The sequence below is a fragment of the Nycticebus coucang genome, chromosome 9 (assembly GCF_027406575.1).
Source record: "Nycticebus coucang isolate mNycCou1 chromosome 9, mNycCou1.pri, whole genome shotgun sequence".
Lineage (NCBI taxonomy): Eukaryota > Metazoa > Chordata > Mammalia > Primates > Lorisidae > Nycticebus > Nycticebus coucang.
The window spans coordinates 10,986,684-12,089,984 of record NC_069788.1 but is presented as its reverse complement, the minus strand read 5'-3'; the positions used below and the strand labels follow the sequence as shown (position 1 = coordinate 12,089,984).

At 40.9% G+C, this 1,103,301-nt stretch overlaps 9 protein-coding genes and 3 pseudogenes across 15 annotated transcripts; 5 read left to right on the top strand and 7 right to left on the bottom strand.

Moving 5' to 3' along the window:
* Window positions 1-96,152: 96,152 nt before the first annotated feature.
* Window positions 96,153-97,991, bottom strand: LOC128594641 (RNA exonuclease 1 homolog). The gene has a single exon (XM_053603581.1). It carries the CDS (start codon window positions 97,989-97,991, stop codon window positions 96,153-96,155), a length of 1,839 nt encoding a protein of 612 aa, XP_053459556.1.
* Window positions 97,992-212,340: 114,349 nt separating this feature from the next.
* KCNQ5 (potassium voltage-gated channel subfamily Q member 5) lies at window positions 212,341-795,837 on the top strand. 3 transcript variants are annotated; one of them, XM_053602994.1, is made up of 15 exons: window positions 212,341-214,532; window positions 588,391-588,481; window positions 656,311-656,437; window positions 684,659-684,834; window positions 685,425-685,550; window positions 699,841-699,951; window positions 706,587-706,682; window positions 715,099-715,193; window positions 719,495-719,521; window positions 725,645-725,701; window positions 729,144-729,364; window positions 772,212-772,320; window positions 788,652-788,783; window positions 791,387-791,513; window positions 793,206-795,837. In XM_053602994.1, the coding sequence occupies exons 1-15, from the start codon at window positions 214,144-214,146 to the stop codon at window positions 794,163-794,165; spliced, it is 2,844 nt and encodes a 947-aa protein (XP_053458969.1). In that variant the 5' UTR covers window positions 212,341-214,143; the 3' UTR covers window positions 794,166-795,837. The 3 variants fall into 3 exon arrangements, with proteins under 3 accessions (XP_053458969.1, XP_053458970.1, XP_053458971.1); XM_053602995.1 differs by lacking the exon at window positions 725,645-725,701 and having other exon boundaries at window positions 212,342-214,532; XM_053602996.1 differs by lacking the exons at window positions 719,495-719,521; window positions 725,645-725,701 and having other exon boundaries at window positions 212,342-214,532.
* Window positions 606,146-606,502, bottom strand: LOC128594310 (adenosine 5'-monophosphoramidase HINT1-like; annotated as a pseudogene).
* Window positions 693,732-694,832, bottom strand: LOC128593760 (zinc finger CCHC domain-containing protein 9-like; annotated as a pseudogene).
* Window positions 795,838-809,814: 13,977 nt separating the features above from the next.
* LOC128593285 (KH homology domain-containing protein 1-like) lies at window positions 809,815-822,393 on the bottom strand. Of its 4 annotated transcripts, none has more exons than XM_053601170.1 (4): window positions 822,100-822,393; window positions 811,274-812,230; window positions 810,941-811,123; window positions 809,815-810,209 (listed from the first exon to the last, which is right to left on the bottom strand). In XM_053601170.1, exons 2-4 carry the CDS (start codon window positions 811,377-811,379, stop codon window positions 810,010-810,012), a joined length of 489 nt encoding a protein of 162 aa, XP_053457145.1. In that variant the 5' UTR covers window positions 811,380-812,230; window positions 822,100-822,393; the 3' UTR covers window positions 809,815-810,009. The 4 variants fall into 4 exon arrangements, with proteins under 4 accessions (XP_053457145.1, XP_053457147.1, XP_053457148.1 ...); XM_053601172.1 differs by having other exon boundaries at window positions 822,198-822,393; XM_053601173.1 differs by having other exon boundaries at window positions 822,204-822,393.
* Window positions 822,394-899,143: 76,750 nt separating this feature from the next.
* Window positions 899,144-900,560, top strand: KHDC3L (KH domain containing 3 like, subcortical maternal complex member). The gene is made up of 3 exons (XM_053603579.1): window positions 899,144-899,315; window positions 899,442-899,621; window positions 899,890-900,560. The coding sequence occupies exons 1-3, from the start codon at window positions 899,144-899,146 to the stop codon at window positions 900,558-900,560; spliced, it is 1,023 nt and encodes a 340-aa protein (XP_053459554.1).
* Window positions 900,561-917,592: 17,032 nt separating this feature from the next.
* On the bottom strand, window positions 917,593-918,744 carry OOEP (oocyte expressed protein). Its single transcript, XM_053601174.1, has 3 exons — window positions 918,555-918,744; window positions 918,176-918,355; window positions 917,593-917,844 (listed from the first exon to the last, which is right to left on the bottom strand). Exons 1-3 carry the CDS (start codon window positions 918,742-918,744, stop codon window positions 917,741-917,743), a joined length of 474 nt encoding a protein of 157 aa, XP_053457149.1. The 3' UTR covers window positions 917,593-917,740.
* A 28,747-nt stretch (window positions 918,745-947,491) lies between these two features.
* Window positions 947,492-970,892, top strand: DDX43 (DEAD-box helicase 43). The gene is made up of 16 exons (XM_053601168.1): window positions 947,492-947,741; window positions 950,058-950,113; window positions 953,895-954,021; window positions 955,419-955,553; window positions 958,680-958,761; window positions 959,274-959,430; window positions 959,915-960,033; window positions 961,621-961,731; window positions 962,091-962,232; window positions 963,603-963,703; window positions 965,227-965,314; window positions 967,510-967,637; window positions 967,826-967,935; window positions 968,611-968,749; window positions 969,253-969,340; window positions 970,779-970,892. Exons 1-16 carry the CDS (start codon window positions 947,492-947,494, stop codon window positions 970,890-970,892), a joined length of 1,947 nt encoding a protein of 648 aa, XP_053457143.1.
* A 9,308-nt stretch (window positions 970,893-980,200) lies between these two features.
* Window positions 980,201-1,002,842, bottom strand: CGAS (cyclic GMP-AMP synthase). 2 transcript variants are annotated; one of them, XM_053601164.1, is made up of 5 exons: window positions 1,001,520-1,002,842; window positions 996,426-996,645; window positions 992,591-992,833; window positions 984,878-984,980; window positions 980,201-983,268 (listed from the first exon to the last, which is right to left on the bottom strand). In XM_053601164.1, the coding sequence occupies exons 1-5, from the start codon at window positions 1,002,690-1,002,692 to the stop codon at window positions 982,920-982,922; spliced, it is 2,088 nt and encodes a 695-aa protein (XP_053457139.1). In that variant the 5' UTR covers window positions 1,002,693-1,002,842; the 3' UTR covers window positions 980,201-982,919. The 2 variants fall into 2 exon arrangements, with proteins under 2 accessions (XP_053457139.1, XP_053457141.1); XM_053601166.1 differs by having other exon boundaries at window positions 984,878-984,977.
* Window positions 1,002,843-1,013,820: 10,978 nt separating this feature from the next.
* On the top strand, window positions 1,013,821-1,054,742 carry MTO1 (mitochondrial tRNA translation optimization 1). Its single transcript, XM_053601167.1, has 12 exons — window positions 1,013,821-1,014,136; window positions 1,025,822-1,026,021; window positions 1,026,102-1,026,219; window positions 1,033,888-1,034,177; window positions 1,036,716-1,036,828; window positions 1,036,924-1,037,114; window positions 1,037,344-1,037,474; window positions 1,039,218-1,039,422; window positions 1,039,500-1,039,671; window positions 1,041,542-1,041,660; window positions 1,046,646-1,046,806; window positions 1,049,062-1,054,742. Exons 1-12 carry the CDS (start codon window positions 1,013,920-1,013,922, stop codon window positions 1,049,221-1,049,223), a joined length of 2,079 nt encoding a protein of 692 aa, XP_053457142.1. The 5' UTR covers window positions 1,013,821-1,013,919; the 3' UTR covers window positions 1,049,224-1,054,742.
* Window positions 1,054,743-1,073,687: 18,945 nt separating this feature from the next.
* On the bottom strand, window positions 1,073,688-1,077,256 carry EEF1A1 (eukaryotic translation elongation factor 1 alpha 1). The gene is made up of 8 exons (XM_053601169.1): window positions 1,076,999-1,077,256; window positions 1,075,932-1,076,105; window positions 1,075,490-1,075,669; window positions 1,075,098-1,075,394; window positions 1,074,864-1,075,014; window positions 1,074,516-1,074,772; window positions 1,074,198-1,074,432; window positions 1,073,688-1,074,103 (listed from the first exon to the last, which is right to left on the bottom strand). The coding sequence occupies exons 2-8, from the start codon at window positions 1,076,073-1,076,075 to the stop codon at window positions 1,073,979-1,073,981; spliced, it is 1,389 nt and encodes a 462-aa protein (XP_053457144.1). The 5' UTR covers window positions 1,076,076-1,076,105; window positions 1,076,999-1,077,256; the 3' UTR covers window positions 1,073,688-1,073,978.
* A 12,101-nt stretch (window positions 1,077,257-1,089,357) lies between these two features.
* LOC128593288 (ribosomal biogenesis factor-like) lies at window positions 1,089,358-1,090,255 on the top strand (annotated as a pseudogene).
* The last annotated feature ends 13,046 nt before the right edge of the window (window positions 1,090,256-1,103,301 follow it).

The following is a 1,103,301-nucleotide window of genomic DNA, read 5'->3' as shown; positions in this document are numbered from 1 at the left end:
AACAACCAACAACACTTTGTAATATATTTGGATGTCTTTCCTGAAATGCCATGAGTAACTTTGCCTTAAAATGATTGCAAATGCAAGAACAGCTAAGTGTGAATTCCTTGTTGTTTTTGAATTTTGGCTGGGACTCCAAAGCTGATAAAGAAGGGTGTTAATTATCTCTACATTCTAAAAGGAGATGCCAGGGCATCTAGGCAGAACTTGCTGAGGGTAATCTAAAACACAGTCTGGTGACCTTTAACACAGTGCTCTTCAGCCGGAGCACTTACAAAAAGAGGACATTGACTGTGGGAAGACTGAGGGTGAAATTGTCTCTGGGGATATTGCCAGAGTGCAGAGTATCACCCTAAGGGTAAGAAAAGAGTTGATTTTTCCCCCACAACAAGCTCAGTAAGGCCGGCATCCAGAGAGCCACTCACAGTTCAGAATAGGCACTTGCCAAGACTAGAGAAACTGATTACTCATTCCCGAGGGATGTTTGCAAGCTGCAGAAATCTGCAGGCCCCAGGGACTCCCAGTTTTTATAGATAAGCCATGGTTAGTTAGGGTGTGGCACATAAAGTCTGGTGTCTCGCCCTCATCTGGGGAAGTCCGTGGGAGGAAAGTGGTCCATAGTGTCCCTCAAGGCTGGAGAACAGACAGTGCCCACAGTGTGAGGAAGCTTCACTCCTCCTAGGGGTCTGCCTTGAGCTGGTGGATGCATAAAAAATAACTGGTTTTGAACCATGTTGATAAAGACTCCACTCTCTTCTATGGTAAGATATCTTTTCCACAAGGAGACAGTTAAAGGGAAGGGAGGCATGGTTGTAAATGACCAACCAGAGACTGCATCAACTCACCTAGAAATCAGGGCTGCAGGAGGTCCCAAGTGGAAAGCTTCAGAAAGTGCATGTGAATACCCAGTAGTAAATTCCCCCCAAATCAGCACATTTGGTTGGATACCTCCCACACCTAGGTGGGAAACTCATGCTAGATTACAACCTCCTCAGTCCTTCCCTCTTCCTAGGGTTTAAAACAGCCCTGCAGCTGGCAGAAGAAACACAGAAGTTGAGAAATGTGTGGAAATGCAAAAGAAACGGATCATCTGATCACACACCCCTATTCACTGCAGGTTTCTGTGCCTGATTTGGGCCCACATTGGCAGAGAGAGAAGGTAAAATTAGATAAGAGGCTGAAGTTTCCATACTAGACTTATCTTACTCCTTTTTTGGTTACTGTAAACAGAATACCTGAGACTGAGTAGTTAATAAGGAAAAGAGTTTTATTTAGTTCATAGTTCTAATGGCTGGAAAGTTCAAAACTGGTCAGCTGCATCTGCAGAGGGCCTTTAGCTGCTTCAACTCGTGGTAGGAAGCAGAGGAGGGGCCAGCATGTGCAGAGACAGCATGGGAAGAGAAGCAACCACAGACAAAAAGAAACTGAGAAAGCTGGACTCTGTAACAACCTGTTCTCTTGGGAACTAATCCATTCCTGCAAGAGGGAGACCTCATTCTCCCCCTGGGGGAGGCATTATGAGGGATCCACCCCCATGACTCAAACACCTCCCTTTTGGCCCCACCTTTCAAAACTGCCACATAGGGGATCAAATTTCAACAAGACTTTTGGCAGAGACAAGCCAAACCATAGCATGATTGAACTAGACTTTTAAAAAACTTAAAAGATTTTTTAAACATACCAAAATAAAATAATATAGTGAGCTTCCAGGTCCTTATCACCCAGTACAAATGGTTGTCATCTACTTATAAGTTACCCATGCCCTTCTACATACGAAGTTGAAGTAAAACAGCAGTTGGCTACTGTAACCATGGCCCGGTTTGATGTTTGATCCCTGGCAGCTTTCAGGACTCATTAATCCCCCCCTTCCCTTTTTGCCTCACCCAGAAGCCAGTAAGAGAAGCTTGAATGTTTCTGGTGTGAGCATACAAATTCCATAGGTTTTCTGGTCTCTTTTACTGTTGAAGGAAGAATCAATTCCCCAATCAATATTGGTTTGTGTATCAAGACTGATGGTGACAGAGGGAATGAATAGGTTTATTACTCACATAATACAACTTTCTAGGGAGTGCATGGTATGGATACAAGATGTTCTGGAATGGCTTGGGGAAAAACAAGAAACAAGTAGTTCTAGTTTTTACTTTAGTTAGGAGGTGAGGCTCGGGTGAGCTTTATGCAGCTCACTGATTACCTCTCCTCCCCTCAGCACCCCCTCAGGTGTGCATGCTTCCTGTGCTTACACCCCCTCCTAGCTGGCTGAGTCCTCAGGCAGTATAAGAACAGAGAGATGAGAGTTTCTGCAAAGAGCAATTCCTTCCAGCAGAACAGAACCGCACCAGAATGCAGAGGCCAGCGATGGCGTGGCACTCTTCCCAGGATCAGCTCTCATTGGGAACGCTGAATATACATCATAAATTATAGCTCTTTATAGATAAGCTTCTAGGAATATTTTTATCCCCTATTTTCAGTATTTGTTCCTCCCTAACAATAGATGGTAAAGGCCCTAATTGACCCATGGGAAAATTAATTCAGCAAACCATCCAGCAACAGTGTCAAAGGTCTATCTCTGGCTTCTGGACATTCAACTCAACAAACTCATTGCTCTCAGTTCAAAACTTTGGAATTAGCTCATGACCTGAGAAACTATTCAAAGTCTTCATAGGTTTTGAATGGAACACCAAAAAATCTACCAGGGAAAATTGCTTTTTCCCTCTAGATTTTTTTTTTTTTTTCCAGAAATGAGATTAACGTGCCAAAAATATCACAAAGCCTAAATCTCTTAACCTTCAAAACAATTTTCTTCTGGAATTTATCACTTCTCCACTAGTAAGGACCCATTGTGGTGGGTTATAAACAGTGGTGTGCTGAATGAAGCCAGCTTACGAGAACTGATGGCACTCGTATCTCCCCATGAGGATTACAGAGAACATTTTCTAGTTATAACAGGTTATTTTAAGCTGGTAACAATTTAGGTTACATACATAAACTTTTGCTCCCTCTTACATATTTTTGTTTTGATGTTACAATTTACATCTTTTATATTGTGTGTTCCCTAACAAACTGTTGAGGCTATAGTCATATTTAATAGTTTCGTCTTTTAACCTTAAAAGTTAAAGTTTAAGTTTTGTCTTATACTACAGCTGTAAGTCATTTACAGACTGCTGTTATAGTATTAGAGTATTCTGATTTGGGGCTATATATTTACTTTACCATTGAGTTTTATAATTTCATGTTTTCATATTGTTGAGTAGCTACCTTCATCTCAATATGAAGAAATCCTTTCATCATTTCTCATAAGATAGGCCTAGTGGTCATGAATTCCTTCAACTTTGTTTTGGGAATGTCTTTATCATTCCTTCATTTCTGAGGATAGCTTTGCCAGACATCATATTTTTGTGAGGATTACCTTACACCTGACAAATCCCTTACCTCTTGATGCTATCAAGATTCTCTGTCTTTGACTTTTGACAATTTGATTATAATGTGCCTTGGAGTATTCTCTTTGCATTGATCATGCTCGGGATTTGGGGGGGCTGCATTAATCTGGACATCTAGATCCCTCCCGACTCACATAACTTGAAATTAGCCATGGTGTAATCGTTTGTACCCTAGAAAGTGGTAACTGTTACAAGTCAGGGATTTTTATATTATAGAGCCTTTTATTAAAAGTTACCCACATACCTTGAGTTAAGGTAGATGAGGACAAGAACAAACATAGAAATGAAACTTGGGAGATAATATATACACACACACATATATATAGATATATACACACACACATATATATAGATATATACACACACACATATATATAGATATATACACACACACATATATATAGATATATACACACACACATATATATAGATATATACACACACACATATATATAGATATATACACACACACATACACACACACACATATATACACACACATATATAGACAGCAAAACTTTGTATATATATATATTATATATTTAGCAAAAGTGTGTAACTTTTAAAGTGTAATGATTTTAGTCTCATCTCTCTTTCCCTAGTTCTCAGCTGATTTATCTCCTTGCTCTTTTCATATATGAGAAGCTCCAGGTTTGATGCGCTATGTGAGGCAGAATGGATCTAATTTAAGAGCTTGAACTTGGAAGTCAGAATTCTGGCTCTTCCACTTTTTAATTATTTGACCATAGGAAATGTTAGTAAGCTTAAAAATTTCAGTTTTCTTATCAGAAAATGCAGATAATAAGAGTTGTTATTTTGTAAAGTTCTTATGAAAAATAAATAAGATAATGTCTGGCATATATTGGACACCTATTAGATATATTTGTGATGTGAATGCTGTATGAATGAATTTAATGGCATTTTGTCAATGCCTGGCATAAACCAAGTGTTTAATAAATGTTCGGTGGTATAAAATTAATTTTAGTAGCCTAGAATTACCATCAATATTAATGGTTCACTTTCTTAAACCCTTTCACATACATGCCAGTCTCTTAAAATGGTATAAATCAGGATTTAGTTTTGAAAAATTGGCTAATTGTTCTCAGATGAAATAATATACATTTATTTCCTCTCTAACAAAAGTCCGTTTATGACTCAAAACAAGCTGGAGGAGGAGGAGATGCTAGATTGAGGACGGCAGACAAGAACTGGCGTACCCATGGTGGCAGTTTACGGATTCTGTGTGCTGTAGCATATTCTCAAATACTATCCACCAACCATCCCTTCTGTGCCTACAGATTTATATGTCTGACCAGTTCACCTTGAAACATGCTCATTGGAACATTCATGTTTACATTTGAATGTTTTAATTTATCCGAATAATCTGCTTTTGCTTTTATGATGTTCAGTTATCTTAGAGATCTGTAAATAAATTTAAAGAAAGATTTAACTAAAGAATACATTTCAGCCTAAAAATATCCTTTTTTTAATTGAAGGATCTATATATTTCTTTGAATGTCTGTCATATCCAGTATTATGGGTAGATTTATGCCTCTCTGTAAAACTCACTGGGAAGATTAATGGTAGTAATAACAGTTACAGGAAAGAGAGACAATAACAACTATTTTCTTTGGCCAAAAAGGAGGAAAAATAGAAGCAAATTGTAAATGTAACACACTGATAGCCAGCTGTCAGAAGAAGATGTGCTTTCATATACTGGTGGGTATGCAGTAGCTTATAAATCATATTCAGGATAGAAGGAACTTTCATAAGAAGAGTAACCAGAATTAATGGAGGTCTACACAGAATTTTTTGTTGCTTACTCCCCACTACCACCTCTACTTTCTGTTTCTTCCTCATTTCCTGAAAATTGGTACCAATTTCAAGTGTCAGCAAATGAATTGCATGAGCAGTTAACAGCCAGTTTTGCAGAGCGATACCAATCAGTCCAGGTGAATCTCCTCACTATCTTCTTCCCTCCTCCTTAGCAGGCCTGTGGGGAAATGTAGCTCAAATGATAAGTATGTGCTGAACATATCCTTAGACTTCTCTTGGAATAGATTCTACAAAAGTATGAAACATGGTGCCTACTCCCTACAGTCCACACTCTACCTAGAGAATAAAGACTTAGATGCATGCCACGACACCAGGCAATATCACCCTATATATGCTTAACTGCAAGTTGTATACATTTCACCAATTAGTGATATAATCCAGAGGGGAGGGGAAACAATAAGACGAGGCCCTCAGAGTTGAGATAGGATTGAACTAGACCACAAGGAAGGGGAAGTATTTGGATACTCCAGGGCAATAAAGGACTTGGGAATTAGGCCAGAGACAAAGATGCTTGTTACTGGGAAGGCCAGCAGGATTTCTTTTTTATTAAATCATAACTGTGTACATTGATGCATTTATGGGGTTCAGTGTACTGATTTGATATACAATGTGAAATGCTTACATCAAGCTGATTAACACCTCCATCACCTCGCTTATTTATTTGGGCTCTTGAAAGACACCGAGGATGAACAATTTAGTCTAAATCTAGTACTTAGGGTGGGTCTACATTGCAGTGTATCGCCGTGTCTTTATGGGGCTGACAGCTCCTTTCTTCAACAACCAGCTGCTTTTTCTAAAATTGAAATCCCAAAGTGTTGATTTTTCTTGTGACTTCTCTGCATTTAATATAATCTAGTTATATTGCATTTAAATCATTTTTATTTCGACTAGGTACAGGTTTTCAGTAGATGAAAGACAAGCTGCTGGAAATCCTCTCTAGTAAATGTGTCTCATCAAAGATGCTCCTGTGTTTTCTAATTACCACCCAGGTTGCAGGAAAATAAATGATTTTTATTATTATTAACTATTGTTGTGATGATAGGAGGAGGAGGAGGCAGAAGTCTGTGCATTGCTGTGCATGTTTGTACAACTCAGCCTCCTCTGTCCCTGCGTCCCTGTGCTGGGGTCACTGTCACGGTGGCAAGGCATGTGCTCATGAGCCCACACCCTGATAACACTAATGTTCTTGTTGTTGTGATAGATAATGTGCAGGCCAATGTGATGGTAATTTTATGTGTCAGCTTGACTGGACAAAATGATGCCCAGTGAGCTGATAAAATGCCATTTTAGGTGCATCTGTGAGGGCATCACTGGAAGAGACCAGCATTTGAATCAGTAGACTGAGTAAAGGTCTGTCCTCTCCAATGTTGAGTGAGCAATCTCCAATCCACAAGGCCCCCAAATAGAACAAAATGCAGAACAAGGGCAAATTCTTTCTCTCTCCTTGAGCTGGGACATCCATCTTCTCCTCTTCTTAGACGTTGGAGCTCCTGGTTCTGGGGTCTTTGCACTCAGACTGAATTACACCACTGGCTTACACAACCACTGTGGGGTCTCTCAGCCTCTATGTGGACGTAAGCCAATTCTCATAATACATGTCCGTATTTACATCTAAATAAAAAAGAAATCTTCTTTAAGATTTTATGATGTTTTATGTTACCTTTTATGTTCATCATTATAATCATTTTGTTTTAATGTATTTATTTTTAATAAATGCAACAGTAGAGAAACTAATTCCAAATCCCATAGCCACTGTTTCCTGCTGAAATATCCATAAAGGTGACAGTGTATTCCGCTAAAACCAAATTCACAGTCGGTAGGTATCAAGATGCCAAAATATAGGATTGCATTTTTATTGGGCTCTTCAAAGCACTTTTCCTTTACGTCATCAAATCCAGCACACAATTTGCACAAGATAGGAGGGACTTAGAGTTTTTACACTATTACATTCATCCCCAGAAAACCAACAATGGCTAGCCTGGACAGAATGATAGCCAAAAAAAATAAGAAAGTAAATGAAAATAAAATACAATTTTGCAGGTGAGTTTGTTTTTAAAGCCAATTTAACACCACTAGCTTCAGGAAAACTTTATTTTACTTCATCATCAGTGTTCACTAAACAGATGGTAATTAAAGAATTAAGTAGAAACCTAAGAGCATATTAAAGTGGCAACATTTTAAAAGTTTTAAGGCTGTCCAAAATTTCAGCACTTGCCAAATTTATATTTTAATTAACCTCTGTTCAACATATTTTGTTCCTTGGCTTCCTAGTCACAAACTCACATTCTTATGTACTCAGACTGACTCACTCAACTCATCTGTTCAATGTCCATGACCAGACTCTTACAACCTTTAACAGAGTTCTAGAGTGCAAACTAGTATCATTGTTTTAAAATCTTTGGTGGGATATTTGGACCTGACCTTTAGCCACCTTAGCCGTGGTGACAAACAAGTCCCAGTAACAGTAAAGATCTTCCGGTGTCTAGAAGATGAATGGGACCCCGCTCCACGTGTCTTTCCATTTTTATTCAGCCGTTGCTGGCGTGCCTCCCGTACGTCTCTAAGCCACCATCCCAGTCTTCCTCCCATGCTAACGCCACAGGCTTTTACATCCTTGCTCTGTCCATGCTGACATGGACAGAGATTTCTTTCCATCTATATTATTAACCCTGTAGTTCTATATAAAGGAGGCATCGCTATCAGTTTCTAACATCTCTTTCCTTTTATTGCCACTTATGAGGTAACAATGTACACTTTTGTCAGAGTCTATCTCATCCTGGAAATTGTCTTAAAAGGCGGCCATGATTACCCAATTTTCTGAGAGTCTCCTCTGTTCTGTCATTCTTCCTCCCATCACAGAGCCTCCAGAAGAATATGGTCTTCTCGCTCAGGCTTGCCCAGAGAGTCTCCACCATCAAGGAGCTTGCAGTTTTGATTGATTGATTGATGACCGAGTCTCACTCTTGTCACCCTGGGGTTAGTGCCATGGCATCTTCATAGCTCACAGTAACCTCAAATACTTGGCCTCAAGCAATCCTCTTGTCTCAGCCTCCCAAGTACCTGGCACTATACTACAGGTGCCTGCCACAATGCCCACTAGTTTTTTCTATTTTTAGTAGAGACAGGGTTTTGCTTTGCTTGGGCTTGTCTTAAACTCCTGAGCTCAGGCAATTTACCCCTCTCAGCCTCCCACAGTCCCAGGATTGCAGGCATGAGCCACCACACCTGGCCAAGCTTCCAGTTCAATAGGACAGTATCCTTGTGAACCAGTACTTACACTTCAGTGCTGCAAACACAGACGTAAATGGGATGTATGATAGGATCAGAATGTAAGAAAACACTGATTCTGCGATTCTGCCTGAGGGCATCGTAGGAGTGAAGGAGGGGCTTCTCCATAGGAAGAGGAGGCACAGGACACTGAACAGAGAGAGGCATGGGCAAGGCAGGGCAGCCAGACGCACATTTTCTGGGGCTGAAATTCCTACTATATTCAGGTAAGTATTGGAAGATAACACCAAGAAGGAAGAAAAACCAAGATTTTGAAGAGTCTTTTATCCTCAGCTATGGAATTTAGGTTTTATACACTAGTCAATAGGGTCTCCCTGAAATAATTTAAGAAGAGAAATAACACCAACTTTGTATTTCAGAAAAATAACCCCAATGGCAGTGTTAGAAATGTTAGTATCATTTCTGGATATGTTGATTTCATATTTTTCAACAGGAAAACATGGACCAAATGCAGCTGAAAAAGAAATTGTGTTCTTTATAGATTGTATAAAGAACTCAAACAAATCAGCAGGGAAAAAGCAAATCAAACAACCCCATTAAAAAATGGGCAAAAAAAGACATGAGCAGAAGCTTTTAAAAGAAGACAGACTAATGGCCAATAAACATCTGGAAAAGTGCACATCTCTAATCATCAGGGAAATGTAAAACAAAACCACAGTGAGGTATCGCCTAACTCCAGTGACAATGGCTTTTATCAAAAAATCCCAAACTTTGATGCAGAGAAAAAAGAGCAGTTATACACTGTTGGTGGGACTGCAAAATAGTACAGCCTCTATGGAAAGTCACGTGGAGATACATCAAAGAACTAAAAGTAGACCGGCCATTTAATCCAGTAATCCTGCCACTAGGTATTTACCCAATGGGGAAAATAAAGTCCTTTTATCAAAAAGACATATGCACTTTAATGTTCATTACAGCACAATTCACAGTCACAAAGCAGTGGAATCAACCAAAGTACTCATCAAATATCAGTGGATTTGTGACATGAGGTCTATGTGTACCATGGAGTACTGCTCAGGCATAAAAAATGATGAACCAACAACCTGGGTGGAACTGGAGACCATTCTTCTAAGGGAAGTTTTTGCAAGAACGGATAAACATAATATACTCACCATTGAACTGGAACTAATTAATGAACACCCGCGTGCACATGTATCTTTTCCTGTCCGTCCCCCACACGTGAGGGGATGGGCAGGAAAGAATAAATTCGCACCTGTCGGGTACAGTGAATGCTACTGGGTGGTGGGCACACTTATAACTTTGATTCAAATGGTACAAAAGCGATTCATGTAACCAAAACATTTGTACCTCCATAACATTCTGAAATAAAAAAGATTTGCTGCAAAGTGTTCAGTTATCTTACTCCATTAAAGAAATTATTAAACAAGTGAGACTATGACAGAACCAGGAGAACTGCAGAGGTCACGGGCAGTCTACCTAAAGTGATGATATCCATGCACGTCAGTTCTACCAGTCTTGTTTAGTCCATCCCTCTATTCCAAGAAGGAATACTTCAGATTCCCAAGGGAAAAAAGTCCAATTGGCCCATCTTGAACCAATCATTCATGTTTGGAAAATGACTTAGATAACTGAGACAGGGCCAGGAAGGGTCCTGTCTATCAGGGCTGTTAGTGATTTGCTGTAAATTGGACAGCCATCTACTAAAGAGGGTCAGAAGGAAAATTGTTCTACACTAAGGGCAGTCAGGACTAACGGGGGAAGATATACAACATAATCTACGTGTATCTGTTAGTCAGAAGCAACATAACTTGGCAAATGATTGGACATAGAAAGAAATAAAGTAAATCGCAATGGCTCTTGTAGCTTGGAAAATAGGATGATGGCATTACTAGTCACTAATATTAAAAAAAAAAAAAAAGAAGAGAAGTTTTGGAGGCGGAAGAGATTAGTTCCATTTTGACCTTTTATAGTTGAAATGCCTGATGCCTGTGCAGCACAGCCAGGAAGAGATATCCAGTGGAGTGCTGTGTTCTGATTTGGGAACTCAAGAGAGGTATAAACTGTGGATGCCATTACTGCATCCGCACCTCTGGAAACCACAGACGAGGGTGATATCACCCAGAGAACCCACGTTGAGGAAGAGGAGGAACAAACCTGGGAGTTACAAACAGTAGCTCATGACATGAGGAAGGCAAGTAAGAAGAAGGAGATTAAGGTATTATTGGATGTGTTATGTGTCAATTGTTGGTGATAATCTGAGCAAAGGGATGGCATAGTGTGGTAAACAGATGGTGGCATGGGATTGAACAAATTAGAGACTACAAAGAAGAAATGGTGAATATAGACTGGGCGTGGTGGCTCACACCTTTAATCTTAGCACTCTGGAAGGCCAAGGTCGGAGGATTAGTTGAGCGCAGGAGTTCAAGACCAGCCTAAGAAAGAGTGAGATCCTATATCAACTAAAAATAGAAAAAAAACTAGCCAGGTCAGTTGTGGTGGCCTCCTGTTGTCCTAACTACTTGGGAGGCTGAGGCAGGAGGATCACTTGAACCCAGGAGTTTGAGGTCACTGTGAGCTGTGATGATGCCACAGCACTCTAGCCTGGGCAATGGAGCAAGACTCTGTCTTTAAGAAAAATAAAAAGAAATGGTGAACATAGGATAGTATTATTCTTTCAAGAAGTTTGTCCAAGGACAGAGATAGAATAGATTATATTACACTTGTTTGTTTATGTTTCTTGTGACAAAAACAATATATACTAAGTTTGGAAGATATAGAAGATTACAAAAAAACATATATTATAGACTCTAACAATGGCTCAGAAGAAATGGACATGAGTATTTTTTATTAGCAGAGTGAGAGACAAAAACTAAAAAAGAAAAGAATAGCACATCTTTGGGGAAACCAAGAAGATTGCTTTCGAAAGAAAGAAAACACCTGTTCCTGTGAAAGGGGAAGTAAGGAAGAAGGAAGCTGCAGGAGCTTGTTAGTTCCTTTTCACTAGGAAGTAGGAGACAAGGCCGTCTGCCAAGAGGGATGGGGTAGGGGACTTGAGCTAAAGTAGGTGTGGAGTTGAAGAGAGTGGTGGGAAGTGGGAAAGTGATCTTTCCAAGAATTCAAGGCAATGTGAACAGCTCAGCTGACGTTGGAAATCATACATTTGTAGGAACTCCAACCTGAAAAGTTTTGAGACTTCTTTTTAATCTTTAGCGATTTTCCAAGTCTTCATGCAGAGGAAGAAAAGGTAGGCAGACTGTGGCGTTACATATCAGGGCAGAAGCGTAAGAAAGACTTTGAGTCATTTTAGGAAAGACTAGTTGAAATGGTTTGACCATTGTATTCGAGCCATAAAGGGAAGCAGAGAAACCAGCAAGGAATTGATCAGCTGAAATTACAGAGAGCAAATCAAAGAGGTAGAGGTCTTGGCTAATAAAAGAGCAAGTTTAATGGAAGTGAGTAAGTAGAGGAAGAGGAAGGTGTGGTTGTGAAAGAGAACATCAAAATTATTGTTTTTAATTTAACATTTCAGAGAAATATTGATTTAAAAGAAGATGAGAATAATTTGATTTAAAATATCATGATACTGAGTTTCATCTCCAGAATGGTTTATTTCCTTTCTAAATTACCTTCCTCCAAGGCTATGGCAGGGGTTGGGAAAGAGATGATGATTGAGCCGGTTATTAAAATCCTCAAAGTGTGTTCATCAGTAACACGAAGAACACTGTTTGTGACCAGTGAGTAGTAGAGGTACATGATGTGATTCCAGACTAATTCTCTGATTTTTAGAGAAATGTGGGAAACCACCAATGTCAAAATGGCAATAGAGAATTGCATGAATGTCTTTAGAATGCTTTTACATATTTAGGAGTGGGGCAGGGGAAAACACAATTAACCTGTCTTGTTTATACCTTAGTTTTTATAACTCAGACATTTCATTTTCTAATGGTCCATTCAACTTGCGAACAATAGAGTAATAAGTAATAAGAAAACATCTTCTTAAATTTAAATATGAGGCTAGTAGAAGGCCTACTATCAAATGAGAAAACGGATATATGGTAGGAAAATAGGGAGTCATCTTATTTGTCAACAGAAAATGTATCTGCTATCTTAGTGCTAAAATTTTATGTTAGAGATAGAAAAATATTCTTAAAACTCTGGAAGAATTACGACTTAAGAATGCTCTACATTTCCAAATGACTTAGAGTAAGAGAGTATATAAAAAGAAAAGAGAAAAAAAGAGAGAAAATGAAAGAAGAAAAAAAGAAATAACTTTCAGAAACTATTCATAAGAGCAAGTGGCTTTCCACCTCCATCAAGATAGCGTTTTAGTGGCTACTTCCTTTGCCGTGTTTAGGAGATGCAATTGGGGGCAGGAGCAATGATAAAATGCTTGGCTATTAAAGGTGACAATTATTAAAGGCCCCAAAAAAACTTTGCTAGCAGATCTTTTCACTCAGAGAAGGTTTAACTGATGTTTATATTTATGGATGGCTAGATTTTATTAAAAAAATGTTAAAAATATTAGGGAATCTTGATAAATTATTAAAATATTAGGATGTCACTTTTCGGGAAAAAAATTATTATCAGAAAATGACACGCCAAAATGTAGCAGAGATTGTCTGTGGATTACAGATGACAGGTGCTCTTTTTTTAGTAGCTTCCAAATTCTCTATAAATGAACATCCATAAGCAGTTTGTGAAGGCCAGTCCTTTATTTGTTTTGATTATTAACAATCTGTTATGCTAAATGTACAGTATTCCCATTGTAATCAGAAGAAAGCAATAAATGCTTCTGAAATAAATAATATAAATAACAGGTGAATTATATATGTAGAACATTGTTCTAGGATTAATAGTCAATCCTGCAATACCTGCCAAAGTGTACCCTACCCTTAGGGAGTTTGTAATACTTCGATGGGAAAGAAATACACATTGTCAAGCAAAGAAAAAAATCTATGAAATTTTATGACTTCTTCATCGTAAATACATGGGACTGGATGTTGTCTTTTAGCTACAGTTTTTGAATCCTTACTAAATTCTCTACGAGCACTGATAAACATAAAATTCACACAATCTGATGATTTAACAAACAGATGTATGAGTTAGAGTATTCATTTCAATATAAGTTATCAATTAGTTGCAAAAATTGACGTTATGGAGAACAAAAGTTTCACTCCTTGGGCCGTGGGTGCTGGCATCACCATTTGAGAGATGAGTAGGACCCTCCTCTCCTCGTCTTCTTCCTCCTGTCTTTGCCTTGCTGACACATAATTGAAGACCACCTTTGTCAAACACTGCTCAAAGAGTTTTACTCTATTTATTACCCATGACCACACTAGGAGGTAAGGATTGGTAGTGTCCCTAACTGATAGACAGGGAAACCGAGCCAGCAAAAGAAGGCTGGCCACTTGCCCACAGTGTGACAGCCTGAACGGTAGCCAAGATTTGAATACAGGCAACTGGCCGTGGAGCCCAGATGGTGTGGTCAACCACTACGCTGTCTCAAGTAGGATCGAATTTTTTTTCTCCCATTGTGAGAGATATTATATACTCACTATTAAAAAGTTTTAATGTATAAAAAATTAAAGTTTTTAATATTTGGGTATTTTTCTTCAAATTAAAAAAATAGAAAATATATAAAAAAGAGTTCATGGTTATAACTTTAGTTCTCTCATTGCTCATCATCAAGGCCCAGGTGGTCTCTCCTTCTCTCTCTGGGACTAACTCAACTTGCTATTACCTCCCCGCTTAAATTCCTACAGTATTGAATGTATCACTTAATCTAGCACTGAAGAATTTTGTGGTTTCAAAGACAAGGGGGAACAAATCCATATTTTTCTTTACAACATACACTCATGGGTGCATACACTGTAGCAAAGCACTCTATTTTTCTTGCCATTTGGCAAGACAGAGTACCTCCCAATATTCACTTCCAGCTCTGGGTTCTGACCATCATCTTTAAAACCCTAACCAGTTTAAAAAAAAAAAAAGAAAAAAAAGAAAAAGATTAAAATATTAACCATTGAAAAAAAAAAAAAAACCCTAACCAGTTTAGAACTCTCTCTGAGTTGAAAAGAGGAAGCAGTTCAGGTCCTACAAACACTCACTCGAACACCTGCCTGGAGGAGCTAACCATCCACAGGGCTAACTCACTACAAAATTGGCAAGGGAGCTTCTTTCTGAAAGAAGCTGGAAGACATGCATCTCTTTTTGCCTAGAAATCAATTGTATTAAGACATCAAGAAAGATATCAACTCTTTAGCCTTGACAGTCAGTACCAATCCGAATATTTCAAGCCCTTATTTCATTCTTTCTAGGGGATTTGCTGAAATGCTTTTCCCTGATATGGGCCACCATAATATTACTTTCCTTGAGATATACTTTTAACAATTTGATGTAAGAATCAATATGCGCATGTGCATGTGATTTTGTAAAGGAAAGTGCAAATTCATTAAGCTTTTATTTTTAAAAAGCACTTTCAAAAGTAGCAAACCCTCATTGCTGATTTTGTTGATCCAAGTAATGGCTGGAGGAGAGAATTGACAATGCATTCTATGTCTAGATTAATCCAGATTACAATGGGAGAAGAGCTTTTGATGGAGAGCATGAGAGATGGAGAAGAATGCTCAGAAGTACTCAGCCTGATATGGACTGGGTTTGGGCACAGTGTTAGATAATAGAAAAGAGAAATTTTCAACAGCTTACATGCTTGATTAGAGATTATCAGAGAGAGAGAGGGAAAGAGGCTTTGAAATTATCTTCTCTGTGATACGAATGTAAACCCCTTTTGACACTGGAACAAGCCATTGCAACATAAACTTTTTTTTTCTTTTTTTGAGATAGAGCCTCATGAGTCTCACTATGTTGCCCTTGGTAGAGTGCTGTGACATCACAGCTCACAGCAACCTCAAACTCTTGGGCTTAAGTGTTTCTCTTGCCTCAGCCTCCCAAGTAGCTGGGACTGCAGGTGCCCACCACAGCACCCGGCTATTTTTTTGTCATTGTTGTCATTATTGTTTAGCAGTCCCTGGCCAGGTTCAAACCCACCAGCCCTGGTGGATGGGGCTGGTGCCCTAACCACTGAGTATGGACGCTGAGCCACAAAAGAAACTTTCATTGCTTTTTAGTTTTCCTGGATTTCAGATTTACGTTTCTTTGGCTGTAATAGCATGTTAAAATTGGCTTGAATGCTGCCTGGTTTGGGAAAGTGATACCAAATCATCAACTAAGGTGTCCTCCTACAGATAAGGACTGCTGCTGCACTTCCTCCAGGAAGCAACTTCCCACCCATAAATCTCCCTAAGTGTGGATTTCCACGGCAGATGCAATGGTGGGAAGATCCTAAACAAACATAACAGGTAACACAGAGAGGGGGGCATCCTTCCAGAAGGAAACAGAGCAGAATGCATCAGCCCGGCTTTATCCACAAGCGAGTATTACACGGAAGCTAAAGAACTAGATCCAAAGAAGACTGATGGGTGGAAACTAAAAGCCACTGGGGAGGTGCGGGCTTTTTGGGAAGTGACCAGGTTCTGTTCTGGTACAGTGAGTTCCACTTAATTGCATTTAATTAATCTCAATTCTCTCCTGCTGTCCTGTTGGCACCTCCTATTACTAACAGTTAAATTCCACAATTTTGGGGCTTTGCCCTGGTAAAAAGTAATTAGCTCTTTCCTCTTTTTTTTTTTTTTTGTAGAGACAGAGTTTCACTTTATTGCCCTCGGTAGAGTGCCGTGGCCTCACACAGCTCACAGCAACCTCCAACTCCCGGGCTTAAGCGATTCTCTTGCCTCAGCCTCCCGAGCAGCTGGGACGACAGGCGCCCGCCACAACGCCCGGCTATTTTTTGGTTGCAGTTTGGCCGGGGCTGGGTTTGAACCCGCCACCCTCGGCCTATGGCGCCGGCGCCCTGCTCACTGAGCCACAGGCGCCGCCCTCTTTCCTCTTTTTTTAATACTGAACCACTCAAGTCCCAGCTGACAATGTCAAGTGTCTTTTCTCTGGTGTCCTGTGGTATGAGTACTGGTGTCCAGTAACTCCGCAGGGAGTGGCATCTCAACCTCTAACTCACCTTTTTACTTGCCCATTTTCTCTGTCACAAACCCCTGCATAAAAGAAATCTGTTTATTCAACCTCTGTGGAAAACAATGTGGAGACATGTAAAGACCTAAAGGTGGACTTACCATTTGCTCCATCAATCTCATCCAAAGGAAAGAAAAAAAAACTTATAAAAAAAAGACACTTGCACTTGAGTGTTTATAGCAGCACAATTCCCAGTCGCAAAGAGAACCCAAGTGTCCACCAATACGTACGTGAATGGGTTAATAAAATGTGGTATATGTGTACTATGGAGTATTACTCAGCCATAAAAAAATGGTGATCCAGTATCTTTTGTAACATCCTGGACAGCACGGAGACCATTCTTCTAAGTAATGTATCACAGAATGAAAAAAGAAACACTACATGTACTCGATACTAAATTGGAACAAATTTATCAACACCCATGTGCACATTTGGCGCCTGTGGCTCAGTCGGTAAGGCGCCAGCCCCATATACCAAGGGTGGCGGGTTCAAACCTGGCCCTGGCCAAATTGCAACCAAAAAATAGCTGGGCGTTGTGGTGGGCGCCTGTAGTCCCAGCTGCTCTGGAGGCTGAGGCAGAGAATCGCTTAAGCCCAGGAGTTGGAGGTTGCTGTGAGCTGTATGATGCCACAGCACTCTACCGAGGGCCATAAAGTGAGACTCTGTCTCTACAAAAAAAAAAAAAAAAAACTCAATGGAAATCAAGTATCTGTAAAAGGTAGGAGGGACTGGGTAATTCACACCTATCAGGCACAATGCACACTATCTGGGTGAAGGGCACACTTAAAACTTTGACTCAAACTGTATTAAAGCAAATTATGTAACCAAAACTTGTGTATCCCCATAATATTCTGAAATTTAAAAAAAAAGAAGAAGAAGAAAGAAATCTGTGTCTCTTTCCCACAAGGTAACAAATAATGTCCTGATCTCAAATGAAGAGTAGATTCTTTCATTTCTCCAAATGGGTCCTATAGAATGCTTTTCTAAGCTTAGACAACAGTCAGAATTTTTCCAGAAGATATATAGTTCTGGAAGAGTCCTAGTGAAATTGTCAGAGGTTAGTACTAACAAGAACAGCATCTGGACACAAGACCTTTTCTCAGTGACTCTCAGTACCCTCTGAGAGTAAAAATAAAAGAAATATTTCTAAGAAAGGGAGAAAATAAAATGAAAGTCCTTCCAAAAAAGCACCAGATGGCTGGCAAGATGTGTGGGTACAGAAAACTCACATGCTAAGGGAAACACACCCATCTGGAAATCGAAGACGGAAAACCCCCATAAAGCAGGTCCTCTCTCATAACCAAATCCTAAGACCCAATTTCTCATCTCACACTTCTGATTGAGCTTACCTCTGTTGACAACAGTGTGTTCTTTTAAAAGTGAATTCCATTCTCACCTCAGCATCATTCATATTTGTGGTAAAGCTAAAAGGCTTCACCTTCTGGGTGACATTGTGGAGTATACACTACGCATTATACATCATCTTCTGATTTAAAAAAAAAGAGAGATGTACATTTGAAACTTACTATGGAGACATATGTACACAGAATTGCTGCCCATTGCAATAGCTAGGGAGCAGTGCCGTAGAAGTTGAAAGTTGGTTCAGAAATAGGAAAGAGCTCTATGGCTTCCTTCAGAACATGGTTTCTCAGCCTTGCTACCATTGATATGTTGGACTAGATAATTTTTTTTTTATAAATAGAGTTGGGGATTTGGGGTTTGTTCTGTTGCCTTGTTTAAAATGTGTTTTTAATTGACAAATAATAATTATACATATACATGGGGTGCATAGTGATGTTTCCAAACATACAGCATACAGCGATCAGATCAGGGTAATTATTGTATCCTCTCAAACATCTGTCTTTTTTTGTGGGCTCACAATGTTTAATCTCCTTATTGCTATTTGAAATGATAGAATATGTTATTGTTAACTCAGTGATCCTGCAGTGGTATAGAGCACTAGAACCGCTCCCTCCTATTCAGCTGTAATTTTGGATCCTTTAACAAATCTCTTCCCATCCCTCCCTCTCCCCACTCTTTCCAGCCTCTAGAATCCAAAATTGAATTTATTTTTAGAGCCATTTAGAATGGAAAAACAAGCATCCAATGTACTCGATACTAATATGAAACTAGTAGATGAACAACTACACAGCCACACAAGAGAAAACAAATTAAATCCAATAGAGGGAGAGAGGAGAGAAAAAGAGGGGGAGATGGGGTTTGGTGAGCTCTCACCTAACAGGCACAATGTGGGGGTGTACAGAGGACTGGATGGAGGGCTCGACTACACTGGACTTTTACCTAACAAACGCAAATGATGTAACCTAATTGTTTAAACCCCTATATTCATCTGAAATAAAAAAAGAAGTGAGCAGAAAGTATGAGCATTCCCACATACCATTGTGTCCAATAATTCCTTTTTTTGTTAAGGGAACTATCGCATGTGTTTTAAGATGTTTAGCAGTATCCCTGGCCTCATCTACTGGATGCCAGTAGCATCCCCAGCTGTGACAACCAAAATATCACTGGACATTGCCAAATATCCCCTAGTGGGCAAAATCACCCCTGGTTAAAAGTTATTGTTTCAGGGTTTGGCCTTATCCCTATAGGAAAAATAAAAGGTAAATTCTATCTTTGAATTTCTTAAGGAGCATTGTTTTTTAACCCTGGTTGACTACACAGCAAACCTGGCTAGGAGTTTTATGAGCATTTAATTTTTTTCAGATAAAACCACTAAAAACTCATTATACATGTTTGAGAAAGACAAGACAGTTGAGGGTGGGGGAGGACAGAGCAGGGGAGGGAGCCAGAGGTGCTCCTTAGAAAGATCCACATGGCAGGGATCCAAGGTCTATCTCCAGCCTTACATTTCCCAAAGCTCAACATATTTCAAAGATAAATAATTGATCAGACACAGAGTTTCAATTCTCAGGAAAAAAGCTCAAAAGACATTATTAATTAAATTACATAAAAAATTGTTAATCTGCCATGAGTAACATGGTGGTGAAGAGGACCAAAACCCTTACTAGCTGTATCTATACCGTTTCCTCCAGTATTTTTACTACCTGGAAACTAAATTGCCAGATGGTATTTTGTGAGCTTGGAAGCAAAACAAGGAAAATAGGACTTGTGACCTGATGGTGAAAAGGCCTTAAATTTGCTGAAACTGACATGCCCACCTGCACCTTGGGGTCCTTTCCCCCCAGCCCCGTTCCGTGCAGCCCTGGGGGGAATCACATCTGAATTAGTGCCCCTGCAAGCTAAGGGGCTGAAGTAACATCTAAGAAACAACCTGTTAAAATTTGGATTCAGGAGCTGAAATTCCAGAGATTCTGATTTAATAGGAGTGAGGTGGGGCTCAGTCATCAACATGTTTAACAAGCATCACAAGTGCTTCTAAACCCTGGCCTGGCCCATCAATCCACGAATGGATTAATAAATTGTGGTATATGTACACCATGGAATATTATGCAGCCTTAAAGAAAGATGGAGACTTTACCTCTTTCATGTTTACATGGATGGAGCTGGAACATATTCTTCTTAGTAAAGTATCTCAAGAATGGAAGAAAAAGAATCCAATGTACTCAGCCCTACTATGAAACTAATTTATGGCTTTCACATGAAAACTATAACCCAGTTATAACCCAAGAATAGGGGGAAGGGGGAAAGGGAGGGGAGGGAGGAAGTGGGTGGAGGGAGGGGGATTGGTGGGATTACACCTGCGGTGCATCTTACAAAGGTACATGTGAAACTTAGTAAATGTAGAATGTAAATGTCTTAACACAATAACTAAGAAAATGCCAGGAAGGCTATGTTAACCAGTGTGATGAAAATGTGTCAAACAGTCTATAAAACCAGTGTATGGTGCCCCATGATCGCATTAATGTACACAGCTATGATTTAATAAAAAAATAAATAAATAAATAAAAACCCTGGCCTGTGGTCGCCTCTGCATCCACCTTTCCCCCTCTGTTCACATGGGGCTCTGAGCAGCACTAGTATGGTCCACACAGTTTTTCTCTCATCACATTAACACAGGTTTCAGTACAGCCCCCCAGCCTGAAAACCTCTCCATATCTGTAGGTAATACTAGAGAGGTAGATACTGATTTCCATTTGATCAAAATGTCAGTATATCCCCCTTATTTCCTTATCGGAGATAGAAGGAATAAGGTAGAGACATCACAATGTCAACCCCCAGTAACACCTGCAAGAACTAAAAATATTTCTATTCATAAACTATTGTTGAAGGTAATTGACTTGAGAAGAGGATGTTCCTCTCTTTTAAACAGTCTGAGACGTTGTTGTTGTTGCTGGTCTTAGATCGTTGATTTTAGTGAAATTACCAAACAGGAGAGAAGAATCCTACGTACTGAGTAATAGGCATCCCCGTTTCTCTCCCAGTCCCCCAATTACTAAACTGAATGTCCTGTTCTTCATATGATGGGTCCATCTGTTCATTTTATTCCATAAACATCTATTAAGTATTTATGGGGCAGCTGTGATTTTTCAGTTTTTGAGACACAAAATCTCTGCTCTTGGGTGCACAGTTACAGGATTGGGACTCAGGAAGGAGCAGAGAAATAAACAAAGGGTGCCCTGCTTGCAAAGGAAAGAAAGGACCTGACCCTAATGGGAACAGGTGTGTTGTGGGAGGAGTCGGGGCAGGAAGGCTTCTCAGGGGAGGTTCCACCTGAACTGAATAGAGAAGGTGAGGAGAAGCCCATCAGTTGGAACAAGGAAGAGGACAGAGTGGTGCGAGAGGGCCTGGGAACTCCTGAGGTCTAACTGCTGCTGGTGTGGCTGAAACATGGCGTGGAAAGGGAGATGTGTCTTGGTGGGAGTTAGCAGGGCCGTTCTGCAAAGGCCCTTGAACAAAATGCCAAGTACTTGACAGTGCGGATCAGTGTGAAAATGAGTTCTTAGGTGCTTTTAAGAAAAAGAAAAGACATGAGTAGGTTTATGTTTAAGAGAGATTACCCAGCAGCAAAGTGGGTGTTTCCTGGAGTCAAAGATTCAAGCGGAAGCTGGAAGTCTGGCACGAGGAAGGCGCAGAAAGGAGGATGAAGGCCCACAGGATATCAAGCAGTGTTGGACATCTTGCTACAATTTTGAAACTTGCATGCTTTAAACATGCAAGTGTGCTTTGAAGACTTCTTCCGGCAGAGCTCAGAAGCCAGCTGTATACCAGAGATAGATGATGGTTGAAGTAATTCGCAGTTGTCATGTGTAATTTTTTTAAACCAATTAGTGGAGAATTTATAGGGTTGAAAGAGAGATGGGGGTGGAAGAAAATAATGGAGAAGGAAGAAAAGAAGGTTCAAATAATATAAGGACTTAATAAATTTGAAGAGCATGTTTGTAGTAGTTAGAAAGGAAGTTTTAAAAATCTAGGGAAATAGGCTGCCATAGAGAGTGGAGTATTGAAAATTAACATACAAGAGGTAGAACAATCCTAGTTGACGAATCAATACTGTAAGAAATCCCTTCAATAGACCATCTTTTCAGGACCGTCCTAGTCTTCTGCTCACCCTCTTTCTCTTATCTCTGAAACGACAGCAGACATAATGACAGACCTTGAGTCCATATTGGTGATACTGTGCAGTGTCATTGACCAATCAGGCCAATTTCTCACTCTTAGGGTTCTGACATCAGAATATCAGCCAAATATTGAACTTATTTTCACTGAACTCTGGTGTTGTGGAGCATTACCATGTTAGCCGCGTGCCTCGTTCAAAAGAAAAAAAAATAATTAAAGGAGAAAGAGGGAGAACACAGGATATGCAGAAATAGAAATGAAAACCCTTGTGTCCACAAGAGAGAAAATCAGTGACTTTCCAGTTCTCAGTCCATTTCCTTGGATGTCCTTCCTATAATTTGTTTACCTGAGCTAGTCTCCTACGATAAAATTCTTTAGGAAGAAAAGCTCCATCCACACTGATAAATTAAGCCATTCAAGTCTAAATGAATTTATTCACTCATCAGATTGGTCAAAATGTTACCATTCAATAATAGCTTCTGTGAGGAGGTGGGGTAAATATACCCTCATATGCACTTGGAAAGGAATTTGCATGGCCACCATCTTTTTGAAGGAGAGTTGGGCAATAGCCGTAAACATATTATATGTACGTTACTTTTGATATGGAGATTCCATGTTACATATTCTCAAAAGTAAAGAAAGTTTTCTCTAAGCACAATTCTATCCATTGAAATATTGTTTGCAATAGCAAAAAATATTGGTAACATGGCACATATCCACAAAGGCATGACTGACTAGTCACATTACCACACATATACATAACGTGATACTTGTATGACCAGTCCTCAAATAAAATGCAATAGATCTGTATTTGCTAATATGTAAGAATTCCAAGAGATATTATTGAATGAAAAGGGAAGGTACCAAAGAGTGTGTATACTGCAATCCCATACGTGCATGTTTTATATACGCATACTTAAACGTGCAGATACAGTATTTTCATTGCTTACAGTGAAGAATTTGAATGGACTGTGAGATGGAGGACGAAGGAACTGTTTTCCCAATATATTGCTCCTTTATGCAGTATTCATTTTTTGTAATATATTCATATGTTACTTTTGTTTAAAGAATAAAATGAACTTGATTTTAGGAGCAATTCTAATATGGGTCATTTATATGGTTCATTTATACCAAGGTTACTCAAAGTGCTGGTCTATGACAGGTGCATATGTCACAGGCAAATCAACATATAGTTTCCTTGCAAATGGTCTTTCTATTTAAACATAATGTCAGCTGAACTAAACAGTATACTTAGGGATACAGGTGATTTACATTCCAGGCCAGCTCCTATCCCTCACTGGCCAGCAACAAATAGTTCTCACGTGGTTTCCAAACCACACTTTGAATAACAGTGATTTATACTTTAATATGATGTTAGGACAAATTCTCACTTCTCCCAAGTGTACTTGTATATTAAGGCTAGTTCCTTGCTTTGGCAAATAATAAATTTCAGAAATACGGTTGTTATATTCTTAAAAAACATTTTTTGTTCTTAATGCCCCTGCTCCACACAGGCACTCAGGGACCCAGGCTGACAGAGGCTCTGCCATTTTTTTACAAGTGGTGTTAAGGGTAGCATTGTGTGCCAACATAAGCAAAAGCTAAGACACAATCCCACCTAGATGCAAGGGGCCCTGAGATGTTCAGTTCCTTGCTGAATAGCTCCTTCCTAGCAAAAAGTATATACCAAGGAAGGGGAGATAATCTCATGGCTGTCACCACAGTATATAACTCCTGTTCCACTACTGAAATGTAAAACAATAGAAATGAAATGCACTCTTCTTAAACAACATTGATATAAAAGTGTTATAATTCTAAGCACCAACTTTAAATACACTTTTTGTAATTTTTATTTTTACATATACATGTGTTAATTAGGTTTCCATTTTTTTGCCTTCACAAAATTAAAAAGACTTAAAATATAATAACGATAACAATGTTTAAGATAAGGATTAGAGAATGTAAAGGTCTTAGCAAAATAACTAAGAAAATGCTACAAAAGCTATGTTAACTAATGTGATGAAAATGTGTCAAACGATCTATGAACCAAGTGTATGGTGCCCCACGATCATACTAATGTACACAGCTATGGTTTAATAAAAATAAAAAAAAAGATAAGGATTAGAAACAAAAACCTTGTAAAGAACAAACGAACATAAATATATTCAGAAAAGGAATCAGACAATTGCTACATCTAAATATTAAGCAAGAATAATAATAATAATGCAAAGAAAGTAACATTCAATACACTTTTTTTATATACATGGGTGAATGCCTTCCTTAACAAATTATGAATGGCAGTCAATATTATCAGACTTTATAAAGTACACTTAGCTTGATAAAACAGGACAATATGGTCCTGTTGATATGAGTTTAGAGTTCACTCCCCCAGCATTGTGTTAAACAGGAAAGCCATTTTCGATATTAACTTCTGGTGTCATGGTCTTCATCATCATCCTCTTCTTCCTCTGATTTTAACTTCCGTGGGTCTCAGTTTCTTCATGTAGGAGATAAAGTATCTTTGCCTATCTTGCTTATGATGTCCCACTAACTCCAAAATTATTTTTTGCCTTAGTAAGTGAGTGCTTTTCCTTACGAAAAATACCTTTTGACTTCTCCCATAGAGAATTAACCAAGAATATGCACAAATATTTTATTTATTATCAATTCTTTAAGCACCAGCTTTCACGTAGGTAGAATGAGAAGACTGAGATGACTTTCAGACTCATTTAGGATCTGTGAGGCTGCCACACAGATGATAGATTCGCACTGTCATTTCAATTTAGCCATCTTGTTTCGGCTATTTATTTATTTATTATTGCTACAGATACTCTAGAATCCCAGTTTCCCTTTCCTGGCTATAAAAATCTAAGAGCCAAGTTCACTGCCCAATTGTTGTCATATGCCAAGTGCCATGGCTGAGGAAAGCATCTATTTCCTTTCATATGGATTTTTTCCTCTTTTTTCCTCAAATGCCTTGCTTGGAGGGTTTTAATTTATAGGTGTGAGCAAAATGAAAGACTTAAATTCAACCCATTGTACAACCTTGAATTCCATGCTGATAAATTTTCAGGTTTTTGGTTACAAATTGATCTATACACAGGCAATTGTTTAGTTCCCAGTCTGTTGACAGAAGGCGTGAGCAATGATTTGTTCTCCCTGGTAGGTATCTCTGTCCAAGAACGAAGGAACAATTTTGAGGTACTGGAATGTGAGGAGATGGTTCCATAGAGACCAGCCATGGGGATTCAAAGTGGACAAATCCTTCAGAAACACTGGCCATTTGTGCGAGTATCACTTGTTTAAGTGGAGCTGCTTTGCATAGAGTTCCTTTCTGTTCCTCAAACCTGCAGAGGTTCCCATATTCTATATGCCAGAGGACATCTCTAATGCTGGAAAATATATTTTTATAGTCACTTGGTTCCTTTCTTTCTCAATAGCCTTCTTTCTGGGCTCCAGGATTATGATATGTTCTCGCAAGTCAAAGCAGTTGTGCCCCACAAGTAATCACTGCACAACCTGTGCAACTGTAAACACCTTCCCTGGGGAGAACACCTTCCCTTTGGTTCCTACTTGTAGCTTTGATCAGTCCCAGCACAACTCAGACTCAAAATGTTGAGAAATTTGGTTGTAATGAAGGAAATTCCTAGTGTCCTTCAGGATCACACAACAGAAATATTCATTGAAAATTGTAACCACTCCGTTTTTGAACTACCACTTTCTTATATCTAGTGTAAATTTAGCAACTAAGATGAACTAAAAAATTGTGGTGGTGATTTTTGAGAAACAACTAAGGAAAATAGAGATTAGTCAGCTTAAATAAATTTAAGAATATATTCATGACTGGCATTATTTAAAAAAATTATTGCATAAGTCTATATTAAGTAATAAAAAGTAGAAATGGATTTTAATTTAATCTAGAGAAATTTAGTTTAGACTCCAGGTAAGCTATGGAACAGTCAAGGAAAATGTAAAGATATCAATATGAGTGTTTAAAAAGTTTTAAAATGTGTACATGCATTACCTCCAACACTAACATCAAAAGCTTTACTTTTGAGCTATGATATTCTTTGCTCAGATTTTGAGAACACTTTTATTTATTTGTCTATTTTTACTTGCTGTATTTTAGCTTTAGGAGAAAGAAGCACGTTATCAAAAAAAATCATATTGACAATCTTCAGAGGAAGTTCTAAGGCTGGTAAACATTCACTTTTCTGCCTTATTACATCAAAAGATAAAAGTTAGTGCATGTTATTAAAAATAATGATGTTGCAGTATATGAGAGTCTCAAATACTTACAAAACACTTAATTTTCTTGATTTAGCATTGCTTTTTTAGTCTGGGATAAGAAACATGCATTATTTAGAAATAATCTCAATAGTTAGAGTTTTTAGCTGACTCCTATGACAAATGCAACTTCTGAGCTACCTTCCTTAGAACATAAAAAGCTTATGAATATATTTAAGCAAATAAATAAGACCCACAGCCTCTAATTTGAAACTAGTTTATAGAAAGTCTGATTGGTAAAGGGAGATGAAATACTTCATTACTCCGTCAGATGTATTAGAAATGTTCCCATATGCAGATTTGGTTCTGCGTCAAATTGAAGACTGCCCAATCTTCTAATTTCCAAAGGACGTTCCCAACATTGGAAATTGCTTTCTGAGGAGTTTCCTCCACCTACCCCAGCAAACTGGCTACACAAAGGCCAGCACTCAGCATTCCATCTTACACGAGTCTGTGTTACCAGGCCTGGCCCTCCATCCTGCTTTGTCCTCATCACACTTATCATAGCCTCACAGAGTTTTAACTATTTGTTAATGACCTTTCTTCCTCCAACCAAGAGTGCAAACTTCAGGAGGGCACGGATTGTTGTCTGTTTTGTCTATTGCTCTCACTCTAGCATTCAGAACAGTACAGGATACAGGGAAGCTACTCAATAAATACTTTTTGAATAGATAAATAAATGTAGGTAAATTGTACTAGCGAGTTTTCCTTCATTCAGCTTTATTATATGTCTAGGGAGAAAAAGAAAGTTAGGGGAAGTGATTCAGTTGTTACAGCACTCTGAGTTATTACATTAATGCCAGACTACTTAGAAGCGGCTTTTATTATTTAAAATATCTTGTTTTCCTAAGTATTTGATAGTACGCTGTTTTTTGTTGCATTTTGCCTAATTATTTATCTAGAATAGTAACTGAAAAATCTGAATCCTTAATGTCAAAATTTAATTTCATGTAAAGAAAAAAGTTCTTTTTAAGAGAAGGTCTTGTTCTGTCCCTGGGGCTTGAGTGCAGTGACGTAATCATAGCTCAATATTATCTCAAACTCCTGAGCTTGAGCAATATTCCTGGCTCAGTTTATGGAGTAGTTAGTACTATAGTATTACAGGTGAGTACCACTATGCCCAGCTATTTTTTTTTTTTTTTTGTAGAGATGGTGTCTCACTATAGTGTCCAGACTGTTCTTAAACACCTGGCCTCAAGCAATCTTCCTGTTTCAACTTCCCGAAGTGCTAGGATTACAGATGTGAGCCAACACATCTGGACAAGAAAATATTTTATTCCACTTATCTGTTTAGCAGAGATAAGCCATTCATCACTAGACTGGATACATTCCAAAAAATTAGGATAAAGATTCAAATAAATTTTTCCACAAGACAAAAAAAGAAAAAGAATGTTCGTAAAGTGCAAAGTTCCATTAGATGTTAAAAAGTGAATGAGAAAATAAAATACAACTTATAAGTGTTAAAAACATGAATAATTCTATAAACATTATAAAATGCAGAAAAATAACAAATATTATTAGATATTGCTTAATGTACCTCCTAAAAGTAGTTTTCTATATAACTTTTGGCTAAATATTCTGTGACTGACTTTTTATCTGATGATGATGTTGTAATATGATTTTCTATAGAAAGAAAGAAAATTCCTATAGCACAGCTAATCAAAATTAGTTCTTATTTTTGTGAGTTTGCAAAAGTTTTGTCCAGCTTTTCAACTCATCAAAGATGGAAATAATTTATATTTTCTGTCAAACTTGGGAAAATAACCACCAAGATATTTTGTATTTGAGTTATAAATTTACTCGCCGTTTTTATACTGCTACGAGTTTCTGCCATAAAAACACAAGAATTCTGATCATTTCTACCCTGCAGGTTCCCATTAAAAAGTATATGGTGAATGTATCATTGGGCAGTGTTGTCAACTACATTTCTGCAACAAGGCAACTTTCATTTTGACTTAAGCATCAATTAAAATGAATTCTCCACTTGATATTCGATGCATCTAAAGATTGAAAACATCTTTCCCACAGAGCAGCTTGTGCTACCACTTTTCACATCTTATTTCTCCTCCTCCGCCCCCACACTCCTGGTGCTGGGTATCACAAGGCACATTCAGGTATTGGGACACCCTGTGATCCCACTCCTTCAAGTCACAACACTGAGTGAGTTCTAGCACAGAGAACTTCGGAATGTTCCCGGACGCCATTCTTGAAACCAAAGACTAGCAATGAAGTAACTAGATATTAAAATGATCAGAAGCCAAATAAATACGCTATCATAAACTAATATTAACTGTATCCCCAACTCAACTTCTCAAATCCCAAAATGCCCATACCCCTCCAAAATCTGCCAACATAAACGAATGTACAATGGAGGTAAACTTTTTTTTTTTTAAAGATATGATTTATATTTAAGAATTTTGTAGCCAAGGAAATTGTTCTTTTGTGTGTGTGTGTGTTTCTTTACGTCTTTTTTTTTTTATTAAATCATAGCTGTGTACATTGATATGATCATGGGGCATCATTCACTAGCTTTACAGACCGTTTACCAAGTTTCACATATACCCTTGTAAGACGCACCGCTGGTGTAATCCCACCAATCCCCCTCCCTCTCCCCACCTCCCCCCTCCCTCCCCTCCCTTTCCCCCTTCCCCCTATTCTTAGGTTGTAACTGGGTTATAGCTTTCATGTGCAAACCCTAAACTAGTTTCATAGTAGGTCTGAGTACATTGGGTACTTTTTCTTCCATTCTTGAGATACTTTACTAAGAAGAATATGTTCCAGCTCCATCCATGTAAACATGAAAGAGGTAAAGTCTCCATCTTTCTTTAAGGCTGCATAATATTCCATGGTGTACATATACCACAATTTATTAATACAATGGAGGTAAATTTTTAAGAGAAAGACATAGCAGTCTTAGTTTATTGTGATTACAGTGTCATATTGAGCACATTTTATGAAAACATGTAATCATGTGAACACCTTCAAGGGTCCTGAAACTCTGACCCTAACAGGACCTTCACAATTCGATTCAATAATCCATCCTTCCACCTTGCTGTTCTCCAAAAATATCTGTGTTACTCTTGGTACTTCGCATTTCCATGTAAGTTTAGATTCAACTTGTCTTGCTTCACAGAGGCACACATAGGGATTTGGTTATTTTGGACTTATAATATTAAGTCCTCCAATCCATGTACATAGTATATAGATACATATCTACTTACTCAGTTGCTCAAAATTTGTTATTGCATGTGCTTGAATTCTACAAAGAGGAATTAAAGATCTTTTGTTAATTTTCTTGCTATTTCTATTTTTATGAGTATAAAGAATTTTGTTTTATAAGTATAATTTTCTAATGTGTTGCTGATATAATGGTAACACAGTCATGTATATTTTGTAATTTTGCTACAATCTCTTAAAATTGAAAATGTATCTGTAGATTCAGTTGAATTTTTTCTTTCAAAATTATATAATTTATTAAACAATAAATTTTCTTTCTGATTCTTATAACTCATCTATTTTTTGTTGCATTATGGCAATGGCTAAAATCTTCAGTACTTAAATGAAAAGAAGTGGTGATATTGGAATCCTTTATTTCTGTCTCAAAATATAGCATCAAGTACAATGTTTCCTACAGATATTTTTGGTAGATATTCTTATTCCAACTTGAGGAACATCTTTTTTCTTATTTTTAAAGTTTTTAATTATGAATAAATGAATGTTAAATTTTGTCAGATGCTTTTTCTATAACTTTCAAAATAATATTACAATTTTCCTCTTGAAAATTATATTGACTGATTTTTGAATGTCAAATCAATCTTGACTTCCTGTGATTAACTTAGTCACATATATTACTCCTTTTACATATTGCTTTATTTCTTTGTTAGTTTTTTAAAAAGATTTCTTTTTCCCCATTTGTGTACATTAGTTAGATTGGCCTATAAAATTTTGCTTCCTAGCTTTTAGTATCACTGTATCTACTTTCCTCATAAAGTGTCTTGGAGAGTCTATCCTCTTTTTCTACTAAAAAAATGTTTTGATAAGATTAGAATTATTTCTTCTTTAAATGTTTGGAAAACCTAACTGATAAAGCCATGTGGACTTGGACTTTTCCTTATAGAAAGGTTTCTGATTGTTACCTCTTTAATAGTTGTAGATGAATTATCTAGGTTTTTGTCTTCTTGTGTCAATTTTGAGAAGTTATGTAGATTTTATTTTCTTTCAACAGGACCAACTTTTTCTCTTGTGATTCTGTTACATGATTTGCTTCTGTTTCATGAATTTTTTGGTCTTATCTTCATTGTGCCCTTTCTTTTACTTTTCTTGGCTCAATTTGATCTTCTTTCTATAATTTCTTGAGAAGATCATTTACTTCACCTATTTTCAATATTTATTTTCTAATACATATATTTTAAACAAAAATGTATTCAACATTTGCAAACCTTGTATCTGGTACTGGGTCCATATCCAAAATATATAAGAAATTCAACTCAAAGGCAAGAAAAGAAATAACTCAATTGAAATCTGGGCAAAGAACCTAAGTAGACATTTTTCAAAAGAATACATACATTTGGCTAACAGATACATGAAAAAATACCAAAGTCACTCATCATCAAGGAAATGTAATTAAAACCACAATAAGATAATCACATCACACCTGTTAGCATTTCTATTATCAAAAAGACAAAAGACAGTAAGTGTTGTCAGTGATGTGAAGGAAAGGGAATACTTGAGCACTGTTGCTGGGGTTGTAAATTAATACAGCAATTATAAAACAGTATAGAGATTATCCCCCAAATTCAACATAGAACTATTATATGATCCAACAACCCCATTACTGGGTATATATACCCAGTGAAAATGAAATCATTATCTCAAAGAGATATCTACACCTCCATAATCATTGCGTATTATTCACAGTAGCCAAGACATGAAATCAGCCTAAGTGTCTATCAGTGGAAGAATGGATGAGGAAAATGTGGTATTTATACACAATGGAATGCTATCCAGCTATAAAAAAGACAGAAATCCTGTCATTTATGATAACACGGACAAACCTAGAATCGTGTTAAGTGAAATAAGCCAAATAGAGAAAAACAAATACCACATGAACTCACAAATGAGGCCTAAAAGAGTTGAACTCTCAGGAAAAATGTAGAGTGATATTTAACATGGGCTGGTGCAGGAAGGATGCTGGGAAGATGTTAATCAAAGAATACGAAAGTTTGGTTGAATAGGAATAATAAGTTCAAGAGATGTATTGTACAGAATGGGAACCATAGTCAATAAAAATGTTATATTCTTGAAAATAGCACTAAGAGAGTAGATTTTAAGTGTTCTCATAAAAAATGATAAATCTCTAAATACATATATAAGTTAGATCAATTTAGTCATCCTATCTTGTATATGTAGTTCAAAACACCACGTTGTATAGATAAATATATTCAATAAAAGAAACATGTTTTTAAAATGTTATCTAGGTAATGATTTAGCAGCATATCATCACTTATATTATATTCTTATCATCTATTTGAAATATTGTTTAATCCACTATAGTTTCTTCTTTGAATCAGAAACTGTATATTTAGAGGATTATTTCTTAATTTTCAAGTATGTTGATTTTCCAACTTTTATGGTTGCTTTCCAATTTTAACATAATCGCTTTGTGATTTACAGAAAACATAGTCTGTAACATTTCAATCCTTTAAAAATATTGGGCCATGCTTTATGATCAAATTTTCTGAATATCAGCAGGTAATTAAAAAGACTATGAATTCGGGCGGCGCCTGTGGCTCAAGGAGTAGGGCGCCGGTCCCATATGCCGGAGGTGGCGGGTTCAAACCCAGCCCCGGACAAAAATCACAAAAAAAAAAAAAAAAGACTATGAATCCTACAGTTCTATGAATACAAAAAATGAAATAACTATATCCTCTGCCATGAAAACTATCAAAGCAAAAGGCCTAACCAATTGAAAATCTCTCTTTTTTCCTATGCTCTATATATTCTTAGAGTCTTTTAAAGCAGCTGTTCATGAGATGGAAAAGAAGGAGCCGGTTATGTCTGCATGAAGCTTTTTCAACTCTACTCAGGTGAGGGGCTCATTGCCATGTGGTTATGTCCAATTTTCATTTTATTTTTTTCTCCATGAGCCAAGGAATAGCATATTTTCAAAATTTCAAATGTTAGTAAATAAACAATGCATCTGGGAAAGAAAAGTTTGTTGTCAGGAACTCACACCAACTAATCTATACTGAATAATTACAAATCTGATGCTGTTCCTCAGAAAGTATCAGAAGGTAACATACGAGATCACCATCTTTTTAACCTGGGCGTCTATTTTTAGTTTGATGCTGTTGTACACGGAGCCAGTTTTATTCTAGCATTCTAAGAATCTTTCTTAGGAAAAGTCATTTCTTTCTTTTTTTTTTTTTTTTTCGAGATAGAGTCTCACTATATTACCTGGGGTAGAGTGCCGTGGCATCATAGTTCACAGCAACACCCAACTCCTGGGCTCAAGTGATCCCCTTGCCCCAGCCTGCTGAGTCGCTAGGACTACAGGCACGGCCACAACATCTTGGCTAGTTTTGCGGGGGGTGGGATGGGGGGGTGGGGAGGTTGTTTGTTTGTTTCTTTTTTCTTTTTTAGTATTCTTACTTTAAAATTCTTTTATTAGGAACTATAAGAAACTAAGAGAACTAAGAAAAATATCCTGAGGAATAAATATCAAAGTAGCACATTACATTCTGACGTTTGTCATCAATCTTTATCCGTTCAATAAACATGCAACAAAAAATAGTGTCACATGCTGGATTAAATACTAGGTTGCATTTATAAATAAAACAGTCTGTGTCCTGAAGATAATTACAGTCCAGAGGGAGTATTGGATTCTTCATATAGATTGTTTAATTATTAAATGTGAGCATTTTTTGTAATGACTGCTTTGAGTGTATGAGTAAATTTTATAATCAAATATAAATAACTCCAGGAACATGTCACTTTACTAACAGGGATTTCATCAATTTCCAGGGATCTCCCTATCTCCAAGTTCTCAGTGATGTTTAAGTATGTCCATGAATTAGACTCTATTTTTGCTTATCTTTAATTGCTTGACAGAAGAACAGATTCTGAAGCCTTACTCTGAAGGCCAGAATCTGTAAATGCAGATTTTTGAATAAATGTTCATCTTCCTTGGATGCCATCAGTGCTACTGAGGGAAGTGCTTGGTGTCCACAGCTTGTAATGTTTATGCCAAAATCCCTAAGAAGTTCTGCAATGAATTCACTCTAACTAGATTTATTGTCCCCATTAGCTATGGAGCCTTGTTTGAGGTTCCCAGATTCCTCCTAGTTCTTTCTAGACCTTTGCCAATTAATCCAAGTAATGTCTTTTTTTTTTTTAATTTGTATATGTTGGTGCATATTTTTATTTTTTATTATTTTATTTTTATTATTTTTTTTACATATACATGTTTGTTTGTTTCTTTCTTTGTTTTTAGAGATGGGGGTCTCACTCTTGCTCAGGCTAGTCTCAAACTCCCAACCTCCAGCAATCCCACCCGTCTCATTTTGATTTAATAATATACCTAGAACATAGTGTTGTCAAAATAGTGGGAGTGCTGTACCAAAGAAAACGGGAACCCCCCAAGGCTGAATTTCCAGAAAATTTCATATGTAACTAGAAATGCATAAGACAAGTTACTATCCAGGCCTATCCAGTGCCTGATACTATCCAGGCAATATAAAATAACACTACAAGTCTCCTTTTGAATTTTTTTTTAAGTTGTCCAAGTTCAGATGAGACTTCCTGAAAGTCGCAGCCCCAGTTTTTTATTACATCTTCTATTATTTTGAATGAAAGGGCTTGAACAAAAGCCACTGAGGTTGGCGATAATAATTTCGACGTGAAAACACAGAGGCTGAGGGGAAATGACTATTCTCACCCCTTCTCTTTGCAGCCAAGTGGCCTTGAACAAGGGGCTGAACCTCTGGAGCCTCCATTTCTTCTTCTGTGAAATTAGAGACTCAAACGGACATTGTGAGTATTACCAGATGACAGTCACACGTGCATATTCCCGGATGTCGCCATACAATGTACCTGGTACATTTTGTATGTACGATACTTTGGAGATTTGATTATTTCTATGATTATTATATTAGTATTAGCTCCTGGAGGGAGCCAAACCTGGAACATAGGGGAGGATCTCGCTGGTGATGGGAGGCAAATGGATGGAGGCTTTTAAACACAGGCAAGTCTCCCCTTATAGCCATTTCCCCAAAGCAACTATTTCCTTTTAAATCTTTCAAAATACAAGACGAAGTACTTTTCGCATGACAAGGTCCACTCTAAGACACAAGTGGCTTTTACATGGCAAATAACTGGATAATCACAAGGCCATTCAAAGCCTCCTGTCAGACATTATCCTCTCCTCCCGTGATTCATTTTACTTTGAGTACAGACATCTTGGTGTCATCGTGTGGTCCAGTCCCTTTTAGAAGTCTTTTCAGATGGAAAGGAAAATGGTTTTTCAGGCATTCTCAGACAGGAAAAGCAAAATGCAACTAATTTATTTATGATTCTGTTTTGTTCAACTCAGTATTTTTTTAGATTTGTTCCAGAAAAAAAAAAAAATGACTGTCTTTATCAGAAGGATTTGAGAAGGGAGTACATTGTGAATACCATCAAATAATCCATGGTATTACTCAGGATAAGCCACTCAGCTTGTCTCTCTCTAACATTTCTACCATAGAAAAATAGATAGTAATTGTGAAGTTTCTTCCTGAGGCAAAAAGAGACAGAAATAGACAGAGTTAATACAGGAGTAACAGTAGGTGATATTTACCCATCACTACCTAGGAGCCAAGTACTAGTCCAAGGACTTCAACTGTAATAAGTTTAATCTTTATAACAACAGTATTTGGAGGCTTCTGGAGTTATCCCCATTTTCAGATGAGAACGTAGAGACACAGCAAAGAAAAAGAGTTTCCCTAATATCACAAGATTCATAAGTGGTATATTCAAATCCAGCAGACTGTCTTGAGTCCGCATAGGGTGTACCTTGTTGCTTTCCCAGTGAAATGCCAGGGATTAAGTTCTTATCCCCAACGTTATGACAAAACAATCAGTGTAGGAATTCCTCCATGAAAAGTTGGGTTGGTTTGTTTTAAAATAAGGCATGAGCTTCATCTCTCAGGCGTAGGTGGGTGTATAGTTGTCTTTCTTTTCTGACAGGAAAATCTGGTTCTTGGCACTCATCAGGATACCCAAAGGGTGAGTACCCAAAGGGTATACTCACAGGAGTGATGCAGTCGCTTCCCTGGGGTCCATCCTCTAAGTTCTCAGGTTGTATTTTGTACACCTCCTTTTAAGCATTTTTTAAAGAAGTCTTGGTTCAAAGTGAATCGCCTGCACCTCAGTGTTCCCCACCCACAGAGTTGGAACCTCCGCAAAGCCGGCTGCAGCTGCGCTTTCCAACAGTCCTGCAGGGCTCACCTGCCCAGTGAGCATCCTGCTTTGAGGTTGTTTTACTCAGCGGAGCACAAAGTGCAAACATTTGCAACAAGCCTGCCAAAGCAGGGGAGAATTGAAATTGATGCTGGCATCACTTGAGCGTCTCTTTCTGTTCCATCTCACATTCTGCTGTCAGAGTGATCTCTCCGGAGGATGAGGCAGCTGTATTGATTTCCATTTTCCTACCACAGAAAATGAATGCGCCACCTTCCTTCCAGGCTCCTTGATTGGGTCATTCCCTGACATCTAACTTTGTCTGCATTTCTCTGGCCTGGCTGGACTACTCCCTACCACAATTTTAGGCTCCTTTTCAGATGTTTCACCTTGCTGGCCCATTTTTTTTGTTTTTTTTTGGGACAGAGTCTCACTTTGTCATCCTGGGTAGAGTGCCATAGCATCATAGCTCACAGAAACCTCAGTCCCTTGGGCTCAAGTGATCCTGCTGCCTCATTCTCCCCAGTATCTGGGATTACAGGCACCTGCCACAACACCCAGCTAGTTTTTCTATTATTTATTTTATTATTTTTTTTTTTTTAGTAAAGATGAGGGTCTCACTCTTGCTAAGGCTGGACTTGAACTCCTGAGCTCAAGCAATCCACCTGCCTGGGCTACCAGAGTGCTAGGATTATAGGCATGAGCCACTGCCCCCAGCCACTTGCTCGATTTTTCAATAAACATTTTTAGAGCACCTGCTGTATACCAGGTACTGAGAATGACTTTCTCAGTCTGTCAATTCTTACCCGTGGTTCGAACTTCCTATCCATTGCATTTTTGCCATTCACGTGCTTGGAGTTTTCTGGCACTGACTAGTACTTATGAATTGATACTGTGTCCCCCATTACGTGATAGCTGCTTTTAGGCTTTAGACTTCTATTTACTTCACCATGTGGAGTAGATGCTCAGTGAGCAAAAAAATACTTATTAATAGAGCAACTTCAGTGAAAGCCTTGTCCTCATTAGAACCTCTATCCAACTAAGGTTCTCCAACCTTCGCTTAGGAAGTGAGGATAAATTGTTAAGCAACTAATGAATTGTTGTTGCCATCTGTGCAGATGTAAGTGAGGAACTTGGAGTCACTTTTGCTCTTTAGAAACGTATGGTGTTGACATGTATCTGAGGACAGCGGGGGCTGGATGCAGGCAGAGGAGAGGAATGTACTTTTATCTTACACAACCCTGTCCAAATCCCTGGGGCGTCTACCTTAGTATCTTCTATTAGTACAAAATGTAGTGCAGTTTTGAGCGTTCTGTTAGAACTAGGAATTAACCCAGCTCTTAGAACCTTGCCTTATGCTATACAATGATGCATTCTAAAATTCTTATTTCATGCTAACTCAAACCTAGCACTCACTGGACACATAGTGTTTTCTTCATTAACTTTGCAATATCTCTAGCCACTTCCAGCATATGATCCTAACTGTAAATACTTTGGTGCACTCATTTAATCAAAAGCCCACATTGTTCATTTTACTTTGTAATTCAATTCTAAATGCATCTTGTATGGTGCAATTGTTATGAATTTTCGATTTATTTTTATATCTATTTTTATAGCTGCCACTTCTACAGTGCAGCAAGCTTTTTTCTTTAACTTTAAAAACATCATTTCCGAAAGAAAGCTGTTCTGAAATCTGGCTTTTTCAGCAAACTGAACACCCACACGATGAAGACATAATGACAGAAGTTAGGAGGCGGGAAAGATGCATAAGGTCGCCTTACCTATTTTTTTTTCTTTTTAGAAAATATATAGATGTGTATGCAACAGTGTTTGAGTTTACATAAATTCCCACTTAGAAAATGTTGTTGGTCCCTATTATATGTTCACCGATCCATGGGTTTTGCTATAACCTTATGAATTTTGCGGATAGTTTGCTCCTGTGTGGAAGAATGTGAGTCTGATTGATTCCAAGTTAATTTCTGACTTTTAAGAATAATAGCTTTCTTTTACCTACCTTCTTCCGCCCTATTTTTAGGAATAATATTCTCTTTATTGCTTCATCAAAACCAACCCCAAGCCTTAATAATTAAAATAACAGTAATCACTTGTTATTATTTCTCACTGGTGTCAGAGAAACTGAGCTCAGCTAGCCAACTGTTTGGAGTTTCTTGTTCAGCTGAAGTCAGAGGGTGGTGGCTGGCAGAGCCTTCTAGAAAGCTTTCTCTCCCGCATGGCTGCTGCAGGAACCTCAGCTGGGGCTGACAGCTGAACCCTTTAAGTGGCTGATTGGTGTCCTGGGCTTCCCTCACAGAATGGTGACTTGATTCCAAGGGTAAGTATCCCAAAATAGAGGCAGAGGCAATATTCCCCTGAAAAACCTACCCTCTAAAGTTACATAGCATCTCCTTTACCAAATAAGCACAAACAACCGACCAGGTGTAAGCAGGCGGAGGGTTGCAGGGAAGGGCAAGGAATATGGGAGCTGGGAAAATAGCCCCCTCTGAGTGTGAAGAGTAGCAAGCTTACATTATACGAATGTGTGGGGTGTGAGATCGTTCCTGCCATCTTTGGAAAATAAAATCTTGCACAAGAAGATTGTGTATTATGTACATAGCCATTGCATGGGTATTATACGCAATGGCTAGGGAATTAACAATTTCAATTTAGATGCCAGTGTCAACCTCTTTTCACACCAAATCACACATAGGTGCCTGCAATAGATCAAGTAAAGTACACAGATCTTTGCTTTGCCTATATCGTCTTCAGACTTCTGGATACTCCCTTGTGCAATCTGTGAAAACGAAGAAGAAAAAACTTGCTAATTCATAACCTGTAAACCCCCTCTTTGAACGATGGGTTCTTATCATATCCTTTGGTGAGTCTGAGCTGTTTCCCTGCTACCTATGTGAACTTGAGGGTCCCATGTCTTCCCTGGGCTTCAGTATGGTTAACCTAAGTTAACCTTTTAGCTCTAATGTTCTAGAATTCTGAGTTGTATATTTGCGGGTCTGAAATTCTATTTTCATCTGCTAAATAAACATCCTTGCCAGTGCTACTAGATAATTATTCTAATGAATGTGCATATGTTTATCTTTCTATTTTGAACCCCATGAAAACTATAGAATGAATTCCTACCATGTGCTTCCTCTTCACAAATAAGATAAAAGAATTATGCTTCTACTTAAAGTTGAGTTTATCCAATCACATATATTATTTTTCCGCTCCCTTTTATCTTTGAGTAGTCCATCAAGCCTCAGAAGTTTTCTCATGAAAACAATATTTTTATTTCTTCAACTGGATTTTTTTTTTTTTTTGAGACAAAGTCTCAGTCTGTTGCCCTGGGTTGAGTAACAAGGCATTCGCCTAGCTGGCAGCAACCTAAAACTCTTGGGTTCAAGAGATCCTTCTTGATGCCTCAGTATCCCAAGTAGCTAGAACTACAAGAACCCACCACAATGCCTGGCTAATTTTTCTATTTTTCGTACCGGCAAGGTTTCACTCTTGCTCAGGCTGGTCTTGAACTCCTGAACGCAAGTGATTCTCTCACCTTGGCCTCCCATAGTGTTTAGAGGTATGAGCCATTGTGCCTGGTCCTTTAATAGGCTTATGGGTATCATCTTTCTCTGTCAAAAATGTATCTGTGGTAACATATCATGAAATAAAAACTCTGAATACCATCCAAAGCATGATACTCACTAGGGATCTCATTGTTAGTGTGTGAAATTGTCATGGCACAACACTAACCCTATGGGTTATAAATAAATATGAAACTCAAATCTCCAAAACAGCCACTAAACCTATTTAAACCAATGCCTATCAGAGGTGACAAAACAGTGGTGAACCTTGGTGCCTAAAGCCATTCATCAGTAATATTTCATTATTTAGTTTAGTCAGTCTGAATGAAGTATTTGGCTTAGCACATAAATGGGTAAGATCTGCTCTTTCTGTCAATTGTAATTTCGAGGGTTTAATTCTCACTTGCCATCCAGCGTCTCCTAGGAATTTTTCTCTCTCCTCCAAATTAAGTAGTTCCCCTTATTGAGCTATTGATATTATCAACAAGATGTTTCTCCACTCCTACAATTTTCTTTCACCCGTTTATGATATTGAAATCAACATGTTCTTCTCCCCATCTTCCATACAATAAACAATCCTCTCTCCCAGGTTTTTCTAATTTTATTTCTATGTCTAAATCCAAATTACCGTCTTAGATCAGATCTGCTGGGATGTCTCTGCTTATCCATACGGCTTCACTTACAAGCACATACATTGACACATACTTGACACTGGGGGAAACTGTTCATCCTCCTTTTTTTATTCACTGTGTTTTGGGAGTTCTGTCATCAGCCTTGCTTATGCCTCTGAACTGACTTGTGGGAGCCATGCCAAGAAGGGCTGAGGTGCTCTTCATCCCTGGGTCTCTGGAGGCGGTTGGCCTGTGCCACGGGAGGACACTCCCAATGCAGCCTGTCCTTCTTTGAGCCACCATGACTCATGCTCCTGAGACAGAAAGCCAAAGGATTTGCTGGCATTTCTCTCCATTCCTCATGCGTCCTCACTCACTGTACGCACAACATTTCTAAAGGCAGCTTGCAACTTAGGGCACAAAAGTGACCCACACTGAAAATGCCACTGTGATCGTCACAGCTTGTCATACAAATTAGCATTTGGAAAGTGGTTAGAATCAACACTCTATCAGTGAATTTGTTTACTTAATAATCTCATCCAGAATGTCTGTCCAAGGGAAAGGGGAGAAGGAATGTGGGTGCTCTGACTCCAGCAATATGCCACCTACTGTACAAGAAGACCACCCACCCGAGCGGCCGCAAGCTGCACATTGTCCTTGATGTAGAAGGAAATTGAGACTCCCTTAAACACCACTGAGGCCCTGTAGCTGCTTTTTCCTTTGCTGGAAAAAAATACTTATTGAGCAGGCCATTTCGGGAAACACAGAGTTTCCTCTCTTCTTACCCACCCCTTAAAGCAAAACTGCTGTTTTCAACACACAGAGGAAAAATAAAAAGACTGTAAAAGTCATACAAATCAGTGTTGTTTTTATGCTTCTCTTTTCTCACCCCCAAGAACTACTCCTTTTTTAATGACCAATGGGAATACGTACATGTAACTGGATTAAAACAATTTGTTCTCATTCATAGCATGAGAATATCCTTCTGTTAAAAAAAAAACTATATATATATATATACACATATATATAGTTTACCCAACAAAACATGGTTAAAATAAAAACAAGGAGAGAAAATTAGAGACAAGACATGCACAGCCTACACTGATGCTAATTAAAATTAAAATCAAAGACATACTGGAATAGACTAATAGGTCTGGCTGACAGATTTCTTTATCTTATCATTAGATTCCTAGTGTCAGAAAAACGGAAATAAAAAGGCATTTGGGAACCTGGAGAATTGTCTGGTAATTGTCTCTTCTCATATAAAACAAAACACTGTATTGCCAGCATGTTTGTCTCAGTGTGTGCATATGTGTGTATGTGAGCGCATATATGTGTGTGCATATGTGTGTATGTGTGTGCATGTGTGTATGTGAGTGCATATGTGTGTATGTGTGTATGTGTGTGCACATGTGTGTATGTGAGTGCATATATGTGTGTGCATATATGTGCATGTGTGTACATGAGCACATGTGTGTGTGCATGTGTGTACGTGAGTATATGTGTGTGCATGTGTGTACGTGAGCGCATGTGTGTGTATGTGTGTGTGCATGTGTGTACGTGAGCATGTGTGTGCATGTGTGTGCATGTGTGTATATGAGCGCATGTGTGTGTGTGCATGTGCGTACGTGAGTGCATCTGTGTGTATGTGTGTGCATGTGTGTACGTGAGCGCATGTGTGTACGTGTGTGCATGTGTGTACGTGTGTACATGTGTGTACGTGAGCGCATATGTGTGTATGTGTGTGCATGTGTGTACGTGAGCGCATATGTGTGTGTGCATGTGTGTATGTGTGTGTGTGACATACAGGTGTAGGGGAGGTGAATAGAGCATTAGAATTTTAAAATAATTGAAGTTGAATTGACTTTCTAATGTATCAGATGAGATAAGAATTTCAAAAAACAAATATGGTGTCTCAAGGAATGAGACTCTGAGCATTACCCTCTCGGCTCTGCTGGGTGTTTCTGTGTTGGAAGGATGCACCATGAGGCCCACATGGTCTCCCGTGTGTCACCAACAACGAGATGCCTGGTTCCTCACAGCTACAGGTGTGGACTTGCGGTAGCAGATGAGGGCTGGCTGTGCTGATGACCAGACACACACCACCACACTCCCAGACTCAAGCACACACGACCCTTTATGTCTGCAGGTGGGCTGGGGGTCAAGTACAAATTCACATATGATAAATAGTCATCACAGCCCTTCTTGTCCTCATACTGAGAACACTGTGCAAACTTTACGATTCAGTAAGGAATAATGTTTACTTTGTAAATGTCAAAAATTGCCAAAGTTTGTATTCTTGAATGGGCCAGTATAAGTCTGTATTTCAGCTTAAAAAAAAAAGAGAGAGAAAAGCTTAAAACTAACAGACGTCTCAATATTCTTAGCGTGGTAGATGGAGAGCTTCTTACATAAGGCAATTATATCAAAATGAGAATTCTGGTCACTCGTAATTCAAATTGGATTTGACAAAATTTTATTAAGTAACACTTATTAAATAACTGTATCTTCTGGCCTACGTCTATGAAATGATTTACCAGTTTTTAAGACCCAGTGTCCTCTTTTATGATAGCACATTCAGTCCCTTCAGAGGGTCTGACAGCTAACAGTGAGTCTCCAAAAGGGGCATAAAACTGACACTAGTCTGTCAGCTGAGGTCCATACTCAGGGACTTTCAGCTGACCCTTCAGCCAAAGCTCGTGCTTGCCCATTCTCTTTGGCTATAAATCTTCATACAGATCCACAGATGCTGTTGACTGATCCCTGTGACAATGGCATGATAAGCATCTAACCAGAGTCTCTCCAAGTTTCCAAAGCTGCCAGTCTTTGGGCTGCCAGAGTAATCTCTGGGTTCTCTGAAAAGTTGGGGAAAATGATGTGGCCCTTCCCATCAGCTCAGACTTATTTCCCTAGAGAATAGTTTCTCCCCAGTGTAATTCTTTTTTCTCCAATGACAATGTTTTTCTCCTCCGAGCCAGAAAGTCACTGCAATCTCCATTTCATCTGTGGGCTTGCCCTTACCTACCCCTGCCCAAAACAAGGCAGCTTGGCCTCCCCAAGCTCCTGCACATACACACAAAAAAATACCAATCTTTTACCTCAAATGAACATCTGAATCAAAAGACGTTTCCAGGCCCTAGCTCTTGTGCATAGAAAATAATTAGAAATTTTTAAATTATAGGAGTTCCCCCCCAGATGCATCAAAGTTCCTGACTTAATTAAAGCTAGTTATAAAGTCCCATGCAACTGTCTTCTCAGCATTATCTGTAATACAGGGCCTTGAATGAGCACTTAACACCTATAGCAATGACAGCAGATTTTGAAATGAGGGACGTTTCCTCACTCTACAAATCATGGCCCTTTGCTGTAATGTTCAGAAAGCATCATATTCTGGAAACTCCTGCCCTCCAAGGCCTTGTAGCCTGGAAGAAAAAGGAGATTCACACATAAATAATTCATTTCCAAGAAAATCTGTGAGTAACTATGATTAGCTGAGGAAAGAAAAGTATGACTCTGAGTTTTTAACAATTATTCTCAGAAGAGTGGGTTTTTGACTTGGATCTTGAAAGATGAATGGGGTGTGATAGTCAGCTATGAGGGGGAAGGGCATCTCAGGAGCACTACAGTAACCAGGCGGGTCGAGGGCCTGGGGACAGTAGGATGGAGAGTGAATTGGGAAGAGTACATTAATAATTGCAAAAGGATGATAAGGAAGGACTACTGTGAAAATTAAATGTGGCTAATTGAGAAAATCAAATTACTGAGACACTTGAGCAATTGGCTAAGAGGTTTAAATTTGACCTTCATTTAAGTGATTGGATGTTGAATTTTAGAGCTAAGAAATAACCTGATCAGACTAGGGTTTTAAAAAAACCATAAAAATCTAGAAGCCTAAAAAATAACTGATAAACTTAAAGAAAAGAAAAGGGGCAATGTATTTATTTCAACATTAAAAACAAGGGATCCATGCCGTGGAAACACAGCCTATTTGCAAGCGCCACGTGACACCCAACAATAATGACTATTACTAAGAAATACATACTCATCCCTGCTTAGCTCAAGTTCAAATACCAATTTCTTTGCTTTTTGGGAACAGAGCAAAGATGAATGCTGTGTTGTATGAATGACATAAGGTTAAATGAGTCCTGTCTGGAAACAAACTGCCTTGTTTTAAAGAGTCCGTTTTCTCCAAATGGTCTCATCGTTTATATAATAACAGTCATGAACTGTGTTTGGATGATTCAGTATAAAATGTTTTTAGGTACTATTATCTTGGACCATATTGTGGCAGTCTGGAAATATTTTCAAAACTGGTATTCCTTAGAATCTGGAAATATGTAGTATGCCTGGTGGCCATGAACTGTGAGACCATCTAAAATATCACAAGTGAAATGCGCATTATTCACAGGAACAATGAGGGTAACCATGCTGTAATCAAGCTATCAGTCTTGAATTGAGTTGCTCATTCTCCCTGATGGATTCGTATGCAACTAAGTCAATAGACACAGTAAATAAAGCTAAGACGCCCTTCCCTTAAAATCAAAACCTCAAGGAGGAGGATGAAGAAAGACCTCGGTAGCTGATTTGTTGACAAAGTTTTCCTTTCTTACTGAATTATCAGTGTTCTGCATGACTTTAGAAAGTTTAATTACAATACCTCTTCACCATAGCCAAGTCCCTGCTTATAACCTGTAAATGTAGCCTAGTGGTTAGTTCAAGCAATGCACACTCAGCACTGATATAGCTCAAGAGGTCAAAAGTATTAAAAGTAATTTCTTAATATTCTGCTAGTCCTCAGGGATGTACTGGTGATCTCACACCTTTTTCACAGCAAATGAATATTTTCTCCATATAGCTGCAGTGTTGTATCTCTAGTGCCTTTGTATTACACGGGCTGTATCTAATTGAAAAATCACATTGATAGCAAGGATCAGGGAATTGCACCTGCTTGACTAAATGTGGCCCGCTGCCTATGACCATTTTTAAATGATTGGGAATATGCTGAAAGAAGAAAAATATTCTGCAGATATGTGAATTCCTAATATGAAATTCAAATTTCAGTGTCCATGATAAAGTATTCCTGGAACGTAGTCGCACTCATTGATTTACGTGGCTGCTTTGAGCTACAGCAGCAGAGAGAAGTAGTTGGAGTGAGACCACATGACCCACAAAGGCAAAAAAATATTTACTATCTGGCCCTTTACAGAAAAATTTTGCTGAACCCTGATTTACAGCATTCCTGGAACAAGAAATGAAGAGCCACTTTGTTTTCCTAAAGCCGAGGAGTTTTTTTTAATTATATTTATGTAACGGAGAGCAAAAGTTTCCTTTAACAAGATTTGGATTTGTGTGACAGTCATGCCAGAATTCTCACTACCTGAAAGGATGTGATTTTGAATTATGCAGAAAAACACGGGTGAGTAAGTAAAATAATACATGAAAGAATACAGTGTGGGCCTGAAATCCCTGCAAGGCTTGAGAAAATATACCGAGTTACAGAATGTGTGCCTATTTGCGTTGCTTTCTGGCAGGCGTGTAAAACTGAACTATTTATAGTGCCAGGCAGTGGATAAATGGGTGTTAGCTAAAGAGCTACCTTTGAGAGTAGGGGGAACTGTTCCCTGTAGGGGGAAGGAGCAGAGAAAAGACTACCTTAAATGAACTGGAACAGAAAAAAAAATCAAAGAAAAAGAATATAATACATATTTGTAAATACAGAAGAACATGGCTAATGGCTCAAGTTGAAAGTGCTTTGCTCTAATCAATGCCCATGACCTTAGTGCCCCTCTCGGAGGACAAGGAGCTTAGCCACGGAATGATCACTCTTTCAGTCCTTTGATCTGGTCCTTTAAATCCATTCCAACACACACAAGTGGGGTTTCCAGCGCCCTTTCCAAGGCATTTCTCTTGACAGATCTATGGTATTTCCACTCAAACAATAGCCAATTAACAATCACAGCTCAATTTACAACTCCCCCCCCCGCCCCCCATGGTATAAACAGAAGAGGAGGAAGAGTGTCTGGTTTTGCTCGCTATTCCCTACAAATCAAGAAGACAGAACTAATCTAAATGGTTTTAGCCTCCATGGCAGCTTGAGGTATTTACTGGCATCACAGTACAAATCAAAGGAGCAAATAAAACTGCCCCTGCTGTGACAGGAGACGCAGAGCTCAGAGGGAGCCACACACAGTCCTCCAGCGCCCAGCAGTCCCACGTGGGCTTCTAAAACCTCACAGAGGTCCCAAATGGAGCTTATTTTAACATTCAATACTAAGATTCATCTTTCCCTATTTAAGTCCGAGGAACAGTTCTGTGCATCAGGACTCAGAGCCCCAGATGCGTAGAGAGCGCTTCTGTGCAGTGCAGCTGACATTATAGAGTCAGAGCAAGCTGATGCAGGGCCAGCGGTGGCTTTGAGGCCAGTGTCATATTTACTACTTTGCCACTTTGGTGCAGCCATTGCTGTTTCACGTTTCACCACCATAGAGGTTCTACCTGGTTGTGATTTGGGGCTCTATCTGGTTGTGATTTGATTGCCCCAGTTCATTCCTTCGGTTCCTTGAATTTGAGCAGCTTCTTTAAGAGTCACCTACACTTTTTTTTTTTCCATCTTTTATCTTTGCATTCCGCTTCTTATATCCTGAGTATTGAAAACAGGGAAAGCATTTTCCTTTTGATAAACAAGTAATTTGTTTCTAACTAACTGGGTAGGTTGATTCTGATAGAAGTGATTTGTACATCTACATTTTGGCAGGGTTAATGCTAACATTATTCTAAGGTCTTACTGTAGTTTTCACAGTAGTTTCCAGTAATCGAACAACCAATATACTATAATTTAACAATTCGCTGTTGGTTAGCTTTTTTTTCAAGTGTACCCCCTAAAAGTCTTAATTTTCCACTCACATACTCAGTAAGAGCTTTACTTAAAGCCATTATTTCATTGTGTGAACCACTAACATTTCTAGCAATCTTAGAAAATCGACAATCACCCCTCGAATGTAACGAAGATGAGAGAGAAAGCAATAATAGAAGCTGAGATAAGTGCTGGAGGCCAAAATCGATGAAGAGAACGGAGAACATCATTTGTGTCTGACCCAGAAGTGAGGCGGGAAGTTCAGGGAAGAGAAGGGAAGATTCTGCCTCTACTGGGAGGATTACATGAAATGGAAAAGACAGAGTGTTAGATTGTAGCAATGTCCTTTTAGAAACACTTAACATACAGAGATTTTTTAAAAAATTAACTCATTCGATCACCTTATAAATTCTGAAATAACATCTTATCTAGAATCTATCATTTTAGCAAAAATGTTTAATACTGTGTTGATAGCTAAGAATTAAATTATCTCTGTGGAAAGAGGAAATTCAAGATACTGAAAGAGAGTCATAAAATTTTTTTTTTTTTTTTTTGAGACAGAGCCTCAAGCTGTCATTCTGGGTAGAGTGCCATGGCATCATAGCTCACAGCAACCTCCAGCTCCTGGGCTCAAGCAATTCTCTTGCCTCTACCTCCCAAGTAGATGTGACTACTGGTGCCTGCCACAACGCCCAGCTTTTTTTTGGTTGCAGCTGTCATTTTTATTTGACAGGCCCGGGCTAGATTTGAACCCGCCAGCTCAGGTGTATGTGGCTGGCACCTTAGCTGCTTGAGCTACAGGCGCTGAGGCCATAATAAAAGGGGCTGTGTAATTTTGGACAAGTGATTTAAATATTCCAAATCTTGGCTTTCTTAGCTTTGAAAGCAAAGGTAGAAATACGGACCCTACAGAGTTTGAGTAAATGTGATAACTATATACAAGCTTATCTAAATGAATCAATTTATAAATTGGGGGTCAAATGCATGAAAGTGGCTTCAGTTAGGTATATCTTGGGTTTGATGTCAATACTACTGATATTCATAATGGTTTCTTCAGCACCTGCTATATGTTGGGCCCTCTGCTACATTATTTTCTGAGCTTTATAATAAGTTAGATATTATTATTTTAGTGTATCTCTGACCATGGTCCGTGTTTTCTAGGAACTTGGCTTTTATTTGTTAGGCACACACAGCTTCTTCATCTGCTGTGTTATAGATAAAAGCCTAAACAATGGACTTTTCTTTACCTTTCACAACTGGCTTTAGTGTTACCTGTAACCCCCAGGCTGGGCCTAGGACTCCACCTCTTCTTTTGCAGCAATTTTAATCTTTTGTAAAAATTGGCAAAATTTTTGTAAAAATTACAAAGGTTGTGTGAATTCAGACAATATCAAAAATAAACAAGATAAGATACATAAAGACTTGGGGCAGAAGGTAGAGCGAGGACATATTCTGATTTTTATATATGTAGCATATGACCAAAAAAAGAAGTTATTTGGGAGAAAGGAAACAAGATGAAATTAGATCATGGCCCTGGAGCTGACAGATGTTGATGATGCTGCCCTATTACAGGGAAAGCGTCCTTTTAGAAAGTTATCTCGTCCCCTGTATTTTCTACTTCATGTTTTGTGATCTTAATCCTGTAATTTTCTAGAGGAATGAAACATATTGATGAATGACAGTTGAGGGATATAGCATCTCGGAACAAATGACAAGTAGCAAGTGACATACCCTCCCTGTCCCAAAGTGGGGCTAAGGACACAGCCCCCAAGCCTTGCTTTGCTCATGTGCTGATTTGATGACAGCTCAGGGACACCCACCTGAGTCCGCACCTCCTGTAGCAGGGTTTGTTGTGCAAAGAAATATAGCATGTTGTGCTTTAAACATCACCCCATCACCTCTTAAAGGGGCACAATGAGATTTGGGGGTGGGGCTGGCATAGTAAATTTATAAATGAGAAAATGACTACCAAAACACACATCTTTATTCTTATAAAGATAAATTACAGAGAAATTGCTTGGGCACAATTCTGTCAAATCTGTACAAAGTATATTGCCACAGCTGTTGTCAAGCCACCATTTAAGTAATTAAGACTCATTACAAGAAAATAAAAGCAAGTACCCAAAGTACTCAATTTTATTACGCAGCCAGAAGACGATCTAACACATGCTCACATAGAAAAAAAACTTGATTCTATTCAAGGTTTGAGGAAAAGGAATAAGAAAGGGGGGAAAGAGGGAGGACTGGTGTGCTCCCACTTACAGAGCACAAGGTGGGGTCTGAGCCCAACACTGGGTGCAGGACACGACTACAGGAGCAACTCTACCTAACACATTCAAAAATTGCAACCTGGTTGTTTGTACTCTCACAATAATCTGAAATAAAAAAAAAAAGACTCATTATGACAGTCACGGGCCTTGGCCACTTTTGCCTTTGTGGGCCCTTTTAAAAAAAAGATATTAAAAGGTTATATGTCATGACTGTGTTCACAAAAAACTGACCTTATTAATGTCATATAGTGAAACATTTTATTTGACATAAGAGTTCATTTTTTTCTTCTAATTTTAAAAGAAATACAAAGTATGGCAAGCACTCAGCCCTGCACGTCTCGTACCTACAGAGTAAGCTGGTTTTGACAGACAGTTTACCTTATAAATGATGAATTCTGTGACAACGGTTATAAGTGAAAATGGATTTTCTTTAAACAGCTTTTGTTACATGATAACAAGAAAGTTTTACCACCTTGATAAAAAGAATAGAGAATTTTTCTTCTGTTTCTATGTTTGTAAACCAATTAAATGTTGGAGGAATCACTTTGTCTTTGAATTAAAACCCACCTATGAAATCGTTTGAACCCAATTGTTTAAGAAAGAAAGAGAAACTTTTTCTGTTTCTTTCTTTGTTGCTGGTATATTCCATATTTCTTCTCCTCCGCCAATTTTATCAGGAAATGTATCCATGTGGTTAACTTCTCTATATTTATTAGCCAAGATGTACATAGTATATGCTTCTAAAATGTTTATGTGCTCTCGTTCTTAACATTCACATGCTTTTTCTTTTTCTGTTTTTCTTCATTTTCTGGGCCAGAGTTGACTATTTGAATCATTCTTTCAAGTGAGAAGTTTGAGATTTCTTGATCAATTCTACCATTATGCTCTTTCCCTAATACTCTATTTCCCTTTTCTCCAAGCTTTTTCTGCTTTATGAAAATAGCTTCATGAATTGAATACTTAGATCATTTATTTTTATACTTTTATTCTTTATAACTTAAAATTGAAGTAATTAAAAATGATGTATTTTCTTCTAATTATAGCTTTGGCAATATAGGTTTCTGTATATAGCATTTTCTTCAGTGATTTCTAAAAAGCCTTCACTTTAATTTCCTCACCATCCAAAAATTGTGTAGGAAAATTCTTTTTAAAAAATTCTAGGTGGTTGTTTTGCTTCAGTTAAGGCTTTTTGAAAACTGAAGTTCCATTTTTATTTTTTGCTTTGAAACAGAATACAACTTTTTTCTAGGCTAAGGGTTTTTAAATACTCTGAAGACACTGGAAAATAAGATGCATTCTCTGTATAGTAACAGTCCAATATGGATCTTTTAAATCTACCTTTTAATTGCCCTATTCAGATTCTATAAATCTAAAATGGTTATTCTTTTCCAAATTAATTATTCAAAGAGTAAAAGAAATGTAATTGTAGCTCTCCAGTTCTATATATTTGCCAATATTTCCTTTTAATTATTGTTTTTTTTCCTTATACATCTCGATGTGATACATTCAGTTCATTAAGTTTCACTGAAGTTACATCTTTGTAATGATTTGGGCTCTTTGTTCAGATAGCACAACATGGTTCCATGAGTAATATTTTTTTAACCTACATTATTTTTTTTCTGATGTTTACCTTTGTTTCTTGCTTAGTCTCTATTTACCTATTATCTTTATATGTTATTTGTTAGTAACTTTTTTGGTATATTTCATATGCTTAGCTATTGGTGAACATTAATTTTGAGTCAGTACGAGTGGTTTCATTCAGTTTCTTTGTTTCTTTACTAGAAATATTTGACCCACTCACTTTTTTCTTTGTTAAATCATAACTCTAAATGAGTATTGACTTTTCTGACAATCATTTTGTTCTATCTGGGTTTATTACAGTTTGATTTGCTTTCTCTCTAGGTAATGTTTTATCTTTATTGTTTTGATACATGGACTATTCTTTTTATCTTTTATTTTAGTCTTTCATGTGTTTTGAAAGGTATGCGCTGTCATTGTAGTTTTACTGGTATTTAACCTAGAATTTTTTAAATTTCAGAATATTATGGGGGTACACAAATTTTGGTTACATAATTTGTTTTAATACAAATTGAGTCGAACTTTTAAGTGTGCCCTTCGCCCAAATAATGTGCCTTGTACCCCTTAGGTGTGAATTTAGCCGTCCTCTCCCTCCCCCTACCTCCTTACCCTCCCTCTTGATATTTGTTGAGTTTCACTTCCATATGTGCAACTATTTGGTATTGAGTACATGTGGTATTAGTTTTTCCATTCTTATAATACTTCACTTAGAAGAACGGTCTCTCATTACAAAAGGTACTAGATCACCATTGTTTTTTATGGCTGAGTAATACTCCATGATATACATATACCACATTTTATTAACCCATTTAGGTATTGATGGGCACTTGGATTGTTCTCACATCTCTGTGATTGTGAATTATGCTGCTTTTAACTATCAAGAATGTGTCTTTTTTAAATTGCAGATTAATATGAGGGTACAAATGTTTAGTTGTGCTTTTTTTTATAAATGTCTTTTTCCCCCTTTGGGTGAATACCCAACAGTGGGATTGCTGGACCAAAAGGTAGGTCTACTTTTAGTTCTTTGAGAAATAGCCATACTGTTTTTCTTAAAGGTTGTCTGAAAACCTGCCCTTAGGCCAAGAAGGAGCTGGAATGTCCAGATGAGCTCAGAACATGGAAACTGACTCTTCCTCTCTTTCACACAGCCAGTGGCTTGATAGGATAGTCTTACGTTTTACTGCAACATTCTAGTAGCCTCTTACGGTGCCTCTGCCTCAGTCTTTCCCCGCTTAATCCCGTCTCTCTTGTCATCGAAATTATCTTTCCAAAGCTTTACAATGATTATTAGTCACAACTTTGCCTAAGTGTGTGATATCCCACTGGCAATGATCCTCTGTTCATTTAGAATATTTGGTTGACCATGGAAGTTTATGTTAATTTTATTTTAAAACAATATTTTAAAGTGTTATATATTTTGATTATTGAAATTTTTAGCACCCTCTTAAGTTTTTCACCATCCTAATCCTGGCCCTGGCCAATGAGGTAAAATTCAACCTCTTTGTCAGAAATGACTAGGCCTTTGCAGCTAGTCTAGATTTACCTTTCTCTCTCCCTTATGCTCTTGTTTAAGCTTTCAATATCCCCATAAAGCTAAACAGCTATTGTTTTTTAAGTTTATTTTAAATGAGATATCATGAACATATCATAGATACGTTCTTTAAAAGTAAAAATTAGTCTGTCACAGAGGCTCACACCTGTAAATCCAGCAAGGAGCTAAGGCAGGAGAATTACTAGAAAACCAAGAGTTTGAGACCAGCTTTGGTAACATAATGAGACTCTTATCTCTACAAAAACTTAGAACATAAATTAGCCAGGCTTGGTGGTGCACATCTGTAGTCCTTGGCTACTCAGGAGGCTGAGGTAGGAGGATCACCTAAACCAGAATTTTGAGGTTGTACTGAGATATTTTTGTGCCTCTTATTAAAAAAATTTAAAAAACAGTGAAAGTTGAAAAACAATGTAAAATATCAACAAAATAAAAAGCCAGGATTTTTTTTTTAAAGACAAACAAAATTGACAGACCTTTAACTAGACTAAGAAAAATAGAAAGAAAACCCAAACAAATAAAATCAAAGATTTAAAATAATACATTATGGCTGATACTACCATCGGTGCCTTTGCCAAAAATGAATTGGCAACAAATGTCTAATATTTATCCTATTCTTTTCATCCATCCCTTGCCCAACTCTCAACTTGAAAAGATTAAGACATGCTCAGGTGCTGACTTTCCACAGCAGAACTCCTACCACGTGCCCCCGATGCTATCGGAAGCCAGGATGTCAGGGTCTGGTTACAGTTCTGACTCTTCTACCAATTGAGTGTGTGTCTTGCACAGGTTATTTTCCTTTGGGGAGTTTTCAATTTCCTCACTTGAAAAATTAAAGAGTTTTGTTCAGGTGATTTCTAAGATTTTTTTCCATCTCTGGCAACTTCTTACTTCCTGAACCCTTGAAATCAAGAATGTTTTATCAAAATTGATTGAAATATATATTGGGAGAGTCCCACAGTTACTCTGTATAAGTTGACCTTTTGTGCACATTGAGTAATTAGTATGAGAAAGTATAGTGGCTTCTGGAAGATTAAAATCTTAAAAATTTTTATTGGGTGATGCCTGTGGCTCAGGGAGTAGAGCACCAGCCCCATACGCTGAGAGTGGCCGGTTCAGGCCCTGTCCCCGGCCAAACTGCAACAACAATAAAAAATAAATAAAATTTTGAAAAAATAGGTCGTTAAAAATTTTTTTTTATTACTTAAAAAGCAAAATAAAAACAACAGAAGCTACATCAATCCCATAGAGTTTTTTCCCACATATAAAAACTTAGATAAAAAGTATAGCAGGCCAGATGTGATGGCTCGTGCCTGTAATCCTAGCACTTTGGGAGGCTGAGGCTAGAGGATCACTTGAGGTCCAGAGTGCAAGACAAGCTTGAGCAGAGAGACACCCCTGTCTGTACACAAAAATTGAAAAATTAGCTGGCTATGGTGGTTTGTGTCTGTAATCTCCTCTCCTCGGGAGGATGAGACAGGAGGATTGCTTGAGTCCAGGAGTCAGAGTTTTCAGTGAGCCCAGGTGACAAATTGAGACCCTATCTCAAGAAAAGAAAAAAAATAAATTAAAACCATTTCCATCTATTTTAATTATTGAAGTTGTTGATAAAAAAAATTATTGAAGTTATTGGTTGGTAGATATCACAAACTGTACTTTTGTGTATTCCCTACTGTACTTTCTTTCTACAAATTGTAAAATACATACACAGGAATATTGCGCATCTGTGAGCAGTGTGTACACATCATACATCTTAAGATACCAACTGCTAACTGTGACTTTTAATGCCCTAGTGCCTCTCACAGATCACATCTCCCACCCAGCCTTTGATGTTGATCCCTAACCTGATTTCTGTACTAGTCATTCTCTGGCTTTTCTTTAGTTTTGCATTGGTGTCTATACTAACAATGTAATGTTTAGTTTTGCCTGTTTTCATACTTTATATAAAAGGAATAATCATACCATATACATTCTTCTGTGACTTGCTGTATTCAAATCTTTGTGGAGTGGGTAGCTGTTGGTATTTTGTCCTGAGAAATCACATTCCATGATATCAGTTTACTGCAATTCACTTATCCATTCTCGTGTTATGTTATTTCTGTTTTATGTTTTCCAGTTAACAAACCATAAAAATTCATTTGCCTGTTTCCTGTAACATATATGCAACAATTCCTCTAGCATTTGTGCCTAGAAAAGTGATTTCTGGATCTTAGGGTGTGTACATGTCAACTTTTCTCAGCCAGATTGGTTTAAACAGTAGTTTTTCAAAAATTTAATTGATCTATCATAAACATTTAACATTCTGGAGCATGAAAGAAGGCATAATCTCGTTGGATTGTAAAACCTAGATTTCTGATTGTAAATTAAGCATTAGAAAAGAATAGTGTGCTTAGTTTGTCTCAAATGACTTTAACCAAGATGTTAGTAAAGCCCACAGGAAGAACAGAGCATTGTCCTGAGTTGGGCTACTGAAATAAGGAGAAATGGTAGGTTCATAAGGACTATAAGAAAATCAGCATATTTCTGATGGACAGATAAATGAAGAATTCAGAAAGTTGGAATAAGAAACTATTCTATTCCTAGAAAAATAATTTAGAAAGATGGTCAGGTCCTGGTTTTGCCTATTAATAATTAGATATTTATGTTATTTCAGCCCCCTAGAGTCTCCTGTGAACGCTCTATCAATGAACGTCAGCTCACAATCAGGCAACACCAAAGAAAGAATCCGCACTGACTTTGCCCCAGCTACCCCACACCCCATGCCACACCCTTCCTCCTCCCACTCCACCCGACCAGTACAGACAGTCATTAATTCCAAGAATAACTCTCTACTCAGGCTTTTGATGAAATTCCATGGGGGAGTCACAGTACAGAAGAGAAAATATCTCAGAAGTTTTTCAGGTAATTGGCATCCTAAAAGATATACATATATGTGTATATATAGTTCATGTGCAATTTAAATTAGTACACAATTTAAATTGCACATGAACTTTATGTCCACCTTGTGTGTATCTGTGTGTGTGTATAGCATATGACAATAGAGAGTTCATATTTGTATTATGAATTTATACTTTTTCCAATATAATACTTGGGAATCATTCTTAATGGCCCTCAAAAAAATGGTGTGAATGTCACTCCTCAGCAACTCTTTTCAGCCCACAGGGTATGTCCCTTAGTGGACACTGACAGGCACGTCAAGTGGACAGTCACTCCATGTTGACAACACTCTTGGTGGTCTAAATAAAGAGCACATTGCATCTCACATACCTTGTGAACAGGCAGAAAATGTTGTGATGAGCAAAGGACAAATGCCGTTCACTTCATAAGTTAAACTTTATAGGCTTTTTCTTATCTTTTCTTTTCTTTTTTAACTGGTTACTTTGTTTTTATTGGTTACCATTCAGGGTTTTTAAGCACATACTACATATATGTAATTTATCACCTTTAATAAATTGTCTGATTAAGTAGAAAATTAAGAAGAAATACAATGCCTTAAAAAGAAAAAGGATAAATGCAAATTAAAAACTACAGTGAGATACCATCTTATGAAAAAGACATTAAAAATAAATGCTGGTGAAGATATGGAGAAAGGGGAACACTTGTTCATTTCTGGTGGGAATGTAAATTAGTGCAATCACTATGGATACCGTATAGAAGTTTCTTAACAAACTAAAACCAACTACCAGGTGACCCAGCAATCTTACTGCTGGCTATATATTCAAAAGAAAGGAATTCAGTGACACACCTTTTGGGGGTAAGACACAATTATAAAAGGGACTTTACCTAACAAATGCAATCAGTGTAACCTGGTTTCTTGTACCCAAAATGAATCCCCAACAATAAAAAAAATAATAAAAAAATAAATATATATCTGCACTCCCATGTTTATTGCAGCACTATTCACAACAGCCAAGACATGAAATCAACCCAAGTGTCCAGCAGTGGATGAACAGATAAAAAAATTGTATACATAATGGAATATTATATAGCCACAAAAGAATGAGATTCTGCCATTTGAAATAACATGAATGGAAACAGAATGTGTTATGTGAAATAAGCGGAGCACAGAAAGATACAGCTCACCTCCTGTGTGGATTTTTCATCCTCTTAGTCAATAAATATATAGATTTCAGCTACTATTGAAGAGGTGAGTGAGAGGAAGTTTTATATTAAAAACGCTTTGGGCTCTAATGGTTTGAGAACACTACTGAATAATATATGAGGTATGACAATTAAGTTCAGAAACTAATCCTAGAAAAAGTGCTTCAAAGGGTGGAATAGACCCTAGTGTTGATGAAAAGCTTCCCAAGCTGTGTACTTTGAAGGTGAAAATAGTGATATTCAGCAATGAGGTAGGTAGCACCTTTTCAAGAATAGGTTTGCAAACTTAATTGTCGTCCAACCTTGTACATTTGTATCTCCAACACTATACACACACGTATACATATATTTTATAAAAATTCATAATGCCAAAAAATATACACAACGCCAGAAAGATGGGAGGATATTCAAAATTTTTTTCCTGTAGAAAAGCATCTTTGTGACATCTCTGTGATAACATTCTGAATTGCTAAACAGAATAATTAACATTTCCACTTGAACATCTTATTTGTAAACAGATAAATTAGAAAGTATCATGATTCAACAACATTTCTCATATTACAAAGAAGAACATTGGGCCCCTTTTGGTTGCATCTTTGTAAATCACTAAATACTTAGTGGACAGATCAAAAAGCTTAGTTGATTAAATATGAATCAGAAGATAAATTGAAGCAAAAATTTAACAGTCTCTCTTATCTTGTCTTGCAAATAAAAAGAAATAAGTATCTCTCCTTATTTATGGTTCAGGTTTCAAAAGATTAAGGTCCTTTTTTTTTTCAGGGATACCATACTTTGTTATTAAATACATGTGTAGTCACCGCGCTCCACTGTTCAACATTAGATCCCCAGACTTAATGAATGTATAACTGAAGATTTGCACCCTTGACCAACATCTTCCCGTTTACTTCATCCCTTCCCTCAGCCCTGGGCAATATCCACTCTACTCCCTGCTTCTGTAATTGACTTTTTACAAAAAAATTAAGGTTCATTTGAAAAAATATTTTCCAATTCAGTTTTGTTACTCAGACACAATTTCTTCCAGACCACAGAGTAATTATTAGCAGCCCTGAATATATATGGGGATGCATAAATTTTCTCTTCATTTGAGCATAAATTCCTTGAGTGGAAGAAACTGATCTTTTTTAAGTAGCATAAAAATGACACCTTCTCCATACGACTCAATTTTGTAATTGAACTCTTCAAATAAAAATAAATATAATAAGCATAATTCATCACATGGATAGAACTCAGCATGAGGAGTTCTCTTGCTAACCGCCCCCCAGAGAGTTGTTATGAAAAGTAACTAAACTGACTTCTGTAAGTGTTTTCTATATCAGATAAAATATAAATGACAGTATTTTCATTATTGGCACTAATGAAAATATCGGTGTCTAAATATTTCTACTCTAGAAAAACATGAGATGTATGATTAGTTGATTTTTTTAAAGTAGTGGACAAAAAGCAGAACCTAAGCAAATCACAGAAATCACATTTTTAATTTATGAAACAATCATCACTAAGTGGGGTTTCAGCTTCTTCCTTTAGTGATGCTTGAGAGAGAAAGTTAAATTGAAGAAAAAAATGAAGTAGGTTTACCATACTTGCCACCCACCTCCCACCATGGGTCATTCAATACAGCTCCTTTGGAAATCCAAAATAGACCTTCCATTTCACCCCACCATCCCATTACTAGGCATCTACCCAAAAGAAAAAAAAATCATTTTTGTCATAAGGACATTTGCACTAGATGGTTTATCAATAAATAACATTCTTGAAAGAGTTTGTGTAAATAGTGACTTGGCACCAGGAAAAGGTAAGATTAGAACTAACTCCTGGAATAGGTCTTGGCAACCTCACTGAAATGAGCTCTTCTTTGGTGTGAGCTGATGCTGGAGAGAGTCTGTACAGAACAGTTTATCCTTGGAATTTGCTGTTTATAGGTACTATAGTATACATGCAAATGAACAACCATTTGAGAACATTTAAATTTGCTACTCTCGTAACACAATTATTCCTTGTTTCTGCCCTCCGTGGAAACTTTTCTCTTCCCATATGGAAGCAAAATGTTGTAATGGAAAGGCAGGCAAGTTAATACTTCCGTCTAGCTGTCTGAAGAATGAAGATGGCCTCAGTGGAAGAATTTGGAGTCCCAGGCAAGCTAATAAATGGGATATTTATAAGGTTAGGACTCATAAAGTCTGGACCTTAATCTTAGCAATAATTACTCCAGAGTGTCAGATAGGCAATTTTCTTCAGAGAAGGCAGTTCCCAGATAGTAATTATTTCTCATGTTAAAAGGACAATTGAGGCTCAGCGCCTGTAATTCAGCAGGTAGGGTGCCAGCCACATACACCAGAGCTGGCAGGTTCGAATCCAGCCTGGACCTGCCAAACAACAATGACAACTGCAACCAAAATATAGCCAGGCATTGTGGTGGGCACCTGTAGTCCTAGCTGCTTGGGAGGATGAGGGGAGAGAATCACTTAAACCCAAGAGCTTGAGGTCGCTGTGAGCTGTGATGCCATGGTACTGTCCCCAGGGCCACAGCTTAAGACTATGTCTCAAAAAAATAAAAAAATAAAAATAAATAAAGGGACAATTGAAATCATCTTTCCCTTCTCATACTTCCACCTTGCAACCAGATCCCCTTAGCTACCAGATACTTACCTAGATTAAACTTACTATAGTCTTTCATCTTCTACATTAAATCCATTTCTCTCCCCAAATAAGAGGGTACATCTTCATATATCCAAAAAATCTTGCTCGTGCTTTAAATATATATCATCAATTTACTCATCATAGATTTGATCAGACACACTGCATACCAAAGCTAGCAATGCCTTACTTCTACAATCTGAAAGAGCATGCCCAAGTAAGCAGGATGCTCCTTGTAAGCAGCTAATTCTCCTTGGCATTTGATTTGCTTGAGTTTCAGTTTTGATTGCCTTAAAACAATCACGCAAATTCACTGCAATTTATAATTTGTCTAAATACAATGCCGGGTTGTGCCGTTGCAAGGAGAATATGTGAGAACAAGTCGTGTGGTCCAGTTGAAAGCCCTGAAGTAGGGAATTCTCTAATTAAAATTGGCTCATGTTGTACAGTCCAATAACTCTCATCGAGTGACAAAAACTTTGTTTTTTGGAGAAATGATTCCTAAAGAAGCCATTTTTAAAGAGATAATCCAGCCTGAGGATGAGGAAGGCATGAGGGGCACCATACTAATATCAAATGGCTACTGAACTGATGAATATCTTCACGTCTTCATGGTAGAAATTCAGCCCCCCACTAGAAACTCTTGAAAGCACCTGCATTAGCTCTGTGAGCTACGTAGGAGAGAGGACTCATGAAATAACCACAGGAAAAAGAAATTAAAAGAAATGCAATGGGTCACATAACTGAAAAGGCCCAGGGAGCAAGAATAATTTCAGCTGTGAGTCCATGCAGAGGTCAGTAAACGTCACCAAGGTCCATCTTCTGAGTTGGTGCCTCGTGAGTTCTTCCTTCTTGGGAGCAAGATGCCACAGCCCCTGCAGCCTCATGTCCTTCCACCTCAAATCTAATGGAAAGAGAGCCTATCTGTGCCCTAATTTTCCCAATTGCAACATTCAGTATGTCTGCCAGCCCCCAGTCAATTGCTGTGACCTGTTGAGAACAAGTCTGCACTACACTGTTAGCCTGGGTCTTGGTCACATGCTCCACTCCTGACACTGATGAGTGAGGCCCAACCAGACTAAAGGAAATAGAGTGGAGAAGAACAGAATCATAAACCAAGACTGGAGCCTTTTGCAAGTTTCTGGAAATACAAACCACAATGTTCACTACTCCACGCTCCTGGGACCCGTTACCATCAGCTCATTAGACACAATCTCATCTAGGATTGTTCCCTATATGTCAGGGCTGTTTAGGAAGTCACAGATGTAGGCACAACTTTATAAATCTAATGAAAAATACTCCCTAATACAATAAAAAAATGACAGGGAGTCTCTCTTTGTTGCCCAGGCTGGAGTACAGTGGTCTGATCGTAGCTCATTGTAACTGCAAACTCCTGGGCTTGAGCAATCTTTCCATCTCAGCCTCTGGAGCAGCTAGGACTATAGGCACACACCACAATGCCTGGCCACATTTTTTTATTTTTTGTGAAGACTGGGTTTCAAACTCCTGGCCTCAAGTGATCTTCCCATCTCAGCCTCCCAAAGTGCTGGGATTATAGGCATGAGCCACTGTGCCTACCCTATAATAAACTATTCATAAGATTATTAACTATATTGAATTCCATATTAGCTACTTGTTAAATAGTTTCCACAGAACATGAACAAGGACTTGCAATTTTACTTCAGAGTTCAAATTTTATTTTATCCAATTCTGAGGCAAAGGATAATGTTAGGATAAATAAGTACATTTATATAAGCAAAGTTATTAAACTCTTTCCTCCCTGCTATGAAAGCATTATATGTTGCTGCATTCAATTTCTTCTATTAAAGATCAAAAAAATAGTAAAAGCAAGGATCAATTAAAAACAGTATGAGCTACAGGGAAAAAAGTATATTACTAGGTGTAAATACTCCAAAGTGTATATAAAAACACTATTACATTTAATATCGTACTTACTAGTATTTTTATGACTGAAAAGGACTATGGAGATTCTTTAATCCTAAAAATTCCTAATAAAGGCATTTTCTGGTATACTGTTAGTCACCAAACTCTCCATAAGACAGGACAGCCAGAGAGACATATTCACATTAGCATATTTCTGTGGAATAGATAAATTTAGGGCTGTCATCTCTAAGTTCACATTGGGTTTCCTTTCCTCTAATTGAGATCCCCTTTCTAATCCATTTCTCCAATCCAAGCAACCTCTTAGGGAGGCCAGCCTGACTGTTATTTCTGTGCCTGGTATCGTCAAGGAGGATGTTTCCTGTCCAGTGAGGGCAACAGACATTAATCATTCCATAGGTACATTTGTCAGTACAAACTAGTTTTTTTTGTATAGTTTTTTTTTTATTGTTAAATCATAGTTGTGTACATTAGTGCAATCAAGAGGTACAATGTGCTGGTTTCATATACAATCTGAAATATTCTCATCAAACTGTTCAACGTAGCCTTCATGGTATTTTTTTAGTTATTGTATGTAGACATTTGTATTCTGCCTTTAGTAAGTTTGCCTGTACCCATTCTGAGATGCACCGTAGGTGTGGCCCCACCCATTACACTCCCTCCACCCTCCCTTCCCCTTCCTTGGCTCTTTTCTCATAGTCTTGTGCTATAGTTGGGTTATAGCCTTCATGTGAAAGCTATAATTTAGCTTCATAGTAGAGCTGAGTACATTGGATACTTTTTCTTCCATTCCTGAGATACTTTGCTAAGAAGAATATGTTCCAGCTCCATCCATGTAAACATGAAAGAGGTAAGGCTGTATCTTTCTTTAAGGCTGCATAATATTCCATGGTAGACATGTACCACAATTTGTGGTCCATTCGTGGGTCGATGGGCACTTGGGCTTCTTCCATGACTTAGCAATTATGAATTGGGCTGCAATAAACATTCTGGTACAGATGTCTTTGTTACATTGTGATTTTTGGTCTTCTGGGTATAAACCTAGTAGAGGAATTATAGGATTGAATGACAGCTCTATTTTTAGGTCTCTAAGTATTCTCCAAATGTCCTTCCAGAAGGAATGTATTAGTGTGCATTCCCACCAGCAGTGTAGAAGTGTGCCCTTTTCTCCACATCCATGCCAACATCTCTGGTTTTGGGATTTTGTTATGTGGGCTTCTATTACTGGAGTTAGGTGATATCTCAAAGTAGTTTTCACTTGCATTTCTCTGATGATTAAGGATGATGAGCTTTTTTTCATGTGTTTGTAGATCGTGCATCTGTCTTCTTTAGAGAACTTTCTCTTCAAGTCCCTTGCCCACCCTGAGATGGGATCACGTGCTTTTTTCTTGCTAATATGTTTGAGTTCTCTGTGGATTCTGGTTATTAGACCTTTATCAGAGGTATAATCTGCACATATTTTCTCCCATTCTGAGGGCTGTCTGCTTGCTTTACCTACTATGTTCTTGGCTGTGCAAAAGCTTTTTAGTTTGATCAAGTCCCAGTAGTGTATTTTTGATACTGCTTCAATTGCCTGGGGAGTCCTCCTCATAAAATATTCTCCCAGGCCAATTTCTTCAAGAGTTTTCCCTGCACTTTCTTCAAGTATTTTTATAGTTTCATGTCTGAAGCTTAAATCTTTTATCCAGTGAGAGTCTATCTTAGTTAATGGTGAAAGGTATGGGTCCAGTTTCAATCTTCTACAGGTTGCCAGCCAGTTCACCCAGCACCATTTGTTAAATAGGGAATATTTTCCCCACTGAATGTTTTTAATTGGCTTGTCAAAGATCAAATAAAGGTAAGTAGTTGGATTCATCTCTTGGTTCTCTGTTCTGTTCCAGACATCTACTTCTTTGTTTTTGTGCCAATACCATGCTGTTTGGATCAGTATTGATTTATAGTACAGTAAACTGTAGGAGATGGTTTTCTTTCGTCTGACTGCTTTCAGAATTTTCTCCTTCATATTAACTTTAGTGAAATTGATTATGATGTGTCTGGGGGATGTCTTATTTGGGTTGAGTTGTGCTGGAGTTCTGAAACTGTCTGCTATCTGAATTTCAGAATCTCTTGGCATATCTGGAAAGTTCTCCTTCATAATCTCATGGAGAAGAGACTCTGTGCCTTGTGAGGCCACTTCATCACTTTTGAGGATCCCTATAAGACGAATATTTGTTTTCTTCTAATTATCCCAGAGCTCTCTGAGAGAGTGATCTGTTTTTGCCCTCCATTTCTCTTCCTCTTTGAGAGTCTGGGAGCATTTGAAAGCTTTGTCTTCAATGTCAGAAATCCTTTCTTCTGCTTGCTCCATTCTGTTAACTGAGGGATTCTACTGTGTTTCTCAGATCTTTGAGGGCTGCAACTTCTTGTCTCAATGTGTCAAAATCTTTGGTCATTTGGTCTTTGAATTTGTTGAATTTTTGAGATATCTTTTGGGTTACTGCTTGGAATTCTAATTTGATCTTATTTGCTATCCAGATTCTGAATTCAATTTCTGACATCTTAGCTATTTGTTTGTGCATGGGATCTTGTACTGTGTCCCCCATTGTTCCTTGGGAGAGTTGATCTACTCTGATTATTCATATTGCCAGAGTTTTTCTGTTGATTTCGCCTCATGATTGTTTTTCACCGTTGCCTCTGGCCATCCTCAGAGTCAGGGAGGTGTCTCTCCAAGATTAGACTCCAGCGGGATCACTCTCTTGTTGCTGGATCTTTGTAGGGAGTGACCCTGTGTAGTTCCTCTGGGGCTGCCCCAGCCAGGGAGTTCTGGTTGTGGAAGCAGCTCTGGAGTGTGACACACCCGAATCCAGCAACGGGGTGGGAACTGTAATTAGTTTTATAAAGAAATTTTTCAATGCCCCTGCTGTATTGCCTCAGAGCCTGACCATCCCAGTCCAGAAGTTTAGGAAAGTTGCCTTTGAGCTGAGAACAAGAGAACATCTTGACTGCTATGCCTGACAGTTGCTCATTTGGCACACGAAGAACAAGGCCAGGGAATCACCATGGATGCCAGGCCTTATACACTGCAAGGATTTCAGTCTTCATCTGAAAGTTTAACTTTAACTTTTTAAAATTCATATTAAAATATCCTTAAGCAAATGGTGACATATTTAGATTTGCATTTGAAAAATTACTCTGGCTGTTGTGTAGGGAGGAACGAACAGGAAAATGATGTGAAAACAGTTAGGAAGCTAATAATGGTTTAGGTAAGAGAATGACATGATGGAGGCTTGTCTCGAGTTGCACTGTTGGAGAGGGAAGAGCTAAAAGATATGACAGGTCAAAATTGGGAAGATATATTGGTTATCACCAAGTTTTGTAAGTCATTGAATGCTAGCAATTTTTTTTTTTCAGAGTCCTTTCGGATTTTTCCTAATGAAGAGCAATAAAGACTACTATTTAGTGATGACCACATGTCTTTATTTATCACAATATGTAAATATCTCTAGGAACAATGCTGGCCATACCCTATAGCTTTCTAGTTATCGCAGAAATGCCTTTTGACAGTCAGCCTGAATTTCTAATCTTCTAAATTCAAGTGTCTGGGCTGGATGCAGTGGCTCAGGCCTGTAATCCTATACTCTGCTCAGGCCTAGGGCAGGTGGATTGCTTGAGCTAGAGAGTTGGAGACCAGCCTGAGCAAGAGTGAGATGCCCGACTCTAAAAATGGCTGGGCACTGTGGAGGGTGCCTGTAGTCCCACCAGTCTCAGAAGGCTGAGGCAAGAGGATCATTTGAGCTCAAGAGTTTGAGGTTCCTGTGAGCTATGATGGCACACCACTCTACCCAGGATACCAAAGTGAAAGTCCATCTCAAAAAAAAAAAAAAAAATTAAGTTTCTTTTCTCTTGACTGAACCAGAGATGTTCAAAATGTAAATAGAAAATGTACTTATACACTGTTGGTAGAACTGCAAACTAGTACAACCTTTAAGAAAAACAGTATGGAGATTCCTCAAAGAACTAAAAGTAGACCTACCCCCATTTGATCCAGCAATCCTACTACCGGGTATTTACCCAAGGAGAAAAAAAAAATCATTTTATCAAAAAGTCAAGAAAAGACTGAGAATCTGTTTCAAATTGAAGGTAAAGAAAAAGATGTGGCACCTAAATGCAGCATATTCTGAACTGGATATATATAATATTCAATATTTATATTGAATATAATATTTAATATCATAATATATTGTTTAATATATATTTATATATAATATTAAATATTATATATTAATGAAATATATTTAATTAATTAAAAATATATTTTATTTAATTAGTTCCCTCTGGCCGAGACTTCTGCTGGGAGAGCAGAGGAGCAGGGAACGCTTCATCCATGCTCTATTTCTTGCTGCTGAGTCACAGTCAGGTTATTATGAAACAAAGCCTGTTTTAATAACTGAAACTTGATTTACTCAAATGCACATATCTGACATTACTCACATCCGCATATCAGAAACTAAATTATTTTATCAGACCTCCCCAAATCTATCCCTTACATGTATGCACTATTATGGTCATGGTATATACTGCACTTACTTTAGCAGAACAACCCATTGCTTTACTCCGCACCCGTCCTAACGTCCCCCCACCCTGACAACCCAGCCACAAGTCCTATTGCTCTTCCTCTTAGAACTCTCCCAAATCCAGGCCTTTTATGATTTCATTTTCAGAGCCTCTGTTCACTCCCCTGTCATTTCTAAGCGCATATTGGATATCCCTTCTTCTCACTGGGACCACCTTGGCAATCTGTCCTTCCAATCCAAGCCATTTATTACGAAAACTGTTCTAACCATGTCACTTATGTACCTGACATCCTCATTAGGCTATTTCCTCACTACCCTTAGGATAAAATACTAGCACTTCAGTATAGCAAGTGGGACCCCCAGCTAAATGCTCCTTCCCCTTCCGCTGTGCCATGACACCACCACTCTTCTACCCTGGGACTCCCATCGCAAATGATTCCTGGGTCTGCTGCATGATGGGTTCAGGTCTACACATTTCCTCTCCCTTCTTCCTCCCTCCACTATGAATCTTTTCACCTTTACACTTCAGCTCGAACACTCTTTCTCTGCACAGGATTTCCAATGTCAAGCCCATCTGACATGTCCTCCTGCCATTGTCCTCTGTCACTCTGTATCTAGAGACTCTGAGGTCCGTTTCCTGCAATCATCGCTTCATTTCTCACTCTCTTCCATGCAAACAAACCTTCTGCAGCACAGATTATCTTTTCATTCTACCACAGAAGTGTTCAACATTTATTGAATTAATGTTAACAATTGTAATACTTGAAAACAATTAATCCCTACGACGAACAGTTTACCAAGTTTTGGAGAAATACACACACACATACACACTAAGAAAACAAAATTAAAACAGGGGTGAGAACATTAAAAGGTGTAAACTCCCTATGAGATGTCATAAACACAATATCTTCTAAGTATTTTTTTATAACCAATAGTAAAAGTACATTTCATGTCACACTTTGACATCCAATATATAACAATGGAAATAAAAGTGTTACAAAAACAATCCTCTCCCTTACTATATATGATGCCTTCTGATTTTTTTTTTCTTTTTTTGAGACAGAGTCTCACTATGTCACCCCCCGTCACAGCAACGTCAAATTCTTGGGCTTAAGTGATTCTCATGCCTCAGCCTCCCAAGTAGCTGGGATTACAGGCGTCCACCACAATGCCCAGCTATTTTTGTTGTTGTTGTTGTTGTTGTTGTTGCAGTTGTTGTTGTTTAGCTGGCCCTGGCCAGGGTCAAACCGGCTAGCCTAAGTGTATGTGGCCAGCGCCCTACCCGCTGAGCTGTGGGCACTGCTGCCTTCTGATTTTGTTATAAGTATTTCATTTTTTAAATATCTTTTAACCACTAAACTTGCTTTATGAATTGTTTTGTGGAACACTGGTTTGGTATTTTCACCATGTTCGATTTATAGTGTTCTAATTCACACAAATCCTATAAATAATTAAGCCTATATATGAAAAGTAAGCAATTTTGCTACTTTTTTAGAGCCATTAAAAACTCATTGGGCGGCGCCTGTGGCTCAGTCGGTAGGGTGCCGACCCCATATACCGAGGGTGGCGGGTTCAAACCTGGCCCTGGCCAAACTGCAACCAAAAAATAGCCGGGCGTTGTGGCGGGCGCCTATAGTCCCAGCTACTCGGGAGGCTGAGGCAAGAGAATTGCTTAGCTCCAGGAGTTGGAGGTTGCTGTGAGCTGTGTGATGCCACGGCACTCTACTGAGGACCATAAAGTGAGACTCTGTCTCTACAAAAAAAAAAAAACTCATCAATTTCCTAACTATGTGTTCCTCACTGTCAATGCCACCATTATTTTTTAATGATAACAAATGGCTCGTAATGATCATTTTTGGAGATATTTCACACACCTTGAAATCACTGGGAGCACGTGAGTGACCCTGAAGCAGGTTTTACAACCACTGAACTGGCCGTTTCCCATTTGCTGTCTTTAATGTGCAGTCCAGATATGGAACCCATGTTCCTATTGTAAAAGCATCAGAATGCCCTACTCTACTTCTATTAGGTGTGCTTTCTTTATTTCTTTCTAAATAAAATGCTTTAGTATAAAATACAGTTATGGGATCATTTTCTTGGAATGAACCTAGTAATAGAAATCAGTTCACATACAAAGGAAGAACCATCTCAGAATATTATTTCTTTTCTTTTTTTGTTCCTGGACAACTCTATCAGTATGAATAAATCACATGTAGCTCTCCTATAGCCATGATGTTTGGCACGGAAATTCGTAACGTTTCTTCTTTAATCTTAAGGAGCATATATATATCTGCCAACTTTTATGTTGCCTCATGAAAAGAAATGAAAATATTACACATCGTATGTCAGTACTTCAGTGCCCAGTAAAAGAGAGATTGTCCATTGTTTTCCAAAGTGAAAGAGCAAAAAATTCAGAAAGATAAAGAGATTTTGCCAATGTTTTGTTATTGAAACATTTACATCTCTTAAAAAAGATCTCTTATAGGGAATAAACCAGAAATGAGGATACCGATCATGATATATGCCTTCCTTACTAAAGTTGCGAATACTTTAAGTTGAGATTTTTGAAAAGCACATTTATATAAATAAATGTTTTGTTTTTAAATAATTCATTTTTCAAAACAAGATTTAAGCTACGTTGAGAAATTTGTCAAAATTAAATTTCCGTCCCTACCCTCCTGCTAAGTATAGAAGCACAGCTGCTATGAATCCTAAATTTGAATACACAATTTGTATAAGTGGGACATAGGATGCCATTTCTCAAGTGGATTATGGGGCCCTCTTCACATGCTTCAAGGCCACACATTTCCATCCTACTGTTCAATGCCAATACCAAATCTGAAAGCTGGAAAGTGGAGTGTGGAGGAGGGGTGCTATGAAATATTCATATTAGTAGAAGTATTTTTCTAAATGTATTTAATGAATTGGAGAATTGTTTAAACCAGGAAACATAAAACTATTTATTGCAAATTTTTCATGTTGTTTAATAGACTAGAAAGTGAGGCAGCCCCCACACAGAGAGGGGAGAACTCACAGGGTGAGCTGGACATCCACATGGCGCAGGGCGGAGGGACCTGCAGTTCAATGCAAGATGTTGCTGCCTGAAGTGAGGGGGACATGAGGGTGGTGGCTACAGTGTGGGATGTAGAGGAGAGTTGTGACAATGACCTGGCAAGTGGTGTCAGAGCCAGAGCAGAGCAAGCAGGGCATCATGCAGCGAGACCAGCAGCAGCAGCAGCAGGGAGTGACAATTTGTTAGATACAGAGGATACAATAAAGCAAGAAAATGTTTGGATAGCGGGAGCCAGGCTTCCCATGTGCAGAGAAGGGAAACACAGACAGTGACAGGAAAAAAATGGTAAGAACCTGTGGTGTGGGATTGAAGTTGGAGAGAGTGAACTCACATTTTTCAAAATATTAGAATAGACATATAAATAAACATAGAGGTAAATGTGTGTCTATTGGTTAGGGTTCCTCAGAGAAATGGAACCAAGGCGATTTGTCATAAGAAATTGGCTGGTGTAATTTTGGAGGCTGATGACTTCCAAACTCAGAAGAGCCAATGGTACAGATGCAGTGCAAAGACCAGCAGGCTGGACACTCAAGAAGAAATGCTGCAATTAGAGTTGAAAGTTAAGAAAGACCCCAGCTTGTAGGCAGCTGAGCAGGAGAACCCCCCCCTCCTTTGGGGGGGCGGTCAGCATTTTTGGTCTATTGAGGCCTTCACTGACTGGAAGACTTCCCCCACATTAGGGAGTGCAACCCACTTTCCTCAGTCTACAGGTGCCAAAGTTACTGCCACCCACAAACGCCCTCATGGACACACCCAGAGTAATGTTTGACCAAATATCCAGGCGCCCCTGTCCCAGGCAAGTTGACATATAAAATTAACCATCACAGTGTATGTGTGTGTGTCTAAAATACTTAGCACCAGATCTTGGTTACTGAATATCAATCACCCTTGATAGGAATTTAGCTTCCTGTAGAAATGGCTGAATCCAAAGTGAGGCAGGGAAAGTACAAAATGAGTCTGGAATATTTTATTGTAACATAAAGAGTGCTAAAGAATGATGATAATACGTCAAAAGGGCACAAAAACCAGCTTGAAGAGGACCTCACTGGCCAAATCCAGAATAATTTGAATATCAACATAAGTAGTAATAACAACAGACTGTACAATCAAATAAAATCCATGAGCCCATACTCTCTTAAGTTAATTAACAGAAATTTAATGGGAGTTTGGATATTTACAATATCTCAAAGTATATCACTGCTAAGTATACATTAATAAGAAAAAGAAAAATAGTAACTTTTCAGTGGAGAACTCTGGCAGACACCGTTTTAAACAAGTAATGAACATTAACATTAACAGGACACAGGATGAACCAAATGGTAGACTGGCTGACAAATCCAACGAGGGGAATGGCATATCACTCCTGTGGTATTCCCAGAGAAATTAGATGCATATCCTGAATATAACAACACAAGACAAACTCAAATTAAGGAACATCTACAAAATACCATCAAAAATGTCAAGTTCACAAAGTCAAGGAAAAACTGAGAATCTGTTTCAAATTGAAGGTAAAGAAAAAGATGTGGCACCTAAATGCAGCATATTCTGAACTGGATATATATATATAATATTAAATATTATATATATTACTTATATATAATATTAAATATTATATATATTACTTATATATAATATTAAATGTTCTATATAAATTAAATATGTTATATATATTTATATATAATATTAAATATTATATATTAATTAAATATAAATTTAATTAATTTAATATATTAAATATTAATATTTAATGTATAATTATATTATATATAATTTTTTTACTGTTGGGGATTCATTGAGGGTACAAGAAACTGATTACATGGATTGCATTTGTTAAAAGTCCCTCACAATTGTGTCTTGCCTCCAAAAGGTGTGTCACACACCAAGACCCCACCCTCCTTTCTCCTTCCCTTTCTCTGCTCTTCCTTCCCTCACCCCCTCCCTCCTTCCCTCTCTCTGCTCTTCCTTTCCCCCACCCCCTCCCTCCTTCCCTCTCTCTGCTCTTCCTTTCCCCCATCCCCTCCCTCCTTCCCTCTCTCTGCTATCCCCTTCCCCACATCCTCCTTCCTTCCCTTCCTCTCTACTCTCCCCTTCCCCTCCCTCCCTCCTTCCCTCTCTCTGCTTTTCCTTTCCTCCCATCCTCTCTCTTTCTGTTCACCATTTCCCCCACCCCCCACCATGTACTGAGTCATTAATTGTCCTCATATCAAAATTGAACACATAGGATTCAGTAAGAATCTCCATTTTGGTGATGCTTTACTAAGAATAATGTCTTCCACTTCCATCCAGGTTAATACAAAGAATGTAAAGTCTCCATCTTTTTTTTTTTTTTAATGCTTTTGTTCTTTATTCTTACTTATTCTTTTTTTTTTTTTTTATTGTTGGGGATACATTGAGGGTACAATAAGCCAGGTTACACAGATTGCAATTGTTAGGTAAAGTCCCTCTTGCAATCATGTCTTGCCTCCAGAAAGTGTGATACATACCAAGGCCCCACCCCCCTCCCTCCATCCCTCTTTCTGCTTTTCCTCCCCCCCCATAACCTTAATTGTCATTAATTGTCCTCATATCAAAATGGAGTGCATAGGATTCATGCTTCTCCATTCTTGTGATGCTTTACTAAGAATAATGTCTTCCACTTCCATCCAGGTTAATACGAAGGATATAAAGTCTCCATTTTTTCATAGCTGTATAGTATTCCATGGTATACATATACCACAGCTTGTTAATCCATTCCTGGGTTAGTGGGCATTTAGGCTATTTCCACATTTTGGCACTTGTAAATTGGGCTGCAATAAACAGTCTAGTACAAGTGTCCTTATGATAAAAGGATTTTTTTTCCTTCTGGGTAGATGCCCAGTAATGGGATTGCAGGATCAAATGGGAGGTCTAGCTTGAGTGCTTTGAGGTTTCTCCATACTTCCTTCCAAAAAGGTTGTATTAGTTTGCAGTCCCACTAGAGTCTAAAAGTGTTCCTTTCTCTCCACATCCATACCAGCATCTGGAGTTTGGAGATTTTGTGATGTGGGCCATTCTCGCTGGAGTTAGATAGTATCTCAGGGTGGTTTTGATTTGCATTTCTCTAATAATTAGGGATGGTGAGCATTTTTCATATGTTTGCTAGCCATTGTTCTGTCTTCTTTAGAGAAGGTTCTATTCATGTCTCTTGCCCATTGATACATGGGATTGTTGGCCTTCTTCATGTGGATTAATCTGAGTTCTCTATAGATCCTAGTTATTGAGCTTTGGTCTGATTCAAATTATGCAAATATCCTTTCCCATTGTGTAGGTTGTCTATTTGCTTTGGTTGTTGTCTCCTTAGCTGTATAGAATCTTTTCAGTTTCATTAAGTCCCATTTGTTTATTTTTGGTGTTGCAATTGCCATGGAAATCTTCTTCATAAAGTTTTTCCCCAGGCTAATATCTTCCTGTGTTTTTCCTACGCTTTCTTTGAGGATTTTTATTGTTTCATGCCTTAAATTTAAGTCCTTTATCCATCTTGAATCAATTTTTATGAGTGGAGAAAGGTGTTGGTCCAGTTTCAGTCTTTTACATGTGGATATACATGAACTGAATATTTTTGCTATAAAGGACATTATTGGAATAATTTATAAAATGTAAATTGAGTCTGAGGTTATATGGGAGTAATATCTTTATAATTTCTTGATGTTGATGGTTTGTAGTAATGTAAAGTGATATCTTCTTAAAAGAAATACTCACTAAAGTACTTGAAGGTGATGGGGCATCACAGCATCTTCTTACTCTCACATTCAGGGTGGAAAAGTTCTTTGTTCTGTTTTTGCAACTTTTCTCCATGTTTTAAATATATAAGATATATATATAAGTAATATATATGAATATTTTATTGCATTGGCAATCAGAAATATCACTTGTTTCCTTAAGAATACAGCTTTTGTATATTATCCCCTTAACTTTTATATTTATTTACTTTAGTGTAAAATGGCAGTAATTACTGTATTCTTTATTTTATAAATTACTAACTATGATTTTTTAATCTTAAAAAATTTGGATTTTCATTATACAAAAAGCACCTTATCAAGTAGTGGCACATGACTACATCTAGTCATTGGGAAAACATTCCCGTATTTCTTCCTTAGATAGCTCTCTTTTTAAAGAAACTTTCCCTTTATTATAAACATTCCCTGCCACTTCAGTGAAACAACTTAAGCAATTGATATCTATTTTTGTCATTTAACTCTAAAGACACTTTTCTTGATGTCTTTGCAACGCTGGGTACACTTGGTCTCTCTCTGCCCTCCTGAAACTCCCATTTCACTTGATTCTGTGTTAAGTTTTTGTCATCTTCTTTCTGCCTCTTCAGGAATTCCTTCTTAGTGGTGTTTATAGATTAGGCTCCTTTCGTCCTGATAGCCCCTAAAATATTAAAGCTCCTCTGGGTTCTGATCTCATGTCTCATCTTGTCCCTTATTACACACTTTTCTTGAGTCATCTACTGAAAGTCTCGATCATCACCCATGAGCTGACAGACTTAAATCTCTATTGCATCCAAATACCACTCCCAAGCCCAGACCTGAGCAGCCCACTGCCTAACAAACACATAACCTTCTATCCCTCAGGTATCTTAAAGTGGAAATGTACAAAACTGAATTCATCACCAAATCCCACCTTCCTTTCATTTCCCTCCACAAGGCTTGGTGCTCTTTTTAGATGTGCATATCCTCCTCACGCCCCCTCCACTCCCCACCTCTCCATCTTCATGTCTCCTTGTTCCCTCTCATCAATACCAGGATCTTTGCAGTTCCATGACAAAGTCCTATTTTATCCAGCTTCCAGATGGGAACCCACTGCAGGCCCCATTTCCTTTCTTGTTTTCACCTGGTATGACTGTCAGGCATCACATTTTCCAACAAGGCTCCCCTGGCAGCCCCTCAGAGACTGGGTGTTCCCTCAGAATCCTGTGATTGCCTTTTATTTCTACCAAAGTCTTTATTCTATCTATCTATCTATCTATCTATCTATCTGTCTGTCTGTCTGTCTGTCTATCTATCTATCTATCTATCTATCATCTATCTATCTATCTAGAGTCTCTCTCTGTCACCCTGAGTAGAGTGCCATGGCATCATAGGTCACGGTAACCTCACACTCTTGGGTTCAGGGATTCCCCCTACCTCAGCCTCCCTAGTAGCTAGGACTACAGGTGCCCACCACAACACCCAGGTAGTTTTTCTATTTTTAGTAGAGACAGGGTCTCACTCTTGCTCAGGCTGGTCTCAAACTCCTGAGCTCAAGGGATCCTCCCACCTCAGCTTGTCAGAGTGCTGGGATTACAGGCATGAGCCATCACACCCAGCCTCTACCAGAGACTTTACGGTATAGTATGGCTATTTTCTGTCTCCATCCTCACAATTACAATTAAGTTTAAGAACTTTCAATAGTTTTATGTGACTCAGAATAAAATACCATTTCTTACTCTGGTTCACAAAATGCTTTACTGTCTGACCACTCTCTAAATCATTCACCTCATCCAGTGCCACTCTGCACCGCCCCCAGTATTTCATGTGGTGCTGGTCTTCCCTACAGCCCTCAGACAGCCATGCTCATTCTGTGGATGGCCTGAAGGCCCTGGGCTTTATGTGGCTGGCTCCTTTACATCAATCATAAATCACCTTAAACATCATCTTAGCAAGAAAGGCTTTTGTGATCACCCAATCTACTGTAGCTCTCCATCAATCTCTGCCATTCCATACCTGTTCACTTCTCTCCATAGCACTCACACTGTTGAATATTTTAAATTATTGATTTGTTTATTTTTTTATCTGTGTATCCCAGCGAGAAGGTAAACTACAAGAGAGAATATATCATGTCTGCTTTTTTCTCTGTGTATCCCTAATGCCAAAAAAAAAACACACTTAGAAAATTCATTAAAGGAATGCCTCTACCATGAGACTATAGGTTTCTGGAGGATAGATTCTCTCTTATTAATCTCTGTTTTTGCATTACCATCCTTGGCATATAAAAGTAAGTAACCTTACAACTCATTCAACAGATGTTTATTAAGTTTTCCCTGTATCTGAGGCTGTGCTACAGAGACGAGTGATAAAAATCAGTCCAATAAGAAAAACGCACACTTCATTAGGAAAGACCTCAAATCCCCACGTATGCGATTGCAATTCAATTTTTCCCAGTTGCCCGACCTTCCAGAATCACCATTTGATTTGGTCACATAAAATAACTCAAGCATCTTTGCTCATATTGCTAAGAATTAATTCATCAGGGCATGAGAGTGATTAAGTTTCAAGAGCCACTTGTCACCTCTTTCTCCAAATCCCCACCGGATGCTCCATTCTTGATCTCCTCATGGTCCCTTACCCCCCATAGCTGTTGTCCACTGGAATCCACCCACAAAACAATTTCCCTTCTCTATTCTGCCAAACACAAACCTGTACTGATTTGCAATGCAGATTTGGGTAATTGGGGGGAAATTATGTTTTCGAAAATAAAACAATCTACTATTAACTAGCAGTTCCAAAAGGTCACAGACTTTTCCCAGCAAGAAAGCTCTCATCAGCCTTTTCCCTCCTTAGTCTCCAGCCTGCCACTCTCTGGCTACCCCCCTACCTTCACCTTCAGAGATCTTTCTTCCAGAAAATTCCTATTTTTTATTATCCAGAAAATTACCTTGTTTCCTATTCTCTCTCCTAAATAAGTCCATATTATTTCATTCACAAGGGAACCACTGCTAGATTTTCCTAAACAAAAGAGATATATACTCCCCTTGGTGGGGGAGTGGCCCTATTGAACAGAGCAGAGCTATCATCTCCCTCATTTTAGATAATTGATTTCTGTCAACAGTGCCTAAAATTACATTTAGTAAGTTAAACGCACTCCACAGTTGACTCATTGGAACTGGTTAGACTGAACCTTTAAGTCTTTCACAAAAGTTGCCTTTTAGCTATATTTCTCTCATTCTGAATTTATTTAGTTGGAATTTTGACCAAAGTACAGACATTTATCCCTGTTAAGTTTTATCTTATTATATTTGGCCCATCATTTCAGCCTGTCAAGATCTTTTAGAATCTTGATTCTGGTATGTAATCTATTCACTCTCTCTGCCAATTTCATGTCAGATGTGACTTACTTAAGTATGTTCTCTATCTTCGCATAAGCCACCAAAAATGGCTAATATGCATGTGCTGTTTTGTTACAGAATTCCAAGAGCTAAAGAGAAGAAAATATCTCCAAATGAGACATCTAAGGACAAATCTCTTTAGATTGGGAGTGAAAGTCTTGTGTTCATGCTGTGTCTTTCATTCTTCTTGGTAATTTCTCTACTAATTATTTTGAGGGATGTGGTGAGGGAATGAGGACTGGAATGGGTGAGTGTGTTGGAATGTTTTAATGTGGCAGCCCCAGAGTGACAGTACGGCAAGTGAGAAGTCAAAGACAGAAAACTTAAGGGAGCACTCACTCTCAGGGTCTTGCAAGAACAAGGTGGCATTTGTAGGCTCTGGGAGTTGTTGCCTTCTTAAATTTTGCACCCTCAGCAGGTTTCTCACTTGTCTCATCCTAGCCCAGATGCCATAATGTGGAGGAATGTTTAACTTATATGTGGTGTCTATCTCAGAGTTCACTCCTACTCCATAATGTGGAGGAATGTTTAACTTATATGTGGTGTCTATCTCAGAGTTCACTCCTACTGTCATATCACCGCCTTTCTCACTGTTAGTAGAAACTTCATAGTTAACACTCTAGTAATCTTTGAGCCATGCTTGAATTTGTCCTTAGTTTATTTCTCTAGTAGTCTACAACCAACATCACTTAGAGGAGTTCCCAGCATCAGAAATAATTTAAAGAGGTTTAAACCCCTCTTTTAAAACATAGATTAGAGCATAGATTAAAAGATAGATAGAACATAGATTAAAAATGTCATTTCTGTTATTAATACACTTTGCAACCCACTATGCCATTCACTGTATCTTTTCTTTCCTCTCCTTTCCCCAGTTCCTTGCAATTTAATCCACAATTACCATCACCTCCAAGAAGGCAAGTTCAAAACCAATTCTAGCTTAGTTAGGAGGTGAATTGGAGTCTTTGTGGCAACCTGTGCAGGCACACACAATTAACTTTCTCTGTCCAGACCTGCTCAGCCATGTTTTCTGTGAGTTTATATTGCTGCTCTGCATCTGAACCTCTGTTCCCAGGACTGATGCCTAAGTGATACACAGCCAACAGTTTCCTTTTCTCTTTCTTATGCCCATTGCTGTTACAACTGTGCTGCTGAGTGCCTGTGGAGGTTGTATTCTCTGATACGAAATTATGTGTTGCTTTGCCTATGCTGTTTTTACACAGCCATCTACCTGGTTGAATACACACAAATACTGCCTTGTTTTCTTGTTAAACAGTAGGTATTTCATAGTTATTTGATAAAGGGATGAATGAACTAATGAGAATGAGCAATAGGAAATAGGTATCCACTACCCCATAAGCCATGATTTAATTAACTGAACTGCTAATCTACCTTACCTTGTGTATACACTTGGGAACCAGGGAGATAGCAACTGTGATATCTGGGTGATAAACAGTTACTCCTCACCAACTACAAGCATTTGCAAGATTATATAATTAAATTCAAAGTGTAGTAAATAAATAAAGGGGATTCAGAGAAAAATAATAAGAACGGTTTTATGCATACAAGAATGCATGCACATTTGTACACACACACACACACACGTAAATATCAATTCCAAAGGGCAGCCAGTTCTGGAACAAGCCATATTATTTGCTTCTCTTGCTTGCTCCAGTATCCCCCTTTTCATTATTCAAAAACAAGTAGCTAGATGGAGCTGGGGCTCTCAGAAGTGGCTACTTTCCCACATCGAGGCTTCTACAGAGATTGGGGCTCAAAAATTGCCTCTTAAAAACCTGCAGTGGGCTAGTGGGCTGTGAACTCCCTGCTCACCAGCCCTCCTGGTGCTGCTGCTTGGATGCTCCATCAAAGCAGGGCATGCCCCAAAGCAGAGAGACATTGTGTGTGCTTGAGCACCACATAGGCAACTCAGGAAAGCATGCTTTTACCTGGCACAGTCACGAATTCATCTTCAGTGACTCAGGGATAGGCCCACAGGCCAGATCTTATACCCCCATGTCTTGATCATGTGGCTCTGGGGCACAGAGGACAGATCTGTGAACTAATCTCTGGAGATGAGGGAGCCAAACTGGGGATAACTGAGAGGAGAGTGCAGCATGGACCTGAGCCCCAGTGCAGTGTGGAGCACTCCTTTCCCTATAGGAAGGCTGCTCTTTCCACCTGAGCAGGATGTTAGCAGGGAAACTGCCCCCTGCAGTGCCGTTGCTGGGGTGCTCAGATGGTTTGGACTCCTGCTTGCTGGAAGACACTAGGGGAAGGCTGTAGAGCAGGGAAGGAGGGAGAAGAGCAAAACCTACCTAGTGGTATTCATAGACTAGACTCCTTTCCTCCTGATAGCCCTTAAAATATCAAAGCTTCTCTAAGGTCTGTTCTCATGTCTCATCTCATCCCTTATTACACACTTTTCCTGAGTCATCTTCTTAAAGTCTTGATCATCACCCATGAGCTGACAGACTTAAATTTCTGTTGCATCCAAATGCCACTCCCAAGCACAGACCTGAACAGCCCACTGCCTAACAAACATATCACACTTCTGTCCCTCAGGTCTCTCAAAGTGGAAAAATACAAAACTGAATTCATCACCAAATCCCATCTTTCCTTAATTTCCTTCCACCAGGCATGGTGCTGTTTTTATTCTTCTGGAGAAGTGCATTACCATCTATCCCTTGGCCAAGCAACCAACAAATCCTTTTTTATTTCCTTACTATTTATGAAAATATGCACATGAACTAGAAAACATAGAGGAAATGGACAAATTTCTGGAAACATACAACCTTCCAAGAGTCATCCAGGACAAAATAGAACTCTTGAAGAGACTAATAACAATAAGTAAAATTGAACCAGTAATAATAAAAAAAAAATCCTCCAACAACAAAGCAAGCCCTGTACCAGATGGATTCACGGCCGAATTTTACCAGACCAACAAAGAAGAGCTACTGCCTTTAGTGCAGAAATTATTCCATAATATCAAGGAGAGAATCCTTCCCCAACTCATTCTCTGAGGCCAGTATCACCTTGATACTAAAGCTAGGAAGAGACACAATGAAAAGAGAAAACCACAGACCAAGCTCCTTTCTGAACATAGACACAAAAATACTCAGTAAAATATAAGCAAACCAAATTCAACAACACATCCAAAAATAATCCAACAGGACCAAGTGAGTTTCATCCAAGGGATACAAGAATGGTTCATATGTAAATCAATAAATGTGACTCACCACATAAACAGAAGCAAAATGAAGACCATGTGACCATCTCAATAGATGCAGAACAAGCATTTAATGAAATCCAACACCCTTTCATGATAAAAAAAAAAAACCTTCAACTCACCAGGCACTGATGGAACATATCTCAAAATTATAAAAACCATATATGACAAACACACATCCAACATCATACCGAATGGGGAAAAGTTGAAAGCATTTCCCCTAAGCACTGGAACAAGATAAGAGTGCTCACCATCACCACCTCTCTTCAACAGTGCTGAAGGTCCTAGCCAGAACAATCAGGCAAGAGAAAGAAATAAAGGGTATCCAAAACGGGAAAGAGGCAGATCAACTATCACTTTTAGATGATGATCTGGAAAACCCCAAAGACTCCAGCAAGAGACTCCTGGGATTGATAAATAAATTCAGCAAAGTCTTGGGTTACAAAATCATTATACACAAATCAGAAGGATTCCTATACACCAATAACAGTCAAGCTGAGATTCAAAGGCTCAACACCATTCACAATAAGTAAAAAGAAACTAAAATTCTTAGGAATGCACTTACTCAATAAGGTGAAATATCTCTTCAAAGAGAATTATGAAACACTGAGGAAAGAAATCACAGATTACACAAATAAATGGAAGAATGTATCATGCTCATGGATCAGTAGAAACAGCATTGTTAAAATGTCCATAATACCAAAAGTTATTTACAAATTCAATGCAAGCCCCATAAAAATATCAACATCATATTTCACAGATCTAAAAAAAATAACTCTATGCTTTATTTGGAACTAGAGAAGAACCTGAATAGCCAAAGCAATCTTTTTTTTTTTTTTGAGACAGAGTCTCACTGTGTCGCCTTCGGTACAGTGCCGTGACATCACAGTTCACAGCAACCTCCAGCTCTTGGACTTAAGCGATTCTCTTGCCTTAGCCTCCCAAGTAGCTGGGACTACAGGCACCAGCCCCAATGTCTGGCTATTTTTTTTTTTATAGTTGTCATTTTTTAGCTGGCCTGGTCTGGGTTTGAACCCACCAGCCTGTGTGTATGTGGCTGGCGCCATAACCACTGTGCTATATACGTGAGCCAGCCAAAGCAATCTTAACCAGAAAGAATACATCTGGATGCATTACATCACCATACTGCAAGGTTACATTAACCAAAACACCATGGTACTAGTGTAAAGGTAGAGACCTAGACCAGAACAGAGAACTCAAATTTAAAACCATCCACCTACAGTAAACTGATCTTTGACAAAGCAAACAGTGTACACTTGGGAATAGAAGCTATATTCACTAAATGGTGGTAGGTAAATTAGAAAGCCACATGCAGAAGAATGAAACAGGATCCGTGTCTTTCACCACTCACAAAAGTTAATTTAAGATGGATAAAAGACTTAAATATAAAGCATGAAACCACAAAAATTCTAGAAGAAAATGTGGGAAGAACTCTTCTAGATATTAGTCTAGGCAAAAAATGTATGACTAAGACTCCAAAGGCAACTGCAGTCACAACAAAAATAAATGAATAGGCTTGATTAAATTAAAAAGCTTCTGCACAGATAAGGAAATAATAATCAAGACAGTGAATAGACAACCTACAGAACAGGAGAAAATATTCACCAGCTATATATCAGATAAAGGGCTAATATTCATAATCAAAAAGAACTCAAGCAAATTGGCAAGGAAAACAAACAATGCCATTAAAAACTGGGCAAAGACATGAATAGAAGCTTTTCAAGAGAAGATAGACAGATGGCCAATTAATATATGAAATAATGCTTACTATCACTAACAATCAAGGAAATGCAAATTAAAACCACAATGAAATATCACCTTACCCCTGTTTTATTTTTATTAAAAAGTCCCCAAACAGTACACGTCAGTGAAAAATGCAGAAAGAAAGGAATGCTTATACACTATTGGTGGGACTGCAAATTAGTACAACCTCTACAGACAAGGGTATGGATATGGAAATTTCTCAAAGAACTAAAAATAGACCTACCATTGGATTCAGCAGTCCCACTACTTGGTATCTACCCAAAGCAAAAGAAGTAACTTTATGAAAAAGACACCTTCACTTCAATGTTTATTGCAGCACAATTCACAATTGCAAAGGAGTGGAATCAACCCAAATGCTCATCAGTTCATGAGTGGATTAACAGAATGTGATATATGTATACCGTGATGTACTGCTCAGCCCTTAAAAAAGGGTAAAATTGACTCCTTTTGCAACAATTTGTATGGAATTGGAGACCACTACCCTAACGAATGATCTAAAGAATGGAGAAACAAACACCACATGTAATCCTTATTAAATTGAAACTAACCAATGAGCACACACGTGCGCAGAGGGAAGTACAATTCTTTGGGAATCAAGCAGTAGTAGGGGAAGAAAAGGAGACAGGCAAAAACTTATCCAACGGGTACAATGAGCACCCCCATGCGATGAGAACACTTATAGACATGACTCAAGCATTATAAACATGATCTATGTAACAAAAAAAAATCTGTATTCCTTTAATGTTTTAAAAATGTAGCTACTTTGATTATTAATCAGCTAAATTATGTCCACTTTATGTGAAGAAGATTGTGTCTGTCCTTAACATTTTAAAATTTGACCCAACTAGATTTAAAGGAAATGGTTTTATCTTTGTATTTTTAAATTACCTTGTGATGTTTTCACAAGTCCTAATTTCTGTTTTAGTAACTGTATTTTAGACATTACTGGATATTATTTACCATAGGGACTAGGGATACAGCAGTAAAAACATTCATAATCCCTACCTTTATGGAGTTATAAACTAAAGGGACAAAATTAACCTAGTTAAGGAAACAATGTGGTTAAAGGTACATTCTTAACCATTCTTAATTGTTAATCATTCTTAACCAAAGATTTCCATTAAAATTTTATGATCTCACTATTTAGGAAAAGAAAAGGAGACAGGTCATCAACTGATAAGAGATTTTAGAAAAATTGTGGCATATATAAAAGAGGTGGGAAAGTGGTAACTGGTGAATTAAATCACAGGAAATCTCTAGCCTACAATAAAAGGCTTATTGTCTACATTCATTTGCAAAGAATTTAGCAATACTTGGAGCTAGAATATGCTAGAATCAGTTGAGGAAAAAATTAAGCAAGGGCCTAAAATCAGAAGGGATAACAGAATGTCTGTATTTGGGATAGTTGACTATCCCACACCCATACATCATTCCAATGTCCAAGTTTCTTGGAGCACAGTGGAAAGCAGTCTTCTGTCCTCCGGGCTGGAGGTAGCTTCTCTATAGAAGTTGAAAAGTCCTAGAGAAGATAAATTATTTAAGTTTCCCCAGAAATGAAATATTTCTAATCGTTAAGAAAATGTATCCACAAGACAAGAATAGAAAGCTACAAAAGGAACAATGAGGAAAATCAAGAGAAATTATTATATATGAAATACATTGCTACCAAAAAGTGATCAATGGATTAGAAGATAAAAATAAGCAATATTCCAGAACATACAGAAAAGGAAAAAAACAAACAAACAAGGGGGGGGGGGAAGAGGGCTGAAGATGTTTTGGAAGATGTTACATGGATAGAGAAACGAGTCAAGATGTTCAAACATCTGATTAATAGAATAGAATCTCTAAAGATCAAGAGTATATAAAATTCGATGAGAAAAATTATCAAATAACTAGTTGAAGGTAAATCTCCAGAATTAACAACCTCAAGTCTTTAAACTGAAAGGCTACTCGGTATCAAGAAACATGAATTAAAATAGACCACATCTGGTTCATCATTTCTCAAATTTTAGAGCACAAAATGCATAGACAAGGTTCTCAAATTTTTCTTTCAGAGAGGAAAAGTCACAACATAGAAAACTATAGATATGAGGGGTTTGGGGCTTTTATTTTTTATTTCTATCAGGAACAATGGTTGCTAGACTGGAATCAAGTAATGTCACAGGGGTTCTGAGAGAGCATTATTTTTAGCTTACAGTTCTATATGCAAAAGTTATACCAACTAAGATAATAGAATTTTTAAATATTAAGACAAAGAATCAGGAAAATAACTTTTGCGAACTGGCAAGTGATAGGAAGCTTCCAGATACAAGCTGTGTATCAGGTTTAGAGAAGAACAAGTTCAGGTAGAAGTAGAAAGATAAGAGGATTCGCATGTAACTCTGTATAAAAACAATATACCTAACCGTATGGAATCATTAAATAGATCATGGCCCACTGACGGAACCTGAAAACTGCCATACAAGACATGTCCACAATTCTTATCTCAGGTAATAAAAACAGATTACAACGTAGTAATTTGCAAGTAATATAGCAAATATGAGTATATGTGTGTGTGTGTGTGCACTATAGATCTATGTGCCTTTTCATGCATGAAAAATTCTGGAAGTATGTACCCTACAATTTAAATATCAATAATATTTTTTCTGGAATTATAAGTTCTTTTTTTTAAACGTGAATTTCTCTCTCCCTCTCATGAACACATATTATTTTGTAAAAAAAATACAAAGAAACATTCAGAGGTGGTGGTTGTTGAGATTATTTTTAAGTAGCCTATACACACTGCCTCCACTTACTCTTTTTTCCATTTACTCCTAAGCCCTCTGCAATCTAGTTTCTAGACTTGAGGAATTCTTCTTTAAAATCACTTCTCTGCTAGGAGTCAATCGAAAAGACCAAAAATCACTTTGCAAAAAAAAGATATTTGCACCAGATTATTCATTGCAGCTCAATTCATAATAGCCAAGTCATGGAAGAAGCCCAAGTGCCCATCAACCCATGAATGGATTAATAAATTGTGGTATAGGTATACCATGGAATACTATGCAGCCTTTAAAAAAGATGGAGCCTCTACCTCTTTTATGTTTACATAGAGGGACCTGGAACATATTCTCCTGAGTCAAGTATCTCAAGAATGGAGGAAAAAGTATCCAATGTACTCAGTACTTTTATGGGACCAACTTATATTTACTCACACTTTCTTATGAAAGATAGATCACAACTATAGCCCAGGATGAAGGGGAGAAATGGAGTGGGAAGGGAGGGGAGCGGAACCACACTTATGAGCATGTTGCAAGGGTACAAGTTAAATCTGTCAAGTGTAGAACATAAATGTCTTAACACAATAATCAAGCAAATGAGGCGAAAGCTATGTTGATTGGTTTGATGTAACCACATCAAATTGTATAAAAAATCAACACATTGTACCCCCACATATGCATAAATGTATCTGTGATCTATGTGTATATGACTTAATAAAAAAATAAAATCACTTCCACCAAGGTCACAGATGGCATTCTAGCAAACGGTTGCCTTTCCGTCATCATTATTCAGCCTTCCTATAGTATGTAATTATATTAATCACTCTCCTCTTCTTTAAATTCTCTCTTTTTTTGGCTTCCTTGACCTCACATTCTTCTAGCCTCCTTCCTAACCTTCTGTATCTCTCCTCTTTTCTGAGTTCTCCTCCTCTGTCTTATCCCTCCAAAGTCAGGGTCGCTAGCACTCTGCCCTTAGCTTTTGGCTATTCTCTCTACTCTTTTCCTGAGTAACCCCATGAGCTGAACTATCATCTATATTCTATTGACTCTGCCATCTGTATTTCCAGTTCAGAATTCTTTTGCAGTCTCCTAAGCCTAATGTCAAATCTCAGTCAAATATGTCCACTTGGATATGTGAAACTTGACATATTATCTTTTTCCTTTTCTCGGGAGGTGCAGACCTAATTCACCTGGTTTCTATCTCAGTTTTATATACCTAGTTTCCCAAGTCAAAAATCCCCATTAGAATCCCCCCTTGGATTCATTCTACCTAAGGTCAATGTAACAATGCAACAACCTTTTAATTTCCCCTGGATTTGCTCCTCCACACTGTTTCTACTACAGTTGTTTTTGTGTAGATCTTTCATCAACTCCAGCCTACAGAAATGCTGTAACTTCTAAGTGATCTCCCAGCTCCTAGTCCTGCCCAACTCACCACTCCAACACACATAAGGTGTTCTCATGTTCTTCCTAAACAGCAAATCTTCCCTTTCATTTTCTTGCAAGCGTTTCTCAATGGCCTTTAATAAAAATTGTACCTCATAAGAGGCTTTGTGGTTTAACCCTGTTTATCCAGTCAAGACTCACAATGTTCCCCATTGCCTCCAGGAATCTTGATTTCTCTGTGAACACTTTTCCTCTACTTGAAAAGACCTCTCTCCTCTCCATTCTTCACTTGACTTCTCTTATCTTTCTAGAACCAGCTTGTGTACTTCCTTGAGGAAATCTTCCAGAATTCTTCCAATGTATAATTTTGTTAATTTGTATTTTTTGGCTAGATCATAAAATCTTCATATGATTGTCCACATCTTTAAGTTTCTATTAGGTTGAATCATTTAATTAGTATTTGGGCTTTAAATTGATAAAGTCATATATTTAAAATTTCAGGTAATTGAACTTGATGTGTTCTGTACTTAACACAATACCTGGTACTTAATAAATGCAAGATAACATATTGTTGAAAAAACAAATGGTGTTTTGCATAGAGGTAACTGTAGAAAAAAGTATAGAGATTCTTCAAAGAAGTACGTGTAGATCTACTGTGCAATCCAGCAATCCCATTTCTGGGTATCTACCCAAAGGAAATAAAGACATCTTATCAAAAGACATGTGCATGTGAATGTTTATCACAGCACAGTTTGCAATTGCAAAGATGTGGAATCAATTTAAATGCTCTTCAGTCTGTGAGTAGATAAAGAAAATGTGAGATATATACACATAAACACACACACACACCACGAAGTCCTACTCAGCCATAAAAAGGAACGAAACAATGTCATTTGCAGCAATGTGAAGAGAAGTGGAGACCATTATCCTAAGAGAAGTATCTCAGGAATGGAAAACAAACACCATATTTTCTCACTAATAAGTGGGAGCTAATAGATGATAAAAAGGACATGAGAAACAAGAGAGGAGGGAGGGGAGGAGGGTGAGCGTGGGATAAAACTTACCTGTTGAGTACAATGAACACCACTCCAGTGATGGGCATCTCAAAACCTTCACTTAAGCATTATACAAAACAAAATGTAATTAAACGTTCCATACTCCCTTAATTAGTATTTTGAAGTAAATAAGTAGACTTTACTAAAAAGAGGAGAGAGAGCAATTACTCTTGACGTATGAGTTTGAGATTTATCTACACAGTTTAGTACTCAACAATAAAGGCTTCATAATTATAGTATAAAATTTAAAATTCAGTATTTTAAGATCAGAAACTAAACTATCATCATTTAAGTCAGTGAAGTATATTAAATTAATGATTCCAGCTATACTATTGTTTTTAAACCTCAACCATAAAATCACTCTAAGCCAAGAAAGGAATAATTAGTTAGACCGTGGGACACATGAAAAAAATCAAACAAAAAATGTGTTTAAGTTCTTAATGTGTAAATTAGAGTACTTTTTAAAACATGATCTATATGAAAAGATCTTTTTATATGGAAAGGAGAAATAGATTTGCTATTGAAATTCTGTTTTCTGCCTCCATGTGGTTAATTTTTAGCTAACAGTATGTGGTAAAATCAAGCTTCTTTCCAGGCATTCTTGGCGTATATGAATGTTTAAAAGAAGGCTACCTGCTGAATTGGGAATGAAAAGAATATTGATTGAGCATAGAGAAATCAATTGGACCCTTTAGTGTTTTACATCTGTTTGATTCCTACTAACTTTCAAATTAGTTGACAATTTTTGATCAAATTCCCTGCACTTCAATTTGAAGCATCAGAATTAAGGCCAATCTTAGGCGAAAATTTCCAGTGTGCAAGATGTGTCTTCAGGAAACTCCTAACCTTCAGGTGAGACCAGAACATTTCTTAGGAAAAATCACAAAATAGATTCAGTATATCCAGATACCCCTGTATCTTTATCTTCATTTTTCTTCTTCGTAGTGTCTCTTCTCTTTCCATCATGGGATCAGATGTATTTCTAATCATAAATTTCAAGGTCTTACTCCTGATGTAGAAAATATAAGCATAAATGATAAGAGAAAGATTATGGAAGCAGGTGGATTTCCTCACTAACCAAGAAAGCATTTCAAGTTGCATCTTGGGATATAGTAATGTATCCCTTGTGAAAATGTGGAAAACAAATTTCACCCCTGTGAGCTTCCATTTTGTCATTGAAAAATGGATTAATACGCTACCTACGTTGCACATATGGATATCATGTAAGAAACTGCATATGTATCTCATAGCAGAGTGCCTGAAAGTGTTCAATAACTGTTAGCTGTTGGCGTTATGCAACTGATAATAATTCCCTACTTAAAATCAGAAGCAGAGTTTACACACCCTAACTTTACTAAAGTTCCTTTTAAAAAATTTTTATTTTGAAATAATTATAGATACCCAAGAAGTTGCAAGAAAATTATGCAGAATGGTCCTGTGTACTTTTCATGCAAATCCCCCCAGTGTTAACATCTTACGTAACTATAGTACAATATCAAGTTTGGGAGATTGACATTGGTATAATCCCAAAGTATATGTAGTTTTTGCCAGGTTTGAATTCATTTATTTGTGGGCAGAATTTTGTCACATGTGTAGATTTGTGTAATCATCACAGTAATAGAGATACAGACTATTCCACTACAGGACTGCCCCCATGCCACCCCTCCCTAACCACAATTACACACCTCTTCCCCCCATTCTCCCTTTCCCCCTGCCAAGCACAAATCTGTATCTTTATTTAAGGATGTTGTATAAGTGGAATCACACAGTACATAACCTTTGGAAATTGGCTTCTTAGGTTCAGAGAGATAAATCCAAGTTGTGTGTATAAACATACATGTGATTTGTGCGTGACATGTAAATAAAGCAGTTATTTTAACATTTGTTAGAAAATGTTACTTGTTTCTAATTTTTAGTGACTGCAAACAAATGAGGCTGCTGTGAACATTAGTTTACAGGTTTTTGTGTCAACACAACTTTATTTCTCTGGTATAAATGTTCAGGAGTACATTTATAACATCATAAGATACAGGTGTGTTTCATTTTGTAAGAACACTGCTAAACTAGTTTCCAAAGTAGCTATACCATTTTCCACTCCATTCAGCAATATATAAGAGATGAGGTTCTCTTCATCCTTAGGAGCATTTGGTGTTATTGCTATATTTTATTTTAGCTATTCTGACAGGTGTGTGGTGAGTGATATCTCACTGTGATTCTATCCATTTGATCTCTTCAGAGTCTGAAGTGATACTCCCTATTTTATTCATAACACTGGTAATTTATGTCCTGCCTTTTTTTAAAATTTTGCTAGAGGCTTGTTAATTTTATTGTTCTTTTCAAAAAGTTGGCTTTCTACTTCATTGATTTATTCAATTATTTTTCTCCTTTAAATTTCTTGGAATTTTAACTCTAATTTTATTATGTCCTCCTTATATTTGCTTTTACTTTACTTTGCCCTTCTTTCCTTAGTTAATTAATATTGGGGCTTAGATTATTGATTTCAGACTTCTTCTTCTCTAGCATTTATTACTGGAAATTTCCCTCTCAGCACTGCTTTAGTTGCATCCCACAATTTTTGATACATTTTTTGCCCTTTTCATTCAATTTAGTGTATTTTATTTCCTTTGGGACTTTCTTTTTGACCTACTAATTATTTAGAAGTGCATTGCTTAATTTCTAAGAGTTTAGAAAATTTCCTGTTGTATTTATGTTACTGATTTCTATTTTGATTCTATTGTGAACAAATAACATGCTCTGTATGACTTTAATTCTCTTAAATTTAGTGAAATTTGTTTTGTAAATACCCAAGTTATGACCTATTTTGGTAAATGATCTTTGGTTTCTTGAAGGAGTGTGAATTCTGCGATTGTTGGGTGAAGCGTTCTATAAATACCAATTAGATTCTGTTGTTCAGTGGTATTGTCAAGTTTTTCTATAGGCTTATTAATTTACTTTCTAGTTGATTTATCAATGGTTGAAAATGGGGTGAAGTCCCTAATCAATTATGGATTTGTCTATTTTTTCTTTCAGTACTATTATTTTTGGCTTCATGTATCTTACATCTTTGCTGTATGATGTGTACACATTTAAGATTGCTGTATCTTTTTGGTACACTAAATCTTTTATTATGTAATTGTCTCTGTCCCTGGAAAATTTCTTTGCTACGAAGTATGCTTTACCTGATATTATAGCCATTTATGCTTTATTTTAATTAATGTTTGATATATTTTTCTATCCTTTTACTTTCAATTTACCAACATTGGTTTATTTGAAGTTATTTTCTTATACATAGTTATAGTTTTTAATCCACTTTCCCAACCTCTGTCTTTTAATTGGTATGTTTATATCACTTACATTTAATGTAATTATTGATGGTTCTTTTAAGTGTGTAAGCCTGGCATTTTGTTTTTTGTTTTCTGTTTGTTCTCTCCATTTTTTATTTATCTTCTTTTCTGTCTTCTTGAAAGTTACTTTGGCTATTCATTAAAATTGCATTTTGATTTATCTAAAGTGTTTTTAGTGTACTTATTGTATAGTTTTTACATGCTGCCTGTAGGTAGTAGATTACGCACATATAACTTGTTACATTCTATTGATGTCATGATTTTACCAGTACAGTAAAGTAGAGAAAGCTTACCTCCCTTTGTTCTCCCCCATTTATAATATATTTGACTGAAATATTTTCTCTGTGTATATTATATAAATACATTTTTATAATGTTTCTTGAACCATCAAATATATGTTAGGAAAGTTAAGAGGGAAGAAAAGTTTATTAAATTTTTACTCTAATAATTTTCTCTTTTCTTTTATATTCCAAACTTCCTTCTTTTATTATATCCTTCTATTTACAAAATCTTAAGAATAATAATAACAATTATTCTTTTACTTTAGGTCTGCTGACAATAAATTCTCTTAGTTTTCATTCATCTGAAAATGCCTTATTTCTTCTTTATTCCCTGAGATTATTTTAATTGAATATAGAATTCTGGGTTGACAGTTTTGTTTTTTTCTTTCAGCAGTTGAAAAATATTGTCCCACTTTTTTCTGTCCTCCTGGTGTCTGATGAGAATTCCACTGTCGTTTCAATTATTTTCTCCCATGTGTAAGATGTCATTTGTCTCCTAGGATTTCCTAGAGTTTTTTCTTCATCTTTGCTTTCCAAAAATGTGACTACAACGTGTCTTACTATTGATTTCTTTGTATTTTTCCTGTATGATATTTTCTCATCTTCTTGAATCTATATGGTTATGTCCATTGCCAAATTTGGACAAATTTCATCCACTATTTAAATACTCTTTCAACTGGAATCTTTTTCTTCTCCTCACCTGGGACTCTGATGACCCAAATATTGTCTCTCTTTATAGTTGTAACAGATTCCTGAGGCTCTGTTCATTTTTTTTTCTTCAGATTTTCTGTTTTCCAGATTGAGTTAACTCCATTGTTCTATTTCTTTTGTCCTATGTTCAAATCCAAGTTCCTTACTCTGCCATCTCCTTTTGCTGGTGAGCCTATCTATTAACTTTTTAAATTTCAGTTGCTATATTTTTCAGTTCTAAAATTTCTGTATGTCATGTTTGGGGTTTGGTTGTTGTTGCTGTTGTTGTTGTTGTTTTAACAGGGTCTCACTCTGTCACACAAGCTGGAATGCAGTGGTATCATCATAGCTCATGGCAACCTCAACTCTTGGACTCAAGCAATCCTCCTGCCTCAGTCTCCTGAGTTGATAGAACTACAAGCACACACCATCGCACCTAATTTTTTCTATTTATTGTAGAAATGGGGGTCTTGCTCTTGCTCAGGCTGGTTTGGAACTCCTGGCCTCAAGCAATCATCTCACCTTGGCCTCACAGAGTGATAGGATTATAGGCATGAGCCACCACACCCAGTATATTCAATTCTTTTACATATTTCCTGTCTTTTTCGTTTTTTTGCAGAGTTTTTCTATCTTCTGTGGAGACTTTCTATTTTTTAATTGCTTCAAGTATATTGAAATATTTTTCTAATGGCTACTTAAAAATCCTTGTCCTAGAATTTCAACATTTGTTTCATCTTAATGCTGTCATCCCTGATTGTCTTTTCTCAGGGAGAGGAAGAGGGAGAGAAAAAGTGTAAGTTTTTGTATGAATTCATATTTCATGTGGATATTTTAATTATGAGGTCACGAGAATCTGGCTCTTATTTAAATTATTTGTTTTATCAGGCTCCTTTGACAACATACAGACTTGTTTGATTTGGGAAGAAATAAAAGTTCTTTATAGTCACAAAAGCTTCCCACTCCACCTTCACTGATTCTTTCATGGTGGTGAAGAGAGAAACTTGTTGCAACCTCACAAAAGTAGTTTTAACTCCCTAATCTGACTTCACTATCAAGTGTATGAGTAAATTCACAACTTGGTCCACAGTGTTTGGCTGGTATAGGGAGGAATTCTATGGTCTAAAAGTTTTCTCAGTTGGTGCAGTGGCTCACATCTATAACCCCAGAATTTTAGGAGGCTGAGGCAGGAGGATCTCTTGAGGCCAGAGATTTGAGATTAGCGTGAGTACAATTACCCAACTCTACACTAATTAAAAATCATAGCCAGAGGGACCTGTGGCTCAAGGAGTAGGCGCCAGCCCCATATAACAGAGGTGGTGGGTTCAAACCCCACCCTGGCCAAAAACTGCAAAAAAAAAAAAAAAATCATATCCATTGGTGGTGGTTCATGCCTGCAATTCCAGCTACTTAGTAGGCAGAGGTAAGAAGATCACTTGAGACCAAGAGGACTGCAGTGAGCAATGGATGATCATGCTATCACACTTCAGCCTGAGATGACATACGGAGACCTTGTCTTTTAAAAAAGAAGTGTAAGTTTTCTCGTTTTTAGGCTGTTTCTTTTCTTGTTCCTTGACTTGATAGAGCAGCCTTTTTAAAAATATCCCTAAATATTCTTAACTATCCCTAAATACTAGGGATATTTATTTATTTTGGTCTAGATCCTCTGGCCCAGAACCAGGTCCCTGATTCTCCACCATACTTCTAGGGATAACTGGCAAAAAGAAAACCCAGGAAGCTCACCACGGTAAGAAGCCTAACTAGTCTGCCTTCTCCTCTCCACCTTCCACTTTTCAAATTCTTCCAATGTTTGTTTTTTTTTCAATATACAATGTCTGGGGGTGTTCAACTGTACATAGCAGAAGGAATAGGGATAAGTGCATCTATTCCATCTTGTCCCCAGAACTTGACTGAATTTCTGTCATTATAGTTTCCAATTGCATTTTTCTAATTGCAGAGTCTCATTTTGTCACTATCAGTAGAGGTAGCTCATCTTTTAATGTACATTTGTCATCTATTTATCTTCTTTGGCAAAATGTCCAGTCATATCTTTTACCCATTTGCGTTTTTAAACAATTTTCAAATTTATTTTTACTGTTTAGAGTTTGTTGTATTTCCTAGATACAAGTTCTTTGTCAGATATATATTCTGTGCATATTTACTCCAAGAAAAGTCTGTAACCTGACCATTCATCCTTTCACAGAGCAAAAGTTTTAAATTTTGATGAAGGTAATTTTTTTCAACAGCTTTGAATACTCAGACTATTAAAAAGCTATCCCATAAAAATGCCTTCATTAAACATGTGGCAGAAAGTATTGTTAGAGATGTATATCAGTTCTCAACTAAGAAGGCTCTAGATCATAAAATACTTATTAAGAGATCACTCTCCTAAAAAAGACCACATAGGCTTTGAAACAGGTTATCTGAGACATCCATCCCTAACTAGATGTGTAACCAATTATCTGACTTCTTTGGATCTCAGTTTTTCACATCTGAAAGAAGGATAATAATGAGAACTACCAGATATCATTATTGTAAGATAAAATTTTAAACATATAAATCCTAGCACATAATAAGTACTTTAAAAATGTTAACTACTATTAACATTTTATTCCTATTGTTACAATTGTTATCACTATCACCACCATTGTTGTTGTCATTGCTTCTCAGTCTAACACTTAGTGCTAGACGTGGAGCTTGAGTACCAAGGAACTCCAAATAGTTCTTTGTATAATTGTTCTCTTTAGCAACAACTTAATTTCTTTCATTCTAGTAAAGAATCCATAGAGACGGATCAAATCTTATTAACCTTGCTGATAAGTAATATTCCATATATTGCAGACAACACTTGTTGTCTTGTAGAAACAAGTGTACAGGTACCGAGTTGAGCCATTAAGGGAGTGACCACAAACACAGCATTTCCACAAAACAGTTATTCATGTAGCCTTTTAATCTCAACAATGTCTCATAGATTCTGTTTTCCGGGTTTTAAAGCATATGTGATATTCGTTCCCTTATCATTAACAACTTTTTCTTATTGTAACATAATCAGATAAATAAGTCACATTCATCATAAGTGAAAACCTGAAAAACAAGAAAAGCAGGAAAAAAGAAAAGCATCACATGATCCCACCACCTAAATTCTGAAAATAATATATTTTCTTCTAGTCTTAGTATTTTACAAAGTTTTTAGCACTCTAAGCAGAATTATGACCCAATTTTTTAAAAATATTCTAGTCACACAAGTATTTTCTCATGTTTTTAAACATAGCATTATTAAGATAATTTTAATGGCACTATAATAATCTTTTGTAAAGAAATAAACTAAGCCAAAGTTTAATATTTTCATATAAACACACACATAAACACATACAGACACACACACATAAAATAAGGAATAGTATTAATTCATATCGAAAATTAAAATCAAGGTATGATAGTGTTCATCAGAGCATTCTGGTTTCAGAACTGTGCATTTAAAAAAACATTAAAGGGTGGTGCCTGTAGCTCAAAGGAGTAGGGCGCTGGCCCCATATGCCAGAGGTGGTGGGTTCAAACCCAGCCCTGGCCAAAAACTGCAAAACAAAACAAAAAATTATAAATTATGGTAAGTGAAAAGTATTTCAGCATTGTAATTAGAAGGATAATTCTAAGTGGTCTAGTTGAATATATTTCCACAAGATTATATTAATCAGTAAACTAACTCTTTCGTGAATTATTTCTCCCAATTTTTCTTTAGTTCCCTGTGGTTTTTGAATAAAATGTTGATACAAGAAAGATACTGATCCTTTTGGGGGGTCACATGGACAGGTTATGCTGTGAACTAGGGCATCCAAAAAGAAAACTAGACTCTTAAATCCAACTTTATGCACCTATAAGGCTCTGCCCACCTAATAAAATGTGTTTTGCAATTAACACAATAACACAAAAGTATCATGTATCTTTGAACATATACAATTATGCATTTCTCTTTCCTGTTCTAACTTCTATCAACAATTTAAATCTTTACAGTTTTTTATAACTAAGATATTTAAGACTTCTTTTACAGTTTTTTTAACTAAGATACAATTAAGTCTTTAATTCATCTAGATTTATTCTGATGTGATGTGAGATGCTATAAATACATTTCTTCCTAAGTCACAAGCCAACTGTTAGTGAACCATATAGAAAATAAACCACTGTTTACTTACTCCATTTTAATGTTTTTAAAATTCTTTGCTGAAGTTAAACGAAGAATAAGATATTTTATAAGGTATTTTTCCATTCAAATTCCAGTCTTAATTTTTGCAGTGCATTTTTTAATAATGTAAATGCTCAATAGCCGGGCGCTGTGCAGGCGCCTGTAGTCCCAGCTGCTCGGGAGGCTGAGGCAAGAGAATCGCGTAAGCCCAAGAGTTAGAAGCTGCTGTGAGCCGTGTGACACCACGGCACTCTACCCGAGGGCGGTACAGTGAGACTCTGTCTCTATAAAAAATAAAAATAAAATAAAAATAATGTAAATGCTCTTACCATAATACTCCATTTTTAAATGGTCTTTACTTTTGTGTTAACTTTTCCAGAGAAAATTAAAGTTATTTTTCAGAGATGAAAACATACTTTATTAAAATTTAATTATAAAGGTGTAAAAAATACAAAGTATTCAGTAATTCGTCACTTGTAAGATATTCCAATTTTCCCATCAGGATTGGGCATGCCACCTCACTGATACAAGTTTGTTGTTGTGGGGTTTTTTTGTAATACATACATTTATTCTGTCCCTGCCCAATGGTAGGGAAGAAGATATGGGAGCCCCACAGAGGACCAGACTCTTCAGGAAGACAGTGTCCAAGGCAGCTGACGTCTGGACGGTGTCTGGGGTGTCTGGACGGCAGGACCTGGGGCCTTAGCTAGGCCCATCTGGCTTTTCCCTGGTCCCCCAGGTCCCAGTGCCAGAATAAGTCCAGGTACCGAATTGAGCCATTAAGGAAGTGACCACAAACACACAGCACTTCCACAAAACAGTTTATTACAGGAAAAAGAAAGAAACTATACAATGTGGACGTGCAGAAGGAAGTTACACAGAATGCCCCAAAGAGAAAACAGGTTCCAGAGAGAACAGTCTTTAGGAGCTGACAAAGACTAGGGAGTCTGAGCGCAGACTGCCTTTTATGCTCATCAATTTGTCCCGCCTTTCTCCTGGCAAGATTGGTTGTTCTTGGGATGATTGACAGGTCGGGGGTTATATTCTAAATTACAACATATGTTTAATTAGATGGGGATGAGCTGCAAGTCACTTACAGGTCACTAGGAAACTTTTATAAAGTATGTTCCCACTAGGGAATTCGTAGGTGCAGTTTGGTTCCCTCCCTTAGTCATTTCTTTGCCACCTGTTTACCTTCCACCAGGCATAACAGCCTGGCTTAGTTCTGAAGGTGGCAGAGGTGGAGGTGAGTGGGGCGCGAGTGCTGGAAAGCCAGTGGCCAAAGCAGACCCAGCCCTCCAGAGCTCGCCAGTCCAGGCTCACAGAGCCAGGTGTGGCCCCAGGCCAGGCTTGATTCTGGCTCACATCTACCCCACTATGCAAGTTATCAAGTTTGAATTAAAAATAATAAAAATAGCAATACTAAAAAAAGACATTGCCTGTCTCAAACAAATCCAAACCCCCACCCTGCCCGCGCATTCCACCCCTGCACCACGGAAGCTGTACGTGGGACTGGGACCTAACTGGAGAGCTAAAGGGGGCGGGTGGGGCCAGTCAGGTCAGCAGCCAGCTGTTTCCAGAAAGGACACTGGTCGGGGAGGGGCGGCGGCTGGGGTCAGGGCTTCAGGGTGGGTCTCAGCGTTTTGTTCTCTTGGGCCGCACCAGCGTGTCCCCTTTCTTTCAGGTTTTTTCAACTTGGCAAGGTGGACGGGCTTAGCCATCCAGATATTTTGCAGTTTTGGAAGAGGTCTGGGCTAAAGATGCGCTGGGGCGGCAGGAGAGGTGGGCTGGCGGGACTCACGGGTCTTGGCGTCTTGTCGCGCCTTCCACATCACCAGCTGCATGCAGGCATAGGCATCCTCACCGGAGTTGTGCCCGTTCGCGTTGTCCTGGATGGTCCGTCCAAGGTAGTCGGCCACGAGACTCCTCAGGGAGCGCTTGAAGGGAAGGCCCCTGCGGTGGGGGAAGAGCACGGCTGTGTCCACCACCGCACTGTGGATGACCTTCAGCGCCAGCAGGTCACTCTCCAGGCTGTGTCCAATGAGGATGGTGTCCGCACTGAACATGCGCAGCAGGACAGCCTGAACGTCCCGCAGCGTGACGCTCGTGCTGGCGACGTCGGCCTCCGTCACCCCCGAGAACCTGGTGTTGTAGTCAACGATCTCGTTGTCGGGTTTGATGAAGGTGTCGTAAACCACCTGCATGTCAGTGTTGACCACCGTGACGCGGGTCAGCTCCAGGCCATACGTGGTGTAGGACATCTCACAGTCCAGGGCGTAGATCCCCGGGGGGGCGTCTTCGGGGAGCCCTTTCCGGAAGGTCGTCACGAAGCCCTCCAGGCGCTCCTTCCGGCCGTCCCGCACGTGTCGCTTGGCCACCTGACAGCCGACGGCACCAGCGGGGGCAGAGCAGCAAGCGTACTGGGCCTGCCAGCCGCGGTCCGGTCCAGCCCAGAGCAGCGGCCCCCAGTGATAGTGACACTCGTGCTCGCTGACGCTGCCGCCGCCGCCGGCGAACACCACGTACTCGGAGCCGCAGCGGCAGCAGATCTGGCGCGAAGGGTCCTCGGGCTTCCGCTCGGGGGCAGTGAAAAGGACAGCGCCCCCTGGCCGCTCGGGGTGCGGGAAGGGGTAGCCGTTCTCCTTGAGCTGGGCCTCGGTGAGCAGGTGCTCCTTCAGGCGGCCGTACAGCGCGGCCTGTCCCAGGTCTTCCCCCGAGGGGCTGCCGGGGCAGCTGGGCGAGAAGCTGGTCTTGGCAGCCAACTTGTCCTCCAACACCACCTCGTGAGACACAACTCTCCAGCTGCTGGTTTTGTTGAGCTTGGGCACAGCACTGGGGGCAAGGCCTTGCAGCTTCTCAGGGGTGTTCACGGCCATGTTCAGGTAGATGTTCCTCCTGGGACTGCGGTCGTAGGCCACCTTCTCCTCAGTCAGCACCTTCTCCACCGCCTCCTGGTTGAAGGTACAGAACTTGAGACTCTTCTGCGTGAACAGTTTGGAACAGGACTGCTGGATGACGATGGGGACTTTGCCCTCTCTGGGGATGCTGGGTTTCTGTAAACTCTGTACAGATGGGCTGGGAGCGACCGGTTTGCGGGTGACGGTCTTGGGCACTGCCCCGGACAGAGTGCGTGTCTTCCGCAGCTGCAAACCTTGCTTCTGGCCATAGAAAGCCTGGGTGCTTCTGATCAGGACGGTCCTCTTGGCACCTGTCAGTGGTATGGCCAAGTGGGGTTTGGGGACATGGGTGATCCTCCTCTTGCCAGGCACTGAGCTGTGGACTGCGGAGGGCTTCTCCGCCAGGCTGGGGGCAGCCTGCAGCCAGCTGACTGGGTTCCTCTGCGCCTGATCTACCCCCAGGTAGTTCACTTCCTGGGCAGTCAGGGGATAGGCAGGGGCTACCAGTGGACCCCTCCTTGGCGGCTCCACCCGGCAGAGGATAAATCCCGTGCCCTGGGTGCAGATCTGGGGCGCCGGGAGCAGGCCGCTCTGGGAAAGCTGCCAGAGGGGTGGGCAAGCTCCCTTGCTGGCCACATCCTCAGCTGCAAAATACCCTGGTGGGAACCAGCACGGTGCTGTAGCCCTCAGAGCCATGCTGCCTTGCTCCCTAGGAGGCTGGTCCAACCGTCTCGGGACTTCTGGCCTGAGTGCTAAGGCCGGACGCTGAGCCTTAATATAGCCCTGAAGTGGGTGGGAGTGGGTGGGATTACTCCGCCCCTGACTACATTAGGGAGGAACTTTAATCCAATCTCACTTAACCTAATCTGCTAGATTAGCCTTGGAATCCCCAGGCCCTTGTCCTGGACAGTGTCTGGTGATGAGAGCAGCCAAAGGTCAGAGCTGGGTTCTCTGCTTTTCTCATACTAATCCACCAACACTACACAATGGCCCTACAGCCAACCAGTACTGTCTCTGGGCAGGGAATACTGAGGCTCAGAGAGGTTGGGCGCTTTGCCCAGGCCACACAACATACCCCAAAGCAGGACCTGGGTCCTGCAGCCTGCTGCATGCTAAAGGGCAGGGTAGCTCTGGGCTGTCCCTCTATCTGCACCCTTCCTAGCATCATGGACAATTTGAGGACTGAAGTGGCACTTCCTTTCCAAGACCTGGCAGTGTTAAGCGTGATGAATCTTGAGAAAGTTCACAGAAAACTCATGTTATGAAAACACAATGCATGGATTTCAAAATTATTTTGCATGAAAATTAAGTTGTATTGACTTGTTAATAACACATCGGAACTGGACCTAATTTGAGGCAATAAAAAGGATAATTTGAAAACAGCTCTTGTTATAGCAATGTGAATCCTGTCGAAATTGAAGCAAGAATGAATGCTGAATTTATGGTGAAGCTTGGGTGGAAGAGTAGTAAAATCACTGATGCTTTGCAAAACATTTATGGGGACAATGCCCCCCGCCCCAAAAATCAGCAGTTTACAAATGGATAACTTGTTTGTTTGTTTTGAGACAGAGTCTCACTAGATTACCCTCAGTAGAGTGCTATGGCGTCACAGCTCACAGCAACCTCAAACTCTTGTGAATAAGCAATTCTCTTGCCTCTGCCTCCCATTAGCTGGGAATACAGGCATCCTCCACAACACCCGGATATTTTTTGTTGTCATTGTCTTAGCAGGTTCTAGCCAGGTTCGAACCCACCAGCCCTGGTGCATGTGGCTGATGCCTTACCATTGAGCTACGGGCACTGAGCCTAGATAACTTGTTTTAAGAAAAGAAAAGGCTGCGTGCAGTGACTCACATCTGTAATCTCAGCACTTCGGGAGGCCAAGTTGGGAAGATCAGTCCAGGAGTCTAAGGCTGCAGAGCTGTGGATGAGACAAAAACTTAAAAAAAACAAATAAATAAAAGATGAGACCAATACCATGTGGAAGATAAAGACCACAGAGAGAGACCATCCACATAAACTTTTAAGAAAAATTAATCTTGTTCATGCCCTAATTGAGGAAGATGAAGAGGACCCACAGAGCAGAAATAATAGTCAACACCATAGACATCTCAACTGGTTGGAAATTAATATTGAACAAACTTTCCACTTGATAGGTAGCAAAACCCTTGCATCTAGATCAGCTGCAGACAACAGCAGAGCTTTCGATGGAAATATTAAACAAGTGGGACCAAGATCCCAAAGTGTTTCTTGGAAGAAGTTTAACTGGAGATAGAATCTGGCTTTTCCCAGGATGATTCTAAAGACAAGTCACAAAGGCAGGTGTGGTGCAGTCAAAGAAAAAGCGGAGCACTCCAGAGCAGAGGTCATGCATTTGGGGATGTTTGACATATTTTTCTTGCTGACTTTCTGGAGACCCAAAGACACAGCACCATCTGCTTTTTGAGAAAGTGTTCTGAGAAAGTTGGTGGAGACTTTAACAGGAAAGCACCTGAGAAAGCTTCACCAGAGGATTCTCCTCCTACCCATTCCTCTCCTCACACCAGTGCAATTGGATTTGCAAGAGTTTCAGTGGCAGACTATCAGGCATCCACCTCACAGACATGATTTGGCTCCTGAGTTTGTGTCCTAACATATAAAAACATGGATTTTTCTTCAGTTAATAATGTAACAAAGACTTCACTGATGTGGTCAAGTTCCCAGGACCCTCAGTTATTTATGATTCAAGTTTTCTATTTTTACAGTACACATACTTTGTATAATATCTCTCCTATGTATTTTTCATTAAATTTAATTATAAATATTTCATATTGGTTAGTTTCTCTCATGAATGAGACCTATCTCAAAAAGCTACTCATTAGTTCCAGTTAAGAAGTAACAGTGCCCTATGAGATAAGCCTCCCTAAGACAGAATTGTCTAAGAAGATGATTATTGGTTTTCTCCATTCTGTTTTTGGTTTTCACCAAAATCTTGACTATGCAAATGGGAAAAGGTGTGCCATTTCTGATAGCTCCAGACAATAATACCCAGCAGTACTGTTTAACTTGAAAATACATGAGGCCAATTAATATTTTGAGGATATTTGAACTCTCTACTTTAAGGTATTGTATGTATGTCCATAGAATAATCTTTTTTGGGTATACATGGGTTGTAGCTATCTGTCTCCAAATCTGCCTCAGTAAGAAACTAGTGATGATGCTTAAATAATGTGGCTAAGAGAATAATCTCTCTGCTTGTCCTGCCTATATGCTCTATTTTGCTTGTGGAAGGCTGTTCATTTCTAGGTGCGTATTACAGCCTTAATCTTTGCCTGTAATACATGGCTGTAGCCACAGGATCAGCTACATTATATAATTACTAGTAATTATGACTGCCTAGCCCAATCTACCTTCTGCTTCTAGTCTTTCTGGATTCTTTCAGTTGTGGCTAGGATACTGTAACAATTTGGAGGGCTATGAACAGCAGCTTGGGGAACAGCAGCAGAATGGAGGGACCTCCATTTCTGTGATGCTATAAAACCTTTCTCTGTGGTCCCATAAAACATGCCTATGAAACAGTGACTCAGATTAACATTTGATTATTTTATGTGCAGGATCATGAGGGTAGGACTATAATGGTATAATTTATTGAATAATCTATTGTTGGATAATTATTAAAGTATTTAGTAATCAATCATTGAATAAGCCCTCTTTTCCCTACTGAAATAATAAATAGTGAATACTATATACTGATAAATAATAGGATCTCTTTTGAGGGTTGATATGTATAATTATAACTATCCTTGTACCTACATTTTAAAAGTAAAAATAAATGGGTACATTTAACTTTTAAGATATTTATTTATCCATTTTAGGTTCCTAAGAGACTGAAGTTGGCCTCATTTGTCTCAAGTAGAGACAAGTTCGAGTAGAATTTTTCATGCTAGGACATTTAGCAGGCAACTGCTCATATACCAAGTTTCTCTCTTAGGGTCAGCTGCTACCTTCCCAGTTTATCCAGTTTAGAATAGCCCAGGGGTGGGGAAACTGCTGCCTTACGGCCACATGTAGCCCTCTAGGTTCTTACCTGCAGCCTTTTGACTGAATCCAAATTTTACAGAACAAATCTTTTTATTTTAAAAACAGTTTTGTTCTTCTTTTATACAGTTATTTTTTCTAAATAAACATATTTAAAATAACGAGGAAGAGAGTGGAGCAAGATGGCCAATCAGGAAGACCATCAGGCCAAGCACTCCTGGGGCAACTGAGACATGAGAGGCAGGCAGCCTTTGGACAGGAGATTTTGCCTGGAGCTGTGGCTCAGGGTGCCCTGCGAGGCGGCAGGGTGCTGGTTGCTATATGTGAACTGGGGCAGCGGGGCAGAGATCTGACACGCTAGGCAAGTCTTGCATGGTCCACTGTGAGAGACCCAGGTGGCAGCCACTGCCGGGAACTGAGTAGAGTGGGACTCGAGGAAGCCTTTTTGCAGCTTGTGGTTCTGGGGGAAATGTGTTGGGTGGATTGCCTGGAAAAGTGGGCAAACCTGAACAATATATAGCAGCCAGATTTGAGGGCTAGCAGCTGGAGAGGACTTGCCACTGGTTTGGCAGCGGTAAAGACAGCTGTTCTGGGAAGGTCCTGGCAGCAAGGGGTCAGCCATTATGGCAAGGTGGCAAGAAGGTCGTGAGGCCTGTCCCCTACACAAGCATAGCCATTTTAGTTCTGCCTGCTAGGATTGGTCCTCTAGTCCTGATAGGCCTGGGGACTCCAACACCCCAGGAGAACTGTTGTCTGGGGGCAGAGTAAAACCTGCCTCCAAAGGATTCAGGAGAGATCTGAGTTCTCAACCTGGCAGAACCTGAATGCTGAGGACATAACCAGACTATCACTGTGGACAACTAAGTTGGGTTCTGATCTATGTTCTAGAGAGAGGTTATCAGCTGTGTTGTTCATCCCCTAAAACTACAGCACCACCTGATGTCTCACCACTATAGTGCAATACAAATATATTCCTACTAGTCAGACCCTCCCACCATATTATATATATATATATTTTTTAAATCTATATATAAAAGTTTACTGTCAAAGTTTTTTATTTTGTTCGTTTTTTTCTTTTTTCTTCTTGTATTTTCTCCTTATTTTTTCTTTCATTTATTTGTTACTGAGTTTGCTTATTTTTGGTTATTTAGAGCTTTCTGATAATTTTGCGTTGATGTGTTCTGTTTCTTGCTTATTTTATGGTTGGTTCTTTTCTTAACCTCTATTTTTACTTTCATCAAGAGCAAGAGCTCCTGTCTTTTTTGGTTACAGTATTTTAGCCTCATTAATTCTCTCTCCGTATTTAACTGCAGTACATTCTGTCTTTGGAGAGAGCCTCTTCTGCCTTTCTCAGCTCTGCAACAGCTAAGAGGTCCCCTCCCCTTTTCTTGTCTTTCTCCTTTCGTTCTTTACTCCACTTCCCCCTCTCTCCTCTATTAGATACAACAGTATCTTTAATTTCCTTTATCCTTTCTTATCATAATATTATTATTTGTGTGTGTGTGAGAGAGAGAGAGAGAGAGAGAGAGAGCTGGGGGACACAGCTGTGGCCTGGCAGGTAGGACAGCAGTGATCAGGCTCAAGGGGGCTAAGAGACCTTTCTACCTCTGGCCCTAGGAAAATAGTATTGGCAAAACCACGCTGAAGAATTTTTCTTTTTTTTTTTTTTTCATTCTTAATTTTTCCTTAGTGTTTTTTGTTTCTACCCTGTTCCTTCCCTTCTTAGTTTTAGCAGAGGAAGAGTCTGGCTCTGCTCAGGTAGGTAAGGACCACCAGATTTTGAGGAATCCTCCCAGTCAAGCCCCCTCAAAGCCCTTGAGTTATAAGCATGACCTCAGCACTGTCCTGATCAATTTGTTCCATTATTCTCAGCCTCTCTTCCTGACCTCCTTCTCTCCTGTTCTCCAAATTTTTTTCTCTTTCTTCTTCTGTTATTCCTCATTCCCTTTTTTTCTTTTCTTCTTTTTCTTTTCTTTTATTCTTTCCTTCTCTTTTACTCTTCCTTTCTTTTCTCCCTGTTTCTCCTGCATACTCCTTACATTTCTCCCCATTTTGGTCTCACACTAAGAGGTCTATTCATCACATACATTCTAAGACAAGGTAATCTGAAGCAAATGAGGAACTGAGAAGGAAAAAGATGTACAAAGAGGTGAGCAAGAAGAAAGCACACATGAAACCAACAGAAAAATTCAGGCACCTTGAAAAACTAAAGTAGAGCAACTCTTCCCAGGGCAGCTTTTACAGAAGAATCAACCTATAAATACTTAATGGATCTGACAGAAAGGAAATTCAAAATATGCATGATTAAAACAATAAAGGGAATGCGTGAGAAAATAGAAAGACAGAACCAAAAGTCAGATGAGAGATAGGTAGAATACAGAAAAGATATGGATGAGCTTAAAGAAATGTAGGAAACATTCTTGCTGGGGTTAGATGATATCTCAGGGTGATTTTATTTGCATTTCTCTAATAATTAGGGGTGATGAGAATTTTTGCGTATATTTGTTAGCCATTCATCTGTCTTCTCTAGAGAAGGTTCTATTCATCTCTCTTGCCCATTGATGGAAGTGGAACACATTATTCTTAGCAAAGCATCACAAGAATGGAGAAGCAAGAATTTCATCCCACTCAATTCTGATACGAGCACAATTAATGACCTAGCACACGGTGGGGGTGGGGGAGGGGGAGAGCACAGAGAAGGAAGGGAGAGGAGTGGGGGAAGGCGAGAAAGGAGGGGGCTGGGGGATCACAGTGTGTGGCACACTTTTTGGGGGGTGGGGCACAATTATAAGAGGGTCTCTTTCTAACAAATGCAATCAATGTAACCTGGTTCTTTGTACCCTGAATGAATCCTCAACAATAAAAATAAATAAATAAATAAAATAACAAAGAATAAAACAAGTTTCAAAGAAATAATCCTCCCTGATTGATAGACACAATTAAAACATTAGTAAGTCTTAAGGGCTAAATTGACAGCTGTTACACTCGTGATTAAGTTCTAATTCCACCCCCCCTACTGGTGCCACCACCACACCAAACTGGTTGGTGAGAGTTTATGGGAGTCAAGTACACCAGTCTGTTCTCAACTTTTGACCATGGTGCAATGTGTTTTAATATGAAGTAGAATTTGTGAATAGTTGCACAGCAGGACACTATTTTCTTAAGTCTGTTGGCTGAACACCCCATTGTGTCGAAGAAGACTAAGAGAATGCTAAAGAAAAAAAAAAAGATTTTTTTCATGAAGTTGGAATCACAATATTATCCTGTTTCTGCTAAAGATAAGATGATTCGCTTGCTTTATGATACTGTAATACCAACATCCTAGCTTGAACAACAACAAAATATGAATCTGAAATTTCTGAGAAATAAATTTCCTTACCAAGCCAAGATCAAACTGGCACATTGGAGGAATTATAACACATTTTTAGTTTTACGTCATAAAGTAAGTTTGGACGAAAATACAGAGTATGCTACTAAATTAAAACAAATGTGTTAGATGGAAGTGTTGCATATTTTCTTTTATTCTAATGATCAAGGAATATAAAGCAGAATAGTGTCTCTGAGAATTTTTACTGCAGGGTTATCTAGTCATACCGGGTTGTTTTTCCCCAGAAGGTGGGTAGAAAAGGCGGGTGTAAGTAGATAATTAGCATGCTTACATATGAAAGTCATTGAAGAATGGCAACCAGATTAAGGGGATTATGAAGGAATATAGCTGCTACAATATGTACATCATGAAATTTTTGATTATTTAAAATTAATTAGCCTATTTAAAAATAAGATCTTATTTTAGAGAATAAAGGAATACTAAAAAGCATTCAACAATATAATCTCATAATTGGCAGGATAAATACAATTGTCCCTGGAAATACTGTAGGGATTGGTCCCAGGACCCCTGTGGATACCAAAATACTCAGATGCTCAAGTCCCCTATGTACAGTGGTATAGCCAGTTTCCTTTCCTGCTTGCTTTTCAGATTCCAAGAAGACACATACATTTATTACATCCCCTCAGGCAAGAGAATGAACAATCCTCTCCCGGGGCGAAGCTGAACCACCGTAGAAATGAGACTACAGCTCTAACATTCCAGGATTCCCAGAGAAAAGGTTACTGGTCTCCCATCCCACCTAGGGGCAGAGAACTTCCAATTGTTTCTCTTTCACATACAAACACCTAAGTGTCACTGGACATTAAAGGAAAGCTACCTTCCGTCTTCTGCTGATAAACGCACACATGTAGGAACACACCTGCACATATGTGGCATGTATATACCACACCCTGAAGGTTAACCCAGCTGACACCACCCTGAGGAGTTCTGATTCCCACACTCAACTAACCCATCCTTTCACTACTTAGGTTTTAGATCTCTGGCTTTCCCTGGAATTTCTCAGTGCTTCTGAGTAGAAAAACCACTATTCACTACAATGCTTGTCCAGATGCGTGCCTTTAGATGGCTCCTGAAGCTCAGCTCAGGATGACCACTTATCCAAGTGGGGATAACAGCAACAAAGAGAGAGGAGGGCCACCTTGGGTCCAGCCTGGTGAGCAACTGAAGACAGGTTAATAGAGCACGTTTGTAACGACAGGAATGTTGGGTCAGAACTCAGCTGTCAGGAGCCTTCTCTGTCGTCTCTACAATTATCACAGACTATACTAAATTCTCCTTATCATATATTCCTCAGGATATTTGGGCTTAACACTCAGGGAAAAAAAGAACCTAGACTCTAGAAGAACTGAGACAGAATCCTATCTCCAACTCACCAAAGGGAGTAGGAATCAAAATAAATACGGAGTTAGGCTTGACTTTTCGGTACAAACATCTTAGTCTGAATATAGACATTCTTTTAGTCAGTGGCTGAGGTGACTGGTGACAGAACTGATTTGGGTCTGTAACCTAGACACTGCTGGCGTGGCCTCTCCCCACAAGGAGATGGGGCGTGTTTGGGGCATTAACATCTTACAACCCAAACGGTAAGGTCAACTTCTTCACTGTAATTTCTGGTAAAAGTTCTCTCGAAGTTGACAGAACTGAGTTGAGACCATCTCTGTAGAAGTTTGTAGGGAATTTTGAGAAAACTTACATTTGAGGAAACTGGTTAAAGCCTGTCCATCTCACCAACTTTATTTTCTTGTGTTGAGTGCACATCATGTTTTTTCTAGCAAGGTAACTTTCCACAAAGTGAAATTTATGTTCTGGCTCTTAAAAGGTGAAATGTGAATTAATCCGAAAACGCATTTAAAAACGAAACGAAGACCACTGCGATCGGCAAATAGGCCCAAGTGGAACTGGCTGAGAAGTTAAGAAAATAGACCCTTGGGAGTGCCCCCAGCCTGGGCCACCACTGACCTAAATGGATCGTCCTTTCTGCCAAGGGCGTGGTCGCCTACAAATCGCTGGAGCATCCGCAGTCAGTGCTGGTGGGAGCTGCTGCCCTCCAAGTCCGTCCTCACCATCAGGGAGCGAGACCAGCGCAGAGGCTCAGCTGCGGGGAGCAGGGATGGCGCACGCGCAACACAGTCTGCATACAACAGGTGACAGTCCCGCCCCCAATTTTCCCAACGCTATTGGCACTGCGCTGTGCTCAGCCACCTGAGGGCCAGGTGCAGCTTCTGCCTGCTCCAGGGGTCAGAATTGTATGAGAAGCAGATGTCCCAGCTGAACTCCCAGAAAGAGCATATCTCGCCCTTCCAGCCCCCAGGCCTGTGCTGCCAGACCAGCCCGCACCTGCCGGGACCGCCCGGTCATCTTGTGCGCACATGTAGTCACAGCAACTCGGGAGGCTGAGGCAGGAGGCTCACTTGAACCCATGAATTTGAGGTTGCTGTGAGTTATGATGAGGCCACGGCACTCCATCCTGGGTGACAGAGTGAGACTCTGTCTCACTCCCACAGCTGATTTCTTCTTTTCTTCAAGGGTAGAGAGTTCTAAAATTGTTTCATTTTGCCCGGTGGTGAGGGCTTTTCAACTACTAATGAAACAAACAAATAACGAGCTGATTTAGGTGCTGTGCAGCTAGAAAATATTTACAAAGGAGAATCTAGAGTTCTCACATACAGTACTTTCCCTGGTAGTTTCTTGAGCCTCTTGAGAAAATTACAATGGCAATTATGAAGAGGAAGCTATTAGCCACCAGGGAGTGAGAGAAGAACATTCTGAAATACAACTTCCCGGACGGATTGATTACTAATAGCCTTTAAGTTAGAGTGATATTCAGGATATTTCAGATAAGACTCCTAAAGCCAAAGCTTCTCTTGCACTTCTCACATAAGAGATCTTATGGTCCCTTTATTCCACTAAGCAATCACACTTCATAAGAACCAGACAAGCCTTGGACTCAAAACACGTCCGTCTTAGGAGCCTTGAAAGGCTGTGATGGGAAAGCTCACTCTCCTGGTTTAAGTGTTGTTCAGCTCCTGGAATGACTTATTACTTCATTTTGTGTCTTGCTCAGTATTTATCACTTATTTAGTTGTCTTAATTACTAATAAATGATTTATTTTTTACTTCACTTTGGTTTTTCTTCCCTTATCAGCAGAAGTCTCACGCCCACAGTTGATTTCTTCTTTTCTTCAAGGGTGGAGAGTTCTACAATGGTTTCATTTTGCCTGGTGGTGAGGGCTTTTCAACTACTAATGAAACACTCTTCATAGATTTTAACCTATTGTCACAAAGTGTATAGTAGACAGACTCTTTCTTATTCTGTAAAATTAACTTTATTCTTATGATACAACTTTCAAGATTCAGTTCCAAGTTGAGCACAGCTACAGTTAAAGAATGTTTGGATGGTGTGGGAAGAAGAGCCCCAATACTCTGGCACAGAAAACTCCAAGAGTTTTTCAAATGCTAAAATGTCTACCCATATTTAGAGATACATAATTATGTGTTGCAAATGTTAAAGAAAAGCCTATTTACACTTACAGTCACTAAGTAGATCAAAACTGAGAGAAGAATGATTGCATGAACCAATTTTATGAAAGGGTGTATACTCTTTGTCTTCAAAAAGAGCCTAGGAATTAACCTGTTTTTCAGACTTGTCTCTTGAGAAAGTTCACAGAAATTCAGAATGAGAGGGCTTAAACAGCCCCCCAGGTATAACCACAACCCTGAAAGTTGATCTGTCAGCCAATTTCTAAGCACCTCTAGCAATGGAAAACACTATTTCCAAGATTGACTTTTTCCTGGGATTCCTGGCTTTCCTGTAATAAGTCAGTGCCTTGAAGTATAAACACATCAAATAACTGCGACCCACCCGGGATGCCACCTCCTCATTATGTGTGATTATTCCTCATAGTAAACCAATATCTTTCACCTTAAACTTGGACCCACTGGTTCTAGCTTTGCTCTCTTAAGCAAGACAAAAGAAGTGAATCCATTGTCTGTGTAAAAACACTCTAGCAAAAGACCACCCATGATGTAGCCTCCCTCACGTCTTCATTCTACAAATTAAACATCCCATTCCCCAGTCATGTGATATGGTTTCTAGACCACTAGCTATTCCAAATGCCTCCCTCGAAGCACCCTTCAGGAATCTCAACTGTCATTGAACACATGATTCCTGGTAAGGTCTAATCAACATGAAATCCAGCAAGACCACTTAGACACTTTCCATAAACCTAGCCTAAACCACAGGAGCTTTCTTGGCAGACACATCTGTTCTTTATTCATTGAGCTCACAATCAGCCAAGCCAAATGTCTACCCTGGAATTGTAAAATTTGACTTTTGAACCCAAGCATAGAGCTTTGCCTTGAGACCTCTTACATTTCTTATGTTATAATTATTCTAGTATTCTAGCTTTTTGAAATTATTTTTGATTTCTGCTGCTTTACCCAACATATCAAGTATTCTTTCTTTTTTTAATCTCTAAATCTGATTGATATGCCATTGGTATCTTTTTGCTAAATCCTTTTATTTAAACGGTTGAATGAAACGGTGAAAAATGGATGTCAGTCCAGTAATAGTTTCCATACTTTCGGGTGCACGTTCACTTTGACCCAACTACTCCAGCCTGAACTTCAAAAATAACTATCCCCCTCCACTATTTCCTTTAACTTGGGAAGAAGTAGAAAGATCTATTAACAGTTTGCCAAGTTTCTTTGCAGATATTCTGTAATACCCCCCCAGGTATTCAAAGCCACGCTGACTTACACAATAGTCAGTACAACTGGTATTGGTACTATTTATGAGTAGCTGGACGGATACATTTTGGGATTCTTTTCTGTTCCTACATGTATCATCCCAACTGCCTTATGTTCTGTATAAGAAAGAAGTTCTAGGTATGTTCGTGTGCCTAAACTTGTGTGCCTAAGAAGGTAAAGTTAAATGAATGGGTCCAAGAGGTAGAGAGAATGATGTTGGCTCACTATGAGCAATGATTACAGATCACATGGTGGCAGTGCCCTAAATGGAGGCGAGGTTATATCATGTGTTTATACTTAAAGGTGCTGAGTTATTCCAGGGAAGAAAGATAAAATAGATTCTCAATGCATTTCATCTCAGTGTTATCTCACTGCTAACAACAACCCCATGTCCAGGAAAATGAATGGGTATTCTCATCTCAACCACCATCCTCCTACCATGGTGTCCAGCCCGAGTCCTCAATATCAGCACTGTCTCATACTCCAGACATTCCTTCATCCCCCACACAGATAAACTAAGAACATACAACCCATGTTTAATATTCTCTTAAAAGACGAGCATTTGACTAAGCCAACGTGATATATGCATTATTAAGGTATTTCTGTTAACAATTTAAATATCAAAACACCAATTAATATTTTCATTTTAACAAGGCTCTCTATATCCTTTACATCATGCCAAACAAATAGCCATATTTCTTCACTGTCCTATGTGTAAGTGGCTTCTCCAAAGTAGAATTTATTACTATCTTTATTTTTATTATATATACTAATGATGTATGAATTAAATAGACAACCTTCTCTAGTTTTAATTCAGTGGATAACCTTATCATCTATTTAAAAGGTAACATGAAGAACAAACCTGTTACCCTGCCCGGTTAATAAAGAGCTTTTATCCCAAAGTTGTTTTCATATATGTTTAAAACATTTTATTAAGAACAAAATATCAGGGAGATTTCAAAAGTAATACCAAAAAGCAATTATCTGCAAAAAAAAAAAAAAAAAGTAATAGCTCCAATATAACCAAGGCATTGTAGCAACCAGCCCTGAATGTCAAGTTTCATTACAGAAGATCTTAGACACTGCCACTGAAGCTGCCTCCCATCTTCACATTGAAATGCAATCGAGTTTTTAAAACTGTCATAACAACATCTGTTCCCAAATAACAATTTACCAGATCTCAAATGTTTTGTGATACTTTCCACCCAGTTTAATTGAAATTAAACTAGTTCATATATATGTAAACATATATGCACATTTTTGGGATTGCCTATAAGAAATTTCAGTGAAAACTTTATTAGTCTCTAAAAATTTTATGACAATCCTAGCAAAGTTAACAATGAAAGGTCTTGTTTTCAATGGTATTCAAGTGGTTTGTTTAAAAAAATTATCACTAAAAATGTGTAGAATCAAAGTATAATAAGGAGAGATTTTAGAAGAGATTTTAAAAAGCTATCTTTAACTTTTAACTCTATAGGCTTAAGGCTTAAATCAAAGACAACTGTGAGAGACAATTTCTTTTTTTTTTTGCAGTTTTTGGCCAAGGCTGGGTTTGAACCTACCACCTCTGGCATATGGGGCCAGCGCCCTACTCCTTTGAGTCACAGGTGTCACCCAATTTCATTTTTTTTTTTTTTACAAGGAGACTTACAGAAAAGATTATATGGCCAAGACCTTCCTTTTTTTTTTTTTTTTATTGTTTCTGGTTCAATGAGGGTACAAAGAATTAGGTTACACTGTTTGCATTTGTTAGTAAAGTCTCTCTTATAGTTGTGTCCCCCACCCCAGAGGGGTGCCATACACCGTGACACCCCCACCCACCTCATTCCTCCCCTCTCTCTGCTCCCTCGTTCCCCCACTCCCCACCCTGAAATGATTTGAGTTTTTCTCTTATGAGAATATGTATTAGATCATCTACTGGCTTCATATTAGAATTGAGGACATTGGATTCTTGCTTCTCCATTCTTGTGATACTTTGCTAGGAAGAATATGTTCCAACTTTATCCAGGTTAATACAAAAGATGTAAAGTCTCCATCTTTTTTAATGGCTGAATAGTATCTGTTCCTGCTTTGTAAAACAAACAAAACTCTAGTCATTGACCAAGAATGTTACAGCCCTTATTTTCTGAAACTTCTTTCTGTGATTGTCCTAGCATTGGTAGAGGAAGAACAGTGTCCCTCTACCCTACTGTCACATGTGGGGAAACTTTTTAGGTTAAGTCATGAGCTATCTTTTCTCCAACTCACACTTGCTGGGGATCCCAAAGAGAAGTAGAGAAGAGATTTCTGCAGCCTTTACTTCCCCCCTCCCCATTTTTTTTTTTTTAATTTGTGGAAGGTAAATTAAGCTTGGTTGTAGAGGCTCAGTTGGTCTCAAATCAGCCTTCAAATGTGTTGGACACTCCAGGCTTCACCTTCACAGCTGCTTTAAGCTGGTTGCTCTCTACATTTTGTGGGAAGGCAGCAGAATATAGCACAGATCCTAGAGTCCTATGATACGGATTCAAATTATTCAGTGGTTATGTATTGGTTAACTTGGCAAGCCATGTAAATATTTTAAATCTCAGTTTCCTCATTCTTAAAATAGGGGTTATGATAAAGTTGATGTGCAGAATTGATATTTATTCAGAAGATGTATGAAACTTAACCAGTCTTGAGTGTGTGTAAGCACTTCAGAAATGAGTTTCTTCTTCGTCATCATCATTCTCATTATCTTCATCATCAAGGGAAAGCTCTGCATAGAGTGAGTTGATGCTGTTTGGTGAAATGGGTTTGTTGTTTCTCAGAAGGAGCCAGTGTATATGTCACACATTATTGGTCTAAAACCATTTCTCCACTTCAAATAAGGAAAGGCCTTTGGCTTTTAAGCTATATATGAGTTTTTAACAAATCTTAAATTGACCTTAGTAAAATTGGACTTACTGTTGATCACAATGGATCTGGCTAATGATTTTTAGCAGATATGCAGCCAGGACATCATCGTATTGTGCCAGGTCCTCCGGCAGTTGCAGTTGAGGGAAGATGGGGCCAGCCTGATCTCGTCCCAAGGGCTGAGCGAGATGGTGAGTGTCGACTGCCCAAACAGGAACACACGGAGCCGGGAGTCTGTCCAAGCAGGAACTCAACTTTATTGCGACAAGCAGCCGCTTATATAGTGTGTGTGGAAGGGGAGGGGAAAGGAGGCGGGGACTGAGGTGGTGTGATGGGTGGTAACTGGGTTGGACCAATGGCATGATGCCACATTGGCTGTATCTAGGTAGAGGCAGTTTTAGGCCGGGCCTTGCTGAGTCATTGCTACGCGGAAGTAGCTCGATGGATCTTCTTCACTAGAAGGCCTAGTGAAGGCCTAGTTGCACTAGGCCTCAGGCACATGGCAGGGCCCAACAATTCCCCCTTTTGTTTTTTGTATGGCGGAAAAACATAGTCCCTGTCTTAGGTTGCCTACTCTTGCAGTTTCAGTCTTACCCGTCATGGGGATACAAATGTCAACGGTTTGGTCCCTGTCTTAGGTTGACTGAATGCAGAGTGATCTTACCCGTCTTTGGGTACTATGAAGTAATCCACCATGCAGCCTCTCCATATCCTGTCTTGGGTTGTCCCATTTTTGGGATCTTACCTGTCATCGTTGCTATGGAGGGCGGTTAAGAATAATAGTTAGATTTGTGGTTAATGAGCTGGTGATATCGGACCTTGACCTGATTTTTATTGCCTCTAACCTTTTTAACAGGGTCCAAAGGTGATAACTAACATAAGGGTAAGTAAGGGTCAGGGGAAGAAGGTAGGGTAAAAAACCATGTAGGTCCGTCCTTTCTTTTCTTCTCTTTTCCAGATCTTCTTGGAGTATTTTGATCTTGTTTGGCACGATCCCAGATCTGTTGGCATAAAAGCAGCACTTCTCCTGCAAAAATAAACAGATGCCTCCCTAGATGCTATGAGACTCCGGACAGCGTTGGGATCGTCCATTCTCTTGTCACTGGGGGGGATGAACATCATTAGCATCATCAGCAGGGAAAGCAGTTGCTTCCTCATTGGGGGTTCCTTCTGGGGGGGAAGTAGAAAGACACTTCTCAGGGGCATTAGACCCCCCTGGATAAATTAAGGTTATCCCCTTCTTGTTGGGGCAAGTATTTAAGGTCTCTTGCCGGAACCCAAATGGGTTTTTTCTTGTTTTGAGGGAAAACACATCCAAAAACTCTCCCTGCTGTAAGGAGTGGGTCTGGTCCTTTCCACCCTCCCGTAAGCGGATCTCGCCATTGGACCCAGATGGAGCTATAGGTCACCGATGAAGACCATGCTTTCGAAAGGGAGATAAATGTGGGTCTTCTTTGGAAAAATTTAAGATATTTAGTGTGAATAGAGCCTTTTTCAATTGATCGTGAGGGGGTATAGACTCCCCCTTTTGTTTTTGTAATTGACCCTTAAGGGTTTGATTGAATCTTTCAATGATAGCCTGACCTTGGGGGTTGTATGGTATGCCAGTGGAGTGTGAAATTTTCCATGTTTGTAGGAAATTTGTAAAGGATTTGCTTGTAAAGCAAGGGCCATTGTCAGTTTTAATTTGATCAGGTAGACCAAGGGTAGCGAAACATTGGAGCATATGGCTAATGGCATGTTTAGTTTTTTCTCCAGCATGTGCTGACGCCCAATAGGTGCGGGAGAAGGTGTCAACGGACACTAAAATGTATTTAAGTTTCCCATAAGGGGCATAGTGAGTAACATCTATTTGCCATAGATGATTGGGTCGAAGGCCTTGGGGGTTGGTGCCCGAGGTCTGCAGAGGGGGAACTTGAAGGAAAGGCTGGCATGACTGACAAGTACAAACGATTTTTTTCAGATCCTTAACAGGTATGTGGGGATACTTGTGTTTAAGCCCTCTCCAATTGATATGAGTTAGTTGGTGAAATTGTGTTGCTTCTGTTACTGTATTGCATTGTGGCATGGAGGCTAGCTGATCTGCTAATTTATTGCCTGTAGCTAAAAATCCTGGTAGGTTTTGATGTCCTCTAAGGTGTTGTAAGTAAATTGGATTGGTTCTTTGTTTGAGTAGAGTTCTAACCTGGATCATTAATGGGGATATGGGATTGGAATCTAATTTAATATGAGCCTCTATGAAATTGGGTAGTAGGTTAACTACATAAAAGCTATCTGAAAATATGTTAAAGAGTTCAGGTATGGAATTAAGGGCCATGACAACAGCAAAAAGTTGTTTGAATTGAGCTGATCCTTCAAGCTCATGTAGGATGGATTTTAAGGGGATGGGTTTTTGATCTTGCACTAGGAGAGGATAAATAATAATGGAAGCTCCTAGGCACCCTCCGTCTGTGAAGATGGTGAGGAAGGTGGGATTAGGATGAAGGAGAAAAAGTTGCGGTGGTTTCCAAGTTAGTTTGACAAAGGAGTTCATCCATTTGTAAGGACCGTAGTGACAATCAATTCGACTTGAGAATCCTTCAAGCGCCAGTGCAATTCTATTGTTATTTCTCTGAAGCCAGGAAAAATCTGAGAGTTTATATGGTGTGATGATGGAATGGGGTTCAATGCCAAACAATCTGACTGCTATGTCCCTTCCTTTAACTATGCAGTGGGCAATCTGATTGTTTATGGAATAGACTCTAGGGACTCCTCCCACCAAGAGATGAATCCACTGGATAGGCTCCCCCTTTTGGGCTAAGAGGGAGGTACATAAAGTTTCTCTGGGAAAGAGGTAGAGGATAAGGGGTATGTGGGGATTGAATCTTTTTAAAGAAGCTTGGCTTATGGGTTGTTGAATTTTAGTCAGTATGTGTTGACAATGAGATGGTAATGTTATTTGAGAGGTTAAATCTAGGCCTTTTAGAAGATTAAACAGGGGAATTATGTCCTCAATGGAGATAGGGATCCAAGGTCTTAGCCAATTAATTTCCCCGAGTAATTTCTGCAGCTGGGGCAAACTATAAGTTTCTTGAAGGACCAGTTGGGGCTTAATAGGGGAAACGGTATCTAGGGAGAGGACGGACCCCAAGATTTTAAATGGGGGGATGGTTTGTATCTTTTCAGGAGCTATTTGAAAATTATTCTGGTGGAGGATAGCGAGGCATTCAGTGGTGAGTTCTTGGAGGTTATCTGAATTGTGGCTTCCTAAGATTATATCATCCATATAAATGTAGAATAGTATGTTAGGTCGTGTTAGTAATGAAGTGAAGATGTGTGTCAAATAATATTGACAGATAGGGGGGCTATTAGCCATTCCTTGGGGTAGGACCGTCCACTCAAATCTTAAATCTGGCCCTCGGAAATTGGTTGAAGGTATGGAAAAGGCAAACCTTTCCATATTGTTTGGATGGAAGGGAATAGAAAAAAAACAATCTTTAATGTCTATGACTGTGAGGTGGTAAGCTGTGGGAATTGCAGGAATCCAGGGGAGACCTCTCTGGGGGGTTCCAAGAGGGATCATTCTGTCATTTATTTTTCTGGAGAGTTCCAAGGGCTAGTAGATGGTCTTAAATGCCCTTGGTCTAATTGTTGGTTGACTAACAAATGTAGATGTTGGAGTTTATTTGAAGGGAGAGGCCACTGCTCTACCCATACAGGGTCCCCGGGTGTCCATCGAATTTGGAATATGGGGGGATGAGCAGTGGCCTTTAGAATTGGGGGTGAACCGGGAGTGTTCTTGATTGATTGGTTCGAGGTATGGGTCATCTGGATAATAGTACTGCCTTCTCTGTTTTTGTTGAAGTTGCTTTTCCAGTTTATCTTGGGGGTGATCATCCTGAGAGTTGTTATGGTCGGTGGTGTTAAATGCCTCCGCCTCACCTAAAATGTCTTGACCCAGGAGATTGGTGGTTAGGCCCGGGACCACAAGGGGGCACACTGCCCCATGGTTTCCACTAGGGTCCACCCAGGGGAGCCAGGCGCCCGTCTCCCAGGAGGTAGATTGGCCACCCATGCCTAACAGGGGTGGTCCAGGTATTAGTCGCCAAGATTGGGGTACTTCCTCGTTCCTGATAACTGTGCGGTCTGCCCCAATGTCAATGAGGAATTTGAAGGATTTATCTCCAATTGTAAGGGTTATTTTTGGTCTCATGCCCACAATTAGGGGAATGGCCCAATGAGTTTGTACTGGTCTGCTCCCCTTTATTAACGGGGCTGGGGATAGCCCCGCAGGGAGTTTAAAGGCTCACCTTTGAGATTGAATTTGGATTTGCAATCACGGGCCCAATGAAAGCCTTTTTTACAGCGAGGGCAGGGGGTGCAGGGGCCACTCCCCCCAGTGGGTCAGGGGGGCGTTTGGTTTGGTTAGGACATTCCCACTTGAAGTGGCCCTCTTTACCACACCCGAAACATGTCCGCTTGCCTGCAGTAGGGGCTAATTGAAGGGCATTAATAAGTGTTTGGAGTTCTTCCTGGCGGTCTGCCTGAAGTGCCGAAACCATCGCCCTTGATTGATGACATGTGGAACCAACATCTCGAGTAGCTATGATCCACCTCTCCATCACCTGGTTTCTTAACCCGGAGCAGGCGAGCTCACAATCAGTGGTCATGCCATCCCAGACTAAAGAACGGACAAATCGGTCCTGTAACTCTCCAGCAGGGAACTTTCTTTTTAGGCTTTTTTGGACTCTGTCTATAAAGGTGGAGAGGTCCTCTGTGTGTTTCTGATTGATTCCTGCTATGGGGGATTCAGTGGGGCCCTCATCTAATTTCTTCCATGCAGCTAGCCCACTGGCTCTGACCTGATCTTGGTAAGGAGCAGGAATAGCTGCCTGCTGGAGACCAGTGGAAAACTGATCAGCCGTATCAGAAAGCATGCCATAAGTTATGGGTATGGGAGGTTGGGCACTCTGATTACATTCTCCCCAAACACGGCACTCCTCCTGGAAGTAGGCCATCCACTTAAGGAATGTGGGGCCCAGGAGTACCACTTTGGCTAGTTCTTTCCAGTCTCGGGCTACGCATGCTTGGTGCACTAGCCCTTCAAGTATGGTTTCTGCCCAGGGTGAGTTAGGGCCGTCCTCAGAAACTGCCTTTTTTAGATCTTTGAGATCTTGAGCCTCCCAGGGGTACCAGGCCACTGGGTGATTACCTCCGGGATTAACATTAACCGAAAAAGGTTGGTAGCTCCGCCCTCAGTACCGCTTTCTCCACCACATGGAGGCGGTGCAGAGGGGGCCCAGAAAGGATTAGTTGGAGGATTCCCAAAAGGGTCGAGGGAAGAATAGATAGGTTTGGGTTGACTTGGGGGGCCAGTGAGGTCTGCCGATTCAGGGCTCTGATCTGGGCTCGGTTCTGCTTTGGGACTTTTATTCTCCACTTCTCTCAGGGTTGATGCTCCCTCTGTTTTCTTGGGGGGATGGGAGGGGAAACTGCCCCTTAAGGCAGATACAATAGGGAGTGTCCCAAGCGGGGGAATCTCCCCCCTTTTTATATGTGCTCTTCTGATTAATCTTTCAACCCTATCCCAGGTGTCCCAAAGAGGTTGCTCTCTGGAAGCCAGCAACCTTAAGTAAACATTCCCAGGCTTGAAGGGTCTGACTGTCCGAGAGGTCTAGTCCTCTGCTTTTGAGTAAGATTTTAAGGGATTCCAAAGCAGGGTCAAATTTGGAATTGGACTTCCCCATAATTTACGGGGGTACACTCACCCGCAGATGGATTGGCCCGTCAGCGATCTTCGTGTGGGGAGCCGAGTTCCTCAAATGGGGCACTAATCTGCTGGGTCCTCCAGCAGTCACATTTGAGGGAAGATGGGGGCCAGCCCGATCTCGTCCCAGGGGCTGAGCGGGATGGTGAACATCGACGGCTGAACAGGAACACGTGGCGCCTGTCGAAGCAGGAACTCAACTTTATTGCCACAAGCAGCCGCTTATATAGGGCGTGTGGAAGGGGCGGGGACTGAGGTGGTGTGATGGGTGGTAACAGGGTTGGACCAATGGCATGATGCCATACTGGCTGTATCTAGGTAGAGGTAGTTTCAGGCTGGGCCTTGCTGAGTCATTGCTACGCGGAAGTAGCTGGATGGATCTACTTCTAGTCAAGATCGGGAAGTTGCACTAGGTCCCAGGCACATGGCAGGGCCCAACAGTATTGAGCATCCCATACTATTGCAGTCTTGGCCTGGACTGTGAATTTCCTAAATAGCCATTATTTTGGTTATATGCCATTCAATAAGGTTGGTTGAGAATAAACTATGTGGATCAATCATTTGGGTTTCCTGCCTTGGGCAATCTGTGTTTATAGTACTATGCCACCCTCGGGAATTTTTGATTACAAAAGATTTTCCTATATACAGATTCTGTCAACTTAGTAAAGATGAATTTTGGTACAAAGTCAGATTATCTCAGGGACATATGCAAGAACCTTCACAAGTGCATTTATTAATATTTGATGTACTTAAAAAACCACAGTGAGGGGGAAAGCATCTGTGGTGATGTGAACATATGTGGCAAGTTTGTTCATTGCTTGTTTGAGACTGTTGATCTGTCAATATGTATAATGGGTAATTACTCAACTTGTAAGTGTTAAATCTGAGGGATCTGCTAAGACAGGCAGCATAGTAATATAAAGTAAGCTAGTACCCAATAATAGAGACCATTAAAATGTATAGAGAAAGATGTTCTCAAGGCAGTCAACTTTGCTCAACCAGGAAAGAAATCAGGAATACCAACCGTTTCAGTCAACAATTAAGAATTTTCAAGAGGGCATGAACAATTGACGATGTTATTTCTTTTGGCAAATCCTCCCTGATCTACTTTGATGCTAGTCTTCAAATTTTTTGTGCACTTTGATCAGTTGTACAAAGAAACAGAAAAGGCCACGGAAGTGCATGAGAAGCAGAATGTATAAGATGTGAATGTAAACGTCAAGGAGCCACTCAGGGCTTTTGTTAGGACAGGAACAGTAAGCAGACCTGTGTCTATTTACTGTCACCTTTACTTAACAGAATGTTGACATTGTAACTGGCATGAGGAGTGATCTTGACTGTAAGCTGCCCAGAAGTCTGGCTTTTCAGATCTAAACATAAACACACACCAACAATAAGGGGGGGGGGGGACACCGCCTCTCCACAAGCATTATTATGTAAACTTGGCTTTAGGTTTAGATATTTTTAGAAAAACTTTTGACAGCACTCTATACAATGATCTGTGGTTCATTTTAAGCTTTATATATTGACCTAAAATGTTGCTCCTGTGCAAATGGACTGCAATTATTCTAATAAAATATGTGGCTACTTTTCAAGATGTTCAGTTAAACCAATTACTCATTTAAACTCTTACTGGCTTTTTCCTGTTCACAAGTGGGAGGCATTTGGAAGTCTGTCACTACGGGATGGAGTGGAGAATATATACCCAGGCTGGGTAATGATACTTGGACATCAAGAGATATAAAAGTTTTCAGAAGACTCTCTAGAAGTGGGTACAAGTAGTCGCTCTCCAATTGTTACTACTTGTTTTTCTCTTTTTTTGATATGGATTTTATAGAAGATTGAATATGTAATGACAATTCTCCAGATTGCTATCCCTAACCAAGGGGTGGCAAGAATGCCATGACAACAGCACAAATCAGTGTCATGCTTCCTTCACTTGTAGAGTCCACCGCAGCCCATAGCAGTGCCCTACCTTACGATGACCCTGCTGACCTCTCTTGCCACAATCATAAGCCAGGAAGTGTTCCTACTTCTACTCCCAGCCTCGCAGCTCCTTTCCCATCAGTACTGTTTCTGCCTCCCAGCGGCTAGGATGAGTGGTACTGAGGGGTCCACCCTGAGTCCTTAGCGCAGGGCTCTCTCACTCCTATAGTCCCCATCACTGCATGCCACCCTGCTAACACAGGGCTACACAAATGCCAGGTTATCTTTCTCAAGTGATGGTCAACTTCTTGGCTCACTGTCTGGGCCACCAGTCTGGGGTAGGGCTTGGACTTCACTGCCTCACTAAAGGGGCTGCTTCTGTTTAGTGTTGCTTCAGATGAATTTGCATCTTTCAGAGATTCATTCATCATTCCTCCTCCGCCTCCTCTCACATTTTAGGGTTTGTGCCTCCTCCTTATTGAAGGATATTTCTCAAAATTGACCTCAAAATTTGAAATGGCTCTCTCCCCTCATGCTCCCACCTGGAGATTATTTTCCAATTCAATTACCATGATTTCCTCCTGCAACTCATCAATGTCACAATCTTAACTTTCCTTTGTGTCTTTTAAATTTATTTCTTTCATCAGAAACCTAAATTAGGGGCACAAAAATAGTTGATGTAGCCATCCAGGAATATGACATTATCAAATAGTAGGAAGGGCTGAGAAATGGGAAGGAGGTGGTCCACACAACATCTTCTTTCGAGTTAACAACTAAGGCTCCCCTGCATGCCGGGAAGGGCTGGCTTGTGTCTGCACGGGCCACAGAACCTGTTTCCCCTCCACTCCAGTGTTCTGCTGTGTGACTCAAACTTCATCCAGAAGCTGTGTCACAGAACCTTCTCTTCTGTATTTTAAGTGTGAAGTAACAACTTCTCTTGATCTTGCAGAAGTCTCCAATTGGTATTCTGTGAGTTATTTCTGGTCTGCAAATATGTTTGATTTGCCCCCACAGTGTTGCTTAGTAATCTGAGCTTTAAGGCCTTTAGACAGAGGAGGCATTGTCAGGTTTAATAAGTCTTCCTTCCCTATCATGATGCACTCTGCTGATCTTCCCTTCTCTGCATGATCTGGTTTTAGACTTCTAGAGACTCACATATGTCCTATGAAAATCATAGTTGCCGGTGTTACTACAGAACCACTAATATGTCAGGATAATGCCTGGTACGTAAAAGACACTTAGTAAATATTGAATAGATGAAAAGTTTTATTAGAAAACTATGTATATGGGGGAGGATCTGGTGAAGAAAGAAATGCAAAAATATAAAACCGACTGCAATGATGAACTATGCTGAGATCTGACCACTCGCTAATGAACACAGCAGACACCTCAGATTATGCTATCCCAGCACCAACACTTTTCCGAGCTTCATTTCATTCCTGAGATTTATTCCTTGCCTGAATATCATCATGTTTCTTCTTTTCTGACTCAGTTAAATATCTCTTATTTGGGTTCCCTCAGTACAGAACGGATTGCAGTATACGGTACGTACTATAACAGCTTACTTATTTACCTCAGTTCTTCAGTCTTGAAGACAGGGGCTTCGTCCCATTCATAGCTCTACCTGTAGCACCCATCAAAATACCTAATTGCCTAACGCCAGTAGATAGACTTTCAATTAATATTTGTGGACTGCTGAAATAAACAATTGAGTGACTCAAAGCCTTTCAGGGTTTTTAGGTCCATTGTATTTCTTTGCCTTTTGTATTTTATATCAAAAGAGATGCCATAATCACATCTATAACTAAAAAAATTTTGAAGAGAAAGGTCTAATTTTTTTGTAATAGTTTGAAATTCTCTGTATCACCTCTAAAACTTTGAAAGTGAAGATAAGTATGTGTGTTTGTGAGTGGAAAATAAGGTGGAGGCAGGAAAGAAAACTGACGAGCAAGAGGACTTGAACTTGTGCTTCTGATACTGTAGTTCGTCTCACAGGAATAATATCTCAGCTTCTGCTTGGTGAAATGTGAGGTTCTGTCAAGTGAAAGACAGAACAGAAAACCCCCTCCTTAAATGACAGTTTGCTTTCTTCTGCGAGCATCACCCGGGGATGGGACCTGCATAGGATGACTCCCTTACTCTGAGATATTTCATTGCAGCTTTTAGCTATATATGTTCTGGCAGAAATAATGTCTTACTCCTTAGTGAATTTACCAAAGTAACAGGTCGATAGGAGTGGAAAATTTTTTAACTCTTACGTTTCTTTTTTTCTACTACATTATCAACTTTTTCTCTTGCCTATCTGGGTGGAATAACGCATAGCCCTTAAACTTGAAAAAACTCTGACATCCAATGCCAAAAGCCCTTAATACTCTGCTACTTGCAGCTGGGCCAAGTTGTAGTCTACAGTTTCTCCCCCAAGAAATGTTAGGGCAGACACAAAGATGGCTCAGGGGATCCACTACAACAGCCTTGGCATCTTTAGGTGTGTGGAGGTGCTAAGTAAGAAAATATGGGTATCAAACTACAAAGCCATCAATCAAACCAAGGACAGGTTGACAAAAAAGGTAGAATAAAGGAGGATTCTGCAATATTCTGAGAGGAATAGGATGAGGTCATGAATAAAAGCAGAGGCTATGGCAATGAAGAGGCACTATTGAAGCGACTTCTGCTGTGGGACTAAATTGCTCTCACCGACCACTAATCAAATTTAAGTCTTCATTATCTGTCTTCTGATTGCCAACTCATGAGCTCAGAGATACCTATTGTTTCATGTCAGGGCAATGTTTTGATCAAGAACAAATGTTTTGATCAACATACAAAAAAAATGTTTTGATCAACATACCAAGCAAAGGCCTTCTTTCATTTTAATGTAAGGTCTTTGCTTTCATCTTTCACATGATTCCAGAGAGATAGTTGGGCATCTTCAGATCCTTTCTCAGAGAGTGGAGGGAAAGGTCAATAACTGCTGGATAAGCAGAAACCCCTTTTGTAGGGAGACTGAATTCCTTCTTTTTAGCACGTCTTCTTAATTGCCCAGTCATGATGCCAGTCCCAAGCCCATCCTTTGACTCCTTTAAGACACCCTTATAAACCACTTCATAAGACAGTGGTTTTCTCTGGTTTCCTGGCACTGTAGCTTAGTTCTATATTATTTTCGAACATGATTCCCTTCAAGTTTCTGCCTGCTTTTATCCTACTCCCTTGCCTTCAAATAATTATTTTTAAACAAATTTTTGTATAGAATTTAGAATCGTAATGTGCAGTAAAACACCCCTTATCAAGTGATTCACCATTAACAAAAACCCTATTAGGTCAGCAGAGGGTAAACAGGTGGCAAGAAAGTGACTAAGGGCAGAGAACAGGATCCAAATTTTAGCTAGAAACCCAACTGTGGCCGGTAACTATTCTCTGGGGGAACATACAAAGTGAAGGGTTCCTAGTGACCTTTAACTGACTTGGGGCTTGTTACCATCTAATTAGCAGAGCATGGGTGGGGCTTTCATGAAGGACTCTGGAGAAGAGGCATGCCTAGAAAGGGAAAGTGTTATATAATCAGCCTATTACGTAACCTGTTGTGTAATCTATTATATAACCCGCAAAGGCAGCAAATAGCAACCAGTCCTCCAGGAAAAATGGCAGGACAAACTAGCAAGCAGAGAAATAGCGGCATGAGCTCAGACTTTGGGGTCTTTTTCCACTTGTGGAGGCTGACCCGTCCCTCTCCCCAGAACATATTTTCACTTTGTGTAGCTTCCTTCTTTACTTCGATTCTTTCTTTTATGTGATAAACTGTTTAAGATGTATTTGTGTTTGTGATCCCTGTTGTCAGCTCAATTGGGGACTCGTACACATTCTTCACACTGGGAACCAGGGGATCGGGGAAAATACAGGTGGTCTTAACATCCCTGTTCATTTTAGGACCCTTCTTAAAATTTCTTTAAACATATCAAACAAACTCATTCTACATTTTTTACCTGATCATTCTTATTCTTGAATATTTCGTAGGTCTATTATTTCTTCTTTCTCTTACATTGGCTTTATTCTTTATCTATTTGTGAATGTTTTCTTACTATGGGTTCGTATTTGTTAATGTGTGTGTGTGTATTTGAGGTCTGCATTTAATGTTCTTTCCTGGAAAGATTCAGTTTACTTTTGTTTTACTTTTGGTTTTGGGTTTGTTTGTTTTTGTTAGACGTGGAAAAGGATTCGCCAGTTCAGGATTGCTCTAAACTAATTTTTTTTACTTTTTTGGAAAAAAGAGGGAGTAAGAATTTTGGCCTCAAACCAACATGAGGAGGAGTTTTTTCCACTCCATCTAAGCCCATATCTGTGGGAGGCAAGTTTTCTTTACTTGCCTTGTGGTTCATCTTTTAAGCATGGGTGTTGCTCTTCAGAGAGATTCTATCTTTGTAATAGAGTGTGTAGTCCAAGTTCCTTTTAAATAAGGTTACTAAGCATTATCCCCTGAATCCATCTCACTTTCACCTTCAGCACCACCTGTGGGATCCATTTGTAAGTGACTGAGGAGTGTGGGATGCTCAGAGGAGCCGTGTCTTCAGCCATTACTTACCACACTAAAATTCTGCTTGCCATGATTTTTGTCTTTCAACTTTAAGCTTTCCCTTTAATTCATGGCTAGTTCTATTAGTCATACAGAAAGATGTATTTTTGTAGCCAGCATTTTAAGTGTTTGATAGCTGAAAGATTTTTCAGGATATCTAATAGACAATGTTGTCAGAAAGAGAAGTTTTAAGTAATGATTCTCTTGAGTTCTTTATTTACATTTGCCTTTAATTCAAGTGTTGACAATGTTACGGCAGAAACAATTTGTTGTACTTAGCGGAAAGGGCCCTAGGGGATTTTTTTTTTTTTTCAGTCTAGTGGCTCCTACACTATACATAGTAGAAATTTTATACTATTAATAATACATTTCCATAGTTTCCCAGGCTGATGCTAGATTTTCTTGCTTTCTGTAGTGATAAAATACATTTATCACTTACGCTCATGCTTCTCAAAACTGTTAGTGATATTACCTAATGACAGAGTGGTCTGTCTCAGAAGTTCTTTTGTTTCTAAGAATCCATGAACTCAGAGAGGGTGAGGATCAGAAGAACTTGATTCTACCACTTCACTTAAATGAAGGAAAATGTAAGTGGTCATCTATCCATTTATTCCTCTCAAACAAAATGACAATGAAATTGCTCTTTATAGATGAGAATGTATTCTGTTTAAAGGTTTCCAAAGAAAACCTTTTAAAACTGTGGTTAATAATATTCATCATCTCTGACTCTGGAGCGTCTTCTTCCACATGCATCCTCATACTTGTCCACCTGTCCTACCCCCGCCTAGTGCCTCTCAGTTGCCTCAGTCTTCTTGACTTAAAGAGAAATGCCAAAAATATTGGTAAATATTCAGAAAAGAGTAACAGTCATTTTCTTCACTGTCTCTGGCCAGTAAACTATCAAATTCCCTGGCCATATGCATTTTTTAAAGTAGTTTACTAATATGTCTCTAAGACAAAGACAAAACCGTAAAAATCCAAAATTTTCTTCGCCTGTAAATATCAAAATAACCTTTTATTTCCCCCAAATTGTGTTTGTACATGATTCCAGCTATTAAATCCATCTTCAGTTTACTACCCACTATACAAATTGCTATTATTTTTATCACTTCTCAAAAATCCAATTTTATTATTTTAAATAATGTTAATGGCTTTTTTCCCCCTGAAATCTCAAGAGTATACTCCTCTCAGGATGAGTCAACGTCATCTCTTCCAAACTCAAGAAATATGTATGTATATGCTAATTTTTTTGTTTTATTTTATTTATTTATTTAGTTAGTTTTTTTGCAGTTTTGGCCGGGGCTGGGTTTGAACCTGCCACCTCCGGCATATGGGGCCAGCACCCTACTCCTTTGAGCCACAGGTGCCGCCCAAAATATATATGTATATGTATGTGTGTGTAAAGATATAGATATATAGATTAAATGTAACTATAGATAATAGATATAAAAGGTAGCTTTCATGGAAACCTTCCAGTTGGTGTAAACTGGTGTTACTAAAACATTTAATTCTATGATCAGTTATCAATTTATAAATTTTCCTAAGAAGTTTTTGAAGGTCAGTCAAGGTGAGAACTTAAGGCTTCTGAGCATGATTCTGACCCTGGATATGAGCATGGCCTTGTGGATTTCCTGGCACACACTGGAATTTTTCAAAGTCATTATTCCTCAAAAGCATCTCACCTTTGTTTTCATTCCCAGGCTTTTCCGTGTGTCCCCCACCTAGTATTGTTTGTCTAAGGGGGCATCAGTGGAGCTCATGTGCCTTTGAGTATTTTAAATACTTCCCTCGGCACAGCCATGTTGCTGCTTCTCTACCCTGAAAGAGTTCTGAATTAGAGAAATAAAGACAATTCCTGCACATCAGGCTTTGCTGAGCACCCAGAGAGGTCAAAATACACAACCACAATACTTCAAAAACAAGAGGTCTTGTCTACCCCGTTGGGTCCCAGGGACCTCCACTGCGGATGTGGGTTGTCGTCTTCAAGACCAATGCTGAACTGGGGGACGTGGGGGTGGGTTGAGATTAAGTTAAAATGTCACAGAGATCTTTTGAGATGTGTTTTTTTATTATTATTAAATGCAAATATTTGACTATTTTCCAGCGTTCTGACAAAGTTGATTTTGACAGTTTCTGCTGTGTTTTTCAGTGTCTCACAGGCAGGATGTGTTCTTGAAGTTCTCTACTCCATCATTTTTACTGACGTCATTCCTGCTATGTTCTCTTAACATCCTAACAAATATAAAATGTATTTGATTATAGGGTGGCTCCTGTGGCTCAAAGGAGTAGGATGCCGGCCCCATATGCTGGAGGTGGTGGGTTCAAACCCAGCCCCAGCCAAAACTGCAAAAAAAAAAGATACAAAATGTATTTGATTATATACAGAAAACAAACTAACTTGTGCATTCAGGGGATTTTTATTGTGTACACGCACATGCTACATTCTAAAAACTATCCTAAAAAGGAACATAAAACCATGAAGACACAGCCTGAAATCTGTGCTTCTGGGAAGATGTCAAATGCCAACGCTACTGGGTCAGCTCACTGGGCCTGGGGACCAACACTTACTTTTGTACATAAAGAGTTATTGAACCCTAACCACATCCATTCCTTCACGGATTATCTGAAGGACAATGTCAGAGCTGTGTACTGGCATACCTCATTGTACTGCCCTTTGCTTTATTGCACTTTGTAGGCAATTATGTTTTTTACCAATTGAAGGCTTGTGCCAACCCAGTATTGATGACATTTTTCTAGCCGCACATGCTCACTCTGTGCCTCTGTGTCACATGTTGGTAATTCTTGCTATATTTCAAGCTTTTTCATTGCTATTATATCTGTTATGGTGATCTGTGGTCAATGATCTTTCACGTACCTGTTGTAATTTTGGGAGGGCACCACAAACTGTGCTTCTCTAAGACATCGAACAGAATTGATAAATGTTCTGTGTTCTGCCTGCTTCAACAACTGATCCTTCCACTGTCTCTATCACTCCCCCCGAGACTTCATATTTCCTGAGACACAACAGTATGGAATCAAGCTGATTAATAATCGTATTGCCTCAACATGTTCAAGTGAAAGGAAGAGTCCCGCATCTCCCACTTTAAATCAAGGTTAGATATGAAGAATGCTTAGTGAGGGAGGCTTGGCAAAAGCCAAGACAGGCCAAAAGCTAGGCCTCTTGCACCAAACTGTTATCCGCAGTGAATGCCAAGGAAAATTTCCTAAAGGAAATTTAAAGTGCTTCTCCAGTGAACACACAAGTGATGTGTGATAAGAAAGTGAAATAGCCTTATTATTGATCTGGAGAAAGTTCTGCCCGTTCTCTGTAAACGGAGAACAGAGCCCGGATGACAGCACAACTGTTTCCCTTGTCAATGCATTTGGTCACCTAAGAGCTCTAATAGAGCTGTGCAGATGGTAAATGTTGTTTTCATGCTTGCTAACACAACATTCGTTCTGTAGCCCATGAATCAAGCAGTAATTCTGACTTTAAAATCTTATTTTTTACTAAATACATTTTGTAAGGCTATAACTGCCATAGGATCTTGGCAAGGTAAATTGAAAACCTTCCAAAAGGAATCACCGTTCTAGTTGCTATTAAGAATATTTGTGGGGCGGCGCCTTTGGCTCAGTGAGTAGGGCGCCAGCCCCATATGCCGAGGGTGGCGGGTTCAAACCCAGCCCCGGCCAAACTGCAACAAAAAAATAGCCGGGCGTTGTGGTGGGCGCCTATAGTCCCAGCTGCTCGGGAGGCTGAGGCAGGAGAATTGTGTAAGCCCAAGAGTTGAGCTTGCTGTGAGCTGTGTGACGTCATGGCACTCTACCCGAGGGTGGTACAGTGAGACTCTGTCTCTATAAAAAAAAAAAAAAGAAGAAGAATATTTGTGATTCATGGGGGGAGGTCAAAATAACAACATTAAAAAGAGGTTGGAAGAAGTTGATTCCAACCTCACAGACGACCTTGAAGAGTTCAAGACTTCAGTGGAGGAAGTACTAGAGACGTGTGGGAATGACAAGAGAACCAGAACGAGAGCCTGAAGATGTGACTGGATTGCTGCATTCGCAAAATCAGACTTCAGTGGATGAGGAGTTGCTTCTTTTGGACAACCAGAAGAACTGATTTCTTGAGATGGAGTCTATCGTGGAAAAGACGCTGTGAGCAATGTTGGAATGACTACAAAGGATGTAGAAAATTGCATAAATTTAGTTGATAAAGCAGCAACAAGGTCTGAGGAATCGGCTCCCATTCTGCAAGAATTTCTACCATGGGCAAAATGCTATTAAATGGCAGCACATGCTACAGAGAAAACTTTCTTGAAGAGTCAACAGATGTGGCAAACTTCATTTTTGTCTTATTTTTAAGAATTGTTACAACCACCACAACCTTCAGCAACCACAACCCTGATCAGCCAGCAGCCATCAACGGTGAGAAAACTGCTCCACAGGGAAAAGATTGAGTCCTGGAAGTCTCAGCAGATTGTTAGCATTTTTAGCAAAACAATATTTGTTTGTTTGTTTGTTTATTGTTTCATTGTTTTATTTATTAGAAATAGGCTCTCTGTTGCCCGCTGAAATGCAGTGGCATAGACATAGCTCACTGCAAATGCCCATCATGACCTTGGGTTAAATTTTTTTTTATTTTGTGTGGACACAGGGTGTTGCTGTGATGCACAACCTGGCCTTGAACTGCTGGCTTCAAGCTATCCTTCTGCCCTATGGCTCCCAAAATGTTGAGATCACAGGCATGAGCTGCTGCATCTGGACAACAAAACATTTTTAAAGAAGGTATGTACATTGTTTACTTGGACAAAATGCTATTGTACACTTAATAGACCATGGTAGAGTGTAAACATAACTTTCACATGCACCAAAAAACTAAAAAAATTCATGCGAATCACTTTATTGTGGCATTTGCTTTCTTTTTTTTTTATTAAATCATAACTGTATACATTGATATGATCATGGGGCATCATACACTCACTTCATAGACCATTTGACACATTTCATCACAATGGGCATTTGCTTTCTTGTGGTGGCCTTGAACCAATCCCACAATGTCTCTGAGGTGTGTTTGTATTTCCAACAATGCTAAAAATATTTACCTTTGACCCTTTATGTTTTTACACTCCTGAACTAAGGTATTGATACGAAATTAAAAAAGAAACAATAACCCCATTACATGCAGGGATGTGTAAATGTTATGATTACATTGCATTTTAAATACATAGGAAAGGAAGAATAAATTATTAATGGATACTTCTTTGACCTCAATGTGCCAATAAAAATTAATATAAAAAAAGAATACCATTTGGAAAATATTGATAAATCTACTTTTCAGTTAACTATGTCCACAATTCAACCTTTATGTATGGTTAAAAGACTTTTAATATAATTGGCAGATCACTTTATTATTAAATTATCCATACAATTCTGTCCTGAAAATTACACCCTGATTTTCGGCAATACCATGGCTTTTAATAGCAGCATCAGAGAAGATTTATTCCAAATTTATAAGTTAGTCTTAGGCTAAAGTGAAGAGAATTTACATGCATTTACCCAAAAATTGTATTATACTACACGAAGTACAGTTTTACAAAGTTTATTTTAGAAATTTAACCACCTAAGAGTACAACAGACTTTGACCAATGTACTCGAGCTTAAACATAAGTCCACCCAGAGAGACAAGGGAGCTGGTGGAGATTATCTCGCTGCCCTCAGGAAAGAAAAGAATTTCATACTTATTTGTCACTGACACGACGTATGACAGGCAGTCCATGGTTTGCCTTATCAAAAAGAAGGTGTCACCATTATAATGGGTCTGATGCAGAAGTTGCAGTGAAGAAACTGAGAAATGTAAAAATCATTTTATCTGCAGCTTTCTTCAGCAACACATTTCTTTTCTTTTTCTGTCTTTCAGCAATGAATTGATTGGACACTCACTTTTTCTTGACACTAATTTCTACCATTAGGATTCGCTTTGTAAAATGTTTTACTCTCTGAAAAGATCTCATCTTTTTCCAATTAGACTTTGATTTTGAATCATACATGAGAAAGCACGAGAGAAAAATTGAACATTTTCGTATCCCATGTTTCATGTGATTTTTTAAAAATTTCAGATTAATACTAGGGTCCAAAAGATTGTTTGCATTTCCTAGGCAAAGTTCAAAGTTGCAGGGGGTGTGCTGTGTACCCTTCCACTGTGTACCTTAGGTGGCAACTTACCAATTACCCTCCATCCTCCCCTTCCCTCTTTCCCTCCTCCTCCCTCCCCGACATTTGGATTTATTTGTGTTTTTCTCGTGTGTGTGTGAAGTTGTTTCTCTATTGGTTTCATATTAATATTGAGTACATTGGATATCTTTAACCCACTTCTAATCAAAGTATTTTTCACCTTCTGGGCACAAATATTAGAGATAAATACAATTTCTTACCACTCTAAGAACTAAGACCAACACTAGGCAATTACCTTAGAAAGTGCTCGAACTTGCTCAACTAAAATCTGAAAGCAATTATCATGAAAATATCTGAGCTATATACTGCTACAAGCCTCTGGGAACATAACTGGCTTATAAAAAGGGATAAACTAATATGTTTTGTATTATCTTTCTTGAATCTTGAAGGAATTGCTGATTTGATTATGACAAAACATTTCTGGAGCAAGACTCGAATCATCTATATAAAGCAATATATTCTACACCTCTAAGGACATCCCACTAACTTTCTCTTTTAATGTACCTGAGATTGTCAATTAGCTCAAATTAAATCCAAGATGGACACATCAATTCTCACTGGCTTGAAACATTTCATTAGATATTTTGTTGAGCGTGTTCCCTCTGGAGCTTTTTCTGGTAATTATTAAAGCATGTTTGGGCCTCTGCAGTTGAATCTTCGCCTCTCATGTCTATACTGCTTTCCAATCATCTAAGTGTGATAAAGTTTTAACTGGAAATCACAGGTGGTAAGATTGGCAGAGAAGCCCCAGGAAGCAAGCCAGATGCATCAGACACGTGTATAAAATCAGAAACAAGATACCTCAACCAAGTGGCATTGACAACGTTGGCATAGGAATGCTACTTTTTATGATAGAATATTATTCAGACCGATTTTTGAAAACCTCAATTTAATTGAGCCACACGTGATTTCTAATAATGACATAATTACAAAGGGGTACGGATTTTCAAAAGGTCGTTTCCACAGGATGCTGAAACTATACATGTATATTTGCATAAAGTTTATTTTATGCTTTTGCATTTATCCTACAGCTTTGTGAACAAGAACAGGGGACTCTGTGTTCAGCTCAGCATGAGTCCGTTGCCTCACCCTGCCCGACCTCTCTCTTTCATCAGATTTCATTTGATGTGGAGAGAAAATCTGGCTGAGGAGGGAGACTTACAGAATGTAAGAACGTAACAACAACATCACAAAAATTCTAATGCTGTGGATACAGAGCTTGTAAATGTACTCCAGCATCCAGATAATATCATGATCCTGTATTTGATAGGGAAGGAAAGCTGATCGAAGTTCACCCACACATAAAAGTAGAAATGACAGACATCAAAGAGATGTTCAGACACTCTACTTACTGAAGACCTGGTAAGGGCAGAAAGATTAGAAAGTGAGAGATCAGAGGAAGGGGTATTGATGCTAACCTTAATTTGTGGCTCTGAAATGGAAAGTTGTGAACGATCATATCCATGTGATCAGCATTGCTCATTGAACATGGTGTGATGAGGGGATTACCCTGATACCCAGAACAGTTACAAGAGGGTCAATTTATTTGTTTATCTTTTTTTTTTTTTTTTGAGACAGAGTCTCTCTTTGTCATTCTGGGTAGAGTGCCATGGCGTCACAGCTCACAGGAACCTCAGACTCTTGGGCTTAAGTGATTCTCTTGCCTCAGGTTCCCAAGTAGCTGGCTATTTTTAGAAATAAGGTCTGGCTCTGGTTCAGGCTGGTCTCCAAGTCCTGAGCTCAGGCAATCCACCCACCTCGGCCTCCCAGAGTGCTAGGATTATAGGTGTGAGCGATCATGCCCAGCTAGGTGAGTGAATTTAATGGTATTAACTGAGCTGGACAAAACTCGGAGCTTTTCACCATGCTGTGAAAAGCTAACATTACTGGGTTTTTCTTCCTGGCCTGTGGGAACCAGAATGAGTTGAATCTATTTTGAGCAAAGGAATATGTATCCATCTTTGCAAAAAATACCAGGTTGCATGAACAGAAACTAAACACCATGGAGGGGGGTCAAAAATACTGCAACAGGTCCATTTTTGCAACTATGTTAGCACTGAAAATAACAAATCAGTAGAAAGTGAGAGGGGAACAAAACTTTAGCCCTGTCTTAAAATTACCACACTCTGGGTTGCAGATAAGGAAATGGAGATGTGAAATGGCTCATGAACGTTCTGAAGCAACTGATCTATACAGATCTGACACCCGTGTGCACACACACCTAACACACTCACACACCTTACCCTGAAGTGACTCGGCTTCCACCTTTTCTTTGACAAATAAGCCCTGCGCAAAAGGTCTTATGCAAGCAGCTTTGTTTTCACAAAAACAGCAAGCTAAGCTTGTTAGCACATGTGAAATACATCAAAGAGTCAAATCCCTATGTAAAAAAATGCCTTTAAAATTATCGGAAAGGACGCACACAAGGCCAAGAAGAGGACTAAGTTGAAAGGAGGCGGTGAAAGCAGAAGAATTCGGGTGGCAGGCAGTGGTGTTTGTAGCCTCACTTACAGATAACACCTTCATTTCGGACCACTGGGACACCTTCATGTTCTAGCTGTGAAAATAAAAACTTAACTATAAAAAATAGTCTTAGTAGCTGTAAGTTAATATTAGCATGTTTGCATACCCTTTTTTTCTTTCTCCGGTTTCTATTTTGAAGGTGCTAAGACAACACAGCATTACCATCCCTTCAGTTCTACTTGTGTCATCTTAAAACCTAACTAGTTAACTTTTTGTGATTAAGCCTAGCAAAGTTCAGGTCTTTTCCCTTCCCTCAATTTTTCCCATAATCTTACTTTTTTCTGTCTAACTGATAGAGGACTGTATCACAAACTCCCCAAGAGATACATTTTCTTTCTATGGTACTTCTCACCAAAGCAGGCACCATAGAACAAACAATGACTGTCGATTCAAATTTTCTCTGAAAATTTTACAAACTATCAGGAAACTAAAATATTTATAAAGAGAGTAATAGAATTCCAGACACACAAATACTTTTTTTAAAAAATGTTAGAAACAGATATACCTAAGATAAGAAACCAATACTTTATCTCATTTAAACAATTTAAAATTGAGCACACAAATATAAGTGGGACTTTACGTAACAAATGCAATCAGTGTATCCTCATTCTTTTTTTTTTTTTGCAGTTTTTGGCCGGGGCTGAATTTGAACCCGCTACCTCCGGCATATGGGGCTGGTGCTGTACTCCTTTGAGCCACAGGCGCCGCCCTATCCTGGTTCTTTGTACCCTCAATGAATCCCCAAACAAAACAAAAAAACAAACAAAAAAATTGTCATTAAAAATATGATAAAAAATAAAATAAAATAAAATAGATCATTTTATGGGAAGCAGAGTCAGCCATTGTGGCCAGCTTCTGATGCTGTCGCATTTAGCAAATTTGGGCATGTACTGACTTTCAAATTTTGATAACTTTGATATTTTGGACACATTGTAGATAATTTTTAAATGTGAGGAAGAACATAAAAATGTACTAATAATAATTCTCTAACTCTGTTTTCATTGCCATTATTCCTGGACATCACATTTCTAATCTAATGTGCACAGAAATGTAATAGAAGTCGAGTTTTAAACCTGGAAAAAACTTTTGGAATTTTCTAATTAGCTTCTTTCAGATTAGAAATGAAGAACTAAAAGGCAAAGTTCTTGACTTAAAGTCACTCAGCAAGTTAGTAATGATGTCAGCTGAGGCAAATGGGCCAGGCGACATTTACAGTAGAAGTGTGTTTTCTTATGCAAACAAATTAGAAGAGTAGAATAGCCATGAGAAAGATAGCCATCCCATTTGTTAAATATTTTAAGACACACCTAAGAAAAGCTTGCCTCTACTGTAGAATTTTTTAATATTTGTTTTTCTGTTTAACAAACCCTGCTTTCTCTTAGTTAATATATCCATTATCACTCCATGCTTTCTAATTACGATTCAATTCCTAATATTGTTCCTTAAAGGTAGAGCAGTGTCAGAACAAGTGGACTCCTGCCAATTCTCCAACTATGCCTTTTGTAAACTTCCTATATTTTGCCCTCTTCCTGTTACTAAGTCAAACTTATGAAGTCCCACTGTGTAATTCCATTTCATTTTGTGTTGAAAAGCGCTCTTCCTCCTGCAACCCCATGTACCACTGAAAATTTCAAGTGCTAATAAACAGCATGGATTCCTAAATTTGAAAGCAGACCATCTGTGCACCACACACCTGGGTGCACAGAATGAAGCCTCCCGTCATTGATTTAAAACATGAATATGAATTGGAGAACTCTGGAAAAGCGTCAGCTAATACATTCAAATGTGCTAATAAACTGGGAACTTCACACAGTGCCTGATAGATATTGCTGTAAACTTCCCTTCACTTTTTCTTGTCATCTTTCTTTTATATGGAGGGCTGTCAGATTTAGCAAATTAAAGTACAAGATCTCACCAGCCACAGTGGCTCACACCTGTAATCCTAGCACCCTGGGAGGCGGAGGCAAGTTAACTGCCTAAACTCAGGAGTTCAAAAACAGCCTGAACAAGAGCAAGACCCCATCTCTAAAATAGCTGGGCTTAGTGGCAGGCACCTGTAGTCTCAGCTACCTAGGAGGCTGAGATAAAAGGATCACTTGAGCCCAAGAATTTGAAGTTGCTGTGAGCTATGATGCTACAGCACTCTACCCAGGGCGACAGAGTGAGACCCTGTCAATACATAAATAAATGGACATGATTTCCAGTTAAATTTGAATTTCAGGTATGTCCCCAATATTGTTATTTATCTGAAATTCAAATTTAGCTAGGTGTTCTATATTTTGTCAGACAGCCCAAGTTATATGCAGATATCTCTGAGATATCTCCGAAGATAATACAATCATTTTTATAAATTAATTTATAATTTTCACATATTTTAAGGTGAAGGATATTCAATGAGTAACCATCCTATAAACTTTTCCTTAAGACCTCACATGCAAATTGTCCAGACTTGGTGTACAGGGTAGTCCACTGGTAGACAAATATTTTCTTAAAGGGCCAAATAATAAATATTTTAGGCTTTGCAGGTCATATAGACTCTGTTGCAAAACTATTCAACTCTTCCTCTGTACTGTGAAAGTGATCACAGACAGGGCAACAGATACATAAGTGGGTCTGGCTGTGTTCCAATAAAACTTTATTTATAAAAACAGGTGTCAGGCTCTCTTTGGCCTACAAGTGGCAGTTTTCCAGCTCATGTCACAATTGAACTGGCACTTAGGTGATATTCCAATGGTATTAAATGTAACTTCTTGGAAAGTCAGCACAATCTATTGAATATAACCATATTTCCACAAATCATAAAAAACATCAAGATTGCTAAGAGAAATGAAATCAAGATTTTGCATCAATACTCTGCTTTATCCTTTTGCTATTGAAGGAAAATGATGAATATAAGGTCATTTGTGTTTGAAACATTAATTAGAACTAATTAAATTTAGTACATTGTACTATTACATCATTCATAATACAGGGAGACGCTGTATTAATTTGAGGTATTGCTGTATAATTTTCCATTGAGGTTGTACTAGTTTGCAGTCTCATCGACAGTGTATAAGAGTTCCTTTCTCTCCTCGTCTACACCAACATCTGTTGTTGTGGGACTTTTTAATACAAGCCATTCTCATTGGAGTTAGGTGACGTCTCATTGTGGTTTTGGAATTGCATTTCCCTAATGATTGGTAACGTTGAGCATTTTTTCACAAGTTTGAAAAGTTTCTGTTCATGTCTTTTGTCCACTTTTTAATAGTCATTTTATTTCATTCTAACATGTTTGAGTTCTTTGTAAATTGTTTACCTGTCCTTAACCAGGTGTATAGCATGCAAATCTTTGCTCCCATTCTGTGGGTTGTCTATTTGCTCTTTTGATTGTGCCCTGGGATGTACAGAAGTTCTTTAATTTGGCCAGGTCCATTTATTTATTTTATTATTGCTATGATTGATTTTGGGATCTGCTTCATTATAAAGATCTTCTCTACTTAGGCCGATATATATAAGAGTTTTTCCAACATTTTCTTCTAAATTATTACAGTTTCCTGCCTTAGGTTTACGTCTTTTATCCATTGTGAGTGGTGAGAGGTGCAGATCCAGTTTCAGTCTTTTATGTGTGGCTATCCAGTTCTCCCAGCACCATTTATTGAATAGGGGTTATTTTCCCCAGGGTATATTTTTATCTGTTTGGTCAAAAATTAGATGGGAATATGAGGATGATTTCATCTCTGGATTCTCTATTCTGATCCAGAGGTCAATGTCTCTGTTTTTGTGCCAGGACCACACTGCTTTGTTTACTATAGCCTTCTAGTACATCTTAAAGTCTGGTAACTTAAAGTCTGGTAACCTGCTGCCTCCTGCTTTGTTCTATGTAAGGTTACATTGACTATTCAAGGTCTTTTCTGGTTCCATATAACAAGAATGGAGAAACAAACACATGTACTCAGTAACAAGCTGGAACTAATTGATCAAGTGCACACACAGAAGTAAATCTCAATAAAAATAACACTGGGGGGTGGATACATTCACACCTGTTGGATACAGTGCACACTGTGTAACCAGCACACTGGTAACTTTAACTCGATCTTTACAAAAACAAAGTATGTAAAGGAAACATGTACCCCCTAATATTCTAAAATTTAGGAAAAAAAGGAAAAAAAAGAAATGAGTGGAACTGAAAAAAACTAATAGAAATATGGGGAGGGTAAAGTGTGGGACCACACCTATGGAGCATATTGTGAGGGTACAGGTCAAATCTACCAAGTATAGAACATAAGTGTCTTACCGCAATAGTTAAGTAAATGAGGTGAACACTATATTAATTAGCTTGATATAACCATTCCAAATTGTATTAAATATCAACACCTTGTACCCCACAAATGCATAAATGTATTCATGATCTATGTGTATATGACTTAATAAAAGGGAAAAAAAGAAATATCTAAAATTAAAAATGGTGGTTGGGCCGGGCAATTCAAAGATGGAAAATTTGAAAATGAAAAATAACAGTCAAGAAGGCATCTTGTTACCCAAGGACAGCTGAAAGGCAGACGCATGACAGGATGCGGCTTGCAGGATGAACAGGGACGAGTCTTGAGTAGTGTCTGTGACCCTCGACCGAGCTGTGTAACCAGAGAGGCACCCAGACTGCTTCAAAATGGACGCGGGGAAAGTGAACACAGCACACAGGAAGAGAGACAGAAAGAGCCGGGGCCGGGAAAGGATGAAATGGAATCATGTCTCAGGGAGATGCCTTCCCTGGCAAGACTTGTGGAAACTAGACCCCAGAGATCGGTCTTGTTTGTGATCTCTTGCCAGCAAGGACTTGTTCACAATACAAGGGTTAAGTCAAAGATGACGGGCGCACCTGAGGATGACAGGAACGCATTTTTACAGTGTGTTTTGCTGTCCTGGGGCTGTATTCCAGCAGGAAGAACTCTGGCATACATTTAAAATCAGTCATGCATGTGACATCCAAGGAAGCATTGCGAATAATCCATTGGGACAAATGTTTCACTTGCTAATTTGAGACACAGATAAAGAGAAGCAAAGGCGAACTGAGTGGGGATAAAAATCACTTCAGTACATGAGGGTCTTTTTCCCTTTTCATCAGAATCAAAGCCGGACTAAATCCAACACAACAGTAACTGCAGAAATGACTGAAACGAAGCAAAGAGGTGATCGTCACTGAGTAGGTAGTCCCATGGCGGTGGGAACACACTCTGCACACCGAGAGGGGAAAGGGTGAATGAACAGGGGGTAGACACGAAGCTGTGAGCTCAGAATCATCCTGCAGGGCAGGAAGGTAAGACAGAAGACAGACACGCGGTCGCTGTCAGGAATGACCAACATTCTAGCTTTGCTAGAATTAGCTACTTTGTGAGATGAAATTTTCTCAGCGTTATAATGCATATTTAGAGAAAATAGCCCCAAATAGCTTTAGCTACGGCGTTGTTATCACGAAAATGGAAACTGAGCTACTCCTAACAGGAGAATTTATACACGGATCAAAAGAACTTTAAAAAATCTCCAGCTTCTGTGGAAATTCTTTTTTGTATATGTCACACTAAAATATATAAGGCAGTTTTCATTCTGATTAAGTCCGAGATATCGTCAAAGGAAACATTCATCTTGCTGGAGGTACAATAACTAACTTTTATTGAGCTTTTTAAGCATCAGGCGTGGTGGCAAATGCTTTGATATAAGTTTAATGACAACCTTGAGAAGAAGGGATTGTCAATATCTCTATTTTCACACGGAGAACAATTAGACCTAGAAAGGTTAAGTAGCTTGCTAAGGAACACAGCTAAGAAGTCGCAGTGCAGGGAAGTTACTGCAGCCTGCCTCACCCAGAAGCCTGGGTCTTGATCACAACTCTACACTGAAAGGTTTTCTGCATGCACAGAATGAAATATTTGGTCACTCACCACCTGTGGCAACAGCTAACGTGGCCCTCATGATGTGGCATTTGCACGTGTGTTTTGTGGGTAAAGTTTCCTGTGGTGAGTCAGCAACAATAATCGTCTCACAACACTGTTTCCTGGCTAGAAAAGTTATCTCATTCTTCGTCTCTCACCACACTGATTTCCAGAGTCCATTTTCTTGATTTTTTTTTTCTTTTTGAGACTGAGTCTCACTCTCTGAGTAGAGTGCTGTGGCATCACAGTGAACAGCAACCTCAAACTCTTGGATTCGAATGATTCTCTTGCCTCAGCCTCCCAAGTGGCTGGGATTATAGGTGCCTGCCACAACAGCCAGCTAATTTTAGAGACAAGGGTCTCACTCTTACTCAGGCTGGTCTCCTGAGCTCAGGCAATCCACCCACCTTGGCCTCCCAGAGTGCTAAGATTACAGGTGCGAGCCACAGTGCCCGGCCAGTCTGTTGATCTTGTTGGCTAAGCCAATGTGTCCTTTCTCTCTCTCTCTGCCTCTAGCTTGCGGGGTCCACTCTAGAGGTCCATCCTTTGGTTGTAGATATTCTTAGAAGTTGTTCAATTTCCTGATTGAATTAACCATACTGCAATGATCACTTAGGGCAGTTTTATTCAAAGTATGGCCCCCAAAACAGCATAGCAGAAGCACCCCAGAGCATGATAGAATGGCAGTTTCTTGGGTCCCACCCCAGATTTACAATATCAGTATATTTGGAGTAGAAGCCCATGAGTCTGAATTTTACCCAGATCCCAGGGAGAGTTGCAAACATGTTGCAAACACTTCACAATTTAGAAGATTCATGGCTCTGTACTTGGAGAGCCTTTCAAGACCCACAATTGGTTCTCTGGGGCAGGTATTTCCAGTCTTAGCTGGCTAGAGATTCCCTGGAAAGAGATAGTAGATATTGGCCATAACCGCAGTTGAAAACGTCTCCTCTTCATAGAATGGTAAACAGTATGTTTTTCTTGGAGTGATAGTTCTCAGATTCCCAAAGAAGCCAATGACACAGCAAGCTTTATCCTGGAGACAGACCTGTCCCAGCTCCCTCTGGGTCCCTGACTCTGGGAAGCTTCACTGCACAAAAAGTCTCAATGGTGAGACCCAAAAAACTACAGACCATTCAGTTCAGTATAAGGTGATGGAAATCAGGGTAGCTGAAAGTGCAAGTTAACTGAGAAACTATTATAAAATATCCTCACTCCTGTCTTTCATTCCTTCATTCCTGGATGTCTCAGGAATCACCTTTCCTGAATATTGATTCAATATTTAAGAGATTAATTTTAATTAACTGCCCAGTGCCAGAGTCCTATCCTGTCAAACAAGAGGTTTATAGTCTATTTGAATGGATGCTGTCAGTGCATAAATTATACTCAGGTAGTATAAACAAAGCAAGAAGTTGCAAACCAAATCACCAAATCACCAGTTATTTACATTAGAAGCTCTGTGGAAGCCCCCTCTAAACAGAACCTGATTGTCTCATTTATGAACAAGCCCCAGCAAACAATCCTTGACAAAAAGAAGAAAGTAAATTAAACTTGAGTTTCAATCATCGAGCACCAGGGGGCCTCAGTGCAGATTCCAAGCAGCTCAAATGGTTAAAACTCAATTTTTCAAAAATGGTTAGTATAAATTTCCTTTAACTTTAAAATTAATTTTCTTCCTATTTTTTCATCTTGGACTGAAGATTTAGCCCCACCTGGCTTCACAGCTCACTGCCTCCTTGTCTATCTCCGTCTCTGCCACCCTATCTTTGAAGTTTTTGCATCTCTCTCCCTGTGATCACACAACTTATTTTAGATCTGGCCAGAGTTTCTTTAGAAGGTTTCAATCTGGACTCCTAACACCCAGAATTTAAATTCCTTCTGCATCCAGACAAAGCAGGAAGGAGAGACTTGTAGAGGCAGACGTAACATGAAGGCAGATGTCAACCAATAGTAGGGTAAAGAAAGACGGATGTCAAGCAAATAGGAGAGAAACAAATAAATACATACACAGACAGGTGGCTGCACTGGGAAAATAAAGATCCCATAAAAAGGGTCATGAGACTTTGCAAAATCTACACAAAGGCTTCAACTAACCATGGCCTGGGTGTCCGAACTCAGCACTTAACACTTCATGGTTATCTAAGTCACTTATAAGTAAATGGCTTAATTATTCTTCAACTATGAATGTGCATATTTGTACTTTCAGGTAGAATGGTCATAATCGTTGTTCTATGAAAATTTGAGTTAAATATGTTTTTATTTTCTAACATTCTTTTAACATTGGCAAAATTACTGCATAGACTACATGCAGCTTGTCACAAAGCAAAAGCAAGGAAACTTTGGCAAGTTGGTAGTATAGGAAAAACAGTCCTTAACATAGCTTTCAAAAGCATCTCTCTAGCTAATCGTTAATCTAAACAGAAGCAGATTGTCAAGTGCGCAGCCAGTTGGTCTTCTGAGAGGAACTAGTCATGTACGTCTCCATTTGGACCCTGGTGGGCGTCTACTATCATTTGAGCGCTCTGTAAATATTTCCAATGTCTACTTCATATTTGAAAAATGAGTTATGTAAGTAAACATATATAGAGAGATTTTGTAGAAAATTCAAAAAAATCCCCAGAATGGTGAAAATGTATGTTTGAGCCTAATTATATGGAATCAAAAAAGGCCTATGCCTTGAAATGTTCTTCTAATTGATTTGAAAGCAGAGAAGACATCACTCTGCCACACTCACCCTTCTGTCTCTTGGATGTTCATAAATACAACAATGAAAATTTTGTCTTTTTACAAAAATAATTCATAACAAATTTCCCCATAGAAATTATAAGTTTTATGAATAGGCTGGGATATATCTCAAAATGAATTTGTTTCTTAAATACTAGGATGCTATGCATTTTAGTTGAAATAAATGTATATAAATGCCACCATTTATACTTAAGAAGAGGATAAGAGGATCTACTGTAAGTTTTTTTAAATATGGATTTTTAAAAAGTTAGATTTCTTTCCAGAAGAGTTTTTCTATATTTTCTTCTAGAATTTATATGGTTTGATGCCTTATATTTAAGTATTTAAACCATCCTGAATTTTTTTTTTTTTTTCTGAGACACAGTCTCACTCTGCTATCCTAGGTGGAGTGCCGTGGCATCAGCTCACAACAACCTAAACTCATGGGCTCAAACAATCCTCTTGCTTCAGCCTCCCAAGTAGCTGGGACTACAGGCACCCGCCACAACACCCATCTAGTTTTTCTATTTTTTGTAAAGATGGGGTGTCACTCTTGGTCAGACTGACCTTGAACTCTTGAGTTCAGGTGATCCACCCATCTTGGCCTCCCAGAGTGCTATGATTACTGGTGTGAGCCACCAAGCCCAGCCCTATACATCCTGAATTAATTTTTGTATATGGCAAGAGAGAGTTTTCCTGTTTAATTCTTCTGCATATGTCTATACAATTTTCCCAGCACCATTAATTGAATGGGACATCCTCTCCTCACCATCTGTTTTTGTCTGCTTTGTTGAAGATCAGTTGGTCATAGCTATATGGTTTTATTTCTAGATTCTCTATTGTATTTGAGTGGTCTATATCTCTACTTTTATAACTGTATCATGGTTTTATAAAATTTAAAGTCAATATAATTTGAAGTCAGGTAACATGATGCCTCCATATTTGTTCTTTTTGTTTAAGAATGCTTTGGTTATTTAGGCTCTTTTTTGGTTCCAAATGGAGTTTAAGATTATTTTTTTCTGAATGTGTGAAATAAGACAATGGTATTTTGGTGGGAATTGTGTTTCGTCTATAAATTCCCTTAAGCATAACGGACATTTTAACAACATTGATTCTACCAATCTATGAGCATGAGATATTTTTCTATTTGTGTAGGAAAATTTCTTATAAATAGAGGCCTACACAGAGAATTTATGACTAAGACCCCAAAGACAAATACAACAGCAACAACAACAAAAAAAGTAAATAAATGGTACCTAATAAATTTAAAAGCTTCTACACAGCAAAGAAAGTGATCAACAGAGTAAACACCCAACCTACAGAACGGGGGGAAAGATTTACAAGCTATACATCTGTCAAAGGACTAATATCCAGAATCTACAAAGATCTCAAACAAATCAACAAAAAAAAAACCAACCCATAGAAAAATAGACCAAGGCATGAAGATATTTTTCAAAAGAAGACAGACAAATGGCCAAGAAACAAGTGAAAAAACATTTAACATCACTAATTATTTGAGAAATGAAGAGTTAAACCACAGTGCAATACTACCTTACCCTTGTCAGAATGGCCTTTGTTATTAAAAACTCAAAAGACAACAGATGCTGGCGTGGATGGAAAGGAAAAGGAGTGCTTATACACTGTTGGTGGAAGCACAAACTAATACAACCTCAGAGGGTTGAAAGTAGACCTACCATTTAATCCAGCAATCTCACTGCTGCTTATCTACCCAAAGAAAAAGAAATCATTTTATCAAAAAGACAACTGCACTTAGATGTTTATCAGAGCACAATTCACAATTATAAAGATATGGAATCAACCTAAGTGTCTATCAGTTCATGAGTGGATAAAGAAAATGTGACAAATACGTATATATTAATTTACATATATATGTGTATGTGTACCTATGTGTGTGCATATATATATAAAATATGTGTATACATACACACCCCCATAGAGTACTATTACGCCATAAAAAGGAATGAAATAATGTTGTCTTTTGCAGCAACTTGGATGGAACTGAAGACCATTATCCTAAGTGAAGTATTTCATGAATGGAAAATCAAATACCACATGTTCTCATTAATATGTGAAAGTTAAACAATGGGTACACATGTGCACAAAAAGACATAAAGGACATTGGAAACAAAGAAGGACGAAGGTTGGGAGTGGGTGAGGGATAAAACTTACCTATTGGATACAATGGTCACTGTCCTGTGAGGGGCATCCTGAAAGCCCTGACTTCAGCATTGCATAGTGTCTCCCTTTAGCAAAAACATGCTCAATATTTTTGAAATTTAAAAAAATTAAATTGGGCGGCGCCTGTGGCTCAGTGAGCAGGGCACCGGCCCCATATACCGAGGGTGGCGGGTTCAAACCCAGCCCCAGCCAAACTGCAACAAAAAAATAGCCGGGCGTTGTGGCGGGCGCCTGTAGTTCCAGCTACTCGGGAGACTGAGGCAAGAGAATCGCCTAAGCCCAGGAGCTGGAGGTTTCCGTGAGCTGTGTGATGCCACGGCATTCTACTGAGGGCAATAAAGTGAAACTCAGTCTCTACAAAAAAAAAAATTTTCCTTGGTGCTTTATCAGCATATTTGAAATGATATTAGGTATGGATATAAGCAAGATAAATGGAGATTGGCCAACAATGAGGTAAATTTACAACTTGTTGAATGAACATGTCTAAGACTTAGCACTCATTGGTGAGTGGTGAGATCCAGGGCTCTTCTCAGATCCAGGTAATGAAATAAAAGTAACCTTTACCTATGTAGCAGATTACAGAAGTATAGGAAAATTGGTTAATAAAATGTAGGGTATGAGCAAAATTCTAAATGGTCTTGACCAGCTACAGTGATGGACCAAATCCAACAAAATATATAAAGTTTAATACTTAGGTTTATAAACTGTAGTAAGAAAGTATATGGGAAAAAATGGTAATGATAAGTGAGTTGATCTCTGTCTACATCAATAGAGGTAGAGTGTTCAGAAGGAGTGAAGTGATCATTCTCTACTCTGAACTGGTCAGCTTCTACCTTAGGAAATTTTGGGGTCACATCCAGGTGCCATTCTAAATATATATAACTATTATGTACCCATGACAAATGAAAAGGGAAAAAACACAATGTTGAAGAATACACCCAAGGTAATTTCCTTGAATCAGCCTCATATATGGAATAGAGTATACCTAAACCAGAGAAGACACAGAAGGGACGGAAGATGGGGTATTCTCAATAATGAGTACAATTACTTCAGGAAATCTTATGTGACTGAGCAACTAATTCAATTTGCATATTGTTGTCTGTGATCCAAGACTTTTTCTTCCATGAAGATAATTAAATAGAGGTAGAATGCCACTGTAAAGGAGACTCCAACATTTAATACAGGGTTATGTTAGATTAATTTTAAGTCTTCCAAACATAAAAGTTTGTGTATATGTGCATGTGTCTGTGTGTAACTTTTAATTTATGCACTTTTTAAATGAACATAATTTTTTAAGATTTCTTTAAAAATCTATTAGTGCAATAAATTTTTGATGTAAACTATACCATGAAGGAAAAGTAAAAATGAGAATCGAGACAGGCTAGAGAAGTTCATGTTGAGAAAAAGATTAAAACAAAGAAAAATCAAATATGGTGACCAAGAAGGCCTTACTTACCCTCAACTTTACTAAACTTTAGACAGACTTCTTCCCGACTCTGGCCCTGATCTTTCTTTTCTTATCATATTTACTTTAAAAATATTTTCTGTTGTAAATTCATTCTCTGCTCATTTGAGATGCACATTTTCTCATAGCCTTTCGACAGTTTCATAATCCAAAAATGTCTTTCTCAACAACTTGGTAGCCATCCCACTGAAAAGTAATTATCAAGAAAAATACTGCCCTTAGTTCTCAGTCTCTGGGCAGGGAAGGAGCCTGACATCCTTGGACACCAATTAGCAAACACAGATGGCATAATCATGGAGAAGAACATTTGCAAATTCAGGAAAAAATAGCTTAAAAATAGCACGTCCATTGATCAAAGTCCTCCTATTGCCCTACAGCACTTTTCTACTAGCTCACCCCAGCACTTAAAACCTCTCCTGCCTCTTGTTTTAGCATTAATTAGTTACAGCTGAGGCCTCTCTCCCATATTGCAATAGCCTTCAATGAAAACTTCATTGCCTATTTAACTTTCCCCAGGGCAAATATTTCTTTGACAGTGGTAGGCAAGGTAAGACCCACGGGTAGAAAGCCAGGCAAGGTCTATGCAGATGCCATCATGTTGCAGGCATTTCTTAGTGCCTACTAACAGTCTGTAATTGCAAGGGATATAGTGTTGATAGCCTAGTAGACACAGTAAGGCCTTACCACAAATGACTTTAGCTCATTTGAAAATAAGCAGTGGCTTGAGAGATCTCATAAAGTTCTATGAAAGAATCAAATTTGCATGGTTGATGTTAGATGATGTTAGAAACCAAATGCTCAGGAAGCACCTGTAAAACTCCAGTAACAATAGGAGTAAGGGAAGAATCTTTTTTTTTTTTTAGACAGAGTCTCATTATGTCGCCCTGGCTAGAGTGCTGTAGCATCACAGCTCACAGCAACCTCAGACTCTTGGGCTTAAGTGATTCCCTTGCCTCAGCCTCCCAAGTAGCTGGGACTACAGGCGCCCACCACAACGCCTGGCTGTTTCTTTGTTGTAGTCATCATTGTTGTTTGGCAGGCCCCAGGCTGGTTTGAACCATGTAGCCCCAAGGTGTGTATGTGGCTGGCGCCCTAGCCGCTGAGTTACAGGCGCCAAGCCAGGCAAGAAACATTTGAAACAGCTAATACAGAAGAGTTCATTAACAACCATTAGTAGTAGCAGAGTTGTTGAGCAGGTGACATGAAATAAAAACTGGAAACAATGGCAGACCCTGACTCTCCTCAGCCCTTAATTAGTGTGTGATTACCATAGGGTTCATACACATACACAGATAATGTCTCAAAGAGCTGGAGAAACCAGGGAGGTCGGGTCAGCTGTCTGTTTTAACAATACAAACACTAGTAATGACACTCAATAGTAGATAGTGCTATGCCAAGTGTTTTACACACTTCACATCATTTAATCCTTCCTAAAATCCAATGAAGAAGATTTTCTCCACTTGCCTGATAAGGAAAGTGAAGAAGTTACATAGTCAGCACAAAGTAATATTCATGTTTAAACTAAACTAAAGCTGATTCCAAAACCCATATTCTTTTTTTTTTTTTTTTTTGATACAGAGTCTCAAGCTGTCACCCTGGATAGAGTGCCGTGGCGTCACAGCTGACAGCAACCTCAAACTCTTGGGCTTAAGCGATTCTCTTGCCTCAGCCTGCCTCCCAAGTCACTGGGACTACAGGTGTCCGCCATAATGCCTGACTATGTTTTGGTTGCAGTTGTCATTGTTGTTTAGCTGCCCTGGCTGGGCTCGAACCCATCAGCCTTGGTGCATGTGGCCATTGTTGTAACCACTGTACTACAGAGACCAAGTTCCAAACCCATATTCTTATCTGTGTAATCCAGTGGTCTTCAATTGTAGCTAAACAATAAAATCACGTGGAGTGCTATTTGAACTATCAATGGCTGGTTCCCATCTACAGAAATTCAGAATTAGCTGGTTTGGGGTGAGGCCCAGGCATTAGCATAAAAAAGTAAAAAATAAAACTAACCCTGCTCAAGGTGACTGTGATATGCAGACAATGTCGTGAACTATTGCACTAGTGATTCTGTTGCTTCTCCTACCATTTCTGTGGTAGAAATAAATACCAGCAGAAATCAATACCAGCAGAGACAAGCTGGCTTTTTACCATTTCCTCACCTCTAATTCACCTTAGAAAATAGCGTTCTGATTTCCACACTCACCAGCCACTCAGAATGCAACGTGCTAAGGCTGCCAATTAACCTCTCCACCTGACAAACCCACAATCCTTTTAATACTACACTTGCCCGCATCATTCAACCCTATGATTAGAGCATCATTCTTGAAACCGTCCCTATTTCCCATTTTGTGAAATGTCATGTCTATGAAACTGTCCTGCACTTCCCACTGAGTTTTCTTCCGCGGCTCATCCTTGCAGTTGCCATGTGTTTCTGGGTGTTCCCAAGAGTTCCACCCTTGCCCTTTACTTTCCCCATGCAATATTTGCATTCCTGCAGCGTTATCTCACCCACCTCATTATCAACTACCCGCTGGGAAAAACCAACTCCACATTTCCAATCTCCAGCCTAGTCTCTGTCCTGGGCCTCAGTTCACATATCCAGCTGCCTATTCCACATATCTCCACCTGCTTTATTGTGGACCAAGGGTGCCTGGACCTGGGGGGATTGCAGCCCAAGAGTCGGGGTCTCCCACTTTACGCAGAACCTGTGTAGGGGGCAGAGCTACTATTTACTCATTAGCTTCCTGCTAGAACCAGTACACAATACTGTTTTTTTTTCACTTCAAATATTTAAGTAAAGAAATATAATTTATTTCCCAATTACTTAGCTATACAGAGTCCCACCTTTTCTTCCTTCCTGAGGTCACATTTGTTAAAATATGCTGTTCAATAGAGATAAATTGTTGGCTGCACATTCCAATTTTATGATAAATTAACATTCCTTAATTTTGCTATGTAAGATAATAGTGCTGTGAAAGAAATCACATTATCATTACTTATTTTAGGATTTTATAGAATTATTCTTAACACTCTTGACCCTAGTAATCGTAGTGGTAATAACAGGTAAGCTAATTCTTTAGCGAAACTTTTTCATAGCTCATGTTGCCTATTGTTAGAATGTTCACCTTTAAGTCACTATCCCTAATATATCAGAACCGAAAAACATTATAGCATCCCATCTTTATTTTTACTAGATTATGAATGAGTAATAAAGTTATATAAATTAAGCACCTGGCTCAAAAATTAAAGTCCACATTTATGAGTTATTATCCCGGGAGGTGCTTGCTCAATATTAAGTGATAATTATATGGATGCGTGCATCATTTCATTTATAATAAAGTGTGAGTGCTTTGCAATTTATATTAAGACAGAAATCCAATTAGGAGGTTTGAAAATCTAGTCATTCCGTTATTGAATATATTAACTTTATCATATTAAAATCACATCCCCAGTGTTAAATTTTTAAGTCAATTCCTGCTGTAATTTCCTTTTGCTTACAGGTTAATATGCACAGTATGTGTCCTGGATACAATAATATTCGTGGATTATCCCTTTCTGCTTCATCATTTTCACTATGCTCCCTGTAAGACTTGCTGAAACTTGCCTGTGAACACAGAAACTCTCTAAGATACTCTAATTTTTCATTTCCCACTTGAAGCAAGGTTCTTAACTGAAAATTTTAGGTAAGATGGTTTAAAACTTTAGGTAGTCTAAATTGCGGCAGAAAATTTTGAGTCAAGAGTTGAAATCCACTGCCTTTTGCAATACTAATCTTTTCATGGATAATTAATAGGGAGAAACCCTTAAGTAGCTTTGTGGGTAATTTGCCCCTAGGAATGAAAGTTGATTATGGGATTCAGTTAGGTAGAAAATAGGTGAGTTCATAGCAAAATGGAAACACAACTGATTCGTAAAATAAAATTCCTTCAGATAAAGGTGACTGCCTGATAGGATCCAGTTATATTCTTGAGTAATAGTTTTAGGAAGAAATCAGAATTTCCTGTCATACACAGAAGCCAGTGCTCACTGGGCCTTGTACCGAGTACCAGGGGGTCTGCCAGACACTTTTTCTCCTGCGATCTGTGGGCCACAGAAATGCTGATGGAGACAGAAATACCCCAGTCTGACCTCATAGCTTCTGTCTTTGCTTATCTTGTAGGACCAATCAGCTAAAATTAACGTCTCCCAGGTCCATTCACAGTCTCAGATTTCCCGGTCAGTACACTCTGATGTTATCAACAGTGGAGAATTCCTGCTTTGATATAGAGTTCAAACATTAAAAACAGAAAAAAAGTTACGAATGGAATTTTAAGGGTAAATTCTAGGAGTATTTGTTTCCATGTGCACAGATTAGGATTTTGTAGTCACATGATAATGAGGTAAATTTCCAGAAGATCATCCTATAGCTTTAGTTGAAAGATGTGGAGAGTGATACGCCCACAGTTCATAAAACCAAATACTGAGATTGCTACGGTTATAGTTTTCTCTAAGGAAAGACAGGTATTTGGAGACCTTTGTCAATTAAAATAATGCCAAGAAAGATGAGAGTGCCCTGAACTCAATCTCCGCAGGTCTCCTTCTGGCTAAGCCCCCATCCTAGGTGCAAGCTGCTGGCATTTGGGGAGCAGGTCTGTCAGTCTGTCTAGGTTCCTTCATATTTTGACTGTACATTTCCTCTATGATGGAGATAATGTGATAGTGTGGCTAAATGCTTGAATGAACTTTGAAGTCAGACAGCATGGACTTGAACTTCTTTTATGCCATCTATTAGCTGAGCCACCTCAGGGAGTTTATTTAACCTTTACTAATCTTAAATTTTTCCTAGGTAATAAAGTGGAAATGATAACCCGTAATGGTAAGAGCTGTTGACAAAATCAATTGAGATTCCACCATGTGCAAATAAATTCACACTATGTTTTGCATATAATAAGTACTCAAATAGTAGCATTATTTGATAATTTCTATACATTTTAGGGAGTAATGGAGTTGGGAGAAAAGAGGATGAGCCTTCCTACCTGTCCTGAGGCAGGGGTGGGGAACTTGCAGCCTTAACGCTACATGTGACCTTGCTAGGTCGGTGTGGCCTTTTGACTGAATCTAAATTTTACAGAACAAAAGCTATTATTAATATATTTTTGTTCATGTTTTATATTTTTAATTTTTTTCATTCATTTATTTATTTTTGAGACAGAGTCTCACTCTGTTGCCCTCGGTAGAGTTCCATGGCATCATAGCCCACAGCAACTTCAAACTCTTGGGCACAAGTAATCCTCTTGCCTCAGTCTCCCAAGTAGCTGGGACTATCGGCACCCCCCACTACACCTGGCTATTTTTAGAGATGAGGTCTCCCTCTTGCTCAAGTTGGTCTCAAACTTGTGAGCTCAAGCAATCTACCTGCCTTGGCATTCCAGAGTGCTAGAATTACAGGAGTGAGCCACCACGCCCAGCCTATTTTATTCTTTTAAATGAACGTATTTAAAATACCAAAGAATAGGGCAGTCCCTGTGGCTCAAAGGAGTAGGGCACTGGCCCCATAATACCGGAAGTGGTGAGTTCAAACCCAGCCCCGGCCAAAAAAAAAGGTATTAAATACCAAAGAATAAATTACGTTTTAAAGAAATAATCCTCCCAGGCGGCGCCTGTGGCTCAGTCGGTGAGGCGCCGGCCCCATATACCGAGGGTGGCGGGTTCAAACCCGGCCCCGGCCAAACTGCAACCAAAAATAGCCGGGCGTTGTGGCGGGCGCCTGTAGTCCCAGCTGCTCGGGAGGCTGAGGCAAGAGAATCCCTTAAGCCCAGGAGTTGGAGGTTGCTGTGAGCCGTGTGAGGCCACGGCACTCCACCGAGGGCCATAGAGTGAGACTCTGTCTCTACAAAAAAAAAGAAATAATCCTCCCAGATTTACTGGCACAATTAGAACATTAGTAAGCCATGAGGGCTAAATTGGCAGCTGCTCATGATTTAGTTCTAACTTCCCCCACCTGACTGGTGCCACTACTGCGCGAGGCTGGTTGCTGAGAGTTTATGGGGATTGAGTCTGCCAATCTGGTATCAGGATTTGACAATGATGCACTGTGTTGCTTTGAAGTGAAATTTGTGAATAGTTACACAGCTCAACAGTATTTTTTAATTCTGTCTTCTGAACAACCCATCATATCAAAGACCAAGAGATCGCTGCAGGAAGAAAGCAGACTTTTTAATGAGGATCAAGAATTGCAATATTGGTCTAGTTGCTAAAATAAGATGATTGCTTGCTTTGTGATACTGCAATATCAACATGAAAGAAATCCAGTGCTCATCAGCATTATCACACTCCTAAGGATCACAAATATTTCGAATCAGAGAGAGAGGCATGGAAGGTTGTCTTGCAGAAATTCAAAGATAAAAAGCAAAAGCAAAGACAATTCTTTCAAGCAGAAATGAAACAATTGTAACACTCAGAAGGATCACAAATATTTTAAATTAGAGGAAGAGGCACGAAAGGTTGTATTGTAGAAGGTAAGAAATGAAAAGCAAAAGCAAAGACAGACCTTTCAAGAAGAAATAAGACTTGGAAATAATGCCACGAGTGCAATTTATAAAGTAGCTTATATATTCAGGGATAAGGGGGAAGCCATTCAGTGACATAGAAATTGTGAAAGAGTGAATTGTTGAAGTTGTAGGATGCTTAGATCCTGAGAACATTTCAAAATACAAACAACTGCCTCTTTCAAGGAGAACCATAACTGATCCACAGCATAAATGAGTCTTCAACTTAACAAAACAACTTCATGAAATACTTCAAAAGGAAAATATATATTATTTAATTGCTTTTGGATGAATCAACTGATAATTCTGACTTGGTGCAGGTGTTATACTTCATTGAGATCAGAACAAAAGATTTGTTTTGCTACAAAGAGTTACTTGCTCTGGGCTTTCTTGCAAACAGAATACAAGGTATAGATATCTTGAACAATTTTCAAGATAAATGTTATGAAGTTGGACTGAATTTGGTAAATTTAATAAGTGTACTTATACCAGTGATTCTCGACCTTCCTAATGCCACAAACCTTTAATACAGTTAAAAGGGGTCATGACCCACAGATTGAGAGCCGCTGGTATAGATGATGCACCTTCCATGACAGGAAAACATGAAGGTTTTTTTGCACAGACAAAAATGCATTAGTAAATCCAGATGCTCTCATGTATTTTCATTGTATCTTATGTTCAGCAAAATCTCTGTGACGAAGCTACTACTTTAAGTGACTTTTCTTTGAGACAGAGGCTCACTTTGTCATCCTAGGCAGAGTGCTGTGGCATCACAGCTCACAGCAACCTCAAACTCTTGGGCCTGAACAATCCATCCTCTTGCCTTAGCCTCCTGAGTAACTGGGATTATAGGTGTGTGCTGCTATGCCCAGCTAGTTTTTCTAGCTCAGGCTGGTCTCAAACTCCTGAGCTCAAGGAATCTTCCCACCTCTGCCTCAGAGTGCTAGGATTACAGGTGTGAGCCCTACACCTGGGCTTTAAGTGACATTTTGCAACTAGTTGTAAGTATTAAGTATATTCCTGTAAATGCGACACAGCCTCCTTATTTGGGGAACATGCTAAACTTAAACAATGAGGTATTCAGTATGAATTTGCCATATTATTCTAAAGTGTGTTGGGCGGCACCTGTGGCTCAGTGGTTAGGGTGCAGGCCCCATATACCGAGGGTGGCAGGTTCAAACCCAGCCCCGGCCAAATTGCAACAAAAAATAGCCAGGTGTTGTGGCGGGCGCCTGTAGTCCCAGCTACTCAGGAGGCTGAGGCAGGAGAATCGCCTAAGCCCAGGAGTTGGAGGTTGCTGTGAGCTGTGATGCCACGGTGCTCTACCGAGGGTGATAAAGTAAGTCTCTACAAAAAAAAAAAAAAAAAAAAAATGTGTTGACTATTGAAGGGAAAGATATTAGCCAAAATTTTCCCTTTGCAAGAACAGATATAATAGTTAAATGTTATGAAGAGCAGACTCAGCAATGTGAGGGGCAAAACTACAACAGGGACCTTACCTTACCTAACGAAAGCAGACACGGCAACTTAATCATTTCTACCCGCTTATTCATCTGAAATTTTAAAAAAAGAAAGATTTCTGTAGGAATGTAGCATGTCTGTGTGGTATCATATAAAATTAGGAACAACTTGAGTATTTCTTTTCAGGGTAAAAGTAAATCTATATGTATGATATGTGTCAAAAAATCCAAGCACTTCCAAAAAATCTATCCTTTTACAAAACACTTCTTCTTCAAAAGAAAATTTCTTTTTTTTTCAGGGTAATGAAAAGGGATTTTATTTAGGAAGAAGAAAAAGTTAATAGCAGTTCCAAAGAGAGTTGGAAGTGGGTCCTTCTCACAAAGGAGAGAAGGTGAGAGAGACCAAACGAAATTCCTCATGAACATTTTCTCCGGTTACTGAAGGTCACTGATGAGCAGGATAATATATGCAAATCATTTTAGGAATACGCAGACCTATGTAATAGACCTATGTTATGGAGAATACAATGAAAGTTTCACTAACTTTAAGAATCGAGACATTGCACTCACATTAACATTTCAGCCTCACCTAATTGATACCACCAAGGCACCTAAAGAACTTACAAACAGAATTGATTGTGCTCTCAGCAGATGACATTTTGAAGTCATTATTTGGTGCTAAGAAAAGATCCAATTAAAATATGGAAAAATGCAGTAGAATACCCAGGCCTTCAGCAACATATCCAAAAAATGCTTTCTTGCTCTTCAACCACTTGTGGCTGTGAATCTATATTCTCCTACCCAACCCAAATCAAGATGCTCTTGGTGTTTTATTTCTCAATGACTATGCACAGCAGATTATAAAATACCAGTAAATGGTCATCTCATTCATTGCATGAGATTTTATTTCTCTTAGAAAATAAGAGAAAGATACCTTTAGTCATTAGAGATCATTAACTATAAAAATAGTGATAAAGTGGTTTTCCACTTTTAAGATTCTCAGGACAACAAAATAAGTTAATTCAAATTTCAGTTTACATTTCTAAATTACGTGAGAGATGAAAATTCACGATAATAATAGTCGTGTGAGGTCCATGCCACAGTGACAGCAATTTGAGTATTAATTCACACTTGGTGGGTTAAAAAAACATAGTAATCTGTAGTTATCTTTGGTAAAACTTGTGTTTTAAAAATTATTGGTGATCTTGGCATGTGCTCAAAATAGATCATAGGACTAAATGTAAAACACGAAATTGTAAAACTTCTGGAAGAGAAAATCAGAGAAAATCTAGGTGACCTTGAGGATAGCACTAACTTTTGAGGTACAACACCAAAGGCACTGTCTGTAAAAGAAATAATTGATAAATTGTACTTCCTTAAAATTAAAAGCTCCTACTCTGTGGGGAATAATTTCATGAGAATGAGAAGACAAGCCACAAACTAAGAGAAAATGTTTGCAAAAGACACATCTGCTAACAGATGACTATTCAAAATATACAAAGAACTCTTAAAATTTAACAATAAGAAAACGAACAACCAAATTTTAAAATTGAACAAGAAACATAGAAACCTCACCAAAGTAGCAATACAAGTGGCAAATAAATATAAAAATCAACATTAAAAAATGTTGAACACCATGCAATTAGAGAATTGCACATTAAAACAACAGGGACTGGGAGGCCAAGGTGGGAGGATTGCTTGAGGCCAGGAGTCTGAGATCAGACTGAGAAAGAGCCAGACTCAGTCTCTGCAAAAATTATCTGGGCATAGTGCCACAGGCCTGTAGTCCCAGCAACCTGGGAGGCTGAGGCAGGAGAATCACTTGCGCCCAGAAGTTTGAGGTTACAGTGAGCTACGATGACACCACCGTACTTTAGCTGCGGCAACAGAGTGAGACTCAGTCTCAAAAAAACCAATAGTGAGATATGGCCACCCACTTGTCACAATGGCGAGAAGTCAAAACACTAATAATACCAAATATCAGTGAGGATACGAAGCAGCAGGAGCCCTCCTGCACTGCTGGTAGGGATGCATATTGGCACAGTGACTTTGGGAAAACCTTTGGCAGCTGCTTATGAAACTAAACATATTCTTACCATAAGAACCAGCAATCGCACTCCTTTGTACTTACCTAAATGAACTGAAAACTTATATCCACACAAAAATTTTCACATGGATGTTCACAGCAGCGTTAGTCATAATTGTCAAAACTTGGAAGCAGCCAAGATGTCCCTCAGCAGTAAATGACAAATAAACTTGCCACATCCAGACAGTGAAATACTATTCAACGCTGAAAACAAACGAATTATCAAGCCATGAAAAGACATGGATGAAATTCAAATGCGTATTACTAAGGGGGAGAATCCAGGCTGAAAAGGTGACACGATTTCAACTACATGACATCTAAAAAAGGTCAAAGTTAGGGAGACAATAAAAAGATCAGTGATTGCCAGGGTTTGGATGAGAAGGAGGAATGGCTGGGCAGAGGATGGAGGACGTTTATGGCAGTGAGACTTTTCTGAATTACGCTGAAATGATGAACTTTTGTCATTACACATTTCTCCAAATGCACAGAATTCACAACTCTGAGAGTGAACCCAACATAGACCATGGACTTGAGTGATAAGGGTGTGTCAGTGTAGACTGACTGATAGTGCCAAACGTACCACTGGGATGTGATATGCCAACGGTGGGGACGCTGCGTGTCTAAGGAGGGGGAGCACATGGGAATTCTCTCTACTTGACACTAATTTTTCTGTGAACCTAAAACTTCTCTACCAAAAAGTTACTGACTTTTAAAAATCTTTAAGTAATGTCTGTTATCCTCTGTAGGCTAGAACTTAAAAATTGAAGATATAATTAAACTAGCTGCAGCAAAACTGAAAATAATGGCTTTAGTAGACGGACACAAACCTACTACTTACCAAATAGGAACATGCTGAAATTCATCTTTATTTTCCTCTAAATAGTTTTCGGACTTGGTTATTCATGGATAATGGACAACTGTAAGCTTTCTTTCCATATTTTCATATTTGATGCCAAAACAATTTTAGAATTTTGATGTATTGATAGAATCCCAAGGGAACTCTTTGATCTATGAATGTTTTAACATTGACATTAAAAATATGGCCTTTATGTGCCACAGGTATAAAAGCAGAAGAGGCAGTGTGAGAGAATGGTCAACACCACTCTTCTGCTGCCCAGGGGCTGGTGAGTGCTGCCCCTGATTAAACAGCATCTGTTAGTTGCTACCTCTTTTTACTTTCTTAGGAAATTTCCTTTCTAAGAAAATTCTTGGGAATTTTTCTTAAAGTTAGGTTTTCTTAAAGTTACATTCTAGCATAGTGATCAAAACAAACATATACATATTCTACATTTTTTCTTACATTTAAACAGGTGGACTGAATAGGAAAGAGTATTGATAATACAGGGTGTCCCAAAGGTCGCCCATAAAGTCGCCATACATAGGAAAATGGGAAAGGTAGCTAAATGTACCTTTATTTTTATTTCTATTTTTTTTATTAAATCATAGCTGTGTACATTAATGCAATCATGGGGGCACCATACACTGGTTTTTATATACAATTTGACACATTTTCATCAAACTGGTTAACATAGCCTTCCTGGCATTTTCTTAGTTATTGTGTTAAGACATTTACATTCTACATTTAGTAAGTTTCACATGTACCCTTATAAGATGCACCATTGGTGTGGTCCCACGAATCACCCTCCGTCCACCCATCCTCCCTCTCCCCTATGTACCTTTATTTACAAAATATTCATTACAAAATTTTACAACGTATTCTCTTTGTGTTGGCCACCTCTTCGTAAAATTTTGTGATGCATATTTTGAAAATAAAGGTATATTTAGCTACAATTTCTTATTTTCTCTCTGCATGGCAACTGTATGAGTGATCTTTGGGACACCCCGTGTTTGTGCATAGGACACCTGTTAACATCTTGAGAAACAGCAGCGTTCTGTAGAACAAGATTTGGAAAATTCCGTGCTAGATGATTAAGCCCCTTCAGAATGAAAGGGGAATGTTCTACTGACAAACACCAAGTGAACCAACAGCATCTTCTTTCCTTCTGTCAAACACCGACAATATGTCAACCGTGAAGTTCGCTCAGCCATGTCGCTGTTTTTTCTCTTCTCCCAAGAAATACTGCCAGAAATACTCACTACACAGCATATTCCATAGTATTCCTATATTCCTTCAAAAGCTAATGTGCTCTCTCTACACAAACACCTAGTGGACGTGTGTGTGTGCACATGCTGAGCATGTTATGGTTGGCCGAAATCATCAAAACCTGATCTTGAAGATAGAGAAACTTCAGGAAATTATTAAATTCACAATTCATTACTTCATTGCATTACAGTTGATTGCTGGAGCTCTCAGAATCTCTAACCTGATCAACCAATGACTTGTCCCTCCCTCTAGACACTCGTCCTAGTGGGGATTTTTTTCCCACTTAAAAAATGGGACAAAAACTCTTTAATATCTCTACTTTACTGCAAGTATCATATTTATCTTCATCTGTGTTTTATTTATAATTTGATGAAAATGATTAAATGATGACAGTCTAAAAGCACAAGATTCCATCCACAACTGTTAGTTTCAGAATGAGTTGATGATGGTACCAGGAGCCCATGTGGTACAGCGAACAGCATGGCAACCCCAGAAAGACAGATCACCCATGACGCAGGTTTATTAAAGCTTTCCATCCAGATCCTCTAGTGAGTTGATTTTCTTTGAGCAAAGTTTGCAGTTACTGAAAGATAAGAACTATAAATGTTAATTTCCCACAATGTAGGAATATATTAATCCTCCTTGAACCTATGGTTTTGATACAAATGTGTGCTGTTGATGAAAACAAAAGTTTATATAAAAGTTACCAATTAACAAAAAAGATGCAAATATACACCATGGAAACAAAAGAAATCAATCTAAAATAGATTATGTTTTAAAGTGGAACACTGATTTAGAAAATGGCTTGATCTTCATTTTTTTATCACAGACATTAGACTGGTTCAGTCTTCTTTTTCTTTTTAGACTGGATTGCAGTGGCATGATTCTGGGTAATTCTAACTTTGAACTCCTGGGCTCAAGCAATCCTCCTGGCTTGGGACTATATGGTCCCACCACCACACCCAGCCAATTTATTTTTTAAAGACAGGGTCTTGCTATATCGCCCAGGCTGGTCTCAAAGTTCTGGCATCAAGCTATCCTTCTGCCTTGGCCTCCCAAAAGAGCTGGGATTATAGGCATGATCTGCCACACCCAGCCTAATTCATTCTTTCTGTATGGTTTAGTTATATATTATTGGGTACCTAAGGGTTTAGTCACATAGTATTGGCTATGTAAAGCTATCATAATTTAACAATCCGATCTTACAACAAATACTGGTTTGCTGAAGAAAATCTTGAGGTAGAGAAGAAGAGAATAACTGATAAAAAACTTCTACTTACACTACTTCCGTGGAAATACAGAGAATGAAGGAACAAAGTGAAAGCACAAACAATGTACTTTAGAGACAATCGAATATTTCCTTTGCCATCTTTTGTATAAGTTATCCCTTTTTTTGAAATAAAAATATTACAAACATTGCATTTTATACTTCCAAAGTTAAAATAATTGAATGGTCTCACTCTAAGAATAAAAAAGCAATGGCTGTGATAGCCTGTGTCAGAAGGTATCACACAATTCTTGGAAGAAACGTGATATTATCTGTATGTTTATTTTGAGCATTATCAGTTCTTCTCCCGAGTGGAAAGTACAGTACATGGAACGTGGCAGTTTCCATTGTGCAACTTATTTTCTGACCCTGTCGAGCAATTAAGGAAGACCTCTTCTCGGCTGCTTTGCTAAATGTTCTTAGGGCCATCTGCTGCATGTTTTCAGCTACTGTACGGGGAACTACCCTGGTTAATAGGAGTTTATGAAACTAGAAAGAGCTGACATCATATTCACCAATTTGCAGCGCACGTATGAAAAGAAAACACACTATGAAAGCATTCTTCCGTGGGATATGCTTTGGAAGCTTTGTTAGAAATAGTTAACAGTAATGATTAGGTTTGTGATTCCTACACTAAAATTATATCTTTTCAGTTCATAAGGTCAATGTGTAATTATTTTATCTAAATGATTTAGCATTAGCCTCAGCTCTCCCAAACTGAACCTATTCTTATCTTTCAGCTTGCTCCATAGATAAATAACAAACCCATTATATTTGGAAGCAGTGAAAGCAATTTAATGGCACTACTAAAGTTTATTTGGGGATACTAATATGTTTTTCAATGAAAGGGCCCTTTATTTAAAAGAGCTAAACAATAAACAGGACAGATATATAAAGACATAAAAAATGGGGCTATTAATCTGCAGAGTATCTCCAAAGATCCAGGTTGATAGCTAACTACTATTTAAATAGAGAGAAAAGGCTGTTGTGATTAGATTATTTTGAGGACGGAAAGGAAGCCAGTATCAAATATGCAGCCCTATGACTCTTCAACCAACACTAGTTGGAGACATGGTCAGTAACTCTGAAAACTGACACAGATCAGGTAACCAAGTCCCTTTTATTACTTCTTTAGTTTTTTCTTTTCCTGATAAAGTAATCATTACCATAAGACCTGGTATGTGTTAGGATGGCTGCCAGTCATGACCAGGCTCTTGTGTCTCTGCTGGTTCTAATCTGTCCCTTGCTCTAATTCTGAGAATTCTAAATGGTCAGAAGATTCCAAGAGGTATGTGGCTTAAAGCAACTGTTCAATGGATGCTGCTCCCATTCTCCCCTCACGTGATGTGTTATTCTTTGGATAATTTGCAAGGGGCTTGGGAATTTCAACTAGATTGTCACACTTGCTGTAAAAAGCATGATGAAACATGCTATTCTGAGATAATTACATAGGTTAATCCTTAATAGTCTGGTTTATTACCTAACATATGGGGGTATAAAATGCTAAAGAAGATTGCCTCTTAAATTGGTAGCAACAGTTACTCTGCAGCAATCCCTTGAGCTAGATTTTCTTTTCATTCCTACCTTTCTTTTACCCTATCTTTTTTTTAATTTATGGTAATCTTTTAAAATATTTTTATTTGTTTTATTTCAGAGTAAAATGAGGGTACCAATGATTAGGTTATAATGCTTGCGTTTGTTAGGTCTTTTACCTTATATTTTACAGATCATTCTTATCTGTCAGACAATTAAAATATTCAAGAATCCAAATGCCTGTAGTGTTTTAAGATCATAGCTTTCTAAAAAGTACACAAGCCATTTCCTCAACACTGGAAATGAAGCAGACTGTGTGGTAATGCAAAGCATGTTTAATTATGTATAAAACAAATAATAATTGCAAAATGATAAATTAGAAGCATTAGAGTAAAATACTGCAAGGACAAAGCGATCAAAAGCATTGAAAGCTAGCAAGAAATATATTGCAAGAATACTTAGATTGGCAGAACTCTTGAAAGTATCAGTCATTATTTCTAAAAGCCTGTTGGTTCAATCAAAATCTTCAGGACCAACCAACACCATGAATACAGAAACAATTGCTTCTGAGAGAGCCTCTTTTATTGTTTTACCAAGTATAAAATGTCTAATACCTATCAACAGAAAAATGAAAGGTACTCCTAAGTCCCTCTTGGATTCATGCTTTGTTCAGTGCCTAAAACTTAAACTTCAATTCTGTCTCACAAGAGCACATACTCAGCTTCCCCCTGAGAATTTGCAGGAATGAGTCTTTAGTCCTCAGGAGACAAGTGGCTACACTGTGAGTCTTCAGCAAGGAAGACATTACTTGCCCACTAAAAGATGTTAAAACACTCCCATGCCATGAGTGAAAACATTTGTGTATTTTTTCATATTTTTATTATAGTGAATATTACTTTTAAGATAGCATAATTATTTCAATTTTCTTTATAATTCTTTTTTCCTGATTGTAATAGTCACTCTATTTTTGGTTAAATAAATTAGATGAGATTAATTTTCATCAAATAAGTAGTAGTACAGCCTAGGAAAATATTTTCTGTTTTGTTTATGTTATGGCACTATCCAATCCAATGTAACCACTTAAGTTTAGTATTAAGAAGACACCTATAACAAGCCTTTCAAAATGACAAATTTATGTGCCTAAAAATACAAAGAATGTTTTCAGTGTGAATATGGCCATGAAAATCGGCATTATTCCCCTACTGGAAAACACAAAAAAGAAATAAAAAGAATGAAAACAAAAACCTGAAATCTACACTTTTCGTGAAACTAAGGAACAAATATATTCCAGATTCAAAAATACATTTAAGGCAGCCTAAAAGAAATTTTTTTTATGTTACTATCAACAGCCTAAGAGACTCCTAGTTCTTCTACAACTTCACCGACATTCAGTATGGTCAGTCTTTTTACTTTGAGCTATTCATAGATGTGTAGCTCTATGTTGGTGGGGTCTTAATTTATATTGTTCTAATGATCAGTGATGTTGAACACCTTTTCATATCCTCACTTGCCATTTGAATATTTTTAGTGAAGTGCTTATCAAAAGATGCCATTTTAAAATTGAGTTGCTTTTCTTAGTATTACATATTGTGAATTCAAATTTTGCCAGTTTGATAGTGGGAAGTGGAGGTAGTATTTTTATTTCATTAAGACTTTTACTGGTTCGGACATGGTGGCTCACGCCTATAATCCCAGCCCTCTGGAAGGCCGAGGCAGGTGGACTGCCTGAGCTCAGAGGTTCAAGAGCAGCTTGAGCTGGAGTGAGCCAGGGTGAGACCCCATCTCTACCAAAAAAAAGCCAGGTGTTGTGGTGGGCGCCTGTAGTCGCAGCTACTTGGGAGGCTAAGGGTAAGAGAATCGCTAAAAGAAGAAAATTTAAAAACAAACAAAAAAGCACCTTCAAACCAAAAATAAAAAAAAAAATAGACTTTTCATTGGGTGGCCTGGCATGGTGGCTCATGCCTATAATCCTAGCACTTGGGAGGCTAAAGCAGGTGGATTGCCTGAAGTCACAGGTTGGAGACCAGCCTGAGCCAGAGCAAGACCCCACCTCTAAAAATAGCCAGGTGTTATGGAAGGCACCTGTAGTCCTAACTACTTGGGAGGCTGAGGCAAGACAATCGCCTGAGCCCAAAAGTTTGAGGTTGCTGTGAGCTGTGACGCCATAATGTGAGATTCTGTCTCAAAAAACAAACAAACAAACAAACAAACCTTTGATTGGCATTTCCCTGGTTAAAATGAAATGAAATGAAACACTTTTTATAAAGCTTGTTGGCCTTTTTGGCTCCTTTTAGGGACAAATACCTGTGCATATATTTCACCCATTTTCCTATTAGATTTTCTCTATTAAATTGTAAGAATTCATTTTATTTTATGGATATGAATCCTTTCTCTGTCAGCAAATATCTCCACCCACTCTGTGGCTGATCTTTAATTTTTTATTTATTTATTTATTTATCTGAGACTGAGTCTTACTCTGTTGCCCGTAGAGTGCGGTGGTATCATCACAGTGCACGCAACCTCAAACTCCTGGGCTCACGTGATCTTCTACCTCAACCTCTTGAGTAGCTGGGACTACAGGCTAATTTTTCTATTTTTCGTAGAGATAAGATCTTACTCTTGCTCAGGTTGTCCTCAACCTCCTGATTCCTCGCTTCTGTCTATCCTCCTGCCTCAGCCTCCCAGAGTGCCAATTGTAGGCTTGAGCCACTGCATTCAGCCTTTAGTAATTTTTATAGTACTTTCTCATGAACAAAATTCTTACTTCTAATGTAGCCATATTTATTGATATTTTCCTTTATGATTAGTACTTTTTGTTTTTTTACAAGGGTATAGATGAATCCTAGTAAATGTGGAATGTAAAGGTATTAGCAAAATAACTAAGAAAATGCTATGAAAGCTATGCTAACTAGTGTGATGAAAATGTGTCAAACGATCTATGAACCAAGTGTATGGTGCCCCATGATCATATTAATGTACACAGCTATGATTTAATAAAAAGAAAAAAAAAGAAAAAAAAAAGAAATATTTTCCTTCCTAGATATCAAGAACATAGTAGCCAAACTTACTTCCAAAAACATGATCATCTTGCCTGCCCCATCAATGCCTTATCCACCTACGAAACGGTATGAGGTAGGGGTCCATTTTTATTTTTTTCACATAGAAACTCAATTATTCGAGCACTGTTTATTTTAAAATGTCCTTTTCCACTGTTCTCCACTCTTCCATTCAATGTTTACAGATGCATGACTCTGCTTATACCTACTCTGTCCCATTGTGCTGTCTTAATTATTGTATATGTATTAATGTTACTAAATCCTTATATCTGGTAAAGATGTTTGCTGATGTGTCTCATATTACAAGCTAATATATGCATCATTGCTTTTTATTCACTTATGTGTTTTCCACGTGGAGTCATTTTTATTCACATTAGGTAAGTCCTTATCATTTCTTTTTAGTATAGTTTTGAGGGTGGTGAGTACTGTCAATTCCTTGTTTATACAATGATGTCTTTATCTTCATTGTGGAAGATTGTTTCACTGGTTATCTATCTTAAAAATTGGAATATATTATTCTACTGACCCCTGTTATCCTTAGTTTCTATTACAGAGTTGGTTGTAAATCAAGCTCTGTTCTTTGCAGGCAGTCCACCTTTATTTTTTATTGTGTTTCAGATTTTTTTTTAGGCTGGGCAGGGTTGCTCATGCCTGTACATCAAAGACTCTGGAAGGCTGAGGTGGGTGAATTGCTTGAGCTCATGAGTTTGAGACTAGTCTGAGCAAGAGTGAGACTTTGTCTCTACTAAAAATAAGAAACCAAAGCAAGAGGATCGCTTGAACCCAAGAGTTTGAGGTTCCTGTGAGCTATGATGCTATGGCACTATACCTAGGGTGACAAACGGAGACTGTCATAAAATAAAATAAAATAAAATAAAATCACAGAGGTTTGTCATTAACAAAAGATGACTGTGAATTATTCTGTGATACCTTAGAAGCCAAAACAAATTCCAGTGTTCAAAAGTTTGTGAAATCAGATTCTGCCTTAAAGTGGAGAAGAACTTTCTAACAGTAGTTTAGCAATTGATATCCTATGTGTAGGATGTAAAGGAAGATAAAATGTACTTGCATTTTGAAGAGTCTTAGTTTTAAGTTAAGGTGCTAGAGACGGGCAAGGTAGCTCTCACCTGTAATCCTAGCTCTCTGGAAGGCTGATGCAGGTGGACCGCTTGAGCTCATGACTTCCAGACCAGTCTGAGCAAGAGACCCCCGTCTCTAAATAAAAAAACAAGGCAATAAGATTGCTTGAGTCCAAGAGTTTGAGGTTGCTGTGAACTAACTCCATAACACTCTACCTTGGGCGATGAAGTGAAACTCTGCCTAAAAAAGAAAAAAATTTTTTTTCTCTAAGTATTTTGCGTTTCCACTATCATGAATCCACATGTTTGTTTCATTTTTTTATAATTCAAATTTTATTGACGTAATTGTAGGTTCATATGAGGTTCTAAGAAATAATACAGAGATTTTTTTAAATTTTAATTTTAATTTTTACATATACATGTGTTAAGTAGGTTTCCACGTTTTTTTCCTTCACAAAATTAAAAAGACTTAAAATTTAATAACAGTAACGATGTTTAAGATAAGGATTAGAAACAAAAACCTTGTAAAGAATGAACAAACATAAATACATTCAGAAAAGGAATCAGACAATTGCTACATCGAAATATTAAGCAATAATAATAATAATGCAAAGAAAGTAACATTCACATTGTCAAATAAGAGTATGTCTATTATAGAATGCTTTGACTCTGAGATTCAGTATGGAGTCATCAGTTAACTTCTTAATATTTTTTTAAGTATCAAAAAAAATACAACTAATAATTTATAAATAAAAGTAAAAGATTACTTCAAAAAACAGATCATGCTAAGTCTTATAGACAATAGAAAAAGAAGAAATACATCAAAATTATTCTACTTGATCTGGGTACACCTGATATTAAAGTTGGAGAAAATATATTATTATAAAGGAGAAATGACAAACACATGTCACTTATAAATGAAGATACAATATCCTAAACAACATATCAACATGTTGAGTTAAAAAGTAATGTTTAAGTAATATATTTTGGTCAAAATTAAAACCAATTTATGTGAAAATTAGTCACTATTTTCTTTTCTTTTGTGTACACTTTCCCATTTTCCTCAATGTTAAAATTTTTTAAAACCATAATATACTACCACAACAGAATTTATGCAATCTACTGGTTTTATTCAGATTTCTCTAATTTTACTTATACTTACTTGTGTGCATATAAGTGCATGTGTCTAGTTTTATACAATGTTATCACATGGGTAAGTTTATGTGTTCACTATCCCAGACAAGATAAAAAATAGTTTCAATACAACAAACATCCTTCATTTTGCCCTTTTACAGCTGTATCCACCTGCCTAATGCAGCCTCTTAGTTCTTAGGGACAAAGCACAAAAATCAGTTCCTACTCATGTTATTTTAGACCTTCTTAGTCTGGGTTCTACATCTCTAAGTAGGCCTTTTGCATTTCCAATCTTTCTGTCCCTTCATGCTGCAATCTGAAAATTTTATTCTAATCTATTTTCCAACTCACTAATTTTCTTTTTGGCTATTTCTAGTCAGCTGTTAAATATTTTCACTGAGGTCTTAACTTCAGTTATAAGGATGAAAAGATTCATTTAGTTTTCTTAAAATCAGTGTCATGTTTTCATTATTTTCTGTTTCTTGAGATTGTTGGGGGGGTTTTGTGTGTGTGTTATGTATTTTTAGTTGGTAAGCATAAGTTGTTTTATAATATGTGGCTGTTAATTTCAATATCCAAATTCTTTTTGGATCTCTTTCTACTGTTTATTTTCAAGCAAGGACTTCTTTACTTCTAGTCCACCTTTACTCTGAGAGTATCATTCTTTTCAGACTCTGCAGTTGGGTAGAAATTGATATTTGAAGTCTGTCCTCTTTTCCCAGGAGGCTGACAAAGCCACAGTTCAGTTTCACATCTGTTTTTCTCCAACAGACAAATACCCTCTGTGCAAAAGCAGATTTCAGTTTGGGACTTAACTCTCCGAATTTTCAGTTTATCCTAGATTTGGGCCAAGTAATTCTTCACTATATTTTTGGCACATATATGCTTTTAAGAAATTTTTGAAACATTTAATCTAGCCTTTTTAGTTGTTTTCAGGGTTCTGAGAACTCACTCAATATTATTTTATATTAATATTATTTGAAAGTTTGAATCACAGGAAATAATATAAATTTTGAAATCACACACACACACACACAAACACAGGTTGACTAAGGATTCTAAAGATGCACTTGTGGGAGTAGGAAAATTTGGGAGAATTTTATCACTGCTATCCATGCCATAATACTGTGTAAAATCAGCCTTGCAACCGTGGAGTCTGTGTTTTGTTATTTACTTTTGAGGTTTTAAAAAAGATGTACATTGCCAAAATTTCTTGGCATAAATACAACTAAAACACAGAATGGAGCTTTGGGGTGAAGGAAAACAGATTTATTTTCCATATTACTCACGTAAGTTCGTTTACTACTGGAAATTTCTAAGGGAGTTAAAGTTGAAATAATTTATCAGTTATTTTTTCTTTAATTTTAAAACTGCTTTCAAATTAGAGCAATGATAACTGGTCCTGTTACCTTCTGCGTGTCTGCAGTAGCCCACCGAGCTCTTTAAAGGCCGTGAAGATAGGAGTGAGCGCAGTCCTCCACAAGGAAGCTCATGCCTTGCTCTGCAATTAGTTGAAGGTCGATCTCCACAAGGCAGCAGCAACTTCAAAAAGCAACAGCTAAGTGGATCTTAAATGTAGCTCCTTGGTCAGCAATTACACCTTAATTTATACCTTAAGCAAGAGGTATAAATTATAAGCTGCCTGAAAAGGGTACAACTAAGATAACCCTAATGAGGAAAGATACAAAGACACATAAAATTGAGAGGAAACACCCCAAGAGGACATATTTGACAGAGATATTCTTGCTTAGAATCCTGTAAAATAAACAGCATTTTTTGTTGTTTTTTTGCTACTTTTAGTAGAGACAGGGTCTCACTCTTGCCTAGGCTGGTCTTGAACTCCCGAGCTAAACTAATCCTCCTGCCTTGGCCTCCCAGAGTGCTAGTATCACAGGTGTTAGCCAACCAGCCTGAGATATCATTTTTCATTTATCATACTGGCAAAGATATTCTTTCTTTCTTTTTTTTGAGACAGACTCACTCTGTTGCCCCGCTAGAGTGCTATGGTGTCATAGTTCACAGCAACCTCAAACACTTGGGCTCAAGTAATCCTCTTGCCTCAGCCACCCAAGTAGCTGAGACTACAGGTGTCCACCACTACACCTGGCTAATTTTTCTATTTTTAGTAGAGACAGGGTCTCACTCTTGCTCAGGCTGGTCTTGAACTCCTGAGCTCAAGCAATCCACCTACCTTAGCTTCCCAGAGGGCTAGGATCACAGGCATGAGCCATGGCGCCTGGAGTAAACAGCAATGTTAGGTAGTTAGTAATAGTCACTAAAAAACATTAAGATGTTTTAACATAAAAAGATTTATATAATGTAAATGAAGATAAAAGATGATGAAGAATGTCTATAAGTCAGTCCTATTTTACATTGTCTATAAGTAAATTCCATTTTACCTTAGCTGAGTTATCTACAGACAACAAATTCACTCATATCAAGCTGTGTTTTATCTTCAGGATATTTTAACCCTGTACTTAGAATAATCTTCAGAAGGTCAAGAATAGTAAAGATTTGTGAGCTGTCATTATCCTGTGCTTTAGCTCTTCTCCCCTACCAAAAATGGTTCAGTAAGGTCAGAGGCTTTCTGCACTGAGCAAAGATATTTAAGAAATTACACCAGGTGATTTGTTTGAGCTCTTTGCAGATTCTTGATATTCCTTTGTTGAATGTGCACTTTGTAAATATTTTCTCCCATTCTGTAACTTTTCCATTTACTCTGTTGGTTATTTTCTTTACTGTGCAGAAGCTTTTTAATTTAATTAAGACCCATTGATTTTTTTGTTGTTGTTGCTATATTTGCCTTTGGGGGTCTTACTCATAAATTCTTTTCCGAGACTGATGTTTAGAAGAGTTATTCCTTTTTGCTCCTAGAATTTTTATGGTTTCATGCCTTATACCCAAGTCTTTTATTAATCTTGAATTAATTTTTATATATTCCAAAAGGTAGGGGTCCTATTCCATTCCTCTGCAGTTTTCTGGCACCATTTTTGAATAGGCCTTTCTTTCCCCAGTGTATATTGCTGTCTTTGTCAAAGATTGATTTATTACTGCATTACAAAGTGGACAAAAGACATGGACAGGCTTTTCAAAAGAACGTAGACAAATGGCCAATAAACATGAAAAAACACCATCACTAATCATCAAGGTAATGCAAGTTTAAAACCACAAAGAGACACCTCCTTACCCCTGTCAGAATGGTTGTTAATAAAAAGTAAAAAAAAGACAATAAACGCTGGCATGGGTGCAAACAGAAAGAAGCACTTACACAGTGTTTGTGGGATTTCAAATTAGTACCATCTTTGTGGAAAACAATGTGGAGATTCTTCAGGGAAGTATATGTAGACTTCCCATCCAACACAGCAATCCCACTACTGAGTATGTACCCAAAGGAAAATAAATCATTTTATTAAAAAAAACACCTGCACTTCAATGTTTATTCCAGCACAATTCACAATTGCAAAGATGTCTATCAACCTGAGGGTCCATTAGTTCACGAGAGTAGTGTCATGGAGTACTACTCAGACGTAAAATGAAATGAAAGATTGCCTTTCACAGCAACTTGGGTGGAACTGGAGACCATTACACTAGGTGAAGTATCTCAGGAATGGAAAAAAAACAACAACACTACATGTACTCTCTAATATTTGGGAACTAAACAATAGGTACAAATATGCACAAAAAGATTTAAAAGACATTGAAAACTAAGAAGGGGGAATACGGGAGAGGGTGAAGATAAAAAATTACCCATTGGCTACAGTGATCACTACAGTGGTAACGGACACACTAAAAGCCCCAACTTAAGCTTTATACAAAGTATTCATGTAACAGAAACATTTGTACCTCCTTAATATTTTGATAAATAAATAAGTCATTGTCTTTGGTTTATCTTAAAAGAAATGCTTTCAAAGTTTTCATTAGATACACTGTAGGGCTTTGAATAATATCTTTAATTAGGGAAATTTTTTACCTTCAGTCCTTAGTTTGATAAGAGTTTTAACACATAATGAAGGTTTAATTTTATCAAGTTCTTTATCTGCATCTATTTAGATCATTATACATTTCTCCTTAAGTTGTTAATACAATGTACCCTGTTTCCCCGAAAATAAGACATCCTCTGAAAATAAGACCTACTTACAGGAAAGATAAGACATCCCCTGAAAATAAGACCTAGCGCATCTTTGGGAGCACACCTTAAAATAAGACACTGTCTTATTTTCGGGGAAACAGGGCATTATTAAAACTTATTTTCTGTTAAACCACCTAATATTCCCAAATGATCACACGTTTATCAGAATGTTTAAACAATACTAATCTTTTCTTTAAGATTTTAACATCTATATTCACAAGTTAGTTTGCATAATTTGCATATAATTTTCTTATATTGTCGTTTCAAGTTTTGGAACCAAGGTAGTGAAAGCCATATAAAAATGAGCTATGACTATTTCCTCTGTTTCTACATTCATAGTTTGTGTAGGATTGGAATGAAGTGATATATTAAATGTTTGGTAGACCTTACAAGTAAAATATTTGAGCCATTTGGGGGAAGGTACATAGGAGAAAATACTTTTTTTTTTGGCCAGGGCTGGGTTTGAACCCACCACCTCTGGTATATGGGGCCAGTACCCTACTCCTTTGAGCCACAGGCGCCGCCTCCCAGGAGAAAAGACTTTTAAGTACTAATTCTATTTCCTTAACAGTGAAAACCCTATTCAGCCTTTCCCCCCATTAGTTTTCCTTAAGTTAGATTGACTTGTATTATTACAGAGATTTGTTCATTTTATCTCATATTTTAAATGTACTGGCATAATACTTGAACAATTACTTATTTTAATCTACACAGAATTCCAAGTTCTGTGCCCCCCCCCTTCAGTGCTAATTGCATTTTTCCCTCTTTTTTTTCTCTTGCTCAGTCTTACCAGAGTTTGTAAATTTTAAAATTTATTTCCAATAATTTGTGGCTTTGTTGATTCTTGCTATTGTATGTCTGGTTGCTCTTCTTTATTATTTTTTTTTTTTTGAAATTTCAGATTAATACAAGGGTACTTATGATTAGGTTGCATTGTCTAGCAAGTTGTATTTGAGTCTTGGGCCCAGGAGGTGTGCCATATACATCTACATTGCATTCCTTAAATTTGGTTTAGTATTTTTTCTGCCTTCTATTTTTGAAAGGTGAATTCAGTTTTTTTGTTTTGTTTTGGTTTTTTTTAAGACAGAGTCTCACTATGTTGCCCTTGGTAGAGTGCTGTGACATCATAGCTCACAGTAACCTCAAAGTCTTGGGTTCAAGTGATCCTCTTGCCTCAGCCTCCCATGTAGCTGAGACAACAGGTGCCCACCACAATGCTAAGCTATTTTTAGAGACAAGGTCTCGCTCTTGCTCAGGCTGGTCTTGAACCCTTGAACTCAGGGCAATCCACTCACCTGGATCTCCCAAAGTGTTAGAGAGGAACACATTTATAAGAGGGACTTTGCCTGACCAATTAGTGTAATCTGATTTTTTGTACCCTCTATAAATCCCCAACAATTAAAAAAAAAAAAAAAAAAAGATTACAGGCATGAGCCACCATGCCTGGCCTTGAATTTAGTTTTTTGTTTGAATAAATTTTAAACTCACTCTTTATGAGCCTTTTTCTTTTCTAATGTAATGATGTAAATTTGTAAAGCTTTCTATTTTCTTCTAAGAGCAACTTTAGCTCCATCACGTTTGTGTGATGTTCAGCATTTTCATTACCTTTCTGTTCTCAATACATTCTAATTTTCATTATTATTTCTTCTTCAGCCACTGTGTTTTTTAGAAATTTTACAAAAGGATGGATATTGTCTGATCTTGAAGCTAACTAGGCAGGATCAGGTCTAGTTAGTACTTAGATGGAAGACTGCCTAATTTTGTTGTTAATTACTTCTAAATTAATTTCACTATGGTCAGAGACTATGTTCTATAGGACACCAGTTGTTTGCAGATCAGTGAACCTGGTTTTATGGCACAATTTGTGGTTACTTTTGTAAAAGTTCTAATATTCTTTTTTTGGGGGGGGGTGTGTGGTTTTTTGGCCGGGGCTAGGTTTGAACCCGCCACCTCCGACATATGGGACCAGCGCCCTACTCCTTGAGCCACAGGCGCCGCCCACTTCTAATGTTCTTAAATGGAATGAGTATTTTGCAGTTGATCTATGAGGTTAAACTTATTGTGTCACTCAAATCTTCTGTGCACTCACTGATTTTTATGTGTCTAATTTCCCAGGTACTAGACAAATATGTTAAAATCTCCCACTCTGGTGGTGTATTTGTCTTTTTGTCCTTTTATTGCATACATACATACATACATAGAGACTGTGTTAGTAAGTAGATGTATGCAAATTAGAATTCTTTGATCTTGCTAGTAAATCGAACCTTTTTCCATTTTGTAATTATCCTTTTATCTCTACTAATAATTTTGTCATAAAGTATATTTGGTCTGTATTTACAAAATTATGCCAATAATTTTTGACTATCATCTGTCCAGAATATCTTTGTTCCACCCTTACGTTTTCAATCTGTACATCTCTCTCTCTCTCTTTTTTTTTTTTTTGCAGTTTTTGGCTGGGGCTGGGTTGAACCCGCCACCTCTGGCATATGGGGCCGGCGCCCTGCTCCTTTGAGCCACAGGCGCCACCCCCAACATCTCTTATTTTTTAATCAAGACTGAAAATCCTTGTCTTTTAACCAGTTCGTTAATTCTATTTTTATATTCTTGCAAATAAAATTAGGAAATGTAATAATAATCATATAAAAACTCAGGCTAATTTCCCCAAACATCAATAAGCCACTATAAAACTCATATAATAAGCCACCAAAGATTTCTGTGTTACATAAAGCATTTAAAATCCAAATTATGAAATGATTTAATGCTTTCCTTAATGAGTTGTTCATTGAGGATGTTGTGTCTAGTGTTTTGTGAATATTGGATGCAAAGTACCTTGACTTTCTATGCTTCATAATAAATAAGTACTGTTGTATAACCAAAGAAATCATATGCTAACTGTGGTAGGAATGCTATCTAGATATTAGATAACTGGCAGAAGCAAATATAGAAGCTAAACCCTCAGGAAAATAGCTTTGGTAAGAAACAAGACAGTGTCAGGAAAACAGTTGACACACTTCTGCAAGAACTATAAAACTTCCTTCCTGAACATTCAAACACCTTAGCATTTTGGCTGATAAATACATTGATATATCACAGTTGGTTTTCATTTCAGATGGTAAAGTTTTGATAAAACTCTTGCAAGCCATTATTGCAAAATGTTTAAATACCGAGAGCTCAGGAGAGAGGGCTAGCTCAATTTGAATTTATTTCTTCTTTCCTATTTTTGTGTATTTTATGTCTCTCACCTATCTGCTTCTTTTCTGGTTTGTCATATTTTTTTCTTTAAAAATATTTACTGAATTTTTTTCTTACTCATGTTTTCTTCCACAAATTTGCAAGTTAAACATTCTATTTCTGTTCTTTTATGGGTTGCCTGAACATTTTCAACATATTTATTTAACTTACCAAAATCTGAATGCATAATTTTCACTCCTTTTAACAGGATCTTTCCAAACCTTTAAGTCTGATCACCTCTTCCCAACTTAATATGTAATCATCTGCTATCATAGTTCTACCTTGTTATAAATCCAAAAAGAAGTATTTTTTTTTTTTGAGACAGAGTCTCACTATGTCACCCTCCGTAGAGTGCCATGGCGTCACAGCTCACAGCAACCTCAAACTCTTGGGCTCAGGTGATTCTCTCACTTCAGCCCCCCAAGTAGCTGCAACTACAGGCACCCGCCACAACACCTGGCTATTTTTTGTTGCAGTTGTCATTGTTGGTTAGCTGGCCTGGGCCGAGTTCGAACCTGCCAACTTTGGTGTATGTGGCTGGCATCATAACCACTGTGCTATGGGCACCAAGCCAGAAGTATATTTTGTACATTCAATGTCATTTATATTTTACCCACATATTTCCCACTTTCTTTTTCCTTTAATCATTTTTGCATTTTCCATATGGACATGATTTCATTTTGTCTGAAGTATATCTTTTGAATTGTTTAAAGAGAGTGTCTTTTGACTATAAACTTTTACTTTTTCCTCATCTGACAATAACTTTTATTCTTTTTCATTCTTCAAAATTATTTTTGATAAGTATATGATTCCAGATTGACAGGTATTTTCTCTCATCACGTGGAAAATAGTTCACTGTTTTCAGGCTTCTATTATTGCTGAGAAGTCTATTACTAAGCATACTTTCTCACTGGTAGGTTTTTGTTGTTATTGTTGTTACATAATAGTTGTACATACTTTTAGGGTATATGTAGGTTTTTTGACACATGTATACAATGTGTAATGAACAAACCAGGGCAATGTGGACATCTATAATGCCAAAAATAAATCCCTTCTTTATGTTGGGAACATTCTAATTCCTTTCTTCCAGAAATTCTGAGCTCTACAACAATTTTTTTTAACCACAATGGAATATTAATAAGGCAAGGAATATTACATAGCCATAGAAAAGAATGGTTATATAATAATACTTTACCCTACTATACTAGTAAACACAGATCTTAGCACTTCTATCTAACTGTATCTTTTTAACCTTAACCAACCTGTCTTTTTCCTCTCTCCCCACGCCCCTTTCCATCCTGTTGTAACCCCCAATCTACCTTAAAGTTAGTCTACCCTTTATGAGAACCACATTTTGAGCTTCTGTGTATCAGTGATAACTTAACAGTACTTGTCTGTCTTTGTCTGTCTTATTTTACTTATCATATTGATCTCCAGCTCCACTCATGTCTCTGCCAATGTCAGGATTTCATCCTTTTCTATGGCTATATAATATTTCATTGCTTATATGTATAACATTTATTTTTTAAGTGTTTTAAGGACATATAATACTTACACATATTTGAGAGGTGCATGCAATATTTTGATGCCTTTATACAAGTTTCAATAATCTAATAAGGGTAATTGGGATATCTGTCACCTTAGACATTTTACTTTTACTTTGTACCACTCTTTATATACCCGTTTATCCTCTGATAGACACTTAGGTTGAGATTCTATATCTTAACTATTGTGAATAATGCTGCAATAAACATGTGAGTACAGGTATTCCTTTAACATCCTGATTTCTGGCTGGGTGTGGTGGCTCACACCTGTAATCCTAGCACTCTGGAAGGCCAAGGCAGGTGGATTGCTTGAGCTTGGGAGTTCGAGTCTAGCCTGACCGAGAATGAGATCCCATCTCTACCAAAAATAAGAAAACTAGTGGCACACACCTGTTGTCTCAGCTACCAGCGAGGCTGAGGCAAGAGGATTGTTCAAGCCCAAGAGTTTGAGATTGCTATGAGCTGTGATGCCATAGCACTCTATCTAGGCCAACAGAGTGAGACTCTGTCTCAAAAAATATATATTGATTTCTTTTACTTTGGATATATATCCAGCAGTGAGATTGCTATATATGTATAATATGGTAGTCTGATTATTTTTTGAGGAACCTCCATACTTTTTGCATAGTGGCTGTACTAATTTACATTTCCATCAACAGTGTGCAGACGTTTCTTTTTCTGTGTGTCCTCGCCAGCATTTGTTATTTTTCATCTTTTTGATAAAAGCCATTTGACTTGCGGTGAGCTCACATTTCATTACAGCTTTGATTTGCATTTTTCTGATGATTAGTGACGTTGAGCATTCTTTTCACATACTTATTGGCAATTTGCACATCTCCTTTTGAGAAATATCTATTTGGATTTTTTTGCCCACCCCTTTTTTTTTTTTTTAATCTAACTGTATCTTTGTTTAATTGGGTTATCTGGTTTTTGCTGTTGAGTTGTTTGTGCTCCTTACATATTCAGGCTATTCGTCCCATGTCAGTGGGGTAGCTAGTGAATATCTTCTCACGCAGACGTCCTCAAACTTTTTTAAACAGGGGGCCAATTCACTGTCCCTCAGATCGTTGGAGGGCCGGACTATAGTTTAAAAAAACAAAACTATGAACAAATTCCTATGCACACTGCACATATCTTATTTTGAAGTAAAAAACAAAACGGGAACAAATACAATTCACACGGCCTCATGTGGCTGCAGTTTGAGGACGCCTGGCATGAGGTGTCTCTTCACTCTGTCAGTTATTTTGCTATGCAGAGCTTCTGAGCTGGATGCGATACCACTTGTCTACTTTTCCTTTTGATGATTGCACTTTAAAAGTCTTACTCAAAATATCTCTGTCCAGACCACTGTCCTGAGGTATTCTCCCAGTGTTTTAGTCATTTTGTAGTTTTAGGCCTTAGATTGAAGTCTTTAATTAATTTGTATTGATGTAGTTTTTAAAGATTTTTCACTTAATCTATAACATTCTGCAGTTTAAGTTAGATAAGCAAGGTACGCATTTATTTTTATTTATTCCACTTTAGATTCATAATTTTATAGATTGATGCTTTTCATCAGACTGGCAAATTTCTCAATCAGTTTTTCTCGAAATATTGCCTCTACATCATTCTTTCTCTTCCATTTCTGGGATGTCAATTATTTAAATTAGGTGAGTTTTTTTTCTCTATTCTACTTGTCTCTTTTCTGTCCTATTTCCTCTTTTCTCACTATGCTACATTTTGGGTAAATACTTCCGATCCACCACCTACTTTGCTAATCCTCTCATGATATAGCTAATCATGCATCAAACCATACCATTGTTTCTATTTTTCATTGCTAAATTTCCTACTTTGTTTTCTTTTCAAGTCTTGTTTAATTTTATAGAACCCTGTTGACAAGGTTCTATAAAATTAATTAATTAATTCGAGACAGAGTCTTGCTCTGTCACCCCAGGTAGAGTGCAGTGGTGTTATCATAGTTTACCATAACCTCAGACTCCTGGACTCAAGCAATCCTCCTGTCCCAGCCTCCTGACTAGCGGAGACTGCAGATGTGTGCCACTACACCTAGCTAATTTAAATTTTCTATTTTCTGGGGGGGCGGACCAAGATGGCAGCCGAGTAACAGCTTCCTTGCATCTGGGCACCGTGAGTCTGGGGAGATAGGACTCCAGGCATCTCTGGCTGGTGGGAACTGCCTATCATCACTCCTATGAGGATACAGGGAGTCAGCGAGAGACTTCTGGACCCCAAGAGGAGGACTAAAACAGTGGAAAAACGGCAAGTGGTCGCGTGTGTTCAACCCTTCTAAACCCGCCCACAACTGTAAGTTCAGTAGCAGCGAGACTGCAAACCAGAAAGGCCTTACCTGTGAACTCTTTTGATGTCCTTGGACTTGGCACTGAGTTGAACTGCCTTGGGGAAGGCCTGAGTGGGAGTGCGGAGAACTTTGGCCGTTGTCTAGGGCCCCAGTCTGAGCCGCTGAGCCAGACGGAGCTAATAGTGTTTGGCGGTGGGTCACACGGATCCATTGTCAGTGATCTGCCCCGGCAAGCTCCGCCCTCAGGGTCGCAGAGCTAGAAACGGGTGGGAGCTGGTAACCCAGCAACCAAGTAGCCTAAGGGTGGGGTCTGAGCCGCCTTGCAGCCCTAACCCTCAGGGGCAGAGTGAGACCGGTTTTGGCACACTGAGTAAGTGGATAGCCACTTCAGCAGTGATTCCAGCGAGAAAGCTGGGAAAGCTTCTGCTCAGCAAGTTTACAAGTTCAAAGTGCCTTTTAAGTGGGCTGAAGAGAGATTTAGGGTGTCTACCTGCTGGGGTTTGAGAAATCAGCAGCCTCCAGTCGTATCAGAACTGTGACTAACATCTCATACCCCAAAAGACCACGTGTTGCCCAGACAATATTCAACAACATATACAAACTGCTTTGTTTTTGGTTGTGTATTTTTTTTTCTTTTTTTTTTTGTTTGGTTGGGTTTTTTTGTTTGTTTATTTTGACGTTGTTGATGTTCTTTTGTTTCTTAATTTCAATCTTTTCCATACAGATCCCTTTTTCTTTCTCAATTTTTCTAGTTTAATTATAATTTCCCATTGCTGCCTTTTTTAATAACTACAACTTCATTTTTGCTAGTGTTTCTACCGCTATCACTTGGTTTTTCACCCAATTTTATCGCCATAAAGTTTTCTGTTTGCTTGTTTTAGTTTGATTTATAGCATTTTTGTCTTTCCTCTCTACTTGGTGGAGGTGGGGTACTGTGTCTGACCAGGTTAGCAAAGACCTGCTGACCTCAAGGGAACCACCCAACTGGGCACCCAACCCCCAGAAGGTGGGGTTTTTTAAGGTTGTGTCAAAGTACCCTACTGTACACCTATATTGCCCTGTCTCCCTCTTTCTGTGCCTCTCTTCTTTTTGTCAATATTCCTTATCCCTACCCCCTCTCCTTTCTCTATCTTTCTTTTTTTTCTTATCACTCAGTCCTCCTTTCTTTCATCCCTTTTTTGCTCTTCAACCTTCTCACCTTTCTGGTCCTGTAACCCTTAGTCCACAGGCACAAGAACTTAAAGAGCAAGAGGAAGTGAAAGGAAAATTAGGGCAAGGAAACAGATAAAAGAAATCACTCATGAGGAAGAATCAGCAGAAAACTCCAGGCAACATGAAGAACCAGTGCAGAACAACCCCGCCAAGGGACCATGAGGTAGCTACTGCAGAGGATTCCACCTATACAGAAATGTTAGGAATGACAGAAAGGGAATTTAGAATACACATGTTGAAAACAATGAAAGAAATGATGGAAACAATGAAGGAAACTGCTAATAAAGTGGAAAATAACCAAAAGGAAATTCAAAAACAGAATCAAATCAGAGATGAACGATATGAAGAATATAAAAAGGATATAGCAGAGCTGAAGGAAATGAAACAGTCAATCAGGGAACTTAAAGATGCAATGGAAAGTATCAGCAACAGGTTAGACCATGCAGAAGAAAGAATTTCAGAGGTAGAAGACAAAGTTTTTGAGATAACTCAGATAGTAAAAGAGGCAGAAAAGAAGAGAGAGAAAGCAGAACGTTCACTGTCAGAATTATGGGACTTTATGAAACGTTCCAACATACGAGTTATAGGAATTCCAGAAGGGGAAGAAGAATGCCCCAGAGGAATGGAAGCCATACTAGAGAATATTATAAAAGAAAATTTCCCAAACATCACCAAAGATTCTGACACACTGCTTTCAGAGGGCTATCGGACCCCAGGTCGCCTCAACTCTAACCGAGCTTCTCCAAGACACATTGTGATGAACCTGTCCAAAGTCAAGACAAAAGAAAAGATTCTGCAAGCTGCCAGGAGTAAGCGCCAGTTGACCTACAGGGGCAAATCCATCAGAGTGACCTCAGACTTCTCTAATGAAACTTTCCAAGCAAGAAGACAATGGTCATCTACCTTTAATCTACTTAAACAGAACAATTTTCAGCCCAGAATTCTGTACCCTGCTAAGCTAAGCTTCAAAATTGATGGAGAAATCAAATCATTTACGGATATACAAACATTGAGGAAATTCACCACAACAAGACCAGCTCTACAGGGAATACTTCAACCTGTTCTGCACACTGACCACCACAATGGATCAGCAGCAAAGTAAGAACTCAGAAATCAAAGGACAGAACCTAACCTCCACACTGATGCAAAAGATAAAACTAAGCAATGGACTCTCACAAAATAAGACGAATAGAATACTACCACACTTATCAATTATCTCCATAAATGTTAATGGCTTGAATTCCCCACTGAAGAGACATAGATTGGCTGACTGGATTAAAAAACACAAGCCATCCATTTGCTGTCTGCAAGAAACACACCTGGCTTCAAAAGACAAATTAAAGCTCCGAGTCAAGGGTTGGAAGACAATTTTTCAGGCAAATGGAATTCAGAAGAAAAGAGGAGTTGCAATCTTATTTTCAGATACATGTGGATTTAAAGCAACTAAAGTCAAAAAAGACAAAGATGGTCACTTTATATTGGTCAAGGGAAAACTACAACAAGAAGACATTTCAATTCTAAATATCTATGCACCCAATTTAAATGCTCCCAGATTCTTGAAACAGACCTTACTCAGTCTGAGCAATATGATATCTGATAATACCATCATAACAGGGGACTTTAACACACCTCTTACAGAGCTGGACAGATCCTCTAAACAGAAATTAAACAAAGATATAAGAGATTTAAATGAGACCCTAGAACAATTATGCTTGATAGACGCATATAGAACACTCCACCCCAAAGATAAAGAATATACATTCTTCTCATCACCCCATGGAACATTCTCCAAAATTGATCATATCCTGGGACACAAAACAAATATCAACAGAATCAAAAGAATTGAAATTTTACCTTGTAACTTTTCAGACCATAAGGCACTAAAGGTGGAACTCAACTCTAACAAAAATGCTCGACCCCATCCAAAGGCATGGAAATTAAACAATCTTCTGTTGAATAACAGATGGGTGCAGGAAGAAATCAAACAGGAAATCACTAACTTCCTTAAGCATAACAACAATGAAGACACAAGCTACCAAAACCTGTGGGATACTGCAAAAGCAGTTTTGAGAGGAAAATTCATCGCTTTAGATGCCTACATTCGAAAAACAGACAGAGAGCACATCAACAATCTCACAAGAGATCTTATGGAATTGGAAAAAGAAGAACAATCTAAGCCTAAACTCAGTAGAAGAAAAGAAATCTCCAAAATCAAATCAGAGATCAATGAAATTGAAAACAAAAGAATCATTCAGAAAATTAATGAAACAAGGAGTTGGTTTTTTGAAAAAATAAATAAAATAGATAAACCATTGGCCAGACTAACTAGAAATAGAAAAGTAAAATCTCTAGTAACCTCAATCAGAAATGATAAAGGGGAAATAACAACTGATCCCACAGAGATACAAGAGATCATCTCTGAATACTACCAGAAACTGTATGCCCAGAAATTTGACAATGTGAAGGAAATGGATCAATATTTGGAATCACACCCTCTCCCTAGACTTGGCCAGGAAGAAATAGACCTCCTGAACAGACCAATTTCAAGCACTGAGATCAAAGAAACAATAAAAAATCTTCCAACCAAAAAATGCCCTGGTCCAGATGGCTTCACTCCAGAATTCTATCAAACCTTCAAGGAAGAGCTTATTCCTGTACTGCAGAAATTATTCCAAAAAATTGAGGAAGAAGGAATCTTCCCCAACACATTCTATGAAGCAAACATCACCCTGATACCAAAACCAGGAAAAGACCCAAACAAAAAGGAGAATTTCAGACCAATCTCACTCATGAATATAGATGGAAAAATTCTCAACAAAATCCTAGCCAATAGATTACAGCTTATCATCAAAAAAGTCATTCATCATGATCAAGCAGGCTTCATCCCAGGGATGCAAGGCTGGTTCAACATACGCAAGTCCATAAACGTTATCCACCATATTAACAGAGGCAAAAATAAGGATCACATGATCCTCTCAATAGATGCAGAAAAAGCATTTGATAAAATCCAGCATCCTTTTCTAATTAGAACACTGAAGAGTATAGGCATAGGTGGCACATTTCTAAAACTGATTGAAGCTATCTATGACAAACCCACAGCCAATATTTTACTGAATGGAGTAAAACTGAAAGCTTTTCCTCTTAGAACTGGAACCAGACAAGGTTGTCCTCTGTCACCTTTACTATTCAACATAGTGCTGGAAGTTCTAGCCAATACAATTAGGCAAGACAAGGAAATAAAGGGAATCCAAATGGGAGCAGAGGAGGTCAAACTCTCCCTCTTTGCTGACGACATGATCTTATACTTAGAGAACCCCAAAGACTCAACCACAAGACTCCTAGAAGTCATCAAAAAATACAGTAATGTTTCAGGATATAAAATCAATGTCCACAAGTCAGTAGCCTTTGTATACACCAATAACAGTCAAGATGAGAAGCTAATTAAGGACACAACTCCCTTCACCATAGTTTCAAAGAAAATGAAATACCTAGGAATATACCTAACGAAGGAGGTGAAGGACCTCTATAAAGAAAACTATGAACTCCTCAGAAAGGAAATAGCAGAGGATATTAACAAATGGAAGAACATACCATGCTCATGGATGGGAAGAATCAACATTGTTAAAATGTCTATACTTCCAAAAGCAATCTACCTATTCAATGCCATTCCTATCAAAGTACCTACATCGTACTTTCAAGATTTGGAAAAAATGATTCTGCGTTTTGTATGGAACCGGAAAAAACCCCGTATAGCTAAGGCAGTTCTTAGTAACAAAAATAAAGCTGGGGGCATCAGCATACCAGATTTTAGTCTGTACTACAAAGCCATAGTGCTCAAGACAGCATGGTACTGGCACAAAAACAGAGACATGGACACTTGGAATCGAATTGAACACCAAGAAATGAAACTAACATCTTACAACCACCTAATCTTCGATAAACCAAACAAGAACTTACCTTGGGGGAAAGACTCCCTATTCAATAAATGGTGTTGGGAGAATTGGATGTCTGCGTGTAAAAGACTGAAACTGGACCCACACCTTTCCCCACTCACAAAAATTGATTCAAGATGGATAAAGGACTTAAATTTAAGGCACGAAACAATAAAAATCCTCAAAGAAAGCATAGGAAAAACACTGGAAGATATTGGCCTGGGGGAAGACTTCATGAAGAAGACTGCCATGGCAATTGCAACAACAACAAAAATAAACAAATGGGACTTCATTAAACTGAAAAGCTTCTGTACAGCTAAGGTGACGATAACCAAAGCAAAGAGACAACCCACACAATGGGAAAGGATATTTGCATATTTTCAATCAGACAAAAGCTTGATAACCAGGATCTATAGAGAACTCAAATTAATCCACATGAAAAAAGCCAACAATCCCTTATATCAATGGGCAAGAAACATGAATAGAACTTTCTCTAAAGACGACAGACGAATGGCTAACAAACACATGAAAAAATGTTCATCATCTCTATATATTAGAGAAATGCAAATCAAAACATCCCTGAGATATCATCTAACCCCAGAGAGAATGGCCCACATCACAAAATCTCAAAACTGCAGATGCTGGCGTGGATGTGGAGAGAAGGGAACACTTTTACACTGCTGGTGGGACTGCAAACTAGTACAACCTTTCTGGAAGGAAGTATGGAGAAACCTCAAAGCACTCAACCTAGACCTCCCATTCGATCCTGCAATCCCATTACTGGGCATCTACCCAGAAGGAAAAAAATCCTTTTATCATAAGGACACTTGTACTAGACTGTTTATTGCAGCTCAATTTACAATCGCCAAAATGTGGAAACAGCCTAAATGCCCACCAACCCAGGAATGGATTAACAAGCTGTGGTATATGTATACCATGGAATACTATTCAGCCATTAAAAAAAATGGAGACTTTACATCCTTCGTATTAACCTGGATGGAAGTGGAAGACATTATTCTTAGTAAAGCATCACAAGAATGGAGAAGCATGAATCCTATGTACTCAATCTTGATATGAGGACAATTAATGACAATTAAGGTTATGGGGGGGGGGAAGCAGAAAGAGAGAGGGAGGGAGTGGGGTGGGGCCTTAGTGTGTGTCACACTTTATGGGGGCAAGTCATGATTGCAAGAGGGACTTTACCTAACAATTGCAATCAGTGTAACTGGCTTATTGTACCCTCAATGAATCCCCAACAATAAAAAAAAAAAAAGAAAAAAAAAAAATTTTCTATTTTCTTTTCTTTCTTTTTTTTTTTTTTTTTTTTTTGAGAGAGAGACAGGATCCCACTCTCACTTTTACTCAGCCTGGTCCCTAAGTGATGGCCAAGTGAAGGCCAAGCAATCCTCCTGCCTTGGCCTTTAGAGTAGCTGGGAAAATACGCATGACACCTGGCTAACTTTTCTATTTTTAGTAGAAACAGGGCCTTGCTCTTGTTCAGGCTAATCTCAAACTCTTTAATCCCCTCTTTCTTAAAGGAAATATTTTTAAAATGCTAAGCATAACTATTTTATAGTCTATCCAATAAATCTAATATCTAAAAATTTTACTGGTTTGATCCATTCGCTTAATTTACTCTACTCTGCCAGTGCTCATTTGTGTAGCCCTAATTCCTTGGGTGTTTGATTTTGATGATAAACTCTCACTTATTAGAACTTCATCTGCAAGTATTCCTTGAGTTGTATCTTGATACTACGTAGTATGTTTCCATTTCCTTCCTATAAGTTCATGGCACACCTTTACGATAAAATACTATAATACTAATAGCCTTCTTGAAATATTCAGATGGTATGAATTCAGTCTGAAAATAGTCACGTACTGACGTATTAGGAATTATTAGGAAAGTCCCTCTCCTGTAAACCTAATGCTAAGTTTTGAGACAGGTAGTTTTTCCTGCAATCTTTTTTCTTTTGTTGCTTTAATTAAGGAACATCCTCGAGGTTCTATGCAGGGAGAATCCCCTACGAGAGCCCACCCTGAGAAGTTTTGTCTCCTGCTGCTATCTGCCACTAACCTCGACACACTACGAAAATTACATTTTAAGGTCATCTTAATGTTGGCAAATATCTTCTGGGTGATGGTTCCATTTATCTGTCAGAATTCTCATTTTCATAAGGCTTGGCCTTTGAGGAAGCGTGAATCAAAGTATATTTTCTTCCTTAATGCCAGCAACAGAATGCTAATAGTATGTTTCCTTATTAAGCCAGTCAGTGTGTAAATACATGCTCACGCACACACACACATAGAAAATATCTTCTGACTACCATTCCTTAAAAATAATTATTGAATTGCACATACTGCCTATGTCTGAGGATAACATTATGATACATGTATTTATTCAACAAGTATTTTTGATCACCTATCATTTTTAGTTGGAATTGTTTCCATCTGAGTTGCATCTGAACATATAGGATTCTCTTAAGAAAATCCCCTATGTAGAGTCTGACACCTATCAACACCACATAATGATTTTTCCTTGTCCTGGAAAGCAGACAAAATAAAAATCAGGAGAGGGGAAGGCAAGTTGCCTACCGAGAAACTGCTTGCCCGACCATTCTAGGGAAGGAGAGGTTTCAGACATAAGAGAGGGGGAAAGGAAGAGGGGACACAGCTCAGGTGTAGGTCAGAGAGAGAAGTGTGGCCCTGCTGGGGACCTCATAGAGGAAAACTATGAAGCAGGAAGGAAGAGAATAAAGGTGCTGGTGAGGACAAACCTGGAGAAGCTTGGGGCTCATGGAGGGCTACGGGGAGCCCTGCTCCCTCCCACACTCCTTCAGTGATCAGCAGGCTGACTACCAAGTTACTTGGGAGCTCATCCACAAGCCTGAGCACTGCAGCATCCACAGAACTGTAGGGAGAACTTGCATGATCCCAGAGTGTGGACCTTCCATGCAGGGTTCCTCTCTAAGAGTGACCCTAGAGGCTGGAGAGCTGGCCTTTTCTCCTGTTCAGACTCTTGTCCTTCCCCACCCTCCCCCACCCAGTGCACCCAGGAGAGCAGTTTAAATCCAGTCTGCACTTTCCACAAAGGGCAGGGCCCATGCCTTTCCTCTTGAGGAACTGCAGCGACCTGGGGTGCCCAATCTCAGAGCTTCCTGCCTACCAACACTTCAGACACAGGCCAGTGGGTCAGACACATGGGTCAAGAAGGTTGCTGGGGGACACAGGGTGGAGGTTTGGGAGTTGGACTCAGGAGGCAAGGGAGCCCACATGGGTGACAGGAGAATACTGTCAGGGTCTGAGACGTGGTGATCTGGGGAAGCGCCCATCACCACCACAGGAAAACCATGCTATTGGTCTAAAGAAGGTCCTAGGCAGGGAAGATCCCAGCCCATGGCACCATAGCAACCAAGTGCAATCAGTGCATTCAGACATCTGTTTGCAACCAGACACTGGACTGCCTGGGGGAAAGCAAGAGGGGGAATCTCACTCCCGAAAAACAGTCAGAGAATTGCTGTGCCTTCTCCATGGACAGCCTTCCTGTTCAGAAGAGTCTGCCTTGACCCTCTTCCCAGTGGCTATCCCTAGAGGCCAGGAAAATGAACTTGGGACTCTGTTGAGGCTCAAAGCTGCACTGTCAGACTAGGAAGGGCCCCCAAGCAGGGAAGATCACGGCTCACAGCACCAGAGCAACTGAGTCGGTGCATTCAGGTGCATCCATGTGCAGCCAAACCCCGGAAGGCAAGAAACACAAAAGGGGTGGAGCTCCCTCCTGACAGCTAGCTGGGGAATGGCAGCGCCTTCCGGAGGAACAGGCATCCCCATTTGGAAAGCCCTCCTGGACCCTCCCTCCAGTGGCTCCCCGGAGCCCTGCTGTGGCTTTGCAAAGCCTTCCAGACTCACACATTATAACCACTACCAGCCTCGCTCCTGTACTCACCTCTGCTGTAGTGGCGATCAAGCAGCCCCCTGGGAGCTACAGGGCCCCTCCAAAGCCTGGGGCCTTCAAGTCCTGCCATCTGAGGGACTAGAGCTAATCATGGACAGAAAAGAACATCTCAGCAGTTGGCTCTTTCCTCCACCATTGACAGTGAGAGCTCTATACTCATCACAGCACCTACCAACTCAATTATATATGTGTGGCTGATTCTTACAAGCATCACCCACCATCTCAGAGATTAATCTGGGGCTCCCAATACAATTCACATTGCTGGGATGAGGTAAAGACAGCAAAATAGAAACAACCTGATGGACGCTGCTTTTTAGGAAAGAAACAAAAGTTGCAGGGAATTGGATCTGTTTGGGGTCTACTTTCTCCATAGCAGACCTCTGGGCTGACTGGGGTGATGCTCAGAGCATCTACAGAAAGCTCACTGGAGACCAGGGGCAGCAAAGATCTAGTGCTTGCCTATCTACAGTTTCTGTAACCAATGCCATCCTGATCACTCTGATGCCTGCAGTCAGGTCTGCCTGGGGTCCGCCACCTCCATCAGGCCAGAGAGGGAACAGACATTCACCTGTGCTGTGCCCTGTGACAGGGGCCGTGGATGGAAGAATTAAACAGGACCCCTACCTCTCACCACTCCCAAGAATTAATTCAAGATGGATAAAAGAAAATCTAAGGAATAAAATCATAAGAATTCCAGAGGAAAATGTAGGAAAAACTCTTCTAGATATTAGCCTAGGCAAAGAATGTGTGAATAAGATCCCAATGGCAATAATAGCAACAACAAATATAAATGAATAAGATTTGATTAAATTAAAGAGCATCTGCACAGCAAAAGAAATAGTCAACAGGGTAAAAAGTCAACCTACCAAATGGGAGAAAATATTCACACACTGTGCATTCGGTAAGGAGCGAATCACCGGAATTTATAAGTAACACAAGCACATGAGCAATAAGAAAATAAACCAGAACAGCTTCCTTGCATCTGGGCACCGTGAGTCTGGGGAGATAGGACTCCAGGCATCTCTGGCTGGTGGGATCTGCCTATCATCACCCCTGAGAGGATACAGGGAATCAGCGAGAGACTTCTGGACCCCAAGAGGAGGACTAAAACAGTGGAAAACCGGCAAGTGGTCGCGTGAGTTCAATCCGTCTAAACCCGCCCGCAACTGTAAGTTCAGTAGCAGCGAGACTGCAAACCAGAAAGGCCTTACCTGTGAACTGTTTTGGTGTCTTTGGACTTGGCACTCAGCTGAACTGCCTTGGGGAGAGCCTGAGCGGGAGTGCGGAGAACTTTGGCCTTTGTCTAGGGCCCCAGACTGAGCCGCTGAGCCAGACAGAGCTAATAGTGTTTGGCTCTGGGTCACAAGGCCATTGTGAGCCATCTGCCCCGGCAAGCTCTGCCCTCAGGGTCGCAGAGCCGGAATTGGGTGGGAGCTGGTAACCCAGCAACCAAGTAGCCTAAGGGCGGGGTCTGAGCCACCTTGCAGCCCTAACCCTCGGGGGCAGAGGGAGACCAGTTTTGGCACACAGGGTAAGTGGATAGCCATTTCAGCAGTGATTCCAGTGAGAAGCACTTCCCTGGGAAAGCTTCTGCTCAGCAAGTGAACAAGCGCAAAGTGCCTTTTAAGTGGGCTGAAAAGAGATTTAGGGTGTCTACCTGCTGGGGTTTGAGAAACTAGCAGCCTCCAGTCGTATCAGAACTGTGATTAACATCTCATACCCCAGAAGACCACGTGTTGCCCAGACAATATTCAGTAACATATACATACTGCTTTGTTTTTGGTTGTGTTTTCTTTTTTTTTTTTTGGTTCGGTTGTTTTTTTTGTTTATTTTGATGTTGTTGATTGTTCTTTTGTTTTTTAAGTTCAACCTTTTCCATACAGATCCTTTTTCTTTCTCAATTTTTCTAGTTTAATTATAATTTCCCATAGCTGCCTATTTCAATAATTAGAACTTCATTTTTGTTAGTGTTTCTACCGCTATTATTTGGTTTTTCCAGCCAATTTTATCCCGTAAAGTTTTCTGTTTGCTTGTTTTGGTTTGATTTATAGCATTTTTGTCATTCCTCTCTACTTGGTGGAGGTGGGGTACTGTGTCTGATCAGGTTAGCAAAGACCTGCTGACCTCAAGGGAACCACCCAAGTGGGCACCCCCAGAAGGTGGGTTTTTTTTTTAAGGTTGTATCAAAGTACCCTACTGTACACCTATATTGCTCTGTCTCCCTCTTTCTGTGCCTCTCTTCTTTTTGTCAATATTCCTTATACCCACCCCCTCTCCTTTCTCTATTTTTCTTTTTTTTTTTTTCTTATCACTCGGTCTTCCTTTCTTTCATCCCTTTTTTGCTCTTCAACCTTCTCACCCTTCTGGTCCTGTAACCCTTAGTCCACAGGCATGAGAACTTAAAGAGAAAGAGGAAGTGAAAGGAAAATTAGGGCAAGGAAACAGATAAAAGAAATCACTCATGAGGAAGAATCAGCAGAAAACTCCAGGCAACATGAAGAACCAGTGCAGAACAACCCCGCCAAGGGACCATGAGGTAGCTACTGCAGAGGATTCCACCTATACAGAAATGTTAGGAATGACAGAAAGGGAATTTAGAATACACATGTTGAAAACAATGAAAGAAATGATGGAAACAATGAAGGAAACTGCTAATACAGTGGAAAATAACCAAAAGGAAATTCAAAAACAGAATCAAATCAGAGATGAACGATATGAAGAATATAAAAAGGATATAGCAGAGCTGAAGGAAATGAAACAGTCAATCAGGGAACTTAAAGATGCAATGGAAAGTATCAGCAACAGGTTAGACCATGCAGAAGAAAGAATTTCAGAGGTAGAAGACAAAGTTTTTGAGATAACTCAGATAGTAAAAGAGGCAGAAAAGAAGAGAGAGAAAGCAGAACGTTCACTGTCAGAATTATGGGACTTTATGAAGCGTTCCAACATACGAGTTATAGGAATTCCAGAAGGGGAAGAAGAATGCCCCAGAGGAAAGGAAGCCATACTAGAGAATATTATAAAAGAAAATTTCCCAAACATCACCAAAGATTCTGACACACTGCTTTCAGAGGGCTATCGGACCCCAGGTCGCCTCAACTCTAACCGAGCTTCTCCAAGACACATTGTGATGAACCTGTCCAAAGTCAAGACTAAAGAAAAGATTCTGCAAGCTGCCAGGAGTAAGCGCCAGTTGACCTACAGGGGCAAAACCATCAGAGTGACCGCAGACTTCTCTAATGAAACTTTCCAAGCAAGAAGACAATGGTCATCTACCTTTAATCTACTTAAACAGAACAATTTCCAGCCCAGAATTCTGTACCCTGCTAAGCTAAGCTTCAAAATTGACGGAGAAATCAAATCTTTTACAGATATACAAACATTGAGGAAATTTGCCACAACAAGACCAGCTCTACAGGAAATACTTCAACCTGTTCTGCACACTGACCACCACAATGGATCAGCAGCAAAGTAAGAACTCAGAAATTAAAGGACAGAACCTAACCCCCACACTGATGCAAAAGATAAAACTAAGCAATGGACTCTCACAAAATAAGATGAATAGAATACTACCACACTTATCAATTATCTCAATAAATGTTAATGGCTTGAATTCCCCACTGAAGAGACATAGATTGGTTGACTGGATTAAAAAACACAAGCCATCCATTTGCTGTCTGCAAGAAACACACCTGGCTTCAAAAGACAAATTAAAGCTCTGAGTCAAGGGTTGGAAGACAATTTTTCAGGCAAATGGAATTCAGAAGAAAAGAGGAGTTGCAATCTTATTTTCAGATACATGTGGATTTAAAGCAACTAAAGTCAAAAAAGACAAAGATGGTCACTTTATATTGGTCAAGGGAAAAATACAACAAGAAGACATTTCAATTCTAAATATCTATGCACCCAATTTAAATGCTCCCAGATTCTTGAAACAGACCTTACTCAGTCTGAGCAATATGATATCTGATAATACCATAATAACAGGGGACCTTAACACTCCTCTTACAGAGCTGGACAGATCCTCTAAACACAAATTAAACAAGGATATAAGAGATTTAAATGAGACCCTAGAACAACTCTGCTTGATAGACGCATATACAACACTCCATCCCAAAGATAAAGAGTATACATTCTTCTCATCACCCCATGGAACATTCTCCAAAATTGATCATATCCTGGGACCAAAACAAATATCAACAGAATCAAAAGAATTGAAATTTTACCTGGTATCTTCTCAGACCATAAGGCACTAAAGGTGGAACTCAACTCTAACAAAAATGCTCGACCCCACCCAAAGGCATGGAAATTAAACAATCTTCTGTTGAATAACCAGATGGGTGCAGGAAGAAATAAAACAGGAAATCATTAACTTCCTTGAGCATAACAGTGAAGACACAAGCTACCAAAACCTGTGGGATACTGCAAAAGCAGTTTTGAGAGGAAAATTCATCGCTTTAGATGCCTGCATTCGAAAAACAGAAAGAGAGCACATCAACAATCTCACAAGAGATCTTATGGAATTGGAAAAAGAAGAACAATCTAAGCCTAAACTCAGTAGAAGTAAAGAAATATCCAAAATCAAATCAGAGATCAATGAAATTGAAAACAAAAGAACCATTCAGAAAATTAATGAAACAAGGAGTTGGTTTTTTGAAAAAATAAATAAAATAGATAAACCATTGGCCAGACTAACGAGGAATAGAAAAGTAAAATCTCTAGTAACCTCAATCAGAAATGATAAAGGGAAATAACAACTGATCCCACAGAGATACAAGAGATCATCTCTGAATACTACCAGAAACTCTATGCCCAGAAATTTGACAATGTGAAAGAAATGGATCAATATTTGGAATCACACCCTCTCCCTAGACTCAGCCAGGAAGAAATAGACCTCCTGAACAGACCAATTTCAAGCACTGAGATCAAAGAAACAATAAAAAAGCTTCCAACCAAAAAATGCCCTGGTCCAGATGGCTTCACTCCAGAATTCTATCAAACTTTCAAGGAAGAGCTTATTCCTGTACTGCAGAAATTATTCCAAAAAATTGAGGAAGAAGGAATCTTCCCCAACACATTCTATGAAGCAAACATCACCCTGATACCAAAACCAGGAAAAGACCCAAACAAAAAGGAGAATTTCAGACCAATCTCACTCATGAATATAGATGCAAAAATTCTGAACAAAATCCTAGCCAATAGATTACAGCTTATCATCAAAAAAGTCATTCATCATGATCAAGTAGGCTTCATCTCAGGGATGCAAGGCTGGTTTAACATACGCAAGTCTATAAACGTTATCCACCATATTAACAGAGGCAAAAATAAAGATCACATGATCCTCTCAATAGATGCAGAAAAAGCATTTGATAAAATCCAGCATCCTTTTCTAATTAAAACACTGAAGAGTATAGGCATAGGTGGCACATTTCTAAAACTGATTGAAGCTATCTATGACAAACCCACAGCCAATATTTTACTGAATGGAGTAAAACTGAAAGCTTTTCCTCTTAGAACTGGAATCAGACAAGGTTGTCCTCTGTCACCTTTACTATTCAACGTAGTGCTGGAAGTTCTAGCCAATACAATTAGGCAAGACAAGGAAATAAAGGGAATCCAAATGGGAGCAGAGGAGGTCAAACTCTCCCTCTTTGCTGACGACATGATCTTGTACTTAGAGAACCCCAAAGACTCAACCACAAGACTTTAGAAGTCATCAAAAAATACAGTAATGTTTCAGGACATAAAATCAATGTCCACAAGTCAGTAGCCTTTGTATACACCAATAACAGTCAAGATGAGAAGCTAATTAAGGACACAACTCCCTTCACCATAGTTTCAAAGAAAATGAAATACCTAGGAGTATACCTAACGAAGGAGGTGAAGGACCTCTATAAAGAAAACTATGAAATCCTCAGAAAGGAAATAGCAGATGATATTAACAAATGGAAGAACATACCATGCTCATGGATGGGAAGAATCAACATTGTTAAAATGTGTATACTTCCCAAAGCAATCTACCTATTCAATGCCATTCCTATCAAAATACCAACATCGTACTTTCAAGATTTGGAAAAAATGATTCTGCGTTTTGGGTATGGAACCGGAAAAAAACCCGTATAGCTAAGGCAGTTCTCTGTGACAAAAATAAAGCTGGGGGCATCAGCATACCAGATTTTAGTCTGTACTACAAAGCCATAGTGCTCAAGACAGCATGGTACTGGCACAAAAACAGAGACATAGACACTTGGAATCAAATTGAAAACCAAGAAATGAAACTAACATTTTACAACCACCTAATCTTTGATAAACCAAACAAGAACATACCTTGGGGGAAAGACTCCCTATTCAATAAATGGTGTTGGGAGAACTGGATGTCTACATGTAAAAGACTGAAACTGGACCCACACCTTTCCCCACTCACAAAAATTGATTCAAGATGGATAAAGGACTTAAATTTAAGGCATGAAACAATAAAAATCCTCCAAGAAAGCGTAGGAAAAACACTGGAAGATATTGGCCTGGGGAAAGACTTCATGAAGAAGACTGCCATGGCAATTGCAACAACAACAAAAATAAACAAATGGGACTTCATTAAACTGAAAAGCTTCTGTACAGCTAAGGAGACAATAACCAAAGCAAAGAGACAACCTACACAATGGGAAAGGATATTTGCATATTTTCAGTTAGCAAAAGCTTGATAACTAGGATCTATAGAGAACTCAAATTAATCCACATGAAAAAAGCCAACAATCCCTTATATCAATGGGCAAGAGACATGAATAGAACTTCCTCTAAAGACGACAGACGAATGGCTAACAAACACATGAAAAAATGTTCATCATCTCTACATATTAGAGAAATGCAAATCAAAACAACCCTGAGATATCATCTAACCCCAGTGAGAATGGCCCACATCACAAAATCTCAAAACTGCAGATGCTGGCGTGGATGTGGAGAGAAGGGAACACTTTTACACTCCTGGTGGGACTGCAAACTAGTACAACCTTTCTGGAAGGAAGTATGGAGAAACCTCAAAGCACTCAAGCTAGACCTCCCATTTGATCCTGCAATCCCATTACTGGGCATCTACCCAGAAGGAAAGAAATCCTTTTATCATAAGGACACTTGTACTAGACTGTTTATTGCAGCTCAATTTACAATCGCCAAAATGTGGAAACAGCCTAAATGCCCACCAACCCAGGAATGGATTAACAAGCTGTGGTATATGTATACCATGGAATACTATTCAGCCATTAAAAAAAATGGAGACTTTACATCCTTCGTATTAACCTGGATGGACGTGGAAGACATTATTCTTAGTAAAGCATCACAAGAATGGAGAAGCATGAATCCTATGTACTCAATTTTGATATGAGGACAATTAATGACAATTATGGTTATGGGGGGGGAACAGAAAGAGGGAAGGAGGGAGGTGGGTGGGGCCTTGGTGTGTGTTACACTTTATGGGGGCAAGACATGATTGCAAGAGGGACTTTACCTAACAATTGCAATCAGTGTAACCTGGCTTATTGTACCCTCAATGAATCCCCAACAATAAAGAAAAAAAAGAAAAGAAAAGAAACCACCCTATTGAACAGTGGGCAAAGACATGAACAGAAACTGTTCAAAAGAAGAAAGACAAATAACTGATAAATATATGAAAAAATGTTCAACATCACCTATCACCTAGGAAATGCAAATTAAAGCCACAAGGAAGTATCACCTTACCCCAGTCAGAATGGCTTTTCTTAAAGAATCCAAAAAAACAGACATGTTGGTGTGGATGCAAAGAGAAAGAAGGCCTACACGCTGTTGGTGGGATTGCAAATTGGTACAACCTCTATCTAAAACAGTGTGGAAATTCCTCAAAGAAGTAAAAGTAGACCTACTATTTGTACCACAAATTTCAGTATTGGTTATTTACCCAAAGGAAAAGAAGACTTGAATTTATTCCAGCATAATTTGCAATTGCAAAGAGGTGGAATGTACCCAAATGTTCATGGATTCATGAGTATATTAATAAAATGTGGTATATGTATCCCATGGAGAGCTACTTAATCATAGAAGATCAGTTCATACCTTTTTGATGGTCTGTGTGGAACTAGAGTTCATTCTAAGTCTCATAAGAATTGAAAAATAAACACCACATGTACTCACTATTAAACTGGAACTAATCGATGAGCACACAAGTGGCACAGAGGGAAGTTAAACTCAGAGGTGATCAACCCAGGAGTAGAGGGATAGGGGAAGAGAAAAACTCTACCGATGGGTACTATGAACACTAATTGAGTGGTGGCCACACCTATAGCTGAACTCAAGCGTTAGAAAAGTGACCCTTGTAAGGTAAAACATTTGTACCCCGTTAATATTTTGATATAACAAAAAATAAAAAATAAAATTTGAAATGATATAAAATAAAATACAAAGAGTCTTAGGACTTTCCCCAGAAGATAAAGGCTATGTTAAATCTGTTTGTTTGTTTGCTTATCTTTGAAATTACATTTGTTTGCAATTATGTTTCTATAAAATAATACAGCCAAGCAAGCATTTCAGTGTCCCAAAGGAGATAAGAAATGTGTGTTTGGATGTCACTATGAGCCTACATGTTCTGTTCCTGGAAAAGCAATAAAGGGTACCTGACCATTTGCCATCTTGAAACACTCATTCTGGCTATGGAAACAGGGCTACAAGAAGTGTGCGATGCTCCCTTTGCTCACTTCTAATGTCCAAAGTGTCAATATCAGATGTGGACCCCAAGTCATTGTGTGTTTGAAAAGTTTTACTTCAGGCAAAGAGCTAGAAGCAAAGTATGTCATATTTAGATGTTGGTGAAGGCTTCATTTGTTAAATATGAACGTGTGTATGGAATTTTTGGCAAGTTCTTGGATCTCAATACCTGAAATTTTACTCTCACTGTGACATATTTAAAAATGTTTAAATAAATTAACATATGGGGGGCTGGGTGCAGTGGCTCACACCTGTAATCCTAGCACTCTGGGAGGCCAGGGTGGATGGATTGACTGAGCTCACAGGTTCGAGACTAGCCTGAGCCAGAGCAAGACCTTGTCTCTAAAAATAGTCAGATGTTGTGCTGGGTGCCTATAGTCCCAGCTACTTGGGAGGCTGAGGCAAGAGAGTCCCTTGAGCCCAAGAGTCTGAGGTTGCTGTGAGCTGTGATGCCATACACTCTACCGAAGGTGACATAGTGAGATTCTGTCTCAAAAAATGAAAGAAAAGAAAGAAGGAAAGGAAGGAAAGAAGGAAGGAAGGAAGGAAGGAAGGAAGGAAGGAAGGAAGGAAGGAAGGAAGGAAGGAAGGAAGGAAGGAAGGAAAGGTTCAGTCTAAAAAAAAAAGGCAGACAGCCTCATAATTTGGCAAACTTCAGAATATCTGCAAGCTCTGTGGTAGCTCACAGATACCATGATCACTGAACAGTGTATACACCACCACCACCACAACAACAAATCTAGTATTCTAGTATTACCCATAAATAGCCCTAGAAGTATAGGATGTAACTGTTTCATGTGTGTATTAGTTTTTCGATAAATAATCATTTTGTGGCCACAGTTCCAAGAGACAGATGACATTGGATATGATTCTGCCCTTATACCTTGGAACCCACAGTCTCTAGGATTTGAACTTTTTAAAGGAAAATCCTGAGGACTATTTCCAGTGGATGTTGATCATATTTTCTGACTTATCAGTCAACTTGAGTGCTTTTGCTTTATTTGAGGGATTCCCTGCTGTAGGAGTACCACATCGCCAATACAAAGGCAGAAAAAAATAGAATGTTCCCATTTGAGACTTTGATTCAGAAACAAGCAGCTTACTGAGGGTAGCCACACCAGCCTTCACATGGCTAGACTTATGGAGCAGTGAATTATGAGACCAACTACTAGCCAAATGGGGTATTATGCTATTGACATTTGCAGTGTCATAAGAAAAGTTCCAGCAAATATAATGTCAACTGTGGCATCAATGTTACCAGGTCAACTTGGCATGATTCAGAACATCGTTCACTAGCTCTCCCCTCAATAATGTGTATAACCCAGTATTCTTCAAATAAGCTCTTTTAATTTAATTAATCAGAGAAGCTATTGTTGTTCTCACCTGAGAATCAGGACTACAACAGAAGTCACTGCCAGGAGCACTCACGAGTAATGGAAGACCCAACCACTACAGCCTGGAACCCTTGAGAGATGGCAGTCAGGGGGTTGCATGCCAGATCCATAGACAGTGCACCACCTGAGATCAGAATATTAATGAAAATATCACCTGAAAGTGAGAATATTTGTGTGTGGTAGATCAGATGAAGTCACGTTAAGGCTAGATGGCCTACGGACAGATAGCAGGTGCTGCTTTCCTTTTTTTTTTTTTTTTAACATATGCCACATTTTATTAATTCACTCATGTATTGATGGACATTAGGGTTGTTTCCACATCTTTTGACACTGTGAATAAACATTTGAGTGCAAGACTCTTTCTCATAAAATTTTTTGTTTTTTCCTTTGAGTAAATACCTAGTAGTGGGATTGCTAGATCAATGGAGGTCTACTTTTAGTTCTTTGAGGTATCTCCATAGAATTTCCAATAGGGGTTGTACTAGTTTGCAGTCCCACCAACTATGTCTGAGTGTTCCTTTCCACATCCACACCAGCTTCTGTTGCTTGGGCACTTTTTGATATAAGCCAGTCTCACTGGAGTTAAGTCTGATATCTTAATGTGGTATTAATTTGCATTTCCCTGATGATTAGAGACACGGAGCATTTTTTCATGTGTTTTCGCCCATTAGTCTATCTTTATTTGAAAAGATTCTGTTCATGTCTTCTGCCCATTTTTTAAATGTTTATCTTGTCTTGCTGATTTGCTTGAGTTCTTTATAGATTCAGGTTATCAGCCCTTTATCGGATGAACAGCGTGCAAATATTTTCTCCCATTCTGTAGGTTGTCTATTTGCTCTACTGATTGAGTTTTTGGCTGGGCAGATACTTTTTAATTTGATCACGTCACATTTGTTTATTTCTGTTGTTGCTATGACTACTTTGTGGTCTTCTTCAAAAATTCTTTACCAAGGCCACTATCTATAAGATTTTCCAACATTTTCTTCTAGAATTCTTCTTATAAGTTTAAGTCTATTGTCCACTGTGATTAATTTCTGTGAGTGACAAGAGATGTGGGTCCTGATTCAGTCTTTTACATGTGGCTATCTGGTTTTCCCAGCACCACTTATTGAATAGAGATTCTTTTTCCCAGTGTATGTTTTTGTCTGGTTTGTCAAAGATCAGAGGGGACTATGAGGATGTTTCTTGTGCAGGTTCTCTCCTGTGATCCACAGGTCTGTGTCTCTATTTGTATGCCAGTACCTTGCTGCTTTAATTATGAGAGCCATGTAGTATAGCCTGGTACAGTGATGCTTCCAGATTTGTTCTTATTACATAAGGTTGCACTCATTATTCAGGATCTTTCTGATTCCATAGGAAGCTAGAACTATTTTTTTTAGATCATGCGCAGGCCGGATTGGGGAGGACGCCCGCGTCTCCGCCACCACCCAGGCCCTCGGCCACTTGGCTCGCAGGTGCTACTTTTCAAGGGAGGCGTTCTTCTGCGATTAAAAGGTCTGTAATAAAAACCTCAAAAGTTCCCGGCCCCGGCCAAACTGCAACCAAAAAATAGCTGGGTGTTGTGGCGGGCGCCTGTAGTCCCAGCTACGCGGGAGGCTGAGGCAAGAGAATCGCTTAGGCCCAGGAGTTGGAGGTTGCTGTGAGCTGTGTGAGGCCACGGCACTCTGCTGAGGGCCATAAAGTGAGACTCTGTCTCTACAAAAAAAAAAAGAAAAAAAAAAAACCTCAAAAGTTTATCAAACCATCTTCTAGGAAACCTCAAATAGAAGCTGATGAAAGAAGCGGCTGCCAATCAGTAGCATTAAGACTTAAAAGGTAAAACTCACAGTTCTTTCTCAAGCAGTCATCGTAGGAATTCTCAGCCAATTAACACAAGTTGCCCACTGGCAAAGACCATAGTAGAAATATTAATTATTTTGAAATACTTCAAAGTATTGACCATTAGGTAAAAGGCCAGAGAGATGATAGAAAGGCTTCACATCTTCTGGCATAAGGACTAATGCTATAGAAAAGATCACAGTCTATGTTACAGACACATGGAATTAATTAGAAGCTAATAGACTAACCACAGTAATTATGGCTGGCAATGGGCTGTGACTGTTTAATCCTTAATGCAATCCCGGTGCCAGTGTTTGCATCAGTAAGAATTGGACTACTAAAGTAAAGTGGACATCTTCCTCTAGGTGTGACATTCCTGGGTATGCCACCCTAATTGGAGACAAAAGACTTCCCAAGGCTGGGCTGATGGGCTGCTTGGGAAATTGCACAGGACAAAATAAGAAATTTTGCTCTTCCTGGCTTATTTTTCTGTCTTCTGGTTCTGTCCTGTTTTTTCCTTTCTATTCTTTTCTAAACAAGAGGTTTTATTATGCTTTTTCTATTTCTTGTTTCAACACTTCTACCGGATATATTGAGGGCAGACCAGTTGCATTGAAGTGTCAGGCCCTTGGACTACTAGGAAGTCCATTTAGACCAGATGAAGAGGTGTGTACCTCACACAGAAGTCTCCACGTTGGTATAAATGTAATACTTTCATGATACTTGGGAGGCTTGGGGCATGTTCCTGCACATGAAGAAGAGTTGTACAGATGTTATGTAGTCAAAGGGGTGAACTATAGCAGACTTTACTGGCTGTCGATCTATTCTCCAGTTTTTTCATTAAATGGATCTCAATTATTTTCAACATGTCCAACTAAAATAACTCACTTTCCTTCCCTTAATTTCAGTTATGGTTGGCCATGCAGTCATTCTGGCCAATGAGATATAGATAAAAATTCCTCAGGACACCCTTTCTGGATAAAAGGCAAAGTTCATTTTGCCCTTGAGACTGTCCCTTTATTCCAAGACAAGTTGGCTGACTGAAGCCAGCTTTCCATAGAGGATCCCATCTAGAAGGAGAGTTAAAGGACAGAAATTTAGCAAGTAACCTGGTGGATCAGAGCTGCACCAAGAGAGAAGGTTGAAGAACGCACATCAACCCCGCTGAGGTGAGCTGTGATCCCAAGGATACAAACAAAAGGTACAAAATCCATCACCAAGCGGACGGGAGTCCCCTCCCCCTTGAGAATGGCTCGGAGTGCCCCACAAACAAACAAACAAGCAGAGTTCAAAGGTCCTCCCACTACACTCCACGGGAGAGACCCTCTAAAAACTGGACCTATCTCCCCTACTAGGGTGCAATGGCATTCTCATGCCAGGCATAAAACTGTATAAAACTGTATATATTCTCTAGCTGCAGTTCTGAGCTTCCAGCACTCACCTCCACTCTCACTCTGAGGTCTGGAGGCCTGTCCCCCAGGAGCCCAGATTCTTGGGTGATTTCTTGAGGGGTATGGACAGGGCCTGGACTGCAGCTGGTTAGTGATGATTTTGCAGCACAGGAGTGAGGAGAGGATGATCGGCTGAGAGGGAACCACACTGGACTGGCAGTGCCCCTAGGCACAGAGCAGCAGTCGGTTTTGGCAATAGGGCACACCCCTGGATATTCCGAAGTCACACCCCCTATCTCTCTGGGCAACTAGAGGAGGACAGGCATCTTCTCAGGTGGCAACCACCGTGGAACAGATCTGGGACAGAAACGCAGGCCCTATGAGTAAAGGGTTTGCCTGAGGCAGTACCGGCCTGGGTGGAACGCGGGGACTAGAAGACGCACGCGCAGAGCTGGGAGATTCCCAGGGCAGGGCTGACCAAGAGGACCACTTTACTGAGCCTAAGACGCACCCGGCCCTCAGGGGATCATCAGCCTATAGACAAAGGAAGGCAGGAGACTAGAACTCACAGCTAACTGTGCTGCAAATACAAACCTGCAAGACCAAAGACAGGGCCTGAGGCGCAGGTTCTGGGAACTCAAAGCAGCTTCTCTTCTGGAGGGGAATTTAGCAGGGTCAGAAAAAATTCCCACAAAGTTGTTCTGTTCTGTCAGTAACATCAATCAGGGGCAGGCTGGAACTGAGTGAACACCCCCAGCTTCCATCAAGTGCCCAAGGTTATCAGGCCTCACCTCCCCCTGCTGGATAGAGGCTGAGAGCAGTGGCCTGGCTGAGCAAACATAGATTTCCCTGTGATTCAGGCAGATGCAAACACCTGGAGTATCTGCTCATTGGAGGCAACTGGGTCACAGCCCTGCACGGTTATCAATGACAGGGTGTGACAGAGGTGCAAGGTGGGGAAGGAGGCATCAACCTTCCCAGACTAATCTATTTGCTGGGTGGTTCCTCCTGACTTCACGGAGAACTGGAGCAAGTCATATTTGAGTTGTCAGAAGACCATTACGATCTAGTTGCCAGAGACCTTTTAAACTCTCCCACCTGAGACAGGTGCTGACTGAGACAATTGATTTGGACCTTTTGAACTGAGGCAATTGCCTGAGGACTATCCAAGTGGTGCCCTGGGTGTGTGGTTGTAGGAAGGTTTGATTGTTACCTGTGGGGGTCGGGGTGACTTAATTGCTGGTATTTCTCCACAGCTGAGACTTCAACACAGAGAAACTGTTTCACTAGGTTCGAACAGAGACCAGCTGAAAACAAGACAGAACCACTTAGCCCCACCACACCAAACAGGTCCCCATTTTCTCAGGCCATAGCACTGTATGGGTCCTCGACAAAACTCCAGGGGAAAAATCAAATGGTATAAAATAATCATGGGGTAGAATCAGTGGAAAAACTCTAGTAACATGAATAACCAGAATAGATCAACCCCCCCAAGGAAAGATATGGCAGATGTAACTGAAGATCCCATTCATAAACAGCTGGCCAAGATGTCAGAAATCGAATTCAGACTTTGGATTGCAAACAGATTAATAGAATGGAGGAAAATTCGGAATTAAAAATTCGAGGAGCAATTCAAAAGTTGTCTCAAGAATTTAATGAATTTAAAGACAAAACCACCAAAGATTTTGATGCACTGAAGCAAGAATTTGTAGCCTTCAAAGATCTGAAAAATACAGTGGAATCTCTCAGTAACAGAGTGGAGCAAGCAGAAGAAAGGATTTCTGACACTGAAGACTAAGCTTCTGAACACTCCCAAACTCTCAAAGAGGAAGAGAAATGGAGAACAAAAACAGATCATTCTCTCAGAGAGCTCTGGGATAATTTGAAGAAGGCTAATATCAGCCTCATTGGAATCAATGAAAGTGATAAAGTGGCTTTGCAAGGCACAGAGGCCCTTCTCCATGAAATTATGAAAGAGAATTTTCCTGACATGCCAAGATTTTCTGAAATTCAGATAGCAGACAGTTTCAGAACCCCAGCACAACTCAATCCGCATAAGACATCCCCCAGGCATATCATAATTAACTTCAATAAAGGTAATATGAAGGAGAAAATTCTGAAAGCAGCCAGACCTAAGAAATCCATTACCTACAAAGGGAAGAATATTAGAATGACTGCAGATCTCTCTGCTGAAACTTTTCAAGCCAGAAGAGGGTGGTCATTGACTTTTAATTTCCTAAAACAAAATAACTTTCAACCCCAGATCCTGTATCAAGCTAAACTGAGTTTCATTTATGATGGAGAAATTAAATTCTTTAATGACATTCATATGTTGAAAAACTTTGCCATAACAAAACCAGCTCTTCAGGATATTCTTAGACCTATCATCCATAATGACCAGCTGAAACCTCTACCACAAAAGTAAATTCACTCAGAAACTTTTGATCAAACTCCAAATTCTACAGTGGTGAAAGGATTAAAAATGTCCACTGGACTTTTGAAAAACTCGATACCCAAAATTTTACCAGACTTATCAATATTCTCCATTAATGTGAACAGCTTAAACTGTCCTTAAAGAATCACAGGTTGGCTGACTGGATACAAAAACTCAGGCCAGATATTTCCTGCATACAAGAATTACATCTTACTTTAAAAGATAAATATAGACTCAGGGTGAAAGGATAGTCGTCCATATTTCAGGCAAATGTAATCAGAAAAAAGCAGGTGTTGCAATTCTATTTGCAGACACAATAGCCTTTAAACCAACAAAAGTAAGGAAGAATAAGAATGGTCACTTCATATTTGTTAAGGGTAATACTCAATATGATGAGATTTCAATTATTAATATTTATGCACCCAACCAGAATGCGCCTCAGTTTATAAGAGAAACTCTAACAGACATGAGCAACCTGATTTCCTCCAGATCCATAATAGTCAGAGATATCAACACTCCTTTGGCAGTGTTGGATAAATCCTCCAACAAGAAGCTGAGCAAAGAAATTTTAGATTTAAACCTAACCATCCAACATTTGGATTTAGCAGACATCTACATAACATTTCATCCCAACAAAACTGAATACACATACTTCTCATCAGCCCATGGAACATACTCCAAAATCGATCACATTTTAGGTCACAAGTCTAACCTCAGTATATTTAAAGGAATAGAAATTATTCCTTCCATCTTCTTGGACCACCATGGAATAAAAGTTGAACTCAGTAACAAAGGAATTTGCATATTCATACAAAAACATGGAAGTTAAATAACCTTATGCTGAATGATAGCTGGGTCACAGATGAGATTAAGAAGGAAATTGCCAAATTTTTGGAACAAAACGACAATGAAGACATGAATTATCAGAACCTCTGGGATACCACAAAGGCAGTCCTAAGAGGGAAATTTATAGCACTGCAAGCCTTCCTAAAGAGAATGAAAAGAGAGGAAGTTAATAACTTAATGGGACATCTCAAGCAACTGGAAAAGGAAGAATATTCCAACCCCAAACCCATTAGAAGAAAAGAAATAACCAAAATTAGAGCAGAATTAAATGAAATTGAAAACAAAAGAATTATACAACAGATCAATAAATCAAAAAGTTGGTTTTTTGAAAAGGTCAATAAAATAGATAAACCTTTGGCTAACCTAACCAGGACAAAAAGAGTAAAATCTCTAATTTCATCAATCAGAAATGACAAAGATGAAATAACAACAGACTCCTCAGAATGAATATTACTAAAAACTTTATTATCAGAAATATGAAAATATGAAGGTAATTGAGATATGGAGAACACTTAGACATCTAAAAATAGATCTGCCATTCAAACCTATAATCCCTCTACTGGGCATATACCCAGAAGACCAAAAATCACATCATAACAAAGATATATGTACCAGAATGTTTATTGCAGCCCAATTCATAATTGCTAAGTCATGGAAAAAGCCCAAGTGCCCATCGATGCACGAATGGATTAATAAATTGTGGTATATGTACTACCATGGAATATTATGCAGCCTTAAAGAAAGATGGAGACTTTACCTCTTTCATGTTTACATGGATGGAGCTGGAACATATTCTTCTTAGTAAAGTATCTCAAGAATGGAAGAAAAAGTATCCAATGTACTCAGCCCTACTATGAAACTAATTTATGGCTTTCATATGAAAGCTATAACCCAGTGATAACCTAAGAATAGCGGGAAGGAGGAAAGGGAGGTGAGGGAGGAGGGAGGTGAGTGGAGGGAGGGTGATTGGTGGGATTACACCTGCGGTGCATCTTACAAGGGTACATGTGAAACTTAGTAAATGTAGAATATAAATGTCTTAACACAATAACTAAGAAAATGCCAGGAAGGCTATGTTAACCAGTATGATGAAAATGTGTCAAATGGTCTATAAAACCAGTGTATGGTGCCCCATGATCGCATTAATGTACACAGCTATGATTTAATAAAAAAAAAGGAAAAAAATAAATCAATTCACAATAATTTTAAACCACACCAAAAAAAAAAAAAAAAATAGGGAGAGGGATAATGTCCACCTCATATAGTTGTTGGAGGATTAAATATATAGTAGAACCTCTTTAAGTTGACCACCCAGGGACCTGCAACAAACTGGTGAACACACAGAGGTGGTCAACGTAAGGAACTACATATACTCTACTGATACATACTTGTGGTAGGGAGTGTTGGTCTATGAAAATTAGGTCAACTTAAGGACATTGTCAAGGTAGGCAGGTGTGAGTGTGGAATAGTCCTCTGGGCAGAACAGTGTATTCTTTGCTGTAGGAATTATGCAGGAAGAGGTCCTGAAATACGTATAACCCAGGAATGCTGGAACCAAGATGAAATCCAGAGGTTTAGCTGGGTGAGCAGGCAGGAAGTTAGCACTGCAGAAGCAGGTAAGCCGGTAACAGGACCCCAGTTCCTACTTTGAGGCACAGAAACAAAATTCAATTCCTGAGGGTGACTAAGAAGAAAAAAATGAGCATTTCCCCTTGCAAGGTACCAGCCAGGCAACAGAGAAAGAGAGGTAAGCATAGAAATAGCTGTGATCCATTTATCTGAGTGAATGCCTCTCTGGGCTCATAGGCTTCCCTTCTATTACATCAGTAGATTCCTAGTGGTTTGTATACTTTACTGGGCAATATTTTAAAACATGGATTGTAATTATATTAATTCATATGTATGTGTGTTTAGATATACACTCAGTAAATAAATCATATCCATACACACAAAATCATACTCTCGGATTTATAATATCCAAACTCTGGAGGATTAATTTGGAACATAAATATTATTCTGAATAAATACACTCCTACAGTATAACCACATAAAAAAAAAAAAGTAGTGATAGTTTAAGGACTCACTGAGATACTTCTAACAGAAAAAGTCATAAAAGAAATCCAAAATCTGAGTGGAAGGGCTTTAAAATGGCTTTGCTATCCTAGAACTCCCCTGATAGAAATGTCATCAATGTATTTCTGACTGAAGCCTGAGAAATAACATAGGCTGTTTCAGGGAGGTCAAGGAAGCTCCAGCTATTTTGAATTTTCCCATATGTCTAAGACAGGTCATTTTAGGAATGAAAAATGAAAAAATTCATTCCTTTAAAAATTGAGTTTGAGGGCTCAAAATCTGGGATCCATAAACCCCACGTTTTATGAATAATTTCCATGTGCCTGTGAACCCCAGAAATTGTATGCACAATTATAAAGCATTCTTTATACTTTTTCAAAGGCTTTTAAACAATTCTTAAACCTCTGTAATCCAGAAAAACTTCATAATCATAAATTCACAGATACTCTAGTGATGAATTCAACACCTATTACCAGATGTCAGAAATATCACATATATTTTTGAGTGAAAGTTAGACACCTATTCCTATTTGAATATTGCTTTTGGAAGTTAATAATATCTAAATCTATATATGTCCGGATTTACTCTTAGTTGTATCTAGAAGCTTTAATAAGATAGACATGGATAATGGATAGCCTGATATATTACCAGATGTGGTTGTGTCATTCGCTTTTAAACTTCACAAATAGTCATGTAAAACCACTTATAGAAAAACCAAAGTTTCACTTCTGGGTAACCTCAAAGTTCATTTATAAAAAACAATTTTTTACAAGTTCGTATTTCCAAGATTTTTATGAGTTCGCTAAATTTCAGCTGAAATTTATGAAACAATTATGAAAGATGATGTTTCAGAAAAATGAATCATCTCTTAGGTCCAATTGCAGGCAAAATCACAAGGTGAACTTAAGCTAAATCCTGAAACATGAATATTAGTTGTAGTGGTTATTTATTGAGAACTCACTCTGTGAGTTCATGAGCTATTGATTTTATTCAATACTTTAACACCATGATATGGATATTGTTATCCCCACTTCAAGAAAGAAAGGGAGACAGTGAGATTTAGTAACTCATTCAGTAACCAAAATCTTATAGTTGCTAAGTTTTCTGGAGAAGAACCCGAACATATTTAAAAATACATTTAGATTTTTTTTGTATTTGTTGCTCCATTTTTTATTCTCATCACTCAAAACAATATTGGGTCTTGCGGCCTCCAGTCCTTCCTAATTCACATCAGGAAGTATTTTCTTTCTTAAAGCAATTTTCAACTTTGTCTCTCTTTTTCTCAATATGCTTCAGTCTCACATACAAAATGATATGAAAAACAAAACCAAAAATGCTGAAAACACACCAAGTAACACTCTTTCTCCTTCTCTGTCCTTATATCGTATGTCATCAAAAGTTTACACCAGAGTGACAAAACCCAACTGGGTTCCAGCCTCATTTTCCCACTGTTTTTCAGGACCTTGACCCTCACTCAAATGAACTGCCTTTACTTTCAAGGTTCCTATGCAAGGGCCACTGTCTCCATCAGCATTTTGATCTTAACTCTTTCCATAATCCAGAGCAGCCCAATCAGGGTGCTGCAGACCTCAGGACAGCTATCTCTTTTGTCTGTCATTGGCCTCTTCCTCTTGTCCCAGTGGGCCATGAGTCTTGCCATTTTGTAGCTGATCTGTGATTCAAAAAGACATGCAGTATTATTCTAAGTATCCCAACAAACAGGTTCATTCCTTAGCTCAGTGTTTTCGAAAATTAATTCTGACAGCCTTTCTGTTAATGTAATTTTACCAGAAAACAAATGTGTGTGCAACAGAAAAAAAAAATTTCTTTTTTCTTTCCTTTTATTAAGTCATATACACATAGATCATGAACACACTTATGCCTGTGTGGGATTCCATGTGTTGATTATTTGTACAAATTGGAGTGCTTATATCCAACTAATTATCATAGCTTTGGGAAACTTGTATGCCCCAGTCCTGACCAGCCTGGGGGACTCCAGGTATCTCCTTTAGCTATCAGCAGCACTATCGAAAACTGTGTTAAATATTTAGCAGCTATCAGCTTCTTTTTTTCCCATATACTTCCCCCCCCCATCAGGGGTCCTCAAACTACGGCCCGCGGGCCGCAGGCAGCGGTGTGATTGTATTTGTTCCTGTTTTGTTTTTTTACTTCAAAATAAGATACGTGCAGTGTGCATAGGAATTTGTTCATAGCTTTTTTTTTTTTTTTTTAACTATAGTCTGGCCCTCCAACAGCCTGAGGGACAGTGAACTGGCTCCCTGTTTAAAAAGTTTGAGGACCCCTGCCCCTGACGGTGTCTTATCAGTTCTTCAGCCTTTTCCTGTAACTGAAATCAAATTAAAATGTATATTTTATCCAATATGCTTCTTCCTGCCTGGTAACTAAACATGAAAAAGGCATATTTAGTAAATTATTTTTAAAAAAATATTAGCAATGAAAATATGATGATTTTTGTTTAAAGTACAGAATAAAATCAATACAAGATGTCCAAGTCCTCTCAGACCTCATAATTGACAATGGAACAGTTATCAGTCAAAATTTCAGCTCAGTTATCAAAACACCTGTGCAGACCCAGCCTCAGGACTTGTGAGAGCGTTTGGAAGAGCCTCTGTAGTCTAGGCGCATCAACATCGTGCTTCGTCCTAAACCCAAATCCTCTGCTTTCTATTACCTCTTTCTATTACCTCTCTCCTACCTCAGAATAATTATCTCCACGCCCTTATCTTCAAATTCTTTCTCTTCTTACTCCGATCTTACTTTTATTTCTACAATTCTGCAAGAAAACAGAAACTTCTTAAGACATGACCTCTTTGCTGCAAATTCAAAATTCCCATCTCTTTCTGTCCTTTCTGCCCTGTTGAAGCTACCTTTTGTAGAGTGGCCCTAGTGGTTACTTAGCTTCCTCTATTTCAGTCTTTTGTCTTCCTTTAAGAAAGGAAGTCTTCCTCCCATGTCCCAAATGCTGTGCTCAATAGAATTGGGTCCTCAGTCCTCCCCTTTTTAAACTAGTCTACTTGTTTCTCCAAGTTGATTTGATTTCAAATTTGATATTGATTTCATCCATTACAAATATAGGCAGATAATTCTCAAATTCCAATTCCTAGCTCCTGCCTGAGCTATAGATCTATACATCTAACCCCAGACTTGCCATCTTTGCCGGGCTGTCTCAACAGATACTTGCAACTCAGTGCAAAATTGAGATCAACAGCTTTCCCTTCTCCAGACCTCCTCCCTTCAGTCTTTCCTAATTAAAGGAATGAGTGCATCATCCACTTACATACTCATGCCTGAAGACTGGAAATTAGGTCTAACATCTGCCCACGGATTGGTAGCTCTCACCCATCTCCAGGACAGACACTGCACCATTTTCATCTCTGAATCTCCACGTTTGGAACAACGTGTGCCACTCCTAAGTGCTCCATCCACATCAGGGCTTTTCTGAAAGTGGAAGTAGTAACATGTAGATTTCTTGCTTAATAGTCTTCTATGGCTTTCTGCTCCAGTCTGGATAAACTCCCAAGTCCTTGCCGAGACTTGACTTTAGAGCCCCTGTCTTACTTCTCCTTCCTCCTGCTTATACACCTTCAAAAGCACCTTGAGTTCCCATAGAATCCAGCTACTTGTCATTCTCAAAGCATGATGAGCTCTCAAGGTTTTAGATGTTCTCAAATGTGTTTTCTGCTCTCATATCTTCCCCCAAGTCTAGTTACTCTTCAAGATTTAGCTCATCTACTACAGGGGACCCTCTGTAGTTTCTGTAACATTCTGTGCAAACCTCTGTGAACTCATCATCTTGTTATAATTACTGCTCATTTCTCCATCTCCTCCACTTGTCTATGAATATGATACAAATCAGATCTGTCTTTCATCTCTGCACCACTCTAGCTAGCACGGCAACTGATGAGTAATGATAGCTTGTTGAAGGGATGAATAAGTTTTGAGAGCTTCATAAAATGCTTTCTTAAATTCCCCTTTGACAAATAATGGTAAAATGTCAGTACCACTAGGGGACACAGAATTATAACAGAATTTTTCAGTACGATAGCTCAAAGGAGATGTTTTCCTTTTGTATCAACCTTTTCATAGAGTTTTTTAAATATACGGATCTTAAAAAGATCAAATAACTCCATTCAAATTACTTTCAGAAAGAAGTATTTAATGATGGGCTAAAAGAGAGAGACTAGTCCTGAAATGCTAACATACCAGAAAAATTAAAATCAAGTATAGTCAAATACAATAAATGGGGTTTTTACAAATAAAACTGAAGATAGCATTAGAAAAAAAGATCAAAATGTAAATATGATTTCAATAAATTTATACTGTGAGACTTAGGATTCTTTTTAAAATTTCAGTATGGAAAATATCTGTGCAGAAAAAAAAGATGTATAATAAAGCTATTTCTGTGTTTAGAATAAAATCTCAAATGTTCTCTAAAATAACCAATAGAAACTTCTCAATACCTTTCTTTTACAAAGAGAAACTATCAAGATTGTTAATGCGCAGCAACAGGCTAAGGTTCTTATTTCAAAAGTTGATATACATTGGTAGTTAAACATCTCATTTTTGTTTTTGTGGTTGATTGCTTTGCATCCTAAGTTTGAGTGTCCTGCCTCAACCACTTATCAATTTCAAAAAGTTATTAACTCTTTTGCACCTCGGTTTCTTCCAGTAAAAAATGGGTAAGATTGTAATGTATAGTTAGGAAACCATTGTCACAATCAAGTGAAAAAATTATTGCAAACCACAGTGCCTAGCACATTGTAAACATACACTAAATGATTGCTTTAAGTTTGTTTTGAAAATTATGATAAGCACAATATTTTAGTAATTTCTAAACAAATTAATTTTATTAGCTGCTGGAGATATTTTGGAACCCTTTCCCTATGATTTCTCTGCTCTTCCACCCAACCTCTCCTTATAGTGATAGGCAGTCACACCTAAACCCTTTCTATATCCCTGGGACAGAAGCTGTTTTGAGGAACACCGTCTCATTTGCTGGGGAAGACTAGGCCTAGGATTTCCATTGTGTTAGAACCTTCATGCAGTCTGCCTGGGCTCAGATAATCTTTGATATTGTCCTGGATTTTCTGATTAATTTCTGCTTGTTGGAGAAACGTCTTGAAAAGCTTATATCATATTTTTTAGAGATAAGAATCCTTGATTGATAAGAAATGGTTCATGGCATACACTATACTGATAGATAATAAGAGGAGGTAAATATGTTTACTGAACTATCTGGTTATGATAAGATATCTATGAAATGGCTAGTAGCTGTGCTTTCTGGTGTGTTATGGTCAAATAATATCGAAGGAAAAAGGTGGATGGAGTGACTTAAAGGGCATTCTATTCAGGAGTCAAGAGACTTCATTTCCACCTCCAGGCCTAGAAGGCAAATTGCTGAGTCTTGTGCAAGCCATTGAACAGCAGCCAACCATGGAGGGATTTCTACTGCCCCATCAGCAAGTTTCCTATTTGCTCTAGGGTTTAAGAATTCTATTTATTATTCCAGCTGTGATTAGTCCAGAAACCTCACACTTGATTAAAGTGCATTCCATATCACTGAAGAGAGGCATTTATGTCATTCAGTAGTTCAGAGTCCTGAGTGTTATTTCATGGGAGGGTATGTTGGGGGGGGGGGGAGGTTGGGACAAATGGAAAAATGGGTAGTCACAGAGACAAATGAAAGGGACAGAGTGAACGGACACTGACATTTTGTGAAACTGGTCTAGATCTAATTATTATGCCCTTCTTGTGGGCATGAAAATATTTTTTGTGCCTTTCTAGCACATGAATAGAATTTTTAATATTACTATTTTAATACCTCTCAGAAGAAAAATGTAATGGGATAAGAAACGGTAAAATAGGGCGGCGCCTGTGGCTCAGTGAGCAGGGCGCCGGCCCCATATACCGAGGGTGGCGGGTTCAAGCCCAGCCTCGGCCAAACTGCAACAAAAAAATAGCGGGGCCTTGTGGCGGGCGCCTGTAGTTCCAGCTACTCGGGAGGCTGAGGCAGGAGAATCACCTAAGCCCAGGAGTTGGAGGTTGCTGTGAGCTGTGTGACGCCACGGCACTCTACTGAGGGCAATAAAATGAAACTGTCTCTACAAAAAAAAAAAAAAAAGAAAAAGAAAAGAAAAGAAACGGTAAAATAAAATCTTTCTAGTATCTATGTTCAATTGAAACCACATGCATGTAGATTTCAGAGAACAAGTATCCACGGTCATACATTCAGGCAGACATCTTAGGCTATACAGAGAAGGAATGGATGAAAGCAAACCCTTCTGCAAGGCTGGGGAGATGGGGCAGTCAACTCACATGCTGTACAGAAGCGATAAACATTTGCCTGTACCTCTACTTCTTTGCAATGCTCTGCTGTAATTATTAGGCACAGAATATATACCATGTCATTTTACTCACTGCTCAATATGCCTACCTTCTCTTCTGATACTCAGAGTTTAAAATTTCAGCAAAGCAAACTCATAAAAGGCAGTTTCCTAGCAACATCTGTATTCAAAGGAACAACAAAAACGCTCAATCCCAAACACTTTATTTCCCCCCAAAGTTAATTCTGGTCTTTTCGGGGAAGTTAGTAGGTAGCAAAGAAAGCAAGGTGATTTGTTGGAGAGGTAGGTCCGCGCAGCCTCAGTTGGCCTTTTCTTCCTGGACGTGGAAAGGCGGACTGTTTCGGTCTTTCCCAGGGGTGGCAGGTTGAGTCCTTGATACAACACCGTGGGATGTTTTGTTGGAGATGCGGCTGGCCTGGTGGACAGGAGACTGCACTGAAAGGCCAATTTCTGGGTAGCAACCCTCACAGGAGCCATCAGGTGAGCCCGCACAGGTCCTTTTCTGTGGGCTGTGTGTCTAAATGGAGGTTACTGTAGAAGAAATGATCTCAAAGGTGCTTCCCAGCTCTAAACTGCTACAAATCACAGCATCTGAATTTTTTTAAAAAGAGCCTCATGGCATTAGCTTCATCAAAAATCACAGTTTCACTCGTACTATTGCTGCCCTCCTGAGAAAGCATCACTTGGAAATTAAGCAGCTGGCTCTCTTCCAGGGAACGTGTCCCTGTGCTCCGCCTTCCAGAGATTTCCATTCTGCAAGCCGGGGCCCAGCAGCGCGAGGGAGATGAACGTGACCTTACCTACCCAGCAGTACTAGGAGCCTACAACAAGGAAAACAGCTTGGTGAAGAGGAAGTGGTTTTCATTTTACTGCCTGCAGAAAAGCCAAGATTTTGACGTTTAAAGCGGGCGCGCGAGTCATTTTAAGTTTCTAGATCTTTCACCCTGAAAGTCCCTGCACACAAACTCCGTGGGGAGTCTAAATATAGCAACAGCAAACTCCCTCCGCCTTCAGTCCGGGTCCCGGCGCAGCTCTAGGATTCAAGAGCTTTGCTCTAGGGCGCTTTCTGCATCTGCCACGAATAGCAGGGCACGGAGCAATCTCTCTCGCACCTCCACAAAGCGTGGGCGTGAGTGTATTAGAGAAAAGCGAGAGAGACTCTGGGTGTCGGTGCTCGGCTCCGAGTCACGTGGCCTCGCTGCCAGCTGCACGGAGCTCCCAGCTAGCACCCGCTGCCCAGACGCTGGGGGGCAAGGAGAAAGGGAAGCTGAGTCCTGCTGGTGGCCAGGGGCAGGCGAAAACGCAACCAACAGTGATAACAATAAAAAGTAAAAGGAAAGCATTTAAAAGGGAGTTGTTACTGGAGGCACAAAGCAGACGCCGCAGGCGTGGGAGTATGTGCAGGGGGAAGTTGGTAGAGTATTTATCTCTAAGGGGCGGAGACAGCCCAAAACAGACTTTTGCCTTAGAATTGTTTTAGCCTTAAGCAAGGGAAAGGCGCAAGGCGTCACCACCGTGCTACTGTCTGCTATAGAAGCTTAAAGCTCCCTTCAATTTCACTTGGTGATTTTCTTTCTTATTTGGGGTAAGGCCACTGTATTGACACCCTTTCACTTTCTCCACGCTGAAAGGGTGTTTAACACACCGCTTCTGAAGGCCAGAGGCCACAGCCGGCGACACCGCGGCCTCGCTCCCCGCCGAGGGCACGCAGGCTTCGGGCGGCCGGGGGAAGACTCCGCCGGTGTCCTAGCAACAGGTCTCTAGCCCTGTAAGTTACAGCATCTGGGCTGGCTGGGAACCCCGAGGAGCCCTTGTTCCGGACCCCCCACCCTTCGGGACGCCTCTCCCAGACACTGAGGCCGCACCGCCACTACCGAAGACTTCGCAATGTTTCCACTTTCTGGGACTCAAACGGAAATTTCTTGACGGAGGAAACCGGGTTTTTTCCCACAGACTGTGCGCTGCTGTCAGGCGGAGTCGGGGGCAACTCGCTCACCGCAGAGGAGCCACTTTGGAGTTTCGCGTCCTTCCCACAGCCCAGCCGCGGGCTGGGAAGGATGTCCAGTGACTCGCGGGCGTCTGGTCTGTGGCCGGGATGGAAAGTCACAGTCGGCAGGCTGGAGTGAGGGGCGGGAAGATGCCCGGTCCCCGCCTCGCGGGCTCGCCAGCCGCATCCCTCGGGTTGGCACACTGAGCCGCCTAGGACCCGCGCTGCGCGCGGACGCCGAGCGTCACCGCCCTGAGCCGCAGCCCGCGCTCCCCCTCGGGGGTGGCCAACACCTGGAGGGCAGGGCAGGGCCTTTCCCGCTCACGCCCCTTGCGCAAGGATGGCGGGATCCGGCGCTGCATCGTAGCGGCTGGGGAGCGCAGCGACCTGCGTCTCCAGTTTCTCCAACGGACACCAGGCAGACTTAACCCTCCGGACAGCTCCAGAGCCCCTGGGACAACCAAGCCGAACTCGCGCCTCGGAGAGAGGCTTTGGAGGCCAGTCCTCTGCGGCGGGAGCGGACACCGTCTCGGAGTGGGGAGTGGAGAGAGACGAAAGGCGAGCCTGGGGCTGGGTGTGCGCGCGTGGGAGCGCGCCTCGGAGCGCCCGGCACTCCCCCGCGCAGCCCGGAGGGCACTTTGGGAAGGAGGGAGTGGTAGCCGCGGGAATGCGAATTAGCAAGAAAAATCTAAGTGACGCTCCAGACAGGTCGGGATTTAGAATTCGAAGCTAAAGGCTGCTAGAAATCGGCTGCTAGAAATCTTCCTCTGCCCAGCCCCTCCGTCCCCGCCCCGAAGCCCCTGCGGTCTGCTGTGCCTGCTTCCCCGCCCCGGCTCAGAGGTCGCCGGCCGGCGGGCGCCCCGTCGGCTGCGGGCTTCCTCCCCGACACCCGCCCGCGCGCATGAGGCCGTCGCCCCCGCCGCAGGCTCTGGCGCCCCCCTCGCGGTGCCCGTGATGCCATGCCCCGCCACCACGCGGGAGGAGAGGAGGGCGGCGCCGCCGGGCTGTGGGTGAAGAGCGGCGCGGCCGCGGCGGGCGGGGGGCGCCCGGGCAGCGGCATGAAGGATGTGGAGTCGGGCCGGGGCAGGGTGCTGCTGAACTCGGCAGCCACCAGGGGCGACGGCCTGCTTCTGCTGGGCACCCGCGCGGCTGCGCTCGGCGGCGGCGGAGGCCTGAGGGAGAGCCGCCGGGGCAAGCAGGGGGCCCGGATGAGCCTGCTGGGGAAGCCGCTCTCGTACACCAGTAGCCAGAGCTGCCGGCGCAACGTGAAATACCGGCGGGTGCAGAACTATCTGTACAACGTGCTGGAGAGACCCCGCGGCTGGGCGTTCATCTACCACGCGTTCGTGTGAGTACCCGCGCCCCCGAGTGGCCCCCGCCACGCCCGCTCATGGGGAGTCCTGCGCCTGCCCCCGGGGTGCGCTCCGCGCCCGCGCCTCCGACCCCGCGCGCGCGCACACACGTGCTGGCTTTTATTTCTTTGCACGTGTTTGTGGTCTTCCTCCTGGAGGCTTCCTCCTACCCCAGCCCCACCTCTTCCAGGCTGCAGATTGAACTTTCTCCCTAAGGACGTCCGGTGAACTCCCTGGTGGCTTTGGGCGTCCCGGGGCGGGAGCCAGGCAGACGCGGGACTTAGGCTGCGCGGATAATTGGGAGCAGTTAGGTCCGTAGATACGTAAACTTCAACCGAGCGGGGCTCCCGGGAGCTAGGAAATGCCAAGGGAGCACACGCGCCCGTGTGAGGCTTGAGAGTGTCTTGGAGAGGCTAGGAGGTGAATTGCGGGGTGAAACGTGGTAGAGAGAGGAGACATCGGGGGCCAGGTCCTGAGGGCGGAGCAGGGGAAGCTGCCACTTGGTGGAGAGAGCTGCTAGGGTTTTAGTGCGCCCGGAAACACGCCTCACCACCCCAGCCACCACCAACGGAAAATCTGTTAGTGCTTGTAGCCCTTCCTGCAGCAGAGAAGGTGGTCAAGGTCTAGAAGAGGCGAGTGGGGCGGGTGAAGCGGTGCTCCTGCGCTGCCGGGGCCTGGGCTGGGGCGGGGAGCAGCGGGGAGCCTAGGGTGCGGGAGCGCCGGCCCAGATGCAATCGCAGAAGAGCGAATGGGCCGCCGCAGACAGGGATCAGGCTGTGGGTTAAGTCGGTATTTGTGGCGCTGAGTCAAAGCGTGTGTGCGTTAAGTAAGCCCTCGCCATCTAGCACAGAATGCTTAATGAGAAAATGATTGGAAGCAAATGTTTATTTTTCCCTTAGGCATTTAAAACCTTTCAGTGGCTTTAAAGTTTACTACTGTTTTTCCCACAAAGTCCATTCATTCAGTCTCCTTTTAGAATTAGGTTTATCTGGGCATTTTAAGCCTGTTTTTATGCCATCACGTGTCAAATTATTTTATTCTCCCCTTTCTCCTTACTACTTCTCTCTCTCTCTTTTTAAAATCTGTTTCTTTTTGTTAAAATGAAATGTAGAGACAGCCTTAGGCGATTAGTACAGAAAGTGGAAGGTATTCACCGATTAAGTCCCTTGTTTCCTAGTGAAAAGTTAAGTTTTGAATACGATCTGGATTTCTTTTAGAAATAAGGTGCCATCATACCTCTCCCCAGGGTGGAGGATTGGCATCAACACCAGAAACGGTTTTTGAAATAACATGGAAGAAGGGGCTGGTGAACCTGGAATTTGACCACATAGGAGTCAGGAAATTGGTGGAGTCTACAATCTGTGGGGCTCTGGTGTCTGGAAAATTTTACAGTTTCAGATTGATGTGAACATGTGACATTAGGTAGAATATTCCAGCCAAGCTTCCATTTTACAATGCACATAAAGAGAATGTTGTGTTACATCATTATTACATCAAAAGGTACAGTTTTTATTATTCAGGGATGTAAGATTACATTGTTTTAGATGTGGTTACTATAATAAATGATAGATATACAGAAATGCCATGGGTGCTTGACATATAACTAGTTAATTAATGAACCTGATAAATTATTTTGACTTGTCAGAATATACTAAAAAATATTTAGTAATAATGATGTTCAATTTGGCAGCTAATACGTACTGTATGGATAGCCGTGATTTTTAAAGAAGGGTATTCTCAGAATATTCATACCTTTGGATTTTCAATCTGATGCCATTTGTAGCCTTTTATTTTTAGTAAATTATGCACTGTAGTTTTGGAGAGGGTTAGAGATAATCTTGATTGGCGCACATAAGTGTTCCTGACAGGAATGAGAACTTCTTGCAGTGCGACATTTCTTTTTTAATATGTTGGTGTTAAACAGACTTTTATGGACTTATAGAATTTTTTAAGTTTTGATAAATGATTTTTCCAAAGGTTCAAGTTTGGATACTTCTCTACCACAAGATTTTATCAGTCTACCCGTGTCTTTAGTGGTGGGTAGGAAATAAATTATGTACTTGTCACTATGATGACTCTAATGTGAAGTTTTGCATTATTATGTTTCTGGAATCTGAAACTGTAATGCCTGAGCCAGTAGGTAGGGGCGCTATATCCACGTTAAGACAAAGGGGGAATGGATAGTATCACCTTCTGGAGGATTATGCATATAACTACAGCAGACCCTAGGGAAAGAAGCCATCTTTGGCAATTGTTGCTTGTGATTTTAAAATGAGCTTCAGACTAGCCAAACTTTACACATTACATTAATAAAGCAAAGTTGCTTTGAGCCTTGAGCCGTAAGTCTAACAAGACCATAAGAAAGCAATTTCTAGAGAGGTATAAACTAACTAATTCCCTGCCAGCCTGGGAATCCCCAAATCTTACTTTAATAACAGTTTTTGCAGCACATTAAGGTTCTTGCCAAGAACAAGTGCACTGTGATTAATGAGGTACTTCAGGGATGAATTTACTGAGTCGGCCAGTGTTTTCATTGCCAAGAAACAGGAAAAGTATGTTTAAAGTTATGCTTCAGGTAAAGAAAAATTTCTATTAATTATGCAAAAATAATTGTTATGATGGTACTTTAATGGTATAAAATGTGCTTTCAAGAATAAGCAGCCTAGCCTATTGATTAGATGGCTGGCAAGAGCAAGAAATCACCTACTTCAAATGCTTTCTTCCAATCTTTATAAATTAGTAGAAATTGGGAGATCTGTGTCTTTACTGCTATGTAGGATTTATCAGCTGCTTTTCAATTTACTAAAAGAGCTATTCAAAACACATGAAGTGACATTCCTTTGAACTTTGTCCCTTTTTAATTCCTTCCTTTTAAATGAAAATTTTAGAACACTGGGGGTAGTGGAGGAAGACATGATGGGGTCCCATGTACATCTGCACTAAAGGGGCAAACGTGGCTCTCAGAAATTATATAAGGAAACAACTGTTGCAGATGCACGTGACTCATCCCTTTGCCTAATGTTTCTTTGCCTACTTTAATGCCGTGGGTAGGAATTTATATATGTTTTACACTGAGAAAGAGTCTAGTCTCAGGACCCTGAAGTCATCCTTTCTCTCATATTTACTCCTGCTGGGACACCCAAATTCTTTGTTAGTCTAATTCTAGTCATTAAATTCTTTGTTCACTTTATAAGTATTTTTCAAATAAATTCTCTCCTTTGCTACTTCCGCTATCCCTCTTTCTTTTCTTTTCTTTCTTTCTTTTTTTTTGAGACAGAATCTCGTACTCTGTTTCCCCAGGCTAGAGTGCCTTGGCATCTCATAGCTCATGCAGCCTCAAACTCTAGGGCTCAAGAGATCCTTTCATCTCAGCCTCACGAATAGCTGGGACTATAGGTGCCTGCTACATTGATTGGCTATTTTTTCTATTTTTTGCAGAGACAGGGTCTTACTCTTGCTCAAGCTGGTCTCGAACTCCTGAGCTCAAGCAATCCACCTGCCTCGGCCTCCTAGAGTGCTGGGATTACAGGTGTGAGCCACCAGGCCTGGCCCTGCTCTTTTTTCAGTATCTTTCCATTGGATGATTTCTAAGATTCTCTTGCCTGATCACCTTGCTTCTGTCTTCAGCATTCTAACTCTCTGCTCTGACACCACAGTGTTCTTAAAATGCAAGTTTTATCCTCTCATTCCTTTGCCTAAAATATTTCCATGACTCTCTGTCATCTCCTTATTTACTCACTCATCTATTTATCTATCTATAAATAGTTGTGGATCTAATATGCGCTAATTTTCAAACTAATAAGGCAGGGGGGCCTGCGTTCTTTTTCGTTTGTTTGTTTGTTTTATTAAATCATAGCTGTGTACATTAATGCGATCATGGGGCACCATACACTGGTTTTGTAGACCATTCTTGACAGAAGAGACTCTAGGATGGTATGACTACAAGCTTGTCAGCAAGTGTGAAAACAAAACTATTCATACACTTAACAGAGATAGTTACACATTTGCATGGGAATAGAAAAGGAAGTGGAAGAGACTAGAGCAGAAAGGTCAGAGTAGTCTTCAAAGGGAAAGTGAAGTGTGAGCTCCATTTAGACAAATGGGTAGTTAATTTTCAGATGAGCAAAGGAGGAAGGGATGAACATTTTGATAGAGAAAACAGCTTGAGGGAAGATAGGGAATTGTGAATCAGCAGGGTAATTCTACTACTGTTAAGAATTTGTAGGATGAAATACAGCTGCAAGGAAAGGAGTTCGAGCACAAGGCAAGTGCCTGATCTTGGATGGCCTCAGATCCTGGCCATGGAACCTTTTTTTTTTTTTAAACACGTTTCAACATTAATGAGTATTATTGACAAATGAATGAATGCAGTCTCTCCAGCTCGGGGCAGAATGTTGGAACCTTTTTTTTTTTTTTATCCTGTAGGTAGTAGTGGTCACAGAATGGTGATAGTCAGGAGAATGACATAATCAGATGTAAATTTTCAAAATATCTGCCTTTCCTTGGTTTGGCAAATAAGTCACAAAGTACAAAATAGAGTCAGTGTAAGAAGATGATAGAAATTCTGCAAAAATCCAACTCATTTCTGTGTTCTTTCACCCATAAATTAACTATGTAATTGTGCCTATTGAATATTATTTTCCATGGACTATTCTACAAAGGTGAGAGATGATTGCCTAAGGAATTAAAGCAGTAACTATGGAGATGAGAAGAATTTTATTCAGAGAAATAGTAAGAAGGTAGAATTGGTAGATTGCTTTGAGCAGTCTGATGTGTAGCATGACCAAGATCATTTTGATTTGGGGAATTGAAGTGTTGTTCCCTAGTATGTGGGACAAAAAGTGAAGGGTGCGTGTTCAGGGCAATTCAGATTTGGACATGTTGAGTTTTGATGTTTTTGAGTCATTCCTGTTGGGATCACAAGTGGTGGGAACACAGCAGTGAACCAGGCACAGTCTCTTTACAATGAGTCTTGGATCAGCAGCCAGAATTATTTCTGGCACACAGACAACGCTCGATAAAGTATTTCTGTATTAATGAATGCAGTTACAAATGTGGACTTTAAATGTCTAGGTCTGGTATTAAGATTTGGAACTCTGTCAGTTTCGTGGTAGTTAAAACAATGAATAGACAAAATGAGAAAGTACAGAGAATACACAGGATGAGTGAGGACACTATGGAGGTCGGGGCTCAGGAAACAACATCACCAAGCCTTGGATGGAAGAGTAAGAACCCACAGAAAACCCGGGGGAAACTCTGGCAGAGCACCCCAAAGGCCAAGGGAAAAACCAGGAGACCTTAGTCCATGAAAATCCAAGGAGGGCGTGCATAGGAAGGAGGTTATGGTCAGTTATGTCCAATGGTGCAGAAAGGACTAGAAAAGCTGTGTAAGATATCAAAGGGTTGCTAGCGAAGGGGCCCACTGGTGGATTTGCTGCAGCAGCTTCAGTGGAGTAGTGAAGGTCATGTGTGATTTAAGTGAAGTAATGAAGAATTGAGAAAATGTTCACCGCAGTGTTAAGTTAAACTCCAGATTTCTTCGGGTGGCTCCCAAGAGCCTCATGGCATGGTCTTTGCCCACCATGTCCTCACTGACTCTGTGCATCATTCCCTGTACTTCTCGTCCTTCTGGTCTCATCTGCAGCATGTCCCTCTCACGTGCACCCTGCACCCTACTTCACCTTACTGAGCTGCTCCACTCCTGAGCCTTTCACCATGCCTCGCTCAGGCTGTTTTTGAAGACTCTCCCCACTCTTTGCACTCTGACGGTTCAACTCCTGCTGTTTCTTCAAAATGCAACTCAGGGCATATTTCCAAACAGCTGTCTCCCCTGCCAGGATGACTTAGTGCCCCTTGTCTCAGCTTCCGTGGCACTTTGTGAATGTCAACATAGTGGTGGTTTCCTCACTGAGCGTGAGCTTTCCACCCAGGTTTCCTACTTATCCCTGAATCTCGGGTGTCTAGCAAGGTACCTCACCTTTATAGACCCTCAATAAATGCTTGCTTAGTGAGTAAGTAAATAATATTCTTTAGAAGTCTTTCACAGAGAGTTTCAGAGTGAGGCAAAGCTGAAGGAACTATCAAGTCTTTCCAGTTTTCTTAGAAGATGTTGATGGTTCATTTAAGAGGAGAAGTATAGGGCTAGAAGCAGGAGATGAGTGCTTTGCTCTCGGCCTTGTAATTCATTTTGTGACTTGGAGTAAATCATTTTGCCCGTATGAATTTCTAACTGTGAAATGGGCACAGTAGTATCTGTGATTCATCCTAGGGGGTGGGAGGATACTGTGGGCAGTTTGAAATACTATCATAAAAAGGAAGGATTATTTGAAATAAGAGGAGGTCTGATCTTTTTATCATTTCCCTTCCTCAGCTCTGAGCTGGAAGGTTGCCTTCTAACTAGTTGTTTTAACTTCATCTCTAAATCTCCAAGGCCTCTGGGCCAGTTAGTAGCCAAAATGATCTTTCTAAGACTTAAAAGAACATTTTGCTTCTGCTTTGCCTGGAGAAGGAATCTATTTATTGCCTGTCCGATTCACTCATATATCACCAGCACCCAGAACAGTGTCTGTCATTAGAAGACCCTCCATGCATCCACATTGATTCACTTAGTGACACCCCAGACCTCGAAAATACACTACTGGTTCCCTTGTGGGGGATGGAATTCCAGCTCTTGGCCACCTTCTGTATCAGACCCGCTTAGCTCCACTGAGTTACTTTCATGTATATATTCTGAGTTACATCTGTGTCCTTAGAAATTGGTTTTATAGCCAAATTATTTTTGCTCTTGCATTCCTTGGCGCCTGTGGCTCAGTGAGCAGGGCACCGGCCCCATATACCGAGGGTGACAGGTTCAAACCCGGCCCCGGCCAAACTGCACCCAAAAAATAGCCGGGCGTTGTGGCGGGCGCCTGTAGTCCCAGCTACTCGGGAGGCTGAGGCAGGAGAATCGCCTAGGCCCAGGAGTTGGAGGTTGCTGTGAGCTGTGTGAGGCCAGGGCACTCTACCAAGGGCGATAAAGTGAAACTCTGTCTCTACAAAAAAAAAAAAAAAATCACTGATTTTCTTTTAAGTGTATAGAGGCCTACATAAGATCTGCTTCTTTATACTCTGCTAGTATATAAAATGCTCTGTACCCTTCAAAACAATTTTTAGAAATATAAACAATGCCATAGTAGTTGAGGACTACTGTACAATTAGAAATGATGAAAAGTCTTAAAAAAGTGTTTGTACTGGAAATGTCCTAGCCTAAAATAAAAATAAAAATAAAAAGAACATTTCAAAACAGAATGAAGCCTTGATAAAGGAAGCACTATAAACAAGGGAAATAGCCAGCAGCCTTTTGTTAATTGCTTGCAAAGAAGTAGTGCCAGTTTTAATTTTTAATTGCAAATGGCTATTTTGGCAGCTGAAAACGCCAGCAGAGCGTGTTTTATCCTAGCCCAGTGGTGTGAAACTACTTGAAGCCCAATTGTCGAAGAGCCACAGCTCATAGTTACGTTTAATGATATGTAGATGTTCCCATTTTAATTTCCTTTTCCTTCAACCGTTTTATGAGTGTATTATTTGAGGTTTTATTTGGTTGCAACCTGGGAGACAGATTGGCCACACAACTGCATTTTTTTTCATAATTAGCAAAAAATGGATCATAGCATTTCAGGTGATCTTTTAATCCTTTGCAATTTGTCTGAAGAGTGAATTTCCTCAACATTATTGAAGCCATCAATTTCTTTTTTTTTCTTATTTATTTATTTTTTTTATTGTTGGGGATTCATTGAGGGTACAATAAGCCAGGTTACACTGATCACATTTGTTAGGCAAAGTCCCTCTTGCAATCATGTCTTGCCCCCATAAAGTGTGACACACACCAAGGCCCCACCCCCTCCCTCCGTCCCTCTTTCTGCTTTTTCTGCCCCCCTTAACCTTAATTGTCATTAATTGTCCTCATATCAAAGTTGAGTACATAGGATTCATGCTTCTCCATTCTTGTGATGCTTTACTAAGAATAATGTCTTCCACTTTCATCCAGGTTAATACGAAGGATGTAAAGTCTCCATTTTTTTTTAATAGCTGAATAGTATTCCATGGTATACATATACCATAGCTTGTTAATCCATTCCTGGGTTGGTGGGCATTTAGGCTGTTTCCACATTTTGGCGATTGTAAATTGAACTACAATCCCATTATTGGGCATCTACCCAGAAGAAAAAAATCCTTTTATCATAAGGACACTTGTACTAGACTGTTTATTTGAAGCCATCAATTTCTAAACGTAAAAAGAGTTTAAACTTTTTGAATTATATACATTGGAAAACTATTTGTGCCTAATCATTCCATAGTCAACACAAATACACACACAACATAAGCACACATTGGATCCTTTAGCAAAGAATTTGTGCCCATTTCCTTAGTTTTCCTCCCCTAAAAGTAAAATAAGAAACTTGAATAAAATGTAGTTTAGAAGTAGATCGTTCAATTTACTTTGAGTAATATAGAGATGCCTCATAATTTGAAAGGCAATGACATTTAACTGTATAGTTTTTAAAAATTCAGTTATAATGGTCATTGTTCTCATTGATGGCACCTGTGAGGTAATTCCAGGATCTCTATTGCTTTTTCAGGCAGTGGCAGGATTATCTTTTATAATCATAATTTTATAATTCATTGTTTCTCTTCTTTTCTAGAAGTTAGTGTAGTTTGACATTTAATTAACAGCCATTATATGTACCAGGTAATGTGTTAGATGCTGGTTGTTCCAAAAAAGGGATCATGTGTACTTGACCGTGGGGAAATTCCACTGGGGTATGTAATGAGATTTAGATTCAATTTTCAGCTTCACCTTTAGTGATTTGATAACTAGGCACAAGTTGCTTCTAGTACCATTTTCTTAATCTGTAAAATGGGAATAAAATATTATATCAGCATATTATAGTATTTTATATATGTGTATATATGATATTTATACATAGTATATACCTGTTCACCCTTAGTATAGTGGCTGACTGGAACTGAATAGAAAAATAGAGACAGTATTAGAGGTCTGTCTTTTTTTGTTAAAGGTCTAGGATGTGATCCTGTAGGTGATGGGCAATCTTTGAAGAAGATAGGATTTAGACAGGTAATAATATCATTGGATTTCCATTTTGGATTCATCATTCTACAAGCTCCATGAATAGTAGTTTGAAGGGATAAAACTGGAGGCAGAGGATCAATTTTGAAATTGTTATTCCAACTAGGACTTAGACTGGGGCAATAGCAATGAGGATAGGAGGAAATACAGCAATAAAGTTGACATTAATTAATGAGTGATTGCATGTGGAAGATGAAGAAGGGGGTAGATTTGTGCACAGTGGCACCATCCTGAGAGCGAGGATGCATGTGGAATAATAGGTGGAGGGGGTTATAAAATGAGTTCAGCTTTGGAAATGCTGAACTTTAGTGCCTGTGGAAAGGCTAACTGCATCTGCACAGTGACTCATGGATGCTGCCTTAAAAGACCTCAGACTACAGACAGGAGTTAAAACAGTGAGGAAAGCAAGTGAAGAGGAAGAGTAACGGATCAAGGATGGAAACCTGGAGAATACTGCATTTAAGGGATGAGCAGAGGAAATGGGGAGTGAAATGGAGTAGACGGCAAGACGTGAGGAAACCCTGGACAGGCAGTTGTGGAAAAGAAGGGTGGCAAGAGAGGTTAAAAATACTATGAAATGTAGGGAGTTGTTTCACATGATAAAGACTAAGGAATTACCCTTGGATCTGGCAATGTGAAATTCTTAAGTGATATTTTGACCTCATTAATGTTAACTTTCAGTGAAGTGGTGAGGGCAGAAGCAGATTGCTGTCAGGTGAAAAATGAATCAGAAGTGAAGGGAGGCCAGCATCTTTAGGCCATATGTTCAGCTAGTTTGGCAAGAGTGAAAGGGGGATTGGACACGAGCTAGAAGGAAATACAAGGCTAAGGGGAAGATCAGGAGAGAATACAGTTAAAGGAAAGAAGATTGTTTATCATCAATAACAGTCATTTTAATTATTATGTGCTGGGCATTGTTCTAAGGGCTTTATACACATTAACTCTTTTAACCCTCAGAATAACCCTAAGAAGGTATATTCGTATTATAATCTCCCTTTGACGGACCAGAATACCAAAGTAGAGAGACATTTAGTGACATCCAAGGTCAGTCACTGAATTAATGGCAGAACAGGGCTTTGAATCAAAGCAGGTTGGCTGAGATCCCATAGTCAGTGTATCTTGATGGGGGTGGTACATACGGGGCCCAGGGCCCCCCACATAGGATGGGTGGAGTAATTACAAAAACTACCTTTGGGCCTAAGTATAGATCTTAGCAAGAGTGCATGCACAATAAATGTTTGTGGAATAAATAAATGATAGTTAAAATGCCTTATAACTTAATGTTAGAAAATTACTTATAACTTAATAGTATACATGTTAAGAACTTTCGTTCCATTGCTTTCAAATTCTAATGAGTCTAAGTTCTAATTTTCTCATAAATATTATTTTCCTGATAGTTCTGGCTTATTTTCTTATTTATCTCTCATAGCTTTTATTACTTGGGTCATGTATTTAGTCCTTAATTATATTATTGAATTGTCTTCTACTTGGATTTTTATCTAATTCTTCACAAATAGTTTGTGAGTATCTGAAGAAACTACCCCCTTGTTTTGTACCTCCTATGTAGAGCATCAAGATTTTTACTCCAAAGTTTTAATCAAAATTCACCTAGCTTATTACCACCAATGAGGCTAAATGCAGTAGAACCACTGTAAGTTGACCACCCAAGGGACTGTCATAAACTGGTCAAAATATGGTCAACATAGGGAACTAGGCCTACTGCGTTAATACACATGAGGCAGATGTCTGGTCTGTGAAAATTAGGTCAACTTAAGGAGGTGATCAGTGTAGGGAGGTGGCCAACTATCAAGGTTCTACCTCATTTTAACTTTTTTTCGCAAACAAGAATTTCCTGAAGTTTTTCTAGTTTGAATTGGGTAGCAACTCATACTGATGACCTAAAACATTTCTCATTACAATTTGCTATGAACATTAAATTCCCAATTTATGCTTTCCTTGCAGAATACCTAAGATTCATTACAGAATAGCAGCAGTTGCTCTAAGTTTCATAATGACTGAATGTAGAACACATTTGCTCCAGACTGATTTTACAGTGTTTTTTTCCTCCCTTTAGAATAATAAATACTCATTTTCTTCGCACTAATGTGAATATATTCCATCCCCCCTCCACTCTTCGCTCTCTGCCCTCCTACTGGTACACATTTTTCATGGACATTTTTTCCTTTTCTTTCCCATTTGTCTCATTGTTTTTTCCCTGCAGTTATACGAGTCTTAGTTTTGCTTTTTTTTTTTTTTTCCTCCCTCTTTGTGCTACATTTCTGGAATGGTGTTTCCGTTCATTTCTTTTTACTATGTTGTATAATTTGATTTCCTCCTAAACTGTCTATTCTTAAGAGATACATTGACCCTCTAATTACTCCCTTGCTCTCCAAATGTGGTGACCAAGTGGACTGGGTTACCTCGTTTACATACCACTCTGCAGTAATTAACAGAGGCTTCTAGAGAGATACAAGGTTAGATGCAAGAGAGCAACTCTAGTTAGGCTTAAATAAGGGGGTGAAGCCTTAAAATTGCTCTGAGGTTTTCCATAATCTACCCATTATTTCTGAAATCTGGGAATACTCAGATATTCAGTAATAATTTTTAAAAATGTTAATAAATTTTAATAATTTTTTAAAAATTATGTTTTTTGGTTTTGGAAGTTGACTACTATCTATATAGTTAAGACATTAGAAATTAACTTTTATGCCAGGCAGAATTCTTAACAGAAAGGTACATTTTAAAAATTCCAAGTATGTTTGTAACCTACAAAGAGCAGTTAAATTAAAAATATTTACCACATAGACCAGTGGTTCTCAACCTTCCTAATGCTGCGACCCTTTAATACAGTTCCTCATGTTGTGGTGACCCCCAACCATAAAATTATTTTCATTGCTATTTCATAACTGTAATTTTTGCTATTGTTATGAATCTTAATACCTAATCAAATATCGGATATGCAGGCGACCCTCAAAGAGGTCACGACCCGGTTGAGAACCGCCGACATAGACTGTTAAAATCATTAAGAGTCTCCTCACTCAGTGAGCCAAGAAATAGATCTAGAATTGGGCATTAGAAAGCTTCAATTTCCCCCCACAATTGGGAGGTTAAAGCTTGGCCTGAAAGTGCAAGTCCATGGTGGGCGTACATATGAAATAGAAAACCACCTGTATTTTTTCTGGTTGGAAATTGTTCCAAAAACCTTGCAAGGGCTATTCCATGACCTTTTATAGAGTGAAAATGAAGGTGAGCACCTCAGTTTCTCTAAAGCCTGTTTTCTCTCCTACAGTGAGAAAAAAGTAGATCTAGGAGAAGTGGATAAAGTGGAGTATTTAGAGACAGGGTCTTGGTCTGTCATGCAGGCTGCTGGAGTGCAGTGGTTCAGTCATAGCTTGCTGTAACCCTGAACTCCTGGGCTCAGGTGGTCCTCCTTCCTTGGCCTCTGGAAATACAGGCACATGCCACCATCCCTGGTTAATTTCTTAATTTTTTGTAGAGAGCGGGAAGTGGGTGTCCTTCTTACTGTGTTGCTCACACTGGTCAACTCCTGTCCTCAAGCTGTCTTCTCTCCTTCATCTCCCCCAGTGCTGAGATACAGGCAGGAGTGATTGTGCCTGACCTGTTTCTCAGCTTTCTAATTGGTAAAATTAGGATATAAGTCTTAAAATGTTTGTTCAGTAACCGGACCTCTTGCTATGTGTAGGGCCCTGGGGTAGGAATAAGCAAGCCTTAACATAAATAAGACATAGCCTGTTTGCCCAAGGAATTTTTATCTAGGAGGATATTAGTGTCCTATTTACTGCTGAATGCAGAAACCCTCTTTCTGAATTGACTTAGGATAAAAGCAAAGGTTGGCCTTTCTCCAGCAGCACGTAACTGGTACTCTTACTGAAGGGGTTTATAAGGTAAACTGCGGGATCACCATACATAGAACTGCTGCTGGCCAGTCTCTTGACCTCTTGAGAAGTTCTGGAGCTGGGTGTTCAGCTGCCCGTGCAGGTGGGCATTCTTCACAGGGTGTTCCCACCCAGAGACCCAACATCGGAGTTCCTACTGATCATAGTAATTTCCAAAGAGTAGTAATTAAACTAGTTAAACTAAATGTTCTAGTTAATAAAACATTCTGAGTATGTTTAATTTGCTCCAGAGTAATTTTAAAAATAGAAAAGAAACCAATGCTGCTTTATAATACTTTGTTTGGGGACATTATTTTTTTTTCTTCTCTCTCCAAAATGGCTTAAGAACAATTATATAAACCAAAAGCTTATTGTAAAACAATCAAATGTCTGTTTATATTCAGTATACACTTCGAGCTTCTAATATTGTTAACTTTTTTTTCTAGTGCATGAAAGGAAAATATACCCAGTCCTCCCTGGGGCCTAGAATTTGCTCATTTATTCATTAATTCATTCAATATTTGAATGCGCACCACATACCATGTCCTGGGAACACGTTGAGAACACTTCTTTTCCTTTGTCCAGCTTTGTTTAGGCATGTGGAAAGGCCTTTTCTTCAAAACGCTTGGTGATAAAAATCCTGTAGTTCTACTTTGCGCCATCAAGTGAAAAAGACAGACAGGTTGGATGGCAATGCACACGACTTTTGGGGAACACATGTAGGCTCAGGATCCTGAGACCCAGGGGGTACTTACCTTCCTCATGCAGTCCTTGACAACAGAAGAAGTGACACTTTGTTTGCGGGCAGTGATCTTACCAAGCCTGAACATTCAAATTGGCATCTAAATATTTTTCTCTAGAAGAAAACTGAATAGTTTCCTTTAGGTTCAGAGCCATCAAGGGATAGTGTGAAGGAGATGGTTTAGAATTTTCCCAAAGGAACCAGCTACACTAGTTACACACAGGCCTGTAGTCCTTCCAAAGGTAGGGCAGGAACCTGTGCTGTCATCCTGTGTCACGCTGACTTCTGGACAGCCATTCAGGTCACCAGTTTGGCTGGACCATTCTTCACTAGTCCATTCTTCCTGCTCTCGGTGGCATGGCCTCCGTCACTCCACAGAAACTGGAAATTAGAGTTTCATGGTATCTCAGGAAAGATTCCCTTACATGATCCCAGAGCTTTTGTATCCAGTGTTGGACTTGATGAGTTATTTTACAAATTACTGTTCCCTAAACTAGTTGGATCATGCTGCCCAGAGCTGTTTTCCAGAGCTAGTGGGTATGGAGTTTTATTCCAGGCTTCAGGGCAGGAAGTGGATAATAAAAATAAGTTTATGGAAGGCGCTGAGAGAGGTAGCCTAGACAACCACAAATCAGAACAGTCAAACTCTTACATTGTGCTGAAGAAAACAGAATATTCCTTTAATTGAAGGACAGGAACCATCATTCACATTGTCATTAGTGACACATTGCACTTTTTATCTCCAAAAAATGTTGAAGGCAAATACCTGTTTTTTGTTTTAATTTCTTGTTAATTCAATTCCCTTTCCACGTTGCAACCTTAATATAGTTTTCTAAAGCACATGATAATGTATTTAAAAGACCTGTTTGTAATAAATCTATTATTTGATTTAACACTTTCCTTAAGGGCCCCATCCAAAGTTAGTGGTTCTCTAATCAGCGTCGGGCAGCAGAACAGGAACAGTGTGACAGAGGCCAGTTTTGTAGTGGTCAACCTGGGAATGTGCAGGGAGGGGAACTTCAAAGGGAGAGCCAGACTTCTTAGCCCTCAGTTTGCTTCTGGTTAGCAAAAGACATGAAAGAATCAAAGTTTTCAAGGTTTCAAGGTTTCAAGCTAACCAGTTTGCTTCTGGTTAGCAAAAGACATGAAAGAATCAAAGTTTTCAAGGTTTCAAACAGGTGTGAAGGCAACCGAGCAAGCAGTGCTTAATTCTGTTTTAGGTACAGACAAGACGTACAGACAAGACGTACAAGTGGACATGTGAATTGTATGGGCTTTGGGAGAGAAAGATGGAAGGTCGTCAGTTACCGTGATAAAGATGAGAATGATGATGACGGTAACAGATGTTACCAGAAGAATACAGGGTCAGTGGTTTGGGGAATATTGGTATTTGGACAGGTAAGAGGAGAAAGAAGGATTTGTGAAAGGGACAGAAGAGAAAGGCTCCGACTGTCTAGCACCCACAGGAGACTGAGTTCTGAAGAAAGATTTCAGTGGGGTCAAAGAATTACGGAGAACAGATACGAAGGAATGTGTGTGTGTGTAAAAAGGGGTAACAATGTAGAAAGCCAGGGTGAAGGAGGAGGCGCCGGAACATAGATGAAAATGCAGCCATCTAGGAGCGCACAGTGTCTGTAGAGCCACGTGTCAGGAGAACATCGCATTTCATAGGAAAGGTGATGTCTAGGGAGGAAAAGGCCAGAGCAACCCAGCAAGTAGGCAGCGTGAAAACACAGCAGTCAGCATCTCAAGGGGCACCACACAGGGCAAGGTGGTCGGAAAGGTATACTTTATAAATGGAAGGGGGACTCCAGGAGAGAAAGCGATACTTAGAGAGCCTGGAGGAAAAGCAGGGTCATCTGTTGGAAACCAATCTTGCAGTCTCTGAGCTGGTGATACGTGCAAAGCACTTCTAAAGAGTTTGAGATAAGGCACCAGTGCTTGGAGCGGAGAAGGAGGAGACAGATTAAGTTGCATAATTGACAAATAAATGGGTAAAGAGAAAGAGAAAATGGTAAATTAGAAAGCAGCAGAGTAAAGCTAAACCTTTATTTCTCCAAGCAGCTGGAGGTCTTTATAAATAAAAACGCCCCAGGAAAGGGCCCTCCGAGCGGGAGATTAAAGGAATGGAGAGGAACAAGATCCAGGAGAAAGAGATCTGGGAATATGGTAAACACAAGTTAGGTTGGTAAAAAAAGCCTGGGATGGCCGCCTTGGGAGGTGCGAGAAGGCGGCCTTGCCAGATGAGTAACTTGGTGTCTTGACAACAGTGAAGGCCCCAGGTGCTGATTTGGCAAGGCCTGCGAAGACTACCTGTGTGTGAGATGCTAAGAATTTCTCTCACAGTGGCCTGCAGAAGAAATTTTAAAAAGCAGATGGAGCCATAACCCAAGGCTGGCAACTGTGTAGCCAAAGGGAAAGGGAATGAGAAGTTTTATAGAAGTCACGCACGCTGAGCATGTGTGACCTTGGACAAATTATAAACCTCTCTAAGCACCAGCCATCTGATAAATGTGGAAATAATGAGGCAGAGTGTAAAACTCATTATATAATGACTGGCACAAAAAACATGGTAGTTTTTATACTCTCTAACCAAATATAGTCTTTGAGCCTCTTCAGAAGAGGAAATATTGCAATAATAGGCACATGTAAAAAACATGTGCTCAATGAATAAGCAAGTGAATAAATTAATTAGCATAATGTAACTTTCTTTACAACAGCATGGTATGTGGTGCCAGGATTAGAGCCAGACGTTTCCTGTTGTGCGTGTAAGTTCTCTGAGCTCGGAAGTTAGGAGCTATTTTATCATCTCTTTATTTTGGAATACGTGGATAAAAGCTCATTCTTAAAGCAGGGAACGCGGTTTCGACATGTTGAAGTAACGGGATGACAGAGCTGGAAGGAGCGTCGGTGACCTTCTCTCGCACTGTCCTTTTTCCTAGATGGGAAAGTCGAGGCTGCAGGAATGTTAAGTAACTTGCTCGGGATCAAACACTTGCCCTTGGAGCCAGCACTGGTGGTCTTGCCCTGGTCTGTGTAGAAATGGCTCCAATTGCAGGTCTGTGACCCGCCCCACCTTTGCTACTGAAGGTGTGCTATGATTTTTAGAAAAACAGATACTGATGTTCATTTCAGATGCTATTGTTTGGCCAACTATTCCATGAAGACTATTCTATGAATAAGCCTTTTGACCCAGGTAACCTTTTCACCAGGTACCTTTTCACTCAGGTAACAGAAAATATTTCTCCCTTTTAGAAACTCCTATTAGCCAGTAAAATATATTTCTGTGACTTTATTTTTTATTAAGTCTTTTGTACATAGATCATAAATACAGTTATGCCATTTTCAGTGTGTTGATTATTTGTACAAATTGGAGTGCTTACATCATACTAATCAACATAGCTTTCACCTCATTTACCCAATTATAGCATTTAAATATATTTCTGTGACTTTTTTCTCCTAAAGAAGGTAAATTGGGAAGAAATGGTTTCTTATAGAGTTAGAACATACAGGGACTTGATATTGAAAGGGTCTAATAACTGAATAGATGAAATGAGAAACCAGTGAGCAGTTCGCCTGTTCAGTTGCAGAACTGTGGTTTCTTTCCAGGTCTGGCAAACGTGTGAGAAATATTTCCAGAATTCAAGCCAGTGGGGGCAGGACAGAATATGTATAAATATTATACGAGGAGTCTAAAATCATTATATACTCATGTACACATACACATGCTTTCATTATACTTGGTCAGTTCATCAGGACAAGGCAAATGTATTCATCCAGAAATTAAAATAAGTTCAAACATCTCTACAGTCTTTAAATTTGCCATACGCAACAGGCCTAGCACCCTGTGCCCATCTTCAGCTTTACAAGCACAAAATTGTGGGTGTGTGTGTAAGGTTAAAATCCACTTGAATTTGGCTTTTATCCTCCTGGTTATATGTGATATACTTTTAATTGTTAATACTATCATTAGAAAGATAATTTCATTAATGAATTGTGAGGGGGAAAATAATTTTGGTGGTTGTTTAAATTTGTTGACCCGTAAATGACTATTTTCCGCCTGGCTCCCGTACTTGCACTGTAAGGCTGAACCACACTGTGTGTGCTTATTTGGGCATTTTCTTTTTATCTGAGACGATTCTGAAACAGAAGAGTGACTGGAGAGAGGATCCCCATTTATCTTTATCAACAGCTCTGTATGCCCTGTTACTTCCACAATATCTGAACACCTGCCGAATTCTCCCTTCGTCATTATAACCTCCACACTGATGGTCCTCACTCAGCTACCTCATTCCTTGCTCAGACACAGCTTGGGCAGGGCATGGAAGGAAAGATAGGCTGGATTCCTTTTGGTACGTGGCTATTGCCTTTAACCTTAGGGAAGAGGGTCCTACGAGATAAAAAACACTTTGTCATGAAACAGATTTGTACACACAAACAGAACTGTTTCCACCCACCCTCAGAGAAAGGGACCCTGAGTTGGCCTACAAAGAAAGTCTAACTATTTGACATTTGTTAAATACCCCCAGTGTGGTACGGCTGTCCAGCTACATTTACCTCCCAGATCTATATTCTATGTAGTACAGGTTGAATATCCCTATTCCAAAAATCCAAAATGCTCCCAAATCCAATTTTTTTTGAGCACCAGCAGACATAATGCTCAAAGGAAATGCTCCTTGGAACATTTCAAAGTTTGGGTTTTTGGATTAGGGATGTTTAATGGTAAGTACATGCAGATACTCCAAAATCTGAAAAAAATCCAAATTGGACCAAAGCTTTTCAATAAAGGATACTTGACCTATTGATTAAAGTTTTTTTTTTTTTTTTTTGAGACAGAGTCTCACTGTGTTGCCCTCGGTAGAGTGCTATGCCGTCATAGCTCACAGTAGCCTCAAACTCTTGGGCTTAAGTGATTTTCTTGCCTCAGCCTCCTGAGTAGCTGGGACTACAGGCACCTGCCACACACCCAGCTATTTTTTGTTACAGTTGTCATTTTTGTTCAGCTGGTCTGGGTCGGGTTTGAACCCGCCAGTCTCTATGGCCGACGCCCTACTCACTGATTTACCGGCACTGCCAATTAAAGTTTTTTGATAGCCACAGCTGGTATGTATTTTTTACAGAGACCAGAATTTTCTTTAATGCAGAGATATATGTAGTTTGCTAAGATGTAAGCCCATGAATATTCACTGAAGGATTGTAATTCATTTTAAAAATACAGAAACATAAAACCCTATCATTAGCAACGAGTTAAATCAGTGATGGCAAAACTCTCCAAGGGTAAACTGCATTCTTTGAAAAGAATGAGGCAGATATGTGTGACATAGATGGCATGGTTTTTAAAATGAATTGTTATACGAACAAAATCAAGATATATACGTAGGAAACATATACACCGTATGCAGTGTATGCAGAATACACAGATTTCTACCTTGTAAAGTACATAGCCAGTAAGGTCTTTTTATTCATGGTAGTTCTGTTCTGTAAGGTCGTTGTAAATACTGAATCAGGAACACTGAATCATTACTCCCAGGGGAAATACAGGGTGAGACCCTGGGAAGCTTTGGCCATACTGTTTCATCAGCCAATCAATATATAACCTCGCTTTATGAGTGTTTCTGTTTAAAGACACATCATGTAATATATATTGTTGGTTGATTAACATTGAACTCACGGACAATAACACTGTAATTCATGCCTGAATGAAGCTTCTCCATATGGCATATCTCACCCTGCTTGTGCTGAGGAGGCTTAAATAGCCCCTCCGTCTTGCGCAGTGTTAGCCAGTAGACTCACGTTTTTGGAGCGGTGTGTGCCATGGAAGACTCACATTTTTTGGAGCTCTGTGTGTCTGCAGATGCCTCGATAGTGCTGTTAAGTATTCGCTTTGGGGTTACAATTCAGTTTTGAGTAGGCAAATTTGCAAATATGAAATCTATAAGTAATGAGGATCGGCAATACAAACACACCCCTCCCCATCCCCTGTATCTATATGCATAAAATGGAAAGGTGCTGGAAGGATTAAAGGAACCTGCTTATTGGAGGTTATCTTTGAGGACTCGGACAGTGGGGCAGGAATGAGACAAGTTGCACCTCTGATGGTAACCCTGTCTGCCCTGCATGGCATTTTTACTGTGTACGTCCCACATTCTTTTCTCTGTCCCCGTTCTGCTTCCTCTCCCACCACCGTGTGATCATCCCTATTCTCTCAGCTTGCACATTTTCTGAGGAGCTCTAGGAACAAGGTTTTACTGGAGCCCAACTGATCACAGTGAATACCGACTGAATCAGGCTCTCGAGCAAATTGGTCTATATAATGTTTCAGATGAAGACTATTTTACAGAGGTTCCCCAGGACACTTATAAGTTCCTGGAGCAATTTGTATCATGCAATACAGTATTACCCCATCTCCCAGCATGATCGCGAGGCCTGGACTTTGGGGCACTTCAGGTCTGCACAATACTCTTACTTAAATTCTTACTGCGGGTTGTCAAACTGGGACCTTAATAAGTAGGAAATACACTAATACACGTATATGTGCTGAACAATAATAAGTTAGTCCATGACATATAGTCTGCAAGCTCCCTTCAGTAGGAGTCCGATTTCTGGACTCACTCCTGCTTCCTCATAGATGGGAGAGGAAGAGAAGAGGTGGTGAGTCCCTGGTTGTGGTCCCCACCAGCTTTTGCTGGACACAGTTCTTGAGTCCCACCTTCTCCAAGATGTCCAGACTCAAGAGCACCCACGTTTGGCTTGCTCTTAGCATCCTTGGTTTCTTGGGTTATTTTGAAGCCTTGATATTAACAACTTGTAACTTTAGAAAAGGCAAAAAATTTAATTTAGATACACTGTTTACTTTTTTGCCTGTGTCATAGTGCTCTTTTATTAAAAGAAAAGTCTGAATAGAACCTTCTTAACTCCCTGCAAGGCTTATGTCCTAATTAATGTAGAGATTTACACTCCCTTCACCCAGGTACTTCCTATGATGTGCTATAACCCTGGTTAAAAGCTACATGAAACTAAGCTGACAGTGGGTAAAGAAAAAGATGTATAAGGCATGCCCATATCATCATAACAGGCACGCATTAGTATTAATGGTCTCCCATGGACTGTCACCCTGTGCCCATTATTAGTCTGTAATCTAAATTCATATTTCTGTATAATTGAATTTCTGGCAGTATTAGTCCATCCATCACCCCATCTTTTCTAACTATTGAGAATATTGTCTCTTCAGTGTGTTTGTGTGCATACACACATATATCATCAAGATGTGTGAAAACACCTCTTCGTTTGAAAAAAAAAATCAACAGGCTTATACAGAATAACTTTAGCAACAAATGGTGAGTTTATTTTAAGAATAAATCTTGTAAATATATAGACCTAAAAATAAAAATAGTAAAATTTATCATACGTTTATTTTCCTTACCAAATATGACAGTTACCCACAAGTAGAACAGATTGTAGTTATTGCTAATCTTATGTCTGAAAAACCACAAGCATTTTGGGGAAAAGCGTATGAATATCTATTGGTCCACAAGGTTACTTTTGCCTCTATACAGAGAAGCCTTCAGGAGAACTAAATGGACTAATTCTGATCAATTGGCTTGTGTGTCTTCTGCCAGTCGAGGCTTGCCTGAGTCTGAGGATGCTTTCTGCCTTGGACCAGTTCTGCCATGATTGGTTGAGTGCCACTTCCTATAAGAGTGGATGCTGTAAGGTGATCGTGCTGCCCAAGGGCAAGTGCACAGCCCGGGTGCGTCATCCCATTCACAAATTGTTGTCCACCCATGACTATGAGCACTACAATGTAAGTCACCATCACTTTGCACACTGTGAAAGGGCTTCTTCTTGCTAACTCACCCTGCAAAACTCTCAAATCCACATAACTATCTTATTCTTTTCCTATAGGCAGAGCCATATGCAAACTAAACCATCATCAGAGAGGTGCCTGGGCAAACATAAGCACAGAACAATCAGACTGTGGTCAAGTCTTGTAACTCTGAGTTTTATTATCAATAAAGTTTTATTTATTGTAAGCATCATGCACGTTCATGTATAGTTGTCTATGACTTGGTCTCATGCTATGGTAGCAGAGTTAAGAAATGGCATCATTGACCTAGGACCCCCAACACTGAAAATGTTTACTATTTGTCCAAGCCAGAAAACTATGTTTTATGTCACCTGGCCTTGTCTTGTGGATAGGTGACTTACAGAGACCTGGGAGTAAAGAAATAAACATAGTCATCAGGAGAGTGGAAATGGAAAGGATGCCGTTAATTAGAGTCAGAGTCATGGCAAGTGAAGAGAAGAATCTGGAAGGAACCTGGTCAGAAGGTGGGGGGGAGTAGAAGAGACCTCCGCCCAAAGCCTAGATGCTATGCCAGAGAGGAGGGGGGAGAGCGGAGGGAAGAGATACCTGTGCCTCAAGCGTATGGCCCTGAGGCACAGATTAGCCTGTTCCTCAAGCTCCCCTTGGTTTTTGATCATGTCCTATCTACAGCTATAAGTACCTCTACCCCTCTGTCTGTGGAAAGCAAAGAGCTCTTTTTGCAATTTAAAGAGAAGGACTAAAATAGGCCATTATGTGTTTGACCTCCATGAGGCAAACTTCTTTCCCTTAGTTCTAAGTTCCCATGGGGATGACTCACCTATTAGATCTCGGTATTGATGATAAACATGAATAAGCAAATTTGGGTAGAAAAGTCATTTGATGTAGTAGACAAGAACTGGGTTGATGAAACACTTTAATGTTGACTGCAGTCAAGATATCTCACCCTTTGTGACGGTAAATAACGATTTCCCTTTATTTCATTAGTTCAGCCACTCAGTGACTATGGAAGACCCACTAAGTGTAAAGAACTTGTGCAAAACAGCTTGATGGATGAGTACATGGATCATGTATGTAACAAGAGCTACTCCCAGGAACATAAATAATCTTGTAATAAAAAAATGTCCATGAAGAGAATAATGGATAAATCAGTGGCAGTGTCATCATATAATAAAGTGCCGTGTAGTAGTGGAAAGGAATGAGCTCAACCTATCTGAATCGATACTTCTACATCTAAAACCTAATGTCGAGTCAAAAATAAAGGTGCAAAAACATTTTCTTAGTGTGAGATGAGCTATACAATATTTTAAACCATTGAAACCAATACTTACCTATGGCTTAGACCAGCATAGATAGATAGATAGATATATAATTTTTTGTATAACTTTTTTAATGTTTGCAAGAGGGACTTTACCTAACAAATGCAATCAGTGTAACCTGGCTTATTGTACCCTCAATGAATCCCCAACAATAAAAATAAATAAATATAAAAAAAAATAGAATTGATAGATATAAGGATAGCTTTTAAATCTCGAGAGAAAGAGGGGGAATGGGGTTAAAGGAGGGATATGCAGGAGTTTCAACTGTATCTGCATATTTATATTCTTTTTTTCCCCCATAAAAGGCCAAAGCTTGAGGAAACACAGCAAAATGGGTGACGGATGCGTAGACATTCATTTTATTTTTCTCAGGCACTTTTTCTGTTTGAAATATCTCAGGAGAGAATAAAGAAAAGCCTAGGTGTGTTTATATGGCGACAGGTGTGGGTGGTTACGCTGAGGGCGGGTGTTCAGGATCAGGACTTCATTTCATTGTGTGGTTAGTCATATTAGTCGGCTGAATGAAAATCACTTTGGATAGCGTCAAGGCGCCACTTCGTGTGCTCAGACTGATAAACGAAGCCTGGAGGCGGTTGGGTTTGGGCATGCCCTTGTCCTGCTCGCAGGCGTGCAGCGGCGCGTACATGGACAGCCGCAGAGGGACTCTGAGAACTCTGGTAGCAGATATGCCTGGAATCTCTGGCTGTACTGCGGATGCAAAGCAGATGTTCCAAACACTTTGGGGTCCCAGACCCTTCCAGAATATTAAAGTAAAATAGCTCCCCTACCATTCATCTATGTAACGAGAAACCACTTGCACCCCTAGATGTATTGAAATAAAAAAATTAAAATGTATCACAAAGGAAAAAAAAACAGTGAACCATGTCCTTAAACAAACATGCACACGTTTGCACATGTCAATGATTCCACACATTTCCAGAAGTTCACAGATCATGGAATCCAAGAACTTTGGTTAAGAGACTTAGGTGTAGACACATTACACATTAGGTAAATTTAGTCACAGCTGCCAGTGAAAGAGAGCCAGTGGTGCAGTCCCTGTGAATGGACACAGGACTCTGGAGATGGAGCTACAGGCTCAGTCAAGAGTGCACACAAGCCAGGGAGACGAAGTTCGTTGATTTAGGTGCCCTATTGCTACCATTAGTCTTGGAGCACAAATGACCAAAGTGTACAGAATCTGTCCTTGCACTTACTGTTTTGTAATGGCTCTTGAATGCTTCTTTAAAGAACAGAGCATCTGGGTGGGCATAGACAAATCCTTCAGCTAGTTCTGCCCCTGTGTGCAGTTTTAGGGTGGTGTAATGCTAGAGTGTTACATGTGAGAAGGAGACTCAGTCCGATGACAAGCAAGTTCTTGGCATCAAACCCCAAGCACCAAGGCAGAGTATGACTAAGGAAAGAAAGTTTGAGTAAAAGGTCACAGACAACATGAACTTAACACATTTTTATTCACCAGGTGGCAAAGGAAATGAAATCCCAGAAGTTGGGTTCATTGAATAAATATTGCAGGGACTGACATGCCCAAATGTATTTCACAATTTCTCATTGCAAGTACTGTTTTTTTCTGTTATGTATTTTGATTCATGATTTAAACACACTTAACGACTCTTTTGTAGTATGAAACTCCATTTCCATTCTTAAATGATGTTTATGTAGTCATTGGTTTGAGAACAATTAAAATGCGCTTATGTGAAATATAAACTAAGTATCCTTTTCTGTCTCATTTCTTATAATTTAATCTGCATTAGATCACTCAACTAGTCATTATTATTCTAATAATCTATGCTAACCACGTTCTTTTCCTTGAATTGGTTGACTAGCTAAAGTATATAAAACAGTGATTCATGGACATGCACTTTGAAGTAACCAATATAGGCGCCTGTGGCTCAGTGAGTAGGGCGCCGGCCCCATATACCCAGGGTGGCAGGTTCAAACCCAGCCCCGGCCAAACTGCAACAAAAAAATAGCCAGGCATTGTGGCAGGCGCCTGTAGTCCCAGCTACTCGGGAGGCTGAGGCAAGAGAATCGCGTAAGCCCAAGAGTTAGAGGTTGCGGTGAGCTGTGTGACGTCATGCACTCTACACGAGGGCGGTACAGTGAGACTCTGTCTCTACAAAAAAAAAAAGAAACAACCAATATAAATAGGTACAGGATAGTTATACCCCATTGTAAACAGCCACCTAGACAAATGAAATGCAAAACGAAAAAAGAAGTACTGCAAATATGTTGAAATGTGTAGTTCAAGCCGACTGCCAGAATCGGTCCATATTTATATAGCCATGTAAAAAAACAAGGAAAATAAACTAGAAATTCCAGAATATTTTCAAACTGACATCTTGACACTTTAGTATTTTCCTCTGCCAGGAGAGTAAATGAGTGGTTTGTCCTCTAGGGGAAAAAAATCTATTTAAAAGAGAAAATATTTTAAATTCATACTTGTATAGAAGAAAATAAGAGTAGTTCTTACTAGGAGGGGAAGGGGTGGGATATGTGTGTATGGTAGGGCGCAGGGAAATATATTAGCATAGGGAATTGTTTACTTATAATGAATTGCTTCCTTTTTTGTTCCTCACAAATTATTACCAGTGGGGTAAGCATTGGTAATATGAAGATGGAAGAAATAGTCCTCGCCTTCAAGCAGATTCAGGCCTATGAGAGAAAACTCAGGAAGTGATCAGTGTGGTATCAACTTAGAGATGCAATCAGAATGACACATTCAGTGACTGATCCCACGGGGTATGAAGAAGAGGGTGGTCAGAAGGGGTCAGGCTTAAACTGGGTGGATGAAAGACAAGAGCTCAGCCCATTCAGAGGACAGGTGGGAAGAAACAGGCCAACAGGTCAAGACGGGAGAGAATATTTTGTGAATTATAAATCGCACCTTCTGTGTGGAGGAGAGGGATGAGATGAGATTTATGCCTTCTCCAGATCTTATTTTCATACCTTTTGTTCATGTATTTAATGTAGCTGCTCCCTTTTTGAACTGGGATTGCCTCCTAATCTACTCAATGAAATCCTCAAGAGGAGGAACAGTAATTTATTCATCTCTCTTCCTTAGTGCCTAACATAGGCCTGGTGACTGGTGGGTCCAAAAGGAAGGCTCTTTTAGCTCAACTGAATGAATGAGATGGCAGATGGATGGATGGATGGACGGATACTCTGGAATTAGAAAGAAATGTACTTGAGCTATGACGGCTTCTGTGGAAAAAACAACATAGGAGAAAAAAAATGCAATACATGGGGTGTGGTAGAATGTAAAAATATTTTTACTAGACATACCCTTGGACTTTATGACAAATTAGAAATTATTTCCTCGTATGCCTGGTGCTTCTAAAATTTCACATTCATGCATACACTAGTATACTTGTTAAATTGTTGGACACAAATCCCCCTTGATTTAGAAGTCTATTCTTTTATTGAATTGACAGTTTTTTTAAAAAGTAATTCAAGTTTTCCAATTAAAACACTCTAATTTTGCAGTGTGTAACCTAAATTATGTGAAAATAAACTGCTTAGTTCCCTGGAAATAAAAAATCTTAATTCTGTGAAACTCTTTAAAATGGTATTACATATCAAAGAGAACACCTTTAAACTACTAATGGAGGAAAAATAAAATAGCTCTGGAGACACAAGGAGAGCTAGCAGACAGCTGGAATTTGGGGGAAATGTCTGTGGTATTTGAGTTTATTTTTAAGAGAAAGAAAAATTTTCCAGTAAATTTTATAACACAATAACATTCGAAAAACTTATATTCCGTAAGGGTCTTTATAATGCTGATGTAAAAGTCAGATTATATTTTAATCATGAATTACACATTTCTTTTATGATGCAGGTGAGAGGATAAGAAACCATCTTTTATAGCTTCTTCCATCTCCTTTAATCGCCTCCTCCTCCTGTCTCAATGCTGGAACACGCAATGTATTTTTATTTTTATTTTTCATGGGATCTATGTGTAAACACATCATATGTAAATAAGAACACTTCAAATATTCCCTGGGACCTTGAAAGGAAATCAAACAAAACATTCTGAAATGTGCAGGCGACATTAAAAGTGCTTGAAACAGAAGGGAGGAAAAAAAGAGGCTTTCTAACCTGCGTCTTTTTTAGTGAAGTGTTTCAGAAGATGAAGAAGTTTTAATTATGTGCTTCTTAGCAGAGAGGGATATTAATTCCTATGAATCATTCTCTCCAACTTCCAGTCCTCTCCTTTTTCTCCCCCCATGCTGCCCATCCCCCCTCTTCCTTTTCTCATTCCTCCTTGTCTTCCTATCTCTGCCAGAACAAAAAGCCAAATTTGCTTGGTGGTGATCCCCTAGAATTGAGCAGGACTGAACTAAGAGTCGTTCCTGCTTTGTACTTAGTATTCCCTTCCTTGTCCGACCTGAACATCCTTGGATCCTTTAGACTTTTTCTGATGCATATCACAGCCTGCCTCTCCCTGCAGCCTGGCCAGAGAGATTGCTCAGGGGCCTTTGGAAAAGGGGAAGGGACACTTGCAAATGCCAAAGAGCTGTCCTTCCCTGTTCTGTTGAGCCATGTAGAGAGGCACCGTGGTGGTGAGGAAGGAAGGCTCAATCCAGTCAGAAGACAGAGTTCAACTCAGCCTCCCAAGCTGCTGAGTGATCTTGGACAAGGAAATTTTCAGGTCCCAGTTTCCTCATCTATTAAGTGAGAATGGTTAGAACGGTATCACTGAAGTGTGAAGTGTACTGAGAAATGTTACATAAATGATAGAAAAGACAGGCACCCGGGTGGTGGTGTTGATAGCATCCTGTGATGAATTCCCCATTTCTTTCTTTTTTTTTGAGACAGAGTCTCACTCTGTTGCCCGGGCTACAGTGCCATGGTGTCAGCCCAGCTCACAGCAACCTCAGACTCCTGTGTGTTCAAGTGACACTCCTGCCTCAGCCTCCCGAGTAACTGGGACTACAAGCACCCACTACCATGCCTGGCTAATTTTTTTCCCTATTTTTAGTAGTGATGGGGTCTCACTCTTGCTCAGACTGGTTTCAAAAGCCTGAATTCAAGGGATACTTCTGTCTGAGCCTCCCAGAGTGCTAAGATGACTGGTGCGAGCCACCGTGCAGGATCTGAACTCCCTATTTCAATTGGTACCTTTATTCACAGACAATCCCACGTATTCACTGAGTGTAAGAATCAAAGCAGCAATTGCTTAGTGTAGTTTGTTTATGCCATAAAAAAGATTTTAATTTATTTTAAAAAGGGAGACCTCCCTCTGGGGTTTTCATTGCAATATGTTTCAGCTGCCACATTTTCTGAATTTCCCATGTCTTGAGGCCTTTGGGCTGATGTTTCATAACCAGCCTGCAGGGTGGCGGAATCAGGGGAGCCTGCCATTTACTGCTTGTCTTAGTTATACTGAAAGATTTCTTTTCTTTCCCTACTGCTTCATTTTTTTGCTTTAAAAATCCTCCTTTGTTTGAATAGATTTTTCGTTAGTGTCTGCTTATGTAATTTTAGCTCCACTTCTAATTGTGAAATTTGTTCAGTAGATGTGAATTTTCTTTCAGCACTATTCAGCATGGAGAAGAGAATGGTTAGTACCTAAAAATGCCTTTTTAAATGTTCACTGTATTTTTGTTAATTTTATCAATGACATTATTTTATAGTTGTGGTCATTATACTGCTTATTAAAAATATTTAAAACTACTGCATTAACATCAATCTCTGAATAACATCTGCAAATTGTAGCATTATATGTCAGTGCAATTATATACTAAATACCAATTTATGTTGCCAAATGTGGATATAAAAATAGTTAATTCCACCTCTTCAGGGTGGGACACAATTATAAGAGGGATTTTACCTAACAAATGCAAGCAGCGTAACCTGGTTCTTTGTACCCTCAGTGAATACCCAACAATAAAAAAAAAAAAATATATATATATATATTTGCAATTAATTCTCTTGCTAAGCATACTCATTTATCAAAGTAAGGTAACAGTATCATAATATTTTTTCAAAACAACTACTTCCAGATATTTATTTGAGAAACTGTTCTACAGAAAAATTAAATTATACACATATGTTTAACTCAGTGATAGAAACTTATACAAAGTTGGACATCAGTTTCATATACCATTAGGTACCTTATAGACAATAAATATTTGAAGACTATTTTGTCACCTGTAAAATATAAGTAATTAGCATTTTCTCATTGAGTTTCTTTGAAAATCAATAGAAATAATTCATTCAGAACTTAACCTCGGGTCTAGCCTGTGGTAAGTACTTGAAGAATACTCGATATTATGAATCAGTGACTGCTGTCAACGTAGCCCAGATTAAGGGAGCAGGAACATAATCATAGAAATGATCAACACTTTATTTTTTTCTTGTTTGGGATTCATTGAGGGTGCAAAGGATTAGGTCACACTGATTGCATTTGTTAGATAAATCCCTCTTATAATTGGGTCCCAGCCCCAGGAGGGGTGCCATCCACCATGACCCCCCTTCCACCTGATCAACATTTTAGATAGAGGAAAATAGAAAGTAAATAAACAGAAATGACTTCATTGTGTTGCAGACATGAGATGTAAGATAGGAATAGAAGGAAATTCGGGTTCAGGGGGAGGGAACTTGGCGAATTTGGGAGGATGGGAGAGAAGAGGCGATACTAAGCTGCGTTTGGGATGCCCTGAATTTAAAGTGGTAAAGGTCATTCCGCTGAAGATGTGTGCAGCTATCTCATGGACCGGACTGGAACTTTTATGTTGTTACTGTTCACTTAACTCTTCAAGAAATACTTACTGTGGACCAACCGTGTGCTAGATTTTATGCAAAGGTGAGAAACTCAGGATGGAAATACCTAAATTTTTGAGTCTGTTTTCTAAGGGAACATTAGACATGAGGAACCGTGTGCTAGGCCTGGAGAGTTGGTAAATGGTTACGAACAGGGGAGGAGGAAAGAAGGAAGGACGACATCGCCAAGGAGGTAAAGGAGAGGCTGAAGGTGTGTCAGGAACCTGCGGTGCTGGCAGAGAAGACACCTTCAACATTAGTGGAAATCCAGAAGACTTGCTTTTATGGAAATTGAATATGATTTTTAGAGTTTAGGATCATTCTTGTAAGCTTCAGTGATCGAAAATGAAGATGAGATTATTCTTGGCTATTTACACATAAAAATGATTACATACCTCTACTTATTTTAGTATGAAGTCATAATTTTCATAAAAATGAAGGCACTGAAGCAGTAGTTCGGTGAACAATGAAAAATGTACTTTGCCTAAATCCTAATGAAGAATGCTTGGATGTTTAAAAATGCTTCGTTCTGCAGTTACCTGCACAATTTATAGAAAGAAACATATTTCCAATAAACAGTGGTTAACCTTCTTTTTATTTTTCTGTTTAGTAGTGAGGATCTTTTTTTCTTTTAAGGAACAAAAAAGCCCTGGATGTTTTGCTTCAGCAGCTATGTACAACAAAAGGCAAAAAGGGGGCCAACGTCTTTAGAATGAACTGTGATGAACTTGTAATCTGTATACCTCAACACCCAGTCACCAGAGGAGACCCCAAACGCTGCCAGATTCGGTTGAAACAAACAAGTATGTATTGGCTGCCCATTTTTAAGCACTATGTTAGATTCTACAAACCATAAGGTCACAATCTTCAAGTGTGAGGAGGGGAGACAAGTCCTTCAATAGCCGTGAAAGAAGTCTGTTGATCACTGTGAGACGTTCCTAAAGGAGTTCCCGGGAAGCAGAGAGAGTGAGAATCTGGTTCAAGGTGAGCAAGAAAAGGTTAAATGGAAAAAGTAGAATGAGAGAGGTGTGGACAGTGGAATAAAGAGTGATGTCATGTTCCAGATAGCGGGAAGAACAGAGCAAAGCCGTGGAGCCAAGCGTAGTGCGCCTAGGGAAGTGTTGTCCTGTTGAGTAGTAAGAGATCAGGCTGGAGGGAGAGGTGTGGGGGCATCCTGTGCGCTGTTGTGGGGAAATTCTGATTGATTCAGTAGGCAGTGAGGAGCTATTGATGAATTTTGAGTAGGGGAATGACATTACTGGAGAAGCAATTTAGAAGACTGATATGACAGCAGTGCATCGTATATTCTGGAACGAAGACAGATGAGAATGGGAGAAACTGGCTGGGAACCTATTGTTACAGCTCAGTAATTAATGAAAGTCTGAACGAAGATGAAATGAAAAATAAAGAATCTATACATGGGTCTTCCAAAATGCAGATATTCAGAAGTGTTCTATGTACCAGGGTAGTATTTTAAATTTTCCAGTTTGGCACAGAGGGAGCTGTGGTGTGACCTGGCACAGGTGAGTCTCAGCCGCAGGGCACCGCTCTCGTCTGTACGAATGCTGTCTTCTCATCTTTACGAGGCCACCAATCGGATGCATAAGTAAAATTGGTTGCTGCTTTCACTCTGTTTGCTTTGGACACTCACACAGCCAAATTTCACTGGGGATTCAGGACCACACAACAAAACAGGATGGTGTTACAAACTGATTGCTCCAGGGGTGTTAGAGAAGTTTCTTTCTCTTTCTCTTTTCTTTTTCTTTTTCTTTTTTTTTTAGCAGTTATTTTAAAGTATCTATGAAATTCTACTTGAAATTATAATCTTTGTTTGGATTAATATAAGGGTACATACAATTAGGCTGTATTGTTTTCATTTGCAAGGTAAACTCCGAGCTGAACTGGAGTCTTCCATCCAGGAGGTGGGCGTCCACTTCTACATTGTACCTGCTCGTGGGAGTTTGCCAACCCTCCCCGCCCTTCTCTCCTCCCTACTTCTTAAATTTGTGTTTTTCTCTCATGTGGGCCTGTCGTTGCTCACCTACTAGTTTCAAATCAGTATTGAGTACGCGAGATGCTTGGTTTTCCATTTTTGAGATACTTTACTTAGGAGAGTGTCCTCCAACTCCATCCAAGTAAATACAAAAGATGTGAAGTCTCCCATCTTTCTTTATGGCTGAATAGTATTCCATGGTGTATGTATACCACAGTTAATTAATCCATTCATGGGTTGATGGACATGTGGGTTGTTTCCACATCTTTACAGTTGTGGATTGAGCCTCTAAAAACATTCTAGTGCCAATATCCTTATGATAAAATGATCTTTTTCTCCTGGGTAGATGCCTGGTAATAGGATTGTGAGATCAAATGAGAGGTCTAATTTGAGTTCTTTAAGGATTCTTCGTATTTCTTTCCATAGAGGCCGTATTAGTTTGCATCCCATCAACAGTGTAAGAGTGTTCCCTTCTCTCCACACCCTGGCCAGTGTCTGCAGCTTTGGGACTTTGTGATCTGGGCTATTCTCACTGGTGGTTTCGATTTGCATTTCTTAGAGAGGTTTGTTTTTTCTTTTTTCTTATTATTAAATCATAGCTGTGTAGAGAGGTTTCTTAATTACTTTAGAAAGGCAGCTGCTCTTCTCACCCACTATAACTGGGACATGGTGTGTTTGCCTCTGGGATCAGTCCTCAAATGCATCTCTACCTGGTATCCCAGCAGTAGAAACCTGGTATGTTTGAAAATCTATTTATTTATTTTTCATGAACCTCAGTTTCCTACTCAATAAAGAGAATATTCTTTGAGCAAAGAATATTTCCTTTACTGTTATCTATTTGTTTGTTGTATTTTCACCATTAAAATGCATTTAATTGTAATGAAACTTTTAATACCAGTATCTGTAAAACAAGAGTCTTTTTCAGTTTATCATTTCTAGTCTTGGTTTTGTTGCCCTTTCAACCAACGAAAGGTGAATGTAGTTTTCTTAAGTTATGAATTCAGAAAGCATCATGGACTTAACTTCCTGATTTAGATTCTCAGGGATGGTTTCTCCACCACACCCAAATGCACCCACTGTGAGCCCCTTACTTCTGGCCCTGACACTTTGGCCTGGACTTCATCATTCCCATTGACCTTCACATTTGGGATACATTTGACTTCATCACTAGGCACTTCAAGACATTATTACATAACCTCATAACACAGATTATTGTTGATCAAAATCCCATGAATCAAGGTAGATTTTTAAGCCTAATAAAATGATGGGTTGAGAGAATTCCACCAAACATTCCATATGTTTGGCTTAGCCTCTATGCAGATACCACAATTAATGGTCATATTTTTTAATTGTAAGAGGTCTTAGAAATAGGGTTATGATTTTCAGTATTAAAGAGAGTAACTTTGTTTTCCATTTTTCAAATTTTATCTCCTGATTAAAACTCACCTGTTTGATAAATGAGGACTTTCTCAATGCAATATATTTAAGTACTAAAATGACATCCTCAGACTGAAAGAGGTTATTTTACATTTGAAGGTTTTGGAGTTTGCCTCATAGACTGTTAGTGCCTAAGTGAAGAAATAAGGTCTTGTTCAACTACAGTGTTTCCTAGGAGATGCTCAAGAAGTTTACTCAGAGTTGCAGAATGTGCCAAGACTATAAAAATTATTTCCTGAAAGCCTTTGGAGATAGAAATTCATCGCTTATTTGCAAATGCTGTTATGGTATAGTCACAGCTTACTTTTATGTATTGTCCAACTTGCAGAATTGTTGTAACGTAAGAGAATTTAATGAAGCATGTAAAGCAACATTATGTTTGATATTTCCAAATCTACTTATTCTTAGTTGTTATTCTTACTTTGTGAGTCCTCCAACTTCACTTTTCTTGGAAAGGTCCTCAGTATTTGATTTGTTCAAGCCTCATTAAGATGTAAATGATCACTGAACTTCTCACAACGTTTGCATTTTAATCCACAACTTAGATTCAAGTGAGTCATAAGTCTTCTGTATTCTGGGCATCTGCAGGCTTGGGAGTATGATGGGCAGCTCAGGAAGCTTTACTGGAACTCTGACAGCCATTCCATCTTGTGCTTAGAACATTGATGAAGATTTAATCCACATCCCAAAACATCTGTTTTGAAAGAATAAATATCTAAGCAGGACCTTTGGAAACAAAGTGGGTTTGTAATACAATTAGATATTAATTTTTGTCAACTTTAATAGTAAATTACTTCATTTTTAGTGATTGCAAAGACAGTTTAATTTAAAAAGTAAGAATAGATAGGGCGGCGCCTGTGGCTCAAAGGAGTAGGGTGCCAGCCCCATATGCCAGAGGTGGCGGGTTCAAGCCCAGCCCTGGCCAAAAACTGTTCAAAATCAAGACATGGGAAGGTAGGGTGTCTGATGAGGGCTGTTCTCTGCTTCTAAACAGGTACCTTATTTCTGCATCCCCTGAAGAGGAAACATGCTGTGTCCTCACATGGAAGAAGGAACAAGACGTAAAAAAAAGGGATTATGATGCTCCCTTCAGCCTCTTCTATAAGGTTGCTAAGCCCATTCTTGAAGGCTCTGCCCTCATGACCATATCACCTCCTAAGGGGGCCACCTCCTATTATTATCACATTGATGATTAAGTGTCAAAGTATGAAAATTTGGGGGTCATGTATGGACCATAACATCCTCCCCACCAATCAGCAATTGTGAATTATCTTGGCTCTCACAAACACCATGTCCAGCTGGTAAAGTAACCCTTCCTGGTATCTCTGTAGCCTGCCCCGTCCTCTCCACTCTCTCCACTCCTACCTTGGCAGATACTGTGGTGGCTGCCTGCATTGATTTCTGCTTCTGCTCTTGTCTTCTCTAGTATATTCTCAACACTAAAGCCAGCGTGAAACTTTTATTTTTATTTTATTTTATTTATTTTTTGAGATAAAGACTCACTCTGTAGCCCTGGGTAGAGTGCTGTAGCATCATAGCTCACAGCAACCTCAAACTCTTGGGCTTAGGGATCCCTCTACCTCAGCCTTCCTAGTAGCTGGGACTACAGGGGCCTGGTTAGTTTTTCTGGGTTTTGTAGAGACAGAGTCTTGCTCTTGTTCAAGCTGGTCTCGAACTCCTGAACTCAAGCAATCCATTGCCTTGGCCTTCCAGAGTGCTAGGATTGCAGGTGTGAGCCACCACACTGGCCTCAGGGTGAAACTTTTAGAACCTAAGTCACCTCATATATCTTGTCTGTCTAAAACCTTGGTGTGGTACCACTGAAATATTATGAACATTATTAATAACACCTTAAGTTAATATATCTCAATCACTTAGCTTGAGGTTCACAGTAGAACCTAAAAGTGTCCATACCTATTCTCATTTTATCCTCACCACAACCTCTTATTATTCCTGTTTTATGCTTGAGAAGACTGAGCTGTAGCAAGACTAAATAATTTCTTGGGCTTGCTCAGATAATGAAGTGGCAGAGGCGTGCTTTCAGCTGTAACAGTCAGATTCCAGAGCACAGACACTCAAACACTAAGCTTAACTTTCCCTTTTTTTTTTTGTAACTGCTTAACTTCTTTTTTTTTTTTTTTTATTAAATCATAGCTGTGTACATTGATATGATCATGGGGCATCATTTACTAGCTTCACAGACCATTTGACACGCTTTCATCACACTGGTTAACATAGCCTTCCTGGCATTCTTTCAGTTACTGTACCAAGACACTTAGATTCCACATTTACCAAGTTTCACATATACCCTTGTAAGATGCACCGCTGGTGTAATCCCACCAATCCCCTTCCCTCTACCCACCTTCCCCCTCCCTCCCCTCCCTTTCCCCCTTCCCCCTATTCTTAGGTTGTAACTGGGTTATAGCTTTCATGTGAAAACCCTAAATTAGTTTCATAGTAGGGCTGAGTACATTGGATACTTTTTCTTCCATTCTTGAGATACTTTACTAAGAAGAGTATGTTCCAGCTCAATCCATGTAAACATGAAAGAGGTAAAGTCTCCATCTTTCTTTAAGGTTGCATAATATTCCATGGTGTACATATACCACAGTTTATTAATCCATTCATGGATCGATGGGCACTTGGGCTTTTTCCATGACTTAGCAATTATGAATTGGGCTGCAATAAACATTCTGGTACTAAAATCTTTGTTATGATGTGATTTTTGGTCTTCTGGGTATATGCCCAGTAGAGGAATTACAGGATTGAATGGCAGATCTATTTTTAGATCTCTAATTGTTCTCCATATCTCTTTCCAAAAGGAATGTATTAATTTGCATTCCCACCAGCAGTGCAGAAGTGTTCCCTTTTCTCCACATCCGCGCCAACATCTCTGGTCTTGGGATTTTGTGATACAGGCTAGTCTCACTGGAGTTAGATGATATCTCAAAGTAGTTTTGATTTGCATTTCTCTGATGATTAAAGATGATGAGCATTTTTTCATATGTCTGAAGGCTGCGCGCCTGTCTTCTTCAGAGAAGTTTCTCTTCAAGTCCCTTGCCCAGCCTGTGATGGGACCACTTGTTCTTTTCTTGCTTACACGTTTGAGTTCTCTGTGGATTCTGGTTATTAAACCTTTGTCGGAGACATAACCTGCAAATATCTTCTCCCATTCTGAGGGCTGTTTGCTTGCTTTACTTACTGTGTTCTTGGCTGTGCAGAAGCTTTTTAGTTTGATCAAGTCCCAGTAGTGTATTTTTGAAGCTGCTTCAATTGCCCAGGGGGGTCCTCCTCATAAAATACTCGCCCAGACCGATTTCTTCAAGGGTTTTCCCTGCACTCTCCTCTAGTATTTTATAGTTGTTGGAAACATTGTGTACGTGGTAATTCATTTTTATTCATGAAAAAGCCAATGATACCATGTGCCACATTTTGAAGGGTGACTTTGTGATGCAGCTTCCTGTTTTTGTGAGAAGTAGCTATGAGTATAGTGTAAGTATTACTCTTGACCTTGAGGGGCCTACCAGTGTTTTAGTCTCCTGGAACTATTACTGCTAAGTTATGATGTTTATCTTGCACTTTAGTCCTCACTAAAATTCACTACTGTTTTATTTTTATTTTTTCACCATCATTGTATTTGCAAAGTTATTGTTCACTAAGGTTGTAAGTGAGTATGAGTGGTAAGTGCTATTATCAGAAAATTGCATTAATACATTCTGTTCTCAGTGAGAACTAATAGAAAATAAAATGGATGTCATTGTAGATTTTTAAAAAAATTATTCAATTGAGAAGTGTTATTACATCTTATCAGACTAATAATGATAAGTGGAACTAAAGTTATTATATCCTAAATACTGTCATATAATTAAAGGTGCTATTCAAAATTTATAAGAGACTCATCTTTGTGGGTGACAACATTTTTTAAATCATATGTGATTTTTTTTATGAAGTTGAAGAAAGTATAATTTTAATCCACTACTCAGTCCTAATATTTCTTTTTTTCCAATGTTTTCTAAAGATCTTCATGTCTATATAATTGTCCAAAGGAAACTCATTATGAAATTTAACCCTCTTGTCAGGAACCAAACCACTAACATATTGTTCAATCTTTGTTTTCCTGATGTAAAATTTTGCATGTTTTTATTATTTGTATTTAAAGTATAATACACATTGTGGATTTACTGAATGGAGTATAACATAAAATTGACTTAGCTTTCCATCCTAAAGTATTTCTAAAACTTGGTTAATTTTTCTTTCATTCTACCAAGCAACTTAATGTATTTAGTATGATCACTGTGGTGCAGTTATGTAATCAAAATAATGATAAGTGAAAAATGAATGATTGCCTCAAGGTACTGTTCTTATTTTTTTGTCAACTAGGGCACAGGGTGCCCATATATTTGGGAAAACTTTAGTTGTGTCTGTAAAGTTTATTTCTGGAGATTATCATTTTTTTTCTTTTTTTTCATAAATTTCAGATTAATGTGATCGTACATATGATTAGGTTACTTGTTTGCATTTGTAAGGTAAAGTCTGAGTTTCGGTTGAGTCCTTCACCAAACTTCCTTCCCTTTCCCCCTTCCCTGTTACTGAATTTAATTATTTTATTCTCTTATGTGGGCCTGTGGTTGTTGATGGACTAGTTTCAGTATAGTATTGTGTAAATGGGATGCTTGGTTTTTCATTTTGAGTTACTTTACTCAGGAGAATTTTCTCCAACTCTATCCAGGTAAATACAAAAGATGTAAAGCCACTGTCTTTTTTATAGCTGAATAGTGCTCCATATTATTCATATACCACAATTTATTAATCCATTCATGGATTGATGGGCACTTGGGGTGTTTCCACATGTGTGCAATTGTGAATTGAGCTTCTATAAACATTCAAGTGGAAATGTCTTTATGGTAAAATGATTTGTTTTTGGTTTGGAGTAGATACCTAGTAATGGGATTATGGGATCAAATGGAGGGTCCGCTTTTAGCTCTTTGAAGATTGTCCATACTTCTTTCTAAAAGGGCTGTATTAGTTTGCAATCCTGCGTGCATGAATGCGCCTCTTCCTGTTTACCCCATGCCAGCATCTGCAGCTTTGGGACTTTGTGATGTGAGCTGTTCTCACTGGGATTAGGTAATATCTCAAAAATGGTTTTGATTTGCATTTTGCCGATGATTAGGGATAATAGGTATTTTTTCATGTGTTTGTTGACCATTCCTCGACACTTAAGAAAAGATTAGGTTTTTGTTGTCCAGTGATTAATGTGGTTATTTGCTCTTTTCTTGTTGGTTTGCCTGAGTTCTTTGTAAATTCTTGTTATTAGCCCTTTGTCAGATTGTAATCTGAATGGAAATATCTTCTTCCATTCTAATGGTTATCTGTTTGCTTTCTTGATTATATCCTCAGCTGTGCAGAAGCTTTTTAACTTGATCAAGTCATTTTTATTTATTGTTGCTGCAATTGCCATAAATTCTTTTCCAAGTTCAATGTCATAATGGTTTCCCACCCCTTCTTCTAGCGTTTTTATCATTTCATGCCTTAGAGTTTTTATCCAGAATGAGTTAATTTTTGTAAGTGGTGAAAGGTATGGGTCCCGTTTCAATCTTTAAATGTGGTTATCCAGTTCTCTCATCACCATTAATTAAATAGGGATTTTTTTTCCCAGTGTGTGCCTTTGTTTGGTTCTTTGAAGATCAGGTGATGAGGCTGGTTTCACCTCTAGGTTCTCAATTCTGGTCCATAGATTGATGTCTCTATTTTTATGCCAAAATCATGCTATTTTGACCACTATAAACTTGTGGTATAATCTGATGTCTGGTAAAGTGATGCCTCCTGATTTATTCTTATTTTATAGGATTGTGTTGGCTCATTGGATTTTTTTCTGATTCCATACAAAACAGAATTATTTTTTTCAAGATCTTCAAAGGAAGATTTTGTATTTTAATAGGGATTGCATTAAATCTGTAGATTGCTTTGGGCAGTAGAGACATTTTGACAATGTTGATTCTTCCCAGCCTTGAGCATGGTATGTTCTTTCATTTGTTAATATCTTCTGTATTTCTTTTCTCAGGGTTTCATAGTTCTCTCTGTAGACATCCTTCTCATTCTTTGTTAAGTGTATTCCAAGCTATTTCATTTTCTTTGAAGCTACTGTGAAGGGTATTATGTCTTTGATGTGATTCTCAGCTTGACTGTTATTGGCATATATGAAGTCTATTGATTTGTGGACATTGATTTTATATCACAAGATGTTACTGTATTTTTTTGATCACTTCCAGGAGTCTAATGGTTGAGTCCTTTGGATTTTCTAAGTTTTAGATTGTCAGCAAAGAGTGACAGTTTGACCCCCTCTGTCCCCGTTTGGATACCTTTTATGTTTTCTTACCTGATTGCACTGCCTAGGACTTCCAGCGCTAGGTTGAACAGTAGTGGTGACAGTGGCCAGCCTTGTCTGGTTCCAGTTCTAATTGGAAATGTTTTCTGTTTTTCTCCATTCAGTATGCTATTGGCTGTGGGTTTGTTGTAGATGGTTGTACTATTCTTAAATCGAGAGTTATTTTTGGAAATATATGGGATTACCAATTATCCATGATACCATCAAATTACTCCAGCATAACTAAAAGCATGAGAATGATTTCTTTTCCATAAGAGTCCATTTCTTTACATATGTTTTTCACTCATTCAGCTTTGCTTTTTTTGTATTGGTTTAGGTTTGGTCATGTTCCTAATACTGCCTTATATTTTCAATGACATACGTTGACTCACTAGAGTTAGTGATTAGGTGATCTTGAGATGCATAAAGGTCAGGTTTAAAGACTGTCCTGTCACTTAACTAGTTTTATTAGCTTTCTTACTTGGTCAGCCTCCCTATATTTGTTCTTCATGGACTCACATATGGGAAGCATTTAGCATACAACTTGGTACATAATGGACTATTTTTCTGGATTTATAGAATCTCATCATGGGCTGGAACAATAATTTTTTTTTTAAATAAGATTCTTGAGATGAAGGACTGGATTGCTTCCAAATTATTTGTTTATTTTTAGCCATCACAGCACCTGATAGATAGTGCTGATTCAAAATGAGCTCATGTGATTGAGGTGGGGCCATGCTTATGGTTTCTGTCACATCCCATCTTTTTTTATTGTGTTTGTTTCGTATTTTTATTCTTCTCCTAAACCTCTGTTTGCCATTATCTTACTTCTTATTTCTTCATCTGATATTTTGGTGTTTACCTATTTAGAGAGCAATCTTTGTTATTACTTCTGTTCCTCTCAGTACATATCTTGAAACTTATTTTTTAGTGCCACTAAAAAGAATGAATTCTAATACCATGTAAGCGTATTCACTTTAATCACAATTACATGTCATACTTTTTAATGATCAAAAGTACTAGGTATCAAAAATAGATATTTTGTGTTCTAGGAATAAGAGGAAAAGGAAATAAAATGTTGTTCATTTCTGTGTAGTAAAATGTCCATTCTTTATATTCTTCCTATCCACTCAGAAGTGTGGCGATGATGTGATGACCTAAATAACTTCTGTCTGGAATGTTTTCATTTATTGAAAAGCAGGTGTGGAGCAGCTCCTTGGTAGATAACATTACACTGTGTCTGTGAGAGACAAAAACAAAATTAAAAATTAAGTAATATTCACAAATAATCAAACTGAAGCAGGTAAGTGATCAAAACTCAAGTTACCTCCTGGGAAAGAACTTTTTTTCATACATATAGTACCGAAAGAAAAATTTTTCTGTCACATTTAGAAAGGGCTTATGTTGTCATTTAGAAAATACAACATCGTGGGCAATTTAAGAACTGACTCCACTCTTCATCTTTTTCAGAGATTTTTGTTATTGTTTCATTATGTTTAAACTTTCCTAATTATTAGTAAAAGAAAAATAAAGAAGGCTAACCACAGCTATAGGAGGGTCCTTATCTGAGAAAGACAATCAGTGTAACCTGGTTCTGTGTACCCTCAATGAATCCCCAACAATAAAAAAAAAAAGAAAATAGAAAAAAAAGGCTATTTTTGACAGCTACAAATAAGCATCATGCAAATATGATGACCTAGAATAATGACTAAACTTTCTCTGAGCTTAGAAAGGCATAGAGAGTAGTATCAGTGAGTCTGTGTTACTCTTTTAAAAACTTTCCAAGGTGAACTAACTTTCCAAGGAAACTCAGGCAGCGCCTGTGGCTCAGTGGGTAGGGCGCCGGCCCCATATACCAAGGGTGGCCGGTTCGAACCCAGCCCCAGCCAGCTAAAACAGCAATGGGAATTGTAACAAAAAATAGCCGGGCATTCTGGCAGCCGCTATAGTCCCAGCTACTTGGGAGGCTGAGGCAAGAGAATCGCTTAAGCCCAAGAGTTAGAAGTTGCTATGAGCTGTGACATGACAGCACTCTACCAAGGGTGACAAAGTGTGACTCTGTCTCAAAGAAAAAAAAAAGTTGGACAGCGCCTGTGGCTCAAAGTGGTAGGGTTCCAGCCCCATAAACTGCACAAAAAAAAAAAAAAAAAAAAAAAAAAGTCTTCCAGGAAACTCATGCCTGGTACAACAATAGCCGCCTGATTATTGAAATAGTAATGTTTCTAAGAGGCTTAAAGTTTCATTTTATTAAGATTTGTCAAGGATGTGAAGCATTGCATATTGCAGTTATAATCACACTTGATATTTAGCGTAATTCACGTGAGGGATAGTCTTTTGGGTCAGTAGTTTGAGTATTTTGTCTTATGCCTATAAACGAGGACCCTGAACTCTATAGAGGTTTAGCCCCCCGAATCAGCTCCCTGTCCCTCTGTTCCTGTTCCCCACACCTCGTTCCATGGTTTCTACCATCGTGCTGTCCCATAATCAGCAGTCACTGTTCCAAGAACAGAGGTGATGTTGAACTTGCACAGAAAGGACAGGGCCCTGGAGTGGGAACTGATTTAGGGTGGCGACTCTTTGGCACCTGCAAGGCCAAACAACATTGTTGACTTGGTTTAGGCCTCACTTGTGCCACCCATTTCTTTTCCAGATTTCTCTGGCTTCCCCTAGAAAGGGAATAAAATTCCATGGTCAGTATAATTGGAGGGCCCATCATCACTGCCAAACATGATGTGGTTTCTCTAAGGAATCTTACACCTTATCTAGAATCCATTCTTTGGACACTTTGCATCTGGTTTCACAAGAACTCAGAGGTACCTCATCAGAGGTCTGCCTTACATTATTTTTATTACACCCCAAAGAATGAATTAAGAAAGCCTCTTGAGTTTTTGCCATCCCTGATGTGGTGTAAGAAAACCAAGTAAGGGGCTGGTCTAAAGGAAAGACCCTCTGGAAGATCTGCTGTGGGTTGCAGTGTGCTGTTCAGATGGTGGTGTTCCTGGAAGCGTAGTGTGAGTCCTGGAGGAGGTCGCCATAAAAGCACATGACAATTAATTTTAATTTTTCCCTCATATTACTGTGTAGGCCGTTGGTAAAAGACAACCAAACATACGTTGGGATGGTACTTAACACTTTAAGATTCATGGAAAAACATTTCTCTGATGGGAAAAAAAATGACAAAATGTTTACATTTTTAAAGGTATATAAAGGTACGTGTATTCTCTCTCTCTCTCTCTCTCACACACACACACACCCCTATATGCAGCCACATTTACTGCGAAGCAAATGAACCTTCATGTTTCATTGTCCCTAACTAGGATAGCCCCTTCCAAGGCTCTGAATTTAATTTCCAAATTTATACATGTATTTGTAATTTTGCATTCTGTTATATTTTCTCAAAGAGAGATCTACTTTTGGGTTTAGCTTATGGTCCAATGATAAGTGCTACCTAATTTCTATGTAACTCTAGTCCAATGTGAAGAAACTCTAGGAAGTGTGTGTAAATGGCTATGATTTCCTAAGCAATACACTTTTATCTGTGACACTCATAAGTCAGTGATTGAACTGAAATTTGGGCAAACTTTTGGGTTTAGGGGTTACCTAAACCAATGTTGCTTTAGGGCTGCTTCCCTGTATTTTGAGCCTCTGACTCCCTCCTTCAGCATCTTTGGGCACCTAAAATGTTGACTAAGGCTAAACCAGAGTCCCTAGGACTGATCTGAAAATACACCCACTATTACCTTCATTGCTGCTCAACTTTAAGTTTTAGGATGTCTCACTTTTTTACAATGAAATGAAAATTAAACAAAAGTTATGTTCAGATTTGGGTTTTAAGTAGAAAGATGTAAGTCAAGAGTAAATCTGAAATTGGCATACCATGTCTAAAAGATCCCAAATCTAAGTTCCCAAAGAAAGTATTATTAAGGTTTAGGAAAGTGATCTAAGTCTGGGACTTTCCCACAAAAGAACAGAGCTTTTAAAATGTATACTTCGGTTTTAAGGTCAGACACGATGCTGGCAGGCACTCTGCTCCCCCCACATCTTGCGCCCTCTCGCTCCCTGCTCTCTGCCGCTCCTCCTCTCTCATCTCTTCCCCTTACTGTCTTCTCTCTATTATAAAATAAACTTATACTTTTATATCCTAAATCTCGGCCTAGGGAAATTCTTTTCTCGTCCCACGCACAGCAGGTACTGAGCAACTGAGCTTTTTAAAACCTATCATTTGGTGGCCCGCATGGGGGACTTCAGAAGATCACTTCTTTGCTTCTGCAATTTAAATTTAAAAAAAATAAAGAAAAGTAAATATAAAACTTTCTTTCAAAGTCACCTCTTTTTCACATTTTATGGTGTGAAACACAAAATATGTTCTTGAACATACAGCTTGTGTTAATGAAATATAATTTTAGTACATGTTAGTTGGAAAGCGGTATGAGAGAGGCAGGAAGAAGAAACTGAACTCACGAAATGACAGTTCAAAGAAATAACGTGATCCGTGGCTTCATTTAAGGCCATGACTCAAAGAAAGGTTACTGGAATAATGTAAATGAGATCAATATGAGAGAAATGACACATTACTTAAATCATGGCGCATAAATGATGTTGTAGTAAGTATGATGTTTAATCCTCTATAAAAACAGTTATTGTTATTATTACTATTAAATTCCTTTGTTCTTATTCTCATAAATCTCCTCTACTGAATTGCTAAAAACAGGAAGTGGTTAGACTCATAAATATTTCTTAAGGTATGTTGACTGTGTATTTTAGGATAAAGGCATTGTTTTCAAGGATACAATAGAGCCTTTTAGAATATACAACCAGTACACTTACAAATAAAAATGTAAGATAGTGTTTATATCTGTCGCTATAGCTAAATATTTCCATTTAAGACCGTGATTTGCGGATAAAATCCATTTGTGTGATACGGTGTTTTAAATGAAGTAGTAGAATCTACAGCTCTGTGGTCATGATTTAGAGCCAACCAAGAATTGCCAAGGATTTCTGTAAAGAGAATTAGTAGAATCTTTATAAACCTCTAACTATCTCTGTGGATTATTCATGCTGTAGATTGGCCATTATGTAAGAAACCACTTTCCAAATCAAGACTCATTATGAAGTCATTAGAAGCACAGTAACCCTGCCCAAAGCAATCAAGGTACTTCCTTCCTTTCCATGTAACTATATTTTTCATGGATAGTCCACCTTTTCAATTTCCACTTGTTTACCCTCCTTGGCACAGGTCATCAAGAGCTGCCTGTGTGAGGGTGGTGGTAGCAGGCCAGAAGTTAGGTAACCCACACCCTGTTGTCTGTGAAGTAATATCCCTAAGGGGCCAGATCCTGGTATATGATGTTATGGGTGGTGGCGGGGTGGGGAGGGAGGGCTATTTCTTAACCTAATTGGAATTGCCTTCAAAGTCACTTCCATGAACTACAGGAGACTTTCAGTTACTATTTGGCTTCTGGTCATGATTGAAATTACTCCAAGCCTGTTACCTACCTTGCTAATTACTTTTGGCTTCATATTTATTTCCATAATGTAAAAGAAAACATTTCTAAACTACTTCCATGACTGAGTTCGGCTGTGACAGTACAAAAGCACAAGTATCACGGCTTCTCCACCATTGCACCTTGTCTATGAGGGTGGAAGACTTCCACTCCAAAGATTGGATGAGGCTATTTCCACACTTTTATTTCTTTCTTTCTTTTATTGTTTGGGATTCCTTGGGGGTACAAAGAATCAGCTTACACTAATTGTGGTTGTTAGGTAAAGTCCCTCTTGTAATTGTGTCCCATACTTTAAAAAATAAAATTTATTTTTCAAAAGTGATAATAAATAAAAAAGAGATAGAGGCATATGTTATAACATGATAAAGGACTTTAAGGAGCATAAAAATTATAATTCTAAACTTACATTCATGGGTGGCACCTGTGGCTCAAAGGAGTAGGGCGCCAGCCCCATATACCAAACCCAGCCCCAGCCAAAAACTGCAAAAAAAGAAACCACCAAATAAACAAACTTATATTCACTTTAGCAGTATATAAAAATAAAACAGTGCATAATACAAATAGAGTAAATTTGAATATTGATGTGTGGAGTAGTCGCATCTTTTCCCAACATTATATTATTAGCTGAATAATACCAACACCATAAAACTGAACCATTTAAAAATGAAAGAGGATTTAATATTTTTTTGCCACTTTAGGCTGATAAGGATTTGTCCTTAATTTGAATCAATTTAGATCTGTAAATTTGAACCTCATTATGCCTTTAAAAAAACAACTTAACTTTCTTTTGAATAACTTAAGGTATTATTAACATTATATGTAATAGCTAATGCATAATGAAATTATTCAAAATATTTACGAATTATACTACAAGGTGATATGAAATGCTTTGTATGTATTTATTCAATGTTAACATGAAGATGTGAGAAATAATGTGCTAAAGGAAAATCTTCGTAATTATTTTATCATGAACATTTACACTGAAAATTTACATGAAAAAGTCTAATACGCAACTTATTAGGTGAACACATGTTCATGATATGATGGTGAACTAACTCCTAGGGCTCCAACTAAATAAACAATTCATACGTTATTGTTTCTATCTGTCATAGTTAAGTGTTTCATTGTTTATAAATATACTACAATAAACTTCCCTAAAATATCGGCTATGATCAATCACCAAATTGATCCATTAAATAATTTTTAAAAGGTATGTGCTGCTGTAGTATTAGCAAATACTCATTAAGTAATGACTGAAATACTTTTTAAACAAGGATGTCAGAAATAGCCTCTAGTGAGAAGTGTCTGGGGCTTGCTTCTGTGCCCCCTTGTCCCCACATCGGTTTTTAGTTGCTTTTACTTAGACCAGCGGTTCTCAACCTGTGGGTCGTGACTCCTTTGTAACAATGAAAATACATCGCGGCATTAGGAAGGTTGAGAACCACTGCTATAGCCCATTAGGTTAGCTCAACTCAAAAATTGGATCTCATCAAGAGGAATGGGATAGGCTGCATCTGTCAAATTAAGGCAGCCACCAAAGCTGACGAGCCTGATATGTTTCTGCTCGTTATAAGCCTCCTGTTATACCATGGCTTGGAGAATTGGAGCTTTAGCACTGAAGTTTGGAGGGACACTAGCATTTAGTCCGTAGCATTCCTTCCCTGCCGTCCGCAAACTCTCGCCCTTCTTGCACGCAAAATACATGTATTTCATCTCCACAAGTCTTTACACATTCAAGCATCAACTCTAGGGTCTAAATTCCAGGGTCTCATGTAGATGTCATCTAAGTCAGATGTGACTGAGCTGTGGCAAACACCTCCCCAGCCGTGAACGTTGAAGTCAGGCAAGTTTCGTGCTTCCAAGATACAATGGTGGGACAGGCACGGAATAGACGCTCTCATTGCAACAGGGAAAAGTCAGAAAGAATGAAAGGGTGTTTGGTCCCAAGCAAATCCGAAACCTAAAAACGCAAATTCCATTAGATCTTGAGGATCAAGAATAATTTTGGCTCGATGTTCCACCTTCCAGGGCCCATAGAGGGGCAGGGTCACTGTCGCAGTTCTGCAGGATGGCCCTGCCTCATGGTCTCAGAAACCAAGGAGGAAAGAGCTTTGCCGGCCCCTCACTTGTCATCTTCAGGGCAGTTGATGGGAGTGGCAGCCCTGATGACCTGTGAATTGCCTTCAGTCATTCTCCCCTTTGGTGCTTGTTCACAGCCAAACAGCTCTGGCATCCAGTCTGCACCATCCAAGAAGCCTGACAATCTCCTTCTAGTCCCTCTCACTTTTTCTGTCCCCTTTAGTCCACACTGATAGTGTCACTGCTGGCATAGACCCATTCCTGCCTCTGTTGAACTGGCTGTTTATATTCAGGAATTGTACCCATGATTGTTTATCAAATTGTTCCTCTGAACCCTTAGTGGGTTTTTTATTTATTTTTATTTTTTATTAAATCATATCTGTGTACATTAATGTGATCATGGGGCACAATACCTTGGTTTCATAGACGGTTTGACACATTTTCATCACACTGGTTAACATAGCCTTCCTGGCATTTTCTTAGTTATTGTGCTAAGACATTTACATTCCACATTTACTAAGTTTCACATATACCCTTGTAAGATGCACCGCAGGTGTAATGCCACCAATCTCCCTCTGCCCACCCCCTCTCCCTTTCCCCCTTCCCCCTATTCTTAGGTTGTAACTGGGTTATAGCTTTCATGTGAAAGCCATAAATTAGTTTCATAGTAGGGCTGAGTACATTGGATACTTTTTCTTCCATTCTTGGGATACTTTACTAAGAAGAATATGTTCCAGCTCCATCCATGTAAACATGAAAGAGGTAAAGTCTCCATCTTTCTAAGGCTGCATAATATTCCATGGTATACATATACCACAATTTATTCATCCATTCGTTAGTGGGTTTTGTAGAGTAAACTTTCTCACTTTTTATGATACAGATAAGCTGAGGATTTTCTAAATCTCCAAGTTCTTGTTCCTTTACATTTGAAAATTCCTTCTTCAATTCATCTTTCTCCTCTTAAATTTTACTTTAAGCAGTAAAGGGGACCCATGCTACACCTTTAACACTCTGCTCAGAAATCTCCCTGGCTGAATATCCAATTTTATTGCTCAAAATTTGAACTTTCCATAAAACACTAGAAGACAGTTCAACCAATTCCTTTGCCACTTTATAACAAGGATCACCTTTTAAATTAATTTTTAATAACCTATTCCTCATTTCCTTCTCGGTCCTCGTCAGAATGACCTTTAATATCCATATTTCTGCCAACGTTCAGTTCATGATTATTCGTGTATTCTCTAAGGAGAGGAAAGCTTTCTGTCTGGCTCTTCTTGCTTCTTTCTAAGCCCTCACCTGAGTTGCCTTCTGTGTCTGTATTTCTGTGGACAGCTCCTTCATGGCTATCTCTGTTTTCCTAGCATGCACCTCAAACTCTTCCAGCCCCTCTCCATCATCAATTTCCTAAACCTCTTCAGAACTTTCTGGGTTGTTTTATGTTGTTTTTGTTACAGCAATATCTTATTTTTTATTCCCAAAATCTGTCTCAGTCGTCCTGGACTGCCTTAACACAGTACCTTAACACTGCGTTAAACAACAGGATAAGTAAATTAAACAATGTAAATTTATTTTTCCACAATTCTGAAGGCTAGATGTCCAGATTCAGGTGGCAGCCAGTTCAGTTCCTGGCTTGTGGACTGGACAGCCACCTTCTTGCTGTATGCTTATGTGGCAAGGAGGGAAAGTGTATGAGATGTCTTCTTACATTGCCTATGAGACCATGAATCCTCTGATGTCAGAATCCTTCTCTTATGCCCTTGTTTAACCTCTATTACCTCCATAAAAGCATTATGGAGGGTTGAGGGTTCAACATATGAATTTTAAGGGAACCTAAATGTTCAGTTCTTTTTTTTCTTGAGACAGAGTCTCACTCTGGTACCCTGGAGGGTAGAGTGCCGCAGCGTCAGCCCAGCTCATAGCAGCCTCAAACCCATGGGCAAACCTGTTGGCTCAAGCAATCCTCTTGCCTCAGCCTCACAGATAGCTGGGACTACAGGTGCCCTCTGTAACACCCAGCTAGTTTTTCTATTTTTAGTAGAGATGAGTCTTGCTCTTGCTCAAACTGGTCTCTTAACTCCTGAGTTTAAGCAATCCACCTGCCTCGGCCTCCCAGATTACAGGTGTGAGGGATTGCGCCCAGGAGGGCCTTTACTTTGGAAAAAGTGATCGAGTCACTTGCTTCAAGAAAGAAGGAATGGAGATACTGATGTATCTTAATAGGGAGTCTGTCGTGAGGGCCTGCAGGGTTGTGGAGAAAGCTTAAATGGGTCTTTTGTTTCTCATAGTTACGTTACCAGCATAAAGTCTCAGTGATAGGGACACTCAGGCTTTCACGAACCTTATTCCAAACCACATACCTTTGTGTTTTTTGCCTGAGTCTTGTTTTCTAGAGAGAAAAGATGATGGTAATGAACACATTTATATTCATTCCTTTAAAATGATGCTGCCTCTTGGGCTTAAATTTTCTAATATTATTTATTCAGGAAATAGCACCGATTTTATAAAATATGCAGTAATTTCGCCTTTATATGTAGCAGAGTATGCTAGGAGTATCAACAAGTCATCCTGACGCCAGCTTCCTTGCCGCCTGGTCCATGATGGCAGAGTCACCTGGGCATGTAGGTTCTTGGCAGAAGATATTTGTTCATTGTGGCATGTGCACACTTATATTTACATACATTCATATTAGTAGAGAAATATCTACACATATTGAGCATTTTTTTAACAGAAGAAAGACAAAAGGTCCAGTAGGATTATAGCATATACATGAGTAGACAGCCTTGTATTTTAAAAAATGGAAGTATGAAAATTTTGTGTCAGAAGTCCCAGGGTCTCCTTTAGTTAGTACTTTGTGGCTGTACGTGCTTTGGAAAGTGACATCCTCCTAGGGACTCCGTTTCCTCATCTGAGGAAAATGAAAGCTCTGTCCCCTGCCATACCTATAAATTCGTCACAATCAGATGTCATTATGCTCAAGAAAGGATTTTGTAAAGTGTTATGTATTTCACTCATGATTTCATTACTATAATAGTAGTTATTTTCTAATATTTATCACTTTCAAGTTTCATAATTAAAGATGACAGTACTGTGGCTCAGTGAGTAGGGCGCCCCATATGCCGAGGGTGGCGGGTTCAAACCCAGCCCCGGCCAAACTGCAACAAAAAAATAGCCGGGTGCTGTGGCGGGCACCTGTAGTCCCAGCTACTCGAGAGGCTGAGGCAAGAGAATCACATAAGCCCAAGAGCTGGAGGTTGCTGTGAGCCGTGTGACGCCACGGCACTCTACCAAGGGCAGTCAAGTGAGACTCTGTCTCTACAAAAAATAAAAAGATGACAGAAATCATCTCAAGAGATATCAGTGTTACAGTAAAAAAGTATGTTGGGAGTGACGAGCACTTGTGGAAAGGTTAAATGATTTGTAGCATTGATTACTGGGGAAGAGAGGGCCAAAAGGTCATCCAATAATTGTCTTCCAGCACATGGAACTATTCCAGAGAGTCAACAGTGATGGCTAGAACAGGAAAGCTCATCCTGAGTTATTTAGGATAATGGAAAACCAAATAAATTTCCAGTAGTGAGAATCACTACAGGGTAAAACTGGCATCTGGGGAGATGGTGGAATTCCCTTCTGTGAAGCTGCCTGCTTGGCTGGGGAGGGTCGACCTCCAGCCTTGTCTGGAGTCAGGCCCTGGCATGTCAGAGACCCAGGGCGCCCTGTAACTTTGTACTCCAGGCTTCCCTGTGAATCTAGGCTGCTGGGCCGGTGGGGGAGGAACTTCTTATTTTCCCAGTCACGATTGTTTACGTAACAGAAAAAGAAAGAAACTGTGGAAAACCACTCCCTGAATATAAAATATTATCAAGTGTATTTTCTCTCTGGAAAAATAAAATGTCCAATTTTTATTTTAAAATATTGGAAACAGTTTTATGTAATTGGTAAAATAAAAATGGTAGGATGTCGTCCTTGCCATAGTTATGTTTGTTTAGGTGAGGTGTCAAAGAAGACAAGAAAAGGTGGAGGGTGAGGTGGGTGAGCCGGGAAGAGAGAGAGGGGGGAAAGACAAGGAGCCTGCGGTGCAGCAGGCCGGACGGGCCACGGGGGGCACCTGGAGCAGGAGAGGGAGAGGAAGGACAGGGAAGGGGGTCTGGAGTGGGAGGGTCTGGGATTTAGTGAAGGGCTCACCCCGTTGCTCCTTTAAACTGTAGAAATCGGCATCTTTATTTCTGCCCTCAAAGTTATTAATAGTCAGCTGGTTAACCACTATGGTCAGACACCATAGTGATACCTTCATTTTGGCGCAATCACTTGAGAGGCTCTGTTACCTTTATTTTGGTGCAGTAACTTGAGAGGGCCACCCGAGTGGACACGGGAAATTATTTTCTAGACTCTGGGAACGGTGCCATAGCAGTTTATCCAGATGAAATCATAGCACGTTCTTAAACCAGAAGTTCTCCATCTACTTTAGCTGTATGAAGAGTTTAACGTGAATCAGTTTTTTACTTCTAGAATTCTAGCCTGTCTTGGTACAGTATATTACACTAAAAGCATCTGCACATTGTTTATTTTATTCTAACGAAACATTACCTCACAAGCTGTATTTGAAATTATGCAGTGAATAAGTGTTACTATGATCCTTTTTGGGAAACAGAGAAAGAATTTATCTGTCTGTCTGTCTATCTGGTAACATCTGTCTATCTATTAGCCATTTTTTTCACTTTCTCAAAGCTTTGATAATAATTAGAGCTAAATTTCTTACGTAGATGGATTAGAGAATAGATTTAAGAGTTGCTAATGGAGATTCTTAAAAATGGGAGTAGGTGTGACAAATTGTCTTTTGCTATCAACTAATTTTGAGCTCCTGCTGGGTAGAACAGCTCTATATGTTTTATTGTTCAGTGAGTAAATGTGTGTATGAGCATGGATGCTATTGTATCTTTCTTTAAGTAATATATTGAGATTATTTTGTAGGACGTTTGTTGCTAAATTGCAGGTTAGATTGTTATAATTTATATAAGGCACTGTAGTTCACACTTCAAAAAATCCAGTTTTTTGTTTGTTTGTTTAAAAAGGAAGGTGTGAAACAAGGTTTACTGAGAAGGAGAAGGGTAGGTTTACAGAGTTAAGACAGAGAACGGCCCCCATTGTCACAATAAGGAAAAAGGCCGATTCAGTTGTTTTTGCCTTTTTTTCTTCCTTTGCACAAAACCAACCAACCTACCAACAAACAAAAACTTTACTTTCTCTGTTTGTATTTCCTAGAAGACGTTATATATTGTATCCAGAGACTACTTGATTTCCAAAACTGAGTATCCAGAACAGTTGTAGGGACAATTAAGTCTTTGGCATGAACTTATTTGTTCAGTTATCAAGTTAATTACACTTTCTACTTAAAGAGTTTTGCAAGACCTGTAAAGTTGCCACCTGTTATACATGAAAGTTTGGTTTCTGGGGGGAAACTAGAGATACAGGTCTAAATTGTATTAATTTATCTTGGAATTGTAGTGACACTTTTTGGGCGGTGCCTGTGGCTCAGTCAGTAAGGCGCCAGCCCCATATACCGAGGGTGGCGGGTTCAAACCCGGCCCCGGCCAAACTGCAACCAAAAAAATAGCCGGGCGTTGTGGCCAGCGCCTGTAGTCCCAGCTGCTCGGGAGGCTGAGGCAAGAGAATCGCCTAAGCCCAGGAGTTGGAGGTTGCTGTGAGCTGTGTGAGGCCACGGCACTCTGCCGAGGGCCATAAAGTGGGACTCTGTCTCTACAAAAAAAAAAAATAAATAAAAAAAATCACACTTTTGCGTTCTATTGTGAATGAAAAACCAGTGTTAGAGAGCCATTCATTTCAGTTTTCAATTCCAGCCCCTATGTCATCTTGCAGTCTAGTTTCTTATCCAGACAAACAACAGGCATCTGAGATTAACCATCGGTGGTTCAGATTGACTGGAATGTAGTGAGAACTGCCACTTAGATAATCACTGGGAACTTCTTGGCACGTTCTCCCACCAGCTTTGTGAAGGTACATGGTACCGTCCTCCAGAACCACCCTGGGTGACACTTTACCTTTATAGAATTCATCTTCCTTATTTCATATAGATTCCTTAAAAATAAGCCTTAGGGTTTTATTTTCCTATAGCCTTACACTATTAATTTTTAGGAGGGTTTTCTAGTGATTTATGAGATAGAAGCAGTGGCTTAGAAAAATTGATCCATTTTAGAATTGAGGGAGTAAATCACTGGACGTCTTAACCTAGTTTACTAGACAGTTTTTGTTTTTAATATATATCCAAACTGCATCTCTGACTGATTGCGAAACTCTCACTGCTCCTATGTAACCATTTAAGTAAATTGAGGGGTTTATATCTTCAGAGATACTATTATAGGATCTAATTTCCTTAACTCTTACAAAGACCTTCTGACTTTTCAGTTTCCTAATGAAACATACCGAACCTGTCTTAAACTGAACCGTAACTCCAATTCGGTAAATTCAGTCCCCGTGAAGAGAACTGGTGATTCTCTGCTCTGATCTCGGACACCAAGAGACCTCAGCACCAGCTAGGAACAGAAGTGTGTGGGATGCAGTGTATCCAAAAGAATGGAAAATTGTGTCTCTTTTTCATGGATGGTTCAAGTATCGTTTTTCTCTGTCATGAAGTAATAGAATAAAAGTCTTACCATAAAGTACTTGATTCACTCTGTTATAAACTCAATTTTACTGAGTCAGACTACAGTCAAGGATGATATGAGAAGGGCAATATGTGTTTGTTGCATGGTAAGTCTAAGAAGCAGCAGGATGGTATCTGTGTTCCTCCTTTTTGAAGTGATTTTCAGGAGTAAGCATTCCAAATATTTCTAAATTCAGAAAGGATATAAATATTTTTATATGTGAATGATAACAAACAAGGCTGGTGGCAGAAAGAAATTTTACGACTTATTTCTTTGTATGCAATCATGGCATTAATTGATCAGCATTACTCTTTAAAAATGCTATCACTTTTCTTTTTGTTTATATCTTATTTTTGCTTCCCATAGATCTGACATTGGCTTTACAATCTTGGTATAATCTTTGCTTTACTCGTTTTATCCTGATTCCTTGTGAAACACTGGTTTTTTAAAAGCTCTTTATATGTAGATGACATCAGTGTATCAAGATCTTCTGTTTTATTTTCCCTCGAAAGCCTGCTGTAGAATAACTTAGGACCAAATTGTAGGGGTTCTTGCTGGCCCAACTCCAAAGCCTTGGTTTTGGAAATTAGAGTCGTAAGCTCTTTGGTGCACTTGCTTTTTTGGTTAATACTTTTAAGCCTTAGTTTTGTGTTTGTGGGTGTACATCTGTGTTTCCGTAACAACCTTTGAATTTTTAAGGCTTATCTTCTTGGGACACCAAATCAAATGAGTTCAGGAATTGTGCTCTTAGTTCACTTTGGGTCCCTAACAATGGGTCAGCCGAAAGTTAGATTGTAGGAGTAAACGCCCATACGCCACGCCCTGCTGCTCTCTGGAGCCTCCACTACCCTTTCTCCATGTGACGTGTAGCGAGGTGAGCCGGGGCTTACTCATGTCAGACAGGTCCGTAACCATGGTGAGAAACCCCCAGCCTTTCAGGGGCTGCTCTCTGGAAACATCAGCCCCAGCCTTTGGATTTACAATCATCTGATGAGATTATCTCCAAGAATGGTACGGGTGGGAGGATGGGACAATTGGAATGTTTATATTAGAATGACATAAAGTAACTTTTTTGTGTGTGGGAGGGGTCTGTTGATAAGGATTACCATCACTGTTTGCCAAGTCATTGAAGTTTTAAATGACTTCAACTTACCTTGAAATGCTTTCTGTATGTAAGATCCCGGAGAATAAATGAATCTGGAAGTTTATATAATGCTTGCCTCGCCTTTACTCAGCCTTATCTTGTAATTGAAAAGTGTGCCTGTGTTTTAAATTCTCAGTACAGTGTTCCTCAGGATAAGGTTTTAAGGTTTAGGTAAAGTAAGGTTGTACCTTAGTTTGTGTCTGTGACACCTAGCACCAACCCTAAGGGATTCAAACAATGAGGAATTTATTCTGAATACCTTCCCATGTTCAAAAACAATGAGTACCTAGAAGTTCTTTTAGAATATGCATGATGCTATTGTACCCTCAATGAATCCCCAAGAATAAAAAAAAAAAAAAAAGAACATGCATGATGCTATTGCACCGTAGATCAGATATCAACAAGCAGGTTGAACAAGCAGACTTGTTTGCCTCTTGTCATCTTTCATTACCCTGATGGATACCACATGTTGTTCTTAGGTGATTTTTTTTTTTTTTCGGGTGGCCAATTACTGCCATTATTGTCTGTGACACAGCAGTGCTCAGATAGCAGCTATTCAGCTTATAATCAGATGAACAAGATATTGTGTCTGGCTTTGTTTATGGAAAAAAGATAATTTATGAACTTGTGGTTAGAGGCCTATTAGTAAAAGAATGATTGGTTTCTTAGAATTGTAATTTAAATGTTTGGAAACAGAATTGTCTCACTATAGGACTGAGTTGGTCTGTGACATTGCTTCCGTAGCTGAAGTCCACTGACTCTACCACAATGTCGCCAGAATAAATAATACTATCAAAGGGCGGTAAGCAATGCTAAGAAAAAGATGATGGTGGTGGTAGGGTGATGATATTTGAAGCTCTCCATGTGCCGAGCATCATAATAAACACTTCAAATCCATTATCATGTTAAATTCTCACAACCCTATACCATTATCTTCATTTTACAGAGGGAGAAACTGAGGCCTAGAGAGATCAAAAAACTTTCTCGGGGGCATAAGTAGTCCTCTATTTATCAGGATTCAAATTCAACAGTCTGGCTCCAGGGCTTGTGCTCTTCAATCACCATATTGCTACATGTTACTCTCCTATTAATAAAACTTTGCATTGATGGCATTTCCAAATACATGACATTAAAAATAAAGGAGAAAATAACACTTGTCATGTATGCGTGTGTGTTTTTTTTAATAAAAATTATATTATTGGTGGGCACCTGTAGTCCCAGCTGCTCGGGAGGCTGAGGCAAGAGAATCACTTAAGCCCAGGAGTTGGAGGTTGCTATGAGCTGTGTGAGGCCACGGCACTCTACCGAGGGCCATAAAGTGAGATTCTGTCTCTAAAAAAAAAAAAAAAAAAATTATATTATGTTTTTTGTTAATCTGGAAATTTTCATCGACTTAAGTTGCTAGAAGACCAAATATAAAACTTGGCATTTTCTCAACAAATGTATATGATGCTCTAGTAAGTGTTTAAGGTGGCTTTGGAACAACATTTAATTGATAAAACCTTTTTTATAATTGTGCCCAATTAAGTAATTATTTCTTTCCCCCTTTAGATATGTTCCATATCTGATCTTCTGATTCACCCAAGAAGTCACACAAAGCACTTCTGACTTAATCCCTTTTTGACTCCAGTTTGTTCCAAAAACAAAAAATATGAAGCACTTCTTTTATCCTATTAGGATAATAAATAAAATTAAATAATCATTTAAAGCACTTATCTTTCAACATTTAAAATTGGCAGGAATTTTGTTTATAAAACTATGGAAACTAAGGCGAGATTCATGTCCTAGGATTTCAAAGCTTGTTTCTACAATGAAGTGTCACTCAGGAATTCACCGAACGTCACAAGGTGAGCTCGCAGGGAATGTTTGTTTGGGGAAATGATTGTGATAACAGGCAAGAATTTTCTGGGTAGAAAATTATAGTTGACATACCATATAATTTGCCTGTTGAAAGTATGACAGGCAGTGGGTTTTAATATAATCACAGAGTTGTACAACCACCACCGCTATGTAATTCCAAAATATTTTTATCATACCTCAAAAGAGACCCACGCCCATAAATAACCACTCCCCACTCCCTTCCATCCCCGTAGCCCCCATTCCTGGGCAACTTCCAGTTCACTTTTTGTCTCTGTGACTTTGCCTATTCTGGGCATTTAATATAAATGGAATTATATAATATGTGACCTTTCGTGCCTTTAACTTAGTGTTTTCAAGCTACATCTGTGGTGCAACATGTGTCAATACTTTATTCCTTTTTACTACTAAATACTATTCCCTTGTATAGATATACCACATTTGATTTATCCATTGATCAATTGATAGATATTCAGATTGATGTATTTTGTTCATATTAAAGTATGACAAGTAAGATCTTGAATATTGCTCATGCTTGTTTTTAACTGGTGGACAATAATTAACTCTCTTTTTAAAAAAAAAAATTATTACTTATTATTTATTTATTTATTTATTTTTTATTTATTGCGGTTTTGGCCGGGGCCAGTCTTGAACCCACCACCCCCAGTATATGGGGCTGGCACCCTACTCCTTGAGCCACAAGCACCGCCCAATAATTAACTCTCTTGTCTTGTCTCCCATATTAAGCAAAATCACAGCCTATAACAAGAAAATGTCTTTAGAAAGAAAAACTCTGACTTCTGTTATTCAGACAGAAGTTCTTTAAACCACAAAAATGATTTTCCTCAAATGCCTCAGAAAATTAATACTTGTTTTTCCTTACTTTGCTTAACACTTGGTAGTATAAATTTATGGGCTAGAACTCTTCCCCCAAATTCGGATTAACAAAAATATGAGGAAATATTTCTTTTGAGTTACGTCTAAAAATAATCCATGTGGTATAATGAAACCAAAGTGTAAATCAGAATTATGTTTCCTTATTGTCTTGTTGGGTTATTGCCAGATAACCCAAAAAGAAACCCAACTTTTAATTTATAGTGAGTTTTGTGATCTGATACTTTAAGTGGGTGTCTGGCAAGTGAAAATAGAAGAAGGGGCACTGGATGGCAATTTCTCTCTGCAAATCACAAGCTGCTAGAAATGCCACTTGCTAATTGTGTACCAAAGAGCTTGCGTAAAAAAGTGTGGCTTTGCTGTCAAAGCTTGCTGATCTTGTTCCCTGATCCTGCAAGTCTTAATGCGTGTGAAGTGATGTGTGCGTTTATGCGGGTCTCCTAGAGAGTACACAGGTCCTGCTTGGGTGGGAAATCACAACACAGAGGATGGGAGAAGCCAGTGAGAGGGCTGCCGTGTGCCAGGGATTGCCTGTAACTACTATTGTGATGACAATAATGAGGATGGATGACAGGAGATAAAAGGAGCTTTTTATTTATACTTTCGGTTTCTCAATTCTTCACTAAGTAATTACTCTCTGCTAGGCCCTTTGCATCTACACTTTACCTCTCAACTTTACAATCCCCCAAATAAGTTCTGCAGTTGTCATTTTGCAGCCAAGACAAGTGTGTCACTGAAAGTGAAGTCAGTTTCCTCGTGTCACCAGAATTCAAGTATGTCACTGAAAGTGAAGTCAGTTTCCTCGTGTCACCAGAATTCAAACACAGATCCAAAGGGTCTCTCTTTGAACTAGTCAAAGATGGGTGACAAGTGTTCGATGTGGAAACCTTGAAATGCTACACACTCATAATACTGATGGGAATGTGGCTTACGTGGCCTGAGAGATACAGCCACTGCCTTTATGTACACTGTGCCTTCCGTGCACCTGTTTTGCCTGCTTTTGTTCTGGACCCTACACCTTCATAGTTGCCCCCTTAGGTTTATCCCATTAAATTATCATCATGCTGTGATGTTAGGACATTCAGAGAAGGTGTGGTAGAGTTTTTGTGAGATCAACTGGGAAACCATCCTTTTTCAATACCTTCAGTGCCAACTTCTGACTTATCAGATCTGGAATCACTCTAAAATATTTTAAATTTCCCTGAGTAGTCTCTAAATGTACACAAGCCTCATTCCTGGGTTGCCTTAGAGGATGAAAGGAGTTTTCACCCAAGTGGAACTGGAAACTCCTGGAGTTCCCCAGAACTTGAGAATTTCATCGAGTGTCAAGAGCTAACCTTTGTGTGAGGCCCTTCTAGTCCACTGGTCCAGCTTTCAAGTCTTTGGAGAAAAGAGCCTCAATGGAGTTACCTCTGTATAAAGCCACATCATAAACTACACTCTGATACACCTTGCTTAATGCTTTGCTAGAAGTGCCATCTGCAACACTGAAGGAATTGGGTCATTTCCTCCCATAGTCATGTTGTTTTGGCCAGTTTGGTGTTAATTTAAAACAAAATAAAACAAAACAAAACCACTGCCTTTAGGAACAATACACTTGCTGAAGTCCTTCAGTCACATCCAGCCAAATTTCCCCATTAACATTCCCTGCCTAACCACCAAAAGCATTTGCTCCTGCAGGTCCCGGAAGTGATAATCTTCCAAGTTTCTTACAGCTCTATATTCTCTGATTATTTCCACTTTACAAAATAGCACTTGTGCTTTTTTCTCCATTTGGCCTCACACGTGGAGCCTTCTCACCCCCTGCATCCCATTTCTCTAACCTTCTCCTGCAGTGCTCAGACATCAGGTGCCTGGGCTCATTATTGGCAGTCCAAGTTCTCGGCCACCACTCCCTGCCTTCTTTCAGAGTAGTGCCCTAGACCCCAGAGTTCTCTTCATAGACCCCCACTTTATTCTTCTGGTTACACTTCTGTCTCTGTAAGGAGCTAGGAAAGTCAGCTGTCTACACCGATTTACACTGAGAGTGGACGACGCCGTGTGTTACTTGTTTTACTATGAGGAAGGAGAATTGGGATGGGCTGAGAAGGCACTCATGTACCCCAGTGACCGTCCCATCGTGGGTGGACAGAGTGGTGAGGGTGAAGGGATTGTGGATGAGAAATGCTATTCTGCTTTTCTCTTAATTCCTCCCAAAGAGAAAGGAGAGGCTGTGGTCCCAGCCTCCGGGGGCCTCTTCACCTTTCTGGGTTGAAAGGGAGACTCCGTTGCTAACCCTCTCTGGAGCGTGTGCCCCCTCTAAGGACAGTTCTGTCCTCAAGTCATGTGTGACTCGGAACCTCAGAGTGTCTACTGGAGCTAAATGCAGGTAATGGAAAATGCTGTCCTCAATTCTTCCTGTTTTATTTGGTTTGCTTTTCATTCTACAACCTGTCTGCAAGTGTCTTAATCTCAGTTTTATAAATGGAGAAATTAAAGATAATTAACTCAAGTTCCTACAGATGTTAAGGGTTAAAACTGGTCCTCAAACTAAACTTTACCTGAACCTCAAGACTTTTTGAGGTTTTTCAGAATCCCCCATTTCAGATTCTGCAGTCCTAAGAGGGAAAAATCACCCAAATTTCACCCATTTCCTGGACTTCGGTCTGCAGTGAGAGTGTGAGTTCTTATTAGGTACATACACCTTTTCTAGTGCCTAGCTGGTCTTAATCATGCATAGTTTAGCTGTCTCTTAGGAATGCCATTTGTGGAACTGCTTAGCAACTTAAAGTGGTAACGATGAGTGCAGTGATTATGTCAAAATGTCCAGATTTATATTGTCTTTACAATATAAATGTAATATTGTTAACAACTGTTTTTTCTTTCACACTTCCACATAAATCATTGTTTTGTGTCCTCGTGGAAAATCTTAACTGTGGGAGAGCCTTTAGTATCTTTATTTTACTGATAATTATTCTGAGACTTAGGAGAGTTTATCCACCTGTGCTGTTGTGTCAACACACTGGCCTTCTGATTCCAGATCCTGTAAATAAACTCTGTTCACATATGTATAGTTTCATCACCTGTTATACACATGGTATGATCATGTGGTCTCTACAAAGCAAAGACCATAAGCCCACCTTGGTTCTCCCAGACCTCCTGTTCTGAATGAGCATGATCTCGCCATCCACAGGCACCAAGGTCCTTATTCATTCAACAGCCTTCCTCAGGCCCTGAAGCTTTTGTTTACACCAGCAGAGACCACGTCCCACACCACCCCAACACAGATCTCTGACACACAGGATCCTAGCCACTTGCTAATCTAAAGGCACATCCACATAGTATGGTGAGAGCTATTTTGGTTTCTTCCCCAGTTGTCACTTAAACATTTTGCCTGGAAAAAATCTGTCCACTGTGACTGATAGTAAAAGGATCCCACAAATCTTTGATCAACGTATTTTTGACAGACCTGCCTCTGTTAGTGGGGCATTAATATCAGACTCCTAGGCCCTAATTTTATCATTACACATCATATGCATGTATCAGGATATCATCCTATACCCACCAATATGTACCATTATTATGTGTTTGGAAAGTGTTAGTTTACCAGTTATGAAAATCATCCAAATGTGGATACATTAATTTATACAACAACAAAAACTTGTTAATATGTAAATAATCCTAGCATAAAAATTATGCTCCTGGACATTGCTCTATTCTCCCTTTACTTAATTCTTTAAGCACATTTCCATTGAGCGGCATTTCCTGGAGTACAACATTGTCCCTCCCTCTCTATTGTTTGTTTACATGTCAGGCCAAAACCAAGTACAAATAGAACAAAAAAGAGAGAAAGGCAAAAGAATTGAGGGGAAGGGGCAGAGGGGTCTGTGTTGTGCAGAATGCTTAACTCCAGGAAAACTCTGGTTTGGTTTGTAAGCCCCATTTTATCTATTTTATTAACATGTATTTAAAGGCTGGACTTGGAACTAGAATCATCGTTCAGTGGTTTCGATCTGTGATGACAAAGTCTCTGTGTGCTGTCCGGCTGCTTTGCTCAGAGTAGATTCTCAGTCAAGTGAAACCCTCTGTTTTCCATGGAATCACATTTTTAGTTTGCAGAATGATGTGCATTCCAACACATGCTGGTTTTGTGTCCTTTTCTTTTGAATTTACTATCTATGCACATGACACAAATCACAAGGGGCATCATAGTTAAGAATGAGAAGCCGCCCACCTGCCCCTGCTCCCCAACAGCCAGTTTCCTTCTCAAGCTATAACCACTGTCCTGACATTTTAGGGATCTGTCAGAGACGCCATATGCGTGATAACTATAGATAGATTTTCTTTTTTCATAAATGTTAGCTTATCACACATATAATACTACATCTAATACCACAATGCCTCAGCAGTTCATACGGTGTCACCTCACTTATTTTCAGAGTGCATAGAATTGCATCAGGTGTATATACACCAATTTATTAATATTTAACCTGGCTTCAATTATTTCCAGTATTCTGTTTCCTATTTCAGTGAAAATGCTTATATGAATGTCATTTTACTTGTATGTTAGTATATTCAGGGGGATAATTTCCTATAAGTGTATCTTGTTGGCTTGGGCTGTTGTAACAAAATCCCATAGGCTGGCTGGCGTACACAGTAGACATTTATTTATCACCATTCCATGGCCTCCTCTTCGTGTGTACTTAGAGCAAGCTCTGATATTTCCTTTTCTGATAAGGACGTGAACCCCATTGTGACCTATATGACCTCGTCTAAACCTAATTGCTCCTCAAAGGGCCCACTTCCTAATACCAAAACTTTTTTTTATTAGCGATTAGGGCTTCAACATAGTAGTTTTCCTAGGTTGAAAATTCACTCCATTAAATGGGTTGAATGGTGTGTAAAATTCTGACAGATTTGCTACTGTTCCACATTGGATCCTCCCCATTCCCAGAATAAGAAAAAGCAGGCCCTTGAACCTTGCCAACAACTGTTACCAAATCGTTTTATGTTCTTTCAGCTGATAAGTCAAACTAATAGCTCAGTATAGTTTTAATTTACATTTATTTTGTTACTATGTGAGGCTTAGATCATTTCACCCATATTAGCACTATTCTGAGAGCTAGCAATTCCCAGTATTTGCTCACTTTTCTGTTGGGTGGATGGTTTTTTCTTATTGCTTTGTACATGCACAGGTGCCAAAAAATATATATACAGTTTAAGAAAGGAAAAAAACTATGTTAAATTTGGGAGGCGCCCGTGGCTCAAAGGAGTAGGGCGCCAGCCCCATATGCTGGAGGTGGCGGGTTCAAACCCAGCCCCGGCCAGAAAAAAAAAAACTGCAAAAAAAAATTTTTTTAAACTGTGTTAAATTTGTAATATTGAAATCACGTTTGAGTTTGACTTCTGCAATTACAAGAGGTGCTCAACATGACTTGCATTCATCTTTTATTATCAGTATACATTGAGTATTATAATTTTAATAGTCTTTTTTCCTTTCTTGATATGTGTATACATTTTTTTGGCATCCACAGTATATATTGAAAATTAGTTCTTTGTCTTTGATACAAGCTGTAAGTACAGTTCATCTAGTGTCCTGATTTCTATTAAGGTTTTTTTTTTTTTTTTCATGATGAGTTTTTTTTTTTTTTTTTTTTAAGTTGCTTGTATTTCATTTCCAGGATAAGATGATAAAATACTTTGCCGGTCTGCCTGTCTTTACTTTCGGAACTTTCATGATTTCATTTTTCACTTTTATGTCTTTGATACATTTGGGATTATTATGTTACTCATTATGACATAAGAATCCATTTATTTTGCTTTATTTTTGTTCTTTTAATTATTGTTACAGGTATAATCAATTCTATGTCTGTTTATTTTTTTAGAAAACAAGGTTAATCTATTAAATAAGGATAAAAACCTTTAAAAAGTCACAACGGTGCTAAAATGATACGATTTTGCATGGTTATCTGTTGGTTTTTGTCACTGTAAGGATAATTCGGATTTGGAATGTGTATGCATGTGTGTGTGCGAGCATATGTATGTTTTAATTGCTATAATTAGACTTATTTTAGGCCCATCCTTAATTTATCTATGTAACTCACACAATCTATACATTGTGTTTACGTAATCTACATGGGTTACTTTGAGCAGTCAGAAGTAGCACCAAAACCAAGATTCTGTTGCACCTCTGAGACTTGACCAAATACTTAAAACAGTATTGCTCTTGACTGTGTTTATGTTGACACTGATCACCTGTACCACACACTTGAGTGGAAAATGATTTTCCTTGTTGTATTTCTATTGCATATGTCTTATCTATATTCCCCAGGAAGGTGGCGGGCTCCTTAGGAGGCAGATCATGCCTTATACTTCTATTTTTCAGCAAATGTGTATTAAGTATCTATCATGTTCCAAATACTGACCTAAAGATGAAAGCCCACGATCTCGTGGAGACACAGAGACTCGACAATGATGATACACGTGACAGCCTGATTTACACGGCCCTGAGCCGCCTGATTTGGACCCGGAAGAACACTGGGGAATTTGAGGCAAACAGTGGACATAAAGTTAGTTTAGGAAAGTCTGGAGCAACATTTTATTTCTGTTTATGTTATAAACATTGTGTCTCAAACGGTATATTGATACTTCATTTATTTAGCGTTTTCTAGAAATAAGAAATGAAACACTTTTCCTGAGAATTGAAAAATGTCAGCCTTTATACTGATCGTTTCTTAACTGTTCTAAAGATGGGTCACAGGGTTTTCTTACTCTAACTATCCTCAGCAGAGTTTCACTTTACTTGGGTTTCAAAAATAGCATTCTTTTGTAAAACATCTTTGGAACTCTCTAGGACCTTCCAGGTGACTAGGTTATAAAAATTTACTCTTTTAAGATTTCCGTTCCCAACCTTGTCTAAGTCTAGATTGGGATCCAAGTTTATGTCAGCATTTCTTCACCTCTGTCCCTTTCTCATTTGCTGCCTTTTATTGTGTGTGGTTTGGGGAAACCAATGGAAGAAACCGGTCAGAATTGCGATATATCTACAGGGAGAATTTGCAGGATCCCCGTGACAAGGTGGAGCCTCTTACAAATAAAGGTATAAGCTTTAGTGCCGGAATATGTATAGTCAATTTTGACTATTGCTAGATCTGTTAAAGTTACTGTTTATTTCTCAGCAATGTTCCAAAAGGTTGAAGTTTCTAGGTACATTGACTATGAATAAGCTATGATCATATTAAAATATATATATATATATAAAAGGTTTCCAGAAAATATTTAATGTTACTCTCCAAACCTTTTATTAAAATCCCATCTTATTTATCGGTAGACATTCTTCATTGCATGTATCCATCTTACCCATCTAACTTGTTTGAATGTTCTATAATAATGTAAAATGTCTATAATTGCCAAAAAGCAAGTTTTTAAAAGTTTAAGTCTTTTGGCATGTTGCTTTCTCGTTGTCTCTAAGTTAACCCCCAAAGTATAAGCTCAGTAAAAACTTATTACCTCTGGAAATATTTCCTGTCAAAATAAAGCACGCGTAAAAGTAAAAACAATTTCTGGAGTGAAAAAAGCCTGATAGCTGTGAAAATAATTAAAGAGTTTTGGCTGTTAAAAAATGTCACCTTAGGTCATGAAGCATTTATTGCTCATTCAAACTTCTTACGATTGGGAACTTAATTTACTGATGTTCTATCTCCAGCTAATTTTCAGATTTAAAATAAACTTCACAAAAACGAGAGTCGTCTGGTTAGAAAACAAAATCCGTGCAGCTACTCTGTCATTCTTCAATATGTGGTGCCCATAATGTCAGCAGTGGAACAGAGTGAGAGAGTAGGCACGGGACGGTGTGGGTAATGGACCTTAAGTCACAAATCTAATTCCCCTGGGGATGAAATTGGCCTTCGCACAGGAAACCCAAGACAGAAAAGCTCCAACAAAAGGATGGGACATTCCATACTCAGGGAACATCCCTAAATCCCTAGGCTTCTCATCAAAGGCCATTTGTCCAAGGGGGACTGGGTGAGAGAGAGTCTTGACCTAGAAATTCAAGGAGCATTTGGTGGATGGGGAAGGGGAAGCCCAAGCAGCTTGTGTGCTAACAGAGTAAAATGCGTTTGTGGCATACCACACCGGAAACTCTAGTCCCCTTGGAAAGATAGGTTGCAGAAGTGGCAGACTTCACAGTAGCTGAAAATTAGCGTTCAGCTAAAAGTTGGAAGACTAGAAATACTTGCACTTACAGTGAGTAGGCAAAGGGTAGCCTATCTTGTCCATCATATTAAGTTTTTAAATTATTATTGTTACTGTCATAAAAGTTATGTACAAGGAACCATTACAATTCAATGAAATTGCATGCAGTTTTAAAATAATTTAATTATATCTAGTTTCTCTAGTTAAAAAGAACAATGTTTGTCATGACCCCACATATGGAAGGAAAATGAAAAACAAAACAAGACAAAACAACCCTCTAATAAGTTAGCAGTAATCTGATTTATCTTCTGCTTCAAGAGTTATTTTAGAGTTACTTAAAGAGTACAAAATTAAATTTGTGATATGTGAAGTTCAAGACTTAGCTAGACTGGCTTATAACAGCATGAAAACATACTGTTCCCACCGAATTTGTTGTACAATCCAGCATATTTGCTCTCCCACGTTTATTAGCATAATTTCTCCTCCTTTTCCTCATTTTAAGTTGCTCTCTGTAAATTTTCGACCTGCTTCTGACTCTGTGCTTTGGTTCCCTCTCTTCTCTTTGCCGTCCCTCTCAAATATAGTTTCATGAAAGGAAGATTGGGTTCTGTTTGGGATTGTGGACAGAGTACTAGTAAATGTCTTGTCATCTGTTGTTGAATTTAAACTTAAGGTAAAACATCCGTGTTACCAATCACTAGTCATCTGCCTACAAAAGATTTACCGTGGAAGAGGTGAAGCTCATGAGACGTGGCGTAAATGCTGCTGAGACTACCGTCAGCAACCACTCCTCCAACCACATGCAGAAATGTAACGTGGGGCAGCCCAAGACGCCTAGAATGTGTTGCCAAAAAGCCTAATCGTCTGAAATTTTGATTTCTTAAACCACAACAGTGGACCTGTAGACAGTAGAACCTCTGCAAGTTGACCACCCGAGGGACTGAAACAACCTGTCAGCATGTGAGTGGGGTCCACGTAAGAAACCAGGCTTACTGTACTGAAGCTACCCAGGGTGCAAGTCTGATCTATGAAAATTAGGTCAACGCAAGGAGGTGGTCTGTGTAGGGAGGGGGGTCTGCCATGGAGGTTCTGCTGCAATTCTTTTTATTCTTCATAGGAACGATGCATAAATACTACCTAGAACATATCCATACATTATATACAAATAGGCTTTAAAGAATATAAAAAGAATGATATAATAAAGAATATGCTTATTCCTTATTTTTTCCTTACTAATTTTTTCTTAACAATTGTTCTGTATCAGGGTAATTCAGAAATATCCAGAATCATTAGCTATTTAATCATTCCATTTGTTATCTTAATGTCTGGACTTCAGTGAATGTACTACGACTCTTTTTGCTTTAAGAAAAACATCAATAAAAAAGAAAAGAAAAACATTAAAAAAAAAATAGACAAATTGGCTTTGCTTCCTAGTGTAGGGTCTTAGAAGGTTGAACTCAAATTAAAAATTAGTAAATTCAAAAGGAGTCACAGTTTCAGGTACTTAGCATAATCTATTTGAAGTGACCATTCCCTGCACCTTCCTCTCTTCATTAGACATGCAGCAATTATGAGGCTCCTCTCCACGGCCTCAATAAAGAGATTTCCAGTTGGAATGTATAGTTCTGTTTTCATAAGTACCATTTAGAAACCAATTTATTAACCCTGTGATGTATGAAATTATTTGTGAACAAAAGTGCCAGTGTCGTTAGGAAGATCCAAATGAAAGAGGGTCTTATCTTGAGCAGTTTGCCAGTTTAAGACCTGCCTTTGACAATTGCATTTGACCCGTTAGTCCTATTTTGAGTTACCAGATGAAAATAAGGTTTCCCTTCAAGTGGTGGTTGCCAGGGCAACCGGTACTGACACCAAAAGATGACTACTCTACCCCCTTAGTATAATGCCTACTTTGTGAGCTAAATAAAGCCCTTAATTGTAGAGAAGGAAGTCGTATAAATGTGAAATATCAGGAAAGAAACAGTAACAGGAATATTAGAGGTGTGGGAATAAAAGAATTATTAGCCTTTTTTTGATAACTGCCTGGCATTTTGGACAAACGTCCTCATCTCTCGGGCATGCTGTATTTCCACCTGCCATAGCTAGAAAATTAGCATTATTCGCTGGGGCAAAACTTCCTTTGGTAACAAGAACTTATGCCATTTAGTTCTTAGAGAATTATGAAAAAGTAGAAGTGAGATTTTGATGGAATTGCCCTGGAGAAATATTTGTCAAATTTTGTAACTTAGATTTTTCTCACATAAATATTTTGTGCCATTACAATGTCTTAATACTATTTGGAAACTTGTAGTGGAGAGGGCCAGTTATTTCTAACTCTTTTTCAGTCCTGGATTGTTTTATGAGCATGTTGATTTCATGAGAGAGAATTCATATAGGATGTGTTATAAAACTGTTCATAATTCCTTCAGCCAAATTGTGCTTAATATATCCATTGCTCTGATTGCAAAAAGAGTTTTTAAAAAATTTCTTTATTGTGTCCTAGGCGGTGCTGTTCTTGAAGGGTGAGTTCATCTCTCCTTTCCTGGCAGCTGCTATATGGCAGGTGCTCTGACTGTCTGCAAGGAGCTCACAGACTGATTGGGAAAATCGACATAACATCAAGTCATTATAGATAAATATATGATGAACTATAATCAAGGCATAAACTTGATGTTATAGGAAGAGAAAAAAAGAAATATACTCACTGAAAAAGTCAGATTTAGCTTGCAGGATGAGTTGGGGTTTGTAAGGTATGTGGGGAGCATCTATCTGCCTGCGGCAACCTCCCCTCCTTGGGTGTCAAGGCCCATGCAGCTGGTCTGTTACGTTGCATCTTTTTCTCCTTCCTTTCCACGTGAAGAATGAATTTGTTGATTAAGGAAGATAAATTAGCTAGAAGAAGATTCTCCTTTCTACCATAGGGATTCCAGAATATAGGTTTCTTTAGACAAGATTTTGCAAATACAGCCACATGAACATTTTTAATTTTTTCCAAGATGATGAAAAGAGGAATGGACTCTGTAGGCATGGCTAAAAGTGGCCTTTGCAGGAAAATACCAACCCTGCATTTCAGATGTCCCAGAACTGTCTTGACTCCAAACGAACCCTTTTACCCTGGTAAGAACCTGCTTATCAGACTTTATACCCTGATACTCTTGACCCTGGAATTGTGGTTCATGAAGCACAGACACAGAAGAATGAAGCAGGGCAGCTGAGGAACTGCTGTGATCGGGGCCTGGTTTATGAGATTGGAAAAGTATAGAAAGACACACTTTAGAACATTTTGTGTTCAACCCTAAGAAATTTGGACTTTGTCCTCCAGGCAAGGGGCCAGCACATTTTGCAACAAGAATAGAGGGGGGATCATTTTTTTTTTTTTTTAAGGAGAGTCATTCTAGTAGAAATATAGAGAATGAAATGGGGTTGGGTTTTTAAGAAAGAGACTGAAGTTAGAGGCATAAACTTAGGCGTTACTAACTTATAAATAATGATCCAAGCCATGGGAATGGATGGCAGAACCCAGGGAAGCATATAAAAGAATTCACCTAGGAAGAAGGGAGAAATCTGTGAAGCTGCGTGATTCAAGATGAAGGGGAAGCAAACAGACAAGACTTTGAAGGAGTGTTTATAGAGTTAGAATCGGGAGAGTGTGTTTAAAAGAGAAACGAGGAGGGCGGTCCCTGCGGCTCAAAGGAGTAGGGCGCTGGCCCCATATGCTGGAGGTGGCAGGTTCAAACCCAGCCCTGGCCAGAAACTGCAAAAAGAGAGAGAAAAATAAGGAGATCATTTTGAGGTAGAGGAGATGATAAGCAGTGCCAGATGCTATCAAGGGGTCAGGAGGTGGACTTGGAAAAGCACCACAGATTTGACAACTAGATCTTTGCAGCCTTAGTGCTATCTGGTTCACTTTCTCGTCTTCTTTATTGGGCGGGGGGGGGGGGGGGGAAGCCAACCTGTTAGTAATGGGGTAAAGGGTTCTTTGGGAAGCCCGGAAGAAAAATAGTAGAGTAACAGATTTTCTTTCTTTGGAGGGAAAAAACAGAAAGATTACGGTAAAATGAAACAAATTTTGTGGGAGTCAAGGCGTCCCTAGTCACAGAATTGCAGGTCTGAATTACTGGTGATTTAAATTGTACCACGACAGGCTGAGACTCTACCTAAACTACTCCAGAGAGGTGACTATTTTAATTGCTTGTATAGAATCCTAATTACGAGCTAATAAGAAGAGGTATTAAAACTAGCACCCCACTGATTTAATTTGGAGACAGACATTGATACACGTTATTAGCTATTACTGTTTCTAAGTCTTTTCTTTTAACTCCTCTCACAACCAATGATTTCACAGTTGGTTCTTAGTTTTGAAAGTGGAACTGCTGGAGTAAAGAAAGAAATACACCTTCTGATGTGTTAGTTTCTAAGGCATCAGAATCCCGTGTTTCTCCCCCCACCCCCCCACTGGTTTTTGGAGAGCAACGATTAACTTAAATTTTTAGGTTTAATTTCTTCCTTTGGGCCATTACATATGAATGCCAGCTGCCTTCTGCCAAGCAAAATCTAGGACAGTTCCCTCCACCCCACCCTCTTCTGAGCTGCAGGGTCACGGAGGATGTACTAAGAAATGATACATTTTTGGTCATGTAAAATATGAAGCATCTTTTTTAGTAATTACCCTCTTCTCTGTTTCACAAGGTATCTTTTCCTTGAGAAAAGGTACACAATAAACGTGTCACATCTGTGCCCCTCATGGGGGCCCCCTCAGGGAAGCCCGCTGTGGGTTATGCCCAAGGCAGAAGGACTTGGACTTCAGGTAAACCAGCTGGACACTGGTGGCTTCTGTTATTTTGGTCTGATACAGACACAGATACACCCTTTCTTTGGGTCAGTCCTTTCTTTTCATTGATTGAAAGATGTAGATATGGTGTGTGGCAGAGTTAGCAGAAAAAGTACTGGAGTAGGAAGGCGTCCTGGGCTCTGGTGCTGACTGGGGCTCGTATTAACTCTGTAACAGACTGCCTTTCTGGCTCACTGCAGCTGAGTGTCCTCACCTATAAAATAAAGGTAGTCATGGCACCCTGATGGCCTCATGGAACAGCCGTGAGGACCTGAGGTGGGTGCACCTGGACAAACCACCTGAAGAGGTGTGGTATTGTCATGAAATCAGAAGTATACCTTTCCAACATTGTAGGACAAGAGCTAGTGAGGTATTTGTACACAAAAATGCTTTTTAATACAAAGATTCTGTATCTCTATTTCACGACTTAGAAATTATGTTAATTTCTACCTAAATTCAGTAATAGTTTCATTTCTACTTTTTTTTTTTTTTTTGAGACAGAATCTCACTTTGTCATCCTTGGTAGAGTGCTGTGGCATCATAACTCACAGCAACCTCCAACTCCTGGCCTAAAGCAATTCTCTTGCCTCAGCCTCCCAAGTAGCTGGGACGACAGGCGCCCACCACAACACCCGGCTATTTTTAGAGACGAGGTCTCACTCTGGCTCAGGCTGGTCTCGAACCTTGTGAGATCAGGCAACCCCCTGCCTCGGCCTTCCAAGTGCTGGGATACAGGCGTGAGCTACTGCACATGGCTATTTCTGCTTTTTCACTATAACTTTTTATAAAGCTCATAGAAAAGTGCAGAAAATAATGATACCGTTGTCCCTTCCTCTTGTATAAAATGGTGCCACCATCTTGCCATATTTCCTTCATATTTTCTTATGAAAAACGAAGTTTACAGGTGCTTCTGAAGCCCCTCTTTCAACCCCATTTCCTTCTTTTCCTTTCTGAATATTATCATTACCTTTCAGCTGGTATCTATCTGCCCTGCACATTTATGTTTTTGTACTTTTCTTATACATGAATTTTCCCATAAACTACATATATGTAACACATACACAGTTAGCACATACACATGTTTCAGCCAACACAACAGACCGTGTGCTACATATATACAGTGGTCTCATAAGATTAGGTCATATTTTTACCATACCTTTTCTATGTCGAGATAGGTTAAGAGAGGCACAAATCCCATTGTCTTACAGCCACCTGTAGTACTTAGTATATTCCCACGGTAGTAGCCTAGGAGCAATCGGCTCTCCCATGGAGCCCAGGCGTGTAGGGGATATGCTGTCTAGGTTTATATAAGGAAACTCTATGATGGTCACTCAAATCCTCAAATGGTGCATTTCTCAGAATGTATCTCTGTCATTAAACTATCCATGACTGTGATTATAATATATACATACATATACATTTGTTTGGGGAGGACTAAAACTTATACTTAAATTTTTTTCATTCCGACATAATGTTTTGAGGAGCTGGGTGGGGTGGATCACCTCTCCACACCCTGCTATTCTGGAGGCTGAGACAGACAGATTAATGGAGGTGAAGAGTTCAAGGACGGCCTGAGAAACGTAGAGAGAATCCATCTCTAAAAAGTAGAAAAGAAAGGAAGAATAACAATTTTTTTTAAGTGAGATAAAATAATGTATTGAAGTTTATCCATATTCATACACAAGTTTTTATTTTAACTTGAGAAGAGAATGTGGACTATTATTATAAATTGTTGCTCAGAAGATAAATCTGTACAAATATACAATAGACCAATTTGGAAAGACCAAATAAATTGGAGGGAATGTATAGCCTATGACTCGGCCATTTTATTTCTTTGTGTAATCTTTAGAAACCCTCACACATGTACTCCAAAGGTGTTTGCAGGGTTGTTCATAGAAATGTCTTTAATCGTGACAACATGGAAGTAATCGAAGTGTCCTACACTAAAGAAATGGACAAAGAGCGAATATCAGACAGCAGCTAAAATTGTTCTGTTTTGTTTTTTTGAGCAGAGTCTCCCTCTGTAGCCCTGGCTAGAGTGCAGTGTCATCATCACAGCTTTCTGCAACCTCAAACTGGGCTCAAGAAATCCTCCTGTATCAGCCTTCTAAGTAGCTAGAACCCCAGTCCATGCCACTGTGCCCTAATTTTTTCTGTTTTGTTTTTGAGACAAAGTCTCGCTTTATTATTAGAGTGCTGTGGCTTCATAGTTTGCAGCAACCTCAAACTCTTGGGCTCAAACATCTTCTTGCCTTAGCTTCCTGAGTGCCGGGACTACAGGTGCCCACTATAACCCCTGGCTGTTTTTAGAGATGGAGTTTTGCTCTTGCTCAGGCTGATCTTCAACGCTTGAGCTCAGGTGATCCACCTGCCTTGGCTTCCTAGAGTGCTAGGATTATAGACGTGAGCCACTACCCCGGCCCTTGTTTCTGTTTTTGATAGCAACAGGGTCTCACTCTCACTGACACTGGTCTTGAACTCCTGATCCTGAGGGATCCTCCTACCTTGGGCTCCCAGAGTGTTAGAATTACAGGTATGAGCCACTATGCCCAGCCTAAATAACATTTTAATAAAGTGAACTATGGCAATCTTAAGAAAATTATCAAACTATTACCTACTTAAAAATCTACAAAGAATAGCTAGGCCTTGTGGTGGGTGCCTGTAGTCCCAGCTGCTCGGGAGGCTGAGGCAAGAGAATCACGTAAGCCCAAGAGTTAGAGGTTGTTGTGAGCCGTGTGATGCCACGGCACTCTACCCAAGGGCGGTACAGTGAGACTCTGTCTCTACAAAAAAAAAAAAAAAAATCTACAAAGAATACTTTATAAAATATGGATGTGAAAAAAATTTAAATATTATACACTTTATAAAGCAAGATTTGTTACATAATCTGTTTCTTTTTTAGGTGAATGTATTGGGCTTGTGTTAGATAATTACAGAAGAATAACAAGATGGCTTCAAAGGAGTCACAGCCTTGTAAATAACTAAGATTTATTTTGCAAATTTTCGCCAGTGTTTTTATGTAATGCCGAGTGGCAGCTCCTTATTTATTCTATTAGTGGGTCACAATCAAAAGGTTTTTTTTTTTTTAATTAATTAATTTATTTTTTTATTTTTGGGGATTCATCGAGGGTACAATAAGCCAGGTTACACTGATTGCAATTGTTAGGTGAAGTCCCTCTTGCAATCATGTCTTGCCCCCATAAAGTGTGACACACACCAAGGCCCCCCCGTCCCTCTTTCTGCTTCCCCCCCCATAACCTTAACTGTCATTAATTGTTCTCATATCAAAATTGAGTACATAGGATTCATGCTTCTCCATTCTTGTGATGCTTTACTAAGAATAATGTCTTCCACTTCCATCCAGGTTAATACGAAGGATGTAAAGTCTCCATTTTTTTTTAATGGCTGAATAGTATTCCGTGGTATACATATACCACAGCTTGTTAATCCATTCCTGGGTTGGTGGGCATTTAGGCTGTTTCCACATTTTGGCAATTGTAAATTGAGCTGCAGTAAACAGTCTAGTACAAGTGTCCTTATGATAAAAGGATTTTTTTCCTTCTGGGTAGATGCCCAGTAATGGGATTGCAGGATCAAATGGGAGGTCTAGCTTGAGTGCTTTGAGGTTTCTCCATACTTCCTTCCAGAAAGGTTGTACTAGTTCACAATCAAAAGGTTTTTAAATTAGTGTTATCCAAGGGTTCTCTGCTTTAACAAAATCTGGCATATTAAAAGATGGACTTAATAATATATAACAAATGGGAAATTTTCTAAAATAGAAGTATAGCTGGATTTACAATTGCATAGGAACCCTCACAGTATCTTAAACATGACTCAGTACCCCACATTTATTTTTTCAAAGCTTCAAGAATACATTTTCTACATATATTAAAAAAAAAGGTACATTCACAGTTTGAAAGGCAATAATTTTAGGTCTAAATAGTTATTGACTGCAATACGACATACTAATATTTGTAGTGATGAGCTCTTTAGAAGTCAAGGGGAACTGGGTCTCTACTCACCCTTCCAAAATCTGGCATTTACTTGCAGTCAGTTGTAGCATCATTCTTAACTTTCATGTCCTGCTGTGTTCGTCACTTCAAAGTTGGGTAATATTCTTCTAACTCATTCTATAAAAGTGTAAAGTGATACGTGAGGTGATTGTTAAAGCCAAGCGGGGTTAGTTTTGTGATTTCATTCTACTCAAGAATCATTGAACAACCTTTGCCCTGTAAAATAGCAGTTCAACAATTATTGATTCTGCAGTTTTAATAGAATGTATTGGTTTAAACTGGTCATTCAGAGTGTTTATTTATGTTTTATATCTTACCAATTACATATTTCTAGGTTCCATTTGAATGGTGGAGGTAGCAAGCAGGTTGCAGGAGAGGAGAGAAGGGCCATGTGGAAATCAGAGAACCCAGTAACTCATGGTGGGTCACAACTTTATTTCCGTAGCTGCTTCTGCTGAAAATTGGAATACAAATTCTAGTTTTATTCCTAGAGGAGCCCTTTTCTCTAAACTCTGCAAAGAAAGCAGCTGAGGGTGGTAAAGCAAACTGTGATTCAAGATGAATTCCAGTATCAGAAAACGGAGAAGGAATTAGGATAAAATTCCCTACATGTCTGTGAAAAGTAAACAAGGCAGCAATGACAAAGAAATATTTGATGCTGACAGCAAAGAGAATAAAACGAAATAAATTGAAGTTCTAAGACACGAATGTAGTTGATGCGGTTTTACATTGATGTTTGTTACAATTGGAAACATTTTATTAGTTGTGGGTCTCACCTGTTACATTGTTTTATGAAGGTGCTCCTCCATTTCAGTGTTAATTGAGGTATAATTGACAAATGTATATGTGAGCTTGATTATGGTGCTATCTCATTGTAAACACATATCAAAACATTAAGTGGTGCACCGTTAGTAGAGGTTCTTGATAAAGCAAGATCCCTTAAAAAAAAATTCCCTTTTAAGTGTATTCCTTGATGTTTGCTATTGATTTCTGCACAACGCGTAATCAAGTCAGTATTTTCAGAATAAAGTTATTTTTTATTTTAAAACCAAAATACATAAAGCACCACAAAATTAATATATTCAGTTGTTTTTTTTTTTTTTTGCTTATATTACAACATTGAAAGAATCCAGGCATTATATAAACATGTTGACAAGTGTTTAAATAAAAGAGAATGAAAACTTGGAAATAGACTTATGTTTTTCTAAGGACGTATTATAAATAAAAAGGCAGAATGTAGTTCACAGCACAGCACCATAGTTAGAGAGCATATTGATTTCTTATTGGAAGTGCCAGGAAGTGCCCATCGTAATGCTGTTTGGCTGAAGCTTATAGAGAAGAGTGGCCTGTTGGAAAAACTAGAGGTAAAGGTGTAGATGAATAGTAAAAAATCTAGATTTAGGAATGAAACTAGGTGGGAACTAGGACATTAGATTCAGATTCACTTTTTTTATAGAAAGGGAAGGGTCAAGTTGGGGGAGGAGCAATGAGGAAGGAAGAGGGTAGAGGTGGGGCTGCTCCCACTGAATGGGCCTGGGGAGGGGTGTTTGGCACACCTTTAGTATGTGGGACTTAACCACAAGAGGGACTCCACCTAACAAAATCAGATAAATATTTTGACCTGGTTGTAACCTCACATTAACCTGAAATAAATTTACTTAAAAAAAAAGTAGAGTGGGAAAGGAAACAGTTTGCCCTAGTCTTGGTTGTGGTGTGCAATACTGGTTATCGGAGGACTGCTCAAGTTCAAGTCAGTGATGACCGAAGATGAGGTCAGTGCTTCAATGCTGGCAAACTCATTTAGAGATTCAGAATTTGCTCCAGTGAGCAAAAAGGGATTTAAACAAGTCCTTTATTCATATCAACTGAGTAAGACCTTGCTTAGTTCTTCTCTTGACCTGGGGAATTGATCATTTAGGTCAAATTTTTTTCTTATAGTATGAGAGTTACATTATCCTACTTGGCTGCTTATATCATGAAGTTAATTAGAAGGTTGCCAAATCCACCGCTTCATTGCAAGCTATATAAATATCACAATTGAGTGGGGGAGAGGCGAGGATTGGTGTGCTCCCACCTGTGGGCACAAAGTAAGCGAGGGGATATGGTGCGCTTCTTGGTGTGAGACACAACTACACAGGGACCTTACCTAACAAACGCTAACACTGCAACCTCATATAGTTAGTACCCTCATGTTAATCTGGGAAAAAAATAAAAAATAAATATCACCGGGGGCAAAGGATGGCTGTATTAATCTCAAGAATTTATAATTTGTTCACCTGAAGTTTTATTTAACGTAAGAATCCTTTAGCCGTGTAATTTTTGTTCTTATCCCCTTGGTTTTGTGTAATGTTGAGATGAAATGACTAATTCGAACCTTGGCTAGTTTGAAAATTGAGCATAGTACAGATCAGGCTTACGTACCCTACTTTCTAGTATTAATTACTTACACTATTCAATTAAACTGTGGGCAAAATGGTTAACACTTGCTGAACCGATGTTTCCGGCCTCATTCTTGCCGTGCAACACAGCTTACCTTTCATGCATTCAAAAGTCCTATGTTTTAGCTTCTTATTTTTGTGTTTAGGCATCATTATTACTGTTCCAGTCTTAAATGTGCAGGCAGCTCACACAGCTACCCTGTTTCCCCGAAAATAAGACAGAGTCTTATTTTAAGGTGTGCTCCCAAAGATGCGCTAGGTCTTATTTTCAGGGGACGTCTTATCTTTCCTGTAAGTAGGTCTTATTTTCAGAGGATGTCTTATTTTCGGGGAAACAGGGTAGTAACTGACAAAACTGAGAGGCAAACCTTCTGTCTGGTTTCAGGATGGAGTGTCCGCTTTTAAAACACAGTATCCTATTCTGTGGTTCTTAACCACAGAGCCAATTGCTAGATGTGTCCTAGGCAATTTCCCTCGTAATAGTAAAATCGTACATTAAAAATACTATTGCTTACAAATAACTTTTAAACTTAAATTCTAGCAGGTTAAAGATTATTCTTAAAGCAGCGCCCCATTCAGTCCCCGTGATCCTGCATGCATTCTTGAGAGGCAAAGGAGAGGTGGAGCTGCAGTCAGTCCTCAGGGAACCTTTCACAAAGCACCAGCAGGACGAGGGTCTTCCGTGCCATCCATCACAAGGCCACGTCGAAAGATTCAGAACAGCTGAGCAAAACCCTCGGCAAAACATCTGTGAAAGGTTTTCTAAGTAATGAAAAAGTGTTAATATTACCTAGAATCATCAGATCTCCTGTATGTTTAGGAAAAAAATCAAATCGTTTTCACTCTCTGACATGTGACTACATCGCCGCTAACTGAACAACAGCAACCATGAAATTTCCAAGTGGGACTTTCACAACAGAAATAGCAGGGGACGTTTTCTCTAGCTTGAGTTACTAAAATGACTCTGACAGATTAATAAATTGTATCTAGTCCATCTTTTGTAGGAGAGACTATTTGTTAAATACCAGCTCAAGGTAAAAGAATGTTTAATTATAGCCTTATATGCATGAAGAGTTTTTAAAGTAATCAATTTTTTTTTTTTTACACAGTTGTGCAGAGTTTTCCTGAAACCTCACATAATGTTTTAGGCTTTTTATTCCAACTTCAGATCCTGTGAAATAAACTCCATTTTATCTCAAAAATGTTGCTTTAGACCATTTTCTGTTTTACTTCTGAAAATAGCCAAATACTATTATGATAACAGTTTTGCAAGAAAAACAGTCAAAAATGAATAGCAAATTGGGAAATTTTGTAAATGGGTAGAATTATAAATTCTACAGCTTAGAATTTGTACTGTGCTTCATGCATATGAAAAAAATGTGAGTATTGTGGGCTGGTTTTTAATGTGATCAATAAACTATTACATCATTACTAATGATCAATACTAATATTAATACATGAGTCTTCCTCCTCCTCTCCATCCCTGCCATCAGCATTCACCATTACAGAGAATATTCAACTGAAGGGTTAACTTTTTTTCTATAATACATTAGAATTATAGGAAAAGTCAAAGCAAATACAAACTATTTACTTGGTCTCTCTTATAATTTGTACATATTGTGCTAGAACAAACACCCTTTCAGAGGAAAGTTAACTTTTACGAACAAATAATTTTTCAGTAAAGACACATTATGAGGGTGAGGTTGAGTAAAGATAGAATACAGAAATACTTGTAGCAATATGAAGGGATACTTAGATAAAAGGTAGGAAGCAAATACAATCACCAATTCATGTGGCTCAAGGGAAATAAAAAATAAACACAGGCATGTCTAAGTTATTGGCCAGGAGTAAAGAAGTACAGGTTTCTTTTTTTTTTCTTCTTGAGGAGTATGAAAAGGTTTAGGAAACAGGTAATTTTTGGCAATGATCAAAAAGTATTAGTCCTTGGTATGTTGCAATAAATAGCTAGGTTCAAGTAGAGAAAGGTGTGTTTTCGAATTTCAAGGAACAAAACCTCTTTGTTTGGTTCCCTGTGTCTGTGGAAATACTTGAAGACTCAGCCCGAGGACTCGCAGCACCAGATAAGTCAGGATGTCTTTCTCCCATGTCCTGGGCCTGTGACCCATTGAGGTACAAACATAGGCGCTATTTGTCAAGACTTTGACATTTCCCTAGACTTCACTGCAACTGGAAAGTAAAACCATAGCTTTAGTATGATTTCACTTCATAAAGGTATACTTCTAGAGGGTCCAGTTGAAAAGAAATCATTCGTATTTATTATCATAACATTTGTTCAGCCTTTTTCCTTCCTTAGAATCAGCCTTGATTCTTTTTCAAAATGCTTCCTCCTTCTTCTCCTCCCCATCCCTGCCATCAGTGACCCGCCTTGGGCCCTACTCAGCTCTGTCATTCAAACAGCCTCCTACCTGGATTGTTCCCACTCCATTCCTCCCTCTGCACAGCTGGGAGAGGGGTCTATTTACGATGCAGATCTGTTCATGTTATCCCCCCTACTAGAGCCCTGCAGTGGCTCCCACCAGCAGCAGCAGACAGAGGACAGGCTCTAAGCCCGGTGGACCACACTCTGCTTGGCGGGATCCGTGGTCATCTCCTCTGCTCTACCCTGAGACTCTCAGCTCCACACCGACGACACTGAACTTCTTGCCCCGTCCTGCCCTTCTCAGTGTCTGTGTTTGCCCATGCTGCCACTTAACGCTCCTTCTCTTACCACTTGCTCTAATTACTACTTTTAGAGTCAGCTCCCTCTTCTCTCCACATTGGCAGGACAATGCTAGGCACGTCTCCATTACTGCACTCCCCATGTTGCTTCATGGTTGAGTGTCTGCCTCCCCAGTCAAGAGTTAACTTTTGAGGGGTTGGAACAATGTCACACCATGCCAAACAGAGCCAGGAGGGCTGAAAATAGCTAGTTAAACCATTTCTTAAAAAATATTTTATTTGGCCAGAACCAAGATACACAGACTTAAATTGCTGCAAAGAAGGATTTGCAAAGAATCCAGTTGAGTCTATATACTAACAAATTTAAGTGGTTTTGATGTATGTCAGAGTAGAGATTCCCTCGTTTTTATTTGGTCTGATTTTTAAAAACATTTCCCATTCATTTATCCAGGGCTTTAATTTTCAGCTAAATTGTAAGAATGTCCATGGCCTTGCAAAGGAAGCAATTACCTGGGATAAGGACACTTGATATTTGCTGTTCCTGTGAAATTTGTAAAACTACTCTTTCTAAGAGATTTTCTTTTAAAATAGGTTTTTAGAAAGGAAAAAAATTTGACAAATGGTTTACCGTGACTTCTTTTAAATACTAATATTTTATGCTACATTTTGCATGCTGTAAAAACATGGCCAAAGCACACTTTTCTATGAAAATCTTCTCTTTTTTGTGTGTACAATTATAAATCTTTACAGAAATATTCCTCCCTACATTTATGGGGTGATAGTAGAATCATGTTAAATTTATCTTTTAAAAAAGATTGTTTCCTAAAACCCAAAACACCCACCTGAAATATTCGCAAGTTTATTGGTTAACTCTTTAAATAATACATTCACAACATTCATGTTTTCTTATGTCTTTATAAGCTGCCCTGTTTTTTCTAATTTCCAAGAAATTACCCAGTGAGAACCCCTTAGGATTACAGTCTCACTGTCGCCCAGGCTAGAGAACAGTGATATGATGGTAGCTCATGGCAGCTTTGAACTTGAGCTTAAGCAATCATCCTCCTGCCTCAGCCCCCTGAGTAGCCAGGACTACAGGTGTGCACCACCACGCTTGGCTAATTTTGTTTAATTTTTTATGGAGATGAGGTCTTGATTTGTTGCCCAGGCTAGTCTCAAATTCCTGGCCTCAAGCAAGCCTCCTCCCTTGGCTTCCCCAAGTGCAGGTATTATAGGCATGGGCCACCTTGCCCAACCAATAGTTTCTTTCAGAAAACTGCAGTAATAGCTTTTTTGTTTGTTCGTTTGTTTTTGGCTTAGTATGATACATTCAAGTATTTTTCAAAAACTAAAATCATTTATGGAATGACACATCCCAATAGAAATTTTATAATTTGAAGGGCTCCTTCCTAATAAAAAGGAGATATAATATGAGCTTAAGTGTTTCATATATGTTCTTGCCTTTTCAATTAGTAATCTTGGTTTTTCTGAATAATAATGCTTATTAATGATGCAAGGTTATTTCTATTCATATAAAATGTAAACTTTCCATTTTGCTTAGATCAACTTGTTACAGAATTACATTCTCTAACTAGAAAGCTTTCAATCATGAAATGCTATGATTTGATCTTTACACATCTCTATCCTGTTGCAAATCTCCTTGATACTCCCTAACATACCCTCTCTTTCCCTTTGTCTTTCTCTGCCTCATTAAGTTGATTGCATTGAAAAGATGGTTATAATGCTATTACATTAAGTGTACTTAAGCGTACGAGTTGTTTACAGAGAAGATGTTCCGGTTGTAGATTTTATGATTTTCCCTCCTCCGTGCAGAGATGTAGACATGCTCCTCTGCCCACACAGTAGCTTAGCCCACCCTTCAAGTTATTTCTTCCTTGGCTCTTTGATGGTGTCTTTGCTCCAAATTAACTGAATTAAACTGTCCTTCTCTGGTGATTTCTGTTCTTTTTGGTGTCTCTGCCTTTGCTCCATATATTTCTTCAACCCGATGTGCTGTGCTCAGTTTTTGAGTCCAGATCCCATAAGCATCACTCTCTGTAACCACACAGGCCAGTGGTGATGTTCTTGATACTCTTGCCCTGGGATGTGCTAAATAATTACTTCATCACTTTGGGTCATATAATCATGTTGTGAGTACCAGTACCCGTGATCAGTAGACTCCACCTCCGGTCTGTCCACTATCAGTAAGGCTAAATTAAAGCTAGACTTTATCTTTATATTGAATCTATTTACTGCTGTTCTACCTATTTGGTAAGTATGAATCTCACAAATGCCCTGAATCTCATAAATGTTGCCAAGAGGTAGATGATGGAATTGACTCTTTAAGATAAGAGAAATACTGGTGGCTTCTCCTTGGAGACTTTGCTTTCTTAAAGTAAGAAGGTTTCTGTAGGTGCAGATTGAAATGCTGAAGCATTTTGGTGTAACTGTTCTCAAAAATATATCTAGAAGTTTTACTTTTTTTAGATAAAACATAGCCAATAAGATAATGAAAATGTGGAAAATACAATCTCTCCTCCTGTGGGATTCTCTGGTCTTTTTAAAAATAAGGTAGGGGAGAAATTGTCAAAAAAATGATCAGACCTAGTTTTTAACACAGAAGAGCTGTCAGATTTTATACTTTGATTACTTCAATCTGGGAAATAATTTGTTATATTGTTGATAGGCAATATAAAAAATTTATTTCAAATTCCCTGAAGTAAATTATCAAAATACGTCTACTATAAGATAAAAAAAAATTAGTCTTTTTTGTATTACCGTCTTACTTTAAAAATGAGTTTGTGTGTGAAAATGAAAAGATAAAAAAGAACAGCAAACTGTTAAAATTAGATATTATGTTTGCATAAATTGATTTTATAGTAATAGTTAACAAATGTTTGCTGCATCATGAGCTGGTTAATTTACTCTGGAATTTTGGTTAGATGAAGACACAGAAGTCAGAAATATTAAGCACATAAAAATAGAATTTGGTTAAAATATCACTCAATATGTAGTTACAGTTCCTGTTTTTATAATGAATTGTTGAGTGGATAAAACAGGAACACCTTATCAGCCACTGTAAATCTAGCCAGGATTATCACTGGTATTAAAGCAGAAGCATTAACATACAGTGAGTACAAACTGTGAAATGTAAAAGATGTTTTCCGTATAAGTTAAGCGATTTGGATAAATGCAATAGTTTAATAGAACATTTTGTCACGATTGAAATTTTAAAAATGTCTGTTTTATGGTGACAATCAAAAAGCTGTAATCAATCATCCATTAGAGATTTCTTTATACTTTCTCTTTGCAACACTGGTAGACGCTCAGGATGATGGGACAAGTTACAACTATCAGTCCTCAGAGATTCACAGTGCAGAGAGAATGAACAGACCTGTACTAAATAAATGTAATAGAAATAATATTATAAATGTAATAGAAATAATAACTCTTATGGGGATGTTTGTAGAATGGAGTGAGACCTCACCTGTAAAAGATAGAGATTGGTGTCAAACTCCTGAGCTCAAGCAATGTGCCCGCCTCAGCCTCCCGGAGGAGAACCAATATTGATAAATATGGTTTTCAATGTCAAAGTGGCCTTGCTTTGCTCTTGGCCCTGTTGTGAGTCCTAATGTATTTATTACATTGTCAGAATATATTCATATTTATTCATATCTTTATAACAGAGAAATTTTAGTCCATGTGTAAGTGTATGTATTTACATGTTTTTAATTGGCTTGTGACTATCAATTTGTAACCATTCATTTCTTCTTATTCGCATTCCTATTAAATGAGAAAATATCTTCTTCATTTTAGTCAATTCCTAATGTGGCAACCTAAATTGGTGTCATCAGGATGCCTTCCTAAATACCTGAATTAAAACAAAAGGATATTTTAACCCAAAAGAGAGAAGACTGTGACTACTGCAAATTTTCATAAAAAGAACAGTTTTCTATAGTCATCTACCATCCGTGATTACAAAATGTCATCTTTATCTCTTCACTTCTTGTCAAAAGAACAATACTTAGAATCACATCTAATAATTTTCTGTGCTCATCCATATTCATAAACATGTCGACACCCACACCACCATAATCATTCTACCTGTATTATACTTAACATACTTTTAGGGGAAATGTATTAACTTAATTGTTTCTTGGTTTCCATATTAGGGACAGAGATGTCTGGCTAACATGATCATAAAAACTGGGCGTGTGTGTGCATGTGGGTGTACTCATGTAGATGTGTGCACCACCTGGGGTTTCCAACTGGGAATGGTGGCTACTTCATCCATGGTTTGTAGATTTGCATGCACATTCACAAAGGATCTGCTTTTACCAGTGTTGACCATTTCCATTACTAAATGGGAAATTTTGAATCCCACGAATGCTGCATATCCTACTAGAGATCCAGGGTTTTTTGTTGATTTTTATTTTATTTTATTTTATTTTAGACAGAGTCTCAGCTTGTTGCCCTTGGCAAAGTGCTGTGGCATCACAGCAACCTCAAACTCTTGGGCTCAAGTGATCCACTTACTTCAGCCTTCCGGAGTAGCTGGAACTACAGGGGCCTTCCACAACCCCCCCGCTGTCTTTTAGAGGTGGAGTTTCACTCTAGCTCAGGTTGGAGTCAAACTCCTGAGCTCAAGCAATGTGCCCGCCTCAGCCTCCCAGAGGAGAACCCATATTGATAAATATGGTTTTAAATATCAATGCACCAGGCCTTACTTAAATTAACATAAATCACTATAAATTTGTCTTGGTAATAGGTGTCATCTGTATGGGATGCCTCACCTGTGGGTGTCGTCGAGCTCTGGATTACATGTGTATGTGTGTTTATTTCAGAGTTATTTTACATGATATTATTAAACTTTATATTGAGGTACTGTAGGGAATTAAATGAAGTTTACATTCATTAATTGGAATGAATGTTATTAAAAAGTATTCAAAAACATCCGTTGAGAAAAATTATAGCCAAGATAAAATGCTTAAGTGTTAAGTTTATTCTATGACCCTTAAATCTCTTGGAATTTAAATTATACATTAACCTGATAATAGCTAATTTAGGATGGAATATAACCTTAGATCCCAAGTATAATTTTTATAGGTACGTGTTTAATCATTCATCAGACACAGAACTTTTTAATAGTCAAAAAGTTTGTTTCCATTGGCCCTCCAGAACAAGTGGACGTGTGTTCAGGCTCTCAGATTAACACTGAAGCATTTATGGAACTGGCCAGCATATTCAAGAACCTGACCCTTCTGTGGGCTTCTACCCAAATTCATCTCCAAAACCGTAGTTCTTCCCCCATTTAAGATTTTCACCTTCCCAGCCTGAGGAAGAGCGAAACCTCATCTCTTTTAAAAATACAAAAACTAGTTGGGCATTGAAGGATGCCTGTAGTCCTAGCTACTCAGAGCCTGAGGCAGGAAGATCGCTTGAGCCCAGGAGTTTGGGGTTACTGTGAGCTATGACGCCACAGCACTCTACCCTGGGCAACAGGGTGAGACTCTGTCTCAAAAAAAAAAAAAAAAAAAAGATTTACACCTTCTCTTCTATTTATTTTTTATCAGTCCTAAAGATGCAGTCTCTGCCTTTGCTTATTCACACCAGCTGCTGTTCAACTGCTAATCTGGAGACTGAGACCACTTTTTAGGAAAGTCACATCACCTATTCAAATTCTAGGCACAGTTTTTAAGAAACCTACCCCATACTTAACCACTGGGGGTGCAAAAAAAAAAAAAAGATACATATTTTAAGAGATACTATCTAGTATTACTTTTTGAAGTTGGATTGAATGATGGTAGCAGTGTGTAGTATGACACTTACACCAAAGATGGCATTGATCAAACAAATGTTAGCATCACCAGGAGACAGACTGGACAAAGAATATAGCAGAAGCACGGTTGTTGTTTGAGAAGCAATGACCCTATAGAAGTGGTGAAAAGTACCTGTTAGCAATATAGGACATGTAGATTCAATTATAATGTCTTCTGTTACACTCCAGTGATGTCCTCTTTTGCTCTGGGCTCAGCTTTTTAAGAGTGGGAGCTGTATCTAAGTCTTCTCTTGGGCCCCGTGCAGAACACAAAGCGATACATTACAGTGCTCGTAAGGGCGGCGCCTGTGGCTCAGTGAGTAGGGCGCCGGCCCCATATGCCGAGGGTGGCGGGTTCAAACCCAGCCCCGGCCAAACTGCAACAAAAAAATAGCCGGGCGTTGTGGCGGGCGCCTGTAGTCCCAGCTGCTTGGGAGGCTGAGGCAAGAGAATCGCATAAGCCCAAGAGTTAGAGGTTGCTGTGAACCGTGTGACGCCACGGCACTCTACCCGAGGGCGGTACAGTGAGACTCTGTCTTTACAAAAAAAAAAATAATAATAAAGTGCTCCGTAAATGCCCATTTGTTAAGTAGCTTACAAAGATCATGATGAAATCTATAAGTCGGTGGTTCATCGTCAGTGGCAATTTGGCGTTCCCAGGGGATATATGGAAATGTTTGAAGATGCATTTGGTTATCCCAACTGGGAAGGAGGTTGTACTGGTATCTAATGAGTAGAAGCTGGGGATGCCACTAAACCTTCCACACTGCACAGCCTCACAACAAGAAGTTACCCCTAACCCCCCAAATATCAAGAATGTCAAGGTTATGAAATCTTGCTCTAATGGGTGTTACATATGATGGTAAACAAAGATCTCATATAAATCCTCAAAGAAAAAAAAAAAAAAAAGAAAAGTTTCTCCAGTGATTTAGCCATTAAACATAAATATATATGCAGTTCTGTTCTTTCTACTGTTTATGGAAGATCAAAGAAATGATCCAGAAGTGATTTGAAAACTTAGTTCTTTAAATCTTCATGCAACTATAACATAAATTAAATTAAATGTAAGCTGAATCTACGTTGTAATTATCAAAACAGAGTGGGACCACACTGACCCTTCGGTCGTGGCTATCTTTATTCTTCCTGAGTTTACTCTTTGTGCTATTCTGTAATCTTCACCTGTCTTTATTTATATTACCCCCAATGATAAGGATAGGGTTTTTTTGTTGTTGTTGTTTTCCCATGTATTTGTCGATGCTTAACTTGTAATTACAAGTGAATGATAAAACAGTTGTGAATTTTATTTTTTCCAAACAGTTGCTCATATTAAGACATACTTTTTATAGATTAAGCTATGAAATGGAAATAGGGTAAAGAAAGATTTTGGAAAAAGAAATTTTAGGACTCAAAGGGAAATTGCTAGGTGTTCATAAAGAAATAACATCATTTGGAATTTCACTCTTATGTGAAGAGGAAAAACTTACATTTGAGCTTATTAAACAAAACTCTTTTTCAGTCTTTATGTGAAGAGACAAATCAAAGTAGCAGTAGATGTAGTTTTAGTTTTGGCTCTTGAACTTCTCGATATGAAACTAGGATATTTTGAAAAAGAAAGAACACAATTCTCTAAAAATTTGCAAATATTACATATATAGTCTTTATTAAATTACACCTACTTTTGACAAATTCTAAATGAATAAATAATCTAAATATAATATTGATACTTTTTCCTTCCTTTTAAGATTCTCTAAAAATAAACAGGCATAGGAAACATATCCGTTTTCTGAATAATATTTGGATTTTTTATTGCTTTGTTTTTAAGACATTTAATCCATGCAAAACATCCAAATAATTTGGCCCAGGAATCCCATTTATTAGTGAACTAAAGGACCCTCCAAATAAATAATAATCTGGGATTATACTTGGTCGTTAGAGAAGAAATATTTCTGGAAATAAAAATACCGTTATTTGCTTTCTCCTGTAATTTTCATAGCACTCTGATGGCAGTTTTATGGCTCCTAACAGAGATTTGGCCCAGTAAAGACATGCTTAAACTGAGGGTGTACCCCGCTAAATCAAAATGAATTGTGAAATAGCTAAAAATGTTACTCCTTCTGTTCATGCTCTGAGAATTGTTTCAAGATGTTTTCTGTAAACTTTTACTACTTCTGCCTTTTAAAAAATTCATTCATTTAGCAAATATTTACTAAGAACATTCCATGTACCAGCTACTAGGTCTTAAGTGCTGAGTCAGTGGTGAGCATAGCAGATTCTTTCTATACTGCAGAGCTTACCCTCTGGTGGAGTAAACAGTATGAATCAAATACTGCACAAATGAACACACTCATTAATTTATTCAAAAAAATGTTTACTGAGTGCTCTCTGTGTTCTGGACCTGTGTTAGACTTTTGGAGTACAGTATCTGAACCCTTGAATCTTACATGATAGTAGGCAAATAAAGTAGTAAACAAATAAATAAATAGACATTATTTTGGTGGGTGGTATGAAAAAGAATAAAGCTATGTAAGAGCATAGAAAATTGGGGGGTTTTAAACAGTACTGTTAGACAGGAATGGAGTGAATATAGAGAAGAAGAGGTCAGAGAGGTAGGAGATCTGATGTCATACACAGCAAATGGTGTTGATCATGGCGAACTATGGGAAATGCATTGTAACAAATACCAGGCATTAAAAGAATAGATAACTGGCAGCCTAACCTAAACAGAGGAATCAGAAAGTTTCTATTATTGACTGAATTGTGTCCTTCCAAAATTCAAACCTCATTTAACTCCCAATGTAACCATCAGAAAACAATTAACAAAATGGCACCGATAAATTCTTACCTTTAATAATTACTTTGAATTACATTCAAACACAGTGGTGGCTGACTCAATAAAAAAAGAAAGAAAAAAGCAAGCCTTGACTATATGCTGTGTACAAGAGACTCATTTCACCTTAAAGGTTGCTCAAGAAACTGAAAGTGAAGAGATGAAAAAAAGGTATTCATGCAAATGGGAACAAAATGAGGCAGAGTAACTGTATTTGTTTAGATAAAATAGACTTTAGGCCAAAAACTGTCAAAAGAGACTAAGAAAGTCATTATATAAAGGTGTTGATTCATCAAGAAGATACAATAATCCTTAAATATACATATATACACCCAACGTTAGAGCACCTCAATATACAAAGCAAACATTAAGAGATTTAATGACTGCAACACGAGAATAGTAAAGGATTTCAATGCCCCACTTTCAACCCTGGAGAGATCCCCAGGTAGAAGATCAATAAGGAAGCAAGGAACTTACACTTGCCCTAGACCAAATGAATTTAACGCACATGTACAGAACAGAACATCCCACCCAACAGCAAAAGAGTACACATGCTTCTAAAGTGACCATGAAACATTCTCTAGGATAGATCGTATGTTAGCCCACAAAAAAACTCTTAAATTTAAGAAGCTTGAAATCATACCAAGTATCTTTTTCTGACCCCTGTGATCAGAGACTAGAAATCAGTAATAGGAGGAATCATAGAAAATTAATGAAATGTGGAAATTAATGATTATATTTGGAAATTGGGGCTTTAAAGACGTATCTACATGAGACTATAAGGGTGGGGACCTAATTCAATAAGACTGTTGTCCTCCTTCTAAGAAGTGGAAGAGACACCAAGGATATGTGCACACAGAGAAAAGGCCATCCAAGGACACAGCGAGAAGGTAACCAACCACAAGCGAAGCAGAGAGGCCTCAGGAGAAACCAACCCTGCCACCACCTGGACCTTGGACTTCCCGTCTCCAGAAATGTGGGAAAATAAATTTCTGTTGTTTAAGCCACCCAGCCTGTGGTATTTTGTCATGACATCAACAACAGACTGATAGATAGACATTAACCACTTAGAGCAGAAAGGAAAAACATGTGCAGACTGTACTCTTGAAAACACTTGGTGTGTTTGAGAATCTGAAGGCAGCCTGTTGGCTGAGCTAAGATCAAACATGAGGGTGGAAAAGGGAGAGAGGAGAGAGGCAGAGTGAAGCCACATCGTGTGATGTCTGGTAGGCTTTGTGAAGGATTTTGACCCTCCTCCTAAAGGAACGTCCATGACTAGATTTGCATTTTAAAAAATACCATCTAGCTGTGGAGAACAGGAGTAGGGCAGGAACGATGCAGGGGAACCCATCCAAAGATCCCAAAGAGATGAAAGGGCCTAATTTAGGATGGTGACAGTAGAATTAGAGACAAGTGGATTGATACGTACAGATGAAGTTGACAGGACAAGGCACTCCTACATGTCTGGGTTTTTCAGATGGAAGGAAGGCGATGTCATTTTTTGAGATGGAAAACACTAGACTCAGAATTTTACCCCCAACTTGAAAGTTCCGTTTTAGACATGTTGAATTTGAGATGCTTCTGAAATATCCCAAGTGGAGAACCAGTAAGTGAGTCGATCTGGAGCTCAGAGAACAGATGGAGACTGAAGATATAGAAACTTGGAGGTCAAAAGCATATAGATGGTAATCAAAATCTGCTACAGTGTGAGTTCTCGATAGACAGGGATTGTATCTGCTTTGCTCCGTGCTGTGTCCCAAATGCATGGGACGATGCTGACCATGGAATACATGTTTGTTGGGTAAATGAATAAACAAATGAATGGCAAATGAATAGATTACCTAGTGAGAGAGTTTAACTTGAAAAGAGAAGGAGTCTAGGAAAAAATTGTGAGGAATGCCAACATGGACAGCCTGGGTAGAAGAGAAGGAGCTTACAGAGAAGCAGCAAAGGAACGGTCAGAGAGTGGAAGAAATCAGTGTAGTCTGAGGCTTGAGAAAAGTTCCCTATCCTATGTGATGAGTGGCAAGCCGCAGCAAGCACAGAATATGAACAAACACTTCTATACAGAAAACGTAATGGGCTTTAAAATGGTTCACTCTGTTTGTCACTGCTGTCAATCTTTGAATCTAGTATTTGATTTCTTATGTGTAAAATTTATCTCAGAAAATAGCCCCTTTTTAAAAATGCTGATTGGTCATATTTATTCTTCACCTGACACATCATTTCCTAATATTAAACTTTATTCCATTTCATAGGTTTCAATTGATTTAATAGTAGAATATTAAATCTACTACAGGTATTCTCATTTTTAACATATTGTGATATTTTATTTTTTAATTTTTTTGTGATGTTTTCTTTTTTTATTTCAGGTTAATAGGAGAGTACAATGTGATTAGAGATAATAGCCTCTATCGAAAGCATATTTCTGATACATTCTCAGCATGGGTGGATGTATAATTACATCATCACTCTTTGTATTAAATTATGACCATAATGACAGCTGGGAAAAAAATGTATTCAACTAATAGAACACCAGTAACTTTTCTTGACATGTTCACTTGAAGTATTCTCTGAGGATGAAAGCTCAACCACTTTTTCTTTATTACCTTCTTATATTTCACTCTGTACTCCCCGTGACTTCTGGGTAAGACAGACTTTATTAAAACGTCATGCATAACCACATAATGAGTCATAATTAAGGTTTAGATGAGCAGTAAAAGTGAATTTTATTTTACTACCTATATACGTTGTAAAAATAGACTGATTAAAAGAAAAAAGTGATATTCTGGTAAAGATGATAATTAATTTCCAGTGTTATGACTATAACATGTCTAATCCTACTTACTGTCTTAGATTCTCTGCAGAGTTGTGGGCCTTTAGGGGATGGTTCTTCACACTCATAAAGAACACAGTTATAACTAAATTAGGGTCATAGCTCTCAAGATAAAGATTAAGGATATTCACCAGAAAATCCTGTAGGTCCATCTCATCTGAATGACCTCTTCCTGAGGCAGGTAATCCACTTGACTTCTACATATTATTATTTGCATTAAAAATAACAGGAGAAAAGTCACTAATTAGTCCTTAGTTTCCATCTCAACTGTGGACAGTAAATCATTAGTTTGAGAAATATTTCTCCCTCTCCCTCCCTGATTTTTCTTCCTCCACAAACTTACCCTACTTGAAATTTTATAATATGTTGTTACCCATTTGATTTGGGTCAGTCTTCTCTTGGAAGATATTCTGTGTGAGTATAAAAACAGTGTCTCCTGTTTTCTGTATCCCCAGAACTAAAACTAAGCCAGACGTATTGTAGGTGCTCAGTAATGTGAACAGAATTCACATGTGAACACATGTGTAAAGTCTGATGGCAGGCGGTAGATATGAAAATGTTGGTTGGCCCCACCCTTTGCCCTCGCTCCACCAAAACTTACTAAATGCAGAATACAAATGTCTACATACAGTAACTAAGAAAATGCCATGAAGGCTATGTTGAACAGTTTGATGAGAATATTTCAGATTGTATATGAAACCTGCACATTGTACCCTTTGATTGCACTAATGTACACAGCTATGATTTAACAATAAAAATAAATAAATTAAAAAAAAAAAAGAAAATGTTGGTTGGGTATGCAATTTAGTTGGAGATTCAATTCCTAAATCAAGTTACACATTTGAAATCTAAGCGAACATCTTGGCTTCCTAACATCTCTAGCTGACTTCTCCTGAGCTCCAGCCCCACATCGTGGTTTCTACCCGCAAGTCAAATAGGAACTTTGTACTCAAGGTATCCCAGACATACTTCTCTCCTCTACCCCACTGCACCACACTCCAGTCTTCACATGTACCTCCTCCTATTTAAGCCTTTGTTATCTTTGAGAAAAGCATCATGATCTATCTGTTTGTTTGAGTTACAAGACTTTTCTCTCCCTTCTTCAGATGTACATCCAATCACCAAATTCTATTCATTCTGTTTCTACAGTATCTTTTATATCCACCTTCCAAATCTTCTGTCTTGGTATAAAGGATGAGCTCGTCTTCCCAGCAGTTGTAGTAACCTCCTCAGGAGTTCTGGTACCTCTAGTCTCTCTCTTGTCTAATCAGTGTTTCATATTGTCAGCTAAGATGTGCTAAAATAAGGCAATAATTAATTGATGTGAATATTCATTAACTGACAAGGGTACATTAGTTAAGTTCCTTTTACGTGTCTTTTCTAGACTTAAGGAATAAATGTCCCAAGCCCATGTCATCGACTTGTCTAACAGACAGGCACAGAGACTAGATAGACTTAAGCCACCACCCTTCTCAAAAATCTTCAAAGACTTCTCATTTACAACGGGAAAAGACTTAACCACTTCATGTGATATGCCCAGCCTTTTACGTGTGGATTCTATTTGCTTTGTAAGGTTTTTTTATTACTAAGTCATAATCTCTACCTAATTCCTTATTTGAGATATCAAGTTCATATCAACTGCTATGTCTCTAAGCGGCTCCTAGAGTCCCTGCAATATGTTCTTTAAAGTGACAGGGATGATTAGGTAATGTGTGCAATGCTATAATAGCTGCTGTGCTCTTTTTCTCTGGAGTTCTCAGCCTGTAACAGGCAATGGAGGAACTTCTGATAACCCTTTTGGTAGGAAGCCTCATACCTCATACCCTCCTCGGAGTTCAAAACTGAAATGGATCCTGCACTAAACTGAAATTTTTTTTAAAAAGCCTTCAAAGCACATCTCATGCAATATCCTTAAATACTTTGCTTTCCCTTCTCATTCTGAGATAGCTTGGGAGTAATTGCTTATATACCCTCATGCTTAATATTTTTAATTAATTAATTTATTTTTTTATTAAATCATAGCTGTGTACATTAGTATGATCATGGGGCACCATACACTTGGTTCATAGACTGTTTGTGCTTAATATTATTATGGGTTTACAGAGGGACAAAAAAATAGCTTTTTATGCTAAGTATGGATAGTGGTTGCCTTGGGCATTGTTTGACAGCCGATGTACCTTCACTAATGACCCTCATTCTCGGTTTAATTGTCAACTGATAATATGTCAGAACTTCATATACTGGCTAATTTCCGACAGTTTCTAAATGACAGCGGCTAATGTCAAGGCAGTTCAAAAATAGCAAAAACTCGATTTCCCCTTAATATCCTGAGGATCATATTCCTGGGCACCAGGGAGTCTGGGCAATAAATCGGATGAGTTTTTGCCATCATATTTAGAATAAGCAAATTAATGCTAGAAACAGTTTTCCAACAGGAGATAATAAAGGAAATGGGAAAACAAATGTTACAAAAAAGGGAAAAAAAGCAGTCTCTGAGCGATTAATGTTTTTTTTTTTTTTTGTAAGGTAGATGGGACTTCAACAACATAGGCCAGAGTTTTAAAATGATATATTGGGCTAAATCACATAGTATTTGTTCCTGTTCTTAGTTGTCATTCAGTGAGGGCTCAAATGGATATGTAAATGTTTTAATGCAAAGAAGTGCTTGCCAAATTATTTACTAGTGAATGTTTCTTTCATTGCACCTGAGGTAAGTGAAAGTCGGATTCAACAGGGAGGTCTTTACAGGTTGCACATGGGGGGTTAATCGAGTCCCTGTACCTGCCAGTGAGATCACTGGAGAGCTCACAGAATGGCCACAGACAAGGGTACATTCCTAGGACAATCACGTTCTCCAACCTGTCCCAAGTCCTCTGGCCAAATCCCTCCCTTGGGCATCTGGCTTTCACCTTCCAAACTTTGGCTGCTAAGCACATTTACAGAGCCTTATTCACCTCACGCTCTCAATAAAAATGTTTGCCCTTGATTATTACTAAAGGCTTTCTTGATACAAGGATCAGACAAGATCATGAAGCATAAGGTAAAAATATAAGAATGAACAAGAAAAGCCAATTCTAAACTTGGCTGAAGTCACCTCCTGCCTTCACGTATTTGAGTGTCCTTGGTCCCTCACTAAAATATAAACAAGGCAGATGTATAATTTACTTTGAAATATAGATGCATCTATATTTTTAAGAGAAAAATCATTTAAACAATGATGTTTATAAAATATCATTAAAATAATATTTGACTTTGTATTATGGTATTTTAACAGTAGTTAGATAATCCAATACTATGAAATTCTAATAGCATTTTAATTAGGTTCTTAAAAAGGATAATTATTTCATAAAATCTGAATATGTTAATATAATCTCAGTTTTTATCTCTTAAGAAATCTTATATCTAGGTAAAATAATTTTCCTCCATTTATTATGTCAAAATTCAAAAGTTTATGGTTGATGTTTATGTTATAATTTTTTATTGTTACATGTTAAATTGTCATAATATATTTCAGATTATACTTGAGCACCTATTTCAAGGCAGTAAGAACTGTTGTAGTTTTTTTAGCATAATAAATACAATAAGAGAATATTTTTCTCATTAAACTAGAGTCCACTTGCAGAAATGTGATATTTGTGTGTATCATAGACAAAATAATGCAGCGGATTTCATATTTTAAGTTGTGAGAAATAGATATTTCACACAGAGCACTTTTAGTTCAAATGGTACGCAACAGATCCAGAGATAGCTGATAAAATCATTTTAATACTTTCATACATTAGTTCTAAACTTAAAACTTTTGTACTCTTGGGCAGCACCTGTGGCTCAGTCGGTAGGGTGCCGGCCCCATATGCCGAGGGTGGCAGGTTCAGGCCCGGCCCCGGTCAAACTGCAACCAAAAAATAGCCGGTCGTTGTGGCAGGCGCCTGTGGTCCCAGCTACTCGGGAGGCTGAGGCAGGAGAATCGCTTAAGCCCAGGAGTTGGAGGTTGCTGTGAGCTGTGTGAGGCCACGGCACTCTGCCGAGGGCCATGAAGTGAAACTCTGTCTCTAAAAAAAAAAAAAAAAAACTTTTGTACTCTTACATTTTCCATACTCTCTGTGATCTTTTATTAAATGCAAACATTCTTTATAACAGATGGGTGCCTATTTAAAGAAACTTGGTTACCATATTTATAATAACTCATGGCAATGATTCTAAGAATGTCACCTAATAGCTACACGTTTTCTAAAGCACTTCTAAATTATATTAAAAGATAGAGGAGCCTTAATATCTGGGATTTGGCATAAATAAATCAGATAACAAACCACATATGTCTATTTGGAAGAAAGACCTGAAGTTTAAAGGAAAATGATAGAAAGGATTAGCTGCAGGGAAAAAATCCTAAATTGAATGTAAAGAACCAGATCAAGTCAAACACAGTCAAATCATCCTCTGTTGTAGCCCCTCGGAGGGACAGTTTCCAGTGTTTTTTTAACTTACAATACATCATATCTGTTTGCGGATTGTTTTAATATAGTTATTAAAATTATGTTTCACTTCTAGATGTATGATTTTGGAAAGTTTTCAGCCATATTCTACCTGCCATTTCTTTAGGACATAACGCTTAATAATGAGAGGAAATAAAATGATTCTTTTAGGAATGCATCTTTAAAGGGTAAGAACAAATGACCAAGGTCCAAGAACACATATTATATTAGACAGCAGGAGCTGATCTTAACAACGGTCACCCTAACAAGCTTTCGACTTATCCCAGCTATACTATTCAAAAATATTTTAGAGCTCCTCTTTTGGGTTTGCCTTGTAATCAAGTTATGAACCACATGAAAATTCCTAACACATCACAGGTTTATCTTGTTCTAAACTCAATGTCATTGCCCCCCTAGATTATTCATATTGTGTATCATGAGGGACCCCAAATGATTTTTCACAGTTGCCCAAAATAAAATTTGTCCTTTGAGTTTATTTAAAAGAATATGTCACACTTGTGGAAAAAAAAATTGATTTTGAAATATTTTAAGTACTTATTTATGAGAATGAATGCTTAACTTCACAAAATGACTTTTTCATAAAGGAAAGCAATTATTTGGATTTGTAAGGTATGGTGTTTTCAGTGAGATGTTTTTATCTGTTTATTTATTTATGAATTAACTATCATATTATTAGCCTGAAAAACTATCAGCATCAAAGAAGCATTTAAAAATTTCTTGTCTTATTTTAAGATCGTTGGCTTAGTTGCAGACTCATTTGGCTTTTGCAAAACCAAAAGCAACGGATGAAACCCTATTTAGAGTTTCAATAGAAGCTTTACTTTTTATCAATTAATCTTGGGCACTACATTTGGTGAAGGCTGGGTCTGTAGCCACACAATTAAATTATTTTCATGTTTTTATGATATGAATAAGACCCAGTCTGTTTGGCTCAACTGGTATATGGCTGTGTATAGTTGGTGTTTAATTACTGTTGTTGGATGTTGGTTGGATGTCTTTGGTTGGTTGGATCACTTTGTGATACTAAGGTTTTCTGACACTTGAGATAACTGCTCAACTTTGATAAGACAAGAGAGAAAATTGCACTTTAACCAAAGCAACCTTTAGAGAACAGACCGCAGGGATACTTACTCATAAAGTGATAGACTTCTAGCTCCATGGTAGCCACCGTTTCCCCTTCTCAAAGCAGCAATTTTAATTTATTTATGCATTTGATCAACACAGTGTTTATTAAATACCCAGTGCATGCCAAACTGTGTCCCAAGGATTGGGAAAATAGCAATAAACAAAGCAGAGCTCTCGTGGAGTTTACGTTCTAGTAGGGGAGGGGGTGGTAATGATTCTTGGAGATGCTACAATTTATTTGTGAGAACTGCTTCTGATTGTTGACCAAGTGTGAGTAAGGATCCTCAAGCAGCAGCATCTCACAGGGTAATCGGTGTCACAGTGGGAAGTGCCAGTTACCTAGTTTGAGCACATCCAGGCAACTTGGATTCTCCCCTTGTGTTAGAAATGCCTGCTTACATCAAGGATGACTTAAGGACTGATGGTGCCAGTCAACAATCAGGTGGTGTGTATCTCCAGATAGCTGGGAGCGAGCGTTTTCTGTGTTCCCACCACAACGCGATGATAATGGTTGGAGGTGATGGGCATGCTGGTCACCCTGATCTGAGGTATCAAAACATCACATTCCATCTCGTGAGTTTTTTTAAAATAATTTTTGTTAATAAAAGGAAAATCATTGACCATCTAGATTTCCCAGCAGTTAATTACCCACTAACATATCATGGGAGAACATTCATGCATGTTCTTCAATGTTATGTTAGAAAATAACACACATGAAATATCAGTACAGGGAGACCTATTTGTGGTGCAGTCTTTAATAAAGGCTACGGACTTTGGGGTTCCTGATCTTATTAAGGGGTGATAGGCACAACATGCATTCATAGTTGAGAGTTGTCCTCCGTAAGACTGCCTCTCGATTATTTTTCCCATCCGTCAAACCACAGAAATAAAAATTGAGTGAATACTTTTGCTTATGTACTCATGAATGAGTTTCCACAAAAGCATGAATAATACTCCTAGCACTAAGGAGGCGTTTGAAAAATTGCTTTATTTTTTAAAGGCCATTTGTTTAGTAGACTATTCACTCAGCTTTTACAGTACAGCAGGACCCACGGTCGCTGAAATCTTGTCTTGGAGTCTTCCCCAGTGTGACCTAACATGACTCTTTCTCCCAAACAAATGTTACACTGCCAATCATTAGCTGCGTATCTCCAAGAGGGCAAGGACTGTGTTTGACATGTGGACCCCTGCCACGCTCGGTGGCCACCCCAAAGCGTCTGTGCCTCCTGCATGGAGCACCCTTATGTTTTTAAAAATTGACTTTAGCTAAGACCTTGAAGAATCCTTTTTTCCTCCTTGCCCTGTCTTCCTAAGTATTTGCTTTGAGTGGCTTTCCTGAGAAACGGAGGTCACCCTGGGAGCCAGAGTTTACTTACGCTAAATTCCTTGAGATAGCCGTGCTCGTGCGAGAGTTTCTCCGAGCTGGTTTCTAGGGGAGTATGAACGGTTAACTGTGTTGCAGGCGTGTGCCTCTTCCTTTGCTGGCCTGCCTGCTCTGCTGGCCGGTTTTCCATTAGCAGTTGGTGGCATTAAGCAGCAGCTGCCTTCTCTTTGTCTTGCTTTTCACTTGGAGATTCAGGAGCTAAGCCAGGTCTTGAGACGCTTCCCTTCTGCTGCGTCTTGTACACTGATTTGAAATACTTTCACATATTTGGGGTGCTCAGATAAGGGGGAACAAAAAAAATGACAGTTTCTCCTCACTACCCAGTAGAAGTCCCATTTTAGCATTGCTTCTGCAGGAGCTCGTATTTACCATTGCTCTTTTTGAATCGAAATACAAAACTATTCTAGCTTTGTTTTCTAAAAATAGCTCCTAAGAAATAGTTCAAGCATGGTTGTAAAATGTTGTCAATGGGAAAACTCATACTACTGGGATCTGCGGAGAGGGGGATTTATATTTATATTTAGCACTTACTTCTTAATTCATTCCATAACGGAGCATCTCCTATTTGTTAGAATCCATGAAGCATAAAAAAATAAGACGTAGTTCTCCTTTAGACCAGCAGTCTAAATGGGAGAATTATAATCTTTCCCTGAACCAGCAGGGATCTGAATCCCAGCTCAGATTTTTACACAAGTTTTCTGATGGAAAAAAGTTCTTCTTTCTTCAGGAGTATTTTGAATGACTAATTCAGTGCCTATTGAGGTGGGAGATGTGAGGCGTCCGTTTTCTTTTCATTCTGCTCTCTCCTTCCGAGGATAACCACATTCAGAAGGCCTCTCTCATGGGTTCCTCTGAGAATATCGCAAACTTAATATGGAAAAATACACATGAAACAACATAGTGGTGTTATTAGGATGTGTGACTAGTTTATATTTACTTTGGTTGTATTTGCTTTTTTAAGCCAAATAGCATATATTACTATTATAAAAAATAAAGATTTATTGATTATTATTAAAAAAAAGAAATGATAAAACAACAGAAAAAAAATTTTTAATTAACCAAAGTTCAACTGTATACCAGCAATATCTCAATTTAATTCTCAGAGAAATGGAATTCAGGTGTCCTCAAACTACGGCCTGCGGCCACATGAGGCAGTACAATTGTATTTGTTCCCGTTTTGTTTTTCACTTCAAAATAAGATATGTGCAGTGTGCATAGGAATTTGTTCATAGTTGTTTTTTTTTTTTAAACTATAGTCCGGCCCTCCAACGGTCTGAGGGACAGTGAACTGGCCTCCTGTTTAAAAAGTTTGAGGACCCTTGAATTTTACTGGAGAAAATCCTGGGTATTGAATGTCCAAGCCAAGCCTGGATTCAAAGGCAGGTTTTGTGATTCTGGAGCCTCTCTTTTAAAGCCATAGCTTTGGGGAAATCCTTCCCTGTCAAGGTGGCATCTATTCTTGGCAGGAGTGGCTCCATGGGCCTTTTGTGGGCACCTCTCATAGGTTTCTCTCTCAGCTCTCGCGTGATTCCCTTGCTTCCTCAAACATCTCTTCAGGGATGGGAAGGTGCAATGTTGCTGTCTCGGCACCAGCTCCAGAGCCCTGTAGTGCTGGGCAGATCTCAAGACCTGCCTCTCCCAAGGCACTTCCTCAAGGACCGAAGCCCAGACTCAGGGCCTCCTGGCTTCATACCGTAGATCTGGAGTCTCAGCTCTGATGGAGACACAGAGAATGTGAAGTCGGTGTTAGAGACAGGTCCAACGCCGCGTCTGCTAGGCACTGAAGACAGTGCTCATTTCCATTCTAACATCTGTCCCCTAGAGAAGAACTTCACACATTGTTCTTTCTAGGGATCATGTCAGCTCTTTGTAGTTTTTTTTTTTACACAGAGTCTCAGGCTGTCACCCTGGGTAGAGTGCTGTGGCATCACAGCTCACAGCAGCCTCAAACTCTTGGGCTAAAGCGCTTCTCTTGCCTCAGCCTCCCAAGTAGCTGGGACCACAGGTGCCTGCCACAACACCCGGCTATTTTTTGGTTGCAATTGTCATTGTTGCTTGACAGGTCCGGGCTGGATTTGCCAGCTCTGGTGTATGTGGCTGGCGCCTTAGCCGCTTGAGCCATAGGTGCCGAGCCTCTTTGTCGTCTCCATTGCTTTTTAGTATTGTAAGCGCACAGGTCCCCTCTTGTAGGTTTGCTGCCTTTTTTCTGCCATGGAATGAACAATCAGATTTTAGAATGCTTTTTCATCTCTTATTTAAAATAAGAGATGACAAGACTCCCAGGGGGAGACGTCCTCTATGAATTGGTGCGTTTGCTTACATTTCTGAATCTACCAACGTGATTGTGGTCTGTTCCCAGGAAGTTTTTGCTTATTCCCTGGCTCACACCTGGATCATGTGTTCGTGTTGCTGACTTAGTGGAAGAGTTGATTGGTGGGGCATTTTCCCCCCTGTTTCCACAGATTCTAGTCAGGGGTTGTGCACGTGATTTTCTTTAGCTTCTTTCCTTTTCAGCCATTTTTTCACCCAAAGATATTTCCATAAATATGTAGAATTCCTTCTACAAAGAAACCACGCTCATATCAGTGTGGTGCAAAATGGGACACTTGCCATGGGTCATAATTGTTATATTCATAAAACTCTTAGAAATGTAGAATGACAGGGGATTTTAGATGTTACTTTGCCTGGTCTTCTTATTTCAGATTGAAAAAATGCCGACCATGGAGGTTAAAGGATTTGTTCAAGAGCCCAATGGTAGTGGTCCCAGAACCAGGAGAAGAGCCTAGCTTCTTGCTCTTAGAGTCGTTCCCGTGTCTACACTCATTTCTTCTTCTAAAACCCAATCAGTAATGTCTGTTAAATGACTAGAATTTATATTTAAATTTTATGAGTAGGTAAATTAATCTTTTGTGGGTTAGCATCCTGCAGAGAGCAAAATACAAAATAGAAAATGTATGAATTTAGAAACGAGGCACACAGGGTGGCACCTGTGGCTCAGCGGGTAGGGCGCCGGCCCCATATGCCGAGGGTGGCGGGTTCAAACCCAGCCCCGGCCAAACTGCAACAACAACCAAAAAAAAAAAAAAATAGCCAGGCATTGTGGCAGGCGCCTGTAGTCCCAGCTACTTGGGAGGCTGAGTCAAGAGAATCGCCTAAGCCCAAGGATTTGGAGGTTGCTGTGAGCTGTGTGACTCCACGGCACTCTACCAAGGGCGATCAGGTGAGACTCTGTCTCTACAAAAAAAAAAAAAAAAAGAAAGAAACGAGGCAGACGTAACCAAATGCAAGTTCTGTCATTTTCTGGCTGTGGGATGTTGAAAAAGCTATTTAATCCCTGTGTACCTTAATTTTCTGATCCATAAAATAGAGATTGTAATGCTAAATATGTACTTATCATAACTGTGAAGATTGAATTGATTAATCACATACAGTGCTGAGCGCGGCAGCTGGCCCACAGTGAGACACACAGTTCTCAGATGTCTCCTTCCCCTTTTTCAGAAACAAGTAACTTTTTTCCTTTATGCTTCAAATGGTGATTTTTGTTGCATTTTTATTATTTTAGGTTTGTGATACATTTTACAAACAAATTGGTCTGTAAATAGGTTCAAAACATATGTTTGATGTGTATGTTATGTTTAAACCTGATCTGATTTACCACGCGGATTGGGGAAGGAGTGTAGATTTATTGTAGATTTATGAAGACACTGAAGGGTCATAGCCCAACCTTTCTCAAATCATGATGTTAGACCAGCTGCATTGGAATCATCTGTGGGGAATGTTTACAAAAGAAAGTTCCTGGGCTCCACTGCAGATCCAATAAGTAAGAATCTCCAGTGATGAAGGGGTCTGAAAACGTCTCTAGAATAATAAACTCAAAATGTGATTTTTATGTACTCTAATTTTGAGAACCACTGCTAGCAATGAAGACCTAAAATATTACATTAATCGTGCTGTTTCCCTGTTGAAATAACCTTCAGTAGCTCTCACTAATCTTTAATTTGGCAAGGAAAGTCACATCTCCTACCAGGCTGTGTCAACTTGCCTGTCCTTTCCTGCCGTAGTCTAAAAATGTCCATCTAAGGATGTCCAAGTGCTAGTCCTCAGAATCCGGGGAAATGGCATCTTGTATGGCAAAGTGACGTTATAGATGTGTTTAATTGATGAGTCTGAAGTGGGGAGGTTTTCATGGATTATCCTGGTGGGCCCAGTGTAATTGTGGGGGGCGGTTATTATAGACAAGAGGGTCAGGGTTAGTATATGATGACAGAAGTAAGAGATTGGAAAGATACAAAAAAGGGATCCTGAACCAAGGAAGGAATAACGCCTAGAAGCTAAAAAACTAAAGGCTGCAGAATGTCCCCTCACAGCCTCCAGAAGGAACCAGCCCTGCTTGACTGTAGCACAGTGAGGCTGACTGTGCACTTCTGAGCTCCAGAACTATAAGATAATAGATCCGTGTTCTCGTACCGTGTGTCCAGTTATGTTCTGCCCAGGATTGGTAAGTGTAAAAATCTCTCAGATCAGAACACCTGGGCTTACATCTTGATTCTGCCACACCTACCTTGGAGAAGTTTTTTAAAGTCTGTACATGTCATTGCCTTCACTTACATCCTTTGCATCCAGTTGTGACGTTTAAAGATGGTCCATATAGAAGTGAATTGACGCAGTGGCTGGATCACTAAGACCTCTGCAGGTGTCAGCAGTCCTAATAGGCATTTATCGTTCGGTGATGCTCAGCTTATTGCCCTAAGCAGCGATTCAGACCATGTTGTTTATGTTTTAATATGTTTATATTTCTTTTTTCCTGTTAACTCCTTGAAAGTGAACATAGTGATGAGAATAGCAGAGTGGTACAGTGGAAGGAGTGTGGGATTTCGGCAGACTTTTCTTTCAGTCCTAGCTTCAGAGTGCCAGTGTGTAGAAAGAAAAGAAAGTGAGTTTCTTCATCTTTAAAATGAAAATAATAATGGTACTTATCTCTTAAAATTGATTTTAGGATTAAGTTAGATGATAAAAGTCTTAGCAGAATGTAGCCCATTTTAGAAGTTCAGTACCTATTATGAATGGTAACGGGAACTATAGTATGAATCTTGATATACCTGTTACTTTATATGTAGCAATAATATGAGAAACAGGAGGAAGAATATTGAATAGACATTTAATATTTAATGTCATGATTTACTATCACATGAGTGTTACAGGATGGTTGCAGCAATGCTCTACACCATTGACGTGTTAGGGAAACACATAAAGCTTTACCTACGTTCTTCCCCTTTCCCCTGCCTTCTTCCCTTCATTTCTTCTTTCATTTTACTCTTTCTCCAAACTCATGTGATTATATGAGTAGAATGATATTTTAAGTACTTTGAATATGTGGGATTTTGGGATAATTTTTGCAAAAGGATTCTGTGATTCAATACATGGCCATTCATCATTGCCTACCCTTTACAACCCTTCATGCTATTTTAGTACCGCTGAGAGCTCTCCCATCACAGCTAATTCGAATTCATTTTTCAAATAAGAGTTCATGAGCTACTATGCTAAAATTAAGGTCTATTACATCTTCTGCACTTCCTTTGTCTGTTAACGTTGTAATATGATTTTTAAGTAATTGAGTTTCTTTCGACATGCTTTCTTATTTAGAAACTCGGGCTTATGTGCAAGTCTTTTATCTCTATAGATGTTTACATATATTATAGAGATGTTTTCTCCATGATTATTTTAGAGAGATTTGGAATTGGCCATTTTTATTTAAGCTATATAAAATTGCTCCATATGACCTAGGGAATATGACATAAAAAAGTTAGGAAAGGTTGGTAGTAAATACGACTTTTGTTGTTAGAACCAAGGAAGGGAAAATCTAGCTAATTCCTGTAAGAAAAAGAATAAGTACTCTTGATGTACTATATAGATGCCTCAGAATTCACCTCTTATCATTTAATGATTTTCACATAAAGAATGATTACCTCCTCTTCTTTTTTCTTTCACCTCTTTCCTTCCAAGAAAGATACAATTTTATGCATAATTTAGAGGACTAAGTTTACCTGAAAGGCAACTGGGACTTTCCCCTGTGACTTGTGGGATAGTCTGTTCTTTGTGGATTCTTCCTAGAGTCCAGAGGGGCCATCATCGTGGTGTAGACTCTCCCTGGAAACTCTGCCTGCTAGCCCAGTGCCTTGGAAAATTGTATGTTTTACTCTGAAGGAGGTGTTCTGACTCGGGACTCACACCGCAAGTGGATTTAACACAAGAAATGGAGAATTCATTTGACATTGTAGAAAATATTTGCTCTGTTGAGAGATTTATGCTCTTCGTGCTCCTCCCTGGTCAGCATGTATGAGTGCCGTGGGTGAGGAGGGAGGGTCAGTGTTGAATGAAGCCCATGTTACTTTATAGCCTGAGGGATGTGTGGTTTTACTCATGAATAAACAACAGCTCCTGCTCACACAAAATGTCTGTCTGTGGGTCTCTCTCAGTTAAAAAAGAGGTATTTAAAGTCAAATAGAAAATATATTGTTTAACTTACCGGGGCCCCCAGCACAGACATGTAAGTTATGTTTTGCCTTATAACATGATTGCATTAGAGAAAGGAAACAATATAAACAACGCAACATCATCCACAATAAAATTAACAGCCTATCTTAAAGAGTATGTTAAAAATTAATTTATTACAGATTAAAATAAGGGTGTATTTATGACATAATTTTTTCTCTGTTTTTCCCTCAAATGTGATTTATTTTTAAACATTTCCTAGTAGAGAACCATGGTATCTTTTCAAATAGATGTTTTTAATGCAGTATTACATTATATTATCATCTAATTGGTGACAAAATGACATTGTATGGAAGGATATGAAGTGAAAAGCTACATCTCAATATATTTCTATTTTTCTTCTCTTGTTTTTTATATACATAGTAGTAGGACACTGTAAGTATTGTGCACTGTTCTTTCTTTTACTTAATATATCCTATAGATTTTTTCATACCAGTGCATTAAGAGCTCCCTCATCATTTTTTTTTTTTTTTGAGACAGTCTCACTATGTCGCCCTTGGTAGAGTGCCGGGGGTAAATCTAGTAGAATTTCTAACAATGCTTACCGCCACAGCTCACAGCAACCTCAAACTCTTTGGCTTAAGGAGTTTTCTTGCCTCAGCCTCCCAAGTAGCTGGGACCATAGGCCCCTACCACAATGCCCAGCTATTTATTTGTTGCAGTTGTCATTGTTGTTTAGCTGGCCCAGGCCAGGCTTGAACCCCCCACCTTTGGTGTATGTGGCCAGTGCCCTACTCATGAACTATGAGCATTGAGCCACCCCTCATCATTTTTTAGAGCTGTGTATTATTCCATTTAACAACCATACTGTTATTTATTTAATCCATCCCCACCCAAGGACAGTTAAGTGTTTCTAATGTTTTACTATTACAGATAGTATTGCAATGCATAATATTGTATATATGTCTTTTTACACATGGTTGAATATATTTTTAGGGAAAAATACTTTTATAAAAGTAGAAATGTAGAGTCAAAGGGCTGATGAGTTTTAATTTTGAAAGGAACCGCCAAATTGCCTTTAGTAGAATTTCTAACAATGCTTACCGCCAACAATAATATAGAGGGGCCTTCTTTGTCTACAAGCCTGCCAACAGTGTACTAGCAAGCTTTTGTCATTGGTCAATTCTGATACATTAGTCAAAACCCGTAGTGTGTTAACACCAAGAGTGAACCCTAATGTATGGACTTTGGGTAATAATGATGCCTCAGTGCTGGATCAGTGATTGTAACAATCCATCTTGACAGGAGAAAATGGTACACGTGTAGTGACGGGACGGAGGTGAACACTATACTTTCTGCTCAGTTTTTCTGTGAATCTAAAATTGCTCTAGAAAGTTAAATTTATTTTAAACCAATTTTAAAAAGAAATTAGGGATCAGTCTGAGAATTGTGAGGATGTAACTGTGGGGTAATTATAGAAATCACTTCTCAAGTGGATATTTTCTTGGAGTGAGTCTGCTGAAAATGTGACGATAGTGCTTCATGGAAGGACTGAAGCAACCACCTACAACTTGTGATAGGGGCTCTCAAATAAGACAAAAGGAGAAATGTTCTTGAACTCTACCACCTGCTGTTCTGTCAGCGATCTCTCCACCAATGGCTTATTTTGGTTTCACTCTCCTTCATCTCTGTTGCTTCTGAACATTTTTTATTTCGTACCAGAACTCTGAGCTTTTGCCGCGTCACTAAATTTCATTTTGAAAGCTATTCTTTCTTAGAAATAATACAGAAACCGCTTTTACAAACACAACATTTAAAGAAACTCATAGTCCCAAAATAATTTGTTTCTCTATCGGAGAAGGCAGCATAGCTACAGATGGTCTGTTCAGTGAGCTGAGGGTTTAGTGCCATGGAGCAGTTAATTCCCAAAGTTGCTCTGCTGATTGTGTGATGGGCCTCTGAATAAATCGTTCAGTCTGCTTCATACCCTGTAAATCTATAAAATAATAAAATTGTCTTGTTATTTTAAGAACATTTACAGCATCCTAAGTTTTGGCTATTATATTAGTTATCTGTTGTGGTCAGAAGGTTAGAGAAGAGTGATTTTAATTCTCTGCTCAGGGTCTCACTCAGTTGAAATCAAATGTTGGCCAACAACAAACTGGGGTACTTACTAGAGAAATTGTTTTTCCACATTTTTATTACAGTAATCCCATAATCTTCTCAATAATTTTCAGTCTGTTCCTGGAATAGTGGCATCTGCAAAGAACCTCTGCCATTTTTCCAACCATCTTTGGTTCAAAATATTTTTTGAGTATTTCTTATTTGCCAGTTCAAATAAGAGAAGAAGAAGAGGACCCAATCTCGGGAAATGCATGATCTACCGGGAAGAAGATTGGGGGGAAAATGTTGAGAGGACCAAGCCTGAATCATTTTGAGAAGAAGAAGGAAACTCAGAGTGCCTGCCAGGATCAGTTTATCTTGAGAGAAACTCCCCTGCTAGTGGGTAACTGGAAATTCTCTGCAGATGATAGATTTGCCGTGAGAAACTGTTTTATTGGGAGTCTGAAGCAGTCTACAAAGAGGTCATCTGAGTTGACAAGGGCTGTTATAACACAGGAAGGCCAAAATGAGATTCTCAGAGAAGAATCAAGTCCAACCAGCTGTTTTATGGCAGTGTCTTTAGAGGATCCTGGGGAGAAATCACAAGCAAGGGAAATACTTAGATTTAGCTGTGTCTCTACCCAGCCCACAAGAGAGATAAAATTCTGACCAGACCTTTTATGCTTTGCATATCTACACAAGAATGAGATTTCTGGATCAATGCTAGGTCAAATTTAAGTTCTTTGAGGTATCTGCATACAGCTTTCCCTGGAGGTTGTACTAGTTTGCAGTCCCACCAACAGCATAGAGTTCCTTTCTCTCCAGATATGAGCCAACCTCTGTGCCAGACTCAGTTGTTTTAGGACTTTTTAATATGAGCCATTCTCATTGAAGTTAGGTGAAATATCAATGTAAAAAATTTTTTTTTTTAAAATATGGTCTTGATTTACATTTCCTTAATGATTAGAGACAGAGAATTTTCTCCTATGTTTATTGGTCATTAATATATCTTCATTTGAAAAGTTTTTGTTATGTCTTTTGCCCACTTTTTAATGGGGTTATTTGGTTGTTTCTTGCTGATTTGAGTTATTTCTAGATTCTGGTTATCAGTCCTTTATCAAAAAATATACAGGGTGGCCATAAAGTTCATTTGCAATTTCAAATAGTAGCTATATTTAATTGCACACGAACTTTATGGCCATCTTGTATAGCATGCAGATATTTTCTCACATTCTGTGAGTTGTCTGTTTGCTCTTTAGATTGTGGTCTTGGGCGTGCAGAAGCTTTTTAATTTGACAGGGTTCCATTTACTTATTTTTGTTGTTGCCGTGATTGGTTTGGGGGGTCTTCTTCATGAATTATTTGCCTATGCTGATACACTATAAAGCCTCTTAGTAAGAGGAAACTTACGTTACCCAATGAAGCTAAAGTAGGAATTAAAGAAGTCTTTGGGAATACCTCCAGATCTACGAGGAAGAAAAAAAGTACATTTGCTAAAGCTAATATCTGTTTGTTTGTTTTTTAATAAAGGATATGTCATAAACAAAACAAAACAGGAAATCTCACAGTTGTTAGAGAAGCAGACAAACCTAACTCTGTTATCCCCTAACTCGGAAGCATATATAATCTTTTGTTGTAAATTTTTGGAGTCACTTAATACTAGGTGGTTAAAGAACTCTGCCACATCCCTATATCCCACATACCTCAGGCCCTACCAGTTGAGCCTATATCTGCTACTGGCTCTCAACTGCTTTCATACATCAGGGAAGCAGTTGTAAATATCTTGACTTAGAGAAGCATTCTAGACTTGGTTGCCAACTATTCTAGAGTGGTACAGGGGAGGGGTAGAGACTGTCTCTAGGGGTGGAGTGTTTGTGGAACACTGCTAGTTAGAGGATAGCTTTAGTATCCTTTATTATAATAGGGCATTTGAATATTTATGTAGTGCAATTCAAGGATCACCAAAAAGGTTGTATTTCTCTTTAAAATTAAATGCAGTAAAACTTCTCTTATTTTTTTGTAATGCAATCTTAGAAGTAGTTTTCAAGGTTCAGCAGAGTTGCAGAAGTCCTATTTGATCTACTCACGTATACAATGTTCCTTCCCCTGCTCCTCTTTCTGTTGCTATTTATATCAGCTGTTCTACAGGAGATTAGTTTTCTTCTCAGTATCTGATATAAATAACCACAAATCTCCAAATAGGAGCTGCTGAAGATTTCCAGGTAGTTCAAGGACTGATATCGTGTTATTTGTATTCATGATTTGCCAGTGATATGCTTTTGGTACTAATATTAATGAATACTTTTCATGTAAAAAGTTGTGTCCAATGTCAGGGATGTTTATATTAAAAACTCTGCTGTTTTTAATGCCCAGATAAGTTTGGACACTGCAGAGAGTTTCAGAAACAAGCAGTGGTGGTGGTCTTTTGAGGCCATGTCCGTGAGTTGGAATTTCCCTGAGGGTCAGGTCCAAGTACATGAACATAATGGACTCCAAAGAGTCCACCTGTCTAATTTGCCCCAAGTCTGTTCCGATATCTTTCAGAGTGTGAGCTTCTCCTGGTTTTCATGCCCCCTACACTGTGACCAAAAGACATCTGACATATTCTTGCTTCTTTGAAAAAAAAAAATCAGACAATAAAACTGGAATATAAAACTCCCTTTTTAGGGTGTAAAACCAACCAATAACATTTTTAGCTTGAAATTGTCTATATTAAAAACTACTGAGACTAGCTTCTGCACAAAACTCTTTAAAAAACTTTATCACTTAAATCATTTTAGATGTATCTTGACCTGACGTGCATGCTTGACTTCAGGTAACATAGCAGCAGTCAATAGATGCTTAAAAGATTTAGAAGAGAAGTAGAGGGTTTAACTACATAAATTAAAGCATTAATAAATAAATAGGCTAGAGCTTTGTTTTTCTACTGATAATGAGTCCAAATATGGTTAAATCTAATTAATAAAATCTTTTATAATATAAATAATGTATTTTTTTACTTTTTTTATTATTTTAGTTGCTAACATGTAATTGAATTATGTTAATAGAATTTTAATGGATTTAAGCTATAAGGTTGCCATGCAGCATCATAATTTAAATTTTAAATTTAAACACAAATCCATTCTGTTTTCATTTCACGTTATATAATATAATGGATGACAATAAAAAATAAGGACAATTTTTGGATTCAGTTAATCAGTATCCCTGGTAATGGCCATACCAAGATTATACTACAATAAACATAAGCCCTTTTAAAAATCTAAATCCTATCTTTGCTATTAGGAGAATATTAGATTATCTTCCCTTTATATCTATTACAAGCAACTTATAAGGAAAGAATGCTTGACATGGATTCAGCTTCTTTTTTGTGGTCTTCCCAGATCTGTTGACACTGAAGCTTTAGCTTTCTCTTTGGTGAACTGGGGATTCTACTCTGCCTATGTTATGGAGTAGCAGTAGGTGAAGTGAAAATGAAGTATTGGATATGATATGCTTTTTTTGTCATTGTATTTCTCAGGATAGACTAGGTTTTGCTGTAGTAACAAAAAGAAAAACAAAGCTGTCAATCTCAGTACATATAAAGCTGGTCCATAGGCTGAAGTTTATTTCTCTCTAAGGCTTCGTGTCTCCAGGAGTTTGGTTCCTTATAATCCCCGTGAGACTCAGCCTGATGGAAACTCTGTGTTAGCACGTGCTTCCACAGCCACCAGGTTGGGGGGAAAGATGCAGACAAATGATGCACTTAAAACTTTCTCCCAGAAATGACACCTCTTCATTAGGCAGATCAAATATCAGGGCCACAACTAACTTCACCATGAATGGGGAAGTACAATTCCACCACGTGCCTGTAGGGGGCGAGGAGCTGGTATATCCGAGGTAGGCTCTAATGACTTTTGTAGGTATTTAAATGCAGAATTTAAACACCTATTTATCCTGTGATGAATTTAGTGAAGAAATTATTTTTGCCTTGCAGTGGCAGAGAAGATCGTTATATAACTTTATAATGAGTTATGGATGTGTGTGACCGAGATTTGAGAAAAAAAGATGTTTTTATAGGAAATCAATAAATGGATACTTTTTTTTCACAGCATAGGCACTATTGTGTTTCTCTTATTAAGAACATTAAATTGGTGGAGATAAGTAAGATGATTGAGACATAACAGATAAATATACAGAAAAATGGTAAGGGAGGCAGATGGACAGCAGGTGTGTGACGAATCCTATAGGTAGACTGGGGAAGGTTTGGGGAGAAACATTAGTTACAGACTAGATTCTGAAGGTTCTAGAGAGGAAAGGATGAACTGTAACGTAGAGAAGTGGAATTCAGCACAGAAATTCTGATTTCCAGACTATTCTTAATGAGCACATTTATGTTGTTTTTGCTAAAATATCAGGACCTTTTAATCTAATGACGCAGCTCTCTGGATCTTGGTTTCTCTTGCACTTTGTATTATCACTTTGCCATTTAAAAGTGCAGTTCTGGACCAAATTATAGAAACCATGCTCATTTCTGTGTGTGCAGGAGCTACTTAAAACTGAAAAGATCAATCAGGAAATTGTTGGCTCCTTCATATGTCTTTTGGTCACCTTAAATTATTACTTACTTGAATTGGTCTCTCTGACTTAGCTATTTGTTATAACATCAGATCAATAAAAGTTTAAAAGCCTAAATCAAGTGAGTGTCTATAACTTTTGCCTTCCTTAAGGATTTTCACTCAATAATGGTGCTAATCAAGGCTAGGATCACTTAGGGTATTTGCAACTTTTTATTCTTTCTTCCTCAATTTCAGCACTCATTTACAGGAGCAATAATAACACAGCCATGCTTTCTTTCTCAGTTTATATTTTGGTTTGAGTTAAAGCAGCTTTTTGAGACAAGATTGCTGCCCTTAGGCCAGTCAGAGTGAATTTCTAACCCAGCTTAAAGGAAATAGTAGTATTAGTTTTGAGAGCTGTTGTAACAAATTAAAAAAAATAAACTGAGTGGCTTAAAACAACAGAAGTGCATTCTGTCACGGTTCTGGATGCCCGAAGTTTGAAGGCAAGGTGTGACACAGGGTCATGTTCCCACTGAAAGCTCTGGGGAAGAGGCCTCCCTTGCCTGTGTGGTTCTGGTGGTTCCAGTAATCCTGGACATGCTTTGGCTTGTAGCCATGTTACTCCAATCTCGGTCTTTGTTGTTGCTTGGCTGTTTCCCCTCTATCTCTCCTGTGTCTCTGTCTCCAAATTTCTCTCTCCTTATAAGGATGGCAGTCATTAAGGTTAGGGCTCACCGTAATCCGGGGTGACCTCCTCTTAACCTGATTACATCAACAAAGACTTTTTCCAAAAAAGGGGTCACATTTGCAGGTACACAGGTTTGGATTTCATTTTAGAGGACACAGTTCAACTCACAACAATAGCGTTATTGAAACTTTTCTGTAATTCTCTAGCATTCTATTTGCAGGATTCTGTGAAACACTTCTCCTCCTCGTCCAAAATGATACGCCAGATAGCTAATCTCATCAAGATCAGCCTCTTTCCTTCTGATTGTTTAATTTGCACTAACACTTGGTTCTTTGGTATCCAATTGTTCTCTTTCTTGGGATTTTCTCTGTGTGACTTGTCGAACTTTTACCTTCTTTCAAAAAGCAATGAGAAGCAGTTCAAATGTACCAGAGTAGACACGCTAGGGAGAAAGGGTGAGTCACTATCTCCCTCTCTTTAAGAGGTCTGCTGACAGATACCAATGATAGCTGTCATTCAATCGAATCTGAAGCAATGGCTAAAAACAAGGTTTGTACCACCGTTAATGAAGATACTTACAATCATTTTTTCTCTTTCTCTTCAACAACTGCACTGGGTATACTTACATTTGTATTATAGACGTACAATGTATAAACAATGGCAATGTTTATACCTTTAAAAATCTAAGCAAAATCTAAGAGCATCATTTTTTCTTTCAAAGTTATGTTAGTATAATTTTAAGTATAGGTGTAAGGGGAAAAGTTAGCAAGCCTCATTAAGGACAACAAAGTGAGACCCACCTGCATCCTTTTATATTATACCATATTGCTAATAAACTAATATGTATACCATATAATATATAATAATGTAGTAGTTGCCAAAAATAATGAAACTGCTTGATTCTATCTAGCAGAACTGCATCCTTTTAATTATAGTAACAAAAGATGATATGTTGTAGTATAAATCTTGCCTGGGAAATAAGGGTATGGATTTTGAGGTCTCTTAAGGATTATATTATTTTATCATTCTAATATTTACCTGTGTTTAGTTGAGGGGTTTATAACCTAAGGTCTGGAACTTAGATAGAAAAAATATACATCTTTATTTCTACTGTCTCTTAAGTGATATTTGATACATTTAATTGTGAATGTGAACCACAAGCTGCAGTGGTATTGGCACCGACAGAAATTGTACATTAGTTTTAAATTACATCACATGTATTGAATACATTTCAAATATGTATTTCAAATATGAATTTTTACTCAGTACTACTTCAAAATTATGCTAGCTACTGCTAACATGTTAGACCTGTTGAAAGACCTTGTTATTTAATGTATTAATAAAATTATTTTAGTATTTTGATCACTATTTTTATATACTGTTTTCATTGTAATGTTTTTATGTGTTTTAAAGAGATTATGTCAAAAATGGTTCCTCAGGATTTATGGGACTGCCAAAGTGGGCCATGACACAAGACCACATATTTTTATTTTGACTGCTTTCTGTTTCATGATGGCAGTTTAAAAGATCGTTCAAATGTCAGCATTAACTACTATAATTTTATTTCCTTTTTGTCTGATAGTACATTAATAATATGAATTTTTTATGATACTATGATACCTAACATGGAGCTAAATTATTGAAGATTCAGGGTTATAAGAATGGAAGTACAATGTACACTCCTTGTCCTCAGTGATACTACAGTCTGGTTAGTTTCGTGGCACATGAATTGCCATTGTTTATATCATATCTTAAAATAATTATGTATGTGCTATTTATATAATGCTTTTGAAACATTGTCAGAAGACTTTCTTACATAAGAACGCATTGGACACCTATCGACAGGGTTGTTAAATTGGTAAAATAAGATCATACTAGATTTTTAAATAAAGAGTTTCCCTCAGGCAGTGAGAGATGGAGTAAGAAAATGGAAAGCTCTTCTAAGTTGTAGTTCTGTGAGACTTTCATTCCTATCAGTTTCCTTAAAAAATCCTTCATCAAGCCCAGTGTGATGGTTCACACCTGTAATCCTGGCACTCTGGCCAAGGCTGAGGCAGGTGGATCGCTTGAGCTCAGGAGCTCAAGACCAGCCTGAGCAAAGCAAAGCTCTGTCTCTCCTAAAAATAGAAAAACTATCCAGGTGTGGTGGCCTGCTCCTGTAGTCCCAGCTTCTTGGGAGGCTGAGGCAAGAGGATTGCTTGAGCCCAAGAGTTTGAGGTTGCTGTGAGTTGTAAGGCCACTGTACTCTACCCAGGGTGACAGAGAGAGACTCTGTCTCAAAAAAAAAAAAAAGGTAAAAAAAAAACCCCAAAACAAAAAACTCCTTCATCAGAAAATCTTTAGTCTTTTTCAGTGTCTAATCTATACATTTCCTGAAAGTATAAGATGGCATTAAGTGGGTTGCCTGTGTTGACATGGATAGCTCAGAGAGGGGAGACAGGAGAGGGAATGATGACGTTGGGAGAGGGAAAGTAGCTGTCAGTTATGAACGTCTAGATAGTTGACGTGCAACAGTTTTTGTTTTTCTCCCAATTTATTCCCAAATGCAAACATTCACAAAAACTAGGGGAAAAGGTGCAATTAAGCCGAGACAAACTCAGACTGGCTTTGGTATCAGCTAGTTGGTTGTAACCTTCCTGTCAAGGTACGAGGCCCTTTTTACTCAAAAGGAGTAGTAAGTAGATGGATGGATTGGTAGAGCTTTACTTGGCAGACTGTCCTAAATGAGAACCTTCTATTTTCTTCTTTTCCCCCACCCACTGTATGTTCATGAGAATCCCCCACCCCAGAATTACTGAATCAAAATCTGTATTTCAACAAAATCCTCAAGTGATTTGAATGCACATTAAATTTTAAGAACTACTGATGACTTTGAGTCTGGCTGTAATAACTGAGAAGTGACTGTCAATTCTTATAGCTTGCTCTTTCCTTGTTGCTGTTTCTACCTTCATCAAGACATAGGAGGCCCGGACTAATAACATGCACTTAATAATTAGTTCCGGTGAAATCTTATTAAATCAGTCAAATGTTCCTAAAGAGCTTATAAACAGATTTTCATAACAGAGAGAGCTCAGGGTATGAGAAAAAAAGGTCCCTATTGGTACTACAGACTTAGCAGGCAAGCTCAGTGAATGTAAGTGGAACAAGAAGGCCCAAGTGTTGCATTGAGGCAAATCCTGAGGGAAAAGCAGTGTTATTCCTGCGCCAGGTCTGACATGTTCCCACATGAATGTATTTCATTCAGAAAAAGTCAAGGCTCTAGAATGGCACAGTCTGGTTTTATGAGAAACAGATGTGTCATGGTTCACCCACTCCCTGACCACCTGCGGTTTGCCCATGACTCAACTTTCTTGAATAAAGGGAGTTAACTCTTGGATCCTGAACAAACTCTAAATTACATATTTATTTTCTTCCTCCTCATATTTCTCTTCACTGCTCCTTGCCATGGTAGAACCTTACAATTCAGAGAAGTTTGAAAACACTGCAAAAGGAATTTTCAATACTTCGACGTACATTCATTTAAGGGCAAATTCTTGCTGTGGTATATAGATCAAGATTCTGTTTTCAAATAGAATGCCAGTCTGTCCAGCCAATTAGAAGGAGTTACGTTTGTTTATATTTTGAAGCTACCTGGTTATGAGGCATCTTTACTTACCGCTTAGGTTTTACTTGAGGATAGGAACTATTCTCTTTCAGAAATATGCTCTTAGATGTTACCGGTTAGCCACTTAATTGTCAGCTACTCCTGTTCATTAGAATGATGCAGACAAATTAAAGCCATTAGTATTCCTCAGACTTTAGTTCAGGCAATACCTACTGTGAAACCTCACTCTGAACCACTTAATTGCTCAAAGGGAACCAAAAAGAACAATTTGAACTACATTACATTTTATTTCTCCTGCCATGCTCTGCTTTCCATTCTACAGAAAACGGGCAGGGAAATGGTCCAATCATAGGTAGGTGGATGGAAAAATACAAGGCACCAAATAAATCACATAGGGATAATCACGCCTTGAACAGTCACTGACAATATTTTTTAAAAATATTTTGATTTCCATTTATGCAATCAACTTAGGGTTGTTTTGGCATACCACCAGGCACTGGATTTTTCTTTTATAGAACCTTTTTAATTTATTTCTTCAGAAGCATTATCTAATTAAAAGCAAATGCATAAATTAACATAGCCTTTCAAAGTAGTCCTCACTAGGCAAAATGATAATTACAGTGACAACATTATTTTTTTTAAAAAAAGCAAAAACCTTTAAAACCCATTATTACTTTATTCTGATTTTAATTGAAACGCAGGTAGCATGGAATTTAAGTTCCATGAAATCATGGTCTGTATATCTGGTTTTCAAAATGCTACCCAAACAGCACTTGGCAAATGTTACCGGTTTTTTTATAAATGGGAAAACTTACAGGACAACAGGGCAAACCTGGCCATAACGTGAGTCACTGGTAAACCTTAGGAAGAAACTCCCAAATGCATTTCCTAAAAGAGTGATTTGTGAGTTCAAATGGACTGTATAAATCCAGAGTGAAAAAATGAAGAATCTGTGAAATCTGCCATGCTAAAGCATTCATTCTTTAGAAGTAAAAATTTTCTAGAAACCAATTTCAATGTCATTGTGAGATTTTGTTTTCAGGAAAGAATGTATCTAATTTTAAAACAGGTTTGGAAATGCAAGACTACTTAAAGTTTACCCAGGTAATATAAACCTCAGTGAATTATCGTCTGTTTTGGTATTTATTAATTTTATAAACTTTAAAACCGAATGATGGTGGATTTTGGTGATAGACGGAGCGATGAAAAAGTAATAGGCTTTTTAAAAAGATAGTTTGTTTTTCACATGGCCAAAATAGGATGCTTTTTAAGCCTATTTGATTAAAGAAATCACAATATTAACATTTTAAAAGGTAAGTTATTCGATATAGTTAAATATGGTTCTATTTGATATATTACAATTTCTGAATATACAATTTAATGTTTTGAATTAAATAGATACATAATACAAATGCCTAATTATTGCTCATACATTCTGATTTTGTACCTTATAAACAAAGCTACGGTGATGCTTAAAGAGTGTAATTTTCCCAAAAGGAATCCTTCATTTTGTACCTGGTGATAATATCCTGATAAAGGACTTACATTGTTTAAGCATTCCACTTCCGTTCCTTTGATATATCTAGTTAGTTTCATCAATTCTTGTCATTCTAAAAGATGTATTTCATCAATTCTTGTCATTCTAAAAGATGTATGTTCTGAGCATGCCATTTCCCAGTCATGATGTTTTGGAAGTTTGCTGTAGAGCTGGTACTAGGATGGAAAAAATGGCCAAGATATGATTCCTACCATTAAGAATTCTACAATTTGGCCTAAGGGAAAAAACATGTCCAAAATCAGCTTTAGTCCAAAAAAAAGGGTTATCCAAAATGCTGGTGGGAGAGAGTCATAGAAGGAGAGTGATAGATAGCATTTGAATTGAGTCTTAACAGATAGGAAATGTTTTATTGAAATATCGAAAGGTAACTTCAGGAAGACGGTACAGTGTGAGCCTAGGCATGGACTTGGGAGAGTGCAGGATGAATTTAGGTAATGAATGATCTGGTGTGATTTGGGCTCAGAATAGGAAATATATTAGGAAATACAAGTGTAAACGCAGGTTGAAGTCAGATTTGAGAAAGCTTAAATGATGTGCACCAAAGTTAAGACTATTATTTAGATAATGGGGAAGCAAGAAAAAATGTGAGTTCTTCTGTCATTAGAACACATTCGTGTTGATTATTAAAAAAAAAAAAGAAATGTAGGGCGGCACCTGTGGCTCAGTCGGTAAGGCGCCGGCCCCATATACCGAGGGTGGCGGGTTCAAACCCGGCCCCAGCTGAACTGCAACCAAAAAATAGCCGGGCGTTGTGGTGGGCGCCTGTAGTCCCAGCTACTCGGGAGGCTGAGGCAAGAGAATCACTTACGCCCAGGAGTTGGAGGTTGCTGTGAGTTGTGTGAGGCCACGGCACTCTACCGAGGGCCATAAAGTGAGACTCTGTCTCTAAAAAAAAAAAAAAAAGAAATGTGAAGTAAATTTACATATATGAGGGTTATATGTAAATTTAGTAGAAATTCTAAGTATTTTTTATTTAGAAAAAACACTCAAATAGTTTGGACCACTTGAAATCGCCGCTTTTGAAACCTGACCTCAGTCAAAGGTCATCACTTTCATACAGTTCATCTTAACAATGTATCCTGGAATCAGAAATGTATATTTTACTGTTGACTTTTTATTTGTTTTCCATTGATTTCCTGTTTCTTTGTTCCTTTTTCTCCTTACTTTTGGACTAACGAAATGTATCTATAATTTCATTTTATCTAGATTATTAACCTGTAAGTTGTTCTTCTTTTTAAATATTTTAGGAATTGTTCTAAGATTTACAGTATACATCCTCACCTTATCATGGCCTCCCTTCACCGATAGTGTAAGAGCTTTACAGCACACATCCCATTTATTCCTTCCTGTCCCTTATGATCTTGTTATCATCCGTCTTACTTCTATCTTATAAACTTCACAGTACGTTGTCACTGTGCTTGCTTTAGACAGTTATCGTTAGTAGTAATTAAAAGTAAGAGAAAACTACCTTTTATATACACCTTTATTTCTATCATTTGCAGTACTATTTATTTTTTGATAGACCTCCATATTTCCGTCTGCATATACATTCTGTCTTAAGAAGTTCCTTAAGCTGGACATGGTGGTTCATACCCTTAATGCTAGCAACCTGAAAGGCTGAGGGGGGAGGATCGTTTGAGCCCAGGAGTTGGAGGCTGCAGTGAGCTGTGATCTGTGTTCACGCCACTGCACTCCAGTGCCTGGTGACAGAGCAACACCTCATCTCTTTGAAAGACACATAAATAATACTTTCTTTAATCTTATAGCAAGGGTCTGTTGGCTTCGCCTCTGTCCCCCTGCAGTAGCCAGCCCCCACCTGCATGCCTGTGCCAGCCAGAGACCTCTTAAGTTATCTCTTCCCAATCTTTCTCACGAGCACCTGATGAAAGCCAACAGAAAGAGTTGACGAGCAAGTGTAGACTCCCCTGGATCTGGAGTTCCCAGCTATCTCAAACTAACATTTAACAACTAAGTTCACAAGTTCATCTTAAGAAAGTGCTACATAACTCACTGCTGAATATCACTACAGTCACCTTCAAAGTGCTCCACTTGGGAAGCTACATGCGGACACCAGCACCTAGTCCACCCTTCAAAGCACTTTTCCTGGGATGAGTTCATGAATTTAATTGTCAGACCTCATCGGACAACAACTCTGATGGCCATTCCAGATAAAGAGTTCCAAATTGCTTCGAAGGGTGGAGCAGGCACTAGCTTTGGGACATCGTTTCCCAAGGGGGTACTTGGAAGTTGACCGTGATGAAATTCAGCTGTGACATATGTAACACTTTTTTAGCACTTTTTTTAGGATGAGCTTGTGAACTTAATTGTCCGACCTTGTATTAATCAGTCTATACCTGGCTTTTTCAAATTCGTGAGACTTTTAGCTGTTTTATTCCTACCCATTTTTAGGGAGTGTCCCTCTTTCTCCCACGCTCTGCCATAGATAACATAGTTTGTGCGTCCTTCTTGGGCTTGTGAATGACTCTTTGGAGTTCAGTTTACTTGGCTGCCTTGCATTTTTTCACCCCTTAATGCTCTAATGGGTTCAAGAAAAGCTGTAATTTTGGTACATCTTCTGGCTTTTGTTCATTGTTGGGGGGAGTAATGCTCTTTGTGTCTATTTTTTTTTAAGCATTCACCTACTATGGGAATCTATGTATATTTCTACATTTCTATAAAAATAGAGCTCCTCTCTTCACTCCTTAAACAAATACAGGTGTTAGATAATTTTGAGTTTGAAATGGCTGAAGGCATTTTGGAAATCCATTTTACATTTTAAAATGAAGCCTATAGAGCTCAGAGCTATCTTATAGCATCTTAATTGCTTATTATTCAGAAGATTATGGTTCACTTCTTAGTCATTTGTGTTGTTAGAGATTATTTATCATGACCCCAAAGGATCTATTTCTACTTAAGCATTAAAATCATTTCTCAAAAATCAGTAACTGTGAAAGTGCTATAAATTTGTGGCTTGTATTATTTGAGGTCAAGAATTTGAGACCCCATTTCTACAACAACAACAAAAAAAAAAAAAAAAAGGAAGGAGGGGAAGGAAAAGGAGAGGGGGAAAAAATTAGCCAGCTATGGTGGTATGCACCTGTAATCTCACCTTCTTGAGGCAGGAAGATCATTGAACACAGATATTTGAGGTCGCAGTGAGCTATGGTGAGCTATACCCTGTAATCCAGCCAGGGCAACAGAGTGAGACGCTTGTCTCAAAAAAAAAAAGAAAGAAAGAAAAAAATAGTAACAATAATAATTCCATGATCAAAGTCAGGAGATATTTGGGGGGATGGTATATGATGAAACTAAGCTTGTGATCTGTCTGAACTTTTATATATATTGCATTCTACTTGTTTTAATTCCTATAAATGTTATACATAAGATTAAACCAACTTACAGAATATTCATCTCTGGAACATATTTGCCATTCCTTCTTCATTTGTACTCAAATAATTGACATATGCATACTTGATAAAGGTAAATCCATTTAAAAATGATTAAAACATTATTTTTTAATTTCTTTGAATTTGGACTGCCTACAAAAAAACCCTAAATTTCAGGATTCCTTTAACATTTTTATGTATGATTAAATCAGAACTAAGACAAGCTTCTGCATATTGAAAACTGCCTAGCAAATGTATGAAATGTAATTTGACATTTCAAATATAAAGAGAAATGTTGATGCCTGTGCAGTAATTTCACCTTCATTTATACAAGGATCAAATATTGTGAAGAAATTTAATATAATATATGGATTAATATAAAAAGAGCTTTATGGGCTGTAATAGAGCATTTAAATTGAGTTTTTCACATAGGATGCTCATGTATTAGACCTTCAAAAATGTGAATAGATCTAATCAGAGCAGCAATGAGTGAGACTATCTCGTTTGCCAAGTAAGGCACCCTAGGAAGATGCTATTCCTGTAACATTGCTTAACCAGTGTTCCTTTAAGGCATCCTTAAAGGAAAATATATACACATGTCCCTCAACTTACGACTGGGATTTGTCCAAATAAGCTCATCAGAAGTCAAAAATATTATAAGCTGAAAGTGCATTTAATACGCCTAGCCTTCTAAACATCATTTAGCCTCGCCTACCTTAAACATGCTCAGACACATAATAATAGCCCTCAGTTGGGCAGAATCATCTCAGGCAAAGCCTATTTTATTATGAAATGTTGGATATTTTATGTGATTATTGAGTATTAGACTGAAAGTGAAAAATGGAAGGGCCGTATAGATACCCTAAGTGTGATCTCTGCTGCCTGCGTGTCCCTTCCCCCACCAGCAAAGTCCAAAACACTGTAAGTCAGACCATCGTAAGTCAGGGGCCATCTATATATCCTTTATAATCAGGCTTTTATTATTTTACTTTTTATAATTTCCCACCGTGACAAAACTAATATAATTAGGAAAATAACACTTGATTAAATCCATTTCTGAGAACAGAAGGAAATGAATGATGAAGTACTTTTTGGAATTTGAAGAGTTTAGTATTTGAGTCAGAGTGATGCAAGAAATATTTATTTTCCAGGCAGCCCAGTGGTTGCAGTAGCCTAGTCTCTGCTCTCAAGTGGCTTCCAGTCTGGTAAGGGGATACGGACAGCCACCTGTTAAGTACCAAGAGAGGCATGTGAGACGTTTGGCATTTCCAGAGATCTTCTGAGCGGGCGGGGAGGGGGAGCACTGGAGACAGAGATCCCTGGAGCAGGATGGCGTCGCAGGCAGAAGATAACAAACAGTCCCCTCTTCTCATCCTCATGGTACTGTTTGTAAGTCGATGGCCTCAGAGCCAAGCTCTTCTTATTTTCTGTAAGACACAAAGTTCATGTCCAGTTCACTTTCAATCTTCCCAGTGCTCAATTCCCTCATTTTAAAAAAAATGTATTTTTCTTTCTTTCTTTCTTTTTTTGTCTTTTAGTCCAGAAGGACCTTATCTCTGTGCCTTTTATTTGAGGAACAAGAAGAGGAAAGGGAGAAAGGGGTATAGGGATAAGAGGACGTGGCGCACTGCCCAGGGCAAGGTCAAAAATCAGGGTGATCTCTGACTTGAGTCTGGACCCAAGGCAGCATCATCAGGTGAGAATGGCAGGGTTTTTATGTGTACAAGGTCGAGGGAGATGCCACCTTTCCACTTTGCTACTCATATGGCTGTCTTCGAAAACTGTCATCTTCAACCTGTTTTTATTTTTATGGGTCTTTATCTTTTAGGATTTTAAGACATTTTTGTTAGAAGATTTTAGTAATTCGTGTGAAAAAGCATAGCCAAATCTGTAGCCACAGGTGATCCAGGGGAGAGTTCATGCTCTAATTCAGGGACTAGAAATAAATTTTGTCCTAACTGAATGCAAAATGCTCAGGTTACACAAGCATTTAAGACAGAAAAGCTCTGAAGCCTGCGCTGAGGGCCAGAGTGTGTTAAGAAGCTTTGATGCTGCCAACTAGGACAAGGGTGAGAAGCAGCACAAAATGGAGCAAAATAGTAGAAATGAGATTTACAGCAATTGTCATATATTTATACAGTGCCTATCATCATCGTGGAATGTAGTCATTTGTTTAGATTTTGCATCTTCTAGTACACTTCATTGACATTTTCATTAGTTTACCACTGTAAAAAAAAAAAAAGGAGTAAGTTAAGTGTTTGTAAGAAAAGAGGCATTTTGGGAAACACGTCAAAGCTAAAGTCAAAGGCTCCCTGTGTACTTGTGGCTTCAGATCAGTCTGGCTGTCCAGCACAGAACCAGCCCCGAGCAGCAGCCAGACTGGATGGAATCTGAAACCTTGGAGATGCATGACCTCCTCATTTAAGATTCTCCTCTGGGAATGTGAAGAAATGAGATCTAAACTCAAAGACTCTGATCCATAACTTTTTGGAGCTTTAACTCTAAGGTCAAAAGACGTAAATCTTGGGTGGCACCTGTGGCTCAGTGAGTAAGGCGCCGGCCCCATATACCGAGGGTGGCGGGTTCAAACCCAGCCCCAGCTGAACTGTAACCAAAAAATAGCCGGACATTGTGGCAGGTGCCTGTAGTCCCAGCTGCTCAGGAGGCTGAGGTGGGAGAATCGCTGAAGCCCAAGAGCTAGAGGTTGCTGTGAGTCCTGTGACATCATGGCACTCTACCGAAGGCGGTACGGTGAGACTCTGTCTCTACAAAAAAAAGACATAAATCTTAGCAAATGAGTTTCCTTTTCTCCAAGGCTTCTCTTTCCCACTCCATTTATTAGAAAAAAATGACTATGGCAGAAGAAAGAACGATCAGGTCAAGCTGATCTTGGCTAAGGTTAAAAGGGGACTATATATACATGCAGCTTCTTATAATAGCAGTCTGCCTTTTCCCATTTTTATTCACTTTTCTGTTAAGTAAGGGTCATGCAGCAGAACATTTTGGAATCATGATTTCCAGTAGGGGCAACGCGTTTCCCCTGTACGTCAAAGGAGGCCTGTTTCCTGGGGGTAGGTAACCATGCTCTCCTGTTTACTGACTACTGTTCAGTTTAGGCCCCTTTCTTTCTCAAAATTTCATGGTTTGGATGAAAATATACATGATCACCCTGTTAATGAGTCCCTCCTCTAGAAATGACTCCTCCCCCAAAGGGAAATTAGCTAGCTAAAAGTACCCACGGATGGTATTAAATACTACTGAAAAGTAAACTTTAAATATTTTATAGTCACATTCAAAGAACTAAAGCGTAATAAAAGAAGTCCAAATACATGTGAAGGGATCCAGCTTCACACTCGCACACATGTGCTCTCTCTCACACACGTACTCCAGTCTGTTTTTTAAATTGAAGCGCGTGTGGGCTTTAAAGCTGTAGTAAGAAGAAAAGGAATAAAGTAAATGTGCTGTGCAAATAAAATAGCCCCCACTAAGAGTTTGACGGGGTCGGGAGAAGCATGGCTATCTCTGACCCACACATCCTGGAACACTCAGCTTCTCTCTCCCAGGATGTCACAGAACTTCTCTGATCACGTAATTTCGTATGAAGGAGAAAAAAGAGTCTTCTTAGATGACAAGTTTTCTCGTCACAATGAGGGTGTCCAATTATTGCATTTTATGCTTGGTAACATTTATCAGTACTGAGTCCGGTAACTCACGCTGGTCCAAGAAAGGCTCCAGGTGGAGGAGCAACATTAGCCTTTTAGTGTTTAGCTTTGCTTCTCAGCATGGCAAAGTCTCCCGGGGAAGGTTTTAAGAGCAATTAGAGCTCATAAAAGGACAGACTTGTCAGCACCTGAACAATGTGGAAAAATGGAGCCAGTGACTTGGGGTTTTGGCTTTTGATTTTGAACTGCACCCAAGTTAAAGCTGAATACAATTGGTTTTTCAGAAGTGTCTGTGTGTGTGTGTGCGCGTGCAGTGTGTACATGGGTGAGGGGGTTCATAAACATAGATACGGTTCAGCTTTGGAATAAAAGTGAAAGGCGTTCTTAGTTGCTTTCAAATCCTCTAAAAATAGCCTGAAGTCTCTGCCAAAGCTAATACAGACAGGATTCCCATGGAAACCCTCTGGGCTGAAGGGGCGGGTGTTATTTTTTCACTGGTTATTGGTTAAATGACTCCTACTCATTTTCTATAATGTAGCACTGTATTTATTGTCAAACCGATGAAGCAAACCCTCATGGCACCTGCCTATCTGGGCTACTTATCTAATGGAGAAGGAAGCGCAGCAGAGTCTGTATTTAATAAAAAAAAGTTTCTCGAGGAAATCTTTATAGAAAAAAAGAAATGTGCCACCTTGTTTGCTTTTAGTTTTTGTAACTAGTTTTTTTATTTCCTACTTTGAGTCCACAGTCACAGCCAGATTTTACTATATTATTTGTCCCTTATATATCTGTGTCAAAGTTCTTCTTGTTTACATTTTCTCATTTTGGAGGGGGTCCCTTTTTGGGGATGTATTTGTCAATTCTGGGGAACTAAGAAGAATTAAAGGATATGTGTCAGCCTTGAATTTGACACTGTGATATTAGCCCTTAGAAAATTTCATTTTCTTCAGTTTCAAATGGAAGGCAAAAATTTTTAAAAATACTGAGGGCCCAGAATGATCAAGTTATTTGTCTTTTGTTTTGAAATTATAACCCCTTTAGGGAAAATATTTTAACAAAATGATTAGCTGTTATCACTATCATTTTACAAATACAAAAAAAGAACTTAGATATTTTTGAAGAGTACAATAGAATTATAAAAGGATTTTCCATGTAAGTTTCAAAAGATTAAAATTATAACCAATTTAACAACTAATTGACAGTGATTTTTAAAAATTTGATCACTTTTATTCTTTTGTTTTATTTTCCCCATTAACTTTACTTCTAATAATGATGTTTTCTAAGCCACATTATAAATAATAACCTATGTACATGGTTCTTAATAGCCTATAAAACACTTCCACATAAACCAGACTTAATCATCACAAACATAAAAGTTTATAAAGCATATTTTCATAATTATTCTATGATTATTAAATAGTAAAAATAGTCTTCACATGTTATTTCATTTCCTTATGCCATTAATGTCATTTAACCTATGGTTCTAAAAGATGTTTTTGCATATTTTCTTGCTTAGTGTTCTACATCTTTAAGTGAAGATTTGGAAGGGAATGCAAAACTCTAAAATATGACTGCTCACCAAATATATCATAGAGTTACATCTTAGGATGTTCTTATTCCCAATAATGGCAGCTAGAAACAAAATTTTGATAAGCGGGAGTCCCCCAGATTCCTCATAGCATCTGGAAGTGTCCAGGGCCAGGTGCTGAAAAGGTCTGGTTTTCCTCTCCTCGCCTCGTGGCTGAGAGGCCTGTGTGGAAAAGGTTGTGGGTCCCATACACAACCCTCTTCTCTCTGGAGCTGGGTTGTCTAGTAAACACTTTCCTTCTCAGCCCCACCTGCAGGAGCCCTTCACTATTGCCCAGAGGGAACCCCAGGAGCAGGGCCCAGCCAGTATTAAATATCTTTCATCATTTCATATATGAAAAAAATTTTAAACTACACCAAATGTTTGGAGAGAAGCACAAGATAGGGAATCACAATCAGGAAGTAATGCTTTTGCTGTTTTTACCGTTAACGTCACAGATCGGAATTTGTCAGCGTGTGGTTTTAGTTTTGTGAGAAAACACAGGAGGTAAACAGAGAATGCACGGAGTAAAAACGCCGGGCTTGAAATTTCTCACGCCTGGGTTTGAAACACACAGCTTTGCCACCAACTAGCTAATGACCTTAGAATGCTTTTTTAACAATAAATCTGTTTTTAATTTGGACCCTTCACGCATTTTCATTAAAGACCGTGTAGTTAATAATACGTGACCAGATCATTTATCATTTTAATCAGGCACTGGCTTTCACCCTGGTTAAACAATGTTTGGTACCAAAGGATTTTGAAAACATCAGGACCCAGAGGTGGCAGAGTATGTCCAAAAACGTGATACTGTTGTACTCTACTAGAAAGCCAATTTAGATTGACATCCAGAGTTGGGCTGTGTTTCCTAGGTACTAGAATCAAAACAACCTATTGTCCAAATAAGAGGATACCTCTGTGCTGTGATTAAATAAGTGACACTGTACACTGTTTGCTAGTGTTTGAATAACTAACATTTACTGCTGTGTCTCATGAATTAAGTATATTACATTCACTTTTTTTTTTTTTTTTTTTTGGAGACAGTCTTACTGTATCACCCTCCGTAGAGCACTGTGGCATCACAGCTCACAGCAACCTCAAACTCTCGGGCTTAAGTGATTCTCTTCCCTCAGCCTCCCAAGGAGCTGGGACTACAGGTGCCCACCACAAAGCCTGACTATTTTTTGGTTGTAGTTGTTGTTTGGCAGGCCTGGGCTGGGTTTGAACTCGCCAGCTCCGGTGCATGTGACTGGCACCCTAGCCGCTGAGCTACAGGCGCCGAGCCCATTCACTTCTATTTTAAGTAAATTTTCGTTTTATCTGTTAAATGGCCTTCTCATGGTCACTTGAATGCAATTTAAACATTTGGTTTCATTTTCCCAGCATATTCGAGTAACTGAGTAGTAGAGAACCAGTTTAATAATGTTTCTAGACACCACTCTCATATACACTGGAACATACACAGTTATATTTGTAAGCTACAATCCAGAATCAGATCTGTTTACACATAAGAAGCATAAAAATTTGTTCCACAAATGGTAGATTTTAGTTTTTACCTATAAACTGTGAACAAAAACATACATCATTATATTACAAACATAAAGGTTTAACTTATTTATTTTTCTGAAAAAGCCCTAGTGCCTTGGGCCCTAGGTGTGTCACTCCCCCAGCATGCTCAATAGTACCAACAGACCTTACATTAATTATTTTTTAAACAGGCTTAATAGCCCCACAGACAGGATGGCCTTAAAGGCAGGAGCTATTATAAACACTATCTGTGTAGACATTTGAAAGAAACAGTGTGGGAGTTAAAATTACAGGTTCAAGAACCTATTTTTCGTCTTTCTCCCACACATCTACTCATCTCCTGTCATATTCTTTCCCAAAAGTTTGCAAATTTCCAGTTTCTCAATAAATCCTTCCTTTAAACAGATGTATCAAGTGTCAGTTACAAGTCACGCTTGGTGCCCTTTATTTTCTTATGTCAAGATCCTTCATATCTTGACCCCAAACTCAGAATTCTTATGGTCCTGATGCTTTAGTACTGGAACAAATTATGTTATCAGTGGGAAATTGTTCACGTCTGAGGCTTTTATCCTCAAGGAAGGCCCCAGCTAGTGCTTTCTCTGAATTCCATGGTAATCTAGTTAAGCTTTGACAAGTACAGAGAGGGAAGGCCTGAAAAGGAGGGCCATATGCACAAGAGCAATTTTAATGTTTCATGTTTGCCAAATAAGCTCTTAAGCAGTAATCGTGTGTTGTGGGAAGAAAAGGACATTTGGGGATGAGTTCTGGCTCCACCATTTCCTTGTCCTGCATTCTTGGGAAAGTCAACCTCTTTTTACGTTTGTCTCCACATTAACGTGCAACAACCATGAAAACAATTTTTTGAGTGGCTCCAGAGCTTTTTTTGTAAAATTATTTTGTACACTCTGAGCTACTGTGCAAGCACAAGACAGTATGATTATTATTTTGGTAGTAACTACTTAGAAAAGGGAAAGAAAATCTAAGTAACTCAGTCACTAGAAAGGCTTTATTTGCCAAGCTCATACTCAGAACACTAAGCAAATGTTGTTAATAGGTGACTTCTAATAATGAGGAAACATTCTGCTAGTTTAATGGGAAAATTGGGCCCAATTCTAAACTATACTCATTTGCAAGGACAAAAACAAAAATAAAAACAAACTGTATGATATTCTATCAGAATACATTCCCCTACTCACTAGCTAGAAATCAGTGTTTGGTATCAGATATAAAATTATAGAATATAAACCATTAGATGGAACAAATAAATATTAAGCATGTCCTATGTGCCAACTACTGCGGGAAGTGCGAGGGATACTATTCAAAAAAGAAAAGCACAATTCCTGATCTCTACAGTTTATATTCTGGGATGTGCGTGTGTGTGTGTGAAGCCGGCCAGGGATGGGGAATGAGAGGAATACGATCAGTCACCAATGAATAAGAATAAGAATGAATCAGATCAAGATAAGGATTATTTAGAGAGCTAGAACAGAGTGATGAGTCAGAATGACCAGTGTCTATCCTGAGTGGTCAGGAGAGTCCGTCTGGATGAGGTCATAATTCAGCAGAGGTCTCGGGCATCAGAAACAACCTATCCCTGTGAAGACTGGAATAAGAATCTTCCATACAGAGACACCAGCTAGTACCCTTCAAAAACAGTCCTAAGATGGGGCTTATCTAGACATGCTTGGGGATCAGGATAGCTGGAGCTCACTTGCTAACGTGGAGGTGTGGACTAAAATACACAGAGACAGGCAGGTGGCGGCCCACATCAGCATTCCTATACTACAAGCAAGGAGTTCGCACTGTATTGTAATCATGAAGAGTTGCCACTGACGAGTTTTAAATAGAGAGTGACTGAATCTGATTAGTGTTTATAAAACATACTGCTATTGCTCTATGGAGATTAGAATGTAGGAGGCAAGAGTGGAAACTGTTGGGAGATTATTGAGTTGTCAGACAAGAGGCCATAGCGATTTGAACTAGGATGGCAATAATCAAGATGTGTGTCCACTCATTCATTTCTTTATTCATTCAACAAACGTTTACTAATGGTCTACAATGTGCCAAATCCTGTTTGAAGCATCAGGTCTGCATCAAGCGTCAGAAGCAAAGAACCCACTGTCATCAGCCCGTGTTCAGTGGAGGACCCAGAAAATCAAGGGGAAGGAAGAGTGGGGGGCTGCTTTACGTAGGCTGGTCAGGGAAGACCCCTGTTTAGATCCAAATAAAGGGAAGGAGGAAGCCTTGCAGTTGTCCGGAGGCAGAGGGAGCGCAGGAAGACCCTAGGATGAAACGTGTTAAATATTTTTTAGTTGGAAAATCCAATGTTTGATTCCCTTTCATTGTGTTCCAATGTGGACCATTCCAAATGGTTCACACTGATAAATATTTCACTGCCTGCTTTACTTTTGGAGCTGTGTGTGGGCTTTAGCCATCAATCCTGGCCTTGGAGGAGGAGAGGAAAGCAGTGATCATGTGGGAAAGTCACTCTCCAAATAGCAAGTCTGCTGATCCCTGGCCCTAGCCCAGAACCCCCCAAATACATGCCTTTCTCCAAAATACATGGTACTATGTTTTCCAATTTCTACTCATGTAGTGATCAGCAGAGGATAAGCTTCTGGAGTAAGAAAATGGAGTTAAATGATTATGAAGTAAGATAGAAATACTATGCCATGCCAACACCTGGGTAAGAACAAATGCATATATTCTCAATTTTGCTCATTTTTTCAAAAGCGATTTTAGATTTTTGAAAGCATCATGGGAATAAAATCAGTGATGTCATGTGAAATGCTATTACCCAATAAAAATACAACCTTTAAGATGACAGTTTTGTTTTGGATTGTTTGATAGAATTGTAAAGAATCAAGGTATCATAAAATATGAAGAATGATCTTACTTTTCAATCCTAAGAATCATCTGGTGGAGCTTTTTAAATAAAATAGAAATACCTAAACTCCACCCCAGATCAATTAAATCAGAATCTCTGAAGGAGACCTGAGCAATGATTTTTTTTTTTTTAAGTTCTATAGCTGAATCCTTGTGCAGTGAGGGTTGAGTGACTTTGAGATGATCATTGACAATTTCTTATAGAAATGCACACAACTGTATCATAAGCATGTGTTCTGGTCATTGCAAACTATTACTGACACATGGGAGGGAAAAATAACACAAAAATGCAATTCTCCACCTTCAGAAACTTCCTACTTCATAGATTTGTTTGAAAACAATTTGCAGATGGGTCATTATAAAAGTTTTGAGACAGATTGTATGTGGTTTATTATTTCACTTCCAAGAAATACCGTTGACAGCATCCTTTCTGCTTCCCCTTGCTCAGCTTATCAGTGTTGCCGGGAGGGCTTCATTTGTTTTCATCCACACAGATTTTATATTTCTTGATTTTGTGTATCTCAAAACTTTTATAATAACCCAGGTATAAAGGATAAGAAGTTAAAATGATAAACTTTTCTCTTGGTTTGTCTGAAGATGTGGAAATGGAATAAAAAGTTCAATAGACTTCAGAGATGGCAAAGAACTCAACAGTAATTAATTTGACTTGCTAAGAACTATTTTTAAGTTCTGTGCTAACAGTCGTTTTAACTTCTCTCACACCCTCCTGGAAAGGGCTTGCCTAGCGTAGACCCCAGTGTTAAAACTATGATCAGTAAGAGTAACAGACACCTGTAAATTTGCATACAGACACAAAAGTATGGAAGCCCTCTCAATCCCATCTCAAGCAACAAGTTGGGAAAGCGTAAATGAGAGATATGATTTTAAAATGGTTTGTTAGACTGAAATTTCTTTTAGGGAGAAATACATTCTAGAAAATATTCATTATTATATTAAGAAAAATCATTGTGTTATTAAGGAGCCAAAGATAGAAATAATGGAAAGAAAGGAAAGGGCAGAGACTAAGTAGGGCTAGTGCTCAAGATGATGAGCATCGTAATCTCGGGCGGCATCTCTTGTTTTAGGGATGTTAACGCATCACTAGATGATTGTAAAAAGTTTCAGTGATGATGGTTTGACTAGTTTTAGGTCAGGGGGTTGAAAGGAATAAAATATAACAAAATATAATCTTTGAAAGGTATAAAATATGCAATGACACTATTATAATCTGCAGAACAATCAGATTTATTTTTAAAAACAAGAGTTTATAAGATGACCTAAATCACCTGTTACTAAATCAAGAACATGTTGAGTATGAAATAAATAATTATTTCAAGTAGAAAGGAAACATTATTCATCCGTGTGTGGCAGTTTCATTTTTTTTTCATGTTTTTTGGAGCGCTTTGTTGGGTGTGGACTTAGATCTTACCATTTCTTGTCTGTTGCTAAGATGCATTTGAAACTTTCATGTGAATATCATAAAGTGGAAAAGTTAAAAATGGGTACTTAAGGACTCCTTCCTTTGTGCATACAATCATTAATTCATTATATTAGCCCTGAAAGAGCTTTAGCAAAATAAATATACCACTACAGAAGAGATTCCTTCCTGTATTTATTCATCCCCAAACTTTCGTTGCTCACCAGATTTTCAATGCTCAAACACTGTACGAGCCATTCATACACAGAGATAAGTATGACAGTCTCTCAGCCTAGGGGACCATCAATCTAGAAGGAGAAGGGGGAGAGAAATTATAATCAAAGAATGGCAATAAGTTGAATGGGGATAAAGTGTGAGAAACTGCTTTGGAGTGTGTGTGCAGGTCTGGGTGTGGACTGGAGTAGGGGACTGGAGTCGGGAGGAGTAATAAGGCCAGATCAAAACCTGAGCAGTCATTCAAGGCTCAGACAAGAAGAAAGAGTGTCCATTTATTCTAACTCAAAATAGTAATGAATATATTTTGATTTGCATTAACTTACTTTTTTGAATAAAGGACTTGAAGAACGGGAGGATGTTTAACCTGTTGGGAAACCAAAGTGTTTTTCAGTCATTTAAAAACCAACAGTGCACGAGGGTTAGCTTTTCTGTGTACCCTTGTCGACCCTTGTTGTTGTAGCATTGCAATCTGTGTGGGGTGCTCGCTCACTATGATTTTGACTGGCATTTCCCTGTCAATTGGTGAGGCTGAGCATCTTTTCATATTTAGGTTTTCTTGCCATACACCTACAAAGGGGGTAACTCTGTAACATAATGAATATCTCAAAACACTTAACAATAGTAACTGTTTTATTGTGTGTGTGTGTGTGTGTGTGTGTGTGTGTGTATAGATGCAAACCCCATGCTGTATACATTAAATACCGGGTGGTGCCTATGGCTCAAGGAGTAGGGCGCCAGTCCCATATGCCAGAGGTGGCAGGTTCAAACCCAGCCCCAGCCAAAAACTACAAAATAAATAAATAAATACATTAAATACCAGGATATGTAATAACGGCTTCCAATGGTAATGCAATTTATAAATAAAGGTTTCTTTCGAGTTTTATTCAGAGAGGATTTCTGTAATTTTGGTAGCAGATTTACATGACAGTTTCTGTGAATTGAGAAGCTGGAGAAGTTAATACGGGGAATAAAGGACGGGATCTATGGGTGGGGTACTTATAAATAGGAAACAAGGACTTTGAGAGTCTCTGAACTATGATGTGCAAAAAATGTGTTCTTGTATATTTTTCTGAGAAGATATTCTACAAATTCTAGAATGATTCCTAATTCCAAAAAGTTAAGATCTTTTGCCTGAAAATAAGAATTTATTTTCCATATTACATGATACAGACTTTTCAGTTATTGAGTATCCTTGTTACTGAGTTTGTGAAATATCTTAGACTATGAAATTGAGCCCTAAAGTAGTGAATTCCATATCTTTAGTTATATAGTTAGTGCTGTATGTCTTTTAGAAGACTTACTGCAGAAAATATATTGATGCAAAAGATGATACTAATATAGACCTAAATTTATAACCAGCCGTTGCGGTGGCCTGTGATAACCTACTTTTTAACAAAGTACAATGAGGAGAATCTTAAAGCTAATTATTAAAAAGAATAGTGACGCCAGTTTATAACATTTGTGCATAGTTCATTGTAAACCACAAAGCGATTTTATACGCTAAATAGAGAAATTTCCTTTTTTTTGGTAAAACAAATGGCTTCCTAGAATTGAGAATTGCTTCCTTGAAGGCATGGGTATTTTGACAACATTAACACTGTTAACTTGCAGACTAGCCATCCCTTACCAGCCTCACCCCGTGGCTGTTAGAATTATCTAACGAGGTAAGTAGGCAAGTTGCTGAGCATCTAACTTGTTGCCTAATGCTAACTCCAGACTCCATTAAATCCCACTAGATGTATTGAATGGGTGCACAGCATCCCTACTTTGTTTAACCTGTCAACTGTGGCTTATTGTGTAAGAGAACAATGTTACTTTTAAAAGAAACCTCACTGAACTACAGCATTCAGAAAAAATAACAGTACATCCCCCTCTGACTTGAAAACACTTGAGGAATGATCTGGGAGAGCTTTATCTGAAGAACTCGGAAGCTATAAACCAACCAACCAAACAAACAAACCAAAACCCTTGTCTTTATTAAAAGGACAATGTCTGCCTGCCTACCACATCTAAATTGTGACACTTCCAATATGGATTTCCAGCAGGAAATTTTAAAATTAAACTAAATTGGCAAGGACATCTTTTGTTTCAGTATTATAGATCATCTAAATTCTCGTTGATATAATGTGGCACTTTATAAAACATACACGACTGAATATATCAGTAAATAAAAGTGATGTATAGAAACTATCCGCTGGTCTAAATATTTAAAAATTTAAACTCATATTTGGTTTGAAGCATTCTTTTCATATCTGAAAAAATACATACTTTTAAAAATGGAAACCCTTCTACTTCCCTAAGTACCAAAACATTTGGCAAAATCAATATTAAACTTTCTAAAATGCATTTGGAAGTGCAAAGGACCTAGAATTAGCGAAGGTCTTCTGGTGGCTTTGCATTACCAAATAGAACACCTGGTATAGACCATAGTTGCTGAAAATAAACAGCAATAAATCAATGGAACAGAAGAGAGAGCCCAGATACAGACCCACTCATGCACGTCATCTGTCTGTGACCAAGATGACACTGTGGGGCAGTGAGAAAAGAGGTTTTTTCTCCCCAATAAGAGCTACAAAGTCAAATTGATAGCCTTACGGGGGGAAAAAAATGAATCTTGTCTCTTTCATTACAACATACACAAAAATCAATTCTAGATGAATTGCAAATCTCAGTGTAAAAGTTCTAGAATAGGGGTTAGCAAACTTTCTTCAAGGGCCAGATAGTATTTAATTCAGGCTTTTCAGATCTTTGTTACAACACCTCTCTGCTGGGGTAGCACAAAGCAAGTTGTAAACAATAGATAAGCAAATGAGCCTGTCTGGGTCCAATCAAACTTTAGTTACAAAAAGAAACGGTTGTCAGGCTGGATTTGGCCTGCAGACTATAGTTTTTCAACCGCTTTTGTAGAACATCTTTTTGAATTTGGAATGAACAAAAATTTCTTAACACCAAGAGTGGTATCCGAAAAATAAAATTTCATAAATTAAGTTACATTAAATTTTGAAAATTTATTTATTAAAAGGCACTGTTAAGACTTCCCACCTAGTGGAAGAAGATATTCAAAATACATATATTCAGCAAAGAATTCACATTTAGACTATATAAACACACACACACACCCCCCCATACAGATTGATAAGAAAAGAAAGGCAAACCAACAGATAAAACAAAGTGCAAGAAATTTTGAGGGAAAGTTTCACAAACGGTAATATCCAGATGGGCAATAAATAAATTTAAAGGCTCTCATCCTCCTTAGTTATTAGGAAAATAAGAAATAAAACCTGTGTGGCATGCTTGTATATATTCCCAAATGAAAAAGGCAGGCAATTGTGAAGGGTGCAGAACAAATGGGACCCTTATACTTTGCTGATAAAGTTTAAATGGGCACAAGTCCCCCAAATGGGAAAACTGAGATGATCACAGATGTGTCGTCATAAAGTCTAACAACCCCAGTCTTTGGTATAAAACAACATAAATGTGTCTATATGTTCACTAAAAGACATATATATACCTGAATGTCCATCCTGGCACTTTCCATATTGTCAAACACTGGAAACTGCTCTATGCACATCAGCAGAAGAAATGTGGTGTGGTCACACCATGGATACCATACAGCAGTGAGGACAATCTGTAAGTGCCACGGGGAAATGCCTTGTGATGTGTTCATTCGATATGTATTCACATGCCACAGCAATAAGAGTCATCACAGCTCCATGCCGCAACATGGACCAATGTCTCACCAACGCCAACCCAAAAAATATGAGTGAAAGAAGCCATGCACAGATGGGTACACAACAACAGAATTCCATTTGCAGTTGTATGAAGTTCAAAAACAAAACTTAACCTGTGCTTTTAGAATTGAGGACCATGATTAGGGTGGAGTAGAAAAGACATCAGGACATCTGATGGAAAAGAGCAGGGGTGAGGAGGGTCCTGGAGAGCCAGGAACAGGTTCTACAGCCTTGTTCAGTTTGTGAAAATTAATGGAAATGTACATCTAAGTGTGCTTTTTAATATACCGTGTACTCCACTGTAGTGTTCTGTATAGGGACTTACGTCAGGAGAAGAGAATTAGGTTGGTGTAAGGCTAATGAAGGTGGTGGTCCTTGACTCCCCTCCCTGCTTCATCTTTTGCTGTCCTTTTACTTCCATTTAATGTAAATTTGGTGTTTCAAAAATAACTCAGAACTCACAAGTCCATAGCGATGTGAATAAATTAATAGATGAGAGAAAAGTGATAAATCTACCATGCAGAAGAATTCTAAATTGATGAAGATACCTGCCCTCAGGGAGGTGGAACACACCTCTGCCTTTTAAGGGCTTCCTTTTAAAGAATACAGGTTGGAAAGGAGTAACTTCACAACGGAGAAACCTGACGAGTACTGCCTCAGCCAGGTGATCAAGGCCCACATCGTCACTGGCATATCGTATTGACTATATGTGGCCTTGTCATGGTGTGATGATGAGAGCAGTCTCTCCCCCCAAAATCCCATAACCTCAGTCTAATCATGAGAACATCAGACATTCCCAAATTGAGAGACATTCCACAAAATAGCTCACCAAACTGTCAAGGTCATCAAAAGCAAGGAAAGCCTGACGGGTGTCCAACGTGCAGTCTGTGGGCCACATGATCATTTAAGGCCCTTTTGTTTATTTTTAGCCTTGGATATTGCTAAATTATTCATGAGCTTTTTTGTTTTTGTTTTTGCTCATCAGCTTTCAGTAGTGTTTGTGTTTTTCACACGTAGTCCAAGGCAACTTTTCTTCCCATGGGTGGCAGAGTGAAAAAAAAAAAAAAAAGTTTGGACATCCCTGGAAGGAGCTATGCCATCTAAATTTGATGTGGTATCCTGAAATGGAATTGTGGAACAGACAAGGGATAGTATATAAAAACTAAGGAAATCTGAAAAATTTTGGACTTTAATAATAATAATTTATCAATATTGATTTATTATAACACAGGTACTAATGTAAGATGTTAAAAATAAGGAAAATTTGATACGGGATGTGCTGGAACTCTCTGCACTACCTCTGCACAACTTTTTTTTAATTTTTTTTAATTTTCTTAGGTTTCTTTTTTTGTTGTTGTTCTTGTTGGGGATCCATTGAGGGTACAATAAGCCAGGTTACATTGATTGCATTTGTTAGGTAAAGTCTCTCTTGCAAACATGTCTTGCCCCCAGAAGGTGTGGCACACACACCAAGGCCCCACCTCCCTCCCTCCTTCCCTCTCTCTGCTTTTCCTCCCCCCCACATGACCTTAATTATCGTTAATTGTCCTCATATCAAAATTGAGTACATAGGATTCAAGCTTCTCCATTCTTGTATTGCTTTACCAAGAATAATGTATTCCTCTGCCATCAGGTTAATACAAAGGATGTACAGTCTCCATTTTTTTAAATAGCTGAATAGTATTCCATGGTGTACATATACCACAGCTTGTTAATCCATTCCTAGGTTGGTGGGCATTTAGGTTGTTTCCACATTTTGGCAATTGTAAATTGAGCTGCAATAAACAGTTTAGTACAAGTGTCCTTACGATACAAGGATTTTTTTTCCTTCTGGGTAGATGCCCAGTAATGGGATTGCAGGATCAAATGGGAGGTCTAGCTTGAGTGCTTAGAGGTTTATCCATACTTCCTTCCAGAAAGGTTGAACTAGTTTGCAGTCCCACCAGCAGTGTAAAAGTGTTCCCTTCTCTCCACATCCACGCCAGCATCTGCAGTTTTGAGATTTTGTGATGTGGGCCATTCTCACTGGAGTTAGATGGTATCTCAGGGTGGTTTTGATTTGCATTTCCCTAATAGATAGGGATGATGAACATTTTTTCAAATGTTTGTTAGCCATTCGTCTGTCTTCTTTAGAGAAGGTTCTATTCATGTCTCTTGTCCATTGATATATGGGATTGTTGGCTTTTTTCATGTGGATTAATTTGAGTTCTCTATAGATCCTAGTTATCAAGCTTTTGTCTGATTCAAAACATGCAAATATCCTTTCCCATTGTGTAGGTTGTCTATTTGCTTTGGTTGTTGTCTCCTTAGCTGTACAGAAGCTTTTCAGTTTAATGAAGTCCCATTTGTTTATTTTTGTTGTTGTTGGCATTTGCCATGGCAGTCTGCTTCATGAATTCTTTCCGCAGGCCAATATCTTCCAGTGCTTTTCCTATGCTTTCTTTGAGGATTTTTATTGTTTTATACCTTAAATTTAAGTCCTTTATCCATCTTGAATAAATTTTTGTGAGTGGGGAAAGGTGTGGGTCCGGTTTCAGTCTTTTACACGTGGCTATCCAGTTCTCCCAGCACCATTTATTGAATAGGGAGTCTTTCCCCCAAGGTATGTTCTTGTTTGGTTTATCGAAGATTAGGTGGTTGTAAGATGTTAGTTTCATTTCTTGGTTTTCAATTCGATTCCAAGTGTCTATGTCTCTGTTTTTGTGCCAGTACCATGCTGTCTTGACCACTATGGCTTTGTAGTACAGCCTAAAATCTGGTATGGTGATGCCCCTGGCTTTATTTTATTACTAAGAACTGCCTTAGCTATACGGGTTTTTTTCTGGTTCCATACAAAACGGAGAATCATTTGTTCTAAATCTTGAAAGTACGATGCTGGTATTTTAATAGGAATGGCATTGAATAGGTAGATTCCTTTGGGAAGTATGGACATTTTAACAATGTTGATTCTTCCCATCCATGAGCATGGTATGTTCTTCCATTTGTTAATATCCTCTGCTATTTTCTTTCTGAGGATTTCATAATTTTCTTTATAGAGGTCCTTCACCTCCTTCATTAGGTATATTCCTAAGTACTTCACTTTCTTTGAAACTATGGTGAAGGGAGTTGTGTCCTTAATTAGCTTCTCATCTTGACTGTTATTGGTGTATACAAAGGCTACTGACTTGTGGACATTGATTTTATATCCTGAAACATTACTGTATTTTTTGATGACTTCTAGGAGTCTTGTGGTTGAGTCTTTGGGGTTCTCTAAGTATAAGATCATGTCACCAGCAAAGAGGGAGAGTTTGACCTCCTCTGCTCCCATTTGGATTCCCTTTATTTCCTTGTCTTGCCTAATTGTATTGGCTAGAACTTCCAGCACTATGTTGAATAGTAAAGGTGACAGAGGACAACCTTGTCTGGTTCCAGTTCTAAGAGGAAAAGCTTTCAGTTTTACTTCGTTCAGTAAAATGTTAGCTGTGGGTTTGTCATAGATAGCTTCAATCAATTTTAGAAATGTGCCACCTATGCCTATACTCTTCAGTGTTCTAATTAGAAAAGGATGCTGGATTTTATCAAATGCTTTTTCGGCATCTATTGAGAAGATCATGTGATCTTTATTTTTGCCTCTGTTAATATGGTGGATAACGTTTATGGACTTGCGTATGTTAAACCAGCCTTGCATCCCTGGGATGAAGCCTACTTGATCATGATGAATGACTTTTTTGGTGACAAGCTGTAATCTATTGGCTAGGATTTTTTGAGAATTTTTACATCTATATTCATGAGTGAGATTGGTCTGAAATTCTCCTTTTTGTTTGGGTCTTTTCCTGGTTTTGATATCAGGGTGATGTTTGCTTCATAGAATGTGTTGGGGAAGATTCCTTCCTCCTCAATTTTTTGGAATAATTTCTGCAGTACAGGAATGAGCTCTTCCTGGAAGGTTTGATAGAACTCTGGTGCAAAGCCATCTGGACCAGGGCATTTTTTGATTGGAAGCTTTTTTATTCTTTCTTTAATCTCAGTGCTTGAAATTGGTCTGTTCAGGAGCTCTAATTGTTCCTGGCTAAGTCTAGGGAGATGGTGTGTTTCCAAATATTGATCCATTTCCTTCACATTGTCAAATTTCTGGGCATAGAGTTTCTGGTAGTATTCAGAGATGATCTCTTGTATCTCTGTGGGATCAGTTGTTATTTCCCCTTTATCATTTCTGATTGAGGTTACTAGAGATTTTACTTTTTTATTTCTCTTTAGTCTGGCCAATGGTTTATCTATTTTATTAATTTTTTCAAAAAACCAACTCCTTGTATCATTAATTTTCTGAATGATTCTTTTGTTTTCAATTTCATTGATCTCTGATTTGATTTTGGATATTTCTTTTCTTCTACTGAGTTTAGGCTTAGATTGTTCTTCTTTTTCCAATTCCATCAGATCTCTTGTGAGATTGTTGATGTGCTCTCTTCCTGTTTTTTGAATGTAGGCATCTAAAGCAATGAATTTTCCTCTCAAAACTGCTTTTGCATTGTCCCACAGGTTTTGGTAGCTTGTGTCTTCATTGTTGTTATGCTCAAGGAAGTTAATGATTTCCTGTTTTATTTCTTCCTGCACCCATCTGTTATTCAACAGAAGGTTGTTTAATTTCCATGCCTTTGTATGAGGTCGAATATTTTTGTTAGAGTTGAGTTCCACCTTTAGCGCCTTATGGTCTGAGAAGATACAAGGTAAAATTTCAATTCTTTTGATTCTGTTGATATTTGTTTTGTGTCCCAGTTTATGATCAATTTTGGAGAATGTTCCATGGGGTGATGAGAAGAATGTATATTCTTTGTCTTTGGGATGGAGTGTTCTATATGTGTCTATAAGCACAGTTGTTCTAAGGTCTCATTTAAATCTCTTATATCGTTGTTTAATTTCTGTTTAGAGGATCCCCTTATATTATGGTATTATTGGATATCATATTGCTCATACTGAGTAAGGTCTGTTTCAAAAATCTGGAAGCATTTAAATTGGGTGCATAAATATTTAGAATTGAAACGTCTTCGTGTTGTATTTTTCCCTTGACCAATATAAAGTGACCATATTTGTCTTTTTTTGACTTTTAGTAGCTTTAAATCCACATGTGTCTGAAAATAAGATTGCAACTCGTCTTTTCTTCTGAATTCCATTTGCCTGAAAAATTGTCTTCCAACCCTTGACTCGGAGTTTTAATTTGTCTTTTGAAGCCAGGTGTGAAGCAGACAGCAAATGGATGGCTTGTGTTTTTTAATCCAGTCAGCCAATCTATGTCTCTTCAGTGGGGAATTCAAGCCATTTATTAACATTTATTGAGATAATTGATAAGTGTGGTAGTATTCTATTCATCTTATTTGGTGAGAGTCCATTGCTTAGTTTTATCTTTTGCATCAGTGTGGAGGTTAGGTTCTGTCCTTTAATTTCTGAGTTCTTACTTTGCTGCTGGTCAGTGTGTAGAACAGGTTGAAGCATTTCCTGTAGAGCTGGTCTTGTTGTGGTGAATTTCCTCAATGTTTGTATATCTGTAAATGATTTGATTTCTCCGTCAATTTTAAAGCTTACTTTAGGATACAGAATTCTGGGCTGGAACTTGTTCTGTTTAAGTAGATTAAAGGTAGATTCCCATTGTCTTCTTGCTTGGAAAGTTTCATTAGAGAAGTCTGCAGTCACTCTGATAGATTTGCCCCTGTAGGTCAACTGGCGCTTACTCCTGGCATCTTGCAGAATCTTTTCTTTTGTCTTGACTTTGGATAGGTTCATCACAATTTTCTTGGAGAAGCTTGGTTAGAGTTGAGGCGACCTGGGGTCCGATATCCCTCTGAAAGCAGTGTGTCAGAATCTTTGGTGATATTTGGGAAATTTTCATTTATAATATTCTCTAGTATGGCTTCCATTCCTCTGGGGCATTCTTCTTCCCTTTCTGGGATTCCTATAACTCGTATGTTGGAACGCTTCATAAAGTCCCATAATTCTGGCAGTGAATGTTCTGCTTTCTCTCTCTTCTTTTCTGCCTCTTTTACTATCTGAGTTATCTCAAGAACTTTGTCCTCTATCTCTGAAATTTTTCTTCTGCATGGTCTAACCTGTTGCTGATACTTTCCATTGCATCTTTGAGTTCCCTAATTGACTGCTTCAGTTCCTTCAGCTCCTCTATATCCTTTCTATATTCTTCATATCGTTCATCTCTTATTTGATTCTGTTTTTGGGTTTCCTTTTGGTGATTTTCCACTTTATTAGCAGTTTCCTTCATTGTTTCCATCATTTCCTTCGTTGTTTTCATCATGTGTATTCTAAATTCCCTTTCTGTCATTCCTAACATTTCTTTATAGGTGGAATCATCTGCAGTAGCTACCTCATGGTCCCTTGGCGGGGTTGTTCTGGACTGGTTCTTCATGTTGCCTGGCATTTTCTGCTGATTCTTCTTCATGAGTGATTTCTTTTATCTGTTTCCTTGCCCTAATTTTCCTTTCAGTTTGTCTTGCTCTTTAAATTCCCTTGCCTATGGACTAAGGTTTTGATGAGTCCTTTTGGTACAGGACCAAAAGGATGAGAAGGTTGGAGACCAAGAAGGGATAAAAGAAAGAAAGAAAGAATGAAAAGAAAATAGATGAAGGAGAGGGGGTGGGTAAAAGGGAATATTGACAAAAAGAAGAGAAGCACAGAAAAAGGGACATAGAACAATATAGATGTACAGTAGGATACTTTGACACAACCTTAAAAAACCCCAACCTCTGGGGGTGCTTGGTTGGGTGGTTCCCTTGAGGTCAGCAGCTCTTTGCTAACCTGATCGGACACAGTACCCCACCTCTACCAAGTAGAGAGGAAAGACAAAATTGCTATAAATCAAACCAAAAGAAGCAAGCAGAAAACTTTACAGGATAAAATTGGGTGAAAAACCAAATAATGGGGTAGAAACACTAGCAAAAATGAAGTTCTACTATTGATAAAGGCAGCAATGGGAAATTATATTTAAACTAGAAAAATGGAGAAAGAAAAGAAAGAAAAAAAGAAGAAGAAGAATCTGTACGGAAAAGTTTGAAATTAAAAAACAAAACAAAACAACATCAAAATAAACAACAAACAAACAAAAAACAACCAAAAACAGAGCAGTATATATATCTTGTTGAATATCGTCTGGGTATGAGGTGGTCTTCTGTGGTATGAGATGTTAATCACAAAGGTGATACTCCTGGAGGCCTCCACTGATTTGTCAAACCCCACAGGATAGACATCCTAAATCTCTCTTCAGCCCTCTTAAAAGGCACTTTAAACTTCTAAACTTGCTAAGCAGAAGTTTTCCCAGGAAAGTTCTTGTCGCTGGGATCACTGCTGAAGTGACTATTCACTTACCCAGTGTGCCAAAACCGGTTTCACTCTGCCCCTGAGGGTTATGCTGTAAGGCGGCTCAGTCACTAGGTTACTAGCTCCCACCCGATCCTTGCTCTGCAAGCCTGAAGGCGGAGCTTGCCGGGGCAGTTCTCTCACAATGGCTCCCTGTGGCCCAGAGCCGAACACTATTAGCTCCGTCTGGCTCAGCGGCTCAGTCTGGGGCCCTAGACAACACCCAAAATTCTCTGCACTCCTGCTCAAGCTCTCCCCAAGGCAGTTCAACTGAGTGCAAAATCCAAAAACACCAAAACAGTTCACAGGTAAGGCCTTTCTGGTTTGCAGTCTCGCTGCTACTGTACTTACAGCTGCTGGCGGGATTAGACCCATGGAACACACGCGACCACTTGCCAGTTTTCCACTGTGTTTGTCCTCTTCTGGGGGTCCAGAAGTCTCTGCTGACTCCTCAAAGGGATGATTTTAGGCAGATCCCACCAGCCAGAGATGCCTGACTCCCCAGACTCATGGTGCCCATATGCAGGGAAGCTGTTACTCGGCCGCCATCTTGCTCTCCTGTGCTCGTGTATACAGATTCTTAACTCACAAGGTCCCCAGGACACCCAACACCACCACGAGCGCCATGACAAGAGTCTCTGCACAACTTTTCTACAAACCTAAAATTATTCCAGTATTGCAAATTTATTTAAAATTTAAAAAAAACCCCACATAATGAGTGCTGGGTTATACGTGAACCAGGAGGCATCAAGTTGAACAACAACATCAAGTTGGCAGTAAGAGAAACCAAGGGTAGGAAACAAGGACCAGTTTCATAACCCAGTAGTTGGTTTAAATACAGTAATTATTCTTTGTTTTCTGTACCAGTTTGAATAAATTTCTAGTAATTAAATTCTATGAATGTGAATTACTTCTGTTTGCTCCAGTACGTTCAGGTGAGAGCTCCATGGACAATTACTTACTTGGAGATATTTTAAGTTAAACTTTTTATGTATCAGTCCCCACACAGAGGAGCGCAGTGATGAAATGGGGAATGTTTTTGTTAGTAATTATGGACTATTAAAAATTAACTTTCACTCCATTACACTCTTTCAATAAATATAATAGAAGCATCATAAAATGTTCGAACTAAAAGGGATGTTTAAGAGATTAGTACGGCTCTTTAATTTTATATGAAGTAACTGAGAGCTAGAGGATTCTGGACTTGCCTAGGGTCAGAATGAATTGGGGGGACAGCTGGAGTCCGCTTATTCAGTGGAGTGAGCATTTACTTAGAATTTATTACGTTTCAAGCTCTGTGATAGGTGCGAGAGACATAAAAATGGGTAAGACTTTATCCTTGAGGAGGAGGAGGCAGGAGGAGGGAGAGGGAGGAAGATGGAGGGATGATGTAGAAGTGTGCGTACAGGTTGCCGTGGAAATGAAGGAACGGATCACTTGACACAGACTAGGCCTGGAACAGATATTCGAAGCAAATCTGATGTCGTGGAGGAGGGAGATAAAATAATGGGGTGGGCAAGAAGCCCTGTGCTGTCTGCTGCTTCTGAGGAATGGTGTGAGCAGCAGGGAGCAGGGATTGATTTAACTGGAAATGCTAGATCACCCCGAGGAAGCTGTGCCATTTAATAAGCCGGATCTTTACCCTGTATAAAATGGAAAGTTACTGGAAGGTTCTGAAGTATAATTTTGTCCCTCCAATGGCTTAGAGAAAGATAGATTTGAGAAGGACAAGACAAATGACTGGGAATCCTATCAAAGTCGTTACTGTAGTGCTCAAAGGATGGTTGGTAAAGGGTTGGTCTGGGAAAATGGTAGCAAATATGGAGAAGAGGAATTGGATTCAAGAAATATTTAAGGAAAGTGATTGGTGATGAATTGGTTGGAAGTGGAGCGAAGGGTGCGTGTCGATGAAGGAACTGGCTGAACAATCTTGGGCTGAACCTGTGGTCTGTTCCAAGGAGCACACATTAGCCTTGGGCTCCATTTACACTTTTCTTTTTCTTCTATCCTTCACCCCAGGAAGCAGCTCTGACTTCCAGAAAGTGAAGCAATGTTTGATAAACATTCAACAACAACAACAAAACAAATAAAACAGCCACAAAACTCTTATCCTAGGAGAAGAGAGCCCATCAAAGTGATTTCTTTGAAGAGCTAAGAGAATTTGCATCCACAGCTTTTGTCTTTCCTCCTAGGCTGCAGAAAGACTGCCCTAAATTTCAAATACGTGTATACTCCATAAAGCTTGTGACCTTGAATCTCTGCCCTGGCATCAACCTGTGTTGGGCTTTGGTGGCTGTGGATGATTGCACTGCCTATGAAAGAGAGACTGTAAGAGAAAGGAGAAGTAGTTCACCTTTCCAAAAGCTAAATTTTAAAAGCCCATACAATATTCAGTTAGAAAAATACAAATGGCAGTAGCATGAGTAACTCTGAAGAGGACACTTGTATTAAAGAGTTATAGGTCACGCTAAGAAAAAAAGTCTTGAAAGTGGATGTCATTTCTCAAGGACATTCTCTAGGACGAGAAGATACATGGAAAGGATAGCAGGCCCCATGTGCAAGTCATGTGGTCACCAACATTTCAGCACAGCTCTTCAATAGAAAATTCAGTGATGGAAATATCTTTGGGAGGTCTGTTGTACAGCACGGTGACTCCAGTTCACGACAGTACATTGTATACTTTAAAATTGCTGAGAATAGATCTTAAATGTTCTCACCACACCCCCCAAAAAGAGAAAACTGTATGAGGTGATGGATACGTTCATTAGCTTGATGGTGGTGATAGTTTCGCAATGTATACATACATTGAAACATCATGTTGTATACTGTAGATATCTACTGTTTGTATTTGTCAATCATACCCCCAATAAATCTGGATGAATATGTTTTTTTAGAAAAGAAATCGAACAAAATGGAAATCAACCAGGAAAAGTAGAAGAAAGTGATATCCCAGGGCATAGAAGTTTAGATAGTTCTCAAGACAGAGTGACCAGTTGTATTGAATATAGAAGAGGATGTAGGTGACTTCAGAGAGAAATCACCGGAAGCTGATTGCCTTTCATTGCATTGATGGCTTTGTGGGTGATGAAGAAAAGAATTGGAGATGCCTTTCTAGGACTTTTTGGGGGTGAAACTAAAAGGAGGAAGGCAAGAAAACATCTAGAGGCAGAGGCAAGGGAGACTCTTGTGATCTGTTTAACTGAGATGAGACGTCTGGTGTATTTGTAGGCTACGAGGAAAGATACTAGCTAGAAAGCAGGTGCGTTGATAAGAGAGGCCAGGACGATCAGAGTCATGGACGGAGCAGGGGAGGCGGGGTCAGGGATACTACCCAGAAGAGAGGCTGGCGTTCAACAGTGGAAGGAATATTTCTTTTTCAGACACAGAGGGGAAGAAAGCAAGCCAGCATTAATGAATATGTAGATAAGTCTGCAGGAGTGTGTGTGTGTGTTGGGTCCTCAGAAAGGGTCCTGGGGCTGTAGGGAGATGAAGGAGCTCACACTTAAGGACTTCCACTGTTATTTGTTTATTTATTTGTATCTCTTTTTTCCAGTAGGAGGTCAGGTAATCTGCTCAGGATGAGGTTGAGTTCTGGAAGAGCAGTGAGTATTCGGATAAGGACTGAGGAGAGTAGGCCCGGGAGTTACTGATGACAAAAACAAAAAGATCAAACAGAAGGTATTATAGACAGGAAGACTTTACTTGGGACAGCAACAAGCTCTAGGCTTATACGAATCCGTTTTTCAGGTGTACTCAGCTACCATTACGTTGATAAAGGTATTTGTTAAGTGTCCTTTACTATGTTCTTGGCATTATGCATTGCAAATGTTACATCAACCCCGTAGGTAAGTGTGTTTATTACCCCAGTTATAGGTTAAGTAACTTCTTCAAGGTTGCACAGCTGGTAAAGAGGCAGAGCACAGACCTGTGTGGTTCTAAACCATATGTTATTTACCATATGTTACATATCCTTCCAAGGAAATGAGCTTTAAGAATTGATAAGACATTTTACCTAGCCTCAGGAAACTCCTAATGCACAAAGGAAGGTATGCCAATAAATAATCCCCAGCAACTGGGAGGAATTAATGTGCTCAAAGAGCAGAGAAGAGCCCATTGCTAAGACTTCAGGGGAAGCCTTTTTCAGAAGGTGGCCTTGAGGAAACTTATGGCCTTCCTGGTCCTTAAGTGTGGCCTTTTGACTGAGTCCAAATTTTATTTTATTAAAAGGGTTGCAGCAGAGAAAGATGAAGCTTTTCTTGCCAACTTTGGTCCTTAAAAAAGAATGATCTTGAAATCAGGAGGCCACAGGTGCGGTGATGGTCCTTGACTCCCTCCCTGCTTCATCTTTTGCTGTCCTTTTACTTCTATTTAATGTAAATTTGGTGTTTCAAAAATAACTCAGAACTCACAAGTCCATAGTGATGTGAATAAAGGATAGAATAAATTAATAGATGAGAGAAAAGTGATAAATCTACCATGCAGAAGAATTCTAAATTGATGAAGATACCTGCCCTCATGGAGGTGGAACACACCTCTGCCTTTTAAGGGCTTCCTTTTGAAGAATACAGGTTGGAAAGGAGTAACTTCACAATGGAGAAACCTGACGAGTACTGCCTCAGCCAGGTGATCAAGGCCCACATCGTCACTGGCATATCTTATTGACTATATGTGGCCTTGTCATGGTGTGATGATGAGAGCGGTCTCTCCCCGCAAAATCCCATAACCTCAGTCTAATCATGAGAACATCAGACATTCCCAAATTGAGAGACATTCCACAAAATAGCTCACCAAACTGTCAAGGTCATCAAAAGCAAGGAAAGGCCCACCAATTCCATGGCAATTTGTTATGGCAGCCTCAGGAAATTAGAACAACACCGTTCTTTACTCAAGTTAAATTTCCAGTTGGAGCTGTGTTCTCATATGTTTATAATCGTGTACAGATAAATGCAGGGCTTTTAAGGGAAGAAATCGCTCACAGTTGATGATCTCATGGGCCTGCATCCTTCCTTACCTTTATTGCATTTCACTGCTAATGGCCTGATAGATTAATCGTAGTTGGATTTCCTGGGGGCAAATCTTGTTTTTATCTTCATGTTGATATTGCTACCCACACTTTAAGCATTTTGGTTTACAAAAGCACAATTCTCTTTTAACCCTAGCCTGAAAGTACCATGAAGTTAGGACTTTATAATTAAAACAACAACCTCTATGCATGAAAAAAAATGGATGAAAGTGTTCCAACCTGTTTTCGACTTGATTTTTGCCCTCACCCAGTATTTGACAGTCTGCTTTTATCTAAGACTGGAAATAGCAGGAACTCTTTGCAAAGTGCATGATAAGCCAGGTAGGCAATTGAACACAACGGGAGTCTTTTCACGTCTTATTTGTAACCTTGAGTTTTGAGAACAAGCTGTAGAATTTTAAAGCTAGCCATATAGAATTGATGTAATGAACAGGAGACAAAATCATTTTAATTTCTACCAAAACAGTAGGATTGGCTTTTACTGAACCTTACATCATTGGTCCTCTTGCTGCCAATCAATATGTCCCTGACATTTGTTACCTACATCACAAATGTTTCTGGGATTTTCCATTTTTCACAGCGTAAAGCTGGACACAAATACATGGGAGGTTTTCTAGGGCTGCCTACTCAGACTCGTTAGTCACAGAGACAACTCTGTGTATACGAGTGCGTGTGACACACACCCTCCCACAGTGGCTTCGGAGGGAGGTACAACCTGATAGTAAAGCAGGAGGCCTGGTGCCTGGAGCAGCTCCGCCCAGAGCATCTTCACACCAGCTACCCTGATGCCACACAATGCCGCTCATGTCACACGTTCCCCCAAATGAGAGTATGGTGAGCTGTACACACATGTGGGTACAGAGGTACGTGGGCTCAACACAAAGCATGCACCACAGCCTTATGCAAGTCACTCCTGCGGGGTTTCTGTGGTGGTGGTTTTGGTGAATTAATCATATTAGGACACAGGATGCAGATCGGAAGGTCAGCAATGCAGAGGCTGTTGACCTTCAAGATTCAGCTCAAAGTGTTTCCTCTTCCTAAAGGCCCCTTGCCCTCTCTGTCCACTGCCGCTCATTTTCTTTGATCGTAGCACTTCCTTAGTTTTGTTATTTGTTCCCTTATCTCAGGGGTCTGCTGTCTGTCTCCGGACATTTGCACTCTTGCCTTCCTTAGTCACTGCGTTATCTTCAGAGTCTAACACGGCACCTGTTGCTCATCAAATGTGTGACCAATGAAAGTGTCAATGAAGGCAGCTTAGCTATCCCAGGAGAGAAAAGGAGTGATGGACGAGAGAAAGAAGCAGTGACAGAAGCTTTGGGTGGTTGAAGACAAAGGTTCTTCAGCAGAGTAGAAGCAGGGACTGAGGTAGGGGCCTAAAGTAAAAAATGTTGGGGAACGTTGGGGAGGAGTTGGCTTCAGGGAGGCATTCAGAAGGCTGGCACAAAGAAGTGACGAGTGGTGGACGAAGAAAGGACGGATGAAAGACAAGGTGCAGGGGCAGTTAGTTCCCAAAGGCGGGTCGTTCAGGCAGGTGCACGGGGGGGAACGTAAGCTGAATATTGCTGAAAGTAACCTATAAATTGTGGCAAGTAAATCAGACTAATAAAGGGAACTGCTGAATTTCCTAGCACCATTTTGAAAGGCTTTATATTATAATAAGAGTATCCATTTTGAAATCCATTATTTATTCTTATGTGTGTGCTCCCTGGAAAATGGCATTATAATATAACAGTGGTGTGTGGGGCAATAACAGGCTGGAAAAAAACTAATTTAGACTTTGAAATGAAGGAATTGAATTTCAATCTGCAAGACACATTCAATAAATATTCGGTGAAGTCACCTGTCGGTGGGATGAGTCTTTGCCTGCTCTGTCTACCTGTGATCCCACATGGCTTTATATAGGAAATAAGAAAGGCTTATTTCACCCACAATAACCTAGGTATTTATGCTACATGAAGAAGTTATAAAAAGAAAGCAGAGGATATCATTCTGTTGAAAGAGAAATGGAGAATTGTAGTTACATCAACATTACCCATTGTCACCTAGTTACGTTAGAAAGTTCTGAATAAACAGCTTGAGGGAAAAAGACATTTTCCTTTTCTGAGTTAATATGTCTCTGTGCTGTTGTCTGGGCACTTTTTCAACTTTGCTTTGTTGCCTTGTCTGTTTTTTGGATTGGAGGCTTCTTTTACTTACCTGTGGGGAGGAATGCTTTTCCAACCGGAGCCTGATGGTTTTGCTGGGATGACAAGGCTTGTGTGGGTTTACCACAGAACACAAAAGGCTGTGTAGCCGGTAAAGAACTTAGACGAGTCCTGTAATGCTCAGGGGCTTACCAAATGAGGAGATAAGATCAACGTTCCAACACCGGGAGCTGCCAAACCACCTCTCCTGCCTCTATGTCTCTGGTGGTAATTTCACTCACCCTCCAGTCCTTGACTTATCTGGCCAAGGCTGTGGGCACACATTCAGAAAACGGCTCTGACGGACACTCTCGCCCTTGGGGAGGGCACAATCGAGGTGTGAGAGGGGAGAGGAGGAGGAGGGAGCTGCCTGTGTCCATGACCCTGCTTCTAAACCACCAGTACTGTTCCAGGCCCAGCATTTCTCTTACATACTTTTTCTGGTTTCCAAATTTGATGAGGAAAGAAATGGCAGAGAGAAGGAAAAGAGCAGAGCAAAAAAGATAAGTAGATGAAAGATGGGGTTGAGGGGGAAAGAGGCTTTTATTATAATATTATATAAGTAGGAGTGTACTAATTAAGTTGTATTCACTGCCAGTAATAGAAAATTAGGCTAACAATGGCTTAATTAAATTTATTTTTTTCACACAACAAGAAATCTGGAAGAAGTTAGGCCTCCACAATGTCATCCAGGACAAGGGCCCCCCCTGTCTGGTCTGCACTTCTCTGGGTATCATTCCCATGTCCGTCCTCTCATGGTCACAGGATGGCTGCTCCACCTCCAAACTCACAGCTGCATTCCAGTTGAGTGGGAACTGAATCAAGGGGCCACTAGCAAAGTTTTGCCTTTTTATGGGAAAAGAGCCCCTCTTTCTGGAGTTTCTGCCTATGTCCCTTTATCCAGAACTAAGTCACATGTAACTTTTACCTCAAGAGAGCAGGATAGCTTGGAGATTTATTTTTCTAGTCTTTGCGCTGGAGGCTGGTCCAAAAGAGAGAAAGTGTTGGTAATAGATTTTGAATGAAACACAATGGTCAGGGCCAAATTATCAAATAATCAAAGGAAAACAATGCACCTGAGCACCAAACTACGTAACAAACAGTCAGAACCAGCGAAGGCCGTGTCGCTAGAGTCAACAACCAAAGACAACTGACCAGTTCCAAAATGCTTTAGACGCTCTTGGCTTCTGTTTTCTGGCTCTTAAAATATTTCTACTCTTGCACCAATGAAGACCAATAGGACAAGTATATTTTAGAATTAAAACAGGCAATTTTCTCTCCTGGAATGCTGGAGGAGCCCAGGCTCGGCTGACTGTCCCTGGAACTGTGACTGTGTCCTCTGGTCTGCGAAGTCTCTAGCAGCAAAGATTAGAGGCACAGTGGAGCCAGGATAGTGACTGGAAAGATGACAGACCCAGGCAGTTAGTAAAGAACAGGAGCAAGGCAGAATTTGTGCATTTTTCTCATATCTTTTTCTTCTTTGGCGCCTGGTAACCCTTAGCCTTTAAGTTTAAGCTTAATCTCCACCCCATCCCCTACCCCGCCTTGGAGACGATTTGTACTTCATGCTCTCTCCAGTGATGTGGAAGAGTTGCCCCTCCGGTGTGCATGCATCACAGCTGGTGGGTACTTTTGTCATAGTAACACCCCTCACTCAACAAACCGTTACTTAGAGCCCACCCTATTGCAAGCTCTGCCATAGGTCCAGGGTAGTTCAACTTCGGCACTCCAGAGCAATACTACCCAAGAGATGTAGTTGCACTAATGTGGTCTTATCCACATCAAAAAAGGCAAAGAGAAATGGTAAAATTAACTTTAATAATAATATATTTTCTGGCATGGTGGCTCATGGTTGTAATCCTAGCACTCTGCGAGGCTGTGGCAGGAGGATTGCTTGAGCTCAGAACTTTAAGACCAGCCTGAGCAAGAATGAGATCCCATCTCTACTAAAAATAGAAAAACTAGCCAGGCATTGTGGCAGGTGCCTGCAGGCCCATCTACTCAGGAGGCTGAGGCAGGAGGACCACTGGACCCCAAGAGTTTGAGGTTGCTGTGAGCTATAATGCCATGGCACTCTGCCCAGGGTGACAGAGTGAGACTGTCTCAAAAAAGAAAAAGATATATGCATATTTTTTATTTCAACTAGCATATCAAAATATTATTATTTTTACATGATAATTACTACATATAACTATTAATGAGATATCTGGCATCTTTTTTTCCCCACACCAGGTCTTAAAAATTCAGCATGTAACTTACAGCACGTCTCAGTTCAGGCAGGCCACATTTTCTCCGTGCTCAGTAGCCACGTGTGGTAAGTGGCTGCTATATTAGACAACACGGCTTTAGAGCTTACAGACTATAAATAGGGATTTATTATAGAACTTGTTAATTATGCCTAATAGATGTCTAATATAGAGGGCTCGCAGCACGTGGTAACGGGGAAGCAGGCGCCTGTGAGGAGAGCCAGCTGCTTCTCTCGTCAGCTCCCAAAATGAAGTCATTTATCTTAGTGATTTCACCATTGCCTGGAGTCTAGATCTCAGCCACATGGATTTAGAAAAACTTGATTCATTCAAAGACCTAAAGTTGATTTACTTCAGAATGCTGGCTCCTGACGACAGAATTCTGAAAGGCTGACAACGAGAAGCCCAGTCTGTTTGTGATGGGACGTGTCAGGAGGCCTGGGTAATTACGTCCTCTCCACAGACCAGGGTTGTGGCTCCCCTAGCCTGGGAAGCAAACCCAGCCCCCTCCCCACCTGTTACTGAACAGCCACAAATGCAGAATGGACTTTTCTCTTTAAACAGAGAAAATCGAAAGAAGGACAAAATTTTGTGATGAATGAAAATAGCGCATGCAAAACTCAAATTGTATTGTCTGTAAGTCTATAAATAAAGTTTTATTGGAATATAGCCACATACATTCATTGAAGTATTATCTATAATTGCTTTTGTGCACAACAGCAAAGTGGAGTAGTTACAACAGAGACCAGATGGCCCACGCAGCCTAAAATATTTACTATCTGGCCCATTACAGAAAATGTTTGCCAAACCCATGTTGTATATGTGAATCATTTGAGGAGCTTTAAAGAAGTACAAATATCCAGCACTACCCTCAAGAAATTCAGATTTAATTAGTCTCTTAGTGAGGCCTAAGAATGACAAAAAAAATAAAAAATTCTACTGCTGTAGCCAGTCTATGCAGGAAGCCAAGGACCCAGGAGGTTGTTGGGAGGCATGCACTGGCCGCAAAGTGGGAGGTGACTTGCATGTCCGTCCTCACAGTCAGCCTCTGCCTGCCAGCGCTCAGGCCCCTGGAACCAGCCATGCCAAGGCGCATTCTTCCAAGTCAGCACTCATCTCCGTCTGTGCTCGCCTCTGTGGCTTGCTGTTCCTGCGCTTCCAAACTTACCCAGCCTCGCTGATGATTGACACATTCTTCCTGCCCATTCAACAGTTAATCCCCCCTTATCAGCCCAGGCCCGTTCTGTCTCTCTAACATGATTGTGTTTATGTCTGTTCTGAGTCACTGGGTGCTGCTTTTATAGCTTTCTCCAGACCGATCTAATTTCCCCCCCAAAATATTTTTTGGTTGTCTCAGGGCCTATGCCTCAGATAACGTAGCAATTGCTGCTCTTCTGAAGTATCTTTGCATTTCGAACCTGAAACACCCTAGCCACTACAGTGTTCAGTAAATGGGGTCATTGGTAGTTGAATACAGGAATGGATGAATGAATGGGGAAGAAAAGTTAAAAAAAAAAATAGAGAGGAATTTTGCAGACTAGGTGTTGTGGGTATAGTGAATTTAAAATCAGAATGTCCAGATTCAAATCCTCACTTTGCTACTGTCCCTGGAAAGCCCCATGGGAATATCCCTTTTTCTCTCAGAGAATAAGACTGGATATCTGCAAGGTGGGGAGAGAGGAACACCCGCTTCACAGAATAGCATGACAATGACCTCAAGTACAGTAGCACCTGGTATAATGCCTGACCCCTAACAGCTGCTCAGAGAATAGGAAATTTCCTACCCCTTCCTTCTGCCTAGCTAAGGCTTCCTTTTGCACTTATGGGGTCCTAAATCAGTCATCATTATAAATAGTATTCAGTTTTATTTATGAAATTATTCAGCTGATAGCATTATTAAAGATAATGTGATAAAATATATTTTATTTGAGCATATATTTGTAACTAAATTTAAAATAATTCTAGTAATGAAAATGTATATTAAACTTAGATTTTTTTTTTCTCAAAGACTTTTTAAGTTTTAAGGTGGAATATTGCTTCATTGGAACCCATGTCTCATATTTTACAGACTTTTTAAAAAAAAATGGTCCATTCTAAAAAAAAAAATAGTTTTTATTCTACTTGTTGGTTATAAAATAGTCATAGATACTGAAGGATCAAACATTTCTGAACCGAGCTTCATGTTAGAACCTCCTAAGAAGACGCTTTTGTATCCCAGTGTCCAGCCCCATCCCAGACCACAGCCTAGGCAGAGCCTGGGCAACATCTTTCTTCAAGCATCATGATACCAACATGCAAAGTTGGAAGCCACTAATTTATCTCTTTGTTTAACATGTGAAGGGAGATAAAACCCAGAGATTAAATGATTGGTCCAACACCACTTACCTGAATTAAAACTGAAATTCACATTTTCCACGCCAGGGCAGTGTTTCAGGCTAATCCCAAACCAACAATATTAGGATGTGCTGTTTCCTGGATGCGTATGAAAACGTCGCTATATGGAATGATGCCTAAGTTAAATTTAAATATATGGATATAGAAAGTGTATCAGTGATAGAAGAATTAACTGAGTATTTACCCCCCAAAATCATTTTATTAAAAAGATGCTTTCACTTGGATGTTTATCACAGAACAGTTCACAATTGCAAAGACATTGAATCAACCTAAGTGTCCTTCAGTTCATAAGTGGATAAAGAAAACGTGGGGTGGGGGTGTGTCTGTGCGTGTCTGTATTTAGACACAGATCTACCATGGAATGCTGCTCAACCATCAAAAGGAATGAAATAGTGTTGTTTGTAGCCACTTGGATGGAACTGGAGACCAATATCCTAAGTTAAGCATCTCAGAATGGACTATCAAACACCACATGTAACTACTAAGTGGGAGCCAAGAGATGATCCTCACAGACCCAGAGCTGGGAGGGATGGTGGAAACTAGGAAGGGTGGATGTTGGAGGAGGGTGAGGGATGGGAACTTACCTAATGAGTACAGAGAAGTGCGTGTGTCCTGGTGGGGGAACACAGTAAAAGCCCCGACTTCAGCATTACACAGTGTATCCACGTAACAAAAGCATGTGTAGTCCTTTAATACTTTGAAAAAATTAATGAAGTATACGTTGAATGCACCTTTTAAGTTCAGTTAAGCACACTTTGTGTTCGAAGTGGTGAGTTACCATCAGTAGGTCTGCTTTGTGAGGTAGATATTATCATCCATGTATTTTATTTATCATTTCAAAATATTCAGGGGGTATAAATGTTTTGGGTTACACAGCCTGCTTTTGTAATGTCCTGGTTACAGGTGTGCCCATAACCCGGATAGTGTTTATTTACCCACTAGATAGGCTTTTTGCCCCTTTTCCCTTTCTCTGTATCTCCTGGTTGATTTCTACTGAGTTTTATAATACTTCCTTCTGGCCATAAGCGTGCTCATCAGTTAGTTGCAATTGGATGGTGAGTACGTGTGGTGTTTGTTTTCTGTTCTTGAGAGACTTCACTTAGGAAAACCATCTCCAGTTCCATCCATATTCACATATTTTAAATGCTGAAACTGAGTAGACTTCCATGCGGTCACACAGCTAGTGAGTGGCAAAGTCAGGAAACGAACCCAAATCATGGTATATTTAGTTCTCCCTTCCTTTTCCCTTCCTAAAGGTAGAATCTTGCACAGAGTTAACGTAGTTGTCTATTTTACACTGCACATGAACTTTATGGCCAGCCTGTATTTCTACAGTTCTTTGCCTTTTGTGATTTTTTTTTCTTCTGAAGACATTAGTATCTTTATTGATTTTGGTCCATAACTTAATTAACTGGCAAAAGTTTCTTTATTTTGAAAACTGAAGAAAGATACTTGAAAATGTGAATGTGTAAATTTTATACAATAGACCTGATAGTTAAGAAGGCATCTCAGTAAGATTTTAAAAAGACTAGTTTCCAGTCAAATCCAGTAGGTTGAGGGGTGTCGTTTTGTTTTCTTTTTTGAAGGCTGAGTGTGAAGGACCCAAGGACTCCTTGGATAAGAGCAGTGAGGAGAATGCACTTATGTTTCAGGAAGGGCCATTTCATAATGAACTTGGATAGGTCCCAGTGCAATAGGGAGGGATGCTGCAGTGTTCAAATACAATCTGAACTCAACTTGTCAAGATAAACACTGGACATAACTTGCCTGTCTCTCCAGAATTCATTAAAATGACATTTTAAACATCTAACAGTTTCTTAAAACAATATTGTTGATGCTTAACAAGTTACACTAACAAGTTTTTCTTTATTCTCCCCTGAAGTCTAGTTCTTTTATGCTGTGTAGAATGGCTGTAATCATAAGGCAAACTACCAAAGTCGTGAAAATTCCTCAGCCAACATGATAAGGCCATTGAAGTCCAGCCACAGCCAATGTTGTATGAACTGGATTGCAATGACGGTGAATTCAGTGGCTAACGGAATTTGACATCAAGTTGAAGTACATAATAAACATGCATGTATAGGAAAATAACTTGTACCAATGTTTCTATTTGGGGAAATAATAGTCATTTAGAGAGTTAAGGAAATAAAAAGAATAAAAGAGTATTAAAAAAGAAGACACAAACAGAATTTGTGGATTCAAAGAATCATATTTAATATTTATTTATTCAAGAATTTATTTTTTTAATATCCTTTATATGCCAGGAATTGTTCTAGGTCTGGAGTTAGCCTAGATGACAAGGTAGACAAGGCCTTTGCTCTCAAGGGGTTTGCATGCTAATGGAAGAAAATTGTCAGTAAACAATCAGTAAATCAATAAAGATCATTGTGGCTTTTTATGTGCTTGGGAGAAAATGAACAGGGTGTGGAGAGGAAGAGTAGGGGGTGGTAGGTGAGTATACCTCCTTCCACTGAGAATCAGCAAGCGCTTCTCAGAAGAGGTGACATTTGAGTGAGATCTAAAAGCTAGAAGCTGGAGGAAGGGACCATTATTAGGCAGAGAGAGTGATTTATGTAAATACATGAGATAGCAGCTTTGCATATGTGAGCCATTAAAGAAAGCCAGGGTGCATATGAGCACACGTATGTGTACCCCTCCCCCCCCACACACACACACATACACTGAATGATGAGAAAGTGGGAACATCAACTGAACTAGTATTCAGAAATCAGGATGGATAACTTCCCAGGATGTTGTATTTTGAAATAGCCCGACTTCCCTGTGTCCTAACCTATGCCCTCCTATTATCCTCATCTCGAACACACATCTAACTTGGGAAAAGATCAAAAATGTTGACTTCCAGAAAGGTGCATCATGATCTCTAGTATAGAATGTTATACCAAATGCCTTCTGCCTGTGGGTGGTGGGTGGGTGGCTTTTGTAAATTCAGCTATCTGGAAATTAACTTCCAAAAGACTATACACAGGGAAAGATTCTTAGTCCATTTTGTGCTGTAGTTACAGAATGCCTGAGACTATGTAATTTATAAGGACTGAAATTCCTATTCTTACAGCTATGAAAGCTGGGACTCCAGCTGCATGGTGAGTCATGACACGGTGGAAGGCAGGACAGTGCACACCAGAGAGGGAAGGGGCTGAACTCAGTCTTTATAAAACTTCATTCTTCCAGTAACAGCATTAATCCATTAATCCAGCTCTGCGCTCATGACGTAATCCCCTTGTGAAGGTCCCACCTCTCAACCTTATTTCCGTGGAGATTAAGTTTCCAACATGGGAACTTTGGGGAACACATTCAAACCACAGCCGAAAGCTACTATATTTTCATAGAAAGAAGACTAATATAATGTCTAACTTGAGACTTGCAGAAAATAAACTTCTTTGGATACAATGGATTTAAAATTCTAATTCGACCTTCATTTTTTAATCATAGTGGCAAATCAAATAGTTGCGTAAGTTTGTGGGGTTCGTGATTATGGAGAAAGCTACCATCTTATATGGAAAAGATCTTTAAATATTTGTTTCTTTTCTTTTTAATGTCTCCTTGTATACTCTTTTTCTTTTACTGTGTTCATTTATTTCTTGCAAACACTATTCATGAAACTTGCAACACTTGGGGTGTTGTTGTTTGTTTTTCTTTTTAATTGTTTGGGATTCACGGAGGGTACAAAGAATTAGGTTACATTGATTGCATTTGTTAGTAAAGTCCCTCTTATAATTGTGTCCTGCCCCCAAGAGGTGTGCCAGACACCCGTGACCCCACATGGTTTTGAATTCACATTTTTTGTTGTTTCTGCTTTGGTAGGAGACAATCTATCCATGCCCCTCTTTTTTTTCCTTTTGAAGCACAATAAAACAAATAGTAGACACATCCTTCTGTGATGGTATTTTGGAATCAATGTTGTCTAGGTGTTTTATAAGTACAATAGCTCTTGAATGAAGTAAATCTTCAAATAAGCAGGGACCTTAAAAATGGCTGTATTCTGGTAACCACAGAGTCATGAAATCAGAGCATTTCAATGATGGCTCATGTCTTTTACAATAATGTAGAAATTTTTTTTCAGTTGATTTTGAGATGCATTACAATTCCACCTGCCTCTGGTGTCTTACATGCCTTAAAACTTGTTGCTTCTGTATAATAACTGTGAGAACATAGCTGCAGGGTTCCAATTACTCTAGCGAAGGAACCTTTATTACATTGTCTCCGACTAAGCATGTAATTAATGTCTCTATTTCAAGGCTATTTCAGCAAATTCAAAACCCAGAGAGTATCCATACACATCTAGAGATGGATAGGAGCTCTTGTGATGTGTCCTTGCAGCAGATGATAATGCCAGGGGAATTTTTGGAAGAATATGCAATATGTTATCCTGGGTTGCAAAAAAATGTTATTATAACTATGTGTTCTAAAAATTAAACGTGTCATTCTAAAAAGTTTCAGTGGGAATAGAATCACCCCCATCCAGGAAGATTTTTGTTTTGTTTTGTTTTAATGAGTGAGATGTTTCCAGATTGTCACTGAATCTGTGCAGAGGTCAAAAGTACTAACTACCTGTTTGCTAACCATGGGGCGCTGCATTTTGAGTATCCTGTGGGACATTTATGTAGGTAAAGTCTGTTCGCAATCATCTGAACTTAAACCTATCTCCATTTTGCAAATACACACCTTGCATTGCTGCACTATTTTAATACTCACTAATTTTTCAGAGTGCAACTACTTATATAAATCAAGGCACAATTGCAGTTAGTCTTGTTTCAGAACTTTACCAAGAGTTAGTCTCCCTTTTGAAAAAAAGTACCATTCATGGCAGTACAGCTTGTGACATTTGATTTGCCAATAAAACATGCCCAAATTATCAGACATTTGCAGCAGTGGCAAGGATCCTGTGTTTCACTGCAGCCACCTAACAATTTAATTATATCTTCCAATCAAGTATATTATGCCCAGACATTCACTTATTGAGAAATACATTTTCATTATGAATTACTTTCCTTCTTTCTTTCTTTATATGACAGGGGTTTGTTGGCATTATGTGGTTAGGCACATCATTTTATTTATGAATTTTTTTAGGATATTGGAGGGACGTTTAATTATAATATTTTTAAAAGAGACTGAGGTGAAATAAGTTCAAAAACAATTCTTCTAAAACATAGCGCTTCTCCAAGGCAAATGGTGATGATGTGGTGCATGCACCCGTGCACTTTGGTCCAAAGAAAGGAAAGGCAGGGACGCGCCATGAGAGAATTAGCCTTGATTTCAGCTGCTGTTGTGTCGGGCCCTGTTCCCAGCCGTTCAGATGCGTGATCTCATGTTCCGTGCGCAGTTCTGGGCAAGGCCATGACTGCTTTCGTCCTGCAGCCCCGGAGTGCCACGTTCAGAGCTGACTGCTTGACATTTGGAGAGCAGACACTGAGAGGAAATGAGCAGATGGATATTCTTAACATTGCTGGAGTGTCAGAATTATTTGAAAGTTCTATTAAGTAAGTGGCAGTCTCAGAGCCTGATGTATGGAAGTTAATGAAATTTTCACAAGGAGGTGTTATCATGAAATCTGGCAAAGACCCATGGTATACGTGCACGCACATTCACACACACGTGGGTCCCTGTGCACGCTGGTGCTCCTGCTTCCCATTTATAGCTTTTGGGACACATCAGAAAGTGATAAATGAACATTGAAATGTTACACATATGTTTATATCCACTTTTAGCTATGGGGTTGTTTCAAAAAGTGGTATCTCCAGTGAGCCAAATCCTAGGCATTTAGAAAGTACAAAGAATTTAAAACTCTAAAATGAACTGAAGAGGAAAAGGAGAGAAAACAAAAACCGAAAGGGATAAGCAATTATAAATGGACACAAAATTATGTTTTTTAAGTGCTGCATGAAAAATAAAATATATCGGAACTCATTACTAACCCTTCTTTGTTGGTTGATGATGGTTTTTAAAGACTGGCAAAAGAGGATCTTTCTGATACATAGACATTGACATGACAGTTTTTTTATTTGTTTGTTTGTTTTTGCAGTTTTGGCCAGGGCTGGGTTTGAACCCATCACCTCTGGCATATGGGCTGGCGCCCTACTCCTTTGAGCCACAGGCATCGCCCTGATATGACTGTTTTTTTTTTGTTTTTTTTGTTTTTTTTTTGATTGTTGGGGATTCATTGAGGGAACAATAAGCCAGGTTACACTGATAGCAATTGTTAGGTAAAGTCCCTCTTGCAATCATGTCTTGCCCCCATAAAGTGTGACACACACCAAGGCCCCACCCCCCTCCCTCCGTCCCTCTTTCTGCTTCCCCACCCATAACCTTAATTGTCATTAATTGTCCTCATATCAAAATTGAGTATATAGGATTCATGCTTCTCCATTCTTGTGATGCTTTACTAAGAATAATGTCTTCCACTTCTATCCAGGTTAATACGAAGGATGTAAAGACTCCATTTTTTTTAATAGCTGAATAGTATTCCATGGTATACATATACCACATGACTGTTTTTTTAAATTTCAGATGGATATGAGGGTCCGTGCGATTAGGTCCCATTGCTTGAGGTTGGAAGGTAAAGTCCAGAATATAGTCGTGTCCTCCACTCAGTAATGTGCCGTGTACCCGTATATTGTACCCATTAGGTGGGAACTTACTAAGCCTCCTCCCTCCCTCCCCCTTTCTTTAATTTAACTGAGGTTTTCTCTCATTTGAGTCTGTAGTTATTAATCCACTAGTTTCAACTTAACATTGAGTACATAGGATGCTTGGAATACTATTCAGCCCTAAAAAGATGGATACTTTGTACCTTTCCTATTTACCTGGAAGGATTTGGAGAATAGTCTCCTAAATAAACAAGAGTGCCATGCCATTTTTAAGCTTTGAAGATAACTTCTCTGTATAATATTTCAGAGTTGTCAATTTAAATATGTTATAATTTTGGCTACATGACATTGCTTTCTTTTTTAAAATGCCCGAGTAGAGCTAAAGGATAGTATTCAATCAGGTGCATCTTTATGCAGCTTTTTTTTTCCTGACCAAGGTATCGCCGTGAGAGGGAATGAAACAAGGAAGGGGAGACGGAGTTCAGGAGAGGGGGCACCTGTGCTGAAACGATGACATTCTGCAGTCACTGCAATAAAATGAAGATGACTGGAACTTAAAAAAGCGCTTTCTTAAGTTCCTTTAATTGTGGCTTGCAGAAACACAAGTAAAATTGCTTTAAGTAAACTGAGAATGTGTTCAGTCACCTCACTGAAAAGTCCAACCATATTACTTGCTTCAGCCAGAACCACGTGTAGGGAATCAAGCTTCCTTATTATGTTGGTCTTTCTCTGTATTTTTCCATCTCTTGACCATTTTTGCTTCTTCTGAGTTGATTTCACTCTAAAGTTTGCTCTTGCAGCTTGTTGGTGGACAGAAGCATCACGTCTAAATTATCCTAATCCAAACAAAATGAAACATCCTTTTTTCAAGATTTAAGGAAGGGAACGTGTTGTCTTACGGAATCAATTTGGATCACAGGCCCATGTAGGAAATACTGTTGCCTGGGGATGATGCTGATTGCCAGGCCAAGGTCAAGGTCGTGTCCCTTTAAGGTGGGGATGGGGAGGTGTCAGCTCCACAGGAGAACCAAATGCACTGAGATTGGAGGAGAAGATATTCTGTACCCTCCAACTGCTAGTGGCCCAATCCAGGAGGGAGCAGCCAGAATCAACCAAAATTCATTTTACATACATTACGCTAGCGTAAATTTTAATTATTTTCATCTTCCTGTTGACATGCATAGCTAGGGAATGAAAGAATTTTAGAACTAAAAGAGATTCTATAAATTATGTAATTGAGCACCATCAAATATAAATATTTTGTGAGAATTCACTCAAATTACAAGAGCTAGTTACCTCACAGCAGTTCCAAGTACTAGAGAAGAGGAAGATGAAGTTTACATTAAAATTATATTAAATGTCTGTGTATATCTCAGACATTTTAAGAGTAACTTGTGGACCTGGACTATAGGGATTATTGCCAAAAGTTTACACAAAATTGAAAAACAAATCCTATCTTTTTTCCTTCCCAGCTATGTTATCATTTCCAAAGTTTTTATTATTATAGTAATGTGTAACTCAGTCTCAAATGTTAATTGAAAAGTAATTGACTTATTTCCTTCTTTTTTACATTTTTAGTTCCTGTGATCACTTACTTCTCCTAATTATTACAAATAAGGACAGTTGGTAGTTGGTATGCCCTTTTTGCTAACAGAAAATAAGCATTTCATAAATATATTTGTATGTGTCCAGTTCAGAAAATGTATACCTTTAAAAGGAATCTAATATGAACTTTAAATGGACAGACCCTTACTCCAAATTCTAGTAGCTTGCACTAAATAGAGAATATTTATGAGAAAAGTATTTATCTTTCTAATCACCAATGAGTATGTAAATATTTATATTTGCCTATTATAAGCAAGCCATTATTAAATATAATTTATGGAAGCAGTTACAAAATACTAAATATATTTTGAAAATATATTTTGAGTGCCTTATAGAAAGTTAAGAGAAATTCAACCCCAACGCTAATAATCTCCCATTATCTGAGGTTTTAGCATTGTCACTTTCGAGCACACATTTGAAAATGATGTGACTGTCTGTAATCTCACTCCAGGGCCCTGATAATGATGTGAAGAAGGTGTCTTATTTCAAAGCTAGCCAGGACTTCAGGGAGCCAAAGGAAATTTTGTGTCTGCAACTGGTTTCCTCAAGTCAATAAAGTTGGTGATAATGAGGCCAAGGTCAGGATTCTGATCTCTGGGAGCGCCCTAAGCTCTCTGAACCTGAGTCCAGGGACCATAATACTGTCCCCATCCTTAAGGGGAATAAGATTTGAAGGATATGGATAGAGTAATATAGAGCACACACCCTCGACCCCATAAGCGCCCCTACATAGCATGCTGTCCAGGGCCAGCGGCCAGACTCCTCATTCCAGAGGCAATCACATCATAGGTGGGAATTATAAAATGATGGATATTTTTGCTGACCCATGAAAGCTGATTTAAGGTTTCAATATAATTAGATGTCTTTGTCATATTTAAGACAGTAATATTAAATTTTGCAAGAAATCCTGATTTAGAAAATTTCAAAGGCCAAAAATTGAAATACAAATAGATACTGTAATAGGATTAAAGGGCAAGAACAGCTAATGGTGAATCTGTTCATTGAATATAATGAGATTATTCTCAGGCAGATGAGCCCTTAGCTTAAACAAGAAAATGAGCTCTCCAGAGCACAGATGTCATATTGTAGTTTCTATGAACTCACTGCCTTTATGTTTTGTCGATGTACATTAATTCTGATTTCTTTTTGGAAAACAGAAATATTTGTCATAGTTTCAGCAAAGCTTCATGGAAAAAACTCATTTTTTAATACCTAATTTATCTGTATTAACTCTTCCAGTTAGAACAGCATATCAAATAAAAACTCGTAACACTTCTGAACGACACTATTTTTTGATTTATCAAAATCTTAAGTATAAATACTTTTTGTTATATTTACATTGACAAGTACCCCAATACGCTATCAGAGCTTAGCCACTTGTTAGTCTTTCCTTTAATAGGTTATTATCGTGATAGTATTTAGTTGATTGAGGTTTTAATTATGTAAATGAGATAAATTTCAAATTAAGAAACTTTGTGAGATTTTTATAGAATAGTGACTTATTCCATTAGTTATAACATAAGGTTTATGGTACGAATAAATAATAACAAAACAAAGATCAAATTTTGGTTAGTATTTGGGGCAGGAAGTAAAATCAGTTCATTAAATCATTAGGATGTTATTTATAATTTTGAAACCCTCTATTTTTTACTAGAAGGATGCCTTCTATATCATTATTAGTAATAATCAATATATCAATTATATCAACCAGTTCTTGAGTTCCTAAAATATGAATGTCACCGTGTGTATACTAGTCAATGTAGGGAAACAAATAAATATAAAAATTGTTTATTTAAGAATTTATAGCCTAGAAGGAATGCAAGATATAAAACTTAATAAGCAACTATATGCAGGCGTCCTCAAACTGCAGCCCACAGGCCACATGAGGCGGTGTGGTTGTGTTTGTTCCCATTTTGTTTTTTTACTTCAAAATAAGATATGTGCAGTGTGCATAGGAATTTGTTTATAGTTTTTTTTTTTGCAGTTTTTGGCCAGGGCTGGGTTTGAACCCACCACCTCTGGCATATGGGGCCGGCACCCTACCCCTTTGAGCCACAGACGCTGCCCTATAGTTTTTTTTTTAAACTATAGTCCAGCCCTCCAATGGTCTGAGGGACAATGAACTGGCCCCCTGTTTAAAAAGTTTGAGGACCCAAGCATTTCGTGATACTCATGAGAGATTTGGAGAATGAATGCTCTAATAATTCAAAAACTAATAATTACAGATGGCTTCTGGTTTCCTAGTCTGCTTAAGAGGAATTTCCCTGGCACAAGAAGTAGCTTCATTAATTCAAAACTAATCATAGCTTCTGTGGGGCATGGTGGCTCACGCCTGTAATCCTAGCCCTCTGGGAGGCTGAGGCAGGATGATCCCTCAAGTTCAGGAATTTGAGATCAACCTGAGCAGGAGTTAAAAATAGGAAAAAAAAAGGAAAAATAGAAAAAAATTATCCAGCCCTGGTAGTGGACACCTGTAGGCCCAGTTACATTACTTGGAGGCTGGGGCAGGAGTATCACTTGCGCTCAGGAGTTGGAGGTTGCGGTGAGCTAGGCTGATGCCACAACATGGTAGCTTGGGCAACAAACTGAGACTCTCAGAAAATAAAAAAAAATAATAGTATATACATAGCTTCAACAGAAGAATACACTTGTGAAGTTAATTAAGTTGTATATGCCCTTGTGGATTCATGCAGAAGACAGTCTCTTTATATTTTCCACAGTCTAGTCCAGTAGAATTTTCTTTGAAGTCAAAATGGAGACTCCGGAGTTAGCATTTGAAATGAATATGAGGAAGACAGTCGTTATTGGCATAATAGTCCTTACCTATGACACTGCCCTGGAGTCCCGTTCTCAATTGAGAACAGTAACTGGCTTCTCTGAGCACGTTCCATGTGTCAAACCCCGGGCCAAGAGCTTGTCATCCCTTTTATTCACTTCCAGCAAACTCATAAAATTCTTCCAAGTTGTATAACAGAGACATAGGTGTGTGGCCCCCCACATGACCCTTAGGAAGTATCAAGTCTACTTCAAGAATGTACATTTCTAATTGTATTTATTTATCTTTCTCATATCAAAATGGTCTAATTACTACATCGTAAGGTCATTTAGAATGATTCTATTAAAGCGGGGGGTGGGAGGACAGTTTACTTTGACTACTAGCACCCTGTTGTACACGTTGGATCTGTCCCAATAACCAGACTAATAATTATAAGAGAAAACCTACCCATATTCTTATCCACATGCCAGACTCTCTGTATTACAGTTGAGTTTCAAGGAATGAAGCTACACATTTTTAATGAAGTTTTATTTGACCCCTCCAATGTCTTATGTATCAAAACATGATAGCAAGTTTAGATCACTTAAACATTTTATATGACAAAATAAACAATCTTCTTTTTTACTTAATCAGATGTCAAATTAACCATTGACTTGCTCTATCTCTTAAGCAGGCAAAGCAAAACCCAACCTCATACCATTATTTTTTAAATTTTTTTCTGTTACTTTAGAATATTATGGGAGTACAAATGCTTTGGCTACTTAAATTGCTTTCGTACAGTTTGAGTCAAAGTTATAAGTGTGTCAATCACCCAGATAGTGTACATTCTACCCAATGGGTGTAAATTTAGCAACCTCATTACCGGATAGTTACCCAAAGGAAAAAATGACATTTTATAATAAGGACACTTGTACTCAAATGTTTATAGCAGCACAATTCACAGTTGCAAAGATGTGCCCCGTGAGTGAGTGGATTAATAAAATGTGATCGATGTATATCATACCATTATTTAACTTGAGAATTCTATTTTTGTTGGCTATAGTCTCATTTCAGTAACAAAGATTGCTAAAAACACATATTTCTGAGCATGAGGTTTTTGTGTATTTCTGAATCAAAATAATTGGTTTAGAAAGAGCCTCCAAATACACTTAGGGGGATTAGAACTCATGTCCCACTACTGGGTGACAGTAGAACAGAGGCCCAAACCCAGACCCTGTCAGACACTGTTCCTTCTGTAGCTCAGTCAATTAATTACACTACATGCTGGTCTTATGAGAGCTCGTTTCAGAAAACATCTTCCTCTTTGTAAACTCTTCCTTCAAATAAACAAGCACCTCTGTATTGTACGTAAGGAATTGTAACGTGATCACCGTATTCTAGCGAATGCCCCCATTTCCTTATGATTCTTTCATGGCTCTGTCAATTCTGGACATAATTATGGAGCTTTTCTAAGAGATCAATCCAGTGTAATTGTTCTGGTCTCTAACCGCAGACCTTCCTCTTGAGGCAGCCACAGAGTGGCTGGTCCAGTGTCAGGCCAACCACCATCAATAATTGTCTTGGACATGATCTTCCTATTGTCATGCTCCCGCTGTTCTCTGTGTTTTAGAAGAAACCTCAACTTGGAAGTGAAAAGGGATGTAGAGTATTTCTTTGCATATAAAAATGTATGTAACAGATTCAAGAAAATCTGGGCTGGGAATGATGTTTAATGGGGGAAAGGCGACCACACTGCCTCCTTGCTGAGACCTAAGAGCCACATCTCCCAAAGTTTGTCCTGGGGATTGCCAGGCTTACACATTTCTCCACGGACCTTAAGTCTCATAGGCTTTTTCAGGAATTTATGCTTAATGGTTTCAGTTTCCAAAAGCAGGAGCCAGGGAACCGCTTTGCTCTATAAATTAGTCCTTACGAAATTTCCCTTCAGAATTCTGGAGCTTTGGCCACATTGTATACTTTGTTTTATGTACTTTTGTGGAAAAGAAAAGAGATTCCTACTATGTTCACAAATCATCATCATTAGGAAACATTGGTTTTACTCACTTGATTCTTTGACTAAATACTTACTACCATGATCTTTCTCATCTTTTTTTTTTATTTTCCTAATGCGACTTTTCAGAGATCCTTTAAGAAAGATTCTTCTTTACTCTCAGAAATAATCCTTTTGTTTGTGAGTAATATAAGCTCGATAATCTTCCCTTGAATAACTTTAGTAGCTATAAATAAATGTATTGTAGGGAAGGAATGAAGCAGAGCTCATCATGAAGCTGAGAGACTTGAGTATTAACAAAAACATTTATAAGTCACATTTGTATGACCTTACATGTCATTGTTGTGGCTTTTTCGAGAATTTCTTCACAATATACTTTACTTCTTCCTGGTGCCTGAAATCTGTTGAAAGGAGATAGAGACCAAAAGAGCCCAGACATATCTAGGATTTTACCAGATGTCTCTCTTTGGCGGTCTCACGGCAGTTTTCATGAGGCTAAACATGTTCTGAGCGCCTTTGTAGAAACTGAAGCTCATAACTATGTTTTCTCTTTGATGTGGTATTGACTGCGATCCCCACTGTACAGCATTAATTTCTTAACTACATTTATAACTATAAAAGGGGAGAGAGTGATCATTCCAGACAATTTTTCTAAACCCAGTTGGCACAAGAAATGAAACATGCAAAAATGCAAAATGTGACAAAACCTGCTTCCCATGGGGAAGGGGTTAGTCCTCATCTAAGTAATGCCCTTAAAAATATATTTACTTCCTTATCTGCCTGATTCTAAAAGTAATATACATTTATAGGGGGAAAGTTCAAAAACTAAGAAAAATAAAATAATCCTATTGAGTACCACCACTTTCAGTATGTTGCTATATTTCCTTCTGATTGTTTTAGAATGTATGCGTTTTGCCCCATTTTTAGTCACACTGTGCGTCCTGTTTCTATTCAGTTATCTTTGCATCATAATCATCTATCTGTGTTGTTGAAAATTCTTCATAAAACCTGTTCTTAATGGCTTAGTAATTATCTGTATGGGCAATTTCCCTAGTGCTTAACATTTTGGTTATTTCCAGTTTTTCACAATTATAAATTCTTTAATGTCTGTGCCCACTGAGGCACCTCGTCACCAGGCAAATAAAAACAGCCTGGACACGGGTTGAAGGTAGAAGGCTGCAAGAGGTAGGCTTCCCATAGGTGCAGGGAGAGCCCCGACCAACCTCTGTCGTGGCCTTTTATTGAAGCATTATACAACAGGTGTGGGGGCCCCATGTACTAAAATCACATGCTTAATGGTCACTACATGCTCTTTCCCCATCGGCTCAACTCCCTCCCTGCTGGACTACAAATGTCCAAAGTATAACACCTGCTTGCTAACAAGCAACCGATCTTATCTCATTAATGCATGCAGTTGCTTGAGGACTTGTCTCAGGGCAGCAAAACATCTCCATGCTAACCAGGAGATTGTCTCGCTCCCAACACCTCCCTCAAGAACCGGTGACGGCTCTTACAAGCCTACACACCTTTGTGCTAAAACATCGTGTGTGTATGTGTTTGTGTATGTGTGTGCACATGTACCTCAGATTACTTCCTTGGGATGGTTTTCTAGACAAGGAATTACCGGTTCATAAAGCTTTCTACATACATCTAACAAAATTGATTTGTCAAAGGATTGTAGCAATTTATAATAAACACTGTCACCACTGCTGTTGCTAATGCCTTAAATACAAAATCCACCTGTGCAGCAAGCTATGGTTAGGCTTTCAAGAACTAATTTATATGTGAATTTTTAAAAAGAAAGAATTTATATAAAAGCTCTTTGGTAATGTGAACCGTAGCGGGTATGCTCTTTCACAGTGATGTATTGATATGGAAATGTTAATATTAAAAGAAGCACTAATTAATGGCCAGGTACTGATTATCATTAGGAGATAGACTATTATACGCACAGATATAAGCATTCACAATCTGAAAGAATTTAGTACAGGCTAGTGAGAGATCATACCCACTCTTTTATCTTGTTTGTTGTCATTGTTGTTGGTTTTCTTATTTCATCTTGACGGTTGCGTGACTTTTTAAGTATCTTAAAAAACAAGGAAGACCTTGTGTCTTTTTTCTTCTTTTCTGTTCATCCATAGCCATTGATCATTTTGCACATGCTAATCTTGCCCCTTAAAAGCTTCAGATGGACTTTGAGGAAGACTCTGCAAGGTGCAGGCCAGTGGTTGACATGCAGGGAGCAAATCTGGGACCAGTTTGAGGAAACAGGAGTGGGAACTCAGTACTCAAGTTGAGGCCACGTCACAATAATGGGCAATGTAAGATACAGGTTTAATTCCTATTTATACAGGTACATTGGCCCAATTATCTTGGAATCTTGGGATTTTTAGATAAAGTTTTATTTCTCAGGCAGGGCATCTTAAGAGACCTTGTGAAGTTGTTTGAACATTATGATTCTCTTTTTATTGCCTCATTCAGCTTGTTGCTAATTTTTTTTCTCTCCAGTTCTGGTCCTTAACGGTTTTGCTGAACTGACTCTCACTCCTCATGTTATCTTTTTTGAGGATTAATCATTTTCTTCTTTTTAGTTGTATTTGTTAACCTTCAGTTTTACTTTTCCTTTGTATGAGAGTAATAGCTACAAACAGCATTACAGTTGATTATACCTTTTTTATAAACAATAAACATTTAGTACTGTAAAGCCTTTGTTTCTCTTCTTACTTATATGTGTCTCATTTCTCATGGACATTTGTCAAGAATTCTCTCAACCTGTGTGGTAAGGTGCTTTATTCCAATTATTTATTTATTTGTGTGTGCAACTGTTTATTTCGACTTCATGAAATCATACAGTTCTATTTCTATGCATTGAATTATTTAATCAGTCAGTACATAGTACTGAAATAGTGAAGGTTTTGATAACAAAACCTGGGTTCAATTATTAGCTACATCTTGCTAATCTATATTATATTCACACCATGGCACTTAGTTCATAGTAACTACCCAAAAAATTTTATTTTTAACCTCATCATGTTGACTTAGCATTTACTATGTGTATAGAAATATCATAGATATTTCAAAGGTATAATTGATTTATGCAATAATCATCTTTACTCTGAAGAGGGTTAAAGTCTATTCAATTAGAAATGATAAATTAAGTTGTCATCTACTATCACCATCTCTTCATACTTAGAAATTATTTTTCCATTTCACTTAGTATCAGGTTAGCTCCTATCCTGATTAATTCTGAAATGAAGCCTTGGTTCTCAAGGTTTGGAGTGTATCACAGTCACCTGGAGGAGCTTGTTAAGTAGATGTCCAGGATACACCCCAAATCTCTTAAAATAGTGGGGCTCAGCAAGTGTGAGGTTCATTAGAGCTTACAAACAACTGAGATAAATCTTCATTGTCTAACATTCTTACGTGGGCTGGTGATGTAAGCATCCAACATCCCATTCCTTGTTCTTTAGCCTTCATTAATAATAACTTGGTAAAAGTGACGTCTAAGACCTGAAGGATAAATAATGAAGAGTTGTTCTCTGCACCAGGCTAGGAGAGGATGCGGAAAAGTGTTCTGAGTGGAGGGAAGTGCAAGCGCACAGGCTTATAGAACAAAATAACCTGAGCTGTGTGCTGGCTGGAGGGAGTTCAGCAAGGCTGTTTGTTTTGTTTTGTTTTTGAGACAGGGTCTCACTTTGTCACCCTAGGTAGAGTACCAGGGCATCACAGCTCACAGCAACCTCAAACTCTTGGGCTTAAGTGATTCTCTTGCCTCAGCCTCCTGAGCAGCTGGGTCTATAGGGTGCCCACCACAACGCCCAGCTAATTTTAGAAAAAGGGTCTCACTCTTTCTCAGGCTGGTCTTGAACTCATGAGCTCAAGCAATCCACCCGCCTCGGCCTCCCAGAGTGCTAGGATTACAGGCATGAGCCACCATGCCCACACTAGTCAGGCTGTTTTATGGGAAGGCAAGGAGAAAAGGAAGAAAGCAGCATTGAATAACTCCATATTGTGTTACCAAGGAAGAGTTAGCAGGAAATGGATGTGATCAAATGGCAGCAGTATGGGGAATTGCCCAGGGGCAGAGTAGGGGACAGATGTTGAAGGAGAGTGGTGGCCATATCTGAGCTAGTAGCAAAGGAAATGGTGAGATGTGGACTGATTCGAGTGATTCTTAGGAACAACTGAGGAAGGGGGAGTTGTCAAGTATGCTTTTTGAATATTGTGCTGCAAACAACTAAATGCACGGTTAAGACGGGAAGCATAAAAAGAGGATCCAGCCTGGGAAAAGGGAAGGGACGTAACATAAAGAAGTGGAGCTGAGTTGATTTCTTTTTCTTTGCTCTGGGATATCTAGCTACAGCATCTTCATCAACCGAATCATAACAATCCGTTAAGCTTCCATTTTACAGTGTGAGGTGTAACCATCATCAAAGCCTGTTATATTTAAACCATAAATTTTCTCCTATTTCTTGTGTGACTCATTCTGATGATCCACTGTGTCTATTTAAAGTAAACTGATAAATGAAAAGCCCTTTTTACTTGTCATCTGTATGTCTCATGCCCTAGACACTTTCAAGGAGACTTTCCCAAGCCAAGTAGTCAATGAAGGATGACCTCAAAAGTGACACTACATTTTTTGAGTCACATTCATGTTAGCTAGGTAAAACCTTGCACACAGAGCACATGTAAAAATAAAAACCGCCTTGGGTACTGACCATGTTTGATGTAGATCTGCACAGAGAGCCCTCCCCTACAATTTAATCCGAATAACATGAAGACCAAAGAGCCTTCCGTGAGAGTTGTTCTGCCTGGATAACAGAGGTCTGCTGCTTTCTAAGGCTTCTCCTTACTATCGCTTCTTTATAAAGTTCACAGATGTGCCCTTGATGTGGTCTGGGTATTTTTGTGAACTGCTGGAAAATTTCACTCACACACTAATGGTTCCAATGAACACAAAATACCTCTTTCAGAGCATAGTTGCCAATAAGCAGTATTTTTAGAGGCACATGTCACAGTTTCTGTTTGCCTCTGTTGTGACTGTTAATGGGCCCTGAATGATTAAGAAATAGCCTCTGATAAAAGGCATCACCCCACTGCCCCATTATATATTATACTATAGGCATTAAATGTTTATTGCTCATGGGGCTTGAGCTAACATGTTATTAAGGAAGCCGTGTTCCAGTTAAATCAGCTTCTGGCTCACGTAGCTGTTATTCTCTTGAATATGTTTGTCATTTTCCTGTGTCTAAAAGAGCAGATTGTTCCTTTTGGGTTCTAACAACTGAATGCCCCTTAAGGATAATGTCATATCATTTATGCACGCTTCCACGGCAAAATGTTTTAGGTAGTCTTCCAAATTTTTTGGTAAACTTTGTCACTCACTCTAGGAGACTCTCCCTGTTTTCAATGATTTTTTTCTTCACCTGTTGAGTAAAAGAATTCTTTGCAGAGAAGAGGTGGAAGAGGTAGAGTCCATGAATCTAACTGTAAGAGCTAGTATTCCTATACCGTGATTTCTTGTACATTGCTGGAGCCAGCTGTCCTCTGAGGATTGAAGAGAAGGATTTCTGGTGCCTTGATCAGAGCAGAAATTTACTTTCCTTTCTCCCTATAGGATTAGTGTGAGTATCAGACTTTCTCACCCTCTGGCTCTGCAGGGAAACTTTCTATTTCTCCTGTTGTGTTTGGAAATGAAGGAGGAAATGCTTGCTTCTGAGAACAGTCCCAGCCACTATAAGGTGAATACTAGAAGTCATGACTGACTGTGAGTGGTTAGAGGGGAAAAGTCATTCAGGGGCCATTTTGGCTTTCTGTGAGCATAGCTATAAAAATAAAGTGCCTCTTTGGGCATGCTTAGTCATTACTCAGGGCTTAAAAATGAACACACAAAAAACCCTCTCTGAAACATAAACATGTGCTTTTCATTCCGACATATAGAGTTAACATTATTTTCCGCAGCTACATCTATGAAGGGTTGGTATCTTTTAATCTGTCTATTTTCTAAAACAACACGGTAACCTTTTGTACTGGCTAACCTGGAGTGCTAAGAATACCCCGTGTCTGGTGCTCCTTGGTACAGAGTATTCGCTTGTATAAACTGAAGAGGTTCATTTCCATGTGTTTATACAAAAGTAGGAAAATGTCTGGTTGCCGAAAGCTCAGGCATGGCATCATTGTACATGGCCTTGCTCAGCCACAGATCGGCCCAGGTAGCTCTAAAATGTAGGGGGAGCTGGCAGTTTCCAGGGTCAAAACTTGTGTGCAAAATAAGCTACCACCAACATTGACGTCGAATTTATATAATTTTCTGTGCTTGGTTTGCAGTGGAGGAAAACTCTGTTTTTGGTCAGTTCTGAAAAGTATGTTTCTGGTAGAAAGGAAGAATCATGGAAAGAGATTTTATTTGTTTCTCTTTTTTCCAGAATATTTGCTTGTGCTTCTTGAATCTAAGGAAGTCTAATCAATTCTGAATTCTAGAAAGTAAATCATGAACTCTCATTTGGATGTCATCTGCTACTCACATTCATATGCATGCCCTCTTAGGAGAGGATCATAATTTATTTTCCCCGTGTTTGTGGATAAGTATACTATCAATGATACATGTAAGCATCTCTCTCCTACTGAAAGAGAACACTCTATTCCAACAGCAGTTTTCTTAAAAGAGGCTCCTCAGAATTAATCTTCTCCACTCCCACAGCTTTGTGGCAACAGCAGCTTGTTTCACTGTCCACACGGATTAGGGTTATTGAGGGATGATTCTGCTCCACTAGCCTGAGAGCCTGTGGGTGTGAGCTCCACGTGCCGCTCCTCCTCGGACTCCCTAATGCATACACAAACGCTCTTCCCGTAGGTGCTCAATCATGCTTACTGATAGAGGTCAGATCGAAAAACATTTAATGCAAGGATGCATTGAATGGCAAAACCCCTGTGCATTCCTGTCATGAACTTGGTGCTAACATCATGTACACAGAGGACCTAGGAACTGTCGTGATACAAATTGGTAAGAAAGAGCCAAGGAGCCACTTTGTATGAGGAACATCACTCCTGGCCAGAAATAGAGGCACACGGGCTCATTAACTTTGTGTAGAACAGAGTGAGGTTGATTGGATTGGCTTCAAAGACTAGATCTACTTAGAAGCCACAGTTAGTAGCACACTAAATGCACCCAGTCTTCCTTTCTGACTGTAAGGAAACATGCAAAGGTTTTAGGAACAAGGGAGAGCAAATCACAAAACAAGTGGCAAACCAGAGTTGGCTCTAGTATCTGCTGCCATATAATTACTGGGTCAATGGAGAGGCATTTTAAATCAAAAGCATTATTCATTTTTTTTTATTTAAATGGACTAAATTTTCCTGGGTGATTTATAATCCACTGAGAATTTAATTTAAAAATAGAATTATAGTATAGTATACACTGTTTTGGAAGCATTCCAAGTAAGATGGCTTTCCTGATGAAATTGAGCATTAGTTTTGCTTTTGCTTTTTTATGCCTTACCCAGAGATGCTGTTTATTCCCTGTAAGAGACGATGGTGTTTCATGTACTTGATTTTGCAGTTCACTGTGTTTGTTTCTGTCACCCACCAATGACTAAAGTGAACAGTCTGAGAAATATATATTTAAACCAAACAAAACTTTTTAAAATAGCCTTCTTTTCAGAGATTTATTTCCAGGATTCTCCCTGTGTGAAGGTCTCACCCTCAGGATATGTTAGGCCAACTGGGGAAACATTTCTTTTTTGATTCCTACTTGGGTATAGTTTATTGCTTGGTAACAGTAATATGAGTTTACAGGTTTTCCGTCAGTTTGTTAGCGCGCTGAAAATATCTGGGAATAGAAACATAACAGTTTTTCTCCAAATGAGCCGCTTCCTCTCCTTCCCCACCATTAATAGGCATCACGTTAGCTCACCTCACCTCAAGTACCACCTTCTAATGTGAATATTTTATCCTGTAGTTCCAGCTGCTCAGGAGGCTGAGGGGGGAGGATCACTGGATACTCCAAGGTGTTCATTGGTGACATAGTGACATTTTATAAATAACATAAAAATAAACTGAATGCTTTGTAATTATAGTTGTCCCCCAGTATCTGTGAAGGATTGATTCTACCCCCCGCACACACACACACACACACACACACACACACACACAAATACCAAATGACGCTCAAGTCTCTTCTGTAAAGTGATATAAGATGTAGTATTCACACAGAACTTACACACGGCCTCCCATATACTTTAAATCATCTCTAGATTACTTATAATACCTAACAAGGTAGGTGCTATGTAAACCGTTTTCTACCATTTTCTTATTTGTATTACGGTTCATTGTTGTGACCTTGGATCTTATTTTTTCAAGTATTTTTCATGTCTGGTTAATTGTGTCTGCATGGGTGGATCTTGCAAATACAGAGGGCCCACCCTCTCGTACTCCTTGGATGGGCTGTCAGGAGTAGTCCCTGTGTTAGTGCTACGATATTCTAGACTTGCTGCCACTGCCAATGCTGCGAGCGTTGGTTTGTGCCACTGTCATGAAGAACCTGTGGGGCTAGGCAGGATCAAAGCAGGAAAGAAGGGAGGTAGAGCTGCGGCCAGAACAACAGCAACGCCCAGCACAGAGCCAGGTTTGCGGCTCCTGAGGACAGTAACAGCCCTTTGGAACAAGGAAAAGAATAGAAGGAAAGTATAGGAGTGCAAGACAAAATAATGGTTTTTGTGTTACAAAACAGCTAAAAGAGCAGAAGAGAGTTAGATCTCAGCTGGAAAAGGTAGAGCCATCATATGCCAAGGAGGTGTCCTGTCTACCCTAGAGAAAGAGTGTGGGGAAGGGGAAGCCTCAGAGAAGAGGATGAATTAACGGGACCCCACGCCAGCCCACCAAAGCAGCACAGAGTACAAGTTCACCGGCCATCTGCAGCCAGGCTGCCTGGCTTCCAGTCCTCACTCTGCTGCTTACTAAGTGTCACCCTCAGGAGGTGGTCCAAGCTTACCTAACCCCTGTTTCTTCATCTGTAAAATAAGGGTTATAAAATCATTGCCAACCTCAGAGATTCCTGCGAAGATTACTTAGAAAATGGAACGTACTCTAGCTCACTCCTGCACGAAGCAATGCGTAACAGTGGAAGTTGAGAAGTATTTTTGTGTTGTCTTGTCCATTGCAACTTCATGCACATGCCCTTAAAGTCTAATTTCTTTCTTTTTTTTTTTGTGGTTTTTGGCCGGGGCTGGGTTTGAACCCACCACCTCCGGCATATGGGACCGGCGCCCTACTCCTTGAGCCACAGGCGCCGCCTGTGTGGCTTTCTTCCACCACTAAGGTCTTTGTTTCCCTGTCAAGTCCTTTGCAATAAATTAAGTTTTAAATTTAAATCCAGCTGTTTACTCAGGTGGAACACACTTGAGCAGAGGAGCACAGTCATAGTCTTTCCTTTTTTCATCATGTTAATTGACAAAGGCAGTGAGGACACCACCAATCCAGGCTATGGCGACAAGAGAGGAGTAGCTTAGTTATTTTTGTAGGCATGGCTTTAAATCAGAGTACTCTTACTTAGGGTTTTAAGTAAGAGACAATTTGTCAGAATAGAACACTTAAGAGTGCTAAATAAGAAACAATTTGGCACAATATTCGTAATTTTGCATGAATTCTTACCTTGAATCTTGTCAGCTGAATTTAAAAAACAAACAGCAAACATCAGACAGGGGGGTGCACTGGAGAACTAGACCATGGTCATTGAATCCTAGACTTTGTGATATCCAGTTTTAGAGCATTTTTTGATCATTTATGAATCTACAATGTCCCACCCAGGGCTTGGTGTTCTGGAAGATGCCAAGAAGAATCAGACATGGTTCTTACTCCCAAGGAGCCCGTAGATTCTGGTAGGCACTTTATGACGTGAACCTGAGGACTTTATAATTCAAGAACCTAACACAGGCCAGGTATGTAAGAAGTATGAATCCCTCAATTTTTTTATCCCCAGAATATAGCAAAATGAGGAAGTGTAATAAAAGGTTAAGAGCAGAATTTTATAAGCACCCTAAGAGAGGTATAAAGTTGTATGTGGCAAAAAAAAAAAAAAAAAAAATATATATATATATATGAGAGCTGAGGGAAAGGTGTGGAAGAGCAGGTGCACTAGCCGGGTCTGTGGAAGAGCAGGTGCACTAGCCGGGTCTGTGGAAGAGCAGGTGTACTAGCCGGGTCTGTAGAAGAGCAGGTGTACTAGCTGGGTCTGTAGAAGAGCAGGTGTACTAGCCGGGTCTTCATCCCATGCAGGGTACGTGGCTTTGCAGGCAGAGAGGATGTGAGCTTGGGCAGTGAGGCAGAGACTCAGGAGACGTGAGAGTCGTTATGAATAATTTAGTTGACAAGAGGGAAGAGGTTGAAAAGTACATCAGCTCCAAACCACTCAGGACCCTCAAAGTTAGGCTTAGAAATGTGGACTTGAATCTGTGGGCAAAAAGGGTCCATGGAGGATGTTAAAGCAGAGTAATAGCATGAGTCAGTAGGCTTCAGGAGGATGAGTTAATAAAATGGATCAGCAAATTTTGAACGATGAATCCAGGGGGAATGAGAGTTGAGCCATCTGGAAGTAAGTTTAGAAAGAAGGAGATCCATGAAAAAGGGACTTAGAAGAAAAATTGATATGACTCATTTTAAGCCTGCAAGTGACAGATGATGGTGCCATTAGCAGAGCCGGGCAGTCCCAAAAGAAGAGTTGGTTTGACAGGAAGAGTTTAACTTGGGGCATATTAAGTTGTAGGTGCTGGCAGGACATATAACCCTGAGACTCCTGAAGGAGAATTTCATTTGGGAGATTACTCACATACGGAAGATAATTGAAGCCTTGGAATTACCAAAGGAGAAAGTGCCTAAGAACAGAGGATTAAGGGCATTTCCTTAAGGAGCTCTCCATTTTGCACAGCAACCACATGAAGATGAAATGAGGTGAATGCCTTGGAGTATTGCAGGAGTCACAGGGGGAGAAAGTATCAGAAAGGAAAAATCAGACAAGAACTGTGTGGCTGCGAATGAAGATGAAACCTGAGCAGAGATCTTTAATTTGGAGAACAAGAGGAAACCCTCACCTTGCATGAGAATGGAAGATCAGGCAGTGTTAAATCCAGGCCGTACAAGATCGAGGGGGAAGACATTAGGAGAAAGCAGAAGCAATGAGCAGAGACTTTTTCCAGGACGTTTGGCAGTAAAAGGAAAGAGACCTTTGAATTATCTCAATTCTATGATTCCTTCCAAAGTCACCAACTTTGCTTGACAATTTAAGGCCTAGTAAAATTAAAGTAACTTTGTAAGAACTGGGAGACTTCAACAGACCCATAAACTGAAGAAAGGTTCCAGTGTCCTGTAAGTGAGTGAAACTGACAAGTGGCAGTGGATGGGGCAAGATCCCAAAGCAAGTGGGAAAATACGGAATCAAGGACATAAATTAAGATGTCCTGGTTTTATGAACTCCATGTTAGGTATCCACATTAGTGTATGGATGTGGTCTGGGGAATCCTAGTGGAAGCCCTTTTTTGATCCAGCCATGAGATCACCTGGAGATGTGGCCTGTCTTCCCAAGGACAAATTAATTCTCTCTTTGTTCCCATTGTCTTCCCTTTACCATGGTCTTAGTAGTGTCAGAGAAGTAGCTGAGTCATTGCTGCACAAGAGAGTTCCTCAAGACGAAAGAAGAAACCAGACTGTCAATAGTACATTCAGCAAAAACAGTGAGAAACAGTCCTCCTGAAGCAGTGGTTCTCAACCTTCCTAATGCCACAGCCCTTTAATATAGTTCCTGTTGGTTGCGACCCACAGGTTGAGAACTGCTGACCTAAAACCTTCCTTGCATATAAAAGACGGGAGCCAGTTACCCGTATTTCGCTGATCTGAGAGTACAGAAAGCTTTCTGGGGTATTGTCGAGGACCTGCTAGGATATGTTTATTGCCAGTGTGAGCAAGAATTGCCCAAGACTAAAATGTTAGGGAAGGTAAATGAAAGATCTGCCTATTTCCACAACTAAGAAAGGATATATGAAAGAGTTAATCTTGAAAAAAAATCACATTTAAATGCTACAAATTAATGTGGTTATTATTATTAATACCGTATTATTATCAGCATGGTTAGAAACGATATAAACACACGCTTCCACTTGCTCCTCTGTCAGATCGAGAAGTGGTAGGCGTAAGGCCCAGTTTGTTCTAGTTTAACAGTGATTCAGTTCGTATGAGAAAACGGATCATTGCACATCATTGTATGTTCATTTTGAGTACTTTAACCCAAATATTTATCTATTTTTTTATTTTTATTTTTTTTTTGTAGAGACAGAGTCTCACTTTACCGCCTTCAGTAGAGTGCCATGATGTCATAGGACTCACAGCAACCTCTAGCTCTTGGGCTTCAGCGATTCTCCTGCCTCAGCCTCCCGAGCAGCCAAATATTTATTTTAATGTGTTACTCATCATTAGAATCTTAAAATATGAAACACACATGATGCTACAACACAAGTTCAAAGGCATCTAAAAATGCACTATAAAATGAGGGGTCACACTTCAGAAAATGGATTAAAATGGAACACAAGATGGAGAGATTACCTCTAGGTACAGTCACGGAGCCAAAATTAAAGCTGTAAAGGACCCTAAATGTTCCCGTGGTAGCCTCCTGGTTTTATTATTGGGGGAAACTACAGCCCAAGATGTCCACAAGCACAATTAAATGAATACTTACAGATGAATCAAGAAAACATCCTCAGTAAATCAGTAAGACACATAACACTGCAATAGATTTTATTTTATTTTTTTTTATTAATCAGTTAAATTTTTAAAAAAGATACTTAAGCTCCCGGAGGCGGGTGGATTGCCTGAACTCACAGGTTCAAGGCCAGTGTGTGCCAGAGCGAGGTCCCATCTCTAAAAATGGCTGGGTGTTGTGGCAGGTGCCTGTAGTCCCAGCTGTTTGGGAGGCTAAGACAAAAGGATCCTTTCAGCTCAAGAGTTTGAGGTTGCAGTGAGCTGTGATGCCGTGACACTCTACTGAGGGTGACGAAGTGAGACTCTGTCTCCAAAAAAAAAAAAAAAAAATTAAGCTCACACTGAATGAACCTTAACTTAAAAGCCATGAGATTAGTCCTTTTACGTAAAGAGCTTGAAAAAATTGTGAATAAACATTCACACATACTTACTTAAACTTTTATTAAGTGTGAAAAAATGCTGATTAAAAAAGGAAATTTCATTGAGAAGTCCTATGTTGTCAATGTCAGTGTGGTTTAAAAAATGAACTTGCTTTCTCTATTGATTAAAACCATAAATCTCCTAATTTAATACATTTTATGGCTATTTATGGATGTAAACTACATTGTTGTGAGTATTGTTAAGACATCTTTATAGTTTTTAAAAACCGTTTTCTACATTAATCCTAATATAAGGAGAAACAGCTCAGGAGAGTATTTTTCTGACTGTTATACACGTTAGTTGTGTTTGTGACTAAATAGTCTATGTGACTATTTTAATTATTTGTTTCATGAAAGCTAACATCAGCCAATTTGAAGTTCATAAACATTGCCATTACGATTTAACCAAAATCTATACATTAATTAAACTATAGGTGTTATATTTGCTATGTATTATACAGAAGTACAAATAGGATACCACAGGTTATCTTGACCTTCTTGTGTTAACAAGTATTTTAGAGATGTTTCGAAATTTTTCGTAGCAGAATTAATTAATAATTCCTTAATAGAGAATTATTAGTTATATATTAATTTTAAAACAGTATTTATATTTTAAAATTTTAAATATTTTAAAATAAATTTTTATATTTTTAGTGTTTATATTTGTCATCTTTAATTGTTTAATTCTTAAATAATGATTTAATTGTTTGATAACAGGATTATCCTTGCACCATGTTTTATTTCACAGTAATACTTTAGCTGGATGCATGCAGATGCTTTGTGAGACCTGGGCTGTGAAAAGAGTTAATGAATGTGCCCAGATTCATTATGAGGTGGACAGTTCTTTCATGATTTGAAAAGCTGAGAAGTTAATAAGATGTGCAGTAGATATTGGGAATTCATAGTCATCTGCAATAAAGCTAAAAAAAAATCCTAATTTCTATAAATAACAGTACCAAGAATTTAGAATGAAACCATGTTATTGCATAACTTAATCCCTATTCGTATGCAGTTGAAGGGTCCTTTTTTACAAAATCACTACTAAAATCAAAGCTATTTAGAGTTTCTTCCAAGAATGTTTAAGAGTAAGAATTATCTGATACTCCAAAAGCAACCCACGTAAGGAATATCAACAGTGAATAGTTGGTAGAACCTTGGGGTCCTGCAGATGGGTCCCCTTGCTCCAGAAAGGACTGCTGTCCCTCCGCTCTCGCCTTCCAGTCCAGTGTCTCAGGGACTCTGCCTGACAGGCTGGGTTGAGCCATCACACGTCTTTGGTATACCTCCCTCACTGGAGCGACTTCCCACTTACCGTGTTTCGCCATCTCGGCTTTGGCACAGTGTCTCTTGAGCTTCTCTGAAGGTGACCTAAGCTTCGTGTTGTCTGTCTGTTGCAGTGGCACCTGATTGCCACATCGCCCCACACTTGGTCTGCTCCTTACTCTCTCTGCGCCTCCTCTCTGGTCTCTTCTGCTTTCATTCCTTCCTTTTCCCGTTGCGTCTCAGATCACCTTTTCTGAGGCTTGTGTGGCTGGGTGTTGAACTCCTCCTCCATTTCTCTCACTCTTCAGAGCAGGGGGCCTTGGAGCCCAGTGTACCATCGAAGGCCCACCAGGGACAGACGCTTCCATTTCCTACCACGGTCATTGTGTCTTTGGCCACACCTGTCGACTCCTCTTGTCATACTGTGTGGAATTTTGGGTTGTCCCAGTAGAGGTCCTCATGGTTCCCAAGGGCCAAAATACTTTTATCATCAAGTGGGTAATTGGAGAAACTGGGGCACAGAGAGGTTAAGTCACTGGAACAAGCCAACCAGCTTGTGAGATTTACAGCTGGGATTTAAACACAGAGAGTCAGCATGCCCAGCTATGTGTTTTAAACTGCACCTTTGCAACATGAGGGTGAGCAGACAGGGTGGACTACTGAGGCTTCCACCAACAAACCTAATCGCTCTTCCCACGTCATCAGCAGGCTCTTACTCTTCTATTTTCTAAGTTTAATAGTTGGTGATTTTATGTATAAATTCCAAAGAGTAGATATGTTCTCTAATAAGCAGTCTATTTTGAATATCTCATTTTTCTATAGTAGTGAGAATACAGTATGTTAAAAGTAGAAAGACAGGGTAATGTAAACAGCTATGATCTAATACTAATAAAAAGAAAAAAGTAGAAAGACAGGGTAGGCTCTAGGAAGAGTTCAGAGAAGATAGTAGCTTTTTTCCTCTTCCTGGCATCAAATCAAAGACAGACCCCCCGCAAAAGACAGGCAACCCTTAAGACATCAATGAAATGCATCATTTTCCTCTGGAGTGAGGAACTGCCTCTGATCACAAGGAGAGCCACACATGTGGTGTTTATGGATTTAGGGTTTTGTTTTTTTTTTTTTAGAAGTATTATAAGAACTGTCATTTTCCAAATAGCGTTTTGTACATTCATCTTGTGCTTGCTGGAACATTTTGTGAGTACATTGATAAATTGTCTCGCTGGACTTTGGGCTCGGCTTCTGGAAGCAAAACTGATGTACAGGTGATGACTATGCGTGTTGTGTCTTGGGTACAAGGGCAGAGGGGAAAAAAGCAACAGGTGTCACCAATGGCTGTGTGGCTTCAAAGACTGATGGAACAGGGGGAACGCTGACACAAAGAGATGGATAAAACTGGTAACTGTGAGGGCATGATGCTAAAGATGTGCCCCTGGGGTTGCAGGTGTATTTGGTAAACGGCAGAAGAATATTCAGCATGGTCACCTAACATTCGTGTTCTCTAAGCGATTTGAAATCTCTCCCCAGAAGGTGTTTTCTGCTAAAATTCCTAATCCACACACCCCAACACCTGTCCCCCAAAGAGAGCCGTTCTAAGAAAGGAACCAGCGAGCCATCTAGGGCTCTAAGCTTCTCTCTAACATTTGGGCGCTTAGAGATGTTACCCGTCCTTTTCCTTGAGCTCAACTGCAGCATATAAATGAGACCCAAATGTCCTTGCCTACCTCCCAAATTGTCTTTCATTGAATTTCACGTATTATGTCCTGTCACCATGGAAGACATTCTGAGCTAAATATTCCCTCACAACTGAAATGCCACCACCGTTTATCTCTCCTTCTAAACAGTTGATTGCAGGGAAATTTAAAAACCACATTAGAATTTCCTCTCTAGCTGATAATTTCTGACATGACTCACCTTTCAATTCATGCTTCCATCTCCTGTGCTTCTACTTTTATTGAAAAACAATTATTTCCTACCTGGACTCTTTTACCCTGTCTCATTTCTCGTGTTCTGGGTGTCTCACATCCCCTCCCTGCAGCGCCCTAGGGTTGCTGCCAAAACTGGCCTTGTAGAATTCTGTTTAGTGATTTCTAGTCTTTCTCTCCAGGCTCCTGACCATCCTTCTTACTGCCTACTAACCAGGAACGAGGAATTCGGTTTCTGCACCAGGCTCTCATCACAGACCCTAGTTCATCCCCTGTGCCTCCTCTTTGTGACTCTCCAAAAAGCTATTAATTTCCTGTTAAGTTTTTTCCTTACAGGTCTAGGTTCATAGACCAGCCTCTTTTTTCCCCTTAAAGGATATTTGCGAATCTGCCACCTGCATCCACCCCTGTCTGGCAGCTTGAGAAACGATCAAACCCATGAAAAGACTGAGGATGTTCCTTCTAGGCCTCCTCACCCTATACCAGCAATTTGGGGTTTCCTCATAGGAAACATTACTGTTAAGGTTATTAAGTTTAAAATGTCTGATCTCCTTGGGAACGCTTTACACTGTTGGTGGGACTGCAAACTAATGCAGCCTCTTTGGAAGGAAGTATAGAGAATCCTCAAAGAACTCAAAATAGACCTTCCATTTGATCCTGCAATCCCATTACTACCCAGAAGAAAAAAATAAGTCATTTTATCCTACAGATAATTGTACTAGATTGTTTATCACAGCTCGATTTACAATCGCCAAGATGTGTAGAATCAACCCAAGTGCCCATTAGCTCATGAATGGATTAATAAACTGTGGTATATGTATACCATGGAATACTATTCAGCCATAAAAAGATGTGGAGACTTTACATCTTTTGTATTAACCTGGAGAGAGTTGGAGAACATTCTCCTCAGTCAAGTATCACAAGAATGGAAAAGTAAGAATCCAATGAACTTAATAATATGAAACTAGTAGATGAACTAATACATGCCCACACAAGAGAAAAAACTCAATTTAATTCAAGTTGGGTGGAGGGGAGAGGAGGAGGATTGGTGTGCTCCCACCCAGCAGGCACAATGTAAGGGTGTATGGCACAGCTCCTGGCTGAGGGGTACAACTGTAACCTTGCTTAACCAATGCAAACGTTGTAACCTAATTGTTTATACCCTCAGATTAATCTGAATTAGAAAAAAAAAGTCACATTTCCTTTACTAAGTTTGGCTGTTGATACCTGTGACCTTGCACTTTGACACTTCTGATTTAACTTCTCTGTGAAAGTATGGCCTCCTGGTTTGGTTTGTGATTATCTTTCAAGCATTTTTATGGAGAAATTTTTGTGAAACCCTGTATAAAAATTCATGTTACTTTTGAATAGGCGTTCCATTGTGGACCAGTGCAGGACAGACCATGGAAATGTCACCGATTTGTTTGGGATGGGTGTAACTAATGAACACACAGTACGTTGACGGTTTGAGAGGTCCCATTCTGGTTCTAAATCTTGAAAATGAGTCACCTGGGTCACCTAAGACCAAGGTGGATAATGACGAGCTGAAAGCTGTAGTGGAAGCAAATTCATCTCAGCCTACATGTGAATTAGCAGCGAGGTTAGACGTTACTATTCCAGTATTCCTGGACCATTTGAAATAAACCAGCTAGGCCAAGAAGCTAGGTAGATGGGTTCTGCATGAACTAAACTAGCGTAAGAAGAGACATCATCTCAAAGCTTGCCTTTCTTTGATAAAGGCAAAACATTTCTACAATACCAAGCGTTCAGCACAATGGCTGGATGAACGATTAAGCAGCTAAGGTTGGTCAGTAGAGACAGACCAATCCTCCTCCAAGACCATGATCAACTACAGGTCACACAAACAACCCTGCTCAAACCGCAGAGACTGGACATGGAAACTCTCCGCCATCTACCACACTCACCAGACCTTGCACCAACTGACTACCGCTTCTTCCAGGCTTTGGGCTGCTTCTTGCAAGGAAAAATATGCAATTCTCAACAAGCTGGGGAAAACCCCTTTGGTGATTTCAGCGCCATTGCTCTCCAGGCTTCTTTGCTGCTGGCATAAGCAAGCTACCATGAAGATGGGAAACTGTGCTGGTAGTGCAGGCGCATACTTTGATTAATTGTACACCTTCTTGTTTGAGATAAAATATAAATAAATAATGAACTAAACTTTTGATTCAGAATTGTACATTTCGTACTTAATGACCAAAATATTTCCCAGCCAGCTTCTTCCTCTATATATGATCACTGGGGCGACTGCATGTCTGCAAATTCTCGACTAAACACAAAGGATGTTTATAGGAAACATTTAGGGATTGACAAAGTGATAAAAATTGTAGAATGACATGCATGTTTTTCTTGTTACTTCTTTCAACTCACCTTTCTGTATGTATTATTAGCTAGCTTTGTTCATAAGGACAGTCTATACCACAGTGACCAAGAGTTTAAAAAATCACAAATTATGCTGGTAGGAGAGCTGTCCACAAGATGCATCCACAGAGGATACTTTTTTTTTTAATTGGTTCAAGTTAGAGCATGCCTTCTTGATCTGTGCGTCTGGGGACATTCAGGTGCTACTGTTTCTTTGGTTTTTGTTCTTTTCTTTGTAACTTTTAGAATATAGGTGTGCTGAGCTGATTTTTTTTTTTTAAGTTTTAGGTAGAGACAGGGTCTGTCTGCATGTTCCTTTATTTTATTTTATTTTATATTATTTTTATTTTTATTTTTACTTTTTTAGGCACGGTTTCACTCTTGCTCACCAGGCTGGAGTGCAATGCAGTATTCTCATCATAGCTCACTGCAGCCCTGAACTGGTCTCAAGTAATCCTCCTGCCTCAGCCTCCCAACTATCTGGGAGTATGGGCATGTGACACTGATAACATACTCAGCTATTTTTATACTTTTTAATAGAAACAGAGTCTTGCCCTTGCTCAGGTTGGGCATGAACCCCTGGCTTCAAACAATCCTCCTGCCTCAGCCTTCCAAAGTGCTAAGATGGCAGGCATGAGCCACCACGCCCAGCCATATTATGCATTCTTGAAAGAAATATCTTTTCACATCATTTTTCCTCTTTTGTGCCTGGCAATTATTGGTATTTTTTATTGCCCAGGTAGTGTAAGATCCTGCAAAATTAACCTGCCTTTCAATTTACACAATTACCTACTAGTGTGAAACATTGATTTTACCCTAGAATTGACCAGGTGCTTGCTTTCTAGTCTAATGGTAAGGAACAGAGCTGTGCTGGCCATTAGTAGTGGTTCGGGGGTAGGAAAGGAAGGGTGTCGCTAACAGTTTGATGTATATGATTATGAGCCAAATCCTCCCGCATTTAGCCTCTCTCTCTTTCTCTCACTCATATTTATACTACAATTAATAGTGTTTAGATACAGGAATAGTCATGCTACTTATCTCTAACACAATTCTCTTACCAGTGTGTAGAGTTTCATTGTTTTCAATGTACCCTTTACAGCCATTTTGTCCTTTGATCCTCACAACAACGCTGAGAGGTAAGCAAGAGAGACATAAAATTCCCGTTTTGATGCATTAAGAGACCTCTGCTGGTCCACACCAAGCCCAACTGCCAGATGAACACTGCTTACAGAGCAGGCCAGGTAAAAACAAAAAGCGAAAAAACACATTCACCTTTGCTATGCCCTGACCCCCTTTCCCCTTTTCACCCGCACCTTCAAAAGTTCCATGCCTCAGGCTGTCTTTTTCCCTATCACCCCTTAAAATCTATTCTGCATTTTGGAAAGATGTTTGGAGAACACTTAGAGATCTAAAAATAGATCTGCCATTCAACCCTATAATTCCTCTACTAGGCATATACCCAGAAGACCAAAATCACATCATAGCAAAGATATTTGTACCAGAATGTTTATTGCAGCCCTATTCATAATTGCTAAGTCATGGAAAAAGCCCAAGTGCCCTTCGATCCACGAATGGATTAGTAAATTGTGGTATATGTACACCATGGAATACTATGTAGCCTTAAAGAAAGATGGAGACTTTACCTCTTTCATGTTTATATGGATGGAGCTGGAACATATTCTTCTTAGTAAAGTATCTCAAGAATGGAAGAAAAAGTATCCAATGTACTCAGCCCTACTATGAAACTAATTTATGGCTTTCACATGAAAGCTATAACCCAGTTATAACCCAAGAATAGGGGGAAGGGGGAAAGGGAGGGTGGGGGGAAGATGGGCAGAGGGAGGGTGATTGGTGGGATTACACCTGCGGTGCATCTTACAAGAGTATATGTGAAACTTAGTAAATGTAAAATATAATTGTCTTAACACAATAACTAAGAAAATGCAAGGAAGGCTATGTTAACCAGTGTGATGAAAATGTGTCAAACGGTCTATAAAACCAGTGTATGGTGCCCCATGATCTCATAATGTACATAGCTATGATTTAATAATAAAAAAATCTATTCTGCAAAGAAGATGACACTCCCCCCACCATCCCCAACACTTGCTTTCCTTTTCTGCTTTCTTTTAGTTTTTCCAGAGCACTTATTACTTTTGACTTTCCCATAGCATTAAAGATCTCTCTCAGTCTTTCATTCATTCAGCCCATCCTTAGTGAATGCATCCGATATGCAAGGCATAATGCTAAGAACTGTAGGGAAGATTTTAGATTCATAAGACACACACCCAGAACGCTACACTATGAATTTGCCACATGGACAGTTTAGACAATACCATGGGTGCCACAGGGTTGCAGAAGAAAAAATACTTTCAGCACAAAGGACCAGAGTAGCGTGCAGGCAGGAGGCAGCATCTGAACTAGCAATGAGGGCATTAAATACCAGTAGAAGTTCAGTAAATGGAGGAGAAGGCAAGGGAAAAGATGAATGGAAGTGTACGTGAGGCAGAGTGAATAGATATTTGAGATATGAAAATTTTCAAGTTTATGTGAAATAGAAGGTTTCTCTAATAGACTGGTGGGAACATGAGACTAGGAAGACGTCCTGGTGGACAGATTGTGGGTAATTCTAACTGTGAACTGAGCAATGTTAATTTGTTTATGAACAGGTGAAGTGAACCATTAAGGATGTCTCTAAGAGAGCCGCGTGATTCTAGAGCTCCTTACTAGGGTGGCCCTGGAATGCAACGAGGATTGAGGGGGCTTTGGTGAAGTGGCGTGGGCGTGGTTTCAGGCAAGTCCTGCCTTGTAAAGGAGGAATGTGGGGCTTGCAGAAAAGGAGGACTCAAAGGTAATGAAGGTGTGAATCTTGGCTGTCTGGTGGGATAGCAGGCTTTGATGGAATCAGAAAATCAGGATGAGGATCATCTCAATTTCCTAGAGGTGGTAATAGATCACCCTCCGAGAAACATCAGCAGGTAGCAGAAAAACAGAGAGGACTGGGAGTTGGGAGTGAGTCTGGTCTGAAGACGCACATTTGGGAATCACAAAGAGATGGAAACTGATGAGATGTGCAGCGGACGAGATGTTTGAAAGAAGGAGAGGAGAGAGAATAGCTGAGAACACAATCTTGTTCTTACCCAGATGTTAGTGATCAGCCCTGGTTTTTACTGCCCTCCTTATTTTAGATGACTCTACTCCAGTAGATGTCAACTGAGGGTAATTTTGTTAAAAATAGAGAGGGAAGGTGTGATTCCACTGGCCTCCAAAGGGCGGAGGCCAGGGAAGACCCTGGGCTGTGAAACACAGAAAGCCCCTACAGCAAAGAATTTTCTGGCCCAAATATCAATAGTGCCATGGCTGAGAAACCTTGCTCTGGGTTTGCCAAATGCTAAAAAGAAAATCCCTTCCACCTTTTGTTTTGTCGAACAAACATTATCTCCTAAATGCACTCATCTCCTGCAAGAACTGAAAAATGGAAACACTCTCGAAACCAAATTAGCTTCTCTCCAAGAGTCTCCACCTCTTCCCTTCCCTTTCCCCATAACACTAAATACTCAACATAAAAAGGACAGTTTGGGAGCAAATTATTTTCACAGAAGCAAGCAAGTATTCATTGTTTCCATGTAATTCCAACCATACGCATAGATGGCAAAACCACTGGGAGGGAAACTGGGAGCTCTCGCTTGGTTCTATTTGTTCAGGATGTCCACAGGTGCACGATGCTTTTGATCTTCTCAGCTGGTGCCAATGGCAGCATCGATCCACCCAGGCTGTGGTGTGCCTGGTGCTTCATCACACAGGTTCTACCGATGCTGCACTGGGAAATAAGATGTTATGTTTGGAACTTTTCCTGAGAGATGCCTTGCTTCATTCATTGTGATAACTTTGGGACAATAAATAAATGTGAAAGAGTCAAAATATTCATGAACTCTTTGATAGGTCATTTAACTTCTCTGTGTGACAACAGTTTAGTACAGAATATAAGGGAGGAAATTCTGTGCCATTTCATCCCGATCCAAGTCTCGGTCACACTTGTTATTGATACACATTCCCTAACGTCTCCTTCTCGGTTTCCTCATCTGTAAAGTGAGATTGGTAATGTGTTTACCTCATCGGGCTGTGGGGGGCCGGTTTGGGCTAAGTGCCCAGCACATTAGAATCCACACAGTAAGGCTGGGTGTGCTGACTCACCCCTGTAATCCCAGCACTCTGGGAGGCCAAGGTGAGTGGACTACCTGAGCTCAGGGGTTTAAGACAAGCCTGAGCAAGAGTGAGACCCCATCTCTACTAAAAATAGAAAAACTAGCCAGCCATTGTGGAGGGCACCTATAGCCCCAGCTTCTCGGGAGTCTGAGTCAAGACGATCACTTGAGCCCAGAGTGAGACTCTGTCTCAAAGAAAAAAAAAAAGAAACCACACGGTAATTGTCAGCTTTGACAGTTTTCATGACAATTATGATTAATCAACTAGTTGTGAAAATTAAATGAGAACAGCATCTGGAACATAGTAGGCACGCAACCAAAAGTATTGTCTGAGCTTACTGCTATCGTTAAGAAGATTTATTAAGATAGAAATTTTGTGATTTAAACATGTGATTGGCAACAATTAACAGCTGGAAAAACGCTGAGAATCTGAATATTCCTCACATCCTAAATAAAAATTGTTTGCTACAGCCCAAAAGGTATGAAACCATCACATAATAATAATGTGACATTATTTAGTATTTCGCCAAACCAAACTCTTCATATTTTAGCATATTTTAGACATATATGTGTGTGTATATATGTATCACCCTACATTGTTGTAGTAACTTCTTCCCTTATGAAAGACACAAAAATAAAGCCACTGAATTTTTCTTAGCAGAAAAAAGCAGCTTGCTCACAGGGATTTCATTTTGTAAATATGTGTATGTATATTTAGAGATTCCGCCATGCCAAAAATGTTGATAGAGTCTTAACATTTGTTTAACTTTGATTGTGGGATTGAAAATGATTTTGTTCTCTGCTTTTCTGAATTGTTTGCACTGGAATTAAATTTTTAAATTAAAAATTGGAAAACAGTTTTTTTAATTGACAAATAATTGTACGTATTCATGAGCGCATAGTGATGCTTTGCTACATATAGTTTAAATGGATAGTGATCAGATCACGGTAATTAGCATATCATTTCTTTGTGTTGGGAACATTCACTATTTTCCAACTATTTGAAACGATAAAATATACATATTAAAATATGCCTCTCCCAAATCCAGAGGCATTCTCCAGTGATCTAGAACACTAGAACTTATTTTTTCCTATCTAGCTATCACTTTGTATCATTTTAACAAATATCTCCCTATCCTTCCCAAGAAAACAACCAATTTTTAAAGATGAAACATTGCATGATTTTTCCCTTCAATATTTCTTTTAGAAAAACCTACAAGTCCATCCACAGGAAAATAAATTAGCGTACACATAATAATGGAATAACTTTACAGCATAAAAGGAAGATGTATCTGTATTTGTTGATATCAGTAGATCTCAAAAATAAAAAGTTGAATGAAAGAAGAAAGGTACAAAATAATACGTAAATGTCTAGTAAATCTAGTTAAGAAACATAATGTGATACTGTCAGTGGGTTACAGGTAGAAGTTGCATCTGCTGAAGGGGTTAGGGGAACAGGCTGGGAAGAAAGGGAGAGACCTCAACTTTATCAAAAGTTATCTGGATCTTTCATAAAGCCAGGTAAATACATAAGAAATAAAATGACAAAATGTGAACAATGTGAATTTAGGGGTTGGATACATGAATATCTGTTCCATTATTTTCTGTAATTTTCTGGGGTTTTTTTAAGCTTTAAAAAAAGAAAAAGAAAAGAGTGTTTCATTAAATGAGACTTGAGTGTAGAAAAAAGAATTGAATGGACTGCCAAGTAACTACCCTAAATTAGGATAATTTGCCAAGACCGGTGCTGCTTCCAGTAGGAGGTTCACTATTGAATATTACAGATGCCCGTGTGATTCTGAAGTATGTACCTCTAAATAAAAGTTTGGCTTTGTGAGTGGAGGCTGAACAGTTAATACAGTGGAAGATGCCTGGAAAATCTAGGAATTATTTTTATAATTTGAGAAACCTGATTGTGATTGATTGTAGGTAGCTTGTCAATTGTTTTATGCAAAAATAGTTTCAGATTATAAGCTCTGCTTTGATAGGAAGGCCACAGAACAATTAAATTTTACTTTCTTTACTTAGAGAAACTATAGAATTAGCTGCCTTCTGTCAGACCCTTGCTGGCCTTTCATGTTTTATGTGGAAATAAATGAAATTGTTATATTGCTTGGAAAGCCATAGCAAGGCCTATAATCTTTTCTTAACATGCATGTGTAACTTCCATTAACACATATCCCAAATAATATTCCAACATTGCTATTTTTGTTGTATGGCTCTCACATGGAATGTGGAAGAGTAGCCAGGAATGATTTTTCTTTTGGTTCAAAGTCCCATTTACTTTATACTGTTTCCCAGTTACCCTCTTCTCCCAAAACCTCTGAATTGTTTTCTAGCTCTAATTCTGATAATAATTTTTTTTATAAAGTCGTCATGATATGTTAGTCAACCTCCATTTCAAATGTGTGATATCCCAAACTCAGAAATATGTTCAAATGATTTTTCTTCTTTCCTTTATAAGCAGGGTACAAGGTGAATTTTCTTCAGACACTGTAAGCATAAACTAGATCGAGGATGTTCAGTGTATGCATTTCTTTTTTTTTTTTTTTAAAGATAGAGTCTCAATCTGTCACCCTGAGTGGAGTGTCATGGCACCATAGCTCACAGCAACCTCAAACTCTTGGGCTCCAGTGATCCTCCTGCCTCAGCCTCTTGGGCTTCAGTGATCCTCCTGAGTAACTGAGACTACAGCTCAGCTGGTGTTTGTAAGTTTTAGTAGAGATGGACATCTCACTCTTAATCAGGCTGGTCTCAAACTCCTGAGCTCAACCAGTCCTCCCAGCTCAGTCTCCCAAAGTACTAGGATCATAGGCATGAGACACCATGGCCCAGTGTGTGTAATGATTTGTTTTCTTCTCCATCACTAACCATGATAGCTATTGCTTATACGTGTACATTAAAGTTTTCTTTCCTGCTAATCCAGGGAGCAGCGTCAGAATCTCTCTGAACATGACACTGTCAATTAACCAGAATCTATACCCAAGAAGACCCCTGTGTGCCCTTGCAGCAGATTATTCCAGAAAGCACCACATCAGGCCATGACACAGTGCCCTAGCCGCACTGTGACAGTTTCTGGTAGTGGACTACCTTCACAGGTCTAGACATCAAAATGGGCTAAAACCTTGTGATTCTTAGATCACAAAATGAGAAGCATATTTTGTCATCAATAAAATTTCACTTATGTTTTCATCAGAAGCAGAGTAATGGTATTAATGGTGTGTTATTTATAATAAGACATGGAATAACTTACTATTATGTTTCAGACACTGTGCTAAGTGTACAGTGCTACATGTATTTCCTTATTTTATCTTTGCAACAATTCTACCAAGTAAGTACTAATTCTACAGATGAAAACACTGAGGCGTACAAAGATGAGGTTAGGGTATGGACAAATAACACCTGGAAGTGGCAAAGTTTACTTTCAAAGCAACGGACCATACCCTTACCCCTTCATCACACCCACTGCTGAGCTGGAGCCTGCTCAGACAAACTCACAGCAGCCAACTATTGAATTTTTAGGAATTCTGTAAGCCATCCCTTGAGCATGTCTATTATTAAAAATTACAAAAGTCAAATAAATCACATAAAAAAGGTAATCAACACTAAATCCCCCCCCCAATTATTTACTCTATTTTTGCTATTATATGCATATGGGCATAGGTTATTTAGCCTATCTCATCTTTGTGGTGGAGTGACCATATAATAGTGTATTACTAAGCTTCCCTTCTCAACTGCCTGTTCAGAGACATCTCACTGGTAGCTTGAAATGAGCCACAGTTGGAGAATTCACACCACAGAGTTCGTGTGTGCTGCCAATCAAAGTTTTGATTTATTTCCTTGAGAGCCAATCGTTAAACATTGCCCACTGTTCTTGTTTTTATTTATTTGTTTTGGTATGGCTTCATTAGAGTCTTCATGGATAACATAATTTTAAACGAGACTTGAGATTTTGGTAGATGCCTCTAAATGAGAAGGTGAGAAGAATGGTGAAAGCCTTATTTTTTATCTAGCCAGACTGTAGGCTTAGCTAACAAAGCAGGCCCAATTTTAAAAACAGAAATATTTTCCAGGTGACAAATAGGAATGTAGAAAATGGGGCTCCTGGGCATAAGCTGATGATGATATGACCTTCATGTAAGTATCTGAAATTTGGATTGTATTTATTGGAGCAAAAGTAGAGAATTTATAAATTTAATGGTGTACATATCCGTTTTCATACAAGCATGATAATTTATTTTATGGTCTCCAGCTACTTGCAATGTCTGGGGCCATTCTCCATACCAGATAATATTGTCCATTTTTAAAGGAAAGTTGTGAGGTTTTGAGAACAGGGCCACCCATGCTTTTTAAAAATGCTTTATTTTTCCATTCTCTGCTCTACCTTCTGCCTTTGGATAATGCATTGAAAATGGTAGATGCTGACAAATAAATGAAATGCATCCAGTCATAAGATCCATAGCTCTTTATAAATGTCATATGTTTTCTTTCCTCAAAGTCTTAAAGAATACAGAACTGAGTGGAAAATTTGCATGTTTCTGTTCTCATCCAGAATTATCAAATGTTTCGGTTCACCCCTTATATAAACCTTCAAGTGAATGACTTTGGAGATCAAAAAGAGATAAAATTTTCCAGTTTATAAAATTATGTCATTCTTCATTCATTTGTTCATTCAGCCAACCAATTTTTGATGAAATATGATAATAATATAAGCATAGTTAACTATTAATTGAGTTCTTACTATGTTCTGGGTTCTAACATATACAGATGGCTTGCCAGTTTGAACAATTTCTTGCTCCTGTACAAAGCACACAACTTTATGAGGTATTTGGTAATATTATTCCCATTTAAAAGATGAGGAAACTATTGTTTAGAAAATTCAATTTACTTGTCCAGATGTGAACATGGATATTTGTTTCATAATTTTGAGCTCCTGGTTGCCTAGGACCCAGCTTGTGTATTTAACACCTGCGCTAGGCGCTATGTGGAATGTCAGAAAAACATGTAATATAGTTATGAATTTGAAGACCTTTCAGCTTCATTGGGAAAAAAGACACAGGAATGATTACATAAAATAGGTACAGCGTATGTCTATTGAGCCACAAAAAATACCAAATATAAAAGGCTTAAATGAAGGACTTAGTAATTACCCATTAGTAATACTGGGTTTCCTTTGCCAGCATAAAACATTCATATTATCTATCCTGGCGAAAAAGATCTGAGAAGTCATGTTATATATATTCTTACCTTTAATATTTGGAGAATATACTACAGATTTAATTAATATGACTAAATAGAAACTTGGTAACATATATTATGTACACCAAGATTTTTGATAGTTTTTTCCACCGTTTATTTAACTATCACCAAGTCTCTATCAACGCTCAAGACAGTAGGTGCTTTCCTGTGTACACCCCTATTGACTGAACAATTCCTTTGCTGCTTTTACAGTGTGCTAGAAATTTCTCTCGAAGTAGAGCAAAATTGATCTCTGTATTCCCCAAAGAAAAAAAAAAAGAATCGTATTTTGTAAAAGGAAATCGGTACATGACATCCAATAATCGTTCACAAATATTCTCTACTACCTTTTCTGTGACTAATACATACAAAATATAACTTATTAGCATAGCTTACCAACATTGATCACACATTAGATTGCTTTCGTTTTCATGAATTACGTTTATGTATTCTATATTATATAACCTAAAAGAAACACCAACATTAAAAGCACCCACTGAACAAAAATGTAGGAATAATTTAATTTCACACCACTTTATATCATGGTATTCTCTTTATAAATGTTGTTATATATTATATTTCCTGTATGTCTGTTACAATGTGAAATGAAATGTGGTTTGCACATTTCATATGTAGGATTGCCAAATAATGTTTTGGTGCACTTTTTCTGTAGTAATGAGTCCGGGTATTTAAAGGGACTTTTTACAGATTAATTTTAACTATTTTGTGGTTTTTCAAGCAATAGTTTTAGTTATTTTTCGGAGTATGTATTTGCTTAATAGCCTACACAATGTTTGGTGCAAATGTATAAAACATAGCCTTTCCTCCAGATACTACTTCCATTTGTTTGGAAATTGTTTGAATATAATTTTTAAGAAATTTTTTCTCTGTTGAAATTTTGCATCATTTTATTCATTACAGGCATATTTTGTTTGAACATATTGAGCCTATGTGTATTATAATAGCTGCTTACAAATATTTATATTATAATTCCAAAATTTGGGTCATGTTGGAGTTGACTTCTGTTGGCTGGTTTTCCTCTGGAGAGTGGATCATGTTTTCAGCACTCTTGGTCAAACCATTTTGAATTATGTCCTGAACATTGTGAGGATTATGTTGTGGAGACGCTGGATTCAGTTCTATTACACTAAAGGGTATTGATGTTTTTGCTTGAGTAGGCAATCATTTTGTTAGACTCAAACTGAAAACTGTCTCCCTTACATTGTTGGCAGCTTGGTTTACCGTCCATATTGCTTATTTCATTTATTTTTATTGACAAATTAGAAATTTATATCTCTGTGAGGTACAAGGTAGTGTTTTCATATATGTGTTCAGTATGGAATGATTAAGTCAAGCTCATTAACATATCCATCGCTCCCCCATACTTTTTTTTGATGAGAATATTTGAAATTTATATAATTTTAAAATATGCATTACTAACTGTAGTCACCATGTTATGCAACGGATCTCAAAAGCTTACTCCTCGTATATCTAACTGAATCTTTGCACCCTTTGAAGGACATTTCCCATTCCCCTGCCCTCCCAGGCTCTAGCAAACAACGTCTTACCCTCTCTTTCTCTGAGTTGAATTGTTTTATATTCCATATATAAGTGAGATCATGTAGTAGTTGTCTTTCTGTGCTTGGCTGTTTTCATGTCCTTACGATAAGAACATTTACCATAGTATCCTCCAGGATTATCCATGTCGTCACAAATAACAGAATTTCCTTCATGTAAGGCTAAATTATATTCCGTTGTGTATATATACCACTTTTCTTCCATTCATCCATTGATATACACTTAGGTCTCGGCTATTGTGAACAATCTGCAGGGAACATGGGAGTGTTTGTGCTTGAGTAGGCAATCATTTTGTTTAGACATCTCTTTGACATCCTGATGTCAAATCCTTTGGCTACATACCCAGAAGTGGGATTCTTGGATCATGTAGTAGTTCTATTTTTAGTATTTTAAAGAACCTCCATGTGGTTTTCCATAAAGCTTTTAGTGTGTCTTGCACTTGCATGCTTCAGTGTTTCTACACAAAACTTGGGTTCTCTTTCTCGTGCTTTCTCCTTTATGAAGTTTCCCACGTCACTCTCCGGTGGCTCTTTACCTCTGGTTCCTCCAGCCACCCTCTGGGTAAAACCATGAAAACCTGACACTCAACCCATGCTTGTCACTTGTAAGTATTCACTCCCTTTCAAAATATTCATACTTTTGTTTACTCTCCAAAGGCCCTAGGTAGTTGCTCTTCTGTATTTTGACCAGAATTTATAATTATTTGAAGGAGATTCGGTTAGGAGCTTACTCTTCCATACAACAAATGGAAAGATCTATACTTATTTTATAGAGAAAAACTGCCATTTGCCAGAAACATATTGCAAAAATATATAAATCTATGAAGTCTCTGATTCCGATGGCTCCCTCTAGGGCTAGGCAGTGCAAAACTCTTTTGTGTGCAGCAGCCTTGATGTTGTTTATATGTAGATTATGTAGACTCTGTAGATTATCATAGCACCCAGTTACTTGGATGCATGTAGATTATGTATGTAGATTATCATAGCACCCAGTTACTTGGATGCATGTAGACTATGTATGTAGATTATCATAGCACCCAGTTACTTGGATGCAGTGTGCCATTAAACTCATGAGTGACTGTTTTACATAAGATCTGAGGTTATTTTTTACATCTGTCCCTGGTCCTCACCTAAAGCACCCAGTCTGTTGAGAATTGATCCTGGGCTCAAGTCACTACAAAAAGAGCTTTCTCAATACGCTTTGAGTAATCCATTGCAATGCTTAATGTAAAATTGTCAAGAAAGTCTAACTTACATTTAGCCCACTGCCTCAGTCACTGCCACAATTTGCAAGGCAAATCCTATTCTGTTTATAAAACTATCATAATTTCCATTAGTTATGTAAAAACTATTTTGACTGTGAACCTTTGATGGCAAAGACCAGCCAGGTGCCTCTTACTACTTAACATAGAGTCAGAACTTTCATCTAGTTTGAAAGGACCTTATCAAACTGATCTTAGTTTTCCAACTTTATTTACTGCTAACTTATAAACATACCCCCTTCCTTATTCTGTCATAGATACACCACATCACTCTACATCCAGAACTTTGTTACAAAATGCATAGGAATTGAAAGAAATACCTCTAAATTTCTCTATTCTTTCTTATGTTCATTCCTCCACAAACTAAATGTTAAAGATAATAGTGCTGCGTTTTCTTCCTTGCTGTTGTCAATCACCATAAACCCTTAGCTCTTTCTCTGCCAATATTATACCAAATTATCCCTGAAGAATCACGTATGCATGAAAATGTACCCTCTCTCACTTGGAAATACAATGCTAATTAAACACAGTGTCCCAGTCCTTTCTTAAAAGTTATCAGAACTCTTTTGTCCACTTGCATCAATAAAAGATTAATTTTATACATTAATTTTATACATTTATTATGAAACATTTAAGGAATATTGACATTCAAATCAAATACAGGGTCACACAGGTGTGCCAAAAAGATGATGATGTTATTGATAAATAACTTTTAGAAGCTTTTTGTGGATCTTGGTTGTCAGGGAGTCTTTTATTGGCTATAATGTACATATTGCCTCTTGATGAATACACATAAAGTATAGAAGTAATTTTAATCAAAATTAACTCAAGAGTGGAATAAATAAGAAAATATCACAGGATTAGGAAGTTCTATTAACTGGACATTCACACACATCATAAAGCAAGGATTTATGAGCGATCAGGCTGAAAAGTTTTCAGGTGGAGGAGAGTCAACTCTAAGAAAACCATTTGGAAGTTGATATGATGTGGAAATGAGCATGCCAATGTGTTAACAGCTGTTTGAAATGACTTCCAGAAAGAGACAGAAACACGTTTCTCTCTTAATATGTCTATTTTCCACTGTCCATTCTACTCCATTCTATGCCCCTTTCTTTACGTAGTAGCTAGGAAGTCTTCACTCTGCCTGTAGGACTAAGTACCCACAGCAAAGTTAACAAGAATTGACAACTGTGGTTCCTGAAATGTGTACTGTGTGCGGGCACTGAGACTGAGCTCGGGTATGTGGCCAGACTGTCTGTAAAGGAGTTGTCATAAGTCTCATCTTTCAGAGGAAAAACCTGATGCTTGCAGACATTATATAGTTTATTCAAGGTCACACTGATAGAAATGGCAGAACAGGGATTATAACTCCTACCCATCTAACTCTCAAACTTGAACTTATAACCACTCATGGCACAATGCTTTGGAGGGGAGCAAACAATCTTATCTAAGAAGATCATTCCTGTGAGCACTTTCTACAAAGGTTCAAGTCAAAGATGTGAAAAAAATTTTTGAAAGCTAGAGAGTGCTACAGAGATGTGAAGTATGGTTCTTTTTCTTTGTTTTTTCGCCTTTGTCTCATCACACTTGGTAAATAGATGAGTCACCCTGAAAATGTGCACTTCTCTTCAGTTGATTCAACTATACATCTATTGTATAATGAAACGTGTTCTTTAGTAACTGAAGCCGGTATAAAGCAGTAGCATTACAATAAACCACTGTAATTCAAACTCTACATATCAATCCATATTTGTGTTAGCCTGACTTTCTGTGCTGACTAATGACAGTTCAAAAACATGGGAATGAACTCACAAACCTCGCTCAAGTCTTCACCTTCAAGTGTTGCATAAAGACTAAATTATACTCACAGAAATAAGAAGCCCTCCATAAAAATCCTGCCAAATACCTAATTTAAAAAGTAAAACAAATTGTAATCAATCCTATAGAAATGGCATCCCTAACCTTTCCCCTAAATTACATGAAGGTTGTGACATTTACTAGCCATTGACACAGCTAAATATAAAGAGATTATTTTGTGCCTGCTCCCCCTGCTTTTGCTGACTGACACAACAATTAAGGAAACAAGTTTCCTTTGTAAATTACAGCTCCGTGCAGCTTTGAGTAAGCAGAAAGTGTACGTTAGAAATATTTTTAGCTTGACATGAAACTTTCCAAAGGCTCCTAATTAAGCATTTAAGTCCAAGAAACTATAGTTGCTACTGCCAAAATAACTGGAAAATCATACCTTTGGTGGCATCAATCTTAAACTAAAACTATTGTTTGAAAAACCTTGTGGAAAGTCTTTATTATTCTCTTAAATGAAAGGGTACTTCTGATGTCCACTTCATGAGATGCTCGGGTGCACTGTTTATGCGCAGAGTTAAATACAGTGAATGTATAAACAAATACAAGTGAAAAGAATGACCATAAGCACTGGTCGTTTGTGAGTGGAAAGTAAATCTCCAGTCTCTTGTTCTAATGAACATTCAAGGCAGTGTCACCACCCCGTGGGTCAGACGTGGATTCTCATTGTGAAATGCAGCTATCAGAAACACCAGAAGAGGTCTTCTGAGAACACCGTCTCACTCGTAACTTGATCCGAAACTATTTCATCACCATCGGTGTGTCACATTTCCGAAAGAACAGTAACAGAGTTTTATGCAGACTATTTCTATACCGCCTGGACCTCAAATAGTGTTATAGGAAGGTAACATGCTTTTTACGGTTTAAATGCTAAAAGCTTTCAGATTAAAACATGGGTTGCTTTCATGCGGATGTTCAGAGCTCATAGTATATATGAATTTAAAATAACAGTTATCTAGCTGCTGTTGTCGTAACAAGTCATGTTATGGTGCCCCGTGCAGTTACTAGATAAACCTTCTGTGAATGTGTTTAGAGGATTTAATAGTCACGCAATTTTAAATAAATAAGCATACTAAAATGTTTATTTCACGGTTATTTTTATTTGAATTTATTATTTTTATGATTCAGTTTAATCCCAAATCAGGAGTTTTGGCAGCACAGTGGGTGGCACACAATGGGCTGTCTGTTAAATGTTTACAGGTGACATTTGCAGATTCTTACTATGGGCCCCAGACAGCGCATACCGTTTACTCCCTAAATCCCCCAACACTAATACGATAGCCATTCTACTCAGATGAGGAGACTAAAGGTCACAAAGATTAGGTGGCCTGTCCAGCAGGACACAGTACAAAGTGTCATAAGTTGGATTTGTACTCAACCAGTCCCTCTCTTAATAGTAACAGCAACATTATGTTAATGGATGAATCTTTGTTACATGAACAAAGGAATGAATACTACTACAGCTTAGAGAAAAAACATTCAACTACAATAGAAATGATATGAAACAATGAGACTTGCTTTTACACAAATACATTACATTGGTTTTATATGTATATAATTTCAAAATAAGTCCCTTGGTACACTTTCATCTTATACTAATGTCATCACCATTTGTCAAAACAGTTGTGGGGATATCTTTAAGAATTGACTTTAGAACCGAATTTATAAGCTGTAATCTTATACAACTTAGCCAATGGCTTTATAGTTCCATCACTTTCTTAAAATTTTTTTTTAATTTCAGATTATTTCCAGTCATATTAAAAAAAATTAAAAAAAAATAAATTTCAGATTAATATGAGAGTACAAACAACTAAATCACAATATTTGAATTTGTTAGGTAGAGTCCCCCGGTAGTCATGTCCTGCACCCCTAAAAGTGTGCCATACACCCCTACATTGTGCCCAGTAAGTGGGAACACTCCAGTCCTATCCCTCCCCTTGCTCCTCCTCCCCTCAACTTGAATTGAAATGAGTTTTTCTCCTATGTGGATGTGAATTAGATCATCTGCTGGCTTCATATTGGTATTGTGTACATTGAATATTTGCTTTTCCATTCTTGTGATACTTTACTGAGAAGAATGTGTTTCAACTCCATCCGGGCTAATATAAAAGATGTGCAGTCACCATCGTTTTTATGGTTGAATAGTATTCCATGGTGTGCATATACCACGTTTTTTTTTGTTTGTTTGTTTGTTTTGTTTTTGTAGAGACAGAGTCTCACTGTACCACCCTTGGTAGAGTGCCGTGGCGTCACACGGCTCACAGCAACCTCTAACTCTTGGGCTTCCGTGATTCTCTTGCCTCAGCCTCCCGAGCAGCTGGGACTACAGGCACCCGCCACAATGCCCAGCTATTTTTTTTGTTGTTGTTGCAGTTTGGCCGGGGCTGGGCTCGAACCCGCCACCCTCGGCACATGGGGCCGGCACCCCACTCACTGAGCCACAGGCGCCACCATATACCATGGTTTGTTAATCCATTCCTGAGTTGATGGGCATTTAGGTTGTTTCCATGTCTTGGGGATTGTAAATTGAGCGCAATAAATAGTCTAGTGCAAATGCCATTATGATAAAATGATTCTTTTTATTCTGGGTATATGGCTAGTAGTGGGATTGTGGAGTCAAATGGGAGGTCTAATATGAGTTCTTTGAGGATTTTCCATACTTCTTTCCAAAGAGGCTATATTAATTTGCAGTCCCACCAACAGCATAAAAGTGTTCCCCTCTCGGGCGGCGCCTGTGGCTCAAAGGAGGAGGGCGCCAGCCTCATACACCGGAGGTGGCGGGTTCAAACCCAGGCCCCACCAAAAACTGCAAAAAAAAAAAGTGTTCCCCTCTCTCCACATCTGCAACTTTGGGACTTTTTGATGTGAGCTAACCTTACTGGAATGAGGTGTATCACCTAATTCGAGTTGGTTTTGATTTGCATTTCTCTGATGATTAGAGACAATAAACGTTTTTTACATGTTTGTTAGCTATTTGTCTGTCTTTCTCAGGGAAGGTTCTGTTCAGGTCTCTTGCCCAGTGATAGATGGGAATGGTTAGCTCTTTTTTGTTGTTGTTGATTAATTTGAGTTCTCTATAGATCCGAGTTATCAAGCCTTTGTCAGATTCACAATATGCAAATGTCTTTTCTCTTTCTGAAGGTTGTCTGTTTGCTTTGACTGTTACATCCTTAGTTGTGCAGAAAATTTTCAGTTTAATTAAGTCCCATTTGTTCATTTTTACTGTTGTTGAATTGCCATAGAAGTCTTCTTCCTAAAATCTTTTCCCAGTCCAACATCGTCAAGAGTTTTCTTCCCCATCACTTTTTCATAAACCAGAAGGGATTACCCTGGATGATCATGTACCTTTCTCACCAAATGAGGCTCTGAATCACATTCATCTGTTAAAAGAGTCAAATCCACCCTCGAGGGGTAAAATGTGCTGGCTGTCAAAGTATTCAGAAGGTTCTATTTCAAATTATTATAATCAATTCCAAAAATGTTTTGAGCAATGTATAAACAAATGTATAGTCCACTAAATTAGAAGCTCCAATGAGTATTTATCATATTCTTTTGGATAAATAAGTTGTTTATTTTGGATACCCCCAAACAGGCCTCATTCCTTAAAACCCACGTGTGAAAACCCCAGCCTCATTCCACATCCCTTGCTAGACCCCAGGGGATGGGGTAGAAAGTAAGAAAGTGGAAGCTACTGATGCTTTCCTCGAGAATGTGGAAACGTTGACATCTCTGGGGGGAAAAAAAACATCTCTTGCCCTATAAAAGAGTCTTTTAATGGTGGTGGTGATGACAGAAGGGTAGTCAACAGCAATTTTCCAGAACTGGGCGATTAAAGGATTCTAATGAAGAATTGGCGTTAAGGCAAACCTTAAAAGTCAAAACCTTTGTCTTTTGAACTCCTCATTAGGTCCCTCGTCGGCCTCTATTTCTCTCCCAGGGAGCTTGCTCCCCAGGTCCTCCTCCCATCTCCAGCATTTCAATTCTTGTTCTATGCTGGCTGTCAGGGAAGTCCTAGCTAATAGCAGTTTACCACTATGTTGACAGCCAGCGACTTCTGTTTGCATTATACCTAGAAACGTTCAGAAGGAAAACGCAGCCTAACCCTACCACACAGGAAAGCTTCCGTCCTCTGTACTCACTTCTGATGGAGAATTCCAAACCAAACCATCTCTGAAACTCAATGATGTTGGCAGCTTTCTTGGGAAACCGAATAGCTTAGGAGCTTATGTTAAACTTACCAGTGTTATCAGAATAGTATGTCACCAGCAGTGAATATCTGAAGAGAACTTTGAATTTCTATCATTGTACCTCCATACAGAAAAGCTAGAAAAGACAACTCCCAATAAAAAAAAAAATCTAGTTTTAAAGGAATATCTGAAATTAGTTTAGTCCATGTCCCAGAGGAGGCAAGGGTACTAAAGCTATAGTATTTGCTAAGTAACTGAAAGGCCTGTGGTAGCCCCCTGGCGTAATATCTTCATGTAAACTCTTGTGACAGCCTTTTAATATTGGTAAAGTTTACCCTTGACAAAAAAGTAACATTGATAAACATTGACTAGTGCTGATTCATTAATGACAAATATACTTAAGTTAACTAGATAGAAATTAAAGTTTCCTAGTCCAACATCTTCAAGAATTTTCTTCCCCATCGCTTTTTTATAAACCAGAAGGGATTACCCTGGATGATCATGTACTTTTCTCACCAGATGAGGCTCTGAATCACATTTATCTGTTAAAAGAGTCAAATTCCTAGTGCAATTTGTAATGAAGAGAGGGATATTCTCACCTGGTTTTATAACTGAAATAACTTTGCCAATTCCTAGGAGTCCAAACAAGTCCAAATGGGGAATGGCTAGCAGTCAGCTTATGAAAGCATCATTTTAGCCTTTAGCTATCTGATAGACATGGTTAAGCATATCCGTATGAATCTGTTCCACTGTAACAACTAACTATGCACTGATTGAAAGAAAATAAAAAGAGGGTAGGTCCATTTAACTAGCCATATATTCAAGAGCTTGAAATTTGAATTATTAAATAGAAGTGTCCCCAAAGTCATTATATATTCAGGTAAATGAAGGAGGACCATAGTAATGACCCAAGACAGTGCAGTTAAAATGGAAGATGAAGGCAGATATTTCTGATTCTTCAGAAGGCACTGACTTAAGCAAATTCGAGAAATACGGGTGAGTCGCAAACTAGTGCCCTGAGATCCATGTTGTCATGTGAAAAAGTCATGATGAGGCAAGGTGCTAAATGCCCGTTAAACAGATTCAGGGGAAAGGCTAAAAGATTCCAGCAATTGGAAACATAACAGGGCAGGAATGTTTCTTTCTGTGTGGCCTTCCCTGATTGCAGAGAATCCTGTTCATGAGTACTGCAGCAGCAACGGGAGTCTTCCAGCCATCAACCCTATCGTGTCTTCACTCCCCACTCACTCACGAACCTTCTCTCTCCCCTCTCAAGGACCTTCTCTCTCCCCACTCTGTGGTAGATTTATTTCCAGTAATTCACAAATGGTCCCAAAGTCTCCACCTTCTTGGAATTTTTAATAAATACTCAGAAATAGATCTTAAGCACTCTAACATTTAGAAACATTTTTCTTCATCAGATATACTCCTCATCTAAATATATTAATCTGAGTATGTTTTTGAAGGTGTCAACTTTTTTTTTCAATTTTTTTTTTTTATTAAATCATAGCTGCGTACATTAATGTGATCCTGGGGCACCATACACTAGTTTCATAGACGGTTTGACACATTTTCATCACACTGGTTAACAACATAGCCTTCCTGGCATTTTCTTTTTTTTTGTAGAGACAGAGTCTCACTTTATGGCCCTCGGTAGAGTGCCGTGGCCTCACACAGCTCACAGCAACCTCAAACTCCTGGGCTTAAGCAATTCTCTTGCCTCAGCCTCCTGAGTAGCTGGGACTACAGGCACCCACCACAACGCCCGGCTATTTTTTGGTTGCAGTTTGGCCGGGGCCGGGTTTGAACCAGCCACCCTTGGTATATGGGGCCAGCGCCCTACCGACTGAGCCACAGGCGCCGCCCCCCTGGCATTTTCTTAATTATTGTGCTAAGAAAGGTGTCAACTTTTGCTGGCTTCCTTCTAGTAAGATTAATCAATTCGTGACTTTTTTAAGACAAGACATTTTATAATATTAGGGTTTTTTTTTTTTTACCCAACGAAGGAAATATTTAGAAGGATTTATGAGTTCTAGGAAAGTTTATTGTCATGTAATAGATATGAGGTTGGCTCAGTCTTAGATCAGCCAATTACAGGAAGAACAGAATTACTATCTGGCCCAAATGAAATACAAATCAACATCTGCACTTGAGTTTGAACCTTCCTGAGATGACTGGCGCAGTTGGCACGGTCTACAGTGACATTTATTTTCTAGTAGCTCAAGGTTTGCTTTCTAAGTAAAGGAGAAGCAGAGCTGTGGCCTCTTGGCTAAAGCTCTGATTCAAATCCATCAAATGGTATTTATTGAGATGCTGCTATATCCACAGCATAGGCATTCCGTTCATTTCCTTGTGACTTCCAGCGGACACATCTCAACTCTCTTGTGGGAATCCTAATCTTTCACACTTACCTAGTTCCTGAAGATCCTGTGAAAACTGACAAGTGAGTATTTGTGAAGTAGGAGAAATCCTCAGATGAATGTGTTATGTAAACACGAGAGAATACTGCCATTCCAGGGCATAGCTTCTGGATGGGTGCTCTATGCCTGGGGCCATGTGGCTCTGAGATAGCTGATACAGCAATTATTAATATCTTTTTCTGAGATAGAGTCTCACTCTGTTGGCCTGGGAGTGTCATGGCATCATCATCACTTACAGCAACCTCAAACTCTCAGGCTCAAGTGATCCTTTTGAGTAGTGGGGACTACAGCAGCCTGCTAGGACATCTGGCTAGTTTTTTCTATTTGTTAAGTAGAGGCAGAGTCTCACTCTTGGTCAGGCTGGTCTTAAACTTCTGAGCTCAAGCAATCTACCCACCTTGGCCTCCCAGAGTGCTAGTATTACAGGTGGGAGCCACTGCACCAGCCAGCTGATATGTCAATGTGTCAATTATTAATATGTGTCCCTGACTCATGGCCTAGTGAAAGATAAGGATATGAAGATAAATTATATTTTACATGAACTAAATGTCTCCTAATCTTTTTCATTTCTTTGGGATAAAGTTCCTCAAATCTTGGTGATTCATTATACATAAAAAGAGAGAGAGAAAGAAAGCTTGCTTCTTGACTAACAAATATTCTTGGTGTTGAGGAAGATTCTTGCAGCGATATTTAAGACCCTAAAGTGACTGATTTGAAGCTAGTTTCATATATAACCAGAGGGAATAATTTCTAAAGTTCTATTGGATTTCAAAACAATGTAAGAAATCATCACATTAAAATGATGTGTTATCGTATTAAGGATGATGTTATCACATTTTCAAGTAGTTCAAACATTAGAAAGCAATTCACAGGAAGGTTTCTAATGGATTCACAGAATATCTTGTAAATTTATTTTGTATGTTGTCAGAAACCCTTACTATTTAAACTGTCAACATAATCTGAAATTATCATTTCAACAATACTTTCTGCAAAGTACAGTTTGTGTCTCTTTCAGTGTGTGTCAACAGTTATCGGTATTAATTAGCACTCATTTGTCAGGAACTGAGCTTATTTCCAGCTGTTAATCTGGGACTGATTCAACAAAGAATCTATGTTCTGATGTAGTCTGGCTGCTGGTCCTGCAATTCACAATATGTCATGCAACCCACAGGAATATTTTATTCCCATTCATTTTTTAATACCTAACCTATTATAGTCACGGCTTAAAAGTAATTTATTGAAAAGATTACTTTCTGAAGAAATCAGCATGTAAAAGGCAATATACAAACTCCTACATAAGGTAGATTATCATTTATTTGCGTTTTGATATAGCCATCCGTTTGAGTACCGCCGACTTCTCTCTACCCTCTGTAATCCTTTGAATAAAATCCAAGTTATTCTCTAAACATTGCAGGGTCAAATTAATGCTTCTTTAAAATTATCCATGCTTATTAATAATGTTAAGAATAATTATGATTAGTTTTGAAAAATTATATTTTGCAGAGTTTTCTTGAAAATAACTGAGATTTTTCCAAAATAGTTGTATTTATTCCCAGGTAGATTGATACAGGTAAATTTTACCATACTGATGTAGATGAACAGTGGTAGATACTTTATAGGTAGGTAGATATTCAGATGTTGCATCCCATAGACAAATACACATAGACACAGTATTAGATAATAAACTAGCTCTTCCTATACTTCAGTAAAACCAATTATTAAACAGCACGTTTCACTGTGGCCTTTCTCATGATATTTAAAATAAACTCTTAAACAGTATTGAAGGCACCTAACAATTTAAACATGAGTAAGCAGCATGTTTCATTATATTTATATATATATATATATATATATATTTTTTTTTTTTGTAGAGACAGAGTCTCACTGTACCGCCCTCGGGTAGAGTGCCGTGGCGTCACACGGCTCACAGCAACCTCTAACTCTTGGGCTTACGCAATTCTCTTGCCTCAGCCTCCTGAGCAGCTGGGACTACAGGCGCCCGCCACACACCCGGCTATTTTTTTGTTGCAGTTTGGCCGGGGCTGGGTTTGAACCCGCCACCCTCGGCATATGGGGCCAGCGCCCTATTCACTGAGCCACAGGCGCCACCCATGTTTCATTATATTTATAAAAACATGAAAGTCTGCTTATCCCGGTGGTGTGTTGAAAGTGACTCACACCAACTTGTGAGAATTGGGCATTACATTTTCAAGAACTTCGTGAGCCAGTTATTAAACACACATATCATTAAATAATTATTTATATAAACGTATAATAAATTACATTAAAAACGAGATAAATACTCAAAAATCACCAGTCCCTAATTATATTATCGTCTCTGTTCTTAAAGTTATGAATTATATCTACGTGAGGGTGGTATTACATAATAGTGAGCAACTGTGCATCTCTTTCCAACTTTGCATTCAATGACATCTCATTGGAAGCTTGAAATTAGCCACGATAGAAATATTTATATGACAGAAACTACTACACGTTATAGATTAGAGTAGGTTAGTTTCTTGGAGAGTTAGTTATTAAGCAATTAGTAAGATACCACTGACTTATTGACTAAATAAAGAATTAAATAAATACGTAATTGTCATTTCTTTATATCAATTTATCCTTTTCCTTCTGACAGACTTTAACATGAGGAAAATACAGTATTTTATATTCCAATAAACATTGCATTTCTCTCCCATTCTGTAAAAAGTGCTTTGAGATTTTTGTGATTCAGAGCCCTCGTTTCTAAACTTGAACTTCATATGGGATCTTAGACGACATTGAAAATTATACTTTGTAAAATTACACTTTGTGGGTTAGCAAATAATTTTTGTATCGATCCTTGGGCCAGCCTGGTTGATGTGGGCCAGGTCAACGGCTTGCTTTTGTGTCCAACAGTAAAAATAAAGCTCAGTCAATATCCAGTGAAGGGGAGCAGAGTAACCTTGGGACCCTCAGTCTAAAAGTGACTCGCCAAAGCAAATTCAACAGCAGCGTCCTGTCCAGCCGTAACCCCAAGTCTTCACAATCAGGTTCCATTAAATTTATTTTATAGCATATTATCAGTTTTCTAGTAAACATTTAGAGAAAGATGTAGTTATTAATATATACACTGAAACCTTAAAGTAAAACTGATTTATGACTTAACTGCACACCTTCTAGATGGAATCAATTTGCCTTTTTGTGTATACCACTTCCAACAGGGTCCTTGACAACCCAAACCGTGCCAATACCTACTTTGTAGTAAAGTGTCTGCATGATGATGTTACAATGACCTAATAAATAGCAATACTATAAGAATGCCTTTTTAAACATTAGTATGCAACACTACTTTTAAGCTTTAAGTTGGGATCTAAGTGAATTCTCCTGGAATATAAGACTTTTACAACTTATTAGAAAAGCAAGGGCGGTGTCTGTGGCTCAAAGGAGTGGGGCACCAGCCCCATACACTGGAGGTGGGTGGCAGGTTCAAACCCAGCCCCAGCCAAAATCTGCAAAAAAAAAAAGCATGCTTGTGTCAACTAGCATGCTTTACTCAAAGTAAAGGTATACAAAGGTAAACAAATCATTTATTTACAATATATTGGTATTGAAATTTCAAATGAACCAACTAGTCACATAAAAATACTTATCATCGGGGCGGCGCCTGTGGTAAGGCGCCGGCCCTATATACCGAGGGTGGCGGGTTCAAACCCGGCCCCGGCCAAACTGCAACCAAAAAATAGCCGGTGTTGTGGCGGGCGCCTGTAGTCCCAGCTACTCGGGAGGCTGAGGCAAGAGAATCGCTTAAGCCCAGGAGTTGGAGATTGCTGTGAGCTGTGTGAGGCCAAGGCACTCTACCAAGGGCCATACAGTGAGACTCTGTCTCTACAAAAAAAAAAAATAAATAAAAAATACTTATCATCACATTATAACCACGGACTTGACACATATTTAGACAACACTAAAAATGGAATGATCAGAGTGTTATCTATTGGTGGCAAGACAGCAGATTATGTAGCTTCCATTGATGACAGTATTCCTTTGTCCTATTTGTATGTTAATTTAGTAAAAAAAATTCAATAGTACTATAAAATTATGCCATAGTTTTTTTTTTTAAAGTAATCTGGAAAAGTTTACAACGTGTATCATTAATTCTTAAAAGAGACAATAAGTGTAACTACAGGTTAAAGGATTCTTTCTTTATACTTCAGTCCTTTGAGATGCTGTATTTTCTATTCATCTTTTTGAAAATGTCAAAACATGAAGAAATCCTGTATAAATGACCTGCTAAGAAGTTGGTAACAAATGCTTTCATTTCATTTCTCTTTCCTATTCTCTCCACACACACACTATTAATGCTACATGGGTGATCAGAGCAACAGATTAATTGTATCATGCTGGTGGGGAAGTGTCATTTATGAGTTCACAATTTTCCTATTGTAATTACATGGCCTTGTGGAAGCGAAGACGTAATTATCATTTTCAGCCTCCCCGGCCTCACTGAGCACATGGCTCTTGAGATCGACATTTTGTACCATGGGTAATGACCCTCTCCCTTCATTCCGGGGAACAAGAAGTGCTATACAAGCACTCACTCATCAATGGCCATTGTTTTATTATCAACTATCACACATTAGAAAAGAAACAGCACCAAGCCTCACCCAGTGCAAATTATGACGTTCTCATAAAGCCTCACCAATATTAAACATTCAAATTAAGTTAATGCTTTTGATAGAAAGACATGAAACTATGCCATAATAGAATGAAAAAATTTTTAATCAATTCTAGCATTTTAAACAAAGTTAATTAAAACTATTTGAAATTTCAAAGTTTATTTTTCAGGAACATAAAATCCCTGGTGCAAATTAACCAGATACTAAAAATAAATGCTCCTCAAGTATTCATTAGTTACATTGAATGCATTATTTTACTAAAATACTCAGTTAAAAGAAGCAATTATTAAAGTAAATGGTGATCCAAGTATCACCTGTGTTTCTGTCTACGGGGGTCTGCACACAGACATGCACTAAATATAATTAAAGCAAAAGTAAGTAGGTCTTTATTTTTCAGTACTTAAAAATCCAAGATGAGGAGAGATCTTAACTGTATCCACCACAGTCCATTACGTTTGTAGACAAAGGTAGAATACACAGATTTCATGGTCAAGTCTTTTCAATTATCCAGACAAGACAGCAAGGAAATGATGTTCATATGACTGAATGCAGGTTGGAGAGGCACACAGGTGAAACTTTGGCTGCTATTAGGCTGAGGAGAGAAAGCCCTATTATGGAAACCAAGGGCCCAATTGGAGGTAAGTGGCTTATGAGTCAGGAGCATATTAAGCTGTAGAAATAGTGAGTGCTACCAGCTGAGATACAAAATTCGCCATGCAGATTTCACCCTCTGGTACAGATAAGATTTTAAATTAGATTTCAGCTAAAGGCTTATTTTCTGAAAATCTCAGCTGAAAATGTTGCCTTGAATTTGTCAGTATATCTGAATTTTTCTTGACTTAATTAACCAAGAAGTTGAACATGGGATCCTGTATAAAACGCCTGTGGCTCAAGGAGTAGGGTTGCCGGTCCCATATGCCAGAGGTGGTAGGTTCAAACCTAGCCCCAGCCAAAAACCACAAAAAAAAAAAAAAAAACTATTGTCATTTATATTCATACCTCTCAGAAGAAGTAATAACGAGAGGTTTTGATTCCTGTGAATTAAGGAGAGTATACACTCTGTGTAAATTTGGAATTAAAATTTTTAAATATCTTTATAAGGCACAGCTGCACCCTAGTGGTATTTCTGTTTTGGCCTCATTCTGTTAATGGTTCTGTTGTTTCTATCATTGATTTTTTTTCTCAGCTTCTTCAAGCATTCTGAATGGAGACCTTCTAAGAAGCCAACACTCAGGAGACTGGTTTAATTACAGCCTACCTGGTGTGTATCTCCTCGCTCAGTTTTTGTATTGCAATAATTTTGAGGTTAACAGTGGTATCATTTGGGGGAGCCTTTTGCCTTAAAAGGTTCAAAGATTCTCTGCATGAATTTAGTTAAGGATTTATTTCATAGTTGGGAAATGTATGGTTTGATAAGAATTTAATAATAAAAGGCCAGGCTCAGTGCCTGTAGCTCAAGCGGCTAAGGTGCCAGCCACATACACTGGAGCTGGCAGGGTCGAATCCAGCCCGGGCCCACCAAATAACAATGACAACCAAAAAACAGCTGGGCGTTGTAGTGCATGCCTATAATCCCAGCTACTTAGGAGGCTGAAGCAAAGGAATTGCTTACGCCCAAGAGTTTGAGGTTGCTGTGAGCTGTGATACCACGGCACTCTACTCAGGGTGAAAGCTTGAGACTCTGTCTCAAAAAATAATAATAATATTCATAAAAGGCCAATTATAATTTCATCAAATCCTTGACAGCAATATATATGTGTGTGTGTATTTTAATGAAAATGCTTTTCAATATAATAGAAACGTTGGGAAAAGGAAACATAATATGAACTTTTCTTTGTGACCCCTCCTCATATTGAATCTTCATAAAAACATTAGCCTATTGTGAGAAATTCATCAACAGTTACAGAATCAGAAAATACATGAAATCTGAATATAGTACCAAGCATAACCAAAGAATAATCTTTTCAAAACTCATTTAATGATACAGAAATTTTTGTGTATCAATTAAGTGAATTTGGGTGATGAATATTCTTTTGATCCTAGTTCATGCTTTCCTTGAATTAAACTGACTTTCCAAAAGTTTCTCATAGAAACTTTTAAGATTAGTATGATCAAGTACAGACAATTCTCACTTTGCACAATTTCCGTATACTCAAATTTCAGTTACCAATGTTCAGTCAAGTAACAGCAGGTCCCCAAAAGTAGGTTAGTATATTAACTGAGTAATTGTATGAAGTAGAAACTTCACTATTAGCCTTCAGTTCAGTAGTAACTGAGTAAATAACAGATTCACCTCGTCCGTGGCAGATTCTGGCATTTCTGCCCAGGCCATCGATGACGGGTCTGTCATTCAGTTTGTGCACAGACAGCAAAGAGTACAGTTGTGTTGTTCCTTGTCTCCCGTAGTAAGCCACGTGACATCTCACAAAACTGGGTTATCCAAAGGGAGACTTGTCCAACAAAGTGAAAACGCAGCAAGGAAACAAAAGTGATAACATGGACAGTGACATTTGAATCAGCCAAATGTGTGGAAGAAACAGCTAATGGTGGGAATGTTCACCCTCTTGCCAGAGGACTTTGGTGAAGACAGATCTATTGATATAGGCGTGGAAAGTGTGTATTATGTTATGATAAAAAAAATGACCATGTCCCAGAGAAAGTGACATCAGCAAAAAAATACCACGTGAAAGGAACGCTCAGAGAGATTTCATGTCAGCAAAGTATAAAAGACAAAATATTGGATGTGGCCAAACTTAGAAAGCAGTATGACAGTTTTCCAACCCACAGGACAAAAATGCCTGTTCCACATTATAAGTGTTTCATTGTTCACTGGCCAGGCTGTGTGGCCTCGTTTAAAGGACAGGTCAGTGCCTCCCAGGGAAGAGACCAGTGAGTGATTCGGGGTCACTCACCCACCAGGCTCAGCTGGTACTGCAGGTACTCACAGCAAGAGGAGAGAGAGGGCGCACAAGGTCCAGCCCTTAGCATGCAGTGCGTCCACATCACAGCCAACTCGGGCCCTGGCCGGAGTGCTGCACACACACCTCACTTTTTGTCGCAGTAGAAGTACGCAAGCCCTAACCATTTGTGGGGTCTGAGGGACAGAAAGCTGGGCATGTGTCTGAGGACTATCAGACTTGGAACGGGAAAGATACTCCCTCACAAGAGGACTCTTTAACCCCCAGTAAGGAAATGTTCTGGGCCCAAAGCCACTCTTACATGGCCGCGCAGGGGTGACAGCTTTGCCCCAACAGTTAAGTTACATGATGTTCAAACTATTCTTTAAAAATTAAAGCATTTTTCTTAATGTTTCTAATCTTTGAAGTTATAGTATACTAAGTAAATACTTATTTTACTCTTTTATTCATTTTCCTATATATATTTAAAACTGAAGTGAGACAGTCTTTAATTTTTTCAATTTAAGATTGTTGTAGGGATACATAGAGTTTGGTTATAGGTGTGTTCTTATTCCAGAAAGTATGCGATAGACTCATGCAGCATATCTGTCCGATGGGGATTTACCCGTCCCTTTCTCCCCCTCCGCCCTACCTACCTGTCGTTGAGTTTTATTTCCACATGAACTTATACACATTGGTGCTGAGCAACTAGTTCCAATTGAGTATTGAATACATGTGGTGTTTGTTTTTCCATCTTGAGACACTTCACTTGGGAGAAGGGTCTCCAATTCCATCTAGGTTATGAAAGATACGAGGTCACCACTTTTTATATGGCTGAGTAGTGTTCCATGAAATACATCTACTAAGGTTTGTTAATCCATTCATGAATTGATGGGCACCTAGGTTATTTACATTTCCTCACAATTGTGAGTTTGGGGCCCACAATTGTGACTTTTTGAACATTCAAGTGCAAGTGTCTTTTTTATAAAATGTCTTTTTTTTTTCCTTTGGGTAAATCCCTAGTAGGGGGATTGTGGGATCAAATGTAGGTCTACTTGTAGTTCTTTGAGGAATCTCTGTCAAGGTCATGGATCAGTCATAATTCATTATTGATGAGTAAAATCACTTTGCACGGTTTTCATAGGCAGGCAGTTTTGCAATCCCATCCTGCTATGCAAAGCAAAGACTGGCTGTCTATTCCTGATGTTGGCATCTTCTGCAGGAAGGACAGTTTACCTACAAAACACGTTTACAAGATGAAGCCTTTGCAATTTCTCCAATACTGACCTTGATCTTCTGTCTTAGAATTTAAAGACAGAAGATCAATAGAATTAAAAGATCTCAAAGGGCTTGAAGTGGGCATCTATCCAGTGAAATAATTTGTGTTTATTGCATATTTACAAGTCAGAAGAGAGACAGCAACGGTGATTTTATTGACCCAGGACACTGAGTTGTGACTTGAAATAATCAGAATTCTCTCGGTTCGTGTGAACATCACCCAACCTTGTTATTAACAATTATTTACTCATACCCCACTATGTATACAGGAGATGATACCAAGTCCATGGCATGGACCCCCCTCTCAAAGAGTTGGAAGATTAATTGGAGAATAAAAACATACTCATTCATTCAGTGAACATTTCTTGGACGCCTGCCGTGTAGCAGGCATTGGACAAACTCTTGGGATTCATAAGAAAACAAAACGCACAAAGAACTCTTCCTCATAGAATTTGCATTCCTCAGCAGCAAATAAGAAGAACATAGTTAAGTGGAAAATGGTGTGGATCTAGTAAGGGCTAAAGAGGCTGGGAAAAATCATTGGAGAAAGTAGAATTTGAGCTGAATCATAGCTAGTAGACCTCTATATGGAGTGTACCTTAGAATAAACTTATTCTAAATTTTTCCCATGGCATTTAACTTTAAAATACTGTTTTACTTTGAAAAAAATGCATTTATAAATATAGAGAAAAATTTTGCAGATACTGAGCTGTGCTTTCAACTGTTTCTATATTTTTACTAAAATATGTGCGTGGCAGTGTTGGGAGGGAGGCAGCCATCATGAAGTTCTCTGTACTTTTTAACTGCATGACAGCCTTTGAACAAAATCATTTCTGTTGCATAAATTCTTCCCCTTCAAAGGACATAGATAGATGTTGATGGCCTTGAACTATTCTTTCTCACTTAGGACATTCAACTTCTCTCTCTAGACAGCTGCAAACTTTTGGTATAACTGAGAGAATTCCATTCTGTAGAGAACTACCACTGTTCATCCAAATTTGGTGATTTTTTCCTATATTTACAGAATTTTCTGTCCGCTTTGTCTCCTTTCAAGAAAGACCCACATACTACGTATGTGTTTGTATATGTAGACGTGTCTATTTACATAATGTATATACGCAGCACACAGAGTCATTCATAACCATGAAGTCTGAAATAGTCTTAGCTAATCTCTAAGACTCCGTAGTTCTGAAGTTGAAATATGTATTTAGCCATCAAATGTATTTACAAAGGAACAATCTTAAAATGCACATTTACATTTTTCTTTTTATCACTTCAGTTCCCTTTTCATACCTGCCATCACCACCAACAGCCTTACAAACCACAAATTCTTTGGTCTAAAAAAAAAAAATGCACAGGTTTTTTTTTTCCTATCTCCAAGATAAAATTGACATTCTTTGGCCTGTTCTTGCCTTTTAGTTATTTTTATTCCATGTATTCATAAATAAGTCATTAGAAAATATACTGAAGTAAAGGCCTCAGTGGAGCGCTAAATATAGTAGGTATTTAGTTAGTGACTATAGTATTACCCCATGGCTCTTAGCTGATTGAATCAGTTAGGAGGCTTTTCCTCCAGTAACAGACTGACTAGTGTCCAGTCAGACTTGACTAAACCAATAGTGTTTTATTTTATCATATACCTGGAAGTGCAGAAGCAGAATATATCCAGAATTATCGGTGGCAAGAACCGTGGTCCCACTTCTCTGTGATTCTCTTGTCCCTACCTCACGGTCGCAAGGTGGCTGCAGCAGGTGCAAACACCTGTCCCCACAGAATATGGCTAGCAGAAAGGAGCGAGGGATTTCTCTCTCTGTTTCTTCTTCATCCATCTCTCTCTAGCTTTCCTTTTTTTTTTTTTTTTAATCCATGAAGAAATTCTTTCCTCCCCCAAGTTCCATCAGCCAGAATTGGATTGCATACCCAGGTCCCTCTGCAGAAGAGAAGCACAGAGCAAAATTCAACTTCTGTAGCAGGAGGAGGCTGTGTGGGAAAGCAGAGAGGCATGAAAGAGGCATACTGCCCTTTTCTTTCTCTCTTTCTTTCTTCCTTTCTTCCTTTCCTTCCTTTCTTTCTTTCTTTCTCATTTTTTACACAGACCTTTTTACCAACTATGAGTCTTTAAAAAATAACTAGTATAACTATAGTTTGTATTACCCATTTGTTTCTACTTGAGTAATGACTTTATTGTTTATGCTTATAGTTTATTCTTAGTTTTTGCATCTGTATATCCATAGCAATTTATTTCAACCGTTCTTTTGCATTTGCATGCTGAGATGTGTGTGTTTTTTTTTCTGTCATTTCATACTGTCTTTCAAGAGAAAGATCGCATTTCTTTTTTTTTTTTTTTTTTTTTTTTGTAGAGACAGAGTCTCACTTTATGGCCCTTGGTAGAGTGCCGTGGCCTCACACAGCTCACAGCAACCACCAACTCCTGGGCTTAAGCGATTCTGTTGCCTCAGCCTCCCGAGTAGCTGGGACTACAGGCGTCCGCCACAACGCCCGGCTATTTTTTGGTTTGCAGTTTGGCCGGGGCCGGGTTTGAACCCGTCACCCTCGGTATATGGGGCCGGCGCCTTACCGACTGAGCCACAGGCGCCGCCCGAGAAAGATCGCATTTCTGACACATGTAAATTTTGAGAAGATTTGACCATTTCTTCATTGTGGAACATGAAATAAATATTCATATTTTTCCAAGGCTTTTGAAGGTAGTAACCATCAAAACATGATTATTTTACATTGTTCCTCTCCAGTCTCTGTGTTTATATCTTCAGCTTAATATGTTTTTTGTCCTTTATATTTAATTTTCTATTTTTTTCTTTAAATCTTCTTGTCTTATATCGCATATTTGTCTTTCTTAGGGTATCTTTGTCATGAGCATCTATCGTCTCTGTTTTCAGATCCTTCTTTTCCAAGGTGCTCTCCAGTTCTAAATCTTGACTGTGGTGATGATTTTACAAATCAACACATGTAATACAATTTCACAGTATTTTACATACACATATTCAAAAGAGCATAAAAACTAGTGAAATTCAACTGACATCTATAGCTTAGTTAATTGCTTTGGTACAGTGCCAATTTCTTGATTTTGGTAAAGTGTTAAAGTTATGTATAATGTTACCATTGTGGGAAGCTGTGGGAGGAGCTTTCAGTGCTAGCTTTGTAACCTGGGTGTATCTATATGTATTTCAAAGTAAAAAAAAAAAAAATTATTTAAAGTTCTCTGTTTTTCATCTTTCTTCGTATTAGACCTCTTTCTACTATATATTATGTAAATTTATCCTTTAAAATGATTATATACTCACAGTGTGTGAACCTCCTCCTTAAAAAATTCTAAGCCTCTCTTCTATGATAGTAAAGTTTTATTATAATAGAATTCTAAAATAATAATTAACTTTTCTTTTTAACTACGTATATTCTCCTGTTCCATAATGCTATGAGAAAAAAGTCCTGTCAATGGTATTAAAACATCTGTTGGTATAAATTGCATTTTTTTAAAACATAGTAACAGAAGTTAATCTTACTCCAGTGTGTAGAAGTGGTTGACAAATAGTTTATCACTGCTTTTCCCATGTTACTCATTTTTTTTTGCAATTTCACTACATCACACATGACTTTTTCTGATAAAGAATTTTATCTTTGCTTCTCTTGAAATGCCTTCATTTTCTGTTTTTCTCATATTTAAGCTCTGTTCTATACTTTTTTTTTTTTTTGCAGTTTTTGGCTAGGGCTGGTTTTGAACCCACCACCTCCAGTATGTGGGGCTGGTACACTACTCCTTTGAGCCACAGGCACCACCCTCTGTTCTATACTTTTTTTTTTTTTTTTTGCCTCTTTCATATATTCCTGTTTTTAAATACCTGTTTGTCCTCATAGTCTGTTATTTCCTTATCATTGTGTAATCCTGTTAACCAAAAAAACTTTTTCCCTTTTCGTTGTTTCTGCACTCAATAAGGAATTAACCTTCTTCTCTCCAAGATACAACAGGCCACCGAAGGGAAAACAATGTCCTTTCCTAAAAAACAAAGCCCAGTGGAGAGAAGAGAGACAGGTACAGTAATACAGATACCAGTGGTATGAATAAAAATTGGAAGGATGCGAGGCTCCTAGCGTCAAATATGCCAAGCATGGTGACACTCCCCCAGCTCTGTTGCCCTTTTCTGCTCTGATGAATTTTTTTCTTCCTTTGAATTCTCACCTACAAGGTAGAGGAGCATAGCAAACATCTGACCCTCCAATCCTGCTTAACCTTTATTCTAATTCAAGCATTTCAGCAGGACCTGTTCAAAATGCTCAGTCTTTCTTGAGAGAAAATGTTTTAAAGCCCTGGACTGAGAAGGTGGCGTCCTGGCTCCACCCTTTACTCAGTGAGTGCCTTTGGCTTACTCACTTAATCTTCTCTAAGCTTCGGTTTCCTCATCTGTAAAATAATGGAGGCAATAATATGGAACTGTCTAAGGATGATGCGAGACACCTCACGGAAAGCACTCAGTGCAGTATCAAAAAATTAGCACATGGCATATTTTTTCTTCCTTTCTTAATTATCAGGGTCAGTGACTTTTGAAGAATCAGTTCCTCATTCACTACTATGAGAATTTTAATCAAATGGTATCCATTTTCCCTAGAAAAATCTGTTCATTCCAGAGATGGTTTCTCCTTCAAAAACATGATTGCATTTCCTACACTTTGGGATATGAATTTGATTCATCTGATCTTTATTGCCGTTTTTTCTTTCTCTTAGTGCTGTTCTCACTGCTGTTCATTTAAGGCTCTTGGGTGTATGTGTGCGTGTGTGCGCGTGTGTGTGAGTGTGTGTTGGGGAAATGGAGGGGGAGAAAAGAGATCACACTCTACTCTGAGGACTTTTCTCTTTGATCTTATCCTTTTTTCCATTTCATAGAGATTAGTATTGACGTATGCAAACTGGAAGCTTTAGCTGAATTATCCTGTGGTTATTAGGGTTGAGAGTCCACGTTTTTAGAAAGCAACCTGAGCCCTCCTGTCCAGGTTCCGAAAGTATTCGGGGGCTGATAGGATGAGAAGAGTGGTCAGCGTGCGGTTTGAAACCCTTTGAGGTTGTGAGGAGAACAGAGAAGCCCAGCCAAATGAGGAGACGGCATGTGCCTCATGAATTTTTTCTTATTAATAATGACTCAGGAAGAAAACAGGTGGTTGTAACTGGGCAGACCAGCCAGCAAAATTCCAAATACAGAAGATAAACATCAGAGATCCCTTTAAAAGTTAATTTATAACACAAATAAATTCCCAGCGGTCCAGTAGAACAGTTGAAATACGTAGAAGGAGAACCTGTGAGGTATGTGAGGAGTGAAGGAATGAGGTGTGGGTGTGGCCCTCAGGAGCACAAAGCTTTCCGGGGATGGACTGGCCAAAAGAGAGGATTCCCCAGAATAGCCCTAAGTAAAGGTCAATTGGAAGCATTGCCTTTGAAACGTTTGAAATTCAGTCTGGATTCCTCCTGACCTACTATAAAAGATGCCCTTTGGTGTGTTTTGGGTTGTCTTCATCAAAATTCACATGATTGTAAACAGATGTGAAAGTAAAGTAACAGAGCTTAAGCTTCAGGGCCCCTCACTTAAACTTATATTGTAATTGTAAGTTCTTCTGAAAAAAGGCTCCCCAAATGGAATACATTTCGGGCCCCATAAAACCCAGATCCACCCTCAGCTGTCAAATATAGAAACTCCTTTAAACCAACTCCAGTAACTCATCCCTGTGGGGTCTCTAGCTTCTTGTTTCCACTCTTCTGTCTCCATTTTTTTTTTGTTTGTTTTATTTATTTATTTTTTTTAATTTATTTTTTTTATTAAATCATAACTGTATACAATGATATGATTATGGGGCATCATACACTCACTTCATAAACCATTTGACACATTTTTATCACAGTGGTTAACGTAGCCTTTCCGGCGTTATCTCAGTTACTGTGCCAAAACATTTACATTCTACATTTACCAAGTTTCGCAAATACCCCTGTAATATGCACCACAGTGCCCTCTGCAAAACCTTCTCAGCCCATGCATGGCTTCCCTGCCCTACTCAATCCTTAGGCCTACATGTGGTTCTGGCTGGCAGTGGTGCTAAGTCTGGCTGAGACCCGACGTGAACTTTCAAACCAAGCCCCTGCAGACAACTAGCTGACTGCTGTCCTCTTCCCTAATTCTAAATTTCTTCTGACTGTCCAGCTTGAGTTAGTTGTCACCTTGATCCAATCAGCTGTGGCTGGGCGAACTGGGGAGAGTCCCGTTGTGGGCTGAGTAGACCTGTTTCTTAAAGAGTGAATGGACAGACTCTCTAAAGAGAGACTGAGGAGGCAGCAAATGTCATGTCTAGTGTATTTAGAAAGGAAGTTGACTCAGTGTTTTCAATCTACTAAAGATATACTAATAACCGAACAGGGAGGGGCAGTAGCAAATGACTCGCTTTCTTGTGATGATTCACAAAGTGCTCGGAAGCCACTGTTTTCCTGATGCCTCTTTCTTTACATTTTTTTAGTATTTCCCAGATCTCACAGGAAATAACTTCCAAAAGACTTTTTTTTTTTCTGATTTGCAGAATATCTCATAAGCTCATTCTGGTGTTTTACCACCTTCCCAGTCGAGAGTTTCTTTCCCTCCATTAGGTTAGGGAAATAAAGAAACTAAGCCAACATCATTTATACATCTAAAAATATTATATTTCTTTGTTTTTCTTTAAGCTGAGTACCTTCGCTGTGTTATTCAGAGGAGCGCTTCCGAAAAAAAAGAAAGAAATGGTATTATTTTCTGGAGAACATAGACTAAAACGAGGCAGTTTCTGATAGAGGAAAATTGACTCAGTAGATATTGCTTGTATAAACATACTCTATAAAGGATAGAGAATGCATTTCTTAGCAACCAGGTACACATTAAATGTGTTAGGTGGGAACATCGAAAAGGCATGATCCCAGCCTTCTTGGAAAAATAAGCCTTTTCCTGATCTACTTGTTTTTATCCTCATACTATAGCCACATAGAGACTACAATTTTCCCAGACCCCTACATCTTAGTCCTTGTAAACAAGTTGCCAGATAGCTGAACACAAACTGGGTCAAACAAATCTGTTGTCCAGAAGGCAAGATGTTCCATCCTAACACCATAATCATACTCACTTGGTAAGTAAGTATTTCTTTTATCCAATTATCTTTTCTCAATAATGTATTCCTAAAATTTACATCTCAATTTTGCATATGATTTCACCATTTTATATATATAAGTATATATATAAAACAATCCACTTTATTGAAAAGACACTAGAGGGCTTAGGGAAAGGAAAATTTAGTGCTGTTTATAAGAGCCAGTTAGACAACCATTCTGAAAAATAATAAAAGCTACTTTATAAAAATACCTCATGGGAGGTAAGGGGGGTGTATGGTAAATCCACACATGGCTGGCCAGTTTCTACCCAAGCAATGAAATAAAGAGGTAAACTATTAGTTTCCTTCAGATATAGGCGTTTCTATAACGAACACTATTTATTTATTTTCCTTCCTTTCTTTTCTTTTTTTCTTTTTTGAGGCAGAGTCTCCCTCTATCACCCATGCTGAAAGACAGTGGTGCAATCACAGTTCACTGCATCACTGCAGCCTCCAGCTCCCAGGCTCAACTGATCCTCCCTCACAGCCTCCGAGTAACTAGAACATGCACACCACCATGCCTAGCTAATTTTTTAAATTTTTTGTAAAAATGGGGGTCTCACTATGTTGTCCAGGCTGGTCTTGAACTTCTGGCTTCTCCCACCTTAGCATCCCAGGGTTCTAGGATTACAGACATAAGCCACCATGACTAGCCACAAATATTTCTTTAGAATATATATATTGTTTAATATTTAGGTTATTTATCTACCAAAAAAGTATTTAAAACTGTGGTTAAATATGGATAACACAAAAAATTACAGCTGAAAATACCAACTAAATTTATATTATGCAAGTAGTTATATATTGGAAATATTATATATTATAATATTATATAATATATTGGAAGTATTATATATTGGAAATGAACAGTACAACTCTGAACTTGCTTTTGCTTCCGCTTTCTCCTGAGGGGAACACTGGCTGCCAGGTAGGGGCAGGCTGTGTCTCAGACCACACCCCTCCCCTCCTTCTTGGTGGTGCAGAGGGATTGCTGCCTCCCCTTATACTTAGCTCAGTGTCCAAACGCCAAAGGGTGCCAAAGAAACGTAAACACATTGTAAGGAGAAAAACTATTAAAAATATAATACTCAGCTTAGCTGGGCTCTCTTGGACCCCAGATGGAGAATAGTGTTCCTCTATCAAGGCTGTGACTACGTCAGGGCAGGGATCCACTCCCTGTCCGCTGTCCACCACCTTCAGACCATTTAGAGTTGTCAATTTACAACCATCTTTGGTGCCCTGGCCCCAGCCCCAGCCTCCTCCCTTAGGGCCAAGACACTGCCTGAGATATGGGAGGGACTAGCCCAGACTGCAGCCTGTGGTAGGAGCTGCACCAACTGTACATAGCTTTCAATAAACGTTCTCCTTTTCTGTTCAAATAATAATAATAATACTCAATATTCAACAAAGGTGAATACAAGTCACCTTTGCTGCCATTATAAGAGGTGCACACAGTGGCTACCTTCAGTGTCCAGATGCTTCTGATGACTGCCAACTCCTGCTTGGGTAACTTGACCAAAATGCCTACTTGTATCAAGGTGGTGCACGCTGTTTCCATTTTTTCCCCAAAGTACCTTCAGTGTGGCAGGTTTTCTAGGCTCTCCACATCCTTTCAGGTCCCCGTAAGGAGAAGTCCAGGAGTGTCCAGTCAGGAGAACGTGGGGGAAACTCAGCCGCACCTCTCCATCCCACCCTCATCCTGGCAGATCCTCATCCAGATCAACGTTCCCGTCTCGCTGCATGTAATGATCTCGGGATGAAAACGGTCCACTTTGCTGCTTTAAGAACGCGCCCTATGCTTGTTCTGCTGACCCCGTGTCTCAGGCGAACACTGCTTGGTGGACTCTGCGGCGAGCGTGTGAACCATCCCAGCCCCGCAGCGGGAACGGCGGGAGGCGCCGCTGGACGAGGCCTGCGGGGCGGCCCCTGTGCTCGAGCCCCACGCTCATCCCAAGAGCCCGTGGTCTGCAGGGGTGTTGGGGTTTCTGTTGCATCCTCAGGCCTCCTTTGCTGTCGGCCTTCCACAACCTTCTCAAATTTCAAAAGCCGCTTCAAACTGGTCGTGTGCTCCTCCAAGGACAGGCGTGCTTCCGTCCTTTTCTTTGTTGGACTGTCGCACGGCGCTGCCACCATTGATTTCATTCACGCCATCTTTTGAGTAAACTTCGTACTACACGTTTCTACCATTATTCAATTCAGCTTCAAAAAGTAATACATAGATAACATCACTTAAAATGTGTGTATGTTTTTGGCATCCCCAGTTTCTGGACCCTGCTGTCCGTGTCCTAAGTTCCTCTGTCTCAACATATTCTCCTGTATGACTTTTGACTTCTTTTATTCTGATGCCTCCGTATGCAGGGTTCACTATTGTGTGATAGGCCACCTCCTGTGCTCCCTGGCCCTCTATGCTGCTACTTTGATTTTTATGATCAGTAAAGTGACATTAGGTCATCGGAACTACTCAAGACAGCCACTTAATACTCACATACGGGGTAGCCATAAAGTTTGTGTGCAATTTAAAATTTGCACACGAACTTTATGGTCACCCCGTATAATAAGTTACTAGGTTCTAGGAGACTTACTAACTTCAGGCCAATTCCAAAATACCAAACTCTTTCCCCAGAAGTAATGTTTGTTCACTGAGAAAATCTGGATCAGTACATGGCCTTCATTAAGCCGCTTGTCTTTTCTTTATCTCCTTTTTCCCCCTGGGGTATTAGCCTGATTATTTGCAAAATAATCTGATATTCTCATAAGGTAACATTTGTTAAATATTAAAATGTTAGCAGTAGCCAAAGCTTAAGTGAATTTGATTTTATGAAACCATGCAGAATTTCTTGAAAATGCTAGTTTCTATCATTAATAACATCACTACATAGTTTAATTTCACACACACACACATATACAGGGGTTGCAGTTTTAATTAGAAATATAGGTGCTACAGACTTTCAAAACACATCATTTGAAAGTTTAAACTTGGATTCCTTTCTCATCTATTTATGTCTGTGAATTTTGATTAATAAAATTTTAGCCTCGGGATTTTTTTTATTTCAAATGTTTGCTTCCTTCACTTAGAAAACTGAAAATTTGCCAGGATAATGAGTGGGATGACACTTATTTCATAAACATGGAAAAACTAGAGTCTGAGGAACGACGTCGGGCTTTCCCATCCACATCAACACACGAACATTGCTTTCATTAGCAATTAATAATGTTTCAATGTTTTGGAGACACCCTGTGAGAAATAGTTCATATCTCTTATCTAGTGAGCACTTGCTGAGAACTTTCTACCTTTCAGGACTTTATTACATTAGTGAAATTCCTTCATTTAATCTTGGGAGGCAGATATCATAATTCTCATTTTTCATTTGAGGAGTCTGAAGTATAAAATAGTGAGGTGACTTTGCTGGGATACTTAAAAGTCGTTTGTGGAAATCTGAACCTGAATCCCCAATCCTCCACATTTTCAAGTTCTTTCCTTGCCGCTGTGGTGTCAGTGTCTTTTTTAACGTTCTGCCTATAGACTGCGTTGTCATTCAAATGTGACTATGTTCTAAAAGTCATTGTGAAAATGACTTATCTTAAAAGCCATTGTTGGCAAAAATACAGAAAGTTAACAAGCAAAGTACCTAATAGATACAATCTCCTTTATCCAGCATAATTAAAGGGGCTAAGTGGAATTAGTGGCTTCACGACCAAATATTGAACCCAACTCAGGGTCATAGAATAATGGGCTTGTCAGCACCCTGCTCTCTGTAAGATTCAGTGCATTATCTCTTGGACAGGCTAATCCCTATGCTGAGTTCTTTTGATCATAAGGGATCCTGAACAGGATGTTTTGCCATCCAGAAAACTGGCACTGCCTGGGCGCCAGCTGGAGACATGTCATGAAAACTTGGCCCCAGTTCCAGAGCCAACAGTGTGTTGAAGTTAGGGCATATCATTCACTTAGCTCCTGGCTATAGCTTTACAACTGACAATTAAAGATGACTGATAATGTCATCTATGCATATGTAACCCTCATTCAAGAGGATTCCAAGTCACAATATCAGTGTGCAGCAAAAATTTAAGTCTACTTTTAAGTCCCCCGTATCTCTACTATGAGGCAGTTGGGAAAGAAATATTGCTTTTCTGCAGAGAAAAGTTATTAATTAAAGATCTAAACCTTTTAGTTACTTCTGGAACTAAATTGTCTGTAGCAACTTTCCTGGTAGACAGATAACAAACATTTTATCAAATACGTACTATATCCTGGGAATTTTACATAATATAATCTTAATCATTCCCAAAGTGCTTCAAAATATGTACTACGAAGCCCTTTATGAACAAGAATACTAAGACTCAGATAAATTAGAGTATTTGGCCAGATGTCACACAGTATAAAATGACAGAGTCAGGATTGAAACTGTGTCTGTCTGATTCTGGTATCTGTTTCTGACTTGATTATGTCTCCTTGGAGTTGCTGATTCTGTTTATTTCAGCCATCTCCCTCTAATCCTCCTCTATGAGAATCTTAACCTGAGCCACTGCCCCACCAACCAAAAAAAACAGAGATGATACAACTGGATGGTTGGTAATACAGAGGTACATAAGTCTGTCTCCAAACACTTCACTCAAGCCCTTTAGTTGATTTTAATCCCTGCCACATCATCGGTCAGTTAATTTAAAAGCATGAAGACAGTTTCAGAATTGAGATTGCGCCATGATTTAGCTACACTGACTTCATAATCTCCATCATCAACATGCTCAGTCCTACTCTAGATATAGTTAGAATATCCTTCCCTGACATGGAACACTACGTAAACCTCTGCATGTTTACCACCTCCCTTTTGTCTGCATGAATTCAAATTATTTGATCCCAAAATAGATTTAAATTTTTTTCTGTCTGGGCTTTATGAAATGATTCTAATCAATTACACTCTGGCACTGCTACAATTAATACAAGCATAGATTGCATATTACTTTAATAATTGACTGATAACAGGATTGAGGGAAGACTTGAAACTATGCATGGGAATCAGCATTTGCTTTCTGCAAGGAAATAAGTTACTAAACCTTCATCTAATTAAATACATCACACAAAACCAGCTTAGTCCTAGCTTTCTCAGAGTTGCTCACAGCTCTCTTTATACTCCTTTTGAACAAAAGCGATCTTAAGAAAACACAATGTTGGTTTTGTTTCATTTGATAGTTATTTAAGTTAGAACACCTGATACTTAAATCTCAGCGTCTTTCTTTCTAGCCTCTTACAGCTTTCTTTGGTCTTGGGGTACTTTAAAAGAAACACAGAATGTTTCACAACCAGGGGAATTATAACTCCACTTCGGTGAAACTGACCTGAACTAGCGCAGAGCTTTGTTTAAGGCACACTTGAGGAAAAATATAGATAAATGGAAGCTCCGAAGAGAGCTGACAGGATCGTGAAGTGCTTTAAAAATATTCATGGAGAGGAGTAATTGAAGGAAACTGCGATGTTGAACTCAAAGAAAAGAAATTGTAGAAGAAATGGAGTATCTACTTCCAAATAGAGATTCTTGTGTGGAAGAGCAATTTAGACCTATTATTCCAGATTCCAAGGCACAGACCCACACCCAGTCCATTGACCGACACACAGTCTTGCATGGGCTGTATCCTGCCTATAAGGACACCCGGCCAAGGAGGTAAACGGGGGGCTGAAATTAGTCCACACTCTTGTGCCCAAACAGTGTGGCCAGTATCAGGCTGTGGGATGTGCAGGCTCTTTTATGGAATTGGTCTGTCCAGAGGGGGTGCCAGCTTCTAACTTGCACAAAAGCATTGTGTGGGATCCATAGGCCCTGATTTCAAGTTTATGCACGTATAATAAAAACATTTCTGAGAGCAGAAAGAAGGAGGGAGGGGTGGAGAAAGGAAGAGCAGAGAGAGGGAAGGAGCGAGGGGGTGGGGTCTTGGTGTGTGCCACACCTTTTGGGGGCAAGACGTGATTGTAAGAGGGTCTTATCTAACAAATGCAATCAGTGTAACCTGGTTACTTGTACCCGCAATGAATCCCCAACAATAAAAGATATATATATTCAAAAACAAACAAAAAAACAACATTTTTATAAGTTGTTAGTTTTCATAAGCTAAAAAGGGGTAGGGTGCCAGCCCCATATGCTGGAGGTGGCGGGTTCAAACCCAGTCCCGGCCAAAAGCTGCGAAATAAATAAATAAATAAATTTTGCTTTGTCAAAAACTGGTAGACCTCTAAGGCCCAATAACTTGGATGACCACAAAGTAGAAATTTTATTCTAATCACAATACACAGAGGCATAGTAACTAGAGGAACTCTAGGAACAGACCCAACCTGAGCCTTGATTCCAACATTGGCAGTGTTTGTTTAAAGAGTGGGCCTGGCTGGAATGGGAGGCAACGGATTTGGGCAGGTACTACATTTCATTCAGTGAGTATGTTGATTGGTAACAGGTGCAGCTGGCACCAAGCCCCAGGCAAAGGTAACAGATGCAGCCCAGCCATGGGGAAGACAGGAACCAGGAAGCTCTAAGAAACAGCCAGGCCATAGAGATGGGCCGTTCACAAGTCTGGAGGTAGCTGAGCTCCCAGAGAAAGGTGGTGGTCTAAGGGACCTCAGGACAGCAAGGCAGCTCTCGCTTCCTACGGAAGGTAATGAAAATAGAAATTTAAGTATGAGAAACAATGTCAAGAACCCCTTTCTTGTCAGGACTTAGTCTACAAGTTTAAAAAAATGCTGAGAGTTAGTATTTACCTGCTTTCCCGTAGAGCCAGATTTGTGATGAGACTGAGTCTTCCCAAGTGTCAAACTGGAATTCTTTTGTCCCCTCCCTCTGGGGATCTGAGTTTGGGCAGCCTGACACTGCAGGTGATATCAAATGAGGCTTACCTGAGACCAGGGAACAAGGCCACATGGAGCAGTCAAGTCTTAGCGTTTAGGCTCAATGGTCTTTTAGTGCTTTCCAACTCTTAAGTATTTTGATTCTACATGGACTTGTTTGCACTTTAAGTTTTTCCATTTACTTTAGGTAAATATATAAGTGCTTTTTCCCCTGTAGCATCCTCGCGTAACTTTTACAAGCATAGCACTTGCAAAGACAGAATATTTTGACACAGCCTTTTGATATTCAGTCACTTCAAGATATAAATTATTTTACATAAATTGACAGAGATAGTGTTTTCAAATGTTTTTCACTCCTGTGCCATCCTTCAGGATTGTCTCCATGTGGTAAGTGACACCTGGCGTCAGGTTAAGGTTGGACACAGATTTCCACGAGGCAGGGGGGTGCTGTTCATCAGGGAGGGAACACGGATGATTTTTATGCAAAGAGTTTGATATTGAAGTTGAGAATTTAATAGTTTTCTCTTTAGGGCATAACAAAATATTCCCTTGTCCAAACTGTTGCCTTGAAAGTAGACACCATCAGTACCCTATCAAAATTTCACACGCTCAGACCACAAAGTTTCTGAAGTGCTGTTATTTTGGGTTATCATTCTATTTGACTACTTCTTAAACTGTTAACATTTGGAATCATGGTATAATATTTATGTTGTATCTGAATTCTTGTTTCAACCTACAATGCTGTCAGGATTGCATTTCCATATTTCCATTCTGATGTGCCCTACATGCATGGCAAAAAATAAATAAATCCTTCATCCCCATTAAACTACATCCTAATATTTTAAATGACTCAATTTTTTTTCTATTTTTTTTATTAAGTCATAAGCTGTGTACTTTGATATATTCATGGGGCATCATTCACTAGCTTCACAGACCATTTACCAAGTTTCACATATAACCTTGTAAGATGCACTGCTGGTGTAATCCCACCAATCCCCTTCCCTCTACCCACCTCCCCCATTCCTCCCCTCCCTTTCCCCCTTCCCCCTATTCTTAAGTTGTAACTGGGTTATAGCTTTCGTGTGAAAACCCTAAATTAGTTTCATAGTAGGGCTGAGTACATTGGGTACTTTTTCTTCCATTCTTGAGATACTTTACTAAGAAGAATATGTTCCAGCTCCATCCATGTAAACATGAAAGAGATAAAGCCTCCATCTTTCTTTAAGGCTGCATAATATTCCATGGTGTACATATACCACAATTTATTAATCCATTTGTGGATCAATGGGCACTTGGGCTTCTTCCATGAGTTAGCAATTATGAATTGGGCTGCAATAAACATTCTGGTACAAATATCTTTGTTATGACGTGATTTTTGGTCTTCAGGGTCATATCTTTGAGGGCTGCAAATTCTTGCTTCAGTGTGTCTAAGTCTTTGGTGGTTTTGTCTTTGAATTCCTTAAATTCTTGAGACAACTTTTGAATTTCTCCTCGAATTCCTAATTCCACTTTGTTAATCTTGTCTGTAATCCAAATTCTGAATTCGATTTCTGACATCTCAGCCAGTTGTTTATGAATGGGATCTTGAATTGCATCTGCCATATCTTTCCTTGGGGGGGGTTGATCTATTCTGGTTATTCATATTACCAGAGTTTTTCCACTGATTCCGCCCCATGGTTGTTTTACTCCCTCTGATTTTTTCCCCTGGGGCTTTGTCGAGGGCCTGTACAGTGTTGTGGCCTGAGAAACTGGGGCCCTGTCTGGTGTGGTGGGGCTAAGTGGTTCTGTCTTGTTTTCAGCTGGTTTCTGTTCCAGCCTAGTGAAACAGATACTCTGGATTGAAGTCTCAGCTGTGGAGAAATATCAGCAATTAAGTCACCCCACCCCCCACCGGCAAACAATTGGAAAAGAAAAATCAAACCTTCCTACCACCGTGCACCCAGGTTACCACTTGATTTGTCCTCAGGCGATTGGTTCAGTTAAAAAAGTCCAAATCAGTTGTCTCAGTCTGCACCTGTCTCAGGTGAGAGAGTTTAAGAGGTCTCGGGGAACTGGATCACAGGTGTCTGGTGACTACTCTGGTGTGGCTTGCTCCAGTGCTGCGTGGAGTCAGGAGGAGCCACCCAGCCAATAGATCAGTCTGGGAAGGTTGATTCCTCCTTCCCCACCTTGCACTGCTGTTACACCCAGTCACTGATAGCCCTGCAGTTGGCTGACCCAGTTGCCTGTAGTGAATCGGTACTCGAGGATTTTGCACCTGCCTGAATCACAAGGAAGTCTGCCAGGCCACTGCGCTCTGCCTCTCTCTAGCAGGAGGAGGTGAGGCCTGACAACCTCGGGTGCTAGATGAAGGTGAGGGGTTTTCACTCAGGTCCAGTCTCACCCCTGACTAATGTTACTGACAGAACAGAACAGAACAACTCTGCGTTTCCCCTGCAGAAGAGAAGCTGAATTGAGTTCCAAATCAGCTTGTCTTTGCTCTTGTATTGTCTATAGGCTGACGATCCTCTGAGGGCCAGGTGTGTCTTAGGTTTAGTAAAGCAGACCTCTGGGTCAGCCCCGCCCTGGGAGTTTCCCCGGTTTGCAAGTTGGAGTAGCCTCAGGCAAATCCTATACTCAGAGTCTCTGGTTGCCCAGGGAGACAGGGGGTGTGGCTTCAGAATATTCAGTAGTAAGCTGTATTGCTAGCAAAAGAGGGTTGCTGTTTTATGGCTCAGGCAACCGCTGCTCTGGTGTAGCTCCCCTCTGGCCAACCGTCCTCTCTCGGCTCCCGTACCCCAGAGTGTGCACCGACCGGCTGCAGCCCAGCACTGTCCACACCCCTCGAACAATCACCCAAGAGTCTGGATCCCTGGGGGACAGGCCTCCAGACCTTGGAGTGAGAGCAGAGGGCCAGCGCGGGGAGCCCTTGGAGCCAGGGGCTGCAGGCAGAAAACACACACAGCTCCACACAGTTTTATGCCTGGCCGTACTGTCACCAAAAGACGGCTGTCGCACTGTGCCTCAGGGAACTGCCACTCTGGTGCAGTCCCCTCTCCGCCTACCGACAGGGACTGGCCTCCAGACCCCAGTGTGAGTAAAGGGGAGCGCTGGGAGCTCAGAATTCCAGGTAGAGACTATATACAGTTTATACAGTTTTATGCCTGGCAGGAGGACGCCATGGCACCCTAGTAGGGGAGGTAGGTCCAGTTTTTAGAGGGTCTCTCCCGTGGAGTGTAGTGGGAGGACCTTCAACTCTGCCTGGTTGTTTGTGGGGCACTCTGAGCCGTTCTCATGGGGGAGGGGACTCCCGTCCGCTTGGTGATGGATTTTGTACCTTTTGTTTGTATCCTTGTGGTCGCAGCTCGCCTCAGCGGGGTTAACGTGTGTTCTACAACCTTCTCTCTTAGTGCAGCTCAAATCCACCAGGTTACTTGCTGAATTTTTGTCCTTTAACTCTCCTACTGGACGGGAGTCTCTGTGGAAAGCTGGCTTCAGTCAGCCATCTTGTCTCCTCCCCCGAAATGAGTCAATTTTTAAACCTATTTATCCTAATTCCATTGTCCTGGAAAAAAAGTATATTACTTCTTTGAATAGCCTTTTCTCTAATATATAACCAGATAAAAATTTATACTGCGGGGGAAATAATTATACAACACACAAATAATTCAATAGTACAGATTCCTTCTGACTGTCATCCTAAAACTATAATTTATACTACAGTACATGTGTTATATAGGTTCTTAAAAGTCAAATATATATCACTCTAGAGTTTGACTTCTAATTTTTATTTTTACTATATATTCTACTTCTGAGTCTGTAAAACCTACTAGGAAATTGTGGGGGAAAAATACAATAGATGGCTGGCTTTTCCCTTTTTCTGTTCTAATTCTTTGTAATGCATTTATATTTATGTAGTAAATGATGTGATGGTATGGCTACCAACTCCTTCATCACTTAATCTGTTAAATTAAAAAATGTATTTAGAAATCAATCATAAAAGAAATAACTGAATTGTTAAAGTTAAAAATGTTACTTTAAGTACAACAACCCCACTATAGGAGTAACAAGCAAATTAGACAAAAATATTCTGAATTATACTTGCTGTATTCATCCAAAGAGAGCAGCATTTGACCTAAAATCTAAGCTAAAAGCCACAGTGTTAATTCACTGAACACAGAATAATAAAAGCCAGAGTAGAATCAAAGAAATTTCCCCAAGTTCCATGTAAGGTGCTTTAATTCTGTATGTAAAGTTGCCTCTCCCTCTCCTCTGAGTATCAGTCCAAGGATATTTTCCTTCTAGAAGAATCTGAGATTGGGCAAGCATTTATTGTAACCTCATAATTTTTTTCTACAAAAGATCATTAAAGAGATAAATGTTCATTCTGAGAGTACTTGAGAGGATTTTACCCTGTCCTTCCTCCTGCCAGGATGGGAATCTTTCCTTAAAAACAGAAAACAAATGAAGAGCAACAGGAAAACAAGTAAACCCAGGTCCTCAGGGAAGCAGGCAAACTTCCTGACTGAGTTTCTTCAGGCTCTGCAGCTCCGTACAGCTTTTCAATAAATATTTGATCAATAGATGGATGGATGAATGAACAGACAGGTGGAAAAGAAACTGATTTTAATTTAATAGCCTTAGCCAAAACTATAGCCTCACCAGGTACTTTTATCCCTACCATTTACTTTCCAAAACAAGTACACTCGGCATGTTTCTGAGTCCTCACACTGCTATTAAATTAAATGCTGAGCTTGTAAAACTATTTCTTGTTTTAAATTAAAACAGATTCAGAGTTATCGAAAATAATATCACTATGTTTATCTGCATTCCAGTATATTTGTCATGAGACAGTAAAGATGGCTACTCTGTAGAAAATGGACCGACAAGGTGTGTTTCACATGTGGACATTATCTGTCTTGTAAATCTCAGCAAAAACAAAATGTTGAGAAGTACTACTCTGAAATATTAGTAGTAGCTGGTACTTACCAAATAATTTCCATATGCCAAACATTGTTCCAAGAGCTTTAAATGCATTTGCTCATTTAAACCTCTCAAAAACTCTGCTAGGCAGGTATTGTAATTGCTATTTTATAGGCTAGAGTGGTTAAGTAGACCAAAGGCACACAAGTAGTAGGATTTGAACCCAAGCCATCTAGCTCCAGTGCCTTTGTTTTGCTGCTTTACAATAAACGAATGTTTTAATTTTTTTTTTTTTTTTTGTAGAGACAGAGTCTCACTGTACCGCCCTTGGGTAGAGTGCCGTGGCGTCACACGGCTCACAGCAACCTCTAACTCTTGGGCTTACGCGATTCTAGAATGTTTTAATTCTCTTAATTAATCAGTTATTGATTGATCTTATTTCATTTATTGTTTGAGATTAGTTGAGGGTACAAAGAATTACTTTACACTTATTGCATTTGTCAGAGAAAGTTCCTCCTGTAGCTGAGTCCTGCTGTGCCATACACCGTGAAACCCATCCCCTTCCCTCTCCTCCACATTCCCTTACACTCCCCCCCTTGTACTAGCTCATCTAATTCATATTACGATTCAGTACATTGGATTCTTTCTTTTCTATTCTTACGATGCTTTACTAAGAATGTGTTGGCACTCAATCCAGGTTAATACAAAAGATGTAAAATCTCCATCCTTTTAATGGCTGAGTAGTATTCCATGGTATACATATACCACAGTGAATGTTTTAATTTTTTAATTTGTGCAAAAATAGGGGAGATCTACATTCAAAAAAACTCTAAGGAAATACATTTCATACTACCATCTAAGTACCAGTTACTACTGATATTTCAGAGTAGTACAGAGAAGTATTCAAATTACGTATTGTATGACTAAAATTGAAAAAGAATCTTGAAATTGGTGTTCATATTTCACATCAAATTATTTTTATATAGCATTATTCATAATACAGGTGTCGGAAAACCTGCATATTCCTTGTAGACTTAACCAGGTAGCTCTTCAACTAAAACAAAATCAGAAAGATGTACATGATTTTTCTGCTCTAAAAATGTCTAGAAATGAGAGTGCTGATATTTTTCATAGAGACTACTTGAGCATTTTATATGCTTGTAAGAAAAATTTCCTTTCTAATCTAAACCTTCCTAAAATTAACATATTTTTCCCTTTTTCCCCCAATCAATGAGATCTGATTTTCATTCTCTATAAATATTTTACTATTCTTATTTTCACTTTGGCTTTAATGTTACTAAAGATAATAATGAAATGTACCCATGGAAGTTGATCTTCAAGTTTAATGTTTTTATTTGTGTTTACTTGTGAAATATATTTTTCACACTGAGTACTTGCCACAAAGATGGTGTACCCTTCCTAAAGTATACCATCAATTTCGCAAAATAACTGCAAATCCCACTAACTGAAGCAGTTCTGTGGGTACCTGTACAATACAGGTGAGATTTCATTCAACCATCAAAAATCTTACACTAATACAATCCTCCAACCTTTTATGGACAGGAAGCTAGCAGAAATGCTTACACGGTATTTCTGCTCCAGATATCAGATGTGATTTATTACAGAGCAGAGCAGTCAGCACAATGGTTTTAACTGGCTTCGAAAAGCCTAGCTGTACTTTCTCCTTAATCATTTTAGTAGTAATCTTAGTATTTAATTATATTTCCAGAGAATCTCAGTAGGAGGGGAGTATTTTTAGTACATTGAAAATAATCTAGAGGCCTGCAGGGACCTCCATAAGAGCTGGGCAGCGACCATGATCCGTGCTGCCTGGACCTCCATAAGAGCTGTGCTGTGACCACAATTGGCACCTGCCCGGACCTCCGTAAGAGCTGCACCGTGACCCCCGACATGCGACACGTGGCTGCCGGGCCTCTGCATGCCCTGACCAGGAACTGCGGGAGCCCCGCAACCCCACATCCAACCTCCTATACCATTCCTGCCTCCACACCAGCCCGCTCATCTGGCCAGGGACTCTGGGAGCTGCGTGCCCTCCAGAGCCCTCCCTCCCTCTGCACGGAGCCCTTCTCCTGGCCGGAGACTGCTGGAGCCTTGGGCACTCTGTGCCAAAGTCACTGGGTGCCAGGCACTCCCAGAACCATATTGCTGCACAACCCCCGGCCCTATTGCTGGAATCGGGTGTGTCACACTCCGGAGCTGCTTCCACAACACCTTGGAACACCTTGGCTGGGGCATCCCCAGAGGAGCTACACAGGGTCACTCCCTACAGAGATCCAGCAACAATAGAGTGATCCCACTGGGGTCTAATCTTGGAGAGATACCTCCGCAACCCTGAGGATGGCCAGAGGCAATGGTGAAAAACAATCATGAGGTGAAATCAACAGAAAAACTCTGGCAATATGAATATTCAGAGTAGATCAATGCCCCCGAGGATCAATGGGGCAGACACAGCACAAGATCCTATACACAAATAAGAAGCTGAGATGTCAGAAATCGAATTCAGAATCTGGATAGCAAATAAGATCGAATTAGAATTCCAAGCAGTAACCCAAACGATATCTCAAGAATTCAACAAATTCAAAGACCAAATAACCAAAGATTTTGACACATTGAGACAATAAATTGCAGCCCTCAAAGATCTGACAGAGTAGAATCCCTCAGTAACAGAATGGACCAAGCATAAGAAAGGATTTCTGACATTGAAGACAAAGCTTTTGAACGCTCCCAAACTCTCAAAGAGGAAGAGAAATGGAGGGCAAAAAAAAATTACTTTCTCAGAGAGCTCTAGGATAATTCGAACAAAACCAATATTTGTCTTATAGGGATCCCTGAAAGCGACAAAGTGGCTTCACAAGGCACAGAGTCCTTCTCCATGAGATTATAAAGGAGAACTTTCCAGACATGCCAAGAGATTCTGAAATTCAGATAGCAGACAGTTTCAGAACTCCAGCAGGACTCAACCCAAATAAGACATCCCCCAGACACATCATAATCGATTTCACTAAAGTTAATATGAAGGAGAAAATTCTGAAAGCAGCCAGACGAAAGAAAACCATCACCTACAAGGGCAAGAATATTAGAATAACTGCAGATCTCTCTGCTGAAACCTTTCAAGCTAGAAGAGGATGGTCATCGACTTTTAATCTCCTAAAACAAAATAGCTTTCGATCCAGGATCCTGTACCCAGCTAAACTGAGTCTCATTTATGACAGAGAAATTAATACTTCAATGACATTCACATGTTGAAGAAATTTGCCATAACTAAACCAGCTCTCCAGGACATTCTCAGGCCTATCCTCCATAAAGACCAGCGTAATGCTCCACCATAAAAGTAAACCCACCCAGAAAATTTTGATCAAATTCCAACTTCACAGTTACAAAAGGATTAAAAATGTCCACCGGACTCTCGAAAGGCTTATCAATATCCTCAATTAATGTGAATGGTTTAAATTGACCTCTAAAGAGGCACAGGTTGGCTGACTGGATACAAAAACTCAGGCCAGATATGTGCTGCATACAAGAATCTCATCTTACATTAAAAGACAAATAAAGACTCAAAGTGAAGGGATGGTCACACCAGACAAATGAAAAACAGAAAAAAGCAGGCATTGCAATTCTGTTCACAGACACAGTTGGCTTTAAACCAACCAAAATAAGGAGAGATAAGGATGGACACTTCATATTTGTTAAAGGTAATACTCAATATGATGAGATTTCAATTATTAATATTTATACACCCAACCATAACGCACCTCAGTTTATAAGAGAAACTCTAACAGACATGAGCAACTTGATTTCCTCCAGTTCCATAGTAGTTGGAGATTTTAATACCCCTTTAGCAGTGCTGGATAGATCCTCCAAAAAGAAGCTAAGGAAAGAAAGTTTAGATTTAAACTTAACCATTCAACATCTGGACTTAACAGACATCTACAGAACATTTCATCCCAACAAAACCGAATACACATTCTTCTCAACTGCCAGGGAACATACTCCAAAATTGACTACATCCTAGGCCACAAATCTAACCTCAGCAAATTTAAAAAAATAGAAATTATTCCTTGCATCTTCTCAGACCATCACAAAATAAAAGTTGAACTCAATAACAATAGGAATTTGTATACCCATACAAAAACATGGAAGCTAAACTTATGCTGAAGGATAGATGGGTTATAGACGAGATTCAGAAGGAAATCACCAAATTTTTGGAACAAAACAACAATGAAGACACGAATTATCAGAACCTCTGGGATATTGCAAAGGCAGTTCTAATAGGGAAATTTATAGCACTGCAAGCCTTCCTCAAGAAAATGGAAAAAGAGGAAATTAATAACTTAATGGAACATCTCAAGCAACTGGAGAAGGAAGAACATTCCAACCGCAAAGCCATCAGAAGAAAAGAAATAACCAAAATCAGAGCAGAATTAAATGAAATTAAAAACAAAAGAATTGTACAACAGATCAATAAATCCAAAAGCTGGTTTTTTGAAAAGATCATTAAAATAGATAAACATTTGGCCAACCTAAGCAGGAAAAAAAGAGTAAAATCTCTAATTACATCAATCAGAAATGGTAATGATGAAATAACAACAGACCCCTCAGAAATTCAAAAAATCCTTAACGAATACTACAAGAAACTCTACTCTCAGAAATACAAAAATCTGAAAGAAATTGACCAATACCTAGAAGTACACCACCTACCAAGACTTAGCCAGATGAAGTGGAAATGTTGAACAGGACTATATCAAGTTCTGAAATAGCATCAACTATACAAAATCTCCCTAAAAAGAAAAGCCCAGGACCAGATGCCTTTATGTCAGAATTCTACCAAACCTTCAAAGAAGAGCTAGTACCTATATTACTAAACCTCTTCCAAAATATAGAAAAAGAAGGAATATTACCCAACACATTCTATGAAGCAAACATCACCCTGATCCCCAAATCATGGAAAGACCCAACAAGAAAAGAAAATTATAGACCAATATCACTAATGAATATTGATGCTAAAATACTCAATAAGATCCTAACAAACAGAATCCAACAACACATCAAAAAAATTATACACCACAACCAAGTGGTATTTACCCCAGGGTCTCAAGGCTGGTTCAATATACGTAAATCTATAAATGTAATTCAGCACATAAACAAACTAAAAAATAAGGACCATATGATTCTTTCAATTGATGCAGAAAGCTTATAATAATATCCAGCATCCCTTCATGATCAGAACACTTAAGAAAATTGGTATAGAAGGGACATTTCTTAAACTAATAGAGGCCATCTACAGCAAACCCACAGCCAATATCGTATTGAATGGAGTTAAATTGAAATCATTTCCACTTAGATCAGGAACCAGGCAAGGTTGCCCATTATCTGTCTCCTTTGATCTTTAACATTGTAATGGAAGTTTTAGCCATTGCAATTAGGGAAGGAAAGGCGATCACGGGTATCCACATGGGTTCAGAAGAGATCAAATTTTCACTCTTCGCAGATGATATGATCGTATATCTGGAAAACACTAGGGATTCTACTACAAAACTTTTAGAAGTGATCAAGGAATACAGCAATGTCTCAGGCTACAAAATCAACACCCATAAATCTGTAGCCTTTATATATACACCAACAATAACCAAGCCAAAAAAACAATCAAGGACTCTATTCCTTTCACAGTAGTGCCAAAGAAGATGAAATATTTGGGAGTATATCTAACAAAGGATATTAAATATCTCTAAAAGAGAACTATGAAACTTTAAGAAAAGAAATAGCTGAAGATGTTAACAAATGGAAAAATATACCATGCTCATGGCTGGGAAGAATCAACATTGTTAAAATATCTATACTACACAAAGCAATATATAATTTTAATGCAATTTCTATTAAAGCTCCATTGTCATATTTTAAAGATCTTGGAAAAATAATACTTCGTTTTATATGGAATCAGAAAAAACCTTGAATAGCCAAAACATAACTCAGCAATAAAAACAAAGCAGGAGGAATCATGCTACCAGACCTGAAACTGTACTATAAATGGATAGTGATCAAAACAGTATGGTACTGGCACAAAAACAGAGAAGTAGATGTCTGGAACATAACAGAGAACCAAGAGATGAATCCAGCTGGTTACCGTTATTTGGTCTTTGACAAGCCAATTAAAAACATTCAGTGGGGAAAAGATTCCCTATTTAGCTGGGTGAACTGGCTGGCGATCTGTAAAAGACTGAAAATGGACCCAAACTTTTCACCATTAACTAAGATAAACTCTCACTGGATAAAAGATTTAAACTTAAGACATGAAACTATAAAAATACTTGAAGAAAGTGCAGGGAAAACTCTGAAGGAATCCGCCTGGGTGAATATTTTATGAGGAGGACTCCCCAGGCAATTGAAGCAGTATCAAAAATACATTACTGGGACCTGATCAAACTTAAAAGCTTCTGCACAGCCAAGAACATAGTAAGTAAAGCAAGCAGACAGCCCTCAGAATGGGAGAAAATATTTGCAGGTTATACCTCTGATAAACGTTTAATAACCAGAATCCACAGAGAACTCAGACGTATTAGCAAGAAAAGAACATGTGATCCCGTCTCAGGGTGGGCAAGGGACTTGAAGAGAAACTTCTCTAAAGAAGACATACGCACAATCTACAGACACATGAAATAAAGCTCATCATCTTTTATCATCAGAGAAATGCAAATCGAAACTACTTTGAGATAGCGCCTAACCCCAGTAAGAGTAGCCCACATAACAAAATCCCAAAACCAGAGATGTTGGCGTGGATGTGGAGAAAAGGCACACTTCTACACTGCTGGTGGGAATGCACACAAATACGTTCCTTCTGGAAGGATGTTTGGAGAATACTTAGAGTCCTAAAAACAGACCTGCCATTCAATCCTATAATTCCTTTACTAGGTTTATACCCAGAAGACCAAAAATCACAATATAACAAAGAAATCTGTACCAGAATGTTTATTGCAGCCCAATTCATAATTGCTAAGTCATGGAAGAAGCCCAAGTGACCACCGACCCATGAATGGACTAGTAAATTGTGGTACATGAATACCATGGAATATTCTGCAGTCTTAAAGAAAGATGGAGACTTTACCTCTTTCATGCTTACACGGATGGAGCTGGAATATATTCTTCTTGGCAGGGTATCTCAGGAATGGAAGAAAAAGTATCCAATGTACTCAGCCCTACTGTGAAGCTAAATTATATCTTTCACATGAAGGCTATAACCCAACTGTAGCACAAGACTATGAGGAAAGGGCCAAGGGAGGGGAAGGGAGGGGGGAGGTTAGGGTGGAGGGAGGGTAATGGGGCCACTCTTATGATGCATCTTAGAATAGGTACAGGCGAAGCTTACTAAATGCAGAATACAAATGTCTACATACGATAACTAAGATAATGCCATGAAGGCTACGTTAAACAGTTTGATGAGAATATTTTAGTTTGTATATGAAACCAGCACATTGTACCCCTTGATTGCACTAATGTACACAGCTATGATTTAACAATTAAAAAAAAAATCTAGAAAAACTGTCTTTTTGCTTTTTAAACAATGAGATGGACTAAAATCCCTCAAACCACAGAAATTCTAAGATAACAATTTAATGCTATGCTTATATTTTGAAGTTTTTCCCATATACAATATAGTATATCTGTTACAAAACTTTAATGACAGCAAGTATGTTGATATTATGAGTTCAAAAAAGACTCTCTAAACCATGCGACTGAGTAATATATAGACTCTGAAATATATCTTCTGATTAAAATTCCTCTTACATGCTAAGTAAACCTAAATCTAACTGATATCATATTTAATGTTTTAATTATGACATCCTGTAAGTATTAAAAATCAAAGTTTTAAAGCCAAATAAGAATGCCTCTCCCAGCTTGAAAGGACAAATATTTTTAAAATATAAAAAATAATTGATTGGGCGGTGCCTGTGGCTCAAGGAGTAGGGCGCCTGTCCCATATGCCGGAGGTGGTGGGTTCAAACCCAGCCCCAGCCAAAAAAAAAAAAAAATAATTGATCTTTACTATTTTCAGAGTATGAAAATAGATAAATACCATGGTCTTACTTTTGTGTAAAACACATTATGAATGATTTCATCAAATTCATCAGATAAACTGGAAACAGTTTTGTTTAATTTTTTAGGAAAATTGTATAAAATAAATCCATTCATCTATTTAGAGAAAATACATATGCACTGACTTTCTTAGAGTAAATAAGGAAGCAAAGTTGTAAAATGGGAGGGGAGATATAGTTCTGGGACCTGGGTGGTTTATCCACATAAATATTTACCACAAATGATTTAAGAATCATATAAGGAGATTTTTTTCATAGAAATTTATTTTTACTTCCATCAGTGAAATAACTAAAACCCATACACAAAAGCAGTCTGATGGGGTTGATTAATTTAATGAGAAGAAGAACCAACAGGCCATGTGTCAAATGAATAACAATGAAACAAATAATAGCGATCGTAATCCTACAAGCTATCTTTTCTTTTTTTTTTTGTAGGTTTTTGGCCAGGGCCGGGTTTGAACCCACCACCTCTGGTATATGGGGCCAGCGCCCTACTCCTTTGAGCCACAGACACTGCCCCTACTAGCTATGTCTTATTGAGTACTTGCCCTAAACCAGGCACTGACATTATGAGTCCTCTCCTCATTTTCCAGATGAAGAACAAGAATTCAGTCCCTAGCCCATGTGCTTTATCTGATTATACACTGCCCTGAAATATCTGTATTTAAGTTCACAAAAAATAGCATTAAATGTTTTCATATATACAAAAGGGAAAGATATAGCAGGATTTAAATTCAACTTTTTCTTAAATTATGCTATATACCTTTCTTCCAATAATGTTGCCAGAAATGAAAATACGCTTGAAGCTGGTTTGAAATTGCCTGAAAATCTCATAGCATATTCCCTTTGCTTATCTTTCCTGTTTGAAAATCTTTTGTCTGGTGGAGATGAATTTTATTTTTAGAAGCAGCCTGAAGGCATTTAATACCTTGTTTTATGCATAAGGTGATGATTACAGCGGTTAATGTAACATTGCTCAAAACTCTTTCACAGAAAGTCTTTTATGATATCATCATAGTGAAGTAGGTCAGACAATTCCTGGGCTTTGTTTTGTGCAGAATTTCTCAGATGCTTCGGGATTTCTCCACCAGGGTGATTTGAACGTTTTACCCAATAATATAAATTCTCCATGAATGTCATTGATCATTGAAGAACAACAAATCATCATTCATTTCACTTAGATTTTTGCAACACTACTTTTCTCCATGTTCGAGTTTCTACTGCAGACTTTCCTGGTTTATTTCCACGTTTTATTGGAAACAGCATATTTCATCACCACTTACTATTTTCCTCAAATACGCATTATTTTGTCCAGTTTGCTTGAAAGCACACAACAAATGTCAAGTTGTCACACTGTTTGTTCATCAGCCGTAATGTGTGAGACATCTTGGCAGATGATTCTTCCATTCTTGTTTTGTTATAAATGAAAATGTTTTGTTATATAATTTTAAATAATCATCTTCACAGTTAACTATTTAAACAATGCAAGTCTGTCTCCAATTTATTATTTCTGTTGGTCCCTTGGGTACTATATGCATTTTTATTTGAATCTTTACTCCAGACATACATTCATTGAAAAAATTTTTAAATACTGTGGGTAATATAATCATCACCAATGTACCTGCTGATAGACAAATATTAACTTTTTGTTACAATTATTTTACATTTTAAACAAATTAAATATTTCAGGTAAATTTGAATATCTGCTCCTCACTTCACATTATTTTTTCACTATAAGTGAAATTAATCACTATAAGTAGTGATTACTATCACTACTTATAGTGGTAGTAATATATGTACATAAGTAGTAATATATGTACACGATGTATAGAATTGTTTGTGTTACTTTTCCTTATTCATATTATCAAATTATATTACATGATATAGTTTGTTCTGTACCTTGCTTTTTACTTGACCTACTCAACCACCTTTTTGATATCTTGCGGGAGGTGGCTTTTTTATACAGAAAAGAGTATCTACAGTTAGTTATTTGTTTTTAAATTAATATCCTGTTTAATAGAACTTTAACTTGAAAGCCTAGCTTTTCATAATTTTCAAAGTAAACTTACAAATCTTATTTTTAGAAACTAGCCATTTGTGAATAAATTAAAATATCAGATTTTAATTGCTCTTGAATTAACACTCAATTTCTTTATGCAATTACTAGATTAAAATTCCCTAAATATTTGAAAATATTTCAAGAAAATTTAAGCAATTTCTCTTAAACATTTTATTTTTTTTACATATACATGTGTTTATTAGGTTTCCACTTTTTGCCTTCACAAAATTAAAAAGGCTTAAAATTTAATAACAAGAACAATGTTTAAGATAAGGACTAGAAACAAAAACTTCGTAAAGAATGAACAAAGATAAATACATTCAGAAAAGAAACCAGACGATTGCTGCATCGAAATATTGAGCAATAATAATAATAATACAAAGAAAGTAACATTCACACTGTCAAATAAGAGTATGTCTGTTATAAATGCTTTGACTCTGAGGTTCACTATGGAGTCATCAGTTAACTTCTTATTTTTTTTTTCCAAAGTCTCAAAAAATAGACAACTAATATTTATAAATAAAAGTAAAAAATAATTTCAAAAAACAGATATTGCCAAATCTTATAGACAATAGAAAAAGAAGAAATACTTCAAAATCATTCAACTTAATCTGGATACACCTGATAGTAAAATTGGAGAAAATATATTATTATAAAGTGGAAATTACAAACATATTTCACTTATAAATGAGGATGCAATATCCTAAACAACATATTAACAAGTTGAATTAAAAATTAATGTTTAAGTAATGTACTTTGGTCAAAATTAAATCCAATTTACATGAGAACTAGTCACCATTTTCTTTTCTTTTTCTTCTTTTCCCTTCCCTCACCCCCTCCCTCCTTCTCTGATCTCCCCTTCCCCATGACCCACCATGTCATTAATTATCATTAATTGTCCTAATATCAAAGTTGAATACATAGGATTCATACTTCTCCATTCCTGTGATGCTTCACAGAAATAATGTGTTCCACCTCCATCCAGGTTAGTACAAATGCTGCAAAATCTCCATTTTTTTAATGGCTGAATAATATTCCGTGGTATACATACACCACAGCTTACCAATCCATTCCAGGGTTGAAGGACATTTAAGTTGTTTCCACATTTTAGTGTTTGTAAATTGGGCTGCGATAAACAGCCTAGTACAAGTGTCTTTATAATAAAAGGTTTTTTTTTTTTTTCCTTCTGGATAGATGCCCAGGGATGGGATTGCAGGATCAAACGGGAGGTCTAGGTTGAGTTCCTTGAGGTTTCTCCATACTTCCTTCTAAAAAGGTTGTATTAGTTTGCAGTCCCACCAGCAGAGTAAAAGTGTTCCTTTCTCTCCACATCTGCGCCAGCATCTGCAGTTTTGAGATTTTGTGATATAGGCCATTCTTTTTGGGGTTAGATGATATCTCAGGGTGGTTTTAATTCACATTTCTCTAATAATTAGGGATGATGAACATTTTTTCATGTGTTTGCTAGCCATTCGTCTGTCCTCTTTAGAGAAAATTAATTCTATTCATCTCTCTTCCCCATTGATGTATGGGATTGTTGGCTTTTTCTTGTGGATTAATTAAAGTTCTGTATAGATCCTGGTTATCAAGCTTTTGTCTGATTCAAAATATGCCAATATCCTTTCCCATTGGGTAGGTTGTGTATTTGCTTTGGTTGTTGCCTCCCCGGCTGTACAGAAGCTTTTCAGTTAATTAAATCCCATTTGTTTATTATTGCTGTTGTTGCTATTGCCATGGCAGTCTTCCTCATAAAGTCTTTCCCCAGGCCAATATCTTCCAGTGTTTTTCCTATACTTTCTTTTAGGATTTTTATCATTTCATGCCTTAAATTTAAGTTCTTTATCCATCTTGAATCAGTTTTTGTGAGTGGAGAAAGGTGCGGGTCCAGTTTCAGTCTTTTACATGTGGATATCCAGTTCTCCCAGCACCATTTATTGAATAGGGATTCTTTTCCCCAGTGTATCTTCTTGTTTGGTTTATCGAAGATTAGGTGGCTGTAAGTTATTGGTTTCATTTCCTGGTTATCTATTTGATTCCAAATGTCTGTGTCTCTATTTTTGTGCTAGTACCATGCCGTCTTGACCACTGTGGCCTTGTAATACATCCTGAAATCTGGTATGGTGAAACCCCCGGCTTTGTTTTCGTTACGAAGAACTGCCTTAGCTATACAGGATTTTTTCTGGTTCTGTACAAAATGCAGAATCATTTTTTTTCATGTTTTGAAAGTAGGGTGTTGGTATTTTAATAGGGATGGTGTTGAATTGGTAAATTGCTCTAGGAAGTATAGACATTTTAACAATGTTGATTCTTCCCAGGCATGAGCATGGTATGGTCTTCCATTTGTTAATATCCTCTGCTATTTCCTTTTTTAGGGTTTCATAATTTTCGTTATAGAGGTCCTTCACTTCTTTTGTTAGGTGTATTCCTAAGTATTTCATTTTCTTTGGGGCTACGGTGAAGGGAGTTGTGTCCTTAATTAACCTCTCGTCTTGGCTGTTGTTGGTGTATACAAAGGCAACTGACATGTGAACATTGATTTTATATTCTGAGACATTACTGTATTTTTTGATGACTTCCAAGAGTCTTGTGGTTGAGTCTTTAGGGTTCTCTAAATATAAGATAATATCATCAGCAAAATGGGAGAGTTTGACCCCCTCTGCTCCGATTTGGATGCCCTTTATTTCCTTGTCTTGCCTAGTTGTATTGGGTAGAACTTCCAGCACTATGGTGAATAGTAATGGTGACAGAGGACAGCCTTGTCTGGTTCCAGTTCTAAGAGGAAAAGCTTTCAGTTTTACTCCAATTAGCTGTGGGTTTGTCATAGATAGCTTCAATCAGTTTAAGAAATGTGCCACCTATGCCTATACTCCTCAGTGTTCTAACTAGAAAAGGGTGCTGGATTTTATCAAATGCTTTTTCTGCATCTATTGAGAGGATCATATAGTCTTTGGTTTTGCTTCTGTTGATATGATGAATAACGTTTATGGACTTGGGTATATTAAACCAGCCTTGCATCCCTGGGATGAAACCTATTTGATCATGATGTATGGCTTTTTTGATGATAAGCTGTAATCTATTGGCTAAGATTTTGTTGAGAATTTTTGCATCTGTATACATTAGTGAAATTGGTCTGAAATTCTCCTTTTTTAGTTGTGACTTTCCTGGTTTTGGTATCAGGCTGATGTTTGCTTCGTAGAACATGTTGGGGAAGATTCCTTCCTCCTCAATTTTTTGAAATAATTTCTGCAGTACGGGAATAAGCTCTTCTTTGAAGGTTTGATAGAATTCTGGTGTGAAGCCATCTGGACCAGGGCATTTTTTTGTTGGGAGATTTTTTTATTGTTTCTTTGATCTCAGTACTTGAGATTGGCCTGTTCAGGAGATCTGTTTCATCTGGGCTGAGTCTAGGGAAAGGGTGTCATTCCAAATATTGATCCATTTCCTTCACACTGTCAAATATCTGGGCATAAAGTTTCTTTAGTATTCAGAGATAATCTCTTGTGTCTGTGTGGCATCAGTTGTTATTTCCCATTTATAATTTCTGATTGAGATTACTAGAGATTTTACTTTTTTATTTCTAGTTAGTCTGGCCAAAGGTTTATCTATTTTATTAATTTTTTCAAAAAACCAACTCCTTGTTTCATTAATTTTCTGAATGATTCTTTTGTTTTCAATTTCATTGATCTCTGATTTAATTTTGGATATTTCTTTTCTGCTGGGTTTAGGCTTAGATTGTTTTTCTTTTTCCAATTCCATCAGATGGCTTATGAGTTTGTTGGTGTGCTCTCTGTTTTTCGAATGTAGGCATCTAAAGCCATAAATTTTCCTCTCAGAACCGCTTTTGCTGTATCCCATAGGTTTTGGTAGCTTGTGTCTTCATTGTTGTTATACTCAAGGAAGTTAATGATTTCCTTTTTTATTACTTCCTGCACCCAACTATCATTTAGCATAAGGTTGTTTAACTTCCATGCCTTTGTGTGAGGTTAAGCGTTTTTGTTGGAGTTGAGTTCTACTTTTAGTGCCTTGTGGTCTGAGAAGATGCAAGGTAGAATTTCAGTATTTTTGATTCTGTTGTGTCCTAGGATAAGATCAATTTTGGACAATGTTCCATGGGATGATGAGAAGAATGTATATTCTTTATCTTTGGGATGGAGTATTTCATATACATCTATCAAGCACAGTTGTTCTAGGGTCTCATTTAAATCTCTAATATCTTTGTTTAATTTCTGTTTAGAGGATCTGTGCAGCTCTGGGAGAGGGGTATTGAAGTCCCCTGTTATTATGGTGTTACAGGATATCATACTGCTCAGACTAAGCAAGTCTGTTTCAAGAATCTGGGAGCATTTAAATTTGGTACATAAATATTTAGAATGGAAATGTCTTCTTGTTGTATTTTTCCTTGACCAATATGAAGTGACCATCATTGTCTTGTTTGACTTTAGTTGCTTTAAATCCACATGTATCTGAAAATAAGATTGCAACCCCTCTTTTCTTCTGAATTCTGTTTGCCTGAAAAATTGTCTTCCAACCGTTAACTCTGAGTTTTAATTTTTCTTTTGGCATGAGGTGTGTTTCCTGCAGACAGCAAATAGATGACTTGTGTTTTTTAATCCAATCAGCCAATCTGTGCCTCTTCAGTGGGAAATTCAAGCCATTGACATTTATTGGGATAATTGATAAGTATGGTAGCATTCTATCCATCTTATTTTGTGAAAGTCCATTGTTTAGTTTTGTCTTTTGCATCATTGTGGGAACTAGGTTCTGTCCTTTAACTTCTGGGAGTGTACTTTGCAGAAGGTCCATTGTGATGTCAGTGTGTAGAACGGGTTGAAATATTTCCTGTAAAGCTGGTCTTCTTGTGGCGAATTTCCTCAATGTTTGCATATCAATAAAAGATTTGATTTATCCATCAATTTCAAAGCTTAGCTTAGTGGGATATAGAATTCTAGGCTGGAAATTGTTCTGTTTAAGTAGATTAAAGATAGATTACCATTGTCTTCTGGCTTGAAAAGTTTCATTAGAGAAGTCCATGGTCACCCTGATAGATTTGCCCCTATAGGTTAGTTGGCTCTTACTCCTGGCAGCCTGTAAAATCTTTTCTTTTGTCTTGACTTTAGATAGATTCATCACATGTGCCTTGGAGAAGCTCTCTTTGCGTTGAGGTGACCAGGGGACTGATATCCCTCTGAAAAGAGTATGTCAGAATCTTTGGTGATATTTGGGAAATTTAACTCAGATAGTTAAAGAGGCAGAAAAGACAGAGAAAGCAGAACATTCACTGACAGAATTATGAGACTCCATAAAGCTTTCAAACATACGAGTTATAGGTATCCCAGAAGGGGAAGAAGAATGCCCCAGAGGAATGGAAGCCATTCTAGAGAATATTATAAATGAAAATTTCCCTCTTAAACATTTTTAAAACCACAAATTAGAGAAATCTGTGTTTAGTGCTTCAAATGCTCAGGAAACAGACTTTCAAATACTCCCAAAACCAAAGCCTTCCTAAGCATTCAAACACTAAACGGATGGTTCAATAAAATAAAATAAATCTAAATGGATAGTTCTAATAAATCAGATTGCCTTAAGCATCTAAACATTGATTAGAACGTAGGTTAAATCTTTTTAAGTATTTCAATTAAAATATCATTTATGTCAAATTCCTTTAGCACAAATACAAATGAACAAAACCATTACAAATCTTTACTACATTTGCACTTAATACTAAGCATTTATTTCATTTCTTTAGCATCTCTACCATTCGTCATATGATCAAATGTTAAAATTGTTTGCTATGGAAGCAAAATGACCATCTTATACTGCATGTTTGGTTCATGATTAAGATTAACAGACAATAGAATTAAAATTTTGATAATGTATGCAGATTTGGATTTTAGCCAGAGAATTGAGATTAAAACATAGGAACCTGGGTGATATTTTCTTACATGGCAGAGAGTTGCTGTTGGGATGAGATCTTTCTCACAGTGCTATTTTCTCCTGGGTATGTGGTCCTTAGGGAGAAGTGGTTTCTCACAACCTGTTATATGCATCCTTTAATTGTCACCATCATCTTTTTTTTTTTTTAACTTCTTATACACAACTTTTTACAGCAGCCTCCTGAAAGTTTTACCATATGATTTTTTTCTTATGGGATTGATGCTCATAAAATACGACATACTAGTTCAGTTAAGATGCATTTTTTCTGTAAACAACATTTGAAAAATCTAGATACCTTTACTACCATATATTTCATAAGATTGTCCTAGTTTGCATAATAAATTCATGGTCTTTGACAGGACTCTCTCTTTTTTTTTTTTAATTTAGTGCTCTGATTGTCACGAACAACCCCTGAAGGCATTTTTCCTCCTTTATAGATACCTTTGAAAGCATTCTCACTTTTTAGTAACAACTACCTATTTCAAATACAACTTTATTTTCTCTACCCTGTGACAGGGAATCAATTACTCTTTAAGGAGTCCTGGCTCCTTTTATAGAATATAGAGACCAAAATCTGGGCATCAGGAGTGCACCTCAGATTTTTATTCATGAGTCCTGAGATAGAAATAATGACCTTTTTTCCGGGCTATGTAATAACTAAGCTAGGAAAGACACTTTTTGAAGGTCATGTGAATTCCAGGAGTTTATTTTACCTTTAAATTCAATTTTATTATGGTTTATTAAAGATTTTATTGTTCAAGTATGAAATGTTTTTTTCCTCATGTATTTTCCTTTCAGACTATCATTCTTTCACCCCTCCAAATGTGCCATTTTACTGGGTGTCATATCAAGCTCTATGATTAAATTATGAGAAAGTCTAACCTTTGTATAATTAGATGGGACTTGCTCTGATCCTGTCTCCCTCCCAGCTTCATCTGAGGCTTCTCTTTCTTTACATAAATCATAATTTCACAGTGATTTTTTTAGATAAGCATTATATTTTCAAGGTTTTTCTGTTATACTATATATTTTTACTATCAGAGACAATGCTATGTAAAAAGTGTCCTTGTATATTTCTCTGTCACCATGCGCTAGAGTTTCTCTGGGGTCTAAGAAGGGTAATTATTAGGTTATAGGCTTCACTTTACCAGGTATTGACAAATCACCTTCAAACTGGGTTGACAATTTGCACTCCCACAGGGAGCATATGAGATTTCCCATTTCTCCTCATGCTCACCAATACTTGATACTGTAAACATTTTCATTTTTTTCTACTTCTGATAATAAGAAATGTCCTCTCTTCATTGTTTTTCTTTTCAGTCTTGATTACAAGTGAGATTGAGCATCTTTTCTTTTTCCTTTTTTTTTTTTATTAAATCATAGCTGTGTGCATTTTCATCTGTGTATTTGCCACTTAGGGTTCCTGTTTAGTGAATTTTCTCTCCATGCTTATTTCTCTTTCATATCTTTCTCTTCTTTTAGATGCTGTTATCTATTCTAAATAATTATCATATATGTTAATATATACCATCTCTCAGGTACTTTATTTTTTAGCATTGTGATATGTTTTTATTATAGAGACAATGTGTATTTTTATCTAGCCAATTAATTATTAAGTATTAATTATTTATTAATAAAGTCACTTATTATTTATTTTGTGTTTTGTGTCTTACATACCATATCAAATCTTTTTTTGCCCTGATGTAAGGTAGATACTCTCCTAAGCTTTCAAGATTTTCCAAGTTCCATTTTCACATTTAGGTCTTTAAATCATTTAGTTATTCTTATGTGTGGTACTGAGAAACAAGTCTAATTCATTTTGCATTTATTTCCAGAGGCAATTGTCCCAGTATCACTTTTAGTTCCATTTTCCTCTTTTCTTTAGTGATTTTTAGTGCCTTTTTACCATACACCATGATACAGATGCTTGAGAATGCTTCTGGGCACTATATCCTTTTGCATAGATCTACTTTTCATCAATCCCTGTGACCTCCAACATTCTTTTATTATTTTTAATTTAAAGAGGTTTATTCTGTGCCAAATTTGAGGACCATGACATGGAGCCACCCAAGAAGCTTTGAGCAAGTGGATTTGTGGTGGTGTGGTCCCAGTTTGGTTTATACATTTTGGGGGAGACAAGAATTATGGGTGAAGTCATAAATCAATACATGGAAAACATAAATTGGTTCAGCCCAAAAAAGTGAGACATCCGGAAGGGGCATGCTTACAGGTAATAGGTGAGATTAAAGACTCTGTAGCTGACAATTAGCTGAAAGAGTTAGTCTTTGCCTAAAAGACCAGGAATCAGTGAACAGGAATGATTAAGATAAAGGGTCCATTAATTATAGACCCTTAAAGGAAGAGACTGAGTCGAACAGTGTGTTGTGTATATTGAGGACCTGCAGGTAGGTCTTGCATAGCCTAGAGCATCTCTAAGAAGGGGCAGGGGTGTAATGAGGTGTGTTCGATCTCCTTTCTCAAGGCTAGCAATTCTTGATTACTGTATATTTATAACATTTAGTAGAGCAGCTCTCTCCTCATTTTTTTTTTTTTGTAGTTACCGTGCCTAATCTTGGACCTTACTCTACTATGTGCAACTAAATCACTTTGTCAGCCTGCCCCCTACCAAACAAAGGTTGCTTATGATTAGCTTGGAAAGTGACAGCATTTATAGAAGAATTCGAAATACCTAAATATATTATGTCTTCCTGTCTTAGTTTGAAGAATTTGAAATACCTAAATATATTATGTCTTCCTGGCTTAGTCCTTTTAAGCTGCTATAACAAAATGCCACAAACTGTGTGACTTAACAAACAACAGAAATTCGTTTCTCATAGGTCTGGAGGTTGGAAAGTCAGCAGGTTTGGTGTCCGGGGAATGCCTGCTTTCTGGCTCAGAGATGGCACATTCATGCTGCGTGCTACATGGTGGAAGGGGTGAGGGGTCTCTCTTGGGCCTCTCTTATAAGGGCACTAATTTCATTTATGAGGCTTCACTTCCATAAGCTCCAACTAACTGCACCTGCTAATACCATCACCTTGAGGGTTAGAGTTTCAATATATGAATTGGGAGTGGAGGCGAGTCATTCAGCCCATAGCACTTGCCAGCCATGCGTTTGTCCTATTTTGCCATTCATTCAGGCATTCTGGGAGAAATAACGAAGGTCACAGACACATGAGTGTCGTTATATTGATGCCTGGAAACCTTAAAGGGTTTGTTGCCATGGTGAATAGTGTCTTTTGATTCTACTTCATTTTTCATTTGGCTTTTGCTGCTGTATAGAAACACTGTTGGTTTTTATATTTTATTTGATCCTATATCCTGCAACTTCAATAGATTTTATCTTATCTTGGATTTTACATATAAAGTATGTCAACTTCTTTCTCTACCTTTCTAAAAGTCAGTTTCTTATTGCTTTGACTAGAACCTCTAGTACAAGGTTAAATGGGAGGATTGATAGCTCAAAGGGCAAATGGCAGTAGCAAAAGTATGGACAGTTGGGTCAACTCAAAGTTAGTGGAGCAGAAGGAAATTAAAGCTGTCAATAAGATTATATTTAAAACTATTAACTGTGTTAATCCAGCTGGACAGTGCTGATGAAGGTGATGATAGCCAATTTTATTGACTAAGTATTACTACAGTTCATAAACTACTAAATATTTTATATTTGTATCATATATACACCTTTGGAAAACTGTATGAGGAACATTAACTATTATCATTACCATCTTAGGGATGAGAAAATGATTTCTGGAGAAATTTAGCACCTCACTCATGGTTATATACCTATAATTGATGGGTACAGGACACCAGTTTGGGTATTTTCCATTGGAAAGTCTTAATATTAGACCATTGACTTTAGTTCTTTAATTATATAAAGGATAGAAATAGAGGTAATGGGCTTCCACACTAGTACAAATTATTTTCATCCCATTTTCACTTCTTCCTTAAGTATGCTTCTGGTTATTTTCTCTCGAGTTTTTTTTTTTTAAAAACAGGACAGAAATCCACATGTTTCAGATGTCACTTAAGAAACACTAAACTGCCTACCAATTATGTTCTAAGCATGATGGGACATTCAAAGATAGCTTAACACAGTTCTTCAGAGAAATTTTGGTAAGCCAAAACAGACAAATGAGAACATGACCAACTATAATTTCAGGCAAAATAAAAGAAGTGTTATAAATAAAAGTACAAGAAAAATGCTACTTGGAATAAAAGGGAATAGATTCGATTTCATTTTAAGACTTTTTTCGGTTGGTGAATCTGCGATTCAGGCATTACTTTTAGGCTTTTTGATTGTATATGCACTGGTTAAAAGAGATAAAAAGATAGAATGTAAGTGAGTTTCCCTGGAGGATTGCCCATTCCCTTGATGATTTTTGATGAGCCAAATAGAAAAAATGAGATAGTACACTTTCCCATTAAGTAATAATCTTATGAAATATATGCCACTTTAAAAGCCAAAATATCCTCATTTAAATTTTGAAAGATCTGTGTTATTTCAGATATATTTAATTTCTGAATTTTATTCCTCCTGTACAAAGAGAGCATCATGTTAAATGTGGACGTGGATGGTTCTGAGGTTCATTTGCATAATAGTAGTGCAGAGCAGAGTGCAGAACTCAACTAGGCAATACTCTTCCTAAAAGGCCTGAATTTGCACAAGCAAATCTTGGGGGAAACGTCCTCTAAATACATGAGATGTGACAAATTTTTTTTAAATGCCCCTAAATCCAGAGCAAAGTAAGAATCTATCAGTAGGTGATGTGTTCAGGGAAAGCTAGAGACACCAACATTGTATTAAGAGAATAAGATCATTTCTAATTTGTATTTTTTTCATTATTATGGGTGCACAATAGTAGCACATATTTATAGGATACATGTGATGTTTTGAGATAATGCATACAATTAATCAAATCAAGATAACTGGGGTCACCTCAAGCATGTAACATTTCTTTGTGTTATGACATTCTAACTCCACTCTTTTGGTTATTTTTGTTGTGCTTTCAGACATTGTTCATTACTAACTAATTATGTTTTTATCCTGATTGACTATCGCCACTTTATCTTTCTTAGCCTCTTGTAACCATCATTCTACTCCCAGTCGTCATGAGGACAATTGTTTTAATATTTAGCTCCCTGATATGAGTGAGAACAAGCAAGGTTTGTTTTTCTGCACTTGGTTTATTTCACTTAGCATCATTTTCTCCAGTGCCATCCATGTTGTTGCAAATGATAGAATTTCATTCTTTTCTATGGCTATATAATATTCCATTGTGTGTATATAGCACAGTTTCTTTATTCATTCATCCAGTGATAGGCACTTAGTATGATTCCAAATCTTGGCTGTTGTGAGCAGGGCTGCAATAACATGAAAGTGCAGCTTCTTTTCAATATGCTGATTTTCTTTCTTTTGGATATATACCTAGCAGCAGAATTTCTGGGTCACATGGTAGTTCTATTTTAGTTTTTTTGAGGATCCTCCCTACTGGATTCTGCATAGTAGCTGCACTAACTTACATTCCCATCAACAGTGTACAGGGTTCCCCTTTCTCCACACCCCCACCAGCACTCATTATCGCCTGTCTGTTAGGTAAAAGCCATTTTAACTGGGGTGCAGTAATATGCCATTGTTCTTTGATTTGCATTTCTCTGATGACTAATGACATTGAGCATTTTTTAGGTACTTGCTAGTTATTTGTATGTCTTCTTTTGAGAAATATCTATTCACATCCTTTGCCTATTTTTTTAGTCTACTTATTTGATTTTTTTCCCTTATGAGTGGTTAGAGCTCCTTATACATTCTATTTAAATATATTACTGTACGTTGCCATGTGTAATGCATATGTTTTGCCCAAACTTCTGAGGGAAAAATAAGGATATGCCTTGTATATGGGTAGGACTAATTCCATATCTATATAAATGTTTTTATTCTTTTATTTATCTTTGTGCATTAAAAGTGTAATTGTAGAAAGCAATAACAATATCCATTTGCAGAGGAATTACCTGGAAAATGGTAACTGGGGTTGGTGAACATACAATAGACTTGCAATAAAAGCATTTTTGGCCAACGATCAGTGCTGTATTTCTCTTCACACACTAGGCAGGAGCTAGCAATCTAGCTGATATCTACAAAAATTACTTCAGGACACTCTGTGGAGGAAATCTGAAGAAAAGCTTCTTCGTATGACAAGACAGAAGAAGGCAAAAGAAACCTACACAGTTGCCAGAGGCAGAACAGGAGGTAAAGACAAAGACCACGTAAGACCATCTTTAAAAGAAAAAGATTTCCAAAAGAAAAGATTCCAGGTGGAGTCATTGTTCGTGTGCATGAAAAAAGGTGGGTGAATGAAGAAGGCACGAGAATCTGGTTTAACCACGTCTGGTCATGAAGGCCTGGAGGATTACTTTCAAAAATAGCTTTGCTTGTTTCGGGTCACTTTAAAGCCCAAGTCACACAAAGAGGAAAACCCAACTTGCTGTGATATGTACTGGGCTGACCAGCCAACTTCAGCCTCTTCGTGTGTCAGTAAACAAGCTCTTTAAGGCCCTAATGAAGAAAGAGTGGACATCATGGATGCTGCCAGCTATTAATGATTTAACACCTACAGGCAGAATCAAGAGGGTATCCATCGCCCAGGTTTATGATGGGATCCTAAGATCGTGGAACAATGTCAAGAAGGAAGGGGTTGAGAAATTGTTTAAAAAATGCAACACCAGCGATGCTTTCCGTGGGACAGAGGACAGTGACATTTACTGGGATAAGGAAAGTGACTCTTCAGAAGACATCAGTAATGTAGAAAGTGAAGAATGATGTTGACAGTGACAAAGAGGTCTTGGTCTTCTATGATGAGTAAATATTGTAAGTTTATTTATTTATTTATTTATTGAGGCAGAGTCTCACTCTGTTGCCCTCAGTAGAGTGCTGCAGTGTCAAAGCTCACAGGAACCTCCAGCTCTTGGGCTTAAGTGCTTCTCTTACCTCAGCCTCCCAAGTAGTTGGAACGACAGGTGCCTGCCATAATGCCCAGCTATTTTTTGGTTGTAGTTGTCATTGTTGTTTGGCAGGCCTGGGCTGGATTCGAACCCACCAGCTCTGGTGTATGTGGTCATCACCGTAGTTGCTGAGCCACAGCTGCCAAGCCAATATTATAAGTTTATTAATGGTACATAAAATTTCTTATACCTTTTATGTGTTCTTGTGTTTCGTGGTTATTTGTTTCATGAAATTTCTTGTATCATAATATGTAAAAAATAAATGCTAAAATTCCTTTATGATGCAAAAAAAGTATATATTTTTTATAAAATATAAACAAATAAAAATTTAAATTAAAAAATTGAAAACAAAAGATTTTTTTACTGAAAGTTTGAGAGAAAAACATGAATGCACATTATACACAGGAGCACGTTGTACATGGTGAAATATAGTAATCCTTCCTATATGGATAGTGTGCAAACATTTTCTTCTGTTCTGTGGGTTGTCTCTTCACTTTGTTGGTCATTTCCTTTGCTGTGCAGAAGCTTTTAAGCTTGATGTGGTTTCATTTGTCCAGTTTTTCTCTGGTTGCCTATACTTTAGGGGTAATACTCAAGAATTCCTTGCCCAGACCAATGTCCTAAATCATTTTCCTCCATGTTTTTTTTTTAGTTTTTTCATAGTTTCAGGTCTTACGTTTAAGTCTTTAATCCATTTTGCTTTGATTTTTTATGTGGTAAGAGATAAGGTTCTAGTTTAATTCTTCTGCAATATGGATCTTCCCAGCACCACTTATTGAAAGGTTTCCCCAATGTAAGTTCTTGACACCTTTGTTGAAGATAAGTTCCCCATACATATGTGGATTTATTCGTAGTTCTCTAATCTGTTCTTTGGTCTATGTGTCTGTTTTTATGCCAGTACCATGCTGGTTTGGTTACTACAGCTTTGCAGTATAATTTGAAGTCAGCTGATATGATTCCTCCAGTTTTATTCTTTTTGTTCAGGATAGTTTTGGCTATTATGGGTATTTTGTGGTTCCATATAAATTTCATGATTTTTTTTTCTATTTCTGTGAAGAATAACATGGTATTTTGATGGGTATTGCATTATTACATGAATTGCTTTGGGAAGAAGGGGCATTTTAACAATACTGATCTTTCCAATCCATGAGCCTGGAATATCTTTCCTTTTTTGTGTGCCCTCTTCAATTTCGTTCATCAGTGTTTTATAGTTTTCATTGTAGAAATCATTCACATTTTCAGTTATGTTTGTTTCTAGGTATTTTATTTTATTTGTAGCTACTATAAATGGGATTACTTTCTTGGTTTCCTTTTCAGATTCCTTTCCTTTGGCATATAGAAATGCTATTGGTTTTTCTATTTTGACTTTGTATCTGTTAACTTTACTGAATTTATTTTTATTAGATTTATAGTGTTTTTTGTGGAATCTTTAAGTTTGTCTAGGTACAAGATCATATTGTCTGCAAACAAGGATAATTCATCTTCTTCCTTTCCAATGTGGTTGTCCTTTATTATTTTTTTTTCTTATCTGATTGCTCTAGCTATAACTCCAGTACTATATTGCATAACAGTGGTGAAAGTAGGCATCCTTGTCTTGTTCCAGATCTTAGAAGAAAAGCTTTCAGTTTTTCCCCATTCACTATGATACTGGCTGTGGGGCAGTTGTATATGGCTTTCATGATGTTGAGTCATGTTCCTTGTTTACTCAGTTTTTGTGAGAGTTTTTGTCATGAAGCAATGTTGAATTTTATCAAATGGTTTTTCTTTTTTTTTTTTTATTGTTGGGGATTCATTGAGGGTACAATAAGCCAGGTTACACTGATTGCAATTGTTAGGTAAAGACCCTCTTGCAATAATGTCTTGCCCCCATAAAGTGTGACACACACCAAGGCCCCACCCAGGTCCCTCCTTCCCTCTTTCTGTTCCCCCCCCATAACCATAATTGTCATTAATTGTCCTCATATCAAAATTGAGTACATAGGATTCATGCTTCTCCATTCTTGTGATGCTTTACTAAGAATAATGTCTTCCACGTCCATCCAGGTTAATACGAAGGATGTAAAGTCTCCATTTTTTTTTAATGGCTGAATAGTATTCCATGGTATACATATACCACAGTTTGTTAATCCATTCCTGGGTTGGTGGGCATTTAGGCTGTTTCCACATTTTGGCGATTGTAAATTGAGCTGCAATAAACAGTCTAGTACAAGTGTCCTTATGATAAAAGGATTTCTTTCCTTCTGGGTAGATGCCCAGTAATGGGATTGCAGGATCAAATGGGAGGTCTAGCTTGAGTGCTTTGAGGTTTCTCCATACTTCCTTCCAGAAAGGTTGTACTAGTTTGCAGTCCCACCAGCAGTGTAAAAGTGTTCCCTTCTCTCCACATCCACGCCAGCATCTGCAGTTTTGAGATTTTGTGATGTGGGCCATTCTCACTGGGGTTAGATGATATCTCAGGGTTGTTTTGATTTGCATTTCTCTAATACATAGAGATGATGAACATTTTTTCATGTGTTTGTTAGCCATTCGTCTGTCGTCTTTAGAGAAAGTTCTATTCATGTCTCTTGCCCATTGATATAAGGGATTGTTGGCTTTTTTCATGTGGATTAATTTGAGTTCTCTATAGATCCTAGTTATCAAGCTTTTGTCTGATTGAAAATATGCAAATATCCTTTCCCATTGTGTAGGTTGTCTCTTTGCTTTGGTTATTGTCTCCTTAGCTGCACAGAAGCTTTTCAGTTTAATGAAGTCCCATTCGTTTATTTTTGTTGTTGTTGCAATTGCCATGGCAGTCTTCTTCATGAAGTCTTTCCCCAGGCCAATATCTTCCAGTGTTTTTCCTATGCTTTCTTGGAGGATTTTTATTGTTTCATGCCTTAAGTTTAAGTCCTTTATCCATCTTGAATCTTTTGTGAGTGGGGAAAGGTGTGGGTCCAGTTTCAGTCTTTTACATGTAGACATCCAGTTCTCCCAACACCATTTGTTGAATAGGGTGTCTTTCCCCCAAGGTATGTTCTTGTTTGGTTTATCAAAGATTAGGTGGTTGTAAAATGTTAGTTTCATTTCTTGGTTTTCAATTCGATTCCAAGTGTCTATGTCTCTGTTTTTGTGCCAGTACCATGCTGTCTTGAGCACTATGGCTTTGTAGTACAGACTAAAATCTGGTATGCTGATGCCCCCAGCTTTATTTTTGTTACAGAGAACTGCCTTAGCTATATGGAGTTTTTTCTGGTTCCATACAAAACGCAGAATCATTTTTTCCAAATCTTGAAAGTATGATGTTGGTATTTTGATAGGAATGGCATTGAATAGGTAGATTGCTTTGGGAAGTATAGACATTTTAACAATGTTGATTCTTCCCATCCATGAGCATGGTATGTTCTTCCATTTGTTAATATCCTCTGCTGTTTCCTTTCTGAGGATTTCATAATTTTCTTCATAGAGGTCCTTCACCTCCTTCGTTAGGTATATTCCTAGGTATTTCATTTTCTTTGAGACTCTGGTGAAGGGAGCTGTGTCCTTAATTAGCTTCTCATCTTGACTGTTATTTGTGTACACAAAGGCTACTGACTTGTGGACATTGATTTTATATCCTGAAACATTACTGTATTTTTTGATGACTTCTAGGAGTCTTGTGGTTGAGTCTTTGGGGTTCTCTAAGTATAAGATCATGTCGTCAGCAAAGAGGGAGAGTTTGACCTCCTCTGCTCCCATTTGGATTCCCTTTATTTCCTTGTCTTGCCTAATTGTATTGGCTAGAACTTCCAGCACTACGTTGAATAGTAAAGGTGACAGAGGACAACCTTGTCTGGTTCCAGTTCTAAGAGGAAAAGCTTTCAGTTTTACTCCATTCAGTAAAATATTGGCTGTGGGTTTGTCATAGATAGCTTCAATCAGTTTTAGAAATGTGCCACCTATGCCTATACTCTTCAGTGTTCTAATTAGAAAAGGATGCTGGATTTTATCAAATGCTTTTTCTGCATCTATTGAGAGGATCATGTGATCTTTATTTTTGCCACTGTTAATATGGTGGATAACGTTTATAGACTTGTGTATGTTAAACCAGCCTTCCATCCCTGGGATGAAGCCTACTTGATCATGATGAATGACTTTTTTGATGATAAGCTGTAATCTATTGGCTAGGATTTTGTTGAGAATTTTTGCGTCTATGTTCATGAGTGAGATTGGTCTCAAATTCTCCTTTTTGTTTGGGTCTTTTCCTGGTTTTGGTATCAGGGTGGTGTTTGCTTCATAGAATGTGTTGGGGAAAATTCCTTCTTCCTCACTTTTTTGGAATAATTTCTGCAGAACAGGAATAATCTCTTCCTTGAAGGTTTGATAGAATTCTGGAGTGAAGCCGTCTGGACCAGGGCATTTTTTGGTTGGAAGATTTTTTATTGTTTCTTTGATCTCAGTGCTTGAAATTGGTCTGTTCAGGAGCTCTATTTCTTCCTGGCTGAGTCTAGGGAGAGGGTGTGATTCCAAATATTGATCCATTTCTTTCACATTGTCAAATTTCTGGGCATAGAGTTTCTGGTAGTATTCAGAGATGATCTCTTGTATCTCTGTGGGATCAGTTGTTATTTCCCCTTTATCGTTTCTGATTGAGGTTACTAGAGATTTTACTTTTCTATTCCTCATTAGTCTGGCCAATGGTTTATCTATTTTATTTATTTTTTCAAAAAACCAACTCCTTGTTTCATTAATTTTCTGAATGATTCTTTTGTTTTCAATTTCATTGATCTCTGATTTGATTTTGGATATTTCTTTTCTTCTACTGAGTTTAGGCTTAGATTGTTCTTCTTTTTCCAATTCCATAAGATATCTTGTGAGATTGTTGATGTGCTCTCTTTCTGTTTTTTGAATGTAGGCATCTAAAGCGATGAATTTTCCTCTCAAAACTGCTTTTGCAGTATCCCACAGGTTTTGGTAGCTTGTGTCTTCATTGTTGTTATGCTCAAGGAAGTTAATGATTTCCTGTTTTATTTCATCCTGCACCCATCTGTTATTCAACAGAAGATTGTTTAATTTCCATGCCTTTGGGTGGGGTCGAGCATTTTTGTTAGAGTTGAGTTCCACCTTTAGTGCCTTATGGTCTGAGAAGATACAAGGTAAGATTTCAATTCTTTTGATTCTGTTGATATTTGTTTTGTGTCCCAGGATATGATCAATTTTGGAGAATGTTCCATGGGGTGATGAGAAGAATGTATATTCTTTATCTTTGGGATGGAGTGTTCTATATGCGTCTATCAAGCACAGTTGTTCTAGGGTCTCATTTAAATCTCTTATATCCTTGTTTAATTTCTGTTTAGAGGATCTGTCCAGCTCTGTAAGAGGAGTGTTAAGGTCCCCTCCTGTTATTATGGTATTATCAGATATCATATTGCTCCGACTGAGTAAGGTCTGTTTCAAGAATCTGGGAGCATTTAAATTGGGTGCATAGATATTCAGAATTGAAATGTCTTCTTGTTGTATTTTTCCCTTGACCAATATAAAGTGACCATCTTTGTCTTTTTTGACTTTAGTTGCTTTAAATCCACATGTATCTGAAAATAAGATTGCAACTCCTCTTTTCTTCTGAATTCCATTTGCCTGAAAAATTGTCTTCCAACCCTTGACTCGGAGCTTTAATTTGTCTTTTGAAGCCAGGTGTGTTTCTTGCAGACAGCAAATGGATGGCTTGTGTTTTTTAATCCAGTCAACCAATCTATGTCTCTTCAGTGGGGAATTCAAGCCATTAACATTTATTGAGATAATGGATAAGTGTTGTAGTATTCTATTCGTCTTATTTTGTGAGAGTCCATTGCTTAGTTTTATCTTTTGCATCAGTGTGGAGGTTAGGTTCTGTCCTTTAATTTCTGAGTTCTTACTTTGCTGCTGATCCATTGTGGTGGTCAGTGTGCAGAACAGGTTGAAATATTTCCTGTAGAGCTGGTCTTGTTGTGGCGAATTTCCTCAATGTTTGTATATCCGTAAATGATTTGATTTCTCCATCAATTTTGAAGCTTAGCTTAGCAGGGTACAGAATTCTGAGTTGGAAATTGTTCTGTTTAAGTAGATTAAAGGTAGATGACCATTGTCTTCTTGCTTGGAAAGTTTCATTAGAGAAGTCTGCGGTCACTCTGATGGATTTGCCCCTGTAGGTCAACTGGCGCTTACTCCTGGCAGCTTGCAGAATCTTTTCTTTTGTCTTGAGTTTGGACAGGTTCATCACAATGTGTCTTGGAGAAGCTCGGTTAGAGTTGAGGCGACCTGGGGTCCGATAGCCCTCTGAAAGCAGTGTGTCAGAATCTTTGGTGATATTTGGGAAATTTTCTTTTATAATATTCTCTAGTATGGCTTCCATTCCTCTGGGGCATTCTTCTTCCCCTTCTGGAATTCCTATAACTCGTATGTTGGAACGCTTCATAAAGTCCCATAATTCTGACAGTGAAAGTTCTGCTTTCTCTCTCTTCTTTTCTGCCTCTTTTACTATCTGAGTTATCTCAAAAACTTTGTCTTCTACCTCTGAAATTCTTTCTTCTGCATGGTCTAACCTGTTGCTGATACTTTCCATTGCATCTTTAAGCTCCCTGATTGACTGTTTCATTTCCTTCAGCTCTGCTATATCCTTTTTATATTCTTCATATCGTTCATCTCTGATTTGATTCTGTTTTTGGATTTCCATTTGGTTATTTTCCACTTTATTAGCAGTTTCCTTCATTGTTTCCATCATTTCTTTCATTGTTTTCAACATGTGTATTCTAAATTCCCTTTCTGTCATTCCTAACATTTCTGTATAGGTGGAATCCTCTGCAGTAGCTACGTCATGGTCCCTTGGCAGGGTTGTTCTGGACTGGTTCTTCATGTTGCCTGGAGTTTTCTGCTGATTCTTCCTCATGAGTGATTTCTTTTATCTGTTTCCTTGCCCTAATTTTCCTTTCACTTCCTCTTGCTCTTTAAGTTCTCGTGCCTGTGGACTAAGGGTTACAGGACCAGAAGGGTGAGAAGGTTTAAGAGCAAAAAAGGGATGAAAGAAAGGAGGACCGAGTGATAAGAAAAAAAAAAGAAAAATAGAGAAAGGAGAGGGGCTGGATAAAAGGAATATTGACAAAAAGAAGAGAGGCACAGAAAGAGGGAGACAGAGCAATATAGGTGTACAGTAGGGTACTTTGATACAACCTTAAAAAAAATAAAACACCTTCTGGGGGTGCCGAGTTGGGTGGTTTCCTTGAGGTCAGCAGCTCTTTGCTAACCTGATCAGACACAGTACCCCACCTCCACCAAGTAGAGAGGAAAGACAAAAATGGTATAAATCAAACCAAAACAAGCAAACAGAAAACTTTACAGGATAAAATTGGCTGGAAAAACCAAATAATAGCGGTAGAAACACTAACAAAAATGAAGTTCTAATTATTGAAATAGGCAGCAGTGGGAAATTATTATTAAACTAGAAAAATTGAGAAAGAAAAAGGATCTGTATGGAAAAGGTTGAACTCAAAAAAGAAAACAACAATCCACAACATCAAAATAAACAAAAAAAAAAACAACCAAACCAAAAAAAAAAAAAAAAAAAAAACAAAAACCACAACCAAAAACAAAGCAGTATGTATATGTTATTGAATATTGTCTGGGCAACACGTGGTCTTCTGGGGTATGAGATGTTAATCACAGTTCTGTTACGACTGGAGGCTGCTAGTTTCTCAAACCCCAGCAGGTAGACACCCTAAATCTCTCTTCAGCCCACTTAAAAGGCACTTTGAACTTGTTCACTTAACTGAGCAGAAGCTTTCTCAGGGAAGTGCTTGTCGCTGGAATCACTGCTGAAGTGGCTATCCACTTACCCTGTGTGTCAAAACTGGTCTCCCTCTGCCCCCGAGGGTTAGGGCTGCAAGGCGGCTCAGACCCCTTAGGCTACTTGGTCGCTGGGTTACCAGCTCCCACCCAGTTCCAGCTCTGTGACCCTGAGGGCAGAGCTTGCCAGGGCAGATCGCTCACAATGTCTGCCTGTGACCCAGAGCCAAACCCCATTAGCTCCGTCTGCCTCAGCGGCTCAGACTGGGGCCCTAGACAAAGGCCAAAGTTCTCCGCACTCCCGCTCAGGCTCTCCCCAAGGCAGTTCAGCTGAGTGCCAAGTCCAAAGACACCAAAACAGTTCACAGGTAAGGCCTTTCTGGTTTGCAGTCTCGCTGCTACTGAACTTACAGTTGCGGGCGGGTTTAGACGGATTGAACACACGCGACCACTTGCCGGTTTTCCACTGTTTTAGTCCTCCTCTTGGGGTCCAGAAGTCTCTCGCTGATTCCCTGTATCCTCTCAGGGGTGATGATAGGCAGATCCCACCAGCCAGAGATGCCTGGAGTCCTATATCCCCAGACTCACGGTGCCCAGATGCAAGGAAGCTGTTACTCGGCTGCCATCTTGCTCCGCTGAGACTATCAAATGGTTTTTCAACATCAATTGGAATGATTATATCGTCTTTCTAATTTGTTCTGTTGATATGATGTATCACACTGATTTGTTTTCTTAAAACCATACTTGCATTCTTGGGACAAATCCACTTAAGTGTGATGAGTAATCTTTTTAATGTGTTGTGGAATTTAATTTGTTAATTAATTTTTTGAGGATTTTTCCATCTGTGTTTATCAGAGATACTGGCCTACAATTTTCTTTTGTTGTTGTTCTTGTGTCTTTGTCTTGTTTTGATATGATGGCCATACAGGCCTCTTCATTTCCTCCTTCTTGATTTTTTGGAATCAAGACTAACCTCCCAACTTGAAATAGCCTAAGTAGTTTGACGTTAAATGCTTTGTAGAATTCAGTAGCCATCAAGTCATGGGCTTTCTTTTTGTTTTATGAGAGACTTTATGTCTGCTTCTATCTCATTATTTGCTATTGGTTTTACTCAAATTTTGGATTTCTTCGTGGTGCAGCTTGGTAGGTTGTATGTGTCTAAGACTTTATCCATTTCTTATGTTTTCTTGTTTATTGGCATATAGTTGTTCATGGTAATCTCTAATGATCCTTTGAATTTCTGCGGTATTAGTAAAGTCTCCGTTCTCATTTCTGATTGTATGTATTTGAGTCTTTTTTCTTTTTAGTCTAGCTAAAAGCTTGTTTATTTTTCAAACACACGAACTTTTCATTTTGTCGATCATTTGTAATTTTTTGTTTCAATTTCCTTTATTTCTGCTCTGATCTTTATCATTTATTTTCCTCTTCTAATTTTGGATTTGATTTGTTCTTGTTTTTCTAGTTCTTTAAAATTCATAATTACATTGCTTATTTGAAGTTTTCTTATTTTTTTTTGATAAGAAAAAATACTTATTGTAGGAAACTTTCCTCCTAGTAGTGCTTTCTCTGTATCCCATAGGTTTTGATAAGTTGGGTTTTCATTTTCATTTTCTTTGAGAATTTTTTAAATTTAATTTTTAATTTCCTTCTTCCTCTCTTCATGGTCATTCAGGACCACATTGTTTAATTTCCACCAGTTTGTATAGTTTCCATTGTTCCTCTTATTATTGATTTCTAATTTTATTCTACTGTTGTCAGATAAAATACTTCATATGACGTCAGGTTTTTTGAATGTTTTAAGACTTGTTTTGTGGCCAAACATACGATCTATTCTTGGGAATGATCTATGAGCTGTTGAATGAAACATTTTATAAATATTTATTGGGTCCCTTTGGGTCTATAGTTCAGATTAAGTCCAATGTTTCTTTGTTGATTTTCGGTCTGGATGATCTGTCCAATGCCAAAGGCAGGGTAGTGAGGTCCCCAACCATGTATTGGTGTCTTTCTCTCTCTTTAGTTCTGATAATACTTGGTTTATCTGTCTGGGTGTTCCAGTGATGGGTGCATATACATGTGGAATTGTTATAACCTCTTGCTGAGTTGACCCTGAGAATCAGATTTAAATGCTATAAAATTCTGATTTTTTTCCTTGGCTTGCCTGGTATTCACTTTTCTAAAATTCAATGCTTCTCATATTTGAGGGTTTTAAAGTAATTATGCTCACTTATGGGCCTATTGCTACCATTGTTTTCTTTTGATTAGCACACTTTACACACATTCTAGGGACAGTCTAACTCATTTCTCTGCATTCTGCTGGATTGATATTGATGATGATAAGTCTTTGCAAGAAAATGAAGGAAGTTTGACAACAGCATATACATCATTTTAGGAGGTTTATTGTCTTAATTTGGGGAGTGACTTTTCTTTTTTTCATGTGGGAAAAATAGATCTATATCCCATTTTATTTTCAGCTTGCTTTAGATAGAGAGTTTAATGTGACTAATAAGTTATGACTCATGCATTTGTTGGTCTGTAATTAATGACAGGCCCAAGACCCATCACAAACCCACTCTCTGTGAGATTTCCAGCAGTTGTGAATCTTCTTCCTTCACCACCCCTAAGGTGTGTCTAATAACCGTTGTCTGATAAGAGCTACTAAAAATAAGAACAATATTTATGCTCTGCATTTCTCAAAATGTTTAACAAGCTGGCTTTTCCTCTTAGCACTGTTTTTTGTCTATTTACTTAATCCCACCATTTCTTTCTAGAACAGTTGATCCTCCTGTTCTCAAATGAATGTGTTTTTTCTAGTTATACTGTCTTTGTAAAACAAAGTGAGAAATTATTACATGAAAAATCCAATAAGACTGCTTTTTACTGCTGAGTTCAGACTCTATTAAAAATCCCTGAAGCATTCATTGTTGGATTTTGTAGACTTCTCTTGACAATCAAGAGCCAAAACTTTTAAAAGGGTTTAAGAAAAGAAAGAACAAGAGGAAGGATTCCAATATGAAACAAATACACTTGGAATGGAGCTGACTTAGAAAGAAAGAAGAAATGATCAGCATAGAGCATCTGCAAGCAGTGGTGAGAGGCAACATGAAGGTGTCACATGTGCACAGATTCCAGGGGTGCAAAAGAACCGCGCAGAAAAGCTTCCATTGCAACCCACAGGAAAACCTCATGCTGCAGCTCATCCCCCAGCAGCCAATAGGTGACAATAACAGAAGACCAGTCAGTCACCTGGGCTGCCGTTAAAGATAGAATGCAAAAGGCTGGGACCAACAATGGGGCAGATTACTATGGTCATTGCTCAATGCCTATTAAGAACTGGTGCCCTTAAGGGCACCTACAATATGTCTTCTGCAGTTTCTCAGTATTTATGGGATGAGATAAATCCCTACCACATCAATAGATGCTTGAAGATATGGCTTAGTTTTAAATTCTGATACATGTGGTACAAGTACTGTTTAGATTTCTTGACCAAAATCTTCCACACTATGATTAGAACAGTGTTCTTGCCTGAAAATGCTCACTCTTAATCCAGCATATAAGCTAGAAAATGATAATTCTGATAATACCCTACTTTTTCTGCTGAACTTATGCTCTATTAAAAATTCCTTAATTACTTATCCTTGGATTTTATACACTCCCCTTGAAGTTCAAAGCAAAAAAATTTTAAAGAGTTTAAGGGAAAAAAGCCAAATGAAAAAGAAGAGTCTAATATGAAACAAATACACTTGGGATGGAGCTGACTCAGAAAGAAGTCATGGGAATATTGCAAACCACGGTAAGAGATAATAGCAGAAAGAGAGCATTATCTATGCATAGGAGGTCCATCCTCAGGGATGACCTCCTTACTTTCCTTTTGATATGTGCAAATGAATCTCTGAAAATCTATTGAATCTGTAGCAATGGGAAACAATTACATGAATTCATTAGGAGATATTTAAATTTTTTAAATTTACGACACAGCTGGCATATCATAATTAACACTCCTCTCTTACCACATAGAAGTCACTTCTGTCAACCTCATTTTCCCCATCTGTAAAATGAAATAACAATAAAGGCAAACTCATGAGATAATTGTGAAGAGTTACATGGACAATAAGTACAGAGCACTTGTCAGAACAACTAGACAATGATAAACTAGAAATTATTCAACACATATTAGCTTTTATTATTTTTAACTTATTAGCTTCTCAAGTGCAGGGATCATTTCAGTTTAGACCACCTTTGTACATACACTGACTATCTCATTGCAGGAGTGCATAGTGAATACAGAAATTGAATAATATCCTTGACTGAGTAAGAGTTCCTACCCTCAAGATGGACGAACACAATCAACTAGAAGAGAGAAAATTTAATGGATGTTTACAGCAGAATGTCATTATAAATGAAACATTATAAACATTATAATATGGGAAATTTAGACTATTATAACAGAGATTTTATCTTTCTAAAATTATGATGGAACAAGTACTCTGAAAATCTTTCTTATAGCATCACCTAAAAAAATGCATGAATACACATTCTTCTTAGTAAAGGATCACAAGAATGGAGAAGCAAGAATCCAATGTACTCAGTTCTAATATGAAGCCAGTGGACGATACATAGCCACATAAGAGAAAAATCAGAGCAATTCATGATGGGGGACAGGAGAACAAGGGAGCGGAGAGAGAGGAGGGGGGAGGGCATGAGAGTCATGGTGTAGGGCACATCTCTTGGAGGCAGGACACTGTTATAAGAGGGACTTTACCCAACAAATGCAAACATTGTAACCTAATTCTTTGTTACCCTCACTTAACCTGAAACCATAAAAATAAAGAAAGAAAATTTTAAAAATGCATAGCTGAGCTGACTAGAAAAGGAGAGAGCTCCTCAAAAGCCTAAATTAAAGGGAAGTTCAGAGAGGAGGCATTTGGTGTCTTCCAGGAGCTTCTGCCAGCGCCTGGCGGCTTCTAGCATAGATTCCACATGAATAGGGGGAGTGAGGCAGAGCCTGGGAGCTGGTGAGGACGTATGTCCCAAGTGAGGCAAAAACTGTTTGAGAACAATTGCCACCAATAAATAGTGAAAGAAGAAATGATCAGCGTAGAGCATCTGCAAGCAGCGGCAAGAGGCAACATGAAGGTATCACACGTGCACAGATTCCAGGGGTGCAAAAGAACCGTGCAGAAAAGCTAAAAATAGGGTGGGGGAACCACCTTACAAATGAGAAACTAAAGAAACCAGTCTCCCTTGACCTTGGCTCTCACAGATAACTCTAAGCCACCTCTTACCTGAGTGTGGATTAATGTTCACATTCCTTTGTGTTCCCCCCAAATTTAAGCCCACATCTCACTCAAGGAAAAGAAAATCCTCTCTGGGGGAACACAGCTTACTCCAGGGCACCAAAAACTCTCACCAATAGTAATAAATTCCTAAAGACCATGAGCTAAATGAGTGACAGAATCAGACCATTAAAAAATTGCATATGGGCAGCGCCTGTGGCTCAGTGAGTAGGGCGCCGGCCCCATATGCCGAGGGTGGCGGGTTCAAACCCAGCCTCAGCCAAACTGCAACAACAACAAAAAAATAGCTGGGTGTTGTGGCGGGTGCCTGTAGTCCCAGCTGCTCGGGAGGCTGAGGCAAGAGAATCGCGTAAGCCCAGGAGTTAGAGGTTGCTGTGAGCCGTGTGACGCCACAGCACTCTACCCGAGGGCGGTACAGTGAGACTCTGTCTCTACAAAAAAAAAAAAAAAAATTGCATATATTGTACGAGGTAGTTTCAGAGCATAAAATAGGCAAGTAAAATCTTAAAGAAATAAAAGAGCATTCCACAAATATGAGTGAGGAACAAGGGAACATCAGAGATTCATAGACATCATGCTTGAAAGGAGAATGAATAGAACTTCTTGAAATTACAATGGGGGGGGGCAGTGCGACATTAGATAATAGCATTAAGAATTAGTGGAGTAAAATATAGAGATGAAGAAGTTAGCAAGAATGCAATATAAAGGGGAAAAGGATGAAAAATGTGAAAGAAAGTTTAAAAGTTACATTTAGTCAGAATTCCAAAAAGGATAAAGAATATGGGTAAGATATTCAAACTATTTCAGAACATAACTGTTGGGACCTATCCAGAATTGTCCCAAAGTGGATTAATAAACAAATCTATATACACTATAAACACACCACAGAACACAAATAACTCTCAGGAGAAGCTAGAAAAAAAAGCAGATGACCTAATAAGGAATGACAATTAGACCAACAATTGACTTCTCAACAGCAGCAATGGAATATGGAAAACAGTGAAATAACTATTTTAAGGTTCTGAGAGATGAATTACTTTATGTCTTTGAAGAACAAAGGCAAAACAAATTCATTTCAGCCATTCCAAAAAATAAATATAAAAAACTAAATTTATTACCAAGAAACCCTCACGCATGCATTTTCCTCAAAGATATACTTAAAAAACGCAGATTATCCCAGAAGGGATGCCTTTTCATTCCTCTAAAACCTAAGCTTACACGTCACATAAGCAAAAGAAAATCCCCTCTGGGATTGTCAGTTGCAAGAAATCAAGAGTTCTTATTTTATTCACTAACACTTTCTTGCCTGAAACCCAGAAGGAATGATAAATGTGATCATATAAATGTAAGCAAATAAATGAAAAAAGCTAATTGTCATCGTGTTAAAAGGTACTGAAAAATCAATTGCAAATAAATTGGAGGGGGGGATTATCAGAATAAAAATGTTGCAAGAAAGAAGGAAAACGTCCTCAAAGAAAGAATTGAGTTGAAAGAAAGTAAGATGAGCAAAGAAAAAGTAAAACCTCTGTAAGGAGTAGAACCTCTGTAAGTTGATGGCCCGAGGGACCGTAACAAATTGGTCAACATACGTAGGTGGTCAACATAAGGAACTAGGCAAACTGTACTGATATGTACATGTGGTGCGTGTCTAGTCTGTGACAATTAGTTTAACTTAAGGAGGTGGTCAGTGTAGGAAGGTGGTCAACTATGGAGGTTCTAGGGTATAATTCGAAGACTCATAGACAGAATAAGAAGATAAAAAAATCTAATTAGCTCAGAAAGACTAAAAGGAAAAGATTAGAAAAAGCACAAATGCACTATTAACCTCATAAGTGCAAACTGGCTAAATACTCAAAAAGACAAATATTGACAGGTAATAGGCTTTTAACTAATTATATTTAGGAGAGGCCCACTTACATGCAGGGTACTACGATTGAAAATAAAATTGTGAGAGAACATACACCAAGAAAACCAAGCAGAGGGAAGTTGATATCACTATATTAAAAACAGACAAAATAAAATTTAAGACAAAAATACGTTGGAGATAAATAGGGTTATAAATAAAATAAAATATTAAAATTTGACAAAACTTAATGAAGAAATGGGTGTGTCTTGTGTTATTCACCAAGACTTGGTCCTGAGTCTCGGTGTGCTAAGTAGAGAGTAAGTTAACACATGCCAGGCAGTACAAGGAAGGCTTCTCAGAAAAGGTGATACTTGTCTTGGGACTCGAAGGACCCTGGAAGCTGGCCAGGTAAATAGGGGAGGACTGATAAAGGAAGGTCCGTGCACAGATGCAGAAAACAGCATTTTTGGAGCACTACAAGTACTCGGATCTGAACTCCGTATGAGGAGAAAGTAAGAACTAAAGTAGAAGTTTTATGCACTGTTAGAAAAACTTGGGACAATCACTGACAAACCTTAAGCACGTAAACAGCCACAATCAGTTTTTTAAGTTGGACCAGTAATGCTGGTGACACTGAGCAGAATGGTTTAGAGGGGACCGAGACTGGGTCTATGATAAACCTTATTTCACTCTGGTCTCAGAATCAAGGGATGGTAAAGTAGCATCAACAGCTGTAAAAACAAATGAAGTTCTCCCACGTGACGCAAGCCGCCTGCTCTCTGGATGCCCAGAGCACAGCGGTTTCTGCATCCACCGAGTCTTGGTGAACACCCATCATGGTCAAATATAGCAGTGTCTGGCTTATGACATTTGAGTCATATTTTTTTAAATAAGTGTGCCCATCACACAGGTAGTGTTCAGTGTACCCAGTAAGCAGGTTTTCACCCACTCTCCTTCTACCCTCCATTGACTTCTGTTAACTTTTACTTCTTTTATGCACATGTGTACTCACTGGGTAGTTCCAATTTAATAGCAAGCACACGTGGTGTTTGTGTTCCCATTCTTTAGATACTTCACTTAAGATAATGGTCTCCAGTTCTATCCAAATTGTTGCAAGAGGCATTAACTCATCCTTCTGAATGGTTGAGCAGCCCTCCATGGTATACTTATAACACATTTTGTTAATCCACTCATGAATTGATGGTCATTTGGGTCAACTCCACATCTTTGCAACTGTGAATTATGCTGCAATAAACATTCAAGTGTCTTTGGATAAGATGACTTCTTTTCCTTCAGGCAAATACTTAGTAGTGGGATTGCTGGATCAAATAGTAGGTCACCTGTTAGTATTTTGAGGAATCTCCAAACTGTTTTCCAAGAAGTTGTACTATTTCCAGTTCCACCAACAGCCACCTGATCTTTGACAAAGCATACAATATACACTGGAGAAAATTCCTATTCAGTAAATGGTGCTAGGAAAATTGGATACTCACATGGAAAAGGATGAAACGATACCCATATTCTTTCAATCTCGCCACCTGCAAAAATTAATTCAAATGGGCAAAGGACTTAAATGTAAGGCATGAAACCATAAGAATTCTGGAAGAAAATGTTGGAAAAACTCTTCTAGATATTGGCCTAGGTAAAGAATTATAAAAACAATACCAATGGTGATCACGGCAACAGCAATAATAAATAGATGGAAGTTCATTAAATTAAAAAAGTTTCTGCGTGGCCAAGGAAATATTTAACAGAGCAAATAGACAACCTACAGAATGGGAGAAAATATTTACAAGCTGTACAGCTAATAAAGGACTAATAACCAGAATCTACAAAGAACTCAAGCAAATCAGCAAGAAAAAAAAAAAAATCAAACAACCCTATTAAAAAGTGGGCAAAAGACATGAAAGGAAGCTTTTCAAAGAAAAACAGACAAATGGCCAGTAAACATATGAGAAACTTCTCAGAGTCACTAATCATCAGGGAAATGCAAATTAAAACCACAGTGAAATACCACCTTGCCCCGGTCAGAATGCCCTTTATTAAAAAGTCCAAAAACATTAGATGTTGACATGGATGCAGAGACAAAGGAATGCTCATGTGATATTTATTAAGCAAGCTACTACTGCTGGGCGTACAATTGTATGCATTGCAGAATACAGCAGTGTATACAGCAAGAGAAAAAAGTCTGGGCCTTCCTGGACCTCACATTCTGCATGTGGGTCTGTCTGTATCTGTATCTATCTATAGGGAGATGCAGACAGTAAGCGTAATATGTAAGTAAACTGTGTAAGACATTACGAAGTAATAGATGTTACGGAAAAATAGAAAAGGGTGAGGGAAATAATACCTGAGCAAAGAGATTACAGTCTTAAGTAGGTGATCGTGGAGGGTCTTGTCAAGTAGTCCCTGAACTAGGACTTGAGGGCGGTGAGGAAGTGAGCCATGCTGCTGGGGAAGGGAGAGTATTCCAGGCAGAAGCAACAATACAGGTAAAGACCCTGCGGTGTGATGTGCCTGGTGTGTTGACAGCCAGCAAGGAAGTCACACTGGCTAGAATAGAAGGAGGATGAGGGATAGAACCAAGAGACACTGCCAGAGATGTCACTCTGGGAGGGCAGATTGAATAGGACTTTGAAGCCTTGGAAGCCACCAGAAAGCTTTGAGCAGAGAACTGCTTAACAGCACATAACTCATGCAACTATAGTGTGTTAGGACTGGCCGGAGATGTTTGAGTAGAGACTTGCATTCTCCCTGCACCGTCCTTTCATATCATCTCAGTTATTAAAGATATTAAAGACTTGGGCCACGGCAGAGAAACACACTTGTCTTTACTGAGCATTTACTATGTGCCAAGCACCAAGCGAGGGTCTCAGTTCAGCAGCAAAATCAATGTGTCAGGTTTCAGTGCCAGAAAGAGGTGAACGCACATGGACCGTTACCAAATGGTAAGCTACCATTTAAAAAAAAGTCCCCTACATGAAGAAAAGATAGACATTTAAAATGCTAGATATCCTAATTACCCTTGTTTGATAATAACACATTATATGAATATATCAAAATGTCACATGTACCCCAGAAATATGTACATCTATTATGTACCAAGAAAAAATACAAGGTCTCCAGCCCTAGAGGACATTTTGTAAGGGCACTATGGCTCTTTGCACCCCTGTATGCAGAAACCTTCATGAACAGGTGGGGCGCAAGGCGGAGAGATGTGAATTCCATCAGAGCTGAGTGGTGCTGGGAATGTGCCTGCAGCGGCCTATGTCACAGTACCCTCTGCCCAGGGAAGGCAAGATTATCTGAAGCTGGGTTGTTTTTTAAGCTTTACTGAGATGAAATTGATGCACAAAGCAATGCACACATTTAGTGTATGCATTTTGATGAATTTGGACACGTGTATATACCTGTGATACTTCCACCACCATGAAGGTACTCTGCGTATCAGCCTTTCCCACATTCTCTCTGTTTCCTTTCATGGCTTTGTTCCATTTTGTTGTTTGATTTTATGGTAAGAGTACCTGACATACTTCATGGAATGCAATACCATATTGTTAAGTGTAGGTATTATATTGTACAGCTGGTCTCTAAAACTTACGTGACTTGTATAACTGAAACTGTATATAGGGTTTGTTCAATTCTGTGGCAACTCCCCACAGGAAAGAGCTCTGATGTGGGAGGAAAGGAGTTATAGGTTGCATTCAAGCAAGCCATTGACAGAGTGGCCGGGCTGTGCATGTGTGGCTGTGGCTACTGCTGGGGGCGTGTCAGGAGGGGGTGTGTGCCTGGCTGTCATGAACTGCACTGCACCATTTGAGAGTGAGTAGGATACTGGGGCAAACGAAGGTCAAAATGAGCTTGTGTAGGTCCTCATTCTTGATGTAATTGGATAAAAATCCTTCATGTCTTAACACAAAGTAGATTACGGGTCCTGGGGACAAATTTTGCAAAACTCCCAAATCACGTAAGTACATCTTACCAGAAGACTCTGGAAAAGAATGCTGTATGGCAAGAAGGGAGCAAACTTTCTGGCGTTTGCAGAGAACATATGCCTTTCCTGAGGGAATTCTATTAGTTGGGAGTGAAAAGAACTGTAGCCCAGGATCCACAAAACTCCTAAAGGAAATTAATAAATCATTGTCCACAGTTGTGGAGGAATTTGAGGAAATAAGGAAGGTGCTGAAAGATGAAGGAGAGGCAAATACTATTGTCAGTTTTACTATTTTAGAGAATTTCAACAGTCAGATATTGATCAAAAAAATATTCTAGATGGATTCTATTAATATAATAGATGGGTATATGAGGACTTAGAAAAGCAGGTGTCTTTGGTATCTCGTATGAGTTCACCAAAAATAAATCACACCACACTTAATTCCTTGTTTGATAGATATGCTAGACCCATCACTCTAATATTGCACAATTAAACACAGGTTTCAGTAAAGCCATTGACAAAATCAAACATGAAAGTCTTCAGAAAATGTTCAGTTATTCCATTCTCTACTTGAGTACATACAAATCGTTGGATGAATATAGTCAAGTGTCAATTTAGACATTGGAGAGAAGTATATCAGTATTTGAATGAAGACATTTGGGTAAAGGACCCTTCATATCAAGATAACCTATGATTCCAAGACTCTTTTCTAATAACTATGTTATCATCACTAATCAGGGCTACAAAAGCTTAGGAAAAGATGGTTAATTAAAGTGATTTTACACCATGTCATTGTTCCACGTGACTTCGACATTCTTGTATAATCTAGTTGTTTAAGGAATAAAAATATTATTAAAAATAATAGAGTTGTATAATTTACCCACTGATGTTAGTATCCAACACCCCCACCATCTTGTTTAATCCTGGCCATAGTGAAGAAATACATCAACATATAGGCTTAGTTCTAAAATAGAAAAAAGTAATCCCTGTAATTGAGTGAGACCCTAGGATTCTCTACCATCTGTGCCCCATTCACCTCGAAATCTGGCAGTGTTCTAGATGGCAAAAAGTTTCAATGTCTGGGCAGCGCCTGTGGCTCAGAGGAGTAGGGCGCTGGCCCCATATGCCGGAGGCGGCAGATTCAAACCCAGCCCCAGCCAAAAACTGCAAAAAAAAAAGTTCCAATGTCCACACATTTGCAGATAGGCTTTCAAAAGTTCTCAGTTAAGAAGGATTATCACAAAATTAGCGACACCACTTTATGGGCAACTTAAAGGAGACAAAAGATCATATTTACCTTGTGTAATGCTTTGTCTTTCTTACCAGATTTGGAGCTTGATCTTTACGTAAGATTCTGCTATATCATTTACATTAGCTGTGTATGCACTATCACAGAAAAATGGACAAAGATTTCCCTCATCCCCGAAAAGGGAAACCAGTTAACATTTACTAGGTGTTTGCTAAAAAGAGTACACCTTACTGGAGCCTTCCCTGACAAAGGTCAGAACTCATGTCCACCAGAAGCAGCCCCTGTGTCCAAATGGAAATCCTTTCCACCCCCACTTAGGTTCTTGTTGCTCTAAGTTATTTATGGGAGTCAGGACCATGGATGTTGCTGTCAAATGACTAGTCTAACAGATCTGATATAGGTCAAGTTTGATCAGATAATTTCTAATGCCTCCACTGATCAAAACCCTTAGACAGACATCTGTGATGAAAGTTCACTCAGGTGCTCATGGCAAACAACTATGCCCTTGGCTTAACTACAGGGGTACATCTCTGGCAGATTTGTAGAATTTTATTAAGGGTATCAAACTCTGATGCTCTATGACAAGAGGATTTCCTCCATCAGTCATAAGAGTAGAAATGTCTGGGACCTGTTATTCAGTGGGAAGCAAAACTCCTCCAACTGGAAAGCAATTTGCAGACTGACACTTCAGCAATTTTTATCATGGGTTTGAATGGAACATGCCTTTATAAAACAAAAGACAGTGTATCTTATATCATGTCCTGTCTAGAATTTGAAATGGAACAGCAACAGCAGAAAATACTAGTTTTCTGAGCCTGATCTGTTCAGAATTAAAGGATGGGGGGGGGAGTGCGGGGGGGAGGGTTTCCTCCCATTTAAACAGGGAGAAAGTCTAGTACCCTGAACAAATTCTATTGATTATCATTCACGATTGCTAAGGCTATAAAGGAACCATGTGAACACAGTCCCTGGAAAGTTATATTGGGAAGAATAGACATATGGACATCCCGGGGGGGAGGGGGGCATTTTTTTTCCATTTGCCTAACCCAGAACTTTCCATATTGAGTAAAATTTTCCATCCTTGTGCATCTTCAAAAATGAAAATAACGAATTGTAAAACAGCTTTCTGAGCACAGTGCAAGCAGAGGAGCAGGGTACGGCTGAGTGGCCTGATCGGCCTTGCCGAGGGAGGACTGCTGGGAAGCAGAGTGGGGCCCGCGGAGCTCCCGGGAAGCCGGAGAGCAGCCACAAAGCTGCGGGAGACTTCCCTGTCCTCGGATGCATTGAGGTGAATGCATCAGGCTGCTGTGCTTTTTTTAAAAAGTGCCAATTCCAGGAGATTTTTTGCTTTGTAAAATAAGGCTATCAGAAAAAAAGAGGAGTGGTGGAATGTTTCTTCCCATTGTCGGTGTCTGTGGTAATCGACAGGAAACCTGGCTGTCTTCAACAGAAAGGGTGTGGGAATCCCCAGGAGATCGGAAGAGATGCTTTTGCAAGGAGCCTGAGAGAAAATTCTGGCACATACCCTCCCCAATCTAATCTGTAATGCAATGCTTTAAGAGAGCCAGGCACCACGTTAGAATCCTGTTAACCCAAATATTGCACTGTTTTCTTCTCTTGGTAAACTCTGTGTCTTAGGAGAAAAATGATATCCTCTCTATAAGGAATTTGTTCTCTAGTAATAAGAATAGGTTTACAGGTATTTATCCGTGTTGTTTATGCTACCCAGGTAGACATTTTCAAGGCAGCTCACGAAAGTTAAGTAGGCACCCGTGATCATTCATTCATTTAATAAATTACAATTAAGCAGCTCCCATGTATTGGGCACAGTGCTTGGCACAGCTACAATAAAAATATTGCCTCTACTCTAAACTTCTACTGACTGAAACTGCAACAAAGAGCTTTAGTTTGCCCAGGTCATCCTGGGATTCCAATCCCACAGCTCCTAGAGCAGTAATTCTCAGCCTTCTGATGTTTCAATACTATGTAATTATTAGGTGGTGTGAATCACATCATTTCTAAAAGTACTTGAAGAGCTCGTCTTATAAAAAATTATTTGGTTTAGAGCTTTATGGTAGCTTTCTGGATAGCTAAAAACATTCTCAAATACTGAAATCTAAACAATCACTCTACAAGTGTCTTTTTGGGTCCCTCTAACATTTGTCATGTCTATTAACTCAAATGAGTCAAAGCGATTGTTCTGACACTTGAAATTTTACCTTTAATGTTTCCTAGGAAACATCACTTATACTCACCCCTGCCTCTCTCTTGGGGCCATTTGAAGAGAAAGTAATCTGGAAAGCAGCTGTGAATACACAGAATTACCCAGTGCCTTGACGTTTTCCATTTCTCTTCTGGCGTCCAACTCAATAGCTGTCACTGTTACCTCTGCAGGAACTTGGTTCTTACATGGCAACTTGAGTGGCATTGAGCTTTGCTAGAAGGTCACAACATCTTTGTTAGGATTGATATGCAAATTTTTCCAAGAGATTATGTTTTTATTAAGTTTATTTTATTAAGATTAAGTTTTTATTCTAAAAGCAAGCAAACCTACAAAACAAATTTCTTCCTAAATCAAATATTAGCAGGTGGTGAAAATGAATTACCTGCTAGCTTTTGTCTCAGTTGACAGTTTTTCTGGGATAAGGTTGATTATTTTTGTGATTCCTCATGGAGAAGGTCAGATCTGTTTGATTAAGTGAAAACTAGCATAAGAAGATTGTATAAAAAATATTCATATAAAGTCATTCCTTTTAGAGGCTAAAGAAGATTTGTCTCACCTGGGGGAAATTCAGATACTTTGAGTACCAAAAATCAAGTTTTGAATCCTGGATGAGAATTCCCATATTTTAGAGGAGCAATTAATCTCAAAGAGGAAATAACATGGCCAAGCACTGTGTGTGATCAGAAAAGAATTTGGATTATATCTTCTTAGAAATGAAAGCTCAAACTCTTATGCAATAGGACACAAACCCCTAATTGTCAGTGGTTTCCTTTTAAACAAAGAGGGACTTACAGTGGTTGTCACCTGGGAATCCCATGATAAAACACACACACATAAGCCTCCGTTCCATGCCTTTTGATTCCATAGATTTGAGGTAGAGCTACAGAATCTCCCCCTTTTTTTTAACTTGAGGGTACAAATGTTTAGGTTATGTTGTTTTCATTTCTAAGGTAAAGTTCAAGTTGTAGTTGAGCCCTTCACCCAGGGGGCGTGCTGAACACCCTCACATTGTGCACATTGAGCGAGCTCCCCGCTAATCACCCTCCCTCCACCCGCCTCCCTCTTCCTTCTTCTCCCCTCCTCCTCACTAGACTATACTTGGGTTTTTCTTTCCTGTGGCCGTGTAGTTGATTACATATTGGTTTCATGTTAGTATTGAGTACATCGGATACTTTTCCCCCCCATTCTTGTGATACTTTACTAAGAATGTGTTTCGCCTCTATCCAGGCAAACACAAAAGATGTAAAGTCTCCGTCTTTTCTTAGTGCGGAGTCGTACTCTATATGGTATACATAGATCACAGTTTGTTAATCCATTCACGGGTTGATGGGCACTTGGGTTGATTTCACATCTTGGCAGTTGTGAATTGAGCTGCAGTGAACATTCTAAACATCCTTCTGGTAAAACGATCTTTTTCTCCTAGCAATAGGATTATGAAATCGAATGGAAGGCTGACTTTTAGTTCTTTGAGGATTCTCCATACTTCTTTCCACAGAGGTTGTATTAGTTTGCAATCCCACCAGCAGTGCAAAAGTGTTCCCCTTTTCTCCACATCTATGCCAGCATCTGCAGATTCAGGATTTTGTGATGTGGGCTAATCTCACTGGAGTTAGCTGATATCTCAGAGTGGTTTTGATATGCATTTCTCTGATGATTAGGGATGATAAGCAATTTTTTTATTGTTTGGGATTCATTAAGGGTATAAAGAATTAGATTACACTGATTGCAGTTGTTAGGTAAAGTCCCTCTTGTAATTGTGTCCCTCCCCCAAGAGGTGTGCCATACACCATGACCCCCCCTGGCCTTCCCCCTCCCTCTCCCCCATCCCTCATTCCCCTACCCCACCCCTTGTATTAGATCAGATGATGTGTTTGTCCATTGTCTGTCATCTTCAGAGAAATTTCTGTTCAGGTCTCTGGCCCACTTATAAATGAGCTTGTTTCTTCTTTTCTTGTCGATTAATTTGAGTTCTTTACATTTTTAAGAAGCTCCACAAGTGATTTCTATGCTCATCCTCAGTTGAACCACCACACAACATGCTATTCTAACTTCATCTGGACTGGAAAATGAGAAGAACTCAGCCTATGACATCTGATTAATAATCCAGAAGTGTGCCACGGAGAACATGATTTTTTTTATTAGGATCTTTTGAAGAAGAAAAATATAGTATGCAATGATAAGGATTCCTTAAGAGAGTAGGAAAGTGAGCAGAACCGGGGTTGAGAGGAACATTAACCAATACTGAAATTATTCATTACCATGAACAGTATAATCAGCTCAATTTCCCACCTCTGAGGAATATATATGTATATTTATATTTTTAAAAGCCCACCTTTTAATAGGCATAATGTATTTATTTAATGTTTAATTATATGTATTGAAACCAGTAGTCTTCTAAAGAATAGGGAAAGGACTTTAGGAGCTTTTCTCTTAGATAGAAAATCATCTATATTAATCCTTACAGGGTTTATAAAGTGTTATAGACAAGAAAGTTGTTATATCCACTCCAGAAAATATAGTTACTTGCTAGAACATTCATTGAGAGCTTTTTGATGAATTGGACAAATTATAAACTCCAGAGAGCTGGACATTGCAGGGAAGTAAACTTTTATTTTAAAACAGTGTCAGAATCACAAAACAATATTCTCAATGTGGACAATGGGTTGAATTCCAAAAGTTTATTTCTTAGCAAATCTGTGAAATTATAACAAGGTTATTTATTTGTAAATTATAAAAGCATAGCCAATGAAAGTTTGTAAAGGAAGTCACAATGTAATTGAAATGTCATATAAGTATCTGAAAATTACTGAAAATACGTCTATAATTATTTACAGGTGCCCATGGCGGGCACAAAAGCATTGTTGGAAATGTCAGGCAGAAAGTTACATTTTAACTTCATATATGTGCTGTACTCTAAAGGCGCCCTGAATAGATTATTTACTCAGTAAACTGTACTGATGATGATCTGTATTAAATGTTTAGAGGAAGATTATTGAAGAGACTCAAAAAGAAATGGCTAGAAACCTCAATTAGTAAGCAGCTGAGGAGCTGCTTAGAATGCAGATTCCACCCTGTAATTGCAGAGATTCAGACTCAGAAGGTCAGAAATCGGAAGGTCTGTATTTTTAACAAATACGTAGTAAGAGGCAGTAAAAATTTGTCCACAACTGTTATGCTTTTTACTTGTTGTCCCAGTATAATTTTTAAGGACACCCACTTCCACTCCTGGTGTACTAGTTGTGATGATTAATTATAGCCAACTGACGTTTAGAGTGCCTAGAATTCCCTCAAGTCTCCCAAGTTATAAAAAATGATGCTTCTAGAATTTCGAGGACACACCCACCCCCAGAGTCACTGGTACCTTTGCTGTGCGGTGCTCATGGAGCCATCTCTTAAATGCTCACAGGAAACTCAAGCATTATAGAAACCACTCTGAAAGTAATGTCCCCTGGAATTTTCATGTTGGAGGATTCTCAGAGTCTTGGGGATTTTTCCCCACCAAGTTCTTAATTTTCGTATTCTGGTATTATAGTCATCTTAGGAGTTCATTGCAAGCAAAAGAGAAAGGAAGAATGAGAGAGCCATGGCAGGAAGCAGAATCTATGGGGATAATGATAAGAAGTGGGCAGGGTACGCCCGGAGTAAGAAGAGGAGATGTACAGTGGCCCGCTTTGAGACCCAGGATAATGGGGGAAAGAATTGGAATTACAGAACTTCTGGGATGGGAATTGTTGGGGGGAACGTTATTAAAAATGAGGTTCAGTCATAGAAGAAACTGTTAACTGTTTTTTGGTTAGTTAAGAAAACACATGAAAATATTGTTGTGAATGGTAAAGACGTATGAACCACTGGGGACTCAATAAAATTAGAACCAAGAGAAGAGACAGCAAAACAAAAGGCAAAACAAGGCCAAACAAACCTGCACCTCTAAACAAGGAGAGGAAGCTTAGCAGGTGAGAGCAGGCTGGGGCCGCATCCTGGAAGGAGGACGAAGACGAGGACCACAGCCTGGAAAGGGTGACTTTGCTGGGGGCTGGATTGGGGTGGCACTGTTCTAAAACCATTTCTGAGATTAAATGAACTTGCTGGGAAATACTTTTGTCTTCTAATTGGGGCTGCCTTTCTTCGAAAAAATGAGGCAGCTTCAATCCTGTCTACACTGCCAAGATCCTATCAGTCTTGTCACCACTACTGAACAGCAAAGCAGAAATGTTTTCCTTTAATATTTTATTCATCTTCAATGATAAATTAAAAAGTTCAAGTCCTGCCAATCCACCATTTAGTTTAATATGCATGAAAAGGCTCGGCGTCCGTAGCACAGTGGTTACGGCGCCAGCCAAATACACCGAGGCTGGCAGGTTCAAACCCGGCCCAGCTAAACAACAATGACAACTACAACAAAAAATAGCCGGGCATTGTGGTGGGCGTCTGGAGTCCCAGCTACTTAGGAGGCCGAGGCAAGAGAATCGCTCGCGCCCAAGAGTTTGAGGTTGCTGTGAGCTAAGACGTCATGGCAGTCTACTGAGGGCCACTGGTCCTATAGCACTTTGTTAACTGTTCCCTTCACCATTAAACTATGACATTTATTTTACAAAAAGTAAAATGGGCTATTTGTATATTTCGTTCTAGGCTATCTCTTCCTCCCTGGGTGTGCCTGTCTATTTTATGATGCTGCATTATCATCCTAATCATACTTTATATTTTGATTAAAAATAATCTTTTAAAACAGTCTCTATCTAGTTAAGAATAAGTGATTTTACTTCATTTGGAGAAAAAGTTCTCACCAAACTTCATCTGCAAAATAGGCTAGTTCAGAGTTCTAAGTAATCAAGTGAAGACCTTTCATAGATGTGCGTTTTAGGCACTCTTTTTGTTTTGGAGAAGAATTCCGCCTGAAAGATGTAATGTTCCAAACCCACATCATTAAGAGAATAAAGGCTTACTGGTGGCTTTTCTGTTAATTATTTCTAATCTCCTTTATGCTGTGACACAGACACTGATGGAGGCACAGGCTTTTCTTTTCCTGAGTGATTAGCACATACATTGAACCATGACCAGTAATTCTCATGACCCTTGAAATTGTAATGTATGGTAATATTGCTACAGTGTTATTTTGAGACAAATCTAAATTGCTTTCTCCTAATCTTTCCAGTGACATATCTTGAAAATGCTTAGCTTTTGGGTTAGTTCTACACTACCTAGTTCAGGGGTCCTCAAACTGCAGCCTGCAGGCCACATGAGGTGGTGTGATTGTATTTGTTCCCGTTTTGTTTTTTTACTTCAAAATAAGATATGTGCAGTGTGCGTGCATAGGAATTTGTTCATAGTTTTGTTTTGTTTTGTTTTTTAATTATAGTCCATCCCTCCAATGGTCTGAGGGACAATGAACTGGCCCCCTGTTTAAAAAGTTTGAGGACCTCTGATGGTGAAGGTTGAGTCTTCCTGCTGGAAGAAGAGGTCATCTACTTGATCACTTTCATCTGTGCAGAAGAAGGGTCATAGTCAGAAGTGGTTTCAAGGGTGGTGCCTGTGGCTCAAGGAGTAGGGCACCAGCCCCATGTACCAGAGGTGGCAAGTTCAAACCCGGCCCTGGCCAAAAACTACAACCAAAAAAAAAAAAAGAAAAAAAGAAAGAAAATGGTTTCAAATTCACAGAGCCTCTAGTAGCTAAGCCAAGATGTGAGTCCACATCTCTTGAACCATTTCAATACTCTTTTAACCCTGTCCTCAAAAGTTCCCTCCCTTTCCATGCTGTGATCTCATTGATTCATTGAGGCAGTGTCATAGAAATTCATCATTATTCAGGAGATATATGTGTATTTGCTCATATTGGAAAATAAAAGTACCACACAGTTCAGTCTGAACCAGTAATAGTTATGGGAGTATTGAATAAGGACAGAAGTTTTCTTCCAAAAGTGCCCTCACCAAGTATGTATATGAGTTCAACATTTCTATGATCAGAACATTTGTGTTTTTTATGAATTAAAACCTAAGGGATAATAAACGTTGGCAAGGGTGTGGGGAAAAGGGAACCTCAGTACACTGTTGATGAAAATGTAGATTGATTCAGCCATTGCGGAAAGCAGTATGTGAATCCCTAAGCACATTATAAATAGAGCTGCCGTCTGACCAGCAGTCCCTCTTCTGGGATCTACCCAAAGGATATGAAATCAACACCTCATAAAGAAATATGCACCTCCGTGTTCTGTGCACCATTTTCCACGATACCCAAGATAAGAAAACAACCCAAAATGTCCATTGACAAAAAAGTAGATTAAAAAATGTGTGGTGTGTATATATTTAAAAAATAATTTTTAGCCTTAAAAAAGAAGGAGATTCTGCCATTTGCTGCAACACTGATGGACCTGGAGGATGTTATACTAAGTTAAATACACCAGGCACAGAAAGAAAAGTATTGCATGACGTTGCTTGCGTCTGTGGAATATTAAAAAAAAAAAAAAAGAGCTCAAATATACCAAGCTAGAGAATGAGATAGTGGTTCCTACAAGTGAGGAAGGGAAGGGCCTGGGGAAATGTAGGTCACAGGATACAAAGGATGTGAGATGAACAAACCCAGGGATCCAACGTACAACAGGAGGACTGACATTAATAAAGTTGTATTAGGAATTTTCTGAATAAGATTTTGATTTTATCTGCTCTTGTCATACAAAAAAGTAGCTACCTGAGATGAGAGATATGTCCCTCTGGTTCACTACTGTCTGTATGTTCCTATAACATCATGTCGTAAACCTCAAATACATGATATAATGTGTTTTAAAAAAAAAAAGAATTTGCATTTTGATCTTTATTTTCCCCTAGACATTTAAAAATATGTGAAAAAAATATATACTTTATCCACAGGCAGATTTTCTATATCCATTTAACTATGTCTCCAGAGAACATTTACCAACAGAAGCTAAACATATGGACTTTCTAAAATTAAGAAAACTTTTTTGGAATTTGAAGAGACTTTTGAATAGGGCTGGATGCAACAAGCCATAGTGAATTATTCAGAGACAGGAGATCAAAGGAATAGAGGAAACAATTTTGTGCTGCAGAAGCAAAGCTCCGTAATTGATATGTGATGATATTCAGGATAGTTTAATTTGGTGGCCTGGAAGAGAATCAAGTGAATTGAAGAAATGCGTATAAATATTTCTCTCTTCTCTTTTAAAATGAAAGCAATCTGCTAATTTGAATATGCCACCTGTGCTTTACTCCAATGTTCAACAGTTTCTTTTTATAAATTGAGAAAATGAATCTAATTTCCCAAATATTCCCCCTTCTCTAGAATTAAAAATGTGTGTATAATTTAATACCCTTATGGAATTGAATATCTAAAATGGAAAAATTCTAACACAGACCTTATGAACATCCTTGAGATATTTTAAATCTTCAAGCCATTTTAAAATTGAAACAATAACATTTCAATGGGGAAAATTTCAAACAAAAAGTAAAGCTATAGAAACACAGTCAGATCTTAAATCACTTGAAAGAAAAATGTAGGTGTAAGGGAAAACGTTACAGGGAGTAAGATTTCATGGTTGCAAGAGAAATAGACAAAAACTAATAGTGTTCTGTAGAGAAAATAGCTTCGGGGTAGACAAAAGAGAAATGAGCTGTGGTAGTGTGTGGGATTTTAAAAATAAAACAGAAACAGTTAATATCAGGGGAAGAGCAAGAATTTAAAGAGAAAATTAAGTCAGAGGATAGTATGTAAAGAGTCTGAAACATTTTTCTGGATTAATCTGATGGGAAATTAAACAATAAGCGTAAAATTTTCCAAAATAATAATAATGATTGTTGGCCAACATCAGCTTGTGTCCATGGATAAAGGATAGGACAGGGAACACCGTGGAGCCTGAGGTGGGGAGACAGTCTGCACTGGGGCTCAGGTCCAGACCTGGGGCCCTCAGAACCGTGCTGAGAGCCAGGCAGTTGAAGAGGATATTTTCCGGTCTCCCCAAACTCTTGCCCCCTAACAGAAACCCAGAGTCTTGAAGCAACAGTGTCCCAGGCTAAGCCAAAGGGTCATCCTGCACCTATTTTGGGTTTCTTACGATAAGTAGGTTCAAAGATTTAAGATATCCTCACAGAAGGCCTTCACTTCACTGAATAAAGTAAAATGTGATCAAAGTCTCAAAGCTGCAGATGCTGGCATGGATGTGGAGAGGAGGGAACACTTTTACACTGCTAGAGTATTAAAACTAATACAACCCTTTTAGAAGGAAGTATGGAGAATCCTCAAAGAACTCAAACTAGCCCTCCCGTGTGATCCTGCCATCCCATCACTAGACATCTACCTAGAAGGAAAAAAAATCATTTATCATAAGGACATTTGCACTAGACTGTTTATCGCAGCTCAATTTATAATTGCCAAATAGTGGAAACAACCTAAATGCCCACCAATCCAGAAATGGATTAACAAGCTGTGGTATCCGTATACCATGGAATACTATTCAGCCACTAAAAAAGATGGAGACTTTACATCTTTTGTATTAACCTGGATAGAGGTGGAACACATTCTTCTCAGTAAAGTATCACAAGAATGGAGAAGCAAGAATGCAATGTACTCAATTCTGATATGGAGGCAGGAGATGAGCTAATACAAGGTGGGGTGTAGGGGAATGAGCAAGTGGGGAGGGGGATGGGAGTTACACCTCCCGGGTGTGGGACACAATTACAAGAGGGACTTCACCTAACAACTGCAATCAGTGTGACCTAATTCTTCATACCCTCAATGACTCCCAAACAATATAAAAAAAAAAAAAAAGAGTACAATGTGATCATTGATGAGAACCATCCCAGGTTGTTTCTTACTATTGAATGTGACTGCATTTCTTTAATGTAGAGTTATATCTTCAATAAGAAAATATATGAATCCCTTTGTCAAAGACAACTCCACTTTGGTTTTTTTCTTACTTGAATTGCATGGTCTAATGCAAGCACCTTACTGCCACCAATTTGTGATACACCTTAATTGCCGAAATACTCTTTAACCATAAAGCCAATCTGATTATTATTTATAATGCTAAGTCTGAGAATTTGTTATGATTTTAGATCTCACACATGACAATGCCAATCAAATGATCGAGCTTGGAGCTGGAAAGGGCCTTTAACTGGATTTCTTTTATCCTTCTCATCTTACAGTTTGAGGAAGTAAAGCCATAAAGCTTAAATCTGTTCAGTGTTACAGAGTTAATGACACAGATAGAAACAGAACCATCTGCCATAGCATAGAATGTTTATACTGAATATTCTAAGAATTACATTTTTATTACTGCTGCCTGTAAACTATTCCCTTACCTACCATCCTTCACCTATTTAATAACGTGTAGACATTCATAAATTTAAACCCTTGCATTTATAATGACTCACAGAATGGAGAGGTCCGTGTGTACGTGGGTGTGATAAATCACGGACCACTTTGCACTCCTCCTTCCTCTCCTGTTCCTCACCTCTTGCCTGGACCTCCTTCTCTTCTTACTCAAACGCCCTTGAACTCTAAATTGGGTTGTCTGGAATCTCTGGACGACTTCCGAAGCGAGGAGCTGAAAGAGGATAAAAATGAACATGAGTAACCACTTATATATAAAGTGGTGAGTTGAATGTGACTTGATACTCACTCTGCGAGCAGCACTGAAGCAGGTGCCGAGTTTCACCGGCTTCGTCCCAGCTGACCCCCTCAAGACGCTGTGGGCGGAAGAGACACACAGTGTTAGACACTTGCAAGGAGGAATGGGGAGAGAGGCTGGCGGGAGGAAGCTCCCCACAGGGCCCAGGCCCGTGACTCTAGATGGGGCCATGCTGAGGTTCTGCACAGCTTGGCTAACTATGCTAAGGAGTTTGGAACTTCATCCCGATGAAAGGTTTAAAAAAGGAAAATGACTAGTCTAGATTTATGTTTGGAAAATTCCTTCTGGCTTTAATGTAAGAAACGAACAAAGCATGCAATGGATATAATGTTTGTGATACCCCCACCACGAAATTCGTATTCAAATTCTCATTCCCGGTGGCACGGTATGGCGAGGTGGGGCCCTTGGAAGTACTTGGTCATTCAGGTGCAGCCCTCATGGATGGGAGTAGAGCCCTTCTAAGAAGAGGCTCCCGAGCTCGCTGCTTGCTCTTTCCATCATATTAGGATATAATGAGATACTGGCAATCTGTAACCCAGAAGAGAGCTCTTGCCACCAGGACTCAACCCTTCTGGCTACCTCATCTCAAACTTACAGCCTCCACAACTAGGAGGAATAAGTTTCTGTTGTGTATAACCCAGCACTTTGTGACATTTTGTTGTAGGTGCCCAAACTGACCAAGACAAGCGGAGTTGGGCTAAGTGGTACATTAAGACCAGTGTCTAGAAGGGTACCTTAAAAACAGGAGGTGACAGATGAGTAACTGCTGGGTATGGATGGCAGCTGAGAGACCAGAGAATGCTGTTGCAGAAACCCAGGCAGGAAGGGGTCCTCAGGCTACCAGGTTAGCCGTCATCAAGTCAGTGTCCCATGCAAGTCTCTGACATTGACCCAGAGGGCACAATCGGGATTGTGTCTGAATCCAGAGCAAAGACAAAGCTTTCGATTGTGTTTGTCTAGATAGCACTTCACTTTTAGGGGTTCCTCGTCCTTAAAGATGTTGCCCTCTTTCATCACTGAAGTTGTGCTACTTCTGAGCTGGCAGTTTTGCAGATGGCCTCTTGCTCCATAGGGCTCACTCATTCTTTTTCTGCTTCCTCATTTGGCAGGGCACATTTCTGCTATCATTCTTCACTGTGGGGTTCAAACACGTGCGTTCTCTAATTGCTAACAACCGAGAGAGGAAGAGATCAGAAAACAAACACGCAGGAGTAAGCAGGTACATGCCTGGAGGGTTACTGCAGAGGATTTCTCTTAATTGATGGCATTATCATCCCAAATGTTGACAAGCCAAGCTTGGATAGGGTCCAATATATCACACCTCCTGTCATTCAAACTAGTTAACCGTTTGCGGGAAAGTATGTATTCTGGCAACTCGGGACTGTATGCATATAGGAAAAACATACTGCGTATGTTAATCTATAACTGTATTATAATAACCATGAATTAATTAGATCTATTAACTAAATATATAGATACTTCTGCTAGGAAATAAAGCTTTCCACCTCCTTGTTAACCCAGACTCCTTCTTGTTGAATTTCAGAGGTATTTTTGATTTCCCAGCATTGACAGCCACAGTTTGCCTTTTTGCTGAAATTACTAGTTTGCAGCCTCAGGTAATGCAGAATACTCAGATTTCATCATCATACTAATGTGCGTATAAATTCAACCCATGGGACACTTCAGCTTGGTGACCTTGGTCAAGTTCTCCCGTTTTTCTGAGTCTGACATTCTCCTCTTATAAGTAATATTCACGATCTCAAGAAGTGCTTCAGGGAGCTTAATAGATTGTTTATGTCTTTTAAAAGTCTAACACAATTTCAGACAGTGTTTGATGAGAAGTCGTGGGGAAACAAGATTGGAGGGCAAAGGCGTATGATCTAATGGTAATAAACTAGGGGAACTTGGCAGTGTGTTTGTGCAGACTCTTCTGTGTCCCTATGTCTTCAGAAATAAGGATATTCCTTTCCTCCGGGTGCGTGGAGGGCACTCTGGCATGAAGGTGCCATGGCCAGTGTCATGGGAAAAGGGGGAGAGAGATCTTCCTGCTTCGACTGTTTTGTCAAATGCCCAGCTAATGTATTTGGGTTGGAACTCCTTGAACCCCCTCAATGGAGTCCTTGTACTTGAGGTTCAGAAGCTTGGAGTTATTCACATGGGCATAGCAACTTGGAACAGAGTAACTATGGCATGTGCAGATGGCACTTGGAGAGATTACTCATTCAGTGCAAGCCAGGGAAGAAAGGAATGAGGAACTTGATAAAAGAGGATAATAAAGGTACTAGAGAAAAGCTAGGAAAGATACAGGGACTTGTTTTATTGGTGCATGAAAGGGAAACAGGATGACTTTTAGACTGCAACTATATTTAATGAATTAGATTACTACCAGGAGGGGCTTTGGGGCTGGGGTTACCAGGCTCAGCAGCGGGCTGTCTTTCAGGATGAGTCACCCTTGTGAACTGAACCTCTTCCGTGCTAATTAGGAGAGCTAGGGTGGGAGAGAGAGCTGGTATCACATGTTGGAGGCACTGGCTTTTTCCACTGACACATCTGCTGTGCCACTAAGCTCTCTCTTCCCCATTTTCAATGTGAAAATACAATTGTAAATGTTATCATAGTAAAAGCAGGTAAAAAAAAATAAGTGTCATGAAATAAGAAAATTCCCACAGCTATGATATAAGTAGGATTAAGACCTTAAAGAACTGAAGGGTAAATCTAATTTTTTTTTTTTTTTGTAGAGACAGAGTCTCACTTTATGGCCCTCAGTAGAGTGTCGTGGCATCACACAGCTCACAGCAACCTCCAACTCCTGGGCTTAAGCGATTCTCTTGCCTCAGCCTCCCGAGCAGCTGGGACTACAGGCGCCCGCCACAACGCCCGGCTATTTTTTGGTTGCAGTTTGGCCGGGGCCGGGTTTGAACCCGCCACCCTCGGTATATGGGGCCGGTGCCTTACCGACTGAGCCACAGGCGCCGCCCCTAAATCTAATTTTTTTTTATTAAGACGTATATCCAGTAAGGCTAAATTGTTGGGAGGGTTTCCAGCCATTGGCTGCCCTGAGAGAGCCATTGGGTTCCTCTTTATCCCCAGGCCTCCAGCCTGGGACTTGGGCAGTCACATAGTTACATGCCTGGGGTAGAGGGAAGGACTTTTGGAAGAACGCAAGCTAGGCAAGCCTCCTGGTTAAAGGACACCTGAAGTCCAGATGAAATAAACAGAAGCTGCCTGGCTACGATGCCCTCTCTTCCCCTCTCAGTAGAAAAGGTTGCCTTTTCTATGATTCTGAGTTAAAAAAAGAAAAATATGGGAGAAATTTACAAGAATGATACACAAACCAGAATTAGCACCTATTAATTGAAAAAAAAAAAAAAAAAAGGTAAAGGGGTTGAGTTTACCAGTTAAAAGATGCCAAAAGAAACAACTTAATAATGCAGCTTTTTAGGGAAGAAAAAAAGAAGTTGCAGTGAAAATGGAATCTATTTTTTTTTCCTACTGAGGCAAAATAAGGAGAAGTAATCAGAGTTGGTGCAGGATATATTTAGATTAGACATGAGGAAGGACTTCTCAGTTATAAGGGATGTCTGTTCTAATTATAAAGGGTGTATAGCTTGACTGCTTAAGATACAGCCTGGTTTCAAGGATATTTTGCCTTTTATTTTTGAAAGCTGAAATAACTATTGATTCTTTCTCCTTAGAGTAGAAGGCCCTCATTTTTGCTCCTTTAAAAATAATGTTTAAAGTAAGAAATGTATGTGTCTGTTCTAAGAACTTGACAATGTACAGGAAGCACAACAGACCTTTCCTGTGTGATGCAGGTCCCACCTCTACACACACACACACAAGCACATGGAATAAATTCTAATGCCCCACCTGTACACACACACACACACAAGCACATGGAATAAATTCTACATACTGATGCAGGCCCCATCTGTACACACACATGTAAGCACACGGAATAAATTCTAATTTCCCACCTACACACACACACTCACACAGGCACATGGAATAAATTCTACATACTGATGCAGGCCCTACCTGTACACACACACACAAGCACATGGAATAAGTTCTACATACTGTCGAAGATCTCCAACCATTAGAAAAATGCCAAGTTCACTCATTAAACTTCTGTTTTCACATCTACCCTATGTAATTATTTATGTAAGATCTTGTACTTCACTCCTAAAAATGAATCTGGCTTGAAATATGAGATTCCTAAAATGCATAGATGCTACTAAAAATCATAACCAGCACCAAAATTCTCACCGAAATCAGAATTTATTCAGAAATCTGAGTGTACACAGAGCCCCACACGTGAATTTGCTAACTGAATTCCTCTTACACTGGGGATATTGGGCAGCTTTGGTTTTTATCCCTGGTAGATAATCTTGGGGGATTGAGACATCACTATAGAATTGGCCTTTTAGAGAAAATTCATTTTTTAATGTTAAATTATTAAAACTGAGCTTTTTACACAACTCTAAAAGCTACAGTGACAGTATTGAGTCACTGGTAGTTTCTGTGGCAGCAATTTCTCATTTGATGTCTTTTTCCCACCACTTTATTATTTATACAGGATTAGTAATGGGTCTTAATTCCTAATATGAAGCCAAAGCAATTAGGTTTTCACTTCCAAGATTACATGACCATAACCCAATAACTATCAAACGTTGTGCCTGCCTCGACATATTGAAGATGCAGTTGATATTAGCTAATGCTCTGTTAGACCTTTCAGGGGGGTGGAGCAGCAGAACATCTAAGTGAGCCAGAGAGGAATAAAAAATAATGACTGCTGATAATAAAGAGAAGCAGAATTACTATGAGATGCCAACGCACTGTCCCCTACAAACAATTTTGCAGGTACCACTGCTTCTAAGCACCACCAGAGAGGAAGATTGTGTTTATTTTCAGCTGGATTGTCCCATCTATGGATCTTAGCAGTAAACCACAAATCTGAAAGGGAAAACATTTTCCCTCTTGTCCCTTAACACAGAGGTAGAAGAGAATTCTTCTCCCACAGCTCTCACCCTTAAGTAAACCCAAAGAGTTTTCCCCTGTAACTATAGTCTTCTGCAACATTTGGTTTAACAATTGCTTTTATTCACCAAAAAGATTGGTCTCAATAATTATATGAACAACAGCATATTAAAAAACAGATTGAAAGAATGTTCTAGCTTTATTGAAACTTAACCAATTGGAAGAAAAATGTAACCTCTCTATATCCTCGTTGGTGTGATCTAGGGAGTAGAGCTTCTTAGTAGATAGCTGGTCAGCTTCAGGGCTCATCGAGCGGCTGCAAAGGGAGAAATGAGCAGCAGGGTCATACTGGGCAGGAGCCCTCCCCCCCCAACCTTGCCTCCATGAGGGTGTCTTTCCCAGGCATCTGAGAGTGAGAATTGCCACTCTAAGACAGAGTGGGAAGCTTCCATGGAGGTGGAGAACACTAGTGACCCGGAGGAGGGAACAGGAGGGACTTGCAGTGTAGCTGAACGAGTACAGGGAAAGAACTCACACAGGCGTAAGTTACTGGACCATTTCCCTGATGATCCCTGATGAGGAACAGTGCCTCCAAGAAGTATCTGCAAGTGTCTAAAGTTTCAGCATCTACCATCACTTACAGGGCAATTTGAGAGGCGATATGCTGACCCTGTACTAAAGTCCTGCCCTGCAGAGATGCTTACTACTCCTTCCAACTGGATGTTAATTTCCTTGACCTTCTCCTACACCATGAACGTATTCCCTGGCCATGGGAACGAGGCTTCAGTGTTCTTGTACCTCTATAAGAATGAGCTCTTCGTCTGGGAAGAGGGGCTGGGGACCCAGGCACTGCACAGAGACCTGGTGCAGAAAGAAGGTGGGATGGGGCGGGGCACTCCTCAAAAGCGCCTTGCAGTCGGTCGTAACCTGGGACGCCACTGCGCTGCCTGCCTCCCCCGGCATGTGCTCAGAAATAAATTTGACTGAGGAAATCTTGAGAAAGCTTGAGGCTAGAAAAAAAAGATACCAATATTTAATTCACCCTCGCTTTCCTTTTTATATTGTAAATTTGAAATATTTTAAAAAGAATGACTATCATAAGACAGACATGAAAAAGCTTTTTGTTAAACTGGGAAGATCAAGGACCTGCAGAGAACTTAATCTGGTGCAGATGCTGGGAGATTTCAGAGCTCCATTTCTGTAAGACGTTTGGCCCAGGAAGGAAGGATGTGCCTGGGAAGCCTGTTGCTGGATCTTCCTCTCCCCACCCCTCAACTTACTGTTACTATTACTGGATCAGTTACTGCACCCTGGACGGGCCAGGATTTCTTGGCGTTGGCCCTGTGGACCTGTGGGCAGGGTGATACTTGGCTTGGCTGTGGGGCTGTCCTGTGCATTGTGGGATATCCAGCAGCACCCCACCCTCAGCCCACCAGATGGAATAGCAGCCCCCACCCCTGGGGGGTGACAATGAGAAGTGCCTCCAGATATTGCCAAACGTTCATGGGGAAGGTGTGGGGGCCGGGGGAGAAAACTGTATCCAGTTGAGAATCACTGATGTACCTTAGACTTTCCCAACTGGGTTCCTTATGTCACTTTGCTCCATGAAAAAGCATCCTTTGGGGAACTGCTCTCTCCCCACTTGAAGATTCCCCCTGCACATTAGTATATTACAGTCTCTCAGACCTCCACCTTGACTTTGTTTAAGCTCATGCCAAACCTACTTAAATGTGCGGCTTCCGTGTCTCACTACTCACTACTATCAATCAGTATTTTGTGGAACTCTTTGACCTTGAAACACCTTTCAAGATGGGTTTTGGCTGACAGCGCCTACCTAGTATCATAGACCATTCATGTTATTGTTTTAATGGTTCACATGCTCAAAAGTCTCTGAACAAGAAGGGAACCATTTTTGTGAATGTGTCTCAAGGTCATGAGAGAGAGAAATCTTTACATGAGGAGAGACAAATTTTATTTCTGTCGGGACTTTGAGAATTCTGAGGAGAGTCAGCGGTAGAATTAAAGAGAACTGACCGTAACGTTGTTCATCAGAACTTCCATGGGAACGGGGAGTGCTGGCTGCTCTACATTCCTTTCTGCTCCATAAAATCAAGACAAACTAAACAAATTAATACAGCGAGAGGGAGATAAATGATAGTACCTGGCCTAGATGGCTACCACATAAACTTAGGAGTCTTTTCTATTAACGGCGGACCCTCATTACAATATAATATGTTGGGGGAAAGAACAGCACTCATGAAAACAAGCTCAAGTAAACAAGAGCCACGTATTGAAAAGGCAAGTGAATGATGCCCCATGATCTTATCAATGTACACAGCTATGATTTAATAAAAAAAAAAAAAGAAAGAAAGAAAGACAAGACAAGTCTGAAGCCCAGATTTGTAGAGACCCGTGGCTGGGCACTCTTTCTTCCCTCCTGCCGGCCGCCGACCTCTTCTCCCTCTTCCCATCCTGTTCTCCTCCTTCCCCTTGTCCTCCCTGTCCTGCACAATTTTCTTCTCTTTGTTTCTCTCCATACACAGGCTTCTGTTTCCTGGTGGCTTCCTTCTCCCAACTTCACTTAGCACATGGCTTTGTTCCGCCCCGGGGTTGAGTTTGGTCTTCAGTCTAGTTGGCATTTTCCCACATGGCCCTCGTTCGTGTCCATGACTGTCCAATGGACAAGGTGGCCCTGGATCAGGTCTGAAGCCAGGGGAAGAAAGGTCAGGCACAAAATTACTATAGGCCCACCTCATCTGTCCAGCCTGCAATTTGTAAGGCCAAGGGAACTCTTAAAGACAGAAGTCATGGGTAAAACAGAAACTCCAAAACATTGCTATCACAGCCCACGGCTGTGTACACCTTCCTACAATACCACCGGCATAAGCCAAAATAATGATAATAATAACTAGCATTTGTTGAGTGGTTGAGTGCTAATTACATGTGTCAGACACATTTCTAAATGGTTTTGGTTATTCACTCATTTCATTCTCGAAACACGCCCATGAGGTAGATACAATTATTTGTCCTGTTTTACAGATAAGGAAACAAGACAAGAGAAGTCCAATTCCCAAAATCAAGCAGCTAATAAATGACAAGGCCAGGACTCAAACCTAGGAGTCCGGCTCAGAGCCAGACAAAAGTCATAATAATCAGAATGTAAAAATAAAACTCCACACAATTTAGATGCTGGATTTTGGCAGACTGTCCTGGATGAGCTTATATTTCAGAAAAAGCATCAGCCAATATTTAACCTGCCTGTGGACGTGGATCTTATGTACAGTTTGTGTCTGAATCTCCTTGCCCCACAATAAATGTGTTCTCTGAGAGCTCACTAGTAATTTACTTGGTTTAGAGTTTTCCTGTTGCTTGGAGCCAAGAGGCTAAGCTCAGCAACTGCCCCTCCACCTGGCTGTGTTACCTCTGCTCAGTGATGTGTCCTGTGACACACCACTGCCTTCACCTCCGCTATATAAGGAAAGGGGTCCTGCCTCTCCCCTTACCTCAGGAAGCCTGGCCCCCTGTGTGAGGACAACAAACCTGCCTTCTTTATTGGTGACTCAAAAGAATGATTTGATCCCTTTAAATATAACAGCGCCTTCTGAACCAGGCTGTTGGGATCCACATCCGAGGATATGTGGCCTTGTGCAGATCCCTTCTGTTCCCTGTAACTTGCCCTATTATTCACAGACTAGCCACTAAAGTTACTTCCTGAGACTTCCACCACTTAGTCTTATTTCAGAATCAGGAAACACTAACCTTTACAATTTCCATGACATTTATTACTGCCAAGAAAATGCTCTTTTTTTTGCTACGTTCTACTTTTTTTTTGGGGGGGGGGCTGAGAATAATGGTCCCAATTGCTCACCCCACTCCAACCTGTCTTTTAGAAATATTTTTCCTACTGAATCTTAGATGATCCTTTTTATGTGTGTATTTGGTCTGATTTTTTAAGTGTAGTGATTTTGCTACACACTAAAATTTGGACAGACCAACCACCTTTAACTAGGGAGTCAAGGGCTCTTCTTGCTACCATAGTATTTATCTGGCTTCAACAGAAGTAATCTTAGGTTATACCTTTCAGTATAATGTAATTGTACAATTGTAATGTTTAAAATTTACCTTAAATTTTATTTAAAAATTGTAATGTTTAAAATTTACCTTAAATGTTCTTCCTTATGCATTTTATTAAACTCAACAAACATGAGAAAACATAATGACGTTGCCCTAGTGGACTTAACAGTGAAACAAGCCCTGACATAAAGGAGATTGCCATGTCATGGGACGAGGGGGCGGAGAGGACAACACACTTGAACCAGTGTTAGAGTAAGCAGCCCCAGCTCCATGTCAAGACTGACTTCATAACATAGGGAGTCACGTATTTCAGAAGTCCATGTAACAATGCTACTTGAGTTGAAAGAACAATAATATTTGATTAGAAATGTACATGAAAGCCTGCATTTGGGGGACATGAGCCAGAAATATTTGACATGGGGAATTTCTGGAGAGCCTGAGTGTATAGAAAGTGGCAAAGAGTGAGACAGTGGAGCCAGGAATATCAGACCTTGAATCCTGGCTGGCTGACTATATGACCTCACTTGCCTAAGAGAAATCTATTTAAGTTTCATTTTTCTCCTCAATAAAATGGGGGAAATAAGAATCTTGTTCACTGGGTAGTTGTAAGAATTGTGTAAGTTAATCATGTTAAGTTCTGAAATACTCTCAGTAATAACTACTCACAGTAAGTACTCAAAATCTGTTGGCTAATCTTTTGTCCCAGTCTTGAATTGAACATTTTGACAGAAAATATCCCCGTGGACCAAATCAAAGCCAGGTATCAGTAATTCATAACTCATTGCATCATTGAAGCAAACCTAACTTGACTTTATGACCTAAATATAGCAACTTTGTCAGTTGGATATAAAGAACAATTTTAGCACATACTCACTAAGCTTGAAACTCTTGATACCATAAAAGATGTTCTTCCAAAAGAGGGACGGGGAAGACAGGGGGTCAGAAAAATCCATATGCTTATAGCTTATGAAGCAATGGCAGTGATACTTCACTACCACTTCACCCCCAAGATACCAGAGACACCAGCCCCAGCTCTGTGTGAAGGTTGACTTCACATTTGTGACCATATCTTATGAATAAACTTTATAAGGAATCTAGGCATATAGCAAACTCTCAGTCAATTCTAGTGGACTTATTTTTCTGTCTGTGCTTTAGTTACCTATTATTTAATACTCTACTTTTTTTACACAATCCGTATTCTTTTATTCAATTTTATTTTTTAATTAACAGATAAAATTATATGTATTTATAGTGTACAACATATATATGTATCGATGTATTTATACATTGGAATGACTAAATCAAGATACTGAATATACTTATATAGGCAGTCTCCAAGTTACAAACGTCTGACGGGGCAGGACACAGTTATAAGAGGGACTTTACCTCTTTAACTCTTTACCAAATGCAATCAGTGTAACCTGGTTCTCTGTACCCTCAATGAATCCCAAACAATAACAAAAAAATAAAGTCTGACTGATGCACAACTTGCATTTGCGAATGGAAGCTATTGTAGGTCATAGGTAAATGTACCTGTTCCAACTTACATGCAAAGTCCACTTAAGAACAAGTTGTAAGATAGGTTCTGTAGGTTTATTCTTAAGGGAACTTTGTATGTAAGTTAGAACAGGTACATTTACCTGGTACCTGCAATAGCCTCCACTCATAAGTCTCAGTTGTACATCATTCCCCATCTGTTTCTAACTGAGGGACTTAACTGTAATAGCCTCTGTTTGTAAGTGCAAACTATGTAAATCGAATGTTGGTAACTTGGGGACTGCCTGTGTACAATACATTGTTACTAACCATAGCCACCATGGTATACAGTGTTTTTCAAAATTATGCCACCTGTTTCACATTTTGTACCCTCTGACTAACATCTCCCTGACCACCCTCCCACAGGTCCCTGGTCACCATAATTCTATTGTCTGTTTCCATGTAGTCAACGTTTATTAGATTCCTTATAAAAGTGAGACCATGTGGTGTTCATCTTTCTGTGCATGGCTCGTTTCACAGAGCATAATGTTCCCCAGGTTCATTCATTTCATCACAAATGACTGGAGTTCTTTCTTTTTCAAGGCTGAATAGTATTCCATTATTTCGACATACTGTATTTTCTTTATGCATTCATCCATTCATGGAAACTTGGCCATCATAAATAATAATGCAGTGAACATGAGAGTGTAGATTTTGCTTCAACACACTGATTTCATTTCCTTTAGGTACGTACTGAGAAGTGAAATTGCTGAGATATGGTAGTTCTATGTCGCGAACCAGCGCAGCAAAGGGGAGCAAACCAGAGTGGAATTGGTGGGGAATGAGGAAAATACAGCACAAGAGAAAACACAGAAACACAGGATGGGACCGGGAGGACTGACTGAGCCGATGGCTATAGCTAGTCCCAAAGTGCAAAATCAGCTTATTTTGCAGTATCTTTACAGGGTTGTCCAAGGGGAAGTAGCATAGACAAAACGGGGAAGTAGCATAAACAAAAGACATAGTTTAGGTCTTACAGTACGACAGGAAAATGTAAATGACTTTAACAAAGGCAAATCATCTTGTTCATGGTTTCTACTCAACTTCGTTAACATATGACAAGAAGCAAGAAGGGAAAGATCAGGATGATCCCAGCGTAGTTAACAAAACAAAGGAAAAACTATGTGACTTGGTGCTTACTCCTTAACTTTGTTAGCACATGACAAGGAGAAAGAAGGGAGAGATCTCAAGGATCTCTGCATAGCTAACTAAAGAAAGAAAGGGCTACGTGACTTCTGGCAAATGGAGCAGGAAGAAAGGAAAATGGCTGTTTCGGGAACGGAGGAGAAGCAGCTGGGGGTTCATTCTCTGAATGTTCCCCAGGCTGTGGGGGCTCTGCTGTCTCACAGCCTACTCTCTACATAGTTTTAAATTTTTGAGGAACCTCCATATTGTTCTCCATCATGGCTGTACTAATTTACATTTGCACCAACAGTGTACAAAAAGGGCTCCCTTTTCTGTACATCTTGCAAACTCCTGGTATCCCTTGTTTCATTGGTAATAGCTATCCTAACAGGTAGGAGGTAATAATACAACATGTTTTTAATTTACATTCCCAAAACCATTAGTGATGTTGAGCCATTCTTCACATACCTGGTTAGCCATTTCTATGTCTTGTTTTGAGAAATGTTTTTTCAGATCTTTTGCCCATTTTTCATATTGGGTTGTTTTCTTGCTAGTGAGTTGTTCGAGTTATACAATCTTTAAATAAAAGAGAATTGTAAACATGGTCTTGTCTTTGTGGTTGATACTCAACACAGTCACATCCCTTTCAGGTCAAGATGAGCTTAAAAAAGGCATTAAATGAAAACATTTTGCCAATACTTGATGGGTAACATACGTAAGCTTCAGTTGGGGAGGGTTTTATATTTTGCTCCATTTTCATAACTTTTTCTGAAGAATTTTTAATGTGAAAACAAGTTTTTTCTCCATACTTCCTTCCAGAAAGGTTGTACTAGTTTGCAGTCCCATCAGCAGTGTAAAAGTGTTTCCTTCGGAAGTATGGAGAAACCTCAAAGCACTCAAGCTAGACTTCCCATTTGATCCTGCAATCCCATTACTGGGCATCTACCCAGAAGGAAAAAAATCCTTTTATCATAAGGACACTTGTACTAGACTGTTTATTGCAGCTCAATTTACAATCGCCAAAATGTGGAAACAGCCTAAATGCCCACCAACCCAGGAATGGATTAACAAACTGTGGTATATGTATACCATGGAATACTATTCAGCCATTAAAAAAAATGGAGACTTTACATCCTTCGTATTAATCTGGATGGACGTGGAAGACATTATTCTTAGTAAAGCATCACAAGAATGGAGAAGCATGAATCCTATGTACTCAATTTTGATATGAGGACAATTAATGACAATTAAGGTTATGAGGGGGAAACAGAAAGAGGGAAGGAGGGAGGGGGGTGGGGCCTTGGTGTGTGTCACACTTTATGGGGGCAAGACATGATTGCAAGAGGGACTTTACCTAACAATTGCAATCAGTGTAACCTGGCTTATTGTACCCTCAATGAATCCCCAACAATAAAAAAAAAAAGAAAACAAGTTTTTTCTTCATTTTCATAGCAACTTCCAATGTAGCCGAGGTGGAAACTCATGAAAGATTTTTTTAGTTGCTTAAGCCCGAAGAGCAGATTTCAAAATAACGCATTCAGCTAATCACAGGAATCTATAATAGGAAGCAGAAATAGCAATATTTTCTGTGCAGAAATTAATATTGGAACTGTCAAGTCAGTGATTTTATATAAAAGCCAAAACTGGGGTCACCAAAATCATACTTGAAAGTTTTCACCTCATGTCGAAGATTTAGGGTAGAAGTGGGTCCCCACCTCTATCCTGTCTTTCCAGACCCACAGCCTGATTGTCGCTGACAACACATCTCTGTCTGTGCTGAGCTCAGTGTGTGACTCTGAAATCTGCTCTTCATGCTAAGAGCCTCCCCTCAGGTGGCACAGCCTTGTCTTTCCTTCTAGAGCCTTCTGACCTCCCTCAAAGGTTGACCAACTGTTACCTTGGTTCATCCCCAACTAAAGAACTTTCTAAGATACAGAATTTTTCTTTCTTTCTTTTTTTTTTTTTTGAGAGACAGAGTCTCACCTTATCACCCTTGGTAGAGTGCTGAGGCGTCACAGTTCACAGCAACCTCCAACTCCCTGGGTTTAGGTGATTCTCTTGCCTCAGCCTCCCAAGTAGCTGGGACTACAGGCGCCTACCACAACATCTGGCTATTTTTTTGTTGCAGTTTGGCCAGGGCTGGGTATGAACCCACCACCCTCGGTATATGGGGCTGGCACCCTACTCACTGAGCCACAGGCGCCACCCTTTTTTTTCTTTTTGAAACAGAGTCTCACTATGTCACCCTTGGTAGAGTGCTGTGGTGTCACAGCTCACAGCAATCTCAAACTCTTGGGCTTAAGCAATTCTCTTGCCTCAGCTTCCCAAGTAGCTGGGACTCCAGGCTCCCACCACAATGCCTGGCTATTTTTTGGTTGCAGTTGTCATTGTTGTTTGGCAGGCCCGGGCTGGTTTCGAACCCGCCAGCTCTGGTGTATGTGGCTGGTGCCCTGGCCCCTGAGCTACAGGCCCTGAGCCTGAGATATATAGAGAATTTTTAGTACAGAACCCGGGATGGTTGATCACAAAGGTGAGGAGTGGTGAGGGGACAGTTGGCAAAGGGGCCCTAAATGTCCCTCATCTTTGTTCTTTTTTGCTTGCTGGATTGCATACACCTGTGTTTACCATCTAAGCAAAATTTTTATTCTCTATGTTCCCTAAAGAATTATTCATAGGAAAAAAAAAAGAGGGCTCTTATACTGTTCAGTTCTCAAATTTTATCATTTGAGAGCATGAATGTCTGAATCTATTCTGTCAACCATTTTCTAAAAAAATTTCTAAAATTTATAAACTGTGAAAATGTTGATTTTCATCTGATAATACATAGCAGAAATAGATGGGCCTGCCATTGCAAATTATCTTTTAGTAAAATGTTAGCACCTCATAATAAAGGGAATAATTGAATTAATTGTTCAGAAAGGTGTATAAATAAGTGTGCCCCACATTCTGGATAAGGATGTTCTCCTGTCACTTCTTGTAAACAGGTGAGAAGTGAACAGTGAGTGGTGGGACATCGATGTGTGTGGAGCCTTAGAAATCTAAACACATCCCCAAATGGAGTTCTTCAATCCAAACCTGCTGATTTAGGAAAGCTGTTTATAAAAATCAGTCAGAACAGCCGTCCAGCATCTGAATGATTTGATTAAATGCTTTAGAGCTCAACCAGTTGTTTTGCATCTTGTAATTATGCCTTTAAGAGGCCAACATCATCAGAATAGACCTGCAGGTGATCCCTCATTAGTACATGCAGCCTTTTCTTAGCTGAGCACCCACTATGTGCCCATTGCTATTCTAGGCATGTGCTAAGCAAAAGTCTCAGTGCCTGGCCTCATGGAGTTTATAATACACTGGGGCATATAACAAAAAAAAATAATCCTACAAATATATGATTAGGACTCATGATAAGGGCTTCGAAGGAAAATAGACTCAAAAGCAAGGGGGAAGGGGGCTTTGTTGAAATCTGAAGGTCAGCATCGTCCAGGCAGGGGTGAGGGAGGGTTCTGGGTGGAAAGAACAATCTGTGTGAGAGAGGAGCTTGCTTAGTAGGTCAGAGAACCTGAGAGAGACGCTGTAACTGGAGTCTTGAAGGCAAAGGGATGGTGCTTTTGGGAGTGACAGATGAGCTTTGGGAGCTGAGGCAAAGGCTGTGCGTTTTATATGAAATATAACGAGATACCATTTATGGGTTTTACACTTTGTGGCTTAGATGGGTGGTCTAGTTGATGTTGTATAAAGATTACTCTGTCGAGCTTGACGAAAACAGACATGGGAATGCAAGAAAAATAGCAGGGAGCCAGGAGAGGCTGCACTTAGCAACGTGGTTGCTCCAGGAATAGTTCTCCATGGTTGAGAGGGGCTGCAAGGCGGGAACTGAGTGCAGAGCGCGGGGTCTGCTGGTTCATTCCTTTGCCCTCAGGCACCCACCCTCATTCATCTCAGGACTGCCAGCAAAGATGATAAACTTCTCTGCACCACAGAATTATATTGGTTTGGGACACAGAACTGGCTACAAAAGATTAATTAATATTACTGCGGCAAAAAATTATCAGCTCATGAAAAGCTCCACTGTATTATTTAATAAAAACTAACATGACTACATTGTTTATGGAAAACACCTGTTCACAGTGTCTGCTAAGACATCATTTCTTCCAGTTCTCTCCTCTCTCCCTTGCATTTTATTATGATTTCAAGAAGATGGTGTATTTCTTAACTATAATCATTATTTCTGATCACACAGTCATGTAAACAGTGGTACGTAATGACTCCATAGGCCTCAAATTCTATTAAAATACACTAAGCCGTATCTAAGGGGCTACCAACAACACTAATGTCCCTTAGAATGTTCAATTCAATTCTTTGAAGAAAAAAAGATGCTAACTGTGAAAATTTTAACTCCTTTTCATGTAACATTTTTAAGGGAAAGATAAGAAGACTTGTATTTTTATTAAAAACGTGTAGGGCTGGTGGTGCCTGTGGTTCAAATGAGTAGGGCGCTGGTGGCCCCATATGCCGGAAGTGACGGATTCAAACCCAGCCCCAGCCAAAAAAAAAAAAAAAAAATGTGTAGGGACAAATGATCTGCTCCAACAAGTTTCTCATTACCATGGTGACTTCTTTGTCTTTTAAGTTCAACAAATCACTCTTACTCCTTGATTGATGTATACGTAACCGAGTCAAGACTCAGAGGCTTCATTTAAAAAATAAAAATCAAAGCCTCACAAAACAGTAACAAGAGGAATTAAGTTTTACATAACTAACTTTGGTCCCACGGGGGGGAAAATTTATAGTTGTTTCAGTAATACTTAGTGGTTCTTTATTAGCCATGTGAAAATGCTAAAACTTTTACAACCAGAATTCTGCAGTTTTAATTTGTAGCAAATATTCTTGGACTGAGGCCCACTGAGCTTCTCAAATATTTCAACTATGACAAGCTTAAAAATTTTTTTTAGAAAATATGACTTGTTCATATCTCACTTTGGGAAACTGTTTGATTTGTTTATACTGCGAATCAGAGAAGCAAGTCATCTCTTATTCTATGAGCTGTTTTTGTCATATGCTCTCCTATGCCTTTGGAGAATCCTGAAGATTTTTATAAAGGCAGAATCCTTTCAATCTAGAGAAACAACCAGTTTGCAGATGAGTAAAAAAAAAAGAGAGAGAGAGAAATGAAAAATTGAGATAGAAAGGTAGGAAAATCTGGTTGGTTTTCTACTGTTGGAAAAGAAAATATTTAAAGATCACAATAAAAATAATATGAAGGCCAACTTAATACACTCTCTATTTTTCTTTATCTTACATATTTTATTGCTTCCCTTAATTGAGTTTTCTAAGATTGGAGTGAATTTATCAATTTATGCTCTTTTAACTAAACATGTTGACATTAATTTTCAGTCATTTTCAGGTGACTAAAAGTGGTTTTTTGTGCTCATTTTTACCAGTGATTATTCTGGACTCATAGATCTCTAGACATTATTCCTGATCACAACATGTATTCAACAAACATTGGTTCCCATTCCTGTACCTAAGGCTTTTAAGTATTAAAGGAAGAAAAAAAAATATGACCCTTGAAAAACTTAGTATGAAGAAAAGATATATGATGAAGAAGAAAAAGAGAAAAATTAAATTTTAAAAACATAGATACTGCTTCAGAACTCTTTAATCAACAGAGGCCTCGTCTCTATTAAAACCAGACAGATAAGCTTACCTCAGAAGAAACCGGTGTCTCCAGGTCAGCCTCTTTACCATGTGGCAGGTGCTTGGTACACAACAGATTGTGAAGGTCTTAGTTTCTGTTACTCTGATTTAACTGGCTAAATCAGAAATACAACTTTGCAGTTAGTCAACTATAATGGAGAAATATTTCATTGGGTGTTCATTGAATGGAAAAAATAAATGCTCTAAAATATGTCCACTGGTACGGGAACTATATGCAGTTGGAAGAAATGATTACAAAAATCTCTGAGGAATCTGGAAGATCCCTTACAGTATGCGTCATGATTTCTAAGTGGGTTACTCTTGCATTTAAATCTTTCCCACATAGGAAGAATTCTAGGGATAAAAAATTTTCTATTAGCCTTTTAACCACCCCTCCCATAAAATGTCAAAGGAAGTTCACTTAAATTAATTTTAATATGAGCAATTGTAAGTAGAGGGACCCATATTTTTTGGAACTCTGATAACATGGGAAATTTCATTTTCAAGTAAGTCTTATTTCAGGAAAAGAAATGCCCAGATACATAGAAAGAAAGAAATAGTTATAAAATAGACTCTACTATCTATATTTGTATCTAGGATGAAAATTATTTTTTAGTCTAAATGTTATGGACATTAGATATTAGAATAAATTGCTAGTCCACCCAGCACAGTGCCCTACTCCGCAGGTGCCAATAAGCTTTTGATTTTGTATTCATTGATTTCTTTTGCTCAGTCAACCAAGATTTATTAAACATTCTGTGCCAGGCACTCTCCTAAGCATCAAAGATGTAAAGATAAGTAAGACTTGGACCTTGTAGTCAAAGACTCAGAAAGCATTCCCAGGCCAGCTGCCAGTTCTGAGTCATAATATAGAAGTATAGGATCATCATCACGATTGTATGATTAATCAGTCCTGTAAATGATATTTTAAAACCATAACCTTATAAATCCTGAACCATAACGGAGGTACCTCATGACCCATTGTAAAACCGTAACAGAGTCCTTTAACCATTCAGTGCATTAGAAGTTTGATTTGCAAAATGCGGGGCTGAAGCAAACATCCCTTTTAGAGGATAGAGCTCTGAGTGACCTCCGATCCGATGCCTTGTTGATGGAGATGAAGAGTTGAAAGCTTGCATCAGTTAACCAGGAAGAAGAAAAAATAGTAAAGTTGAGTCAACCAAGATCAACTGGACAGTGTGAACTGCCCACGGCTCCTGTGCCTCCCACAGGCCCGTGAAACGATCGCCAAAAAAATGCACTCTCGGTTGTCTGGGCACAAGGAAATATCTGGCATCATCTCTTATTCATTAAAATCCTAAATATATTAATTAAAAGAACTTGTCTCTTGGAATGACAAATCCAACTCCCCGTGTTTCATCCTGTTTTAAACTGTGAAGTTGTTGATTTATAAACTTGTAGCTGTGCCAAATAGACTACGCAGACCCCATTGGGTTGAACCAGAAATTTAAGAGCATAGAGGAAAATGGCCCAAGACAAGATGATGCAAAATTCAGAATATGAAAAACGTTCATTTTATCCAGGATGATTTTAAAAATATACAATTTGTTAAATATAATTGTTGATGAAATTGATAAAGAATGTCAAAAAAACCATTTGGTGGCTGTTAACATTAAACACTGTCTTATAATGGAAGTTACCAAGGGCAAGGACTATATTTTATTCATTGTTTTACTTAAATGAATTTATGTAACTTCTTTTCCTTTTGCTGTGCCTGTCAATAATTTGTATAAGGTGTCTACCCAGAAAAAAAATATATATATCATTTTACCACAAGGACGTTTGCTATAGAATATTCATTGGAGCTCAATTCACAGTTGCTAAGATGTGGAAACACCCCAAGTGCCCATGGAACCATGAATGGATTAATAAACTGTGGTATATGTATACCACAGAGCACTATTCAGCTGTTTAAAAAAGACGGAGACTTGACATCTTATGTATTTAACCTAAATGGAGTTGAAACACATTCTCCTTAGTAAAGTATCACAAGAATGGAAAAATAAGTTTCTAATGTACTCAATTCTAATATGAAGCCACTAGAAAAATAACTATATGCCCACAGAGAGAAAAACTCAAGTATAGTGTAGTGAGGGGGAGGGGAGAAAAGAGGACTGGAAAAGGGCAGAGGGGATGACTGGCCACCTCATGTGCACAATGTGAGAGTGTTCAGCAGGTCCCCTGGGTGAAGGGCTCAACTACAACTTGAACTTTACCTTAGAAACAAAAACAGTATAACCTAAACATCTACCCTCATATCAATCTGAAATTTTTAAAAAAGAAGTTTAGTGTGGGATTGGATGTGGTGGTCCTAGTAACTGGCAGCTTTCGGTGCTCGAATTATTTTCTTACATTTGGTTCTATGATTCTGTGTTGATCTCATTCTATGAATGATCATTTTTATTTATTTATTTATTTATTTATTTATTTTTGAGACAGAGTCTCACTATGTCCTCCTTGGTAGAGTGCCATGGCATCCCAGCTCACAGCAACCTCAAACTCTTAGGCTCAAGTGATTCTCTTGCCTCAGCCTCCCAAGTAGCTGGGACTACAGGCACCTGCCACAATGCCCAGCTATTTTTTTGTTGTTGAAGTTGTCATTGTTGTTTAGCAGGCCTGGGCCAGGTTCAAACCCGCCACGCTTGGTGTATGTGGCTGGCGCCATAACCACTGTGCTATAGGCACCAAGCCTGAATGATCATTTTTAAAAAACAAGCATGGTTAAATCATCTTTGCAAATAAGAAAAAAATATGAACCTTTGTATCATCATTGTGCAGAACAGGGTTCCTTCTGTGGAGTAGGAACTTCACACATATTTGCCACAGTAAGTATTAATTAACTGGTAAAATATTTCATAAATAAAGAGAAAAGGACACCCACCAATTTATTAAAATATTTTTAAATCAAGTCCAGCTCAGAGAAATAACTGTATTTTATTACATTAAAAATTACAAAAAGGAAGTTCTTTTTAAATATAAAAACCCCATTTCTTAATCCCAGAGAATCTGATCCTTCCTTTGGCTTCTGTGCATTTTAGACAGTCTTGACTTTGTAACTCACATTGAAAACAGACAGAGCATTTGAGCTGTTTTTGCTGTTAACTAAGTAATAAACCAAGAGGCTTTAGCTAATTTTTCGAGGTTCTTAACATAATACAGTTAATCACCTTACTTAAGACATATGGGCATTTTACAAAAAACTTGTGCAAATGGTCCTTGAAATAAGGATAAATAGATCTGATTTATGTTAAACTTTAATTAACCATATGCACTACTGTGTGAAAATGTTCATGCATATGTTGCTTACATTAATTGCTTTCATAAGTTAATTACTGCAACACACTTTGGCTTCTGTTCATTTAAAACTTAACAAATGTTCATACCAGCTGTGGGAAGTGATTGAAGGCAATAAATGAATGAGTAAACCGTTGGTTTACTTGTTTAAATCTGCTATCTCAAGCTGTCCCGTGTCTTAATACATTAGAACAGGGACTTGGGAACCAGTGATCATGCAATTCCTATTTTAGTCTCGTTTAGTCCTACTTATTTAAGTAATAGAGATGGTGGACTTTTACATTCCTTTTCTAGCCTCTGTGCTTTAGTTAATTGGGTCATCATTGATTATGGTTTTCTTCTATTATAGCAATATTCTGTACTTTAATATAATCAGACGTATAACTGGTTCTTGTACAGAAACATATAGACTGTAATGCCTGATGTCCCCTTGTATAGAGCACCTTAATTGATTCCTAAAGTTTGTGTTTAGAGAGATGATTCCTATAGACAAATGGCATTTTGTAAATGGCAGAACTCCTATTTTACTAAAACCAAAGTTTACTTTAACTATATCAGTTCGTCTCCCTGACTTTGTGGAGTGTTAGCCGATGTAATGAGATAATAAGTTACGAAAATATCTCCCGGAAACCTTACTTTTTTGGTAAGAATCAGATTTTTGTTAAGAATCACTTTTGTTAAGAATCAGATTTCTTTTTTTTTTTTTTTTTATTAAATCATATTATGCAGCCTTAAAGAAAGATGGAGACTTTACCTCTTTCATGTTTACATGGATGGAGCTGGAACATATTCTTCTTAGTAAAGTATCCCAAGAATGGAAGAAAAAAATACCCAATGTACACAGCCCTACTATGAAACTAATTTGGGACTCTCACATGAAAGAATCAGATTTCATCACTTTTGTTAAGAATCCGATTTCAGCACTTCTGGTTAAAGATGGTGGGCTGAGCACAGGCATTAGCCTCCGATCCCCTTCTGACAACCCCAAAACAGGAATTTTATACAGAACTTTTTTGAAAACCCTAAATCACTGAGACATAAGAAAGAAAAGGGAGAGCACAAACAAGAACGCTGGAAAGCGTATGGACAAGTGGTAACTGACTTAGCAGAATCTGGAAAGTTAAATCCTGAGTCAGCAGCTGAGAGAGCCAAGAGCGACCTGATTTACGTTGTTGACCAAAAGGCTCAGAACTAGTGGCTCCAGGTACTGAAAGGGGAAGTGAAGGGGGCTGAAACAAAAGCCTTTGCTTCAGAGGCAGTCAGACCCTCCACAGCCCCTCCCCAATTCCATTCAACCCTCCACACTCTGGTAAAAATTGGAAGTGCATTCTCTGAGGAGACTGCAAGAGAGAGCTTCCTGGCTGTGGTCCCAGGGCTAGTTAAGGTAGGAATGGTGAACGGAAAACAGCTCAAATAAAAGTTGATACATTACAGGTAAACACTGCTCCCCCACCTGACTCCCAAAACATTGACAAAGAGGATTACACCCTCCAGGCACTGAAAGAGACTCTTCTCAGGAATCTCTGTAGCCCAAGAGTAAAGGCTGGACTCCATAGAAAGTTGGGGTGGGGAATCACTCATGAAAAGCCCCAACAGGATCGCCTGGCCCTGAAGTCCACCTGCCTCACAGGCCTCTGTCAGCTCATCTGCTCCTCGCTCCTTGGCTCAGCTGAGGATAGAGATTACTTGTGTGTGTGTGGTTTTTGTGAAGACAGGGGAGAGAGTAGCAGGAAGATAGGAAAAAAAAGGAGCTGCATCCTCCCCTTCCTACTAGGAAGTCGGTAGATGATGCCTAAACCTAAGTAACCAAGAAGCAGCAAATTGGTATCTTATTTAGATTTTTTTTTTTTTTTTTTGTAGAGACAGAGTCTCACTTTATGGCCCTCGGTAGAGTGCCGTGGCCTCACACAGCTCACAGCAACCTCCAACTCCTGGGCTTAAGCAATTCTCTTGCCTCAGCCTCCCGAGTAGCTGGGACTACAGGCGCCCGCCACAACGCCCGGCTATATTTAGATTTTTTTTTAATCAGACCTGAAAGCAATCAATTTGAGAGCAGGAAACTACGTGACTTTCTCAATTATATGCATGGGCCAGTTGCAGCGACTCATACCTGTAATCCCAGCAATTTGGGAGTCCAAAGTGGGAGGGTCACTTGAAGCCCAGTGTTCGAGACCAGCCTGGCCAACATCGCAAGACCCTATCTCTAAAAAATTTTTTTTAGTGTTTAGTTAACTGGGCATAGTGGTTTACACCTGAAGTCCTAGAAACTTGGGAGGTGGGGGCAGGAATTGGAGGCTAAAATGAGCTATGATTGTCCCACTGCACACTAGCCTTTGTGACAGAGCAAAGCTTTGTCTCAAAAACCTAATAATAATGGTAATTATATACAGGTGTCAGCTCGACAGAAATAAAAACTAAATTTAAAATTATGGTAGTTGATTACACAGTTCTCATTGTAAAAACAAACTTTAAAAAGAGTAAGAGATACCTGCTATTTTATTTGATCAATTTCCTAAACTTAGTCTTTTATGACTTATTTTCATGGAGATCCTCCTACCCTCATGAGTCTTTGCTATTTTAAGGGCTACCTAGCTGTGGGAATTGTAGGGCCACCCCATCCTACATTATATCAACTGCGGTAGCTTAAAATGTACCTACATCCTGAATAAATATAAATTATATGTGGTATAAAACTAAGAGGGCCTTTAGAATTTTGCTTTTTAAATTATTATTGCTTCAGGGAACTCATCCACTTTATGATCTACTTGTTAGCATTCGATAAATTTTCTGTATTTGATGGTACACTACAACTGTTTTTGAAAATACCTGAAGAAATTAACATGAGCTGATATCTCATGTTACCTTTCTCAATTAAGAATATAAGTTTGCCGATTGACTATTATTTTTATGAAACATTGTGTTGCCTTAAAGCAGGCTTGAACATAAAAAAAAATTCAGCCCTGTTCTTGAGTAATAGTCCTGACGAAAGCTGCAAGACAGAGAAAAAGTCTGAATTTTTAATAAGCCAATATAGTTTGGAAGAATTCTGAATGGAATGTTTATGTTAAAATTTGGGTTTTAATTACATTAGGATTTTACCTTACGGACCCTATAGATGAGAGTCACGGGGAACTATGAAATTATGTTTCCCTGGCTGGAATATTTCATCTCTCTGCCTCAGATTAGTTTCCATCATCTGTTGGCACCTTATGCCTTTGCTTCTCGTGGGATCCTATCTGTAATTCTTACGGGATGAACTCTTACAGCCTGCAGCAGTGGAGGCAGGGTTGGGATCAGATACAGAGGCAGTGTCCTGATTTCTCTGGAGATTTGCACCTTGCTCTGACCAGCCCATGTGAACTCAGTCTCTGCTGTGGGTACTGAATACTGATGTTCTGTCATCTGTCACAGGTAATTCATTCGACCTGATTGTTTCAAATTAGCTCTACTGGTGGTTGCTTATCTTCCACCCTCTAAGCCTAAATCTTGAGTCTTAAAACAAGTAACAATACAGCTTCAAAAATACAATATGTAAATCAATGGCATGGTCTAAGAGTTACGAGTTATCGCTTTCTTTCTTTAAATGGGCTGCATTGTGGTCATGCATTGCTTCCTCAAAATAACAGTAAATGTTCACAGGGGATTTTACAATTTACCTTTTTGTTCACAAACACTATAGTCATTGTTCTAGTTTGGGGGAAGGTCCCTAATCTTACAGAATTTTTTTCTTGAAAGAGGCGATACAAACAATCCACTAGTGAACAAATGAATGTAATTCAACAAATAAACAATAAACGTATACCATCTCCCATTTCTAAAAATTCAGATAGTCATAGTACATAAGGAATAAAACTGGATGCTTTAAGAATAGAAAGCGTCGTAAGTACATAAGTACACCTGTGTGCTGGGATCCAGTTTAATAAAAAACTAAAAAATAAAATAAAGATGGTCTCAGGAGGTATGGAGGTCCTTCTTTAGTTTGGGTGATTGCGTTTATCTGAGAAGGCAATGCTTGAAGGTGAATCAGCAGCTGAGCAAAGATCTGGGGACAGTGCTCCCTCCGTGCGCGGAGCCAGTAGGAAGGGCCTGAGTCAGTCACAGCCACCTGTGACTGACGACGACAATGCAGGAATGGAAATGGAGAGGAGGAGGAGGATGTGGAAGGGGGTGGAAGGAATGATGGAGACGGTGGTGACATGGTAGTGGTGGTGGTGAGACCCTTCTTGTATAAATGAAACAAAAAAATTAAATAAAATGCTGATGGTCACATGATTAGTATATTAAATAGCCTCCCATCCAAAATCTGTAGCGACAGTGAGATGTCAAACCCTGAGGTTTGTCCTTTTGCGGTTGTAACAGAAATGCTCTTAGAGAGTGGGCATGTCTTTACAAAACTCGTTTCAAAACTCTTCTTTAAGCACTTCCCAAACTACAGGAGCTAATGTTATGCAGAAGGGCCCTGAGTGTCTGTGTTGGTGTCAAGCGGCTCTTTCTCTTTTGTCTGGGTTCTGGCGACCTGCACAGCTCAGCTATATTGTTTCACTCCACTGATGGATGCTCATGGACCAACTCTAAAGACTTGATTTAAGCGTCTCTCTTCCTGTCCTTTGCGACACTTACTTTGGTACCACCCAGCCCACTAACTCAGCCTTCAATCCAGTGACCCTCACACTTTACCCATCACCACACTCCTCACTTCCTTCTTTGAACCAGAGTGCTTTCCACGCACCTTCAGGACATGCTGGGACCCTCCCTCTCAGCAAAACTCCGACCTTGACTAACCCTGTAATTGCCCTTCTTCTGTCCGGTGCCTGAGAAGCTACCCATCCTGCAGGAAATCAGATAACCCAGTGACTGATCTACCTTTATTTATTTATTTATTTATTATTGTTGGGGATTCATTGAGGGTACAATAAGCCAGGTTATACTGATTGCATTTTTTAGGTAAAGCCCCCCTTGCAATCTGTCTTGCCCCCAGGAGGTGTGGCACACACCAAGGCCCCGCCCCCTCCCTCCTTCCCCCTCTCTGCTCTTCCCTTCCCCACCCCTCCCTCCTTCTTTCTCTCTCTGCTCTCCCCTTCCCCCACCCCAACCATTACCTTAATTGTCATTAATTGTCCTCATATCAAAATTGAGTACATAGGATTCATGCTTCTCCATTCTTGTGATGCTTTACTAAGAATAATGTCTTCCACGTCCATCCAGGTTAATACGAAGGATGTAAAGTCTCCATTTTTTTTAATGGCTGAATAGTATTCCATGGTATACATATACCACAGTTTGTTAATCCATTCCTGGGTCGGTGGGCATTTAGGCTGTTTCCACATTTTGGCGATTGTAAATTGAGCTGCAATAAACAGTCTAGTATAAGTGTCCTTATGATAAAAGGATTTTTTTCCTTCTGGGTAGATGCCCAGTAATGGGATTGCAGGATCAAATGGGAGGTCTAGCTTGAATGCTTTGAGGTTTCTTCATACTTCCTTCCAGAAAGGTTGAACTAGTTTGCAGTCCCACCAGCAGTGAAAAAGTGTTCCCTTCTCTCCACATCCACACCATCATCTGCAATTTTGAGATTTTTATGATGTGGGCCATTCTCGCTGGGGTTAGATGGTATCTCAGGGTGGTTTTGATTTGCATTTCTCTAATAGACAGGGATGGATGAACATTTTTTCATATGTTTGTTAGCCATTTGTCTGTCTTCTTTAGAGAAGGTTCTATTCATGTCTCTTGCCCATTGATATATGGGATTGTTGGCTTTTTTCATGTGGATTAATTTGAGTTCTCTATAGATACTAGTTATCAAGCTTTTGTCTGATTCAAAATATGAAAATATCCTTTCCCACTGGGTAGGCTGTCTATTTGCTTTGGTTGTTGTCTCCTTAGCTGTACAGAAGCTTTTCAGTTTAATGAAGTCCCATTTGTTTATTTTTGTTGTTGTTGCATTTGCCATGGCAGTCTTCTTCATGAAGTCTTTCCCCGGCCAATATCTTCCAGTGTTTTTCCTATGCTTTCTTGGAGGATTTTTATTGTTTCATGCCTTAAATTTAAGTCCTTTATCCATCTTGAATCAATTTTTGTGGGTGGGGAAAGGTGTGGGTCCAGTTTCAGTCTTTTACATGTGGATATCCAGTTCTCCGAACACCATTTATTGAATAGGGAGTCTTTCCCCCAAGGTATATTCTTGTTTGGTTTATCAAAGATTAGGTGGTTGTAAGATGTTAGTTTCATTTCCTGGTTTTCTATTTGATTCCAAGCGTCTGTGTCTCTATTTTTGTGCCACTACCATGCTGTCTTGACCACTATGGCTTTGTAATACAGCCTATAATCTGGTATGGTGATTCCCCTGGCTTTATTTTTATTACTAAGAACTGCCTTAGCTATACGGGTTTTTTTCCGGTTCCATACAAAACGGAGAATCATTTTCTCCAAATCTTGAAAGTACGATGTTGGTATTTTAATAGGAATGCCATTGAATAGGTAGATTGCTTTGGGAAGTACAGACATTTTAACAATGTTGATTCTTCCCATCCATGAGCATGGTATGTTCTTCCATTTGTTAATATCCTCTGCTATTTCCTTCTGAGGATTTCATAGTTTTCTTTATAGAGGTCCTTCACCTCCTTCATTAGGTATATTCCTAGGTATTTCATTTTCTTTGCAACTATGGTTATGGTGAAGGGAGTCATGTCCTTAATTAGCTTCTCATCTTGACTATTATTGGCATATAAACTGATCTACCTTTAAATTCATGACCACACATCTCAAATGGGTCCTCACTCTCTTGCATATTTCCCAACTCCCAGAGCTCTCTGTCCTCCATACAAGAATAGTCAGCTCCTTTCCACTGCAGCAAATTTTCTCTTCTTTATGAGATTACTTGTTCTTTTTTGCTCCATGATTTGTGTGAGTATTTAAGCATGATCTAATATCTCCCATTAAAGGACGGGGAAAAGCACCTTCTGGTTTCTCTCTCCGATCCGCATCGTTCAGCTTGTGCCTCCCCGTCTCTCTGCTCCCCATCACAGGAAAACGTCACAAATCAGTGGTCTCCTTCCAGTCACACATTCATTCCAATTCATTCCCGTCGAGCTTCCATTCTCACTTTGCCCTGAAACTGCTGTTGCCACATTCCAAGTCCTCACCCTGCCGGTCCAGCAGCATCTCCTGTGCACCCTCTCACTCCTCCTCACAGTGGTGCCCCATGCTGGTGACCAGCCTTCTTGAGCCTTTCCCCTCTTGCTTTCTGAGACCTGCACTCTCCTGGTTTTCTCCATTTTCCTGGAAAACCCCTCCTCAGCCTCCTTGCTGGTTTCTCTTCTCTAATGTGGACTCAGCGCTGGCTTGCTTTACTTTCAGATTTCCCTGAATGGTCGCACTCATTGCTGTATCTTCAAATCCCACCTCTGTGTTGATAACGCCTTTTGGGTTTGCTTCCTGCTCTCTCCCCCAACTCCAGGCACACACAAGAAGCATCTTGAACGTTTTCACTGACTCGTCTGAGCGTCATCTCAAACTTAGCGCAGCCAAAACAGAACTTTGATGTCATTGAAAAGAACATTATTTCTCTTCCACAATCCCTGGCTCGGTGAACTGACACCTTCTTCTCAGTTGCTGACAGCTCTGTGTACAGCATTCCTGATTTTTCTCTTTCTTTCTTTTTTTTTTTTTTTTTTGAGACAGAGCCTCACTTTGTCACCCTCAGTAGAGTTCTGTGGCATCATAGCTCACAGCAACCATAAACTCTTGAGCTCAAATGATTCTCTTGCCTCAGCCTCCCAAGTAGCTGGGGCTATAGGCCCCCACCATGCCTGGGTATTTTTACAGATGGGGACTTGCTCTGGCTTGGGCTGGTTTCAAACCCATGAGCTCAGGCAATCCACCCACCTCAGCCTCATCCAGTCCCTCCGCAAACCCTATCAGTTCTATTTCTAAAATATTTTGCATATTATAGGGGTATTTGCGAAACTTGGTAAATGTAGAATGTAAATGTTTTGGCACAGTAACTGAGATAACGCCGGAAAGGCTATGTTAACCACTGTGATAAAAATGTGTCAAATGGTTTATGAAGTGAGTGTATGATGCCCCATAATCATATCATTGTATACAGTTATGATTTAATAAAAAAATTAAAAAAAAAATATTTTGAATCCGTACATTTTCTTAATCCCGTTCCCTGCCTCCATTGCACACTTTACTAATTTCCGGCTGCCCCAGTCTCTCCGTCCCTCACACACAGTGAACTTGTCCATGCCTCATTCTTTGTACCAGCCAGTTGTACCACAAAGGGGGGCCCCTCGTGTCTTGCTTTCATTAGAACTTTCGTCTCCATTCAAGTCTCAACTCAGAGGTCCCTTCCATAGAAAAGATTTCCCTGACCATTTCATCTAAAATAACCAGCTATGTCTGTCTTATTACTCCTTCCTCTTTTCTTCACTATACCTGTAACTAGCAGAAATCTTTGGTCATAGATTGACTTTCTTGGGGGTCATCTGTCTGCAGACGTGAGGGAAGGAGCTCGTCAGATGCCGTCTGAGCCCTGCAGATTCGTCACAGACACTCAGTAAATATTTATTGTAAAATTAAGAGAGATGGATGAAAGAAAAGTGCAATACTTTAACATTAGCATTGAATTTAACTCAAAGATCAATGTGAGAATTTTTCCTAAAATGAAGGAAGGTGGCGTAGATGTATTAAAATGAATCCAATGCTGTTTTCATGGATACATGTATATAATTTTTCCAGTCTCTTGCAACTGAAATTTACAACTGAGGCAACTATTATATTTCGTATTCCACAATTAAGTCATCTGATTTTTAATTAATGAATCTACTTAATACATTAGAATATAAGCCCTAAAGCAAATTCTTGTCTTTTTTCAAAACCCCCTTCTTGCCTCCCTCTTCTTCACCTTTAATTTCCTTATGTTTCTTAGGCGCTCTAAGCCTTAGTTCTCTCCTCTTAGAACTTGATGACTTCCAGTTTTCAAATTCCCTGATGCCACCTTCACGTCACCATCATACAGATGCGTTCCTCGGGCGTTTGCTTGTCTCTGTAATTTCCCTGCATTTTCATTTGTGCATTTTGCATAATTGAGATAGCACCATGGCTGTGACTGCAACCCCAGCTGTAGGTCCCCAGGGAGCTGAGCGTATAAACAAAATAGCTGCCTCATAAAAACAACTATTCCTATTGATAAATTATACATACAAAGTAAAACTTTATGGTAGCAATTTATAAATAATGCCCTATAAAAAGGAATTATTGCTGTAGGTAAAGAAAACAGGACTAGAAGGTCCTGTGTGATGTTCTATAAGCCCAGGATGATTTCGGCTGCCACTTGAAGCCCATCTCACTTCGAGCAAGGATCTATGTCATCATTTGCTTGAACCAGCATGAGTCTGCCCTGTGGGACAAGATAACAAACCTTCAGATTTGGGCACCAACCACTCTGAAAGGAAGTGACCCTTGCTTCCACGCTAAAAGCATATGCCCATAAACTACAGCACACAGTACCAAAATAAAGATAGGTTGATCAAGTTAAAACATGTTTTAAATGAAGTCATTTTTTTTCCTTTTGTAAGACCTTTATAATTCTTTCCATATCACCTGTTATGTAAAAGTGGCTGGTTCCGCAGCCTCACCCAGAATAAAGGGCGAGATTGAACATTCAGGCTCACAAAGGAGTCCCCAGAAAGCTGTGTGCTCTCAAATCTGCCGAAGGCCAGGAAAAAATGTGTGTTTTTAGAAACCCTAAATACTTGGTTCAGTTCTCCACATTATTAAACATGTGTCAGCCTCATTTTTAAGTAAAACGATTTTTTATTGTACTACATCATGTAAGTTCATTGTTAAAGAGAATGGGAATTTTTATTTAAGTTTTATGTAAAAGTCCAAACATATTCATGTAGACCCCGAGTCTTCTCAATATTCTGTCACCTTCATTTGACCACGAGGGGGTTAATACTGGGTACGTAGTCAGAAGGCATTGTGTTTGTCGCTTGGGGTTAGGAGATTTGAGCGTATCACTCACCCGTTCTGGGTCTGTTTTATCATTTTCAGAAAGTATCATCAGCATCCTGATCTGACCGCACCTCACAAGGTTGTTCCAATGAAATGAGATGATGGCAGATGAAAGTGTGTGATATACACATGAAAAAAAGTCCAATTTTATAAACAGAAAGGGCTGCATCCCTGGTATCCATTAATGAAGAGAGATTGATTTAATAAAGTTTCATTGAGTGCCTACTAAGTGCCAAGCATTTCCTGAAGCACTGGGAGTTCACAAATGAATTGGATAGAAAATAGATTAATGGAGGCGGCACCTGTGACTCAAGGAGTAGGCCGCCGGCCCCCATATACCAGAGGTGGTGGGTTCAACCCTGGCCTGGCCAAAAACTGCAAAAAAAAAAAAAGAAAAGAAAATAGATTAATGGTTGCCTGGGCCTAGGGACAGGAATGGGAGTGAAGGCAGATGAGAGTGAGACTTCTTGAGGTTTTTCGTTTTTTGTATTTTTAGAGACAAGGTCTTGCTTTGTCACCTAGGCTGGAGGGCCGTGGCACTATCATAGCTCACTGCAGCTTTGAACTCCTGGACTCAAGCAATCCTCCTGCTTCAGCCTCCCATGTAGCTGTGGCTACAAGCACAAGCCACCATACCAAGCTCAAGCATGAGACTTCTACTTGGGGTGATAGAAACAACTTAAAATAAGATTATGGTAAAAGTTGTGTAATTCTGTGAATTTCTTAATAATGATGTACTTGCATGTTCAAAACAGGTAAATTTTATGGTATGTACAGTATACCTTGATAAAGCTTTTTAAAAAAATGACATAGTCCCTACTCTCGAGAAGGGGCTTATAGTCTTATGGGAGAAAAGTGAAATGTGAGCAAAAGAATGGTATAGTACACTAGAGAAGTATGGATGTTGTTGGGTCACAGGTGGACATACTGAAACTCCGAATGATATAGATAAACATTAAAATGCTTTTAAAATTAGTGATACTGTTTCAAACCCCAAACAGATTTCATGCTCTATTAAGAAACATAAAATATCTAAAATTTGCAGAAGCTGTTAACTCTTGCAGTGAACGTGGCATGTAGTAGACCAAAGGTTAGGAAACGATGCCTGGTGTGTCTGGAGACATGGCCAGAATTGTCAATTTTGCGTCCATTGAGCATCACAGATCCCTCAGTGCTGTTTGGATCACAGGTGGAAGCTGGCTGAGGATAAATGGCCAAACCTGGTGCACTCAACTGCTTGCACCCAGTCCCTGTGGGACCCTGGCTGGCTGGGATCCTAGGTCATCGCAGAGCGGGCAGAGTAGAGATTGCAGACACCCACAGTGGGTCCCCTCAGAAGGAACGAGTCTGCAGGTTCAGTTCATGCTATTTCCACAGACATTTTTCTGCCTTCAGGAAATGTAAAGGTTACCCTTGCTCCAGTTTTGAAGTTGGATCCCGACTCTTCCAAGCTTCCTATATTTCTAGCAGTTGTCCTAACTTCAAGTCCTGAGCCTCCAAACTTCTTAGAGAAGCATCTCTCCACTAAGTGTCTGGCTCCGGAGCAGGCGCTGGATATTTCTTCTTCTGGCCTGATCTGTACACCTCAAAAAAGAACTCCCTCATCTGTGGTCTCCCACTGATTCATTCATACATTCTTTCATTCACTTAGCAAATATTTATCAGGCCTTGTCATGCCTTAAATTTGATCCAAGCCTGTGCAATGAGACAGCATCTCTGGTCCTAAACCACACAAAGCCATATCCACATCTCCCAGCGGAGCCTCTGTATTTGGCCCCTGGCCACCCCGTGAGCGTGTGTTCCCTTAGCAAAGAACAGGTATTTATTTTCACTTGGATGGAAGATGAGCAAAATGTAAAAATGAGGAGAAAGTGACTGATTTTTGCAGGTTTGTAACTAGAGGTGAAAGCAGCCCAGGAAAGAGGTTTACTCTCCCTCGTGTCTTTCTCTCCAAGTAATTTTAAGCTTTGAAAGAAATATTCATTTTTCCTAAATTGCCTCTCTGGGCCTCAGTTTTCTTTCTCTCTTATAAAACGAAGGTGTTGGATTCCCAACCTCCAAGGCCTCTTTAAGCTTGAACATGCTTTGATACGCTTGAGTCAAAATTCAGCCCCTAGTTTCGCAGGGAGAAGTGAAGGTTTGAAGTAGAGCTAAGTGAGGTGAACTGTGCCCCAAAATAAGACTTAATAATTTTTTTTTTTTTGAGACAGAGTCTCACTATGTCAGCCACAGAGTGCTGTGGCATCACAGCTCACAGCAACCTCAAACTCTTGGGCTTCAGCGATTCTCTTGCCTCAGCCTCCCAAGTAGCTGGGACAACAGGTGCCCGCCACAACACCTGGCTATTTTTGTTGTTGTTGTTGCAGTTACCATTGTTGTTTTTTAACTGGCCCGGGCTGGGTTCGAACCCACCAGCCTTGGTGTATGTGGCCTGCACCGTAACCACTGTGCTATGGGCGCCAAGCCAAGACTTAATGATTTGACCACATCTACCAAGGAAAACATTTTATCAAACTGAATTAGTATGCATTATTATTTGATGGGTATCATTTCAGTCAAATTATTGAAATTTGCTTAGCTCTGATAATCGTTTTATGTGTAGGACAGATGTTGCCTGATCTGGCCTGAATCTTATCTGATGGGGGAGTGTCTCCAAAGCCCTACTTGTACCTGGGCGGGGGGTGATACACGCTGATCATATCACATAGAGGGCCCCTCATATCTTGCTTTTGTTAGAATTGTCTTCTCCATTCAAGCCTCATCTCAGATGTCCCTTCTGTAGAAAATATTTTTTCTCAGATATTCAATGTGGTGCCATAGGGATTCTAAGATGACCTGGAATGATGGCAGTCAGGGCAGAGTCTAGAACAAAAATGACCAGTTTAATTGGCCAAAACGGGAATCACTTCAGCTTTGGTCTGCATCTATGTGCATAAACCTATTTGGCTGATCTCAGGGAAAAAAAATCATTATAATTGTTAATGGAAATTAACCTTTTCAGCGTTTTAGCCTTTTCCTTTGTGGTGCAGTTGGCAGACTTGGCTGGGTTTCACAGGCTGTTTAAACTTACAAGGATGAACTGTTCTGAGCAGAGTTTTCAAAATTAGATAAGCGATTTGTTTTTTATCCTTTTCGTGGAAATTAAGATCACACCATTGCTGCAACTAAAGAGGCAATTCAACATTAAAGAAAGCATAATTTCTTGTCATTTACTATTCAAATACAGTGTGCACTTGTTAATAATACATGCTATTGTCTCACGGTATTATTTTTAATTAAATGTGTGGTTGAACCATTTTTCAAAGGCACTAGCCTTGTATACAGGCACTGAAAGATGATCTGGCCCTTCCTGTGCCGTGTAGAATCTGCAGAAATACATCCTGAACCAGAAGCTATTGTTGAGAAACTGTCACCTCCGGTGGGGAATTAAACATAGAATACGTGCTAATGTCAAATGAAGGCAAAGTGGGTCTCACGGAGGTGAGGTTTATTTTTAGTTACTGATAATTTTTGAAGACTAAATTATAGAATATACCAATCATTTTCTAGTGTGTTCGCTCTTAAAATTAGGCAGCTGGGTTAATAATAGCACATTTTCATTAATAACCTACAGGAACACCTGTACTTATTCATCAAAAGACTTCAAAGTGATATTCCAGTCAAGGGGTATCGAATTATCATTTCAAGATCATTGAATAAAATTTAGGATAGTTTGTTCCTAAGAGTGAGTTAAATACCTTTCAGTATATTCATTGGCAGAGATAAAATGACATGGAGGATTCGGTGCCTGTAGCTCAGTGGTTAGGGAGCTGGCCACATACACTGAGGCTGGCGAGTTCAAACCCAGCCCGGGCCTGCTAAACAGCAATGACAACTGCAACAAAAAAATAGCTGGGCCTTGTGGTGGACGCCTATAGTCCCAGCTACCTGGGAGGCTGAGGCAAGAGAATCACTTAAGCCCAAGAGTTTGAGGTTGCTGTGAGCTGTGATGTCACGGCACTCTACTGTGTCTCCAAAAAGAAAAAAAAGGCATAGAGGTTAAGAGTGCAACATCTGGAGATAGACTGCCTAAGTTCCAGCCTTAGTTTCAATACCTGCTAGCTGTGTGGTCTTGATTCAACTACTTTTCTGTGCATCAGTTTCCTCACCTGTGAAATGGGAATAATAATAATGGTACATCATGATTGCTAACATTTACATAGCTCCTACTTTGCACCAGGCACTGTTCTAAGAAAGCAAGTGAATGAGTGAGAGAGACAGAGAAACAGAGAGAATGATCAATATTATTAATACCTGGTACTATTCTAGAATCCATTATACATTTAATCATCTCTGAGGCAGGTGCTCTACATAGAGGTAAGGAAACTGGGAAACCAAGAAGGCAAACAACTTGCCCAACGAAGTTATCAGAGCCTGAATCTAAATCCATAATGTCCAGCCCCAAAGCCTGTCCTCAAACGCCACACTACAGTGCCTCCTGCACATGTCCACAGCGTCTGTTATTTAATGAGATGATATAGATAAAGAAAGGGCATCACACATTTGTGGTTTCTAGTAAGTTCACATACTAGAGTGTGAAGCGATCAAGATCAATTGTTTTTATATTTAAAAATAAATACATTTCAGGTTATCATTTTTGCAGCGGTAAATATTTGGGGACATTGGTAGGAAAAATAGAGCAAGTCAGTTACAGTGTGAACATCATTTAACAGAAGTTAAATTAAGAAGAGTAATAGTTTTTGTTTTTTGGGGGGTTGGATTTATTTTATTTTTTATTAAATCATAGTTGTGTGCATTAATGCAATTATGGGGTACAATGTGCTGGCTTTATATCCAATTTGAAATACTTTCATCACACTGGTTAACATAGCCTTCACTGCATTTTCTTAGTTATTGTGTTAAGACATTAATATTCTACACTTAGTAGATTTAACATGTACCCTGTAAAATGCACCATAGGTGTGGTCCCACCCAGTACCCTCCCTCCACCCATCCCCCCTCCTTTCCCCTCCCCCTCCTCGTTCCCCTTCATCTTGGGCTGTAGTTGCGTTACAGCTTTCATATGGAAGTGTGGGTGCTTATATATTGGTTTCACAGTAGAGCTGAATTTCTTTTTTTTCTACAAATACTTACTGAACACACATTACATGCCTAGCATTGTTCCTGGACCTGTTTTAAGGCATTTGTCAGAAAACAAGACAGAAAAGGTCCTGTCTCTCCCACAGTTTATGTCCTAGTGAATCATTTTGTCATGAACTCAGCTCAAATTTGTCTTTAACCTTGGAAACAGTGTCACAACTAAAATTAAAATCTTCTGTTGTTAAGTACTTGGGACATTAGCACAGAGATGCCACAGCCCTCCATGGCACTGTCTTTTCCTCACACACTTCAGAAAAGTTCTTCAGAGCAGATCTCCGAAGACCTGCCACCCACCTGTGCCCGTCTGCCTCCCTCCGGCAGCTGGGGGACAGAGCAGCGGCACTCCAGGACCGCTGAGAACTGCGTCCCTAATAAAGCTCTGTCACAAAGGATGCCCTGACCATGGTTTTCTTCCCTGGAACATCAGTGGATGTTTCCCGAGTTCCCATCCTTCTCCTTACTCCGTGGTTAAAGCCATCAGAGTTCTAAAATAGAAGCTGAGCCTTTCACATTCCTGAGAGCAGAATTGGACTCTCCTTAGTCCCTTACGTTGTTTTCTCCTGCTCTTGTCCTTTTAAAGAGAATTTTCGTACTCTGCTACTATCAATATTAGGTGAAATAATTATATTAGTGAAGGTTTTTTTCATATCAGATTATATCCTTTAAATATACAAGGAGAAGGAATTCATCATTAATATGATTTAAGATGCTTTTTTAGTCATTTTATTATTTGATGAGAAAATGGGCTTATAAAAATTTTTATTTTAATTGAAAGAAGATAATTGTATTTATTTGGGGGTAACACCGTAGGCAGACGCTGAGGAATGATTGTATCAAGCTAATGGTGGCATCCGGGCTTCCTCACGCTTCCGTTCCATCTATTCTTAAAAGATTGAAGAGGGAAAAAAGGTACTTATATTGGCCACTCATAAATTTAGCATATTTAATCTCATTTAATTCTCACAACATTCTGAAAGTACGTATATCTAACCCCCATTTAATCAAGTGAAAATTTAGATTTAAGAAAAGCCACGTATCGTATAACTGACCCAAGTTCACAGAGGCAGCAGAGCCAGGACTAGACCTGCTGGGTCCAAAGGTCATGTCCCTCCTATGAAACCACAGCATTTCACCTCATCAGACGTTGTGCAGATGGTCGTAAGACTCTGCTGTTTGAGAGAAACAGTTCTGAAGTCTTTTGTAGAACCTATTGTTAAATGTGTCATATGAATATTAGCATGAAGAACACACTGCCATCTGCCATGTACTTCCTCAAAAAAGCCATTGAATTAGTAGCCACTCACAACCACTTTAAAGCAATTATACTTCTCAGATGAAGGGCTATATTTTAACAAATTATTTCATGATTCCATTAAAAGTAATAAAGATGTTGTAATTGGCATTAGCTGAGCACCTTTCCCTATTCAGTATGACGCACCTTTTAAAGTTATCATCATCATCATGTCATATTCACTACACCCTGTAACTCCTAGCAAAGCAGTGTTTGGACTGGAAAACACAGCTGAGACGCAAGCAAAGCTTACGACTTACTTAATAGTCACAAGCCATTAGTAACTGCCATTGTGAAATGTTATGTTCTATTAACTGCCATTGAAATGTTATGTTCTTATGTACCAGTTCGGAAAATCTTTGTATTCATTTGCAGAAAAAATGGGCAAAAATCAAAAGCCTATAAGTATTTTTGTACAATATTGAATTTGACTGTTCCTTCTTAGAAACCAAACATGCATGTGTTTCTTTTCTACCTCATCATCTATTAAACCCAATAGAAAAAGCAAGGATAGAAAGAAATACGTATGGACTATTTACATACTGGTATAGTGCCGGATCTTGCCATTAACGATATCTTGACTCTAGAACAAATTATGTACAGGAATCTTAAAGTATTTCAAATATATTTATCTCATTTGCAACATATGGAATAGGGAAATTCCTTTCTCTCATTTTCTCTGTATGAAAATAAAGCCCAGCACCTTGAGGTGCACAATGGATTTCGTAACCACAACTAGTTCTTAGTCTCTGAATCTGATGGTCTTCCTGCTGGACAGTTTCACAGTTCTTCATATTCCTAAGCTTTTCACTTTTGGTTTTCCATTAGTGATTATTTTTGCCGTATCCCTAGAAGACTTGACATTCACAGTAGCCTTTGAACCTCAATGTTAACTGGAACTGTATTAGCAAGCTGGCAGGGCCTTGCATGTAGGCTTTTCATGGGTAATATTCAATAATGATGATGTTCAGAGAAAAAAAAAATCTGCTAGTGTCGAAACTAATATATACACTTCGCTTGGTATGCTATTTCTCCTGAGCTGGGAACCTGAGGTCAGGCAGTTTTTAAATTACTCTTTGGATGCTAAGCTGGGAAGGAAAGTTTGGAATATATAAAGTTATCATGATCCAAAAATATTTATTACACTCTATGCTTCATAGAAGAAGGGCAGGGTTTGGACTAGTAAACATAACTGCAATACCAGCAAGACTTTTTTACTTACTTAATAGGTCATGAACCATTTTAACCACCATAAAGATGTTAAGTATGTTCTACTGGCTTGGCCTATCTAAAGGTCAGTGGAACATCTTTAGTGAAACACCAGTGGAAGTGTTAAACGTTTCTCACTCTTAGTATACAGTCTTAATAAATTTAATTGTATCACATCCAGAAACATTACCTGTTTATCTTTCTGTATTTCAAAATGTAAAACAAAAAATAAATGTGATTTGTCTTATGAAGAGGCCTCATGGCCGGCATCTATATCTCTGTCCATAATGGCCATGTTCATTCTGTCAAATATTAAATAATAAGGCCGGACGTGGTGGCTCACGCCTGGAATCCCAGCACTCTGGGAGGCTGAGGCAGGTGGATTACCTGAGCTCACTAGTTTGAGACCAGCCTGAGCAAGAGTGAGACCCCATCTCTAAAATTAGCCAGGTGTTGTGGTGGGTGCCTGTAGTCCAAGCTACTTGGGAGGCTGAGACAAGAAAATCACTTGAGCCCAAGAGTTTGAGGTTGCTGTGAGCTGTGAAGCCACAGCACTCTACTGAGGGTGACAAAATGAAACTCAAAAAAATATATATTAAATAATAAGATTTATTACTACAGCCAAAGAAGTCTTATCTATCTGTAAAGTGACACGAAGATAGTTTATAGTTCATTTTGTTTTATAATAGAATGCTTTTACTGGAATGTTGGCTTCTGTACAATTTAGATACAGTAAAAATATAAACAACCATTAAAAAAAACAAGTTTCATAAAAGTCTTAAGGATCCAATTATACAATGTTACAAAGAGGTACCAGCATGCTGGGGTTTTCCAAAACACCCAAAGTCAATTAATCTAGCACCACATCCATTTAAGAAGCAGTTATCAACTTTTTCTACAAAGTCAAGGTCAAATTTCATGGTGGCCAAACACTTAATTTTAAAATAATTGCTAGACTAAACTTTGATTAACAAGACCACAGATTTGAAGAAAATGCGTTAAGGTTCCTTGAGGTCATTCTTATGATATTAAAAAAAAGAAAGAAAGAAATGTATTGGCTTCACAAAGGGCCAAGACCTTTTAAAACCAGCTGGCTTACAAATTCAACTGACCCGTCGTTACGATACCTCGTGGTTAAGAGCCACAAGAACAACTTGTTCTGAATCTTCTGGCTGACTCTCCACGCACAGCAAGCCCTGAGCAACTTCTGTGATTGACGGAGACACTGTTTTACTGAGTCTTGGCTTCCTTCCTCTAATGGAATGGATCGTTATTATTTTTTCTTTTTATTAGATTTAATTTTTCCTCTCAAGGTATGTATTATGAAAAAAGCGCAAGTGGAGATTGATTGTATACCATCTTTATATACTTAAATCTGCCTCCCCCAGTAATGTGTATTTTCATATTTTTGAAAAATAGTTCCTCAGGTTAGTATCTGTATGTAGGTTACTTGTCATACTAATAGATAAACATATGCCAGCAGTTTGTTTTAGTTTTCTTTAAATAGATTCAGAAAAGGGAATCTGAAAGAGCTTAAGTTTTGTGAAAAGAAGATGAAGATTTTATATATGATGACGTTAATGGTCAATGTTAACAACATTATCTTCTTGAAATTCCACGGGAGAGAATAGAAGCGGATTTATAGACCAAAGGAAATTTTAAACAGCAAACAAATATGCACTATCCTGTTTCTTAAAGCCTCTTCTCTCCCTGCAAAATGTTGTCTTTTTTACTGTTTTCTTTTTTTTACTCTTTTTTGGTTAGTATTGTTATTAGAGCAAAAATCAGAGTAATGTTTCTTGATTATCAATGTTCATATATACATAAGCTCATTCAGAAAACAGCAGACAGACACTTTTTTTTTTAGCTCATTAAAATTAAAGTAGAACTCAGACCCAAAGTCTTTAACCTTCACAAATGGGTAGTCAAGGCTGGATAGCTGAGGTCTGGCTGGCAATTACTATTAATTCTCAACAACATTATACAAATTATCTGCCTGTGCGCTCTCATATGAAATGTGAACAGTGGAAGTTTCATTTCCTCTCCTGGAGCTATCGTGGCTCTTGGCTTTCATAGTGTAGAGCCAAGTGTGCAAAATAGCATCACAAGGGTCAAACAGCATTTCCAACCATGTTAAATGAGCAGACTCTGGGGGACCCCACAGGAGCCACCACAGGTGCGGGATGGAACAGCCTCCCCACTGCAGTGAGGGGCAAGGACAGCTGTAAATATTCTTGCACTTTTGTGTCCCTTTCTTTAAAATAGATTGTGAGATATCAACATCAATCAATGCAATATTTTTCGGGTTCTATACTCCACCTGCATGTTATAGTGTCCATATCGCAAACTTTATGGTAAATTTTTAACTACTTTAGTGTAGCTTTAGAAGTATTCATATCGCACTTATTTTCATGTATACATCAAATAAATATTTTATCATATTCAGTTTTGGCACTTTTGCTCAATGGAATATGAGTGGACCTTTCTGCCATCATCAGTAAAATCATTCTTTCCATTCTTTCTCATAAATCACAGTGGGAATTAAACTAGCTGTTTTTCCCATCCTAGTTAAACACCGAGAGGCAAGAGTAATGTTTCCCTGACTGGTCTCCTCTCCCAATAAACTAAATTTATTTTTTAATGCTTACCAATTTATACCGTATTTAATCATGAAAGAACAAAACTTTTTCCCTTTTTTTCAGAAATGTTTTTCCCCCTCAAATGGCTTCCTAATTAAAACTCTCTTGCACAGTCTTTTTATTCATAACTCTGTAACTTTTTCAAATTCCCAAAAGAGATGCAGAAAATTTGCTTTTGTTCTTTCGGGAGAATAATTAGAAAATGACAGAAATGTCTCCTGAACTATTTTTCAACAAGGATCTTGGTAAGCCTCGTCTCTAAAAATTGGGAATAGATGCTAAGAAAGACTAACAATTGTGTCCTCAAAGACCACTAGAAGTTTCATCCCTTACTGCTTTTCTAAAATCTGTTTTGATAGCAGTTTGTAATAGTAACTGGCAGAGTATTCAATATCATGTCTTCATGACATACCACTAGCAGCCAATCTTGGTAAACAGTCTGATTAAAAGATTATCTGTCACCAGGATTTCATCATCCTCTAGACTGATTCACTTGTTTGGAATCAGGGCACAGTCTGAAGTCACTGAATGGAGTTGATGAGGCTAACATTTCACAAAATAGAAAATAAAAATTGTCGTCTAAAAATCAGGCAGAAAATCCTCCCTGATTATCGCCAACTTGTATGATGCATACAAGATGCAGCTCGACTGGGGGGTAAGACTGTCTGGGGTCCATTCACAACTCCCAGGAGCCGCTCAGCTGTCTCACTGACTCCGTTGGTGTGAGCCAGCTGCCGGACCCTGTTCTCATCTGGGGACAGCGCTGACGAAGATGATTACACCTGCTGCAGCAGTGACCACAGTGACGTGGGCAGTCAGGCCACATCTGCGCCTGTCGGAAGACTGGAGGGAGGGGTAAATTAGAAGGGCTGGCTGGATTGGTAGAACAATTCCCCATCTAGCAAGTTCTGCCTTGAATTCTAAGAATATGTTTTCAGAACTTGAAGGAGGGCTGTATCCTGGAAGGGGGAAACCCAAATTTTGACTCTTTTTGCCTATGATGATGCCATAAGGAGAAGTCATCCCAATGTAACTTCCTGAGCTCTGTAAAAGGTCACGTAAAATCAGGATTCTGATCTAGATTAAAGATTTGACTCCAAGACCTCAGAACAATCTTCTAGCTGCTTACATCTGGGCCAGTTGATTATGTTTCTGAAATTTTAAGCCTGATACTCAGTTCCCTCTGCTTTCTCAAAATTCTAAAAACTTGATGTTGAAAGCTTGAGTCTTTTCACATGCACAGGAAGTGTTCGAACATGCAGCAAGTATGAGCATTCTCCCAGTGACCAGAATTTTCAATGTCCTTGTTCTTTCCAAATCCTCTTTTTTCAAAAAAAAAAAAAAAAATTCTTCCTTAATTTAACCCTTTGCACTTCTCATGTAGAAATCTATGTCCTCTCCAAAGACAGGTAACTTGTCTGTAATTATGAAAATAAAGACCTATGTTCTGTTTTTATTTGGTGATTGTATTTTTGCTTTATTCTAATCCACAACCATTTCCCATAGAACATTCAAAGAACAAATATTCTGTAAGGATGAATGCCATGTATTATGCATGGGGAACGAGGGAAACGTTTAGTTCTTAGTACCTGGCAAAGCCATTCCTTTAGGGTACAATGTACCTCTAGAACTTCTTATTCTTTCTAAATCCAATAAATTGAAAGAAAGATTGAAGGAACTGAATGGAAAAGCAATTAACATTTGCCCAAATACAATGAGGGTCGTGTATTAAAGTTTGAGGGTGTGCAATTAAAGTTTGGCTGATCTAACTCTAGTTGGATAGGAAAGGATGCTTGTGCCTGGCACACTGAAGTCGTGACTTTGGAAAAAATGGCCATGGTAGACTTGCCAAGTGGAAGGAAGGAAGGGTGGATGGTAAAATGAAGCTAAGAGGAAGGATTCAGTGAGACTGGTAAAGTATTGCTAGATGTGGTTAGTTGGTGTGTCACATGATGAAGCCAACTTCACAGTCTTTGTGCAAAGAAAACTTTCCGAGAGAACACACCTGTGCAGGTGCACAGAGCCAACGGGGACCCCCAGGACCCCCTCCCTAGCCCTCTGCCAGCAACTTTTCCGTTCTACACAGGTTAGGTTTTTTTCCACTCCTTTTTGATAAGCCTTGTCTTTTGTACTATTGAAAAAAACTTTTTTTCATGCCTTTATTTTTAATATATCCGTGTCTTTATATTTAAAGGGAGTTTCTTTAGACCACATATAATTAGTTCTTTGTTTTTTATTCAGTCTCATAATCTGTCTTTTAATTGTTCTCTTAAGACAATTCACACTTGACATCATTAGTGATAGTTTCACTAATACCTCCCTTATTTGTGACTATTTTCCATTTTTTCCCACTAAAATTCTGTCTTGAAAGAGGTACCTTTAAAGACTGAATTCCTGAAAAGATTTAGCCTTCTCTTTGAAGTTGTATTTAAGTTTATAAAATATCAGTTCTTTTCAAATAATAAAAATTCTGAATAAATTTTACAGGAAAGTTAATACATTGATTTCTAATTAGATGAATACCTTGATTCTATCAGGAAAAATAAAAGTGATAATAGCTGAGAAATTTTGAAAAGGAAGGGAATAAAGATGTTATATCTCTTCTGAGTATTGCCAGGCTTTTTTTTAATCTTTCTTTTTTAAAATTGATGATTAATATAACTTGAACTTTACCTAACAGATGCAAACAGTGTACCCTAATCATTTGTACCTTCATATTAATCTGAAAAATATTTCTTTGAACAAAGATCTTGCTATGTTACCCAGGTTGATCTCAAACTCCTGGGCTTAATTAATTCTCCTTCCTCATCCTCTGGTGTAGCTGGAGCTATCGGAATGTTCCATCATGCCTGGAAAATAAATTGTTCTAGATATAATGCTAGATTCAATTTAGATCCTTGCCCTGTACACATCTTTTTTTTGTTTGTATGTTTGTTTTTTGAGACAGAGTCTCACTTTGTTACCCTTGGTAGAGTGCTGTGGTGTCATAGCTCACAGCAACCTCAAACACTTGGACTCAAGCGATTCTCTTGCCTCAGCCTCCCAGGTAGCTGGGACTACAGGCACCCACCACAATGCCCAACTATTTTTAGAGACAGGGTCTCACTCTTGCTCAAGCTGGTCTCGAACCTGTGAGCTCAGGCAATCCACTCGCTTCAGCCTCCCATAGTGCTGGGATTACAGGCATGAGCCACTGCGCCCAGCCACTGTACACATCTGTAACAACACAGCTCATAACTTTTCCTTTCTAGACCACAGTGGTCTAGAATATGTCTTGGAAGTGTTTTAAGAAACACCCTGAAGTTTTAGAAAGAAAATATTTTTATAATGGTGTGAAATCACCTTCATAAAATCACAAACTTCACCAAATATTTTCGCCTCCTCCAACAATGCTTAATTTTAAACCTAATCCACTTTCTAAGTTATTTTCTAGCCTAAGCTGAGTTTAGACAGTGGGAAACTCAAAGCAAATTGTCAGATCCCACCTTCTTTGAAATGCCCTTTCTTTGATACTAACTGCTTCCATCCTCAGTGAATTTCTTTTTTTTTTTAATTGTTAAATCATAGCTGTGTACATTAGTGCAAGAAGACAGTTGGAGATAGCAAAGGTGGCGGCCACTTCAGGAGAGTGTTAATGCAGCTACACTCCAGTGGATAAGGAATTAACTTAGTGTAGAATTGCATTCTTGGAAGACTTTTTCAAGACTCATATATGTGTATGTTGATTAAAAAAAAAAATCTCTCACTTCTATTAAATTTAGAATAGGCTATTTCTTACTAATCTATCTCACTATTATTTAAATAAAAAAAAAAGAAGGTCAGTCTGTAGTCAGGGGCAACAGGAATTGAAGTTGAAAGCAGCATATGGCTACAAAGTGTACTTAAAGCCCTTTCCCCAAACAGACTTGGCCCAGTGAGCTGGTTTAAAGGGCTGGTTCCATCTGTGTGTAAAACTGTGTCTGACATCTGTTTAAAAGGAGCACATGACGCTTGAGAAAGAAAGGCCAGTCTGGGGAGTGAACGTGAGGGGATCTGGGAGCCATGATGTGTGTGTGAGTGTGTATGTGTGTACGTGAGTATGTGCGTGTGTGTGTGTGTGTATATATACACATGAAGCTCACACGGCCCACCAGTCCTGTCAGCTGTTAACTACCTTTTTATCTGGATCCTGTCAACTTGAGACTTGTTCTTAGCTCATGGAAAAGGACTCCCCGTGTTTTCTTCCTCCAGATAGGAGATGTCTCTTGGCAGACTTCTTCAAAGGCAGTGAAGTCGGTAGCATCATGGAAATTTGGCAGTGAGCTGAGTAGTGGAGCAGATCTAAACATGAGTGTAGGTTATCTGCTCAGGCAATTGTTCCACTATTTTTCATCCCTTTATTTTAGCAGTTAGCATAACCACTCGCAACCATCGCTCCTAAAGTGAACCTGCTTGTCCGTTCTGATCATTGTGTAGTCTGAGTAACCGTGAAATTTAAAATTTAATTGGATGCATAAACATGGCAAAACGTGAATAAATCATCCAAAGGCTTTCTTAACCGTTCAATTTACACCTCTTCAAAGTTAATGCAAAAAGTCAAATTGAGGCTTTTGATTAAATAAAAAAAATAGAACAACTAGATAACTTTGACGTATTTCATCTCCAGTAATTTTGTCCTTTTGCCTTTTAAATCATTTTTAATTGCTTTGAGTGTTGCCAAAATGCATGCTCAGGTCAATCTATTATAACTATAAGTAGGAGCTTCACGCCTCTGATAAAAAGAAGAGGATATATGTTGTGGGTGATTTAAGCCACCTTGTGTTGGAAGGGTTACTTGGAAAGCATTGCAGATCGATAGAGAAAGAATTAGGACCTGGCTCTTGAATGGTGTCACAGATATTAATGGTCTTAAAATGAATTATTTTATGCTTAGGAAACAGTAAGAGTCACGTAAAAATGGGTCGTCTATGGTTATGTTTTTTAAAGGTACTATACAAAAACATTAGTTCTCAAAATTAATCTTAAAATTTTTTAAGTTCTCAATTCTTTATTCTGTAATGTTACATCACCATTTTACTAAAAGGAAAGAAAAGGGAATGAAACTAATATATTGTCAGCCCATGCTTCATGTCAGATACGTTTAGGGCTTTAGGTTTATGTTGGTTTGGTTTTGTTTTTTTAATTTCAGAATATTAAGGGGTACAAATGTTTTGTTGCAGGGATAGCTTTTGTAATTCTTGAGTCAGGGCTATGCGTGTGCCCATCAGCTGAATAGTGTTTATTGTACCCATAAGCTAGGTTTTTGCCCCTTCCCTCCCCTCCACCTGCTTGATTTCTGATGAACTTTATGTCCCTCTGTGAGCATGTGTGCCTCTCAGTCAGTTAATTGAGGGTTAATGATATTTATTTCTTTTTCCGTTCTTGAGATACTTCACTTAGGTCATGGTCTCCAGTTCCATCCAAACTGCTGCAAAAGGCATTAATTCATCCTCTAGTAATGGCATAGGAATACTCCATGTAGCTAAATGTACTTTTATTTACAAAATATTCATTACAAAACTTTACAAAATATTTGTAAAATATTCTCTATATGTTGACCACATTTTTGTAAAATGTTGCAATGAATACTTTGTAAATGTGTAGTTAGCTACAATTTCCCATTTTCCCCATGTATGGTGACCCCATGGGTGACTTTTAGTACACCTTATAGAGTTCTTGTTAATAAACTTTCCAAAGTTTCCTCAAAAGTCAGCACAGATAAAAGCAGATGTTTGGAGTGCTGGGTGTTCGGGCCCTTTGCAGCAGTGTCGAGGCTCAGCTCTGCCTCCATTTTTTGAGTATGGCCTGAGTGCATCACTTAAATCCCTGGATCTAGGTTTTCTAAGCTTGCAGATGAGTGAGGGTTGACCTAGAACAGATCTCAACCCTGGCTGTTTATAAGTAGGAAGTTTTTTTAAATGTCAACACCTAAGCTTTACTCCTATGGGTTCCAATTTGCTTTTATCTTTGGATAAAGCCTAAACATGCTTATTTTTTAAACACTCTCCAGGATTCTAACATGCAGCCGGAATGGAGAACCAGTAGGCAGGATGATTTCCCTGTTTCCTTCGATTTGAAGCTGATTGTTTTCCATGCAATGCTAATAAGGACAAATTGTTTTTTATTGTTTGGGGTTCATTGAGGGTACAAAGAATGATGTTACACTGATTGCCTTTGTTAGGTGAACTCCCTCTTATAATTGTGTCCTGCCCCACAGGACAGGTGCGCCATGCACTGTGAGCCCCATCCCTGTCCCTCCTCCCCTCTCCCCACTCCCTCCTTCCCCTGCCCCCACCTTGAATTGATTTGAGTTTTCCTCTTATGGGGGTGTGTATTAGATTGTCTACTGGATTCATATTAGAATTGAGTACATTGGATTCTTGCTTCTCCATTCTTGTGATACTTTACTAAGAAGAATGTGTTCTGAGAGCGAAGAGAAGGGGGCTGGGAGAAGGGAAGAGTAGAGAGAGGGAAGAATGGCACAGGGTGGCGGTCACGGTGTGTGACACACCTTTGGAGGGGGGGACACAACATAAGAGGGACTTTACCTAACAAATACAATCATTGTAATCTGGTTCCTTGTACTCTCAATGAATCCCCAACAATAAAAAAAAAAAGAAGAAGAAGAATGTGTTCTACCTCCATCCAGGTTAAAGTCTCCATCTTTTTTAATGGCTGAATGGTATTCCAAGGTACCCATTGGCATGGATGTGGAGAGAAGGGAACACTTTAACACTGCCAGTGGGACTGCAACCTAGTACAACCTTTTTGGAAGGAAGTATGGAGAATCTGCCAAGAACTCAAATTAATGAGGACAGTTTTCAATACCTCAGCTACCCTCTTCCTTAGCAGCAGGAGCTTAAGGCAGGTTCATCCTTATACATGTCACTCTCCTCGTGTCTGTACTATTCATGGACTGGATTCAATAGTATGATTGGCCATTTCCATAGAATACCAGAGGGAAAAAGCCGATAGCTTAAGGGTTTCCCCAGGAAAAGATTCTATTCTTGTTCTCACCTTCCTTTTCCAGGTATATTCAGTGCTTTCCATAAATCATTCTTAAATGCTAAGTCTAGCAAATTGTAAAAAGGAAAAATTCTGATCCCTCTCTCAGGATCACTGCATTACCTTACTAGATTCCTCAGAGCAAATGCTGTGCCTTCTGGACTGATGTGTTCCCACTGCCCAAGGCAGTGACTGTCTGGCACCTAATACATAGTCCCTTTCTTTTCAAATGAATGAAAGGCAGCCAATGGAAGTTTGAGAGCTGTGTAGTGTTATATAAATGAGATTCCCTTATGAAGCCTCAAACTACCTATTGCAAGAGAACAATTCTAAAATAATATCAAAACACATGAGTAATAGCAGTGGTCAATGCTGGGGACATCTCCCCCTGCCCCCAGTTGGGAAGATGTGTGATTGATTTGAAAGCGTTTCAATACCAAGGATAGGGATTGTCCCAAATAACCTGTTTATAATATGTAGTTAATAGAAGCACAGGACTACTGTGGTGTTCAGTTTATAAACACTGTTTCACAATGGTTTTTCATGTGAGGTTTAATATCCTGCCAGTCTGACTCTAAGAAATCCATTCTGCCCTCCCTCCCATCATATCCACAGGCACAAACAAAGCATCCTCCTCTATCAAAAACTGACTCACTTTCTAAGTCCTCACTTTAAAAGTCTGGCTATAAGCTATACAACCCAAGAATTGCCCCTGTATTGAACGATATGGTAAGGAAATTGAGATGATTTTATGTAGATGTATTAAGGTTTAACAAAATATGGAAACCATATGAGAACTCATAGTTGAAGGAGATAATAAGTATGTGTGCAGTGAATGTTGAATAGGACTTACACTAAGGTCAAGAATCAAGGCTCGGCGCCTGTGGCTCAAGCGGCTAAGACGCTAGCCACATACACCTGAGCTGGTGGGTTCGAATCCAGCCTGGGCCCACCAAACAACAATGACGGCTGCAACCAAAAAATAGCCGGGCGTTGTGGCGGGCGCCTGTAGTCCCAGCTACTTGGGAGGCAAAGTCAGGAGAATTGCTTGAGCCCAGGAGTTGGAGGTTGCCGTGAGCTGTGATGCCACAGCACTCTACTCAGGGTGACAGCTTGAGGCTCTGTCTCAAAAAAAAAAAAGAATCAGGTAACAATTCCAGGGACATTCATGGAAGAATTGCCCTAATCAACACTCTAACAGCATGATTTATTTCATTTCCAAAGTGCAATACATCATCTGAACACAGAAAAATGTGGTGACCATCCAGCAGTAGCATATTATGTAGAGATGTTACTGTTCTGTAGCACATCTAGGACCTGTGTCACTAACACCAATGTGCACAAACCTTTATGTGTGACAGCTACTTACAGGCTGCAAAAATGAAGAGCATTCAGAAAGCATTTCCCCTCCCCTATCCCCTAGATACTTCTGAATTAAATCTCCCTACTGAGGGTATTACCAGCCAGCGCATGCTTTTTGCTTTCCCTTTTGAGAATGTGAACTTTAAATCACATTTTTTGCAGGATAAAATGAGTCTAGTAATCTATGGTCTTGTTATCAGGCAGAGCGCACATCAATAAGCAGAATAAAATGCATTCTGTTTTCAGGCTAGGCTTGGGCAGTAATGAGCCTGCAAATGAGAGCTAGAATTCTAAATGTTGTGCCTGGGAATCTTGCCCAGGGCCTTTTTGGCTCTCATTTTTGATGTTTCATATTTGCTGTTTCATTTATGTGCATCAAATTAACACTAACTTTCATATCTGGGCAAGAAAAGGGAGAAAAGTTGCTGAAGTTAAACAACTGCAAGGAACGCTTTAAGGATGTTAGCTCGTGACCATGGCCTCAGGTTTGCTCCTTTTAGGAAACATGCAATTGATTATCTACAAAGACATTCAATACACATCCTTAATTTTAGAAATCATGCTACCAATTAAGGATGCTGTAAAAATATTTTAGAAGACGTAGTTTACTACAGCATACTTGAATCGAAAAAGTAACGCAATATTCTTTAGATATCTAATGTTCTGGGCAGCTGTGAGATTCGGAAATGTTAAGGAAAACAAGCTTCCTTCCTTATAAATAAATCACACTTTCTCATTTCAGACTTTACAGTACAAAGTAATAGTTTTATCATTTTTTTAAATGTTGCTTTGGGGGAAACTCAAATGAAATCGTTGGTGAATAAAAGTTTATTTATATATCCAAGGATCTAGGAGATTCACAATACAATTCAAATCTAATTACAGGAACAACATTCCACAGCACAAAAGTGCCTTGTGTTCCATTTTTTAACTAAACTTTCAGTAATAGCTCTTTTCATTTAACACTCAAAAACAAATACATACAGAGTGATTTTGCACTGCTGAGCATTTTTTAAGACAAGCCAGCCGTGGTGCAGAGTGGAAAGGAACATTTTGATGCCATTTTGTGTGTACTGAGTTTTCATTGGTGACAAGCTGAAATCACAGTGAAAGAAGCTGGATAACACAATCCTTCTATTGCAATCCTTCTATTGCCAGCCTCTCAAATAATGGAAATTACCAACAGAAGACTGAATACTGGGAAGAGAAGGCCCACATTCTTCTATAGACCTTCAGCCAGAGTCATACTAGCACAAATGACCAAGTTCAAATAGTAGATAAGATGACAACCTTTAAACTATTCCTGGTGTCTTTTTGTTGTTGTTGTTGTTGTTGTTATTTCTTTGTTTTTGAGACAGAGTCTCACTCTATTGCTAGACTGCAGTGGTGTCAGGCTACCTCACAGCAGCCTCAAACTCCTAGGCTCAAACAATCCTCCTGCCTCAGCCTCCCAAGTAGCTGGGATTACAGATACCTGCCACAATGTCCAGCTAATTTTTCTACTTTTAGTAGAGTCAGGGTGTCACTTTCGCTCAGGCTGATCTCAAGTCCTGAGCTCGAGGGATCCTCCTGCCTTGGCCTCCCGTAGTGCTGGGATTATAGTCATGAGCAACCAGACTCACCCAAAATTTATAAATTATTTATTTACCAAATAGACTTCTCCATTCTCTTATTTTCTTAGCTTTTTAATATATATTTGAATGTTTGTTTTACTAGTCTATTTCAGTCCCCCCGAATTATTTTTAGGTAGTAATATTATAATGAAACAAAAAAGTAGCTATTCTAAATGGTTAATAATATAATTCACTCCTGAAGCTGATGTAGTTTAATGAAGTAAAAAGTATAAAATATGATGCCGACCCTCGTTCTCTACTCTGGACAAGAGCAATGTAAATGAAAAGTTAGACGACAACCCACAACACATGTTTATAATCACATATCAAACTACATGAGACCACAGGAGGGGCAGGAGACGATTTGGGGGTAAAGTGGAGTGGACTGGGGAAGGAAGGGTTGCTGGACTGAGAGGAGGGCAAAAGTGAACTGGAGGAAGGATGCCCAAATGAGCGTGGAAATGAGGACACCCACCCAAGGACTTGTACACGTGGAGAACAGTGGCTGGTAGAGGGGAATAAAGGGGAACAGAAGGATCAGGTGTGGGTCATGTGAAAGCAGCAGATACCTTGCCTTGGAAAGCAGCAGATACCTCGCTCAGTCCAGGGGCCTCCCGAACAATTCCAGGTTGTTGGGAGGGGAAAGTCAACCAAAAAGAGGAGGAATTTAGAAGCAGAGTGGGACCAATCCAGAAGCAATCTCAGCGTCCAGTTGTGAGGCTGTTGGAACCAGCGCGTGTTGGAGCCAGTCCAGATTCTCTGAACCACCTGCTGTCCCTCTGCAAAGGACTTTTAAGTTTGCGATTATGCAATACCATCTTGCATTCAGAAATTTTCTTACCTATAGATTTATACATATTTTAAAGACACTAACGATTCTTTTTTTCCTCTAAAGCAATGAGATTTTTATCTCACACTTATCAGAGGAAAAATATTTCATCCAAGCTATAATATTTATGCACTAAAACATTATGCATATTTCTTAAGAAAGAAAAGAACAGAAAAAGCCAAGCAGCTAAGTTAATTTACATCTTGACAAAAGAAAAAACGTTGAGTTTATGTGACTAAGGGACTCGCAGACATTTTGGAGTTAGTCCCCTCGGAGGCAGTGACATGAGTTTATCTTCAGCTGTAAAGTAAAATAACGTATTTTAGAAGGGCTCCTTGCCTTTGGCTACTAAAAGCAGAGAGTTATCAAATTAGGGGGAAAGCGTCTTTGCTTCACTCACACAACCCACACATACAGAATTCATACTTGTAAATGGTCTATTTAAAGCTCAGGTAAAAATGTGATTTAACTAATAGACCTTAGCACCTGTTTTTCACTACACAAACCTTAGTGTTGGGCCAGGCGTGGTGGCTCATGCCTGTAATCCTGACGCTCTGGAGGCCAAAGTGGGAGGACTCCTCGAGTTTAGGAGTTCAAGACCAGCTGAGCAAGTGCAAGACCCAGTCTCTGCTAAAAGTAGAAAAACTGTCTGGGTGTTGTGGCTGATGCCATAGTCCTAGCTACTCAGGAGGTTGAGGCAGGAGGATCACTTGAGCAGGAATTTGAGGTTGCTGTAAGCTAGGCTGATGCCTTGGCACTCTAGCCTGGGAAACAGTGAGATTCTGTCTCCAAAAAACAAGACAAAAGCCAAACAAACAAACAAAAACCCTTAGTATTACTAGAATTTAATTTATCATTTATTTTAATTTATGGCTATTCTTACTAAATGCCATAAAAAATGAATTGGCATAACAGGGGTCCTCAAACTACAGCCCGCGGGCCACATGATGCTGTGTGATTATATTTGTTCCCGTTTTGTTTTTGTTTTTTTACTTCAAAATAAGGTATGTGCAGTGTGCATAGGAATTTGTTCATAGTTTTTTTTTTAAACTATAGTCCAGCCCTCCAACGGTCTGACGGACAGTGAACTAGCCCCCTGTTTAAAAAGTTTGAGGACCCCTGATCTAAAATCTAGAAGTATCGTTTAGCAACTGTACGTTGTTTAAATGATGGTGGAAAACATTCATGTCAAAGACGGAGCCTGAAACCTTCATTTCAAATGCTACAGCTATTAATCAATCACAGCTTTTATTTTTGAGAAGTGAGCTTAATGTATTTCTTGACAAGTCAGCCATGATGAGTTCCTGTGCCTCATTTGAGTTCCCACCACATTTTATTGTTTCGGAAAGCGTGGATAGTCACTTAAATGAATCACAACAGTGATGTCTTAGCCACTTTCACATCAGTTCTCAAGTCAGTGAGTTCCTTGGCAGGTTTGTATTTATTTAATCAATGAACTCAGTACTTGTAACTGCGCCCTGGTAGGCTTTTAAATGTAAGCTGTGAAACATTAAAAATTATGGCATCATCTGCATCACTCGTTTGACCCTTGTAATTATGTGTGGATTATTATGAGAATGTTGTCAAATGATTTCTGCTCATCAGTAGTAAGAAAGAAGCTCATCACTCCCAAGTTGCTGGGTGTATTTGCAGGCTCCATAGTTTTTCCTACAGTAAATACTGCTTATTTGTTGATTCTAAAACAAACTACCTCTGTCCGTGGTGAAAATAAGCCTTAGGGTATAATAAGACATTATTCATGTGTGAACTCTAAGAACTTTATTGATTTTTTTTCTTTGCTCTGTGTTGATAAAGTATTCTTTTAAGCTCACATTTTATATGATTTGATAATACGAATACCATTCTTTGCTTTTTAAATATAGGATGCTATGATATTTAGGTATTACATTGACATTTATGTGCAGCTTATACAGAGTTGATCCTCCTTCTTTGTGGATTCCATATTTACAAATTTGCTAACTCACTAAAATTTATGTGTGAAACAAAAATCAATGCTCATGGCACCTTCATGGTCATTTACAGAGCAGCCAAAGATTTTAGTCTCCCCACATGCAGGTTCCCAGCTGAGTTTGAACAAACTGACACTCTTCTTGTTTCAGCTCTCTGTCAAGGGGCCTCAAACTTTTTAAACAGGGGCCAGTTCACTGTCCCTCAGACCGTTGGAGGGCCGGACTGTAGTTTAAAAAAAAAAATGAACAAATTCCTATGCACACTGCACATATCTTATTTTGAAGTAAAAAAACAAAATAGGAACAAATACAATCACACTGCCTCATGTGACCCGTGGGCCGTAGTTTGAGGACCCCTGCACACATTTCCCTTTCAAGGCCAATTTACTGCTGCCTTTTTCTCAGATTTGTGCTTTTTGTTGGTAATCTCACCATTTAAAACAGTCCCCCAAAGTCATGCTGAAATACCGTCTGCTGTTCCAAAGTATAAGAAGGCTTCAGTGTGCCAATATGTACGTGAGATAAGCCTTGTGCAGGCACGAATTCTAGTGCAGTTGGCCACGAGTTCAATGTTGATGAACTAACAACATATATTAAATAAGGTGTCGCTGAACACACATAGAACAAGGTTATACACTGATCAGTTGATGAAACCGGTGTGGCCAGAGACTTGCAGGGACCCAGCCTTGTGTTTTCCCTGGGAGCAATGGTTTGGTGTTTACTAATTCAGCGTTTACAAATAACAGTGACTTTACAGAACATACCTTACAGGAGGCACCTTTGGCAATAAGGAGTTGGGGAAGGGATTAACATCATTGGTTCTCGTTCGTGAGACGCAGGTGAGCAGGAAAGTGTGTACATCACTGGTTAGCAGTCTCCACACCTGTGGCGTAGGCGGCCATGGGATGACTTCTATAAATACCTGGGAGAGAAGTTAGCCAGGGCTTCTCCCTTGGCTCCACTTCTTGTTTGGAAGATGCCCGATCAGCGCTCCCCTACTAAGACTGCTGCTGAGAGATTGCTGCTGAGATGCTCGCTCCTACTAATGTTGACTGTGACTTCTAAGGTGCTTCGGCACCTAAGACCTAAAAGAGACCTACCCCGAGTAAGCTGGTGTGGGGGCCCACGTCCAGACAGTTTAGTGGGCCAGGGCCAGGGCTGGGGCTGAAGATGTACAGTCCCAGCTCGGACAAGGCCCTGGGTTGGGCCAGAGTCATGCAGGCCCCAACAAGTGGCAATGAGGATGGGATAGTGGACGTGGACCAAAAAAGGAAATACTTGGGAGTAGACTTTGGTGGATGTTATAGTATAGAGTTCATAAGATAGGACAGGAACCTTTAACTGCCTTCCCCTATATCTTCCCCCCTTGTCAGCAGGAAGTAGTTTTGGAGATGATGGATGCCCCTGATACCTTACTGGCAGTTAAGAGTTCTGTTTGAAAGGGACGGAATGAGGTAAAAAGAACACTATTAAGGGGGCTGGTGAAGAAACAACAGGGGAGGTGAAGTCTTATAAGAAGGGCAATAAGAAAGAAAAACAAAAAGCTAAGACTTGTGAGTAAAAGAAGCAAGAAAGAGTGAAGTGAAGGAAGCCTTTAGCAATTAAATACTGTAAGTGAAAGAGTGGCGTTGACTGTGGGAATTTTGGTAAGAGTGTTGGAAGTTTGAAATAAGAAGAGAGAATGTAAGAAATTTGTAAGAAGTTCAGTCTGAGAAGTTTGGGATAAGAAATATGAGAGGTGGCAGAGTGGATAGACTGAAGAGGCTCTCACAGCCATTGCAGTACATTGAGGTCCATAGAGACAGCGCCGGGGCAAGTGAGAGCTGGACAGGCACTGGGCGACTGTGCCTCGCTGAGGAAAAGTAACTAAACACGGGCAAAGGAGATCCTAAGAAGCCGGGAGGCAAAATGCCATCATACGCATTCTTTGTGCAAACTTGTGGGGAGGAGCACAAGAAGCTGCACCCAGATGCTTCAGTCAACTTCTCAGAGTTTTCTAAGAAGTGCTCAGAGAGGGGGAAGACCATGTCTGCTAAAGAGAAAGGAAAATCTGAAGATACGGCAGAGGCGGACAAGGCCCGTTATGAAAGAGAAATGAAAACCTATATCCCTCCTAAAGGGGAAACAAAAAGAAGTTCAAGGATCCCAATGCACCCAAGAGGCCTCCTTCGGCCTTTTTCTTGTTCTGTTCTGAGTATCACTCAAAAATCAAAGGAGAACATCCCAGTCAATCCATTGGGGATGTTGCAAAGAAGCTGGGGGAGATGGGGGGTAACACTGCTGCAGATGACAAGCAGCCTGATGAAAAGAAGGCTGCAAAGCTGAAGGAAAAATACGAAAAGGCTATTGCTGCAGACCGAGCTAAAGGAAAGCCTGATGCAGCGAAAAAGGGAGTCGTCAAGGCTGAAAAAAGCAAGAAAAAGAAGGAAGAGGAGGAAGATGAAGATGATGAATAAGTTGGTTCTAGCGCAGTTTTTTTCTTGTCTATAAAGCATTTAACCGCCCTGTATACAACTCACTCCTTTTAAAGAAAAAAATTGAAATGTAAGGCTGTGTTAGATTTGTTTTTAAACTGTGCAGTGTCTTTTTTTGTATAGTTAACACACTACCGAATGTGTCTTTAGATACCCTGTCCTGGTGGTATTTTCAATAGCCACTAACCTTGCCTGGTACAGTCTGGGGGTTGTAAATTGGCATAGAATTTTTTTTTTTTTTTTTTTTTGCGGTTTTTGGCCAGGGCTGGCTTTAAACCCACCACCTCCGGCATATAAGGCCAGCCCCCTACTCCTTTGAGCCACAGGTGCCGCCCTGGCATGAAATGTAAAGCAGGCTCTTGTTGGTGCACAGCACAAATTAGTTATATATGGGGATGGTAGTTTCTTCATATTCAGTTGTCTCTGATGCAGCTTATATGAAATAAGTGTTGTTCTGTTAACTGTAACTGCAAAAAAAAGTTGCAGCTGTTTTGTTGCTATTCTGGATGCTTCTAAGTAAATACAATTTTTTTTTATTTTTTTTTAGCATACTAATAAGTTCAGTATGCGAAGTTTGGGATAAGAAATATGAGATAAGGAGTATGAGGAGTTTGAAGTAAGAAGAAGTTGGCAAGAAGTTTGTAAGAAGCAGACAATGTGTTGTTGGGCTCAGGGGCTAGTGCCCTCAACTGGTTTTGCACGATTCCCCAATGGGACACCAGGGGATAGAGGTCCTATCTGGTGTGTACAAGTTCCTGAAGGGATGCCAGGGGTTAGAGTCCCCACTCATTGTAACCAAGGGATCCTCCGATTATCATAATTCAACTAGCAAGGGCTGCAAGAAAAGTGGGACTTTTGTTTGCTGTTACAATTCATACAGCAAAGGGAACACTCTGCGAGGAAAGCAGGACCTTTGTTCGCCAGTTAACACAATTGACAATAAATGAGATGCAGAAAGTATAAGAGATTTGAGATATAAGAAGTTTGAGAGAAGTAAAAACTATGGGGCGGTGCCTATGGCTCAGTGGGTAGAGTGCCGGCCCCATATACCAAGGGTGGTGAGTTCAAACCTGGCCCAAACTGCAACAAAAAAAATAGCCGGATGTTGTAGCAGGTGCCTGTAGTCCCAGCTACTTGGAAGGCTGAGGCAAGAGAGTCGCCTAAGCCCAAGAGTTTGACGGTGCTGTGAGCTGTGATGCCATAGCACTCTACCAAGGGCGACAGAGTAAGACTCTGCCTCAAAAAAAAAAAAAAAAGAAGAAGTAAAAAGTGTGTGGTTGTGTGCAGGGGTTAGAGTTTCTATTGCTGTGTATGTTGGAAATTGTAAAGAGTGTGGGAGAATGCAGACTAAAAGAAGTAGGAAAAGGCGGTGAAAGCAGTAAGATCTTTGGGGGAGAAAAACGAGATGAAAATAAGAATCGTGACAATCTCAGTTAGAAGAACAGTGGTATGATGCCCTAGTTAATACGCAAAAGGGGAGAATATGTAGGAGGCACCTGTGAGAAGTAAGGCAATAAGGGGTTTGGGGAAGGGATTTAGTATCATTGGCTCTCATTAGACGCAGGGGAACATGAAAGTATGTACGTCATTGGTAAGCAGTCTCCACACCTGTGGTGTAGCCGGCCACAGGATGACTTCTATAAATAGCTTCAGGACAAGTTAGCCCAGGGCTCCTCCTGTGGCTCCACTTCTGGCTCAAATGACACCTGATCAGTGCTCCCCTTCTAAGACTGCAGCTGAGAGATTGCTCCCACTAATATTGACTGTGACTTCTAAGGTGCTTCAGCACCTAAGACCTGAAGGAGACCTACCCTGAGTAAGCTGCCTTGGCAGCCTGAGTCCAGATGGTTGAGTGGCCCAGGGATGGAGACCTAGCATCCTGGCTCCGACGAGGCCCTGGGTCAGGGCTGGAGTCATGGCGATGCAGGCCCCGATAATACCTGCTAGTGCAAATAACTATTTTCTTCTGCTTTTAATCCCTAATGGAAGCCACTTTCTCAACATTTCACCATGAACCACTTTGGCCTGGTTAGGAATGTGAAATGTGCCATCTGAGCAGATATTCTTATCATTTTACTCTTCATTGATCCATAGCATCAAAAACAATTGCAGAAAAAAAGTGACCCTGTGATCTCCAGAGTTATTAACCATCGGATGCTCATATGTCTTATTTTTCAATCCAAGTTTCTGCAGTCAGGCTATCTTGAGGTTCCAATTATTAGGGTTGGTCATCATCATTTTAATTTAATTTTTGGGAAAGACAACTGGGTTAAATACTATAGAATCAAACTGCTTGAGAATTAGCAATGGCTAGCTAAGGACTTTTTGTAAAATAGAGAGTAATCCACTTTGTCTCTATAGAAGGCCTACAGCACACTATCACATGGGGAGTATTATGAACATGAACTTGGAGAGATCTAGAAGTGCATATACACGTCAGCCTATTCGTTTTATGGAAGAAAGATGCCAAACCCCGGGGAGTTGAAGTGCCCACCCACGGCTACATGCTGGGGCTGCTGTCTGGTCCAGTGAGAGTCTTCCCCCCATCAGACCATCCTTCAAAGGAGGTCCTGAGGCCAAGTATGGAGGATGGCATATAGGTATTTTTATTAATTTTGAGATGTCATCTCAAGCCCAACCTGTCTCATGTCTCAAACACATTACTTTTATCTTTCACTAACTTACGTATACTTATGAATAGAAGCCAAACATCCCTAGTTCACTTAGAATCAGAAATTTTATTTTGTCTTTTCATTGTAAAAAAAAGGAAAGCAGTATCTTGCCAGGTACTCTTCTCTTGCATGTAAGCTGAAATCTAAGAATGTATACTCTAGCCTAATGTCCACTGCAACCCATGGCAGGTCTCAGAGCAGAGCAAGGAGAAGGGCGCCGTGGGAGGGGGCGTGTGCTTCGAGGATTTACTCCGTGCAGTCTGTGGTTGAGAGCCCAGGACTTCCTCTGCGACTCAGTAACTGGCACAGGTGCTTGGCAGGGACCAGCAACAGCTGATTTCAATAAAATCCACTCAGTCATGCCTTGAAGACTTGTTGTTTTTGGAGGGAGTTGGAAAAATTAAGGAATGTGTACTGATTTTTTATATATCTTGTAGAATTCGGAGGAAGATATATAAGGACAGATACGCTTAAGATACAATATTTTCTTCTACTGTATTTTACTACATGGAGTAAATTTTCAGCATTGGCCCCCTTGAGCTGTGACAAAAGAGAAAGTCCACAGTTATAAAATTTTCCATTAGACTGTGTTCAACACAGGAAATGAATTTCCATAAACTTAACGATAGGACTCTTAGGGTTTTATTTTCTCCTTTTTATAACCCTCTTTAGGATAGAAACACATTTCTTGCCCTATAAAAATTTTAGTCAATAAATTTTTCAAGTTCTCACAGTGATTTGATAATCGGTCCCCATGCCCTTCTCCGTAATAACTTCTGATCAGTATAGGAAAAGATAATGGCATTACGTAATTTTAAGATGTACATCTAAAACAAAAGAAAACCCTTATTTAATTAAAGGTAAATAAATCAATGAGGAAAATGTATGGTGAAAGCTTTTGGCACATGCTATTTACCACTCAATATATTTTTCATTCCTTTCTTTTTCTGTTCCTTCAACCATATGAAGTAACCAACAGATATTTATTGGGTACTTTGATGATTTCAGAATTATGCTGCACACTGCAAGAGTCTCTAAAGGAATGAAGAGCCTGTCTTCTTCAGAGAGGTTTCTCTTCAAGTCCCTTGCCCACCCTGAGATGGGATCACTTGTTCTTTTCTTACTAATATGTTTGAGTTCTCTGTGGATTCTGGTTATTAAACCTTTGTCAGAGACATAACCTGCAAATATCTTCTCCCTTTCTGAAGGCTATCTGCTTGTGTTATTTACTGTGTTCTTGGCTGTGCAGAAGCTTTTTAGTTTCATCAGGTCCCAGTAGTATATTTTTGATGGTGCTTCAATTGCTCAGGGGGTCCTCCTCATAAAATATTTGCCCAGGCTGATTTCTTCAAGAGTTTTCCCTGCACTCTCTTCTAGTATTTTTATAGTTTCATGTCTGAAGTTTAAATCTTTAATCCAGTGAGCGTCTATCTTAGTTAATGGTGAAAGGTGTGGGTCCAGTTTCAGTCTTCTACAGGTTGCCAGCCAGTTCACCCAGCACCATTTGTTAAATAGGGAATCTTTTCCCCCACTGGATGTTTTTAATTGGCTTGTCAAAAATCAAATAATGGTAAGTAGCTGGGTCCATCTCTTGGTTCTCTATTCTGTTCCAGACATCTACTTCTCTGTTTTTGTGCCAGTACCATGCTGTTTTGATCACTATCGATTTATAGGATAGTCTGAGGTCTGGTAATGCAATTCCTCCTGCTTTGTTTTTATTTCTGAGTAACATCTTGGCTATTCGAGGTTTTTTCTGATTCCACATAAAACGAAGTATTATTTTTTCAAGATCTTTAAAGTCTGACAGTGGAGCTTTAATAGGGATTGCATTAAAATTGTATATTGCTTTGGGTACTATGGACATTTTAACAATGTTGATTCTTCCCAGCCATGAGCATGGTATGTTTTTCCATTTGTTAACATTTTCAGCTATTTCTTTTCTTCGAGTTTCATAGTTCTCTTTATAGAGATCTTTCACGTCCTTTGTTAGATAAATTCCCAAATATTTCATCTTCTTTGGCACTACTGTGAATGGAACAGAGTCCTTGACTGTTTTTTCAGCTTCACTATTGTTGGTATATATAAAAGCTACTGATTTATGAATGTTGATTTTGTAACCTGAGATGCTGCTGTATTCCTTGATCACTTCTAAGAGTTTTGTAGTAGAATCCCTGGTGTTTTCTAGATATACAATCATATCGTCTGCGAAGAGCAAAAGTTTGATCTCTTCTGACCGTATATGGATACCCTTGATCACCTTTTTTCCCCTAATTGTGATGGCTAAAACTTCCATTACAATGTTAAAGAGCAGTAGAGACAATGGGCAACCTTGCCTGGTTCCTGATTTGGGTGGAAATGATTTCAATTTAACTCCATTCAATATGATATTGGCTGTGGGTTTGCTGTAGATGGCCTCTTCAGTTTAAGAAATGGCCCTTCTATACCAATTTTCGTAAGTGTTCTGATCATGAAGGGATGCTGGATATTACCAAAAGCTTTTTCTGCATCAATTGAGTGAATCATATGGTCTTTGTTTTTTAATTTGTTTATGGGCTGAATTATATTTATAAATTTACGTATATTGAACCAGCCTTGAGACCCTGGCATAAAACTGACTTGGTTATGATGTGTAATTTGTTTGATGTGTTGCTGGACTCAGTTTGTTAGGATCTTGTTGAATATTTTTACATCTATACTCATCAGTGATATTGGTCTATAATTTTCTTTTCCTGTTAGGTCTTTTCCTGGTTTGGGGATCAGGGTGATGTTTGCTTCATAGAACGTGTTGGGTAGTCTTCCTTCTTTTTCTATATTTTGGAAATGGTTGAGCAATATAGGTACTAGTTCTTCTTTAAAGGTTTGGTAGAATTCTGACGTGAAGCCATCTGGTCCCAGGCTTTTCTTTTTAGGGAGATTTTGTATGGTTGATGCTATTTCAGAACTTGATATAGGCCTGTTCAACATTTCCACTTGATTCTTACTGTCTTGGAAGATGACATGCTTCCAAGTATTGATCAGTTTCCTTCAGATTTTCATATTTCTGAGAATAAAGTTTCTTGTAATATTCATTAAGGATTTTTTGAATTTCTGAGGAGTCTGTTGTTATTTCATCTTTGATGTTTCTGATAGATGAAATTAGAGATTTTACTCTTTTTTTCCTGGTTATGTTAGCCAAAGGTTTATCTATTTTATTGACCTTTTCTAAAAACCAATGTTTTGATTTATTGATCTGTTGTTTAATTGTTTTGTTTTCAATTTCATTTAATTCTGCTCTAATTTTGGTTATTTCTTTTCTTCCACTGCGTTTGGGGTTGGAATGTTCTTCCTTTTCCAGTTGGTTGAGATGTCCCATTAAGTTGTTAACTTCCTCTCTTTCCGTTCTCTTGAGGAAGGCTTGCAGTGCTATAAATTTCCCTTTTAGGACTGCCTTTGCTGTATTCCAGAGGTTCTGATAATTCGAGTCTTCATTGTCATTTTGTAAAAATTTTTGGTAATTTCCTTCTTAATCTCATCTATGACCCAGCTATCATTCAGCATAAGGTTATTGAACTTCCATGTTTGTGCATGAGTGTGCAGATTCCTGTTGTTACTGAGTTCAACTTTTATTCTATGGTGGTCCGAGAGGATGCAGGGAATAATTTCTATTCCTTTAAATTTACTATAGTTAGACTTGTGACCTAAGATGTGATTGATTTTAGAGTATGTTCCGTGGGCTGTTGAGAAGAATGTGTATTCAGTTTTGTTGGGATGAAATGTTCTGTAGATGTCTGCTAAATCCAAATGTTGGATGGTTAGGTTTAAATCTAAAATTTCATTGCTCAGCTTCTTATTCGAGAATTGATCCAACACTGCCAAAGGAGTGTTGAAATTTCCAACTATTATGGAGCTGGAGGAAATCAAGTTGCTCATGTCTGTTAGAGTTTCTCTTATAAATTGAGGCTCATTCTGGTTGGGTGCATAAATATTAATAATTGAAATCTCATCATATTGAGTATTACCCTGAACAAATATGAAGTGTCCATTCTTTTTTTTAATCTTTTTTTTTTTAATTAAATCATAGCTGTGTACATTAATGCGATCATGGGGCACCATACACTGGTTTTATAGACCGTTTGACACATTTTCATCACACTGGTTTAACACAGCCTTCCTGGTATTTTCTTAGTTATTGTGTTAAGACATTTACATTCTACATTTACTAAGCTTCACATATACCCTTGTAAGATGCACCACAGGTGTAATCCCACCAATCACCCTCCCTTTCCTCCCTTTCCCCCTTCCCCATATTCTTAGGTTATAACTGGGTTATAGCTTTCATGTGAAAGCCATAAATTAGTTTTATAGTAGGGCTGAGTACATTGGATGAAGCGTCCATTCTTATCCGTCCTTACTTTTGTTGGTTTAAAGCCTATTGTATCTGCAAATAGAATTACAACACCTACTTTTTTCTGATTTACATTTGCCTGAAATATGGACAACCATCCCTTCGCCCTGACTCTATATTTATATTTTAAGGTAAGATGAGATTCTTGTATGCAGCAGATATCTGGCCTGAGTTTTTGTATCCAGTCAGGCAACCTGTGCTTCTTTAGAGGACAGTTCAAGCCATTCACATTAATGGAGAATATTGATAAGCCTGGTAAAATTTGGGGTATTGAGTTTTTTGAAAGTCCAGGGGACATTTTTAGTGGAAGTTAGAGTTTGATCAAAAGTTTCAGAGTGAGTTTACTTTTGTGGTAGAGGATTGGGCTGGTCATATGGAATATAGGTTTGAGAATATCCTGAAGAGCTGGTTTAGTTATGGCAAATTTCTTCAACATGTGAATGTCATTAAAGTATTTAATTTCTCTGGTGGCGCCTGTGGCTCAGTGTATAGGGCACCGGCCCCTTATACTGAGGGTGGTGGGTTCAAACTCGGCCCCGGCCAAACTGCAACATCAAAATAGCCGGGCTTTGTGGTGGGCACTGGTAGTCCCAACTACTCAGGAGGCTGAGGCAAGAGAATTACCCTAAGCCTAGGAGTTGGAGGTTGCTGTGAGATGTGACACAACAGCACTCTACCAAGGGCGACAAAATGAGACTCTGTCTCTTAAAAAAAAAAAAAGTATTTAATTTCTCCATCATAAATGAAACTCAGTTTAGCTGGATATAGGATCCTGGGTTGAAAGTTATTTTGTTTTAGGAGATTAAAAGTCGAAAACCACCCTCTTCTAGCTTGAAAGGTTTCAGCAGGGAGATCTGCAATCATTCTAATATTCTTCCCTTTGTAGGTAATGGTTTTCTTACATCTGGCTGCTTTCAGAATTTTCTCCTTCATATTAACTTTAGTGAAGTTAATTATGATGTGCCTGGGGGATGTCTTATTCGGGTTGAGTCATGCTGGGGTTCTGGAGCTGTCTGCTATCTGAATTTCAGAATCTCTTGGCATGTCTGGAAAATGCTCTTTCATAATTTCATGGAGAAGAGCCTCTGTGCCTCGTGAAGCCACTTCATCACTTTCAGGGATTTCTATGAGGCAAATATTAGCTTTCTTTGAGTTATCCCAGAGCTCTCTGAGAGTATGATCCATTTTTGCTCTCTATTTCTCTTCCTCTTTGAGAATTTGGAAGTGTTTAAAGCTTTGTCTTCAATGTCAGAAATCCTTTCTTCTGCTTGCTCCACTCTGTTACTATGGGATTCTAATGTATTTTTCAGATCTTTGAGGGCTGCAAATTCTTATCTCAGTGTGTAAAAATCTTTGGTGATTTTATCTTTAAATTCGTTGAATACTTGAGACAACTTTTGAATTGCTCCTCGAATTTCTAATTCCAACTTTTCCTCCATTCTATTAATCTTGTTTGCAATCCAAATTCTGAATTCAATTTCTGACATCTCGGCCATCTGTTTATGAATGGGATCTTCAGTTATGTCTGCCATATCTTTCCTTGGTGGTGGGAGGGGGTTGATCTACTCTGGTTATTCACGTTACTGGAGTTTTTCCTCTGATTCCACCCCATGATTATTTTACACCATTTGACTAGATGAGCAGATAAAGAGAAGTTGGGTTGGAGGCTCCAGGAGTAATGATTAACCAGCCCTTTGCCCAAAAGCTGGGACTGGTGTCTGTACCTTTTCCCCTGGAGCTTTGCCAAGGACCCGTACAGTGCTATAGCCTGAGAAAATGGGGACCTGCTTGGTGTGGTGGGGCTTATTGGCTCTGTCTTGTTTTCAGCTGGTCTCTGCCCGGCCCTAGTGAATCAGTTACTCTGGTTTGAAGTCTCAGCTGTGAAGAAATAGCAGCAATTAAGTCAACCCGTCCCCCACAGGCAACAATTGGAAAAGGATAATCAAACCTTCCCACAACCACACACCCAGGGTACCACTTTTATAGTTCTCGGGCAATTGGCTCAATTCAAGAGGTCCATATCAATTGTTTCAGTCAGCACCTGTCTCAGGTGGGAGATTTTAAAAGGTCTGTGGCAACTAGATAACAGGGGTCTGCTGACGACTCAAATATGACTTGCTCTGGTGCTCCCTGATGTTAGGAGGATCCACCCAGCAAATAAATTAGTCTTGGAAGGTTGATGCCTCCTTCCCCATCCTGCACCTCTGTCACACCCAGTCACTGATAAGCCCACAGGGCTGTGACCCAGTTGCCTCCAATGAGCAGATTCTCCAGGGGTTCGCACCTGCCTGAATCATAGGGCGATCTATTTCTCCTCAGCCAGGCTGCTGCTCTCTGCCACTGTCCAACAGGGGGAGGTGAGGCCTGACAACCTCGGGTGCTTAATGTTCACTCAGTTCCAGCCCCAGCCCTGATTGATGTTACTGACAGAATGGAACAACTTCGCAGAATTTGTTTCTGTCCCGGCTATATTCCCCTGCAGAAGAGAAGCTGTTTTGTGTTCACAGAACCTGCACCTCAGGCCCTGTCTGTGCTGCTGCCCTGTCTCAGCTGCAGTTTGTATTCGGGCACAGTTTGCTGTCAGTTTCAGCCTCTGCCTGCCCTCCTTTGTCTCAACTAAGGATCCCCTGAGGGCCGGGTGCCTCCCCGGCTCATTAAAGCAGTCCTCTGGGTCAGCCCCGCCCTGGGAATCTGCTGGCTCTGTGCGTGCATATTCTAGTCCCCGTGCTCCACCCAGGCTGGTATCGGAGCAAACCCTTTACTCACAGGTCCTGCGTTTTCGTTCCACCAGTGGCTGCCACCTGAAAAGATGCCCGGCCTCCTCTAGTTGCCCAGAGAGACAGGGGGTATGACTCAGAATATCCAGGGGCAAGCCCTATTGTTGCCGCTGTGGCTGCTGCTCTCTGCCTTGGGGCACAGCCACTCCCGGTGTGGTTCCCTCTCAGCCGACCGTCCTCTCCTCACTCCCGTCCCGCAGAATCAGCACTGACCAGCAGCAGTCCATGCCCTGTCCATACCTCTCGAGAAAATACCCAAGAATCTGGACTCCTGGGGGACAGCCTTCCAGACCTCAGAGTGAGAGTGGAGGGGAGTGCTGGGAGCTCAGAATTGCAGGTAGAGAATATATATAGTTTTATACAGTTTTATGCCTGGCAGGAGAGCGCCATGGCACCCTAGTAGGGGAAGTAGGTCCAGTTTTTAGAGGGTTTCTCCTGTGGGATATAATGGGAGAACTTTTGAACTCTGCTCATTTGTTTGTTGTATGGAGTACTCCAAGCCATTCTCATGGGGGAGGGTACTCCCATCTGCTTGGCAATGGATTTTGTACCTTTTATTCTTGGGGTCGCAGCTCACCTCAGCGTGGTTGATGTGTGTTCTTCAACCTTCTCTCTTGGCGCAGCTCTAATCCGCCAGGTTACTTGCTAAATTTCTGTCCTTTAACTCTCCTGGACAGGAGCCTCTGTGGAAAGCTGGCTTCAGTCAGCCATCTTGCTTCTGCCCTCCAGGAGCTGATCGATAGTTGCACTTTTAAAGAAATAAAAGCATAGTTGAGAAAAGCAGAGCCCTGGGATGAGGCAGGGGAAGCTCAGATTCTGTCTCCCATGTGGTTGACATAGATTATTTGGGGTCAGGGGTGAAGGAATTCAATAATTAGACTTTGACTTTCTAAGTTATATATTTCTGTATCAATTATGTCATTTTATGAGAGTGGCTTCTTAAAATTAGGAGATGTTTTTTAAAATAATAATTAGGAGATACTTTTTTAAAACTTACTAAAGTTTACCTACCAGATTAACTAATGATGTGTATAGCTCTTTACTTCCATAATTATATATATATATGTATGTATTTGTAGATATATATACCCTGTTTCCCCGAAAATAAGATAGTGTCTTATTTTAAGGTGTGCTCCCAAAGATGCGCTAGGTCTTATTTTCAGGGGACGTCTTATCTTTCCTATAAAGTAGGTCTTATTTTTGGAGATTGTCTTATTTTCGGGAAAACATACACATGTATATAAAGTTTACAAACATAAAAAGGTACAAATACAATATCTTGACCAAAAATAATTGAAGCCCCAAGGTCGACCTGCTTTGTACATTTGCACAGCACCTGTTGTTTGTCCATGTCTCAACTGTGGGTGACTTAAGAGATGGGAATAAACAATGTGGTCTCTTACTAAGTTTCCCTTTTGGTGAGTCACCCAATTGGCATGTGATGATTTTATACCTGAAACTAAGCTGAAAATAACCAACTTGAGTTTCCTCATTACAGTTTGGCTTCCGTGAGAACTTTTTGCTTGCTCCTCAGTTTCAATGTGCTCATTTTTTAAAGTATAGATGATTTTAAAAGTGGAAAATTCAGGTATTAATGATTCATAAGCTTCTTATACTCAAAACACAAGATACAGTTTTAATCTGAAAATAGGACCAAGTTTGACAGTAACTGAACTTATAGCCCTCTAGACAAAGGAGGCTTACAAATACCATTGTTGGCTTATAGAGCTGGGTTTGTTTTTTTTTCCTTCGTGTCTTTAAAATATTTAGAATCATGGAGATATACATGAACTTTGAGCTGGGTGTATATAAATGTGTATATATATTATGCTGCTCATATGATACAGGTGTAACATCTAAGGTTGGACCATGGAAAAATTGCTGAAGTTTAGTTGTTTCTGACCTATAATAAAAGCAATTTCCTATGGTTGAACCTAATAGTTCAGCTGTCATTAGTTAGTGGTCTGTTTGCCAATTGTGTTGGAGAGATGAGTCAACTTTCAACCCCTGCATAATCAAATCCTATCTATACAGAGCAGGTACTAGACTTCATTTAACAAATGAAGAAATTGAAAGTGAGAGGAGCTAAGAGATTTTCCCCAAGGGTTCTAAGCTAAGAAATAGTTAAGCTAAAGTAAACACTAGGTATTCTAATGCTTAACCCAGCACCTAGTTCTACCAAATTTCCCTGGAGCTGGGCTAACAGAAGAAAACAATAGCCATCCATTCATTCACTGACACCCCAAATGGGTAGAAAAATTAGTCCCACCATCTACAACATGTGGCCCTCTACTCGTAGTTTATTGGTATAGGTTACTGATTACCATAGTCATATCATATTGACAGTGCTATACACTTTTTAATTAGTAAAAATAAAATTTTTAAATATTGGCATCATTAGAAATCTTTGTACCTTCCTCATCAGTCTTCCTGTGAACCTAAAACTACTCTTAAAAAAAAAAAAAAGTCTTTTAAAACAACAACAAAACCTTGGCATCAACAATACCATAGGGTTTTTTTCCCAAGCATGTAATGTTGGAGAGTTATTCTCAGAAGCATTAAGAAAAGTATGTATGTTTGTATGTATGTACCTTAAAGCATTTGCATTTCTTTGCTGGAGAGAAAGGATTTTCTAGAAATCTTTTAAAAGGATGAGTTATTATGGAAAATAATTTTGAAATGTGAGTACATTAAATTGCTTTGTTTCCCATAGCTGTGTGGCAAGGGAGAGCTGCTCTGAAAAAATTTTAAGCAACTTTTATAGTGATGTGAAGTTGTCTGACACCTGTAACAGATAACAGTACCTGGCTAATCTCCTATTGCTTTTCCTTCAACTATGGTTTTTCCATCAAGCAACATTAAACAGAGAAGGCAAAGATCAAATACTCTTCTGATCAACTGATACTCATTTTATCTAATAAACATTAAAAAATGGGGATAATAAAGAACAGAAATTGTTTTTCTCTTAGTTTTGTCACTTGCGAAAAAGTATTGAGAACATAGATCTGCCAAAGAAATCTCAAACTGTGTAACATCTCTTTGTCTGCATTTATTTGTCCTTTGGTTGTTTTGTATTTAAAGACAAAAAAAAGGAAGGAAAAGAAAAAGAAAGAGAAAACCAGTACTATATATAAATTTTCCCCATGTATTAAATTTATTTTTGAATGTCAACCTTTAAATCTACAATAAATTCTCACTGAAGAGGGCACTCTGGATGGGCCCTTTATCACAAGATTTGAGTAGAAAGAGACATACACTGAAAATCTTTTCGGGGGAAAAATTACCACTGTCTTGACAGATGAGAAGAGCAATCACATTGTTTTGCTCTTTGTAATACTTTAGTTAGCAAACCATGGCCTGTAAATCAAATCTAGCTCACTGCCTGTTTTTATAAATAAAGCTTTATTAGACCTTACACCTATTCATTTATGGTTTATGCCTGCTTTTACACTATAGCTGCATAGCTGAGTAGCTGCAAGAGAGAGCATATGACTCACAAAACCTAAAATATTTACTATCTGGTCCTTTACAGAAAAAGTTTGCCCACCTCTGCCATAAATCTCTTTCTTTCCCTTCCTCTCCTGCAGGTGGCAATAACTAGTGGGGAAAGATGTGGTCTAGAATCCTTTATGGCAAGAAGCAAAAAATAATGCATTTTTTTCCTGGACTGTGCAGGTGATACTTCTGGACCCCCACCAGCCTCTTGCATTTTGAAAAGCCAAAAAATCAGAGACCATTTCTGACTCCTTGATGTAAAAACCTGGCCTTCCTGCCCCTACTCTCTGAATAGAAGCAGAGACATCAGAGTATCCAAAAACAACTGAATTTTTACCAGAGAGGGACAAGTTTATTTAGCACATGTCTGTCAGCTTACTGGTTTAAAAAACTGAGTTATGTTTCTGTTTAAAGATAGTAGAATGGGTCCCCGCGAAAACTGAGACTATAGAGCAAAATATCCCTACTAATAGCACTTTCTACTTTCACATCTCCCATCACCACTTACTGTGTTTTAGTTTCAAATATACACCTGCAACAATACCAGTAAGTTTAAGTAAACATTTCTAGAATTTTCAGGGAAAGATAAAATAACATATTAGCTAGAGCCATATTTTTTTTCCCTTCCTCCTCTCTGCCCCCACCCCCCCAGTGTGTTTCTATTTACATGAAATCACCAACATCAGTGTTTTGGTCACAAAATAAAAAGGAATACATGATGCCAATCTATGTTGCAGTAGCAAAAGAAAAACATACTCTTTTCCTTACTAACTAGACCCTGGAAGAGTCTCTACAGTTTTCAAAGCTGACGGCGAATGTATTTTTGGAAAGAGGAAGTGTGTGTTGTCTCTAGTGTCTGTCTGTTGCTTGCCAACTTTTCTGGTCTATAAAATACTTCAGTGACTGCACACACTGACGCTGGCTTTCAGCTTTCTTTCAATTCTGGTCACTAAGAGCAACAAGTGCCCTTGCAGGTCAGTCCCTAGAGAAATAGCCGTCTTCTATATTCCTTGGGTAAGGACTGTCATGTGTAGTATTTCCAGAGTTGATGGTTATTGCTCTCCGGAGACATCTGTCTGCTGGGTTTATTTTTTCCTCATGTTCTACCACATCATAAAGTCTACTGCCAAGAGTACTTTACTCAGGAAGATTCGTTTTCTGCTGTTTTGGTCACTTCACTACTTTATTTCTGTAGACCAAACGGAGTAGAGAAAATCAGCATTCATTTCCCACTCCTTAGGCTCCATAGCATCACCTGGCTCAATTTGGGTGCATGTTCTTGTTTTGTGACGGGTTGAAGACACTCTCATCACACAAGAAGTGATGGGTCCTCTTGAACATAACTGTAACTAAGAGCTGTACTGAGATTTTCCATGAGATGTGAATGCTCTCAGAAAACATTTGCAAGTTTTTTTAAAACCAATGAATTTTGAATTTGATTACTTTCAATTATCTGTTGAAAAGCAACCAAATCCATAATTGATATTTTTTGTTATCAAATATAATACTTTAAGATGGTTTCATGTTTCCAGGAAAAATAACTTTAAACCAGTTTTTATCTCATTTTACTTCTGCTTTCAATAATAACATTTAAATAAGTATACTCCGGAATTTCTATTTTTCATTTTCAAGTAATATAGTTATCATCATATAGTAATAGAAAATTGCAATGACTACGTCATTATTTGCCTAATACATTTACAGCCTTTTTTATGGAAAAATGATTCAGACCAGACAACTGTTGTCAAACATCTTTTAATATGTTTTCACCCTTTGCCATAGCTCACTTTCTTATATAAACAGACCCTTCCAAACAAAGCATGGAAAGTTTAATCCACATAGATTCGTACTATCAAAACGATTAGACTGCACTATTTTCCACAGTGTCAGCACTGAAATTAATCTCTTGAGAAGATGACTTTAAAAGGACTCACATAGACTTTACAACCATCTCTTCTCCACTCTCACAGATCACTTGTATTTCATTCATGGCTACAATTAGCACTTCCTCTGAGGCAGCTCCTTTGCCGGGTGTGGAGGAACAAAATTTCTGTTCATTAGCATGGCAGCCTAGGTCAGCAGAGTCGTTAGTGGTCATTTTAATGATGACTTGGAATCTCTGCCTGGTGAATTGAAGGGAGGCTCATTCCCAGTACTAACTGCAGCTGAGCAGCTGAGCAGGGCTGCTCCCCATTTAGTTGGGGCAGCTTCAAATAGGAATAGTTTCCTGGGAGCTGGAGTAATGCGGGGTGGGGGGCACTTGAGCACTTCCCTGCACTCATTCAAACCCTACACTTAACATCTCATTCTTCAATGGGTTTGCTAACACCAAGTCAGATTCCCTGAGCACCAAACACCTTGTTTCAGGTTTTCCATTTGTAATTGTCTTTCGTGCTATGTAAGCAGAGATTTTTAGTTGCTAAATTCATTATCATAATTGTTATCCTTGGTATTGAAATCTTATAAAAATAATGTAACAGTTATGTGCCAATTTACATTCCTAGCTCGATTTAGTATTTATTTGTTAAACAGATTCTCATTTGATCCTTACAATAGCTCTAGAGAGGCAATGAGGATGTGGGCTTCTGGCTGTGGCTGCAGGTGGGGGAAGCATTGAGTTCCATTATTACACCACGTTATTAGGTTATACCCTGATACTGTGCAGAAAATAGAAAGCAGTCAGGCCTGCCCAGAGGGGCCACTCTGGAGGAACTGAGGAATTAATGTTCTTATGTGGATCTTTAAAGACGGACAAAGAAGTTTGGATATGACAGCAAGAGAAGGGAGTCTTAAGTTTTAAGACAAGGAATTGGCATGATAAAAGCAGTCCCTTTGGGGAGCAGAGTCTGGAAGGCCTGTGCAGGCTGAATTCCAAATGCACCATGGCTTCAGCTTGATGTGTCACGGGATTTCACTTTTGAAATTCAATAGATGTCATCTTTTTAGTGAGACCTTCCCTGGCCACTCTGTCTAAACTTGGAACTCCTCCCGCTTCTGCATTCTTTCCTTCTTATTTACTGATTTGTTTTCTCCTTAGCAATTATCACTCTTAACCACAGACTTTTATTTATTTACACTGTTTATGGCCCATGTCTCTCACTATAATGCAAACCTGTAAAGGCAGATATGTTTACCTTTTTTATTCATGACTACACCTAGAATGATGCCGGGCACATAGTAGCCCCCTGAATAATACATACTGCATGAATAAATGAATTGATTCGTGCCTCACAAGCCCCTATTCTTGATACTGGAAATAAAGTGGCAGAGATGAGAGACAGGCTCCTGCTTGTGGAGCATTCATTCCAGCAGAGGATTCCAAAATAAATAAACAAATAGGTAATTCCAAATGGTGCTGGTTATGCAGAGAAAAATATAATAGGGTAACAAGAATATAAAATATTAAATAGAATCCTCTCCTGTTGCGTGCATTGACTATATGATAGTAGGAAAGCCTGTTATTGTTTTTCATTTGAAATTCATTATTTTTGAACAATAAACATTGGGTTTTTCAATGTCAGTTATTTTTCCTGCAGTCTTTTTTTTTTCTTCTTCTTCTTTTTTGGAGATAGAGTCTCACTCTGTTGTCCTGAGTAGAGTGAGTGCCATGGTGTAACAGCTCATCACAACCTCAAACTTTTCAACGCCTGGCTAGTTTTCTTTTCTTTTAGTAGAGACAGGGTCTTGCTCTTGCTCAAGCTGGTCTCAAACTCCTGAGTGCAAGGGATCCACCCACTGTGGCCTCCTAGAATGCTGGGATTACAGGTGTGAGCCACCGTGACTGGACAGTTATTTTTCCTATGAAGGACGCAGAAATAGAGCTTGCAGAAGCAAGAACCCAGACCTTGTCCTACTCAGATCATTCAAGATCCATTCAGCCATTAGCTGCGTGTCCCATTTACTGGGATGAAAAGCTTGCTAGGACACAATCCACTCAATTCATTTCAGACCGAGTGAGTGTCTTCAAGAAACTCAGACTTGTAGGCACCCAGAGATGGGGCAACAATTGAGAAATGTCTGGGCCATCCCACCCCAAGGTCTCTTCACCAGGAGGTTATAATCCTTCTAATAAACACCGACTGGAGAGAATAGAATAAGTATATAGTTAAAGGAACATGGTTAGAAATTAGGAAAACTATATTTTAATAACAGTAAGAACAAGAGAGTTGAAACTCTGGACAGAGACCTATCAAAAGAACAAGAGTAAAAGGAAACCAGTCTTGGTTCCGTGCCTGCAGCTCAACAGCTAGGGCACTAGCCACATACACCAGAGCTGGCAGGTTCAAACCCAGCCTGGGCCTGCCAAACAACAATGACAACTGCAAGAAAAAAGCCAGGCATTGTGGCCGGCGCCTGTAGTCCCAGCTACTTGGGAGATTAAGACAAGAGAATTACTTAAACCCAAGAGCTGAAGGTTGCTGTGAGCTATGATGCCACAGCTCTCTATCTGGGACCACAGAGTGAGATTCTGTCTCAAGAAAAAATAAAAAAAAAAAGAAAGAAAGAAACCAATCTTGTTCACCTAGAAATTCATCAAAGAATTCAGATGTCTACTCTATACTTTTAAGTATAAATTAGAAGGCACGTAACTGAGAATTTTTTTTTAATTTTAAAAACTGCAATTGTGGGAGGCACCTGTGGTTCAGTGGGTAGGGCGCCGGCCCCACATACTGAGGGTGGCGGGTTCAAACCCAGCTGTGGCCAAACTGCAATAATAAAAAAAAAAGCCAGGCGTTGTGGGCGGGCGCCTGTAGTCCCAGCTACTCGGGAGGCTGAGGCAAGAGAATCGCGTAAGCCCAGGAATTGGAGGTTTCTGTGAGCTGTGTGACGCCACGGCACTCTACCGAGGGAGATAAAGTGAGACTCTGTCTCTACAAAAAAAAAAAACTACAATTATTAGGAATAATTTCAATAAGCTAAAAACCAGGTAAACCACAGTGTGCTTCCCCCACTCCCCAAAAGTCTTCTTTTCTTAAAAATAAAAAAAGGAATAGAGAAGAAGTAATTCCATTTGTAGTCAATAGTGTTGACTATTTAAATCCTAACAGAGAAATCAGAGCTATTTAAATCCTAACCTGTTCTTTCACTCCCATCCAAAAGCATGATTTTCAAACTAAAAGGGATTTTTTTTTTAACGTGATTAAGAGAAAATGAAAAATATATGATGGGAAAATTGTTTGTCATGAATGGATTCATATTTCTTGGTCTATATTTATGTTGTAAGCCATCAGAGTATTTGTGGATGAAATACAATAACTTCTATTACTAAACTTTAATAAATTTTGAAAAATTTAAATTTCAAATCACCAATGAGAAGAAAATATTCTGAGTGTCAAAAAAGAGTAAAATAGAGCAGCTTTTGTATATTGATAAGTTCAAAACCAGTTCCTAAAAGATCATGTAGAATTAAGCAAATTATCTATAATAAGTTAAAAAAACAAGGATGATTACTAGAAAGTAACAGGTTCAAGAGCAAAAAACATTAAATGATGCTTGCTTCTTGTTTTAATATGTTTGCTAGCTTGCATTATCAAGAGAATAGAGTAGATAAAATGTCTTGATTTCAGCACAGCACTGGAAAGTGTTTTATAATATCCTTGAATAAAGGAAAGAGAAATTCAGGGAGGATGGTGGGACTCTTGGGAGAATATACATGAACCTGATTAGAAACCTCCAGAGAGAAGCCACAGGGTTTGTAAGAAAACCCTGAAGACAAGTGTAAGGACTTGTGAGGGCTCGGGGAGTAATATTTCAATGCTTGGAATAAATGAATCAAGATTAACATAATAATATATAAAAGCAACAGGTATAAAGACTTTTCAGAAAACCAAGTGAGTGAAATCGATTCATTTTAGTTTAACTTAAATTTGAGCTGGTGGAGTCATTTATTCTGTAAAAAGAATACAACCTCTTTATATCCTAACCTATTCTTTCATTTCCATCCAAAAGCATGATTTTCAAACTAAAAAGGATTTTTTTAATGTGATTTAGCGAAAATGAAAAATATACCATAGGTGTATTAATTAGAGTGTATTAATACTCCTATTTCAAGGGAAAAGTAATGATAGACAAAAACACATCTTTGTCACCTTCATATTTAGTTGAATATATCCTGAATACCTTGTATTATGCAGAAATCTTTGAGTCAGCTAACAAAATATACATGGTATAAATGAATAAAAATAAACAAAGGTTTGTCTTTCTACAACACTGAAAACCCCGTTAAGACACAAGCCATGCCTGAGTACAAAGGCTGTAAATATTTATGACAGAGACAATATGGTGAAAGTAAAATAATGATGGAATAGTACAAAGAACTTGGAAATGAAAGTTAATCCATAAACATGTATGCCAGGATTTAGGCCATTACCATGGCTCATAAATGTATCTCTGAGCCTCCTAGCAGCCAAGGCAAGGCAATAAATATGTTAAAATCTCAGTGTCTACAAAAATGAAAACTTTATCATTTCTTTCCAGAAGCAACATAGATGTTTCTTGCAATAAAATCCTGAGAGAAATTTCTCACAGGATGCCTCATTGAGCAAATCCATTGTGATGTACTGAAAAACCCTAAAAGTGTAGTACAGGGGTTCTCAACCTTCCTAATGCCGCAGCCCTTAAATACAGTTCCTGTGGGTCACGACCCACAGGTTGAGAACCTCTGGTATAGTAAGTTGGTTAAATGCTTTTTACTCCTTCTCAAGGAAATAGCAGAAAATCAAACACAATTTCGTGAAAGTAATTACTTGATGGACCAAAGTATTGGGGTCCAAGTACACAGGTTGTCAGTGGTCAGGTTGCTCCAGACCCTGGGGTGTGTGGGAGGAAGGGGAGGAGAAATTAATTCACTGCATGTCCTTGAGACAGACCTTTTTGAAACCAAGCTCTTGCTATTAGCTGGTAGGTGGAAAATTTGAACTTGGATTCTCTGGCAAGAATCACAGTGCAGATATGTTCTGCTGATGACTAAATGCCAGTTCTTTTGCTTACACTAGAGGAGGAGGATGGGTCTGAGTCTCACTGTGAGGGACGCGGTAAAGAACTGGGTCCATGTAAAGAAGAGTGTTCAGGAAAGTGGCAGATCTGGACATCGTTTCATATGCAAGCTAGACCATGAAGTGAGCTCGGTGTGCTGAATCTGAAGACAGGCAAGTCAGGAGGAAAAACCACCTCAGATATTTGTACCTGAAGGACTACCTTAGCAGGGAGGGCGCTCGTGTTCTCTGAGGTCCAGAGCCTGGCCAAGGACCAGCAGCAGAGCTGTCTACAACAAGGCAATGCTACCTTAAAATGCTGGCAGGGTCCGAGGGCTGGAAAGGTTCAAAGAGAAACTGCATAACCATCTTTAAGTGATGTTTCAAAAATAAATCCTGTCCTGAGAAGGAGACAAAATCAGAAAGCCCTCTAGCCGCAGGGCTTCTCTGATGCAGGGTGAGAACCAGGCAGAGTGCGCCTTGTGTCTGTGTTGGCACAGAGTGGTGACTGCTCCCAGGGAGGCATCTGCACCTGCTTGAGGGCTCTCTCGCCTTGTCCTCGCTCATGGCTGTTAACCAGAGTCCTCTAAAGGACTCTGCTGTAAGCAGAAACCACTATATCCCATATACTCTGAGTTCCTCTTAACACCACACACACGGAAAAGACATTTCATTCTTTAAAAACTGTTAGCTGATGACCCCAGTTTGGAAACTTCACAGAGACTACAGTGATAGTATTTATTGGTTAGCGTCTTTTGTGATATTGAAGGCTCACTGCACTGGAAAAGCAGAATCACGCAGGGTTGTAGCCTGATATGCCAAATCACCATTAAAGATACCAAAGGAGTCCTATTTTTGTTGTTTTGCAGTGGAAGCTGAGGTGTGATATGAATAGATTCTGGGTACAAAATGCATTTCTTTCATGGAAACATCATTCATAAAAGACATTTTACTAAGCACTGGGTTTAAAAAGAAAGGTAAATTTAGGATGCTGGGTGAAAAATAATGGCTCCAGCCCTTCCCTCTGAGGAAGAGGTTTTGATTTCATTGTCCTCCGGGCAAGTCCCGTGTCAGCCAGGAGGTCATCTACGGCCCCAGCGCCAGCCTGAGTACTCCAGTTGTCATAATTCATGACATGCTCACGAGGTCTTCCAGCAAATACACTGAAGAGCATACTTTATCAAAGCAATACTTAAAAATGTATGAAAGTCAGAGGCAGGTCTGAATCGCCTTTGGAAGTTATTTCTGAAAAATTGGTTTCTTAAAAGATTCTATATCCCTATGCTGTTAGCATCCCTTATTTTCATCTGAGGATTCCATTCCACTTAAGATATTTAAGATCTCCCCTCTCCCAGTGTTTTCCTAATACCCGACTTACATGGACCATTATACCGTGGAAAGCTTATAGTCTACAAAAATGCTTGCAGAAAGCACTTCTGGGTAGAAATGTGTGGTTTAATTAGCAAAGCGCTCACCGTGGATTTGCCCATTTTATGAGATGTCTGCTCTAAACATCAGCTTTGTCTTGCCTCTCTTCAGCGCTTCCTTCACAATCGTTTGTGAGTACACGTTGTGTGTTTGGGTAACTTATCATGGCTCATTCCACGGAGCTTTTCTGAATGTTTCCTTTGCCCATATTTTAATTCTTGCTAAATGAACCCGTGTTTGATGGGCAAGCTTTGGAGGCTGGACTCATCTATTCCTATAAGCACCCAGGAGATTGCCAAGTCAAGCTTTCTGTCAAATTATATCTGACTAATTGATTCTTATTTAACCCACAAGAAGAGTGGATGATAGTTTTCTTTAGTTGATAGTGAGGCCTTTGAACTGGTAACATTTTTTTCATAGATTCTCTTCTTCTCCTCTTAGAATGTTTGTGTCTTCCAAAGAAGAAATTTTGGATAAAAGATAGAGATCAAAATAAATTTCTGAAGAAACAAAATCCAGATGATTATTTCAGGCAAAATAAATAGCTGTTATAGAACAATTTTGAAGGGATATTCATCTTATGATACTTCAGGGTTAATGTATCAAAGAAAATAAAATCTGCATTTTAAAAGCTCATCATAAGATGTACCAGGGTACGTTGGTGGTAGGTGCCAAATGGGCCATCTTCCTGCGCCCAACCTCTGCCTTTCTAATCTTCAACTACAGGCGTCTTAAGTTTTCATGAGCCATTGGCCCTTCAGCGGTCTGGTGCTAACTATGAACCATTCCTTAAATACTTGTGATTGCAAAAGAAACAAATTATGTTGCAATGTTATCCTCCATATTAAAGTATTAAAGAAGTTTGTGATATGGTAGTATATATCCTTCTTCATTAATACGTTAAAAAATCAATGCCTAGCAGGGGGTCTAATAACTACCATAAAATTGAAATAATGATGAGCAAAATCAACATTCAAGAGGAAACATGGTTTCATCTACAACCGTAAGATGAGATTTTCAAATATTTGTAATTTCTATGAATGAAAAAGAACTGCAAATACAATCATGATTTGTCACCATGGTTAATGAAAAATAAACAAAAAGGCCAAGTACAGTGGCTCACACCTGTAATCCTAGCACTGTGGGAAGACCAGGCGGGAGGATCACTTGAGGTCAGTGATCAGACCAGCCTGAGCAACAGCAAGACACCATCTCTATTAAAAATAGAAAAACTGGGCAGGTATCATGGTGGATACCTGTAGTCCCAGCTACTCAGGAGGCTGAGACAGAAGGATCACTTGAGGGCGGCACCTGTGGCTCAATGAGTAGGGCTCCGGCCCCATATACCAAGGGTGGTGGGTTCAAACTCGGCCCCAATCAAACTGCAACAAAAAATAGCCGGGCATTGTGGTGGGCGCTTGTAGTCCCAGCTACTTGGCAGGCTGAAGCAAAAGAATTGCCTAAGCCCAGGAGTTGGAGGTTGTTGTGAGCTATGACTCCACGGCACTCTACCAAGGGTGATAAAGTAAGACTTTGTCTAAAAAGAAAAAGGATCACTTGAACCCAGGAGTGTGAGGTTGCTATGAGCTAGGCTGATGCCATGGCACTCTAGCCTGGGCAACAGAGTAAGATTCTGTCTCAAAAAAATAATAATAATTAAATTAAATTAAAAACAAACAGAAATTTTCCCCTCATGTTCACAACCCCTAAGTTCTATCCTTAGTCCCTTGGAGCCTACAGACTCCAGATGAAGACATCCTGAGTATACTGATTCTTGCCACTGCTCCCTCTTGTATTCAACCAATAAAGTGATGCAGTGGGGAATGGTCAGTTGTCAGTGCGTGCAGACATGTTTGCAGGACCCTCAGCAGCAGAGATGTCAACCGGGCCACCCACAAACCCCACCAAGGCAGCCTGTCACTGCCAATGAGGCCAGTGTGTGAACATTGTCACCTCAGAGTGGCTCTCTGTGTCAGTTTAGTGCTTTCTCCAGCTGAGAAGTCTGTCTCTGGCAATGCTACCAGGAGCTGATTCACACCAGAATGTGTTCACTGTTCTCCATGATTTCATTCGCCAAGATCAAGAAATGGTTTTCCAATGTTCTTTATGCTTATTTACCAACAGTATACTCCTGGTCTGTACTGTCTTCAGGATGACGTGTTCCATACATTTACTTCCTCTGCAGGGAAAAGTCCTTCAATATCTTCAACTAGAATTTGCGCCCAAGATCTAGGTCCACATTGCCACACAAATGTCTAAAACTAGACATATCATCTTCCCAAATTGAGTTTCTCCATCTGTGTCTTTTGACTTTTCTCCTGACTTGTTAGGAATGTCACCAGTGACCATGTGTTGCATGGATAACTTTTGTTCTGTAATCCGGGAGCAAGTATTTTGCCATATTTATCTTCTGGCCCACTGCCTTTCTCATGCTGTACTCTCCTCTGGAATGTGAGTCTCCAGAAACTTCTGTGGAAACCCAACCCTTCCTTCAAAGACCATCTCAAGCACCACCTTTAAGAAAAACTTCCTTAACTTGCTCCCACTTTTCCCACAGGACAGAACCACTGCCCACTTTCAGCCTCTGCAGCATTTTTCTTGGCGCTCACCTGCCTGTATCTTTCATTATGATCCAAGATGCTCACCTCGCTCACCTCACTTGACTTTTAATTCCTAATGGTAGGGACCGTGTTAATTATCCTTGTACCTCTCGTAGTGCTTGGTGTAGTGTTTTTTACAATAGGTACTTAATACATGTTTTCAACTGAATTTAAATGATTCCAATGCAAAAAAAAAAAAAATGGATTTGCAAAAATAACCTGCCTTCCATTTCTCATGTGTAGCAGAATAAGCAAACTAGTGGGTGTTCACCGACTCTCATTTACTGATTAATTAGTGAATTCTAGTGATGCTGTCTTGCCTTTGGCTTTCACCCACACAGTCTCTTCCTGCCCAACTGTTTTCCTGGCTAACCCTGTCGGGCCCTCAGGGCCCAACCTAGCCAGTGTTTTAGCAAGGAAGTCTCTCCTAGTCCCAGTTCTGACTTCATGGGCAAGCAACATATGCAGTTGCATGGAGCCCCACACTTAGAGAGGGGCCACAGCTGGCTTTATGCTCTGTTGACACCATCTTGAAACCCTTCCTAAGTTTTTAACAAAAGTCCCACTTTTTCATTTTGTGTTGGACTTTACAAACTCAGTAGCCAGTCCCGCCTGATCCCTCCTCTTCTATATGCTCCTGTATGCCTGTATTTTCCCAATCATCGTAATCATCATTCAGAATTTTAATTTTCTATTTATATCTATTTACTTCTCTGTATGCCTCAATAGACTTCTTTAGCCTTAGAGAAGGGATCATATATTTAATCAATATTTACTAATTGGATAAATGGATGAATGGCTGAATAAATGAATGGATAAAGAAACGATACACTAATGGATGTATTGACCCATCCATAACCCCTTGGCAGCCAGAGCAGTGGATATCTTTGGCTCGTAGTCCTCGGATGGACCCCTCTAGCAACAACAAAATGCTGGCACAGAAACTACTCTTGTTAGAAAGGATGATGATATTAGCTCAAAGAAGAGTGGGAAAAGTAGAAGATAAAGAAGAAAGGGTTAAACAACATTTAAATATTAATGAAGAAGGAACTAGCAAAAAGATCTCTTTTGAAAACAAACATAGACTTCATGAATCCACTGTTGGGATGCCCTTGGAAGAAGAGGGTATCTCAGTGATTCAATAACCCCCTGCTCAGTTTTCATAAGGCTTTCTGGTAAGCGTGAACTTGTGGGGGAGGGAATGTCCAAATAATGGCAACTCGCCAGAGGAAAACATCTTTCGCTGTTTATGATGCCTCATTATCTTCCCAAATACCTTAGTGATCCCTGAATTTTACTTTCTCATTAATAGTTAGCAGGTTGGGTGGGTACACTGGGTTCTGACCACTAAATTTACAATATCTAGTCTATCAGGGCCAATTTAAAGTGTAGTCCAAAGTACCCTGAATCATAGGATTCATGAGTCAAGAGTTTGGTAAGTCATTATCAACATCATGTCCTAGTTTGGGTTTTTTTTTTTTCACTAGTAGGCTTCTTCCCCTGGGAGACTTCTATTTGCAATGGCAGCTACTTCCCTCGCAGTTTGAGGAAATAGAGAAGCATCCCCCAAAATCTTCCTGAGCCAAGAACGTTATTGCCATTCCCATCTGTGCAAGCTCATTCAGTGACACTGTGTGGAGACTAACAGACAGTGCTTGGACTGCTACATAGCTTGGATGTGTTACAACATGTTCTTAATTCTTGGTTTTCGTATTTGCAGAATTGGGATAATAATATTTCTACTCCGTAAATTCATGAGGCTAATATGGGAGAATGCATGTCAAGGGGCTTAGCACAATACCTACCTTATAAGAAGCCCTCTCTGGAGGTTACCAATTATTATCAGAACACAGAACATGAGCAGTTATAAACTTACACTCCAGTTCTGTGTTGGGATAGATACAAAGAAAATAATAAGGTGGTATCAGTCATGAGTCAACAAATTTTTTCTCTAAAGGGCCATATAGTAGATATTTCAGTCTTATGGGCCATACTGTCTGTTGCAACTACTCAGTTCTGTAGTTGTAGTAAGAAAGCAGCCATAGACCATGTGTAAATGAATAAGTGTGGCCGGATGTCAATAAAACTTTATTTACACAATAAAAATAAATAAATAAATAAAACTTTGTTTACAAAGGCAGGCATTAAGGGGCAGGATTTGTTTCACAGGTGTGATTAGGCAACCCTGGTCCTTGGGAGCTTTCAGTCAAGTTTAGTAGAATGACTTGTGTAAGACTGTTTAGGGAGAGACAAGAGGATCAGGGACTGACTCCACTGTTCTCAGGAAAACAGCAACTGATATTTTAAGGGTGCTTATTATGAAGTTCCCAGTGATGAGGAAAATAAAAAATATGGCTTAGAGCGAGTAGCATGGGTGGTTTTATTTTGTTATTTTTAATCTTGCATTTCAAGGTAAGTTGCTTCAACTTTGAAACAGAGCCTTCTCTTACATTAGACATTTTCCTTGAGCACTAAGGTCCTCCTTAATCCTGGAAGTTTCTTATTTCTAGGAATAAAAATGTCTGTCAGTTGCCTGGGTAGAAAATGCTCTCTCCTGACTTCTGCTCCCTATCATTATATAGGAATAGACATAGCTGAAGGGTCATTTCTCTAGCAGTTTGGAAAGAAATGAAAAATGCATGGCTAGCAGAGGAAATCAGCCACTTCCTTTTCTATTCTTGCTATTAATATAAAGAAATGACAAATGAGAATCCATGAGCAATATCAGACTCTGAAAATGAGCCAGGGGCTTGGAACAACCAGGTAGAACCCTTGACGGTGTACCGAAGCTGCCAAACAGGAGGCTGAGAGGCAAAGCACGAGCTTCCGGGGTGGGGGCAAGAATACACTTCCTGGGCCTTTCTCAGGGTCTCTGCTCAGAAAAGGAGCTGCACAGGAAATTCACAGATGCTTGGATGGCCACATCTAAACGCAGCATGCCACACATACAGGCCCACAGAGGCAACCTTCTCTCTGTCGATCACGTTGCAAAGGAACCCCCTTTGTTATGTATTTCCTATTGCGTTTTCATATCCAAAATGTCTAGTACCTTCTAGGGTCTTTATAATTTAATCCATTGCCAAGTCTAATGGGTCTGCTGCTTTATTCATTAGAAACAAGTTTACTCTGTAATAATAAGGCAGAGTTCTTATCAGATTTCTCTTTTTTGTTGTTGTTTTACAGTTTTCTCCTTGTCTTTGGTTGCTTGATTTTGTCAGTGTTTTCTACCATCCCCGAGCACACAAAGTTGGCCTCAAGTTGCCTCTTGATTCTGGTAAGTGAAAAAATATGAACAAGAATGTGCATAAAGTTTATATGTGAGTCATGTAAGAACTGCCTACATTTATGCTGTGCATCTTGTCCTACAAAAAGTTCTATGTAAGAGAAAAAAAAAGAGAGTTATGGTGAAACATAAAAGTTTCAAAGATCACTGAAATGTTTGCCCACTGATTGAATCTTTACTCCACACTCAGGAATATATAAAAATATTCAGGATTGCTATTATGTAGCAATATCTTGTGTTATACATACATCATAAACAGAAGGCAGTATTTGGAAGCAGTTGTGAGTATGTTCATCTATGTTAATAAACAAATCATAAGAAGAATTAATATCTATAAGGGCTCTTATTATATCAATAAATGCTTCAAGGTAAAGAGCATTTTCCAAAAACTGCAATTTGTCAGTAGCTAACTGGCCAAGAGCTATGAGCATATGGCACCCCATGAGAAGATCAAGGCGTCTTCTTCGTGTTCTTTTCAATCAATAGACTACTTTATGACTTTTTGCCACTAAGGCAGTTACCTGGTGAACAATTCTGCAGTTTGCTCTGTTTCTATTATAATGTCAATCCTCAACCACAGAGAATTGCTCAATTCACTTTAAAATGAAAAAAAAAAAACCAAGATATTTTAGTCTGAATTATTCTAGGCTTTTTAAGCTCTTGTGCTTCCTATTACAACTGAACTATAGCACCGTATACTCAAATCACATCTGATTGAAAGGTTAGTTCATTTACAACCATTTTGACCCATTCACTTAGTCAAAATTACCAAATTGGACAGTCTCAGAACTGTCTGGGTGAGCTATAGACTGGAACAGCTCATTTTTTTCTGTAAAGCTTCGTGGAATACAGAGGACATGGGCTTGGAGGAGGAGGCAGAAATGGAGTAAGATGGTTTATGTGCCATAAAAAGTGGAGATTGGTTATTTTGTAACGGTAAACACTGAATACGAAAAAAATTGTTATTACCATAAAGGTGGCAACTGAGAGATTTTGACTCAAGGAACCTGAGAGGAGGGCAGATGCTTTTTCTACTTTTGCTTTCAGAGGGCTCGTTTGTACTTGAGGTTACTAATCATCAAGTCTTTCAGTCCAGTAATATTAGGAAGAAATCGTGTTGAAGTCTGGAACAAATCTATCCCAATTTGTTTCCATACAAATTGGGCTCCAGCAATCTATCGCTCATGTCAAGGTTACTGTTTCAAAACCCAAGGTAGAGAGCAGATAACCCAAAGATCTCACCAGGGATTTGTTCCATTTACAAGCTTTCCATGCAGGTAGCAAGTGAGCTTTTAGCTTTGTCTACTGCTTTAATAACAACAGATGATTTGAGCCCAAGGTCTATGGCATAGCTGGCTCTTGGGTCCACACACAAAACTATAGCCATGAATCTTAGATTGAAAATTATAAATCTGATTTGTAGATTTGAGAACATGGAAAAACTGGGTTGACTGCATGACCAATGTTATATGTTAGGAATAACTCAATCGTTAGAGATCCCATAAAAATGTTTCTTTTGTAACCAAGTCAAGAATCCAAAATGCACACTTTCTGGGTGAGGGGCACAACTATTACTTTACTTAAAATATACAAAAGCAAACTATGTAACCCAAACGTGTATACCCCCATATTGTTCTCAAATTTAAAAAAAATTTTAAATGTTAGGTTTACATCCTCCAAATTTCTGAACTATTAATTCAGTCATAGCTAATCAGTTTCTAAATAGTCCAAGAAACCCACATAATTACAAAACCCAACACTGATTAGTATCTTTACTTTAAAAACCTATGAAGTAATGAACGATTGATCAGTTTAGTAACCAGAGTGCATTGGATGTATTTATTTTTTCCCTTGAGTCATTCAGAGAGCATTTTAGTAAGAGAAAAAGTATAGATGTTGTCAGTCTTTGAATTTAGCCAAGTGGAAAGGAGTCCCTCTGTGCAAGTAAGGGCTTGGTTTTGAGCCGTGGGGTTAGTGCTGCAGAAAGATGGTCTTAGAAAGCTGCTACCACAAGGCTTTCGCAAAGGAGAAGGTTTGCTAATTCTGTCTTTGTGCTCTAATGATACGTTGTGAAGGTGTATTCCCAAAACCTAGCTCAAAATATGCAGACACTCACAGAGTTAAGATTTGCCGATGTTATTCTTCACCAGTGCTTTCTCCAAATACTGTAATTTTGTGAACAAAATGAATTCAAGTCTTTGTTTTTCTTCTTTTTCTTTAGTTAGCAATTAATAAATTAGGAAAGCATAAATATTTTAACTGTTTTTCATGGTGAGTTAACAAAGTTTAATCACTTGTAGAATATTGGGAAAAGCCATGGTAAATCTTAATGGTTTAGGGAATCTCTTATTTATTATCTTTTAACATGTATGTTTCAGAGAGTTAATCTGATTTCAAAGTCTATCCTCTGAACATCTAATCGAACAGATTTAATAGAATACAATTCTGACTAGCAGTGTTTTTAGTTACCAAGATGGAGCTTATCTAAAGAATTACCATCCAAAGAAGTAATAGGAATGGATTCTAAAATGTTCACAAAAATTAACTGTGAAGTCTCTTTTGTACACTTTCTATGTATACTTTTGGTTTACAAATATAACACTCAGAGTTATGTATAATTCATACATCATAATTGTGTATTTCTTCATAATTCTGTCCCTTTGGGATTTTTTTAAACGTTTGAAAACATGTGAAGAGATTTCCTATAATCCTATTTCTGTGCAAGTAAAAGGCACCTACCCTTCTCACAGAGAGCCCACTACATGCAAACCTGGCTCTGAGACAGAGCCCTGTGTGACACTCACTTTTTTCCATCAAATTGTTCCCTTGAGGGCACTAGTATTCAGAACAGGCCATTCATTGCCTTGGACATGATGTGCTTCCCTCCTGGAGTCCCCATGGAGACTTTGGCTCTCCATCCCATACCCCAAAGGGAAGGTTGCCTCCTTCCCATCCAGAGTCACTCCCAATTCTACTTGTAAACTTGTAACTTCAAAAAGTTGCCTCCATTACAAACCAAATGAATACCTGTTTTCATTTGGTTGTTTATTCTTTTCAGTTGTGTAAACTGAGGCTTATTTTTATAATCCAATTTCCCTTCTTTGGCTCCCTCTAAGCAGTGGACACAGATGTAAGAATGTGATATAGCTAGGCACTACAAGTTCCAATTCCACTTCTTCCACTTTTTGGCTATTCAACGTGGAAAATCACTACTCTGTACCTTCGTTTTTTCATCTGTTAAAAATGGATAAGAAGACTCTGGGAAGATGGAAGAGTAGGAAGCACCAGGAATCATCTCCCCACCTAGACAACAATTCCACCAGCAGAATATGATGTGACTATTTTAGAACTCTGAAATCTACCGAACGTTTGCAAGTTCCAGGGGAAGACTTGGATGGTACATTGCAGTTAATTTTAGTCATTCTAGAATAAAATGAATAAATATGTTTAAAAATTAGAACATAGGGGAATTTCCAGAAAAAAAGATTTTTTTTGGTCAATTTCAGCTCCTAGCACAGTAGCAACTACCCATCCCCAACTCTCAGCTCCATTGTAGGCATATGCACCCAACTCTCAGCTCCATTGTAGGCATATGCACATGTTCCAGGGGGACCTGAGCACAGCTTGCAGGACCCAAGTAGGCAAACAGGACCCTGTCCTCCAAACTTCAAAGATCTGTCCTCTAACAACTGAATGCTCCTTCTGATCACAGGGGAACAGCCCGAAAGGTGTCAGCCATTATTGTTGTTGTACCTTAGCTCAGTATTGTAAGCACCTCCCTCAAGCTGAAGTGACTTCTATGGGATTTAAACAGTCCTTCCCCACCTTCATTTTTCTTTTTCCCTTTTTTGGAATATAATGCATGAAGATGTCATTATGTGACATCAATAATTGAGAAGGGTAGGGAAGGAGATGGAACACAGTTTTTTTGCATGTCATTGAAGTTAAGCTGGTATCAATTCAAATTAGAATGTTATAACTTTAGGATGTTAATGTAATCCCCATGGTAACCACAAAGAAAATAGCTATAGAATATACACAAAAGGAAATGAAGAAAGAATTTAGACGTTTCACTAAGAAAATCATCTAAACAAAAACGAAGTCAGTAATGCAGGCAATGATGAACAAAAAAGCTACAAGCTATATATAAACACAAATAGCAGAATGACAAAAGTATGTCCCTCCTTATCTCACACTTTAAATGTAAATGGACAAAAGTTTCTAATTAAAAGACAGAGATTGGCAGAATGGATAAAAACGCTTGATTCAACTATGTATATGCTGAGTACAAGAGACTCCCTTTACAGCCAAGGACACAAATACATTGACAGTGAAAGGATGCAAAGGTGTTACACGCAAATAGTAACCAAAATTTCTTCTCAACCTTTTGGCTAAATAGTAACCAAAAGGGAGTAGGTGTGGCTATACTAATACCAACACTAAATAGACTTTAAATTCAAAAAGGTTAAAAGACACAAAGAAGGACATTATGTGTTAATAAGAGGTCAAATACAACAGGAAGATATAACGATTATAAACATTTATATGCCTAATAACAAATCATTAAGATACACAAAGCAAACCTGATAGACTTAAAGGGAGAAATAGACAGTTGTACAATAGTATTGGAGACTTCAATACCCCACTCTCAATAATGTACAGAACAATCAGAGAGAAGATAATAAAACATAAGACATAACACAAATAACACGATGAACAAACCATGTCTAAAAGACATATTTGGAATACTCTACCCAGCAACTACAACACACACATTCTTTTTTTTTTTTTGAGACACTCACCATGTCACCCTCAGTAGAGTGCTATTGCATCACAGCTCACAGCAACCTCAAATTCTTGGGCTCAAGCAATTCTCTTGCCTCAGCCTCCCAAGTAACTGGGACTATAGGTGCTGCCACAACTCCCAGCTATTTTTTCTTTTCTTTTCTTTCTTTTTTTTTTTTTTTTAGAGACAAGGTCTTGCTCTGGCTCAAGCTCTGGTCTCAAACTGGTGAACTCGGGCAATCCACCCACCTCTGCCTCCCATAGTGCTAGGATTATAGGAATAAGCCACCACACCCAGCCCATGCACATTCTTCTTAAGGTGTACATGGGATATTTTTCAAGACAGACCATATGTTCACATACAAATTAAGTCATAATAGAGTTTATTTTTTTAATTAAATCATAGCTGTGTACAATAATGTATTTATGGGGTATAATGTGCCAGTTTTATATACAATTTGAAATACTTACAACAAACTGGTTAACAAAGATGGATATCACACAAAGAATCTTCTTCAGCCATAATGGGATGAAGTTAAAAATCAGTAACAGAGGTAAAACTGGAGTATTCAAATTTGTGGAAAATGAGCAACATACTCTTAAATAACCAATGTATCAAATAAGAGACCACAGGGAAATTAAAAAATACTTAGAGATGTATGGAGACAAAATAAAAAACTACCAAAATTTATAAAACACAATGAAAGCACTGCTAAAAGGGAAATTTATAGCTATAAATGCTCACATTAAAAAACAAGAAAGATCTCAGCCTAACTTTATAACTTAGAGAACTAGAAAAAGAAGAGCAAACTAAACTCGAAGCTAGTAGGAAAAAGAAAATAATAATAAAGATTAGACCATAGATAAATAAAATAGAAAATAGAAAGGCAATAAAGAAAATCAATGAAATCAAGTGTTGGTTCTTGGAGAAAATCAATGAAATTGGCACACCTTTATCTAGATCAGTGGTTCTCAACCTTCCTAATGCCGTGGCTCTTTAATACAGTTCCTGTGGGTCACGACCCACAGGTTGAGAACCACTGATTTAGATGGACTAAGGAAAAAGAGAGAAGACTCAAATCAATAAATTAGAAATGAAAGTGAGGACATTGCTACCAAGTTTACAGAAATAAAAAGGATCTTATATAAGAGAGTACTATGAATAATTTCATGTCAATAAATAGGAAACTAGGTGAAATGGACAAATTCGCACAAACACAAAACCTATTAAGACTAAAAATTTAAAAATCTGCACAGACCTATAACTAGTAAGGAGATTGAATCAGTAATCAGAAATCTCCCAATAAAGAGAAGCCTGGGACCTGATGGCTTCACTGCTAAATTCTAGCAATTTTTCTGAAACTTCAAAAAATTCTAAGAGGAAAGAATACTTCCTAACTGATTCTATGAAACCAGCATCATCTTTATGTCAAAGCCAAAGTCACTACAAAAAAACTAGACCAATATCCTTTACGAACATTTATGTAAAGATTATCAGCCAAGTACTGGCAAACCAAATTTGGCAGCAGAGTAAAAGAATTATACACCATGGGGCGGCGCCTGTGGCTAAGGGCACCGGCCCCATATGCCAGAGGTGGTGGGTTCAAACCCAGCCCCGGCCAAAAACTGCAAAAAAAAGGAATTATACACCATGAACAGATGAGATTTGTTCCTGCAATAGAAGGGTGGTTCAACATACAAAAATAAATCATTAATACCCCACATTAACACAGTGAAGGGGGAAAGGCACATGCTTATCAGAATTGATGAAGAAAAGGTATTTGGTAAGATTCAACACTCTTTCATGATAAAAACACTCAATAATCTAGGACTAGAAGGAAACTAGCTGAACATGATAAAAGCCATGTATGAAAAACCTAGAGCCAATGTCATACTCAATGGTGGAAGACTAAAAGCTTTCCCTCTGAGATCAGGAAGAAGGCAAGGGGGGCTGTTTTGTCACTCCTGTTCAACATACGGTACTGGGAGTGAGCACTTAGGCAAGTAAAAGAAATAAAAAGCATTCAAATAGAGAATGAAGAAGTAAAATTATCTCTGTTCGCAGATGATATGATCGTATATGCAGAAAACCCCGAAGATTTCACCACCAGCAACAATAACAAAAAAAAAAAACTCTTTAAGAAATAGTAAATAAATTTACCAAAGTCGCAGCATACAAAGTCAACACACCAAAATGAGTTGTATTTCTCTACGCTAACAACGAAGAACTTGGAAAAGAAATTATAAAAACAATTAAACAACTCCATTTGTAATTTCTTAATAATTTACTTGCTTAAGAATTAAGCAATGAGAGGGACATTGCCTAACAATTGCAATCAATGTAACCTGGCTTATTGTACCCTCATTGAATCCCCAACAATAAAAAAAAAAAAAAAGAAGAATTAAGCCATGAAGGTCACAAAATATTGCTGAAAGTGAATAAGATGTAAATAAATGGAAACACATCCTATGTTCATGGTTTTGAAGACTTAATTTTGTCAAAATGTCAGTACTATAGATCCTTCTCAAAATGTCAATGATGTTTCTTAGACTATATATGAAATTACAAGGGACCCAAAATTGCTAAAACAATTTTGAAAAAGAAGAACCAAAGCTGGAAGACTCAACAATTTCTGATTATAAAACTTACTACAAAGCTAGAGTAATCAAAATAGTGTGGTACTGACCTAAAGACAGAGATACAGACCAATGGAATAGACTAGGAAATGCAGAAATAAAACCCAGTACATGTGGTCAAATGATTTTTGACAAGGGTGCCAAGACTGTTATTTAATGGGGAAAGTGCAGTCTTTTTAGCAAATAGTGTTGGGAATATTGGATATCCACATGCAAAAAAATGAAGTTGGACCCATACGTAATGCTGTCCACAAAAAGTAACTCAAAATGAATGAAAGACCTAAAGGTAAGAACTAAAACTCTAATATTCTTAGAAGACCTAAAACTATAATATTTTTAGAAGAAAACGTAGGCAAAATCTTTATGACCTTGGATTTAGCAACAATTTTTTGCTCTGACCTCAAAGGTACAAAAGACAGTGGCTCACAGCTGTAATCTTAGCATTCTGGGAGGCTGAGGCAGGTGGATTGCTTGAACTCAGGAGTTGGAGACCAGCCTAAGCAAGAACAAGACCCCTGTCTCTAAAAATAGCTGGGTATTATGGCAGGTGCTGCAAGAGGATTGCATGAGCCCAAGAGTTTGAGGTTGCTGTGAGTTATGACACTACAGCACTCTATTGAGGGCAAACAAAGTGACACTGTGTCACCAAAAAAAAAAAGGCAACACAAGAAAAAAATAGACAAATTCATAAAATTTTTAAAATGTTGTGCTTCAAAAGACAATATAAAGACAGTAAAATCACATCAAATGGGAACAGTGTCTACAAATAATGTATCTGATAAGGGATTAATATCCAGAATATATAGAGGATTCTTAAAACTCAACAACAAATCTGGTTCAAAAATGAGGAAAGGACTTGAATAGACATTCATCCAGAGAAGATATACAAATGGCCAATAAGCACATGAAAAGATGCTCAATATTACTAATCATTAGGGAAGAGCAAATCAAAACTATACTGAGATGCCACTTCACACCCAGTAGGAAAAACTATTATCGAAAAATACAGCAGCTCAGCGCCCTGGTTAGCACAGTGGTTACGGCACCAGCCACATACAACGAGGCCAGTGGGTTCAAACCAGGCCTGGGCCAGCTAAACAACAATAAAAACTACAACAAAAAAATAGCCTGGCATTGTAGTGGGCACCCGTAGTCCCAGCTACTTGGGAGGCTTAGGTAAGAGAATCACTTGAGCCCAAGAGGTTGAGGTTGCTGTGAGCTGTGACACCACAGCACTCTACCAAGGGTGACATAGTGAGACTCTGTCTCAAAATAAATAAATAAATACAGCAAAATAACAAATGTTGGTAAAATTTCTTTTAAATGGTACAGCCACTGTGGTAAACAGTATGTGTATTGACAGAGAGGGAGAGCACAGTAAGGCTTCTTTTCCCTCAAAAAATTAAAATAGAATTACCATACTATCTGAAAGCAGGGTCTCAAAGAGATACTTGTATACCCATGTTCGTAGCAGCATTAACACAGTACATGCAAACAACCCAAGTGTCCTCTGATGGGTGACTGGATAAGCAAAATGCAAATACATACAAAGTAACATTATTCAGCCTTAAAAGAGAAGGAAATTCTGACATGTGCTCTAGCCTGGATTAACTGGAGGGCACTATGCTAAGTGCAACTGAACAGTCGCAAAAATAAAAATACTGTCTGATTCTGCTTCTATGAGATATTTAAAGTAGTCAAAACATCAGAGAGAAAAAGTAGAATATTGGGTACAAGGGGCCAGAGGGATTATTATTTAATAGATATTGATAGTGTTTGTCTTATAGGATGAAAGACATTGTGGAGATGGCTGGTAGTGATGGTGATAACATTATGAATATATTTAATAACACCACTGAATACTTTCAAATGGTTAAGGTGTAAATTTTATGTTAAGTGCATTTTACCACAGTGAAAAAAAAAATTGAGGAAAAAAAAATCTTGAAAAAGTTAAACAAAATTAAAAGTTCCCAGAATATACCCTACTTCATTAAGATTGTGATGAAGTTTAGGTCAGTTCAAGCTCAGAGGGCTGAGCCCAGCATAGAGAAAACCCTGAGAGCTAACAAGTATGATAACCACTGGCTCTTCTATATACAACAGAGGCCTGGTGGGGACACAAGTGGAATATTTGGAAAGGCTTGAGAAACAATTATCTTTGTAAGAGTTTTTTCATCACAACCAAACACTGGGAATCATGGCGGTTTTCTACACAAAGATGTTCATCTAACTAAAAGTGAGTCAATGGTACACGCTCAGTGTGCAGCGTTGCGTTCTTAATAACCACGTATTTCTGGTGACTAATCAAGCATATTTTTATTGTTGTAGCTTTCTGTAAATACATCTGATGGAGGTGCCCATGGCTTTGTACAGCTCTTCTCCCAACGTCTGTAGAGGATCAGGCAGGGATAACTCCAAATCTGACAGAGTTACTCTCTCTGCCATCACTCTGGGGATAAAATGTAGGAACTCCTGATCATATAGAAAGGGGGGTACCTAGATTCCAAGGACACTTAAAGGCTGGTGTTAATTTCCTATATTTTGTAAATTCATCAAAACCAAAAGGGAGTGAGCATTTTTTAAGTACCTTTTTATTAGGCTTGTGATTGCTTTTCTTCAAAACAATAAAAAAACTTGCAGTGTATCCCACACACACACAACTCATTTAACAAATGGCTGGAAAAGCTGTGCAAGACAACACAGCAGGTATAAAAAATAAAAAGCCAAGATTCCAGTCTTGGCCTGGCTGCCTAAAAGCCTGGGCTGTCTTCAGGACTTCCAGCTGTCTCTCCTTCTCTAGCTTCTTTCAAGGCTGACAGGTGTAGCAAGGTGTATGGGCCACCGCCCAATAAGGTGCTTACATCCAAGGCTTCTTTTTATTTTTTATGTTTTAGAGACTCACTTTATCACCACCCGTAGAGTGCCGTGGCCTCACACAGCTCACAGCAACCTCCAACTCCTGGGCTTAGGCGATTCTCCTGCCTCAGCCTCCCGAGTAGCTGGGACCACAGGTGCCCGCCACAACGCCTGGCTATTTTTGGTTGCAGTTTGGCCAGACCTGGTTTCAAACCCATCACCCTACCCACTGAGCCACTGGCGCCGCCCCAAGTTTTCTTTTTAGTTCCACATGTGCCAAGAGATGCTCCGAACTTTTTCTAAGTTTTTTCTTTTTGTTTTTGAGACAGAGTCTCACTGTCGCACTGGATAGAGTGTCATGATGTCATAGCTCACAGCAACCTCAAACTCTAGAACTCATGAAATCCTCTTGCCTCAGACTCCGTAGTAGCTGGGACTTCAAGCACCTGCCACAACACCTGCTTAGTTTTTCTATTTTTATTAGAGGTGGGGGCTCGCTCTTCCTCAAGCTGGTCTCAGACTCCTGAGTTCAAGCAATCCCTGCCTCAGCCTGCCTCAGCCTCCCACAGTGCTAGGATTATAGGTGTGAGCCACCGCACCTGACCTTTAACACTTTTTCCTAGGATAAGTTAATTTCTTTTTAGAAGGAGTTCCCATTACAAAGTTATTACAAATGGATATATCTGTTCAGACCACTAGAAGTTCTTTGTATAAATAATTCAAAAAACTTTTTTGTAAACAAAAAGTAGCCTGACCTATGGCGTAGATAAGAAGGGTAAAATTTTGTCTTCTGGTCTCAGTTCCGTTTGTTCAGGTGAGCATCACGTGGTTGAACTGAGCTTCCATGTCTCCAGGCTGCTCTATGGTGGGGCGTTTCATTTTAGTTTGTTTTGATTTCATAGCCTGAGGTTGTATGTTTTAACATTTTGTTTTCTACCTACTTGAGGAAATATCATTTGGATTTAATTTCCTCTCTATTGAATAACTTTTTGCCTTCCAGATTAAAGTATTTATTTTAGGTCTCTAAATGCAAATTGTTCATCACCTTGAAAACAGGCGACCTCTCCATTTATTGGAAGCAGTGTACATTATTGGCAAAATGTTCATTGAAAGTTGTCATTTCTAAAATTGCCAAGCCATAGGCAGTAAAAGGAATGCCATTGTAGATTTTTAGCAAGATAGAGGCAGTCTCGGTACAGTTGCTCCTATCTCCTCTTTGTGTGTTAGAAGCACTCCAGACCGCAAATGGATTGTGCTAACGTGGCTGGATGCGTGCTTGAACACGTGGCCAAAGGTCCAGGTCTTTCCAAACAGCTGGCCATCTGACACCTCCTGAATAGAACATGCACATATGTGCTGTTTATGCTTCACGTCACCAAGCAAACATGGGTTTACTGCATCCCTGCACAGTGAATCAGTTCCTGAAACGTGTACAAAGCCAATTCAAGCATTATTATATCTTAATAACAAAACCAATTCAAGCACTAATTATATCTTAAATGTACTAGTAGAGTTTACTATTTAAAGGAAAGTTGCAGTGAATCCCTTTGTAAAGTGAACCATCCCCTTGAAAAGTTATTAACAACCACACAATCAATCTGTTCCAGGTTTGTTTTCTTTTTAATGTAGGCACCTGTTGGGGGGTTTCCTTACTACGTAACTATATTCTATCTAACATGGTATTGAAAAGTTAGAGAGATTCTTGCCATTTCCTATCTACTAGTAGAGGATGGGCAAATCAGCCACACACACTTTTACCAGTCCTTGCAAAGCAGAAGGGTTTGCACATGAAACTACAGACTTGACGCAGAGTGAAATCATGTTAGTCTTCACATTTCAAGCTTCTAGTATGAAACATTGTAAGAGAGGATAACAGAGCATGAGGGTAAGAATCCATCGGAGGAGATTAAATGTTCGTTTGTAAAGGAAGTGGCAGAGGATGGGACCTGAGAGTCAGATACAAGGACTGAGAGGTGCCTCTGGAGATGGATCACGTCCCTGTAATTTACTGTCGAAAGCGCTCAGAATATCCCAATGAACGTTGAAGACTGCAGTTTTTTTCCTTTGCTTCTTTTTCATCAAGAAAAATGCAAATAAACTCTAAAATGATTCATAGAGACTAACGACCCTCATCAATCTGCTGACAACTGAAAAGAAAAAGCGGGAGTAGTTATACACCTACACTGAATCTTAACTGAGGGATAATAATATAGTAAGTCAGTTGCCCTGGGAAAAGTATTTCAGACAGTAGAGGAAAGAGTTGTTCAAGTTAAAGATAATGAAATTGTGCCTGAAAAAGACTTGTCTCTCTCTACAATTTCCACGTTTTTGATGCAAGCATCGATGTCTAAGCAAGTGGGTCTGTCTGTACCACAGAACTTCTCCGTGCAATTTTGTTTCAAGACTTGATGAGCAAACAGGCTTAGAACTATCCATAAGTCACACTCAACCAGGTCCACCATGACACTTGGCTCTGGTGTCCTTTCGAGCCCCACAAAGGTACATTCAACTGAAAGAGAATGAGAGGAATAAAGTAGCGTGATAAACTTTACAGGGTTGCTGGAAAATAATAGAATCCGAGGTGGCTGGCAACAGAAAGAAGAACACCCTTGTCTTACTCTCTTTCCATGCCTCGATCACTTCCACCATGTGAAACCTGGGCCAAACACCCTGCCCTCCTGGAACAAACTGTCTCTTTCCTCTAACTTATTCAAGGACTGTCTACTTAACACTGAATATTCTCTCTTGCCCATTTATTAACAAGATTTATGTAGCACCCAATATAGGCCAGATATCCCTTTAGGAGCTGAGGATCCAGCAAGAAGGAAATAGGCAAAATCTTTGTTCTCATGGAGCTCCCGTTTTTGTGGAGAAGACCTACGGTAAATAAATAAGACAATCAATATAGTAAGTATTATAAGTAAAAGGAAAGCAAGGAAAGAGACTAGATAATGGTGGAGTGTTTCGATAGCGTGTTCAGAGCAGTCCACAGAAAGGAGTGGCACCCTAGCAGAGACTTAGAAGCCATGCAGAGATTAGGGTAAAGGACGTTCCAGGAAGGTGGAGCTTCCAGGACAGAAGCTTTGGACAGGGGTCTGCCTGCTGCGCCAAGGAAAAGCAAGACCAGCCCAGGAGGGGAGTGAAGAAAAACAAGACACCAGTTGGACTGTACCTGTCTTGAGAGTAGAATTCAGAGCTGATTTCAGCAACAGCACTCAATATAGTATAAGCAAGTGGCAAATTATCGATAAATATTTGATGAAAAGAGAGTGACCCATTGTTAAGCTCTGCAACATTAATATTGAAATTTTCGTAGTATCATGGATATTGTACCAGAATTCAGAGGAGATGCAGATCCTGACTATAGAAGGGCCTGGGGGCGGAGGGGCGCTGTGGGGTGGAAGCTGTTTAGGAAACTGAGGAAGTGATTCATGTCAGACCCAGAGGAGGCCTGAACCACACAGAGGCCTTGTGACCCGGGAGAGAGAGCTGGAGGGGAACCCAAACCTAAAGTCTTGTGGAATTGGCCTGTGCCTTGCATGCAGTCTGGGAGGGCTTTTCTCCTCCGCACTGAAGTATCTTGCCCGTCTGCCACCACACAGCCCAGGTTACCTCCCCCTGCCACACGCAGTCTGCGTTGTCTGTGGGTTCCCCTTTGCTCACTGCCCCTCTGGTGGGGACCCGCCATCTTGCTCTGACCTGTATACCTGAACTCTGGATTTCCCAGTTGGTCTCTGATCCTGTGGGTTTCTACAGATTTTCAGATATTTTCCCAGTTTCCCTATACCCTCTCTCCTAGATTCTCCAGGCCCAGTCCCTTAACTCACTCAATTTTAACCTAAATATATAGTATATTTGATAGCTATATTCAGCCTCTGTGCTGGGCACTGGGGTCCCAGATATGAGTGAGGCATTTCCTTGCCTGGTAGGAATCCACTGTCCACAGCAGCTTATTATCTATTATCTTTGACTGCCTCCAGAAAAATAAAATCAACTTAAAATTATGGTGAAATGGTAAAATTAGGAGATGAAAGGAAAAAATGGGTTAATTCATCTTTTTTTTTTAAATTCCCACTTTAAGACATTCCACGTGAGAAAAAAAACCTACCTCCAGGCATCTTTTTCTCATGAAGATCACAAATGAAACATCAAGACTATTTTCAGTATATGTCGCTTCTAAGCACGCTTGTCTATTGAATGTTGGTTTGGCCAAAAGCTGGAAGCAACAGGGTGAGTCCCACTGCTCCCCGTGCAGGCACAGCGGTCAGGGGTCATGATTAAGGTGAGAAGACACATCCTGCCTCTGCAAAGTAGATTAGAGAAGAATTTTCCAAGCTGTAAATGGCAGCTTGACAAACAACATTACAGGCCAGATTTGATGAAAATGCTGCAGAACTGGCTTCCTCTGGGGGTATAAATCACAGTGAGTCCACAGAACATTACTGGAAAATGGAGAACAGAAAAGAGACCGTGCAAGTGCTACAGGCCCTTCAGCCTTGGCTGGCTGAAGACTAATTGAAGGACATTCAGGGCTGCAAGATCTCAGCATCCCGGGAAAACCTGGAAAGCCCTCCTCAAGAGGCAACATGGCAGAACAGCCTCAACAAAGAGATGGAGACTCCAGACCACGGCACCCTGCAGGGGAGAGCAGGAGGGTGGCAGGTGAGGGGATGGCACCCCTGCCAGTGCAGGGAGGAGGGAGGACTCACTCTGGTTCTCACTCCCCACCTCTTTTTCCTCCCAACACTTTTTTTCCCCAGCTCTCTCCATTTTGCAAATGAATAAACATTGATCAGGTGAAGTCAAGTACAAATAATATCAAAGGCAACCTTAAAAGTAAGAAGTCTTGTCATAATCTGGGGGGTGGGTGGGTGTTATGCATAAGTAAAGAGGGCTGGTGAGCATTCCTGCTTCTTTGACCTAATGATAATAATGACTGGGCAATGTGTGAGTTAATTACACTTCTAGGAATTTGGAGGCTTTCCTGCCCCAGTCGGTCAAACCTGCTTCTCTCTACCTCCTTTCTGGGTCACTACCTATCTGGTCTTGATCTCACAGCAGAGGAAAACTGCATGCCCAGGATCGCTATAGCCAGGCAGGGCTAGGCATATAAATGGCTGACACAAATGGGCTGTGTCATGAGGTCAGGAAGCTTTTTCAGTTTGTGGAGTCCAGGAAAGAGTCGTGCAGAGCTCCAGGCTGGAGATCAGAAATGTGAAACGTCCAGGCAGGCCCTTCAGAGGCCCAGCACAGTGAGGAGAAAAGTTTCCTTGAGTCACATCTGCAGACTGAAGGATTTTTTTTATGGTTAGCTGTTCCTTGATTCATTGATTCCTTTATTTGCTCCTCAGATAGTCCCTGAGCCCCCGTGAAGTCAGCTGAGAGCCATAGGCACAACACACATTATATGGCAGCTGTACACGCATCCCTGTCTGCGATGATTCTTTGAAATTATTTTCCTAGTTAAATCAGGTGGAGAATTTGGGGAACTATGCAAACACAGTCTGTCTGCTACCTTAGGTTACCTTAAGGCAAATTACCTCATCAGCAATTTACACAGGGTAATAGGGTAAATTTGTAAATAGGGTAATGATGTTAATGAAACCTGGAAATGAGAGATGATTTTTCCCAAATAAAAAAAAGTTATGCCGCTGAGCATAAACACACTGGCCTGGCTGAATGCAGCAAGCCTGAGCAATGAAGTGCTGCTAGATCTACCTTATTTATTTTTTGTTTGATTTTATTTTTTAGAGACAGGATCTTGCTCTATTATCCAGGTTGGAGTGCTGTGGCCAAAGCGTAGCTCACTGCAGGCTTGAACTCTTAAACCCAAGAGATCCACCCGCCTCCCAAGTAGCTAGGACTACAGGTATGCACCACCATACCTGGCTAATTTTTTTTATTCTTTTGTAGAAATGAGAGTCTTGCTATGTTTCACAGACTGGTCTTAAACTCACGGGGTGTGAGCCACTGCAATCCATTTCACCTTTTATTAATTTTGAACACTTGCTCTGCCTTGGAAGTTATTGATGAAGAATCTCCCTAGCCTTTGTGCAGAAGACAGAGTGCCCATATAGTTATGGGCACAAGTGATCCATCTGCAGATTCAGTACATTTGGTGCAAAGCTTTTCTCTAGCTGTAACATGTGATAGGGTGCCATTACCTTCACCTTGGCATAGGTGAAGCCCAGCATTACTGAAGCATTAATTCCCTTATTAGAATTAGACATCTCTTTTTAACTGTATATATATCTCATTAGGATTGGTTTATTGTTTGATCTCTGTCCGAAAAGTTCCAAAGGTTTAGAATGGTTTGCCCTAGTTCTATTTTAATCACAAAACCTGTTTTTTTCGGTGTGAAATCTCACTCAAAACCAGGCTTTTTGGCAATACGTCCATTGCACTGTGGCAGCAAAGCTAGTGTTTAAGTAGGTAGAGTTTGTCTGTTCTGCCTATTCAAAAGCACGCCTCGTATTCTGCTTGATGATCTGATCTTTTCAAGAAAAAGACTCAGCACACAAGCTTTTAAAAACCTCTATCAGATCATGGTTTGGCGTCCTCTTCATCCAATCAAACTTTTCTATTCTCCTTTTATCAAGCTATGTTGAAGACGTCTTAGGCTTTACGAACGTATTTTCAAAAGTTCACATTTCTAAAATTAGCATACATTTTTATACAAGAAGCCTTTAGGCAGTTTAGATTGAAAAATAATGTTCTGTTTTGCAAAAGTTGGAAACAAATTTTAAAACTGTTGCAACAGGGCATACTAGCTATATGTTTTATTAAAAATATAAGATAATCTGACATAATATTTATAAAATTCCTCTTTCACCTTATTTAACTCAAAGTAGTCTGACAACTTCTCAGTATATAAAATCATATCATTTAGATTATTCTATCTTTTCCTATTTTTAACCTAAAGTGCAATTCCACGTCATTTTCAGAATTAAAATGTTCACTTTCATCTTTTGTCTTGAGAGGAAAATACAAACTCTTTTTCCTACTCTTCTCTCACAGCAAAGAACACTCCTGCCATCAGAGTGTGGGGGACTTTCTCCACACACCAAGCAAGCTGTCATTTCTGAAGACAGCAGCAGATCCCACAAGTTGAGGGCTAGTCCACAAGACTGCCCCCACTTTGGACTCCAGTCAGAAATGTCAAGTTGTTTGACTTGTGCTGCTTTTTTTCCTTGCTGCTTTTTTCCCTTTAAACCATGCAACAATGTCTTCTGTTATGTATGAGTTTTTTTAAATTATTCCCTCAGACTCTCCATACACAGGCAAAAATGAGTGTGTTATTTAACGTATTAGAACTTGCAAACGTAATCATTGCCTATAGAAGGGAAAATCATCCCCAAAACATGCTTAAGCAGCAGGTCAGTTGATCTGCTGGCATCCAAGACCATGCAGGTGAACATGATAGACAGATTATCCCGTCTGAACCTTCATTCACCACCATTCCATAACCTTTCTTCAGACCCAGACCAGCTGCGCATTCTTGCTGACAGTCCTGACGAGAATGCTTTCATCGTCTTCTGCTGCAGAAAGCTGGCATATGTGTTTCTAGGGTATCACCAGAAAATGTGTTGGTGCTTGAGGGGAAATGTCATGGAAAGCAAGACACAGGTCATCCGCAAAAATGATTTTGGCTGGGACTTCCTTGCAGCTGATCTTCCCAAAAATCTTGTCTGCAACAGGCCCAGCCAACTGAGCCCTGGCAGTCTCACCTGCCATCCCGGCCTCACTCCGGAGGCGGGCGGGGGAGAAGCTCAGGAGGAGAGAGAACAAGAAGAGTTTGCGGAGGGAGGGAGCATGTGGCCAAGCCCTTACTCCAGCTTCTAATGACTAGTTGTAAGTCAGGGTTCCCATGACCCCTTTCTTGGCTTGGATTAATTTGCTGGAATGGCTCAATGAACTCAGGGAAACAATTCGTTTACTGGTTTATTATAAAGGACATCAGGAAGAGATGCAAAAAGCAAAAGGCCCTGCACGATCTTCCATGCCCTTCTCCGGCACGCTATCCTCACAGAACCTCCCCGTATTCAGCTGTCTGGAAGTTCTCCGAACCCTATCCTTTTGGGGTTTTATGGAGGCTTCATTACATAGGGATGACTGATTAAATCATTGGCCATTGGCAATCAAGCTGGCCTTCACTCCCTTTCCCCTCAGCAGAGATTGGGAGATGGAGCTGGAAGTCCCAACCCTCAAATCCTGGCCTAGTATTTCTGGTGACCAGCCCCCACCCTGAAGCTCCCTAGGGGTAGTCAGCCACCAGGTAACTCAGAGTGTACAAAAGACACATCTCTTTGGAGATCTGAGGATTTTAGAAGTTGTATACCAGGAACCAAGGACAAAGACCCAATGTAATACATGTTTCACTATATCACGTGAACCTTGCCTCTCTTCTCACTTCCTGGCCTTTGCCACATCTCCTAGTGTAACTTCCACACTAATTTCCCTTAAAGGTGACTTCGTATGCACCAGTGCGTGCACACATGTGCACACTCAGTCACATCCTACAAGCCAATGATGCTAAACCACTCAGATTTTCCAAGCACCCTGCCTCTGCACCTTTATAAATAGCATTCCTAGGGCGGCGCCTGTGGCTCAGTCGGTAGGGCGCCGGCCCCATATACCGAGGGTGGCGGGTTCAAACCCGGCCCCGGCCAAACTGCAACCAAAAAATAGCTGGGCGTTGTGGCGGGCGCCTGTAGTCCCAGCTACTCGGGAGGCTGAGGCAAGAGAATCCCTTAAGCCCAGGAGTTGGAGGTTGCTGTGAGCTGTGTGAGGCCACGGCACTCTACCGAGGGCCATAAAGTGAGACTCTGTCTCTACAAAAAAATAAAAATAAAAATAAAATAAAATAAATAGCATTCCTTCTATTTGGAAAGCTCAGTCCTACCACTGCTTTTCATCACTTTGGGAATTCCTACTTCTTAATTCTCAGCTCCTGTCTCCTCTTCTTGAACGTCCTCCCTGAGTTGTTCCATCCCCTTCCTCCGGGGCCCGGGCTCCCCACAGCTCCCTAGCAGTGCATGTTCTGTATGGTTTGGGTTTCCAGGTGAAGGTTTTATTTCTGTTAGACTGAAATCGATGTGAGAATAGGGACTGTCTGTCAGTCATCTTTGTCATTTCCGGAGTGTCTCACAGTGCCCAGTGTGTAGGAAAAGCTCGGAGAATATGAGAATAAACTCACCATCCATTCTAAAAAAAAAAGCCAGTAGTAAAATCCCAACTTTAAGCTCCTGTGTAATTCTGTTTTGTCTTTACAGAATTTGTCACTTTTTGATATTCTCCTGTTTACTTGTTACTTTTTTTCATTATTAGTCTCTAGCATCAGAATATAAGCTACCCAAGAGTGGGTCCTGGATTTCTTGTTCACCACTTTAGCCTCAATGCCAAACACAAAATAGGTATGTAGTGCCTGGAACAAAAGAGATGTGGGATAAAGCTATCAACTGCATAAAGCAGGTGACTGGGTCCAGGTTTGGTTCTCCCATCCTAATACCAAGCTTTTTAATAAATTGGTATATAGTTTCAGTGCCTCCGTGGAGACATCAAAACACTCTGGTTCCAATTAATCTTGTAACTTTACCAGTATTAAATTCCAAAAACAATTTTTTACTCAACTAGAAGAACTAGAAAGATAAGCCTAATTAAGTAATGTGGAATCCAAGCTTCAAAATCTAAAATAAAGTGATTATTCGCTCATTTTTGCCTCTTTTTTTTACCTTCCTCATTTTCTTCTAAGTTTCATTTACCTTCCTGAGTCCAGGATAATCAATCATTTATGTTATTAAAGCAAATACTCTAATCTAATATCAAAGCAGACTGATCATTAACATTAAAGAATAATAGCATAACATGAGTCTGTCGACAACATTAAAAATGAATAAGATCATAGAACACGAATTACTGCCGATGCCTAACCAGTCATTCAGCACTAATATATTTTAATTAAAAAGTCATTTAGTAATAACTAACTCATTCACTAATGATCCCTAAAGGCAGTACACACACACACACACACACACACGCACACACACTAATGTCTCAGAACAGCTTCCTATAACATTGTAGGTCAACTGAGCCTAATAAAACTAATGCAAAGTCATCACTTCTGATCAGACATCACATGATACTTTTTATATTTCACTTTTGACACATATTTTACTTTAAACTATACATTAAACAAGCATTTCTTGAGTACCTACTGTGTTCTGGGCTCAGTTCCTTCACTCATCCCTAATCTCATTCACATTTAAGGGAGAAACCTCAAAGTAAGTAAAATAAGACGCCAACAGAAGGAGTGACTTGTTCTCCCACTGGCAGTTGAAGAAAGTTTCCAGAGGGAAGACATTTGAGCTGAGTCTAGCAGTACAGAGGTCTAGGTCAGTCTGGCTAGTTTTTATGGGGGTCAAGTAGATGAACAGAACATCAGAGGAAGGTTGGAACCAGAGAATAACCTAGTTTTCTAAGTAGAGTCATTTGAATTTCATGCTGTAAGTGATGGAAATTGGAAGGAGGCCTTTGAGTAGCATGATGGGCTGATCAAATTTGGTTTTGAGAAAGAAATTCTGACTACTCCTTGGAGAAAAACTGAGGTGGAACATGAGAAAGAAGAGGGAGTGCTGCATTGCCCAAGAGGTAAACAGAGGACTGGACTAAAACAGAGGCAGAGAAATTGGCGAGGAAGGGCTGATTCAGGACCCATTTCTGGGGCCAACCCAACAAAGGGTAGTGGTTGAGGTGAGAGAAGGCAGGTGACGGAGTCTGGGCTTTCTGTCTTTGGAGAGTGGTCAGATAGTGATGTCCTCAGCCAAAACTAAGAACACAGGGCATTGGACAGGTGAAGAGGAAACGCAGGCTGGTCTTCCACATATGACATTTGGTTCATTTGGGTACCATCAGGAAGTATTGGGAAAATTTATCTATAATCAAGGAGATAAAGAATCTGGATTTGGAGATCATGGGTATATAGAGGAAAAGAAAGAATCCTAAAAGGTGGGAAGTGAAAAAATGGATAGGGGCCCAGAGCCCGTAGCACAGTATTCATGGCGCCAGCCACATACACCAAAGGTGGCAGATTCAAACCCGGCCCGGGGCCAGCTAAAACTGACAGTGACACTGCAACAAAAAATAGCCGGGCATTGTGGCGGGCACCTGTGGTCCCAGCTACTTGGGAGGCTGAGGCAAGAGAATCGCATAAGCCCAAGACTTTGAGGTTGCTGTGAACTGTGACGCCACGGTACTCTACCAAGGGCGACATAGTGAGACTCCATCTCAACAAAAAAAAAAGAAAGAAAGAAAAAATTGAGAGGGAAATAGTATCCACCATTATGATGAGCAAACCCCTCTGAAAACAGACCTGCTGTTAACACTCTTCATCCTTGTGCTATGCCCCAGAACCTTAATTTCAAGCAGCCTTTCCTTTAAAATTTAGACTTGAGACATTTTATTAGGTGCCTTCCCACCCAATAAAACCACTTACAATATCTTTAATCCTAACATTTAACTACTTAGACTATGAATTTATAATAGTCTTCGTAAAAATAAGTCTCGGTGGTTCCAGATGATGGGAGCACAATTGATGATGGGAACCTTCTTCCCTTGGATGAACCTATGGATTAAAATTTCACCAACATGCCTGGCACAGTGGCTCATACCTGTAATCCTAGTATTCAAATTCCTTGAGGTCAGGAGTTTGAGATCAGCCTGAGCAAGAGTGAGACCCCGTCTCTATTAAAAACAGGAAATTAGCCAGGCATAGTAGCAGGTCCCTGTAGTCTTAGCTACATGGGAGGGTGAAGCAGGAGGGTTATTTGAGCCCAGGAGTTTGAGGTTGCTGTGAGCTAGGCTGATACCACAGCATTCTGGCCTGGGCAACAGCATGAGACTGTCTCAGAATGAATAAATGGATAAAATTGCACCAAGGACCCATGATTTCTTCAACAAGCTCACTGAGAATCATTTTTAAGCCTAAATCTAAGATTTAAGAAACAGGAAACTTTAGGATGTTTACAGTCACCTGCTGCTGCCAGTTTTTCTGCAGGACAAAGGGATGGAGTTTTCCAAGAACTAGAGCACCAGAGAAGGCTTAATTTCTTTCATCTTCATAAATGTCCAAGGTTATGTAGGATCAGTGCTTTGCAGGAATATAGCCAATACTCTTTCTCAGCAATCTCTGGGTCAATAAAAATTGCCTCTTAACACATCAGGTAATGTCCTGCCCCTTGAGAGCCGCTCATGTAAGCTGTTGTGAACTGTCAGCAGTCGGGCCTCAGCCATAAGCCTCTGGCATCAGTAATCCTGGCTGAATACCTGAGCAGCAAATATCAATATAGTGGTTCACTCACTGGCACAAGTATCTGCCCTCTAGGCCAGAATTATTTCAAAGGACAAAAATTATGAACCAAGAATAAAAGCCTTAGGAACTTCCCTTGATATATCATCAAGTGGTAGCTGTAGATTTTTTTTTTTTTTAATGTCAAAATTTGGAACTTGCTGGCGATGAGGGCAGAAAGGCAAAAGAGAAGAATTAATTTCTCCAAGACAAAAAAATCCATCTGAAATGAGGGATTACTCTTTCTCTTGACTCAGTATACTCAGAAATACAGAGGGATGAAATGAAATCTCAACATGATTTGACCCTACTCAGAGCCAGAATTCATTTTTATGTTTCTTTCCATTGCCAGGCAACTTTTTTTTAATTATAAGATGGAATTTTCTAACCACTATTGTGACTAGCCACTTTTTATAAGACTGACATCTCAGATGAACAAAAACATTATTCAAGTAGGTTCTCTTTCCAGCAGATAAAATATCACCAAAGCAAATAACCACATTCAACTTGTATGAATCAGGTCGCAGCCTATGGATGCTGAGTGCCTGCTCTGCATGACGACAGCCCTCCCACTACCCTCCTTCCCTCCACCAGTGTCTTTCCTCTACTACAGATTTAAGTGTTTAAGTAATAATATCAGTTATAAGCCATATGCTTTTCTTAAAATCTTGAACACTCAACATTTGGTTGCGAGAAAGGGAAAGATAGTAAGATTTTGCCCTAATCTCATTAGTAACATTCTCACTTTATGGTCACTCCTTTACATGTAGCCCCAAAGTCAGAAAATAAAAGAAATTTGAAGTATCTTCTCCCCAACTTAGGTTTACCTACCCAAAAAAGTAGAAGGTGATCTAATTTTCACTATCTTCATACTATTCCAGAGACATCTGAACCAGACATTTATCAAATTTGGAGAAAACAATGGCAGTTTTACCAAAACTGTTGCAATAGAATTGATGCTCCAGATTTACAGCAAGAAGAATTTGAGCAGTTGGCCATGATCAGCAAGCATTTTGTAGGGTTTTATATTTGACCAACTCATAAATAAAAGCATTTCAAGTGTTGTGAATTTCCATTCAAGCTTATCTTGGGAAGTATATAAAAATAAGACACAAGATGATTCTTCCCATATCTGCTGTTTTTCTTACTGCCAATAAACAATATCCAATCTAACATTGTTTCTTATCACCTCAAAGCTGCCCTTGGAGGCTTGTCAGTTCATGGCCACAGTGAGGAATAGGACTGAGGACTGTGAGTTCGCATTTGGCAGTGAGCAGAATAGTACCCACATGAAGGTTCTGATCATTATGGAAAGTCATCTAGTGAGGATATGATATATTTATATTTTCCAGCTTCTGCTTTTAGCATGTGTCAGGGAATGCCTTGTTCTCAGCTTAGATCCTCATTCCTATTCTCTTGCCTAGAATAGACACACATATGAGTCTTGTCCCAGTTTCCATCTCTGCTCTTTGGATCCTCTGTGGGTGCCCAGCTCCTCTCAGAGACATCTCCCATCTTTACCAAATCCTGATGAGGGATGAAAGCATCTGTGGTGAGAAGGCCCAGAATCCAAGCTGGTTATGCCTGGGCCCTTTGTCATGGAATATACTTTCCCATTTCTCACAAAGTAAAAGCCAAAGTTCTTACACTGCCAGAGAGTGGCCAAGATAGTAGACTAGAAACAGCCTGCACATGGTGCCGTCACAGAGAGGATCAAAAGTGGTCAGTGGATATGCACCCCTGGATCCGTCATCTAAGAGAGAGCCATTAGAAACCAACAGAGAGATGATTGGGGGTTCCTAAAGCAAAGGAGAGGGAAGGGAGGTAACCCGCTTGGTAGGATCAGAGGTACAAAGGGAAGGCACCCAAACCTGGGGAAGGGACAAAGGAGAGGACCCTGAGGCTTCATGCCTCCCCATAGAATTGCAGTCAGAACTGCAGGAGGGCTTCTCCATCTCCGCAGGCTGCTGTACTGATACAAGGAGCTGACTGGAGACTGAAGTGGCATTGCTCTGGGGAGAGGGCACAGCAGGACTCTGCTGATTCATGAACCATGGGAATTGTGGCTGGCACTATTTGAAGGTCCCAGCCCAAGAGCACTGAATCTACCCAGGGATCAGACTATTGCTGCCATCTCCGCATTACCCCTACTGGGTCAGGGAGGCATGGATCCCGTGGGTGGGCCCTCCATGCCCCACTACCACCTGGGCAGAGCAGGGGCCCATGAATGCTGCACCCACTAACACCACATGGGCAGCCCCACCCAGCAACAGCCACTGCAGAAACTGAGCAGAGGAAATGCCTACAGCCCTAGGCACCCACAAGTGGTGTCTGGGTAATGCAGCTGCCAAAACAATTACCAAGGTAACACCGCCACTGACAGATATGGATAGAACATTTACACCACTGTGCACTGACCCCTTGCCACTCCCACTGGACCGGGGTGGAAGGAGCATGGGCCACCATACACTGACAAACCACTGCGGTCAGACCTAGACAAGGTGTACAGTCACGCTGCACACACCCACTGCGTGCTGACCACTTGTGATAACCACAGGGGAAAGGGAAGATGCAAGAGAGCAACAGTTTTAAAGGCTCACAGAGCACATGCCACTCTCCTGCCTGGAGAGTACTGCGCAAGCATGCCAGCCTTTCTTCACTGAGCAACACAGTTCCCAGCAGAGGAGAACAGGTGGGCTGCAAAGCTACTTGTCCTGAGTGAAGAGAAGTTTCAGATGAAAAGGACCCACCATAAGATTGTTGGCAAGATAAAAAAACAAGATGTTTTGGCTTAGCACCTGTAGCACAGTGGTTACGGTGCCAGTCACATACACTGAGGCTGGCGGATTCAAACTCTCCCTGGGCCACCTAAACAACAATGACAACTGCAACAACAACAAAAATCATCGGGTGTTGTGGTGGGCGCCTGTAGTCCCAGCTACTTGGGAGGCTGAGGCAAGAGAATCGCTTAAACCTAAGAGTTTGAGGTTGCCATGAGCTGTGATGCCACAACACTCGGCTGAGTGACATAGGAAGACTTTGTCTCAAAGAAAAAAGGAAAGAAAAAAACAGGATGTTTTGACAGCCCCAAAGGATCACAATAAACAGGAAATTATCAAAATGTCAGGTATGGAATTCAGAATATGGATGACAAGTAACATAAATGGGTTTGATGAGAAATTTGAAAGCCAACAGAAAGAATCCAAAAAAAAAACTTGGTACATAAAATGAAAATTTTCCTAAAGAGAGATAATATAAGAAAAATATTTAAAAAACTTCTAGAAATAAAAAGGAGTCATTTAGGGAATTCCAAAATACAGTAGAAAGTTTTAACATCACTAAACTAATCAGAATGAAGAATTTCCAAGCTGGAAAGGAAGGCTTTGAAATTAACACAGTCAGTAAAAACGTATAAAGAAAAGAATCAAGAAGAATGAACAGTCTCTTCAAGAGATATGAGATCATGTAAGAGAAACAAATATATAATCATAGGTATTTCAGAGGGTAAAGAAGAAAAAGCAACATGCATGGAAAACCTATTTGAAGGAATAATTAAGGAAAATTTCCCTGGAATCTCTAGAGATGTAGACATCTAGATACAAGAAGGTCATCAAACACCTGGAAGATCCATAGTAAATAGTCCTTATTGTGGACAGAATCAAAGTGAAGGATAAAATCCTACTGCTTGATGAAAGCATCACATAACATCCAAAGGAAACCCATCAAACTAATAGCAGACTTCTCAGCAGAAACCTTTTCAAGCCAGAAGAAATTGGTGTCCCATTTTTAGCCTTCTCACACAAAAAAAAACTTAGACAATAATTTTACATACTGCAGAACAAAGGTTCATAAATGAAGGAGAAATAAAATATTTTCCAGGGAATTTGTCACTACTAGACCTAGCCTATAAGAAATGCTTAAAATACTATATATATGGAACAGTACAATCAATACCAACCAAAATAAACACCCAAAAGTTAAAACCTGCAGTTCTTATAAAACAGTAACACAGGGAGAAAACAAATAACACACAGGGAGAAAACAAATAACTCAGTAACAATCAACATGATGAACACAACAGTATCTCACATAACAATACTAACATTGACTATGAACAGTGTTAATGTTCCATTTATATGGCATAAATTGGCCAAATGGATTAAAAAAAATATATATATATATATATATGCTGTCTACAAGAAAACCATCAAACCATTAAAGAATCTCATAGAGTCAACGTAAAATAGAAATAAAATATTCCACCCAGGGCAGCACCTGTGGCTCAGTGAGTAGGGCACCGGCACCATATACCAAGGATGGCAGGTTCAAACTCTGCCCCGGCCAAACTGCAACAAAAAAATAGCCAAGTATCGTGGTGGACGCTTGTAGTCCCAGCAACTCGGAAGGCTGAGGCAACAGAATCACCTAAGCCCAAGAGCTGGAAGTTGCTGTGAGCTGTGACACTACAGTACTCTACTGAGGGTGAAAAAGTGAGACTCTGTCTCTAAAAAAACTAAAAAATAAAAAAAATTCAACACAAAGGAAACTAAAAGTGAACAGAAGTAGCTATTTTCATACCAGATAAAACAGACTTTAAATCAACAATTAAAAAAAGAAGAGACCAAGACAGTCATTATATTATACAATGATAAAAGGAACAATTCAACAGGAAGATATAATAATCCTAAATACAGAATGGCAATAAAGTTTATGAATTTCACTAACTTTTTCACAAACTTTATGGCTATCATATATATATATGCACCTAACACAGGGACCCCCCCCCCAGATTCATAAAACAAAGATGTAGATGTAGGCAAAGAAATAAACAAAAATTCATAAATAGCCAGGGACTTCAGCAAACCACTGATAGAACTGGACAAATCAAGGCAGAAAAATCAACAAAGAAACACTGGACTTAAATGGGACTCTAGAACAAATGTCATTTACAGAACATTGTTCCCCAAAACCACACAATATGCTTTCTTCTCATCAGCACATGGGACATTTTCTGAGATAGATCTTATGTTAGGCCACAAAATAGATCTCAGCAAATTCAGAAAAATCAAAATCATAACATATATCTTCTCAGACCACAGTAGAATACAACCAGAAATCAATTTCAATAGAAACTCTCAAAACTACACAAGCACATAAAAATTAACCTACTGCTGAATAATTTGTGGATAGATGATGAGATAAAGATGGAAATCCAACAATTTTTTTTCTCTTTTATGAGCCGCTTTTATTTATATATTAAAAGTAGAGTGAGTCCATAACATTGGAGGATTTGGGGATAGACACAGTTTTATTTCCCAGTGGACTGTGACTTCTCTGAGAGCTGGGATTATATCTTTTCCATCCTCAGTCCCTGGTAGGCACATGATAGGCTTTCAATAACCCTTGAAGGGAATTTGGACTCAGTATACCAACACTGCTGTATTACCCCCTGCATCTCAGTCAGTGGACCAAAAGAAACAAACATTAACAGCTGTTTCAAAGACAAATTCTTTTTGAAAAATCTAAGAACTATGTGGAACAATAAGCCAGCATTCACTTAGTGGTGAGCTCTATCAACCTTGCAGGAGAAAAATGGGTCTAGATGCCAAAAACCAGGCTGGGAGCCAAGAGGCTGGTTATGGAAAAGTTGTGTCCATCTGTGCTTGCTCTCCCCAGACAGAGGCAGAGTTAATCTGAAAGGAAAGGCTTTGGAGGTGGAGGGAAAATCATCACTTCACTGATCTCAGCAGAATTCTTAGGACCAGAAACCTATTCCTTAGAGAAAGGAAAATTTAGCAGCTGGCCACTCTCTCTTACTTCCCGGGAAGCCACTGGAAAGAGAGGGAGAGAGACAAGCTAAGCATTAGCAGCCATGGTCATATCTTCAAACATACTCATCCTGATCTCCTTATTTTTTTTAATTTATTTATTATTAAATCATAACTGTGTACATTAATGCAATCATGGGGCACCATACACTGGTTTTATAGACCATTTGACATATTTTCATCACACTGGTTAACATAGCCTTCCTGGCATTTTCTTAGTTATTGTGTTAAGACATTTATATTCTACATTTAGTAAGTTTCACATGTACCCTTGTAAGATGCACCACCAACGATTTTTTTAATCGAATGATAAAGATGACACAATCTTCCAAAATCTCTGGGATACAGGAAAAGCAGTGCTAAGAGAGAAGTTCATTGCCTTACATTCCTGCAGAGACAAAAACAGGAAGATCACAAACTGACAACTTAATGTCACACTTCAAGTAACTAGAAAAAGGTGAATAAACCAGACCTGAAGTTGGTAGGTGAAAGAAATTATAATAAAGATCAGAGAAGACTAAAAGAAAGGGAAACCAAAAAATAATGCAAAACATCAACAAAAAAAGTTGATTCTTTGAAAAAATAAACAAAATTAATAGCTAGATTAGCTATAAATAAAAAAGGAATGACTCAAATAAGCTCAATCAGGAAAGAAAAAGGAGACATTCTTGAGATAAGAGCTGACAAGCACTCCTTTAGGCATTAGTGCAAGCATTGCTTAATTGTGCAGGCATTGCCTAACAAAGTCAGGAAGTCTCAAAACTTTGTTTCAAGCTACCCTGATCCAAACAAGATCCAGGCAGGACAAGTTCCAACCAGTTGAAGCTAAGAGGGCAGAGAAACTGACCAGTCCTTGAACTTGCAGCTTTATAATACACTTCATTATAATAAAGATCTCAAAGGAAACCTCCCACTCCTATCATGCACCTGATTCTGTGACATTTCCTGTTTGGCCATATTTAGTCAATAAGAGGGCATCACCCTAATTCCAGGAAATCACTCCCCCTTTCCAAGAAATAACATGAATATTCTTCCCCCTTGTTTAGCCTATAATTTAGCTGTTACATAAATAGAGGAGCTGAAGGAACCATGGAACTGATTCTCTTCTACAAGGAGAACTTGAGTCTACTCTGTCTATGGAGTAGTCTATACTTTCTGAGTAAACTTTGCTTTCACTTTATACTGTACGTTCGCTCCTAAATTCTTTCTTGTGCAATGCCAAGAACCCACTTGGAATTCAATTGATTCATAGCATTGGGAGTCACTTTCTTATGTCATTAAAACTGATAACACAGAAATCAAAAATATCAGCCATGACTCTGTGAGGACTTCTGTGCATACAAACTAGTAAATCATAGGTGAAATGGCTAAATTGTTGGAAACTCACCCCCTTCTAAGCTTGAATCATGAAAAAATAGAAATCATGAACAGACCAATAATAAATAAGTAGCAAGATTGAAACAGTAATATAAAAATCTCCCAGCAACAACAAAAAGCCCCAGATCAGATGGATTCACAGGCAGATTCTATCAGACCTACAAATAAGAATGATACCTATCCCACAAAAACTATTCCATAACATAGAGAAGGAAGAAATCCTCCCTAACTCATTCCATGAAGCCAGTATCACCCTGATACCAAAATCTGAAAAGGACACAATAGAAAAAGAAAACTACAGACCAATACACCTCATGGACATACATGCAAAAATCCACAGCAAAATATGAACAAATGGAATCCAATAGCACATCAAAAAAGTAGTTCACCACAAGAAAGTAGCTTTCATCCCAAGGATGCAAGGATGGTTCAACACATTCAAATCAATAAATGTGAAACACCATGTAAATAGAATTAAAAACAAAAACAATATGACCATCTCAAAGGATGCAGAAGAAGCATTTGATAAAAATTCAGCACCTACCCCTTTATGATAAAAGTCCTTCACAAACTGGACATCAAAGGAAGATGCCTGGGAATAAAAGCCATATATGACAGAGCTGCAGCCAGCATCATACTGAATGGGGAAAAGTTGAAAGCACTCCCCCTAAGAACTGGAACAAGATAAGGATCCCCACTGTAACCACTTCTGTTCAACTTAGTATTGGAAGTCCTAGACAGAATAATCAAGAAAGAAAAAAAAATGAAGCACATCTAAATAAGGAAAAAGAATGTCGGACTATCTGTATGTTGACAACATATAATATCTTCAAAATCCTAAAGACTCTACCAAAAAAAAAAAAAAACCTGTAATTGGTAAATAAATTCAGTAAAGTCTGAGGTTACAAAATTAACATACACAAATCAGTAGTATTTCTATGTACTAATAATAGTCAAAAGTGAGAATCAAATCAAGAACTCATTACCATTTACAATAGCTTCAAAGAAGAGAAAATATCTAAGAATAAATTTAACCAAGGAGGTTAAAGGTCTCTACAAGGAGAACTTCAAAACACTAATGAAAGAAATCATAGATGACCCAAATGGAAAAATGTCTCTTGCTCATTAATTGGAAGAATCCACATAGTTCAAATGTCCATACTTCCTGAAGTGATTTACTGATTCACTCAATTCCCATCAAAATGCCAATATCATGTGTTTGTAGATTGTGCATCTGTCTTCTTTAGAGAAGTTTCTCTTCAAGTCCCTTTCCCACCCTGAGATGGGGTCACGTATTCTTTTCTTCCTAATACGTTTGAGTTCTCTGTGGATTCTGCTTATTAGACTTTTATCGGAGGTATAACCTGCAAATATTTTCTCCCATTCTGAGGGCTGTCTGCTTGCTTTACTTACTATGTTCTTGGCTGTGCAGAAGCTTTTTAGTTTGATCAGGTCCCAGTAGTGTATTTTTGATACTGTTTCAATTGCCTGGGGAGTCCTCCTCATAAAATATTCACCCAGGCCAATTCCTTCAAGAGTTTTCCCTGCACTTTCTTCAACTATTATTATAGTTTCATGTCTTAAGTTTAGAACTTTTATCCAGTGAGAGTCTATCTTAGTTAATGGTGAAAGGTGTGGGTCCAGTTTCAATCTTCTACACGTTGCCAGCCAGTTTACCCAGCACCATTGGTTAAATAGGGAATCATTTCCCCACTGAATGTTTTTAATTGGCTTGAGAAAAGATCAAATAATGCTAAGTAGCTGGATTCATCTCTTGATTCTCTATTCTGTTCCAGACATCTACTTCTCTGCTTTTGTGCCAGTACCAAGCTGTTTTGATCACTATCAATTTATACTACAGTCTCAGGTCTGGTAGCGTGATTCCTCCTGCTTTGTTTTTATTGCTGAGTAATGTTTTGGCTATTCAAGGTTTTTTCTGATTCCATATAAAATGAAATATTATTTTTTCAAGATCTTTAAAATATGACAATGGAGCTTTAATAGGACTTACATTAAAATTATATATTGCTTTGGGTAGTATGGACATTTTAACAATATTGATTCTTCCCAGCCATGAGCAGGGTATGTTTTTCCATCTGTTAACATCTTCAGCTATTTCTTTTCTTAAGGTTTCATAGTTCTCTTTGTAGAGATCTTTCATGTCCTTTGTTAGGTATACTCCCAAATATTTCATCTTCTTTGGCACTACTGTGAAAGGAATAGAGTCCTTGACTGTTTTTTCAGCTTGGTTATTGTTGGTATATATAAAGGCTACAGATTTATGGGTGTTGATTTTGTAGCCTGAGACATTGCTGTATTCCTTGATCACTTCTAAAAGTTTTGTAGTAGAATCCCTAGTGTTTCCCAGATATACGATCATATCATCTGTGAAGAGTGAAAGTTTGATCTCTTGTGACCCTATGTGGATACCCTTGATCGCCTTTTCTTCCCTAATTGCAATGGCTAAAACTTCCATTACAATGTTAAAGAGCAATGGAGACAATGGGAACCTTGCCTGGTTCCTGATCTAAGTGGAAATGATTTCAATTTAACTCCATTCAATATGATATTGGCTGTGGGTTTGCTGTAGATGGCCTCTATTAGTTTAAGAAATGTCCCTTCTATACCAATTTTCTTAAGTGTTCTGATCATGAAGGGATGCTGGATATTATCAAAAGCTTTTTCTGCATCAATTGAAAGAATCATATGGTCCTTATTTTTTAGTTTGTTTATGTGTTGAATTACATTTATAGATTTACATATATTGAACCAGCCTTGAGACCCTGGGATAAATCCCACTTGGTCATGGTGTATAATTTTTTTGATGCGTTGTTGGATTCTGTTTGTTAGGATCTTATTGAGTATTTTAGCATCACTGTTCATTAGTGATATCCTTAATCATCAGAGAAATGCAAATCAAAACTACTTTGAGATACCACCTAACCCCAGTAAGAGTAGCCCACATAACAAAATCCCAAAACTAGAGATGTTGGTGTGGATGTGGAGAAAAGGGCACACTTCTACACTGCTGGTAGGAATGCACACTAATATGTTCCTTCTGGAAGGATGTTTGGAGAATACTTAGAGACCTAAAAATAGACCTGCCATTCGATCCTATAATTCCTTTACTAGGTTTATACCCAGAAGACCAAAAGTCACAATATAACAAAGACATCTGTTCCAGAATGTTTATTGCAGCCCAATTCATAATCGCTAAGTCATGGAAGAAGCCCAAGTGTCCATCCACCCACGAATGGTCTAGCAAATAGTGGTACATGTATACCATGGAATATTATGCAGCCTTAAAGAAAGATGGAGACTTTACCTCTTTCATGTTTAGATGGATGGAGCTGGAACATATTCTTCTTAGCAAAGTATCTCAGGAGTGGAAGAAAAAGTATCCAATGTACTCAGCTCTACTATGAAGCTAAATTATAGCTTTCACATGAAGGCTATAACCCAACTATAGCACAAGACTGTGGGGAAAGGGCCAAGGAAGGGGAAGGGAGGGGGGAGGTTTTGGTGGAGGGAAGATAATGGGTGGGGCCACATCTGCGGTGCATCTTAGAATGGGTACAGGCAAAACTTACTAAATGCAGAATACAAATGTCTACATACAGTAACTAAGGAAATGCCATGAAGGCTACATTGAACAGTTTGATGAGAATATTTCATATTGTATATGAAACCCGCACATTGTACCCCTTGATTGCACTAATGTACACAGCTAGGATTTAACAATAAAAATAAATTAATTAAAAAAATAATAATAATAATAAATAAAAATGAAAAAAATGCCAATATCATTTTTCACAGATCTAGAAAAAAAATCCTAAATTTCACATGGAAAGAAAGCCCAAATAGTCAAAACAATCTTAAGCATAAAAAACAAATACGGAACTGTCATATTACCTGATTTCTACTTACATTCCAAGGCTATAGTAACCAAAACAGCATGGTACTGATATCAAATTAGAGACATACACCAGTGGAACAGAATAGAAAACTCAGAAATAAGGCTGTATAGATACAGCTAACTAGTTTTCAACAAAACAGACAAAAACACACACTTGAGTAAGAATGCCATATTCAATAAATGGTGCTGGGGAAACTGGATAGCCGCATACATAAGAAAGAATCTGGACTCTGTCTCTCACCATATACAAAAATTAACTTAAGATGGACTAAAGACATTACTGTAAGACCTCAAACCATAAAAAATTCTGAAACAAAATATAAAAGAGACTCTTCTGAATGTTGGTCTAGGCAAAGAATTTATGACTAAGCCCCAAAAGCAAATAGTATAGCAACAAAGTAATTTTATACATGGGACTTAATTACACTAAAAGATTTCTTCACTGCAAAAGAAATGATCGACAGAATAGATAAACAACCTATAGAATGGGAAGAAATATTCACAGATTATATATCCAACAAAGAGCTAATGTCTAGAATCTACAAAGAACACAAACAAACCAGCAAGAAAAAAATATTAGTCAAAAAGTTGGCAAAAGACATGAATAAACTTTTTTCAAAAGGAGGTAGACAAATAGCCAATAAACATATAAAAAGTGCGCAACATCACTAATCATCAAGGAAAAATAAATTAAAAACGGAATGAGATACCACCTTGCCCCTGTCAGAATGGCCATGATTTTAAAAAGTCAAAAAAAAAAAAAATAGATGTTGGCATGGATGTGGTAAAAAGGGAATGTTTATACACTGTTGGCATGAATATAAACTAGTACAACCTCTATGAAAAAATAGTATGGAGTCCTCAAAGAACTAAAAGTAGACCTACCACTCTATTCAGCAATCCCACTCCTGGGTGTCTACACAAAGGAAAAGAAGTCACTTTGCACAAAAGACTCCTACACCTGAATGTGTATTACAGCACAATTCACAATGGCAAAGACGCAGAGTCAACTTAAGTGCCTATTAACTGAGGAGGGGCAATGAAAAGGTGACACACATACGATCCTGGAGTACTGCTCAGCCAGAAAAAGAATGAAATAATGTTCTTTGCACAACTTGGATAGAACTGGAGACCATTATCCTAAGTGAAATATTTCAGGAATGGAAAAACAAATGACACATTTTCACTAAACAAAGCATTTATATGGTCATAGAGTGGTGCAATGGACACTGAAAACTAAGAGGGGGAGAGAAGGGAAGGATAAAAATCTACCTGTCAGGTACAACATACACTATTCTGGGGATTTGTACATCAAAAGTCCTGACTCAGGCATTATACAGTTCATCCATGTAACAAAAAACAATTGTATCTCCTCCACATCTGCTGGAAAGGAAAATAAGTGCCGTGAAAGATGGTCCAGTTTGGTCCTCCATTCCCATCTATCCCTCCACTCTACCCAATGCTCCATTCCCATCTATCCCTCCACTCCTACCCAATGCTCCATTCCTCCATTCCCATCTACCCCTCCACTCTACCCAATGCTCCATTCCCATCTATCCCTCTGCTCTTACCCAATGCTCCATTCCCATCTACCCCTCCACTCCTACCCAATGCTCCATTCCTCCATTCCCATCTACCCCTCCACTCCTACCCAATGCTCCATTCCCATCTATCCCTCTGCTCTTACCCAATGCTCCATTCCCATCTACCCCTCCACTCCTACCCAATGCTCCATTCCCATCTATCTCTCCACTCCTACCCAATGCTCTATTCCTCCATTCCCATCTACCCCTCCACTCCTAACCAATGCTCCATTTCCATCTATGCCTCCTCTCTTACCCAATGATCCATTCCCATCTATCCATCCATTCCTCCCCCAATGCTCCATTCCCATCTATCCATCCACTCTTACCCAATGCTCCATTTCCATCTATCCATCCACTCCTACCCAATGCTCCATTCCCATCTATCCCTCTGCTCTTACTCAATGCTCCATTCCCATCTATCCCTCTGCTCTTACCCAATGCTCCATTCCCATCTATCCCTCCACTCTTACCCAATGCTCCATTCCCATCTATCCCTCCACTCCTACCCAATGCTCCATTCTCATCTATCCCTCTGCTCTTACTCAATGCTCCATTCCCATCTATCCCTCTGCTCTTACCCAATGCTCCATTCCCATCTATCCCTCTGCTCTTACCCAATGCTCCATTCCCATCTACCCCTCCACTCCTACGCAATGCTCCATTTCCATCTATCCCTCCACTCCTACCCAATGCTCCATTTCCATCTATGCCTCCTCTCTTACCCAATGCTCCATTCCCATCTATCACTCCACTTCTACCCAGTGTTCTTTAGCCACCCTGCTTGCGTTCTTCCTCATTCACATCTTAGAGCCTCTGCACCAACAGATCCCTCTGCCTGGAAGCCTCTTCCATTAGGTACCTGCCTGACTCACCCCCTTAACAACTTTCCTGACTCTTAACAAAAGCCTATCCTGACTCTCATTCTCCTCTACAGCACTTACCTTTCAACATCCTATAAAATGTAATTTGTTCACTATATTAACTGCGTCCCTCCACAGGAAGCATCAAGTGGGCAGGAATTTTGTTTTTGTTTTGTTTTGTGTTGTTTTATTTTGTTTTACTGCATTCACTTCTGTATCCCCAGCATCTAGAAATGTACCTGGCTCATAGTAAGCACTCAGTAAATATTTAATCAATAGACTTTTTTTGTTTAACTGCTATAAATTTATGTATCAGGCACCATTCTAAGTACTATACAAATATTTATTCACTTATGATAACAACCCTATTAATGATGGGGTTTATCCACATTGTGTTGAAAACTGAGGCACAGAGAGGTGAAGTGATATCATTGCACACCTCACATAAGTGGCAGAAGCTCTCCATGCTCCTAACCTCTGTGCTCTGCTGAACACAAATAAAGGAAACATAGCAGAGTCTTCATTTTCTCCACTTTGTCCCAAGCATCCCACCATCACCAAATTAAAGATCTGATCCCATCAAGTCCCTGTTCTGGCCCACTGTTTCCCTGCACCTTGAATCTTTTTAGGTATTCAGAGACCAATATTAAGGGAAGAGAGGCAAGGAGACGTATACTGGGGTAGGCCTGTCTCTTTTTTTGTGGAGGATCAGAACAGAATATTCAAAGTCAGAGCAAGGAACTAGTGAAGCTAAGGCAGTAGAAATGTATCTCAAAACCCTTGGGTCAGCTATAGACCCTTCTGGTCCAGCTTGTCATGTTTCTGCTAGGCTAGGGGCTGCCTCCAGTCACCACAGGGACCCAGACTTACCTTTGGGACAGACTGACACGTATTTGCATATTTATTCATGCAGCTTGCTGTAGCTTATTGGAATGATTATCCCAAAATTTAAAATGATTGAAAGGGGGTAATTAGAATTTAGGCGAAGACAAATATCTCTTACCAATTTTCCATTGAGTTGATACTTAGGGAATGTCTGCTAACAAACTGTTGCCAAATAAAGATGCTGCTGGGTTTTCTTAAATTAATGAGACAGCCTGATTGTAATTATTCCATTAATTGTTTAAATGCAAATTAGTGCTATTAAGGATCTTGAAGAGTATTTCTTCTTAAATATGCTAAACCTTCCCCCTTGTCCTCTTATTTTTGTTCTTAATTTGCCTAGTAAATCGTCTTTCAATAAATGGGACAAAAATAAGTATCACCCAAACTCTAGTGGAATTATCACAAATTCTGAATTTGTGGCGTGTGAATGGAAGTGATGAGTTGTATTTGCGCTCTTGAAGAAGATACGATTCTGTCGAATCTACAGTTACTATGCAAAGTAGAACAAAATAACAGAATAAACAATTTACAGTCTGATAAAATTCCAATCTTGGGAATATAAAGCTAGTCTTTGAACATTGTACTTTCAGCAACTCTAGATACTCTTTATCATGGCAGGGGTGGGGGTGGGGGAAACCTTGGTTTAATCCAGTTCTGTTTCCTGCCAGCCAAGATATGGGTCTGGGAGGTGGAAGAGCAGCAGGGAAGAGTCTACCTGACTTCCACATCACACCTGCAAAGAGATACCTTAGGCTTCAATCATACCAAGAGGCTATGATGGAAGCAGTGGCACAGGTGGGTATGATGGCATCTTCTCCCTAGAGGCTAAGTAGACAGGCCTAGAAGGTAAGTAAGAATGAAAAAGCAGGTTGCAGGGCAGCACCTGTGGCTCAGTCGGTAAGGCGCCGGCTGAGGGTGGTGGGTTCAAACCCGGCCCCGGCCAAACTGCAACCAAAAAATAGCCGGGCGTTGTGGCGGGCGCCTGTAGTCCCAGCTACTCGGGAGGCTGAGGCAGGAGGATCACTTAAGCCCAGGAGTTGGAGGTTGCTGTGAGCTGTTTGATGCCAAGGCACTCTACTGAGGGCCATAAAGTGAGACTCTGTCTCTACAAAAAAAAACAAACAAAAAAAAAAAAAAAAAGAAAAAGCAGGTTGCAGACAAGAGAGAGGGAAGAACTGTTTCCTTTCAGCTGAGGAAATTTCCCAGAGCCCCCCTCATTTGAAGAAGAGAATCTACCCTGGCGAATTCCTTGTTCCTTTTTCCTCCAGACCAAAGTCCCCTATTCACGCTGAGCCAGGCTGTAACTTTACTTCCAGTGCACCTTGCTCCAGGACTTCCTTTGTCTAAATTTTATAAAAGATCAACCTGACACTACTGTATCACTTTCCATCTCTTCAGGCACCCCACTGCTTAGCAAATGTTAAGAAGTGCACTTTCTCCTTCCAGTGCATTCTTTTCTAGGGCCGACCTTTACTTCTGAAAAGACAGTTACTTTTGCCCAAAGCCTACTTCTAGTTTGTGTCCTGTAAATTCAATCTATGGGTCTATATTTCCATGGCTTTGGTCACTAATTGTGCACAGGATGCTTTTATTTGTCAAAACAGTGGATTGGTACTCTGATCTATCATTCAGCTACTACCGTGTTCTCCAAATCAAGTGTCATGTTGCCAGGTAGGAGGAATAAGTCTACCACCAAATAAAAGAACAGAAGGGCACAACAGGGTTTCATGTTACTGTGACAGCTCAGTTCCTTCCTATACTAAGTGATTTTTCCAAATCAGTCCAAGTGCCGGCAATTCATCCTGCAGACAGAGACCATCACCCATGAGAGCTTGTTTGGCAGGTGTGCATAATGGGTGACAAGCAGGCAGTGATGTGTTAATTAAGATGTGTTGATATGAACAGAGGTGTTTGGCAGCAATAACATTCCAAATACTATTGTGGGCAAATAATGGTGTTGGCCATATGCAAGAAGACCTATCTCTGTCTGAGATAAAGGCTAGTTGTAGCAAGATAAGGCATTTTGTTTCAGCAGGGAACCTTCATTAAAAACAAATGGGGGTCAGAAAGTGGCCTGGTGAATAACACAACAGAAATTATGATACAAACAAAGGATATCTCCAGGTATGGCTTAGATTCAGCTGTCAGGATAATTCACCATTAAAACTGATTGATAAGGGGCGGCACCTGTGGCTCAGTGAGTAGGGCACTGGCCCCATATGCCGAGGGTGGCGGGTTCAAACCCAGCCCTGGCCAAACTGCAACAAAAAAATAGCCGGGCGTTGTGGCGGGCGCCTGTAGTCCCAGCTGCTTGGGAGGCTGAGGCAAGAGAATCGCTTAAGCCCAAGAGTTAGAGGTTGCTGTGAGCTGTGTGACGCCACGGCTCTCTACCCGAGGGCGGTACAGTGAGACTCTGTCTCTACAAAAAAAAAAAAAAAAAAAAAAACTAATTGATAAATATTTGCTATGTTGCCATGTCTTATACTTGGGGATCATAGAAATTGACATTCTGAAACACAGAATTTCTTGTTTAAATCCTCATCTCGGTTTTTCTTAAGCCATTAATTATAGAAGAAATAGTCATTCTTAATTTGTTGTTTAGTGGTTCAAATGAAGAACAAACAGAAGAGTTTGTTAAATTAGTCCCTTCATCTTACTCATTCTAAGAATATACTTGATTTATAGCACGACTGGTCCTGAATGATGTTGATACATGGCTTGAAACAATTAGCGACATAAATAAGTATTCTAGAATCATGACAGATTTCACAAAGGATATACTATGAAGATTCACATGGTTAATAAAATTGAAACTATTAAAATAAATGATCCTACATATCCTTGATTTTTTCTTTGTGATCCAGATATTCAAAATAGCAGAAAACTTTACATTTTTCTTCAATTTAAAAACTGTATGAATGAAATATTGTCACAATGCCATTGACTTATGTACTTTGGGGAAAGTTAACATTTTTATGTTGAACAGAGATTGCACAGAGAGCTAATGTGCACTTTCTATTTCTGGGGGTAATAATAGGATCTTCTGTAGATTTTCATTCTTAGATTTTTGCCTCTCCTGTTTTTCTGCATGAGCGGAGTTGACTGAGTTCCAACATTGAGTATGAATGTTTTTGTGTGAGTGAGTATACAAGTGCATTTACAGTATGCACAGATAGAGATAGATGTGTGTTTTCCTACCTCTCAAAGCTCACCAAAGGCTGTTACATTGCCATAGACTACATTAACACCAGTGACACCTACCATAGAAACAGAGAAAATATCTGATCTTAGCTAATAAAATGTTTTTTGGTGCCTCTAAGAAAAAACAAGGAAAGCAATATTAAGTTTTATATCAAACTATCTCTTGTTTTGCCAGAATATTTAGAAGGAAAGTGAGTCAGGGCGGCACCTATGGCTCAAAGGAATAAGGCACCGGCCCCATGTGCCAGAGGTGGCGGATTCAAACCCAGCCTGGTCAAAAAAAAAAAGAAGAAGAAGAAGAAGAAGGAAAGTGTGTCAGATGACCTGAGGAAGCACGCGAATTTCTCCCAGTAGGGACAGAGGTCTATAAGAAGCCTAGGAATGGATGGAACAATCCAAGATGGTGGCCGAGTAACAGCTTCCCTGCAACAGGGTACGGTGAGTCTGGGGAGATAAGACTCCAGGCATCTCTGGCTGGTGGGATCTGCCTGTAATCATCCCTTTGAGGATACAGGGAGTCATTAAGGGACTTCTGGACCCCAAGAGGAGGACAAAAACAGTGGAAAACTGGCAAGTGGTTGTGTGTGTTTGATCGACATAATCACGCCGGCAGCCGTAAGTACAAGCAGCAGTGAGACTGCAAACCGGAAAGGCCTTACCTGTGAACTGTTCTGGTGTTTTTGGACTTGTCACTCAGTTTAACTGCCTTAGGGAGAGCTTGAGCAGGATTGCAGAGAACTTTGGGCATTGTCTAGGGCCCCAGACTGAGCCACTAATCTGGACGGAGCTAATAGTGTTTTGCTTTGGGCCTCAGGGAGCCATTGTGAGAGATCTGCCCCGGCAAGCTCCACCCTCAGAGTCACAGAGCAAAGATCGGGTGGGAGCTAGTAACTTAGTGACTGAGCAGCCTTACACCCTTAACCCTCAGGGGCAGAGTGAGACTGGTTCTGGCACACTGGTGCCTCGGGATATTGCCCTGGGTAGAGTGCCATGGCGTCACAGCTCATAGCAACCTCAAACTCCTGGGCTTGGCACCACCTGGACCTCCAAAAGAGCTGCACCGCGACCCCCGACCCACAACCACGCCCGCCAGGCCTCTGTATGCCCTGAACAGGAACTGCGGGAGCCACGCAACCCTGCATCCTCCCTCCTGTACCCTCCCTCCCTCCACACCGGCCCACTCGTCTGGCCAGGGACTCTGGTAGTCGCGTGCCCTCCAGAGCCCTCCCTGCCTCTGTGCAGAGTCCTTCTCCTGGACAGAGACTGCTGGAGCCTTGGGCTCTCTGTGCCAAAGTCACTAGGCACCAAGCACTCCCACAGCCATGCGCACCACCTCCCACCCTGTTGCTGGATACGGGTGTGTCACAAACCGGAGCTGCTTCCACAACAAGAACTTGATGGCTGGGGCAGCACCAGAGGAACTACACAGGATCACTCCCTACAAAGATCCAGCAACAATAGAGTGATCCCACTGGGGTCTAATCTTGGAGAGATGCCTCCACAACTCTGAGGACGGCCAGAGGCAATGGTGAAAAACAATCATAAGGTGAAATCAATGGAAAAACTCTGGCAATATGAACAATCAGAGTAGATCAACTCCCCCAAGGATCAGTGGGGAAGACACAGCACAAGATCCCATGCACAAACAAATAGCTGAGATGTCAGAAATCGAATTCAGAATCTGGATAGCAAATAAGATCGAATTAGAATTCCAAGCAGTAACGCAAAAGATATCTCAAGAATTCAATGAATTCAAAGACCAAATGATGAAAGATTTTGACACATTGAGACAAGAAGTTGCAGCCCACAAACATCTGAGAAACACAGTAGATTCCCTCAGTAACAGAATGGAGCAAGCAGAAGAAAGGATTTCTGACATTGAAGACAAGGCTTTTGAATGCTCACAAACTCTCAAAGAGGAAGAGAAATAGAGGGCAAAAACAGATCACTCTCTCAAAGAGCTCTAGGATAATTAAAAAAAAAACAGTATTCGTCTTTTAGGGATCCCCGAAAGTGAAGAAGTGGCTTCACAAGGCACAGAGTCTCTTCTCCATGAGATTATGAAGGAGAACTTTCCAGACATGCCAAGAGATCCTGAAATTCAGATAGCAGACAGTTTCAGAACTCCAGCTTGACTCAAGCCAAACAAGACAGTCCCCAGACACATCATAATCAATTTCACTAAAGTTAATATGAAGGAGAAAATTCTGAAAGCAGCCAGACGAAAGAAAACCATCACCTACTAGGGGAAGAATATCAGAATAACTGCAGATCTCTCTGCTGAAACCTTTCAATGTAGAAGATGATGGTCATTGACTTTTAATCTCCTAAAACAAAATAACTTTCAACCCAGGATCCTGAACCCAGCTAAACTGAGTTTCATTTATGACAGAGAAATTAAATACTTCAATGATATTCACATGTTGAAGAAATTTGCCATAACTAAACCAGCTCTCCAGGATATTCTCAGACCTATCCTCCATATGACCAGCATAATCCTCCACCACAAAAGTAAACCCACCCAGAAAATTTTGATCAAATTCCAACTTCCATAGTAGCAAAAGGATTAAAAATGTCCACCAGACTCTCGAAAGGCTTATCAATATTCTCAATTAATGTGAATGGTTTAAATTGTCCTCTAAAGAGGCACAGGTTGGCGGACTGGATACAAAAACTCAAGCCAGATATCTGCTGCATACAAGAATCACATCTTACATTAAAAGACAAATATAGACTGAAGGTGAAGGGATGGTCATCTATGCTCTAGGCAAATGGAAAGCAGAAAAAAGCAGGCGTTGCAATCCTATTCGCAGATGCAATAGGCTTTAAACAACTGAAATAAGGAAGGATAAGGATGGACACTTCATATTTGTTAAAGGTAATACTCAACATGATGAGATTTCAATCATTAATATTTATGCACCCAACCAGAACACACCTCAATTTATAAGAGAAACTCTAACAGACATAAGCAACTTGATTTCCTCCAGTTCCATAGTAGTTGGAGATTTTAATACCCCTTTAGCAGTGCTGGATAGATCCTCCAAAAAGAAGCTAAGGAAAGAAATTTTAGATTTAAACTGAACCATTCAACATCTGGACTTAACAGACATCTACAGAACATTTCATCCCCAAAAAACTGAATACACATTCTTCTCATCAGCCCACGGAACATACTCCAAAATCGACCACATCCTAGGCCACAAATCGAACCTCAGCAAATTTAAAAAAATAGAAATTATTCCTTGCATCTTCCCAGACCATCATGGAATAAAAGTTGAACTCAATAACAACAGGAACCTGCATACCCATACAAAAACATGGAAGCTAAACAACCTTATGCTGAAGGATACATGGGTTATAGATGAGATTAAGAAGGAAATCACCAAATTTTTGGAACAAAACAACAATCAAGACATGAATTACCAGAAACTCTGAGATACTGCGAAGGCAGTCCTAAGAGGGAAGTTTATAGCACTGCAAGCCTTCCTCAAGAAAACGGAAAGAGAAGAAGTTAATAACTTAATGGAACATCTCAAGCAACTGGAGAAGGAAGAACACTCTAACCCCATTGGAGCAGAATTAAATGAAATTGAAAGCAAAAGAATTATACAACAGATCAATAAATCCAAAAGCTGGTTTTTTGAAAAGATCATTAAAATAGATAAACCTTTGGCCAACCTAACCAGGAAAAAAAAAGAGTAAAATCTCTAATTTCATCAATCAGAAATGGTAACGATGAAATAACAACAGACCCCTCAGAAATTCAAAAAATCCTTAACAGATACTACAAGAAACTCTACTCTCAGAAATATGAAAATCTGAAAGAAATCAACCAATACCTGGAAGTACGCCACCTACCAAGAGTTAGCCAGTATGAAGTGGAAATGTTGAACAGGCCTATATCAACTTCTGAAATAGCATCAACTATACAAAATCTCCCTAAAAGGAAAAGCCGAGGACCAGATGGCTTTACATCAGAATTCTACCAAACCTTTAAAGAAGAACTAGTACCTATATTACTAAACCTCTTCCAAAATATAGAAAAAGAAGGAATGTTGCCCAACACATTCTATGAAGCAAATATCACCCTGATCCCCAAACCAAGGAAAGACCCAACAAGAAAAGAAAATTATAGACCAATATCACTAATGAATATTGATGCTAAAATACTCAAAGATTCTAACAAACAGAAGCCAACAACACATCAAAAAAATTATACACCATGACCAAGTGGAATTTATCCCAGGGTCTCAAGGCTGGTTCAATATACGTAAATCCATAAATGTAATTCAGCACATAAACAAACTAAAAAATAAGGACCATATGATTCTTTCAATTGATGCAGAAAAAGCTTTTGATAATATCCAGCATCCCTTCATGATCAGAACACTTAAGAAAATTAGTATAGAAGGGGCATTTCTTAAACTAATAGAGGCCATCTACAGCAAACCCACAGCCAATATCATATTGAATGGAGTTAAATTGAAATCATTTCCACTTATATCAGGAACCAGGCAAGGTTGCCCATTGTCTCCATTGCTCTTTAAATTGTAATGGAAGTTTTAGCCATTGCAATTAGAGAAGAAAAGGCAATCAAGGGTATCCACATAGGGTCAGAAGAGATCAAACTTTCACTCTTCGCAGATGATATGATCGTATATCTGGGAAACACTAGGGATTCTACTACAAAACTTTTAGAAGTGATCAAGGAATACAGCAATGTCTCAGGCTACAAAATCAACACCCATAAATCTGTAGCCTTTATATATACCAATAATAACCAAGCCGAAAAAACAATAAAGGACTCTATTCCTTTCACAGTAGTGCCAAAGAAGATGAAATATTTGGGAGTATACTTAACAAAGGACATGAAAGATCTCTACAAAGAGAACTATGAAACCTTAAGAAAAGAAATAGCTGAAGATGTTAACAAATGGAAAAACATACCATGCTCATGGCTGGGAAGAATCAACATTGTTTAAATGTCCATATTACCCAAAGCAATATATAATTTTAATGCAATTCCTATCAAAGCTCCATTGTCATATTTTAAAGATCTAAAAAAAAAAAAAAAACTTCATTTTATATGGAATCAGAAAAAACCTCAAATAGCCAAGACATTACTCAGCAATAAAAACACAGCAGGAGGAATCACGCTACCAGACCTCAGACTGTACTATAAATCAAGTGATCAAAACAGCATGGTATTGGCACAAAAACAGAGAAGTAGATGTCTGGAACAGAATAGAGAACCAAGAGATGAATCCAGCTACTTACTGTTATTTGATCTTTGACAAGCCAATTAAAAACATTCAGTGGGGAAAAGATTCCCTATTTAACAAATGGTGCTGGGTGAACTGGCTGGCAACCTGTAGAAGATTGAAACTGGATCCGTAGAAGATTGAAACTGGATCCACACCTTTCACCATTAACTAAGATAGACACTCACTGGATGAAAGATTTAAACTTAAGACATGAAACTATAAAAATACTTGAAGAAAATGCAGGGAAAACTCTTGAAGGAATTGGCCTGGGTGAATATTTTATGAGGAGGACCCCCCCAGGCAATTGAAGCAGCTTCAAAAATATACTACTGGGACCTGTATCAAACTAAAAAGCTTCTGCACAGCCAAGAACATAGTAAGTAAAGCAAGCAGACGGCCCTCAGAATGGGAAAAAACATTTGCAGGTTATACCTCTGATGAAGGTCTAATAACCAGAATCCACAGAGAACTCAAACGTATTAGCAAGAAAAGAACACATGACCCCATCTCAGGGTGGGCAAGGGACTTGAAGAGAAACTTGTCTAAAGAAGACAGATGCAAAATCTATAAACACATGAAAATAAGCGCATCATCCTTAATCATCAGAGAAATGCAAATCAAAACTTCTTTGAGATGTCACCTAACCCCAGTAAGAGTAGCCCACATAACAAAATCCCAAAACCAGAGATGTTGACGTGGATGTGGAGAAAAGGGCACACTTCTACACTGCTGGTGGGAATGCACACTAATATGTTCCTTCTGGAAGGATGTTTGGAGAACACTTAGAGACCTAAAAATAGACCTGCCATTCGATGCTATAATTCCTTTACTAGGTTTGTACCCAGAAGACCAACAATCACAATATAACAAAGACATCTGTACCAGAATGTTTATTGCAGCCCAATTCATAATCGCTAAGTCATGGAAGAAGCCCAAGTGCCCATCGACCCACGAATGGACTAGCAAATAGTGGTACATGTATACCATGGAATATTATGCAGCCTTAAAGAAAGATGGAGACTTTACCTCTTTCATGTTTAGATGGATGGAGCTGGAACATATTCTTCTTAGCAAAGTATCTCAGGAATGGAAGAAAACGTATCCAATGTACTAAGCCCTACTAGGAAGCTAAATTATAGCTTTCACATGAAGGCTATAACCCAACTATAGCACAAGACTATGAGGAAAGGGCCAAGGGAGGGGCAAGGTTAGGGTGGAGGGAGGGTAATGGGTGGGGCCACACCTACGGTGCATCTTAGAATGGGTACAGGCAAAACTTACTAAAGTCAGAATACAAATGTCTTCATACAATAACTAAGAAAATGCTATGAAGGCTACATTGAAAAGTTTGATGAGAATATTTCAGATTGTATATGAAACCAGCACATTGAATCCCTTGATTGCACCAATGTACACAGCTATGATTTAACAATAAAAAAAAAAGAAGCCTAGGAATGTGTAAGAATACCAAATAGTGTCTGATTTCTGCCAGACTCAAACACTACCTTTCCATAGCCATTTCTCATCTGAGAGCCATGATCCCAATGGTTTCAATTCATTGGAGCCATAACCACCCTCTTTACATTCTATCAACCAGCAGGACCTATTCCCCACTAACAGCTAAATGGTAGAGGTTCTCAGAGTTCAAGGCCTTCATCCTCTGCCTTCATCCTCTGCCTTCCTCGTTGCTGAATAATTAAAACACATTGGCTGTTTCTGCTCAGCCATCAGGACCCACTTAGGTTCTACCTTGAAGTTCCACTTCCTGCAAAAACCAAGGCATTTGGACTTCTGCCTTAAATATTATCAACTAAAAAGAATAAATCCTCACCTTTTCTCTTGCCCCAGCCTATCTTCAGAACAATGGTGTAACCATTGGTGAAAAATCTTAGCACACCAGCAGAAAACTAAAAAAAAGAAGAGAAGAGATATCAGATGAAAAAAGAAAATTAGTGCTATAAAGCATAGGAGTGAAATTAGGCAATAGCTTGGATTAATCAAAATAAACCCACACTTGACACCAAGACATCATGCGGTAAAAAGCCATCCCCCTCTCCTTGCAATTAGTGTCAGTATTGCTGAACAGACAGGTCAGAAAAAAATTATAGACCAATTAACTTACTCCAATGTTTCCATCTGTAGCTGGCTCTTTTTTATATATAATTTTGGTATTAGTGAGTTAATAAAACAAACAGTATATTAATTGGTTTTCATTGAACCCAAATCCTCGAACTGAAGGAAACTTCAACACACACTTGGTTAGGGCCTGCCTTAGGTGAGGAGTTAACAGTAGTCTCTCGGACCTGCCACGCAGAACTTAACAGCACTCATTTTGTGAGTTTTCTAGTAGGAATCTTCCCTAAATACCCTGTTTCCCTGAAAATAAGACGTCCTCCGAAAATAAGACCTACTTACAGGAAAGATAAGACGTCCCCTGAAAATAAGTGCATCTTTGGGAGCACACCTTAACATAAGACACTGTCTTATTTTCGGGAAAACAGGGTAGATTACAAACTCCACAAGCCTGGTAGAATACATTGTTCCTCGTTACGTCCTGTACGTTTTTGATATTCAGTATACATTAGTCAAATGAATTCATGAAAAGCAGGACGCCCATAAGTGAAGTAAATATTACAGAGAAGTTAGTTGCTACAGTGCAAACACCCAAAGGAAAAGGGAAGCGGGGGTGGGCGGAAATTCTGGAGTTGAAGTGCTCTCTCAATAGAAGAGCAATTTCTTTGCTCCAGGAAAGAAACACCTTTAAGGCCAGTGATGTAACTGCCCAGTAACAAAAGCTGAATGTTCTGGCCAGGCACAGTGGCTCATGCCTATAATCCTAGCATTCTCGAAGGCAAAGGCAAGAGGATTCCTTAAGCTCAGGAGTTCCAGACCAGCCTGAGCAAGAGCGAGACCCCGTTTCTACTAAAAATAGAAAAATTAGCTGGGTATTGTGATGGGTGCCTGTAGTCCCAGCTACTTGGGAGGCTGAAGCAGGAGGATCACTTGAGCCTTGGAATTTGAGGTTGCTGTGAGCCAGGCTGGTGCCCTGGCATGCTCGCCTGGGCAACAGAGTGAGACTCTATCTCAAAAAATAAATAAATAAATAAAATAGTTTAAAGCTCTGAAAGTTCTCCAAGAGCACATGCACTTCTGACCTGATCCTCAGCCTCTCGGAAGCACAAGAAGCCATCCTAACTCTTGTCTTGGCACAAGTGCACACCTTCACCTACAGAAGAAATATCAGCAACGAGAAAAGATAAGATTTGCTTTCTAGTCAACTTGGCTGATGTGTACCAATTTCTCAAGGCCAGAGATGTCTCTCTTAATTGAAATACATCATTTGTCTGAAGGTCTTTCATTTATATGCTTTAGTTTCTTAGATTCTAATTGTAAATTTTTATAAATTCAAAAAACCCATTGTCCTTCCATGTTTTCATATTATAAAACTAAAAGAATGGCCTGCTTTTCTTTCTGGTAGCAGTATTAGTTTCACATTGTTAGTGATATGATTTAAGGGTGTTCTCACGTAGTTCTTTTTTTTTTCTTTTTTTTTTTTTTTTTGTAGAGACAGAGTTTCACTTTATTGCCCTCGGTAGAGTGCCGTGGCATCAAACAGCTCACAGCAGCCTCCAACTCCTGGGCTTAGGCGATTCTCCTGCCTCAGCCTCCCGAGTAGCTGGGACTACAGGCGCCCGCCACAATGCCCGGCTATTTTTTTGTTGTTGCAGTTTTGGCTGGGGCTGGGTTTGAACCCACCACCCTCGGCATATGGGGCTGGCGCCCTGCTCACTGAGCCACAGGCGCCGCCCTCTCACGTAGTTCTTAAGAGAAAGGAAAGCCTGCAGCTTAATGAGTAATAGACAAATTAGCAATTTGAATCAAATGGAAACTTGGTTTGATCTCATTTATTTTGGAGACTCTTTTGGTGTCCTGATTCAGAGCTTTCAGCTTCAGTTCCAAGTTAAGCTGGTTAATTTGTGATTGTTTTGCAAAATCTCAACAGTATAGATATCTGGGTTCAGTCCAAGGGGCAGCCAGCCATTTTCAATTTTCTCCAACTTGGAGTTTGGGATTCAGAAGTTTGATTCTACCACTGCCTCTCATGTTTCTTAATTTCTTCAATCTTTAAAAGGAACAGGTCTGGTTCCAATCCTTGCTATAGACACGTGTAGCTGCATGCAGACACAATCATATATAAAACTAAAACCAATTAAGGTATAATTAGGTTTGGGATGGGGGAGGCTTATCAACCAAAAAGAACTCAGTGAGCCTGCTTTCTGTTCCTAGGAAGGAAAAAGAAGCGTGTGAGTGAACCCCCACCACATTCATTGCCACCCCAGGCTCCTCACCAAGGAGCACCACCATAGCTTGGTCCCCGGGACAGACTCCACCTACGGCAGGGGAAGGGGAAGGCCTAAGACTTCCTTCACCCTGATGCAGATGTGACTTTTGCAACATATAACAGGTGAACACAGAAGGGGTCATTTGAATGACTGCCTCAAACCAGGCAGGTATTATAGCAACTGACAGCATCCAGCCCCTCCCTGAGTATCAAAAATCACTACAAGAAGGGACAGAAATCCTCACAATGGTATCCCAACTGGTAACTGGGATGCCCAAGGCCACTCTAGGCTGACCGCCTCGGGGTAAACAGGAATGCACTGCTGTTTTGTTCCTGATTCTTACGGTCCTCTCCTTCTTCCCAAGAACAGGGTACCCAATTTCCTCTGGCTCATATGGTCTCAACCTGGAGTCCTAGGTTGATGAAAACCTGCCCTAATCCTTCCTTGATAACAAACATGTGTAAATCAGTCCTTTGGAATGGGGCATTTTCTTTTCTCTTTATTTTTTGAGACAGAATCTCTCTTTGTCACCCTCAGTAGAGTGCCGTGGCATCACAGCTCACAGCAACCTCAAACTCTTGGGCTTAAGTGATTCTCTTGCCTCAGCCTCCCAAGTAGCTGGGCCTACAGGCACCCATCACAGTGCTCCACTATATTTGTGGTTGTAGTTGTCATTGTTGTTTGGCAGGCCCAGGCTGGATTTGAACCCGCCAGCCTCGGTGTATGTGGCTGGCACCCTTAGGTGCGGAGCCAAGGAATGGACATTTTCAAACTCTTCCCTTGCCCGTGCCCTGCTGAAGAACCTCTAGGACAGTGGTTCTCAACCTGTGGGTCGCAACCCCTTTGGGGGTTAAACAACCCTTTCACATGGGTCGCCTAAGACTATCCTGCATATCAGATATTTACATTACAATTCATAACAGTAGCAAAATTACAGTTATGAAGTAGCAACGAAAATAATTTTATGGCTGGGGATCACCACAACATGAGGAACTGTATTAAAGGGTCACGGCATTAGGAAGGTTGAGAACCACTGCTGTAGGATAAATGATCATGGTCACGTAGGTGTGGTTAAGTGAATTACTTTTCAGAGCATGATTTACATACGTTTTAGCAAGTGTGAAAAACTTGAGTAGATAAATCATTTGTAGGGGAATTTCAGGAACTGCTGAGAAGACCTACAGAGGCACTGGCTTCACCAGTGCTGGTCGGATTCATTGACCAACGTCTTCCTAAATCTTCCAGCCAGTGAGGCTGGTCACACTGTCTTTTAAACTATCTCTCGGTGTTTCCCAAGGCAGGAGGCGTCCATGCCTCTTAACACCTTGTTCCAATTTCCCCCATCCCTCCCCACTCCCACTTCTATGTCCCCCTTCTTTCTACCCCAACTCCAGCTGCGTCTGCGAAGCAATTTAGTAAAGTTCCACTTCCATGCAGACATGATTCTGAAAATGTTGATATGTCCTTAACTCTAGATCAAATCAATCCTTTCAATGAAGACATTCAGTCCTTAAAGTTATCTTCCAATGTACTAGTAGTTAATATAATTCCTCAAAAGTAAGGAGAAATTTGAAAGCCAGCTGGATTGATGATGGCATGTGATGCCCTATAAGTAATAGCTAGCATGCATGTTTTCAGAATATTATTCTGCTCTCCAAAGAGACAAAATTGGCTCGGCACCCATAGCACAGTGGTTACCGCGCCAGCCACATACACCGAGGGTGGCATGTTCAAACCCAGCCGGGCTAGCTAAACAACTGCAACAAAAAAATAGCCAGGTGTTGTGGCGGGCATCCATAGTCCAAGCTACTTGGGAAGCTGAGGCAAGAGAATCGCTTAAGCCCCAGAGTTGGAGGTTGCTGTGAGCTGTGACTACACAGCACTCTGCTGAGGGTGAAATAGTAAGACTCTGTCTAAAAAAAAAAAAAAAAGACAAAATTCCAAAAGATGATTTTTTTTTGTGTATTTATTTCCACATTTTGATCTAAATGCAGAGCCATCTCTAGATCTTAATTTCATTTCCTTAATATGCATTTTACTAGAATTTTCCAAATTACAAAGAATTATAACTGCAGTCCTTCTGATTGATGTCTTTCTTTGCAATTTACGACGCAGTTTACGTCACAAATTCTCTCACTGCAGAGATTATGTATGGAAGCATGCCGGCTTGCTAGCCTTATGCTACTATAAGTATATGCACAGCAAAAATAGCTGAGAATTGATATGTCGATATTCTGAATAAAAGCAATAGTTCTAATTTTATATATCTAATTAGCCACAGCTCTTGAAGAATTGGTACAAATGTCACAGGGTTTAAAATGTCAGCATTTCTTCTTCACAAAATATGCTATATGATGGCATAAAACCAGGAAAAACCAATGGTCATAGAAGACAGCTTGTAGATTAGACAAAGGTCATTGTGTTTTAATGAACAGTACTGTTAATTAATGAGGAAACAACTGGAACATGAGCTTTTAGGCATTGTGTATTTCTATGAAAACAATCAGTCTTTAGCTAAACACTCTTTATGTAGCTAAGAAACAAAATAACTGCAAGAACAGATTTTAAACCTCCAAAGATACAACAAAATCATATGCGTCAATGAAATTGCACCACAGTTGTCTGGTGTAACACATGAAGAGGCTTCCTTAATATCTGGAAAAAAGAGTGAGCACTCAAGATTAATATTCTCATTAGATATTTTAGGTAAAATTCAAGTCTAGCTTTACCACTGCCTCTAATGTTCCTTAATTTCCTCCATCATTAAAAGGAATAGTATTACTTTTACCAAAATTCTGTGAGGACAAATAAGGAAACACTATAATTCTTTTAAAACCAGGGATAAAAATAATGTCTTTGGTTTTGCAGAAACTTTCAAAGCCAAGCTACCAGGGGCTTCAATAAAAAAAAAGACAGAACCCTTGTTAATAATACCAGCTTTCCATTCTGTTACAGCTTTTGTCCAAGTAGGTCAGGCATTCCGAATATTATTCACTAATCTCTTTAGTAGCCCTTTGAATAAATAGTGGGAATCTTATTTCAACTAACACCACGTGAGAGAAAATGGCCAGCTTTATCCTGTGTACAGCGGCAAGGACACCAGAAGATGTCCCATGGCTGACCTAGCAAGGATCAGAAGAACCATTCCTAATCTCAATCATTTCCACTGAACGTAGCGGATTTTTATATTTTAAACCCATTTGAAAATAAAACAATGAGTCCCCATTCAAAGGGTGATTTAGCAAGTACTGCTAAGGAGATCAGATCATTCCCTCTGGTTTTTTGTTTGTTTTTGTTTTTGAGACAGAGTTTCACTTTGTCACCCTCTGTAGAGTGCTGTTGTGTCACAGCTCACAGCAACCTCAAAGTCCTGGGCTTAAGCGATTCTCTTGCCTCAGCTTCTCAAGTAGCTGGGACTGTAGGTGCCTGCCACAATGCCCCGCTATTTTTAGAGACAAAGTCTCACTGTAGGTCAAGCTGGTCTCAAACCTGTGAGCTCAAGCAATCCACCTCTCTCAGCCAAAAAAAAATACCAGATCATTCCCCGTCATGTGTCTGCTGCACTGGCTGGATTGCTGGCAATGGCTATTTTTCTTTTAATTTAAATTTTTATTGAGATGTCTTTAGATTCATATGCAGGTATAAGAAATAAAGCAGAGATAGCTTGTTTACACTTTCCCTGGTTTCCCCTAATGGTGACAGTTTGTAGAACTGTAGAATAGTATCACAGCCAGGATCATCATATTGACTCAATTCACAGAGGTTATTCAGATTTCTCCAGTTTTACCTGTACACATTTGTATTTGTGTGTATTTAGCTCTGTGCAATTTATTACGTTTGGTGGCTAGTGGACCTAACACAACAGTTCCATCACCACAAGGATCTTCTAAGTGGCCCCTCTGTGGCCACACTCCCCTCTTCCTCCCCACTGGCCACCTCACCAGCCTCACCCTAGCAACCACTAAGCTTTCCTCCATTTCTAAAATTTTTTTTTCAAGTGTTAATACTGCTTGTTGGTAATTAATGAGATAAGACCATGTGTAACCTCTGACAGTTGACTTTTTCTTTTTCGCTCAGCATAATTCCCTAGCATTCCATCTAAGTCATGTAGCAGAGGTCATGCATTTTTACTGTGGAGTAGCATTCCCTGGGGTTACTGTACCACAGCTTGTTTAACCATCCTGCTGGCAAAAGACTTCTTAGTGTTTGACCATCATGAATAATTCTTCTATGCATATTCACAGACAGGGTTTGGTACAAACGTAAGTCTTCATTTCTCTGATGTGAATGCCCAAGAGTACAATTGCTAAGTTAACATGGTAACTGTATATTTAGCTTTATGAGAAACTATCAAGTATCAAGGCCAAGTGTGGTGGCTTATGTCTTGGGAGCTCAGCACCTTGGGAGGCTCCGCACCTTGTGAGGCTGAAGCAGGAAGATTGCTTCAGGCCGGGAGTTCAAGACCAGTCTTGACAACATAATGAGACTAAAAATCAGCTGGGCATGGTAGCACACACTTGTAGTCTCAGCTGCTTGGGAGAGACTGAGGTAGAAGGCTTACTTGAGCCCAGGAGTTCAAGGGTACAGTGGGCTGCAGTTGCACCACCACACTTCAGCCTAAGCAAAAGGATGAGACTATGTCTCTGTTAAAAAAAAAAAAAAAAGAAAAGGGCAGCACCTGTGGCTCAAGGAGTAGAGTGCCGGTCCCATATGCCGGAGGTGGTGAGTTCAAACCCAGCCCCGGCCAAAAAAAAAAAAAAAAGAAAAGAAAAAAAGAAAGAAAGAAAAGAAAAAGAAGAAAATACCAAACTGTATTTCAGAAGGACTGTACTATTTATACTATTTTACATTCCCACCAGCAATGTTTGAATGATCCAGCTTCTCTGAATCCTCCCAAGCATTTTGTGTTATCACTATTTTTTATTTTAGCCATTCTGATGGCTATATAATGATACCTCATTGTGGTTTAATCAGCATTTCCCTGATGGCTAATGATGTTGAATATCTTTTCATGTGCTAATTTCTCATCTGTATATCCTTTTTGGTATATGTCATCTTTTATGAATATCCTCTTCAAATCTTTTGCCAAATTTGTAATTGAGTATTTTTTAAACTGGAATTTTCAGGTTTCTTTATAGATTTTTAGATACTAGTCCTTTGTCAGATATGTGGTTTACAAATATTTTCTCCCGGTTTACAGTTTTTTGTTTTTGTTTGTTTGTTTTTTGACTTCAGTACGTGGGCTCTCCCAGAGTAAGTTTTTATGTTTGATAGAATTCAGTTTATCAGTTCTGTAACTTGTGCTTTTGATGTCAAGATTAAGAAGTATTTACTTAGCTTAAATACCCCAAAATTTCACATATTTTTTACTAAAATTTGTAAAATTACTTAAACATTATATGCTTAATGTTTAAGCCCATGGGTATAATTAAATGATTTTTTTATACAATGTGATGTATAGACTGAGGTTCTTTTTTTTTTTTTGTCTATGGATGTCCAATTTCTCCAGCAGCATTTGTTGAAAGACAATTCTTTCTCCATTGAATTGCTTTTGCACCTTTAACAATAAATTGCAGATTTGTGGGGTCCAGTTCAGAGGCCTCAGTTCTGTTCCACTCTTTTTTTTATTATTAGTAAATCATAGCTGTGTACATTAATGCGATCATGGGGCACCACACGCTGGTTTTATAGACCATTTGACACATTTTCATCACACTAGTTAACACAGCCTTCCTGGCATTTTCTTAGTTATTGTGTTAAGACATTTACATTGTACATTTACTAAGTTTCACATATACCGTTGTAAGATGCACTGCAGGTGTAATCCCACAAATCACCCTCCCTCCGCCCACATCCTACCTCCCTGACCTCCCTCTCCCCCTTCCCCCATTCTTAGGTTGTAACTGGGTTATGGCTTTCATGTGAAAGCCATACATTAGTTTCATAGTAGGGCTGAGTACATTGGATACTTTTTCTTCCATTCTTGAGATACTTTACTAAGAAGAATATGTTCCAGCTCCATCCATGTAAACATGAAAGAGGTAAAGTCTCCATCTTTCTTTAAGGCTGCGTAATATTCCATGGTGTACATATACCACAATTTATTAATCCATTCATGGATCCATGGGCACTTGGGCTTTTTCCATGACTTAGCTATTATGAATTGGGCTGCAATAAACATCCTGGTACAGATATCTTTGTTATGTTGTGATTGTTAGTCTTCTGGGTATATGCCTAGTAGAGGAATTATAGGATTGAATGGCAGATCTATTTTTAGATCTCTAAGTGTTCTCCAAACATCTTTCCAATAGGAATATATTAATTTGCATTCCCACCAGCAGTGTAGAAGTGTTCCCTTTTCTCCACATCCACGTCAACATCTCTGGTCTTGGGATTTTGTGATATGGGCTAATCTTACTGGAGTTAGATGATATCTCAAAGTAGTTTTGATTTGCAGTTCTCTGATGATTAAGGATGATGAACATTTTTTCATATGTCTGTAGGCCGTGCACCTGTCTTCTTCAAAGAAGTTTCTCTTCAAGTCCTTTACCCAGCCTGTGATGGGATCACTTGTTCTTTTCTTGCATATACGTTTGAGCTCTCTGTGGATTCTAGTTATCAAACCTTTGTGAGAGACATAACCTGCAAATATCGTCTCCCCTTCTGAGGGCTGTTTGCTTGCTTTACTTACTGTGTTCTTGGATGTGCAGAAGCTTTAGTTAGATCAGGTCCCAGTAGTGTATTTTTGAAGCTGCTTCAATTGCCTGGGGGGTCCTCCTCATAAAATACTCACCCAGACCGATTTCTTCAAGGGTTTTCCCTGCACTCTCTTCTAGTATTTTTATAGTTTCATGTCTTAAGTTTAAATCTTTGATCCAGTGAGAGTCTATCTTAGTTAATGGTGAAAGGTGTGGGTCCAGTTTCAGTCTTCTACAGGTTGCCAGCCAGTTCACCCAGCACCATTTGTTAAATAGGGAATCTTTTCCCCACTGAATGTTTTTAATTGGCTTGTCAAAGATCAAATAACGGTAAGTATCTGGATTCATCTCTTGGTTCTCTATTCTGTTCCATACATCTACCTCTCTATTTTTGTGCCAGTACCATGCTGTTTTGATCACTATCGATTTATAGTATAGTCTGAGGTCTGGTAGCGTGATTCCTCCTGTATTGTTTTTATTTCTGAGTAATGTCTTGGCTATTCGAGGTTTTTTCTGATTCTATCAAGATCTTTAATGTATGACAGTGGAGCTTTAATAGGGATTGCATTAAAATTATATATTGCTTTTTGTAGTATGGACATTTTAACAATATTGATTCTTCAAAGCCATGAGCATGGTATGTTTTACCATTTGTTAACATTTTCAGCTGTTTCTTTTCTTGGAGTTTCATAAGTTCTCTTTATAGAGATCTTTCACATCCTTTGTTAGATAAACTCCCAAATATTTCATCTTCTTTGGCACTACTGTGAATGGAATCGAGTCTGTAAATGTTTTTTCAGCTTGACTATTGTTGGTATATATAAAGGCTACCAATTTATGAATGTTGATTTTGTAACCTGAGACGCTGCTGTATTCCTTGATCACTTCTAAGAGCTTTATAATAGAATCCCTGGTGTTTTCCAGATATACAATCATATCATCGGCGAAGAGCGAAAGTTTGATCTCTTCTGACCCTATATGGATACCCTTGATCTCCTTTTCTTCCCTAATTGCGATGGCTCAAACTTCCATTACAATGTTAAAGAGCAGTGGAGACAATGGTCAGCCTTGTCTGGTTCCTGATATGAGTAGAAATGATTTCAATTTAACTCCATTCAATAAGATATTGGCTGTGGGTTTGCCATAGATGGCCTGTATCAGTTTAAGAAATGTCCCTTCTGAGGGAGGGTGGTGGGGCCTTGGTGTGTGTCACACTTTATGGGGCAAGACATGATTGCAAGAAGGACTTTACCTAACAATTGCAATCAGTGTAACCTGGCTTATTGTACCCTCAATGAATCCCCAACAATAAAAAAAAAAAAAGAAATGTCCCTTCTATATCAATTTTCTTAAGTGTTCTGATCATGAAGGGATGCTGGATATTATTAAAAGCTTTTTCTGCATCAATTGAGAGAATAATACGGTCTTCGTTTTTTAATTTGTTTATGTGCTGAATTATACTTATCGATTTACGTATATTGAACCAGCCTTGAGACCCTGGGATAAAACTTGGTCATGATGTATAATTCGTTTGATGTGTTGCTGGATTCTGTTTGTTAGGATCTTGTTGAATATTTTTGCATCTATATTCATTAGTGATATTGGTCTATAATTTTCTTTTCTTGTTGGGTCTTTTCCTGTTTTGGGGATCAAGGGGATGTTTGCTTCATAGAACATGTTGGGTAGCTTCCTTCTTTTTCTATATTTTGGAGCAGGTTGAGTAATATAGGCACTAGTTCCTCTTTAAAAGTTTGGTAGAATTCTGACGTGAAGCCATCTGGTCCCGAGCTTTCCCTTTTAGGGAGATTTTGTATGGTTGATGCTATTTCAGACTTGATATAGGCCTGTTGAACATTTCAACTTGATTATGGCTAAGTCTTGGAAGGTGACATGCTTCCAAGTATTTGTCAATTTCCTTCATATTTTCATATTTATGATAATAAAGTTTTTTGTAATATTCATTCTGAGGAGTCTGTTGTTATTTCGTCTTGGTCATTTCTGGTTGATGAAATTAGAGATTTTACTCTTTTTTTCCTGGTTAGGTTAGCCAAAGGTTTATCTATTTTATTGACCTTTTCAGAAAACCAACTTCTTGATTTATTGATCTGTTGTATACTTCTTTTGTTTTCAATTTCATTTAATTCTGCTCTAATTTTGGTTATTTCTTTTCATCTACTGGGTTTGGGGTTGGAATGTTCTTCCTTTTCCAGTTGCTTGAGATGTCCCATTAAGTTGTTAACTTCCTCTCTTTTCATTCTCTTGAGGAAGGCTTGCAGTGCTATAAATTTCCCTCTTAGGACTGCCTTTGCGGTATCCCAGAGGTTCTGATAATTCGTGTCTTCATTGTCATTTTGTTCCAAAAATTTTTCAGTTTCCTTCTTAATCTCATCTGTGACCCAGCTATCATTCAGCATTAGGTTATGTAACTTCCATGTTTTTGTATGAGTATGCAGATTCCTGTTGTTACTGAGTTCAACTTTTATTCCATGGTGGTCTGGGAGATTTAAGGAATAATTTCTATTCCTTTAAATTTATTGAGGTTAGACTTGTGACCAAAGATGTGATTGATTTTGGAGTATGTTCCATGGGCTAATGAGAAGTATGTGTATTCAGTTTTCTTGGGATGAAATGTTCTGTAGATGTGTGCTAAATCCAAATATTGGATGATTAGGTTTAAATCTAAAATTTCTTTGCTCAGCTTCTTATTGGAGGATCTATCCTACACTGCCAAAGGAGTGTTGAAATCTCCCACTATTATGGAGCTGGAGGAAATCAAGTTGCTCATGTCTTTTAGAGTTTCTCTTATAAATTGAAGCGCATTCTGGTTGAGTGCATAAATATTCATAATTGAACTCTCATCATATTAAGTATTACTCTTAACAAATATGAAGTGAACGTTCTTATCTTTCCTTACTTTTGTTGGTTTAAAGCCTATTGTGTCTGCAAATGGAATTGCAATGCCTGCTTTTTTCTGGCTACCATTTGCCTGAAATATGGACTACCATCCTTTCACCCTGAGTCTATATTTATCTTTTAAGGTAAGATGTGACTCTTGTATGCAGCAAATATCTGGCCTAAGTTTTTGTATCCAATCAGCTAACCTGTGCCTCTTTAAGTTTAATGACAGTTTAAGCCATTCACATTAATGGAGAATATTGATAAGTCTGGTAAAATTTTGGGTATCAAGTTTTTCGAAAGTCCAGTGGACATTTTTAATCCTTTCACCACTGTGGAAGTTGGAGTTTGATCAAAAGTTTCTGAGTGAATTTACTTTTGTGGTAGAGGATTGGGCTGGTCATTATGGAGGATAGGTCTGAGAATATCCTGAAGAGCTGGTTTGGTTGTGGCAAATTTCTTCAACACATGAATGTCATTAAAGTATTTAATTTCTCCATCATAAATGAAACTCAGTTTAGCCAGATACAGGATCCAGGATTGAAAGTTATATTGTTTTTGGAGATTAAAAGTCGATGACCATCCTCTTCTGGCTTGAAAGGTTTCAGCAGAGAGATCTGCAGTCATTGTAATATTATTCCCTTTGTGGGTAATGAATTCCTTACATCTGGCTGCTTTTCAAATTTTCTTTTTCATATTAACACTAGTGAAGTTAATTATGATATGCTTGGGGGATGTCTTATTCTGACTGAGTCGTGCTGGAGTTCTGAAACTGTCTGCTATCTGAATTTCAGAATCTCTTGGCATGTCTGGAAAATTCTCTTTCATAATTTCATGGAGAAGGGCCTCTGTGCCTTGTGAGGCCACTTTATCACTTTCAGGGATTCCAATGAGGCGGATATTAGCCATCTTTGAATTATCCCAGAGCTCTCTGAGAGAATGATATGTTTTTGCTCTCCATTTCTCTTGCTCTTTGAGAGTTTGGGAGCATTCAAAAGCTTTGTCTTCAATGTCAGAAATCCTTTCTTCTTCTTGTTCCACTCTGTTACCGAGGGATTCTACTGTATTTTTCAGATCTTTGAGGGCTGCAAATTCTTGCTTCAGTGCATCAAAGTCTTTGGTGGTTTTGTCTTTAAATTCATTAAATTCTTGAGACAACTTTTGAATTTCTCCTCGAATTTCTAATTCTGACTTTTGAATTGCTCTTCGAATTTCTACTTCCAAATTTTCCTCCATTCTATTAATCTTGTTTGCAATCCAAATTCTGAATTTGATTTCTGACATCTCAGCCAGCTGTTTATGAATGGGATCTTCATTTACATCTGCCATATCTTTCCTTAGTGGGGAGTTGATCTATTCTGGTTATTCATGTTACCAGAGTTTTTCCGCTGATTCCGCCCCATGATTCTTTTACACCAATTGACTTTTCCCCTGGAGCTTTGTTGATGACCCGTATAGTGCTACGGCCTGAGAAACTGGGGACCTATTTGGTGTGGAGGGGCTAAGTGGTTCTGTCTTGTTTTTAACTGGTCTCTGTTTGACCCAAGTGAAACAGTTACTCTGGGTGGAAGTCTCAACTGTGGAGAAATACCAGCAATGAAGTCACCCCGCCCCCCACAGGCAACAATTGGAAAAGGAAAATCAAACCTTCCTACAACCACACACCCCGGGCACCACTTGAATAATTCTCGGGCGATTGGCTCAGTTCAAAAGGTCCAAATCAATTGTCTCAGTCAGCACCTGTCTCAGGTGTGAGAGTTTCAAAGGTCTCTGGGAACTGGATCACAGGGGTCTGGTGACAACTCAAATATGACTTGCTCCGGTGCTCCGTGAAGTCCGGAGGACCCATCCAGCAAATAGAGTAGTCTGGGGAGGTTGATGCCTCCTTCCCTACCTTGCCCCTCTGTCACACTCAGTCACTGAAAGCCCCACAGGGCTGTGACTCAGTTGCCTCCCATGAGCAGATACACCAGGGCTTTGCACCTGCCTGAATCACATCTGCTCAGCCAAGCCACTGCTCTCTGCCTCTATCCAGCAGGGGGTGGTGAGGCCTGACAACCTTGGGCACTTGATGGAGGCTTCGGGGTGTTCACTCAGTTCCAGCCCCACCCCTGATTGATGTTACTGACAGAACAGAACAACTTTGTGGGAATTTGTTTCTGTCCCTGCTAAATTCCTCTGCAGAAGAGAAGCTGTTTTGAGTTCCCAGAACCTGTGCCTCCGGTCCTGTCTTTACTCCTGCATGTTTGTATTCGTAGCATGGTCAGCTCTAGCCTCCTGCCTTCCTTTTATAGGCTAATGATCCCCTGAGGGCCGGGTGTGTCTTAGGCTTAGTAAAGCGGTCCTCTGGGTCAGCCCCGCCCTGGGAATTTCCTGGGTTTGCACATGCGTTTTCTAGTCTCTGCACTCCACCCAGGCGGGTACCACCTCAGGCAAACCCTTTACTACGGGGCCTGTGTTTCCATCCCAGATCTGTTCTGCAGTGGTTGCCTTCTGAGAAGATGCCCAGCCTCCTCTGGTTGCCCAGGGAGACAGGGATTGTGGCTTCGGAATATCCAGGGGTGGGCTGTATTGTTGCCAAAAACGGTTGCTGCTCTGTGCCTCAGCGCACTGCCGCTTCGGTGTGGTTCCCTCTCAACTGACTGTGGTCTCCTCACTCCCATGCCGCAGAATCAGCACTGACCAGCTGCAGTCCAGGCCCTGTCCATACCCCTGGAGAAATCACCCAACAATCTGGACTCCTGGGGAACAGGCCTCCAGTCCTCAGAGTGAGAGTGGAGGGGAGTGCTGGGAGCTCAGAGTTGCAAGTCGAAACACCAAACTCATTGAGACCAAATGAGCAAATGAACAGATAAAAAGGCTACCAGGCACACAAGTGCACAGATGCACAATCAGAAACACACAGACATACAGATAACAACAGCAACAACAACAAAAAAACAACTACAATAAAAATAATGATAATCATAAAATAATTAAGAAAAAAGGGTAAAAAACATATGAACAAAACAAACAAACAAAAAACCCTCTATAAATCTGATGTTAGCACTCTCAGAAACCATAGGAAGGGAAGAAGAGGAAGACAGAAGGGAGAAAAAAAGAGTGGTGTTCATAAAAAAGTTTAAAAAGATGAAAGAAAAGATTAAAAATAGATAAAATAAAAATAAAAAATATATATAAAAAATAATAAAAATTGACAATAGTTCCTCTAAGAAAATGATGAGGAAAAAAAAAGGCACCAACCACAAAAATATTATTCTTGTATATATGTAGAAATATACATCTATGTATATGACATAGGGATCAACTTTTGTAGGAATATATTTATAATCCAATGTACTTTGGACACCAATTGGTGCTGTGAGTGATTCCCAGGCTTATGCCTGATTCACAGTTTATACTGTTACCACGGTAACAACCCTACCTGGCTGATCGCCATTTTGGAGTTTCTATAAAAGTTTTTTTACCTAATTGTTGTGCAACCTCAGCTGCTCTGTTCTAGACGGCACTCCTATCCGACCTCCCAACTCAGTGCAGGAGTGCACGCTTCACAAATCTTTCCATTCTGCTCCCGCATTCTTCTGCAAACTGGCAACTGCAATTGGCTGTGGGGGAGGGTGATGGCAGCTGCCGGGTCCCGCAGGTGCTGCCGGGTCTCGCTGCCGCCATGGCTGTGGCAGGCAAAAACCTTATACTAAGTTTTTGTGGCTCTGGAGTTTTAAGTCCAGCCACCGCCAGTTCACTGCACAGCCTGAACTGCCAGCCCACACCAATATTCCCCACCAGGAATAGTCCAGTCTATTTAATCACTCCTGTTGTTCTTGGGGAAGGTGCCCGCCATTTCGGACAATTCAAAATGTCTGTTTCCCGGGCGGGATCCCTTCCTTTCAATTTTCCATTGGGTTGCTTAGTTCCTTGTGATTCTGAGTAGCTCCCCTTTCGGGTGCCAAACTCTGCTCAGGAATGAATTTCTGTCAATTGGGTTTTGCAAGGAATTGCAAACTGCTGTCCTCCATGAGGGAGGGGCCTGCCGGGCAGCATGGCCAAGCAGGGAAAATCTCTACAACAGAGTCCGTGGTTTTAAATTACATCTCATATACAGCAATCTGCCAATTCGCTGCACGTCTCCAGCTGTCTGTCCACACCAATAATCCATGCAGGGAAAAGGTCCTGACCCCGCTTCCTCTCACCTGATGACTTGGGAGAGGTGGGCTACACGTCTGTCCCATCTGCCATCATGCTCTGCCTCTGCTTTATTCTTTTTTGTCAGGATTGTTTTAGCTATTATAGGGCCTGTACATTTCCATGCAAATTTAAAATAAAGTTTGTTTATATCTTTAAAAGAAAAAACTGCTTCAATTTGGATAGGAAATTCATTGAACCTGCAGAGCAGTTTCGGCATTTTGTAATTTTCAGCTTATATAAACTATACCTGTTTTGCTAAGTGTATATCTAAGTGTTATTTTTTTATTTGGAATGGATGGAAGTAATGTTTTTAATTTTGATTTCCATGTGTTGATTGTCAGTATACAGAAATGTCATTAATTTCTGTGTGTTTATCATATATCCTGCATTCTTACTGAAATCACTTACTAGTTCCAAGAGTGTTTTTGTAAATCATTTGGGGTTTTCTTTGTAGACAATCATGTCATCTGCAAATAGAGACCATTTTATGTTCACTCCGCACTGTATGCCTTTTCTCTTCTCTTATTTGCCTCATTGCCGTGACTATACTCCACAGGTTGAATAAGAGTGGTCACAAAACATCTTGGTTGTTTTCAATTTTGGGAGAAAGCATTCAGTCTTTCATCATTAAGTGTGATGTTAGTGGTAGGTTTTTCATAAATGCTAATTATCAAAGTGAGATGCACACCCTCTATTACTAACTTGCTGAGAGCTTTTATCATAAATGGGTGTTGAATTTTGTCAAATTATTTTTCTATATCAATTAATATGATTATATGATTTTTTCTTCCTTAGCTTGTTGGTATTAATATAATGCATTGTATTAATTGACTTTAAATGTTGAACCATCCTTGCATACCAGGAATAAATCCTATTTGCTTATTGTGTATACTTTTTTGATTTGATTTACTAATATTTTTTGAAATTTTTTTTTTTTTTTAAATTTTTGTATCTGAGTTCATGACAGAGATGGGCTCACGGTTTTTGTTTTGTTTTATTTTGTTTCTGTATTGTCTTTGGTTTTGGTGGCAGGATAATACTGGCGTCATAGAATGAGTCAGGAAGTGTTTTCTCCTACTCTATTTTATGGAAGAAATTGTGTGAAAATTGTATAATTCTTCTTTAAATATTTGGTTGAACTTTCCAGTGAAACCATCTGGCCTGAGTATTTCTTTTTAAATCATGAATTCAATTTATTTATAGGTCATAGGGCTATTTAGACTATCTGTTTCTTTGTGGAGTTTTGGTAGTTCATGGTTTTCAAGGATTTGGTCCATTTCTTCTTTTTTTTTTTTTTTGTAGAGACAGGGGTCTCACTGTGTTGCAAAGCCTCATTTAGAACTCTTGGTCTCAAAAAATCCTCCCATCTCAGCCTCCCAAAGTGCTGGTATTACAGGCATAAGCCATTACATGAGTCCACTCATTTTTTAATAGCTATAGAAGTTTTAGTGATATCTCTAATTACATGACTATTCCTAGTGATTTTTGAATAGCTTGCCAGGGACTTATCAACTTTTTTTTTCAAATCATGTTTTTGTTCCATGGATTTTCTCTATTGTTTTCATGGTTTCAATTTCATTAATTTATGCCCTTTTCTATATTATTCCCTTCTTTCTGCTTTCTTTGGGTTTGTTTTGCTCTTCTTTCTTTCGTCTCTTGAGCTAGGAACTTGTATTATTAATTTGAGAATTTCTCATTTCTAATGTTAAGTGTTTAGTGCTATGAATGTTCCCCTCTGAACTGCTTTTGCTGCCTCTCACATATTTTGATATGTTATATTTTTACTTTCATTCACTTCTATTTGTTTTTTAGTTCTCTTTGAGACTTTTTGTTTGACCAATGGGTGACTGTCAAGTGTGTTGTTTAATTTTCACATGCTTAGAGATTTGCTTGTTGTCCTTCTGTTATTCATTTCTACTTTGGTTCCGTTGTGGTTCCAGAACACACTCAGTATGATTTTATTCTTTTAAACTTTCTGAAGTTTGTTTATGATGACAATATGTCCTATCTTGGTAAATGTTGCATGGATGCTCAGGTGGAAATATGTACTCTGTTGTTATTGGGTGTAATGTTCTATATCTGGCAACTGGATCCTTTAGATTGAATGTGATATTCAAATAGTCTATATATTTGCTTATTTTCTTTCTAGCAGTTTTATTCCAGAGTTCTGGGAGAGGGATGATGAAGTCCCCCAATTTAATTGTGGATTTGCCAATTTCTCCTTTTTCCAGTTTTATTTCATGAATTCTGAGACTCAGCTGTCATTTTTTCCTCTAACTTCTTTTTTTAAAAAAAAAGCAGCAAGCAATACTTCTGAACATTGAACCTTGAGTAAGGAATATATAGGTATAATTTATCCTGCCTCACTGCAACACAGAAATATAGTAGTAACCTTGTTGTAATACCTTACTTAAAAACAACATCCATATATCCATTGGGGTCATCTGTTTCCATGAAAAAGAGAAATAATTACAAGGTAGTGCCTGGGGGCTCAGGCTACACTAAGGATTTTCTTGGGTATTACTTATAATATGATCTTTCACAACTGGAATGTCAAAATTTTTAGCCCCTAAGTAGGTATTAAGGGCAGGGACAAAAAATTAGACCTGTTAGTAAACCTAAGTTGGGCACAGTCACAGCTACATAGGCATTTTAGGCCTCACCATGCTTTCTATAATTGAAAGATGTGTTGGATTAATGATAGATGATTTATCACCTTAGACATCTTAATAAACAAATATAGTCAACTACCCAGATATACCCCCAAAACCAAAACAAAGCCAAAATTAAACAAAACCCTCAGATCTTTAATGACTGTACATTGACCTCAATTTTGGTTACCTACTCATAAAGTCATCTTCAAAGATTTAATCTGTAAGTCATTTTAAGTCACTGTAAATAACAGTAATGGTATTGAATATTTATTTCCCATGATGAGAAATATTTGTGGATTATCTTATACAAAATAACAGAAAGATAAAATGATATATCCCTATGAGGCATTTCAAAAGAGCAGCATGTGATCACATGCTCTAACTAAAGAAACCGACATTTGCCTGAAAATCACAACAAAAATGCCATTTTTGTAAATTTGGTAACAGTTTTTATCTTGGGAGTGGGATGGGAGGGTAGGGAGTAGATTAGACCTTTTACTTTCTATGCTTTATATTTCTGATGTTTTAGTAAAGACTGAGCATCACTTTTAAAATTAAGCAATTATAATAAAAATAAATAACTATTGTTCTCAGTTATAAATGTTGAGTCAACCCTTGTTTAAAAACAAGAAAATGAATTATTTTTTAAAGGAAAATCAGTTTTCATAAACTCAGTGCCTGTCTCCATAGGGACAGCAAGGTGACTGTACTAAGCTTGCTCCAGAGATGCTCCCTTCTTACAAATTCCATTTGGTTTTTCATTCTGAAAATGAATGAGACTGTTTAATGAGCCACTTTAGCTGACCTTTCCCCAGGGTTAACTCACAACTCTTCCTAAACAATCTCGAAATTATTTTGCTGGAGCAGGTGTTGTTTTCTCGGCAGCTCTCACCAAAGGGCAGCATAATAATTAACAAGTTTTGAATCTGGAGGATTCCGGGTCTCATTTCTGGCAAAGGATATATGTGCCATACACACTAATGCTATTTAAACTTAATGTTTACAAGTAGATTTCTACACTGCAACAAAGAACTTCATAAACTTCTAAATATTTGTTTTTCTCTGAAAACAACTTTTGAAGGCTGAGGGATTATAATATCACTCCTTGCAGCAAAATGAAGCTCTGTTTTCTGTAAAACTTGCCATTATCTTTCAGGATCCACTATTTCATTTTAGATATTTCAGATGTAGCTAAAGTCAGCACTGCTCTATAATCCAGATGAGCCAGAACCATTATTCAGCCTGCACATTTAGTATTGAAACTGATTCCTAAATTTGCAAAGCACTAGTGACTTGAAAAGGAATAGTGCTTCCTGATTCCTAGAGAATCAACGTGAGGTTCATATGTTTATTTGATTTGGAGAAGAGGAGATGCTCTTAACTTCAAACATTAACAACTAAATGTTTCAGACAAAATGCCTAAATGTCCAAAAATATTCATAGAGTTTCAAGTGTGGTTTGCTCTAAAATGCTTCCCTCTGACATGTCTTATCTGATATTTTAGGAATTCGTGATGATTGTCGTCTTTGGTTTGGAGTTCATCATTCGAATCTGGTCTGCAGGTTGCTGTTGTCGGTATAGAGGATGGCAAGGAAGACTGAGGTTTGCCCGGAAGCCCTTCTGTGTCATAGGTGAATATCAAAGTCTCAGATACATGGATTGGTGACACCACTTCCTTCTGTTTCTTGTATTCCAACATTTGATTAATATTAAAATCTAACATCCATGGACCAGGACCTCTTTGGGTTTATAAATGTTGACTTTAATTATTTATTTATTCATTCATTCATTTATTTATTTATTTTGAGACAGAGTCTCACTATGTCGCCCTCTGTAGAGCGCGTGGCATCACAGCTCACAGCAACCTCAAACTCTTGGGCTTAAGTGATTCTCTTGCCTCAGCCTCCCAAGTAGCTGGGACTACAGGTGCCACCACAACACCTGGCTATTTTTTGGTTGTAGTTGTCATTGTTGTTCGGCAGCCCTGGGCTGGGTTTGAACCCTCAAGCTCTGGTGTATGTGGCTGACACCCTAGCTGCTGAGCTACAGGTGCTGAGCCATGCTGACTTATTTAATCCTCACCACAACACTATGAGGTAGATATTTTATTATCCCCATTTTTTTAATTTATTTTTATTGTTAAATCATAGCTGTGTACATTAGTGCAATCAAGGGGTACAAGGTGCTGGTTTCATATACAATCTGAAATATTCTCATCAAACTGTTCAACATAGCCTTCAAGGCATTTTCTTAGTTACTGTATGTAGTTATTATCCCCATTTTATAGATGAAGAAACTGAGGCAAAGAGAGGCAAAGTAAGTTGCTAAAAATCATGCAAGGTAATAAGTGATAGAGCTGAGATTTGAGCCAGGTCATCTAACTCTAAAACACTCAAGTTTCATCAATTAAATTATATTGAGATACATGGTTCACCAGCATTGCCCTAATTTAGGGGAGCACTGATTTCACTAAATATTAAAAAAAAAAAAGAACTGGCTCAGCGCCTGTAGCTCAAGCAGCTAAGGTGCCAGCCACACACACCAGAGCTTGTGGGTTCGAATCCAGCCCAGGCCTGCCAAACAGCAATGGCAACTACAACCAAAAAAATAGCAGAGCGCTGTGATAGGTGCCTGTGGTCACAGCTACTTGGGAGGCTGAGATAAGAGAATCACTTAAGCCCAAGAGTTGAAGGTTGCTGTGAGCTGTGATGCCCTGGCACTCTACCCAGGGTGACAGCTTGAGGCTCGGTCTCAGAAAAAAAAAAAAAAAGAAAAAAGAAAACTTTTTATTCTACAACATAATGCCAGGTCACATTGTTAATCAGCTGGAATGGAGGGCACTGTGTTAGTCCTAGTGATGCATATCACAATGCTTCAGGAATTATTAAGAGTATGGGTAACTTAAAGGCATTGGTAACTTTAGACCTAGCAACATGTTCTAGCCTCTGAAATATGAGTCTTCCAACCTCGAATGAATAGCACGTCTCACTAGTTGCTCTGGTATCAAGAGGCCTCCATTCATCTGGTTTCCAGCATGAAATACTACTTCTTAACTCCAGATACCACAGAGCATTCTGGAGATAAGATCATGCCTCTCCCAGCCATATTTTTTAAATCACAAAATTGAAAACTGTCTCCATAAAAGTTGTTATTACTTATTATTATTATCGGACAGCTGACTGGTTTTCTTGCTCTTGGGTCCTCACTTCTTAGGCAGTCATTCAAATGCAAATACGAGATGTTGTTGATAAAACTTCCTTCTTCAATTATTTCCAGGCTGAGAAAGTGGGTTTTTAAATTTACATTTAAATTTAAATTTAGATTGATCTACAATGGGTTTTCCATTATGTTTTAGGAGTCAGGAACTGTTGAGTAATCTGTTTCCTCCCTTACTCCTGTTCCCTGTGGTGGGGGGCAAGGTGGATTCAAGGTGGAGAATGTCTCCCCATCCATGGACATTGTTAAGAAGAATCTTCTATTCCGTATTCGTTTCTCAGTATGCACATTTCAAGTCTCCATTCACGCCACCAGAATTTATAGAAATTTGGCCATGTGTAAGATGCTTATGCTCCAATAGTGATTCTAGTAAAATTCTAAGTTAAATCAATCTTAAAATACCTTGTTTGGCCTTCTGTCCAGCTGTCTCTCCCCTCCAAGAATAGTCTGTACTTCTTCTTAGAAGCTGTTATGCTGATGTGGGGAGGAAAGTAGGTGGTAACTCCCAGCCGTGCTCGTCCTTCCAGCCCCAAGGTATATTAATAAAGGCATTTGATTTTTCTCCCTGGAGACTTTTTTCTCAGAGTGAGTTCTGCTCGAGCAACATTATGAAGGACTGTAACTCGGTATGAATCTACTGCACAACAAGTACTCTCTGTCCCATAAGAGGCCCAAACAAGACAATTCCTAACACAGATGGTTGGCCAAGATTCACTCAACCTCTGCAGGATAAGGTTGCTTCATGGATGACTGCAGGAATGTTTCATTCCAGATTTTAAAACCAATTAAAACTTGGTTATGTTCCAATTCCAGAGGCAGTGCCAACATATCTCTGGCCTCCAAGCTAAAAAGAAAGTTCCCTCCCCGATAGCTGCTGCCTTTTGATAGCTATTTCTAAGTGTGGATACTTCAGCACATCTGAGTCCTTTAATCTTTCCCTTCCCATCTCAGATCCTTGTAGGTCTTGACATAACAAATGAAAAATCTAAAAATAATGGGCCAGGTGTGGTGGCTGACGCTTGTAATCCCAGCACTCTGGAAGGCTGAGGGGGGAGGATAGCTTGAGCTCAGGAGTTCAAGACCAGCCTGAGAAAGAGGGAGAGCCATCTCTATTAAAAATAGAAGGGAGGGAGGGGGATTAATGGGATTACACCTGCAGTGCATCTTACAAGGGTATGTGTGAATCCTAGTAAATGTGGAATGTAAAGATCTTAGCAGAATAACTAAGAAAATGCCACAAAAGCTATGTTAACTAGTGTGATGAAAATGTGTCAAATGGTCTATGAACCAAGTGTATGGTGCCCCATGATCATACTAATGTACATAGCTATGATTTAATAAAAGAATTAATAAATAAATAAATAAATAGAAAACTTAGCCAGGCATTGTGGTGGGCACCTGTAGTCCAGCTAGTTGGGAGGCTGAGTTGGGAGGATGACTTAAACCCAGGAGTCTGAGGTAGCTGTGAGCTAGGCCAATGTGACAGCACTCCAGCGTGGGCAACAGAGAGACTCTGTCTCACTAATAATAACAATAATAATTATGTTACTGTAATCCTACTTGCCTGTGTACCAATCGGTAATGACCTTGCACATGTACTATAACGTGGTTCAGATACAATTACAATTTTGTTTACTCTTTAGGCCTTTTCTTCATCTCGATGTTTTACCTCTAAATAAACTAATTGCCTTAAAAGAAAATTTTATGGATAAACATATAATGACTCCCCACTAGAACAAAGACTAGATTTGGACTTATAGTTAGAATAACTATGCATTTTTTTTCTAGCTGAACTGATATAATAGTGAAACATGTTCAAATGTGGCTTATCAGTATGACGTCAGTAAAATTTTACCTAGACAGAGGGATCCAACACCATCTGTCTGAAGGTAGCAGGCCTGCACCAGATGACTACTAAGACCTATGTGCGCCTGTTTAACAAGTCCATAGAAACGCATGACATCACTGTTAAAATGGTAAAGTGAACCCTGTAGTTCAACCTAATTTACTGTGGAAATTAAAAAAAAAAAAAAAACAGGCTTTTTCATCTGTCCATGGTAAGTGTTCTAAGTAGGAGTTTGAAAATGTAGGTAAAACTTTTCAAGACTCCATATATTTGTAATATTTGATTACTCTGAACATGCAAATATACACACAATGTTAGAAGTCTTGAGCATTCAAAAAAAGAACACAGAAAAGATTGTGGTAGCCTGGTTGTTCCTTCAATGTGGAGAATGCTCTCTGTAAGCACACCAGTGTTATTCTACCCACCTGGAAACAGACTGAAGCTGCTCTGGTGGTCACCTAGGAAGCCTCATGTGGTTTTGAACCCTATCAACTGGGACCCTATTGACAGAGACCTCACAGGCTAATCCCCACCTCCCTTTCTGAACTGCCCACCCCTTTACCCTTGCACTCTAGCCAGAACCAGGAGCTTATTTAAAGCTCATTGATTTCAGATCCAAGAATTATTATAGAGTACATATGGTGTTTGTTTTCCATTCTTGAGATACTTTGCTTAGGATAATGGTCTCCGGTTCTTTCCAAGTTGCTGCAAAAGGCATTCGTTCCTCCTTTTTTATGCCTGAGTAGTGGTCTACAGTATACATATACCACATTTTGTTAATCCACTCATGGATTGATAGGTACTTGGATTGATTCCACATCTTTGCGATTGTGAATTGTGCTGTAATAAACATCCAAGTGCAGTGTCTTTTTGATAAAATGGCTCCTTTCCCATTGGGTAGCTACCCAGTAATGGGACTGCTGGATTGAACAGTAGGTCTGCTTCAGTTCTTTGAGATATCATAATACCATTGTATACTTGTGTTTGGAAAACATTTTAAGCAACTGTAACCTAAGGGAAGAAAAAAAATCTATTTAACTTTTTTTTTAATCAGGTGCTTTCTTTCATTAATACTGTGTATTGATTTATCTCTGCTTGGTTTTGAGAGTCTGCTTGGGAAACCGGGACAATCTTACCTAGAATATAAAGTTCTTCCTCATTTCTATGTATTTATCTCTCTCCTAAGACTCTATCATAATAACATTTCTATGCTTGCAGGCAGTAATTCGTGCCTTTGGAGAGTCAGGTACATTTACCTGGGCTGACTGCTTTATGACTTCTATGCTTTAGACACAGATTACTCACCCAATAACATCAGCATTAAGAATGTGTAAATAACCTCAAAGACTGATTTCATAGTCATTCTTTTTTCTGGATTTCATTAATGACCTACCCAGAAATTGCAAATTGCACCAAAGGCTGATATTCAGATCACAATTACAAGCTTAATGTGTCAGGAAGCTAATGAATTACTTCTAACAGTGGTATTTGAGATTCCTTAGTAAATCTTTCTGAGGACACGTATACCAGACCTGTATTTTTCAGTCTTGCAGTGACTCTCAGTGAAGCAGAAAATTCCAGCCTGTTATTAATGCTGGATCTGTGTTTGATGGTAAATGTAAATTTATTTCTCTTTGTATTTTAACAGTTTCCCTTCAGTAATACTTCAACAACAGGGCCACGGAGGCAAACCACAGCACAAATGTTTCCTCATGAACTGAGCATACATGTCTTTGACATGAGATAAAAGTACCTCAGGAAAATGCCAACAAGTATGGTTTTTTATTAGAAAATAGAACCAGCTTCTTACTTGGCTGAAACAAAATTGCAGACTTTATTAAAATTAACCACATGGCTGAAGCTGCTCTAATATGTCTGTGAGTTCATCTTATTAAAAGGCAGTGCTCGTGTATTCAAACGTTAAATCCTCAACTCCCAAAACTGCCACTGATTCTCAACTAACTTAGAACATCATTTTTCTTCCTCTCTGCCTTCTCCATCTTTTGTTCTAAGAGACTTGGTCTTGAATGGCATCATTTTTCTCTGCCTTTTAATCTCTTGTCTCCCTAAGTAGAAATTATGTTCCCTCGGGTCAGTTCCTGTCAATCACATACTCTTCTGGGATTTCTCTTTATTTCCAAGAATTCAAACTTCTTCAGCACACAGTCCTTCCACATGATTAACTGGACCATCTGAGGATAATTAAAACCTGTAGAATTGATTGATCATGAAACATTAAAACCATTCAATCCCTTTAGTTAATAATTGCTGACATTTCTTGTGAACCACTATATGCTAGGTACTGCCCTAAATGTTATCTTATTGAATCCTGCTTAAGTGCTGCATGTATAATACGCTATTCTCTAGATGAGGGCGTAAGACAAGCCTTAAGAAACTCGCCCTAAGAAAGATGATAAGTGAAAGAGCTAGGGTTTATTTCTCATGATTTCCCTGTAGAAAAATACATTTATCGAACGATGAAGGTTATGCATATTGTTCGTTAGCATTTTAAAATTAAATATAATTGGACCTTGTCTGTTGTCATCAGCTTGTAAAAAAGAACATGATACTTTTATGTCCATCATTAGTAATTCAAGATCTTTGAATGTGAAGCCAGAGTCCAGACTTTACAGAACAACATTAATTGCAGTATCGGCCTTAATCATATCAACTAAATCAGATTACCTGTTGCTGCTCTCTAATCTGAAGGGGAATATGGGGTCAAAAAGACTGATTTGCCTTTTATCAAATTGCCTGTGCTCTTGAGGAATGTTTTTGTGAGATTTCCTGAGTAGTTCCAAATTGCAGACATCCTTGGGGTAAGTAATGTAACTCCCAGGAAAGCCTTCTTATGTTTGTTAACATTAAAAGACTCTTGGAAACTTGGCTAATTGTTTAGTGATTGTTGACCTGGCATACAAACTTGAACTTACAAGATAGCTTGATTAGCTGGTAAGATCTGACCATTCAGAGAATGCCCTTATAGGAAAATAAATGACTGAAGATTATTCCCCACTCCATCTATAAAATTTAGTAGGGTACTGTGATAAGTGGTATTAATATTCTGTACTACTATGTTATGTAAGCAAATTCACTCACAGAGTACTTCTGATGTGCCAAACACAGTCTTAGGTGCAAAAGATGCAAAGATGAATAAAACAGGGCTCCTGCCTTACGAAGACAGTCTCCTGTGCCCTCAAAGTAGGGCAAAATGGAAAGGAAGGACACTAATTATGGTGATACAGAGCAAAGGTGATGGAAATTGAAGTAGCTGTGGAAAGAAGGCTATAGAATGTCGTGGCTGATTGCATGAGACAAAGGGGCAAAAGATCATCACCCCCACCCGGGTTTTCAGGTTATGTTTGTCCGACAAACATTTATACAATTTCTCCCATATCCAAGCATGGGTGTTGGTGCTGGGGAGGCTGTCTTGCACCAAATGGACAAAGTCTTCCTTCTTGTAGAGCTAACATTCCAATGGACAGATAAAAATAATGCACACACCTATTCTTTATCATAAAACAAGATAATATGTACTGATCAGCTGGAGATGAGCATGATGGAGAAAATAATACAGAGGGGGTGGGATCTACCTTAGAGTGGGTGGTCTGAGAAAGTCTTTCTAAGTGGTAGACACTTGAGTTGACCTGAATATTAAAAGGGAGCAAGGCATGAGAAGAGTTAACCACCGGCATTTCCAAGCCAGTGAATAGTAATTGCAAAGATTCTTCAGACCCGATGAGTTTGGCTTGTACATGGGGAAGACAAGATAGGATGGCTGGAGTTCAATGACCAGTGAGTACTGGGGGGAGAGGAAGGGGAGAGTAGAACTTGTGGTAAGGGGATAAGCAGAGGTTACACCCCTGAGACCCACGTAATCCTGAATCAAGGAAGGTCTAGGAGGTTGCTGGCAGGCTTGATATAAATACTGTTTATGTTAAAAACAACAACATTAACCAGGCATCAAAAATTATGGCCCTGGGGTTTTTGGTCATCTATGCCTGTTTGAACTTCATGTAACCAATATACAAATTATTACTCTTTCCAAAAAATGTGAACATGAGTTTATAAGGAAATAATCCTCTGAGTTTCTGTATTTCTGCCCTTAGAAACATGAAATTTCACATTTAAAAAGAAAATGTGTTGTGAGCGATGAGCAACTGGAATTAGGATGCAATGGATAAGTATCAGCCCCATTGATAAGTATCACCAATAAGCAATTCCTAAGAGCCTTATTACCAAAGGATTGCTCCTTGTTCTTAGTTACAATGATTGCAATACAGAATATGTCATTAAAGATTGTTTATTTCTTTTGAAAAAAAAAATCTCCCTATTTGCCTTGAGATGTTATCTGGAGACTATGATGTATAAGAAGCATTAAGCTGTCAGTATGGGGTAAATTTTCAAAGTGGTGCTTAGAACTTGCCAGTATGAGTCCCATTAACTTCAGTGGAAGTCCTGCAGTTAAACGGCTGCACACGCTTTGAGAATGTTCCACGGTGCGTCTCTGCAGTGCTTTCTTTCTTTATTTTTAATAAATACCACAGAGCGACTCAGTGCATGGCTGATTGCAGTATTTAAGAACGTGGATAATGCTCTGTGCAGTAGGAGGCTTTTAAAATTAGATTTTAAAGCTTCATTTCTATTAAGAGTCACAACAACAATATAAATACATCTCTAATTCTCCAAAGAGCACCTTTCTATAAAGGCATTTGGAGCTCACTTAGAATATAGAGCTCATAAAGCAGCACCGTGTCCCTCTGAGACATTGTTTATCTCATTCTATAGATGGAAAAATTGAGGCACCGGGAAGTGGGGGCCTCAGCCCGTAAGTCAGAGTGACGCTGGAAATAGCATGCTGGCCTCCCCATAGCTCAATGCTCTAAATCACTGCCTCTTGTCAGAGTCAAACTTAATTATAGTATAATCCGTTTAATCTACACATAGAAGAATAACTAGGGAGCAGGAAAAATGAATTTATTAACAGACTGGTGGGAGGCCATGTTACACAGATGAGCAACTTTCTTTTCAGGATCCAGATTTCTTTTTAGCATGTTCTGGATGCTGTCGGATGGCATGAAAGAGATTATGTTAATTCCACTAGGCAGAATTGGCAAAAGAATTCTTTATTTTCCTCACTTTGAAACTTCAGTAAAAGCTCCACTTGAAAATCCCTGCAGAACCATCTTTCTTTGTCAGAAATAAACCTGATTTAAAAAAAAAAAAAAGTCATAGGAGGAAAAGTGTGGAATTTCCCTCCTCACCTCTTCTGGATTAAAGGAAAATAATACATTAAGTTAAATGCTCAACTCGGCCTTCCCTAAAATAAAAGATGAATATGCCTTTGCTTCACTTTTTGGCTTTTGAGAACTTTTGCTCTAATTCACCACGGCTGTGTACAGGCTAGTCCATCCATGACTATCTCCTAAATGCACATTAAAGAAAGAACAATAGTTGACGAGCTGTGTATTTAAATAAGAAATCTACCTTTAAAACTGAGAATGACAGGAGGTCAAGAGTTACATCAACAGGAATAAAATTCCATAGATTAAATTATAAATCATTAACTGGGCGTGGTGGTGCACGCCTTGTAGTCCCAGCTACTTGGGAGGCTGAAGCAAGAGGATTTCTTGAGCCCAGGAGTTAGAAGTTGCAGTGAGCTATGGTGATGCCCTCTGTCCTGAGTAACACAATGAGACCTTGTCTCAAAAACAAACATTGTAAGTCATATTTATAATCTGATATAATCTCTGTATAATCGTACTGAAGATGGAAGATTATAATTCCCATTTTATATATTAAAAAATTGAGAATTCATTTGAAAGCCTTGTCAAGAGTCACACAGCATATAAACTAAAGCAGTAGGGGCTGGAGTTTGCTCAGATCAAGTCTTGAGTTCTTTCCATGCTGCCCCATTTTCTCTCTGCATCATTCACGTGCAGCACAAGAACAAATAAACTAGGTGATGAGGTCTGATTCCTGCTCCTAAATCTCCCTTCCCATCAGGAGACATTATCTAAAGTCTAAAAGAAAATGAATGTCAGTATCATTCTTCCAAGAGTCATTTTTCTGAAATCTTTTTTTCAGCTTTTTGCTTTGAAATCACTTTAGACTTAGTTAGAAGTGAATAGCACAGAGTTCCAATGTTTGTGTGTACCCTTCACCCAGCCTCCCCCAATAACATCTCACCTATGCATAAAGCAGTTATCAAAACCAGGAAGTAGATATGAATTCATAACGATTAACTGAACTATAGAACTAATGTGGATTTTGCCCATTTTTACATGCACTCAAATTTTTTATATATACTGCTATGAAATTTGATCACATATATAGGTGCATTTAACCTCCACCACAATCAAGATACAGGACTTTTCTATTACCCTAGAGAAACTTGGGGTGCTATCCTTTGTGTTCTCCCTTTACAGGTGGTCCCTCCAGCCAGCTACTGTTTTCCATAACTATAATTTTGTCATTTTAGTATGCTATATAAATGAAACCATAGTAGTAGTCTTTTGAAATTGGCTTTTTTTCACTCCAGGTCTCACTCTGTCACTCAAGCTGGAGTGCAGTGGCATCATCACAGCTAACTGCAAACTCAGACTCTTGGGCTCAAGCCATCCTCCTGCCTCAGCCTACTGAGTAGCTAAGATCCAGGCATAAGCCACATGCCCAGCTAATTTTTACTATTTTTTTTTTTATTTTAATAGAGACAGAGGTCCCACTCTTGCTCAGGCTGGTCTCAAACTCCTGAGCTCAAGTGATCCTCCTGCCTCAGCCTCCCGGAGTGCTGGGATTATAGGTGGGAACCATTGTGGCTGGCCCAGCATGGTGCTGTTAGGATCCATTCAAGTTGTCACAGGCATCAACAGTTCATTCCTTTTTACTGCTGAATACTATTCCACAATACAGACACACTACAATTTGCTTATCTCTTCATCCACTTACCTATGAGAGCTTACTTGGATTTTTTCTAGATTTGGGCTGCTAATAAAGCAGCTTCTGGGACTATTCATGCACATGTATGAACATAAGTTTTTATTTCTCTAGGGTAAATACCTAGGGGTAGGATTTCTAGGCCGTATGGGAAGTGTTTGGTTATCAGAAACTACCAAACTGTTTTCCAGAGTGTGGCTGTTCCTTTTAAAATGTAGAATGTTTCATGGGCAATGAATTGCATTATGCTGACTTAAATGAGATTTTTTTTTTTTTTTTTGTAGAGACAGAGTCTCACTTTATGGCCCTCGGTAGAGTGCCATGGCATCACACAGCTCACAGCAACCTCCAACTCCTGGGCTTAAGCGATTCTCTTGCCTCAGCCTCCCAAGTAGCTGGGACTACAGGCGCCCGCCACAACGCCCAGCTATTTCTTTTTGGTTGCAGTTCAGCTGGGGCCGGGTTTGAACCCGCCACCCTCGGCATATGGGGCCGGCGCCTCACCAACTGAGCCACAGGCGCCGCCCCTTAAATGAGATTTTTTTTTTTTTTTTTTTTTTTGTAGAGACAGAGTCTCACTTTATGGCCCTCGGTAGAGTGCCGTGGCCTCACACAGCTCACAGCAACCTCCAACTCCTGGGCTTAAGCGATTCTCTTGCCTCAGCCTTCCGGTAGCTAGGACTACAGGCGCCCGCCACAACGCCCGGCTATTTCTTGGTTGCAGTTTGGCCGGGGCCAGGTTTGAACCCGTCACCCTCGGTACATGGGGCCGGCACCCTACCGACCGAGCCACAGGCGCCGCCCCTTAAATGAGATTTTTATTTTCATAGAAAAATGTATGTTTCTATTCTCTTTGTTTTTCTATGAAATTATTTTAATAAGCAGAAGTTGCTAAAATTCGTATTTCACCACTTGGGTCAAGAAACAAATGAAAATATGGCCATTAAGAAGCAGTTCTTCATGCTGTGGTAAATGAATGTAAATTTGATGTTTATGTAGCTGAAGTGTTAAGAGACCAATTAACATAAAAAGCCAATACTGTACACATTCCTCAAGGACCATTTCTTAAATCTAACTTTACTTTGTAGAAAGCCCTTGTTCAAGCAAACTTTACGGAGACCAATACTAATTATTCTTGCCTGCTAAAGGATACAGACAATCATGTTAGCGTCTCAAGCACTACTGCAATGGAATAAAATGTTTTAAATTCCCACTAATACCCACTGGTGGTTCATAGCAAGTTGGGTCCGATATCCATAGTCCTAATGTGTTCTAAAAGAGATCATGTTTTCTTCTTAATGTGACACCTTTCAGAAATCTCCCTATTCTTAAAACAATTCTCTTAAGACTCTACCTTTCCTCCAGAACACTCTTCAATGTCTCCCAGTGAGACTTCCATTGTCACCAACCAAAAAAAAAAAAAATCATTTTCTCAAAAGTTGGTAATAATCCCCTGTTGCCAAATGCACTAATTTCAACTTCATCCTCAATCTGGTTATAAGCAATGTTGGAATAACTAATTATTCGTTTGCAAAAAGATAAAGTCGAATCCATATCTATCTTATATTCCAAGATAGACACCAAATAAATCAGAGATTTAAATTAAATTAAACAAGACCATAAAATACTGGGTAGGAGAAATGAGTAAATTCTCTATAACCTTGGAACCAGAAAGGACTTTCTTATTATAACTAAAAGTACAGGAGTCATAGAAGAAAATATTAATAAATCAGGCTACATAAAATCAAAGGATGCTTCATAGCACACAAAACAACAAACAGAGTCAAAAAGCAAATGTTAAAAAATATTTACAACTCTTATCAGAGACAAAGAGCAAATCACCTTAAAATGTAAGGAGCTCTAGAAATCAAGAAAAATCCAGCAACCCAATAGAATATAAAAGATGAGAAATGGATATGAACAGACAGGTCACAGAATAAGAAGTATATACCAACCTCTTAAATACACTGCCTCACTCATAAAAAAGAAATGCAAATGATAACATTTTCTCACCTATCAGATTGGCAAAAATCTGTAATTTTACCATATACTTCCTGGGTGAGATTGTGAGGAAACAAGCATTCAGATGCCACAGGAGTACAGAATGAGATCGCCCTTAGGAAAGAAGGTCATTGTCTTCCAAAACTACATAAACATTTCTTCACAACCCAGGAATTCTACTTCCTAATAGTTCTACCAATTTATAATAAATATTCATTATAGCTAATATCTGATTAAGCTACACCCACCCAATAAAATAGAGTGAAGAATATCTTTCTGTACAGCTTTAGAAGAATTCCAAGATATGTAAAATAAAAGAAAAAAGAAACATTGAAAACTGCAAAATTTTAAAAACTGGGAGGATAAAACAATGAGAAAAGAACAATAATGTTTTCCCAAAGACAGTGACTGGGGACAAAGTGACTAAACCAGGAGTAAAAGCAGCGTTTCTCATCATATACTTCTTCATATCATTTTAATATTTAAACCACATAAATATATTAACTATTCAAAACTAAATGAAAGGAGCTATTATTGCCTGGCATAGAGTAAGCACAGTTTAAATATTGACTGATTCTGACTGTTACCATTATTTTTGGATAGCAGTATTGGGGTGGGCTGTCTGGTGGATGTGATATGCAGTTGTGCAAAATCTCACAGCCTCGGCACTTTTGTCATTGCAAAGAGGGACCATGTCCATGGTAACTTACCACAGGACTTTTGTGTGAAGGCCCTCAGTTCTAGGCTGAAATAACATAGAGCAGCATCTTTAATTCTCTTAAAACCATATTCTAAAACATGTTAGGTGATTTGCCTTAATTTTCCCTCCATTATATTTCCTTAGTTTTTTTCTTTTTTTTAAGTTTTGTTCTATATCACAAGATAAGTCAATGTCCTTAATTTTAAACTTAGAGTTTTAGCTGACTCTTTTTTTTTTTTTTTTGGAAGCAGTTTTTGGCTGGGGCTGGGTTTGAACTCGCCACCTCCAGCATATGGGGCCAGCACCCCACTCCTTTGAGCCATAGGCACGGCCCTTAGCGGACTCTTTAAAGGATTATTCCATAAGTTAAAATGAAATGACAGCTGTGAAGTGCTTAGCTTAGTGCCTGCTGTGTAATCAATACTTCTTAACTAGTCATAGCACACTAGATCGTAAGAACACATTCAGTGTAACCTCTGTTCAATTCTACACTAGGTAAATACAGTCGGAAAAAAATCATCTACTCAGACCTCTCCGTGTATTTTTGTTGATTATTTTTTACCAAAATGTCTTTAATACATTGTTCCTAGAATTTTTATTATAAAGAAGAATAAATTTTATTTTAAAAGAGAGAGAAAAGGATAAGAAACAAGGCAGGTACTTTTTGAGTCTAGAACTTGTAGATATAATAAATAATTTAAGGGCTGGTCTGTATGGTACCTCACCGATGTTGGGCTAATTAGAGGAAATTTTTAAGCTTTGTTTTAGACAGGTTGTTAATCATGTGTGCTCCTTGTATTTCTCCTGGGGTAACAGTCATCGCCCATAGTCGTGGTCCCTAGACTCAGAGTTTTCTACAAAGTTGATTCAGCCTTGTGTGGACAGAGGGCATCTGTCCTGTCCACATTGCCCATATCTCATCCATGCCCTTTGGGATTATATATATATATCCTAGACATTGCTGGCCACAATGCATGTGTATTGAATAAGTAAAAAGTTCAGAAAATTGCAAGCTTCTAAACATTCATTTGATGAACCCATCACCCCCACTCCCAACCGCATTGCAGCCCCGACCCACAGAAAACATAAAAATGACAAAGTCAGGATGAACGAATGAAGACGGCCATTGTGGCAATTACCCAAGAAATGCAAGGTTAAAAAAATAGCACTTTTACCTCACTTATCAGAAGTTTTCAAAAGAATAATTTCTGCCTACTCTTTTTTGCCTAATTGCTTCTATTCTGTCCTTGGATTTGGTTGCGTGAATGTGATTATTTCGTTAATTGAGTGCTTGCTTTGCGTGTTTATAATGGTAGGCTCTTTTGCAGAAGGCTTGTCTACCCTGTATTGCTTTTACTTGACTTTTTAACTTCTGCCTTTTGTGAAATGTTTTAAATATTTGATTTTAGCCCCTACCACACACTCCAAATCCATGCTTGGAATCTGGAGATCAAAGAACTGTAGCTAATCTTTAGGACGTTTGCCATCATGTGACTTAAGAATCCATCTCTTATCAAGTTTCTGTGGTTTTCTGGAGTATTTACTGTTTGTAACGTCAAAATGTGCACATCTGAAACTGGTTTTGAATTCTGTTTTCTTGATACTTTTCCATATTTAGTTAATGGGAAACTAGCCAGCTTCTGAATGGTATTGAACTCCACCAGGCCGTCTCCAGGTTCTTTATAAAGGAATCTTCAGTTGTATTATCACATGTTTTCAATAAGCCTTGTTTTTGTTCCCCTTTAAACAGAGCATGTCTTATTCAACAAGCTCAGGACTGTAGGAAAGGAATTGATAAGGAAAAGAAAGTCAGTCTGAAGTAGGATTTTTCCTCATGGTGTTAGGATTTGTCATAAGACAAAGTGTTTTGCAGTCTGAACTGCAGCTTCAGGAGTGAGTTATCATGAATTCTAATCCTGTCTCTGGAAGTAATTTCTTGCATTAACTTGTACAAGCCTCTCTGGGACAGTATTTCTTTCCTTTTAAGCACAGATAAAACCAACACACTTTGTAAGGTTCATAAACAATACATAAAAGCAAATATGAAGTTAGGAAGATCTAAAAACTTCCCTTTATCCAGTGCCAATCAGGGCAAATTCTGGGAAGGATTTTATAAATAAAGATGGGAGTTAGGTGTACAATTAAATGTGACCTATTTGATTAATAGTCCACTAAAAATATAGTTAGGTAGAGAGAGAGATGATAGATGGTAGATATATAGATAGATGGATAGACAGACAGATAGACAGATGCATGTAATTGATGAGCAGATGGCACCATGTAGGGCAGGCGTCCTCAAACTACGGCCTGTGGGCCACATGAAGCGGTGTGATTTTATTTGTTCCCGTTTTGTTTTTTACTTCAAAATAAGATATGTGCAGTGTGCATAGGAATTTGTTCATAGTCGTTTTTTTTTTTTTAACTATAGTCCGGCCCTCCAACAGTCTGAAGGACAGTGAATTGGCCCCCTGTTTAAGAAGTTTGAGGACCCCTGATGTAGGGTTTTCAAAATTATAATGACTGTCAGATATTTGTTTATGGCTGTGTTTACTCAAATTCACTCCCTTAAAGCACCAGAAAAGTCCATTTTCACACCCCAGTGTTTATCCCTAAGGATTAGGCAAGTGCCTAAACTGTATCCATTTCTTATTTCCAAAAATATGAAATTGTGTGTTGAAAAAGATTAAGAGAGCTAGGTGAACCAGGTAATTCTCAATGGTCCCCAGATAATACCCGGAATAAATTTCCATCCATAGATGTTCCTTTCTCAGTGACATTTGAGCTCCAGTGCCCTCTCCATCACAAAGTCCAAATAGCACAGTCTATTCAAAGAACTTCCTGAAAATGTCCTTTCAAAACTTTTAGTGGCGGATGATTTTTAATCACAACCTGTGTGTCATCTGACAATAAGTATCAAGTTTCTCAATGAAAAATATCACAATGCCACCAAACGTAACTGGCTGCCAAGATGCTGAGAGTCAACATCATTCAGCTGCTTATAATAAGCACAAAACAGGAGCACTAAAAACTGCATATTATGTTTATACTCTGTGGTAAACCTCTGTGTCATCTGCCCATTGGTGTGTAAACATTCAGATTATGACCCTGAATGAGATATCCACGCATTGGGTTTCATAGTAGGACATTAGGGGATTTCCAGCAGAAGTTTCGACTTTGATCATTCATTGGTAGGAATCCAAATCTTTTTTTAGATCCGTAGTCAAATATTGGTATGGGGTTCTGTTTAGGAAGTGAAACTGCAGTTTTGTCATTTGTTATGTGTGAAAATAGGGTGACAGAAGAAAATCTTAAACATCTGAGGATATCAAAATGCAAATTTACTGCTTCTAAAACCTGTCCTGTACTTTCTATATAAAAGAACGTAATATAAAGCTGCCATGTCATTGGCCTAAACCATGTTCTGAGTCATCCAAAAATACACATGACTTTTCATCCCTCTGATTTTGGAGGACTGCTAGAATTATACCTGGGTAAGATACTCAAGATGCTATAGCGTTACCTTAAAAAGGATGTCAATCATGATGACTTTCAGGGGACAAATGCTTCTTTCCTGTTTTATAAATACAGAAACACAGCTTCCTTACATCCTCCAATCAGTAGCCCACATCTGAAACTAAATGTCTGTCATCACAATGTGAAGCAATTGTTCTAATTGGTTACTGATATTACGGGGCATTTGTTCAGCAGCATAAAAAAAATTTGTTTTCTGACTCTGCATTGCTGTCCTCACCCATCAGCTCCAGCCTCGCTCACTGTCTACAGGTGTATACCGAGCATCTCTAAGTTAACATGACCAGTCGGCTCACTGGGAGGCTGAGGCAGGAGGATCACTTGAGCCCAGAAGGTGAAGGCTGCAGTGAGCTGTGATTGCACCCCTGTACTCCAGCCTGCGTGACAGAGCCAGACCCCATCTCTTAAAAATAAATAATAAACAAATAAGAATTAACAGGGCTGAAAGTGAACTGGCTCATTTCTCATGTAGCCCCAGGAGTATTACCCATCTTGGGAAAGGGTGCTTCATTCACTGGCCTGCTCAGACCAACAACACAGACAGCTGCCTTAGACTCTCGTTTGTCTCACGTTCCTCAATCACTCCTGGAGCAGGTCGTGGCCTCTCCACCTTCACAATGTGTCACCAGTCCAACCTCTTTCACCTCACTGTCTGTAGAACTGTTCTCACCTCTTCTGCGGATCATGGCATTGACTTCCTAGCTGGCCTTCCAGCTTTCTCTCTGGCATCCAGCCCACTCCTGATGTTTCCCAAAGGTAACAAAAATGATCTTATAAAATTCAGACCTGAGTCTGCCCTCTGCCTTCCTGGCTCCTATCACACATTGAAGGACATCGTAAGCTACTCCAAAGCCTCAAAAACCTGGAGCTCCAGATCACTCCACTCCAGCTCACTCAGCTCCCTGCCTCCCTTGAATTCACCACCCACGATCCTGCCTCAAAGTCTTTATTTTTTTGCCTGGAACCTGGTTCCCTGAGATAGGCTCATGGCCACTTCATTTCATTAGGTGTGAGCTTCCTCCAAGAAGCTTTTCCTGACATCCCAACTCAAACAGAACCCCTTGTTACTCTGTGACTCTACCCCCGATCCTGCTTTGTATTTCTCCAGAATATACCTAACATTATATTTGTACTGTTTATTTGTTTAACATTAACCAGTGCCCCCGAGTTACTCCAGAAGCTAAGTTCCATGAGAGCAGAAAACTTATCTGTTTTATTCACTGCTCTATCCCTGAGGCTTAGCTCATGGCAGACAGGCAACAACAACAACAAAAATGTATGTTGAATGAATTAATAGATGAATGAACAAATCACCTTAATGCTTCATTTGAGAAAAATTATTTCCCAAAACACTCCTGCTGACGCTTTATCATTCAACCAATATATAAAAATGAAGATTATACCTCTTAGAATTCCAGAAATTTGGAATGAGAAAGGATCCTTAACGCTTTGCAGTTCGGTCCACCTCATTTTAAATGTATGGAAACCAGCCCTGGAGAGATGTGGTGACAAAGCTAAGTTACTGGCAGCACTGGTAGTTAAGCCAGATGTCATTCAATGATCTTTATGCTTCAGTACTTGAAATCCCTGTTTCTTCCGGGACGTTAGAATTTTGGATATATAAGCAAGTATAGTGAAACCACAAAATTTTAATTCCTACTTGGCTTGCTGCTCTGCTGACAATAAAACATCAGGCATGTGATGTATATACATGGGGCACTAAATAAATTATAAATTCATGCAGAAATCATCCCACATGACAAGACAGGCTGACCTCGCTGTCAGTCTGCTGTCCCATTGGGACAATGTAAAATATAAAAATCTGTTAATTACAAGATTTTTGCTAAATTTTACCTGTATATCAACCATCTGCAAGTCCCCTATGGATTCCCCATTCTTAATAATACTTTACTTCTTGGAATTTCACTTTAAGCCTTTATTGACTGCCTGTTTCCCTGTTTACTAGTCTCTCTGCTAGATAAAAGTTACAAAAAGAGAAGCATGTAATGAAATGTAAGTGCTCTGGAAGCAGATGGGCATGAGTTTGGTTCTTGGCTTCATTTGCTAGCTAAATGACCTTGGGTAAGATCCTGGAGCTTTCTTAGTATCAATTCACCGATCTAGAAAAGGTGGAGAGGTTTATATATATAAACTTTTTTTAGGGTGAGAGTTGGCGTGATAACCAGGCATGCCAAGACAGGGAAGAGCTTTGCATGCATTATCTCATTTGATCCGTGCAGCAGCCCTGGGGGGGAAATGATTCCACCCCCTATTTACAGGAGAGGACTCCAACACAGCAAAATCAACAGGCCCAAGGTCACACGCCAAGGAAAGGACTGAACTAGGAATCCCCGAGCTGTCTCACATGAAGTTCACACTCATAACCTCTGTGGCTCCTTGGAGGGCTGTTTTGGAGAACTAATGAAATAGGGTTTATATACTGAGCACCCTGCATGGCCTTGTACATCAGAGGTGCTCAATAAATGGTGCCCATTTCCCTTCCCTGTTCCCACCACTGACTAAATAAACCACCTTGGCCAATGTGCTAACCTTCCCAGGTCATAGATTTTTATTTTATTTTATTTTTTTAATTTATTTATTTTTATTAAACCATAGCTGTGTACATTAGTATGATCGTGGGGCACCATACACTTGGTTCATAGATCGTTTGACACATTTTCATCACATTAGTTAACATAGCTTTTGTAGCATTTTCTTAGTTATTTTGCTAAAACTTTTACATTCCACATTTACTAGGATTCACATATACCCTTGTAAGATGCACCGCAGGTGTAATCCCATTAATCCCCCTCCTTCCCCCTCCCTCCCCTCCCTTTCCCCAATGTACTCACCCTTATTATGAAACTAATGTAGGACCTTCACATGAAAGCTATAACCCAGTTACAACCTAAGAATAGGGAGAAAGGGGAAATAGATTTTTATTTTAAATGAATAATAGTTTTCTTTCCTTATTATGAAAGCAATACATGGTTATTGGAGATCATTTGGACAAAAGAGACATAGATTTAAAAAAACTAAATTTTACACATAATCTCACCACCTAAAGATAGATAATCACCATTAACAGAAAAGTATATGTGTACTTACAGTATTTATTTTCATATATACTATAAGAATGTATTATCCTTTGGAGGGCAAAATTGGAATCATTCTACATAATCAATTCTTTATATAATGTATTGGAAACACTTTATCTCATTAATATTCTTCTAGAACGTGGTATTTTTTGGTTGCATAGCATCCATAGTAATAATAATAGTAATAAGAAATTAGTTAAAATTTCTTGTGAGTTAGCCCTGCACTGAGATGTTTCACGTTTAATTCTCACCTCTCTGAGAATATTCTTATTATCCTCATTTTACTGTTAAAGAAACTGAGGCAAAGAGAAGTTTAATAACTTGACCCAGGTAACCCAGCTAATAAGAAGCAGAGCCAGAGTTGAATCTCACGCCCATGAGCCCCCCCAGCCCATGCTCAAAAAGGGATGTACCCTTATTAGTTTTAATTACTCTATTTTTGTTAGAAATCTGGATTGGCTCTCATTTTTTTTTATATTAGTAAGAATTTAATAAGCGTGCTGATGCAACTTTGGTTGACATCTGCAGTATTCTAGGATAAATTCCAAGTATTAAAATTGCTAAAACAATAGGTATTCACATTGCTAATAGCTTTGGCATATAATGTCAAATCGTTCTACCCAGAAAAAATGATGCTACTTTATCCTCTCAGAAAGTCTTGAAAGAACATGGTCTTCCCCTCACTGCCAGTATCGTCAATTCATTTATTCAGATTGATAGAATAAAATGGTAACTTACAGCTATTTTAAATTTCAAAACTAGAAATTAATGAAAAAGAACTTTGTATATACTTATTGGTCATTCTTACTTCTTCCTAGGATAAGTTTATATTTATGCCTTCTATCCAGTTTTCTACTAGTATGTTTTCTTGTAAGTTTATATTTACATGGTAAAGATGTTAGCCCTTTGTTCTTCATCAGACATGTTGCAAATTTTTTCCAAGTTTGGTTTTTGCATCTCAAATTGTATGGGTTTTTTTTTAACACACAGAATTTTTAAATGTTGTGTGTTGTGTCCCTCAGTTTCTTCTCACCTGCAAAATGAGGGAGATTTAACTATATTGTTTCTCATACCCTTTAAAATTATAAAATTCTGGTCTATTTGATGAGACTATAACTCATCATGTCTGAACTTCTACCGTACGATAGGTACTGAGCCAGGCACTGAGGTTACAAAGGAAAATAATTACTTCCGCGTGCCACCAGCTTCTTACAGTTTGCTACAGGAGGGACCAGCAAATAAATAGACTACTGTAGAATCATACAGGTCAGACAGGAGCCGGCCACGGATCCCCGGGCACCTGTGAAAGCCGGCCTCCCGGACGGGTGGACGCCTGTGCTGAGTTCCAGAAGCAAAGAGAAGTTGGCCAGACCAGGAAGGAGCAGAAGGAAGGGCTTTCAGGGAGATCAGCAGCATGTTCAATGCCAGACAGCTAAATCTGATCTTTGTTCTTGATGTTGGAAATTTGTTTTGGTTTTGTTTTTTTGTTATGTATCCGAAAAGTAATACAATCACCGTAACATTTTTATCTGGCAATCAAATTCAAAATGGTTTAGAGAAAGAAAAGACAGAGAGTGGAGACCAGGTCAGAGATTTATAGGGATGGCCAAGACAGAGGCAGCATAATCATGACCGAGGAAAGAGACAGGATTAAAGGGAAAGAGAAAATTGGAAGTGTGAGATATTACAGAGGCGGAATCAACTGAACTATCTTGGTGGATGTGAGATGAGAGAGGTAATAAAGAAAAAGATGTCGACTTAGAAATTTAATATATAATCTGTATTAGAACTTTTTAACTTGATAAAATCCACCTGGGAAAATAAATGGGTTTGCAATAATTGGTAATATATTGAAAAGGAATAACATCGAAGGACTCTTAACACTATCAGATGTCTAGTGTCACACTAATTCAGGAATAGGCAATAAAACAGCATGGGATCTAAAAATAGGCTTCTCAAGTATATGGAAACATTTGGAAAATGTCAGACTTTTTCTTTAGATGTTATTGGAAAAACTGACTATCATGTGGCATAAAAAGTAAGATTAGGGCGGTGCCCGTGGCTCAGTGAGCAGGGCGCCGGCCCCATATGCCGAGGGTGGCGGGTTCAAACCCAGCCCCAGCCAAACTGCAACAACAAAAAAAAAAAATAAGATTAGTTCTCTTCTTCACTGCAGAGACAAAAATAAATTCATAAAAGTTAAAGATTGTGTAAGTTAGAGTAATGCTAATTATTATAACATACACATCTCCAAAGTCCAGTAACTTAAAAAAATAGAAGTTTCTTTCTTGTGTGATGGTCCTGTGAAGACCCTGTTCTCGGAGGCCGGGTGCCTGGTAAAGGCTGGGCTCCATGCAGTCCCTGCAGAGCCCAGGCTAGCCAAGGTCCCGCCGCCTTCATTCTGCGGGCGTGCTGAGTCCCAACATGCAGGTGATGCAGAGAGAGGAAGCCACAGGCACAGGTGCCCCCAACCGGGAAACAACACACATCATTCCTACTCACCTTCTGTTAGCTAGAATTAGTCCTCTCCCCCCCACTCAGAGGCCAGGGGACCTGGGTGGGCTTTTTGTAATGGCTGTCACTTCCCAGGAATAATACTGTACCTCAGTAGAGAGGCATGTATGTGCAGGAGAAGGTGGAGAGCTCGCTACCCTTGCCATGCGCACCATTTGGAACAGTAAAAAGTTAACCCATTCACTGAATAAGCATATAAATATGCCAAAATAAAACATAGAAAAACATTTTTGTAATCATTCGATGGACAAAATCATTCTAGACAACTTGACTTTTACTTTTTTTGTTTGTTTGTTTGTTTGTTTGGGGGCGGGGGGTTGAGACAGAGCCTCAAGCTGTCACCCTGGGTAGAGTGCTATGGCATCACAGCTCACAGCAACCTCCAACTCTTGGGCTCAAGTGATTCTTCTGCCTCTGCCTCCCAAGTAGCTGGGACTACAGGCGCCAGCCACAATGCCCAGCTATTTTTTGGTTGCAGCCGTCATTGTTGTTTGGCGGGCCTGGGCTGGATTTGAACCCGCCAGCTCAGGTGTATGTGGCTGGCGCCTTAGCTGCTTGAGCCACAGGCACCGAGCCAGGAGTCTGTTTTTTTAAGGGATGTTTTGCCTTATTGTACTGGCAAAAATTAAAGGCTTATAATATCTCAGGTAGTACCTGAAAATGCTTAGAAAAGTGTCTATCACATAGTAAGCAGTGAATATTAGCTGTTACCATTTTTACTAGCAATTTTTTATTAACAAGAAGAAAAAGAGAAATAAATATTTTCGTATTGTGAGTGAGGATCAGTACCATCATTTTGAGGATACTTTGAAATCTACCACCAACTAAAAATGTGCAAACTATCTTGTCTCTAGGAATTTATCCTTAAAAAGAACACCTACAAAAATTGATGTATAGTGTGGTTCATTTCAGCATCATTTTAATAGCAAAAGTAAAAGTAATCTAAAAATGTATTAAGCAATTGGCTAATTAAATACATTAACTTCCTGCTTTATACATATTTGTATTGTTTTAATATTTTATAACAGCTGCTACTTTTATAACTTTAAAACATAATTTCATTAAAATTGTTCAAAGTTTAGCTTATAGTGAAGCTACTAAAAATAGCTCAAGGAATTGGAACAAAAAAAGATGGTGAGTGAGGATAATATCATTAGGAACGTTGTACTTACTGACTTCTGATTTTCCCAGAGAGACTAAGATAAAGTGAGTTTAAAGGGCAAGAGGGAAATTTATGGTAGTTATCAGGGAAAACTTTCTGAGACTCTAACTCATAATTTACAAACATTTTAAAAGCCTGAAGTCTGCAGTCCATTTCTGGGAGGCAGGCCGTGTCCTCTTTATGGTCTCCCTCTAGAGATGTATCTGTCTTTACAACTACCAGTTCAAAAGTGTTCAAGCATGCTTTGTTTGATCCCATATGATTTAGTTCTTCCCCTTGTGATTTTAAATCAAGTCGAGTAATTCTTTCCAACAGATGCATTACATAGTGTAATTGTGGCAACAGAAAAGCAGCCTGTCAAGTTCAGATGTAGACTGGCCTTGCTTTAACCTAATCCTTGGATTCATGGTAGCGTCACTTTGGATATGAATCTACCTTATAATGAGGGCTTCTTGGTATTTCTGTGACTAATACCTTTTAGACAGGGTCCACGGTGATCAATTCTTATTGATTTTGCTGACTAAATAATACTTGAGCAGCGTTCTTGTGGCACCTAATAATAAGCTCTTTGACAGTGCCTGTGTATCTGAGGTATCATTACAGTATTCATTTCCTTCAAATCTTTGTGGCCACCTCAAATCTCAGCAATCATCTATAAATCCTAAGTGATTCAGTAAGTTTGTGAACCTGCTTCCTAATACCTTGTAAACCTGTATTTCACATCCCCACGGGGCTACTTATAATCAATAACTCTTTCTCCACTACTCGCCAACTTATTTATATCAGTTTCCGTTGAGAAAGGTAGGTTTGAAGCGCTCAGGATTCCGTGCGTTGTCTTCATACAATTTAGAGCTCCTGCGTGTTTATTAGCCGTTCTATTTCTTTCTCCAGCCCCATTTCCTCTTGATGCATCCATAAAAGTGCCATCTGCTTTTTAGCATCGTTTTATTTCTGCTTCACCCTCCCTGCACTTCTCTCCTCCCTGAATGCTTTATGAGATGACAATTTATTCTGGATTTGTTACCCACCTGCTTTCACAGCCTCCCCCTTTCTCTTCCTCCCTCACCCCCTCTCCACCCTGTTTTGTTTTGTTTTTTTTAATCCAAGGTGCACCATAACTCTCAAGGACACAGCTGTGGAGCCACAGCTCGACCACTGATGGATGTTGGGCCTTGGTCACTTGACCCCAACAAGCCTCGATCTCTTCATTTTTAACAGTACTATCTGCTACATAGCATTGTTGCAAGACTGAATAAAATCATGTCCATTAGGCTTTCTCTGCCTTGGCACTATTAACATTTGGGGCTGAGTCATTCTTTGTTCTGGGGGCTGTCCTGGTTGTAGTAGGACGTATAGCAGCAACCCTGGCCCCTACCCCAGATGCCCATAGCAACTCCCTCCTCAGTTATGACAACCAAAAATGTCTCCAGACGTTGCCATATATCTCCTGGGAGGCAAAACTGTCCTCATGCAGAACCACTGATGTACGTGAAGTGGGACTTGACAAATATTTGCAATAGATGGATGGTGAAATGAATAAATGTTCATTTTTAATATGAGTAATCTAATATAGTGCATGACACTTAATTAACTGCTTAATATATGAATGGATAAACAAACGAACCTGAAACCAATGAGCTTCAAGGCCTGTCTGTAGTTTTTAATTTTTTTCTCTCAGCTATTTTTTTATTAAATTATAACTGTGTACATACAATGTGCTAATTTGATATACAGTGTGAACCGCTTCCATCAAACCAATTAACGTAAACATCACCTTTATGCAGCCATCTAAAAAGGTGGAGACTTCACATCTTTTATGTTTACCTGGATGGAGCTGGAACATATTCTTCTTAGTAAAGTATCTCAAGAATGGAAGAAAATGTAGTTTCTTTTCAAATGGGCCCATGTATTTCAAAACATATTTTAGACAATTAGCTAATTGCACAATTTAAACTACTCTCCCACTTTTACATATATTGGCATATACTCTAAATCTTAGGGAATCTGAATTTTTATAAATTTCAGTAGATGACAGCTGTAACTATTATGTTGCAGCAGAATTTACTGCTAAATGTTTAAGTGATCTTTTCATTAACTTAAGAGTATTTTAGGTTGATATCCCAGTTATCAAGCCATTGATGAGTAAGAAAACAAAGCTCAAACTACTTGTAAGCATTTTTATTCTAAGTTCATTTTATAAATATTTGTTGAGTTTCAACCACATTTTAGGTACTTGGGATATATTAGTAGGCAAAACAGTGATCCAGCCCTGTGGAAACTCCTTTCTGTAAAGTAACGAACCACAAAAATAATAAATACATGAATGAAAATAAAAGTAAGGATTACTTATAATGACTAAAATATTAGCCTAGAATATACGCTAGGTGGTGCTGACAGCAGAAATCCAATGGACAGGTGCAACCCAACCAGAAAGGGTTTTGTGACTGCATTCAGCATCCATTATTTGCCATTTGGTTGTTCATCCATGATTTCATTTTCCCGAACTCTGAATTTCTCATCTGATCTGAATTACAATGAGAGTATTAAATAAAATCTATTGTTACCTTTGCGTATTTGGAAACTTAAATATTTAGAGTATTATTCACTGTGTACATAATTTTTGAAATTGTAACAAACCACGAGTGTTACGTTTATTTTCTCTGTTTTCTGTGGTAAACTAACTTCATAGCACACTTTTGTGCTATAGTCTAACAGATGAACAGCTGGTTTTCTTAAAATTAATGCAATGTATGCTTTCCTGTGCCTCACTTTTTCATCTGTAAACAAGATCTATAGAGTACCTAACTCATGAGGTTGTTATATTCCTAGGCATAACTTAATATATATTTTTGTTAAAATGAGACCCCACTGTACATACTGTTTTGCACCTGACTTTTATTCACTTAAATTATGTCTTCGATGTGTGTGTCAACATATTAGTTCCTTTTTTTTTTTTTTTTCTTGTAGAGACAGAGTCTCACTTTATTGCCCTCGGTAGAGTGCCATGGCATCACACAGCTCACAGCAACCTCCAACTCCTGGGCTTAAGCGATTCTCTTGCCTCAGCCTCCCAAGTAGCTGGGACTACAGGTGCCCATCACAACACCTGGCTATTTTTTTGTTGCAGTTCAGCCGGGGCCGGGTTTGAACCCTCTACCCTCGGTATATGGGGCCGGCGCCCTACCCACTGAGCCACAGGCGCTGCCCTATTAGTTCCTTTTTATTTCTAAGAGTTGCCAAGAGTGATAACTCAAGGGTGCATTCGTGGCTCTTGGGGCATGTACCCACCACATCGTGTCTAGATCTGATTGGGAAAAGTCCCATGGCTGACCCTTTGCACTGCCAGCCGCTGACCCTTCTCTCTCTGAGCACTGGCCCCCTCAAGGGGCACCAGCAGTGACTTGGAAGGTCTCCGTCCACAGCAAGAGACCAACCATTCTCAGTGCAGGGAGAAGGCTGAACTGAATGAGGAACACACATTCATACCCCTGTTAATCCTGAGGATAACAGAAACATTACAAATGCAAAACCCTTGAAGTGGAACTCCTCTGTGGCATGGGGACGCCTGGTCATGCACAACCCACTTGGAGCAGGAAGGAAATTGTATTTGAGGATATTAAAGTCAATATAACTTTTAATAAAATTGCCAGAGGAGGGCATTCATCCTCACTTGACTTCTCCCACTTGAAAGCCTCTTTCCATTACATTTACTCTTAGAAGTTTTTTTGTTTGTTTTTGAGACAGAGTCTATGTCACCCTGGGTAGAGTGCCGTAGTGTCACAGCTCACATCAACCTCAACCTCTTGGGCTTAAGCAATTCTCTTGCCTCAGACTCCCAAGTAGCTGGGACAACAGGCGCCCACAACAATGCCTGGCTATTTTTGTTGTTGTTGTTGTTGTTGTTGTTGTTGCAGTTGTCATTGTTTTAGCTGGCTCGTTCAGGTTCAAACCCTCCAGCTCTGGTATATGTGGCTGGCGAGCTACAGACACCAAGCCTACTCTTAGAGTTATTAAGCCCCACTTTATCTTTTCTGTGCTTTCATTAGGTGCTCTCTCTTTTTTTTTTCCTTTTTCTTTTTTTTTTTTTGCTTACAAATGGCAGTTTTTTTAAGCCAAATGTCAACATGTCAAACATTCAATATCCATCCCCGTGCAATGCACAGTGTTTATAATTACACACTCTGTTGTAACCAGTGTAATATTATTTAATGTGCATACTGGACTTACACGTAACTGGTGGGCCAGGTATAAAGAGTACTCTATCCAGAAACATGGACTAAGGTCATCAGCTTAGTGGAGCTCTTTGTTAAACAGTATGCACAGTTGCAGACTACACAGTGTTAGAGAATTTTTGGCATAAAGAAGATAAAAACTTCTTTGGCAAGACAGCAAGAGGCATTATTCCTAGCAGCCCTTCCACATCAGGACAGACGATGATGTCCCTGTCACGTCAGTCTGAAGCCTTGTTGTGGACTGGGGTGCAAGTTCCTTCCTGCAGATAGGAATGCTAATGATTCTTGAGATGCTGTAGAAGGCCACCCCACAGCCCAAAGGCTCGGAGTATTCTGAAGGCCATTGTCCAATTTGCTGAAGGTTAAGTAGCGCGTGCTTCAAAAATGCCTCGGTAAAGCACACACGGGGTCAGTTTACAGGAGCAGACAAGTCCTGCTCTCTACCTTTCCATTCTCCAGTCATCACAGAGCCCAAGGGGCACCAGGTGAGGGAACGGGTCAGGATCTGTTTATTTATGCTCCAAAGAGGTCCCAGGGAACCGTTCAGACATATTGTTTTGAGAAATAAAAAGTCCTAATCATGCTACTTATGGCCATTTCAACCCGTTTCTTTCAGATACCATTGTTCTTATCGCGTCAATAGCAGTTGTTTCTGCAAAAACTCAGGGTAACATTTTCGCCACGTCTGCACTGAGAAGCCTCCGTTTCCTGCAGATCCTCCGCATGGTGCGCATGGACCGCAGGGGCGGCACCTGGAAGTTACTGGGCTCAGTGGTCTATGCTCACAGCAAGGTGAGAGTCACTTTCTGAGTTTTAGAGCAAAAGTTTTGAAACTTTTCCATTGATCGCTGAAACAGTTAATAAATCTGTCACACACAAACATAGTCATTTCAAAAATAGGTTTAAACAATTTGGGGACATGGTATGCAATGGATTATTTAAAAGCCATCATAAATATCCAAGAAGTAGTGGGCCGGGTGCAGTGGCACAGGCCTGTAATCCCAGCACTCTGGAAGGCTGAGGAAGGTGGATCCCTTGAGCTCAGGAGTTCAAGACCAGCCTGAGCAAGAGCGAGATCTTGTCTCTACTAAAAATAGAAACACTAGTCAGGCGTCATGGAAGGCACATGTAGTCCCAGCTACTTGGGAGGCTGAGGCAAGTGCGTCCTTCAGCCCAAGAGTTTGAGGTTGCTGTGAGCTATGATGCCGTGGCAGTCTATTCAGGGTGACAGAGTGAGACTTTGTCTCCAAAAATAAATAAAAAATAAAAATAAAAAAATAAACATCCAAGAAATAGTGAAGAGGATCAAATCATGCAGATTTTTTTTTTCCTTTTTCAAAAATCTTCCACCTCTAAAAATCTCTCATTCTTTTTCTATCTAGGAACTAATCACAGCTTGGTACATAGGATTTTTGGTTCTTATTTTTTCATCTTTCCTTGTCTACCTGGTGGAGAAAGATGCCAACAAGGAGTTTTCTACGTATGCAGATGCTCTCTGGTGGGGCACGGTAAGAATAAAGATCTGTTTGTACTTATTGGTTGTTATGGGGTATTTCTTATGAATACAGTGCAATGGTTCCTATGGATGGTCTCCATAAAAATATTAACTTAGAAAAGGGAGTCATGTGAAAATATACCTTACTTATAATAGTCTAAAGATTTTTCACATCTCTTGGTCCAAGTTCAGTTCTCTGATAAATCATCAGTAGAATTTTTTGAATGCTAAATGATTGGCAAAATAAAAAATACATAGATTTCTCAAATGGCGATTGAAACACTGATATCTGTTTTAACTTCATGGAGCACAGATTTAAATTGCTAATTGTTGCATTGATTTGCCACTCACCAAAAAGTTCATCTGGGGTTAAAAAGAATGGACAGAAGTGGAATGAATGTTAGAAGAGTAAAATCACAACCCAGAAAAATGAAAAAGCAAAGGCTAGTGAGTAACCATCTGTGAGATCAGAGATTATAGACACCTAATTTCAAAATTCTCCACTCAAAAGCTACTCTTTCTTCATAGTGTTATTAAAGAATCCTTCTCCAAACAAGTAAAATCATGATTCTCATACAGATAGAAAATAAACACATGCTAAATATTATATTTAACTCATTCTTTATTTGTCGTTATTAATGAGGAAACCAGTAAGATGTTACAACCAGTTCAAAGGGCTATCTGAAGAAGAAAAGTATTTTAAGGTCTGAAATACTGACATGAATGTGCCATCAGAGGCAAAACTGGCTTCTTCCACAGTGTGGGAGGGAAGTCATTTGAACTTCCACCAGACAGAATTTATTTACATGTCTGTAGACAAGAGCTGTTTTGCATCGCTACCAGTTATCTACAACTTACAGAGTTGTGAAACAGCGCAAAGGCCATGAAAGGGGCAGAGCTGCGTAAAATCAGAATCCAACCCCCTTGGAAGGGTGTGCTCTGAAAAACGCATAGTTTTCCACTGAAGCAAAACTTTCCCCTACATTAAGAATTTATGAAACAGTCATTGGAACTTCTGCCCAAGTAAGAATGTCACAAGATAGGAGAGTGTTTTATGCAATGTATAAATTACATTGGTTTTTACTGACGTTCCAAAGGGTAGTTATGCGAAAATATACAGCCTTTAGAATTGTCTAAAGAATTTGCTTATCTGTTGTATCCAATAAGGCTATGTTCTCTTAGAAATCATCACTTGTATTTCTTGAGTCCTAGATTACCTCCAAAATAAAAATATATCGTTTTCTCAAACTGCAGTTAAAACATTGATCAGCTGTTTCTGTGTTTTGTGGAGTGCAGATTTGTGTTACAGTTGTTGCATGCTTACACTACACATCACAGGCACATCAGCAACACCCAGAACACTCGTCTGCCTGGGACAAGGAAAACTGGTCAGAACTTGGGAGTTGTTGGTTGTGAGCTGGAATAGTATGAATAAAAATCAGAAATGCACTCACCTGAAGATCAGGATGTTTTTCTTCTTAAGTTATCTGAGTCTGTGAGGTAGTGCTGTGGTGTCCAAGCATTTTGTAGTTTAGTGATTTGGTCTCTGACTCCTCTATACTGTTCACGACCATCATGGACATTTGAAAGAAGTGGCATCTGACACGGAGCAGTCATCAACATGCTTGAGATACTTTTTACATGTAGAGAAAACATGGAAATTTATGACTCGTGGTGGGATCCACTGTGTAAACTGAGAAAACAAGAGGCCATTCTTGCCAGTAAGGGGAAGACGTTTTGTCATCCTGGCCTTCAAAGCAATGGTTTGGATTCAGGTTTAGTTTCTGCTTCTCTTGGATAAGGCCAATATATGTAAGTCACGGATGCACTCAGATGCACCTGTCCCCTTGGAGATGCAGCCGTGGTGAGTTCAGCCTGGACGCTCTTTATCCTTCTTTTCACTAGTCTTCCTTTCCCCTCATTCCTAATAAGGACTGCTGGACTGTGTGTTAAACAGTGTGTGGGAAACTCTTAAGATACCTCTCACAGTCACTGCCTTGTTTTGTTACTGTTGTTTTTTGGGTTTGGGTTTTTGCTTTTTTTTTTTTTGCTTCCGTAGATTTTCTTTCTTGAAATTTCAGATCAACGTGGGGATACAAAGAGATTCCATAGTCTGCATTTGTAGGGTTAAAGTTCGATTTGTAGGTGCGTCCCACACTCAGGGAGTGTGCTGTACACCCATACAAAGTCCCTGTTTGGTGGGAATTTACCCACCTCCTTGGTTGTTTTGATCTTGTGTGAGCGTACAGGTGTCAACCTACAATTCCTAGTTTAGTACTGTTTGTTTTTCCATTCTTGTGACGCTCCTCTTAGGATAATGGTCTCCAATTCCATCCAGGTTGTTGCAAAAGATACATAATCTCCATCTTTTTATGGCTGAATATTATTCCGTGATACACATATGCCACCATTCGTTAATCCATTCCTGTATTGAAGGACACTTGGGTTGTTTCCACTCTCTGCAATTGTGAATTGTGCTGCTATGAACATTCCTGTGCAAGTGTCGTCATGGTAGAATTCCTTTTTTTCTTTGGGTAAATACCTCGTAACAGCACTGCAGGATCAAATGGCATGTCTACTGTTAGTTCTTTGAGGAACCTCCATACTGCCTTCCCGAGAAGAGATTTTTCACTTTTTTGCCAAAATAACCCACATAGCAGGTTTTTAAATGTCATATCTATGATTTTCAGGGAGAAAACACATATTCATCGAGTTCCATTTCAGTAGTGTTATTTTGTGTGACATTTAACCTGTACTTACCAGGTTCCTAAATGGCCTAATTATGTTTCTACTTAAAAAAAAAAAAAAAAAAATCTAGTTTTCAACATGAGAGTAAACACTTCTAAAATACCAGACTTCTAAGATTTCTTTTTATTTTTTTATTATCATTATTTTTATTTTTATTTTTAATTTAATTTTTAATTAAAATCAAAACTGTACACATTTATGGGGTACAATATGATGATTTGACACACAGTGTGGAATGCTTAGAACAAACTGATGAACATCTCCATCACCTCACTCACTTTTCGTGGTCAGACATTTAAAATTTACTCTTAGTGATTTTGAAATATACCCTTGCATTTTTTTTTTTTTTTTTTTTTTGTAGAGACAGAGTCTCACTTTATGGCCCTCAGTAGAGTGCCATGGCATCACACAGCTCACAGCAACCTCCAACTCTTGGGCTTAAGCGATTCTCTTGCCTCAGCCTCCCGAGTAGCTGGGACTACAGGCACCCACCACAATGCCCAGCTATTTTTTGGTTGCAGTTCAGCGGAGGCGGGGTTTGAACCCGCCACCCTCAGTATATGGGGTTTTAAAGAAGGTTTTGTTGGTCTAATTAGTCTGCACTGGGTTTGTTGATATTAACTGACTTGCTACTGCAATTGTCTGAAGCCTTTAAAGACACAAAAGGCAAATAAGAGGGCTTGTTATTTCTATTTGTTATAAAAACAACATATGCTCGATCTCTAGTGTGAGATAAAACAAATTTAGATTATTATACCTTTTATTACACATTGATCAAGGCCTCAGTGAAAGCTGGATATTTTTTAGTTAAAATTTTCCATTTTGCGCATAATGGACATCTTAATAACTACGGAAGTATCCAGAATAAATTAAGAAATAAAAGCACCCTGAGTTGCCCGAGTTAGAGTTTTTCTAAGTGGTGGCTTTGGTGGAAAAAAGGAAATCACCTATATTAAAAGAACCCAAAATATCAACATTAAGTTTCAAAATGCAATCTGTGTTTTATGGTCCAGTGTCCCATGGAATTATGAATACTAAATATTTATACTAACCTCCTTTGTTAAAGTGGTGGAGGATGGCCCCCACACCTGCATTTGGAGGGATACCATGGTAGGATCAGGCCTGTGCTCAAAGCCAGTAACAATTTGAAGAGGTTAGTGAATGAGAATAGTTTCATACCAGCGAATAGCAATACCTAGCCCATGGAATCCGTGAGATGACAGATATAAAGGGCCTGGTACCAAGCCCATAGCCAGTGCTCGGCAGAGATGCTGGCTGTCGTTAGTGTGGACATGGCTGTTGTGCATGTAAACATCTTCGTAACAGAAGGAACGAGAGGGAGCTGCTGTGCAGAGCCACTGGAAGAAGAGAAGGGGCTTGGGAGTTGCAGGTTACAATGAACAGATGTTCTGGATCCAGAAGTGGCAACTACAGGAGCTTCGGTGGCAGCAAAAGGGAGAAGGGAGCACACAGAGGGTCTTCTGCTGGCCGGGTGGGGCCAGCAGAAGTTTTCTGTTTAATAGTTTTCCTATTCTTATTTCTCTCCTTTTTAGTTCTAGATTTATTCTGAAATAATTTAAGAATAGGGTTTGCTGGGGTTATTTTCCATTATTATTATTATTATTATCTCTTCTCTTGTTCTTATGTTTCTCCTTTTGATTTGCCTTAGATTTAGTCTGCAGTCACATACCAGGTTTTCCGGAAGTAATTTGGGGGGGGTAATGACCTGTTCTTAAGGGCCAGTTTGTCCTCTTTCTAGTTCCTTCTATTCCTGTCATGAAGATAGTGTTATGGGGTTTTTTTAAAGTAATAATAATGCAGACACACAGCAGCAAAGAGTGTAAGTCTGCTCTTGAGTAAGCAGATGAATACAGACACCACCTGAGACCATGGGCTTGAAATGATTACTTCGGGCATGGAAAAGAATCTTGTATCAGCCCGAATTAGTCTGAGAATTCATGCTGCAAATCCTGCAGTCTTTCTAGAAGCAAACCATATGGAAGTTTCTATGAATATAATGGAGTATACTTTGCACTCAACATGTTGTTCATCCCAAATATATGCCATGAGTTTCATCCCCCTGTAAAATCTAAGAATAAGAAATGGTGTAAATTTATAGAATGAAAAAAGATATCCTCGTCCTTGATGATACCAGTTCCCCTTCAGCAAGTCAACTCTCCTTATACTGAGTTCACCAGTGCAAAATGTTTTCTGCAATATCTTAAAAACTGTTGTTTTCTGACTTAATACTGGTATATTAAATTAATGTTAATTGGCTGAGCAGTGTGGCTGGTGCTTGTAATCCTAGCACTCTGGGGGGCCAAGGCAGGGGGATTGCCTGAGGCTAGGAGTTCAAGACAAGCCTGAGCAAGAGCGAGACCCCATCTTTACAAAAAAAAAAAAAAAAAAAAGAGGAATTCGCTAGGCCCAGGGGTGTCCACCTCTGTAGTCTCAGCTACTCAGGAGGCTGAGGCAGGAGGATCGCTTGAGCCCAGGAGTTTGACGCGACGGTGTGCTGTGATGACACCACCGCACACCAGCCTAGATGACAGAGCACAACTATGTCTCAAAACAAATTTTTTTTTAATTAATTCATTAAACTTAATAATTGTTTCTTACTACAGATACATTCAAGAACATTGCCAGTTGCCAAGCAAAAACTGAGATGCATATAGCCCAGCCACTACCTACCAAAAAATCCTAGCTGCTCTAAGCATCTGTGAGTCCCTTGCCTGCCTTCACAGTGTGCATTTGCAAAACAAATTATCGTAAACCTCTTTGGAGAATTCTTTCCTAAGGAGAGGTCTGCTTCTTCAATAAGTCTTCTTTCACGTGGCTCTAGACACTTTTTCTCAGGGATTATTATTCCATAAGCTTTACGTACATGCTGTTTTGAAAAGAATAGAAGAATTAGAGTCAAGAGACCTGGGTTCTAGCCCAACATTGTAATGTAGTACAGGGATGCCATGATGAGATTTAAGCAATCATTAATATCTCTGTGAAATAGAGATGCAGGGTACAGGCGATTGCACTAATGTACACAGCTATGATTTAACAAGAAAAAAGAGGAAAAAAAAAAAAAAGAAAGAAATAGAGATGCAATATCACCCAAACACAAAATCGCCATGTGTAGGAATGGGGTTTGGGAGTGTAGACGTGCTTGATCAAGCAATAGGCAAGTGTCAGTGTTTACTATTGTTATGTGCTGGACCCCGGTGGGGAAAGGCCATGTGTAACACCAGTGCCCTGAGCTGTCTGCCACAGCAGAACCCAAATTATATGACACCACCACCACAGGTGGTGCTGATGTTTGAAGATGGAAGACCTTTCTGTTCCACTAATTTAAGGTAACCAGATTTTAAAATTGACCTAGACAGAAGAGTAGAAAAGAGAAGGGAAGGAAAGAAAAGAGAATAGAAGGGAGGGAAGGGGAAGGAAGGGTTGACAAACTGCTGGTGTGAATCATCCTTCCTTAAAGGGCCTCCTTATGTGGGAATTATGCTGGGCCGTGGAAATCTACCAACAGTATATTCTTAACTTGTTCACATGAATGAATTAGCCAAACTCATATTCATAATGGTATCTTCAAAATCAGGCTAATAAATATTCGTTAAGTTTATTGCTTGAGGAAATAAGAAAAGATTTATATCTTCTGATCTGGAATTAAGTCTGCTACTAAAAAAAAAAAAAAAAAAAAAATAGCCTAACCAATGTCTAAATTATAATCTGAACAACCTATTTTTTAAAAAGTGAAGAAGGCTTAGATCAGAATTGTCATTTGTTTTGCACTATTATTTGTGATTGCTAAACACACTATGGTACCCCTACTATACCTCAGGTTGTACTACTACAATAAGTACTTTATGCCAACATTTGCAACACAAAGATTTTCAGAAATTCTCCCTTTTCACCTGCATAACTGCAACTGAGCATATGGAACATGAAGGCAAAACTTTCTGAGTCATTCCCATCTGCCAAGTCACCTTCAAGTAAACGGTCTAACCGAAAAGCTGGCACAGACTACCCAGGATTCCTGAGGCTGGATGAGGTCAGGCCAGGGGTGCCGTGGGCTGCCCAGACCCTGGTCAGCTTGTCACACACAGCCTGGGAACGCAGCTGCCGGTTTCCACCTCAGATGCTGGAAACGACAGCATCCTCTTGATTCACAGGAGTACTACTCTGTGCACTGAAAGAAATGTTGGACATTTTTATTTAATTTGTGAATTGTAGTTTGTTTTCTCATGCTATTCAGCCATTAAAAAAAGATGGAGACTTTACATCTTTTATGTTCACCTGGATGGAGTTGGAACACATTCTTCTTAGGAAAGTATCTCAACAATGGGAAAAAAAAGTATCCAATGTTCTCAGTACTACTATGAAACCAATATATAATCACTTACACATTCATATGAGTGATAAAACACAAAGATAGTCGAGCAGGAGGGAGAGGAATGGAACGGGGAGGGCGAGTGGTGAGCAGAGGGAGGGCATCTGGTGGGATCTCACCTAACGTGCACAGTGCAAGGGTACATTTCAAAGCAACTAAGAGTAAATTGTAAATGTCTTACGACAAAAGTAAGTGAGGTGATGGTTGTGTTATTCAGTCTGATTTAAGCATTCCACATTGTAGATCGCATTGTGTCCCATCAATGTAGACAGTTATGGTTCAATTAAAAATTAAATTTAAAAATAAAGAATTCAAAACTTCACAATCCAGCAGAGACTCTACCTAACAAATGCAAACCTTGTTACCTAATTCTTTGTACCCTCAAATTAACCTGAAATGAAAAAAATAATAAAATAGAAGAACAGAACTTCATGACCTTTCCAGTAATTTTATAAATATCATATTCAAAAGTCAATGAGTAGGTATCACGGAAGATATTTTTAAATAAAAATTTCATGTGTCCTGCATATCTGTTACAAGCTCTAGAACTAGGTCAAAACTGGAATTATGACCAATATAATGTGAGGGTGTTCTTTTTTTTTTTTTTTTTCAGAAAAATAAGCAAATAACAAGTGTGTTTTAATCCAATATTTTTAAAATAGAGACTTTATGGCAACTTACAAATAAATATCTACTATAATAATAAATCGATAAGTTGAACCAAGAAAAACAATATATCTAAAAATTCAATTCCAAAAATAAGCAGTATACTTTGTTAGGGGTAGTTTACACTTACGCATAATTTTCTGTTATAAAAGGTGATCGTTACCAAGTATGTGAAGTATATAACCACTTAGATATGTCTAAATTCTGTCTGTTAAAAATATGTTCTTTTAGAGAATTCAATTTAATCTTGTTCTTTTGTCTTCAGGGGGTTTTCTTCAAACAGTGGTAGAAATGCCCTTTGATGAATAGAATGCTGAAAACTGGTTTGGGGTACCCCAGATCTTACTGATATCTACAACATAGCAGCTTGGCTGCAAGGGAAACCAGCTCTAATCAGTGAAGTAGCCCCAGTTTAGGGAGTCGCCATGAGGTGGGAAACACCCTAGTCCTAGTCATTTTCAAAAAATTAACAATTTTAGAAATCATCGTTTGGGGTTTCTGTGGGTTAGGTGCATCCGAAGTCTCTCCATAGTCTGCACTCACTTCCTTTGCCCAGCCACCAACTGTGATCACTCGGTCTGAATTCCAGCTCTCAGGTCAATCTTTCTTAACATGTTCCACAGAGCTACAAAGTTTGCAACTACCACCATCAGCATAGAGGCCTTTAGGATTATCAGGACAAAATCTAGACAGGTGGCTCAATGCCCGTAGCACAGTGGTTACCGAGGCTGGCAGGTTCAAACCCAGCTCGAGCCAGCTAAACAACAATGACAACTGCAACAAAAAAATAGCTGGGCTTTGTGGCGGGCACGTGTAGTCCCAGCTACTTGGGAGGCTGAGGCAAGAGAATTGCTTGAGCCCAAGAGATTGAGGTTGCTGTGAGCTGTGACGCCACAGCACTCTACCAAGGGCAACATAATGAGACTCTGTCTCAAAAAAAAAAAAAATCTAGACAGGTGTTGCATTTCCCCACGAACAAAATATTGTACAAAAGAAAATTCACCAAGAGCTGGGTCTACTTTGTCCTTTCTCTTGGTTATCTCTTGTTCTGTGGTCCCACACCGACAACATATTCCAGTACCCATATCTTGATTTTCAGGAGGGCTGGGCAATCTCCAATTCCACGACCACGTTTTCTATAATGAAAACATACTGTTATCTTTTTAATCATCTTCCTTCTTTTAACTGTCTTTCTTTAAAGCAACTGCAATTCCTTCCCTTACTTTCTGTCTGTTGCTGTCATCTCCCCATTGTGAACCACCTGTGAGTTCTGTCTTAGGTATTCCATGAACCCATTCACATCTTCTTTTCAATTCTCTTTCTCTTCTTTTTGTGTCTTGCTTGGCATACATCATTTTTAAGGGACAGCCTACTGGTTTCAACTCGTTTACACTCTGGCAGGTTTGGGCCTGTTCCCCCAGAGGACCGTGTCCTCCATGAGTTTGCAGACCAGGGTCTCCTGTTATGTGTGGTAAACTCACGCCTACCCGTCATAGATTCCAAAGAAGTACCTTAGCAATTGCACATGAGTCCTTCGGAGCAGTTGAATTCCCAATAAAATGTTGTAAAGGTCAATCTCTCCTATTCTCCTGATTCACTTATACAAGCAAAAAATTAATGCTCACACATGTGCGGGAAATCAAAGTTCACAAAATACTCTTTCCTTTACTTGCCTGTTCAGATAAACATTGTGTTTGTGTTAGAATAGAGCAGAGGCCCTGGAAACTTACTCCCTCCTCGCTGGCTGGCCAGGTGAACTGACACCCCCTGCTCTTATAGCTCTTATAGAACTTGCTACCTGAGGCCTGCCGCATACTTAATGCTCTTTAGAATCCACGGAATTCTCCTGTTAACATTGTTTGAATGCTTGCAAAGAGTCGATGTGTTCATTCCCAAACCTTTTTATGCCAGTTGTATTTGTAATTATAATGGCATGGTTTAATTTTATATTATTGCATAAACTGATGCCATATGGTACAGAAAGGAAGATGGATGGTTTTATGAAAATAGAATGCTTTAGAAAAACTCAATAATGCAAAATACTAAATATACTAAAATACTAAAAAGATTTTAAAATCAGGGGTGAACACACAATTGTATGGGGAAAAGCCCTAAATATCTAGGACTTTGTACTCAGATGACTCACATAAAAGTCAAGGTCATGCCCTGCTTAAAAAAAAAAAAAAAAAAGTAATTTTTCTACTTGGGAGGCTGAGGCAAGAGAATTGCTTAAGCCCAGGAGTTTGAGGTTGCTGTGAGCTGTGATGCCACAGCACTCTGCCAAGGGTGACATAGTGAGACTCTGTCTAAAAAAAAAAGGTAATTTTTAATAAACATTAAAATTAATAAAAATAAATAATGCACTGTGGGTGATGTTTATGCAAAAAGGATGAGACAGGACCCCAGTTGCAGGCTACATCCTTCATTAGAAATGTTGGAAAATGAAAGTACATTTGTATGTTTTATGTTTAAATAAAATATGTAACTTTTATACATATCTATCTCTTTGTTATTATCTGCTTTAGACAAATTTCCGACTAAACAACCAACTAGCCATCAGGGACGTTTCCATTAAGAACGCTTCTCTGTATCTTCTCATACATGAATATATAATATCAGAAAATCATCTCACCTGCAAAGAAGAATGGGGCCCTCTCATAAGAACATTTATTTTACATCGATTCAGCTGTTTTATGGTGCATCTAATTCCTTTGAAGCACATTTGCTATGCAGAGTAAAAGTCTGATGTATTGTGATTCACTTTTAACACTGTATATATTAGAAGAGAATTAAATGCCTTGACTCAGGAAGTATCAAAAATATATTAGTACAAAGAGAACCCATTAACCGACCACACTTTAGTTCTTTCTGTCATCCTCAACCCACCCAATCCCTGTCATCTCCACCCACCCACCTGTATGCATCATGAAGCATCCGCCCGCTTCACCCCAGAAGAACAGAGTCCCCAGGTTTGATTCTAGCACCGTCACCTACTAGGCTCAGCCCTTGTACCCTCATGCCATGTCCCCATGTTGAACTGGCCAGGAACTACGCCATACAGTGATGAAGGCATCTTCACAGGAGGAGATATGCTATTTATTGAATGTTGGATTCCCAGTCTAAAGAGAGTGCTGTTTTCAAGGAGGTACATTATTTATTTGTTTTCCATTATAACAGCACTCTATTACTAGATCTAGTTTTCCGAATCAACTTTGCCTTTTTAAGTTTATTCATCCCCTGTCACTATTTCAAGTATACTGTAATTCATAATCACCCCTTGTCCTTCTGACCAGAGTACAACAAGCTTCTCAATGTAGGAGTGGCTGCAATGCCGTCAGGGTGCTGCTGGGTTCTTGGAAATCTGGAAAGAGTTTTTCCAGAAATGAATCAACTGCCCCATAACCCAATTCAACTGTGAAGTCTACCTGTGACTTTCTCCAAGCCCCTGGAGACATGTGCTCAACCTTTTAAGGTCCTCTGAAACAAGCCGTTGTCCCAGGGTCTCTCCAAGTGCCCTGGAGAGTTGGTGTCTTGGGGCTCTATGTTGACCTGCCTTCTCTAAATCTGAACCTAAATGAAGCTGGCCATTACTGGGTTCAGCCACTGGAAAGACTAGCGGTATTTCTGGAAGGCAGAAATGGTCTTATCATTCAGCACAGGCATGGGAGAATAAGCACCAAGAGCCCTTCTGGGTTTGCCTGCAAGGAATCAGCTGGTAGACATGAGCAGGGCCTTCCAAACACTCAGAAAAGGAAAGCAACATAATGTAACTGTACCATTCTGTGGAGACTCATTGGTACTTCAAGGGCAGCTTGACCTAAAGTCCAGAAAAATCAATTTCTATGTAGGGCTCATCTAAGAATGGTTTGAACAAAGGAAGCTGATCTTTGGCTTAGAAAGTCAGCAGCCAAATCAAACAGATGGGTCCATGTGAATTTCTGGAGAAAACTCACATCTTTTTATTGTAAGCTCACTAGAGACTTTGTAATTTCATGTGTGGCATTACCTTTCTGTTCACATCGTGAAGCCCACTCATCCCCTTTGCATCTACAAAAGTGAAACTAACTGATGGATCTCCAGGCAAGAGATAAAGGAAGCCCCCACAATTTTCTCCTTGCCATAGAGGGGAAAAAACTGCCACCTGGCTGCCAGATCCTTCCCAAGCCTCACCTGGCAACAAAGAGCCCCAAAGCTTTTAAAATAATAAACTGTCGGAGCTCCTTTGAAATCAGAGTGGAAGTTGTCGCATCCAGAGGTTCAGCTGCTGCCTGGTCAAGCCCCTGGCACACAGTGAAACGTGGTCATCCCCGAAGTGCCGAGAGAGGAGAACGCAGAGAGAAGGTGGGCAGAGTCTTTGTCTACCCCGGCAGGACTCCCCAGTCCTGCCATCAGAGCTCACAACATCTGCTCATCCCTGCAGACCACGACTGTAAGAGAAAGGGACCTGTGGCCAGCAAGGGGAGAAAGGCGTACTGATGAATAACAAGGCAGAGATGGAGAAGGTGTGGCGAGACTGTCCGGGAAGTGGGCTGAAGCCCAGTCACACAGGACCCCGCCCGTCAGCCACAGAGAGGAGTGGGGACTTTGCTCTGCGGAACATCGGAAGCCCCTGGAATAGTTTGATCACGGGAGAGGCATGGCATTCCCAGACACTCCCTGGCCTGGCTTTAGCATATCTAGTTAACCTTCTTTTCCACTAAACCTTTACTTTTTTTTTCTTTTATTATAAATAGGCAGAGTTTAGTTGTATACATTTATGGAATACAAAGTGATGCTGTGATTTATGCATACAATGTGGAATAATTAAATCAAGCTAATTAACATATCTATCACCTCAAATACTTGTCATTTTTTGTGGGAAGAGCATTTAAGATTTACTCAGTGATTTTGAAATGTACAATATGCAATTACTATGTTCACCAGGCTGTGCAATAGATCTCAAAAAGACAAAAAAAACCCTCCTCCTCCCGTCGAACTCAGGCTTCATGTCCTTTGGACCTCCTCTGCCCACCCACGCCCCAGCCTCTCGGAACCACCTTCTACTGTCTGCCTCTATGAATTCTGTTCATGTAGATTCCACACAGAAATGGTAACATGTGGTTTTTGCCTTTCTGTGCCTGGCTTATTTCAGATCATCTTATTAGATACAGAAAAATCATATGACCTACTTTCTCGAGAAAAACTTTCAATGAATTGAAGGAATGTGCCCCAATACAAAAAAGACCTTATGCGATAAACCCACAGCTAACATCATACTCCACAATGACCCAAAATGAAACAAGAAGGCCGCCCATGGTCACCATTTCCATTCAGTGTGACATTCACTTGCCAGGGCAGTTAGGCAAGAGAAAGAAATAAAAGGCATCCAAATAGGAAAAGAAGAAATGAAATTAAAAAAAAAAAGAAGAAGAAATGAAATTGTCACTGTTTACTGACCACATGATCTTATTTATAGGAAACCCTAAAAATTCCAGCAAGAAAAAAAAAAAAGTGGCTAGAACTAATAAGCTAATTGAGGAACGTTGCTAGATACCCAATCACACACACAAAAAAGTAGCATTTCTCTACAGTAACAGCAAGATCTCAAAAAAAGAAATCAAGAGAACCATTCCATTTACAAAAGCTACAAAAAATATATACACTGAAAAAACATACGCTGTGCACAAAGAACCACAAAATGTTGATGAAAGAAACCGAAAAAGCCACCAATCTGCAAATCCTCCATGCTTCAGTGCAGAGCAACAACTAAAACGTTACAGAATCTGCCCTATTTGATCTCACTGCCGTGCAGCTGGTCACCTGTTTCCCCTCTCTACACCATCGTCCTCTTTATCATTTCTGCCTCTCAAAATGGCCCTGCCGCAAAGCCCACGTATGATGACATCTTTCCAATAAAGCCTCCTCAAGCCCTCAAACTTGTAATAATCAAATCTGTTCCTTGAATTCCCCTAGCAGGTTATTTGGGCCACCACTATGATACCTGTCTCACCCTAGTTAGTGTTTTAATTATCTGTGTGTGACATGTCTCCCTTCGCAGGCAGTAAATATCTTAGGGCAAGAGCTACATACCTCTCATTTTTACTCCGCTACAAATCATAACGCGTACTTTGTACACACCAGACTTCAGGAAATGCCTGCCAGGGTAATGAAGGCACAGCCTTCATAAATGAGCATAAATTATTGTTTTGTGTACCGATCCAGTCCTAAATCCAGGGTGCTATCATTTTTATCACTGATGGTTATCCCCTTACTTAAATAACTTTTCTTTGAATACATTTAGAAGAGATGGAAAACTGTGTTATAAGGGAGAAACAAGTATGTAGGTTATTCCTTAAACAAAGAGGTTCTGTTATGCGTCATGGAAAATTAAAGCATGGTCATAAAATGAGCCGACAAGACTTGTGGAGTAATGATTTAGTGGAAACGTTGTTTGCCTCCTGTTCATAGGTCCCCACTTTCCTTTCAAGGACTTAAGTTGCACATTCTGTTTGTTTTGTTGTAGATTACATTGACAACTATTGGCTACGGAGACAAAACTCCCCTCACGTGGCTGGGCAGACTGCTGTCCGCAGGCTTCGCCCTCCTGGGTATCTCATTCTTCGCCCTTCCTGCCGTGAGTATCTCCTGCACGGACAAAGCCGTCCACATCAGATCTGGGAGTTTACTAGAGCGAGCGCCCAAAGCCATCCACATCAGGTCTGGGAGGTTTACTAGAGCAAGCGCCCGCACACTGGCATGCTTGGGAGCGTATCTATACTGTTTACAAATGTAATGTTTCTGATCTATTGTTGCCTTTTAAAAATATGTCTATTTTTACAAAACATGGTCTTCCCTTGGAAACACTTAACCCCAGACTTCAGTATCAGGTAGCACTTTAGGACCAAGTCATAACTCAGATGGCATCACCTTGTAGTCCACATGCTACTAATACATGTTAAATATTTGCAGAAATTTTAAGCTGTCTTCTTTTTAGACTAATCCCTTCAATTTGCTTTATAAGGTGCGCTACAGAAAAGACAGATGTGCACAGTAGAGTATTTTTCTCTTTATATTCATTCAAGTGAAAAGCATATGATCTTAAAGGTTGTTGGGGGGGGGGTTATTCTTGTTTTTGGTTTTTGTTTTGAGACAGAGTCCCACTCTGTTGCCCAAGCTAGAATGCCCTGGCATCAGTGTAGCTCACAGCAACGGCAACCTCCTGGGTCTAAGTGATCCTCCTGCCTCAGCCTCCCAAGTAACTGGGACTCCAGCATCAGCCACAACCCCATCTAATTTTTTCTGTTTTTAGTAGAAATGGGCATCTCATGCTTACTCAGGCTGGTCATGAACTCCTGAGCTCAAGAGATCTTCCCGCTTGGGCCTTCCAGAGTGCTAGGATTACAGCCATGAGCCACCCCATCGCACTGACATTAAAGGGTTTAAAAAGTGTTAGACGATTTATTGTTTGTTTCATCATCATTGATTTTTCTTAATGAGCAGTTTCTGCATCTTCTCAGAATAAAGAGCATATTTCTCTTCCCCTAAGCGTCTATTTTCTCTTTATGAATGAGAAGCTTGCCTTTCTAGTCTGTGTATCATCTTGTTTCTCTAAAGGCAGTCAGTCCCAGGGTTACGATTCTCTCCCATCCCCAAGCTCTTACTTTTGTTCACTCTACCTGGGGTGAGAGTTGGGGGGAGTCAATAAAAAGGAGTGTTGAGGTGGTGGCAGGACTCGTGCTTGAGGGAAACAGCTCCCATCTTGGGCAGATACCCTGATTCTGTGTCACCGCCTCTGCCTGGCAGAGACCCCCGAGCTCCTCTCCAGAGGAAGGGAAGGAAGTGGGCACCACAACTGGAGCTCATGGGGTGCCTCCTCTGCCTGTTAGTGAGTGCAGAGGACACTCTTTTTTAATTAAATCATAACTGTGTACATTGATGCATGTATGGGGTTCAGTGTACTGATTTGACATACAGTGTAAAATGCTTACATCAAACTGATTAACACCTCCATCACCTCTTATTTGTCATGGTAAGACAATTACACTCTTAATAGTTGTGAAATGTAGCATTGCATTATGTACATTATTAGGTGAGTTCTCCCCAAATACTCTCCTTCCTCCCAGCCTCTCCCTTCCCCTCCCCTCCTCCTCTTCCCTCCAGAGGACACTCTTGTCCCTTCCCATGGCCACTGCCCAACTCCAGATTGACCAGCTGGTTCTGGTACAGACCATTCAAAACCACAGAAAATAAACTGAACAGACCATGCCTCTGCTCGGGCACTTGACCTCAGCTTGACTTGACAGATTGGCTGGCTTAAACAACAGACATATATTATCTCAAGTTCTGGAGACTAAAATTCTAAAATCAGAGACCTGGCAAGGTTGGTTGCTTCTGAGAACCGGGGGAGCAGGGTGTGTTCCAGCCCTGTCCTTGGCTGTGGACGGCCCCCTTCTTCCTGTGTCTTCACATCATCTGTGTCCAAATGTCCTGTTCTGAGGACACCATCGTATTGCATTAGTGTCCCCAGCCTAATGACATCTTTTAGCTTGATTACAAGAACTCTATCTTCAGTTAAGGTCATATTCTGATGTTCTGGGGATTAGGACACGAGTGTGAATTTTGGAAGCACACAATTCAGCTCAGGGACCCTGAGCGTGTTTCTTCATCAGTATAAGGGAGGAAGAATTATGGAGCCCAGAGAAATTTTGTGAAGACAAAATTAATAACTTAAGTAGTTGTGATGGAGAAGACTCTTAATAAACATTGCTTCGCCTTACCTGTATGAAATCTAGAAATACATGTTTCCTGGGGGGAAATGATGAAGTCAAGCAGAGTCAAAAACATTCTCCTTATACAAGGAGACTGCATCTGGCAGTCCCAACAATCAATAATTAAATTCCACCTGGCTTATTGTACCCTCAATGAATCCCCAACAATAAAAAAAAAAAAAGTTAAAATATTCTATCCTACTCAAAATAATAATAATAATAATAATAATTAAATTCCCCACAGTAAAATACCTTCAAAATGATAAAATGCAGTCTTGGGTTTGTTTTTTTTTCCCCAAAAAACAGTGGCAGAAAATCCTTGCTGCTTTTGTGTTTATATTTACATAGAAGCAGCTACTGAAAAAGCATAGAGCAAATAACCAAGAAAATGCCATGAAGGCTATGTTAACCAGTTTGATGAAGACATTTCAAATTGTATATAAACCCAGCACATTGTACCCCATGATTGCATTAATGTACACAGCTATGATTTAATTAAAAAAAAAAAACCATAGAGCGACATCTAAGATTCAGTGAAAAACTATGAACAGAGACACAGGCAGCCTCCATGTGGATAAACTAGACCATAGTGTACATTCTGTCCTCACAGGAGAGACACCTGACACCTAATTCATAACCTCGCCTTCCCTCGGGGAAATGCTGATAAATGGCCCTTAGAGTTTCACAACTCTTTGAAGACTGTAAACAGCTAACGTAGAGGGGCTAATAGAACAAATGCTACCACAGTGAGAAATGGTGAGAAACTAGCAGCAGGGAGGGAAAAGAGTATCTGTGAGAAGCAGGCAGATCTAAGTGTGAAAACGTGACCCAAGGCCAGTTAGCCTCGGGGTCGGGGCACCTCTGGCAGTTGGCTTCACGCAGCATGGCAAGACCCAGTCCTTAAAATGAAACACGGGACTCTCATGGGGACGTTAAACATTGCCGCCCTGTTAGGTTAAAGGTCGGAGAAAGTAAGTAGTCATTCTTAGAAATGTTTCCAATAAAGTGATTATAATTTTTACATGTGAATTAACTTAATATATGTTGGAAATCTGTGAAATTTGCTTGCATAGAACATTTTCTAACGATGCCAAGAGCCTGGGCGCTGTGGCTCATGCCTATAAGGACTTTGGGAGGCTGAGGCAAGTGGATTGCTTGAGCTCAGGAGTTCAGAACCAGCCTAAGCAAGAGCAAGGCTATGTCTCTAAAAAAGAGCCAGGCATTGTGGTGGGTGCCTACTTGGGAGGCTGAGGCAGGAGGATCACTTGAGCCCAAGAGTTTGAGGTTACTGTGAGCTATGATGCCAAGGCACTCTACCCTGAGTGACAAAGTAAGACTGTGTCTCAAAAAAAAATGCAAAGAAAATAACTTCTACTATGGATCTAAAAGACTAAATGGTCCATAAATTTCTTTTAAAAAACAAAAAATAGAGGCCAAGGTCGGTAGAGCACTTGAGCTCATGAGTTGCAGACCAGCCTGAGCCAGAGTGACACCTTGTCTCTAAAAACTAGCTGGGCGTTGTGACAGCTGCCTCTAGTCCCAGCTACTCAGAAGGCTAAGGCAAGAAGACCGAAGACCCATGACCCAAGATTTTAATGTTGCTATGAGCTATGACACCATGGCACCCTACTGGGGGCAAGAAAGCAACTCTGTCTCAAAAAAAAAAAAAAAAAAAACCATGGTGGCTGGAAATATCATCATGTTCTCGGGACCCACCAGCCAATAGTGTTGTCTGAAATTTAGAACACACTGGATTTTGCTGAGAAAGTAGAAGTGGGTTGTGGGCCTCCCCTGGTTAGGGTTTCTCCCACTCAGGAAACCTGAGAACCAAAGCAGCAAAGAGCCTTTCCTCATCTTACCCTACAGCAGAAGGGTCCTCCTGCGCATCAGAGTCATCCGGGCCACCCTGGCCAAGCTCCACTGTGAGGTCATTTCCCTGGGGCCTGCTCCATCTCTGGGCTAAGGAGCTTACAGAGGCCCTTCAGCTCTTCTTTGTCACCCGGATGAGCAGGTCTTTCCCTGCTATACAGCACTCCCTTCCCTCCTGCAAGATACCACCACTGACAGTATTTTTTTGCTGATGAAGAAATCGAGTATTATTGAGTCATTGCATTTCTTGAGATATACAGCTGGTAAGTCAGTACAGGGAGTAATTTCTGTTTGACCCAAGACATCAGCCATTCAATAAATAAACACTAGTCACCATAATCATAACCAGTATTAACGAATATAATTATTAATATTATAACAGGAGTACCTTTCAGTATAAGCTATTTGCCATGTGTAGGCCGTAAATCAGGCTTTTTTAATCTGGAAGAAAATGAGAGGTGAAAATTTAAAATGTTTACCAAAATTTATTTCCTTTCTACTCAGTATTTATGGAGCACTTTTCTGCATAGTACTAAAACTTAAAGTCTAAAAATTTAAGTCCTGTTACCTTAGATGATAAATGAAAACAAAACTCAATTCCTAAGAATTTGCATCTATTTGTGCTTTGGAAGGCCTGTCTTCATTTCCCAAAGGGGATTTACCTGTGAACCTCAGAGTCACCCAAGTGCTCAAAATGATAACTATTGCTGTTAATTCAGTAGCTGCAGAATCTGACTTATCCTTTATGGGAGGAAATTGTACAAATATAGTTATGTACATATAACACCTATCATAAATATGTGCTAGAAATTATAATGTTTCATGTTTTCTTAACATTTATTCTTCATAAAAATGACTATAAAAGAAAAATCAACTTTTTCTAAATCATCTTAAAGAGCAGAAGAAAAACTAGAAGTTACAAATGACTGGAATCGATCTGAATTTGGAAATGGAGAGCCATTTTCATAAACTCTAAATGGAGGAAAAATTTGTTAAAGTCTACAAACCAGGTCATAGAAACCAGGTTTTTACAAAGCTTAGTCTGTGCGGTCACAGCCCAAGTGAGATAGCGGTCTTAGTGTGAGACAGTCGCTAAAAAAAGAGGGAAGGGAAACAGAACCAATGATGTAATTTCTAATTTCATGGTACAGTCATTTATTTTAATTAATAATGGAGTAGCTCATTGCTCATTAATACCAAATAGTATTATCATATAATTGTGTCTTTTAAACATTATTGCATTACTTATTGTCTGGTTATTGTCACAGATATACTCAGAATTGTGGAATCTCAAGATAAAAAGGAAGGTTAAAGGCTATCTCGAGCCCCAAAGTATCTCAGCCAACTTGTTATCCGGCTGAGACGTAACACCGCCTATAGAGGAAAAACCCACCGCCTCTCCAGGCAGCCTAAACCATCTTTGAGCTACTTGCAAAATATAAAGAGAAGACAAACAACCATACCTTGACTGTGGCAGATACTGACTTAGTGCTTATAAAATGTCCATCCCTAACCTAAAGGTTGGACTCCTTAAAGTTTAATAAAAAGCTAATGATTTATAGCTGGCAAGTACAGTCTACAGACTTGAAAGCAGGAGGCCCCAAGTCCCATGGCAATAGGAGTGCAGAGAAAGCCTGAGACTGGAAGCCAGCCCAACGCTCAGACAAAGCGTCTCAGTTTCACAAATATTAGACCAAAGCAAACTGAAAAGAGAAGGGGACATCAAAGCACCAGAATTTAGGGCGATCACGATGATAAGCAGGAGGGCCAAGCAGCCACACAGCTAATGTAATCACAGGGGAGCACATGGATCTCGCTAACCCCAAAATCCAAACAGGTGAACCAAAACCAAATAGCTAAGGAACGCTGAAAGTGTGAAATTAAAACAGAAAAATCGCATGGTGCCTTTCAATGGCCCATGTGCTTGTCTTTGTTTACAAACAAGCAAATTGGAAAAACGTCCTATAACTTCAAAACTGAGTGTCCATCTCATCTGGTGAGCTGTGTCCCTCTCTCTCGCTTTCCTTTGTCAGCAGTAGAATTACAGCATCAGGATGGACAACGACTGGGCAGGGCTTAAACTCTCCCTCATTTCCATTTCATGAGTGGATAACATAAACTTTCAGAATTTCGTCAAAGTGCAAGAAGTACTCCCGTGTCCACAGAAGTGAGGCTTTAATTCCCAAATTTAAAGCCCAGCTCTGCCCAAAGGCAGCGCTCATGTCCTCTCTTACTCCATCACTGGATAAGACCATTCACTCTAATTTAGGCCTAAAGAAATGTTAGAAAGAATGTCACCCACAAAAGTGTTTTATGATACCCCAAAAGGTATGATGCCTCCTATGATGCCTCCTATGATACCCCAAAAGGTAACAAATGAGGCTGCCTCTTTGATTTCCTATAAAACAGAGGTTGTTATATCTCTTGGCAATCCTGCCCAACAACTTAGCTGATGATAGTACTATAACAGAGATTAAAAACATAGTAATTCTTTTCATAAATAACATGTCTATAGACAGATTACATACTGTGTGTGTTCTCTCAGATTCATTTTAGCGGTTTTTATCCTATTTTTATTATGACAATGCTTTTGAAATTTTTTTTAAGTGCTATTGTTTGGTTTTTGTTCCAGGGCATTCTCGGCTCAGGCTTTGCATTGAAAGTACAAGAACAGCATCGCCAGAAACACTTTGAGAAAAGGAGAAACCCAGCTGCCAACCTCATTCAGGTAAATATTAGCATAATAGGAGGATGGCAAGGTCTGTCTCTGTAAGTGATTGTTGGGTCATTTTCCAGTCTCTGTACCTCATTGCTTGGTAGATGAACATTCCTACCGTTTTGTTCTTGCTTAAAAATGAAGTCAGAACTCAATGTCCAGTCTTGGACTTGGGCAGGTGTTCACCCTCTCCTAAATGGAAAAACGCATCTATTCAGCCAAGGGCATGTGCATTGTTCAGGTTAATTAGCCACGCTGCACAGCCACGCAGAAGGTAGCAGTTGGGTTGCTCCTGGAATGACCTCATATGTATGTCTTATGAATTACTTGGTGGAACATAACTGATCACTATGCAATGGAGCAGAACAAGGCTTTGCTGCTAAAGAACAATACTTGTTTAGAATGTCAAGGGTTAGTAGCTGTGGAAGTGCTCTTAATGCTGTCTATCTAGGGCAATAACTTGAAGCAGGTAGGCTAAGCGCTGTTAGGATCATGGACTACCTCAGAGTTGGAGAATATGAAGCGATGAGCATGTTATTGGAGGCAGCTCGTGATGTATTTACATAGCACTGCATTTCCTCTTCAGTAACTCAGGATTTGCTTCAACAACAAAGAGGATTCTTCTCCTTCGCCAGCCCATATCTTTTGAGAGTAGACCCACGCTCCTCTTCAGGTGAAGATTCACAAAATGTAGTTTTTGCTAGATCTATAATACGGAGTTGGCATTTAATGATGGGCAAGAAATCTGAAGTTTCTTCCCTTCATGCCAGGGAAGTTCTAAACTGAAGAGGCTTGGGGTGTGGCGTCTCATCTTCATGCAGAAGTAACAAGCACAGTATTTTAAATTAGATTGTGAGTTTGAGTGGTTGGGTCAGTAGAAGAACCCCACCGGGACCCCCACCCTTACCTTTATCTACATCTGTGCTGTTTGGCCTCGGACAGAAACAAAGCTTGGGGGTGGGGAGAGCTCAGCTATAAAAGGAGATCTGTTAGTATCTAATCACTATATAAGGATATTAACTTTTAAATCAAGATATTCTGCAACTATTGATGAGAAAATGGACCGTTGGGTGAGTTCCGAGGCCAGCTACTGAGCGTCTCTGTGTTTTATATTTCGAGGTCTTAAAAAAGCACCAAAGAGAAAGTAAACTTTATTCTCTTAAATGAAAAGATCTGTAAGAAGTAGGAGTTTAAGATCTGAGGGCAAAAAATAATCAGTAGAACAAAAACAGGAATCACACAATTCAGGACACCCACAAAATAACCATGAGGCCCAGAATTCAAGGCCTTTAGTGCTTTTTAACTGGTTCTGTGCGTTTCCATACTTTCAATTTTTCTCCTTCCTCTTCTTATTTTTTAATTTCCCTTCACTCTAGAACAATGCTTTCCTAACCTGTGAGTACAGAAAGTTACACCATAGGTTCATTGCATCAATCTGGGCGACAAGCCTTGTCTACCTGTGGAACCAGTGAGTACAGAAAGTTACCCCATAGGTTCACTGCACCGATCTGGGCGACAAGCCTTGTCTACCTGTGGAACCAGTGAAGCATCTTACACAAATGAAACCTCTTAGAATGGCAGCTGTTTTGCTACCAAGTGGTCCCTTTGAAGAATTTCTCACGCAGGTATCAGTTGTGATGACAGAGAGCTGTGCTGCCCAATAACTGCTAGCTGTGTGTAGCTATTTAAATTTAAATTAATTAAAATTAAGAATTCGGTTCATCACCAGCCCTTCTTACTTCTCAAGTGTTCAATAGCTATAAGTGGCTATTGGCTACCATATTGCACAAGACAAATATAGAAAATAACAGCAGGAACATTCCTGATCTAACTGGAGTTACCGTTATCGACTACTAAACTGTGCCAAAGCAATTTCCAGTTGAACCTGAAAATAAATTGCTATTCCTAAGCAAGCCATTGGAGAAAAAGAATTTATATGCCCATCGCCACAGGCCTCCCTCACAGGTAGCCCTTAAAAGGTGGAAGGTGGACAAGAGACCGATTGAACAGTTTTTCTTGCAGGCCTAGAATTTTATTTTGTGGAACTGGGTTATGTAACATATATATTGTGATCACTAATTCAACTTGTACAGACGCAGGTAATGAATGAGTGAAATCACGAATTTTTCTTTTACTTAAAACTCCAACTTATTTGTTGTTCTTAACAAAAAAAGAAAATGCAAGGCTTGAAACATTCGAGAATACCTCTAAAATCTAATCATAGTTTCTTTAATCAAAGTAGAATCTATTTATTTTATTTTATTTTTCGAGACAGAGTCTCACTATGTCGCCCTTGGTGGAGTGCCATGACGTCACAGCTCACAGCAATCTCAAATTCTTGGGCGTAAGCAATTCTCTTGCCTCAGCCTCCCAAGTAGCTGGGACTACAGTTGCCCGCCACAACACCTGGCTATTTTTTATTGCAGTTGTCATTGTTGCTTAGCTGGCCTGGGCCGGGTTCAAACCCGCCATCCTCAGTGTATGTGGCTGGCACTGTAACCACTGTGCTACGGGCACCAAGCCGAATCAACTTACTTTAAAAGGATTGTTCATGATGTTTTGGCTGCATCAGACAGTCCATCTCTCATGGCAGAATTTGAGACCATAGGTTTTGAAGATTTTGTTGCAATGGATGAGAAGGTGCCAACCTATAATGAACCTGACCCAGAAGCTATTTACCAAATTATATTGACAAAAGTACAGACCAGCGTAAAAGTGCGTGAAGCAGCTGAGGAAGTGGAAGAAGCAAGTGAGGATGGCACAGAAATTGCAGAGACTCCGAGAGAAGAGGATGTCAGGCATCTGATGATGCAGTTTGTCATTTGCTGTGGAAAATGCCCCGGTGAGCTGAGTGGTGGAGCCAGGGTTGAGAGTTCTTTCTCCACTTTGTAATAAGAACAAAAACAGACTAAGATTGAAAAAAAAAAGCAATTGCTCTCTCATTAAATGCAATTTATTCATTAAGCATAGACATAATGATGTCATTATTAAATTCTTTTATTGTTCTTCCTTACAGCCTTTACACAGAACTCAGTGCTTTAAGCCCTAGTTACATATTGTAGAAATTTATTTTTCAGGATGTGCTCAGGTGAAAAGCAAAGTCATTTACTAATCCATTCATTTTCTTACTCAATAAACCTGGCAGTTTGCTGAATACGCGCAGCATTGAGGCCGAAAGCAGTCTCATTTGTTTTAAGCCACAGCCACTATCTTCCTAAAAGGGCAGCTGAGATGCCCAAATTGCTTTGTCATTTGGTCACTGAGACAACTAAATTAACCAGCATTTCAGGGTTTTAGGCAAAAGTTTAAAAATCCCAGCAGTTTATAGCAACTTTAGCTGTGTCAATATCTTTGCATGATTCATTTAAATTAACTTTTCATATCAAGTGGAGCAGTCTGGGAAACTCAGTAACGTTTTGAATACCTGCCTAAATGTCACAACTTTTATTAATAATGCCTAAAAGCTGTGAAGTGCTTTTTAGTTTGCAGAGTGCTCCTAATATGTTATATTACTTGATCCTTGAGATGAGCCTAGGAGTAACTAGGACTTGAATCCCTGCTGTGTGATCCGAATCCACCACTCCTTTCAAAAAGGAGAAGTTACATCCTCATGGGACATTCCTGAGCCTTGGGATTAGCACTGAAAGATTTTTCAGAAGTACCACGTTAGGGGGACCTCTAACATGTTTACCTCTGGAGAGATTGGGTGGTTTAGGACAGAGCCAAGATGCTTTAACTAGAAACAGAAACGGGAATTAAGTGAAAGTTTATGAAATAAGCGCTGATAGGGAGACTTTATTTCCTTAAGGGACGAGATTAGAAGATGCTGCTTTGAGGATGTTAATTAGCCCAAAAGGAAGGAAATAACAGTCATATATCGAAACTTTGGTTTCCCTTATCAAAATAACGCAGTCTTTACCAGTTCCCCTAAAGTGAAACCAAGCACCAATAAATTCATGCCGCTTATCCAGAGATTAAACATCTTTTTTAGAGCTTTTTTAGTAAAAACAGACTCAGGAAGAAAAAAATTCTAGATGTGAAAAACCTGACAGTAGGGGGGAAAAAAATAGAAGGACAGATGAAGTTGTGAAAATCTCCCAGAAAGTAGAATAAAAAGATAGAGGAGAAAATAAGACCAAAAAAGCTAAGACAATGAAAGGACCTTTCCAGCAGTTCCAATGTCCAGCTAATAGGGTTACCTCAAATAGAGATGTGGAAACTGGGGACAGGATTTCATCAAAGAAATGTGACATTGAAGTTCTCTGGAACTGGAGGACAGGAGTGGCCACAGTAGAATAGCTGACCAAGTACCCAACACTATAAGCCTAAAAGTTTACACCTAGATGTTCACAGGGACGTAGGAGAACATTTGCAAAAAAGGGAGATCCTATATGCTTTCTGAGCAGGACACGGCCAAATGATCGAGAATCAGGAAAGCATTCCATTTTTCTCATTAGTAACCCTGCAATTTGACAACAGTGAAACAGTACTTTCAAAATGATAGAAAAAAATTATTTCCAACCTAGAATTCTAGGCCAGCCAAACTACTCATCGAGAGTAACACAAAGACATCCTTAGACATACGCGATCGCAAAAATTGACCTACCATTTACCCTTACTCAAAAAGCTGCTTCGATAGAATTGCTTTTCCAAAACAAGGCCACATGTCAAGAGAGAGAGACCTGGTGACCAGGAAGTGAGATCCACGTGGGAAGGAGTGAAGGGGGTCTCTGTGACGCCGAGGAAGGAAACAGCCGCAGGCCTCGAGAACAAAATGGGAAGGAGGCTGAGCACTCCAGGGCAGGATCAGCAAGGAAATGAAAGAATAGAACTGCAAGACTGTGGGACGAGCTTGACTGCAAGAATTTTACAGTTCTGTTGGAAAGCTCAGGAATATATATTCATAATAGGTACATAGAAGCAAATCAAGAAGTTTTAAAGGTATTCAATCTGAATGCTTCAAGCCTTGTGTTTTGCATTCTTTTTTGTTAAGAACAAAAAAAAATCCTGTAGAAAGGATAGCTGTAATACATCACATTGCTGGACTGGGAACAATAGCAACATGGTCATAGGAACGAAAACACTAGCAACCTAACTAAAAATCGTGATCTCAAAATGTTGGCAGGATAAGAGCAAGGGAAGGAGCGTGTCACTGGGCTCCGCCGTTGTCTTTCACGGTAGAAGGTGAATTGACAGTGCCTGAAATTGAAAAATCAAGAAATAAAAACATGAGCGTAACCCTTAAAAATAAGAATCCTTAAAAATAGAAGCAACAACTATCCCAACTGAAGGGATTGTTTCTAGGGGGCAAAAATTAGTGTAAAGAAAGGTGGGGGAAAGGATGGCTGGTTTACACCCTCAATTTGTCAGTACTCTAAAAATTCTGTACCTTGAAATAAGAAACTCCATGTTAATTAGAATTTCAGATGGTCAGCTAAAACTTTCTGGGCCATGTACATGCCATACCTGTGATACTCCACACAATGCAAAATGAATACTCCCTAAAAACTAAATTATTCTGACATTATAATTACGGGTCAACGTTCAAATCTGCTGGAGCAGCGGAAGTCCCTCATGAACGGTGAATTTGGCTCCATTTTGCTTCTTGTTGACTTGTTCTTTGGAGTATAATATATATACACACACATACATACCATGTAAATTAACCATAGGAAATCCCTCTGAGGTGTTATTTTTCTCTTGCCAACCACTATGTGATTTTGGCTTTAAATATAAGAACATCAGCTACTGAATCATATGGATGTGGGCTTGAAGTTCAGCTACTAGAAGCAATTAACTGAGAGAGAGCTAAGGACAGGACAAAGTTACTGGACTATGAGAGCAGTGAAGTGACACTTTCCATTGTCCTGACTGCTAACTCCTATCAGCCCTGTGATCCACGCCGCTCGCACCTTCTGTACCTCTCATTTACAAGGCATTTTAAAGAGTAATCAAGGAAAAGGGAGCTGAGCTGGCAAGACCAATTTGATAGAAAAAGAGCAAGAGGCCAGGTCTCATTATAAAGAAAATCTTCAATTTTCTCAGATTGGCCTCTTTTGCCCCCAGCTCTTTACAACATTAACAGGTAATGTCTTCCTCCCATTTTTGTTGTTGCCTTGTGTTGCATTTTTTTCCACTGGTGTAATGCACAGGCCCATCATGTTCTTCTGGTTCTCCATGAGTCTTGCTTTCAGAATGTCAGTGTTCATGTATACGCGATGCCTTCTATAGAAATTATTTCATGAAGGCAGCCACTCTGCCATCACACATCAGGGGATCCTTGGGCCTCACTGCTACAGATAAAACTACAATAATGAATTCATTGCTTATTCTAGATCACTCTGTAAGTTGTGTGTGTGTGTGTGATATTTGCAGAAACTAACAGTACAAGATGATACAATAATAATTGCTTTATTCACTAATGCCAAGATGCTTAGGTAAAATTTCCACAGATTTACAAGATTAAATCAACATGAGCCGTGTAAGGAAAGCTCTAGGCAAGGAACACTACTTTGATCATTAAAACCTTTCTTTAAAACATAGAAAATCCTACTATATATATATATAGTTTTTTATATCACTTCCTGAAATTTTATCGAAGTATAATTTGTGTGCAGAAAACAGCACATATTTCAGGAAAACTGAGCACTGATTAGGGCTTAGCACACACCCACGTAGAGTATGACCTCCTATATTCTCTTCCTCAATCCCTGTCCCACAAGGATAACCAGTGGGCTGCTTTCTAAGGGCGCAGGTTCATTTTTCCTGTTTTTTATATTTCATGGAAATGTACTGTTTTTGTGTCCTGTTTATCTCATTCAACATTATATAAGGTTCATCCATATGGTTGAGTGTAGAGTGTACCAATGTGATATAGTATTCCATTATGTAAATATGCCACAAGTCATCTGTTTATTCTTCTGTTGATAGATGTTTGGACATTTTCAGATTTATTTTATTAAGAAACCAACAAATAGTACCTATCTTTTGTTGGAATATAAGAATATCTGTTTCATGTACGGGGTGGACAAAAAGTTCATCTGCAATTTGAGATAGTTTAACGCAAACTTTATGGACACCTCGTCTACCTAACAGTGCGTAGCTATCTATATCTTGGAGTATATATGCATATATGTTCAGATTTAGTAGATATTGCCACTTTTCTAAAGTTGTTGTGTCAATTTTTAACATTTATTCAAGGATATTCTCAGGAAAACCAACAGATTAGATCACTTTTTTCTTCATTGTAGATTTTGAAATCATGACTGATGGTTATAGAGTAGGCGTGTGACTCACTTAAGTGGACTTGCCACATGAAATGGAATGCTTTGAGTAATGAATCATAATAAAATTTTTTCTCTGAGGAGATTGGAATCGACACTGGGTCATTTGAGATGTCTGTGGACTCATTACCAAGGAAGAAATTTACCAAAATCTATATGGGAAAGTAAAATTCAGTCTCTCACATGAACAGTTCAGATGGAAGCTTTTCCAACAGCAGTCTTCAAGCAGTCAGCAAAAATCTCAGGGGAGTGATTCTGTGACCAGGAGCCAAGTGATTTGAGATACTGTCTCTACTCCACCAACCTCATTTAAACCTGAGCCTTGTTTATTTGGGCCTTTATTTTCCCATCTACAAAATAAGAGTCGTTAGCTATACTGGATTGTGAGAATCACATACAAACCCTTTGTATTATTTCAGATACAATTATATAAAATAGAGCTTATGTTTTCACATCAAAGAGCTATAAGCATTTTCTCAGATCATGACATTAAATTCTTAGGTGCTTTCCAATTATATTTCTAGAAAATATATTTTTCTCTTGTCTTGTTTTAGTTCTTCTTCTTGTCATTATTGTCTTTGTTTTTAGCATTAAAAGTAGTGCACAGTTCAACTTCAGGTATTTCCCTAATTATTTCATTAATAAGTTACTAACATGCCCTGGTGATCATTGGAGTACTAGTTAACTTACCAGTTGCTTTCTGGAGTTTTCAGTTGTCCTTTGCCTCTATCTTACCAAATACTAAGCAAAAATCCATCCCTGGAAGGACTGTTCATGCTCAGGGATCTTCCCTAACTAGTATCTTAACTATCAATATTTATTGAACCAGTCCGTCATTACTGTCCTTGCTGTGAATAATATAGTATCTTTTCCTAACCAGTTCAAAAGTTGCCTTATGTTATACTTCTTGAAACCTTTGGTTTGGGGTGTGAGTTGTTTTGAAAAGCAATTCTGATGTGGTGGAATATGTTTGACAGTTGGCTGAAAACACCAACGTAGTTTTCCCCCTTGAAGTATTTGTCAGGGCTAAGTATGACAAGCGAAAGCGTTTTAATGTGTGGTAACTGAATGATCTTCCTTTCATTTCGTTCTGTCTCCTGCTCCCTTTTGCTTCTTTTTCATGTCCCCGTTTATGCCACATGCAGTGTGTCTGGCGTAGTTACGCAGCTGATGAGAAATCTGTTTCCATTGCAACCTGGAAGCCGCATTTGAAGGCCTTGCACACCTGCAGCCCTACCAAGTAGGTATCAGTGTGACAGCTGGTGCTGTCGCTGAGTCGTTTCAAGTTTGTTAAACAAACCATATACTCCAAAAGAAAAAAAGTGTCAATTATTGGCTTGTCTTATTCTCTTTTGCTCTCCAAGAGATTCAAACCTGTTTCATAGCAATGCAGTCAGAAAACTAAACCGAATCAACACCATTGCCCACAATCCACAGACTGGGAATAAATAGTAAAAGGATGTAAACTTTTACGGAGATTTGCTTGTACTATTTCTTGCTCATTGTCTAATACCTAAGTGTGTCAATCCCACCAGAATTCTAAAAGCAAGAGCCACAGTTCTTTAGAAAACAAGGACTGTTTTGTTTTCCACCCATCATTTGACCCCGAGAGGAGAATGCTTTGAGCACAATACGTCTCTGCACATTGGAGTGTCTCAAAGATGTTTCCCATCTGGATCCCCTCACAGGATGGACCTCAAGCTTTCCCTTACAGATTACTATCAGTAGCAAAAGAAGAGAAGGAGCAAGCTCGTGATAGGATTATAGTTTATAATGAGATGGTGGGACCGATCAGGTTAAAATTTGAAATTAGCACTCAAAATTTTAAAGTAATATTTCCATTCACACTTTATTGGCCAAAGTAAGTCACCCGCCAGTCTGAACTCACAGGGAATAGAGAAGTGCCATCCTCCCCTGTGCCTAGAAGGAGGGGAGACCCAAAATAATTATAAACAGTCCTGGTGATTACCCCAGTGATCTGTAACTTTACAAACAAAAACAAAAGGCCTTCGTCCCAGAATCCTGGACTCCAGTTCCACTAGCAGAGCACATGTTAAAACATAATCACCATCTAATTAAAGAAGTCCTCGCTGAAATACCAAAGCAAGTCAGTCACGAGGAAGGCTCCTTATGAGTCACCCAGCTTGATTAGAATAGTCAGTTCCTCGGGTTGTTCAAAAGTTATTAAATTGTTCGCCTGACTTAGTGTTTTAGAATTCCAGCTCTTTCTCTTCATAGCCCAGCGAAACTGTAATCCTAACGGCTTTATTGGATTCAAGGCACTTAACTATCGTGACTCAAGAAAACCATCTTGATGTTACTGACCCGGAAGGGATGTGAGCTGGGGAGCCTGGGAGACACATTCACTGCCACTGCCGCCTTGGTGGAGACTGGCGATACCGCAGAATGCACTGCTGGGGAGCAGCAGATCTGTCCCTGACGGACGGGATTTGTTGTGTTGCTTCCCCGGGCCTGAGTTTTCCCGTCCACAAAGAGAAGAACAAGAGAGCTGGGCAAGATGATTTCTCAGCTCTAATGAGCCTGTCTCCTAGAGACTGGTGTCTAAATCTCTGTCAGCACCTGGAACAGAGATTTTCATAGCCCCACCAGAGGATGTTAGGGAAGATAGAACCTTAGCAAGGATAAAAACGAGGATACTGCTGGGTGCAGGTGTGGATTAGAATCCTCTTTTCATTTAGACCTTGAGATGCAGTTGAGTTCCTTTGATTGAATTTTAGACCTTTTCAAAGCTCTGGTATGAATACTACTCTTGTGCATTCTATTCCTTGGGGATATGAATCAAAAACAAGAATGGTACAGAATTATATTCCTCGTCTTGATAAAGTTTGCTAGATAAATGTAAAAGAAGAAGGTGAGTAGGAAAACCTATAGAGGATTCTCAAGTGAAAGACAAGGAAGTCTGTTATCATATGTGATTATTTGCCTCCCACTTACTGCAGTTTGGGGATGAAAAGCCATTCTGAAACCTGGGGGAAAACTAATAATGAGTCAAATCCCCTCAGTAAATCAAGTATTATTTTACTCACCTGATTTCTTTCTTTTCCTCTGATATTTTCCCTGTTATAAGTGGGGGTGAAGGTGGAGGAGGATTTATGCCAATATCTGCATTCATTGTGCCCCACCCTGCCTGTCAGTCTCCCCCCACCCTACCCCCCACAAGCTTGTCCTCCTCTGCTCAGCCCCACTTTCTGAACAGCAGCTACCATCCAGAATGGCACAGCAGCCACTGGTCCATGTAAAGTTCAAGGGCACCTGCTGTCCTAACACCTCTTTCTCTAGAGATGCTTCACTATTTCAAATTATCATGGTTTTTAATCTTTGTGGCTGTTGCTGTTTGCTAAATCAGTGAGGATGTGATGGGAATTATGGACTCTTTCCCAAGGGAAATACTCGATACATAAAATAATCAGAACTTTGCCTATAATGTTGGTGTATTCACAGACTCCCTGAAGCCAGGTTCAGACCCCTTGCTTTAGAAAGCAAGCCTGCTTTCATCAAGGTTGTAGGTCTGTGAGGAGAATAATTCATAATGACTGAGAGGGATGTTCTTAGATGCGTAACTAGCTGGCTTACTGAGGAGTGCAGAGTGAGGTAGGAGGAAGCAGGCAAAAACTACTCTTTATTCACCTGGCCCATCTCCCTACAGCATTCAAAGCCTAAGAAGTTCTGAAGGGAAAGAGCATTCATTCATTCACATAGTCACTCAGAAAGTGTCCACTGAGCCCCTGCTTTGCACAGGCAATGATCCAGGCACTGAGAAGGCAGCAGTCGGAGGAAAAAAACAAGGAGGTTGGAATCTCAGACCTTGGGAAGTATTGTATTCAAAGGATGCTGGGAATAGACACTAAAAATAAACAAAAAGTAAAATGTAGAATAGATGAGATGGAAATAAATGTTAAGGAGAAAAGTAAAATAGGGAAGGAATTCAAGGAGCATCAGGAGCTATAATTTTAAATAGATGGCCAGGGTAGAGACCATGTTATCCCCACCATCCCCAGAATCCCCAGCATCCTCAGCACCCCCAGCATGATGGTGGGGTGAGCATACCCACCATCCCCACCAGCACCAAGGCTGTTGTTACTGAAAAGAGCCAACCCTGTGCTCTTGCACCCCATGATTTTAGAGATACAATGGGAAGCTTCAAGTCCACAGCCTCATCCCAGGGAGTAAGATGGAACAGAAGTCTAATAAATAACCGTGCAAGAGAGACGGTTACAGAGGAAGAGGGAGATTCTGTCCCCACCCAAACCTGCCAGGAATACAACCCAGCAGGTTATGACTTTCTCTTTTCGGGTCTGGATTGTTTCTCACATACATAGGAGAGGTCTTAGCAGTTGTTATTTTAAAGGTTTGTTTTCATAACAGAAGGATTTGTGGAGGAAAATATTTTTCTTGATTTCTTTTCTCAAAGACTGTGAAGTTGTATGTAAAGGATGAAACACGAGTAAATATGCTATTTTAGGGAGTGCATTAGATATTTTGTGAAGCTGTGAGGAAGTACCAAGGTACCATTTGGTACCCTAAGAAGTCATAATTTAGAGATTTTCTAACCCAATGCCTTCAATTGACTCATAAGACAACCAAGACCCACAGCAAAGTGAGGTGCCTGTTCCACAAACACAGCTCCTTTGCAAAGGGCTGTGGACCCACACCACGATGCTTAGGCCTCAATTGGCTAAAAATGAGTTACTAAAAATGTCACCCTATCTGCCTAAGAGCATGGCTTAAAAAGAAAGAGAGGGAAGGAAGGAAGGAAAGGAGGGAGGGCGGGAGGGAAGGAAGGATTACAGTAAGATTAAAGAGTTCCAGGCGGCGCCTGTGGCTCAGTGAGTTGGGCACTGGCCCCATATGCCAAGGGTGGCGGGTTCAAACCCAGCCCCAGACAAACTGCAACCAAAAAATAGCCGGGCGTTGTGGCGGGCGCCTGTAGTCCCAGCTACTCAGGAGGCTGAGGGAAGAGAATCACGTAAGCCCAAGAGTTAGAGGTTGCTGTGAGCCGTGTGACTCCACGGCACTCTACCCGAGGGCTGTACAGAGTTCCAATAGATTTTCTATGGACCTTATTTTTTCTACAGCTCCAGAAATCTGCATAAAGAAGTGACTGAGGTACAGGCCACAGTCACACAGTAATGAATCTAGATTTAGAAACCCACAAGTCTCCCCACAGCACAGGCACACCTACCTTGTAACCAGTGGCATTCTAAGAGTCTTTGCTAATGCCACCAAGATCAGAACTACTTTTTCGTAACTGCGGGTAACTGGCTAATGAAGCGTCTGTGGTTTGGGGTTACATGTGGGCAGTACTGGCTTTGCCAAGCAAATGTCCTCTCACAGGTCTGTACCACAAAGAACATGTTAGAAAGCTGGGTGCATTTCTTCTAAAGAATGTCGCTTTGTGGATCTTGCTTGAAAAGGGTTTCTTGAGGTACTTGATTCCCCAGTCTCCAAGTTGGCCGTCCCGAGTGCTATGAATGTGTTCACAGTTTGTCCTCATTTCTCTCTGTCTGCACGCACCTGAAGGAAAGAACAAGGGGAAGCAGCAAGCAGGTTTGTGATTTCTCTTTTGCTACATGTTTGTTTATAAACCTGATGCCTAACAGATGTTTTAAATGTGTTTCATGTGAGTAAAATCGATCAACAAATACAAGATGATTAAAAGTGACCTTTCACAAGATTGCCTGCAAAGGTTGCTATTTTATTGATTTTTTTTTTTTCTCCCTTGAGAGCATCATGTCTTTCTACAGTTCTCTCCTCCTTTTTTACAATCTTCAGAGCATGGGACATTTGGAATGCGGGGGTGGGATAATTATGGTCTTTGATTATTCCTTGCTAGCACTTCTTTTGAGACAGAGTCTCACTTCATCACCTTGTAGAGTGCCGTGGCATCAGTCCAGCTCACAGCAATCTCGGACTCCTGGGTTCAGCAATCTTCCTGCTTCAGCTTCCCAAGTAGTGAGGACTACCGGCACTGACTAATTTTTTCTATTTTTAGTAAAGATGAAATCTCACTCTTGAGATTTGAGACAAGCTCGGGCTTGTCTCAAACTCCTAAGCTCAACTGATCCTCCTGCCTCAGCCTCTCAGAGTGCTCAGATTACAGATGTGAGCCACCAAGCCCAGCTCCAGACAGAGCATTGCCTAAGTAACGCAGAGTGTCAAAGAGAGGAACTTTTTCCCTCAATGTTACAGGCTCCTGTCCTCCTTTTGGAGCGAAAAAAAATCTTTTTTGTCAAGAGGACACTGTGTACAGGAGATGAAAACCATCTCCCCGTGACATCTCCAGCCTGTGAGGTGCTGAGGTTTTCCCAAGTGATCTCATTTAAAAGAAGAATCCCCCATCCTTTAAGAAGAAGATAGCCCTCCCCAAAATTCTGCAAATAATTATGGTCACTCTTTCGTGTCTTACATGGAAATGCTTTATCAGATTACATAGCCAAGAGTTAGTTAAACTGGTAGGAATAGGAGATGAAATAGGAAATAGGGTACGAAAAAGAACAGCTTGGTATGTGTTAATGTAGCAGGAAGGGTCTGGATTTGGGAGCAAAGCCCTGGAAAACAAATCCACGTGGATCCCAGCGCTGATGGTGTGAGCAATGGCAAAAACAGAGCAGCCGGAGAACCCAGGTGCCTGGAAGGGAAGCAGGGATATGAGTGGTTCCCTGACATTGCCATTTGTTTTAGTAAAAAGGAAATGAATGTATACACCTCCCCGAAGCTGGTCCCTTGGTTGGGGCCACTGAGGGTCCAGGAAGTGTTTTTTTAGCTTTGTACTTTTATAGTAATGACATTAATCATAATATATTTATGCAGTACTGAAACTAGTTTTAAAAGTTCACTGGGCGTCGAGGATACCCATATTCCCATTATGTTCGTGCTTTGAAAGATATAAATCCAAGCCGAGCGCAGTGGCTTACACCTGTAATCTCAGCACTCAGGAGGCCAAGGCCAGGAGGATCACTTGAAGTCAGGAGCTCAAGACTAGCCTGAACAGAAGTGAGACGCGGTCTCTACCAGAAATAGAAATATTTAGCGAAATATTTATCGTGTGCCTGTAGTCCTAGCTACTCAGGAAGCTCAGGCAGGAGAATCGCTTCAGCTCAAAAGGTGGACCTGTGATGTCACCACTGCAGTCTACGTGGGGCAACAGAGTGAGACTCTGTTTGAACAAAAAAGAAAGGATTCACAAATCCAAACACAAATGCATTCCCTTACACCGGGAGATAGATACGGTGGGACTTCCAACATCAGGCGCCCCTCGGACTGGGTAGCCTGCCCAGTGGATAGCATTAAAGACCCTTCTCAATTTGGTGGCTATGGAGCCAAAGTCATCGGCTATTCCTTGGCGCTCTTTCCGCAACATTTTACTTGCCTGAAGAGTTGCTTATCTTCACGTTAGAGATATTTTTGACCAAAGAGAGGTTTTAGTCTTTAAACGTAAAATTCTTTGCATAGATACTGGAAGAGACAAGATGACCAATTTTAACCCATCAGTCCTTTTTCTAGATTCCATGCAGATCCCACACCTATTTTTCTCTTCTGACAACTTTATTTGAATTAACATAACACAAAATAAATCATAGCCATTGTAAGCTGTGTTTTAGTCTCTTTGATGATTTTTAAAAAGCTTTCGTTGACTCAGGAGCCATCCACTTACAAATTATCTTGAAGGGTGATTTCTTTCCAAGTCCTAAGGACAGGGATTATCTATTAACTCACGAGCCATCTGAGAGTAAAATCACCTGCCTTGGTTTCATCCTCCAAAACAAAACTGGTGACACCTAAAAAGACGTTTGTAAAAAAAAAATGGAGGTACTTAGTAAGTGTAACCTTTATGGACTCCTGGGTGAGGGGTCACCGTGGGCTGACAGTGACCCTGCTCCTTTACGGACTCCTGGGTGAGGGGTCATCTTGGACTGACAGTGACCCTGCTCCTTTATGGACTCCTGGATGAGGGGTCACCCTGGGATGACAGTGACCCTGCTCCTTTAATGGACTCCTGGGCGAGGGGTCACCTTGGACTGACAGTGACCCTGCTCCTTTATGGACTCCTGGGTGAGGGGTCACCTTGGACTGACCGTGACCCTGCTCCTTTATGGACTCCTGGATGAGGGGTCACCTTGGACTGACCGTGACCCTGCTCCTTTATGGACTCCTGGGTGAGGGGTCACCTTGGACTGACCGTGACCCTGCTCCTTTATGGACTCCTGGATGAGGGGTCACCTTGGACTGACAGTGACCCTGCTTCTTTATGGGACTCCTGGATGAGGGGTCACCTTGGGCTGACAGTGATCCTGCTCCCAGTGTTAACATGGCAGAAAACAAAGACAAAATTAAAATGCCTCTATTGAGCTTCTACTCACGAGTCCAAAACTGAGCCTCCTAACCAACTGTCACAATTCAAAAAAAATTAACAACCAAATTATCTAAGTTTATGATGTTCATATATATCCAAAATATCTAAGTCCATGCAGCGTGCTCATGGCTAAGGCTGTCAAAGATAACTTACCCACAGGTTTGAATGTGTTCAGAACCATTGAACTGGGTTTATGGTGTAGAGAATCACACAGAAATTTCTTGCTTCTTTGTGGACTTCAGACATTTGGCAAAAGCCACCTGGAAACAGGTGCTCCTCCATGAGTAGGCCTGGACACCTTACTTTGCGTCCTACACACTTAGGTCTCCCATCCCCAAACTATATATTACATTCCCCTGTGGAGAGCTGTGACAAAGGATGTGCTTGGTAAAGAATTCTTGGATAGAGTAATAAAATGCCTCTGACCTCAAGTAATTTATGTGGAGAGAGACAAAACACCAACAAAAATGAGAAAAGAGGAGAAATATTAAAAGAGAGAAAAAGAAAAATTATAAAAATCTTGCAAATAAACTGAAGGAAATAAGTGGAAGTTTCCTTTTTTTTTGTTGAGACAAGAGTGTCACTTTGCTGCCCTTGGAGGGTGCTGTGGCATCACAGCTCACAGCAACCTCAAACTCTTGGGCTCAAGGCAATTCTCTTGCCTCAGCTTCCCAAGTATCTGGGGCTACAGGTGTCCGCCACTACACCCAGCTGATTTTTCTAATTTTAGTAGAGATGGGGTCTCACTCTTGCTCAGGATGGTCTCGAACTCCTGAGCTCAAGCAATCCACCTGCCTCAGCCTCCCAGAAAACTGGAATTACAGGCATGAGCCAGCACCTAGCCTAGAAGCTTCCATTTTAATATTACCTTGGCTTTCACCTTGTTGAGTTCCACAGACAGGATGTTAATACTGCCTACGGAATGCAGAAAGACTATCATAATAGCAATAGCAACTGTACTATCCTAGAAAATAGCAACTTTGTCCTTACCCAAGCAAAATATGCACTCAAAAAAAATGCATCTGAGAGTTATCCCTTAGAGAAGAGCAGATCTGCGTCCAGAATATTGTTAATAAAGGTTTGGCCCCATTTCCAGATGAACCCGTTAACACCTCCCAACTGCAGTCTCCGATTGCCCTTGGGGCCACCAAGTTACTGATGATGATTCAGATAAGCAGAATTAGACAAGCTTCAGCCCCAGGAGGAGCCAACTTTTTTATTGCTCAGATATCTCAGAGCCTGGAATCTCCTAAGTCCTTCCTCATGGTTTTTCTTAGTGTAAAAACTGAGAGGAACCAAGGTTCAGATGGGTTCAGCACAACAGCCAGCACTTGTGTGTGGGTGCCCGGACTCCCATGGAGGGAGGCAACAACCCCGACAGTCCATGCACAGAGAGGCTTTTCATTCCACAGAATGGATTAAGGTGTCAAACACAGTCACGTAATCCTTAATTTCCTTAATTAACTAGGTTCCCTGCTTTGGAATGTTCTTGGTACAAAGAGATTTTGTCTTTCTACACCGAGGTTTAGGGTATGTTTAAACAAAATTTGTCTACTATGTTTTCAGCTAAGGAACAATGTCACATTGTTTGTGACAGATCTAAAGATTTCTTTGAAAATAGAAGCCAGTTGTCTCAAGAGCATTAGTGAAAATACTGTTTCTTTGGTTCTCTTTTGCATGGAGTCGGGTACAAATTCCTGTTAGTCTCAACCGAGTCTGCTTCGTCAACTTGTCTTAAACCCTAAATACAACTTTTTAGCATCATTTAATTACTCATTTTCTTTCCTCTATCTTCCCACTAAAATCGTTCTAATCTCTCATGTGTGGTGATAAACGCGTTTCTCTATTTTATTCTAATTGATCACCCCATTAAGTCATTTTTGCCAATCAGTTTTGTTTTTTTTTTTTAACTGGACAGGTTCTCTCCATTTGGGGGGTAAACTGACATTTTCAGAGAATGGAATTTACCAGTGAGCCCATCTGACCAGATAACCCAATATTGCACCGTGAGGTTCCTATATATAATGCCCTGGCCCTTGGCCAGGTCCTCAGATAGTGGTCAGTTAGCCATCACATTGGTACAAAAGGGCTTTTCCTTCTCTCTACCTAACAAAACCAGATTATACTATCTGAGGTTTGGGGATTGTCTATAAATCTCACTGCCTTTGATTAGCCTGTCTTCTTAATCAACAACAGTTGACGGTATGCCTGCTTCATAGTAAAACTGCCTTAACTGCAGCTTAAAAAGCAGAACTAGAACCTTTCAGACTTCTTAGGAGACTATCTAAAGTTGCTTTAGCAGGCACATGGAAGGTAGAGGTACATGTCTGAAAAGTTAAGGCACAAATGATATTCTTCTACTACATTACAATCTTGTGCTGAGATCTGCTGATACTTCGTCCCAGCCGCTCCTGTGACGTTGGCTTTCTTGGGTTCTGAGGCAGGGTGTAGCTCTTGGGAGAGAACTCTAGAACCCTGGTGGGAAAGATTGTGTGTTCTTGTGTTTCTTCTGCATTTTTTTCTATTATTTGCGTTTTCATTCTTGTGTGTCCAATGAATGACCTGCATGTGTGTTAAACTAAACTCAGCAAAACTAGTTTGATTTTTTTTTCCAGGACAGTCAACTTGTGTCCTTGTTGGCAAAATCTTAGGTTGTTTCAAAAACAATCTTTTCAAAATGGTCTCTCCTTCTGTTCACATTTATTGACAGAGGGAAAAGATTTAGTCTTTTAAAAACACATCATAGGGCTTAAAATAAGAAATGTAATTATTTTTCTTACAAACTAACAACCTAGAATCTTTTCTTCTGCTTTTGTGAAACATGTATCGTATCTGATGATTGGTTATCTGTATGAACTATAACAGCAGATGTTTCATTCCATTTCAAAGCAATTACTGTTACCCTATGTCATTGATTTCTGTAAATATTTATTCTTAAAATTTCTAAAATATTTTATGCCTCCATCATGTATACTATATTGTATTGATATTTATGACAGGGGTCACTGTAGTATAAAATATTTATATTCTTATTTTGATATCAAACACGCTAACACAGACCGCCATCCTTTGTAATTTAGCCTATTTCAAATCTGATTATTTCAGCCATTAAGATCACTGGACCTACACCTGTTTCAAGCAGCACAATTAAACTACCTAGTTGGTACTCACTGCTTGAAAAGTCTGTGTGCTTATACAGTACATGAAAAACAATAAAGCCAAATGGCTTTGTTTTCATAAAAAGAAAGAAAAACTCCCTCAGCACTTTCCTGGTGGGGAAACGCTTGGTGACGTGCTGCTGTTTCCCTCCCTCCTAGTCAGATCTGTAGTAATAAGCAGAAGCTCTTCAGCATTCACACCTCCCGGAAGCAGAGGTACCAGCACCCCGGCTGCTGACATGAGATTTGAGAATGCCAACTAACCTCAGGTGCATGACCAGGTTACACCGCCACCCCCACTCGAGCCCTGTTCAGAGACTTAACTGTTCCTAGAGACTTCTTGAATGAGGTTTCCAACCCGCTTGTCCTCCCCGTTGCTTGTTGCCTGCACTGATTCTCTCCAACCTCCGTTCAAACAGGCAGGGTCCCGCTCAGTATTGGCAGTCAGCCCTCTGGCGCCTCCTTGTGGTTGCGCAACTGCTGAGCTGCTGCGCGCACTGTATTGTTATGGCCCAGTTGCCACATTGTGCCTGAGGCGAGAATTTGCAAAGTGCTTATCCTCTGAAGGGCTAAAACCCTAAGTATAACAATAACTACAGCATTCCAAGCCCTGGAGTACTGCTGCGGATTATGAAATGCCATCCAGTTCCCTGGCAGGGAACATCCAGTGGCAGGCGGCCTGCTGGGCCACGTGTCTGACTCCCTTGCAGAGTGGTTGTGCAGGCTCCCTGAGCAGGGCCTCGGCTGGGGACGTGGGGCTGCACGCTAGGAGAGGTGCTGCAATCAGGGACCGCCGCGATCTTCTAGTGACTTTCTCCCAAGAGACACCCTCTTGTTGGTCTCCTGGGAATAATAATCTTTGGCATTCTTTCTAAAAAACGCTGTTACATAAATCTTCCCCAAAAATCGTGTTTATAGATGTCACCAAAAAAGCTGGAAAATAATGAAAACTTTAAGGTACCAGGGAAGAGTCTATTATTTTTAATCAGGGCGTGTTTTCAATAACAGCCACCCAATCAGTTTAATCATCATCTAATCAAGATGCTCTGTTGATTTTCAAAGGGGAAAAGAAGGAGAAAAACTAATAAAAATGAGGTTTTTTGTAAGAGGACATAAGAATCGATCTTTGCCTTGGAAAAGGAAATTTTGCCTAGTTAAATGTTCTAGATGATGATCTTACTCTATCACATAACTGAAAAGAGAAAGTGAAAACATTATATTACACTCTAATTTAGAGTGTAACATGATGAGTATATTTTACAGCAATTCTTGAGAGTTTTTTAAAATAGTACATACTAGCAAATAGTTTAGTAGGACAGAAGGACAAAAGGGGAAATGGTACCTAGAATTCATTTATATCAATTTTAAGTGCTTTAAATGCACTGAGGTTCAAAGAATATTACTTCTACTCTCCTTTAATTCATAAGGTAATGTCAAAATGTTTCATAAAGATAATTTTTAAAAATATTTTCATGGGAGCAAAGCTTTACTATTTTTTTATTAAACTGTGGTTGATTTAATGCTAATTTTTACTTTTTTGACATTTTTACTTTTTAATAATTGGAACTTTTAAAATATACATATGTAATTTCATCTTGAGTGGTTTTCGGATGTTTTTATCAGTTTCTTGTTTATTTAGTTGGCACAAGATGTATCTTGAAAGTCTGAGAAAGTAATTTGAGATTAATCAAACCCAACCTTTTATAGTAATTGGAAGAAAAATAATAGGTAAGATCAAGTACAGCGAAGATACTTGTAATGATAGCTGTGTCAACGTGAGCCAGTCATTAATCTAAATAAAGGTGCAGACATGAGCATATGCTTCCTGAACCAGAACATCATATTTAAATGATGGAACAGATGTGTTGCAACTAAAAAGAGATTTGAAATTTTTACAATTTTAAAAAAAAAAAAAGCTTGGGAAAAATCGACATTTTGGGCACTATCCCTTTGACGGATTTGTTTAAATACTTGAAAGCTTTTGGATGACATAGGGGATCAAGATGCAGTTTTATGATGTTATTGTTGCTCTTGTTTATTTAATGTGATCTGTTGTTTAATCACACATTTGTCAAGTACAGATAAATTCTTCCGAATGGGGCCATTGTAAAGAACCCTTGAACCCACTTGATCTCATCCCAAAACTGCCCAGCCTGGTTTTGCATGTGCCTTCCCCTTGTTGTGCGGAACTTAGCTGTGTCTGCATTTCAGTGGGTGGGGGCCGGGTGTCTGTTGCATGGTCAACTCGTGTATTGTTTCCAGAACTCTATGATCATGATTTGATTTATTTTCATGTAACCACACATAAAAAGTGGTGCCTTTTTAGAATATCATTTGTTAATCAACTAGGCATGAAAAAATAAATGCTATTGTTTCTTGTTAGCTACAAACACGTATCCACTAAACACATTTGCTGTTGGCATGCTGCAGTTGGGGACAGTGGACTTCGCGGTAAGTGGAAAGATAAGACCTCCACTCCGTCTCCAATAAGCCTTATCCATGAGAACACTCCCTTCATACTCCATAAAGGCTGCAGCATGACCCAGAGTGGTTCCAAGTGACTCCCATCATTTCTTCAGGCCCTGCAGTGTCCTGGGTCTCTTACATTGATCATAGTGTCACCTGCTAATGAGGAGATTTATTTTGAAAACAAACAAAAGGGCACACAAAACTTCTTATAGTTCCTTTGCAACCCACAAAAAGTTCCTTAGTATCATGTTGCAACTTTTACCTCCATGTTAGAGAGGAAGACCCCAAAACCCATGTCTGATTCCAGCTCATCACACCACATCTCCTGATTAGGAAAGTGTGAAGATGGCCTTTGGATTTTGTTGATAGGCTGCCTTTCTCAGCCCACTACAGTTCAATAATAGCCAGCATCAGAGAACAGAATGCCTGAACAAATATAATTTGCCAGTAGCTGCCACAGCAAATCAATAACCTGTTATATAGCAGGAAATTGTGTTAGTGAACATAACATCTCATTCCATTAATCAGTCATCCCATTCATTATGTGTTGGGGCCGTTCTCTCTTGTGTGGTTTTCTGTCTCACAAGAATGAATGTACGCGTAACAGAATGTAAAGTTAAGTCGTGTGTGTTTTATATTACGTATGCAGTGCAAGCAACTGCTATGAGATTGCATGAATTTATGGCTAGCATAATCTTGCCTGGAATAGAAAATGCATGCCGAATGTAGGTCTGTATGTAACTGTCGTCCCTGTTTTCCTGTAGAAATGTTTAGAAATTACAAAGAGATGTGCTCCCAAATTTTTTTTAAAAATCACTTTTTTAAAATCTCAAAACTTAAAATTAATGTGAAAACAGTGCAACTGTTTTTAAAGTGAACTCCAAACCAGTTCTTGGTTAGCTCCAGTGTAATCGTGTACAGATAGCTGGTGTCAGTCCTTTCTGTGATGAATCCAAGCAGGATGTGTGTATACCTATAGCAGGAGATTGACTGCAAACGAATTCAAGCAAAGAGATTTTAAAAAGCTCAGCTTTTCAATATGGGAAGAGTTCAGTGCTATGCTTCCACTGACTGAAGACGTTTTGTTCTCTTGAAATATGTCACTATATACAACTTCCTCAAATTATTTACTCAAGCGAAGTGGAAGAAATTTCTTGAAATGCAATAATCCTGCCTCTGTTCTCCACAGTCAGAAGCTAAGTTTTAAGGAGCGAGTGCGCATGGCTAGCCCGAGAGGCCAGAGTATTAAGAGCCGACAAGCTTCAGTAGGTGACAGGAGGTCCCCAAGCACAGACATCACCGCCGAGGGCAGTCCCACCAAAGTGCAGAAGAGCTGGAGCTTCAACGACAGAACTCGCTTCCGGCCATCTCTGCGCCTCAAAAGTTCCCAGCCCAAACCGGTGATAGACGGTAAGCCCTGCTTTTCCATAACCATTTTTAATTTGGTAGACTGTAGTGAGGGAGATTATGAAGTAATTAATTCTCCATGGTACCACTTGAAGAAGGAAGGAAACGACCGCAGGGAAAGAAATGTTTGTTTGTTTTACTGGAAATGTATTCATTGCCTTGGGCAAATGTACAGAATATAAGTTTACTTTTGGAAACAACGTTGGCAGCTAAGTCTACATTTCAAAGAAGCCAAACAAAATTTTGTTAAGTCTTCATTTCTCCAACAAGGCCCATATCGAGAACAATGGAACTGTCGTTCTGATATATATGTTATGTCTGACCAAGGCCCAAGGTCCAAGGTCCAATAAAAACCAGGGTTCTGTGAGTATCTTACAACACCGTAAGGGTGGTCATTTCTGGTCAACAGTGAAGGTGCTTGTTCCCCCTCCCACATGCTCCATCTACCACTGAATCAAAGACCACTGCCTATCTTCCCTAGAGAGAGTCGCATTGAGTCAAAGTCTTCCAATGATAAGTGAAATTCAAATTCTTCTTCCGAGACGAATTAACCTATTCTCTTTATCACATGATATAGCAAACATTTCCATGCCAACACATTTTTATCAATACATTTTATTGAGTGTCACACAACTGTTAAGTTTGCAAAATAAAACATTTTCTCTTTCATTTACGATTAGCTTGGCTTTCCTTTTGACCATGCCCCTTGGGATCTCTGGGCAAAGGACCAAAATCAAATAGCATCTTCCATTAATGCATAAAAACTGCAAAGGCTATCAGTCCTTCAGCTCTCATGCCCTAGAATAACCTGTATTTTCCCAGGCCCTGAAAGCCTGAGGGATAAATTTACCAACTAGGGGTCATAATCACATTCATCTCAGGCTGCCTGCTGTGGAGTCCCTGGCACCTCGGCCCACAGGCAGCTTCCTCAGAGATCCTTGGGGATACCCCTAACACTCTCAGGTGAACAACACAAGCCCTCCTTTGCTCTTCTCCCTTCTCTGCCACCCCGTGGGTGTTGTGCTTTTCGAGTGGACCCCCCCATGTCTGCTCCTACGCGGCCCCTCCCTGCAGAGCTCGTAGCTTCCATCTCAGTTGTGAGACATGCTGACCCACCTGTTGCCACGCTAAGGTGGGAAGAGCCTCCTCCTCCAATACTGGACACGCCTCCATCAAGCCACTTGCCACATCTGAGTCACTCGTGACACAATTTTGGTGTCCTCTGGTTTCCACACTCTCCTCCTAGGATTTTGGCCAAACGCCCTTGAGCAGCTGAGTCAAGAGTTACCAGAGATGGGACTTTATGTACACTCAGAATAGACTTGCTGAATATAAATGGGTACATCTTTTCTGGAGGGCAATTTGGCAAAATATATCACAAGTGTTTTACATATGCCTAAGCCTAGACACATCCCACCCACCGATTCTATTTCTAGGATATAATCAATAGAATGAAACAATATCGATATTAGAAATTATGCTATAAGTTAAAAAATTATTGACACCGAAAGCTTATCACAAAAGACGCCACTTATATGTGTAAAAGATGTATATAAATTTATGTTTTTATAGCAAAAAGTCTGGAAAGGTCTACAACAACGTATGAACGGTTACCTTTGAGTGGTGAGAGCCACAGCTGTGTTTTCTTTCTTTGTTTTCTTCATCTATATGATCATGTAAAGCTTTTATAATAACAAAGCAAAAGAGATTGTCTGTTTTAAAAAAATTAGCCCTTCTCTTACAAAAAAAAAATGATTAAAGGCCAGGCATGGTGGCTCATGCCTGTAATCTTAGCACTCTGGGAGACCAGCATGGGTGGATTGCCTGAGCTCACAAGTTCGAGACCAGCCTGAACCAGAGCGAGACCCTGTCTCTAAAAATAGCCAGGTATTGTGGTGGGCACCTGTAGTCCCTGCTACTTGGGAGGCTGAGGCAAGAGAATTGCTTAAACCCAGGAGTTTGAGGTTGCTTAAGCTTTGACACCACAGCATTCTACCAAGGTGACAAAGTAAGACTCTACCTCAGAAAAAAAAGAATGATTAAAAAAAATACAGGTGGCACCTGTGGTTCAAAGAAGTAGGGCACACCGGCCCCATATACCAGAGGAGGTGGGTTCAAACCCAGCCCTGGCCAAAAAATAATACATAAAATTATTCCTTCATTTCACACACTGCCCTCTTGCCTCCCCCTACTCCAGGGGCCCTGAAACCTGGACCTCACCAGACTCCTTCTCAGGCTGATTTCCTCTCCAGTGGCAGAAAGAGTGCCTGGACTCGGGGGGTGGGACCAGCCTTCCCTGAGGGCAGATGCAGCTGCCTACTGAGGTCTCACAGCTTCTATTGCAAATAGAGCTTTTACTGGTTTTCTCAGGCTGTCATAGCAAAGTTCCAGGTGCCTGAAACAACAGAAACTTGTTTTTTCACAGTCTGGAAGCTAGAAGTCCAAGATGGAGGTTCCAGCAGGGTCCTTTCCTCTCTGTTTGGCTTGCAGACGGCCGTCTTCTCCCTGTGTCTTCACCTGGCCTTTCCTCCATGCTTGTCTGCGCCCTAATTTCCTCTCTCTATAAGGACACTGGGTGAGGGCCCTTTTTAAAACCCTGTGTCCAAATAGTCACACATTCAGAGGTGCTGGGGGTTAGGACATCAACATATGAATTTTGTAGGATTCGTTGTTACGAGTCCACAACTGAACTCATAACAGAACTCCTGCTCACCCACATCGCCACATCCCTGGTAAGCTGAGATGGTCGATGTCATCAACGCTGGCCCAGGGTTCACACTCTTCTACAAACACATGCATGCCACATCACAGGGGGTCCATATTCTTCTAACATGGGCTTCAGAAAGCAGTCAGCTTCGTGTATAAGGTCTGTACAGTTGCTTGAGTGCCGCGGACCGCCCTGTCGGTGGGCTCCAGTCCGAGGGAAAGCAGGGAGAAGGAACGAGGAAAGTTGAGAGGTCGGCGCAGGAATGACAGTCTGGCACACCACGGGTGAAGTATGCAGCTGTAATTTTACTGTGAAACTTATGCAAGTACTTATACACTTCTGCTCACAGGCAGGGGCGTCATGGGTTACACAAGGGTCATTCTGAATTACTGGGAAAGTTACAAATTTTTTCCTTACGGTTGCAGTTTTGTGTTTAGGTAAGCTCTGATTGTTTTAGATATTTTTAACAATGTAATTACTTTGTCTCTGTTCGTAATTGATAGCAGTTAAAAGCATACCTAAAATAAACAGTACCACTCATGGTTGTGAAATTGTTTTACTCCTAAATCATTGGTATTTACTGTGATGGTATTTATTACTTAAACGTTTTAGTGTCTGACTTATAGGCGGCCCTGAGTCTAGCAGGCTTGTGCCTTATCTTATCCTGTAGTGCGGTGGGTTCAGCTTTGAGAAAGTACATTGTGATTAGTGTCAGAGCACACAGACCTATGCTAAAGAAAAACAAAGTAATAAATTTTAAAGGCTGCCACGGTCGTTCAAGCTCCTGCGGGTGACCTGGCACGTAGAGCACCGTTTCTGATGCCGTTTGTGCAGGGGTCGCTGGGGGCGAAGCTCCGTGGAGCACAAGCCTCCTTACCAGCGTTCTAAAATGCGGACAGCGCCGCCTCACTACGGCTGTGGTGCCGTGGGTGCGGCACTTGAGCACATTGAAATATAAAATTCATAGAACCTGTATTCTGGATATGAAAAATGAATTCTGCCGGGCAGCACCTGTGGCTCAAAGGAGTAGGGCGCCAGCCCCATATACCAGAGGTGGTGGGTTCAAACCCAGCCCCAGCCAAAAAAAGAAAGAAAAATGAAGTCTGCCTATACTGTTTGGCAGAAGGGAAGAGTTTTCCAAAGACTCACTAGAGTCTTCATCATCGTAGTTTTCAGTATCTACAAAGACATCTCAGAGGTCACATGGATACAGAAGTCATATTCTCCATCAAATCACAAATTGGAAAGGTCTCCTATCATCTGATTTCTAGATTATCTCATACAAGTGCATTTTTGTTTTGTTGGAACTCAGTTGATTCTGAGTTCCCCAAGCAACAAGAGGACTGATAGCTGTTCTGTTGAAGTAGCTTTGTGGGCTGCCCACCTGCCGGAGATGGTGGCTCCCAAACTCCTCGTTTAATCCAATGGTCCTGAGTCTATACCTCTAAAGTAACTCAACACTGGGCCTGAGGAAAATGAAGTTCTGTTTTTACAGCGAAAGAAAAAAAAGCAAAGTACTAGTCAAATAAATGCAGACTTCAGTTATACATTTTTATTTATAGTGCCTCCCCAGGTTTTATGTAACTCTAAAATCTACTTACTACCCATAGAAAACGAGGTGTAACACTTGCAGCCAACTGTTAAATATTCCAGGTTGAGTTGCTCCTTCACCTCTGCGACTCTTCTTCTTCGCACGTCTCAGGCAGGTCATTGCCCTCCCCTGCTCAGGGAGAATAGATGAATAGAAGAAAAACTAATGTGAAGTCACATCGACCTTTAAGTTAAATTTGGAAAATAGTGGGCCTGTAACTGAAAAGTAGTATCATAGAGAAACAACAACAACAAAAAAAAAATTAAAGTTAATCTGTAAGTTTTTAATGATTTCCACCAAATTTGATTCCCTTTGCTACACATGGTAGTATTTTTATAATTTCATGACTCTTACAAAATGTTATCAAATATCCACGTTGTTTTACTCTTTTCTATATTGATTCTTTGTTGTTGTTCTTGGGTGTAATGTAACAGTGTAACTTTACACTGTTAAAAGGCACAGTTGTTTCCAAATAGTCCATACTTGTGTGTACTGGAGAAGTGAAAAGTGGCAGGCAGACACAGAAGCCAGAGATGGACAAATAATGAAAGAAAGAAAACGAACTGTAAGGAACCTATGTGATGTTGCCATAGCGAATTGTTTTGGCCAATGCCAATTGTGTTTTTATTTTTTTTTTTACTTTTTTTTTATTGTTAAATCATAGCTGTGTACATTAGTGCAATCGCCTGTACCCATTCTAACATGCACCATAGATGTGGCCCCACCCTTTACCCTCCCTCCACCAAAACCTCCCCCGTCCCTTCCCCTTCCTTGGCCCTTTCCCCATAGTCTTGTGCTATAGTTGGGTTATAGACTTCATGTGAAAGCTATAATTTAGCTTCATAGTAGGGCTGAGTACATTGGATACTTTTTCTTCCATTCTTGAGATACTTTACTAAGAAGAATATGTTCCAGCTCCATCCATGTAAACATGAAAGAGGTAAAGTCTCCATCTTTCTTTAAGGCTGCATAGTATTCCATGGTATACATGTACCACAATTTGCTAACATTTGTGGGTCGATGGGCTCTTGGGCTTCTTCCATGACTTAGCAATTATGAATTGGGCTTCAATAAACATTCTGGTACAGATGTCTTTGTTATATTGTGATTTTTGGTCTTCTGGGTATAAACCTAGTAAAGGAATTGTAGGATCGAATGGCAGGTCTATTTTTAGGTCTCTAAGTGTTCTCCAAACACCCTTCCAGAAGGAACGTATTAGTGGGCATTCCCACCAGCAGTGTAGAAGTGTGCCCTTTCCTCCACATCCACGCCAACATTTCTGGTTTTGGGATTTTGTTATGTAGGCTACTCTTACTGAGGTTAGGTGATATCTCAGAGTAGTTTTGATTTGCATTTCTCTGATGATTAAGGATGATGAGCTTTTTTTCATGTGTTTGCAGATCTTGCGTCGGTCTTCTTTAGAGAAGTTTCTCTTCAAGTCCCTTGCCCACCCTGAGATGGGGTCACGTGTTCTTTTCTTGTTAATATGTTTGAGTTCTCTGTGGATTCTGGTTATTAGACCTTTATCTATTAGGTTTATCTAAGGTATAACCTGAAAATATTTTCTCCCATTCTGAGGGCTTGCTTTACTCACTATGTTCTTGGCTGTGCAGAAGCTTTTTAGTTTGATCACGTCCCAGTAGTGTATTTTTGATACTGCTTCAATTGCCTGGGGAGTCCTCCTCATAAAATATTCACCCAGGCCGATTTCTTCAAGAGTTTTCCCTGCACTTTCTTCAAGTATTTTAATAGTTTCATGTCTTAAGTTTAAATCTTTTATCCAGTGAGAGTCTATCTTAGTTAATGGTGAAAGGTGTGGGTCCAGTTTCAATCTTCTACAGGTTGCCAGCCAGTTTACCCAGCACCATTGGTTAAATAGGGAATCTTTTCCCTACTGAATGTTTTTAATTGGCTTGTCAAAGATCAAATAACGGTAGCTGGATCCATCTCTTGGTTCTCTATTCTGTTCCAGACATCTACTTCTCTGCTTTTGTGCCAGTACCATGCTGTTTTGATCACTATGGATTTATAGTACAGTCTCAGGTCTGGTAGCGTGATTCCTCCTGCTTTGTTTTTATTGCTTAGTAATGTTTTGGCTATTCGAGGTTTTTTCTGATTCCATATAAAACGAAGTATTATTTTTTCAAGATCTTTAAAGTATGACAATGGAGCTTTAATAGGAATTGCATTAAAGTTATATATTGCTTTGGGCAGTATGGACATTTTAACAATGTTGATTCTTCCCAGCCATGAGCATGGTATGTTTTTCCATCTGCTAACATCTTTGGCTATTTCTTTTCTTAGAGTTTCATAGTTCTCTTTGTAGAGATCTTTCACGTCCTTTGTTAGGTATACTCCCAAATATTTCCTCTTCTTTGGCACTACTGTGAAAGGAATAGAGACCTTGACTGTTTGTTCGGCTTGGTTATTGTTGGTATATATAAAGGCTACAGATTTATGGGTGTTGATTTTGTAGCCTGAGACATTGCTATATTCCTTGATCACTTCTAAAAGTTTTGTAGTAGTAAACTTTTAGAAGTGATCAAGGAATACAGCAGCGTCTCAGGTTACAAAATCAACATTCATAAATTGGTAGCCTTTATATATACCAACAACAGTCAAGTTGAAAAAACAGTTAAGGACTCTATCCCATTCACAGTAGTGCCAAAGAAGATGAAATATTTGGGAATTTATCTAACAAAGGATGTGAAAGATCTCTATAAAGAGAACTATGAAACTCTAAGAAAAGAAATAGCTGAAAATATTAACAAATGGAAAAACATACCATGCTCATGGCTGGGAAGAATCAATATTGTTAAAATGTCTATACTACCCAAAGCAATATATAATTTCAATGCAATCCCTATTAAAGCTACACTGTCTTACTTTAAAGATCTTGAAAAAACAATACTTCGTTTTATATGGAATCAGAAAAAAACCTCAGTAGCCAAGACATTACTCAGAAATAAAAACAGAGCAGGAGGAATTACGCTACCAGACCTGAGACTATACTACAAATCAATAGTGATCAAAACAGCATGGTATTGGCACAAAAACAGAGAAGTAGATGTCTGAAACAGAATAGAGAACCAAGAGATGAATCCAGCTACTTACCATTATTTAATCTTTGACAAGCCAATTAAAAACATTCAGTGGGGGGCGGCGCCTGTGGCTCAGTCGGTAAGGCGCCAGCCCCATATACCGAGGGTGGCGGGTTCAAACCCGGCCCCGGCCAAACTGCAACCAAAAAATAGCCGGGCATTGTGGCGGGTGCCTGTAGTCCCAGCTACTCGGGAGGCTGAGGCAGGAGAATCGCCTAGGCCCAGGAGTTGGAGGTTGCTGTGAGCTGTGTGAGGCCACGGCACTCTACCAAGGGCCATAAAGTGAGACTCTGTCTCTACAAAAAAAAAAAAAAACATTCAATGGGGAAAAGATTCCCTATTTAACAAATGGTGCTGGGTGAACTGGCTGGCAATCTGTAGAAGACTGAAAGTGGACCTACACCTCTCACCATTAACTAGGATAGACCCTCACTGGATCAAAGATTTAAACTTAAGACATGAAACTATAAAAATACTAGAGGAGAGTGCAGGGAAAACCCTTGAAGAAATCGGGCTGGGCGAGTATTTTATGAGGAGGACCCCCCGGGCAATTGAAGCAGCTTCAAAAATACACTACTGGGACTTGATCAAACTAAAAAGCTTCTGCACAGCCAAGAACACAGTAAGTAAAGCAAGCAAACAGCCCTCAGAATGGGAAAAGATATTTGCAGGATATATCTCTGACAAAGGTTTAATAACCAGAATCCACACAGAACTCAAACGCATTAGCAAGAATAGAACAAGGAATCCCATCGCAGGCTGGGCAAGGGATTTGAAGAGAAACTTCTCTGAAGAAGACAGGCGCACGGCCTTCAGACATATGAAAAAATGCTCATCATCTTTAATCATCAGAGAAATACAAATCAAAACTACTGTGAGATACCATCTAACTCCAGTGAGACTAGCCTATATCACAAAATCCCAAGACCAGAGATGTTGGTGCGGATGTGGAGAAAAGGGAACACTTTCACACTGCTGGTGGGAATGCAAATTAATACATTCCTTTTGGAAAGAGATATGGAGAATACTTAGAGATCTAAAAATAGATCTGCCATTCAGTCCTGTAATCCCTCTACTGGGCATATACCCAGAAGACCAAAAAGTACATCATAACAAAGATATTTGTACCAGAATGTTTATTGCAGCTCAAGTCATAATTGCTAAGTCATGGAAGAAGCCCAAGTGCCCATCGATCCACAAATGGATTAATAAATTGTGGTATATGTACACCATGGAATATTATGTAGCCTTAAAGAAAGGTGGAGACTTTACCTCTTTCATGTTTACATGGATGGAGCTGGAACATATTCTTCTTAGTAAAGTATCTCAAGAATGGAAGAAAAAGTACCCAATGTACTTAGCCCTACTATGAAACTAATGTAGGGTTTTCACATGAAAGCTATAACCCAGTTACAACCTAAGAATAGGGGGAAGGGGGAAAGGGAGGGGAGGGAGGGGGAAGGTGGGTAGAGGGAAGGGGATTGGTGGGATTACACCAGCGGTGCATCTTACAAGGGTAAATGTGAAACTTGGTAAACGGTCTATAAAGCTAGTGAATGATGCCCCATGATCATATCAATGTACACAGCTATGATTTAATAAAAAAATAAATAAATAAAAATAAAATTTGGAGGGGAAGGAAAAAAAATAAAATAAAGAAATAAAAGTTTTGTAGTAGAATCCCTAGTGTTTTCCAGATATACGATCATATCATCTGCAAACAGTGAAAGTTTGATCTCTTTTGACCCTATGTGGATACCCTTGATCGCCTTTTCTTCTCTACTTGCAATGCCTAAAACTTCCATTACAATGTTAAAGAGCAATGGAGACAATGGGCAACCTTGCCTGGTTCCTGATCTAAGTGGAAATGATTTCAATTTAACTCCATTCAATACGATATTGGCTGTGGGTTTGCTATAGATGGCCTCTATTAGTTTAAGAAATGTCCCTTCTATACCAATTTTCTTAAGTGCTCTGATCATGAAGGGATGCTGGATATTATCAAAAGCTTTTTCTGCATCAATTGAAAGAATCATATGGTCTTTATTTTTAAGTTTGTTTATGTGTTGAATTACATTTATAGATTTACGTATATTGAACTAGCCTTGAGACCCTGGGATAAATCCGACTTGGTCATGGTGTATAATTTTTTTGATGTGTTGTTGGATTCTGTTTGTTAGGATCTTATTGAGGAGTATTTTAGCATCTATATTCATTAGTGATATTGGTCTATAATTTTCTATTCTTGTTGGGTCTTTCCCTGGTTTGGGGATCAAGATGATGTTTGCTTCGTAGAATGTGTTGGGTAATACTCCTTCTTTTTCTATATTTTGGAAGAGGTTTAGTAGTATAGGTACTAGTTCTTCTTTAAATGTTTGGTAGAATTCTGACGTAAAGCCATCTGGTCCTAGGCTTTTCTTTTTAGGGAGATTTTGTATAGTTGATGCTATTTCAGAACTTGATATAGGCCTGTTCAACATTTCCACTTCATTCTGGCTAAGTCTTGGTAGGTGGCGTGCTTCCAGGTATTGGTCGATTTCTTTCAGATTTTCATATTTGTGAGAGTAGAGTTTCTTGTAGTATTCGTTAAGGATTTTTTGAATTTCTGAGGGGTCTGTTGTTATTTCATCATTACCATTTCTGATTGATGAAATTAGAGATTTTACTCTTTTTTTCCTGGTTAGGTTGGCCAAAGGTTTATCTATTTTATTGATCTTTTCAAAAAACCAGCTTTTGGATTTATTGATCTGTTGTATAATTCTTTTGTTTTCAATTTCATTTAATTCTGCTCTGATTTTGGTTATTTCTTTTCTTCTGCTGGGTTTGGGATTGAAGTGTTCTTCTTTCTCCAGTTGCTTGAGATGTTCCATTAAGTTATTGACTTCCTCTCTTTCCGTTTTCTTGAGGAAGGCTTGCAGTGCTATAAATTTCCCTCTTAGGACTGCCTTTGCAGTATCCCAGAGGTTCTGGTAATTCGTGTCTTGATTGTTGTTTTGTTCCAAAAATAGGGTGATTTCCTTCTTAATCTCATCTATAACCCATGTATCCTTCAGCATAAGGTTGTTTAGCTTCCATGTTTTTGTATGGGTATGCAGGTTCCTGTTGTTATTTAGTTCAACTTTTATTCCATGATGGTCTGAGAAGATGCAAGGAATAATTTCTATTTTTTTAAATTTGCTGAGGTTAGATTTGTGGCCTACGATGTGGTCGATTTTGGAGTATGTTCCATGGGCTGATGAGAAGAATGTGTATTCAGTTTTTGGGGGATGAAATGTTCTGTAGATGTCTGTTAAGTCCAGATGTTGAATGGTTCAGTTTAAATCTAAGATTTATTTGCTTAGCTTCTTTTTGGAGGATCTATCCAGGACTGCTAAAGGGGTGTTAAAATCTCCAACTACTATGGAAGTGGAGGAAATTGAGTTGCTCATGTCTGTTAGAGTTTCTCTTATAAATTGAGGTGCGTTGTGGTTGGGTGCATTAATATTAATAATTGAAATCTCATCATATTGAGTATTACCTTTAACAAATGTGAAGTGTCCATCCTTATCCTTTATTATTTTGGTTGGTTTACAGCCTATTGCATCTGCGAACAGGATTGCAACGCCTGCTTTTTTCTGCTTTCCATTTGCCTGGAATATAGATGACCATCCCTTCACCTTGAGTCTATATCTGTCTTTTAATGTAAGATGCGATTCTTGGATGCAGCAGATATCTGGCTTGAGTTTTTGTATCCAGTCCGCCAACCTATGCCTCTTTAGAGGACAATTTAAACCATTCACATTAATTGAGAGTTTTGAGAGTCCAATGGACATTTTTAATCCTTTTGCAACTGTGGAAGTTGGAATTTGATCAAAAATTTTTTGGGTGGGTTTACTTTTGTGGTGGAGAATTACGCTGGTCTTTATGGAGGATAGGTCTAAGAATGTCCTGGAGAGCTGGTTTAGTTGTGGCAAATTTCTTCAACATGTGAATGTCGTTGAAGTATTTAATTTCTCTGTCATAAATGAAGCTCAGTTTAGCTGGGTACAGGATCCTGGGTTGAAAGTTATTTTGTTTTAGGAGATTAAAAGTCGATGACCATCCTCTTCTAGCTTGAAAGGTTTCAGCAGAGAGATCTGCAGTTATTCTGATATTCTTCCCCTTGTAGGTAATGGTTTTCTTTCGTCTGGCTGCTTTCAGAATTTTCTCCTTCATATTAACTTTAGTGAAATTGATTATGATGTGTCTGGGGGGTGTCTTATTTGGGTTGAGTCATGATGGAGTTCTGAAACTGTCTGCTATCTGAATTTCGGAATCTCTTGGCATGTCTGGAAAGTTCTCCTTCATAATCTCATGGAGAAGAGACTCTGTGCCTTGTGAAGCCACTTCGTCACTTTCGGGGATCCCTATAAGACGAATATTGGTTTTCTTCAAATTAACTGAGAGCTCTCTGAGAGAGTGGTCTGTTTTTGCTCCCCATTTCTCTTCTTCTTTGAGGGTTTGGGCGCGTTCAAAAGCTTTGTCTTCAATGTCAGAAATCCTTTCTTCTGCTTGCTCCATTCTGTTACTGAGGGATTCTACTGTGTTTCTCAGATGTTTGAGGGATGCAACTCTTATCTCAATGTGTTGAAATCTTTGGTCATTTGGTCTTTGAATCCGTTGAATTCTTGAGATAACTTTTGGAATTCTAATTTGATCTTATTTGCTATCCAGATCCTGAATTCAATTTCTGACATCTCAGCTATTTGTTTGTGCATGGGGTCTTGTGCTGTTTCTGCCCCATTGGTCCTTGGGGGAGTTGATCTACTCTGATTATTCATATTTCCAGACTTTTTCTGATGATTTCACCTCATGATTGTTTTTCACCGTTGCCTCTGGCTGTCCTCAGAGTTGGGGAGGTGTCTCTCCAAGATTAGACCCCAGCGGGATCACTCTATTGTTGCTGGATCTTTGTAGGGAGTGACCCTGTGTAGTTCCTCTGGGGCTGCTCTAGCTAGGGAGTTCTGGTTGTGGAAGCAGCTCCAGTGTGTGACACACCCGGATCCAGCAACAGGGCTGGGGGTGGTGCGCACGGTTTTGGGAGTGCCAGGTGCCCGGTGACTTTGGAACAGGGAGCCCAAGGCTCCAGCAGTCTCTGGCCAGGAGAAGAGCTCTGCGCAGAGGCAGGGAGGGCTCCAAAGGGCATGCAGCTTCCAGAGTCCCTGTCCAAATGAACAGGCTAGTGTGGAATCTGGGAGGACACAGGAGGGAGGACGCAGGGTTGCGTGGCTCCCGCAGTTCCTGGTCAGGGAATGTGGAGGCCCGGTGGGTGCAGGTCATCAGTCGGGGGTCGCTGCACAGCTTTTATGGAGGTCTGGGCAGTGCCAAGCCCAGGAGTTTGAGGTTGCTATGAGCTGTGACATCACGGCAGTCCACCCAGGGCAGCAGCCCAAGGGTCCAGTGTGTCAAAACCGTCTCACTCTGCCCCTAAGGATTAAGGCTGTAAGGCAGCTCAGTCCCCACCTTTAGGCTGCTCAGTCAGTAGGTTACTTTGACCTGCCCAATCCTCGCTCTGAGACCCTGAGGGCAGAGCTTGCCGGGGCAGTTCTTTCACAATGGCTTCCTGCGCCCAGCTCAGTGGCTCAGTCTGGGGCCCCAGACAATGCCCAAAGTTCTCCACACTCCTGCTCAAGTTCTCCCCAAGGCAGTTCAACTGAGTGCCAAGTCCAAGAACACCAAAACAGTTCACAGGTAAGGCCTTTCCGGTTTGCAGTCTCACTGCTGCTTGTACTTACGGCTGCCGGCATGATTAGGTCAATCGAACACACGCAACCACTTGCCAGTTTTCCACTGTTTTTGTCCTCCTCTTCGGGTCCAGAAGTCCCTTGCTGGCTCCCTGTATCCTCAAAGGGATGATTATAGGCAGATCCCACTGGCCAGAGATGCCTGGAGTCTTGTCTCCCCAGACTCGCTGTTCCCAGTTGCAGGGAAGCTGTTACTCAGCCGCCATCTTTAATCTCTCTCCTCCAATTGTGTTTTTAGCTTATAAATCCTATAATGAGGCATAGAAATGCTCCGTTAGTCAGTCAACAGTGTTAAGCCCCTCTTCATTTAATCTGAGAAATTACCTAGCATAGAAATGATATTTTTATCACAACTACTGTACCTAAGAGCAGTAATAATAATCATGAAACTGATACTTGTTGAATTTTTCTCTGTGGCATGCATCCTTCTAAATTTTTACCGCTCATCTTATTTAATTTTCCCCAAACCTCAATGAAATGGTTTGGTTATTATCCCCATTTTATGGATAAGAAAACAGACTTGAAGCTGGGTAACCAGCCCGGTGCCTAACAGATACAAGCAAAGGCGCCCTCACGCACACCCAGGCAGTGGAATTTCACAGACCCCCCGTAGACGTATTCTAATATGTGTTCTCAGATGTCATACCAATTTCCCTCTAGGCATCTCTTGTTTATTCTCCTCCCCTCCTCCCCACCCCTGCCTTCACTCCTCCACCTTCAATTGCTCAACTTCCCCTTACTGTACAAGCCAGTTGACCTTGCCACTATCCTGTCTTTCTCCCAGCCCCAGCTGCCAAACCTATCAACTACATTATCATCTGCCAGAGCTAGAAGATTAGTCGAATTAGGGAAATGGCCTTTGCGTGACCCTTCTCTGTTTTCGTCAGGTGTCTGAGAAGAGACACAGGATAGCAGCCATACTGGGCTGTGTCTGTTTACCCAGGGACGGAGGAAAATAGCGGGGCCATCTAAGGCCAGTTGCAAGATGCAAAAAGTAGTGTCAGGAGAAGGACAGGTGCCAACAACAGACAAGCAAGTAGAAGGTGGCAGAGTCTCACTGTGTCACCCTCAATACAGTGCCATGGTGTCACAGCTCACAGCAACCTCCAACTCTTGGGCATAAGTAGATTCTCTTGCCTCAGCCTCCCAAGTAGCTGGGAATACAGGTGCCCACCACAACACCCAGCTATTTTTTTGTTGTAGTTGTCATTGCTGTTTAGCAGGCCTGGGCCAGGTTCGAACCCACCAGCCCCATGTATGTGACCGGCGCCTTAACCACTGTGCTACAGGTGCTGAGCCAGGTGTTAGAAAATTCTAATGCTAAAAATTAACTTAGATATTGTAATTTCACACTTTTGATCCTGTGTTTACCACAAAATCGATTTCAAAGTATACACAAATAGTTAAACAGCAAAATGCTATACATATACACATATGTTCCACAATTAAACTATAGTTAAACCAAAATATATATTAAGTAAAATTCTCAAAACCTGTACAAAGCATGTTTTTAAATATTATGCTGTAATCTGTGAACTGTATGGTGTAATCTGTGAACTCACCGTTCTGTAGTGCTAAAGTCCTGTTAGCTCCAGAAATGGTAATAGATCTAAAAAACCTGTCTCCCTTGCATGTATAACCAGCATGTATTAACATTTTTAGCATTGTTTCTGCTTAAGGAGACGATAACATTCCTACTAAGCAATCCCGCAGGGATCATGCTGGCTGCTGTGGAAGGTACATTCTGCTGTTTATGGAAAAGACAGGCACAGCCTGGGTAAAGGAGATGTGCGGGGTTCACCTGGTGGAGTCTGGGTGAGCTAAAGATGTGACTACCTTCTGTGTGGGGTCCCCGAGCCATTCCCCTTGTTCAGGCACTTCTGATACCTCTTCTCTTTACATGGCTCTTCGTATTCCTTTCTTCCCTCACCCAGTGGCAGGAATTTGGCAGAAGATTCAAATACCTAAAGGCAATTTGTAAAACCACATCAAAGAAGGTGCAGCTAAGACAGCTCCCCGGGAGGAGCGCTGGGCTCGGCTTCATTGCTCTGCGATTCTCCTGACTCTTCTCTTGACTCTGCCCACAGTGTGGCCACATCCTTCTCGGGCTGATAGCAAGATGGCTACAGCAGTTGCAGGCATGTTATCCAGATGCAACACTGTCGGAGGCAGACAGAGGAAAATTGTTTATTCACAGCTTATTTTGCAGAATTCTCATGCCTGAAACAATCATTAGCAGGGGGAAAGGGACCCACCATCGTTGACCATCACCAGTCAGGACCCAGCACCTGGATGTGGGACCAGTCTCCCTGATATGCGTGATCAAGTGTGGGGGGTAACTGGATCAATTTGAGGATGTAGCTGTAGGGATCAGATATAGCGAAAGCAACCTACCATAGTGTCTGATACAGCCAAGAAGTCTCTTCCACTTTGGGGTGAGCATAAAGAGGGAGCATGTCCTTAAACGATGCTATCTCCCAGAGATCCCATCCTGATGTCATTTCAGTTCTTCTAACTGTCTGGGCTTTTTAAGCATAGAGGCTAGATTTAGAATTCTCTTTTTATTCTCTCTCTTTCTCTCATTTAATTTGTCACACCATTTCCATGAGACAATGACCATCAAATTGGCCTCACTCTTTGAATTCATTTTTTTTTTTGAGACAGAGTCTCATTATATCACCCTTGGTAGAGTGCAGTGGCGTCACAGCTCACAGCACCTTCAAACTCCTGGGCTTAACCATTTCTCTTGCCTCAGCCTCTCAAGTAGCTGGGACTACAGGTGCCCGCCCCAACACCCAGCTATTTTTTGGTTGTAGTTGTCATTGTTTGGCAGGCCCAGGCTGGATTCAAACCCGCCAGCTCCGGTGTATGTGGCTGGCGCCCCAGCTGCTGAGCTACAGATGCCAAGCCATCACTCCTTGAATTTAGAAAGAAAGAAATGGATAAAGGAACCACTAGCAAAAATAAATGGATCAGTATTTCAGTCCTATAGTTTCTCACATACAATCAGCCCATACCTTTCCTATCACCACCATCATTCTCTTCCTCCCACCCCCTCAGCAGCTTCATGACACCCCACCCCGCAAGCTGTCCCACTTGCTGACTCCTTCTTCCTTTTGAAGTTAATGACTCACCCATTCTCACCTGAAAATAGAAAAAGAATAGAAACATACAACATGAGGTGCTGGAACCCCCAAGTCCTCTTGAAGATAGTTAGCCCCTTCCTATTGTCTTTGACCTCTGTCTGGGCCACAGTCCTACCAGTCTACCTAGCCCTTCTTTTTTTTTGCAGTTTTGGCCGGGCCTGGGTTTGAACCCACCACCTCTAGCATATGAGGCCAACGCCCTCCTCCTTTGAGCCACAGGCGCCACCCCTGCACAGCCCTTCTTTGAGAACACTGGTGAAAAGGAAGCTGTTGAATGTAGTGGTTTTGACAACTATCCTGGACTGAACTAACGGTCTTTTGTATCCATAATGGCATGTTTTTTTCCCAAGCAATATAAATCACAGACCATCAACATTTTATATTTTCATTTATGAACATGGGCTTTGTTCTTGTACTGATCCTCTTTTTAAAGTTCATTTCTCAATGGCATCTTCTTCCCTCCTGTTTTTCTCAGTCTCCTCAGTTGACATTTTTGGTGTTTCCACAAAATGCCAAGCACCACACTGTACTTACGATTTTTTTTTTCCTGACTTTCCATAATGATGGCCCAACTTCAGCCAGACGTCGATTATAATTTTCCACACGATGCTTCCTGGCACTTTCTGAAATGGCCTGATAGTGACTCGGCATTGTGTCAACAGAAATAATTCTTGCTAAGGCAGAATTCTGTTAGGGTTTCCACTTCACCTGTTTGTGTAGATTCCTGGCCTGGGATTCTGACTGAGGAGTGCTCCCCTTCCTGTCGGCTCTATTTGTAAGGAATCCTGAGAGCTTTCTTTAACAACAAGAGCAAAGGGATTTATGGAGAATGGCTGGATCTGAAGTCCAGAGTCACTCTAGACATCTGCTCTCCACATTTCATTCCGTAAGTCAAGGTAATTGTTAGAATAATTCCATGTAAAAGCCTACAACGAGTATTCAACAGAATTCTAAAACACACTCTCAGTTCCTCACTAACGTGTTGGTGAAAACCATTGCCAAAGAAATTGACCCAATTCTAGCCCGAAGGCGTCCTCTTCTTTAGGGGTCCAGGTTCTTCTTGCTGTCAGTCATTTCTTCAGTCAAAGTCCTTTTCTAGTCCCCTCCTCTGTGTCCTGTCCTGTTCTCATCCAAGATCTGCTCCTGTGTTCCAAGGTTCTCATTACTACTTAGTTGAAAGAAAGACTCTCAATCTCTGCTCACAGGTACCAAGTGACTAGGTATTTCTTATATTTCTGAGAAGAGTTGTGTTGTGTTCCATTTAGGCTGCTATGACAAACATACCATAGACTGGGTGTCTTATAAACAAAGAACATTTTTTTCTCACACTTCTGGAGACTGGAAGTCTAAGATGATGGTGTCCCAGATCTGCTGAGGATCCACTTCCAGGAGGTGGAAGGGGCAGAAGGTATCTCTTGGGTGGCTCTTATGAGGGCACTAATCCTCGCCGTGAGGGCTCCACCCTCATGACCTAATCCCCTCCCAAAGGTACCACCTCTTAGTACTATTACCTTGGAGGGTACAGTTTCAATATATAGATGTTGGGAGAACACAACCATTCACATCATAGACTGTTTTTTCCATTGCTTTTTATGAAATGCATATTTGTAGTTTTTTTGTTTGTTTGTGTTTGAGACTGAGTCTCACTCTTTTGCCCAGGCTACAGTACCATGGTGTCAGCCTAGCTTACAAAACCCTCAAATTCTTGGATCTAAGAAATTTTCTTACAAACCTGAGTTTCTATAACCTGCTTTTCTGGACCTATGGAAGTAAATTCCTTAGCTATTAATTCTTATCCTCACTCCAAGTCCAAACTGAGAAATGGAAGGGGAAAAAGGAGGATGGGCTGAGGAATGCCAGGGCCAACTTTTCTGCCCTTCCTGTTTCTTTGACACAGAGAAGAGGGCTGCCCATTGCTTCTTACCTCTCAGAGGTCCCACCCTTCCCTCCCTGTTCACTGTCACCCACAGCCCTGCTGTGCTGAGAAGCATATTCCACCTGTCGTTACAAGGTTTGTGTGTGCGCTCCACTGTGGGTTATGATACATTTGAGTAAACTCTCAACTGGAAGATTACTTCCAGTTCAACTCAGAAAGTATTTGAGGGTGGCTGCTCAGGGCTAGCATTGTCCAGAGCATTTAGCTGGTGGGGAGTAGACATGACAATTACCACCTCAAGGAACTTGCCATTCCTCTCAAAGTCCCCCCACCTCATCCCTGGTCCCCAACACAGTATTGACTGGCACTGGGGGAACAAAAAGCATCGTCCTTACTCTTCAGACATCACTCTTGTCAGAAATAACTCATGGTTGACCTCTGAAATTTTCGCAAAATAAGTGCAGTTAACCATTGCACAAATCCCAGAGTGTAGCCCGTATTTAAGAGAAGCACTTTTCAGCTTTATGGTGATATTTCATTCGTACATCTCAAATTACTTCCTTCAGTGGTACGCTTAGTCGTGTGCCTCACAAAGAGAAACCAATATGACACAATTTTAAAATTATATTTAATCGCTTTCATGGTGTGCTCTACTTGGTAAAGAAGGGAAAAAAAGGGTTAGGTAAAGCTCAGGATCCTTTTTCTGCAACAGATGGAAAGACAAGTTACCCAGGCTCTGCTCCTGCTTCCCGCGGTATGAAACTATCTTCCCTTGTCCTACATTCCTTTCATAGGTATTTTATTGTCAATATCTTAATTCTTCTCAGCTTTTCTTTCCTTGCCATCTTTTTCTCCTGTTGCCACGTGTAACAACAGTTCCTGGACCCCCCAAATATAGAAACTTCAGAGTAGTATTGCTTGGGGAAAATTAATGTCCGTAGCTCCAGTTACAAAGAATCCTTTGCACATGAACCCCCTTAATTTCCCTCTGGTGAGAGATTTATATCTTTCATTAATCTAATGCAGTAGCAACTGGCATACCCCATCATTCTGCTGGAATTGATGACTTGTCATTTCCAACAGTGTTCTGAAACTGTTGCTCCCGTATTTTGTGTTTTGGGTGAAATGTGTCATGACCTCATATCTTACACACATATCAGTTATCTGTCACTGCATCACTGGCACCCACTCTGAGGCTCACTGGCTTAAATCAGCAAGCACTTCCTCAGGCCACACGCCCGTTCTGCAGGTCCTCTGGCTTGGCCGGACTCGCTCACACTCTGCAATGGGCTGCTGCATTGGCTGGGCCGACTGGCTTCAGCGGGTCAGTTGAGATTCCTCTTCTCTGCTTGGTGTGGTCACTCACCCTCTAGCAGGCCAGACTGGCTCACGTGGTGGTGGTGGATTCCTAAGGGTAGTGCAAGCAATGCCTGAACAGCCTCTTGAAGTTCAGCTGCAAACTGTCACAGTGTAATGTCCATGGCCTCTTCTTTATTAACTTAGAACCATTTGCAGAGCACCGTCTGAAGTAAAGTATCTCAATAATGGAAAACCAAGCATCGTATGTACTCAATACTGGATTGAAACTTGCAGATGAACAACTACAGGCCCACGTGAGATAAAAACACAATTAAATGCAAGAGGGGAGTCAGGGAGGGGCTCAGTAAGTTCCAACCTAATGCGTACAACATACAGGTATATGGCACACCTCCTGGGTGAAGGACTCAGTTACAACTTGGACTTTACCTAACAAAGGCAAATGATGTGATGTAATCATATGTATCCTTATATTAATCCAAAATTTTAAAAATGCAAATGACAAGGACAGTCCAAATACAAGAGGTAGGGAAAGAGATTCCACCTCATAAGGGGAGAGGAGCTGCAAGTATTTGACCAGTATTTTAACCTACCATCCCAGTCCCAGTCATTTGTAGGTTATTTGCTTTTAGTGGTTTCTTCTACTTTCTTTTTTTTTGAGGCAGAGTCTCACCTTGTCACCATTGGTCGTGTGCCATGGTGTTCTAGGTCACAGCAACCTCAAACTCTTGGGCTCAAGCCATCCTCTTGCCTCAGCTTCCCAAGTAGCTGGAACTACTGGTTCCCACCATGACATGCTGCCGATTTTTCTAGTTTTAGTAGAGATGGGGGTCTCACTCTTGTTCAGGTTGGTCTCAAACTCCTGAGTTCAAGCAATCCACCCACCTAAGCCTCCCAGAGTCCTAGGATTAACAGGGGTGAGCCACCACACGGGGCCACAATTTTAGTATTTTCAATATGCTGTTGGTTCTGTAAATACACTATTAGTGTCTGATTCATGTTTTTATTTCTCTCTATAGTCTCATGTACTTTCAGAGCCTAAGAAGGCATGGGGAGGGAAGTAGCATTATTAGCACCTAATACCTGCCACGCATTGACTAGGCATTTTCTATCTATTGGTTCATTGAATACCCACATAGCCATTTTGAGCATAAGCAAATGGAGACTTAGAAAATGTAAAAACCTTGCCCACATACATCCATCTAAATGATGCCAAAGTTGGAGTTTGAAATTGCACTTAGGTCTAATTTCAGAAAATTCGTACGTTCTACCATGCTTGCTACTTAGCATGTTTTATACATGTAGTAATTTATGTTGCTAATGAAATAATGAATGAAACTTGCTATAAACCAGCTGTGTTTAGTGTTGGTACAATGATCTATGTCTTCTTTAGTGACTATAGCAAATCTGTGGTATATAAAACCAGTGTATGGTGAAAAAAATTATATAGCAAACCTGTTCAGTGCCCCTTGATCCCTTCGTGTGTAGGTTAAGGTCATGTGCCATTTTCTTTTTTTTTTAACAGCATTTATGTTGCCATATCAAGTTGGGCTGGCCCAAATGATCTTGGGGCTGACACGCTGGAATTTTCTAGCAATCTCACTGCTAGCCAAACAAAAGTTGAAAGTTGAGGAAAAATGTACCAGATCTTGTGGGAGAACAAATTCCAATTGTCTTTCATAAAATGATATTTGCTGTTTCAAAATGGAGAAGCATGAATCCTATGTACTCAATCTTGATATGAGGACAATTAATGACAAGGTTATGGGGGGGGAAGCAGAAAGAGGGATGGAGGGAGGAGGGTCGGGCCTTGGTGTGTGTCACACTTTATGGGGGCAAGACATGATTGCAGGAGGGACTTTACCTAACAATTGCAATCAGTGTAACTGGCTTATTGTACCCTCAATGAATCCCCAACAATAAAAAAAAAAAAAAAAATGATATTTGCTGTTTCTCTTCATGTTAACCACCGATTGTGAAGAAATACGTAATCACTACAAATTCTCATGCTTAACCTTGTGCCTGATTGTTAGCTACGTGACTGGGAATGCGATGAAGTAAATTGTATGTGTGGGAAACACATAACGGAGACATCCCAAGGTACCCATAGGGAACAGGGCGTCCAAGGCAGTGGCAGAAGTTACTGGCCTGTGACGCAAAGCTAGGCATGTGACTGTGACTTTGTCACAGTCACATGCACAGGAACGAGTAAGGGGCACATGCCCTCAGCTGCAAAAGTTGCCATCATATGCACAACTAATTAATCACTTCCCCAGGCAGACATAGCTAAAGCAGATACCAGTTAGACCAATAAACAGCAGGTGTGGAATCACGAATCACGGGTTCCCCGTACTAGACACGTCAACCCGGAACAGCCAGGCCCAGTCTTATCTACACGACTGCACATCCCCATATCCTGCTGCACATGGTAACCAGCGTATCCTGCCACCCATGTTTTATAACTTTTTTCCTGTAACATTTTCTGTACACTTCTTTGTTTGAATCCCAGTTGGAAGCTGCAGTCAGGGTGGCACTGCCACACTCTGACAGTGTCTGGGCCCCCAAAACCCTCAGTTGTACGGTTGCATTGTGCCGAGCATTTCACATTTTCTCTCTGTTGCGCTCACAGAGACCTACAGGTCTGCCCTGCAGGAGGTCGCCTCAAGATCTATCTAGAATTCCCCAACAGCTCACAGACACCTACAGGTCTGCCCTGCAGGAGGTCGCCTCAAGATCTATCTAGAATTCCCCAACAGCTCACAGACACCTACAGGTCTGCCCTGCAGGAGGTCGCCTCAAGATCTATCTAGAATTCCCCAACAGTTCACAGACACCTACAGGTCTGCCCTGCAGGAGGTCGTCTCAAGATCTATCTAGAATTCCCCAACAGCTCACAGAGACCTAGAGCTCTGCTCTGCAGGGGTCGCCTCAAGATCTATCTAGAATTCCCCAACATATTTGATCCAAATAGTAATGCAGATTTGTGGTTTTGCAGTTTGTAGGGCTGTTATCAAGCATGACTGACTGCTTTGATTATGATCAGATGTCTCTGAATATCGTTCAAAAGAAACAGACCTCTTCCCTAGGAAAATAGGATTAAATAAGTTTCTCTTAGTCACATTGATTCAGAATGTCTCCAGTGATGAAAGTACTGTCTGTCTTAGGGTAGACTGGTAAGAGCCATTCATCACTCTCTGCTGGTTTGACCCAGCTCAATTATATTGCTGCTGAGTAAGGAGGCTGTCTGAAGAGGGCGCTCTCAAATGGGGTCAAAGGCTATCTCAGTGACCTGAATGTAGCAGCTGCTTGGCTTTGCCAGGATTACCTTCATCATTTGGTTTGGATAAAAGTTACAAATGCCTTTTGTAGCAGAAGAATGAAAACTTACAAAAATTGGTTTTAGTAACTATAAGTAAAAGAATGTTTTCTCAGGATGGTGCCTGTGGCTCAGTGGGTAGGGCACCAGCCCCATATACCGAGGGTGGCGGGTTCAAACCCAGCCCCAGCCAAACTGCAACAAAAAAAAATAGCCGGGCATTGTGGCGGGCACCTGTAGTCCCAGCTACTCGGGAGGCTGAGGCAAGAGAAACGCCTAAGCCCAGGAGTTGGACGTTACTGTGAGCTGTGAGGCCACAGCACTCTATCAAAGGCGATAAAGTGAAACTCTGTCTCTACAAAAAAAAAAAAATGTTTTCTCAAAACAGTTTTTGAGTTTTATGTTTTTGTTTTATTGAGAAAACTCAGTGCCGTATGTTAAGTTCTCAAGGAATATTTTATAAATTATAGATCGTATTATTTTATATTATTATTATAAATTATAATTCATTATAAATTATAATTAATTTATATATTTTTATATTATATTTACAATAAAGTATAATTTACAATAAAATAAGCATAAATAATCACACACTGTGCATGGTTTTGGACTCAAACAGAACTTGTTTCAAATCCTGATGTCCCCACTAGGTCGAGATGAGACAAGCCACTTAATCTCGCTGCACTTTACTTTAGTTCTCTCTCTTTCCTCTTTCTCTACGCTCTGTAACATAGCAGGAATGATACGTACCCAGCAGGGTTGTGTGACTGATAATGAGACGCAATGAGACACAGTGTATGTGAAATTCTTCTACAATACCCAGCACAGAATAGGTGCTTGATATAGTGCAGGTATTATTGAATTCATTCATGCTAATTTCTTCATTAATTTTAGAAATTCAAGTCCTGGACTTTGTTAATTGCACGTTTTCATCTTCTCTTCTACTACTTGACGGCGATTCCTATGGTGAATGGAAGTTTGAAAGTTATATGCTCATTAGCCGGGCGTTGTGGCGGGCGCCTGTAGTCCCAGCTGCTTGGGAGGCTGAGGCAAGAGAATCGCGTAAGCCCAGGAGTTAGAGGTTGCTGTGAGCCATGTGACGTCATGGCACTCTACCCGAGGGCAGTACAGTGAGACTCTGTCTCTACAAAAAAAAAGAAAGTTATATGCTCATGCAAACCGTGTTCCTTTATTCCTTAGAATGAGTTTTAAGTGTCCTCATGTTGAGTAATTCATATAATCACAGAAAGAATGACATTATCTCTATCAAGCCCCACGGTATTACTATTTGTCAGGGATCATTGCCTTTGTCGAAAATAGCAGAAATGTTTCAGTCACTCTGGGAGAGTGACGTTGGCTTACTATATAACAGCACACTGCGTGACATATGATAGTAGCTTGGTAAATAATTATTTTGAATGAATAATGAAGAGATGATGAACAAATAAATTATTTAATACTTATTCGACAGTCAGTGAAATGAATTTTAGTAACAAAAATTACCTTGTGTTATAAAAAACCCACACACAACATGCATCAGTGAGACATAGGGTGATATTACTAAAAGTGATTTTGCTGACCCACTCGATGCTGAGGTATTCAAGTAATTCAAGTAATTCAATATTCTCAAGTAATATTTAAGAAGAGAGAGAAACTGTTGCTTTCCAGTTGCAATAATTTTTAAAGACTTAAAAACATATTCTCATGTCCCCATTTGAATAAAGATAGTGTGTATAACATATGCAATTAAAAAGGAGAAAGAAAACAGAATTTTTTTTTCTTTTTATCTCGTTGGCAGTTCCTGAGCTGTTATTATGGTGTGGTCAGCAATTTCAGCAGCAGAGAGCATATTAATTATCTTTGAAAACTCTCTAGTGCTTCATATCACCACTCAAAACAGAGAGACTCCTTTTAATTAAGTGTCAGGAACTATTCCACGAAATTTTGCCAGCTTTTCTGCTAGCCAGTGAGGAAGGTTAAATTGGCAGTCCTTAATAGAGAATCTTAGAGAAATTCGTATCATCATTAACATGATTTAAGATGCTGAGGATGCATGAATTATCTGCTCAGTGCTAGTGGGGTCTCTGATTGTTAGAGAAAATACTCAAGTGCAGTAGCATCTTTCATAAGAGACTCCTCACTATTTTTAATATTGCTAATTAGCAACCCTGAGCACAAACACAGTAAAAATCAAGTTTTTCAGATCACAGGAGTATGGGTTGGTCGTTTGGTAAGCACAGTTAGATTACTATTTGATGGAATCTCCCAGCAGCCTAGCTCACTGTGGGTACAGGCACTTTTCACAGTATGTTTTGCCTGCCACAGGAATAACCAACCACGTACCAAAACTTCATGATGAAAGTTGAGATAAAAAAAATTTCAGGACATCACCAAGAGTATGGTTTTTTGAGCGATAAGGAGATGGTGTTCTATCTGATGTGACTGTAGAAAGGTACAGAACTTAAAAGATAAAATAACGATCAGGCCTCTCATTCTCTCCGAATTTATTCCAACTGGCTGTGGAACCTGCCAGCGCTCTCTTACGCCTTAGGACTTGTGTCGAGCAGCCAAAGTGCAAATGTGCCGTTCTCAGCACCTTGTAGGGAAGCATGTGAAAAGAGGGCAAGCAACAAACCTCAGGACAAAATCATTCTTTTTTTTTTTGTAGAGACAGAGTCTCACTTTATGGCCCTCGGTAGAGTGCCGTGGCCTCACACAGCTCACAGCAACCTCCAGTTCCTGGGCTTAGGCGATTCTCTTGCCTCAGCCTCCCGAGCAGCTGGGACTACAGGCGCCTGCCACAACGCCCGGCTATTTTTTTGGTTGCAGTTTGGCCGGGGCCGGGTTTGAACCCCCCACCCTCGGTATATGGGGCTGGCGCCTTACTGACTGAGCCACAGGCGCCGCCCGACAAAATCATTCTTATTCTTTATCTTTTATGTCAAAGAGCAGTGAATGATTTTTTAAAACATCTCAGATAGAATTAGTGATAAAGTTAGTAAAGAAAACACATTGAAAAAGAAGTTTGAGGAACGTGCACCAGACGGGAAAGTCTGTGTCTACTGTGCTTTTCTAGCTATGGCAAAATGTCATGAATGTCAAACGGTTTTGGTTATGATTAGCATAAAATAGATTGAGATGGGAGGTCTGGTGTAAGGTGGGATGGGGTAGGACAGAATATTAGGAAATCCCTAGAATGTATTACAAGGAGTAAGAGCCAGTATGAGTTTTTGAGCCTTTTAGGGTTCTGTCCAAGAGTTTTTGTCTTACCAAATACACATACCTAGCTTTAAAAGTCAACTGATAAAGTTTAACTCAAAATGAATCATGAACTTAACTATATGGCATAAAGCTTTTAGGAAAAAAAACAACAAAAGAAAATCTTTGGAATCTTGAGCGAAGCAAAAAAGTTCTTAAGACTCAATACTAGAAGCAATATCCATTAAAAAAAATACTTGATACAGTGGATCGCATCCAAATTAAAAACTTTTGCTGTGCTAGGAAGATGAAAAGACAGACTGCAAACAGAGAGAAAATACGTACAAATGACATCTGACAAAGACGAGTACCTAGAATAGATAAAGAACTCTCAAAACTCTACCAAAAAAAACCAGCTACATTAGAAGATAGGCGGAAAATATGAATGGATTTCACTGAAGAAGATGCACAGGTGGCAAATAAGTGCATGAAAAGACGTTTAATATCAAAGATAATACCACAAAATGCTGGGGAAGACACAGAGAAGCTGGATCACGGATACACGGCTGGTGGGAATGTGGAATAGTAGAGTGTCTCTGGAAAACAGTTGGATAGTTTCTTGCAAAATCAAACATGCAGTTGCTACATGACCAAGTCATTATATTCTTGGACATTTATCCCAGAGAAATGTATGCTCGTATAAAACTATACATGCATGGTCATCCAAGCTTTATTCATAATAGACAAAAACTGGAAACAAACCAGCTGTCCTTCAGCAGGTGGACAGTTCACACACTGTGGTGCAGATGTGCCCTCGAATTCCACGCAGCAGGGCAGGCAGCCAGGCGGGAGTACTGCGGGGACACACAACCCCTTGGATGAATCCTGAGGGAATTATAATGAGTTAAAAAATGTATCAGCCCCAAAGGTCATAGACTATATTAATCCATTTATATAACATTCTTGAAATGGCAAAATTATAGAAAAGCAGTTCCAATGAGTGGCTGCCAGAAATCATGGTGGGGGGCAGTGAGGGGAGAGACGGACGGGGTGTAGCTCCAAAAGGGCGACACGGGGACTTCTTATGGTGATGGGAAGGACTGCGTCCATGTCGGTCCTGGCTGTGACCTTGCACCACAGAGGGGCACCGTCTCTCTGTACAATGTCTCACAACCACGGGAATCTACAAGTACCTCAAAATGCAAAGTTCAATGTAAGAGCTCCCGTGGTGCAATCGGTTAGCGCCTGGTACTTCTGTGAAAGTTCAATTTAAAATAAGGTAACAAATTAGAAATCAAACCATATAGGTCCTTTAGAACAGAATATGATGGTTTTCTTCCTCAACTCTCCCTTTCTATCTCTAGGCTGTCTTTCTAGAAGCGATTATTTCCTATATTTTGACCTGATTTTTTTTGATACTTCTGTATCTCCATGTTCTTTCCAATAACATGTGCATACTGCAAACTTCTGATTAATCAGTTTTGAACATTATCTATTTACTTCCATTTCTGTTTACTTCCTCTCTGGGAAGTGAAGATTTTGCTCCTTTTTCACTGTTTTCCTTCTGCAGACCCTCCCATCCTTCCAATGTAAGTTACTAAAGTTTTTTGACACCCAAATGTAATGTCTACATTATGCCTAGGTATTGTTTGCACTAAAATTATTTTACTTTTTGCATTTCCTACACTAAGTAAATACCTTGTTTATTGTTGTTTTCATAACTCTTTCCACATCTTCCAATAATCTCTCAGAATTTTCTGCAAAATCAGTTGCATCAGGTGTCCAGGCAATTCCGTTGTGACTTTTCTTGGAGAAATACACCCTGGAAAGCTTCATCCTCTTTTCATCTGACCTGGCTGCTTTCTCGGCCTGCTGCACACCACTGTCTTTTGAATTCCTCTTCATTTTCTTCTAGATGGGATTCCCAGTCTCCAGGATCTCATGTTTTTGTCTGTCTTTATTTGCCTCGTTGTTTCAGAAAGTAAAACTCCAGTATTTTTCCAGGTAAAATATGGTGTGATGGCAGAAGGCGTGATGATGACGGCCGTCCCTGTGCTTTCCCTTGATTCCTACCCGCGCTACCTGGACCAATGTCCCCTCTGCCTAGAGCACAGGGATTTTCTTTCACCATCAGCCGGCTGACGCCTGGTGTGTTTCTCATGTTTTCCGTGCCTGTTCTTCCTCTCTCTTGGTTTACTTTTCCATTTTGATGAAGTACATCCTCTGATGCTTTCCCGGCAAATCTGATCTGCTGTTCTGTCCTTGTTCCATGTACTTAAAGAGTGCATGGAAAGCAATTTTTTTTAAGGCTTGCGTATTTTTTAAAGGCTTGGGGATTTTTTTTTCTTCCATTCTAGAATATATGATTATTTCTTTTGTAATTTTCTCCCTTCGTTTTCTCTGTTCTCTTTATGGAAATCTGTTATTTGGAAGTTGAACTAGCGGACTGGCCATGATTTTCATAGCTTTCCTCTCTTTCCTTTTTTCTTTTTCCTCTACTTTCTAGTTTTGGTTGACTTGATCGCCCAAACCTCTTACTGAGATTTTTCACTCGTGCTATCATTTCTAAGTTTCTAAGTTTCACTCTATTGATTACTGCCTTCGCTATGCAACAAGCTTTTTAACTTCATCAAGTCTCGTTTATTTATTTTTGTTGTTGCTATATTTGCCCTTGGGATCTTAGTCATAAATTCTTTGCCTAGGCCAATGTCCAGAAGAGTCTTTCCTATATTTTCTTCTAGAAATTTTATGATTTTGTGCCTTATATTTAAGTCTTTCATCTATCCTGAATCAAAATTTGTACATAAAGGTGCTGTTCAATTCTTCTGCGTGTGGCTACCTAGTTTTCCAGCATTCTTTGAACAGGGCTGCCCTTCCCCAGACTAAGCCGTAACTGCTTTCTCACAGAGGAGCTGGGTGCAGGGAGCTTTTGTGTCTGGGTTCTCTGATCCATCCCATTGGTCTGTGTCTCTCCCTCTATCAATACCAAGCTGTTATGGTTTGCAGTCTGGTAATGTGATGCCTCCAGATTTGTTCTTTTTGCTTCTGATTGCTTCTTTGGCTATTTGAGCTCTTTTTTGGTTCCAAATGAAGCATTGAATTATTTTTGTCTAAATCTGTGAACTATGACATTGGTATTTCAGTGTGAATTGCATTGGATCTGTAAATCACTGGTTTCCTAACTCTTACTAAGAATTCACTTGTAAGATTTGTACTCCAAATCTTTTAAAATTCAAAACAGAGTAAACAATGGTCATGTGACTGAAATTTCACAATTTGTTCCTACACTACCAACAATATAAAATAGTGGGATAAAAAAAAAATAGTGGGATAAAGCTCACATTTGGAAAAGGACAAAAAAGTAATACATCCAAAATTGACAGATGGGATAACATTATATTTTGCCATAATTATATGTCCGTTAGTGTTACATTGTTCTTAAAGAGAAAAATAAGTCTGGATTGCCTCCTTTGTTATATTAATGTGGACAATATAGTTAACTAGAGAGAGAAAGAGAGAGAGAGATTTCTCTTGCTTTCTGTACCGATGTTAAAATTCTTCCATTATTTACTAATTATAAACTTACAGACTCAAGAATTTGAAGTGGGCCTAAGCTTCTAAACCTTCCGTATGTCATCCCCTATGCTTAGGATACTTACAATAAAAGTAGTTGCTAGATCGCAAAATAAAGTTATAATTTTCAAAATGGTACAAAAGTTACATATATACTGAAATGTAAATGGTTGTGTTCTAATTACTCTGATGTTCTCCCCCGTTTGGGGGGTGCCCTATGCACCTTATAATCCATCTGCTGCAAATTTAGCACCCAGAGATTTCCCACCAAACAAATAGCAAAGAAAAGGAAGATGAATGAGGGTGTGTCGACAGTCCCCTTCAGAGAGTGTCCACACCGTCCCCTTCAGGGAGGGTCCACACCGTCCCTTTCAGGGAGGGTCCACACCGTCCCCTTCAGAGAGTGTCCACACCGTCCCCTTCAGGGAGTGTCCACACCGTCCCCTTCAGGGAGTGTCCACACCGTCCCCTTCAGGGAGTGTCTACACCGTCCCCTTCAGGGAGTGTCCACACCGTCCCCTTCAGGGAGTGTCCACACAGTCCCCTTCAGGGAGGGTCCGTCCCCTTCAGGGAGGGTCCACACCGTCCCCTTCAGAGAGTGTCCACACAGTCCCCTTCAGGGAGGGTCCACACAGTCCCCTTCAGAGAGTGTCCACACCGTCCCCTTCAGGGAGTGTCCACACCGTCCCCTTCAGAGAGTGTCCACACCATCCCCTTCAGGGAGGGTCCACACCGTCCCCTTCAGGGAGTGTCCACACCGTCCACTTCAGGGAGGGTCCACACCGTCCGCTTCAGAGAGGGTCCACACCGTCCGCTTCAGGGAGGGTCCACACAGTCCCCTTCAGAGAGTGTCCACACTGTCCCCTTCAGGGAGGGTCCACACCGTCCCCTTCAGGGAGAGTCCACACTGTCCCCTTCAGGGAGTGTCCACACTGTCCCCTTCAGGGAGGGTCCAGTGGTGATGATGTTTAAACAGCACCTGGAGAAACCATTGATCATTTCGTGTGGCCAGGGTATGGGATGGAAAGGCCATGATAAGATGAGGCTGAACAGGGGCTTCTGAGCTATCAGAACAGAATTCCTTCATGTGCCAATTTGAGATGTTTAACTTTCAATCTGTAGTGAGAAGTTGACTTTGACATTAAACATCAGTTCATGCAGAAGAGACTGGAAGGGAATTGCCAAAATTCAATAGGATTTTCCTCAGAGTGAATTTTTTCCTCATTCTTTATGATTTAATTTCAAATTCAGAGTTTAAAACTTTGTACAATGAGCACGTATTACTATTATTATGAAAGACAAAGTTAAAAACTATTTGAAAGGAGAAATGTCTAGAATAAAAAAATGTATTTATATATTATAATTTTATTTATTTATTTATTTATACCCTGGAGTATTGTTCCTTATTAGTGCCTTGAGGACCTAGTTGTCTCTTGGTGACTTAGCAGCACTAAGCATAGAACAGGAAAAAGGCCCTTACCAAGGACTTAGCTAAATGAAATTATGCTGGGGAGCAGCGCCTGTGGCTCAAAGGAGTAGGGCGCTCACCCCATATGCTGGAGGTGGCAGGTTCAAACCCAGCCCCAGCCAAAAACTGCAGGAAAAAAAAAAATTGTGCAGCAGCAGGGTCCAAGTAGTTACTCTAAACTCTAGTTGAATTAAAGGAATGTTTTTGGATTAGTACATGTCTAAAATGGAACCTCTAAATTTAGGATGATATTTAAGGTGTTGAGAAATGATAGCAGAGGGTGACAGTGATGGAGGGGTAACTAATTGAAATATAACTAGCATCAGAAGGAAGGAACCCTTGGAAAATATATTACTACTTCATGACGGATGTAATAAAATAGATATCACCACCATTAGTAGTAACCATTATAATGTGTGTTCCCCATAGCATCAACAGATAGAATTACTACATGCTTCATTTAAATTCCCTAAATAAAAATGTTTTGTGGACCTTTAGCTCTCACACTGACCCTGTAAAAAGCATATCACATTAGCGGTTGCCTTTAACTTTTGGAACTCTGGGAGATTTTTTTCTTTGCTCCAATTGATTTTCTATTTTTAAAATACTCCATATCAAAGAGCATGTTTTTTAAATAATGGAAAAACTCTTAAATTCCTTAAAGAATTTTAAGGAAATTCAAATAATTCAAAATTTCATGTAGTACTACAGCTAATTTCATTTTTATATCATCTCTTCTAACTTATTTTCTTTTCACATAGTATTATTCATAGTAACAATCAACATAAGTAGTTTTACCTTATAATTTGATTACATACTATAAAATATTTTCATATTATTACATACTTTTAATAATTATCTATATTGTAGCTACATAGTATACTTTCCTTGTCAACTTATATAATTTCTTATAACTTACAATCTCCTACTTTAAAACTTTGAATTTTTATTAATATTTTTCTATAGTAGGCAATAATGTAATAATATAATAAATATTATTGCATTAAGTTACCTTTCTTTTTGAAATTATCTTCCAAAGAAAACTTCTCTGGCATAACATTATAAGATCTCTGATTATGATTTTTTTAATTTTTTATTATTTTAAAAATTTGTTCCAATTTCCATTGTCATCAGTAATGTCAAAGTGTACCAAATCCATCTCTCTCTTCTATATTATTATTATTTTGCAAATTAGATACGAGTTCATACTTTTAATTTACTTTTTTTTATTTCGAGTAAGCATGAAGAGTTACAGTCATTTTTTTTACTAGTAGTCTCTCCTGACTTATTTGTACATTTATATTTTGTATATTTATATTTTGGATTGTGAATCATTTGAGTAAGTGCCTCATGCATTACAGATATTAAGCCTTTTTTATAATTTGCAATTTTTTCCTAATCAAGTGTTTTTTGGTAGTAAAACTTTGTCTCCATGATGAAAGCCATGAACTTCTTATATTGCCTCACTCTTTTTTTTTTTTTTTTCAGTTTTTGGCCAAGGCCGGGTTTGAACCTACCACCTCTGGTATATGGAGCCAGCACCCTACTCCTTGAGCCACAGGCGCCGCCCGCCTCACTCTTTTTTTTTTTTTTAATTAAAAAAAAATTGTATTTACTTAGAAGCATTCAGAATGTTAACAAAATACCTACAACTTTTTTTTTTGCAATTACAGATTGGTATTCAGTTAACAGAACAACACTTATTTCATATAAGCTGCATCAGAGACAACTGAAGATGAAAAAACTACCATCCCCATATATAACTAATTTGTGCTGTGCACCAACAAGAACCTGCTTTAAATTTCCATGCTAATTTACAACCCCCAGACTGTACCAGGCAAGGTTAGTGGCTATTGAAAATACCACCAGGACAGGGTATTTAAAGACACATTTGGTAGTGTGTTAACTATACAAAAAAAGACACTGCACAGTTTAAAACAAATCTAACACAGCCTTACATTTCAATTTTTTTGTTTAAAAGGAGTGAGTTGTGTACAGGGGGGTTAAATGCTTTATAGACAAGAAAAAAACTGTGCTAGAACCAACTTATTCATCATCATCATCTTCATCTTCCTCCTCTTCCTTCTTTTTCTTGCTTTTTTCAGCCTTGACGACGCCCTTTTTCGCTGCATCAGGCTTTCCTTTAGCTCGGTATGCAGCAATATCCTTTTCGTATTTTTCCTTCAGCTTTGCAGCCTTCTTTTCATCAGGCTGCTTGTCATCCGCAGCAGTGTTACCCCACATCTCCCCCAGCTTCTTTGCAACATCACCAATGGATAGGCCGGGATGTTCTCCTTTGATTTTTGGGCGATACTCCGAACAGAACAAGAAAAAGGCCGAAGGAGGCCTCTTGGGTGCATTGGGATCCTTGAACTTCTTTTTTGTTTCCCCTTTAGGAGGGATATAGGTTTTCATTTCTCTTTCATAACAGGCCTTGTCCGCCTCTGCCGTATCTTCAAATCTTCCTTTCTCTTTAGCAGACATGGTCTTCCTCCTCTCTGAGCACTTCTTAGAAAACTCTGAGAAGTTGACTGAAGCATCTGGGTGCTGCTGCTTGTGCTCCTCCCGACAAGTTTGCACAAAGAATGCATAGGATGATATTTTGCCTCTCAGCTTCTTAGGATCTCCTTTGCCCGTATTTAGTTACTTTTCCTCAGCGAGGCAGAGTCGCCCAGTGCCCATCCGGCTCTCACTTGCCCCGGTGCTGTCTCTATGGACCTCAATGTACTGCAATCTAGTGCCTCCCTCTTGAGGAGGACGTTACCATTCCTCTACAGACAAAATAAATGTTTTCTGCTAGTTTTTTTGACAATACAATATTATTTTGATCTATGAAGATGTAAGCTTCTCATGTGTAAGAACAATAGTGACTCATTTAAAAGAGAAAGAGTGCCAAAGCCTGAAAATAGTGGGAGTTTAGAAAACTGCAGGTAGAAAGTAATAACTGGAATTCAGAGGCCTTCACAGTAAATTAAAGATGACTGGAAATACAAATAGATGACTGGAATCATTGGACAAAACCTTATTTCTATATCAACAAGTTGTCAAGGGATTTTTTTTAATTTTTTTCCTTTTTTTCATGATATAGTCATTTTCTTTGTCTTATGAGGCACCTGCATTGTCTCAAACTGCTCCTTTGCAAAGACTATTACTGGGACCAAGGAGAACAGAATGGTGGATTTGGATTAATCAAACACGCCCCTCAGCTCCAGGGATGTCATTTTTTCACCTACAGTCAATGACTATACATTGGTTCTCTCTAGGGAGCTTAAAAAAAAAAAAATTCTGATGCCTATTTCCAGCCTTTAGTTTCTAGTTATTGGTCTCAATGACATCCTGAGTATTGGGATTTTTGAAATGTTCCCCAGATGATTTTAATGTTCAGTCAAGATTGAAACCCACTGTAATTGATTCATCAAGAAATGCAAAAAAGTTATCCAAAAGAAGTCAGTACATCTGCACTCCCGTGTTTATTGCAGCACTATTCACACATAGTCAAAATAAGGAATCAACCTACGTGTCTATCAATGAATGAATGGACAAAGAAAATGTGGTATATATACACAATGGAATAGTATTCAGCCATAAAATAGGATTTAAGGCTCAGTGCCCATAGCACAGTGGTTATGGCACCAACCACATGCACCGAGGGTGGTAGGTTCAAACCCGGCCAGGGCCAGCTAAACAACAGTGACAACTGCAACGAAAAATAGCTGGGTGTTGTGGCAAGCACCTGTAGTCCCAGCTACTTGGGAGGCTGAGGCAAGAGAATCGCTTGAGCCCAAGAGTTTGAGGTTACTATGAGCTGTGACAATACAGCACTCTACCGAGGGTAACATAGTAAGACTGCCCCCCCAAAAAAAGGATTTAAACCTGTCATTTACAGCAACATGGATGAAACTGGAGGTCTCTATATTAAGTGAAATAAACCAGGCCCCGTAAAGCAAATATTATGTGTTCTCATTCATGTGTGGGAGCTAAAGAAGTAGATCTCATGAAGATAGAGAGTACAGTAGACTGGGCTTTACCACGGGGTGTGGGGCAAGGGGGAAATGAAGAGAAGTTGATTAATGAGTAAAATACAATGTTTGATAGAAGAGGTAAGACTTAGTGCTTGAGAGATCATTGGGGTGACTATAGTTTTTACATGATCTATTATATATTTCAAAATACCTATAAGAGAATAATTTGAATAATTCTAGCCTAAAGACAAATATGTAAGGTGATAGATGTCCCAGTTAGACTAGTTTAATCTTTAGAAATTCTTTGAATGTATTAAATGATAACATGTGCCCTCATAATATGTCCACCGATTCTGTATCAAAAAATTAAGTTATTCAAAAAACACAAAAAGAGGCCAGGCACAGTGGCTCACACCTATAATCCTAGCACTCTGGAAGGCCCAGGCAGGTGAATCACCTGAGCTCATGGGTTTGAGACCTGCCTGAGCCAGAGTGAGACCTCGTCTCTAAACAGTAGCCGGGCTTTGGGGCAAGTGTCTGTAGTCCCAATTACTTGGGAGGCTGAAGCAAGAGGATCGCTTGAGCCCAAAAATTTGAAGTTGGTGTGAGCTATGTTGCCACAGCACTCTACTGAGGGCCACAAAGTGAGACTCTGTCTCAAAAAAAAAAAAAGAAAAGAAAAGAGAGAGAGACAGGGAGGGGGGAAGAAGATATGCCATAGGAACTTAAGCTTTGTATCAATTAGCCTATTGTAAAATTGGTTTTGTTTACATCACTTCACTTAAAGTCACAGTTTCCATAAACCTATAGATGACATTAAGTGAGGAGTCACTATATTTATATAGCAAGAAAATGCCATCTTCCCCATTTTTGTGGCTTTGAAGTAGGAGAAAAAATTCCCTCAACCAGTCCTTGCTAATGTATGCCAGTCAAGATAGGTTTCCCTCCCTAACCATCAGAGAAATGCAAATCTAAACCACCTTGGGATATCACCTCACCCCAGTGAGAATAGCCCACATCACAAAGTTCCAAAGCTGCAGATGCCGGTGTGGAGAGGAGGGAACACTTTTACACTGTTGGTGAGATTGCAACTAATACACCTTTATGGAAAGAAGTTTGGAGAATCTCCAAAGAACTCAAATGAGAACTCCCATTTGATCCCATGATTCATACTAATATGAAACCAGCAGACAAACAAATACAAACCCGCACAAAGCGCCTGTAGCTCAAGCGGCTAAGGCACCAGCCACGTACATGGGGGCTGGCAGGTTCAAATCCAGCCCGGGCGCACCAAACAACAATGACAACTATAACTATAAAAAAATAGCTGGGCATTGTGGCGGGCACCTGTAGTCCCAGCCACTTGGGAGGCTGAGGCAAGAGAATCACTTAAACCCAAGAGTTTGAGGTTGCTGTGAGCAGTGATGCCACAGCACTCTACCCAGGGTGACAGCTTGAGACTCTGTTTCAAAAGAAAAAAAAAACACACAAAAGAAAAACACAATTAACTCAAGTAGGAAGCGGAGGAAGGAGGGGGATTTGTGTGCTATCACCTAACAAGCACAATGTAAGGATGTGTGCTCCTGGGTGAGGAGCACAACTGTAACTTGTATGCTACCTAAAAAATGCAAACAATGTAAAAATGAAATAATAAAATAAATGAGTTTGAGGGGGAAAAGTTATATTTCCTATTCATTTGCTCTAACCAAACCTATCACCAAAAATAAGCAGGTGTGGGTGTTTAATTCATGCCTTGAACAATCAGGTTATACAGTCCTACAATAAAACTGCATAGTCAGTCGTTGGAGACTGACCCCCCATCCTCTGTCCAGCCCCATTCCTAAACAGATGGATAGGCTGAGTCTCTTATAGGGGTGCAGGATGTGGGAATGAGGGGTGCAGCATTAGGCTGGGAGTTATCTTGTAATCTGGGATGTTTCCAGTTTCACTTACAGTCAGTTGTAAACATTATGGTTTCAAAATCTGTTTTTGTTTGTTTGTTTATATTAAATCATAACTTTGTACATTAATGCATTTATGGGGTTCGGGGTACTGCTTCGATATACAATGTGAAATGCTTACATTGAACTAAGTAACACATCCATCACAATTATACTCTTTTCTTAATAGATTTGAAATGTACCATTGAATCATGCACATTAGGTGAGGTCCCCCCAAATACCCTCCCTCCTCCTCCACCCCTCCCCTCTCTCTCCTCTTCCCTTCTACTTTCTGGACTATAGTTATGTTTTACCATTTGTATGAATGTATAGGTGATTATATATTGATTTCATAGTAGTATTGAGTACATTGGATTTTTTTTTTCCATTCTTGAGATACTTTACTAAGAAGAATATGTTCCAGCTCCATCCAGGTAAACATAAAAAATGTGACTCCATCTTTTTTATGGCTGCATAGTATTCCATGGTGTACATATACCACAATTTGTTAATCCATTCATTGGTTGATGGACACTTGGGCTGTTTCCATGTCTTGGCAATTATGAATTGGGCTGCAATAAGCATTCTGGTGTAAACGTTTTTGTTGTAAAATAATTTTTGATCATCTGGGTATATACCTAGTAGAGGAATTGCAGGATCGAATGGTAGGTCTACTTTTAGTTCCTTGAGTATTCTCCAAACTTCTTTCCAAAAAGGTCATATTAGCTTGCATTCCCACCAGCAATGAAGAAGTGTTCCCTTGTCTTTGCATCCATGCCAACATCTGTAGTTGTGGGATTTTGCGATGTGGGCTAATCTTACTGGAGTTAGATGATATTTCCAAGTGGTTTTGGTTTGCATTTCTCTGAGGATTAAGGATGATGAACATTTTTTCATGTATTTGTAGGCCATGCGCCTGTCTTCATCAGAGAAGTTTCTGTTCAAGTCTCTTGCCCACATAGAAATGGGGTTATTTGTTCTTTTCTTATTGATTAGTTTGAGTTCTCTGTAGATTCTAGTTATCAGACCTTTGTTGGAAGCATAATCTGCAAAAATCTTCTCCCATTCTGAAAGTTATTTGCTTTACTTACTGTGCTCTTGGCTGTGCAGAAGCTTTTTAGTTTGATCAGATCCCAATAATGTATTTTTGGTGTTGCTTCAATTGCCTGGGGGGCCTTCCTTCTAAAATATTCTCCCAGGCTGATTTCTTCAAATGTTTTCCCTGCACTCTCTTCTAGCACTTTTATTATTTCTCATCTTAAGTTTAAATCTTTTATGCAGTGAGAATCAATTTTTGTTAATGGTGAAAGGTGGGGGTCCAATTTCAGTATTCTACAAGTTGCCAGCCAGTTCACTCAGCACCATTTGTTAAATAGGGAGTGTTCCCCCCACTGAATATTTTTGATAGGCTTGTCAAAGATCAAATGACAATAAGAAGCTGGGTTTATCTCTTAGTTCTCTTTTTCTGTTTCATAAATCTACCTCTCTGTTTTTGTGCCAGTACCATGCTGTTTTGATTGCTATAGGTTTATAGTATAGCCTAAAGTCTGGTAATGTGATACCTCCTGATTTGTTTTTATTTCTGAGTAATGTATTTACTATTTGAGGTTTTTTCTGATTCCTTATAAAACAAAGCACTATTTTTTAAGCTCTTTAAAGTATGACAATGGTGCTTTAATAGGGATTGCATTAAATCTGTAGATTGCTTTGGATAGTATAGACATTTTAACAATGTTGATTCTTCCCAGCCATGAGCATGGTATGTTTTGCCATTTGTTGACATCTTCAGCTATTTCTTTTTTCAGAGTTTCATAGTTCTTTTTATAGAAATCTTTCACATTCTTTGTTAGGTAAATTCCCAGATATTTACTTTTGTGCTTACTGTGACAATACACATCTGCTAAAAAAAATAGTTTTCCATTCATCTCACAATTAAAGGGCCCTGTGTTTTATGCTGTTTAATTGTTCAAACAGAGGCGTTATGAACATAGGCATTACAGGGTCTGTCTTTTAACCTCTCCAGGATTCTCCACTCCACTGAGGTATAAGATAAAACTATGTTAGCCATACTCTCAGTAGGATTCAGATGAGAGAAAGCCTCTATTTTAGAGAACAGCATAAAACACTACTGTGAATTCTTTGCTGAGAATCCTGATAAAGTGTGCTATTTGATATTTCCTTTGGGGGGGCTAATATCTGGGCATCTCACAGCTCCCTCAGCCACCCCCATGGCACCTGACCTCCCCCATAACTCCCATACACCCTCCCCAAAGTTCCAGGGTCTATGTATTTACAAGGCTCCTTTGAGTGTGGACTGGCTCTGCACATGACCTTGGTGACCACCCTGCTCCGGATCAGATCCTCTCGCCGTTGTGGCATCTACCTATGGCAGGTGCACACAGCTCTGTCAAGGAAAATGTAGAGCAGGAAGAGGGAACCCAGATGCCAACAAGAGAGGAAAGAGGAGCATTTATGGAAGGGATCAGAGGTGACATTTGGGGTCGAGCAGCTTCAGAGTCCAACGGCCTGGGTGTAAATTCTGGTTCTGTCACTTACTCTCCACATGTATTTGGGAAGTTTCTTGGCCTTTTGTGCTTCCCTTGCTGTAAAACAATAGGTAATAACAACACATACCTCATAGGGGGGTGGTAGCAATTAAAGTTCTCGACAGGTAATTAGACTTCCCTAAAAAGCTCTTATTACTATTATTATCATTATTATCCCAGAGTGAAGAATTGGAAACCAGGAAGAACAGTTTTCCCAACTGCCATAACAAATTATCACAAATTGGGTGCCTGGAAACAATGGAAATTTACTGTCCCAAAGCTCAGGAGTCCAGAAGTCTGATATGAAAATGTCACTGTGATTGCTTTCTTCCAGAGGCCCTGAGGGAGAAACCAGTCCATGCTTCTCTCCTGGCCTCTTGTGATTTCCAACAGTCCTTGGTGTTCTTGGCTTAGAGAGGCACCACCAGTCTCCACTTCCATCTTTTCTGTGTCCCTGTGTCTTCAACTTTTTGTTCTTGTACAAAGACACCTTCATTGCCTTCAGGGCCCGCCCTAATCCGATAGGATCTCATCTCCAACCCTTATGTTAGCTACATTTGCAAGAGCTTTATTCCAAATAAGTTCATACTCTGATGTTGAAGCTGGACATAAATGTGAGGTGACAGTGTTCATCTGACTGCAGCAACTATGAGCAGGCTGGATTCACATCAGAAGAAACCCCCAACATTCCTGGAAGAATGTCATCTAACCTCAGGCAAGATGTTTGTGGACTAAAAGGGCTGTGTCATGTGGGTGGTCAACAGAGCAAAATGGGTCAGCTACCCTGGAGACCATCACTGAGTTCAAACCAACTGTCTCACATGGAATTAACAATGTACTCACATTTAAAGAGTGACAAACTTCAGACTTCCCTGGAGAAAAGCTGAATGTATCCTCAGAGACAGGCTGTACACATCAGGCAACAGCTTGTAGTAAGCTCTTTGCCCTGTCTCCTGTGACATGTTATGTGTCACTATCTAACCCTGACCGGAGTCCAACACTGAGTGATGCAACGTACATGGCATAGCCTTGGGAGCCTCAAGGGACTGGATTTTAGTATCATGCTCTGCAATTTCCTAGCTCCACTGACCACCTTAGTGGCCTCAGACAAGACACTTACCTTCTTCAAACTTCAATTCCTACATGTCAAAACCACACATAATACCATCAACAACTTGTAGAACTCTCTAAGGATGAGAATCAATACATGCAGAAGCTTCACCCAAGGGCCTGGCATCAGTTTCAGTGAGTGGTTGCTGTTTATCTTAAGCTGTTTGCACTTCTGTAACAGATTACCAAAGACTGGACAATTTGTCAAGAATTGGAATTTATTTCTCACAGGTCTGGAGGCTGAAAATCCAAGGCGAAGGCACCAAGGTTCAATGTCTGACAAGAGCCCAGTCTCTGTTTCCAGGATGGTGCCTTGAAGCTGGGTACTCCAGAGGGGGCAAACATTGTGTTCTCACGTGACAGAAGGCCAAGAGGGCCTCACTACTTCTCTCCAGCCCTTTTATAAAGTTGCTAATTCCATTCATGAGGACTCCATCCTCATGAATTAATCACCTCTTAAAGTCCCTACCTCTTGATACTATCACATTGGCGATTAATTTTCAACATATGAATTTGGGGGGACAAATTCGGCAATGGCACCACTATTGTCATTATTGCGAGGCGGTAGTTTCGTATCTCCCCCTTACTAGGCTTGAGGGCCGGAAGGCCACACGGACCCTGAGGTAGAGCAGTGAAGACCTTCTGTCACGCATCTCCTCACCCCTTCCCTCACCTTCTCCACCCAGCACAAAGCAAATGGGGTAAACACACAGGAAATGTTAACTGCACATTAGCAAATGAACCTCCAACAGTCTTTCAGGATTCTGGCCCCAACCAGGACAGCCCATGACAAAGTCTCTCACTTTCCCAACTTAGCAAGTGTACACCACACAGAGCCAGGCAACACAAAGAAGCACTCGCCGTCTGGGGCTGTCAACAGTGAGAGGCTTGGGCTGTATAAAAAATGGCATTTGGGAGCAACATAACTCATCTGTTTTGAGAGCATTTTTATCACTTTTATTACTGAGGTAACACATGTTCCTTGTGGAAATTTTAGAAAATATAAGCAGGAAAAAATAATGAGGGTTGGGCACGGTGGTTCACACCCGTAATCCTAGCACTCTGGGAGGCTAAGGTGGGTAGAGTGCTTGAGCTCAGGAGTTCGAGACCAGCAAGAGTAAGACCCCATTTCTCCTAAAAGTAGAAAATACTAGCTGGGCATTGTGGTGGGAGCCTGTAGTCCCAGCTACTTGGGAGGCTGTGGCAAGAAGATTTCTTGAGCCCAAGAGTCTGAGGTTGCTGTGAGCTATGATGCCACAGCACTCTACTCAGGGCAAGGAAGTAAGACTCTACCTCAAAAAAAAAAAAAAGACAAACAAAAACAATTAAATCATTCTTAATTTCAGATATATATGTGTAGACATGTTTCTTTAACAATATACTGAGACATTTTCTCAGTCATTAGTCTTCAACATTATTTTTTAAAGCCACCTAATTTTCCCTTATACAAACCATCCAATATTCATTAAACCCATCCCTCATCACGGGAATTTTAACTTGCTTTCAATTAGACACAATCAAATGAATTTATTCCTTGTTAATTTTATAATTTCTTAATAATTTGGTATTTATTTACTATAACCCTGCCTCCTTCTCCAAACATTGCAATTAACCTAAAAGTAAATTTGCTCGGTTTAGGAGGAACTGATTTTCTTATCCTGTTTGAAAATCAGCTTTTGTCTTTGGCTGTATCTTCCTAAGCAAGCTCTCTTTCTGGCCGTCTGCATCCAGTGGCTAATAAGTAGTCAGCATTCTGGAGCCTGACTGCTTAGCTCACTTGTTTGGGGCATAGGGATAATGGGGTCACTGTCATGTGATGCGAACTTGATATACACAGCCCAGTTAGTTACGTGTCCAAAGACTATTTCCCGAGCTCCACACAGCTGTCATTTAAATGCTGGCTGTCAGCTTCCCAGGAACGGGGCAGAAGAGCAGAGAAGAGGTGAATGAACCCAAATCTGTCACCACTACTGCAAAGACAAAGTGTCAAGAGTTGCATCTTCCTCATGGAAAACAGCTCAGAAAAGCATTCATGTTAAATGGCACTAAAGTGGTGACATTGTAGAAAAAGGAGAAAGAATAATATTAGGAAAACAATTGGCAACTGCCTTATACGTGTCTTAGTTTACACACTTAGTCTGTGCTAATCCTGTGGTTCCTGCGGGAGACAAATTCAGCGACATGTTCCAAACTGCTGGTGGTGGTGTTACCTAACCAGCGATTCTCTCTTACAGCTGACACCGCACTTGGCACTGACGATGTGTATGATGAGAAGGGATGCCAGTGTGATGTATCAGTGGAAGACCTCACTCCACCACTTAAAACTGTCATTCGGGCTATCAGGTTGGTGAACATCTTGAACAAAATGACTGAGAGACACTTCTCTGCTTATTTGAATCCCTGTGTTGCTAAGTCCTTTTTTCTGCAGGTAAATATGGAACAACCGTTTGCCCTTTTCCTATGCCTCCCCTTGCCTACTATATGATGAAATGCTTTTTAATGTAAAACTCTACTATGTTCAACACGAAGTCTATTCTGGAATGTGTATGCGTGAAAAGCCAGGCCAAGCCGGAGAGTTTACATGACTACTGACTGATCGTGTGTATTTATTGCTCCTAAGGACTTTTAATTTATTGATGCAATTGGATTTTTTAAATTATTTTGATAACTTCATGCTCCAATCTATGTTTTTACAGTATTTCATACTAAAGAAAAGGCCTTCTAGGTTATCTTAAAGCAGGATGAGTTCAAAAAATGGAAAACGTAAAGTATTTTGCAACGACTTGGTCCTACCCTCCAAAATGTAATTGTCGAAGGCTGATGTTAATCTGCTTTCTCTGCTGAAGGCTGAGGGCTAGGAGAGCATCCAAAGCAACTTAAATTTATATTTCCAAGACCCTCCCCCACACAAAAAAATATTTACAATTTGGACTAAATGAACTGCTGCATGCTTGCCCTGCCCAGTTTAATCCCTTTAAAAGACTTTGCATCTGTCAGGGACTGCTGAGTGACTGTATTTTGGCTCTTTCTCTTACGAAAAAGCCAGAGGAAAGCTTAAAATATCCACACCAATTTAGCTATTCAGATGCCTAGTCTCAAATATCAGTATGATTGATTCCTGGCTTGTATTTTTAGTTGGTCATTTAGCATCATGCTAGACATTGCTTCCTTCTCTGCTTGGGAGTCATTGGGAAAGCAGAAATGAGTTATGAAGATTTTGGTAAACATTTGTGGGGGCAGAGAAAACTCAGAGTATGATGAAGATATGTATACTGCAGAAGATATGTAGACACTCTATATAACAGCAACCCCAGAAGACCCCCATGTGAACTTCAGGACACAAACCCAGTGGGTGGGGAAACCATACCTTCCTATTTGGGCAACTAATCAGATGGTCACTCTATCTCTGGGGAACCTAACAGAGGTGGGTGATGTTTAGGACCAGAAAACCCAGACTACGTAGTAAAATGATGTCTGAAGCCTTCAGGTAAAGGGACAGAGCACATCTAAGTTGCACTGTCGGGTATGACAGTCACTGGCCACTTGAGGCATTTGTATTTAAATGAATTAAAATGAAATACAGGCCGGGCACTGTGGCTCATGACTGCAATCCTAGCACTCTGGGAGGCTGAGGCAGGAGGATCACTTGAGCTCAGGAGTTTGAGACCAGCCTGAGCAAGAGTGAGAACCTATCTCTACTAAAAATGGAAAAATTGGGCAGCACCTGTGGCTCAGTGAGTAGGGTGCTGGCCCCATATACCGAGGGTGGCGGGTTCAAACCCGGCCCTGGCCAAATTGCAACAAAAAATAGCCAGGTGTTGTGGCAGGCGCCTAAGCCCAAGAGCTGGAGGTTACTGTGAGCTGTGACACCACGGCACTCTACCAAGAGTGACAAAATGGGACTCTGTCTCTAAAAAAATAAATAAATAAATAAAAATGGAAAAATTAGCCCTTTTTTTCTTTTTCCATTTTTTTAAACTTTATTCAAATTAATATGAGGGTCTAATATTTAGGTTACATCATTCTCACGTCAGGGTAAAGTCCCACTTGCAGAAGAGCCCATCACCTGTGTTATGTGCACATTAGGTGAGACCCCACCTTATGCCCTCCCTCCTTCTGCCAAACGTCCTCTGCCCTCCCCTCCCAGCCTCCCTCAACCCTTGAACTGGACTATGTTAGTGTTTTATTGTTCTTTTGAACATGTAATTGTTTATATATTGATTTCATACTAGTATGGAGTACATTGGATATTTATGGGAAAATTAGCCTGAGCTAATTAACAAGATATGAAAGCTGGGCACTGTGGCTCATGCCTGTAATCCTAGCACTCTGGGAGGCCAAGGCAGGAGGATCACTTGAGCTCAGGATTTCTGAGACCAGCCTGAGCAAGATCAAGACCCTGTCTCTACTAAAAATAGAAAAGTTAGCCAGGTGTTGTGGTAGGCGCCTGTAGTCCTAGCTACTCAGGAGGCTAAGGCAGAAGGATCATTTGGACTCAGAAGTTTGAGATCGCTGTGAGCTAGGGTGACACCATGGCACTCTAGCCCAGGTGGCAGAATGAGACTGTCTCAAAAACAAAACATTAAAGTGAAATACGATTTAAAATTTAGTTGATCCATCCCACTATCCACACCTCAATGGCCACAGGTGGTCAGTGGCTACGTACTAGACAAAAAAGATACAGAACATTTACCTCATCACAGAAAGTTCTATTGAAGTTCTCTCAATAGAAGAAGTTCTTTCTGGTCTAGAAGTCGCCTTGAAATTCTTTACTACATTGAGTATAACCTTCAAGGACCCTAAAGTAAAGATGGGACAGTTCGGTCCACAGATAAATTTGACTTGCAAAAAGTAAGGAAAATCTTATCTAAAGGAAGCAGATTAAGTTTCTTAAGAGTCATACTTAACCCAATTTGTGTAATCTGCCAAGACCTCCTGAAGCTTTCTGCTTTGGCTTCACAATCTGTAAAAGGAATTGTGAGCTACAAGAAAGAAAATGAAATAGGTTTATTCTGCTAGCCAAGCACTTTAGCAATGGCTTAAGATTCACTTTGTTATACCTTCTTCTTGAACTTGACTGATTTTGGAACTCCTTTGCAGAATTCCCTTGCTTTACAGAATTCTATCTTGGTTCTTATTTTTAACTGAACTTTATTATTTATACATCTGTCCTTTTTGTGGAATTTTGAAGTTTTCTGCTTGCTACTTTGTGACAAGGGGAGGGAGATGTTCTTCCCTATATACTGATTCCGATTAATGCTTTTGTCATCACTCCTAAATTCCATTTAAAATTATTGGATTCGATGAAAAACTAATAGCAACCCTCAATATCTTAGTTGGAAATTTTTCACTCATGGTTGTACTTAACGTCCAAAGATAGATCATTTAAAAACCATCCAATATAATCAGCAGCTCTGAAAAGAAGTATATAGGGATAAGTTTCTAAATTTTATGTAAAAGTAGCCTTTCCCTGAGGAGTTTAATTACATAGATAAGTTGAACATGAATTGCCTGAAAGGATTTTTGTCAGAACATGCCCACCTCTTACCATTCACCTGAAATAGTATTTTGTATGAATGTTACTGATTGCATATGTGTACCATCTGCTCCTCCCTAAAATAGAAACTTTGTTTTGACATTTTCTTTGTTATGTTTTGGTTGTCTGAATATTTCATACGTATATTTGAATATGCCTTTTGTATTCTAATAGCTTTTACAATAATGGTTTTTCTAAGAGCCAAATCAAAATTAAGATGGGCAAAAAATATGTATTCCAGGACCACAGTGAGGTGTCACTTAACTCCAGAGCAGAATGGCTTTTATCAAAAAGTCCCAAACAACAAATGCTGGCATGGATGTAGAGAAATAGGAATACTCTGGTAGGACCGCAAGCTAGTGCAACCACTATGGAAATTAGTACGGAGACACCTCAACGAACTCCAAGTAGGCCTACCATTTGATCCAGCAATCCCATTACTGGGTATTTACCCAAAGGAAAAAAAAGGCATAAGAAAGACATATGCACCATAATGTTTATAGCAACACAGTTCACAATTCACAAAGATGTGGAAACAACCCACATGCCCATCAATACATGAATGAGTTAATAAAAAAACATGGTGTATGTGCACCATGGAATGCTACTGAACCATAAAAAAGTGGTAAACTAATACCTCTTGTATTAACCTGGATGGAATTGGAAGCCATTCTTCTAAGCAAAGTATCACAAGAATGGAAAAACAAACATTATATGTACTCCCCATAAAAAAAAAATTTTTTTTTTTTTTTTTTGCAGTTTTTGGCCAGGGCTGGGTTTGAACCCACCACCTCCGGCTTATGGGGCCGGCACCTTACTCCTCTGAGCCACAGGCGCCGCCTAGCTCCCCATAAAATTAGAACTAATCAATCAACACTAACTTGCACTTGTACAAGTAAAACTTAACAGAAATCAAACAAGTTGGGGGGTGGGGGATGGGTAAATTCACACTTCACAGATGCCATATACAGTTTCTGGGTGATAAACGCACTTATAATTTTGACTCAAATGGTACAAAAGCAATTTATGTAACCAAAACGTATTTTTACCCTATTCATCCTTGTCTTGCAACCAAAACGTTTTTACCCCCAAAATATTCTGAAATAAAATTAAAAATAAATAAGGCATAGATAGCTTGTAAAAAGTGAATTTCACTACAAAGATAACAGTATGAAAAATAGTATCACATTTGCAAAGAGAACAGTAAGAATTCTTATTTTGAGTCATCAATATTTATTAAACATTTGCCACTTCCGAGAAATAATTAAAGACACTCTCTGAACTGGTCTGGATTCTATTACCCAAATGCACTCTGAGACCTTTTTTAAATGAATGATGCCACTTTTTATAGTACATAGTAAACAGTGACTTCTTAGACTATTTCCAAAATTTATCTCTTGCTCAGAAGAAAACTTAATTTTGTGTATTTCCTCCAAAATTATGGTGATTTTTTACAAATATTTTTTCATGGAAGTGCACAAATATTTACTTTTTTTTTTAGAGACAGACTCTCACTCTGTAGAGTGCTGTGGCATCACAGCTCATAGCAACCTCCAGTAGAAAAGAATGTAAATCGCTGTCCTCAACATTCTTTGTTTTTAAAAAAGTTAATTTTGATGAAATATACACAACTAAATTCTTTTTTTCTTTTCTTTTTTTTTTTTTTTTTAGAGACAGAGTTAAATTTACTTTGTCACCCTCGGTAGAGTGCCGTGGCGTCACACAGCTCACAGCAACCTCCAACTCCTGGGCTTAGGCGATTCTCTTGCCTCAGCCTCCCAAGTAGCTGGGACTCCAGATGCCCATCACAACACCTGGCTACTTTTTATTGCAGTTTGCCCAGGGCCAGGTTTGACCCCGCCACCCTCGGTATATGGGGCCAGTGCCCTACTCACTGAGCCACAGGCACCCTAACAAAAACTCTATCTTTTTTTTTTTCCTTTTTTGGGGACAGAGTGTTGCTCTGTTGCCCAGGTAGAGAGCAGTGACATCATCATAGCTCACTGCAACCTCAGGAGGACTCAAGTGATCCTCCTGGCTCAACCTCCCAAGTAGCTGGGACTACATATGGGCGCCCACCACACGCTGGCTTATTTTTCTGTGTTTGGTAGAGACGAGATCTCAGTCTTGCTCATGCTGGTCTCAGAACTCCTGAGCTCAGGCAATCCTCCCACCCTGGCCTCCCAGAGTGCAGGATGACAGGTGTGAGCCACCATGCACAACCTCTCTATCTTGTTAATGATTCAATTCAAGCAATGTTAATCTTTTCATCCACTCACAGAAATCAGTTTCTATCATAAATAGAAAAAAATGTGATAGGGAAGTAAATAAAATAATAAATTGCTAAACTCTTGAGCAGCACTCTACACTCTCACTTTCCCCTATTGCATGGTGGGATGACAGTTTTCCTGTCACTGTTTGAAACACAGACCTCATAATCATTTGGAAATGTTTCTTAAAAATGCTGAGCACCTGGCTATCTGGGAACATTTGAAGAGGCTGACCGCTGCCTCTCATGCTAGCTCTTGGCATTGTAGACACTACAGAAACACGACTCCTAAACAAAAATGAGCGTGTGCTTTTTTATTTAAAACAACAAATGTTTGAAAGTCATATACAACAGTATATTTCTAAAAGAATCCCAGAATCATCACTTTTTAAAATACAAAAGAAATCTTGTAACAATTTCCTGTAATGAACCGGCAGGTAATTTCTCAGATGCACACACCAAGGTGCCACTGAAGTGCTGGGTAAAGGATGGGGCATTTGGGGAAAGAGCAGTGCAAAGCTTACATGCTTCTTACTGGTGTAGTTTTCATAGAATTACTATATGTAGAATTAAGGCTACCCTTTCTTTTTTTAATTTTTAAAATTACTGATCTCAACAGATGTACAATTACTCTATCACATCATTATTAATAGTTCCTAAGCACTAATCTCTTCACGGGCTGGTACTCAACAGTTGGTGGAGTGTCTCCAGTCCTCAGACCACGCTTTTAATGCCGCTCTTAAAAAGACCCTCAACAGTTGTCATCTTGTCAACCTGTTCCACACAACCGTGTTTCCTATTGATCGTTGAGCACTAGATCAGAATACAGGGTAACCTGTTCTTCTGGTGAATATAACCAAAACCACCCGGTGCAGATTACGAGACATGACCAAGACACTGCTTACTGTGTCCTGTTCTTAATTCTTACCATCCCCATCAGCAATGCCTGCTGTGGTTCACTGCATGCAACCCTTTCTTTCCCAGGCCAAACCAGCCTTTTAGAGAATCAAATGAATAAATAAATAAGGTCTGGGGTAAAAACTCAAAGAGGTCTTTGGTTGAAGCTGTGGCCTGACTTGACCTCCGCACCACTGGCTAATTCTCCTCCCCCCACCCTTCCCAGAGCTAGTCAGAGAGGTGGCCTAAGAAACACAACGGCCTCTGTGCCACCTTGAGCAACTTACAACCCCTCTCTGGGCCTCTGTTTCCTCATTGATGAAGTGCGGATGGTAATAGTGTTGACCTCCCAGGGTTGTGGTGAGGAATAAATAAATGAGGAAACATTTGCGAAACACATAGAGCAGTGCGCACAGTAAGCACAGGGGAGATGCTAATTATTATTACCGTTGAGTTGACCAGATGCCCTAATGCTACCTCCACTGCCCATCGTGTGCTCTGAGTCCACCCTCCCTCTCTGAACTGCGCTGGCTACCATGGCAAGGCCCATAGTGGGAGCACTTCTCTCCCTCTTCTGAGGGGTCTTCCCAACTTGCAAAATATTTCCAGCCTTGCCTGCCTGCACCATCTTCCCCAGGAAGCACTTCCTGTAACCCTTGAAGTTACCTGGGCTGAGAAATTACTCATGGCTTAATTTTTCACACCATCATGTTCCAAGCAGAGCTCCCCCTTCCTCCTCAGGGGGAGCCTGCAGCCTTCCCAGCACCCTCGGAGAAGTTACTTCCCTCCTCTCCCTCCCAACCCTTGCACAGTCCCAACTATGACTCCTCCCAGGGAGTCTGTACTTGCACTGAAAAAGTAGATATTGAGCTTCTACTCTGCACCAGACATGGAGACACATTGACCAAAAAAAAGATCAATCCCTCTTAAGAGTCGTGCGGGGCTACCATAGAGCAGAGTCAGTTCCAGTGCAGAACAACAGATCACCACGGTCATGGGCCAAATCAGCACCTGTGGGCGAGGCGGTGTTAAGGATGGAAGGCTTTCTGGAAGAAGGGAAGAAAGAACTGTGGTAATATACAGTGCTAGCCGGGTTGCCAAGGGGCAGAGGGTTATGCTGAGAGAACTGAAGTCACAAAACAGCAGAGGTGAAGGTGGCATCAGGAAGCGTGAGTGTTGGGAGAGGGACGAGGAAAGGAGAGATGAGACTGAGGAAAGGGACAGGAAGGGGGGGAGGCTTTTAAGTACAGAAGTGAATTCATCAGATGGGTGCTTTATCCTGAAAATCGGAATGATGGCTCTGATTTCAATGCACAGAACGTGTTAGAAAAAGGGGACTGTGGTTATTACAATCCCCGGATCTGAGCCAGGCAGTCACAATGGAGACTAGTGGAGGGCGGATTTCAGAGCACTTCGGCCATAAAACATGATAGGATTTGGGCATTTACTGGTTAGAGAGGATGAAACAGAAGAGCAGGAGGAATCGAGGATGGTGCACCTGGGTGCCTGGTCAGACAGAGGCTGGCTTGGGCAGACAGGGGGGGATCGCTGAATGTTGAGTTCAAGGGCTCACAGTGGGGCTCAACAGGCAGGTGGATCCCTGGAGAAAAATCTGAAACAGGCCAAGCTTGCTCGCTGTCAGCATAGAGATAAATGGTTTTAGAAGTCTGTCCCCAGGGAGCAGAAAGAGAAGATGGTCAACACAGAATGCTGAGGCTCACACATGTGTTCGGAGCTGCAAAAGGAAGAGGGCGCTGAAGGAAACAGATTCAAAGCAACCAGCAGATGGAAAACCAGGAGAGTGTGACAGAAGAGGAGCCAGGGGAGGAAGACGTCTCCCGCAGGAGGGCAGATGTCAACTGTGTTCAATGCCACTAAGAGGTCAAGGGAGATAAAGAGTGAGAAGGTGCTTTCAAAGTGGAAACAGGGAAGTCATCTGAGACTTTGGAGAAACATTCAGTAGAGGGAAAGCTTTGAAGCCAGATGGTAAACAGAACACTTTCACAATTATCTATCAGAATCTTTTGCTGTAATATGAACATAGACGAAATGTCAAGAATTTCTTTGTAGCTGGCAGAGACTCATCAACTCTTCCAAAATAGCTCACGTATCATCGGTGAACTGCAGAGCCACTGATGACAGTTCAGAGTTTCTGGGGTGGTTATGCACCTGGCTGCTGCCTGGGTTGGGTGATACCGTTCTCCAGCGTTCCTGCCCTCATGATCTTCTGTTCTGAAAGACATGTACGGGGCCACGCTGTTGACCATCCCCAAAGTGCAGTCACACTCTGAATCCTTCTTAAATGCCACTTCATACTTCAGACAAGAATTCCTACAAACAGAGAAGACGCATATGTGTTTGCCACTGTGGGTTTTGTTAAAGGTACAAGCTGTCTAATCATCACCAGTTCTTAATTTTGCTGATGGTATCTCTGCTATTTCAGCAGGGGTGACAAGCCTTTGTTTGGCAGTCACTATTAAGACATTCTTGACAGCCAAGACTATGACATATTGCATTAAAGGATGCTGCTAGGAGAACATTTTATAGATCATTTAGCACATATCTTTAAAATCAGCTAATACATTCCCTTGAATAGCTTTTTGTTTGTTTTTGTTTGTTACCAATTACTTGTGGCCAGATTTTGCTCTGAGGCTGCATTAAGCAAGTGTTTTTACTGAAGATGAACTTATTTTGTAGTACCTGAGATGTACTTCATGATAATTTAAACCATATCTCCTATTTCTTGCCATGACCAAAAATACTTAAGAGCAGCCAAGAAATGTGGTCAATTTCTTTATTTACTTATTCCTTTCACACTTCAAATTTTATGCAGGATTTTTATACTCCTAGGACACAAAATTCCCAAATTTGGTTACTATTATCAATGTTCACAAAATCCTGGGAAGAAAGTCAACCATTTACAGACTTACCTGGATCCAGAAGGTCTTGCTTGGGAATTTCTTATACCCAAAAAAGAAAACCCAACAAAATCTGCAAGAGAGCCAAGGAGAGCCTGGACGTAAAGCACAATAACAACAAGATTGAGAATAGCCACCCTGCTCTCAGTGGTAGAAACAGTGTGGCCACAGAACTTGTCTTCATGTCTGAAGTCTGCCCAATGAGGTATGTGCTTGCCCGTAGAGTAGGGACATCAGACAGACCGTCCACAAGTAAAGCTAATTTACATGTCTCTCTTAAGAGCAGAAAGCCAGTAAATGGGACCGATCAATGATCAATGCATTCAGTGACTCCGGGGGTTCCTGGATAACTAGCTAGTAGAAAAAAGAAGGTTGGAGAAGCCTTAGATATGTAATTCTATAGCTTGCATTGCAGGGTTGTCAGATTTTAATGACCGTATACACAAATGCAAATCTGTATTGAAGTGTGTTTATGGATTGACAGGAAAACAACATTAATAAATAGTCTAAACAAGTAACCCACATCATCAAGTCCTGCAGCCCTAGCGGTCTGCTGGGTTTGTTACATTATCAACATTGTCCCTTGACCTGTCTCTAAAAATTTTTTTCTTTTTTTCCATGTCTAAAAATTGAGAGAGGGCTGTCTTAGAGGAAATTCAGCAATCAAAAAGCTCTGGGGAAGGCCTGGAGCAGTGGCTCTCGCCTGTAATTCTGGGAGGCCAAGGCAGGTGATTGCTTGAGCTCAGAAGTTCAAGACCAGCCTGAGCAAGAGTGAGACCCTGTCTCTGTCTAAAAATAGAAAAATTAGCTGGGTGTTATTAAAAAATATAAAAAAAAAGCTCTGGGTGACCTCAAGGACAAGCCCTGAGGACCTTGCTTTTCAGATGGATAGATGCTGTATTTTTCATAGAGAATCAACAATCAGAAGACAAAATCTTTCAAACTGGGAAGAGTGGCTTAGTCTATATTCTGTTGCTTATTAACAAATATCTAAAACTGAGTAATTTTTTTTTCTGAGACAGTCTCACCGTGTCACCCTCAGTACAGTGCCATGGTATCACAGCTCACAGCAACCTCAAACTCCTGGGCTCAAGCGATTCTCTTGCCTCAACCTCCCAAGTAGCTGGGATTACAGGTGTCCGCCATGACACTTGGCTATTTTTAGAGATGGGTTTTCACTCTTGCTCAAGCTGGTCTTGAACTCCTGAGCTAAACAATCTTTCCACCTTGGCCTCTCAAAGTGCTAGGATTACAGGTGTTAGCCACTGAGCCCAGCCTGAGTAATTTATGTTAAAAAAAGAATTTATTTCTTGCGGTTATGGAGGCTGGGAAGTCCAAGGTTAAGTAAAGGAGAGCCTTCTTGCTGGTAGAGACTGTGCTATCTCAAAATGACATAGGGCAGGGCGGTGCCTGTGGCTCAAAGGAGTAGGGCGCCAGCCCCACATGCTGGAGGTGGCGAGTTCAAACCAAGCCCCAGCCAAAAACTGCAAAAAAAAAAAACGACATAGGGCATCCCCTGGGGAGGGGGCTGGGCATGCCAAGTGCTAGCTTGGGCCTCTCTTCCAAGTGTAAAGCCACCAGTTCCCCTCATGATAACCCATTCATCCATTAACTATTAATCTATAAGTGGATTGATCTGTTCAGAGCCCTCATGATCCAGTCACTTCTTAAAGGTCCCACTTCTCACTGGTGTCACATTGGAGATTCAGTTTTAACATGAGTTTTTGAGAAGACACTCAAACCGCACATAACGTGAGGATATAGAACATACAGTTAAGATGAGGAGTCAGCTGGGGGGCAGGGGAGAGACAAACATCCATCCACCCATAAACATGAGATCTGGGAACACAAGGGGGCCAGTGAGAAACTTAGTAACATCCCCAGAGAGGGGGTTACACAGCAGGTAAAGGCTGTCATTTCCCCCAGAAATCACTTCCTATCCCCTCCGCCAGTCTAAATTAAACACTCCTCTTCTGCATTCTTGTATCAACCTTGCACTGAAGAGTGAATTATATATAACTGTCTGCCTACTTGTCCGTCTCTGCTGCTAGACTGGAAGTGATCCAGCAACAGACTTTATTTCTTCATCAGGGTATCTCTGGCATCCAGCACAGAGGCTGGCACATAGTAGGCACTCGACAAATGTTTGATAGGTGAGTGAATGAAGGGACAGCTGAATTCTCAAGGCATCAGGCATCTCTTGGGGAAGCAGCCACATAACTAACTCATCCACAGAGCCACAAGCTCTGGACACATGAAGCTCTTGCATCCCAGCAGAGCTCGTGGTCACCACGACCGCTGCCTTGCACCATGACTGCAGAAAGGAAGAGAATGGAGACCAGTTAATTATCACCATCGTGTAGGAGGCTCCTTCAGCTCTGCCAGCTCCTGGCAGTTGGTGTTCTCAGAGCCTAGAGTGTACCCAGCACAATATCGTAGGTGCTCAATGAATATTTATCAAAAGAATGAATTAATCAGTCACCTTGGCCTTCCTGTTCCCTTCCCAGGTAATCCTTTGAAAAAGTTAATGTTTACCTCTTGCATGAAACTTCAAACCTCGCTCAGGGAAAGGAAGGCAGGAGGCCTTTTGGTTCTGATTAGAGGCCTGACACCAAGGCACACTAACACTCTGCCTGTGGGTCTGGCACGTGGGACTTAAGCAAACTATTCATTCACCTTGCACAGTGGCTGGGTTCGCACCAGCCCGGTCCCACCTCTACCTCAGTGGCTCTCAGCCTTGGCTCTGAACCACACCCTGGACAAATTACAGCAGAATTTCTAAAGGGAGGGCCCAGCTATCAGCATTTTCCAAATCTCCCTGGTTGATTCCAAGGGCAGGCAAGCTTGGGGAGGGCTCCTGCGGACGCTCACACTGCCCTCTCCGCCGCGCACGTGGTTTGGCGGCCATGCCGTCCACCTGTGGGCGGCGGCAGCCGTCACCGCCGCTGTGTTTTCTCGTTCGTATCTCCTCATATACATGTGCAATGTTTCTACCCTGATTTAGAGGACTGGAACAAGACTTCTGCAAGATTTTATAACTCATAGCAGCACAACAAATGCACCTACACTTCCTTAGCAGTGCACATGTGTTTGTGTGTATATATAGACATATTCTACCCGGAGTTTAACTTTGCTTCACTTATTTCTTCGTGCTCAGAAAATTAGATGAGCAGACTTTTCCAGGGGAGGCGCGAGTTTAGGTTTGTGACGAATCTTTTGCACCCTCTAGTGGTACTACTTGGGCATGTCAGTTCCGTGCAGTGGGTCTAGATTTCTAGCCTCTTGGTTACCGACTGCATCAAAGCAGACTGGCCTTGTGGGTCTTTTGTTCTTTGCTGCTGTATTAGCCCCAGCAATGCAATTCATCCTGCTGAAGAAAAGCAGCCCAGGAGCGTGTAACTTACTTCTCAGCCTTTTGTTCTCCTCCAAAGGCCTGTCCAACATCACCCATAAGAACAGGCCATTTACTTAGCAAAGTTTTATTGCGTACCTACTATGTGCCAGGCACATGTAAGAAAAAAGAGCCTTATCACTAAGAAAATGCCAGGAAGGCTATGTTAACCATTGCGATGAAAATATGTCAAATGGTCTATAAAACCAGTGTATGGTGCCCCATAATCGCATTAATGTACACAGCTATGGTTTAATAAAAAAAAAAAAGCCTTATCAAACGAAAGCTACTTTTTAGTTGTTATTTTGATTTGAAATATGAAGATCTTAAGATTAAGATAAGGTTAGAACATTGTGACCAGGTGCTCAACACTGGAGCCAGACTGGTTCCTATCCTAATGCCACACTTACCAGCTGTTTACCATTAGGCAAGTTATTTACAAAATGGAGACAGCAACCCTTTCTCATTGGGTTGCACTATCATACAGAGTGCTTGCTGCCTAGTATTATTTATTTCGCTTTATTTTTATTTCAGGATAATAAGAGGGTACAAGTGCAGTTTTGCTACATGGATATATCCTGTAATGGTAAGGTCTAGGCTGTTAGTGTAAACATCACTCAAAAAGTGTACATTGTCAGAGAAGGCATGTGAGATTAAGCCTGACTCTTAAAACCTAGAACTGTGGAAAGGCCTGGGACGTCTATACACAGTTAGCATTTATTTTACAGCAATTACACTATATTTGTGTTAGGATTATCTTTATAATAAAAGGAAAGCAACTGGGGGGGGAGTATACATTGTACCAAATAGGTAATTTTTCACCCCTCACCTCCTTCCCCCCTTTGGAGTATGATAATTCCACTCTGTATGACCAGGCGTACCCTTAATTTAGCTCTCACTTCTAAGTGAGACCATATGGTATTTGATTTTCCATTCCTGAATTATTTCACTTACAATGGCCTCCAGTTTATCCAAGTTGATGAAAAAGACATAACTTCATTCTTTCTTATAGTTGAGTAGTGTTCCCTGGTGTGTGTGTGTATACGTGTATATTATCACATTATCCCCTTATCAATTGGTGGACACTTAGGTTGGCTCCATACATTTACTATGGTGACTTGTGGTTCAATAAACATACAGGTCCAGCGTCTTTGGGGTATAATGCCTTCTTTTCCTTTGGATAGATCCCCATAGTGGGATTATTGGGTCAAATAGTACATCTACTTTTAGTTCCTTGAGGAATCTCCATCTGTTTTCCAAACAGCCTGTACTGATTTACATTTCCACCAACATTGTATAAACATTCTCTTTTCACCATGTCTGTGCTAACATCTATTGTTTGTTGATTTTTTAATAATGGCCATTTTGATAGGGGTAAGGTAGCATCTCATTGTGGCTTTGTGCCTGGTATGATTGTCAACTTAATCATTAACTGTATTTTAAAGGTCTTAGTTTTACTCTAGAATGATTTGCTCAAATACTCCTTTCTACCAGGAAGTACACAGATCATATTAAACTTTTCTTGTAAGCATATAGGAGGCCACCCAGGTCTTCTGCCTCTTCTCCAGTACAGTTCACGAGTTTTCATTTATTTCTGGCTTTGTGGAGTTTCTTCATAGTTCCTCTTATCTAGGATGAAGAGTTGGCAAAGTACAGCTAGGGATTAAAATCTAACTCAAGGCTTATTTTTGCAAATAAAGTTTTATTGGAACATAACTATACTGACTTGTTTATTTATTCTCTTGTGGCTGCTTTCATGTTCCAATGGCAAAGTTGAGTAGTTTCCGCAGAGACCCTAGGACCCATAATGCATTAAATATTTACAACTTGGCCCTTAATAGAAAAAGCTTTCTGCCCCTTGTCTAGACTTTGAGTTGTTCTGGACTTATGCCCAGATATGTTTAGAGAGTCAAGACATAGAACATCGAGGTTAGCCTATGTGAGAAGTAAGACATGAAATCAGCCTTCACTCTTCCACCTGCCGACAAAGATGCCCCAGCCTCCAGCTCTCTTCTGCTCCCCGTTATTATGGGTTAAAATACTTAATATATGAAACACCGTGGTCTTGGAAAGAAAAAAAACTTAACAGTTGAAAGAACTTCTGAATTCATAGTCTGACAGCTTCTTCCGGACATGCTCCTATTTGTCCTGAAGTCTAGATTTATTGAACTCTGAGCTTTATTTCTTCCCCCTAAATAACCAGAAAATGGCCTACTCTCTCCTTTTCTTCTCAAAGACTAATTGTGTAGCCTTTCCTCTCACCCACCATTAAGAAATGATTAAAACAATAACAACAGCAAAATGCTGTTCCTCTCATGGGTAAGTTCCAGTGGGTGAGACATGCTGAGTTGGCTCCCTGACAATTTACCCTGATAGGGCGGTCAGGAAAGATCTAGGGAAGTGGATGTTTGAGCTGAATCCAAGGCAGCATTTTCTGTAGAATGCAGGAAGATAGAATCCTGAGGAATGAGCACTTCCGTCCGGAGAAAACCCCGGTGGGCTTACGAGCAGACAGCATCCAAAGGAATGACTAGAGATGAGGAGGGACGAGAAGGGGGAGCTCACTCCAGCCGCTAACCTCTCTCTCCAGTCACTCATCCAGTTTCTTCTGTGGAGCTTCTAGACCGACAAACCTCCTGTGTTCATTAAAGTCTGTGCCAAGACCAGGCGAGTGTAATCCTAACACTCTGGGACGCCAAGGAGGGTGGATTGCCTGAGCTCAGGAGTTTGAGATCAGCCTGAGCAAGAGGGAGACCCAGTCTCTACTAAAAATAGAAAAACTAGCCAGGTGTTGTAGTGAGCACTTATAGTCCCAGCTTTTCAGGAGGCTGAGGCAGGAGGATCACTTGAACCCTGGAGTATGAGGTTCCTGTGAGCTAGGCTGACCCCACAGCACAATAGCCTGGGGCAACGGAGATGCTGCTGCAAAAACAATAATAGAAATAATGTGGGGCCTATGTTGGGAGAAGCATTGTAATAAAAGAGCTCTGTTACTGAAAAGCTTAGAAACCCTGGTCTAAGAGTGTTAGATTCAAAACAAAATGAATTTGGCTAGCTAATCCAATGGTATTCGCAGAAATAATTTATGGGAAAAATTCATAAATTTTCGTATTAGTATACATTTCTCTAGAGAGAATAAAAGTTTTGCAAACACATTTGCATCTCAAAAATGCATGTAGTTACGTAAAAGACCATTTTATCACCTTTATATATTTTTTACTGGATGCTTTCACTAGGTGTTACTTTTTTTTTTATTTAACTTTCTTTTTTTTTTATTAAATCATAGCTGTGTACATTAATGTGATCATGGGGCACCATACACTGGTTTCATAAACACTAGGTGTTATATCTTGCACTTTTGGGGATCACGTGGAAACGTTAGAATTGCTTTTTGAGTTTGATTTAATTCAGAATTTCAATGGCCATTAAAAAGATACAACACTTAGTATTCAGTTTCTTTTTTAGTGTTTTTTCTACCTTTAAAGTGTGTCTCACATGAGATGTTCTTAAATTGCTCCTATAATCTCAAGCTTTTATATTACATTTCTGCAGAAGCCTTACATTATTTGATTCATGACTTTTCAGTGTCTTATATTTACTATTAAACTATTTGATAATTTATTAAAGTTATTAAGAATAATATATAATGTGTCACTTATACAGAATTATGAAATTTCATGTTGCAAAAAGGAAGTTTAAGGAAACGTTACGCCCGTATGATGTAAAAGATGTCATTGAACAATATTCTGCTGGTCATCTGGACATGTTGTGTAGAATTAAAAGCCTTCAAACCCGGTAAGCAGTAAAACGTTATTCACTATGAAGAAATAGGCATGGGTCCTGCCTGAAATACCATGCTTGTTTATGAAAAGTATCTTTAATAAAGCTAGATACAGTTGAATAGGCATGGAAACTACCTAGGAGAAACTTCTCTTGAGTAGAAAAAAACCTCTGAATTGTATATTTTTAATTCAGAGGGCAACTGGGCATTTGCCTTTAACTTAGATTTACTTTGCTTTTAACATAGACTAAATCAGCCATTAAAAGCGTCCAACCGTCTGAGTTTTCTCATCTATAAAAATGAAGAGGATGTTCTTGCCACATAGAGTTGTCAGGAGCATTGAATAGTTAATACACGTGAGCCAAGCGCCCACTAAATGTTAATGTTTGTTGCTGATGTCTGAATTACTGCTACAGCTGCTGATGCTGTTTTCTTGTTATTTAAATCTTAACCATCCTTCTGCAATAAGTTAGTCTTTCTCCTTTACAAAGCTTTACCCAGCTTCCTAGGCCATAGAGACAGACCCAGACCTTTCTCTTCTCTGCCCACCGACAGCATTTTGAGTCTACTGCCAACCATGAGCACACTCAGAATCCTGGGGCGCTGGGCCCGCGTTGAGACTCAGTCCTCGTATTGTTTCCTGGGTGTGTGTTTTCCTTGCTCCTGACTCAGACTAGGCCCTTGGCTTCATTTGTGTCCTGCACAATGCCAGCAGACACTATCCTTCAATAACAACTTACTGATTTTTTTTTTTTTTTTTTTTTTTTTTGTAGAGACGGAGTCTCACTTCATGGCCCTTGGTAGAGTGCCGTGGCGTCACACGGCTCACAGCAACCTCCAACTCTTGGGCTTAAGCGATTCTCTTGCCTCAGCCTCCCAAGTAGCTGGGACTACAGTCACCCGCCACAACGCCTGGCTATTTTTTGGTTGCAGTTTGGCCGAGGCCGGGTTTGAACCCTCCACCCTCGGTATATGGGGCCGGCGCCTTACCGACTGAGCCACAGGCGCCACCCTTACTGAGTGATTTTTAAAAATAATTCATTCAGGCGTGTTGGCACACCCCAGTAATCTCAGCTACACAGGAAACTGAGGCAGTAAGATCACTTGAGCCCAGGAGTTCAAGGCAACGGTGAGCTATGGTCTCGGCACTGCACTCTAGCCTGGGCAACAGAGTGAGACCCTGTCTCTAAAATAAATAAATAAGTTTAATATGTTAATTCCTACTACATATGGTTGATTGTGTAGCCAAAATATTTAGTCAATTCCATTTTTTAAGAGCCTTGCTTCATTATAAGCACAATTTAGCATCGTTGAAAGTTCCTAAAAAGCAAGGACTGAGTTTTAAGCTGTTTTTAAATCCCCACACTTCACACTTTGTCCCAGTGTGAAGCAGATAGTGAACCTTTGTAAAAACACCTACTCATCAATTATAGAAGTCACTATTTGTTCATTCATTAAGCAGGTAACTAATGAGCCCATTATGTGTGCCAGGAGCTGTGGGCATCCAGAGATTAATAAAATAATGACCCAGTCCTTGAAGAGTTTGCAACTTATAGATTAGATGTTGTGGCAGAAAGTAGGCATTATGTTTCTGTGCAGACAAAGTAAACTGTAAAGTTGAGTCACTACCCCTGAGAATTCAATTCTAAAATACATCAGGAGGGCAGTGCCTGTGGTGGGTGGCGGGTTCGAACCTGACCCCAGCCAAACTGCAACAACAACAAAAAAAAAAAAAAATAGCCAGGCATTGTGGCAGGCACCTGTAGTCCCAGCTACTCAGGAGGCTGAGGCAAGAGAATCGCCTAAGCCCAAGAGCTGGAGGTTGCTGTGAGCTGCGATGCCATGGCACTCTACTAAGGGTGACAGAGTGAGACTCTGACTCTAAAAATAAATAAAATAAATAAATAAATAAAAATAAAATACATCAGGAAAGAAAAAAGCGATCCTCATTTAGGCTGGTAAAGTTTCTTGGAAATTGCTTTGCCTCCTTTTGTGGTCATGTTACAGTCTCTACCTAGGTGGCCCTAGTCTTCCAAATCTTTTACTAGAAATATCTAGAACAGCAACTCAGACTACTGAAGAAAAATAAAAAGTTTTTGCAAAGTTGAAACTGTTACAGACTTTGTAGAACTAATCTTGAATTTCTAGTTCATGCATATTCTTCAACTCAAATTCCAAAAGGAAAAGACCACTGGCTTTCATATCTGCTTGTCTGCATGTATCAGATGTACAATCAATGCTCATTGGATAATCTGTTTTATCCATGCAAAATAATCATAGTTTTGTTTGTTTGTTTTTTTCATATTTTGAAGTGGTTGAATTCAAGAACTACTCGATCAGAGTTGGAAACAAATTACTTTGTAGTTTAGGAAGATTTTTCCTCCAAAGATCCCACATAAGTGATTCCATGTTGAACTAAAATAATGACAAATTTAGTCTGATGTGAAATCTCATGTTAACCAAAATAAGTACATCAACTAGAACAAGTTCATCCTTATTTCATCTTACATAAATTAAAGATAATAGTACTTAATTTTTTTTTTCAAAACACTTTATTCTGGCCTCGGGTAGTCTCCATCTTTCATGCTTATAATCAGATCTTCTCTTTCTCTGATAGTGTTGATCAAATTCTTGGAAAAGGGCAAATCACGTCAGATAAGAAGAGCCGAGAGAAAATAATGGCAGAACACGAGACCACAGATGACCTCAGTATGCTTGGCCGGGTAGTCAAGGTTGAAAAACAGGTATAACGCATCTATATAGGTTAACTTTTTATCTAGAATTTCTTAAATCAAAATTGATTGTGAGCAATTAGATGTATTGCTGTGACTAACATATTTTAAAAGGAATAAAATCGAGAACAAATGAATGAAATTAAAATTTTCTTCTCACAGTTCTGGAGGCTGGGAAACCACATGAATAAATACAGTAATAAATTCTCTCTGTGCATAGGCAGTGTTCCCTGACACAGCTTTAGATTTCCATGGAAGGAATAGAAAACTTCATCTCATCAATTAATACTTCACTGGAAGTAACTATTTTCAATAGCAAAATAACAAAGATCTACTTTTCATTTATATTTTGGTTATTTTCATTGTCTCTCTTTTGGGTCATTCTTTTTTTTTTTTTTTTTTTTTTTTTTCTGAAATCAGTTAGAGCTAATTAAGACCTTCACTTTCATGGGTCATTCTTTTTATTTGCTTTTTTCTTTTATTTTTTTCCTTTCTAGCACTTCAGGAAAGAGGGGTCATTCTTTTTCAAAGTAAAGCAAAGCCTTAACAGAATTATGATGACACATTGAATGTTTGTCCCCAAGGCTGTATCATCACATACACAATTTCCTTGAAGTCAAATTGTTTCCCTAATTTAATTATGAATATTCCAAGTATTAATTCTGAAGAATTTGCACCTTTATTTTTAAATTCAGAATGACCTAAATTGATACTTCAGGTCTTGATTTCATGATAAAATGAAATCCTTAGGCCAAGCTCAGTGGCTCAGGCCTATAATCCCAGCACTCTGTGAGGCCGAGGTGTGAGGATCGCTTGAGCTCAGGAGTTGGAGACCAGTATGAGAAAGAGGGAGACCAGTCTCTAAAAATAGCCGGCCAGGCTCAACACCTGTAGCTCAGCAGCTAGGGCACCAGCCACATACACCGGAGCTGGCGGGTTTGAATCCAACAACAGGCCTGCCAAACAACAATGACAACTACAACCAAAAAATAGCTGGGCATTATGGCAGGCGCCTGTAGACCCAGCTAATTGGGAGGCTGAGGCAAGAGAATTGCTTAAGCCCAAGAGTATGAGGTTGCTGTGAGCTGTGACGCCACCATGCCACGGCACTCTACCCAGAGCAACATAGTGAGACTCTGTCTCAAAAAAAAAAAAAAAAAAAACCTGGCATTGTGATAAGTGCCTGTAGTCCCAACTACTTGAGAGGCTGAGGCAAGAAAATCACTTGAGCCCAAGAGTTTGAGGTTGCTGTGAGCTATGATGCCACAGCACTCTACGGACAACAAAGTGAGACTCTGTCTCAAAATAATAATAATAATAATAAGTTCCTTACTAGACTTGAGTAGAGTTCCAGAATGTCTTCATAGAAGATGTTTAGCAAAGGCAGTCTGATTGGCATGGAGAGTCTTGAGCCTGCATTTTTATAGTGCTCATATGACTTTTGTTCATTTTAAAAGAAGTGGGAGGGAGGGATACCAGTGGTGATTATACAGAAATCAAAGCGCCTCTCTCCCCCTAAATCCTCCTCTGCCCCACACTGGTAGGTGCTGGACCCCTTCACTTGGGGTCAAGACCGAGTTGTACTTTATACTCAATATTGACTCAACTGTATTGGCACACCCTGATTTTACTTCTTCTTTCTAGATGCAATGCTCCTTCCTAATAACGGGTTATGCCATGTGTAACCACTTTTCCCACTTCTAGGTACAGTCCATCGAGTCCAAGCTGGACTGCCTGCTTGACATCTATCAGCAGGTCCTCCGGAAAGGCTCTGCCTCTGCCCTCACTTTGGCTTCATTCCAGATCCCACCTTTTGAATGTGAACAGACATCTGATTATCAGAGCCCTGTGGATAGCAAAGACCTGTCCAGTTCTGCACAAAACAGCGGCTGCTTATCCAGATCAGCCAGTGCCAACATCTCAAGAGGGCTGCAGTTCATTCTGACGCCAAATGAGTTCAGCGCTCAGACTTTCTATGCGCTTAGCCCTACTATGCACAGTCAAGCAACACAGGTGCCAATGAGTCAGAGCGATGGCTCCGCGGTGGTGGCCACCAGCAACATTGCAAACCAAATAAACACAGCACCCAAGCCAGCAGCCCCAACAACTTTACAGATCCCACCTCCTCTCCCAGCCATCAAGCATCTGCCCAGGCCAGAGACCCTGCACCCGAACCCCGCAGGCTTACAGGAGAGCATTTCTGACGCCACCACCTGCCTTGTTGCCTCCAAGGAAAACGTCCAGGTTGCACAGTCAAATCTGACCAAGGACCGTGCTCTGAGGAAAAGCTTCGACATGGGGGGAGAAACTCTGTTGTCTGTCCACCCCATGGTGCCGAAGGACTTGGGCAAATCTTTGTCTGTTCAAAACCTGATCAGGTCGACTGAGGAACTGAACATACAGCTTTCAGGGAGTGAGTCAAGTGGCTCCAGAGGCAGCCAAGATTTTTATCCCAAATGGAGGGAATCCAAATTGTTCATAACTGATGAAGAGGTGGGTCCCGAGGAGACAGAGACAGACGATTTTGATGCCGCACAGCCTGCCAGGGAAGCTGCTTTTGCGTCGGACTCTCTAAGGACTGGAAGATCGCCATCATCTCAGAGCATTTGTAAGACAGGAGAAAGCACAGATACCCTCAGCTTGCCTCATGTCAAACTGAAATAAGTTGTTTTCTTTCCAGACTTAGCAGTTCCTTTAGCCATACATATCATTGCATGAACTATTTTGAAAGCCCTTCTAAAAAGTTGAAATTGCAAGAACCAGGAAGAACACGAAAGGCAGTTTATAAGCTCGTAATCTTTTAATTGCATGAAAATGCATGTTTAGGGATGGCTGAAATTCCAAGGTGCATCGACATTAACTCATTCACTTAGCAATGTACCTTGAGTTAAAAAGCCTAATGCTATGGGGTGTATGAGGACATCACAAGGAGGTCATTTAGAAGATTGGATGCTATACTTCAAAATTATGAGAGTAAAAAACACCTTCCAATTTCAGGCATTTCTGCTTCGTGACTAAATATGAAATGCGTTTTCAAAATTAGGCCATAATGTATATTTAAACACAATGGCTATCAACAGCTGCTAACAAGTTATCAAGGAAAGCAGAATTTGGGAATAATAGAAATGGCTGCTTCTTTCAAGATATATTTGCCAACCCATTCCTATCCAGTCATTTTATTATTAATGTAATTTGAATGTCAATTTGTGTGCTTTTGGTGATTTAGCGCTGTGGCGAGCAATTTTGCACATCATTTCCATGTTGTTCTTTATGACAAGAATGTTCTTCAATTAGAAAATGTGCAAATAATGAAATTCAGGGCCAGTGGGGCAAATAGACGATATGACCAGTTGACGTATTTGACTTTATAGAAACATATTCCCTGATGGCAGAATCGACTGTACCAGTGGTCAGTTCCCACACAAGCATATAAATAACCGATGGATAGAACAGCCTGCGTGACTGGGCTGGTCTCTCTGCAATGGCATCAGCCCCGGGCTTGCCGATAGTGCCCGCGTAAAGGGCACGGGTGAGAAGCTTTCTCATTCAGCTGACGTATTGGCAGGCCCCTGGGGAACGGGACATTTGAGCGTAACTAAGACAGGAAAGGCTTGAAAGGAATGCACAAACACCACCAGGAAATAGGCAAAGTTAAAGAAAATGACTTCCCCCTCAAGGAGCAATGAGAGGGAGAGAAAGAAACCAAAAGAAAAGAAGTAGATTTTTTAGAAAACGAGTATTGCTAGGGAATTCAACTACCTAAACATCCCTTATTCTTATATATAAACAGAGAATTTTGCAAGGTATTTATTTTTTAATATGCCCTGAATGTCTTTTGCTATTGTGTGTACATTTTGCATATGAAAGGCTAAAGTTCTTTTACTTTTTATACTGTAGTGAACATTTTCTATTCTCCCCAGAAACATTGTTCCAAATCTGAAATAACTGGTTCGGTGTCCTGACATCTATACAAGTTATTTACAATTAGAAGCCAGATAGCACCGTCAGGGTGTGCAAATCAAAACACTTACTGATAGAACATGGCAGCAGAAAGACCAAGGGAAACAAAATGAAAAACGTATTTATCAGAAAGCAAGCAATGCTGGCCGCTTGTCAGACACCAGTCTAGCTGTCTAGAGCATCAGAATTTCAGCCTACGTAATGGCACTCAGAAGGCAAAGAGACAAGAGGTAGCACGTCAACTCAGTTAAACCCTAGCCAGGGAAGGACTCAAGAAAGGAAGAGGTTTTTGTTCTTGGCAGACAATAGTGCTGGCCCCAGAGATACTTCTCCAGCAGTGAGGAAAGAATGAGCAGGGAAATCAAAGGGAGGAGGAGGCCCTGAACTGCACCGGTCCTTCCCGACTTTCTCCCCAACAGGCTGGCTCCATCCCTGACTCTCCCCTGCTTTTCTGCTTTGTTAACTGCTTATTGATTTCCTGACACTACTTTGCTTCAGAATTTCACCAGGCCTTAACCAGCCTCCATCCCCCAGGAAACCAATTCCCTCTACCTAAAATGTGCTTCTCAGCCTTGTAAAATCCTTGTCCCTTCTGATAAACACTGAGACTTTGAAAGTTTCCTCTTCTCATCCCACTAGGATTCCAACACACTCCCCTGGAGTGTAACATTCAGAACCTTCTTGGCTGCTGGAGACACACAGAAGATGGAGTCTAAATTTTACACTCCAGTTAAAAAGATTTTGTTAATTTTTTTTTTTTTGAAACAGAGTCTCACTTTGGCACCCCCAGTACAGTGCCCGACATCACAGCTCACAGCAACCTCAGACTCTTGGGCTCAAGCGATTCTCTTGCCTCAGCCTCCAGAGTAGCTGGGACTACAGGCACCCACCCAGCTACTTTAAGAGAAAGGGTGGTGCTCTAGCTCAGGCTGGGTTTTTTTTCTCTTTTTTTTTGAGACAGAGCCTCAAGCTATTGCCCTGGGTAGAGTGGCTGATGTCATAGCTCACAGCAACCTCCAACTCGGGCTCAAGCGATCCTCTTGCCTCAGTTTTTCTGTTTTTAGTAGAGACAGGGGTCTCACTTTTTTCTTAGGCTGGTCTTGAACCCATGAGCTCAAGCTATCCACCTGCCTTGGCCTCCCAGAATGCTAGGATTACAGGCAGGAGCCACTGCACTCGGCCATTGTTAATCTTTTACAGCAATTATTTTCATTTTCCAAATGCAGGATGTTCGTAAATTATGAAATGAAACTTTCCATCTACCCATGTCTCCACTCAACCTGAAGTTGTGATACACCTCCCAAGGATATTGCATACACCACACACCCCCTCTACTGACCTGAAGCAGACCCTGCTGGGCACTTAGCTGGCTCTCTCCAACCATTAGCCAGGAAGGGGAGGGAGGCAGCAACTTTCAGGTAGCACTGATTCCTGGACATACTCTGTCCTGGGTTAAACCCCACTGGCAGCAGGAATTCTGAATGTATCGGGGACCCCTCCGAAGGCCTGGTTAGGCCTCAGACACAGGACACTTCATCCAGCATTGCTGAAGACTGAAGATTCAGAAACAAAACCTGAACACATCACTGAGGTCTTAATCATAGAAAAATGTGACAAAACATGTTGTGAAAACTTTTATACATTGAAGCCATGACCATTCTATGTCTATCTTACTCCAGCACAAAAATTTTTGGATGTTAAAAGATAGTTGTATTGTGTGAAAACTGTAGGATTCTGTCTGTTGCGTCACTGTCTGTGGAAATGACAGGGGTCACCCATTTACACTTAGCAAAGTCCATTGGTTAATCCCAAATGGTGTCTTGAAGCACAGTTGAGCGGAGTGCTGAGTGGCCACGTGCTTTCTTAGTTCAAGTCTTGTCTGCCTTCTTCACGTGGGGGGTTGACCAAGCTACTGCTTAACTGCAAACAGCCCTTGTATGAGATTAACTAAAACATTTTGCTGTGTCTGATTTAAATGTTCGCCTTTTGTTCAAATAAATTAATATCCGTAGATTGCAAGTTTCATTTCCAAAAAGACATTTTATTGAGTTTTTAAGTCCTTATCTCCTGTTCTAAGGTGCCTTTCTAACCTCCCTTGACTCAGCATGATTCCGAGACAGTTCTCAATTTGCAGGTAAAACAAGCCTAATAGAGGGGAGGAAATCAGGCACAAAGCAACTAATTCTCACGCCTATTTGCAAAACAAAACTGTAAGGAATGATGAAACCTTTGAGACTAAACTGATGGGTCACTTCATTCAATCAGATTAAGGAAATATCATAAATATTAACTTATCTCCCCACAAGCTGATATTTTTTGCCTTAAATGACATGCTAGTGTTTTTGAGAGAAATTTAATTTAATATAATTATGTGCATTTAAGTGAGCAGTTCAAAAAGTCATGTATGACAATGCAACTGTCTGTTTCCTGAAAACAAATAAATCAAGAACATCATTTCCATTTCAAGCTACCATTAAAATGTAATTTCCTTTGCTCTCTTTTACTGGGATTATTTGTTTTAAAGGAAAACATTAAAAAGATGTCTATAAACAGCTAGTGTGACTATTTTTATCTGGTTCTGAACAGACTGATCCAATTAAAAACAATTGGCTGTGTACAGATTTGGGAATGAAATATAAAAATTATCTTTTTGCAGTGTTGCTGAGGAAGTCTTTGACAATTTAGGAAAGTGCGAGATCTGCGTATGCTGTTAAAGGTACCATAAGAAACACTAATTAGATTTTGGTCATAATTCACATAACTTACACATGTGAGTTTTGTGTTAACTATAATAAAAATGTTTGCTACACAAGTGATCAAAAATGGGAACCAGAATGCTACAGCCTCTGGCTACTCACCACCTACTAAGCTTTGTCCTCTCAGGGCAGGGATTCTGCTCCAAAACAACCTTTTCCTCTTATTCCCTAAAAGATACCATTCCAAGGCTGGGCACAGTGGCTCCCACCTGCACTCCTAGCACTTTGGAACACCGAGGTGGGATCATCTGAGGTCAGAAGTTCCAGACTAGCCTGAACAAGAGTGAGCCCTCATCTCTACAAAAAAACTAGAAAAATTAGCCAGACATGGTGGCATGTGCCTATACACCCAGCTACTTGGAGGCTGAGACAGGAGGATTGCTTGAGCCCAAGAGTTTGAGGCTGACCTCACTGCACTCTAGGCCAGGCAACAGAGTGAGACCCTATCTGGAAAAAAAAAAAAATCCCATTCTTTCTGTTTCACTAACAATTTTGCAGTAAATGCTCAGGATTCATTACAGTGGAATTATTTTCAAGAAGGCTCAGAATGTTAGAACTCTGGAATAAAAAAGCAAAAACAGCCTTAACAGAGGTATTTTAGACATAAGGGAGAAGAATGACAGAATGTTCCCCTGGAAGAAGGAGGCGGCTTCTGTTAAGACCAAATTCCGCCACTGAGAGATCACCAGACACATGCAAAAAAAACAAAGGAATGACTTTATTCAAGCATGCTTGGGCCGTACCTCCGGCAGGACTCTGCTCAGAGAGGACGACCCCCAGGCAAAATGATGGCAGGATTTATACTCTTTGGCCTTATGCATTTCGGGTTGCAATAAAATGCAGGGGAAATTTCCTGGGGGAAACCGGGACCAAGCTGGGGGGGTTGGTCTGTGCAGGGACTGAGGTGACTTAGGAGGTTTAGGATTGGCTGATTCTATCCGGGACTGGCTTTACCTGGAGGCTGTGAGAACAAAGGCGTGCATATTGGATTGGCTGACTCTATCTGGAACTGACCCCGCCCGGAGGCTGTGGGACTCGGGAGGGCAGGCTCTCCCTGGTTGTGGTTAGGGTACAAGGGCCAACTTTCACCTGGGGGGACAGCAGCTGTGACTCTCTCTGCTGACCAGCCTTCCTCCTGCTCTCTCTCCCCTTCCTCTGTATCCCCTCTGTCTCCCATGGCCCTCAATATCTCTGGGTGGGAGTTAGTTAACATCGTAGTGCAAATAACCTCCTTGTAGTCAAAATCCTCTTTTTCCAGCAATTAAAGAGTTACTATAAAGTTTGTTAAAAACTGGTTTTTTGGCTGCGAAAAAACTGTGGTTGCTATGTTACAACAGTCTTGAGATAAGGTGCTGGCATTCAGCAGAAGCCCCAAAGTCAATTACTTATTTAGAACTAGAGGGAAAAATGGCTCTTTTCTTTTAAAACTGTAGCTTGCAGCCACTTTTCTCTCCCCCTCCCCTCTGCCCCATCACAGAGTTAGAGTTCGGCACTGGGCCCTTCACTTCCCACCCTGGCTCTAAAGAGATCAAACAGGTATGTATCTATTCTCCTATCAAATTCTACTACGAGTAGGGAACCTACAGCCTCAAGGCCTCATGTTCCCTCCAGATCCCCAAGTGCAGACCCTCAACTGACTCCAAACTTCACAGAACAAATCCTTTTAATAAGGAGGCCAGGAGAGGTAGCTCATGCCTGTAATCCCAGCACTCTGGGAGGTCAAGGCGGGTTGGATTGGTTGAGCTCAGAAGTTGGAGACCAGCCTAAGCAAGAGTAAGACCCCCATATCTACTAAAAATTGAAAAACCAGCCAGGCCTGGAGGCGGGTGCCTGTAGTCCCAGCTACCGGGAGGCTGAGGCAAGGCGATCACTAACACCCAAGAGTTTGAGGTTGCTGTGAGCTATGACACCCCAGCACTCTACCCAGGGTGACAGAGTGACTCTGTCTCAAAAATAAAATAAAAATGAAAGGATTTCTTCCATAAAATCTGTCAAAAGTCTGCACCCAAGGATCCAGAAGGCCACATGGTGGGCCCAAGGCCGCAGGTTCCTCCAAATTGTATGGAACATGCTATGCTTGACCAACTTAAAAATGTAAACTGCTTCCAAACATTTTAGGAGCTATATTTGCTGTACCTCCCACCCCATCATCTGAAAGCAATATTTATGCCAGGTGCAGTGGCTCAAGCCTGAAATCTTAGCACTTGGAAGGCCAAGGTGGGTGAACTGCCTGAGTTCACAACTTTGATACCAGCCCAAGCCAGAGTGAGACCTTATCTCTAAAACTAGCTGGGCATTGTGGCAGGCGCTTGTAGTCCCAGCTACTTGGGAGGCGGAGGCAAGAGAATCACTTGAGCCCTAGTGTTTGAGTTTGCTGTGAACTATGGCGCCACAGCACTCTACCGAGGGCAACAAAGTGAGACTCAAAAAAAAAAAAAAGAAAGGAAAGCAATATATACTTACAACAATTATTCTACCCTAACCATTGATTAAAAACAGATTTCCAAACCTTGCAATGACCATTTTATTGTCCTCATTTCCACTGCAACAAGAATCTGGTACGAGTGAAACTTATATCTTGGAAAAAATTTTATATTAACGGGTGGCACCTGTGGCTCAAGGCCATAGGGCGCCGGCCCCATGTGCTGGAGGTGGCAGGCTCAAACCCAGCCCCAGCCAGAAACTGCAAAAAAAAAAAAAAAAATTTTTTTAATGTGTATTAACTAAAAGATTTCTCCCTCTAACCTACCTAGTTCCAAATTCCTGAGGTTCTTACATTTCAAAGCAGAAGCAGCAATTTATCAGATACATTATGCAAATTATAGAGTTATGTACTATGCTAAAAATTACAGTACCACAAAACTGGTGAATGGCCAAACTTTCCCGTATCGCCTGGGCTCCGTGGCTCCAGCCTGTAATCCTAACACTCTGGGAAGCTGAGGCAGGAGAGTCACTTTGTTGTAGGAAGACGAGGCCCAAAGGAGAGAAAGAGCACCCAAACACCACGTTTATAAGAGGAAGGGCTTTATTCAGCCGGCGGAGCTTACAACATAGAAGAATTCGAAATGGCCATGCTCCCTGACTGGCTTGGTCTTTGCCTTTTTGTCTCCAGTCGAAAAGTTCCAACCCACAGGTACCTTTCTCATTGGTCAGTTTGAATCAAGGGGGAGAAGCTGTTCCACCCCCAGAACTACAAGATTTCACAGAAGTGGAAATTTCCAGGTCCCAGGAAGTTAAGTCTACAAATTCCTAACAGCTGAGTCACCATGGAGAGGACCCCCACAAGTGTATCCTTGTGGTCTCCTTGAGAAGACCTGTTCTAGACTTCTCTCAACTTGAGTATCCTCTCTCACCTTGAGCTCAGGAGTTAAGATCACCCTGAGCAAAATCGAGACCTCATCTCTATAAAAAATAGAAAAATTAGCTGGACATTGTGGTAGACACCTGTAGTCCCAGCTACTAGGATGGCTGAGAAAAGAAGATCTCTTGAGCCCAGGAGTTTGAGGTTGCTGTGGGATACGATGACCCCACTGCACTCTACCTGGAGTGGCAGAAGGAAACTGTCTCAAAAGACAAACTTTCCTGTACAAATAAATAGGAAAGTCAAAGTGTGTGATATATTACCTTTGCCAATTCACATGGTTGGCTTCATTTAGGTCATGATTTTGGTGACTATCTTAAGTCCAGGACGCTCTGGGATAGTGTCACAGTTCTAGGGTTCCTACACTGTCACCACACCTACACCTGCTTCAAAACTGTCACCTCTATGCTTTTCCTCTCGTCTTTGCTAACACTCGTCTCTTGCCAATACTTGCTGCTGCTTCCTTCTCTTTCCCTTTGCCTACGTCGGTGTGACTCACTCCTGTGCTGCCAATCCCTGCCCATATCCGTGCAGAGCTCACACCTTCCCCACACGGCGACTCAGGGCGCCCCTTTCCCATATATGAGCCATGAGGACATCACACACCCCAAAAGCACAGACGCAGGTGAGAATCTCTGATGTTCCTCACCTGAGCCCTCTGGGCAATGCTGCTATCAGAGAGCTCTCCACCTGCTGGAAGGCCAACACCAGTTCCATATGGAAACTCCCCACCTGGAGAATGGACTAATCCATCTGCTCTGTTGCCAAGCCCCGGGACGCCCCTCCCTGCCCCATAGAGGCAGCGTCTCACTCTGCCCCCTTCTCATCAACATGCATTAGCCTCTTCCATGTTACTGGCAACGTCCCAGTAACCTCCCTTCCTCTTTAGTTTATTCTGCTCTTCATTTTCACTTTAGGATCAAACTAGGTACTTACACAATATACAAACTATGTTCTTACACTTTATACACTTGTATAAAGTACTTCAATTTCAGCTTGGCGCCTGTAGCTCAAGCAGCTAAGGCACCAGCCACATACACCTGAGTTGGTGGGTTCAAATCCAGCCCGGGCCTGTCAAACAACAATGACAACTACAACCAAAAAATAGCCGGGCATTGTGGCGGGTGCCTGTAGTCCCAGCTACTTGGGAGGCTGAGGCAAGAGAATCACTTAAGCCCAGGAGTTGGAGGTTGCTGTGAGCTGTGATGCCACAGCACTCTACCCAGGGCAACAGCTTGAGGCTCTGTCTCAAAAAAAGAAAAGAAAAAAAAAAAAAAGTACCACGATTTCCACAGCATCCACCCACTCACTGGCACTTGATACTCAGACCCAGGCCACCGAGCACCAAAGAAAAACTGCTCTAGGAGGTCCTTGCAACCTTCTAGAAGCTGGTTTGATGGACATGTTCGACCAGCATCCTGTTTGGCTTGTCTGTAGTAGTTGATATTGCAACCACTCTTTGTTTCTCTTGAAATGTTCTCCTCTTTCACAGCACCACCACCACCCAGTTTGTCTAAAGATATGGAGGGGGGAAAAAGTGTATTCTCACTCAGCAATTCTCACTCAGCAATCAACACCAGAGGACTTCAGTGACATCTTTTTTTCTTTTTTTTTAGACAGTCATCGTTTTTTCACCCTGGGTAGAGTGCCCTGGAGTCATAGCCCACAGCAACCTCAGATGACTCTTGGGCTCAATCAATCCTCTTGCCTCAGCCTCCAAGGAGCTGGGACTTTAGATGCCCACCACAATACCTGGGTATTTTTAGAGACTGGTCTCACTCTTGCTCAGGCTGGTCTGGAACCTGGAGCTCAAGCAATCCACCCACATCAGCCTCCTGGAGTGCTAGGATTACAGGGCGTGAGCCAGGTCACCTGACCCAAGTGATCTCTTGACTACCATGAAGTATGGAGGCAATTTATTCCCACTGTCAGAACACAAATTACAACAAATGTGGTTGAACGATCTTAATTGACTTTCATTTGGGCAACACCTTCTTCTATTAAAAAGAATGAGTGTTCTGGTAAGCAGAGGGGATTGATTTTACAGACTGAAAAGGCCTTAGAGAAGCAGAAATGGGAAACAGAAAGCAGATTAGTTGTTTCAAAGTTACTTCCCTCGTAAAGGGCAAAGCAGAGGAGACTTCCTTACCTTTTAGGCTAAAACCAGCCTGTTTGGAGATTTGGCTATTATCCTTCTTTCTCCTGATTTCTCTGAAGGTCAGACAGACAACTTAGTTTTGGCTCTTTAGCATAAGTGAATCCATTTTGGTTTGGCCTGTTGAACCTAGTGCAGGAGCTCAGTTCAAAGCAATGGATTCCTATAAATTATATTTCTTTTTTAAATCTTTTTTTTAACGGAGCTACTTAGCTGTGACTACATATTTTATTTAACACCAACTATTAATGTATCAACTCTGTAGTGGACACCAGGCTACAGGTGACCTCTAATTAAATTCAATTCTGACACTGTCTACCTGGAGGCAGTGTCAGGGTGAGAGCTCAGCCCCACAAGCCTGCTCTGCTTCTGATGCCATTCACAAGCCCAGGTTGGTGTACCTGGCTTCTGACCAAGCAGCTATAAACTGGGGTTCCCACAACCTCTTCCCTGGGTTCAGTTAGTTTTCTAGAATTGCTCACAGAACTCGGAGAAACATTGACTTTCATTTACTGTTTGTTTTCTTTTTCTTTCTTTCTTTTTTTTTTTTATTGTTGGGGATTCATGGAGGGTACAAAGATCCAGGTTACCTTGATTGCTTCTGTCAGATGAAGACCCTCCCATAACAGTGTTCTGCCCCCAAGAGGTGTACCACCCTTCCTGACCTCCCCATCCCTCCCTCCTTCCCTTTCTCTGCTCTCCCTATCCCCACCCCCCACTGTGTGCTAGGTCATTAATTCTTCTTATAACAGAATTGAGTAAATAGGACTCTTTTTTTTTTTTGCGACAGAGTCTCACTATGTCACCCTCAAAGAACTCAAACTAGAACTCCCATTTGATCCTGCAATCCCATTACTGGGCATCTACCCAGAAGGAAAATAATTTTTTTTTTTTTAGAAACAGAGTCTCACTTTATTGCCCTAGGTAGTGTGCTGTGGCGTCACAGCTCACAGCAACCTCAAACTCTTGGGATCAAGTGATTCTCTTGCCTCAGCCTCCCAACTAGCTAGGACTACAGGCACCTGCCACAATGCCCGGCTATTTTTTGTTGTTGTTGTTGCAGTTGTCATTGTTGTTTTATAGCAGGCTCAGGCCTGCCAGCCTTGGTGTATGTGGCTAGCGCCATAACCACTGAGCTACGGGCACCGAGCACATAGGATTCTTGCTTCTCCATTCTTGTGATGCTTTGCTAAGAATAATGTCTTCCACTTCCATCCAGGTTAATACAAAAGACATGAAGTCTCCATCTTTTTTAGTAGCTGAATAGTATTCCATGATACACATATATCACAGCTTGTTAATCCATTCCTGGGTTGGTGGGCATTTAGGCTATTTCCACATTTTGGCAATTGTAAATTGAGCTGCAATAAACAGTCTAGTGCAAGGGTCCTTATGGTAAAAGGATTATTTTCTGGCTTAGTGGGTAGGGCATTGGCCCCATATACCAAAGGTGGTGGGTTCAAACCCAGCCCCAGCCAAACTGCAAAACAAAAAATTAGCTGGGCATTGTGGCAGGCACCTATAGTCCCAGATACTCGGGAGGCTGAGGCAAGAGAATCGCCTAAGCCCAGGAGTTGGAGGTTGCTGTGAGCTGTGACGCCATGGCACTCTACCAAAGGCGATAAAGTAAGACTCTGTCTATTTAAAAAAAAAAAAAAGGATAATTTTCCTTCTGGGTAGATGCCCAGTAATGGGATTGCAGGATGAAATGGGAGTTCTTGTTTGAGTTCTTTGAGGGTTCTCCGTACTTCTTCCAAAAAGGTTGTACTAGTTTGCAGTCCCACCAGCAGGGTAAAAGTGTTCCCTTCTCTCCACATCCACACCAGGATCTTCAGTTTTGAGATTTTGTGATGTGGGCCAATCTCACTGGGGTTAGATGATATCTCAGGGTGGTTTTGATTTGCCTTTCTCTAATAATTAGGGGCGATGAGCATTTTTTCATGTTTGTTAGCCATTCATCTGTCTTCTTTAGAGAAGGTTCTATTCATCTCTCTTGTCCAGTGATATAAAGGATTACTGTTAGTTTTCTTGTTTGTTTTTTGAGACAGGGACTCATTCTGTTGCCTAGGCTAAAGCGTCATGGTCTAGCCTACCTCATAGCAACTTCATACTCCTGGGTTCAAGGAATCCTCCTGCCTCAGCCTCCCAAGTAGCTGGGACTACAGGCATACGCCTTGATGCCCATCTAATTTTTCTGTTTTTAGTAGAGACAGGGTCTCACTCTTGCTCAGGCTGGTGTTGAACCCCTGAGCTCAAGCAATCCACCTGCCTCATCCTCCCAGAATGCTCGGATGACAGGCATGAGCTACCTCACCTGGCCCACTTACTGATTTATTATAAAGGATATTAGAAAGGGTACAAATGAAGAGGCACACAGGGCCAGGTTATGTGGGAAGGGCATGCCAGACTCCAGGTATCTCCCTGTGGTCAGGTATCCGGGATCTCCACAAACTCAGTCCTTTTAGATTTTTATAGAGGTTTCATTTTGCAGACATGACTGATTAAATCATTGGCCATTGGTGATTAATGTATCCCTCCATCCCTCTCCCCTCTCCAGAGTTGGGGGGCAGAAATGAAAAGTCCCAATCCTGTAATAATCTTACCTTAGCTTTTCCTGTGACCAGCTCCAGTCCTAAAGCTATCTGGGGCCCCAGTCACCAGTCATCTCATTAGCACTCAGCACTTTGGGGATTCCAAAAGTTTTAGGAACTATATGTCAGCAAAGGGGACTAAGATATCATTTCACATCTCCTACTCATAGACTCTCCTACTCTATGACTCTGTCATCCTTACAGACTCCTCCAGGCTCCTCACTGCTTTTCCTCAGCTCACTGCCAGTGTGCCCATGGAGTCCATCATCCCTTTTCTCCCTCGCCCTTCCTCCTTGCCCCAGAGGGTCTCACCTATAACTCACCGAGTACAGCAGGAGGATCCTGCCCAATCACTCCCTCCAGCCCAAAGGTCCCTCCGGAGCATCAGCTCTAGATGTCTTCACCTGGGCCCAAAGTCACCTTGAATGCCCCAGATTAAATCGATTTAAGGGCAGAGACATCTCATTCACCTTGTACTTCTGGCTTCTCCCACCTCACCAGGTAGTAGGCATTCATATGTTAATGATTTAAACCTCCAAGCCTTTTATTCAGCTTTCAACAACTTCCAACCCCTAACTTCAGAAGCCTGCCGGTCTAAGGGAGAGTGTGCTCATCCTGTCTCATTCACACTGTGTCACAAACTTAATCTGTTACTTTTCCCACAGGTCCTGTATTTTTCATAAGTGGCTTGGGAAGAAATTAGCTACTGCCAAATAACACATCATCATGTTTCTACAAGACGGAGAGGATCACCTGTGTAGGTAGCCGCGCTCTCATGCCATCTAAGCCTCAGCGTCCTTGGTCTCTGTCCCTGTTCCATCCCCAAAACACCTGGCTCAGACCCATAGATGACGCTCATGCCTGGCTTGTCCATTCCTCAGAAAGGCCAACTTCTTTCAAACCTCTGTAACAGAAAGAATAGCCGGAAAGGGGGGTGGGGGGGTGAGTTAAAAATGTTTCCTGCCTCTTCGAAATCCCCTTACCCTTTTCTGAAACTTAAAACCTAGATTCCTGTCTCAGGCCAGTGGTCAGGAGGGACAAAGAAATGTCTTTTGTTCTTTGTGCCACAGATGGCTCAAGGGAATCATCTGGACAGGGGCCACCAGATAGATCCTTTTAGCCTAAGATGGGATGAGCCAGGCAGAGCCCACGAGACTGTCTTACTCCCAGATGGGATTACGGGATTAATCAGAAACTTTAAAGTGGTTCTGTGGTTCCGCTCAGAATCAATAATTTGGATTTTGAGGACAGGAGCATTGGCTCATGCCTGTAATTGTAGCACTCCGGGAGGCTGAGGTTGGTGGATTGCTTCAGCACAGGAATTCGAGACCAGCCTGAGCAAAGCAAAACCCAGTCTCTATCAAAAATTTAAAAAAAAAAATCCAGGTGTTATATTGGGTGCTGGTGGTCCCAGCTACTTGGGAGGCTGAGACAAGCGGATCACTTGAGCCCAAGAGTTTGAGGTTACTGTGAGCTATGACGCCACAGCACTTTCCCAAGGGTGACTAATTGAGATGCTGTCTTAAAAAAGAAAAAATAGTTCGGCTAGAAGAAAGGCAGTGAAAGAATGTAGGCCAAAAATAAAAAATATCTATCAGAATTAGTTACCATTATTGTCTGTTTTATAAAATCAGAAAACCAATGCACTGAGAAATCAGTAAACTGACAAAGATCACAAGAACTACTCAGTGGTAAAGCAAGATAGGATTTAAATGGATGTACTCACTCCAGGGTTTGAAATCTTAACTCCTACATCATAATACCTAGGATGTGCCCACACAGAAGTCTTTGGTGACTGGGATTTAGAGATCAGAATTACAGCCTTAAGAAGAGAGAATGTTGGGCCAAGTCCAGTGGCTCACGCCTGTAATCCTAACACTCTGGGAGGCCTAGGCAAATGGCTTGCTTGAGCTCAGGAGTTCAAGACCAGCCTCAGCAAAATCTAGACCCATCCCCTCCACCCCCACCAATCTCTAAAAATAGCCAGGCTCATTGTGGCAGGCGCCTGTAGTTCCAGCCACTTGGGAGGCTGAGGCAAGAGGATCGATTGAGCCCAAGAGTCATCGAGATTGCTGTGAGCTGTGAGCTACGGCATTCTACCCAAGGCAACAAAATGAGACTCTGTCTCAAAAAAAAAAAAAAAAAAAAGCCACATAGTAAATATGTTCTGTTTTATGGTATGCAATCTCTGTCAAAACTAATCAACTAACTCAATACTGTAGTGCAAAAGTAGTCAGAGATGATACATAAATTCGGGTACAACTGTGTCCCAATAAAACTTTATCAAAAGAAACTGAATTTTATATAAATTGAAATATTATCCTTTATTTGATTGTTTTTTAAACCATTTAAAAATGTAAAAATGGGTCCAGCGTGATGGCTCATACCTATAATGCCAGCACTTTCGGAGGCAGAGGCAAGAGGATCCCTTGAACTTAGGAGTTGGAGACCAACCTCGGTAAGATAGCCAGATCTCCTGTCTACAAAAAGAATTTTAAAAATTATGCAGGCGTGGTGACGCCTATGGCTCAGTGAGTAGGGCGCCGGCCCCATATGCCGAGGGTGGCAGGTTCAAACCCAGCCCCGGCCAAACTGCAAAAAAAAAAAAAAAAATTATGCAGGCGTGTTGGCATGTGCCTGTAGTCCCGTTACTCAGCAGGCTGGGGCAAGAGGATCACTTGAGCCCCAGAGTTGGAGACTGCTGTGAGCTAGGCTGGTGCCACAACACGCTAGCCTGGGCAACAGAGACTCTGTTTCAAAAAAAAAAAAAAAAAAAACCCTGGCCATGTTAAAACCACGTGATTAGCAAATCTTGCTGCCTACAATTCAAGCACTTCCTAACATGTGACCACTCTTGTTCAAGACGCCATAATCTCTCTCCTAGAGCAACGCAGTTGCCTCACTGGAAGACAGAATGCTGGAAAATGAGCCAACTAAGAGAAAGTGTTCAAATGAGGTCATGTTTCCTTTGCCATAATCTTCAGTAAAGAGGACAAAGTTCTGGAATGGAGATTTAAGAATTCTTACTAGTCCATTTATTCATATTCTGGGGGGCCTCAGAATCCTTTCCCCCCTCTGCTCACCCCCACACCTCTGGCAATGAGGGACAGGCCTGGCTGCCTCACATTCCCCAGGCTCCCTGCTGCTGCCTCCCTAGGCACTGGAGTACACCTTTGATCTCTGTTCTGGACCTTTCCTTTCTCCACATTTGTCTGCGTTTAGGGTCTGGAAGCACCGTGGGCCTCCTAGGAGAGTCCCTTCTTTCTGGAAGCCCCTGTTTTCACTCAACTCAGAGCATCCTGATCAAGTTCCCAGTCTAAGACAAGCAGTTCATGAAAGAGCTGTCTTGTGTTTCAGGCTCCTTCACTAGGCTGGGCTTCCCACAACTCAGCAGGAGGCTTGCCCCCGAGAAGCTCCTGCTAGGAGGGATAACATTTATCCAAAGGAAAGATGACAGCACATCAACGGCGTGGTCTATCAGATGGCTGACTTTATTGGCATCTTTGCCAGTAGAACAGAACACTTACATGTGGGAGACTTCCCTCAGACATACCCCTAGAAGGCCTGAGAGGGACCGGACTGGATGGACAAAGTCAGTCTCCCCCCATTGCCTCTCATGTCTTTCTCAAAGGCTAACCCAACACATCCCCCCACATCCCAGCTCCCCAGGGAGATCAGTCCTTTTTCATGGATAGAGTGAACTCAGATGGAATCCACTACAACCGGCCAATTGGAAAGGAGAAGCCTGAGGAACGTTAAGAGAGATAGTTCCACTTATTCTGGTGGCCAAAGATAAGTCTCCGATGTTGGGCTCCATGCTTGTAGAGGTGGCCAGGTCAACCTCGGTCAGGGCCTGGCTCCGGACACGTCGCAGCATCTCGAGGCCTGTGGGGGAAATGCCCAGGGCTGGTGAAGCAAGGTCTGTGTGAAGCCCCAGGCCCATGGGGACACTACAGGAGAGGGTGCCCAGTCCTTCCTACATGACCCATTTACACCTTCCCAATATGGTCTCCTCCCCAAACAGGTACATGCCACAAAAAATGGGCCCTTCCCCTCCCCAGACTGTGGGGAGCACTTAGACTTCCAGGTACCCAGCTCAAGAATTCAACATGTGGTGGGGTGCAGTGACTCATGCCTATAATCCTAGCACTCTAGGAAGCTGAGGTGGGTGCATTGCTTAAGCTCGGGAGTTAGAGACCAGCCTGAGCAAAAGCAAAACTCCCATCTCTACTAAAAGAGAAAAACTAACTGGGCTGGGCAAAGTGGCTTATGCCTGTAATCCTAGCACTCTGGGAGGCTGAGGCTGATGGATTGCCTGAGCTCACAGGCTCAAGACCAGCTAGAGTGAGACCCCACCTCTAAAAATAGCCGGGAGCTATGGGGCGCATCTGTATTCTCAGCTACTCGGGAGACTGAGGCATAAAAATCGCTTTAGCCCAAGAGTTTGGAGGTTGCTGTGAGCTATGACACCACCCCACTCTACCCAGGGGTACAGAGTTAGACTCTACCTCCAAGTAATAATAATAATAATAATAATAAAGGATTCAAGATACCATGCAACTCTGTCAGAGCTCCCTACACTGACCCTCAACCACAGTTCAGCTGACAGTACCTACCTCGGGCCCTATGATAGGAGTCCTGGCTCCCCACACACCAGATCATATGCAACAGCCACTGCCTTGCCCTGGGTGGTCCCACCACAGTGACACGGGTCTGGCCTCTGGATGTAAACCACCTCTCCAGTTGAATGAGGGTGTAACTGTGCACCTCAATGCAGCGAAGGTGTGAGTCATTGTGACCTGTGAGCATAAGAGGTGAGATGACAAGCTATAAACCATGGTACCTGGGAGTTGGATGGCCTTGGGTACGGGGATCTGGGAAAGATAGAGGGGGAAGGGTAGGGGAAGATCAGAGGGATGCAGGAGTGTGCAAGGGCAGAAGCCACTCACCAAAGATCATCTCCTCCTGGTCCTCCTCCATGTGAATTGTCGCTGGATTATGAAAGTTGTCGGGCACAGTCCACCATGGCTTCTTCCCAGGAGCGCTCGTTCCCATGTCCACACACTCTGCTACTACCCAACTCAGGAGAAAGGCAAGGGTGAGCAGCTGGCTGAACAAGGACTTGGAAAAAGTGAGGAAGGGCCAAGGGTCTGTCCTAAATATATGCACCTAAATGACCCACCTCTTGATCCACCTTACAATGGATGTCCAAACCCAGCAGCTCCTCTCAGGAAAATCTAATCCATGCAATTGTTACTTAATCCTTTCATGTCAGATTGAGTTATCGGATTAGCACTTGCCTTTCTGAGGTCTAGGAATCCAAAATTTTCTTCATTCCAATTGGGCTGGTGTTGAGGAAAGGGAAGGCTCCAGAAATAACTTCCTAGATCAGTTCGAGACCAGATGGAGCAAAAGTGAGACCCTGTCTCTACTAAAAATAGAAAAACTGAGGCAAGAGGATTGCTTGAGCCCGAGTCGAAGGTTGTTGTGAGCGGCAATGCCGCGGCAGTCTATGCAGAGTGACACCTTGAGACTCTGTCTCAAAAATAATAATAATCATAATATTAATAAAGTAGTCTAAAAGTGTATTATACAGGATAGGCTTGCATAACGATCAGGTAACCTGATGTCCACATAAAAAATAGTACCTTGGTGTTGCACAAACTGTATGGGGGGTGGTGTGAGTATCATTTATCACAGTGAGAGCAGGACAATTATTCATCCTTCAACATGGGAAGGCTGCTGGAGTCACTGAGGATCACAGATGAACACAGCCAGGAAAGTCTCCATACAGTGTCAAAATAACATCAGAAGAAGCATTTTGTTGTTTAGGATCAGTGTCCAATTTTGATAAAACCAAATGTTAGAATTGATATGGTCAGGAAAATTGCAGTTCCAGGAGATACCTGTGGAAGAAAACCTGCCTGTTGAAGTATTCAAAGGAACAGCTATTAAATTTTTGTTAGGGGAATCAGGTGGAGGATAAAAAGTGCATTAATAAGTTAGATTTAAACAGTAACTATAGTCTGAGAAAATCACACAAGACAGCTTTGCCATTCCTTAGATGGCAGAGAAATTCCGCGCTACAGAGGACTGAGATGAAAGGTCAAGATTTGCGAATTTGGAAAGCTTTCGCCAAAACACGATGATGAGTGGAACACAATTGTTTATTTTAAAAGGACAGTTAAGACAGCAGACAATGTATGCTTTATTGTGTTGGGTGGAAATATGTACTTGGTATCATCAGCAGCTTGATCAGAAGATCTTGGTTTGGTAGTTTTCTTCCAAAGACTTTTTGTTTCTGAACAATACTTAAGAATTGTCAGTTTATAGTTTCCCTTTCCATTGAGGCCAAGGGTGGTTTTTCGTTTAACTTTTGGAAGTTTAGTGTCTTCCAAAAGACTAAATCTTCAGATTTCTAATCATGAGAGATTAATTAGGTGGATATTTTGGGAAGGTTGCTGTTGCCTATTGTATCAAATTAATCCTCTGTAGTACTTAGAAATACAAGCTTGCCGTATAGTGGAGTACAGGTTCAGGAGTGGATTCCTTTTTTTTTTTTTTGAGACAGAGTCTCAAGCTATTGCCCATAGCATCATAGCACACAGCAACCTTCAACTCTTGGGCTCAAGTGACCCTCTTGCCTCAGTTTTTGTATTTTTAGTAGAGACAGGGTCTCACTTTTGCTCAAGCTGGTTTTGAACTCATGAACTCAAGCAGTCCACCCACTTCAGGCTCCCAGAGTGTTAGGATTACAGGTGTGGAGCCACCTCGCCTGGCCCAGGAGTGGATATCTAAAAGCATAGAGTAGTCTGTGGATGCCGGGGGTGGGGGGGGTGGGTGAGCTCCTTGTCATCAAGACTAATAGCAATTCTCAAGCCATGGAAATGAGTCTTGCAGAGTATTCTCAAACTTATTTTTAGAATTCATTTTTATAGTGCTCCAGTGGCACAATTGGTTAGCGCGTGGTACTGACAGAGTAGAATTCATTTTTATTTTTTTAGTTTGTCTACATATTCATTTGGGACAGTGAGTTTTTTTTAATTAAAAGATATTTTGGAGCATTTCTTCATTCCAACCTTAGTGAAATGTGCACCCCACATACCGGAAGAGTAAGTTGGAATTCCTTAGGTCCAGAATAACAAACAATTTTACCATCTGAACCTTGGCCATCCATCAGTAATATCCCCAATCTCTCCTGGAAATAAGCAGATGATGGCCAGACATATTCAAAAACCATCACTAGGACAATTGCTTCAGTTAATGCCTCTTGTTCAGCATAGTGGTAAAGGAATTTATTTCCTGGAGCTTCTAAGTAATTGCACTTTGAATAAGTCTCTACTCTTTTATATGGTGAACCTCTTAGGGAAAAGCAAAGCTGCTAACAGTTCTTTAATTTCTTGCCATTTTTAAGGAGACTTTTATGACCAAGAGGTCATAAAACCTATTCCCAAAGTTTTGGCATTCTATTGCCTATACCTCCTATAAATACCCTGTTTCCTCGAAAATAAGACAGTGTCTTATATTAAGGTGTGCTCCCAAAGATGCGCTAGGACTTATTTTCAGGGGACGTCTTATCTTTCCTGTGAGTAGGTCTTATTTTCGGAGGATGTCTTATTTTCGGGAATATCTGGTTTCTTAACCTCTTGTTAGCTGGCAAGCTTAAGTGAGAGAAAGCAAGTCAACCATTTGAGCTGATTTCACTATTTCAGTCCTCACAGAAGGTCATATATTAATGACGAATTTAGAACCATGACAGCTATATCTGAAAATTTCTAGTTTTTATTTTAAAATATGAATGATTAACAAGCAACATTAGACAAGTAGTGACTCAATTGCCCCTAATCCTAACACTTTGGGAAGCTGAGGTGGGAAGATTGCTTGAGGCCAGGAGTTCGACACCAGCCTGAGCAAGAGCAAGATTCCGTCTCTACAGAAAACAGAAAAATTAGCCAGGCATGGTGGTACATACCTGTAGTCCCAGCTACTGGGGAGGCTGAGGCAGGAGGTTGGCTTGAGCATAGGAGTTGGAGGTTGCAGTGACCTATAATGACACTACTGGACTCTAGCCTGGGCTACAGAGTGAGACCGTGTCGCAAAAACCAAAAACAAAGCAACATTAAAATAATCTTCAAAGCAAAAAACAGAACAAAGAGTAATAATAATAATAATCTTCAACAGGCAGCACCCATAGCTCAGTGGGTAGGGCATCGGCCACATACACTGAGGCTGGCAGATTCCAACCCAGCCTGGGCCAACTAAAAACAACAACAACTGCAACAAAAAAATGCCTGGCGTTATGGCGGGTGCCTGTAGTCCCAGCTACTGGGGAGGCTGAGGCAAGACAATTGCTTAAGCCCAAGAGTTTGAGGTTGCTGTGAGCAGTGACACCATGGCAGTCTACCCACAGTGACAGCTTGAGACTCTGTCTCAAAAAAATAAAATAATAATCTTCAACAAAGGAGTTTCCAAACATCTGTACAGAGCATGTAAGTTCCCTAATACTGGTCATATAATCATGAACTGTCCTTCTTGAAGTAAAGGAAAGAGAGTTGTCACCAGAGTTAATCAGGGCACTAACAAATCCCAGGGACTTTAATTTATTCCGTAAAGAATATTATGAATGCCAGTAATTTTAAATTGACAAAAATATAATTTCTTTTTTAAAATCAATGTGTTGGCTGGACTCAGTGGCCTGTAATCATGCCTGTAATCATAGCACTCTGAGAGGCCAAGACAGACAAATTGCTTGAGATTAGGAGGTTGAGACCAGCCTGAGTGAGAGGGACTGTCTCTAAAAACTAACTGAGTTGTATGGGAGCCTATAGTTCCAGCTACTTGGAGGGTGAGACAAGAGGATCATGTGAACCCAGGAGTTTGAGGTTGCCATGAGTTATGACGCGATGGCACTCTACCCAGGGCAACATAGTGTGACTCCGTCTCAAAAAAAAATGAAGAAAAGAAAAGAAAAAGAAAAAGAAAAACAAATAAAATCAATGTGTTGGCTGGGTACAGTGGCTCACGCCTGTAATCCTAGCACTCCAGGATGCCCAGGCAGGTGGATTGCTTGAGCTCAGAAGTTCCAGACCAGCTTGAGCAACAGCAAGACCCTACTTCTATCACAAATAGAAAAACTAGCCAGGTGTGGTTCCAGCTACTCTGGAGGCTGAGACAGGATCACTTGAGCCTGAGAGTTTGAGGTTGCTGTGAGCTGAGATGCTACAGCACTCTACCCATTAAATAATTTTAGAAGTACATAATCCTTTATTATAATTAACCTACGAAAACTCAACTTTTATTTTGACTTGTTTATGTTATTCTGAGTTTTATAACCAAAACAGCACTCATGTTTGGTATTCAAAATTTGGAGAATATCAAGCAAACTTGAATATTCCTTTTATTCCTCCCTTTACAAACTAAAGGAGCAAATATTTTTAACAGAGGCCATTCCAGGAAACCTAATAAAAGACATCTTTATAGTTTGTTAATTTTGAAGTAGGGGCCTGAATTTTACAAAAATTAAAATAAAGCATGTTTTAGACTAGAGCGCTAGATGGTGAAATGATACCAAATGTATGGATTTGGGACATATTTTGCAGATAGAGCAATCGGGATTTTCCTATTTCGAGATTTGGAGTGATTAAATCATACTCTTTGGTGGAGGGAATAAAAAGACAAGTAAGACTTTTGGACAAGTGGCTAAAAAGCAAGTTCGAGACCGAGACCTATTAAGGTCCCAGAATCTCAGCCTCTTCCTCCCGCAGCAGCTGGCAGCAACGTGAGGCTGCGCCCGACGAATGCCAGGTGTTGTGGCGGGCACCGTAATCCCAGCTATTTGGGAGGCTGAGGCAAGAGGATCGCTTGAACCCAACCAAGAGTTTGAGGTTGCTGTGAGCTAAGAAGCCACGGCACTCTACCAAGGGCGACCAAGTGAGACTCTGTCTCAAAAAAAAAAAAGTGACCATGATGTGTAAACCAGATATATTGACAGCTACAAAAAGCTTAAATTCTTTGAACATTTTCTTTTAACTCCAAATAACTCTAGAGTTGATTATGATATTTGTTCATCAAGAAGCAGCAAGATAAAGAATCGGTTGTGTTGGCTCACGCCTGTAATCATAGCACTTTGGGAGGCTGAGGTGGGAAGATGGCTTGAGCCCAGGAGTTTGACACTGCAGTGAGGTGTAATGATGCCACTGCCCAAAACTTTTCTCAGGGAGGAAGGGAGAGAAGGAGAAAGGGAGAAAAGAAGGAAGGAAAGAGGGAAGGGAGGGAGGGGAAGAAAGAAAGAAAAGAAGGAAGGAAAGAGAGAGAGGGAGGGAGAAAGGAAGGAAGGAAGGAAGGATCATTGAACGAGTAACAACCAATTTACCAAAATTTACAAATAAGTGTAATCTGTCAAGCATAATTGGTGTAACTAGTGACTTCACACATTCCACATTTTCTTCTTAGCCAACCTCGAATACATAACAATAATAATAAAAACAATATTATTTTTATATGTAACAGGAGAAGGGGTACCTGTCGATTTATAAGGCATTTCCACATGTCTTGTCTCATATAACCCACACTCTTGTTATCCCCATTTTACTGCGAGGAAACTCATTTTTATGATAAGTATCAGCAGATGTCTATTAGCAGATAGTGGAGTTAGGACCGGAACCCCACTCTCCTGGTGCCAAGGTTTATATTTCTTCTACTCAGTTATATACTTCATGTTTATAAAATAATAGGCTTTAAGCAAATTCTCTAGAGATGCACCTGAGTTAGCATAATTAAAAGTACCAGCTGATCTTTATTTAAAAATTTCCCAAGGAGAGTTCTGATTAATATCCATTAAAAGATATGACCTTTCTTCTTAAGCAATTCTTGAGCAAAGAAAAAGAAAGATATGAACTTTCTTAGGAATTTGGTTTAGGGATTCTTTAACAAAGCCAAGTAATATAGGGTATCTGGGTCACAGTTAGGAACTTTTTTCTTTGGTTCTTGATTGTAATTTATTCTTAAGTAGTTAGTAAGGTGCAGTGTTTTATATTTGTGGCCAAGTGAAACTCTTCGACCCTCAGACAAACGATGTGATTTCCCATATATTAAATACCTAGAATAAGTAAATATATTCAGCAAAAAAAATCTCTTACTACTGTTTTGCCTACAGGAAAGAGTCACACAGTGTTATCCCAGAGAAAACGAATATTGGATCTCAGAATCACAGCCAATACTGTCAGTAAGAGTTATGCATTTGACCATTTCACAAGCTTAGACAATTTCTTACTGGGAATCCAAGGGGCATAGGCAGAAAGTGGAGGGGGCTAGTGAACTTTGAAACCTAGATTCAGGCGGCATTTTCCTGTGACCTCAGAAAAGTTATTTTCTGCACCTGTAGTCCCAGCTACATGGGAGGCTGAGGCAAGAGAATCACTTAAGCCGAGAGCTTGAGGTTGCTGTGAACTGTGACGCCACAGCACTCTATTGAGGGCAACATAATGAGACTCTGTCTCAAAAAAAAAAAGGTTATTTTTCTCAGCACATCAGTTTCCTTACATGTAAAATGACATTAATAATTCTTAATTTCTGGGAGGCATCTGTGGCTCAGTGGGTAGGGTGCCGGCCAGGTATACCAAGGGTGGCAGGTTCAAACCCGGACCCAGCCAAACTGCAACAAAAAACAGCCAGGCGTTGTGGCAGGCTCCTGTAGTCCCAGCTACTCAGGAGGCTGAGGCAAAAGAATTGCCTAAACCCAGGAGTTGGAGGTTGCTGTGAGCTGTGACGCCACAGTACTCTACCAAGGGTGAGAAAGTGAGACTCTGTCTCTAAAAAAAAAAATTCCCGGGCGGCGCCTGCGGCTCAGTCGGTAAGGCGCCAGCCCCATATACCGAGGGTGGCAGGTTCAAGCCCGGCCCCGGCCAAACTGCAACCAAAAAATAGCCGGGCGTTGTGGCGGGCGCCTGTAGTCCCAGCTACTTGGGAGGCTGAGGCAAGAGAATCGCTTGAGCCCAGGAGTTGGAGGTTGCTGTGAGCTGTGTGAGGCCACAGCACTCTACCGAGGGCCATAAAGTGAGACTCTGTCTCTACAAAAAAAAAAAAAAAAAATTCCTAATGTCCAGGAGTCACTGATTACACAAGTATCTGAGTGCCAGGCTTTAAGCCTTCTGCCTCTCCCTTAGACACAGGTGACCTGCTCATACAGGTACTGGATCCCCAAATGGAGATCGTCTAGCAGGTCCTGCTGAGCTGCCTACTGTGGTACCAAGCTCAAGCTGCTAGGGTTAGCGCCATGACTCAGTGGAAGCCCACTAGTGACAGAAGTGATCATAATCACAAGGGCAGGGCTTGCAAGAATTTTAAATAGAATCTGCTGCTCGGGGATCCTTCCAGAGCTTCCCTGAAGACCTGCTTCTTCTTAATCCCAACCAGGGCAATCCTGGGGACCGATGAGTTCTTAAGAGACCATAGTGGCTCAAGCCAGAATATTCGGTGATTAAGGCAGGGTTTTACCTTCCCTTGTAGCTATGGAAGTGTTCTAGAGTTGGCACTCAAGTCTAGGTTTTCATCTTGGTCACACATAGGCTCTCTGATGACAAATTGAGTGTGTTTTTGTTGTTGTTGTTGTTGTTGTTTTTGCAGTTTTGGGCCAGGGCTGGGTTTGAACCTGCCACCTCTGGCATATGGGGCCAGCGCCCTACTCTGCTGAGCCACAGGTACTGCCCTGAATATGTATTTTTTTTTTTTTTTTTTTTTTTTTTTTTTTTTGTAGAGACAGAGTCTCACTTTATGGCCCTCTGTAGAGTGCCGTGGCCTCACACAGCTCACAGCAACCTCCAACTCCTGGGCTTAAGCAATTCTCTTGCCTCAGCCTCCCGAGCAGCTGGGACTACAGGCGCCCGCCACAACGCCCGGCTATTTTTTTTTTGGTTGCAGTTTGGCCGGGGCCGGGTTTGAACCCACCACCCTCGGTATATGGGGCCGGCGCCTTACCGACTGAGCCACAGGCGCTGCCCTGAATATGTATTTTTTTAAAAGACAGCTTTCTCAGCCAGGTGCGGTGTCTCACGCCTATAATCCTAGGACTCTGGAGGCCGATGCAGGTGGACTGCCTGAGCTCACAGGTTTGAGACCAGCCCGAGCAAGAGCAAGACCCTGTCCCTAAAAATAGCTGGGTGTTGTGATGGTAGTCCCAGCTATTTGGGAATCTGAGGCAAGAGGACTGCTTGAGCCCAAGAGTTTCAGGTTGCTATGATGCCACGGCATTCCACAAAGGGTGACAAAGTGAAACTGTCTCAAAAAAAAGAAAGTTTTTGTTTCTTTTTTTTTTTTTTTTGGTTTTTGGCCAGGGCTAGGTTTGAACCCGCCACCTCTGGCATATGGGACCAGCGCCCTACTCCTTGAGCCACAGGCGCCGCCCAAAAGTTTTTGTTTCTATAGTGATTATATGGAAGTCCAATGTTATTTACATTAGAGGTTGAAATCATTCTATCACAGACCAAGCAAAGAACTAAGGAGGAGTCTGGTCTGGGGAGGGTTGGTCAGTTCCTGACTAATTCTATCATCTTTCTTTAGTTCACAAAGTTAGTTGTCAACTTATCCTCAATGCTCAGAATAATGCCTAATGCCTAGTAAGCAATCAATCGATTTTTGTTTAGTCTATGAGTAAATTATTACCACAGTTTACTTATTTCTCTGTTAAAATTTGCATTTTTTTTTTTTTTTGAGGCAGAGTCTCAAGCTGTTACCCTGGGTCCAGTGACATGGCATCATAGCTCACAGCAACCTCCAACTCTTGGGCTCAAGCAATCCTCTTCCCTCAGTTTTTCTATTTTTAGTAAAGATGAGGGTCCTGCTTTTGCTCAGGCTGGTCTCTAACTCCTGAGCTCAAGCAATCCACCTGCCTCGACCTCCCAGAGTGCTAGGATTACAAGCATGGGCCACTGTGCCCTGCCGAAATTTGCATTTCTCTAATTTTAAACTATTATACAAAAAAATTCTTCCAGTTAAATGTTTTGCATACATTTTTTTTTTTTTTTTGAGACAAGGTCTTACTCTATTGCCCAGGTTAGAGTGCAGTGGCACATTCATAACTAACTACAGCCTTGAACTCCTGGGCTCAAGTCATCCTTTTACCTCAGCCTTGCCAGTATCTGGAAGTACAGATATGCGCCACCATACCTGGCTAATTTTTTTAATTTTTTATAACCTAGCTAATTTTTAATTTTTTTTTTTTAAGACAAAGTCTCATATTTTTCGCCCTCGGTAGAGTGCTGTGCTGTCACAGCTCACAGCAACCTCCAGCTCTTGGACTTAGGCGATTCTCTGGCCTCAGCCTCCTGAGCAGCTGGGACTACAGGCACCCGCCACAAGGCCTGGCTATTTTTGGTTGCAGTTTGGCCCGGGGCCAGGCCGCCACCCTCGGTATGTGGGGCCGGCACCCTACCCACTGAGCCACAGGCACCACTCTAATTTTTAAATTTTTTATGCAGATGGGGTCTATGTTGCCCAGGCTGGTCTTGAACTCCTGCTCAAGCAGTCCTCCAGCCTCAGCTTCCCAAAGTATTGAAATTATAGGCATGAGGCACCGCACCCACCCTTGTATACCTCTTTTTGAACAATGTATCTATAAATATGAAATTAGAATGTCTAAAGCAATGTTTTTTATTATAGTCAATATTACTGTAAAGATAATTATTCAATTCATATTTTCACTTGAATTAATACTGTCAAATCCCACCCCCCACCCCAAGTAGCTATATGAATTTGTACTTCTACAGGAATATCCTCTTTACCACAAAAATATTTTCAATCTTCAGTTTTGGTCATCGTGGGGGGAAACGGGTCCCTCCACTGTTTTGCTTTGCATGCCAGGGGACATTAGTGCTGTTAAGCATCTTTCCTATTTCATTCGTACTTCCTCGTCTGTATGTTGCCTACTCATATATTTCTTTCCTTCCCCATAGAGTTACATACCTTTTTCTCTGTCCATTCCAGTGAGTATTCCATATATAGTGTCCACTATGCATTTTTTCTTTTAAACTTTATTTATGGCATTTGTACCCTATGAACCATTCTAGTCCATGTCTTCACATCCTCTACATAGAAACAGAGGAATAACCACCTCTTTAGTAAGCCTCTCTTGTGTACTCCCACTCCGTAGCATCAAATCCAATCAATTGAAGTCTTACCCTCCCTCAAGAGGCAATACAGTATGATCAGAAGCATAGACTCTGGAGCCAAAGTGCTTATGCTCAAGCAAAGGTCTTGTCACTTACTGTGTATCCCTGGGCCAGCTGCTTAACCTCGGCCTCAGTTGCCTACTTTGTGATAACGTATACCCACTTCATGGGATTAGATGCGTTAATATAGGAGCAATAAAAGAGTGGCGCATAGCAAATGTCATGTGTTAGCTCGTTCTGCCTTGTCATCTGCTCCTCCTTTTCCTTTTCTTCCTCCTAACAGCATTCCCTTTGTTTTGTTTTCCTCACTGTTTATTTCCTCCCTATATGCCAGTGCTTGACTGTTGGCACTTACAGAAACTTCCTGGTCCAACACCAGGCAACTTTTTAGGCCATTATTTTAAATGACTTCAGAATAATACAAATATATCAAAGCATAATAGTTTACCTTTTAAAGGTGTTACTTCCCATTTCGTTTTGAGATGCGTAGGTAGAAACCTGTTTCTTTTCTAAACGTTTGACATATCCTCAAGTCAATCAACAATAAGGGAGTCGGGTATCTGGGTTCATCTTTATACTGCTATCTCGTGTTTCTACTCTTTTTCACTTACTTGGAGCTTAGTTCCCTGTAAAATATCCTTAGGACGAACTTCATTAGACATGTCCAAGATCCAAGAGCCCCCCCATAGGATGCTCTCTGCAAACCCACACTCACTGCCTCAGCCAGCGAGGAAATTGTCCCACAAAGCAGATAATCCAGTGGAGGGCCGAACTCAGGATTAGCATCTCAAGGATGCCATCGGGGACCGAGGCTTCTCCGTCCTGTCACCGGACTAACCGAGTTCGACACCACGCGGGGGTCGGGTCGCCAAAGCCGGCGTGGCGGGCAGGGATGAGTCGGCCGGGGCCGCCTTCTGAGCGGGGTCGCGGCGGGCCGGGCCAGGCCGGACGCGGGCACAGCAGCGCCCCCCCCGGCCGCGCACCCGCCGCTTCCCGGGTTCCCGCCTGCGCCGCGCCGGGGGCACCCGGACGGAAATGGCGGCCGCCCCGCCGGAAGCGCGCGGCCGCGGTCAAGCCACCGCCGCGTGTTCCGGCAGCGGCCCCGAGCCCGGGAAGCGGAGACGGCGAAGGCAGGAGCGTGCGGCAAGCAGCCGGCCCGGGCGGGACTGCGCCTCGCGCCGACCTCCGCGGCGCGCGGTGAGTGGCCTCCGGGCGCCGTCTGGCACTCGGGCCCCTCGGCTTCTGGTGCCTTGATTTCACCCCGAGATGGAGTGAAAACCCTAGAGACCCTCGGCCGCCCGTGAGGGCTGTTTCACTAACATGGTGGGGGAGGCCTATCCTCGAGGGGGGACTTACTATGGACCACATCCCCACCCAACAGCCTCTCCTGCATCACCCCGTGTGCACTGGGGACTCCAAGGACAGGAGTCAGAAGGTGTTAGGCAGGGACAGGGACAGTGGGCCCCGAGGACGGAAGGAGGGTGTGGAGAGGGAGGCGGGGCACAACCAGCCTGGAAGGTCCCCAGCTGGAGGTTTCACAGCCACCACCGCAGAGTGCTGGGGCGACCTGTGCAGCCATTGGTGACTAGCTATTGCTGGGCTGAACATAGCAGGGACAAGGGCCCCCTTAGGGGATTGGACAGAGAAAGCGTCCGAGCGAGAAGGAAAGGCCAATCAGCAGAGGCCAACTAGCTAGGTTGAAAGACACCAGTCAATGTAAGCCAGCCAGGTTTAAAGGACCATTACCGGCCAGGGGTCCTCAAACTGCGGCCCGCGGGCCACATGAGGCGGTGTGATTGTATTTGTTCATAGTTTTTTTTTAAACTAAAGTCCAGCCCTCCAACGGTATGAGGGACAGTGAACTGGCCCCCTGTTTAAAAAGTTTGAGGACCTCTGGAGGCGGTTAGATAAGGCATAAAGGCCCCTAAACAACAGAGCTTCAAGGCAACTCACTGGGGACCCCTTCCAGTGTGTTGGAACTTTGTCCTCAGTGAACTATCGTTTTTTGCTTACCTGTGGTTTGTGAATTCATTCTTCGATTCCCAAGACCAAGAATCCAGCGAGAAGAAGAGAAACTCGGTGTCAAAATCAAGCTGCCAGTCTCCGGGAAGTCTGCCCTGCCTCTGAAGCTGGGGGAAAGGGAGGGAGTTGTTTTTCTCGCAGATATCACTTGCCTTTACTACCTGTCCTGTCGTCTTCAGAAGGTTTTTCCCTGTGAAGAGGGCCTTGGCCATTTGATAGGTATTGTCAATGCCCAGATGAAAGGTTTGATGAAGTGTTTGCAGCAACTTCTACCTATTGACCGGTGGCTACAGTATCTTACCTTCTGTCTGCATCTAGCCTGAACTTGGGGCATATGTCCCCAGGAGAGGGCCCATAACTTTTTCTTCAGGTGTATACTGAGGGTTTATGTCTCTGAGTGGGTTATCTCAGATGTAAGAAGAGGTCCCTTTCTCTCTTTTTGCCTGCCCTAACCTCTAGGTAGGCCAAGTGATTTCCCTCTGATGTGTCTTTTACAACCTATGGTGGCCTCTACAGTGTATAAAGCCACCTTCTTGAGGGCATAAACTGCCCATAGGAGCATGTTGATTTCCCTGTGATATTTGGTAGGGGAATCCCCAGAAGTCAAAAACCATCCCTCCTTTCAGATGGCTGCATGAACATGAAGAACCAGGAAGGCATATTTAGAATCAGTGTAAATGATGACCTTTCTCTTGGTAAGTTCAAGGCTCAGGTAAGGTGGATCAACTCAGCCAGCTGGGCTTTCCCCGGAGGGAATAAGCAGCTTTCTACCACTGAGTGCCCATTGACCACTGCATGCCCTGCCCTCCGAACTCCCTGATCCAAAAAAGCACTACCATCTGCAAATAAAGTTAGATCCAGGTTGTGTAAGGGGATTTCTTGTAGCTCTTCTCTCAGAGCATAATTCTGTAAAATGACCTGCCGGCAGTGGTGTTCTGGCTCTCCCTCGGCCTCGGGTAGGAAGGAGCGGCAGCTTGGGCCTCTTGAAGCAGTCATTTTATGGCCGCACTGATAGCATCCCTTAGAAGGCTGCCCCTGAACGCCTGGGTTGTGATCACCAAGGCAGCTTTCTATAGAGTGTAACGGGGGCAGTTGCCTTTGTCTTGGCTCTTCTCTCCCTTTCCTCATGCTCCCTTGGTCTTGGTTATAAAACACTTGAGGTAGTGATTCTCAGTACATCCTCTAGGTTTGGTCAAGGCCAAGAGCCAATTTTTGTAGTTTTCTCCTGATATCTGGGGCTGCCCATGTTGTAAATTTATCCTTTAAAATAAGTTGGCACCCGGTGGCACCTGCCCCATATACCGGAGGTGGTGGGTTCAAACCCGGCCCCAGCCAAAAAGCTACAAAAATAATAATAATAATAATAAGTTGGCTCTCAAACGCATCTAGTGGCAGGGGAGTGTGCTTTTTCAAGCTCTAAGTCTCTCCAGGAAAGCTGAGAGGTTTTCCTCCTTTCTTGGATGACAGTGGACTTTTTGGTTTTTTGTTTTTTGTTTTTAATTTATTATTATATCATAGATGTGTACATTAATGCAATCACGGGGCACCATACACTGGTTTTATATACCATTTGACATATTTTCATCACACTGGTTAACATAGCCTTCCTGGCATTTTTTTTTTTTCTTTTTTTGAGACAGAGCCTCAAGTGTCACCCTGAGTAGAGTGCTGTGGCATCACAGCTCACAGCAACCTCCAACTCCTGGGCTCAAAAGATTCTCCTGCCTCCGCCTCACCAGTAGCTGGGACTACAGGCACCGGCCACAACGCCCGGCTATTTTTTTTTTTTTTTTGGTTGCAGCCATCATTGTTGTTTGGCGGGCCCGGGCTGAATTCGAACCCGCCAGCTCAGGTGTATGTGGCTGGAGCTTTAGCTGCTCGAGCCACAGGTGCCAAGCCATGGCATTTCCTTAGTTATTGTGTTAAAACATCTATATTCTACATTTATTAAGTTTCACATGTACCCTTGTAAGATGCACCGTAGGTGTGATCTCACCAATCACCCTCCCTCTGCCCATCCTCCCCCCTCCCCTCCCCTCACTGTCTCCCTTCCCCATATTCTTAGGTTATAATTGGGTTATAGCTTTCATATGAAAGCCATAAATTAGTTTCATGGTAGGGCTGAGTACATTGGATACTTTTTCTTCCATTCTTGAGATACTTTGCTAAGAAGAATATGTTCCAGCTCCATCTATGTAAACATGAAAGAGGTAAAGTCTCCATCTTTCTTTAAGGCTGCATAATATTCCATGGTGTACATAATACCACAATTTATTCATCCATTCGTGGATCGATAGCAATTATGAATTGGGCTGCAATAAACATTCTGGTACAAATATCTTTGTTATAATGTGACTTTTGATCTTCTGGGTATATACCTAGTAGAAGAATTGTAGGATTGAATGGCAGATCTATTTTTAAATCTCTAAGTCTTCTTCAAACATCTTTCCAAAAGGAACATATTAATTTGCATTCCCACCAGCAGTGTAGAAATGTTCCCTTTTCTCCACATCTACGCCAACATCTCTGGTCTTGGGATTTTGTGATAAGGGCTAATCTTACTGGAGTTAGATGATATCTCAAAGTAGTTTTGATTTGCATTTCTCTGGTGATTAAGGATGATGAGCATTTTTTCATATGTTTGTAGGCCGTGTGCCCGTCTTCTTCAGAGAAGTTTCTCTTCAAGTCCCTTGCCCAGCCTGCGATGGGATCACTTGTTCTTTTCTTGCTTATACGTTTGAGTTCTCTGTGGATTCTGGTTATTAAACCTTTGTCAGAGACATAACCTGCAAATATCTTCTCCCATTCTGAGGGCTGTCTGCTTGCTTTACTTACTGTGTTCTCCGCTGTGCAGAAGCTTTTTAGTTTGATCAGGTCCCAGTGGTGTATTTTTGAAGCTGCTTCAATTGCCCGGGGGTCCTCCTAATAAAATATTCGCCCAGACCGATTTCTTCAAGAGTTTTCCCTGCACTTTCTTCTACTATTTTTATAATTTTGTGTCTTAAGTTTAATCTTTAATCCAGTGAGAGTCTATTTTAGTTAATGGTGAAGGTGTGGGTCCAGTTTCAGTCTTCTACAGGTGGCCAGCCAGTTCACCCAGCACCATTTGTTAAATAGGGAATCTTTTCCCCCACTGAATGTTTTTAATTGGCTTGTCAAACATCAAATAATGGTAAGTAACTGGGTTCATCTCTTGGTTCTCTATTCTGTTCCAGACATCTACCTCTCTGTTTTTGAGCCAGTACCGTGCTGTTTTGATCACTATCGATTTTTAGTACAGTCTCAGGTCTGGTAGCATGATTCCTCTTGCTTTGTTTTTATTTCTGAGTAAAGTCTTGGCTATTCGAGTTTTTTTCTGATTCCATATAAAACGAAGTTTTATTTTTTTGAAATCTTTAAGGTATGGCAGTGGAGCTTTAATAGGGATTGCGTTAAAATTGTATATTGCTTTGTGTAGTATGGACATTTTAACAATGTTGATTCTTCCCAGCCATGAGCATGGTATGTTTTTCCATTTGTTAACATTTTCAGCTATTTCTTTTCTTAGAGTTTCATAGTTCTCTTTATAGAGATCTTTCATGTCCTTTGTTAGATAAACTCCCAAATATTTCATCTTCTTTGGCACTACAGTAAACGGAATAGAGTCCTTAACTATTTTTTCAGCTTGACTATTGTTGGTATATATAAAGGCTACCAATTTATGAATGTTGATTTTGTAACCTGAGACGCTGCTGTATTCCTTGATCACTTCTAAGAGTTTTGTAGTAGAATCCCTGGTGTTTTCCAGATATACAATCATATCATCTGTGAAGAGCAAAAGTTTGATCTCTTCTGACCCTATATAGATACCCTTGATCACCTTTTCTTCCCTAATTGCAGTGGCTAAAACTTCCATTACAATGTTAAAGAGCAGTGGAGACAATGGGCAACCTTGCCTGGTTCCTGATCTGAGTGGAAATGATTTCAATTTAACTCCATTCAATACAATATTGGCTGTGGTTTTGCTGTAGCCTCTATCAGTTTAAGAAATGTCCCTTCTATACCAATTTTCTTAAGTGTTCTGATCATGAAGGGATGCTGGATATTATCAAAAACTTTTTCTGCATCAATTGAGAGAATCATATGGTCTTTGTTTTTTAATATGTTTATGTGCTGAATTATATTTATAGATTTATGTATATTGAAGTAGCCTTGAGACCCTGAGATAAAACCTACTTGGTCATGATGTATAATTTGTTTGATATGTTGCTGGATTCTGTTTGTTAGGATCTTGTTGAATATTTTTGCATCTATATTCATTAGTGATATTGGTCTATAATTTTCTTTTCTTGTTGGGTCTTTTCCTGGTTTGGGGATCAGGGTGATGTTTGATTCATAGAATGTGTTGGGTAGTATTCTTTCTTTTTCTATATTTTGGAACAGGTTGAGTAATATAGGTACTAGGTCCTCTTTAAAGGTTTGGTAGAATTCTGACATGAAGCCATGTGGCTTTTCTTTTTAGGGAGATTTTGTATGGTTGCTGCTATTTCAGAACATGATATAGGCCTGTTCAACATTTCCACTTGATTCTGGCTAAGTCTTGGAAGATTTTTCAATTTCCTTCAGATTTTTATATTTCTGAGAATAAAGTTTCTCAGAAAGCTTAAGGATTTTTTGAATTTCCGATGAGTCTGTTATTTCGTCTTTGTCATTTCTGATTGATGAAATTAGAGATTTTACTCTTTTTTTCCTGGTTATGTTAGCCAAAGGTTTATTTATTTTATTGACCTTTTCAAAAAACCAACTTTTTGATTTATTCATCTGTTGTATAATCTTTTGTTTTCAATTTCATTTAATTCTGCTCTAATTTAGGTCATTTCTTTTCTTCTACTGGGTTTGGGGTTGGAATGTTCTTCCTTTTCCAGTTGCGTGAGATGTCCCATTAAGTTGTTAACTTCCTCTCTTTTCGTTCTCTTGAGGAAGGCTTGCAGTGCTATAAATTTCCTTCTTAGGACTGCCTTTGTGGTATCCCAGAGGTTCTAATAATTCGTGTCTTCATTGTCATTTTGTTCCAAAAATTTGGTAATTTCCTTCTTAATCTCATCTATGACCCAGCTATCATTCAGCATAAGGTTATGTAACTGCCATGTTTTTGTATGAGTATGCAGATTCCTGTTGTTACTGAGTTCAACTTTTATTCCATGGTGGTCCAGGGAGATTTAAGGAATAATTTCTATTCCTTTAAATTTACTGAGGTTAGACTTGTGACCTAAGATGTGATCGATTTTGGAGTATGTTCCGTGGGCTGATGAGAAGTATGTGTATTCCATTTTGTTGGGTTGAAATGTTCTGTAGATGTCTGTTAAATCCAAATGTTGGATGGTTAGGTTTAAATCTAAAATTTCTTTGCTCAGCTTTTTTTTTTTTTTTTTAGAACAACTCAGCAAAATAAAATTCCGGTGTATTGTTGGACAACATTGTTTCACACATCAAACAGGCCAAAAAATAAATAAATAAATAACAACTTCATAGACCAAAAAAAAAAAAAGGGATATCTTAGCCTTTTTAACCGTCTCATATAAACCAACTACTTATAGTACAGCTAAGTACATTCACAAAAAAAGTTACTGGAATGCTCGGAATAAGATTGTTTTTTGTTGTTGTTTTTGCTTTTTTTACAAGGTTTTTTTTCTCCTTTCAGATTATAATGAACATGGTCACACCACAAGTAAAGTCAGAGTCAGAAGTAGGACAGAGACCGCTCTGAAGGCTGGTTTGATCATCTGAGATATCATTAAAAATGGCTGACCCCGGGTGGCGCCTGTGGCTCAGTGAGTAGGGCGCCAGCCCCATATGCCGAGGGTGGCGGGTTCAAACCCAGCCCCGGCCAAACTGCAACAACAAAAAAAAAAAGTAGCTGGACATTGTGGTGGGTGCCTGTAGTCCCAGCTGCTCAGGAGGCTGAGGCAAGAGAATCACGTAAGCCCAAGAGTTAGAGGTTGCTGTGAGCCATGTGACGCCACGGCACTCTACCCGAGGGTGGTACAGTGAGACTTGGTCTCTACAAAAAAAAAAAAAAAATGGCTGACCCCTAACAATATGTACAAAAATATAAAATGTAAATAAAGAATACGAACAAATTTCCTTTTTAAAGTACTTTTAAGAAAAAAAGCAGGAAGTTTTGGTTCTTTTTTCCTCCCCTGTTGCAAATTCTCGTGGTTTTGGTTGGGTAGTGCAGAGCGCATGTCACCTGCGGGTGGCACTGCCTGCGGTGGGCGGGCAGGCGGGCAGGCCTCTGTACTCGAAGGTGACCACGTTTAGATTCTGAGACGGGAAGTGGAGGGTGAATAGGTCACAGTGGCCTTTTTTTTTTAAGTTTAACTTTTCCTTTTTTGCTGTCCAGTCATCCTCCTCAGTCTTCTGCTTCTTTGTATCCTCATCTTCATCTCCATCCTCCTCTTCACCATCACCTTCTTTCTCCTCTTCCTCTTCCTCCCCACCTTCTTCCTCTTCTTCATCGACCTCATTGTCAGCCTCCTGCTTACCTCATTAGCGTTCCCATTAGCAGAGGTGTCTCTTCCATTCTCTGCCTGGTCCATAACTTCCTTCTTCTCCTTTAAGTCCTTGGTGGTGATCTCGGAGCTGGTGTCCACCGCTGTGTCTGACATGGTGGGGCATGTCGGTGATCCGATGCAGGGGATGGAAAAGAAAGCAAGAGTTCGGGGACCCTGGTGATAAAGCTGCTGGAGTCCGCAGCAGCAGAGGAGGAGCGTGGTGGAGGTGGTTGCGATGAGGAGGAAGCCAGATCCAGGAACAATGCAAAGATGGCTTTTCAGAGCCACCAGTCTTTGCTCAGCTTCTTATTGGAGGATCTATTGAACACTGCCAAAGGAGTGTTAAAATCTCCAACTATTATGGAGCTGGAGGAAATCAAGTTGCTCATGTCTATTAGAGTTTCTCTAATAAATTGAGGCGCATTTTGTTTGGATGCATAAATATTGATAATTGAAATTTCATGATATTGAGTATTACCCTTAACAAATATGGTGACCATTCTTATCCTTCCTTACTTTTGTTGGTTTAAAGCCTATTGTATCTGCAAATTGAATTGCAACACCTGCTTTTTTCTGATTTCCATTTGCCTGGAATATAGATGAACATCACTTTACCCTGAGTCTATATTTATCTTTTAAGGTAAGATGAGATTCTTGTACGCAGCAGATATCTGGCCTGAGTTTTTGTATCCAGTCAGCCAATTTGTGCCTCTTTAGAGGACAGTTTAAGCCATTCACATTAATGGAGAATATTGATAAGCCTGGTAAAATTTTGGGTATCAAGTTTTTCGAAAGTCCAGTGGACATTTTTAATCCTTTCACTACTGTGGAAGTTGGAATTTGATCAAAAGTTTCTGAGTGAGTTTACTTTTGTGGTAAAGGATTGTGCTGGTCATTATGGAAGATAGGTCTGAGAATATCCTGAAGAGCTGGTTTGGTTATGGCAAATTTCTTCAACATGTGAATGTCATTAAAGTATTTAATTTCTCCTTCATAAATGAAACTCAGTTTAGCTGGATACAGGATCCGGGGTTGAAAGTTATTTTGCTTTAGGAGATTAAAAGTCAATAACCATCCTCTTCTGGCTTGAAAGGTTTCAGCAGAGAGATCTGCAGTCATTCTAATATTTTTCCCTTTGTAGGTTATGGTTTTCTTACATCTGGCTACTTTCAGAATTTTCTCCTTCATATTAAGTTTAGTGAAGTTAATTATGATGTGCCTAGGGGATGTCTTATTCAGGTTGAGTCATGCTGGAGTTCTGAAACTGTCTGCTATCTGAATTTCAGAATCTCTTGGCATGTCTGGAAAATTCTCTTTCATAATTTCATGGAGAAGAGCCTTTGTGCATTGCGAAGCCACTTCGTTGCTTTCAGGGATTCCTATAGCGTGAATATTAGCTTTCTTCAAATTATCCCAGAACTCTCTGGGAGAATGACCCATTTTTGCTCTCCATTTCTTTTCCTCTTTGAGAGTTTGGGAGCATTCAAAAGCTTTGTCTTCAATGTCAGAAAACCCTTCTTCTGCTTGCTCCACTCTTACTGAGGGATTCTACTGTATTTTTCAGATCTTTGAGGGCTGCAAATTTTTGCCTCAATGTGTCAAAATCTTTGGCGATTTTGTCTTTAAATTCGTTGAATTCTTGAGACAACTTTTGAATTCCTCATGGAATTTCTAATTCCAGCTTTTCCTCCATTCTACTAATCTTGTTTGCATTCCAAATTCTTAATTTGATTTCTGACATCTCGGCCATCTGTTTATGAATGGGATCTTCAGTTGCGTCTGCCATATCTTTCCTTGGGGGAGGGGGGATTGATCTTCTCTGGTTATTCATGTTACCAGAGTTTTTCCACTGATTCTGCCCCATGATTATTTTACACCGCTTGTCTAGATGAGCAGATAAAGAGAACTTGGGTTGGGGGCTCCAAAAGTAGTGATTAACCAGCCCTTTGCCCAAAAGCTGGGACTGGTGTCTGTACCTTTTCCCCTGGAGCTTTACCAAGGACCCATACAGTGCTATGGCCTGAGAAGCTGGGGACCTGCTTGGTGTGGTGGGGTTAAGTGGCTCTGTCTTATTTTCAACTGGTCTCTGTGCTACCCTAGTAAATCAGTTACTCTGGGTTGAAGTCTCAGCTGTGGAGAAATACCAGCAATTAAGTCTCCCCACCCCCCACAGGCATCAATTGCAAAAGGAAAATTAAACCTTCCCACAACCACACACCCAGGGTACCACTTGGATAGTCCTCGGGTGATTGGCCCAGTTCAAGAGGTCCAAATCAATTGTCTCAGTCAGCACCTGTCTCAGGTGGGAGACTTTAAAAGGTCTCTAGCAACTAGATCGCAGGGGTCTGCTGACAACTCAAATATGACTCACTCTAGTGCTCTGTGAGGTCAGGAGGACCCACCCAGCAAATAGATTAGTCTGGGAAGCTTGATGCCTCCTTCCCCACCTTGCACCTCTGTCACACCCAGTCACTGATAACCCCGCAGGGCTGTGACCCAGTTGCCTCCATGAGCAGATACTCCAGAGGGTTGCACCTGCCTGAATCACAAGGAGATCTATGTCTCCTCAGGCAGGCTGCTGTTCTCTGCCACTGTCCGGCAGGGGGAGGTGCGGCCTGCCAACCTCAGGTGCTTAATGGAGGCTGGGGCTGTTCACTCAGTTTCAGCCCCACCCCTGATTGATGTTACTGACAGAACAGAACAACTTCACCGAATTTGTTTCTGTCCCGGCTACCTTCCCCCTGCAGAAGAGAGGCTGTTAGAATTCACAGAACCTGCGCCCCAGGCCCTGTCTCGGCTGCTGTTTGTATTCCAGCCACACACGGTTCGCTGTCAGTTCCAGCCTCTGCCTGCCCTCCATTGTCTCGGCTAATGATCTCCTGAGGGCTGGGTGTGTCCCAGGCTCAGTAAAGAGGACCTCTGGGTCAGCCCTGTCAGGCTCTGTGCATGGGTTTTCTAATCCCCGCGCTCCACCCAGGCTGGTACTACCTCAGGCAAACCCTTTCCTCACAGGTCCTGTGTTTCCATCCCAGATCTGTTCTGCCAGTGGCTGTCACCAGAGAAGATGCCCAGCCTCCTCTGGTTGCCCAGAGAGACAGGGGGTGTGACTCCAGAATATCCAGGGGTGAGCCCTATTGTTGCCACTGTGGCTGCTGCTCTGTGCCTCAAGACACCGCCGCTCCTGTATGGTTCCCCCTCAGCTGACCGTCCTCTCCTCACGCCCGTGTTGCAGAATCAGCACTGACCGGCAGCAGTCCATGCCCTGTCCACACCTCTTGAGAAAATACCCAAGAATCTGGACTCCTGGGGGACAGGCTTCCAGACCTCTAAGTGAGAGTGGAGGGGAGTGCTGGGTGTTCAGAATTGCAGGTAGAGAATATATACAGTTTTATGCCTGGCAGGAGAGCGTCCCAGTAGGGAAAGTAGGTCCAGTTTTTAGAGGGTCTCTCCTATGGGATATAATGGGAGGACTTTTGAACTCTGCTCGTTTGTTTGTGGGGTACTCCGAGCTGTTCTCATGGGGGAGGGGACTCCCGTCCACTTGGCAATGGATTTTGTATCTTTTATTTGTATCCTTGGGGTCTCAGCTTGCCTCATCAGGGTTGATGTGCATTCTTCAACATTCTCTCTTGGAGCAGCTCTAATCCACCAGGTTACTTGCTAAATTTCTGTCCTTTAACTCTCCTGGACAGGAGCCTCTGTGGAAAGCTGGCTTCAGTCAGCCATCTTGTCTCCGCCGCTCCCCCCTGACAGTGGACTTTTTTGGGCCCAGCGCTGACCCTCTAAGACACGGGTCTGGAAATGTTTGTGCTCCCAGTCCCTTGGCCTGTCATGGTCCCAGTCTGGATCTTCCAGTGAGATGGCCTAAGTACCTGTGAAGAACCTACTCTTTTTCTCAAGGATCATGTCTTCCCTGATATTAGCCAGATGCCACTCATTTCCATACATTCGGGTCTCCGCAAAGGCCACTGATTTTTTGGTGCTTGTTAGAGTCTGGTCCAAGAGTAACATCATGTCTCGTCAGGACAAGTCAAATTGTTCCAGATGATATATAATGACCCAGAGACATACTTTTCTGGGTCATCTATAAACTTGCCCAAATCAGCTTTAATCTGTTTTAAATCTGATAGTGAAAAGAGAACTTGGACCTGGGTAGGAAGCTCTCCTCCCGTATCTTGCAAATGACATAAAGAAGGATAGAGGGGAACTGGTTGAGCCTTGTAAGGTGTTCCTTCACTTGTCCTCTTCTCCACTGGAGTAGGGTTTTGGGCCTCTGCTGGGGGCCTAGATACAAGGGGGCAAGTGGCCTCTAGTGAGGCCTCAGGAGACTTTTAGGGCCCTTGGTCTGATATCTGCCTCTGGCATTAATATGGCAAGTTTGGCACATTCATGGATTATATCTTAAGGCAAAAAATGCCTAAATGTATGGGACCTCTGACCAATTTCCTTCCTTCCTACAAACCAAGTCTAGCTGGAGGATAGTGTTATAATTTATACCCACATCTCGCTATCTGGCAAGTTACACTGTGGCCAGTCCTCTCTACGAAAGAAAATTAGGCATTTCTTCTTGAGGGTTTGAGGATCAAACTGGCTCCAATTTTTCAAAATGCATCTTAGCGGGGTGTTATCTCTGAAAGCTGAGTAGTTCACTATCTAGAAAATAGAAAACAGGCCAGGCTGGGTGGCACCTGTGGCTCAGTCGGTAAGGCGCCGGCCCCATATACTGAGGGTGGCAGGTTCAAACCTGGCCCTGGCCAAACTGCAACAAAAAAATAGCTGGGTGTTGTGGTGGGCACCTGTAGTCCCAGCTACTTGGGAGGCTGAGGCAAGAGAATCGCTTAAGCCCAGAAGTTGGAGGTTGCTGTGAGCTGTGTGATGCCATGGCACTCTACCGAGGGTGATAAAGTGAGACTCTGTCTCTACAAAAAAAAAAAAAAAAGAAAGAAAGAAAACAGGCCAGGCGTGGTGGCTCACTCCTGTGATCCTAGCACTCTGGGAGGCTGAGGCAGGTATATTGCTTGAGCTCACTAGTTCAAGACCAGCCTGAGCCAGAGCTGAAATCCCATCTCTATGCTCGGGAGGCTGAGGCAGGAGAATCGCTGAAGCCCAAGAGCTAGAGGTTGCTGTGAGTCCTGTGACATCATGGCACTCTACTGAAGGCAATAAAGTGAGACTCTGTCTCTACAAAAGAAGAAAAAAGAAATCCCATCTCTAAAAATAGCCGGACGTTGTGGTGAGTGCCTATAGTCCCAGCTATAGGGCTGAGGCAGAGGCACTTGAACCCAAGAGTTCAGGGTTGCTGTGAGCTATGATACCACAGCACTCTAACAAGAATGACAAAGTGAGTCTCTGTCTCAAAAAAAAAAAAAATAGAGGACAGCACCTGTGGCTCAGTGAGTAGGGCGCTGGCCCCATATACCAAGGGTGGCGCATTCGAACCCTGCCCCAGCCAAACTAAAACAAAAAAATAGCCAGGTGTTGTGGCAGGTGCTTGTAGTCCTGGCTACTCAGGAGGCTGGGGCAAGAGAATCGCCTAAGCCTAAGAGCTGGAGGTTGCTGTGAGCTGTGACACTATGGCACTCTACCAAGGGCAACAAAGTGAAACCCTGTCTCTAAAACAACAACAAAATAGAAAAGAGGCAATTCAGATGCCCGGCATCCAGTTATCCTCTCTGTACCTTCCGGTCTAGCCCTGAGGACACCCACCCAAGGCTGAGGGAAGTCCCCTGGGCTGCATGATCTCCCACAGTGTGTTGCTTACCCAGAATTAATCAGGCTTACTGTTGTAGCAGTCCCCGTCCGCTATGTGGAAAAAGTGGAGTTGACCAGACTCTAGGGGCCCTTCTCCTCATGCAGCCTGTTGCTTGTGAGAACCAGATTTTGTTGGAACCTAGCCTCTGTCTAATTACAATTACAATGTTTCTGTATCAGTTCCTGAACCTTCATTAGGATTTTTAAGATGAGCACCTTGAAACAGATGGACACCAGGGAGGGTGCCCTCCAGCAAATAAGCTCCCATAACTTCTACTTTTGGCTTAAGGCTTCATCCAAAGAGTATTTGATGTTAAATCTAATCCCGGCGAGTCTATCAGCCATGGTATCTGGCTCATAGAAACAGAGCTGCTTGTTAAATACACTGACCAAATTTGTCCAATCTCGCCTAGAATCCATCAAACTACAGAGGATGTTGGAAATGGAACCTGAACTGAAAACTCCTATCTGTGTGGCCCCTTAGACCCATCCTGGTGGAAGGAACCCGGACTGCTATCCCAGTTGACACCCCTTCTCAGCAGCCAGAGCCATAGGGCCCCCTAAGGCATAAAAGGCCCTAAACAAGCAAGCTACAACCGCAACCCATTCAGGACCCGTTCCACTGTATTGGAAGCTTTCCTATCCTCAATAAATTATAGAATTTGCTTACCTGTAGCCTGTGAATTCATTCTTCAATTCCCAAAACCAAGAATCTGCCTAAATTTGTATCACACCAGCCACTCGGGCTGGGAGGAAACGCATGTTCCTGAAGGTCTCTCTGGTTCGCTCTTCTGGGTTCCATATTATCCATGTTGGTTTATGGCCTCAAACATGAATCTGAAGAATTTTCCCTGCTTAGCACTATTGGGAGAGAGCTACGTGATCAAATGTGATGAAGGTACAATACCTAAAGGACTGCTGAGTATTGGAACCATTAACGAAACAAGTGAGACACAGAACCTGAGTGTCACTCCTAATAGTGAGATAGCCAATATGTTAGCTATTTTTTTTACATTTACTGGTTTATTATAAGGGATGTTACAAAAGATATAGAATATTATACACAAAGAGATGCCTACGGGAAGGTATGGAAGAGAGTACAGGGCTTCCCGGCCCTCAGAGTGTTCCGCCCCCGTAACGTCCCTACGTTCAGCTCTGCAGTCTTCTGGGGGCTTTGATGGAGGATCCTGTGCAATGTAATTAGTCTTCAGGGTATTGGGTGGAACCCTCTCTAGAATGAGGATTTTTAGGACCCACAAATAGAAAAGTGGAGGAAGATTAGAGTTCTGCCTTGGGGCTGATGAAGGTCAGAGAGAAAATGCCAGGAAGGCTATATTAACCAGTGTGATGAAAATGTGTCAAACTGTTTATAAAACCAGTGTATGAGGGCAGCACCTGTGGCTCAAGGAGTAGGGCGCTGGTCCCACATACCGGAGGTGGTAGGTTCAAACCTGGCCCTGGCCAAAAATTGCAAAAATAAATAAATAAATAAATACAAACCAGTGTATGGTGCTCCATGATCACGTTAATGTACACAGCTATGATTTAATATTAATAAAAAAAAACATACAGTTTCTTGCTTAAAAATCATCCCTGCTTCCAGCATTTGTATTTGCATTTGATCTGGTCCTAAGGCATCTGGAGAGAAAAAAATTTCTTTGAGGTGATTTGGGGGTAAAAGAAAAAATTATATTGGTGGCGCCTGTAGCTCAGTGGGTAGGGTGCCGGCCACATACACCAAGGCTCGGGTTCGAACCTGGTCTGGGTCAGCTAAACAACAATGACAACTGCAACAAAAAAATAACTGAGTGTTGTGGTGGGCACCTGTAGTCCCAGCTACTCGGGAGACTGAGGCAAGGGAATCGCTTAAGCGTTGGAGGTTGCTGTGAGCTGTGACACTACAGCACTCTACCAAGGGCGACATCAAAAGAAAAAAAATTGTAGTCTTTATACCAATCTACTACTACTTTGGCATGAACTTCACTATCATAGCAGCATCCTCACCACCCCCTCTTCCACAGATGAACCAGAAAAACAGAAAAAACTAGTAGACACACTCCTTTAGTCTCATTCATGTCAGTGTGAGCACACACTCGTGAAGGTATATAAGCCAGCCCTTTGTGGTTTATCTCCCCCTGTTTTAAACAATGTTTTGATTTCCCTTCTCACTTCTCTATCCAACTATTACTCTGAGGAGATCTCTTTGCCCATTGCAGGATTTTATGAGCTGGACAGTGTGTTCCTTGGTCTGAAGAAATAGCATTCAGCAATCCAAATTCATGTGACATGCTCTGTTCTTTTGTTTTTCTGACACTCTGGGCATTTGCATCTTTCACTGGTAAGCAAAGCCCCCTCCACCATCAGTGTCTCCTGTCAAGGCCTCCCAGGGGTACCAGCATCAACCTCGCTTGCCAGCTACGTTTAGGCCCTTCCTGCTAGGGAATCCATGCCCAGCCTTTGTGCCAAAGCTGCCTGGCCTTTTGTTAGTCTGCCTGACTCTTACCCCAGGCAATTTCAGATCAGACTGGAGATTTATCTGTTCTCCCCATGTGTTTTTTATTCCATAATTTATTTATATCTATATGGACTCAAGTCTTACTAGTCTTTTTAAAGAACCAGGTTTTGGTTTTGTTTATTCTGTTTTGTTTATGTTTCTTATTCCAAGAATGGCTTCTGGTTTACCCTTTTATTTCCTGTAAAGTTTTGTTTCTCTAAGATTATTCTAATTTTTTGGAGTTGAATGTCTAACTCGTTCATTTTTATTTTTTCTTCTTTCTGATAACTGCAGTACAAGGCGGGTCAACACTTTCCCTCCCAGCTCCCCATCCACTCAGGCACCCCCCTCTGGCACTTCTGGAAACACTGTCAGGTTGACAACAGCCTCATCTGCCAGGCTCACACTTTAACTACAGCGCTGCTCTTCCAGCTGCCTTTTCTCTTGCACTATAAGGCCTCTGCACCCTCCTGCCTTTTCTGTTTTCAAGGACTACCTTTGAAGGACTTTGTCTGCTACTTTGCGATATAAATATGCCACTCTTAAAATTTCCATATGCTTGTTTTGCCATAGAAAGAAAATTTTCTTTTTTTTTTTTGAGACAGAGTCTCACTTTGACGCCCCTGGTAGAGTGCCAGGGCATTATAGCTCCCAGCAACCCCAAACTCTTGGGCTCAACCTCAAACTCTCTTGCCTCAGCCTCCCCAGTAGCTGGGACTACAGGCGCCTGCCACAATGCCCAGCTATTTTTAGAAATGAGGTCTCGATCTGGCTCAGGCTGGTGAACTTTGAGCTCAGGCAATCCATCCTCCTTGGACTCCCAGAGTGCTAGGATTATAGGTGTGAGCCACCACACCAGCCTTTTTTTTTTTTTTAGACAGAATCTTGCTTTGTCACCCTTGGCAGAGTGCCGTGGCATCATAACTCACAGGAACCTCAAACTCAAACTCTTGGGCTCAAGCGATCCTCTTGCCTCAGTTTTTCATTTTTAGCAGAGACAGCGTTTTTCTTGTTCTTGCTCAGGCTGGTGTTGAACTCATGAGCTCAGGCAATCCCACTACCTCAGCCTCCTAGAGTGCTAGGATTATAGGCATAAGCCACTATGCCCAGCCTCTTTTTCTTTTTCTTTTTTTTTTTTTGATGGAATCTTCCTCTGTTGCCCTGAGCATCGGCCTAGCTCATAGCAACCTCTAATTCCTAGGTTCAAGTGATCCTCTTGCCTCAGTCTCCGAGTAGCTGGGACTACAGGCACCTGCCACAACACCCAGATAATTTTTATTTTTTTAGTAGAGACAGGGTCTAACTCTTGCTCAGTCTAGTCTCAAACTCCTGAACTCAAGCAATCCACCCACCTCAACCTTCCAGAGTGCTAGGATTACATGTAAATAATAAAAAGTCACCACCCTAAGACTTTAATTATCTTTTAAAGTCTTGGCAATTGACTTTACTCGTTTGGCCTCTTTGCCTTTTTTATGCTTATTATGATTCATTCCATATATATATATATATATAGCTTTTTTTTAAAGCATTGTGGCTTTACAAATTTGGTCAATTCCTACTTCTAAGGGCTGATCCCAACGTTAGCCACCAGATGGCACTCAATCTTACCTTAATTCTATTCCCAGCCAGTTCTTTAAAAGATAAAATGTAAAGACCTTTGTCTCAGTTTTTAAACTGGTTTCCAAAGCACATTTCCTGTACATAACCAAATTTAGAAAGGGCAAGGGCAAGAGGAAAAGCTATTTAGCTTTTCTACCCACATGATTGGGTAAAACTTTTCAACAAGGCAAGACTTACACAGCCAGTGAGAGAATTGTAAACCCACTCCTAGCCTTGTCCTGCAGCCACATCACACCAGAATGTACTGCGGATTAAGAAGTACTTTTCTCGCCCGGCGCCCATAGCACAGTGGTTATGGCACCAGCTACATAGACTGAGGTCGGTGCCTTCAAACCCGGCCCTGGCCAAGCTAAATAACGATGACAACCTCAACAAAAAATAGCCGTGTGTTATGGCTGGCACTTGTAGTCCCAGCTACGTGGGAGGCTGAGGCAAGAGAATCACTCAACCTAGGAGTTGGAGGTTGCTGTGAGCTGTGATGCCATGGCACTATACCGAGGTGACATAGTGAGACTCTGTCTCAAAAAAAAAAACTTTTCCTTGCTTGGTCCTAAATGAATTCACTAGATTTTTTTTTTTTAAGCAGTGAAGGAAAAATTCAGAACTCAAAAAAAGTGTCAGCCAGGCTCCACGCCTGTGGCTCAGGTGGCTAAAGCGCCAGCCACATACACCTGAGCTGGCGGGTTCGAATCCAGCCTGGGCCTGCCAAACAACAATGATGACTACAATCAAAAAATAGCCAGGTGTTGTGGTGGGCGTCTGTAGTTCCAGCTACTTTGGAGGTGGAGGCAGGAAAATTGCTTGAGCCCAGGAGTTGGAGATTTCTGTGAGCTGTGATGCCACAGCACTCTACCCAGGGCAACAGCCTGAGGCTCTGTCTCAAAAAAAGAAAAGTGTCGGGAGGGGGGTGGGGCCTTGGTGTGTGTCACACTTTATGGGGGCAAGACATGATTGCAAGAGGGACTTTACCTAACAATTGCGATCAGTGTTACCTGGCTTATTGTACCCTCAATGAATCCCCAACAATAAAAAAAAGAAAAGTGTCAGCCAGGCAAGGCGGCTCATACCTGTAATCCTAGCACTGTGAGAGGCTGAGGTGGGTGGATTGCTTGAGCTCCTGAGTTCAAGACCAGTCGGGCAATGCTGGGCACAGTGGCTCACGCCTGTAATCCCAGCATGCTGGGAGGCTGAGGCGGGTGGATTGCCTGAGCTCACAGGTTCAAGACCAGCCTGAGCCAGCGCGAGACCTCATTTCTAAAAATAGGCAGGCATTGTGGCTGGTTGTCCCAGCTGCTTGGGAGGTTGAAGCAAAAGAATCACTTAAGTCCAAGAGTTTGAGGTTACTGTGAGTTGTGAAGCCACGGTACTCTATCAAAGGTGACGAAGTAAGACTGTGTCTCAAAAAAAAAAAAAAATAGCCAGGCATTTGTGGTGGGTGCCTATAGTCCCAAGTACTTGGAGGCTAAGGCAAGAGAATCACTTCAGCCCAAGAGTTTGAGGTTGCTGTGAGCTGTGACACCACAGCACTCTACCACAGGCAACAAAGTGAAACTCTGTCTCAAAAAAAAAAAAGCCTATAAAATTTACATAAGATGATATTGGTAATAATTAGATATTAACCACACTGATATCTTAGTTATCTGCTCTTGAGGACTCCTTTCCTTGAATTATACCAAAATTCAAAACTATAAAGAAAAAGAGAAGCTATTTCCCTCAGTTTTAACTTAGGTGAAGGGACAGGTGTGGTGGCTCACGCCTGTAATCCTAGCACTCTGAGAGACCAAGGCAGATGGATCACTTGAGTTGAGGAGTTAGTTCGAGACCAACCTGAAAAAGAGTCAGAACCTGTCTCTACTAAAAATAGAAAAAAACTACCAGGGTGTGGTGGTGGGCTCCCAACTACTCAGGAGGCTGAGGCAAGAGAATGGCTTGAACCCAGGGGTTTGAGGTTGCCCATGGCACTCTACCTGGGATAACAGAGTGAGACTGTCTCAGAAAAATAACTCAGATGATGGACAGTGCCACTAACTTTGTTTTCTATACACATAGTTCAATGGATGCATACTGTCACAGTATCAACTTTTTATTTATCAATGAAGCGCTGAGAACTACACCTCTTTTCTTCTCTTTTCTTTTCTTTTCTTTTATTATTGGGGATTCATTGAGGATACAAGAAACCAAGTTACACTGATTGCATTTGTTAAAGTCCATCTCCTCTTTTATTTCCTAAAAATAATTACAAAAATGAGCATACAGGCGGCGCCTGTGGCTCAACCAGTAAGGCGCCGGCCCCATATACCGAGGGTGGCGGGTTCAAACCCGGCCCTGGCCAAACTGCAACCAAAAAATAGCCGGGCGTTGTGGTGGGTGCCTGTAGTCTCAGCTATTCGGGAGGCTGAGGCAAGAGAATCGCTTAAGCCCACGAGTTGGAGGTTGCTGTGAGCTGTGTGAGGCCACGGCACTCTACTGAGGGCCATAAGGTGGGACTCTGTCTCTACAAAAAAAAAAAAAAAAAATGAGCATACAGATTTTCTTATGCCAAAGAGCAACATATAAATATTTTAAAGAACCTGGAACCAGGGAGGTGCCTGTGGCTTAGTGAGTAGGGCCCTGGCCCCATATATTGAGGATGGCGGGTTCAAACCCAGCCCCAGCTAAACTGCAACCAAAAAAAAAAGAATAGCCAGACATTATGGTGGGCGCCTATAGTCCCAGCTACTCCGGAGGCTGAGGCAAGAGAATCACCTAAGTCCAAGATCTGGAGGTTGTTATGAATGCTCTCCACAGCACTCTACTGAGGCAACCAAGTGAGACTCTGTGTCTAAAAAAAAAAAAAGAAGAACCTGGAACCAGAAGGCCAAGGAAGGTGATTGCTTGAGCTTAGGAGTTCAGAGATAAGCCTAAGCAAGAGCAAGACCCCATCTCTACTAAAAACAGAAAAACTAGCCAGGTGTTGTGGCAGGCACCTGTAGTCCCAGCTACTTGGGAAGCTGAGGCAAGAGACTGCTCAAGCCCAAGGATGGAAAATATTTGTAAAAAAACAATAAAAATGGGCAGCACCTGTGGCTCAAAGGAGTAGGGCACTGGCCCCATTTACCAGAGGTGGCAGGTTCAAACCCATCCCTGGCCAAAAACTGGAAAAAAAAAAAAAAGAAAACAATAAAAATAATGCAAATAACACAACACAATGTTGCGTGAAGTCCCTTATGCATGATCGGTGACTCAGAGTATAGACCTGCAGTTGAAATAGTATGGAACAAAGACTGGCTACAAGCTCTATGATGGCAAGCAGCAAACTTTATTTCTTCCCAGCTTATATAGGCACATAACTTAATCGATAAACACATGACTTAAACCTTGGCCGCAGGCCTCTTACTGCCTGGTACTTATGGGCCCACGGATAAACCAGATTAACTAACAACCATTTTACGAACATTATTTAAAGCTATCCTTATGGGCTGAGGTTTAACCAGATTAACTGATAACTACTTTATCTAATTAATCCTCCTAAAAATACATGACTTAATGGAGAATGTGTTGTTAGCCATTACTTCTTTGCTCTTATCTGATAAAGCCTGAGGCTCTGGGGAAAAAAGATAGATTGAGTACCTGCCTTACTGGCCTCACCGTTTGGAGGCAGTTACTTTAATCTTTAAGCAAGGCATAGTCAGGAAATTCTTAAGACATACAGAAACTTATTTGCAAGTCTCTGCTCCCATGTGGGCCTTAAGTCAGAGCGTTTTTATGCCTGCAACCAACCAGGCCAATCTTAGGTCATGGGGGTTTTATGCCTGCAACCAACCCGGCCATATGGGATTCTGCCTCAGTTTCTCACAAGTATTCCTGCACAAACTCTTTTCACTGCTGCCTCTCAAACAGCTTTTTTGGACAGCGGTATATAGGCCTTTCACCTATAACACAACTATTTGTGTAGTATTTACATTGTACTAAGTATTAAAGCATAGGGTAGTATGTTCATGGGTCATACACAAACAAGCCATTTTATATTAGGGATTTGTGCATCCTTAGATTTTGGCACAGAAGAGGTGGTCCTAGAACAAATTCTTCCCTGATACCGAAGGATGACTGTACTTTCAGTTGTACCACTTACAAGGGAGAAGAAAGACCTGCAGTGTGGTGCTTATGCCTGGAATGTCATTACTTTTAGAAGGTGGAAGTGGGATGATCATGCGAGGCCGGGAGTTGGAGACATTGGCAAGACTGCCCCATCACCTCAAATAATTAAAAAGAAAAAGGAGAGGCCAGCGCATTAGCTATAATCCTAGCACTCTGGGAGGACAAGGCAGATGGGTTGTGAATTCAAGACCAACCTGAGCCAGAGCAAGACCCTGTCTCTAAAAAAAAAAGCTGGACGTTGTGGCAGGTGCCTATAGTCTCAGCTTCTTGGGAGGCTGAGGCAAGAGGATCACTTGAGCCCAGGAGTTTGAGGTTGCTCTGAGCTATGATGCCACGGCACTGTATGGAGGATGAAAGAAAAGGGGGAAGGAGAAAAAGAAAATATTCAATATTATGACTCCTACCCTGCATTTCTTTTTTTTTTTTTTTAACTGAAGAAAGAGGATCTCTTTATTTATTTATTTATTTATTTATTTTGGTTTTTGGCCAGGGCTGGGTTTGAACCCGCCACCTCCGGTATATGGGACCAGCGCATATGGGACCGGCGCCCTACTCCTTGAGCCACAGGCACCGCCCCCTACCCTGCATTTCTTTTGCAGGCATGGGACATTAATGAGGACAAGTAGGGCAAAAGAAACAGGACTTGTGGTCTGTGGAAGGGGAGAGAACTAAGGAGGAGGAACAGACGCACAATTCTTCTCTCTTTGGCTTTAGTAAAGTTCGACAGAAGAGTCCCAGCCCATCTGTCTTGTGTAGCATAAAGGCTAATCAAGCACTGGGGTGAGGGGCTATCCCATGTCCAGGACAGGGTTGTGTGAGTGGGGTAGGCCAGCAGAGGGGGCTGGCAGGTAGATGACATATGAGTTGTCAGGTTTGCATTCCTCACCCATTACATAACATGACTTTTTGAGATAAATGGTTACTTTGGATTGATTTTTTTCCACAGGTTCCTGATTTAGAATACAAATTGTGATCAGCTGGGCGAAGTGGCTCACGCCTGCCATCCCAGCACTCTTGAGAGGCCAAAACAAGTGGATCGCCTAAGCTCACAAGTTTGAGACCAGCCTGAGCTACAGCAAGACCCCATCTCTAAAAATAGCTGGGTGTTGTGGTGGGTGCCTGTAATCCCAGCTACTGGGAAGGCTGAGGCAAGAGGATCACTTGAGGCTGGGTGCGGTGGCTCAGACCTATAATCCTAGCACTCTGGGAGGTCCAGACAGGTGGAGCCTGAGCCATAGCAAGACCCCAATCTCCAAAAAAAAGCCAGACACTGTGGCAGGTGCCTGTAATTCCAGTTACCTGGGAAGCTAAGGCAAGAAAATCCCTTAAACCCAAGAGTCTGACCCCACCGCACTCTACCAACAGCGACAAAGTGACACTCTGTCTCAAAAAAAAAAAAAATGCAAAAATTGTGATGCCTTTAAAAAATATTTCAGATTAATATATGATTAGGTTATATTGTGTTTTTTAGGTAATGTCCAAGTTGTAGTTGAGTCCTTCACCCAGGAGGTGTGCCATATACCTCTACATTGTACCCATTAGGGGAGAGCTTAGCAAACCCCGTTCCCCTGCCCCCTTCTTGAATTTAATTGTGCTTTTCTTTTGTGTGGGTGTGTAGTCCTCCCTCTACTAGTTTCATATTAGTATTGAGTACACTGGATATTTGCTTTTCCATCCTTGTGATACTTTACTTAGGAGGATGTTCTCCAAATTTTTCCAGGTAAATATGAAAGACGTAAAGTCTCTACCTTTCTTTGTGGTGCAATAGAATCCATGGTATGTGTCGTCCACAGTTTATCCATGTGTGGGTTGATTGGCACTTGGGTTGTTTCCACATCTTGTTGATTGCAAATTAAGCTGTGATAAACATTTGAGTACAAATGTCCTTATGGTAAAATGATTGTTCTGTGTAATGCTTTTCCACACTGAGTGATATTTTATAACACTTGAAAAAAGCCATCTAAATGTATTTAATCATTTTATTCCCATTTGGTAAGAGGCTTATAGTCACAAACTCACAAACCTCAAACTCTTGGGCTCAAGTGATCCTTCTGCAACTGCCTCCGGAGTAACTGCAACTACAAGTGCCCACCACAGCGTCTGCCCAGCTGCTTTAGAGATGTGGTCTCAGTCTTCATCAGGCTGGTCTCAAACTCCTGAGCTCAGGCTGTCCACCTGCCTCAGCCTCCCAGACTGCTAGGATTACAGTTTTCAGCCATCACCCAGGGCTAGGTTTTTTATTTTTTATTTTTATTTATTTATTTATTTATTTTGAGACAGAATCTCAAGCTGTCGCCCTGGGTAGAGTACTGTGGCGACACAGCTCACAGCAACCTCAAACTCTTGGGTTTAAGCGATTCCCTTGCCTCAGCCTCCCAAGTAGCTGGGACTACGGGTACCTGCCACAATGCTCGGCTATTTTTTGGTTGCCATTGTTGTTTGGCAGGCCCAGGCTGGGTTCAAACCCGCCAACTCCGGTGTATGTGGCTAGTGCCAAGCCAGGGCCTAGACTCGTAAAAATGTAAATGTATGTCTCAACACCCCTAGCACAGTGGGTACAACACCAGCCATATATACCCAGGGTGGCAGGTTCGAACCCGGCCTGGGCCAGATAAATAACAATGACAACTGCAACAAAAAATAGCCAGGCATTGTGGCAGGTGCCTGTAGTCCCAGCTACTTGGGAGGCTGAGGCAAGAGAATTTCATAAGCCCAGGAGTTTGAGGTTGCTGTGAGCTGTGATGCCACGGCACTCTACCCAGGGCAACATAGTAAGAGTCTGTCTCAACAAAAAAAAAAAAGAAAGAAAAGAAAAGAAAAAAAATAAAATTTAAATGTAATAATATCAGAAAAAAGAAAAAATGTTTTAATCATTCTGTAATCCTAGAAAGCTTTCTATAAACCCAACATCAAAGGTAGACATAAATAAAACATAAATGAAAATAATACTAGATCAGATAGCATAAAAATTACAGAAGTTTGGCTCATCTAAAAAAGTCTGTAATCATAGCATTCTGAGAGGCTGAAGCAGGAGGGTCCCTTGAGCTCAGAAGTTGGAGACTAGCCTAAGCAAGAGTTGTAGGATAGCGGTCAACTCAATCAAGTCACAAAACCGGATGTAGAGCAATAGCTAATGTTTTGGTGCCTCGGTGAAGGCAGGCTGAGACAAAATAGGCATCAGCCCAGAGAAGTAAGAGTGGTTATCTTTTAAAGGTTTTAGGTAGGGTAGGAGTGGGGAGAGTGTTACTTTGGTGTGCTAGTGATCCCTGCCAGTTATGGTTCCAACTGGCTTCCTGCCGAGACTCTTCTGTTCCCTTAGCCCAGGCGTCTTCAAACTTTAAACAGGGGGCCAGTTCACTGTCCCTCAGACCGTTGGAGGGCCAAATTATAGTTAAAAAAAAAAAAACAACTATGAACAAATTCCTATGCACACGGCACATATCTTATTTTGAAGTAAAAAAAAACAACAAAACAAAACGGGAACAAATACAATCACATTGCCTCATGTGGCCCGCGGCCGCAGTTTGAGGACCCCTGCCTTAGCCTCTCTGGAGCCAGTGTGCCTGCTAGTTTCTCCTTTCTCCTGGCTGCGTCCCAGAAGGGGCGGTTTCATCAGAAGCCACTGAACAGCTAAGATGGAGTGCCTTATGCTCAAAATGGAGTGGCTTATGCTTGCTCTGTGTTTTTGGAGTTCCTTCCATGAACCTAACTAGAATGAGACCCTATCTCTACTAAAAATAGAAAATTAGCAAGGGGTCGGTGCCTGTAACTCAAGCGGCTAAGATGCCGGCCACATACACCAGAGCTGGCAGGTTTGAATCCAGCCCGGACCTGCCAAACAGCAATGACAACTACAACCAAAATATAGCCGGGCGTTGTGGTGGGTGCCTCTACCCAGAGCAACAGCTTGAGGCTCTGTCTCAAAAAGAAAGGAAGAAAATTAGCAAGGACTGTAGCAGGCACCTGTAGTCCCAGCTACTCAGAAGGGTGAGGCAGAAGGATGGCTGGAACCCTAGAGCTGGAGGTTGCTGTGAGCCACGCTGCCTCCGTGGCACTCTACCCAGGCCAACAGTGTGAGACTCTGTCTCACAAAAACAAAGAAAGAAAAACTTGGAGGAATGTTCTTTAAAAAAATTGAAAAATAAATAAATAAAATGAAAATGGGCTAGGATAATGAAGATATCAGGAATACAAGGCCCAACAAGTGGATAATATGTGAACAGTTATATATTTCTCACAAATCAATGGGTAAAGTGTATCAACAAATGAAGAAACACCCATGATCCACATGCTCTGAGACAAAGTATGCAGCCTTACTCTTACTTAGGAATTCACAATGGGCACCATTAAATGATTTTGAGTCTCAAGCTGTCGCCCTGGGTAGAGAGCTGTGGCATCATAGCTCACAGCAACCTCAAACTCTTGGGCTTAAGTGATTCTCTTGCCTCAGCCTCTCACGTAGCTGGGACTACAGGCGCCCACCACAACACCCGGCTACTTTTTGGTTGTAGTTCTTATTGTTTGGCAGGCCTGGGCTGGATTCAAACCTGCCAACTCCAGTGTATGTGGCTGGCACCCTAGACAGTGAGCTATAGGTGCCAAGCCCATTAAATGATTTTTTAATCTGTGAGGTTGGTAAACATAATGCTGATGGCCGCCACTGCATGCAGGGTGCTGCTGGACAGGCCCTGGCAGGGCCAGATAGGTCCAGTGCCACTCTCTGGAGCTGTTTATTCCCCTATAAGGCCTTCTGTTACCCACAAGGTTAGAAGGCCGATGCACCAAGCCCCATTGTGCTGGTCAGGGACCTCGTGCCTTGGTGCACCTGAGAGAGTGTTAAGTGTTGACTAGCTGTAAATTTAGTCTAGAGTAGGAATGCTTTGAAGATATAACCACTTTTGAAACCAGGGAAATGTTTTGTTTTGTTTTTTTGAGACAGAGCCTCAAGCTGTCACCCTGGGTAGAGTGCTGTGGCATCACAGCTCACAACAACCTCAAACTCCTGGGCTTAAGCGATTCTCTTGCCTCAGCTTCCCAAGTAGCTGGAACTACAGGCGCCCACCACAACGCCTGGCTATTTTTTTTTTTTAATTTAATTATCTTTATAATTTTTTTTTTTTTTTGCAGTTTTTGGCCGGGCTGGGTTTGAACCCACCACCCCCAGCATATGTGGCCAGTGCCCTACTCCTTTGAACCACAGGCGCCGCCCCGCCTGGCTATTTTTTTTAGTTGTACTTGTCATTGTTGTTTGGCAGGCCCGGGTGGATTTGAACCCACCGACTCAGGTGTATGTGGCTGGCACCTTAGCTGCTTGAGCTACAAGCGCCGAGCCCAGGGAAATGTTTTGTAACCTTGAAACCTATGGTGGGGGGAGGGGAATCTGTCTAATGTATGTTACAGTGATTGATATAACATTGCTAACGTTAACACTTGCCACGAAAGTATTAAACTGACAAAAACAGGATAGCAGAGCAGTTCTTTGAGGAGATATCCTTGCTGCTCTATGAGTTGCCTGCTGTTGAGGAGCTTAACTTAGCCCCACAGGAATCCTTCCCCTCCCCCTCTCCTCCCATGACAAAGAAGACAAAGGACCTAGTTAACCCCCCACCCCCAAGTTAGTGCCCAAGGGCCCTAACTCACCAAAGGCTGCTGTGGGGAATTGTGAAATTTGCCCACCTCCTACAGCCCCATATAAAAGGGATCATCTGCCTCGGGGCATAGATGCCCTTTTTGTGCTGCCCCACGTGAATCACTGGCCCAAGGGCCAGCGGTTGGTGCCTGTAATGCTTACACTCTGGGAGGCCAAAATGGGTGGATTGCTTGAGCTCAGGGGTTGGAGACCAGCCTGAGCAAGAGTGAGATCCCCATCCATAAACATAGGTGAGTGTTGTGGTGTGCACCTGTAGTCCCAACTACCTCAGAGGCTGAGGCAAGAGGATTGCTTGAGCCCAGGAGTTTGAGGTTGCTGTGAGCTATGAGACTGAGGCACTCTACCAAGGATGTACTCCTTAGTCTGGAAACATACTGACAAGTCACCATTTATCTCCAGAGTAATATAAATAAAATCGAGAGGTCATGTCCTTCAATGAAAAAAACTTCAATATTTTTTGCAGGAGAAGAATTAGTTTTATTTGACTAAAAGCAAGCTTCCTCATTCTGAATATTTTATTTGACAGTAAGAATAATTATCTTTTGATGATTTTGTAAGATGAAGGGGGATTTGTGTGGCTTGGGAGAAGAAATGACATCTGCCTAAAATCACAGAGGATTGGTAGGGCATGGTGGTCAGGCCTATAATCCTAGCACTCTGGGAGGTCAAGACGGTGGATTGCCTGAGCTCAGAAGTTGGAGACCAGCCTGAGCAAGAGTGAGACCCCATTTCTAAAAATAGCCAGGTGTTGTGGTGGGTGCCTGTAGCCTCAGCTACTCAGGAGGCTGAGGCAAGAGGATCATGTGAGCCCAAGAGTTTGAGGTACTCTACCTAGGGTGACAAAGTGAGATTCTGTCTCAAAATAAAATAAGATAATCACAGAGGCTTGCCAGTTAGAAGCCAAAACAAATTCCAGTGTTTGAAAGTTTGTGAAATCAGATTCTGACTTAAAGTGGACTTTCTAACAGTTTAGCAAGTGAAATCCTATGTGTAAGACGTAAAGGGAGATAAAATGTACTTGTGTTTTGAAGGGAACTTAGTTTTAAATTAAGGTGCTAGAGCCAGGTACAATGGCTCACTCCTGTAATCCCAGCACTATGAGGAGGCTGAGGCAGGTGGATAGCTTGAGCTCATGAGCTCAAGATCAGACTGAGCAAGAGTGAGGCCCTGTTGCTACTCCAAATGAAAAATTGAGGCAAGAGGATCGCCTGAGTCCAAGAGTTTGAAGGTGCTGTGAGCTATGACGTCACACATTCTACCAAGGGTGTGTCTCAAAAAAAAACAAAATTATCCTGGCACCTGTGGCTCAAGTGGCTAAGGCACCAGCCACATACACCAGAGCTGGCAGGTTCGAATCCAGCCTGGACCTGCCAAATAGCAATGACAACTACAACCAAAAAATGGCTGGGCATTGTAGTGGGCTTCTGTAGTCCCAGCTACTTGGGAGGCGGAGGCAGGAGAATCACCTAAGCCCAGTTGGAGGTTGCTGTGAGCTGTGATGCCACAGCACTCTACCCAGGGCGACAGCTTAAGGGCTCTGTCTCAAAAAAAAAAAAAAAAAAAATTAAGGTGCTATAAATTATGATGAATATAAAATTACTCGTGATTCTTCAAGGAGAGGATCTATTAAAAATAAATAAAATTAAAAAATAACTCATGATTGCTCATAACTAGATATTTCAGTAATGGTTAAACCAGATACAGATTAAGGTGTTTGCATTTGGTGCCTAGCTTTTGGAATAATACCTATCTTTGACATTTAGTGGGATATTCACACTTTGAGTAGCTGAAGGAAATTTTCATTTGCTAATCTTTGTGGGTTTGTTTTGTTTTAAGACAATCTCTTGGGCAGTGTCTGTGGCTCAATGAGTAGGGCACTGGCCCCATATATCAGAGGTGGTGGGTTCAAACCCCCAGCCCCGGCCAAAAAAAAAAAAGACAATCTCATTCACTCTGTTCCCTTGGTAGCATCATAGCTCACAACAACCTCAAACTCCCAGTTCAAGTGATCCTCTTACCTCAGCCTCCTGAGTAGCTGGGACTGCAGGTGCCGGCCATAACACTTGGCTACTTTTCTACTGTTAGTAAATACAGGTCCTTGCTGTTGCTTAGGCTGGTCTTGAACTTCTGAGCTCAAGCAGTCCACTCTCCTTGGCCTCCTAGAATGCCAGGATTAGAGGCATGAGTCACCTCGCCTGGCCCACAAATCTTTGGATAATTTAAATTTGTATACAGGAAAACTCCAGTGTGTGTGTGTGAAACATTTTTATTCTCAGTGGGACACACAAGAAATCTTATTACACATAGGCGGCGCCTGTGGCTCAGTGAGTAGGGCGCCGGCCCCATATGCCGAGGGTGGCGGGTTCAAACCCAGCCCCGGCCAAACTGCAACAAAAAAATAGCCAGGCGTCGTGGCGGGCGCCTGTAGTCCCAGTTGCTCGGGAGGCTGAGGCAAGAGAATCGTGTAAGCCCAAGAGTTAGAGGTTGCTGTGAGCCGTGTGACGCCACGGCACTCTACCGAGGGCGGTACAGTGAGACTCTGTCTCTACAAAAAAAAAAAAAAGAAAGAAAGAAATCTTATTACACTGGATGGGAGCCTCGCATAGGAAGGTCTTCTCCCCGGGCGGCCCCTGTGGCTCAGCGGGTAGGGCGCCGGTCCCATATGCCGGAGGTGGCGGGTTCAAACCCAGCCCCGGCCAAATTAAAAAAAAAAAAAAAAAAGGAAGGTCTTCTCCCCTTCACACCATTTTGAGTCCCTTGTCATGCCCACGTATGTATTTGAACATAAACTACTCTGGTAAGGTCTGAAAGATTTAAATAACTTCCTAAAGCTCCCATAAAATAATAGTTAATTGCTAACAGTCTTCCCCTTGTGCCGAACAATTAACAAAGCAATTCCTCTTTCTTGTCTTCATTAATAGACACATTATTATTGGTTTGTTTTTGTTCAGTCTTGCTCTGTTACCCTGGGTAGAGTGCTGTGATGTCATAGCTCACAGCAACCTCAAACTCTTGGGCTCAAGCAATCCTCCTGCCTCAGCCTCCAGAGTAGCTGGGACTTCAGGCACCCACTATATTGCCTGGATAATTTTTGCATCTTTAGTAGAGACAAGTTCTCACTCTTGCTCAGGCTAGTCTTGAACTCCTGAGCTCAAGGGATCCTCCTGTCTCAGCCTCCCAGAATGTTAGGATTATAGGCGTGAGCCCCTGTGCCCTGCCAACATTACTATTGCTATGCCCTTTTTATCTAGGAGAAAACTAAAAGTGAGGGAGGTTAAGAGTAGTAATACAATTATTCTCAAAGTGGTCGGTCCCTGAACCAGCATCATCTGGAAATATCTTAGAAATGCAGATTCTCAGATCTCCCCTAGACCTACTCAATCAGAAATTCTGGGGTGGGGCAGCGGTAGAGTAGTAGGATAGTGAGCCACTGTGCCTGGCCTTAAGTAAATTTTAATATCTAAATATTCAAATAGGCAGGGTGTGGATTACATACCTATAATCCTAGCACTCTGGGAAGCCGAGGCAGGTGGATGGCCTGAGCTCAGGAGTTTGGGACCAACCTGAGCAAGAGTGAGACCCTTTTTCTACTAAAAATAGAAAAAAATTAGCTGGGTACCTGTAGCCCCAGCTACTCAAGAGGCAGAGGCAAGAGGATCACTTGAGCCTAGAAATTTGAGGTTGCTGTGAGCTATGATGCCAGCACTCTACCCAGGATAACTGAGACTGTGTCTAAAAAAAAAAGAAAAAGAAATATATATATACATATATATAAATACGTAATTGATGAGCTACTTATGACGATGTTTTTTATTTCTTTTCTTTTCTTTTTGGTCACAGAGTCTCACTATGTCACCCTCAGTACAGTGCCATGACATCACTGCTCACAGCAACCTCTGACTCTTGGACTTAAGTGATTCTCTTGCCTCAGCCTCCCAAGTAGCTGGGACTACAGGTGCCCACCACAACACCTGGCTATTTTTTGGTTGCAGTTGTTGTTGTTTAGCAGGCCCAGGCCAGGCTCGAACCTGCCAGTCTTGGTGTATGTGGCTAGCATCCTACTCACTGAGCTACAGGCACCAAGCCAGCAATGCTTTTTATTTCAATGTAGCTACAGAAAGTATTCTCTACTTTCTGTTCTGTTTCACATCGCAGCTGTTGATAGGTCTTCAGAAATATCCTGGTCAGAGGCTGGGCATGATGGCTCCTGCCTTTACTCTTTGCACTCCAGTAGGCTGAGGATGGTGGATTGCTTGAGCTCATGAGTTCAAGACCATCCAGAGCAAGAGCAAGACCCCTGTCTCTACCAAAAATAGAAAAATTAGCTGGGCATAGTGGTACCCACAGGTAGTTCCAGCTGCTTGAGAGGCTGAGCCAAGAGGATCACTGAAGCCCAGGAGTTTGAGGTTGCTATGAGCTCTGAGGCCATGGCACTCTACCCAGGGTGACACAATGAGACTCTATCTCTCCAAAAAAATGGAGAGAGAAAGGGAAAGAATGTGAAAATGTGCCCAAAGCCACCGGGGATCACCTTATGCTGACTGGGGTCCATGGGCAGTCTCCTCCCTGGACACTGAGATGCCCCTGCCCCACTACCCACCTCACCCCAATATTAGCCTCTCCCCAGTCTGTAGAGTTTTGGAACCTGGTACTTCCTTTGGCCCTGGCAACCAAAAACTGAGAGGAAACTGCCTGGAAGAAATTCTGCAAGGCTGACCAAACTTTCTGGAACTGTGGCTTCTTACCACATGGAGCTGAGCCAAGTTTCCCCCACAGTGTCACCCATTGAAGAGGGTCCAGGTACCTGTCAGTGTCAGCCAAATGCAGAGATAAGGATTACTACATCCAACAAGTTTATTGTCAGAAAGCTAGCAATCTGGAGAACAGCACACATACCTCCCATATCTGTTATACCTCAGTTACAATTCTAATTGTAATTCTGTTACACCTCAGTTACAATTCTAATTTCTTTTGTTTACAAGAAAACAAAGGAAGACAATTTTAACTTTCTCTAAAAAAAAAATCAAGGAGGCTCAGCACCTGTGGCTCAAACGGCTAAGGCGCCGGCCACATACACCTGAGGTGGTGAGTTCAAATCCAACCTGGGCCTGCCAAACAACAATGATGGCTGCAAACAAACAAAACAAAACAAAAACAAACAATAGCCGGGTGTTGTGGCAGGCTCCTATAATCCCATCTACCCAGGGTGACAGCTTGAGGCTCTGTCTCAAAAAAAAAAAAAAAAAAAATCAAGAAAAACAACATAAAGTAGCCTTTACTCTAACAATGCAAAAACACGGGCGGCGCCTGTGGCTCAGTCGGTAAGGCGCCGGCCCCATATACCGAGGGTGGCGGGTTCAAACCCAGCCCTGGCTGAACTGCAACCAAAAAATAGCTGGGCATTGTGGCGGGCGCCTGTAGTCCCAGCTACTCTGGAGGCTGAGGCAAGAGAATCGCTTAAGCCCAGGAGCTGGAGGTTGCTGTGAGCTGGGTGAGGCCACGGCACTCTACCGAGGGCCATAAAGTGAGACTCTGTCTCTACAAAAAAAAAAAAAAAAAAAAGATAAATATCCTCACAATCACAGAGAAACCTTAACTAGATAATCGTGGAAGGTAAATGGGGAACGGCCGGGGGCTGAGCAGTCTAGGTCAGCTGTCATACTTCAGCACAGCTTCTCAGGTTCCATCTTGTCCACTTTTTTGGCTTCACTAACACTTCACAAAGAAGGAAATTCATTTATCTGGGTTTAGTTCTTCAAAGTCTGATATGGAAGTGATTTTAACAATTATCATTTCCTTGAGACATGGGAAAAGTGATGATACCGGAATTTTGCTCTTCAGTAGGTCCTTGGTCTTGGGGATTCGAAGAATGAACCCACGGACCACAGATCAGTGGTAAGATAGGACATTTATTAGAAGTTAGAGAGGAATACAGAAAAGCACTAGAGCTTCTGGAAGGGGAAAAGAACTGAGAACTCCCTCAGGAGTCTCTATGTGGGCTCTTTTATCTAGGGGTCTTAAGTCTAGAGGATTACACGTGGCTGGCAGTTGGTCCTTTACAGTCTTTGTCCCTGAAAAGGGATTAGAGTGTGCTCCTACCCAAGGTGGAACCACCCAAAAAACCATCACAGGCTGCTTTATTCACAATCTTATCAGAGTCCAGAGGGTGTGTCCCAAAAAAGGCAGTCTGCTTGTGCCTGGAAATGGGGGTCTGACCTGAGTTCACCTGGGCTTAGAGAATGGGGGGCTCCCTGTCTAGCCCTGAGTGGTGGAATCCTATATCAGTGAGACTGATATTCCTCCAAAATCTTGAGCAGAAGCTGGGCTGAGTGGTCTCGGACCTTCAGGCCAGAGTTGTCAAGGTCAGTGGCAAGGGGATAGGGAGGGAGTTATAATGCCAATGACTCATGCTGTCCAGTCCAAATAAACCTCAATAGCACTCCAAATGTGTCTATGGCTTCCCAATGACCACAGGTGTGTGGTGGCTTCTAATGACCCCAGAAAACTGCACCTGTGCCCTGCTCTTCTGGGGGTAGGAAAAAAATAGCTTTGCAAAGGACTTTCCTGGCTTTGAGTCTTTAATGATGAGAACCTTAGGAGGACAGGGCTAGCAGGTGGAGTCCTTCTTCCTTCGCCCTGGGAGGGGAGGAATCCCACTACAGTTCTGGACTGGGGCAAGAGTACTCTTATTCATGTGTTCAAGAAATATTTGGGGGGGCTTGGCACCAGGCACATACACCAAGAGTACCAGGTTTGAACCTGGCCCAGGCCAGCTAAACAACAATGACAACTGCAACAAAAAAATAGCTGGGCGTTGTGGTGGGCACCTGTAGTCCCAACTACTTGGGAAGCTGAGGCAAGAGGATTGCTTAAGCCTAAGAGTTGGAGGTTGCTGTGAGCTGTGACACTGCAGCACTCTACCAAGGTGACATAGTAAGACCCTGTGTATATATATATATAGTTTTTTTTGAATGCCCATTGTGTCATACGTTGTTGTAAGTCTTCACAGAGTAATCACTTCAAGAGTAAGTGATTTCTCTTCACTGTCACCCCATGAGAGAGATATTATTTCTGTATTATAGAACTGAAGAACAGAGGCTAACATACTCATGGTTCCCAAGCTAGGAAGTGGCTGAGCCAAGATTCAAAGCCAGGCAATCTAGTTGGTTGTCAGCATCTCACCAACCTTAACCACTGTACACTCATTGCCCCTTTAAAACACAAATTAAAGGCTTGACCCCGTGACTCACACCTGTAATCCTAGTGAAAGACTTGGGGCAGGACCCCCCACTCTCCCCTGAGTGATGACGACCCCAATCAACCGCAAGAGACGGCGCTTGATGCAAACAGCAAGAGGATTTTATTCCAGCATGCTGGGGCTTGACTCACAACTCTTTTAGGAGCCGAGGAGTCAAGCCCTGAATAGCAGTTTTTACAAGCTTATAAAGGCAAAAACCACAAAGTAGGGAGGAGTAGCAGACATAGCAGGGGCTTTAGGGAGGGGTAGCAGACATAGGGGCTTTTCCAGATAAGAAGAACTCTGGTTCATTACTCATCTGTCTTAAGACAAGATCAGCAGTTAAACATTTGCTTAGCTTTTTTCTTTCAGAACCAGTTACCGGTTATCTGCTTCAGCTCGGGGCTATTTCCTAGGACAGTTACAAAAGGTCACATTCTTATGGTAGGGGGCGAGGGGTGCTGCTACATATCTGGTCCCCCCCCCTTTTTGGATTTGGTAGTACTTTCCTTCATTCCCCCATTTGTTTTTTGGGACGTTCTCATCATGGAACTTCTGGCTCTATGTATTCATTCTCATGGCTATCGTCCTGGCGGAGAGACTGGTAATGCTGTCTGAGCATTAACACTTGTACAGCACTCACTCTTTCCCGGACGAAGGTGACTATACGGTTGAAAATGCAGGGCCCAAAGGTAAGAATTAGAAGCAGTATGATAAGGGGACCTATTAAACTGGAAACGAGAGTGGTGAACCAAGGGGACTGGTTGTACCAACTTTCAAACCACCCTTTATGGGCCTCCTGGTCTCGTTGCCTTTTTTCCAGTCTGTCCCTGAGTTTAGACATGGAGTCTTTTACCATGCCAGAGTGATCTATATAGAAACAGCATTCTTCTCTCAGTGCAGCGCATAACCCTCCATCTTTTAGGAACAGGAGATCGAGTCCCCGTCTATTCTGCAATACTACTTCAGATAAGGAGGACAGTGACTCTTCTAGTTTTGTGATTGATTGTTCTATGGCTTTTAGGTCCTCATCTACGGCTGCTCGCAGTTCTTCGAGATACTGTGGGGTCTGGACAAGCGCAGCCGTTCCTGTTCCTACTCCGGCCGCCACCCCTATACCCATCAGGACAGCTAGGGTAATAGAGACTGGTTCCCTCTTCTGTCTACGGGGTCAGAGATCGAATTCTGCCTCGAAGGAACTCGCCTCGTGGTAGATAACTCTAGGTATTAACTGTACGAGGATACAGTAGTCTGCAGTGGAGTTAAACACTGATGAGGAAATGCACGGGGTTAGCCCGGTGCTGCAAGCCCACCATCCTCCTTTAGGGGGTACTAGATAATAATTGGTAGCGGTTGACAGGCTTTTAATGGTCTGATTACACAGATGCTGGCGATTTCGGGGATCGTGCCTAGGCAAATGCCTCGCCCAGAGACTGCTGTAAGGGTGATCTTGGATCCCCATCACAGGAATTATGGGAGGTGGTATTTTGGAAGATACCTGAGAAGGCGATCCCTTCATAATAGGGCGGGCCTGAGGCTAGACACAACCAGCAAGATTCGGTAAGATTAGGGTTGGAAGTATTGAGGACATTGAAAGCCCCCTGTATTAAGTTAAGGAGTCTCTGCCCGGTGCTTGGAGTCTCCAGGGATGTTACCTGTGGAGACAGTTCCGCAGGCGATGGGGCTGTGCTGGCCCCAGTTAATTGGGTGCTCCCTGGGGTCTGGGACATACGGGGGGAAATAGGCAGTCTGGCTGGCGGCTGCTGTCCTGAGAGTATCTGGACAGTGACGGGGGTTTCTATTTTTAATATGATAAAGAAGGTAAATCCTTTATTCCACCCTGACATATAGAAACGGAATCCCCATGTTCTTCCTTTTAACCAATCTCGGGCTTGCTTCCTTCTCTCCGTGAAGGAAATATTTAGGGGGTTTGACCCTGCCCCGGTACTGCTTCTCTTTACGGTTATTAAGTCCCAAGAGGAAACGGGGTGCCAGGAGGCCTGCCCAGTCATTTCACATCCCCGTTGTTTACAATAGAAATTTTCTATCCCCCCGTATCTGTTGGCCAGGCTTCTCGTTCTCCCGTCCCGGGGACAGATATAGAACTCCGTTTGTCGCATCCGGCGCTGGGCGGGCAAGTTGCCACAGCCAGGGGCGTCTGCAATGTACTGGCCTTGGGATGTGGAGCCTCAGGTAAGCGAGCGCTTTGCCAAATGATGATCAAGGCTCGATGGGACCTCCTCAAACGTCTCATCGGGGATATCCCAATTATCTAGCCCTGCTATTAAGGTGCAAATATCTGGGGTGAGGGACGGCCACCAGGTCCAAGGAGGGTCCTCTTTTGTAGTACTCCATACTACATCACCAGTCTGAGAGAGAACCTGCCAGGTTAACCTCTGGGGGGCATGGGGATTGGGACCAGAGCTACTTATCACCAGGAGTTCTATCAGCAGGAGCAGGGCTACTGCGGCGGATGCGGAGCTTGAGGGGGTTGTCCGTCTTTTCCACTTTCCACCCGGAGTCTGGCGGCGGTGCTGGTTTGACATGAGACGCGTGGATCCAGGCTGCGATGCCATCAACTTTTACTGCGGTCGGGGTTGTGAGCAGTACTAGGTATGGTCCTTTCCACTGTGGTTCAAGGTTGGCTGTCCGGTGGTGCCGGATGTACACCGAATCTCCAATCTGGAACTGGTGAGGTATTTGCAGATCTCCGGGCTTGTAGGCTTCGATCAGCTGGCTCCACACTTCCTTTTGCACAGTTTCAAGGGCTTTTAATCTGGTGTATAGAGATTGAGAGGAGTAAGATTCTGGGGAAGGGAGGTGCTGCATGGCAACGAGCGGGGGGTGAGCTCCATATAGGATTTCAAAGGGGGTCAGCTTGAGAGTACTAGGGGTGTTGCGCACACAGAACAGGGCAAAGGGAAGGAGGACTGTCCAGTCAGTAATGCCAGGCTCTAAGGATAATTTAGTCATGGCCTCTTTTAGGGTTCTATTCATCCTCTCTACCTGCCCTGAGCTCTGGGGCCGATAAGCACAATGTAATTTCCATTCAAGCCCCAGGATTTTGGCCAAACCCTGACTAACCTGGGCAACGAAAGCGGGACTGTTGTCGGATCCGATTACTTTGGGTAGCCCAAATCTTGGAAAAATCTCTTCTAATATTATTTTGGCCACAACTTGAGCAGTCTCCCTCTTTGTAGGAAAAGCTTCGACCCATCCTGAGAAAGTGTCTATGAACACTAGCAAGTACTTGTATCCGTACTTAGCCGGCTTAATCTCAGTAAAATCTGTTTCCCAGTAGCTTCCAGGGCAATCCCCTCAGAGTCGTTTTCCCTGAGGTAGTGTGCTAGGCTGGGTGTTTACTAATTGGCAAGGTCTGCACTCTTTTACAGCTGCATCAACGAGCTTACTTAATTCTATAATATAGTATGGAGAGGACTGAACAATGGTTTTCAGATGCTTGGGGCCCAGATGGGTTAATTTATGAAGTTGCCTGAGAAAGGTGATTGCCTGCTCCTCAGGGAGGATGTTTTTCCCTTCCGGGGTTTCTCGGATCCCCTCTGGGGATTCTAGGTGGAGGCCTAATCTGTCCATTCTCTCGAGATCCCGCTCCGAATATTTAAAGTTTTTGATAAGGGGGGTGCTATTTCTTTAAGGCTAGGCCTTAAAGTGTTTTCATATAGCGGTAGGATGTTGAGCCCTTGAGCCACTAGCTTAGCTTCTCAGTCGGCTCTTTGGTTTCCCTCGGCAACTCTGGACCCCCCTTTCTGATGTCCAGGGCAGTGGATTATGGCCACTCTCTTAGGGAGGTGAACAGCCTCCAGTAAACTTAGGATTTCTTCCCTGTGTTTAATTTCTTTTCCTGCTGAAGTCAACAGTCCTCGCTGTCTGTAAATGGCCCCATGGACATGGGCTGTAGCAAAAGCATACCTGCTATCGGTGTATATGTTAACTTTTTTTCCTTCTGCCAAACGTAAGGCCTGGGTCAAGGCGACCAGCTCGGCCTTCTGGGCCGACGTCCCTTCAGGCAGACTACTTGCCCAGATGGTCTGCTTATCATCCACCACCGCCACCCCGGCCACCCTTTTACCTTCTATTATGGAGCTGCTCCCATCAGTGAACTAGGTCGATTGGGCATCCAGCAGGGGCTGATCACAGAGGTCCCTCCGAGATCCAATCTCCGCAGCCAGTACTTCTTGGCATGTGTGTAATACATCCTCCCGGACAGAGGTATCAGGTAGTAGGGTAGCCGGGTTGAGGATGACAGGCGGGCCAAACTGGACTCTGTCTCTATTTAATAGGAGACTCTGGTAGTGTGTCATGCGGGCATTGGACAGCCACCGGTCAGGGGGCTGTCTGATGATGCTTTCTAAGGCATGGGGGGCAATGACTGTCAACTTCTGCCCCATAGTCAATTTGTCTGCATCTTTTACCAGTACCGCCACTGCCGCCACAGACCTCAGAGAGGCTGGCCAACCACCAGCGACGGGGTCTAATTTCTTGGAGAGGTATGCTACCGGTCTTTTCCATGGCCCTAAAGGCTGCGTCAGCACCCCTCGGGCCACTCCTCTCTTCTCATCTACGTATAGGACAAAGGGCTTTGTTACATCTGGTAGAGCCAGGGCTGGGGCTGATAATAAGGCCCTTTTAATGTTGTCAAAGGCCGGCTGTTGGCTGGCACCCCACTCGAAGGGAGTGCTTTCCTTGGTCAAAGGGTAGAGGGGGGCTGCCAGAGTACAAACCCCGGTATCCATAAGCGGCAGAACCCCGCAGTTCCTAAGAATTCTCGCACCTGGCGGGGTGAGCGGGGAACTGGAATCTGAGTCACAGTATGCTTCCTGGCTTCCGTTAACCATCTCTGCCCTCCTTTTAGGGTGTAACCCAGGTACGTTACCTCTTTCTGGCAGATCTGGGCTTTCTTTGCGGAGGCTCGATATCCTAAGCGGGCTAGCTCTTCCAGTAACAGTTCTGTGCCCCGATGGCACTCTTCCTTTGTCGTTCCAGCTAGTAGTAAGTCATCTACATATTGTAGGAGCGTTACCTGAGGGTGGCTGGCGCGAAAGTGAGCTAGGTCTTGGTGGAGGGCTTCATCAAAGATGGTTGGGGAGTTCTTGAACCCCTGTGGAAGTCGGGTCCATGACAATTGCCCCGTCATTCCAGAGTCCGGGTCTCTCCATTCAAATGCGAAGATGTTCTGGCTAGAGGAGTGTAATCAGAGGCAGAAGAAGGCATCCTTCAAATCCAGGACAGTGTACCAGATATGGTCCGGAGGGAGAGAGCTTAACAGATTATAAGGGTTAGGCACGGTGGGGTGGATGTCTTGTGCCTGCTTGTTTACTTCTCTCAAGTCCTGCACAGGGCGATAGTCTCCTGTGCCGGGTTTTTTGATGGGTAATAAGGGGATGTTCCATGGTGACTGGCACTTTACTAGTATGCCCAGCTGTAGGAGACGCTGAATGTGAGGCCTAATCCCTTCCCGAGCTTCCTTAGTCATAGGATACTGGCGCACTGCCACAAGGAGTGGAAGTAGCTTTGAGTTCTATGACTATAGGCGGCCTTTCTGCGGCCAGTCCCATTCCAGCAGTTTCGGCCCATGCCCCGGGATATTTTTCTTGCCAGTCATGTATGAGACTAGTCCCATTCTCCCATTGCTTTTCAAAGAGTCTATGTTCATCCTCCAAACGCATGGTCAGGGCTATTAATCTCCTATTCTGGGTTACCTCTGGGCCATCAGGAGTGAAAGTGATCTGGGCTTCCATTTTGGTGAGTAAATCTCTCCCAAGGAGGGGTGCAGGGCACTCAGGGATAATTAAGAATGAGTGGGTTACCCGTCCCACTCCCAGATCTACAGATCTTCGGGTAGTCCATGAGTACTGCTGATGCCCTGTGACATTCCTCCCCGGCGGTGACTCCTGGTACCTTGTGCGGGCCCCAGTGAAGGTTCCCCTGGGGGTGCAGAGGGGGCAATCGCCGGATCCGGTGATGCTGGTCCTCCCTGCCCCCCTGACAGGAGCCAAGGCGGGAGGGTATGGGGGAGGAGGGGGCGGAGGGTCGAGGAGAAGATGATCAGTCTGAATTTCCGGGTAGATCTTTTTAGGGGGGTCCGAGCTGTCGCCCCCTTTTCTGGAACCGGAAGATTGGACAGCGAGCACCCGAGGATTAGACGGGGGCCTGGATGTGGCAGTCCACGGCTGAACCCAGGGGGGCGGATTCTGCACCAGGTCCTGCCAGACTATGATATAAGGTTGTTGATCCGGATGGGCTCCCGGTCCTCTCTGAAAAACAACCTCTTTGATAGCAAAAATAAGAGATAAGTCAAAGGTTCCTCCTGAGGGCCAGCCGATGTTAAAAGTGGGCCACTCTGAGGAGCAGAAAGTCTGCCATGGGCCTTTTTTAACCTCTACTGACAGGTCACGACCTCTTCTCTTCACTTCAGTCCAATGATCTAGAGTCAAACTCAGAGGGGTTGTCACAGTCTGTCCCATTGTCAGTAGATATGTCAGAAACACAAATAACAGGAATAACAGAAATATTACAGATACAAGGACCTACCTACCACACTTGGTCCCTCACAAGCCTACAACAGAATCAGACGGGCGCGTTTCCCGTAATTTTTGATTGAACAACTGGACTCGATCAGCGCCCTTACAGCAGGAGACAACCAGGCGTCCCTGGTTCTCCTCAGTTCCTGGGGCGTCCCCCAGGATTTCAGCCTGTGGTCCTCCGGGCACGTCTACCGACCACTGTCTGGCCACTCTCACGAGGTGCCGAACGGCTGCGAAACCGAAAGCGTGCACACAAAGTCAAACAAAGGACTGAAGACACAGACCAGACAGTTTTCGGGGTACCCCTTTCTTACCTCCAAGGTCGACTCTGCAGGTGAAGGGTGGTCGTCAAATCCCGGGAGAGCCCCCAAATGAAAGACTTGGGGCAGGACCCCCCACTCTCCCCTGAGCGATGATGATCCCAATCAACCGCAAGAGATGGTGCTTGATGCAAACAGCAAGAGGATTTTATTTTAGTGAGGCTGGGGCTTGACTCACAACTCTTTTAGGAGCCGAGGAGTCAAGCCCTGAATAGCAGTTTTTACAAGCTTATAAAGGCAAAAACCACAAAGTAGGGAGGAGTAGCAGACATAGCAGGGGCTTTAGGGAGGGGTAGCAGACATAGGGGCTTTTCCAGATAAGAAGAACTCTGGTTCATTACTCATCTGTCTTAAGACAAGATCAGCAGTTAAACATTTGCTTAGCTTTTTTCTTTCAGAACCAGTTACCGGTTATCTGCTTCAGCTTGGGGCTATTTCCTAGGACAGTTACAAAAGGTCACATTCTTATGGTAGGGGGCGAGGGGTGCTGCTACATATCTGGTCCCCCCCCTTTTTGGATTTGGTAGTATTTTCCTTCACTAGCACTCTGAAAGGCCCAAGCAGGTGGATCACTTGAGCTCAGGAGCTCAAGACCAAAAAGGGAGACCCAGCTCTAAGTAATAGCAAGGCAGGGGTTGGGGGGCAGAGCAAGATGGCCAACTGGAGCCAGCTTTCCACAGAGGCTCCTGTTCAGAAGCAGAGTTAAAGGACAGAAGTTTAGCAAGTAATCTGATGGTTTGGAGCTGAGCTAAGAGAGAAGGTTGAAGAATGCACCTCAACCCTGCTGAGGACAGCTGACCCCAAGGATACAAACAATAGGTACAAAATCCATCACCAAGCAGACAGGAATCCCCTCCCCCATGAGAACAGGTCACAGTATACTTTCTACAAACAAGGGAGCAGAGTTCAAACATCCTCCTATTTTATCCCACGGAAGAGACCCTCTAAAAACAGACCTCCTTCCCCTACTAGGGTGCCATGGCACTCTCCTGCCAGGCATAAAACTGTATATATTCTCTACCTGCAATTCTGAACTCCCAGCACTCCCCTCCACTCTCACCCCAAGGTCTGGAGGCCTGTCCCCCATGGAGTCCAGATTCTTGGTCATTTTATTGAGAGGTGTGGACAGGGCATGGGCTGTGGCAGGTCTGTGCTAATTCTGCGGCAGGGAAGTAGGGAGAAGACAGTGGACTGAAGGAACCATGCAGGACAGGGAGAGGTGGTGCCCCACAGCACAGAGAAGCAGGGGCAGCTGCAGGAACAAAAGGGCTCAAATGCCTGGGGATATTTTGGACAGACACTCCCTGACTCTCTGGGCAACCAGAGAAAGTCGGGCATCTTCTCTGGTGGTGGACACTGGTGGAGCAGATCTGGGACAGAAACGCAGGACCCATGAGTAAAGGGTATGCCTGAGGTGGTACCTGCCTGGACAGGGTGTGACTGGGACAGAGAATAGATGGCATACTCCCAGGATGGGGCTCAGCCAGAAGACTGCTTTAGTGAGCCTAAGAAGCACCCAGCTCCCAGGGAATCATGCCTAAGACAGCAGCAGGTGTGTGGGGCTGGAACAGATTGCTGATTGTAAGCTCTAACTGCGCCTGCCCCAACACAGACTGCAGTGGAGATAGACACACCAGCTCCAGGCAGCGGCACAGACCAGGGCTGAGTCACAGTTTTTGGGAACTCAAACAGCATCTGGTCCGCAGAGGAATATAGACAGGACAGAACCACAAATTCTGCAAAAATATAAGTGTCAGCAACATCAATCGGGGCGGGGCTGGAACTGAGTGAAACGCCCCAGCTTCCATTAACCACCCGAGGTTGTCAGGCCTCAGCTTCCCCTGCCAGATGGTGGCAGAGTGCAGAGGCCTGGCTGAAAAGACATAGATCTCCCTATGACTCAGACAGGTACAAACCCCTCAAGCATCTATTCATTGGAGGGAACCGAGTTACAGCCGTGTGGGGTTACCAGTGACTGGGTGTGACAGAGGTGCAAGGTGTGGAAGGAGGCATCAACCTTCCCAGATGAATTCGTTTGCTGGGGACAGGGGGTCCTTCTGACTCCATGGAGCACCAGAACAAGTCATACTCAAGCTGCCGGCAGACCCCTGCTATTTAGTTGCCAGAGACCTTTTGAACTCTCCCACTTCAGACAGGGTGCTGACTGGGACAAGTGATTTGGACCTCGTAAACTGGACCAATCACCCAAGGACTATCCAAAGTGGTACCCTGGGTGTGTGGTTGTGGGAAGGTTTGATTTTCCTTTTCCAGTTGTTGCCCATGGGGGGCAGGGTGATTTAATTGCTGGTATTTCCCCACAGCTGAGACTTCAACCCAGGGTAACTGATGCACTAGGGTAGGAAAGAGACCAGCTGAAAACAAGACAGATCCACTTAGCCCCAACACACCAAGCAAGTCCCCACTGTCTCAGGCCATAGCACTGTACAGGTCCTTTTGCAAAACTCTAGGAGAAAATGTGCAGACACTAGTCCAAACTCTTGGGCAAAGGGCTGGTTAATCACTACTCCAGGAGCCCTCCAACCCAACTTCACCTTATCTGCTCATCTAGCCAAACGGTGTAAAATAATCATGGGGCAGAATCAGAGGAAAAACTCTGGTAACATGAATAACCAGAGTAGATTAACTCCCCCAAGGAACAACATGGCAGACACAACTGAAGATCCCATTCATAAAAAAATGGATGAGATGTCAAAAATCAAATTCAGAATTTGGATTGCAAATAAGATTCATAGAATGGAGATAAAGTTGGGATTAGAAATTCAAGGAACATTTTAAAAGTTGTCTCAAGAATTCAATAAATTCAAAGACAGGGCGGGGCCACACCTTTGATGCATCTTAGAATGGGTACAGGTGAAACCTACTAAATGCAGAATACAAATGTCTACATACAGTAACTAAGAAAATGCCATCAAGGCTACATTGAACAGTTTGATAAGAATATTTCGGATTGTATATGAAACGAGCACATTGTACCCCTTGATTGCACTAATGTACACAGCTATGATTTAACAATAAAAAATAAATAAATAAATTCAAAGACAAAAATCACCAAAGATTTTGACACATGGAGACAATAATTTGCAGCCCTCAAAGATCTGAGAAATAGAGTAGAATCCCTCAGTAACAGAATGGAGCAGGCAGAAGAAAGGATTTCTGACATTGAAGACAAAGTTTTTGAACGCTCCCAAACACTCAAAGAGGAAGAGAAGTGGAGAGCAAAAATGGATCCTTCCCTCAGAGAGCTCTGGGATAATTCAAAGAAAACTAATACTTGCCTCATAGGAATTCCTGAAGGCGATGAGGTGGCTTCAAAAGGCACAGAGGCTCTGCTCCATGAGATAATGAAAGAGAAGTTTAGAGACATGCCAAGTGATTCTGAAATTCAGATAGCAGACAGTTTCAGAACACCAGCACAACTCAACCCGAATAAAACATCTCCTAGGCACATTATAATTAACTTCACCAAAGTTAAAATGTAGGAGAAAGTTCTGAAAGGAGCCAGATATAAGAAAACCATAACCTGGGGGTGGCGCCTGTGGCTCAGTCGGTAAGGCACTGGCCCCATATACCGAGGGTGGTGGATTCAAACCCGGCCCCGGACAAACTGCAACCAAAAAATAGCCGGGCATTGTGGCGGGCACCTGTAGTCCCAGCTACTCGGGAGGCTGAGGCCAGAGAATTGCTTAAGCCCAGGAGTTGGAGGTTGCTGTGAGCTGTGCAAGGCCACAGCACTCTACCGAGGGCCATAAAGTGAGACTCTGTCTCTACAAAAAAAAAAAAAAAAAAGAAAGAAAGAAAACCATAACCTACAAGGGTAAGAATATTAGAATGACCACAGATCTTTCTGCTGAAACCTTTCAAACTAGAAGAGGGTAGTCATCAAATTTTAATTTCCTAATACAAAATAACTTTCAACCCAGGATCCCGTATCCAGCTAAACTGAGTTTCATTTATGAAGGAGAAATTAAATACTTTAATGACATTCACAAGTTGAAGAAATTTGCCATAACCAAACCAGCTCTTCAGGATATTCTCAGACCTATCCTCTATAATGACCAGCATAATCCTCTCCAACAAAAGTAAACTCACTCAGAAACTTTTGAATCAAACTCTAACTTTCTCAGTGGGGAAAGAATTAAAAATGTCCACTGGGCTTTCAAAAAACTTGATACCCAAAACTCTACCAGGCTTATCAATATTCTCCATTAATGTGAATGGCTTAAACTGTCCTCTAAAGAGGCACAGGTTGGCTGACTGGATACAAAAACTCAGGCCAGATATCTGCTGCATACAAGAATCTCATCTTACCTTAAAAAATAATAGACTCAGGGTGAAAGGATGGTCATCTATATTTCAGGCAAATGGAAATCAGAAAAAAGCAGGTGTTACAATTCTATTTGCAAATACAATAGGCTTTAAACCAACAAAAGGAAGGATAAGAATGGTCACTTCATATTTGTTAAGGGTAATAATACTCAATATGATGAGATTTTAATTATTAATATTTATGCACCCAACCAGAATGTGCCTCAATTTATAAAAGAAACTCTGACAGACATGAGCTACTTGATTTCCTCCAGCTCCATAATAGTTGGAGAATTTAACACTCCTTTGGCAGTGTTGGATAGATCCTCCAAGAAGAAGCCGAGCAAAGAAACTGTAGTCTTAACCATGTTAAAACATTTGGTTTTAATAGACATCTACAGAATATTTCATCCTAACAAAACTGAATACACATTCTTCTCATCAGCCCACGGAACATACTTCAAAATTGATCACATATTAGGTCACAAGTCTAACATCAGCAAATATTAAAGAATAGAAATTATTCTTTGCGGGTGGCGCCTGTGGCTCAGTGAGTAGGGCACCAGCCCCATATACCAAGGGTGGCGGGTTCAAACCCAGCCCCGGCAGAACTGCAACCAAAAAATAGCCGGGCGTTGCAGGCGCCTGTAGTCCCAGCTGCTCGGGAGGCTGAGGCAGGAGAATCATGGAAGCCCAACAGCTAGAGGTTGCTGTGAGTCCTGTGACATCATGGCACTCTACCGAAGGCAGTAAAGTGAGACTCTGTCTCTACAAAAAAAAAAAAAAAGAAATTATTCTTTGCATCTTCTCAGACCATCATGGAATTAAAGTTGAACTCAGTAACAAAAGGAATCTGCATACTCATACAAAAACATGGAAGCTAAATAATCTTAGGCTGAATGATAGCTGGGTCATAGATGAGATTAAGAAGGAAACTACCAAATATTGGGAACAAAATGATAATGAAGACATGAATGATCAGAACCTCTGGGATACTGCAAAGGCAGTCCTAAGAGGGAAATCTATAGCACTGCAAGCCTTCCTCTAGAGAACGGAAAGAGAGGAAGTTAACAACATAATAGAACATCTCAAGCAACGGGAAAAGGAAGAACATTCCAAACCCAGCAGAAGAAAAGAAATAACCAAAATTAGAGCAGAATTAAATGAAATTGAAAACAAAAGGATTATACAACAGATCAATGCATCAAAAAGTTGTTCTTTTTAAAAGGTCAATAAAATAGATAAACCTTTGGCTAACGTAACCAGGAAAAAAAGAGTAAAATCTCTAATTTCATCAATCAGAAATGGTAAAAACAAATAACAACAGACACCTCAGAAATTAAAAAAATCCTTAATGAATATTACAAGAAACTTTACTCTCAGAAATATAAAAATCTGAAGGAAATTGACCAATACTTGGAAGCATGCCACTTTCCAAGACTTAGCCAGAATCAAGGGAAATGTTGAGCAGGCCTATATCAAGTTCTGAAATAGCATCAACTATACAAAATCTCCATAAAAAGAAAAGCCCGGGAACAGATGGCTTCACGTCAGAATTCTACCAAACCTTTAAAGAGGAACTAGTACCTACATTACTCAACCTTTTCCAAAATAAAGAGAAGGAAGACTACCCAACACGTTCTATGAAGCAAACATCACCCTGATCCCAAAACCAGGAAAAGACCCAACAAGGAAAGAAAATTATAGACCCATATCACTAATGAACATTGATGCAAAAATATTCTATAAGATCCTAACAAACAGAATCCAGCAACACATCAAACAAATTATACACCATGACCAAGTGGGTTTTATCCCAGGATCTCAAGGCCGGTTCAATATACATAAATCTATAATTTATCACACAAATTAAAAAACAAAGACCATATGATTCTCTCAATTGATGCAGAAAAAGTTTTGATAATATCCAGCATCTCTTCATGATCAGAACACTTAAGAAAATGGGTATAGAAGGCATATTTCTTAAACTGATAGAGGCCATCTACAGCAAACCGACAGCCAATATCATATTGAATGGAGTTAAACTGAAATTATTTCCACTCAAATGAGGAACCAGGCAAGGTTGCCCCTCGTCTCCACTGCTTTTTTTGTTGTTGTTAAAATAACTGCTTTATTTACATGTCACACACACATCACATGTATATTTATACACACAACTTGGATTTCTCTCTCTGAACATAACAAGTCAATTTCTAAAGGTTATGTACTGTGTTATTCCATTTATACAACATCCTTGAATAAAAGTACAGATTTGTGCTTGGCAGGGGGAAAGGTAGAATGGGGGTGAAGAGGCGGGTAAGTGTGGTTAGGGAGGGGTGGCATGGGGGAGTCCTATAGTGGAATAGTCTATATCTCTATTATTGTGATGTTTACACAAATCTACACGTGACAAAACTCTGCCCACAAATAAATGAATTCAAACCTGGCAAAAAATACATATACTTTGGGATTATACCAATATCAATGTCCCAGACTTGATATTGTACTATAGTTATATAAGATGTTACCACTGGGGGAATTTGCATGAAAAGTTCACAGGACCATTCTACATAATTTTCTTGTAACTTCGTGGGTATCTATAATTATTTCAAAATCTTAAAAAAAATTTTTTTTCCTGTAGAGATGGAGTCTCACCCCATAGTCCTAGGTAGAGTGCCATGGCGTCACACAGCTCACAGCAACCTCTAGTTCCCAGGCCTAGGCGATTCTCCTGCTTCAGCCTCCGAGCAGCTGGGACCACAGGCGCCCGCCACAATGCCCGGCTATTTTTTTGTTGCAGTTTGGCCAGGGCCAGGTTTGAACCTGCCACCCTTGGTACATGGGGCTAGCGCCCTACTCACTGAGCCACAGGCACTGCCCTCAAAATAAAAAAAATTTTTTAAAGAAACTGTAGTGGGAGGTGCCTGTGGCTCAGTGGGTAGGGCACCAGCCCATATACTAAGGGTGGTGGGTTCAAACCCAGTCCTGGCCAAAACTGCAACAACAATAAAAAACTAACACAGTTTAATAAAAAAAAAAAAAAAGAAAGAAAGAAACTTTAGTAAAGTTAGGGGGTGTAAGCTCTGCTTCTGATTTTAAGTGGTGAACTATTATCTGTTGGATAACACCAACAGCTAATAGTTATTGAACACTTTCAGGCACTCTGCTATGAGATACATATGCAGTTTCTTACATGATATCCAAATGTGCAAGGTAGGTAGCGTATTAATCCATTTTTCAATGACAAAAATGGAAGCTCACAGGGGTGAAATTTGTTTTCCACATTTTCACAAGGGATACATTACTATATCCCAATCCACTGCTTTTTAACATTGTAATGGAAGTTTTAGCCACCGCAATTAGGGAAGAAAGAGTGATCAAGGGTATCCATATGGGGTCAGAAGAGATCAAATTTTCACTCTTCGCTGATGATAGGATTATATACCTGGAAAAAACCCAGGGATTCTACTACAAAACTCTTACAAGTGATCAAGGAATACAGCAACATCTCAGGTTACAAAATCAACATTCCTAAATCCGGTAGCCTTTATATATACCAACAATAGTCAAGCTGAAAAAAAGGTCAAGGACTCTATTCAGTTCACAATAGTGCCAAAGAAGATGACATATTTGGGAGTTTACCTAACAAAGGATGTGAAAGATCTCTATAAAGATAACTATGAAACTCTAAGAAAAGAAATATCCGAAGATGTTAACGAATGGAAAAACATACCATGTTCATGGCTGGGAAGCATCAACGTTGTTAAAATGTCCATACTACCCAAATCAATATACAATTTTAATGCAATTTCTATTAAAGTTCCACTGTCATACTTTAAAGATCTCAGAACAATGATACTTCATTTTATATGGAATCAGAAAAAAACCTGAAATAGCCAAGACATTACTCAGAAATAAAAACAAAGCAGGAGGAATCACACTACCAGACTTCTGAATATACTATAAATAGATAGTGATTAAAACAGCATGTTACTGGCACAAAAACAGAGAGGTAGATGTATGGAACAGAATAGAGAACCAAGAGATGAACCCAGCTACTTACCATTATTTGATCTTTGACAAGCCAATTAAAAACATTCAGTGGGGAAAAGATTCTGTATTTAACAAATGATGCTGGGTGAACTGGCTGGTGACCTGTAGAAGACTGAAACTGGACCCACACCTTTCACCATTAACTAAGATAGACTCTCACTGGATTAAAGATTTAAACTTAAGACAAGAAACTATAAAAATACTAGAAGAAAGTGCAAGGAAAATTCTTGAAGAAATCAGCCTGGGTGAATATTTTATGAGGAGGACTCTCCCCTGGGCAATTAAAGCAGCATCAAAAATATACTACTGGGACCTGATCAAACTAAAAAGCTTCTGCACAGCCAAGAACCCAGTAAGTAAAGCAAGCAGACAGCCCTCAGAATGGGAGAAGATATTTGCAGGTTATGTCTCTGACAAAGGTTTAATAACCAGAATCCACAGAGAACTCAAACGTATTAGCAAGAAAAGAACAAGTAATCCCATCTCAGGGTGGGCAAAGGACTTGAAGAGAAACTTCTCTAAAGAAGACAGGTGCACGGCCTACAGACATATGAAAAAATGCTCATCATCTTTAAACATCAGAGAAATGCAAATAAAAACTACTTTGAGATATCATCTAACTCCAGTAAGATTAGCCCACATCACAAAATCCCAAGACCAGAGATGTTGGCGTGGATGTGGAGAAAAAGGAACACTTCTGCACTGCTAGAAGGAATGCAAGCTAATACATTCCTTTTGGAAAGATGTTTGGAGAACACTTAGGGATCTAAAAATAGACCTACCATTTGATCCTACAATTCCTTTACTAGGTATATATCCAGAAAACCAAAAATCACATTATAACAAAGATATTTGTACCAGAATGTTTATTGCAGCCCAATTCATAATTGCTAAGTCATGGAAGAAGCCCAAGTACCCATCAAACCATGAATGGATTAATAAACTGTGGTATATGTACACCATGGAATATTATGCAGCCTTAAAAATGAAGACTTTACCTGTTTCATGTTTACATAGAGCTGGAACATATTCTTTTTAGCAAAGTATCTCAAGAATGGAAGAAAAAGTATCCAATGTACTCAGCCCTAATATGAAACCAATTTATGGCTTTCATATGAAAGCTATAACACAGGGGGAGGGAGCAAGATGGCGGCCGAGTAACTGCTTCCTTGCATCTGGGCACTGTGAGTCTGGGGAGATAGGACTCCGGGCATCTCTGGCTGGTGAGATCTGCCTATCATCACCCCTGTGAGGATACAGGGAGTCAGTGAGAGACTTCTGGACCCCAAGAGGAGGACTAAAACAGTGGAAAAACGGCAAGTGGTCGCATGTGTTCAATCCGTCTAAACCCACCCGCAACTGTAAGTTCAGTAGCAGCAAGACTGCAAACCGGAAAGGCCTTACCTGTAAACTGTTTTTGTGTCTTTGGACTTGGCACTCAGTTGAACTGCCTTGAGGAGAGCCTGAGTGGGAGTGCGGAGAATTTTGCCGTTGTCTAGGGCCCCAGTCTGAGCCGCTGAGCCAGACGGAGCTAATAGTCTTTGGCTGTGGGTCACAGGGAGCCATTGTGAGCGATCTGCCCTGGCAAGCTCCGCCCTCAAGGTCGCAGAGCTAGAATCTGGTGGAAGCTGGTAACCCAGCGACCACGTGGCCTAAGGGTGGGGTCTGAGCTGCCTTGCAGCCCTAACCCTCAGGGGCAGAGTGAGACAGGTTTTGGCAACTGGGTTAGTCGAGAGCCACTTCAGCAGTGATTCCAGCGACAAGCACTTTCCTGGGAAAGCTTCTGCTCAGCAAGTTTACAAGTTCAAAGTGCCTTTTAAGTGGACTGAAGAGAGATTTAGGGTGTCTACCTGCTGGGTTTTGAGAAATCCGCAGCCTCCAGTCGTATCAGAACTGTGATTAACATCTCATACCCCAGAAGACCACGTGTTGCCCAGACAATATTCAATAACATATACATACTGCTCTGTTTTTGGTTGTGTTTTTTTTTTTTTTTTTTTGCTTTGGTTGGTTTTTTTGTTTATTTTGACGTTGTTGATGGTTGTTTTTTTTAATTTCAACCTTTTCCATACAGATCCTTTTTCTTTCTCAATTTTTCTAGTTTAATTATAATTTCCCATTGCTGCCTTTTTCAATAACTAGAACTTCATTTTTGCTAGTGTTTCTACCTCTATTATTTGGTTTTTCACCCAATTTTATCCCGTAAAGTTTTCTGTTTTCTTGTTTTGGTTTGATTTATAGCATTTTTGTCTTTCCTCTCTACTTGGTGGAGGTGGGGTACTGTGTCTGATCAGGTTAGCAAAGAGCTGCTGATTTCAAGGGAACCACCCAACTGGGCACCTCTAGAAGGTGGGGTTTTTTTAAGGTTGTGTCGAAGGACCCTACTGTACACCTATATTGCTCTGTCTCCCTCTTTCTGTGCCTCTCTTCTTTTTGTCAATAGTCCTTTTAGCCACCGCCTCTCCTTTCGCTATTTTTCTTTTTTTTTCTTATCATTTGGTCCTCCTTTCTTTCATCCCTTTTTTGCTCTTCAACCTTCTCACCCTTCTGGTCCGGTAACCCTTAGTCCACAGGCACGAGAACTTAAAGAGCAAGAGGAAGTGAAAGGAAAATTAGGGCAAGGAAACAGATAAAAGAAATCACCCATGAGGAAGAATCAGCAGAAAACTCCTGGCAACATGAAGAACCAGTCCAGAACAACCCCGCCAAGGGACCATGAGGTAGCTACTGCAGAGGATTCCACCTATACAGAAATGTTAGGAATGACAGAAAGGGAATTTAGAATACACATGTTGAAAACAATGAAAGAAATGATGGAAACAATGAAGGAAACTGCTAATAAAGTGGAAAATAACCAAAAGGAAATCCAAAAACAGAATCAAATCAGAGATGAACGATATGAAGAATATAAAAAGGATATAGCAGAGCTGAAGGAAATGAAACAGTCAATCAGGGAACTTAAAGATGCAATGGAAAGTATCAGCAACAGGTTAGACCATGCAGAAGAAAGAATTTCAGAGGTAGAAGACAAAGTTCTTGAGATAACTCAGATAGTAAAAGAGGCAGAAAAGAAGAGAGAGAAAGCAGAACGTTCACTGTCAGAATTATGGGACTTTATGAAGCGTTCCAACATACGAGTTATACGAATTCCAGAAGGAGAAGAAGAATGCCCCAGAGGAATGGAAGCCATACTAGAGAATATTATAAAAGAAAATTTCCCAAATATCACCAAAGATTCTGACACACTGCTTTCAGAGGGATGTCGGACCCCAGGTCGCCTCAACTCTTACCGAGCTTCTCCAAGACACATTGTGATGAACCTGTCCAAAGTCAAGACAAAAGAAAAGATTCTGCAAGCTGCCAGGAGTAAGCGCCAGTTGAACTACAGGGGCAAATCCATCACAGTGACCGCAGACTTCTCTAATGAAACTTTCCAAGTAAGAAGACAATGGTCATCTACCTTTAATCTACTTAAACAGAACAATTTTCAGCCCAGAATTCTGTACCCTGCTAAGCTAAGCTTAAAAATTGACAGAGAAATCAAATCATTTACAGATATACAAATATTGAGGAAATTCGCCACAACAAGACCAGCTCTACAGGAAATACTTCAACCTGTTCTGCACACTGACCACCACAATGGATCAACAGCAAAGTAAGAACTCAGAAATTAAAGGACAGAACCAAACCTCCACACTGATGCAAAAGATAAAACTAAGCAATGGACTCTCACAAAATAAGACAAATAGAATACTACCACGCTTATCAATTATCTCAATAAATGTTAATGGCTTGAATTCCCCACTGAAGGGACATAGATTGGCTGACTGGATTAAAAAACACAAGCCATCCATTTGCTGTCTGCAAGAAACACACCTGGCTTCAAAAGACAAATTAAAGCTCCAAGTCAAGGATTGGAAGACAATTTTTCAGGCAAATGGCATTCAGAAGAAGAGAGGAGTTGCAATCTTATTTTCAGATACATGTGGATTCAAAGCAACTAAAGTCAAAAAAGACAAAGATGTCACTTTATATTGGTCAAGGGAAAAATACAACAAGAAGATGTTTCAATTCTAAATATTTATGCACCCAATTTAAATGCTCCCAGATTCTTGAAACCTTACTCATTCTGAGCAATATGATATCTGATAATTCCATAATAACAGGGGACTTTTTTTTTTATCTTTATCTTTTTAACAAAACATCATTTTAATATATATCAGTGCTATTTAGATAAAAGATTATCTTAAAATTAAGCTCATAATAACAGGGGACTTTAACACTCCTCTCACAGAGCTGGACAGATCCTCTAAACAGAAATTAAACAAAGATATAAGAGATTTAAATGAGACCCTAGAACAACTGTGCTTGATAGACGCATATAGAACACTCCACCCCAAAGATAAAGAATATACATTCTTCTCATCACCCCATGGAACATTCTCCAAAATTGATCATATCCTGGGACACAAAACAAATATCAACAGAATCAAAAGAATTGAAATTTTACCTTGTATCTTCTCAGACCATAAGGAACTAAAGGTGGAACTCAACTCTAACAAAAATGCTCGACCCCACCCAAAGGCATGGAAATTAAACAATCTTCTATTGAATAACAGATGGGTGCAGGAAGAAATAAAACAGGAAATCATTAACTTCCTTGAGCATAATAACAATGAAGACACAAGCTACCAAAACCTGTGGGATACTGCAAAAGCAGTTTTGAGAGGAAAATTCATCGCTTTAGATGCCTACATCCGAAAAACAGAAAAAGAGCGCATCAACAATCTCACAAGAGATCTTATGGAATTGGAAAAAGAAGAACAATCTAAGCCTAAACTCAGTAGAAGAAAAGAAATATCCAAAATCAAATCAGAGATAAATGAAATTGAAAACAAAAGAATCATTCAGAAAATTAATGAAACAAGGAGTTGGTTTTTTGAAAAAATAAATAAAATAGATAAACCATTGGCCAGACTAATGAGGAATAGAAAAGTAAAATCTCTAGTAACCTCAATCAGAAATGATAAAGGGGAAATAACAACTGATCCCACAGAGATACAAGAGATCATCTCTGAATACTACCAGAAACTCTATGCCCAGAAATTTCACAAGTGAAGGAAATGGATCAATATTTGGAATCACACCCTCTCCCTAGACTCAGCCAGGAAGAAATAGAGCTCCTAAACAGACCAATTTCAAGCACTGAGATCAAAGAAACAATAAAAAAGCTTCCAACCAAAAAATGCCCTGGTCCAGATGGCTTCACTCCAGAATTCTATCAAACCTTCAAGGAAGAGCTTATTCCTGTACTGCAGAAATTATTCCAAAAAATTGAGGAAGAAGGAATCTTCCCCAACACATTCTATGAAGCAAACATCACCCTGATACCAAAACCAGGAAAAGACCCAAACAAAAAGGAGAATTTCAGACCAATCTCACTCATGAATATAGTTGCAAAAATTCTCATCAAAATCCTAGCCAATAGATTACAGCTTATCATCAAAAAAGTCATTCATCATGATCAAGTAGGCTCCATCCCAGGGATGCAAGGCTGGTTTAACATACCCAAGTCCATAAACGTTATCCACCATATTAACAGAGGCAAAAATAAAGATCACATGATCCTCTCAATAGATGCAGAAAAAGCAGTTGATAAAATCCAGCATCCTTTTCTAATTAGAACACTGAAGAGTATAGGCATAGGTGGCACATTTCTAAAACTGATTGAAGCTATCTATGACAAACCCACAGCCAATATTTTACTGAATGGAGTAAAACTGAAAGCTTTTCCTCTTAGAACTGGAACCACACAAGGTTGTCCTCTGTCACCTTTACTATTCAGCGTAGTGCTGGAAGTTCTAGCCAATACAATTAGGCAAGACAAGGAAATAAAGGGAATCCAAATGGGAGCAGAGGAGGTCAAACTCTCCCTCTTTGCTGACGACATGATCTTATACTTAGAGAACCCCAAAGACTCAACCACAAGACTCCTTGAAGTCATCAAAAAATACTGTAATGTTTCAGGATATAAAATCAATGTCCACAAGTCAGTAGCCTTTGTATACACCAATAACAGTCAAGATGAGAAGGTAATTAAGGACACAACTCCCTTCACCATAGTTTCAAAGAAAATGAAATACCTAGGAATATACCTAACGAAGGAGGTGAAGGACCTCTATAAAGAAAACTATGAAATCCTCAGAAAGGAAATAGCAGAGGATATTAACAAATGGAAGAACTTACCATGCTCATGGATGGGAAGAATCAACATTGTTAAAATGTCTATACTTCCCAAAGCAATCTACCTATTCAATGCCATTCCTATCAAAATACCAACATCGTACTTTCAAGATTTGGAAAAAATGATTCTGCATTTTGTATGGAACTGGAAAAAACCCCATATAGCTAAGGCAGTTCTTAGTAATAAAAATAAAGCTGGGGGCATCAGCATACCAGATTTTAGTCTGTACTACAAAGCCACAGTGGTCAAGACAGCATGGTACTGGCACAAAAATAGAGACACAGACGCTTGGAATCGAATTGAAAACCAAGAAATGAAACTAACATCTTACAACCACCTAATCTTCGATAAACCAAACAAGAACATACCTTGGGGGAAAAGTCTACAATTGGGAGAACTGGATGTCTACATGTAAAAGACTGAAACTGGACCCACACCTTTCCCCACTCACAAAAATTGATTCAAGATAAATAAAAGACTTAAATTTAAGGATGAAACAATAAAAATCCTCCAAGAAAGCATGGGAAAAACACTGGAAGTTATTGGCCTGGGGAAAGACTTCATGAAGAAGACTGCCATGGCAATTGCAACAACAACAAAAATGAACAAATGGGACTTCATCAAACTGAAAAGCTTCTGTACAGCTAAGGAGACAATAACCTAAGCAAAGAGACAACCCACACAATGGGAAAGGATATTTGCATATTTTCAATCAGACAAAAGCTTGATAACTAGGATCTATAGAGAACTCAAATTAATCCACATGAAAAAAGCCAACAATCCCTTATATCAATGGGCAAGAGACATGAATAGAACTTTCTCTAAAGACGACAGACGAATGGCTAACAAACACATGAAAAAATGTTCATCATCTCTATATATTAGAGAAACGCAAATCAAAACAACCCTGAGATATCATCTAACCCCAGTGAGAATGGCCCACATCACAAAATCTCAAAACTGCAGATGCTGGCGTGGATGTGGAGAGAAGGGAACACTTTTACACTGCTGGTGGGACTGCAAACTAGTACAACCTTTCTGGAAGGAAGTATGGAGAAGCCTCAAAGCACTCAACCTAGACCTCCCATTTGATCCTGCAATCCCATTACTGGGCATCTACCCAGAAGGAAAGAAATCCTTTTATCATAAGGACACTTGTACTAGACTGTTTATTGCAGCTCAATTTACAATCGCCAAAATGTGGAAACAGCCTAAATGCCCACCAACCCAGGAATGGATTAACAAGCTGTGGTATATGTATACCATGGAATACTATTCAGCCATTAAAAAAAATGGAGACTTTACATCCTTCCTACTAACCTGGATGGACGTGGAAGACATTATTCTTAGTAAAGCATCACAAGAATGGAGAAGCATGAATCCTATGTACTCAATTTTGATATGAGGACAATTAATGACAATTAAGTTTATGAGGGGGGGGAAAGCAAAAAGAGGAATGGTGGGAGGAGGGTGGGGCCTTGGTGTGTGTCACACTTTATGGGGGCAAGACATGATTGCAAGAGGGACTTTACCTAACAATTGCAATCAGTGTAACCTGGCTTATTGTACCCTCAATGAGTCCCCAACCAAAAAAAAAAAAAAAAAAGAAGGCTATAACACAATTATAGCCAAAGAATATGGAGAAATGGGAGAGGGGGGAAAGGGGCAGGGAGTGGAGGGAGGGGGATTAGTGGGACCACACCTATGGTGCATCTTACAAGGGTACATGTGAAATTTACTAAGTGTAAAATATAAATTTTTTTTTGTTTTTTTTGTAGAGACAGAGTCTCACTTTATGGCCCTCGGTAGAGCGCTGTGGCCTCACACACTCACAGCAACCTCCAACTGCTGGGCTTAAGCGATTCTCTTGCCTCAGCCTCCGGAGTAGCTGGGACTACAGGCGCCCACTACAACACCCGGCTATTTTTTGGTTGCAGTTTGGCCGGGGCCGGGTTTGAACCCGCCACCCTCGGCATATGGGGCCGGCGCCCTGCTCACTGAGCCACAGGCGCTGCCCGAATATAAATGTCTTAACATAATAACTAAGAAAGTGCCATGAAGGCTATGTTAACTAGTTTGATGAAAGTATTTCAAACTGTATATAAAACCAGCACATTGTGGTCGTTGGGACACTGGCGAGCACATCGGCTGTGGCTTTCCTGGCACTGTTCGTTAGCGTTGGAGGCCGCCTTTTCAGAGGCCGCTGCGCGCCGGCTGCTGGAGGAGGCGGAGTCCGCCGTGCTGGAGGTGGTGTGCATATTGAGCCCCGGTATAGACAGTTTCCTGAGCTGACCAGGTACCAGGTGGTCCTGGGTGAGACCTTCAGCGCAACCATGTGGTTCTGGATTCTCTGGTGCTTTTGGCATGACTCAGAAGCTGTGTTGGGTCACTTTCCATATCCAGATCCTTCCCAGTGGACAGATGAAGAATTAGGTATCCTTCCTGATGATGAAGACTAAAAGTGTAGACTCGACTCTTTGCAAGAGCCAGGTGAGAATTTCAAGATACTACGGACTTTGTGTTGTACATTAAAGTTGAAAATTAAATGGTTCGGGGCGGCGCCTGTGGCTCAGTCAGTAAGGCGCCGGCCCCATATACCGAGGGTGGTGGGTTCAAACCCGGCCCCGGCCAAACTGCAACCAAAAAATAGCCGGGCGTTGTGGCGGGAGGCTGAGGCAAGAGAATCGCTTAAGCCCAGGAGTTGGAGGTTGCTGTGAGCTGTGTGAGGCCATGGCACTCTACCGAGGGCCATAAAGTGAGACTCTGTCTCTACAAAAAAAAAAAGAAAGAAAATTAAATGGTTTGGTCAAGAATGGAAAAAAAAAATAAACCAGCACATTGTACCCCATGATTGCATTAATGTACACAGCTATGATTTTTAAAAAGAAAATAATAATAATAGCAGGGCATTGTGGTAGGCACCTATAGTCCCAGCTACATGGAGGTTGAGGGAGGAGGACCACATTAGCCCAAGAGGTTGAGGTTGCTGTGAGCTATGACACTATGGCACTCTAAGGTGACAAATGTGACTCTGTCAAATAAATAAACAAATTTAACTAAATAATATCAATGTCTTCCTTTTGGAGTTTACATTTTATATATGCACTTAGTAGGGGAAGGGAGGAAAATGGGAAGCTAACAATATCAGTTAGTTTATAAATGCCATGAAGAAAAATAAAGCAGTTAAGCCATGCACAGTGGCTCATGCCTATAATCCTAGCACTCTGAGAGGCCGAGGTGGGTGGATTGCTTGAGCTCACAAGTTTGAGACCAGCCTGAGCAAAAGCGAGACCCCATCTCTACTAAAAATAAAAATAGAAAAATTGAGGCAAGAGGATCTCTTGAGCCTGAGTTGGAGGTTGCTGTGAGCTGTGACAGCACAGCATTCTACCAAGGGCGACAAAGTGAGACTGTCTCTAAAAAAAAAGAAAGAAAGAAAGAAAAAAGAAAATCTGAGATTTCTAGGCCACAAAACAGCAAAAACAAAAGCCCTGAAGTAGTAATAAACACAGTCTGTTTGGGAAGGACAGCATAAGGCTAAGCTAGAGCAGACAGCAGAAAGATGTGCACTCCATTAGACCGAGGTTAGGTTACACAGTCCTTAGAAGTCGGAATAAGGACTTTAGGTGTTTAAATTGAATGAACTATGGGCCATTTCTGAAGGAACTCATAATGTAAATTTTAACTTTTTTTTTTGAGACAGTCTTACTATGTCACCCTCGGTAGAATGCTATGCTGTCACAGCTCACAGCAACCTGAAACTCTTAGGCTCAAGCAATCTTTTGGCTCAGCCTCCTAAGTAGATGGTACTACAGGCACCTGCCACAACACCAGGCTATTTCTTTTTTTTTTTTTTTTTGTAGTTGTCACCGTTGTTTAGCAGGCCAGGCAGGGTTTGAACGCACCAGCCCTAGTGTATGCGGTTGGTGCCCTAAACACTAAGCCACAGGAGCAAACCCTACTTTTTTTTTTTTTTGTAGAGACAGAGTCTCACTTTATGGCCCTCGGTAGAGTGCCATGGCCTCACACAGCTCACAGCAACCTCCAACTCCTGGGCTTAGGCGATTCTCTTGCCTCAGCCTCCCAAGTAGCTGGGGCTACAGGCGCCTGCCACAACACCCGGCTATTTTTTGGTTGCAGTTTGGCCGGGGCTGGGTTTGAACCCGCCACCCTCAGTATATGGGGCCAGCGCCTTACTGACTGAGCCACAGGCGCAAACCCTACTTTTTATTTTTAGAAAGAGTTTTAATTTGTCACCTTGAGTAGAATGCCCTGGAGTCATAGCCTACAGCAACCTAAAACTCTTGGGCTTAAGCTATCCCCTTGCCTCCACCTCCCAAGTAGCACCCACCAGTTTTCTATCTTTAGTAGAGACAGGATCTCACTCTTGCTTAGGCTGGTCTCCAACTCCAGAATTCAAGCAATCTACCTGCTTCAGGCTTGGGACCTGTAGTTCAGTGGCTAGGGTGCCAGCCACATACACCAGAGCTGGCAGGTTCAAACCCAGCCTGGGCCTGCCAAATAACAATGACAACTACAACCAAAAAATAGCCAGGTGTTATGGCAGGCGCCTATAGTCCCAGCTACTCAGGAGACTGAGGCAAAAGAATCACCTAAGCCCGGAGTTGGAAGTTGCTGTGAGCTGTATGATGCCACAGCATTCTACTGAGGGCAATAAAGTGAGACTCTGTCTCTACAAAAAAAATAAGAGAGACACCTCAGCCTCCCAAGTAGCTAGTACTATAGGCACCTGCCACAACACCTAGCCATTTTTTTAGATGGGGTCTCGCTCTTGTTCAGGAAGGTCTGGAACTTGTGAGCTCAGGCAATCAATCTGCCTCGGCCTCCCAGGGTGCTGGGATTACAAAGCTGAGCCACCTTACCTGCCCCACACCCCCAATATTTTTAGACAGGGTCTTGTTCATCTCAGACTGATCTCCAACACCTGAGCTCAGGCAATCCCGCCGCCTTGGCCTCCCCGAGTGGTCGGATTACAGAGGTGAGCCACCAGGCTGGCCTACTGTTTACATGTTAAAAATTAAGAATAATAGACCCTGCGCCTGTGGCTCAGTCGGTAAGGCGCCGGCCCCATATACCAAGGGTGGCAGGTTCAAACCCGGCCCCGGCCAAACTGCAACCAAAAAATAGCCAGGCGTTGTGGCGGGCGCCTGTAGTCCCAGCTACTCGGGAGGCTGAGGCAAGAGAATCGCTTAAGCCCAGGAGTTGGAGGTTGCTGTGAGCTGTGTGAGGCCATGGCACTCTACCGAGGGCCATAAAGTGAGACTCTGTCTCTACAAAAAAAAAAAAGAATAATAGACCCTGAGATGGACAAAAGGAATCAACAAGGCCTGTTAAGAGTCTATCAGTAGTCCTAGCAAGACGGATGGGACTGGAAATACCCAAGGTATTACCTCCAATGTATCAACCACGATGTCAAAGAGCTATATACTTATTTAAAACTGTTTTTGGGGGCGCTGGCCCCATATACCAGAGACGGTGGGCTCAAACCCAGCCCCAGCCAAAAACAACAATAAAAAAAAAAAAAAACCTGTTTTTTCGGCCATGCTAGCACTGTGGGAACCATCGCTGGGTAGACTGCTTGAGCTCAGAAGTTTGAGACCAGCCTAACCAAGACTGGGACCCCATCTCCACTAAAAATAGAAAAATTAGCTGGGCTTTATGGTAGGCTTCTATAGTCCCAGATGCTTGGGAGGCTGAGGCTAAATCAGTTGAGCCCAAAGTTTGAGGTTGCTGTGAACTATGAGGACATCAGGGACTCAACCCAGAGTAACAGTGGGACTCGGTCTCAAGAAAACACACATATACATTTTTTTCAATTAGCAACCCTGGAAAAATTGTTCATGTCAGGGCAGTGGCTGTGGCTCAGTGAGTAGAGCACTGGCCCCATATAGCTAGGGTGGTAGGTTCAAACCCGGCCTTGGCCAAACTGCAACAAAAAAATAGCCAGGCATTGTGGCGGGCGCCTCTAGTCCCAGCTACTCGGGAGACTAAGGCAAGAGAATCACCTAAGCCCAGGAGTTGGAGGTTGCTATGAGCTGTGTGACGCCACAGCACTCTACGGAGGGTGATAAAGTGAGACTGTCTCTACAAAAAAAAAAAAATGTTCATGTAGGAGCAAGGGCAGAGACCTCCTAAACAGATGGTTGCTCCCAAATTCATCAGGTGCAGGATGGTCAAATGGACTGGACTCACTCCTGAATTTCACACTGGTAGTGAGGCACCAAGGCAGGCTCCTCATTTTTGCCCTGAACCATTGGTCCAAAATGGTGCTGCCACTCATTTAATAGCGAAGGTGAGGGCAGCTATACAGCAGACATGCCAAATTTATCTCACGCAGAAAACAGATAATAGTTTTCTGTTCCATTACTGAGCGATTTCTCCAAGAACCAATCAACCCTTTTTGCTTCATGTGATGGCTGTCCTAAGAGCAGTACATATATTAATGTCATCCTTCATATGGGATCATTTGCTGTTACTGTTATGTTAGAAACTGAGGTGGTTAAACAATTTTCCTAAGGACATAGGGTCTTGGCACTTTCCTTATTTTGGAAAATGTTTTATTTTGTATACATATGATAACCTATTATTATTTTCAAATGAGAGTCTAGGCTGTGTGCCTATACCTCAAGCAGCTAGGGTGCCAGCCACATACACCAGAGCTGGTGGGTTCAAATCCAACCTGGGTCCACCAAACAATGACAACTACAACCAAAAAATAGCCAGGCCATTATGGTGAGCGCTGGTAGTCCCAGCTACTTGGGATACTGAGGCAAGAGAATAGCTTAAGCCCAAGAGTTGGAGGTTGCTGTGAGCTGTGATGCCACAGCACTCTACCCAGGGCGACAGCTTGAGACTCTGTCTCAAAAACAAAAACAAATGAGAGTCCATTTCCAGATAGTAACATTACGTTGCCTCTAGGTTTTGTTTCTACATCTCAGGATTTGGCTCCTAGACCCTTTTTGGCCTAGCCATGTGTGCCTTTGGGGGGGAGGGGGTTATTTAAAGAATAACTGGCCCCTGGTCAGTTATTCTTTAGGGGTTATTTAAAGAAGGGTTAAGCTGGAGAGGTGGCTCACGCCTGTAATCCTAGCACTCTAAGAGGCCAAGGCAGATGGATTGCCTAAACTCAGGAGTTGGAGACCAGCCTGAGCTAGAGGGAGACCTTGTCTCTAAAAATAGCCAAACGTTGTGGTGTCTGTAGTCCCAGCTACTGGAGAGGCTGAGGGAAGAGAATCACCCAAGTCCAAGAGTTTGAAGTTGCTATGAGCTATGAAGCCATTGTCTCAAAAATAAATAAAAATAAATTTAAAAGCCACATATCAGGAGTGTTAGATAAATATTATACAAATCTAATCAGTCCAACAACCACAGTGCCAAGAATTTACTTACTTAAAAAAAATTTTAATTAGCAGCCACATAAGGATTCAACAAGAGCAGACACTCAAATGGTTTTTCTTAACTCGTCAGGCTAGAGCAGAGTTTAAACCAAGCTGGACCCAGCTCCAAACACAAAGGAACCTCTCCGTCTTGGCATCAGTCACAAGGGCTGGAAACTGGCTCCACTTCCTCTAAGAAGGTAGGTGGAGGCCACTCAAGGCTTCCTCAAGTTTGACAATCTCTGCACCAGAAAGAGAAACAGCTGGATGAGTATGGTCTGAGCCGATAGGTGTCCCGACCCTTCTCCAGCTCTTTCAGGATTCCTTTCTAAGACTTCAGAGCCAGGACTTCTGGGGCTCAGATTCTTGAGAACCTCAGAATGTGGGACGACTCTGCCCATCCCTATGTTCTCCAAGAAGTTGGGAGGGAGTGGGAAGACGGTTGAGATATCTCACATGACCCGGCCCCATAGGCCTCACCCTGGGACCCAGAAGCCAAGAGAGCCCCTGGTGATTGGTGCTGATTGAGGGCAGAAGGCAGGCGAGACCAGAGATGAGAAAAGACTGAAAATGCTCCCGGGGGGCCACGGTTGGAAGCCCCTGGTCAGTGAATCTCTCACCTCGCTGCCCCTGATGGCGGTACCGCTCAGCCAAGCACTGGAGCATCCAGGTGGTCCAGACTCTGTACTTGACGTCCCCGTAAACCACAATCTCAGTGTGGGCTGAAGATTCCAGTTTTCAGCTCAATCATGGTCTTGCCCACCTCCTCGAAGAAAGATATTCGTGATCTGTCTGGGCCTGTCGGGGAGAAGGAGATGAGAACTCCAGGTCTCCTACAGTGAAGGCCCCTGACCAGGAACCCAGGCTAGTACCTAACACACTCACCAGATATGGGTTCTAACAGCCACGTCAGCACCTGAAACACCTTGGGATCTATCAGGTCTTCTGGTACATTCAACCATGGCGGGATATCTTTACGTTTTGGGAGAGTTTCCATCTTGTGACCCTCAAACCCACTCTCACCAGCAGAATCCAAGCCTTTGTGGGCCCTAGCAGGGGTGGTAAAGTCTATCCCGGGTTCAGCCCCGCCCCCTCCAGGGCCCCTCCTGCCTCACCCACCCTGCCGTCCTGCTGAGACCATCTCCCAGGCTTCCTGCTGAAGGAAAGTACTACCAAATCCAAATCCATATCTGGGGGGACCAGATATGTAGCAGCACCCCTCGCCCCCTACCATAAGAATGTGACCTTTTGTAACTGTCCTAGGAAATAGCCCCAAGCTGAAGCAGATAACCGGTAACTGGTTCTGAAAGAAAAAAGCTAAGCAAATGTTTAACTGCTGATCTTGTCTTAAGACAGATGAATAATGAACCAGAGTTCTTCTTATCTGGAAAAGCCCCTCCCTAAAGCCCTTGCTATGTCTGCTACCCCTCCCTACTTTGTGGTTTTTGCCTTTATAAGCTTGTAAAACCTGCTGTTCAGGGCTTGACTCCTCGGCTCCTGAAAGAGTTGTGAGTCAAGCCCAAGCATGCTGGAATAAAATCCTCTTGCTGTTTGCATCAAGCGCCGTCTCTTGCGGTTGATTGGGGTCGTCAGAGCTCAGGGCAGAGTGGGGGGTCCTGCCCCAAGTCTTTCATTTGGGGGCTCGTCCGGGATTTGACGACCACCCCTCACCTGCAGAGTCGACCTTGGAGGTAAGAAAGGGGTACCCCGAAAACTGTCTGGTCTGTGTTCTTCAGTCCTTTGTTTGACTTTGTGTGCGCGCTTTCGGTTTCGCAGCCGTTTGGCACCTTGTGAGAGTGGCCGGACAGTGGTCGGTAGACGTGCCCGGAGGACCACAGGCTGAAATCCTGGGGGACGCCCCAGGAACTGAGGAGAACCAGGGATGCCTGGTTGTCTCCTGCTGTAAGGGCACTGATCGAGTCCAGTTGTTCGATCAAAAATTACGGGAAACGCGCCCGTCTGATTCTGTTGTAGGCTTGTGAGGGACCAAGTGTGGTAGGTAGGTCCTTGTATCTGTAATATTTCTGTTATTCCTGTTATTTGTGTTTCTGACATATCTACTGATGATGGGATAGACTGTGACAACCCCTCTGAGTTTGACTCTAGATCATTGGACTGAAGTGAAGAGAAGAGGTCGTGACCTATCAGTAGAGGTTAAAAAAGGCCCATGGCAGACTTTCTGCTCCTCGGAGTGGCCCACTTTTAACGTTGGCTGGCCCTCAGGAGGAACCTTTGACTTACCTCTTATTTTTGCTATCAAAGAGATTGTTTTTCAGAGAGGACCGGGAGCCCAAACGGATCAACAACCTTACATCATAGTCTGGCAGGACCTGGTGCAGAATCCGCCCCCCTGGGTTCGGCCATGGACTGCCACATCCAGGCCCCCGTCTAATCCTCGGGTGCTCGCTGTCCAATCTTCCGGTTCCAGAAAAGGGGGCGACAGCTTGGACTCCCCTAAGAAGATCTACCCAGAAATTCAGACTGATCATCTTCTCCTCGACCCTCCGCCCCCTTCTCTCCCATACCCTCCCGCCTTGGCTCCTGTCGGGGGGCAGGGAGGACCAGCATCGCTGGATCTGGCAATTGCCCCCTCTGCACCCCCGGGGGAACCTTCACTGGGGCCCACACAAGGTACCAGGAGTCACCGCCGGGGAAGAATGTCTCCCGACACTACTGTTGCCCTGCCCCTGAGGGCATACGGCCCCCCGCCGGTGGCAACAGATGAGGGACCACCTCCTCTCCAGCCCCTCCAGTACTGGCCATTTTCTTCCGCAGACCTGTATAACTGGAAAACTAATCACCCCCCTTTTTCAGAAGACCCCCAACGCCTGACTGGGCTGGTAAAGTCCCTGATGTTCTCTCATCAGCCCACATGGGATGACTGCCAGCAGCTCATACAGACTCTCTTCACTACTGAAGAGAGGGAGAGGATTTTACTAGAAGCTAGGAAGAATGTACTCGGGGCAGACGGGCATCCTACCCAGCTCCCCAGCATCATCGAGGCTGCCTTTCCCCTCTCCAGACCTGACTGGGACTTCAACATGGCAGAAGGTAGGAAGCGACTGACAGTCTATCGCCAGGCTCTAGTGGCTGGCCTCCGTGGGGCGGCAAGATGCCCCACTAATGTGGCTAAGGTAAGAGAAGTAATACAGGGGCCCACGGAACCCCCTTCAGTGTTTCTTGAGCACCTAATGGAAGCTTTTAGGCGCTACACCCCATTTGACCCTGCCTCTGAAGGACAGAGGGCTTCCGTGGCTATGACTTTCATAGGGCAGTCAGCTGTAGACATTAAAAGAAAGCTGCATGGGATTGAAGGATTGCAGGACTATACCTTGCAGGATTTAGTTAAGGAAGCTGAGAAAGTATACCATAAAAGAGAAACTGAGGAAGAAAAAGAGCAGAGAAAGGAGAAAGAGAGAGAGGAAAGGGAAAATAAGAGAGACCGAAGACAGGAGAAAAACTTAACACGGATTTTGGCCGCAGTAGTAGGGGAGAAGAGCCAAGAACAGAACCAAGGTAGAAGTCAGGTAGCCTGGACAACCACGTCCCGTTAGATAAGGATCAATGTGCCTACTGTAATGAGAAGGGGCACTGGGCCAGGGAATGTTCTAAAAAAAGGAAGAAAGTACTGGCCTTAGAGAAAGAAGAAGATTAGCGGGGACGGGGCTCGGAACCCCTCCCCGAGCCTAGGGTAATACTTAAGGTGGAGGGGAAGCCAGTTGAGTTCCTAGTAGACACCGGAGCTCAACACTCAGTCCTACTTGAACCATCAGGACCCATCTCCAAGAAAAAATCCTGGGTTGTAGGGGCCACAGGGCATCAGCAGTACTCATGGACTACCCGAAGATCAGTAGATCTGGGAGTGGGACGGGTAACCCACTCATTCTTAATTATCCCTGAGTGCCCTGCACCCCTCCTTGGGAGAGATTTACTCACCAAAATGGAAGCCCAGATCACTTTCACTCCTGATGGCCCAGAGGTAACCCAGAATAAGAGAGTAACAGCCCTGACCATGTGTTTGGAGGATGAACATAGACTCTTTGAAAAGCAATGGGAGAATGGGACTAGTCTCATACATGACTGGCTAGAAAAATATCCCGGGGCATGGGCCGAAACTGCTGGAATGGGACTGGCCGCAGAAAGGCCTCCTCCTATAGTCATAGAACTCAAAGCTACTTCCACTCCTGTGGCAGTGTGCCAGTATCCTATGACTAAGGAAGCTCGGGAAGGGATTAGGCCTCACATTCAGTGTCTCCTACAGCTGGGCATACTAGTAAAGTGCCAGTCACCATGGAAGACCCCCTTATTACCTGTCAAGAAACCCAGCACAGGAGACTATCGCCCTGTGCAGGACTTGAGAGAAGTAAACAAGCAGGCACAAGACATCCACCCCCCGTGCCTAACCCTTATAATCTGTTAAGCTCTCTCCCTCCGGACCATATCTGGTACACTGTCCTGGATTTGAAGGATGCCTTCTTCTGCCTCCGACTACACTCCTCTAGCCAGAACATCTTCGCATTTGAATGGAGAGACCCGGACTCTGGAATGACGGGGCAATTGACATGGACCCGACTTCCACAGGGGTTCAAGAACTCCCCAACCATCTTTGATGAAGCCCTCCACCAAGACCTAGCTCACTTTCGCGCCAGCCACCCTCAGGTAACGCTCCTACAATATGTAGATGACTTACTACTAGCTGGAACGACAAAGGAAGAGTGCCATCGGGGCACAGAACTGTTACTGGAAGAGCTAGCCCACTTAGGATATCGAGCCTCTGCCAAGAAAGTCCAGATCTGCCAGAAAGAGGTAACGTACCTGGGTTACACCCTAAGAGGAGGGCAGAGATGGTTAACAGAAGCCAGGAAGCATACTGTGACTCAGATTCCAGTTCCCCGCTTGCCCCGCCAGGTGCGAGAATTCTTAGGGACTGCGGGGTTCTGCCGCTTATGGATACCGGGGTTTGCTACTCTGGCAGCCCCCCTCTACCCTTTGACCAAGGAAAGCACTCCCTTCCAGTGGGGTGCCAGCCAACAGCGGGCCTTTGACAACATTAAAAAGCCAATATTATCAACCCCAGCCCTGATTCTACCAGATGTAACAAAGCCCTTTGTCCTATACGTAGATGAGAAGAGAGGAGTGGCCCGAGGGGTGCTGACGCAGCCTTTAGGGCCATGGAAAAGACCGGTAGCATACCTCTCCAAGAAATTAGACCCCGTCGCTGGTGGTTGGCCAGCCTGTCTGAGGTCTGTGGCGGCAGTGGCGGTACTGGTAAAAGATGCAGACAAATTGATTATGGGGCAGAAGTTGACGGTCATTGCCCCCCATGCCTTAGAAAGCATCATCAGACAGCCCCCTGACCGGTGGCTGTCCAATGCCCGCATGACACACTACCAGAGTCTCCTATTAAATAGAGACAGAGTCCAGTTTGGCCCGCCTGTCATCCTCAACCCGGCTACCCTACTACCTGATACCTCTGTCCGAGAGGATGTATTACACACATGCCAAGAAGTATTGGCTGAGGAGACTGGAACTCGGAGGGACCCCTGTGATCAGCCCCTGCCGGATACCAAATTGACCTGGTTCACTGATGGGAGCAGCTCCATAATAGAAGGTAAAAGGGTGGCTGGGGCGGCGGTGGTGGACGATAAGCAGACCATCTGGGCAAGTAGTCTGCCTGAAGGGACGTCGGCCCAGAAGGCCGAGCTGGTCGCCTTGACCCAGGCCTTACGTTTGGCAGAAGGAAAAAAAGTTAACATATACACCGATAGCAGGTATGCTTTTGCTACAGCCCATGTCCATGGGGCCATTTACAGACAGCGAGGACTGTTGACTTCAGCAGGAAAAGAAATTAAACACAGGGAAGAAATCCTAAGTCTACTGGAGGCTGTTCACCTCCCTAAGAGAGTGGCCATAATCCACTGCCCTGGACATCAGAAAGGGGGGTCCAGAGTTGCCGAGGGAAACCAAAGAGCCGACCAAGAAGCTAAGCTAGCAGCTCCAAGAGCTCAACATCCTGCCGCTATATGAAAACACTTAAAGGCCTAGCCTTAAAGAAATAGCACCCCCCCCTTATAAAAAACTTTAAATATTCGGAGCGGGATCTCGAGAGGATGGATAGATTAGGCCTCCACCTAGAATCCCCAGAGGGGATCCGAGAAACCCTGGAAGGGAAAAACATCCTCCCTGAGGAGCAGGCAATCACCTTTCTCAGGCAACTTCATAAATTAACCCATCTGGGCCCCAAGCATCTGAAAACCATCGTTCAGTCCTCTCCATACTATATTATAGAATTAAGTAAGCTCGTTGATGCAGCTGTAAAAGAGTGCAGACCTTGCCAATTAGTAAACACCCAGCCTAGCACACTACCTCAGGGAAAATGACTCCGAGGGGATCGCCCTGGAAGCTACTGGGAAACAGATTTTACTGAGATTAAGCCGGTTAAGTATGGATACAAGTACTTGCTAGTGTTCATAGACACTTTCTCAGGATGGGTCGAAGCTTTTCCTACAAAGAGGGAGACTGCTCAAGTTGTGGCCAAAATAATATTAGAAGAGATTTTTCCAAGATTTGGGCTACCCAAAGTAATCGGATCCGACAACGGTCCCGCTTTCGTTGCCCAGGTTAGTCAGGGTTTGGCCAAAATCCTGGGGCTTGAATGGAAATTACATTGTGCTTATCGGCCCCAGAGCTCAGGGCAGGTAAAGAGGATGAATAGAACCCTAAAATAGGCCATGACTAAATTATCCTTAGAGACTGGCATTACTGACTGGACAGTCCTCCTTCCCTTTGCCCTGTTCCGTGTACGCAACACCCCTAGTACTCTCAAGCTGACCCCCTTTGAAATCCTATATGGAGCTCACCCCCCGCTCGTTGCCATGCAGCACCTCCCTTCCCCAGAATCTTACTCCTCTCAATCTCTATACACCAGATTAAAAGCCCTTGAAACTGTGCAAAAGGAAGTGTGGAGCCGGCTGATCGAAGCCTACGAGCCCGGAGATCTGCAAATACCTCACCAGTTCCAGGTTGGAGATTTGGTGTACATCCGGCGCCACCGGACAGCCAACCTTGAACCACAGTGGAAAGGACCATACCTAGTACTGCTCACAACCCCGACCGCAGTAAAAGTTGATGGCATCGCAGCCTGGATCCACGCGTCTCATGTCAAACCAGCACTGCTGCCAGACTCCGGGTGGAAAGTGGAAAAGACGGACAACCCCCTCAAGCTCCGCATCCGCCGCAGTAGCCCTGCTCCTGCTGATACAACTCCCGGTGATAAGTAGCTCTGGTCCCAATCCCCATGCCCCCCAGAGGTTAACCTGGCAGGTTGTCTCTCAGACTGGTGATGTAGTATGCAGTACTACAAAAGAGGACCCTACTTGGACCTGGTGGCCGTCCTTCACCCCAGATATTTGCGCCTTAATAGCAGGGCTAGATAATTGGGATATCCCCAATGAGACCTTTGAGGAGGTCCCATCGAGCCTTGATCATCATTTGGCAAAGTGCTCGCTTACCCGAGGCTCCACATCCCAAGGCCAGTACATTGCAGATGCCCCTGGCTGTGGCAACTTGCCCGCCCAGCGCCGGATGCGACAAACAGAGTTCTATATCTGTCCCCGGGATGGGAGAACGAGAAGCCAGGCCAACAGATGCGGGGGGATAGAAAATTTCTATTGTAAGCAATGGGGATGTGAAACGACTGGGCAGGCCTCCTGGCACCCCATTTCCTCTTGGGACTTAATAACCGTAAAGAGAAGCAGTACCGGGGCAGGGTCAAACCCCCTAAATATTTCCTTCACGGAGAGAGGGAAGCAAGCCCGAGATTGGTTAAAAGGAAGAACATGGGGATTCCGTTTCTATATGTCAGGGTGGGATAAAGGATTTACCTTATCAAATTAAAAATAGAAACCCCCGTCACTGTGCAGATAGGACCCAACATCGTACTCTCAGGACAGCAGCCTCCAGCCTGGCTGCCTATTTCCCCCCGTATGTCCCAGACCCCAGGGAGCACCCAATTAACTGGGGCCAGCACAGCCCCATCGCCTGCGGAACTGTCTCCCCAGGTAACATCCCCGGAGACTCCAAGCACCGGGCAAAGACTCTTTAACTTAATACAGGGGGCTTTCAATGTCCTCAATACTTCCAACCCTAATCTTACCGAATCTTGCTGGTTGTGTCTAGCCTCAGGCCCGCCCTATTATGAAGGGATCGCCTTCTCAGGTATCTTCCAAAATACCACCTCCCATAATTCCTGTGATGGGGATCCAAGATCACCCTTACAGCAGTCTCTGGGCGAGGCATTTGCCTAGGCACGATCCCCGAAAATCGCCAGCATCTGTGTAATCAGACCATTAAAAGCCCATCAACCACTACCAATTATTATCTAGTGCCCCCTAAAGGAGGATGGTGGGCTTGCAGCACCGGGCTAACCCCGTGCATTTCCTCATCAGTGTTTAACTCCACTGCAGACTACTGTATCCTCGTACAGTTAATACCTAGAGTTATCTACCACGAGGCGAGTTCCTTCGAGGCAGAATTCGATCTCTGACCCCGTAGACAGAAGAGGGAACCAGTCTCTATTACCCTAGCTGTCCTGATGGGTATAGGGGTGGCGGCCGGAGTAGGAACAGGAACGGCTGCACTTGTCCAGACCCCACAGTATCTAGAAGAACTGCGAGCAGCCGTAAATGAGGACCTAAAAGCCATAGAACAATCAATCACAAAACTAGAAGAGTCACTGTCCTCTTTGTCTGAAGTAGTATTGCAGAATTAGACGGGGCCTCGATCTCCTGTTCCTAAAAGATGGAGGGTTATGTGCTGCACTGAGAGAAGAATGCTGTTTCTATATAGATCACTCTGGCATGGTAAAAGACTCCATGTCTAAACTCAGGGAGAGACTGGAAAAAAGGCAACGAGACCGGGAGGCCCATTAAGGGTGGTTTGAAAGTTGGTACAACCAGTCCCCTTGGTTCACCACTCTCGTTTCCAGTTTAATAGGTCCCCTTAGCATACTGCTTCTAATTCTTACCTTTGGGCCCTGCATTTTCAACCGTATAGTCACCTTCGTCCGGGAGAGAGTGAGGGCTGTACAAGTGTTAATGCTCAGACAGCATTACCAGTCTCTCCACCGGGACGATAGCCATGAGAATGAATACATAGAGCCAGAAGTTCCATGATTAGAACTTCCCAAAAAACAAATGGGGGAATGAAGGAAAGTACTACCAAATCCAAAAAGGGGGGGGGGGGACCAGATATGTAGCAGCACCCCTCGCCCCCTACCATAAGAATGTGACCTTTTGTAACTGTCCTAGGAAATAGCCCTGAGCTGAAGCAGATAACCGGTAACTGGTTCTGAAAGAAAAAAGCTAAGCAAATGTTTAACTGCTGATCTTGTCTTAAGATAGATGAGTAATGAACCAGAGTTCTTCTTATCTGGAAAAGCCCCTATGTCTGCTACCCCTCCCTAATTCCCTGCTATGTCTGTTACCCCTCCCTAATTCCCTGCTATGTCTGCTACCCCTCCCTAAAGCCCCTGCTATGTCTGCTACTCCTCCCTACTTGGTTTTTGCCTTTAAACTGCTGTTCAGGGCTTGACTCCTCGGCTCCTAAAAGAGTTGTGAGTCAAGCCCCAGCATGCTGGAATAAAATCCTCTTGCTGTTTGCATCAAGCGCCGTCTCTTGCGGTTGATTGGGGTCGTCAGAGCTCAGGGCAGAGTGGGGGGTCCTGCCCCAAGTCTTTCAGTGCCATCACAGCTCACAGCAACCTCCAACCTCTGGGCCCAAGCAATTCTCCTGCCTCAGCCTCCCAAGTAGCTGGGACTACAGGCACCTGCCACAACGCCCAGCTATTTTTTGGTTGCAGCCATCATTGTTGTTTGGCAGGCCCAGGCTGGATTCGAACCTGCCAGCTCAGGTGTATGTGGCTGGTGCTTTAGCTGCTTGAGCCACAGGAGCCAAGCCGACTATTCTGTTCTTTCATTTCCAAAATCACACTGTTGGCTCGTCGCCTGTAGTACAGTGGTTATGGTGCCAACCACATACACTCAGGGTGGCGGATTCTAACTCAGCCCAGGCCAGCTGAACAACAATGACAACTACAACCAAAAAAGTTAAATAGCTGGGCGTTGTGGCAGGCGCCTGTAGTTCCAGTTCCTTGAGAGGCTGAGGCAAGAGAATCACTTGAGCCCAAGAGTTTGAGCTTTGTTGTGAGGTGTGACACCAAGGCACTCTACCAAGGGTGACATAGTAAGACTCTTGTCTCAAAACATTATAATAATAAAAATAAATAAAAAAAAACACAAAATCTGTTATACCTAATGGTTCAAAGTAAAGACCATATTAACTCTTATTTTAAATAATACTCAACACAACTCAGTGACAACCTATTAAAATATTTCCAATTAAAAAGTTACTTTTCTAGGGTGCACCTGTGGCTCAGTGAGTAGGGTGCCGGCCCCATATGCCGAGGGTGGCGGGTTCAAACCCAGCCCCGGCCAAATTGCAACAACAACAAAAAAAAATAGCCGGGCGTTGTGGCAGGCACCTGTAGTCCCAGCTGCTCGGGAGGCGGAGGCAAGAGAATCGCGTAAGCCCAAGAGTTAGAGGTTGCTGTGAGCCGTGTGACACCACGGCACTCTACCCGAGGGCGGTACAGTGAGACTCTGTCTCTACAAAAAAAAAAAAAGTTAATTTTCTAAATCAATCCTCTAAAGCAGGTGTCCTCAAACTGCGGCCCACGGACCACATGAAGCGGTGTGAATTGTATTTGTTCCCGTTTTGTTTTTTACTTCAAAATAATATATGTGCAGTGTGCGTAGGAATTTGTTCATAGTTTTGTTTTTTTTTTAAACTATAGTCCGGCCCTCCAACAGTCTGAGGGACAGTGAATTGGCCCCCTGTTTAAAACGTTTGAAGATGCCTGCTCTAAAGGAAAGACCACATTAACCCTTATTTTAAAGAATAATCAGCATAACTCAGTGAACTATTATAACATTTCCAATTCAAAAGTCAATTTCCTAACCAATCTTCCTAAATTTTTAAGATGGGCATCTTTAGGGTGGGAGCTAGATTTACAAAACAATAAGACTGAGAGTCAGGAGATGAAGGTCACCTAAAAGGTCATAAATCTGCTGTGTCATGTCTGCCCTAGCCTGATAACCACCTCTGGCATATGGGGCCAGTGCCCCACCCCTTTGAGCCACAGGTGCTGCCCAACGCCCGGCTATTTTTTGTTGCAGTTGTCATTGTTATTTAGCTAGCCTGGGCTGGACTGGACTCCATCAGCCTCGGTGCATGTGGCTAGCACGGTAACCACTGTGCTACAGGTGCTGAGCCTAAGCCATTAGTTCTTAAGCTTTCACCGTTTACTTTCATTTTTTTTTTTTTTTTTTTTTTTGTAGAGACAGAGTCTCACTTTATGGCCCTTGGCAGAGTGCCGTGGCATCACACAGCTCGCAGCAACCTCCAGCTCCTGGGCTTAAGTGATTCTCTTGCCTCAGCCTCCAGAGTAGCTGGGACTACAGGCACCCGCCACAACACCTGGCTTTTTTGTTGTTACAGTTTGGCCGGGGCGGCTTTTTTTTTGTTGCAGTTTGGCCGGGGCTGGGTTTGAACCCGCCACCCTCAGCATATGGGGCCGGCACCCTACTCACTGAGCCACAGGCGCCTCCCTATTTTCACTTTTTTTTTTTTAATTAGAGAAGGGAGAAAAAAGTAAATAGCAGGGGAAGAGTCTGGCTCTTGCTTGGGCTACTCTTAAACTCCTGAGCTCAAGGGATCGTCTGGCTTTGGCCTCCCAGGGCACTATGATTACAAGCCAAGCCAGGTGTGAGCCACCACACCCAGCCTACAAGTATCTTGCTATGCCAACTAAGGAACAACAACATCTACCTGTATCATTTTGATATAAGCAAAAGATTTCAGACTAGAGTTTTTCACTGCAATGCTTCCAGGATTCAATTCATTTTTTCTTTTTTTAAGGCTAGTCAAGTAAACCCGTGGGAGTGAAGAAAATGGAATCTATAACTGATTGTAATCAATTAGTTGTAAACAGACTACACTTGGACCACTCTGGATTAAACTCTTGTTGGTGACACTCATGGGCACTCTAATTTCAATTTACAGTTGCTATGTTAATGACTCTATAATCCCTGGGTGGGATGGTTATGGAGCCTAAACAACTGGTTTCAGTTATTATATGTGTATATGTGTGCACATAATTGTTCTGCCTATTTGTAGAAGTTTCTGACTTCATCCTGTGAGCTTTTCAATGGAGTTTTACCTTCCTTTCGCTCTTAATTCATATTCTGCTTAGGTCTCAAGGCCTTTAACCTTGTCAGACACTTTCAATTTCTCATGCACCTCCTTGGCCTGTAGAACTCCCAGGGAGAGTAGAAATCTGAACTCTGGGAGTCATTTCCTGATGAGCCTGGGCACGAAGCCCCATCTACTCATGTCTATAGTCCGGCCCTCCAACAGTCTGAGGGACAGTGAATTGGCCCCCTGAATTTAGCTTCATCTTCCCATCACCTGTTAGTGCTTTAAGCGGAACAAAGAAGTCAAGGAAAAGAAATACAATGGAACCGTCAAAAACGTTTCAAAGGCTTTGCACTGATGTCCGAAGCCCGTGATTGAATGTGCTCACGGCTGCATTAATTAACAGAAGTGTGCTCACCTGTACCCGCAGCTACCGGCGGTGCTGAGGAAGGACTGTTTGAGCCCAGGAGTTCCAGGCCAGCCTGGGCAACAAAGGGAGACCCCAAAACTTACGGGGGGAAAAAAAGCTACCTTCCACTGTGCTCAGCTGCCTTAAACAGGTAACCGAAGACAGAAGTGTCTGGACCGGATACCCAGGGGCGGGAACTTTGAAGCTGGAGCTCAGGAGAATGTGGTGGGCCATGACATTTCAGTCCCGCAAGTATCAATTTGTTCCTCTGTGGGAGATACTATCCGGATTTCGCATCTTCCCTATCCACACTTTTCTGAGCCCTTGGTTATGACTCCCGCGACCTCCCGAGGCAGTCGGTCCTGCTCAGGGCGCTCTAGGCGAAGGGCTGCTCGGTACCGAAAGGACGCCTGGACGCAGCGCAGGAATCGGCGCGTGTGCGCGGCCGCGGCGAGGGAGCCGAAGCCTGGGAGCCAACCAGGAGGGCGCAGACCGGGAGCGCGCGGATGGGAGGGGCTGAAGAGGCGAGGTGGGGAGGGCGCAGACGGGGAGGACACAGGTGGGGAAGGGCTCGCTAAAAGCTCTGTAAATAAAGCCCAGGCCCCGCTGCAGCCTCTCCCGCCTATCTCTTGCGCGGGCTTCGGGTTTCCGCCTCCAGGTGCAGCATGGTCACTCCCAAGCGGTTTCCGACACTTATACAAGTGCAACAGCGAGAAGGGACACTGTTCGAGGTACCCAGTAGTAATTTCAGCAAGAGGCCCTATTGGTTCCACTCCGAGTTCCTGAAGAGTCCGAAGACAATTCATCTTGAGTCTTGGTTGGTGGAAGCAATCTTCGGTGAGTGGTCTGCTGAGGGACCCGGGGACGGCTCGCCCGGTCCCTACCCCCACCCCTCGCCGTCGCTGCCCTCTGCAGCTTCCTCCCTGCACCCCGCCCCTCATAATGCCTCTGTTCCTGGTTCAGGCCGGGGTGGAGAGCGCATTCCGCACGTCGAGTGCATGTCCAACGTCCTGCTTCACGTGAATCGGTGGGACCCGAAAGGCGAGGCTGAGATCTTGATATTTGGGCGGCCTTATTACCAGAAGGACACGTGCAAAGTAATCATGAACTTGGCTGACCATTACCGTGAGCTCTGTGAGAAAGGTACCATGCCGGGAACTGGGAAAGCTACACGGAGCAAACTCTGGCCCCTTAGCAGTGATCCTGGTGTTTCCCGGCTGCCTGGGCAGTGATGCCACATTCCCAGTTGGCCCGAGAGAGGGTTTTTCTCTGTGCGAGGGATCTAGACGGCCAAACGGAAGCGGCGTTCTGGGATTCCAGGCCCCGGCTCCCGTAGCCGCCCTGTGGCTGTCCTTTTGTGGAGGGGGTCTGGAGACACAGGTGTGGCGTCTGAACGCTGCTCCTCTTCCAGGTTCACAGGAGGCCCTTACTCCGCAAACCAAGACGCAGCAGCTTCCGAAGGCTGTCCTGGAGGTCGGGACCCTGCAGTTTCCGAAGGATGTCCGGGAAGTCGGGACCCAGCAGCTTCCGACCGCTGTCCGGGAGGTTGGGACCCAGCAGTCTTCTGAGGCAAACGGGGAGGCCAGGATCCAGCGGCCTCTGGTCGAGGTCCGGGAGGCCGGCACCCAGTGGCCGCCAGTCGAGGTCAGGGAAACCGGGACCCAAAAGTCTCCGGTTGAGATCCAGGAATCAGGGACCCAGCCAGCTCCCGAGGCTCCAGACCAGGCGGGGACCCAGCCAGCTCCCGAGGCTCCAGACCAGGCGGGGACCCAGCCGGCTCCCGAGGCTCCAGGAGAGGAGGGTGCAAGCGAGGCCCCCGGGACCCAGCCGCCTCCCGACGCTTCGGGAGAGGAGGATGCGAGCGAGGGCCCCGGGACCCAGGCGGCTCACGAGGCTTCGGGAGAGGAGGATGCGAGCGAGGCCCCCGGGACCCAGGAGGCTCCCGAGGCTTCAGGAGAGGATGCGAGCCAGGCCCCCGGGACCCAGCCGCCTCCAGAGGCTGTGGACGAGGAGGCTGCGGGCGAGGCTGCGGAGACCCAGCCGCCATCTGAGGCTGCCCGCGAGCCAATTACCAGGTTATGAAGGCGTCTCGGGCCCTGGGGATGGGATGGAGAGCCAGACAGGGATTAAAGTGGAAGCTCACCTCCAAGACCCCAATTCTTCTAGGTCCTCTTTCTGCCCCACATGCCGGGGAGGAATGGTGTGGGGTTGTCTTTGTTTGCCCTTCTGTTTGCAAACACCAACTTAGAGTTGTAATAAAGAATTGCATTTCTGTATTGTCCGTCAATTGGTAGGAGAGGGGAGGGAAAGACACAGTCAAGTGCCGCCCTATGTCGCTCTCCACCGCAGTGCAGGTGGGACCTCTCGGAATCCGCCTCCCCTTGCCCTCGCGGCGGTCAGGTGTGCCCCTGTGGTCCGTAACCTGCTCCGTAACCGCACACATCTGGTTTTGCTCGGTGAGAGACCTCTTAAGCTCGTGTTTCTAGTCAAGGTGACTTGGGATGCCAAAATCTGGTTGTGATCAGCCTGTGGGACCCAGCTGGATCTGGAAGGCTCCTCTGTGTAGATTGCAGCACTACCACCATCCACTTCGTAGCTGGGGCAACTGGTGGCAGGAAGGTGGGGAACTGGGAGAGCTGGGGCTGTGCTCAGCTGATTTCAAGCTTTGTTGGGAGCACCCATCTTTATCACACTTGAAGCGCGTGTACACACAGTGCTGGTGAATCTTTTCCCAAGAGCATAGCAGCCAGGTGCTCCCAGAGGATCTCACGAGTTGGAGACCAGCATGGGCAAAAGCTAGACCCTGTCTTTACAAAAAATAGAAAAACTGAGGCAAGAAGATGGCTTGAGCCCAAGAGTTGGATGTTGCTGTGAACTATGATAATGGATAACTCACCGGCACTCTACCCAGGGTGACAGCTTGAGACCTCTGTCTCCAAAAAAAAAGAAAAAGAAAAAGTAAAAAAACAAAGAAACAAAGAAACTTGCTGGGCTTAAGCGATTCTCTTGCCTCAGTCTCCCAAGTAGCTGGGACTACAGGTGCCTGCCACAGCACCTGACTATTTTTAGAGATGAGGTCTCACTCTGGCTCAGGCTGGTCTCAACCTGTGAGCTCAGTCAGTCCACCCACCTCAGCCTCCCAAGTGCTGGTATTACAGGCGTGAGCCACCGAGTCAGGCCCCTATTTTGTTTTTCTGAGACAGTCTCACCCAGTCACCCCAAGTAGAGGGCCTTGGTTTTGTCATAGCTCACAGCAACCTCAAATCCTGGGTTCCAGCAATCCTCTTGCACCTGCCACAATGCCTAGGTAGTATATATATATTTAGTAGAGACCAGGTATTGCTCTCATTGAGGCTGGTCTTGAACTTCTGAGCTCAGGTGATCCACACACCTTGACCTCCCAAAGTGCTAGGATTACAGTCACGAGCCACCAGGCCCCACCAAATGTTTTAATATTTGAAAAGGCAAGTGTACCCTTTTTTAAAAAACCTTTGTAATTTTTTTTTTTTTTTTTTTTTGTAGAGACAGAGTCTCACTTTATGGCCCTCGGTAGAGTGCTGTGGCCTCACACAGCTCACAGCAACCTCCAACTCCTGGGCTTAAGCGATTCTCCTGCCTCAGCCTCCCGAGTAGCTGGGACTAAAGGCGCCCGCCACAACGCCCAGCTATTTTTTGGTTGCAGTTTGGCTGGGGCTGGATTTGAACCCACCACCCTCAGTATATGGGGCCGGTGCCTTACCAACTGAGCCACAGGCGCCACCCTGTATTTTTTTTTTTAATCTCAGATTAATGTAGGGGTTTAAACTTACCTTTCAATTGGCAGTCTTGGTTATTTCTTTTCCATATGAAGCAAAAATTTTATTTTCTTTTTGAGACAATCTCACTTTGTTGCCCTCGGTAGAGTGCTGTGGCATCACGTCTCACAGCAACCTCCAACTCTTGGGCTTAAGCGATTCTCTTGCCTTAGCCTCCAGAGTAGCTGGGACTACAGGCACCTGCCACAACACCTGGCTATTTTTTTTGTTGCAGTTGTAACTGCTGTTTTAGCTGGTCAGGGCCGGGTTCAAACCCAACATCCTCAGTACATGGGACCAGCACCCTACCCACTGAGCCACAGGCCCCGCCCGTTGTTTTGTTTTTTAAGACCGTCTCAAGTTGTCGCCCTGGGTAGAGGGTTGTGGCGTCATAGCTCACAGCAATCTCAAACTCTAACTCAAGTTATTCTCTTGCCTCCGTTTTTCTATTTTTAGTAGAGACAGGTTCTCACTTTTGCTCAGGCTGGTCTTGAACTCGTGAGCTCAAGCAATCCACTTGCTTCGGCCTCCCAGAATGCTAGGATTACAGGCATAAGCCACCACACCCAGCCTGAAGCAATGTTTTAAAATACAAAATTGGTTGAGGGAAAAAAGTATATACAGATGGCTTCCAAAGATACTGGTTTTATTCTCTTAAGCAAAGTACATTGGTACTCATATTCACAGGTACCTTATATACACATGCAAGAGTATACTTTACCAATTTAAAGAGAGGGTATTCAATATGGGAATATGCAATCTCATTCTCTGCATGATCTGTTTGAGAACTGTGGGCCAAGGCCTTTGCTGATTTTGTTCAGAACAAGGAAGGGGCAAGAAGCAGGAGGCTGCTGCAGGGACAGAACAGAGTACTAAGGTTTGAGCAGGGTAATAGCAAGGACCAGGAGGATGGCAGGATAGAGCGGCTTCATCCAGTAGAAATATAACATGGGCTACACATGTAACTTTGAATATTTTGGTAGCCACATTAAAAAAAAAAAAAAAACAGAAACCGGGCACAGTGGCTCACGTCAGTACCTGGCCAACCCCATCTGATTTAAACAAAAATCTAGAGACTTTTGATTCTGGTCAGTAGTCAGAATGATTGAAGAATTGTTCTTTGATCATCAGGTCAAAAAATTTTTTTGGTCATTTAGTTCTTTAAAGAAAAACTATAGAAATCTGGAAACACTTGGGTTTTTTGGTGCAGGATCTATAAATTTACTGATATTAAATAACACAACAGCCTTCGTAGGTTGGGGTCCAGCTTGCCCAAAATACTTCCCACAATTTAGAAGCATGAATGAAGCTTTCACACTAAGGAATTTTTTTTTAAAGTTTCTATACTGAAATCCCTGTCAAAACATCATGGACTAGACTATAACCCTTCACATTTTAAGTATTCCTTTTATAATTCTTTCTGTCCCTAACCAGGGTGGGGGGCAATTCTTTTCTTGATTGATCCTGAAGGGGAGGAGATACCATAGGGGAAGGGGTGCAATAATTCAATGAGGAGGTTTGTCCCTCCCCAAGGTGATGGATGGTCCTATCTCAATTGCGTAGGGTTGGTGCAAAGGCAAACGGGGTTAGGCTAAAGAGGCAGGTTGAGGCACAGGCACCTACCACCCTTCTGACCTTAACTGACACTCTCTCAACTGGAGAGTGGGGGTCTAGTTGCAATGGTGAAGGATAACCCAGCCCTGTGAAAAGAAAAAAGCCTCCCTTGGGCGGTGCCTGTGGCTCAGTATGTAGGGTGCCGGCCCCATATACCGAGGGTGGCAGGTTCAAATCCGGCCCCAGCCAAACTGCAAACAAAAAATAGCCAGGTGTTGTGGCAGGCCGCTGTAGTCCCAGCTACTCAGGAGGCTGAGACAAGAGAATCGCCTAAGCCCAAAAGCTGGAGGTTGCTGTGAGCTGTGACATCACAGCACTCTACCAAGGGTGACAAATTGAGACACTGTCTCTAAAAAAAAAGAAAAGAAAAAAGCCTCCCACACCAGTTCCTGCTCCTCCCAAAAACCAGAGGAGGAGCAGGAACATCCTTGGTCATCCTTCTGAAGGTAGAAACAGATGGACAGTTAAGGGAAGAATCAGCCACGTGTATGGCTCATGCCTATAATCCCAGCACTCTGGGAGGCCAGGGAAGGTGGATTGCTTGAGCTCACAGGTTTGAGACCAGCCTGAGCAAGAGCAAAATCCTGTCTCTAAAAATAGCTGGGTATTGCGGTGGGTGCCTGTAGTCCCAACTACTTAGAAGGCTGAGGCAAGAGAATTGCTTGAGCCCAGGAGTTTGAGGTTGCTCTGAGCTATGATGTCACAGCACTCTCCTGAGGGCAACAAAGTGAGACTATCTCTAAATAAACAAACAAACAAAGCAGAAAAACCCATTGATTCCAGGCTGGGCAGAGTAGCTCACACCTGTAATCCTAGCACTCAGGGAGGATGAGGTGGTAGATTGCTTGAGCTCATGAGTTCAAGATCAGCCTGAGCAAAATCTGTACTTAAAAAAAAAAAAAAAAAAATAGAAAGCTGAGGCATGAGGATCCCTTGAACCCAAGAGTTGGAGGTTGCTATGACCTATGACGCCACAGCACTCTACCAAGGGTGACAAAGTAGGACTCTGTCTCAAAAAAATAAGGACTACATTTTAGGTATGCTCTTATCAAAAAGGACAATGTGAAAGTACATGGCACACCTCCCAGGTGAGGGGTACAGCTGCAACTTGGACTCTGCCTAACACACACACACTCTAATATAATCATCTGTACCCTTGTATTACTCTAAAAAAGAAAGACTACATTTTATATCAATCTATTGCAGTTAAATGTTCCCAAAAAGGCAACTTTATAAGACATTCAAAGCAGATTAGTTTTGGGGGGCTGGAATAGGAGAAAAGGACTACAACGGGACACAGGGAACCTTTTGGAGTGATGGACATGTTCTAAAATTGGTTTGTAGTCATGGTGACATAACTCACAAATTTACTCAAAATGTCGTTGAATTGTAGCTCACAATTTTATCGTATGTAAATTATAACCAATAAAGCTTTTTATTTTTTTGGAGACAGGTTCTCACTGTTTTCTGGGATGGAGTGGAGTGGTGTCATTATAGCTCACTGCTACCTCAAACTCTTGGGCTCAAGTTATCCTCCTGCCTCAGCCTTCCAAGTAGCTGAGATTATAAGGATGAGGCATTGTGCCAAGAGCGGTAAAGCTAATTTTGTAGGTGACAATGTATATCCAGAGTCTCTAAAATGAAAATTCCCACTGTTGGCAAAGATGTCAAGCAAGTAAAAGTCTCATACTCTACTGGAAAAACTGTAGATTGGTTCAATCACATTGACAAGTTGAATTTCTGCACACCTTATAACCCAGAAATTGCAAGCCTAGGTATATACTTATAGAAATGCATTAATGTATGCACAAAAAGTACCATACAAGAATTTTCACACATGAAAATGCACACCAACTGAAGACTACAATGCAGTTTATTCATTGCAGTGGAACTGTAACTACATGTCACATGGATAAATCTCAATGTTCGGTGAAAAAAGTCAGAGTCATTCAGAATAAATACATCAGAATTCTGAATGATTCTATTTTTTTTTTTTTTGCAGTTTTTGGCCTGGGCTGGGTTTGAACCCACCACCTCTGGTGTACAGGGCCGATGCCCTACTGCTTTGAGCCATAGGCACGGCCCTGAACTATTTAATTCAAATGGTAATCTTTGGAGGTGGGTGGAAGCTTCTGGAGTGCTGATAATGTTATTTCTTTGGGTGTTGGCTAAATGAAACATGTTTGCTTTGTATTTAATAAATCTTTGCACACTTAGGATGTTCGTGTTTTCAAATGAATGCCATGCATCAGTAAAATATTTAAAATGTTAATGGAAAAAAATTGGGAATATTTGGAAAAGTAATGAGAAACTACGTAAAGATAATGTATGGACAGGAGATGTTTTGAGTAATTCTTTTAAAATGTCTTATATGGGGAGGCGCCTGTGGCTCAGTGAGTAGGGCGCCGGCTCCATATGCCGAGGGTGGTGGATTCAAACCCAGCCCCGGCCAAACTGCAACAACAACAACAAAAAAAAATGTCTTATATGGATGATCTTTAACATTATGTAGATATGTTTATCATAAAATCAATAATGCTTTTTTTTATTTTTTTTATTGTTGGGGATTCATTGAGGGTACGATAAGCCAGGTTACATTGATTGCAATTGTTAAGCAATGTCCCTCTGGCAATCATGTCTTGCGATGCCTTTTTTTTTTTTTTTTTTTTAAGAGATGGACTCTCATTTTGTCACACTCGGTAGAGTGCTATGGCGTCACAGTTCACAGCAATCTCCAGCTCTTAGGCTTAGGCGATTCTCTTCCCTCAGCCTCCCAAGTGGCTCGGACTACAGGTGCCTGCCACAATGCCCGGCTATTTTTTTGTTGCAGTTTGGCTGGGGCCGGGTTTGAACCCACCACCCTCAGTGTATGGATGGGCCCTACTCATTGAGCCACAGGCACCACCCCATAATGCTATTTTTACTTTGGATATGGTACTAGTAAAAAAATTCAGATGCTTCAACAGAATAAATATTGTGGTTTTGAGGCCAGCCATCATGGCTTATGCCTGTAATCCTAGCACTCTGGGAAGCCAAGGCAGGTGGACGGCCTGAGCAAGAGCAAGACCCTGTCTCTAAAAATAGCCAAGTGTGGGTGGCAAGTATGGCTCAGTGGGTAGGGCACTGGCTCCATATACCCAGGGTGCTGGGTTTGAACCCAGCCCTGGCCAAACTGCAACAAAAAAATAGCCGGGCATTGTGGCTGGTGCCTATAGTCCTAGCTACTAGGGAGGCTGAGTCAAGAGACTCACCTAAGCCCAGGAGTTGGAGGTTGCTGTGAGCTGTGACACCACAGAACTCTACCAATGAAGATAAAGTGAGACTCTGCCTCTAAAAAAAAAAAAAAAAAAAAATAGCTGGGCATTTTCATGGGTGCCTATAGTCCCAGCTAGTTGGGAGGGTGAGGGAAGAGAATCACTTGAGTCCAGCTCTTTACCAAGGGTGACCAAGTGAGACTGTCTCAAAAAAAAAAAAAAATTGTGGATTCTTCACAAATTAAGAGGTTTATTCTAATTCCTCTAAAAGAAAAAGTTTAAATGAAGTTGGTAACAGAGAGAAATAAAATAGGAAAGTATAGTGCAGAGGTAAGAGTTTGAATCCTGGAATCAATTTTATTTTATTTTATTTTTTTGAGGCCTAGTCTCACTGTGTCACCCTCGGTAGAGTACCGTGGGTACAGCTCACAGCAACCTTAAACTCTTGGGCTTAAGCCATTCTCTTACCTCAGCCTCCCAAGTAGCTGGGACTACAGGCACCCACCACAATGGCTGGCTATTTTTTTTGGCCGGGGCTGGGTTTGAACCCACCACCTCCGGCATATGGGACCGGCACCCTACTCCTTGAACCACAGGCGCCGCCCAGGCTGGCTATTTTTTATTTTATTTATTGATTGATTTTTTTTTTTTTTTTGCAGTTTCTGACCAAGGCCAGGTTTGAACCCACCACCTCCAGTATATGGGGCCAGTGCCCAATGCCTTGAGCCACAGGCACCACCCGCGGTGAAGAGGCACAGTCCCCTGCACCCTTGTAAGGTGAATCAGTCTCATTTGTGCTCCTTGAGGTACGAGGCCCTGAGAAGGAACATTTCCAGTACTTGGGCTAGATGTGAGTTTTGGGGGATATTCTCCCCCAGCTCACAGAAGCGGCCTTGCTGAAAAATGCAGACAGTTATGCCTTAAAGGAAAGAATGTGCCGGAGGGCCCTGCCAAGTCGCAGCTGGGGACAGATCATCTGCCTGGGGCAGTGGGCCATTGCACTTTGTTCCCTACCTCAATTTACACAATAACTTTCAGTTAGTCATGTAGGGAAGTGGGCAAACAGAACAGAAAACCCAGCGCCTTTGTGGTTTATCTCCAAAGAGGACATTCTTAGTTTGGAAAGGTATATACACACTTTGCTGCATTAACGCTGATAAGGAATCTTTATGACAGTTTTGTTACCTTTTGTCTTCTTTATTCTTGGATTATTTTTATCTGATGAGTTTGGGTATATAAGAAAGTGAATAAAGACAGGTGATAGCTGATGTGCCTGAGCAAGCACCAGCCATCCCTTTTAAAATCATTCATTTCGTCTGCGATGCTGCCTCTGCATCATTGACCAAGTAGCCCAGTGAACAGCAACACGCGGCTATTTTTTTTTTTTATATAGTTGTCATTGTTGTTTGGCAGGCCCAGGTTGGGTTCAAAACCTCCAGCCTTGGTGTACGTGGCCAGCATCCTAACTGCAAAGCCTTGTTTGTTTATTTTATTTTTTTAATTTTGAGAGTCTCAATCTGTCACCCTGTATAGAATGCTGTGGCAATGTCATAGCTCACAGTAGCCATCTTTTTTTTTTTTTTTTTTTGTAGAGACAGAGTCTCACTGTACCACCCTTGGGTAGAGTACCATCAGGTCACACGGCTCATAGCAACCTCCAACTCCTGGGCTTATGCGATTCTCTTGCCTCAGCCTCCCAAGCAGCTGGGATTACAGGCTCCCACCACAATGCCCAGCTATTTTTTTGTTGCAGTTTGGCAGGGGCTGGGTTTGAACCCACCACCCTCGGCATATGGGGCCGGTGCCCTACTCACTGAGCCACAGGCACTGCCCGGGTTCAAGCCATCTTTATGCCTGAGGTTTTTTGTTTTGTTTTGTTTGAAGACAGAATCTCACTTTGTTGTCCTCAGAGTGCTATGGCTTCTTAGCTCACAGCAACCTCAAACTCTTGGGTTTAAGTGATCCTCTTGCCTCAGCCTCCCAAACAGCTGGGACAACAGGAGCCTCCCCCAACACCTGGCTATTTATTTTTTTGTTGTTGTTGAGACAGAGTCTCACTATGTTGCCCTTGGTAGAGTGCCATGGTGTCACAGCTCACAGCAACCTCAAACTCTTGGGCTTACAAGATTCTTTTGCCATATCGCCTAAGCCCAGTAGTTGGAGGTTGCTGTGAGCTGTGATGCCACAGCACTCTACCAAGGGCAAAAAAGTGAGACTCTGTCTCTAAAAAAAAAAAGAGAGAGATACTCTTGCCTCAGCCTCCCAAGTAGCTGGGACTACAGGCGTCGGCCACAATGCCTGGCTATTTTTTCTTGCAGTTGTCATTGTTTAGCTAGCCTGGGCCGGGTTTGAACCTGCCACCCTTGATGTATGTGGCTGGCATACAACCACTGTGCTACGGGTGCCAACCCAACACCCAGCTATTTTTTAGAGACAGGGTCTTGCTCTGGCTCAGGCTGGTCTCCAACCTGTGAACTCAGGCAATCCACCCACCTCAGCCTCCCAAGTGCTGGGATTAGAGGCATGAGCCACTAAGAGGCATGCCCCGGCCTGTACCTCAGTGTTTCTATTTTTTTTTTTTTTTAGAGACAGAGACTTACTCTGTCACCCTTAGTAGAGAGCTGTGGCATCACTGCTCACAGCAACCTCCAGCTCTTGGGCTTAGGCTATTCTCTTGTCTCAGCCTCCTGAGCAACTGGGAGTATAGGGGCCTGCCATGATGCCTAGCTATTTTTTATTGCAGTTTGGCCGGGCCAAGTTGGAACCCGCCACCCTCAGTATACGGGGCCAGTGCCCTACTCACTGAGCCATAGGCGCCTCCTAGTGTTTCTATTTTTTTAGTAGAGATGGGGTTTCACTCTTGCTCAGGCTAGTCTCAAATCTGTGAGCTTAAGCAATCCACTGTCTGAGCCTCCCAGAGTCCTAGGATTACAGGCATGAGCCACCATGCTTGGCCCAGAATCAATGTTTTGATACAAATCTCACCCACTCTCCTGCTGCTCTCCTATGTCTGTGATCTATTTAGGTATTTGGCACAGGGCCTTGTATGTCATACAAGGTCTAATAAATGTATAGCTAATATATATTTTTTGAGACAGAGTTTCATTTTGTCCCCCTCGGTAAAGTGCTATAGCATCACAGCTCATAGAAACCTCCAACTCTTGGGCTTAAGTCTCCCAGGTAGCTGGGACTACAGGTGCCTGCCACAATGCCCAGCTATTTTTATGTTTGTCGTTGTCGTTGTTGTTGGGCAGGCCAGGGCTGGGTTGGAACCCACCAACTCTGGTATATGTGGCTGGCGCCCTAGCCGCTGAGCTACAGGCACCCAGCCAATATATGACTAATAAATCCTCCTTTCAAGGCAGAGTGACAGAGGGACTGTCTCCTTTAGATATTGAGAGGTTATGAAGTTAATAAAAATACTGTAACATGGGTACATGGATCAAAGGGGAACCCAGAAATACAATATTAATTGTATTAATTTCCTACGGATATCATAAAATACTACAGATTGGATGGCTTAAACAACAAACTTTTTCACAATTCTAGAGACTAGAAGTCTAAGATCAAGGTTTTGGTCAGTAGGTTCAATTCTTTGTTTTTTGTTTGTTTGCTTGTTTTGAGACAGAGTCTCACTTTGTTGCCCTGGTGTCAGGCTAGCTCACTGCAACCTTGAACTCCTGGGCTCAGGTGATTCTCTTGCCTTAGCCTCCAGAGTATCTGGTACAATAGGCACCCACCACAATACCCGGCTAGTTTTCCTATTTTTAGTAGAGATGGGGAGGTCTCTCTCTTGCTCAGACTGGTCTTGAACTCCTGAAGCCAAGGTCTCCTCTACCTCAGCCTTCCAGAGTGCTAGGATTATAGGTGTGGGCCACTGTGCCTGGCTAGTAGGTTTGTTTTCTTAAACTCGCTCCTTGGTTTGTAGATAGCTGCCTTTCGTGTTCACACGTATTCAAATCTTAGCCCTTTCCCCCAAATATCAGTCAAAATGTTCAATGGATTTACAGATGCCAACGCCGACTGGAGATGCATGCCACTGGCCCTGGCCAACTCCATCATGTTCTCCAGTACCACTTGTACAGATGGCAAGCCCTGGGCCACACTGCTTTGAGCTGTTTGCAAAGTTCCAAAGACAGTAGAAAACTTTCATGCTTTGAGCACTGGAGAGAAAAGATTTGGGTATAAGGGTTCCTGTTTTCATAGAATTATTCTAGGATTTATGTGTCATGGTTGGTGGTAACTTCAAATGCCATAATGGCATTGGTAGCATGTCCATCTATTGTTGCTGTCCACTGGGCTACTTGTTCGATGACACAGAGGCAGCACCACAGACGAAATGAATGATTTTAAAAGGGATGGCTGGTGCTCGCTCAGGCACATCAGCTATCACCTGTCTTTATTCACTTTCTTATATACCCAAACTCATCAGATAAAAATAATCCAAGAATCGGGCGGCACCTGTGGCTCAAGGAGTAGGGCGCCGGTCCCATATGCTGGAGGTGGCGGGTTCAAACCTAGCCCCGGCCAAAAATAAAATAAAATAAAATAAAATAATCCAAGAATAAAGAAGACAAAAGGTAACAAAACTGTCATAAAGATTCCTTATCAGCGTTAATACAGCAAAGCGCATACACACCTTTCCAAACTAAGAATGTCCTGTTTGGAGATGAACAACGATGGAGATAAACCACAAAGGGCTGGGTTGTCTGTTCTGTTTGCTCCCTTCCCTATATGACTAACTGAAAGTTATTGTGTAAATTGAGGTAGGGAACAAAGTACAATGGCCCACTGCCCCAGGCAGATGATCTGTCCCCAGCTGTGACTTGGCTGGGGCCTCTGGCACATTCTTTCCTTTAAGGTGTAACTGCATTTTTCAGCAAGGCCGCTTCTGCAAGCTGGGGGAGAATATCCCCCAAAACTCACATCTAGCTGAAGTACTGGAAATGTTCCTTCTCAGGGCCTCATACCTCAAGGAGCACAAATGAGACTGATTCACCTTACAAGGATGCAGGGGACTGTGCCCCTTCCATCTATAGGGAGAAATTTGACCTAAAAAGATACAAGTCCTGGCATTTTGTCCATAGCAACTGATGGATCCACACAAATGGTTCTCACTTTTTCATCTACACTGCCAAGACTGTTTAGATCAGCGGTTCTTTTTTTTTTTGTAGAGATAGAGTCTCACTTTATGGCCCTCGGTAAAGTGCCGTGGCATCACAGCTCACAGCAATCTCCAACTCCTGGGCTTAAGCGATTCTCTTGCCTCGGCCTCCCGAGCAGCTGGGACTATAGGTGCCCGCTACAATACCCAGCTATTTTTTGGTTGCAGTTCAGCCAGGGCCGGGTTTGAACCCGCCACCCTCGGTATATGGGGCCGGAACCTTACCGATTGAGCCACAGGGGCCGCCCAGATCAGCGGTTCTTAACCTGTGGCTCAAGACCCCTTTGTAACAACGTAATACATTGCGGCATTGGGAAGGTTGAGAACCGCTGGTTTAGAAGATAAGCATGCATTTTTGGTAAGGTGAAGGAGGGCATGCATAGTGTGGAAGCTGTTACCAGCCACAGTTAACCTGACTGGCCATTTCATGCAGGGTTTGAACCCACCAGCCCTGGTGTACGTTATGTGGCTGGCGCCCTAACCACTGGGCTACAGGTGCCAAGTAAAAATATTTTGACTTTGTAATGTATGGGTGGGGGAGCTTGTTTGATATATAGCACGCTAATGGACAATGCCACTGATGTATGTCTGTACTATTTTCCATAAACACAGAAAAGAGAAATAAGAGGGCAGAACAGCTCTTTGAGGAGTTACCTTGCTATTCTCTGGAATTGCTGACTTTTCTGTAAATAGAAGTAAAACTGTTGATCTCTCATCTGATTCTCTGTTGATTGGCATGGGTGACAGGTAGACAGACTCCTCAGTCTGGTAACAAAGGTATGGAGCACGGAGTCCAGGAATGGCAAGACCAGCATGACAATCACCACTGCAGATTGTGGACGACTCTAATAATTTTGATTTTTTGTTTTGAGATAGTCTTACTATGTCACCCTCATTAGAGTGCTGTGACGTCACAGCTCACAGTAACCTTAAACTCTAGGGCTTAAGTGATTCTCTTGCCTCAGCCTCCCAAGTAGCTAGGACTATAGCCACCTGCCACAATGCCTGGCTACTTTTAGAGTCGAGGTCTCGCTCTTGCTCAGGTGTTCTTGAACCTGTGAGCTCACGCGATCTACCCACCTTGGCCTCCCAAATGCTGGGATTACAGGCGTGAGCCACCTTGATACCGGAATTTCAGGTTCTTGGTCTCAGTGATTTGAAGAATAAATCCACGGACCACAAATCAGTGGTAAGACAGAATTTATTTACAGAAAAGAATATGAAAACACTAAAGCTCCCGGAAAGAAAACCCAAGTCGGGGCGAAAACCTCGCTCTGTCTCCCTCCATCTAGCGGTATATATAGGTGCACGAGTTCCTTGGCCAGGAAATGAATGGACACAGTCTCTTCCGCTGGGGCAAGGTGAATGAATGTATAAAATGAATGGACACAGTCTTCTGCTGGGGCACAATGAACGAATGTATTAATGAATGGACACAGTCCATTGATGGAATTGAGGCCTAGGAAACTTACATGAAATTGACCTAGGCATAGGAAATGGGGGTTCCATTTTCTTTTTCTTTTTTTTTTTTTTTTGTGGTTTTTTGGCCGGGGCTGGGTTTGAACCCGCCACCTCCGGCATATGGGACTGGCGCCCTACTCCTTGAGCCACAGGCGCTGCCCCGGGGGGGTTCCATTTTCAGTCATAAGTGTAAAGGGAAGGAGACAGCAAGGCTCCAGTGTCTCCCCACCAGTTGTTCCGCTCCTTTGGCTATTGAGAGCCTCTGGTGGGGGTGGGAGGCCTTCTCCCTTGCCTACCCTCCAGCCTGCTGGTTCCTCTGCCAGCTGCCGCCCCACCAAAATGGCCAAGGCAGAGGCACAGTGCCGGGAGCCAAAACATATCACAAAAATGCCCCTTGCTATCTTGATTTTACGAGCAAACTATTCTCGGGAATTCAACCGTAAACAGCAACAGTACTTTCCCCTTGCGTATCTCTTCAAAAATGCACCCCCAGCCTTAGGGTCCTTCTCCTAGTAATTTTCCAGAAACTAGCCCTCCCCTCCCCGCCCTGCTAGAAACAGCCCTTAGTTACTTCCTCGTTTGAATGCTTATAAGCCCAGCTGAAAAAATAAACTCTTCGGAGCTTGATCAGACTCTTGACTTGCTCTCATTCTTTTGTGTCTCTTGTCCCCTCATTCGACTGACCCCTTTGTTTCCCAGGTCCCCGTTGAATTCCCCGCGGGCCGGGGCACGGCAGTTCCTCTAGCTCAGCTGAGCTGAGCTGGCTGGGGCACCACCACACCACCTGTCCTGTATCAACCTCATCTAGCCTTTTTTGTTTAAGATAGAGTCTCAAGCTGTCACTCTGGGGACAGTGCCATGGCGTCACAGCTCACAGCAACCTCCAACTCTTGGACTCAAGCGATTCTCTTGCATTAGCCTCCCAAGTAGCTGGGAGGACAGGTGCCCGCCACAGCTCCCAGCCATTTTTTGGTTGTAGTTGTCATTGTTGTTTGGCAGGCCCGGGCTAGATTGGAACATGCCAGCTCTGGTGTATGTAGCTGGCACCCTTAGCTGCTGAGCTACAGGTGCAGAGCCTTGGTTTATGTTTTATCTTAACCACTACGCTATTACTCCTTCCCGTCACCCAATCTACTCCCCACTTCTGGTAATCTTTGTGCTCTCATTGCAGTCCTTTGCTCTCCATTTCCCTTACTTCCTTCCACATCTAGCTGGGTTGCAGTTATGTTTATGAAATAAAAACAAGTGCTCCAAAAAAACCCACCAAAAATATTCAGTGGTCTGTAAAAATTCCAAGAAAAACTTGAAGGAATACTATGTATCAGGTTTTCTTTTAGAGAGTCTTACCCTGTTGTCCTCGGTAGAGTGCTGTGGCATCACAGCTCACAGCAACCTCAAACTCTTGGGCTTAAGTGATTCTCTTGCCTCAGCCTCCCAAGTAGCTAGGACCACAAGCCACAGTGCCCTATTTTTTTCTTGTAATTGTCATTGTTGTTTAGCTGGCCCAGGCTGGTCCTATTCCTCCAGCCCTGGTGTTACGTGGCTGGTACTCTAACCACTGGGCTACAGGCACCGAGCCCTGTGTATCAAACTTTTATTGGAATAAAATCAGGAGCTCCTAATCTTTTTTTTTTTTTGTAGAGACAGTCTCACTGTACCGCCCTCGGGTAGAGTGCCGTGGCGTCACACGGCTCACAGCAACCTCCAACTCTTGGGCTTACGCGATTCTCTTGCCTCAGCCTCCCGAGCAACTGGGACTACAGGCGCCTGCCACAACGCCCGGCTATTTTTTTGTTGCAGTTTGGCCGGGGCTGGGTTTGAACCCGCCACCCTCGGCATATGGGGCCGGCGCCCCACTCACTGAGCCACAGGCGCCGCCCAGGAGCTCCTAATCTTAAGAGCAATGTTGGGGATGCAGGGAAGTCAGACAGGCAATCATAATTGATTTAACCAGGTAAAATAAAAATCTTCCATATGCAAAATACTTAAGAAGCAAAAGGATAGAAAATATTGGTAATAATAGACCACTATGGGTGGCACCTGTGGCTCAGTGAGCAGGGCACCAGCCCCATATACCAAGGGTAGCGGGTTCAAACCCAGCCTCGGCCAAACTGCAACCAAAAAATAGCCAGGCGTTGTGGCAGGCGCCTGTAGTCCCAGCTGCTCGGGAAGCTGAGACAAGAGAATCGCATAAGCCCAAAAGCTGGAGGTTGCTGTGAGCCGTGTGACGTCATGGCACTCTACCGAGGGCAGTAAAGTGAGACTCTCTCTACAAAAAAAAAAAAAAAAACAATAGACCACTATTACAAAAGCTTCTAGAGATAAATAAAAATACTTCACAGTTGAAAAAAGTCAAAGAAACAATGTCAAACTGAAGCAAAGCATTCAACATCACAAATTAAAGCAGCACAGTTTAAGAGACTTGGAGTTTTAAACTCTTGCAAGCACAGCAGGGTGGTGTGCCTGTAGTCCCGACTACTTTGTAGGAGGATTGTTTAATACCAGGAGTTCCAAACCTGGTCCCAGCTGGGCCAACATAACAAGAGACTGAGAGACCACGTCCTTAAGTAAAACTAAACTCTTGCAAACAGCTGGAACTCATTACTGCCAAGGGGTGAAGAAACCCAGTAAGTCAAACCAATACCAAATTAGATGAAGCCAAAGACCTCTTGGCACCCTTCACCCCAAGAATTCTGCTTTCCAAAAGTGGAAGCAGCAGGAGTAGGAGCTTTGCATAGATTGGTTATCAGTGCAACATGTAATGGAAAAATCCGGCCCATGCCAGCCACTTGCGTGGCCTCCTGGAGAAAGCAAAGAGCTGGTTCAAAGGCAGGACACCCTCTGCAAGCCAAGGTGCCTGACTGGAATCTGGGCTCTTCCTGTAATCAAATGTTATAAAGTTGCAGCCCCAGCATTATGAACACTGATTGCCTTGGCTATCATGTTGGAAAGCCACTCCCAGGGTATGCACGTGGGAGGCTCAACTCCAGGAAGAAACCAACCCATGCTCCACGTGGTCAAAACATCAGCCTCAAAGTGAGAACCTAAAAGGAGTTGCCTTGGTAGCACCTGTGAGTCCATGAGAAATGCAAATTAATGGGCCCCACCTAATGTACTCAACCAGAATCACTGGGGAAGGGCCTTAGGAAATTGTTTTTTTTTTTTAGAGACAGAGTTTCACTCTGTTGCCCTCCATAGAGTGCCGTTTTTGTCACAGCTCACAGTAACCTCCAGCTCATGAGTTTAGGTGATTCTCTTGCCTCAGCCTCCCAGTAGCTGGGACTACAGGCGCCCGCCACAACGCCCGGCTATTTTTTGTTGCAGTTTGGCCAGGACCGGGTTTGAACCCACCACCCTCAGTATATGGGGCCAATGCCCTACTCACTGAGCCACAGGCAACACCCAGAAAATTGTTTTCACAAGCTATCAACTTCACTTCAAAGTTTTAAAGCTTGAGAACCAGTGATGTAAAAGCAAAACCAATGAATAACCGTTTGTGAGATTATTTGTTCCCAGATCTCTGATCAGTGCTTAGGGTCATAGAAGTCATAAAAGGCTTAAGGGTTTCAGCCTGGAGTGGTGGTGGGCACATGTAGTCCCAGCTACTTGGGAGACTGTGGCAAGAGAATTGCTTAAGCCGGAGAGTTTGAGGTTGCTGTGAGCTGTGACGACAAAGTGAGACTGTCTCTCCCCACCCAAAAAAGCTTAAGGGTTTCAAAATGGTAGCAATGAAGAAACAAAACCACACCCTCACATCAAGAGGTGAACAACCTTTTATGTTTGCTTTAAGTGAGCAAAAATCTTTATGCCATTGAACAAAAGAAAAATCCACTTCCTTTTTAGAGTAGTTTTACAAACTCATTTTTGCCATAAAGTAAACCACTATCCATCAAGACTCAAGAAAAAGGAATGTAGAGGTTTAGGAATATTGTACTTGGCTTCTCTTCACCTTCAGTAGCAGAAGCAGGACTGTTCTCACAACGGTGATAATTCTCTTGCCTTAAGCAAAGCATCCTTGGCAGGGTAGGAACCTGATGCATTGGACTTTAAATTCTCCTCAAGCTGTTTCATCTTCTCAGCTGGAAGAGAAGCAATTGATACCTAACATGGATGAGGGAAAACGTTTGCTGTTTCAAACTACTCCGTGAGAGGGGGATCTGGGACCTGAGAACAGTGCTGTAAGCCAGCTGAGGCTGACTTGGGCAATGACTTCATCAGATGTTGGCTTACTTTCTCAAAGTCTTTCTGGGGAGTTCCCCAAAGGGATCCCCCAGAAATAGCATTTAGCTTCCTGGGTTTTGTAAACTGCTAGAAGTTTTGAGAAGGGCAAGGGAGGACGAAAGGGAGCCAAGTAAGGCCAGGAGGGTCAAGCTCTACATGCTCCACGGGCAGGTTCTCAAAGATTCTCACCTCGGGCACGCCGGTTTTGGTAAAACCAAGCCAGGCCCAGGATCATGGTCTTCACCCGATTCTGGACTCGCGGCCGTCCGAAGACCTTGACTTCAACTAAGTTCCCGTCGTCCACCATGTCCACTGAGAGCAGGGTCTGGCTCATCCACTCCATCTCTGGAATTACGTCTCGGTCTAGGCCTAAACAAATGAGGAGAGACGCGGAGGGCCACAGGGTCTCCAGTGAGCAGCCCCTAGATTTGAAGGGAGCGTTGCCAGGGGAGGGAAGAGCTGGAAGCCGAGCGTCACTGCAACACTCGTGGCCTGCAAATGCCGCCTAGACGCCAGGCCTCCCTCGGGCTGGAGGGGAAAGGCCGCTAGCACATCTGGGGGTGCTCACCGAAAATCAGGTCCGCCTGCCAAGCCTCCAGATAGAACACCAGCGGGTGTCTCAGTTCGTGCACTGGGAACCACCAGGGCCGCACACGAATCTGCAGGGGTGGAAGTGGCTGCGTAAGCCGTCTCTCCTGGGAGCGGGCGGGAGTCGATGCGTCCCGCTGGGACGCGGCGGCACCGGCCTCATCCGCCATGTGGGACCGGCTGGGGCGGAGCTCGCGGGGCGGCCGGAGCGCGAAGCCCGCGCTCTTCTACCGGATCCGGGGCCCCGCCCCTTCCGGCCGCGGAGCGCCCGGTCCCCCCCGCGATTAGCCGGCGCTTCCTCTGGGCCTCGGTCGCCGAGACTTCGCCTTCGACCTCGATCTCGGGTTCCTTTGCGCTCCTTTTGGGTCGCCAGTGCTTTGCGGCATCATCTCCCCCTCCTAGGGCTCCTTCGGCCTGAAAGGCGCGTGCCTGGCCCAGAGCCGCGGTGGGTTGGGGCTGGCGACCTTCTCCACCGGGAATCGCCTTCGGTGTGTGGCTTTGGACGTTACCTTCCGAAGGCAGGTGGGTAGACGGGCCCAGGGCAGGCTCGTCGGACCTGTGGCTTTCCTCTCTTCTGCTCCCTGCTTTCTCTGACACTCCAGATCGTTACCATTTTGAAATTAGTCAAGCAACTGTGTCATGTTTAAACAAAACGTCAGAGGTGGTCCTTACAGAACATGTAGCAAGTTACACAACTTTCCGTTATTTCCACTGTCCGAAGACAACCAGCGTTTCTTCCCCGTGTTTGTAATTTTAATTAAGAATTTTTTTTTTTTTTTGTAGAGACAGAGTCTCACTTTATGGCCCTCTGTAGAGTGCTGTGGCCTCACACAGCTCACAGCAACCTCCAACTCCTGGGCTTAAGTGATTCTCCTGCCTCAGCCTCCCAAGCAGCTGGGACTACAGGCGCCCGCCACAACGCCCGGCTATTTTTTGGTTGCAGTTTGGCCGGGGCTGGGTTTGAACCCGCCACCCTCGGTATATGGGGCCTGCGCCTTACTGACTGAGCCACAGGCGCCGCCCTTTAATTAAGAATTTAAATTACGAAAGATTTGACACATTCACAAATTACGAAAGATTTGACACATTCACACATTATTCTATAATACAATCATGCCCTTCCCCAACTTAACAGAGGTTGACATTTCCCCACATTGATTTCCCCTCTCTCTCTCTCTCTTTTTTTTAAGACAGTCTCACTCTGCTGCCCTGAGTAGAGTGCTGTGGTATCATAGCTTACAGCAACCTCAAGATCTCGGGCTCAAGTGATCCTCTTTCATCAGTTTTTCTATTTTTAGTAGAGATGGGGTCTCACTCTTGCTCAGGCTGGTCTTGAATTCCCAAGCTCAAGCGATCCACCCAACTTGGCCTCCCAGAGTGCTAGGATTACAGGTGAGAGCCTTGCCTGGGCTTTTTTTTATTTTTTTAGTCAGAGTTTCACTTTGTCACCCTCTGTAGAGTACGGTGGTGACACAGCTCACAGCAACCTCAAACTCTTGGGTTTAAGGGATTCTCTTGCCTCAGCCTCCCAAGTAGCTGGGACTACAGGCTCCTGCCACAATGCCGGGCTATTTTTTGTTGCATTTGTCAATGTTGTTTAGCTGGCCCAGGCAGGGTTTGAACCCACAAGCCTTGGTGAATGAGTTCCAGACCAGCCTAAGCAAAAGGAAGAGCCTGTCTCTACTAAAAATAGAAAAAAAAAGAAAACCTAGCCAGCCTTATGGAGGGTACCTGTAGTCCCAGCTACTTGGGAGGCTGAGACAAAAGGATCATTTGAGCCCAAGAGGTTGATCTTGCTTTGAGCTATGACAACAAGGCACTCTACCAAGAGAATAAGACTCTGTCTCAAAAAAAAAGGTTCGGTGCCTGTAGCTCAGCAGCTAGAGTGCCAGTTACATACACTGGAGCTGGTCAGTTCAAATCCAGTCCCCCCTGCCAAACAACAATGACAACTACAGCAACAACAACAAAAAAATAGCCGGGCATTGTGGCAGGAGCCTGTAGTCCCAGCTACGTGGGAGGCTGAGGCAAGAGATTGCTTAAGCCCAAGAGTTGGAGGTTGCTGTGAGATGTGATCCCACTGCCACGGCACTCTACCAAGGGCTACATTGTAAGATTCTGTCTCAAAAAAGAAAAGAAAAGAAAAAAAGACCGGGTCTTCCTCTGCTTCCTCTGTTGGGCTGGAATGAATGATGTCATCATAGCTCACAGCAACCTCAAATTCCTGGACTTATTCTGTCCTCTTGCTTCAGCTAAGATTTCTCTCTCTCTCTTTTTTTTTTCTTTTCTTTTCTTTTTTTTGTAGAGATGAGGTCTTGCTGTTTAGCCCAGGATGGTGTCCCAACTCCTGGCCTCAAATGATCCTTTTGCCTCAGCCTCCGAAAGTACCAGAATTACCGGTGTGAGCTACCATGCTGGCCTCCTCTCTTTTTTAAAATAGGTATTGTTGTGGGACCAAGGAGTCTGTCTGCCTGTCACCTAAGCCATTTGAAAGAGAAGTGGATGAGAGGTCAACAATTCCACTTTCATTTACACAAAGGCCAGCAGTTCCAGAGAATAATGAGGATATCACCTCACAGAGCTGTTCTGCTTTGCTCTTCTTTGTTATTTTTATACCCTCCCAGCAAAAGCATACATCAGCAATGTTATTAATCAGCAGAGCATACACTAAATAGATACCCCCTTATAGAACACAAGGTTAAAATATCTTTTGTTTTCAAAGTTTCTACTTATAAATTTATAGTTAGTCAACACTTCACTGAGGGCACAGAGTGCCCTGGGTCCTTGACTGGTACCATAGAGCCCAGTCTCCAAACTCATTTATGACAATAGGCCTCGGGACTGAATAAACTGTGTCCAGATGTCAGCACGCAGGCTCATCTGGCTTTGCCAGGGCCTGTCTAGCAATGTCCTATTTTAATAATTATTTAGGATAATAGTGTCTACCATGGTATTACTAAAGCATCATCTTCCTTTTCCTTTCCCCAGAGGAAATCATCCTGAAGCTGGTATATTATCCCCATGTATGCATGTACGTTTTTACATATTTTCTTTTTTTTTTTTTCTTTTTTGAGACAGAATCTCAAATTGTCCTAGGTAGAGTGCTATGGCATCACAGCTCACAGCAACCTCCAACTCCTGGGCTCAAGTGATTCTCCTGCCTCGGCCTCCCAAGTAGCTGGGACTACAGGTGCCTGCCATAACGCCCGATTTCTTTTTTGTTGCAGCCATCATTGTTGTTTGGCTGGCGCAGGCTGGATTCGAACCCACCAGCTCAGGTGTATGTGGCTGGTGCCTTACCCACTCGAGCCACAGGCGCTGAGCTTCAAAGTTAATTCTAGTCTGAGTTAAGTTTGAGGACTTAGCCTGAGAACACAGACTTAGCACAAGCCGAGAACACATCCTGCAGTGGGTTATGTGAAGCATATTTGTAGGGTTTGCTACACAGAAAACGGGAGAAGTGGGGTTGGGTGTACTGGTTCATGCCTGTAATCCTAGCACTCTGGGAAGCCAAAGCAAGAGGATCACCTGAAGTCAGGGGAATTTGAGACCATCTCTGAGCAAGTCAAGACTTCAGCTCTGTCAGGGGTCTATAGTCCTGTCTACTTGGGAAACTGATGGTGGAGGATCCCTTGAGCCCGGGAGTTGGAGGTTGCAGGGAGCTATCATCATACTACTGTACTCTACCTAGGGTGACAGAACTAGACTCTGTCTCGGAACAAAAAAAAAGAAAGAGGGCGGTGCCTATGGCTCAGTCGGTAAGGTGCCGACCCCATATACCGAGGATGGTGGGTTCAGACCCAGCCCCGGCCAAACTGCAACCAAAAAATAGCCGGGCGTTGTGGCGGGCGCCTGTAGTCCCAGCTACTCGGGAGGCTGAGGCAAGACAATCGCTTAAGCCCAGGAGTTGGAGGTTGCTGTGAGCTGTGTGAGGCCACAGCACTCTACCAAGGGCCATAAAGTGAGACTCTGTCTCTACAAAAAAAAAAGAAAGGAATTCTTGGTGTGTGCCACACCTTTTGGGGGCAAGACACGATTGTAAGAGGGACTTTACCTAACACGTGCCATCAGTGTAACCTGGTTTCTTGTACCCTCAATGAATCCCCAACAATAAAAATAAAAAAGAAAGGACAAAAGAAAATGGGAGAAGGGAGTCAGTGAAGTCAATTCTGATTGGTGTTTAGTGGCATTATATGTAACACAGAAACAAATATGTGATGGATGGATGTAAAGTAAAATGTTAATGAGTGCACAGATTTCTTAGGGTTTGGAGAGAAATGATTGATTCTGTCCTGCCTCTGTGCTTCATCTAATCACAAAGTTAAAATCAATACATGTCAGTAAAATATTTGACGAACTCTAGCCTCACAGGTGGGAGTTCAGCTTTAGTTCATAGGCATAGGTTCTAGTACCCATATGTCTAACCTATAGCCATTTATGGCTGCTTTTTTTTTTTTTTTGTAGAGACAGAGGCTCACTTTATGGCCCTTGGTAGAGTGCTGTGGCATCACACAGCTCCCAGCAACCTCAAACTCACAGGCTTAAGTGATTCTCTTGCCTCCGCCTACTGAGTAGCTGGGACTACAGGCACCTGCCATAGCGCCCGTCTATTTTTTTGTTGTAGTTTGGCCGGGGCCGGGTTTGAACCCCTTACCCTCGGTATATGGGGCCGGCGCCTTACTGACTGAGCCACGGGCGCCGCCCTATGGCTGCTTTTAAAACAAGTTTTCTGGCCAGGTACAGTGGCTCATGCCTGTAATCCTGGCACTCAGCGGGGCTGAGGTTGGTGGATTTCTTGAGCTCAAGAGCTTGAGACCAACCTGGGCAAGAGCCAGACCCCATCTACACTAAAAATAACAAAACTAGGACGGCACCTGAGGCTCAAAGGAGTAGAGCACTGGCCCCATATGCTGGAGGTGGTGGGTTCAAACCCAGCCCTGGCCAAAAACTGCAAAATAAATAAATAAATAAATAGCAAAACTAGCTGGGTGTTGTGGTGGGTGCCTGTAGTCCCAGCTGTTCAAGAGGCTAAGGCAAGAGGATCAGGAGTGTGAGGGTAGTGTGAACTATGACACCATGGCACTCTAGCCAGGAAGACAGAGTGAGACTCTGTCTCAAAAAGAAAAATAAAGAAATAAATAATTAAAAAAAATAAGAGTTTTCTTTAGGGCTGCGCCTGTGGCTCAAAGGAGTAGGGTGCTGGCCCCATATGCTGGATGTGGCAGGTTCAGACCCCGCCCCTGCCAAAAACTGCAAAAGAAAGAAAAAAGTTTTAAGATTTTCCTTTTTCCTGACAATTCCTAACTTTTGGTTGAAATCCTCCAAAGGAGGACTTTGACTACCAAAAAATATAATTGGAGGAATTTGAACAGGAGAGGTCCCATTTGTTCACTTGTTCTATTCTCCATCCTCATATGAAGTGTCAACATCTGGTTTGTCAGTGAGGATGCAGAGGCTTCTGTTTTTCCTGTTGGGATGGGAAAGGCTCTTATTCTAGGCTAATGTTTTGTAATAGAGAAATGACATGATCATTGCAATCGAGGTTCTTTCCTTAGGAACAGTCCCTCAGATGTGGAGGTGCATGTGCACGGTCAGCTGTATTTCTTTTTTTATTTTTTTTTTGTAGAGACAGAGTCTCACTTTATGGCCCTCGGTAGAGTGCCGTGGCATCACACAGCTCACAGCAACTTCCAACTCCTGGGCTTAGGCGATTCTCCTGCCTCAGCCTCCCGAGTAGCTGGGACTACAGGCGCCCGCCACAGCGCCCGGCTATTTTTTGGTTGCAGTTCAGCCGGGGCTGGGTTTGAACCCGCCACCCTTGGTATATGGGGCCAGCGCCTTACCGACTGAGCCACAGGCGCCGCCCGGTCAGCTGTTTTGGTGAGAGGGGTCTTGAGAAGTCATATGGAAGAATATACAATTTGATGTTTTTCTTTTATAAGTTTTGGGACTTTAGGACTAAAAAAAACTTAAATAGGAAACCCTCATGGGTGGCGCCTGTGGCTCAGTGGGTAGGGTGCTAGCCCCATATAGCGAGGGTGGCGGGTCTGGCCAAACAGCAACAATAAAAAAATAGCCAGCATTGTGGTGGGCGCTGGTAGTCCCAGCTACTCAGGAATAAGCCCAAGAGCTGGAGGTTGCTGTGAGCTGAAACAAACAAAAAACCCTCAGTTGCTCAGAAGCAGGGGAGTGTGTTGGAGAAAATGGGCAGTAGAAGATGGCCTTTATGTACTATGGCTAATAGTTTAGCTGATGAACTAACATGATTTTAGTTGGAGTTATATTTTTTTGGTGACATTTGCAATTTATGCAGCATTAATAACATTTGTAATATAGAAATTCAAGGAAAATAGTCAACAATATGGTGACCAACTAAGAGGTCCATTGAGATGGATGGTACCTGTGGCTCAGTGAGTAGGGCACCGGCCCCATATACCAAGGGTGGCGGGTTCGAACCTGGCCCCAGCCAGATTGCAACAAAAAAAATTGCCGGGCATTGTGGCAAGTGCCTGTAGTCCCAGCTACTTGGGAAACTGAGGCAAGAGAATTGCTTGGGCCCAGGAGTTTGAGGTTGCTGTGAGCTATGACACCACAGCACTCTACCCAGGGCAATAGTTTGAGACGCTATCTCAAAAAAAAAAAAAAGAAAAGAAAAGAAAGAAAAAATCTCTAACATACATTTCAATCATCTGTGACTTATTAAATAATTCTCCTTTTCATTTCATATGTTTGTATTTTTACCTTAGATATTTGACTTGATTCATTCCGAACTGTAATTAACTGATGATTTTTTTTTTCGTAGAGACAGAATCTCCAGTAGAGTGCCGTGGGGTCACACGGCTCACAGCAACCTCTAACTCTTGGGCTTACACGATTCTCTTGCCTCAACCTCCAGAGCAGCTGGGACCACAGGCGCCCGCCACAACGCCCGGCTATTTTTTTTGTTGTTGCAGTTTGGCCGGGGCTGGGCTCGAACTCGCCACCCTCAGTATATGGGGCCGGCGCCCTACTCACTGAGCCACAGGCGCCGCCCCATTAACTGATGATTTATAATATCTAATTGCTCACCTAGCCATTCATTTCTGCTGGGAGTATAACTTGAGGACGGTTGAGTTCTTTTTTTTTTTTTTTTTTTTTGTAGAGACAGAGTCTCACTTTATGGCCCTCGGGTAGAGTGCCGTGGCCTCACACAGCTCACAGCAACCTCCAACTCATGGGCTTAAGCGATTCTCTTGCCTCAGCTTCCCAAGTAGCTGGGACTACAGGCACTTGCCACAATGCCCGGCAATTTTTTTTGTTGCAATTTGGCTGGGGCCAGGTTCGAACCCGCCACCCTTGGTATATGGGGCCGGTGCCCTACTCACTGAGCCACAGGTACCATCCATCTCAATGGACTTCTTAGTTGGTCACCATATTGTTGACTATTTTGGAGGGCGCCTGTGGTCCCAGCTGCTCCGGAGGCTGAGGCAAGAGAATCGCTTAAGCCCAGGAGTTGGAGGTTGCTGTGAGCTGTGTGACGCCTGGCACTCTAACGAGGGTGATAGAGTGAGACTCTGTCTCTACAAAAAAAAAAATTAATAATAATAATAATAAATAAAAATAAATGGTCACAATCTTTTCTCCCCTTCCCAACAAAAGCATCCATTCCCCATATAATATATACTATTTAAAATAGTGGTAGAAATTATAGGCTATTTTTTTGTGGTTTCAGGATTCCAGACATTTTGGAGACAATTACCCTTCTTTCTGAATTTGTCTACAATCTAGAACTGAAATTGGACTGTTTAGTATGGCGCATTGACTGCCCATTGAGTGAACACGGTGTTATTAAGAATGATCCCTGTTCCTACCAGCTCTACCGCGTTATAAGTCTGGTTACTGCATGTGTGGTGTGCTATAGCTGTAAGAGCACAGGAAATCAAACAACATACCCCAGTGGTAATTGTCCAGGAAGAAAGGTGCCCATAAGTGTATACCTTGTGCTTCTTCATCTGAAATGGTTGGCCATGTTTTACAGGTCATTTCTGCTTCCCTTAGGATTAGCATGGTCAATAAAACTTGTTAAATTTAGACATACATTTTTTCCTATCCTTGGTTTGTGTGTCTCTCATTAGTTGAGCAGTTGGATGTACCCTCTGGGCAATAGTTTCATTATCTTTCTTTATTTTTATTTATTTATTTTTTGTACAAAAGGTTTTTATTGGCAAGGGAGGGATGCTGCAAAGCAGCACCAAAGAGGAGAGAAAAGGAGAGAGAGAGAGGCAGGGGGGGGGAGAGACAGAGACCGAGAGAGAGAGAGGTCAATCTTCCCATGCAGTTCCCCAACCCTTTCCTCCTGAAAGAGTAATTTTTCTTTTCTTTTTTTTTTGAGACAGAGTCTCACTATGTCGCCCTGGGTAGAGTGCTGTGGCATCCCAGCTCACAGCAATCTCAAGCTCTTGGGCTTAAGCGACTCTCTTGCCTCAGCCTCCCAAATAGCTGAGAACACTGACAACACATGGCTATTTTCTGGTTGCAGTTGTCATTTTTTGTTTAGCAGGCCCAGGCCAGGAACCCTAAACACTGAGCTATAGGTGCAGAGTCTGAAAGAGTACTCCTTTTTTTTTTTTTTGAGACAGTGTCTCACTTTATCACCCTTGGTAGAGTGCCATGGCAGCACAGCTCACAGCAACCTCCAATTCCTGGGCTTAGGTGATTCTCTTGCCTCAGCCTCCCAAAGAGCTGGAACTATAGGCATCCACCACAATGCCCAGCTGTTTTTTTGTTTTGCAGTTTGGCCAGGGCCCGGTTCGAACCCGCCACCCTTGGTATATGGGGCCAGCGCCCTACCCACTGAGCCACAGGCACTGCCCACTATCCATTTAGATTGGCTGTTCTTGTGAGTAACCCTCTTTGTTAAATACATTCTCAACTTGTTCTGATATTCCAACTCCTGCTCCTCTCACACCTCCCACTTTTTACCTCGTTATCAATCACACATCTTATTACCATTAAGCATTTATAGCAGAAGTGCAACTCGGAGTACTGGTTATGAAACCCAAAATGTTGAGTGTTCCAAGTTAAGATGAGATGCATAGTAGTTAACCCTAGATATAGTTTGTGTATGCCATAATGTTTCCTGCATTCTTCCTGGTTGAATTTCCAAATTATCCTCCAGTAGTATTCTAGTCCACCAAATAATTTCCATTGTATGATTCTAGGTCTTTAAAGAATGTTTTTTTTTTTTTTTTTTTTTTTTTTTTTTGGCCGGGGCTGGGTTTGAACCCACCACCTCCGGCATATGGGACCGGCGCCCTACTCTTTGAGCCACAGGTGCCGCCCTAAAGAATGTTTTATAGATCTCCAGCCACACAATCAAGAGACACTGTGACAGAGCACACAAGCCACAGTTAATTGTCTTTTTTTTTTTTTTAATTGTCTTTCACATATCTGGGTACTCTGGGTAGCAATGGATCATCTATATTCATAGTAATATAGCTATCTGTTAAGTATTAAAAACTGCTTGGGGCTCAACACCTATAGCTCAGCGGCTCGGGCGCTAGCCACACACACTGGAGCTGGCAGGTTCGAATCTATCCCGGACCTGCCAAACACTGACGACAAATACAACAGCAAAATAGCCAGGCATTGTGGCGGGCGCCTGTAGTTCCAGCTACTTGGGAGGCTGAGGCAAGAGAATTGCTTAAGCCCAAGAGTTGGAGGTTGCTGTGAGCTGTGATGCCATAGCACTCTACCAAGGGCGACAGCTTGAGACACTTTCAAAAAAAACGCTTGGACTGGGTCTGGTGGCTCACATCTGTAATTTTAGCACTCTAGGAGGCTGAAGCAGGAGATTCCCTTAAGCTCAGGACCCTGTCTTGACAAAAAGCAGGAAAATTAGCCAGGCATGGTGATGAGTGCCTATAATCCTAGCTACTTGGAAGGCTGAAGCAGGAGTATGGCATGAACCCAGGAGCCGGAGGTTCCTATCAGCTCTGACGCTATGCACGCTAGCCTGGGCAACAGAGTGAGACTCTGTCTCACAAAACAGAACAACTGCCTGACCAGGCATAAAATTAGGAAGAACTTTTTGGGTGTATTTTCCTAAATGGGAGCTCTGCTATATTATACCTGAAAAGAGGGTCCATAGGCTATAAGGACATTAGATTGATTCTAAGAAGTTAATATCAGGGTCCCAATAGCCTCTTGATATTGAAAAATAAGTTTGTCCTACTTTCATATCAGATTAGCTATTTTCCAATAAGAGGAATGGGGATCAAACAAAGGAGTGTTACTCACTTTCAGTCATCATAACAGGAAAATCAAAATCAAAATATATATGCTAAAGAAATTCCTTGTAGGGCAACACCTGTGGCTCAGTGGGTAGGGCACTGGCCCCATATACCAAGGGTGGCGGGTTCCAACCTGACCCAGGCCAAACTACAACAAAAAAGTAGCCAGGCGTTGTGGCGGGCGCCTGTAGTCCCAGCTACTCGTGAGGCTGAGGTTGGAGGTTGTTGTGAGCTGTGTGATGCCATGGCACTCTACTGAGGGCGATAAAGTGAGACTCTGTCTCTACAAAAAGAAAAAAAGAAATATCTTGTACAGGCCTGGTGCACTATCTTGGGAAATACTCTGTCCTCAAATGTTATCTACTTCTTGTCGCCAAAGGAGTCAGAAATCTTAGAGATCTTTAGCTGGAGATCTCTCGTAAACATTGAAGTCTATTCAGGTGTTGGAGGTTTCTTCAAGCAGGAAATGTGAATCCAGGAATCTAATCCTTCAAGTTTAGCTGCATGATAATTAGTTAATAGCACCTGATAAAATCTTCTCCAGGGACGTTTAAACAAATCTTTATGTTGCTATCTTTTCAATAAACATAATCTGGCTGGTGATTGTGAAAGATCATCTCGAAAGATTACACTGTAAAAAGAATCTTTTTTTTTTTTTTTTTTTGAGACAGAGTCTCACTTTGTTGCCCCTGGTATAGTACTGTGGCATCATAGCTCACAGCAACCTCAAACTCTGGCGCTCAAGCGATTCTCTTGCCGCAGTCTCCTGAGTAGCTGAGACTACAGGTGCCTGCCAGAACACCTGGCTATTGTTTTGTTGCAGTTTGGCCAGGGCCAGGTTCAGACCTGCCACCCTCGGTATATGGGGCCAGCGCCCTACCCACTGAGCCACAGGCGCTGCTCTACCCACTGTGCCATAGGTACCGCCCCAACCTTAGCACTTCTTTGGGAGGCTGACAGGGTAGGATTGCTTGAGTCCAGGAGTTTGAGGTTACAGTGAGTTATGATTGTGCCATTCCACTCCAGCCTGGGCAGCAGAACAAGACCCTCCCTATAACTTAGCACCTGCAGCTCAGCAAGTAGAGCACCAGCCACATACACCAGAGCTGGCGGGTTTGAATCCAGCCCAGGCCTGCCAAACAACAATGGTAACTACAACCAAAAAATAGCTGGGCATTGTGGCGGTAGTCCCAGCTACTTGGGAGGCTGAAGCAAGAGAATTGCTTAAGCCCAAGAGTTGGAGGTTGCTGTGAGCTACGTGATGCCACGGCATTCTACCGAAGGTGACAACTTGAGACTCTGTCTTTAAAAAAAACAAAAAAGACCCTCCTGTCTCTAAAATAAATAAATAAATAATGAATGAATCTGTATTGACATCCAAAATCCATAGTTTACCTTAAGGTTCACTCTTGGTGTTGTACATTCTATGAGTCCTTGACAAGTGTATAAAGACATGTATTCATCATCCTTTTTATGTCATTTCCTTGTTCTGCCTCTATAAATGTTTGGTTTTTTGTTTTTGTTTTTTTAGAGACAGTTCTGGCTGTGTTGCCCAGTTTGGAGTTCAGTGACTATTTACGGGAGTGATCATAGTACAGTACAGCCTGGAATGCCTGGCAGGTGATCCTCCTGCCTCAACCTCTGGACTAGTTGAGACCACAGGCACCCCTGCAGAAGGCTCTGTAAGTGTTTTGGCCTTTTCTCTGTCCTTTAGCGTTTTGATGAAGTATCACTGTAATTCTGTTTTAGCCCCTAGGTGGGACAATCACTATGCTTTCTTTGAAAACAGACTTTTTTTCTGTAGAGACAGAGTTTCACCCTATGGCGCTTGGTAGAGTGCCGTGGCCTCACACAGCTCACAGCAACCTCCAACTCCTGGGCTTAAGCGATTCTCTTGCCTCAGCCTCCCGAGTAGCTGGGACTACAGGCGCCCGCCACAACGCCCGGCTATTTTTTGGTTGCAGTTTGGCCGGGGCCGGGTTTGAACCTACCACCCTCGGTATATGGGGCCGGCGCCTTACCAACTGAGCCACAGGCGCCGCCAGAAAGCACAGACTTTTTTTTTTCTTTTTTTTTTGAGAGAGTCTCACTTTGTAGCCCTCCATAGAGTGCTGTAATGTCATAGTTCGCAGTAACCTCCAACTCTTGGGCTCAAGCAATTCTCTTGCCTCAGCCTCCCAAGTAGCTGGGACTACAGGTGTCCACCACAATACCTGGCTATTTTTGGAGATGGGGTCTTGGTCTTACTCAGGTTAGTCTCAAACCCATGAGGTCAGTGAATCCACCTCCTTGGCCTCCCAGATTCCTAGGATTACAGGCGTGCACCACCGTGCCTGTCCAAAAACACTCACAATTCTTGGGTGGCGCCTGTGGCTCAGTGAGTAGGGCGCTGGCCCCATATACTGAGGATGATGGGTTTGAACCCGGCCCTAGCCAAACTGTAACAAAAAAAGCCGGGGGGGGGTGGTGGCAGGTGCCTGTAGTTACAGCTACTTGGGAGGCTGAGGCAAGAGAATCACCTAAGCCTAAGAGCTGGAGGTTGCTGTGAGCTGTGATGCTACAGCACTCCACCAAGGGTGACAAAGTGAGACTTTCTCTCTAAAAAACAAACAAACAAAAAACCACTTTCTTTCTTTTTTTTTTTTTCTTTGCGGTTTTTGGCTGGAGCTGGGTTTGAACCTGCCACCTCCAGCATATGGGCCCAGTGCCCTACTCCTTTGAGCCACGGGCACTGCCCAAAAAACACTTTCAATTCTCGGAAATTTCTTGAATCATTGCCTTGATATTTTTTCCCTCAACATATCCTCTGTACTTATTTTCTGAAATCTCTGTTAGTTGATTTTTGTTGTTGTTGAGACAGAGTCCCACCCTATGCCCTGAGCAGAATGCAATGGCTTCATAGCTCACTGCAACCTCAGACTTGGGCTGTGGGCATCCCGCTGCCTCAGCCTCTGGAAGCTGCTGGGATTATGGGTGCTTGTGCAGTGCCTGGCTGGGTTTTTCATTTTTTTAGGAGGTGGGGGTCTCACTCTAGCTCAGTTAAGTCTAGAACTCCTAAGCTCAAGCAATTCTACCTCCTCAGCCTCCCACAGTGCTGTGATTACAGGCGTGAGCCACCGCGCCCCGCTGGGAGCTACTTCTGTTTGCTGGGCTCTCAAGCTGTCTAACATTCATTTCCATTCCTTTCTTTTGGAGCCAAGGGGAGTTAGAAAGTTCATTCCCCGACAGCCTTTCACCCATGAGATCATGAGACAAGACCTCGCCATGGAGGTCAGCAGCTACACTATGCACTTTTACTGGTTGATGGGCAGCAAAATTATTAGTCTCCATTATTATAACTATAGAGAAAAGCAGGATAGAGGTAAGTGCTCCCATTACTTGCCACAGATCTTCAATCCTGGATGAGCCCCCAAACATGATAACAGAATTTCTTCCTCAGTAGGTCCTTGGTCTCGGGGATTCGAAGAATGAACCCACAGACCACAGATCAGTGGAGAGACAGGATTTTTATTAGACAGAAAGGAATACAGAAGAAGTAAAAGAGCTTCTGGAAGGGGGAAAGGACTAACAGGGGAGTCTCTACTGTGGGCTCTTTACCTAGGTGTATTAGGTCTTGAGAATTACACTTGGCCACGACTTGGTAAATGGAAAAACATCTTTTCAAAGTTAATAAGTGCATTAAGAAATGAATGAATGTAGATCCTCCTCTAACACCAGGACAAGGTTATCAGATCCTTTCGGTTTTTATCTCCAAGAAGGGATTAGCTGTGTGCTCCCTACTCAAGGTGGAACCACCTAAAAAACCATCTCCGGCTGCTTTGTTCATGATCTTGTTAGAGCCCAGAGAATGTATCCTGAAAAGGCAGCCTGTTTGTGCCTGGAAATCGTGGTCTGATTTCTGAGCTCACCTGGGCCTAAAGAATTGGGGGCTTCCTGTCCAGCCTTGAGTGGTGGAATCCTATATCAATATGATGCTACAGCATTCTACTGAGGGTGATAAAGTGACACTCTGTCTCAAAAACAAAAACAATAAAAATAGCCAGGCATTGTGGTGGGCACCTGTAATCCCAGCTATTTGGGACGCTGAGGCAAGAGAATCTCTTGAGCCCAGGAGTTTGAGGTTGCTGTGAGCTGTGATGCCATGGCACTCTACTGAGGGTGACAAAGTGAGACTCCATCCCAGAAACATAAATAAATAAATAAATAAGTGAATGAATAAATGAATGAATGAATCTTAGGGAGAGGGCAGTGCCTGTGGTTCAGTGAGTAGGGCGCCGGCCCCATATACCAAGGGTAGTGGGTTCAAACCCGGCCCTGGTCAAACTGCAACAAAATATAGCCGGGCATTGTGGTGGGCGCCTGTGGTCCCAGCTACTCAGGAGACTGAGGCAAGAGAATCACCTAAGCCCAAGAGCTGGGGGTTGCTGTGAGCTGTGACTACACGGCACTCTACTGAGGGTGACAAAGTAAGACTCTGTCTCTAAAAAAAAAAAAAAACTTAGGGAGAATTAGCTAGCAATTAGCATAAGCACAGCCTGAGTGTAGACAGAGGACAGACTTTGAGAGTAGGAAGAGCTTCACCAACTAGAGGGGTGTGGGGCTTGGCAGTCATGTGCCTGTTTTATGGCACACGCTTTAATTCTTTTTTTTTTTTTTTGAGACAGAGTCTCACTTTGTCACCCTCAGTAGAGTGCTATGGCATCACAGTTCACAGCAACCTCCAACTCTTGGGCTTAAGCAATTCTTTTGCCTCAGCCTCCCAAGTAGCTGGGACTATACGCGCCCACCACAATGCCCAGCTATTTTTTTTTTTTTTTTTTTGGTTGCAGTTGTAATTATTGTTCGACAGGCCAGGGCTGGATTTGAACCTGCCAGCTCTGGTGTATGTGGCTAGTGCCCTTAGCCGCTGAGCTACAGGCACCTACCCCACATGCTTTAATTCTAATTTGACTGCCCTCCTCCCCTAGGCAGGGTTGCTCAGACCTGAGGCCAAAGAGGCCCTCTAGACAGATTCCCAAAGAAATGAATCATTTTGCTAGCCCTGTATGAAGACAGCTGGGCTGGGTATACACTAAGGGAGAGATGGGGGATGAAGTTTGCAGTCCAAGGTCAAACTGTTCGGGCCCTAGACATTGGAGAAAAACAAGAGTTCTCAGTTCCCCCAAGTTGCTGTGCCCTTTCCTTGTTTCATGACACAGGTGGACATATTTCAGAGCTCATCACTAACATGAAGAGTTCAAATAATGCACAGTTCTGTGCTGATGTACAGGGAGGGACAGTGCTCGATCTCCTGAGAGTTTGTTGGTGGTGAGGGTGTTTGGCAGAGTTGGTTGATGGATACAAGTCAGGTTTGTTGGACCTTTGTCATTTTACGCATTGGCCTCAAGTAGTTGAGGGCTGGGTGGAGGGAAGAGCTGCCACAGCCTAGCCTTAGGTTGAGGCTGTGCTCCCTCTCACTCCTTCACCCCAACCCCTCAACACTGCAACATCCAGTGGGCTCCTCAGGCGCCTGCAGGGTTCCTCTGTCATGAGACCCCTTGGGGGCTCCACATCAATACAACTGGGTGGTGACAGTTCCCCACTCATAATCAGGGATTTCCCCGCATGCACTGCATCCAGAACCAAATGTGAAGTAAGGCTCTGCAGGACTGGTGTTAGCTGCCGGCCTCGTGGTCCTAGCATCTTTTCAAACATAGGGGCCTCGTTGGCTCGGCGCCTGTGGCTCAAGTGGTGAAGGCACCAGCCACATACACCTGAGCTGGCGGGTTCGAATCCAGCCCAAGCCCACCAAACAACAATGACGGCTGCAACCAAAAAATAGCCGGGCATTGTGGCCGGCACCTGTAGTCCCAGCTACTTGGGAGTTGGAGGCAAGAGAATCACTTGAGCCCAAGAGTTGGAGGTTGCTGAGCTGTAATACCACCGCACTCTACCCAGGGCAACAGCTTGAGGCTCTGTCTCAAAACAAAACTAAACAAAACAAACATAGGGGCCTCAGAGACACTGAGTTCTCTGTACATAGGCCCCAGGCTGAAGCTCCTGGAGACCAACATTGGAGGGGTGAGAGGATCCCACGGCGCTATAAGGCCTCTCCACTGCCTCCTTCCCACACTGCTAGCAGCCATCCTGAGTTAGGTTTCCCCTCTCTCTAGTGCTCCAGCCCATGCAGCCCTGAGGAGGGAGTCCAGGAGCAACTGAGACACAGACTCACTTTGGGAACAGACAAGGAGTTTCCTTAAATCTTCACAATCTCCCATAGATTCCCAAACAGAACTTGAATTCTAACTCAAAGACCCAAACATGAGACAAACCAAAATGTTAACTCATATTAGAAAAGAGAATATCCAGGTGGCTGTGAGCTGTGTGATGCCATGGCACTCTACTGAGGGCCATAAAGTGAAACTCTGTCTCTACAAAAAAAAAAAAAAAAAAGAAAGAAAAGAAAAGAGAATATCCACAGAACTGAAGGGACTTTCACAAAATCACCCACCACCTTAATAGAGATTAGCACTGTACACCTTAAAGTGACTCCTCTTTTTCTAATCCTGAATTTAATAGGATTCACTGCTTTTCTAGTTTTTTATTCATATGTATACGAACAATATGTATACAATATACATATAAAAATATATATGTACGATAGATATACAATATATGTACAAAAGAATCTCTAAGTTGACCATCTAGGGACTGTAACAAACTGCTCAACAGATGAAAATAAAACAAAAAACTGCTCAATATGTGGAGGTGGTGAACATAAAGAAGTAGGCCTACTGACCTGATATGTACATGTATCCTACAGTATCTGTACATATCAGCTGTTCTTGTACAGCTTTTAGAGAATATCATACAAAATCATAAATAATCAAAACATAGTAAAATCATACATACAGTATCATGCAAAATCAATACATTTGGCGGTGCCTGCGGCTCAGTGAGTAGGGCACTGGCCCCATATACTGAGGGTGGCGGGTTCAAACCCAGCCCCCGGCCAAACTGCAACCAAAAAATAGCCGGGCGTTGTGGCGGGCGCCTGTAATCCCAGCTGCTCGGGAGGCTGAGGCAGGAGAATCGCGGAAGCCCAAGAGCTGGAGGTTGCTGTGAGTCCTGTGATGTCATGGCACTCTACCGAGGGTGGTAAAGTAAGCCTCTGCCTCTACAAAAAAAAAAAAAAAAAAAAAAAAATACAGTTTTTACATTATATACAAATTAAAGAATCCCTCCAAGTGGTGTTTTATATGACCCATAACTTTTTTTTTCTTTTTTTTTAGAGACAGAGTCTCACTTTATGGCCCTCAGGTAGAGTGCCGTGGCGTCACACAGCTCACAGCAACCTCCAGCTCAGTTTTTACATTATATACAAATTAAAGAATCCCTCCAAGTGGTGTTTTATATGACCCATAACTTTTTTTTTTTTTTTGTAGAGACAGAGTCTCACTTGATGGCCCTCAGGTAGAGTGCCGTGGCGTCACACAGCTCACAGCAACCTCCAGCTCCTGGGCTTAAGCGATTCTCCTGCCTCAGCCTCCCGAGCAGCTGGGACTACAGGCGCCCGCCACAACGCCTAGCTATTTTTTTGGTTGCAGTTCAGCCGGGGCTGGGCTTGAACCCGCCACCGTCGGTATCTGGGGCCGGCGCCTTACCGACTGAGCCACAGGCGCCGCCCCTATGACCCATAACTTTATAATCATGATTTGATATTTTCCAAGAACAGCACTAGATTGGGCTGTTACTACCTAGCCAAGAAAAAAATAAATCACCACCAAATACTTGAATTTGGGTCATAGTTTTGAGAGACTTTTCAGACTATGTTTGTTAAAGGAGTAAGCAAAAAAATGTTTGAGTTGTACTGTTCCTACCAGGAACTATATCACATATGCCAAGCTCAAACATTCGTGGTAAAATAATATGGAAAGATGTATATATAAGTTTATCAAAACACATACAGAAGCCTAAGTATCTCAGGAGGTTTTGATTACTGATGAAGTCAATTCTTCGTTTCTTCTTCTTCTTTCTTCTTTCTTCTTTCTTCTTTCTTCTTCTTTCTTCTTCTTCTTTCTTCTTCTTTTTTTTTTTTGCAGTTTTTGGCTAGGACTGGGTTTGAACCCGCCACCTCTAGCATATGGGACCAGCGCCCTACTCCTTTGAGCCATAGGCAATGCCCTCTTCATGGCTTCTTAGGAATATTAAAAACCAGCCTTTGGTCTCGGATGCGCTTCACTGAGATAAATATTCAGGAACGCCAGAGAATTAGAAATAACCACGGCAATTATGTACTCTTTTGTTGTTGTTGTTGAGACAGAGTCTCACTATGTCGCCCTTGGTAGAGTGCTATGGCATCACAGCTCACAGCAACCTCCAGCTCATTGGCTTAAGCAATTCTCTTGCCTCAGCCTCCCAAGTAGCACTGGCCACAACACCTGGCTATTTTTTGTTGCAGTTGTCATTCTTGTTTTGGTAGGCCTGGGCTGCGTTCAAAGCCACCAGCCTCGGTGTATGTGGCTGCCACCATAACCACTGTGCTATGGGTGCCAAGCCACTCTTTTTTTTTTTTTTTGAGACAGTCTTACTCTGTCACCCTGAGGTTGAGTGCCATGGCATCACCACAACTCACAGCAACCTCAAACTCTTGGGCTCAGGTGATCCTCATGCCTCAAGCTTCTGGAGTAGCTGGGACTGCAGGTGCCCACCACAACACCTAAATAATTTTTCTACATTTTTTAGTGGAGACAGGATCTTCCTCTTGCATAGGCTGGTCTCATAACTCCTGATCTCAAGCAATCTGCTGATCTCGGCCTCCCAGAGTGGTAGGATTATAGGCATGAGCCACCAAGCCTCACCCCCAGTATACACTCTTAATTGCTACTCTTCAACTTAATGTTTTATAGTACCTCAGATTTTCAAATCCAGAGGAAGGAAAGTTTGGTGAGAATGGATTAGGGAAGGTTTGAGTTTTGTGTTGTTTTGTTTTTAGAGACAGAGTCTCACTTGGTTAACCTCGATAGAGTGCTGTGGCATCACAGCTCACAGCAACCTCCAGCTCTTGGGCTTAGGCGATTCTTTTGCCTCAGCCTCCTGAGTAGCTGGGACTACAGGCACCCACCACAACGCCCGGCTATTTTTTGTTGCAGTTTGGCCCAGGCCGGGTTTGAACCCACCACCCTTGGTATATGGGGCCAGTGCCCTACTCACTGAGCCACAGGCGCTGTCTGATTTGAGTTTTTTTTTTAAGCTATGTGAAAGTTTATTACCTGTGTATTACTTTTTATCATTGAAAAGTTCTCTGATGACCAAAAAAAGTGCCACAAGCTGCATGATGGATCTTGTGTTTTAAAGTTGCATGTGAACCAATGTGGCTAATGAGGTCTGACTAGTCGAGCCCTAATTTTATAACTAAAAATAAAACAAGGGTAAATTTGGTTCCCAAGCAAGCAAACGAAAACCCAAAACTCTTCACATAATAAAATACATCTTTAACACAAAGAAAGTGTATACTATATCCTGCAACATGACATTTCTTATATTTCTGAGCTTTAATTCTTCCATTCAGAAATTGGAGGCCAGGCAGCGCCTGTGGCTCAGTGAGCAGGGCGCCGGGCCCATATACCGAGGGTGGCGGGTTCAAACCCGGCCCCGGCCAAACTGCAACAAAAAAATAGCTGGGCGTTGTGGCAGGCGCATGTAGTCCCAGCTGCTCGGGAGGCTGAGGCAGGAGAATCGCCTAAGCCCAGGAGTTGGAGGTTACTGTGAGCTGTGTGACGCCACGGCACTCTACCAAGAGCGATAAAGTGAAACTCTGTCTCTACAAAAAAAAAAAAAGAAATTGGAGGCCATCTTTTCACTGAGGTGTTGTCCCTAATGTTTCCCCAGCTTAAGTGATATGTTGAAGGCAACTTATCTGTCTCTAAAAACAAAAGTTGTTATGAAATTAAATTTTCATTCATATACACATTTTCGTTGTCTTCATAAAGCACTCAAAATTATAGCTCACATGTATGTGACTCCTGAAAACTAACACATTTAACATAATCTTTCTGTTCTGTAAAAATATTCTACATACATGCTATGATCAAAACAATCTTCTCATGTATGGGAAATTTTTTATGCACAGAAAAAAAACAATTGTATCAATATTTCCAATGTTGAGATAACAGGGTGCCACCTAGCGATCCATTTTTGCAACTGCTAAAGCTTACAAATTCACAATTTCTATTAAACACAGGTTTTAAAAACTACACATCACAAACTCTTTTCTGTGTATATTTATGGTGCCAAAATAAGATCATGAAAAGAATGCACATAATGCAAAAATTAGCATAAAAGTATTCTCGTACTACTTAAATATGAAAAACAGACTTATTGGGCTGTGTCTGTGGCTCAGTGGGTAGGGCACCAGCCCTATATACCAAGGGTAGCAGGTTCAAACCCAGCCCCAGCCAAACTAACAAAAAATAGCCGGGCATTGTGGTGGGCTCCTGTAGTCCCAGCTAATCGGGAGGCTGAGGCAAGAGAATCGCCTAAGCCCAGGAGTTGGAGGTTGCTGTGAGCTATGACGCCACAGCACTCTACTGAGGGTGATAAAGTAAGACTCTGTCTCTAAAAAAAAAAAAAAAGGAAGGAAGAAAGAAAGACAAGAAAAAACAGACTTAGCATTTTTGACGTCAGTGCAGATTTCTGCCTCCCTCAAAGTTTATGAAAATCTCAAGGGAACATCTAGGTAACTGGAATGTACACATGGACTGTATACTGTCAATAGGCTTAATCATAATTAAACTAGAGCTTAATCATAATTGTTAATGAAGACAAGACAAATGGTTTATTCAAAACGTCTATTTACATGCTGGAAGTGGTCAAAATAGGAAAGGCAGCAATGCATTTTTTCTTGTTTGAAATGGGAGATGTGGTCTTCTACCCATAAGCTCCATTACATCAAAAGAACAAAGGGGGTTTAACATCTCAACCTAACTCAGCATTATCAGGTTTTTTTTTTGTTGTTTGTTTGTTTGTTTTAGACAGAGTCTCACTTTGTCACCCTTGGTAGAGTGCTGTAGCGTCACAGCTCACAGCAACCTTAAATCCTTGGGTTTAAACGATTCTCTTACCTCAGGCTCCTCCCAAGTAGCTGGGACTACAGTTGCCCACCACAACGCCTGGCTATTTTTTTTTTTTTTCCAGCAGGCCATGGCAGGGTTGGAACCTACCAGTCCTGGTGCATGTGACCGGCACCCTACCGACTGAGGTCTGGGTGCCACCAGTATTATCAGTTTTTAAAGAAACACAAATACCTTAGAAACAAATCAGTCTGCTTTAACAAAATATGTTCATGCTAATGAAATTTTAATCCTCTTTAAGTGTCATGGCCAAAATCCAAACTGTAGGACAATCTTTAGAAAAATTGGAATGCAAAATGTTGAATTTTATTTAGATATCATTAATGTTTTCATCATCCTCTCCAATGTCATCAAATCAATTTTCATCATCATGTCTAGGACCAAATGTACCAATTTCATTGATTTTAGCATATGCTAGAAGCTCGCCATATGTGTTCAGACTTCTAGCTTCATCTGCATTGTATTTTAAAATTATATTGACTTTGTTGTCTTCTTCCTCTTCTTTGCCTTTTCTTCTTCTTCCTCTTCTTTTTCCTGCTCTTTTTCTTTCTCTTTCCTTTTTTTCAATAACCAAGCTGAAAATACTCAAATTGGCATCCATGTCGCAATCCCAAGCAGATCTGAGCAGTCTTTCCCTGCTCCTCTTGGTCCATGATGGGAGCGCAGTGGCAGGCACACGCAGCCAGTGGTCAAAAACACTTTGCTTTGGGTGGCGCCTGTGGCTCAGTGAGTAGGGCGCTGGCCCCATATACCGAGGGTCATGGGTTCAAACACAGCCCCGGCCAAACTGCAACCAAAAAATAGCCAGGCGTTGTGGCGGGCGCCTGTAGTCCCAGCTACTTGGGAGGTTGAGGCAGGAGAATTGCCTAAGCCCAGGAGTTGGAGGTTGCTGTGAGCTGTGTGATGCCACAGCACTCTACCGAGGGCAATAAAGTGAAACTCTGTCTCTACAAAAAACAAAAAACACTTTGCTTCATGGGGAAACTGATTCCAACCATATCACCTTTCCATTCTTCACCCAGAGCTCCTGCAACAGCTTCTCTGGCTTTTCTTCAGCATCAACGTCGTCTTCTTCTTCTTTTTTTTTTTGAGTTTACAAACATATTTTTACTTTACCAAAAAAAAAAAGAAAGAAAAACACTGTATTAGAATTATTAGAATTATTTTAAACAGTATCAACTTCTATAGCTTCTCAGAAAAAGTATGAAATTTGTGTTTCTCATCTATTTTGATGACCATCTGGCAGCTAGTGGCTGGGAGAAAGAGCTTCATCTTGAAGCAGCTGATTGTCTCTGAGATGCTGCAAAAAAAGATATATTATTAAGAATTTGTGGGGTGGAACCTGTGGCTCAGTGGGTAGGGTCCCAGCCCCATATACTGAGGGTGGTGGGTTCAGGCCCAGCCCCGGCCAAACTGCAACAAAAAATAGCCGGTGTTGTGGCATGCGCCTGTAGCCCAGGAGTTGGAGGTTGCTGTGAGCTGTGTGACGCCACAGCATTCTACCAAGGACAATAAAGTGAGACTGTCTCTACAAAAAAAAAAAAAAAAAAAAGAATTTGTATTATTTTGTTTTGTTGTATTATTAGTTTTACTTGCTTATTTTTTGATTTGTGTTAAGTTGAATCCAAGTATGTGGAGCCAAAGGATAAGGAAGGCTGATTGAATAGACATTTCTTACTTACTCCTCACCCCTCCTCCAAAATACACACACAGCCTCCCCCACCATCAATGCCCCTCACTGGAGCTCTCCTACTGTGATACATTTGTTACAATGAATGACAAAAAGTCCCTGGTTTATATTAGGGTTCACTCTGGGTGTTAGGTAATTTTTACCTCCTGGAATGAGTTAAACATCCACACACACACACACACACCAATGGCTCCAGCATGTATTCCTAGCACTATTGCGTGCTGAAGTGAGAGGAACACTTGAGCCCCTGAGTTTGAGGTTGCAGTGAACTGTGATGATGCCTCTGCACTCTAACCCAGGCAACAGAATAAGATGTTGTCTCAAAAAATAAAAATAAAAATAAAATAACAAGTATTTCCTTTGCTTCAATTTTCTGGGACAGATCCTGCAACGTACAGCCCAATATCTCTCATGATCATAGCTGGAAAAATCCTCAACAAAATGTTAACAAATTGAATCCAATCCATTCATCTCTAAAGATTGTTAATACTATCCATTTCATTTATTTATTTATTTTTGAGATAGAGTCTCACCATGTCACCCTCAGTACAGTGCTGTGGCATCACAGCTCATAGCTACCTCCAACTCTTGGGCTTAAGCAATTCTCTTGCCTCAGCCTCTCAAGTAGCTGGGACTACAGGCACCCACCACAACGCCCGACTATTTTTTGTTGTAGTTGTCATTGTTTGGCAGGCCCGGGCTGGATTCGAACCTGCCAGCTCTGGTGTATGTGGCTGGCGCCCTAGCTACTGAGCTACAGGCGCCAAGCCAATACTATCCATTTCAGATTAAGAGAGATTAAATGCATAACATTTATTTTATTTTTTGAGGCAGAGTCTCATTTTGTTGCCCTCAGTAGAGTGCTGTGCATCATATCTCGCAGCAACCTCAAATTCTTGGTTTCAAGTGATCATTTTGACTCAGCCTCCCGAGTAGCTGGGACTACAGGCACTTGCTACAATGCCTGCCTATTTTTAGAGACAGGGTCTTGTTCTTGCTCAGCCTGGTCTTGAACTCCTGAGCTCCCTACCTCAGCCTCCCAGAGTGCTAGAATTACCAATGTGAACCACCACTCCTGGCCTATAACAATTTTATGTTTTTATATATTTCTTAGGTACTCCAAATTTATTCATATGTAGTATTCCTCCAGAAATGATACCATTAAGAGTTAATACAGTTAATTGGATGTAGGTCAATCCATTCAACCTGGAATAGAGCAGGTCTTGTAGAAAGAAAGAAAGGGAAGGAAGGAAGGGAGGGAAGGAGGGAGGGAGGGGAAAAAAATCCATGGCACTGGTTCCAGGGTTTAGATTATGTGTCCACTATGTTTCATGGCTAATTGAACTGAGATTTGTTCAGACCATCTGAATTTCCTAATTAACAGGGCACTCTCGGCTGGCTTGCTGGAGTAGTACTTCCCACTACAGAGCCAGGCTCCAATGATGGGAAAGTTTCCAGCATCTATTCAATTTATTTCCTTAGCTCTAAAACCACAGCAAACATTCAGGTCACAGTGTGAGATGAGATGAACAGTTGAACAATGTTTCTCAAGTTAGTAATTTTTTTTTTTGTAGTGGCAGGATGATAGCTACTGCACCCTTGAATTCCTGTATTCAAGTGATTCTCCTGCTTTAGCTTCCAGAGCAGCTGGAACTACATGCACACACCACTGTACCCAATTTTTTCATTTTTTAAAGAGATAGGGTCTTGCTAACTTGCCCAGGTTGGTCTTCAACTCCTGGCATCATAGGATTCTCCTGCCTTGGCCTCCCAAAGTGCTAGGATTAGGATTACAGGCCACAAGCCAGTGACTTTGATTTTTATTGTATTTATTTATTTGTTTATTTATTTATTTATTTTGTGGTTTTGGCAGGGCCAGGCTTGAAAAAGCCAGTGATTTTTAAACTGTGGGTCATTAAATAAGGTTTGTGGATTACCACCTTTAAAAAAACTATTGTGGTCAGCCCCTGTCGTGCTGGGGGCCCGAGGAGCCGTTGGGGGGTCCGGCCGAGGCCCGCTCTTGTGGAAGTTGTCGCCGCCGCCACTAGCCTGCCCTCTTGTCTTCCCATCGGTCCTCCCTCCCGGCGGCCATGATGCTGGCGCTCATCTCCAGCCTGCTGGACTGGTTCCATTCGCTCTTCTGGAAGGAGGAGATGGAGCTGACGCTCGTGGGGTTGCAGTATTCCGGCAAGACCATCTTTGTCAATGTCATCACGTCAGGTCAATTCAGTGAAGATATGATCCCTTCAGTGGGCTTCAACATGAGGAAAGTAACTAAGTACTTCCCGGAATACAGTCCTTCCTAAACCCAAGAAATTGCCTTTTTTCGGAGTTTATTTCTCATGTGCACTGCTGAAGATGTATCCCTAATCTTTCATAAATCGGCTAGAGTTGTCATGGTAAAGCCAGCACACATAAAAAGGCTTCTTATACATACTTGTCTTAAAAAAAATATATCGTAATCCTACCACTCTGGGAAGCTGAGGTGGGAGGATCCCTTGAGCTCAGCCTGAGGAAGAGAAAGACCCAGTCTCCACTAAAAATAGAAAAATTAGCCAGCATGGTGGCACTTGCCTGTAGTCCCAGCCCCTCTGGAGGCTGAGGTAGGAGGATCACTTGAACCCAGGAGTTTAAGGTCGCTGTGATTTAGGCTGAGGCAGATGGCATTCTAGACTAGGGCAACAGAGTGAGCTTGTCTCAAAAAAAGAAAAACAACAACCGGCCCTCCCAAAACAACCCTCTCCAACTAAATCAGGCTTAAATACATAAAAATGCTGTTCAGGTAGCAAGGGTAAATGTTTTGCCAACCTTTTGTTTCAAGTCTTGCAGTTTTTTTTGTTTTTTTTGGCCGGGGCTGGGTTTGAACCTTCCACCTCTGGCATATGGGGCTGGCGCCCTACTCCTTTGAGCCACAGGTGCTGCCCAGTTTCAAGTCTTTAATGTCATGTTGTAAAAGTGACTTGTGTTTGAGTCACATTTAAAAGCATTTCTGGGCAGTACATTGAGGTCCATAGAGACAGCACCGGGGCAAGTGAGAGCCGGACGGGCACTGGGCGACTCTGCCTCGCTGAGGAAAAATAACTAAACATGGGCAAAAGAGATCCTAAGAAGCCGAGAGGCAAAATGCCATCCTATGCATTCTTTGTGCAAACTTGTCGGGAGGAGCACAAGCAGCAGCACCCAGATGCTTCAGTCAACTTCTCAGAGTTTTCTAAGAAGTGCTCAGAGAGGGGGAAGACCATGTCTGCTAAAGAGAAAGGAAGATTTGAAGATACGGCAGAGGCGGACAAGGCCCGTTATGAAAGAGAAATGAAAACCTATATCCCTCCTAAAAGGGAAACAAAAAAGAAGTTCAAGGATCCCAATGCACTCAAGAGGCCTCCTTCGGCCTTTTTCTTGTTCTGTTCGGAGTATCGCCCAAAAATCAAAGGAGAACATCCCGGCCTATCCATTGGTGATGTTGCAAAGAAGCTGGGGGAGATGTGGGGTAACACTGCTGCAGATGACAAGCAGCCTGATGAAAAGAAGGCTGCAAAGCTGAAGGAAAAATACGAAAAGGATATTGCTGCATACCGAGCTAAAGGAAAGCCTGATGCAGCGAAAAAGGGCGTCGTCAAGGCTGAAAAAAGCAAGAAAAAGAAGGAAGAGGAGGAAGATGAAGATGATGATGATGAATAAGTTGGTTCTAGCACAGTTTTTTTCTTGTCTATAAAGCATTTAACCACCCTGTATACAACTCACTCCTTTTAAAGAAAAAAATTGAAATGTAAGGCTGTGTTAGATTTGTTTTTAAACTGTACAGTGTCTTTTTTTGTATAGTTAACACACTACCAAATGTGTCTTTAGATACCCTGTCCTGGTGGTATTTTCAATAGCCACTAACCTTGCCTGGTACAGTCTGGGGGTTGTAAATTGGCATGGAAATTTAAAGCAGGTTCTTGTTGGTGCACAGCACAAATTAGTTATATATGGGGATGGTAGTTTTTCATCTTCAGTTGTCTCTGATGCAGCTTATACGAAATAATTGTTCTGTTAACTGAATACCACTCTGTAATTGCAAAAACAAAGAGTTGCAGCTGTTTTGTTGACATTCTGAATACTTCTAAGTAAATACAATTTTTTTTTTTTTTTTGTAGAGACAGAGTCTCACTTTATGGCCCTCGGTAGAGTGCCATGGCATCACACAGCTCCCAGCAACCTCCAACTCCTGGGCTTAAGCAATTCTCTTGCCTCAGCCTCCCGAGTAGTTGGGACTACAGGCGCCGGCCACAACACCCGGCTATTTTATTTTTGTTGTTGTTGTTGCAGTTCGGCTGGGGCCAGATTTGAACCCGCCACCCTCGGTATATGGGGCCGGCGCCCTACCGACTGAGCCACAGGTGCCACCCAGTAAATACAATTTTTTTTATTAGTTCTGTTATCCTTTTCATAGGTCTGAAATTTTTCTTCTTGAGGGGAAGCTAGTCTTTTGCTTTTTGCCTATTATGGATCACATGAATTATTACATTGTTTATCTTTTCATATAATTAAGCTGATAAAAAGCTTTTTGTCTACACACCCTGCATATCATGATGGGGGTAATAAAAGTTAAATTGAGGTAGTTTTCATCTGTAACTGAAACTCCAAAGTTGATGACAAATTTCACATAGCCCATTTATATTTTACAAAGTGAAGAGTAAGCACTCTACTCACAGCATGGGATTATTAGAATCAAACGTTTTGAAAGTCTGTCCTTGAAGGACTAATAGAAAAGTATGTTCTAATCTTTACACGAGGACTCTATTCTTTAACTCCCATTACCATGTAATGGCAGTTATATTTTGCAGTTCCCACATTAAAGAAGACCCGAGAATGTAGCCCCAAAAGCATGAGCTTAAAATACAAGACTGCCATATTGCATTTTTCGTTGATGTTAGTCCCAGCAAAGACTTAAGAAAGTACTGGCTATAAATGTCTTTTTCCCATTTACCTAAATATGAACTGCTCAGGAAACTTCAGATTCTCTATTTAGAGTATCTTTAATTAATTGGGCCACCCTTTAAAATAAGGCCACATTTAAAATCGGTTATATTTCATGTATTGTGGTTTGCCCCTTTTTAAATCAAATTGATAGGAAAGAAGACACCACGTCTTAATACAAGTTACTCAATTTATTTGAATTTGATTTTTCCTTACAAAACCCACACATTCATTAAAGTCATGTTTATCTGCTTAGCAGTTTAGGGAACAATTTGGCAATTTTGTGGTTTTTGAGATTATCATTCTCTTAAAGTGCCAGTATTTTAAAATAGCGTTCTTGTAATTTTACACGCTTTTGTGATGGAGTGCTGTTTTGTTACATAATTTTGACTTGGATTCTTTCCATTTGCATTTGTTTATGTAATTTCAGGAGGAATACTGAACATCTGAGTCTTGGATTATACTAATTAAATAACTGCAGAGGTTTTAAAAAAAATAAAAATAAATTTTAAAAAAGCATTTCTGTGGCACGGAGATGCCGGGTACCTGAGGAAGGTTTGTAGTGGGCGGAGGGGCAAGTAAGACTTGGGAGAAATCGCCAGTCTGACGATTTCAGGGAAGCTACGGCCTCACCCGCACCGGACCGGACTAAGGCGCCCTCCCACGATTACGAGAACGGATTGGCTAAACCAATCCAGGAAGGCCCTGCCCACAACGCTCGCCAACCAATGGCTGTGTGGCAAGTGCAGCATGGGGCGGGGCGAGCCTCGTGCGGGCTACTTGAGGTGCGGCTGCGTGGCGGCCCTGGCATGGCAGGCTTACGACGGCAGGGTCGGGCGGTGCAGAGCGGACTGGAACGACGTCGGACGCACCCGTTCTTAGAGCCATGTCCAGGCAAGAAGCAGGAACTAACGCCTCTACTTGGGTCGTTGCTTCCCTGCGAAGCTCGACAGCGTCGCGCGCACCGGAGAAGAGACCAGGGGCGGAAGAGAATCGCTCAGGTCCCGGGGCGCCCAGGGGCGGCAGAAGTGGCGACCAGACGGACTACTCTGATTTCCTGGGGTCTAGAGCCGCTGGTCTCCAGGAACCGCCCGTCTGTTTTGGGTTAAAGAACCACTTACTCGGCGTGGTGATAGGTGAGAGCAAAAGAAAGGGTGTGGAGGGGGAAGGATCGTGAGTGGGGCTAGGGGCAGAGCCAGGGCAAGGGCACTTCCTTCTCGCTCGCCTTCTATCAGCCGATTCGGGTCTCCCCGAGCTGTGTCTAAGACCTTCTGGTGCTAGAATAGTGTCATTTAATTCATCTTTTATTTTAAAGAGAGAATGTATTGGGAAGAGCAATTCCTAGAAAATTTATGAACTCTTAGGGATGAACAGGCATGTTTAAAAAGATAGGGCTTTTAACAGCTTACCCCTAAATGAACAAGAAATTCTTGAATTCAGTCTACTTCTATGAGCACCATTTAAAGCCATTAATCAAAGGAATGGTGTAGGAAATTGTAGGTCTGCACAGAGCATCAGCTCCATCTTGCTTTTAGTTCCTTTAACTTTATGTATGGTTTATCTGCTGAAAACAGGATTTTTTTTTCCTTTTTTGTACATTCGGAGTCTAAGACATTGATTCCTGAATACTTTTGTTAGAGACAGGGTCACTGTAACTGAGGCTAGAGTTCAGTGGTGGAATCATAGCTCAAGGTAACCATGAACCCTTAAACTCCCTGGATCCTCCTGCCTCAGCCTTCTCCAATTGGAGGACTACAGGCATGGGGGAACACACCTGGCTAACTTTCTTTTGTAGAGATGGCATCTCACTATGTAACCCAGGCTGGTCTAAACTCCTGGCCTCAAGCAATACTTCCACCTCACATAGTGCAGGGTTTTTTCTTTTCTCCCCTCCCCCCCTCCACAGTCTCTGTTGACATGGGTAGAATGCCCTCGTGTCAGATAGCTCACACTAATCTCAAACTCTTGGGGTCGACTGATCTGCTTGCCTCAGCCTCCCAAATAGCTGGGACTACAGGCACCTGCCACAATGCCCCGCTAGTAGTAGTAGATGGAGTCTCACTCTGGTTCAGGCTGCCCTCAAACTCCTGTGCTTAATCCACCAGCCTCTGCCTCCCAAAGTTCTAGGATTCAGGAGTGAGCCACCCTACCCCCCTTCAAAGTGCTTTGATTAGAGGAATGAATCACTGTGCCTAGCTAATTCCCAAATTTTTTTTGAAAAATGTTTAAAAATGATTGGGATGATTTGCCAATTTATTACCATTAAGACTCAATATAAATTATATTTTGTCTGTTAGGTATTGGAGTTAGAAGGATGGTGGGTGCTCTATTAGAGAAAGACTAGATTTGTAATAAAATCACTTAAGCTGCCAGCAGTTCCTGAGCAGCTAGCTGTAAAGTGCAGGCAGTTTGCTATGGAGCACTCACTTGATGTTGGATCTAAAACCAACTTTTTATTTATTTTATTTTATTTTTTGAGACAGAGCCTCAAAAAGCTGTCGCCCTGGGTAGAGTGCTGTGGTATCACAGTTCACAGCAACCTCAAACTTCTGGGCTTAAGTGAGTCTCTTGCCTCAGCCTCCCAAGTAGCTGGGACTACAGGCACCCACCACAACGCCCAGCTATTTTTTGGTTGTAGTTTTCATTGTTTGGCAGGCCCAGCCTGGATTTGAATCGGCCAGTTCTGATACATGTGGCTGGTACCTTAGCCGCCTGAGATACAGGCACCCAGCCAAACAATTAAATAGTCCACAAGGGTTCTAATTTTTCCATCCTCACCACCATTAGTTATTTTTCATTTTTAGTAATGGCTGTCTTAACAAGCAGTGAGGTGATAGCTCCTTGTGGTTTTGATTTGCAGTTACCTGATTGATATTGAACATCTCATGCCTTTGATAATTTATATATCATTGGAGAAATGTCTGTTCAAGTCCTTTGTAATGTGAAAGGCTTCCATTTCCTCTACATCTTGTCCAACACTTTGGATCCAATTTTTGAGTGAGCTGATACAGAATCCTTCATCTACATCTGTGGGTAAAGAACCTCATACTACCCACCAAAATTTGGAACAGAAATCTCTTCCCTCTTTCCACACACAAAGTGATTATTGAACCCCAGCAGCCTTTGATTAATTTGGGGGAAGAACTGGAGAAGGTTCTTTGAGGAAAATAGGTAAGTCTTTGTTAATTGGTTTTTTGACACATAGTCTTACTCTGTTATCCCAGGCTAGAGTGCCATGGCCTCACCCATCAACAGGCCTGGCTAATTTTTTATTTCTTAGTAGAGACAGAGTTTCACTTTGGTCAGGCTGGTCTGAAACTTGTGAGGTCAAGGGATCCTCCTGCCTCGGAGTCCCCAAGTGCCAGGATTATAGGTGCGAGCCACTGACACGCCGTCCCCTCACACCCCCCCCCAATTTCAATTATCATATATTCCTTTGTTTTTAAAAACAGGTCGTGGTGGGTCAAGAATAAAAGATATCCAAAGTACAACAAGCACCAAAATACAGGTAAGTCATTGTATTAAGCCCTAGAAGTGCTTGTTCATAACTAAGGGAACACCTTCTCTAATTTCTGCTCAGTGGTTAAGTTAACCTCCTGAGATCAATTGTTGCCAAGGCCCTTCAAACTGCTTTTCTCAAAAACCTACCTGGGCTGTAGGCGGTTCCAGGTGAAGGTTTTGTGACTCAAGGTAAAAAGTTTTAGAGATAATCTCTAAAAGAGATAAGAATGACATCTCTGGACTACTTTCAGATCCCCTTTTCTCAGACCTTCATGGGATCCTGTGTATAGGCTAAAAGCCTATATGTAAGACTTTTATACAGATTATTTCTGTGAGAGTAAGTTAAAAGTCTTTTGTATGGAATGGAAAAACCTGGCTAGTACTCCATTGTTGTTAACAGGCCTGGTCACGTAAGAGACAGGGCTTGCTGACTTTTGGCCTGAGCATGGAGACCGGACTTGAAAGCAGGCTCTGTATGTCTCAGGGATTTCCAAAATGCTCCCTTAAGATGGATGACTGCCTCCAGATGGTCTGTTAAAGGTCAAGGCGTTGTAGCTGTTTGGTCCCCCGGAGTTCGGGTCTTCTGTCTGTTTGTTCTTGTTCTCCTGAAGAATTTTATGGTTTGTTACTTTTAGTTACTTAGCATAAGAAACCACTTTAGATAAGGTCAGAAGGGCTGTTACCGGCCTAGCTGTAGACATCCTAATGCCAGATGGTTAGGGCCTGGGTCTTTTGAGTTAGAGCCTGTGGATTATTGATTTATGATGCTTACGTGCAGTACTGCCTATAAAAGTTGTAGTAAAATAAAAATTTGTCACACGCCTAAGGGAGCGGTGATCTCCTTTTCTATTAGACAGTTTCAGTTGCAGGAGCTACACTTGGCAACACTGCGTGCTTTCACATCCCACTCCCACAACACCTGTGTTCTCTCTTTGTTTTTTTTTTTTTTTTTGAGACAGAGCCTCAAGCTATCGCTCTGGGTAGAGTGCTGTGGCATCACAGCTCACAGCAACCTCCAACTCCTGGGCTTACGTGATTCTCTTCCCTCAGCCTCCTGAGTAGCTGGGACTACAGGCGTCCACCACAATGCCGGACCGTTTTTTGGTTGTAGTTGTCATTGTTTGGCAGGCCCAAGCCAGATTCGAACCCGCCAGCTGTGGTGTATTTGGCTGCCGTCTTAGCCACTTGAACTACAGGCCCCAAGGCTGGATTCTGTGTTCTTGGTGTTGCTGAAGGGTAGCAGTGTTCACTGAGTTCTCAAGCCAGTAATCTCTGATCATCTGTGTACACCCCTCTCCTTATCCTCATCCACCACTAAGTCTTGTCTACTTCCTGTACTTCTCAAGGGAAATGCTGTCATTGCATTCCATTCTTATTGCCTTGCCTTCTAACCATTCTCCAATGTGGTCAGAACAATCTTTTTAAAACTAATTATGTATGTGTTCATGACAGTTGATTGCACAAAAACCTGTCATAGTATCTCAGGCCCTTCGGCCCGACTCTAGCATGCTTGTCTTGATCTGGCCTATTGACTCTCTGTTCTCCTCTTCCGGACTCTCGAGATTCTACCCATTTTCTGGCATTCTATCTTAGTCATCTCCTTATAAATCTGAAATTATGCATGTTTAAAGGTGTTATTTAGATTAGATCCACAAAATGGCATGTCAGCCATATAAACTGAACTCCGTAATGGTATACAGGTGTACAAAATCCCATCAAGTTAAACCTTTACATAACTTTTAGTTCAATAAATTCTTACCTACATGGTATAGAGGTTTATCTAATTAAGCCATACAATTCAGTAAGATTAGCCAAATTAATACCACCATTTTATATGGGGAGAACTCAGACCCACAGTAATATTACCTGTCAGATCAATGCCTTAGTTTTTCTTTCTACTCTATGTGATGAATTTATTCCATAGCTGGTTTTCTTTTTTTTTTTTTCTTTTTGAGACAGAGCCTCAGCTGTCACCCTGGGTAGAGTGCTGTGGCGTCCCAGCTCACAGCAACCTTCAAGTCTTGGGCTTAAGTGATCCTCTTGCCTCAGCCTCCCAGGTAGCTGGGACTACAGGCGCTTGCCACAATGCCCGGCTATTTTTTGGTTATAATTGTCATTGTTGTTTGGCAGGCCCGGCCTGGATTCGAACCCACCAGCTCTGGTGTATGTGGCTGGTGCCCTAGCCACTTGAGCTACAGGTGCCGAGCCATAGCTGTTTCCTTTTTTTTTCTAGAGACAGAGTCTCACTTTGTCGCCCTCGATAGAGTGCTGTGGCATCACAGCTCACAGCAACCTCCAGCTCTTAGGCGATGCTCTTGCCTTAGCCTCCTGAGTAGCTGGGACCACAGGTGCCCGCCACAACATCTGGCTATTTTTTTGTTGCAGTTTGGCCAGGGCCAGGTTCGAACCCACCACCCTCGGTATATGGGGTCAGTGTTCTACTCACTGAGCCACAGGCGCCACACATATAGCTGTTTTCTTTCTTTATTTTTTGAGCCAGAGTCTCTCTTTGTCAACTTTGGTAGAGTGATGTAGTGTCATGGCTCACAGCAACCTCAAAGTCTTGGGCTCAAGTGATCCTTTTGTCTCAGTTTTTCATTTTTAGTAGAGATGGGTCTCACTCTCTTAGCCAGGCTGCTCTCAAACTCATGAGCTCAAGCAATCCACCCCCCTTGGCCTCTCAGAGTGCTGTTAGTTAGGGGTTTTTTTTAATGAATTTCCTTTGAATTTTTTTTTTTTTTCTTTTTTGGAGACAAGAGTCTCAAGCTGTTGCCCTGGGTAGAGTGCTGTGGTGTCACATCTCACAGCAACCTCCAACTCTTGGGCTTAAGTGGTTCTCTTGCCTCAGCCTCCCAAGTAGCTGGGACTACAGGTACCTGCCACAATGCCCAACTATTTTTTTTGGTTGTAGTTGTCATTGTTTGGCAGGCCCGGGCTGGATTCGAACCCACAATACTTTATCTCCGGTGTATGTGGCTGGTGCCCTAGCCGCTGAGCTACAGGCGCTGAGCCAGAGTTTTTTTTTGTTTTTGAGACAGTCTTACTATGTCCCCCTTGATAGAGTGACTTGTCGTCACAGCTCACAGCAACCTCAAACTCTTGGGCTTAAGCTATTCTCTTGCCTCAGCCTCCTGAGTAGCTGGGACTACAGGCGCCTGCCACAATGCCTGGTTATTTTTTTGGTTGCAGTTGTCATTGTTCTTTGGAGGCCCAGGCCAGGTTTGAACCCACTAGCTTTGGTGTATGTGGCCAGCGCCCTACTCACTGAGCTACGGGCGCCAAGCCAAGCATTAGTTTTTAATTTAGATTGTCCTGCTCCTCCCCATCGAAATGGGAGATCAATTCCAGAGTGGATATAGGTAGTATCTGTCAGTTTAGAAATTCAGATGTTGTTTGATAGCAATACTGTATCTACTTTATGCTTTTTTTTTTTTTTTGAGACAGAGTCTCACTCAGTTGCCCTGAGGTAGAGTGCCATGGCATCATAGCTGGAAGCAACCTCAAAGTCTTGGGCTCAAGCAATTCTCTTGCCTCACCTTCACAAGTAGCTGGGACTACAGGCACCTGCCACAATGCCTGGCTATTTTTTTAGAGACAAGGTGTTGCTGTTGCCCAGGCTGGTCTTGAACTCCTGAGCTCAGGTAATCCACCCGCCTCAGCCTCCGAGCGTGCTAAGATTACAGGTCTGAGCCACTGCACCCCAGCTATGCTTTCATACTTTTTGAAATTGACTGTTTTTCTGGGGATCTGAGAGGAATTAAGTCTCATATTTTTCTCTTTGTATCTAGATAATAAAAGGACCTCAAGAATCATTAGTCAAAATATTTGGCAATAAGGCAATGCAAACTAAAGCAAAAGCAGTGATAGATAATTTTGTTAAGAAACAAGAAGAAAAATATTATTCACACAGAGTTGGTAAGTAGGTTTTGTCCACTGACGCCCTTTAAAATGTTGTAAATTTTCTTCACTGTTGTAAGCCATTATACCTGATTTCCTTTCCTGATAGAAAGCATTAGGATCTACTCATAAATCTACTCTTATCAATCTATAAATCTACTCTTTTTTTTTGTAGAGACAGAGTTTCATTTTATCACCCTCAGTAGAGTGCTGTGGCCTCACACAGCTCACAGCAGCCTCCAACTCCTGGGCTTAGGAGATTCTCTTGCCTCAGCCTCCCAAGTAGCTGGGACTATAGGCGCCCGCCACAAGGCTCCGCTATTGTTTTGTTGCATTTTGGCCGGGGCTGGGTTTGAACCCTCCACCCTCGGTATATGGGGCCAGTGCTCTACCCATCGAGCCTATAAAGCCCACAGACACTGCCCTATAAATCTACTCTTATCAATCTATAAATCTACCCTTATCAATCTATAAATCTACTCTTATCAATCTTTTCTATGAAAACCCAGGATACTTTTTCTTCAAATTAAAACTGCTTAATACCTGATTAAGCCTAGCAGTTTTACTTTTCACCACAGGTAAATGACAATGAAATAACCTTTTTTTAAATTTTTTTGAGACAGAGTCTCGCTATGTTGTCCTTGGTAGAGTGCTGTGGTGTCACAGCTCACAGCAACCTCCAACTCTTGGGCTGAAGCGATTCTCTTGCCTCAGCCTCCCAAGTAGCAGGGACTACAGGCGCCCGCCACAACACCCAGCTATTTTTTGGTTGCAGTTGTCACTGTTGTTTAGCTGGCCTGAGCTGGGCTCAGACCCACCAGCCTCGGTGTATGTGTCTGGTGCCGTAACCACTGTACTACGGGTGCCGAGCTAAAATAACCTTTTAATGTACCTAGTTTAGTGTTAGTGGTAAAGATTGGTCCTGTGCTCCTGATTCATCCCCAGATTCATGACTGACTTTGAAAACTGCTTATATTTTTAGTATTTGAAAAATCTCAGATCTGTATTAAAGAGGAAAAAAGCCATCATTGAACCGTATCTAGAAGCAAGACAGAAGTAGAATAGGGAGACGTGGGTTCAGATGGCTGCATAGCCTGTTAGTGTTTCTTGGGAAAAAACTTACTCCGTGAAGCCCCATTTCTGTATCTGTTAGCCTGGGGCAATTCTGCATCATGGAACTATTGTGAGGACTAAGTAATGCATATTGACAGCGTTTCAGCACACACTAGACTGAGGCCAGTTTCCTCCCCTACTCCAATAAATTAAATTTTTAGTAAGTTGTTAAATGATAACAAGACCGATGAAAAGGTCATGGTACTATGCTATGGAAACCCCAGATTTTGTATTTTAAGCATTATCATCTGGTTATTAGAAAATAATAGGAAAAAACTAATCTGGTAAAATACTTTCAACAGGTATTGTTGCATTCCAACCTTCTGTTGGAAGAGGTCGAGGCACAAATAACAACGTTGCTGCAGAAGACCGGCCTTTGATAGATTGGGATCAAATTAGAGAGGAAGGTTTGAAATGGGGAAAAAAAAAGTGGGCAGGTTAGTGCTGCATCTTAATATTTTATATCTGCTATTTTTTATTGTTGGTAAAAGGTCTGTATCTTATTTTTAGTGACAAAATGTGTATGAAAAACAATTTTAAATGATGCAATTCTTTAGGTCATGATAATTTCTATGTTGTGTGTTGTGATTTATACCATAAGTGGAAGATTAAATATACTTACTTATACTTTGTCTTATTTGAGGTTACTCACTGCAGTAGGTAGTAAGTAACCATTATAAACATTCATTTACATTATAAACATTCATTTATTAATAGAATGTTAATAAATAAAAAAGAAAATCAGGTCCAAGGGTAAAATGTAAAGTGAATGAACATGCAAATTGTGGGTTAAACTTTATTATTATTATTATTATTTATAGAGACAGAGTCTGACGTTATTGCCCTCAGTAGAGTGCTGTCGTGTCACAGCTCACAGCAACCTCCAACTCCTGGGCTTAGGTGATTCTCTTGCCTCAGCCTCCCGAGCAGCTGGGACTACAGGTGCACACCACAATACCTGGCTATTTTTTGTTGCAGTTTGGCCAGGGCCGGGTTTGAACCCGCCACTCTCGGTATATAGGGCCCGCGCCCTACTCACTGAGCAATAGGCGCCACCATGTGGGTTAAACTTTAAATCACAGAAAGCATAAAAGTTTTTGAGATAAGGTTCTTTTTTTATTTGAATTTTATTTATTTTTAAAGCTTTTACTGTCTTTTAAAATATTTTTTCTTATTTCTCTTTTTAATTTTTTTTTTTTTTTTGCAGTTTTTGGCCAGGGCTGGGTTTGAACCCACCACCTCTGGCATATGGGGCCGGCACCCCACCCCTTTGAGCCACAGGTGCCGCCCTCTCTTTTTAATTTTTTTTCTGAGACTTAGTGAACTTCAGAATTTGAAGTTCATATATTTGAAACTAAAATGAAATTTCTCACTTAGAACATCATCCATAGGGGGTAGATAATGTTTCACAGCAAACTCAGGCACTAACTAACCATGGCTATCACTCTTGGGCAGGAATACAGCATCTTGGTTTTTTTTTTTTGTAGAGACAGAGTCTCACTATACTGCCCTCGGGTAGAGTGCCGTGGCATCACACGGCTCACTCACAGCAACCTCTAACTCTTGGGCTTACGCGATTCTCTTGCCTCAGCCTCCAGAGCAGCTGGGACTACAGGCACCCGCCACAACGCCCGGCTATTTTTTTTTGTTGCAGTTTGGCCGGGGCTGGGTTTGAACCCGCCACCCTTGGCATATGGGGCCGGCGCCCTACTCACTGAGCCACAGGCGCCGCCCAGGAATACAGCATCTTTTATTTAAAATTAAAAAGCCGGGTGGCGCCTGTGGCTCAGTCGGTAGGGCGCCAGCCCCATATACCGATGGTGGCGGGTTCTAAACCTGGCCCTGGCTGAACTGCAACCAAAAAATATCTGGGCATTGTGGCGCGTGCCTGTAGTCCCAGCTAATCGCGTAAGCCCAGGAGTTGGAGGTTGCTGTGAGCTGTGTGATGCCATGGCACTCTACCAAGGGCCATAAAGTGAGACTCTGTCTCTACAAAAAAAAAATTAAATTAAATTAAAAATAAAATTAAAAAGCCATTGTACTAAATGTGAGCTAAACGTTAACAGTGATGAAGGCCACTGGATTGGTCAACATCTCTACATGTTGAGTTTCTATAACTGCCTTGACTATACAGTGTGTGTTGGAGGTTTGGGATGGGGGACCAAGGAAAGAATTTGGAATTTGGAACAGCTATAAGAGACATTTAAGAAATGTAGCACCAAAGAGCTGGACTCAGTGGGTCACCCCTGAAATCCTCAAAGGTTGGGAGGACAAGGCAGGAAGATGGCTTTGACCAGGCAGTCAGGGATACAGTTGGCAATAATCCTTGGACTGCACTCCAGCCTGGGCAACAGAGCTAGCTCTTTTTTTTTTTTTTTTTTGTAGAGACAGAGTCTCACCCTATGGCCCTCGGTAGAGTGCCGTGGCCTCACACAGCTCACAGCAACCTCCAACTCCTGGGCTTAAGCGATTCTCTTGCCTCAGCCTCCCAAGTAGCTGGGACTACAGGCGCCCGCCACAACGCCCGGCTATTTTTTGGTTGCAGTTTGGCCGAGGCCGGGTTTGAACCCGCCGCCCTCGGTATGTGGGGCCGGCGCCCTACTCACTGAGCCACAGGCGCCGCCCCCAGAGCTAGCTCTTTAAAAAATGTAGTTTCATCTTTCTCTACATCTGCAGAAAAAAAAAAAGAAGAAGAAGAAGAAAGAAGTAGTTATAGCTGGGCCTGATGGCTCACACTTTTTTTTTTTTTTTTTTTTTTTTTTTGAGACAGAGCCTTAAGCTGTCGCCCTGGGTAGAATGCTGTGGCATCACAGCTCACAGCAACCTCAAACTCCTGAGCTCAAGTGATTCTCCTGCCTGCCTCCGCCTCCCAGCTACTTGGGGCATCCACCACAATGCCCGGCTATTTTTTGGTTGCAGCTGTCATTGTTGTTTGGCGGTCCTGGGCTAGATTCGAACCTGCCAGCTCAGGTGTATGTGGCTGGCACCTTAGCTGCTTGAGCCATAGGCCTCAAGCCAAGGCAGGTGGATCACTTTAGCTCAGGAGTTCAAGACTAGCCTGAGCAAGAGACCCCATTTCCCCTAAAGATGGGAAAAATTAATTGGGTGTAGTGTAGGGTACGTGTAGTCCCACCTACTCAGGGGGCTGAGGCAGGATAATCACTTGAGCCCAAGAGTTTGAGGTTGCTGTGAGCTCTGGTGCCAAGGCACTCTACCCAGGACAACTAAGTGAGACTGTCTCAAAAAAAATAAAAAAATGTAGTTTCAGAGAGTACACCAAGGATATAAATTTAATTCCTAAGAAGTAATGGGATAGATACTCAAAGAAAAGATGAAATCAAACTAAGAATCATGATCCCTCTCTTGGGTAAAAAGGTAGTTTGAAACACAAACCGATAAAGGAGATGTCTCAGGCAGGTATAAATAAGGCTAGCTGGCAAAAATAGAATTGTCTAAAACTGTATTCATGGTAAATATATTTTAGTTTGATTTCCACAGCTTTCACTAAGTATTAATGAAATATAGATTCTCTTATTAAAGTGTGGATTTCATCTTTTTCCCAGACTTACCTCCTATTGAGAAAAACTTTTACAAAGAGTCAACAACAACAAGTTCAATGACACAAGTGGAGGTAGACAGTTGGAGGTGGGTGGTTTTATTACCTTACTGAGTGAGTTTTTAAATAGCTAATAGTATTGGTTTTTTAGGCAAAGATGTGAAGTGGTTACATTTTGGGGATTGCACCTTCCATATTAATTCAATATGAAAACTTTGTTGCATCCTACATGATATAGCGTGGCTATCTAATTAAATTTCCTGCAATGATGAAAAATGGTCCATACATATATATGTATGTCTAATGGAGTAGCCATTATGTAACTACTAAACACTTAAAATGGGACTAACATAGCTGAGCAACTGAATGCATAGTTGGGAATTGAAAAAAATCTTCCTGATATGAGTCCTCAACACCAAATCTGGTTTTGATTTAAGAAGCATATGATTTTTCAGGTTTCACTCTGTAATTTCCCTAACAGGTAGGGTTTTATCAGTTGTAGTTGAATTTCTAGATAGGTCTTAAATTGATTTTGGAAATTTCTTTCTTGGGGAGTAAAGTGACCAAAGCCACTAATCTTTGTTTTATTTTTTCTTTAAAGGAAAGAAAATTTTAATATAGTATGTGATGATTTGAAAGATGGTGAAAAGCGTCCAATCCCTAATCCGACCTGTGCATTTGCAGATGCCTTTCAATGTTATCCTGAAATTATGGAAAACATTAAAAAGGCAGGTTTTCAAATGCCAACACCTATTCAAGTAAGCATTCCATAATAGTAATATTTCACGGAATATTGTTTCTCCCCAAAACAATGATACCTGATTGTTAGAAGTTAAATCACCAGGAGGAACTCTTCCCCCGGCCCCTCCCACCTCCGAGACAGAGTTTTACTATGTCGCCCTCAGTAGAGTGCTCACAGCAACCTCAAACTCCTGGGCTTAAGCGATTCTCTTGCCTCAGCCTCCCAAGTAGCTGGGACTACAGGCGCCCCCCACAACACCTGGCTATTTGTTTGTTTTTTTTGCAGTTGTTTAGCTGGCCCTGGCCAGGTTCGAACCCACCACCCTAGGTAGATGTGGCTGGCACCGTAACCACTGTGCTATGGGTGCTGAGCCACCTGGAGGAACTCTTACTAGCATTCCTCTCAGCCCTCAAAAAAATCTTTGAAAGATTAGAGGTGGGGAAGGAGGAATTGTTAGCACAAAGAGATGATGTTTGTTTTAATGTTTAATTCTATTTCAGTCACAATCTTGGCCAATAGTTCTACAAGGAATAGACCTTATAGGAGTAGCCCAAACAGGAACTGGCAAGACGCTGTCTTATTTAATGCCTGGATTTATTCATCTAGATGGTCAGCCAAAGTAAGAATTCCCATGGTGTAGGGGTCTTTTTATGGGGATTCATAGACTGGACACTAAAAATGTAATTAAAGTTTCTTTCTTTCTTTTTTTTTAGAGACAGAGTCTCACTTTATTGCCCTCAGTAGAGTGCTGTGATGTCACAGCTCACAGCAACCTCCAACTCATGGGCTTAAGCGATTCTTTTGCCTCAGCCTCCCAAGTAGCTGGGACTACAGGTGCCTGCCACAATGCCCAGCTATTTTTTTGTTGTTGTTGCAGTTTGGCCAGGGCCGGGTTCGAACCCACCACCCTTGGTATATGGGGCCTGTGCCCTACCCACTGAGCCATAGGCACCACCCTAAAGTTTCTTTCATCAGTTGTATTGTTCCGAAGGTAATGCCTAGCTTCCAAGAGGATGTAAGGTAGTAGATTGATAACTGTACTGCTGAAAATATAAATTGGCAGAACAGTTTTAGAAAGTAATAGGTAATAATCTACTAAAAGCCTTAACAGTGACAAATTTGAAACAAATTGTTTTTTTTGTATTTAATTAATTTATTTTTTATTTACTCATTTATTTATTTTTGAGACAGTCTTTCTATGTTGCCCTTGGTAGTGTGCCATGGCCGTGGTGTCACAGCTCACAGCAATCTCAAGCTCTTAGGCTTAAGCAAGTCTCTTGCCTCAGCCTCCCAAGTAGCCTGGACTACAGGCGCCCGCCACAACGCCCAGCTATTTTTTGGTTGTAGTTGTCATTGTTTGGCAGGTCAGGCTGGATTTGAACCTGCCAGCTGTGGTGTATGTGGCTGGCACTCTGGCCTCTGAGCTACAGGCGCCAAGCCTTTTTTATTTTTTTAAATTGAGATAGAGTCTCACTTGTGTCGCCCTTGGTAGAGTGCTGTGGTATCATAGCTCACAGCAACCTCGAACTCTTGGGCTCAAGCGATTCTTGGCCTCAGCCTTCTGAGTAGCTGGGATTACAGGTGCCTGCCACAACACCTGGCTATTTTTTTTTTTTTTTTTTTTTGGCCAGGCTGGGCTGGGTTCGTATCCACCAGCTCTGGTGCATGTGGCCAGCACCCTACCACTGGACTGTGGGCACTGCCCAGCATTCTAGATTGTATCAGTACATTGTTAGGTATGTGGGTCATAATTAGTAAACCAAAGTCATCAGTATACTATGGGAACTTTTACTCACACACCTTTTCAGAAAAGGTGTAAATGTGTCTGTGACTATGCCTAACTTCAATACTCTTTAAAAAATCTTGAACGGGGCAGTGCCTGTGGCTCAGTCGGTAAGGCGCCGGCCCCATATACCGAGGGTGACAGGTTCAAACCCGGCCCCGGCTGAACTGCAAACCAAAAAATAGCTGGGCGTTGTGGCGGGCGCCTGTAGTCCCAGCTACTCGAGAGGCTGAGGCAAGAGAATCGCTTCAGCCCAGGAGTTGGAGGTTGCTGTGAGCTGTGTGATGCCACGGCACTCTACCGAGGGCGATAAAGTGAGACTCTGTCTCTACCAAAAAAAAAAAAAAAATCTTGAACATTCTGAATGAATGTTACATGCATATGAGAGAGGTAATCTAATGTTAATCTGCTCTCTCTCCAAAGAGTTGGAGGAAAAAGGAATAGACCTGGCATGTTAGTGCTTACACCAACTCGTGAATTAGCTATTCAAGTGGAAGCTGAATGTTCTAAGTATTCATATAAAGGTCTTAGGAGGTAAGTGCTTTTTGGCCGTTCCTTCACTCCTGTTATGTTTTAAGTTTTGTATGTCTCCTCTATTATTTTTCACACATTTAAAGACTCTCAGTGGCTCGACATGAGTCAGGTATTAGCTCCTGACTTAATATAGTTGTGTCTGACACCCAGGGAGTGTGCCCTGTATCCATGCGATAGCCTGGGACAAGTACAGGAGTGGTTGTTTAGGACACGCCACTGTAGGTCGATGCGCATGCATAGTTCTCAGAAACTGGCAGGCTTAGATTGGTTGGAATGTTTAGTTATGATGAGATACTCTTTGCCTGAACGTGAACCTCTAGATTTTTTTCCTTTGTTCATTTTGGTTTTTTTTTTTTAAGTGTCTGTGTATATGGTGGTGGAGATAGAGACCGGCAAATAGAAGACCTTAGAAAAGGTGTAGATGTCATCATTGCAACACCGGGAAGGCTGAATGATCTGCAAATGAATAACTTTGTCAACTTGAAAAGTGTAACGTACTTGGTAATCATGAAGGAAGGCTTTGGGATGCTGGGAGGAAAAGAGCTGAACTATATATATTTTTTACTCTTGCTCTTTTTTAAATTTCATATTAATATGAAGGTACAAATTATTAGTTTATATAATTTACACATGACAGGTAAAAGTTATAGTTGTGTCTGACATGCAGGGAGTGTGCCCTGTATCCATGCTTGGTAGCCATTATGTGGGAAGTTCCTGAATCCCCCCCACCTTCTTGGCTTTATATTTATTTATTTATTTAGAGAGAAAGAGAGAGTGTCTCGCTTTGTAGCCCTTGCTAGAGTGCTGTGGCATCACAGCTCACAGCAACCTCAAATTCCTGGGCTTAAGTGATTCTCTTGCCTTAGCCTCCCAGGTAGCTGGGATTACAGGTGCCTGCCACAATGCCTGGCTATTTTTAGAGAAGAGGTCTCGCTCTGGTTCAGGCTGGTCTTGAACCTATGAGCTCAGAAATCCACCTACCTCAGCCTCCCAAGTGCTGGGATTACAGGCGTGAGCCTCTGCACCCAGCCCCCGCACCCCTTTTTTTGAGACAGTCTCTGTCGTCCTGGGTAGAGTGTCATGGCATCACAGTTCATAGAAACTTGAGCTTAAGCAATTCTCTTGCCTCAGCTTCCCAAGTAGCTGGGACTACAGGCGCCCACCACAACACCGGCTTTTTTTGGTTGCCAGTTGTCATTGTTTAGCAGACCCAAGCTGGATTCGAACCCGCCAGCTCCAGTGTATATGGCCGGCACCTTAGCTGCTTGAGCTAAAAGCGCTAAGCCCCTCTTCTTAACTTTGACTGAGATTGTCTCTTACGTGGGTGATTGTTAATCTCCTAGCCTTAAACTGGTATTGAGTACATGTATGCTTGTTCTTCTAATCTCATAATGTTTAGAAGAATTTTTCCAAGTCCATCCAGGTAAAGGATGCAAAATTACCTTTATTCCTTTATTTATTTAGAGACAGTCTCACTATGTCACCCTCGGTAGAGTGTCATGGCATCACAGCTCACAGCAACCTCAAACTCCTGGGCTTAAGCGATTCTTTTGCCTCAGCCTCCCATGTAGCTGGGACTACAGGCGCCCGCCACAACACCCAGCTATTTTTTTGTTGTTGCAGTTGTCACTTTTGGCTGGCCCAGGCCAGGTTTGAACTCACCAGCCTGGGCGTATGTAGCTGGTGCCCTACCCACTGAGCTACGGGCACTGCCCTGCAGATGGCTTTATTAATCTGACCACTATGGAGAAATTAAAGCAAGGAGTGGGTGATAAGGGAAACTGCTGTCTCCACTTTCTATTTATAAAGAAAGCATATAGTTTAGCTGCCTCCCTCATCTAATCTAGCTGCATTATTCATTGTTGATGTAGGTTTTAGATGAAGCAGACAAGATGCTGGACATGGGATTTGAACCTCAGATAATGAAGATTTTGTTAGATGTGCGCCCAGATAGGCAGACTATTATGACGAGGTAGGTATATGCCTGATAACTGTGTAAAATAGTGGGATAGAATCCCATTCTATTTGGTTAAAAATATTTTTTGAAATCATTAGGTTACAAATATCATGTTATCACTTAGTTTGGCAACTAAGCATAGTTAGTTGTAAGCCTTATTTGTGACTATTGGGTTTCCTAAGTTACAGATGGAGATTTCTACAGAAACATTTATTTACTCAAAGGTCTCACATTTAAATGAAAGATCACGGCTCGGCACGTGTAGCTCAAGCGACTAAGATGCCAGCCACATAACACCAGAGCTGGCAGGTTCGAATCCAGCCCAGGCCGTCAAACAATGAGAACTACAACCAAAAACTAGCCGGGTGTTGTGGCGGGCACCTGTAGTCCCAGCTACTTGGGAAGCTGAGGCAAAAGAATCACTTAAGCCCAGGAGATGGAGGTTGCTGTGAGCTGTGATGCCATGGCACTCTACCCAGGGTGACAGCTTGAGACTCTGTCTCAAAAAAAATAATAATAGATTAATCACTGGTTGTTGGAAGTAGACATTTGGTTGAATACTTTTCCCATGATAAAACTGAGGAAGCGATGATTGTTTGAATGCAGAGTGATTTGTAAAGACTAATTTCTCCTGGCCTCATATCCTTTTTCATTATTAATAATAGTATATAATTGGGTGGCGCCTGTGGCTCAATGAGTAGGGCGCTGGCCCCATATACCGAGGGTAGCGGGTTCAAACCCAGCCCTGGCTGAACTGCAACCAAAAAATAGCTGGGCGTTGTGGCAGGTGCCTGTAATCCCAGCTGCTCGGGAGGCTGAGGCAGGAGAATTGCAGAAGCCCAAGAGCTAGAGGTTGCTGTGAGTCCTGTGACATCATGGCACTCTGCTGAAGGCAGTAAAGTGAGACTCTGTCTCTACAAAAAAAAAAAATAATAATAGTATATAATTGAGGAAATACACTGAATCCAAGTTTATTTATATTTAACATGGGGTATACGGAATTACACATCTTTATTTCCCATTTCAAGGAAAGTGAAGCTAGACTTCATTGCAATTACTGTGATGGTATGAAAAGTGGTGACTTTCGTTATTTCATAAATGGTTGGAGAAACATTTAAATTTCCAGATCCTTTCATTGGTATATTTAAAAAGATTTTTATTTGGCATAAGCATTTGGTTTTGCCTACTGACACAGTCTGGAAATACTTGAGTTTGGGAATTTTTTGTCTTTTATAAGGGCCAAGAGAAAACTAACCTAAGACTAATTTACCTTATTCTAGGCTAGAATTTAATTGAAGGTATTATAGGTTTCCTTCACCTTTGGTTTAAAGAACTATTAAACCTATTGAAGGATTTCGTGTAGTAGCTTTCCTATAGTTGAACAATTTTTAGAGAATCTTAATTGTTGGATCTGCCTTGATAAAAAGATAGAAAATACTAAATTTGTCTGTCATGAGTGACTTCATTCATGGTGCTCAGGGAAACAGTAATGTGGATTTCCACTAACTCTTCAATGTTTGTGTATCTTGTATTTCCAGTGCAACTTGGCCATATGCTGTCAGGCGACTTGCGCAATCTTATTTGAAAGAACCAATGATTGTCTACGTTGGGACGTTGGATCTCGTTGTAAGCTTATTTATTACTGTTTTTATACATTTCTTTTTTCTTTTTTTTAAAGAGACAGAGTCTCACTTTGTCACCCTCAGTAGAGTGCTGTAGTATCACAGCTCACACCAACCTCCATCTCCTGGGCTTAGGCGATTCTCTTGCCTCAGCCTCCTGAATCCCAAGTAGCTGTGACTTTAAGCGCCCACCACAACGCCCGGCTATTTTTCTGTTGCAGTTTGGCCGGGGCAGGGTTTGAACCCATGACCCTCAGTATATGGGGCCAGCGCCTTACCCACTGAGCCACAGGTGCTGCCTGTTTTTATACATTTCTTATGGAAATTTTAAACAGCTAATTTGACCTATCATCTCTGTCCATTTTAGAGCAAATCCCAGGTGCATATGATTATATCCATGAATATTTCAGCATATGTCTAAGAGATTGATTTTAACATTACAGTATCAATTTGTCACATTAAAATTTCAATAATCTGTTAAACATGATGGAGTCAGGGTCTAAACACTAGTCTGCATATGTACCTAAATGTAAGCCTGTTCCCTTTTAACGAAATTGAGATTGATCCTTGGGTTCATATATTGACCCCTTCATTATAACGTTCTCTATTGGCTTTTTTTTTTTTTTTGTAGAGACAGAGTTTCACTTTATGGCCCTCGGTAGAGTGCCGTGGCATCACACAGCTCACAGCAACCTCCAACTCCTGGGCTTAAGCGATTCTCTTGCCTCAGCCTCCCGAGTGGCTGGGACTACAGGCACCCGCCACAAAGCCCAGCTATTTTTTGGTTGCAGTTCAGCCGGGGCCAGGTTTGAACCCACCACCCTCGGTATATGGGGCCCCGCACCTTACCGACTGAGCCACAGGCGCCGCCCAAGGCTTTTTCTTTTTTTTTTTTTTTTTTTTTAAGTTAGAGACAGGGTCTCTGTGTTGCCCAAGCTGGAGGCTATTCCTGGGCAATCATAGTGCACTATAGCTCTGGACTTCTGGCTTACCGTGCCTCCTGCCTCGGCCTCCCCAGTAGATGGCAATACAAGCAGGTGCTATTGCACCCTCTGTTAGCATTTTACTTGATCATTAGTAAGTGAAATTGAGTCATCACCTGTTTCATTAGAGATTATAAATACTGATCAAATAAAACTTGATTTATAAAATGGTCATTATTAATCAGTCAGGAAAGGCAGCATAAATGCTTGATTCTTTGTCTTCATTAAATGCTACCAACATCTATTTTATCTAAAGACACAAATATTTTAACTCTTTGTGGGTCGAAGAATGGTGTCAACAGCATTGAGATTTTGTGTTATATTGTCAGTTCTCTTTGGTATTCTTGTTTAAGGGTAATACCCAAAATTTAACATGGGGGCTTTGTTAGCTTGGCCTCGTCCCGTGGCTATTTTCTTTCTCTACAATGGCAACCAGTTGCTTTAAGCACACTCTGCCAGGCATTCAAGTATTCCCAACTTAGGTGGAAAAAATAAAGCAAACTATAAATCTTGAGTAGAAACAGGTAATTTTGGCAAGATTGCTGCCTTTTTGTTAGCAGATATTTTTTTTTTGAGGCAGAGCCTCAAGCTGTGGCCCTGGGTAGAGTGCTGTGACATCAAAGCTCACAGCAACCTCAAACTTCTGGGCTCAAGCGATTCTCATGCCCCCACCTCCCAAGTAGCTGGGACTACAGGCGCCTGCCGCAATGCCCAGCAATTTTTTGGTTGAAACTGTCATTGTTGTTTGGCGGGCCCAGGCTGGATTCGAATCCGCCAGCTCAGGTGAATGTGGCTGGTGCCTTAGCCACTGCAGGTGCCAAGCCCAGATTTTTTTTTTTTTTTTTAATACAGAGTCTCACTTTATCACCTTTGGTAGCGTGCCATAGTGTTACAGCTCACACCAGCCTCAAACTCTTGGGCTAAAATGATTCTACTGCCAAGTAGCTGGGACAACAGGCACCCACCACAATATCTGGCTAGTTTTTTTAGAGACTGGGTCTTGCTCTGGCTCAGGCTAGTCTTGAACTCCTGAGCTCAAACAATCCACCTCCCTCGACCTCCCAGAGTGCGAGGATTATAGGTGTGAGCCCCACACCCGGCTTGTTAGCAGATTATTAATACATTAACCAGTGACAGAAATAAGATGTATTTTTGAGCTGATGTATGGGGTCTCCTCCTCAATGTTTATGTGCCGCGTTTTTTTCCAATCTCTTAGGCTGTGAGCACAGTGACGCAAAACGTGATTGTGACAACAGAAGAAGAAAAACGAGCTCATATCCAAACTTTTCTGGAGCATTTGTCACCCAACGACAAAGTAATTGTCTTTGTTTGCCGAAAAGCCGTGTAGGTGTTTTTTCTTTTACTTCTAATCACATTGATTAGAATTATTTCCCTTTGTATACTTATTTCAAATCTGAGTGATAGGTGCTACCCTATGTTGTTTGAGGTTTTTGCTAATAGAAGCAAAGTGTTGAAGTGCATGTGGTACCAGAATGAGCACTGAAGGGTGTTGACTTTGTATTTTCCTTCAGTGCGGATCATTTATCAAGTGACTTGATTCTCCGACATATATCAGTGGAATCTTTGCACGGTAATAGAGAACAGAGGGACCGGGAGAAAGCATTAGAGGATTTTAAAACAGGTACATTTATGTAATTAGTATTTTTGCAGTCTAAAATATATCCAATTTCTGGGATTGGCCAAGGGACATCTTTTCAAGAAACCCATTTCTAAGGTCTGTCTTCAGCTTTTGTATTACAGAACTGTACTTGTTAGAGCTCCAAATATTGATCTGCCATCAAGAACTAACTAGCTAAACTCTAAAATCCTTTTTGTTTTTTTGAGACAGAGTCTTACTATGTTACCCTCAGTAGAGTGCCATGGTGTCACAGCTCACAGCAACTTCAAGCTCTTGGGCTTAAGTGATTCTCTTGCCTCAGCCTCCCAAGTAGCTGGGACTACAGGCACCTGCCACAACGCCCGGCTATTTTTTGGTTGCACTTGCCATTGTTGTTTAGCAGGCCCAGGCTGGACTTGAACCTGTCAGAATCAGTGTATGTGGCCAGTGCCCTACCCACTGACCTACAGGCAATGCTAAAAATCTGTTTTTAAATTTGGATATCAATATATTCATTTGCAATGGGAGATACAACTGTGTGTTGTAATTTGCCAGCAGTGATGGAAAAATGGCTTTTCCATTTTTACTGAGTAAGCATTTTAATGTGAGTACTAATGAACCTGGGCAAACACGTTTCATTTATGTCTTGGGTTGGTTTATGCCAGGATCATTCAGTATTCACTTGGCTTGATTCCTCAGGAAAAGTAAGAATATTAATCGCCACTGACTTAGCATCTCGGGGTCTAGATGTTCATGACGTTACCCATGTCTATAATTATGACTTCCCACGGAACATCGAGGAGTATGTTCACCGAATAGGACGCACTGGAAGAGCAGGGTAAGAAAGCAGAGCCCGCCTGGAAAGAAGCCGGTTCTGTGCTCACACTCCTCCCTCAGAGGAGTCTGCTTCTTGCCCAGAAAACCATTTATTGTTCTCTTGCCTATACATTTTCTGTTCCTCTCCAGAATCTGCTTGACCTTTAGCCCTGTTCACGTGGCCTGTTAGCCCCATGCCCTCATGATTCACTTCACGTAACTGTTGGGATTCTACTCTGTTTTACTAAGGCCCGTCCCCCCGGTTACTCTGAACGTTGCTGACAGATGGTCCACACTGGCACAGGCGCGAGAGGGTGTTCTTCCCTCTTACGAGCACTACACTCATACCCCCTTGTGCTATTCGCACAACTCCCGATGTTTGAGTGACACTAGGGCTTAACACATATTTGGGCTTTGTGAAAAAAGTTGATCTTCCTGCTTTTATTCTATTTTCCGTTTTATTCCATACTAAGTCATGAATACATATTATAAGTCAAAGTACATGAGTATCCTCTCCCCCTGCAGGAGAACTGGAGTTGCAATTACACTTGTAACTAGAAATGATTGGAGAGTTGCCACTGAATTGATTGATATTCTGGAAAGAGCAAATCAGGTAAGAATGTTTACTCATTAGTAATGTACCTTTTATCAGAGCTTTGCCAGTGCTGAAGTCATTTATGCTGGGTACTGAGGCTGGCTGGCTATCAGGAAAGCGTTTTTAAATAGGTTATGAGGGCTGTAACATGCAAAGATAAGGAGTTATGGAAGCCTGTAGTTGGGGAACCTATTCTTTTTTTTTTTTTTTTTTGTAGAGACAGAGTCTCACTGTACCGCCCTCGGGTAGAATGCCGTGGCGTCACACAGCTCACAGCAACCTCTAACTCTTGGTCTTACGTGATTCTCCTGCCTCAGCCTCCCGAGCAGCTGGGACTACAGGCGCCCACCACAATGCCCGGCTATTTTTTGTTGCAGTTTAGCCGGGGCTGGGTTTGAACCCGCCACCCTTGGCATATGGGGCCGGCGCCCTACTCACTGAGCCACAGGTGCCGCCCAAATGTATAAGCATTTCTTTTTTTTTTTTTTTTTTGTGGTTTTTGGCCAGGGCTGAGTTTGAACCCACCACCTCCGGCATATGGTACCAGCGCTGGGGAACCTATTCTAATGGTGAGCCATGAAAGCCCTGCCGAGGGAGAAACTAGTGGGGTGGAGGAAGATAGAGTATAAGTTCCTAGCAGGGGGAACATGCCCAAGTACAGAGGGCAGAAAAGATATGTGGAAAGTGACAGCAGACAATACTGCTGAAGGCCAGGCCACAGAGGGCAGCACAGCGATGGCTGGTTGTTTTTTTGCAGTTTTTGGCCAGGGCTGAGTTTGAACCCGCCACCTCCAGTATATGGGGCTGGCACCTTACTCCTTTGAGCCACAGGCACCACCCGCTGGTTGTTTTTTTTTTTTTTTTTTTTTTTAGAAACAGAGTCTCACTTTGTCACCCTCAGTAGAGTGCTATGGTGTCATAGCTCACAGTAACCTCTAATGCGATTCTCTTGCTTCAGCCTCCCTAATAGCTGGGACCACAGACGCCCACCACAATGCCAGCTAGGGATGGCTGTTTTTTTTGTTTGTTTGTTTGTGAGACAGAGCCTCAAGCTGTCGCCCTGGGATCACAGCTCATAGCAACCTCCAACTCCTAGGCTCAAGCGATTCTCCTGCCTCTGCCTCCCAAGTAGCTGAGACTACAGGCAACAGGCTATTTTTTGGTTGCAGCCATCGTTGTTGTTTGGCAGGCCCAGGCTGGATTCGAACCCACCAGCTCAGGTGTATGTGGCTGGCGCCTTAGCTGCTTGAGCCACAGGCACCGCCAGCAATGGCTGGTTTTAATTGTGCTTAATTTTGTAGCCTGAAGATGGATTTAAGGTTTAATAGGCAGAGAGACAAATTTCTGTTCGGGCAATGCCATGTTAACAAGTTGTGCCAATTATTTGAAATGATTTGAAAGCATTTTAGCATATTATAGAACAGAAAACGCTCTTAATAACGCTTAATAATTTCAGAGTATCCCGGAGGAGCTTAAAGCAATGGCTGAGAGATATAAAGCACATCAGTTGAAAAAACAAACGGAAAGAAAAATGGGAAGACCTCAAGGAAAGCCCAAGAAGTTTTACTAATGTCTCCCGTTGAAAAGTGCTGGAGGTAAAACTTAAGTGACAAATCGACTTTGAAATGCCTGTCTGAAACTAGGCTTTGTGAATATTAGTTGCAGTCAGCACTATCTTCAGGAATTTAACATAAATTATTAGCTTTTACTCTAAAGTGTAGTGAATATATCTTTAGAATCACTGCAGAGTTAAAAAAATAAACTTTTATAGGGAAAGTCTTTAGGAGTATAGTCGAGGCTGGTGAGCCTCGCACTCTGGGAGGCTGAGGCAGGTAGATAGCTTGACCTTATGAGTTCGAAACCAGCCTGTGCGAGAGCGAGACCCAGTCTCTACTAAAAATGGAAAAACTGAGGCAAGAGGATCTCTTGAGCCCAAGAGTTGGAGGTTGCTGTGAGCTGTGATGCCATGGCACTCAACCTAGGGTGACAGAGTAAGACTCTGTCTCAAAAAAGAACAAAAAAAAAAAGAGTGGTTTAGATAGTGAATTTGGGCGCCTGTGGCTCAAAGGGGTAGGGCGCCGGAGGAAAAGATAGTGAATTTAGGGTGGTGCCTATGGCACAGTGGGTAGGGTGCTGGTCCCATATACTGAGGGTGGTGGATTCAAACCTGGCCCCAGCTAAACTGCAACAAAAAAATAAGGCATTGTGGCAGATGCCTGTAGTCCCAGCTACTCAGGAGGCTGAGGCAAGAGAATCGCCTAAGCCCAGGAGTTGGAGGTTGCTGTGAGCTGTGTGACGCTACGGCACTCTACCGAGGGCGACAAAATGAGACTCTGTCTCTACCCCCCCAAAAAAAAGAGAGTGAATTCGGTTGTGTATATTTCATCAAAATTAACCTTTATAAAAACAAAGAATGTTGAGGACAGCAGTTTACATTCTTTTCTGCTTATTTTTCAGAATTCGAGATTTTTTAGAAATACATACTAGATGAGGAAGTATCGGAACATACTGGCAGTATGAAGAGACTTGACTGATTCCTGAAATAATAGTGTTTAAAAATGTAAAATTCAATATTTTATACTTTCTTTTAAAAAAAAAATCAAAAGAATTTAAACTAGAGTTGAAATTTTTTTCCTGTATATTTTTTAAGGTATGTAGCATTTAGAGGTTTTCTTTTACTTAAAATTTTTTTTATTTAAAAAAGGAAATTTTACCATTGTCTCCTGTAATGTTGCTGTACTAACGGTCAGTCTTTAAAAGAGTTTAATGCTTGTTCAGATGTCATGGCAGTAAAAAAGATATTGTTAAAATAAACGTTAATTTTTGTGATAAAGATACAAGTTGATTTTTTCTTTCTGTATAGAATTCTAATTTTGTGTTTGCCCACTAGTATTTTATTGTGTATGCTTTTTTAAATGATTACACTTCACCTGTTTTGAAATGAATGAAATACTGAGAATTATTTCATGGGACCAAAATACACAGCAATTTGTCTTTACATTGTAGCCTATAGCCTAGGCAACAGTGTGAGACTCTGTCTCAAAAAATAAATAAATAATATAAAATAAAACCTAGGAAAATTGCATTTCCACAAAAGTTTTTTGACAACATTCACCATCATCTTTCCCTTACAGTTTTGAGTTATTTGTCTACCATAAATGAGGGCTACTTCTATTTGCCCACTTAGAGAGTTTGTGTATCTGTATTATACTTGTATATAATTAGTCGAGGCCTTCCCATCACCTCACATCTTCTATTCCTGCAATAACAGTTTCCTCATATTAGCCATAGCTTGACAAGAGAACCTAATAGAAGAAAGGAAATAAATCAGAAAATTAGAGTTCAGTGAAACCCAGCAATTTATTTAGTGAGATTTTAATCAAATACACAAGTTTCTAGTAAGTATGGAAGTGGGGAGGTGGGAATGTAGAGGCATTAAAAAATGATAGGAGCGGGCGGCGCCTGTGGCTCAGTGAGTAGGGCGCCGGCCCCATATGCCGAGGGTAGCGGGTTCAAACCTCAGCCCCGGCCAAACTGCAACCAAAAAATAGCCGGGCGTTGTGGCGGGCGCCTGTAGTCCCAGCTGCTCCGGAGGCTGAGGCAAGAGAATCGCTTAAGCCCAGGAGTTGGAGGTTGCTGTGAGCCGTGTGACGTCATGGCACTCTACCCGAGGGCGGTACAGTGAGACTCTGTCTCTACAAAAAAAAAAAAAAAAAAAAATGATAGGAGCACTGTGTATAACTTTGTCAATAGGGTGATGCCTGTGGCTCAGAAAGTATACTGAGGGTGGCGAGTTCAAACCCAGCCCCGGCCAAACTGCAACAAAAAATAGCAAGGCGTTGTGGCCGGCACCTGTAGTCCCAGCTACTCAGGAGGCTGAGGCAAGAGAATCGTCTAAGCCCAAGAGCTGGAGGTTGCTGTGAGCTGTGACATCACTGCCCTCTACCAAGGGCAACAAAGTGAGACTCTGTCTCTAAAAAAATAATAAAAATATGGCGGCGCCTGTGGCTCAAAGAGGTAGGGCACCGGCCCCATATGCCAGAGGTGGCGGGTTCAAACCCAGCCCCAGCCAAAAACTGCAAAAAATAAATAAATAAATAAAAATAAAACAAAGCAACATGGCTGATTTAAAAAAAAAAGTTACTATAAAAAAATAATAAAAATAAGTATATAAAATCTTTGAATTATCACTTTGACTAAATAAGTGACTTATTTAAAAAAAAAAAAACTTTGTCAACAAATATGAAATTCACAAAATTGACCACATTACCACAGTTAACTTGGGCAGTTAAGCTGAATAGACAAAACACAAGAAATTTGAGAGTAAATTCCAGTGTGCCAGAACATTTTAAAAGATGAGTTTTTCAATTCACTCTCTACAGCTAAAATGACAAATGTTATTGTTATTAGACTATGAGTATACATAGGCATATTCATAAAAGGGTATATAAGAAAACAGTGGTGGGCAGTGCCTGTGGCTCAGTGAGTAGGGCGCTGGCCCCATATGCCGAGGGTGGCGGGTTCAAACCCAGCCCCGGCCAAACTGCAACAAAAAAATAGCCGGGCGTTGTGGAGGGCGCCTGTAGTCCCAGCTGCTTGGGAGGCTGAGGCAAGAGAATGGCAGAAGCCCAAGAGTTAGAGGTTACTGTGAGCTGTGTGACGCCACGACACTCTACCCGAGGGTGGTACAGTGAGACTCTGTCTCTACAAAAAAAGAGAAAAAACAGTGGTGATGGTCTCTGGGAAGGTAAGTAGGTGGCTAAGTAACTAGAGCGAAAATGATAACTTCTTTTTTTTTTGAGACAGAGTCTCACTGTGTCACCCTCAGTAGAGTGCTGTAGCATCACAGCTCACAGCAACCTTCAACTCTTGGGCTTAAGTGATTCTCTTGCCTCAGTCTCCCAAGTAGCCGGGATACAGGTGCCTGCCACAACACCCGGCTATTTTTTTATTGTAGTTGTCGTTTCGCAGGTCTAGGCTGGATTTGAACCTACCAGCTCTGGTGTATGTGGCTGGTACCCTAGCTGCTGAGTTACAGGCACTGAGCCGAAAATGATACTTTCTTTTCACTACCCTTAAGTACCTTTTGAATTTTGGCATTTGCATGTATCAGGTGCGAGAAAAAAAAATTAAATGATAGGGAGGAAATACATTCATAAGATAAGAATTGCAAAGACCTTCCAAAAAGTATATATAGGCTGGGTGTGGTAGCTCATGCTTGTAATCCCAGTGCTTTGGGAGGCCAAGGGAGGAGGATCAATTAAGGCCAGAAGTTTGAGGCCACATCCTGAGCAACATAGCAAGATCCCATCTCTACAAAAACAAAGGACCACATGAGCCCAGGAGTTCAAGATTGTAATGAGCTATGATCACACCACTGCACACCATTCTAGGTGACAAGACCCCACATTTAAAAAAAAGTAGGCCATGTGTGGTGGCTCACCTGTAATCCTAGCACTCTGAGAGGCTGAGGCTGGTAGATTGCTTGAGCTTAGGAGTTTGAGACCAACGTGAGCAAGAAGGAGACCCTGTCTCTGCTAAACATAGAAAAACTAGCCAGGCATTTTGGCAGGTGCCCTTAGTCCCAGCTACACCAGAGTCTGAGGCAAGAGTATTCCTGGGTACACAGCTATGATTTAATTAAAAAAAAAAAAAAAAGTATTCCTGGAGACCAAGAGTGTGAGGTTGCTATGAGCTATGATGATGCCATAACACTCTATCCAGGGTGACTGAGTGAGACTATCTCAAGAAAAAAATATAAACAAATGTCAAATGTGTGCACGTTTTAGAAAAGAAATAAAACCATTAAAATCGTAATTCTCAAAGTCACATTTAATTTCTGCAATTAACAAATTATTATAACAAGTATATATCAAGTATTACAGCTTAAATAGTTTTTCCTTAAATTGTATATACATTTTTTCAGTACCCTCTGTATATTAAGAGTAAATTCCAGGGCTCAGCACTTGTGGCTCAAGTGGCTAAGGCGCCAGTCACATACACCTGAGCTGGCAGGTTCGAAACCAGCCCAGGCCAGCCAAACAATGATGGCTGCAACCAAAAAATAGCCGGGCATTGTGGCAGGCGCCTGTAGTCCCAGCCACTTGGGAGGTAGAGGCAGGAGAATCACTTGAGCCCAGGAATTGGAGGTTTCTGTGAGCTGTGATACCATGGCACTCTTCCTAGGGTGACAGCTTGAGGTTCTGTCTCAAAAAAAAAAAAAAAGAGTAAAGTCCCGTAGCTTTGTGTAGTGGCAGTATCATAGCCAATGAGGTTTATCTGAGGCACAGTTATTGCTAATGTGTGAAAATAAAAGTAAATTTTTGTGAAAGAGGTTATACTAGGTGAACAACACATTGAAATAAGTGAAAAACATAATCTAAACTTTAGGTTTTCAGTGAAAGTGAGCTAGGCTAACAACTGGGAGACCAACCTTTTGAAAACAATGGAGAATTAAATTCTTTTTCTTTTTTGAGATAGAGTCTCAAACTGTCACCCTGGATAGAGTGCTGTGGCATCACAGCTCACAGCAACCACAAACTCTTGGGTTTAAGCAACGCTCTTGCCTCAGCTTCCCAAATAGCTCCCGAGCAGGGACTACAGGCGCCTGCCACAACACCCAGCTGTAGAATTAATTCTTAATTTAAAAGGCCTTAAGCACACCTGTGGCTCAGTGGGTAGGATGCTGGCCTCATATACCAAGGGTGGTGGGTTCAAACCTGGCCCTGGCCAAACTGCAACAAAAAATAGCCGGACATTGTGGCGGGTGCCTGTAGTCCCAGCTACTCAGGAGGCTGAGGCAAGACAATCGCCTAAGCCCAGGAGTTGGAAGTTGCTGTGAGCTGTGATGCTACAGCACTCTACTAAGGGTGATAGAGTGAGACTCTGTCTCTTAAAAAAAAAAAAACTTGCTGGGCCTGGTGGCTCACGCCTGTTAATTCTAGCACTCTGGGAGGCTGAGGCAAGATCAGCTGAGGTCAGGAGTTCTACACCAGCCTGAGTAAGAGCAAGACCCCATCTCTACTAAAGTAATAAAAATTAGCCAGGTGTGGTGTGAACTGATACTCCCAGCTACTCAGAAGATGGAGCCTAGGAGTTTGAGACTGCTGTGAGTTATGACACCACTGCACTCCCACTTGGATGACAAAGTAAGACCTTGTCTCAAAAAAATGAAGTGAGAAGTAATCTCCATTAAAAAAATAGTAACCAGCCCTCACTTTGAATCCCAAGACATAACCATTTCATCTTTTAGCTATTTCTATGTGAATTGCTCATATTGCAATTTCTTGGTTTTTCTTTTCTTTTTTTTTTTTTTAGAGATAATCTCACTTTATCACCCTCAGTGGAGTGCTGTGGCATCACAGCTCGCAGCAGCCTCAAACTCCTGGGCTTAGGCAATTCTCTTGCCTCAGACTCCCGAGTAGCTGGGACTACAGGCACCCCCCACAATGCCTGGCTATTTTTTTTTTTTTTTTTGTAGAGACAGAGTCTCACTTTACCATCCTCGGTAGAGTGCCGTGGTGTCACAGCTCACAGCAACCTCCAACTCTTGGGCTTACATGATTCTCTTGCCTCAGCCTCCCAAGCAGCTGGGAATACAGGCGCCTGCCAATTTTTTGTTGCAGTTTGGCCAGGGTTGGGTTTGAACCTACTACCCTCGGTATATGGGGCTGGCGCGCTACTCACAGAGCCACAGGCGCCGTCCATACCCGGCTGTTTTTTGTTGCAGTTTGACCAGGGCTGGCTTCAAACCTGTCACTCTCCGTATATGGGGCCAGTGCCCTACTCACTGAGAAAACAGGTGGCACCCTTCTTGGTTTTTCTTTTTTTTTTTTTTTTGTAGAGACAGAGTCTCACTGTACCGCCCTTGGGTAGAGTGTCATGACGTCACACAGCTCACAGCAACCTCTAACTCTTGGGCTTACACGATTCTCTTGCCTCAGCCTCCCGAGCAGCTGGGACTACAGGCACTCGCCACAACACCCGGCTATTTTGTTGTTGTTGTTGCGGTTTGGCCGGGGCTGGGTTTGAACCCACCACCCTCAGCATATGGGACCAGCGCCCTACTCACTGAGCCACAGGTGTCACCCTCCTTCTTGGTTTTTCAAATGTGATAGTAGTTACTGATTTTCCACTGAAAGAGACAATTCAGTTCTTTCCTACCTTGTATAATCAGACACTTAGGGTGCTCCTGTGACCCTTCCTACTTTCTGAGGTTCACATCTGTATAGTAAAGAATTTAACCTAACCCAAACAGTGGCTTCCAGGAGGTAGTGACTAACTGCTTGGAATGTGCCAGAACTATGTGATGCATGGGCTTTGGGTTACATGGTATCAGCTCAGACTGGTTGACTTCCAGAGGAGCTGGAGACGGAGGTTAGACGTATGGGCAGCCAACCCATACTGAGCCCCCAGGTCAGGTGGGTTTCCCTGGTTGGCAATATCCATGTGTATTGTCACACTGATGAACAAGAGAACAGTGCACGCATGACTCAACAGGGAAAAGACAACAGAAGCTCCGGCTTTGGAACCTCCTGAACCCCATCCTGTGCACATCCTCCTTTGCTTTACTTATTTTATTTATTTACTTTTTTTTTTTTTTTTTTTGCAGTTTTTGGCAGGACTGGGTTTGAACCCACCACCCTCAGCATGTGGGGCTGGCACCCTACTTCTTTGAGCCACAGGCGCTGCCCTATTTATTTTTTTGAGACAGAGTCTTACTATGTCGCCCTCAGTAGAGTGCCATGGCAGCACAGCTCACAGCAATCTCAAACTCTTGGGCTCAAGCAATTCTCTTGCCTCAGCCTCCCAAGCGGCTGGGACCACAGGCGCCCGCCACAGTGCCCGGCTATTTTTTGGTTGCAGTTGTCATTGTTGGTTAGCTGGCCAGGGCTGGACTCAAACCTGCCACCTTTGGTGTATGTGGCTGGCGCTGTAACCACTGTGCGATGGGAGCCGAGCCTCCTTTGGTTAATTTAAGCCTGAATCCTTACCATGTGACAAACTTCAGCTGTGACTATAATGGTTTCAGTGGATTCTGTGGATCTTTCTAGAGAATTATCAAACAGGAGGTGGTTTTAGGAATCCCTTGAAAGTACAACTGGTATCGGAAGTGAGGATGGTCCTGTGGGGACTGTCTTCCCCTAACTGTACACTGCTAAATAACACTAAATCCTTCAGTGATTCTTCTCCCCTTAAGTATGGGAGGACCTATGACTGGCTTTCAATCAACAGAAAACAGTAAAGGCAATGAGATGTACATTATGTGTATATAATTTTGTTACATGAGATTGTAGCGCCCCTGGGGCAGCGCCTATGGCTCAGTGGGTAGGGCGCTGGCCCCATATACCGAGGGTGGAGGGTTCAAACCAACCCCAGCCAAACTGCAATAAAAAATTGCCAACCGTTGTGGCGGGCGCCTGTAGTCCCAGCTGCTCGGGAGGCTGAGGCAGGAGAATCACCTAAGCCCAGGAGTTGGAGGTTGCTGTGAGCTGTGTGATGCCACGGCACTCTACCCAGGGCGATAAAGTGAGACTCTGTCTCTACAAAAAAAAAAAAAAAAAGATTATAGCGCCCCTCTTGCTGTAGTCTGTCCCTTGAGCTACTGTCGTGGGGCGTCTGTGTCAGTAGTCTCACCACTAAGGACCTGAAGGCAATAAGGAGCTGAGGGCAACCTCTGGCCAACACTTAGCAAGAAACTGAATTCCTCTGTTCTACAAATACAAGGAACTAAATTCTGCCAACAGAAGTAGATCCTTCTCCAGTTGAGCCTCAGATGAGGCCACAGCCTTGGCTAACATCTTCATTATAGCCTTGTGAGACCCTAAGCAGAGGCATGCCCAGAATCCTGACCCCACAGGAAGGGTGAGCTAATGGATGTGTGTTGAGCCAGGACGCTTACGGTTGTTACACAGCAGTAGGAAACCAACGTAATCCCCAAGTGCTCTACCTACCACCACGGTCACCACACAGGCACTTGTTTGGTTGTCCTACTCGCCCCATATAATTAATCATAATTTTGATAAAGTTAATAGTCAATGATTATGTTACTATGCTTTGTAAATACAGCTGAGCAATATTCTCAAATCAGACTATAATTACTTTTTTTTTTTTGGAGACAGAATCTCACTATGTCACCCTCAGTAGAGTGCTGTGGCATCACAGCTCACAGCAACCTCCAACTCTTGGGCTTAAGAGATTCTCCTGCCTCAGCCTCCCAAGTAGCTGGGACTACAGGCGCCTGCCTATATTTTTGTTGTTGTTGTTATTGTTTAGCAAGCCCAGGTCAGGTTCGAATCCGCCAGCCCTGGTGCATGTGGCCAGCACCCTAACCACTGAGCTATGGGCACCCAGCCTTTAATTACTTTTCTTGTACACATTCTTTTTTATAGAGTTAAAAGTAGTGTGGCTTATTTTATTTACCTAATTTTCTATTTATTTATAATTGTCCCCAAAACTCTTCTCCAAATGTCTAACTTTTCTCTTAGTATGTTTCAACACAGTAGTTTTTTAAGCAACATGCATAAAGCAAAAACCACAAAAAAACACGAAAAGATGCAACTCCATTAAAATTTTAAAATTTGGTTTACTAAAAGATACCAACAAAAGTGAAGACAATCTCCATGGTAGAAGCTCATTTGTTAATGCAAACAAAGGGTAAATATTCAAAATATATAACAAACTTCAACAAAACAATGAGAAAAAGATAACCAGCCCACAGAAAATGCGCAGAATATATGAACAGGAAAAATTAAACCAACAGCAGTTGCTTCTAGGTTGAATGCTACCTGGGCAGAGGAGAGAGGGTAATGCTTTATTCCACACCAGTTTGTCTGAGTTTAGTATCATGTGTATATATTACCTTTTCAGAAACAAAAGTATTACTGAAAAAAAAAAAGTTATGTTTTATATTTAGTCACATATATTGAAAAACACTCTATTTTCTGTAAGATCATGTGATTCCTGAAGTGTGCCAAGATAATGTAGACAATTAGTTTTTCAGCCCCTTCCTTCCTATACTACATGTAGAACAGAACTTCCAAATACATTTGATGGTTGAACAAAGACTCGAATTTTTTTCTTCTTAGAGACAGTCTCACTTTGTCGCCCTCAGTAGAGTGCTGTAGCATCACAGCTCACAGCAACCTCTAGCTCTTGGGCTTAGGCGATGCTCTTGCCTCAGCTTCCTGAGCAGCTGGGACCACAGGCGCCCACCACAACGCCCAGCTATTTCGTTTTGTTTTGTTTTGTTGCAGTTTTTGGCTGGAGCTGGGTTTAAACCCGCCACCCTCAGTATATGGGGCTGGTGCCCTACTCACTGAGCCACAGGCACCGCCCAAGGCCTTGAAGTTTTATAGACAAGGATCATTTCTAATATTTTTCCTGACAGCTTCCCATACACCTATGCTAGGTGAGAACTAGTGTTCAATAAGTAAACTTGACACATTTAATTAAGGTGATATGTATTTCATCCTTTATTCCTATCTAGTAATGTTTAAAAATTTATTTATTTTTTATTTTATTTTTCCTTTTTAGAGACAAAGTCTCATTATGTCACCCTTGGTAGAGTGCTGTGGCATCACAGCTCACAGCAACCTCAAAGTCTTGGGCTTAAGCAATTCTCTTGCCTCAGCCTCCAAAGTAGCTGGGACTATAGGTGCCTGCCATAACACCCGGCTATTTTGTTTTGGTTGTAGTTGTCACTGTTTGGCAGGCCCGGGCTGGATTTGAACCCGCCAGCTCCAGTGTATGTGGCTGGCACCCTAGCTGCTGAGCTATAGGTGCCAGGCCTGGTAATGTTTTTAGATGTTAAATAGTCCTTTTGCTTCTTATTCCTTGACTAATCTCTTTCCTAGAATATTGCTTAGAGTTTATTACAACTGATAACTGGATAATTGTTATTTAGCTCATTAAATATCAAATGTCTGATTTTGAATCTAAAGTGTGGTTACCTCAAACATGAAGCAGTACAATTAATCCAAGTACGTCCTAAACTATCGACACAGTTTTGCCATCTTAATGTTCTCCAGTGTATGCCGGTGGCGAAGCCTGGACACAGAGTGGCGACGAAATCATGAGGGGTTTTCCCCAGCTTGTTGAGAATTGAACAATTTTCCTAGCAAGAAGAGGTCCAAAGCCTGGAAGAAGTGGTAGTCAGCTGGTGTGGGGTCTGGTGAGTACGGTGGATGACAGAGTTCTCAAGTCCAGCTTCTGCAGTTTTAACAACATTGTTCATGCGACATGCGGTTAAGCGTTGGCTCCAGAGGACTGGCCTGTGTCTGTTGACTAATCTCACCTGCTTGCAAGCATCCTCATCATGTCGTCCACTTGGGTGCAGTAGACTTCCACTGTCATCGACTGACGGGGTTTCATGAAGCTGTAATGAGTAATACCAGCACTGGACCACCAAAGACACCAATAGCTTTTTCTTTTCTTTTTGCAGTTTATGGCCGGGGCTGGGTTTGAACACGCCACCTCTGGCATATGAGGTAGGTGCCCTAGTCCTTTGAGCCATGGGCGCTGCCCTCCATTAGCTTTTTCTGATGAATACCTGATTTTGGACCATGTTTTGGCTCTTCATCTTTATCCAGCCATTGTGCTGAATGCTTGCAATTGTCAGTAAGAATCCACTTTTCATCACTCGTAACAATACAGAGCAGAAATGGTTCACCTTTATGTTGTGACAGCAAAGTGAGGCCAAGCTTCCAGCTTGCATTACCTTATGATGCTCATTTAATTCATGTGGAACCGATCCAGCTTCTTTCCTTTGCTGATTTGTTTCCAATGGTCCAATGTTGGAATAGTAACGTCAAACCTTGCTGCTGATTCGCACGCATGTTCAGATGGATTTGCTTCTACTCCAGCTTTCAGCTCATCATTATCCACTTCGGCCTCAGGTCCCCCACGTGGCTCATTTTCAATAATAAAATCACTGTAATGCAGCTTCTCAAACCATCAACGGTACTGTACGTTCATCAGCCACATCCTTCCCAAACGCTATTAATATTTTGATAATAAACACTGTTAATATTGGTTCTACGATGGAACTCATATTTAAAAATAAGATGAATTTTTGACTTATCCATGGTTTCCAAAAATTGATCTAAAAAAATTAAAAGATAGGGCGGCGCCTGTGGCTCAGTCGGTGGGGCGCCAGCCCCATATACCGAGGGTGGCAGGTTCAAACCCAGCCCCGGCCAAACTGCAACCAAAAAATAGCCGGGCGTTGTGACAGGCGCCTGTAGTCCAGCTACTCGGGAGGCTGAGGCAGGAGAATCGCTTAAGCCCAGGAGTTGGAGGTTGCTGTGAGCTGTGTGAGGCCACGGCACTCTACCGAGGGCCCTAAAGTGAGACTCTGTCTCTACAAAAAAAAAAAAAATTAAAAGATAATCACAAGCCAAAACATGCATTTGAAAGACTCAGGATGTACTTTCACAATACAAAGAAAATAAGAAGTGTCCAAGTGAAGTGTCGGGTATCAACTGTCAAACTTAGAACCTAAGGAAATGGGAATGGGATATTTCATAGGTAATAACCTAATACATTCATCATAGTCCACCACTGCTATAATACATTTCAAACATTCCGATTGTTATTCTTAAGTCTCAAAAACTGGAAATCCATTGTTTACTTCATATTCAATTTGCTTTGACAGAAATTCTATACTTGTTTTGTCAATTTGCTCTTGAGAGAATAGGTTGACTTCAGGAATAAAATAATGCTGGAGTTGTTTTTCCCTGAGGCAATGAAGGAAGTACATCACACAAGTATTAAAGCACAACTCCAGATTTTGGAGGCACCACCGACTGTCATCAGGGTCCTTGGTACAAACGTGGAAGAAGGCGGTTTTCACGTGGTAGGAACAGAATTTATCCAGTCCTTTTCGGGTCTCAAACTTTTTTTTCAGCTGCTCTAAAAGGTATTTCATTAGTTTTAAGCAATCTTTCCTGTTGAATAAAAAAATAATAATTTATTTTCACATATTTGCAACCTGCTTTACTCAACAAAGGACTTTAGGCATCTTATAGGAAAAGCCTATTTAAATAATTAAGATATATAAAAATATAGTCACTCTAAAACCTGATTATGTTTTTAAATATCTGCTTTGAAATTTATTTTTTTAGAGATGGAGTCTCAATTTATTACCCTCCGTAGAGTGCCGTAGCGTCACAGCTCACAGCAACCTCAAACTGCTGGGCTTAGGTGATTCTCTTGCCTCAGCCTCCTGTGTAGCTGGGACTACAGGTGCCTGCCACAAAGCCCAGCAGTTTTGTTGCAGTTTGGCCAGGGCTGGGTTCAAACCTGCCACCCTTGGTATATGGGCTGGCGCCCCCCTATGCTTTGAGTTTTAAAACCACGTTTTTTTCTCTTCTCCATTCCCAGTTTATCAATTATTTCGACTGTATAAAACTGATACATATTTATATTATTCAACCAGTTATTCATCACCTACAAAAATCTTGCCTTAATTGTTTTTTTCTTCCTCAAAGACTCATCCACCTGAATTGTTTGAATTTTTATAGCATATTTTACTTGACTGGAATGCAAATATTTACATTACTTTTCTAGTTATTTAGTAGTTGACAAAATTTAGTATTTATAAAATTATTTGGCCTTATCAGCAATATCTTTTTTAATGTCTGCTTCAAAGCTTGCACATGAAGCCTTTAAAGAAGCTCTGTGCATATATGTTGACCATTCTTGTTTTGACATTTTAACTTCTGTGACTTTTATGCTGGTCACTTTTGAAACTCAAATGAATAATTCTTTTTCAATCTCAGTTCTTTATGGTGTGTATGCTATCAATAAAAACAATTACCCAGGCTGTGCATGGTGGCTCAGGCCTGTAATCCCAGCATTCTGGGAGGCTCATTGCTTGAGCTCAAGAGTTGGAGACAAGCCCAAGCAAGAGCAAGACCCTGTCTCTACTAAAAACACAAAAACTAGCCGAGCATTGTAGTGAGCACCTGCAGTCCCAGTTGCTCAGGAGGCTGAAGCAAGAGGATGGCTTGAGCCCAAGAGTTTGAGGTTGTTGTAAGCAACCATGACCCCATGGCACTCTAGCCTGGGGGAAACAGAGCGAGACTCTGTCCCCAAAACAAAAACAACAAACCAATTACACACTTAGTGTTGTTTTAAGTTTGACCAGTTATTCCCTAGCCTATTACGCAGCCAAACCATCTCAAGGCACCAGCATTCAATAAAAGAGATCCTTTGGCCTCCTCCAATTACATGACAATATTCAATAGCAACCAGAATACTACGACACCTCCACTTGTCATGGTTTGCGATCACGCCCTCTCACTCAATCCTGCTGGCACATCTATCTGACCCAGGGTTCAGGACTACTGCTCACTGGCCTTACCTTCTAACAACATCCTTCCGTGGTCCCCTGGATTGAGCTTCTCTGGTTTCACACTCATACTCTCCCCAGGTCAATCTGGCCCTGCCCTGCCCTGCTAGACCCAACTCAGCAAAGATCAGATTCAGGTTTGAGTTACAGCTTCAACAAAGAAATTCAATGAAATCTTCCATTGGACAAAGTAAGGGCTTTACCTGCAGCATTTCACTCCGCCATCTTCACAGCACGTTTTGGTGTGTCCATGATTATTCAAAATCTCTTTTTCAATATGAGAGAAGGATAACCGCCAGGTTTCTTCTTAATTTCAAAAAGAAAAATAGAAAAACACTTTACCAAAAGTGTCCATATCTCAACCATAATATTTAAGTGAATCCCTTCGTTAAAATATCATTCTGAAAAAATTCTTGGGGGACACAAACCAAAAGAAGTGAACAAATAATGTAACTGCATATGAAAATGATGGTTTTTTGGCTCGGTGCCCATAGCTTAATGGTTAGGGTGCCAGCCACATGCACCAGAGCTGCTGGGTTCAAACCCAGCCTGGGCCTGCTAAACAAACAACAACAAAAATAGCCGGGCATTGTGGCAACAACAACAACAACAAAACAGCCAAGCATTGTGCCTGTAGTCCCAGCTGCTTGAGAGGCTGAGACAAGAGAATCACCTGAGCCCAAGAGTTTGAGGTTGCTGTGAGTTATGACACTACAGCACTCTACAGAGGGCAACAAAGTGAGACTCTGTCTCAATTTAGGAAAAAAAAAAAAAAACAGAAAATGATTGTTTTGAAGAAAAAAACAGGCCTAAACAGGAAAAAAATGGGAGAAGGAGGTCAGAACTTAGTAAGTTAATATAGGCCAGGCGAAGTGGCTCATGCCTGTAATCCTAACACTCTGGGAGGCTAAGGCAGGTGGATTGTTTGAGCTCACAGGTTCAAGACCAGCCTGAGCAAAAATTGAGACCCCCATCTCTACTAAAAATAGAAAAACTGAGGCAAGAGGATCTTTTGAGCCCAAAAGTTGGAAGTTGCTGTGAGCTATGAAGCCACAGCACTCTACCCAGGGTAAAAGCTGGAGACTCTGTCTCAAAAAAAAAAAAAGCTAATAAATATAGTTAGCCATAGTGAAATGTATTACCTTTTATATATTGTTAAATTTGGTTTGTTGACATTTTGTTTCAAATGGGGGAAAAGACACAAAGCTCCCTTGTAGAATAACTCAAATAATTTATGTAAATACTCATCTCTCAAAGAGGTAGGGAATAAGCCCCTACTCTTTAACACCAACTGTGCACATGACTTTCTTTTTTTTGTTTTGTTTTGTTTTTGAGACAGAGTCTCAGTTTGTCTCCCTCAGTAGAGTGCTGTGGCATCACAGCTCACAGCAACCTCAAACTCTTGGGCTTAAGTGATTCTCTTGCTTCAGCCTCCCAAGTAGCTGGGACTACAGGCACCTGACACAACGCCCAGATATTTTTTGTTGCAGTTGTCATTGTTGTTTAGCTGGCTCAGGCTGGGTTCAAACCCGCCACCCTCAATGTATGTGGACGGTGCTGTAACCACTGTGCTACGGGCGCCGAGCCTGCACATGACTTTCTTCCAAGTAGTGCAGCCTGAGAACAGGGAGAAAGAGTCACTGAGTACGGAAACCTAACAAATACTACATCAGCTAGGTGATGAAGGTGAATGTCAACAGGGCTGGCAAGGCGAGGTGGCTCACACCTATAATCCGAACACTCTTGGGAAACTGAGGCAGGAGGACTGCTTGAGCCCAGGAGTTTGAGGTTGCTGTGAGCTAGGCCCATGCCACTTTCTCAAAAAAAAAAAAAGAAATTAAAACATCAACAGGGCTAAGTTGCATTTGCAGCATGTACCTGAATATGATGAAATAAGGATAGCACCTCACCTCTATGACCTTCCTCTCCAAAACCCATAACTGCAATCTAATAAGGAAAACATCAGACAATCCTAAGAGAGATAGTCTACAAAATATGGGACCAGTACTCCTCAAGACTGAGAAGGACATCAGAAACAAACAAAAGACTAGGAGCCCGGCCCGGTGGCTCACGCCTGTAATCCTAACACTCTGGGAGGTCGAAGCAGGTGGACTGCCCTGAGATCCAAGGATCGAGAGCCTGAGCCAGAGTGAGACCCCATCTCTACAAATAGCTGGGCACTGTTGAGGGCACCTGCAGTCCCAGCTACTCAGGAGGCTGAGGCAAGAGAATCATTGGAGCCCAAAAGTTTGAGGTTGCTATGAGCTATGATGCCACGGCACTCTACCAAGGGTGACAAAGTGAAACTCTGTCTCAAAAAATAAAAATAAAAAAAGACTGAGAAAAAATAAAAAATAAAAAAAAAAAAGACTGAGAAACTGTCATACTCCAGAGGAGCTTAAGGAGACAGGACAACTAAATGTGATATTGTATCCAAGGTGGAATCTTGGTACAGAAAAGGACATTAGGCAAAAACTAAAGAAATCTAGATAAAGTATAGGCTTTAGCTAATGCTATATAAATACCAGTTTATTGATTGTGACAAATGTATCATATTAACATGAGGTGTACGTGACAGTTAAATGAGGGTGTGGTGGCATGCACCTGTAGTTCCAGCTACTCAAGAAGTTAAGGTGAGAGGATTGCTTGAGGCAGTACTTTGAGGCCAGCCTGGGTAACATAGCAACACCCCACCCCAAACAGGAAAATGGGTGTGTGGGTTATATGGGCACTCTCTGTACTATCTTCACAATTTTTCTGTAAACCTAAAACAATTCTAAAATAAAAAGGTTATTTTTTCACTACGTTGAGATATCATTTCTCACTTCTTGGATTGCTGACAAAAATTCCAGTTGGCAATAAATGTAACAAGTCGCTGAGGCTGAGAGTGAAACAGGTACTCTGCTACACTGCTGCAGAAATGCAAATTGGAACAATGCCTATGGAGGGGTTTTTGTCAATATCTAACAAAATTACACAGGGACTTACTCTTTGACCAGCCTTCAAAATAGACCTTAGAAAGGAATAGGTGTTGGCTTGGGGCCTGTAGCACAGTGGTTACGGCACCAGCCACATACACCGAGGCTGATGGGTTCAAAACCAACCTGGGCGAGCTAAACAATGACAACTGCAATAAACAATATGTGGGTGTTATGGCGGGCGCCTGTAGTCCCAGCTACTTGGGAGGCTGAGGCAAGAGAATCACTTAAGCCCAAGAGTTGGAGGTTGTTGTGAGCTGTGATGCCACAACTGGTGTGAACCTGCAGTTCCAGCTACTTGGGAGGCTGAGGCAGGAAGATCACTTGAGCCCAGGAGTTTCAGGCTGCACTGAGCTGTGATCACACCATTGCACTCCAGCTTGGGAGACAGAATGAGACCCTCCCTCTCAAAAAATAACAATTAATAAATAAAAATTTGGCTCAGCACCCACAGCACAGTGGTTACGGCACCAGCCACATACACCAAGGGCCAAAACCCAGCCTGCTCCAACTAAACAATGACAAATGCAACAAAAAATACTTGGGAGTTGTGACAGGCGCCTGTAGTCCCAGCTATCTGGGAGACTGAGGCAAGAGAATCGCTTAACCCCAAGAGTCTGAGGTTGCCATGAACTGTGATGCCATAGCACTCTAACCAGGGCGACAGCTTGAGACTCTGTCTCAAAAAAAATCATAAAAGGGTGGCGCCTGTGGCTCAACGGGTAGGGCGCCGGTCCCATATGCCGGAGGTGGCGGGTTCAAGCCCAGCCCCGGCCAAAAAAAAAAAAAAAAAATCATAAAAAATAAATAAATAAAAATTTATTTATTATCTTAAAATGGGGGTGACATATGAATATACATATGCATTTAATTATACATTTTATAAATGAAAGGGTAAACAACATGTTTCTGATCAGAAAAGAGGAGTGTAGAGGGGTACCGTGGGTGACACATGTTTCTCTTTACCCTTTTCTGTAGCTTTGACTTTGCTTTATTTATTTATTTATTTTTTTTCATTTTTTTGTTGTTGCAGTTTGGTTGGGGCCGGGTTTGAACTCACCGCCCTCAGTATATGGGGCTGGCACCCTACTCACTGAGCCACAGGCATTACCCAACTTTGCTTTTTTTTTGCCGTTTTTGGCCAGGGCTGGATTTGAACCCACCACCTCTGGCATATGGGGCCAGGGCCCCACTCCTTTGAGCCACAGGCACTGCCCCCAACTTTGCTTTTTTTTAATTAAAAAAAATTGGTTCCTGGGTGGCGTCTGTGGCTCAGTGAGTAGGGCGCCCAGCCCCATATACCGAGGATGGTGGGTTCAAAGCCAGCCCTGGCCAAACTGCAACCGAAAAAAAAAAAAAAATAGCCGGGCGTTGTAGTGGGCGCCTGTAGTCCCAGCTGCTCGGGAGGCTGAGGCAAGAGAATTATGTAAGCCCAAGAATTAGAGGTTGCTATGAGCCGTGTGACTTCATGGCACTCTACCGAGGGCAATAAAGCGAGACTCTTGTCTCTACAAAAAAAAAAAAAAATTGGTTCCTTTTTTATCTTTGGAACTTTGACTTTGGTACCATGTGAATGCTTTATAAGTTTATAAAACAAAATTAAATCAAAAAAAAATTTTTTTTGAGACCGTCTCATTATGTCACCCTCAGTAGAGTATGGTAGCGTCACAGCTCACAGCAACTTCAAACTCTTGGCTCAAATGATTCTCTTGCCTCAGCCTCCCAAGTAGCTAGGACAACAGGAGCCTGCCACAGCGCCCCAGCTATTTTCTTTTTTTCTTTATTTCTTTCTCTTTTTTTTTCAGAGACAGAGTTGTACTTTATCGCCCTAGGTAGAGGACTATGGCATCACAGCTCACAGCAACCTCTAACTCCTGGGCGTAGGCGATTCTCTTGCCTTAGCCTCCTAAGTAGCTGTGACTACAGGCACCCGCCACAACACCCAGCTATTTTTTTGTTGCAGTTTGGCTGCGGCCAGGTTCGAACCTGCCACCCTACTGAGCCACAGGTGAGGCTCTCTCTCTTTTTTTTTTTTTTTAGTCATAGGGTCTCACTCTTGCACTGGCTGTTCTCGAACCTGTGAGCTCAATCAATCTACCGACCTCAGACTTTCAGAGTACTAGGATTACAGGCATGAGCCACGAAGCCCAGCCTAACTCAACATTTTTAAAAGGCCAATATCTAAGAATGGAAACCATAATGAAACAAGTGAATTTAAGTATTGAGTTAAGCTTCCCAGAAAGATGTTTCAAGTGAGTTTAGGACCTCATATTTTGACTGTGCTTATACCTTTTTTTTTTTTTCCCGGACAGAGTGTCACTGTCACCCTAGGTATGACTCACTGTCTCACTGTCACCCATTGAGTCATAGCTTATGGCAACCTCAAACTCTTGGGCTTGAGTAATCTCTTGCCTTAGCCTCCCAAGTAGCTGGGACTACATACAGGCACCTGTCACAATGCCCAGCTAGTTTTTTTTTTTCAGTAGAGACGAGGTCTTACTCTTGCTTAGGCTGGTCTTGAACGCCTGAGCTCAAGCAATCCATCTGCAGTGGTGGATGGATTACAGGCAGAGCCTGCAGAGTTCTAGGATTACAGGCATGAGCCACCACACCCAGCCTAATAGTGCTGGTATCTTAAGGACAAAAAGAATTGTAAAGAAATCATAAACTGTTTTTTATAATTATATACTTTTTTTGTTGTTGGGGATTCATTGATATAATTATATTCTTGGTGATAATGCTGGAATTATTTTGAAATAGACAGGTAGATTAAAAAACAAGTTTGAAATTTTTAACTAAAAGCAAATAAAAACAAATAATATTTTTTAAAATATGGCTTGTGAGACTGGGGAATTTCTATTGAAATGTTTGAAAAGAGAAAAACTAAAGCAGGTGTTACAAATGCCTAAAATCTGGTACAAGCATTTTTACTCTTAATAAGTCCCTGTGTGTGTGAGTTCACCCATATGTGAACACACATGGGAACACATACACACAGAGGCAGGGTTGTGTCTGAATATAGATAATCTGGAATGATGGGAGAACAGCCAAGGGTAACAGAGAGCAGAGGTGAAGTTGAGTACCCTTTACCAGTCTCCACTTGCTTTCATACTAATGCAAGGAGGTAAGGAATCACCCAAGCACGGAGGCCAGAGGACCACTGGACTCTCCCCACGGTGTAGGGAGACGGCAAGAGGGTGGTGTGGGATCCTGTTGAGATGCCCTTATCACATCAATGAGGTTTCTTTGGATAACCATTCTAAAAATTGCCCTGGAATTACAGCACCTCTTTACAGAAAGCGATGTTCCTTTTGCAAAACCATGAATAACGATACACATGCTTCCCTTTCACAAACTATTTTCTTCTGGCAGAAAATGACCCCCGTATGTATGCAATATAAAGAGTTATGATGTGTGTCCATAAAAATGCAAACCATCCAACTAAGCATGATTGACTATTAGGGGCTTTTTCTCAGCAATACTCATTTATAACGTGGTTCATTTGTTTTGTGGTCTCTTCCAATTCCCCAGTCCAGCAACAGTAGGTGCCAAAAGTCCTCTCTCAATTTATGAGAGAGTGAAAATAATCAGCTCCTTTCTTTCTAATACCTGGAAAAAAATACCACCATTATTCAGTTTTAGCTGTAGACCAGCTGACTCGGTCTGGTTCTCAGAACTTGAGGGTCATCCACGAGCACAGCCCGTCCCGATCTGTGAGGCTGAAATGTACCAGTGGAAAGGCAGACAATCCCTGCACCCAACCACAGCTGACTCTGGGAAGGTCCCTAGCTATGGGAGCAACGCAATGGGAAGATGAAGGAAAAAGAGAAACAGGGCCAAGAATGAGAGTCTAAGCTCTGGTGATACTGTTAACACATAATAATGTATAATGGCTGTGAATGGAACTGGGGTCTTCACACGCACTGCCTTATCCATCCTCCCAGAACCGGTCAAGTAGCTTTCAGTAACTCAGTGATCAGATGAGAAAGCAGGTTTAAAAGACTTCACAACTAGCCCAGGATCACACAGCTAGGAAGAGAAGTCTCAGGATTCAGAACCAGGGCAGTCTAACTCCAAAGGCAATACTGCCTTTCTTTATTAATAAAAAAAAAAAAAAAAAAGGGCGGTGCCTGCGGCTCAGTCGGTAAGGCGCCGGCCCCATATACCGAGGGTGGTGGGTTCAAACCCAGCCCCGGCCAAACTGCAACCAAAAAAATAGCCGGGCGTTGTGGCGGGCGCCTGTAGTCCCAGCTACTTGGGAGGCTGAGGCAAGAGAATCGCTTAAGCCCAGGAGTTGGAGGTTGCTGCGAGCTGTGTGAGGCCACGGCACTCTACCGAGGACCATAAAGTGAGACTCTGTCTCTACAAAAAAATAAATAAATAAATAAGAGTCTGGGCACCTGTTGCTCAGTGGTTAGGTTGCCAGGCACATGCTCCAGGGCTGGTGGGTTCAAACCCAGCCCAGGCCTGTTAAACAAAAAAAATAGCTGGGCATTGTGGTGGGCGCCTGTAGTCCCAGCTATGCGGGAGGCTGAGGCAAGAGAATCACTTGAGCCCAAGAGTTGGAGGTTACTGTGAGCTATGACGTCAAGGCACTCTACTGAGGGTGACAAAGTGAGACTGTCTCAAAAAATAAATAAAAATATCTTTGAGCCCTTCCAATAGTAGAATAAACATAAAAACTCTGTCAAAAATAAAAAATAAATAAATAAAATAAAATAAACATAACATTGAAATGCAGATGACTGGACATTCTAAAGCTGAGTATTTATATTCATACTGCAACCCTGTCTTTTCAACTCCGTCTCTCACCAAGTTCCCATCTTGTAGCCTGATGGCTCTTAAAATGCCAACACTGGTTAGTTGTTCATCCTCTCCCTAGCATATTACATTAACGACTCTTTTACATCTCTAAGTTAACCTTAAAGTTTAAAATACCTTGAAAACCACGTCCTTCCTTCGCATGCTTGGGTACAAGGTAAAATGGTTGTTGTCTTAGTTTGGTCCTGACTTTTGCTCCAAGCCATTTATCGATGGGCATGCCTTCCTGGGTTCTAGCAGGCCAGCTACTTTTTGATTCCAAAGCCAGGATTATATCCACAGATATTTCTTTAGGTTTTCTAATGAGAAGCGTTACAGCAGGGCTCCCTCTTTTCTTCCTCTCCATAGTGATTTCTACATCTGTTTAAACATATGAAAATGAAGAAAGTTTATGGATCAAATTTTCTCTGGAAATGTAGGAGAAATAATATAACTGAAGATTTCCAAAGTGCTATGATAAGGTAGACATTAGTTCGGAAATGGAAATTGGCTCCACAAGGCAATATTTGTTGATACCTCCCATGGGAAGGCATTGTTAAGATTCTCTCTGGCATAAACTGATGAAGAGCCCTGGAGACTTCGAGGTTTGGGAGTGTTGTGGTTAAATTTTTACTTAGAATTATGGATGGATGGCCAGGCATGATTGCTCATGATCGTAACCCTAGCACTTTGGTAGTCCAAGGCGGGTGAATGGCTTGAGCTCAGGAGTTCATGTCCAGCCTGAGCAAGGACGAGGGCCCCGTCTCTACTAAAAATAAAAAACCTAGATGGGTGTTGTGGCAGGTGCCTGTAGTACCAGCTACTCAGGAGGCTGACACAAGAGGATCGCTTGAGCCCAAGAGTTTGAAGTTGTCGTGAGCTACAAAGACATGAGCACTCTGCCCAGGGTGACAGAGTAAGACTGTCTCACAAAAAAAAAAAAAAAAAAAAGAGGGCAGAGCACCTGTAGCACAGTGGTTACAGTGCCAGCCACATACACCAAGACTGGCAGGTTCAAACCTGGCCCAGGCCAGCTAAAGACAATGACTACTCCAACAAAAAATAGCTGGGCGTTGTGGCAGGCAGCTGTAGACCCAGCTAGTCGGGAGGCTGAAGCAAAAGAATTGCTTCAGCCCAAGAGTTTGCAGTTGCTGTGAGCTGTGATGCCACAGCACTCTACTGAGGGCAACATAGTGAGACACTGTCTCAAAAAAAAAAGAAAGAAAACAGAAGCCTGGGATACCATTCCAGGAGTTTGGCCTGGGAAATGACTGATGTTCCCCCAAAATATAGGTGTTCCAAAAGTCGCCATGCATACAGAAAAATGTAGGTAAATGTATCTTTATTTACAAAATATTCATTACAAATTTCTCTAAAGAGGTGGCAACACATACAGATGATTTTGTAAATATTTTGTAAAGTTTTGTAATGCATACATTTTAAATAATGTTACCTTTAGCTACAAGTTCCCATTTTTCCCTATGTATGGCAACTCTTGGGACACCCCTTAGAACAAGGAGGAAGAGGAAAAATGGGACTGAACTGAACATCATCAGACACAATGAGCTGCGGGTGCCTGTGGGACACACAAGTGGAGATGGCCACTGGACAGGTGGCTATCCATGGTGGTCAGAAGATAGCATCCCCCACTTCCCCACACTCACCCATCTTCCCACTTCCTTCCTAGAGCTGCCTACATAGACTGTCTCCTCTGCATCCAGCCCTTTCACTCTTGGGTTCAACAGCACACTGAATCTGCTCTTGTTAAAACTGCCAACAACCCCACAAGGCCAAAGGCCAAATGCAGTGGTTTTTCTGGACGTCAGTAGCATTCCAAACACTGACCGTACCCCCACCCAAAAAACAAACCAAACACTGACCCCACTTGTGCTTCACACTCACCTTTTCCCTCTGCTCATCCTCTTCTCTCCAGCCTCTAATGGGACCTTCTTCTCACCACTCTACCTCACATGGCAAATTTCCCCCTCTCCCATTCCCAGCACTCCTGATCCATCTCACTCACTCCTGATCTCACTCACTCATCTCTCCATTTGTTATTAATTGCATGTCTGTGCTTACAAGATTAAAGGTATAAAAGGATAGAAGTCTTCATATGTTTACACACTAATGGATCCTAAACAGCCAGCACATCAGATAATCAATGGGCTGAAGCTATACTTTTTCACCACTGCATTTTCTACTTTCTAGTATACAATTACTTTTTCCATTTGTTATTAATTGCATGTCTGTGCTTACAAGATTAAAGGTATAAAAGGATAGAAGTCTTCATATGTTTACACACTAATGGATCCTAAACAGCCAGCACATCAGATAATCAATGAATGTTGATTAGATTAATGAATAAATGACTCCACCTTCTCTGCCTAGACTGACCTCATCGACTCCCAATACCACCTATAAGGGGATGACTCCCAGATGTTTACTTGCAGCCCAAATGTATCCTCTGCACAGCACACCCACGCCCAACTTTATACTTGACATGTCCACCTTCCTCTACCCTAACATATCCAAAGCCAATAAACATCGCTTAATTCATACCCTAAAATGTTTCCCCTCAGTCTTTCCCATCTCAGAGAACAGCACATCAATCCATTCAAAAGCTCCATCCAGAAACCTCACAACCATCTTAATTTAATCCCCTCTCCCTCTGTCACCCCTATATTTTAATCAGGATCCAACTTCTGCTACAGCTGGGATCCATCTGCTTCTCTCCCACTCCCACTCCATCTAAGCTGCCACCATCTTTCACCTGACCTATTACAGCATTTTCCTTTCCCATCTCCCCATTTGTTTTTTTTTTTTTTTTTTTGAGACAGAGCCTCAAGCTGTCGCCCTGGGTAGAGTGCCATGGCATCACAGCTCACAGCAATCTCAACCTCCTGGGCTCAAGCGATTCTCCTGCCTCCGCCTCCCAAGTACCCGGGACTACAGGCGCCCACCACAACACCTGGCTATTTTTTTGGTTGCAGCTGTCGTTGTTTGGGGGGATTCGAACCTTCCAGCTCAGGTGTATGTGGCTGGTGCCTTAGTCGCTTGAGCCACAGGTGCCGAGCCCCCATTTGCTTTCTTATAATACTTTCACAGAAGCCAGACTAAACTTTTCAAATTTCAAAGTCAATCATTACTCCATGATTAAAACTGGACTTCTCTGTGAACATAAAATAAAATCTAAATTCCTTTCCAGGATCGACAAGTCCTTATGGAATCCAGCCCCTGGCTGCTTCTTCAGCTTCATTTCATGTCACTCTTCCCCTTGCCACATGAGCCTATTTTTTGTTCCTTGAGCTGGCCAAGCTCTTTTCTACCTCAGGGCCTGGCTCCACTGACCCACTCCACCCTAATTGCTACCATTTCCCCCAGTTCATTCCCTTCGGGGTACTCACTAAAATTTGTGTCTTGTTATTTACTTGTTTCTCTGTTTCTCCCTACTAGATTAACAGCTCAGAGAGGGGAATATGGACCCAGGGGAGCAGGCAGAGATCAGGGAATATTCATTGAAGACTGTAATACAGTCTACGTTCAGGAAGAACACGAGAAGGGGCAGCAGACTGAAACCAGAAAGTTGTTTCTAGATTTTTTTTTTTTTGAGACAGAGTCTCACTTTGTTGCCCTTGGTAGAGTGCTCTGGGTGACAACATAAAACTCTTGGGCTCAAGTGATTCCCTTGTCTCAGCCCCCGGAGTATCTGGGACTACAGGTGCCGACCGCAAGGCCCAGCTGTTGCTCAGACTGGTCTCGAACCTGTGAGCTCAGGCAATCCACCTGCCTCGGCCTCCCAGAATACTAGAATTACAGGCATGAGCCACCATGCCCGGCCCAAAGAGTTGTTTCTAGAAGCAGGTGTTAGCCAATAGTCTGCTGCAAAAAGGGGAAGAAAGATCAGGAGGGAAGTATATACCACCAATTAGTACGTAAACTTAGACCTTTAAAATTCAAAATTCAAAAATTTTACCTGCAATATTTTGAATTTCTTCCTTAATAATTGTCCTAAATTTTAACAGCATCTTAGAAGCTGATAATATTTCCCCTTCTAAAAACTGATTCAGAGGATTTTCTTTTGGATTTCTTTTGAACTTCACGAAGTAATGTGTACCACTGTTTTCATATTCTTCTAGTTGAATTCTGGGGACTTCCAATTTAAACATGACATCAAATTCATTGGGTGCAGAAATCTAGGAAACAGTAAAAATAGTGCTGAAATATTTGCTTGTGAATATATATATATATTTTTTTGTAGAGACAGTTTCACTTTATCGCCCTCGGTAGAGTGCCGTGGCGTCACACAGCTCACAGCAGCCTCCAGCTCTTGGGCTTACGCGATTCTCTTGCCTCAGCCTCCCCAGCAGCTGGGACTACAGGCGCCCACCGCAACACTCGGCTATTTTTTTGTTGCAGTTTTGCCGGGCGGGGTTTGAACCCGCCACCCTTGGTGTATGGGGCCGGCACTCTGCTCAGTGAGCCACAGGCGCCGCCCTTGTGAATATTTTTTAAGTAATTACTTTTTTTTTTAATTCTGCTACAACCATATTTTAAAAAGCAAGATTCCTTGGGAGGTTGGGTGGGTGGGGATCATTTGAGGCCAACAGTTTGAGACTAGCCTGAACAACATAGCAAGACCCCATCTCTAAAAAAATAAAATAGAAAAATCGGCTATGTGTACTGGTATAAGCCTATAGTCCCAGCTACTTAGGAGGCTGAGGCAGGAGGATCACTTGAGCCCAAGAATTTGAGGCTGCTATGATGACCCTACTGCACTCTAGCCCGGACAACAGAAAAAAACAAAACAAAACAAAAAAATCTCTGGGAGTGGGACTAGTGAAAATGAGACAAGAAGTACAAGAGTATATTATTGGTTTTAGCATGTAGGTTCTACACTCAATTTTTTTTAACACAGCCAAGAATTATTATTATTATTATTATTATTATTATTTAGAGATGGGGTCTCACTTTGTCACCCAGAATGAAATACAGTGGCATGATCACAGCTCACTGAAGCCTCCAACTCCTGGCCTGTAGGGATCCTCCCACCTCAGCCTTTCAAGTCTCTGGGGTCACTGAGCCTGGCTTAAGCATTATTTTTTAAATTAAAAGTAATTTAAGGTGATATAATGTAAGCTTTCAAAATCTATACCAACTGTTTTCTGAGTGTAAAGTTTAATAAAATCAAAAACCTTCAAGACACCTGGATTTGAAAGGTTATAGCTTCACAATTCCAAATGCCCATCAATACATGAGGGCATTAATAAGATGTTGTACATGTAGGTGGCACCTATGGCTCAAAGGAGTAGGGTGCCAGTCCCCTATACCGGAGTTGGCAGGTTCAAACCCAGCCCCGGTCATAAACTGAAAAAAAAAAAAAAAAAAAAAAAAAAAAGTTGTACATGTATACCACAAAAAAAATGGTGAACTAATACCTGTTGGATGGAACTAGAGACCAATCTTCCAAGTAAAGTGATGTAAGAAAGGAAAACAATTTAATAATAAAAAATAAAATTTTTTTTTAATTAAAAATAAAATAAAAGAAAAAAGAAAGGAAAACAAGCACCACATGTATGCACTATTAAACTGGAAGTAATTACTCAATACTTACATGTACATATGGAAACAGCACTCACCGGAAATCAAGCAGTTGTTGGGGGATGGGTAAATTCACACCTAACAGGTACAATGCACCATCTGGGCAATGGACACACTTAAAGCTTGGACTCAAACTATACAAAAGCAATTCATGTAACCAAAATGTTTGTACCTTGTAATAACTGTGAAATTTTAAAAATGAAAAAAACCTTATATTATTACTTTTTATGTCACAAGATACATGCTGCAGCCACACTCCTGTCACAAAGGTCCCAAAAATGTATGTAGTTACTTCCTGGCTGGTTGAGCCAGGTCCAGCTCTTACGGCAGCCACCCAAGCAAGCGGGAGCTACAGGTCAGGCACTACAGTAGTGTCTTTGAACCACAGCATGTGTAGGAGCTTCAAAGAATCTTCTTTCTCATCCTCATGACAATTACAGCAGCCATTTATTTTTCTATATTAAAAGTTCCACAAGTCGGGCGGCGCCTGTGGCTCAGCGGGTAGGGCGCCGGTCCCACATGCCGGAGGTGGCGGGTTCAAACCCAGCCCTGGCCAAATTAAAAAAAAAAAAAAAAAAAAAAAAGTTCCACAAGTCTTCCCTTAGCTAGGAGCATGCTCTAAGCAGAGCTATTGCCCTACACTGTTCAATGGTACCGAGTAGCCACACACGTGCACGTGGCCAGTCCAAGTTAAGATGGGCTATGTTATGGCTGAATGTGTCTCCTCCCCAAATTTATATGTTGAAACCCTAATCCTCAATATGAGGGAGGCAGGGCTTTTAGGAGGTAATTAAGATTCAATTAAGGTCATAGGGTAGGACTGGAATCTGACAGGCCACAAGAGAACACTGTGGAAAGGTGCTTTCTGCAAAACAGGAAGACAACTTTTACAAGAACCCCTTCAGGAAATACTGCAGAATCACAGTAAGAACAGGGAGTTTTCTGGCATTCTGAATGGCCCTGTTCCTATCCCCAGCACCGTAAAATCTTCTCATTCACACTGTCTTGTTTTGGGAACTGCCACACTGAGGTAACCACTATTCCAACTTCTAACACCACAGCAGGTCTGCCTGCCTGGGGCTGCCAACACAGCAGGAGCCTTTTTTTTTTTTCTTTTGAGACAAAATCTCAAGCTGTCCCCTGGGTAGAATGCTATGACATCACAGCTCACAGCAACCTCCAACTCTTGGGCTTAAGCAATTCTCTTGCCTCAGCCTCCCGAGTAGCTGGGACTACAGGCACCCACCACAACGCCCAGCTATTTTTTTGTTGCAGTTGTCATTGTTGTTTAACTGGCCAGGGCCGGGTTTCAACTCCCCAGCCTCTGTGTATGTGGCCAGTTCCCTACCCACCCAGCTATGGGAGCCCCCCAGCACTAGCCTTTTATAGCTGATCTCTTCCAACAGCATTATGGGTGCAAGGTTCCATCCACCCTGAGAGTTCATTCTTTTCCATTCTAGGTAGTATTCCATTTGGAATATATAAAAATATATTTACTCTGCCTGTTGACTCCTTGCGGTGCCATGACATTTTTGCACGTACTTTTTTTTTTTAATGACAAAGTCTTACTTTGTTGCCCTGGGTAGAGTACCATGGCATCACAGCTCACAGCAAACTTCAGCTTTTGGGCTTAGGCGATTCTCTTGCCTCAGCCTTCCCAGGAGCTGGGACTACAGGCGCCTGCGATATCGCCCGCGACAAGGCCCAGCTATTTTTTTTGTTGCAGTTTGGCCAGGGCGGGTTCAAACCCGCCATCCTCCGTATATGGGGGCGACGCCCTACTCACTGAACCTCAGGCATTGTCTATTTTTGCACATACTTAGGGAACATGATTCAGAGGTCGGCATCCAGGACAAGATCACACAAGATCCACTCCAAACACAACTACTTGCGGAATGACAAAAGACTCAATTCTCAGAAACAAATTAAATATGTCGTGAGTCACATGTAAGTCGTGTAGTGTACGGCAAAAAAACTGATTCTACTGAAAAGTGAAGTGCATATAACTCATGCATAGGAAACAAAAAATAACAAATTTTTCATTAAATTAAAAAGGACCATTTTGTTTTTGAAGTTCTTAAACATTGTTTTTTTTTGTTTGTTTTGTTTTTTTGCAGTTTTTGGTCAGGGTCGGGTTTAAACCCACCACCTCTGATACATGGGTCTGGCGCCCTACTCCTTTGAGCCACAGGCGCCACCCAATAAACATTGTTTTGTTTTTTTTTTGCATGTTTTTGAAGTTCTTATTCTATTTTCATAATAAAACACCATGGCCCCAAGGAAAAAAAAAATTTCTATTTTTGTGGCAATGTGTTAAATTGCCACAAAATTTGACTTGTCTGTCGTTTTCTTATTAATTTGTAGTAAATACCGTCTGTCAGTTTGTGTCTTGTGTTTTCACCCTCTCAATGGTGTCTTTTGATGAACAGAAGTTCTCAATCCTAATGAAATCCGATTTCCCTATCTTATATGGTCAACAATTTTAATGTCCTCTTTAAGAATTATTTGCAGGCCCGGCACGGTGGCTTAGGCCTGTAATCCCAGCACTCTGGGAGGCCCAGGAGGGTGGATTGTCTGAGCTGAGGAGTTTGAGACCAGCCTAGGCAAGAGGGAAACCCGTCTCTTCTAAAAACAGAAAAATTAGCCGGGTGTTGTGGCGGGTGCCTGTAGTCCCAACTACTCAGGAAGCTGCGGCAGGAGGATCGCTGGAGCCCAGGAGTTTGAGGTTGCTCTGAGCTAGGCGACGCCATGGCACTCTACCCAGGGCGAAGGAGTGAGAAGAAAGAAAGGAAAGAAAAGAAAGAAAGAAAGGCAATTGCCTGGGATCTGTGTTTAAGAGGCATGTTGTTAGTATCTGTAGGGGATGTTCCCTTCTTTTTAAAACTACGCTGTGAGTTCCCCATAATACCTGTATAACAAATCGGGGGAAAGGGGCCGCCAGCAGGGGAGGCGGAGGGTAGGGAAAGGACAGAAGATATTTTTCCGATGGAGTACAAATCTTCTCAAAGGAAAAAGTCTCCCCGATACATTACCATTAATGTGGAATTTTTCCGAGGCCACTTTAAATTAACTAAGCCAGTGTTTGACTTGAGAGCTCAGGTAAACACCACCAACCACAGCAGTGTTACAGAAACTCAAGTCCGCTTACTCGAACGAATCCACACATTTGATTTCCCCTAAGAGTGGTGTCTTGAGAGTGACCGCTAATCGATATTGGTTGATTGTCTGATCGACGGATGTACAGGCGAATAAACGAACAACTGTTTGTCCTTTGACCTAAGAACAAGTAAGAATCTGAGATTCTTCCGAAGGGAAGTGAAGGACCGCGACGGGAAGGTGAGGACTACCGGCAGGGCTGCGGAGAGGGTCTTACCTTCACGGGCAGGGCTGCGGAGAGGGTCTTACCTTCACGGGCAGGGCTGCGGAGAGGGTCTTACCTTCACGGGCAGGGCTGCGGAGAGGGTCTTACCTTCACGTGCTCGTAGTAGCTCCCGGTGCCCAGCAGCGCGACGCCTTTGAACTCGGACTCGCCCCTCCGCAGGCTATCCAGCAGGTGTCTCACCACCCGGTTCACCACATCAGCCGCTGCGGAGATGTCTGCGGCCCTCAACCTCAACGTGTCCAGCACCCCCCGCAGCTTACAGGCCCCGGGCGTCGCTTTCGGGCTGCAGGCACACGCCGCGGGCAGTGCCAGGCCGCAGCTGGGATCCTTCGCGGGCCAGGGCTGGGGTATCCGCTCCCGAGAGCAGCGCGCACTCCCCTCGCGAAGGGATGCAGCCCTGCGGAGTGGCGGCCCTGGGGGCGTGAACGAATCCACCTCCGCCGCCGCCGCCCCCAGCCCCTCCGGCTCCTCGGCGCGCGGAGCCTTCTTTTTGGGGCGGGCCCCCAGCTCGCGGACCGGCGGCATCTCCCGGGACTCCGGGGCGCTCTGCTTCCGCCGGGCTCCTGACTCCCCGCCAGCGCCGCAACTTCCCGCGCAGGGCTGGGCGAACTTGGAGGCAGCTGGAGGCTCGCTGGCTTCCATCGGGGCTCCTTGCTTCCGCCGGGCTCCTGACTCCCCGCCGGCGCCGCAACTCCCCGCGCAGAGCTGGGCGAACTTGGAGGCAGCTGGAGGCTCGCTGGCTTCCATCGGGGCTCCTTGCTTCCGCCGGGCTCCTGAGTCCCCGCCGGCGCCGCACCTCCCCGCGCAGGGCTGGGCGAACTTGGGGGCAGCTGGAGGCTCGCTGGCTTCCATCGGGGCTCCTTGCTTCCGCCGGGCTCCTGAGTCCCCGCCGGCGCCGCACCTCCCGGCGTGGGGCTGGGCGGCCTTGGGGGCAGCTGGAGGCTCGCTGGCTTCCATCGGGGCTCCTTGCTTACGCCGGGCTCCTGAGTCCCCGCCGGCGCCGCACCTCCCCGCGCAGGGCTGGGCGAACTTGGGGGCAGCTGGAGGCTCGCTGGCTTCCATCGGGGCTCCTTGCTTCCGCCGGGCTCCTGAGTCCCTGCCGGCGCCGCACCTCCCGGCGCGGGGCTGGGCGGCCTTGGGGGCAGCTGGAAGCTCCCTGGCTTCCGTCGGGGACCCCCTAGAACTCCGCGTGGAAGCCTTGGGGACCGCGACTCCGGCCTTCGGAGCTGCCGGTGTTGCCTTTCCGCGCCGAGAGTCCATGGCTGGCGTTGTCTGTTCCCCTGAAGACTAGGTTTTGGAAAAAGAAGCCAGAGGAAGAACCGGCAGTGCCGATAGGAAACGAAACTTAAAATCAGAAAAGCACTTCTATTTTAAACGTAACTTCTGCGGACCAAAACCAGCATCCGAGAAGACTAGGTTTTGGGAAAAGGAAGCCAGAGGAAGAACCGGCAGTGCCTATAGGAAACGAAACTTAAAATCTGGCGGGAACGTAACTTCTGCGGACCAGCCCAGCACCGGCTGGGCGGTCGCTGTGGAGCCACGCCCGCCGCCGGGAAGCTGGCCCGGCCGCCCACCATCCCCATCCAGGGAGAGCGGTTTGGGGCACTCTCCAAATGATATAACCCGACGGGCACAGAACTCGGATCGCCAAATGCATTTGATCTTGTACCACCTAAAATTATGTTGAAAAACTACATACCTTCTCGCACGTTGACGTTGGCAGAGAAACTTTCTCAATATAAGGTTAAATTAAGGGTCTGTTGGATAAAGAAACAGAGGCCAGGAACGGTGGCTCACACCTGTAATCCCTGAATTTGGGGAGATTAAGGCAGGAGGATCTCTTGAGGCCCGGAGTTAAAGACCAAGATAAGCAGTACAGAGGGACCCCGTCTGTACAAAAAGACATAGAAAAATAGAAAATATTCAAGTTTCTCGCTCAGCGCCTATAGCTCAGTGGGTAGGGCATCACCGGAGCTTGCGGGTTCGAATCCAGCCGGGGCCTACCAAACAACAATGACAACTATAACCAAAAAATAGCCGGGCGTTGTGGCGGGCGCCTGTAGTCCCAGCTGCTCGGGAGGCTGAGGCAAGAGAATCGCGTAAGCCCAAGAGTTAGAGGTTGCTGTGAGCCGTGTGAGGCCACGGCACTCTACCAAGGGCTATAAGTGAGACTCTGTCTCTACAAAAAAAAAATAATAATAATAAAAAAAAATAAAAACACACAAAATCTTGAAGTGTAATGTATGCATGAGTTTTATCCATTGGCTCTCTAAAGCCCATCAAAAAATAGCACTTATATTTTGCCTTTTTTTTGTTTGTTTTTCTGAGACAGTCTCACTTTGTGGCCCTTGGTAGAGTGCCATGGCATCATAGCTCACCGCAACCTCAAACTCTTGGGCTCAAGTGATCCACTTGATCCTCTGCCTCCCAAGTGACTGGGACTACAGGCGCCTGGTTATTTTTCTCACTCTTGCTCAGGCTGTTCTCAAACCTGTGAGCTCAGGTAATCCACTCCCCTGGGCCTTCCAAATGCTTGGATTATAGGTGTAAGCCACCTCGCCTGGCCCTATATTTTAATTTGTTAAATGTTTTTTTCTCTGTGTTATTTCATTATCTAGTTCAGAAAAGCACTTCTATTTTAAATCATCTATACTGCTTCTCCTTGATTACTTTTTTATTTTAACCATTTTCACTGTTCACTGACATTAAGTACTTTCACGTTGCTATGTAACCGTCACCATGGTCCATCTATCTCCAGATGCCTTTCACCTTGCAAAACTGAAACTGCACCATATGTATGTATGTACAAATAACTGACTCCTGAGCTGGGCAACGTTGGAGATAACCGGGTTGACACACATTTGTGTCTTTCCATAATGTCAGACTTCTCTTTCTTTCCTTTTTTTTTTAGGAATAGTCTTGCTCTCCTCCAAGGCTAGAGTGCCGTGGTATGCTTGTAGCTCACAGCAACCTCAAACTCCCAGGCTCAAACGATCCTCCTGCCTCAGCTTCCAGAGTAGCTGGGACTGTAGACACCCCCCCACACACAACAATAACCACTGCAACACTGGAGTAATTTTTCTATTTTTAGTAGAGATGGGTCTAGCTCTTGCTCAGGCTAGTCTGGAACTCCTGACTTCAAGTGATCCTACCATCTTGGCCTCTCAGGGTGTAGGATTACAAGCTTGAGAGCCACCAGGCCTAATGTCAAACTTCTATTGATGCCATTTTCATCATAAAAGCCACTAGTGATATGGAGTTCCCAAGGAGGCAATTCTCTTGAGTACTCAGAGTCATTCACTCAGGGTCTCTAATACACAGGCTCAAGCCACTCCACAAGTCAGTCAATATTGTAAACTATACATAGTAGTATAATTAATATATAAATGTATAGATTAAAATTTCCACATTCAAAGTAACATTTAACATCAAGAGAAAAGAAATAGAAAAGGGGCTCAGCTCCCATAGCTCAGTGAGTAGGACACCAGACACATACACAGAGTCTGGTGGGTTCTAGCCCGACTCGGGCCTGCTAAAGAACAATGACAACTGCAACCAAAAAATAGCCAGGCTTTGTGGCAGGCACCTGTAGTCCCAGCTACTTGGGAGGCTGAGGCAGGAGAATCGCTTAAGCCCCAGAGTTTGGTTGAGGTTGCTGTGAGCTATGACACCACGGCACTCTACCCAGGGCCACACAGTGAGACTCTGTCTCAAAAAAGAAAAAAGAAATAGAAAAGGGAAGGGGGTTAATGAACGAGTCCAAGGAAAGCAACTGTGGACAAGAAGAAAGTCCCAGGCTGATCGGGATGGTGATCAGCAAAGGGTTAGTGTCTTCTTGTAAGGATTTTGGCAGGGCCTTCATCAGCTGATGTCTAGTTGCTTATTGGGGGACAGCAAGGCAGTCACTATAGAAACAACTGACCATACCAGGCCAGGGAAGTCCTGTTCTTTTTTTTGTTTGTTTGTTTTGCTGTTTTTGGCCGGGGCTGGGTTTGAACCCGCCACCTCTGGCATATGGGGCCGGCGCCCTACTCCTTTGAGCCACAGGCACTGCCCAGTCCTGTTCTTTTTATGATCCTTGAATTTTCTGGTAGGGTAGTACAGGGTTATGCCCTTATTTGTTTAGGTTCAGTCTGTAAACATCTGCTCCTTGCTGGCATGATGCCTTTGGGGGGGAGGGGGGAGTGAGACAGAGTCTCATTCTGTTGCCTTGGATAGAGTGCCATAGCATCATAGCTCACAGCAACCTCTAACTCCTGGGCTCAAGTGATCCTCTTGCCTCAGGTGCCCAGCACAGTCCCAGCTAGTTTTTTCTATTTTTGGTAGAAATAGGATATCTCTCTTGCTCAGGCTGGTCTTGAACTCCCGAGTTCAAGCAATCCACATGCCTCAGCATCTCAGAGTGCTGGGATTACTGATGTGAGCCACCACACCTGTCCTTGATGCTTTTTTTTTTTTTTTTGAGACAAAGTCTCACTATGTCACCCTCAGTAGAGTGCTGTGGTGTCACAGCTCACAGCAACCTCCAATTCCTGGGCTTAAGCGATTCTCTTGCCTCAGCCTCCCAAGTAGCTGGGACTACAGGCGCCAGCCACAATGCCCAGCTATTTTTTGTTGCAGTTGTTTAGCTGGCCCAGGTCGGGTTCAAACCCACTACCTTCAGTGTATGTGGCTGGCTCTGTAACCACTGTGCTATGGGCACCAAGCCAAGAACTGCAACTTCTAAAGGAAAGAAACTAATGATATTTGGATATCAAATAATATAGGATTCCCTAAGCCTCTTCTTTCCTTTAGTGAGAAATTACTTCAAATTCTTTTCCACAGTTAACTCCTTTCAGAAATAAGCATTCCCTGTCATTGGCCATGGACAGGATCCCTCATCTCTGCTGCCTGTACTCACAGCTCACTGGGGCTTTATCAGAGCTTGCTTCATCTCTTCACAATTGTGTGCCTGCCTTTCAGCAGTCTGCACGCTATGAGATTATTCATTTCTGTAAGTCCAGCCTTTTCCACTGGTGGTAAAATTGACTCTCTTCCCTTCTGTTGCTTATACCCTGCCTAAATTGCTCAGGGAATTATATGCATCTCAAAGACAAAGATTTGATTCCCTACTTTTCTCACTGATCAACAAATAGTAGACTTCAAGTGAAAAATTGGAAGAAAAGAAATTGACAATTAGGCTCAGTGCCTGTGGCTCAAGCAGCTAAGGTGCCAGCCACATACACCAGAGCTGGCGGGTTCGAATCCAACCCAGGCCTGCCAAACAACAGTGACAACTGCAACCAAACAATGGCCAGGGGTTGTGGTGGGTGCTTGTAGTCCCAGCTACTTGGGAAGCTGAGGCAAGGGAATCACTTAAGCCCAGGAGTTGGAGGTTGCTGTGAGCAGGGATGCCACTGCACTCTACCCAGGGTGACAGCTTGAGGCTCTGCCTGAGCGACAGTGAGACCCCGAGTCATGAAAAAAATGGAAAAACCCAGCTGGGCACCGCGGCGAGCGCCTGTAATCCCAGCAGCTTCCGGAGGCTGAGGCAGCGGGGTGCCCGCAGCCCGAGTCTGAGGTTGTGGTGAGCTACCACGCCCACTGCACTCTGCTCAGGGACATAGGGTGGGACCCTGTCTCAACAACAACAAAAAAAAGAAATTGACAATTAGAGTTATCTAATTTTTTTTTTATTTTTTTGGAGATGGGGTCTCATTTGTCACCCAGGCTAGAGGGCAGAGCCAATGATCATAGCTCACTGCAGCTTTGAAATCCTGGGCTCAAGACATCTTTCCACCTCAGCACCCAGAGTTGCTGAGATTTTAGGGGTGAGCCACCATCCATGCCCAACCAGAGTTACCTATTTTAAAAAAAATACCACTTGTAGGCTGGACACGGTGGCCCGTGCTTGTAATCCCAGAACTTTGGGAGGTTGAGACTGGAGAACTGCTTGAGGCCAGATGCTCAAGATTAGCCTGGGCAACATAGTGAGACCCTGTCTCTACAAAAATTTTGTGTATTTTTTTTTTATTTCAGCATTCTGTGCACTGACACAAAGGTAAAAGAAAATGACTGAAACTTAAATGTGAAAGAACACTTCCCTATTAAATCCACAATTTTACACATTTATCTTACATGTCAATGAAAAATTGGCAATTACTATAAAAACAGGACAAATTATATCATGAAAGAGCCAAAATAGAGAAAAATATTCATTAAAAAACATATGTTCCATCAAGGTAGGCGCTGCTGTCTTGATGGCTTCCCAGCCTTCTCTTCTGTACCTCATGTACATGTTGTTTCCTTGGATAAATTCACTTCTCCATTTACATATTCTTCTGTCTCCTCCAGGGTGAGCCACGACCCCTCTATAATCCACGCCAGGATTTGAGTTTACTACAACTGGCCTTCCCATCATTTGTTTTAAGAAGTCACTGGGGGTCCAGGCATGGTGGCTCATGCCTGTAATCCTAACACTCTGGGAGGCCGAGGTGGGTGAATTGCTGGAGCTCAGGAGACCCTGTCTCTACTAAAAATACCAAAAACTAGCTGAGCTGGGGCGGCGCCTGTGGCTCAAAGGAGTAGAGCAGCGGCCCCATATGCCAGAGGTGGCGGGTTCAAACCCAGCCGCGGCCAAAACTGCAAACAAACAAACAAACAAAAAACCCTAACTGAGCGTTGTGGTGGGCACCTGTAGTCCCCACTTGGGAGGCTGAGGCAAGGGAAGAGTCTGTGTCTGGGAGGTTAAAGTTGTTGTGAGCTATGATGCCATAGCATTCTAGCCTGGGCAACAGAGTAAGACTGTCCCAAAACAAAACAAAACAAAACAAAAGCAAGCAAACAAACGAACAATGGGGTTTGCTTTAGACGACACATTTTAATAATCTTAGGAGGCAGGAAACGTGAGTTCTGCTACTTAATTGTGTGACTTGAGTAACTCATCATTTCACCTCTCATGGCCTCAGGTTCCTCATCTCATGACCAGGATCTAGAAACTTCATTCCAGCCATCCCACAAGCTCAGCTTCCGTGTAAAAAAATATTTTTGTTAAAAATTAGCTAGCCAGGGGTGGCGCCTATGGCTCAGTCAGTAAGGTGCCGGCCCCATATACCGAGGGTGGCGGGTTCAAACCCGGCCCCGTCCAAACTGTAACCAAAAAATAGCTGGGCGTTGTGGCAGGCGCCTGTAGTCCCAGCTACTCGGGAGGCTGAGGCAAGAGAATCGCTTAAGCCCAGGAGTTGGAGGTTGCTGTGAGCTGTGTGAGGCCACAGCACTCTACCGAGGGCCATAAAGTGAGACTCTGTCTCTACAAAAAAGAAAAAAAAATTAGCTAGCCAGGCTCCGCGCCCATAGCACAGTGGTTATGGCACCAGCCACATACACCGAGGCTGGCGGGTTCAAACTCAGCCCAGGCCAGCTAAACAACTATGACAACTACAACAACAAAAAATAGCCGGGCGTCGTAGCCCCAACTACTACATAATAGTGAGCTCCTGTAGTCCCAGCTACTTGGGAGGCTGAGGCAAAAGAATCACTTAAGCCCAAGAGTTGGAGGTTGCTGTGAGGTGTGACACCACAGCACTCTACCGAGGGCAACAGAATGAGACTCTGTCTCTAAATAAATAAAATATATGATAAATAAATAGATACTTTTCGTAAGGGCCAAATATTTTCTAGTGACATATGCTTCATTATTTTTGTTATCATCTTTTCTATAATCATGACAGTAAAAAAGGCTTTTACAACTCAAGGATCTTGAGACTATTTCTAGATGTCCTGTAATTTCTTTTTCTTTTTTTTTGTAGAGACAGAGTCTCACTTTACTGCCCTTGGTAGAGTGCCATGGCATCACACAGCTCACAGCAACCTTCAGCTTTTAGGCTTACGCGATTCTCTTGCCTCAGCCTCCCGAGCAACTGGGACTACAGGCACCCGCCACAATGCCCAGCTATTTTTTTGTTGCAGTTTGGCCAGGGCTGGGTTTGAACCCACCACCCTCGGCATATGGGGCCAGCGCCCTACTCACTGAGCCACAGGCGCCGCCCTTTCTTTTTTTTTTTTTTTTTGAGATAAGGTCTTATTCTGTCACCCAGGCGGGAATGCAGTGGCATCATCATGAATCACTACAACCTAAAACTCCTGGGCTCAAGTGATCCTCCTTCCTCAGCCTCCGTAGTAACCAGGACTACCAATGTGTACCATCACCAGCAGCTAATTTTTCTATTTTTTGTACAAATTGAATCTCACTCTCGCTCAGGCTGGTCTTGTACTCTTGGGCTCACGAAAGCCTCCTTTCTCAGACTCAGGCCTCCAAAAGTGCTAGTGTGATTACAGGCATGAGCCACCACACCCAGCCACAAGTCCTGTAATTTTGATAGACCATCTTGTTGCATAAAAATCAAGCATGAGTAGGTGGATTGCTCAGGAGTTCGAGACCAGCCTAAGCAAAAAAGTGAGACACTGTCTCTATTAAAAATAGAAAAAAATAAACTAGCCAGACATTGTGGTGGGTATCTGTAGTACTAGCTACTCGAGAAGTTGAGGCAAAAGAGTTTGAGGTTACTATGAACTGTGATGCCACAGCACTCTACCCAGGGCACAGAGTTAGACTCTGTCTCAAAAAAAAAAAAAATATATATATATATATATATAATATATATATCAAGCCTAAGGTAAACAATTAAAATATGAAGCAGTCCAATGTAAGATAATGAGGATTCCCTTAACTCATAAAAACGGTGTGCAGTAAAAGGTTAACTTGGCATGCTTAATGAGTTCAAACCCTGCACATACCAAAGAACTGGTCTTTGTCTCTTTTGACTGCTTCTGAACTCTTGTAATATTCTGCCTGACAAAACCATCTTTTTTGTTTTTTTTTTTTGAGATACTCTCGCTTTATCGCCCACGATAGAGTGCCGTAGTGTCACATCTCACAGCAACCTCCAGCTCTTGGGTTTAGGCGATTCTCTTGCCTCAGCCTCCCAGGTAGCTGGGACTACAGGCACTCACCAAAATGCCAGCTATTTTTTTTTGTTGTTGTTGCAGTTTGGCTGGGGCCGAGTTCGAACCAAACACCCTCGGTATATGGGGCCTGCGCCCTGCTCACTGAGCCACAGGCGCTGCCTGACAAAACCATCTTTTTATATACCTGGGGCATGCTTAATAGTGTATGCAGGCATTCAATGCCTCCAGGACTGACTCCCAGTAAATGTGCTGCGAACTAAGGCTGGGTAAGCTTCCCTGCTTGGTAACAGTTTGTTCTTGTTGTCAGGCATCTTTGGTAGGAGAAGTAAGCGTTGTTTGTATGACTCAACTGGGAAAGACAACTAGAAGCTCATGCCTGGTCTCTCCTAGCCTTCACCCTATATAACTTTTGCCTTTTCTGATTTTAACCTGTATCCTTTCATCATAATAAACCAATCTTCTGTAAATCCTTCTATTTAATCATCAAGATGTTGAGAGTCATTTGGGGACCCCCAACACAAAGGGTAACAGCGAAAATCCAGTTAATAAAACCGACCCTATGCCTAAACACCCTATCTTTGAGTGTTATGATTTATGTCTCTTATTGGAAAGAGAATGATCCCACTTGAATATACATTATGTGACAGAAATAATGAATAGCTCCCAATCCCAAATATAGGCCTGTGAATCTCTAAAGGCTCAAGCTATTGATTTTGAAATATTAATAAAGTAGTACATACAGGGCGGTGCCTGTGGCTCAAAGGAGTAGGGGGCCGGCCCCATATGCCAGAGGTGGTGGGTTCAAACCCAGCCCCAGCCAAAAATTGCAAAAAAAAAAAAAAAAAAAAGTAGTATATACAATAGTACATAGTTCCTGAAAATGACATAGATCTGGGTGTATTAGACAAGAACATGTCTATGAACATGTCTAAACTATTATTTCGAGGATTAGATTACAAAACTATATATATATATATATATCTCTCCAATGCTGACACAAAGTTTTTAGAAAATAATTTAACAGTTTGTTAAAAATTTAAACATTATGAAGCTCCAGTATTTCTACTTGTAGAAAGTTTCATAAATTTAAAAAGATGTATGTTCAAGGATGGTAGTATCAAAAAGTTAAAAAAATCCAAATGCGGGCGGCGCCTGTGGCTCAGTCGGTAGGGCGCCGGCCCCATATACCGAGGGTGGCAAGTTCAAACCTTGCCCTGGCCAAACTGCAACCAAAAAATAGCTGGGCATTGTGGCAGGCGCCTGTAGTCCCAGCTATTCGGGAGGCTGAGGCAAGAGAATCGCTTAAGCCCAGGAGTTGGAGGTTGCTGTGAGCTGTGTGAGGCCACGGCACTCTACCGAGGGCCATAAAGTGAGACTCTGTCTCTACAAAAAAAAAAAAACCCAAATGCTCATTAATTGCAGTTGATTAATAAAACCATGGTTCACATATACAATTTAATGCTATATAAAATTAAAAAGTGAGAGTCATGTATGCCTGCATGGTAAGCCATCAAAAACATTAAGTGGAAAGAAGCAAACTGCAAAAGAGTATAATCACGGTATTTATATGTATACAATAGTAGCATTAGAATATAAGTCAGTAAAATCAGGAGGCATTAGCAACAAGATGCTGACGGTGGTGATGGAGTGGAAATGGAAGGCATAATGGAACTATGGGTTCTTTACTCAAGTTTTGTATTTCTGTAAGGTTTAAATTTTGTGTAAAGAACATTTATTACTAATACAATAACACAACAAAATTATGTACATGGTAATTTTAATAACTGAGGCAATAAAACTGCCACTGTTAACACTATTCAGTCTAACATTTCCTCTCTGAGGAAGGCTATCAGTTTTTTTTTTTTTTTTTTTTGAGAGTCTCATTATGTCGCCCTCAGTAGAGTGCTCTGGCGTCACAGCTCACAGAAACCTCAAACTCTTGGGTTTAAGGGATTCTTTTGCCTCAGCCTCCCAAGTAGCTGGGACTACAGATGCCCGCCACAACACCCAGCTATTTTTTGTTACAGTTGTCATTGTTGTTTAGCCGGCCCTGGATGGGTTTGAACCCGCCAGCCTTGGTGTATGCGGCTGGAGCCGCAACCACTGTGCTAGGGGCGCTGAGCCAGGAAGGGTGTCAATTTTAAAAGGCTGGACATTTAATCCCCAACCATCCGATTCTCCTAATTAACCATCAAGAATCTTTTGTCCTCACCCCTTTCAAATCTATTTCTATTTTAAGACTCTACTAGTAAACAGAAGTCAAGGCTGATAGCCAATCCAAACAATCTGATAAGGCAAAGTGATCAAACTCATTGTTCAGGGCCCAGGCACCGGGTGGCTCACACCAAGTGTAATCCTAACACTTGGGGAGGCGGAAGCGGTGGATTGCCAGAGTTTAGGCGTTTGAGACCAGCCTGAGCAAGAGCTAGACCCCGTCTCTACTAAAAATAGAAAAAAACAGGGTGGTGCCTGTGGCTCAGTGAGTAGGGCGCCGGCCCCATATACCGAGGGTGGCGGGTTCAAACCCAGCCCCGGCTGAACTGCAACCAAAAAATAGCGGGGCGTTGTGGCGGGCGCCTGTAGTCCCAGCTGCTCGAGAGGCTGGGGCAGGAGAATCGCTGAAGCCCAAGAGCTAGAGGTTGCTGTGAGTCCTGTGACATCATGGCACTCTACTGACGGCAGTAAAGTGAGACTCTGTCTCTACAAAAAAAAAAAAAAGAAATAAAGAAAGAAAAGAAAAAAACAAACAAAACTAGCAGGGTGTGCACCACCAGGGTCTGGAGTCCCAGCCATGCGGGAGGCTGAGACAAGAGGATCGCTCAAGCCCAAGAGTTTGAGGTTGCTGTGAGCTGTGAGGACACCACGGCACTCTACCCAGGGCCACAGAGATTCTGTCTCAAAAAAAAAAAGAAATTAATTGTTCATAAGTGGCCACCTGGCGACAAGGACTGCAACGCCTGAGAAAGGACAAAAGGTGACCTTCAGTAGGAGGCCCCCACCCAGAGACAAAAGAAATCAAAAAGACGGCTCAGCGCCCGTAGCTCAGTGGTTAGGGCGCCAGCCACATACACAGAGGCTGTCGGGTTCGAGCCCGGCCTGGGCCTGCTAATACAATGACAACTGTAACCAAAAAACAGCCGGGCATTGTGGCCGGGCGCCTGTAGTTCCAGCTACTTGGGAGGCTGAGGCAAGAGAATCACTTACGCCCAAGAGTTGGAGGTTGCTGTGAGCTGTGACGCCTCAGCACTCTACCGAGGCCATAGTGAAACTCTGTCTCAAAAAAAGAAAGAAAAGAAGAAGAAGAAATCAAAAAGCCCACATCCACCAGCAAAATCACACCCCACCCTGCCAGCGCCAGGTCACCGGCTGTGCCCTCGCGGGAACGTCGCGCCAAAGCACCAATCAGCCGTGACGCTGGACGTAGACGCGCTGCGAAGACGCATCTAGGCAAGATGGCTGCGCCCTGCGAGTCTTTTCTTGCTTAAGCTTGCTGTGCCTTGCTCGTGTGAAGTTCAAAGTCACAGAATTTCCCCCCCCCATCATGTTCTCCATCCGAAGCTGTGGCCGTTGGGCCATGGCTTCCTTCACGAAACAGCACCTTCCCAGGGCCCAGTTTTGCAGTGACAGCACGGCGCCCGGGACCCCGCAGTTCGACGTGGTCGTCATTGGTGGAGGACATGCCGGGACCGAGGCAGCCGCCGCTGCCGCCCGGTGTGGCTCCCGGACTCTGCTCCTCACACACCGCGTGGATACGATCGGTGAGGAGCGCGGGTGGTGGGGAGCTTGCAGCCCTTTCCTCTTGCAGTCGGAAGGGAGCGACCTCTTCCCTCTCCCAAGGCTCCTGCAGTTTTAGCCTTCATTTGCGTCTCTCAGGCATCAAGCCGGGCCGGCCAAAACTCTGCGTTAGTCTGTTCTATGAATCCACAGGTTATGTTTCGGTGGGTCACGGATTGTGTTGGCTGTAGACCCAAGTAGTCTTTTGCGGAGGACGGTGGAGTATTTTGAGAAAGGAAAAAGCTTTAAGAATCCTGTCTGGTAGCTTCTTAATTCATTGTTGCGTTTACCTTAAATATCTTGTTACTTTAGATAAAGAGTGAATTAACACTAGTAATAATCGTTTATTAAACGATCATTGTTTTTTGTTTAAAAGAATTTGTTTTTTTAGAGACAGAGTCTCGCTATGTTACCCAGCTCATGTTCAATGGCTCTTCACTGGCACGATCATGGTACAGCCTGGAACTCCTAGGCTCAAAGCGATCCTCCCACCTCAGCCTAGCTCATGCCACTACTCGGGCTTCAAAAGCCATGTTTTATCAACATAGTATGATCTGAGTTTTCGGTTTAGATACATACATTTCAGAGATATTTTAATAACTCCTATGATGAGCTTAACGAATGACAATTTTATCATAAAGGCTCATATTTCATGGTAATTTGATATAGTGATGTATCCAGCATTTTTTTTTTTTTTTTTTGTAGAGACAGAGTCTCACTTTACCGCCTTCAGTAGAGTGCCATGATGTCACAGGACGCACAGCAACCTCTAGCTCTTGGGCTTCCGCCATTCTCCTGCCTCAGCCTCCCGAGCAGCTGGGATTACAGGCGCCCGGCTATTTTTTGGTTGCAGTTCAGCCGGGGCTGGGTTTGAACCCGCCACCCTCGGTATAGGGGGCCGGCGCCCTACTCACTGAGCCACAGGCGCCACCCTATCCAGCATTTTTAATTGACCTCAGCAAATAAGATAGCTGGCTTAGAAAGTTGAAATTCATGAGAAAGCAGAATGCATAATTGTCCATTGTGCCATTATGATTCAATCATATCATCTGCCAATATCTTCTTCTTCTTCTTTTTTTTTTGTTTTTTGAGATGGGGGTCTCTCATCTCATTCTGTTGTACAGGCTAGTCTAGAACTCTTAGCCTCAAGCCATCCTCCAGCCTCATACTCCCTAGTTGGTGGGATTACAGGCATAAGCCACCTGGATCAGCTGTCCTCCTTTTGAAGTCAAGAGGCAGAAAGTTTTTTGTTTGTTTGTTTTTTGAGACAAGAGTCTTGCTGCGTTGTCAGGGCTAGATTGCCATGGCCTCAGCCTTGCTCACAGCAACCTCAAACTCCTGGGCTTAAGCAGTTCTCCTGCCTCAGCCCCCTGAGTAGCTGGGACTACAGGTAGAAACTGCCCAGACTGGTCTTGAACTCCTAACTTAAAGGAATTATACCACCTGGGCTAAGATTATAGGCATGAGCACCAAGAAGCAGAAACTTTATTTTAGTAACCTGGAAAATAATGATTTTGGGCAAAGTATTTTTTGCTTCTTAAGACAAAAGAGAGGCTTTCTGAGCTTGTTTATTCTCTGTTCCATCATCTATGCATGTCACAGAGAGACTTTCCCATTAAGGAGATTGCTAGATATTATTCTGAATTCTAATCTAAGCTTCACTGTATATGAAATAACGACAATACCAACCTCATAGGGTTCAGTAAAATTTAAGTCAGGAAAATAACATTTAAATCACGTGGAACAGTGCCTGGCAAGTATTACGTGGGCAGATATGAGCTATTATTTTCCCATAAGCTTTTCTTTTCTTTTCCTTTTTTTTTGAGACAGAGCCTCAAGCTGTTGCCCTGAGTAGAGTGCTGTGGCATCACAGCTCACAGCAACCTCCAACTCCTAGGCTTAAGTAATTCTCTTACCTTAGCCTCCCAAGTAGCTGGGACTACAGGCGCCCGCCACAATGTCTGGCTATTTTTTTTTGGTTGTAGTTGTCATTGTTGTTTGGCAGGATTCGAACCTGCCACCTCAGGTGTATGTGGTTGGTGCCTTACCCACTTGAGCTACAGGTACCGAGCCTCTTTTCCTTTTGTTTGAGACAGTCTTACTATGTTGCTCTCAGTCGAGCACTATGGCGTCACAGCTCACAGCAACCTCCAACTCTTGGGCTTAAGCGATTCTCTTGCCTCGGCCTCCCGAGTAGCTGGGACTAGAGGCGCCTGCCACAATGCCCAGCTATTTTTTGTTGCAGTTTTGTTGGACCTGGGTTCGAACCCGCCACCCTTGGTATATGGGGCCACGCCCTACCCACTGAGCCACAGGCGCTGCCCTTTTTTCCCATAAGCTTTTCTACATTGCTGACTTAAATTATATATATATTTTTCTTTTCTTTTCCTTTCCTTTTTCTTTCCTCTTTCCTTTTCTTTTCTTTAGAGACCGTCTCACTCTGTCACCCAGGTTGGAGTGCAGTGGTGTCATACCTCATTACCATCTCAAACTCCTTTCCTCAAGTGATCCTCCTGCCTCAGCCTCCACAGTAGCTGGGACTAATGGTCTACACCACCAAGCATGGCTAGTTTTTCTATTTCTTGTACAGGGTCCCACTGTGTTGCCCAGGCTGGTCTCAAACTCTTTCACGAAATCCTCCCACCTTAGCTTTCCAAAGTATTGGGATTACATGCATGAAATACCTTGTCCACCCTTAAATTCTTTAGTAGGGTGAGGAATGGACAGACTTATATATGTTCATTACCTCAAGTGCTGGTATCACTCAGGGGTGTTCACCTGCCACCCATGGACATGTGGATTATGTGAGAACTTTTTGTTTATCTGTGGTAGCAGATATCATAAAAATTATGCATGGCCTTTTTTTTTTTTTTTTTTTGCTTATCAGTTTTCATCAGTGCTTGTGTATTTAATGTGTGGCCCAAGACTACTCTTCTTTCAGTGTGCTGCAGAGAGAAGCTGAAAAGTTGGACACCCTTTGTGATTTTAGTAGGCTCTGTTTAAGAGCACAGACCAGTAGAGTTTATTTCTTTTTTTTTTTTTTTTTTTTGTAGAGACAGAGTCTCACTACTTTATGGCTCTCGGTAGAGTGCCTTGGCATCAAACAGCTCACAGCAACCTCCAACTCCTGGGTTTAAGTGATCCTCCTGCCTCAGCCTCCCGAGTAGCTGGGACTACAGGCGCCTGCCACAACGCCTGGCTATTTTTTTTTGGTTGCAGTTTGGCCGGGGCTGGGTTTGAACCCTCCACCCTCGGTATATGGGGCCGGCGCCTTACCGACTGAGCCATAGGCGCCGCCCTAGAGTTTATTTCTTATGCCAACTCCAAATGATTGGGAATAAATCTTGCTTCCTGGAGTGCTATGTTGGGAAAGCCTTTGAGAGCTAAGCAGAAGAGAGTGGCATGTTCAACTTCTATTCTTATAAGGAGGGGTCTTAAAAAATGTTTTGAGAAATTTACAAGCTGAGGACTCTTTTGCACTTTCACAAATGTTAATTTTGTAAAGAGACAGAGTATTCTGAACTATTTCAATAAAATGCCTGGAAGTTATTTAGGAAGTTATTTAGTTTACCAACATAAAAGAATGGTGTGGTTTCAATTTTTTTTTTGAAGCAGAGTCTCACTCTATCGCCCTTGGTAGAATGCCATGGCATCATAACTCACAGCAACCTCAAGTAATCCTTTTGCCTCAGTCTCCCAAGTAGCCAGAAGTATAGGAGCCTACCACAACACCTGGCTAGTTTTTCTATTTTTAGTAGAGTAGGGTCTCAAACACCCAACCCAAAGAAATCCACTTGACTCAGGCTTTCCAAATGCTGAGATTACAGGCATGGACCACCACACCGGTAGGGATTTTAATAATTTATTCTTAGGGTTGGTTTTTGTTTTCTCTTAGGTATGAGGAGACATTTCGGGGATAAAAGTTGATCAAATGACAGAAATTAGTGAGATTCAGAGATTTTAAAAAAATTAACAGGCTAGGCATCGTGGCTCATGCCTGTAATCCTAGCACTCCGGGAGGCCAAGGCAGGTGGATTGCCTGAGCTCACGAGGTCTAGAACAGCTTGAGACAGAGCGAGACCTGTCTTTAAAAATAGCCAGGTGTTGTGGCTGGAGCCTGTAGTCCCAGCTGCTTGGGAGACAAGAGAATCGCTTCTGTGCTCAAGTGTTTGAAGTTGCTGTGAGCTGTGATGCCATGGCACTCTACCTGGGGTGACAAAGTGAGACTCTTATCTCAAAAAAAAAAAATTAACTGATAATGTAGTGAAAGTTAAACACTAAGTTATTTTGATCAGAAGCAGTATCTAAAACAGATTACAACTATAGATGCTGTAGGAGCCAGACACATAATTTAAATATGTGCACCTAGGTGGATGTAAAGTAAGAGAGAGTCATGAAAACAGTGATGGGCTAGAAAATACATTAACACTCAGTAGTTTGTGTGTGTGTGTGTGTGTTTTGTTTTGTTTTTTTTTAGAGGCAGAGTCTCATTTTGTCGCCCTCGGTAGAGTGCCGTGGTGTCACAGCTCACAGCAACCAGCTCTTGGTCTTAAGTGATTCCCTTGCCTCAGCCTCCCAAGTACCTGGGACTACAGGTGCCCACCACAACACCTGGGTATTTTTTTTTTAATTTTTTTTTTTTTTTTTTTGTAGAGACAGAGTGTCACTTTATGGCCCTGGGTAGAGTGCCGTGGCCTCACACAGCTCACAGCAACCTCCAACTCCTGGGCTTAAGTGATTCTCTTGCCTCAGCCTCCCGAGTAGCTGGGACTACAGGCGCCCGCCACAACACCCGGCTTTTTTTTTGTTGCAGTTTGGCTGTGGCTGGGTTTGAACCCGCCACCCTTGGCATATGGGGCCGGCGCCCTGCTCACTGAGCCACAGGCGCCGCCCTATAGTTATATATTTTATAACAGTTATAAAATATAACTACTCAGCTCAGGACTGTAAGTTGGTGGTTCTTACATAAACTCAATCATATGGTAAATATGATTTTACTGATTTTATACAAAGTGTATGAATCATTTTTCTAAGATAGTCATGTAAGGATATTTACAAAAATAATAATGTTTAACACATTTTAGAAAATAGTATGGAAGATTTTTTTTTTTTTTTTTTGGCCGGGGTTGGGTTTGAACCCGCCACCTCTGGCATATGGGACCGGCGCCCTACTCCTTGAGCCACAGGCGCCGCCCCAGAAGATTTTTTTTTTTTATTGTTGGGGATTCATTGAGGGTACAATAAACCAGGTTACACTGATGGCATTTGTTAGGCAAAGTCCTTCTTGCAATTATGTCTCACCCCCAAAAGGTGTGGCACACACCAAGGCCCCACCCCCTCCCTCCTTCCCTCTCTCTGCTCTTCCTTTCTCCACCCCTCCCTCCTTTCTCTCTCTGCTCTCCCCTTCCCCTACCCCCACCGTGACCTTAATTGTCATTAACTGTCCTCATATCAAAATTGAGTACATAGGATTCATGCTTCTCCATTCTTGTGATGCTTTACTAAGAATAATGTCTTCCACTTCCATCCAGGTTAATACAAAGGATGTAAAGTCTCCAATTTTTTAATGGCTGAATTGTATTCTCTGGTGTACATATACCACAGCTTGTTAATCCATTCCTGGGTTTTGGTGGGCATTTAGGCTGTTTCCACATTTTGGCAATTATAAATTGAACTGCAATAAACAGTCTAGTGCAAGTGTCCTTATGGTAAAAGGATTTTTTTTCCTTCTGGATAGGTGTCTAGTAATGGGATTGCAGGATCAAATGTGAGCTCTAGCTTGAGTGCTTTGAGGTTTCTCCATACTTCCTTCCCAAAAGGTTGTAGTAGTTTGCAGTCCCACCAGCAGTGTGTATAGAAGATTTTTTAAATGTTGCTGTGGATAAATATTATTTTGGAGTCAAAATAAATTTAAAGAAAAAACAATTCAATGAAATTGAGTTTGGTTTTGGGTTTTTCAGGGGGAGGGCTGTTTGTTTTTTGAGACAGGGAATCACATTGTTGCCCTGGCTTAGAGTTCAGTGTGGTCATCAGAACTCACTGATTCCTGGATCCCCTGGGCTCAAGTGATCCTCCCACCTCAGCTACTCAAGTAGCTGGGACTACTGGCCTGCGCCACCATACCTGGCTAGGTTTTAAAAATTTTTTGTGGCCATGGAGTCTTGCCACACTATCAAAATCTGGCCTCAAGCAATCCGCCTGCTTTATCTTCCCACCTTATCTTAGCTTCCCAAAGAGCTAAGATTATAGAGCCACTGAGCCTACCCTCTGTGGGATTTTTTTTTTTTTTAAGAGGCGGAGTCTCATTCTGCTGACCAAGCTGGAGTGCAGTGGTGTGATCATAGCTCATTGTAGCCTGGAACTTCTGAGCTCAGGCAGTTCTTCCCTGCCTCACACTCCTAAGTAGCTAGGACTACAGGCTGAAATTTTTTTTTGTTTTTTTTTTGCAGTTTTTGGCCGGAGCTGGGTTTGAACCTGCTACCTCTGGCATATGGGGCCAGCATCCTACTCTTTTGAGCCACAGGTGCTGCCCTTCTTTTTCTTTTTTGACAGAGTCTCACTTTGTCACCCTGGGTAGAGTGTTGTGGTGTCATAGCTCACGGCAACCTCAAACTCTTCGGCTCAAATGATACTCCTGCCACCTCAGTCTCTCATGTAGCTGGGACTACAGGTGCCTGCCACAATGCCCAGCTAGCAAAATTCATTTTTAACGTGAAAGATTGGGAGGCTGGGTGTTGCAGCTTATGCCTTTAACTCTAGCACTTTGGGAGATTGAAGTAGGAGAATCACTTGAGGTCAGGATTTCAAGACCAGCCTGAGCAACATAGCAAGACCTCATTTCTACCAAAAAAAAAAAAAGGAAAAATTAGCCAGGTGTAGTCCTGGGTACTTGGAAGGCCGAGGCAGGAGGATCACTTCAGCCCAGGAGTTTGAAGTTGGCAGTGAACTACAATCTTGTCACTGCCCTCATACCTGGGCAGTAAAGTGAGACTCTGTTTCCAAAAAATTAAGCAACAAATAAAAATGAAAAATCTGCTGGGCCAGTGCCTCATACCTAGAATCCCAGTACTTTGAGTGGCTGAGGTGGGAGTACCACTTGAGGCCAGGAGTTTGATACCCCATCTCTACAAAAAATAAACAAATTAGCCAAATACAGTGGGGTACCCCTTTAGTCCCAGTTACTGTGGAGACTGAGTTGGGAGGATCCCTTGAGCCCAGGAGTTCAAGACTGCTAGGAGCTATGATGGTGTCACTGCAGTCCAGCCAGCCTTGGCAGCAGAGCAAGACCCTGTCTCTGAAAAAAAAAAAAAAGAAAAGTAAAGAAAGAAAGATCAAAGGTAGAGAATATTTTAAACTGACCTGTGAAATAAGTTAAAATAATTTTTTTTTTTTAATAGAGTCTCACTTTGTCACCCTTGGTAGAGTGCCGTGGTGTCACAACTCACAGTAACCTCCAGCTCTTGGCCTTAGGTGATTCTCTTGCCTCAGCCTCCTGAGTAGCTGGGAGTACAGGCATCCGCCACAACCCCTGGCTATTTTTGTTGTTGTTGCTGCAGTTTGGTTGGAGCCAGGTTCCAACCCACCACCCTCCGTATATGGGGCCGGCGCCGTACTCACTGAGCCACAGGCGCCACCCAAGTTAAAATAATTATTAGTAAATATTATTTATTACTTACATAGGGCTGGGCCCTGTTTTAAGTGCTTTATGTATATTCCTCATCTTGTAAGTAACAGAAAATTCTTATTCCACTGATTTAAACAAAGATCAATTTATTATTTAACAAGAAGTCAGCAGGTAGACTGACTCTAAGGTTGTTTAATTCAGTAATCCAGCAGCGTCTAGGGCTTCAGATTCCTTCCCTGTCTCCAGAATGTCAAGCTTAGTTTGTCTGAGGCTAGCTAGCCTCATGGTTGCAAAGAGGTTACATTAGTTACAGATGTCACAACTTTCACTGGATGAAGGGGATTTTTCCCTCTTTGTATCTTTTTTTTTTTTTTGCAGTTTTTTTTTTGCAGTTTTTTTTTTGGCCGGAGCTGGGTTTGAACCTGCCATCTCCGGGATATGGGGCCTGTGCCCCACTCCTTTGAGCCACAGGCACCACCCTCTTTGTATCTTTTTAGAGAGAAAAACCACCATTTCCTAGAGACCTCCAGCAGCTCTTCTCTCATGACTATTGCTCACCGGTAAGCCAGACAGACACTGGCAGGTGGGAATAGGATCGCCGTGATCACTCACACCAATGAGGATTTGCCCTGAGCTGAGTTAGAGTCATGCTCCACACTCCAGGAGCACAAAGCCTCGGAGGGGAGGGTGTTTACTTATCAAAGCTATGATTTTATTTCAGAGGAAGAAGGAACAAAATTATCGATTACAGCTATCATTCCTTTTTTTACAGTAGGGAGGCTGAGAAATAGAAGGTTAGATAACTTGGCACAATCACAGAGCCAGTAAGTAGATCTAGACATTGAGCCAGATCTCTTTCATACGCTCCTTATAATCACACACTCCGTGCTCGTAATCACAGTGCTGTTCAGCCTCCCCATGGAGACCAGGAAAACTTTTGGAGGGCTTAATGATAGAGGCAGTAGATAAGCAGATTTTGGCACAATTTTTTCATCTCTCCACCTCCCATAAAAACCCACATGGGTTTGATTTTTTTTTTTTTTAGATAGGCTGTTTTCCTATTCTCTAGGCGGAAGTGCAGCAGCATGATCACAGCTCACTAAAGCCTCACACCCCTGATCCTTCCATCAGTCCTCCTGCCTCAGCCTCCCGAGTAGCCAGGACTACAGGCACATACCACCACACTTGGGTAATTTAAAAATTTTTTTTTTTTGTAGAGACAGAGTCTCACTTTATGGCCCTCGGTAGAGTGCCATGGCGTCACACAGCTCACAGCAACCTCCAACTCCTGGGCTTAGGCGATTCTCCTGCCTCAGCCTCCCGAGCAGCGGGGACTACAGGCGCCCGCCACAACACCCGGCTATTTTTTTGTTGCAGTTTGGCCGGGGCTGGGTTTGAACCCGCCACCCTCGGCATATGGGGCCGGCGCCATACTCACTGAGCCACAGGCACCACCCAATTTTAAAATTATTTTGTGGAGACAGGGTCTCAATATGTTGCTCAGGCTGGTATTAAATTCCTGGCCTCAAGTGATCCCACCTCAGCCTCCCAAAATGCTGAGATTATAGGTTGAGCCACCATGCCCAGCTCCACACGAGTTTAGAGCTCCAAATAAGACGGGGTGAATGTAAAGGGAAAGTATAAAAGACGGTCTCTATTGTATTTATAATTTAATTATTTCTACAAAGTAAGAGCAAAAAACAAAACAGCAGGTGGCATTTTTAAATTATTATTATTATTATTATTTTTTTTTTTTTTTTTAGAGACAGAGTCTCACTTTATTGCCCTCAGTAGAGTGCCATGACATCACACAGCTCACAGCAACCTCCAACTCCTGGGCTTAGGCGATTTTCTTGCCTCAGCCTCCTGAGTAGCTGGGACTACAGACGCCTGCCATAACACCCGGCTACATTTTGGTTGCAGTTTGGCTAGGGCCGGGTTTGAACCTGCCACCCTCGGTATATGGGGCCAATGCCCTAACCCACTGAGCCACAGGTGCCACCAGCCAAGGGACTTCTTAAAAGTGTGTTTGATTTAGGAAGGAAAAGAAAGAAAGAAAATGGCACCTTAGAAAGAAAAGGGCCCCTAATGAAGCAGTAAAATGTGCATCAAAAAGATTTGAGTGTTTTTTGAGACAGAGTCTTACTTTTGTCACCCTGGGTAGAGTGCCCTGTCGTCATAACTCACAGCAACCTCAAACTCTTGGGCTCAACCAATCCTCTGGCCTCAGCCTCCCAAGTGGCTGGGACTATAGGCACCTGCTACAATGTCTGCCTATTTTTGGAGATGGGGTCTTGGTCTGGTTCAGGCTGGTCTGGAACCTGTGATCACGCTCAGGCAGTCTGCCCAGCTCAGCCTCCCAGAGTCCTGGGGTTACATGCATGAGCCACCGCACATGGCCCCAAAATATTTATTTTTATTTTGAGTCAGAGTTTTTTTGTTTTTTTTTTTTTTAAGAGATGAGCTAATTTTATTGTTCTTCATTTCCTTCAAGGCTAGTGTCAAAACTCTTAAGTTCATTTAAGGGAAGAACAAGAAAAAGATGGATATAAATGTCCTTGGAAATGTTTTTTCTTTTTTTTTTTTTTTTATTGTTGGGGATTCATTGAGGGTTAAGAATTTTTTTTTTTTTTGTAGAGACAGAGTCTCACTGTACCGCCCTCGGGTAGAGTGCAGTGGCGTCACACGGCTCACAGCAACCTCTAACTCTTGGGCTTACGCGATTCTCTTGCCTCAGCCTCCTGAGCAGCTGGGACTACAGGCGCCCGCTACAACGCCCGGCTATTTTTTGGTTGCAGTTTGGCCGGGGCTGGGTTTGAACCCGCCACCCTCAGCATATGGGGCCAGCGCCCTACTCACTGAGCCACAGGTGCCGCCCGGAAATGTTTTTTCTAATACAAATTTCAGAAATGCCTCCAAAAACTATGTATATATACACACACACTTTCTCAGATTTCCTACACTGACTCCGATGGAAGGAAAAGTTGTCACTAAACCATACTTTTGACTCACAGCAGAAGAGGTTTAACTCCTTCAGCAAATTATCACTTATTTATAAAAGAGTTTGGGCTCCCAAACTAAGAAACTGAGATTGTGACTTTGATAATACACATAACAGGCTTCCTTTCTAGAGTGGTTTTCTTCAGTTTGTACAAAGTTCAGCTGCAACTTCTCCCTTCTTGAGACTGGATTCTAGAAACAAGAAGCCACAGATTCATTGTTCTGCCTGGAACGCTTTTTTCTGATGACTGGGAATTGGCATCAACATAGTCCAGTAGAGGACAGCTGGGAGGGAGGGCGTTGAGCAGGACAGCAGATGAAGGTAGGATTCTCCAGATATCTTAATCATAACCAGGGGATTATGACTGAGTCTGAGGATAGGTGTGTGGAGTTCCATATATTATGTTCTCTACTTTAATATAAATTTGGAATTTTCCGTAATAAGAAGCTAATAACATGTCTGGGGTAGGATCCAGGGAATGTGGATTTTTAGCAGGCTCCCTATGATGCCCATGTACCAAATTGACTGAGAGCTCTCGTTCCAGAGCCTGTGACTCTCCCTACTGTTCTGCAGAGTGGGAGGTTTCCATGCAGCTCTGGCTGTGCAATTTCTGGTCATTCCTCCTTATAATCTTCTACTCACTCTTGAGTCAGAGTTTTACTCTGTTGTGAACATTAGAGTGCCATGGCATCAGTCTAGCTCACAGCAACCTCGAACTCTTGAGGTCATGTGATCCTCTTGTCTCAGCCTCCCAAGTAGCTGGAACTGCAGGCACCTGCTACAATGCCCAGCTAATTTTTCTATTTTCAGTAGAGACAGTCTTGCTCTTGCTCAGGCTGGTCTCAAACTCCAGGGATCCAGGGATTCTCCTGCCTTGCTCAGGCTGGTCTCAAACTCCAGGGATTCAGGGATCCTCCTGTCTTGGTCTCTCAGAGTGCTAGGATTACAGGAGTGAGCCACTGAGACTGGCCAAAATATTTCCTTATTGAACACCCACTGTGCACAGTGTTCATAAGTTTATTTTGGTATGTGTATTCTCTTTAGGTCAGATGTCATGTAATCCTTCCTTTGGTGGCATTGGAAAGGGGCATTTAATGAGGGAAGTAGATGCCTTGGATGGCCTGTGTTCTCGAATCTGTGACCAGTCTGGTGTACATTACAAAGTATTAAACCGGCGTAAGGGACCAGCTGTGTGGGGGCTGAGAGCTCAAATTGACAGGAAACTCTACAAACAGAACATGCAGGTAAGAAGAGGGCCCAAGAACAGAAAAGATTGCAGTGATTGTTTCACTGCTGTGTTTCATCTGGCATTTTCTTTTGACAGAAAGAAATTCTGAATACCCCGCTGCTTACTGTTCAGGAAGGAGCTGTTGAAGATCTTATTCTTACAGAACCGGAGCCTGAATACCCCGGGAAGTGCCGTGCCCGTGGTGTCGTTCTGGGTATGTACTGGTTCTATATGGTGATAATAGTGTGCTGAACTGTGTGAGAGGTTCATGTTAGAGCAAACTATAGAGATATTTTGCTTATTCCAGGAAATAATATAATGATGTTTGTCTTTTCACTTTTATTTTTTTAAAGAGACAGAGTCACACTATGTTATCCAGGCTGGAGTACAGTGGCCATTCCCAGGCTTGATCATAGCATACTGTAGCCTTGAACTCCTGGGCTCAGTGATCCTCCCGGTTCAGCGTCCCAAGTAGCTGGTACTACATACTCCCACTACCCACCGGCTTCTTTCCATTTTGACATTCACGAAGTTCAAATTCTGGACTCAGCGGTACCATACAAATATAGGACTTTCTAGCTGGCTTGCATAATTATGTCTTCCTCCTGGTCTTTTTATCATAATTTCTATTTTTTCTAGTTCTGACTTTAAATTTTTTAAAATGTATAATTTTACCAGCTTTTTCTAATTTTATATATTTTAAGATTTTGATTTATTAAATTTTTTTTTTTGTAGAGACAGAGTCTCACTTTACTGCCCTCGGTAGAGTGCCGTGGCATCACACGGCTCACAGCAACTTCCAGCTCTTGGGCTTATATGATTCTCTTGCCTCAGCCTCCCGAGCAGCTGGGACTACAGGCACCCACCACAACGCCTGGCTATTTTTTTGTTGCAGTTTGGCCAGGGCTGGGTTTGAACCCACCACCCTCGGTATATGGGGCCGGCGCCCTACTCAATGAGCCACAGGCGCTGCCCGATTTATTAATTTTTTATCAAAGTAATACCTGCACACAATTTATTGATTTATTCTTTTTTTTTCTGGGAGACAGAATCTCACTCTGTCACCCTGTGTAGACCATGGACTACCAAAGCCCATCATGACAACTAGTTTGTTTTTTTTTTTTTTTTGTAGAGACAGAGTCTCACTTTATGGCCCTCGATAGAGTGCCGTGGCCTCACACAGCTCACAGCAACCTCCAACTCCTGGGATTAAGCGATTCTCTTGCCTCAGCCTCCCGAGTAGCTGGGACTACAGGCGCCCGCCACAACGCCCGGCTATTTTTTGGTTGCAGTTTGGCCGGGGCGGGTTTGAACCCACCACCCTCGGTATATGGGGCCAGCGCCTCACCGACTGAGCCACAGGCGCTGCCCGACAACTAGTTTTTTATTTTCTTCTATCTTTAGTAGAGATGGGGTCTCACTCTTGCTCAGGCTGATCTTGAACTCAAGCAATCCCCTGCCTTTGCCTCTTGGGCCTATAGTCCCATCTGCTTGGGAGGTTGAGGCAAGAGGATCACTTGAGCCCAAGAGTTTGAGGTTGCTGTGAGCTATGACACCACAGCTCTCTACCAAGGGCAACAAAGTGAGACTCTGTCTCAGAAAAACCCCCAAAATCTATTACTCTCCCCTTTAGGCTTGGCTCTTCATTTGGGGATGAGTATAAAATTTGAGGCTAAATCTTTTTCTCTTTTTTAATTTTTAATTTTTATTTTCAGAGACAGAGTCTCACTTTATTGCCCTCGGTAGAGTGCCATGGCGTCACAGCTCATAACAACCTCCAACTCATGGGCTTAGGCGATTCTCTTGCCTCAGTCTCCTGAGTAGCTGGGACCACAGGCGCCCGCCACAACGCCTGGCTATTTTTTGTTGCAGTTTGGTCGGGGCCGGGTCCTAACCCGCCACCATCAGTATATGGGGCCGGCGCCCTACCCATTGAGCCATAGGCGCCGCCCTAAATCTTTTTTCCTCAGAATTTTTTTTTTTTTTTAATTAAACTGTGTTAGTTTTTTTATTGTTGTTGCAGTTTTGGCTGGGGCTGGGTTTGAACCCACCACCCTCAGTATATGGGGCTGGTGCCCTACCCACTGAGCCACAGGCACCTCCCAATTTTACTCACAATTTTGACAGCCTTGCTCTAGCTTTCAGTTTTACTCATGAGAAGCTCAATGGTATATTAAATTTTTTTGTACTTATCTTTTTTCTCTCTCTGCAAGCTTTAGGACAGGGGTCCTTAAACTACGGCCCGTGGGCCACGTGAGGCAGTGTGATTGTATTTGTTCCCGTTTTGTTTTTTTACTTCAAAATAAGATATGTGCAGTGTGCATAGGAATTTGTTCATAATTTATTTTTTAAACAATAGTCCGGCCCTCCAGTGATCTGAGGGACAGTGCCCCCGTTTAAAAAGTTTGAGGACCTCTGCTTTAGGATCTTGTATTTGTCCCTGGTGTTCTGGAATTTTTGAATGGCGCCCCTCAGTGTGGCTTTTCACTCCTGTGCTGCGGTCTCAGTGCTCCCTTTCAACTTAGAGATCCATGTCTTTGTTTGCCAGGGCATTTTCTTTTGTTCCTTTTCTACTCTCTCTGCAATTCCTGTCTGTTCCTGGATTGGTCCTCTAGGTTTTTTCTATTTTTATTTTTTGTCATTTTGCCATTTTCTTAGATTTTCTCACCTTACTGTCCAAATTCTTCTAGTACATTTTAAAAAATGCATTATGTTAATATTTTGCATTTATAAGCAGTTTTTTATTTTCTGATTATTTCTCTTTTTTTATCATCTTGTTCTTAGTTTGCGAATCTGGTACCTTCTCGAATCTGTTTAAGGATTTTATTTTATTTTATTTATTTATTTATTTATTTATTTATTTATGAGACAGTCTCACTATGTTGCCCTTGGTAGAGTGCTGGGGTGTCACAGCTCACAGCAATCTCAAACTCTTGGGTGTAAGCAATTCTCTTGCCTCAGCCTCCCAAGTAGCTGGGATTATAGGCAACTGCTACAATGCCCGGCTATTTTTCTGTTGCAGTTGTCACTGCTGTTCAGCTGGCCGGCCTGAGTTTGAACCTGCCAGCCTTGGTGTATGTGGCTGGCGCTGTAACCACTGTGCTCTGTGCTCTGAGCCTATTTAAGGATTTTAATTATAGATTTCTGAAGTTTTCTTCTAACCTATATATGTTTTTTTCCAGATTTCTTTATTCTTTTTGCTTATTTGGGCTACTCTCTTTTATGTACACAGCTTTCATCAAATACCTAGGGAACTTTGGTTGTCTGCTCACGTTTTTAAAGAAGACACTAAAACACCAATTGGAGGATTTGTGTGCACAGTTAATTTTATTGCCTGGCAGACTCTATAGTGATGATTAAAAGTTGAAATGGCCTTTTTGTTGGTAGGGGTGAATTTCCAAATATCACTGTTAGTTCCCTGGAGAAGAATCAGTCTTCAATCTAGGTGGGGTGTCCAACTGTGTCCCGCAGCTAGTTTTGAATGCTTATTTAAGAGTTGTCTTGGGCCACACATTAAATAATAAACACTAACGAAACTTAATGAGCAAGAAAAGGTCTGTGCATAATTTTTATGATATCTGACACTGCATATAAGCATTCATAGCCAGCTGCTGGCCACAGTTTCATGCCCCTGAAAGGGAATAATATACTACCTCCTAGCAACCTGAGAACAAAATGATAAGAGAAACTGCGCTGTGGAGTATAATCTTTTAAAATACACACCTAGTTTCCCTGTTTCCATTTTAATTGTTTTTTCACACACAAGTGACCATTGTGTTAATTAATTTTATGATGTTATTTTTCAGAATGGGAAATGGCAAATAATTTAAAGGGTACAAAACACATGACAAACAATTTAAAGGGTACAAAAGCGTATAAAATGAAAAGGTAGTGTCTCTCCTTCACCTTGACCCCCAGCCAACCAGTTTTCTTTCTCAGGAGTATTTGCTATTACTAGTTTCTAGTATGGTCTGTGTGTATGAGCATATATATGTCTCTGTGCATTTGTATACATGTCGTTTTTTCACAGAGTAGAAGCATATTATACACCCTGTTGTGTACTTTTTTTTAACACTTAATTTATATTTGCTTTACCTTTGGAGACCAAATTTCTTCTTTTTTCTTCATGGGTTTGTTACGGTGGTACCTTAGTAACCATGATTTTCTGTAATATGGCCTATTACTTCTGTATTTCTTCAGTTAATGTTTACTGACTTCCCTCCATGAACGATTACTAAATTGGTTTTATTTTCATTTCATTTCCTTTTTTTTTTTTAATTTGGCCGGGGCTGGGTTTGAACCCACCACCTCCGGCATATGGGACCGGCGCCCTACCCGCTGAGCCACAGGTGCCGCCCTTCATTTCATTTCCTTCCCCTTCCTTTCTTCCCTAGATTTAACGATTATGTTATTTATATTAGTGTAGACCTTTATTATACCCTCTTTATACTTCTGTTACTTGATTTAATATCTTTTTTTATTCTTTTATTTATTTATTTATTTATTATATTTTCTTTCTCCTTTAATTCAGGATTTTTTTTTTTTGCAGTTTTTGGCCAGCCTGGGCTTAAACCCACCACCTCCAGCACATGGGGCCAGTGTCCTACTCCTTTGAGCCACAGGGGCCGCCCCTTGATTTAATATTTTTAAAGGCTGATTTTGACTCTAGAACTTCGCCATCATCCCAGACTGAAATTGTGTGCCCATCACAGAGCAAGTCCCCATGACGTGAATAAAAAACTTCCATTCTCCTGGAAGGCAGATCTGTCTGGGGACAAAAGCTTACCATGTAGATTTCAACTATTTCTTTCGTTTTCAGCCCCAGGTTTCATTCCATTCCCAACTCTCATTCTCAGTTCTTGAATCTCTTAGGACAAATTAGTTCATTCTCATTGGTACTCGAGTTGTAGCTGTCAGCCCTCTGCTTGGATAGCTACCATTCTCCCAGTCACTGTCTTTCTTTCACCTGTCTTATAGTGAAATTTTTCATCTTTGACAGGTTCTTTCCTATCACTTGTCCTTTTAGTTTTAACATTTTTTATTTTTTTCAGAGACAGAGTCTCACTTTATCACCCTTGGTAGAGTGCCGTGACATCACAGCTCACAGCAACCTCTAACTCTTGGGTTTAGGCGATTCTCCTGCCTCAGTCTCCCGAGTAGCTGGGACTACAGGCGCCCGCAGCAACGCCCGGCTATTTTTTTGTTGCAGTTTGGCCGGGGCTGGGTTTGAACCTGCCACCCTCAGTATATGGGGCCGGCGCCCTGCTCACTGAGCCACAGGCGCTGCCCTGTCCTTTTAGTTTTAAACTTTTTTATTCCTTTATCTAATTTTCTTGGGGTTTCAGGAGAGAGGACTTACCACGTGAGGTAGTCTGCCATATTTAACCAGAAGACTAAAATTAATTTTTAAAATTAACTGGGACTAACTTTTCAGTGCTGATTTGGATCTAGGAACATGTGAATTAGTGACAACACTAAGTCTCTCTGAGAGAATTGTGTTGTCTCGGTGAGATTGCCTAGAGTCTTGAAATTGCTAACATATAGCCTTCTTACTCATTTAAAATTCTTTTTTGGGGGTAGGAGAGATAGGTAGATATTGGTTGAAGGTTACACATTTTGGTTATAAGATGAACAGTTTCTTAAGTGTCTTGGCACAGTAACTGAGAGAATGCCAGGAAGGCTATATTAATCAGTGTGATGAAAGTGTGTCAAATGGTCTGAGAAGCGAGTGTATGATGCCCCATGATCATATCAGTGTACACAGCTATGATTCAATAAATTAAAAAAAAAAAAGATGAACAGTTTCTGGGGGGCTCCTATGCAGTGTGGTGACTAGAGTTACTGAAAATGTGTTACATACTTAAACAGTTTGCTAAGCGAGTAGATCTTCAGTGTATTTGCACCACACTCATAGTGGATGGTAACTCTGTGAAGTGATGAGTGTGTTGATTTGCTTGATTGGGAGAATCATTGCACAAGGTACACTTACATCAAAACACCATGTTAGCCAGGTGTGGTGACTCATGACTGTTATACTAGCACTTGTAGAGGCCAGGAATTCAAGACTGCCGTGAGCAACATGGTAAGACTTTGTCTCTACAAAAAAATAAAATAAAATAACAATATTAGCTGGGCATGTTCGCATGCACCTATAGTCCCAGCTATTTAGGAAGCTGAGGCAAGAGAATCACTTGAACAGAATAGTTTGAGGTTGCTGTGAGCTTTGACAGAACAGGATTCTACCAAGGGTGACCAAGTGAGACTCTGTCTCAAACCCCAAAAAACGAAAAAACGCAAACACCATGTTGTGTACTTTTTAATTTTTTTTTTTTTAAAGGACAGAGTCTCACTCTCACTGTGGGCAGAGTGCCATGGCATCATCATAGTTCACAGCAACGTCAAGCAGTCCTCTTACCTCAGCTTTTTAAGTAGCTAGGATTATAGACACCAGCCATTAGGCTTGAGCTTCTGAGTTTAAGACCAGCCAGAGCAAGAGCAAGAGCCAGTCTCTACTAAAAACAGAAAAATTAGCCAGGCCTCACCTAAGCAAAGCCTAAAAAAATTTGGTTACCAACTTAACAACTGTTCCTCTACAAAATTTAATAAACATTTTCATTATATCTTTAATAAAAGGGGAAAGATTTATCTGTTCTGAAGAAAAGCAGAGTATGAGTTTCTATGGATATTGTTTCTCTTCAGCCTAAAGAATAACCTATAGCTTTTTTTTGAGACAGAGTCTCACCAGGTTGCCCTCTATAGAGTGCTGTGGTGTCATAGCTCACAGCAACCTCAAACTCTTGGGCTTAAATGATTCTCTTGCCTCAGCCTCCCGAGTAGCTGGGACTACAGGTGCCCACCAAAATGCCCGGCTATTTTTTGTTGGAGTTGTCGTTGGTTAGCTGGCCTGGGCCAGATTTGAACCCAGCTCCCTCAGTGCATATGGCTGGCACCATAAGCACTGTGCTTACGGGTTCCAGGCCTTTTTTTCTTTTCTTTTTTTTTTTTTGTAGAGACAGTCTCACTGTACTGCTCTCGGTAGAGTGCTGTGGCGTCACACGGCTCACAGCAACCTCTAACTCTTGGGCTTATACGATTCTCTTGCCTCAGCCTCCCAAGCAGCTGGGACTACAGGCGCCCGCCACAATGCCCGGCTATTTTTTTTTGTTGTTGCAGTTTGGCCGGGGCTGGGTTTGAACCTGCCACCCTCGGCATATGGGGCCAGCACCCTACTCACTGAGCCACAGGCGCCGCCCCTTTTTTTCTTTAAGTAAAATTCTGTCGCCTTAGGTAGAGTGCTGTGGCATCATTATAGGTCACAGCAACCTCAAATTCTTGGGCTCAAGCAGACCTCTTGCCTCAGCCTCCCAAGTAGCTGGGACTATAGGAATGCGGCACTACACTTGGCTAGTTTTACTAGTTTTAGTACAGACGGGGGTCTCACTTTTGCTCAGGCTGGTCTTGAACTTCTGAGCTCAAACAATCTACACTCCACAGCCTCCCAGAGTGCTACGATTACAGGAGTGAGCCACTGTACCGGGCCATGTTGTGTGCTTTAAATCTATGTGGTTTTTTTTATTTGTCTATCATACTTCAATAAAGCTTAACAAACAAATAAAAAACAAATATTAAAAAAAGATTCTTTCTCAGGCTTATAAAGATCGAAAGGTCTTCTGTAGTTCTAATGTAAGAACCAGATTCCAGGGTAGTGTCTGTGGCTCAGTGAGTAGGGTGCTGGTCCCATATACTGAGGGTGGTGAGTTCAAACCCAACCCTGGCCAAACTGCAACAATAAAAAAAATTAAAAAAAAAAAAAAAAGGGCCAGATTCCATTTGATCTAGGTGATAACTAACAAATGATTTTACTCATTTTTTTGTCATTTAGCCGATGGAAGCATAGTAAATGCAGAAAGTGTGATTCTGACTACCGGGACATTTCTCAGAGGCACGATTGTCATTGGATTGGAGATGCATCCTGCAGGACGTCTGGGGGATCAGCCTTCTATAGGGTTGGCTCAGACTTTGGAGAAGTTGGGGTTTGTGGTGGGAAGGTTGAAGACGGGGACTCCACCCCGAATTGCCAAAGACTCCGTTAATTTTAGCATTCTAAACAAGCAGACACCAGATAATCCATCCCTGCCATTCAGCTTCCTCAGTGAGACAGTGTGGATTAAGGTAAGATAATTTACAAAAACCTGGCTTTACAGCTGGTATTTATGATAATTTGCAGCAGGATTAAGTCTAACTACTCCTTTTTTTTTTTTTTTAAGCGGCAGTTTACTATTAATAGTATTACTGTTGCTTGGAGTGCAAAGAAGTGATCTTTAAGAGGATTAGCTAATTTGGCTACTTGGGTGTTTCTTAAATGTCTTTACTTCTATAACTTTATCTATTTTATAAATTAAGTTTTTTTTTAAACAATTTCAGATCTACAGAAAATTTGCAAAACTATTACAACGAGCTCCCATAAACTATTGAAAGTCCCCCATTGTTAATACGTACATATCTTAACCATATTTATCACTCTTTCTATAGAAATAGACATATTAATATATATGTCTATATATTTAATGTATAGGACAGTCATATACAGAGTCCGGGCATGGTGGCTCATGTCTGTAATCCTAATGCTCGGGGAGGCTGAGGTGGGAAGATTGCTTGAGCTCAGGAGTTTGAAACCAGTCTGATTAAGAACGAGACCCCATCTCTACTAAAAACGGAAGAATTAGCTGGGCCTTGTGATAGATGCCTGTAGTCTCAGCTTCTCAAGAGGCTGAAGCAAAAGGATTGCTTGAGCCCTGTAGTTTGAGACTACAGTGAGCTATGATGATGCCACTGCAACCTGGCCAGGGTGACAGAGCAGGACTCAGTGATTAAAAAAAAAATAAAAAAAGGGCCAGGTGTGGTGGCTCACACCCGTAATCCTAGCACTCTGAGAGGCTGAGGCAGGTAGATTGCTTGAGCTCAGAAGTTCAAGATCAGCCTGAGCAAGAGTAAGATCTCGTCTGTAAAAATAGCTGAGTGTTGTGGCGGGCGCCTATAGTCCCAGCTATGTGAGAGGCTGAGGCAAGAGAATCACTTGAGCCCGAGAGTTTGGGGTTGGTGTGAGCTGTGATGCCATAGGACACTACTGAGGATGAGAAAGTCTCAAAACAAAAACAAACAGAAAAAAGCCCTACTATATTCTAGCTCAAGGAAATAAAAAGTACATTAGATGTTTAGGATTGAGGATTTGTTGAATTGTTTTAAATATTCTGTTATTTTGAGCAAGTCACTTTTATATTTTTACTTGGGTAAAATGCAAATTATGATAATTTCTGAAGTTATATAAACTATATCTTATAAATTTTCTGGTTTATGCAAAGTAGGGAAATAGTATAGGAAATCCGCATGTCTACCACCTAGTATAGGAAATCCGCGTGTATACCACCTAGCTTCAACAAGGAGCACCATGGCATTCTCTGTTCATCTTTTCTCCTCTACATTTCCTTCTTGCTTTGTTTTAGAGCCACAATCTCCGGCATCACATCATTTCCCTTATAACTGTGGTCTATGTCTTTAAGAAACATCAATTTTTTTTTAAGAAAAACAACTGCATTGTCACACTGAACAAAACATGATTTTCTTTTTTTTGACCGAGGCTGGGTTTGAACCCACCACCTCTGATATATGGGACTGGTGCCCTACTCCTTTGAGCCACAGGCACCGCCACAAAACATAATTTTTTAACAATATCTAATACTCAGTGTTCAGTTTTCCCTAACTGCTTCAAAATTGTTTTTCATAGCCCTTTTTATTTGAACCAGGAATCAAATGAGGTTTAGTGCATTGGGTGTTTTATAACAGTTGCCCTCCTTTCTTTTTCTTTTTCTTTTTTAACATTATATTTGAGGCCAAGTGAGGTGGCTCGTGCCTATCATCCTAGCATGTGGGGAGGCTGAGGGTGGATTGCTTGAGCTCAGCAGTTCAAGATCAGCCTAAGCAAGAGTGAGACCCTGTCTCTAAAAATAGCTGAGTGTTGGGGCAGGTGCCTATAGTGCCAGCTAGTTGGGAGGCTGAGGCAAGAGGATCACTTGAACCCAAGAGTTTGAGGTTGTTGTGAACTATGATGTCACAGCACTCTATGGAGGGTGACAAAGTGAGACTCTCTCAAAAACTAAATAAATAGGCTCATGGCTGTAATCCTGGCCCTCCGGGAGGCCAGGGGAAGTGGATCGCTTGAGCTCATGAGTTTTGAGACCAGCCCGAGCAAGAGTGAGACCCCCTTCTCTATTAAAAATGAAAAAAACTGAAGCAAGAGGATCACTTGAGCCCAAGAATTTGAGGTTGCTATGAGCTATGATGACGCCACAGCACTCTACCAAGGGTGACAAAGTGAGATTCTATCTCAAAAAAAATAATAATAAATAATTTTTTTAAATATATATATTTGGAAAAACATTGAGTTATTTATTCTCTACAACTTCTCTCATTCTACATTCATCTGCTATGTTCCTCTGTCCTATTTCCTGCAGACAGGTGGTTGCTTTAGAGGCTTAGATTTAACTTTATCTTCTGGGTTGTTTATTTCTGGCAGGAATATTTATTAGTACTGGACGTTAAGCATATATTTAATATCTATTAAAGTAAGTGTAGGTCAGGTAGTATTTATTTGACTAAGAGCCAAACTAGTAGAGAAGGAAAATAGCATTGTTTCTGGTTATTGTTTTTTAGCCAGAAGATCAGCTGCCATGTTACTTGACTCACACTAACCCTAGAGTGGATGAGATCGTCCTTGAGAACCTTCACCTCAATAGTCATGTTAAGGAAACTACCAGAGGACCCCGGTAAGGACAGAATATCAGTGTTCAGTTACTTTGGGGAATGATGTCAATTCTTTTTTGTTTGTTTCAGCTTTTTTAATTTAAATGTCTTATTGTAGGTACTGTCCCTCCATTGAATCGAAGGTTTTGCGTTTCCCAAACCGTATACATCAGGTTTGGTTGGAACCTGAAGGAATGGATTCTGACCTCATCTATCCCCAAGGGTTATCTGTGACGCTCCCAGCTGAGTTACAGGAAAAAATGATCACGTGCATCAGAGGCTTGGAAAAAGCTAAAATGATTCAGCCAGGTAAAGAGGGTCAGAGCTGCCCTTCAGTATAACTCAGCATTGCTTTAGCAATCAGGGAGGTCTTAGCTATAGTCATTGTTGTTGAGTGGCTCAGAGATGAAGTCCAACATTTGTACATTTAAAATAACCTTTGTTTTTGAAGGGAACTTACTGGTAATCTTTGTAGCTCTACCTTGAGGCTAATCCAGCTCCTTTTTTACTTATTTGATGCCATTTCCTCTTTGGGCAGGCTATGGTGTTCAGTATGATTACTTAGATCCCCGTCACATCACTCCTTCCCTGGAGACTCATCTGGTTCAGCGGCTCTTCCTTGCTGGCCAGATAAATGGCACCACTGGTTATGAGGAAGCTGCAGCTCAGGTAAGAGGTTATGGACATGTTACTCTCAATCAAAAGGGACTGTTTATTTCACTTGTATTCCAACATTTAACATCTGTTGTGTTAAGTGTATAAATATTAGCTACAACTCATAACTGCAATAGAAGATGATTTCTGTTTCAGGCTATATAGACAAGGCTTTTATAAATAAAAGGATTTTAAAAACACATGTGGCTTAATTACTCCTTTCTGAGCTTCTAGATCTGATGGTGCATTCTGATTAGATTAAAAGTTTGGGGTTTGAAAGAAGGAAAAATTAGTTGACATAACTTTATTGAAAATTATCATATTATGGGCGGCTCCTGTGGCTCAGTGAGTAGGGCGCCGGCCCCATATACTAAGGGTGGCGGGTTCAAACCCAGTCCTGGCCAAATTGCAACAAAAAAATAGCCGGGCGTTGTGGCAAGTGCCTATAGTCCCAGCTACTTGGGAGGCTGAGGCAAGAGAATCACCTAAGCCCAAGAGCTGGAGTTTGCTGTGAGCTGTGACACCACAGTACTCTACCTAGGGTGACAAGGTGAGACTCTGTCTCTCAAAAAAAAAAAAAAAAGAAAATTATCATATTATGGCAGCACCCATAGCTCAGTCGGCAGGGCGCCATGTTCACCAAGGGTAGTGGGTTTGAACCCAGCTGTGAGCTGTGACAGCACGGCACTTTAGGGCAACATAGACTCTGTCTCAAAGAAAGAAAGAAAGAAAGAAAATTATCATATTATTCTTTCTAAATGGAATTTTTTTTTTTTTTTTTTTTTGAGACAGTCTCAAGCTGTTGCCCTGAGTAGAGTGCTGTGGTGTCATAGCTCACAGCAACCTCAAACTCTTGGGCTTAAGCGATTCTCTTGCCTCAGCCTCCCAAGTAAGCTGGGACTACAGGCACCCGCCACAATGCCCCGCTATTTTTGTTGTTGTTGCAGTTGTCATTGTTGGTTAGCTGGCCTGGGCCAATCTCAAACCCGCCAGCCTAGGTTCAGGTGGCTGGCGTCATAACCACTGTGCTATAGGCGTCAAGCCTGTAAGTGGGAATTTGTTAGTTTTATTTAAGTGGGAAAAGGCTAGAACATTTTCTCTACAAATCCTTTTTTTTTTTTTGGCCAGGGCTGGGTTTGAACCCGCAACCTCCGGCATATGGGGCCGGCGCCCTACCCTCTGAGCCACAGGCACCGCCCTAAGGCTAGAACATTTTCATAGGTGGCTTAAAAAAAAAAATTAGTCCTTCTCCCCAGGCTTATCAGGAATGTTAGATATCTCAGAAAGCAATGAACAGCCTGCCAAAGTGGTACTTATCCATACTTTGAGTATGGGTCACATTTTCTTTTTTTTTTGAGACAGATTCTCACTATGTCGCCCTAAGTAGAGTGCTGTGGCATCACAGCTCACAGCAACCTCAAACTCTTGGGCTTAAGCGATTCTCTTGCCTCAGCCTCCCAAGTAGCTGGGACTACAGGTGCCCACTACAACTCCCGGCTATTTTTTGGTTGTAGTTGTTATTGTTGTTTGGCAGGCCCGGGCAAAGTTTGAACCTGCCAGCCTTGGTGTATGTGGCTGGCGCCTTAACCGCTGAGTTACAGGTGCCGAGCCTGGATCACACTTTCTATCTCTGTTTTATCCCTTGGATGGTGCATATTTTCTTCCTATCCCGTACCGTCCTTTCCAAGTAGTCTTCTGAATGGGATAGTTCTTCGTTCAAGTCATAATGGCCTTTTAAACATTTCAGTCCTCTCGTAGGGTGTGATAGCTGGGATCAACGCCAGTCTCCGGGTCAGTCGCAAGCCTCCCTTTGTCCTTAGCCGGACAGAAGGCTACATAGGAGTCCTGATTGATGACCTCACCACATTGGGCACCAGTGAACCCTACCGCATGTTTACCAGCCGAGTGGAGTTCCGTTTGTCGCTGCGCCCTGATAATGCTGACAGCCGCCTCACATTTCGAGGTAACTCTTCTCTGCCTCCTGCTACCCGGTCTGCATTGCTTTGAAACCTGTCTTTATGTTCTCTCTCTCTTCCCTAGGGTATAAGGAAGCTGGCTGTGTGTCCCAGCAACGATATGAAAGAGCTTCTTGGATGAAGTCTTCTTTAAAAGAAGGCATTTCTATGTTGAAATCCATTGAGTTTTCAAGCTCTAAATGGAAAAAATTAATACCACAGGCTCCTATAAGTACTAGCAGAAGTCTGCCCGTCAGGTATGCGTTTTTAGTATAGACCTTTCTTACTTTTTATAGAAAAACAAGATAATTTCAGAAAGACATTGTACGCCTTTACCTATACATTTTATATGAATATGCCTTTGAGTGTCTTTTCAAAATCCTTTTAGGTGACTCATCTTTTTTTTTAGGATAAAAAAATATATAATTTAAAAAATTTTTAAGTATAATTTCCTTTGTGGTTCCCATTGAGTTCTTTTGGCTAATTTTTCTATTTTTTTTAGTACAAATGGGGTCTTACTATTGATCAGGCCAGTCTTGAACTCCTGAGCACAAGCAATCCACTTCAACCAGCTAAAAATTTTTAAAAATTATCCGGGTAGGGCGGTGCCTGTGGCTCAAAGGAATAGGGCGCTGGCCCCGTATGCCGAAGGTGGCGGGTTCAAACCCAGCCCTGGCCAAAAAAAAAAAAAAATTATCCAGGTATGGGCTCGGTCCCTGTGGCTCTAGCAGCTAAGGTGCCAGCCACATATACCTGAGCTGGCGGGTTCGAATCCAGCCCAGGCTCACCAAACAACAATGACGGCTGCAACCAAAAAATAGCTGGGCGTTATGGTAGGCGCCTGTAGTCCCAGCTACTTGGGAGGATGAGGCAGGAGAATCGCTTGAGCCCAGGAGTTGGAGGTTGCTGTGAGCTGTGATGCCATAGCACTCTACCCAGGGCGACAGCTTGAGGCTCTGTCTCAAAAAAAAAGAAAAAAAATTATCCGGGTATGATGGCGTGCACCTGTAGTCCCAGCTACTCAGGAGACTGAGCCAGGAGGATTTATTAAGCCCAGAAATGTGAGGTTACAGTGAGCTATGATCATGCCACTGTGCTCTAGCCTAGAGGACAAAGTGAAACCTTGTCTCAGAAAGAAAAGTTCCAGGCCAGGGGTGGTGCACCTGTAGTCCCAGCTACTCAGGAGACTGAGGCAGGAGGATTGCTTGAACCGAAGAGTTTGAGGTGGCCATGAGCTAGGCTGACTCCACAACACTCTAGCCTCAGGTGACAGAGTGAGACTGTCTCAAAGAAGGAAAGTTCCCATGTGGTAAAAATTAATATATGACTGAAACAATACTAATCTTCTGTATCAAATTTTTTTAAATGAGAATTGTTCTAAGATAAGAACTACTATTCTACTTTTATCAGTTTGTTTTGCAGAGACTTAAAACATGCTCACAACAGCCTCTTGGTCTTCTTTAGGGAGTTCTGTAGAAGAAAGCAGGAAACTTCCGTCAGGGCTTCTAAGCATGCAAAGGATGAGTCATTCACAGAACATTAGGACAGAACATGGCTTAGATGTAAAGCAGGTTCCATGAGCTTGGGAAATTCGATGAAACCTTTGTTAGAGATTATTCTGTCCTTACGCAGAAGGTAGGACAAGTGGCCTTCCACCCTTACCAGCTACTTAATTCTCCTGATAAGGAGTTGGAGAGAATCAAATGTTAAGCCTTGTTGAGGGCCTACCATTTTATGGATGCTATTACATTGCTCATTGTACTTGGAAACAAGAGTATCTTTTTTTTTTTGTAGAGACAGAGTCTCACTTTATGGCCCTCGGTAGAGTGCCCTGGCCTCACACAGCTCACAGCAACCTCCAACTCCTGGGCTTAAGCGATTCTCTTGCCTCAGCCTCCCGAATAGCTGGGACTACAGGCGCCTGCCACAACGCCCGGCTATTTTTTTGTTGCAGTTTGGCCAGGGCTGGGCTTGAACCCGCCACCCTCGGTATATGGGGCTGGCGCCCTGCTCACTGAGCCACAGGCACTGCCCGAAACAAGAGTATCTTTTGGTGTTATTATTCTGAGACTTTACATCATTCCATATATGGATCTTTACGTTAATTAAACTTTTGTGTATTTGCAGTGCTCTGGATGTTCTGAAGTATGAGGAAGTTGACATGGAGTTATTAGCCCAGGCTGTTCCAGACCCCTTGAGGAAGTATACTCAATGCAGAGAGCTGGCTGACAGACTGAAGATAGAAGGTAGAAAGTACTATTTTACCTGAGATGCCTGTATACTCTCTTTTCCATTTGAGCAAATTATGAATAGACAGTAGATGTGTTAAGAGCTTTGTGCCAGGAGGAGCCCCTGTTATTGTGGGACCAGCACAGTGCTACCTGTGGTGCTGCCCAGTGTGGTCACCAGCCAGCAGCATCGCAACGTCTGGAAGCTTATTAGGAATGAAGAGTCTCGGGCCCCACCGCAGACCCACTGAGGATTTATATGCACATTTCCAGTTAAGTGATCTATAGAGAATCTTATTGGAAAAAAAAATTTTTTGTTTTTTAACTTTAAACCCTTTTTACATTTTCCCCACCTAATAATGTTCGAATAATGTGAAAAATAATACTGTCTTTGGATTTGACCATACCATATACTGGAATATTCTACAACTGACAAATACTTATAAGGCAGAGAAATCCAGAATCTGCTTCCAGACATGGTAAAACACAAGCTCCCAGGCTCTTGGCCAGTTTATCTACCATCATAGCCACAGATGTACAATACTGTTTTTCCTTCACTTTTTTTTAAAATGCAAATTCCAGATATAAACAGAAATACTGAGAATAGTATTGGCTTCTGCATTTTGATAGCAGGTGTTTTTTCCTGCAGTGGAAAATTAGTATATGTAGTGAAAAAGGCAAGAAACAGGACCCTGTGGGGAGAAGGGCAGAAACAGTTGATGGTGGTGTGCTATCCAAACAGGAAAAGACTTAAAGCTCCTTGGAGACCTGGCAGGGGAGTGATAAGGCTGTGTTCCTTCTAACAGTGGTGTTTTCTTTTTAGTTCCACAGAGGTCTGTCACCTTTCTGAGTTGTTGCTCTGTGTGTAGGGTGACCCAAGGGCTACCTACCATACTACCATGGAAGGTTACAAAAGTTCAACAGCAAAAGGAAACTCACCAGAAACTCGAGAATCATTCTTCAAAATGATCAAACACTAGTAATCTACTGATGTACAAGAAACACTGTTGACCTTTTATTTCATCATCATGATTTTTCATATTGAGTAAAAATTACTTTATTAAACATTTTTTTGTTGTTGTTGAGACAGGGTCCCACCCTATGCCCCTGAGCAGAGTGCAGTGGGTGTGGTAGCTCACCACAACCTCAGACTCGGGCTGCGGGCACCCCACTGCCTCAGCCTCCAGAAGCCTCTGGGATTACAGGCGGAAGCCGCTGGGATTACAGGCGCTCGCCGCGGCGCCCAACTGGGTTTTTCCATTTTTTTCAGGAGTCGGGGTCTCACTGTCGCTCAGGCGAGTCACGAACTCCTGAGCTCAAGCGATTCTCCCTCCTCAGCCTCCCACAGTGCTGGGATTACAGGCGTGAGCCACTGCACCCGGCTACTTTATTAAACATTTATGACTGTTAGCACCGAGGAAAGTGATTGGATTTTATATTTTAAGCTTGGTTTGCACTGGGTGCAGTGGCACACCCCTGTAGTCCCAGATATTTGGGAGGCTGAGGGAGGGAGATTGCTTGAGCCCAGGAGTTCAAAGCTGTAATGTGCCACAGTCATACCTGTGAATATCCATTGCACTCCAGCCTGAGCAATATAGTCAGACTCCCCATCTCCATCTCTAAAAAACAATTTTTTTAAATTAAATTGGGCTGAATGAGATGGCTCATGCCTGTTAAAGCTAGCAATTTGAGAGGTTGAGGTGGGAAGAGCACTCGAACCCAGAAGTTTGAGACCAGCCTAGGGAGCATAGTAAGGCAAGACTGTTTTCGCAAAAAAATTTAAAAATTAGTTGGATGGGGCAGCGCCTGTGGCTCAAAGGAGTAGGGTGCTGGCCCCATATGCTAGAGGTGGCGGGTTCAAACTCAGCCGCGGCCAAAAACCACACATACACACAAAAATAAAAATTAGTTGGATGACAGCTCAGCCCCCCTAGCACAGTGGTTATGGTGCCAGCCACATACACAGAGGGTGGCGGGTTTGAATCCAACCCGGGCCAGCTAAACAACAATGACAACTGCCACAAAAAGTAACCGGGCGTTGTGGCAGGTGTCCCAGCTACTTGGGAGGCTGAGGCACGAGAATTGCTTAAACCCAAGAGTTTGAGGTTACTGTGAGCTGTAACGCCACAGCACTCTACCCGGGGCGACATAGTGAGATTCTGTCTCAAAAAAAAAAAAAACATTAGTTGGATATGGTGGCATGTATCTGTACTGTAGTCCCAGCTACTTGGGAGGCTGAGTCAGGAGGATTGCCTGAGTGCAGGAATTACAGGCTGCGGTGACCTATTATCGTGTCATTGCATGCCAGCCTTGGTGACAGAGCAGGATCCTGTCTCAAAATAATCACAAAAACATTATGGTGGCTCCTGTGGCTCAGTGAGTAGGACGCCGGCCCCATATGCCGAGGGTGGCAGGTTCAAACCCAGCCCCGGCTGAACTGCAACCAAAAAATAGCCGGGCGTTGTGGCGGGCACCTGTAGTCCCAGCTGCTTAGGAGGCTGAGGCAGGAGGATCGTGGAAGCCCAAGAGCTGTAGGTTGCTGAGAGTCCTGTGACGTCATGGCACTCTACCAAGGGCAGTAAAGTGAGACTCTGTCTCTACAAAAAAAAAAAAAAAAAATTATAAGAAATCTTGGTTTGCAATTTTACTTTGTTCCATAAATCAGTGAGATTCAGATTAGAATAATCCAGAGCAATTTTATCATTAACTTGTTTATAGGAAACCCTGACTTCAGCCATGCAATAGTTATTGTTTTTCTTTGCTCTTTAAGGTCTTTCACGTGTATGAAGACTTTATAGTATCTGTCTTTGGGTTAAAAGAAACTATATTGGATTAAAGATCAGTGGTTTTAGGTTTTTTTTTTTTCGAGACAGAATCTCACTATGTTGCCCTTCATAGAGTGCTGTGGCATCACAACTCACAACAACCTGAAGGTCTTGGGCTTAAGTGATTCTCTTGCCTTAGCCTCCCAAGTAGCTGAGATTACAAGTGCCTGCCATAACACCTGGCTATTTTTGTTGTTGTTGTTGTAGTTGTTATTGTTGTTTTAGCTGGCCCAAAGCAGGTTCAAACTGCCAGCCTTGGTGTATGTGGCCAGCGCCCTACCCACTGAGCTATGGGCGCCATCCTATATTACCACGTTTTACTAAACCCTCTACATGCATGATTTCGTTTGCTGCTTAGAACTGCCCTGTGAGGGGTAGATTCTTCTGATTTTACAGAAAATCCTAAGTTGCCCAAGATTACACAATTCGTGAGTGGCAGAACTAGGATTTGAACTTAACTTGTCTGATCTATGTACTTCATAACTAGTCTTTGTTGCCATAAGGACCCTTGGTAGTCATCTGAGCCTCCCTGCAATTTTTAGATAAAGAAGCCGAGGCCCGGGATGATGATGGTGCCCATAAACCGAGGGTAATGAGTAGGCACAGAGATGAGATTTCTAGCTGCCATTCAAGTGATGGAAACAGAGGCTACCAAAACATCACTGTGACTCTCTTTCTTTCTTTTTTTTTTTTTTTTTAGAGACAGAGTCTCACTTTATTGCCCTTGGTAGAATGCTGTGGTGTCACAGCTCACAGCAACCTCCAACTCCTGGGCTTAGGCGATTCTCTTGCCTCAGCCTCCCGAGTAGCTGGGACTATAGGCACCCGCCACAATGCCTGGCTATTTTTTTGTTCAGTTTGGCCCGGGCCGGGATTGAACCCGCCACCCTCGGTATATGGGGCCAGCGCCTTACCCTGAGCCACAGGTGCCGCCCGTGACTCTTTCTTGAATTGGACAGAATGACTACCTCAATTTAGGTTTTTTTTTAAATTTTTGGGGTTTTTGGTGGTGTTTTCTTGTTTGTTTATTTGCTTGTTTTTGACAAGACCCTGGACAACACGATGAATTAATTTAGGTTTTATTTTTCCAGTTTAGGTTTTTAAAAAAGAGGTTTTGGGTTTTTTTTTTAAAGGATATAATTTTTTTTTTTGAGACAGAGTCTCACTATGTCGCCCTGGGTAGAGTGTCATGGCGTCACAGCTCACAGCGACCTGAAACTCTTGGGCTTAAGCAAGTCTCTTGCCTCAGCCTCCCAAGTAGCTGGGACTACAGGTGCCTGCCACTATGCCTGGCTATTTTTTTTTTTTTTTTTGGTTGTAGTTGTCTTTGTTATTTGGTGGGCCAGGCTGGATTTGAACCCGCCAGGTCTGGTGTAAGTGGCTGGCACCCTAACCACTTGAGCTACAGGCACCAAGCCAGAATGTTTTAATAACAAAATAATTGCTGAGTTATCTGCCTGAATTACTTCTGAGTAAACTTTAACTAAATGATTTAAATTTTGCTTTGTCAAGTAAGAAGCTCTACTTTAAGACTTAAAATTCAAACCAATACCCTGTTGAGGGAAGTGTTCTACCCAAGATTTGTACTGATAGGAAAAGTAAATTCATTTTTTTTACTTTAATTTTCTAGGTATTTGTAATGAAAAAGACATGCATTAAACTACTAGACAGAATGTTGTGGTTAATGTGCAAAATACTCATACTCCCTTTTTCTTAGCCTCAGTTTCTTTGTACACAAAGGGGAACACTTGCCCTCACCTGTCGATGGTGTTGAGATGAGTGTTGAATGAGATGATGTGTGCAAAAGCGCTTTGTAACTTGTAAAAGGCTATATAAATGTGAGTTGTAAGGCTTGGCTCCCGTAGCACAGTGGTTACAGCACCAGCCATTTACACCAAGACTGGCAGATTTGAATCTGGCCCGGGCCAGCTAACCAACAATGACAACTGCAACAACAACAAAAATAGCTGAGTGTTGTGCTGGGCACCTGTAGTCCCACCTACTTGGGAGGCTAAGGCAAGAGAATCACTTAAGCCCAAGAGTTTGAGGTTGCTGTGAGCTGTGACGCTACAGCACTCTACTGAGAGCAACATAGTGAAACTCTGTCTCAAAAAAAAGAAAAATGTGAGTTGTTAGTATAAGCTGGTATTGACACATGGTTCTGATTTTGTTCTCAAGCCGCTTATGAATCAGCGTTGTTCTTTCAACTACAAGAAATAAAGGAAGTTCAGCGAGATGAAGCTCTCCAGTTGCCAAGTGACCTAGATTATTTGTCTGTCAAGGACGTGTCCTTGTCCCAGGAAGTTCGAGAGAAACTGCATCTCAGTCGTCCACAGACGGTAAGAGAACAGGATGGAATAGGAGCAAGTTATAAATAAGTATTTGGAGCTTTAGTTTTTTAAACCTGGTGTTTACAATGGTCATAAAGTTTCTTACTTAATGATAAGAAACTTTGCCTTAGGTTTTTTCATATCTCTGTATATGACAGATGGTATATCCCTATGAGAATTGGTAAATCTTAGAATAAATAAATAACTGGAAGTCGATAATTGATTTGATTGTAATTATTCCCTAATCCCAACCATATGCTAAACCACCTGTGCAAACTAGTATATATGCTCGGCTTAAAAGAAACCACACTGTGTTGACATGTAACGCATATTAGTGGTTATCAAATCACCACTTAGATCCCTCCCTCAGAGTTCCATGGTGTTGTCTTAGGAGTGAATCAAAGGAACAGGAGAACCAGAGTTCCCCCACCCTGCGTTTCAGCCTAATATATGTGTGTACTCACAGTATTGAGCTTCTAATAAATATTTAAATGTTGTCAGTCTATATTTGTTGATTTCTGAGATGTATGTTTTTAAAGGGAATTTTATAAAAATATGGTCTGTAAAAAATTTGGGAAAAAACTATTCTTACAGCGAGGAGGGATTTCAATGTAACATGGTATTCTTAGCAATAGTCATCATCAGGTAAGTAGGCTTTAAATTTGATGACTCTGCCCCCTCCTATTGATTTTAGGTTATGTTTTGTGGATGATCGTAGGCTGCTTTGTCTAACACAATAGTCACTAGCCAACTCTGGTTATTTACATTAATTAAAATTAAATGTAATTTAAAATTCAGCTCTTCAGTCTCATTAGTGACATTGCAAGTGCCTGGTAGCCCGATGTGACTGGTGGCTACCACAGTGGACATTGCATTATTGCAATGAGAATGCTATGGAAAATTTCCATCATCACAGAAAATTCAGTTGGACAGCAGTGGTCTTAGGTGTTCAGAAGCCCTTAGTCACAATTCTAAAGTACAGAAAGTTCTCACAGACTTTGCCTCAAAGTTATTCAGTAGCAAAACTGATCTCAACTAACTTTAGCCTATTTGGTCTTTATGCCACTTAGAATGAATGTTCATACATTTCATTGTAAAAATGCAACGCAGACTTGGTGTGTGCCACACCTTTTGGGAGCAAGACACAATTGTAAGAGGGTCTTTACCTAACAAATGCCATCAGTATAACCTGGTTTCTTATACCCTTAAATGAATCCCCAACAATAAAAATAAATAAATAAATTAAATTAAAAGGCAAAAAAAAATGCATTGCAGAAATAAATGCCAATGGGATAAAAAGTGGGGGATGCTGCCCCAGACACCACTGGAGAAGTTCTGTTGTGTGCAGTGTAGGTACCTTACTACAAAGTGGCCTCAAGGATTTCAGATAAGGGACTTGGATCTGTATTTGAAGAAAGGAGCTCTGTTATAATATTTTTCTTTCTTTTTTTTTTTTTTTAGAGACAGAGTCTCAAATTGTCGCCCTTGATAGAGTGCTGTGGCATCACAGCTCACAGCAACCTCCAGCTCTTGGGCTTAGGCGATTCTCTTGCCCCAGCCTCCCGAGTAGCTGGGACTACAGGCGCCTGCCGCAACGCCTGGCTATTTTTTTGTTGCAGTTTGGCTGGGGCCGGGTTTGAACCCACCACCCGAACCCACAACCCTCAGTACATGGGGCCAGCGCCCCAGTCACTGAGCCACAGGAGCCGCCCTATAATTTTGCTTAGTTTAATAGAAAGGGAAAGTATTCTAACCTCTGTTAGTTATGGGATCTTTTTTTTTTTTTCAGACAGAATCTCAAGCTGTCGCCCTGGGTAGAGTGCCATGGCATCACAGCTCATAGCAACCTCCAACTCCTGGGCTCAAGCAATTCTCCTGCCTCCGGCTCCCAAGTAGCTGGGACTATAGGCGCCCGCCACAACGCCCAGCTGTTTTTTGGTTGCAGCCATCATTGTTGTTTTGTGGACCCGGCTGGATTCGAACCCTCCAGCTCAGGTGTATGTGGCTGGCATCTTAGCCCCTTGAGCCACAGGCACTGAGCCTTAGTTATGGGATCTTACACTAATCATTTTAACTTCTCGGAGCTGCACTTCCCCATTTGTAAAATGAAGACATAAAGAGTCACAATTCATTTATCTATTTGGTAATACATTAAATTAAGGTATAATTATGAAGATATTTTATAAAATACACGGTTTGTTATTAGGAGGAAAATTTGATTTAACATAGGTCACCCACGTTTCTCCTGTGGTTCTAATTCCTAGATCGGGGCTGCCAGTCGTATACCTGGAGTGACACCTGCTGCCATCGTCAATCTGCTCAGATTTGTGAAGACCACGCAGCAGAGCCGGTCAGCTGTGGACGAGCTGCCCAAGACTGACCAGTACTTACGTGACACACACAGTCTTCAAGAGAGAAAGTTATAGCTTTTAATTCATGGAAGACTTTTTTTTTTTTTTTTTTAGAGACAGAGTTTCACTTTATCGCCCTTGGTAGAGTGCCGTGGTGTCACACAGCTCACAGCAACCTCCAACTCCTGGGCTTAGGTGATTCTCTTGCCTCAACCTCCTAAGTAGCTGGGACTACAGGCACCCGACTATTTTTTTGTTGCAGTTTGGCCGGGGCCAGGTTTGAACCCACCACCCTTGGTATATGGGGCCCATGCCCTACCCCCTGAGCCACAGGTGCCGCCCCATGGAAGATTTTTTTTTTTTTTGAGACAGAGCCTCCAGCTGTTGCCCTGGGTAGAGTACCGTGGCATCACAGCTCACAGCAACCTCTAACGCATGGGCTCAAGCGATTCTCCTGCCTCCGCCTCCCAAGTAGCTGGGACTACAGGCGCCTGCCACAACGCCTGGCTATTTTTTGGTTGCAGCCGTCATTGTTGTTTGGTGGGCCCAGGCCGGATTCGAACCCACCAGCTCAGGTGTATGTGGCTGGCGCCTTAGCCGCTTGAGCCACAGGCGCTGAGCTGGAAGATTTTTTTTTTTTTTTTTTGTAGAGACAGAGTTTCACTTTATTGCCCTTGGTAGAGTGCTGTGGCGTCACACAGCTCATGGTAACCTCCAACTCCTGGGCTTAGGCGATTCTCCTGCCTCAGCCTCCCGAGTAGCTGGGACTACAGGCACCCGCCACAATGCCCGGCTATTTTTTTTTTTTTTGTTGCAGCTTGGCCGGGGCTGCGTTTGAACCCGCTACCCTCGGCATATGGGGCCTGCGCCCTGCTCACTGAGCCACAGGCGCCGCCCGAGCTGGAAGATTTTTTTAAAGTGTATGAATAATTTAATCAATACAAGAATATAGAAAAGAGATGAGAACTATTTACACCTGTTAAAATAGCTTTATTAGATTCTTATGAGTTTGTCATTAATTTATGAAGAGGACAGAGATTATAATTATACTTTTTTATCTGAAAAAACTAGTTGTAACAATTTATACTGTTTTTCTAAGAAGCTCTAATACAGTTAACCTAATTCATCTAACTTTGTGATATGTTCATCAAAGAAAGATACAGTGAGCCTAAAACTAAACCTGCAAAAAAATTTTCAACCTTGCAGATTTACCTACTTAAAAGGATGTTGCCCATTAAGAGTACCAAATTAAAATTTTATCTCTCAGCCTATCTTGAAAGTCCTTTGCCTAGTGATGCTAGCTAAGGAAGCAGTATCAAAGCCCTTGAATTCTTAGACTGAACATGGGAGATTGGCCACGTGTGGTGGGAGGCTGAGGCAGGAGGATCGAGCTGGGCATTGTGGCAGGCGCCTGTTGTCTCAGCTACGAGGGAGGCTAAGGCAGGAGGATTGCTTGAGCCCAGGAGTGTGGGGTTGCAATCATTCAGGTAATTTCCAGTATTGGAATGTGGTATGGAGGGTGAAAGTTGACTTCTTCTTTTTTTTTTTTTTTTGAGACAGTCTCAGTATGTCACCCTCGGTAGAGTGCCGTGGTATTACAGCTTACAACAACCTCAAACTCTTGGGCTTAAGTGATTATCTTACATCAGCCTCCCAAGTAGCTGGGACTACAGGCACCCACTACAACGCCCAGCTGTTTTCTTGTTGTTGTTGTTGTAGTTGTCCTTGTTTAGCTGGCCTGGGCTGGGTTTAACCGGCCAGCCTCGTTGTATGTGGCTGGTGCCCTAACCACTGGGCTATGGGCGCCAAGCCGGAAGTTGACTTCTGAGATTTCCGTACTTCAGAAAATCCTCACCAATAATTATTTTTGAATAGTAATGAAAGCCCTGTAAATAGAAAGATTGGAAATCACCATTGTTTCCTATCACTCACAACGTGGAAACTTATTTGGTAACCTGGTGAAGGGAGAATAAAGTAAAGGTAATTGTTTTGTATCATACAATAATGATTTTTTTTATTTTTTAAAGCTTTTTTTTTTTTGTAGAGACAGAGTCTCACTTTACTGTCCTTGGTAGAATGCCATGATGTTACACGGCTCACAGCAACCTCCAACTCCTGGGCTTAAGTGATTCTCTTGCCTCAGCCTCCTGAGCAGCTGGGACTATAGGTGCCCGCCACAACGCCCGGCTATTTTTGTTGTTGTTGCAGTTTAGCAGGGGCTGGGTTTGAACCCGCCACCCTCGGTATAGGGGGCCGGCGCCCTACTCACTGAGCCACAGGCGCTGCCCAATAATGATCTTTTTTTATGAAACTGTCATGGCCATGATTTCTTATCACTGAAGAAAGGTCTGTAGTAACTGGTGAGCAGTGTTTTCCTATTAAGCCAGAATTTGACAGAAAAACCAGCATAGTGCTGGGTATCCCTGATCCTCTCCAGTACACGGATGGACTGTGCTAACAAGGGATGGTGGGGGATGACCAGCTCAGCCTTCTGACTGGCTCTCAGACACTTCAACCTTCTGGATAGACCAGGGGATGAATACAGTTAAGTGGGGGCAGAGGGCTTGTCCCCGGAATGCTAACCTGGATCTCGGGTGTCAGCCTAGAAAGAAGCTCCTGTGTCAGCTTCAGGCCAAAGCAGGTACTTAGGAGAGCTCCAACGGCCCAAAAGTCACAGTGGCTACAGATTGAAGTTGGATTATGGGTGTGAGGCAGCCAACCATCTTGTTGCTGTGATTGCATATAGTCTTTTCAGAAAGCAGTCAGATCAGTATCAAATAAAAAGCATTTGTAATGTTGGATCATTTAGCAATGATGAATTCTTTCTGCTACTTAGTAAGTTCAAAAGGGTGGTAACTTAACTTTTAGTCGTTATAGCTAAATTCCTGTGCAGAATTCCTACTACCAAGACAATATTAATTATAATACCATGTTATATATTATTTATTTATTTATTTAGAGACAGTTTCAAGCTATCACCCTGAGTAGAGTGCCATGGCATAGCTCACAGCAACCTCAAACTCTTGGACTGAAGCAATCCTTTTGCCTCAGATTTTCTATTTTTAGTAGAGACGGGATCTCGCTTTTGCTCAGGCTGGTCTTAAACTCGTGAGCTCAAGCAATCCACCTGCCTTAGCCTCCCAGAGTGCTAGGATTACAGGCATGAGGCACCACACCTGGCCCTATTTATTTTATTTATTTTTTGAGACAGAGTCTCACTTTGTCACCGTCGGTGAAGTGCTGTGGCATCATCGGTGAAGTGCTGTGGCATCATAGCTCACAGCAACCTCTAACTCTTGAGCTCAAGAGATTCTCTTGGCTTGGCCTCCTGAGTAGCTGGGACTATAGGTGCCCCACTATTTTTAGAGGCAGAGTCTTGCACTTGCTCAGACTGGTCTCCAACATGTGAGCTCAGGCAATCCACCCTCCTCAGCCTTCCAGAGTGCTAGGATTACAGGCCTGAGCCACTGTGCCCAGCATATATATTTTAAAAAGAAGGGATTTGTGCTACCTGTTAGCGCAAGAAGGAAAATCGCTTATTTTACTTTTGTTTTTTTTCTGATTAAATACTGGAGTAAGTCATTTGCAACAATACGGGTAAACTTGGAAGACATCATGTTAAATGAAATAAGCCAGGCACTAACAGACAAATGCTATATGATCTCACTTACATGTGGAATCTTAAAAAAAAAACACTGAACTTATAGCAAAAAATAGAATGGTGGTTACTAGTGATAAGGGTAGGGAAAGCAGGGAGATGTTGGTTGAAGGCTACAACATTTTAGTTAGAATAAGTTTTGGAGATCTATTGTATAGCACGGTGACTATCATTCATGTTAATGTGTGGTAGTAGACTTGAAAATTTCTAAAATAGGCTCGGTTCCTGTAGCTTAGCAGCTAGGGTGCCAGCCACATACCTGGGAGCTGGCAGGTTCGAATCCAGTCCCAGGCCTGCCAAACAACACAGATAACTATAACCAAAAAGTAGTCTGGTGTTGTGGCAGACCGCCTGTAGTCCCAGCTACTTGGGAGGCCCAGGCAGGAGAATCGCTTAAGCCCAGGAGTTGGAGGTTGCTGTGAGCTGTGATGCTACAGCACTCTACCCAGGGTGACAGCTTGAAGCTCTGTCTCAAAAAATAAAAATAAAATAAATCCACAATTGAAGATATGTTACTTTATACAAAGTTATATCATTCAAAATCTCAAAATAATATATATATATGATTTTTTTTTTTTTTATGATGGTCTCACTCTGTCACTCAGGTTAGAGTACAGTGGCATCATCATAGCTCAGTGCAGCCTCAAACTCCTGTGTTCAAGCAGCCCTGCGTCAGCCTCCTAGGTAGCTGGGACTACAAGCGCATGCCACTATGCCCAGGTAATTTTATATTCATATAAATGTGTATGTGTGTATCTTTTTTTTCCTTTAAGGCCAGTGTGGGACAAAGTTTATTGAGAAAGAGAAAGACAGAGTAAGAAAGTTTACAAAGCAAGATACGTTCACCATAGACAAGGAATGGGCCTCCATGGCCAAGGCAAGTGGGCAAAGAGGCCTGATTTTTTTTTTTTTTTTTTTGAGATAGAGTCTCATTATGTCGCCCTTGGTAGAGTGCCTTGGCATCACAGCTCACAGCAACCTCAAAGTTTTTGGCTTGAGTGAATCTCTAGCCTAAGCCTCCCAAGTAGCTGGGAATACAGGCGCCCACCTAAACACCTGGCTGTTTTTTATTGCAGTTAACATTGTTGTCTAGATGGCCCAGGCTGGGTGCAAACCCACCACCCTCGGTATATGTGGCTGGTGCCGTAACCAATGTACTACGGTGCCGAGCCAAGGGGCCTGATTTTTTTTATATTTTATGTAGAGACGGTCTCCCTATATTGCTCAGGCTGGTCTGGAATGCTTGGTCTCAACTGATACTCCTGCCTCAGCCTTCCAAAGTGCTACAATTATAAGCATGAGCCACTCTGCCCAGCTGCTCAAAATAATATTTCACACCAGCCTATCTTCTGGTGCTGCTAGCAAGAAGTGCTCTAGAAAATGATGCCCTAGGAAAAAATGGGCTAAAAATGTAACTTCATGCAGTTCTGGGAGGCGCCTATGGCTCAATGAGCAGGGCGCCGGCCCCATATACCGAGGGTGATGGGTTCAAACCCGGCCCCGGCCAAACTGCAACCAAAAAATAGCCGGGCGTTGTGGCGGACGCCTGTAGTCCCAGCTACTCGGGAGACTGAGGCAGGAGAATCGCCTAAGCCCAGGAGTTGGAGGTTACTGTGAGCTGTGTGATGCCATGGCACTCTACCAAGGGCGATAAAGTGAAACTCTGTCTCTACAAAAAAAAAAAAAAAAAAAAGTAACTTAATGCACTTAAGTTACTTCGTAGAAATCCCCTATTACTAACAATAGTTGGTTTCCCATAAAAGTTGTACATACTTGGTGATTTCCTCCACGCATCAGACTGACCGGACTGCTCAGTAGTTGGAAGAGCCAAACTAAAGTTCACTTCAACAGGAACACCAGAATAAAGAAGAGGAAGTGGCCAAGAAACAGGAAGCATTGGTGAAATCGTGGAAGAGGGAGGGTGAACATGGAGACTTCTGCTTTAGAACCAAGAGCTTGAATTCTTTTACTGGTTATTTTAAAAATAGTTTGTCATTTTTGAGTTTCAGCCTAGATTGGAATAGCCATGCCTTTTCCACTTCAGAAATTTCAACCAGGCGGCACCTGTAGCTCAGTCAGCAGGGTGCTGGCCACATACACTAAGGGTGGTGAGTTCGAACCTGACCCAGGTCAGCTAAAACAACAATGACAATTCAACAACAAAAAAAATAGCCAGGCGTTGTGGCGGGTGCCTGTAGTCCCAGCTACTTGGGAGGTGGAGGCAAGAGAATCACGTAAGCCTAGGAGTTTGAGCTGTGACACCATGGCACTCTACTGAGGGCAACAGCTTGAGACACTGTCTCAAAAAAAAAAAAAAAAAAAATGTTTCAACTAGAAGACTGTCCTGTGCAGAAGAAGTGGTTAGGAGTATGTAGGCCAGTATGAAAATTTTGAGACAGACTGTTAACATCCGTTATTTCACTTTCAAGAAGCGCAGTCGACAGCATCCTTTCTGATTCAGCCGTGCAAGTTTCAGCTTGCTCAGCTCATAAGTGATGCTGGGAAGGCTTCATTTGTTTCTGTCTGTGCAGATTTTACATTTATTGATTTTTGTGTATCTCAAAACTTCTGTAAAGACCCACGGATCAGGGCGGTGCCTGTGGCTCAAGGAGTAGGGCGCCGGTCCCATATGCCAGAGGTGGCGGGTTCAAACCTAGCCCCGGCCAAAAACCAAAAAAAAAAAAAGACCCACGGATCAGGAAAGCTGCTAACGAAGACTAAAAGCTTCTTCCGAGCGAGCAAAGCTGCTTGTGCTGGAATACACACAACGAAGGTTAACTGCTCCTCTTACGCTCCTTCCCGCACCGCTTGCATTTATCATACTTCATTCTCTTAGTGTTTAATATCTGTAACAAGATTACAAGCCTCTTGGATGCAGGAGGCTTATTGGGGTTGGAGACATTCATGCTTTTTGAATGAATTAATTAATGGTACACAAGACAATAAGTGGTGTCACTAAAACTCAAAGTGAGCAGTTAAATAAAATAAAAATATCTGTGACACAACTATTAAGAACTATAGGCATTTGCCTTTACTTTTCTTTGTTTCTATAGCGTGTCTTCTATGTTTATCTTCTCGTCAACTTCATTTCCTCCTTATCTTCTTGTCCTATCCCTGCTTTTCACTGCTTCTAATCTAGAATCAGGCTTGGCATGGTGGCTCATGCCTGAAATCCTAGCACTCTGGGAGGCCGAGGTGGGTGGATTGCTTGAGCTCAGGAGTTTGAGACACTGTCTACTAAAAATAGCAAAACTGGCATCGTAGTGAGCGCCTGTAGTCCCATCTGCTTAGGAAGCTGAAGCAAGAGGATCACTTGAGCCCAGTGGTTTGAGGTTGCTGTGAGCTATGATGCAATAGCACTCTACCAAGGGCAACATAGTAAGACTCTACCTCAAAAAAAAAAACCAAAAAACAAAACAAAAAAAAAAAACAACGAAACAAAACACCAAAACAAAGTAAAACAAAAGTATTGCAGACTTTTTTTTTTTTTAAGAGACAGTCTCACTTTGTCGCCCTTGGTAGAGTTCCGTGGCGTCGCAGCTCACAGCAACCTCCGGTTCTTGGGCTTAGGCGATTCTCTTGCCTTAGCCTCCCGAGTAGCTGGGACCACAGGTGCCCACCATAATGCCCGGCTGTCTTTTGTTGCAGTTTGGCTGGGGCTGGGTTTGAACCCCCCACCCTCAGTATATGGGGCTGGCGCCCTACCCGCTGAGCCACAGGCACCACCCAGTATTGGAGACATTTTAAAGCAAACAGAACTGTTCAAGATTAAAGATCTGAGGCCGGCGCCTGTGGCTCAGCGAGTAGGGCGCCAGCCCCATACACGAGGGTGGCAGGTTCAAACCTGGCCCCAGCCAAACTTCAACAAAAAATAGCCAGGTGTTGTGGCGGGCACCTGTGGTCCCAGCTACTCGGGAGGCTGAGGCAAGAGAATCACCTAAACCCAAGAGCTGGAGGTTGCTGTGAGTTGTGACGCCACGGCACTCTACCAAGGGTGACAAAGTGAGACTGTCTCTAAAAAAAAAAAAAAAGATCTGGGACAGGATGCAGTGGCTCACACCTGTAATCTCAGCACTCTAGGAGGCCAATGTGGGTGGATTGCCTGAGCTCACAGGTTCAAGACCAGCCTGAGCAAGATCGAGACCGCCATCTCAAAAATAGCCAAGTGCTGTGGCGGGCACCTGTGGTCCCAGTTACTTGGGAGGCTGCTGAGGCAAGACAATTGCTTGAGCCCAAGGGTTTGAGGTTGCTGTGAGCTATCATGTCACACACTATACTGGAGCAACAAAGTGAGACTCTGTCTCCAAAAAAAAAAAAAAAAAAAAAAAAAAAGATTAAAAATCTGCTGAAGAAAAGGCAGATTATGCTTAAATATAAAATTCCAACTCTGGGCCAGGCAAAGTGGCTCATGCCTGTAATCTCAGTACTTTGAGATCTTAGCAGGGTGATTATTTAAGACCAGCAGTTTGAGCCAAGCCTGGTCAACACGCCGAAACCCCCATCTCTACAAAAAATAAAAATAATAAATAAATATTCTAACTCTTAGCTTCCTGGTAATGTTCTTTTTTTTGTTTTAAGGGGAACAGAAGAAAATATTTTCTTATTACTAAAATCTAAGGAAAGTTTTATCACATGATCTCATTATGAAAAATAATGCTTTTGTTAGTGATCTTATCAAAACTAAAAGTGATTGTCACCTAATAAATGTTTATTGTGCTATATATGAAGCTTTGCTTGTGTCATTGATTTAAACCCATGATAAAGCAGCCCCCATTTTAGGGACCAGGGGAATAAGACTCAAAAATTGCAAGTAACTTGTTACTTACTATTACTTATGTGTTATAAATACTTGTCTTCCTAGTAACTATATCTGTTTACTACTCTCTTCCTCATCAGAAGAATTGGGATTTTGTTCACCTTCCTCACCTCTGCAGCCCCAAGAAGCTAAATTTTCTTTTTTTTTTTTTAATTTTTTTATTATTATTATTATTTTTTTTTTTTTTTTTTGAGACAGAGCCTCAAGCTGTCGCCCTTGGTGGGATGCCGTGGCATCACAGCTCACAGCAACCTCCAACTCCTGGGCTTAAGCGATTCTCTTGCCTCAGCCTCCCAAGTAGCTGGGACCACGAGAGCCCGCCACAACGCCTGGCTATTTTTTTGGTTGCAGCCGCATTGTTGTTTGGCGGGCCCAGGCTGGATTCAAACCCACCAGCTCAGGTGTATATGGCTGGTGCCTTAGCCGCTTGAGCCACCGGCACTGAGCCCAAAAGCTAAATTTTCATTAGGTTTAACCAAGGTTGGTCTTTGCAGTCCCCCCAGTGTTTGTTCTAGGCCTGATGGTGGGGGACAGTCAGACCCAATGAATTGTAAAGGTAGTCTTTTGGGTGTTTTTTTTTCCACTTTAAAAAGGAACTTCTTTTTGAGGTGATGAAATAATCTTCTGAAATTAGATTATGGTGGTGGTTGTGCAACTCGGTAAAGATACTAAAAACCATTGAATTGTACGCTTTATTTATTTGTTTATTTATTTATGTTTGAGACAGAGTCTCACTCTGTCACCCTGGGTAGAGTGTTGTGGCATCAATGTAGCTCACAGCAACCTCAAACTCTTGGGCTCAAGTGATTTCCTGCCTCAGCCTCCTGAGTAGCTGGGACTACAGGCACTTACCACAAAATCAGCTAGTTCTGTTTTTAGTAGAGACAGGGTCTTGCTCTTGCTCAACCTGGTTTTGAACTCCTGAGCTCAAGCAATCCACTCTCCTTGGCTTCCCGGAGTGGTAGGATTACAGGAGTGACCCACTGTGCCCAGCCTGAATTGTACACTGTAAGAGGTTGAATTTTATAATATGTGACATATATCAATAAAGCTGTTATTTTAAAACAAACTAATGGAATGTGTGATTGGCGAGCCCTTGATACAGTGATTCTCAACCTGGTTGGACATTAGAATTCTCAATAGAGCTTATGAAAAATGTAGATAGTCGGCTCAGCGCCTGTGGCTCAAGCGGCTAAGGCGCCAGCCACATAACACCTGAGCTGGTGGGTTCGAATGCAGCCCAGGCTCACCAAACAACAGTGACGCCTGCAACCAAAAAATAGCCGGGCATTGTGGGCGCCTGTAGTCCCAGCTACTTGGGAGGCGGAGGCAAGAGAATCGCTTGAGCCCAGGAGTTGGAGGTTGCTGTGAGCTGTGATGCCACAGCACTCTACCCAGGGCGACAGCTTGAGGCTCTGTCTCAAAAAAAAAGAAAAATGTAGATAGTCAAGATTTATTCGAAATACTTCTGATTCAGTTAGCCAGAGAAGGACCTGGCATCCATGCTTAATAGGCTCTATAAGCTATTCTGATGCCCAGCCAACTGTGAGAACCCCTAGCTTGCCTCCATAATTAACCATTGTCACAACTGCTTTTGGCAGTAGCTACATTATAATTACTTTAACTGTGTGTGCTGACTCAGGAACCCAGCATTCAATCTGTATTGTTGGTTGAAGAACTAGGGCAGTTTGTGCAGACAAGCTCAATTCACATTCTATTATAAAAATTCAAGTCTTTCCAAATGTGGAGAAATCTTACCAAAAAAAGAAATTATTAAAGTCTAGAGGCTGGGCACAGTGGCTCACACCTATTGTCCTAGCACTCTGGGAGGCCAAGGCAGGTGGATTGCCTGAGGTCATGAGTTCCATACCAGCCTGAGCAACAGTGAGACTTTTCTCTAAAACTAGCCCGGTGTTGTGGTGGGCTCCTGTAGTCCCAGCTACTCAGGAGGATGAAGCAAGAGGGTCACTTGTGCCCAAGAGCTTGAGATTGCTGTGAACTGTTATGCCACAGCACTCTACCAAGGGTGACAGGGTTAGACTGTCTTCAAAAAAGAAAAAAAATTCAACTCTAAAGTAAAACCATTCCACCTTCAAGCCATTCTACTCTCCAGTAAGAGGTGGGTTGTGATGATTGGTGGGCAAGACCAAATATTATTCAAATGTAAGCATTGGGACTATCTGAATACTCAAGTACAAGCTGAGACCCTGTGCTTTCATGCTAATGAGAAGGGACATGATTATTTTAACCTAGAACCTCATTTTGACTGTAAGTAACCAAAATCAACATTTGTCAAACTGCTGGCTGAAATTCGTTAATGAGTCATGAAATTTTTTTGTCACAGGTCGCACTATTCTCTGAAATTTTTGTTTCAGTAATTCAAACACATATCAATTTTAAGATGCTTATTTAACATCTCTAAATTAGTATCTTGTAATTAATGGTATCTTACAATTGACTGCATTTAACACCTTCCAACTGAAGACGTCTTAGGTGCAATGAAATAATAGTGTGTTTGATTGTGTTGCAATATAAAATATTTTTCTGGGTTCATGACCAACTTGAGGAAGAGCAAGACCCCATCTCTAAAATAGCAAGGCATTGTGGCGGGCATCTGTAGTCGGCTACTTGAGAGGCTGAGGCAAGAGAATAGTGTAAACCCAAGAATTTGAGGTTGCTGTGAACTATGATGCCACAGGACTCTACCAAGGGTGACCAAGTGAGACTCTGTCTCAAAAAAAAGGAAAAACATTTTTCTGGCCTGGCACAATGGCTCACACCTGTATTCCCAGCACTATGGAAGCCTGAGGCAGGATTGCTTGAGGCCAGGAGTTTGAGGCTAGCCTGGGCAACATGGCAAGACCCCGTCTCTACAAAATTACAAAAATTAGCTGTGTGTGCTGGTGCATGCCTGTAGTCCCAGCTACTCAGGAGGCTATGGCAGGAGGACCACCTGAACCCAGGAGTTGGAGGCCATAGGGAACTATGAGTTACTGCATTCCATCCTGGGTAGGAGACAAAGAAAGATCGTGTATCCAAAAAAAAAGGTATATTATGGCTGGGTGAGGTGGCTCACGCCCGTAATCCTAGCACTCTGGGAAGCCAAGGCAGGTAGATTGCCTGAACTCACAGTTTCAAGACCAGCCTGAACAAGAGCGAGACCCCGTCTCTAAAAAATAGCCCAGCATTGTGGTGGGTGCCTGTAGTCCCAGCTACTAGGGAAGCTGAGGCAACAGAATCTCTTGAGCTCAAAGAGTCTGAGGTTGCTGTGAGCTATGATGCCGCCGCACTCACCGAGGGTGACAAAGTGAAACTCTGTCTCAAAAAAAAAGGTAGAGAGCTGTGGCATCACAGCTCACAGCAACCTCCAACTCCTGGGCTCAAGCAATTTTTCTGCCTCCGCCTCCCAAGTAGCTGAGACTACAGGCGCCCACCACAACGCCCAGCTATTTTTTGTTTGCAGCTGTCATTATTGTTTGGTGGGCCCAGGCTGGATTCGAACCCACCAGCTCAGGTGTTATGTGGCTGGCGCCTTAGCCACTTGAGCCACAGGTGCCAAGCCTAAAAAGTTTTCAAAAACTTAATTCTCTTGGGTGGCACCTGTGGCTCAGTGGGCAGGGCGCTGGCTCCATATACCGAGGGTGGTGGGTTCAAACCTGGCCCCAGCCAAACTGCAACAAAAAAATAGCTGGGCGCTGTGGCGGGCGCCTGTAGTCCCAGCTGCTCGGGAGGCTGAGACAGGAGAATCGCCTAAGCCCAGGAGTTGGAGGTTGCTGTGAACTGTGTGACGCCACGGCACTCTACTGAGGGAGATAAAGTAAAACTCTGTCTCTACAAAAAAAAAAAACAGTCCTCTTGAGCTCTTCCCGCACTCTAATCTTGTAGCTGTACCTTAGCCTTGCTAACTGATTCAATTAAAGTCTAACTGGGAGTTGCTGTGGAGCACAGAACTCAGGTCTTCCGACTTTACAACACCCCTCTGCCACTTAACAGTGAGTTATGTTCTCCGAGAGATCAGAGGTCTTCTACTGGCTAAAGTTTCTCCATCCTTTCTACGCATTCTAGGGTAGAAGTCTGTTTTTCTTAGTTTAACCTTCAATTCCCACTTACGCCCTTTGTAGCATATTTCGTTTATGGAGTTGCCACCCTTAATAGCCATTATTGCACTTATATAATTTAAAGGTTATCCCAGACTTTAGAGAGTGGAGGGGAACTTAGACTTTGTATGAATTTCACTTTGAATGGCACCATCTGCAGACTTAAAATATTCTTCATATACTTGAAGACAGTAATAATTTCTTGGTATTTGCTAGGTTAAACAACTTCTTAAATCCAGTGCTTCATAATTAAGTCATTTTTATCTGTAATTGTGTTGGCTACTTTTAGAATTCTCTTCCAGAGTTGGTCTATACCCTTTTAAGACATGTATGATCCCAATTTAAAACAGCTCATTAAGCTACATAAAAAACCATACTGCCTAAATTTAAAAGGAAACATTTCTAGAATATACTGAATTTTAACACAAGACCAGACTTTCCTGGGGTGGGGGGTGTGGGGAGTGAGTGTGTGGTGTTTAAAAGCAATGGGAGGAAACTTCCTTTTTTTTTTCTTTTTTTTTGTAGAGACAGAGTCTCACTGTACTGCCCTCGGGTAGAGTGCTGTGGCGTCACACGGCTCACAGCAACCTCTAACTCTTGGGCTTATGCGATTCTCTTGCCTCAGCCTCCCGAGCAGCTGGGACTACAGGCGCCCGCCACAACGCCCGGCTATTTTTTTGTTGCAGTTTGGCCGGGGCTGGGTTTGAACTCGCCACACTCGGCATATGGGGCCGGCGCCCTACTCACTGAGCCACAGGCCCTACCCCTTTTTTTTTTTGAGACACAGTTTCACTATGTCGCCCTCGGTAGAGTGCCTTGGCATTACAGTTCACTGCAACCTCAAACTCTTGGGCTTAAGTAATTCTTGCCTCAGCTTCCCAAGTAATTGGGACTATAGGTGCCCACCACAATGCCTGGTTATTTTTTGTTCTTGTTGTCATCATTGTTGTTTAGCAGGCCCAGGCTGGGTTCAAACCCACCATCCCTGGTGTATGTGGCCAGTGCCCTAACCACTGTAAGCTACTGGCACCGAGCCAGAATATCTATCTTAAATTTTCTATATTTCCAATTTCACAAGAAACAATCTCAGCCAGGCGCAGTGGCTCATGTCTGTAATCCTAGCACTCTGGGAGGCTGAGGCTGGAGGACCACTTGAACTGAGGAGTTGTAGACCAGCTTGAGCAAGGGCAAAACCCATCTCTACTAAAAACAAACAGAAAAACTAGCCAGGTGTTGTGGCGGGTGCCTGTAGTCCCAGCTACGTGGGAGGCTGAGCCCAAGAGTTTGAGGTTGCTGTGAGCTATGATACCATATCACTCTACCCAGGGTGACAAAGTGAGACTCTGCCCCTCCCTCAAGAAAAAAAAACATCTCAGAGGGCAGTTTAACTCAAAATTCAGAATCAAGTATTTCAGCTTCAAAGAAAAATACTCATGAGCAGCTATGCTTCGTAAAGAGAAATTGAGTTCCAAGCAATGTATTCCTAACCTCAGTATAAAGATAGGTATAGAAAATGTTTGTTGTATCCAACTGTAACTGAATAAAAATCACCTTATTTCTCACTAGACATTTACTGAGTTGCCATTTCTATATAGAATTTTGCCAAGAGGCTCAACAGAGAAGTCCAAAGGGTCAGTGAAGAAGGTCTGGAACAGTGAGTGAGGCGTGAGGCGCTGCGGGCCAGGCTCCACAGGCCCTTCCTTGGCTGCGCTGACAGCTGCTGCTCTCAAAGCCAGCCAGAAACTGCTGCAGATGTCCCATGAGAAGGCAGTAACCACTTCCTCAGTTTGGGCACTTCCAGGCAGCACTAACCTCAAACTCAGATTGCTTATGCCATAGGTAACTCTAATTATCATACCAACTAGGATATTCCCTAAATCACATGATTTTACTGAAAATTTAACCAAGAGGAATATCTTTGTTCTTTTTTTTTTTTTGAGACAGAGCCTCAAGCTGTTGCCCTGGGTAGAGTGCTGTTGCATCACAGCTCACAGCAACCTCAAACTCTTGGGCTTAAGCAATTCTCTTGCCTCAGCCTCCCAAGTAGCTGGGACACAGGTGCCTGCCACAACACTCAGCTATTTTTTGATTGTAGTTGTCATTGTTGTTTGGCAGGCCCGGGCTGGATTCGAACCTGCCAGCTCTGGTGTATGTGGCTGGTGCCCCAGCCGCTTGAGCTACAAGCGCAGAGCCGGAATATCTATGTTCTTTTGTTACTGGTCACTGGTGTTTAACCTCTGGAAACCACACTGATATGATCACCTCACATTGTCCTCTGTCAACTTAGGCTTTTTCTTTTTTTTTGTTGCAGTTTGGCCGGGGCTGGGTTTGAACCCGCCACCCTTGGTATATGGGGCCGGCACCTTACCAACTGAGCTACAGGCGCCACCCCAACTTAGGCTTTTTCATAGGAATAAATAAAACTACCTACTTTTGACTTAGGTCTATTTTTTTTTTTTTTTTTGTAGAGACAGAGTTTCACTTTATGGCCCTGGGTAGAGTGCCGTGGCATCACACAGCTCACAGCAACCTCCAAATCCTGGGCTTAAGCGATTCTCTTGCCTCAGCCTCCCGAGTAGCTGGGACTACAGGCGCCCACCACAACGCCCGGCTATTTTTTTGTTCCAGTTCGGCCGGGGCCGGGTTTGAACCCGCCACCCTCGGTATATGGGGCCGGCGCCTTACCGACTGAGCCACAGGTGCCGCCCGACTTAGGTCTATTTTAATAAAATCTATTTGGCTTTATACAAGCAATAACCTACATTTTAGACAATGTGTCAAAAGGGATTGTGTTAAAGGCAGTATCCAGACTGCTTATGTTGTTGCTTTAATCTATTCTGACTTAGCTTTAAATATAAGATTTGATAAAAAGTAAAACTACTCAAAGTATTTTAAGGAAACCATGATCAAAATAACAATTTTTAATTGCTAATACAAAGTTCATACTCCCACCTTAAACAAATTATTTTTGTCTGTGCCGAAAGAGAAAGTAAATTTAAAGCTATCATCTACTTCGCTTTGCTTTTTTTTTTTATTTTTGAGACAGTCTCACTATGTTGCCCTTGGTAGAGTGACATGGTGTCACAGCTCACCTCAAAGTCTTGGGCTTAAGCGAGTCTCTTGCCTCAGCCTCCCAAATAGCTGGAACTACAGATGCCTGCCACAGCACCCGGCTATTTTTTTGATGCAGTTGTCATTGTTGTTTAGCTGGCTGGGGCCAGGACCGAACCTGCCACCCTCGTGTATGTGCCTGACACCGTAACCACTATGCCACAGGCTCCAAGCCTTTGCTTTGCTTTTATTAAATGTTTGGTAAAACTTTTGTGACTGCCTTGTGATTAACATTATGAAATGTGGCCTAGGCTATAGTCTGATTAGGTGAATTTGCGATTAGCTGGACCACCATGACCAACCCAGCGTAGAACCTCAGGCCTCTCTGTCTTTGGACCTAACCAAGTTTGTTTAGTAATTATCAACAATTTACTCAGAAACATACCAGATTTGTAAGTCACAGAGCCCACATTTTTATGTATCATGCTAGTTAGCAGTCTTGAGATTCAAAATTATGTCAACCAGGTGATGAAATATAGCATAGATAAATGGAAACTCTCAATATTTGAGTTTGGGGTTTTGTTGTTTTGTACAGGAAATAGATTTATTGGTGGGCCTGGGTAAAGAGAGGACAGCACAGAGGAAGCCCTCATGAATGCATATCTGCTACATGTCCAGGGGCCATGACTGGGGATGTATCTGACCCCACATCCATCGAGGGTGAGCAGCTTCTCGCCACCATCTGCATTAAACTCAGTGAAGCCCGACTTCTTTGAGATGTGGATCTTTGGGCAGCCAGGCCATAAGGCCTCAATCACATGCGCCTTGTACTGCAGCTTGGTGGAGATGGACTTGAAGACTTGGCCAATGTGAACCCTGGCCACGGTGCACTGTAGCTTTCCAGAAGCACTTTGCATATCTGTCTGAAGCCTAGATTGGGGACAGTGCGAGGTCTGAAACTTGAAAGTACATTGGAAGGTGCTATCTCCGATGGACCCTTAATAAAGGGTGTCCAATCTGCAGCCTGTGGGCCGCATGCAGATATTTGAAGACTGTTTTATCTGTGGTGTCAGATATCACAAAAAGTATGCATGGATCTTTTCTTTTGCTTATCAGTTGTTGTTAGTGTTTGTGTATTTAGTGTTAGGCCCAAGACGACTCTTACCACTTCCAATGTACTACAGAAAAGTAAAAAGATTGGACACCCCTTAACCCCCTTAGAGCACACTTCTCAAACTGTGGGTCGCGACCACTTTGTGACAATGAAAATGCATCTCAGCATTAGGAAGGTTGAGAACCACTGCTTTAGAATGACCCGCACACGCTGTAAACAAGGAGGCTGCTGTTTGCAGCCATCACACACCACTTACGTATTTATTTATTTAGAGACAGAGTCTCACCCTGTCAGCCTGGGTAGAGTGCTGTGGAGTCATAGTTCACAGCAACCTCAAACTCCTGGGTTCAGGTAATTGTTCTGCCTCAGCTTCTCAAGTAGCTGGGACTACAGGCACCTGCCACAAAATGCTCAGCTAGTTTCTCTATTTTTAGTAGAGATGGGGTTCTGCTCTTGCTCAGGCTGGTCTCAAACTCCTGAGTTTAAGCAATCCACCTGCCTTGGCCTTCCAGAGTTCTAGGATTACAGGTGTAAGCCACCGCACCCAGCCCAATTTAAGTTTTTTAAATTAATGATACAGTGGTGTGGCATCCTGGAACAGAAAAAAATATTAATAGAAATTTGGTGAGATGTGAATAAAGCCTGGAAATTAACAGTAACACACCAATGTTGTTATCTTTTTTCTTTCTTCCTTTTTTTTTTTTGGAGACAGAATCTCACTTTGTTGCCCTCAGTAGAGTGCTATAGTGTCATAGCTCACAGCAACCTCAAACTCTTGGGCTCAAGTGATTCTCTTGCCTCAGCCTCCTGAGTAGCTGGGAGTATAGGTGCCTGCCACAACACCCAGCTATTTTTAGAGATGGGGTCTTGCTCTTGCTCAGGCTGGTCTCAAACCTGTGAACTCAGGCAGTGCACCTACCCTGGCCTCCCAGAGTGCTGGATTACAGATATGAGCCACTGCGCCCAACCCAATGCTGTTTTCTTAATTTTGACAAACATACTATAGTTATATTAGATGATACATTAGGGAATACAAACTAGGTGAGGGGTATGTGGAAACTCTTATCTTTGCAACTTTTCTGTAAACCTAGTTATTCCAAAATAAAAGTGTATTTTATTAAGAGGTGACTCACACCTCTAATCCTAGCACTCTAGGAGGCCGAGTTGGGCGGATTGCTTGAGATCAGGAGTTCAAGAGCACCCTGAGCAAGAGGGAGACTATGTTTCTACTAAAAATAGAAAAATTAGCCCAGGGTCATGGGAGTGCCTGTACTCCCAGCTACTTGGGAGGCTGACGCAGGAGGATCCCTTGAATCCAAGAGTTTGAGGTTGTTATGAGCTAGGCTGATACCATGGCACTCTAGCCCGGGCAACAGAGTGAGACTCTTATCTCAAAAAGACAAAAAAAGGGTATATTTGTAAGGAAAAAAATAACCATACAAATGAAGTTTAAAGATTTTCTCAGAATTGGCTAGGTGCCCATCGCTCAGTGGTTGGGCACCGGCTACATGCTCCAGGGTGGTAGGTTCGAACTCTGCCTGGGCCTGCTAAAATAAAAAAAAATAATAACCGGGTGTTGTAGTGGGTGCCTATAGTCCTAAGTACTAGGGAGGCTGAGGCAAGAGAACCTTTTAAGCCCAAGAGTTTGAGGTGGCTGTGAACTATGATGCCATGGCACTCTACTAAGGGTGATAAAGTGAAACTGTCTCAATAAAAATACAATAAAATAAAAAGTAAAGATTTTCCTAAAATAAATGTGCATTTTGAAAAAATTAGGTCTGGCTTGGTGCCTATAGTGTAGTGGTTATGGCGCCAGCCACATTATACGGAGGTTGGTGGGTTCGAACGGGCCCAGGCCAGCTAAACAATGACAATTGCAACAAAAAATAGCTGGGTGTTGTGGCGGGCCTCTGTAGTCCCAGCTACTTGGGAGGCTGAGGCCAGAGAATCGCTTAAGCCCAAAACTTTGAGGTTGCTGTGAGCTGTGATGCCTCTGCACTCTACCGAGGGCAACATGGTGAGATTCTGTCTCAAAAAATAATAGGGTGTCTCCTGTGGCTCAACGGAGTAGGGCGCCGGCCCCATATGCTGGAGGTGGTGGGTTTAAACTCAGCCCCGGCCAAAAACTTCAAAAAAATAAATAAATAAATAAAATAAAAATTTTAGGTCTCCCCACCTACTGCTTCACTTGATTAGCCTTAAAAAAAAGCCTGGGTCCCCATAGCTCAGTGGTTACAGTGCTGGCCCTGTGCACCAGGGGTGGCGTGTTTGAACTTGCCCAAGGTCTGCTTAACCAAAAAATATACTAATTAATTAAAAATCAGGTGATGATGGTTTGGTGCCTGTAGCTCAGTGGTCAAGGCACCGGCCACATACACCGGGGCTGGTGGGTTTGAACCAGGCCCAAGCCGGCTAAACAACAGAAAACAGCCAGTGACATTCTGTCTCAAAAAAACAAACAAAAAATAAAAATAAAAATAAAAATAAAAAAATAAAAATCAGGTGATGTTTGTTAACCACAGTTTGTAAGTACAATGGAGTTGCTTAAAGCAACCGTGCTGTGATCTTCCAAACTGTAATTAATAAAAGCTACTATTTATTGGCTACTTACAGGAGGCCAGATACTTGAGCAAAGGATGCCCTATTATATACTCATTCATCTTCACAACAGTCTGAGAGAGGGTATTCTCCAATCAGATAAATGATGAAAGGGATAACCTTTTTCTATTGACACCACTGATCATATAGTCCAAATTCATCAATTTAAGAAAGTAACTCCCTCCAAAGATGATTTATCTTGAGTCATATTAACAGAAACACCTCTGTATTAAGAGAAAAGTATTTTTTTTTTTTTTGAGACAGTCTTAAGCTGTCACCCTGAATAGACTGCAGTGGTGTCATAGCTCACAGCAACCTCAAACTCTTGGGCTTAAGCGATTCTCTTGCCTCAGCCTCCCGAGTAGCTGGGCCACCACCAAGAGAACAGTATTTGATGCATCCACAGCCTTAACTGATTTTGGTGAAAACTTTAAAAGCTATCGACTGGAGGGCAGCACGAGTAGCTTGGTGGGTAGGGCACCGGCCATATACACCCGGCCTAGCAGGTTTGAACCCGGCTGGGCCTGGTAAATGATGACAACTGCAGCAAAAAAAATGGCCAGGCCTTGTGGCGGGCACCTGTAGTCCCAGCTATGTTGGAGGTTGCTGTGAGTGGTGATGCTATGACACTCACTCTACTGAGGGCAACATAGCGAGACTCTGTCTCGAAAAAAAAAAAAGATAAAAAAAGCTATCAACTGGAAAAAAGAACAGCATGGGAAGAATCTAGGCACTGTGACCCCAGAGTAAGAAACAACTGTAGGAACTGAAAGTGTTTAGCTCAGATGGGACTAAGGGGTACCCAGTGGTGTCTTCGAGTACATCTGTGGCTTTTATAGAAAAGCAAATGAAATCATGATTGTACTAGAGCCTAGATATAATGACTGGAAGGAACAGACAGGCAATAGGGTAACTTAGGAGAAGGTAAGGCCTCCTTACCTAACCTTTTTATACATCAGTCTGTCTTCCGTAGTAGAGGTATCTGCTCGCTACAGAGTGGTGAGGGATTCAATGGGATGTCTCTAACATTATGACATACGAAGATTTCATTGAATAGATTGAAAGTTGATTTGAACTAGGTGCTGTGGCTCATGACTGCAACCCCAGCACTTTCAGAGGCCAAGGAGGAAGGATTGCTGAAGCCAATGCAAGACCAGTGTGGGCAAGATAGGGAGACTGTCTCTATGAAAAATAAAAGTCAAGTCTAGGTATTGGAGGTTACAGTTACCTATGGTCACGCCACTGTACTCCAGCCTGGGAAATAGGACATCCCGTCTTAAAATTGACTGAGTAGGTTAGACTCAAAAGATGAAGTTTTCTCCTCAGTTTTTGTGATCCTGTGTAATTGTCACGAGGCCATGTTAAGCATCATATACTCTGAGATATTTAAAAGTAATATGTCTTCTTCTCCTATTAACTCCTACTTACCCTTCCCTCAGGCCTCAGCTATTCCTGACAAAAATCTCTGGCTGGTCTAAATAGATCCCTTTTTGCTCATCTCCCTCATAATACCCGTTTTCCTTCATAGTCGTCACCACCACAGCTTCCTCACTACAAATTCAGCTGTCCATGTCATTCACAGCGCTATTCTCAACGCCTAGGAGAGTGCTAGTATGCACAGTATTTCTAAACAAATTACTTTTCTTCATTGTCCTGAAGAATCTTTGTAACACTATTTTTCTTCCTTAAAAAAACTAATCGCGGGCGGCGCCTGTGGCTCAGTCAGTAGGCGCCGGCCCCATATACCGAGGGTGGAGGGTTCAAGCCCGGCCCCGGCCAAACTGCAACCAAAAAATAGCCGGGCGTTGTGGCGGGCGCCTGTAATCCCAGCTACTCGGGAGGCTGAGGCAAGAGAATCACTTAAGCCCAGGAGTTGGAGGTTGCTGTGAGCTGTGTGAGGCCACGGCACTCTACCGAGGGCCATAAAGTGAGACTCTGTCTCTACAAAAAAAAAAAAACAAAAAAAAACTAATCGCTTAGCCAGCCTGAGCAAGAACGAGACCCTGTCTCTAATCAGGTGTTGTGAAGGGTGCCGGTATTCCCAGCTACTTGGCTGAGGAAAGAGAATCACTTGAGTTCAAGACTTTGAGTTTCTATGAGCTATGTATGCCACCGCATTCTACTGAGAGCAAGTAAGTGAGACTATCTCAAAAATAAAAAAATTAAAATCGGGCGGCGCCTGTGGCTCAGCGGGTAGGGCGCCGGCCCCACATGCCGAGGGTGGTGGGTTCAAACCCAGCCCCGGCCAAACTGCAACAAAAAAAATAGCCGGGCGTTGTGGCGGGCACCTGTAATCCCAGCTACTTGGGAGGCTGAGGCAAGAGAATCGCCTAAGCCTAGGAGTTGGAGGTTGCTGTGAGCTGTGTGACGCCACGGCACTCTACCAAGGGTGATAAAGTGAGACTCTGTCTCTACAAAAAAAAAAAAAAAATTAAAATCTCTTGGCCAGGTGCAGTAACTCACCTTGTAATCTTAGCATTCTGGGAGGCAGAAGCGGGTAAACTGCCTGAACCAGCCTGAACCGAGTGAGATCCTATCTCTACTAAAAGGTTTTGCGGTGGGCACCAGTAATCTTAGCTACTTGGGAGGTTGAAGCAAGTGTATCACTTCAACCCAAGAACTTCAGGTTGCTATGAACTAGGCTGCCATCATGGCACTTCTCTCCCACCCCCAAAAAATCTCTCGAATACTAAATGGTTCATTTAGTAAAGTAACTTGGCAGTTTCCTGTGAAGTATATTTTACCACACAGCCCCGTAGTCCCATTCCTACGTATCTATACAAGTAAAATGAAGATGTATATTACACACAAGCCTATATGTAAATGTTTATAGCAGCTTTATTCATAATCACCCCAAACTGGAAACCAAATGTCCCTCAGCTGGGAATGGATACAAACCGTCATACATCCATTTAAAAAGGAACAGATTACTGGCGTATGCAAAATGGTTGAGTCTCAAAAGCAAAACTTTGAGGCTAGACTCAAGGTTATAAACTGCATGAGTCCTGCAAAGAAATAAGGATAGTGAACATGTCAGTGGTTACCAAGGGCCGGGGTGAGGGGGTTGGCTACAAAGGGGCTTAGGCTAACTTTGGGGATGATGGGAGTTCTGTAATTTAGTTGTGGTTAACTGTATACATGTCAAAACTTGCAGACCTACTTTAAAAATATTTTACAGTAAATACTTCAAACAGAATTTTAAGTCTCTTGCTTCAAGCTGTCTAATATCTTTTGCTTAGAATTACTGAAATATCCTTTATGTATCCCAGGGATCAGAAACTATTTAACCCTTATAGATCCGTGGGCCTACTAAAACCAGTCAACAAGTAAAAGGTAAGTTTTTGACAGGTGGAAATAAACAGGTCAAAGTTTTAAGTTTCCTCAAATGAAGCCTTTTGGAATCAAGCTAGGATGTAACTGCAATAGTCACTAAAAAAATTTTGTAAGGTCATGTTAACAAAGTACTGACTAACCTAGTACTAATGGCCTATTGATTTGTCAACATTCTTTATGGAGCAAGAATTGAAGCTGGACTGAAGTCATTTTGGAACAAATCCTGTCCCAAGAGGAACAGACTTCCTTGAGAAAAATAGCTGAGGGCTGAAGCACCTGAGAAATGAGGTGATCAAGGGGACTGTGGGAAAAAGCACTGAAATCGAGCTCCTTACATAGGTATACAGTGAGTTAGAAGGAAAAAAAAAAAAATCAAATACCTTATTGGCAAATGTTTTTTAACTAGAATGCCTTTTCCGCTTTCATATTTCTAATAGAATTCCTAGGGTGAACTTTTAAGTTCACATCTGAAGTTACAACCAAATGTAGCTTTTCAATATAAAACATGATTTTAAAAGTACAATACTAATATCAGGCAATTGTCTTGAAAACCTCTGCAAGTGTTTTTGTACATTCCAACACAACACTGTGTAAAATACGCTACACCTTATCAAGTCAAAAATTCAGTGCAGTTTATGCTGAGAGCCAGTAGGTGGTGCTCATACAATTACCTTAATCACACACTGCGTTTCAGAGGAATTGAATCTTAGGATACAAATTAGCTAACCTAGAGCTTCCAGTTCTTCCCTTCCCTATCCCATGGTGATAGCAATTTTCCAGTTGTACTTTTGATTCTTGGGCATGTGATCAGCTATGCCAATTCAGTTCAACACACCTATTGGCAAGCTAGTCCTAAGAATCTTATCTTTGTCTCCTTTAATCAATCCAATAAACAGCAAGCTTAAAACAAAGGAAACCGAGAACAAAATCTTTAGCCAACTTATAGCCCCACAATGCCTGGAGAGTACTGTTAAGTGATAAGACATGCCTTAAGTCTTTTCCTCCAAAAGAAAAAATAAAACGATCTTTCCCTCATTTATCTATGGTTGCTACAGGCAGCTGAATTGGGTAATCTTTGAATTGAAACCACTATTGTAGGTGACCAGTCTTGATCCCCTTAAATCCCTCTTACGTTTCCCTGTGTAACATGTCTTAAATAAACTTTGCCTAAGCTGAATTCAAAACTCCATAATCAAAACAATCATTTAGAGATAAGGTTTGATACACAGAATTACTGTCAAAACTCCACAAAGATCCATGGAAAAACTGCTGTATTTCAAATGCCAAAGTGTCTAAAACCAGGAACTTAAATGAGTCGATCACTGTCACTCAAGGAAACCAATTTACTTCTTATGACCCCTTAGTTTCCTTCCTATTAGCCATTGGCCCTCCCTTAGTCCCCTTTGGACAATTTATAAATTGTTGGTTATTCCAAAGAAAGATGTAGCAGATAGCAGATTCATTTTTGTCCAACTAATTAGGGAGGTTCAAAACCTTAATAGTTGTTAAGTACCCTGCGCTGGTAATCAATGCCACTTGGCAACATCCAAAACGATTTCAAACTTTAATAAAGCCTTCACTATGATATAGTTTACCTCAAAACCCTTGTCCACTGTTTAGTAATGTTAATATTTTACATAACTTTGTATTCAGATGAAATTCCCGTGGAAGTAGGTTAACAGTTAATCCTCACATTCCTTTTCCTTGAAGTGGAGTAGCTTGTTACTACTTAATTTTACATTTAAGTAACTATTAGCTACTTTACCATCTCTTTAGTAACACAAACATCAACTCAAGCATTTTCTGTTTCAGCACATCCATCACCTAAGCATTTCTATTAATTGTTTAGTGCTGACCCAAAGACGACACAGGTTTCTCATTAAACTTTGTTTTAATGGGTCTCAAAATTCTGTGACAGATTTTTGGTCATGTTGTTTCCATTAAAAAGTACTGATTTTAAAAACTAATAACTTAAAACTGCCACACAAAAAGAAACAAATGGTCCACAAAACATTTTCCTTTCCTTCTGAAGGTTTTACGATGCATTGTTATCATTAACCAGTCTTTTACTATTAAACTTAAATGGCCAATTGAAACAAACAGTTCTGAGACCGTTCTTCCACCACTGATTAAGACTGGGGTGGCAGGTATTAGGGATAATATTCATTTAGCCTTCTGAGCTTTCTGGGCAGACTTGGTGACCTTGCCAGCTCCAGCAGCCTTCTTGTCCACTGCTTTGATGACACCAACAGCAACTGTCTGTCTCATGTCACGAACAGCAAAACGACCTATTAAGACAAATTTAGGTTCATTGTGAGAAACACTTGGTTTGCAACAACATTTTTCCTATTTTACTTATTGTGCTTAAGTAATCATCCTTACCCAGAGGAGGATAATCTGAGAAGCTCTCAACACACATGGGTTTGCCAGGAACCATATCGACGATGGCGGCGTCACCGGATTTCAGGAATTTAGGGCCATCTTCCAGCTTTTTACCAGAGCGGCGGTCAATCTTTTCCTTCAGCTCAGCAAACTTGCAGGCAATGTGAGCTGTGTGACAATCCAGTACAGGAGCGTAGCCAGCACTAATTTGGCCTGGATGATTCAGGATAATCACCTTGGAACAGAAATTTGTGTTCAGCGTCTAACAGACTTTGGGTTCTGAAGCAAGTTAAGAACATAGTAATTACATTGCCTTACCTGAGCAGTGAAGCCAGCTGCTTCCATTGGTGGGTCATTTTTGCTATCACCAGCAACATTGCCACGACGAACATCTTTGACAGACACATTCTTGACATTGAAGCCCACGTTGTCTCCTGGAAGAGCTTCACTCAAAGCTTCATGGTGCATTTCAACAGACTTTACTTCAGTTGTAACATTAACTGGAGCAAAGGTGACCACCATGCCAGGTTTGAGAACACCAGTCTCCACTCGGCCCACAGGGACAGTACCAATACCTAAAATAGCATAACATTTTAAGTATCTAAATGCAGATGGCATTTAACCAAGCCTAAGTTCTGCCTTTACAGTACTTTAAAATACACTTACCACCAATTTTGTAGACATCCTGCAGAGGCAGACGCAAGGGCTTGTCAGTTGGACGAGTTGGTGGCAGAATGCAATCCAGAGCTTCAAGCAGCGTGGTTCCACTGGCATTGCCATCCTTCCGGGTGACTTTCCATCCCTTGAACCAAGGCATCTAAGTAAAACAGAAGATGGTCAATGTTACCATCAAATTGCCACTCCCAGAGCTTTTCAGCAACTGTCTCAAAAGTCACTTACGTTTGCACTTGGCTCCAACATGTTGTCACCATTCCAACCAGAAATTGGCACGAATGCTACTGTGTCAGGGTTGTAGCCAATTTTCTTAATGTAAGTGCTGACTTCTTTAACGATTTCCTCGTATCTCTTCTGGCTGTAGGGCGGCTCAGTGGAATCCATCTTGTTAACGCCAACAATTAGTTGTTTCACACCCAGTGTGTAAGCCAGAAGGGCATGCTCACGGGTCTGCCCATTCTTTGAGATACCAGCTTCAAATTCACCAACACCAGCAGCAACTATCAGGACAGCACAGTCAGCCTTTTAAGGAAAAAATAATCCCATTAGATGGTATAAATGACAAATCCAATTTTTCTAATATTAAAACCATACCCAAAGTTATTGATCTCACAAACCTGAGATGTGCCTGTAATCATGTTTTTGATAAAGTCTCTGTGTCCTGGGGCATCAATGATAGTAACATAGTATTTGCTGGTCTCAAATTTCCACAGGGAGATATCAATGGTGATACCACGCTCACGTTCAGCCTTCAGTTTATCCAAGACCCACGCGTACTTGAAGGAGCCCTTTCCCATCTGTTAAGATTAATAGTGGTTACTAAGACATGACTAATACTCCAGACTGAAATTCCTTGCATAAGTATATTTATACTTTACAATTGGCTAAACCCAAGTGACTTTACAGTGGTTACAGAACAGATATTAAAAAGTGAATTAGGTAATTTTACCTCTTAACATCCAAATACATGTAACTTTTGTTTGGAAAAAGTACTATCACTTACTACTACTAAACGCTGTATTGGTTGAACTAGCTTCCCCTTTGTGCTGTTGCACATACCTCAGCAGCCTCTTTCTCGAATTTTTCAATGGTTCTCTTGTCAATGCCACCACATTTGTAGATCAGATGGCCAGTAGTGGTGGATTTGCCCGAATCTACGTGTCCAATGACAACGATGTTGATATGAGTCTTTTCCTTCCCCATTTTGGATAGTATGGGCGGTTTTCACAACACCTAAAATGGAAGGAAAAAAACCCTCTGAACCACTGTTGAAAGGCTTGAGAATAAGCCAGGAGCTGAACTCAAAGGGCAAATTCCAAGGAGAATTACAACCACTGCCAGCTGCGCGGGCCCAACTCTTCAGTCTCCACCCACCAAGTGAGGGGGAAACTCCGTCGCCTGAAATCTCCTCCCCCACGCCGGCGGGGCCGCGCTCCCGAGGCTGGGAGGAGGGAGCCCAGAGCACGGACGGCGGCCGGGCCGGCGCGGGGGCACAGGAAGCGGCGGCCGCCGAAGGCAAGGCCCTTTTCCTTTGTGTGGGTGACTCACCCGCCCGCTCCCCGGCCGCCGCGTCCTCCATTTTGAGCTCCCCCGGCAGGCCCGGGAGCGGCCATCTTTCCGCGCACGCAACCGGTGCTTCGCGGGCCGCCGGGGTGGGGTGGGGCGGCCACCGGAGCCGCCGCCCCGCCTCGCGTCGCCCGACATGTGCGCTGAGCCCCGCGGGCCCCGCCGTCGCCCTGGACGCCCCCACGGCCACCAAACCGGACGGCGAGCTCGCGGACGCCCAGCCCAACCTCCCCGGGACGGTCCCGCCGGGGGGAAATCGTGGCTGCTCACTTAAAAAAAGCTCTAAGAGATAAGGACGGCGGGAGCGGGGCAGGCGCGAAGGGAGAGCGGATTCGCACGCGGCGGCCACGGCGCCCGAGCCAGGCCTCCCCGCGCGCACGAGGCCAAGAGGCTCCTGAAAAAAGTGCAAGGCCTCGCACTCCCCCACCCCACTTCCAACCGGGAATTCGGGATCGAGAACCTCGTAAAGTGGCCCAGCGACCAGGCGCTAGAGAAAAGCACGCGAGGGCCGCGACCCACCGAGGGCGGCCAGGCCGGCGGAAGCCACACCCGGCACTCACCTGTGTTCTGGCGGCAAACCCGTTGCGAAAAAGAACGTTCAGGGCGACTACCGCACTTATATACGGTTCTCCCCAACCCTCGGGAAAAGGGCGGAGCCAGCACACGACACCACTTTCCCAGTTTACCCTGCGCCACCTCCACTAGGCACCGGTTCAATTGCCGTCCCCTCCCCCCAACTTCCCGGGGACTGTGGGCGATGTGCGCCCTGCCCACTAAAGGGCACGCCGCTCCTCGCGCATGCTCCTCTCGACCCCAACGACGACGAGAGCGAGTGGGTGGGAGGCGGGGACGCGGCGATCTCTCGGTTCTAGGTTAGTGGGAGTTTACCGACGGTCCCTGGGATTCCCTAAAGCAGGGGCGAGCCCTCTTTTGTATGAATTACTCTCCGCACCCTCTGGGGGGCGGGGGGGACTGCTGCGGCGAGGAGGCAGCTTGGAGCGGCTGTCCAGTATCTTCCCTCCATTATTCCTGGCTTAATCGAAAAGGTTGTGTGGAGATTTGAATGTCCCTTCCCCCCGCAGTCCAGCTCCAGTCCTCAGCCTTGCCATCTGGCCAGTCCCCCCTAGAGCCTCTTTCTCTGCTAGTCGCAGCCTAGTCCCAGGCTGGCTCCTCCCGTCTGGGAGGAGCACCAAGTCCCCGGACCTCGAGAGGCTTGGGCGGAGGCCAGGGACTGGGGGCCGCCTTCTAGGCTCAAGAATCTGAAGGCGGTTCTTCAGGGCGTCAGTGAGCGGGACGAATCTGCTCCTGCGCTGGCCTCTTAGTTCCTTCCCCTGAAAGCCAGCTGCTTTTATCTGTAATAAACCTCACCCACTATGGTATTCTAGATGTCCAGATTTTCAGTTTAGACAGACTTCAGTCCTACACTTAACTTTACATCTAATTTTGGTTTTGTTACCCCAAAAAGATCCTGAGAAAGTGTGTGTACCCTCGTGGTACCTTTTTTAAAGTGTACAGTGATTCGGTTGCAAACATGAGAAACCTAAAAAGAATGCATCAAATTCAATTTTTCCACATGATCTCACGTAGAGACTGAGATCTACAGCTTCAGCAAGCTTATTCGCCCAGTTTCCTACCCCCCAAGTAGTGTAAGAACATTCTTCTCCTATTTAAATAAGTACCTTTGTTTTCTGTCTTCTTACTGACTGAAACTGCATTTCAGCATAAATCTAGGGTGAGATTGGATAAGACAAGGCCTTTTTGGATGGCTCTCAGGGCAGGCCCTGGGAAACGCTCCTCTGAGGAAAGATGAACGTTTATTTTAATAAGCTAATTACCGGATCAGTCCTTTCTCCCAGGTGTGGAATTCACTGCCCAACTTCTCCAATCAACTTATTAGCAAGTGTGTATCTCAGAACTTACTATGTGTCCAATGCTAATTAGAATACTGTGGCGTGTTCAGAAGTATTTCCTTATGGAGAGGAACCCACGATCACGTGGAAGAGGAAAACAATTAGAAAGCACAGTTAAGGCAAATTTGTATGGTACTTTCTTGGTTTATAGAATATAGTTATTTTAATAGCTAGTTTTCAGTTATTTTTCATAATCCAAACACCTTTCCTTTCTTTCTTGAGAGAAAGAAATCTGCAGTAGCTTTCCTATGTCTTCTTCTTTTTTTTTTTTAACCACTTCTTATAGATAACATTCTAAACATTGGCTTGGCGCCCGTTTCGTCGCCAACCACATACACAGAGGGTGGCGGGTTGGAACCCAGCCCAGACCACCTAAACAATTGAAACAACAAAAAACATAGCTGGGCGTTGTGGCGAGCACCTGTAGTCCCAGCTACTTGGGAGGCTGAGGCAAGAGAATCGCTTAAACCCAAGAGTTTGAGGTTGCTGTGAACTGTGATGCCAGAGCACTCTGCCCAGGGTGAAAGTTTAGTTTTGAGATCCTGTTTCAAAAAAAAAAAAAAAAAAAAATCAGGTTTCTCTATTTTTTCATTAAAAAGGTTTCTAACCTTCTCATTTTCATTAACTTTGAGATAGTTTCAGTGAAAGAATCTAGGCCAAATAAAGTTTCCCCAGAAATATATACAACTAATCTGTTCTTGTCCACAAAAGCCTTTTCTATAATGTCTACATTTTTAGCTTCTCTCCTTTCAGAAATTCTTTTTTTCACATTGAATTTTCCTAGTGCCCTCAACCAATCATCTACATTGTGAAATAACATTACCGTGATACCCCAGTCACTGCTTGTAATAAGAGAAAGGTGTTAAGCAGTACTAATGAAAATGAATCACTAGCAATAAAATGATGCCCTCTCATTAATTTTCTTGGAAATATTCATTAATGAGTATTCTCCTTGGGGGTAGATTCCTACAATCAGCTGTGTTAGTATATCAGAGTAATATTAACTGCATGGTGTTATCGCAGATTAAGATTAGGGTGCCACACTACACTTATTTTCCATGCCTTTTCTAACAGTAGTTTGGGTTTGGAAAATATACTAAGGTACATATTTAAACAGGAATGGCAATTTTTTTAGAATCTAAAGTTAGTTATTTAGTGAAGGGAAGGAAAACAAAGACTGCAAGCTGAATATTTCAAAATTTTACATGGAATCCAACAATCATAGCTAACACCTAATCTAAAAAAGAAATGAAAAATCAGGCTGGCTATGGTAGCTGTAATCCTAGGACTCTGGAAAGCCCAGCCAGGAGGATTGCTTGAGCTCAGGAGTTCAAGATCAGCCTGAGCAAGGGCAAAACCTATCGCTATCAAAAATAGAAAAATTAGGCCGGGGTCAGTGGCTCACGCCTGTAATCCTAGCACTCTGGGAAGCCAAGGTGAGTGGATTGCCTGAGCTCACGAGTTCAAGACCAGCCTGAGCCAGAGTGAGACCTCATCTCTGAAAATAGCTGGGCGTTGTGGGAGGGGAGGGGACACTTGGAGGCTGAGGCAAGAGGCTTGAGCCTAAGAGTTTGAGATTGCTGTGAGCTGTGATGCCATAGCACCCTTCTAAGGGCAACAAAGTGAGACTCTGTCTCAAAAAAAAAAAAAAAGAAAAATTAGTCAAAGTAGTGTCAGGTTGCCTGTACTTCCAGTTACTGGGTAGCCTGAGACAGGAGAATTGCTTGAGTCCAGAAGTTTGAGGTTGCTATGAGCTAAGCTGGTACTATAGCAGTCTGGCCAGGGCCTCAGAGTGACACTCGGTCTCAAAAAGAAAGAAAAAAAAAAATCAAAATGATGGTGGATATTGCTGAGGAAAAAGTATCAAAAATAATGTTACTTCATGAATAAAACCTTCTCTGAAGAAGATAGACAAATGGCCAGCATACATATGAAAAAATGCTCATCATCCCTAATCATTAGAGAAATGCAAATCCAAACTACCCTAGTCAGTGTAGCCCACATCATAAAATCTCAAAGCTGCAGATGCTGGCACTGATGTGGAGAGAAGGAAACACTTTTATGATGTTGGTGGAATTGCAAATTAATACAACTCTTGGGAAAGAAGTATGGAGAATCCTTAAAGAACTCAAAAGAGAACTTCACTTTGATCCCACAATCCCATTACTAGGCTTCTATGCAGAAGAAAAAAAATTATTATAAGGACATTTACACAGATTGTTTATCACAGCTCAATTTACAATCACTAAGATGTGGAATCAAGTACCCATCGACCCATAAAGAGATTAATAGACTATGGTATATAAATACCATGGAATACTATTCATGAAAAAAATGGAGACTTTACATCTTTTGTATTAACCTGGATAGAGTTGGGGAACATTGTCCTTAGTAAAGTATCATGAGAATGGAAAAGCAAGTATCGGATGTTCTCGATACTAATATGAAGCCAGTAGATGAACTCAGACATGCCCATAGAAGAAAAAACTCAATTTAATTCAAGTTGGGGGGACAGAAGAGGGAGGAGGATTTGTGTGCTCCCACCTAATAGGGACAATGTAAGGGGATATGGCATACTTCCCGTGTGCAGGACACAACAGGGACCTTACCTAACAAATGCAAACATTATAACCCAATCGTTTGTACCCTCATATTAATTTGGAAAAAAAAAGATGTCACTTTAGTAAAATAAAAATAAAAAAGTGATCTCTGTGAAATACGCACAGTTCATTGAAATGTGGCATTGCAAACTTAAATACTTTCTACAATCATAAAATTGTAATATTGGAGATATGTATGCTTTCAGTTGAATTAGTCTGTTTGAAAATATGTTTGTGTTTTTTTTGGCTGGGGCTGGGTTTGAACCCGCCACCTCCAGCACATGGGACCGGCACCCTACCCCTCTGAGCCACAGGCACCGCCCCTGTTTGAAAATATGGACCGATTACCATTTAAGCAGTAATTTTTAATAGGGTGTGTGTGGTATTCAGCATCACGATGAAGTTCTTTAAAAGTTGCCTGAAAAAGATTCCAAAATTCTAAATATAATTAAAGTGACAAAATAGCCCAAAGATGTTTCTAAAACATAAATAACAGCAGCCCAATTTTCATTACTGTTCAGTCAGGAAAAATAAAAAAACATTGACTCCAAAGCTATCTCAGAATACAGGCAGGTTTCCCCCAAACCACCGTGATTGCAGATAAAGAGTAAACGCTTTAAAAGCACCTCGTAGAGAATGCTTTTAAAAACAGCAGCCAAGGAACCGCGAAGTCACGGGAGATTGATTTATGACTAAGAAACCAACTGCGCGTCCCCACCTTGCGATCCTGATGTGGCGGTCACGGCTGAAACTCGTTGGGGGAGGGGAGATCGCAGTTCTCCCGCTTACGAACTAAAGCGTTTGAGCCCATCGGAGCCCTATTATCGGGCGTTAGGGGTAGACACTGTCCACAAGCATTTTCTCAGGGCAGAGATCACATTTCTGCTCTCGGTCGAGGCCGAAGGTGGGCGGGAGCCGGAGCGGGACCTGAACGCCAGGCCCCGCGAAAGACGCCGCACCCGGCCCAAAAGAGCGGAGGTTGGGCCGGCGCCCGCGGCGCGCGCCCCGGCGACACGCGGTGGCCCAGTTCCGGCACCAGACCCCGGCCGCACCGCCGCCGTCGCTCAGGCGCTCGGATACCTGCGGGGGGCGGGGCCTCCCAGCGCTGGATCGCCAGGGCCCGCCCCGACACGCCCCCTCCTGACGTCACTTTATTCCGGCCTGGGACTGCGGAAGGGCCCGGGAGGCGGCAGAAAACCTCGTGGCCTGGGGTGAACGCCTGCGTTTGTTACCGTGGACTGGCTTCTGAAACACTGAAGCAAGTTTTCTTTTTAGAAATCCCTTCTCCCCTATTCTTAGTAAAGCATCACAAGAATGGAGAAGCATGAATCCTATGTACTCAATTTTGATATGAGGACAATTAATGACAATTATGGTTATGGGGGGGAAACAGAGGGAAGGAGGGAGGTGGGTGGGGCCTTGGTGTGTGTCACACTTTATGGGGGCAAGACATGATTGCAAGAGGGACTTTACCTAACCATTGCAATCAGTGTAACCTGGCTTATTGTACCCTCAATGAATCCCCAACAATAAAAAAAAAAAAAGTTCTTTCCAATAAATGTACTCCTAAGAGTAAAAAAAAAAGAAATCCCTTCTCCCCGTACCCTGTGGTTTGCACATAATCCTGACGCATCTTTCCCCCACGACTTTACAGCAGATACAGTATGCTTTTTACTAACTTAGCTGTGAAACGGTAACATTGTTAAGACTCCTACACCTGTTTTGGGAGTCATAATCCAAGGTCGTATTCTAAGATGAACAAGAACATCTAAGATGTCCCTTAAACTTGTTCATACGTTTAGAGTGGCGGACCTAAAATAGATTGCAAGTAGACATCAACATGACCCCTTTTAGAAAGAAAAACAAGAATTTGAGTTATCTACATCATAAAAGAGTAACCAATAGTTTGAGATTTACAACTCGGATTCACCATCTTTCACTGTTGGCTAATCTGCCATTGGGCCTAATTTAAAGCAGCTTTCAGTAATTACGTTTTGCTGTGGCTTGCCACACGTTTTCATGTTGTTTATGCCAATTGAAAATGATTTTTAAAATCTTTTTATCTGCTGTAGCTACCCCAGAAGAGAAAATGACTTTTAAAAGGGTGGTTTAGAATATGATTAAGCCATGGAATTATTTGGACTAAGAATTAAAATAAAATGGTACTTTGGTGTGCCAGGCATTGTTCTAACATTTGGAATATTTAATGTAATTCCACCAACCACGTTTTATAGATGGGGAAGCTATAGGCAACAGATAGTTTATGCACAATAAGTAAATACAGGCCTTTAAAAAAAGTTTTACTTTTTTGCCCAAAATACTAAAATACAATATACCACTTTGTTCCTGGCCTCATTTGTGAAAAAAAAAAAACCCAGTATGCCACTTTGCTTTTTTCACTTAATGTTGGTGATCCTTTTTGTAAGCACGTTAGGACCCAGCAGAACAGGGTAGGTACCCAGGTAATCTGATCAGAGAGCTAGTAGTCCTAATCCTTACCAGCTGTTCCAGGCAGCCTGGAATAATCAATGGTGTTGGAATTACAAAATCAGGAATTCTGTCCTCACTCGTATGCTTACGGCCCCTGCGACAGCTGGTGCTCCTGAAAAATGCATCTGTAAAGTGAGTCTGCTCATTTTTCATACTTAGCACCTACCTCAGAATTCTAATATGCAATGACTTAAAAGACGCTGGGGTGCTCAACTGGTATGCCTTGTGATGCTAACTTGAGTCAGTAGAGAAAATAAACCCGTTATAGCTCATTGCGACCTTAAACTCTTGGCCCCAAGTGATCTTCCCATCTCGGCCTCCCAGGTAGCTGGGACTACAGGCATGTGCAACCACACCTGGCTAATTTTTTAAATTTTTGTGGAGACAGGTTCTTGTTATGTCACCCAGTCTGATCTTGACTCCTGGGCTCTGGTGATGTTCTCATCTCAGTCTCCCAAAGTCCTGGGATTACAGGCATGAGCCACCACACCTGAACCCAATGTTGTATTTTTAATTGTAAACATTTAAAAATAGGTAATACAGGCTCCACACCCGTAGTGCAGTGGTTATGGCGCCAGCCACATACACCAAGGCTGGTGGGTTTGAACCCAGCCCAGGCCAGCTAAACAACAGTGACAACTACAACAGAAAAATAGCTGGACATTGTGGCAGGCGCCTGTAGTCCCAGCTACTTGGGAGGCTAAGGCAAGAGAATCGCTCCAGGGGTCCTCAAACTGCGGCCTTACACACATGAGGCAGTGTGATTGTATATATTCCTATTTTTTTTTTTTTTTACTTCCAAATAAGATATGTGCAGTGTGCATAGGAATTTGTTCATAGTTTTCTTTTTAAACTATAGTCCGGCCCTCCAACGGTCTGAGGGACAGTGAACTGGCCCCCTGTTTAAAAAGTTTGAGGACGCCTGCTTGAGATTGCTGTGAGCTGTGATGCCACAGCACTCTACCAAGGATGACATAGTAAGAATCTGTCTCAAAAAAAAAAAAGTAATACATTTACATAGTAAAAAATTGTATTGGAGGTTATAGAGTGATACTCTCTTTTTAGCAATTTATCAAAATTCAGAAGACTGTCAGGGATATTAAGGAAACTAAAGTTATTTCTATGACTGCTCCCTTCATTCCAAATCCATTGCCTACCAGTGGTCTCTCCTTAGGTACAAAGGAAAGGCTTTTCCTCTCTTACTCTTTATTTTTTCATGATTATATTTGTTGTTTCACTGATATGTTACAAATAAAAATAAACTGTGAGAAGCGGCAAAAGCAGGCAACTTCATGAAGCAGTGGGGACACCCGTTGTGGAGTTGCCTTAGTCTGTAGCAGGTGCAGAGTCTGCACATACAGTGGTCATCAAGGGTAAGATTGTGGATAGCTTCTGCCCTCTGGAATTTACCCGTCAATGGAGAGTTTAAAGTCCAGCTTAAGGAAACATTGGCTACGCCTGACTTCTTAGAGAGTATAGGTGAAAAAGCATCAGAAGGTGCCTAAAATCTCTACAAACACATAGGCTTACAAAAAACAAGCATAAAACCAAGACTCTCAGGCAATGTTGAAATGTGCTATGGGGAAGAGGTTCCCATTTTACCATGTTTGAACAGCCTCATTCTCCTGTTGGATTTTTTTTTTTTTTTTTGATACAGAGTCTCACCATGTCACCCTGGGTAGAGTGCGATGACATCACAGCTCACAGCAACCTCCAGCTCTTGGACTTAGGTGATTCTCTTGCTTCAGACTCCCAAGTAGCTGGAACTACAGGCACCCACCACGACGCCCAGCTATTTTTTTGTTGTTGTTCTTGCAGTTTGGCTGGGGCTGTGTTTGAACCTGCCACCCTCGGCATATGGGGCCAGCACCCTACTCACTGAGCCACAGGCACTACCCAACAGTTGTCATTGTTGTTTAGCAGGCCCAGGCTGGGCTTGAACCCGCCAGCTTCGGTGTATGTGGCCTGCGCCCTACCTACTGAGCTATGGGTGCCAAGCTGGATCTTTTAATTTATTATTATAGTTTTCTTCAGTTTTGACCTGTCAAACTTCTCAACTTCTGGTAGGTCTGATTTATCCTGAGAGCGTAAAGACTTACGCACTGCTGTCTGCTGCTCTGGACCAGTTGGTGATCTCTTAAAGAGCTCTACAATTATCAGCCCTCACTCACTGTTCGTTGTGAATCTATATTTTATAAATTCTCATTTTCAGCATTCCTCTGTCTTTGTAGGTAATGTAGTACAGAACACTGGACTAGGGGAAGAAAGGGAATCTATTCCCAGATATTTTCTTTATTAATATCGTCTTGAATAAATCACCTTTGAGCTCACTATCCTATCATAAAATAGTTTGACATCTATTTTATGGAGCTGGTTATAAAGATTACATAAGACACTATACTGAAAGATGCAAACCATTTTTACAAATGTCAGTGCTCATTATAATTAGAAAATAATCATTAGCTCTTTCAAAAGGCAAAAGCCTGTTCAAAATATAGAGAATTGATGGTGCCCATAACTCAGTCAGCAAGGGTGCCAGCCACATACACCTGGCCCGGGTCTACTAAGCAACAATGACAACTGCAACCAAAAAACAGTTGGGCGTTGTGGCAGGTGCCTGCTGTCCCAGCAACTTTGGGAGGCTGTGGCAAGAGAATTGCTTAAGCCCAAGAGATGGAGGTTGTTGTGAGCTGTGATGACACAGCACTCTACCCAGGGCAACAGCTAGAGACTCTGTCTCAAAAAAAAAAAACAAAAAATTTACCAATTGCCAACGTTCGTTCTAATAATACTATTTTGTCTATTTCATTTAAGTATTGGAACTATGGATTTATGAATACTTGTGGCACGGGTGACTGGGTGTGTATTCTTTTTTTTTTTTTTTTTTGAGACAGAGTCTCACTATGTTGCCCTTGGTAGAGTGCTGTGGCATCACAGCTCATAGTAACCTCAAACTCTTGGGCTTAAGCGATTTTCTTGCCTCAGCCTGCCAAGCAGCTGGGTCTGCAGGTGCCCGCCACAATGCCTGGCCATTTGTTGTCATTGTTGTTGTTGTCATCATTGCTTTAGCTGGCCCACCTGGGCTGGGTTCGAAGCTGCCAGCCTCAGTGCATGTGGCCGCCTTACCTGCTGAGCTACAGGCACTGCCAGGGGGTGTGTATTTTGTAAGTGGCAAGGAATATTGTATTATGGCATTTAGTACATGTTGGTAATTGTGCAGGATTTCGAAGGTTAGTCTTTATTCGTGTAGTTATCTAACATGCACTGAGCATATGCTGTATGCCACGTAGCTAGGCTCTGGGGAGACAAAAAACGATCTCTGCTGAGAGGCGTATAAAGCAATCTCTGCTGAGAGACGTATGTGGCAGAACCCTGAGAGGAACCGGTGGGAAGACTGCAGTAAGCAGATGACTCCGAGGATGCCGGAGTGCTGGAACCAGGTAAGCCCACGGTGCCTGTCACCACTCAGGAGGGACCCAGACTAGCAGAAGAAATCAAGATAGCAGCTGGGAAAGCTTCTCAGAGGACAGGACGCTGGGCTGGGTAAGAACTGTGGGAGTCAGCCAGTGGAAAGAGGCTATGGAGGTGTGTGCTTCGGATGACTGCTCTAGGAAAAAGTGGGAGGGGGAGTTTATTCCTCCACCAACACGAACAGCGAGCATGCTGTATCTGTCTGGGTGTTTTTTTTTTTTTTTTTTTTTTTTTTTGTAGAGACAGAGTCTCACTGTACCGCCCTCGGGTAGAGTGCCATGGCGTCACACGGCTCACAGCAACCTCTAACTCTTGGGCTTACGCGATTCTCTTGCCTCAGCCTCCCGAGCAGCTGGGACTACAGGCGCCCGCCACAACGCCCGGCTATTTTTTTGTTGCAGTTTGGCCGGGGCTGGGTTTGAACCCGCCACCCTCGGCATATGGGGCCGGCGCCCTACTCACTGAGCCACAGGCGCCGCCTCTGTCTGGGTGTTATTCGCTGAGACCCCTAAGGAGCCTGGGAACAACAACCAGGCTCGCTGCGGTCCTCAAACTATGGCCCATGGGCCACATGCGGTGGTGTGAATTGTATTTGTTCCCGTTTTGTTTTTTTACTTCAAAATAAGATATGTGCAGTGTGCATAGGAATTTGTTCAGAGTTTTTTTTTAAACTATAGTCCGGCCCTCCAACCGTCTGAGGGACAGTGAACTGGCCGCCTGTTTAAAACGTTTGAGGACCTCTGCGCGGCACACTAACTTGGGTCCAGTCTGGCATTCACTGCTTACTAAACGAGTGGCTCTGGACAAAGTACAGTATTTGGCTTTTTGGGGGTGGGGTGGGGGAGGGACAGAGTCTCAATCTGTCACCCAGGTTAGAGTGACACCTCTGCCTCTCAGAGTGCTAGGATTATAGGTGTGAACTACAGTGCCTGGCTTGATTTTTCTATTTTTAGTAGAGACAGGGTTTCACTTTTGGTACAACTGGTCTTGAACTCCTGAGCTCAAGTGATCCTCGCACCTTGGCCTCTGAGAGTGAATCTTGATAATGTTATCTTATGCCATTTGGGCTGCTATAGCAAAATATCTTAGACTTGGGCAACTTATAAACAACAGAAATTTATTACTTGCAGTTCTGGTGGTTGGGAAGTTCAAGATCAAGGCTCCACCAGATTTGGTGTCTGGTGAGAGCTTGCTGTTGTCTTCAAAGACAATGCCTTCTGGCTGTGTTCTAAGATGGCAGAAGGTTTGGGGATGCCCTCAAGCCTCTTTAAAGGCACTAATTCCATTAACATGATGGAGCCTTCATGACTTATCATTTCCCCAAGGCCCCACCTCTTAATTCTGTCACATTGGGTGTTAGGTTCCAACCTATGAATTTTGGGGGGACACCAACATTCAGGCCATAGCAGATGCTATGTTTTAAATAATTATGAAGTCAGAAATATTTTTTAACAAGTTTTTCTTTAATGGAACTTTTTAAAAATCAAAAGAAGCATAAACAATCACCCTTAATTCTAAAGTCTTGTCATGTCCTTGTATTTCTAAGATTAAATGTACTTTATCCTTTTTTTTTTTCTTTTTTAGTATACTATCTTTCAATTGTTGCTGTGTCATTGACTCTGTTTTTCTAGTACCATCTGCTTCTGGTATGTCTATCTGCAAGTTGTTTCAGCTGCAAAAGGGACTTTGCAGATTTAGTTTTTAAAAAGACCCAACTTTCCTGGCATGCTGGTTCATGGCTATAATCCCAGCACTCTGGGAGGCTGAGGCGGGAGGACTGCCGAGGTCAGGAATCAGAGACCTGCCTGTACAAGAGCAAGACTCCATCTCTACTAAAAATAGAAAAATTAAGCCAGGCACAGTGGTTCACACCTATAATCCTAGCACTCTAAGAAGCAGAGGTGGGTCGGTTGCCTGAGCTCAGGAGTTCAAGACCAGCCTGAACAAGAGCAAGACCCCATATCTACTAAATATAGAAAAACTAGCTGGATGTTGTGGCAGGGGCCTATAGTCCCAGCTTTTTGGGAGGGTAAGGCAAAAGGATCACTTGAACCCAGGAGTTTGAGATTGCTGTGAGCTAGGCTTACTCCACAGCACTCTAGCCTGGGCAACAGAGTGAGAGTCAGTCTCAAAAAAAAAAAAAAAAAAATAGGAAGAAAAAGAAAACAAAATTAGCTAGGCCAAGTTGTGGGTACCTGTGGTTTCAACTACTTGGGAGGCTGAGGCAAGAGGACAGTTTGAGCCCAAGAGTTTGAGGTTGCTGTGAGCCAGGCTAATGACATGGTACCTGTAGCCTGGGCAACAGAAAAAAAAAATGCAGAAGTCATAGACTGGGCAGGCTTTACCTTTAGACACGTGAGCACTGGGCAAACCACTCAGTGTTTCCTATCTACAGAACAAGTAGTTTTTGATTCTAGGAAGTTGCGTGCAGGTATCAACTGTCTGACAATGGCAAAGAACAAATGAAGAGGGCAGAAATCCAGGAATGTATTTCACACAGCCAGCCAGAAAAACTTTAAGGCTAAAAACAAAGCAAAACGGGTTACCAAGTTAACAGAGTGAATAAAGCTTTTGTAAATATACAAAAGGAGCTTGCACACTTTTCTTTTTCTTTTGTTTTTATTTTTGTTTTTTTTTTTTTTTGCAGGTTTTATTTATTTATTTATTTTTTGGCCGGTCTGGGTTTGAACACCACCCCCTCTGGCATATGGGGCTAGCGCCCTACCCCTTTGAGCCACGGGTGCTGCCCCGCTATTTTTTTTTTTTTTTTGAGACAGAGTTTCACTTATTGCCCTTGGTAGAGTGCTGTGGCATCACAGCTCACAGCAACCTCCATCTCCTGGGCTTAGGTGATTCTTTTGCCTCAGCCTCCTGAGTAGCTGGGACTACTAGCTAGGTGCTCACTAGAATGCCTGGCTATTTCTTTTGCAGTTTGGCTGGGGCTGGGTTCGAACCCGCCACCCTCAGTATATGGGTCCCGGTGTCCAAACCACTGAGCCACTGGCCCCACTCAGAACTTGCACACTTTTCAAAAGGCCTTTCTCTTGAACCTGTGCAGAAAGAATTGATTTCTCAGCAGCATCATGAAAGTGAACCAGTTAATGTTGAAGAAGCTACAAGATTAATAGCGCAGTTGTAATACAGTGGTAATGCATCTAATTCCCCAAGAAGACCAATAAATTAAATGCTTTATAAAAAAAATAGTAGTTTTCACTAGATGAAGATTAAATTCTCTTCCAATATGGACAGTATATTATTCTAGACCTTGAGAACAAAGGCTCAGCTCGGCACCTGTAGCTCAGTGGCTAGGGTGCCAGCCACATACACTGGAGCTGGTGGGTTCCAATCCAGCCCGGGCCTGCCAAACAACAATGACAACCAAAAAAGAGAGAGAGAGAACAAGGGCTAGCATAGGTTAACTGGAATTAATAAAATCAAGCGTGGAAATAATACAATACTACCCCGAAAGGGATAGTAGTATTATTTTATAGCGCATCCATAGCTGTCAGGTATACAAATTGATGGAGAGATTTATCAGTAGTTTAAAAAAAAATTTTTTTGAGACAGATTCTCGCTTTGTCACCCTCTGTAGAGTGCTATGACATCATAGCTCACAGCAACCTCAGCAATCATCCTGCCTCAGACTCCTGAATAGCTGGGAGAAAGGCACCTGCTTACAGTCCCAGCTACTTTTAGAGTCAGGGTCTCACTCTTGCTTAGGCTGGTCTTGAACTCCTGAACTCAGGCAATTCATGCACCTCAGCCTCCCAGAGTGCTAGGCTCACAGAGTGCTAAGATTACATGTATGAGTCCCTGTGCCCAGCCATTATTAGTAGTTTATATTCACATGATGGCTTTCAGATTCTTTACATTTGAGTGAGTCTATTCTGAAAATACAAGAAATCTTCCTGCCTCAATCTCCCGAGTAGCTAGGACTACAGGTGCCCACTATAATTTTACTTTTTCATTCCATTTTTTTTGTAGAGATGGGGTCTGGTTTTGCTGTCTGGTCTTGAACTCCTGAGCTCAAAGGATCCTCCCAATTTGACCTCCCAGAGTGCAAGGATTCTAGGCGTGAGCCACTGCGCCTAGTCCATACAATGTCTCTTAAAAAAAGTAATAAAAATACTAAGACTTTGCACTTAATAGTCATCAAACTGCTGAAAACCAAAGATCAAGAAAAAAACTGAAAGTGGTCAGAGAAAAGGGCACATTACGTACGAGGGAGCCATGATTGATAGGATTGATGTCTCATCAGAAACATGGAGGCAAGGAAATAGATGAGCAACATCTTAAACTACTGAAAGAAAGAACAAACAAATCTGTCAACCCAGAATTCTATGTCTAGTGAAAATATCCTTTACGAATGAAGACAATAAAATCACAGTCAGATACCAAGATACACCCACTACAGTGGCTAAAATTAGAAAGATTGACAATACCAACTCTTGGCAAGCAATTGGGACTCTTACACAGCTGGTGAGAATGTAAAATTGTGCAATCTCTTAGGAAAACAGTTTAGCAGTTTCTAAAAAAGTTAAACATACATCTACCATATGACCATCCATTCTGCTTTCAAGTGTTTACCCAAGAGAAATGAAAGCATATGTCCAAACAAAGAACTGGGCCAAAATGTTCAGAGCAGTTTTATTTGTAATCACCCCAAACTGAAAACAACCGAAATATCCACCAACAGGTGAGTAGATAAATTATGGTATATCCTTACCCTAGAAAACTAGTTAGCCCTAAAGAGGAATGAACTATTGATATGTGGAACAACATGAAGACTTTCGAAATAATTCTGCTAATAGAGGCCATACAGAAAAAGAGGGTATAAAAAATCATATGGTGGCGGTGCCTGTGGCTCAAGGAGTGGAGCGCCGGTCCCATATGCCGGAGGTGGCGGGTTCAAACCTAGCCCCGGCCGAAAAAAAAAAAAATCATACGGTATGATTCTTCATCCATATAAAATTCTTCTGTAGAATGCAAACTAATCTATAATGACAAAAAGCACATTAATGGTTGCTAGGGGAAGGGAAAGAGGCTAGGGAGGAGAGAAAACAAGGGCTTACAAAGAGGTGTGCTTTATTGCCTTTTTTATTGTTTGAGACAGGGCATTGTTCTGTTGCCCAGGCTAGGGTGCAGTGGCATTATCATAGCTTAGTGCAACCTCAGACTCCTGGGCTCAAGGGGTCCTCCTGCCTCAGCCTCCTGAGTAGCTGGGACTACAGGCACAAAAGAGAGACCTAGTCTTGCTATGTTGCTCAGTCTGGTCTTGAACTCCTGGCCTTGAGATGATCTTCCCACCAGCCGGATGTTGTGGCTAATGCCTGTAATCCTAGCACCCTGGAGGGCTGAGGAGGGCAGATTGCTTGAGCTCAAGAGTTCAAGACCAGCCTGAGCAAAAGTAAGACCTCCCTCGTCTGTACTAAAACTAGTAAAACTAGCCAAGTGTAGTGGCGCATATCTGTACTCCCAGCTACTCAGGAGGCTGTGGCAAGACGATTGCTTGAGCCCAAGAGTTTGAAGTTGCTGTGAGCTATGATGATGCCACAGCACTTTACCCAGGGCAACAGAGTCTAACTTAAAGAAAAGAAAGTCTAGAGGTTATTCTTTGGGCTGAAGAGAAACATTACCTGTAGAAATTCATGCTCTGTTTTTTCTTCAGAACAGATAAATCTTTCTCCTTTTGTTAAAGATATAATGAAAATGTTTATTAAATTTTGTAAAGAGGAACAGTTGTTAAGTTGGTAACCAAATTTTTTGAGGCTTGCTTAAGTGGGGCTAAATTTAGAACAAAAGAAAAAATACCAATAGAAACTCGAATTTTCAGACAGGAATAAAATGGAAATTATAAATATCTATGTAAATAGAAAAATACTGCTTTTTCTCTTAATTTACATTATGTAGAAAAATTGAAAGCAAAAGTGATAACTTTGTCTTGCAGGGTTCATAACATTTATGGATTAAATAGAGATAGCAATTTCAAAGTTTAAAGCATAGGACCAGGGAGGCGAATGAGCCTATATGGTTGTAAGGCTTCAACATTGTACCAAAAACAATGAATATTAACTCCAAGTAGATTGTGAAAAGTTAAAGATGTATTATGTATTGTAACTGCTCAAGCAAACATGTAAAATTAATGTAGAGAGATATAACTAAAAAGCCAAAGGTAACATTAAATTATAGAAGAGTATCTGAATAATCAAAAAAAGAGGAACAAAAAGCAGAAGGGACAAAAGAAACAAGTAATAAAATGATAGACCTACGTGCAGCTATTTCAATAATTAGAATTAATGTCAATGGGCAGTGCCTGTGGCTCAAAGGGGTAGGGCGCTGGCCCCATATGCCGGAGGCGGTGGGTTCAAACCCAGCCCCAGCCAAAAATGCAAAAAAAAAAAAAAAAATTAATGTCAATGATATAAACACTCCAATTAAAAAGGAGAATTTGTCAGCACGAATTTAAAAAATGCAAGATACAACTGTATGTTGTTCACAAGGGACACATTTTGGACATAAAGATGCAAATGTATTATATTAAATAGACTTCATTTACTTCTAGCACAATGGAAATAAGTTGAACTTCCCTTAATCATTATGCCTGCCTGTAAGACAGGAAATAATTACACTCTGTCCACGCTTGTAGCAATTAAAAGTAATTAAATGATTGATTATAATGGACTGTGCAAATACTGTTTGGTATTATCATTTCCTCATAATAATTACTTCATATATATTATTTTATTCCAATCATCGTAATGTTTCTTTCTGAACAGAAACATTCTTTTTCCCTTCTTAGAGAAGTCCTTAACAAAGAAGAAAAGAAGAAAAAAAAGGAACACTCTTTTATTGGTGTTTAAGGTAAGCATTTAGGTTACTCCTATTTTACTGATTTATTTTGACTGTATAGCATAATAATTGAAATAGTGGTTTTGGAGTCAAATATACTTGGGCCATTATTGGCTCTGACATTTACTGGGTGTGTTTAGACAATTTTTAAAACTTTATTGATCTTCAGTTCCTTCATCTGTAACATGAGTATAATACTATATTGATGAAATAAAATAATATACTTAAAATACTTAGCACAGAGCCTGTTAGCTGGCTATGGTGACGCACACCTGTAATGTCAGCTACTTAGGAAGCTGAGGCAGGAGGACCACTTGAGCCCAGGAATATTAGCCCACACTGAAAAACATAGGGGAGACTGCCTCAAAAAGAAAGAAAGAGAGAGAGAGAAACATTTTTATATTTCTGTTGGCACTGTCAAAAAATTTATAATTAATTGTATTTTAATGAAAAAAAAACCTAAAGGAAGTTAAAAATACTCTACTATATAACCCCCCTCCCCAATAAGTCTCTAAATAAACAACAACAAAAAAATAGGATCTCCTACAAAATTAAGCTGGTCTCTAGCAAAATCTTCCTGTGTTTGAAAATATTCTGACACTAATGATGAGGCCCAAAGCAGTGGCTCATAGCTGTAATTCTAGCACTCTGGAAGGCAGGTGGTTCACTTGAGCCCAGGAGTTTGAGGTTGCTGTGAGTTAAAATGAGGCCACAGCACTTTAACCTGGGCAACAGAATGAGACTCTGCCTCAAAAAAAAAAAAAAAAATCAAATTATGCAAATGAGAGCCACATAGCAGAAGGAGCCTATTATTAGATTGTCGGTTTGAAACATAAGTTGCCTACAGAAACCCTTTTTAGATGTGGGCATGTCCATCATGTGACAGGAACATGGGAGAACTTAAAGGAGAATGCAGGTATAGAATGGAAGCTGGGAGCCTTCAGTTGGTATGCTTAATGTTTCCCTGGTTATTGGTTAGGACTCCAGCTTTCACTTGGGAAAGTAAATTTTTAAAGAAAGAAAAGAATGCTTTGGGGCGGCGCCTGTGGCTCAGTGAGTAGGGCGCCGGCCCCATATGCCAAGGGTGGCGGGTTCAAACCCAGCCCCAGCCAAACTGCAACAAAAAAATAGCCGGGCGTTGTGGTGGGCGCCTGTAGTCCCAGCTGCTTGGGAGGCTGAGGCAAGAGAATCGCGTAAGCCCAAGAGTTAAGAGGTTGCTGTGAGCCGTGCTGCACTGTACCCGAGGGCGGTACAGTGAGACTCTGTCTCTACAAAAAAAAAAAAAGAAAGAAAGAAAAGAATGCTTCTTTGGAATTTGAAGACAGGATTCTGTGAAAACTCATTTTAACTCTCCAAGTGCAATCACTGCAGGAACATTTTTGCCCATATAACAGTTTTCACTGTACAAATGGCCATAGGCGTTGATAAGATGGGCCCAAGGCAGGACTCAGGCCAGCCCAGCTCCAGCTCCTCTCAAAGGTCCTTTGTCACATGCTGCCTTCTCAGTGGAATCCTCTCTGACTGCTGCGCCTGCCTGAGAAGGTCCCCTGTTATCTTCCATTATAGTTCCTTCTTTGTTTCTTTGTGAACACTTATCACGGCATGCAATCATATTCACTTCGCTATTACTTCAGCTTCGTCTGCTCTACAAGAATGCAAACTCCACAAGAGCAGAGATCTCGTGTGACTTTTTTTTTTAACCATGGTATCCAGTGTTTGGCATGTAAACATCTGTTGAATGAATGAATACACTTATTTTATTCAGGCTGGGAATGTACTCTGCTTTTCCTCCTCAAGTAAATGTCTTTCTTTCTTTCTTTCCTTTTTTTTTTTGAGACAGAGTCCTGCTTTGTCACCCTGGGTAGAGTGCTATGGCATCAGCTGAGCTCACGGCAACCTCAAACTCTTGGGCTTAAGCGATCCTCTTGTCTCAGCCTCCCAAGTAGCTGGGACTACAGGCACCCTCCGTAACACCCAGCTAGTTTTTCTATTTTTAGTAGAGATGGGGTCTTGCTCTTGTTCAGGCTGGTCTCAAACTCTTGAGCTTGGGCAGTGCCTGTGGCTCAAAGGAGTAGGGCGCTGACCTCATATGCCAGAGGTGGTGGGTTCAAACCCAGCCCTGGACAAAACTGCAAAAAAAAAAAAAGAAAGAAATAGAATAATAGAAATAATAGAATCATTAAAAAAAAACTCTTGAGCTCAAGCAATCCACGGGCCTCGGCCTTCCAGAGTGCTGGAACTCAAGCTAATTTATTTCACTGACATGGGCATACCATGAAAACCTGCTTTTTGGTGTTAAACAAAGATCATTCCAAGGCCTATGAGTTTTCCAGTAGCCCTCCTAACATACTTTGACCTTTCTCCTCTCCTATTTTGGATTTGCGCTGTGATTTCTTGCTTGTTTTTCGAAGTTTGACAAGAAGTGAGAAGTTTCATCCAGGCCCTTGGTAAAGGCAGGAAACATTCCTAGCCAGCATTGCCTTGATGCCTGCCTCTAACAGATAGAGACTGGCATTATCATGGAGCCTAAACAGAGGATTTGATCGCACTCCTAACTAGAATTGGCTTTGGAACAAGCAAGGAGTGGTGAGAGCTGAGGGAACTGAGGGCTTGAGAACAGAGACACACCTCTATTTCTTCACCTGTCATGTACCCATTCACCCATCCCTTCTTTCATTAATTATTGTGTTTACTGAGCTAGATCAGAACTGTTCTCAAGGTTTCGTACATATCAACTAATTTAATCATTACAGTTACTATGAGGTTAGGGACTGTTATTACCTCCACTTTATAAATGAGTAAACCGATAAGCACTTACTAAGCATCTTCACTGAGGGGTGTTTAAGGAGGAGCTGACAATCATTACAGAGTCACATCATGTAGTCACAAAAAAACTGATAACTTTCTGAATCCTTTTTGACATATAATCATAATAAAGAAGTATTTAAGCAAAATTACATGGACTGTCTTAGAATTACGGAGAGTGCTATTGCCAGATAAAGTACATGCATTTTAGGATGAAGTCAGCGCTAAACAGGAAAAATAAGCAAAGTGCTGTGGCTGCAGGAAGGAAGCTGGGGAGGTGGAAAGAACATGGTGCTGGGGTTGGAGAAACTTGATGTTGAATCAGGTCTGTTCCTCGTGAGCTCTGGGATCTGGGGCAAAGTGCCTGACCTTCACTTTCTCTGAAGGGAGGGTGACGAAGCGTCTCGAAGCCTTCTGAGCTCCCCAGGTTGAGCAGGATGCCCCCCTCAGCCTCTCCATCGCTGTCTGCAACGTCTCCATATCATTTGCCACAGGAAACTGCTCTTGACATGACAGACCCTCTCTTCCCTGGATTACAAACTCCTCAGAGCTGTCAATATCTGGGGATACTCCTCACCTGCACCAGGACCTGAGTGAACCCCTCACTTCTAGTTAAATCTGGGAATGGCTCTTTAGCTCTCAGCTCAGTCACTTTCCAAGGAAGCCTGCCTTGACCCTTCCCCAGCCCCCATTCTACCACCATCCCTTCCCCTCAAAGTTAGGACAGTTTCCTTCTTCTAAATATTTCTGTATTGACTTCCTTCGGAATGCTTTTCTTTGTTTGTAATTGTCCATGTGTCATCATGGATTATAGTGGATATTTGATAATATAAATATTCCTTCCCTAAAGCAAAGGCAGGAAGATTCAGTTCACCAGTAGATTACCCAGGCCTGGGGAGTCCTCATGGACTATAAGGGTCTTGAAAGAGGTAAAAGATTTCTGTGGCCATTAAAACTGTGGAATACTAGTCTAAGATATGTTCATTTTTGTTTAAGGAAAACTGAGTAGTCCTAGGCCGGCTGTGATGACACTCACCTGTAATCCCAGCACTCTGGGAGGCTAAGGCAGGTGGATTGCCTGAGGTCAGCAGTTGGAGACTAGCCTGAGCAAGATCAAGAAAAAAAAAATAGCGTGTTGTGGCGGTTGCCTATAGTCCCACCTTATCAGGAGGCTGAGTCAAGAGGATCACTTGAGCCCACGGGTTGCTGCGAGCTATGATGCCACACCACTCTACTAAGAGTGACAAAAATGAGACTCAATCTCAAAAAAATAAAATAAAATTGAGTAGTCCTGTATAGTTTTCAACTAAGAGTGATTTTTTTATTATTTATTTATTTTTTTTGCAGTTTTTGGCCAGGGCTGGGTTTGAACCCGCCACCTCCAGCATATGGGGTTGGCGCCCTACTCCTTGAGCCACAGGTGCCACCCAAGAGTGATTTGTTTTTAACACACTATGAAAATGTTTTAATGGTGGTGTTTGTACAGTGTGTGTTGTTGAGACAGAAAGAACAACAAGGGCCAACCAAGGGTGATTTTATCTCTTCCCCCAACTCCTGGGACAAGCAGCAACGTCTGGGAACATTTTTTTTTTTGAGAAAAAGTCTCACTATGTCACCCTCAGTAGAGTGCCGTAGCATCATAGCTCACAGCAACCTCAAACTCTTGGGCTTAAGCATTTGTCTTGCCTCAGCTTTCCAAGTAGTTGGGACTACAGGTGCCCGCCACAATGCCCGGCTATTTTATGGTTGCAGTTGTCATTGTTTAGCTGACCCAGGCTGGGGTTGAACCCACCAGCCTCAGTGCAGGTGGCTGGCACTGTAACCACTGTGCTACGGGTGTCGAGCTGAAACATTTTTTTTTTAAGAGATAGCATCTTGTGCTGTTGCCAGGCTGGAGTGCAGTGGCATGATCATAGATCACTATAGCCTTGAATTCCTAAGCTCAAGCTGTCCTCATGCCTCAGCCTCCCAATTAGCTGGGGTCAAGGTGTGTACCACCACACCTGCCTAATTTAAACAATATTTTTTTGGTCGATCCAAGTTCTCGCTATGTTGCCCAGGCTTGTCTCAAACTCCCGGCCTCAAGCAATCTTCCCACCTTGGCCTTCCAAAGTGTTAGGATTACAGGTGTGAGCCACTGTGCTTGGCTTTTGGGAACATATTTTATTGTCAGGACTTGGGGATGCTGCTGGCATCCAGTGAGTACAGGCTAAGGATACTGCTAAACAGCTTCCTGGACACAGGACAACACCCCCAGCCCAAAATCTCAGCAGTGCTGAGCGTAAGAAACCTTGTTCTACCTGTAGAATAAACAAAGCTAGACCCAAAGTGTGAGGTTTATCACAGGGCTCTGAATCCCCCCTCCCCAGTTTTTTTTTGAGACAGAGTCTTACTATGTCACCCTGTGAGACAGAAAGAACAAGGGCCAACCAAGGGTGATTTTATTTTTTCCCCCAACTCCTGGGACAATCAGCAATGTCTGGGAACATTTTTTTCTTTTTTTGAGACAGAGTCTTACTATGTCACCCTTGGTAGAGTACAGTGGTGTCACAGCTCACAGTAACCTCAAACTCTTGGGCTTAAGCGATTCTTTTGCCTCAGCCTCCCAAGTAGCTGGAACTACAGGCGCCCACCACAATGACCAGCTATTTTTTGTTGTAGTTGTCATTGGTGTTTACTGGCCCGGGTGGGGTTCGAACCCTATAACCACTGTGCTACAGGCGCCAAGCCTCAAGCCCCTCTTTGTAATCTCCAACACTGGTTAAGACACACCGGTATGAATAAATACTTGTGAAATGGATTTAAATCTTGAAAAAATAACAGTGAATTGTTAAATTCAGGGCAAATGTTGAAGGAACATTTACCAAATATAAGAAGGAAGAGGAGGGCAGTGCCTGTGGCTCAAGGAGTAGGGCGCCGGTCCCATATGCCAGAGGTGGCAGGTTCAAACCCAGCCCCGGCTAAAAAAAATAAAAAAACAAAAAAAAAATAGGGCGGCGCCTGTGGCTCAAGGGGTAGGGCGCCGGTCCCATATGCCGGAGGTGGCAGGTTCAGACCCAGCCCCGGCCAAAAAAATAAAAAAAAAAAAACAAAAAAAAATAAAAAAATAAAAAGTTTAAAAGAGTAATTTAAAAAAAAAAAAAAAAAAAGAAGGAAGAGGAAGTACTTTCCTCTCGGGCATGTGGAGGTTCAATCTCTTCAGACATGTCCTCTTTAAAAGCCTCTTCCCTAATAAGGACCAATTTCTGCTTCCACGGAAGGATAGATGAAACTTAATCCAGCATTTCATTTTATTTATTTATTTTTTATATAGTGATTTTTAATAGATTGAATCCAGTTAATTAAATAGGTTTCTTCAAGTAGAAGAAATTGCCAAGAAAATGTAACTGAGAGAATTAAGTATTGTTTAAATGCTGAATTAGGCCGGGTGAGTTGGTTCACATCTGTAACCCTAGCACTCTGGGAGGCCAAGGCAGGTGGATCGTCTGAGCTCAGGAGTTTGAGACCAGCCTAAGCAAGATCCCATCTCTAAAAATAGCCAGGCATTATGGTGGGAACCTGTAGTCCCAGCTACTCAGGAGGCTTGAGGCAAAAGGGTCACTTGAACCCCAGAGTTTGAGGTTGCCGTGAGCTGTGACGCCACGGCATTCTACCGAGGGCAACAAAGTGAGACTCTCTCATAAATTAATAAATAAATAAATGAATCAATGAAATTGTTTTAACTACTCATTCCTTTTCCTAAATCATTGTCATTCCTTTGAAAATATATTGTTAAAATATCAAATTCTTTCCCAAAAGCCCTTCAGGTCATTAAGTTACCATGTGTTTCTGTGGAAAGTGCAGGCTGTTCATATATACGTCTGTAATTGAACCCAGTGGGCCTCCAGTTATGTTTTAGTGACATTTCGCATAAGGATTATATTCCTTGAAATCACAGTTTTCAGACACAAAAGCTGAAACAGCCTCTTTTGAATAAACAATGATGGAAAAGAAGCTGTTAGAATCCAGTGTCAAAAGGGAAGAGCACTCACCGTCTCACCACTACCTCCTCTTCTCCAAGTTCCTGATCTCTTTACTGTACGGCTGTTTTGGTTTTTATTCTGGTACGTATTGTTTTGTGGTTTGTGATTCTGAAGCCTGAGTTTGAAAATTAAATTGATTTCTACCTCAAAATAGAATTAAAAGGACCTTAAACAATGAGCTCGAAATATCTTTTCTTCCCTCTGTATGATACACAAAGCACAGGGTCAGGTGCATTTGATTATTTTGGAAAATAATCAAACTTTTGAAATAGCCCAGAGAGAGCTTATTTCTCCCCCCTTGGGGAGTGGCAATGCTTATGGTGATAAAATACACATAACATGTTTATCATTTAAACCATTTGCAAGTATACAATTCAGTGACACTGAACACCTTCACAATGTGTGTAACCATCATCACTATTTCCATCTAAAACTTTCCCCTGTACCATTAAACAACGGCTCTCTCTTCTCCCCTCCTCTCACCTCCTGGTACCCTCTATTTACCAGAGAGAGCATTTTTAGTACTGGATTCTTGAAAGATAATTTAATGAAGCTATTCAGGAGGGCATTTTTATGTACTTTATCATTAGGGATAAATCTGACACTTGACAAGCCTTTAAACACTACATTCTGAGGCCAGGCCCGGTGGCTCACACCTGTAATCTTAGCACTCTGGGAGGCCGAGATGGGTGGATTGCTTGAGCTCAGGAGTTCAAGACCAGCCAGGCGTTGTGGCAGGCACCTGTAGTCCCAGCTACTTGGGAAGCTGAGGCAAGAGGATGGCTTGAGCCCAGGAGTTTGAGGTTGCTGTGAGCTGTGATGATGCCACATCACACATCTACCCAGAGTGACCACTGTGTTCTGACCTGTGTAAGGACTGGGGTGTGACTACATGAGATGCATGTTGTAGGATGGGTAAGTTGATCAAATAAAAATGTAAACAGCTTAAAGTATAATACCATGTAACATAAAAAGAATGTATTATATAGAATTCTTTTTTTTTTTTTTTTTTTTTTTTTTTGTAGAGACAGAGTCTCACTTTATGGCCCTCAGTAGAGTGCCGTGGCATCACACAGCTCACAGCAACCTCCAACTCCTGGGCTTAAGCGATTCTCTTGCCTCAGCCTCCCGAGTAGCTGGGACTACAGGCGCCCGCCACAACGCCCGGCTATTTTTTGGTTGCAGTTTGGCCGGGGCCGGGCTTGAACCCGCCACCCTCGGCATATGGGGCCAGCACCCCACCGACTGATCCACAGGCACCGCCCTTTTTTTTTTTGAGACAGAGTCTCACTCTGTTGCCCAGGCTACACTGTTGTCACCTCACCTAGTTCACAGCAACCTCAAACTCCTGGGCTCTAGTGACCCTTCTGCTTCAGACTCCCAAGTAGCTGAGAGTACAGTCACCCATCACAACACCAGACTGCTTTTTCTAATTTTAGTAGAGAGAGGGTCTCCCTCTTGCTGAGGCTGGTCTTGAACTCCTGAGCTCAAGGGGTCCTCCTCCCTTGGTCTCCCAGAGTGCTGGGATCACAGGCTGAGCACCTGCCTGGCCTGGCCTTTTTTTTTTTTTTTTGATACACAGTCTCATTCTGTTGCCCTGGTAGAGTGCCCCGGCATCATAGTTCCTCTAGCCTCCTGAGTTGCTGGGACTACAGGTGCCTGCCATAATGTTCAGCTGTTTGTTTTTTTTTTTCTATTTTTGGTAGAGAGGAGATCTCACTTTTGTTCAGGCTGGTCTCCTGAGCTCAGATGATTCAGCTGTCTCAGCCTCCCAGTGTGTTAGGACTACAGGCAAGAGCCACCTCACCTGGCCTTAGAATTCTTGATTCAATGAAATTCAACAGAAGACATCAATGACAGATTAAGAATAATGTATTTTACGTTAAGTCATATATTCTCAGTTTAAGCTTCTATTGTGATCTAGAGCAGGAGTTGGCAGTCTTTTTCTTTAAAGGATCAGACTGTAAATATTTTAGGCTTTGTTGGGCCATATGGTGTCTGCCCCAGTTACTCAACTCTGCCTTGGTAGTTCCATAGACAAGTGTAAATGATGGGTGTGGCTGTGTTCCAGCTACTTAAGAACAATGAAATTATAATTTTCAAGAGTCATGCATTTTTTTTTCTTCAATTTGTTTTCAGGGATTTAAATATGGTTAAAACCTTTCTTAGTTCTCAGGCCCAACAAAAATAGGGGACAGGCTGGATTTGGCCGATGAGTCATAGTGGTTTCACTGCCTGTGCTTTTTACCAATAGATTTTTTTTTTTTTTTTTTTAATTTGGCCGGGGCTGGGTTTGAACCCGCCACCTCCGGCATATGGGACCGGCGCCCTACCCGCTGAGCCACAGGTGCCGCCCTACCAATAGATTTTTTGCGTGGAAGTTTTCCAAGCTTGTTTAGGCTTACCTAGTTTTACAGCTTGCAAAACACTAACATTTCTGTACAGTGTCAAGTCCCACTTACGTTTGAACAGTGAAAGTACTGATCAAAAACAAGATCCTGCTGAGGTTAAGTTATTATTCTTCACTATAGAACTACAAGCTGCATCTTTAGCATCGGCCTCGCTAATTATTCTTTTACAATAGCTCTTTTTGAAGTCATTCCGCATGATCTCATCCTCTCTACTCTCCAGAATCCATGTCAGCTTGTTCTGCTTAATCACCTACCTTCTCCTTCATCAGTATCCAACTGTTTCAGTCCAGGAAGAGTCGTTTTGT

What these genes read in the sequence shown, in the direction of transcription:
- KHDC3L (XM_053603579.1), top strand. Translation starts at nt 899,144, where the DNA reads ATGGTCACTCCCAAGCGGTTTCCGACACTTATACAAGTGCAACAGCGA. An exon ending in GTTGGTGGAAGCAATCTTCG is followed by an intron (nt 899,316 to 899,441) that starts GTGAGTGGTCTG and finishes TTCCTGGTTCAG; the next exon opens with GCCGGGGTGGAGAGCGCATT. An exon ending in CCGTGAGCTCTGTGAGAAAG is followed by an intron (nt 899,622 to 899,889) that starts GTACCATGCCGG and finishes CTCCTCTTCCAG; the next exon opens with GTTCACAGGAGGCCCTTACT.
- OOEP (XM_053601174.1), bottom strand. Translation starts at nt 918,744, where the DNA reads ATGGCGGATGAGGCCGGTGCCGCCGCGTCCCAGCGGGACGCATCGACT. An exon ending in GCAGGCGGACCTGATTTTCG is followed by an intron (nt 918,356 to 918,554) that starts GTGAGCACCCCC and finishes TCATTTGTTTAG; the next exon opens with GCCTAGACCGAGACGTAATT. An exon ending in CCAAAACCGGCGTGCCCGAG is followed by an intron (nt 917,845 to 918,175) that starts GTGAGAATCTTT and finishes CTTCTCTTCCAG; the next exon opens with CTGAGAAGATGAAACAGCTT.
- LOC128593285 (XM_053601170.1), bottom strand. Translation starts at nt 811,379, where the DNA reads ATGGGAACGAGCGCTCCTGGGAAGAAGCCATGGTGGACTGTGCCCGAC. An exon ending in CCAGGAGGAGATGATCTTTG is followed by an intron (nt 811,124 to 811,273) that starts GTGAGTGGCTTC and finishes TTATGCTCACAG; the next exon opens with GTCACAATGACTCACACCTT. An exon ending in CTCCTATCATAGGGCCCGAG is followed by an intron (nt 810,210 to 810,940) that starts GTAGGTACTGTC and finishes TTTCCCCCACAG; the next exon opens with GCCTCGAGATGCTGCGACGT.
- CGAS (XM_053601164.1), bottom strand. Translation starts at nt 1,002,692, where the DNA reads ATGGACTCTCGGCGCGGAAAGGCAACACCGGCAGCTCCGAAGGCCGGA. An exon ending in GCTACTACGAGCACGTGAAG is followed by an intron (nt 996,646 to 1,001,519) that starts GTAAGACCCTCT and finishes ACTGTTTCCTAG; the next exon opens with ATTTCTGCACCCAATGAATT. An exon ending in GGAAGGACGTGGTTTTCAAG is followed by an intron (nt 984,981 to 992,590) that starts GTATTTTAAACT and finishes TTTGAAATTAAG; the next exon opens with AAGAAACCTGGCGGTTATCC.
- MTO1 (XM_053601167.1), top strand. Translation starts at nt 1,013,920, where the DNA reads ATGTTCTCCATCCGAAGCTGTGGCCGTTGGGCCATGGCTTCCTTCACG. An exon ending in AGCTAAAATGATTCAGCCAG is followed by an intron (nt 1,037,115 to 1,037,343) that starts GTAAAGAGGGTC and finishes CTCTTTGGGCAG; the next exon opens with GCTATGGTGTTCAGTATGAT. An exon ending in CAGCCGCCTCACATTTCGAG is followed by an intron (nt 1,039,423 to 1,039,499) that starts GTAACTCTTCTC and finishes TCTCTTCCCTAG; the next exon opens with GGTATAAGGAAGCTGGCTGT.
- DDX43 (XM_053601168.1), top strand. Translation starts at nt 947,492, where the DNA reads ATGTCCAGGCAAGAAGCAGGAACTAACGCCTCTACTTGGGTCGTTGCT. An exon ending in CATCTAGATGGTCAGCCAAA is followed by an intron (nt 960,034 to 961,620) that starts GTAAGAATTCCC and finishes CTCTCTCCAAAG; the next exon opens with AGTTGGAGGAAAAAGGAATA. An exon ending in TCATATAAAGGTCTTAGGAG is followed by an intron (nt 961,732 to 962,090) that starts GTAAGTGCTTTT and finishes TTTTTTTTTAAG; the next exon opens with TGTCTGTGTATATGGTGGTG.
- LOC128594641 (XM_053603581.1), bottom strand. Translation starts at nt 97,991, where the DNA reads ATGGCTCTGAGGGCTACAGCACCGTGCTGGTTCCCACCAGGGTATTTT.
- EEF1A1 (XM_053601169.1), bottom strand. Translation starts at nt 1,076,075, where the DNA reads ATGGGGAAGGAAAAGACTCATATCAACATCGTTGTCATTGGACACGTA. An exon ending in TGTTGGAGCCAAGTGCAAAC is followed by an intron (nt 1,075,015 to 1,075,097) that starts GTAAGTGACTTT and finishes TGTTTTACTTAG; the next exon opens with ATGCCTTGGTTCAAGGGATG. An exon ending in GGATGTCTACAAAATTGGTG is followed by an intron (nt 1,074,773 to 1,074,863) that starts GTAAGTGTATTT and finishes ATGCTATTTTAG; the next exon opens with GTATTGGTACTGTCCCTGTG.
- KCNQ5 (XM_053602994.1), top strand. Translation starts at nt 214,144, where the DNA reads ATGCCCCGCCACCACGCGGGAGGAGAGGAGGGCGGCGCCGCCGGGCTG. An exon ending in CATTCTTCGCCCTTCCTGCC is followed by an intron (nt 699,952 to 706,586) that starts GTGAGTATCTCC and finishes TTTTTGTTCCAG; the next exon opens with GGCATTCTCGGCTCAGGCTT. An exon ending in ACTGTCATTCGGGCTATCAG is followed by an intron (nt 772,321 to 788,651) that starts GTTGGTGAACAT and finishes TCACTTATACAG; the next exon opens with AATTATGAAATTTCATGTTG.